Here is a 1,153,433-nt window from a genome sequence, read left to right on the forward strand (position 1 = left end):
AGACATGTTGATTGATAAAGAACATTTTATGGTACTGACCAAAGTATCCTATGGTAAAAAAGGATCTATTATACTTTATACAACAACAAACTTTGAAATACTGTCATTGAATGTTTGTAGGAACTCATTTTTAATTAAAAGATCTTTTTTAAATTGAACCGACACGCACAAGCTATTTTCTTTGCTCTGTCTGGTGACTTGTACCTCCTGAAAAAATTAAAATCTACACCTTTTCCCTCTTATCTGAGTGAGGATTTACATTAGAATAGGAAGGAAATAGATGTATACATCACAACAACAGAAGTGTTGCATTTTTACAGTGTAGCCTGACAGTCCAATGACCAGCTGGCCTAATGGTCAGGCAGTGGCCTTACCATTTCTTCCAGCCTAGTCATCCCAGAGCAGGCCCCAACCAAGTTGTACGCAGCAGGTCTCAATCCCTCCTGAGTTTCCTTATCACTTCCTTTAGGGTTCCATTTCTACAGAGGAGCCGGGGGACAAGTTAAGGGGAGCCAGGCCCATCCACTACACTGAGTCCCAACCCAGGGCCCTGGGAGTTTGTCAAAGCATCCAGACCAGTTATTGGTCCAAGTTACATTCTCCACTGGTGGCATATCCTACCACAGTGGAGCTCTTCTGTTTGGGCTGCAGCCACTTGGTCTGTTAATATCCTGTTCAAGGCAGCCTCTTTTAGAGCTTTCAACTCCCCAAGCGGGGTGGTGTGGTGGAGGGGGGAGACACAGATCCCTACTGCTAGAATAGCCTTAACAAAGCTGTAGCCATACCTATCTCAGCTCCAAGCACCACCCTTGCTTCCTGGTGCAGCCTGTAACACCTTTACCCCTTTCCATGGGTTATCAATGTCCTTTTGAACTATTCCTCCCTCTGAAGCATGCCCTGCACCTGCTGATGGCTGGAGCCTCCCTAGTCCAGCATTACTCTATTTCTTGCCCTGATAAACATGGGGTCTGTAGACCCCATCACATACAAGTGACTCACTAATGATGTAGCTCTTATATGTTTTGCTAATATCAAGAGCACTGCATCCTTAGCAGAGGACTGGGTAAATAGGAGGTAGAAATGGAATAAAACAGAAACAGAACAGAGACCTGAGCAGAAAAGAGAGAGGGTAAGAGTCTGAATATAAACCCTCCATCCATCCATTACTTTTGTCTTATGAAAAGAAAATAAAGGAAAGAGTCAGCCTGATGACACCCGGTATGAATTGTCTCTTGACCTTGTGAATTGATCCGCATTCCAATCTATGAATTTTGTTTGACCTGCCAAAAAAGAAGGCAAATACCCATCTACAATTCTATTTACCTGAGGATATACCAAGATATCTTTGATCGTAATTAATTGTAAATGCCCTAAGTTCTGCCACATATTAGTATGTTTAACAAGTATTCTGCTTGCTATTGCCCTATTGTAGGGATTTCTACCATTTTTAAAAAAATCATATTCTTGCTTTGACTGTTCAGCAAGCCAGCCCAGTCCATCAGCATTAGGTCTAAAGAAATGTAATGATCCCAAAACTGTTACTTGTGCACTCTCCTACTTCAAAAACCATTAGGGTTCCATTAAGATGTCCCAGGGACAATGGGAAAGCAAAGGATAACTGGGGTTCTGGGAGTAAGGTAAACATCTTATTGCTGGCATTTCACTGATGTTTTGTTTGCTTTATTAATAATTCCCCTTTATCTTGTCCCCTCCCTACAAATAAACATTATGCCTTTGTGCTTGGTACATGGATTTACTATATCTGTTCTGATTGATTCAATCTCTTTTCGTGTGTAATCCTTACTGTACACTCAAAGCACTCGCAGAGGCAGCATGTACACGCCCTGATGAAAGCTGGAGCCATAATAAAAAAGATCACTGCTATGTTTTATATCAAGTTCTGTTGCCAATGGCAAATAGCTCCACAAAGTCAATACCACCCCAACTAGTGGATCCAGGTATCTCACACGCAAGGAAAGTGGCAGATAGTGAATCAAAGATTACATGAGTTTTAATTAAAGTTCTTATCCTGTAGTCCTATCATTTAGAATCCAGAGCTTGGCAAAACTGTGAATAGCTTTTTGTGGGATAGAGGTAACTATCTGCAATTTCAGGCTATAGAATTATGCAGAGCAAACCTTCCCTTCCTGACACCTACAAACACCCCATCCAAAATACTTATGGTAGTTCTCCTAGCTGTAAACTAGCTCACCTATTTGGGCATTCAGATAAATGTGGCTGTCAAAAGTCTCTTTAAACATAATATAGATTTGCTGCTAAAACATATGGTGTTATATCTTAATAAATGTTCTGTCTGAATTCCACTAGCATAGATACATTCTTTCTACCTATAACTTCCCTGCTGCCATATGTTTCAATTGTATAAGCCATTTATGATGCCTAGTCCACTGTTGGAGTGAACAATTAAGGAGATCTAGCATTTTGTTCCCAAAATGGCTACGAAGTGAATATTTTGTATGTATTGAAAAGGTTTATTAATTTTATTTTAATTAATGTGTTTTCTGGATCCTTTAGTATAAAGTGTGCTATAGTCAGTTGGCATAAATTAATATTAGGCCAAGTAAACAAATTAACTTTCCTTAGATTACCTTGAAAAGATCACTGCAGAAGTTTGTATAATTTATGAAATTTCCCTTGTGAATCTTGCAAAATGAGTGTTCTAGAGTTTCTCAACAAATTCATTGTAATACATGCAATTGTTTTCAACATTCTATTCCACTACATTTTCCTCTTTCTTTCCCTCCCCCACTGTCCATCCACATACCAAATGTGCAATGCCCTGGGCAGGAAACTGGTTTTGCTATTCAATCCTCATTAGAAAATTGTCAGATGAGTGGTTATAAATGGTTCATATTGAAGAGCTAGCCAGTTTTACATTTGCCAACGCCTCCAAGTATGTGACTGGGAATCAATATTACTGTTGAAAAATGGCATCCAAGTTGTAAAACTGTTCCCATATATTTCAAACAAATGCTCTCCACTCTCTCACTCTTATTTTCTTCTGCACCAAAGCCCTATTGAACTCCTCCTTAAAGGTTTCTGTGGGCTGGTGTGCAGGGTTCTGCGTGTCTCTCCTTGATTCAGCTGAGCAATTATAAGATCCAAGAATTTTGAGAAAAGGGGGCTTAATTCAACTTGCTATTATACACAGAGTACTTGGTCACTCCTGAATTCCACACTCTAAAGGGGAAAAAAACATGATATTTTCCAGTTTGATCCTCCCTCCTTTTATAACATATGAATGCCTGGGTCTCCTCCCTGTCTCCTCATATGGCAACTGTGTCAATGCCTCACATATCAACTAATTTTTGGATCTCCAGTTTCTTTTTGGCTCTTGTCATCTTGGTTTGTTCCCCACTCTTGTATGCATTTTCTGGTTTCCTCTCCTTACCTTCTGACTCTTTCCTCATTCTCTCCCCTTCTTTCTCTCTCCGTCTCAGTTCTCTTCCTCTCTCCCCCAGTTTTCTCCTCCCCTTCTCTGTTTCTCACTTCAGTACTCTCACTTCCCCCTTCTGTCACTAATGCTGTCCTTCCTGCTCTTTCTCATTATCTGTTCTGCAGTCTTCCCTTCCCCGCCGGAAAAATCACAGCTGGCCATAGCTGTTTGCTTGTTCCTTTTTGTCCCCTTTGATGAAGAGACTTTCTCACTATGCCTCCATATCTCATCTTCCTCTGTCTCCTACTGCTAGTGCTACGCCCTCTTGCTCTTCGACTGTTCCCACATTGTGCAAGGAACAGCACCACGTAATACCAAAAAGAGGAGGGAAAGGGAGAGAACATAGGGTGGAGGGCAGAAGCAACAACACCCTGAGAGAGAACAGAGAAAGTGTGGACCCCAGCCCATATGGACTGAGTACCATCACTACTGCCTGCAAGGTATACCCCCCATGCTGAGAAACTTTGTAATAGACTATTTGTCAAACCCAACTACTTTCTGGTGAATTTATTTTTAAATGTGGTGTTGTAGCTGAGCTGATCCCAGAATATGAGAAAGACCTGAAGCAGAGCTCTATGTAGATCAAAAGATTCTCTCTTTCACCAGTTGGTCCAATAAGATATATTGCTTAACCCACCTTCTCTCTGTCTCTCTCTCTTTAAAGGACGTACCAAAGGACCGAGATAAGACTTAACTTATGAATCCTAAAAAGGCTTTTCTCAGCCAGCTCTAACTCTCTCTTTTTTCCCGAAAGTTCATTCAGTCATTTGTCTGCCTAAACTGGAATTAACGACACCCAACAAGTGCAGCTACCTGGGTGAGTTAGCACATTAGCACCATCCCAAAGGTGTACTGTACTATTGCAGTGATAACCAAGGTAAGTTTTAGGATAATGTCTTTAACTAATAAGAAATAACTTGTAAAGTAAGTACTGAATCTGTAAACATCTTTCCTATGCTAATTTACTGCTGTAATTTAGCCTGGCTGTATTCTCTGCCTTGTTATGTACAGCTGGTCCCTGTATATGGAAGTGCCCTAATGAAGAGACCCACAGGGTGTGTGGCAAATTTAAAATTCCTGCTGAAGATTAATCCTTTATGGCATAACAGAGTTCTAGAATTTGACACCCCAACACAATACTTGTCCATATCTTGGATTATTGCAAATAGAATAATATTGGCCTTTGATCATTTCCATTTTCTTCCACCATCATTCACATCCCATTTTAAAAACTGATCTCAACTCTTTAAACTGTAACAAAATGTTATTTGCCATTAAAATAAATGTTTTGTGTATAGGCACTTTCTGCTAGCATGCCCATACCACATTCCTCCAATAAACATATAATAAAGACTAACACATTTAAAAAGCAGCTTAACTGAATCTGGAACTAGAGACTATGAAAATTGTTCTACATTATTTTCCCTTTTGTGGTCATTATAATCCTAGAATATGAGGGTTAGAAGGGACCTCAGAAGGCCATCTAGTTTGACCCCCTGCTCAAAGCAGGACTAATCCCCAGACAGATTTTTTACACCAATTCCCTAAATGCCCCCCCCCTCAAGGATTGAACTTGCAACCCTAGGGTTAGCAAGCCAATGTACACATCACTGAGCTATCTCTCCCCTCTGCAGTCTAACTCAAACATGTTATGGATTTCTTTTACTTTTAATATTAAATCTGTTTTCCCTAGGATTAGCATGCTTGGAAATTACAATTTTCTTCTTCTGTCTTTACCCCCATCAAATTTGGTGCCAGTTCAACATAGTTTTTGGCTAGAGATTGATTAATAGCCACAGACACACTGAGTCTCCCCTATTCTAAACCAACAGAGAAGGATGGGAGGACTGAAAGTAAAAGACTGTTATTCCAGGTAATACATGCAAATAATATGTAAAGAAACCAGAAGAACTGGAACAAAAAGAGTAGAAGAATCCCTGCTAATACGAGAGTTGGTTGAGTGAAGGGAACAGGCCAGGTGATACTAGGATTGTGTGGTCAGTTAAAATACAGCAACCTAACTGGTCAGCTGCAGTTCACTGGTAGAGTCATCCCTAGGTTTCACAATGTTGTGTGAGGAGCCGATTCTGCTTCACAGTGTTAGAGGGGGGCAGAGAGAGGGGCCCAAACCAATGAATTCAGATCCAAATCTGGATCCCACCCTTCTCCCAAAGATCACGGGGGTTGGGGGCTGTGCCCATCTCCAGTAGATAATGTGATGATAATATTACATCAGGAAAGAAAACTCACAACTAACATGTGATCTTCATGCCCTAGGTAAATCCAATTAGTTTCTTGAATATACTAAGAAGGGAATAGCATAGATGGCTGTCCACTGTTTAGCTGTGTGGGCTCTTTCCCTGTGGTTGTGCATGAGGGAAAGAGAAGACTTCAGCATTTTCCTGAGTGGTATGTCATTAATGCCACAAATTCAAATCCAGATTTCAAACACTGAAAAAATCAAATGTGAATGGATTCAGGGTTGTAGTGTGACCAAAATCTGTGTACTTTCTCTCAAAGTTTCTTTCCAATCTGCTTTTTTCCCCTTCTTGCTCATCTCTTGTGCAGTTTTCCTTCTCTGATCATTTTTTACCCTTTTCACATTAACAAAAGTCACTTTGCCTCTGCTTCCTCTTCATCTTGCATGCCTTTACATTCTAAGCTGTTCAAGGGATAGTCTCTGTATCTGTGTTTGTTATGTACCTAGCACAATGGGATGCCAAATGGGGTTGTAATCTATAGGTGCTCTTGTAATAGAAATAAAATTCCTAATAATTAGTATGGTGGCTGGATGGGAGAACAGACATGAATAGCATATTGCAAAGAGATCTCTGTGAAAATACATCAAATTAACTGCTTAGCTACAGTTCAGATAGAGGTATCACTGGCTAATTACATTGGGGATGGTGCATTTTTCCATTACTGTGTTTCAAGCCTCTGTCCAGGGGACTCAGGCTGGGAAGGCAAAGGCTCTGGCACAATCAGCACCTAGCTATGGTTGAATATTTTAACTCTAATAATGACAGTTCTTTCCTCAAGCCCCACATGTTCATAAAGCATCCAGAGAGAGAGAGAGAGAGAGAATGACAGCCAGACACTGCAGACCATCAGGGAAGCCCAGGAGACCCCACAGAGCAGTTCAGAGTTTACTTCTTTGCAAGATGTGGGGGTAAGGCAACAATTGAGGTTTTTTTTTTCTTATTTAGGGCCAGGTTCTGAACCCTGACTCCCACTGCTGAGCAGTTGCTCACCCAGATGGAACCATTGTCTCCAGTGGGACTGCTTGTGAGATAGAGCTCACCATGGTGAATGATTTCTCCACTGTCTGGCCCTTTGTTCATTTGGGGATTGTAGCAGGATGGTCACCTGCTCCTGGCCTGAAAGGGGTTAAAAGCCAGCCCTTGGAGAGGGCTAGGGTTGGGGCTAGGAGCCTGAGGCTGGGCTGATTGGGAGGCAGCCTCAGCTGTGGTCACACCCCAAACAGACTCAGCTGCCCCTATAAAAGCCAGGGAAGCCAGGGGCAGATGCACAGTCTCTCACTAGCTGTAGAGGGAGATGAGATGGACCACACCACACCAGTGGAGCAGGGCTGGGGAAAGGCAGAGGAGCTCCAGCCTGAAAAGCCCCAGGCTGTGGACTAGAAGGCCAACAGGCACTGGGGGTTGTAGAGGGCAGCCTGGGGTAGGTAAAGGCAGCAGGTCCAAACCCAACCTTGCTGGTGATGAGTAGGCTGATACTTCAGTCTGCTCCAGGGCATGGGGGCTAGGCAATGACTGGTAGTAGCCTTATACTGAGACCCTGAAACTGTGGGGGTTTTGCCAGAGGGCAGAACCCCAGATAACAGGGCACTGGGTCTGGGAGGGACATGAGGGCCAAGTGGCAGCAGGACACTGGCCTGCAGAGGGCACTCTGGAAGCTGGACAAGCTAATTCCCCAGAGACAACCAGCAGGAGGCACCGCAGGGGTGAGTCCTGCATACTTACAGGATGGACAGTAGTTTGGTACGTGTTTGGAAACATTTCCTGTGTCCTATGGAGGCCAATATATGTCATCCTCACACAAGTGGTTAGTGTCATAATCAGCAGAAGCCACTATTGATCTTATGGCAATATTTGTTGGGTGAGGTACTGCTCAAGGTGAGTAAGGGTGGCATAATCCTTTGCTTCCATTCTATAGAAAGAAATTCAACCTCAGCTTTGCTCTTACATTGGTAACACTTGTCTCTGTATAGCTGAGATAAGAACAATCAAATCTCATGTCTCAGGACTTCAGTTGGTTGCCTGCTTCAGGGCCAGGAAGGAACTTTTTATTCCCAGATGAATGATGTCCTTGTTTTCATCTTCCTCTGAAGCATCATATATTGACCTAAGTTGGAAGCTGGGGTGTTAGGATATAGATATTCAGGCCCTTCTGCAAAGGCCTATACTTTAAGAATTTAGATGTATTCTTATCACTTCTCTAGTTATAGACGTATAAAAGAGAGAATCAAAATCACTGTCTGTCTGTGTAATGGCCTTCTCTTACTGTGACAGTCTGAGGCCTGATTCTTCAGCTAAGCAGCAGAGGCCAGCCATAAACTGGGAACTGTATGGTCACATTCCAAACTAGTCACATTGAAATAAGGCAATCTGGGGCTGTTAGGAAGGTGATCCGATCTATCACCTCCAGAGAAAGGAAATAACCTAGAACATTAAAAGGAAATTCAGTTTGATAGTTTTCTGTCTGGTAAGAACTCACTTATCAACAGACACAGCTGGGAAACCCTTATGTCTATATAGATGTAGTTGTGAAATCCTCACTTCTGTATTGTTTTGTATGTTTATTTGCATGGTCTCTGTCTGGTTCTGTGATTTTCTGTCTGCTGTATAATTAATTTTGCTAGGTGAAAACTAATTAAGGTGGTGGGATATAATTGGTTAAATAACCATGTACAGTATGTTAGGATTGGTTAGTTAAATTTCAGTAAAATGATTGGTTAAGGTATAGCTAAGCAGAACTCAAGTTTTACTATATTGTCTGCAGTCAATCAGGAAGTGAGGCGGAGGGATGGGAACAGGGACTGGGGATGGGGGAATTGGGATCATGTTTTGCTAAACGGGGGGAATGGGAACAGGGGATGGGAACAGAAACAGGGACACAGGCAAGGTGTTGTGTATTTGGTTGTCATGGTTTTTGTTCCTATGGCAACTGAGTTAGATTATTAGGGGATAGCTCGGCCAGCTTCAGCCGGCTGAGTGAGCTCTCTGTGTCTGTAAATAAAATGATAGTTTTGTTAGCTGTCTGCTTTCTGGCCTCAAATGATTTCTTCCTAAACCGGCTGCCCACAAGGATATAACAAGTGGCGACGATGGATGGGATCCTCGTGCTGCTCCAGTAACAGAAGGAAGTAGAAGTCAAGGTACAGAACAAACAAATAAAAATACTGATTGTTTACACTGACTGTGAAAGTGAAACTAAAAATCATGGCTACTCTGACCAGGCCACTGGAACCTTTTGATGAGAATACAGAGCAGTGGCATGTGTATACTGAGCATTTTGAGCTGTTTGGTATTGCAAATGACATTACAGAAACGAAGAAGGTGCCAATATTCTTAAGTGTTGTAGGGGCTAAAACCTACTCCCTGCTACGCAGCTTACTACACCCTGTTAAGCCAGCGACTAAATCTTACAGTGACATTGTGGAAATCCTGGGGTCCCATTTTTCCCCAAAACCACTGGTAATTGCTGAAAGATATAGGTTCCACAAAAGAGACCAAAAGGAAGATGAAACAGTTGTACAATTTGTAGCAATTTTAAAAAAGCTAGCAGAACACTGTGAATTTAAATAGATGTTAAATGATGCCCTGCATGACAGGTTAGTATGTGGCCTCTACAGTGAAGCTATACGGAAGCGCCTACTGACAGAGGCTCAGCTTACCTTACAGAAGGCTGTTGATATTGCTGTCTCCATGGAACTGGCTACAAGGGAGGCGCAATACATCGGTGCATCCCTAGGGTGCAAAAAGTGTCACAAGAACTGACCCACAAAACGGTGCAGAGTCAAGAATGTTACCGCTGTGGTAAGCCGGGTCACCAGGCATCAGAATGCTGGTGTAAGGACCTGGTGTGTCGACACTGTGGCAAAAAGGGACACATTGAGTATGCCTGTAAACAAAAGAAAAAGAGGCCTGTGGTCTGGCCGACAAAAAGAGGAACCCTGCATACCCTAGAGCAGACCCAGGATGATCAAGGTGACACCTCATCGCAAGAGGAAGTGCCACTGCATGTTTTGTCTTTGGCAGTGGGCTCACATGAATACTGGGTAACCCCGTTATTGGATGGCAAACCTATATGCATGGAACTGGACACTGGTGCAGCAGTCTCGCTGGTCTCCAAGACTGTATATAAAGAAAAGCTACAGCATCTTCCGCTTAAGGCAACAAAAACGTTTCTGAAGACATATACGGGAGAAGCTGTGCCCATGTTGGGCACTATTGATGTTAAGGTGGAGCTCAATGGACAGGCGGCTAAATTGCCACTGTTTGTGGTGAGGTAACTACCCAGCCTTAATGGGTAGGTCTTGGCTTGGGAAGATTCAACTGAACTGGGCAGAAGTGCACCGGATGACTAAAGAAGAAACCAGTCTAACCCCTATACTAAGGAAACATGCTGCTGTTTTTAGAGATGATTTGGGAAGTATGAAGGGAATCACTGTGACATTGAACATTAAACCTGGCAGTCCACCAAAATATCTGAAAGCCCGAACTGTGCCATATGCCATCAGGCCAAAAGTTGAAGCAGACCTGGAGTGCCTGGTCACCAATGGAGTCCTAATACCAGTTACCCATTGCTCATGGGCCACTCCTATCGTTCCAATAGTGAAGAAAGATGGCTCTCTCTGGATTTGCGGTGATTTTAAAGTCACTGTCAACCCAGTGTTGTGTGCAGAGCAAAACCCGCTTCCCCGCATCGATGACCTCTTCGCAGGCCTGGCTGGGGGACAAAAGTTCAGTAAGATTGATCTGAGTCAAGCATATTTACAGATGCACGTCGATGAAAAGTCCCAAGAGCTGTTGACTATTGTGACTCATAAGGGGCTTTATTGATACTGTCGCCTACCTTTCGGAATAACATCTGCTCCTGCCCTGTTCCAGAGGGCTATGGACCAGATCTTGTGTGGCTTGTCAGGAGTTCAGTGCTATCTGGATGATATCCTGGTCACTGGAAGAAATGAAGAGAATCACTTAAAGAATTTAGAGGCTAAAGACTGGAAGAGTATGGCCTACGAGTTCGCAAAGACAAGTGTGAATTCTTCAAGCCCTCTGTTGAATATTTGGGACACATCATTGATTCTGCAGGTCTTCATAAGGCCCCTGCAAAAGTTAAAGCTATTGTGGAGGCTCCTCAACCTCGAAATGTAAGCCAGCTGCGCTCATTTCTGGGACTACTGAACTATTATGGAAAGTTCATCTCACAGTTAGCCACACTGCTAAAAACACTTCATGAGCTCCTTGGGCAGAACAAGGCCTGGAAGTGGACTGAAGCCTGTGATGTTGCATTTAACAAAGCTAAGGATGCATTGCTAAATTCTGGAGTTCTAATGCACTTTGATCCATCCTTACCCCTACAATTGGCCTGCGATGCCTCCCCTTATGGAGTGGGAGCAGTCGCGTCACACATTATGCCTTCGGGAGAAGAGAGACCTATTGCTTTTGCTTCACGCACTCTAAGCAAAGCAGAAACTAACTATGCCCAAATCAAACGTGAGGCATTAGGAATTGTTTTTGGAATTCGGAAGTTTCATCAGTACCTGTTTGGGCGAAAGTTTACTCTTCTCACAGACCATCGACCTCTGACATCAATTTTTGGACCCTACACAGGCATTCCCCCATTAGCTGCTAGTCGTATGCAACGTTGGGCATTGTTACTTTCAGCGCACACATATGAAATCAAATATCAGAAATCCACCCTGCACGGCAATGCAGATGGCCTCTCAAGGTTGCCTTTGCCGGTCAAACATCAAGATAGTGCCCAAAAGGAAATCTTCTACTTCGAACAGGTAGAGAATACACCCATCACTGCTACTCAGATAAAGAAGGCAACCCGGGTTGACCCAGTATTGTCCCAAATTATGGACCTGGTGATGCATGGAAAAACTCGACAAACCTCTCCGGTCTCATCTGACCTTGTTCCCTACATGTCCAGGAGGACGGAGTTATCGGTCCAATCTGGTTGTTTGTTGTGGGGGAGACGTGTCATTACTCCACCACCACTGAGATCACAGATGTTAGAACAGCTACATTCTGGTCACTGTGAAATAGTGCGCTTGAAGGAAATTGCACGAAGCTATTTTTGGTGGCCTGGATTGGACAGTGCTATTGAAGAGAAGGCAAAAGCTTGTATGTCATGTCAGGGTGTGAGGAATGCACCCCAGTGGGCACCCCTACACCCATGGGACTGGCCTGAAAACCCATGGCAACGTATTCACGTTGACTTTGCTGGCCCCCTTGAAGGAAGCATGTTCTTGGTGGCAGTAGATGCCCATTCTAAATGGCCAGAAGTCTCTATTATGCAGTCCACTACTGCAGAGAGTACTATCCAAAAACTACGAGGACTCTTTAGTCGTTTTGGTCTGCCAGAACAACTTGTGAGCGACAATGGACCGCAGTTTGTCTCTCAGGAGTTTCAAAATTTTATGAAGGCAAATGGGATACACCATATCACGTCAGCACCATATCATCCATCCACCAACGGATTAGCTGAAAGATTTGTGCAGACAATGAAAAAGGCTTTGAAATCAGCAAGGGGACAACACTCCATTCAAAAGCGTTTGGATACCTTCTTACTTTCCTACAGAAACACACCTCATGCTACGACCCAGGCATCCCCAGCCTTTCTAATGATGGGACGACAGCTGCGCACTTGCTTTGATCTGCTGAAACCTTCTGAACCCAGACAAACTGTGCAACATCAGCAGCAATATCAAGTCATCAGACGGGCACCCAGAGCAAAAGACTGAACCTTTAGCCCGAGACAGCCAGTTTTGGCTCAGAATTATACTTCCAGAGCTAAATGGGTCCCGGCCACAGTCATCACTCAAACAGGACCTGTTTCCTACACAGTCTGGACTGCAGAGAATCTTACCTGGCGGCGACATGTAGATCAGCTGTTGCCAGGTCATGCCAGTCCTCAGGACACATCTGCAGTTGTTGGGTCTGACGTCATCTCTTCTGGTGAGACACCGAATCACGAATCACCTATTCCTGACTGTTCTCCTCCATTACTGCCGGCGGCTGAGATGCCCCTTGCCCAGCACGAGCTGATACCACCTCCTCACCCGTTCGTGCTGCAGACCCTGAGCCCATGGTACTTTTGGGTGCAACAACACCAGAAGTTCGCCGTAATCCACCTAGAGACAGAAGGCCTCCTCATCGGCTGGATCTTTAGCTAGGACGAACCCACGGTTATGGGGCAAAATAATCCCCAGGGTTTAGCTGGGAATGGAGGCAGTCTACTTTCCTTCTCTAGTCTAGTGTGTGTTTTATTTAGGGGATGTTCTTATTGGGGGGGGGAGGAATATGTTGTGTATTTGGTTGTCATGGTTTTTGTTCCTATGGCAACTGAGTTAGATTATTAGGGGATAGCTCGGCCAGCTTCAGCCGGCTGAGTGAGCTCTCTGTGTCTGTAAATAAAATGGTAGTTTTGTTAGCTGTCTTCTCTCTGGCCTCAAGTGATTTCTTCCTAAACCGGTTGCCCCAAAGGATATAACACAAGGCTCTGTGGTGTCAGAGCTGGGACAGGGGACAATAAGGAAGGAAACTGGTATCATGCTTCCTGGAAGTTCACCCCAATAAACATTGAATTGTTTGCGCCTTTGGACTTCGGGTATTGTTGCTCTCTGTTCATGCGAGAAGGACCAGGGAAGTGAGAGAGTGAAGGAATAAACCCCCTAACACTGGGCACCAGGCTAAATGGGACAATGGTCTGATGCAGTTCAGCAAATGCTATGGCTGTATATGCTTAGCTGTACCACTCTTGCTCTCATACTCAGAGTTAAACAGATCACCAGATTTGGGATCAGAGAAGTAATTTTCCACCAGGTCAAATTGACTGAGACTTTAAAAGTTTTTTGCTTTCCTTTTCAGTATCAAGCAGGGATTGTCTGCTAGGACCACATCTCACATAATCAAGTTCCTGCCATTGCAGGGACCTCAACATTGGGCCACCTTTGTCCTGCCTAGTCTCCATCTGTGGCTGACAATACTTTAGTCTTATGAAAACTCCACATTTTACCACAAAACCGGCTCCTACCTGACTAACCAGGGTGGATTTGGTTGAATGAAATTTGTCTGATAAGTTGTTTTTCTCTATAGTAGGGGTGTTACCTGTCAGCTTTGTGTTCTTGGGGAATCCTTTATTGGTATCCAAAATACAGAATCTGCCTAAATGCATTGTCAGCTTCCTCAAAGGAACGCTGCCCATAGCCAGGAATGATCAGTTCCTATTGTCTAGCCTGAACAAAACAACTTTGTTTTGTTTGGTATACTCCCTTGAGCCATCACTTTACCCATAAACAAATCTAGTGTTCTCCCTTGAACCATTGTTGTTTCCCTACCAAAAAAACCCAACCCTACCCATGCTCAAGGAAGTGTTCTGATGCTTGAATCCAAAATCTGCATCAGTTCTATTGGGATTTCATCTTCTCCTGACTGATCGTGTTGGGGGCTCTGCCTGTCTCCAGCACTCCAGACCCTCAGCTACCACCACAACCTGGGATCCCTGACTGGTTTAAGCTTCACAGAGTGGTGAGAACCTCCCCTCTCTCATTTTTTTTCCCCTTTCCTTCCTATTCTAGGTATAGCTTTCTAATCCTGATTTGTGTGATCGGTTATAGTTTTCTAAACCTGACTTTTGTAATCAAATTGAAGCTGGATTTAATGTTTGTTTGGCTCTCTGGTATGGTTATTACCTGGCAATAAATAACTGTTCTAGTTAAGATAGTTGCTTCTGTTCTCCCTCCCCCACCTCTCTCTCGTGTTTTTGGCTTCCCCATTTGCTCTGCAGCAATGCTCCTCTTACCTAAGCTAAAGATCCCTGTAGCGCCCAAAAATCCTGAGGGGGTTGCTCATCTAGTAGGTTACTATCAGAATACTTGTAGTATGAAAGTAGGGATAGGGACATGCTGAACCTGTGGTATAGGATGGTGGCAGCTTGGAAGCCTGCTAGTCCAGGGCACATAAGGTTGGCAGCTTGAAACTGCTGCTCGACCCAGCATACTCTATTCTAGTGTGGTGCCTGTCGCATATAAGGGTGGCAGCTTGGAAGTGCTGCTCGACCCAGCCTGCTGAGTCTAGGGACATATAAGGCATCAGCTTGGGAGTGCTGATGGACCCGGTCCACTCAGATGCACTCTTAATGTGTTTGTTATTCTGATTCTGGGGCTGGAGAAACCCAGCCCCGGGGAACCTAGGCCCTACAGGATAGCTCCATGGGGATGGAACTTGCAGCAGGGAGAAGTAGACTGCCGTATGGTGACACAAGCAGTACATTGATAGAATTACAGAATCCCCCCTCCTCAGAAAAGTAACCCTAATAAATGAGCATACCCCAAAGTAACGGGAAAATCTGGTAACAGGGGTTTCTGAGTGTTAATATACAACCACAGACTTTTCAGCCAGAATTGAGATGTCATTTATTCTTTCAAAGGCTGTCCCAAAAAGGGGGCTGGTGAAGTAGGGTAACAAATGGTGAGGGATAGCTCAGTGGGCTGAGCATTAGCCTGCTAAACCCAGAGTTGTGAGTTCAGCCCTTGAGGGGGCCATTCAGGGATCTGGGGAAAAATCTGTCTGGGGATTGGTCCTGCTTTGAGCAGAGGGTTGGACTAGATGACCTCCTAAGATCTGATCCAGCCCTGATATTCTATGAAATGGATGTAGCACATGCACACTGAGACCTTGGGAAAAGTGAGGAAAGTACAACATTTAGAGCTACCCAAGAGGGTGCAGCCTAATGCATGAATCCAACCAAAGGTATGCCAAGCTGGCAAGTAGTGATGTGTCAATGAGAGCCTGAGGAACTGGAAGGGAGCTAGGAAGTTTAATGCAATCAAGGCAGACCTGGACATTGGTACAATAAAATGCCAGTGAAGCCACAGCCCAAATCATCACCAGGTCTCCAAAGCTCAAACAGAGAGAAGAAGAAATGCTGGCTGTGCCAGTGCTTTTATAATTGCCCAGCCCAGAAAGCAAAGAGACAGGCGGAGTCTAACAGATCAGCACTTGCAGCAAATTCACATAATTATGAATCAGGTTGAAGGACTCTGGGCAATGGATGGTGCAAGATACATGGTATTTAGTGAACGGATCCAACCAGAATAAATTCTGCCCCTTGCACTGAGGAGAGGTTCTGTGGCTTTTTTCTTGTGGGGGGAGGTTCCTTTAATTTATGGATTTTTCTGTGAATAGTAAATCATGCAACACCATCCAAATATACGGTGACTTTGCTATGATGGCAAATTTTGCAGGGCCTAGCAGATATAACCCGTGTCCAGAGAAGAAAATTTATTTCCCCACTCTAGCAAAATTTCAGGAAGTTGTCTTTGTCGAGATCAGGACACTGAGTTGTGTCTGACTGTGGCACCAGACATTGTCCTATTTTTCTCACTGATGTCTGCTTTATTCCAGCCTCCTCAGAGCCCAAGTCTTGCCCATATTTGATTCTGTAATTCAAGGTTCTAGGGTCTGTTTGTTATGCAGAAGAATGTGCCACCAATAGCAGACTTCTGCCCAAGAAGCAGCTGTCTTAAGAGCAGCAGGCAGTCATACTGATTTTGCTGGCTGGAGAAAAGTAGCCATGCTTCCTTGTAGTGGTTAAAAGTCATTCAAAGAGGTTAAACTGTAAATCACTAACATGATGGCTGTCCCAGCTACAGCTCTGTAGTCAGCTATACAGATCCAACTCAAGAGTAACACACAGAAAAGGGGACACTCTTAAGTCCCCAGAAGGACTTGGTACTTTAGAATTTTCTTTTCTTCGTAGGAATGCAGACACCTATGCACCCTCCAGTAATAGTGGTGTAAAAGAGACACACCTCATACCAGGAGCATGTCATGCCCATATGGTCAATTTTATGGTCAACCCCAAGCCTGGATTATGAAATGTCCCTGAGGTTCAAATATGAATGAGGATCTGATGGAGTATCAAACTTTTTTCCCCAAGTATAGTGATTGTATTGGCTTTGGCATCTGCTAGTCTGAGGATGCTGCATAAAGGTAGAGATAAGATGTTGAAAATTATTTTGAGTGGCAGCACTAGAGAAACAGCACAAGCTAAAAATGCTATTCATGCTGACACAAGTACCTTAGCAAAGCAGCAGCATCAGTCGATGATGATGATTTGGAGGTCTCTCTGTACAACTTACACATTGTGGTTGATAAGAAGTTATTATGAAGTGTTATTGTGATAAACTGCTATATCATGTCTGTCTCTCTACATGTTGCCACCATGACCTACCAGCATGAAAACAGGTCTCCCCTAGACTGAGGACAGTAGGAAAGTACTTAACTCTTAACAACTGGTCAATTGATGTGCTAAGTGGATTTTCTCAGCCCCCCCAAAAAGTGCTCTCCCTTCTTACCTGGATGGAGGGGAGAAGTTGAGAGAGTGGAAAGTTTCCAAAAGACAGAACAAAGAAAGCCAGAGGAATAACCAGAGGTTTAAATAAGGAAACACACAGAAAGAGGAGAGGTTGGAGAGGAGAAGGGAAGCTGGAGAAGGAAACTCCATGAGGGCAAAGCAACCCAGCATGTAGCTACCTCATGTGGCAGAAGACCCTTCCTTCCTTTGTGGACACAGATGGTCACCCAAAGATTCCAAAGGGAAGGGTGAGGTATTGAGGGGCATTTTGTTCAGGATGTTTCTCATGTTCTATATGATCTGTACTCTCTTGTGCTTTCGCTGTTAAGTATAGGAGCAATTGCATTAGACTCTGTGCAAAGTGTCTCTGTTTGTGTGAGTTATCAGCTTCACAACTACCACATACCTCCTGAGAGGGGTAAGGTAACATCTTGGGGTAGAGTTCTGTAAGATGGTGTGTTCAGTGAAAGGGGAATCTGAAGAGTCAGCACTGAGCCCAGGAGCTAGAAATCTGGACTGTGGTTCCAGTTCTCAGGAGGGGGTAATAGACAAACGGAGTGTGCTAGGGAACGTGAGATGGGGCTGTAGCTGGACTCCTTTCAGGCACCAGGAAAAACACCTAGCAATCCAGAGACTTGGATTCCCCTCAACAGTTTAGAGGGGTGGCTGACAGGGCATTTGACCAGATTTGAGACAAAGGCTAGAATAGAGGCCTCACTCCTGGAGTGGAGAAAGCTGTGGAAGATACATCCGAAGGAAGAGGCTTTTCCTAACATACTCCCAACAAGAATTAATTTCATCCATTGTGTGTGTGTGTGTGTGTGTATACACATACACAAGAACTGGAATGAGAGTAGATATTTTTCTTTGTGGCATCTGAAATCAGCCACCAAAGACACAGAGAGGGGAAAGAGATCCAGCATTATGTTCATGAATCAGCCAGGAGTGGTCCTCTTGGATTGCTCTCCATGACAACCACAAAGATTGTCTTTTTTTCAGAAATACCCTCAAGATATCATCTCTCCACCTTACAAAGGCTAAAGCAGAAACTTCCCTTTCCAATAAAATCTGGGGTTCAAATTAGTCATAAGAGGACAGTTACAGGTGGAGTTTTCTCCTGATTCTTTGCCTTTTGGTGCTGAGCTGCAACGCGTTAGAGAGGGGTTCCAATAAACGTACGCAGATAAACTGGCAAAACACATGACATGCATCTATGGTGAGACCCTGCAACTCCTACTTATGTGAACATTCCCAATGGCTATCGCACAGAAGGACATAAGAATGACCATACGGGGACAGACAAAAGATCCATCTAGCCCAATATCCTGTCTTCCGACAGTAGCCAGTGCCAAGTGCCCCAGAGGGAACAAACAGAACAGGTAATCCATCAAGTGATCCATTCCTTGTTGCCCATTCACAGCTTCTGGCAATCAGAGGTTAGGGACACCATCCCTGCCCATCCTGGCTAATAGCCATCGATGGACCTATCCTATATGAATTTATCTAGTTCTTTGAACCCTGTTACAGTCTTGGCCTTCACAATAGCCTCAGGTTGACTGTGCGTTGTGTGAAAAAATACTTCCTTTTGTTTGTTTTCAACCTTCTGCCTATTAATTTCATTTGGTGACCCCCAAATTCTTGTGTTATGAAGAGTAAATAACTTCTTTATTTACGTATCAGAGGGGTAGCCGTGTTAGTCTGGTTCTGTAGAAGCAGCAAAGAATCCTGTGGCACCTTATAGACTAACAGAAGTTTTGCAGCATGAGCTTTCGTGGGTGAATACCCACTTCTTCGGATGCAAGCAGTGGAAATTTCCAGGGACAGGTGTGTATATATAAGCAAGCAAGAAGCAAGCTAGAGATAACGAGGTTAGATCAATCAGGGAGGATGGGGCCCTGTTCCAGCAGCTGAGGTGTGAAAGCCAAGGGAGGAGAAACTGGTTCTGTAATTGGCAAGCCATTCACAGTCTTTGTTTAGTCCTAAGCTGATGGTGTTAAATTTGCAGATGAATTGGAGCTCAGCAGTTTCTCTTTGAAGTCTTACTACAAAAAATCTTTAGGACCAGACGAGTGGCCCACGCTTTGCATAATTACAATAGGCCCTTAGAGTTATTTCATATTTCTTGTTTCAGATACAAGAGTGATACATTTATACAAATAGGATGACCACACTCAGATTATAAGCTTTGTAATGATACCTTACAAGAGACCTTTTGCATGAAGCATATTCCAAGTACATTACATTCACTCTTTAGCATACATTTATAAAATCATATAGAGTGCAACATCACACTGCATTGGGTGCAATAAACTGTGTAGCCCCCATGCTGTTGCTGGACTTCTGCCTGCATTCTCTTTTTACTCCTGCAGCTTGTTCCTTTGTTTTTATCAGAAGGTGTTTTTTTGGCTTAATTTTAAGGAATGTTAAGTTTATGTAGCCCCCACCTTGTTATGTTAGCCACTCCTGTTTGCTAGCTCCTCTGGTCACTTAGGAGTGGCCTTTTTAAACCCCGGTTAAGGGTTAATGGGTGATAAAAGGCTTAGGGATCAAAGCCTTGTCAAAAAGCTCTCAGCTTTCAGCCTTGCCTAGCAGGCTGCTAGGCTCAGCATCCACACGGTTAGCGCACCGTCCCCCAAACAAACAAACAGACCACATGGTATAAGGGCTTCAGGAAGGAGCGTTTCATGCACCTCTGACACACTATCACACCTCAAATGCATGTAATTAAGCTATGTCTACACTACGCAGCTTTTAGCGACGGCTGTATTGCTAAAAGGCACACCGTGTAGCCGCTGTTTGTTGGCTCTCCTGCTGACAAAAACCTTCCACCCCCAATGAGTGGCATTAGCATTGTTGGCAGGAGAGCGCTCATGCTGACAAAGAGCTGTTCACACCGGCGCTTGTCATTGGCAAAACGTACGTGTGTGTGTGTGTGTGTGTTACTCAAAACCAAAAAGTTTTGTCATTTGGGTGCCAGTGTAGACATAGCCTTAGTTAGATAGAACTACCTATTAACATCAAAAGAAAACAAAAAAGGAAAAGATCATTAAAATGGCCATAAAGAGACACAGTCAAGACACTGGGCTCATCAAGAACTGGGTACCGAATAAGTACTTTGTCACCTGAGTGCAGGAAAGTCTCTAACACAGACAAATGTCTGTCTCCTAAGCACAAGGGGAAATGTCATTCTACAGGCACAAATCCTTTAACTCTAACACCTTCCTTATTGATTATTCAGTAACAGCCCAGACAGCACAGAGTTTAATTTATTCTGAGTCAGTGGAGCTCAGCAAGTGCAGGGAGTGACATTAAGAGACTCCCTTCAGGTAAAGCATCTAAATATCTTGTCAAGAAGCCAGAAAAAATGGGGGAGAGGGGACAGAATGAGTCCCATTGAGATGAAAACTGGCTGGGAGCAGGGCTGGAACTTGGATTGTGAGATCAGTCAAAATACAGCAGTGGTTCAGAGAGAGTGGGGTCATAAATGGGGTGCAACAATGCTGATAACCTCATCTTCCCTGTTTGTTCTGTCAGGACCCATCTCTCTGTTTCACAATTTCAGAGGATGGCCAGGAGAGGAGGCAGCTAACAGCCTGCTTTCCCCGTTCTTCCAGGGCTTTACCAGCCAGGCTCTGTTACTGTTAGAGAACCATAGAATTCAGATCCAGATGTGGATCTCACCCCTTCTCCCCAAAATTGGGAGTGCTAGTATTTGCGGTTTTGGTCTGTGCCAATCTCCAACTGATGATATGGTTACAGTACACAAAAGGAGACTCAGAGCAAATACATGATCTCCACACATAAAGATAAGTGCAGTGAGTTTCTTGAATACACTCAAAAGGGATTAGTGCAGATGGGTGTCCAATCTGTAGCTGTTCTTGGTTCTCTCCTTGTCCTTATGTGAGGAAAAGAGAAAGCTTCAGTGTTTTCCTGCACTCAGAGTGATTTGTCATTAGTCCCACAGATTTGGGGGAGGGACCTGCCAACTTCAATTCCAGAGCTGTATCTTCTATTCACAAAGAATCTTTCCAATCCCTTACTTTCCTTCTTGTTCATCTTATGTAGTTTCTCTTTTTTTGATCTCATCATGATGCTCTTCCTGTGCTCTTTTCACATTTGCAAAAGTCACATTGCACCTGTCTTGTTTCCATTCACTATCATGCATCTCTTGAGTCATTCGGTTTCAAACTCTTTGAGCAGGGACTGTCTCTGTGTTTACAATGACACTGGAGTAATATAATCTAAAAAGGATTGGGCTATCTGGGTGCTCTTGTAGTACAAATAAATTGCTAATAATTCAGATAGTAGCTGCACAGGGAAATAGACTAACATTGTGTTTTGCAGAGAGAGTTCCATGAAAATACGACAACTTAGCAGGTTAGCAGCAGTTCAGCATGAAGGCATCACCACAGTCTCATACTGGAGCGGTTGATGCCATCTTTTCATTACTGTGTTTCATGCTCCTGTCCACGGGACTCAGTCTGGGAGAGGGAGAGGCTCTGGTACAATCAGCACCAAGCTACAGTTCAGTGTTTTAGCTTTAATAGTGACTTTTCATTCCATAGGGACCACAGTGCATAAAGCATCCCCAAAGAAACAAATAACTAAAGCAGATGTGTGTGTCTGTGTGTGTGTGAGAGAGAGAATGACAGCCAGACATTGCAGATAATCAGTGAAGTACAGGTCAATTCACAGTCTTCCTCACACCCACACCTTGGGAGAAGCAAAGACTGAGGGTTTTTTTGTTTGTTTGTTTGTTTTTTCTTATTTAGGACCAGGTTGTCTTAGACCAGTGATGGGCAACCCACAGTCTGTGTACGGTGCAGCAAGGTAATCTGATGGCGGGCAGTGCAACATTTTGCTGACATTGACCAGCATGTCCCTGCAGCCCGCTGCTTCCCACAGCTGCCATTGGCCGGGAATGGCAAACCACGGCCACCGGAAGCTGTCGGGGGCCATGCCTGCGGATGTCAATGTCAACAAAATGTCTCGCAGCCCACAGTCAGATTACCCCAATGAGCCATAGATTCCCCACCACTTTTCTAAGACATAGGCCATTGTAGCAAATTCACACAGCTGGGAATCAGGTACCCTGAATCTGTGAAATAGGTACTGAAAGGTCCGTACTGTCTAGTAACTGGAGCCAACTGGAATAAATGCTGTCCCATGCGCTGAGGGGATCTACTGGACCTACAGATCGAGGTCAGGGAAACACTAAAATCATTGACCTGTAAAACAGATTAAAGAGTAAAAGAGGTGGACTTAGGTTGACTTCCCTTTAGAAGAGATGTTAATGCATGACCTTGAGACTCAAACCTCCATCAGTCTTTCCTTAGAGAAGTGGCCATAAATGTCCAAAGCATGTGACCATGACGCTGGTGCACTTAGATTTCCTTAGAATAATCAGAATGGACTCTGCTAACCACAGATCATGCTCACTGCTACGTGCCCTGAAGGAGGTGTGCACAAATAGTTAACAAAAGTTAGTCTGCAATCCTATCATATGCAAAGTGGAGAGAAGTGAATACATTGTATGATGAGCTATACTTTCTAAACCAAGGATGTTCATTCAGATATATGGTGATTCAAGTCACAAGAAATCATGCAGAGCCTAGCAGATCTTATCTCTGCTCAAGGGGAAAAAGATAAGTTCATGCTGCATCAATATTTCAGTAAATTGTCTTAGGCCAGTGCTGTCCAGAAACTAGAGCTAGATCCAGACTCCGTGGAGCATCTGACTCTGGCATCAGAGATTGAGCTCTGTTTAGAAATTTGGCACATTTTTTGTTAATATTGTTTCAATAGGTATCAATTGTTGTTTTTGAAAAAAAAATCATTTAAATTTTCACTGTTGAATGAAAACATGGAAGTGTCAGACAATTATTTAATGACAATAAAGGTTGAGATAAAAAAATGCTTTATAACCATTAAAATACATACTGCCAACAGCACATGTCAAAATATACAAAGTAAATATCTTTAAATCAAACTCTAATAAGTTCCCAAGTGGTATTCTTCTTACTTTGTCTATCTGTAAATTTCAATTATTGATGGAAAAAAAATTATCAGTTTGTGTGTGGGCAGGGAAATCAACATTTATGGATAAAAATCCAATCTTTCCAAGCCTACCTATACTTTATGGTAAAGATCATGCCAACAGGAACAGATTTTATATATATGTCAAGAGCAGCAAGTTAGTCACACTGATATTGCTGGCTGGAGAAGAGAAGCTATGCTTCCTTGAAATGGTCAAGAGTCACTCAAAGAAGTTAGAAACCACCAACACAATGGGTATGCCAGACTGAGATCTACCTAATCAGCAATACCGACCTAGTGCTGGGTTAATTCATATACAAAGGGAGGCTCTTAGATCTCTAGATAATTGGTTTATATTTGGATTATTATGTATTTGGTTCAATATATTTTTTGAGTGAGTGAGTTGTGTTTTTACTGTTATAACCACCTTTTAATAGATACTAGAATCACAGACTTTGTAGCCAGACTCCAACTATAATTTGTCCTTTCAGTGGCTGTACCTGTAAGGTAATGGAGAAAGTCTGAGGCTTTATCTCTTCTACCACTTTTGTTGGTAAAACATTTGTCAGAGGTGTGGGGGGGGGGAAGAAAAAGAAAGAAAGAAACTCTGACTGACAAAAGTTTCACCAGCAAAAGTGCTGGTGTGGACAGTGCTATGTCAGCACAAGAGGGTCTCCTGCTGACATAGCTAATGCTGCTCATTGGGGGTGGTTTAATTATGCTGGCAGGAAGGCTCTCCTGCCAGCAAAGATCAGCTACATGGGAGAACTTACTGCGGCACAGCTGTAGTGGTACCGTTCTGCCACTGTTAGGTCCATAGTGTAGACATAGCCTGGAGTTAAGTCAACAAACAACCAGTGAATAGCTGGAAACAAACTGACTCCTAGATGACAGAGAACATGAGGGATGTGCATCTCTTTGCAATTGAAGTGAGCGATTTGTGAAGTCCCAAATGTCAGTCCAATGAGAAGGCTGCCAAGCTGGCAGAGTGGTATCTGTCCATGAGATAGTAGAACACACACTGGATGGAGGAGGAGGAGAATCCAGGGTCATAAAGCCAGGCCTAGCTAATATCAGCGAGTTGACAGCCCAGTCCATTTCCAGGCTACCCCATTGTAAGTAAAGCAGAAGAAACACTGGGTGTCTGACACAGGCTGTTTCTCATACAATGTCTGACTCAAAAAGAAAGGAGACCAGGAGGGATGAGTGGGGAAAAACAGGAACCTTTGCGCCAATTTCACAGATTATAGCCCTTATCCATTCCTGAGGGATAAAAAGAATATCTTGAGCAGATACCTATTAGAGGGAATCATGCACAAGAATTCTGGAACGTAGGTCTTGAGAGATCCATGGTGCATTCTAACTGATTCTACCCTTTGAGCGGAAGTTTTCCAGCATCAGATCCATATTGCCCAGAAAGAGCTTAAGAATGCTATCGTTCCTTTAGCTGCTGATCCTTGCTATGTCATTGGTTGCATCTGTTGAAAAGGAGATATACAGCTGAGTGCTGTGTTAGTGGTAACATACTGGCAATAGAGCCTGGGACTTCTCACCACCTCAGCATGTAGTCTCATGAAGACAATGAGAATAGCAGGTAGGAACAAAGATGGATCTTTTGATTACTTTTCTGGTGAGGGCCCTTGAATAGGAGGAGCAGTTGCCTATCTGCTAGAGTTGCCTACACTAACGATTGAAGTCAGTGTAGTGTTGCACTGTCTACTCCAGGAAATGCCATGGATCACTTTATAACTGGCTCTCCTTAAAAATATTGTGTTTTGTTCTTTGTATTATCATATTTATTTGTATTTCTGCCTTCTATAATTTTGCTGCATTTTATCCAGCTTTTACACTTCCTTTCACCTCTGTTCTGATTTTGTTTTGTTTATTTATTGTTTTCTTTTGTTGTGGCTTCCTTGCTGCTATTTTATTCCTGCATATTCCCATGCTGCGCTGCTCCTGTGGCCATTGAGCCAGAAGCCAGAAATGATAGCAACTACCAGGTCATTCCAATACAAATTGATTAGAAAATAGCTGTCCCCTTTTTAAAACTGTATGTGTGATTCTTTAGTGGTTCAAAGAATCAACTTCCTTGCCCACAAGCCACCTGCCTCCTGAAATGAAGAGCCTATTTTCCCCCAAATAATATCCTCTTGATGCTACGATTGCAACTATCTTCGCTTGTTTTAGAAAGAATAGCTCTGGAATAAACCAATCTACAGTTTTTGGCCCATAGCAAAGAACAATTAAATGCAGATCCTCCCTGTCCCCAACCAGAGGATTAGCAGTCTCATTTAAGAAGGTGGAACACTGGATAGAGTGGAGGAGCAATAGGGGTGAGAAAGTATACTTCGCCTGCAGTTTTGGAACACAAACAGCTGCTTGAGAGCTGCCAATATTTCTACCCTCTTCCCATGGTGGCTGCTCTTGTAGCTGAACAGAAGAGCAGCTTATGCATACAGGGACACATTTCCTGTATGTGGTGCATAGGAAGTGGAATTGTTTCCTTTGTTTGTTTGTTTTTAAATCTTCAAAACATCATAACCTACATGGTCTGCTGAATGATATTTTCCTTGTCAGATGAATTTTGTCTTGTAGCCCTAGGCTCTGACCATGCTCTTAAAAGAATGTTCATGAACAGCAAGAGTAGAAGACAATCATCTTATTTTTTTCCCACGGTGGGGGGGAAGGGGGAGGAGGGATTACAGCTGCCTCTTCCCAAGCTGAAAAGTCCCAGTCTTATTGATCTCTCCTCAGACAGAAGCCGTTCCATACCACTAATAATTTTTGTTGCCCTTTTCTGAACCTTCTCCAATTCCAATAGATCTTTTTTTGAGATGGGATGATCACATCTGCACACATGCTCATAACTAGTGCATTTTCACTAATTGTTTTTTTATGAAACAAATCTCTCATTTTTCACTTCCTCTTCTCTGTAAAAGATGGGGACCTATCTAATAGCACCCTCCTCCTCCCAGACCAGTTTCACCTGTGCAGAGCCAGCTCACTGGAGTAATTCTGTCTGAAGCTCTCTCATAGAATTCAGGGAAGCAGTTTCCAGTAAGGTTAGGTTCCTTCTCCCCGCCCATCCCCAGCCTTCTTAACAAAAACAAACTAAAAATCTTAGACTTTTCCCTCAATCTGTGCAGGCTGAGCAGTCCCTTCCCCAAGACTGCCCTTCATGCTTGTAATTTCAGCAACCTGAAGACTGCCTCACTAATAAAAGGACACAGTCTTCCTTCTGTTCATGCGATTGCTAGAGCAATTCCTCTCTGCAGTTGCTCCAGTAGCCGTCCATAGGGAGCACAGCCACTGACTCCTCCACTTTCTGGAAGGTATTGCTGTCTTTCCTCTCCATTTTCTGCAATCTTCTTTTATGAAGATCAGTCAATTAGGTTCCAGCTCTTTTCCCAGGTTTAGAAGGCAGGGCTAATCAGCCAGCCAGCTAGCTGCAGGCCTCTGACCCCAGAGGAATGTTATCCCATATACCTTCACATGCACCCATCCTCCCCTTCTCAAGCAGCAAACAGAAAAAAAAAGGGGGGGGGAGAAGGGGGAGATGATCTGAAAACTTTGAATATAACTTTGGGCTATAACTCACTTTCCATTTCTCAACTGGTTTAAAAAAAAAGATTTTGAAGTGGTCAGTTTTTCCATCAAAAAGCCTTTACCCAATTTTGGCAAGCTCTGCAGATGAAGGTATTATTTGGAACAGGAACACTGAGTTTCTATTCAATATAGGGTATGTCTATACTGCAGTCATGATATGTGATAACAGTTTGAGCAGACATACCCAACCAGCACAATGAAACTATAGCAGTACATGCTTCTGTGCGGACTAGCCCCGTGAGTAATTACCCAGGAGTCCAAGGGGGTTTGAATAGCCAGCCCTGAAACTTGTGTTTCTGCAGCTTCACTCTGCTGGGACCTGAGCTAGCTAGGTTAAAGCTAGATCTGGAATATCAGCTAAAGCTTCAATCTCACCTTCTTGTTGCAGTACAGATATACTCAGTCTCCACCAAGCACCCGGACAACTGAAAAATGCAACTGCTTAAATTCAGGACATCTTTTTTTAAACCTGTAATCCTATTTTGGTGTACACTCTCCTCAATGGGCAGCAGGCAAATATTCTGAGTCTGAAATGTGAAGTTACAGCTCACCAATAATTCAGCTATTAAATAAGTTAATTATTCACTTTTCACAGCTCTACCATTCCAACCGCATCACTTCCTTGTTTGGAATGCTCTTCCAGATTGTACCCCAAGATACAGAGGTTTTTCCCCTCTTTAAATCATGCCTTAAAACTGTCACTTTTCTGTTTAGTTTATTTTTTCTTTGTAAAAAGTGTTTGTGATATGGTGCATAAGGAAAGTATATAAAATGGCTTTTTTTACTAGCTTGTGTGAAGAAGAGCTATGTCAATCTCCAAAACCAGCTCCTATACATATAAATTACTGCTGAGTAACTTCTAGGAGCAGACAACCAACCCATAAAGTGCGGGCAATGGAAATGTACAGAATCAGGTCATAATACTAAATCAAAATGCAAGGAAAGAGCAGAGAGAGCAAAGTCCAGAGATTTACATAAAAGGCAAAAATAATCTAGATCACTGGAAAATAGAGCAGACAGACCAAAAGGTCTGTCTTCCATTTTCAGAGGAAGTGACAGCGGCTGATAGAATGGCACCATATTTATTGATACAAAGACAAGGATGATCCTGAAAAACTCATTATAAAAGCAATCTCTACTTCAAGATCACAGTATATTGATATATTTGTAAGAAAAGACAAAACAAAAGCAGTACATAGTGTTCTTGTGAGAAGAGGGATATTCTGCTCCTGGATTTTATATTTCTTGCATTGCAATTGTGGGCATGTCCAAAATGACACTATACTTTAAAGCTGAAAGAACATTACATCCAGCTGATGAGTGCTAGGTCTCACTGCACTGGATGTTCTACCCCAAAGACAAGACTGGATGCTGGACTCTTTGCCCAGGCACCCATGCAGAGGAGATCCTAATATTAAGGGTGTGTGGGGAGAAGAGGCTTCTTCTCGTTGTTTTTGGAGGAAGTCCTCATGGCACCTGAGAGACTAACATTTATTTGGGCATAAGCTTTTGTGGGCTATAACTCACTTCATCAGATGCATGGAGTGAAAAATACAGTAAGCAGGTATAAGTATACAGCACATGAAAAGATGAGAGTTTCCTTATCAAGTGTGGGGGGTCAGTGCTAATGAGGCCAATTCAATTAGGGTGGATGTGGCCCATTCCCAACAGTTGACAAGAAAGTGTGAATATCAACAAAGGGAATATTTTTATAGTGATCCAGCCACTCCCAGTCTTTATTCAGGCCTAAATTGATGGTGTCAAGTTTGCAAATTAATTCCAGTTCTGCAGTTTCTCATTGAAGTCTGTTTTTGAAGGGTTTTTTTGTTGAAGAATTTGCACTTTTATGTCTGTTATTGAGAGTCCAGGGAGATTGAAGTACTCTCCCACTGGTTTTTGAATGTTAGCACTACAAAAAGTAATTTTCCCTCTGTTGATATTCACCCCTTCTTGTCAACTCTTGGGAATGGGCCAAATCCACCCTAATTAATTGGCCTCGGTAGCACTGACCCCCCACTTGGTAAGGCAACTACCATCTTTTCATGTGCTGTATACTTCTACCTGCTTACTATATTTTTCTCTCCATGCATCTGATGAAGTGGGTTATAGCCCACAAAAGTTTATGACCAAATAAATGTGTTAGTCTCTAAGGTTCCACAAGGACTCCTCATTGTTTTTGCTAATACAGACTAACACAGCTACCCCTCTGAAACCTTCCTCCTCTAAGAAGACTAGTCACTGAAGGTAAGAAGTCTGAACCTGGGGAGGCCGCTCTCTCCACTTCAGTTACCCCAATATGTTAGCATTTCAACCAATTTATATTGACATTCCCTGAAATCAATGGTCAGTACAATGTTCTTGGCTGTCTACATTTAAAGCAATGTACAGTCTTTGTGTGCTTGAAATTTTCTTAAGCACTATATCTCAAGAATTTTTATAATCCTAGAGAATACGCACAGTTAAATTCTAAGCAAAATTACACTATCCTATTACTGGCATAACACCAACATCACCCACCTATGCAACAACTTTGTTGGATATGAAATATTTTAATTGGGCCAAAGGGACATTACCATATAAGAGCATGATCCTGCAAACACTATCTCACATAAGGTGAGCTCCTGGCCACATTAAAGTCAATGGTAAAACTCACAATAGGGCCAGGATTTCACCCATTGCGCTTACTACTGTGAGAAGTCCCATTAGGTGCGATCTTGCCAAAACTCATACGTTTTTAAATATGCTAAAAATCAGAATAAAGTACAGTAATTAGAGAGAAGAAGGGCACCAAGGTGTGTGCAAACAACAATGAAAAGAATACAGACACGTAGAGCAAATATATTTCTCTGATATACACTATGGATTTATAATGCATATTTTGTCAGTGGGTGATCTGTGCTCAGAATGACTGCAGAATATGCAAAAAAATTCCAGAATGCTGATAAGAGATCTGCAATGCAGATCAGAGGAAAGAAATTGTGCTTTCATGTAATTTCTCTGTGTGTATTATATCCTCTTTCCTTATGCCATACTAACTTAGCTGAGATCAGCAGAGGTGCCCAGGCTGCAGCCCCCTAAGTATAAATGGGAGGGAACTCCTGGTAGGGCTTTCGATTTCACTCCTCCTCCTAAATCCAAAATAGCCCAAATCTGATTTACTCTCAGGCCACATTGCAAAGCTAATCTTTCCCCATGGCACTGGAAAATAGCAGCGGAATTACAAGGATGGACAATTACAAGGAGGAGAGGGGACTTGAGATTCTAAGGATATGTGTACACTGCAATTAAAACCTGTGGCTGGCCCATACCAGCTGACTGGGACTTGTAGGGCTCAGGCTGTGAGAAAGTTTAATTGTGGTGCAGACGTTAGTGCCCAGACTGAAGTCCAAGCTCTGGAACCCTCACCACCACCCCCTGGCAGGGTCCTAGAGCCTGGGGTATAGCCTAAGCCTAAAGGTCTACACTGCAATTAAACAGCCCCTTAGCTCAAGCAGCGTGAGCCTGAATCAGCCACGGGTTTTTAATTGCAAAGTAGATATACCTTTAGTGCAGTGGTGGGCAACCTGCGGCCCACAGGCTGCACGCAGCTTGTCAAGGTAATCCGCTGGCTGGCCACGAGACAGTTTGTTTACATTGACCATCTGCATGCATGGCAGCCTGAAGCTCCCAGTAGCCGTGGTTCACTGTTCCTGGCCAATGGGAGCTGCGGGAAGAGCTGCAGGGACATGCTGGCCGCTGCTTCCCACAGCTCACATTGGCCAGGAACAGTGATCCGCGCCCACTGGGAGCTGTGGACAGCCGTGCCTGTGGACGGGCAATGCAAACTGTCTTGCAGCTGAAGGGGAAAATAAATAAATAAATAAAATCAATCCATACGTTGTGTTTTCAATCAGATAAGCCTGAGGCCCTTTATTGATTATAATTGGAGCTGCCTCCCCGCCCCCCGCATGCTTGTAATCAATAAAGGGCCTCAGGCTGATATGATTGAAAACACAATGCGTGGATCGATTTTTTTCCACATCAATTGGTGCCATGATTCGGCTAGACAGCGACCCCGAACACCAGAGAACCGTGAGCTGTTCCCCACCAGACCCCGGGCCCATTGAAGAGGTAAGAGACCTTTTGAAATCTGTATTTTGGGGACCACCCGTAGGCTCTGGGATTGGGTGAGTTGCATGTTCTATCTGGACCTTTTGCTGTCAGACAAGCTTGACGCCCTTCTGTTCTGTTCCCAAGGAAGAGCTCTATGTGTGGCTAAATAGGCCTCTGTACTGATTTCTGTGCCAGTGTGAATGTTTGAATGAAAGAAAGTCACGGGAAGATGCCCAGAGCCCTCTGCAAAGCCTGGTGGCTCGTGACCAGAGGTGTCTCTAAAGCGAGCCCTGTGACTCCATCTAGTGGGCATCATGATAAGTGCCCTGACCTAGACAGCTCATGGCATGACTGGCAAGGGGCCTGTTTGGGTCTAGGATTGTGAGACCCTGTCCTCTACCGTCTTTGGACGGTCTGATTTCTTCATCCTCGCCTAAGGGCAGTGCATGAGCCACTGATGGGTCGAAATGCCCCACCAAGAGCAACAGAGTAAGCAGCACTATTCTCTTTGAGACCAGCCAACACTCTTTGCTGAAGGGGTTGTAGACAGTCATGGACGCTCTACAATAAGCCTTCCCTGTGTAAAAGGCCCAAGTGAAAGTGATCTGTTAAAATGGCGGCCTTTGAGACAAAAGGAATCACTGTCCCACAAAAATGACATGACCAGCTTTTTAAAGAATGGGATCCCCATAAAGCCAGTTCGATGCATATTTTAATTGGTATGAAGAAGCAGAAAAATGGTGCTGTGAATCTCAAATGAGGAGTCTCAAGGACTCTCAGGAGAAACTTACCACACAATTAAAAGAAATAAAAAGGGAATTGGCAAAGAATTTAAATTCAACTAAGCCGGCAAGAAATATTATGCAACAAAAGCCCCCTATGTTCACCTCTGAGACAGTGTCTCCCCGTGCTGAGGAAATATTCCCCTTGCACCAATTCCTGGACATTGGCGCTTTGGGTCAGGAGACCTTGGTGTCTGTGCATGTACCTTGGTCTCCCATGGATTTGTATAATTTAATTATTTTTTTTCCAGAAAATAAGAGAAGACCCTGTTAAATTTCAAGAAGAATTAAAAACTGTCATGCACTGTTATAACCCTACCTGGGCAGACTTAGACCAACTCTTGAAGGGGGTCCTGCCCAGGAAAACATTAAATCACCTTTATCAGGCAGCTCGGTGGCCCATGGAAGACCCAGGCCATGACCAGGACAAAATAAATAGGATTAGAAACAGGCTGTGTGAAGCAGTTCTCACACAGTCTGCCCAAAGAAAGCAGACTGGGCCAAAATTAGCACCTGTAAACAAAGTAAAGAAAAGAATCTAAATGAAATTTTAGCAGCTACCCAACACTATCACTGCCACATTGAAACTAAGGTAATGACCCTCCAGCTCCAGGACATGCAGGGACCCCACAAAAGCCATTGAAGGAGAGAGGGGAAAAGGCCAAACCAAGGTCCCCACCATCCACCTCCCCCAGGGACCCAGTAATGGTGTGTGTCACTATTGCAAACAGATGGGCCATTGGAAAAGGGAATGTCCCTACCGCTCTGGCCGCTCCACAAGCGGTAGGGGTGAGCAATGTTCTTGTGCCCCACCCCGTCTCTTCACCTCTGACCATTTCTGTCAGTCCTCTGACTAACTATCATATTTTCCTCCTCAGTCCTTGTTCACCGGTTAACCTTTTGGGAAAAGACTTGCTGGGTAAATTTAATTGTACAATCTGCTGTACCCCAGATCGTGTGTATCTGGACGTACCTGGTCCCACTCACAATGAGGTCCTGGCAGTTTTGCAGGAGAAGACTGATCCCTGTCCTTCCTCGTTGCAACAGGAACTGCTGGCTAAGGTCTCTCCCTCCTTGTGAGCCAATCATGCCAACCAAGTTGGGTGCATTGGGTCTGCCCAACCTGTTAAGATTCGCCTAAACCCAGCAAGATCCCTTTTCCGAGGTGCAGCAGTACCCTCTATCAAAACAGGCCTAGGAAAATCCAACCTGTTATTATCTCCTGCATTCTGCAAGGAGTCATTATTCTTATTGACAGCGAGTGTAACCCCCCCATTTTACAGTGCTGTTAATGCAGCTGTTCTCCCTACCTTTCCCATTGTCCCTAGCCCTGCTACTATCCTTTCTTACAATGCACCAGTGCTTAGGGGTTTGTTACCGCCTCAAGGAAAGATTGTACTAAGTCCGGACATAAAGAATTAAGGTTATTAAATAAGATGCATCTAGATGTAATGTGTGTATGTAAATAGGTGTGTATAAATAAATAAAAGGGGGGGGTAGTCAAAAAAGCCCACCCTTCTTGCTAAATAGATAGTGAAATAATGCCTGTGCCCATGAAAAGAAATAATGCAACAAGGAAAAAAGGATCGGGCCCAGACAAGCAGGCAACTACAGTCTGAGGAAGTTGAAAGAAAGAAAGTGAGAAGTTAACCCTGGAGTTACTAGAAGGACTTAAGCAGTAAAACGTCATATAAATGTTAAAATAAAGTGTTATGAAAGGAAGATTCTTGGGTTCTTTTTTTCCAAAGAAGTGTCTGTAGGCAATCCAGGCATTTGTTCTTTACATTCTGATGCCCTGTGACGCTCCCCAGATGGCCGCTTGGTGGTGCCCTAGGTTTTTCTCCCTATCTTGCTTGTCCCATAAAATGGCATGTGTAAACAGGAGGGGGGTGGTATGCTCTGATAGCATCAGTACTGCAATATTGGTATGCCCCAAAATGTTTCCATTATGACACAGCAGTACTGCAATTCTTGTCCTATCTGCCTAGCCTGCAACAGTGGCAGACTGGTATGGACAAATTCAGCTGAGCACCCTACCCTATGGAGACCCTTTTGTAAATATTCAGACTGATTTAATTCAAATGTTAAAACGTTGTAATTATTAGTATGCATTAGTTTTAGTACTGTATTTCCTTGTAAAAAGGCAGATGCCAAAACTGTTGTAAAACCAAGGCTATTCAGCAACCCAAACCACATTATTTTCTTATTTTGGAAATTTTATCACTTTTTTGGGGGGGGGGGGATAAAATTGTGTTATTGCTGTTGTAATGAATGCATTTATCATTGTGCTAGACCTTCTAGGCTCAATGTATGAGAGCAAGTGGCGCTAATGATTGTTAATGAACATAATGACAACAGTTTGGGAAACCGGAGGCCAGAGGCAGTAATGAATGTGTATGAGGAAATGTAGGTAGAGGGAGAGAAAGAGAGAGAAGAAGTTAGTGGATTAATGAAAATAGAGGTGTAGGCTAAAGTGATGCCGAAGAGGCATCAAAGCGGGGGATTGTGAGGGAAAATTTAGCAGGCCTTAAACTTTAGTCAAGGCCCTGAGTTTGGTCAAGCTTGCTTACAGCCCTTGAACTAAGATCCTACTTGTTTCTGTGTACAAGGAGCAGAAGGAGTCAGAGTGGAAAAAATCCCCAAACAGAACAATTTGTAATAGCCCAAGCTTAGGAAATATATAACCGCAGTAGCACTGTTAGAAAAGTTAAACCACAAACAAACCAGACTGTGAATAACAAGAAGGGTGATTGTTCTTTTTTGCTTTTGACCTGTATTAATCTTGCAAAGTATTCCAAATAAGGTAATTAATACGGAAATATGTGTAATTTGTCTGTGGTTTTAAGCTTTAAAAAGCTTGTATGTTCCTGGACTCGGGGGAACAGTTCCTTTAGCTGCCACCCCCCTGTGCACTTGTAATCAATAAAGGGCCTCAGGCTGATCTGATTGAAAACACAACACGTAGATTGATTTTTTTCCACATCACAGTCCATCAGGGTAATCTGCAGGTGTCCCACCACTGCCTTAGTGCCTGACAAGTGAAAGTGGGTTATTTCAGAAATATATTCTAAGTGCACCTGTGTTTAAGTGATATTATGGGTACCTAGAGCATATGGACAGCTTCCTTATAGAAATTCTATATCTGAAGTTCTAGCTTGGGCCCATTACTATATAGAAATTATATACATATAGAAATTCCCCCAAGTGCGGAGAATCAGCACAAGGCCTATGTAACATTTAAACACTAAAAACAGAATTTAAGTGGCCTTCTGCGGGAAAACTAATTTCACCCTCAAAGAGATTAAAGTAAATCAGTAAAATGTTGCCAAATCCCACATAAAGTATACTGAATAGGGTGAAGGGTTTGAAGTTTACATCTATTCCTCTAAGCACTGTGTTCATTTCTAGAAAGAAAGCAGTTGCTACGGTTTTAAAATGGAAGACACCCAAATTATCGGTCATTTGTAGCTCAGAGAAATGAAAGCAGACTCATTTGTATTTACATATATGAAAGATCTTTGTTTAATGTTCATCAACTTGAAATGAAACTCCCTCTCAAACTTGGCTTTAGGATTCAAGGAACTCTAATATGCTAAATGTTAGATCTAATTTGCTGCAATTGTTATCATAAGAATGGTCCTACTGAGTAGACCAATGGCCCTTCTAGCCCAGTATTCTGTCTTCTGACAGATGCTTCAGAGGAATGAACAGAACAGCTGACTGGGACTTGTGGGGCTCAGAACAATCACTGAGTAATCTATCCCCTGTCATCTAGTCCCAGGTGTCAGAGGCTTAGCAACACCCAGAACATGGGTTGCGTACCAGACCATATTGGCTAATAGTCATTGGTGGACCTATCCTCCATGAACATATCTAATTCTTTTTTTAACTCAGTTATAGTTTTGGCCTTCACAACATCCCCTAGCAACAAGTTCCACAGGTTGACTGTGTATTGTGTTGAAAAAAATATTTACTGTTTTATCTATCCCTTTCCTAATTGTCCCTAACATTGTTAGTTTTTTCTGACTGCCACTGAACATTGAGCAGATGTTTTCAGAGAACTATCCACAGTGACTCCAAGATCTCTTTCTTAAGTGAAAACAGCTAATTTAGACCTCATCATTCTGTATATATATATAGTTGGGATGATGTTTTCAAATGTGCATTACTTTGCATTTCTCATTATTAAATTGTATCTGCTATTTCGTTGCCCAGTCACTCATTTTTGTAAGATCCGTTTGTAACTCTTTACTGTCTGCTTTGGACTTAGCTATCTTAAGTAATCGGGTATTGTCTGCAAACTTTGCCACCTCATTATTTACCCCTTTTTTGAAATAATTTATGAATATGTTGAACAGGACAGATCCCAGTACAAATCCTTGGGGGACCCCCCACCCCCACCCTTTACCTCTCTCCACTGTGGAAAACTGACCATTGTGTCTTGTCTTTTAACCAGTTAATGACCTTCCCTCTTGTCCCAGGACTGAATATTTTGATTAAGGGCCTTTCCTGAGGGATCTTGTCAAGGACTTTCAGAAAGTCCAAGTACACCAGATCCACCAGATCACCCTTATCCAAATATTTCTTGACACTCTCAAAGCATTTTCTTTGGATTAGTGAGATCTAATTTCCCTTACAAGAGACATGTTGACTCTTCCCCAGCAAATGGTGCTCATCTATATGTCTGATAATTCATTATCATTTCAAGTACTTTGCTTTGTATTTAAGTTAGACTTTACAGCCTGCAAATGCCAAGATCACCTCTGGAGTCTTTTATATAACTCGGGGTTACATTAGCTATCCTCCTGTCATTTGCCACAGAGGCTGATTTAAGGAATAGGTTACATACCATAGCTAGTAGTTCTGCAATCTCATATTTTATTTTCTTCATAACTCTTGCATGAAAACTGTCTAGTCCTGGTGCCTTATTACTATTGAATTCATAAATTTCTCCCCAAACCTCCTCTATGGACACCTTAATATAGGACAGCTCCTGTCCTATAGGACAGTTGTTTAAAACGTGCTTGAGTTGTGTGTAAAATATATGTATAAATGTTGATGCAATTACTTGTGCATATTGAGTCCATATTTTGTGTGCCATATTTGAACTTTGTCCAGTGTACAATCTTCAGAAGGTGTGAAACTCCTCAACGTAGGAAAATTGGGATAGCACACAGTACTCTACCAAATCCTGCATCAGCCTTCTGTAATTCCAACCAAGCTTTTTTGCTTGGCTGGGTGTTGCTGAACAAACCAATTATTATCATAGGGATTTCCAATATGGCAAAAACAAAATATTAAAAATCCATGAATGCATTTTGCAGTTGGATAAGTTTTCTTCATTTTACAGTCAGGTTGCCTTAGACCAGGAACATGTTGCTATCACTATACCACAAGTAGTTTTCTGTCAATTCCTTCAGTGGCACCTGATGGAGTAAGAGATTAATTTTATTTACACTGCCCTAGCAGTTTTTCAATGAGGTAAAATGGCCTAATCACAGCACAGAGGGGGTTAATTCACCCTAGTGGATGCAGTTAGCGATGCCCCTTCTGCCTCACAGGAAGTGCGGGGACAGGGCAGGAAGTATAAGGACCAGGCCCTGTAGGTCAGTTGGGGACTGACCTGGGAAGAAGCTAGACATCTCTTCTAGGGAGCAGAATCACCTGCAGAGCCTATGACTGGCTGCAGGGGGTGATGATGCCCTGATGCCGGCTTGGAGAGCAGGAAAACCATGGCTCCCAGAGCCTGAGGAATCCAGACAAGGAGTGCAGAGGGTACTGCTCACTGTGGAGATAGGGAACCAGGTCCCATTGGCCATGGAACAACCAAACCAGACACCAGTGGGAAGCAGCCTAGGGAGATGATACATTGGGCCAGTTATGTTGCTGGATGTTCCCCAACAATCCAGTGACGCGATCACCTGTTGCTTCAAGGGCCATGGGCTGGGACCCAATGGAGCAGGGATGGCCTGGGTTCCCTTATACTCAGCCCTGCAGTCGGGGATGGATGAACTGTAACCTTTAGGCCAGGAGGCCTGAGGTGTTGATGGCTTGTTTGCTCAGCCAACACCCAGAAGGCCTGAGCCCTTTTTATCCATCTAGCCCTCAGACTTCTTACCAGCCCAGCCCCATCCAGGAGGCCAGAGCTACCATGTGCCCTGTGGCTTGGCTGCAAACCACGCTGACTGATTTTTCCCATTTGGTGCAAGCGCCAATTCCCTGTCGTCACTAAAGGGGGCGCCCCAAAAGTGACCTGAGGAACCTTACAGGGAATAAGGAAGGAAGGAAAAGCCTGAACATGCTTTGGAGGAGCATTCAGATCAGAGTGGAAAAGCAAAAGGCTATATCCTGCCATTAATTCTTAACCGGTTTGACTATTGTGAAATCTGCTTAAATGCTGATGGCACAATATGGTCCAAAGTTTCCGTACCTTATAAATTATACCAACCACAAATAGGACTCTAATGCCAGTGCTCATGTCACTGCCACAACCAAAGCTGAACAATAACCCATCTGGAAATGTCACTGCATTTGTAGGAAGAAAGGGAAGGGGGAAATAGAAGACAGAAAGCAGATCAAGAAGAAGACAGTAAAAGGAGAGAAAAAAATCTGTGAGAGAGAAAACATGCAAATAAGTTAGTGATATTCAGTGTTCAGACAAAGTGTCCACAGTTGTTGGAATTTAATCAGTTTATAAAGCTTGCATTTATTATAAATTGTATCAGTTTGGCACATGTGAAACATTTTTAAAAGTTGCCATTATCTGGCAGTTAAAGACCCTCTGACAATTGTCTTTAACTGTGTTTTTCTTTTAAGTATTTACTTTAAATAAAATGTCATGCACAGGAAGGTGACAAGTTGACCGCCCTTTAGATTGAATCCCCTTTTTTATCCACAGAAAAAGTACAGCACTAACAGGAACAGTGCAGATTCTCCTGAAATGCCCCACCAATATGACCTGGAAGAACCATGTCTAGCTGATCCATTTCCCTGCTCATTCACAAATACAATGGCCAGTTCCCCCCACCCCCTGTTTGCTGGTTAATTATTGCAGGGTTGGTTTCTGTTTGGACACCTGCCCACTAAGATCTCAGCTGAGCCTACCACCTCCCTTCCCCGGGCATTTGGGAGGAGCAGGGAAGGGGGTTGGAGCAGTATTGTCACTAGTACTCTGCTTGCTTGTGGGTATGTATCCATGAGGGTGGGACAGGCTGTCCATTATACACGCTTTATACCTTGCTGTGAAAGGTAGTTTCTGTAAGGCCATTCAGAACATTTATAAACTCATTTCACATACAGTGCAATCCACCCCGTGCAGAGGGCCAGCACAAGTATAAGTGGGATTTAAGCATGTGTAACCCTTGTGCTGTCCAATTGCATAAGGTTGACTTTTACCTTTTAAAAATAGCAAAATATAGTTTAAGACATTACGTTTTCTTTTAAAATGTTTACACTGAGGCTATAATTTTAAAAGTTATACATTTAACTACAGTTTTCTGTCTGTTTTGTCATTTGGCTGTTGACAACCAGGTAAACTGTATCAGTGCTCCTATACATTCTAGCTCTTTACCCCTCCCTAACTCTAGCAAGTATAGAGAGGAAGTCTAGGAGAGTAATCTTGTATTAAAAAGCAATTTTAAGACACATTCCTACAATGGGTTTTGAATAGGTACCTAGGTGTGCCTCCCTAGAGTTCATTTCAGGATTAGAATTTAACATTTTTTACTACTAGCTGAAAGCCCGTGCTGTGAATCAGATGCGTCAGTTGGGCCAAGCAGTCCACCACTTGTACAACCTCCTCCATAAAACTTATGAAATTGTGCCATGCAAATTAGCTGTAGAGTAAGGGTAGTGATTGGCTGAGTTATCTCTGAAATCACAATCGTCAAGGTCTCCTGACATGGCATAGATACATATATTAGTTGTAGCTGTACATCACACTGGTATAATTCATAGAGTCAAAATGCCTGAGAACTTAAAAATTGCATGGTAACAGACTGAATCCCAGTGATTATTGAACTGAGTGATATTCTGAAATTAAAAAAATAAGTTCTCAACCATGCTTGTAGCTGTTTCCATTGCTTCTCACTGACTCAAGAGGCTTCAGAATGAAACACAAAGTGACAATCCTGGAATCTTATTATATAGCTCAATATAATGTACTATTGCTCTTATGTTATTAATCAAATATGTAAGGCCCTGTCTGCTAAACCCAGGGTTGTGAGTTCAATCCTTGAGGAGGCCACTTAGGGATCTGGGGCAAAAATTGGTCCTGCTAGTGAAGGCAGGGGGCTGGACTTGATGACCTTTCAAGGTCCCTTCCAGTTCTAGGAGATTGTTATATCTCCAATTATTACCTTTATTACTTAAATGAGCACTAGCATGGACCATTTGACATTGTCTAAACCAGACAATTACACCAATTTAACTAAACCCATAAAGAAACTGATTTGCCAAGAACTACAGCTCAGACTGTGTGTAGACCAACCCTATATTCAAAGATGTAACTTGAAATTGGCTTAAAACACAAATTTAGTGTAACTGGTGAAACATAGCATTTTTATTTGATTTAAACCAAGCTCATAGAGTTGATTCTTTCTGGATTAAGATAAATCTATATAAATCAAGTAGTTTGTTGGGTAATGGGTTTTCTTCCTCTTACTGAATATTTCTAGGAAAATAAATCCTTTAGACTTTATGAAAATTTCCAGTGGAAAATACTGACTTTTAACTGAAATTTTCAGCCAAAACCCCCAAAATGGAAAAAAAAATGGGATTTTAGATTTTCCACTGGAAAAAAATTTAAAATTTTAGGAGGAAACTGATAAGCTAAAAATATTTTCATTTTGTCAAAAACCCAATCTTTCATAAAAAAGGTTTTGATGCAAAAATCTTGACCGGTCCTTAAAACAGATTTTGATAGCCCACATTGTTTTGGAACAGTTTAATTTGGTGTGGGAGGGGAAGGGGAAGAGGAAAGAATCATACCTCTAAACTTGTGCAATTTTGGATACAGTTGAGACTGAAATATTTCCCTTTACTGCCACCACAAGCTGAAGTCTATAGTGGTAGCTAAGGTGTCAGCACCTGAATTTTCTGAAGTAGTCATAAGGCTTTCTCAGCTGAAACTCCCATATTTGAAAGTTGCTTCATTTGATTGTCCATCAGAGCAAGTATTTGGTGACATTCAGATCATGCCACAGTATCTTTGGTCATCAAAATTTTGAATTAACTTATTTTTTTTTAATTCTGGTTTGTTGGATGTCTTATATCAGGCAAATTTTTATGAAGGGCTATTTTATGTGCTTTGAGTACTGTGTGTTTTAAATAGTTATTGTACATTTTCTAGATACTTGTATCATAGGCACTAAGTCAGAAAATAAATTACTACATTGCAGAAGTATCTGCTGAGTGATTAATACAATTTTTCCTCCAGAGCAATGCCATTCTAAGAATGCTGATTACAAGCCATTTAATTAGCTTTAAATTGAAATCAAACATAACTTTGCATCTATTAAATATTCATGCTCACCACTTGTGTTTGTTTACTTAATTACTTTACAAGGTGCCTATTAATGCAGCATGTGGGCACCTCACATTCTATTTAAAAATCAACCTTATTACTGAGGCTGCTCTTTGTGCATGGGGGCAGGAGGGACATGTGTAATCTGCTCTATCCACTGGAATGCAACAAACTGGTTCCCCAATGCTGTAGCACCATGCTGTGTGCCAGTGAAGGACTGGGGTGGGAAAGGCCAAGACATCTCTCATCCTATTTTTAACATATGGCAACCTCAGAGTATGGTCTCTGTGACTGTGAGAGGCTCTTGTGCAGCTGTGTAAGAAGGGGAAGAATTCCTGCATGCCCTGCTGACCTTCTGTGTCTGTATAAGGAAAAGCATCTCAAAATTTGGCTCTAAAACTGGGTGACTGTCATACAAGCTCATTTTTAAAATCCCCACAAAACAGCCTTCTATTGAGGATACACCTCTAGACAAGCATTTTCAGTGCCACTTTGAAGGAGTTGGTTGCCTATTGACTCAAATTGTCTAATCCAATTGTAAATGCTATTCAAGACACTCCATGGGCACTTTGTCTTGGAATAAACTTGTGAAGCCTCTTAATCAACACTTGCTACTGTATTAGTTAAGTTGGTGTTAACTGCCAATCTTCTTACTCAGGTTAACACAAAACTACAAGCTCTATTTTAGATAAACCTCGATTCTTCATTGCCCGGCTCTTTGCATAATCATTTACCCAAAAGAAGAGTGAGTTCAAAGATATGCAACACACTAACATTCTGATTTATTAGTACTTTATTTTCAAGGGTGTGTGTGTATACACACAAATATATATATAAAAACTATATATAAGTAGAAGCAAAATTTGAAACAAGTTTAGAATTGAAAAATCAAAACGTGTTTCATAAATATCAAAATGAAACATTTCCACTTTTTCTGATTTTTTTCTTTTTTGGGAGGTGAAATAATTTAGTGAATTCAACACAAATCCATACTTTTTTTTGGTTGACCAGAACATGCATTGTTTTAATTGGAAAAAAGTTTTGCCTGATTTTTCCCCCTAAACTGTTACACCCACTTTGCACTGGTATAATGGCAACAGAGAATTAGGACCACTATTCCTGGAAAGATGAATTCTAGGAACTGACAGTAAGGCCTGGTCTACACTACAAAGTTAGGTCAACGTAAGACAGTTTATGCTGACCTAAATCTGTAAGCATCTACACTAAAATATAGCTCCCACTGATGTAACTTGTCCACTACACTGACTTAATAACTTCATCACCGAGAGATGCGTAGCACTTAGGTTAGTGTAGTTAAGTCAATGCAGTGTCAGTGTTGATAATGCCTTGCTTACATTGACTCTTGCTGCCTTTCAGAAACTGTCCCACAATGCCTCACACTGACAGTTAAATCAGTGCAAGTGCTCTTGGTGAGGAAGTGCACCGCCGACACAAGGAGCATAGTGTGCATGTGCAAAAGCAATTTAATTAATGCAGTGGTTGTATGTCAATGTAACTTAGGTTGACTTAATTTTGTAATGTAGACTTGCCCTAAGAGTGTCCAGCAGACCTTAAATACTGGATTACCAGATGGACTGCTGGGAGCCTAGGAAGGCAGGAAGGTGAGATAGCAGGAAACAGGTCAGGTTTCAGTCTACATTTCATCAAAATCAGTGTGTTGCGTGGAACATTTTGTTTTCAATGAACTAGCACTTTCTGGTGGAAAACCTTCTATCAGAAAATTTGACCAACTCTACCAAAAACTTGATATGAATCAACAAATCCAAACAAACAATCTGAATATACCAAGGGAGCAACAAATCTATTTGACAAGAAGCTGCCATTTTGACATGGTTACATTTCAAACTAGAACAGCAGGAGTAACAGCTGTCACCCAGATATTATATTAGTATCTGAAGAAAAGCCTGCACATTCATGTGACTTAATAAAACTACATATTTATAATGACAATTACTAAAAACAAAGCTAATATTTTAAAGTGATCCATGCATCCCCTGTCATGAATGTGAATTATCACTACTGGGTTATTTATTATTTATAGTCATTTCTCACCTCTCCACTATAGTTTCAGCATTAACTCCATGCTGTGGCACGAATATAAATAGTATTGAAAGGCCTAGTGAGTAAACAAGGTTCTCTCATAACAGACATTCCTCAATAACTTTGAAAACCTTTGGGGCAGCTGATTTCTTCATAGCCCAACAATTAAGTTTTTATAAAACAAAGCAAATTGTAAATCTCTTTACAATTACTTCAAGCTGCATATATAAATACCCTTTGGACAGAAGCATAAACTTTAATGCCTATTACCCACACTCCATATACCCAAGGGTTCTGTGCTTGTAAGAATTTTGGTTTGCCACTTACTGATTACACACTAAGGATTCCTTCCACTTGATTTCTACAGAACATCTGTGTAAACAGATCCAGAAAACTGTACAGTTTTGACTGAAAAGTATGAATAGAAGAACAAGCAGGTTATTAATAATCTCATATACAATCTACCCTGTGATACAGATACATATTCTAGTATCTGTAACCAGCAATTAATATACAAAGTGGGTTACTCTACAGTTTCCAATTCTGCACACTGCCAACGTGTTCGTTACTGGCAATTAACGACAAGAAGTGACATGAAAAAGTGTCAAGCAGAAATAAAGATTTTGATGAAGTTCAAGCTGTTTTTAAAGGACTGTGATTCTCCATTCAAAAAAACCTGTTCCCCCCTCCCCCTCCAGTTGTTCATGTTATATTTCAGCACCTTCTTGTTGTGCAACCATGTACCATCACTTTAGGGGCATTAACCAATATTTCCAGCAGTGCTTGTATACTCATCTCATACGAGACACTCAAATTCAAGTCTAGGAAGGGTTCCATTTGAATAGATATTGGTCACGGTATCTTCCAAGTTCCAGGAACTGAACTTGAGAAAGCAAGCATCATGCTACTGGGATACTTAAATATAAAATAACTAGGCCGCAATTCTGCTCCCATTCAAATCTTAAATGAATTTGACAGGAACAAGATCAGATCTATTCAGCTCCAACTTGGCCTATAGTTTGCAAAGCCTAAAAATAGTTTACCACTAGAAGTTTACTCATTGTTACCTTTCAACATGTTGTGGACAAAATGTTAAAGTCCTTACTCTAGGCCTGTTTCACCAGCCCTTACTCTCAATGAGCTGTCCAATGGGACAACTTGCAGGAATAAATGCTCTTTAATGTGAGAATATGGTTCAGAATTGAGCCTCAATTTTTACTCAGTCCTTAAACAGACAGAACTCTCATTGACACTAGAGGAAGTCTGGCCAGTGTAAGGTCTGAGCACAGAGCCCATAAAGGATGTGGAGCAGCACTGCCTCACTGGGAGTACAGTGAGTTGTTCTGCAGACTTGATTCTATACCCCACTGGGTGGGTATGTCAGAAGTTTCCCTCTGTGCCAATCCCACAGAGGATACAAGTTGTTACAACCCCCAGCTATGGAGCAATGGCTCTTTAGTAGAAGCACTAGTAGATCATACTTTTATCTCTGGAAGTCCTTGTTTCAACCCATGGTGTGCCAATGAGGAGGGGAGCCAACACACTTCTAGACACATCCTTTTGGGTGGCTCCATCAGTTAGTATCTGCATAGTTGGAGTGAAGCATCATACACCCCTCCTTCTCTCTGGCCACTCCAGCCTTCTGTGCATCATCAGATCCCAGGGGAGTCTACATCATGTAGGTAGGTGGGGAAAATCAGAAGCCTCCCAAGATGTGAATAAGTGCCAGGGCCAAGCAAAAATCACACCCTCAGGAAGAACTTCAGAATTTATCTCAACATATTACATTATTTTTTTCTAAAAGTTAGTTTCAATAACAGAGATATTGTATGTAATGTAGTTGTAGCCATGTCAGTCCCAGGATATTGGGACTCACAGAAACCATCCTCAAACCAGACACCACATAAAGATGCCAGCTTCCTTTCAGACACAACTGACTTCCTCCACAAACTCACAACCTGTGGTCTACCTCATGCAGTGCAGTAAATGCCCCCAAGAACAACTATGTGGGTCAAACCAGACGATCACTCTGCTCTCAAATGAACTCAGACAGGAAAATGGTAAAAAGACAAAAACACCCCATCACCCTGTGGCTGAACACTTTTCACAAAGTGATCATTCTATATCTGACCTTTCAGTCCTTATCCTCAAAGGAAACCTGCACAACACTCAAAAGATGAGCCTATGAGCTTAAATTCATTACTCTGCTAGACACTAAAAATCAGTGATACGGATTGAACAGAGATACTGGATTTATGGTTTATTACAGCAATCTGTAACCCACCAACCCTCTCTCTTTGTCCTATGACTGCAGAGGTCCTAATGGACTAGTCTACTTTCAGTGATTCCTTACAATATGTCCTAACTACTTATGGGCTTGGCTACACTTACAAATTTGCAGCACTGCAGCAGGGTGTGAAAACACACCCTCTAAGCGCTGCAAATTGTGGCGCTGCAAAGCGCCAGTGTGGTCAAAGCCCCGTCCGTTATTCCCCACAGGGAGGTGGAGTACGGACAGCGCTGGGAGAGCTCTCTCCCAGCACTGGCGCTTTGACTACACTTAGCGCTTCAAAGCGCTGCCGCGGCAGCGCTTTGAAGTGCTAAGTGTAGCCACAGCCTATGCTAGACAATCTGTTCTTCCTTGCATTTTGCTGTGACAGTGGGAGTACCTTTCCCAGACCTGAAAAAGAACTGTGTGGCTTGAAAGGTCAGAAGCTGATCCAATTAAAGATATTACTTCACCCACTTTGTCTCTCCAATACTGAGATGTTGTAACATACAAGGGTATTACTCTAAATACAGGAAACAAATAAAAATTTTGAATAGACTGTTTCTTTCAAACTACTAAATCACATTGAAAAATAAGCATCTGGGTGACTGGGCTACAAAATGGCAGATTAAATTCAAAGTTGATAAATGCGAAGTAATGCACATTGGAAAACATAATCCCAACTGTAGATATAAAATGACGGTGTCTAAATTAACTGTTACCACCCAAGAAGGAGATCTTGGAGTCATTGTGGATAGTTCTCTGAAAATATCCACTCAATGTGCAGCAACAGTAAAAAAAAAAACAATGTTGGGAATCATTAAGAAAGGGATAGATAATAAGATGGAAAAATATCATATTGCCTCTATATAAACCCATGGTAAGCCCACATCTTGAATACTACATGCAGATCTGGTCACCCCATCGCAAAAAAAGTTATATTGGAATTGGAATTGGAAAAGGTTCAGAAAAGGGCAACAAAAATGATTAGGGGTATGCAAAGGTTGACATATGAGGGGAGATTAATAAGACTGGGACTTTTCAGTTTGGAAAAGATATGACTAAGGGGGGATACGAAAGGTTTATAAAATCATAACTGGTGTGGAGAAAGTAAATAAAGTGTTATTTACTCTCTCATAACACAAGAATTAGGGACCCAAATGAAATTAAGAGGCAGCAGGTTTAAAACAAACAAAAAAAAAAGACAGGAAGTATTTTTTCCACACAATGCGCAGTCAACTTGTGGAACTCCTCGCCAGAAGATGTTGTAAAGGCCAAGACTATAACAGGATTCAAAGAAGAACTAGATAAATTCATGAAGGATACGTCCATCAATGGCTATTATCCAGGATGGACAGGGATGGTGTCGCTAGCCTCTGTTTGCCAGAAGCTGGGAATGGGCTATGGGATGATTCACTTGATTACCTGGTCTGTTCATTCCCTCTGGGGCACCTGGCACTGGCCACTGTCAGGTGACAGAATACTGGGCTAGATGGACCTTTCGTCTGACCCAGTATGGCCATTCTTATCTTTATTGTACCTGTAATTTCTCTCATCCCAGTAGAAGAGCCAGAGCTCTGCTGCTCAGATTTCACAGCATGCTGAGAAGGTAAGAATAGACTCAATTTTATTAAACTACAGAACAGCATTAGTTACATTTTTGGAGATTTTAAAAGACTTGAAAACCTTTACAGTTCCCCACTAATCATGCCTTTTAAGCATCTTCGTTGTTACAAAAGATGACTTGTTCAAAAAGGGCTTCTTGATCTTTTACAACAATAGGACTAATATCTGTAGTGTAAAATTTGCCAGTTTACTGACTACATTTATCATTTTAATTTTTAAACTCAGAAGCAAAAATTAGGTGGGAGCTGGCTGGATCATCCTATTCTTTGCAAAAGTAACCTCTGATTAATGTAATCAGGGGAATGAAGAAAGCACTAAATTATCATGCCTGCTTCTCTTGCATGGGCTTTTGAAGACACACTGGGATAATCATGTGCATCACTGGTAATGGGATAATAGTTAATCTTTTTACAGGTGCAAATTAAAGACGGGGCAAGATCAGACTATAGAAAATTATTTTCTGTTTTCCTTGTAGCATAAATCATTGTTTCACAACCTTGTATAAATCTTATTTCCCTACATCCATTAGGCAGCTATTTGTTTTGGCTGGTTGGATATTCTATTTCGAGGTTAAACACTATTGGATAGTGAATTATTCCAGTTTGCAGAAGGGGGGAAACAAAAGAAAGTAGTTTAAAAATTGAAGACTATTCCTCAAAGAAAATTCTCTGAAGGTTTAGCTCTATGAATGTTGCTTAGGGGAAGATGGAGATACAGGAGATCACAAACTATGTTGGTATAGATAAAGGCACAGGGGAACTGACTAGACTGGATGCCTATAGGTAGAAAAGTTATTACAATGCACGTAGGTTGCCTGCTTTGAGAATTCAAAAACCTTTTAATTTTTTAAGTGTTTGTCAGTTAAGCAACCAAAACAGGGCACATCAATATTTGAGGGGTTAAATAGTCCATTTTTGCTTAAGCAGACTGCTGTTGTTCTTTATGCCTGCAGGCCATGGAGACAGGGGAGCCACCAAGGCCATGGCTTGATCAATTTTTGGTTGAGCCAAACTCAAGTGTCCTTGCAACCCTGTACACCAGTTCACGATGCCTCTCCTTCAAATTTGGCTTGACTGCTACTCACTCAGGTTTGTCTCAGCTGTCCCTCCATCATGATGGAGAGGCAGCCAGGCCAAATTTGAGTAGTGGCATTGTGAGCCCCAGCCACTCACTTACATTTGGAGGGGGTGGGTGCAGAGGCTCATGGGCTGGTAGGGTCAGACTGCTGGCAGTGGTGCCTGAGAGAGGAAGTGGAAGATTAGACCAGGGGTGGATGGGAAATCTATGCCCCCTCACCCATCCAAACATACATTTTAAATGGTGCTCCAAAAACCCTGCCAAATCATCTAACTTCTGCCCTACTGGCTACAGAGATGCCAAGAAGCTTTTCTTTGCATATGCTGTGGAAACATTTGCAAACCTTAACTTGCTAAGAAACACCAACACCAAATAAATTTCAATTTTGAATAGATTTGTACACAAGAACAGCCATATTGGGTCAGACCAAAGGTCCATCTAGCCCAGTATCCTGTCTTCTGACAGTATGCCACCATCCTTGTATGACATCTGTGAGAAGATGGCCAATGTAATATGGTAGGTCCTGTGCTTTTTTTGGCAGGGGGCTAAGATGCCACCCTTTACCCCTGCTTTTGGGGCACCAAGGGCCCCAACTAGCGGCCCAGGAACGTGGTAAGGAGGGAAGCAGGGGAGGGGTCTGGGTTTGCTCCTTACTCTGAGCTTCAGCTCCTCTCAACCCCTGTGGGTTCTTACCCTCTTCCCCCTTGGGTGGTGTCCTTTGGTCCTTAAACGCTGGGGCAGGGTGTCCCTTACTCTGTTTTTCTGATCTTCCAAGTCTGACAGCACCCCTCCAAGCTCCAGTCCTCTCTCCTTCTTCCTTCTCCCCTGACTGCCTGAAGCAGAGGGATTTATTAGGTTGCTAACAGGGACTTAATTGCCTTCAGGTGCTCCAATTAACCTGTAGCAAACCTCTCTAGTCTACAGGGAACCACACCTTTCTTAGCCTAGGGCTTATATACTTCCCCTCTCCCACTGTTCCCTGGCCCTCCTGAATCATATATATTGCAGTGAAGGATAATGCATAAGGGGAAAAAACTATTCAGATCACAAATATGATTACCATGCCAAAACACAAGAGAAATATCAGAAAGGAGGATTTATTTCAGTGCTTCATCCAATTACCCCAATTTATGTAAACTAAGACAGTAGATAACAAGGCAAGTAGATAACACTGCACTACAGCCAAAATGCTTCTGAAATAAATGTAGTCAAACTTTACTAATTCTGGGTCACTGAGAATGAAAATGATGCTTAAAATTGTTGATTGGCTCTAGTTTTTCTGTTTAGCCAAAGTGAGCAGAGATGCCTCGTACTTGTGTGAACAGTGCAGATAACTTCTGCTATGTTTGTGGTGAAGTGACTTTTGCATCACAAAAGCGCAGTATAACCACTATGGTTAAGAAAGCCTATCACCTGTATTTTGGCTGCAAAATTGGAGATCAGGACAAGAGGTGTGCCCCACACGTATGCTGCAACACTTGTGCAACAAATCTTCGCCAGTGGTTGAACAGGAAAAGGAAATCTATGCCTTTTGCAGTGCCAATGATTTGGAGAAAGCCAACAGATCATACCAGCAATTGTTACTTCTGCATGGTGCCTCCAGTTGGGAAAGGTGTGTCAACGAAGAAAAAGTGGACTGTGCATTATCCAAACATTCCATCAGCTATACGCCCAGTACCCCATGGAGAAGGACTGCCGGTTCCTGATGCACCAGAATCATTCTCACTTGAGTCAGACGAGGAAGAGGAAGAGGATGAAACTTCTGGTCCTGAACCATCAATGTCACAGAACCCACATTTTCTCCCATCCTCCTCCTCTGAACCACACCTCATAACACAAGGTGAACTGAATGACCTTGTCAGGGATTTGGAACTACCCAAGAGTAAGGCAGAGCCGTTGGGCTCCAGACTACAGCAGTGGAATCTCCTGTCAGGTGATGTTAGGGTTTCCATGTTCCGTGACCGTCAAAAGGATCTTGTCCCATTCTTCTTCATGGAAGGTGATCTTGTAGACTGCAACAACATCGATGGTGTGATGGCAGCCCTCAACATCGTTCCCGATCCAGATGAGTGGAGACTGTTCATTGATTCATCGAAGATGAGTCTTAAAGCTGTTTTACTGCATAATGGCAATGTTTTGCCATCAATTCCAGTTGGTCATGCAGTCCATATGAAGGAAACCTATGACAACATGAAACAACTTTTGAGGTGCATAAACTATGACCAATATCAGTGGCAGCTTTGTGGTGATTTGAAGGTTGTTGCTCTCTTGCTTGGTCTGCAGACTGGATACACAAAGTACTGCTGTTTTCTCTGCAAATGGGATAGTCGTGCAAGAGATTCCCACTACATTAAGAAAGATTGGCCACTCCGACAGTCATTGGAGCCTGGGAGGAAAAGTGTTCAGCATCCACCACTTGTTGAATCAAGGAAGATTTTGTTACCACCCTTCCACATCAAGCTGGGTCTGATGAAGAACTTTGTCAAGGCCATTGACAAAACACAAGCAGCTTTCAAGTACCTCCGTGGAAAATTTCCAAGGTTAAGTGAAGCTAAGATAAAGGAAGGTGTCTTTGTTGGTCCTCAGATTTGTGAACTTCTTCGAGATGATGCATTTGACCATGCACTGCGTGGCAAGGAAAAGACGGCATGGAAAGCCTTCCAGTTAGTGGCAATAAATTTTCTCTGAAACAACAAGGCAGACAACTACAGGTTGTTGGTGGAAAACCTCCTCAAGGCATACAAAAGCCTTGGTTGCAACATGTCACTAAAGATACATTTTTTGCACTCTCATCTAGATTTTTTTCCATCGAACTGCGGAGCAGTGAGCGACGAGCACGGCGAGCGATTCCAGCAGGACATTGCAACAATGGAGAAACACTATCAGGGCAAATGGAGCCCATCAATGCTTGCAGACTATTGCTGGACAGTGACAAGAGATGCTCCATTTAATGAATACAAGAGACAAGCCAAGAAGTGCTGAGTAGACACTGAATAGGACTAAACTATATACATAATAGTTTTTTGCCTTTTGTTTTATAATAAATTTTATTTATATAACCCTTTTGCTGATTTTTAAAGTGTTACATAAACAGGACAGGTGAAATATTATTTTAATATTATTATAATATTATCATTATGCCCTGGCTAGCTCAGTTGACAGAGCATCAGACTTTTAATCTGAGGGTCCAGGGTTCATGTCCCTGGTCAGGTAATGTAAAGCAACCATAAACACATGTAAAGACCTAGGTTTACAATTTATGATTAAAACTCTACTATCTACACAATATACATAGACATAAAATATAAAAACTTAAATTTCTTAGAAACAGTAGCCAATCAGTTGTTTTAATTGTCATATTTGAATTCAGCACATCAAAATACATAATAAATAGCACATTTTATCTCTGAAGCAGACGACTTCTCAAAAATTGTAGACCAGTGTAACAGTAGATAAACATTATTTCCTAGTCTGCAGACACTCACTGTTTGTGGTTATACATGTTATTCCAAGAGAGTTAAACAGATCCTGACCTGAGATGTACCAACAAGTTCTACTTTCCTGTTTAAAACAAAAAAAGTCATTCCGTCCCTTAAATTGTGACTTAATTTGCAGAATAATTAAGGGCCCCAGTACTTATATTTTCCTCACCTCTATGCAGCATGAAAAAGAAACTAAGCCACAGAAATTCTACAGATTTACACTGTTGCCAACCCCTGGAGTTCAAAAATCATTTGACCATGAAAAATCATGCCATTTTAAGAAATGGCCCTCATTATTTTTAAGCCAATTGCTTTTGCTGGTCCATATTCTGATTTTTGAACTCTTAGAGGGAATTTGCCCTTGGTTTGGGTGCACTTCAGGGAATCAGTTTGAAATGCACACACACGCACACCTTGGGGACCTACTTCCTGTCACATTTGGCTGGTGGGACAAGACCTTTACCTGGCACCTTCCTCTGGGCATTCTCCCTCCATAGCTACCACTCTCAGCAGCTCGACTGATCACTGTCCCCCGTCTCATTCTCTTCCCACACATGTTACCTCTTGGCCACCAGTGCACACAGCCCTTGACCATTTCCCTTCTTTGGGCATTGCTCTTTTCTCCAAGGGGTTCAGTCCCTCTGGCACACTCTCCCCCTCCCTGTGACACATACAGGGTGTCCAGCAGCAGTGGAACTAGGAGAGGGAGTGCAGATGGGCTGGACAGGAGGTGCACCGCCTACTGGATCCCTTCTCTCCTCCCTTTCCCAGTGTAGCAACCCACAGGGGAAAGGGTATGAGCTGCTCACCCTGCCTCCTTAAATTGCAGTTTCCTCACACAGCACAGGCACTCTTATGGAGTAGGAGGCAACAAGCAGCCTCTACTGGCTGCAGCAAGAACTGCAATTCAATGACTACAGTTGATGAGCCCTATAACGGCAGCTAACAGCGCATGTCAGAAATGCAGCTTTAGTTGCAGCTCTGACAGAAATCTTAAGCTTCCAGAAATTTCTTGTTAGAAGCAATAAATAAATAAATGTTGCAAAATCGTTGGTCTTACAAAAATATTGCAAAACGTAGCAAAGGTGCAACATAGCCATCTCCTAATGAAAAGTGTGCTTGAGTTTCCAGTTGGACTTTATAATAAACATAAAAGTAAGATTATAGTTTATATATTAGTTCTACAAATGCATTACATATGCACATACAATTCTAGAAGACCACACTTCTTCAAGCTATGGAAGCTAATATACTGCACATGCACATTCTGCTGTTTTAAATGCTTATAACATCATTATTTTGCAAACGCCAATACTTCAAATTGTCCAGTTAGAACCAAACATGACATTTAAAAAAAAATGGCAATTGAATGCAGGAGACCGCTTAGTGTCAGTGCTTAGTGCTTGTATCACTGGAATACTGTGTCCTGGAACCTCCTTCCCCTAAAGTAGTAGCACAGATGGTTACTATCCTGAAACTATTCTGAATACATCTCCTGTATCTCAGTTTCCCCTCTGGTCCACACAGTCTTCCCCTGCTAATAGTCTAGTTTATCCCTCAGTTTTGCTTCTGTCTCATTGAGAAATGTGTTTCCATTTGGTGGTTGATTGTTCAGTCCTCCAGCAAATATAAATGTTCACCCCTTCTGAGGTAATTGCATTCAAATGAAAATAGAAAACACTGCTCTTTGTCTTCTCTGAGCTAAACAATCTTTGATGGAGTGTCTGTTCTGCTCTTACCCCTTGATTCAGGAGAGTGAAGGGCTGCTTTCCCCAGCCTCTTTAGAAGCCCAAGCCTGGTGCTCCTAAATAAGAGCAGGTGCACACACCAGGCCTCACCGCCTCACCACCTACACTACTGCTATCACCTCAGGCTGTTTCTTTCTCCAGTTCTGATCACAAATCTAAGTCTTTACCCCTCAGCACAGAGCTCACAATCACTCTGTCTTTCAGTCTACTACACCACCTTACTACCTGCAGGGCCGGCTCCAGACCCCAGCGCACAAAGCGTGTGCTTGGGGCGGCGTGCCACGGGAGGGCGGCAGGCGGCTCCGGTGGACCTCCCGCAGGTGTGCCTGTGGAGGGTCCACTGGTCCCGCGGCTTCGGTGGAGCATCCGCAGGCATGCCTGCGGGAGGTCCACCGGAGCCGCGGGACCAGCGGACCCTCCGCAGGCACGTCTGCAGGAGGTCGACAGGAGCTGCGGGACCAGCGACCGCTAGAGCGCCCCCCGTGGCGTGCCGCCCTGCTTGGGGTGGCGCAATTCCTAGAGCCGCCCCTGACTACCTCTTCCTTCCTCTCCTATTTCTTCAGGAGATAGGTCTTCCTATCTAGAGGAAGTCTTCCTTCCTCTCCTATCTCTTCAGGCCTCCTTTACCCTTTGCAGGCCCCTTCCATCTTGTGGGCTTACTACCCCTTCCTGGCTCCTTCCAGCCCCCTTAGCAGGAAGAATCACTGTCAGTCTTTCCTCTGCTCTAATCTCCCCAAATTTCACCCAGTTCTGTGGGAATACTGCTCCTTAGGTTCCCTGGCACAGCTTTCCAGCATGTTCTAGCACCATCTATAATTCCTAGAGTTTCTCTGGAAATTAGGGCTCCCAGAATTCCCTTGTTCTGTGAAGAATGAGGGCCAGGGCGATGGTAAGCCATAGCTCCCTTTAAAGGAAATTACCTTTCCAGAATCGGGAATGCACTTGTGCCTCAGTTTCTCCTCTGGCCTACAGTGTCTACCCGCTGATAGACTCTAACACTATTCCAGCACATCACTTCAGAAAAAAACTTTCAAATTTTTGTTAGAAAGACTGGGGATTTCAATCCCTACTTCACAGAAATTTTAAAACTCTCTTTATATCTCACACAACCTTACCTTGAATCTCTCCACCTAACCCTGCCTATAGGCAGAGTGAGGGTGCAGGAGTAATGGTGAAGCATCAGAGGGGTAGCCATGTTAGTCTGGATCTGTAAAAAGCGACAAAGAGTCCTGTGGCACCTTATAGACTAACAGAAGTATTGGAGCATAAGCTTTCGTGGGTAAATACCTACTTCATCACACGCATGTGGGTATTCACCCACGAAAGCTTATGCTCCAATACTTCTGTTAGTCTACAAGGTGCCACAGGACTCTTTGTTGAGTAATAGTGAGACAGAGGAGTGTTGTAGTCTTTCCATTACATCCCATTAATAAACAAAAGCAGAATGGGAGTGGGGTGGGGAGGGGGAGGATTGAATTGCAATTCTCCTGAGCAGATCTGGTTGGGGGTAGAGGGGTGATCCTATTTAGAAATGATGGCACCATGATGCTTACATGTGAAAATAGATGAAATCTTCTGAGTTATTCATGTCCAAACGTAGTGTCTGAAAAATGACCTGGCTTGTGGGAAGTACTCTCCCCTGTTAGGATATTTCAGTAACTGACAAATGGCTTTTATCAAACTTCTAAAAGATTTCACCTCTGGGTTGAACACACATGAGAAATTCTATTGAAAAGGTAATGGTTTGGAAAGTTATAAGCACCAGAAATTAGGGACTTAAAATTGAAAGGACCTCCTAACCATAACTATTAAGCTTGTACCCATGTCATCTAACGCTGTGAGCTCATCAGATCTCAGAAACTAAGTAGCATTAGTCCAGCTCAGTACTTGGATAAGAGCCCTCCAGGGAACACTCAAGTAGAAATTCGATAGCAGTCTTCCTCCTGAACTACTAATGAACTAGTGCCTAAGCAAGGTGATTTGGGGCACTAGCAGATGAGACATAAAACTATTGTCCTGGTCCCTTTGATTAAAGATATCTTGACAGTTCAGGAGTGAACCTTGATGTCTTTTCTAAAACCCAACTTATATAATTATTTTCTGCTTGCATACATCCCCCCCTGAAGTCTCATTTGGATATGAAAGTCTTCAATACCTGCCCTAGAAGATTTGCAGTTTAACAAAAGTTATTGAATTTCGCCTCAGTGGGAGATGCATGCCTCAATGAGCAGCAGCACTGTCTAGTGACTATGGGACTGAGAGCCAGGAATATCCAGGTTCTAATCACAGATCTCCTGCCGACTTGCTATGTGTCCTTGCGACAGTCACATAAGCCAGATTTTTTTTTCAAATTGGGGAGCCTGAAGACAGGCACCTAAATAAGTAGCTTGATGTTCAAATGAGCTGAGGACCTGGCAGCTCTTATTCATTTGATTACTCAGCATGTCTGGAGTAAGTGACCTGATTTTCAAACATGTGGAGTAGTGAAATTAAGAAGAGATGCAAGTACTAAATGCCTTTGAACATTAAGTTCTTTACTTAGATACCAATATGTGAATTTAGGTGCCAAACATCAGCTCCCATAATTTGAAAAAATTGGCCCTAATTTCTTAGCTTTCAGTTTATCCATCAATATAAAGGGATAATAATTCTTACCTACCTCACATGACTGTTGTGAAGATTAATCAGCTAGTGTTTGCATAGTCTTTTGATGATGATGAAGTGCTGAGAACTATTACACACACACCACATTTGTTAGTTAGTTAGTCAGGTTTGTAAAATGCCTTGGGATCTATTTACATGAGAGATGCTTTATAAATGAAAGATCATAATCATTATGCAACAAACCTCGATGCCAACTCTGCCCACATATCTACACCAGCAACACCATCACAGGACCTAACCAGATCAGCCACACCATCACCGGTTCATTCACCTGCACATCCACCAATGTAATATATGCCCATTATATGCCAGCAATGCCCCTCTGCTATGTACATCGGCCAAACTGGACAGTCTCTAAGGAAAAGAATAAATGGACACAAATCAGATTTTATTTTAAGGGAGGGGTGGGTGTGGGTGGGAGAGAATTGGCTTTATTTAGTATACAAATATTGGGCCAGATATTTAGATGCTATAAATCAACATTGCCTAGCTGAAGTCAATAAATCTACATCAAGTCACACCAACTGAAGTTCTGATGCATTATTTCCTTCTTTGTTTATTACAGAAGATTTATGTTGGACATTCTGAATGATGATTGAAATGTACTCCACCTGCATAAAACCTGTACAATTAGGTTCTATGCAAGTCAAGTGCAAGAGCAGAGGAAGGAGGAGTGAAATCCACACACTCCAACGTGTAGTTAGAGTACATAGATTCCTCCCCATGCCACCCCATAGCTTCCAATCCATGGACTGAAGTAATTGTATGGGGTGTTGAGACCAAGGGATCCACATAAAGGTGCTTTTGATGGATTGGCATATGGATTGGCAAATGGCATGATTTTTCATGGTCAAATGATTTTTGAACTCCAGGGGTTGGCAACAGTGTAAATCTGTAGAATTTCTGTGGCTTAGTTACTTTTTCATGCTGCATAGAGGTGAGGAAAATATAAGTACTGGGGCCCTTAATTATTCTGCAAATTAAGTCACAATTTAAGGGACGGAATGACTTTTTTTGTTTTAAACAGGAATGTAGAACTTGTTGGTACATCTCAGGTCAGGATCTGTTTAACTCTCTTGGAATAACATGTATAACCACAAACAGTGAGTGTCTGCAGACTAGGAAATAATGTTTATCTACTGTTATCTACTTGCCTTGTTATCTACTGTCTTAGTTTACATAAATTGTGGTAATTGGATGAAGCACTGAAATAAATCCTCCTTTCTGATATTTCTCTTGTGTTTTGGCATGGTAATCATATTTGTGATCTGAATAGTTTTTTCCCCTTATGCATTATCCTTCACTGCAATATATATGATTCAGGAGAGCCAGGGAACGTGGGAGAGGGGAAGTATATAAGCCCTAGGCTTTGTTAAAGTCTATGATGCAGGCAACTGATATTTTTTTCCACATATCCGTTAACGTCCATCTGTAGAGTAAACATCTACTAATTCACATTTCTCTACTAATTCATTCATGTCTCAGGGAACAAAGGAATTTGGCTCTCATTTATTACTTTGTCATAATTATACATAAATAATATTTGATATGTTTAATAATAAAATAATAAATACTGTGTTGTTCTTTTGTTGAGTGAGGTACAGAATAGTTTGCTGATGTTGCTCCCAACACTGATATTTCTGTAGGTGTTTGGGTGGAGGGCACTTCCAATTTTACATATTAGACTAGGGTAATTAGTCCACTGATCATACAATTATTATTTATATTAATGTATTTCAGGGAATCAGTAGATAGGTCACGTTGTTGGAGACACTATATATGGCTTGCCCAGAACATATACATATTGTTTTATGTATGTATATATTAGACCCTTTCCAGTGGTGTGATAGCAGCTGCAAAAACCCAGGCAGAAGCATAACACTATCACAATTAATATATTAAGACAGTCGGGGATGTCCAATTACCACCCTAGCAACTGGACTGAGCACATATAAGCAGATAGGGAGAGGTTGCTGAATGACTATGTTGTATAAAAAGGAAACCAGCGGGCAACATCTATGCATTTGGCAGATGTATGAAATAATGTACATTATTGTGTATAGGATGGGGGACTATATAAAAGTTCCCTGAACGATGCCTGGTACTCAGGAAATTAACTGAATGAGAAGCACAAAGGTAGATGATCACAAACTTTGCAAGTGGTGCTGAGCATGTGCATTTGATTAATTTCCATTGTGAATGTAAGGATCCTCATTCACTATGCATTGTGCATGTAAAAGATTTTCATGGACCCTTTAGCTGGCCTACACAGAGTACTATGCATGAGCAGAAGATGCAACACATGCTCGTATAAGTTTTCAGAAAAAGTTTGTGATTATATTGCATCACTGAAGAATACTGTGATAATTTCAAACACTGTATAAAATGTATATGCAAAATGGGCAGAGTGAAGGGTGCTTGGGTCATTTCAATCTTTACATATACTGAGTTGAGAGATTCACAGTGTAACGGTAATGTTCTCTTAACATAAAATTTTAATGGACTATATTAACACAGGTAGTGTATATATAATTGCTGTAACTATATTAATTTCACTCATGAAAAATGTAGTCAGTTAATGCATATGTGTATGGGTTATCTCCTTCTACTGAAACTAGTAAATAGGACTTTAAATATTTAAACATATGCCCAGATAGGAATGTAGTTAATATTGACCACATGGATGGAAATGATTTTCTTCTTGTCAGCATTGGATTAAACATTGAAGTAATGCATTATTAATAGGGTAAAAGGGAAAACACTGCAGTGAAGTAACTCTCAGTAATGTGTATGCTAAAGAACCAAATCCTTTGTTGATGTAAAATGTTTCTCTCTCCTCGATCCCCCCGCCACACATACACACACCAGTAGGGACTAGATCCTCAGCTGGTGAAACTCAGCATATCCTGATTGAAAAAGTAACTATGATGACTGTACACCATGTGGCAAACCATGCCCCTGTGCAGGAAAAACAGTGTCAAAGGTCCAGGAGTCTCAGAAAGGTTTCCATTGCAGTTTCCACCAAATTCTTCTGCCAAGGGAAGGGTTTACTATCTCCCTCCCCTGTATGAAGGGAGTGCAACCCACACAACTCAGGAATCTCAAACGCTCAGATGGAGTCCAAGCCTCTGTGTTACTTTCTGACTCCCTGGGATTTTCCCATGGCTCCCTCATAGCATAGCTCTGCAGTCAAATGAATCTGAAATGAATAAGTATGACAAGAAATTGGTCCTGAACCAGCACCCCAGATCCAAAACCTCTAGAATTTGAAGAATTTTGGATTAAAATCTAGCTCTGAACTACACAGTTCAGAAATATGGGGCATTGTCTCCATTGTGGAGGGAGAAGTATCCTGAGTGGGTTCCAAGCTGAACCAAACCTACTCTCACCACTACTCCCAGCTACTGTCAGGAGGGGTCCTCTTCTGCCAGACGCAGGTTACACCATCTTTCTTGCTATGTCTTCCTCCCTAATGTGAGTCCTACCCTCTCCCTGAGAGAATTAACATCCCAGTGATTTTCTCAGGCATTTCTTCTGCTTATACTGGTTAGGTTATCCAGAAAGCAAATAGAAATTGTACCAGGTGACTAAATGCATTGATTGAAGATTACCCACAGTTTATTGAATACTCAAGATACTCAAAAGAGTTATCAATATAAACAGTTCAAAAAGAGACCACAGGGTCCAAAACATCTGAAACCATTTACTGAGCAATGCCAGAGTGAACAAGGGCAAAACTGTGCCTTGCCCTGTGGGCCTGCATAAAGGGTTTTGATAAATGAAGGGGGTAGGGGGTAGCTCCCTTTTATGGACTCACTCAGCCAGTTAGCTATAAAATCCCTCTTAGTAGCTGTTCTCTACTTGCTTTACCTGTAAAGGGTTAAAAGTATCACTGCAATGCATAGGTAAAAGGATGTGAGTGGCACCTGGCCAAAAGACTCAATGGGAAGGCTAGAACTTTTTAAAATTGAAACAAGACTCCCCTTTTGTCTGCCTGTTGTTCACAGGGAGAAGCAGACAGGGAGCAGCAATGCTATAAGAAGCTTTGGGCCAGGTCTGAAAAACCATCAGTATCATACCTAGAAACTACTCATCTAAAACCCCAGATAGTTTCCAAATCCGTAAGGATGTCTGAGAGACAACCTAGCCTGGCAAAAATGTCTGCTAATGCCTGGCTCACAGTTTTAGTCCTGGTTTTGCTTAGAGCTACTGCTTCCAGCCATCAGGTGGCAAAATCCATGAAGGTCAGTATGTACAGCTTTCCTCTGGGTGTCTTCTTAGGGAAAGGACCCAGAATATCCACAGCTACAGGCTGAAATGGAACCTCAATTATGGGGAGTGGCTGGAGAGGGGCCTTGACCTGGGCTTGGGGCTTTCCCACCCTCTGGCACACTTCACAAGACCGGACATACTGGAAACATCCTTACCCATTCCCTCCCAGTGGAATGACTTCTCCAAACAGTCTCTGGTCCTGTTCACCCCAGCATGGCCACTAGGGTGATTGTGGGCTAAGCTTAAGAGCTTTTCCCTATACTTGGTTGGAACTACCAACAGTCTCTGAGGATGCCAGTCCTCCTTGTATCCACCAGAAAGGGCCTCCTTGTATAAGAGTCCTCCTTCTACAACAAACATGGACCTATTAGAAGAGCTGAGAGGTGATGGGTTGCTCCGTGCTGCCGTCCAAGCTCCCTTGAGCTTTCATCTGCTTCCTGCTCTGCCTGGAACTGCTCCCTTGATGCTGGAGACATAGTTCCTTACTGCGTTGTGGACTTGGTTCCGCTGGAAGCAATGTAGGTGATCGGGGTGTCTCTGTCGACTGTGAACCGCTCTCCTCTGGTTCACTTTGTTGTATTTCAGGCTCCGGTTGAGCTTCTTGCACTGGTGTATCTGCTGCTGCAGGTACAGACTCTGTGGCGCCCTTTGGTGCTGGCTTCCCTGACTCTGGTGGGGTTGCAAACACAGGCTCTGGTGCTGACTGCTCCACCAGTTCCAATCCTTGGGCTAGTTCTGGCTGGGTCCCAGAAACTGGATCTACAACTGCTGCCATAGACTTTGGTCTGGGGTCTGGTTCCACCACCTCTGGCTGGGTCCCTGTAGGAGGCTCAGGAATAGAGTTAGGTGTGGAGGTCTGTTTAGCCTGGCTTCAGGTGACCATCCCCACCCTTTTTGTTAGCCTTACATGGTTGGCTAAGTCTTCTCCCAGCAGCATGGGAATGGGATAATTGTCATAGACTGCAAAAGTCTATATTCCTGACCAGCCCTTGTACTGGACAGGCAACTTGGCTGTAGGCAAGTTAAAAAAAGTTGGCCTTAAAGGGCTGCACTGTCATTTGGGCCTCTGGGTTGATGAATTTGAGGTCCACCGGTGATGGTGGATAGCTGATACCTGTGCTCCAGTGTCTCTCCACACAGTAATCTTCCTCCCGCCCACACTCACAGTTTCCCTTCACTCTTGGGGTATTTGCGAGGCATCTGGGCCTGAAGGCTCTTGGTGGAACTCCAGGGTGAGGAGTTGCAGTCGGCTGGTGCTCTTGGGGCAATTGGCCTTCACATGCCCCAGCTCATTACATTTAAAGCATCGCCCAGCTGACTGTGGGCTGGGGCATGGTGGGTGGTTGGAGAGTAAGGTGGTGGGACTAGAGGGCATCTGGTGTTCCCCTAGCTGTGTGGAGGGCTCCTCCTCGCAAGGTGGGGCTTTGGACTGACCCTGATGGTGGGGTGTCTTCTTGGGTTGCCCCTTCTGGTATCCCCACCAACTGCTACTAGCTTTGTTCTTCAACCCATTTGGCTCTGATCTCTCCCCTCATCAATTACAGTTTTGGGCTTCCCATCTAGGATGTACCTTTCTATTTCCTCAGAAACACCCTCTAATAACTGCTCCATTTCTATTAGGAGAGACAGATCTTCCAGAGACTTAACATTTGCTCCTGATATCCAGGCATCTCAATTTTTTACAATGTGGTAGGCATGTTGGGGAAATGCCACATACGTTTTCCACCTTAGGGCTCTGAACCACCGAAGGGCATGCTCGGGTTTTCGCCCCATCCTAATTATGGCCTTTTGTTTAAAAAGTTCATACTTGTTCATGTGTTCTTTAGGTATTTCAGCTGCCACCTCTGCTAAGGGTCCACTGAGTTGTGGCCTCAGCTCCACCATATACTGGTCTGTAGGAGATGTTGTATCCAAGGCAGGCCCTTTCAAAATTTTCTAAGACGGCCTCTGTATGATCGCCTACCTTGTATGTGGGGAATTTCTTGGAATGGGGAGTGGTACCTGGAGGAGGACTGTTAGGGCTACCTGATTGATCCAGCTTAGCTCTTTCCAGTTCTAAGTGCTTCACCTGTGCTTCATCTCTAGGAAGAAATTCCTGTCTTCCGCAGTTAGAACTCGGTCTGGGTTAAGGGCATCCCTCCATCTTGGCACCAGGATCTCGGGTGCAGGAGGGCTGACTCTTCCCTCCTGGGAAGTCTCCGGTCCTCCATCCCCTCCCTGCATATCTGTCAAAGAGCTGGATGTCTGGGCTTGATCTGGGTCTGTCTTCTCCATGGTATGCTGCTTTGGGAAGATTAGTTGCTCTAGGTTTTGGTGCCCGACCGCAACCTCATGCACAAGGCTGCCCTACTGTAGCCTAGCTATTTCTTTGCCACGAAACTAGAAAAGAAAAAAAAACCTGCTTGTTTGATTCCCTGGCTTTGCAGGCTGATCCCTTTACATGCCTATTCCCTCTCAGGCAGAAAAGAAATGAAAAGAAAAGAAAAGAACTCCTTAGCTTAGCAGGCTCCCAAAAGGAAAAATGTGTCCTTTTCAAATCCTGAGGTCTCTGCCTCTGGTTCAAAATGATCCCACCACTCTGCCACCATGTCAAGGCTGATTCCCCACTATGGCACTTCGAATGCAGAAGGTGGGGCCCACAAGGACTCTAAAAATTAATACTCGACACTCCAGGCTTGTATTAAACTCCCAAGGTTACAGCTTTTCTCTGACCTTGGATGGGTAGATGCTGCCACCACCCAAGTTCAAAAACCCTTTGAGAACCCAGGGAGGTGCACTTGGGAATTCATTCCTGTGGGGTACCCTTAAGCCCTTTCACCCTTCTCCTCACCCGGGAAGTGCACCACCATTAGGTTGTGACTGCCCCTCCCATGCAGGTGGGCAGGCAGCTATGAGAAGTGAGTGGAGCTTTGGCTTGATTCCACAAGCTGCAAGCCAGCACAGGTGGGTTGGGGGAACTAATCTGCCATAGACCAGCAGCAGAAGTCAGGAAGAAAATTGTGACTCTCAGTCATAATTCCCTCCTTGGTCTGCTACTGCAGCAGCGCTGCTGTGTGCTGCTCCTTTTTCAGGGCAGACTGTACACTTATAATCAAGCTTCAAAATTATAATCTGATCACAGACAACTTGAAAATAGAAAAAAAAAGGGTCAAGTCTTCTTAATAAATTGTTCGTCACAAATGGTTTGTGAATCTCAGTCAAGGGAGCTTGGTGTATAACCTGTATGTTAGATAGCTGCAGTGGCTTGTTTTTGTCCTTCCTGAGGGAAAAAGCTACCTGGTCTCCAAAGTGGGCAAAAAGCTGCTCCCAGAATTGAGACATGCACACTAGGTTAACACAGCATGTCACTTCAGTCATAAAAGACCTACCCTGGCATTTGGTCAAATAACAAATTAGATTTTAAAATTCCTTTTATGACTTATAAAAGCCTCACTCAGTTTGGGATCTACTGTGTATATTTATCTACACTGCCAGGTCTGTACTGTTATGTGCCATATTGCTGTTTGAGATCATCTGGCCATTCTAAACTAAAGTAGCCTGCACTTTCCTTTGCCATGAACACTGAAATGAGAAATTATTCCTGGCTTTGGGCTGAAATGTTAATACAATAAACTCACTTGCTGTACATCTGAAAATACAGAAAAGTATTTTTGTTGATTTGAGTTCTTACATTGTGCCGCTAGAATAATAGCAGATACAAAATGTATTGTCATACCATGGGCCAAAAAAGACTCCTAAAATTAAGATGTGGGTAGACAAAACAAAGTGAGTATTTTACCTATTCCATTGCTAGCCTAATTTTGCTCCCACTGAAGGCAACAGCAAAATTCGCATTGACTTCAACTGAAACAACATGGCATATTTTTGAAAATCTCATGCATAGAATATGTTCTCAGGGCCATTTCAGATATGGCTACTAAGCCTACACCCACAGAATTCCTCCCTTTCCCCAAATGATTGGGGTCCTGTCCTGACAGTATCAGGTTGCATTGTCAGTGTGATGTTTATCACTTCCATGCCATATGGTATGAAGGATGAATTGCTTCACACTGACTGAGAACTATGTGGTGACAATAATTTAAGCTCACTCTTTACTTCTCACAAGGTGAGTGTTTAGGACTTTCTGATATTCAGGCACCTTGAAATATGTCTGAAGTTGGGAACACCAAAATTTGAGAAATAACTTTTGGACACGTTGGTCCCAAATTTGAAAATCTTGGCCTATTTTCCAACAAAATCATTTAATAGTGTGTATTTCAAAAGAGGGTAGATTCAATCTGTGTGCCAAACAGTTCTAATCTAGCAATGAGTCAAATAGGACTTGTCTGAAATTCAAGGTGTACATAAGTGTAATGGGGTGCAACTCACCACTCCAGCACCCCCTGCTAGATGTCCCTGGGATCAGCTCTGCTAGCCAGTGTGCCCTCTTCTGGTGGCATCTCACCGCTGTCACTCCTGCTCCAAAAACCCACATCACTCCCAGGACCACAGCGTCCTCTTCATGGCACAGTCTTTCGGCTGTGCCACACTCTGTGCTCCCCACTTCAAGGGGGAATAGCAGTCCACTGTCCAGCCACTTCCTCAGTGGTGAGTGGAGACAGGGTGAGAACTGGGCCCACACACTACTCCGGGTCCTGGCCAGGGACCTGGTAGATGGCAGCAACGTGCTGCGTCCCCTCCAGTCTACTTCCCTGGGCCACTTCCCTGCAGCCCCCGCACCTTCTCCACTCGTTTTAGGGCCTCAGCATGCCAGGAGCCAGCTCTCGCTCCCCTGATCCTGCCCAGCACTGCCCAAGGTGCTAGCTTTCTTCCTTCTGCAGGCAGATAGTTCTCCCTCCTTAAGCTCCAGGGAGCAACTGAAGCTGCTCTGCTGAACAGCCCTTCTTATATGGGCAAGCCTGGCCCTGATTGGCTGTTCCTTGCAGCCCCTCTCTTGTTGGCTGCCTCCTGTGCAGCCTCCCTAGGGCTCTATTATCCCCTTAAGGGCCAGTGTGGGGCAAACACCCCATCACAACAAGTATAACAAAACCTCAAATAGTAACATAATTAGCTAGTCTTTGGAAACAGTTATATACTAATGCTTTTTGGCATCTAGATAAGAAATAATAATTTGTTTAAAAGTCCTCAACTTCCCAAATATATTAATTTTATTACTTTAACATTAAAATGGCTGAATGGATTTGCACTTTTGTTTTATTCCTAATCCACTTCCTGGAGCAAGGAATTAGTTATGGGAGGTAGCATTCCATGAAAATTGACAAATTTGTATATCAAATTTTTACTGATGCTATTTCATAACACTCAATTTCTCATGAAATCTTATTCTGGGTAGATCATTCATGAACTGCCACAGTGGTGAGCTGTTATAAACAGACAGTTAAGGGTTATTTTCTCTTTTACCTGTAAAGTGTTAAGAAGTTCACATAGCCTAGCTGGCACCTAACCAGGGGAACCAATGGCGGGACAAGATGTTTTCAAAGAGGGAGGAGGGAAATCAGTCTTTTGTCTGTTCAGTAAGTCTTGTACCAAAGTGAAGGATCCAGGCAGCCATCTAACATTTCTTAAAAGTAGTAAGTGTTTAGAGAAGGAATGTATTAGATTATGTTTATTTTCTTTTGTGACTTCGTTTTGCACAGAGGGAAAATCAAATTGGGTTTCTTTGTGTAACTAAGGTTTTGCCCAGAGGAACATCCTCTGTGTTTTGAATCTGTTGTCTGTGAGAGTAGCTTGGATGCTAATCTCACAGAGGTATTCCTTTCACCCTTTTGCTTTAATTAAAAGTTTTATTTTAAGAACCTGATTGATTTTTCCTTGTTTTAAGATCTAAGGATTTCTTGGATCTGGGCTCACCAAAAATTGGTGGAAGGTGAATCAGTCTCAATCCTGCCAGGAAAAGGGGGATAAAGACTAGGAAAATATTTGAGGGGAAGACAGAGTTTCCAAATGACTCTCCCATAAACGTTTGTTTAAACTATTTGGTGGTGACAGCTACTAGATCTAAGCTGGTAAATAAACTTTGGGGTAATCTCATGCAGGTCCCCACATCTGTACCCTAAAGTTCAGAGTAGGGGTGACACCTTGACATGAACTATGGCAAAATGCTTCAAAATATTGCACAAAATCTTGTGACAGGTCTGAATTTAACTGAGCTTGAGGAATTTTGAACAAATTAGCTTTTCACAATCACTGATGGCATATCCTAATATTGAATGGTAATGAATATAGAGACAAGTGATTATCAATTATGTCCATAGGAACACTGAAAAATATAAATGTGTCATTAAACTGACACATTCACACATATGTTTTACCAAATGTATGGAAATTGAGGCCACAAAAAATGGAGAGTTTTTGTAGACCCCGACAGAAGATTTCCTGCTTATTCCTCTTTGATTCTCATTTTTTTAAACAAAAATCCTTACTTTTGAAAAATTAAAATTTTATTTGAAATGTAAGTACCTCTAGTGTACAGGAACAGTGTTATATAATAGGCCAGGGGTCGGTAACCTCTGGCATGCGGCTTGCTAGGGTAAGCACCCTGGTGGGCCACGGCCTGCACATCCCTCGCCCGCACCGCTTCCCGCTGCCCCCATTGGCCTGGGACGGTGAACTGCGGCCAGTGGGAGCCGCGGTCCATCGAACCTGCCGACGCGGCAGGTAAACAAACTGTCCGGGCCTACCAGGGTAAGCACCCTGGTGAGCCATGTGCCGGAAGTTGCCGACCCCTGTAATAGGCATTTTAGTGTACTACTGAAAAAAGAAAAATTCTCTATTCATAAAAGACGACCATGATATTGATTTGTGAACTGTGTCCACATATATTAAAAAAAAAAAACGTTCATACACAGTACTGAATTACCCTGTTAAACTCATTGTCATAAGATATCACTGAAACCAGGAACTTAACAGGGTTCAGAAAAGGATTATAAATGTATATAGACAATGAGAATATCCACAGTTACATCAGAAAGGATAAAATATAAGGAATATAAATCTTCATAATGCAGAGCATAAGCCAGCCAGCCAAGCACTCACTTACTGCCTGTGGTTAGGCAGAACGTTTCCCTATGATCAAGTTATTCTACAGTTGTTCATTAGATGTTGCACTATAAGCAGCATCTAATGCAGATCGTGTCACAGACAGGATACTGGATTAGATGGAATTTTAGTCTGAATCATTATGGTAATTCCTCTGCAGAAAGAGAAAGAATGGGCTTCACAGTTAAGGAAGTTAATGCAACTCTAGACAACTGGATTCTATCCATGCCTCTGACACAGAGTTCCTATGTGATGCCCTGCAAGTCACTTAAACTAAAATATTCACAGGTGTTCACTAAACTGTGGGTTTCTTGTTTTCTGGGACCTCAGCATGAGACATCAGGGATCAGATATGTAAGAGTACTGAGTGCTCACTATTCCAAATGAATTCACTTAGAATTGTGGTTTGAATTTATAAAGTACTATACAAATGTTAGGTGCTCTACAAAAATCAAGCCCTATGGGTCAGCAGTTGGGTACCCCAAATTAGTGGACACTTGACAGTTTTGGCTTTAGTATCTGTACCTCAATTCCCCATCTGTGAAATGGGGATAAGGATATAATTTATTCTCACAGGGATGTTGTGAAGATAATGAAGTATAGTCAGTGCAGGGGTTAAACAATGTGTGGTGAATACGGCCTGGATCCACACTTTGAATGAAAAGATTAAAGAAATATTGGATAATTACTCATTCACTGAAGGAGACAGGGAACCTGTGGAAAAAAGCATATGTGAGTGTGCAATTAAAAATGGTATCATAACATGTGCATACAAAGGAGCCAAATGGATCAGGCAACATTAAGTCCAGCATACCCCAAAATGTTGAGTGCTTGATTTTGCAACCTTAATATTATTTTAATATAATTTTTGGAAGTAATAAACATAAAATATGTAGCGCAATTATACCATGAGGTAATACAAGTAGATTATCCAGAGCCAGCAGCTCCAGATGTGAGATTACCTATGGTGCAGCACTTTCTGATTGGTAAATAAAGCATATTAAGTTAGCCATCACCATCCACAGTGTCTGAGAAAGAGAGTGAATGAGGAGTCAGTCTTCCCTGTTCTTCGTACAGGAAGAGTCGTATCAGATCCCTTGCCATCACTTAACTGTTCAAAAGGGAAATATTTCAATAACCATCAACATACAATAAATACATAGAAATTTGTCTTCTTCACAAACATAATTTTATTGATGAAAATGCTATTAAATTTTACAGGGGGAAATAATACAGCTGGAAAATAAACATGTATTGCCCTGTCATCTAGTGTTCAAGGCAGAGGAAAGATAGGACATTTTTAATGGCTCTAAAGGGAATTCTTTATACAGGCTGCTGAACACAGACAGGATTCTGAATTTCTTCCTGTCATTCTAACTCCCACGTTGAAGAGGGTCTTCCCAGACCACAGAAGGGGCTTTGGACTACATTGTATGTGTCCTATATACCTTTCCCCCAGCTTTAAGGGGACAACATGTGTATTTTATGCATTCAGCTCTGACCCCTCAAATTAACTGCATGGAACTAAAATTATATTTAATGGAACATAACACATACAAAAAGGATTCCTCTGGCTGCTACAACATGTGGTCTTATAATGCAGAGTGATTAATACAGCTGATTTCTCATAAGGAATAAGATTTTAACCAGCCATTGGGACAGCTAACATACAGGAAACTAGTTTCTTTGCATCTAACTTATTTTTTATTGTGATGAGAGCCCAGTAGAAACCTGTTAAGCACAACTGTTTTTCAAGCACCTAGGAACAGAGCAATCAAGTCAAAAATAGGATCAAAGTGTGATCCTGTGGAGTGTTAAGACAACAGGGGGTTATTATAGAAGCTGCTTAATTCTAATAATGAGTGAACTGGAATTGCATTAACACTCACTATGTGGTGCTATTTAGCACCTTTGATTCATATTCAATATTGAAACAGTACTAAAATATGGTGCCTTACTTCTGAGGGCAGAATGCGTGACTGCTTGAAATAGATGGCAATGACAATCCGTCTGACTAAGCAGTTGCTCTAGTCAACTAGATTACCATTAGTATACCAGGCATAGTTCCACTGAAGTCTATGCGTATTAAGATCAACTGAAGATGTGGCCAACTAGCATCTCAGGACCCAATTCAACTCCAACTGAAGAGAATGGAAATACTAATTGACTTCATTCGATTTTGGATTCATGCCTCAAGCAACAATTTCAAGTGTCAGAGGTGAAAGTCTCTTTAGGGACACTAACACTACTTGTCTCAGAGGAAAAGAATTGCACAAGGCCATTACTCAATTAATCTGAGAGAACAGAAGTTTATAAAATTTAAAAAACAGGCTTCAAAATGAATATTTAGACTGCATTTCCAGTATTCAGAACGTATTTTGAAGTACTGTATTGGAAAGTTTGATTTAAGTTTGGTGATCATGCAGCTACCTTAAAGAAATAATGCCTCTGTTCTATACTGATTGTATATTTGTTGTGCTAAATGCCATGACTTAAATACTATAATCTTTATTCTTATATTACATTAGTTTGGGTAGGCAAGTTAGTCTTAAGTACAGGAACATTAATGACACTTGGATATTGATAGTCTATTATATTTTTTTAAAAAGATGGTATGGATATTTCATGTCCCAAGGTGATCTTATTTGCAAAAATAGCACACTTGTTATGTGCATTAATTATTCCTGTTATGGTAGCACTTGATATGTACTAGTCTCTGAACATACATAGAAGAAGCAGTGCTTGTCCCTAAGATCTTTCTTTCTTTCTTTCTTTCTTTCTTTCTTTTAATTAAGACAGTTAAAATAAAATTGGGGTTAAAATGGAGGATGAGGTGGCAGAGGAAAAGACATAGAGGAAAGGACATTTGGAAGGGTGGAATGGGGGGAGGGAGAGAGAAAGAATGAGAAACCTGGTTACTAAACATTTAGAGAGGGTGAAAAGATTTGGGTGAAAATTTTCAGACAAAACTCTTCTTTGCCAAAAAATGCATTGACCAAAAATTTTCACAATGTTGTGTTCATTTTTGCAAATTCTGAAGAAAGAAGGTATCATCGTGTCAAATGGTTCATTGTGACATTTCCAAAACTAAATATTTTGATCTTTGGGCTAGATTCATAAGAGGACTTAGGTGCCATTCACAAAACAATTAGTATGACATCCCCTCACCATACACAATATCCCAGTGGTTGGGACACTCAACTGAAATGTAGGTGACAAAAGTGTGAATCCCTATTCTGGGGCTGGGATTTTAACCCAGATCTTCCCTTCCCTCAATCTCTTCCTATTGGAGCTGTGCCTCTTTGTATAAATAATTAAATATTGGACCAGAGAAATACACCTCAACCCTGATATAACGCTGTCCTCGGGAGCCAAAAAATCTTACCGCGTTATAGGTGAAACCGCATTATATCGAACTTGCTTTGATCCGCCAGAGCGTGCAGTCCGGTCCCCCCAGAGCACTGCTTTACTGCGTTATATCCGAATTCAAGTTATATCAGGTCACGTTATATTGGGGTAGAGGTGCAGTCTGCAAATGGCTCCATAGCCTGTTGGTTATAGCATTCATGTGGAAGGAGTGACACCTGGGTTCCAGTCCCTGCTCCAAGAAATATTTCATTATATACAAAATGTGGAATAGTTTCAACAGGAGAGATTAAGAGAGTCTCAACCCAAAAGAGCCTATAGCCTAGTGGCTAGAGCACACAGCTAGGATGTGGGATAGGTGGCTCCAAGTCCCCACTCCAGAGTGAGGATTTCAACCTCATTTTATCACATTGTAGGTGAGAGCCCTAACATAAGAACGGTGATACTGGGTCAGACCAAAGGTCCATCTAACCCAGTATCCTGTCTTCTGACAGTGGCCAATGCCAGATGCTCCAGAGGGAGTGAACAGAACAGTTAATCATCAAGTGATACATCCCCTATTGCCCACTCCCAGCTTCTGGCAAGCAGAGGCTGGGGACACCGTCACTGCTCATCTTGGCTAATAGCTATTGATGGACCTATCCTCCATGAACTTATCTAGTTCTTTTTTGAAGCCTATTATAGTCTTGGCCTTCACAAAATCCTCTGGCAAGGAGTTCCACAGGTTGACTGCATTGTGTGAAAAAGTACTTCCTTTTGTTTTAAACCCTCTGCCTATTAATTTCATTTGGTGACCCCTACTTCTTGTGTTATGAGAAGGAGTAAATAACACTTCCTTATTTACATTCTCCACACCAGTCATGACTTTATAGACCTCTATCATATCCCTCCTTAGTCGTCTCTTTTCCAAGCTAAAAAGTCCAAGTTTTATTTATCTCTTCTCATAGAGCAGCTGTTCCATATCCCTAATAATTTTTGTTGCCCTTTTCTGAACCTTTTCCAATTTTTTTGAGATGGGGTGACCACATCTGCATGCAGTGTTCAACATGTGGGCATACTATTGATTTATAGAGAGGCAAAATGATATTTTCTGTATTATTGTCTATCCCTTTCTTTATGATTCTGAACATTCTGTTCACTTTTTTTACTGCCAAAACATTGAGTGGATATTTTCAGAGAACTATCCACAATGCCTCCAAGATCTCTTTCTAGAGTGGTAACAGCTAATTTAGACCCCATAGTTTTGTATGCATAGTTGGGATTATGTTTTCCAATGTGTATTACTTTGCATTTATCAACATTAAATTTCATCTGACATTTTGTAGCCCAGTCACCCGTTTTGTGATATTCCTTTGTAGCTCTTTCAGCTGCTTTGGACTTAACTATCTTGACTAGTTTTGTATCACCACTGGAGTATTGGTAAAAGGGGCTATCATTTCTTCCTACATCTTGTGAATGGTGCCTCTAGCCCTTCATTTCCAAATTTACTTGCTTTGATTTAAAAAAAATAGTTAAAATGCCCAAAAGTAAAATAAAATGCTACATTTCAGGTTGAACAAAGCATTTTTACCCCAACATTTTGATTCAATGAAAAGTCTGAAAAAAATAGTTTTGGGTTGACTTCAACCTTTTTATTACTTTTCAGAACTCCCAGTGAGCTGAATAGTCAGTTATTTGCACAGGTCTAGCAAGGAATTATGGAGGGAGGAAGAACAGAGCCCTGGGAAGAATCAGTGAAAAAAATCAACAAAATACAAAGGATCAAGTCTTCAACAATGGGCACAATGACAATGGAGCTATGCCTGTTTACACCAACTGAAGATCTGGCCCAGAGAGTCTCAGTTTCAAAAGTTTAGTTGATCTGATAATGTAAAGAGGCTGGAAGGCTGTGATCATGACATAGGACAAGCATGTCCTGCTGGAGCTGCCATTGCCAGTGAGTGTTGCCTTGAGATTCCTTCCAGTTGGAATTGGCTCCCCATGTGCAGACAAGGGTGAAGGCCACTATCGAGCTAACATACATATATGGCCCCTATTACTGTAGCAACTGAGGATATCACACCCGTCTGGGATAGAGGAGTACTAATATTTCCTTTTTACACATTACACAAATGGATAAAATGACTTGCCCAAGGTCACATGGGAAATCAGTGGCAGAGCAGGGAGTCGCAGGGTATTGCCATAACAACTGGACCGTCCTTCCTCTAAAAGGCCTAGTCATCAATCCTTGTCTGAGTAGCTGCAGAATTGGGAGCCAGAGTAACAAAACTGATTTACCAGTTTTTTCAGAATGTCGTATGGTAATAATTTATCTGCATATGGCATTTTATTACTGCATTTTATGAGCAAATCATTGATTTTTCTATTCAGTGGCTGAAGCAAAAATATCTTTTAAAAAATCCATTTGTTTTGCAACAAAGCTGACCTTTTGGGGTTTTTCTGATTGAAACAAAAACAAATTTATTTATTTTTTGCTCAGGTTGAATAAAATACTTCAAGGCAAAATGGAAATGGGCAGATGAGGAGACTGACAAAGTTCCTGTGTGTTCCACCCTATGCATCTGATGAAGTGGGCTGTAGCCCAGAAAAGCTTATGCTCAAATAAATTTGTTAGTCTCGAAGGTGCCCCAAGTACTCCTGTTCTTTTTGCTGATACAGACTAACACGGCTGCTCCTCTGAAAAGGGTTCCTGTAGTGCAACCTGGACTGTGAAACTGCTGAGCCCTCTCTCCCACCAACCTAGGTCTGCCTCTCACACAGTGATGCTGTTGGCAAGCTACAGATCTCTGGCTGGTACTGCACTTACACAGACATCCACAGGCAGGCATAAACTGAGTTTGAATTTTACTTCAGTTTTATGTTAAATGCAAAAAAATCTCAAAAGCAAAATGAATCATTTAGTTTCAGTTTTAACAAATTCTTTTTTTCAACCCAAAACATTTAAAAAAATTGTTTTGGTTAAGTGAAAATTTAAAAAACAATGGTGTTTTTGTTTTGTTTTGTTTTTGTGGGTTTTTTAAAGATTTTTTTTTAAAGATTTTTTGGTTTGGCCAACAAAAAGAAAAAAACAAACAAACAATTATTCACATACCCTTACTCTTGACAAATCAGCTGGTCCCTTTCACCATCAAAGTGTTTCCTGGTACACATATGTCATTATAAAATATAGTTAAAGTACATTTTGGACAACTTTAAGATCAAAAGTAAAACTATAGGCCAGGGGTCGGCAACCTTTCAGAAGTGGTGTGCTGAGTCTTCATTTATTCACTCTAATTTAAGGTTTTGCGTGCCAGTAATACATTTTAACAATTTTAGAAGGTCTCTTTCTATAAGTCTATAATATGTAACTAAACTATTGTTGTATTTAAAGTAAATAAGGTTTTCAAAATGTTTAAGAAGCTTCATTTAAAATTAAATTAAAATGCAGAGGCCCCCAGACCGGTGGCCAGGACCCGGGCAGTGTGAGTGCCACTGAAAATCAGCTTGCGTGCCGCCTTTGGCACGCGTGCCATAGGTTGCCTACCCCTGCTATAGGCATGCTCTGGCTAATCAAATTACACTCCAAAATCAATCAATGGCTGGATCAGTCCTATCAAAACATGTATGCTACATTGTGTTAATCTTTTGCTAATGCAGAGGGAAAGTAAAGGACACCTCCATGCAAGCAATGTATCAATAAATATCAAGGCTTTTAAAATCAGCAGGATGCTGGGATAATGCCTTAAAACTCCAGAACATCAAGACAAACTATAATATATGGTCCTCCTACTTAAAGGAATATTGATTTTGCCTGCAGAGACAAAACTGTTGTCAATGAGTGTAGCCTATCATTCTCTAATGAGAGCTGCACTGAAGTTTCTGTGCCTGATTTTCATTTACACATTGTGATGGGGTAAAGGGGCCTCAAATTGGGCATAATGGTATAAAGGAGCCTTAGTATAAATGAGAATCAGGCCCTTTGAAAGCAAGTCAAATACTTCAGCTGACATACTATATAGGGGCACAATCTTGCAAATACATGATTAGTCCTTACTTGTATGTGTAGTCTCACTGAATTCAATGGAACTGCTTCCATGTATAAGATTTGGAGGACTAGGGCTGCATTCTAGCTAATCACATCCTTTGGGTGGTTGATGTATGGCAAATGTTTCTCCCTTTATTTTTATTGTGATATGACACAATTAGTGAAAAATTAAATGTGGTATGGTGAGAGTGGAGGTGAATGGGTCTAGTCATTAATGAAATAGAGTGGCATTTGCTGGATTTTTTAAACAAAGCCATCATCAGAAATCACAAAAATTAGATATAGGACATCAGAATCAGATTTGTTTAATCTTCTTGTGATAAAAATGAATCCTGTGAAGCAAATAGTTCTTTCAATCTTATATCCCCTTCATGAAAAGAGACAATTACAATCACAGACAGATCTTGGCAACAAAGTCTCACACCATCTTTCTATGTATCAAATGACACCCCTGAACTTTGCTTCAATAGTACCTAACTGCTACACTGGTGTGCCTTTGTCATATTTGCTGTTAATCAGCTGTTGACCATGTTTTGTACTACTCAAACTCTCTGGAAGACATTTTCTTTTCCTCTGTCTGGGGGTAACTTATACAACAATATTACTAGTGTTACCACTAATTATTATTATTTAATAATAATAAACAAATGAATGCCAAACCTTCAGCACAAATGTTCTGAAATCACTTAACAAACACAAAATATACAACAAAGCAATGCAGCCACCTGTAGGACAGAAAGTCATTGACAAGGGGATAACTAGAGCTTGATCTAATGCCCATTAAAATCAATGGAAGGCTCTCAATTGACTTCACTGGGCTTTGGTTCAGAGCCCCAGCACAGCACATTGCACAACAGTTTCATGAGGAAAAAATATATCAGAAAAATGTCAGGTTAATCAAATACATTATCTATTGTTCTGATTCAGCAAAACATTTACAGCTGTTTTTGTATTTTCCTATAGGAAAAAAGAAATGACAATGCTGTATTGATGCAGTGACTAGACAGCTAGGTCACCATGTGTAAGAACATGTATAACCGTCTCTTGACTGCATTTCACTTGAGAGAATAATTGATAATTTTAAAAAATTTGAAGTTGATAAGTTGATCACAGAATTTCTAGCTTCATTTAAAATACTTTATTTGGTGTAGACTAAATGTTTGTTTTGAATCAAGTGTTGCAAAAAAATTCTGAAATAAAAAACAAAAAACCCCACAACACATTTTGGAAAATTTACCAAAAAGTGAATTTTGTGCTCATGTAACATGCCCTGTTGGACCAAGGGTCTTCTGAGATAATGAACCTCAACCTGAACCCTGATAGGAGGAATCACCTCCAGAGACAAAGCCAATAGTTCATTATCCATGAAGATTCAGTCGTTGGCCTCTCTGCTGAGAAGCCAAGCCATTTGTTTTATCATGATGTTCATACCTCAGACCCAGTCCTAGAGACTGAAAACTGAGGGCCACTAGAAAATTATGGCCATGTCCTCCCATGGCATAAACCAACTTCATTGTACAGATTTAAACCAGCTAGTGACTTGTGCATTTCTTCATTTTCCCTCAAAAATTTCATGAAAATTAAATGCAGTGTTTATGCACAAGATCTATCATTACGCAGATGAACAGTCCTTAAGGTAACTGTGTAATTTTAGAGACATTTTAAACAAAAACAGATATTTGCTGGAGGCAGGTCTGTGACAATGCCAAGGTGTCTTTGCTTACCTTTCCTTTGTGAAGTAATATAGGTCCATTGTTTAGTTTCTTTTTTTTTCTGAAAACTATTTTCTCATTTTAATTTCATTGAAGAAAGCTATGTCACTTCACAGCAGAAAAATCATTTCCCATTCATAAATGACTGTCTTATTTCATTCAAAAATCATGATTTATAACACAGCTGTGGTCTGCTAACACTTGTTTAGGACTTTGACATCTGAAATGCCCTAAGACAAAGACACCTGCCAGTGATACAACCAGCCCATCTTTAGGTCAGTAAAGAAGAATGGCAGTTAGAGTATTTTTGCTGCAGATTAAATAAATAGAAGTAAAGTTCAACTGTGAAGAGTTTTTAGCCTTTGTCACAACATTTGCCAGCCTTAGGTTCGATAAGCTGTAAGGTTATACAGGGCAGAAAAAGTAAAGACAAAATTAACAAGAGTGTAGGGTTTTTTGTTTTTTTTTTTGGCGGGTTCTAAAGGCTTAAGGAGCAAGTGACCATAAAATCACAAGTATATCAACAAGCTTATCCCCCAGGTTGCATATTTGCGAAGTTGAGTGGCTGACAGTTTAATAGAGGAGGGAGATGCTTCTTTGAACTATGGTTTCCATTTTGGAGCTGATAATAGAGTTCAGATGCTCAATAAAAATATAGTAGGTAGTAAGTGAAGAATATGGCAAACTGTCAGAGAAGAGTACAACAGGGAGAGGGGAGATGGAGGTGAGGAAAGATGTTACAGATGTTGAGCTAGAGACTCAGCTGGTGTAAATGGGCATAGTCTCAATGAAGCGCCATAGGGCTACACTGATTTGCACAAGCCTAACTGTTCCACCCAAAGCAAACTGTGGACTGCGAAACAGTATGCAAAGTACAACAAAAGGAATAGAAAATCCAAACATCATTTCCACCATGGCCAGGGGACGGGTATGCAGTCACTTATGAGTCTGCACGCGTGAAGCACAGGTTCAGTAGAAAGTGGGCATTTGGAGGGAGAAAGGAGGCTCAGTGAGTCACATGCAGCATTCCCATGCAAGCTATGTCTTGTAATCATTCTACTGGAGCTGGGATTTGCCCAGATCACAAAACTGGCAGTCGATGCAGCCTGAAACATTTATGGATCTTGGGAAACCCACAGCTATGTGCCAGATGTAGACATACTGTACTAGCAAACACCTTGAAGTGGGAGTTTGTATGGTAGGCTGCAGACTGAGTGTCAGCTGGGGGCCTGCTGACTACTCTCACTAACGGCTGATGCCACATATGCAAAATTGCACATCATCTTTAGATTATAAGGCTTTCCAGACAGAGATAGTCTCTCTTTCTGTATTTGCACAGCACGAAGCACAACGAGGCCATAATATTTGGCATCATCATTAAAAAAAGTATTTACTAATATGAATAAGTTCATGTGACATTGGTACCTATGTGTCTATGGCATCATACTTGATGTAGGCTGATATATCTTTTTTTCCTAATCTGGCAGATGATATGTGATGGTGGAGCAGATGAAGTTTATACTGCAGACTGTCCATTTTATTATTACTAGTATCACCCATTTTGGAGACTGGATGTCTAAAGGAATAACTATTGGGAGATGCTTCCCTCCATGTTGTTGTTACTCTCACCTGATACGGGCAGTTCTGTGCTATCACAATAATCTAATAACTAGTAGCTTCCTTAGCACCTTTATGTTTTTGGGTTGGTTGCCTGCACCCATGCTATATCTTGGTTCTCTCCTTATTTGCTCACAATATGTGACAGCAGACCACTTCCACTGCTCACTGCAGAACTATCTCCATCACATTGAACTCATGGGATAGGCAGGGACCATATAACAATACTTGCCTACCTCCCAGGAGTGGCAAGAGGATTAGTGCCGCTTTCAACCCAGATTCAAGTTATCCATGTGCAAGCACATGGGAAGGCAAACCTATATATGTTGTCATTTCCATGTGCAGTTAATTTTAGGTGAAAATATGAGCGCATAAAACCATACAAAATGCAATACTGTGTCTCCAAATAAGAGATTATGTTTCAAAATCAAGATCATATTAATGTTCATGAAGCACCTTCAGATCTTCAGTTGTAATATGCTTTAGAAATGCAAACTATTTTTGTTATCTCTAATAAATTTTCAGGTAGTTTATAATTATATTTTATTACAGGAACACTATGTGTCCCCCAACAAGAAAGGGGTCCCAAATATGCTAGGTGCTGTACAAGATTTCAGGGTTTGAATTTTGGGCCGTGTTCCAAACAAAAATGCAAAGGTTTATCCAAAACAATTGCTCTGAACATCCCCAATCCAGCAAGGGATTTAAGTAAGTGTCTTGAAGTCAATGAAACTATTCACGTGTTTAAACTGAGCACATATTTAAGTGGTTTTGTTAGATTGTGGCCACAATCAGGCTGCAAATCTCATCGATCTCTCTTTCTCTCAATATTTATAATGCTTCAAGTTGGGGAATAGCACAGATGTTCCATCTGATCATCACAGAACTGATTGGGCAGCCTGGGCAGAGTCCAGCCATTGTCCCAAGCTTGAGGGTCCCTAAGCACCACCTTGGGGTGTAGACCCTTTGTCTACCACCTCATCCTGAGAGCTGGAAACCTCTGCCTAGACCAGTGGCTCTCAAACTTTTTTACTGGTGACCCTTTTCACACTGTAAGCCTCTGAGTGTGACCCCCCCTTATAAATTAAAAACACTTTAAAATATATTGAACACTATTATAGATGCTGGAGGCAAAGCGTGGTTTGAGGTGGAGGTTGACAACTTGCGATCCCCCATGTAATTACCTCGCAACCCCCTGAAGGGTCCCGACCCCCAGTTTGAGAACCCCTGGCCTAGACCCTGGGCTCAGTGCTGACCCTCCAATGTCCCTTACACTTAAACCTTCTCCCAGAACTCCACCCCAAGTGTCAAGCTTCTTGTTTACAATTTAACTCTCTTCGAAAGCACACAATATTTGTGAAGCATTTGACAGAGAGAGAGAAAGAGAGGATTTGCCCACATTCTAAAACTTTTGCTTATACTTAATAATATAAATCACAAAAGAATACAGATCATACAGAACACAATATCGATCCTAAATGCAATGCCACTTACTCTCTCACTCTACCTTGGCAGACCACCTGGGCTCAGGAAAGTTGGCAGGCAAATCAACTCCTCCCTATTTAGAACTTTTAGCCCCCTTTGCCAGGTCATGTCCTCCTCAGCTTCCCCAGGTGATTCATTGTCAAGGCAATCTCTCCTCTGCTAAATCCATTCTCCTGGTTGCGAGCCAGTTTACTGCACAGAGCTACTCCCTTTCAGTTTCAGAGCACTTAATTTCAATTGTTTTCTTATTATGCTATTGCTACTAGCCTGTGGGATGTCAGCCTAACATGGTGAGAAACAGACGATACCGAAGGCAAAGGGGCTGCACATTCAAAATGGAGTTTGCTTTGCAGCCCGTTAAAAATACTTACAGACATTTCATAATCTCATACAGACTTCACAATCTGCACAGAGAGATTCCCAAATCATTCTACTTGTCTCACTGAGTTTTGGCATTTATAGTTTTCTTGCCAAAACTAAAAAAAATATGGTGGAGCAAATTATACCCACAAAATGGTGGCAAGGCTGAGGCCCAGGTAAAAACAATTAGTACAGATATCTCTGTGAAAGGCAGACTATTTCTAACACCTTGCCTAACCTATTACATGTTCAAAGCAGTTTTCTGACTACAGAGTTTAAGTAGCAACTGTTATACTATTTTAAAATTGATACTTTTGCAGTGCTCATCACCACAATATCTCTGCTCTGATTCATAACATTTTGATAGCAGCTAAGACAATCTGTAGCTGGGAGGTGGAAGGATGTTTTGATTTCTCTCTTTATTGTAAAAGTGAAATGTTATTTATAGTGGGTCTGTCAATATGAAATTTTTGGTAGAACACTAACAGAAATGGTAGCAAAGAGCTGTACAGACTAGTTTCAGTCCTAAAGTTGAATCAATAATTTGTAAAGGATCTTTATTCAATAACTCTCGCACCTCCCTCTCTATAATGAATGACTGAACAGACTAAATAAAATTAATCACAATTTGATCCCCACAAACATTGATTTCGTAGGAGTACTCTGTGACTAAAGTGATAACCACTTGGACTGTTATGTTTTTTTCTTGACCTTATTTATGATTCAAAACTATCCCAGGGGTTATTTTGCAAATTATGTTTTTAAACTCTCTAAGTTGGTATTTGAAAATTGGTATGTGAAATTGGCCCAATGTTATTCTTTCTTTTCCTTAGCTGGAGGAGCACACACTACCTCATAGAACAGGGCAAATGAGTTGTAAAGCTGATTTAAAATTAACTTTACGAGAGCATTCATGCTAGTAAAATTTGAGTGTATGAATGTCCACAAAAAAAATCAAAGTAGTCATGAAAATGGCTGAAAGTAATTTATGAAAAAGATTTCAAAGGAATATTGATAGAGAACATTTTTGCAGTATGTATCAAATTACAGTAGTCACCATCCAGATTACTTGGCACTGCTATTTCATTAAGCTAGAGTAATAGTGCCAATGATGCAGGAGGAAGTGGTAAAAATGACAAAATTACATGTGTGCAGATAAATAAATCGAATGATTTAATATCTTTAATATCTTTCTTAAGGCTAAAGTTTTGCCAGTTAAAATGAACTTTTGAGCTAGTGCCAGACATATTGTGTCATACCATTCCTAGCTATTAGTCTGGTTTGGTTTTGTTTTAGGAAGCCTTCTGCTGAATACCTGTCAAGCATAACTTTGACTGCCAGTGTGAGCCACTGAGCACTGTTCAAAACTTAACCAAGATCTTGCTCAGAAAATTGCTGTTTCTTGAGGATGATATTCATTAAAAACATAGCACATATTTTATTTGGATCCTCCATAACCAAATATTTATATGATTCTGTTGGATCTTGGGGTAAAACATTTGTGAATCATGTGTTTGTGTATTCCAAATGCCAGAGGCAATCAGGTTAGTAACATTCTCTCTGGGATTACCACAGATATGTGATTATCACAATAGAGAAGAATTTCAACACTAGTACTCTTCAGATTCACAAAATCATGTCACCGCTTGCTGTTCCATAATTTTCAGACTCTACATTGTTATTTTATTGATAATTTCCACCCACATATGAATATTCACAGAATTTGCTATTCAGACTCTCTTTCCTGGATTTAAGAAAACACAAATTTTTAAAAATAAAAATGCCAGCAGGAATTCATTCTGTTAAAAGATGTTTAAGAAGTATAACTTAGTGCAAGCCATTAAACACACATAGCTATATTTCTAAAATGGTGTTCCAAGAACTGTTGATACTGTTTTCCAAATCAAAGTTTTCACATGTGTGAAACTGGACTGGACAAATGGAAGCCGCATTCAATCATGTGAAGTAACAAGTTGGTGCACATACACAACTGAGATTCAAATACAGACAGACAATTTTGGTGGCTGAGTTAAGACTGACCCCACAGAAAAATAAACTCTCAGCCAAAGTCCAAATAGACTTCACTATTAGGCCCCTGTTGTATGATATGCTTTGTTAAAAATAAAAAGCTTTGTATTAACCAAGCTGCTCAGGATACCGGGTGTCTTTAAAAATTCCAGAGTTCAGGACAATCATCCTTTTTCCATAGAGGAAATTATCTGCACAAAATTCTATTACCTAATTCCAGATCTCATACATTCCAAATATATGTATTTGCCTGCATGGTGCTCCATTGTCTGTTTTATATCTCCACTTAAAATCTTTATTTTTCCCTCTTCTTTCCTGTGCTTATTTAATTTTGCAACTTTAAAAAAATCTGCTGTTGGGCATTTTGTTTCTGGGTTTCCTTTGTAGTCCTATCTAATTAAAATCCTGGTATCCAATTTTAGATACATCTACTATTTCAGGATATTTTTCTTTTTTACCCCAACTTTTTTTTTTCCAGATTGACAGGATTCCATGAGCTTCCTTCCCTTTAGGCCATCAGTTTATTTTATAACCACTAATTAGTAACCACTAATTTTGCAGCTCCATCCAAGTTCATGCTGTCTTGCTGGGACTCCTGCTTTGAAGATCTGTCTTTTGTTTTCTCTTTCATCAAATCCTTTATTTTATTTTCTGAGGTTTGAAGAGTAGAAACTTTATGTTCTGACAAGGTTTTCTTCTTTTCAGCTGAGTCATTGATAAAACACATACGATTAGACTGTGGTTATACAGCCACTAGCTGTGCTAGAAATAGTGAAGAGTCATGATGCCCAGCAAAGGTACTGAAGATATGATGCCTGAGGCATTCCCAGTATCATAGGGAGTACAGGGAAAAGAAAGTCCCTGATTCATCCTTTGAGAGGGTATAAAATGTGCTTCCCTCTTCATAGGGCCACATCTACTAGGCTAATGTGGAGTAAGTGGGCCATAACTCAGTATTCTGCCTTCTTACTTGTGATAAATTATGAACTCTGTGTGTCTGTGTCAGGCTACAAACTCCAATTTAAACATGCAGCCTTTTGCCTTCTCTGTGGACTGATTGCCTCCATGTTGGGTTGCAATTTCTAAGGTTAGTGGCAAAAGAACAACAATATAGGGTAGTTGACTTTTAAGTACCCAATCATTGGAAATCTCCTCACTCTAGACAAAAAAAGAGAAACCACACTCAGTGACTAGAAAATGTACTTCTGTTTGCAACAGTTTGTAGAATGTAATTTGCCACTAAAGCATTCTAGTTTTGTGCTGAACAATCTCCCCCTCCCTTGTACAGAACAAATCATAAGGTAAAGCTCTTTAAGCAACAGCACAACTGTTGATACATTAAGACTTAAAGGAATGAACAAACAATGTAACCAGCCTTCTCCATTGTTAAGATTAATAGTTACATGGTTTATAATGATTAAATGGTAGCACAATTCCTCCCCCAAACAACCCTCCCCAAACCCATGTTTTAATACAATGACTAAACAAGCCAAAATGAATCAGCAATGAAACTGACAAAATGAGCTCTGCACCTGAATTGGAATAAATCAAGTGCACTATTGCTCATGTCCACAATATAATAAAGTTAATTCATACAAATATTTCTGTTTTCCTCATAGCTGTAAGCCATGGGAAAGTATCAAGCACAGGGCTCAGTCTAGGTTTTTTGCCACTCCAAGAAAAAAAATTGGCTGCCCCCCACACGAGCCCTGGGTCCCCCCCCGCACTGCCCCCTCTCCTACCCGCACCCCCTGATGCCCCAGCGCTGGGCTCCCTCCTTTCCCCCCGACTAGTGCCCTCACCCTACCCGCCCCTGTTGCCCCAGCCCTCGGCTCTCCCCCCAACCTGCACCCTCCTGTTGCCCCAGCCCTGGGTCACTGGTAACTTGCTCCCAGGGCAGGTCATTCAGCAGGAATTTTGGATGTGCAAAGAACACAGACAGGATTGGTTCCCCTATGGTTACAGAACTGCAGTAAAGTGGAACAATTTCTCTGATTGGCTGCCTCCTGAACAGCCTCCCTATTGCTCTATTAACCCCTTATGGGCCAGTGTGGGGCCGATGCCCCATCACAGAACCTAATCCCAGTTTGAAGCAAATGTGAGCCAGTTTATACTTTCACTTTGAAAGCATCCATGATTTGCAGTGCCACAGGGTTTCCATATGAAACAAGAGGAACTCCTTGGTTTGGAGTGACTCATTTTGAAGGGAGAAGAGGGCATGGTCAGGATTAAATCCAAAATTCTAAAGCAAACCCTGGGGCAGCAAGTTCACATAAATCACAAGTGAGGAAGTATTTGGATGGTCTGAAATGAAATGATGAAATTCAATAAAGACAAATACAAAGTACTATACTTAGGAAGCAATAAGCAATTGCACAAATACAAAATGGGAAATGACTGCCTAGAAAGGAGTATTGCAAAATAAGGATCTGGGGTTTATTTTGGATCACAAACTAAATATGAGTCCACAATGTAATACCGTTGCAAAGAAAGTGAACATCATTCTGGGATGTATTAACAAGAGTGTTGTAAGCAAGACACAAAAAGTAATTCTACCATTCTATTCAGCATTGATAAGACCTCAGCTGGAGTTCTGTGGCCTGGTCTGAGCAACATACTTTGAGAAAGACATGAACAAATTGGAGAAAGTCCTGAGGATAGCAACAAAATTATTAAAGTTAATAAAACATGACCAATGAGGAAAGAGTGAAAAAACTGGGTTTGTTTAATCTGGAGAAGAGAAGACTGAAAGGGGACGTGATAACAGTAATCAAGTACATAAAAGGTTGTTATAAAGAGGAGGGTGATACATTGTTGTTCTTCACTTTTATCCTTAGGCAGGATAAGTAGTAATGGAAAAACTTTCTAACTGTAAAGGAAATTAAGCTGTGATACAAATTACCTAGGGAAGTTGTGGAATCTCTGTCATTGGAGGTTTTTAAGAGCAGGTTAGACAAATACCTGTCAGAGATGATCTAGATACTACTTAATTCTGCCTCAGTGCAGGGGACTGGACTAGATGACCTATCGAGGTCCCTCCCAGTCTTTCATTTCTATGATTCTGTGAGCCCAAAGAAGACAGACCCCAGAGTTTTGCATGGTTCTAGTTCTGATGAGTGATCAAGTGTCACGATGTGGATTAATGGGGAGGATAACTTTTTCCAATTACTAATGCAGAAGCTCTTTGGAAAGGACTGGCAGACTAATTCTTAATGTATAAGAACAGGCTCAAACCGGTGCCCTTTCCCTAAACTGAAACAAATATGAGCCTTTTTGGCAGCTGGCTGTTTCCATTGAAAGAGCCCCCAGTAGCCTCCCCATACATTCTCCTGTCCTTAGGGCTATGTCTACCAGAAGTCTCAAACTCCTCTATCCAACTGTTATCACCTATATCCTCTGGCTAATTACATGGGACCTACTACCATTGAAAATCCATTGGAGATTAATCTGGGCAATAATAGGTAATTGGCCTTACCAAAAACCAATTCCTCACCAAGTTGCAGTATTGACAGTCTAAGGGCAGGTCCATACTCACCGCGCGGGTCGACACGGTGAGTTCGACTTCTCCGAGTTCGAACTATCGCGTCTAATCAAGACGCGATAGTTCGAACTCCCCGCACGCTCCGGTCGACTCCGGAACTCTACCACCGCGAACAGCGGTGGCGGAGTCGACCTTGGAGCCGCGGAGTTCGACCCCGCCGCGTCTGGATGGGTAAGTAAGTCGAACTAGGGTACTTCGAGTTCAGCTACGCTATTCGCGTAGCTGAACTTGCGTACCCTAGTTTGACCCCCGCCCTTAGTGGAGACCAGGCCTAAGTTGGAAGGTGTAAGTCTGTAACAGGAAGAGTTTAATGGGCCATGCAAACTAGTACTGAAAAACATGCTTGACACAAATGCTGTTTAGGATGCATTATTTTGATAAATGGTACCTAGGGAAACTAGGCCCAGAAGTATCAGAAGTAGTCTTTAAGCAGCTTGAATTAGGAGCATCTTCTAGCAACGTCAAGAGTACTTCTTTAAAGAAAGCTTGTTCATTGAGATGTATCCCATGCAGCTGGACTATTTTTCATGGGCTTTGCAGGAAAGATGTGATATACTCGTATATTAAACCACATGTATATTATAACTTAGGGCACTCCACATATGTTTATAGAACAATATAAGATCAGGGTTTGAACTCAGGCTCAAGGCTAAGTCCTCTTCTATCTACACACAAATTGTGATAACCCAGGGCTCAGGCCCAAGTTCCCAGGACTTTGTCGGGTGAAGGGTCCAAGCCTGAGTCAAGCTGGGACCCATTATTCAAGCACTATTGCTTTGCAGTGTAGATGTAGCCCTAATGCACTCAGACTCTGGCAGTACAGCAAAAGTATCCCACAGTTTCACGGGCTGATTTTCTTTGTCTTCTGGATCGTCAAGTTTGGGGTACAGTCAAGTTGTCCCACACTGCACCATGAACAAAGAGCTAGAGTGGCCACATTTTGGGAGGGTGTTAGAAAATCTGGGATATGGCTGGACTCAGGCCTGCATAATGTAGTGTAGATGCTGGAGCTGCTGTTTGGGACCTAGGGTTCAACAATTACTAACCTGGGGTCACAAATGAGTGTAGATGCTCAAGCTCTAGGTTAACAAACCCAGTGTCTAATTTGAATTCTAGTAACCCTGCACTTACATTGCAGTGTAGACATACTTTCAGCCTAAAACTGCAGACGTATGATACTTAGCAAGGGAAATAAAACAGAGGGGATTATAGAAAGTATAGCAAAGAGAAAAGCAGCCCAGATGACAGGGGTGAATGCAACCCTCAATATATTAAGGAGATAATGGCCTTGGAGAAGTGACAGCCCCTTTTATTGGATTTGATTAAGTGAAAAGAAGCCAAAACTCAAATGCTTGAACTTGTATTTCCCAAGCTTCATAAATCTGATTACATGCCTCCATGGAAAAATGCTCATGTTGCAGTGAATTAAGTTATATGTGACTCCCTGCAATCACCCACGTCTCCACTCTGTTCCCAGGATAGCCCACAATATAACCTGGCTTAGAAGCTGTTCATACGTACAGGGATTCACATGTTTGTTCTTGCAGCACAGATCAGCTGCAAGAGTACACAAAGCCTGCCCCAAAGGATGCCCTGCCTACTCACAGCTGCAAGACCAGCATCTATACTTTAGTAAGTGAGAAAACAGACAGAAAAGGACAGGATAGGAAAATGGAAAGAAGACTTCAAGTGTACTAGAGTGTGGCATAAGGTGACATGGAGAGAAGATGCAAGAAAAATAGGATGAGAATCACTGGTGTAATGCTTAAGAATAAAATCAACGTTCTTACTACAGTTCTGCAGTAAGAACTCTGCTTTCAACGTTGGCAAATCCTGCTGAAGTATGATGAATTTGTTGCTGAATTGTGCATTTACTTTATAAAGAGGTTATTCAAACAAACAAACAAACATAATTTTTGATCTCCAATGTATGTGTTTTGCTATATCAAACTATATAGAATGAACAGCATTATGGTGGGAAGAGGGTGGAAGGAACTTTGCCAGTCCACTTAAATAAGAAATAATTGCATATTTAAGTATCTTATTGAGCATCAGAAGTGTACTTGTTAGTTATCATAAGAGATACATGAAACAAAATTTGCTGACATGCAATTAACTCACCCTGCTGTAGGCAGCAAATGCAATAAACAAACTGTAATTACATTCTTATTATTGCCTTAAACTTGAAGGGAATTTTTAGTCATTTAATTAATATTTAACAAGATAGCCTACGGTTAGTTAAATCATATCACAGGGAAACAATGCAAACTGGCATTTATTAGGCTGTTGACTGATATCTAACTAACATCTTTAAAATGATTTTGTTTAATATCATAAACAGAACCAGCTCTTGCCACTGTTCTGATTTAACAAGAATTTTAATTTTAATTCAGAGCTACTGCCTGAATATTTTTTACCTTTTCCCCACCCCTTCCTCTTTGTGGCACTTTGTTCTCAAACCTAGCAGAGTTGATCTCTTACAAGCTGAACAAATATTTCAAAAGCATTTTTCCAATAATTATTTATTTGATTAATTAGAAGTGCCTAATTGAATAATTTTTCAGTGGCTTCATTGCTTTTTGCTATAGTGGACAATTAGTGAGCAAAAAGATTTAAAGTTTAAAAATGTTATTTGCTGCATTCTCTGTGCATCATGCATTCTTTAGCTTCACTCAACTATACAGAAGCCACAATGAGCTCAGATTCTTGCATATTGTAAATGACTGTCTCCCATCTCTTCAGCAAAAAGCACCATTTCCTACACTGGCTAGGTTAGCAAGGCATATTTATGACCCAGAAATGACATTGCCACAGGTGATGAAGGCTTTCAAATAAGAATAGCTAGTGCCTATAATATGAGATTTGCTCTAGCATAAGATACCATTTATGTGCTTATGTCAGCCAGGGAAGTAATTACAGTAAAAGCAAATTCAGCATTTCAGACAGACTTTTTCTCCCTTAACGGATGTCCACTTTATCTTTACTGAGTTTAGGCAGATGAAAAAAGTGTCGGTTTGACTCAGCACATACATGGAAATACATTAGAGATATAAACGGAAAAAAAAAAAGTCTTATGTGTGTCTCTTCTCTCCAATCCCCCATAGTCATAACCAAGGCCATATGTTAAAGTGACAATATGGAAATTATACACCAGATTCTTGACTGGTATAAATAGGAATAAATGATTGAAGTCAGGGAAACTGCACTGGTTTACAGAAGCTAAGATTCTGGCACAATATATCAAAATATAATATTCTAAATTAATGCTTGTGGTAAGGATATCTAATGAAGTGAATGCTTTATGCTGTCAGAGGTTGATGTCTATAGCCTGATTCTACCATCTCTCTCCTTGCAATCAATAATACTTTATTTTGAGAGTGGTCTCATTCATTTCAGTGAGGCACCTCATGGAGGAAGGCACTACTCAGTGAGAGCAATGATGGCAGAAATTGGGCCTTAATTAAATTGATTCTCAGTGCAAATGGGATTCAGCAGAGAGCTATACTGTGCCCTTTATCTGCATCAGATCTTCCTTTGATAGCAGCAGGGGTTGGGAGCATAGGCTGAAAATATGCAGTCCTCATTTCAAAAAGAGCACTTAAGCATGAGATTTCAGTCCATCTGTATACAGGGAAGCATTTAGACACATGTTCAACTTGTCCTGATTAGGAATGCTGTCCTGAGTCAGAACACACTTGCCTTAAAAAAAGGCCTTCATTGTTATTCTATGTGTTTTCCACAAATACTCAAGTAAAATGAGCTGGCTTCCCAGTGTCTAGCCAGTTACACAGAGGATATATCATAAAATACTTTGTTTCTATTGAGCTCTTCATCCAAAGATGTAAAAATATCTTCCAGATATTGTACATCACAAAGTAAGGCCTGGTCTACAGTACGAGTTTATCTCGGATTTAGCAGCGTTAAACCGAATTAACCCTGCACCCATCCATACAATGAAGCCCTTTATATCGACATAACGGGCTTTTAATATCAATATCTGTACTCCTCCCCGACAAGGGGAGTAGCGCTGAAATCAGTATTGCCATTTTGAATTACAGTTAGTGTGGCCGCATTTCGACAGTATTGGCCTCCAGGTGCTATTCCATAGTGCACCATTGTGACTGCTCTGGACAGCAATCTGAACTTGGATGCACTGGCCAGGTAGACAGGAAAAGCCCTGCGAACTTTTGAATTTAATTTCCTGTTTGCCCATTGTGGAGCGCTGATCAGCACAGGTGATCATGCAGTCCCAGAATCAAAAAAGAGCTCCAGCATGGACTGTACAGGAGATACTGAATCTGATCTCTGTATGGGGAGATGAATCTGTTCTATCAGAACTCCGTTCCAATAGACGAAATGCCAAAACATTTGAAAAAATCTCCAAGGCTATGATGGACAGAGGCCACAACAGGGACTCAACACAGTGCTGCATGAAACTTAAGAAGCTGAGACAAGCATACCAGAAAGCCAAAGAATCAAATGGATGCTCACAGAGGGAGGGGTGACTGATGACTGTAGCTATCCCACAGTTCCCACACTCTCTGAAAACTATTTGAATTCTTGGCTGAGCTCCCAATGTCTGAAGGGTCAAAAACATTGTTGTGGGTGGTTCAGGGTATATGTCATCAGCCCTCTTCCCCCCTTCCTCTGTGAAAGCAAAGGGAAAAACATCGTTTCTCACCTTTTCTCAATGTCACTGCATGTCTACTGTCTGCTGCGGGCAGACGCGGTGTTGCAGCGCTACACAGCAGCATCCCTTTCCCTTCCCTTGCCTTGCGGATGGCAGACAGTACAGTATGACTGATATCTGTCATTGTCGTACCGTGAATGCTCCTGGCTGGCCTCTGTGAGGTCAGCTGGGGGTGCCTGGGCAAAAATGGGAATGACTCCAGGTCATTCTCTTCTTTAAGTTTTGTCTAATGGAGATTCACTCCTGCCTGGAATATCATGGTGGCTGGAGGCTGCCCTCCCCTCCCCCCTTGATCTCTGCTTGCAGAGGCAATAAAGTCAGTGTTGTTTCTTATTCATGCATTCTTTATTACTTCATCACACAAATGAGGGGATAACTTCCACGGTAGCCCAGGAGAGGTGGGGAGGAGGGAAGCAACGGGTGGCGTTGTTGCAGGGGCACCCCCTAGAATGGCATGCAACTCATCATTTCTGCAGGATGTCTGGGGCTCTGACCCAGAGTGGCCATTTGTCTCTCTGGTTCTTTAGTAAGCTTGCCTGATATTCTAGGCAGAACTGACTCTCCATTAGACAAAACTTAAAGAAGAGAATGACCTGGGGAGTCATTCCCATTTTTGTCCATGCACCCCCGACCGACCTCACCGAGGCTGGCCAGGAGCACCCATGACAGCAGCAGACGGTACAGTATGACTGGTAATCGTCATTGTCAACTTGCAAAGCAAGGGGATGCTGCTGTGTAGCGCTGCAGTACTGTGTCTGTTAGCAACATCCAGTAGACATACGGTGACAGTGAAAAAAGGCTGAACGGGCTCCATGGTTGCCATGCTATGGCGTCTGCTCGGGCAATCCAGGGAAAAGGGTGCGAAATGATTGTCTGTCGTTGCTTTCACGGAGGGAGTATTGACTGACAACATTTATCCATAACCACCCGCGACAAATTTTTGGCCCCATTAGGCATTGTGATCTCAACCCAGAATTCCAACGGGCGGGGGAGACTGCCGGAACTATGGGATAGCTACCCACAGTGTAATGCTCCGGAAGTCGACGCTAGCCTCGGTACATGGATGCACATCACTGAATTAATGTGCTTAGTGTGGCCGTGTGCACTTGACTTTATACAATCTGTTTCCAAAAATTGGTTTCTGTAAAATCGGAATAATCCCGTAGTGTAGACATACCCTAAATCACAAACATCTGAGGTAGGTAACTATTATTACCCCCTCTGAATAAGAGAAGGCACTTGAATTACTTCCTGAAGGTTTCAAGTTTCAGAATGGAACCCATATATCTTCTTCCTTACTCATAAAGTCATCTTTCCCTCTATATACATGTTATAAACTCAAATAACTACTGCAATCTCCTTTAGATTGTTTGAATTATTTATTGTTTGGGTTGTTTTTTGTTGTTGTTGTTTTTTTACAGAAGGTCTCTTGTTCAGATCCCAGTAGATTTAAAAGGTGATTAGTGATTCATATGTTGTATCATAAGATCAAAGCCCTATAAAAAGGTTAATAAAAGACAGTACTCTTTCAAGAATTCTTGCATGCATTACAAGATTCTTCTGGGGCATTCAGATACATTTCTAACATTGTTTTCATAGGGATTAATTACATGCGAGTCAATCTCACTTAGCTCCATTTCTTCTTGAGACTGCCTCAGCACAGTGATGGGGTTTGCATGGGAGCAGTGACAGTTATACTGCTCAATGAGACTCCTTCAGGGTGAAGCTCTGAGTCCTGCACAGCGATAATAAATGTCCCTCTGTTTAGTTGCTTGAGTCCCTTTTTGTTCCTCCTATAGTATCCTACACTGAGAAGATGGGGAAAGACATTTTCTGAATTCATGTGGTCACAAAAAACATTCTGTTAGGGCTGGTCTACACTACAGGGGAAAATCGATATAAGATACGCAACTTCAGCTACGTGAATAACGTAGCTGAAGTCGAAGTATCATATCGAATTACCTACCATCCTCACGGCGCGGGATCGATGTCCGCGGCTCCCCATGTCGACTCCGCTACCGCCGTTCGGGTTGGTGGAGTTCCGGAGTCGACAGGAGTGCGTTCGGGGATCGATTGCTACCCGCCGATACGGTGGGTAGTGAAGACGTACCCATAGTGCTCTTTCACAATATGCACTATTTTTAAAGATTCCACAAAGGATTTCCAATGGAACAGCCAGAAACCCTTCACCCAAAAGTGTGCCAGTATACCAACAGCACAAGATATTGAGATTGTAGCTCAAAGTCTAGCTAGCCTCCATGTGCACATACCACAAGGGTATAAGAAATTATACTCCATCTTTTGGCTAAAGCTCTTAAAATGTTCTTATTCAGTTCTGAGCCACACTGGACAGAATTCTGGGATAATGTTAATGTCCCAAACAAACACCTAATTGCTAACCCCACAACCCCCCCCCCCCACAAACTTCCAGGCTTCAACCTACCCCAGAACAATGGTCCACGCTGAACTGATTCAGAACATTAAATGACACCTGCTGTCACCTCTTACACCTCTGGAAAATGAGACACTATGTATAATGTGACTCTAGACACCAGTCAGAAACTAGGGACCACATTGTAAATCAATGTTTCTATTGTTTGCCAGTGGAACCTCTGAATTACTTCAAGCCATTTCCAAAGCTACCCATTGAATCACTAATCCAGACTTGGTTATTTGAACATTGACAATCACTGCTCTTGCCATATAAAAGATGATGACTCCATCCTCTTGGCTACACTGCTCACAGGGTGGCCTGAATCACACTTTTTGGCATAGTCCCTGCTCCATGATAGTGACACTTCACCAGGTAAATCTCTCTGAAAAGATGGGGGAAATTGTGGTTGACTTGGCCTGAATTCCTCCAGGGGATTCCAATTACATTCAGTTCCTCTTCCCCCATTTTTGGTTAAGTTCACATAAGACAATCTTGCCAGAAAGCTTAGGGTGCAAAAAGTAATAGTGTAATGGTGGTAGTAGTGCCAGAGACAAGATTTTAAGGAGATGAGCACAATAGAAATGTATAGTTATTTTAGACAGAGAGGAACATTAGCTTGCCTATACAGTATAAGGCAATTCTCTAGTTCTTGATAAACTATGTATAAGATGTTTGGATGAAGGACATAAAGTGTGTAATTTTCAAAAGCACTCATTGACCTAACTGTTCTCATTGAGGTCGATGGTAAAGCTCCCATCAGTTTCAGAGGGCCTAATGATAATCACTATTTGAAAATCCCAGTCTGGAACTTGTTCCATTCCCTTAGTCACGTACCCTCATTTGGAGCAATTATTCAGATCTTTGTTACCCAAATTCTGCATAGAAGGCACATGCACACTCAAGCAAAGATTGACTATCATATAGCCCTTTCCATCTTCCTGTGTAAAGGATTCCCAGGCAGAAAATGACATTAAGTGACAAGTTATTTGCACACCAATTTTTGCTTGTTACATTTCCTGTTCATACATAAACAGGGTGAAAAACATATTAAGAGGAAAAATAAGGGAAAATAAATCAATTTACAATGCAAGAAGTATTCCAGATTTCTATTTCTAGCTCATTAGTCTTAAGGTGTTTGTGTTGTAAGTTACCTTTCCTTTTCATAAACCAATTTTTACTCATGTTAATCATACCATGTAATCCTGCTGCTCCTCCCCCGCACGCCAACAGCAATTGCTTACTCTGACACAAATAGACAGGTGAATTATCTTTAAGTTTTGTTTAAAAAACAGGATGGGTACATTTCCTGTTTGCACACAGTGAATTATATTGGCTATTTAAAGAGAAAAAAATAGCTGTCATGCTTGAAAGAACACAGACTATATTGATTTGTAAAATATCTCTCCAATATTAGCATTAGTGCCAGATTTGCCCTTGTGCATTTATTCTGTTGCTGGTTTTAACACTGAGAGTTACTCAGTTAGAAAATTAGGTTTATGCACATTCAGTACATATACCAGGTCTTCTATTAAAAGAAGTTTGCTGTTCAATTTGTGCAACTGCAGAAATTATTGATGGAAGGGGGTATACATTTTGTGCCCACAGAGCCTAACTGTCAAGTGATGCCTCTATTCCTGCAAGCACAATTTTGTACCTATAATGGATTGCCAGGAGAATGTACCCATGAATTACAGGAATAAAACTAAGGCACTGCTTCACTGAAGGTATAAAGTGTTCCTGCACAAACAGGCTCAACATTTGCAAAATACACATCTAGATTCCACAATTGTGCACACAAGTCAGATAATCTTACCCACATTTCTCATTTTTAATCATTTTTAGAGTTGGGCAAACTATCCCCAGATAACATTTAATTTTTGTCTTTTAGACTGGGTGTCACTTGTTCATAAAGTGATCACAATATCTGTAAATTTACTTATTTGATATTGTGACAAATATTTGACATAAGCCAATGTTAAGCCATGAATTAGTTATAAACTGTTCACTGCGAGTACTCTTTGGGTAAGGCTTTCCAAAAGTGACTCATGACTTTGCATGCCCAGTTTGAGACACAGTAAAGGGGACCTTGTTTCAGAGGATGGAGGCTCAGCACTTTCTGAAGAAGCAGGCCCTTACTGTCTCAAATGGGCAACCAAAATTTGAGGAATCCAAAATCTTTGAAAACCTTGGCCTTAAGTTTTAAATTGTTCTCAAATTCAAGTTAGAGTTTTTGACTGAAAACGTAGGTCACTCTGGTTTCTGTCTATCTCCTGATGGTAGCATTTCTATCAGGTAAGTGGTTTAATGAAATAAACAAATAGCCACTCAGACATTTAGAAGGTTAAGAGTAGTCTTGGTGGAAAGGGATTCATGTTCATCATGAGTGCAGGGGAGGCAATCAAATGTGTATGTCATATGCAATCTATAAAATGGTTCTACAGTTCATCAGATGGCCTGTCAACCACTGTGTGGGTGTGAGTGTGTGTAATAAATATTTTAAGTATTTAGTCTTTTTAATGAGAGAGTTGGTAATGCCACATGCCTTTTATCATATAACAATTTTCTTTGCAGTAATTAATGGAAATCCTGAAAAACTATAGACAAAAAAATGTGACACTAGTACTGTGAAACAGTCACTTATTTTATATAATGTACCACACAGAAAAAAGCTTCTAGATAGTGCCCCACTTCGAAAGAATTTAAGCAAGTCTTCCCTATTTAGGACATCACTTAAACATGTGCTTAATTCCAGCAGGTGCTTACATACTTTCCTGAATGGGAATGCTTTCCAGAGAGAATGGTGTGTTTAAGAAAACTGAACCCAAGCCAGATAGAGCAAACTGAGACCTCCCGTTTTAAGTACCTAACTCCATGTACTGTTTCTAAACACTTATGAGTCTGTGCCAATAGTTTCTGAAGTGAGTGAGAAGCAAAACAGAGGTGAAGAATTGAAAGGAAGAAACCAGACAAGCTAAATCCACAACACCCCAGCAAGCCATGATTTGCATGATTGGAGTGGACTTATCAAAAAAGAAGTAAAAATATATCTGGCATATATCTAAAAATATGTTATGTACTGTAGAGAAGAGCATTGCAAAAGAAATGTTTTCAAGTGTGCCTCTTTAATATACATATTTTTATTATCCATTAATATGACTGTCAATACACCCCCACAAGACAAAACTCCAATTTCTTTGGCATCTGGTTGCATGGATACCCTCCTGTGCAGCAGTAGTAAGCTAAAATTACATCATGCAATGTGCAGTGAATAAGAAGTTTGATCATTGTGTTGATAGAACCCTTACAAACAGAATAAAAGTTGTTAATAGGATCAGTGATTGCTCTTATTTTTTGGTGTAAGGTGGGCATAGTTAGCAAATTAAATAGTCATATACAACAAAGCCAACATACAACAACAAGCAGCAAATAGTAGTTATGAATAAAGTTTGAGTGTTTTTTAACAGAATAAAGGTATGCATTTCTATTCTTGTCCCTTTAAATGATATAAAATATACTGCAATCCCTTGGCTCCCTCTAGTGAGCAATTACTCTCACAGGTGGCATTAATTATTTGTATTTCAGTAGAGGCACCAAGTGAGGTCATAGCACCTCAGTGCCAGGTGCTGTACATACTCATAGCAAGAGAGAGTCCCTGACCCAAAGAGCTTACTTTCTAAATAGATGAGACCAGCAACATTTAGGAAAGTAAACAGACATGGAGATTCACCTGAGGTCACACAGAGCAGTAGAATCCAGCACAGAAAAGAATGTATCCTGGCTCCCAGCCCAATCCCCTATCCCAGGAGTCCGCAACCTCTGGCACGCGGCTTGCCAGGGTAAGCACCCTGGCGGGCCGGGCCAGTTGGCTGCCGTGTTGGCTGGTTTGGCCGATCATGGCTCCCACTGGCCGCGGTTCACCGCTCCAGGCCAATGGGGGCGGTGGGAAGCGGCGCAGGCCGAGGGATGTGCTGGCTGCGACTTCCCGCCACCCCCATTGGCCTGGGATGGCGAACTGCAGTCAGTGGGAGCCATGATTGGCCGAACCAGCTGACGCGGCAGGTAAACAAACTGGCCTGGCCCACCAGGGTACTTACCCTGGCAAGCTGCATACCAGAGGTTGCCGACCCCTGCCCTATCCACTGACTAGACCATGCTGCCATTAACTGCACTGTGACAGACTGACAATATCCTGGGCAAACTGTATGGAATTAAGATGAAATTTACTGAATTAAGTTAAAGGGTATTGAATTAGGTATAATTTGTCTGGTGTCGACTGTATTAAAATGCAATTGTGTATGTAACTCCTCTATGAGGAGGGGTATGCTAATTCCAACAGTTATCAGCCATTTGAAGTGACTTGGAAGGTCTGGAAATACTAGTTCAAACTGAAGTCTTCAGGAAGTAGCAGACAAAGGAAGGATTTCTCGATAAATAACCTAGTTTTAAACAGGCTCAGGATCTTCTTCCTGATCCAGCAGATGGACAGAACCCCTGGTCCACAGAAGGCCCCAATCCTTAGGGAAAGAGCTGGAAGGACTGGGCCTACTGGGGCCCATAAATCTGTGCTTGTTCTGATCTGAAGCTCTGGTGAACTTGAAATCACATGGAATCCCCTTGGGTGGGGTTTTGAAGGGCTGCTCCTTCCAGAGCCCATGTTACAGTTGGGGTGATAGCTGGTAAGCTTTTTAGCATGCATGTAGGTTCTTTTATTGGGGGTTAATGTTTTCTCTGTAATGCCTTTACCTTAAGATTAAAATAGGCTTGCATAGGGAGTGCTGTGTGGTAACTTATTACTGTTGGCAATTACTCTGCTATTAGTCTCTGAAAGGAAAGCAAGCAGCCTTGCTCAGGCAGTCTTTTGCAGAGATATCATAGTATAATCAGGGAACTGTGCAACCTGGAAATACCCTGGTTAAAAGGGAGTGAGCTGTGTGCCTCCACTCAGGAGAGGTGATGGCCAGGGGAGCTGGAAACCTAGCTTGGGTGTCCTTGCTGGCCCATAGAGGGAGAATACAGACCCTGAACTGACACACATCAGCAAGAGTAAGAGGTTCTTCACAATTGGGACAATGGAGTCTGATTCTTTCATCCTTGCTCATATTGAGTAGTAACTTACTATGAGAGTAGTCCCACTGATTGCAATATAGGCCACTTGTGGAATAAGATACTTCTCAACTTGAGTCAAAATATCAAAAACCCAAAAGTAAAAAAAAAATCCAAAATAGAAATGTGAAAGAATATTCTTAATATCTATGTTAATATTAAGCATTCTATTTAAATAAAAGTAATTAAATAAAAGCATCCTAATACTGTGGGCAAATACAATTATTCTATGTTGAATTAAGTACCACCACTTTCCCTCATCTCCCATAGTTGCTAGGGAAACCTTGTCCATGGTGCTCTCTCACTAATACAAGTTCAAAACATATTTCTTTCATTTGTGCCTGCCATTCAGTCAAGCAGAACAACTATCAATGTGAGCTAATGTTTTAAAATTACCTATACTAAATAATCTTATTTTAGAAAGAAAATGCAAAATGTTACAGGATCAACCTACAGCAGTTATGTGCATGTGTCTATATTAAATATATAAAGACACAAATAAAAATAACTCATGTGACAAATCTGAGAAATTGTCCCAGATTGAGGTATCAATGGAGGAGGTTTAAAACAAATTGATAAAATGAACAGTAATAAGTTATCAGGACCAGATGGTATTCACCGAAGAGTTCTGAAAGAAATAAAATATGAAAGTGCAGAACTACTAATGCGGTATATAACCTATCACTTAAATGAGCCTCCGTACCAGATGACTAGAGAATAGCTAATGCAACGCAGATTTTTTTAAAAAGCTCCAGAGGTGATCCTGGCAATTATAGGTTGGCAAGCATAACTTCAGTACCAGGCAAATTGGTTGAAACTATAGTCAGTAACGAAATTATCAGACACATAGATGAACACAATATGCTAGGGAAGAGCCAACATGGCTTTTGTAAATGGAAATCATGCCTCAGCAATCTATTAGAATTATTTGAGGAGATTAACAAACACGTGGACAAGGGTGATCTTATTAATATAGTTCACTTGGTTGTTCAGATAGCCTTTGACAAAGTCCCTCACCAAAGGCTCTTAAGCAAACTAAGCAGTCATGGGATAAGAGGGAAAGTCCTCACTTGGATCAGTAACTGGTTAAAAGATAGGAAAACAAAGTGTAGGAATCAATGGTCAGTTTTCACAATGGAGAAAGGGGCAAATAGTGTGGTCCCCCAGGGATATGTACTGGGACCACTACTGCTCAACATATTCATGATTTGGAAAAGCGGTGAACAGCGAGGGAGCAAAATTTGCAGATAATACAAATGACAGTTAAGCCTAAGCAGACTGTGAAGAGTTACAAAGGGAATTCGCTACACTAGGTGACTGGGAAATAAAATGGCAAACAAAATTCAAGGTTGGTAAGTGCAAACTAATGTACATTTAAAAAAAAATCCCAACTATACATACAAAATAATGGGATCTTAATTAGTTGTTACCACCTAAGAAAGAGATCTTGGAGACATATTGGATAGTTCTCTGAAAACATCTGCTTAATGTGCAGCAGCAATCAAAAAAGCCAAATCATTAGGAAAGGAATAGATAATAAAACAGGAAATATCATAATACTACTATATAAATCCATGGTATGCCAACACCTTCAATACCATGTGCAGTTCTGGTTGCTCCATGTCAAAACAGATATATTAGAATTTGGAAAGGTACACAGGAGGACAACAAAAATGATCAGGGGTATGGAATAGCTTCCATATGAGGAGAGATTAGAATGACTGGGGCTGTATAGCTTGGAAAAGAGATGACTAAGGGAGTGGCAGGGGATATGATAGAGGCCTATAAAATCATGAATGGTATTGAGAACGTGTTATTTACCCCTTCACATAACACAAGAACAAGGTGTCACCCAATGAAATTAACAGCAAACAAAAGGACGTACTTCTTCACAAAATGCACTGTGGAACTCATTGTTATAAGATGTTGTGAAAGAAAAAAAGTATAACTGGGTTCAAAAAAGAATTAGATAAGTACATGGAGGACAGGCTATTAGCCATGATGGTCAGGGATGCAACCCCTCAGTTTCCCTAAACCTTCAATTGCCAGAAGGTGGAACTGGAAGTCAGGGGATGGATCTCTGATAATTGCTCTGTTCTGTTCATTCTCTCTGAAGCATCGGGCACTGGCCATTATCAGGGACAGGATACGGGCTAGATGGACCATTGGTCATTCTTATGGTCTTATTTACCATTATGCTACATCATGATCTGATTATACAAAACAGTTGTGAAACCAGTTTAGCAGTCAATATGGAAAAAAGAAGCTGGATCATACCTGAATATGGCCATATATATATATATATGCATATACATCTACAAAGAAACAAAGCTTCACATACCCTCAAATATTTTGATACTATATGAAATACTGTATATATGTATGTTTAAAACACACAAGAGACATAGGGTGAAACCCTGGCCTCATTGAAGTTAATTGCAAAACTACCATTAACTTCAGTTTCATGGATTAATTCAGGATTAAATGTTCTCATAATCTAAAAAGGAAAGACAAGCAGACACTAATAATCTCTCTTCCCACAATCAGAAATTCCACATGGGTGATATTCTCTGCTGAAATAGAGCCAAAAGAGGCTTCATGTGGTCCCTACACTGGGCTAAATTCTGGGTGCTGGGGAATGCAAGCAATCTGCATCCCTCAGCCCCAGCTGGCCAATGGGTGCTAAATATTCTCATGGGAGGAGCATCCTATTGTTCCTTGACAAGTCCCATATTAATGGGACTGTCCTCCTTTCACCACTGGCCCCATCAATTTCCCCCACTATTGATTTGGGTGGCGGGGGTACATTTCTCCTTTTTATGAATTAAATGTATTTTCTCTATTATGTTTGTTTCCAGTGCCCTTCCATCTGACAGTTCCCTTCCATTTCAACTGCATCTTTAAAGTGTTCAGAGCATTAAAACAGAAGTAATCGGTGGAGAATATGGGCTGCACTTAAAACGCTATAGTGGCACACCTACACTGCTGTAATGCTTTAGCGTAGACACTACCTATGCCAACAGGAGGGATTCTCCTGTCGACATAGCTAAACCACCTCCCTGAGAGAATTTTTCCATCGACCAAATGCTGCCGGCACAGGGACATAAGTTGGCTTAACTACACCACTCAGGGTGGTGGATTTTCCATGTAATAAGTCAACCTAATTTTCTAGTGTAGATGAGGCCTTGGAGTCACACCTATAACAGTTTGTGTTAGCTCAAGACTATTTGCCTGCCATCTTCAGGGAAAACTATGCCATGCCTATGAAAAAATACATTTCTTGTTGCTATTTGGGGGGTGGCGGTGGAAACAACACAAAAACAACATGGTTAAGGGATACTTTTTCATTAGATAGCTTAATAATGCCCATTGACTTTAATTGGGATTTGCATGTCTTAACCACACCTTTTCCTGTGCTCTGAACAACTCCCCCAGGCCTTTTTCTGTGATAATCCATATTAAAGGCTCTCAGCAGAAAGACCTTTATGAAAGATGGGCTTCATAAAATTAGTTTTGGATTGATCTGTTCATTTCAACAGGCATAATCCCTATCTTCTTTTAGTCCTTGTCCCATCAATTGGGGTGGGGGATCAATGGCTCTTGTTCTTCATCTCCAAATGGACTTGTTAAGTGTATCTTTCAAGCTGATTCCAACCCTCTTTGTGTCCTCCTTCAGCATCTTGAACCATCTTTTTCTAGGCCTTCTTGGTCTTTATCCCACGACTACTAGGGCTTTACTCTCTGGCCAATGTATCCCATATCTCATTATTTTTCATGACCCAGTCATCTCAGTCGCTACTCCCTCCATTTTTCCATGAAGATAATCTCTTCTTGTCTAAAGGTAGTATATAGAATGAATACCTTAGGTGGTTTATACCTTCATATTTAGCAACAGAGTGGGAGGAATCTTGAAATCCATTCCCAGTAATGCACTAATAATGGTCAGGATTAGTTGAGGCTGCACCCACAAAGAATTGGGGATTATCTTTCCAAATCAAGTCACCTAGAAGTGGAACTGTAACACTCACTTCAACAGTAGTCTTTTAAAAATGTATTAAACACCCAAAAGAGGTTGACAGAAAAAGGTCATGAATGAGCTGTAATTAAGTAAAGGTAGGATTGTTAAGAGCAGGGTTAATTGAGAAAAAATAAATAAAAATCAAGTTTTTTGTGGACCCATGATAGAAAAGTCAAGGAAAGTTCATTCTATCTTCATAGTTACTTCTGGGCCTACCTGGCCTCCCCAACTGTTATCTGAATGCCTCAGACACACACACTAATGAATTTATCTTCAAACTCCCACCCTCTCTCCCTCAAAAAGGTGTCCACATTTTATAGATGAGAATCTGAGGCACAGATGGCACATGCGAAGTCTGTGGCAAAGTCAGACTAGAACCCTGTTCTCCAGAATCCCAGTGCAGTGCTTTAATCACAAAACCAGCCTCCCCACACAATCCCTGCCCCTTTTTTAAATAGAAAACAATTGCTGTTTGTAGAAAGATGGAGTTGTTGTTTACACAAATGATTGTCCACCTTCAAATGTATATGGCATAAGCACTTATCAGAAAGTTATGTGTCTCAGTGTTATTCCCAAACCCCTCAGCTCAGCTGAAATTAATAACTAAAAATATCAAAACAGCTTCAATTAACTCTCGCACTTGTCCAACTGTTTTCTCCCAAAAACTTTAGCCAGCTATAAAACTGACTCATTTTATGACCCTGGGACAAATCACTTAACTTGTCTACTACTTTCTTTATTCACCTTAAAATACGTAATACATGAGTGAGGAGAAAATTTATATCAGGGGAGGCATTTTTAGACCCTCAGGTGAAAATGCAAAATGCAAGTGGGATAAAAGTCACTTTTTAAAATAAAAGTAATGATTTTATTGAAATCAGATTTTTTTTCATTTAAATTAAAAACAAGTTTATTTTTTAAGAAAATAAGCCTACTTAACCTAAAATTTAAAATTGACAAACTATGTTGAGACCTAAACTTACTATAATCTTCTATAATTATGTAAATTAAATACACAAATATTAAACTGTATATGCCTGCTGCCAAGTTTAAAGACAATCAAACCACTGAACTAGTGGAATTCACTGGCTAAACACCCGGAACCAGAGTTTATTGAAGACAAGTGCTAAATCAGCTTTCGAGAGCAGTAGCCTCTTCCATAGGTGCAGAGAGAATATTTTCTTCATTTTGTTCTATTCACCTAGTTCAGTTCATTCAAAGTTGAGTTTAAAAAAGAACTGATTGGCTGTTGAAAAAACAACAGGAAATCTTGTTTTTTCTCATGTAGTCTCCGAATAAAAAAAGGGTGAGATACACTAGTTTTAAAATCTTGAAGGACAGGATGCTCAGAAGAAAATCACTTCAGTTCATTAGCTACACATAACACTTCTTTTGTTTACTAAATCAATTAGTTTGATCAGAACATGATTTGCATTTGAAAGTATCTTAAAAGTAGTTTAATTTTTTAAATGCTATTTGTATGCATTTTAATTGAATTTAATATTTCTATCTAAATAGGGTTTGACATAAATCATATGTAGAAATTAGTCATCTAGTATAAGAAATGCACCATTCACTATTTAATATATAAAAATTAATAATCTGAATAAATGTAAGAAATTATCTTAAGTAAATCTTGAATCTTATATAAACATAAATAAATGTGTATAGAGTGCATCCTTCTGATTAGCTAAAAAAGGAACCAAATTTAGCTGCAAATCAACATGTTTTAATGGTTACCAACTAATGATAATCAACCTTTCTTTAGAAAAAATAATTAAAAATTACAAAAGCAAAACATTCTGAAAATCAATTATGTAAATCAAGGTTTCTTGCTTGTTGATTTAAATTATGATTAAAATCAGTGATTTCAATCACTTTGATTTAAATTAATCCACCCTAGTGACATGAGTGCAAAGCAAAGTATTTGTTTCTTGGTTTGGGGGAAAATGTTTTGAGATCTGGAGGCATTTAGTTTTTCTCTCTACTTAGAATCATCTGTTCCTTATATTCCATACATATCCTCCTGCACAGAACCAGTTCCACTACCCGGGGATTGGAAGGGCTGTGATGTTCGAGGAAACAGAGGAATACAAATCTTCATGGATATCCACTTCACTGGCAGATTCATTACTAGACAAATTAACATCCAGTAGTCTTGCTGTGTGGAATAATCAATTTCTTCCTAATGATATTGTTCAGCATCAGCAGACTTAGAGCTTTTTAGCTGCTGGAGCTGGATCAGTTAGTCAATGGTGTGCAAGTTGCAAAATGCTTGCTCATACTTCTATTGACTGTCATGCCCCAATTTACTCTAACACCTAGTGTTAAACAATAAGGAGACAAGGTGCACCTGCTATCTCCAGCAGAGATAGACTGCACTGGATCTGATACTTAAAACACTTGCCTGAGCGGACTGTTTTCTGAATCTAACACCAAGCACCTGGTTATCTCAATTAGAATAGAAAAGCCTGACACAGGAAAATTCATGCACACAATTAATTGTATAATTACCTTCACCAAAGAAAGGGTTGGCGCACAGCGTGCCCATGAAGGAGCATAGTGTCGAACAAGCTATGGCAAAAATGGGAAGCAAGGGGGGAAAAAACCACAGAGTCTCTGATTCAGGAAAGCACTTAAGCACATGCTTAATATCCAGTGGTGACCTAGAGCCCATGCTTAAGTGATGTCCTGAATAAGGAGGCTTTTCAGAATTGGGGCTAAACAGAGTAAGAAGACCTAATTGGCAGCCACCACACTTTCATCTCTCTCAGAGAGCAAGAACCATGAAGCAACTGGTAAGGAGATATGCTGCTCAAGCATGACTATATATGGTTAACCTGCAGTCCCAAAAATAATCTTGGTGAGGAACTGTGAATTGACTACTAGGAAAAGAGCCACTTCCTAAGACTTAGGAGATGACACATAAGGAACAGATAGTGGGAAATGTGTTTGCTAATGAAGCAGCTGGTACACATAGACAGATTACTTTAGAAAGAACAATGGAAGAAGCCTGACACAGGGCAGAGCATGAACCACCATAGGCATGCACAACTGAAGCAGTGCTCTGTGGAGAGTCACAAAGCAAAATGGAAGAATACACATATAAGGCCATATCATATTTTCTCTGGATGTCTCCTAGCCAGTAATGGCACATGGGAAGTTGCTAACAGGTGGTGCTATCTGCTTATCAATGTTACTTTCATTATCGCTCTCAATGTATTATGCCACTCAGAAACAGAGAAAGCACAAATCCAGAACACCCCTGAATTTTGGATGGTGGTTGAATTCAAATTCCTGGTTCCAAATCCATCCTTATGTTTTTGCTGTGGGTGAGCTCCAAAAGCAGACAGAGCCTAAATTTAATATAGATTAAAATGCCAGCTCCTCAGTTCGCCTCTGCTTTGAAGATAAAAAGAAATGAACTTTGATATAAGGATATATTAAGTGTTTTGAATCTCATATTTATGCACATTCTTCACCTTCACTGCTTTCAAACTAGTGGAAATAAAAATAAACCATTCTAGGGGGAAAAGTCATTTCAGTTACTGTGGGGAATAGCATGGTGATAACATAGACGAAATTTATACTCAAATTCCAAAGTTGCCAATACTGATGATCGTATCATGAGTCTCACCATTTTTGGCTTTAAAACTCCAACAGTGCGGGATTAATTTGATCAGGAGTCTCTTAGACTTTCAAAGAGTCTCAAATTCAGAAATATATGTTCAATTGTCTGTAAACCTGTTTTCACCTGAACTTAATAAAGTTTAGAAATAGAGGTGGGTGAAGATTTTCATCCAAAAACATTTTTTTGGCAAAAAAAATGCAGATTTGGCAAATCCAAAATGTTTTATGAATGTGTGTCAGTCTGCTGAATTGTTCAGGTAGAAAAAAAACTGACTAAAATTAAGAAAAAGAAAGTTAAAAAATAGTTCTGATATTTTCAAAATGAAACTTTTTTATTTCAGTTCAAATGACTTTTCATTTCAAAATTTCCTTCAAATTTATTTCTTAAAAAATGCTCAAAATCAAACTGACTGTTAAAAATGAAACATTAAAAAAAAATTACCAGCAGGCAAAAACAGAAAACAAAAACCAAAACAAACAAAAAACCACACCTGCTCTCCACATATCATTACTTAGCATAAAGTTTGCCTAGAACTGATTAACTTACACTAAGCTGGACCCATCCCAGTGCAAGTTTTAAGAAGGAATATATTTACCAAAATCACTGCAATAATTTAAGACAAAACCTTCATTCTATAATGGATGTAAGCCAAAGAAAAAGAAGTTGGTTTCAGAGGAGCAATGCAAGTGTTCTCACTTATATATCTTTTTCCTGCAGAACTCAAATCACATTTTGTCTGTGTTTTGTAAAGTGCGGTCTGACAGTGACTGGACAGTCTCTAAGGAAAAGGATAAATGGACACAAATCAGACATTAGGAATGGCAATATACAAAAACCTGTAGGAGAACACTTCAACCTCCCTGGCCACACAATAGCAGATTTTAAGGTGGCCATTCTACAGCAAAAAAACTTTAGGACCAGACTTCAAAGAGAAACTGCTGAGCTCCAGTTCATCTGCAAATTTAACACCATCAGCTCAGGACTAAACAAAGACTGTGAATGGCTTGCCAATTACAGAACCAGTTTCTCCTCCCTTGGTTTTCACACCTCAGCTGCTGGAACAGGGCCTCATCCTCCCTGATTGATCTAACCTCATTATCTCTAGCTTGCTTCTTGCTTGCTTATATATACACCTGCCCCTGGAAATTTCCACTGCTTGCATCCGAAGAAGTGGGTATTCACCCACGAAAGCTCATGCTGCAAAATGTCTGTTAGTCTATAAGGTGCCACAGGATTCTTTGCTGCTTCTACAGAACCAGACTAACACGGCTACCCCTCTGATACTTGAAACCCAGCAAAGGACAACTATGCTAGTGGACCCCTTTGCATAGACATGTCCCTATTGATTCAAAGGGTCTTCATGTGGGTACTGGTGTCTGCCTGCATGTTTCTCTTTGCCAGATCAAGGCCCCAGCTCCCAAATTTAGACACCTTGAACTTTGGGGAATTGATGATCCAAATGGGGTTTTAGAGTTGAAAGTCATACTGCGTTCTTATCTCTATAATTTGGTCAAACCAGAACACTTGCACACCCAATATCCTGGGACCAACATAGCTACAAAAACACTGCAAATAACTATGGAATATATCAAATTTTGTTCTTTAAAATTGAAATTTCACAACATGAAGAAAGAGGAAGCCAGATTGAACAGCCACATCTACTTCCTGAGCAGATGCAAGAAACAAAACGTCAACACAAGAGGACTGACCATCTTTAAATCTCTGATCACAGCATACAACTTCAAATATGCTGCACAGCTCTGCAGAAATACCCCAGACAAACTGGGAACCATCTCCTTCACCTTACATACTCCAGAAGGGACCACCTCAAACAAGAAATCACACATGCTCCTACACAATGGAAGGAAAACAAAATAATAACCAGGAAACTTGCCTAGAGATCATGCAGGAAACCCAAAAGAGCTATCAAAAAACCGTGATGGCAGCCATTCAACACAAAAATATCCTCAAACCACTCAGACAAAGGGCGAACTTCCTTCAAGTCATCAGAAACTTCTTCCATAAACTCTGCAACATTAGTAATCTCCCACAGAACACTATCCTTGACACCATGGATGTCACCTCCCTATGTACCAGCATCCTTCTCCATGATGGCATTGCTGCCTGCCTCAAACATCTACAAGACAATGTCTAACTCCCAGAAATCCACCCTAAACACACTGCCAAACTCATCCATTTCATCTGCTTCCACTACAACTTCACATTTGACAACAAATACTTTGTCCAAACTGTGGAATTGCCATACATACTTGGATGTCTCCCCAATATGCCAACCTCTTCATGGGCTACTCAAGAAAGAATTTCTGGAAAAATGCACCACAAAAACAACATACCTAAGATAGGTCAATCATATTTCCATCCTCTAGAGAGATGACGGGAATTCTCTCATAGATTTCTATCACAACTTCTATAGCCACTACCCATCCATCAAACTCTCTCTAGAACACTCTTACACCAGCATCAATTTCCTGAACACCACAATCAGCCTAAAAAATGAAACCCTCCAAATGACTACACTCAAGAAACCCATGGATCACCACATAGATCACTGCAGATCCAGCAACCGCCCCAGACACAGCAAGAAGTCTGTTAACTAGATACAGGCACTCAGATACTACGAATTTGCTTTGCAGAGAAAGTCTAGGATGCACATCTAAACACATTCAAAACCTCCTTCACTAAAAAAGGACACTCCACCAGAGAAGTAATTTTATCACAGAATTGGTCACCCAAATAGCATGGGAGAACCTTTTTCAATAGGGGGGGTAAAATACTGACCACACACCTCAAGTTGTCACCTTCTAACCCACACTGGAACCCACCTGGGGTATTAAACAACTACAGTACACATTTGACTGGGACCACATCCTGAAAGTAGACTTCTTGAATTGCTCTTCTGGCCTGCAAACCACCACCCATTCTCACCAAGCACATCATCAGAAGCTAGCTCCTCACAGAGCTGGACATACCAACTCCATATCAACCCTGACAGAACAGATGCAAAATCTGCAGATGTATAACCACTGCTACTGTGATCAACATATTCTACAATACACCTTTCAAGATCCATGGGTCCTACACATGCATATTATCACGTGTACTACCTCATCCAGTGCATCAAATGCTCCAACAATATCTGTGTTGGTGAAACCAGACAATCACTACAGTCTTGCATGAACTCATAATGGAAAATGATAAAAGAAAAACACCATAGCTCCTATGGGCAAATACTTTTCACAAAACTATCACTCCGTATCTGACTGCTCAGTCCTCATCCTCAAAGGAAACCTGCACAATTCCTCCAAAAGATGAGCCTGAGAACTTAAATTCATAAATCTAATAGACACTAAAAACCATGGCCTTAACAGACACACTGGTTTTATGGCTCATTACAACAGTTTGTAACACATCTTATTGCCTTCTAACCCTTAATTGCTCACTTCTTTTTAAGTGGTCTCCTACAGCATGTTCAAACACCTTATGATTAACAATGTGTCCCAACTTGTATTTAGCTTAGACACTCTGGTTACCTTCCCCAGACCTGAAGATCTCTGTGAAACTCAAAAGCTTCTCCCTTCCACCAGCAGAAGTTAGTCCAATAAATATTACCTCCGTTACTTTGTCTGTCTGCATACCCAACCACAGCTGGTTGCATAGTAGGGGGAGTGTAGAACTAATGAATGTTGCAGTTTAACAATTCTGCAACACTTGTTGAATAAATTATTTGATAAAATATTCATATTATTCAATCAGCTCTACAAACTGGACAAATAATGGGGAAAATATTAATAAAAATCTGGTTTTAAAATATCCATAGATCCATGGTATGAATTATTCAGCCAGCACTAATTCCAAAATCACCTAATTTTGGGAACTTTGCACAGCTTCAATCAGTTGCTATTGAATGGCTTAGGAAATATCTATTCTGCAAATTTGCAGAAATAAGTGTCTTCCTCTGGGTTCTCACTGCAGCTCCATCTTTCACCCTTCACCCTCCAGGAATTGTGGTAGAAAGATGAATGGAGGAAACTGAATAAAGGAAGCTCTGAAAAGTTAATCAGAGGATCAAACACTTCTTGCTGTTTTTTTTATGTTTTGATTAGTACTTTATAATTAATTTCTTATGCTCCCTGTTAATATCAAAAACTTCTGACCAAAACACTCTTTGGGTAAACTGGTTTTGATCCTCCTGCTTCCAGAAACACACTATCAGACTAAGGAAATAAAATATCAAAAGTTATTAGCAAATAGACATAAGAAATTATAAGAAGAACTTTCCCATGGGAGCAAACTTGACAAAGGGAAAAAGCAACATACTTTGCCATGAGCATTTCCACTGAAGGCAACGATGAAATGCATGTCTTTGAATAAAATTCGACTCCCTCTTAACTAAGTATATGTGGTGGGGAATAAGGCCACATTATTTTTATGTTTGAGTATTCCTATTCTATTATGTGTCTGTCATTGTGGTGTCCTGGACAACTTTCCCATTAAGATCTCAGCTCTCTGACAGTGCAGACACCTCAGCTTGCCCCCTCCCTTCAGAGGACAGCTTCCTGGCCTAGTACAAAGACTTCTGGTACCATACATGATCCAGCGCTTATCCAAAGGCAACTACTTTTCTTGGTCTGCCTCCACAGTTATCTACTCTTGCATAGTTGTCCATTTCTGTTCAAGGTGTTCCATGTGAGCCCATCACCTTTACTGGCTCCCCATTCTCTACCTAGCCACCAAAATATGACCCTGAACATCCACCTTTAAAACTGTGGCATAAGTAGGAATGAAAATTTATGGTTAATGGGCAATGAACAAAGGTCATGTGTCACAGCAAATCTTTTCTATTGTATATTATATTACACAGTATATTTGAGTGCCGGGCGGTAGGACTGTAGGAGAGCAGCTGGGTGCAGAGAAGGAATTTGAGTGCAGTGAACCTGGGGGCTAGGCTGGCCTGGCCAGTGGAAAGGGACAATCTATGTGGCTTCACAAACAGGTACAGGTTCAGATGAGGAGGAGGGGCCAGTCTTTGCCTGTGTCTTTGCCCAACTGTCATTGAAGTTGACCAGGGACAGGAGAAGTTTGTGGCACTGGGTGGAAGCAGCAGCAGGGCTGGCCAGGCTATCATCTCCACTTCACTCCCTAGTGGCCGTGGCATTCCACAGACAGGCCAAGAGCCATCTGCTCTTTAGCCAGGAGTTCCTGATCCACAACCACACAGCCATTGGTTTCCGCGTTCATATAGGTGCAGGTTTGGGTGGGCCTGCATGCTAATTGGATAGGCTGTGGCCCACCCATACCTATGCCCTTCTTAAAAGAGATATGTGCTTGAGTTTAGGCTTTTGGATTATTTTTTAAAGAGAGACAAGGAATTTTATATATACTGAGCGTTTAAATACATTTCATATGACATGTCTCTATATAAAATATTAGAACTGTGGATGTGAAAAGGATTACATAAAAAGATTAGCAAAATCTATTTCAACAGCCAAAAGATAGAACTTCTGGTTCAGCGGGTCACTGGATTCTACCTATTTCTCCATAGTGTTCAAATATTGAAAAAGAATAATAAGAGACATACGATTTACAACAAGTAGTGTACCTGCTTATCATCACTATGCTTCAAGACATAAAAGAATTCAGATATAAATAGGCAGTGAGATTATTACACTTGGAAGCTGAATGATCTCCTTTGTGCTCTACACATCATTAAGCTTCAACCAATACATAAAGATTTTCAGTGACTGATGTCTAAATCATCCTCCTCCTCTTGGGTTATTGGATGCATAAACGCTTTGTGTGGTAGATTCAGCTTCCACATCTTACCCCTCTCAAGAGTTCATGCAACTGATGTTTTCAACTTTGTGAGCGGTACCTCTACCTAGGGCAGCAGAAGAACCACAAACACTGATTGTGACAGTATGTCTTGGAAGACAGCACTGATTATAGAGATTTGAGTTTATATGATTATTTATATTTATAATGTTAATATTGATTTAAAATGTTTTTGTTCCAGTCTGACCAATTGATCATGTGTAATATTTTCAAAAGTACCTATGTCCTAGCGAAATTTTTACTCCACACCTTGTTTCATTATTTGTTCGTATTGTGGTATTAGGATTATAAAAATGAATGAGGCAAATTCATGTCTTAAAATCTAAAGATTCTTGGACAAAGCACTTGCTCCCCAGCCAACTCTGTCACACAAAACACCCCTTTTATCTTCCTCTTTCCATTCCACACAGCCTATCTCACATCTCACCCACCTGCAACCGAGCTAGAGGTAGAATGGAAATCCATTGCAATTTAAATGGTTGCTCACTTGAAAATTGGGAAAGGTAATTTCCCCTTCAAGCCTAGAGGTGAGAGAGGAGACTATCTCTGCACTCAGAAGAGTAACTCTCACTCTCAAAATTTTCTGACATCTTCATATTTTTATTCAAATAATCTGTATTAAACAATTCGCTTTTTGAATCATTTTGTTTCCTTCCTCCCATCCTCTCCTTCCCCATTTACCATGTATTGGAAAGTAGAGCTGCATAGAGGACAGACATTCTATTTTGTGAAGCATTTCAAAATTTGGCTTTGTTCCAACTCAGAACATTTCTAAGTTCATCACAAAGAAAGATTTTAAAACATTTTTCATTTCATGGCTATCAGAAGATTTTATTTTAAAAAAATCAACATATTTTGATTTCAACTTTGTTGTACTATAGAACACATTTTAAAAAATATTCTGAAGAGCTGTTTCAAAATAAAAAATTGAAACATTTCATTTAGAAACTGGCAAAACTGGATGTTTTAACCATGTGGAAGTAGAGAAAGAACTGACAGGGATTTGAAGGGGATTTCAAATCCATGCAGTCTCCTTATGTGAGCAAGAGTCAGGCTAGCTGTATCCCTAATAACATGAGATTTGTAGAAGCAAGGATTGTGTGAGGCGAGTGGGAAAGAAATGTGTGAGAAGTTGTTGAGATCTTGTGTTAGATAATATGAAATGTAGACTATAGTCTAAATTGTGGAGGGAAATAAGATATCAGAATGACATATGTATAAGAAAAATGCAGCTGTTGCCCATTATTGTATGTAACAAAAGGTATAAATGCTTGCCGTAATTGTTTACCTGTGAGAGACTTGTTTTGCTCTCTCCCTCCATGCAATTGCTAGAGATAATAAAGTATCTGACTTGCTGCACCCAACCTGAGAGTGACAACTCCGTTTTTCTCTGACAACCATGTTGGAACTTTCCCCTCCCCTAGTTTTCTTCCTAAAATAAAATTCTGGCAAAGTCAACATGATTTTCTAAACCCTATATTCTAAAATAATATGGTTCTGTCAAAGTCTCTTCAGCAAACTCTGTTAGTAACATTCTCCCTTGTGTTGCATAAAACCCACTTTAAATTAATTGTCGGAGTCTGCTACTTTTACAATTAAATTAAAGTATTATCATGACCTTGTTGCATAAATAGAGCTTTTCTACATTTTCTGGGTAAATGATGGCATTGGTTGTTGCAGAGAAAACAAAGAACCCTCAACAGGTCTTACCAGATGATCAGAATGAGAAATTCTCCTCATATATTTGGGTTCTAAACTTAGTCACCCCTTTTAAAAAAATATACATATATCCTGCTGTAGATGTGGTGTTTTAGTTCATATTCCAAAACTACTAAGTCAACAAGGTCTTTCCATTGACTTCAGTGTGCTTTAGATTGGGCCAATATATTAACTTTAAAACTTTTTTCAGTTCACCCATAAGCAAAATTGTTTTATAAAGGTACTAACAGGTGGGCCAAAATGACCTAGCTATCACAGAAGTAGTAGAAGCCAGATATGTAGAAGCTCTTAAAAAGACACATCGGTATTTATTTCACCTGCTTGTACCTTCACTTGCTTTCAGTGCCTTTCTCAAAGATTTCCCCATCTTCAGTCTGCCTCATGTATGATCAGAGCTCCCCTCCCCACTTTCTGCAAAATCCAAGGTCTCCACTGTGTGCCCCAGTTCCCAAATTCAATAATTCCTGCAGTAAACAGTCTTTCAAGCAGGAGAACCTCTTCAGGATTTTACTTGCATGCCCCACTGGTTTAATCTTCCCAGGATCATTCAGAAAGTACTTTCTACCCTGATGCTTGTCTCAGCATTCCCTTAGCAGCACCCACTTCTGTATTATAGCCTCTTCTCCTACCATCCTTAAGTGAGCCAGCCAGTCCTGCCCATCAAGCTTTGCTAAGGATAAGTAGTTAACTGGAGCCAATTGGACCACACCCTATTTCTATTTCATGAGGTAGTCAGTCTTCCTATGGCTGCTCTTATTAAGACTAGCTTCTTTGAGGGCTTGAGTTTTTTTCTCACTGACAGTTATCTGGGTCAAATTCATCTCTGGGGTAACTTTACTAATTGAATACAGTTACAGGATATTGCTGCAGCACTTAGGCCTTCTCAGATATAAATAGTTGGTGACAGTGATCAAAACTACCCATGAATTTTCCTGGATAGGGCATGCATAATTGAGTTTCGTGTTACAGCTCTAATTGTTAAAGCAACACATAACACCACATAAAGAATGATCAGAATTAAAAACAAGCACTATCCTTTAAAGAAGTTTTATTGTCTCAGAAAGCCAGTGTGGCATGAACCGCACTAAGTTCTGGAAATAATTGCTCTGGTCTGTGTTAATTCTTTTGTGTGCTGCTGCTTCTAAGTCTAACTTGTATTTTTTTCCCATTGGCTACATTGACCAAGATATTCCAAATTAGGAGCCTAAAGAGACACTCCTAAATTTATAAGTACATAAATATATGCCTTCATGTTCAAAATCACTGAGTACCCTTCAGCTCCCACTGCAGTCAATGGGAACTCTTGGTTTGTTGAATATTTGAAAATTTCAACATGAGCTCTTGGGTGCTCAGCACTTGAAAAATCTAGCCACTAATTTAGGTGCCTAAATATCTATTTAAGAGCCCAACTTAAAAACTCCTGTTTTTGAAAATAATCATTTTATTGTATGATTCCAGAAAAGCACATTTCTACTTTTGTGTAATTATTTTCTCTGATCAAGATAAAAGTCTCTTCTAAAGGAAAAAGTATCTCTTGAAATATATAAAAGCATCTGCATGGATAGAGTGATGGGTAAGTCTGTTGGAATCGAACTGGAGAGCAGGATGTTCGCACCCATGGAAGAGTTTTCCATCTCCTGCTGAAAGATCATGCAGGTATAGCAGCTCTCCAGAGATGTCAGGGACAGAATGAACTGTACCTGTTTGCACTGCTTTAACAATTCTCCTTATTTATGTTATCTTTTTAGGAGGCGTGATATTTTACTTAAACAGGAAAATCTGATGAGGTTCAGCAAGGACAAGTGCAGAGTCCAGCACTTAGGATGGAAGAATCCCATGCACTGCTATAGACTAGGGACTGAATGGCTGGGCAGCAGTTCTGCAGAAAAGGACCTAGGGGTTACAGTGGATGAGAAGCTGGATATGAGTCAACAGTGTGCTCTTTTTGCCAAGAAGCCTAACGACATTTTGGGCAGTATAAGTAGGGGCATTGCCAGCAGATCGAGGGACGTGATCATTCCCCTCTATTCGACATTGGTGAGGACTCATCTAGAGTACTGTGCCCAGTTTTGTGCCCCACAATACAAGAAGGGTGTGGAAAAATTAGAAAGAATCCAGCGGAGGGCAACAAAAATGATTAGAGGGTTGGAGCACATGACTTATGAGGAGAGGCTGAGGGAACTTGGATTATTTAGTATGCAGAAGAGAAGAATGAGGGGGATTTGATAGCTGCTTTCAACTACCTGGAAGGGGGTTCCAAAGAGGATGGATCTAGACTGTTCTCAGTGGTAACAGATGACAGAACAAGGAGTAATGGTGTCAAGTTGCAGTGGGGGAGGTTTAGGTTGGATATTAGGAAAAACTCTTTCACTAGGAGGGTGGTGAAGCACTGGGCTGGGTTACCTAGGGAGGTGGTGGAATCTCCTTCCTTAGAGGTTTTTAAAATCAGGCTTGACAAAGCCCTAGCTGGCAGGGCCGGCTTTAAGCCAATTCCCCCAATTCCCATGAATTGGGCCCTGCACCTAAGAGGGCCCCACAGCGTCTGGAAGAGGGGCCCTGCAAGGAAAGGCCCCGGAAGACAACTGCTGCCAAGGATGGACCCTCCGCCGATGTGCTGCCGGAAACAGCAGCAACCAATTGAGCTGCTGCCGAATTGCCACCACTATCTTCGGCAGCAGCTCAATCGCTGCTGCTGTCTTTGGCGGCATTTTGGCGGCAGCTCTTTCGAATGGGCCCCGCACGTCCTAAAGCCGGCCCTGCTAGCTGGGATGATTTAGTTGGGGATTGTTCTTGCTTTGAACAGGGGGTTGGATCAGATGACCTCTTGAGGTCCCTTCCAACCCTAATAGTCTATGATTCTATGAGGTCTAAAATGCACAGCATTAACATCATGTCTTTAGTGCTAATAGAGTGATTGGGTATTTGCTTTGGGCCTTTAGACATATTTTCCTCATCAACCCCCAAATTCTAATTCTGAAAATGGATATGGATCTCTGAAAAGAATTATTTCCTTAACTGGACTTTAAATTTTGTTTTCATTCTCTGCTTACAAAAAACCCAAAACAATAGTTATCCCTTGAGAAAATGGCGTTATAAAGCAGTTAATCATGTTGGTGGCAAAGCCTTTATAATTATCTGAAGACTTTCATCAAATTGAGCATAAAGATTAAAAAGATTGAGCTACATAAAATATGCCATATACTTTTTATTACTACAGTCATTAGTGTTCCAAGCTTAATGTATGCTTTGTTACCTAGAAATGCATTTCATTTGCATGTTAACTGGATTTTATGCAAGCATATCCTTTCCCTTCTCTTCCTAATATACTGTGTAGAAGCACTATAGCAAAATACTGAACCAAGAGATTTAAATCAAAGCCACCCACTTAAAGAAGAATTAAAATTCATCACTTCCTGCTAGATAAAATATATGCAGACACATCAAGATCACCAAATGGCATGATCCTGACACAATTAATTGCTTTATCTACTCTGAAGTGAGTTCTAATAGGTGACAAGCAATTTTGTTCATTTATTGTATTGATTTAAATTTGGTCTCTGAAGGTATCCACCAAAGAAAAGCAACATCTCATTTTCACTTGTATTCTAGAGCAGAGAAGATACAGTGATCACAAGTAGTCCACATTTTTTTTCGATAAAAAAACCCTTAAGTAAGTCATCAAATGCACTCATTAATACATGCTTTGTAAAATACGGACATAAATTAATTTTATATTTTCCCAGAGTCAGTATGCACTTTATGTCTCAATTTATAATAGGCACTCCTGATAACATTATTAATTTGAGTTACACAAATAATCTGTGAATTGGCATTTCATAGCTCTGAATATAAATCATGTTGTTATGAAAGGCAGCTTGCCCTGTATATAATTATTTCTATTTTTAATGAATTTGAAAAGAACGTACACTATTAAGTAAAACAACACATTTACTTATGAAAAGAAGTTTATATAATCCTAAAATTATCTCCTCAATTCCAAACAGGCAACTTCTCTAATATTATACACCAGTCTTCATTATTGCATTGCTGTACAATAGTACATATAATTGCACTGGTTAGAGAGTTTATCACTCTTGGAGTTTCCATATTAACCATTGAAATGTAATGTTTGCTTTCTTATGTCGTCTTTCATGATAGAGAGGCATTAAGGACTGCACTTTAGGTCAATTATTGAACTTCTTCATTGGCTGAAATTACTGGGACTTCAACTCTGTGCCATAGATAGTCACCAAGATACTACCCTATAATTCTCTGCCTATTATGTCCAATTACATAATATTTACCAAAACAGCTACTCATCCAACAACATGCAACGTGAAAGAATGTACAAAGCATAGTTTCACTTTTTTCTCCTTCCGTCCACATTGAACAAACACCTAAAAAGTTTACTCTTTTTTTCCAAGTTTCCTTTTAACCAAGTTTTGATGGCTTTTTCAACTTTTCTTTTGTACTTTGTTGTCTTTCTGCACATTAACACACTAATTGGAAAGGTATCAAATGAAAATGTGTGTTTGGGGGAATAACTTGAAAGTGTCAGATAGACCGGTAGCAGTCTCTCCCCTCCTCACAACAGTGGTATCATGCTGTGTGTTGATTCTAGCTGTAATTTTCCTTCTAGTTAATCTAGGTTACAGTAACAAGTTTATTTTTTTATATATATAACAGCAAATGGAAACAAGATTTTGTTTGTTTCCCCCAGCCACACTGAAGATCATTTCATATATATTGATCATAAAATCTTAAGCTTTGAAAATGTGTTTAACAAATCCTGAATTTTCAGGGGTTGGATCACGTCTGACTTTTTAATTTTTTTATGTTTTTTCTAGACTGCTTTCAAAACACAAGCTGTCTCATTGGTCTTCTATATCAAACCAGATCTTAAGAACAGTTTCTTTCTACCACCAGATAAAGACAGTAAAACTACATCTTTTGCAAACACAACACATACACACACAGTTGTGACTGGTTTGCCAGTTCACCAAGCACAGCTGTTATTATCTCCATAATTGGCTAGGGGGGTGTCAGACATAGCCTGTGCTCTCTTATTTTAGGGGGAAAGAAAAGCTGAGCATGGACAGTCCCACTTTAAAAAGGCACATGTGTAGTTCTGCTGCCTCTGAAAAGTACTGAAAGGAAGGATGGCCTGGGAGTAGGGAACTAATTGAGTTCTCAGGAGAACCACGTTCAATTCCGCGCTCTACCACAGACTTCCTGTGTGATCTTGGGCAGGTCACTTAATCTCTCTAGGCCTCAGTTCCTCATCTGTAAAGTGTGAATAATACAGTGAGGGGTGTTATGAGGCTAAATACACAAAAGATTGTGAGGCTCAGATTTTATAGGGATCATCTGAAGAGGAGGTAGCATCTTTCTCATCCCTGTCTTATTATTTGAAGTGAGGTGCCACCTAGAGTCTTCAGCCCCATCATGCTTATATATAACCCAATTGATAATCTATGGCTCAAACAATTTATACCAGGGTTTCTCAAACAGGGGTCGCCGCTTGTGTAGGGAAAGCCCCTGGCGGGCTGGGCTGGTGTGTTTACCTGCCCCATCCGCAGGTCCGGCCAATCATGGCTCCCACTGGCCGCGGATCGCTGCTCTGGGCCAATGGGAGCTGCTGGAAGCAGCGCCTCCGTATGTATGGATGAGCTGTGTTTGTGTTTTATTGATCAAACAGTTGTTTATTTGACTGCTATCAAGTGTTCTCAAAAGACTCTAATGGGTTTCTACTCCTTTTATTTACTGCCTTTTCCAGTATAGATGTATTTCATTGAATTATAGTAATATAAGCATGCTTGATTGCAAATATCATCCTTCCTTTATAACTTTAGCACTAATTTAAAATAAATCAATATGAATGCAACCCTTTTCCCCCTAACAGGATTGCCCTTAAAGTAAGCCCTGTCCTTAAAGTTTACAATATCCTGCCCAAAGTTGTATCAACTTTTTTCATCATCCCTTTTAAACATATTTTAACCCCTAACTACTATATCTGGCAACATCATATAGTATCTTAATATTAGGTATCTATATTTCAATTCATTGTTTCAAAGTAGGGTAGAGAAAGGGGAAAAGGGAAGTTTCCTTTCTGCTACAGCAAGCAGGTGGTTGACAGGTTTCCTGACTTGCCTGTTCTGAGTTGTATTATATACTCTTGTGAAAGGGAAAAGAAACTGTGTTTCTTCAGCGTTGAGAAGAGAATAAAGAAACTGGGCTGTTGAATTTTGAGACTATCCTTGCAGGTCTTTCTCTTTTCTTTTCTGAAAAGTCTTTATACATGGGCAATTCTTAATAATAATTCACACACACACTCACACACACACACAAACTAAACCTAAGATATTAGAAATATTGGATATGAATTAGCAGTTCCTCAGCCTGGCTGATGATACAAGCAGTCCACCAGGTTTCCATACACAGGCTAGAAATCCCTTTAGCCAGGGAGCAGCACTTCCCCCACCCCACCCCAGTTCGGTCTTTTTCCTCCAGTACTTTCAGGTGTGTTGTTGTACGGAGAGTGAGGTCCACTCATCATGTCATTTCCCCCTTTTATATCTTCTTCCAACTTTCTGAAAAGATCTTTTGCTGTGACCTGAGTCAAACAGTTCCTATTTTGTAGTGCTATCTCTTAGAGGTTTCTATTGCACACAGTTCCTGGGGTAATCCTTGTGCTTGTGTGTATTTAGTCAATAAGCCATTAACATTGTTTGGCCTTTTTATTGTTGTACCTGAAAGGCTGCTTGTGGGTGTTCTCAACCTCACAGCACGTTTCAGTGGCACATACATAGCCAAACTTCATAACTTCACATACAATGATAACACATACAATCCAATGAGATATTAATGTCTAGCAGATCAAGACTTTTAGAATGATACCTCACAAGGTATACCTTGTCCATAACATATCACAATTATACAACGGTGGTGAATGGGGGGAGGGAGGTGCCAGGGTGTCACATCTCCCTCTTGTGGCTGACTTCAGCATCTATGGGCTTGTCTACACTACAGGATAATTTAATATATATTATAGTTTAATATTTAGAATTTTGTAAATACTGTTTTTTTTTTTTTCTATAACAATGTTATAAAAATAAATTATAAGAGCTTACAGTTTACTCATAGCTAAAGGATCCCTCTTTGGCAGGGACTTATGTTGAAAGAACTGAGTTTGGTTGCTACTGAAGACCTTGATGCCTGCCCTAGAATTCTTCCTCCCAAAGTGCTTAGGATTAGATATCTTAGATAGAGTTTAGTTTTTAATTGTATAATAGCATTTCAGAATCATTAGCATTGTCCATTAACCAAACTTCCTTCAGTTCCATCATGCAGATCTCAGATGCTTGAGAGACTCACTCCACTCTAGCAAAAATCAATTATTTTTTCTTACAGACCATATGTCTGTTAAGCATCAGTAATCTGTTGGGTTTAGTGATCTCCAGGACATGGTGGCAAATTGTATTTATATGATTTAGTTTTAGTTTTGTTTGTTTATTTAAAAAAAAAAAGCACTTTCATGGTGAATGTATTTCTGGCAGCAATGGTGTCAGTAGCTTATAGATTTCTTGTTTGGTACCTTTGCACAATTTAAATGTTTTGGAACAACATCTAGCTGCTGCAGTAACAGGTGCTGAATAAATAAATGCAAAAAATACATTAAATTAAATTAAACTACCGCCAGACTGAAATCCTAAACATACTGATAATGCGCTTTAGCTGGTCTCCTTATAAGAGCTACTATTAAATATATTTATATCCTTTCATTTCCTGTAGGGGTAAAAAGTAAGTGCTAAGCCACACGTGTACATTTTAATAATAGATATAGATAATCCCATAAACAACATAGTAGAAAAAAAGTCAGTTATTGGAGTGTCAGTCTTTAGGGGGGAAATTCTTTGACAAATCCAAGAAATAAATTCCTTGTATATTTCATTCCATGATTTTTAAATAGATTTATGACTTGTGAGAGCAACTGGAAATTGCTCTCACTGAATAACTGGAAATTTTGCTGAATGCAGGGATGCCCCGATATAAGATAGGTAAGGAGCTGCTAAAGAGGAAGCTTTGATTTTCCATTTAGATTACTTGGTTGCCTCATCAATCTTCCCCCACCACACTGGGAAATCTATAAATGTGTAGAAGAGTCTCAAGCCTTGGCCTTGAGGACCCTTGAGGGATCAGGAGTATGACTCTCCATATTTTTGCTTTCAAAACATCAATACTATAGAGAGAAGTAACCACAAATCAAATTGTACCACTCAACCACCATATCTTACACTCCTGAAAAGATTGCCAAGACCACGTCTTTCAGATAGCATCCTATAAAGTGCTTAAGTTTTTCAGTAAGATACCTTGTGCATTGTAGATCCATCCACACACTTTGGTTAAAATTAAGCCATTCAGATATTTCAGTCTGCACCTTTTGAAGACATCACAACAGTGGTGGATTACATTTTCATAGATACACATGCTGTACAGAAAGTAGGAAGTGGCCCTCAATACCTTCACAGAGTAGTATGGAATGACTAGATGTTTGGATGAGTTCATCAGCAGATAAACACCCAGTATAAAATGGCACATAAAACAAATATCAGTATCTGAGAAGGTAATTAGGAAAAATAAAAACTTTAAGATTATTAAAAAGTTATTCAATAGCCTTCAATATAGAAATTGTCAGTTACCTATTCTGTGCTCAGATTCACAAACGCAATATCTAAGCATTCAGTATGTCTAAGGGCAGGTTTGACCCTACGAGCATGTAAGGTATTTAACCTCTACTTACATGAATAGTTCCATTGACTTAAATGGTACTGTTTGCATTCTTAAAGCTAAGCATGTGCATAAGTATTTGCAGAATGAGGGGTTAAATTGTATTTTACAAATTATATTTGTCACTTCAAAGAAAATTGCTTCAGTACTGGCAAGGAAAATATTGTGAGTGTACTGAACATGGTATTTTGAAAAAAATACCTAAGTCACTTAATAGCACAAGTCCCATTGATTTCAAATTGCAAACTTTCATGCAGTATAGTATAGCCAAGTTGAAACATTTCTGCTTTCTTGACTTGTGGAAGTTCAATATAATATAAGGCAACTTTATCAGTTTTGTGTCTGGGATTGTGTTGCTGTCATAGTAGGTGTTAATGAAGCCGTAGACTTGTGTTTTTCAGCATAGATGAGCATTTTAAGTGTGAAAATGCTTAGTAGAAATAATCTTTATTTAGAAATCTCAAATTCTACATTTAGGAAGCTAAATAAATTAGTACAAAACATCGACTTCAGCAATACAAGACAAGACAAGGGAAAGAAAGAACTAGCCTCGTGTACATGAAATTCTGATTACATTATAAACAACTGATTTTTCTTTTAAAATCATGTTTTAAATATAAAAATGTGGTATACTTTATTTTAAATCATAATTTCTATTGACCCTGCTTTTTCCAGCTTATTTTGTCCTTTCTAGTATTTGTAGTAGAGACAGCAGAAAACTTAACCTGAAACTTCAAACTTTGGGAGACTTGAGATCAGATGTAAACTTCATGACTGTGGCCTCTCTCTAATAAATATATGTGTTACCATTGACAGTAAAATATCAAGGCGTTTACATGACATTTTTATAGACTTTCACTCTGCTCCATCAATGATTATTTCCCCTTATTTCCCATTAGCCAAAATTTCCCACAAACATCTTCAGAGTCTCCACTCTGTTGCTATTCTTTATGCTCAAGAGAAGCTCCCTGTAAAGATCTGCAAAGCCACATCATTATCCAAATTCAAATTCACCTCTGCTATAATGCCTACAAAACACTAGACAATTGCCAAGCATTTGTGTCCTGATATAAAGTTCATTCCATCAATTGATAGACTCCCATTGACTCCATTGGGCTTCAGGTTAAACCCTGTGAAGTGAACACCACTTGTTAACACTTATCTCATTGTTACTATGTGCTCTCCCCGTCTTTATGTGGCACTTACCTATAATTTATTGAGGCAGAGGCTGTTCTTTTGTTATATATGCATACAATGCCTATCATAATGGTGCCCTGGTCCCTGACTGGGGCCTTTAAATGCTACTACAATACTAAGAAAAATAATATATTACTTCTGGACCACAGTTGTGATAAGCTATTTATACAAGCTGTACAATAATAACCCAGGTGGTGAAAAAACGGGATACTTACAGTTTACTTTCTAACCAGGTCTCCTTTCAGTATCAAAGTGCAGGCTACCAAGTTAAATAACATAAAGAGATTATATATGATAAGATTGATCTGTTTGGAGCATATGGAGCCATTGCTACATGAGTGGTGATTACACAATCCATTTTAGTCAACCACTAATAGCTATAATGTTTAATATTGTGAAAAGCACAATTTTTCTTATAGTTTTTGTTTATGAGTTATGTTGTCATAGATGGTGGCATCTTCAATCCTGAAAATATCAGTTACAAGAATCTTACTAATAGATTGACTTGATCATTTTGACCTCTTAGTCAATACCCAAATTCCCCCTGAGAAAATACAAAGTATGTGATCCCTGACATCAGTTTACACATTTATAACGATGTTCATGTCCAGCAGGACTGATAACGGACTTGACCTATCACCCTGCAGTCAGAAGTGAGAAGAACGACGGATTTACCCTTAGACTTACAATGCTGCCTTCTGCTGTCCTGTGTCTGCTCAACCAATTCATCACAGAATCACTAGAGAGTTGGGAATCTCCCACTTTCAAAAGACAAGGCTCAGGTTTTGCTCTGATAACACAAGAATACAAGCAAAGACACAGTTGCTAGGTAGCTTGGGACTCTCTCCTGGGAAAGAGAGTGTTTTGCCTTTCTAATTCACTCCAGTAATGATGGCAGGAGGAAATAGTCACCCCCCAGATGGAAGAAAAGTTATGTGTTAAAGAGAGTGGGCAAGAGAGTTATGGGTTAAAGAGAGAGACAAGGGCATAACCAATGAGCGAGAGTGAGGTGTAGATGCCAGAGTTGCTCCTGCTGGGCCTGACCTAAACATGGTCCTTCCCCACCAAGTTCTCCCTCATGGTACTTAAACATTTCCCTTCCCTCAAGTAAGATTCAAAATGGCTTAAAGGTTTACAAGGTTGGGCTTGTAAGCACCAAACTATTTAAAACATAAGAGGTCTTTTAGTAGTATATAAAAGACATGGTTTCTAATGCTGAGCCTTTTCTCTCACCTCACTGTCAACAAGGGACTTTCCATAGTCATCAGCAATGATTCCAGGTCTCATGCCAATGCCATATCCCCATAGTCTTGGTATGTGCTGAAATTTCCAACTGTTACATTTCTTGGACAGGGTTCTTATCTTTTTGTCACCAAAAAATGAGCCAAATTTAACTCAGAGAGCACTAACAAAAAAGACACTGGGTCTGTAGAACTCCATTGGAATCTATTGCTGGACACTGGCCCAGAAGAACTCCATCGACTGCAGTGGAATTCTACCTGTACAATGTCTATTGTTAGTGCTAGACCAGGTCTAAGTAATGTACACAGGTCACAATATGTGCTTGATAATATCCTTCAGTAAATACAATTTATAAGACTCTGCCATGTATGAGGCTGTAGTAGTCATGAAACATGTTGCTTGCTAGATTCCTGAAAACGTATCCAACATATAATTATAACACATCTGCCCTGAAGGAGTGAATATTTCTAAAAGATACTTTGGGGCTGGCCTATTCGTCTCGTTGCCATAACATCCAAGGGTTGTCAACCATTGATGCAAAACAACAAATCTGTCTGGACATTAATGCCTGAGCCTCTGGCAAGGTTATATCCTTTCTTTGCAGGAGCCTCAACAGATCACTCAGTTCAGACACAGCATTAAACATTATTCCTAAATTGTGAACAAACTCTGCTGAGGTCAAAGTGTGAACCCTAACACAGTCAGCTTTGAGAAAATGGTAGTATAGGATTATAGAGACTTTTCTCCAGTGCACTTTGTAGATCTTTTATAAGAAGAAATCTGGATGAATACTCAGAATCTTGTGAATGGTTGTTTCTAAGGCACTTTCAGTATTTCAGTTTTTGCAAAGCTAAGATGGCCAGGTAGCAAATAAAAGTGCTAGGATGTGTATCCACAGGACATTCTCTTAGTGTCTAGCCCTGTAATATTTGAACTGCAGTATTAGCCTCAGGGGTTGTAGTTTAATCTAAATGGCAGAGTAATAACAGAAAATGAACCCTCTTAAGAATTTATTATGAACAGATCTATTTTCTGTGGGAAACATAACTTTTCAATGGGCAATATAGCACGTGGATGTGGTAGTGGAGTGAGCCATGTCTCTGAACCATGAGCTCTTATCTTTGACTGCAAAAATATCTGATAAAGTGACCTGGAGTCAGTACCGTAACCAAGCAGGTGGCTTGCCCCCTCTGAAATAAAATAAATCCAATTGCTCTGTAGCAACTCCTATAATTGTATCACATCTCAGACAATTCAAAAAACTTGCTGGCCTCCCTGCACCTGTGCTGTTATCTAGTTCAATGAAACAGCTCATAAGGAGACGCCGCCCCCTTGCCACAGACCAATTGCAAATTATTTGGGTGATTATTGCTTCATTCTACCATTACTGATGGTGTTTCTTTCATCTCCTGATTATTTAATAAAACTGAATGGTTAAAAAGAAATCTCATACTGATTCCTGGCTGTTGTGTATACAGGGGCGGCTCTAGAGCCCAGCGGGGCAAGCACCCGCCTGGGGCGGCCCTTTCCCGGGGGGCGGCAGGCTGGGCCGGTGGACCGCCCGGGGACGACCAGACCTGCCGCAGGCACAACTGCGGACGGTTCGCTGGTCCCGCAGCTCGGCTGGACCTCCCGCAGTCATGCCCGCGGCAGTTCTGCTGCTCCCGCGGCTCGGGGGCGCCTCCCGGGCATGATTGCTTGGGGCGGCCAAATTTGTAGAGCCGCCCCTGTGTGTATAAGTACAGTAATGGCACTGAAAAGCTTGTCAGTTTCACTGTAACGCTATGTCTACAGTGCAGTCATAGGGTGCAATTGCAGTTTGTATAGTTTTTATCTAACTAGCTCTGGCACCAAAAGCCAGTGAAACCACAGCAGCTGGTGCTTTAGCACAGCCTGGCTGTGAAAAAAAATTACCCAGGGTTCCATGGTGCTGAGGCTTCACTGCTCTGGTACCTCAAGCTAGCTAGAATAAAACTAGCTCAGGGTGTCTATATGTGCTGAAGTCCCAATCTGTGACTACAGTGACTAAGATAAATAGATCAGGGTTCTTCAATAGTTGCAGTAGTCCTTTGTATTTTCCTATGCTATTGCTTACAATAGGAATAGCTAAACTTATTATTTGCAGTATTCAATTTTTTCAAATCAACTGCAAACCTGATTTAGTTATCTAAGACATATGGAATATTTTCGAGTGGCACCAGTGCTCATATTGGTTAGAAGAGCTCATGCTACGTTAAGTCATTTCAGGTCCCACACATCACTCAGACGCAGCAATTCTGTTAGAGGTCAGTGTTTTTGTTTTGTTGTTCCTGTTCTGCATTGCCCCAGAGTACAGTTAGTTATTTCATTTTCTATTTTACCCTGTTTTGAAAATTCAACAGATGTTTTTTCAGCTGCAAGATGGGATTTGGATGTTTTGCTGTCATGCATGTTCCCCCTTCCACACACACACACCCCGTGACAGCTGCTGCACATTTTTATTATCTCAAATGATAAATAGCTCAGTTCACCCACACTGGAGAAATGCCCATAATTTTTCAGGTCGTAAATTTTTCACCCTTCAACATGTGGAACAGTCAGCCTGATTGTTCGCTACAATTAGCTAAGGGAATTCTGCAGGTTTTTGGAGGCACGGGATAATGGTCCAGCAATCTGGGGCAATGCAGCAGTTTTCTGCATCCACATAAGGGAACATATATTTTTGCTGTATCTTTCAGTAGATGAAAAAAATCCATTTTTTTCCCCATTGTACCATCTGGCTGTTTATATTTCCAGCCAGTAAAAGTGTTCATGTGTTCAGACTGATGGAACTGCATAACCAAAAAAACAAAACTGTTACATTTTGTTCTCTTTAGTCTCAGCTAAGTGAACCAATTCAGCGAACAGGAAAGCCACAACAATCTACAGATAGTAAAAACCATGCATTGTTGGATGTAGCATTTTAATATGTTTTCCTGAACATTTGATGAACAACTTGATTCAATGATTCTGACTGAATTCTAGATTTGGATTATTAATTATTATTAACAAATATTATTGCAGCACCTAGAAGCCTCAGTCCTGGACCAGGACCCCTTGTGCTAGATACTGTACAGACAAAATAAAGAGAGAGTTCCTGTCCCAAAAGGCTTACAATCTAAGTATAAGACAAGGGATAAACAAATGGATACAGACAGGCAGGCAGAGGAGTACAAAGAATCAACATAACAGGCCGTGGTCTCAGAACACCATCAGCCTAACTGTTGTCACAGGTTTTTTTGTAGGGATCACAGCAAAGGAGAGTTAGTTTTGAGGCAGGATTTGAGGGTAGATATTGAGGTAGTTTTGCACTTGTTTAAGGGAAGCATCTCCCAAGCAGGAGGGGCAGCATGGGAGAAGTTAGGGCTATTACCTTTCTTTCTAAACAATAGTTTGTAGGTAACTTAGAACGTGCTTGTCTTTTGTGCAACAAGTGCCCTACCTGCAAGGTGGAGAGCCCGTCCTGCAAGCCGCTGAGTTCCTGTAGTTCCCACTGAAATCACTAGGAGAGAAGATGGTCTGTATATTGAAGGATGGGACTGTGTGACAAACACACGAGTTAAAAGTACATGCAGCTTGTTGTGCCAGTGCCTTATCTATTTGGGCCAAATCCTCAGACAGGATTAATTTTACCCTAGTGCAGAGGGAGTATTCACCATGAAAGTTGCACATAAACCCTCCTCAGAATCTGAGGAAGGGGATTTGGGATCCTGGACCAGCACACCCCACCCACACACACACTTCTCTGCTTCTCTTTAACCCCCCCCCCCCATTCTCTCTCATCCACAGTTGCCTCCTCCCTCTTTCAGAACCTTTTGTTGTATCCTTGGGGCAGCCGGTGTACGAAGCAATCACTTGAGGCCAGAGAGCAGACAGCTAACCAAAACCTCCATTTTATTTACAGAGACAGAGAGCTCACTCAGCCGGTTGAAACCGGCTGAGCTATCCCTTAATAGTCTAACTCAGTTGCCATAGTAACAAAACCCATGACAACCAAATACACAACATATTCCTCCCCCCCTAATAAGAACATCCCCTAAATAAAACACACACTAAACTAGAGAAGGAGGGTAGACTGCCTCCATTCCCGGCTAAACCCTGGGGGTTATTTTGCCCCATAACCGTGGGTTCGCCCTAACTAATGATCCAGCCGATGAGGAGGCCTTCTGTCTCTAGGTGGATTACGGTGAACTTCTGGTGTTGTTGCACCCGAAAGTACTAGGGGCTCAGGGTCCGCAGCACGAATAGGTGAGGAGGTGGTATCAGCTCATGCTGGGCAAAGGGGTATCTCAGCTGCCGGCAGTAATGGAGGAGAACAGTCAGGAACAGGTGACTCATGATTCGGTGTCTCACCAGGAGGGGTGAAGTCAAACCCCTCAACTGCAGATGGGTCCTGAAGACTGGCATGACCTGGCAACAGCTGATCTACATGTCCCCGCCAGGTAAGATTCTCTGCAGTCCGGACTGTATAGGAAACAGGTCCTGTTTGAGTGATGACTGTGGCCGGGACCCATTTAGCTCTGGAAGTATAATTCCGAGCCAAAACTGGCTGCCCTGGGCTAAAGGTTCGGTCTTTTGCTCTGGGTGCCCGTCTGATGACTTGATATTGCTGCTGATGTTGCACAGTTTGTCTGGGTTCAGAAGGTTTCAGCAGATCAAAGCAAGTGCGCAGCTGTCGTCCCATCATTAAAAAGGCTGGGGAAGCCTGGGTCGTAGCATGAGGTGTGTTTCTATAGGAAAGTAAGAAGGTATCCAGACGCTTTTGAATGGAGTGTTGTCCCTTTGCTGATTTCAAAGCGTTTTTCATTGTCTGCACAAATCTTTCAGCTAATCAGTTGGTGGACGGATGATATGGTGCTGACGTGATGTGGTGTATTCTCTACCTGTTCAAAGTAGAAGATTTCCTTTTGGGCACTATCTTGATGTTTGACTGGTAAAGGCAACCTTGAGAGGCCATCTGCATTGCCGTGCAGAGTGGATTTCCGATATTTGACTTCATATGTGTGTGCAGAAAGTATCAATGCCCAACGTTGCATACGACTAGCAGCTAATGGGGGAATGCCTGTGTAGGGTCCAAAAATTGATGTCAGACGTCGATGGTCTGTAAGAAGAGTAAACTTTCGCCCAAACAGGTACTGATGAAACTTCCTAATTCCAAAAACAATTCCTAATGCCTCACGTTCGATTTGGGCGTAGTTAGTTTCTGCTTTGCTTAGAGTGCGTGAAGCAAAAGCAATAGGTCTTTCTTCTCCCGAAGGCATAATGTGTGACACGACCGCTCCCACTCCATAAGGGGAAGCATCGCAGGCCAATTGCAGGGGTAAGGATGGATCAAAGTGCGTTAGAACTTCAGAATTTAACAATGCATCCTTAGCTTTGTTAAATGCAACATCATAGGCTTCAGTCCACTTCCAGGCCTTGTTCTGCCCAAGGAGCTCATGAAGTGGTTTTAGCAGTGTGGCTAACTGTGAGATGAACTTTCCATAATAGTTCAGTAGTCCTAGAAATGAGCGTAGCTGGCTTACATTTCGAGGTGGGGGAGCCTCCACAATAGCTTTAACTTTTGCAGGGGCCTTATGAAGACCTGCAGAATCGATGATGTGTCCCAAATATTCAACAGAGGGCTTGAAGAATTCACACTTGTCTTTGCGAACTCGTAGGCCATACTCTTCCAGTCTTTGTAGGGTAGCCTCTAAATTCTTTAAGTGATCCTCTTCATTTCTTCCAGTGACCAGGATATCATCCAGATAGCACTGAACTCCTGACAAGCCACACAAGATCTGGTCCATAGCCCTCTGGAACAGGGCGGGAGCCGATGTGATTCCGAAGGGTAGGCAACAGTATCGATAAAGCCCCTTATGAGTCACAATAGTCAACAGCTCTTGGGACTTTTCACTGACGTGCATCTGTAAATATGCTTGACTCAGATCAATCTTACTGAACTTTTGTCCCCCAGCCAGGCCTGCGAAGAGGTCATCGATGCGGGGAAGCGGGTATTGCTCTGCACACAACACTGGGTTGACAGTGACTTTAAAATCACCACAAATCCGGAGAGAGCCATCTTTCTTCACTATTGGAACGATAGGAGTGGCCCATGAGCTATGGGTAACTGGTATTAGGACTCCATTGGTGACCAGGCGCTCCAGGTCTGCTTCAACTTTTGGCCTGATGGCATATGGCACAGTTCGGGCTTTCAGATATTTTGGTGGACTGCCAGGTTTAATGTTCAATGTCACAGTGATTCCCTTCATACTTCCCAAATCATCTCCAAAAACAGCAGCATGTTTCCTTAGTATACGGGTTAGACTGGTTTCTTCTTTAGTCATCCGGTGCACTTCTGCCCAGTTCAGCTGAATCTTCCCAAGCCAAGACCTACCCATTAAGGCTGGGTAGTCACCTCTCACCACAAACAGTGGCAATTTAGCCGCCTGTCCATTGAGCTCCACCTTAACATCAATAGTGCCCAACATGGGCACAGCTTCACCTGTATACGTCTTCAGAACAGTTTTTGTTGCCTTAAGCGGAAGATGCTGTAGCTTTTCCTTATACACAGTCTCCGGAACCAGCGAGACAGCTGCACCGGTGTCTAGTTCCATGCGTATAGGTTTGCCCTCCAATAAGGGGGATACCCAGTATTCATGTGAGCCCACTGCCAAAGACAAAACATGCAGTGGCACTTCCTCTTGTGAGGAGGTGTCACCTTGATCATCCTGGGTCTGCTCTAGGGTATGCAAGGTTCCTCTTTTTGTCGGCCAGACCACAGGCCTCTTTTTCTTTTGTTTACAGGCATACTCAATGTGTCCCTTTTTGCCACAGTGTCGACACACCAGGTCCTTACACCAGCATTCTGATGCCTGGTGACCCAGCTTACCACAGCAGTAACATTCTTGACTCTGCACCGTTTTGTGGGTCAGTTCTTGTGGCACTTTTTGCACCCTAGGGGATGCACCGATGTATTGTGCCTCCCTTGTAGCCAGTTCCATGGAGACAGCAATATCAACAGCCTTCTGTAATGTAAGCTGAGCCTCTGTCAGTAGGCGCTTCCGTATAGCTTCACTGCAGAGGCCACACACTAACCTGTCACGCAGGGCATCATTTAACATCTCTTTAAATTCACAGTGTTCTGCTAGCTTTTTTAAAATGGCCAAAAATTGTACAACTGTTTCATCTTCCTTTTGGTCTCTTTTTTGGAACCTATATCTTTCAGCAATTACCAGTGGTTTTGGGGAGAAATGAGACCCCAGCATTTCCACAATGTCACTGTAAGATTTAGTCTCAGGCTTAACAGGGTGTAGTAAGCTGCGTAGCAGGGAGTAGGTTTTAGCCCCTACAACACTTAAGAATATTGGCACCTTCTTCGTTTCTGTAATGTCATTTGCAATACCAAAAAGCTCAAAACGCTCAGTATACACATGCCACTGCTCTGTATTCTCATCAAAAGGCTCCAGGGGCCTGGTCAGAGTAGCCATGATTTTTAGTTTCACTTTCACAGTCAGTGCAACAAGCAGCTTTTTTTCTTTGTTTGGTCTTTACCTTGACTTCTACTTCCTTCTGTTACTGGAGCAGTACCAGGATCCCATCCTCGTCGCCAGTGTTGTATCCTTGGGGCAGCCGGTGTAGGAAGCAATCACTTGAGGCCAGAGAGCAGACAGCTAACCAAAACCTCCATTTTATTTACAGAGACAGAGAGCTCACTCAGCCGGTTGAAACTGGCTGAGCTATCCCTTAATAGTCTAACTCAGTTGCCATAGTAACAAAACCCATGACAACCAAATACACAACACCTTTCACCTATTCTATTTCCCACACTGCCATCCAAAATGTCCCCCCCATTGTTTGTTTCTGCTTCTACCTATGACTGTCCTCCAGCCTCTGCCCTTCTTGCACATGAACGGATGGTAACACTAGGAGGAATATTTTGGGAAGTTTCTCCCATGTGAATAAGGGTTGAAAGTCTGGCCCCATCGAATTCAATAGCAAGGCTTCCATTCATTTCAATAAAGCCAGGATTTTATCCCAACTTTGCAAGTGCCTTCAGCACATATTGTTGCAATGAAAACTTTCTGAATATGGATTGATGCAGGATCCTGCCTTCCTGAGTTTGTAGATCTTGAAGACTTAACTCATTTTAGGAAACAGGCTCAGCTGATGTACTCATATGGGATGTTTAAGTATCACAGGAATTTGGGAGACATTTGTGCTAATAGGTTTGAAGCAGAATTCCCCCAATGAGATAAAAGGAAACCTCTTTAAAAAAAAATCATGGTGCAATGTGATTCTAGAGATAAGAATGATTTATCGGGATCAAGATGTACAACCCATGGACAACAGGCTGCTTATGATTTAAACTTTCAGAGGAGCTGGATACTGCCAAGTATCACCATTAAAAACTGTTTGGGTATATGTTTAGGGCCCTACCAAATTCAGGCCATGAAAAATGCATCACAGACTATGAAATCTGGTCTCCCCGGTGAAATCTGGTCTTTTGTGTGCTTTTACCCGCTACTATACAGATTTCACCGGGGAGACCAGCATTTCTCAAACTGGGGGTCCTGGCCCAAAAGAGAGTTGCCGGGTGGTTGCAAGGTTATTTTAGGGGGTCACGGTATTACCACCCTTACTTCTGTCCTGCCTTTAGAACTGGGCGGCTGGAGGGCAATGTCTGTTGGCTGGGCACCCAGCTCAAAAAGCAGCACCCTGCTGGCAGCACAGAAGTAAGGGTGGCGATATAATACCATGCCATCCTTATTTCTGCACTGTTGCCTTCAGAGCTGGGCGACTGGAGAATGGCGGCTGTTGACTGAGGGCCCAACTCTTCAGGCAGCAGCACAGAAGTAAGGGTGGCAATACCATACTATTCCATCCCATCTTTACTTCTGCGTTGTTGCTGGTTGGGGCTTTGCCTTCAGAGCTTGGCTCCCAGACAGCAGCTGCCACTCTCTGGCCTCTCAGCGTTGAAGGTAGTGCCGCCATCACCTGCAGTGTAGAAATAAGGGTAACAGTACAACAACCCCTCTATAATAACCTTGTGATCCCCGCACAATTCCTTTTTGGGTCAGGACCCCTACAATTACAACACCCTGAAATTTCAGATTTAAATAGATGAAATCATGAAATCATTTAAATAGATGAAATCCTATGACCATGAAATTGATCAAAATGGACCATGAATTTGGTAGGGCCCTAGATATTTTTAATAGGCTGAACAAGCCAGGAATTTCTGCAGTAGCCTGTTAGAGAAGCTGATAGATGTAGAATGTGCCTTCTAATTCTTCATGGCCCACTCCTTTCTTTAAGGCTTATCCCTCTTTACTGGCCTCCTCTCTTGGTAAGTCTAAAGCCACATACTGACTTTCAACATCTAACAAAATATGTTTGCAGGTAGTGTGAGCAGAGGAAGGTCTGGGTGCTTTCACCTGCAGCTGCCAGGGAAAGTGAATGAGTAGAAACCTTTGTGTTATGCTGGCAGGCAAATTGGGGAGTTGCCATCTCTGAATGAGCGGGTGAGGAAAAAAAACAAGTGGTAAGAGAGAGAGAAGGGCAACAGATAGCATGAAGAGGAGGAAGTGAGGGCCCTTGTCATTTTTATTGCAGTAGTGCCTACGGATCTGAAATACAGGTTAGGGCCACATTGTACCAGGTGCTGTACAAATACCACTGATGGCTCCCTCCCTCAGTCTAGGATTTAGAGAATATACAATGGACAAATAAACAGATAAGCAGGAAGAGAGAGGGGTGAGAGGCAAAGTAACAGACAACTGCATTTGCACAAGTTAGTAGTTACAGTGGTCTCATTAGGTGTGTGGTGGTTGTGGTACTATAGGTTAATGTGCAGACAAAGTGAGCATGGTTAATGGAATGGGCATGCTAGGAAAACAATCAACATCAGTATTACCACAAGTATGCCCTTCCCTTCCCCAGGCATATTTGAGCAGAAGAGATGATTGAAGAAGAGCCTGAAAGGAGCCACGTGAAGAAAAGAAAATATCCAAAAAGAGGTACTGAGCTCTCAGCAAGAGCAAGTTTGTAATTTTTGGAAAAGCTTCTTTTTGGGGGGGGTGAGGGGAGGGGCAAGGAGCAAACATGGCAGAATTTTCTGGAACTAAAGATAGATATCAGAAGAGGAAGATCTAAAGTGTGACAATGGTGGAAGGAAACACATGGATGGTCAAAAATAATCTAAAAATTAGGAAGACTTTGTGCATTAAGAGCTCCAATTTAAACACTTTGAATCTATGCAATTATTTCTGTAAGTTAGGCACAGGTTCCTGGCAAGTTGCCAGCTAAGGCTTCAGTGCTGCAAATTTCTGCACCATTGCTTTGAATGGGTAGTTTAATTTTGTTGATATCTGCTCACTTCCCTTGATGAATCCAAACGTAAAAAGCATATCAGTTCAAGTTATTATTTACAACTATTACTTCTAATTAGCTCATAGAAATGCATGGTCTCTTTTTATAAAGCATTTTCCTTAGCTGGTTCAGTAAAAAGATAATCATTTAGTTTACAGGATTCAGGATGTAGCCACATATTCACAACAAACTTTAAGCTATAAATTGTGTTAAAAGCTATTAAGACTTTGATTTAGCAGTTCCTCCTTAGTACCACCATTGATCACTTGGACCATTAAATCACTGAAGTCTCAATAGGAAATCTCAAGAAAAGATATTATGTAGCCTGTAGCCTTATCTTTCACCTTTATGAAATGGCTTTTCTTTAAATATTCATACAACTGTTAAATGTGGTGTTTCTTGGTGACAACAAGGTGACATCTGATTTATAATAGATTGTATTTCAGCGAAAACAAAAATAAATCCTGTAGTATCATTTTGTCTTCATCTATCTCTTCTCTTCTTTAGCAATTCATATGCATGTCATGAGGGTATGTATTTGCCATCACATGGAATAACATCTGTATTTAATTAAAGTGTATTAATTTAATAATTAACACCTGTATTTAAAGTGTATTAATTTAATAATTTTAATTAAATTATTTCTTACTTATCCTGAATCACACAAGCTTTCCTTAGAGAAGTTTCTGCGGGACATCTCGGAACAATCCATTGCAATTGATTCACCTTGTTAAAAAAGTAACTGACATGTATAGCCTCTTTTTGGTCACTAGAATGGGGACAAATAGTGGGAAATATTTGTCAGATACTTTATTTGAAAATTTATTTCTAACTGAAAAATATTCAAATTACTGAACCAGCTTTACTGGAGATCCCTTATCTCACACAAGTTATAGGTTGTGCTCATAGAACTGCCTATTGTTATGGTTGCCATCATAACACCCTTTTTTCAGTTGCTTATAATTGGGTCAAACTTTAGATATCTGACATGGAAAACTTCAGCCCAGACGTCTGCCTCAGACCATTTTTAACTTTAGCCAAAAGAGTTTGGTTATTTCAGAAAACAAAATGAGGGGAAAATAGATTTTTCCCAGGTTAAAAATTTATGATGATCATAACTCTAGCATTTCCTAACTTGAGCACTTGACTTTGCAATCTTAATTTTTTCCCCCCACATAATTTTTGGTGAGTAATATGTTTACATTAAATGCAACTTCTGTAAGATATTTCAGGTAGCAATAAATGGTAGATTTTACTATCTGGGTGGCAGGTTGAATTATGGACTGATTTCATAGATAGTTCTTGTTACTCATTCCAAAAGAAGCCTTAAAAAGATTAAAAGGCAGACACTGGGTTGCATTCTCTCTATCCGGAAACCACTCAACTAAGAGAGTGTAAAAATGCCATGAGTTTCAATTTGTTGATTTTTCTGCAAATTTATTCATCTGGATGGGAGGTCCATCCCATCTTGCAGAGCCCCCGTGTTTTCACACTGCTGACCAGGTCTCCCCAGGCTTCCAGTCATCCCCTGCACAAATTGGTTCCTGCAGGAGCCAAGATTTCAGGCACCCTCCCAAATTTTGTCCACCCTAAGATCATCCAGCTTCAGCAGGGCAGTTCACTTCACAGTACTTGATGTTGGCTTCCTTCTATTTTCACACCCTGGCTTGGTGATGGGTGGAGAATTTGTCAGTAGTTGGCCCTGTCCCCTCTGAAGATGTGCCTACACTTCAATTAAAGGTGTGATTGCAGCTCAGTAAAGCTATCAGAGGTATGCTTACATCTATCTCGCACACTAGCACCACATGTTGCAAGAGCCCACCCAGGAACCCCAGGTAAGTACTCATGTTGCTAGCCCATGCTGAAGCCTGTGCCACCACACATAAACCAGCAGATCCATTTTCTAGAGAAGGTCAGGGCTCAGAAGCAGCACTCCCACCTTCTGTGCACCCCCAGACCACAACTGGGAGTGTAAGCTCCTGTCCAGACACAGAATGAGAGGCAGGTTTAGTGGGGGGGGGGCATCTTTCATCTAACAGAGACAACAGTCTTAATTTTGTGTGTGGAGATGAGGAAGGTACACAATTCTGTGGTTGAGCCCACTTACTCTGCCAACAGGAAGGCAGGAAAGGAGACAGTTTAAAAGACAAGTCTTACAGGCATGAATGTGCACTTTAACCAATGAATCAATGTGATTAAATATTGATGAGAATGAAAATAGATCAGAATTCTGAGGTTTCTATTAACTTCTGTTTATGGACCTGAGCCTGCCAAGTGCAATCCTTTAACAGGAGTTGAGGACCCTTGGCACCTCTCAACTTTTAATTTAATTTAATTTAAATACAGTGTTTAGCATTATCATTTATGAGCTTGTGTACTAGATAATAAAGGGTCTGAGGGTGACTTTATTTACCCATCTGCCACCCCTCCAAATCTATTAAAAATCACAGGAGGAAGATATCTAGTTTCTGACAACCTGATCTGAGTATTGGTTAAAAGTCTATTTTCTGCTGCAGGACATCAGAGTAACAAATGTAGCCAGCACCTTAGATTAAGTTATAATTTGAAAATGATTAGGTGGAGAAAAATCCTCAGAAAAAGACAATAAATAAAGTCAGGAACTATGATCATAGCACAACAAAAAACATCCAGACTCTGTTTGGAGTTCTCCCATAAATTTGATAGTCCAGCCACAGGTGATAAAGTTCACAGACCTTTCAAGTGAAATGGGATCCAGCATTAGACTCTCTCTATAATTACTGATATTTACTAGCTGAATTCAAAGTGGAGCCTAAGACTATGTGACCTGCTGTGAGGAGATGCCACTTCCTCAGCTGAAAGAGCTTGGGAAACCAGGCAAAAAACATAATAAGAGCTAAAAATACTTACCAGATAGAAGGAAGAATGAATGGCATAGCCTTCTAGCGCTGTGGGTGTCAGCTGACTCTCTCCCCAGATTTAAAGGAGCATCTACCAGATTTTCATGGGAGGAAGAACCTAGAGCAGAGAGTTCAGTTGTAACTGGGTATTATAGGAAAAAAGTTCATAGGGAAATGATTGCATTCCTTTATTTCTGAGCACTAGGATTCTGGGTGAAAAACATCAGGATTCATGAGATTGTCATTGTTGGAATATGTTTGAGATTTATGATTTTTTTTCTGTAATTAGTTTACTTTTAGACTATTTTATATTCTCTTATTTTCTCATACTCTCTGCTTGATACTTCTGCTCTGAATTTGGACCACTGAGTCTCAGAGCAGCTAATTTGCTGTAACTCATGTCAAGCACCCAGAAAAAAAGGAGTGTAGCAAGAAAAGTAACTCACAAAAGAGTACCAGGGAATGTGTACATGAAAATAAGTCACCTTACTTTTAATTGACATCTAGTTTTGATTCCTTGTTTTGAAAAGTGGGCTCCAAGCCTGCAGTAAGCACTATATGGCAAATACCTGCAGCTGTGCAGAGCCCCATTGACTTCAAATAAATACATTGGTGTGCAGTTCACTGCAGTACTGGGAGCTCAGACAGCACTCTCAGTATTAACTTGTGTGTGTAAGTCTAAAAACCCAATGATTCATGGGGCTAATACTGTTGCCCAGATCCACACAGGGAATTAGGTACTTAACCTCCCTATTTACATGTTACTGTGATCCACAAACACCATGCTCAGCTACTGCCTAGCCTTAGTTGGCATTTAATTTTTGCTGTAAAGGTTCATGAGGTACCTAAAGTTTCCACCTCTGGAAATGTGCTGTTGTGCCTCAGCTAGGCACTTATCTCACACCTATACCCTATCACACTCCTCAAACCAGGTAAAAATAGGTGTTGGGAAAGAGAAGTTAATAGCTTCCTTTTTAATTCTTAGTCCAGCAGTTAAGGAATTCACCACGCCCTCCTGAGAAGAAGGGATTTGAACTGGGTTTTCCCACCTTTCAAGCAAGTGCTCTAGCCAGAAGACTATGAGATAATCTGATGTGAGTGTCTCTCATTTTGTCTTGTTGAAGCCATTCCACTTTGTATAAAATATTAATTGGGTCACAGAAAGAGTAAGAATAACTCTGTACCCCAGAGATTGGGCCACTCACCTGAGGAGACCCTTGTCCAAATCCCTTTATCTCAACAGGCCTAAAAAGAAATTAAAGTGGATCTTTCACATCCCATGTGAGTACCTTAATCACTAGGCTGCAGGTTGTAAAGGAGTAGGTACCTCCACCTTCCTCTCCCAGCCCCTGGCTGTTTTGTGCAGAATCAGGAAGGTGCCTTAAGTGCTCTTGCAAGAACAGTTTAGGCACCTAACTCCAGAAGAGGGTTCTCAGGTGTGGATCACAAGCAGCAGTGCATGACTCCCTCCAGCCTGACCTCAGGAGAAGGGTGCATCTTAGGACTCTCATTGGCATCTTCAACTGGCTATCTTAGATAACTTCCCACCTAGCATGCTGGTTTTTTTGGATACCATTTTCTGGTGCCTATCCTTTCCCATGCATTTTATAGGGAGTCTATGCACCTAATGCAAGATTTGTGGATTCCAGTGATTTTCAATGCACCTAAATGTAGGCATTGAAAGGTCAAAGTCCCTTTGTGGATCTGGGTCCATGTTAGTGAAATGAGCAGAAGTCTAATTCACTCAAGTTTATACCTCACCTCTGAATTTTGTCCATGATATTAGTGACTGCAATTTCACTTTGATATTTGAGGTTGCTTTGTGCCTGAAGCTCAGGATGAAATTCATGGTGAAGGAGAAACCATGCAAACTGAAACTAAGGAAACTGTTGTCCTGAACACTGATTTCAACCAGCTATATAAAAGATTTACTGAGAGTAAAAGGAAAACTGGGCAAATAAAAGTGACACCAATGAAAACAACATGCCATATAATCCAAGAAATACGTGATAGAACATCAGAAAAAAGGCTTACTATGTGAAATTGAGAACAAGCACATGAGCAGAAGGTCAACAAGGAAAGCTACAATAAAGTGAAAAGCAAAATAAAAAAGAATCACCCGTAAGAAAAATAAGTTTACAAGAATGGCCATTAAATTGTAACAAAGATCAAGTGGAAGGATTAAAATCAAAACACAATAAATAAAATGGTACAGGATGCAGGTTTCTTTTTTTCTTTTTCTTTTTATAGCTGACAGTGTAATATATAGATACGCTGTCACCTAGCATTCACTGCAATTGATGGCTGTTCTATGATGTCTATCCATTACTTTGTGCTGTAAGAACCAGTTTCTATTCCCAGTGTACATCTTGAGCAATTGAGTTATGTACCAGGGGAACCCCAGAATCCAGTTGGGGAAGAGATCACAGAGCCTCAAGACTGCAGTGACTTCACTGCACCTCCAGGGAGAGATGGTATCTGAATACATATGGCCCCACTCCTTTCCTGGCCTTCCCACAATACCCCATGCACCCCAGGAAGTTGAATTGCAGGGGTCCTCTAGATTACACAGGTTCATAGAATCACAGAAGATTAGAATTGGAAGAGACCTCAGGAGGTCATCTAGTCCAACCCCCTGCTCAAAGCAGGACCAACCCCAACTAAATCATCCCAGCCAGGGCTTTGTCAAGGTGGGCCTTAAAAACCTCTAAGGATGGAGAGTCCACCACCTCCCTAGGTAACCCATTCCAGTGCTTCACCACCCTCCTAGTGAAATAGTGTTTCCTAATATCCAACCTAGACCTCCCGCACTGCAACTTGAGACAATTGCTCCATGTTCTGCCATCTTCCACCACTGAGAACAGCCTAGATCCATCCTCTTTTAGTTGAAGGCTGCTATCAAATCCCCCCCTCATTCTTCTCTTCTGCAGACTAAATAACCCCAGTTCCTTCAGCCTCTCCTCATAAGTCATGGGCCCCAGCTCCCTAATCATTGTCGTATCCCACCTTGTTCAATTTGTCCACATCTTTTCTGTAGTGGGGGCCCCAACACTGGACACAATCTTCCAGATGTGGCCTCACCAGTGCCGAAGAGAGGGAAATAATCACAACCCTCGATCTCCTGGCAATGTCCCCACTAATGCAGCCCAATATGCTGTTAGCCTTCTTGGCAACAAGGGTACACTGCTGACTCAATGTTGACCCATGTGGTTGGTGCCACATAAGGGCTGCAAACCCCTGCATGGAATCAAAGTATGCTTCACCTCACCTGTCATGCTGTGGTCAAGGAGCACTCTTTTTCCCATCTTAGACCATAATTACTCTTTTCCCTACAATGTAATGATAAAATGATTCATCTTCTTTCCTTCATTTATATTGCTTTGCCATAAAACTCATCCCTAAGTCTTTCTTTTCCATTTGTTACAAACCAAACTCTTTAAGTCTGTCCTTATATATCTTATCCTCCCATTGTTGTGTCATTTATGTTGCCCTTCTTAGTATTCTCCTTCATTTTTGCAATATCCTTCTTGAACTAATGGGACTAAAATAGTATGTAACGTTACAGATATGCTCATACCAGGGCTGTGGAGAGTGACATTATCACCTCCCTTATTCTAAATGAGATGCCTTTGTACATACATCCAGAAATAGCTCTGGCTTTTTTTTTTCTCCCTCGACAGAATCATTGAGCAAGCTCATATTTAGCCGCTGATCTATTGTCACTTCGGATCTCTCTTTCACTCACTGCTTTCTAGACAGCTTCCCCTCCAGTTTGTATTTACATTGTTTATTTCCTCTTCCCACGCATATGGCTTTACATTTTTTAGTGTCTACTCTCCTCTTATAACATTCTTCCCAATGCAATTCCTTTTCTAGATCACTTTGCATTCTGGACCTGTCCTCCAGTGTGTATGCTTCCCTCTAATTCTGTGTATATAAGAAAATTTGATCAATGTAGCACGTAAGCTTTTTCTTGTAGCTTATTAATCCCTTTAATAGCACAGTTACATATATATACACCTTTCATCTAGAAGAATCTAAACAAATGCTTCACTAGCTGTCTGTACAAGGATAATTCCACTACCACAGAAATGCAATCCTCTCGGTTGTTGACTATGACTGTGATGCATCATCTTGCTTGTGCAAGATGGCTAACAGTTTCATGGAAGGGAGTGGAGAATAATTTCTCCATTTGACATTGCAGAGGGAATTTTAGGAAGACAGAAGGTAGTTGTCTAAGGATCAGATTCTATGTGCCTTACGTTGAATAGTACCTTACTCCACCAACAGTTCACTGTGTGTGCTTCTCACCCCTATTAAGCCCGTTTATGCTATATAAAATGGTCAGTGCTGCATAAAGGGGCTCTAAAAAGTCCCAGATCCTGCTGAAGGAGAATGCTCCAAGTGCAGGAACTGAAGAACACAGATACTGGTTGTTTCGAATGGCTCTCTCACATATCCTGGCACAGGGGGAATACTAGGGGTGAAACTGGAAGTGAGAGGGGCATGTCATAGGCGGTGCCATAGTTTGTAGGGCTACAGCGATTCTGGGAAGAGCTGCTACTCATAGACGAGGAACGACAGGATGCTGTAATTTATGCAGAATCTCAGCATTATGTAAATTAGCATTATCTAAACATTTAGCCCCCGCACCAACCAGCTCAGAGTCCAGTGGTGACAAGTGTAGCTGCTTAACACCATCTTAGCTTCCCTCCACTGGGGCTGAGAGTTCTGTTGTTGGTGGGGCTTCTTGCTAATAGGGTTCTATTAAACACAAATAAGCATGGCAGAATCTGGCTCTAAGCTAGCCGCAGGCCAGCACACCAGCACTAACACATCTATTAGTCTTTGAATCGCGTTTAGGATGGATGTGCATGACTAATAGTCATAAGCCATTTGCAGCTTTCCATTGTTTGTTTATGTCTTAACATTAATTGCATATTTGCAGTGCCCAATGATACTATTCTGTATCTGAAGTAATGTCAGATCTGGCATTCCAGTATTTCAGTATTTGGATGGTGAAAATAAAAGAAGACAGTCTCACATTGTTTTGGGCCATGTGGTATTACAAAATATGAGCACAAATACACAGACCATATATGGCTTTAATTGAATTTACCTGAAAATAGCCACAAATGCAGATGCCTGACTTCAATCCATAGCTATTTCCAGTGCAGTTTTCAGTAATATGATTTCCATATTAATGCCAACATCAAGATCACTATACCGAGCATTGAAGGCAAATACATAGTTCTAACCTTTTAAGAGCACTTTAAATTCCATATAACAAAGACTTGAGTTGACATGTTAATTACTGAGCTGTATGAAAACTGGGTTATCTTCTGGCCTCTGGCATTTTTTAAGTTCATTAATCTTTTTACCTTGTCTTCCTCTTTTGCCTTCTTTTTGCTGAGAATCTCCAAATATATGAGATTATAAAAACTCAGCCAGACAATAAGATTGTTGTTGTGATGAATAAGGAGGAGCATTTGCTGAAACAGAACAAGCATTTTGTGTTACTTGTGTACAATACTAAAAAGGAACAGCACAAACGGAAAAGTCAGATAACTGATCTTTGTGCAGTTTTATTGACAGCTGCCTGTACTGTGGGTGAGAGATAAGAGAAGCTAATATTCCTTCATACCAATGTCATTTGCAACTAGTAGAGTGTTTGGATTATTTAATTTATTTTAAATAAAAAAGTATTTAATTTTCATAGAAAATAGTAAACCTTATGTTTATTTTGACAGATAGGTAAATTATCTAATTAAACTAATTTATTTTCCATGTATTTTTTTTCTAACCAATACAATTATGTAATAATGATTCACTATAGATCTGCCCTTAGTGCTGTCATTTACATCTGTGCAAAGTGGTTGTAAATTATAAATAAGTGAGAACCATCATTAGACAAAGATACACAAAAAGCCTAACCACCACCCAGCGCCATTAAATCACTGAGCAGAATTGCTTCCCCGTTAAACTGATATGACTAATATTTATTATCACTTAATTCTGTTCTCTGGGAGATTTATCTGTTTAATGGATTCACCTCTTACATGTGTCTTAATTAAATGGAGTGCATCTGTCTGTCTCTCGAGATACTGTTATGGGTCCCATCACCATAATAGACAAGTACCTCCAAAGTGTTTAAAAATGGGGCAAGCAATAGGAATCTCTCTCTTTCTTCCTTCCAAAGGAATTAGAGAACAAATCTGGTTACTTTGTAGGGTTTTATTATTTGTTAATTTTTGTTTGTGCACATGATTGGGTGTGTAAAGAACTTATTGAGGAAACAAAAATTGATGTAGCAGTTAAAAGTATAAAGTAATGTGTGATAAAATCATATCAGAGAAATCTAGTCACACCCAAGCATCTTTGTTACAAATGTTCATGTCATTTGAAATATTAACAGAAAAGTAATAGTAACTGCAAAGCACTGAGGCATGAAGATAAGAAATTAGCTTAATGAAACCGGTTACAATTTGAGGTCAAACATTACCTTAATTGTACCTTGCAACCCTAGAGCTGGATTTGACCTATGATCTTTACTTCAAACATTTTTTTTCCTTTTTCATTCATTAGTTAAAGGAAATTAGTCATATAAAGGTTCTTTGCTCAGTCCCAACATTAATTATTAGTAGAGCTGTGAGAAATGTTTGCAGTAAACCTAATCTTGGGTATAAGATTCTCTACCTACTGTTCCTAGGCAGAACTGCATTGCTAAAGACATTAACAATGGACATCAATAAAGAGACATGTTGGTAAAACTGGCAATTATTGTTATCATTTACTGTTTGTGTAGTTCCAAACGTGGTAAATTGATTTACAGGCAAGAATACAGAACCTAACTCATAAGTTTCTGCACCTTATTTGGTCATTTATACCAGTGTAAACTGAGCATAAAATGCTCCCATTAGCATAAATGGCTGCACAAGGTGAAGGACAATGGTGAATCAGGTAATCAGTTCCTTCCCTGGGAAAATTAAAATGTAAAGAGACAGTGTAAAAGTCCAGTCTATACTGTGTAATTTTTCTATATATTTTCCACCCGTGCTAATACTGGTTCAGTTCTACCACAATTAGCAACATCAGAAGGCCTTGTGCACACTAGCAGCAACCACCCCTTTAAATACTAATGGTGAAATTCTGGCCCCATTGAAGTCAACAGCAAAAAACTTCTATTGACTTTTATGAGGCCAGCATTTCACCCTAAGTGTACTTCAGTTGCTCAAAGTAAGTCTAATCTAATCAACAAAGACTCACAGTGTTGCTAATACAATACTGGCTGAGCCATTGTTGCCAACACACTTAGTACTGGAATAGCTAAGAGCCTTGACTGGTTACTTGAAGAAGAGACAGCCGGCATGTGAGGAGTTAAGGGGATCCCTCTTACTGAAGACATGGCTCAGGGTCTGAGGATTCAATGCCTCGTTTGCAGAAGAGTTTATATCAAATGCCATTGAGATACTGAGTCATGCATTTTTTCCTACTGATTTTATTGCTTATAAAAGCGCTATTAAAATGTACTCCCTTATTTGTTTGTAGATCACTACGTTCAAAGGTTTGATGTGCCCAATTCAGCCCTGGTGTAAGCGGACATAACTCTCTTGATTACAAATGGGTGGTGCTTGCTTAAATCAAGGACTAGGTATGCGTCCCACCCCATAAATTGTCATAACTTTAATTCAGTTTTGAGCTGTTAAATCAACTTTGCTTGATAATTATATCAGTTTGGGGTAAGTTGTACCAAAGGTGAGCTCCACGCACAAATGCTGGATCCAAAGATTCCCCAAAGAATGGACGTAAGGGATGGGTTTTGGAATCTGAATCCAGATTTGCATTTTACAACTGACCACTATCATGATATGAGGCAAGTCTAAACAAGAGTTTTGAGGGGGCTTGAGACTGTAGTGTTCAGTAATCCTCAAAAATGCAATTGGGTGGGGACAAGGCACAACGTATCATCTATCTATGATTCTGGAAGGCAGAGGGGCTTGACATAAGTATTATAAGTTGCTCCCATATTAACATTAAATTGTCTCATTAGTATAGTTACTCCTAAATAATTATCATGATACCTACCTGTACAGAATCCATCTTTAAAGTGTCCTGTGTACTCCTAATAATTTCACCTATTATCTGTTGGGTCTCCTCTCGTTTTGTACAATTATCTTTTTGTTGTATTTTGCATGACAGAAACTTTGATTAGTGGCCTTGAAAGCACAAAGCAGCACATTTTCCCATTTAAAATGCAAAGAAGGCTTTTCATTATTCTTCTTCAGTGGCATTGATTAAAATGTGCATCTCTTCTTGTCCTTCAAAAAAATGAAAATGGGTTTCTGCTAAGATAAAGAGGAAATGCTGTATTTTATCCAAATCTACATCCTGGCAGTATTTATGTGGTAAAGTCCTCAGTTCAGAACAGAATGTAGATGAATAGTCAGCCTTAGTGATGGGGAAAAGCAGAGAACAAACAACATGAAGTCCAGAAGTTGTTAAGAAGTAGAGCAATTCAGTGGCAGCACACACAAAAAATATTTTTACTTCTAAGGAATGAGAGTACAGAATGGTTTACACAATGAGACTAATATTCTTAATCCAGTTGTCTATTGTTAATTATATTTTCTCCATTCTCTAGAAATAAAGCTACTTGTGATAATTCATTGCAAAGAGAAAGCCACTACAAAAATTAATGCCAAAATCAGTTGCGCTTGGGATATGATTTTGTGCATCCATATGAAAGACTGGCCATAGACATACAACCTTTTCAGGGATGAGAAAGATGAATTTCTGTAGGAAAGAGTTATGTGAAATTTAACCATAATAGAAAAAAAAATCTTTAAAGCAATTCCATGCAGAAAATTGTATTGGTGTAACTCCTGAGGTCCTTCAAAACACCACCTTCTGCTTGTATTCCCAATCAGGCTTACTCTGTTGTGTTTTTTACAGGAAATCTGAGTGGCACTTCTAGTTGTTGGAGATCTTGCTCCATCTCTAGGAATTCATCATTCATTAAGGAGTTACCAAAATATTACAAAGCCAGTGTGTGGGTCCTTGCTGACACTGGCACTGAGAACGGGATTCTCAAAAAGAGAGACTCCTCCTCCGTACTGTCCATAAGTGCAGACTCTGCATTCAGGGGAGTGCAGGAGCTGCTATTTACTTGCACCCACCATAGGATTAACTGGCCAAAAGTTGGTCAGGGAGTGATGGGGAGTAGGTAGAACCATGGTTCTATCCTATCCTATATCCTGGCCAGCAGAGGGTGACCACAGAAGGGGAGTATGCAGCAGCCCTTCAAGGGAAGTGGTAGCAGTGGTAGTTTTATTTGTGCACTTCTTTAAGAATAATGTCTGGTTAATAGTGCTTTTCCTGGAAGACTCCAGATGAAATATTTTTACAACCTAGCAATGGTAGGATTGGGGTCCTGGGAAGGGAGAGACATGATCTGTGAGGGGATCTCTCTCTGATGAAGTTGTACATGTTATGAAAAAAACAACACTCAATTTTAAAATAAATATAGCAGTGAATATGTTTATGACCAGTACATTTGACAAATAATTATACAGATGATAGACACATCAAATAGCAGAAGTAGACAATTACACCATAGACACACAGTACAATCACTGGTTATCTGATCTTCAATTAACCAGAATATTTGGTTATATGACGGTCATTTACATCCACTAATATCAATATTTGCCAAGTATTAGTGACTCTTCCTTCCTGGCAATCCCCAATGGACTCCTTTACTCCATAGTGTAGGGAGTTTACATGGTTCCTACTCCCTTTTCCCAGTTGCTCATAGGGGAAAGGCTTCTTGGTGGTGCTTTTCGGTAATCTGCCACATAGGCAGAAGAAAGTCTAATAACTCCAAAGTGCCATCAGGTCTGTGTGGTAAACAAACTGAACAGAATTAAGCTTCCTATTCCAGCTTTCAGGCAGAGAGAGAAGAGTATCAAACAGTATGCCAAGCAAGCGGAAAGACTTTCCATATAAGAGGCTACTCTCTCATTGCAGGTGGTGAGCCTTGGAACAAAGTTTTCTGTATTTTGAAATTAAAAGGCCCCTTCTTAACACATGACCAGGATTCTGGTGCTTCAAGGAAGCTGCCTTAATTGCATGTGGATGCAGACTCTTATAGGATAGCCTTTTTCAGTCCAGTCAATTCAGTACAGTCCTAAACACATGCCACTGTGGGGAATGGGGCCTGTGAAGAATCAAGCTTGTACAATATGAGAAAAGGTCTAAATATCTAAAAATCTTACTGGCTGTGCCAGTTAAAAATGAAATCGTAGTCAGCCTCAGAGGAGGCTTCCAATTGAGGCTGACAGAATCAGGAGTCACTTTATCAACTTTTTCTGGGCGTGTTTATATTGCGCATTAGGAACAAAGGAAACTTGACAGCACCAGAGCCTTGGGATGTTAAAGAAGGTGATTTAAAAATGAGATTATATTTACATTGTATAAGAAATGCTTGGGGGAGAGTGTAGGAGGAATAAAGTAAATGAAAATAGGGGAACAGGAGAAAGCTATGGAAAAAACTGCACTCATATGAAAGAAATATGCCAGCTAGAAATGCCAATATATTAGCAGGTCTTAAAACAAAACAAAACACTACCTTGTAGAGAACTATTGGTACCTGATATTTATATATTATAGGACAGAAATAGGATGAAATGGAGAAAAGGCACGTTACTTCACTAGCATAAATCTGATAGTATGAAGAATTATCTAAACTAGGAGACTCAATAGGAGAAGCCATAGGAGAACGAGTTGTACAGTGTGCTGCTTATCAATCAGAATGAAGTATTTAGCTAAAATGAAACAGAGCAAGCAATTCCCATTTTCTAGCAATGATAAAGTATTTCCCTGTTTTCCCTAGGGATGTTGAGCCAATTTACCCTACTATAGATTGAAACACACACCTTATGGACTCTCAGACCTTTAAGGCCAAAATCATTTTGGCTTTTTCTCTCAATATGTTTTTTTCACCCCTTTTGTATAGTTCATGTTATTTATATCTATCACATAGCAAATAGAGAATACTGGCTGTGTTTTATTAGGGAAATAAATCATGGCAGAAAAGTAGTGGCTGCACAGAATAATCAGCTGACTTTATAGCAGTAGTCTAGTTTTATATTGTTAGCTTGAACCAAGTGAAGACAGGTTACTTGAAGTTTGTCTCCATTGTAACCTCTATAGCACAAGAAATAACACTGAATGCTAATATTTAAGACACAGTAGGCTTCCACTGCAGGATACAAAATAAAGATGATTTACTTCTTGGGTTCTCTCTAATCACTTGGACTTCCACATCATTAGGTTTTAGAAAACGCCGCTTGATTTTAATCCTGCAATACATTTGTCTTGGAGTCATAAGCCTGTGGGGGAAAAAATATTTCAGTTTCTCTCTTTTGAGGTTCTGTATTCTAAATGTTAGTTTTCTTCTCAATGGTAATAATGAAACTAACATACTTATTGCAGATTGTAAATGTAAAAAAGCCTTCTGTGCCGAATCCTTTCAATAAGAATGCAGTAATATGCTGTGATTTGCTACAGCATGTTATTAATTTAGCATTAAACAGTAGACTAGACCTGGGTGAACCTCTAAGTGCTTGGAGTTTAGGTTCAGTTTAGATAAGTATCCACAGAATTATCAAATGTTCACAATTTCTAGAAGCTGCAAAACAGAGCTGGAAATGTCACAATAAAACAGATGCTCTCATATCTTGTCTTTTATTATCAGCCCAAGCCAGAACTTGGAAATGAAAAGCATGCAAAATGAATTAAAAAATATAAACATTTCAGAACCTCAGCAATGGTTCAATATACGTTCATTGCTAAAAGTGGGTAAAGGTTTGGCTCAGTTAATATGTTATATGAACCAGTTTACTCATCCCTAGACTGAACCCTTTACATAGTGTGCATATGGTAACTGAACCCAGGCTAGACTTTGGTGATGTTAGTCAAAAGGGAAAACATTTTGAAGATCTGGTCAGGATTCTGTCCTCCATGGAGGCAGTTGCCCCTCCACTTGCTTCATCAAAATGACACAAAGCTACAGGAACATTTTCAGTTCTTCCCTAAGCTTTAAATTAATTAATTAAGTAGCATCGGTGGCTAAAAAAACCTTTTCACTGGTAGCTTTCTAGGAAATTGTTTCACCACCACCACCACCACTGGAAGACAATCTGGCCACAGCAATCTGTGTACCTGTCACACCGTTAGTGTTGCTAACTGAATAATGTGATTTTTTGGCCCCTGATCTGGGTAGGCTCATGATTACATATATTTCCACTGATCACATGCTTTTGGGAAAGCAAAATAGATATCAGTGTGACTTGGTCACACGCCACCCCTTCTCCTCAATACCCTGTAGCCTAGTGAAAATTCCACTAAATTATAAGCCCAAAGACCAGGATTTTTGGCCCACATGGAGTATAACCACAAGCTTTTTCCGGTCACTTACACTATAATTGATGTGGACAAGACTTTCCTGTGGATTTAAAGGCTCTGGGTTCAAGCCTTGTTGAAGTCTCATGTATAAGAGTTAGTATAAGGACCCTGGAGTAATTATTGGAATGAATTCATATTGCACCTAACGAAATGGGGGCCAGATCCTGACTGTACCCTCTAGTGAGAACTATTGCCTTGGAACCAACATTTCTTTATTCACTACACATTTGTGAGAGCTAGTGACACGGTAATTGTCACAGACACATTGGGGTGTGTGTAGAGGCAGTTTAAAAATCAGAAGACAATGGCAAAGGCAGGATTTAATCTTTTTAAAAAAAATAAACCTCATGATTTTGGGACCAGTCTCATGATTGTTGGGGATTTGACTCATGATTTTGAACCTGGGGTTGGCAGTACTGTTTACCATATTTGGCACTGAATATGTATGCAATCCAGAGGCTCCAGAATGTGACTTTCTGCCACCTGAATGGCCCAGGCTGCTATGAGCCCATGCTGTGCTCCCCAACCACTTCGGCTGGCAATTCAAAGCCTTCATCCTGATCTCCAAATCAATTGATGGGTCAAAACACAGCTCCGTCAGCGAATGCTTTCCCTGACATGACCTGCATAAGAATGACCATACTGGGTCAGACCAAAGGTCCATCTAGCCCAGTATTCTGTCTTCCAACAGTGGCCAGTGCCAAGTGCCCCAGAGGGAATGAACAGAACAGGTAATCATCTAGTGATCCATTCCCTGTCGCTCATTCCCAGCTTCTGGCAAACAGAGGCTAGGGACACCATCCCTGCTCATCCTGGCTAATAGTCATTGATGGACCTATCCTCCATTATGAATTTATTTAGTTCTTTTTTGAACCCTGTTATAGTCTTGGACTTCGCAACTTCCTCTGGCAAAGAGTTCCACAGGTTGACTGTGTGCTATGTGAAGAAATACTTTTTTGTTTAGTTTAAACCTGCTGCCTATTAATTTCATTTGGTGACCCCTAGTTCTTGTGTTATAAGAAGGAGTAAATAACACTTCTTTATTTACTTTCTCCACACCAGACATGCTTTTATACACCTCTATCATATCCCCCCTTAGTTGTCTCTTTTTCAAGCTAACAAGTCCCAGTCTTATTAATCTCTCCTCATACAGAAGCCATTCAATACCGCTAATCATTTTTGTTGTGGTTTTCTGAAACTTTTCTAATTCTAATATTTCTGTTTTGAGATGGGGCAACCACATCTGTACTCAGTATTCAAGATTTTGGCATACCATGGATTTATATGATATTTTCTGTCTTATTATCTATCCCTTTCTTAATGATGCCCAACATTCTGTTTGCTTTTTTGGCTGCCGCTGCACATAGAGTGGATGTTTTCAAAGAACTATCCACAATGACTCCAAGATCTCTTTCTTCCGTGGTAACAGCTAATTTAGTCCCCACTATTTTATATGTATAGTTGGGATCATGTTTTCCAATGTGCATTACTTTGCATTTATCAACATTGAATTTCATCTGCCATTTTGTTGCCCAGTCACCCAGTTTTGAGAGATCCTTTTGTAGCTCTTCACAGACTGCCTGGAACTTCACTATCTTGAGTAGTTTTGTATCATCTGCAAATTTTGCCACTTCACTGTTTATCCCTTTTTCCAGATCATTTATGAATATGTTGAATAGGACTGGTCCCAGTACAGACCCCTGGGGGACACCACTAGTTACCTGTCTCCAGTCTAAAAACTGACCATTTATTCCTACCCTTTGTTTCCTATCTTTTAACCAGTTACCAGCCCATGATAGGACCCTCCCTCTTATCTCATGACAGCTTACTTTGCTTAAGAGTCTTTGGTGAGGGACCTTTTCAAAGGCTTTCTGAAAATCTAACTACACTGTATCCACTGGGTCCCCCTTGTCCACATGCTTATTGACCCCCTCAAAGAATTCTAGCAGATTGGTGAGGAATAATTTCTCTTTACAAACACCATGTTGATTCTTCCCCAACAAATTATGTTCATCTCTGTGTCTGACAATTTTGTTCTTTACTATAGTTTCAACCAGTTTGCTTGGTACTGATGTCAGACTTACCAGTCTGTAATGGACAATTGTGGCTCTCTGGAACTATATAAGAACCAGAGATAAAGTGCTCTCAGTTGAGGGGCTTCAGATGTGGCAAAAGCTTCATGGAGTAGATTATCCAGTCTGAACACGGTCAGCATATGCTACAAAAACCTCTTCTTTGTATCATGCAAGAACTGCATTGAGCAGGAATTAGTATGATGATGATAAAAAATGTGTATACCACTTAAGTTACATTAAAAGTTATTAAAGTTGCATACTCATGCTTTTGCAATGGAAAAGAGAACTGAAAGTAGCCAGAGGGTCACAGAATGGACTGAAAGGAGGGGAGTCTTAAGGCAGTCTTATGCAGGAGTTTTAAAATGCTTCTTTTCTCCATCATAAGAAAGGTAGGCAATCACCTAGCCACCGTCATCTTTGGAGACTCTATTAGAGCAGTTAATTTATTCTTAGTCTCAAATGAGATGATGTGGGGATCAAGATATTACAGACGATTTAAACGTGGCCATGATTTCATGAAAAAGCCTGGACTGGGAAATTACAATTTGTCTTAGAACAAGTAAGGGACAAAACCATAGTATAATGACTGGCAAACAATAAATCCCTTACCATGATTAAATCTTCTGAATGCTTTAAGATAGATAAGATAGTGTGACGTTCCCCTGGTGTTATCTGGACTGGTGATCTGCTATCTCCAGTCCTACTCTGCTCTGCTGTGAGAACCCCCACTCCTGGGTTGTTCACTCATGGCCTCTAATGTGTAAGCTGCTTGGATTTTGCAACCGAATGACACTAGCCAATCTCTCTGGTCCCAGGCACAACCCTAGGAACCTCTGTCTTGCAGTGTCCAGTTATGCCTGCTGGACACTGCAAGCTTATATGAGTTCATCAATTTAACAAATAAATTGATATGTAACAGGCTTGTTATGCTAAGGGGAGTTTCTGTCATGCTTCAAACCAAATGCACTGCTTCAGGTAGAATAAATAAATTTATTAACTTCAAAAGATAGATTGTAAGTGATTATAAGTCAAAGCACAACAAGTAGGATTTGCTCAAATGAAATAAAAGCAAAAACACATTCTAAGCTGATCTTAACACTTTCAGTGCCCTTACAAACTTATATGCTTCTCACCACAAGCTGACTGGTTGCCATTCAGCCAGGCCCTCCCCTTTGATCAGCGCTTCACTCATTTGGTGGTGAAGTCTGTAGATGAAGGTGGAAGAGAGAGGAAGAGCATGGCAAATGTCTCTCCCTTACCATGTTCTTTCTTCCCTCTTGGCTTTGCCCCCCACCCCTTCAGGGTCAGGTGAGCATTACCTCATTGTAGTCCCCAACTGACCAAAGGAAGGGGGTGACTCACTCAAGAGTCCAACAGATCCTTTGTTGCTGCCTAGGACAGTGTCCTTTGTTCCTCTGAGGCTGGGCTGGGTTCATCCAATACATGCCCTGATGAGGTGTGAACTGCCCCTCTGTTCCAGGAGCATTTTGCCTTGGCTTGTTTTAAGCCGTGAGAACACATTTTCAGCCTCATAACTATATACGTGAAATTACAACCTATAACATTACTATAACAACAATTCTCAGTGCATCATGAGCCTTCTGAAGACCCCCGACATGATAAACTTTGCATTCGATACCACATAATCATTTTATAAGGATGAAAATGGGGGTCCAGAGTGTTTCCTCGAGGCACAGAGTGTTACAGATAGATCGATAGATTGATGCTTATTCCAAGGGAACTAATTCAACTTCTGACTTCATGAAGTCTCTTTATACGGTGAGGTAATCAGCCTCTCCCACAATCTCTGTCAATGTCTTGGATCAATACAACTCTCTGGAGAATAGAGTGTCTGAATTGCTTTGGAACTCTATTAAGACCACCATATATTGGTCAGAAGATTGTGCTCTGACCCCTCACTGGTATGGGAAATATATACCTTTCTCAATAGTTCATGTCTGCACCATTTGAGTTTTCTTGTGATACACTCAAGTAAAATTGTTGAAATAGACAACACAAGAAATTTCATTCTACTATTTTGCTGTAAATGTAACAAGGTTTAAATACATTCATATAATCAGGCAAATATGATACATCTTATTTCATAATCACCAGGCATCATCCATATACTGGAAACATCCTGCAATATTGTCACCAGCAAATCATGGGAATTGTCTCCAACAATATCCACAAAACATCTTTCACTAAATGGTGAGGCTGGAGAACCCATGGGAAACTATACCAGTCCCTTCATTAAAAATACATTAATACTCAACATACATGAACAAGCATATCAGCCTCATCCTTAGTCCTCATATTCACAACATACTGTGTAAATAATAATACTAGTAATCTAATGATACATTTAATTAGACTTGTCCAAGAGGACTACAAAAATCTATGTCAGAGCTAGGAATTAAAGCTCCCAAGTTAAGAGTCTAACCACTAGACAATCCTTAATGGGCTTTTTTGCACTAGGGATGTTATTCAAAATGACTTTGTGAGATAACAGAAGATGTTGATGGAGGTGATGTATTCCTTGACTCAGATTGCCTAGGTTACATCAAAGTTTTTGGCAGCATGCTGAATCTTGGTTCAAATGCAAACAATCCTTGAAAGCGGTGAGTGCAGCAGAATCAAATCCCATGTTGTATGACTCAACTCCTCTGATGTACTCAGCACAGATCTCAATGCTTATACCATTCTATTGACGCAGCCTATGCAAGTCCCCTCAGCAAAGCCTGTTATGAGGCATGATCTAGTAGTTTCATTACTCATTCTTACATCAGTGTAACACATTTATGCCTGTGTGAGGTGAAAGATAGTTGGAGCAGGATAATAAGGAGCAGTACTTTGATGCAAAAGGTCTCTTTTGATGTAAAATATTTTTTTCAACAGGGGAAGGGAATAAATGTAATGACTCAGTTATTTTAACATCTTCGTCTTATCCCAACTGTGCAAAAAATGGTGGTTAGGAAGAACCAGCTATTCTTCCCATCCATTCTACATAAGCATGTCTACAGAGATTGCTATAGTAACCAGACTCATGGCACTTCTTGACTGAGATTCGAGATGCTGGGATGTAGTCAGAAGAAAGATTGCTTACAAGCCTGCAGATGTCTCACCACTTACACTGTACTTTTTGGGCAAATACCAATTTAAGTTGTGGAAGAAGCACATTTATATGTTCATTCTCTCCCCACAGAGGAGCAAGATGAATTCAAAAAGCGGCTCTACTAGGGCTTGGAAACAACCCCACACAGGATTGTCGGAACTGATGTAAATAATCTCCTAGAGAAAGTAGTTGCTTCTGTTGTGACTAGAGAGAGAGAAGTCATCCTTCATTTCACTATTTTCATTGAAACCTTCATCTCCTCCTACTACTAAAGATCATAAAAAGAATAGTCACCAAGAAAATAAGACAATTTATACCCTAGGTATAGATTTGGGTGAGTTCAGTGTGAAGTGATGGTTGGTCTATTAATAGTCTGGAATAATATCTATATAAAAGAAATCCTTTCAGATCCCAGAAATGTTTGAAGATGACTGCTGTAGATGGCTCGGGGCACTAATTAATGGGCTGTGACATTTTATTCTTTCTAGTTCACAGTCCAATGCAGCCCGGGTCAGAAGTGACCATAAGTCATTCAGCAGCTTATTTTAAATGGATTTTTCAGGCTAGCTCCTAATAGACCACTGGCACCTTTGTGGGAGGGTAATGTGCGCAAGAGAGAGAGAGATGTCAGAAACGTAATGAGCATACACTCTTTTTTTCCCCTCCCCCTTAGAAGCAGCATCTCCAGATCAGGACTGAGGTAAACCAGTGTGCTGGCTCGTGTGTGCTGGCTGACACTGCTCATTTCTACTTGTCTGCAACAAAACACAATACTTCTCTAGGGCTGTCAGTTCGGCATTTTTCACATGCAAAAACAAAAACAAAACATTATCACTTAATGAAAAAAGTTGTGTTTGCAGTGTGGGTGACTGTTTCAGTAGAACTGCTTAATTATACAAATGTTTATATCTGTGACTGGCAAAGAAGCCTGCAGTATTTTAGAACTCTTTGGGGCCCCACGATAGGTGAAAAATCAACAACAAATAGAGCTATTTAAGAGAATTATACTTTCATCCTATCATGCCCTCATGACCTGCTCACTAAACGTCTCACACTGGATTCACAGTAGCTGAAAATTCACCCATTAAAGATAAATTAGAATTTAAATCTACGAACTGTCTAGCATTTATTTTAAATTATTATAAATTTATTTACATAGCTACTGGGAATGACTAAGCAGTGTAAGGAATTGGGAATGTTAAGTAAATGTAACAAGCAGTCTGTGCTGGCTTAATGTAGCTGTGTTAGTAGATATAAATCTTTCATGATTCTTTTTGTATATTAAGCTCTCCTGATTATTTGCCCAAAAATCCCAGGATCCTTGCTGTATTGGCCAACATGTCTAAACTCCAATGCCTTAACTGTACTATATTTTAGACTGAGTTAATGTGTGTCTATAATCTATAGTAGAGCTGTGCTTAATTATCCACTCTGGTAATCTATATCCAGAAAGCGACCCCCAGTCGACTAACAAAGGATGCATGTTACTACCAATGTGTGTTGTAATGAACAAGGCAGCGTGATTGATAAGGGGTACTTATGATCCAGATCAGTGGATCACTGAACAGTTCTTTGACTGATATTTGTTATTGCAGCTGTTTTGGTGACTTAGGAAATAATGGCCCTTTGAAAGATGTTTTAAATTCATTTGGAAGTGCTTGTTTACACAGTTGTTTTCAGTAATAATGCGTTTGAAATTCCTTTAGCTTTCAATCATGTAAACGGAGATACCATGCAAGAACTTCCATAATTAATTAAGTAAATTGTAATAGCACAATTTCTCTTGTTCACAAAAGAATTCTTTGTCTGACATCCTATAAAAGGAAGAGTTTTTGTGAAATTAGTTTGAAATGAAGTAAGCTGCAAACATGTCTCCACTCTCAGATGGTAATGTATGTTATCCTTTCTGCATTCTGTATAGTGCTGTATTAGGATTGATTAGTTGTCTTGCCTGAAAAAAAAACTTCATTTGACTTTGTTATATAACATCATGTCTTATTACATCTGAACATGTAACAGCTATACCAGGGGTCGGCAACCTTTCAGAAGTGCTGTGCCAAGTCTTCTTTTATTCACTCTAGTTTAAGGTTTCGTGTGCCAGTAATACATTTTACTGGCACACGAAGGTCTCTTTCTATAAGTCTATAATATATAACTAAACTATTGTTGTATGTAAAGTAAATAAGGCTTAAAAATGTTTAAGAAGCTTCATTTAAAATTAAATTAAAATGCAGAGCCCCCCGGACTGGTGGCCAGGACCCAGGCAGTGTGAGTGTCACTGAAAATCAGCTCGTCTGCCGCCTTCGGCACCCGCGCCATAGGTTGCCTACCCCTGAGCAGGGCCGCCCAGAGGATTCGACCCGCCGCTGAAGTGCAGCCCGGCCCGCTTCCCAACCTCCTCACCCGGAGTCCCAGCGCCACCGAACAGCCGCAGCGTGTGGCCGGGGCCTGAGGCCCAGCGGAGGGAGCCGAGCTCAGCCCAGAGCTCCCAGCCCCGCCACGCGGCTCTGAGCGGGCGGGCTCAGCGCTGAGGCTCCAGGAGAGGGGCGGAGGCGGAGCCCCGCTGTTCTCCTGGGGGCGGCCCTGCCCCTGAGCTATACTAATCTGCTATCTGTAATTCAATTTTACTGATAACTACTTGTTGCACTCATTCAACTACACAGATCAAAAATTGCTTTGCAAAAGCCAGATGTCATTGGTACTAATGTGCTTGTCTCTTGATTATACTAATCAGTGAGCTTTTAGTTGTAAGAATCATATCATGAATGACTGCTTTCATTTTTCAAAGGAAGAAAGAATTTCATGCCTGAGTGTAGTTCAAATGAAAGTAAAAGTTTGTTACAACTTGTGGGGATGCTATTTAGTGCCAGTTATAACTTAATTGTCCTTTCTGCACATTGAAATGCCTAGCAGATGGAGATTTTCATGTTTATGCTCACACCTGATTTGGGAACCACACTTTTTTCTTATTTAAAATGGACCTGTTTAGGACCTGTTTGTTTAGTTTAGACATAATGATTAAATAGGGCTATTCATATGGATTCTTATACCAGAATTTCACCATTATTATAGCTGTATGTTGATAAATATTTAGTTACAATATGATCATTTTACTTCAAGAATATCTGTAGCTTTTTAATTGCATGACATAACAGAGATGGGAGGCTAGACTCATTAATAACAAAGATTCTCAGGGTATAGTTGGCAATCAAAAATGAATCAGGCTTGAAAATGAATTCAGCCAAGGATTCTGTATTGTATGTGAATGTTATTTTCAAAAAGGGTTGTTTTTTTTTAAATCACAAACATTTAGGAAACCCACAACTTTTGAGCCTTGTGGCTTATATTGAATTGGATTTAAGAATCTAGCCTTACCTGAAATATTTTCCACCAATCAATCTTATCTTACACATTCTCTCATTCTTTAGGGTTTCAATCTTACACATTCTTAATTCAGGGAAAATTCTCATTGGATTTCAATGCGAGTTTTACTAGCAGATGTCAAGAAATTAAAACATTTTGAAAAAAGGTAATTTAAAGATTACAGATTTGTTACAATAGTTGTTTCCAGTAGATTTCTTTTCTGTATTAAAAGAGATAACTGAAAAAGAAATACATACAAGCCGCTTTCATTTCTAAGAAATACAATAATTTTAATTTTGTTTTTCTCTCTTACAAATGTGTTCAAATTTTCCTTGATCGTTAAAATAACCCTTTTAAGTCTACAAGGCCTCAACATAGTAAAACACCTAAGCACATGCTTAACCTCAAGCATATGAGCAGGGCACCAAGTCTAGCTGACCTTAGTCTTTCAAGTAGTCTTACTTCTTTTGATCCCACATTATGTTCTGCATGGGTAATTTCTGTTGAACTCAATAGCTCATGGAGGGCAATGTGAGTAGCATGCACAACTAGAAGTACCAGTTTCCAAATGAAACAGGCTGATAAGAAAACAAATGGGACTTGTGTTTGTAAGACATCTTTGTTGCAAAATAGCGTTATTTTGACAAGCCCATCTGCCCATGTTTTGCTAGAAATTAGAAATGTTTCAATGAAGGGTGGTAGGACCTGCCTTAAGAGCACAGACCTGGATTTTACCACACCAAGAGAAAAATCCACTTGTGACTGTCCTTTTGTTATAGATAATATGGCCTCCTAATTTTTTAAAAAAATTTTATTGGCAAAAGAGGTGGCAGGTGTGCATTTGGTGCTGAGCTGCCTTGTAGTCAATGTAGCGATATGGTTGTAGAAGATTATAATTTGGAGATGCTCCTCATTATGGACAGTATTATGAACATATGTATTTAGAAACGTGCCCTGGAGGTGGGGGGTTGGAACATTGCATGGCCATGTGCTGCAGTTCACCAAACACACCCTCAAGCTTGTTTTATTAAAGTTTTATTCCTTTCTTATTCACTAGTTTGTTATTTAATGAACCCCAAAATGGTTGCATGATGTCAGAAGTGCTTAATGAGAAGGAAACTGCAGTCATTTTGAAGTTACCTCCTGTGTTTTCAACTAAAAGCAGAGACAAAAAGAGAGGCACCAGAGAGGCATGTGGAGCACCAGGCACAGTAGTGAGCACAGTAGTAGCTTGACTAGCTTAAGAATGGGGGGAAAGCCTCATTGCAACCTCCATCCAGTCTGCAACTGTCAGGCAATGTTGCAGGGAACTGGAAAAAATTCAGACAGAGATTTGAATTGTATTTAGCAGCTATAGGGGCAGAGGAGAAAAATGATAAAGCGAAACCCATCAATCTTTTTGCATGTTATTGGGGCGGAAGCTTTGGATATTTATAACAACTCTAAGTTTGAAGAAGGTGAAAGCATGAAGTTAAGTAAAATACTGACTATTTTACGAATTTGAGGAACATTGCATTCCAAAAAGGAATGACACCTTTGAGAGAGAGAGAGAGAGAGAGAGAATTTTTTACATGCATGCAAAAAATTGTTGATACCATAGAATAGTATGTCACAGAATTAAGGAAATTCAGTAAAACATGTGACTTTGGTGAGCTGACAGAGTCTCTGGCCAGAGATAGTATCATTTGTGGCATTAAAGACAATGTGTTAAGAGAGAAACTTCTCCGTGAAGGAGACTTAACTTTAGAAAGTTCTCCAAATATGCAGGGCAGTAGAAACTGTGAAAGCACAAGCCAACAAGCTGAATTCAACAGAAGGAGTTAACCATGCACTAAGTATAAAAGAATATAACCAGAATAGGTCAAATCCAAGAGTGGAACCACTTGCTATGAAAATCACTGCTAGGATGAAGACTGGGTACAGACAGTCATGTGGAAGGTGTGGATCATAACATTGCCCCAAACAGCATGTTGCCTTTGGGAAACTCTGTCATAAATGTGAGAAAAAAATACATCATTTTGCAGATCCCAAATGTAGAAAATTTAAGGGCATTCAGTTAAAGACAATCTGGTAGAGGACTTTTTCATAGATGTACTGGGATTTAGCAAGCCTGATGAGAGGGACTGGATACTGCCTATGACAGTGAATAGAACAATTATTCCACTGAAATTTGACACAGGAGCTCAGGTTAATATTCTGTCTGAACAAGATTATGAAAGACTAAAAATAAGACCAAAAATGAGACCAAGGAACAAATATACCAGTGGAGGGGAGGTACATTGCCAGCGTTAACCATAAAAACACCATGTACAGGCTCCCATTCATTGTAGTGCCAAAAAGAGGTGACACTAGGCCTGGCTGCATGTGAAAAACTCAGTCTGGTAAAATGGGTGCTTTCACTACAGAATCATACTGAACCTGGTTAGGAGGCAGCTGTTGCAAAGGTCTATGAACATATTGATGGTGTTGACACCTCAATGGATAACATCATCATCTGTGGCTCAACGAAAGAGGAGCATGATCATAGACTTTGGTAACTCCCGGATGCAACATCAAACTAAATAGGGAGAAATGTGTTTTAGGGGTTACAGAACTGACTTTTGTTGTGGACATTATTTCCAACCAAGGAGTAAAACCTGATAAGAGGAAGATTTCAGCCAATGAAATGATGTCACGTCCCCAGTCAAAGAAAGATATCCAAGAGTTCCTGAGAATAGTTAGTTATCTTGAAAAATTCATACCTATTCTATCTACCAAAGCAGCAGCTTTGAGAAAACTCCTAGAGAATAAAAATTAATGGTATTGGGGTATAGAATAGGAGGAATCGTGACAAGGTTTTAAACAGCAACTGATACAAGAAAACCAGCATTACATTTCTGTGCACTAAGAAGGCCTATTAAACTCCCAGCAGACAGGGGCGGCTCTAGGGATTTTGCCACCCAAAGCAAGGCAGGCAGGCTGCCAAAGCCGCGGGACCAGAGGACCCTCCGCAGGCATGCCTGCGGGAGGTACACCGAAGCCGCGGGACCAGAGGACCCTCCGCAGGCACGCCACGGAAGGCAGCCTGCCTGCCGCCCTTGCGGCGCTGGCAGAGCACCCCCCACAGCTTGCCACCCCAAGCACGCGCTTGGCATGCTGGGGCCTGGAGCCGCCCCTGGCAACAGATGCTTCACAGTCTGGGTTAGGTGAATGTTGATTGTGGCAACCAGTGGCATATGCATCCAATTCACTGACTGAGGCAGAAATCAGATACACACAGATCAAGTAGGAGCTTTTAGGAACAGTGTTTGCCCGTGAAAGATTCATCAGTATATTTATGGACAGACAGTGGAAATTGAAATGGATGACAAGCCCCTGATAGCATTATTTAACAAACAACTAAATGACTGTACCTTAAGGATTCAAAGAATGATGATAAAGCTGCAAAAGTCTGATTTGGTTATGACCTACACACCTCGTAAATTCATGTTCACTGCAGATGCACTTTCTAGAGCAGAGGCTTCCACAAAACCAGAGAAGACTTTCAAGGCAGAGATGCAAGTACTTCTCATTGTAAAGTCAATTCCCATAGCTAACAGGAAACTGCCACAAATAAGAGAGGAAACAGAGAAGGATGAATCATTGGGAATCTTTAAAGAAGTGGTAATTAAAGGGTGGCCTGAAGAAATAAGCAGTTGCTGTCCTAGTATAAGAGACTATTGGAACTGCAGACATTAACTTACTGTGATAGACTGAGTGATTTTAAAGGACAGTAAGGTTGTATTTCCAACGAGCCTCTGAAAAGCAATGCTACAGAAGATCCACAAGGATCATTTAGGAATTGAGAAGTGCAAACAAGGAGCATGAAAGGTGCTGCATTGGCTGTGGATTAATCACAACATTGCTGATGTGGTAGGAACCTGCTTTTCATGTGAAATACAAACCATGACAATAGGCAGAGTGACTGAGACCTCATCCAGTACCACAAAGGCCTTATGAGAAGGTAGGCACTGACTTATTTACCTGGCAATCAAAGGATTATTTAATAGTCACAGATTATTATTCTCTGGATCCTAAACTTTGCACACAGACTGCACAATACTAATAGTAAGTCAGTGATAGCTGGCACGAAGGGAATCATCTCCAGACATGGAATTCCAAATGAACTCTTTAGCAATAATTGGCTGCAATTTTCCAGTGCCGATTTTAGGCAATTTGCCAGATATTGAGATTTTCATATGAAAACATTAAATCCAAATTACTCTCAAACAAATGGACTTGTGGAAAGATCTGTATGAAAAAGACTTTTGACAGTGGGAGCAAATTTTATAAAGCTTTATTGGTTTACCAAAGTATACCTTTGGAGAATGGCTTTTCTCCAGCTAAGCTGTTAATGAAAAGAAGGATCAGATCTAATTTATTGATTACTGATAATATGCTGAAATCTCATAACAATTAAACCATACAAAGATGAAAGAAAATCAGAAATCTACACAGAAATATAATTTTGACAAAAGGGCCCATGATCTCCCATCTCTTAGCCCAGGTGATAAAGTGTGCCTGAGGAATCAGACTTCTAATACCTGGGGCCAAAGAGGTACTATTAAAGAACAGCTGCACTCAAGGTCTTATGTAGTCCAGACAGACCAGGGGGATGCATTTCAACATAATCGAAGGGATCTATGAGTAATCCCAGAAAGTTTTAAAACACTGACAGTAGATGTGGACTCTGGCATTTCCCATATGACTGATCCTTTATCATCAATGCACAAAGGAGAAACTATCAAGGAACAAGAGAACAACTCAGACTCTAATGAAAGACTGATACTGAGAAGATCAGAATGGGAGATTAAATGTCCTGAAAGATTCATAGGACTTGCTGACCTGCCTGGAGATGGAGTATTTGAGGAAAGCTGGTAACCTCTCCTCTCTAGGTAGCTGACACATTGGGTTTATAGAAATATATTACATGGGTTAATAATTTAATGCATGTTGTTAGATAATTTTAAACTGTTTATATACATGTATATGTGTTAATTTGTTTTTCTTTAAGAGGGAAGATATAGAGATATCGTTGCAGAAGAATATAATTTAGAGATGTTCCCTTGTTATGGACAGTATTATGAACATAGGAATTTGGAGATGTGTCCTGAAGGCGGGGGTTGGGAACACAACATGGCAGCAGTTCGCCAGAGGCACTCTCCAGTTTGTTTTATTAAAGTTTTATTCCTTTTTCATTCGTTGGTTTGTTATTTGATGAACCCCAAGATCATTACAGTTAATATAATGGGGACTGAAAAGGGGTCCCTCTTAGACCTGCACAGCTAGACTGACAAGATGACCAAAGTAAAAATCCATGATTGTACTTTTAGAGCAGACCCTGCACTTACTCTAACAAGTTGTCTCAGTGGCTAGCCCACAGAATGATGACAGGAATGAGTTCTTCATGTAGCTCTGACACGTTGTTACAGCTCAAATATGCATACAATTGGTAAGACATAATTGCATCTTAACACCAAAAGAAGTGAAGAGAATTAAGTGTCCTAAGTGGGACACCATCAGGATATCAGACTGTTTGAAAATTGGGTACAACATGAGGACCTTGTCAGAAGGGCAAAGGAGAGTGTGTGCTTGTGGAAGTCATATCACAAACAAGGGTCTGTCCCCTAAGCCTTAGGGAAAATGCCATTCTGTAGGCATAAATACTTTAGCTCTTACACCTTTCTTACTGATTATGGGCTAATGGCCCAGCCATCACAGAGTTTAATTCATTGAGTCAGTAGAGCCGAGTGGGTGTAGGGAGTGGCATTAAGAAACCTTTCCCAGGGAATGCATCTGTCATAGGTTCCACCCCGCACTCTGAACCTTAGAGTATAGATGTGGGGACCTGCATGTGAACCCCTAAACTTAATTACCAGCTTAGATCAATATGCTGCCACCATCCAAATATTTGAGTCATTTGGAAAATTCTGTCTTCCCCCCAAAAAACATTCCCCTCCCTGGGTAGCCTTGAGAGACTCCTCCCGCTTTTTTCCCCCACCAATCCCTGGTGAGTCCAGATCCAATTCCCTTGGATCTAAAAACCAAGGAAAAATCAATCAGGTTCTTAAAAAGAAGACTTTTAATTAAAGAAAAGAAAGGTAAAAGAAAAAAACCTCTGGGAGATAGCATACAAGCTGATCTCACAGACAACAGATTTAAAACACAGGATGTTCCCCTGGGCAAAAACCTTAGTACACACAAGAATACCCAATTTGATTATCCCCCTAATGCCAAGACAAGTTACAAAAAGAAAATAAACATAACCTATTTATTTCCTTCCTTAATACTCACTACTCTGATAAGAAGCTGATTCCTTGATCTTTTCCACTCCGAACAAAACTGAAACTGACTCTAAACAAAGGAAACTTCCCTCCTTCCTTTTGAAACATCTTGTTCCCCCATTGGTTCCTCTGGTCAGGTGTCAGCTAGGCTAGGTGAACTTCTTAACCCTTTACAGGTAAAAGAGGCATTAACCCTTAAACCTTTGCTTTGTTCCCCAAATTGTAACACTTGTCTCTCTGTAGGTGAAATAACAATAATATGTAATGCTTCAGGGCTTCAGTTGGTCACCTGCATAAGAGCCAGAAAGGATTTTTTTCTCTTTTAGTTCAAAATTGGCCCAATTAATTATGGGGTTTGAATCTCTGTGAATAACCAGATATTGACCATAGCTGGAAGCAGGCCACCAGGCCAGATAAGACCAGCAGTCCGATGCAGTTCAGCAAATCCTCCTATGGCCCTAAATGCTTAGCTGTGCCACTCTTCCTCTCATGCTCATAATTAAATTGTGCACCAGATTTGGGGTCAGGAAGGAATGTTCCTTCAGGTCAGATTGGCCAAGACCTTGGAGATTTTTTGCCTTCTTCTGCATCACTGAGCAGGGATTGTCTTCTAAGGTCATGTGGAACCGTCTCAGGGGCTTCAGACCTTAGGCTCACTTCCTGTTTTCCATCTGACAACACTTTAGTCCCCTGAAGACTACAAATTTTAATATATAATTCTCTCCTAACTGACTTACTAGTGTGGAGTTGATTCAATACAATTTATTTGGAAAGATTATAAAGTGAGTTATGGTTTGTCTGCAGTTGCGGTCTGCTTGTGATAAAAGCATGTTTTCAGATATACAGCCACTGATTTTAAAGTGAGAGATGAGATCACATTTATCCTTTCTAGGGCTGTCTGCAAGTGGAGCTGGTAGTGGTCATGAGTCCTTCAAAGGGGCTAGGCTAGAAACAACTAATGCACTGGACATCAGAGTATCAGATTTCTATATACAGATCCACTCCCAGGGTAACACACACACACATATATAAAGGGAGACTTTAAAATAATGTACATTGGAAAACATAATCCGTGTGTGATGGGGAGTCTGCCCCACACTAGCCCATAAAGGGTTAAGAGAACCCTAGGGAAGCTGCGCCACAGGCAGTCAATTGGAAAGGACCCTAGGGAGGCTGTGCTGGAGACAGCCAATTGGAGAGTACATGAGGAGCAGCCAATCCGGACTGGGTAGGCCCACATAAGAAGAGCCACAGGGCACAGCAGATCAGTTACTCCCTGGAGCTTGAGGAGGGAGGAGGACTGGCTGCCTTGTAGGAAGAGGGCAACTAGCACCGTGGACAGAGCAGTGCTGGGCAGGATCAGGGGAGCAAAAGGGAGCTCCCAGCTGGGATGCTGGGGCTCTGAGACAAGGGCATAGAAGGTGCTTGGGGCTGCAGGGAAGTGGCCCAGGGATGTAGACTGCAGGGTTGGAGGACACACAGCATGCAGCTGCCATCTACAGGGTTCCTGGGATGGGACCTGGAGTAGTGGGTGGGCCTGGGTCTCTCCCCACCCCCAATTGCCACTGAGGAAGTCCCTGGACAGTGAACTGGTTCCCCCGGAAGGGGGGGGGGAGAACAAACTAACACAGCTGGAGGGCTCTGTCCTGAAGAGGATGGTGCAGTCCTTGGGGTGACATGGGTCCTGGAGCAGAAGTGACGGTGGCGAGATGTCACCAGATGAGGGCACACTGGTGAACTAAGCTGATTCCTTGGACACCCAGAAGGAGGGTGCCACAGTGGTGAGTCAAACCCTGTCACACCCAACTATACATATAAAATGATGGGTTGTAACACTAATTTAGACCCCAAGAGAGAGATCTTGAAGTCATTGTGGCTAGTTCTCCGAAAACATCTAGTCAATGTGCAGCGGCAGCCAAAAAAACAAACAGAATGTTGGGCATCCTTAAGAAAGGGATAGATAACATAAAATATCATATTGCCTCTATATAAATCCATGGTATGCCCACGTCTTGAATACTGTGTGTAGATGTGGTCACGCCATCTTAAAAAAGATATATTAGAATTGGAAAAGGTTCAAAAAAGTACAACAAAAATGATTAGGGGTATGGAATGCCTTCAGTATGAGGTGACATTAATAAGATTGGGACTTTTCAGCTTGGAAAAGAGACAACCAAGGAGTGATATTACTTAGGTCTATAAAATCATGACTGGTGTGGAGAAAGTAAATAAGGACGTGTTATTTACTCCTTTTCATGAGTAAGGCTACATTTTAGTCATTTTTTTTAAGTAAAAGTCATGGACAGGTCATGGGCAATAAACAAAAAGTCATGGCCTGTGACCTGTCCATGACTTTCACTAAAAATACCTGTGATTAAATCTTACCTTCTGGGAGGGGGGCACTCCTGAAGACTGCTGCTGGGAGGTGGGCAGCGCGGGGTGACACTTTTGCTGTAGGGGGGAGGGAGAGCAGGGCCCCACTGCTGCTGAGGTGGGAGGTGGCCCGTGACCCTGACACCTCTAGTCTGGGCGGGGGGTGCCCTGGGGCTCTGCTGCCACTGCTGGTCCAGGTGGAGGATGGCCCGTGGCTCTGCTGCTGCTGATGTGGGCAGAGGTTGGCCCAGGGCCACGTGGTCACTGCCACTGGTCCCAGATCGCTGGTCCAGGGCAGCGCTGGGACCAGCTGCCAGAGTAGCATCTGGTGCGTCTGGACCCAGGGCTTCCCCAGCTGCTGGGGTGGTCCTCAGGTCAGCCACACCAGCTCTGCAAAATTCAAGGAGGTCACTCAAAGTCATGATTTCCATGACCTACATGAATGATTTGCAACCTTATTCATAACACAAGAACTAGGGGTCATCAAATGAAATTAATAGGCAGCAGGTTTAAAACAAACAAAAGGAAGTATTTCTTCATACAACGCATAGTCAACCTGTGGAACTCTGCCAGAGTATGTTGTGAAAGCTAAGACTATAACAAGATTCGAAAAAGAACTAGATAAATTCATGGAGAACTAGGTCCATCAGTGGCCATTAGCCAGGATAGGCAGGAATGGTGCCTCTTGCTTCTGCTTGCCAGAAGCTGGGAATGGGCAACAGGGGATGAATCACTTGATGATTACCTGTTCTGTTCATTCCCACTAGCGACCTGACATTGGCCTCTGTCAGAAGACAGGATACTGGTCTAGATGGAGCTTTGGTCTGACCCACTGTGGCCATTTTCTTATTATGGAAGGAATGCAGTCACCTATGCAGCTTCCACCAATAGGGACAGGTGTAAATGACACACCTATCTCAGGGAGTGTGCTATAGCTAGATGGGCAACTCACAGTAAGCAAACATCCAAACCAGGATTATGCATGGTCACTTAGGTTCAAATATAAATGAAGAACTGATGGTGAATCAAACTTCCTGGTGTGAGTATATTGTTTTTTTGGCAAAGCTTGCTGTTAATCCAAACTCTTGCCATAGAATCAGACAGCTACTATGCATGACCAGTACTCACCACGTTCCCGTCCCCTAGATACCTCTGAGTGCCTCCAGATAACTTCTCAGCCCTGCTTTCTAGAAATGGGTAGATATGCAGGGGATTAGACAAAAATCCATGTCTCCTTCCCACTGCTTCTTTCTCCTCTTTAGACTGAAGAAATTCAATTGTCGCATGTAGGTTACAATTGCCTTCAAGAAACAACCAGCAAGGGGCCTGATGCTTTCCTCACCATGATACCCACTCAGGGATGCTAAGTTTCCCGATAATATGCTCCAGAGACAACCCCTTCACTGTACCTGTTTTAGTAGCCACCAATAAAAATCACTAGTTCACAGTAGTCATAATATGAGGATAGTTAGAGTTTTTACTTCTGCTTTTTTGTTTCTGGTGCAGTGCTGCAATGCAGTTGATGTAATGAGAACAGCAGAGTGGTCTCTGCAAAACTGCAAAGTTAAATTGTCGAGATGGGTGGGTAATGAGAGTAAAATCCAGGAGTATCCTAGATCCTACAACTCTTACTTTTGCAAGTAGTCCCAGTGGCTAGCTCACAGAAGGAACGTAGGAAGGTGCCCTTTACACAGATCTGACACGCTGTCACAAGCTCATCAGGAATTGAGTACAGCATAAGCACCTTGTCAGCAGGGCAGAGGACAGTGTGCGCTCATGGGAGTGACTAATAAAAGATGAAAGGCTGTCTCCTACACATGAAAGGAAATGTCATTGTGCAGTCAAAAACCCTTTAAAGCTAGCACCTTCCTTATTGATTATTGAATAATGGCCCAGACAGCACTGAATTTAACATATTCTGAGTCAATGGAGCTGGGAGGGTGCAAGGAGTAACATTAAATGACTGAGATTGCAGGTAAAGGATCTAAATACCCTGTAAAAATATAGAAGAACTGGGACAAAAAGGACAGAGAAAGCTCTATTGAGATGAGAGCTGCGTGGGTGCAGCAAGCATGGCTGGGATTTAACTTGTGAGGTCAAATAAAATACAACAACCTTACTGCACAGCAGCAGTTCAGAGAGCAATGAATGGGGTGCAACAATGCTGATGACCTCATCTCGCTATTATGTTTTGTCAGGACCCTTCTCTGTGTCAGTGTGACAGAGGGAAGCAGTAAGAGGGAAACCCAACAGCCTGCTTCCCCGGTTCTGCCAGGGTTTTACCAACCAGGCTCTATCATTATTAGAGATGGTCCCAAAACATTTGTATCTGGATCTCACCCTTCTCCCATACATCAGGGATACTGGGTTCCAAGGTTTTGGTTCACAATTACTTTTAATAGGTACAGGGCCAGCTGACAGAGAATGAGTCTCTGTCATGACAGAGGGGTGGCTGAGCTGAACACAAGTGATCCTTTGACCCCCATGTACCAAGTCACAATGTGTGGAGTGGTAAGCAAGACCCAGCTTTGTGGGACAAAAGCCACAGCTGTGGGGTGAATGAGAGATGGTCTCATGATTTCTGTGGGTGAAATTAAACTCATGAACCCCTGCTAAAGTTGCTTGAGAGCTGAAGGTATCTTTTAATTTTTTCTCATGGTTTAAATTGTTATGTAGCAAAGCAGACCTCATACTGACAAATAGGAGTTTCCAAAACAGGAATTCTTCGTCTGAATCTGACGATAAAACTGGACTCAAATTTCAGTTTAAAAATGAGAATTGGGGATGCACTGATCCCATCCTTTTCAAAGTTAACATTGAGAATATTAATCTTCCACTGAAAACCTCTTCAGCTGACCTGGGTACTGACATGTTTCTTTTGTGTAAGATTGTTCCCTTTCCATATATGTGCATTTTATAGGGCAATGCATGGCCTATGTAATCACCAGGTAGAATTGCAGTGTCTGTGCTAAGGGAACACAGGGAATACTCTCCCCTACTCCACAGTAGGGGCAGTGACAAGTAAGCAGGAAGGGGGGCCTTCCTTCCATCCCCCATTCCATGGATCAGCCAGCACAGTTGTCTGACTGTGGCAGTGTGGCAATCTGCATCCCACAGGCATGCTATCTCTGTATGTTTGTGCCCACCAGGAGGCAGATTGTGTGTCAGTGACAGAATGCCTTCTTGACCTCTTAGCTTCCAACTCAGGGCTGTACCTACATAGTTTAATGAATCTCTACATGTTCAAAGGCATGTCAGCACAATTTTTAGCCCCCAACAGTTGCTCAAATGAGCTGTTGTGTGGGCACCTTAATGGTATTCAGTCTGATCATTTTGCTTATCTTGAACATTAATATGTTTTCTTGGAAACTAAAACTGACTTATTCTTAGAAATACCCCAGCTGATCAGCACTGTCAATAATGTCACTGTGGATAACACCTTGTCAATAGAGTATTTGCTCTGTGCAACATCCAAACAAGTCTTGCTAAGAGAATTTGTATTCATCCCACTGAAAGTATGGTAGATGCTGTCAAACTTTTTATAGACATTTTCTACCAATGTAGAGGGCAGCATGGAGAGGGTTAGAAGGGAGACTTATTCCCTTTAGAGGGAAGAAAGTTTGCTATAGATTAATTAGAGCACCTGAGGCCAATTAGAGCACCTGAAGCCAATTAGAGCACCTGCAGTCAGTCACCTGATAAAAAAACCCTGCTTCAGTCAGACAGAGGAGGAGTTGGTGCAGAGGATTGGTGTTGGAGCAGAGAACAGTTTGAAGGGAAGCAGAGGAAAGTTTGGAGAAGTGCTGTGGTGGGCTAAGAAGTCCAAGACCCTAGGTAAGGGGCACCTGGCTTGTGCAGAGGGAAGGCAGGAAGCCACCCCACAAGCTGAAGGGCAGGAGAGGGAAGTAGCCCAGGGAAAGGAACCGTCAGTTCAGGTGGTTCACCACTATCCTCAGGGCCCCTGGGCTGGGACCTGGAGTAGAGGGCAGGCCCAGGCCCAGGTCCCTCCTTCTCCACTCCCCCCTCCTCAAGGATACTAGTGGGGCAATTAATATTCCAATTCAGGGGCACGAAATGGTGCCCTGAACCCTGCCCCCCCAAAGAAAAGAGCGCGAGACCCATCATAATAGTGCTTGCAATTTGCCGTGGTTATAATGAATCTTTGCTATCTAAATACAATTGCACTGTAACAGATGCACTTTCCCAAATACAACCCCTACAGGACAATGCTGAATTCTTAGAACATCTGTTTTTTGTTTTTGTTTTTAATGAAAATTGGCTATTTGTTACATTCTCTTGGCACTCTTAGACGAGCTAACACATACCAATTTAGGGGAAAAAAAGAGTTGTGTGAGACAGGTGGATGATCACCAAGGAGGAATCTTACCAACCTCTCAAATACCAGAAGTTTATAGGTTTCTTTCAATGTATGTATTGTTTGGGCTCCTTTGTGTGTGCATATTTTGGATTCCTCTTACAGATAAAGAATATCTACTGCAGGAGAGACTAGGAGAGAGTCATGGAAAATGAACTACTGATCTGATTTTGAAAGTGTCCTTGCCACCATAATGAGAAATAAGAACAAGAAGTGCACTGTCCCCAGTAAAATATTTTACCTTTTGGATAATAGAATGACTTGTGCAGTTCTGTTAGTATCTGCTAAAAAAAAGTTACAGAAAAGCACATTGCCAAATAAAAAAAATCATAAATGGAAAATAAATGATCTATCTAGAGCATTCTTGGAGTGAACCGGGAAAATTTCCTTGCACATAAGGAGTCAAATATAATCACAAAACACACTGATCAATGTGTGTAGGGTTGCACAGCATTTTGGAATCTACTGATCTTAGCTGTCATGAGAATTGCATGGGTAAAACCCTCTAAAATGCTTTGAAAATGTATCCTGTAATAGAAGACTTGAGGGAGGGATAGCTCAGTGGTTTGAGCATTGACCTGCTAAACCCAGGGTTGTGAGTTCAATCCTTGAGAAGGCCACTTGAGGATCTGGGGCAAAGTCCAGGTGGCTGGACTTGATTGACCTTTCAAGGTCCCTTCTAGTTCTAGGAGATTGGTATATCTCCAATTTATTTATTTTTTTATTTATACTGGTTACAGAGGGGTTTACTATTCAATATCCATACTTTTCATTTCATTGAGTTTTGATCAGTATAGCTAGCTCTGTCTAACATTCCAACTACTTGTATTTCAGTTGTCTGTTTACTTCCAAAGTATAACATTGCAGTGGTGAGGATTTGAGCTGCTGAAAGGGTACCACTCAAAAGCATGTATCTCAGGAAGACAGAACACATCCCTTAATTCCCTGGCGGGTGAAGGGGCTGTGTCCTCTACTACACCTATGCTTGGTCTGGAAGCTGAATCCTCCTGAGTGCCAGAGATGCTCTGGAGGAGTAGGGGGTGAAGGGTCAGAGGGAAGGCCATGTGTCTCCTCTTCCCCACCCAACAACTTTTAATCAATAACATTAAAAACGCTACTAAACATTTCAGCCAAGATTTTAAGAAATAGGAGCTGAAAGTTAGGCTTCTAAACCCATATTTAGAAATCTAAATAAGTGGCCAGTTTTTGTTGAGCACCTTGTTACAACCTGGGGCTCAGTTACCAGTCTGTTGTCAGTGGACCCATGTGCTTCTAAGACAATTGAGTCTGGGCTGAGTATAGTCACTGTTTCTGCCTCTAGGTCTCTAGGATTCTGTGATGGGGGAAACTAGGCCCAGAGGCCCCCTGTTGGAGACCTCAAGGCCCTGCCACATCCTGTTGCAAACAGGAACAGAAGAGAATACATCCAAGTGGCCTAGACTGGCTGCAGGGGAATTAACCAATCAGAGGGGCTGCAGCAGCAGCCAATCAGGGGCCAGGAGGGAGTCTGAGAGTTTTAAGACTCTGGAGTGCCTGTCTACCTTCGTAACCATTTAGTACTGACCCATGAAGTTTCCTGCAAATCAGCCAATAAGTCACAGGTGTCTAATTGCTCATGAATAAGGGAAAACTCCTATTGTGAACTTTGCTGGTGGGCATAACAATTGTAATGCAGACCCTGCTTCTTGTCCTTTACTACTAGTATATTATTGATGGGCTCAATTGATTTTAAATACAATCATCTTTCAAGGTAAACAGTACAGGCTTATCCACAGATATATGTTGCAGTGCCTGGCTGCCTGGAGCGAATTTCACTTACTGTACTTTGTATTCTGTTAAACGTTTCCTCAAGATCATTATTCTTAAAGAAACAAGGATCAGAGTTGTATTTCACTACAAAGCATATGTAATTTGCTTACTCAGTTTAAAAAAGGGACTAGTCTTTGGTACAATTCTTCTTTTTGTGATATATTAACAATGCAAAATAAGCCTTAACTGATCATATCATCTGCCACTCCCTTTTTAATGTAGAGTGGCACTAGTCATTCCATAGTCAATATTGAAGGTACCTCTAGTATAAACATGATTTTTTAGCATCCCCATAACTTCTCAAAAAATAAATTGAAATGTATTAAATATTGCATGTCCTAGGGTACCTTTTTCCTGGAAAGTGTAATAAAAAACAAACATTTTATAGGGATCTGAAACTTTGGATATTTATTTCAGGGGAGGAGAGACTCTTCTGCCCCTCATGTTATCTCTTGCTCAAGAGACAATATGTTTGTTGGGTTCTGTCAGTGTGTTTGGTGAAATGCTCCTTTTAGTACTTTGATACAGAGAGTGGAGAAAGTAATTCAGATCTCAGATCCACAAATTTAGCCTTTGTCTATACTACAAACGCTCTGCTAGTATAGCTCTAACAGTAGAGCCCTCTAATGTAAGCATAGTTTATGCTGAGAGAAGTATTCTTCTGTCAACATAGCTGCATCTACACCGAAGCTTTTCCCAGCATAGCTATGTCAGGTAGGGGGTTGTGGGTTTTTTCCACCCCCAGGATGGACATAGCTATGTCAGCAAAACTTTGTAGTGTAGACTTGGCCTTTTAAAAAAAATTAGTTACTTAACAGAAAAAAACAAGGCACATTTGTGAGAGGAGACTTAAAAGTTCCCTCACTACTTACCTTCTCTGTGTTTATTTGCAGAAGGCAAACAAAACAACAAAGAATCCTGTAGCACCTTATAGACTAACAGACATTTTGGAGCATGAGCTTTCGTGGGTGAATACCCACTTCGTCGGATGCAAGTAGTGGAAATTTCCAGGGGCAGGTATATATATGCAAGCAAGAAGCAAGCTAGAGATAACGAGGTTAGTTCAATCAGGGCAGATTTCCCTGGAAATTTCCACTACGTGCATCCGACGAAGTGGGTATTCACCCACGAAAGCTCATGCTCCAAAACGTGTTAGTCTATAAGGTGCCACAGGATTCTTTGCTGCTTTTACAGATCCAGACTAACACGGCTACCCCTTTGATACTAAACAAAATAACGTTATTAAAAATAAATGGTTGCATAGGGCAGGGAAAGCTACACTCTCTGATGGACCCCAGAACAGCAATCCGCAAAACATAAATAAGAAACAAGATATGCAGGTAGGCATCAATCAAAACACATGAACCAGTTAGGGCAGCAACAGACTTAAAAAAAAATCAATCACAGAAGGCTTCCAGGAAAACACCACGCGAAACTTTAGCATTTCAACAATTACAGGTGATGGTCTTCAAATGATCTGAGGCCATGTCTACACAAGCAAGCTTACAGCAGCACAGCTGTACTGATGCAGATGCACTGCTCTAAGAGCGCTCATATAGCTGCTCTATGCCTATGGGAAAAACCTCTCCTGTTGACATAGCCCTGTGCACCCCTGTGTACTAACACTTATGCTGGCAAAACTCAGGGGGCTTTTTTTTCTTTTCTAGGTAATAATTTTTTCTCATCCCTGAGCGACAAAAGTTTTGCTGACATAAGAGTTAGTGTAGACATGGCCTGAGATTTTTTATTTAAGAAAAAATTTAAAGGGTCAGCTACACTTTAAATCAGGGATCTCAAACTCAAATCACCACAAGGCCATATGAGGACTAGTACATTGGCCCGAGGGCCACATCACTGAAACCTTCCATGAGGCCCCACCCCGCCTCTTCCCACCCCTTCCCCACCCCCATTCCAACCCATCCCCAAATCCCTGCTCCGGCCCACCTCTTCTCCACCTCCTCCCTTGAGCGTGCTGTGGCCCCGCTCCCCCCCCCTCCTTCCTGGAAAGTTATAAGCACTGTCAAACAGCTGTTTGGCAGCAGGAAAGCGCTGGGAGGTAGGTGGAGGAGCAGGGATGCGGCACGCTGCAGGGGGGCTGCTTGGCAGGCCTCAGGAAATAGCTCTGGGGGAAGAGGCGGGGAGGCAGGGGAGCTTGACAGGCTGCATGTTTGAGACCGCTGCTTTAAATCTAATGCATTGATACAAGTAAACCTATTTATTCAAGGATACTGGGGCAGATGCTCAGACAGCACTTCAGTGTAGTCAATGGAGCTACACATTTTACGCTAGATAAGCATCTGACCCCAACTCACCCACTGATTTTGCAAACCCTGTCCCATCCTCTATCTAAAATCCCATAGAATCAGGTGCACATACGAAATTATATCCTTTTACATCAAATGCATGGTGGTGGTTCTTCATCCATCTCACATACACATGCCAATGAGGTTCTATCGCAATGAAGTCACAGCTGTTTCAGACCCCTAACATGGGTTTCTAGGTTTCATAGCTAGTGCAGCTATCAACAGCAGTGTATTTTTCCTTTCGTTAGATGGTGGCTGTCTAAACTAATGAGACCACGATTAGGAAAATGTAGCCAGCTGATCACTGCTTTAATAAATGCCTCTGCTTTCTGTAGGCATTTGTACTCTGCTGGTGAAAGGGAAAACCTCACAAACCAGAGCAGCAGTGAGGTATTTCCTAGTGGTTAGATTATTTTTTAAAAGACCCCGGTGAAGATGCTCTTCCAAACTCTTAAATTAATTGTTTTTTGCCTGCTAGGTTTCCTCTGCATAGCTGGCCTGGAACTTCCATAGGACTTGGGATGAAGAGACTACCTGGAATGAAGCCAGGGGCTGTGCCAGTGAAGTTCACAGGAGGCGACATTCAGAACTAGATTGCTACAGACATACGCTCTTCTAAAAGGAGATTTTTCCCCCCTTTTTTGTTATTTTAGGAACTGGGGCTGGTTGTTAGGGACACAAGCAGACAGACCTACAGGGATACACAAACACTTTACAATGGATCCTTTTTAATTATTGATAGTGACTTGATTTTTCTTCACTCTTGGACCAAACATTTTAAGAGCCATTTACTGCACACACTGAATTTACTGTGATATTAATAGACATTCTCATGAAGCAGGCCCACTGTAGAGTCCAGTTTATGTTTTAAAATTTGGAACAATCAATCATGAGAACATCACACTACTTGCTGTTATATGATGTAGTAGGAAGAGAGCCTGAGACATAAACCCTTGTACCAGAGGCAGGACCTGCTCACAGAATCTGGCAAAAACAGGGCTGATATTGCAAAAATATGCATTCCTAAGAAGCGGTAGTCACAGAGTACTCACGTAAACACATCCCTATATCAAGTAGTATCAGAACATCCCAATATCAAGGATGGTACAAAATTCCCCAAGGATAACAGGACCACCCAGACCCCTCCTAAAATATAATGTCAGGATGACAGTACGTAATAAAGAGGTTTTGATCAAACCAACATATACAAGGTAATGGGTAATAACTAGCAACTTCAGGGGGCAGTAACTATGTGAGGGGGCAGTACTAACTTGTTTGTATCAGTTATAAAGATGCATCTCAGAGGGAGTACCTTTGTCTAGCCTAGGGAGGAACAGAAAGTCCCGCCATTCACTGAACTGATCCATTGTTACAGGCATACATGTATTAGTGGTCCGGTAGAGTCTGCGGGATACTAATATTATGCTTTGCCGACAATAAACCTGGCTGGGTGCCTTCATCCCTTAACAGATCTTGCGGTCATTGGGTGGTTCACTCGATGTCTGCCATGCCAGCTGTCTGTGCAGGGTTGGAGTGGCACAGAGGGAACACACACACACAGCCAAACATCTATCAACATCTAATCACATATGATATATTAAATCAGTTAGTGGAAAGACAGAAAAAAATATTTCTTAATCCCAGAAAGAAAAGCATCCACTGTCATGTGTTCATGATGGAGTTTGGGACACTTTTTTGGTGGGGTGAGGAAGTCTTTTGTATGTTTCATCTTCATAATTATTCTTAATTACTAAGAGACTTCTGGGTACAAGTACCTAACAATTAAAATTGCTATACAATATAACCTTCTTAATCCAACTGGAATAGAATTATTATAATTATTCAGATAATACTTAGATTTTAAAGATCTCTGTATATGCTTTACATAGGAGAGCTATTAATTATTACCTTTATCTCCATTTTACAGGTGGGGAAAATGAGGCTTGCCATAGCGAGCCAAAAGTGACTTGCTCAAGATCACTCTGCAGGTCAGTGGTAGAAGCAGGACTAGCACTAAGTGGTCATTTACTATGATTATGAGGATAGTGCAGGAACCTGAACTGCATAGAACAGAACCAAGGTTTCCAGTAGTGGGAGAAAACAGGATGGTCTTGGTCAATGGTAAAGTTAAAGAAAGTGCACAAACAAAATACAATACCAAGTAAAATATATCCTTACCATTACCCCTCCCCCACAGAAAACACAAGAGAATGAATCTGAAGCATTTGAAAAGTCAAGGATCCAAGAAGTCTAATAGAGAGGCAGGTGGCTGTGGTAGCTGGATAGTTCTGTTTGATAACTCTGTCCAAAATGGGTGGTGGTGGTGGTGGTGGTGCTGCCTGAGAAAGGGTGCGGCTAGGGCATCTGGGGTTTCACTGTTCAATATATCTCCCTCTGCAGTCTTTGGCAGTACCTCAGGCACTTAGGTAACCAACTTCCAGCAGAAAACCCATGAGTTCAGAGAACCAAATTGGTGCACAAATTCAGTATATATTTCACTTTGAAATATTAATATACTATATGTACTATTTCTTCTCCTCATGGAAGTTGCAGGGCAATTATAGTTTGTGAAAAGGTGGGGAGGAGCCTCTCTGTTTGGTCCTTGTCATTTCACATTGAAAAGAGATTGTGTTGTAGCAAAGCGATAGAGACAGACAACTTCTGAAACCATATGGACTACAACACTTTCCCAGGATACGACTATAATAATTAGTAGACACAACCTTGGCATTTATACTTTAATTTTATGTTTTCAAATGCCTTTGCCAATATCATCTACCTCATCTAGCTGAATGGAGGCCTTGGTTCACTAGTTTAACTGGTGTTTACCAGGGGAATTGCCCAACGGGTTGCAGTTTGCACACTATCTTCAGTGGCACATTGCAGGGTTCAAGCTGAATTTACAGTTCAGTTTTGGCAAATACCTGGACTTGCATTACATTCCTAATGAAGCATGCTTACTTATTCAACACAGTAAACTCTGTAGCCCTCAAAATACAAATAGCAGATGTTTCTAAAGGCCCTGTGGGGACTGTAAGGTGAGCAAGGCAGGGTTAGGGGACTCTGAAGGAGAGAAGCAGAGCAGGCAGATTCCCTGCCTTAAAACATTATTTTCTAAAAAAAATATATGGGCCAGTTTCTAATTAAAAATTGTAATGTTTGTTTCAAGGCAAAGGCACTAAATACCAGACTAGTGAAAGAGGGCAGTTTGCTCATCACTCCTTGCGATAATTGAAACATCTACAATGACACCATAGACAAAGCAGACTTCTGATCCAAACACCTTACATTACTCAGTTACCTTGCTCCCAGAAGTTCTCTTTTACTGTTTTGAATTAGTTCTCACAACTCCTGTCTGAACCACCTAGTAAGGAAGACAGCATCACCTAATGGGCCTGATCTTGGGCCCATGGAACCTAAATGCAAAGCTCCTATTTACTTCAGTGGTGAAGGATTAAGTAGACTGCAAAACCTGAATTATTGCAAACTTATTGTTCAGAAGAAGTTTACCTGTACAGGACAACTTTGGAAATGTATCTATTTGGTTGTTACTGCTTTATTTGCAGACATTCTTTAAAGGATCTTATCACTAATAATTCCTGTACTGAACTCAGACTATCTGCATTAGGAAATTTACATTGGTACAAAGTACTTCACTTTGTTACCCAATAAAGCTTCAGTGGTATAAGTCAAGGGCAGGCAAGCTTTTTGGCCTGAGGGCCACATCGGGTTTCCAAAATTGTATGGAGGGCTGGTTAGGGGAGGCTGTGTCTCTCCAAACAGCCAGGCGTGTCTCAGTCCCCTCCTCCTATCCACCCCCCCCACTTCTTGCCCCCTGACATAGCTCCCCAGGAACTCTTGCCCCATCCACCCCACCCCGTTCTCTGACATCCCCCCCCGAAACTCCTACCCCATCAATCCCCCCCATCTGTTCCCTGTCGGCCCCCCTGGGTCTCCTGCCCCATCCACCACCCCCTGCTCTCTATCCCCTGACCACCCCCTTATCTCCCACTCTGACTGCCCCCTGCCACCCCATCCATCGCCTCCTCATTCCTGACTGCCCCCTGGGACCCCTGCTCCATCCAACCCCTCCTGTCTCTGCCCTCTGACCGCCCTGACCCCTATCCATACCCCTGCCCCCTGACCACCACTCTGAACCCCCCTGCCCTCTATCCAACCTTCCCTGCCCCCTTACCACATAGCACAGAGCAGCGGTGGCTGGCAGTGTTACAGCCGCACCGCCCAGAGCACCGGGTCAGGCCGCGGCTCTGCAACTGTGCTACCTGGCCACCCAGAGCATCGCGCCAGCAACACACTGAGGCTGCAGGGGTGGGGGGACAGCAAGGGAGGGGCCGGGGGCTAGCCTTCCAAGGCAGGAGCTCAGGGGCCGGGCAGGAGTGGCCCACAGGCCATAGTTTGCCCACCTCTGGTGTAAGTCCTGCTTTATGTGGGTGCAGCATATCTACATAAGGAGTTTGAATTGGTATAACTACATTAAGCTGTTAGATGCGTGTGAATTTCCTCAAACATGGACAAGGCCTAAGAAATAGCAACAAAGCTAAAGATTATTATGCTATGGGAACTTAAACATCCATTCGATCCTTTTGCTTGTTTAACTCAATGAGATGCCATCAATACCAGTCATACTTGTGCCCTGCTTTCTTCACATTTGTTAAGAGGTGTATTAGGGGAGTTAGTAGGCCAGCATTCTGGATTAGGAGATATTAATATTGGTATATTAACATCAGAGTAAGAACATTTCTTTACAAAAAAACCCTGCCTGATTTTGAGGGGGGAGGGTGTTATGGTACTCTCCCAAGTTCAAATCACAGACCATGGTCTCCACGCACAGATGACACAAAAATGATACATCACTTACAGTGGATTGTGCAGATTTTTTGACACAATTATGCCTCTTCTTTCTTGTGTGCTTTGATCAGCAGTGAACTTGTTAACAAATGTTGACATTTAAGTTATCAACATTACTCTTCAGAATAAAGTTGGACAAATATTTTTAGTTGAAACATTTTTCAGCGAAAAAAGCAGAATGGGTGACCCCAAAACATTTCATGAATTCATGTGGATTTCACCAAACGTTTCAGTCAAAAGAAAACAAAAACAACAACAAAAAAAGAAAATGCACCTTTAAAAAAACTCCAAAAAAATCAAAATGTTTTGTTCTCACATTGTCTAGATGAATTGATTTGATTTTTCTATTCAAAATTGCTTTTTACTTCAAAATGTCTGTTAACTTTATTTTTAAGAAATTAAAAAATATATGCTTGAAATTGAAACAAAATATTGTTTTGTTTCAATTTGAACAAAATGTTTTATTTGTCCCCAAAATTATTATTTTTAAACTTTGAGACACTGAAAACTTCGACAACAAAATGATTTTCAGTTTGCCCCAAACCCTTTTCCACCCCCTGAATTGCAAGTGAACTGGAAAAAATTACATTATTTGCTCAGCTCTATTTCAGAGTTAACACTTCACTAAAATGAATTAAAGTAGTTTATTCCTCTCCAGGCTATTGTTTCAGGTTACCTCCAGACTATGGCAGATATCAGAGCATTAGTTTGCACTGTAGTTACATTTTATAAATGGTCTTCACACCAATAAAGGGCTAGAAATTTAAGCTAAGTAAAAAAAATGTGTTTTTACCTTAATGTAGTTAACTCAAGATCTCTTGATGTACAATCCTCAATGTGGCTAGCTGAGCTCAACCCTAGATCCCCCACTTCAGGTTTATTGTGACTAGATACATCAAGGTGAAAGCTACCTGTGCCTTATCTCCACTACTAATTTACTTCAAGATAGCTATCTCAATGTCAAACCACACCTTTATTTACAATGGAGACAAATACTTTTATTATTATTATTAAATGAAAGCATGGATTCTGCAGAACAAAAAGGATGGAAATGACTATGAAAAAGTACCAATTTGACAAAATGCTGTGAGCCAGTACAGTTCAACACCTGCCAAAAATCTCATGTGTCAGAGGACCTTTGAGAGTGCCAAACATTCAAGTCTTTGTGACAGATGAGATATATGATCTATTGGTAACTTTAATGGCTCTTGTGATAGTTGAAGGCTTCCCCTAAACCTCATTGTAAATATAACTGAATTAGTTAAGCGAAAAATGTATCAGCTTCACCTTGCAGGACCATGAATGAATAAAGAGAAGATTAATTAATATCTTCAACAGCACTGGAAAAGGAAAAACAAATGGCTCTGGCCGATGCTCATGGCTTTTTTCCCCATTAAATTTCCAGTTATAATTGTCCTTGAATATGATTACATTACATTCATAAACTTGTACGTTTCAGTGAGAGTCCCTAGCAAAATGTAACAGAGGGATCCCCAGGGATCACTCTTTCCTCAGCTCAGTATTATAATGACAGCACTAAAAGACAGCACAATGACAGCAGTGAAAGAACAGTATCACTTTCAAGGTCTCAGTGTCAACAGGCTCTTATGGAAATATCACCTCCCTCTAACTGCAAGCCTTAGGAGTGAATAACAGACTATCTTCGCTGAGAGATCTGCCAGGGATAAGAACCTCTGAGCAGGCCTGGAAGGAGAGCATATCACTTATCTGATTTCAGCTCAAGAAAATATTAACATTGATTAAAAAGAAAAAAAATGTCATTAAAGTATTCTAAATGGACCTTCCTTTGTTGTCATTTGCTCCTAGAGCTAGCTTAGTTCTAACTCTCAAGAGTTTGAGTGACATTTTGTGAGGCTTTTGCCCTGCTGCCTTCTTGTGATAAAGTCACTCCCTAATCAACACTCTCTCTCAGGGCATGAAGTAATAGGATCTCCTCCTTAGGTGACTTTCCCCTTCTGACAGCTATTCCAGTCCTCCAGTGGTCTAATTCTTCTTATGACTCAGTGCTCCAGTCGGGTCACCCTGCCCTCCATATAATTTTGCAACCCTGATGTGGCCCTTGGACCAGAAAGTTTGCCCACCCCTACCCTAATGTCTCAAATAGTGGCTTTGTGTTTTAATTTAATCGCATGATACACTCTATATAGAAAACCCGCATTTGCTCACAGCATGCGTCCCCACTACTGCGGCGCCGCATTACCATTGGTCCTCCCCTCCCCTCCGACTACTACTCTAGAAAATTATTTGACCTATAAAAGCGGCCACGTCAGGCGTGCCCAGCACAGTGTCTACAGTGTTTGTAATCTTTGTCACATGTACTCTACTGAAATAGCATAACAAGCCACCAGTGGCTTTATGTTTTAATTCAATCATATTATATCCCCTTTTAATTTTAGAATATGGATCAGTTCGTTGTTAAGATAAGAAAAGAAGCAGACAAACTGAATTATAATGAATGTGCTGATAGTAGTGCAAATACCTAGTACTCCTCGGTTAAGAACTTACATAAAGATAATGCTGCCACCAGTTCCAGTGCGTGCAATAAACTGAGTAATGACCAACAGAAACAGACTTTGTCTCTAGTTCAGGTCAGTGTAGTTCCTGTTCAAAGCCATCAAACATTCCATCTGATGACCCCGTCTGTGATATTCCAAAAAATAGATGAGAACGCCGGTCTCGATTATCTAGAGGTCCTTATTAGCCTAGCTTGAGCATGTTTCCTAGAAGTAAAATAGGGAATAAACAAAGAAGTTTTCAGTTCGATTGGTATGAAAAGTATAGGTGGTTAGAATATAGCCCATCAAAGGACGCAGCATTTTGCTTTGACTGACGTTTCTTCTCCTCTAATGATGCAGCAAACAAAGGTCACACTGATCCAGCATTTATTGATAAGGGAGTGAGAAACTGGCATAGGGCTAACGAATGTTTTAAAAACCACCAACTGTCAAAATCTCATGTATTGAGCTGTTCTTCATGGTCAAGTTTTAATGAAGGGAAACCTATTGATGTATTGATGAGGGCAAGCAGGGTCTAAACAAGAAGAAGAACAGTGCCATAATCGAAGTGTAATGGAGCGACTGGTTGACATTATTCTGTGTTTGGCGAAAGGTGGGAGACCATTCAGGGGTCACAACGAAAAAGCTGACAGTTTTGAGAAAGGTTTATTTCTAAATCTTGTCAATAAGCTCCAAAAATATGATCCCGTAATGGCAAAGCATGTGCAACAATCTGCTCAAAACGCTACCTATCTGAGTAATCACATCCAAAATGATTTAATTGTGGCCTTGCAAAACATTGTGCAACAAAAGACTGTGTCTTCGCTAAATGGAAAAATGTTCTCAATAATTGCCGATGACACTAGTGACTGTGGACACCACGAACAGATGTACGTTGTGGTGCGGTATTTTGACAATGAAAAACATAGTCCAGCTGAACATTTTGTGTCTGTTCAGAGACTATTAACAGCTGATGCTCAGTCTATTTTTGACCAGTTAAATGACCTCCTTGGCCTTCTTAAAATTGTCTGATCGTCAGTGATGTCTGTCCGTTTTGATGGCGCATCTACTATGTCTGGATGTACTGCGGGAGTTCAAATGAAATGTAGAGAAAGAAATAGTGAAATACTCTATGTACACTGCTATGCACATTGTTTGAACCTCGTCCTAGTAGATGCATGCACTCCAAGTAAACAAAACAGAATTGTCTTTGATTTTTTGGTGTTATTCAGACTCTTTATGCCTTCGTGGAGGGGAGTCCTGTGCGACATGCAGTAATGGAGAAGATTTCACAAGAAGTAGGATCCCAGTTGAAGACTTTGAAGTCACTATCAAATACAAGATGGGCATGCAGAGCAGAAGCAGTGGCTGCTGTACAACAAAACTACTCCATAATTTTACAAGCTTTACAAGAGATTATCAAAACAACTCACCTTGCTGACGCTAGAATAAAAGCCAGGGGCCTTATCCATGAATTAAATTCATTCAAGTTCATCTTTGCCCTTCACATGATGCACCCTATTTTCCAGATGGTGGTAAAAGTGACTAAGGCTCTTCAAGCTCCAGATCTCAACTTACTTACTTACTGCAGTGACAGGGGTGAAAAGCTTGCATAACTCTTTGGCTGCAAGAGAAGTGGCTCAGAATATTTTCAATCTATTTTCAATGACAGTGTGAAAATGTGTGTAGAGAATGATATATCGATTTCCCCAGTTAAGAAGAGAAAAACGTCCACTCGTATTGATGACGCATTTGAGTCCCAGCATTGAACCGGAGACTTGTAAAATTGTGACTGCAATGGGAAAACTGCTGAGCTTAGACATTGGCAGGGATGATATGAGAATAATTGCCAACGATTTTAAAGTGTCCTTGCATAAGTTGGATTGCTTTGGGGTTATGATGGATCTATTCCTAAAGATAATTAATGGAGATATACCTATTTCCTAGAACTGGAAGGGACCCTGAAGGGTCATCAAGTCCAGCCCCTGCCTTTACTAGCAAGACCAAGTACTGATTTTGCCCAGATCCCTAAGTGGCCCCCTCAAGGATTGAACTCTCAACCCTGGGTTTAATAAGCCCATTGCACAAACCACTGAGCTATCCCTCCCCGCAAAGGTAGTACAATGAACACCACCAGAGAGTAGCTTGATTGGCTAAAGGAATCGGATCAGTCTGCCATGTTCCAGGCCTTTTACAAATCTATTCAATGCTTTGCAGTCTTACCTGTTACAAGCTGTTCATGTGAAAGAGCCTTTTAAAAACTAGCACATGTAAAAAAACAAACAGTGTCTCAACTCACTCATGATTTTGTACATTGAACAAGAATTGGCTTCATCAGTTAATTACAATGATGTGATTGAGGAATTTAAGTCCATTACACCTGGTGAGTGACGTCTCATTTTCTAGGACAGGAAGATGAAGAAACATTAATCTGTTTTGGTCAATTTGGGTTAGCTCATTATCTGGTTAAAGATAAAGATCATGAAAATTGACTATCTTTGTATATGCCTGGTTATCACTATAGCAAAAATTTGGTATTTTGTGTCTCATTTTTTAAGTTTCTATTTTTTAAGTAAAATTTAGTTGTTAATTTAAAAAAAATGTTTAGTTAAGTTTTAGTTCTTCTTCGAGTGATTGCTCCTATGCATTCCAGTTAGGTGTGCGTACCGCGCATGTGAACTTTTTACCCTAGCAACACCTGGCGTAGCCGGCGGGCTGCGCTGGCGCCCGTGGCGGTGCTAGGTATTAGTTATATATATCCTCCCCGCCCCCCCTCTCGCTCCTCTTCTCCCGTTTACCGCGGTGTGGGAGCTGGGACTGTGGTGCTCTCTTTTCTCTCCGACCCTAGCTTTTGTTCTCTTTTTGTATATAGTTAGTTTAGTAGTTAGTTTGATACAGTTTCTAGATTAGTTAGTAGTGTATAGATAAGTAAAAGGTTTTTTTTTTTTTTACCTCACCTCATGCCCAAGGCATGCCAGGCCGCTCTTTTTGCCCCGCCCGCTGTGAGCGCGCAGAAGCGCCCATCGGACGCCACGACGCCTGCGCGCGTCTCTCCGTTGCCCCCTGGGCGGGGGCACCAGAATGCTCAAACCTTCGATCTGCTCGTTACCCCCAAAGAGCGACAGAGCGGCGGAAGCAGATCAAAGCGATCTTAATGGGCGTCCAGCACCGTCCCACCACCTGCAGCGCCCACACCACAAACTGCCTCGTGCCGCACCGCGCCGCGCTCCGACCGCGCGCCGCGGCCGGCGCGCCGGTCCGGCCGCCGTGCGCGAAGCTGTGCGAAAAGCGCCGCGCTGGGCCGCAAAGGCGACTGGCACAAGCACTGGCAGTGGTGCAGGCGCGCAGCTCGCGCGAAGCAGCGCGCCCGCCTGCGGCCCTGCCGCCACCCGCGCACCCCGGCGCCCGACTCCGCGCCGCACGCGTCCGCCGCGCGCCCCGCCCGCGCGCCGCGGTACTGTCCCCGCTGCGCCAGGCCCCGGGCCGCCGCCCCGCCGGCGAGAGCCGAAGAGAGCTGGAGCGCGCGCGCCCTCGCCAGGCCGCCCGCCCCGGCGGCGCCGCGGGCGCCCCGGGGCGGCTGAGGCCAGGGCCGGCCACCCCCCTGGACAGGCGACATGACGACCCCGCTCCCGTCCCGGTCCCGGTCCCGCGGCGTCCCCGGTCCGGGATCTCGCTCGGCACGCCGCTTTTCGCCCTGGCGCACCCGCTGCGGGCGGTCGCGCGTCGTCCCGCGCCCGCGGCGCCGGTCCAGTACGGCTCGCGTCCGGCGCGCCCACGAGTCCTCCGCTCGCCATCGTGGGCCATCTCAGGTCGCCCGCGCGGCACCGCCCGCTGCGCGCGCCGCGCGGCGCGGCGGCACCGGGCGCCGCGGGTCGGGCCCGGTCGGTCTCGCCGGCACGGCACGAGTCCCGCTCCGCGGCGGAGGCGCCGGCACCGCGGACGGCGTCCTCCCGCGCGCCTTCGCCGCTCCGCGAACAACACCGCGCGCCGCCATCCCCGCAGGGGGACTGCACCCATTCGCAGCGCCGCGCCCGGCCGGCACCTCCCTGGCCGCCGCCGGCCGCGCGTCGCGAGCGCCCTGCACCGAGGATATGGCCTCCCGCCACAGGCCCTCCTCGACAGGCCAAACATGCCAACACCATGAGGCCTGGGTTCCATGGGCTCAGGGAGGGGGTGGGGGATCGGGCCCCACTAGGCGCAGATTTCCAGAGGCGCCTCCCGCCGATGCGCCCCTCCCCCCGGCGGGCGGCGGACGCGGTAACGCCGGCCACCCGGGCGGACAGGGCGGCCCCGCCCAGATTTACGGTGGCTGGACCTCGGTGGCGGACCTCCTCAGGAGAGGCCCTCCCAGTCCTTGTCCTTCGACTGGCGCCTCTGCCGGCTGTGGCAAAGCCAGCAACCAAGGGAGGGTCACCATCACCCAGACCTCCTCCAACATGTGGCAGGGGCTATGGCCTTGCCTACAGAGGAGGAGGTGCAGGGAGATGAGGGACCCACAGGGATGCGGAGGGCCAAATTTATGCGGCGACGGTTCGCGCGCTTTGTGCGGCCTGCACGGTGCTGCGATCGCCCACTGACAGCCAAGCAGGTGCGTATCTGGCAGACACTGGCGGGTGTTGAGCGGACAGCTCCAGTGCTCCTAATGCCTGTACTCTGTCTCTCCCACGCATCGAAAATACCTGTACTCGTTAATGACAGCGACCAGCTCTCAAAGCGCGGGTTAATGAGGCGGCCTGCTGCCAGCGGCCGAGCGCCGTCTATTCAAAGCGAGGCTAGAGGAAAAGGGATTCTCGGGTCTTCCCTGGCGATGGATTGCCATCTGGATGAGGCCTTCGCCGCCGAGCGTCTCCTCATCTTGAGTCTCCCTGGCGAAGTCTCCGCCAGTGCCGACCAGGAGTGTTGGAGGAAGGAGGAGAGGAAGGAGAGGAGATCCTCGAGCCCCTCCGGACCGCCCGGACGCGTCCGAGCCTCGCTCGAGGACCACTCCCTCCAGACGCCATGCCGCCTCTCGCCGACTGGCCTTAGCCTCAGGTGTCAATCGCAGGCGGCGCAGCAATGGTCACTTGATCTGAGAAGACGGATTCTGGGACTGGGAAAGACGATTTCTTGATAGGCCGCTCTCGTGCGACTGTTTGCACGAGCCGTCAGCCGGGCATCGCCCAGGCCATTCCGTCCCACGCGACACGTCCAGCCTCGCGGTGCGCGACCAGCGACGTCGCGCAGACCATTCCATAATGGCCATCCATCCGGCATCCATCCCCAAAATCGCCCAACCCATACCAGGCCCAGCAAGGGCCAGCAGGCCCATCCGCCAACGCCCTGAGGGGCAGCTCGAGGGCGGCCATGCCTTCCTCCTTCCCGACCCTTTTTTATCTTTTCTTTTTCTTTCCCATTTCTTTCCATCCGTTTCTCCAATTAACATCAGACAACACAACCTGCCACCATTTCTTTTTTCGGGTCCCTCGAATCTCCCACTGCAACACCCTCGCCCCCACCTCCCCCTCTCTCCCTACCTTCTCTCTTCAGGCCTCCTCTCCTCACTCCACTCTACCTGAGTGAGGAACTCCTCTATTCCCCGGAAGCAGAACAGCCAGTAGGACCAGACAGGGAAGGGGTATCTGCCAGTTATTCCCACAGCCAAAGGCGGCAGGCGGGCTACTCCGCTATACTCCGCTATTTTGAGCCGCTCCAAGCAAGGCAGTGTGGTCTCTTTCCTGGGGTCACCTCTCCTGCTCTGAACCTGGTCCATGTCTCGCGCGGTGAAAAAGATGACACCCATCCTCCGCATCGCACCTCCTCTCCCATGGATCTTCTCTGTGGTTTGTTTCGACACACACTCCGCCATCTAGTGCCTCGTTGCTGCCCCATCGACTCTCCTGCTCTGTTGCCAACTCACTGCGTTGGATTGTCCCGCGCCGCCCTCTCACCGCATCGCCAGACCGACGCTACCCGCATTGGCGTACTGGCTCGCGCGGTAGGCCAAGCAGCCTGTGATGGCTGATGTCGGTCTCTCTTTCGCTTGTCTTCTCCAGTCGTCAATCATCATGTCCACCGTGATTCCGACACATCCTGACTCTCCACTTTTCATCGGCTCCTCCGGACACACTCCTCCCAGTCCTCCGGTCCGCCTCTCGACTCCACACGGTGGCGACCCGAGTCCTCCCTCGCCGCCACCCGGCTTCCCGCACGACTCCGCCTCCTGTCTGCCTCTGCCCTGCATCGCCATCCACGTCTTGCCTCCGCCTTTCACGCCACACCTGCTCGTGCATGCGGCATCATGGCCAGCACATGGCCACGCCCGTGTTCAGTCGACCAGGTGGGTCACGGCACCCCGGCCACACTCGAGTCACTCCAACTGGTGGCTCAATCACACTGTGTGCTGGGTTCCGCTCCACCTCCACGGCACCCTCACTCCTGTACCGTTCCACCTCAGCGCTTCCACACGGGCCCGGACACTCCCTCAGCTCAACACGCGGGGGCCAACCTCACGCAGGAGCAGCCCACTGCACATCAGTGTTCACACTCGGGCCGCATCCCACTACGGGCAGCCCGCCCGCACCACCTGCACCTCCTCTAGGCGCATGTGTTCACGGACAACACCACCTTCACGACACACCCAACACAGCAGCGCGCCCGCTCCAGTGTGCTCGGACGCCGCTGATCTGAAGCGCTGTGCCGTGAGGACCCTCCTGTGCACCTCACCCCCACACATTCCCCCAGAGCTGTGTAACGCCTTCCGGCCTGTGTCCGCAGTGGCCCTCCACTCTCTTCGCAACCGTCCGTCCCCTCCCAGACGAGACACCAGTCCCCAGAGGTCCACCATCCCAATCCAACCTAGGTCCCTCCCCCTCCTGTTCTCCGTCCAGACACCGCCCACACTCTGCCCAGCCGCCTCGCCCAGGGTCCTGACCGCCTCCTTCCTGTACCCCTTCCTCTCTCCTTGCGTGCTCCTTCTCTCCCCTTCCCTCCGCTCCCGCTCGGTACCCCTGACTGACCGAGCCACTCCCGCCTTCACTCACGCTTCGCGCCGTCCCGGCCTGCACTGGCAGGCTGGAAGCTGCCGGGTCAGGCTCCCTCCATCTCGCCCCCCCCGGCCTCAGCTTGGCGGCACTGGTACACCCCTCTGCTCGAGCCCTCGGTCCTCCATCCCCTGCAGTCCTCCATCTCCTCACCACTCTGGGATTGGGCCGGCAGGCTCGGAGAGGGGCTGGAGTCTCCCAGTTCAACAAGTCCTGCTCTGTGGCCTGCTCGTCCACTGAAGACACTTGCTTGGCGAAGAGGCACTCTGGGTGTGATCAGAGAGCCTCTAATCCATTCCTGGTCCCTGTTTACCCATACCTGACTACCTCTGGACTTCATCTGGCAAGGTCTGGCACCTTCTGTCTTCAGCTCCCTCCTGGTTCCCCTGACCTCTGGCTCCCTCCGGAGCTTGGGGTGTCCTCCCTCCTCCGCACCGATGGTTTCCTCTCAGCAAAGGCCTCCTTCCCTTTTCCTCACTGGGCTGGGCGCGGTCTCCTCCGACCTGGGACACCTGTGCCCCGGCCTGATGGATGGCCCAACGCTGGAGCCTTTGCCACGCTCTCTCCTGCTCTACCTTCCTTGGCTGCAGCCTGGGTCTCTCCGTTGCCTCAGGCCTTACGCCTCCATGCTCTCAACCACTCGCACGCCTCTTCGGCCTTCCTTGCATCATTCGCTCGTGCTCTGAGCCCCTCGCTCTGCCCTCCAGCTTCATCATCACAGCTCTTCCATGTCCCGGTGGTCTTCTCGGTCACATGCTCTTTCTTCCTCCCTAGTGTGCTCCCCGGCCAGCCCGAGAACCAGGAACAGCTCTCCCGGAAATCCTCGCCTCGCGAATCGGCGGCAAGAACAGCGGCTCCCGCCTGCGCGCTCGCAGCGACGCCGTTGTTTTCCGGCCGGTGGCAGCCGCGGCTGCCCGAGTGGTCCTCTCCCTGGATCGAGTGGTCGCCCACCTCACACTCACGACCTGCTCACCTGGCCGTCACTGTCCATCAGTGACCAGGGGCGCGGCCTCACACCAGGCCTGCCGCCGCCGCTCACCAGGGGGCGCCACAATGTTCGCGGCTTGCAGCGCAGTCTTCGGGCCACCTGGTCTCGCCAGGACACTCCCACCCAGCACTTCGGTCCCACCGGCCACCTGACCCCAGCCTCACTCACCGCTCCGCGCTCAATACTCCCCAAGAAGCCGCTCGACCGATCCTTCAGCTAGGTAAAATAATGAAGGAGATGTCAGGTAGGCAGGAACCGATAACCAGAAAAAGAGCAGATGAGCCCTCAAGCAACTGTAAGGAAGCGAGAGAAGAGTCTCCTATAAGTCCGAGACCCCGCCTCCTTCCCCACGCGCGGCAGGCGGTATATAACCAGGGGGGGCCGGGCGGCTGGGAGTATAATATAAGCAGGCGCATACGCTGAGCCTGCCCGCGGCAGCCGGCCCGCCGGTGTTGCTAGGGTAGTGTTGTGCGGCGGTGCACGTTATTTTCTTTAGTTTGTTTGATGAATAAAAATAATATCCTTTATGATTGAGTATTCAATAAATGTTCGCCTTTAAAAAAATAATTCCCTGGGTGCATACCCTAATGAACTGTGCTGCGGACGCCTATGTTCTCAGGTGAAGCAAGGTGAAGCTGAGTGAGCCCACAGGCTCATTAACTCTTTCTTGCCAAATGTGGGGTTTGCATACCACATCACACTTCTCCCTTTTTTCTTAGCTTTCTGTTGGCATGACACTAGCTAGGAGGCAGCATCAGGATTTCCTCCATGAAACATGTACAGCAGTCTTTCCTTTCCTTCCCCTTTTCTTGTCCTACCCCTCTGAGCTTGAGGACTATGCTGTGCTCATTTCTTTGGATGTAAGACTTTTTTGACTTGTCACTTTTTCAAAAAAATCTATGCAGAAGATGTATTTGTCCCCTTGCTGAAAACTTAATCCCTTGGCAAAAATTGTTTCTGATTAATTGTCGTGATGCTAAAGGCAAAGAACAAGTAGGATGTTTGGAAACAACACACTTTTCATTTTTCTCCTCAGACAAGCGAAGGGACAACATCAGCTATTATTTTTGCAGCCTACCCCTCAACACAGACTTGACCCTGAAAGGAATAAAATCGTATGACAATATTACTAACCAGAGACTCTTTAGAGGAAACAGGTGGGGCTATTCTCTTCTCACTTACACTGGTGTAAGTCAGGGATAATGTGATTGAAATTACACTGATGTAACTGAGAGGAGAATTAAGCTCACTATCTGCTATTGTGAAAGGCTGGGAGGGGTTATGACTGCTCCCTATAATAACATCAGGAGGGAGAAGAGCTATTTAAACTAAAGAACAATATCAGCTCAAGAAGAAATGAGTACAAACTGGGCATGAAAAAAGTTATGCTGAAAATTAAAAGGTTTCTAACCATCAGCAAAGTGAGATTCTGGAACAGCCTCCTAATAGGAGAACATAAGAATAGCCATACTGGGTCAGACGAATGGTCCATCTAGCCCAGTATCCTGTCTTCCGACAGTGACGATGCCAGGTGCTCCAGAGGGAACGAACAGAACAGGTAATCAAGTGATCCATCATCTGTCACCCATTCCCAGCTTCTGGAAAACAGAGATACTTCAGAGCATGGATTTGCATCCCTGCCCATCCTGGCTAATAGCTATTGATGGACCTATCCTCCATTAACTTATCTAGTTGTTGTTTGAACTCTGTTATAGCCTTGGCCTTCACAGCATCCTCTGACAAAGAGTTCCACAGTTTGACTGTGCGCTGCATGAGGAAATACTTCCTTTTGTTTGTTTTGTGGGAAAAGGAAACATAATTGGTTTTAAGATGCATTTTAATACATTTATTAACAAGATCTTATGATGGGATTGCCAGTCCCATCCTATCTTCATGAGCTATAGATTGCAAGTTTAAAATATGTTGGGCTCACAATTTACAACCAAAAATGGGAAGGTGTCTGACTGGAAGTTATAGCAGGTGATTCTAGTAATGCAGTGGCTGGCTGGAGTCAGGAAACTGAAATCCTGGAAAAAATAACATATCAAAAGTAAGGAAAGGAATATCTGACATGTAGGACTACTGAACCTCTTGTATGGTACTAGTTGGGGGTAGCAGGAAGGAGTGAATTTCCTTTAAAAATGGCTGAGAGACATATTAGCTCTACCATCTCCATTTCAGTTTGATGTTACAATTTTTCTTCAAATCAAGGAAACTGAGGGACAGAAATCATTTACAGTTTTGCTTGTCTGCCTTCCAGTATATGATAGAAATTGGACTGTGAGAACTGCAAGATGAGATGGTGAGATTCTCCCTTGATTATTTACCGCTGTTGCTGAAAAGACAGAGCCTTCACTGATGATAAAAAAAGTCTTCTTACTTTGAGCTTTGCCTGTGTTCATCACTCGAGGGATACTGTGCAGTTTGTGGAACGAATTACATCAGACACTGTTATGGAAACAGAACAATTTGGTGCTGATTCAGTGAATTAACAATGTGGGTCAAGTTACATCTCATTCCCCATCCTACTCTTCATTTTCTACCACACAGTTAGAGGCAGAACACTACAGACCCCCAAACTGTAGGGAAAAATTTTAGAGTCCTGGACCATACCTGAATGTCTCATTCATATCTATGATACAGTAGTGCCCAGAGGTCCAAACTCCTGTTGGGGCCTCTTGGCACTAGCTGTAGCCTACTGGTGAGTGTGTATTACAGTTCCCCTGCTGTATCTGATTTGCAGAAGATATTAGTCCAATACAGCCCTAGATAAAGAGCTTTAGTTCAAGCTGTAGCAGTTTACAGTATTAGCTCTGGAGGTGCCTGGTTCAATCCTCAGTGTGATGGCAAAGATAGCAGCCATCATACTAGGCACTGTACAAATATACACCAAGAAAAAGTCACAGCACTGAGGAGATGTGACTTGCCTAAGGTCAGGTTGGAGTAGAATCCTGTTCTGTTTAATCTTTGTCTAGTTTTCTATTCACTAGGTTATGCAATCAACTGTTTGTAGCCTTTATCTGGTACTAGACAGGAAACAACCCTTGGGAAATTTACACATTTTAGCCAGTATCATGGTATGTGTTTCATGGAAATTGAAATGATATTTAATTTTTGGTTTTGCAAGCAAGCAAGGTCTTCAGATATTTCCACTGGGAAGAGAGGAAAGCAGGAGGACAACACTATGAAAACAAAATTAAAAGACAAAATGAGGATCACAAGTGTGTTTAATAGTGTGTGTACCTGATATTATGGCTGTTACCTTTATACAGTCCACTGAAACCTGTGAGTCAGTTGATAATTATTTTGAAAAGCTGTATAAATAACAGCTTTCTATTTTAATGAACAACCACCAGATCTGCAAAAATTCCTCCAAATAATTCATATCTGAAATTTAAAAATCAAAATACAAATTCTCAAACATTCAAAATTTTCTGTGAATGGCTTACTCCGGATCAGTAATAATAGATCTTTAAACAGATTCAGTTCTCAGCTGAATGAGCCTGTAAGATATTTGACACATCTGGTCAATGAGTGGTTTATAATATTTTCCCTGTTCCTGGTCATCCCAGTGGTAGAGAAAATACCATGCAAAAATATAGATTTTGATATATTTTATGGAATGATATGACTACATTGTTAACTTAATGGAATAATATAAAACAGGGAAAGGTACATAGTATGCGTGAGCAAATGGGGTTTAAATGAACTCTGGATTGGTCTAAATAATGACCTGTATATATATATGAAATTACTCCTAATCTGACTCTACTACCTTTGCATCTTGTGTAGTTAGTTACATGTAGTGAAAAATGGGTGCAAACCTCTGCAAAATCAAAACAATAATGTTAATTACAGCAACTCTGTATCAATGGGCTTCTTGCTTCATTGCCCGCACTTTGTGCTTGTATACACTACAGTGGCCACACCAGCCTAAGGGTATGTCTATACTTACCATTTAAAGCGCCCCAAAGTCCCATTTTTGCACTAAAACCACTGGAGAAGTTTCACTGCAAAAAGAAAACCACCTTCACAAGAGGCGTACAGCTCTCGCCGCTGTCCTTTTTGTGCTGCTGTGAAAGTGAAGACACATTCCACTCGTGTAAACACCCTGTGGCCTCCGAAGGATATCCCACAGTTCCAAAAGCGACCACTCTGGCCAGCATCTCCGCTGCTCTGACGCATGGACATCTGCCACTTCCCCTGTAAGTCCCGGGAAGTTTGTAACTCCCTTTCCCTTTGTTTGTAGATGTGGCGGGAAAAGCAGCCAGACAGCGGGGGGGTTAAAAAAAATGACACGGAAGAAACCAGGAAATAATGGGGCTCCTGAGACATGAAGCAGAGAATCATGGGGCACTGAGAATGGACCCTGAATGCCTTCTGCTCACTCCCCACTTCCCACAGGATCTATCGAGAAAGCTGCACTGTGGGATAGCTGCCCTACAGCGCTGCTCTCATTGGCGATGGAAATGCTGGTAGTGTTAACACTGTCTGACGCCTGAGGAATTGAGTGAGTACACAAAGCAGCTCTTTATTTTACTGGTTCCCAATCACCGGTGAAACTTACAGCGCAAAAACTCTGTATGTGTAGACATACCCTAACTGTAGTGTAAATGCAACTTAGTGATGGAAGGGGTTTTTCCATCGCTGTTCTAACACCCCACCCTCTGTGAGGGTAGCTAGGTCAAAGAAAGCATTCTTTCTACCTGTGTTTACACTGAGGTTAGGTCGCCATAACTACATCACCTAGGGATGTGGATTTTTCCCCAACTGACAAAGCAATGTTGTTCTAAATTGTTAAGTGTAGGCCAGGCTTTGTTTAGTAATTAACACCAGTGTAAATGCCCCTGTTCTGATTTAGGCTGTGTCTACACTGCCACTTTTCAGCACTAAAACTTTTGTCGTTCAGGGGTGTGAAAAAACACCCCCCGAGCGACAAATGTTTAGCTCTGAAAAGCGCTGTAACATGGGTAGTGTAGACAGACCCTGTTGCATGTAACACCCCCTTAACACTTGTTATGCAATGGTGTAATTGACTACACAAGGTACAAGGCAGTTGGGGAATTAGACCCTTTAAAGTTTAGGGCTTGTCTATATGGTGATTTAGTGTGCGGCAAACTGGGGTGTAAACCTATAGATTTCTAGTACTCTGTACACTAAGTGGCTGTGAGGACCCTGCTGCTGCACACTAAAAGTAGATCAAAGTGCACTACAGGACTGTTAGTGTGTAGTAGCAGGCTCCACACTGCCACTTAGTACACGACATGCTGGTATACTGTAGAGTCACACCCCAGCTTGCTGTCCACTAAATTGACGCATAGATAAGCCATTAGATTCATTTGAATTTTTAGGGAAAAAATGTTTAGGTTCCCACACTCTGTCAATCAACCTTCAACTAAAGGCCTTGATATGTTACCAGAATAACAATTTTGATTAGGGGTGTGATTTAAAAAATAGTCATATCTCTAAAAATCCTATTGTGCACACAGCTATATTAGTATAAAGGTGGCTTATACAGCATCCCTTATTCCCCTTCCTGTATGTGACTGGTATACTAATATAAAACACGTCTATACCAATGTAACTGCTTCAGGGGCTGTACCATTTTAACTGTACCAGTATAGGCAGAGCCAGCACTAGGCATAAGGAGACTAAGTAATTGCTTAGGGCCTCAAGCAGCTCAAGGGGCCCCTTATTAATTATTAGTATGTGTTGTGTGAGGGAGAGGGGAGCAAAATAGTCCTGCTTAGGGCCCCCAGTAGACTAGCACCAGTACTGACTACAGGTAAAATGTTACCCCTTTCCAGTGTAGACAAGGCCAAATTCTCAATGATCCCCAGTTCCTACCTGAGCCTGGCATGGGTGTGAAGGTAAAGGAACAAATTACTTTTTCTGTTCTTTATCCACAATCTTCTATAACAAGTCAGCTTTCCTCTGCCCGGGTATCTCCTCTAAACAACAATTTTAATGCCATTGCTCTTAGCTACTGGCCTCATCTATTTTGTACCTGCACAGACATCTTAAGTGCCATGACAATCCTGCAAGCTCTTGTACCTCTGCAGACTCCATGAGGGGTCCCAGTGAACTCAGTGGGCCCAGCCCATGCAGACCAGTTTGCATAATCAGGCCTAAAGAACAACCAAAGTTGTCTGTAGATTCGTATGAAGGAACCTGGGAAGATATAACACAAGTAGTAGACAGGATGGAAACAGTGATAGTGAAGGTAAAAATACCTGGCTACAGAAGGGGACAAGTTAGAGCATGTAGTCAGGAAAGAATGAGTCTAGTGATTAGAGAAGGAAAGGCTTGCAACCAAGGTACTCCTCACAACTGTATCTGTCACTGCCACTGCCTTTCCATCTAACCTTTGCCATGCTACTCAAACTCTCTTTGTCTCCATTTACCTTGTCTCTAAGATGATGAAAAGAGTATTTTTACCTGCCTTGACAGAGATGTTGTGAGACAGTTAATTGTCCAAGATTCTTGTATGAAAGGGATTGTACAAGTATACATTATTATTCTAATCATAGCAACAGATGCAAAATGGCAATCAGCAGCTAGGAAGCTGTTGTATTGATGTCTGTAACTGCTCATATGTAACAGATATTGCAACTGAAATTGAGGCAAAACCCTGGCATTAATGTAATGATGCTTAATAGGTGGACACAGAAGTGAAACATGAATGAGGGGTTGCTGCAGGCAGGACATCATGAAACAAGGACTGTAATAAAATTACATATTGGAAAATAAGTATGATAAAGAAGAATCAGGCAAGAATTAGACCATGCCAGTAGCTTCCTAAATGTTGCATACCTTTTCTTCCGAACTTCATAGCTCCCTCCCATTGTCTCAGGCTGTGGCAATGTCAATCTTTAAAACTTCCAAGAGGAAACAGTCAAAAACTGAATTTGCACACAGATATTTTACCTCTAACAAATCAAAGAGGAAATAAAAACAACAAGGAGTCCTTGTTGCACTTTAGAGACTAAAAAATTTATTTGGGCATAAGCTTTCGTGGGCTAAAACCCACTTCATCAGATGCATGGAGTGAAAAATACAGTAAGCAGGTATATATATTACAGCACATGAAAAGATGAGAGTTACCTTACCAAGTGGGGGGTCAGTGCTAATGAGGCCAATTCAATTAAGGTGGAAGTGGGTGGTTTCTAGGTCTCTGTCACAAGAGAGAGACAGAGGCAGTTGTGCATTGGAGAACCTGGAGTGGCCAGTGTGACTTCATGATATTCAAACTTTGTAGCAATATTTAAAATACTGTATTTCCAACATAAACTTGCTTTTACCAGATTTATGTTATTAGACTTTGGTTTACCATGAAATCCATTGTGTCTTGACATATTATGATAAATTCAGATTCAGAATATGGTAACTGGATTATAAAATTAATTGTGGAGGCTGTTTAGAAATGCATACTATCTGGATTTCAGTATTTCTAAACGGGTAAACTTGTTCCATCACTTCATCATAATTGGGACTGTATTTTTAAATGCATAAGAAAGAAGGGATTCACTGAAATGCAAATACAGCCTTAATGGCGGTAAATGAGTTTTTGCTGCTGTGGAACTCCCCTCATTAGATAACACATTTGGTGCTATTTACTTGTAAAAAACTTAAGCAGCATTTCGTATGGATTTTCATATAAAATGTTTGCTCAGCTGCTGCTTTTTATTTAATTATATAATTTGCCTCATAATTAGATTTTACTCTATTTTCCACAAACCAAAGTTCAAAGGCTGAAAACCATAGAGCAAATCCCATTGGTACACAGGAATTCATCTGCAATGCACAGCTTAAGTGAAGGGGAAGAGGAAGAAAAATAACATGAAGTATAAAAATAATGTTTGTTATGTATTATGTTAGATTTCAAGTTACCTCAGGAGAAATCCACATTGTTTTGTCATCATCTGTAGAAATAAAAATAGTTTAACATATTATGCTAGTCTTTTGCTATTTCTTGTAGAGGGGCTCTAGTGTTGGTTTTATTTTGTTTTTGTATAAGATGAGGGCCAGATATGTATCTACATAGAGAACACCCCAATTTTCCCAAACTCCCTGTCATCCAAAACACCTGTGGCCCCTGCCCATGACATCACATCTCACTGAAGCAAACTCACTTTTGATTACCCAGCACTATTCACATTTCAGTGGCTAATTAGCACTGCTATCACCTAATCAAATGTGGTTTAAATTCAGAATATTAACTATCTCCTTGGCTTTGTTCACTTCACTCTGTGCTATGGTGAAAAAAAAAGGGGGGGGGAATTCAATAGAAGTTTTAAATCAGAGCTCAAGATATGGAAGCGTTAAGAAAAAGGAGGAGTTGAAAAAGCAGCAACAGTATTGCATGAATTATTTCATGTTTTGCTTCAGCTATATAGGACTTAAAGATTTTTAGTATGTACAGGTTATAAGAACTATAAATGCACATCTGTTAACATTTGTATGATATAAGAATCCACTTGTTCTTATAATATTGTAATCACTGTACAGTATACTGCATATGGTATTAAGTGGTTTCAATAAATGACTAAGGGCCAATTCTACCTTCACAATAGGATACAACTTCCAAAGACGTCAGTGGGTTTAATCCAGCCTTCATCGCAGTCAATGGGAATATTTCCATTGACTTCAGTGAGAGCTGGATAAATTCCCAAGTGACTAATGACCCAGTCCAGCAGCCACTACAGGTGTTCACTCCACCCACACAAAGGCAGAATAATTGACCTCTATACTAGCTGAGTGCAGTGTGATTGGGAAAGTGAAGTGTCCCCTCCCCCCACCCTCAAGGCTGTCATGCATGCCCCTCCTCCCCACAAAAAGCTGCTGCTCCAGCCTATGGGCTTGAATAGTGGTTGCAGTCCCTCTGCCCTGGTTACTCCACGTAGACACAGATCAATGGGGCCCTCACCTGGCCTGTCCAAGAGCCATTCCTAGACTGACTCCATGTAGAATTAGTACCAAGGCTTTCCACTGGGATATGGGAAATACAGTGGCACATCTGCATGGCTGCACATACAGCAAATGGAATCTCAGCCCTGCCCCTATTCAGGGTTCAAGTGGTGCAGACAGCCTTACACCAGCCATCTGCACTGTGCTGAACTTTACTTCTTATGCAAACTCCCCATTTGCTTCAACAACGAGCTCTGATTGGGTCCATACCTATTAGGCTTAGTGTAATCGTGCCTGACCAGAAGAGGTGCGGAACACTCCATGTTCCCACAGGAGGTAAAATCAGTGAATGAAGACCCATGGTTCATACACAGACGTAATCACCATACTTCAGAGCACCTCCACACAATATTGGAAACCAAAATATAATTTTGCCTTCCTATTCTTATAGCAATAAGAAGTGAACTTCTGAAGAATTGGAAAGTTAACTCAGTTCAAATACAGCATTTCCTTCTGCACAACTTAAGAAGGCTATTAGAACCACATTGTTTAACAGATCAATCTATAAATCTTACAAGAACAGCATCTCATATAGTTTATAATAACTTCCCAGTTTTCTGTTCTGACTGTTATGCGGTTAGGAGAGTTCATGATATTCTGGTATTTTTGCTTGTGGTCATGAAAGAAGCTAAAAGAATATTGGCTTTTTTAAACTAAAAGTGGTTTATTTTTGGTTTAACTTCCTGTTCTTGAAGGTTCGGGTCACTTCTTATTTTATCTAGGTTGCTGTGCATATCCCTTTGCTGTAGGAAGTTAAAAGTTATGTTAGTTTGATCATAGTTGTGTGTTTGTTTGTTCTAAAGGATGAAGTAGGTTTGAATTAATCTTCTCTATTGATGCACTGCATTGCACAGGTATTAAAGGACTTATGCAATCTTACTTGACATTTGGCAAAATGTAAATACTATGAAACCTCCCAATATTTAGTAAGAAGAGGTGTCACAAGATCTTAAATGGTAAATGAAAGATAAGGAACTTGAATGACTAAGGTCAAAAACATTCTATTAAAGTACTTTAAAACATGATATCTTACACTAACTTTCATCTCAGAGTCTCTAAGGCAGAGATTCTCAAAGTTATTTAGGCTCCTAACTTCTATTGATATTAAATGGAGTTAGGGCTCAAATCCTAAAAGGGGCAGAACTCAGGAGTTTTGTGGATCTGGGCCCAAGCACCTACCTCGTTATAACCTTACGTCAAGTTATTCCTAATATTTTCTCAATGCTGGTTAATGACAGTTCAAGAGCATTAAACATGATATTAAAGATTTTACTTGTTTGGCAGTTGAAGCTGGGCCTGTTGATGGAATATGGGGCAGGAGAAATGGGAATGGGAGGTAAACATTTGCAACCTTTGTGTAAGCAAATTCTTGAAAATGCTTAAGGAACCAATGATCCCAAAGGCTCTGCTCTACTCATGCTGACATTGATAAGAGGTCTCAGTGGTACTGTCACCACCTCAGAACTCCCAGAAAGGGAATACAGGAGGAGTGAGTTTATTTCTTCCAAAGACATCTCTGACAGTGAATAAGGTAAACTTAATTGAAGATGATAATATAGTCTCTAATTTAAATCTGGGAAACAGAGTGACTGACAAAGATCACTCTTTAATTAAAGTTTTACATCTACAGACAAATTTGATGGGAATCAATACAGCGAGAGAACAGTCTTCCTTGAAATAATTATCCCACATTACAGCAATTATGTGGCATTCATAATTCTGTCAGTGTCCTAGTGTAACTATATGGATTGGTTTCATCTGAATATCAATGAAGAAGGAGGTTTAAATATTTGACTTTTGTAAGTCATCTGCACAAAATGCAACTATGTTATCTTAAAAATAATAATAAACGCACTTTTTTTCCCCAAATGTCTGATTATACATCTATTAGTGACTAACCTTTAGCTAAAGCTTTAAAAGCAGCATGTTACTCAGTAGTTACGGCTCAGTGTTTCATACAAAATACTAATTACAGCATGAAAACTTTTTTTTTAATTTTCACTATTAAATTTACAGTGCACTTGGGATTTAATTCATACAAGGATTGAGGATTACAGAAAGACACCCCACCACCACCACCAAAAGCAAGACATTTTAGTTCTACTGTGAAGAATTGGACAGTTGTGGAGGGAATCATTTCATGCTCCCTGTGCATCATGGTCTAGTTTTTGGTTTGTTTTAACCCCCTCTCTGCCCTGATGTTCTCTCATACTGCTTTGAACCTTTATTAACACTTGATGCTGTGAAAATATTCTATACACTATTATTGTACTCATACAGGAAAATTGGACCCAAGCAATAGTGCAAAATAGGGAATTATACAGTAGATTCTATGATCCCTATCAAATTGTTCAAGAACAATTTGTGATTTCCAGAGTAGAATTACACGCTTATACACCTGTACCCATCTTTGGAACATTCCTATAGAAACTCAGACAGAAAAATCATTAAAAAAAGCAATCAAGTGTACTGTCCTATAAATATTGTCAGTGATTGGCATAATAGGCACATTTTAAAGTTAAAAATGTAAAGTGCTCAGGAAAGGTAATAAAATGTATTGATCATGAAAACATGCTAATAATTTTAAAAACTGAAGGAAAAAAATCACTGTAAATTTTTGAAGGTGTGTCAGCTATGTGAGGCAAATGTAAAGGAAAAGAAGTATTCACAGCTTTACTCTAAGTGATAATACTTACAATAGAGCTCAAGACATGCTCTCTGTGGGTCGCCTTCTAATCTCATTTATGTCTGTAGAAAACAAAAGTAACTACACTGAAGCCACTGGTGTAAGTGAGAGCAAAAATGAGACCATCTATATTTGCTGCTATATTAAACATGACCAAAAAGACTGCGGGTTTGAAACATCAATATTTCAGCACAGTTATGCAGAATGCTGCCAAGTTGTTTGGTTTCTCTGTGCATTAGTATTGGGTGCTGAGGAAATCATGATTTTTTCAGCATGAGTCTAAAATGATTAAGAGCCTGATCCTGCAAGGTGGTAAGTCCTCTCATCTTCCATTGAGTTAAGGTTTGAGCTTATAGCAGGTTGAGAATTTTTCAACAGAAATTTTTTCATTGGAAAATGCCAGTTCATCAAAACGAAAACTTTTAATGGAAACACATGGGTTTGGACAAAAAATTCACCAGGAAGATTTCTTAGGTTCAGGACAGAATTTATAGTCAAAACCAGAGAAAGGACCCAGCCCAGAATAGCAAAGAACCTAAGATGAGATTTGAATGTAGGTTTCCCACATCTCAAGTGAGTTCCATGACCACCAAGATATAGAGTTCCAGGCCACAGTGACTCAGACAATGAATTCAGTATGATTCACATTAGTTCCCATTAACTCTCTTTCATGGTCAGCTTAAGGGAGCTCTCTTGAACAAAATGAGAGGTCAGCTCCCAACATGCCTAGTACAATACCTCTCTATATACTGGCACTAGAAAAGGTTCAGAGAAGGGCAACTAAGATGATTAGGGATTTGGAGAGGGTCCCATATGAGGAGAGTTTAAAGAGGCAAGGACTTTTCAGCTAGGAAAAGAGACTAAGAGGGGAATATGTTAGAGTATATAAAATTATGAGTGATGTGGAGAAAGTGGATAAGGAAAAGTTATTTACTTATTCCCATAATACAAGAACTAGGGGTCACCAAATGAAATTAATAGGCAGCAGGTTTAAAACAAATAAAAGGAAGTTCTTGTGGAACAGTCAACTTGTGGAACTCCTTACCTGAGGAGGTTGTGAAGGCTAGGACTATAACAGCGTTTAAAAGAGAACCGGATAAATTCATGGAGGTTAAGTCCATTAATGGCTATTAGCCACAATGGGTAAGGAATGGTGTCCCTAGCCTTTGTTTGTCAGAGGATGGAGATGGATGGCAGGAGAGAGATCACTTGATCATTACCTGTTAGGTTCAGTCCCTCTGGGGCACCTGGCATTGGCCACTGTCGGTAGACAGGACACTGGGCTAGATGGACATTTTGTCTGACCCAGTATGGCCGTTCTTATGTTCTAACTCACCTCTCCACACCTAGTCAAAGGAAAAATGAAATACCACTAGACAACCTGGCCAGTTCATTAAAATTTGCTGCTAATAGTGCTTTCAGTTTAGGGGCTTAGATTCATTTATGACTATCTCTACTGAGGAAACTGAATACAATCTTACTTGCTCCATAAATTTAGATGACTTTGTGAAGAATTGTTTTGGGAAAGGTGAGGACTTAGAGTGGTAAAAAGAATCTGAGTTGAATACACCTTTCCCCCCACCACCCCCAAAACAACTCTGTTAAATAAGTTCAGACTCAAGACAAAAACAAAATTAATGTTTAAAAAAAATCCTTCTAAAGGTTCTAAAACATTCAATGAAATTTTTTTAGAGCAGTACAGATAGTCTCACAGAAAAGATATAGAACAGTTATTCAATCAACAAAAACGAGATATAGGCAGATTTCAACAGCAGAAGAATTAAAGATAAGACCTTCCAGAATTGTATCAGGTATTTTCCCCCTTATGATTTGGGGAGCTGGCTTCAGGATATAAAATTCTGAATACAGTTTTCTGTCTTAATTTAAAAATGTTAATTTCCTGGTTTCTGATCAACTTCTTTGCCCTTTAAGTCCCTTTTCACCAGAAAAGTTACAAATATTGGGATAAAGAAATCTCAGTGATGTTAAAATCATAAATTGACATAACTTCATTCTTTTCTACTAAATGATCCTATGGTAAATGTTCACATGAGTAACACTAGTCCTTTAAATTGTTGCCTTGATTAATATCCTCAGTAACATTATTCTCACATATGGGATTTAATGGGATCAGGCCTAATTGTGGGATCTCAGTTCCTAAGAGAATATATAATAAGCAATGGCTCTAAATCTCAAAAAGCTCAGAACAGCTCCTGACTATTCTTAGCTAATTTGGCTTAGAAAATGCAAATTATTCTGTGCCTATAGCCCCAAAGCCCATTACCACAGAAACATTTATTGACATTCTCCCTAACCTCAATAAATTTGCTAGGACCTACACTGTTTTTGGATGCTTGAAGTTAATAATGATTTGAAATAGTCAGATAACAGGCTCAAAAGGAATTATTTAATTAAAGATTAACAATCAGAGATTAGTGCAGTATTATACAGATTACAGAAAGAAGATATAATTTGTCAGCCCCCATAGATGGTGAAGAGAAGGCAGTTTGGTCCCTTCCTTTGTACCTGGTAGAATGCTGACAGTGTTAATTCCTAATCTAACTTTCCAATCCTATTTCAGTCATAGGGTGTGAGACAAAAATTCCTTTTTGGAGGGAAAATCCTTTTCCATGATTAATTTAACTCTGTTTATTTATTTATTTATTTATTTACATTTTCATTTTACCTAATTACTGATGGAATTTCTTTTATGGTATAGTTAGGTTACATGAACGATAAGCTAAAGGGAATGCTAATCCAGTCATTATTACTAACAGCTGTGACGGAAGTTCTTATGGGGTTAAAAATATTTCAATGGAGCTTTAATTCATCCATTCATCCATTAAAGAAAACATCTTCAACAAGTATTTCTTATCAATCATTGAAGATAAATTAAATCATAGGCCCCCCATATCAATCACCCAGTCTCAGTCTAGCATACTTGTGTAGACAATTTTCATTAGCTTGAAGGGTCTTTTCCCTAGACATCTATATCCTCAGCACCTCCAGGTCTTTGGGAATAATTAGATGCAGTTCAAATCTCAATTACATTAAAAAAAAAATCCTGAGTACAAGTTAAGAGTCAACATTGTGGGCCCTAGAATTAAAAAAATAAAACTTTTTGCTAATAGCAGTAATTCTGGGGCATTAGTTAATATGTAAATAAATTTAAATTACAAGAAAAAAAAAGAGAACTAAAAAGGTTAATATTTACTAACATTATAGATTTGCCACAAGCCCCAAATAAGGGACCATACTGAATTGTGACAATTCTCTATTTTCTCCAGGAAGGAAGTAATCTGTGCCAGTCCATCACTGAACCCAAATAATTTCCCTTGCTCTGCTTGCTCAGCTGTGCTGGCTAATGCATTAGGGCATGGTGGTGGTGACGGAAAAGAGGCTTTGCCCACTCCTCGTTCTGCCTGTGTAGCTGCATGAAAGGGAGAATAACTGCAAGTTCATGAAGCTCTTCCTGTTGTGTCATTACCTGCAAGGCAAGTACCCTGTACAAGGGAGTATAAAGAGCATTACACGTGTGACAATTTTGCCCTAAATTGTTGAAAGCACCTGTATGTTTTTGAGCTGTCTGTGTTGCACTAAGGCATAGATTCCCTCCAAAATCAAATAGCACAGAAGAAATATTCAGGTCACTAGGAATCTGATGGAAAAGTCTAGGTTTGTTATTCACCCTGATTAAGTCCAGCATGTTTCCTGCCTCTATTATAATTTTTTCTGAGTTTTACCGAGTTTGTAGAAATGTCTGTCAGTTGAGAAACGATTACTAAGCCCTCCCTCTGTCCTTTGATTTGCACCCTTTATCTTACACTTCAATAAAAGCCTTTTATTGCTTTCCTCCCATTCCTTCTTATATAGAACAGTGATGGACAGATTTCTATTGACACAGAGGCCTCTTTACAGTGCCAGAGTGCAGTGAAAATCTTCCCCTCACTATCTAATCCTAAAAAAAGAGGTAGGACATACAGATATAATGTATCTAAAACAACATTCTGGACTTCACATTTTGTTTAAATCCTTTAAAATATGCCCCACCTTCTTTTACCATCTTCTTTTAGGGCCTGCCCCAAAGCTGATTAGAATCAATGGGAGAGGGGTAAGGAATCTTCCAAAACCCTTAACAAGTTTAAGGATTCTTCGATCCATTAAACTGATCAAATGATATATCAATAATTCAGTCAAGCCATACTTGGAAAATACTGAACATGGGATCTCAATTCTTTAATGTGGCATTAAAACAGAAATATCCAATGGTATTGATTTTACTGAAGGCCATCAGCTAATTTAGAAACATGTCTCCTGCTTTAATAGCTGGTATATTTTATTCACCTGCTAAGATGAATAAGCTTTTAACAAGTATCTCTAATGTAATAATTAATTATATTGAAATTATTGCAAAATAAAGCCACTCAATAAACATTTAATTTAAAATGCTCTCAAAGCCAAAGTCAACCCCCCCTCCAAAAAAACGCAAGAATACTGAAGGAAACTCTTTGTCTTTTCTTTCAAACAGTCTGGCGGGCTGGGCCAGTTTATTTACCTGCCGTGTTGGCAGGTTTGGCTGATCACGGCTCCCACTGGCCGTGGTTCACCGTCCCAGGCCAATGGGGACAGCGGGAAGCAGTGTGGGCCGCGGGATGTGCTGGCCGCGGCTTCCCGCCGCCCCCATTGGCCTGGGACGGCGAACCGCGGCCAGTGGGAGCTGCGGTAAGCCGAAAGTGCCGACGCAGCAGGTAAATAAACTGGCCTGGTCTGCCAGGGTGCTAACTCTGGCGAGCCGTGTGCCAGAAGTTGTCAACACCTGCTCTAGAGGCACCAGAAGTATTGTCTCATAAGTCATTTTATTATTGATATACAATACCTGTTTCAATCTATGTTGCATCAGAACAGAACTTACAGAATTTTCTGAATCAGAGCTGGGAATGTTTTTATTTCATGTAATGACTGCAAACTGTTGATTAAGGATATTCATCTCTCTCTATTGCATCCTTCACCAAACTATCACAATAGACTGGGGTGGCCAAACTGCAGCTTGCAAGTCACATGCAGCTCTTTTACAGAGCCCCCCATGTCCCCCATTCTCTGTCTACCAGAATTTCAGTGAGGGATGGGAGCTCAGGTCTTCTACCCTTCAGCGGGGTAGTGGTGCTTGGGGATTCAACCCCATAGGGCAGCCCTGCACCCTGGCAGGCAGCCCCGCAGGGCTAAAGCCCTGAGCTCCAGAAGGCGTGCCCAGCTCTCAAGGTTATGAACATTATCATACGCAGCTCAGAGGGTTAGAAAGTTTGGCCACCCCTGTATAGACCCTTGCCAAATTTGATAATAATCCAATTCTATTCTATTAGAGGCTTTGTAGATTTTCTTCTTCAACGGATCTTTCTGATTTGTGGAAGTGTCTCATTAGTTATGTCTGGAATAACTTATCTGCTTGCATAATTTCCAACTTATGCTGTGAGTGACACAAATGTATGTTGTGTGAGTGTGCTGCTAAATAACAAGGAAAATTTACAGCTCTCAAATGACTTTTTTAAACTTTATACTTACTGGATATATTATAGAAGATCTTTGTTCTCACCAATGAAGTATAATACCCAAATACAAACAATATTTAGGGCATGCACAAATGAAACTCCGAAGACTAGTGGATCACACTTAGGTTAAACTCCCCAACCAGTTACAAACTGTGCTTCTGGTTATCAAGAAGCAAAAAAGAAATCACACAGTTCCCCTTTATTGCATTCTAGAGCTCTGGCTCCCAATCAGCACCCAGATCCAATAGAGTGAGAAGTTATTTAAAAACTCTGCTCACGACACAAAATGTTCTTCTGACCCAAAGAGTCAACCACGTTACCAGGTCAGTATAGGTTTGGATCTTACCCAAAATACCACGCTGCCAACCAATCCTTTAGTGTCTAAAACTAAAGGTTTATTGTAAAAAAGGGAAAAAGCAAGAGAGATGTTAAATGGTAAAACAGTCACATACATACAAAGACTTCAAAGTCCACCAGGTTCCTAGCAGTATTGGTGAGTTTTCTGGCTTGAAAATCCCTCTGGAACACATCCACAGCTTGGATGGGTCATTCAGTCCTTTTTTCAGAGCTTCATTTGTAGAAAGGTTACTCCAGAGGTAAGAAGCAGGAATGAAGACAAGGAGCCAGACTGAAAAAAAAATAAAGAAAATGCAGCTGCCTTTTATAGTCTTTGATCATGAAGCTTGAATTTCCTTTGTTCCAAACACATGGTCTGGAAGCTTTATAGTTCTGTCCATAGGCATATCCCTGCATGACATGCTGAGTCATAAGGTGTATCCCTTGCCTTCTCTCAATGGGTCAATTGTATAGCTGATGTCCCTTGATGGGCCGTCCATCAGGCTAAGCAGTGTTAATGTCAATCTGTCTGCGGGTGTCACCCAGATGCACAGTACAAGTTTGGAACTACGGACATATCATACACATAACCTATAATACAAAGGTGATACAAACACAAACAATTATCATACCTGGCAAATTATAACATTTTTGCAGATAACTTGCACAGCACATCCGGCATAACTCATTGCACTTTTACAATATTGGTATTCATAATATCCTAAAGTGCCCCCTCAAATTCCATATAGCATCACAATTAGCATCTACAGTTCCCAATGAGGGAATGTGGTAAGAACTATATACACACAAAAATAAAAGACAGTTTTGGCCCCAAAGAGCATACAGAAAGGTGAAGGAGAACTGGTGGATACAACAAATTAACAAAATAAAAGTGAACCAGTTGTGATGAGCATAGAGTGTTATTAGAAGCAGCAGTCACACAACTGCCTATTCATTGTTGAGTATTTTGCAGGCATCACAACAGACAAGGGGTTTAATAGAGAAATGTGAAGGAGGATAATGTAGTGGACCTGCAAATTTTTGACAGAGCTTGCATACCCAGAGGCATGGGAGAAAGTGCAAAGGTGCTTATGGGAAAATGTGACTAAAGGACAGTAAAGGCTGGCACCGCTGTTGGATCACAAGTGTATATGGGCAGCTTGACTGCATTTGAGAACATACCAACAGAAGAGAGATGCTTTAAAAGTGAAGACATGTTGTTTGCATTTGATACAGTGGAAAAGGGAGATCCCATGGGGGAATGCTTGCTGGGGACTCCCTCGTGCTGGAAAGACCAACCTGCATGCCCCCCCCACCACTTATGATGGTATAGATTAAATAAAAAATGTCAGTAAGTAAGCAAAAGAGGATTAGCAAATGCAACATATCACGTTAGCATAGTAACAGAAAACTTAACTTTTGGCATTTCCTGACTTTTTTCAGGCTTCTCATTGCATTCATATTAGCTTGTGAATTTAAATTTCCCTGCCATTTCCTAAAAGATTGAAGAGAGAAACAAAAAGAGGGAAGATTACATTTAAAAAAAATAAATAAATATAAGCAAATCCAGTCCCCAAAGGCCAGCACATTTCCCTGAATCATGGAAAAATGTGTTCATAAAGCACTGGTACACACATCTGCACTGTGCATGAAGTGTAGACAGACATGTATACTTTGCTATTTTTCCACTCTGCATGCTCCAAATGATATTCTCAAATAGTCATAACTTTATTAATTCAAAGTCAACATTTTTCAAAGCTAGCTAAGAAACATAGGTGATACATATGGAATATATGAGATTGTAAGATCTTTGGGGAAGGGGCTGTATCTGTTCATATGTTGGCATTAAAGGCCAGAAGGGACCACCATATCATTTTAGTCTGACCTCCTGTACAGGACAGGCAACTAATACCTCACAGCCACTCCACACAAGCCGACAGCCATAATCAGACAAAGTATTGCAGCCCTCGGGAGATTAAAGTATTGTGTGCCACAGGCAGAGAACAGGAGGAACTGAGGTATACTAGTGCTTGAGGCCCCAGCAATGGTAGGGAACTGATTAAGTGACATAGAGCCAGATAATCTTAGCAAGTGACCCATGCCCCATGCTGCAGAGGAAGGCAAAAACTCCCCAAGGCCCCAGCCAATCTGTCCTGCAGGAAAATTCCTTCCCAACCTCACATACAGTGATCAGTTAGACCCTGAGGATGTGAGCAAGAGTCAGTCAGTGAAACATATAAGACAGAAAATTCTTTGTACTACCTCAAGGGCCTGGCCTACCCCACCAGTGTCCCACCTCCAGCTTTGGACATCCCTGGTGCCTCAGAGGACAGAACGTGAAATAGTCACAGGAAACACTGCAGGGAGAGGGGAATTACCTTCCTAGGCCTTGCACACATTTGTATAGAGCCCAGGATAGTATTTGTTGTGCTTTTGAGTGCTACCCTAATCAAATGAATACATTAATAATCTCTAAAATATCAGCTAAGCACTAATACTATTATTAACCAGGTTTATTTTTCTCAGGATTACTACTTTGATATTCAGAAAAGGCTGAAATGTTACATACACATATTCCAACAGCTTCCGAGCACAGCACAGCTGCTGCTATATCTGGTGACAAAAATCAACCTTTAAGGGACATGCAAGACATCAGAAGGTCAATGTTACATGCAGTAAAAAAAAAGTACAAATAAGACTGTAAAACAATAAAAATAATAAAAAGACACCATTGCTGAGTGAGAAGAACAGCTATTTCGAAGGACAAAAGTTGCCAGAGGCTTGTTCATACTAGACAAAACAATGATAAAAATGGGGAGAATCTGTCCATACAGATTGAGGACCGAAGTGTTGACAAATGGAGTGTTATCAACAAAAAATTCAACTTTATAGGACTCTACTTGTGGTAAAACTGTAACATAAGTCTCCTTTTGCTGGACAAACTGAGTAGTAAGAGGGACAGTGGCACAATTGACTGAGCAGTAGCATTATGTGGGAGAAATTAATAAATGGGTCATAAAAAATAAAGGAAAGAATAAATGTGCATTTATTCCTGGTACGTTACAATGAAACACTGACACATAGGAACGGTTATAATGGATCAAATCAGCAGGATTTTAGCTCCAAAAGCTGCCAGATACTTCAGAAGAAGTTGCAGACAGCTATGGGTTAACTTGCCCACAGGGAGAGATTCCTCCTAGCCCCTAATACTTAGAAGTAGGCTTATGCACTGAAAACGCTTGTTGGGTTTTTTGTTTAATATTTACTGTTATAACTCTAGATAAGTTATTTGTATAAATGTAAAATCCTTTTTTTGAATGCTGTTAAACGCTTGGTTTCAGTTATATCCGTGGCAATGAGTTCCACAGGCTGATTGTGCAGTTACATGAAAAAAAATACTTCTATTCGTTTTTTAATTTGCCACCATTCAATTTCATTGAATGTCTCTCTGTTCTTGTATTATGAGACGGGATGAATAAAAGTTCCCAATCTACTTTAAAGCACATATATGGTGCTGAAATCCATGTTATCATACTGTTCTATAGTGTATCCTGTGCCTTAGTCTGCCTCACTTGCTGTCTGAACGCTGATCTATCACTGCCAAAACTACTTCTAACATTTCAAATCCCTGAGAAGTTTTTCCAGAGCTTCTATTTTAAAAAGAGAAAAATCTGCCAAAATGTTACACTCCCTCCCCTCAAATATGAAATGATTTCCCCAAAAATGCACTATGAAGAGTGGGCAATATCCAATCCTAAATCAATTTCACTTTTAGGCATTAGTCCTGTATAAGGAACTGCTGGCACTAACACCTATACCGGTGTGGTGTCCTATTGAAGTCAATGGATTCTTCAAGGGCCCAGTGGGCGCATTTGTAGATCCTGATGCAGATTTGAGATCCTAACCTTCAGGGACAGAAATTGGCTCTGTCTACCACTTAAGAGCTGGAAATCCTCTCTCTCCAATAGCATTCTGGACTTATTTCTAGCACTGGTCAGGTGAGGGAGATAGGGTTTTACAATTTGGACTATGATGGACTAAATTGCTGTATTAAAAAGATTTCTTACATTTATACTTTTTAGGCAGCCTGTCTACACAAGCAGGGGGGTATGAAAAATAGCACCACTATGTCTTTTTAAAATTCTGTAAAATATGTTTAATTTTTTTTTTAGTATGCAGCATGGACAATACATGTATGGTACAGTTTGAAGCTGGTATGGGGACTCATCTGGAATTAATTAGTCTGTTTATAATCTGTATCATGTCCTTGACTGTTACATGAATACTAAACACCCTGAACTAGAAAAATCGGATCAAATAATGATTCTGTTCTGATCCAGAACCCAACTTCACAATTTGGGGCTATTATTAAAATTATAATTCTTTTGTTCATCAGGCCTCCTGTTTTATTCCATCTTAAAGTGGCAACTCTCCTCCAGAGCCCACTGTATTCGTGACTGTGTCACTTCTGTATCCCTGAAAAAGAGCTTCATTTCATTTTTCTGTTTTGGTTTTGAAAATCTGTCAAAGGCTTGGCTCCATCCCATCGGTCAGAACACGTCAAACCTGACACCATGAATAACTTGGGAAGCATTTCAAGTGCAAGAGCTCAATTGGTCTTTAAAGCTGTAATATGCGACAAGTAAAGATTAAGTTGCCTCTCAGAATTCAGATGTGTAACGTGCACTTAGAATGACGTAATCCAACCCTCCGCCAGTGGTTTAAGATAATACATCAAGACAAGTGATGCTTATTCAAATGTTCTGTTTTGAAGTGTTAACTCTAATTTGTGTTATTCTTAGATGGCTTTCTATTGGAAAAGAACAGCCCTCAAGTAAAATACTGTACTGTGTTCAACTCTCCGGTTTATTCTTCCACTACACATACAGTATACAGAACGAATTATCCCATTTTGGCAAAGCTTCCTTGCTTTTTCTCTATTTGAGAGGTTTTGTGAAGCTTTGCCCTATAAATAGTCTTTTCTAACTATTTTCTTCATGCATATCTGGTCCAGGGTTAACTGTAATTCTACGTGCAACATGGTCCCCTCAAGAGCACCCTTTTAGGTCTCAGCCCTATAGACGTGACCTCTCTATGGGCCAGCACCTGTTTTACTTTCCCTCCAAAACACAGTTTTAGGGTCACAGTCCTCTTGCAATTCACTGTGAATATTTCAGCATGTCTAACTTTAGCCCAGCATCTGCTATTCTCTCCCAGAGGCTATGTCAGCATTTACCAGAGAGCAGCCAGCTCTCACAAAGCATGGTACATTTATTTTAGGACAAAAGCATTACAGAGAAAGCATATAATGAAACAATAAACAGTCTACAAACATACTAAGCTTACCAGGTATCACCCATCTTCCACATGGAGACCTGGGTTTGTTTCCAGTCCTTCATCTCCTTCCAGCAGCATTTTGCCCTCTTGGCTAAGGTGTCACATCAGTTTGTGACATGTCAGTTTGTGGGTCAAGTAAAGGACAACCTGGAGTCACTTTGAGCTGACACTGTCTACAATTTGGAACCTTTGTTGCCCAGACCTCCTGAAACAGATGAAACCAGTCAATGCCCCTTTCCTCAAAGGGGTAAAGTTTCAAAGGCTGCATAGCTGCATAACTGGCATGGGGACTTTGCATTAATCACCCCCATTGCTTTCAGATTCCACAGGAAACCCACCCAGTGAGACAAGAACACAAAGATACATATAACTATTATTTGTACAAAGGTCTATGAATATTCTGTGGGCCCACAGAGTCTGGCACATTTCAATATAATAGTCTTCAAAGTTTTCCATGCTTTCAAGATCTTACATCTGTCACTTCTCATTAGAAAAGAAAGAGTTTAATCCCTTTGCCCCAGTGGGTAACAATGGTATGTGAGTGGGAAAACTAAGTCACACATTCTTTCATAAAAATATATCTGAAGTTTCACAGTTTTCCACAATGCCTACTTCCATATTAGCCACGCCCCAGAATTCCATCTTTATCCATCCCAGCACCTTTTCCTCACACAACTCCCGCAAAACTCAGGTCTTCCACATAATCCACCAGTGATATTGCATAGCATTAAAAGTGCTGCCATGCAGCCATTAATGGAAAAATAAGTCTAATTCTAGAGTCTTTCTCCTGACTCACAGAAATCAATGGGAGTTTTGATTTTTGATTTTAATGGGAGAAAGATCAGGGTCTAGTATAGCCCAAAAATGTAAGTCTCCCAGTGATATTTGTTTTGTTGTGTGTGTGTTGGCGGGGGAGAGCTCTTCTTGGATTATAAGTGTAAACTCCACCACGCCCTTTTTCCTACCTTGGTTACTCGGGAGCAGGCAACACTCACCAGTGTGCCTGGACACCTGACGTTGTTGACATTAAAGGAGATTCTGAGTATCCCAGTGGTGATGTTGGATAAGTGGGGATCCTTTATCCACCCCTCTGCTGCACTCCCTTTACTCCAAAAGGAATTTAAAATTGGCGGTGCCTCCACCTGGCTGGCCCCTCTACACGCTCAATGGCGTGCCTTGGGAACCTCCAGGAACAAAGCTATTCTAATAATAAATAATAATAATAGTAATATAATCTGTGGCATGAGTTTAACTCAAAAATACCAATTATAAATAACCCACTATATAATATATACTTCTATGTATATATAAATTATATACATCCGATACACTTTAAATTAGAGTTAACACACTTACTTAACAATTGAAAAAACAGAGTATAACAGACTAAGATTATATGTCACTATTAATTTAAATCCACGGGGCGGGAGGGAGTTGAACAAAATCAATTAACAAATATAGGATACGGTGATAAATGAAACTTATCTAACTGGCATTGACATTGCCACCATTCACCCCACCCTGCAGTGTACACTCCTCTGGATTTCAAAGTCCTAGGCACTTGCTTGCGTGGGTGTGCTTGAAGATCTGCAGCTGGAGACAGCACTCTGTTGTTTCTCGGGTGACCAGAGAGCAAATGTGAAAAATTGGGACAGGGGGTGGGGAGGTAATAGGAGCCTATATAAGAAAAAGACCCAAAAATTGGGACTATCCCTATAAAATTGAGACATCTGGTCACCCTAGTTGTTTCTGTATATCAGTCCAACCAAGGCAACAAGCTGCACAACCCCTCTGACGATTGGAGCTGGCCCCACCAAATGTCAGCAGCTCTGGGTCCTGGTTTGGTGGGAAGGTCATTCTGCCTCCCCTCAGACTCAGACTCTCTGCTATGCTCCTTCCCTTGCAAGTACTTTCCCAAACAACAATGGAGGTTACTTACAATCCTTCACGGCAGGCCCAGCTCAGTCAGCTTCAGGCAGAGTAACAGTCTCTGCTCTGACTCCAGTGAAGCCACCAACAGCCTCTGAGGCTCTGTGCTCGATCAAAGCCCCTGCAGGCTCTCAGCGGCAGCTTCTGCTTCCTAACAGCAGCTCCTGGTATGGACAGAGCTCCACAGCAGCAATCTCACTCCTTTTCCTGACATGGAGTTCCTGCTCTCCCCGCAAGAAAAAGTCTCTCTCCCGTTCCCCAAGGCATCACAGGAGTTGTAATCTCTCAGGTTAGATTGCAGCACATAGGCTTTTCCCCTGGAACACTCCCAATAAAGTTCAGAAGCCCCTCTAGTAAAGGGTGCCTACATAAGGTTTACAAGGCATGCGCCACGCTTTCTTGGTATCTTGTGTCACCTGAAGCATACCATCAGTGTTTATAGGTTGAGAGCTTAAAGTCAGAAAGGAGCACCAAATCATCTAGTCCAGGGATCTCAAACTCAAATGACCACAAGGGCCACATGAAGACTAGTTGCCGCATCACTGACAACTTTTCATATAAAGATACAAAAGCCCCTACCTCTGCCTCTGGCCCTGCCCCTACTCCACCCCTTCCGTGAGGCCCCACCTCTTCCCCATCCCATTCCAACCCCTGCCCCAAAGTCCCCACCCCAACTCTGCCCCCTCCCTGCCCCTATTTCAACTCCTTCCCCAAATCCCCACCCCTGTCCTGCCGCTTCTCCATCTCCTCCCCTGAGCAAGGCTCCCTGCTCTTCCCTGGAAAGTGCTAGGTGCTGCCAAACAGCTGTTTGGTGGCAGGAAGCACCTGGAGGTAGGCAGAGGAATGGGGATGCAGTGCATTGGGGGGAAGGCGGGAGTGGCGGGTTAGGGGAGCTTGGCAGCCAAAAGAAATAACTCTGAGGGAGGCGGGGAGCTTGGTGGGCTGCAACAAATAACTCCATGGGCCGCATGCAGCCCACGGGCCATGGTGTTTGAGACCCCTGATGTAGTCTGACCTCCTGTATATCACAGGTCACCCAGAACCCATACACTAAACCAAACAACTATGCTCTTTTAATATTGTACCAAAGCTTATTATGGTGGAACTGGTATTTACTGTATCTAGCCTTTATAATAACTTTCTATCGTTGCTTCAAACTATTTTATTGGTTGTGTAAATTAACTTAATTTAACTCAATAGACTAGCACTAGCTGAAAACAGGTAAATATATTTCATGTGTGACAAAGTTCCTCCTCTACCTTGGTGGGTCCTGCGCTTATTGGCAAATTTGCTAACCTCAGTAATCTTCCCCACAGTCTGGGTCAACTCCTCCTGTGTCTGATCAGGAGTTGGGAGGTTTGGGGGGAACCCGGGCCCGCCCTCTACTTTGGGTTCCAGCCCAGGGCCCTGTGGATTGCAGCTGTCTATAGTGCCTCCTGTAACAGCTACAACCAGTGATGAGCTGCCAAAAAATTAACAACCGGTTCCCTCCTCCTCACCCCACGGGGGGGTCGTGCCTCCCCCGGGGACTCCTGCCCCATCCAACCCCCCACCATTCTTTGACACCCCCCCCCGATCCCTACCCCATCCAACCCCTCCTCTCATTCCTGATGGCCCCCCGGGACTCCTGCCCTATCCAACCACCCCTTCTCTCTGTCCCCGACTGCCCCTGGAAGTAGAACCCCTGTCCCTGACTGGCCCCCACAGCCCCATCCAACCTCTGATCCTTCCTGACTGCCCCCCGGGGACCCTTGCCCTCATTCAATCCCCCTGTTCCCTGCCCTCACACTGCCCTGACCCCTATCCACCACCCCCACTCCCAAACTCCCCTGCCCTCTTCCAACACCCCCTCCCTGCTCCCTTACCATGCTGGAGGCCGGGCCAGGGGCTCTGGACCAGGCTGGGGCTGACCCAGAGCCGCTTGGCAGGGACCAGCACTGACCAGGCTGGGGCTGACCCGGAGCCAGGCTTGGCAAGGTAAGATGGGGTGGGGGAGCGAGGAGGGCTCCTGGGAGGTGCGTCGTGGCCCAGCCCAGTCCTGCTCCAGCCTAGCGCCCCAGGCCTCGCCCTAGCTCTGGGCTGAGTGGCTCTGGCCCCGGCCCGAGATGCTCAACCAGAGCCTAGGCCAGATCCTCTGGGCCGGGGCCGGCGCTGCTCAACCAGGCCCGGGGCGCTCGCGGCCAGAGCCACTCAGGGCCGGGGCCAGAGGCGCTCGCGGCCAGAGCCAGAGCTAGGCCCGGGGCGCTAGGGTGGAGCAGGACTGGGCCCGGAGCCGGACTGGGCCGGAGGCGCTCGCGGCCAGAGCTGGAGCTCCGGCCCCGAGCGCCTCCGGCCGCGAGCGCCGCGCCTCCGCCCCAGCCCCAAGGCGCTCTGGGCCGGGGCCGGAGGCATGGGGCCAGAGCCACTCGGCCGGAGCCGGGGCATTCGGCAGGAGCAGGACTGAGGTAGGGCGCACCACCCCTCCCTGGTCCCCTCCTGGCTTCCCCACCCCAGCTTACCTTGCCAAGCTGCTTCTTGCTTCTGAGCCCTCCCCAGTCCCAGGCTTCCCGCGCTAACATCTGATTGGCGGCAAGCAGGGAAGGGGGAGGAGAAGGGCGGGGCAGAGCCTTCAGGGGAGGAGCCCAGGAAGCAGCGGTGAGCTGGGGCCGGGTGGGGGGTGGCCCTTTTAGAATCCGTTGTCCTGGAACAACTGGTTCTAAAAGGGTTTCTAAATTTAACAACCGGATCGCGCGAACCGGTGCGAACCGGCTCCAGCTCACCACTGGCTACAACTCCCTGGGCTACTTCCCCATGGCCTCCTCCCAACACCTTCTTTATCCTCACCACAGGACCTTCCTCCTGGTCTCTGATAGCACTTGTACTCATTAATCCTCCAGCAGCACACACCATCTCACTCTCAGCTCCTTGTGCCTCTTGCTCCCAGCTCCTCACACACACTTCCTCTCCTCTGGCTCCCTCTCACCTGACTGGAGTGAGCTCCTTTTTAAACCCAGGTGCCTTGATTAGCCTGCCTTGATTGGCTGCAGGTGTTCTAATCAGCCTGTCTGCCTTAATTGGTTCTAGCAGGTTCCTGATTACTCTAGTGCAGCCCCTGCTCTGGTCACTCAGGGAACAGAAAACTACTCATCCAGTGACGAGTATATTTTCCTTCTATCAGACTCCTGTACACCACTGGTTTGGGTCTGTCACACATGAAAATTTCCAAGAGAAATTAAACCTTTTTCACCTCATTTGAAGTTGTTGATGAAATGTTTTATTCTTTCTACTTTTAACAACTCTTGTCGCTACTACCCTGCCTATACATTTCTGCCATATCCACAGAGTTTCAATCACTGCAGGATCTAGGAACCAAACAATTAATAGTAGTCATTTTCTTCCCAATCACAAAACTGTAGCCAAACATATCAAAGTTACCTACTACAAGTTCACAGCATCCTGAAACATAATCTGCACAGTGTGATAATGTACTCTTCAGTCTTGTTGCTTTACATCCTGACCTCACTTTTTATGAGAAATAAACATTGATGTGAAAGATATATAAATGGATTGTACCACTGGTGTTCTCACAGATGCTCATTGTATTTGTTTCAAATTAGTGTGAAGAAAGGGAGATGAGTGGGTCCAAACGTTCAGAAGGGTTTGGGAAATTATCAGTTCTCATCCTGCACGTGCACTGTAACATCATGTACACATACTTCTTCCATACCTACACCATTTTATCTACTGCACTATATTTTACATAATTAAGGGCATATTAATTCTTATATACTGAACTGTTAATTTTTCTATTCCATGGTTGGTCTGACATGGAATTAAAATGGTCTGCAAACATTTAGGGTGATTTCACTCAGCAAAGTTGGACAATACTGTATTTCAATAGTTTTGTTAATTCCTTTGTATGCCAAAAAGAATCATTTTATTTATTTGATAAGGAAGTAGCAAAAGAAGATTAATAAAAATGGGTATAGGAGAATGTATATTCTATCATATAAAAAAACTTGAATTGCCTCACACCCCACCTCACCCAGTCACTCACCTCTTAAAATTGCGTGAGAGATATGGGACTTAGTAATGGCAGAATACAGATGATCTTCTGAGAGAGTTGCATGTTTTTCCAGTTAAATTAAAAATTCAAACTACAAGGGTCATGAGTGACAAGAGTATAGCTGCATTAGTGCCTAGTAATTACCAGGATGTATTTATTACACTACTAGCGCTGTTCATATTAATTAGGTAATTGAATGAAGGTTGCATATATAGCAAGCCCTACAGTTCAGAGGTACTTAATAGAAATACAAAGGTATGCCATTATTTAATTCTCTACAACTTCACAGTATCTCCATTCTAGCTATACTACTCTTTTAGAATACTAAATTTAAAAAATACTAGCAGTGTTGAGGTACAAATGTTATTTCCTGCAGATTGAAAGAGCACAGTTCTCAATTAATTGGGGGAGATGAACATGGCTCTAAGTAATGCTTTTGCTTCCTCTGATTCTGGAGCCAAATTAGTCACTGATGTAAGTTAGTGCAGAAACAAGGCTGTTATAATTTTGCCAGGTGTTGGTAGACCACACTGAACTATAGGCCTACCCCTCCAGCTCCAGAATTGTATGTTTTGCATGTTTGTCATGGGACAACGGTTTTCGCTGGCGAAAACAGATCTCTTTTCCAAACTGAAGGGAAGTGATAAAGCGATAAAAAGACTGATTCTCCATTTGGTTAGAACATATTTTTTATTTATTTATTTTACACTGGGGCAACTCTTAGGGTATGTCTACACTACAAGAGTAGTTCGATTTAAGTTAGGTTGAATTTGTGGATTCGACCTGATGAATTTGAATTTGTGTATCCACACTAAGGACACTAATTCGACTTTGTGAGTCCACACTAACGGGGCAAGCGTCGACATTGGAAGCGGTGCATTCTGGGCAGCTATCCCACAGTTCCCGCAGTCCCCGCTTCCCATTGGATTGCTGGGTAGAGCCCCCAATGCCTGCTGGGGGAAAAATGTGTCGAGGGTGGTTTTGGGTAACTGTTGTCATTCAACCGTCACTCCCGCCCTCTCTCCTTGAAAGCGCCATCGGGAACTCTGTTCGCGCACTTTTCTGGTCAGTGACAGCGCGGACGCCACAGCACTGCGAGCATGGAGTCCGCTGCGATCATCGCTGTACTTATGGCCGTTGTCAACTCCTCGCACCTTATCGAACACCTCTTCCACAGTCAGCTGCTGAGAAATCGGGCGAGGAGGCTCCGGCAGCGCGGTGAGGACATGAAGTGTGAGAGTGGCACAGACCTCTCACAAAGCACGGGATCCCGCGCCGCGGAGATCATGGTGGCAATGGGTCACGTTCATGCTATGGGATGGCGATTCTGGGCCCGGGAAACAAGCACGGATTGGTGGGACCGCATAGTGCTGCAGGTCTGGGATGAATCACAGTGGCTGCGAAACTTCAGGATGCGTAAGGGCACTTTCCTTGAACTGTGTGACTTGCTGGCCCCTGCCCTGAAGCGCCAGGACACCCAGATGCGAGCAGCCCTGAGTGTGCAGAAGCGAGTGGCCATAGCTCTCTGGAAACTTGCCACGCCAGACAGCTACCGGTCAGTAGCGAACCACTTTGGCATGGGCAAATCTACAGTGGGGGTTGCTGTGATGCAAGTAGCCCACGCAATCGATGACCTACTGCTCTCAAAGGTGGTGACCCTGGGAAACGTCCAGGTCGTCATAGATGGCTTCGCCGCGATGGGATTCCCAAACTGCGGTGGGGCTATAGATGGCACTCACATCCCTATCCTGGGACCGGCCCACCAGGCCAGCCAGTATATTAACCGAAAGGGCTACTTTTCAATGGTGCTGCAAGCACTGGTGGACCATAGGGGACGTTTTACCAACATCTACGTCGGGTGGCTGGGCAAGGTTCATGACGCGCGTGTGTTCAGGAACTCTGGTCTGTTTAAACGCCTGCAGGAAGGTAGTTTCTTCCCGGACCACAAAGTAAGTGTTGGGGATGTGGAGATGCCTACAGTGATCCTCAGGGACCCAGCCTACCCGCTAATGCCCTGGCTCATGAAGCCCTATACAGGCGCCCTGGACAGTGACAAGGAGCTCTTCAACTACCGGCTGAGCAAGTGCAGAATGGTGGTGGAGTGTGCTTTCGGACGTCTCAAGGGGAGATGGAGGAGCTTACTCACTCGCTCGGATCTCAGCGAAACCAATATCCCCATTGTTATTGCAGCTTGCTGTGTGCTCCACAATCTCTGTGAGAGCAAGGGGGAGACCTTTATGGCGGGATGGGAGGTTGAGGCAAATCGCATGGCTGCTGATTACGCTCAGCCAGACACCCGTGCGATTAGAAGAGCCCAGCGGGAAGCGCTGTGCATCCGGGAGGCTTTGAAAGCTAGGTTCCTCAGAGAGCAGGGTAACCTATGACTGTCCAGTCTCTTTACAGAGAAGCTGAACCTGCCCCTGTTTCAGTTACTATTGACTTTTTTCAGCAGTTACATACCCCGTTCACCAGGTTTCCCCCCTTCCAACAGACGTTTAAAAATAAAGTTATTGGAACATTTTTAATTAACAAAGTTTTCTTTACTAACGAATTCTCGTTCAAGGGTTCCAACAGGGACGCAGACTGTGGTGGGTACGGTGTGCAGTGATGTACAGACCACTTCTACACTCGAGGACTGACAGGCTCCTGCTCCTACAGTGGTCTCTGGGGGGAGGACGGTTACTGGAGGGTGTGCAGGAAGGGGTGGGTTTGCAGGAAGGGGTGAGGGGTGTGTGGGAAGGGTGAGTAGGTGTGGGGGGATGATGGCTCTGGCTGGGGCTCAGGGCATCGGAGAGGTTCATGGCTAGGGTGGAAGGGCATGGTAAGGGCAGCCTGCCTTGCCATTTGTGGATGCCAGGCGCTCGGACCCTGGGGCAACATACACCTCCCAGACTGACCTGGGGCAGCAGACACCTCGCAGAGTGACCCGGGTGCCTAGTGACTGCACTCTGTGTGTGACCTGCTGTTGATCCTGCCCCCATGTCTGTACCCTGTTAATGGTGGCTGTCCTATGCAATTAACAAACCCCTCCCCCACCCTTCACGCAAAGAAACATGACGGAAACAGTAATGAACAGCAAACTATTTTTAATACTCAACTACACAGTTGGGGGATGAAACTGGGATTTGGGATCGGGTGAGTCAGGAAGGGAAGCAATTCTCATACTTTAGGCAATGAGAGCTGTTTGGTACATGAGCGCTCTGCTGGGGTGGAGTGACAGTTTTCACGACCCCTAGCGCCCCTCCTTCTTGTGATTTTGGGTGAGGGGGAGACAGGACTTTGTGGTGGGGGAGGGTGGTTGCAGATACAGTTCAGGGGGGCTCTCTGCTCCTGCCTGCGGTCCTGCATAACATCCACAAGGTGCCGGAGCGTGTCCGTTTGCTCCCTCATTAGTCCAAGCAGCATTTGAGTCGCCTGCTGGTCTTCCTGCTGCCACCTGTCCTCCCGTTCGCTGTGTGAGATGGTCTCCCTCCACTGGCTCTGCTGGGCCGCCTCGGCTCTGGAGCAGGCCATCAGTTCAGCGAACATCTCGTCCCGAGTCTTTTTCTTTCGCTGCCTAATCTGCGCCAGCCTCTGTGAGGGGGATGCCGGGGCAGTTTGGGAAAGAGACGCAGCTGTGTGATGGGAAAAAGGAAGTGATTTCCTTCCAAAGTTACATGTTTGTGAACACTGAACACAGTCTACTCAGTTTCTGTGAACAAGACCATACAGGGCACCTAATCTCATGTGCTCTCAGGACAAGTTCGAATTTTCGGCATTCGCTTTCATTGCCTGGGGTCTTGCACTGGAGATCGGACAAGCGGGGCAGGACAGCAGAATCCGTGTAGCAGCCAGGCCTGGTAAGCCGTAAACTTTAGGCTGCTTAACAGTTAATGGATAGCAGTGCCCTCCTGCTGCAGGCAATCTGGAAAGCATAAAGTCTGACCCTGTTCCAGCCCCTCGCGGCTGTCCCCGGGAAAGATCCCTGTATGCTTTTCCTCTGCAGCCTACAACACGTGGCTGTTAAATGACGGTCATTGTTATGCAAAGGAAAAGTCAAGCATTCACAATAGTAACATTAAAGTAATTCCCCTAATTAGATGCAGCAGTCACCGAGCGAGATCACCCTGAGGCGGGTCTCCAGGAGAAACAGAGAGCGAATGCTGCGTGAATCCCTGCACAGACCAGGGCCCTATGCTGCCATGCTGGTCGAGGCGATGCTCCCATTATACCTCAGGATGGCCTGGCATGGAAGAGTGTGCTTCCACGGAGCACCCAACAAGGCACCTCTCCCCAGGAACCTCCTGCGGAGACTTTTCGAGTACCTCTCAGAGAGCTTCGTAGAACTGTCCCAAGAGGATTTCTGTTCGATCCCTATATGCATTGACCTTCTTTTTATATAGTTTTTATTCCTGTTTTGTTAAAAAATAAATGTTTACATGTTTATAGCACTTACCGACTGATCCTTCCCCTGATTTGGAGTCCGGGTTAACGGCCGGGGAGGGTTGGTAGGGGATCTCTGTGAGGGTGATGAAGAGATCCTGGCTGTCGGGGAAAGCAGTATTGTAACCGCTGTCGCCTGCCTCATCATCCACAAACCCTTCCTCATCTTCCCCATCGGCGAACATCGCCGAGAAACTGCCCCTCGACACTATCCCATCCTCAGAGTCCACGGTCACTGGTGGGGCAGTGGTGGCAGACCCACCGAGAATGGCATGCAGTGCCTCGTAGAAGCGGCATGTCTGGGGCTGGGCTCCGGAGCGTCCGTTTGCCGCTTTGATTTTTTGGTAGCCTTGTCTCAGGTCCTTGATTTTCACGTGGCACTGCGTTGCATCCCGGCTGTATCCTCTGAGTGCCATGGCTTTGGAGACCTTCTCGTAGGTCTTTGCATTCTGTTTTTTGGAGCGCAGCTCCGAAAGCACAGACACATCGCCCCACACAGCGATCAGATCCAAGACTTCCCGGTCAGTCCATGCTGGGGCCCTCTTTCTACTCTGAGATTGCATGGACTCCTCTGCTGGAGAGCTCTGCATCGCTGCCAGTGCTGCTGAGCTCGCCACGACGTCCACACAGGAAATGAGATTCAAACTGGCCAGACAGGAAAAGGAATTCAAATTTTCCCAGTGCTTTTCCTGTATGGCTGATCAGAACATCTGAGCTCGGACTGCTGTCCAGAGCGTCAACAGAGTGGTGCAGTGTGGGATAGCTCCCAGAGCTAGTAAGTTCGATTTGCATCCCCACCTAGCCTAATTCGACATAGCCATGTCGAATTTAGCGCTACTCCCCTCGTCGGGGTGGAGTACCGAATTCAAACTAAAGAGCCCTCTAGGTCGAATTAAATGGCTTCCTGGTGTGGACGGGTGCACGGTTAATTCGAATTAACGCTGCTAAATTTGAATTAAAGTCCTAGTGTAGACCAGGCCTTAGAGTCAATAGAATAACACTGGTATAAAACCAAAGTAACAGAGTAGAGTTTCAGGCCTACGGTTTCCATTTTAAAAGATTAATTGAGCTATTCGACTTTTCCCCCTTACACCTTTTCTGGGGAAATATTTGTGACACTCTGTACCTCGGGGGAACACCCAGCACCCTCATGTTCATCCTTGTAAACTGATTGTGTGGTATCCAATGCAAAGTTTGTCACGTCGGGTGTCTTCAGAAGGCTCAAGATGCACTGAGCATTGTTGTTACAGTAATGTTATAGTAAGTTTATAGGTTATAATTTCATGTATGTAGTTGTAAGGCTGAAAATGTATCCTCATGGCTTAAAATAAGCCCAGGCAAAAACTCTCCAAGAGCCGAGAGGCAGTTCACACCTCATCAGGGCATGTATGAGGCAAACCCAACCCAGTCTCACAGGAACAAAGGACTCTGGCCTAAAGAGCAACAAAGGAATCTGTTGGACTCTCAAGGGAGTCACCTCCTCCCTCCCCCCCCCCCCCCCGCCGTTCCTTTGTCAGTTTGGAACAGCAATGAGGTAATGCTCACCTGACTCTGAAGGGGGAGGGGCAAAGCCAAGAGGGAAGAAAGGACATGTTAAAAGGGAGAGAAAGGGAGAGATGTTTGCCATACTCTTCCTCTCTCTTCCACCTACACCTACGCCACACCCAGCAACTGAAGCAATGATCAAAGGGGAAAGCCTGGCAGAAGAGCAACCAGCTAGCCTGTGGTGAGAACCATCTAAGTTTGTAAGGGCATTGAAAATGTTAAGGTCAGCTTAGAATGCGTTTTTCTTTTATTTCATTTGACCAAATATGACTTGTTATGTTTTTATTTATAATCACTTAAAATCTATCTTTATAGTTAATACATTTCTTTATTTATTGTATCTGAAGCAGTGTGTTTGGTTTGCAATGTGTCAGAGGCTCCCCTTGGGATAACAAGCCTGGTACATATCAATTTCTTTGTTAAATTGACAAACTCATATAAGCTTGCAGTGTCCAGCGGGCATAACTGCACACCGAAAGACAGAGATTCTTAGGGTTGTGTCTGAGACCGGAGATATTGGCTAGTGTCATTCTGTTGCAAGTAGCTGAGAGCAGCTTACATGCCAGAGGCTGTGCGTGAACACAGTGGGACTTCTCACAGTAGAGCAGGGTAAGGCTGGTTCCCAGAGTCAAGGATTGGAGTCACCTAGCACATCACCGGTTCAGATGACACCAGAGGGAACGTCACAATATTTTATAGGCAAGATCAAGTTATAAAACCTGGCTAAAACAAGAATTTAGTTATGGATGAGGATGAGGTTAGTCACGTAATCTAATGACCCCTACTGATTAACTAAAATTTGCAGAAGTAACTATCTAGGAGGTGGAAGTACCTTCTAACCAAACATCCATATCTATCTCTCCCAATAGCACCCTGCATTGTGGCACCTGTAGCTATATCCATCTAGTAACAGTTGCTAATTAGGAAAGGGTCTCATCCTCTCATGGCTATTTCTATACACTAGAGCCTTCTATGGTTGTTATTAGCTTCCAGTGTGGTATGGGAAGCCTGTAATAGGATGCTGTCAGGATGGTTCAAGTAGGAAATTAAGATTTACATCCAAAGCAACAATCTGACACAGCATGTTGGACAAAATGGCCAAGAAAAGTGTGGTGTGTATACATCACCACAGTGACAGCCAACAGGTTATTGTCCATCTTACCAGCGGAAAAATTCAATTGCATAAGCCTAGAAGAAACAGAATTGGACATTGATCAGTCACTCATTAACTGCCAATGCTGCAATGCCCACTGGGCATGGGTGAAAGTACAACAGCCACCCCTTTCTGGAGCAACACTTGGGGAAGCAACCTGAGAACAAAAACATATGGCCTTCAACTTTCTTTTCACCCCTTTCTGGCCAGAAAATTTCAGAGAAGGCTCAGATATCAGTATTCAGATTTTTCAACTGCACAAAGAGGAGGATAGCTTTAGCTGTTTCTAACATTCTAGGCACCAATTTTATATTGGCTGCCAACACACAGGGTGCCAGAATGGCCCTTTAGGAAGGTTTCAATGGTAATTTTTGCCTCAGAGGCAAAGAAACTCTTGGGCATTTCAGCTAAAAGGTTAGTTGACCAGACTGTTGCACACATCTTGTCTCTCTAGTATCCTGAGACCAACATAGCTACAACAACATTGCCTATAACAAAATACAGAAGCAGGTTTTTTTTCTTTTTTTAAATGTCTTCTTTGTTCCTGCTACCAAATGTTAATTAATTATTATTATTAGGTTTGATGCATGCTCTGTATTAAGCAATAGCACAGCACGCTCAATATAGTCTATGCACAAAATATACACTGTAATAATTGACAAAAGTATATAATGACAAAAATGCCATATTTGAAGAGGCATACACAAATAGAGATAAGGTTTGCTTCAGCCTTAACTCTCTGTTTCCTGACTTTTTGTTGTGTGATTTCTTGGGGTAGAGACCATATTTTTGTTCTAGTGTGCTCTGCGCCTAGGACAATGGGATCCTGGTCCATGTCTGAGGTTCCTGGGCACTACAGTAATACAAATAATAATCATATGAATATGTAATATTGCTTCAATGGTAGATTGCTGCACAAAATCCATAATAGCATATACCATACATATGAAGGTGTTCGCCACATGGTAAACTAAAGATCCATCTGATAAGTGGAATTGAACATGCACTTTTGAACATCTCACCTGCACTCAGCTTTTCAGTGTACCACTATTGGAACTACTTGAAAATGCCTGAACAGCTTCAGACCACTTCCTTTTATTATTTAGCTATTGTTTTTGAAAGAAGCCTGACAGGGAAATGTTTCCCTCTTCCATGATCTAGTGCAGTCATACTGTGGCCAAATAAAGAAAAGAAGAGTACCCACACAGGGTTTTACTAAATCAGAGAAAGTTTGTTTATAGCCAAAGCCTTGGTCATCTCTTTTGTCCGTCTTTTTACTGCACCTCGTCTTTTCTATTGAATTGCACGAGCTGCACTTAGCCCTGAGGTATCCTAAACTGCTAGATGTTTTCTTCCTACTGTTTTCAAAATAATCAAATAATATCAGCAAACCATTCAGGAATACCTGGCTGGGGAGCTGAGAGAAATGACTCATTTTAATTTTTCGGCCCCTGTAAAGCTTTGGCTTCTACAACTCACATTTCATTCTCCAAAGACAAATATGTTGTAGTCCCAGGAACCTTCCAAGTCTCTCCACACATACTGAAGTTTCTGTCAATCACTCTTCATTGTTTGCCCCTATGAAGCAGTGTGTAAACAACATTTTCATAAATTAATGCTCCCTTCAGCTTAATTGCTTCTTGTTCATCTCCTACAGAGAGAATGAAAAAGTGTTATTCCTTTTCTGTTTACTGACTGTGGGCCTGTTTGCTTGAAATGTGACTATTGTTGATGTGGACAAGAGCTAAAGACAATGAAAGACACCATTTTATAGTTATAGTCTCAGATCAATTACTCATAAAATACAATCCTTTTCACTGCTGTATTTTTCAACTTATTATAAGACATTATCATAGGTGTTTATTTGGCCTATCTTGAGTGAAAGCAGAAACAGTGATGCTTTAAAAAAAAACACAACGTTTTTATATGGTTCTTTATGCAAAATGCAACTTTAAATTTAAAAAAAAATGTTAGTGTGAGAGATGTAGGCTTTCAAGAAGAATTATATTCCCCTGTCACAAAAAACTATGCTCTCCTTATCACCTAAGCAGGTATTTCAAGGCACATAGTAAACTTCTAATGTCCCTGCTTAGGGAAGGGAAGATGGTAATTTCATTAATGCACAGGCCTGCTTATAGGACTGTTGAATAGGTTTTTTTTTTTTAAAGGTGACTTACAATTATTTTGTGAAAAACAGCACATTCAGATCTCTTTCACATGTGGGTGTATATTATGCACAGTTCATAAGTGTTCAGAGAGGTGTAAGCTATTCATTAACACCTTCAAGAATCCCCAAAGTTTGACAAATTTCAAGATACATTGGAACATTCTTACCAAAATATATAATAGATTGCTTGTTATTATCATCGTATTTTAAAAGAATAGAACATACAGTCAGGGAGCAGAAAAATGACATGCAACTTAGCTGACCATCATCATTATGAATAGCAAACAGAGACTAGTCAAAGCAATCAGTTAGCAAACAACTTCCTGGCTGAAATTGTTTGAATTTTGCCAAGTCATTTAGGCCTAAATTTTTGAAAGTTCTTACCCAGTTTTAGAGTGGCCATTTTGAGACATGCAAGGTAAAATCATGGCTCCATTAAAATCAAAGGCAAAACACCCGTGGACTTCAATGTGTCCATGATTTCTCTTGCATAGTCTGATATTCAGAGATGTTGAGCACCCACAGCTCTCACTGAAGTAAATTGTAATTGTGGCTGTTCAGCATTCCTGAAGCTCAGGCTTTAGAGAACTCAAATTGGCAACTTGAGTATCATGGTGTTCTGGAATAGGTCACAGCTGGAAGTGCCAATCTCAGTTTGTACTGTGAGAAAACTGGGCAGACACACCCAAACTGGAGGTATAATTTATAAGTAGATTTCACCAAACCAGTAACAAATGCGGAGTCCTGGATCACTACATTAGTTTTACCATGGAGCCATAGACAGTTGCCCTTAGGCTCGCTAGCCCCCAGTTTGCCACCCAGACTGTGTGGACTTTATGATGAGAGGTTATTAAAAGCAAAACCACCAAATACTAGTTTCTTCCAACCCCAAATGGCCAGTCATTTTTCCCAGGTAAAGGTATACTTCAGATCTCACCAAAGATATTGCTGAAGTTTATCATATTAAACTAAATATTTATTTGCTAAGAAAAAGAAATGAGCGTTGTTGAAAGGTAAAGCAGGTAAATCCATTATAGGTGAATTAAAGTTTATAAGTCCAGTATGATAGCAGAGGTGCAATAATTTGCTGGTTTCCTATAGTCACTTAACATTACCCAAATATGATTTTGGGGACCTCTGGCTTGTATCTGGAGTGCCCCCTGACAGCATCCAAATGGATCAGAGATGTAAGATTGTTCCCAGGGCACACTCTTATAGATGAAAACAGATAGGCAAACATTCCTAGCACAGCATGGATCCCTAGACTTCCCATTGTTGAACACACAATGATCCACTCTTTGTTTACAGTTCTAAGGCCTCAATCCCATTTATAGGGCCATTTAGTGATGTAAACACAATGCAATGGCCAAAAACAATTCTTCATTAGTTTTACACCTCAAGTAAAGTCACATCTAAATGCTAACACAAACCTCTGATCTAGGGTTCATTAAGCACAGTGCATATGTATGTAAGTGAAGCCAATAGCACTAACATTTCTTTGAACTATTCTATCAGACAAGTGAATTGGCTTGATCCCATTACAATGCCTTTTGGCATTCTTTTGATTCCTATCAGCACTAGTGAATTGGCTTATGTCAACTGGCCCATTTAACATCTCTTTAATACCCACACACAAGTGAATTGGTCCATGTAACATTTCTTTGAAGTTGTGACCTGAACTAGCTATCTGTCAGTGCCACACCAAGATGAGTGGGCTATGTGAAAATATAGGCTTGATAATCACTCTTTTTTCAAATTCTTCATTTGTAAAATAGACATAATGGCATATAACTTCATTACAGAGGTATTGAAAGACTACTAGTAAAATTTTCAAAAGCACCAAAGTGATTTAAGAACCTAAGCTCCATTTTCAAACTTGACTTGGGCACTTAGGGCAAGATTGTTAAAGGTATTTAGGTACATAAGGATGCAGGTAGACATGGCTGAATATGCTTTAAAAATCTGAACCTTAGACACCTAAAGGCCTAAGTCACATTTGAAAACGAAAGTTAAGATTTTATGTCAGTGAGTTGCTTTTGAATATTTTACCTACATTCCTAAACATTTGTAAAGCCCTTTGAGAGCCTAGCATGGAAGGAGCTATGGAGTGCAGTATTATATGGAATTTAATTATTTTACTTCCTATCAATTAGGTAATATTTGAATGTATTTAGGGAGACATTAAAAGGATAGCAACTTATTTTTAAACTTAAATAGTTAATAGGAACACTACAAAAATGAATTATTCTAATTGGGGATGTTATCAAGTTGTTCCAGTGACAATTGCTGAAATTGTATATAGTTTAAAGGTGACGTTGAACTGAAATAGGTTTCTATAAATAAATAAATCTGTTTTTACTACAACTGTTAAGTATGATTTATTACTAGATAAAAATGAATGCCATTTACTTATTAAAAATTGGATAAAAAGAGAAACATATCTCCTTATAATTCCCATCACTATTTCCCAACCACAGGCTGAGGTTGTGGACTTCCTTATCAGTGAAAGAAAGAGCAGCGGTCATGAGACAGAATGAACATTATTTTAGAAAGACTGATTTTGCTATTCAGTTGGACAGATTTCCCTCACTTTGAGTTGAGCAATTGCATACAGCCAGGACACAGGTTACCTTCATATTCACCCTGGGATATCTTTGGGTTTCCCATCGGAACATATCAATGGAAACTGCATGTGTTTGTCTAATGGAAATAATTTCATCTATATGTATTATCACAAGAGCTTATGTGCAACATTTTACTGCTGATTGTGAAATAAAATGTGTATACTGACTAAAAGAACTGTCAGAGCCTGTAATTAGTGTTGTTGGCTTTTTTTAATATTTTATTTTCTGGAGTGGGATCAACATTTCCAACTCTCTATTGCATAACAATCTATATGTATTTATCAATGTCCCTGAATGCCACATCATTGATAGCAGGGTTTTGTAAAAGACAAAATTATTAATATGAGACAAATTAGAAATTAGTAATGATGGAGCAAATTATGGCTTTATAAAGACACTAGTTAAAATGAATGTGAATGTGACCCAGCAGTAATTGGAAACTTTCTGAGTCTGAATCTCTAGCATAAGAGGGGGAAAAAATCCACAAACTATCAAAAGTATAGACAATCAAACTTTAGTGTACTTTTAGAGATACCTGGTCTTGTGCTTAAACCCAAAGCTCATGGTAACTTTATTCGTTGCAAGGCAATGGCAGGAAATAAATCAATGGGGAAAAAGCTGGATGAGCACAAGTCCATGGGGCCATATGCGCTGCATCCGAGGGTGCTAAAGGAGTTGGCAGATGTGATTGCAGAGCCATTGGCCATTATCTTTGAAAACTCATGGTGATCGGGGGAGGTCCTGGATGACTGAAAAAAGGCTAATATAGTGCCCATCTTTAAAAAAGAGAAGGAGGAGGATCCGGGGAACTACAGGCCAGTCAGCCTCACTTCAGTCCCTGGAAAAATCATGGAGCAGGTCCTCAAGGAATTAATTCTGAAGCATTTAAAGAGGAAAGTGGTCAGGAACAGTCAGCATGAATTCACCAAGGGCAAGTCGTGCCTGACTAACCTAATTGCCTTCTATGAGGAGATAACTGGGTCTGTGGATGAGGGGAAAGCAGTGGATGTGTTATTCCTTGACTTTAGCAAAGCTTTTGATACAGTCTCCCACAGTATTTTTGCCAGCAAGTTAAAGAAGTATGGGCTAGATGAATGGACTATAAGGTGGATAGAAAGCTGGCTAGATTGTCGGGCTCAACATATAGTGATCAATGGATCCATCTCTAGTTGGCAGCCAGTATCAAGTGGAGTGCTCCTATGGTCAGTCCTGGGGCCGGTTTTGTTTAATATCTTCATTAATAATCTGGAGGATGGCGTGGACTGCACCCTCAGCAAGTTTGCAGATGACACTAAACTGGGAGGAGTGATAGATACACTAGAGGGTAGGGATAGCATATGGAGGGATCTAGGCAAATTAAAGGATTGGGCCAAAAGAAACCTGATGAGGTTCAACAAGGACAAGTGCAGAGTCTTGCATTTAGGATGGAAGAATCCCATGCACTGCTACAGACTAGGGACCAAATGGCTAGGCAGCAATTCTACAGAAAAGGACCTAGGGGTTACAATGGACAAGAAGCTGGATATGAGTCAACAGTGTGCCCTTGTTGCCAAGAAGGCTAACGGCATTTTGCGCTGTATAAATAGGGGCATTGCCAGCAGATCGAGGGACATGATCATTCCCCTCTATTCGACATTGGTGAGGCCTCATCTGGAGTACCGTGTCCAATTTTGGGCCGCGCACTACAAGAAGGATGTGGAAAAATTGAAAAGATTCCAGCAGCGGGCAACAAAAATGATTAGAGGGCTGGAGCACATGATTTATGAGGAGAGGCTGAGGGAACTGGGATTATTTAGTCTGCAGAAGAGAAGAATGAGGGGGTGATTTCATAGCTGCTTTCAACTACCTGAAAGCCGGTTCCAAAGAGGATGGATCTAGATCATTCTCAGTGGTAGCAGATGACAGAACAAGGAGTAATGGTCTCAATTTGCAGCGGGGGAGGTTTAGGTTGGATATTAGGAAAAACTTTTTCCACTAGGAGGGTGGCGAAGCACTGGAATGGGTTACCTAGGGAGGTGGTGGAATCTCCTTCCTTAGAGGTTTTTAAGGTCAGGCTTGAAAGAGCTTTGTCTGGGATGTTTTAGTTGGGGTTGATTCTGCTTTGAGCAGGGGATTGGACTAGAAGACCTCCTCAGGTCCCTTCCAACCCTGACATTCTATGAATCTAAAGCCAGTTTGGCCTATAGATAGTTGATGCACCCAGGCAAACAAATGTGTTTTCACTCAAAGCTTCTATTTTATTTAGTCTCCAGCACTTACACATGCCCGCAGCAGGTTAATACCCCAAATTAATCCCCAATTAATATTTACCCAGGGTTTAGAGGAGGTCTTGAGTGGATTTCCTATGGCCAGTTTTCCATCTGCTGGGGAACTTGGCAGGTGTCCTAGTGTTCAAGTGTCCATGAACAAACTCAGATTTCTTCCTCTTTTTATATCCAATTTGTTAGTATTACATAGCTTGATCATCAAAATAGATAAATAAACAAACAAACTGCTGAGCAGAAGCTAAGTGAGAAATATTCCAGCTTACAGTGTGGAGTTTTCCATCAGTTAACCATCTGTATTTCACAAAGCAATAGTTAACTATTGGCAGACTTTCCATCTTGTAAAACTGCATGCTATGACAAAAAGCTCAAGTCAGGGGAGCACAAGGTCATGTTTACTCCTCATGGTCACTCATATCCCCCATCCCCACCTAGTCTGTTAGTTGAGTTAAGGCTTCAGAAATGGCCTTTCTCGTTGCTTTTAGCAATGAACATAACAATTGGCATTCCAGCTACGGGCAGTGATGTAGGCATGTTAATGGGTTCTGGGCTATCAAAAATTTTCCCCTCCCACAGTCACTTCCTTGAAGGTCACCTCCTTTTAAAAGGGGGCTTTCACATAGCCATAATTAACTCCACCAAGTGTTATGGTTGCACCAGAGCTGTGATCCAATGAAAGCTCAAAGCTCTCAGCCAAGACTGATCAAATTTTCTTCTTGTTGGCATCCCAAACTCAGCACATCATATTAGCTGGGTGATGACCACAGGATGACAAGTTACACATACTCCCCTTCTAAGGGTGAGGGCAATGATGGCAGAAGCCACTAGCTCATCTGTCTGGGGACTTGGAGTTGCCAAATTTTGCACCAGGTCCAACATGTGATCAGGCAGAAAAACAAGATAATTATTACTTGTAACACTGAAATTACTACAATGAGATTCAGGGCCAAATTTAAGATCCCCATGCCAGTGATATACCATCCCAATAATATCTTCCACGATTGGAGTTTTAGAGTCTGGCCAATTCTCGCAAATACATGTTTAATTTCATTGGTGTATGGTAACCATGACCTTGCATGCCTCTTTTTTGGCAGTGTGCAGCTGGCTCTGTAAGTCAGGGTGTACAAGCAACATTTGTGAAACAGTTAAATTCATCCCAAGGGTTACAGCTTTCACAGAGTACAAAGCATATCTCTCTTTTAACTGATTATATTTAAGTTCAGGCACGTGAAATTCAAAATCACATCCCCAAATTGCTATAATGTGACAAAAACATTTATTCTCATGAAGATCATGATCTACTTTATGCATGTAATTAACAAGAAGCATAGGATATCAGCTTCTAAGACACACACAGTGATCACCTATATATACAAGCATAGAGTTCTTATTTGCAAATGGGTTAATAGCATGGTGGCATTTCCCTTTAGTTGTTTCTAGACACACATTCTGTACTTGTAGGGCATTTTTGTTGCATTCATGTCCAATTCCAGATTCCTTTAAGCCAGGGGTCGGCAACCTCTGGCACACGGCTTGCCAGGGTCAGCACCCTGGAAGGCCGGGCCAGTTTGTTTACCTGCCACGTTGGCAGGTTCAGCCGATCGCGGCTCCCATTGGCCACAGTTCACCATCCCAGGCCAATGGGGGCGGCGGGAAGCAGCACAGGCAAAGGGATGTGCTGGCCGTGGCTTCCTGCCACCCCCATTGGCCTGGAGCGGTGAACCACGGCCAGTGGGAGCCGCGATCAGCTGAACCTGTCAATGCAGCAGGTAAACAAACTGGCCTGGCCCACCAGGGTGCTTACCCAGGTGAGCCGCGTGCCAGAGTTTGCCAACCCCTGCTTTAAGCAGACATGACTATCTGTAGCCTTGTCTCCCCAAGACCTTCTTGTCCAGTGTTAGGGGGTGAAAGGGATTGCTTCTACCTAAAAAGAACTGGCTTTTCCCTGGTAAACACATGTGGGCTTTCTACAATTAAATAGCAGCCTATCTCTTCCCACCCAGTGTCAACTGTACCCACATGGGTAGCTTTTATTTCCCCCCACTAACTAATCCGCTCCTCCACTAGCCCCTTGTGTTTACATTAGGATGGTGTGGTTGCCACCAAAATGGTAGGGATTCCATAGTCACCAGCATAGACCATTTGCAACCCAAATCATGATACATTGCCAGTTCTCACTCATTCTCAATGTTAATATTTACTTTGTATAAATCCAACCCTTTCAATTTTATTGAAGTGGGGCCATATCTGTCCAAGGGGCCTAAAGACGTGATTTGTTCTCCCAGGATGTTGGGATCGGTAGTGATGTCCAGGGTATTGTTCACTTTACATTTCACTGTCATTCATGGATAGTCTCCCCATACAGCAAACACAACAGGTTCTTGATTCACATCACCAGAGGAACAGGTCTGCCATCCAAAGGCCAGCAAAAGCAGCACACAGGAGTGCATTGTCTCAAAGATCTTCTAGTATCTACACAATTAATTATCTAAAACACAAAGCAAAAATAAACATTTCCCTTCCCTATGTAGCAGGAGGTATCAGTGAACATTTAAGCTAAATTTATTAACTTTTACTCAGATTCATCCACGCCTGAGTCCCTCTTCCTCTTCCCCTCTTCCCTGGAAGGGGACTCTTGAGCTTTCAACCGTGCTTTGAGCACCCACTTGGGGCTCAGCAAATTCATCAGTCCTGATTTGCTTAAGGCCTGCTGGGGCTGGACACTTTACTGTTGTTAATTTTGCTAGCGAGTACATCTTTTAAGGAGAGTGGTCTGTTTTCAGGACAAAAGACAATCTCACCAGATATTCCCAATGCTACAATTACACTGTCTCTTTCGGGCATTCCTGCCCACATCTTGACTACCTGAGCATGAAAAATAATAGGGACATTGTTCCACCCCATGGGGACCCTACCAAAATACAACTGCTTCCCTTGAAAGGTAAAAAACAGATTTGTAATAGCAGTCCAAAAGTAAAGGGATAACAAAGAAAGCATTGGCCAAATCTAAAACTGAAAACCACTGGGCCCCTCCTACAATGGAGGCCATCCCTCATAATACCCAGTCATCAGTAAGGTCACCCAATTAAGTGGGCAAAAATCCACTACCAGCCTCCAACTTATGTTGTCATTTTTAAGGACTAGTCACAGAGCACCATTATTGGGGCTTATCTAGTCCACCAAAATTCCTTGGCCCTAAAGCCCATCAAGTGGTTCTTTCAGGTTGGCTTTTCCCTCTATTATTGCTTCTGGGGCAGGGGATCAAGGCTATGACTCGGATTTCTGCATCATTTTTGACATGTTCTTATTCTTGGCCCACACCTCACCATGTTTTTCTACAATTGTTAGGACTTCTGGGGGCCACGTGGGACACTCCAGTTCTTCAGATGCCTTAAGAGCTGCTTTCCAGTAGCTTGCTGAAATCTCCACTGGTTCCCAGGGTGTGCCAGGGGGCGTTTCCCATAGGACTTGTTAGCAAAATCAACTAACATTCTTAATTCTCCCAAGACATCAATTCCCAGGATCCCTTCTCCTCCGAAATCCATTGAACCAAATTGCCCTTTTATTTTTCCTCTTCCCTACTGTCATAGGTTTCACCCCCACTCTGAACCTTAGAATATAGATGTGGGGACTTGCATGAGAAGCCCTAAGCTTAATTGCCAGCTTAGATCAATATGCTGCCACCATCCAAATATTTGAGTCATTTGGAAAACTGTCTTCCCCCCAAAAACCTTCCCCTCCCTGGGTAGCCTTGAGAGATGACTACACCAGTTCCCTGGTGAACACTGATCCAAACCCCTTGGATCTTAACACAAGGAATAATTACTCCTCCCCTCCCCATTTTTCCCCCCACCAATCCCTGGTGAGTCCAGATCCAATCCCCTTGGATCTAAAAACAAGGAAAAATCAATCAGGTTCTTAAAAAAGAAGGCTTTTAATTAAAGAAAAGAAAGGTAAAAGAAAAAAAAAAACCTCTGGGAGATAGCATACAAGCTGATCTTACAGACAACAGATTCAAAACACAGAGGATGTTCCCCTGGGCAAAACTTAGTACACAAAAGAATACCCAATTTGATTATTCCCCTAATGCCAAGACAGGTTACAAAAAGAAAATAAACATAAACCTATTTATTTCCTTCCTTAATACTCACTACTCTGATAAGAGGCTGATTCCTTGATCTTTTTCACTCCTGCTGAAACTGACTAAACAAAGGAAACTTCCCACCTTCCTTTTGAAACATCTTGTTCCCCCTTTGGTTTCTCTGGTCAGGTGTCAGCTAGGCTAGGTGAACTTCTTAACCCTTTACAGGTAAAAGAGGCATTAACCCTTAACTATCTGGTTATGACGCCTACCCAATACAGAATGTTTTGGCAAAAGAAAACAGTTCTCCGTGCCTTACTAAACTCCAGCAAGGTTTTAACTTCAGCTGGAGATTCAAATAGGTTCTTATTCTGGGTACTAATCAAGGAGTAGGTGTCACTGTATATAACAAATTCTATCCAAACACCCCTCCTTCAAATTCCACAAACTGTGAACCTCCCGCAACCGATCAGTGTCCAAATCAGGGGAACTGAGGGTGACTGGCCTCCCCACAGGGATGCAATGGGGAGTGCACTCAGGATCTTCCCTTCATGCTCAGCCAGTCTTAATAAAATTTCTGGGATGGAAAAGCCATCTATTTTGTCCTTCAGTTCATACCTTAGGAGCTGTCTCCAAATTTCCACCCACCAAGGATCAGGGGCTCTGCTGCGACTTTTGTACTGCCTGTCTCCCTTCTCTTTCCTTTTGCCCCTTTAAGCTTTCAAATAAACTACAATCTTAGGGCCCAATCCTTCTTTTGTTAAACTATTGCTTTTCTCAAAACTGCTTTCCAGGCAGTAGTTAGGATCTTAGCAAAGTAAATTTTCCTGTTGCTTGGCAACGATATTTTCAAGGACAGTAAAATACTTTTAGTAAAGTAAAGCTAGCTGTGGCTTTAACTCTTAACTTTCAAAACAAAAACACACAAAGGCAAAAAAAACAAAAACAAAAAAAACCAGCAGATGGGAGAAGAGAGGGAAGGAGAGAGAAGAAGTGGAAAGGGAAGGGCAAAGAGAGTGTGTGTGAAGATCGCCTTAGGAGGGAAGGGGAACTTAAGCCAAGAAAAAACTACAGACAGCAAGAACAAATAGAGAAGTAGGGCTCTGTGAGCCAAAGCATCTAGGAACCCGCATCCCTAACCCCTATCTTGGCTCCAAGAGGAGAGTGCGAATGGGTTAATGTCTCTTTTACCTGTAAAGGGTTAAGAAGCTCAGTAAACCTGGCTGAAACCTGACCAGAGGACCAATAAGGGGACAAGATACTTTCAAATCTTGGTGGAGGGAAGTCTTTTGTTTGAGCTCTTTGTTTGGGGGTTGTTCGCTCTTGGGACTAAGGGGAACCAGACATCAATCCAGGCTCTCCAAATCTTTCTGAATCAGTTTCAAACTTGTAAGTAATAGCCAGGCAAGGCGTGTTAGTCTTATTTTTGTTTTCTCAACTTGTAAATGTTCCTTTTCGCTGAGAGGATTTTACCTTTGTTTGCTGTAACTTTGAACCTAAGGCTAGAGGGGGGTTCCTCTAGGCTATATACATTTGATTACCCTGTAAAGTATTTTCCATCCTGATTTTACAGAGATAATTTTTACCTTTCTTTCTTTAATTAAAAGCTTTCTTTTTAAGAACCTGATTGATTTTTTCCTTGTGTTAAGATCCACGGGGATTGGATCTGGACTCACCAGGAATTGGTGGGGGAAGGGAGGGGGGATGGTTAAATTCTCCTTGTGTTAAGATCCAAGGGGTTGGATCGGTGTTCACCAGGAACTTGGTGAAAAAGCCTCTCAAGGCTGCCCAGGGAGGGGAAGGTTTTGGGGGGACAAAAAGTGATCCAGACACTGAAATTTCTGGATGGTGGCAGTGTTACCAGATCTAAGCCAGTAATTAAGCTTAGAAGTGTCCATGCAGGTCCCCACATTTGTACCCTAAAGTTCAGAGTGGGGGAGGAACCTTGACACATACCAACCAATTTCCCTGCAGCTCTAACCTGGGGAGAAGAGTCTGACCTCTACCAATTCTTCCCCTCCTTGGTTTCCCCCTTGGAGACCCATCTTCCTCACCATGGCCCCTATGGGTATGGATGTCTGCAGCTCTTCCAGTGTTTCAAGCCAGGGGCCATACAGGGATTTCCCAGAAGAACTCAAAGGAAATGGAAGCTCATAGGGATCATCCTTCTCATCATCACAATATGAAGGATACAAGTGAGGGTCCTCCTCTGACCCATCCCCCACTTCCCAGACTACAACTTCCTCTAATTGCAGCTGCTATTCCCTTCTGCTCTCCTAACCCTGTCTTTTACATTCCCCACGGTCTGCCTGGGTCTTATCCTTGAGAATCTTTCAGTAAGACTCTAAAAGTTCTTTCACTCTCCACTATCTGCTCTTTCAATCCAGACACTTCCTGCTGCAGCCTGTTATTCTCTCGCTTACCATCACACCCCTGCTTGTGATGGCAGCTGTTTAAAGGGCTGGGGAGGCAATGGGAGCCCTGGCCCCTTTAAATAGCCTCCAGAGCCATTAATCCAGGGGCCTGGGGGCTATTTAAAGGGCCCAGGACTCCCCTGCTTCTACCACCCCAATCCTTTAAATAGCTCCCAGACTGCCGCTATCCCAGGGCTCCAGCAGCGGGGGTCTGGCAGCAATCCCACTGCTGGGAGCCCCAAGCCCTTAAAATTGCCGCCTGGGGAAGCCGAGCCACCCTGGTATGGCGCACCAGCTTACTTTCACCTCTGCTTGTTGATCAAAAATCAACCCATCACCCCAAACTGCTGAGCAGAAGCCAAATTAAGTGTGGAATTTTCCATCAGTTAACCAGCTGTATTTCACGTAGCAATAGTTAACTATTGCCAGACTTTCCATTTGTAAAACCACATGACTCATCAAAAAGCTCAAGTCAGGAGGGCACAGAGTCATATTTACACCTCATTGTCACTTATATCCCCCCCCTTCTTCTGGTCTGTTAGTTGTGCTAAGGCTTCAGAAATGGCCTTTCTAGCTTCTTTCAGCAATGAGTATAACAATTGGCATTCCAGCTACAGGCAGTGGTGTAGGTATGTTACTGGACTCTGGGCTATCAAAAATTTCCCCCTCCTACATAGAATAATTTATATACTTGTTAATTTTTAAGGTGTCTGTGACAGGGTGCTGGGCTGGGACTCCTAAGCCAGCCCTCTGTCATGCTAACTCTAATTAAGGGAAGTAAATTGGAGCTGGCTAGAGAAACCTGCACCTGTTTGAAAAACAATTAGCCTGGGGCTGCATAAAAGCCTCAGAGGAAGGAAGCCAAAGGGGGCAGATAGAAGGGGGAAAAACCATAGAGTGGAAGGAAAGTGGGAGTGCGTCTCTCCTGGCTGCAGAGGCTGGGAAGTCCTTTAGACTGAAACCCCCATGCTGTATATGGTGAGAAGGTGATGGGATTGCACCCTGTAAATAAACTGCACTGGCTATTGCTGAACCTGCAGGTCTCTGAGTGGTTTATGGAGCAGAGGCAGAACCAAGGGAGGCCCTGCTACACCCTGTTAGTGTCCTTAAACTGTTCAAATTATTGATTTTTTTGAGTACTTAAGACTTGAATATATTTGCACAATGTAAATAATAATCTCACAGCTTTCACTATGTTTATAAATAGCAAAAGAGTAAGCTTTTAGATTTGGTCTGAAGTGTCTTCAGATGTTTGTTACCCAAACTTGAACTATTATCGCACTCTAGAGCAGGGATCAGCAACCTTTGGCACGCAGCCCGACAGGGAAAGCCCATGGCAGGCCGAGCCGGTTTGTTTACCTGCTGCGTCCGCAGGTTCAGCTGATCGCAGCTCCCATGGGCCATTGTTCTCTGTTCCAGACCTATGAGGGCTGAGGGAAGCAGTACCGGCTCAGGGATGTGAGCAGGAAGTGGCACAGGCCTAGGAAAACTAGTTTGGAAGTACTGCTCTGGAATAATATATTATCAAGAGGTTTATATTAAAAATATTTACCTTTCAAGAGTTTTTAAAATTTACTGTCAAGGAAATTGAAACACAATATCCATATATTTTGTACTGACTTTCATATAATGTGACTTCGAAATTTAATTTCCCAAATCTGGTGCAGTGATATAAATGCAACTCTCTTTATACTTAAAATAATTCATTTTTATACTGTACATATAACAAAACCAAAACACAATTGAACTTCCACTTCATGCTTTTCTCCCTACATGTGTTTTTTTTTCATTCTTTGGTCATATTTGTAAAGTCTACTTTCTCTGCTACTATTCTCATATTAACGTATAGGCAGTACAAATGTTCATCATTTAGTACAGAATATATCTGTTAACTAGTCCATAATATACACTGTGACTCCTCGGGGAATGCTGCAGCACCACCCCGCATGCACAGAATTGATGTCCCCCACCAATTTCTTTGCTTTCCCACAGAAAATGACTTTCTGATGGGGAAGAAAAGGGAAGCCACAAGAGCAGTCATGCAACCTTTTCCAGCAGTAGGTTTCAGGTGCTCACAGCAGCTGGCAGAAAGGTAAATCACTGTAGGGCAGGGGCAAGGATTGGGGAACACCCAGCTGGTAGCTCCTACACTGCACCGGGCTCAGTGGCTAGTCCCAGCTGGGCTAGGGAGGACGTGACTTCCTCTTCCCCTGCATAGCATATGGGGTTGGGTCAGACTCACACCCAGATTTCTCCCCCAGCTCTAGGAAGCTCTGCAAACTCTTACCCTGCCCCCCCATTTCCTGTACCCATTGCTCCTCAGCTGCAGGGAGGGGGATCTCTGTAGGGGGAGCTGCTCCCCCAACCACCGTGCATCTAGACTCCCTCATACCCAGACCCTGCTGCCGAACCTCACACCCATCGCAGACAGAGGAGCCCTATTTCCCGTGCACCACACCAACGAGCCACTCACACCTGGAGCTCCACCTCACCGAGCCCCAACCAGCTGCACCTGGATCACTACCGCATCAAGCCTCACCCCTCACAACATCTGGACCCCCCCACTGAGATCCCCACACCCAGACCCCCCTGCCAAGCCCTATCCCCCCACACACAGACCCCCTGCTGAGCCTCAACCACCTTCACCTGGACCCCTATTACCATTGCATCCAGAACCCCCCAACAAGCCCCTGTGCATCCACATACCCCCCCCCCACTGAGCCACCCAGAACCCTCTCAATCCACACGTGGATCCCTCTGCACTTGGATCCTGCTGGCCTGAGCCTGCCTGCCTGCACTTGGTGCACCTGGCATGGAGGGGCAGGGCCCTGGGGTGTTTCTGGGGCAGGTCAAGTCCTAGTGCTGTCAAGGTTGGGTGCAGCCTCACTGCTGAGTCTGTGTCCCGGAGGGGTGGAGCTGCAGAATGATCTGCTACCTCTGTGCAGCCAGGGGCCTGTGCTTCCCAATGCCATGCTGGAGCCTCCACATTAATCTGACAAAATTTGCAGAATTTTAAAATATTATGTGCAAATTTTTTTTAATTTTTTTCCCCACAGAATGCCCTCAGGAGTAAAAGTGGGAATATATGCATTCAACTGTCATTAAAGTCAATGTGAGTTGTGCACCTGTGTCTGAGAAGAGAGTTTAGCTCTTTATTTAGGATTGGAATCTGTTCAGTTGTAAGAAGTACTCATCAGAGTCAAGTGAATATGGAGAGGCTATGCAGTGCCATATAATTCATATCTTAATTGACATTGCTATAAAGCAAGGACCTTATCAAATAGGTTCGTTCTATGGGCACCTCAAAAAACTCACTTTTCTCCTTTGTACTAAAGTTTATCAGAGATGGCTGACTGGGTAATAGGACAGACCTGTAATGCTTTGACTAGCTGGACATGATATTAAGCATTTGATTTTTCAAAAAAATGTAATCACATGCTTAACATCTTGCCAATCACAAAACATCTGTTTCACTGATTCCTTCTGTAACTTATATTAAATGGCTGGCCTGGTAAAAAGTCAACCCAGGATTAAGAGAGCAAAAAGATATACTAAAACCATCTTTGCACCAGCATACTGCCAAGTAGTGGACACATGGACATTTCTGTTCATGTGCTTGGTCTTGATTGTGACAATGTTGCACACAGTTTCAGTGAGGGACATTTTATTAAGGTTTATCTGTTTTGTGTTCTATCAGTTTTACCTGCTTATTGTTATGATGCTCAACCATTAGGTGATACACTCCATTTTAAATTTCAAGTTAGAATAGCCTGCTTTGCTTTCTCCATTTGGATGAATCACTATATCAGTTTGGATGCCATCTGTCTAGAAATGTAGGAAAGACACTAGGACATAAGTAATATCTAGATCTATGCTTGTAGAACTAGGAATCATCCACTTCACAAATAAATTAAAATAACTTATCATATACATCCAAACCTTAGTGTTACATTTTCTACTATTCTAGACATTGTATGTTGATTTTATGTGCATAACATTAAATAATATATCTCAGCTACACTCACATTCCATCATATACTATGAGCGCATAACCTAATTTGGCATAATCAGAAGAATTTAATATAAACAATTTCTAAAATTACCACCTTTGTGCTGATTCTTTCTCACTTTCATGTAGCTAAAACCATAGTGCCTGAACAAACTGTGCCTGACGACTGCTGCTGTGACCCACCTAATCCCCATCTCAAAAAGTTCTCAGCACCTATCAGAATCAGGCTCTTTAGATCCTTTTATTCTAAATGCAAACAGGTGTCTAAACATGTCACATTTTTCACTGTCTAGATAAAGGACAGAAAGGGAAGAGGAGAGTTATAGTATAAAGGAATAACATACTAAGACTAGATGTATCAGGATCACAAATCCCATTGACTTTCAATAAAACCTGTGCTACTAAATCATATAGGACTTTTGAAAATCCCACCTGTAAGGAATGGTGTTATGTGTGAGGATAGCACTGGGGCATTGTGATCAGAAAAAAAAAATGGAGATTACACAGCAAGTGGTCTGTATGATGGATTTTGGTGGTGACTTCAAAGGCCAGGATTTTCAAGAGTCTTTGTGCAAAACCAAAGGCGTAATATAACATATATATATATATCATCTACAGAAACAGGCTATAAGTGCAAAAATAATACAATACGTAGGGAAAACAGAAACACAAGATAAGAGGAACACACAATAAAATATGAAACAGTAATGGGAGAGGGAGTGTCAATCAAGGTAATAATATAAATCCCAGGTATTTCCTTTGTACAAATGAAAGTCTAGTAAGATTAAAAACAAAAACCAAAGGACTAAAACAGAAGGCAAGAGAAAGAAAGGGTGAGAAAATGCAACCAACATGTACCCTCATGCACTGTTTAGATACATTTAGAAACCAAGACAAGTCTTGGAACTGATGATTTAAGATAGAAAGAAAATTGAAATGAAAACCTTAGCTTTGAGGAAGCTATAACCCACACAGACTTTCTGCACAGAAAGACCAGGAAGACAACATCCCCAGCTACTCTAGGTTTCTTAATGCAGGAAACTGCTCCAGCACAGCTATATTAAGATGTGCAAAATGTTTATATTGGATCTGTCTCAGCTTTTTGGAAATATGAATGGTCAGATTGTGGCACTAAGGCATTGGCTTGCCCCTGGAAGAGCACAGGGCCAGGTGTTGGTGTGCTATCCCTTTTGGTGTTGGGCTTGCTTAATGTGCTCCTAAGCAGCTCTGCTAGGTACTGTGGAAGGGAGAGTCTCACCTCCACACTCACTTTTGGGGTGATTTGCATCCCCAAAAGCCCTAGCAGGGAGTAGTGCCTACACATTCTGGAATGCAAGCTTCTCACCTGGAAGAAGAAAGACTTCTCTGTGCATTCATAATAGGTTCAAGAGCACCCTGAGCCAAAATATAAGAGGAAAGATCCTCAGCTGGTATATATTGGTATATATTCATTCAGTGGAGCTACACAAATTTTACCAATGAGAAATTTGGCTTTAGAGCTTTGTGAAACTTGATACTGAGTGTGCAAAGGTTCATTAGAACATTTTTCAGTTCCAGTTCATGTGGGCTTGCATTTTATGAGTTTTGCTTTGCGTTTTGTCTTCAGACTTAAAATCAGCTGATTGAAACCATTCCCACACACAAGAATTTTCATATAGTCTTTGGTGGACATTAATCTGAACTAGGACTACTTACAGTTTGGTCCATGCTCACCAAATTCTTTTTTATTTTATTTTTTTAACAAAAGTTGTGTGTCCCTTCCTGATTTGGGATTGCCATATGAAAGCATTGCACGTCTATAACCTTTTCAAATAAAAACCTGGAGATTGATACCCCTTATCTTGAAAAGCATGGTAGACAATATGATATGTTGCCAAGTGCACCTTTTCTAAATAGGACCTCTAAAAATTATGTCATCTATCACAAATAACATCTCTTATCCATTCAATATGGTCACTGTCAGTACTGAATGGTACCATGAAGTGCTATACTTGTCATTTCTATATCGATAATCCTGGTTTCTCCCTTCTAAAACCAAATCCGGAAGTGTAATAAACATACAGTGTGTTTTATACAGACAGGAAAATAGATATAGTTAAATTACAAAAGCTCAGTTGTTTCTCTCTTTTGTACAGATATGTGTCTGGAAAGATTTCTGACACTCTACATAGCATACATCAGCATGGTGTCTGAGGGTACCATAAAATTAGATGTGTTTCCAGGACAGGACAATACTGAGGGGACTTCAATACATCTTTCAAACACCCCAGCCTTAGCTGCATAAACACAGGTCTGGTGTGGCCCAAGATTCAGATAGTTTAAGACCGGAAAGGACCATTAGATAATCCATTCCGACCTCCTGTATATCACAGACCCTCAAATGTCACCCAATTACTCCTGTACTGAGACCATTAACTTGTGCTTACTACAGCATATCTTCCAGAAAGGCATCCAGTTATGAGCTGAAGATATCAGGAGATGAAGACTCCACCATTTCTTCTTGTCATTTGTTTCAGTATTTATCATCCTCACTTAAAATGTGCATCTTACTTCCAGTTTGAATTTGTCTGGCTTCAGCTTTCAGCCACTGGCTCTTATTATGCCTCTCTCTGTTCGATAAGCGAGCTATTTAGTACCCTACATTTTCTCTCTATGAAGGTACTTAAGTTTAACCAAGTTTAATGGTTTAACCATGTCACCTCTGAATGTGCCTATGAGCCAAATGCAAAATTCCCTTGTTACCTATCAGTTCTGTGTTCTTGGGGAACCAGGGTGCAGTATCCATCCTTTCTGACTCATGAAGGACATCCCCACCCCGCAGTCTCTGCTTGAACCAAAACCAATCAGAAGAAAGACTTACAAAAAGCAATGAAAAGGCAGTGGGAGACACACCCAAACCCCTGGGACAAGGGTGACAGGATTAAAGAAACTTCTTTCTATCCTTATTTGCATCGAAGATGGGACAGGGAGGCATCTCCATTAGCATACAGACTGGGGAACAGAGATTCCAAGGAAAGAACCGAACTGAACTCTGGGAGCAGAAAAGCAGGGAAGCACTGCATGATGGGGGAATCTCTGCTCCAGATGTTAATAAGCCTGCCTGCACACACCCAGCTCAGTAGTTATCAGACCAATTCTAGTAATAAATCCTTTATTGGTACCCAAAATAGTGAAGCTGCCTAATTCCATTGTGAGCTCCCTCAAAGTAACAGCGCCATAGCCAGGAATGATCAGTTCCTATTGTCTAGCCTGAACAAAACAACTTTGGTATACTCCCTTGAGCCATCAGTTTATCCATAAATATATCTAGTGTTCTCTCTTGAATCATTGTTGTTTCCCTACAACAAAACCCCTACCCACGCTCAAGTAAGTGTTCTGATGCCTGGATCCAAAATCTGCATCAGTTCCATTGGGACTTCATCTTCTCCTGACTGATTGTGCTGGGGGCTCTGCCTGTCTCCAACACTCCAGACCCTCAGCTGCCACCATCAACTGGGAACCCCGACCAGTTCAAGCTTCACGGAATAATGAGAACCTCCTCCCTCTCTCTCTGTCTCTCTCTCTCTTTTTTTCCCTACTCTAGGTATAGCTTTTTAACCATGATTTGTGTGATCAGGTATAGTTTTCTAAACCTGATTTTGTAGTCAAACTTAAGCTAGATTTAATATTGTAACTGTTTTGTTCGTTTGGCTCTCCTTGTATGGTTATTACCTGGCAATAAATAACTTTTATGGTTAAGCTGGTTGATTTCTTCCCTCCTTCTCTCTCTTTTGTGTTTTTGGCTTCCCCCTTTGCTCTGCAGCAATGCTCCCTTTACCTAAGCTAAAGACCCCTGCAGCGCTCAAAACTCCTGTACAGTTTGCTCATCAAGAAGGTTACTACCAGAACAATTATAACGTGAACGTGGGGATAGGGACGTGCTGAACCTGTGGCAGAGGAGTGTGGCAGTTTGGAAGTGCTGCTCGACCCAGCCTGCTCAGGCGTACTCTATTCTGGTGCAGTGCCCGTGTCATATGAGAGTGGCAGCTTGGAAGTACTGCTTGACCCAGCCTGCTGAGTCCAGGGACATATAAGAGGTCAGCTTGGGAGTGCTAATTGACCTGGTTCTCTCAGATGTGCTCTGTTAATGTGTGTGTTTGTGTGCATCTGATTCTGGGACTGGAGGAACCCAGCCCAGGAGACCCTAGGTCCTGCAGGATAGCTCCACTGGGAGGGAACTTGCAGGAGGGAGAGTAGGAGAACACAAGTGACACAAGCAGTACATTTATAGAATTACAGAACTCCTCCATCCCCCAAGAAGAGTAATCCTAATAAATAAGCATGCCCCAAATTAACGTGTAAATCTGGCAACACCCTGTATGTTGTAAATGGCAATTAAATAGCATGCAAGAATTATTCTGAGCATAGTAAGCATTCACTGTAATGTCTCTGAAACACCAATGTTTGTTTTTTCCAAGGCCAATTGGTATTGCGGTTCTTTTTATGTAAAAATTTGAAATCTAACCGAAAGATCCAAATTGAAAGAACTTGGTAGTCTCAGCAATTTCTACAGAAGAAATAAATAGGTTTTTTGGGAGCTGATTTCTAAATAAAGGGAAACAAAAACAAAGTTACCCCTGTATGCCCTTTTCATCGTCATAAAAAATGTTTCAGTGTTAACATAAACATTCCAGCAGCCTATGACCACATGATTTTGTTGCAATTTATGTGAAATTTAGCAGTGTGACCAAAAAAATACAGTTCTTCCATTTACAGAGACATAGCCATAAGCTTAACCAACTCAGAAATGACCACAGCTCCAGTTAACCTAGATGCCCAATTTTACAATTACTTCAGTTATTATCAAACTATTAATATAACCCTTTATTAAGGGTTTATTAAGACAATGAACACATCCTTCGAGCCAATTGTACTGTGTCCTTCTGAGATCATATAAAGAGAGAGAGAGAGAGAGAGAGAAAGAATGATTATATATTTTATTCCCTCCCCCCCAAACAAAATATTTTTTCAAAGATTTGGCACTTTAAATGAATTCTTTCTTTGTTTTCCCTGATGTGAAAAAAAGCAGCAGCCAGTCTGTAGGTATATGTTTTGCTCTTTGTAGCCAGAAGATATAATAAGATTCAGGGAAGGTTCAAGTTGGTTTTTATTGCATTAGAACCAATATCCTTACATTAAAATGCAACCATTTCAGTAAGACAAAATGAGACAAGAGAAAATTCAAAAAGCTAAAGCTACTGCCTAACGACGTTGAGGTTATAGCCCAAGCAACGCTGATAATAGCAATACATATGACACAATTTATCTGGGTTTTCAGAAAGGACTTTTGTGAAATACAAAATGACAGGCTGCTGATTAGGCATGAAGCACCAGGGATCCAGGCAGCACACAAGAGTAGGTAAGCTGAAGACAATGTCTTTGTAAAGGAAAGTGTTTACTTGGGTCTCTCAGAGGTCAGTTGTTAGCGTCAGACCCCATTTATATAAAGGCCTTACAAGAAAAGAAAAAAAAAAAAAGCATGGGAGTAAGTGAGAAGTTCAAAAGGGTGTAACTGCTGCTCTATTGGCATCACAGTTGCCTAGTGAAGAATCATTCAGGGCTTGCTTGCTTACCCTTTACAAAATGTTTACCTTGTTTTAGGCACAGAAATTAGATGAAATTAGCTTCTTTCTCTTTATTAGCTCTCAAACTGCCCTCCTGTCCCCAGACTAAATCATTAATGTAGGTGCAATCTAGCAGATTAGTTACAGCCCTATGATTACAGCTACTATGATTCTGCAAAGCATTTAAGCACATGCTTTATTTTAATCATGAGAACAACTCCTTGGAAGTAAATGGGACTGCTGATGTACTAATGCAGGGGTCGGCAACCTTTCAGAAGTGGTGTGCCGAGTCTTCATTAATTCACTCTAATTTAAGGTTTCGTGCGCCAGCAATACATTTTAACGTTTTTAGAAGATCTCTTTCTATAAGTCTATGATATATAACTAAACTATTGTTGTATGTAAAGTAAGGTTATTAAAATGTTTAAGAAGCTTCATTTAAAATTAAATTAAAATGCAGAGCCCCTCGGATTGGTGGCCAGGACTCAGGTAGTGAGAGTGCCACTGAAAATCAGCTTGTATGCCGCCTTTGGCACACGTGCCATAGATTGCCTACCCCTGTACTAATGTTAAGTATGTGCTTAAGGGCTCAGCTGCATAGGGGCCTAGATCACAATATTTTTGATCCCAGTCATTTCTTGCCAATACAAAGATTGCTGCTCCAGTTACCATTTGGTAACTCATTTAAGAACTGTGCAAAGGATTTACATATCACCAACCAGAACTGGCAGAATTCTATTCTTTAAAAATACAGTCATAGATATGTGCCCATAAACACCCCTCTACAGCCACTCAGTTGCAATTTAAGCTCCCTCTATTTAATTAATGAATTAATTTATAGGCATTTTTATGGTGCTCATCAGTATAGCTATTGATTTAAACTGGTCCACTGTTATGCTTAAGAGAAGCAGCTTATGTCAAACTTGGTTTGGGCATATTTTAGGTAGCTGTTTTAAGAATTTCCAATAAAATTGCATTCCTCTTTCAGTTCTGCAGCCACTGCTAGTACAGAGAAACCTTACAAAACTATTTGCCAACATCCATATATCTGTGTAAATAAATAGATCTATACAACTTCAGGCACATTTTGTATTATCCACCTCCCTTGTCATATTGGCCTTGTTTCAGAAAAGCATCCCTATTCAGAAGAAAATTTAAGCACATGCATATGTCCAGTGATGAGCTGCCAAAATCTTAACAACCGATTCCCTTCGGCGGCGGGTCCTTCAATGCCACCGAAGACCCAGAGCAAGTGAAGGACTCGCCGCCAAAGTGCTGCCGAAGACTCAGAGCACCACCCGGTCAGTACAAGCCCCATGTGTTTTTTTACGTAGTTTTTTTTCAGTCATCCCTTCCAGGGTCCCGTTGAAACTGTTCGAATAGGGCCCCGCACTTCCTAAAGCCAGCCCTGCACATCGGGGTTGCAAAATTGTATCAGAGGCCTGGTAGGGAAAGCTGTGCCTCCCAAAACAGCCTGCCCCCCCATCTGACCACCCACCCATGTCCTGCCCCCCTCAGAACTGCCCCCCTCAGAACCCGCAACCCATCAACCCCCCCTGCTCCTTGTCCCCTGACCACCCCGTCCCAAGACGCCCTCACCCTAACTGCCCCCCATGACCCCACCCCCTACCCAACTTGCCCCTCTCCCTGTCCCCTGACTGCCCCAACCCCATCCACCACCACCCCGACAGACCCTCAGAACTCCCATGCCTACCCATCTCCCCCTGTTCCTCGTCCTCTGACCGGCCCCCCCTCCAGAACCTCCACCCACTCCAACCACTCCCTGCCCCTTATCCAACTCCTTCTCCCAGCCCTGGCCCAGCTCCCTTTCTATGCTGCTCAGGGCAGCATGTATGGATGCTGCGCGTCCTGCTGGAGCTCACAGCCCCACACCTTTACCATGCCGCTCAAAGTGGCAGGAGCTGCAGAGTTGCCCAGGAGCAGTCCAGAGCACTGGCACTGGCGGCGCGGCACGCTGAGGCTCTGCGAGAGGGGAGAAGGTGGGGGAGGGGCCGGGGGAGCGTCCCCAGCCTGGAGCTCAGGCAGGCGAGACAGGACGGTCCACGGACCGGAGTTTGCCCACCCCTTTAACAACTGGTTCTAAACCAGTTTCTAAATTTAACAACTGGTTCACGCGAACCGGTGCGAACCAGTTCCATCTCACTACTGCATATGTCCCATTAACTTGGGACTTAAACACATGCTCTTAGAGCAGCTACCATTGGCCTGGAGCAGCGAACTGCGGCCACTGGGAGCCGCGATCGGCCAAACCTGCGGACGGGGCAGGTAAACAAATTGGCCCGGCCTGCCAGGGGCTTTCCCTGCACAAGCGGCGGAACAAGTTTGGGAACTGCTGAGTTAGAGTGTTCCATCAAACATTCAGGATAACTAAAACACATCAAGCTCACCTGCAAGGTAGTGAGAGTCAAAAATAAGAAATAAAAAGCTGCTGTGGATATCTTGATCATGTCAAGACCAACATGAAATCCGTTTTAAAAAAATCAGTTCAATTTACTATTATACTGCTAGCTTTTAATACCGAGACATGGTATCTTTCATCAACATTATTATAGTTCAAAGTTACAAAAAAAAAAGCAATACAGCAGCTGAGCATGCACTTCAACACAGAGAATATACATAAGGTCATATAAACAAATGACGTAGACAGGAAGTAACTAGGACTATTAGCAGCCCATTTTGTTGGGGATTGGTCCTGCTTTGAGCAGGGGTTTGGACTAGATGACCTCCTGAGGTCCCTTCCAACCCTGATATTCTATGATTACTATACCATAAGTACAACAGAAGTCAAGTCAGTTTGTGGTGCAATAAATCAATTTGTAAATAACTGGCAGGTCTAAAGGACAGGTGAAGCAATCGCTACATAGAGCATGGCCAGGTATTGTTTTACTGGATAAGGGACTGGAGATGTTTGGTGTGTATGTCATAAACAGATAGTTAAGGTGCTAAAGACAAGCACACTTCTGTGAGCTGTTTTCAGGTAAACCTGCAGCTTTGGGACAGGTAATTCAGACTCTGGGTCTTTGTTGAAGTAGACAAGAGTGTCTGGCTCGGCAAGACAGGGTGCTGAATTCCTAAGCTGGCAAGGAAAGCAGGGATAGAAGTAGTCTTGGCACATCAGTTGGCAGCTCCCAGGGGGGTTTCTGTGATCCAACCTGTCACAGTGGCGTAGTCGAGCAGGGTCTGTGCACAGCTGATTGCTTTGAGGTACTGGTAGTGATTTTAAGTGAGTTTTACGTGTGGTGGTTGGAGAACAGACAAAGTGGTTACTGGTTTGTTATTTTCTGTTTGCTTATTTCGGGAAAGGGAAGTAGGGACAGAAAAGGAAGCAAAATAAATAAGATTGAAGGTCAGAAGAAGCCAAAACTGCACTGGTTGCAAATTATCCAGAAAGGCTGAACACTGGTCACTGTGAAAGTCTCTGTTAACTAAGCATCCCCTGAGCTGAGTGCATCTCAGTTTCAGTGAACTGCAGAGGGGTGTGGCCCAGCCCCAAAAAAGCAGGAAAATGAGTACTAGTGACATCGCTAATAAACTAAAGCTGGCCAAACTGGAAGCAAAAGAGAAATAAAATGAACATAAGAGACATCTAGAACTAAGACAATTAGAAATTAGTGTTTTGGAGGCAGAAAATGCAAGGGAAGAAGCTGCCCACAAGAGGGCTATGGAGGCCCAGAGGGAGGCCCAGAAACTGAAACTGACTAAACAAAGGAAACTTCCCTCCTTCCTTTTGAAACATCTTGTTCCCCCATTGGTTCCTCTGGTCAGGTGTCAGCTACGCCAGGTGAACTTCTTAACCCTTTACAGGTAAAAGAGGCATTAACCCTTAACTATCTGTTTATGACAGTGTATTTCCATGGAGAGGTGTTTTAGTCTGGGGCCAGGTTTATGGGTATTAGTCAAAATAAATTAATGGAATGAGATTAGTCATTAGTTTTTTACTAAAGGACGTTGTTCAATACAAATAAATAAAAAGATCTAAAGGCTGGAGAGGAAGGATGGTTAAGAATCTGGACACAAAGTACAACACTTCAGTTCTTAGCTCTGCTACAGACTTCCTGTCTGGACATGGGCAAATTATTTAGGGCTAGACTGTGGTGCCCCGTATGCGGCTGCTTAGTGGGAGTAAGGGGGATGGCTCAGTCCTGTTTGTATGGCTTATGTAAGGAAGCAAATTTCAGCTCCTGCAGTCATAGGAGGGAAGGGGCTGCAATGAAGTTGTTTCCTTCAGGAAGAAACTTGCTGATAAGAAGGAAGAGAGTCGGTAAAGCCATGGTTCTCACACACACATGGCTAGCAGAGCTGGCTTGCTGCATTGGGAAAGTATGTTGCCCCCCTTTCCCTCCCTTCAAAAGGGTTGTCATGGATTTCTCCCTCCCAGCACAATCCCAGAGTGTGGAAGGCATTGTACTTTTAAGACAGAATGTTTCCCGATACTACCTCGGACACAGTGCATCTCTGATTTACTTCTATTACAGGGCTATGGCTAAATACCACATGCTAGCCCTTAGTCTCTCTCTGTGCCTCTGTTCTCTATCTATAAAACAGGGAATAATTCCCTGGATCTCAGGGGTGTTGTGAGGCCAGATTCATTAATGCATGTGAGGAGCTCACTATGGACACTATGTCAGTATCTTGATAAAATTCAAAATATTGCAAGTTCAGTCATAACATGGAAGCTGCATTATACCTTGAAGCTCAGTGGACTAAACAGGAAAGTGCAATTGAGCAATTCAGCATGAGTCAGGAGTGAAATTTACATGTGTAAGAAATCACTTAGAAGCTATTGGAGCAGCCAGTTAATAGGACAGTCAAATTCCTAACAGGTACCAGAGGGCGGCAAACCAATCAGTGAGTCAGCAACAGGCAGCAGTAGCTATAGCGACAAAAACAGATAGTTCACCAAGTGGAAAAGAAAAATATCTTGTCAGTGGGTAGGGCCCAAGGCTATGAAAATGAGAGAGTCCCAAAAGTGCCACCTTGCTGCCTGCCTGAGAATGGGTGCTCGGGGGGAACAGTAAAGATGGACAGCGGAGTGTGGTTCAGGATGAGAAGTAGCGTCTGCATGTGCCTCCTCAAGTGAAGTGATGCCCTCACCTTTCTGTGGAGCTCATGATTGCTGTCTTCTCCTTGCTAGAGTCTGCATGATTCTTAGGGGAACATGTAGTTATTGTATTAGCCACACTGCAGGCATTTATTTTGTCTTTTTCAAAGTGCTTCTTGGTTGACTAAATGTGATAAATAATCACCATCCATATTACAAAGGAGGTTTATCAAAATTATTTCCCTTTGCTTCATTCATATCGATGTTCTGCTGTTGTTTAAGTCTTTGTGTTTAAGCCTATAGAAAGGCAGAGGTTAAAATGATCCATTGTTTAAGCGGTGTTTTTGTTCTGCTCTGGCCATCTTAATGCTAAACTGTGATAGCAGAAAGACTGTTCCATGATAACTACTCTGAAATAGTCCAGAAACAATAAGGCAGAGTTTTTAGAGACTAGTAAATAATGTAATAGCTGGTGATTTAGGAATTTGAGGTTACCAAAATTTTTGCTACATGGAGTAGCATGATGTCCATCCTTGATACTTACACAGGTAATCAGCTGTCCTCTTGGTGAACCTGCATTTGATTTAGGTTTTAAATGTATGGAGCTTTTGAAAAGAAAAACATTTAAAAGTGTTGTAGACTTTGCTGAGCTCTCTTGAGAGGAACAGGTCAATTAACTCAGATAGGGTCATGCTGGAGACAATGGAGAAAGTGACAAATAAACATAATCTGAAGAGTGGCATTTTCTCTGTCTGGTAATGCTGTCTGCAGTTCACTTAGTTCTTTGACTGATTAAGATTAGTACAGGAATATTTTCATTTTAAAGGCCATGGGTGACCAGTAGCATTGCCAGCCTTAAACCAGATGGGACTGGAGGTATTTTCAGTGAAGGGTACACAAAAGTAAATCTGCTTCCACCATCAGTTTGCCAGACCTTGAATCTGTTAATATACGAGTCCAATCTTTTCTCCCAGGCTTTGATGATTAATGGGTTAGCGGAGGTGGGAGAAATGTCACAATCTCTCAAAGATCTTGCCTTCCTTCAATCATTCATTATATTCAAAAGCAGTGTTGCATGCTCTTCAGCCATGTTGCTTGGATGGACACAAACACCTCAGCACACTGTGCTTTCAAACTCTCCCTAGACCCACAAAGGGATGCATGCCCTGACCCTAACTGGTACTGGCTGTGGGGCTTCCTTAGTGATTCATGGAGTCAGTGGATTGAGTCAGAGCTGGGAACTTCACTACACTATGCCTGGTACATCATCATGAACCACGGTCACTCTGACTGGCGCAATGGTCCTCAGTAGAATATATACATGTTTGATGATGGAGGTGGGAGGAAAGCTTTAAATAGGGGTTTAGAAGAGTGTTTGGTTTTGGAAATTAGTTCTAATTGTTATTCGTATTATGTATAAAGTTTGAACAATGGGCAATTTTTATCAGATAAAATAAATAATGAAATTAATTTGACTGTTGATGTTTTATAGTTTACTTAGGATGAGTGTCAGATCCAGTGAAACTATTTTAAAATCAGTGGAGTCAATGGAGTTGCACCTGATTAAAATAGCTTTGACCCTTAAGCGTGTTTCCAATCAACTCAGTATCTAATATAATGCTAATTTGCAATTCTACAATGTCTATCATTTGAGGAGCTCACAGCAATTTATAAATATTAACTAATGAATCATCAAAATACTACTCTGAAGTAGATAAAATATTTTCCTTATTTTACAGATGGGAAAGTAGAGCTCGTCAGAACCCAGATTTACTGTTCCAAAATTTTCATTTTTTTCTCATTCAAATCAGAACAAATGTTTTGAAATTTTCCACACAGTGAAATTCCAATGTCTAATTTCAAAAAAATCTAAACATTTTGTTTTGGTCCGATAAATTGAAAAGTTTTGTTTTGACTTTATTGACTCAACTTTTATGTTTATAATGTAAAATGTTTTGACTATTATAAGTTTATATTTTACATTTTTATTATATAAATTAGTAATTGGTTTTGAAATTAGTATTCTAACTGGTACTTTGTATTTGGATGGGTACATGATATTCTAGAATCTAATTAGCAATTGTTGGTTTGGTAATTGGTATTTTAATTAGTTTGGTACTTGGTTTGCTCAAATGGTATTATAACTTGTGATTTGTAATTGTTATTCCAATAGATAATAGGTACTTGATTTAGCAATTGGTTTGGTAACATAACATAATATAATAAAAAACTGGGCAGCCTGCCAGGTGAAAGCTCAAGATGCTGGCCAGTCAGGGAGCTGTGGAGAGTAGGAGCTGGACAGCCCGGGGAACTTTGATTCTTTGCCAGCCAGTCCCCACATCGAGTTTCCTTGGAATTGACACGTTCCCACAGAACATTTGATTTCATAAACTCAGCATTTTCTGATGGAAATCTGTTCAATTGGGGAAAAAAAATTGCCCACCTCTTTGGGAAAGTGGGAAACACAGGAATTGCTATAATGGATCGCACCAATGGTCCATCTGGTTCAGTATCCTGATAAGTATCACTTGGGATGAACTGTCTCAGAGAAATTTCTCCATACACTTCCAAAACTGGCTTATGCCTTGAAACATGAGGGGTTAGAAAATCATAGAATTGTAAGTCTGGAAGGGATGTTGAGAAGTCAATAAGCTTAGCCTCTTGTCCTGAGGCTGGATCAAGTAAGCCTTGAACATTTGTGTTCAGCCTCTTCTTAAAAACCTGCAATGACAGGGATTCCACAACCTCCTTTGGAAGCCTATTCCAGAGCTTAACTTCACTTATAGTTAGAAAGTTTTTTCTAATATCTAACCAAAATCTCCCTCACTGCAGATTAAGCCCATTACTTTTTGTCCTACCATCAGTAGACATGGAGATCAATTGATTACTGTCCTATTCATAACAGCCTGTATAATATTTGAAGAGTGTTATCAAGTCCCCTCCCCAGGTCTTCTTTTCTCAAGACTTAAACATGCCCAGTTTTTTCAATCTTTCCTCATAGGTCTATTTTTCCAATAGATGTATGCACAATTAAAGTCCCCCATTACCACCAGATTTAGTGTTTTAGATATTTCTGTTATTTGTTCTAGATATTTCTGATCCCCTCCTTGTCGTGATTTGGTGGACTATAGCAGACTCCTTCCATCACGTCTCCTCGATTCCCCCCCCCTTTTATATTTAGCCTGATAAAGGGTGTAAAGGGCACATCCCTTCTAAAGATCTTTAAACATATTTAGAATTCCAGACATAATTATTATCCTAGGTCTGATCTTTTTTTTTTTTTTTTGACGCCTGCTGAATTCTCAGCCCAATGCCGAGGCTAAATTATTTTCCATAGGTCAAACAGTAAGTCAGTGATAGAGCCAAAACCAAAATGCTAAACTCTTGGCTCTCGGTTCCATGTAGATCACATATCCTCCAAACAGTTGCTGAAATTCTCCTGGATACACATAAAACAACCCCATTTTAAGACCGATCTAATCACATTTGTAGAACTGTAGGGATAATAATATTCATTGTGGCATTACTTGACAGTTTAGTCAACTTCAGTGTTTCTGCAAATGAAAGTTAAATAAGGTATAAATTTAGCATAAGTTCAAGCCTCTGCTATTTCTCATACAGCACCTCCCCCTCAGCAATCAATGGTTCAATTACTTCCATTTTATTTTTAGAATTATCCTATGTTAAGACAATTTAACACGTGCAGAGTGTTATGTCTGATCCCAAATCAAGGATCATAGTTACAGTTCCTCTTTTACTTTTTAGCAATTCCCCTAAAGGTTACCCAACTATTTTAAATAATCTTTAATAAATGAGAACTTTTCAGGGTTGTTTAATAATTGCACCTTGCTATGAATATATTATACCACTCACTTTACTCTCACCGCTTCCTTCTCAAGCACATTTGCTTCAACTACTCATCTGGGTCTAGACTTTAATTTCATTTATATCAGTGGAGTGTGTTGTCTTATTGCAATGAAGTATCTCCTGATTTACACTGGTGCAAATGAGATCTAAATCTGGGTATATACTGGTACATGGATCTTAATGACAATGCCTCTAGCAAAAAAAAACCATTTTTGAACTCCTCCTTGGCTTTCAGGTGCATTTGTTAGAGCTTTTCCAACATCATGTATAAAACCTACTTTATACCTTTTTAAAATAAAGTAACTATGAACGAGGAAATAAAAGGAGAAAAGAAGGGACCCTTGTTCGGCTGGGGGCAGATTTTCAAAGGTACAGTGAGGCACATGTCTCCCCTTGAGTTTCAATGGCAATTAGGTGCTTAATGGCTCTTTGGACTTTAGAAAATTTCCTACTTGCTACATATTGAGGATTTTTTCATATGGCATGTAGAAGCATTTTTGTGAAACCTGTATTTAATTGATCTGTCAAGTTAACTCAAGTCAAGGATGTTGGGTTACTGCTGTCATGAATATAAAAGTCCCAGTTGTGACTGCCTTAAGTGGGTATACTACAGAGGAGAAAAAATAGAGAAAGCATGTTTTTCTACCCATCTGCAAGCACAATGCCTTTGGCTGTCCCCACTGGAACAGTGCTTCTCCTCCTTCTACTTACACTGGTAATGCAGCTCTGGCCATAAAACAGCACTAACTGTGTGAAAATGCATAAAGAGATATTTTAAAGGGGACATGGATGAGTTATACCTATTGATCAGCAAGCAGTGGATCTAGACTGCCTAAGCAATATTATACTCATTACTCTAGGGAAAAGAAAAAAAAACAGAACTTGATCTGGGCTTACATTGCTGCTGTGAAAATTTAAGTTAAATCATAGAAAAATCTTTAACAGGAGTAATGAAACAACAAAATGCATCAATGGAGGTCGTGGATGGAATCACTATCAGTGAAGATCTTCACTATTAAACCAAACCCTCCTTTTATCAAGTATCAGTTGAGGAAAAATTAAATTAATCTATTCCTGCCATGGTGCTGTACCACAAACTAGATGGCACTAGCGCACCCTTTTAAGCCAAATGATGATGTGATTCCATGCAGTATGGAAATGGAAATGTTAGTATTTCAGTTTGCCAGAAGCAGACAGTACAACAAACACAAAGGGACAGATTTTCCCCTCTGATATGGATGTACAGCTCACATCAAAGAAAATGAAAGCTGGACACATGTATCTGAGAAGGGAATTTGGAACAAAAGGGAAAGGAGATTCACTAACTCACTGATTTGTTAAAATGGGAGCTGAGTGGAGTACCCTTCACTAACTCTGAATCATTTTCTTAGTTTCCCACCACCACACTCTGTCAGATGCTGAATTACTGATCATCCGGGCATATTATAAAGCCTACATACTTGGCCAGGGCTTTCTGTTAGATGATGGGTTGTAGGGACTGATAAATTCCAAACAGAAGTGAATGGGAAGTTTGAATAGCATTGGTGGAATATATTTGCATCAGCTAGTTTTGCTTATAAGGTGAGTTGCAGTATTCCAGGCTATGGGGTAACAAAAGCATGGATCTCAGTGGATAGGCCCTTGTCTGACAGGGCAGGGTGCAATTAGCTGACCAACTGAGTGTGAAAGAAAGCATTTCTCTCCATATTAGCCAATCTGTGTGTCCGGAGATAGTGAGGACTCCAGGACAACGTTAAGGCTTTACACCACTTTCTTGCTCTGTGGTGTCATTCTCTGGATTGATGATGAGATTAGAATTGTTCTTTAAGTGCTCACAGCTACAAAATTCTATGATATGACACTCATATTTTCTGAGATGCTAATTCTTCGTAGATAAAAGAAATGTCCAAAATTGACGTTCTATTAATAATTGAGAGACCATTATCCCAAATGTTTGTCTTGAGCTTCAGCACAGTTAGCTTCAAATTAGTATAATTAAGGATCATTTAAAAAGTTTACTTTGAAACATGATGATTTAGGATTTTAAAAGATTCGGCAATCTTTAACAACCCAAAGGGAACTGAAGCAATATTTCAGTCCGGTGTCTGTGGCTTTCAGATAATTTGGCCCACCACTCTTCTACCTTGGTTAATTTATAGTAGCTGAGTGGCCACACATTTAGTTCTAAAAATAGTAACACATCCCAAAATGTCATGCCCCTTTACTCAGGAATAGGGAGTATGTTAAAATTAGGTAGAATGGCTAATTTAAGAATTTCACAACATAGGTTGACGACTTCTGGAAGATTTCAAAAGACTTCTTAAGCAAGGTATTACCATATATTTTTAATTAAAAAGACACAAGGCCTCAACATATCAAGTCAGTTTAAAAAAAAAAACCTCAACGTGGAAGGAAAGGATACTTAGTTTACAGCAACTTGAGTTCTTCAAGATGTTTTGTCCCATTGGGTTCCCCACTATAGGATGTGTGTGTTTCCAGGTGCTTTCAAATGAAGAATGCAAAGTAGTTTCCACAGGCCTGAGCCTGCACGGAGCATCTCCTCGTGCCTATGTACAAGGGCTCATAAGAAGGCCTTCTGCCACTCAGTTCCTTCTCCACAAAGCTAAAGACTCCACAGCACAGAGGAAGGAGAGTGGGAGGTAGTGTCCCCATAGCAACCAAACATCTTGAATAAATCAAGTTACTGTAAGTTGAGTGACCTCTCCTTTTTCTTCAAGTATATGTCCCTATGGGTGCTCTACCATGGGAGACAAACAGTAACTTAATGAGGAGGTGTGTGCTGAGGATCCAGGTGCAGAACACTTTGGAGGACTGCATCACCAAAGGTGGTATCATTCCTGGAAGCAGGTAAAATGGCATCATGCTTTGCAACAGTATGGATGGTGGAAAGCACAATGCCATTTTACCTGCTTCCAGGAATGATACCACCTTTGGTGATGCAGTCCTCCAAAGTGTTCTGCACCTGGATCCTCTGTAGATTCATAGCAGGTTAAGATGCAGCCCGAAACCCATTTTGACAGCCTTTGTGTGGAAATAGGTTGTCCCTTCATCCTCAGCACACACCTCCTCATTAAGTTACTGTTTGTGTCCCATAGGGAACATCTTTCAGCAAAGCTATAGATATGGATTGGGCTTTGGAGGAATGCATATCTGCAGATTCATAGCAGGTTAAGATGCAGCCCGAAATGCATTTAGACAGCCTTTGTGTGGAAATAGGTTGTCCCTTCATCCTTTCTGCAAATGATATAAATAACCTAAGAGAGATCTAAAAGGTCTTCATCCTATCGAGATAGAAGGCAAAGTTTCTTCTGACTTACACAGTGTGAAAGCTGGTCTCCTCTCTGAAGATATGCACTTTTGGATAGCACACCTGTAGGAGAAGCCCCTGGTTAATGTGATATTCTGAAGCAATTTTCCCCTGGGGGTTGATAATCAAAATATTTACCAAAAAGTGTTGGGACTCTTGAACTTCTTCCAATGGGATTTGTCAGGAATCTGCCAGGTGCTTCATGAGGTCCTGGAAGGCCCTGAAGTATTGGTATAGGATAACAATTGTGGCATTGGCACCTCATCCAGAGAGGAGGAGATCCTGGCTAAAGGAAGCAAGATCTCTTTGGTCTATGACTCTTGCTCGTTCTGTGTATTGTCTGGTACCAAGAAAGCATATGGTACTGGAGATTGGTTTATCTGTAACAGGGGGTGATACAGTAACATTGGATGTCAGTTTCTTTTTGGACCGCATCCCTGTAAAAATGTTTTCTGGAGTGACCCATGCATTCCAGTAAGCCCAGTGGGGAAGGGAAAACAGGAAGGGTTCCCAAAAATACTCATACTCCTGAGGTCTGAGAGTCCTAGAAGGTTCTGGGAGACATTGTTTGTTTAACTGGCTCACAGGAGTGCGGTGGTATGGTAATGAAGTGAAGTCCTGTACTGAAATATGGGTTTGAAGTTCTCTTGGGGGATGAAGATATCATTGGAGGCTCAATTGAGAATCAGCTTGCAGATGACAGAATGGTAATGTGGAAGGAACTCTGGTAGACCTCCTCAAAATGGGAGATTCTGGTTCATCTGGAACTATGAGATCCTCCAGGGACAGGAATCTGGAGGGAGGTGGAGGTCTATGATAACCAACGGCCAAAGCAAGGGTCAGTACCAGACCTGGGAATACCAATCATCAAAAAGATGGTGACTGAAGTACAGAAGGGGTTGCTAAATCTTTTCTATCCTCAGACCTCCAGTAATGGAATGCTAAGATGTATTGGATTGTTCAGCCACTAGGAAGTGCTATATGTAAAATACCTTATTCAATCTAACTCAGCCATACCTGGCAGAGCATTAAAGGATCTTATGATGAACACATCTGGTGTGCACCTTGCTAAGAAGGAAGGTCTATAGACTGTCCATATCTGGTACAGAAACATGACAAATATGATGGTACTGGAGCATGTGGGGTAGGTCTGTGTGTGGTATGATGCTGAGAGTTGTTAGATGGTACCAACAAAGCTTGTGGCATGAGAATAGAGAGCTTGTACATGTGGGATTTTTATGTGGTACTGATGCCTTGGTAGCAGATACGGACAGAGCCTCAGTGGTACCCTTTGAAGTATGCGAGGTCTTCCAGCGACTCTTATAGGTTGACCTAACTCTCTTCTTCATTTGCCTGTTTGAGGAAGTATACTTCATTGTCCTGGAAGTCCTTGTGTCTGGGACTGCTGACAAGATTCCAGTTGTAAGCATGAAAAGGGATCAACCAATGATTTTTTCTGGGTGCCAGTTAAATTTTAAAGCTGAAATCTAACAAAATCGGTTTGCCAATATATAATAGAATCCAATAGAATAATCCCTTTTTATTGAATTCAAGGGAGTTTTAGATTACTAGTTTAACACTGGTTTCTTTTCAGATCAACTTTTAAGTTGAACAGTATTTCTCAAATACTGACACTGACTTATTCTTAATCAACCAACAATTTATTAATTCACCCAGAACCACATTAATATATAATCAACAGTTCACCACGCAACTGTAGACAAAATCAGTTGTGTGTACTACACACATAATACAATCTTGCAAGCAATTATCACAGACTAGAGTTGAGGCTCAGTAATTATATTAAAAAACAATGCAAATTGCCAAGATTTCTTACTACATTTATGTATGATCAACAATTCTCAATTCCTTAGTATCTAGCACATATATCACACTTCCAATAGTGCACTTGTCTTTAAGGCACTTTGAAGAGTGTGGTTTCTTCTCATCGACTGGACTGGTCCAAAAGGGTCAAGTTTTGAATATTACAAGCAATTGCTTAAAACAATTATTTTCAACCTCTCTTAGGCCAATTTGTTTGGACTTCTATGAAGGAGTTAAAATCTAAAACATGGTTACTTGAGATCTCACTATAGTCTAAACTCAGCAAGATAACCTATAGTTATTGATATTAAAGAACAATAGGGGAAATACGGTCTTTGAAATGAAATCTTACCACTTCTTATCCTCTTAACCCTTGGATGGGGGGCAGTGCTTTCCACATGACTGCTCTGACTGTCAGTCACACTTAGGATTCTTCAGCTTCTTGTGTTGAGTTCAGAGTACTCTCCTGAGCACATGGTGACTTCAGTTTTATATACCTTCATTTCAGTGTTCATTGCAAGGGGCACCCTCTGATTCTTGTTGGACCTGTGCTTAATTTATCTGCAGCTTACATGGGTATCCATTAGATGGTGTTGGTATGTAACAAATTTACTTACTGTGTTTCTTATTGGAGGTTTTTAAAATTTGATTCATTTCAAGGACTGTATTTGCCCCTACTATCAATTGGAATCCCCCCTTCAAAGCAATTTTAATATCCCAAAATTATACTCTGCTTTATATCTTTTTAACATTTCTCCTTCCATATTCCAGACTATTCTTTTTATTTCTAGACAGCAATAATTATTTACAAGTAAAACCAACAAAAATCTTACAATCTTCTAAATTTAGAAGATATACTCCATACATTTTTTGATTATACTAAGTATCTCACATTATATAGGACTTACATTAGAACAAGAAACATTTTTCACATACAGAAGAATATAGATCTGACTCACGAGGCAAACAAATGTGCAGATTCTAATTTGAGGTCTAAAACAAATTACTCACAGTGTATTTGATTTACAAAGAGACAATGTATCATTTATAATTTGAGGTGAAAACATGTGGCTTGGATTTCTTGGAATAACAGTTTGCCCATTTCGACCATTAGTCTTACAGCCACATTTCTAGTTTGTTTAACTTGCAGCTTCTCCACCCATCTCTTTTTCTTGCCCCACTTAATGTACAATGGGTCACTTTGCAAAATAAATTAGGGTGTGACTCTTCTTTGGTAATTTGGAGTTATTTTGAGCTAGGTAGTGTAGTGTAGTGTAGTGTTTCAAGTATAGACAAGCCCTTAGTTTCTATAGTTGGGGAGGGGAAAGCCCGGTCTTGGGAGATTGGTGGGTCTTTAGACAAAGTGTCTCATATAATGTGAGACTTTTGTTTAAATTATGTTCACAGGTGGATCCTATTTGGGGATAAATAAAAGTGGATTGTTTTTCTGATTTTTGAGGGCCAGAAGGAATCATTCATTATTAATCATTCAGGACATATCTGTCCCATACATCTTTTATACAGCTGATACTAGAGTGGCCTGAGGTGTCAGGGCTGATATTTGGGGGAGGTGGGGGAAACAAACCTCCCTGGAGTTAGGGAATGTTCCATTAGGAGAAGTTTTAGTCTAGTCTCCGTCTTTCTTGTACCTGCCTTTGAACCCCGAGCAGAACTTGCACTTTGAAGGATTATGGGATTCACCGAAACACCTCAGGCAACTAGAGGGTCTGTCGCAACAGGGAAAAACATGTGGAAGACCTGGCAAGGTATAAAATGTGGGGTTTTGGGCATAGCCAAAGGCGCCTACAGACCAACTTAAATTTCTCTGTAGCAACCCTCCTCCCCACTTCCTCATCCAGAGCACAACTATGCTAGAGTTGCTATAAAATAAATAGAATCAGTAAGTAAAGGTTTCATTAGAAAAATGCAGGAAGCTGAAAATAGAGGACACCAAAACGCTCCACCTTGAGGTACAGGCAATGGAGAAAGAACTTAGTGGATGCCCATGCATCCATATGCCCTCTGTAAAGGTCCCTCCCACTTGGGTCTGGAGGAAGGCCACTTTGTCTCTTCATGGCTGACACCAACAGTCGGGCTTCTGGCCCTCTGATCAGCAGTCTATGGACAGGCCTTCAGGTCTCAGGTGAGTTGGTCACCAACCACAAATATGGAGGGCTGACAACAAGGGGGAAGGGAACTCTGGCCCACCCTACTCCTCCAGGTCCCAGCCCAGGACCCTAAGTGTGACAGGTAGCCCCACCACTGGGTCAGTGATGAAACAACCAAAACATGCTGCCTCGCTTCACAGCAGTACAACTGGATCAATGTCTGGATCCTCTGGGCTACTTCCTACCGCACTGTTGGCATTGCTCCACAGGCAGCAAACTCCCTCTTGCTGCTTCGTAGTCAGCTGGCGTCAACTTTAGCAACTCCTCACAGTCCTTGGCCTCCTCGGCCTCCTCCATTGGCAGGGCATTGTGTGACTCAGCAGCTGGTCTGGGATCTCCCAGAGGGCTTGAGACATCTGCCTCCTTCCCTGGCCCAGCACCAACTGAGCTGAAGTGCCCTCCCTTTGTACTTCCTGGCCTGCCCCTGTGTCTCCTGCATAGTGGGGCAGGGCAGGTTTGATTCCACCCACAAAGGGGTGGGTAATGGTCCCTCCCTCTTGGAGGCCACTCTGTCTCACTCCACCTCGTATGTAGGCACAAGGAGCTGTTCTGTGCAGGTGCAGGCCTCTGGACACTGTACTTTCAAGTCAAGAGTGAACAGGCAAGCTCACATCCTACTGTGGAGCGTCTCTAGGGACATATACTCAAAGAAGAACAAAAACTTAATAGTGTCTCTTTGTATAACACTCTTAGGCTCAGATAATAGAGAATGAGTGTGTTCTTACAAATAACTAAACAGAGCAGTTGCAAGACACATTTAACTTGCATTTTAGAGTAAATAGGGAGGATGCTGGTCCTTTTAATAAGTCATAAACAAATTTTCTACAATGAGATGAGAGAATAAACATGTAAACCAAAGAATTCTGTCTGTTAGGAATGCAAACTAAATTGTGTTCTTCATTTGAGAAAGCATTTATTCTTTGCTACAAAATAGAGTAACAAATACAAACATTAGAAGCAAGGAATACTTATTTACAGAAATAATGGTATTAGGCTTTATTCTACAGGTGTTGGACACCTGCAAGGTTCCCTGGCATTATCAGGAGCTGAGAGTGCCTCTCAGAATCAAATCTAACTACTTACAATGCACTTGTCACCATAGATTAAGCCCTATGTTCTCAGTTCTATTTGGTGATTATACATGAACATTAATAATGGGTGAGCCTCAAAAGGTTGGAGGTCTGAGTCAACTACAAATTTGAGATGCTTCTCTCAAATTCATTCAAACTAGCTGATCTTTGGGTGTGGAAAATGAAGCTTCAGATTTTATAAAAATGTGTTTATTTCAGGATAGATTTATGGTACTCACAGCTTTAGCTATGGGGAGGGTCTACTGCAGCTCTATAGCATTCTAGACATGCAGCAAACACCACTGAACAGTGCATATTTATCAACAGTTACCACACTGCAGTATTTGAGATATTGTATTTAGGGATTGGCCCAACTTTCACTGAAAACAATGGAAATACTCCACTGCTCTGCTGGGGTAATACCGGAATTGTGGAGTTGTGCAGGTTGAGCCTTCCCTCCTTCAGGATAGATTTCTGAATCCCCTAATAACAGGGAATGGTGGTCTGGGGTAGATGAAGGCCCAGAGTGCCCAGAGAGGAGTGATTGGTTGCCCCATTGCCAGCCTAAAAGACAATACTGTGCGAGTAGCCCTTGCCACTGCTGTCTCAAGGAAGGATATGGCCACTGTGAAGGATATATGGTCACAGTAAAGAAGTTGGGCCAAAGTGGGTGCTCGTGTATGGGTATTCCTAAGGCTCCAGGTTGCCTCAATCTGCACAATTTAGGAACTTCCTGGTATGAACTTTCTAGGGTTGAAGGAGGAATGGTGGTAGAACTAGAAGATCTTGGATGACTGGAGTGGGAAGGGACACTGGGAGGTGGGGAAGCCATTTAAATTTTAAAAAAGCAGCTAATGAAGTTTGTCATAAACAGACAGTTAAGGGTTAATTCTTCTTTTACCTGTAAAGGGTTAAGAAGTTAACAATACCTACCTGACACCTGACCAGAAGGACCAATAAGGGAACAAGATACTTTCAAAGTTGGGAGGAGGGAAAACAGTCCTTCGTCTGTTCGGTGTGTGCTTTTGCCTGACGGAGGAGAAGAACCATCACACTCATACAGGGTAATGAGTAATTAGAGAAGGAATGTACTAAATTACTTTTATTTCTATTTGTGATTTCTTTTTGCAAAATAGAGGGAAAATCAAATTGAGTTTCTGTGTAACTTTAAAGTTTAGCACAGAGGGAAACCCTCTGTGTTTTGAATCTGTTGTCTGGGAGATTATCTCGCATATTTAATCTCACAGAGGTATTCACCTTTTTTCTTTAATTAAAATTCTTCTTTTAAGAACCTCATTGATTTTTCACTGTTTTAAGATCCACGGGTTTTGGATCAGTGTTCACCAGGAATTGGTGAGGAAATTCTCTCATGTCTACCCAGGAAAGGGGTGTAAAGACTTGGGGGCAGGGGGAGGAATTAATCTCAGATCTGCCCAGGAAAGGGTAGGGGTTAGAGACTTGGGAGAGATTTGGGGAAAGGCAGAGTTCCAAATGACTCTTCCCTAAACGTTAGTTTAAATAATTTGGTGGTGGCAGCAAAATTGTTAACCTAAGCTGGTAAATAAGCTTAGAGGTTATTCATGCAGGTCCCCACATCTGTACCCTAAAGTTCATAGTGGGGAGGGAACCTTGACAAAGTTGCTTCAAGTTTTCACTAGAATCAGTGCAGAATTTGGCCCAGTGGTTCCACAAAAAGGCAAGGCACCAAGATTAACATTGTGATCCTAATAAAGATGGACACAAGCCTCAAACATATTTACCATTATGAATTTTATTTAGATTGAGCACATCATATACCGCTAGATCCATCCAATTGACTGCCAAAGTAAGACTACTGGAATGTTAGATTGCTAGAGGCTTAGGGTACGTCTACACTACGGGACTATTCCGAATTTGCATAAACCGGTTTTGTAAAACAGCTTTTATAAAATCGAGTGCGCGCGGCCACACTAAACACATTAAATCGGTGGTGTGCGTCCATGGTCCGAGGCTAGCGTCAATTTCTGGAGCGTTGCACTGTGGGTAGCTATCCCGTAGCTATCCCATAGTTCCAGCAGCCTCCCCCGCCCCTTGGCATTTCCGGGTTGAGATCCCAGTGCCTGATGGGGCAAAAATCATTTTCGCGGGTGGTTCTGGGTACAGCCTCACCCCTCCCTCCCTCCCTGACAGCGGCAGACAACCGTTTCACGCCTTTTTTGCTTGGTGAACCGTGCAGACGCCATAGCACAGCAAGCATGGACCCTGCTCAGCTCCATACCGCAATTGTGGATGTTTTAAACACCTCACGCACTCTCGTGCAGTATATGCTGAACCAGGACCTTCGAACCGAGGCAAGTAAGAGGCGGATACGGCAGCGCGGCGATGACAGTGATGAGGACGTGGACACAGAATTATCTCAAACCGCGGGCCCCGGCGCTTTGGAGATCCTGATGGTAATGGGGCAGATTCTATCCATTGAATGCCGATTTTGGGCCCGGGAAACAAGCACTGACTGGTGGGACCGCATTGTGTTGCAGGTGTGGGACGATTCCCAGTGGCTGCGAAACTTTCGCATGCGTAAGGGCACTTTCATGGAACTTTGTGACTTGCTTGCCCCTGCCCTGAAACGCCATAATACCAAGATGAGAGCAGCCCTCACAGTAGAGAAGCGAGTGGCGATAGCCCTGTGGAAGCTTGCAACGCCAGACAGCTACCGGTCAGTCGGGAATCAATTTGGAGTTGGAAAATCTACTGTGGGCGCTGCTGTGATGCAAGTAGCCAAAGCAATCACTAAGCTGCTGCTACGAAAGGTTGTGACTCTGGGAAACGTGCAGGCCATAGTGGATGGCTTTGCTGCAATGGGATTCCCTAACTGAGGGGGGTGGCCGCTAGATGGAACCCATATCCCGATCTTGGAACCGAATCACCAGGGCACCCAGTACGTAAACCGGAAGGGGTACTTTTCAATGGTGCTGCAAGCACTGGTGGATCACAAGGACGTTTCACAAACATCCACGCGGGATGGCCAGGAGGGTTCATGACGCTCGCGTATTCAGAAGCACTACTCTGTTTAAACGGCTGCAGCAAGGGACTTACTTCCCAGACCAGAAAATAACAGTTGGGGATGTTGAAATGCCTGTCGTTATCCTGGGGGACCCAGCCTACCCCTTGATGCCATGGCTCATGAAGCCATACACAGGCAGCCTGGACAGTGGTCAGGATCTGTTCAATTACAGGCTGAGCAAGTGCAGAATGGTGGTGGAATGTGCATTTGGCCGTTTAAAGGCTCGCTGGCGCACATTACTGACTCGCTCAGACCTCAGCCAAACCAATGTCCCCTATGTTATTGCTGCTTGCTGTATTCTCCACAATCTCTGTGAGAGTAAGGGAGACCTTTATGGCGGGGTGGGAGGCTGAGGCAAATCACCTGGCCGCTGATTACGCGCAGCCAGACACCAGGGAGATTAGAAGAGCACACCAGGAAGCGGTGCGCATCAGAGAAGCTTTGAAAATGAGCTTCATCAATGGCCAGGGTACAGTGTGACTGCTGTGTTTGTTGATGAACACCCAACCCCCTTGATTGACTCAGTCCCTGTAAGCAACTCCCCCTCCCCTTCGAGTACAGCTTACTTATGCAAATAAAGTCACTTTCATTTAAAAGCATGAATCCTTTATTGATTCATTATAAAAGAGGAGAGAAGTAAGGGTGTGCTTTGGGAGGAGGAAAGGAGGGATGGAGAAGGCCATTAAAAAAAAATTCAGAGTAACGGCATCCTTCTGGTTGGGCTGTCCACGGGGGTGGAGTGGGCGGGTGCACGGAGCCTCCCCCCACGCGTTCTTACACGTCTGGGTGAGGAGGCTAAGGAACATGGTGAGGGGGGAGGGTGGTTATACAGGGGCTGCAGCGGCACTCTGTGATCCTGCTGCCATTCCTGAAGCTCCACAAGACGCCGGAGCATGTCAGTTTGATCACGCAGCAGCCCCAGAGTTGCATCCCGCCACCGCTGATCTTCCTGCCGGTCTTCCTGCCGCCACCTCTCATCTCGGTTGTCCCTCCTGTCCTCACGTTCATCCCTCCTGTCCTCACGTTCACTGGCCTCTTTCCTGTAATTTGAAACCACGTCCTTCCACTCATTCAGATGAGCTCTTTCATTGCGTGTAACTTCCATAATATCCGAGAACATCTCATCTCGCGTCTTCTTTTTCCTCCGCCTTATCTGTGCTAGCCTTTGGGATGGAGGAGGGACGCTTGAAAAATTTGCAGCTGCATGAGGGAGATAAATATTTAGAAAGATACATTTTACAGAACAATGGTTATACTCTTTCACAGTGAAAAGCACTATTCACCTTACATAGCACATGTGATTTCCCTACAAGGTCGCATTTTCATCTTAATAGTGACTGCTTGCATCTCTGGGGTTACAGATCTCAGACACAGGTCCAGGCATCAGGATTCAGCTTGCATGCAGCCATGGTAAGCCACTGTCTCAGTGATTAACCCTTCCCCAACTCATGGCTAATACCACGCTAGCTCCCAGCTAATCAACAACCTTCCCCTCCCCACCCACTGCTTGTCCGGTAGCTTGGGAAGATCGCCTCGCCGGTGACCAAACAGAAAAGATCATCGGCATTTCACCCTCCCCTCCCCCCGCTTCGCTACGTGCAGGAAAGTGTTTTTTTTAAGCTGCTGCATTCCACGAACCCAGTAGAAAAATGGCCACCCCCCTTACTTAAATTCCTGATTTTTAACCAGGTTATCCTGAACGATATCACTTTGCTGAGGATAACAGAACAAGATAAAGAGCGGATGCTTCTTGAATGCCAGCAGTCACCGGGACCATACGCCGCTATGCTTTGCCACGCAATGATACCTGATTACTTGCTACATGCATGGCATGGTAAAGTGTCCTACCATGGTGGGCGGAACAAGGATGCCTTGCCCAGAAACCTTCTGCAAAGGCTTCTGGAGTACCTACAGGAGCGCTTCATCGAGATGTCCCTGGAGGATTTCCTCTCAATCCCGGACATGTTAACAAACTTTTCTAAGTAACTATACTGTCTGCGAATGCATCCCAAGTCCTCAGGGCAAATCAATCATTAAAAAAGGCTTGCTTAAAAAACACTGTTTGCTATTTGCAAAGGTACACTCACCAGAGCTCCCTTCCAGGGCGTCATTCTCTGGAATAGTTGCTTGTGAGGGCTGGGAGCAGGGTAATTCCGTCAGGGTGATAAAAAGCTCCTGGCTGCTGGGGGTCACGGAGTGCTGTGTGCTCTCTGCGAGGTCTTCCTCTTCTTCTTCCTCTTCATCTTCCCCGTCTGCATAATCCTCAGACATGGCAGAGATTACAACCCCCACCTCGGAATCCACGGTCAGGGGTGGGGTACTTGTGGCGCAGCCCCCTAAAATTGCATGCAGCTCATCATAGAAGCGGCATGTTTTTCGACCTGCCCCGGACCTTCCATTTGCTTCTTTGGTTTTCTGGTAGGCTTGTCTGAGCTCCTTAACTTTCACTCTGCACTGCACGGAGTCCCTGCTGTGGCCTTTAGCAGTCATAGCCTTAGAAATTCTTTCAAATACTTTTTCATTTCGTTTTTTGGAACGCAGTTCTGTTAGCACTGAATCCTCTCCCCATATAGCGATCAGATCCAGTACCTCCCAAGCGGTCCATGCTGGGGCTCTTTTTCGATTCTCAGGAGACTGCATTGTTAACTGTGCTGATGAGCTGTGCATGGTCACCTGTGATGATGAGCTCTCCACGCTGTCGAAGCAGGAAATGAATTTCAAAAGTTCGCGGGGCTTTTCCTGTCTACCTGGCCAGTGCATCCGAGTTGAGAATGCTGTCCAGAGCGGTCAGTGGTGCACTGTGGGATAGCTCCCGGAGGCCAATACCGTCGATTGCGGCCACACTAACCCTATTCCGATATGTTAATACCGATATTAGCGCTACTCCTCTCGTCGGGCAGGAGTACAGAAACCGATTTAAAGAGCCATTAAAATCGATATAAGGTGCCTCCTAGTGTGGACGGTTGTGGCGTTAAATCGGTTTTACGCTCCTAAAACTGATTTAAACGCCTAGTGTAGACCAGGCCTGAGTCTGCCCTCCTGATGCTGGAGGTTTGGCTAGTTAACTTTCCAGCACATTCCAGACTATGAAGAGTGTAAAATAGAAAACATTACCCAGTGGGGTGGCAAGGAAAGGGTTATAAAAGTGTTAATGTTTGCCTTTGAACTATAGTACAAATGTCAATTGTTAGAGAGCTGAGTGTTCTTATGCCCGCTTCTCCCTGTCCCGTTCCTTGCCACTCCACTGGGTAATGCCAAGAGTTTTCTGCAATGTAACTCACTGGAAATGCCAAATTTTCTCACTCACCACCACCACCACCACTACCCAGTTAGTGAATATGTAACTAACATCATAGACAATAAACAACCAATCTAGAAGCTGATAATTTTGGAGTTCAGGTGGCATCTCTGGGCTCACCACAAAACACTATTCCTCTATAGTAACAGAAGTACACCAAAGCAACTTAAGTTATTAGTGTATCTCAAAACATTTGTCAAAAACTAGAAGCTTTGCCAGCTGAATGTCTCAGTGAGTACCATGGTGAAACGAGGCGTTTCAGCATGGTTTGATTTTTATTTTTGTCTATCATAGTAATAATATTGCTGCACTAGTAGAAAAGTGGAATGGTACTGGAACCTAATAGACCAGTTTTCCTTAGGGTCTAATCCAGCTCTCACTGAAGTCCAAGGATGGAATCCTTGCTCCACTAAAATCAATGGCCAAACTCCGATTGACTTCATTGGGGGTAGGATTTCACATCAAATACTGAAAGTCTGATCTCCAGTCTGTTCCAAATTCTGGTTTAGCTCCACTGAAATCAATGTAGTCACACAGGCATAAATTTAAGTATAATACAATGGAGAATAGGGTCTAAAAATTTAGTCATATAATTGTTGTTTTCTGCAGAAATCTCACAGCATGCACAATGTGCAAAAAGCAGCGTGAACTTTAAAATGCAGTGCACTGCCTTTTATTATAATAATCTGTAGCAGGGTATTATTATGATGTGACATAATGCTATGTGTTTATGATATCGATACAAATGACAGAACATAACACAAAGTGATACATCATAGGTTATTGGTGAGTCACTCACTCAGAGGCAAGAAAGGAAACAATATCAGTTAAAACTGTGACTGATTCAAAGCAAGTAAGCCAGTCCAGAGATGATATAACATTCAAATGATTCTTTCCTGCTTCTGAAGAGGCAACTCAGCATTTACCAAAAATGGTCCATTAACTGATGTGGTCTGATTAGACATATTAATGCCACTAGTTGTAATATTAAGACAAATGAAAGGAGAGGAAATGTAATGTATTAGCCAACAGATCCCACCTGTATGGGTGCTCTGGTTTAATTCTTATTACACTGCATGCCCAAGCTAAATGTCAAAGTTCAAGAGAGTCAGTCAAGCAGCTGAAGGAATTATAGTTCAGGATTCAAAGAGAAGGAAGGAGGAGAAGTGATGAATGCTCCTTCATCAGGGGACATATAAACAAATGCAATTTTTCTTCATAAGGCATTCAGTCTGCCTCCAGGTCTCAGGTCATTTAACAAGTATGTGAGGTACTCCTACATGGTGGTTAAAAACATAATTTTCAAAATTGCAGTTCCTACCTCATGACTTAAAGCATGTCAGAACTGCAAGTGGCTTTATTACATTTCCCACCACTTGACATATGAAGAATACATTTGTGGAGAATTAGAAGAGTAACAAAAAATCATTAAAACAAATATATATGAAGTATTTCTGTCTATTCAGAATAGGATATAGAACAGTTATATGGAAATGCTGCATTATCTCAGATGTGAGTGGATAACTGTTTATTTTTCTAGTGATGGCAACTGGACAAAGAACTTTACATATTTGAAGCACAATGCAAACACTAAACTAATTAATCCTCACAATAACCCTGTGAGATTGTTGTTACTCTTCTTTTCCAGACAGGGAAGCTCAACAAACAGTGTAGTCAATGTGCTCACTGAAAGTAACAGTCAGAAAGTACAGAGGCAAGACAAGAATCTTGTTCCATGGCAGCCCATTAGATGACACTTACTCTAACAGATTAAACCTATGGTGGTTGCCCTTAATTTTTTTTCCAGTTTTGCAACTACATTATGTTAGTCCTGTATGTATGCTTTGTACAGGGAATACCTAGGAAATACATGGTATGGTGATTTAGAAACAAAGGCAAATGAAAATATTAAAGATTATCCATTCTGTGTATGCTTATCGACTCAGAAGTCATTATTCATAGATGAAACCATGGTGGAAATGAAATGGCACAGTAAAATATATTAATCATCTAGGAGTGAGAAAATATAAATTGAGGCTAAGATATCCCCCAAAATTACCTGTTTGGGAAGCCATCTGCAGTGATGGAAGAGAACTACATTGTTGTACTAAATCCATATTACTAAACTTGAAGTGCCTTTGAACAATTTGATGTTGTTTCATTTATTAACAGTTCATGTGTATTTCAGATTTTCAGTTTCATAAATTTGTTATATTTTATCTTTATATGGCTACAATTTTCAAACTTGGGTACTTACAAATCATCTTCTTCTAGCCTTAGTCCCAAGTGTATGAGATTGGCTCTTCAAGTCCTTCTTCTCCATTCCAATCTGTCTTGAAGCAGTTCCTCCAAAACTCTGCAGCTATTCAAATGCTTTTGTGTGACATCTAGTTTTGGATCTCCCAACCCTCCTCTTAAAAATCAGGCATTTAACTCCAAATCCAATTATAAGGACCTGATCCTTTCAACACACATTTTAAATAAGAGTGACCACATGTGAAAAGGTAATTTTGTATGTAAGTGTTTGCAACGCTGGGGTAACAAACAACTAAGCAGCCATATTTGTAGAGGAGCTGAGATGCCTTTAATTCCAATGACTTCAGTAGGAGCTGCAAGAGACCAGTACCTACATATGTATAGGCTGAAGGTGAAGAAATCTGCAGGTTTTATGAAAAGGATGCAATATAGAAATTGGCATATGTTGTGACTATGCATTACATCATTTGCATAAACATCATGCTGCCTAGTTGGGGCTGTGTGGGGGAGAGCACCACAGTGAATATCTGCCAAATTACCTCATCCCAAAGCTCATCAGTATTCAGCCTTCCCACACTGGCTCACAGCACCATGACAAGCCATTTGCCACCTAGACCCTTTTCCACTTATAAAACTCAATGGGGACAAATAGGAAAAAAATGCTACTGAAGCTGCAGATTAGCTTTGAGTGGAAGTCAGATTCAGGTTTACTGCAAAAAAAAATGAACATTTGCATCTCCTCCCATCACCTGGCTAAATAACATGAATAAATGGTTAAAATAACCCAGTCACCATGGTTTGTATAACACTCCTGCAGGGTGGGTATATCCATGGGCAGGTACCTCAGCTCCAAGCACCAGGTTAAACTCCCAGGACCCAAGAACCTCATTCACTTCTAGAAGCTTTCACATTGATACACACATAGAAGTCACCACTCCCCACATTCTCTCAGTCCCACATGTGTGGTCTACCTCCCTTCCTCATTGGCCAGTATCCCTCCCTCCTCCACCTGATCTGTTCCATGAGCATCTGTGTGAGGGCATCATCTTTCTCTCTCTAGTGTTTCTCTATGGTATCTGAAGTGCTGTGCCACTCTAGACAGCTTTCCAGGGAATCTGTGATTGGGAGAGTCAGGTGGACAGTTGGGAGTCCAGCAGAGGTGAGGTGCATGAAATTGGCAGTCTCCTGAACAAAATTGGTTTGTACCTGTGTAAATCATGTAACTTATTTGGGTGCCTAAAGGTAGGCCTCTAAATCCACTTTTAGGTAACCATGACTGAACATTTTGTCCATATATCTATTTGATGACTTTCAGATATTTTGGATCACCAGTATTTCAAGAAGATTAAAAAAGAAATGGACCTCTTGCCCATGTGTGTCTTCAATCTATACAGCTGCTCTCCACTTCTGTGTGTTATAAGACACAAACTAAGTGCAATCATTGTATAACCCTTTGGTGGGTGGTATTGGCAGCAACCAGGGCCTGGTTCAATATCTAGGGGCTCCTCTTACAAATACAAAACAGAACTATCTCCATCTCCCACCCTGCAATCTGGGAAAATCAAACACCACACCACACCCGCCCCCGGGCATCTCTAAGGGCAGGTCCATACTCACCACGCGGGTCGACGCGGTGAGTTCGACTTCACGGAGTTCGAACTATCGCGTCTGATCTAAGAGGCAATAGTTCCCCACTTGCAAGCACCGAGTCTGTGTTTAACAAAAGAAAACTTTTATTAAAAGGAAAAGGGACCCCAGCATTAATTTGGGAAAACATCACAACCATGATTTAAAAACATGTAACCATAAGCAAGCACCTAGCCCACAGTACATTGGGTAGTCTCCTTTGCCATAATTTCCCACCATGTGGTGTGAAAGTCCGAGGCATGAATGTCCCTTCAATACACCACTCCTTTTCCCCTCTGCTGCACTCCATTCATTGTCGGTAGTCCTTGGTCAACCAGACCCAGAGTTCAGAGGTGTGTTCATGAGGATTCACTCCCACCCTCTGCTGCTGCTGCTACCTCTGCCATCGGTTGCTGCTGCCTCTGCCACTTACTCCTCTACTCTGCTGCTACTGGCCACAGCTACTGCTGTTTACTCGCCATCCCCTGCCACTCACTGTCACCTCTGCTGCTATTATCTCTGCTCCTGCTGCCACTCACTGCCACTTCTGTGATGCTATGTTCTGAGATTCCGCCACTTAACTCTGTTATTAGTGATTTCAGCTCTTAGTCAATTCACTGGGTGGTGGGGAACCTCACTGCTAGTGCAGTCTGTCTTTCACTGCAAGAGTACCCCAAGTATATTACTTCAACACTATTACTTTTATCTACCAAAATTGTAATTTCATCAAAAAAAGATACCATGTTAGTTTGACAGACTCTGTTTTCCATAATGCCATGTTGTTTTGCACTAATTAAATTACCGTCCTCTAATCCTTTATTAATAGAATCCCTTATCAACCTCTCCATTATCTTGCTTGAGATTAATGTCAGGCTGACTGGCCTATAATTACCTTGGTCATCCCATTTAAATTTATTAAAAATTGGCACAGCATTAGCTTTTTTCCATTCTCCTGGACCTTCCTCAGTGTGTCAAGACTTATTGAAAATCTGCATTAATGGTTCAGCAAGCTCCTTAGCCAGGCCTTTTAAAACTCTTGGATGCAAGCTATTTAGACCTGTACATTAAATATGTTTAACTTTATAGCTTCTATTTAACTACCTCTTGAGAGACTAGTGGAAAGGCAAAAGTGGTCTCATCAGCATATGATGAGACTATATCATGTATTTTCCCACCCCCTTCAAATATAGAACAAAAATATTTATTGGTCACACCTGCCTTTTCTTCATTATTATTAATAACTCTCCCATTTCCATCTAGAAATGGACCAATACCATTGAGAAGATATTTTTGTTCGTAATATTTTTTTAAACTCCTTCTTGTTGTTCTTAACTCTGCTGACCATAGAGTACTCCTGGTGTCCCTTTGTTTCCCTTATCAATTTGCTACAATTCCTACCTTCTGATTTATATTCATTACTATCAACTTTCCTTTTCTTCCATTTGTTTTATATTTTTTATAGCTGTCTTCATTTTCCCTCTGAACCAGTTTGATTTTATAACCAGTATGGCCTTCTTCCTTGATTGCGGGATTATGGCTTTTTGGGCATCTGGTAATATGTTCTTAAAATATTCCCAATTATCACTAACATTTTTCTGATTAAATTCTTCCGCCTCACTCATAATTGTTTTCAGCTTTGTGAAACAGGCCCTATTAAAGTACCAAGTGTGCGTGTGTATTATTGATCTGGACTTTATTTGGTTTGTCATGATCACTTGCACCTAAGCTACTGTTAATTTTCTGTTCTGTGATCAGTCCCTCTATCTAATAAACACTTCCCCTGTCTTGGCCGCAACACTTATTGAGTCAGGAAATTGTCATCTATAATATTGAGAAGTATAAGGATATTTTAGTACAGGGAGCATGATACTTCCAGCATATGTCACTCAAATTGAAGTCCCCCATGATCATGCACCTTATATTCCTGTGCATTATAGATACATTCATATGGAGGCAGTCATCTTGTTCCCTAGTGTGATGTGGTAGACTGTAGCAGACATAAATTAGCACCCCATCTTGTGCTTTATCTGTAAGGACATTCATTCATAAGCATTCAAGATAATTTTTTTCCAAGTTATCAGTGACCTGGAAACAGGTAATGCCATTTTTGACATAGAGTGCCACTCCCCTGCCCCTTTGGCCACTAGGTCCTTCCTAAAATAGGTTACATTGCAGTAGAGTGAAACATCCGACCAAGTTTCAGTAATACCAACTAGATCAAATTTACGCTCATAAATGAGCAATTCCAATTCCCCATGTTTGTTACCCAGGCTCCGAGCATTGGTATGTAGAATTTCTTTTCTTAGCGTCCATTGTTTTTTTTAATTAATTTTGTTCACTACATCTCACTTTTGTTCTGAGTGCTTGTATCTTCCCCCTTTTTACCTTTCCCTTTTGCTAGTATTTTAACCTCCTCTTGTGTAATCTACCCTGCCTGTCCCTGAGGACATTGGTTCCCCTTCTACTAAGGTAGAGGCCATCCAAATTCAATAGCCCTCTCCCTAGTAGAAGGTGAACTGAAGTTCCACAAAATCAAAACCTTCCACCAGCTACCTATCCAGTGGTGCACTTCCAGCATCTTCTGCCTTCCTTTGCTGATGGTACAGGAAAAGATTAATTTACTTGCTCAAGGTCACCACAAGAAGCCTGTGGAGGAGCAGGGAATTGGATCTGGGTCTCTGGAATCCCAAACCAGCATCTAACTACTGGACCATCCTTCTCCTGTAGCCTTGCATTGGCTACACTAATTTTACCTCAGTCAGAGCTAGCATGGATCTGTTTCCTCAAGCTGCAAATTACACCCTTGGCTCTAAGTGTATACATATCCTCAGTCTCATTTACGCTAAGGCTCTAGTTATGAAAAAAACAACCTTAAAATAGGTGTGAAAATAATTTTACTTCCACTTCAAGGAAGGCCTCTTTATACTGCCAAAACCACATAGAACAGCCAATGCATAAAAGAGACTCAGCCCAAACAAATTTAATACTAGTCTCATTTTAGAAGGCCCAGAGACTATCTGCCATGTGAGATAATCCCCTTATTTATCACACCTCCAGAATATGAAGCAATCTCATATTGAAGATTAAATATCACGATTTTGTGTTGGCACGGAATCTCAGGTGGGGTCCCATCGTTTGAGACTGCACACACTGCATGTTACTCTAGCTTTGAGTTAACACTCAAAAATGTGACTAAGTAAATTATATGGGGTTTGCCAATACCACATAAATGCTTTGTTAGATGAATTCTAAGATGATTGCATAATTTACAAACGGCTTTGCCTCTGGTGACCATATTAATCATTAGAGGTAAAACTGCTGGTAAATTATGCAAAACATCCCTTATTACACTGTAAGGTCCTGAAGTGAACAAGAACTGTCTCGTCTTATATTTGTATTACGCTAAGAGGATTTTGGGTGTCACTGTAATATACATTATAAATAATAGTCAAACATCATCAAGTATTTTTGTTGCTTATGCCACAGTTTAAAGACAGGGCATTTGAGAATATTTTGAAAATTTTAAACTTTTGTTTTAAATCAGCAGTGCTAATTTCTGGATCCCTCCACCTAGAAGGACAGGTTGCCTCATTTGCACAGAGGGTGGCATGAATGAAAACATGAAGTTGGGGAAAGAGCAAAAGATCCTGTTCCTGCAAAGAGAATCACTGGGGCACAAGAAGAGACGGAGGAGAAAATGAAGACAGGCCAATAGAGAGGGTGTGTAAAGGTATTTGGAGAAGATAAATGTATGTATGTATAAAAGAATATGGGAAATCAATGTAGAGATTCGAGAAGCGGAAAAACATGGTCAAGAGAGGAAAATTATCTCAAAGTCCACTATTATCTCTTCAGTATCTAGGACTAAAATACTGTTCCTGTCTCCTTCTAAGAGCACAATCTACTAATCCCACACATAAGTCCCGACTAACTCACACCTATTTTTATTTTCTTCATTTATAACAACCAACTTTACAATATCAAAATGTTGCTTGGCTCCTAGCACACTATTAGCCTTTGTTTTGTATTGTTCCTGGATTTTAATCATTCAAGAAGCTGTCTAATTGCCAACACTGTACAGAGAAAAAGTCTTAGCTGACCCCCAGATAAACTCTAAATCCAGAAATCAATGCCAGACAAAGGGCAACTGTCTAATCAAGCTAACTAGAGGATTTTAAAGCAGCTACTTTCAAAGGCGCGAGAGGCCAGTAAGTGCACCAAAACACATAGTCACAAGTCTACTGGCGTAATGAGATAAAACACTGCTCCATCTTAAGTAGAAGGAAGTTATGTTTTGTTTCAGCACACAAATACAATTTAAACAGGTATTACTTTCGTCTATAGTTAGTGAATGTTTCAGGTGTCCTGCAAAATATAGTACAGTAATGACTGTCACAGTGTCAAAGGTAAACATCAGAATAATTAATTTGTGTAGGTTGTGTTAGGCAAAGCTGTGCTATTAATTACTTTGTCTATGGTAGAAATTTACTGATTTTACTTTTTCAGTTAGTGGAATTATGCAAACAGTTTTACTTTCCACTATCTATGAGCTGAGCTGTGATTACCGTCAAAAGTATTGTCCAAATGATCAAAAGGGGGATTGGACTTCCTGAGTGTGTTAATTCATTACTGAAACAGAAGTAGAGAATCGGAATATTCCTTCCTAATCTACTGTTGTCTATAATTATGTATATAGCTTCTATTAATGCTTTGCTAAGGGATGTATGGACAACAGAAAAGCTTACACAAAAATAATGCTCTTTTCAGAGCTCCAGCAAAACAGCAGTGCTGTCTTCAAGTTCCTGCAAAACAGGTCCCCCCACCAGCTGTACAAACCCTCCACTATATTAAAATTCTTTTATAGAAAGCAGTTTGATCTGTCAAGCAAAGATTTTTTTTCAACTAGTTCCAAAAAGACACACTTTGTTGCCCTAAAATATTACTATTGACCAATGTCAGACAATTACTTTGTTCCATAGGGTGGGTATATGACGATTGGACAGTTCATCTGAGTGAAGTGAGTATGAAGCGCATATTTCAAGATACCAGGCTAGTGTTTTTCTGAACTCTTACCATGGCCTCTGTGTTTGGAGGGGAGCTAACAGCCCTACTGTGGTTGACCAGCCCAGGAAGGATATATCATCTATGAGCTGAGGGGTTTCTGGCATTTCTTTGAGGGTAGTTAAAATAGGTGTGATTGCAGCATATAGAAAAATCCAACCTATTCCATCCTAATCAGAGGCAATGCTAGGGAGGGGCAGGAATGGTCACAAGCCCCTCCCCAGATGCTGGGGGAGCACATTCCAGAGGGGGCAGGAAGTTACAGCTGTGCTCAGAAACCTGCCTCGGGGCAGAAGGAGAGTACTCACTTGTGCTCTGGGGCTGCTTGCCCTGCCCTGGTGAGCTTCTTTCTTGCAGTGACGGGGCAAAATGGGAGGGCTCAGGGGAGGTAGGGAGCAGGGAGGAAGGGGGGGACTGCTGGGGCACTGGGGATGATCATGGGGATCATGGGGGCAGGGAAGACAGCATAGGCCAGGGCTGGGAATCTGAGGGAGGGGTGGCCACAGCAAGGAAACAGCCATATGGCCTGGATGTATGGGTGTCTGGTTTTTTTTTTTTTTTTTTAAAAAGATTGAAACAAAGAGAAGCACTGAGTACCTCTCTGGCTTGTAGGAAAAGGGTGGGGGTAGAGTCTGTGTATGTAGTGGTAGCCCAGGCGTGAATGCTTGCTCACTTACTCCATTGCCCTCCCAGAATCCCAGGTCAGAATTAAAATACCCTGGTTTTCCTCCCTCACATGATGAATCGCTTAGGATTAATTAAGGTAGGACCACAATTCCCAGGGATTTTCTGTTCATGTTATTGTGTCTTCAGACAAGTGAACTTCACCTTTCTAAGGCACCCTACTTTGGGGTTGACTGGAGCAGCTCAAGGCCATGGGCCAGCTGAGTTCTCTGGGCTGGGGTGTAACTGCTTGAGAGCTCTGGTTAGATGTTCAAGTGGTTTGAACTGGGAATTTCTAACATGTCCAATGCCCCTTCCTTGTTTCCTTGCCCCTCTTATGAATGGGCAGGTCTAAACTGGGAAAATAGGCAATGTTTAAAAATGTGTTTCCTAACATGCTTGAACTATCATGTTTTTCAATACAATTTATTTCCTAGTCTAGACAGGGTGGGTCAATGTCATATCCCCACATTTCATTCTTCCCTCAGGTATAGGCTTTAAAGAGAGAAATTGCTCTATTGTATAGCAAGCAGGGCTGTGAGGGTGTGTTTTCCAGCAATGTGTCTTTTGGTTTTCATTATTCACCCCCTCTCATAGCCTTGAGACAGGGGGCTTGGCTACACTTACAAATTTGCAGCGCTACAAAGCGCCAGTGTAGTCAAAGCCCCAGCGCTGGGAGCCGCGCTCCCAGCGCTGTCCGTTATTCCCCACAGGGAGGTGGAGTACGGACAGCGCTGGGAGAGTTTTCTCCCAGCGCTGGCGCTTTGACTACACTTAGCGCTTCAAAGCGCTGCCGCGGCAGCGCTGCCACGGCAGCGCTTTGAAGTTTAAGTCTAGCCATAGCCACAAACCCCTCTCTGCTTTTTTTGGGGGAGTGTGAATTGTATCCAATGCTGGAAGAGCTGCACAGCATGTTTAGCTGATGGCCTCCTTTCAGGCTGTGCCCTTAGCAGCACATTCTAATGTGGCACCTCATTTCATATGTAAAGTCTTTTGATTGAAGAAGTTTGGACAGGTCAGGTGGTTTGTTTGCATTAGCACTCTGGTTTCTGTCGGTCTACAGCATATGCACCCTATTCCCATAGGAGCATTTTGGTGGTCTTGCTATGTTACAGGAGAGCCACTTCCAGCTCACATTGGAAATACAGAAAATAGCACTGGTGGCAATGTTTTCACTGCAAAGAGTTTGCCAAGAAAGGATAAGGACAAAGTGTTGTTAGCTGCTCTCTCCCACCAGGTGCAAAGTACACAACAGGTGTGCAGTGATCCTGAGTGTCACCTTACTGCGCCCATCCCTGCAGTGGCTGAGTGTTATATACTTCAGTATTATTTCTAATACAATACTTAAGATACCTAATGGGGCTTATAAGTTACCAGCTCTGAAAATACTGTATACAGAGTTGGGTATTAGAAGGTATGCTGTACTGTATACAGTGGTGGGTTGGAAGGTATGGCATATTGTGTACAGTGGAGTATTGGAAGATATGCTATATTGTGTTGTACACAGTGAGGCATTGAAAGGTATGGCACATTGTTGCACTTTGAAAGCCAGGGGTATAAGTAATCTGTTGTAATTCCACTGACTCCAGTGAAATTACACCAGGGGCAAAATTGGCCTAATAGATTTAATTCTTTTTCTGTACTGCTGCAAAAATATCTTGTGGCTTACATTGTTCCAGAAATCATCAGCAAAAATACAGTTAGTTATTATTTGTTCCTTTCACTTTAGTGTAACAAAAACTAAAATGAAAAGAGAATTTTAAGGTTAAGCCATAAAGGTCAAATGTATAACTGAAGTGATTGAGCAACGCAATAGGTGTCCAAAAGCTGGGCTGCTAAGGAGAACCTGGTGTCTGGTGGAGAGATGCATTGCTCCCAAAGCCAAACAGAAAGTAGCAGGTCAGTGGTGATAGAGGAGGTAAACTTCTACTGCCCTAAGGAACCGCTCTCTGCTTATGCAGCACAGAGTGAACTTGAAACAGCTAAAACAGGGATTGGCAACCTTTGGCAGCCCCCATTGGCCTGGGATGGCGAACCGGGGCCAGTGGGACCCGCGATAGGCCTAACCTGTGGACGCAGCAGGTAAACAAACCCGCCCGGCCTGCCAGGGAGCTTACCCTGGCAAGCCGTGTGCCAAAGGTGCCAAAGGTTGCCAATCCCTTCACAGTGGCAGTTATGGTTCTGCTGCCTTCTGCATCTGCCATCTACTGTGCTGGAACCCACTGTGTGGCATAAGGAAAAGCAAAGGCTTCTTGGCAGCAAGGAGCAGACAGAGCCATGTGAGGGAAGGGGAGGAGGAAGAGCTAGGCTCTGATATACCCAGTTCTCAGCTGGCTGCAGATCCTTGGGGGATCTTTCCACTTGGGCACAGTGGAGAATTAAACCCAATTCTCTCAAATAGACCAGAGTAATGGATCACTGATATAAGTGTCTTGGTCTGGTACCCCCCTTCATATAGCTGTTGTTACAGGAAAACGGTCTCTTACATTTTTAGCCCATGGCTGGTCTTTTTAAATAAGGATTACAGAAGTAAAGGTGGATTAGCTGTCTCATTGGTTTGATGGGGATATAGCAGATCAAGGGCATAAAATTCTCATTCACTTTAGCAGGGTTCAAAGGCAGCTAGATAGCAAATCAGTGACACTTTTTGTGTGTGCGCTGTCTGAGCAAGACCTTGCTAATTTGCTTCTATGTCCCCATTTTATTGTCCAATTTGCTGGGCGCTCTCCCTGGACAAACTCTTCCTAGCAGTGTATTTCACTGCCTGCTTGCACACTGCAAGACAGTGTATGTCTCTTGGCAGCCATCTTCCACTTAAATTCTCTAAAGCACAAAGTGCAGGTAGAACAACTGTGTCTCTAAGCAGCTGAAGGAAGTTTTCTGGGAAATGTAAACTCATTGGAGGGCTAAGCTGCTACTATCATTCAGAGCTTTCACCCCATGGCAATGCTTTCATTCCATGTTGTTTAATGGTCTGCTTGCATCTTTGCCACTAGAATCAGGAAAATTCCTCGACACTGCCTATGAAATTAATATGCATCTAGTGTGCTAATATAAATCATGTATTATCTTAGTTCTTGGGAATGTGAACAAGGGATAGGACTTCATTCCTATTATTAAAATAAAGATGGATTATTCTTCGATCAAAAACCTCACTGGGTTTCGCTGTAATTATAAAGCTATATGCAGTTGTGTTGGCATTTTGTTGGGGTTATATTTATTCACAAGACTAATCTGTCACTTTATTCTAAGGTAGCAGTGAGCACACCAAAAAAGCAAATGACAGAATGCATAAGAATTTCTGTGAGTGCTCTTTTTTTAAGAATTTCAAATGTCAGAGCCAGCAACTTACAAATCGGCCCAAATGCTAGTCATATATTAGGAAAACTTTCTTAAGATTTTTAATGCATGTATGAAACATACAATCACAGTTTTCTCATGTATAGCTCTCTTTTAAAACAGTCTTCATCTACTATTACATAGTATCGTAAAACATGACATCAGAAGTAGCGCTAGAAACCAAAACTCCTTTGTCTCATGAGTACCTGCTGTGAACCCGCTGCATACCACCATAACCTTTAAATTGTGCCCCCCTTACTATCCACAGTTACTAGTTGCCTGTGATCCTAATGACATTTATATCACTGACATCAGCATTGATCTCTGTAACACTGACAGACATTAGTTGAGGTCTGGCTGGCATCTGTGGGAATGAAGCCTTCCCGTTAAACTCAAGGAAAGTTGTACATCCTGGCAGCAGGGGTTAGAGGAGCCTTCCCAATTTGGGGTTCAAAAGTGTTGTGTGGGGATCCAAGAGGTTCAGCTGATTTTTTGTGCTTAAACAAACTGATCTTCTGTATCTTTTGAGGTTCACCCATCATCAATGCAATCAATTTAGGACCAGATCCTGCTGCATTAACTTCACTGAGAGCAGGAAAAATTATATAGATATAGATATATATTATAAATGAATATGGTACAGTGACTTTAAATAATGATGGTCCTGACTGATGTCTTTCTTCACGTGACCATTCTCACATGAATCCAGTGGGACTACACACCAGTAAGGGGGGGTAGGTCCAAAACCACAATCTAAAATATATTTCCATAGCGCCTACATCCATTTTCCACTAAAATGCAGGAAATGGAGTATATTCTGACTGAAAATCTTATGGAACCTAGTAAACTGGTTGATTTTTTTTAAAGTAAAAGTTAGAGAACATAAATGTAGCTTAAAATCAGAATTAATACCAGTGCATTTCACCAGTACTGCAGCCAGCGTACTGTGCATTATTGAGTCTTGACAGCATTACTTATAAAACTTTTCCCCTCAGTGCCACATCTAAATTTTTTTCCAAGATGGTATTATTTATTTATGAATCTTATTGGGGGATAGCGACACAGGTTAAGGACTTTTAATTCAAGCTTCAAATATGCTGCATGAATACTTAGCTAACACAACACATGGGACTAGTAATTTCCATCAAGTGAAGCAAAAAAAACTGAAGTTGTATCTGGAAAGTGTTATAAAAGCTTTTGGAGAAGGCTGGTCATTGTTGCAGAAAATGAGAGGTACAGGAGGCAGTGTTTAAAATAAAGTTTGGACAGAATTTCTGTTGGGCTCTTGAAACTCTTTACATTTCCTAATTAAACCTGGCTCTCCCTTGAGTTTTTATCTAACATTCTACATGATTAGGTTCCAAGTAACCTGGACATAATGTCTATTGACTAAGCCATATCTGAAATAGCAAGCACAGTATTATGTAGCAAACACCATAATGGATAGTGACATCCATTGCTCACTTGTCAAGATGTCAATCAGGAAGTAATTCAAGTGGTATGTGCGGAGGGTATATTATGTACTGCTCAGCATTTCTTTTCCACAGTTACATTTTTTCCCCTTCTATGCTGTCAATATTTTGTTTTGTACAGTCATTTCTTCTGTTAAATGACTCATTCAAAAGGGAGCTATTTGTTCAAGTTCATTGGAATTCAAGAAACTCTTACCCCCTTAAAACCCAAGTAGGCTTTGATTATGGACAGACTAGATCAGATGCATCTTCATGTTTGGGCTACAGTGCTTGCGAGACCAAGCAAGGACCGAGTTTGTTGATACCTCCAACAATACTGACTGAACCTCGAGGTACATGTTTACAATAGAGTAGCAATTTTTGTGCATCTTCTGTCATGTTCCCTATAATTATATTCTGTCTGAGTCAGATTCCACCATCCTTGCTCACACTGTGGGCTTTCTACACTACCCGCCGGATTGGTGGGCAGCGATCGATCCAGTGGGAGTTGATTTATCACTTCTGGTATAGACATGATAAATCGACTGCTGAATGGTCTCCCGTCAACTCTGGTACTCCACCAGAATGAGGACCACAAGCAGAGTCGATGGGAGAGTGTCAGCTGTCAACTTACTGCAGTGAAGTAGATCTAAGTACGTCAACTTCAGTTACACTATTCACCTAGCTGAAGTTGTGTATCTTAGATTGACCCTGTAGAAGCAGCAAAGAACCCTGTGGCACCTTATAGACTAACAGATGTTTTGCAGCATGAGCTTTCGTGGGTGAATACCCACTTCTTCGGATGCACCCTGTGCGGTACTGTAGACAAGCCCTGAGAAATCAAGAATAGTCTCAATGAAAACAATAGGGCTACTCGAGGAGGAGGAGGATCCTTAATGTTGAGTAGAGGTGGCAAAATCTGGTTAGATGTAATATATGCAAGACACCGACCTGTCATGTAAACATTGGGGTTGGTAACCAGATGAACCGTTGCCAACTCAGTGAATATGCAAAATATCCAGGAAGGAATTAACAATTGCAGTTAATAAATTATAACATTACAAATTAATTGAACCAGATTTTCCACACTTTTCACTACTTTTAAACATATATTATACCATTCAAATCAATGGAGTTACACTGGTGTTAAAACTATGGCATAGAATTGGACAATCCAACTTACTAACTTTCAAGTGTGAGCTCCAAATATTTCCTTCCATCTTCCAAAGATCCAGCTCATAAACAACCCATACCCCAGCATTTTACCTAAATCCAGAATGTAAAGATCAACAAAGGGATGATGAAAACCTGGAATGGTTGGGGAATAATGGTTGTTTCAGATTGATAAATTCACTCTCACTCATTTAGGGAAAATTTTTCAGAATCACAAAGGCCATTGAGATGCCCGAGTCCCATTGAAAAATCAATGGAAATTGATGTCTAAGTTCCTTTTTTACCTTTGAAAATCTTCCCTGCTTCCAAAGGTTATTTGGGGGAGAAGGGAACCACTGCTTCATTGCCAGCCTTTAAGTCATCTGCATAAAACAGAAGACATGGCATATTCTCTAAGCAAGAGATACTGTATCAGACCAGCTGCCAGTGTGCCAAACAAAGATAATAAGTATAGAATCATAGAATCATAGAACTTAAGATCAGAAGGGACCATTATGATCATCTAGTCTGACCTCCCGCAAGATGCAGGCCACAAAAGCTGACCCACCCACTCCTGAAATAATTCTCTCCCTTGACTCAGCTGTTGAAGTCCCCAAATCCTGATTTAAAGACTTCAAGTAGCAGATAATCCTCCAGCAAGCGACCCCTACCCCATGCTGCAGAGGAAGGCGAAAAACCTCCAGGGCCACTGCCAATCTACCCTGGAGGAAAATTCCTTCCCGACCCCAAATATGGCAATCAGCTGAACCCCGAGCATGCGGGCAAGACTCTCCAGCCAGACACTCAGGAAAAAGACTTTCAATATTCCAACATTGACCCTCGGTACTAATTACCAGTGGTCACACGTTATTGACCTATTGACTAAATCACGTTATCCTATCAAACCATTCCCTCCATAAACTTATCAAGCTTAATCTTAAAGCCAGAGAGGTCCTTCGCCCCCATTGTTTCCCTCGGTAGGCTGTTCCAGAATTTCACTCCCCTGATGGTTAGAAACCTTCGTCTAATTTCAAGCCTAAACTTCCCGACTGCCAATTTATATCCATTTGTTCTCGTGTCCACATTAGTACTGAAATAATTCCTCTCCCTCCCTGGTATTTATCCCTCTGATATATTTAAAGAGAGCAATCATATCTCCTCTCAACCTTCTTTTGGTTAAGGAAAACAAACCGAGCTCCTCAAGTCTCCTTTCATACAAAAGGCTTTCCATTCCTCGGATCATTCTAGTGGCCCTTCTTTGTACCCATTCCAGTTTGAATTCATCCTTCTTAAACATGGGAGACCAAAACTGCACACAGTACTCCAAATGAGGTCTCACCAACGCTTTGTATAACGGGACTAGCACCTCCTTATCTCTACTAGGAATACCTCTCCTAATGCATCCCAAGACCGCATTAGCTTTTTTAACGGCCACATCACATTGCCGACTCATAGTCATCCTGCGATCAACCAGGACTCCGAGGTCCTTCTCCTCTTCCGTTACTTCCAACTGGTGTGTCCCCAGCTTATAACTAAAATTCCTGTTAGTCATCCCTAAATGCATAACCTTACACTTCTCACTATTGAATTTCATCCTATTACTAATACTCCAGTTTACAAGGTCATCCAAATCTCCCTGGAGGATATCCCGATCCTTCTCCGAATTGGCAATACCTCCCAACTTTGTGTCATCCACAAACTTTATCAGCCCACTCCTACTTTTGGTTCCAAGGTCAGTGATAAATAGATTGAATAAGATCGGACCCAAAACCGAACCTTGAGGAACTCCACTGGTAACTTCCCTCCAACCCGACAGATCACCTTTCAATACGACCCGCTGCAGTCTCCCCTTTAACCAGTTCCTTATCCACCTCTGGATTTTCATTTCGATCCCCATCTTTTCCAATTTAACCAGTAATTCTTCATGCGGTACTGTATCAAACGCCTTACTGAAATCAAGATATACTAGATCCACCGCATTTCCCTTGTCTAAAAAATCTATTACTTTCTCAAAGAAGGAGATCAGGTTGGTTTGGCACGATCTACCTTTCGTAAAACCATGTTGTAATTTGTCCCAATTGCCATTGACCTCAAGGTCCGTAACTACTCTCTCCTTTAATATTTTTTCCATGACTTTACATACTACAGATGTTAAACTAACAGGCCTGTAGTTACCCAGGTCACTTTTTTTCCCCTTCTTGAAAATAGGAACTGTATTAGCTAATCTCCAGTCAAACGGTACAACCCCTGAGTTTAGAGATTCATTAAAAATTATCGCTAACGGGCTTGCAATTTCATCGCCAATTCCTTTAATATTCTAGTTTGAAGATTATCCGGGCCGCCTGGTTTACTACCGTTAAGCTGTTCAAGTTTGGCTTCTACCTCAGATACTGTAATTTCCAACCCCGCACCTTCATTCCCATCAGTCACTCTGCCACTATTCCTAAGCCCTTCATTAGCTTCATTAAAGACCGAGGCAAAATATTCGTTTAGATATTGTGCCATGCCTAGCTTATCCTTAATCTCCACTCTGTTTACAGTTTTAAGCGGTCCCACTTCTTCTTTCTTGGTTTTCTTCCTATTTATATGGCTAAAAAACCTTTTACTATTGATTTTAATTCCCTTCGCAAGGTCCATCTCTACCCGGCTTTTGGCCTTTCTCACTGCATCCCTACACCCTCTGACCTCAATAAGGTAGGTTTCTTTGCTGAACCCTCCCATCTTCCACTCCTTGTACGCTTTCTGTTTTTTCTTAATCACCCCTCTGAGATGCTTGCTCATCCAGCTCAGTCTAAAACTGCTACCTAAGGACCGTTTTCCCTTTCTTGGGGTACAGGCCTCTGACAGCTCCTGCGACTTCAACCTGAAATAATCCCAGGCGTCTTCCGCCTTTACATCCCTAAATATGTTAGTCCAATCCACTTCCCTAACTAGCCGCCTTAATTTAGTAAAGTTAGCCCTTTTGAAATCGTAAACCTTAGTCTCAGATGCAATTTTGTTTATCCTTCTGTTGAGTCTGAACTCTTTATGAACTGAAACTTAACTCAGACTACATGTCTGTGTCTGAAACTTTTAATCAAAAGCTTTGACCTGCGAACTACTCATGACTCTTCCCCTCCCAATAAGTAGCCATAAGTAGCCACCTCCTCTTTTGTCTTCTCCAATTTACATTTTAACCTGTTTTATCCTGTAGAATCTTGATTGATTATGCATGACCATTATGATCTGTTAATCACTTTGTTTACTTCTGTGTATAAACATTGATGCTCACCCCTAATAAACTTGCCACACTTACTCCAAAGCTTGGCTCTTAAGCTAAGGATGGTGTGAGCCCGTTGATCAACGAATTGTTGTCTGGTCTCTGACAGATCTCTGAGCCCTATACCAACTCCGCACAAACTCGGGTGCTGGAGAGGTGAGTAGGACTTGCTTTTTACCTAACAATTTGGGGGCTCGTCCGGGATTCCTTCTGGTGCGGTGCCTCTGTCCAGTGGTCAGACCACTCATATACGAATTGGCAGGCGCCACGGGAGATTTCTCCCAGCCAATTCAATATTGAGGGGTCGTGTACTGGACAGCAGGATAAACGCCAGTTGGAGGGCTCCTGTCAGACACCATGGGTCAAGGGACTAGCGTGCCTCTTGAGAGTCCGCTGGGGATTGTAAATAAGTTATGGAATGAAGGAAACTCCCAGTACAGACAGGAATGTCTAGGAGGAAGTTGTACACACTGTGTGTAAGGAATTGGACTGGGTATACCGCGGTATTGGCTGACCCGGAGATGAGGTGGCCTTCGTATGGCTCTTTCGAACAGGCTGCCTTAAGAGGAGTAAGGAGCCAGATCGAAAAAGACCATCCGGGACAGTTATGTTACTGGTTTTGTTGGGACACAGCAGCAGAGCTGTGGAAATCTTTAAAAATTATGGCAGTCAGGTATTCTTCCGAGAGTGAACCCCCTCCATGTTATTTCGATGAAGGGTGTAAACCACGGCGTGTTTTAACTCGTCAGTTGGTCCCCACTGCACCTGCCCCTATTCCTCCGCAAGGGGACTCTCTCCAGAGTGCAGAGGGGAATCTGCAGGACTCAGATTGGAATCTCTGCAGAGGGATAAGGAGGAAATGGAGGGCACACCTCGGAAGAAGTAATTACTAGGCAAAAGATCAAGCAGCTGCAGCAGGATGCATACTACTCTTATTTCGTTTTTTGTGAATCAGTCAGTACCCCCTGTAAGGGATTATTTCTTAAAGTTTCGCCCTGGTTGGGGAGGTGAGTCAGTCACTTCAATGTTGGACGTAGCTGATTTTGCATGGGAGAAAGAAAGGGAAAGTAGTAAAAAGAAAGAGAAAAAGGAAGAATATAAGTTGATGGCTTTAGCTTTTTGCGGTGGTATTTTAGGCAGAAGCCGTGGCAGGGGATTTCAGGGTGCTCGGGGGAGAGGGTCCTGGCAACCCCAGCCACCAGGAAATTGTTTTCAGTGCGGACAACCCGGTCACTTTAAACATGAATGCCCCTGGGGACGCCCAGAGGGTCCGGTCGCATCCGCAGATACTTACACCAGGGACGAATACACTCCTGCACCACCAGCCCAGCCCGTTCCTCAGGCCTGGATCAACTACGGGCAACAGCAGCAGCTGCAGCGAACTCAGCCTTCTCAATGACGGTACCCCGGGGGCGAAGGCAAACAATGTGATGGTCTTATTTCCTTAATGTCTTTAGCCTGCTCTTTCCTCACTTTCTCCCCTCCCAGCAAAGAGCCTCATTTAACCCTTTCAGTCCAGGGACTGCCTGTCTGTTTCCTCATTGATACTGGAGCTACTTTCTCTCTTTTAAATCATGCCCCCTCTCCCTGGCTATCCTCTGAGGTTAAAACTGCAACTGGGGTGGAAGGCAATCCACAGTCTCTGGGACTCACTTTGCCTCTAAATGTTATTTATGCTGATAAATGTTTTTCTCACCGTTTTCTTTTTTCCCCAGCTTGTCCGATCCCTTTGATGGGCCGGGATTTACTCTGTAAGCTTGAGGCTACTTTAACCTGCACTCCTGAAGGGGTAGGATTATTGATGACAGTGTTAGGAGATTCGGCCCTAACTCAGGGTAATTGGGAAACCCCCTCTCTCTCCCCTGACCTCACTGACTTGCCTTCAACCCTCTGGGGAATTTCTGACACTGATGTTGGCCTGCTCCTTTCAGCAGAGCCAGTAAGGATTCAAGTGAAGCCCTCCTTAGCCCCCCCGTCAGTCCCCCAATACCCCCTGTCGCTGGAAGCCCGGGAAGGCATCCACCCCATTGTCGAGGGATTCATTGCACAAAAGCTAGTCCGCCCTCAGCGCACTCCCTGTAATACCCCTATACTGCCTGTCAAAAAGCCTCCTAAAAAGGACGGAGACCCTATTCGTTGGCGCTTTGTACAGGATCTACGGGTTATTAATCAGTATGTGGTCCCTCTTCATGCAGTAGTTCCTGATCCAGCTACTATCATCAGCCAAATCCCCTGGGATGCTGAATGGTTCACTGTTATTGACTTAAAATCAGCCTTTTTCAGCATTCCTGTGCACCCAGACTCTCAATATCTCTTTGGTTTCACCTGGGAGGGACAAAGTTATGTCTGGCAACGACTTCCTCAAGGCTACAGAGACAGCCCCACGATTTTCAGCCAATGCCTCCGCCACGACTTGGAAGGCTTCACCAGTCCGCAGGGATCCACGTTAGTCCTATACGTAGATGACATCCTACTAGGTAACCGCAAAGAAGCCGCCCTCCGCATTGATGGTAAGGCACTTTTATTATACCTACACACCAGAGGCCACAAGGTAGACCCTAACAAGATTCAGTGGGTCTCACAGAAGGTTCGATATCTGGGCTTCCTGTTAACCCCAGAGGGGAGACAAATGGACCCAGTCCGCATAAAGACTATCCAAAACTGCCCTCTGCCAAACACCAAGAAACAACTTCGAGGTTTCTTAGGATTAATTGGCTTCTGTCGCCCTTGGTTGACGTCCTGTGGGGAGTTAAGCAAACCGCTCCACCGACTCACTGCTAACCTTGCTCCTGACCCTTTGCAGTGGTCCCCAGACACAATCCAAGCCTTTCAGTTACTCAAGGACAGTGTGGCCTCCTCCATGTCTCTCCGCCCCCCCAATTACAGCAAACCCTTTCACCTTTTTGTCCACGAGAGGGGCAGAATTGCTAGTGGCGTCCTTACCCAGCTGAGCGGGCCCCACCATTTCCCGCTTGCTTTTTACTCCCAGCAGATCGACCCTGTCGCTCAGGGAACCCCATCCTGCACCCGGACTCTGGCAGCAGCTGCCCTGCTGATCACAAAGGCAAAGAGCCTGACCCTGGGTCATTTTACCACGGTCTGGACCTCTCATGCCTTGTCAGCCCTTCTGTGTAAGGGCACGACCCAAGTCTTTTCGGCCCATCGTCAGCAGCAGCTAGAGGCCGAACTCCTAGAAGACACTAACCTAATTTTTGAAAGGTGTGGGCCCCTTAATCCAGCTACCTTGCTTCCTGACCTGCCAGTCCTCCAGGATCAGCACAACTGTGTGGAAGTAGTTCATAGCATCTTACAGATAAGGAACAACCTGTTTGACGTGCCACTGGACAACCCTGATTGCATCCTCTTCTCGGACGGAAGCTCCTTCTATGTTGATGGCAAGCGTTTCACCGGTTATGCAGTCACCTCTGAATGGGACATTCAAGAGGCCGCCTCACTGCCAGGCAACTGGGGAGCCCAAGCCGCTGAACTCTATGCCCTGGCCCGAGCCTGCCAATTGGCCGCTGGTAAGACCGTTACCATTTTTACTGATAGCAAGTATGCTTTTACCCCGTACCAGTACCTGCTGCTGAACTACAGTCGTGGGAGAGCCTCGGAGCCACTCTGGTCAAAGGGACCTGGCTTATGCCGGATGGCCGAACTGCCTCCCTCGCTCCACATACCCCGTGGCAGTTCACTGGCACCATGATAAGGGGGGTCACTACGGCACGCACGCCCTTGTGGACACCATCGCTCGCTTTTGGTATGCTCCAGGCATTCAACCCTACTGCCTGTCAATAGTGAAAGCATGCAGCACATGTCAGCGAAATGGACCTGCTCCGCCTCTTAACAAAATTAAGGGTGGAAGACCTCCGCCTGCTGCCCCATTTCAACATCTTCAAATTGACTTTGCAGATATGCCAAAGGCTTTTGGGAAAAAGCACCTCCTTGTTTTGGTTTGCCCTCTGACTTCATGGGTCGAAGCTTTTCCTACTGCTAATTGTACTGCTGCCACAGTGGCGAAGATCCTCCTTAGAGACATTGTACCCCGTTTTGGCATCCCTCTCATACTTGATTCAGATCGCGGACCCCACTTTACTGGTAATGTCCTTGGCCATTTAGAACAAGGACTGGGCATTTCACACTCCTTTCATACACCCTACCACCCCCAGTCTAGCGGGAAAGTTGAGCGTATGAATAGGGAGCTTAAGCTTACATTGGCTAAATACTGTCAGGAAACAGGGTTAAAGTGGCCTCAGGTACTTCCCTTGGTCCTGTTTCACCTTCGCACTCGCCCAACCCGTGTATTGGGATTATCCCCCTTTGAACTGCTCTATGGACATCCCCCTTTCAAAGGCGGGGTGCTACCACGTGCTGATGTTTCACTATTGGGAGGGGATCATATGACCGCGTGCCAGTTTCTCTCCCTACAGGCTCGCCTCCGTACCCTTTGGAAAGCCTCGCCAGGCTCGCCTCCGTACCCTTTGGAAAGCCTCGCAGTTTTCCCAGACCGTGCCACTAGAAGAACAGATCCACCCGTTCCAACCAGGGGACTTCGTCTGGGCCAAAAAGTTCGTTCGTGGCGACGCCCTCCAGCCGAGGTTTACTGGACCCCACCAGGTTCTTTTAACAACCCAGACTGCAGTGTTCCTGGAGGGAGCACCTGGATTTGGGAAAATGTCCCAGCTGCGCCAGTTAGCTTTGCAAAACCGAATGACTTTAGACATAATGTTAGCAGCCCAAGGAGGGACTTGCGCCCTCATAAATGAAGAATGCTGTGTTTTTGTAAACGACACCTACCCTGACACTTTTCAACGTACCAAACATCTAAGGGAAATGGCTAAGAACTACTCCTCTGGCCAGCCACCTTATGATTGGTGGGGAGCCTTATGGAATTGGTTGCCTGGATTTGGGTGGGTTAAAAACCTCTTGGTGGGTATTGTTGGGGCCATAGTAATCCTTATAATACTGTGTTGCTGTATTCAGTGTGTTCCCTCCCTCATAAACTCATGTGGGTCAGTTTATTCTTTTTCTACTTCAGCCAAAGGCCTTACTCTCTTCGAGTTGGCCCAGGCTGAAATTGCCAAGCGGCCCTTGGCTCCTTAAAATGGGGTGTAGCTGTTGGTAAATAGTTATCCCAATAGCTACAAATGGAGGAATGTTGAGTCTGAACTCTTTATGAACTGAAACTTAACTCAGACTACATGTCTGTGTCTGAAACTTTTAATCAAAAGCTTTGACCTGCGAACTACTCATGACTCTTCCCCTCCCAATAAGTAGCCATAAGTAGCCACCTCCTCTTTTGTCTTCTCCAATTTACATTTTAACCTGTTTTATCCTGTAGAATCTTGATTGATTATGCATGACCATTATGATCTGTTAATCACTTTGTTTACTTCTGTGTATAAACATTGATGCTCACCCCTAATAAACTTGCCACACTTACTCCAAAGCTTGGCTCTTAAGCTAAGGATGGTGTGAGCCCGTTGATCAACGAATTGTTGTCTGGTCTCTGACAGATCTCTGAGCCCTATACCAACTCCGCACAAACTCGGGTGCTGGAGAGGTGAGTAGGACTTGCTTTTTACCTAACACTTCCATTTATTTTGAACCGAATTAGCTCATGACCACTCGAGCCAAGGTTGTCCCCTACAACCATTTTCTCAACAAGGTCCTCACTACTCACCAAAACCAAATCTAAAATGGCATCCCCCCTCGTCGGTTCAGCTACTACTTGATGAAGGAATTCATCAGCTATCACGTCTAGGAAAAGCTGAGCCCTATTATTATTACTAGCATTTGTTCCCCAATCTATATCCGGGAAGTTAAAGTCTCCCATGATCATACAGTTCCTATTAGTATTTACCTCCTTAAAAACATTAAAGAGTTCTCTATCCATATCCAGGCTAGATCCCGGCAGTCTATAGCACACCCCAATCACTATCCCAGGGGAGGCTCTAGTAGTTTTCTTCCCTAATGTGACCATTGCCCAAACAGACTCCATATTATCCATTCCATTACTAGTTATTTCATTACAGTTTACCTCATTATTGACATACAATGCTACTCCCCCACCTTTACCTTTGTTTCGGTCTTTCCTAAACAGCACATACCCTTCCATACCTGTACTCCAGTCATGACTACCGTTCCACCATGTTTCGGTTATTCCTATGATATCCGGTTTCAATTCTCGGACCGGGAGCTCCAATTCCTCCATTTTGTTACCTAGGCTTCTCGCATTGTTGAACAAACATCCTAATTTTTGCTGTTTGGCTTCTCTCACCTTTGTTACTGTGAAAGTAGAATGAATTATATTGTAAAAATAAGAATGGATTAAAGAAATGTTGTATGTACCTTTAAGCAGAAATAAGAAAAGTTGAAATACAGGTGCCAGGAAAAGAAACATTAGGCATAAACAATGGTGCTAATGGCGAAACATTAACAGAAGATGGGTAATAGTTAGTAAGGAAATAAGATATGCATGCCTAGCCCAGGTAAACTTATCTGATTCTGCTTCCTTTGTTATCTTGTTAAGTTCTCACCCTTTTATCTATGTAAATAAGATAGTTTGTGTCTTGCATGGTGCTCACATTATCTGGGTGTTATTAGCAGAGCGCTGTGCTAATAAAACAGAATGGTCTGACAAACTGTGAGTCCTGAGTCTAACTTTGACATTACCCAATTTGGTAGGGACACAGTACCACCAGTATGACCTATTGGTCTAGTATCCATCCCCCCCCCCCCCTTCCTTATGTCCAAACCCCTCCCTCTGGCTATATCCGTTCTTATCCTGTTGTCCTCCCTCTCAATGTTTAAATTTGGCGTGGAGAGTGCCTGGACATTTCCCAACCATCTGCCCCCAATACCTAGTTTAAAGTATGTTAAGAAACAAGCATTACATCCTCAAAGAGAACTCAAAATGGCTGACCACTGAACATAAGAGACCTGATGCTCTTATCTAATTTACAGTAATCCAATGTAATGTGCCCAATCACTTCCTTGTCACCAAGGGCCCAATCAAACTATTACTGAAGTTCACAAAAAGACCTCCTGTTGACTTCAGTGGGAATTGGATTGAGCCCAAAATGAGTGCTGGGTTTTAAAAATTACCCCTTCTTTAGGTATCACATACACCACATGGAACCAAAGATACATTTTCTAAGAGACCTTCCTGTGGTGCATGTTAGAATTGCAATCTCACATGTACTTAGATACTCATTTGCAGTGCTGCACACATTGACATTTTCGGCAGGTGGTGCTTAATGGAAAAAACCTACTGCTGACAAAGAGGCAAAAGTTACTGGGCAGACACAGAGGTGTGGCAGTCTAATTAAATGTGTAATTGTACTTTTAGTATAATTAGTCATCTAATTGTGTACGCAGACTAAACTGATGCATTTATAAGTGTAATTCATGATGAGTTATTTAAATGCACTGATTGAAGTGATTGGTTTTTATTGACTACAAAACAAATGAAGGAAGATGATTTGATTTTGAATTTTTTTTAAATGTTTCCTTTCTTTTGTATTATTTCCACTTTAATTATTTTTCTGTCATATTAGAAAGTTAATCATTAGTGAATGCAGCTAACAGGAACAAGATATAACAACAAACCAACAAAACAAATTGTAAGAAACAACAGCGTACAAGGAGGAGTCTTGTGATATAGGTTGGCTCTTTATTACCTTGACCCCAGTCATGTGACCAAGGCCAGGAAATAAGGTAAAGTTTCTTACTAGATGGACCTCTAAGAGCCAAATAAATTTGGTCCCTCATGAAACAAGGGGAGAGGAGCATTCTTGTGCATCTCTCATAATAGTAATCCCTGTGTTCTAGAGAACAGATTGCTGAAAAGGAAGGAAAGGATTGGTAGCTCCTGATTCCCCTACCTCTTTGGTCCTGCCCATGGGACAGGGCTGGTGCACTGGAGGGAGCAAAGAGATGTGACAGATTGCTCATAACCCCTGCCCATTCACACTTTTCTACTGCCCCCAAGACACAATCTCCTTGGTGCTACTTCTGGTGCAGGACAGCTCAGCATTGCCCCTTCTTCAGGGCAGTGGTCATCATTATCCCTTATTATAGTTTATGCTCGATTTATAGACAGTCACATGAGTTTTAAGTTATACATAGACTTGGAAGGATTAGATTTTTTTTTATCAGCAAACGATTTCACCATACACTCACAAACATAGAAACAAATATTTCCATCTGTGTTAATCTAAATTTACAGATACACAAAGTAAGAAAAATGTTACTTGAGAACTTTATTAAAGTTTTATTTAAGGATATTAACTTTATATATTTTGACATGTGATGATTGTGACAATTTGTGTTTTAGTGCTTATTAAACTTTAACCTTTTTAATCTGAACATCTACTTGCATTATTGTCTGACCCCACAGTGGGTGACTCCCTCAGTACTTTCCTGCAACCATGAAAATTTAAATAAATTAAAATTGGGGGGGGAGCTTAAACCCCATAATTTTGCCCAACTGTGGTCATTTAAATTGATATAAATAGAAACCAATTTTTAAAAATAAAAATCAATATTATCCATTGAAATGATTTTAAAAAAATGAATTCTGCCAAGCTTATTTAAATAGAGTGTTTAGAATAGGAATATTTAAATGGAGGAGAGGTAGATGTCTCACTCTAGTAGTATTTTTCCATGAAAAATATTCTACATAGTGTATGTGTTTTTTGGTGATGACAGGTGCACCAAATAGATGACCCATAGGTATACTATAGATTAGAGCTATGTCTGCTTCCATTCATTCTTGAATCAGACCACTTTGGAACAGAAAAAATCAGTGCTTTTTCCTCATGCCATTCACCCTTATCTCTCTCTCTCAATATCTCATCAGTATGTTGGGGTTCATGACAATTTTCCCATAGGGAGACTGTCACATAGAGGCCACTGGTGGTTCATCACTTTGTATCAGCAACTCTAGTCAGGTCTGACATACTTACTACACCTCGCACACTGTAGTGATAATCTGTATCTAACAGGTGTCATGTAAGGTACAATATACAAACTGTTAACATGCTGATCCCCAAAACTTTTGTGTGGTTTATGTACTGGATGTGTACAAATAGTTATAAATACACCTCTATCCCGATATAACACGAATTCAGATATAATGCGGTAAAGCAGTGCTCCGGGTGGCCGGGGCTGCGCACTCCAGCAGATCAAAGCAAGTTCGATATAACGCAGTTTCACCTATAACGCAGTAAGATTTTTTGGCTCCCGAGGACAGCGTTATATTGGGGTAGAGGTGTATGTGCTAGAATTATGTTCTTAAAATGTGTTTGACAGGAAATGCATAAACCCAGTCTGCTCTAGACAAAGGAATGTGTATTTGCTTGTCAGACCAGCCTGGTCATCAGGCAGAGACAATGAAAGTACATGTACACATAGGTGCGGGAACTAGTGATGGGGGGCGCTGCAGCACCCCCCAGGTTTTGCATGGGGTCGTGGTTTCTGGCCCTGGTCCCAGCTGCTGTCCCCATGCCTGGGTCCAGGCTGCCAGTCCCAACCTGGGGCTCCTCACCCACCCCCAGCAGTGGCCCCAGCCTTGGCCCCTGTCCACATCCCCTGCTTCTGGAACCACGGCCCTGCTCCCAGACCCAGCTCTAGGGGCATTGAGGGGCACAGATGGGGGAAGAGGGGGGGGCACAGCTCCCCCACTCTAGAAAGTGTTCCAGTGCCATTGCATGTACCTGCAAGGTAAAGAAAGCTGTCAGGAGAGCAAGTGGGGAAAGATGTTGACTTAACAGTCTCCATCGGAGACAGCACCCCCAAGAAACCTTCCAGCCTCTTGAAGCAGAGCATTAAACTCTGGAAGATATAAGCAAGGACAGAAATCAATTTTGGCATCCTTCACCTGAAGAGAAAGGAACCAAGCACTTTGAGATCTGCAAAGGGTCCTGGCCAGGGTCTGGTCAGACTTTCTGGTAAACGAATAGGTGAGGAACACTTCTTTGAGCAAGAGAGTCTAATTTATTTAATCAGATATTTGTCTTAAAGGCATATTTACGCCTTTGTTTGCCTGTAACCCTTTCTATATTTAGTCCTTATACATGGTATCAAATAACTCTATATCCTTTTGTTAAATAAACTTGTTTTACTTTTAGTATAACCCAATTCAATCCACCGATTGATGGGAAAAGTGTGTTTACCCAAGGTAAGATAACAGGCTGCAGTCTACTTACCTTCTGTAAGTGTTGATGAGGCTGAGAGGGGTAACACACAATTCTGGAAACCCCAGCAGATTCTCACAGAGAATAGCGGTGCAGCATCAATGAAATGAGAGAGACAATCTTAGTTCTCAAAATCAGCAGCAGAGCAGGCAAACCAACCAAGAAAGTAAACGTCCCTTCAATTTTATAGTGCAGTGTTTCCCAAACTTGGGACACTGCTTGTTCAGGGAAAGCCCCCGGCGGGCCAGGCCGGTTTGTTTACCTGTCGCGTCCAAAGGTTCAGCCAATCGTGGCTCCCACTGGCCACGGTTCACCACTCCAGGCCAATGGGAGCTGCTGGAAGCAGCGCGGGCCGAGGGATGTACTGGTCACCACTTCCAGCAGCTCCCATTGGCCTGGAGTGGCGAACCGCGGCCAGTGGGAGCCACGATTGGCCGAACCTACAGATGCAGCAGGTAAACAAACCGGCCTAGTCCGCCAGGGACTTTCCCTAAACAAGCGGGATCCCAAGTTTGGGAAACACTGTTATAGTGCATGCAGCAGAGGTGAAAACAAACAGACAGAGACATAAATATAAATATTTCATACAGAAGTAATCTAACTCCAATGCCTCAGTAACTGAATAGGAATGAATATCCCAGTCAGTAAGTACAGTTTCCAAGAGTCTTTTTTTATCTCTAAATACTTTTTCTGCCTTAACGTTTTCCTGTGCAGAAGACTATATTTTTTGAAGAGAAAGCCAGTTCCTCTTTTCGGTGCCAGGTAACAAACATCCATGGCTGTATCAAATAAACACAGTAGTAAAGAAGATGGATTGCAACATTTCACTACAAGGAGAAAAGCTATAGTGTGTTGGAGTAAGTACTATGGAAGTTGTTCTTCAACTGGGGTTGTTCTTTTCTCCCTTTTAAACTATTGTTATTTAATATTTCCACCACTTGGTTTAAACTGGTTAATTTTAGCTCACACTAGTTTTGGGAGGAGAGAAATGGAGGAACTCTCTATATACTTCCCATTGGACCAACTTATAGGGTCTGATCGTGTTCCCATTGAAGTCAATACTAAAATTCCAACTGATTCTGTCAGGTCCTATAAGGACTGAAATAGGACACATAAGGATCTCTTTCTTTTAATTTTATGGGGGAATATTCAATGCAATGGACACAGCTACCAATTTTGCCTGAGCAGGAAATTACTCTTGCGTATTGTCTAGAAACAGATTAGAAGGATGCTGATAGTTAAAGTTTTGGCTCAAAACACTAGGGTAGGTATAAAATAACTGAACAGAGTATAGCTGGTTCATTTATTTGTAGCCATATTTGAAAAATGTCACCTTTTTATATGTTTGCAAATGAAACCAATGTGGCTATTCACATGCTTAAACTTAAGCACATGCTTAAAGTTATTGTTGAATTGGAGCTGTAATAAACACATATTGTTTCTATAAAATATAAAGAAACACAACACACTCAACACAACAACTTTGATCCCCCCCAATCCAATTATTTCAATAGTAATCTCAACACAAACATAACAAAGACCCTTGCAAAAAGAGCATAAAAATATATATAAATTATTGATATTACCAGTTTCTAATCTAAGTCCACATATGCAGGGCCGTCTCCAGGCACCAGATTCCAAGCTGGTGCTTGGGGCGGCAATTTTCAAGGGGCGGCAGTCTGTATGTTTTACCCCCAAGCAGCGCACGAAATTGCCGCCGCAGACGGCGGGGGCAGTCCCTGTGCCCTTAGGGCAGCAGGCACGTTTCCGCGGTGGCGGCAATTCAGCGGCAGCTTTTATGTTTAGCTGTCCGCGGCGGCTTCAGCTAAACATAGAAGCTGCCGCCGAATTGCCGCCACCGCGGAAATGCGCCTTCCTCCCTAACAGCACACGGACTGCCCCTGCCGTGGCGGCAATTCGGTGCGCTGCTTGGGGCGGCGAAAACTGTAGAGCCGGCCCTGCACATATGTACAACATTTTTACTATAATCAATAGTATTACATTTTTCTTTTAAATTACATATAGATTTTTCTCAAGAAACAGCAATTATAAGTACTTTACCAAAAATATTCTATTGTCACTTGACAAATGCAAAATATTATCAGTATTTAAATATTTAATTGTATCTCCTTTAAAAATGTAGACACTGAAGTCAAGAGTAATGCCTAAATAACTCACTAATGCACTGGTCAGACTTAACATTGATGTGATGCAACATGCATTCCCTTATACTTTATATCTTCATATTTAAATCAATGTGTTTGTTTATCATGTGGGCAATGTAAGATGTATAATGTCTTTACCTATTAATTTCTCTGTTTTCAAGTTGTTGGGATTGGTAAAGGATGTGGTAGTTAGGTCTATTGTTGTCACATAACACCCTTATATTAACTGGATTTTAAACAAAGGAATTTTGGTTTATTTGTTTAAATTTTGTAATATAAACAGGCACCATCTTAAATGGCTAAACCTTTCTCTGGTTTACCCAAATCATGAAGAAAGTCATAATTTAGTTAGTTTCTGATGGCAGGATTTGTTAGGTACAATCTCAGCTTTAATGCTAAAGATTCCCAGGAATGTCAGAGGTGGAGATGATTAATGGCTGAGAAATATAATGACTTACATTTGGATTCTTCTTTAAGCCTGATTCGCTGAATCATTTGTATGGCTGCTTCGTAATTCCCAGCCTTTAGTCATTTAGTTAAACAGCAGTTCATTCAGAGCATGTGGAATGGAATAATATATGGCTCTGGACAGTACAGACTAAGTAGGGGCAAGCAGCTCCTTAGAAAGCAGGTACATAATTCAGTGTGCATCAGATGGATAAATGAGTTAATTATCCTGACCCAGTGTTGCCCGCAGATGAATTGCATCTTCTTAAAAGGATTCCGGTGCTGCATCTATAACAAAGTGATAGGCAAATTTCAAAGACATAGGAGGTCTCAGATTCATATATAATAAGGCTGTAAAGGATCTGATGTTTCACCTCTTTTCCACGCATTCTACATCAGCAAGCATGAGAAACCCTACCTAATATTATCCATCCACTCATTTATTTGATTTTGACTTGGATAATTTCTCTGCTGTTTGCCATAACCACAGAAATTGATCATCCAAATTGTTCCACTATCATTTCCATTGTAGTATTTCTTCAGGCCAAAAAAAAAAAAAAAAGAAAAGAAAAGCCACCATTGCTCTTAACCCTTTTTCATAACCCATAGGCTCACTCATAGTAGCTTTTGAGTCCTATCTTCAGACTCACTGTCATAGGTTTCTCCCCCACTTGGAGCTTTTGGGTTCACAAGATGGGGACCTGCATGGACTCCTCTAAACTAAAATCCTAGTTTAGATCTGGTTCTTGCTGCCACCAGTTACGTTTTAAGTGAGTAACACACTACCTGTCCCCCAAGCTTCCCCTGGGGAACCCAGATTCAAACACCTTGAATCTCACCAGAGAGAGAGAAATAGCCAGTTCCCCTCCCCCCCTTCCCTCTCTCCAGCCTGCTCCAGAGAGAGAGATACCTTGATTCAAACTCCTTGAATCTCTACACACAGGGAAGCAGCCCACTTCCCCCCTCCCTCTCTCCTAGCCACTTTGGAGAGATACACACCGATTCAACTCTGTGAATCACCCTTAGGAGGAACTCACTCTTCCCCCTCCTCTTCCCTTGAATCTCCACAAGAGAAGGAATTAACCAAGTCCAAAGGAAAGAATTTATTAAAAGAACAAAAAAAGAAAGTACACTATCTCTGCCATACCAGGATGCAAAAATACAGGGTCTAACTTATAAAAACTGGAGAGACTTCCCCCTCCCCCTTCTTTCTCAGTAAAAGCAAAGTAACAGCAATCAGGAATAAAGACTTTATCCAGCAAACACACAATTGTAAATGTAGAAATCAAATTATAAGACTAATCCGCCTTTCTAATTAATACTCACTATTGGATAGTAGGAACTACTCCAGGAGAACTTGGAGACATGTCTGGCCTCTCTTAGATCCCAAGAGAGAACACAGAGCCAACAAGGAACACAGACAAAGGCTTCCCTCCACAGAGATTTGAAATTATCCTGTCCCTTGATTGGTCCTCTGGTCAGGTGTTTCTCAGGTTACTGAGCTTGTTAATCCTTTCCAGGTAAAAGAGACCTTAACCCTGATCTGTTTATTTATGACACTCACTGTGTGCCATTCTTTTATTTTACCATCAGAAAATATATATCTAACTTCTTGATTAATTTTCTGTGTAGCATTGAGATGTGAATTTTGTTAAATTACCTAGTCTAAAAGACTTTACAGAGGCAATACCTGCATGTGAATCAATACAGGTTTTTGCCTCAGTATGGCCTTCAAAATTGGCCTCCAAATCCAGATAAATTGGGGACAATTTTACCTTCAAATAATGGTGTGGTGCTCATTGGCCTCAATGGATATTATACCCCTGCAACTGAGGGCAGAGCAGGACCCATTAACCAAGATTTTAAAAAATGACTAATGATTTTGGGTGTCTCCCTTTTTTGGTGTCCAACTGGAGACACTTGTAAGCGGCCTGATTTTTCATAAAGTGCTGAGTGCTCATCCTCTGAAAATGGGGCCCCTTTAAGATGTCTGAAGTTGGGCACTCTAAGCTCTCGACACTAGTTACTTTTGAAAATGTAGGCCACTGTCATGTCAACCAAATTCATCTCTAATTGCTCAGACGCTGACAGTATCAAACAAGGGGATAAGCTTGGCACAATCTTTGCTTCCTAGCCTTATAGGTTTCAGAGTAGCAGCTGTGTTAGTCTGTATCTGCAAAAAGAACAGGAGTACTTGTGGCACCTTAGAGACTAACAAATTTATTTGAGCATAAGCTTTCGTGGGCTACAGCTCACTTCATCGGATGCATGTAGTGGAAAATACAGTAGGAAGAGATATATATATATACACAGAGAACATGAAACAATGGGTGTTACCATACACACTATAAGGACAGTGATCAGTTAAGGTGAACTATTATCAGCAGGGGAGAAAAGAAGTGTTTGTAGTATTAATAAAAATGGCCCATTTCCAGCAATTGACAAGGAGATGTAAGGAACTGTGTGTGTGTGTCTGGGGGGGCGGGGAATAAGCATGGGGAAATAGTTTTACTTTGTGTAATGGCCCATCCACTCCCAGTCTTTATTCAAGCCTAGTTTGATGGTGTCCAATTTGCAAATTAATTCCAATTCAGCAGTCTCTCATTGGAGTCTGTTTTTGAAGTTTTTTTGTTGTAATATTGCGACTTTTAGTCTGTAATCGAGTGGCCAGGGAGATTGAGGTGTTCTCCAATTGGTTTTTGGATGTTATAATTGTTGAAATCATGATGGAATTCCTCAAGGGCTTCTTTTCCATGGGTCCAGATGATGAAGATGTCATCAATGTAGCGCAAGTAGAGTTAGGGGTGTTAGGGGACGAGAGCTGAGGAAGCGTTGTTCTAAGTCAGCCATAATAATGGTAGCATACTGTGGGGCCATGCGGGTACTCATAGCAGTGCCGCTGATTTGAAGGTACACATTGTCCCCAAATGTGAAATACTTATGGGTAAGGAAACCTTCTGACCGCTATACTTACCTACATGCCTCCAGCTTTCATCCATACCACACCACTTGATCCATTGTCTACAGCCAAGCTCTACGATGCAATCGCATTTGCTCCAACCCCTCAGACAGAGACAAACACCTTCAAGATTTCTATCAAGCGTTCAATACCCACCTGCTGAAGTGAAGAAACAGATTGACAGAGCCAGAAGAGTACCCAGAAGTCACCTTCTACTTAACTTTAAGCACCTTTAAACTTTACTGGATCAAGGACAGAGTGCTCAGAATTTTGCAAAATCAAACCTTTACAGTGATTCTGTTCTAGATTGCATTAATTTTGTTACATAATTGTTCCTTAGATAGCTCCTCTTCTGCTTTCTGTTTAAGGGTAAAGTTCATATGTGTATGTGGTACGTTACAAAACACAAACCTTTTTCCCCCTTGATCTTGGCTCTTAAGGTCCAATCCAATTCCCACTGAAGTAAATGGGAGACTCATCAACTTAAGTAACCTTTGGATCAAGCCCTTAGGACTTGATTTAAACTCCATTAAAGTAAATGAAAAGACTCCCTGACTTCAGTGGGGCACTATATCAGGTCATTGATTACACTTCATATCCATTTGACACATAACCACATTGGTGAGACTAATGAGAAGTGAGCCATTTGATACCAGTTGTTGTGGTGGTCTTTGACAGAGAAAATGTGTTCCCTGGGGACTGGACTGAGACACCATCTTATTTTATATAGGCCATTGGGTAGCTATCAAATGTTAATGACTTTTGAACACTACTGAGAAAAGCTAGATTTATGCTGTTGACCTACATTCTCAAGGCTATGAACATTTCCCAGAACAGGCAGCTGGTATTATGTCTTAAGGTGTCACCTCCTTGCTGCAATGTATCTCTTCAATTTTTATAATTTCGAACTAGGGTGACCAGACAGCAAATGTGAAAAATTGGGACAGGGAGTGGGGGGTAATAGGAGCCTATATGAGAAAAAGACCCAAAAATCGGGACTGTTCCTATAAAATTGGGACATCTGGTCACCCTATTTCTAACCACCTACAGGAACTCCTCACTTAACGTTGTAGTTATGTTCCTGAAAAATGTGACTTTAAGCAAATCCAATTTCTCCATAAGAATTAATGTAAATGAGGGGGTTAAGTTCCAGGGAAACTTTTTCGCCAAAAGACTGTATTATATATATATAGTGTACACACACACACACACATACACACACACACACACATACACACACACACACACACACACGCAGTATAAGTTTTAAACAATTTACTGCTAAATGAACTAGCAATTGACTGAGCCCTCAAGGGTTAACTCTCACAACACTCTACAAGGCAGGAGGAAAGGAGGGAGGGCAGACAGTGACTCATACCCTGTGTGTGAGAGAAAAAATGCACATTTTCCCTTTAAGTAGCTGACCCCAGGTTTAAATACACTGCCTTGTTAATTAAATCAACTTGCTGAGACCTGAGAGGGCAGCTACTGCCTAGAAGCTCCCTCCCTCCCTTGTGTATTCCCCCCTGCTCTATGGAAGATGTGGTAATTGGGGTGCAGGAGCAGGGGGGAGGGGGAGACACCCTGACATTACCCACCTTTCCCCCCTGTACAGCAAGCAGGAGTCTCTGGGAGCAGATCCAAGGCAGAGGGCAGGAGCAGCACATGGCAGTGTGGGGAGGGACAGCTGCTGCACAGGGAACTTAGGAGAGTGGGGAGCTGATAGGGGGAGCTGATAGGGGGGCTGCTGGTCCACTCTGGTTCCAAGCCCTAACCAGCTAGCTGCAAGGGGATGCTCTTCCTGCAAGCAGTGGACAAAACAGGAGGCTGCCAAAGGACATTAGAAGGAAGCATTGCACAACTTTAAATTAGCATGTTCCCCAATTGATCAGCAACTTAACATCAAAACAATGTTAACCAGGACGACTTTAAGTGAGGAATTCCTGTGTTTCTAGGCCCTCTGTGGTATGTGTTTCAGTTAGAACATACTCTTTTGAAGTTTATGGCATACAAAATAATGGCAATTATATACCAACTTTCATCCTAGTTGCTCTTAACAAATATTGAGGCAAACATTTTTAAACCTGGAGGCCTAAAGTTAGGTTCCTAACTCAATATTTAGGCACCTAATTCTAAATGGCCAGATTTTTAACAGTGCTTATTCCCACAAATCACATGGAAGACCCTGGAGTTTGCCATCCATTTATTAGTCTATTTGTATGTCATATATATTTAAATATGGATTTAAGATCTTAATTTTACGCACTCAGTTTTGAACATTTGGGGCCAAATTAATTAAGCATCAGAAAAAATGTTAAGTTATGGAACTCTAAGTAGGTTAAGCTACTTGCTCAAGATCAGACACTGAGTTAGTGGCAAGGGTTGGGACTAGAGTAAAGATGGACAAGTGTTTTTGGATGACTTTTTTATTTGACAGAAAATGCAGTTTTGGTCAATCCAAAAATATTTGCAAATTTGACATGAATTGTTTTGGCCATTCACAGTATGGCCAGAAGAGAAGGAGGATGGTTTCCCTCCCTCACCCACAACCTTCAGACGATTGGCTCGAGTACTCACCAGGAGGTGGGAGATCCAGGTTCATGTCCTCACTCCAGAATAGACCTGACATAGCCTTTTTTGATTCTTGAAAAATTCTGAATTTTTTCAGAGTTGGTTCAACCTGAATTGCAAATTTTTCAATATTTTGGAACTATGACCAACCAGAAAAATCAGTGATTCATTTAGGTCTAGAATACAGTCCTGGATTCCTAACTCACTGTCCCTTAGTCACTCTATTAGATGGACCATGGTTTCATGGACTATTTCATTGCCCGTGGTTTCATCTTTTATTATGCTAAGCTCAGTGGACCAAATTCTGTATTGATGGTACTCTATTGACTTCAAAGGGGTTGTACCAGCTCAATATTCAGCCCAGTTAGTTCATGACCACAAGTGCCAGGTGTCCTCCACTTATTAATATAATTTCTTTTGGAATCAGATCTCTGATGGACATTCCTCTTTGTCTCTTTTTCAACTTCTGAGTGTTTTGACAGTATCCTTTATCATTTTTAAAATATATGTACCAAGGACTTTTGCTTCAGTACACATTTTCCTTTATAAATAACTGGAAAGTTGAAGTCACCCAAAAGCACCAAGACACTTAATCTAACCATTGGTCCCTTTTCCCAGGGCCAGTGCAAGGATATTTTGCGCCCTAGGCGAAACTTCCCCCTTGCCCTCCCCCTCCTCTGCCCTGTAACATCGATTCATCAAGGGGCAAATCCCAACGAGCCTTTATAGACCGCAGGGGCCAGCCTGCCCAGGGGCTGCTCCCCAGACCAGGTTCCCCCCTTCCTGCCCCCTGAACTCCCCTGGAGGGTGCACAGCTCCCCTGCGAGCCCTCCCCACCCCAGCGGCCCCTGCTCTGAGTCCACTCACTGGCTTTGCCAGTGTTGAGCCGCTGCAGCAGCTCTGCAGGGAGGAGCTGCCTTCTGGGGGCTCCTGGGGGCTCCTCCAGCAGATGCATGTGGGAAGAGGCCCCTGTGTGAGCCACTCCTCCCGGAGCAGGCTCAAGGCCCCGCGCCCCGGTGGCGGCTCACATGCCTGGGAGCTGCAGATCCCAAGCATGGCGAGGGGGGAGGGCTGGGGGGCACATGGGGGCTATGCCCACATGCATCTGCTGCAGCCTGCAGGAGCCCCCTGGGGGGGGGCGCCAGGCCTCAGCCTGGGCAGGAGGGGCGGGGGTCGTGGCTGCTCCCCGCTAGTGGTGCTGCCGCCTTTTCAGGGCTCCTGCCCCCCAGTGCCACACTGGGTCCTCCATGGCTGGGGCTCACCACCCCCGCAAGCCAATGCTCTGGCTCTCTGGTGCCTCCAGAAGACGGCTCTTCCCTGCCGAGCCAGGGCACTGCTTTTTGGCACCCCCAGGGCCGTCCTTAGGATTTATGGGGCCTCATAGGAGGCGGGATAGGCTCAGTGCTTTGAGCATAGGTCTGCTAAACCCAGGGTTGTGAGTTCAATCCTTGAGGGGGCCATTTAGAGATCTGGGGCAAAAATCTGTCTGGGGATTGGTCCTGCTTTGAGCAGGTGGTAGGACTAGATATTCTATGATTATTAAACTGGTTCCCCTATGCCTGAGCTTGCAGCCTGGTCAAGGGGGGTGGGGGGACAAGGCAGAAAGAATAACAAGATGCCTGGCCTGCCTCACAGTGGCAGAGAGTCACAGCTCCCCACAGAGACCCCTGTACCCTCTCCCTCATGCAGAAGGTACCTAATTAAAAGCACTAAACTTGGGAATAAAAAATGTCAGTCACAGGTTTTTTTGATATACCCTGAAGTTTGTCAGACATTTACTTGCAAAAACTTTGTAGTAAGGGTGAGTCAGCTGTCTTGATGAATACAACATTAAATATTATGGAATACATGATGCAGCTCTTCTCTGTTTTACATTTTCTTAATCAGTATTTCTAAACTGATTTTATATTTTAAATGTACTCTTAAGTCTTCATAATCTTCATTCAGGTTTAGGCTTGAAATTAGACGAAGGTTTCTAACCATCAGAGGAGTGCAATTCTGGAACAGCCTACCGAGGGAAACAGTGGGGGCGAAGGACCTCCATGACTTTAAGATTAAGCTGGATAAGTTTATGGAGGGGATGGTATGATAGGATAACAGGTTTAGTCAATAGGTCAATAACGTGCCACACTGGTAATTAGTATAAAGGGTCAATGTTGGGATACTGTTAGCCTTTTCCAGAGGGTCTGGCTGGAGAGTCTTGCCCACATGCTCGGGGTTCATCTGATCGCCATATTTGGGGTCGGGAAGGAATTTTCCTCCAGGGTAGATTGGCAGTGGCCCTGGAGGTTTTTCGCCTTCCTCCGAAGCATGGGGCAGGGGTCGCTTGCTGGTGGATTATCTGCTACTTGAAGTCTTTAAATAATGATTTGGAGCATTCAACAGCAGAGTCAAGGGAGAGAATTAGTTCAGGAGTGGGTGGATCGGCTTATGTGGCCTGCATCTTGCAGGAGGTCAGACTAGATGATCATAATGGTCCCTTCTGATCTTGAATTCTATGATTCTATGATTCTATAATCATTCCAGATTACTACATATTTAACTCACTGAAAAAGACATTATTTTAAATTAATCAGTCACAGAGGTTTAGTGTGTTCATAACAATGTTCATTGCTTTTAGAAAAAGGGAACACTAATTTACTGTGTGTGATCTCCATAACAATGAACATGTTTATGAAATTTCACCAACTTTAATAATGTTTCCAAAGATTTTAGGCATAACAAAGGATTTTATATCTTACTAAGGTACTGATTTTGCTTAAAACTAGTTCATCAGATAGTCAGAAGTAAAGAAAGGGAAACTCTTTGTCCAGCTATCTGGAAGCAAAGGGCTGTTGCTTCCTTCAACGGGGGCAAAGGAAGAAATGGATGGACAGAAAGGACAGGAAGACTTTGGAAGTACGTTTTTTTACTATAGTAATTAAAATGTGTATTTTAGATAAGGGTGGTCTTTTGAAGAATTTATTTAAAAAAACCATATGTCTGAAGATCCAAGCATTCATGGCTAAAGATGATTGTGCATCTAAAAATCTATGCAAGGATTTTTTTAATGATGTGATTTTATAATCTTCACCAACTCACTAATGAAATACTTTTAAAGCAAATTTTAAAATAAGGTCCTGTAGACTGACATGTTCTGAGTAAATATTACAGTCATGCACAACTGTTTTTGTCAGTACATTCAGAAACTGACAGTAGATACCTGGGGGTTGGCAAATGCCTGTTAAATGGCTTCATTACCCCTTGAATGGATCTTTAACAGTTTCAGTGTTGTGCTAATAGGTCTGGCAGGCTGGAGTCTTTTTCTCTTTTAACTACTAGATCCCCTTTCCAGGAAGACTCCGAACCTGCAGGAAGGGTCAGAACAGGGATAGGAAAACCAGTAGGCTGGACACTAAGACCCAGTGGTGCCCCGAATTTTCAGGTGTCCGACCCAGCTGCCTATGCCTGAGGACGGCCCTGGGCACCCCCAACCACTTGCCACCCTAGGCGGCTGCCTAGTTCGCCTAGTGATTGCACCGGCCCTGCCTTTTCCCTTAGCAATGATTCATCCTTCTCTTCCCTTGAGTTGTTCCTGTAACAAGCCTTTGACTATAAAATATCTTTGATTACTCTCTGTTATCATTCATATTGTTACTTTCCAGATGACACCCTTTCTCAATTTCATGCATGCTGTCAGCTCATTGAGGCAGAGAATCTCACTTTGTACACCATCTAACATATTGGAGTTCTGACCCTCAGTGGATTCCTAGGATGCTATTGCAATACAAATAAATCATTGTGAAAATATTTTGATTATAACACAACTGTCCTCTCTTCTGCCCATTCCTGTTGTTCAAGAGTGGAAAGAGGAAGTGTATTGGGAGATGAGGTAGCTTGCACATTTAAATGAGGTCAGTGATGATTCTCATGTGGTAGAGATGTTAGAGTATGAATAAGAACATCACCGCCACTCCCATCACCTACCCCTCTGTCGCAATCCGATATATGGTTATGGCTCTGTATGGCCAATTGTCGGTCCACGGCCATCTTGTCCTGTTAAAAGGACAAGGCAGCCTCCATCTTGGACCAGGTTCTTGTTGCATAGGAGAGGGCAGAGATTCAATCCTGCCCAGCAACACTGGCTGTGTATGCTCTCCTTTGTTTTTGTTTTTCTCCTCTCTCCTGATGGGTCATCTAAGGGTCGGGCTAGTGCCGTGTGCAGAGACCTGATCCTGCCCAGCAACTTGTGATGTCGTGTGCAACATTTTGGTGCTGTGTGCATTTTTCCCGCTCTTTTTGGGCCCGGTCGTCTGGAGGTCAGGCTAGCAACTCCAGAGTACTGTATACAGAGACCTAATTCTGCCCAGATACTCCAGTGTGCCGTGTGCAAATCCTTCCGACGTGGGGTGGCAACAGCTTGAAGCCTGAAGGGAGGAGGGACCAGGGAGCCAATCAGATGCTGACACTAGGGAGTGAGACCCTTTCTATAAAACTAGGGTTCCCCCCAGAAAATCTGGTCTTGACCATCGTCTTTTTTGGTGGAGTGTCCGCGTGTCAGCTGAAGGGCCTGATCAACCTTTCAGCCAGGGTCTCCTACCGTTATAGCTAGCTCGTGTCGTGTCGTTTTGGATTTGTTATCGCTTTGGATTTATCGTTTTGGATCTATTTCCATCAGCTCGTCATGCTTCTGGTGTCTGCTCTGCTGGTCAGCTGCGCCTGGAGTGCGGTATTTGCTTTCTAATTTCTGACAGCTTGCTTACCTAGCTTCCTCTTTTTCCCCCTCCCTAACTCGGTACCAAGTGTGTATACAGTGTATAAGGATTGAATTACTGAGCTCACAATTGCACAGTTGTTTAGTTTGTATAGTTGTTCTGGGTTTTTAGTAGATAGTTAATTGTAGACTGTTTTAAGTTGTGTGAATGAATCACTGCTCTGTCTGTGTCCAGTGTGTGTGTTTAAACTCGGGAGCTGTCTCTACTTAGAGAGTAGCTGACCAAGGGGGTCCAGTCCCCGCGGTCTGTGTAAGTGGAATCTGCCCAACTGCAGCCGCACCACACTCTGGGTTTACCCTTAGTGTGAAAGCAAGGGCGGTTGAGGCAGTGGCCTGTGGGTCCCTTTTCTGTGTTGCACCGGGCACCGCCCTGACGAACCCGATTCCCATCTTGTGTGATTGGTGTGTCTGCCTATCCAGTGTGGTGCAGTGAGCAGTATAGAATTGTATTGTTAATGATTTTTGGGTGTGTTTGTATTGTTTAATACCACCCCAGCCAAAGTTGGCTACTCCCCCGGCCCAAGTTGTATCTTTCCCCCAAATAAACGCAGCCACTTGGCTTTTCAGTGTTACCCTGGTCCTGCCTGTCTTTTCCTCACGCAATACCAAGATTGAACGAACCCCCAGCTAATTCAGACACCCTCAAATCGGTGTCACAGTACAAGAAACTAAAGAAGACAGCCACCACAACTGTGTACTGTTATAGCAAAGAAACATGGGAGAAAATAGGTATCTGTACCATTATCAAGAGCAGTATCTCTAAAAGAAAACAAATATCATTAGGGTGGGAGTTTTATTTTAAACAGAAGCAGAGAGAAAGATTGATCTGCTTTAAGAAAAAAATAATTATATAAATATAATACCACAGTCTGGACTCAGTACCAGAGCAAGGAGAAGAATTATGTGGAGTTGGGAAACACAGCGACATCATTTGACAAGAACACATACATCTGAAGGGCCAAGTGTAATATCCTGTAGGAGTCTCAAAATGCTTCAAGAAATAGGATTCTGAGATTGTGCCCACAGTGATATTGCCCAGGAGGCTAGCATCAACTGTGAGAATATTTTCTGGGATGGAACTGGAGTGAGATCACCAGCTCATGTCACATAAACCACTAATCATGAGATGGTAACAACATTCAGGGTATGTCTGCACTACGAGATTATTCCGATTTTACATAAACCATTTTTTAAAAACAGATCGTATAAAGTCGAGTGCAGGCAGCCACACTAAGCACATTATTTCGGCGGTGTGCGTCCATGTAATGAGGCTAGCGTCGATTTCTGGAGCGTTGCACTGTGGGTAGCTATCCCGTAGCTATCCCATAGTTCCCACAGTCTTCCCCGGCAATTGGAATTCTGGGTTGAGATCTCAATGCAAAAACAGTGTCGCAGGTGATTCTGGGTAAATGTCGTCACTCAATCCTTCCTCCATGAAAGCAACGGCAGACAATCATTTCACACCCTTTTTCCCTGGATTGCCCTGGCAGATGCCATAGCATGGCAACCATGCAGCCTGTTTACCCTTTTGTCACTGTCAACGTATGTGTACTGGATGCTGCTGACAGATGCGGTACTGCAATGCTACACAGCAGCATTCATTTGCCTTTGCAAGGTTAAAGAGACGGTTACCAGCTATAGCACCGTCTGCAATTGGAAATTGGTGATGACGGTTATCAGTCCTTTTGTACCGTCTGCTGCTGTCATGGGTGCTCCTGGCTGGCCTCGCTGAGGTCGGCCGGGGGCGCATGGACAAAAATGGGAATGATTCCCCAGGTCATTCCCTTCTTTATGTTTTGTCTAAAAATAGAGTCAGTCCTGCCTAGAATATGGGGCAAGTGTACTAGAGAACCAGAGAGCACAGCCGCTCCGGGTCAGAGCCCTAGAGATCCCGCAGAAATGATGATGCCATTCCAGGGGGTGCCCCTGCAACAACCCCACCCGTTGCTTCCCTCCTTCCCCAACTCTCCTGGGCTACCGTGGCAGCGTCTCCCCCATTTGTGTGATGAAGTAATAAAGAATGCAGGAATAAGAAACACTGACTTTTTAGTGAGATAAAATGAGGGGGAGGCAGCCTCCCGCTGCTATGATAGTCCAGGCAGTACAGAACCTTCATTAGACATGAAAGGGGGGGCTGATGGAGCTCATCCCCCAGTTGCTATGATGAGGACAGTTTTCAATCCTTTTGCACCGTCTGCCAGGAATGACCAGGAGTCATCCCCATTATTGCCCAGGCGCCCCTGGCCGACCTCACCGAGGCCAGCCAGGAGCACTCATGGGATGACAAGGATGGTTTCCCACCACTTTGCACCGTCTGCCATCAGGAAAGGAAGGGGTGGGGATGCTGCTGTTCAGCGCTGCAGCACCGTGTCTACCAGCAGCATGCAGTAGACATACGGTGACACTGAAAAAAGGCAAGAAACGATTTTTTTCCCCTTTTCTTTCACGGGGCGGGGGAGGGGGTGTAAATTGACGAGATATACCCTGAACCACCCGGGACAATGTTTTTGACCCTTCAGGCATTGGGAGCTCAGCCAAGAATGCAAATGCTATTCGGAGACTGCGGGGATTGTGGGATAGCTGGAGTCCTCAGTCCCCCCTCCCTCCCTCCATGAGCGTCCATTTGATTCTTTAGCTTTCCGTTACGCTTGTCACGCAGCACTGTGCTGAGTCCCTGCTGTGGACTCTGTATCATAGCCTGGAGATTTTTTCAAATGCTTTGTCATTTCGTCTTCTGTAACGGAGCTCTGATAGAACAGATTTGTCTCCCCATACAGCGATCAGATCCAGTATCTCCCGTACAGTCCATGCTGGAGCTCTTCTTGGATTTGAGACTACATCGCCAGCAGTGCTGATCAGAGCTCCACGCTGGGCAAACAGGAAATGAAATTCAAAAGTTCACGGGGCTTTTCCTGTCTACCTGGCCAGTGCATCAGAGTTCAGATTGCTTTCCAGAGTGGTCACAATGGTGCACTGTGGGATACCGCTAGGAGGCCAATACCGTCGAATTGCGGCCACACTAATCCTAATCTGACATGGCAATACTGATTTCCGCGCTACTCCCCTCGTCGGGAAGGAGTACAGAAATCGGTTTTAAGAGCCCTTTATATCGATATAAAGGGCTTCGTTGTGTGGACGGGTGCAGGGTTAATTCGGTTTAATGCTGCTAAATTCGGTTTAAACGCGTAGTGTAGACCAGGCCTCAGTCACCATTCATGTTGTTCACATTTGAATTGGTGACCCAGAAGTGAAATGCTCAGTATCCAGTACCAAGCCTCTTATCCATCTCCATTACATCTTTAAATGGGATGGACGGGATGGAATACAGATCAGCAGACATTCTCTGTTGAGTGGCACACTCTCTCTGTCCATGCAATAGGCAAGGAGATGGATTGATCGTCAGATGTCACAAGCTACCATACTTAGAAGAAACCTTTTAAATTATATCAAAGTATGGTGGAAAACATGTTGCAAACAAGCAAAACCTTTTCACTTATGGAGTATGAGAGTTTTCATTCCCCTAGTCAGAAATAGCCAACTACGGCCTCTACTTGTCCATCACATAAAACTCTGCAAGACATAGTGATCAGGTTCTTCAGCACAGTTAAAGTGGAACATTTGACCTGACCACCTTATAGCTCACCTGGTATTCTTTCCTTTTAAAAAAATACCTTGACAAGCGGATGCTGGAGTTCAAATCCACACAACTGCACCCTGAATGTGCCACTTTGACATGACCATTTAACTGATATAACCATGATGAATGGGGTATAGGAGCTGTATGTCAAAGCCATCCAACAATTTATCCCTATGTCATTCTCCACAGGCAATATGATAAATCTAGTGAATGCATTGAAGAGTGAACAATCTATTTATTTATGTTCCTTGCTTTGTATGCTGATTCCCTTCTTCTGGCTTTTCACACATGTTGAGTGAAATGTTCACAATGAGCTCATGCAAAACTCACCTAGTTTCATGTTCTGTTACAAATGGAGATCTCAGGCCAGATTCATCAGATGCTTTGGTGCATATATCTTCTGAGTGATGTCCCATCCAAATTCCAGTGAACCTGGCCAGAACCAGGGGACACAAAACCAGGGGAAAACTGGCACATTCCCAAGAGTATATATATGCAGATTATGACCTACAACTCAAAACCATAGTTGTAAATTATGGTGCATGGCACTTTTACATATGTTTAACCATCAAAAACAACTTATGATGCTAACCAGAGGAGTTTAAAAATTCCACAAATGACCCAGGTAAATGATTTTACACGTGCACTACAGTTTTGTTTTTAATCCTACAGGATACAATCCTATGCATATGAAGGGGAGGGGGAGAGGTGGCAGTAGGCTATACATTTTTCAAAATGCATATGCAAAATTATCATGCATAAATTCTGCATTTGTGCACACAAATGGGAATTTCTATGTGCACACTCAGGGTACGTCTACACTACAGGATTATTCCGATTTTACAGAAACCGGTTTTGTAAAACAGATTGTATAAAGTCGAGTGCACGCGGCCACACAACGCACAGTAATTCGGTGGTGTGCGTCCATGGTCCGAGGCTAGCGTCGATTTCCGGAGCGTTGCACTGTGGGTAGCTATCCCGTAGCTATCCCATAGTTCCTGCAGTCTCCCCCATCCCTTGGAATTCTGGGTTGAGATCCCAGTGCCTGATGGGGCAAAAATCATTGTCGCGGGTGGTTCTGGGTACAGCCTCACCTCTCCCTCCGTGAAAGCAGCAGACAACTGTTTCGCGCCTTTTTTCCTGGGTGAACTGTGCAGACGCCATTCCATGGCAAGCATGGACCCTGCTCAGCTCAATACCACAATCGTGGATGTTTTAAACACCTCGCGCATTCTCGTGCAGTCTATGCTGAACCAGGACCTGCAAAGCCAGGTGAGGAGGAGGCGGCTACGGCAGCATGACGATGAGAGTGATGAGGACATGGACACTGAATTCTCTCAAACCGCGGGGCCCTGCGCTTTGGAGATCCTGATGGTAATGGGGCAGGTTCTAGCCATTGAATGCCGATTTGGGGCCCGGGAAACAAGCACATACTGGTGGGATCGCATAGTTTTGCATGTGTGGGACGATTCGCAGTGGCTGCGAAACTTTCGCATGCAGAAGGGCACTTTCATGGAACTTTGTGACTTACTTTCACCTGCCCTGAAACGTCATAATACCAAGATGAGAGCAGCCCTCACAGTGGAGAAGCGAGTGGCAATAGCCCTCTGGAAGCTTGCAACGCCAGACAGCTACCGGTCAGTTGGGAATCAATTTGGAGTTGGAAAATCTACTGTGGGGGCTGCTGTGATGCAAGTAGCCAAAGCAATCATTAAGCTGCTGCTACGAAAGGTTGTGACTCTGGGAAACATGCAGGCCATAGTGGATGGCTTTGCTGCAATGGGATTCCCTAACTGTGGGGGGCGATAGATGGAACCCATATCCCTATCTTGGCACCGGAGCACCAGGGCACCCAGTACGTAAACCACAAGGGGTACTTTTCAATGGTGCTGCAAGCACTGGTGGATCACAAGGGACGTTTCACCAACATCCACGTGGGATGGGCGGGAAGGGTTCATGACGCTCGCGTCTTCAAAAGCACTACTCTGTTTAAATGGCTGCAGCAAGGGAATTACTTCCCAGACCAGAAAATAACTGTTGGGGATGTTGAAATGCCTGTCGTTATCTTGGGGGACCCAGCCTACCCCTTGATGCCATGGCTCATGAAGCCATACACAGGCAGCCTGGACAGTGGTCAGGAGCTGTTCAACTACAGGCTGAGCAAGTGCAGAATGGTGGTAGAATTTGCCTTTGGCCGTTTAAAGGCGCGCTGGAGCACATTACTGACTCGCTCAGACCTCAGCCAAACCAATGTCCCCTTTGTTATTGCTGCTTGCTGTGTTCTCCACAATCTCTGTGAGAGTAAGGGGGAGACATTTATGGCGGGGTGGGAGGCTGAGGCAAATCACCTGGCCGCTGATTACGCGCAGCCAGACACCAGGGAGATTAGAAGAGCACACCAGGAAGCGGTGCGCATCAGAGAAGCTTTGAAAATGAGCTTCATCACTGGCCAAGGTAGGGTGTGACTGCTGTGTTTGTTTCCCCTTGATGAACCCCCACCTCCCTTGATTGACTCATTCCCTGTAAGCAACCCACCCTCCCCCTTCGATTACAGCTTGCTTAAGGAAATAAAGTCAGCATCGTTTAAAAATCATGTATTCTTTATTAATTCATTATAAAAAGAGGGAGAGAACTGAGAAGGTAGCCCGGGTGTGGTTTGGGAGGAGGATAGGAGGGAAGGAAAAGGCCACTAAAAAAATTTCACAGTAATGACAGCCTTTTGGTTGGGCTATCCACGGGGGTGGAGTGGGCGGGTGCACGGAGCCTCCCCCCATGCGTTCTTACACGTCTGGGTGAGGAGGATGTGGAACATGGTGAAGGGTGAGGGTGGTTATACAGGGGCTGCAGCAGCACTCTGTGATCCTGCTGCCGTTCCTGAAGCTCCACCAGACGCCGGAGCATGTCAGTTTGATCACGCAGCAGCCCCAGAGTTGCATCCCGCCACCGCTGATCTTCCTGCCGCCACCTCTGATCTTCCTGCCGCCACCTCTGATCTTCCTGCCGCCGCCTCTCATCTCGGGCGTCCCTCCTGTCCTCACATTCACTGGCATCTTTCCTGTAATTTGATACCACCTCCTTCCACTCATTCAGATGAGCTGTTTCCTTGCGGATTACTTCCATTATATCCGAGAACATTTCATCTCGCATCTTCTTTTTCCTCCGCCTTATCTGAGCTAGCCTTTGGGATGGAGTAGGGAGGCTTGAAAAAATTGCAGCTGCATGAGGGAGGGAAAAAAGGGAGAGAAGTATTTAAAAAAGATACATTTTACCGAACAATGGTTATACTCTTTCACAGTGAACAGTGCTATTCACCTTATATAGCACATGTGATTTCACTACAAGGTCGCATTTTGCATCTTAATATTGAGTGCCTGCAGCTCTGTTGTTACAGATCTCACAGACACAGGTCCGGGCATCAGAATTCAGCTTGCATGCGGCCATGGTAAGCCACTGTCTTTCGGCTTCTGCAGTGCTTTACCCCTCCCCCAGCCGCATGGCTGGTACCATGAAAGCTCACTGCTAATCACCCCTTCCCCCCCGCCCACCGCGTGGCTGTTAGCTGGGAAGATCCCTTCTAACCAAACGCGAAAAAGCTCATCGGTATTTCACTCCTCCCCACCCCCCACTTGGCTTAGTGCAAGAAAGGATTTTTTTTAAGCTGCAGTCCACGAACCCAGTAGGAAAATGGCCATCTCTGTCCCCTTAATTAAATTTCTGATTTTCAATCAGGTTACCCTGAACGATATCACTCTGCTGAGGATAACACAGCGAGATAAAGAACGGATGTTTCTTGAATGCCAGCAATCACCGGGACAATACACAGCTATGCTTTGCCATGCAATGATACCTGATTACTTGCTACATGCATGGCGTGGTAAAGCGTCCTACCATGGTGGACGGAACAAGGCTGCCTTGCCCAGAAACCGTCTGCAAAGGCTTTTGGAGTACCTCCAGGAGCGCTTCATGGAGATGTCCCTGGAGGATTTCCGCTCAATCCCCAGACAAGTTAACAAACTTTTCTGAGTAACTTTACTGGCTGCGAATGCATCCCAAGTCCTCAGGGCAAATCAATTATTAAAAAAACGCTTCCTTAAAAAACAATGTTTGATATTTACAAAGGTACACTCACCTGAGGTCCCTTCCATGGCTTCATTGTCTGGGATAGTGGCTTGGGAGGGCTGGGAGGGTAATTCCGTCTGGGTCAGAAAAAGCTCCTGGCTGCTTGGGCTAACAGAGTGCTGTGTGCTCTCTGCAAGGTTGTCCTCCTCTTCCTCCTCCTCATCTTCTCCATCCGCAGAATCCTCAGCCATGGCAGAGATTACAACCCCCACCTCGGAATCCACGGACAGGGGTGGGGTAGTTGTGGCGCAGCCCCCTAAAATTGCATGCAGCTCAGCATAGAAGCGGCATGTTTTTGGCCCTGCACCGGACCTTCCGTTTGCTTCTTTGGTTTTCTGGTAGGCTTGTCTGAGCTCCTTAACTTTCACTCTGCACTGCACTGAGTTCCTGCTATGGCCTTTTTCCATCATAGCCTTGGCAATTCTTTCAAATACTTTTTCATTTCGTCTTTTGGAATGCAGTTCTGTTAGCACTGAATCCTCTCCCCATATAGCGATCAGATCCAGTACCTCCCATGTAGTCCATGCTGGAGCTCTTTTTCGATTCTCAGGAGACTGCATTGTTACCTGTGCAGATGAGCTGTGCGTGGTCACCTGTGCTGATGAGCTCTCCACACTGGGCAAGCAGGAAATGAATTTCAAAAGTTCGCGGGGCTTTTCCTGTGTACCTGGCCAGTGCATCCGAGTTCAGATTGCTGTCCAGAGCAGTCACAGTGGTGCACTGTGGGATACCGCCCGGAGGCCAATACCATCAATTTGTGGCCACACTAACCCTAATCCGATATGGTAATACCAATATTAGCGCTACTCCTCTCGTTGGGGAGGAGTACAGAAACTGGTTTAAAGAGCCCTTTATATCGATATAAAGGGCCTCGTAGTGTGGACGGGTGCAGCGTTAAATCGGTTTAACGCTGCTAAAATCGCTGTTTAAACGCGTAGTGTAGACCAGGCCTCAGTCATTGTAAGCACAAAGGTGTAGAGTATTCATAATGGTCAGCATTAGATGTTATCATTTGCTAGAGAAGTTCAAATAATTAATTAATAATAATGGTCAGCCACTATTTGAAAATTTAGTGTTTTTCTGTTTAACATCTGTGAGATTATGATTTTATTTCTAGCCTGTAACTTGTTCTAATTATGCATGATAGACCATAGATCCAAATAAATCAGATTTGAACCAATCTATTGCTAGGTTAACTACAACAAATATGTCAGTTGCCCTCAATTGATCAGACCACACTTGATTTATCATTTACAATGGACCAGATTTTTTAAATTATTTAGGTTCCTAAAGAGGCAGACAGGCTTCTACTGGGATCTTCAAAATAAGCATCTAAACATCTTTAAAAATCTAGCCTAATGCACCTGTTCCAAATCCCACTGAAATCAAAGGAAAGACTCAGACTGACGTCAATGAGCTTGGATCAGGCCTAATGAAAGTGCATTAATTATTATTATTATGTTATCAATAATAGTGACTGAGTGTGTGTGTGGTTAATAAGACCTAGTGAATTGCAATTTGATTATGAATCAGTGGTTTCAGTTCAAGTCAGAGTCTGGATTTCTGGTTAAAGCACAAGAGAGAAAGCTAGTAATTTCTGGCTCCGCCATCTTCACTGTGTGACCTTGGGCACATCACTTAACCTCCATTTCCCTATCTGTAAAATGGATCCAATAATGCTTTCCTCATGCTTAAAGATATTGTGAAGATTAATTAATTACTGTGTGTAAAGCATGTTGAAATCCTTGGATGAAAGCACTCGCTGTAAACTACTATTCTTTCACAAAACTAGAGTTTCAGCACAGAGCCAAAGGACAGAATGGACACCGACTTTCTTATCCATTGAGATTGTCCTGTAAGTCAGGTTTAGAAAAATGGAGCTGCACTGCTGCTTCCGATTCAATACCACATTTATTATTTTATTTGTCGTAGAGAACCTTGATTTCTAGGTCTGTCCATGCAATTCCCTTTAGGAGAAGAAACTTTAAGAAATGCTTTAGCATTATAGAAGCTAGAGTTTAAAAATACTTTCTAGATCGTGTCCCTTCTTCTACAAAGGGTGGTTGTATTCTTTTGACTAAGGCCTTTCCTAGTACTAAATATTGAAACTGAACAGAAAATTAGAACAAAAATTAACCTGTTGCGAATACTTACATTATCCGAGTAGAATAAAATGCAAAAGGGTAATAAACAGCACAAATGCTGAAAAGTTCATTAGTTTTGTTATTCTTTCCACATAAATAATCCAAAGCTGGTATGAATAACATAATACAGCATGTATGCATTTATATAGGTGTACATATTTTAAACATTTTTTTTTATTTTGATAGTGTAACTTTAAAAATAATTTTGCTCTTTGGGGGTGAAATTAACGTCTCTGTGCAGGGCCAGTACAAGACCTAGCCATCACCAAAGTCCTATCCTTTGATTATGAAATAAGTCATGGATAGGTTGTCCACGAGACCTCTGTAGAGGATTGAATTTCATCCTGGATGAATTTTTCCTGCCCTTTGCAGCTGATTTGTTCGGCAAAGTTTTTAATGATACACTGAGAATAAATAGTGATTAATCTAGAACTGAAATCAAGCTCTTATGTCACTTCAAAAATTAATATTCAGTTAAAATAATCATTTTGTCATAACTTTTAATGCATCAGGTAGACCTCAAGTATCAGTAATGTCTCAGGTTTCAAAACAATGCTCTCACAGACAGCATGGGAAATTCACAAGGTCTTTACATAGCTCTGGATCGCTAACTTAGTGCCCGCACTTTGTGATCACATGTTACAGCCTAATTGTTCAATCCTACAAACTAGAGCTGACCCTGCCAGAAGGATGAACATTGAAAAATATTGACCCTTTTTATGGAACAGAAGATTGAGAAAAAATTCAGTCCAAATGTTGAAATGAAACACTGACATTTTCAATCAAAAGAAAATATTTCAATATTCCTGAATCTAAACATTTAATTTGTTTGTTGACTTGATTCCCTGTGGTGGCACACCAAGAGGAAGCGGCCATAGTTTATTATAGGCAATGTAGTCTGGCTGGGGAGGACAGGGGAAATTAGAGACACAAGGGACCTGGAACTACAACTTCAATGAGGCATTGCAACAGCTGAGGTAGCTGCAGACATTAAAGTTGACTCAATTTTCCAATGGAAAATTCTGACAAAAGTGATAATTTCCTGTGGAAAATTTTGATGGAAACCTATTTTCCAAAAGAACAATGTGTCATTTGAAATTTTTTGATCAGCAAATGCTTGTGATACAAAACTTTACTCATGTGAGACCCATTGAAATCAGGCAGACTAAACATGTGAGAAAGGCTACGTATGTGTAAATTCAGACTAAATATTTGCATAACAATTACCACATAACAAACAGGCCCCAGTTCAGCAAAGCATTTAAAAACCTGAAAGTCAATAAGATTACTCACTTTCATTGACTTGGGTCAGAATACACAGATGCTTAAAGTTAAGCATGTTTAAATGTACTGGTGAATGAGGCCATAGAGTTTGCATGGATAGTCCCATTGACTTTAATAGGTTTATTAACATAAGGGTTGAATGATCATATCCCTATTTCTTTAATGTTCCATCTCTTTATAAATAGCTTCACTTGGGTCTCCCATGGTGCTCGCTACTTTATACTGACTTATTTATAGTTATAAATAAGAATGAATAAAGCATGCTGTAAACAGCCCGAATCATCGCCCAGTCTCTGAAATGCATCTGAACTTTTTTCCAAAATTAACTAAGGATCCTAATACCCCAAACAGGACTCCATCCCTGCAATCATCCAAAAATCCCAGTCTGACACTCCCTTCCTCTTTGAAGATTGCATTGCTGGGCAAGGAAGTTTTAGCAGCTGCTCTGATTGCCTCAGAGCCTCATCTGTGCTTTAATAGCAAGTGCTGTGTGCCATGTAAGGTGCTCAACACACACAGTTCCAGAGCACAAACAATGTGAATTTAGAGGTAGCCTGTATAGAACAGAGAGGTTACTAGATCTCCCTCCAATGGATTAATCAGAATCTGAGGTATGTGGGGAACTGAGGAAGAGGATGAAACTGGAACCTACATAAGAGCGATGGGGAAGGCAGAGGGAAGGCAGAGAAAAAACTCAGATGACAGGAAACAAGCATTCACCTCTTTTGAGGCTCATCCCTACTTGCATACAAATGATTCATATTCCAACCATCACAGGGGAAATAGAACAGAGTTGGGGAAACCCTAAAATTAGAATATAATAAGTGGCCTGGGCCTACAAATTGGTTCTGCCAAGAAGGAAGGATACAGTGGATATTAAACATTAAAGAGGGTCTAAGGTATCCCTAAATGTTTTTGTTTTTTTAAACTATCAGTTTCTCCCTTAAACTTCCTTTCTAGATCCAGGCCTAAAATATCTATATCTTACAGCTGGATGGTACCTTGTCCCCAAAAGCCATTCTTACAATTTTTCTGAATTTTCTAAAGCAAGGCAGCTGGTCATCATAAGAGCCAATAATGAATTCATTTGGGAAAGAATGATTGCTGCACATACACATACACACATGTGCCTAAGAGTGGCTCTGCGTGTTCTTGCCTTTATTTTCTTCCACATCAGTAATAAGCAACCATAACTACCCCTGCTGTGACCATGGATCCATGTATGTGCAATTCACTGTTTTAATCACTTAGATCATTTATATATATTGGTGAATGGTTCACAAATGTTTTCACAACTTATTATATTTTGATCATGTATTCATCTAACAAGCCCTGGTTCAGTTTCAGGACAATGGTGGTTTGAGTGGAGTACTTACATGAGTATAAAGAATGACCTGTTTAGCAGTTATAATACTGTCTGTTGTGAAATATCTCTTGGTGTTTCTTGCTCCCTCCCTATTTGCAGCATGTTCTTTGAGACAGTGAATCAATTGAATGGACATATGGAGCTTTAAACTCCTATTTAAAGTTACTATAGCATTGCTGACATACATTGACCTCATTAATACTGTTACATCATATCTTATTTTTAAATGTGAAGTGCCTTTAAATAGTTATATTTCATCAGTGCATACAATATATGGGGTTACATGCAAATATCCCACTGTGTTTCAGGAGTGATGAGGAATGCAATAACCCATCACCATGGCAAACAGCATAGTTTATTTGAAAAATACTTATACGAATAAAAGATTTTATCCCTTTTGTTTATTCAAAGAAAAAATGTAACAATCTCTAATGGTAACACTTGCTTAAGGAGGTATTTGTAACCTAATTCAATATAATATTATACTTTTGACATTTCTCTTTTGTTAAAAAAATATATATATTTGGTGACTTTGGAAAAGTAAGAATGATCTAATACTGGCAATGCTGCTTGCAATGTTCCTCAGAATGCATTGTGCTATTTTATATGAATGGCAAGTACAAGATCCCAAGTACACCGCAATCCCAAAACAATTACCTTATGCAGCATAATTTGCTATTCTCCTCTAGATTTTTAAAGTTTCCTTCGTTATTCTTTTGTATGACAGTGTCTAGAGGAGTTTACAGGACACAGTTAACTCCAATGTGGTTGACATTAAAATTTTGTAAAATGAGGTTTTACAAAGCCTAAGACCAACAGAAACATTGCATTTTTTAAAAAAGTACCAATAGAAATAGTTGTTATAGCAATGCGTATAACCCTGCAGTATTTGCAATTCAAACATAGCAGAAACTTCAAATCTGAAAGCAAAACGGATTACAATGATTTTCATGTTCCAAGCTGAAAACAATTGTAAAAGTAAACAAAGTACATTCGAGAGTGGAAAATATTTTGGACTTTTAGGGTTCCCCCCACCCCAGTTTAAAACACAACCAAGGTGTTAATAGTAGCACTGATAAAGAAACTGGTTTGTTGCCACATCCAACAACAACAGGCAGGGTCAACGTTAGACTTGCTGGAGCCCAGGGCAGAAACTAAGGAGTGGGCCCCAACTCCGCTCAAGCCGGAGCTCAAGCACTGCTGTCCAGGGCTGAAGCCTGAGCTGCCTGCTGTTACCACTCACCCCTCCCCACCCCGTAAAGAGGCACACCCCACAGTTTCAAAACCTCTGTTTCAGTGTAATTTTTTTTCCACTTTAAGAGATTAAATTATTGTAATATTCGCATTACATTTACCCACAGTAACTCTGTAGAGATGATGTAACTTAGCTTCATGAGGCCCCCTGTAGTGTGGGTCGCTGGGCAATTGCCCTGCTTCCTACCCCTTAATGCCAGCCATGCCAATGTGTCAATGATAATCTCTCAGTTAACTTCAATAGGCATTGGATCAAGCTTTGTGATTTTTAATCTGACAGTGCACTTTTAGATTCTATTCTCTCCCCCGTATTTGCACTGATCATTTCCCCTCACCCAGCACCTAAAAACAAAAAAGACTTGTTTGAATTAATATGATTAATTGGTTGGATGTAAATATCAGACAGCTTTTGCAGAAATAATTAGTAAGGCTTAAGTAACCCCTGTAAGGGGCACTTAACGATTATTATAGCCATATAGCTTTATTCTGATTCAGGATCATCCAGCTTTAGTAAAAGTTGAGCAGATTCCAGTGCTTAAGCTGGCGGAGCTGCAATAGAATTAATGTTTGGGCTCAGAGTAAATTGTTCAAAAACATGACTAATACAAGAGATCCAAGAAAGATTTAAGTGATGTCTATAGAATCAGACTCAACCACAACTAGAAAAGAGTTTAACACAATATTTTCACTCCATGTAACCTTTGCTTAAATCAGTAGTGTGACAAAATGATCATGGCTTCTATGACACACACAATTAGCTTTTTCTTTCAGTTTAATTATATTAACACAGAAAGCATCAAGTATAGTTGTAGTTTGTTCCCCGGACAAGAAAATCAAGGGTAAAATGGAAAGGTAAGGAGGGGAAATCTGGCAAACCTATTTGATCTCCACCTTGAGAGCCTTCTCTGTGGCTCTGAAGATTTGGTATTCTGCTCTTTGTCATGCAAACAACACAGCACTGTGATGTTTATTTGAGTAAAAGACAGTAAGCATAGCATGCAGACTTATAATGATATAAAAGCACATTTGGAGATCGTAGTTGCCAGGAGATATCAAACAGAACACACAGAAGCATCAGGGAAGCAGAGTCTCAATAACCCCACAGCGGAATTTGCACTTTAAACACCTCAGAATTCCACACGTCCTGTGTACAGTATACGTGTAGCATAGCAGCAATGGTATATGGAACATTACAAATGGTCAAACAGGGATTTCTCTTCTTCTGAGATGTGACCCCTTACTCTCAATGTCAAAATATGAGCATTAGGAAACTCCATCTGCCTGTGTCACTATGCTTCACTTTTATTTGGCTTTAAACCTTCATGTATCTATGATGCAATTAATACAAAAGAACCTTATCAAATATTGCAGAAAACTCAAACTGCAATTCATTTATCCTCTTTGGGGGCAGAGGGGAAGGTGTATTCAGATTAAACTTCCCTAGAGTCCATATCTCACAACTGTAATATAACAATGAAGGATAGTTTCTGAGCAGATGTGATATAAAATATAATGGAACATGGGTACTATAGCTTTTGAAAGCTTTTGTATCATAGTGGTTTCCTTACCCTAGCACTCTATTGGTGCTATACAAATAATAGCATGGTGGCATAAACTGATCATCATTTAAGTCAGGAAGAAATGTCTCCACATCAGTTATTGCATCACTGAATAAATTATGGCTTCAGTTCAGGAACGCACTTAAGCACATGCTTAAGTCCATCCCAGTTCAGGATAGCACATAAGCATGTGCTCTATGGGCTCAGCATGTGCTTAACTCCCACTGAAATCACTTTATATTAAGCACATATTTCAGTACTGTCCTGAACAGGAATGTCAGCTTGAATGAGATCCTATGAAGACTTCTCTTCTGAGACATCCTGCACTGGGCACAAATGGAGACAGGATGCCAGACTAAATAGACCTCAAATTACAAGTAAAGTATACTAATTTTTTTTTTCAAATCCCATTGAAATTTTGAATTTCAAACTTAAAAAAAAAAAGAGAAAATTTACTTTTGTAATTTTTTCCACTTTTCCTTCCAAACAGGTCTGGTTACAACTGTTATGCTTTTATATACTCTTGTTGAGTTCAAATTCATTTTAGCACATCAATATTTTTAAAACCTTTTTGCTTGTTGTACTTGGGAGCAGGAGGTGATGAGAAAGTGCCTAATAAAAGTTTGTGAGAAGTGCTGCAGCAAATAGCTTAAAGGAGTTTTAAATGTTTCTCTCAAAGTGTCAAGGTGGGTGAGGTAATATCTTTTTTGGGGCCAACTTTTGCTGGTGAGAGAGACAAGCTTTCAAACTTACACAGAGCTTTTCTTCACTTCTCTTTCAAAATGTGTGAGCCTCTTGCCCATTTGCCCAGTAGGCCATGTAAATCTGAAAGCACTCTTCAATAATGTCATGGGGGGCTGGAAAAAAAAATTTCAAGAAATCTAAAGTAATGTTAAGTGTGAGCTGATCATTAGGGTCCAATCTGTGTCTGGCCCTTGTTCAGGTGTGTTGTAGGGAAGGGGGGTCCTAAGGAGCCTTCCAATTGCCTTATGTCGCTTGTGTAAAGGCTATATACAACTGAGGTCCTTGCTCGGTGGGACAGTTTAGAAGTGCTTCCATCTCTACTCACCAGAGGGCATACATCAGCCCAAAGGTGCAGGGAAGGGTGGGGAGGAGGTGGAATTAAGGTTTTCCCACCCCTCCACAACTACCTGAAGAACAGGACTGGTATAGAATAGCATAGCAGCAGCCAGTCTTCCCCTGTGCAATAGGGAACTTGGGACAGAAGCAGCCGAACAGGGTGGGAAGTGCTGGTGCAGAAGCAAGGCCTCAGGGAAAGAGGCGGTGCACGGGCTGGGTCTTGGCAGAAGGGGCAGTGTGAGGGCCGGGGCTTGGGGAAGAGGGTTGGTGCAAGGATGGTGCGGAGGGGCAGCGTGGTATAGAGGGCGTGGCCACAGTTCGGGTGTCTGTGGCCCCCCACTTTTAGGGTGCTTCTGTCACTCCTATCTTGGGAAGGAATTCCATCTTTATGAGCTCCCCCAGGGCCTATGCAGCTCCACACTGCTCCTAATGCTGGGTTGTACCTTAAAGGTCACTAATCATGATCATGGTCCTTTTATAGTCTGAGCGTGAGAAAGATGAAGAGCAGAAGAAACTTACTTTAAAAACAATAAAGAATCCTGTGGCACCTTATAGACTAACAGACGTTCTGCAGCATGAGCTTTGGTGTGGACTGACCCTCTTCAGAGAAGTCTGAGAAGAAGGAAATATTTCACCACACACGCTGCTCTGCTGCGAGCGTCTGTTAGTCTATAAGGTGCTCCTCTGATACTTTAAAAACAGTAGCCATTGAAAAACTGTGGGAGGTTGGATTAAGTGTTAAAATGCTGAAAAAGCAAATTCCACAATGGTAAACAACTAGAAACTGAATATCTTGATTTACTCAACTTACATGTACCCCAGTAATGGCACTTCTACATTACAATTTTTTTCCACCTCCATTGATTTTAATAGACTTGTGTACCCATCAGATTTTAAATTAGTAAAAAACCTTGCTGTGCTTGGAGGGAGATACTTCTCAGATCCTTCAGCATTTTGGGCAATAATAATTAATTTAACTATCATTAAAAAACAACAACAACACAGGAACATTGTCTTAAACTCCTTGCTGTCTCAGTTTTCCAGATTCAGATAACATCATACCAGCAGGTCTATTTTTCTTTTGGTAACACATGCAAAATAAACATGACATAGGAGATCCCTTGCATCACAAATAGACCATTGAAGCCCCTGGACACAGAGGAATGTAAGCCTAGTTAGCTTCATTCACTGACCCCTAAGGATGCACAGTGACCCAAACTACTGCATAGGTTAAAATGTACTGCCGCAATTCTTTTTATTGAGAAAGCCTATGCCTCATCTGCTTCACTGCATAGAGAATATTCCATACCATTCCATTTAGATGAACAAGGTCCCTGTGGAAAGGTTAAAAAAGAAAAGAAAAGACACAGACAATGGAAGCAACAGCTTCTACACCACTCAATAACAGTGCGGGTCTTGTGATATGGGCTGCATGCATATCTGTGCAGGCAGCCAGTTACCCCCTATCTCCATTAGTTTGTTATCGAGGAATAGATTGGGGGAGGGCACAATAAAACGACATACCTGCACTGCAGCCTGATGTTTCAATAAGATTGAATGTAATACTAATAGGGGACCACCAAAGGGCCATTTGTGTGGATAATTCCATTGTATCCCTTCTGTAAAGGAATGGATTGTTGGTGTTTATTACAGCAGTAACGACCCCCATTGGTTATCTCAGTTTGGGATCCCAAGCCTAGTGCAGAGTTAGAAGTGCAATGTCACAACTGCCTGCATAAGCTCTCCAGTGAACTATCTTCACAAACAGGCACCACCATAGACTTACTGTTTTTCTGGTATGTTTAAACATATTGCAATAAAAATGTCATTGCTTCATTTATTTTAGGTATTGTTATGGATATGGTATCACAGACTTTATTGAGCAATTAAAAAATATACACAAAGGACAATTGTTTCTTTTTTTTTCTGTATTTTTCAAAATTTGATTTTCTTCCAGTTGAAGAACCCAGTTTCAAATATGAAAAGGGCACTTGTTTCTACAGTAACTGTGTACAACTTGCTCAGTTCTAAGTACTGTATTTGTTTCTTGTTACCACTGTTGTGGTTCTCTCTCCAGTTTGGGAACTAAAACACTTCTTGTTCCAGGAATGGTAACTAAGTTGTTCTTTCTGATTCTATTTCTCCATAGAGTTCAGCTAACTTCTTAAACTCTGGTCCCCAGTCACCAAGGTAATTATAATCCTGGTCAGAGTGTGTAGTGACTGAATCCAGAGAGCTGATAGATCCGGCTTCTGATCTATGACCCTCATACGCATATGTTTGTATGGAGTCATAGGGAGGCACACTGGGATCGAGATCTGCTTCTGCCAATCTTTGTTTAATAAATTCATGAACATCTATACTGTTCAGGCTTGAAGAAGGCTGGTGCCTAGGTGCGTGCTTCACGTCAGGACGCACATCCCTCCGATACTTCAGCTCCTCGGCAGCTGATGGGTTCCGCAGGGCTGTGATGTCAAACGCTTCAGTGTCCTCCTCTCCACCACCCTCGTCATCATACGTGACAACGTTTTCCCGAACATCCTCCTCGGAAATGATCAGGGGCTCCTTTTTGCTGCGTCTTAATGTAATGAAAAGGACCACAATCGCTAAAGAGAAAATTGCAAATATTAGGTTAGGTTTACAGACATTATATATGAAATAAGTAGCATATCTCTTACATGGGTCACACAAATACAATATACCAAATAAAAACAGATCAGACACTTGTGGACTGCTATTTGGATTCTTGCTATATTATGTTGGGCTTCAATGGAGTTATGATTAACTCAGCTGTATGTTTGTATACACCATGTCCTACATTTTCAAACCTGGATGCCTAAAATTTGGCATCAAGAACAGATTTGCAGCCGAAATGGAGCTGGTGTCTAATTGAACTGTGCCAATTTACAACTGCTGAGAATTCAGCCACTAAAACCCACTATAGGCAATCAAATAAGGGCATCTTGATTTTCAGAGGTGCAGAACACCTGCAGCTTGCGCTGATTTCACTAGAAATTGTGGCTACTCAGGCCTGGTAAACGTAAGGGCACTTTTGTTAATACCCAGCTTTAGTTACAACCCTACTCCACCCTATGCCCCTCAACAGCTCCACGACTCAAGACATACGTTTCAAATTTCCACTTCCCATTATGGACCCTTGTAACATTCAGATTGCCTGAACCTGCATTGTGTGTTCCGGTGTGTTATAAAACTGGGCACATATAATGTAAAACATTGGAAGAATATGTAATACCCATAAACTAGAGGTTTTATGAGTACAGCTAAGGTTTACCTCCCATGGACAGCCCATTGATGGAAGAACAGGCTCCATTGTCAATAAGGCCCTGAGTCTGCAAGTTGTCACATGCAGACAGTCTGCTGAAAACATGTGGAGTCCCACTTAAATCAATGAGGCTTCATGTTGGCATAGCAGCCTGCCAGACTATAACAAGCAGTGCCTATTATGACTAAGAGGGAAATTTCCAATGACACAAAGGGCGGTTGGGTGTCCAACCCCTATTAATAATCAACGAGATTTGGGTGCCTAATTTCTGCTTTGAAAATCTTCACCTAATATACAAAAGATGAGATTTTTCAACACCGCATAAGGGATCTGGATGTGCAGCTGTAGCAGTACCTACTAAAAACAATAATCAATTAGCTATCAAATTAAAATCTTCAAGGTTTTGGTTTTTTCCTTTTGGAAAAAACAACAACAAAACACTCTTGCATTTGCACATCCATGTATTTGCACATATTGTGACTGTAATGTTGATAACATAACTCAAGTGCATTTCTGTACATTTTGAAGTTATACTCTACAACCCAGGAAATGGCTGATATAAGCTGTGGCGAAAGGAATCGGTAGAAAGAGCACAGGCTTTCAAGATAAATTCATTGATTTAAGAAATGTATGTGGGTCACAAGACAAATCCCATTTTTTCAAACATTCTCTGTTAGAATGCATAAAAACACATGGATAGTACACTGATGTTTATGTACAGCAAGTTGTATCTCTGCCAAATGAGAATATTAAGTAATGGAAAATTAAAACTGGTCTGGGCAAATAGAGAAAATTCATATCCAAGGACATTTATCTAATGGAATCATTTTATCGTTTAATATGTCCCCTGCCCCTCTTGATTATGTTGTGCATTGATATCAGCTCATCCCACAGAGGTAATTAGAAAGTGGCTTTTGTACGGTATTAATAGTGCTTCTTACAGAGTAATGCAATTCAAAAATCTTTTCCTTGTCTCTCTTCTTTTAATTTTTCCAGCTGGTCTAGAGATGATCCTTGAGTCAATGGCTTTCTGAAATCTTTCCAAATTACCTGGGAAGCTCTGCAATGCTAATTACTCTGACCTCTGGAAAATGTTTTCTACGGGATGACAGTTTTTCATCAGTAGGCTTTAAAGGCATTTTTCCTATTAATTTTAGCAAACCAATATATAAAAACCACAGCTTTATATGTCTAATTACCTCTTTTCACAACTAATCCCTGGTTCAGAAACACATTGTATTAAAAGCAGCTACTGCCACATTCTGAAGGCTAATGAAAGGATATCAGTATTTAACTAAGAGAGTAGCTTACCCAGAAGAATGATGACACAGAGCAGAATTGCAATTAAGGCTCCTGTGCTCAAACCAGCTGAGGAAAGGAAAGCTTCAGCATGGCAGGTCCGAACGCGCCCATCTCTCTCACATGCACAGACTCTGATTGTAAGGGTGCTGCTGCTGCTGAGAGAAGGGATTCCACTATCAGAAATCAAAATCGGGAGGTAGTAGACATCTTGAGTTGTTCGACTGAATCTCCTTCGTCTGGTCAGGATACTGGCTGTGTTATCTATAACCACAAAAAGCAGGACACCATGGCTTAATGAAGAATAATTATGATTATTTATTGTTTCTGTCATGCCCAAGGATGTGAGAGACACATTCCTTCCTTAGAGGTTTTTAAGGTCAGGCTTGACAAATCCCTGGCTGGGATGATATAGTTAGGGATTAGGTCCTGCTTTGAGCAGGAGGTTGGACTAGATGACCTCCTGAGGTCCCTTCCAACCCTGATATTAAATTCTATGATTCTATACCTCAACAGACAGTCTCTGCCTCAGAGGGCTTACATTCTACAATTTAAACACGGCAGGACAAAGGTGTGTGGCAGAGGAAAACAATAGGAGGGAGTGGGGTGGGATTAGGCAGGGTTACATAAATAGCATGTGGCAGCTTTGCTAGTTCACATATGCTTCTTGGTGACTTGGGCCTCATTCTCACTTAAGGATGCTTTGTACCATCTGGGTAGTGTAAAGGGACCTGAAAGGGGGTGTAAGTGTAACTTATGTCCACTTAAAGTCCCATTTTCCACTACCTCAGTTGTGTAAAAGGTCTTTAGAATAAATGAGAATAAAGCCCTTCAGTTTAACTGACTGTGTTTCTTATAGGCTTCACAGCAGAAGTGAGTTATCAGGAGAGATCTGAGCGAGGAGAAGATGGTGGCCAGAAAGCACCAGCTGTGGGAAGTTCAAGGTGGAGGTGAGAGTTGACGGTGTGCGCTAGGGTAGCAGGCATGGGAAGTTAGAAGGAAACACTAAGCTAAACTTGAGGGAACGAGCAAATGGATTCGAGTCATAGCAGAACAGAAGAGGGGAGAGAGGAAGTTCATGTTGAATTTCATTATTTAGAAGTTACTCAGGTCCAGCTGGCATGCACTGCAGTTAATAACAATAGTGATTATTTTAATTTTACATTTATGTGATAGTAGCACCCAGAGACCCTCATTAGGATCAGGACCCCATTGTGCTAGGTGTTGTGCAAACACATAAGAAAACACTGTTCCTATTCCAAACAGCATGCAATCTAAGAAGTCAAGTGGAAGAGGGAGATGATACATTTTTATATACATATATACATCTACAGAAGTATTTTTAGTAATTATGAATAAGAGTCAATTATCCCCATCAATGTTACCAAATCCATCCTTAACTGGTTGATTTCTTAACGACATTGTGAGCAGAGATGAATCCTGAGGAGCAATATGAAAGAGGAGGACAGTGGCCATAAAGATCAGTTCAGGGAGTGTTGTGATGTTTTCAAGAGAAACTTGTAAGTGAGCTGATGAGTCTGGTATCACTGGTAGAGCCAAGGAGATGGGTCATCATGTATGTGTGATGCAATTAGGTGGATACATATGATCGTGCAGATGTATCTCTGTAAGAGTGGAGTGATTAAGGGCATGGAGGAGAAAACAGTGGGATGATTTTGTAATATTACTGGGAGTCACCAGATGATACTTTTACATAAATATCCTCACAAGCTTTGTTTAACCAACTCTACAGGCAGGAAGATCTTGCACACATGTGTGTTGGGGCAGTTCTTTTTGGAAGTGGCTTTCACATCACTATTAAAGTCTGTTCACTGCCTGACTCTTTGTGATTGGAATATTTTTGTTTAGGTGTTGAGCTCCTGTATACAGGACATACTGAAGCAAACAATCATTATATGGTTTCCAAAGCCCAATGAGTGCTGAAGAATGCTAAGAAAGAACAACTGACCGAGATTATGGCGTGTGCTGAAGTCCATCCAACTGGGATGAACTGAGGAAAGTATAAATTTTCCTGAGGAGTGGAGGAAATTGAAGCAGGAAAGCACATACACATTGCCAAGAGTCCTGTTAAAGAGCCTGTTGGCTTAGTGATGCTTCAAGACTCTGCTAACAATGCTTTGGGAAAGGGGCACACCACGAGAACTAGGTAGATGTCACTGAAAAATGGATACAGGTGCAGGAATATAGATAGAATGGCATGTTCCAGCCCACATGGCTAGTTGTTTTCCATGGTGGGGAGGGGACTGGTTTCCATGGTGGGGAGGATTCACAGGTTTTACAGGCCTCTGTCAATTTAATTTAAAAAGAATTGGAAGATTCATAAGGCTTATTTGACAAGAGGTTGGAAGAGCTTGTTCTCTGATACATGTATGACATTTTACATTTAATAAAATGTTTTTCACAAACAATCTCAGTTCTTTTATTCTAGCATATGGATGGGGTGACGGGCTATCCTGATGCTGCATTGGCTACAAAAGACCATAATATTGACCTTACCACTCATTAAACAGTGGGGGCTGTTGTCTGGCTTGTTGGAAAAGAAGTGTGCCCCCTTTAAGGACTAGAAAGCAAAGGAGTGACTTTGGACAGCAGCAGCAGACCAGGGCAGCATGGAGTTTCTGACCCGTCATCCAGAGGTGACCATAAGAGAGGGGGGACTGTATAGATCCATGCTGGTGCAGAAAAAGCCCCCTTTTACCTAGACCAGTGGAACAGCACCCATCCTACCACCCATGAAAGTGGTAAAATACCAGGTTTGGTCAGGTTCTGCTGTGGGCATTGCACTAGTTGCTCCTTTCTCGGGGCGGGGAGGAGGTGTGGGGGAGGGGGAAGGATTTTTTCCCTTGCCAACAGATTGGTGAAAGCAGTGGGTTTTTTTTTTCTTTCTTCAAAGCAGGTTCATTAGTGCTTAGTTGGGTGAACATAAGAAAGGAATTAGGGTATGATGTATGTAATTATGTAAATGTGGTGTGGCTGTCCAGTGTAAGTATGCCATAGGGAAGGGACACAATGATCGGACAAAATGGATTGGTAAAGGATGTAAAGAAGGTATGCTTTAAAGGAGCAGAAACAGAGATATGGACTGAGTTCCTATTGACTTCAGTTCCCAAAATTGCCATTGACTTCAGTGGGGACAGGACTTCACACATTGTCATTGTTGATTTAATAACTCAGCCCGTATCTGGGATAATTCAAGTTAACTTGTTCTGACTTTGACACCAAGAACAAGATCCTTAGTAATTTTCATACCCAAAATTACAAAGTTATAAAATAATGTTTTACTTAATATGTCAAAATTTCCATTGATTTCAATGAGGCCAGGATTTCACCCCATGTGTTTTGTAGTGTAAATCTGCAAACCACTCCAGAGCTAGATTTGCAATATGTGAAGGAGGATCATCATAGAGAAGAGCCAACAAATTAGATATTTTAAGAACTTATATCTTCCAGAATGCAATATCAGGCCTTAAAAATCCAGCTGAATTGCATTCTATCAACCAGAATTTTCTTCTGATGAAACAGCATAACCAAAATGTAGGCAAGTATTTTAATTTGCAACATGACTTTTAAAAAAGTGCCAAATCCTGACTGGCACTGGGCTCCTGGAATTGCAATGAAGTCAATGGGAGTTGCAGGTACTCAGCACCTCTCAGGATGTAGTGTTATATACACAAAGACAAAACAATTTTAGAATAGAGTGGTCAATCCTAGGGAGAGTTTGATTTCAAGTTGTAAAAAAAATGGGTTGAGAAAACAACACCACAAAGTTATCTAGACAATATAATAAAGTAAAAATATCAAGAATACATTTAAGGACTAAAGCTTGTAGTGCAATTCCATTTTGGTGACAAGTAACACCATATCCATCAACTGAGCATCAACAGTTGCATCAGTCATGACGCTCATCCCAATACAAGTTATCCTCAGATCTTCTACAGCTAATCAAAAATGTAGTAGCAAGTGATATTAAGAATAGCAATGATGGCCCTTTACTTCTATTTGTGATTTGTTATTATTCTGTTGTGATGGTGTCTACAGGCCCCAACATATTAACTCAGTTACTCTGTGTAAATTTAGACAGAATAAGAAGTTCCTACAGTATTTGCTCATGTAAATCTGCCTGGGATGACATCCAAAAGAGTCCCAGTCTTTAAATCTGGGCAGGAAAGCATAACCTCCTCCTTTTTTCCCCTGACATAAATCTAACCTAGAGTGAGCAATCCGATGCATGCAGCTAAAGCAGCAGTGACAAAAATGCAGTCTGTTAAGGAAAAAAAATCAGAGACCTAATACAAGAGCAAAAAGTGAGCCATCCTGAGCAGAAAGGGTTTAAAGTCACACACACAAAAAAAAAACATGACTAGCAGCCTAGCAATGATGAAAGAATTTAAGCATGGAAGCTTATTGGCAAAACTGTGAAGGGAAGAACATTGAAACATGAGGTCTGATATGAAATAAAGCAGCAGATAATTGCAGACGGGAAAATCTATTGTGAAGATGAAAATCCAAACTGAAAAAGCACAAAGATGTCAAAAGAAAAAAAAACAGGCAAGGTTGAGAGAAGATGAAATAAAAAAGTCATGGACGAAGTTGGCAGATGTAACGCTAGAGTGAAGAAATCTTGAAAGAATGAAGTTTAACCCACACCCCTCCAAATGAGAAGCTGACATTTTTATACTGTATAAAATACATTCATAAACACCAAAGAATGGAAGAATGGAATGCAACAACATTTTTAACAGTTTTTCATTTTAAAGTATTTTAAAAAAAGATAGCAACCATCAAGAGGCATGGTTTTAACACAAAAGCAGTTAGAGGCAAGGCCTCTAATTTAGAAATGCCCTTGATCGTTATCATTTGGGTACTTTATATCTTTCTAAAAGTACCTATGGTATGGAATAACTAGATAAAACCCTAGCTGGAATGTGTCTAAGATCTCTATAATAGTAAGCAAAATTAGAGCCATGTGTACAAAAAATAAATATTGTTTTCTCCCAGTGGAGGTTTACAGGTATAAATACAAGCAAAGGAGGTTGTAGGTATGTGTTGTGGTGATGGAATAGAGGGTCCGGGGGTATCAGTATGTTCATATATTCTAATGTTCATTATTACTATGGGGGAAACCTTGATAAAGGTAATACCTAGCTGTTATATAGTGCTTTTCCACAGTGGATCTCAAAGTGCTTTACAAAGGAGGTCAGTATCATTACCCCATGTGGGGAAACTGAGCACAAGAAGGTGAAGTGACTTGCCCAAGCTCACCCAGCAGGTGAGTGATAGTAGCAGAGCTGGTGTCCAACATCTCGGTCTAGTGACTAAATATAAATAAAGTGAATAAATGTATAAAAGTTCAGCCAAACATTTACTCCATGACTTTGCGTCCTATGCTTTTTATATTTACATTTGGTGACTTTTCTGAGGGAAGAAGAGAAGATGGAGACGGCATTGGGAGGGAAATTATGGACTGTGTAACTTATAAGTGGGAAAACTTAACATCAAACAACAAATCCCACAAATGTAGAAGGCTAAAGACAGTGGGGTACAAAGAAAGATGCTAGTGATCCCTTTAAGGGTTATGAGGGAAATAACAGAGAGAATTTCTTCTGATAAAGGAAAAGAGACAGAGGCAGATAAGTAAGAAGGCAGATATATAGGAACAGAAGCAGTTACAGGTTGGTTCACGACAGCCAGAAGTGAGCCAGCCTTTGTAAATAGGCTAGATGGTTCATGTTCAATGACCTATCTATACTTGTTCCATAACAAAATATACTCTGTACATTCCAGTAAGGCCCTTGAATCCTTTACAAAGCAGCAGCCTTCCTTCCTGAAAAGATCTAAAGTCAGAAGTTGGGTCCCAAGGCTTGCTGGGGTAAGAGGGTTGGCTGCTAAGGGGCTAACTTAGAGAGGAAGGGAGATTTTTCAGGTTCACAGCTGTGCAAATAACCGTAGTTCATAATAACTGAACTTTTACACATATGGGCTATGCTTTGCAAATACAAATGGACTTTGCTCGAGTGGGTATGAGGTTCAGTGTGGAATATTCCACACACCTCTAAGCAATCTTTCTTTACACTTTGGAATTGTAGACTATGAATCCAGACTATCCTGCACTCAAGGCCATTATCACATTCTTCTTTTTTTCCCAAAGTGCCTGTTCATTTCTGACTTATTATATTTTGTTCCCTACCTGAGAAAGGCAATGCAGGAATAGGAAAAATATCAAAGAAGCTGAGATCTGGTACTAGTTCTGGTGAAGGTGAAAGCAGGAGCACTTTGTACACTACTAATTTATTTATTATTCACAATTTGAGGACTCTATTGACACATTATACACTACAGGCAGGCACAAGAGAAATGGAAGTAAAAAATAAAATAAAAATCCATTTGTTGCTTAGGCATATTTTAATTTGTTGCTCAGTTCTGCTTATGTCAGCAGCTGAACTTTTAGAAGTTCTCTGAGATATTGTGATAAAATAAAAATAAACAAAATTATCAAAAAGACAATGTTTGCATTGGTAATATTCCTAAAGTGATAGCTGCCAATTTCTTTTTTAAATATATATTTTATATTTTTTCATTAATATTTACAAATACAACAAATATACCAAAATGCTAGATTCAATATAATACATCAAGTAAATAAAGAGAGTTAGAATAAAGGGAGTTAAGGGGAAGATCAACTTTTCAATTTTTTCACGATTAATTTTTTAGCGACCAAAGCTGACATTGGAGCCACACCACTTTGTTACCAGGTAATCTCCAGGTATCAGAAATATACCCAAGAATGAAACTTAAGAGAGAGGGCTCCAACTTATCATCCAATATCAAATTGGTCTTTTGACCTACCTCATACCAGAAATTCTTGATACAGGGGCACTCCCAAAATGTACGCCCCAGTGTACCAAGAGAGTTACATTTCCTACATCAATCAGCATTTATGAGGCTCATTATCATTTGCCTATGTGGGGACCACTATATCCAAAAAAATGTTTTTCGGTGAATAAAAGATATTCAGGTCTACAGTTGCCTTTATTTATTTATTTATTTTTGCTTTTTTTTTTTTAACATTAGATACAATTGTATTCTATTGGGTCACAGATAGTTGTGTATCCAAATCTCTCTTCCAAGCAATGCTCCAATTATTAATCTTTGGCAGAGTTTTTTGGGTCAGAAAATTGAAAAAGGATACTGCTGGCCAAGTAAATCTAGGAAGTTTCCTCCAAAGTAATAAAAGTTCTGGAGTTTCTGGAGCTCCCAATGCATCCAGTCCAAACACATTTATTAGTAAATGCTTTAATGGGAGATGTTTCCATGCTCAGGGGTAGGACAAGCCAAATTGTTGCTGAAAATCTACAAATAGTTTAAATTTTTCATTGCCTATTACAGGGATCGGCAACCTTTGGCATGCAGACCAATCGTGGCTTCGGCCCACGCTGCTTCCCGCAGCCCCCATTGGCCTGGAACGGCAAACTGCGGCCCGTGGGAGCTGTGATTGGCTGAACCTGCAGACACTGCAAGTAAACAAACCGCGCTGGCCCACCAGCGGATTTCTCTGATGCACCGAGTGCCAAAGATTGCTGATCCTTGGCCTATTAGCTGCAAAATAGTCATAATTCCTGTCACCATCCAATCCACCCCAGTCAAGGTTTTGCCACTGATTTAAAAAATAAGATTGCGGTATGGGACCGCTTCTTTATGGAAGAATGCATGGAAGAAGAACTTTATAGCCAAGTTTGACTAAGCTTGCTTCACAGCTATTATTGTGTCAACTCTGGAGTCTTCAAATCCATAATAATTCAATCATACAGTGTCTGAAATGGGGAGAGGATTGACCAATTCTCATACAATCATAGAATCATAGAAGACTGAACACTTTGTGTAGCCATATCTAACAGCCCCAAAGATGCCTGGCTTAACAAAAAGGAGAGCTCGTAATTTTCAACGTTGGGAAAGCCAAACCCTCCCAGAGATAGGGGGACCTGTTCAGAACCAGTTTTGGTTTCTTACCTACACCCTAAAGGAACATTCTGAAAATATTATTGAATTTCTTAAAATAAGTTTGAGGAATAGAACTAGGGAGATCCCTCAGACGATACAAATTCTGGGAAGGACATTCATTTTCAGTATACTAATTTTACCCCACAATCTGAGGGTTAAGGAGTCCCATCTCCCCAAATCGTTAGGTACTTGGGCAATTGTTGGTTCTCTCTATATTTTAGGAATGTCTTGAATATTTTGTATTTGTATAATCAGTATTCCTAAATATTTTATGTAAAACGATTGCCATTAACAGTTCTGATTTAAGAAAAGGCCTTTGTGGACATAGTTGTAAATGTCTAAGATTTCTGATTTACTCCAATTAATTTTACATCCCGAGAGGTCTTCAAACTTTTTAACAGTGGTTAGAAGGTTAGGAATGGTAACTTTGGGCTTAGATACAAATACAAGAGCATCATCCACATAGAGCATAATGTTATACTCTGTTATCCCCCACTCTGATATCATAAATATATTGATTTGCTCAGATAGAAATGGCTACAATTTCTAGAGTTAAATCAAACAGAAGAGGACAAAGGGGGCAGCCCTGCCTCGTTCCTCTCGGTAACAGAAATGGGGTAGAAATAATACCTTTGGTCACTTCCCTAGAAGTCGTGTTAGAGTACAAAAGTTTAATCCAAGCAATAAATTGGTTACCAAATCCAAATTTTGCAAACACATGAAAAAGATAGTCACAGGCTACGTGGTTAAATATCTTTTTTGGCATCAAAATAAACAAGAGCTAAGGGTACCTTAGTATCTCTTGAAGAAGCAATAACATCAATCAGATGACACAAATTATCTGAGCCATGTCTGTTATGAAGGAAGCCTACCTGACTTATGTGTATAACTTGTGAGAGAACTTCGTCCAATCGCATAGCAAGAGCTTTGACTGAAATCTTAGCATCACAATTTATTAAAGAAATTGGCCTGTGATTTCTACATAGACCAAGGTCTTTCCCAGGTTTAGAAATATCTGAAATTACAACATTTCTTAGAGTAGGCAGGAGAGTTTGCTCATTCTTGGCCTTATTGAACATGTTCAATAATCTGAGTGTTAAAGTTATACAGCAGCAAAGAATCCTGTGGCACCTTATAGACTAACAGACGTTTTGCAGCATGAGCTTTCGTGGGTGAATACCCACTTCTTCGGATGCAAGTTATACAGAACTTTTTTGTAAAATTCAGTTGGGAACCCAACGGCACCAGGAATCTTTGCAACCTTCATTTTTTTTATAGCTGGCATTAATTCAGTTATTTCTAGAGGAGCAGCTAAAAGTGAGAGATCCGTGGAAGAGACAATACACTAGAAAAGCCATCTAGGACATCTTTGCTGATTCTGTCTTCAGCTAAATATAGTTTTGAATAAAACTGTTGAAATTCTTCATTAATATCGGACTGTGTTTTATATAATTTATTGCTACTATCATGAATAAGAGCCATTTTATTTCTGTTAGCCTTTTGCTTAAATCTATATGCCAATAGCTTGCTAGCTTTCTTGCCAGGTTCCCAGCAGTTTTGCTTCAAACAGAAGAAAGCAAACTCAGCCTTTTGGGACAGAAATTTGTTCATTTCGTATTTTAGATGAATGAGAGTTCTGAGTTGCTCTGGGAAGGAGGCAGATGCAGTCTACTTCCAAGGCCTTAATTTTCTTTGAAAGGGCATCAATTGTATGTTATCTTAATTTCTTTTTAAAGAAGGCATAAGAGATGATGCGGCCTCTAATGAAGCGTTTTAAAGGCTTCCCAAAGTGTGGCAGCTGATGAATCAGTGGGGCATTTGTATTTAAAAAATTCTAACTCCTGCTGGATACAGTTAGCAAATGATGTATCAAACAGCAGAGATGTGTTTAATCTCCATATTTTAGTTGGGAGGGGGTACATACCATTGGGACCTAAACGACATGGTCAGATACAGTAATAGTACCAGTGCCACAATCAGTGACAGAATTGGTCAAGTTTTGTGAAAGTCAGAAATAGTCCAATCTTACATGTGTTGAATGAGCTGCAGGAAACAAAACAAAACAAAAAACACCCTAAACCTATAGGCACTGTCTGTAGGAATACCCAATCTCCACACATGTTGTCATCTTAAGTCAGCCATGTATGTTTTTTATATGGAAATGGAGAATATTTATCAAGGAATGGATCTAGACTTTTGTTAAAATCTCCAGCTATAATAATACTATGGTGGCCCCATGGCATTTATACTCATAAAACATTTATGAAAAAAATTGGGATCATCCAGGTTTGGCCTGTAGAGATTGCAAAAGATGATTATAAAACTGCCAATTTCAGTCTTAAGGACAGTAAATCCACCCTCATTGTCAGACCCAGTGATCAAAATATTAACATTCAACTTTTTATGTATTAGTATAGCAACACCTTTCGCTTTAAAATTAAAGCAACTAGAAACTGAGAGGCCTACCCAATCTCTCTTTCTGTTTGTAGAAGTGGGGAAGCAGATCTCTTCTGTTTTTGTTTTGTTTTGTTTTTTCCTGTGTTTTTGATTCAGAGAGGAAGATGCAGAACTAAAGGGCGTCTTGGGGGCTTCCATAGTTGGAAGCAATATTTCTCTGGGTTGGATGGTGAGTTTTAGGGGACAATATTTGGAGATTCCCCATTGGCTGCTCAAGCAACCAGCATCCACTTCCGTCACAGTGCCCTCTGGTGTCCAAGCTTTCAATTTCTGAGTCTTAATTTGTTTACGTAGGACTATATTCTTAGGCATTTCCATGTCATTTCTTCACTGATAAACACTGGGAAAAACATTACTTTCTGTTTAGTTTCAAAAGTACTGTCATGGGGCTGGTCTGCCACTCTAGTAGAGATGGCGCAATGCACGGCCACAGTGCAGTTCAGAGTTTCGGCTTAGGGCTCAGTAATTTGTGTCTCAGCTAGCAGGGATTGTGAGTTGCATATGGGGGCAGGGTGCACCCATTCAAATGAAAGGATGAAGAGCCTCTGTGTCACTCTTTAGCATCCCCTCTGGTCAACTCAGGAGCAGAGGGGGATCTAGCTTTTTTCAATTAAGAAATGTTTTGGCCAGAGAGAGGAGTGAAAATAGCAGGGATCTTCACAGCTCTGAGGAGTGTTTAGCTGTATGAGTTCTCTCCCACTCACCATGGAAAAACTCCTGATATCTGCTACATTCTTTCTCTAAACTCTCTGCATGGCTCATAAGTTACCATCCCTTCTGCCCCCCTTTGCACTTGCAGCAGATTTCCTCTTTATTTATGTTTTTCAGTGGTGTGATAATATCTGAACAAGACGGTATATACCCTATTGATGCCCCTCGTGCTCTGGGGCTCAGTCTTACAGTTATCACCACTAGTGCTAATGCTGTTCTCCTTTCCCAGATAGCTTTACATTTTCTCCCTTCCTGCTAATTCAGCAAAAATATGTTCTTTAAAGGTCGAGATTTCATGAAATATGCAGCGAGTATTTGTAATAGTTCTATAAATTGTGCTAGCTTTTGGGTTTTCCATCCAGCTCTACCGTAAAGCAGTGATTTCTTCCTGTGCTATTCTACTAAAAATAACACCTATTTCTCTTGTGCCAATTCACTAAGTATTAGTGCTACCAGAGCAGTAAAAATGTCGGTGTATTTGTGTGTTACATCTTCTAGTAACATCAATGTGTGCTCTTACAGAATTAATTTTGAAAGTTCGGTGGATTTCTCTATCTCAGAGAAAACAAAGCTGTTTGATATCAGCAACACTAGCATGAGGAGGTGCCTCTGGAACCTTTTCTTTCCTTTGCCCGCTATGTGCTGATCCCAACCTTGATCCCAGCATTACGTGACTTTGCAGCCTACTCGACATTGGACGACAAGTGAGCACAGTCCCTGGAATAATGATACAGATATAAGCTTAGTAATCAACAGAACAACATTAATTTATTATTGGAAAAGGATGGCCCAGTGGATAGAGTTTTAGCATGGAACTCAAGAACCCAGTTCCATTAGGCCCAGAATTTTAATGATACTTAGGCATTTGTTCATTTAGTGATACAATGCCTAACTGACTTAGAAGCCTAAGTCTTATCTTAAAAAGTTACTTCAGAAATTAGGACCCTATAGGTATGTCTACACTGCACACACACCCCTCCCCAGCCCCGCCAAGACACTGAGCTTCAGATCCCAGGTCAATTGACTTGGGCTCAAGGGGCTCAGATTTCAGGGCTAAAAATAGCAGTGCAGACCTTCAGACTCAGTCTGGAGGCTGGGCTCTGAGACTCACCCCCTTTGCAGGGTTTCAGAGCCCAGGCTCCTGCCCAAGCCCGAATGTCTACACTCCCACAGCCCAAGCCCCACGAGCCTGAGTCAGATGACCCAGGCCATCTGCAGCTGTGCCAGAAATCTTTTATTATAGTGTAGACTTGCATTAAGATTCATTGAAAGTCAATGGGACTTTGGCCTCTAAATCACTGAGGCATTGCAACAGAGAGTGGAGCAACACATAAATAACTTGGTGTCTCTGTGCCTCAGTTCCTCATTTCTAAAATGGGAATAAATGGTATTTCCCTATCTCACAGGGGTCTGGTAAGGGCAAATACATTACAAATTGTGAGGTGCTCAGGTATTACGGTAATGGGGGCCACCTAAGCAGTATTTATCATCTGGAGGCAGCTCCTCTCCTGCGGTTGCTGTTAAAATATCTTGTTGAAAAAACAATATCAAACAAGCTGTAGCTATAGAAAAGGCATGTAACTTCCCCCCCCCCCATAACTCAAAAATGGCTCACTGGAAAATCTTCAAACTTGTTTTCAGTATCGATCCTCAATGATATTTAGTGCATGAGACTATCTATATCTAGTTGAAGTTGAAAATTTTTGGATGTTAAGCCCAATTTCAGACTTGCAGAAGTCACCAGTCTCAGTGGGTTAAAGCTTGGGGAATTTACAAATTATATTGGCACAGGTGGCTGAACACGTACATTCTGTGATACAAATAATTACATTGCAGGGAATTTACCAGAGTCATTGGGGCAGCCAGTAGGATTTGTAAATCTTGTGAGAAAAAAAGTTGTTTTTCAAAGAGCTTGAAAATCTTAAAAGTTCGCTGAAACCTGAGTGACGTTCCCTCTAGAGGTTACAATCTCTCCCAAGCGTCTCAAGGGCAGTATAACTTCTGCTTGCAGGTTACAGCATGAACCAAAATAGAGAGGAAGTGATCTATCAATCTAATCCTCTCTCTCTCTCTCTCTCTCTCTCTCTCTCTGTATATATACACACATACGCACACACACACACAGACAGACAGACAGACTCTGTATGCATGTGTGTGGCTATGTCCATACCAACTTATATAGCTGTACAGAAGTCTTGGGCTTTCACCACAGCTTGAAGTAGACAGAGCTGGCTGAAAAACATTCACAAACATTTTCATTGAAATCTCCCCCTCTCCCCCCACACCCAAAAAAAGTCAAGCATTCTGCAAACTGGTTGAGAAATGGTGTGAGCTTTTTGCAAAGAAAAAAAATGTTGATGTTTTGAAAATTTAAATGTTGTCAACCAGCTCTGCATTCTGAAGAGGTTCTTCCCCCCTCCCTTTGGCTCCCTGACAGTGTGGTCCTGCAACAAAGACTTCCCTGGGTGTCTCTAACTGTGAAAACTCCCGTAAGGAGCCTTCCCCAGCAGGAAAAGACTCCAGGAACAGTTTATGTAGAATGCATTCATGCTGCTGTCTTTTCTATTGCTGTCTCTGGGGAGCAGGGCATGTCCTTCTTGTCACTGACCCCTTTCCTTTCCTTTCCCTTCCCAGGTACAGATCCCGAAATCCATGAAGGAATTGAGGCACAGAGAAATCAGGGCATCTGACTGACCACCTTCCATATGGGATGGGAAAGATCCATATGAAAGGTTCTCTTTATGCTAGAATTCATGAGGAAAGGATAAGGTTTAAAAAAAACATAAAAGGAATTAAGCATGCTAATCAAGAACACATTACTGGGAAAGGAGACAATTTGGGTGGGCACAGAATTCATAATAAAGAGCAGATTCACACTGGCAGACTGAATGAACAGATCTTAAACTGGGTGAACAGGCATCTGTATTGCAAAAAAATGATAGTAACTATGCTAGACTAAGTAATAACTGCCAAGTTAAGACATTACTGATAAATTAAAAACAAACAAACAAAGAAACAAAACCCTAAGGAGAATATTTTTTTCAAATCGATTCCATAATGCCCAGTGCTAGCAACATTATGCAGAACAAAGTGGGAAGATTAAAGAAGACTAGAGCAGCTCAGAATTCTTTTTTCCCCACAGAAAATTTTGACTTTTTGGCAAAAGTTTATAAACCAAAAACTTTCACCTGAAAACTTTCAGATGAAACCCAACATTTTTGACTCAGAAATGCCACTGCACAGCTTCATGGGAGTTGTAACTCATGTGCTCCCCTTCTCCATCAGCCAGGCTCCCAGGCTGGACTATATCTACCATGATGTACCTTTGTCTCCTCTCTTGCTGAGCCCACGTATGAAGAACAGGAGTCCCTGCTTGTGGTGCATTTTGAATCATGCACTCTGGTTGGGGACCCCGAAGGCACAGAGTAGAATGTGGGCATGAGGGAATCAAACTACAAGTCCCATGAGGCACCACATAGGTCTTCCAAATTGAATATTTTCAGTTTTCTACTGAAAAACAAAATCTTTTTTGGGCGGAGGGGGAGAGTGTGGGGGGTAATTCAATGTTTTGGACAAAAAATCAAACTTTTCCTCAGAAAGAAGTATATTTTGCAAAAAGAAAAAAAAGGAAAAAAATCATTTTCTTGAAAACCTAGTTTTCCATCAAAAAACATTTGCAGCAGAAAATTTTCAAATAGCCCTATGCAGGCCTAACTCCCAAATAATTGAAAAGGCATTTTTCATTGTTCTTGCTTTCTAGAATTGCAGGATTAAATGATTAACTAAAATTTATGAAATTTTCTTCAGTGTAGCAATATTTTGTTATTTCTTTGTTGTATTTGTGGGTGCATACTGTATAATTTTGCTGATGGTGGTATTCTCTGATCCCTCTGGGCCTGATTCTGAAACCCTTGTTCACACTGACTAGTACTTATTTCATGAGGACACTCAATCAACTTCAATGAATCTACTTGAGAAGTATGATACTACTCAACATAAGCAGGAGTATCAGCACCCAGACCCCTTCTAGATTTAGGAATCTAAACCCAACTCCACATTTAAATTTCAAGAGCTCCTCCTTATCTCTGTTCCAAAATCCTGGCTCCAAACACCCCAGAGTTTTGAAAGGAGAAATTAAAATCCAGGGCCCGGGCTGAAGCACCACTGCATAGCTTCAGTTTTAAATTGGTGTAGTCCCACTGATGTCAAATGGTGGAAAATTGAATTAATGCAGTAGTGTATCGGGCCTTAAATCCAGAGCTGAATTTTGCAGTTTCAGCCTTCTTCTAAAAGAAACAAAGCAAAGAGAAGAAATACTTGGGCATATGTTAAAATCCAAAAGGTCCAAAAATATTGTAGATCTGCAGTGACACGGCACAGTTCTCATTGAGACATTTTCATTCTACAGTCTTGAAAAACATTATTGAATTGATTTTCCTCAAGCTTGTTCTCAGCTCAACAATGTTTTTTTTTCTTTTTTGTTAGCTAAACAATCCCCAAAGATTCAGCTATTATAAATGTATCCAGTCCTAAAACAAAACCAATTTATTAAATTGTTCTGATCTTTCTTTTGTGCATGCACAGCTTAGAAATGATTTTGTTTGAAAAGTTCATAGCTGTCATGTGCATGGGGTGTGTTTTCAGCCAAGTCTGAAAAAAAAAGTGGTTTAGAAAGTTTCAAGTGTTTGAAAACTGCATATTGCACATACACTGGATAAGTTTTCCACAGCTCTGAAGAAGGGGTGCTATATAAATTGCACAAACCAAAGAGGCAGTGTGCTGCATGGACAGCCTTTGGAGGCACAATTTCCCCTTCTACTTCCCCCTGCTGTAGAGTGGTAATCATTTGCTGTTGTCCTATACCAAAAGCAAATTATGACACTCCATATATCATCTGTAGTTGGTGGTGGTGGAGCCAATGCTCTACTCCAGGTGTCCATATTTCACACTCATATGCTCCAAGGAGTATAGTAGGCCAGCAGCAACTGCTTACTCCAGTTCAACTGCACCCAAATTCTGGATAGCTTGCACATGGAAGTAAGGAAAATTCTTACTCTCCCTCACACCCGTATGTGTGAATCTGTAGTCCAAGTCACATTATGGCCCTTAATTGTTAGAACATTGATATTTTGCTGGTGGCCAGACAAATGTATGGTTTAGCGCATACAATTTGTTCAAATGCTCCAAAGGTTTAATAATATATGAAGATCCAGAGATCTAAATATATCCATTCAAGAGCATGCAAACATCAAAAGCTCTGTGCATTGAAATGAGTGCAGCTGTGATCCCAAACGTGAAAACATTCAAACACTCAGTGAATTTATTTGAATCTCCCTTCAACATTCAAAATATAAAGGCACACAAGTACACTCTGCATTCATTTCAGGGGTAGATCTCCCATCCCTGAATACAATGCTCCATCATGATCTGAACAGAATGAAAGCTCCAAGTTCGCAAAGGGCTAGAGTGCACCATTTAGTCACAGCTTTGTAGCGGAATAGTGCAGAGTCATATCATTCCCAAGGCAGCGCTGGAGGCCCTCCTTTAGTATACAAACCTCTAGGACTGAGAGGGAGTTCATTTTCCTTCAGTCCTTGGTTTGTCTTGTAAGAATGCCAACCATAGTGACAATTCATACTGGTGTAGTGGTGGTGGCTTTATAATAATCAACTAGGAACTGCACTGAGACTGAAAACACATTTCTCAAACTCATATTTAAAAAAAACCCCAAAAAACGAGTGGATTAAAACACTATAAAGCGTACATTCTGGGTATAAAATAGAACAGAATATAAAAATGGAATAGCATTTTCTAAAAGACTATTTTTGAAACATAGTCCTGGTTATTCATAGTTCACAATGCCATGTGTACAAATATGGTGTCCTTGGAATCAGCCAGTTGAACATTGATAGATTATAGTTTTTACCTCCTGAGAAGAATTGTGTAGAAACAGAGCACAATCGTTTTGTTCAATGAGACATCCCAGATAAAACAGAGTCCCACGTCTTATAGATTAATGTCTTTGATTTACCTTCATTGTCCCTTAGGGTAAAGTTGGGATTCAAAGAAAGGCCTTCATCAAGAGAATAATGGAATCTTGGCCCATTTGCAGAGTTATCTTTGTCAGTGGCACTGATAGTCTGAATGACCTGAAATAAAAATTAAATAGTAAATGTGTTGAAATTTCAACTTGACCCAAATATTACCTGACCTCAGCACAATCTTTAACCTTAGCTTATTTTAATTTTCTACTTGGCTGCAGCCAAATTCAACCCATGAAACTACTGGCCCATTAGCTTGATGTCTCTCAAATGAAATATTTTAGGACTCATACTGTAGAGCAAGCTAAAAGCATCCACACTTTACAATATTTTAATATGGGTCAGGACCTTGCTACAAAGATTTTCCTTATCATCAAGACTGCATACTGGGGACTTCCAGAATTACAGTTTTCCATAAACACCTGTTTTCTGAGAGACAAGACACTGATTAGACAAATGTCTCCAATATATAGCATCCTCTGTGTGTTGTCCCTACTAATGAAATGCAAAAGCACTTGACACTTTTTCCACTCTAACAATGCTTAGGGAAAACAATTGTTAAGTCAGAGTGACAGACACTCAACACCAGCGCTCTGTTTAAATCCCCTTTTAGGACTCAGTACCAAATTGTAAGAGAGCAGAAGATGAAGAGCAGCAGCCATAACTGGTTTTAGTTTGGCTTACCCCAGAGCAACATGAGATGAAATATATCAAGACAGACACCATGATTAGGAGAGCCAGGTTTGAAAGATAAGAGTCCTACAACCCAAATCCCTACTGATTTTTCAAATTGAATTCAAACCAAAACTTTACTAGGCTTTTGAAATGTTTGACTGAATATTTTTCACCTTTCGCTTTCATTTTCTTGGTGGGACTGGAAATTCAAGTGCCAAAATAGTGTAAAAGAAAGACTGTTCTTAAGGTATTTCTGGATAAGACTGAATAAATTACTGCACAGAAATGACAGAAATCCAGGGAGGGAAATACATTTTCTCATGAGATTTCCTGCTCAGTTTTGTAGACTGATAAGTGTCCAACTGTTTGTAGACTCATCCACACTGAACTTGAAGTCTCAACTTTTAGGTGTCTTAGGGGTGCTGTCTGTATTAAAAGCTGAAGTACACAGGCATGTCTCAATATCCACTTATACAGGAGTGGCAAAGCAAAACAAAGAAATGCTATTTTTAAAGTTAATATAATACATCAGTTATTTTATAATCAGTGGAGTCTGAGTCTGAGGCAGATAAGAAGGCAAACAATATTTTCTGATTATTATCTTTTATTAGGAGCTGTGGGGAAGATTTGATTTTTTAAAGGTAGCCACAATAAATTATTTGTCTGATTGTAAGCAATCGAGGCAATTATTTGCCAGATTGTAAGTAATAAAATTACATCTCAGATCATCTATAATCTTGAAGTCTGCAGCAAACTAAGCAGCCTCATACTACAGCTGCCCTTGTTAAAACTTTTGGGAGCAGCTAATTGCTCTACATTACATTTTGAAAAGGTGGTAAACCCCAAGAGGCATACCTGTAATTGAAATGGCCTTGCATAATGAAAGGAGGATAGAAAAGCCTCATCTGATCAGCCTAAATTCAGATATTTAGGTTTTAATGTTTAGACATACTTTGGGAATATTTTCAATTTCAAGGAGGTCAGTTTTTTGGGACTACAGGCGAGTCTCATCTTACGCGGGGGTTCCGTTCCGCGGTTAGCGCGTAAAGCGAAAACTGCGTATAGTCAAAATTACATTGAGTTGAATGGCAGGCGGAATCGCCCGCACTACAGAAACAGTACAGTATTTAAATTGTTATTTTTCTCTTTTTTTTTTTTGCCGACTGCGTAAAGCTGAAATCGCGCATGTTAAATGCGCGTAAGATGCGACAGACCTGTACTGAATTTCTTTTGTTTTTTTTTTCTTTTTTTTCTTTAGTAGATAGTTAAAATTTAGATCAAAGGTCTTAGAAAATGAATGTGTGTTTCATTAAGTAATAGTTCCAAAAACTTGGTTGTTTATTAGCAAAAATACTTTATTTTGTCATACATTGTACACTTTCCTTTGACAAGCTATGTTGTTGCTAATGGAATAATCTTAGGGCTCAATCCTGCTGCCTTTACTCATATAAGTAGCTCTATGTGACTACACTCAGTATGGAGGACTAGACCAAATTTTTCCCTCAAATGCATGTGCCTTCCATTGAAATGCATCCCTGAGTAAGTAGCCTTTGGTTGCAATTTGAAGACCTCATCCTGAAGGAGCAAGTATGCCATGGAAAGCCAGCATTTCTGTTTAGTTGAGATAAAATCAGTGTTCTTCAGGCTTTTATTTGACAGTTATACATTCTTACAATAATAGAGGACTTTTAGAGATACAAAGGGGTGGAAGATAAAGAACTTTTGAGTCACCACTCCACTATTAGAAATAAATGATCTTTAACAATACTGAAATATATGCATTTTTGTTCCATTTTTTCATGAAAAAACATACTGTGGTCACTGTGGTCGATTCAAGGAAAATCTTACTATCCAAATGTGAAAAAATGTACCTGTATCATTTATCTAACATCTCAGGCCAATGATTTTACAGGATCTTGTTTCAGATGCATGCCACAATTTTTCAATATGTTATCTCAAGGCCTCAGTGGCACAGAAGTATTGGTATGGTGTCTTTAGCAGCACTTTAAATCTCAAGAAAATACCCTAGCTATATTCTCCTATTTTTGCATGGGAAAATCCACATTTACTCTACTTTAAAGCCATATAACTGAGAGAGTCTACAGTCATTTGAATTTAAGGCCACAGATGATCACCAGGCCATCTAGGTTTTTTGCTCATAAATTGGGAAAAAATATGAGCAGCACCTTAAGATCTAACCTTTTTATAATCAATTCAGGGAAAAGATGACCAGAAAGGAGGAGGAGGAAGAAGACAGTATTTTTTTAATGCCAGAATGCCACCTAATTGAATAAAGTAATGCAGCAAGCTCTAAGTTCTTTGTCAATGATTAAGTGAATTTGCATCTCATCAGGTTATACCTATGTCACCAGGTGCACCTTGCCAGTGAATAGTGTTGGTTTCATTTGGATGTTAGAACTCACAGCACCCAGTGAGGTGGCAGCCACAGGCAACGCAACAGTCACTATGTGAGTAAGCTGGAAATTACATGCATGCATCCGATGAAGTGGGTATTCACCCACGAAAGCTCATGCTCCAAAACGTCTGTTAGTCTATAAGGTGCCACAGGACTCTTTGCTGCTTTTCTGGAAATTACAGTACAACACCATCACAAAATCCAACTGATCATCATGAAAAAATACACAGAAAAATGTTCTTGTTCATACTATGCAGTAAGATACTATGATGATGAGAAGAACTTGGAGAAATTTTGCTGGAGCTATATTACAATGGAAGGCTTCATGATATTGGGTTGATATCTTGTTGTAGAAGAAAATTGGGCGGGAGATGCAACAATGTCAAAATGTCCTATTTCAACATTTGGGAATTAAATGTTTTTGCTTCATTTTTTTTAATTGTATCATATTGTAGGATGTTATATATTGTATAGTACAAAATAAATTTTAAAAAAATCCTCATAATGTACACAAAACATTTTTTAAAAATTCCTTCGTGGTGAATTTTGAAATAATTGTTTCCCTTTCCGATCTGTAATGAAGCCAAAATCTTTGGGAAAATGGAATTTCTGTCCTTCTCCAGTGAGGAGTGAAGTATAAATATATGGATGGAGGGATTTCTCACGTATATGAGCCTTGTTCTTCCTGCCAGACATTTAATCAGCTTCTCAAAATTTACCACACCTTTCAGATGAAAGTATTGCTATCATTTATCAGGTCTGGATAATATCCATAACTGGAGTCTGAATAGTTCCAGAATACAAGGACCTTCAACTCTGAATACCATCCAGATCTACATGATATGCTACTTTCCCCTCCTTAATAAATAATATGCTTTGAAATGGCTTTTAATTTGTTTAATAAGAAATACGCCATTGAAGAGGATTTTATTTTACAGATGGAAACACGTATGAATAAAAGTCTTTCTGTCTGATGGTGAAATTCTATCCTGGCATAAGCTGGCACAACTCTAATTGACTTCAAGGGGAATTGCACTTGCTTATGATGGATTTGAATTTGGTCCTGTGTCTCAAGCTATATTTACTGTGCATCAGTGAGCAGTTCCTGTGGGATACAGAATGTATCTCCTAAGCAAGGTGAATGCCAGACTAGGAAAGTCATGAGCAGAATATTCAAATGGTCTTCCCCTCACAAGTGGTTTGAGAGGGAGATCCTTTTGGGGTTCATTCTAATAATTCCTTTCTAACACTAGGTTTTATTGAATTAAAAACAAAATAAATTGTGCTCTTGGGAAGGGAGAGAGAAGCAGAGGGAAAGACTGTGAAAATCTGTGTTGCTGTTATTTTCCCCACCTCAATTTATCCCCAAACCTCTACCTAAAAATACCCAGTAAAAAAATCCCACAGATTTATGGAATTAAAAACAAAACAAACCCAGTATGTTAAATCTGCTTTATTCTGTTTAACTGGACACTGGAGGATTATCACTTTGTAAGAAAAAACCTTAGCCAGCTTAGGGCTGCTGTGGGGCTACCTGCACTCTCATCCTAGCTGCTGAGGCAGGAGGAATGGCTGGGCCAAAAAGGTATGGCCTGGGGAATCCCTGACTGTTGGTACAGCCTCTTAGGGCCCTGGGCAACTAGCATAAAATATAGTAGCTCTTAGGATGTCATTGTGTCCCCCTGCTTGAATTGTAGAACTCATCTGCAGCTGAGAATTTGCCCTACTATGTGATTGACTTTATAAGTAGAACTGGTTAGAAATTCTCTGGTGGAACAGTTTTCCATTGGAGAATGCAGAATTCTCAACATTGAAATATTTTGAGGAGAAAGTTTGATTTCAACAAAGGTCAAACAGAACCCAGCAAGGGATCTGATGGAATCCTGCCAGCCAGATAGGTTTCCGTCAGACACTTACCTGGTTTCCTGCCAGCTCACCCACCCAACTCTTCCAAAATCTGCCAGGCAGGCTGAAGGGAAGACTGGAGCCTGAAAGCGCTGGCTTCAAGATCTAAGGTTCCCAGCTCTGCTGAGGCTCTCAGGGCTTCCAGGATCTTGGTTCCCCATCAGCCCACCCAGCAGAATTTCATTTCAAAATTATTGATTACCCTAAATGAATTTTTTGAATTCTGTTTTGTGGAGAAAATTCATTTTGGGAGAGGTGAGAATTTATTTTTGTGGGAGGTACTGATTTTGTGGGAGGCAAATCTATTCATTCTGCTATAAGAAAAAAGAAGTGATTGTGTGAGGGGGTAAGTATGTGGTGCATGGTGGAGAAGAAAACTAGGGATGAGGCCTAGGTGTATTGTGGTGGGGTGTTTTTCTTAAAAAAGCCAGTCACATCTTTTTTTCCCTTCCTAGGCATAGACTGGAGATTTTGCTTCATCTGTAGTGTCCTCAAGGGGAAGGTTGAGAGACAGAGACAGAGACAGAGACAGAGATGTAGAAATTAGCGATAAGCATGGTAATTGTATGTAAATGTTAATGTGGAAATCATGCAAATTTAATGTAAATTAGTAATAATTCTTTTTGATGGGCCAATGTAGGAAAGTCTGTTCGACCAACCATCTTGTATTGAAGTCAATCTTGATTCTTTAGTTCCTCCCTTAATTTATTTTTTCCTCTGCTATTTCACTTGTAGCATCAAGCAGTGGGTCTGTGAGTTTAAATTTGTCTCAACAGATATCTCTAGAGCAAAGTTCTTCAATCATTTCTTTAAATTGCTCATTTTGTGGTTCATTGAAGGCAGTGTTAGCGTAAAAGAAGTTATAAGTTATGAAGTCCAAGTCTTTGCCTTTCAGTTGCTTTTCTGGCATAATCACCAACTGAATATACAGATTATTCTTTGTCATTTCCTGAAATCTGAAGAAAAACAAAGTGTTTTCCTGAATTGATATTGAAAAGCTGCTGAAAGACTGTGAACAAGAGTTTTAATTATTGCGACTTTCAAACAGAAAATAACAGCATAGACAATGCCTCACTTCCAGGATCATTAAAACAGTAGATGTTCTGCTTTTCCACTTCAAAAGACAAAGTATCATTCAATGTCACATTTGATCTTAAAGGATCTTTACATTTTTATTTCGAATTACCTATTTTCATTACTTCAGTTCACTGAGGGTTGTTTTTTTTACTTTTTTCAACTTCAGACATATTTAATCAGTGACTAATGCAACAATGTTTATAATCACTAAATATTTATCAGCCATTTGCAGTATTGATCAGCAACTTTCATATGTACTGCAACTAGAATGAGAAACAACCCTTTAGTCAATTCAATACTGTGAAGCCTGAAAAACTAATAATCGTTATCAATTGCCCTGCCTCCTTCCAAGAGTTTCCAGACTCTAGCAAACCAAGCAGTTCTAACAGTTCACAGTGCTATCAATTATCAGAGGGGTAGCCGTGTTACTCTGGATCTGCTTTTACAGTGCTGTTGTTCAATCCCAGTTCATATATATATATATATATATATTCATGTAAATACTTCAGATTAACTTACATCCAATGGAGTCCAACAACAACAACAACTGATTAAAACAGAAATAAAATACTTGCAAAAAAGCTGGGACAGTGGGAGAGAAAGGTTGAACCCAAAACCCATGTGTTTTTTTTTTTTTTCACAAACCTGCAAAGTAACTCATCAGGAAGGCTGCAGTGTAGTTGTAGCTGAGTCAGTCCCAGGATATTAAAGAGACAAGGTGGGTGAGGTAATATCTTTTATTGAAGCAACTTCTGGTGGCAAGAGAGACAAGCTTTTGAAGCCTGGTCTACACTAGGCATTTAAATCGGTTTTAGGAGCGTAAAACCGATTTAACGCGAAAACCGTCCACACTAGGAGGCACCTTATATCGATTTTAATGGCTCTTTAAACCGGTTTCTGTACTCCTCCTAACGAGGAGTAACGCTAGTATCGGTATTAACATATCGGATTAGGGTTAGTGTGGACGCTGATCGACGGTATTGGCCTCCGGGAGCTATCCCACAGTGCACCAGTGACCGCTCTGGACCGCAATCTGAACTCGGATGCAGTGGTCAGGTAAACAGGAAAAGCCCCGTGAACTTTTGAATATTTCCTGTTTGCCCAGCGTGGAGCTCCGATCAGCACGGGTGGCGATGCAGTCCGAAATCAAAATAAAAAAAGAGCTCCCGCATGGACCATGCGGATGTGATCGCTGTAAGGGCAGGCAAATCCGTTCTATCAGCGCTCCGTTACAGAAGATGAAATTCAGAATCCTTTTTTAAAAATCTCCAGACAGACGCCATAGCAGGGACTCAGCGCACTGCAGCGTGACAAGCGTAACGGAAAGCCAAAGAATCAAATGGATGCTCATGGACTGGAGGACTGAAGCTATCCCACAGTTCCTGCAGCCTCCGAAAAGTATTTGCATTCTTGGCTGAGCTCCAAATGCTTCTAGGGTCAAACACAGTGTCCGCGGGTCAGGGCATAGCTTGGCAATCTACTCACCCACCCCCCACCAGCGAAAGGTAAAACAATCCTCTGACTCTTTTACATGTCACCCTATCTTTACTGAATGCTGCAGATAGACGCGATAGTGCAGCACTCAACACCAACATCCTTGCTCCCCCCCCCGCCATGGGCGGCTGATGGTACAATACGATGGAAATCCATCCTCATCATCAGCATCAGCTGATCGTACAAAAAGATGGAAATCCATCCTCATCATCAGCCTCAGCTGATGGTACAAAAGGACTGGTAACCGTCCTCGTCATCAGCCTATTGGCCCTAATTTTTTCTGGTGGATGGATGGTGCAATATGGCTGGTAACCATCCTCATCATAGCAACAGGGGGCTGAGCTCCATCAGCCCCCACCCTTCATGTGTAAAGAAAAGATTCAGTTGCCCCTGGACTAGCAGTGGGATGCTGGGCTTCTCTCCTACACACTGCTTAATGTCCTGTCTGGACTATCATAGCAGCTGGAGGCTGCCTTCCACTCATTTCTCACTAACAAGTCACTGTGTCTTATTCCTGCATTCTTTATTAATTCATCACACAAGTGGGGAGACAATGCTATGGTAGCCAAGAAAGGCTGGGGGAAGAACGGAATCAACAGGTGGGGTTGTTACAGGAGCACCCCCTGTGAATAGCATACAGATAATAATTTCTGCAGGCTCTGACACAGAGCAGCTGTGCTCTCTGGTTCTATGATACGGTGGTTCTCTAGCACACTTGCCTATATTAGGCAGCACTGATTCTATTTTTAGATACCAAAAAGGAGGGATTGACTCAGGGAGTCATTCCCAATTTTGCTTTAGCCCCTGGCTGATCGGCCAGGGGCACTTATGACAGCAGCTAATGGTACAAAACGATGGAAGGTGCAATATGGCTAGTAACCAATCTTGGCTTTTGTGCCCCTGGCTGATTGGCCAGGGGCACTAGCAGCAAATGGTACAAAAGGACTGGTAGCCATGATCATCCTCAGTTCCAATTTATGGAAGGGTTTGGATGGTGCAATATGGCTAGTAACCATCTCTGCTGTCATGCAAAAGCAAAAGCATGCTTCTGTGTAGCGCTGCTGAATCGCCTCTGTGAGCAGCATCTAGTACACATACGGTGAGAGTCACAAACGGCAAAACAAGCTCCATGATTGCCATGCTATGGCATCTGCCAGGGCAATCCAGGGGAAAAAGGCGCGAAATGCTTGTCTGCCGTTGCTTTCCCAGACGAAGGAGTGACTGACGACATTTACCCAGAACCACCCGCGACAATGATTTTTGCCCCATCAGGCACTGGGATCTCAACCCGGAAGTTCCCAGGGGCGGGGGAGGCTGCGGGAACTATGGGATAGCTAGGGAATAGCTACCCACAGTGCAACGCTCCAGAAATCGACGCTAGCCACGGACCATGGACGCACACCACCGATTTAATGTGCTTAGTATGGCCGCGCTCCACCCGATTTTATAAATTCTGTTTTACAAAACCGGTTTATGCAAATTCGGAATAATCCCGTAGTGTAGACGTACCCTGAGTCACACAGCTCTCTTCTTCAGGTCTGGGAAAGGTACTCTGAGCATCACAGCCAAATGCAGGATGGAGCAAATTGATTAGCATAAGTAGTTAGCATCTGCCTTGAATGGTTCCTTAGAATATGTACTAACTATGTACGCTAAACAATCTGCTCCACCTTACACTTAACTGTGATGCTTAGAGTACCTTTCCCAGACCTGAAGAAAAGCTTTTTGTGGCTCAAAAGCTTCTCTCTTTCACCAATAGCTGTTGGTCCAATAAAAGGTATTACCTCACACACCTTATCTCTCATCAGGAAGTGACATTTAAAACACAGGTTTTAGACATACATTCATACATTGCTGTTATATATCTGATTTGTTATATAAATTATGTTTTTCATTAGATGGAACTTTTAAACTGAAGTTCTTAAGATTTTCAAAAATGAAAATATATGAAACCCAAGAAATGCTGAGCAATATTTTGCTATTGTAATTATTAGTACAGAACCTGAACTCAGTGTTTGTCTACACTACCGCTTAAGTTGATGTAACTTTTTTCATTCAGGGATTTTAAAAAAACACCCACTTGAGTGATGTATGTTACATTGACTTAAAGTGTTGTGTTATGTTGAGGGGAGAAACCTTCCCACCAACATAGCTTCTGCCTTTCAACATAGCACAACTTGGCTGATGTTGTGTGGTGGTGAAGATAAGTCCTTAGTGTTTACATTTTAGCCCTCTGCTTTAAGAAACAGGATTCTTCCGGTTCTAGTCCTTCCTACCTCTGGGATTCAATCAAGTTTTAATTTCCCAAACCAAGCTATTTTACCAAAGAGGGGATAGCCTCTTACAACTGGAATGTCTTCTGTGAACTAGTCCATAAGGCCACTATCCTCTTTTCTTGAAAATTCCTCCTCTAATTCTATTTTTGCTGTGACCCCTAAAGTAATTTTTCCATTGTGATGACTATTTGTGGAGCTCAAGGAAAATTTAAAGGTCCAAGTCTGTATTAAAATAAAGAAAAATCGTTTTCTCTCTTGAAGTGTTCTTTTAAAAGCTAATTTAATTTTTACACACAACAGTGTAAAGCAAAGCAATATTATGGAGTTGCTTGACAATTTATTTGCCCTGTGATTAGCTGAAGTGAATGACTTTTTTTTTGTGAAATGTAAAATTTGATGTTTGAATCTATTTGTTTTTTATAATCAAGTAATAGAATTAAATTTCAGCTTTTTAACTCAAAAAGTGTTGCGTCCAACATGGGGGAATCTTTATTAGACCTTGTCTTAACCGGTAAAGAGGAACTGATTATACAACTAAAAAATAATGGTAACTTAGGTATAATTGATCATGATTTGATCACATTTATAATGTGCAAGCAAATAAAATCCAGACCTGTAATGTATATACTTAGTGCTTTAATTGCGCTAGTTTCTCAAAGCTATAAATAATTATGAACCAAATCAGCTGGGAGGAAGAATTTAATCAGGAAGACTGTGAATGATAATTGACAGTCTTTTAAGAACACTTTACAAGATGCCCCAAAATTGAAGGCAGCTCTTATATATATTGTATAAATGGAAGACAAGGAAGTTGATAATGATGACAATAAATCAGAAGCAAGGAAGTATAGAAAATTGATAAGGCAAGGAAAGGGACACCAGGGGAAATCTATGTCCAACAGACTTAGGGACAATAAAAAGGAGTCTAGGTATACTAGGAACAAATAAAAAAACAAACAAACAAACAAAATCTTTGACAATGGTATTGGTCTGTTACCAGATGAAAACAGTAGAATTATCAATAATAATGCAGAGAAGGCAGAAGTGTTCGATAAATATTGTGGTTCCATATTTGGGGAACAAACAGATGATAACACTCTTTCCATTCCACTAATATTTCAGGAGGATGTTAAACAGAAGCTACTTAAACTAGACATTTTGAAATCAGCAGATCCAGATAAATTGCATCCAAGAGTTTTAAAAGAGCTGTCTGAGGAGCAAACTGGACTATTAATGTTGAAGTCTTGGAGTACTGGGGAAGTTTCAGTTTGTCAGTTTGACTGTGTGCTTGATTGTTTGCTTGTTTCTTTGAAAAGTGTGAATTAGGAGAACTTTGTTCCAGGTGGGCCTTGAGTGGGCCTGACTGCTATAAAAAGGCAGTCAGCAGCGAACTAGCTGCGCAGAGAACAGCAGAGGCTAACAGAGGGAGTTTGCCTGGGAGTTCGCCTGAGGAGAGCCCACTGAGGCTTTCATCCCACGGGCTCCTCTGAGTTGCTGCAACAGCTGAGGAAGCTCTTGGAAGGAAGAAATTATGGAAGGTGAGCATTCAGCTGTTGTAACCTGCACAGGTTGTGCCATGTTTGTCTTTCTTCCACAGGAGAGAAGCGACTTTGTCTGTACAAAGTGCAAGCTGGTTCCCATATTGGAAGAGAAGGTTCGAAGTCTGGAGCAACAAGAATCGACCCTGCGTTGCATAAGAAAAAATGAAAGATTTCCTGGACAGACATCAGGATATGATTTTATGGGCACAATATCCTGAAGAATCAGAGCAGGCTGTGCAGAGGGGAGAGAGGGACGGTGAAGAAACTTGGCAGCATGTGACCTCCAGAAGAAGAAAGAGGAGCGTCCATGTACCAGCAGTGGAGATACAGATTAGCAACCGTTTTCATGTTCTTTCCACAGGTACTAATGAGGAGAGTGGACTAGATGGTACATCTGAGAGAAGGGAGCAGAAGGAGACTCCACCGATTGGAAGGCATGAGATGCACTGTCCTAGGGATGGGGGTTCCACGACCACCGCTCCCAAGAGAAGGAGGAGGGTGGTGGTGGTTGGGGACTCCCTCCTCAGGGGGACTGAGTCATCTATCTGCTGCCCTGACCGAGAAAACCGAGAGGTCTCCTGCTTGCCAGGAACTAGGATTCATGATGTGACGGAGAGACTGCCGAGACTCATCAAGCCCTCGGAAAAGGCCTGGGTAAGGATCGTCGAATTGTGGAAGTCAACGAATGGCTACACAGGTGATGTCAGAGAGAAGGCTTTGGATTCTTCAACCATGGGATGGTATTCCAAGAAGGAGGAGTGCTAGACAGAGACAGGCTTCACCTAACGAAGAGAGGGAAGAGCATCTTCGCAAACAGGCTGGCTAACCTAATGAGGAGGGCTTTAAACTAGGTTCACCGGGGGAAGGAGAACAAAGCCCTGAGGTACGTGGGGAAATGGGATACCTGGAGGAAGCATGAGCAGGAGAGTGCAAGAGGGGAGGACTCCTGTCTCAGACCGAGAAAGCGGGACAATCAGCGAGTTATCTTAAGTGCCTATACACAAATGCAAGAAGCATGGGAAACAAGCAGGGAGAACTGGAAGTCCTGGCACAGCCAAGGAAGTATGATGTGATTGGAATAACAGAGACTTGGTGGGATAACTCACATGACTGGAGTACTGGCATGGATGGATATAAACTGTTCGGGAAGGACAGGCAGAGCAGAAAAGGTGGGGGTGTTGCATTGTATGTAAGAGAGCAGTATGACTGCTCAGAGATCCGGTATGAAACTGCAGAAAAACCTGAGAGTCTCTGGATTAAGTTTAGAAGTGTGAGCAACAAGGGTGATGTCGTGGCGGGAGTCTGCTATAGACCACCAGACCAGGGGGATGAGGTGGATGAGGCTTTCTTCCGGCAACTAGCAGAAGTTACTAGATCGCAGGCCCTGGTTCTCATGGGAGACTTCAATCACCCTGATATCTGCTGGGAGAGCAATACAGCAGTGCACAGACAATCCAGGAAGTTTTTGGAAAGTGTAGGGGACAATTTCCTGGTGCAAGTGCTGGAGGAACCAACTAGGGGCAGAGCTCTTCTTGACCTGCTGCTCACAAACAGAGAAGAGTTAGTAGGGGAAGCAAAAGTGGATGGGAACCTGGGAGGCAGTGACCATGAGATGGTCGAGTTCAGGATCCTGACACAAGGAAGAAAGGAGAGCAGCAGAATACAGACCCTGGACTTCAGAAAAGCAGACTTGACTCCCTCAGGGAGCTGATGGGCAGGATCCCCTGGGAAAATAACATGATGGGGAAAGGAGTCCAGGAGAGCTGGCTGTATTTTAAAGAATCCTTATTGAGGTTGCAGGAAAAAAACATCCCGATGTGTAGGAAGAATAGTAAACATGGCAGGTGATCAGCTTGGGTTAACAGTGAAATCCTTGCTGATCTTAAACGCAAAAAAGAATCTTACAAGAAGTGGAAGATTGGACAAATGACCAGGGAGGAATATAAAAATATTGCTCAGGCATGCAGGAGTGAAATCAGGAAGGCCAAATCACACTTGGAGTTGCAGCTAGCAAGAGATGTTAAGAGTAAGAAGAAGGATTTCTTCAGGTATGTTAGCAACAAGAAGAAAGTCAAGGAAAGTGTGGGCCTCACTGAATGAGGGAGGCAGCCTAGTGACAGAGGATGTGGGAAAAACTAATGTACTCAATCCTTTTTTTGCCTCTGTCTTCACAAACAAGGTCAGCTCCCAGACTGCTGCACTGGGCAGCACAGTATGGGGAGAAGGTGACCAGCCCTCTGTGGAGAAATAAGTGGTTCGGAACTATTTAGAAAAACTGGACGAGCACAAGTCCATGGGGCCGGATGCGCTGCATCCGAGGGTGCTAAAGGAGTTGGCGGATGTGATTGCAGAGCCATTGGCTATTATCTTTGAAAACTCATGGCGAACGGGGGAGGTCCCGGATGACTAGAAAAAGGCTAATGTAGTGCCCATCTTTAAAAAAGGGAAGGAGGAGGATCTGGGGAACTACAGGCCAGTCAGTCTCACCTCAGTCCCTGGAAAAAACATGGAGCAGGTCCTCAAGGAATTAATTCTGAAGCACTTAGAGGAGAGGAAAGTGATCAGGAACACTCAGCATGGATTCACCAAAGGCAAGTCATGCCTGACTAACCTAATTGCCTTCTATGAGGAGATAACTGGGTCTGTGAATGAGGGAAAAGCAGTGGATGTGCTATTTCTGGACTTTAGCAAAGCTTTTGATACAGTCTCCCACAGTATTCTTGCCAGCAAGTTAAAGAAGTATGGACTGGATGATTGGACTATAAGGTGGATAGAACGCTGGCTAGATTGTCGGGCTGAACGGGTAGTCATCAACGGCTCCATGTCTAGTTGGCAGCCGGTTTCAAGTGGAGTGCCCCAAGGGTCGGTCCTGGGGCCGGTTTTGTTCAATATCTTCATTAATGATCTGAGGATGGCGTGGACTGCACTCTCAGCAAGTTTGCAGATGACACTAAGCTGGGAGGAGTGGTAGATACGCTGGAGGGTAGGGATAGGATACAGAGGGACCTAGACAAATTAAAGGACTGGGCCAAGAAACCTGATGAGGTTCAACAAGGACAAGTGCAGAGTCCTGCACTTAGGACGGAAGAATCCCATGCACTGTTACAGACTAGGGACCGAATGGCTAGGAAGCAGTTCTGCAGAAAAGGACCTAGGGGTTACAGTGGATGAGAAGCTGGATATGAGTCAACAGTGTGCCCTTGTTACCAAGAAGGCTAATGGCATTCTGGGCTGTATACATAGGGGCATTGCCAGCAGATCGAGGGATGTGATGATTCCCCTCTATTCGACATTGGTGAGGCCTCATCTGGAGTACTGTGTCCAGTTTTGGGCCCCACACTACAAGAAGGATCTGGATAAATTGGAGAGAGTCCAGCGGAGGGCAACAAAAATGATTAGGGGGCTGGAACACATGACTTATGAGGAGAGGCTGAGGGAACTGGGATTGTTTAGTCTGCAGAAGAGAAGAATGAGGGGGGATTTGATTTGATAGGTGCTTTCAACTACTTGAAAGCGGGTTCCAAAGAGGATGGATCTAGACTGTTCTCAGTGGTACTCGATGACAGAACAAGGAGTAATGGTCTCAAGTTGCAGTGGGGGAGGTTTAGGTTGCATATTAGGAAAACCTTTTTCACTAGGAGGGTGATGAAGCACTGGAATGGGTTACCTAGGGAGGTAGTAGAATCTCCTTCCTTAAAGTTTTTTAAGGTCAGGCTTGACAAAGCCCTGGCTGGGATGATTTAGTTGGGAATTGGTCCTGCTTTGAGCAGGGGGTTGGACTAGATGACCTCCTGAGGTCCCTTCCAACCCGGATATTCTATGATTCTAAGAAAACTAATGTGCCAATTTATAAAAAGTGAAAAGGTCTCTCAGCATGATATCAGTCCCAGGCAAGATAATGTAGCAGCTGATATGGGACTCAAATGATAGAAAATTAAAGGAGTCTAATGTAATTAATGCAAATCAACAAGGATTTATGGAAAACAGATCCTGTCAAACTAATTAATCTTTTTTGATGAGATTACATGTTTGGTTGATAAAGGTAATAGTATTGATGAATATACTTAGACTTCTGGAAGGTGTTTGAGTTTGTACTCAAGAACACGTTCATTAAAAAAAACTAGAATGACATAAAATTAACATGCCACGCATAAAAAGAAAAAGAAAAAAAAAGAAAAAAAACTTGGCTAACTAATAGGTCTCAAAATATAACTGAAATGGGGAATTGTCATCAAGCAGGTGTGCTTCCAGTGAGGTCCCCCAGGGATCAGATCTTGGTTCTATATTTAACATTTTTATCAATGACTTGAACTAAAATGTAAAATCATCACTGATAAAGTGGACAGATGACACGGAAATGGGGGAGGGTAAAAAATGAAGAAAACTGGTCACTGATTCAGAGCAATCAGGATCGCTTGGTAAACTGAGCACAAGCAAACAACAGGAGTTTTAATGCAGCTAAATGTAAATGTATTAATGTAGGAAAAAAGATACAAAATTGGGATTTTATGTCAAGCTGGGAGTACCTTAAACCAAATATGTGTGGAGTCTAAGAATCTAAGAATTGAGGTTGCTTGATGCAATGAGTTCCTTAATGGGACTTATTGGTCATTCTCACCAATTGTGGCTAAGTCACAATAAATAAATGAGATCAAATGTCTTTTAAATTATTCTGAACCATGATATCTATCTGAACCATCACACATTTTATCATAAGTAATGGTTAACTTATAATGTTACCCTCATCTTTCCTCCCCTCTTTCTTAATATTTGTCAAACTCAGTTGTTGCATCTTGTCTTCAATTACATGGTAAGCTCTTTGAGGAAAGGCCAATGACTACTTATGTGCACTTCCACAATACAAATAATTAATAACAGAAAGTGTGCAATACAGTTTTCCTAGTTTAAAAAAAACATTAGTAACAAGCATGCTGTTCCATCCTTTCATATTAAACTAGCGTGTTATAAAGTCCTTCCTATCGGTACTACTCCTGGATGTTAGATTGTAGTGTAGCAAGGGTTATGGCATCATTCACACCAGGGAACAATAGCTCTGGAGAGAAATATAATCCCAGTATACATCAGCAACAGATGTCAGTGTGGTCAGACATATTTGATCATTTAATGAATAACGTGCTCATAACTTTCCATTTACAGAACTTCCTTTTGAGAGTTTAAATCTTCATCAACGTGAATAATTTGCTGATTTAAAAAACTCAGCAAAGAAAACTCATAAACATTTCAAAGTTTGCCCTGTGCCATGTTATAACTCATTAAAATATACCTTGTCTTTAATTTACATCATTTAAAAATAAAAGCATTGCACTAGATAGTACCTAGAAGTCAGAAAAGAAAGTCACATTATTTAGGAGAATTTCACAATTTTTTTGTCGCCATTTAGTTTTGTTCAATTCTTCAGTCCCTCATGTTGTACTTTATTTGCTGTGGCTATTTCTTACATTGTAGATATGAATACCCTTACCCTTTCCTCAATGCACACATGAATTTTCATGTTTTTGATGTGAAAGCCATTATTGCTCAAAAAATGGACCCATTAAGAAAAAATGTGAGTACCCTTGTATTTTGAGTGTTTTTCATTTTGTTACAGATAACACTTTATCTCTAATAGCTGCTCAATATCTGCCTCAGATTGTATTGTAATCCATGGTGAAAAGCAATTACACCCTAACATCAGTTTTAAGGCTATCAAGCAAACTAGTGCTTAGTCAGCAGGAAGTGGTGGCGAACAGTGCAGAATACTCAAAGAGAGTGAAAGATGTGGAAATATGGTAAAGCCTAGGCACTGATGGAGCATACCACCAATGGAAGTAGCAGTAGAGCAGTACTCTGTTATTCAGCCTCAGTTTTAAAAGAAAAAAAATGTCAGCCTCCTTTGTATTATGAACGTCTAATGTCATTTCACAGGACACCCATGCAGGGTTCATCCTGTTTGTAATCCTCAGACAAACTGCTCTTTAGGACAACAAAATGTGCAAAGAAACACTATGGCAGCCATGTTGTGTCTACCATTGTACAGAGCACCATGAAGGAATCTTGTACTGAGTGACAACTGCGGTGGGAGGGACATTGAATTTGCTTTGTACCATTGATGATGATGATTACTATAAACAAGATCATGGGTTTCCAATATATATTCATTTAACAGATGTGATTATGATTTTGACTATCTTGACTGAACACAGACATTGACTTTTTAACACTGTCACAAAAAATTTTTTTAAAAAATCCCCAAAACACATTTCCCTCCACCTATCACATTCAAAAGTCTGATCAAATACAAAGTATACAAAATACAATGGCATTCATTTTTTTTTTGCCTATAAAAATATGATGCTCAAGTACTCATTGAATCAAAATTCTTTTGCATGCAACATTAACAGAAATAAAGCTGTTCTTTTGCCATACATTAGAGGAAAAAGAACCATGAGACCGATGGGTTACCTGCCCGGGCTTTGCATTCTCACAGACAACTAAATCATATTCTCTGGCAAGCTCTGGAGGGTTGTCATTGACATCCAAGATTCTAATATCAACTGGAACATGGCTTAGCAGGCCAGGGTTGTCTGTAATACACACAAAAAATGGATTCAGTCATTTGACAGTTTTAATACACACTCTAAAGCCTTAGTTTAAATGAAATATCTTACAATCATGTTTTGTCAGAGGCTCCAGCTACTACAATAGAACTTTCAGTAAAGATAATTTTATAAAGATCCTATTTGCTGAGTCTCATTAACATTTTGAAAAATGAAAAATGAATAGACAGGCACAGCATGAATACTAAATCGCTATTTTGTCATATCAAAAAAAATTACAAGTTACTCAGGAACTGAAGTGGGAGAAAGTTGTCAGAGTTTATTGGATGGTGTCACACTGTATGCCAAGAAATGATCAATTGGCTTCACAATTAACCTGAAAGTGTCACTGCAGTGTTGAACAAATCTAAATTTAAATATAGTACTTTTGTTTTCCTCCATCCCTCAAAGATTTCAGGGTATGAAAATAAAATACTGAAGTGATGAGAAGAAAAAAACAAGCAAACATATTTAAGCCATTTTGTCAAACTGGGCTCCAGATTCCGTGCACGATATTTCACAGCTGCAGATTATATAAATATAATAAAGTCAGCCTTGATGCTGTTTCATTGAAGTCAATGGGAGTTTTGCAATTGGCTTTAAACGTGCATATAACCATATAAACAGTGATAAAATAATTAACAATAAAGGCTTAAATTGTTTAGGTTAAAAAAAAACAAAAACAGAGTTTATTGTACCAGATTAACTCTGTCTCTGATTTAAACCACCCCCCCAAAAAGTACAATAAACAGACTTGTTTCAATTAACAGTTTTACATGATGGAATGGGAAGGAAATGCATGTTCCCTCATTCTCATTATCTTACATTGGCTTTTTATATTTCATTGTATAAATTTTATGTGAAGAACCTTTTATAATTAGCATTCTTCATTATAATATACTCAGCTCCTGTAACAATATTTCTTCCAAAAAGTTTCAATATGCATCTCAGAACAGAAGAAAAAAATCTTTCCTAACTGGTTAAAAACGTAGACCCTTTGCTGAAAATTGTGCACTTCATTTTTATATCCTCCACTGGAACCTAACTAGCAGTAAAATATATTGGGATCCACTATTTCAGGCACTGTATGGATGTAAGTTGCTTGTCACTGCCACAGAGAAGTGTGTGTGTGTGTGTGTGTGTGTGTGTGTGTGTGTGTGTGTGTGTGTGTGTGTGTGTGAGAGAGAGAGAGAGAGAGAGAGAGATTGTAATCTTAATCTAAATCTAGTCTCTAACCTGGATATCTTTGCCTTAATTAGCCCATATCACATACCTCTATCAAAAAGGTTATTGATGTGATGGCTTAGACTCATTACAACTTTGCTGACTGCTGCTCAGAATTCTTCCATCTTATTGATTAGATGAGACAGCTTTCTAGTAAAAAAAAATCTCTCTAAGGCTATTTCTACATTTGAGCAGGGAGGTGCGATTCCTAGCTCATGTAGACATACCCATGTGTAGTGAGGTAGCACTATTTTTACGGAGCTAGCTCGCAAAGCTTGCAGTGGTCCATGCAAATCACACTTCTCAGCTCAAATGTAGAGGTAACCTACATCACCAAATAATATATCAGAATGCTGACATTCTAGTATATTTTAACAAGGTGAGATCTTCAGTCTTTTCTAGTTATAGGTGGACTTTGGGATAAAGGTTCTGATCTACAGGGCCCCTTATGAGTCTGCACTCTCTTGCATGCACAGACAAATGAATACAAAATATGTGTTTCAAATTATACTATACTTCCCCCCATTCAACAGTTCTTAACGAGTTAAATAGGAGAAACAGGAGGAAATTAAAATAATAAGAAGAAGTGTCACTCATAGGGATGGAAGACAGGATTGGGATAGCATAAGAACATCTACTCCTACTCCAAACTTTCCCCCCAGTATTAGAATGCAAATCAAATGAGCCTTTTCAGAAGTTAGATACAGGCTGGACACTTTCATTTTCTTGCTTCAACTTTTCTCGTGTGTTGATATTTTCAGTTCAGACTTACAAAAAAACTGGTTACCTGCCCGTATTGTAAATGTTGTTCTTCAAGATGTCACTGCAAATGTGTATTTCATTAAGGTGTGCACATACCCAGCACACCATAGCTGGAGAGTTTTTTGCAGCAGTACCCATTGGAGATCACACACGAGACCTGCACATCCTTGTGGCACCTGAGAGTATATCAGGGTGGCGGCACCCTACCCCACCCTCTGTTTCTTTACACCAGAAAATGGCAAAACAAGACTGAGATGCAGAAGAGACAGGGGGGTGGGTTGTGGAATACATGAGGGCAACAACATCTGAAAGAACAACAGTTAAAATACATATAACCATTTTTTCTTCAAGTGGTTGCACACGTGTATTCCACTCAGGTGATTCACAAGCAGTACTATTAGGAGGTGGAGCTCAGAGTCTGCAATATGTGACTGCAACATGGCCTTCTCAAAATTTGCATCAGCTCTCAAAGAAGTTATGATGGTATAAGGATGAGTGAAGGTTTGCACCAAGAACCAAGTGGCAGCCCTACAAATGTCCAGTAGGAGGACATCCTTTTGAAAAGCCAGTGAAGTAGTCTGAGCTCTCACTAAATGAACCAATAATGTATGTGGAGGATGGGTATCCGTTACTCCCATGAGCCATGATAATACAAGAAGCAATCCATCTAGAAATTGCGTGGTAACTGCTTGACCTCTAAATTTGTCAGCATAAGTAACAAATAGCCAATAGGACATCTTAAAAGGCTTAGTCCTATCAGGATGAAAGGTTCATGCCCTCTTTACATCCAAAGTATGTAGATGTTCTTCGTCCTTATTTGAATGTGATTTTTTTGGAGGAAAGAATGAAATGCAAATGAAAGGCAGATACCACTTGTGGCAAGGCACCTCCTTCATCTCGCCAGACTTAGCACTTCCCCCTCTGGTGGTGGGGGTCTGGGGTAAATCAGCCCCACTCTGGGCAGTGTTTGCCTTCCCTCTTCTGTGTTCCTTTGACTCTATTTTCAGGGTAGGCCTCATGGCTGGCCTAATGGGTATCTTCCACCAAACAAAAAGGAAACAGTTTCACAAACTCAAAACAAAGGGGGATTCCATTCCCTGCCTTCTCACTGGGGCAGGGTGTTGTCTTGTCATTTGCCCCTTGGTGTGAGTCCTTCACTTACCAGAAACTCAGGTTTGGATGCTTCCCCTATGGGAAGGAGCACAGCCTCTCACCCTGGAGAAGCTTATTTCCCTGCTGCCACTAGCCTGGCAGGAGCTTGTCTCTCTTTCCTCCCCTTTTCTCTCCCCAGAGGAGGGGTTTTTAAAGGCCTCGGGCAGCCCTTAATTGGATTCAGGTGTCCCCAATTGACCTGATGTAACCCCTTCTCAGCTTGTAGGAAAAAGGGCCTTTAACATTCTAGGGCTAACATATCATACTTCCAATACTCTCAGCCATCCTGCCTGACCTTGTCACACATTTTAGTTACGAACTTTGGATCTGGCCTCAAAACTTCATACTTTTCAAAAATACTGTGCATGGTGGTTCTCCCATGACAGCCCGAAGATCACCCATTCTTCTGGCTGATATAATAGCAAGTATGTCTCCTGACACAGGTGAGGCAAAAAACAGATAGCCCTAAGCTAAAATGGTGGGCCCATTAAATCAGCTAATTCAATGTGAATTTCCGAAGTTAGCAATGGATCTTTTCTGGGGAAAAAAGTCAAACACTCCCTTTTAAAATCTAAGGGTATGTCTACACTGCAATGTAAACCCAGGGTTTGAACTCAGACTGAAGTCTAATCCCCCTTCCATCGATACAGAAATCACGGTAACCCAGGGCTTGGACCTAGGGTCCCTGGACCTCAGGTGAACCATCCAAGACTGAATCAAGCTGGGACCATAGTTCAAGCCCTATTGTTTTGCAGTGTAGACACAGCCCAACTGGACTTGTGCTCTGGGAGTCCACCAAAATATCCCACAATTCCATGGGTCAACTTTCTTTGTCCTATGGACAGTCAAGTTTGGTGCATGGTTAAGTTTTCCCACATGGCACCACAAACAAAAATTTAGAGCAGCCTCATTTTGGGAGAGTACTAGGAAGCTTTGGATATGGGTGGTTGGACTCGGGCCCAGATAATGCAGTGTAGATGTTGAAGCCCTGGGTTGGGACCCATGGTTCAACACTTCCTAACCTGAGGTTCCAAATGAGTTTAAATGCTCAAGCCCTAAGTTAACAAACCGAGGGTCTGCTAACTTGAGTTCTACTAACCCTGGGCTTACATCGGAATATAGGCATATGCTGGAGACCATTAGATTTGAAAAAAAAAAAAAAAAGGATGTTCCCTGAATGGGAAGGTTAATTGATGAAATCGCTAAGTGAACTCTCTGGGAGTTTAGGGGAAATCTCAAGGATTTGAGATGTAACAGGTACTCTAAAAGTCCTGAATCTTAGCTTCTGATGGAGGCATGCTGTGGAGAGTGGAAATCATTTCCACCTAGTTCAATAGGTGGATCTACTGTTTTCTACTATTAAGTAATATCTCCTGAAATGACACTGAACTGTCCTTCTCTGGCTGAGCTAACCACTCAACAACAGCCATACCATCAGGTGAAGACTGTTGGGGTGAGGGTGTAACATCCATCTGTGTTGCTGGGTGAGTAGGCCTGGAAGAAGAGGAGGCAGAGCCTAGAGGTTGAAATGAGAGGTTGTGAAAATCCAAGAAGAAAGGTGCTGGTTAATGAGCCTGGACTGTAACCCACTTGGGAACATAACTGACTGCATTTCTTGTTGTCTTCAACTGATGGAATACCCAGGCACAAAAGATGATTGTAAGCACATTGTTCTTCAGGGACCACTGATGATTTTGAAAAAATCTCCTGCTGAGATGATTGGCCAACTAGTTCTGGGCACTCAGTAAGTGTGCAGCAAAGAGAGTAATTCCTTTCTTGATGCAAAACTACAGTTTCATCTCTTCTTGACAAATCTGATCAGACAGCACCCCTCTTTGTCTGTTTAGGTAGCATGTTTGTATTGTCAGTCAATATCCTGAACGACAAGCCCTTCATGTGAGGGAGAAAAGCTGGGCAATGTTTGGGAATTATCTGGAATGTGGGGAAATTGATACAAAGGGTCGCTTTGTGTTCTTTCCATAATGCTTGGGTTCGCAAACCCCTGAGGTGAGTGCCCAAGCTTAGCAGGGACACATCAGTAATGATTGTCTTAGAGGGAAGAGAATGAGAAAGTGGAACGTCCCTGGATATATTATTTTGATCCACCCACCACACTAACAGTGCTATGACCACAGAAGGTACACAGACCAACTTCTCTAAGGCTATCTGTTCAGTCAATAGACTGATTTTAGCCACACGTGGTAAATGCACAGGCAAAGCGTGGCATGTTGGGTCATGTAAATCCATGAGGCTATGTTGCCTAGTAACCTTAGAGACGTCAAGACTATGGTGGTGAGATGTGACTTGAGAGACATAGTATGGTCTGAAATCTCTCCTGAGGGGGAAAAGCAGCTGAATTAGTACAATTGAGTGGGGGCCCAATAAACTCTATTTTCTATGTTGGGACTAATGTCAATTTTGCTTTGTTCAGCATAAGTCCCAGACAGTCAAAGAGGTTAAGAATGTGCTTGATGTAGTCGAGAAGCTGGTGTTTGGATGTGCCTTGAACCAACTAATTATCCAGGTAATTTACATCTTCCATTACTCATCAGAATATCCCAGTTCCACAGTGCTAAGGACCCATCTGTCTGTTATTATAGATTTACAACACTGAGGAAATGGTAAAATCTGTCCCCAAATGGGGGGAGATGGAAGGAAGATTACTGCTGTCCTTGAGAAAGAAGTCAAATGGGCTGCTTCCCTACAGCTGACTAAAGGCAAGCTGGTTGTGTTGACCTAGCATTAGCGGACTTGATGCTTTGCAATTTATGCTTCCTCTTTGAGAAATGAGGTTACCTTAATGGATAGAAAGGTTGCCTGTAATATTGCTGTTGGTAAGGATGCTGTTGTTGAGGTCTGCATTGGTGCCTCTTGGTGGCTGGGATATAGACCTCTAATGAATGAGAAGTAGCTCAACAGTCTTTGAAAGAATGTAAAGTCTCATTAGCTCTGTCTGAAAACAAACACCTAACATCAAACAGACTGTCTTTTATAGTTTGTTGCATGTCTGTTGCTATACCCAAGTTCTGTAATCAGGAAGCTTTTCTCATTGTTATTACAGATGCTATCACCACAGAAGGAGCATCAGCTGCAGCAAATGCAGATTGGAGACCCATCTTGGCCACTATGTAACTTTCTGGCAGGAAATACTTCACTTCCTCCTGGTAATTTATCACTAAACCTGGACATTGCATTCCAGTTTACACAGTCACATGCAGCTCACAGTGCTTGCTGATTTGATATATGCATCTGGAGAAAGGAGGGGGAATATTTTTTTCTCCCAAATAAATCTTGTGCCCTACTTTTTGTGGGTAGATTTAAATCTCCACAAACAAGATCTTTCATTGGCAGGCATCACTACTAAAAATTCAGGGCAGAATGGGAAAATGAGACCTAAGACTTTACCATGGCTGACACTGTGTCATCGTAAAATCTCTAGCTACATGCAATATTGATATACCACAAATAATGGAGACTGTGGAAGGAACGTCCCTAGGTGCTAAACTTCAGCACCTTCTGCACCAAGTACAAGGCACAATTATTTGATTTTGCCTTTTCTAACACAAATAAATAGCAACATGTATATTACAGAAAAAATAGAAATATCCACTCTACCAAACCCCAAATCAAAACAAAACAAATTCATCCAACAAAACAAGACATTCCATTGCACACACTTCTCCCTATAAGGAGAGAATGAGAGAACATGGGTCAGATGCTAGTCATACTGCTCAATGCATTAGTGGAAGGTACTCACATATTATAGTCATGAGCATGGTATAAGAACATATACTGAATAGAATATATAAATAGATTTGGAACAGCCCACTGTAAACTGGATCATCTCTCCACTACGGAATATTAAAGGCCAGTAGAAGGTGCAACTATGGACATTTTTTGTATCACATTAAGGCAAGGATGAGGCATTGAACTTGTCACCTGCACCAGATAAGATGACTCAATTGGGAATATTTGAGAATATATTCAGTGAAAATATTGAGTGAAAAAAGAGCAGGTTCAGAACAGGAAAGACACCAACTAGTCATTTCTGAACAGCTGGAAGAAAGGAGCAAGCTAACTGTCTGGTCACTAATTGCTGGAGGGACTTGGAATACCAGTAGGCTTACTCACAGAAGATAATTCAAAGTAATGTGGTGGGAAAACCAGACCTTGGGAAAAGATTTTAAGGTACTCCTGTTGCTTAAAGAAGCTCAAAGTTGGCCCTCCCCAGTAGGCACATCATGAAGTTTCCTAGGACAGTACAAATGAAAGGACAACACATTCCTTTTACGCCAGACAGTTGGGCAAATACAGTTAAAAGCTTCCTTCTGTTTACCTGCTCCCTCCCTGTTGGTGCAGAGTTGTGACAGTCCAAGAGTATGCATCTCATTAGTGGGAAGTATGGGAAGTGGATTCTGCCAGTAGCTGAGCTGGAGCTGATCCATGGCTAAGAGGAGACTGATCCCTACTCTTGCATCCAGCAGGTTCATGCATATGGGTTGAGCAGGCTATGAACTGGAAAGGGGCAAAAACTAACACAAGGAGGCAGACAGACTGAGGGACAGAGGAGGACAAGGAATGATTGTAGGAGGAATGGACTGGGAAGAAGGTGACAATGTACTCCTGGACGAGCGAATAAAGAAGCAAAAATGGATTTGGGAATAACCCCATTAATTTTGGGGAGAAAGAAATGGAAGACGTCAGGTGAGACATGACCAGAGAGAGCTTGGGGAGACAAAGAAAAATGATGACTCCCAGTCAGAGAACACTATTGCTCCTCTAAAGGTGAGAGAAATACACTGGTAGGGGAAGGAAAGAAAAAAGTGAGTGAGAGCACAGCATAGAGCAGGGGGCACTAGATAGTAACATAGTGTTGCCTGTGAAGGTATAAGAGATTCCATTCCTATGAGATCAGAAGCCTGCAACTGGCTGCCTGGCTAATTAGCCCCACCCACTGCAGCTGGGGAAAAGAGCTGGAACTTAATTAGCTGAAGAAGGCAATAGGATATGGAGGGAGGGGTCAGCAATACTCTCCAGAAAGCTGAGGGGCCAGTGGATTTGAATCCAATGGATTGCTGCTAGAGAAACTGTATTATTAAGGCTCTGAGGTAAGAGCCAGGAAAAATTAGGGAAGGGACTATTCAGCCTGCACAGACTTTGAGGGAAGAGACTGTGAGGTTTTTTTTATTTGTTTTAAAAGGCTTGAAATAATAACAGTAATAATTTAAAAAAAACCCACTAATCCAGCTGAAAATTGCTTCTCTGGATTTTGTGAGAGAGTGTCAGAGAGAATTACCCTAGGGAGCGAGTTGGCTCAGCAAGAGAAAAACCTGGTTTGGTAAAATTATGTTGCTATAAGACAGGCCCCACTACTTTACCCTGCCCCTTTGCTGACTGTTTGCAGAATCGAGAGGCTTGCAGGTAAGTTTCCTGTTTGGAGCAGGAATTGGTGATGCTGAGGCACACATTTTGGTGCAGTTTGTTCTTTCACAAAATGTATACAAGCCATGTTTGCTTGAACAGGAGTGGTAACAAACAGCAAAACAGGCAACTTCCTTTTTGCAGAACCTTCTCATCAGACACTGCTACCCTGTGTCCAGAGCAACAATCTTGCACTTGTTACTTTTCAGGGGGTCCTTGCTCCAGTTCAGCTCCTTAACAAACTTTGTGCGCCTTGCATTTTTCACCTAGGAAACCCATAATCAAAAGCTGCACATGGACACAACATAATGTGAAAAGGTGAGTTAGTGCCTTTACCCTTCCTTTGTGCAACTGCTCTGTAATGAACTTCAGAAACATCTTAAAGGCTTAGACAAAGAAACATTCTTAAATGCACAGGATACCCTTAATAACACTTTGGGTTCAGTTATTGCATGACATCTTTGACAGCTGGTATAACTAAGATCAGGATTTGGATTGCTGAATTCAGTGATAGTTTTCCATGAGAAAAGATTGAATAAAGACTTTAAGATTTTGGTCTGAATTAATATTCTAGCAGAATGTAGACATTCAGAAAAACTTGAAGCACCTTGTACATTAACCCACACCACTTTGAGTCAAAAAATATCACGAAACTTATGACATATAATTAATATTCAAGTGAATCTATAAGAACATAAGAATGGTCATTCTAGGTTGCAGACCCATGTTCCATATAGCCCCATATTCTGTCTTCCTAGAGGGGTCAGTGCCAGATGCTTCAGAGGGAATAAACAGAACAGAGTTATTTACTGAGCTGTCCGTTCCCTGTTGTCTAGTCTCAGCTTCTGGCAGTCAGATGATTAGGGACATCCAGAGAATGGGGTTGTGTCCTTGACCATCTTGGCTAATAGCCATTGATGGACCTATCCTCTATGAATGTATCTAATTCCTTTTTGAATCTAGTTATAGCTTTGGCCTTCACAACATCCCCTGGCAATGAGTTCCACAAGCTATGTGTTGTGTGAAGAAATACTTCCTTTTCTTTGTTTTAAATCTGCTGCCTATTAATTTCATTGCATGATCCCTGGTTCTTGGGTTACATAAAGGGGTAAATAACACTTCCCTGTTGGCTTTCTCCACACAATACATTATTTTATAGACATCCATCACGTCCCCCCTCAGGCTTCCCTTTTACAAGCTGAACAGATCCAGTCTTCTTAATCTCACCTCAGACAGAAGATGTTCAATAACCCTAATAATTTTTGTTGCCCTTCTCTGTACCCTTTCCAATTCTAACATATATTTTTGGATGGGGTTACCAGAACTGCACTCAGTATGCAAAAGGTGGGCTTGGAGTTATATAGTGCCAATATGATATTTTCTGTCTTATTATCTATCGCTTTCTTAGTGATTCCCAACATTCTGTTAACTTCTTTGACTGTCGCTACACGTTGAGCAGATGTTTTCAGAGAACTATCCACAATGACTCCAAGATCTCTTTCTTGAGTGGTAACAGCTAATTTAGACCCCATTATTTTGTGTATATATAAGTTTATATTGTTTTCCAATGTGAATTACTTTGCATTTATCAACATTGAATTTCATCTGCCATTTTGTTGCCCTGTAACTTGTGAGATCCCTTTGTAATTCTTTGCTGTCTGCTTTGGACTTAACTTTCTTGAGTAATTTCGTATAATTTCCAATCTTTGACACCTCACTTTTTACCCTCCTTTTCAGATCATTTATGAATATGTTGAACAGCACTGGTCCCAGTACAGATCCTTGGGAGACCCCATTATTTACCTCTCTGTACTGTGAAAACTTGACAATTTATTCCTACCATTTTTTTCCTATGTTTCAATCAGTTACGGATCCATGAGAAGACCTCCCTTCTTATCCCATGACTGCCTACTTTACTTTGGCCTGTCAAAGGCTTTCTGAAAGTCCAAGGACAGTAGATCCACTGGATCACCCTTGTCCACATGTTTGTTGACATCCTCAAAGAATTCTAATCGATTGATGAGGTGTGATTTCCTTTTACAAAAGCCATGTTGACTCTTCCTCAACATATTGTGTTTATCTATCAACCTGATAATTCTATTCTTTACTATAGTTTCTACCAATTTGCCTGGTACTGAAGTTAGGCTTGCTGGCCTGTAATTGCTAGGATCACTTCTGAAGCCTTTTTTTTTCTTTTCCCCTTAAATTGATGTTACATTAGCTATCCTCCAGTCATCTGGTGCAGAGACAGATTTAAGAAATAGGATATATACCACACTTAGTAATTCTGCAATTTCATATTTGAGTTCCTTCAGCACTCTTGGGTGAATACCATCTGGTCCTGGTGACTTATTATTGTTTAATTTATCAGTTTGTTCCAAAACCTGCTCTACTGACACTTCAATCTGGAACACTTCCTGAATTTGACACCTCATAAGGATGGCTCAGGTATGGGAATCATCATAACGATTAATTATTTATCTCAAACACTGTACCAACAACTAAGGAAAACTGCCTGTTTTTTACTTTGTTTTAGGAAAATCTGAGGGAAGGTGAATTCCACTAAGTTAAGCCAAATAACTATTTTAGCATTTCACAGAGTAGGGGGAAGCATTTCTGTTACTTCTGTAACACATGTGAACAAGAACAGCAATAATTAGTTATGACATCTTAGAAAACAAAATAAATCTTTAGAAAGAAAAAAAAATAAACTGTAGATACAGAACTCTAAACAGTGAGAGAATATATGAGACATGACTGTATGTGGTCATATCCAGATTTTGCTGGCATTTATTCAGGATTGCTCATGTTTGGTAAAGCCATGACTGAATTATGCAGATTATTACAAATGAGTGCCAGTGTAACATGCTATCATATATTTTGTTTAATGCCACATTTTCAAGACATCACATTAGATTTTTAACTAGATTCCCCACCTCCCCTGCAGTAAAGTTTCATTATTTATCTGATGAAAAGAAATGCTCCTGCAAGGAAAACTGAAATGAAATATTTCATTTTGGATTGGACCTACCCAAATCAAAATATTTCAGTTTGTCAAGCTGAACTGAAATGTTTTGGTTTTTGTTTTGTTTTTTTTTGGGCGGGGGGGGGGGGATTTTGACAAATGGTGTCCACCTGGGTGCCATGGTGCTTCAGAAGCTGCGGTGCATCATGAGGAATAAAGTCCAGTCAGGGAGCATATCCCACAAAAAAGAATGGAGACATAAGGCACCTGAACTACAACTCCCATGTGCACTGCAGTTGTTTAGGAGGACTGGGTTTAATGTCAAATCAAGCTAAAATGAAACATTTTGATTTGGGAATGTCAAAATATTTCATTTTTATCAAAAATATATAAAAAAGCACTTTGACATTTCCGAATTCAAATTTTTGGCTTTGGGCTGAAAACCAAAAACATTTCTCTTTTAGTGTTCTTGGTTTTGGACAAAAGTTGAAATTTTCCCCAGAAAGCAGACACTTTTTGTGAAAAATTAGTCTACCTCCCAAATTTTTCATTTAAAAAAAAACAGTTTTGACAGAAATTTTTGACCATCCTTGTTTTCCCATTTTTTTGTGCACTACGTTTAGGATCACTGCACCTCAAGAGTGAGGTTGAATTGGTTATCATACTATGCAAGGAGAATACAACCAATGTTTTTTTAAAACTTCCCCAAATGATCTAAAATAGCTTTTCACGCACAAGAGAGACAAGGTGGGTGAAGTAAGCTTGTGTGTCTTACCAGCAGAAATTAGTCCAATAAAAGTTACTATCTTACCCACCTTGTCTCCTTAATATCCTGGAGCGACATGGCTTCAACTACGTTTCATGCTCAATGTATTCATTCTGCACAGACAGCATTATCCCACTCAGTGAATAAAGGAGACTCTGATGTAGGCCAGTTTGTGATGCTAATCATAAAAGGTAAATGTTTTAAGGTGGTGGTAATTACCTTATCCTTCATTGAGGGAGAATACCCTCCTGAAGTTAAGAGACTATGCAACCTCAAGTTCATATCAATCTCAAACTGAACTGGGAAAATCAATTAGCAGATAGCACCAGAAATAGCTTCTTCCATCACAGAAAGCAAGAAGACCCTGACCATTACTTTTTAATATGGATCTTGACATATTATTTTTAATTATTATTGTTACTACTACTGCAGTGGAGAAGAAACATTTAGCACATTCAGGCACATTCAACTCTATCTTGAAGTAAGCAGCAAGCCACAGCTTGTTGACACCATGGACACTCACCACCTAGGTGGGACAAACCAAAGGGAAAGTCAGGCACCACATTCTTTACTGGATCCATGGCCAGTAATGTAGCCACTTTAAGATTCTGGTACTGATTAACAAAGCCCAGTATGGGATAATGCCCACAATATCTGAAAGGTTGCCTTTCTTTCAGAAACTCACCTTGGTAACTACAATCACTAGGAACATTTAGGTTATTAGATCCCAGAAGGAGCAGAAGATTGAACCTTGTCAAATGCAGACCTAAGACTCTGGAACACCTTTTCCAGGGGAACTCAGGAAGATCCCTACCTCACCATCTTCAGATGATAATGTAAGAATCTCTTCTTTGTCATACCATTCCCCCAAAAAACCCAAAGAGAAAAAATCCATCATATCTAGAAGTAAAAAGACAATAACTAAACCCGAGATTAGGGAGTAGAATGAACAGAGGTCTTGGAATTAGAAGCAGAAGAAGAATGGAGAACTGCCTTTTAAACAGTTCTCATTATGTTTTTATAATTTTGTACAATGTTTCCATACTACAGTGAGAGGTATGTTAGAAATGCTTGAAAACAAATTGATAGACTTTCTACAAATAAGCGTGTCATGATTCTTAGGGTCCAAAGTCTATCAACCTGCCTAGGATGGATATGGATGCTATATAATTGAAAACCTGGGAATCCCAGTTCATCAATGGGGTAAAGTAGGTGTTTCTAGCTCTTGCTGTTAAAAAGATATCAGACCTTCAATTTTTCATTATTTCATTGACTAAAATATAGTCAGTCTTGGATCTCAGACCCTGTAATTCTAAAATCCCACCTTTCCGAGATCCAGATTTAGGGATAAGAGAGGAAATATTTTATAGTAGGTTCTATTTCTTTGAAAAATAAAGCAACTGCCTGGAATATTAAAAGCCACAGTGAAAATGGATTAGTAGGCAGAATACAGGTGAGGCTAAAGATGAAAAAAATAATGCAGTTTATATTGTGATGCAACAGTTTATTTTATAGTTTTGCAGTTTATAATAGAATTTATTTTCTAGATATGACCACATGTGTGTGATAAATATATGTGACCAAATTCTATTGGAGTAAATGGCATTATTTGGCTCATTGTGGCTGCAATATATATTGCCTTTGAGGAAAAATTAATCAAACAAAAATCATGGTAAAAAAATTTCCAGGAGCAACAAAATAGTACAACCCGCACCATATTTACTGGAATTGAACAGGCAATCATCCAGAACCCTCTGCCAAATACACAGTGTTATGAGATTAACATGGTATAACAATTATGTGAATGAATGCATTTTATATAATTTTCTGTTCTAGTTACAATCCTGTAATGAACAAAAGGTTGAATTCATCTGTTTAATAATTATCTGATACCAGACATTAAAATTTAACTGTTAACTCATGATTATGGGAAAATGTGAAGTGAGAAAATAAAATGGCCTAACATAGCACTATTCTCATTCTATTCTCAGTTCTGTTTTATAAAGAATGAGTGAATGGAAACCAAATAGCTTATCCTAGTTTAATGGCAGCAGAAATATTAATAGTCATGAGCAATCTCTTTTACCTCTCAATAATGCTCTCTCATTAATATGGTTTCTTGGTCAGAAAGGGGAAGTGGGAGTCAGGTCTTCTAGGTTGTATTTCTGACCATACCACTGACTATGTGATTCCTGGGCATGTCACTTCACCTTACTGTGCCTCATTTTATACTGGAGGAGAGGTGTCAACATCACATAAAACCACCACAAATTGATTATAGTTTGGAATGTAACTGCTTAAAACACACTTCTATTTAAAAATAGTAGTTCTCTCAAAAGAGAAGTGTTATCTTCAAAATGGTATGTATCAGTCTGCCTCACTGTGTGATTCTTCCACATGCTGATCACCCACTGCACTCCCTACATATACTGGTTTTCTTTGACTCTGCTTAGGACCTTTTCCTGCAAACTGTGCCCTTGCGGGATTTAAGGATGGGATTGTCAAAAGTGATCAGCACTGAACCAATTCTGTTTTCACTGAAGTCAATGGCAATGCTGAAATTTCTTGACAATCACATCCATAAAATTCTTTTTGGACACAACCATTGGTTCTTCTTTGTTCTAATAGCTCAAATGATCTTCCTAATAGTGTATTTCCTTGGAATTCACGACTGGCAGTACCTAAAGGTCTTTGGGGCTGCTACTCATTAAACAAGCACCTCTCAGATTGTCATCAATTCCCAAGAAATGTCTTGCACATCTATGGTGGTTTCTTAATTGTAATCCAGATTAATAGCCTCAAAACCATTCACATATGTCTTTGATAGGCAGTGTCTTTGATCTTTAAAATTAGGGATGTGAGTTTGAAAGAATCTCACTTGTTTTTGAAGGTAATTACATTAACAACAATTCTGGCCCTATCAGTGCTAATTCATAAGAAAAAAAATTACTTTTCCCCTTTATACACCAGAATCATATCACCCCATAGACTTATTGCCACCAGGCTGTACATATATACATTTCTTTATCTTTTTTTCAAAGTTAAACAAGAGTGCTTGTGTGCATCTATCATTTCATTTTTAAGTGTATGTAAATGTACACACATTTTGGTCACTGTTACTGTAAACCAAGCCAGTATGCTTCTTGATAGTGTTAACATGTCTATTTTATATCCTCTGGACGTCTACCATGCTTTTGACCATTTTCGTTAAACCTTTCAATTCCTCCAGCTTCATTCTTCTGTCTCATTTTGCAGAATCAGTAATAACATGGATTTAATCTCAAAGCACATATATTTTTCTTAAAACCAAAATAGTCACGTCTCCTTCCCCATCTCCCTCCCCAAACTACTACAAAACCTGAGAACAACTGGCCAGTTCTTTCCTTTGTTTGGAGCCCACTGACTTCAACTGGAAATATGTGTGGCACTTAAAAGAAAAAAAATGGCTCAATTTTAGGCCAATGTCACATGTTATCTTTTCTTAGGCTACATGGTCTGTTTATAACATTGATCTGATAACTCTTGAACCTGTTTTAAACAATTTCATATATTTTAAATTTGCTCTCAAATTCTGTGTTTCTTAGTTGTCATTTTTATTTCCTTGTATTTCTTTATTTCTATTTCCACTATATTTCATCTTTGGAAAAAGCTTGTGTATAATTAAAAAGTCCATATTGATCTCTATAGCGTAGTTAACAATTACTGCCTGCGGTTTTGTATGTTTTGGTTATCCTCATCCTCTTTCTTTTGATTAGAATTTATTGCCCTGCCTCAAAGTGTCTCAGAAAAAGTGCTGCTCTGTTGGGGTTTTGTAGTGACTGTATTTCCCTGGGATCATTTCAATACTGCAGCATAAACCATGGCACATTTTATTAATATATCACAGAGCTGCTACTTTGTATGTATATATTTGTGCCTTTCCCTTTGAAGCTGTCATGAGAAATGGAGGAATGGGGGTGGGAGAAGAAACAAACAACAAAATCAAATATCTTTGTTTTCCAGTATCTTGTTTTATCTTAGAGCCTTGAGGACTTTTAAAATTATGTGGCTGCATAATAATGTTCAAAGACAGTTATTTCCTATCTCACTGTAGGATCAAAACTCCATGTGTGCAGTATCGTTTCACATGGTCATATTTTACTCTCTTTTTCCAGAACTTCAGACATGCAGAGCTTAAGAAAGTCTGTGGGGATCTGACATTACCCCAGCAGATAGCCTTGCTATTTTCAAGTTATTTTATTTGTTTCAGTTCTCTGCATCCTCTGCTTTGCATGTTAGAATCTTCTTTGGAAAAAGATATAGGAACCATAATAAATAAGTCTTTGTGCACACTGGAATTCAGGCTTGTTCTTGGAGTTTATCCTAATGGTTGCAAATTCTTCTTCCCCACTCTAATCCATTCTGGATACAAATTCAATGAGTTCACTTGAAAACTGCATAGGAATATAGGTACTACTATACTATATGAGGCCAATTATCTATCTAAACCAGGATTCTATATCCAACAGTGGCCAGTACCATCTCCTTCAGAGGAAAGAGTGAGAAATTCTGTAGAATGTAGTTATAACATAGTATGTTTGACAAAGAAACTTTCTTTCAAATCTTCAGTACCTAGAGGTTGGTTCATGCCTAAAGCATAAGGGTTTCTATCTTTCCAAAATTCATGATTTTTGTTAACATTTACCATTATCACTCTGGATGATATTATTATCCATTTTAATGTCAAATATTTTCCCTTTCAATGACTTCTTGTGGTAATGAATTCCACAGGCTGATTGTGAGTTGTGTTTACTATGTGGCAGGTCTCAGAAATGTTTAGTTGCCAGTCTTACTGCTGAACCAGACTTCCTGACAAAATCCTTCTTGTTGGAGGAGAGAGAGAGAGAGAGAGAGCATGCCTGGAGCATTGGGCCTGTGCAAGACTTGAGGCCCGAACCATAGTCGGTAAAGTCAGGCCGTGTATTAAAACAAATGCTCACAAGTTCATGGTTCAATACTTGAACTTTGCAAGGGGTATTGCTAGTGTTGGTAAAACACAGGCATTCCTAAGAAACAACAGATACTGGGCATGTATGTGAACACATTCCAAAAGATTAACACAGGTTCATCCTGACCTAACACAGATAAAAGGGTTTGACGGATGTGATGAATAGGGATGTTTTGCCTAAGTCATCTGGAGCAAGGTATAAGGGGAGGTAACAAGCAGATGTCATGAAACATGTAAGGTGGTATGTAAGTTGTTTGATTCAGTCTATAAATGTTGGGATGCCTCTCCTTAACCCTTTGTATGGCCTAGGGACAGCAGAAACTCCCACTGCTGATGGAGCCACTTCTTGCCACTGGGTAGTCATGTGTTAGTGTAACCTGTAACCACGGAGCCAGAACACTAGGACTGTGCCTTCAGGGCAATAAACCCAGCTGAGTTAGAATCATGCCCATGGTCTTTCTTTATGAGTGATATTGAGGCCTGCTGAATTAGCAGGCTGCATTTTCGGCTAGTGCTAATAACAGTGGAGCTCCAAGAACAGAAGCACTGAGCAGCCATAACAACCTGGCAGCAGTAACAACATTCTTCAGCAACATTCTTAACACTTGCAATTTTTCTTGGCTGGGACCTCTGATGCAGCATGCCATTCTAATCCTCTAATGCCCCATGTTACGCTTATTTCCCCCCCACAGCTTTCACCCCATATAACTGGACCAACAGGCTCCAAGGGATTTTTTTTAATCTTTCCCATTTGTAGTGTGTGTTGCTTTGATCATTCAAACTATAAGTTAACTTTAACTGGAGTTGACTTCAGAGCTGGAACAAACCTATTAGAAATGAGTGCTTTAGTACTTCTGCCCCTCCCTGGCCCCCATCTTTCTCTTAAAGTAGGCAAGAATCTTATTTATTGTTTTCAACATTGCTGCATATTGAGCAATAATCTTAAATGAAGCATCTACTAGTGATTCCTGCAGTAGAGCTTTCTTCTTCAGAATGTATCAATGTGTGTGTATATATATATAATATTATACTGATGCATGGTTTGCATCAGTTTTTATTGATACAGAATGTATCACTGTGTGTGAATATATATATACACATTTGAAGCATCTGCTTTAATATATAAAATCAAAACATCTCATTCATATATATGTATATATGAATGAGAGATGTTTTAATTTTTTCCTTCCAGTATGACTCCTCGCATTTATCTAAGTTTAAATTTCACTGCCAAATTTCCAATATGCTTAGATCCTTCAGGAGTCCATCTAAATTCTCCTTAGTTTTTACCAACTGTGATAGGATATACCACAATCTGATTTCACCACTTTTCTGCCATTTTATTCATTACATCATTACAAAGTATTCTGATCAACACTGATCCCAACATCACCCCCTTAACTATTTTCCTTTCAGAGGAACAACAATTCACTGAAGCTCTGTTCCCTCTCACTAAATCAGCTTTTAATCTATGACAGCACATTGCCCACTCATTCTGTAGTTATTTATTTCCCTTAATAGTCTCTTGTCAGAGACCTTGTCTCAAGCCTTTACAAAAGCCAAACAAATCATGTCAACTGGCTCTCCTCCATCACTATTTCATTTACTTTTTTCCAAGAATTCTAACAGTTACCGAGTCATGATTTACCCTCACTGAAGCCATGCTGTTTTAATCCTATCAATTTACACTTATCCAAGTATTACATTACTCTGTCTTTAATATACATTCTCAGTCAGTTTCCCCAGAACTGAGGTGAGGTTCATCACTCTGCAGTTCCTTCACTTAAGATGTAGTACTGCATTATAAACTTTCTTATTCCCTTGACATCTGGGGAGTTCCTAGCAGGTGTTATTGCAGACTGTTTTGCACCAGCCAATGCTGAAAAAGCCAAAGCAGCTACTTCAGCTATGTTATTTTCCTGGCACATCCCACTTACCCTGACTGTGGCCCTCTAATACCTCATTTCTTATCCATCTTCCCAGTTAATGTGTTAAAGAAAGGATGGCCCCATACCATCCACCACCTCCTGTATATAGGGAGGTGGTGGAATCTCCTTCCTTAGAGGTTTTTAAGGTCAGGCTTGACAAAGCCCTGGCTGGGATGATTTAGTTGGGAATTGGTCCTGCTTTGAGCAGGGGGTTGTACTAGATGACCTCCTGAGATCCCTTTCAACCCTGATATCTATGATTCTGTTACCTCTTGCAAGGACTCATGCTTCGTGCTCACTGGGGATGGAATTTTCAAAAGCACTCATCATTAGATTCACTGTGCTCCCACTGAGGTAAATCTTCAGTGGGAATAGTTAGGCCAATGGTGAGACCCAGATCCCTTGATTTCAATGGGAGTTAGGTGCTTAAAATACCTTAGCAGATCTGAGACTGAGTTCCTCTCAAAATTCCACCCAGAAAGTGCATGTAAGCACCTCCTAGAGGGCTCAGAAACAATAAACTTGAAACGTAAGCAGAGTGTGAGTGCCAGTAGTATACAGATAACACCAAGCTCTTCATCTCCTTCACATCAAATACAGACAGCACTGTGAGATAAGCTGCAGCATAAAGAGTAACTGGCTGAAACTAAACCTAGGCAAGACAGAAGTGATGTTGGTGGGGAGAGGAAAACATTTTTGGACACCTGGCCAAAACTACATCACCAGAGGACCTGTGCCCTCTGACTGTCAAGGTAGGGCACACTTTCAGGGACCTTCTGCATTCTTCATTGTTTCTGGCTAAGCAATTGGCATAAATTGCTTAAAGGTTATGACCCTTCTTGTCATATTAGGATTTAGCCATGGTGGTTCTAGCTATTTGTCAGCCCAAGGCTTATCTTCTGAAACGCAATGTGCATTTTAAAGTGAGTGCCATGGAAAAGTTGCAGATGGTGCAACATTTGGCAGCCTGTCTGAGTAACAAAGAGTGAGGAGAACACTGATGCTCTGCATGCTGTATAGACTCCTTGTCCGGTACTAGTTTTAATTTCCAGTTTCTCAGGGGATTTGGTACAGCTTGATAATCTTTATAACTTGAAAACAATTCCAACTGGAGTACATTAAAATATTTTAATCTTAGAAACTAGTTATGGAAGAAGAGGACCCAAGAAAGGCTAATCAAAACCTAGTTTATCTGTCTGTCAATCTCCTCTTTTTACCAAAAGCTTCAAATCTTTCCAACTCCCCCATTTTAAGAATGAGAAGTAATCATGGAGGGAAAGCAATGCCCATTTCTCCCTACAACACAGAGCACTGTGGATGTAGAATTCTAAGGAGATTGTCTTTAAAATAGCATTTCATCACCATACATCTAATTGTCTTTAATTATAAATATAATCATTATTACTATCCTGTGCACAATACCACTCTCTTGATTATGTGACATAAATAATGTATAGAAAAGCTTCATTTAACTTTAATGCTATTGAGATTTATTTCTGCAAAACAGTTACATTTGGAAGCCTGGATAGCAACTATTACTTTTCACTTGCAGCTTCATATGGATGTCCCAATGTGGCTTTTAAATCTTAATTAAACCTCACTTTTACTATGCACCTGTTTATGATTAGGCCTAAATTATAGTTTAGTGCATGTTGCACTGTAATAAGACATTATGCAAAGAAACTGAAAAGCACACCAACGTCTCAGTGGTTGTGGTTTTTTTATGACTAACCACATAAAACTCAAGATTTTACTATTTACTATAGAAATTTACTTAGTTCAAAATAGGAACTGAATCTCAAAAGCAGGCATAATAAAAAAAATCAATTTGTTGTCCTCATAAAATTATATATATACTAATACTATAGCATATATACTAATACTAAAGCATATATTTGTTGTCCTCATAAAATTATATATATACTAATACTATAGCATATGCTAGTAGCATCTTCCATAAATCAAATTGCAAAACAGATTCAATTTTAATCTGTAGCTGAAACAGATGAAAACAGAGGGGAAGCTCACTAGTGTTGGTGGCTATTGTCATTGGTCCACATCATTGTCATTGGTCCACATTGGTGGCTATTGTCATTGGTCCACATCATTGTCATTGTGTTGCATCATTTTGTGGCAATGATGGGATATAGCAAGAAGAAAAGAAAAATTGCATCTGAAAATAGTTCATGTTCCCAAGCAAAATCATAGCCACTGAAAGATTACATTTGTGGGTTCAATTGTCAGTTTGTGTGGGCACATGCTTAGTATTCCTCTCTCCCTTTGTTTTGATGCCAGCATTTAGACTTGGCCAGGATGTAGGCTCTGTGATGAAAATGAGTTCAGTCACTTTTAGCTATTTTCTTAATTGGAGGAGAATTTTAAAAAGTATAACATTTTTTCCTCTACCAATACAATTTTTACAACTGTTTAAGTTAAATAGGACTACCGACAAAATTGGATTTACAGATGCAAGAAAATACTCCTGTTTTATCAAGAAAATACTCTTATTTTAAGGTAGTGAGTAGCCTTGTTTCCTCAGAGGAATTTGGTCTGGTTTAGGCAGTTATGAGCACTTCACACAGAATGTTTGCTGTAGGAACAGGAACAGAATCCAGATCCAAATCTTATCCACTAAACCACAGTGACCCTCAAGACAATTTGCTTCAGCTTTCTGTGTCTTAGTCACAACGAGTAAAAATTTCAAAATTTCCTAACCTGTGTCCCACTTTCCAAATTAAAAAACAGATTAATAAAACCTTAAGAAATATTTGGGGATTTAATTTCCTAGATGAAAACAATAGGGAGGAAAAGAGGGTGGAGGGGAGCTGGGGAAGGGGGGATTCAATCTGTAGGGTCATTAGGTTAATTCTAGCTATAAAAGGGAATGGTTGAGTTTCTCAGATTAGACCGTATTCTTTAAAAAAAGATACTGTTTATTTGTCAAGAAATATGAAAGCTGATATTCAATCCCCACAAAAAGGCTAAATTCCTCCCTGATATGAGAACATTGCATATAATGGAGTTGTGCCCAAGCTAAATTGGTACCAATGTGCTTAACAGAGGAAAAGGTTGTACATTTACATAGATGAATAAATATATGTATTTGTATTTTTTCTGGAATTAGAGAAATAACATGTATACCTCAAATTCTCCTTTACCTCCAAATTGGTGGGAAAAGGCCTGCCTTTGAAGAGAACCTATAGACAATCAGGATAATATTCCTTAAAAACAATTATTAGTCTTGCATTCACATGATATGGAAGCTTTTCTGTTACACATCTACTAAATGTATTATTTACCTATCTCAGAAGCAGCAACTGTGATGTTGTACCAAGGTGTTTCCTCTCTGTCAAAGATCTTGGCAGTCTTAATGGTTCCAGTGTTAGCATCAATGATGAAATACCTATCTTCTTCTGTATTATGGTCAATGAAATATCTATGAAAGAATAAAAAAGCATAAATGCACAGATCTACTCCTTGTGGCATATATCATTGCACAGCTGAAGAAGGCTACAAAGGAACACAATATGGGCTAATTTGTAAGTCTTTAAAAATGATACAGATATTTTAAAAGGTTAGGAGACATTCTATATTATCAAAGGATCCAAAATAAAATTACATTTATTTCTTATTTCATCACGCAACTTGATTTTTTTTTCCAAAACAAAATTTCCCCAGGAATTTACAAGACACATTTTGTCAGGAATTGATTTTTACATAGCAGGAAAAAAAAAGGTGTAATTCTATTATTAATTATTTGCTGTGACTGCAGTCTCTCTTGCTTGCTTATTTCCTGTACTGATCGTATAGCATGTCTCACTCATATAAATTTTGAAACATGATGACGTAAGATATTTTAGAACATTAAGGGTTGCTGGGATCAGAAATAGCTGATTTATGAAACTGCAAGTGACACTGGACTAGAAGGAGGACTAACCAACTTAACTGCTTTGGTTTGTTGTCACGTTGCCTAGCAGTGAAAGTGAGAACCTTGAAGTAGGGAAACCAAAAAAACAACAACAAAAACAGAGTGAGAGAACACAAAGGAAGAGATTGGCAAGCAATATTTCTCAATGTATAATTCATTCACGATTACATTTAATAAATTTATCATTTACAGACTTCAGTCAAGCTTTCTTTCTGACTCCAGGCTTGTTTATAATCACTGATGAAAAATACAGGAAGAAGATACTGAATATATACTGAATATATACTGAATATCTCTTATGTACTGTAAGTGGTTCTTCAGATAGTTTATGACAGTTGTGCTGTTGTTCTGTGATAGTTTTAATATATAGAAGTTATGTAGGTCAAAACAATGGTTTTGACATACCACATCGAAAATGAAAAAAAATATTTTCATTATTATGATTTATGTATCACTACAAACATGGATAATACAATACATAGTCTCTATTCCAAGGAGTTTCTAATCTAAGAGTCTGGCTCCTGCAGACACTGACTACTGGATACAGTGCTTATGATCAAGAGCAGATCCACTGTTGACTATTCACAGTAGTATGTACTACACTTAGTTTTGTTTGAACATGAGCACTGTACCCTAGGATTAGATATAGTACAACGAGTACAGCTAGAGATGGGAGTAAGTGAGACAAGGATTACAATGATAGGAACACGTGGATGCTTATGAATATTATGTCCAACTAATATCAGATCACTAGAAAAACTTATAAGGGTAACCAATATTACCATAGCTCAAAGACAGCAATTTCATGCTAATAAAACAGTCGAATATTTGTCTCCAAATCTGTAGCTTTTGTAGTACACATAGATTGAATTTTGATTCTTTTGTGAACTATATAATCCACATCAATTACAGATATATATTCTATGGGAGATTAAAGCACTGTGTTGAAATGAATAATTTCATTTTTTTTAATGTCACTTATGAAAACAATTTATTTCACTCACTGTTTCAATTCACTTACTATGATACTAGAGAGAGAGAGAAAAAGAGTTTTGAATCTACCCACAGTTGTGTTTCCTTTTCCTCTAGTTTTTTTTTACATACATTTAGGGATGTATTTAAAAAACATCTACTGGATGGCTAAATATTTTCATGGAAAAGGTAAGAGAAATTATCTTTGGCATAAATAAATGGAATACTGGACTGTTCTTTCATCTTGCCTTATATCTTATACTGATAAAGTGCTTCCCTGTCTTCTAAGAGCCCAGAGTTCTCCTTAAACCCACTTCTTGCATAAAGATTTCCAGTACTGATATTTTCATTGGTGTTTCCAACCTTCATGTGTTCCAATTGTTTCTTGTGTAGCCTATCTAGAAGCATCTTACAAGTAGTTACTGTAGCAGGGAGTCCCCCTGATTTCAACTGGACTGTGTGCAGAAGAAATGATGCATTCAGGACTGTTTGCTGTATCAGACCTTTTGATGGTAAACTCTTCAAATGTATTTTATAAGACTCTTGTCTCCTATGTATGGTAAACCATTGTAGGTATGACCTGAAGAGCATCCCAATTCCAGAGGGCCAGCATCCGGTAGTGCGTTTCAGCTAGTCTGACCAGTTCAGTGTATCCTACTTCACTTATGTTATAATCTATGTCTAATAGGTATTATGTAATGTATCATTAGAAAACCAATAACACAACAATCATTAATATTTGTGCGTGGTGTATGTACGATAAATTCCCCAAGGACTGAGCAAACGTGAAAGAAATATGGACTAAAATATGTTTGAACCAGACAAGTCTGGGGAATGGGTAAACATGTTTTTTTTCCAAACAAAGGAAAAAAGTCGATGCCTCTCTCCAGGTGTAATCACAGACAGTTGGCAACCACAGTCAAGTGGCCATTCATTGGCATATCAGAGGCAGCAGGGACAGATCAATGTGCACTGTAGAAAGAACCAACAAGGAAGAAAGCAGCCTGGAACGTTCTCCATCAGATGCCATGGCACCTTTCCTTCACAGCAGGGACACTGAACTTTGAGAAGGATACATTTCAAAAGTTCACTGGACTATAAAAGACAGGGGCAAAGAATCCCAAGTTATCTTTCAACTAACACAACAAAGGAACCAAACACTTTGCATTTGGTGGGAGATCCAAAGGGCCCCAAAAGTACTGAGTACAATACTGTTTCTGTTAAGCTACTGATTTTTATCAGTCCCTTGAATGGACACTTTGCTGTACTTATAAAGTACGATAAATGCATTCTATTGGTGCTCTAGAAATAAGCTTCCGGCCTCTTAATGACCAGCTCCACTGGATTCAGGTTGATGACCAAATAGCTTCACTCATATAGCCTATTTTAGAGATAGATGACTATACTTCACCTACATTTTTCAATTTCTTGGTCCAATCAATAACAACAAAACCCAAAATAAACAACCATACTAAAACCACCTTGCTGCTTATGATATTAATTAATTACATTGTTATTACTATTAATAATTCTAGTGATGAATGTTGGTGCTTCTGTAGAATAGAAAATGGGGATATAGCATCAGTTCTAAAGCTTCAAATTGTTTCTCCAAAACTGAATTTTTCTCATAGATGAAACTGAGATGCAACCTGCAACACCCTTCTGTCAGGAGAGGGTCTGTTCCCCAGAGGGGGATTCACTGAAGAGAAGGTCAAGTGAAATGTGCATCACTGTTTTCCCTGGGTCTTCTGACCCAGTTCCTGGTCAAAGCTATCAGTTTTGGCATGGGGGTGGAGGCCACACTGGCCAGCTCTATGTCTTTTGGTTGAGAAGCGGTCACAAGTGACCTCAGTTACCTTAAGAAAAGCAAAGTATATTTGCCATGAGGCACAAACAAAGACAAGTTATAGACAGATGTGAAAAGCAAAGTGAGTTAGGCTCTGAGCTTAGATAGAGAAAATATTGGGCAAGGGAGATCTTCAAAAATACCTAAGGATTTTAGAAACACAATAACTATTGATAGTCTTTCACTGAGATTTTTGCTTCTAAATCCCTTAGAAGCTTTTGCAAAATCTCCCTAAATTAACTGAAGATTTCATATAATACCAAAATCTGTCTGTCAAGCCAAACAAGGTGTCAGTTGGAGTTACTGCATGTCTCTCTCCAGTCATTTTGGTTTATTGGAAAACCTAGCTTTTTAGTCCTATCCTAACCCCTTTTATTGGCTTACACATTACATTATAGATAGTACAAACTCAGTTTGGTGTCTGTCTCATACCTCTCAACAGATATGGACAATAAAAAATGTTCTTGTTCAATTGCCCCTTGTAGTCTGGCATTAATAATCACACTATCCACAGACATACTATTATATAATTAAATAGCACTAGAGTGATACCTATTCAAAAACTTTATTTGGCTTCAAATCGTAGCAGAGCCTCTTTCTTCACAAAAGACTCTCAGATTTAAAGGGAGGGTGAGAGGGAAGAGCTCTCAAACAGTAGCTCAGAAAAAAGTAAGTTATTCCTTTAAGTTTACTGCCTGTGATCAAAAGTTTACACAAAGATTTTGATCAATGCAAACCTTAAGGATACTGCAGCCTATTGTTTATGTAAGAAACAGCCGCATAATACTGAGTGATGTGATGAATACAGCTAGCTTTGACTGGTGTCTTGAGCCTAACCTCAGTGGATGTGTTTTGATTTTAAAAAAGCATCTCAGAGGACTGTTAGATTGTCACCGCCACCCCAAAAATGGAGAAACGGGATCCCAAGAGGCCAAGGTTCTACTTCTTAAGAAAATCTCCCGCTGTTGTTATCTCTGTTTTGTCTCATGGCATAAGTACTCCACCACTCTAGTGTGGAGAGAAAGCGTTTGTGTTTATGTGGTGGTGAGAAGAGCATAAGGAATTTTTCCTTCCTTGCAGTTTGAATCTGCACATTCCTTTTAGGGTCATGGGTGAGGGGGGCATGGCCTCATTATCCACTAGAATTTAGCAGATCAGGCTAGCCTTGCCTCTGGGTAAGCAATGGAGTATACAGCACCTCACAAAGGGTTGTAATAGATGTGCTGCCTGTACACTCCTGGGAAAGCTCCACATGGCCAGTTATTACAAGCTGTGCCTAACTGATGCAATCCAACCCAGAAAGATTTAAACCTGTATCCTTCCCAATCAAACCCTAGCAAAAGAAGGCAGCCTAAGGTTGACATCTGATTTAAAAAACAACAACAATCCTGAGTCCCCACTCATCTTTCCTGCTGGTCAGAGGAGCTAAATCTGTATATGAACTCTAAACTGATGCAAGGAGTTTCCCCATCTTAAATATAGATTAAAAGTAACTGTTTGGCCCTAATGGAAGAAAACTGGTAATATTTAGACTTTCAGAAGGGTTATTGAATGCGAAGATCTGAGAGAGGGGTTAGATCTTATATCCACAGTCCTCCATGTCTACCCTGGTTTGAGTCTAAACACATTTCATCAATTCATGACAGCCATTTCACCTGGGTGACCTTGATGATTTAAAAGCCATTGTTTACTTTATTGACAAAACCAGAGTCTTTCCTGTCATCCTCATGCATTCAAATGACAAGATATTTCTAATGTTCTTCTGGAAAGAAGTTGTGTGCCAGTTGAAGGCAATGGTGCTTAACATCTGCATAGTCCCAAAGAAAAGATAAAAGATTATGAATTTGTCTCATCAGGCAAGACTAAAGCTCAGGAGACTGTAATCCTATCCAGCTCTAAATTGGCACCGATGAAAATAACTGAGGATTGTGCATGTCACTGTCCTCCTTAAGTATATGAAAAGGTCTGAGGATAGATAAGCTGGTTTAGTTACCTAAGAGGCTTTACAAATTGATTAGATCCAATACATTCAAAAATTGGATTAAATTTCAAGTGACCTGGACATTTCTGAGTATGTGTGGGCACTGTCAGAGAGCTGGCTGCTCCAGCTGCAGCTAACCACGGCTTGCTGGTCAGAAGACAGAACCTTCATTAAACATTACTAGAGCTCCTCAAATGTGGACAAATACAGCTCGGCAGATGCAGCCTTCAGATGTGCCTCCCAAATGTGAAAAATGATGTGGCATTAGCCCACCATGTATGAAAACAGATTACCTTTCATTCTGAGAAAAGGGAATGTTGTTTGTATGAGGAGGGAAAAATATTTCCCCTACACTCACTTTTATTCACTGACAACTTCTACACATTTGTTACACACATGGGTCATCTTTCCTACCCTTGCCCATGTGAACTCTATTATCTTGCTTTTCTAGGAAAAGATTTGCTTCCATATTTTCTTTCTTCACCTTTGCATGGACAGGAAAACCCAGAAGGACCTAAGTTAGAAGCCAAAGCAAGATGAAGTTCCCTCTTATTTTACTGACTTCACTGAATTCTTCAGAGAATTCTTCCTGCTGCAATGGCACTTTATATAGATGTATTGCTACTGGGCCTCTCACTGTTATATTCAGAATCCCACTTTTTCAGAGAAATAAATATTTTACTCAGGTTCCATTGCTGCTAGGTAAGTACCAAGATTGAGTTCAGTAAAATACAAGACTCAGTTTCCATCCCATACCATACTTACATGGTAAACGTGATTTTAATAACATATTTACTCATGCTTTTGGACGTATATATACAAAAAAGCAGACTAAGTCACATAAGAATAAGTTTATATATTCATATCTGTTTATTACAGATTGGTGAAGATCAATCCTTCAGATCAAATCGTGTCCAGATTTTGGGGACACTCAGATATATGACCTGATTCTTCATGCTGTACACAAGTTTTATTCTAGTGTAATTATAGAATCATAGAATCATAGAATTCAAGATCAGAAGGGACCATTATGATCATCTAGTCTGACCTCCTGCAAAATGCAGGCCACATAAGCCGATCCACCCACTCCTGAACTAATTCTCTCCCTTGACTCTGCTGTTGAATGCTCCAAATCATGATTTAAAGACTTCAAGTAGCAGATAATCCACCAGCAAGCGACCCCTGCCCCATGCTTCGGAGGAAGGTGAAAAAAAAATTATGCTGAAGTTAGTGCAGTTACACCATCACAGAGTGAAAATTCAGGCCCTTTGAACCTCAACAGAGAAACAAACTGTCAGTTTTGCTGTCAAAACTATGGGTAAGGGAAGAAACCATTCTGGTTGTTGAGAAATTTTGACCATCTTGTACTCGAAATCTGAGATGTGATAGCATCTTTTGGGATTATAAACAGCTGTTTGTGTATACATAGCAGAGATAGAGCACACAGCTTGACCTTGCCCAATAATATTTTGGGTATCTACAGGGAAGGAGCAGCAATTGGATGAGAGCTGCTTCTGTTCCAACACTGTCACTAAAGAGATGTACACTGCAGCCCCAGGGAAGACCCACAGCAAATCAGACAAAGCAGAAGATTTGTAATCTTCACCCAGGCAAAATTGGGTGCTCTTCATATATTTTGATTTACAGACAAGCTTGTAGACCTTTGGAAAAAGAATATTCAGGGAACAGAGAGGACAAAGGTAGAAGATGACAGGAAAAGAAGGCCCCTGCCTTTCTCTGCTTGCATGGATCTGCACACTAGAACTGGGTGAATTTTTCTGTAAAAAAATGCAGATTCACTGACACTGAATGTTGTGTGAATGCATGTTTGCCAAATTGTTCATGTCAAAAAACCAGGACACAAAAATGCAAAAAGAGTAAAAAAAGTTGAAATGAAAAGTTAAAAAAGACCATGTTTTGATTTTTTGATTCAAAATAACCTTCCATTTGAAAATATGCTTCAATTTTATTTATTTATTTATTTATTTATTTAAAAAACACCCAAAATAAAACCTTTTGGTTTGGGTTGACTGAAATTTTTCCTTTGACCCAAGACAATTTTTATTTATTTTTTCAATTCACAGAAAATTTTGAAACAAATTCGTTTTGGTTCAACCCATTATTTTTCTTCTGATTTTTTTGGAATTGCCAGAAAACAAAACAAAAATCAGTTATTTGTATAGCTCTACTGCACACTGAAACTCCTGTAGAGACATACAGAGTGGGAAAACTTTACAGTCCATTTATCAGGGCTTTGATGTCATCCTATTCACCGTCTCATCCTGGTGCTTTACAAATTCTATGAGTAAACACAAGAAAGGAGCTCTACGTTTTTATCCATCCTTTGCTTTGCACCAAAGTAGGTTCTGCAGTAGCCAACAGGGTGATTCCCATCTATTACCCAGATTCATAAAAATACAACAGGGTGATCCCCATAGCAGAGATTCACAAAATACAGCCAAAGTGATATATTAAATCTATACAGAACACAGACAGAAAACAGTTCACTCTCTGTACTACACCATGATTTAAAATATCAAACTGACCCTTTTCTTCATATACATATTATACTGCATCACTGCTGACTGTAGTAAGGACCTTCTGTTGACTTCTGTTCTCATCATTCATATGCTGTGTTCCATATTAGTCAAGTATTTGTGTTGTTGTTGACCTTATTCTCACACAGTGATTACATAAAACTTTCAACTTTACAAGATTACAGTAAGGATCCTACCACTAACCCTACATTTCAATATTAAGCCTGTGCTCCCATAGTTCACAGACTACATTACATAATATAATAGCTTATACCAGTGGTCCCCAATCTTTTTGGCTGGCAGGCGCCAGCCGAAGGACCACTGCAGCGGTGGAGCACCCGCCAAAATGCTGCCGAATTTCGGCAGCATTTCAGCGGCGACGCCTCTTGATGACGCCACTTGCCGTCGACAAGCGACATCATCGAGAGGCGTCCCCGCTGAAATTCGCCATGGCGCCCGCAGGCACTGCGTTGGGGACCACTGGCTTATACTGTTTCAGCATGTACTGGGCCTACATTATGGTAAGGCTTTTCACTGCACTCTTTCCATACTGCATTCCAGACTATTATTATTATTATAGGAGCTTTATATTTCACAGATGATGTAATGTCTTTCAATCTTATATTAGGTGCCTGTCACTCCAGTATTTATATGTCTTGTGTGCCTAACTGAAATAGGAGATGCTATTCTATCATTTATATATTGTGGCCTACTTTCTCAATGGAAATCTTCACTCCACTTATATGCTGCATTCCATATTTAATATGTTTTTTTCCCCTCCATCAGCAGAACATGTACCATAACATAAAAAGGGCCCTAGAATAATAAATGATCCTGGATAGTGTGTTTGCCATAGAACCCACTTGAGCAAGAAGCTCCAGCTCCTTGTTCTGCTTCCTGTTGCAGTGTGGGCATGTGACAGGGTATAGGTCAGGATATTTACCACATCACCAAAGCTCATTAGACCTATCTTCCCAAAGACATGAGATAATTGAGCCTGTGAAATTTGGCTTTGTCTGTTTTGGGTTTTTTTTTTTGGAAGGGTGGGGCTAGAATAGTTAGTTTTCATTATCTTCCCTATTTGTCAGCAGTGGGTTTTAGGAAGACCAGCTACTAGGCAGGAAAGAAAAAACTATAAGAACAGAATTCTTGCAACATTCATTTAATTTCCAAACCCACATTATAGATCCCTCACATACTCATGCCTAAGATTCTGATACCGAACCAGAATGTACTTTGTGTAAGCACAGGTTTGGCTATAGGTTCCTCAAATCTAAAGGACTTCAAACATTAAGGAGGGTTCAGATTTTGAGGGGTTGCTTTTGTTCCATCTCTAATAAATATAAATTTTTGCATTTAGGAACATAAATATAATCCAGCTCAAGATAATTAAAGCTCTTAAAGGTCACAAAAAGAATGTTGGTAGTACATTGAATTTCAAGAGGATATACTCTTTGTTACAATATACATCTCAGTGTTCCTTTTAAAATATCAAAAATTTTCCTGTCTCTCTAAAGTACGATACCATCTAATTCGTCAAATCATCCCTATATTTTACTAGCAATGCAGCAAAAGTTAAAATAGGTTCCTGCATTTGCTCCATTATTTGAAACCCAAATTAATTTCCCTATATAATGTTACTTTTGTAATCCTGTGAATAAATAATGCATTATTTAATTAGTAGGTTATTTGAAAGCTCCAAACAGAAGTTTAGCAATTTAATCCAGACTAAGCTGATGCAAGTCTGAGTTCATTACAGCAACCAGATACCCTCAGTGGCTGGAAAGCAGGTTTTTCTACTCTGTAACAGAGTAGGTATCTTAACCACTATCATATATCATCCATTATGAGGTAATACTATGCGACAGTTAGACAAAGCAGAAAGGCAAAAGCAGCAGGGAGACTCTACTACATGCTCTACTAACTTCCCATAAAATGAACAGTCTGAAGCTCACAGAAAAGCTTTTCCAATTTTGTAGGTTTCCTTAATCTGGTTAATTCTTTCTACCTTTCCTGGAAATAAAGCAGCTGCTCTGTATAAAAGGCAAATGAACCATGCGGCCCAATTTACTTCATATCTAAATCTTCCATGTGTTATTGTATTTTAACTATAGTTACAAGAGTCAGGTTGGAGGAGAGTGAAAGAAAGCAGTTTATTTTCTAGTGGATTCAGAAAGGTACTCAGACTACTTCAGTTTCCTATTGTTAATCAAGCTCTGCACTGACTAATGAAGTTCATTATAGCAAAGTGGAATACAGAGTGGTTTGGTTCAACATGAAAATGCTTCGAATTTCAAAACACTAATACAGTGAAACCTTAATCAGCCCTGGAAGGATCCAACAAAAGTCAGTCACTTGGCTACACTTACAAATTTGCAGCTGCGCAGCAGTGAAAAAAAACACCCTGCATGCAGCGGCGCTTACTAAGCGCCAGTGTGCGCCCCCAGTGTCAGCCCCCCCGCTCCGGCAGCAGCGCTCCAGCGCTGTCCAGGAGGGGAGTGGACAGGGAGGGGGGAGAGAGCGCTGAGAGTTCCCCCAGCCTTGGCGCGCTGGTGCTTAGCTACTAGCAGCGGCCGCTGCTACGCAGCGTAGCCACAGATACAATATTTAACCAAACAATGATATAAATGGTACCGAAAAGCGGGATATGTTTATATTTGTTGTTATTTCTATTACAGTAGCACATAGAGATCAAATCAAGATTAGGACCCTTTCAAAGGGACCATCTGTTCAAACAGCTAGTAAGAGACAATCCTTGCTCTGAATACCTTACAATCTAATCTAAGGCAGGGCAAAACAAATGGGTCTAACAGATGATTGGAGGAAATCTTAAAATTGTTGTTTAAAACAGTGAGTTGAATCCTGGAAATAATGAAAAATATCTGTTAACTGATATATTTCTAGGTATTCTCACCATTTACACTAACTATGGTATGAAACAAACTACCAACATGCTTTGCACTCTTGCCAGGCTCATTGTGAACTGCATATAACCCTGTGTATGCAGAACCTTTGAGAAGTGATGCAAAATATAAACAGAGTTGTAGGAAAACTGGGATAATTGGTATAGGAGTCCTGAACTAAATACAATGCTAGAAATAATTGGTGCGGGTGCTAGAAATAATTGGGGTAGATGTCTCTGTACCCTGAAAACAGGAGGTGCAAACTAGATAAGGGAAAGAATAAAAGGTTTTTCCAGGGCTGGCCCTAGACCAAATGGTGCCCCAGTTGAGGACCATCTTCCGTGCCCCCCTCTATTTGTTAAACTTTTAAATACCTTATTTTTATTGCATTTCTAGCCCATTTCACAACTTGAATGCATGATTTGCATGTATAATTTATCCCTGTCATATAAGATGATACATTTGCATGCTAGCATCTGTACAACAACATCTGTACATCCCAAGCATGGCACCCTCTAAGCCCAGCACCCCACGTGGTCGCTTGGGACCAGGGGCGGCTCTAGGATTTGCACCGCCCTCCGCAGGGGGCGCTCTGGCGATCGCCGGTCTCGCGGCTCCAGTGGACCTCCTGCAGACATGCCTGCGGAGGGTCCGCTGGTCCCGTGGCTCCGGTGGACCTCCCGCAGGCACGCCTGCGGATGCTCCACCGGAGATGCAGGACCAGCGGCACCCTCTGCAGGCACGTCTGCAGGAGGTTCACCGGAGCCGCGGTCCCAGCGGACCCTCTGCAGGCATGCCTGTGGGAGGTCCACCGGGGCCGCCTGCCGCCCTCCCGCGGGACGCCGCCCCAAGCGCGCACTTGGCGCGCTGGAGTCTGGAGCCGGCCCTGCTTGGGATGTCTGCCCCTAAACCCAGCACTGGGCTTGTCTTAATTGGGTGGAATTTGGGGGAATTTTCTGTTTGTTGTAAACAAGGGATATATACAGATGCTCCCCGACGCAAGGTTCCCTAACCTTAACCCTAACGTATCTCCAACCATTATGCAAAAAAACCAACAACATACAAACAAACAAAAAAACCCCTCCTATTTCTAGCTTACGGAACTTTTTCCATAAACTCGGATTTGTGTATGTTGGGTTTATGTAACTCGGGGAGCGTCTGTACCCTAAAGTGAACTCATATTCTTTGGAGCAGTGAAAATGTAAGCTGCAAACCTTTTTCCCCTTTCTGTATAGTGCTGATCTATCTTTGACCAATAATCACTGATTGAGCTGTCTAAATCAAACCCTCTAATATATTGCACAGCAGTAGCAGAAGTATTAGAACAGAGGTGGGCAAACTTTTTGGCCCGAGAGCCACATCTGGGAATTGAAATTGTAGGGTGGGCCATGAATGCTCATAAAATTGGGGTTGGAGCGTGGGAGGGGGTGATGGCTCTGGTTGGGGGTGCAAGTGCCAGGGTAGGGCCAGAAATGAGGAGTTCAGGATATGGGAGGGGGCTCCAGGCTTGGGCAAGGGGATAGAGTGTGTGTTGGGGGGCGAGGGCTCCAGCTGGGGATGCAGGCACTGGGGTGGGGCTGGAGATGAGGAGTTTGAGGTATAGGACGGTGCTCCAGGCTGGGATCGAGAGGGTCAGTAGGTGGGAGGGGGATCAGGGCTAGGGGTTGGGGTGCAGGGAGAGACTGCCATTATTATATGTTTATGCATTAGAGTAAAACTTCTCTTAACCCAGTGCCCTGATTTAGGACTCAATGTCGAGGAGGACTTTTTTTCCCCTCCCTGAAGCACTAAGGTCAGTAAGCATAGATCTATGTTTATATGAGGGAAGTTAGCCCATGCCACTGGCACATACAACAGTACCTATTAGCATATTAAAGTAATGGGAAGTGTTGCATGAGATCTCTGTTTCCAAACTTTTAGCAGCTCAAAATGAGAACATCTCAAGTCATCAAATTGCAGCCTTGCTCCTCTCTGGACCACTAGGTGCATCGGGGTTTAGAGAATAGCTGACAACTGAGTTTCATCAGAACTATTCTGCCTCAGCAGAGCAGTTGCAGAAAGAATGCCTCAAGGAGAATGCACTGTGACTAGAAGGATCATTCATTCATTCATTCATGCCCGTCACCCCAACCGGGGTATGGGCCGCCAACAACAGATCTCCATAGTCTTCTATCCTGGGCCATTCGCTCTAGCTGGTTCCAGGTATATTTTGCTATCAACCTGAAGGTCGCCGCCAGGTATTTCTTGGCGGCCTTTCCGGGTTCCACTGCAGTGCCTGTCTGGTGATGTTGGTTGGCTGCTTGCGAGTGTATGTCCTATCCAGCCCCACCTTCTCCTTCTAATTTTCTTCCTCTGGAGTTGATGGGTCCTCCTCTCCAAGAGGTGTGTTACTGGATGGGTCTCTGGCCAGCGAGAATCCTTCTCCTTCTGAGGCATAATGAAGGTCTGGATCTTCCTGGTGGTTGTTTTGGTCGTCCTCCAGGTTTCAGCTCCATACAGTAAGACTGATTTCACGTTGGAGTGAAACACAGATCTTTCTTTATTGCCAGAGACTCTCTCTCTCCAGATGTTCTTCTTGAGCTGTAAGAAGGCTGCTCTTGCCTTACCAATCCTTACTTTGATGTCTGCGTCTGTGCCACCCTGCTGGTCGATGATGCTACCTAGGTAGGTGAAGGACTGCACTTCTTCCAGGGGCTTCCATTCAGTGTGACTGGGTCGTTGCTGATGGAATTGATCCTAAGGATCTTGGTCTTGTCCTTGTGGATGTTGAGGCCAACCTGTGATGATGACGTGGCTGCCACTACGTTGGTCTTCTCTTCTGCATCTGCTGTTTACTGTGCGTGCAAGGAGTCCAGGTCGTCAGCTGGGTCATGACCATTGGATTCCATTCCTACGCTTGTAATCGATGACGAGAAGAAAGAGAAGTGGTGACAACAAGCATCCTTGTCTGACTCGTTCGCACCTGGAAGCTGTTTGTGAGCTGCCCTCCATGGATCACTCTACAGTGTATGCCGTCGTATGAATTCTTGATCAGGTTGACCACCTTTGCTGGGATGCCATAGTGCGAAGGAGCTTCCAGAGGTCTCTCGATCCACGCCGAATGCTTTCTCATAGTCAAAGTTGATGTACAACGAGGAGTTCCACTCCATAGACTGCTCGACTATGATGCGGAGCGTTGCTATCTGGTCCGTGCATGATCTGTTCTGGAAACCTGCCTGTTCATCTCGTAGCTGTGGATCGACGGCATCCTTCATTCTCTCTAAGAGGACTCGGTTGAAGACCTTCCTGGCACCGACAGGAGTGTGATTCCTCTATAGTTGGCACAGTTGCTGAGGTCTCCTTTCTTGGGGATTTTGATGAGATATCCTCTTTTCCAGTCAGCCGAATCACTTCTTCTTCCCATATTTTCTCAAATTTCCATCCAGGTCTGCTTTCAGGGCCTCTGCTGGGATATCGTCAGGTCCAGCCATCATGGTGATGGCTTTTCTGATCTCGTCTGGTTGGTTTATCGATTGATTGGGAGGTCCTCGTTGGCTGGGTCGATGTCTGGTGGATTTGGTGGTGCTGGTCTGTTCAGGAGTTCCTCAAAGTGCTCCGCCCATCTGTTCATCTGTAGTTCTATTCCTGTTATAGACTTTCCTGCTTGTCTTTAACGGACGTTCTGGCTTGCTGAACTTTCCAGACAGTCGCTGTATCGTACAGCTGTTTCATGTTACCGCTGTATGCTGCCTGCTCTGCTTCTGCTGCCAGTCCATCCACATAATCTCTCTTCCCTCTCCTAATCCTCCTCTTCACTGCTCTGCTCTCATTTTCTTTTTTTTTTTTTTTTTGCTGCTGCTGCTGTCCTGCTGTTGTGTTGACTGCTTTTCTTTCTTCTTTCTCTCTCTCTTCTCTACTCCTGCTCTGCTGATCTGCTCTCTTGCTCTCTTTCTCTCATTCTCAAGCACTTCCTGGCATGCTGACCTCTCTGTGTCTCTCTCTTTCTGTCTCATCTGTTGAGTACCTGTCTCTTCCTCTTCCCAGACCTTCCTAAACTAACTGAAAACTTATTCCAATCCCAATCCAAAAAAATCTTCCTCGGTCTTATGGTCCTTCAGAAGGTTGACGTTGTACCGCTTCTTCTGTCTGACATCTATCCAGTTCTTCTTCAGCTTCAGCTTCAATCTGGCCACCACTAGATGGTCGGACGCCACGTCTGCTCCTCTTCTAACTCTAACGTCCTGCAAGGTTCTTCTGAACTTTAATGCAGACATGGTCGATCTGGTTTTCTGTCATGCCTGCTGGTGATACCCAGGTACTCTTGTGGATCCGCTTGTGAGGAAAGATGCTGCCTCCTATGACCAGATTGTTAAGTGCACACAGGGTCAGGTTGTTGCTCCTCATCTCTGCTGCAACCTGCGCCGTCTTTCCTGACTCGTACATGGTCCTCACGTTCCATGTGCCGATGGTAATCCTCCTGGCTGCAAGAAGGGTGATCGTTCACCACCCAGCATCATGCATCTTCGAGTTGAAGACCCTTCTTTCCAGGCTAAAAGTCTCTGTTAACTCTATTGTTGGCGTTTCTGCTCCTTTACCCTGACTTGGGACAGGCAGATGGCCCCAAAGGACCTCTCTGGTGGAGTTGACTAGAAGGATGCACCAGACAAAATCACTTACAGGGATGGCACCATTGCCCAGGGACTATTGCAGCCCTGAGGCAGTGTTAGCAGCCCTGCAGCTGTTCCACTACTGGTTTGAAGACTTTCAGATGAAGGCTCTTTTCAACCTAACCCCCCATAGAAATACTCTGCTAGTCTGTGCACTAGAACTGCACATAGCAGGTCCAATAAGAAGAGAGACAATTAAAAACAAAGTTTGAAAAGATGTCAAATAAAATACCCAAAAAACATTATAATGACCAATTTTCATCTTTAATTTCCTCTTTTATTCTGTACTTGGCCAAGTCTTTCTTACACTATCAGATTTCACACCAACATTGTTATTACTAACCTTTGTAGGAATGAAAACAAATCTTGCAAAATTTCATTCAAAATGTGTTTTTACCCACCAGGAATTTTCAATAAAAAAAAACTTTAGGGATTTTAAATATTTCTACAGAAAATTAATTTTCATCCAAAAGAAAATTGTTAACTTTGAAAATATTTCAGTTAAAAAATAAACAAAAACAGACAGGTTAAAGTTGAGTGAAATGAAACAGAAAATATTACCATTTACTGTAATTAGTTTAAAATGGTTCCTTTGTCGGTCAACCAAATAAAGCAGTGATGCAAATGAAGGCCCTGATTCAGTGCATGCTGATTAAGCAAACTATACTGTTTAGGCAGCTTTGAACAGCAGAAAACTGATGCAAGAGAACAGTAGTAAGCAGGTCATCCCCTTCACCTCTAAATGTAAACCCCAGTCTTTGATTTGGCCCTCCCAAAATTAATTAAAAACAAACAAACAAACCCAGAAACATATAATGATGAGTTTACTTACTTTTATAATTTCTCATAGACTTTAAGGTCAGAAAGGGACCATTATGATCATCTAGTCTGACCTCCTGCATAATTCAGGCCACAGATTCTCACCCACCCACTCCTTTAACAAACCCCTAACCTATGTCTGAGTTACTGAAGTCCTCAAATCGTGGTTTAAAGACCTCAAGGTGCAGAGAATCCTCCAGCAAGTGACCCGTGCCCCACGCTGCAGAGGAAGGCAAAAAACCTCCAGGGCTTCTGCCAATCTTCCCTGGAGGAAAATTCCTTCCTGACCCCAAATATGGCGATCAGTTAAATCCTGAGCATGGGGGCAAGTCTCACCAGCCAGTGCCCAGGAAAGAATTCTCTGTAGTAACTGATATCCCACCCCATCTAATATCCCATCACAGACCATTGAGCATATTTATCTGCTAATAATCAAAGATCAATTAATTGCCAAAATTAGGCTATCCCATCATACCATCCCCTCCATAAACTTATCAAGCTTAGTCTTGAAGCCAGATATGTCTTTTGCCGCCACTACTCCCCTTGGAAGGCTGTTCCAGAACTTCACTCCTCTGATGGTTAGAAACCTTCATCTAATTTAAAGTCTAAACATCCTGATAGCCAGTTTATATCCATTTGTTCTTGTGTCCACCTTGGTACTGAGCTTAAATAATTCCCCTGCCTCCCTGGTATTTATTCCTCTGATATATTTATAGAGAGCAATCATATCCCCCCTCAGCCTTCTTTTGGTTAGGCTAACAAGCCAAGCTCTTTGAGTCTCCTTTCATATGACAGGCTTTCCATTCCTCAGATCATCCTAGCAGCCCTTCTCTGAACCAGTTCCAGTTTGAATTCATCCTTCTTAAACATGGGAGACCAGAACTGCACACAATATTCCAGATGAGGTCTCACCAGTGCCTTGTATAATGGTATTAACACCTCCTTATCTTTACTGGAAATACCTCGCCTGATACATCCCAAGACTGCGTTAGTTTTTTTAATGGCCATATCACATTGGCGGCTCATAGTCATCCTGTGATCAACCAATACTCCGAGGTCCTTCTCTTCCTCTGTTATAACCAAAATTCTTGTTTTTAAACCCTAAATGCATGACCTTGCACTTTTCACTATTACATTTCATCCTATTACTATTACTCCAGTTTACAAGGTCATCCAGATCTTCCTGTATCCCAGTCCTTCTCTGTGTTAGCAATACCTCCCAGTTTTGTGTCATCTGCAAACTTTATTAGCACATTCCCACTTTTTGTGCCAAGGTCAGTAATAAAAAGATTAAATAAGATTGGTTCCAAAACCAATCCCTGAGGAACTCCACTAGTAACCTCTTTCCAGCCTGACAGTTCACCTTTTAGTATGACTCGTTGTAGTCTCCCCTTTAACCAGTTCCTTATCCACCTTTCAATTTTCATATTGATCCCCATCTTTTCCAATTTAACTAATAATTCCCCATGTGGAACGCTATCAAATGCCTTACTGAAATCGAGGTAAATTAGATCCACTGTGTTTCCTTTGTCTAAAAAATCTGTACTCTTCTCAAAGAAGGAGATCAGGTTGGTTTAGCACAACCTACCTTTTGTAAAATCATGTTGTATTTTGTCCCAATTACCATTAACCTCAATGTCCTTAACTACTTTCTCCTTCAATTTTTTATTCAATATCTTCATTAACGATCTGGAGGATGGTGTGGACTGCACCCTTAGCAAGTTTGCAGATGACACTAAACTGGGAGGAGTGGTTGATACGCTGGAGGGTAGGGATAGGATACAGAGGGACCTAGACAAATTAGAGGATTGGGCCAAAAGAAATATGATGAGGTTCAACAAGGACAAGTGCAGAGTCCTGCACTTAGGACGGAAGAATCCCATGCACTGCTACAGACTAGGGACCGAATGGCTGGGTAGCAGTTCTGCAGAAAAGGACCTAGGGGTTACAGTGGACGAAAAGCTGAATATGAGTCAACAGTGTGCCCTTGTTGCCAAGAAGGCTAATGGCATTTTGGGTTGTATAAGTAGGGGCATTTCCAGCAGATCGAGGAAAGTGATCATTCCCCTCTATTCAGCACTGGTGAGGCCTCATCTGGAGTACTGTGTCCAGTTTTGGGCCCCACACTACAAGAAGAATCTGGATAAATTGGAGAGAGTCCAGCGGAGGGCAACAAAAATGATTAGGGGGCTGGAACACATGACTTATGAGGAGAGGCTGAGGGAACTGGGATTGTTTAGCCTGCAGAAGAGAAGAATGAGGGGGGATTTGATAGCTGCTTTCAACTACCTGAAAGGGGGTTCCAAAGAGGATGGATCTAGACTGTTCTCAGTGGTAGAAGATGACAGAACAAGGAGTAATGGTCTCAAGTTGCAGAGGGGGAGGTTTAGGTTGGATATTAGGAAAAACTTTTTCACTAGTAGGGTGGTGAAGAACTGGAATGGGTTACCTAGGGAGGTGGTGGAATCTCCTTCCTTAGAGGTTTTTAAGGTCAGGCTTGACAAAGCCCTGGCTGGGATGATTTAGTTGGGTTTGGTCCTGCTTTGAGCAGGGGGTTGGACTAGATGACCTCCTGAGGTCCCTTCCAACCCTGAGATTCTATGATTCTATGGTATCTACACTACCCTTCCTCCTTATGTCCATTCTCCTACCCACGGCTGTATTCTTTCTTACTTTATTTTCTTCCCTCTCAATGTTAAATTCTGGCATGGAGATTACCTCGACATCTCCCAACCATCTCTCCTAAATTCCTAGTTTAAAGCTCTCTTAATCAGTTGTGCCAGCCTCCATCCTAGAAGTCTATTCCCCTCCTTACTCAGGTAAAGTCCATCCCGAGAGAACAGTCCTCTGTCCATGAATGCTTCTGTACATCCCAAAGCCCTCCTTATAGCACCACTGCCTGAGCCATCTGTTGATTGCCATAATCTTGTCACACCTTTGTTGCCCTTCTCTAGGAACAGGCAGAATCCCACTGAAGATCACCTGAGCCTCGATTTCCTTAAGCGTCTTCCTCAGCCTGGCATAGTCTCCCTTGATACTCTCTAGTGAGAATCTAGCCGTATCATTTGTTCCCACATGAAGGACAATCAGCGGATTCTTTCCCGCTCCTGTTAGAATCTTTTTCAGCCTCAGGTCCTCATCTCATATCTTAGCACCCGGCAGACAGCACACCCTTTTGTTCTCCGGATCAGCTCTAGTTACAGGCCTGTCTATTCTTTTCATTAAGGAGTCCCCAGTCACCTAGACCTGCCTTTTCCTGGTGATGGTGTGATTCTCCAGTCTATCCCCTGTTCCCTCTCGCTGCAAGGCCTCTTGATTTCTATTGTCCCTTGCAATCCTCCACAACCCATCCCGTATCCTCCTGGGGCTCATATTTGGTGGTGTTATCTCTTCCTATAGGACTAGCTGCTCTTCTCTTCTTCCTTGCCCTCTCACCTTCAGTGATCACCTGCTGTGCCCCTTCTTCATTTTCCAACTCTGCAAACCTGTTCTTGAACTCTATTTCTCCTTCACTGACCCCTCTTTTCCTCTGCCTGGTTCTCTTAGTCACATGCTTCCACACTGTCCACTTTCCTCACCCAGCAGTCTCCCCTCAGAATTCTTTGGTCCTGCTTCCATCTGCAAGTCTGAGCTTTTCCCTTCAGCCTCCTCATATCTTTGTTCCATCATCTGCTTGAACCCCCTTCTAAACTCAACCAGAGTTTCCACCTGCATCTCCAATCCTCGGATCTTTTCTTCCATCAGCTCCATCAGGAGGTACTTCATGCAGACAAAATTCTTTTCAGGTACCCCCTCCAGGATCATGCAGCTTCCACATCCAGTCATCCTCATTGTGTCTTCCACTGCTGCCTCTGTATCGGTCATAGCCTTCCCACCTAAAACCTGTTAGTTCAGGAAACACAAACCAAAGCAAACCACTACCATCTACAGCAAAACAAACCCACAATGGGCACCAGAACACCAGCAGAACACCATCCACTCCCGTCACTAGCCAGTCTATTCCTCTGCCTAGGTCTCTTAGTCTCCTCCACAAACTCCTCTTGTAAACTCCCACTGAAACTCCCCTGTTTACAGCTCTGTCAGCAGCTCCTGTGCCACTGCAGCTGTCTATGCCGCTGCCTGACTGGCTGGCTACCTTTACAGGACCCCTAACCAGAGAAGCCCCGCCCCCTAATCAGGGCTCAGCTTCTTTCCCAGCACACTGCCCCTACCAGCCTCCACACATAGAACTACAAAATACAATACACAAAATACAAAAACCTCCTCCAACAGAACTCCCACTGAAACTCCCGTTTACAGCTCTGTTTGCTGGCTCCTCTAAGGCACAGAGCTGAACACAATCAAATATCTAGATAAAGTAAATTGGGTATGTTAAAAGAAAGAAATAAGGTCATTGATTTTCCCAAGCACAGGAACCACTGATGGTTCATCATCATCAGTTTGAAGAAGGAGGTATATAAAGATTGTGATGATATTGTGGATGGAAAAAAAACATAGTAGAATGTCCTCCTCTATGTCAACTATGGTGTCAGTACTAGCAATGTTTAACCACATGTACAATTTGACACAGTGGCAGCATCTTTTGATTTGGACTTATGTGAAAAATAAGACATGTTATGTGGGAACTACAGTGATGCAATATGAAGGAAAGGATCTCCCACCTCCTCACAGCAGATAACAGTATCTATATTTGGTCACCTGCTGCTTGGCTTTATTGCTAAGATTTTTTTTAAAAAAATATTTCTCCTAGGAACAGTTATTTGCTGTAATCACTCTTCTGATCCTTACTGTGTCCATAGTGATCATTCTTGATACCAGAATAAAGTATAAATTAATTGGGTAGTAAATAAATCTTAATTGGGTAGTAAATAAATTGTATCTTTAAACCAGCAGGTAATAAATTAATAATATGCTTGAAACCATGTGTGTCTAATGCTATATCAATCTCAGTAATGGCAGTGTCCCTATAAAATAGAAAGGACATACAACTGGATTAGGAGACACTGTGAAGAAAGTCATTGCTCTTTAATTGTACTGTGGACTAGTATCATTCTATAATGGATCTCTCTAAGTAACTTAATTGACTGGTAGCCAGCACTGTAGCTGGATCAGCTGTGGAACACATACCTTTATCTATGTGGTACACAGGCTGTAGACTTTGTATTTTCTAGTAAATCAATGTCAAGCAAAGTGGGTTTTGTTTGATTGTTTTAAACTAGCATTCTCGGAGGATGAACATGGAGAAAATAATCCTATTCTCCTCTCAACAGTCTCACCCCTGAATTTTTAGACTTTAATCAAACAGCTCTTATTAAAGTTAATGGGAGGTTTATGGCTATATTTCAAACACATTGGGTAAGTCATTAACTTGCCCTCCATAACAGGACAGGGGAATAAGCGATTGTAAGACAATTTTTTTTACTACCCTCCACTGATTGCCTGCATCATGGGTCATGTAGTCTCCACAGAGCTGCTATTTACCTCTCCTCAGGTAGGTAAGGAATAAGGAGAGACATTTGACTCTGCAGCCCAGTGTGAAAACCAGCAGAGAGGGGAAGGCAATCTGCACCAGGCAAAGTGCTCATTCCTGTTCTGCTCGTGGGGCAGCAAAAGTATGTGTCACCCATTACTCAGAACAGTCACAAAGCCACAATTCAGCCCTTTAAATATTAAAGCCCAGGAACTAAAAGGTAAGTCAGCACTCTGACCACTTAGGCACCAATCAGACCCCCTGAAGAAGGCTGATTAGCTAATTAGCTGAAAATCCCCAATCAGGCTGAGAGGGGTGATGCACCAATGAACCAGAAGCTTAGTGGTACAAAAGGATATACAGGAAGGAATTGAGGGGGAGGACCAGGGCTAGCTGAGCCCAGTATGCTCTGAGATTTCCAGGAAGGCAGGGCTTTTCCTGTGGGAAAGGGCCTAAGGGCCAGAAGCACCATAAATACTTTGCTGTGTGAGACCGCATGGGGGATGGTGGCAGGACTGTAAATAAACTCACATGAAGTTGACACCTATTGACAGAGTTTGAGAGGTTTCTAGGGTATCAGAGGGTGGGGATGGAGCCTGCCCAGTTACAAGCCCCTTAATATGTGTGGGGATAAGATGGTTCAATATTGGGATGTACACTCTTTCACCTCTTGAATTCTGCCTAAAATGCAACCCAAAGCTAGAATGACAGAAATTGTTACCAGATGATGACTGTTTGGGTGACTATACGTGAAACGAGTTTGATGCTTAGTCCAGCTATTAGAGGACAGGTATCTCCATAACAAAACAATTGGCACCCTTTTTGGCACTCTCAGATGGAAGGATAAAGAGCAGATGGGCAATGAACTTCCCTCTCACGCCTAACAATGTTTCCTACAGGTCAGGATTAAACCCATTGGTAAGGCAGTGAGGAGGCATTTGCACTGCTGCTGTCCCTGTTCAACCTCTACTGTGGATAAAGAGAGAGTTTCAATGTCCAAGGTAGTCAATCCAGCTCCTTCCACAAGCATATAATTCATATAGGGAAAAAATATTAAAAGAGAGAGAAATGGAAGAAAGACTATGGAAATAGAGGGAATAAGATCAGTGAGGAAAATGATAAGAAAGAAGAGGGCTTAGTCAGGGGTGAGCAAAAGTTAGGTTCAGTTATTGAAATAATTTGAATAATTTGTCACATCAGCTATTTGTTTCAAGTTGCTAGTGAAAAAGACACCAAAGGGCTGGATCCACTGCCAGGACTGGTGCCAGCTGTTTCTCCTACTAGCTTCCCACTCTACCCACCAAACCCACTGCCATTTTCCACCTCAGCCCTTCACAACTTGCTACAGCTTCTCTGCCACCACCTTCCTCTGACCCTTCTCTAGATGAAATTCTCTTGACAGTTGGAAACTGTTGTAGGGTGGCGGATCTCCACTTGGCTTCCCTGTTCTCAGGCCAGCAAGAAAGCTAATCCCTATGTTGCTCCAGGCTATGGGGTCACAGATTCATCTTCCTTACAGCCATTGTCATTTAGCTGACTTAGGAAGCGACTGGTCTCTTAGTCTAGTAAATTTTACTAGTTAACATACAAATATTATGATTTAGACAATAACATGATAATCACAGTTTAAATGCATTATCTTAGCATTATCAAATTGTTGATACTGACTGTTGGATACCAAACACTTCTGAGTGTTGGAGTATCGGCACAAAAACAGGTTTCAGAATCATAAAAATTAGGAGATTATAACGTTCCATGGTATTTGTTACACTGTACTGAGAGTATCATATTCATACAGTAGGCTTTAATTAAAATGGTGTATGTCCAATTAACTTCAGAAAGACTGATTTCTGTTTACTTTCTCATACATGCACACAAAGGATTTACAATTCATTCATAAAAAGCACTAGGCTACCAAACATAGTCATATGAGAATTATTTTTTTCTAAAGGGTCTAAGTCCAATTCCACCCTTAGATATTTGTTCATTTATCTACAGAATTGTCATACATTTTGTTTGAAAAGAACTACACTTCCTTATATAAAGCAGCAAAATAACTACCACTGTATTCCTCAGTATGGCCTAAAATATGCAGAATAACTCTGCTGTAAGCCAGGAATGGACCCATGCCAAAATTTTAGATATGACCAGCAATCCTCTTTCTCTATGTTGGCTGAATCCAAACATCTTGAAACTTATAAAACTTCAGATTCAGATTTCCTGTACCTGGGTATATGAGTTTTCAGCCCCAGTGTTGTGATATGGCCTGTAATAGGGAATGTATGGAATTTGGATCCAACTTCATAGTTCAGATCTTGATGTCTTTCAAACCCAGCTGTGTTATAAACTGTAGTGTTATGGTCAAACCATTAACACAGAATATCACCGAATTTATTTACAAAATCAGAAACTGTTCCAAGAAATCAATTCCAGTATGAAGACTATTTGATTTGTTTCTTCACTAAAATGTTATGCATTTGTTTAATTTACAAATGAAGTATCTGATCTAGCACATGCTTGCAACTGAGACAAACAGCAGTAGGACTAATTATCCTTGTATGTACTATGCCTGGTAGTAAATGTTTGCAAAGTATGCCTCTAACAACATCAGCAATGCAGGAGAATTCACTAGATGACCAAAGTTCTTTTCTACTTTGATATGAATGAAAAATATTAGAATATTTTAACTCAGATTATAAATATTTTAAAAAATTACTGCATTCCCATGACGGGTGGGAAGAACCTGCTTGACACCTGGCACAAGTGCTTGTCACTGTTAGATTTCCTCCATTTGGGAAAGCGCAGTGACTGCTTCATCCCTGTGCAAGCATAGCACCTCCAAAGATGGTGGAGAGAAACCAGGGTCACGGTCCTAACCAGAGGGTGGGTGGGTTACACTAGTTGGAGGATGGAACAGCAGGCTTAATGAATGAGTCAGGCATGAACAGTAAATCCTTCCTGCTCAATGGACTACTTGAAGAAGGATTGCATCAACATGAGCTTCACGCTAACTTCTATTCAGGTTGATGGCTAAATGCCTCAATTAAGCTCAAACTAATTAAAAAACTGATAATTACAGTATGTGCACAAAATTGCTTGTTGGGAATAAAAAAATTCCACCCATTTTTTCTAGTATAGGCTAACAGAAAAGATATCATCCGACATATCTCAGATCTCAATAATCCGTTAGCAACCAGAGATCAATTCAGTACTGCTTGGACTTACTGTACCTTACTAAGCTGTTAGCGCTGTCAGGATCTTGTGCTGCCACTGTACCAACAACAGTCCCAATCTTCGCATTTTCATAAACTTCCATGACATAGGAAGGCATAGAGAATAGTGGAGGTTCATCCACATCCCCAACAATAATCTTCAACATTGTTACATCTTTAAATGGTCCCAAATGTGAAAAACGGAAATCCAGGTGTGTATTTGCTCCTTCTATATTAAGTGTATATGATTTCTTTTTTTCATAGTTGAGTGGCTGTTGGAAGAAAGAGATATGACATTACCATGTTGTGCTTTTGTTTAAATTGCTTGCAAACAAAATTTATTTCAGTTTTGTTGGAAAGACAATTCAAGTATGTCTATACTGCAGCAAACCACCTGCGGCTGGCCCACCGTCAGCTGACTTGGTTTTATGGGGCTATAAAACTGCTGTGTAGAAGTTTGGGCTTGGGCTGAATACATGAAAAAAATTCTGAATTTACATTCTGCTTCTTTTTAAATTATATTAATGCAATGGTAACTTTGCAGCTGTACATTCAGTCAGGAAATATAAAATTTAAGGTTGCATGTGCAATCTTAATTCTGCCCTCTAGTGTATTAATATTATGTCACAGGGCCACATTTTTCATTCATTTACCCTTCTGATTATCTGGACTAACTCCATTGAAATCGCTGGAGCAGAATTTGGTCTTATGTCTTTAATTCTGTGATCACATGGTGTTTCTTACTAATTTTTTCTTTAAACAATTTTAGATATTCATGTTTACCATCTGATACTACTGTGCAGTACTGGGTGCACGTAAGACAAAAGGGCGACATGCTCATAATTTTGTGAAACATTCTGGTGAGCTACACCGGGGAAAAAGGGGTAATAAAAACCAGCTTGGGGAATGCTTCCAGTTACTTTGAAATCAGTACAATACAATCCCAGGATCACAGAGATTGGCCTGTGATTCTAGATGCAAAGTGAACACACTTCATGATGCAAGCACATATGATGCAAGCACATATGCAGTGTATTAATGTACCAACTTAATGGAAATATGTGCTCAAGCTGCAGTTTTCAAAGGTTCATAAACTAGTAAACTAAAAAATAATAATGTTTTTAAATTAAGAAGGTACTAGTCATCAGAGGATTAAGTCCATGCCATATTTCATATGTAAGTCATTTCTAAAAAAAGAGGGATTATTTATTTCAAAAGGGAAATGTAAGGGAGTGTGTTTGTGTGTATGTGTATTTTTTTTCTCCATCACTAAATTCCCAAATGGCTGAAGAGATTTTGTTCTAATGTTTGAACCAATTCTACCTTTGAGCAGACACCAGGCAAAGAAAATTTAAGATCACAATTTGAATTCTTAAGAAAATTTTGATCATATGAAAAAAGTAGCTTATAATGGAAATTGTTCTGCAACATCAAGAAAGTTCTAACTGTTTAACAATGTTAAAGACATTTTTTGAAATTACATAAACATAAAGCATGTATCTCTTTTTAAACAATGAACACCACACCTTGTGGTATGCACCCACCCACCCAAAACTTAGACCTGATCTAGCACTGAGCTCCCTGTAGGCAGAAACGATACCTCAACGCAGAAACTCCATTGAAATCACAAAGGGATGAGCGAGAAGAACTCAGTAGAACAAGAGTGAAGCTTCAGAGTGATGGCTACACATGTGCAAAAAAATCACTAATTAAGGCAGGAATTGTGATGAACTAGATGTGTGAACTATGGGGTCTGTATGCTGCAAGTGAAAGGGAGTTTGCTGTGAACATCAAGTTTACAGTATGTTTCAGTGATAAGGTATGGCACTTAGGTTTGTTTGGCTGTTAAAGTTGCCTAATGTGGTGATTTCTTCAGTTTCTACTGTGTGTGTTGACAGGAAATTAACTTGTGCAATCTTAATGCTAAGGAAATTAGGTCTCTTTGCATAAAAATATATGTTATTTTAAAAGTTATACAAATTTTCCAGGACCTAGCAAATCTTTCAGCATGAAGAACAGAACCATATACATCATTCAAAATAAATAATCATTGCCAATTGCTACAACATAATTATGTAATTACGTCTCATATGATATTGTTAGTCAGTGATTTAATAAGTACTTCTATTTTAAATGAAGTGAACATAAATTGACAATTCATACTGCTAGATGGCATGTTTAGACAATGATTAATCAATTATACAAGACAATGCAAAATGCAACTAACATACAATGTGTATTACTTTGGAAACACAATTTACGCCTGTGGAAAGATGAAAGTAAATGTGCCCATAGCAACATTTGGATTCTCAAGTAAATTGTGGAGAACTATAAATCATTCTAAATCAAATACATGGTTGCAAGATACACAGTCTAATTAGGAACTTAATTGTTTTTTGCAGTTACCTTAAATGAAGTTTATCTCTATCTTTAACAATATTTTTAGCTACAGCAATATAGGAATAATAACTTCATATAAGCAGGACACAGCTGAGATTTCAAGGGCATCTATGGCTTTATGTCCAAAAGATAGACCCATACAGTTTTTCCTCTCTTCTTCTTTCCGCTTCCTCCAGCCTGTCCAAGAGAATCTGTCATTGAGAAGTGGGAGAGGAAGACCATTCCACTCTGCTATTTTGTGCTTCATGGTGGTGGGAAGACCGATGCCCTTTAATATCGAGCTATTCCATAGCATATGGGACACATACTATAGTGATTTACACCCCATACAATTATACTGAAGGCAATGAGATGACAGGGAGAAAATCACTGGCGAATTTGCCGTTTTAAATCCTGAGGTGAACCTAGGACACTCACTCATATAACAAACAGTAACAAAATATTCCACAACTGCCAATAATTCTTGCTATCATTTGACCTTTTTCTTTTACATCTGATGTAAAATGTGGGAAATTGAAATGTGTTTGTAATTTGGACTGACAGAACTAGGTTTGGGTGGCTGCTGCTTGAAGTTGTGTATACTTACATTGAATTTGGCTTTATGTAATCTTAAAAACAAACAAACAAACAAACAAAAACCCTGTGTCCACGATTACATTTGCACCTGAAACAGTGGAGGCCTGGTTCAAACTGGGCTAAAAATTTGATATACAGCATTCAACCTACTACAGATTAGGTAGCATTTGGGCTGTATATACCTTTGTGATTTTGCTCTTCCAGTTGTTTCAGTTTCATGTTAATATAAAAACCACTAATGAATCTCACAGGACCATTTCCAAAACTCACCGGTTTACTAAGCAATTAGGGGATTAATTGGGGGAAATATTCACTATCATAGTGCAGTATGGGTTTCTCAGGACTCAGATTTTGGTGAGGTTCAGCAGTAGTTCCATCAGCAGTAGGAGGGCTGTTTCCTATTCCACTTCAGCACAGGGGCAATGTGAAGCAATATGGGCTGGGCTATTCCACAGAGTAACATGGTATCTACTTGTTTGAGGAAGTCAGTAAAAATATAGCCAACTTCTTCCCCACGTGATAGGATGGGTGGTTGCGGGGAATATGCCACCCAATCATTCTCTGAAGAGTCCAGGGAAGTAATGGTTTTTGTCACACTTTCACCCTCTTCCCCCCCCAGACCTGATAAACAATATGAAGTGAAGGGAAATTGTAGTTTGCTTATGAGATGTTCATGGGATTTTGAGGTCTATTCTGTAGACAGGGGCCTGAAGGATTGAAGAGTGCACTCACAGGGATCATGAGGGAAGGAGGTTGTGAGGGGATAGAAGGCTCTGGGTCAGACCACAACAAGGTTAGAGAGAATCCTCACAGATGTTGATGTGGGCTTTTCAGTCAGGTTGACCAACCTGGCCCAGATCCTTGAGTGAATCCTCGGAAGTTTATTCTTGCATCAAAACTTCAAACCTGCCAAATTTCAGATGATTTTGAGGAGAAATTTTGTGCAAACTTAATTATTATATTTACATGTGACTCTTCTGATGTGCTCATGATACAGTACATTCTTCCACAGAAAAGCAAGAGGGAAGGGATTTTCTTATATGCATATTCTTATATGCTTTAGAGAATCTGCTGTTACCTTATTTACTGAACAAAACTGATTCTGATCTTAGAGAAGATAAGCTATTCAAGGTAAAATGTTATAGTGATTAAACAAGGAGAAAGATTTTTAAAGATTATCTGAAATCACCTTCCATTTCCTGAACTGGAATCACAGGAGTATAGAATTAGTTTAGGGGCTTGTATTCAGGTGCTTGATAAAAAATATAGATCTTAAACGCCTTCCAGGCACCCATTTATACAATTGACCAAATACTAAACATATTGCAGAAGGATGCTTTTAACATGTGTATATAACCAGTGGGGATATTATCACATCTCTGAGGCAATACAGGGGACATGGGATGCCAAGATTTTTCTGAAGCATTGGATTTCAGCTCATCCAAACCATAGTATTAGCTCAGCAAAATATGCCCTTGTATGTCTGAATGTGCAAGTCACTCACATCACCTATTATTTTGCATGGTGATACAAGAACAGGCTGTGTGCACATTGGTCATACCCTAAAGTAAAATAGTGTGAAAATGAACATTTCCCAACTGCTACACTGTCAGCCATAAATGGTATTAACTCAGATTTTAACCTGGTTGAAGTATATATTTGTATCAGTGGAATTTCTGCACCTTCTCCTCATGTTTTTAAAATGTCAATATATTGCATTTAATGGGCAATAGTCATAGTGAGTTTTTAAAGGCTTGAACCACTCTCATTTTAAACAAAATATTCCAGATTATGACTTTGGTTATATTGATATAACCATACTGACTTTGCTGGGATTGCAGGGACATAAAGAAGAGCAGAATTTATTTCTATGCATCTGAGTCAGTTGTCACTCTTAATATACAGAGACACATTTAATATTAAAAGGCAGATGCTACCCACTCACTATAAACAAATTAATCAACACTTGACATGATATGGATAGACATAGGACCCATTTTAAAAAACCCACACACAATAAAATAAAATGTTAGTTATAAAATTGCATAACTCACATTCAATTTAGTTGTGAATACTGTAAAATAAAAAATAATGCATCAGCCAATATTGGAGTTGTCATATAAAGGTATTTTTATTTACTTTTAGATGTAGGACTATTGCTAGGCGCTTATACTAATCAGAAAGAGAGTTTGTTCTCATTTCTTCTTCCTGCCAAGATGGTTCCTGCCAAGATGGTTGCAGCCTCACCGGCTGGAGCTGAAGGAAGTGTTCCTCCAGTGTGTTCATTGGATGTGATGGTGGAAAAGTCCATTTGTTTGGAGACTGATGCAGAAGTTACTGTGCGCAGACTGGTAGATCCCACGGTTCTATGAGCTGATGTTATAAGCCTTGTTCCGGTGTTGCCTGATGGGGTTGTGCACCCAGGCCAAATGTATCTGCAGGGAAGCTGACTTGGGAACTGCACTTGGGGACTGGAAGGATTTGGAATGAAGGGAGTATGTGTTCAAAAGGAGAAAGAGTTTTCTATACCTTTCTCTGGTGTTGGGGAGCAGCTGACAGAGGAACTTGTTGGTACAGATATAGTGGAAATAGTTCTCCTTACTCTGGGAAATGGCTTGCAGGGTGTACTCCATTTCAAACTCTGCATGGGTGTTCAGGAGGGGCAAGAATACATTGGAGCTTTGCCACAATCAGGCTGTATCAGTAATGTAGGGGTGTAGGGCAGTTTAGCAGTCACACCTCTGACTCACCCTTCTCCTGTGAGTGGAGAGGGGAGTAGTACTGTGCTTTCCTCAGTTGCAGGGGTCCATTCACTTTAAGGGCCTTCACTCAGGATTATTAAGAATGAGTTGACCAGAGGGAAAAGTGGCCCAAAAGAAGCATTTTTTTAGACTCTGAAGTAGGTTTTTTGTTTGTTTGTTCTGGGGGCCCCAGAAACAGAGGAAAGCTGCGTTGCTGATTGTGAATAAGCAACCATGAATAATGACAATAAGGAAGGACCTAACTTGTCTATTTCTAACTCTATGTCTCCTGAGGGGCCACCCAGGAAGATCCCCACCCAGGAAGAACCCCATGCAGCTGTCATAGCCAATCAGGATCAGGCTTCTCGGCAGGATGCCTCACAATGGAAGGATTATTTTAGGATGCCTTGGCATAGATTTGTGATATGTCTGAGCTAGAGAGAGGACATGAACAAAGGTCACACTAGGGATTTTGTTGTTTTGGCTCCTGTTAAAAACTTTAGGATTCGGCCTTACACAGCTGAAAACTGTGATCCACCTGTTAGGCAGCAGAGAATTCAATGTCAGCTTTCACTCTGATAATGAACTGCATTTTTCTGGGAGCAGTTTGGAATTGGGAAAGGGAGTAGGGATTGGGAGGATATAGTAGCCGTTTCTTTATTCCAACCTGCCATTAAGCCTGTGACTATTTTCTTCCCCAATGGAAACATACATGAAACAGACATTCTGCACTGGGTTCCATGTTATGCCAAAGTGCTGTAGCCTCCAGTTAAAATATAGGGTCAATTTAGAGTTTGGAATAGTGAGTTCAAAGGCACCTTTGTACTTTTCCAGGTAAATAATACAGTTCAGCATCTTGCCAACATATTTTATTTAGGTTTTGAACAGAGTTACTGTAGGTATCCTTGGAAGCCATGCACTTGTCTTAACTGTGGCGTTACAGCGTGTTTGAGGAAGTACATGCATGTTTGTTCCAATGCACACAAGACTGAGGACTACAGGGACTTCATTAGATGCTGTGTGTGTGTAAAAAGTGGCATGTTTATAGGCAGTGCCCAGAGACATGGCAAAACAGGGAAAGGCTTCATTCCTACCCAGGCAATGACCCTTCTTCCTTCCTTGAGCCAGGGGGTAGAGGATTCCAAGTAGCCCTGCAATCATTGATGAAAGCCCTATTTTGAGCGGCATGGCCTCTCTACTTTTGAGAGAAGGACTGGCTTTGTCCTGTTGTGGTAAAGGATTGGGAAGGAGTCAGGGTAAGGGAGTGGGAACCATTGAAAGCCAGGACAATATAGAAGAGGGTACAAGAACTGATCATGTAGAGGAGTCTATCAGAACTGATGACGAAGAAAAAGAGAAAATTGGGAAGGAACATCTGCAGGTATAATTGGTTGTGCAGGAAGCCAAGTCACCAGGGTTGACAGGTTCTGGTATAGCAAACCTGATAGTTGGAGAACATATTTTTATGTGCTGAGCTTCAAGAACAGGAGGATTTTTTAGAAGAGAGGATTCAAGGAGACTGCTGGGGTTATGGCCTACAACTGTCTGACCACATATAGGATTGCCAGATGTCTAATCACAGAAACCCAAACCAAACACCCTTGCCCCGCTCCCTGCCCTGCCCCTTGCCCCTGACCTGCCCCTACCCTGCCCCTTCTCCAAGGCCCTGCCCCACTCCATTTGCACTCCTTCCTCTGTCGCTCTCTCTCTCCCCCACCCTCACTCACTTTCACCAGGCTGGGGCAGAGGATTGGGGTGCGGGAGGGATGGGGCTCTGAGAGGGAGTTTGGGTGCAGGAGGGTGCTCAGGGCTGGGGAAGGGGAGTTGGGGTGCAGGAGGGGGTGGGGGGTGCGGGCTCCAGCTGGGCGGCGCTCACCTTGGGCGGCTCCCGGTTGGTGGTGCAGTGGGGCTAAGGCAGGGTCCCTGCCTGCCCTGACTCCACACCGTTCCTGGTAGCAGATGGCATGTCCCTGTGGCCCCTGTCCCCCTCCCCCGAGGGGCCAAAGGGACGTGGCGGTCACTTCCAGGAGCGGTGTGGGCCAGGGCAGGCAGGGACCCTGCCTTAGTCCCACTGTGCCACCAGACTTTTAGCGCCTAAAATATCCCAGCTTGGCTTCAGTAGCCTCCGGGAGGTAGAGCCCAATTCCGGAAGACTCCCAGAGAAACTGGGAGGGTTGGCAAACCTAATCACATAGCATTTTCACAGCTCCAACAGGAAGCATTATAATATGGTCTGTATTAGGCACTGTTCTGGATGAGGGAGAGCAGACAGATGAGCCTGTGGGTGTGTTATAAATGCATTCATTAGGGGAAAGGGATCCAGATGTTATTGGGCTTGAGCAACTTCAGAAAGAACTGTCAGTTGAGATCAATATCTGGGGACTCAGATAGTTGAGAATAACAAACCAGCCAACAAGGAAAAAGTGGCTAAAGGAAAGTGTGTGTGAGAGATAGGTAAATCAGACTAATTAGTAACAGTGATAAGGTTGTCAAGTAGACAGGGATCACAAGTACCAGGAACAACTTGGAGCTGTCTTTGTACAGATGGTATTGGAACTTGGAGTGTGCACTCCATTCTGAGTGTGCAATGGAGGCAGATGATCTATTAGGTTTTTGGAGGGGCAGGATTTGGATTTCATGGGGATCCAGGAAACAAAAACAATGTTCTAGGTGTCACATTTTGTGAGCTCATAGAGACTGGAGGAGGAGCCCATCTTTTTGGTTCCCAGTGTCTGATACATATGATGGAGTAGGGGTACTCTTTTATACTTATGGAGTATCAGAATAAAGCATAGAAGAACTGAAGCTGGGAAGATGTTTATTAGTTGATTTCTGTTATTTAGGCTGAGGTATCGTTGTGGCATCATCTATAACCCACAGCATCAGAAGCTGAGGAAAGATTTATTTTTAGAGGTTGCTCCCCCTTTTTTTTTTAAACTGACATTGTGACACTTGTTTTTTATGGGAGATTTTATTTGTTTAGCTGCAGTGAATGACAGAGTGAATCAATCGACAGCATTACGAGTTGATGAAACGTACTTAGAACCAGTGTGTGTTACTGCTGGATTAAGAGATGGTTTTGGGTATCCTCATTCAACAAAGGAGGGGGGATTCACATTTTTGTAGAGGGGAATCAGGTAGTTGATTGGACAGGGTATATGCAAAAGCTACTTCAATGACTGGATAATGTGCAGTGCAGCCAGTAGAGTCTTCTGACCACTGCTTGGTCAAATTGCACTTGGGGAGTACAGAAGAGTGATTTTTCGGTCAGGGCTATTGGAAACTAAATGCTTGTTTACTTAATAGGGCAGTGACGATTAGAAAGGTTGAAGCCATCTTTGTAGAAAGAGAAATAGTTTGGGAATTTTATGAACCCCAAATGGAATGCTGGGAATGGACACACAGGAATCTGATAACCTGTCTACATTCCTTTTCAGGACAGCTGCATACATCTGATTAGGCATTAGTTAGCATTGCAGAGCTATTTGAGAAATCTTCATAGTTGACTGCAAGGTGGGGAATGCCTAGAAATAAGGGTCTTTGGGGAAGTTAAGCAGGAAACGGTTCAGTACTGAAGGAGAAAGCTGGAATCAGCTATATTTGCAAAGAAATTGAGGCCAGAAGGTGCAGTAGTCTCCTCTGATATGTTTGCAAGATGTAAAGGAAAGAGACTATTGTGGGTTATGGTGGGGTTACAGGATCCTAACACTGGGCAGGTCTGCAGGGGCTCTAATGGAATGTAGAGGATAATTTACAAATATTACAATGAGCTCTTTTAGGGACAAATTTCAGAGGGGTAGCCGTGTTAGTCTGTATCAGCAAAAAACAAACAAAAACAAACAAACAAAAAAAAACTAGGTGTCTTGGTGGCACCTTAGAGACTAACAAATTTATTTGGGCATAAGCTTTTGTGGGCTAAAATCCACTTCATCAGATGCATGGAGTGGAAAATACAGTAGCAGGTATATATACACAGTACATGAAAAGATGGGAGTTGCCTTACCAAGTGGGGGGTCAGTGCTAATGAGACAGTTCAATTAAAGTGGAAGTAGGCTATTCTCAACAGTAGAATACCAAGGGAGGAAAATCTCTTTTGTAGTGGTAAGGAGGGTGGCCCATTTCAAACAGTTGACAAGAAGGTGTAACAACAGGGGGAAATTAGTTTTTGTAATGACCCATCCACTCCCAGTCTTTATTCAGGCTTAATTTGATGATATCCAGTTTGCAAATTATTCCAGTTCTGCAGTTTCTTGTTGGAGTCTGTTTTTGAAGTCTTTTTTGTTGAGGAATTGCCACTTTTAAGTCTGTTCTTGAGTGACCATGGAGGTTGAAGTGTTCTCCTACTGGTTTTTGAATGTTATAATTCCTGATGTCAGATTTGTGTCCATTTATTCTTTTGCGTAGAGACTGTCCGGTTTGGCCAATGTACACGGCAGATGGGGCATTGCTGGCACATGATGGCATATATCATTTTGGTAGATGTGCAGGTGAACGAGCCCCTGATGGTGCGGCTGATGTGGTTAGGTCTTATGATGGTGTCCCTTGAATAGATATGCGGACAGAGTTGGCACCAGGTTTTGTTGCAGGGTTTGGTTCCTGAGTTAGTGTTTTTGTTGTGTGGTGTGTAGTTGCTGCTGAGTATTTGCTTCAGGTTGGGGGGCTGTGTGTAAGCAAGGACTGGCCTGTCTCACAAGGTCTGTGAGAGTGAGGGACCGTCCTCCAGGATAGGTTGTAGATCCTTGATGATGCGCTGGAGAGGTTTTAGTTGGGGGCTGAAGGTGACAGCTAGTGGCGTTCTGTTACTTTCTTTGTTGGGCCTGTCTTGTAGTAAGTGACTTCTGGGTACCCTTCTGGCTCTGTCAATCTGTTTCTTCACTTCACCAGGTGGGTATTGTAGTTTTAAGAATGCTTGATAGAGACTCCGTAGGGTATTTGTCTCTGTCTGAGGGATTGGAGCAAATGCTGTAGAAGACACTGGATCATGTAATGTGGTCTGGATGAAAGCTGGAGGCATGTAGGTCAGTATAGCGGTCAGTAGGTTTCCGGTATAGTGTGGTGTTTATGTGACCATTGCTTATTAGCACTGTAGTGTCTAGGAAGTGGATTTCTTGTGTGGACTGGTCCAGGCTGAGGTTGATGGTGGGGTGGAAATTGTTGAAATCCTGGTGGAATTCCTAAAAGGCCTCCTTCCCATGGCACCAGATGATAATGATGTCATCGATGTAGCACAAGTAGAGTAGGGTACCCAGAAGTAACCTACTACAAGACAATGATTTTTCCTCCCTTGGTATTCTACTGTTGAGAATAGCCTACTTCCACTTTAGCTGAATTGTTTCGTTTGCACTGACCCTCACTTGGTAAGGCAGCTCCCATCTTTTCATGTACCACAAGGACAGCTCTTTTTTTTTTTTAAGGGACAAACCATTCCTCCTTTCCAGCAGCAGCAGCAGCAGGTTTTGGATAGTATTGCAAGTTTTCCAACACTGGCAGTTCAGGAACAGGACTCACTTGTGAGGCCAACAGAGGAAATAAAACTTCATGTAGCTGTCTTGTCACTGAAGAAAGGAACTTTTCTGGGGGTGGACTATTACACAGTGGAATTTTATCAAAGGTTTATGATTCACAGGCCCCTTCCCCCCAGCAGTGCTCTCAGTGACATCTTGAACACATATACATTGGACCTTCCTTTTATGAAGGCCTTTCTTTTTTCTCAAAAATAGGATTGGGAAGATATCAGTAATTGGAGAAATATTACCTTGTTGAACACATATTACAAAATTTTGGCTTCCATTCTAGCCAAAAGATTGGAAAAGAAAGCAGGGAAATTATTGTATCCCACCCAGTCTAATGCAGTTCAAGGTCACATGGTGGCAGGCACTTTCTGTAGTTTGCAGGAAGTATTTGAAATTGGGTGATGGGGGAAATGGGAGAGTTTATGTTTTGTCTTTGGATTGGACCAAAACTTTTGACAAGAATGAATTTGCGTTATATATGGTTGGTCCAGTCTCATAGTGGTATTCCCCTACTGTTTATTAACTGGCTGCAGCTCTTGTATGTTCATGTATTATGCATCCCTTTGGTAAAAGGGTGGAAGGGAGAGGCTATATTTTGGGGTAAGACAAAGTTGTCCTTTGAGTCCACTTTTGTATTATTTTTCCTTTGTACACTTTACTGTGGGCAGTGCATGGTAATGAGATTTCAGGGCATAAATACATGGATTAAGGGGGAGAGGAATTTCACTGTCAATGAAAATGTTCATCCACATGAATGATATCACAGTGCTGGTGGGCAGTACAGAAGATGGGGACTTTTTCTTTTTTTGCACTTTACATAATTATTCAGCTGCAGCCAGAGCAGCAATTAACATGAAAAAGAGTTTTTTCTGGGTGGGGATTTCGTGGTACTCTTTTGCTCTTTCAGAGAAATTGCAGATTCTGATGAGCCCTCCCACAGTTACAGATATTTTGGGACTTGTCTTTGGCAGTGATTCAATTGCTGAGTAGAACAGGGAGAAGCAGGTTAAGATGATGAGATGGAAGAGATGGATGTTGATGTTGGCAGAAAGGACAATATTGACTGTAAACATTCCTCTTACTCCTTTGCATTTATGTAGCATATGGGTATCCTGCCCCTGGAAAACAGGGTCATTTTTTCAGATGCTCTGGGGAAATAATGTAACCTGATGGAGAGAAGCATACCTGTCTATCTGCCAGTTAAAGAATGGGGTTTGGGTTGGTATGCCCTGAAGCTTTCTTGATGGTATACTTTTTATTTTTAATTTTCAGAGGCTTTGCATGGCTGAGTGTATGGAATGGTGACTCATTTCCCAATATTATTCGGATACATCACAGGGGAAGAAATGGAGTAACTGGTGGGGAAAAGGGGACGCAGTCCCTAAAAAGGGTATTTTTTTTCCTATAACAGTCAAGCAGCCTCCCTCTACCATACACTTTCTTTAAAATGTATTTCCTGTTGGCAAATTCAGGAAAGAGCATTCTAAACCAGAGTGTACTTATGGAATATTTCTCAGAATGCCATTTAGCAGTATTGAATTGCCCAGAAGATTGTCTCAGTAAGGTCATTATAGAACCTTCAGAATAACAGAGTTCCCGTCAAGTACAGGGACATACAGTGGCAGGTATTTCGTAGCAAATTATATGTTAGAAGTAACCTATGAGGGAAGCACACAGTAGATGAAGGCAAACCTCGGGAAGCATGCTCTGGGTCTGAGGAGATAGTGGAGCAGTTTTTATTCTTCTGTTCCCTTCACATCTGCATTTGGGATTTGTTGGCTTCAAAACTGAGAGTTCCATTGTTGCATGGCCAGACTTATGGACAATTGACTTTTGGATCTTTTTCAGACACCAGAGGACTCAGCATCTGTTCCAATAAGTAAAAAGCAGACATTTGCTGCGTATTTTCTCTGAAACTCTGGTAGTTGTTAATACAATGGTTTTATACTACCTCTGCAGAGCCACTGTTCAGCTGTCTGGGGCAGGGACAGAATGACACACCTGAAACTCTTGTTCACACTATTTGTGCAGTTATTCAGTAACTGGCAATGTGGATAAAGAACGTATGAGCTTGGTGGAATGGCGGGTGAGATGAGGCCCTATAATACTGGATTGATCTTCTAGTTTTAAGGACAAAAAGTCCGGGGTGGGGAAGGTTTTGTTTTGTTTTGGTTTTTTTGTATCTGCAATTTGTTCTGACCTTGACTCTAATTTGGGGGTTTTGGTTATATTTCAGTAAACGTGAAAAGAGAGATTGGGGGGAGTATATTTTCTTTCAAAAAGTTTTGTTTGATTTCACATCTGGAGCTTCCCTCCCAACATCTCACCTTCTTCATATTTTCCAGAGATTGTTTTGCATTCCTCCTGCCTTCATTGAAAGTGAGCAAATATATTAGTAAAATATGAATTTTAATGCAGTCTTCCATTGTTTGTTTGGGTAATATAATCCATGCCTACACAGGTAAACAACAGCTCCACATCAGAAAAAAACTAATTGATGCCTGTTAATCCAAACAGAAGCTTTAATCTAAAAATGATTTCCTACCATAGGCAATGTTTTGAAAATTAATTAATTAATTAAATTATAACAGCTTATGGTTAATTCCCATTTTCTTCATGTAAAACTAAACAAAAATCCAGTCACATCCTACAAGGGTTCTAAGTATTTTGTGGGGAATTCACTAGGAACTCAGTTCAGGGGACCTACTTAATACAGATATGAGACGAACTCGGTGGCATAAGCCCATCTGTGTAGAACTCAGTTAAACATCACCATATATGGCACAAAGCCTTTTGTCTAAGGGCCAACAGTTTGACTAGAACCTGGATAACAGAGATAATTCATATAAGTTATAATCACCTGATAGCTATTTAGTGATTTTAGTCTATTTGCAAAGGTGCAGATGTGTATGTTATACAAACCATCTCAATAATTGGCACCTTTCTCGTAGTCTCAGCAGGGAGGTCAAGGATTGAAAGGGCATAAAAACGAAACTGAATTTCTCATTGCCATAGATGAACCTTCTAGGTCAGAATTCAAGCCGTTTGGGGACAACTATACTGTTGCTGGCTGGCTGTGCTTAGTTTGTTTAATCTAAAATGTTTCATGAACAATATAGCCATTCACAGGGGGAGGAACCTTTAAAAAAATCCTACATGGTTTAATCTAATTCAGTCTATTTGGACATTACTGAATATTGAATTCTGGTCATTCTAGATGCACAGACTATTTAATTAATTCTTGCCTTCAGATTATTTCCCATCTCCTTCTCCTTCTGCACTTCCCACACCGAATTAAAGTTTTTGATGGAGACATTATATTAGCATTGGTTCAATATGTGCTCTATTAAGTTTACAAATTAAAACAAACATTTCCATATTGACCTCTGCTTGTCTTGTGCAGACTTCACTAACATTTTAATTATATTCACAGAAGTACTTTCAAAGCCATTTGCTTACCTTCTTTAGGGAAATAATTCCTTCCCGTGTCTCTTTGTCAGTGGATATGGAAAACACTCCAGAGCCATCACCATTTATGATCGTGTATTTCATGTCTGCATTAGAGCCAGCATCTGCATCATTTGCCTTGATTTTGCCTACTGCTGACCCAACTTGGGCTGATTCAGGAACATACAGCTGATAATGTTCTGGAAAAAAAATATTAGGACAATATGTCTAATCAAGCTAACAACAGAATTTCAGAATACTCAACACCCACCGTGCCTGCTAATCAGAGAACACAATTACCTCAGAATTCTGACCATGCTAAACTGCAAACCATATACATTTCTGACCATAAAGAGCACCAGCCAGAATTCTAAGTGACATTTAGTATTTGTACAAGCAGGTTCTGATGGTCATTAAAAGATAAAATTCTAGTTCAAGAGATAATTAAGTAATTGGAGCACAATACCTCTTGTTAGCAAACATTTGGAAAAATACACTGTGGTGTGAATCACTGGTTTATATTATCCACACAAAATATCAACTTATCAACACACGACACATACCTTGACTATGGACCATGAGTTCTTCAAAGAGCAGATCACTATTTTGTAGGCAAGAATGACAGAACCTGTCTCCTTACAGTGGGGTAAAAATCTATGTTAACAGAAAAGTCCCAGTTCTTATACTTTGAAACATGTCTTTCAATATAAGGTTTATAGGCCACAGCCAGTGTAGCATGTGTATTTTGCAACCTCAATAAATGTATAATTCTCTATGTTCATTTTCCACCTAATCTGGTGAAGGAAAAAAATGTAACTACTCCAGGGTAAAAGGAGAACAATGTAAAAAGCTTGGAGTTGTTCTCTTCCTTCCCAACTCTTGCAGTTGCAAGAATGTTTACCACTAAAAACTTTATGGCACTGAAAAAAATCTGTTTATATCTGAAGTGAGTATTCATGCACCCCATTGTCTGGACCTGGAGTCGGCAACCTCTGGCACACGGCTCGCCAGCGTAAGCACCCTGGCAGGCCAGGCTAGTTTGTTTACCTGCCGCATTGGCAAGTTTGGCCAATCGCAGCTCCCACTGGCCATGGTTCACTGTCCCAGGTCAATGGGGGCTGCGCAGGACCACCGAGAGTGGGTTCGGGCCCCAGTGAAATTTTTTTTCGGGCCTCCCAGCAAGAGCAGACTGGCTAAACAGGGCCGATGAAGCCAGGGAAGCCGGGCCCCAGGCCCCCTTCTGGACCACCAGGCCCCGGTAATTTCTATCTGCTTCCCTCCCACCTGCTTCAGCCCTGGGGCTGAGGGAAGCTTCTCGCCGCCCTCATTGGCCTGGAACGGTGAACCGTGTTACCAACGCGGCAGGTAAACAAACTGGCCCGGCCTGCCAAGGTGCTTACCCTGGAGAGCCACATGCCAGAGGTTGCCGACCCTGGTCTAGACATAATATAAAAAGAAATAAACACCTATCGAAAATAATGAGACCAGAAAAGCTGCAATTATGATACCAATGGCTGTTGATATGGAGCTGGGAGTTTTAAAGTTCTATATAAGTTAAACCACAAACTATGAACATCACATGTCAAAATATGCAGAGTAAATATGCTTAAATCAAACACTAATAAGTTATCAAACAGCATTTTTCTTAGTTTACCCATCTGTAAATTTCAATTAACATTTTTGGAAATATTTTTTCATTGGTGTGTGTGTGTGAATGTTCATCAACATTTACCAATAAAAATACTATCCTTCCAAACCTACCTATATTAGTCATCACTGAGTGACAATAAAACAAGAAACCATTGAGTTTCTGCTGAACAGTGTAAAGTGGCCTTAAGAGCCCCAGTCCCACCCAGGGGAGGATTCCTTCAGCATAGATACTGTGGAAGATATCCATAAGGCTGTTTCAGAGGATCTTCTCCTAATCCCTGTCATAGTGGGTATGCAGAGGATAGGGCTGAGGGGGGAGGGCTATGTTGCGGGGGAGGCAAGTTGGAGGCAAGGCTGCAGCCCACAGTGCTGTGGAGATTCAGGGCAGTGCTGCAACCCATAGACAGAACTCTCGGGGCTGTCGAAGGTCTTGGCTACAAGGCATGGCAATGCACACTAGAGGGTGTGACACACTGCGCATTAACTGGCCCATGTAGATCCTGATCTGTGAACTAAAAGCTCCCTAGCACATGTTAACATAGTGCTCATTAACATACACTAGGGGACTTTAAGTTTGCGCCAGCAGGGTCCACACCAGGCAACAAGTGCACAACTCACTGGCGAGTTTTAGAATTTCCACACCTCTAAGCTGCATTGCTGTGCCACATAGACATGCCCTAAATTCTGCCCAGTCCAGCCCTCAAAGCATCCTACTGTAAGGAGTGCACAAGAATGGCTTAAAGCATCTTCTCCCCACTCTTCTGGACTGAGAGTTATTTCACCAAGTATTTAAAAAAATATCTTTGAAGAGGTGATTGGCAATATAATGGGGGGTTCATTTCTAGGGCACCAGTTCAAACTTTTCTTGAGATGACAGTGGCAGTCATTAACAGCTAAAGCCAGATGGGTGGTATGTGAAATGATTTTGTGGTCTTTGCCAAATTCCCAGAAGAAAAATCTCTCTCTCTCTCTCTCTCTCTCTCTTTCACACACACACACACACACACACACACACACACAGAGTCACAATTTCTTAGCAGTCGGAGCAGAAAGGCTGAGTAACAAGAGCGAGTGTACTATCCTCTTATCTATTCAAAATCAGGTTTGTGGGCAAGTGAAAAAAGGCAGTGTGAGGAAGTTTACATTGCTTAATGCCAGGGTCATAGACTAACAAAACAAAGTTTTTTATGTGAATATATATTCGTGTATATGTAAATTATGTATAAACATGTTCAGATGTATACACACGCAAACAGAAGTTGATCTCTCTCTTAACAAATATTAATGTTATAAATCTCTAGAGGATAATCATAGAAAAGACAATGACAAAGGGTCTTCATTTTTCTGAACCAAAAGAGGGCTCTCCAGTAAAGGAAGTAGAGGATATCCTTCATGACTAATTTGCAAAGCTAAAGATTCCATTTTAATGATGTTGGATCCGCGAATTCTAAGAAAAGATTTAAATAAAGAAGAAGAGAGAGGGAGATAGGTCACCTTGAAATAGTAACTACAAGGGAAGAGTGTGATGAGCTGGTAGAATTTACAACAGAGTTTAAGGATTATGCAAATTATTTTACAGGAAGAAAGAGAAATACAAAAGAAGAAAAAGAAAATGGAGTCTCAAAATGAAGAATGGGATTGTCTCCATCTGACCCTATATGTCACACCGAAAGCTTTATAGCAGCACCAGAGTAACCTGAGGTTGTTAAAAGATGGAGATAGTATGATAAGTAAAGAAAGGACTTTATTAAAAAGACTATTTCAGGGAAAAGGAGAATTTAATCTGAATTTAGATTAGACTCACACTTCTGGCAGAAAGGACTCCTTCAATGAAGACATAAAATGATGATACTACAAAAGTTGAAGCGGCAGAGGAAATGCACAGTAAAATTAATACGGCATATAAATAAATAAATAAATAAATAAATTGACTTGATGTGAAACAGAAGATTTTACTATGTGTTTGTAGAGCGGATAGCACCAAGAGGACTAATCCCAATTATCGTTTCTAGGTACTAGTGTAGTACAAGCAAATAATAATAATACACAGGTAGTAATGTGATAAGGATGGATGAGTGTGATGGATGAGAGGTTCTATGTGGATATCATAGTAGCATCCTAAATAATTTTTAAAGTGTTCACAGGGGACAACAGAACACTTTAAAAATGGATCACTGGGGACAACAGAAAATAAATGACCATGAATCAGAAGGTTCTCAAGGGAAACAAAAGCTACGTAGAAGGATAAAACAATATACATGGAATAAAGTGAAACAATCAACACTGCAGTAAAATTAATACTTAACCATAAAGTAGTGATTCAATTGCTATGCATATTATTTAGGATGCTACTATGATATCCACATAGAACCTCACCTTTATGAGTTACAAAAGAGAAACACTGCCATGCATTCTTATATGTTATGATTATGGGTTATTTTAACTCACATTATCTTATTATCTTGTTTTATCTCAAAAATAAAATGATAAAGTCAGGATGAGGATCCTTTTGAAATTTGCTTATTGTTAAAATTGATGTGGACCACAATCTTGACACTTGTGGCCTTGCTAATACACCCTGATAAAAAGAATAGACACTGGTCACAGAGTTTTAGCTATACATTTAAGAAGATTATTGCAATAATATAAAAGTGCTATATTATATCATATAGTAGGATTCAGTATTTGTGGAACTGAAGAGATATTCAGAAAATGGACTGAATAAAAGAAAGTGTTAAAATTAAACTTCAAAGAGATTCTGCTTGAACACTGGGTGAGAAGTACCTTTCAAGAATTTTACTACTCTGCATATGCTTGACCTGAAGATCTGACTGAAACCTGCCCATAATGTTATGAGCCAATGGAAAAGTTCTAAGCACAGATATTCAGATCCAACCCAATCTCTAAGAGGAGAGAACTGACATTTATTTAATTAGATATTGAAATTGTAGATTAAGGTTTATTGACAGCTGTTCCTGTTAAATACTGTATAGTTTATTCCTGAGAAGCAGACATGCTGACTAAGGGCTCAATCCCAAACCCACTGAAGTCAATGGAAAGATTCCCATTTATTTCAGTGGGTTAGAGATTAGGGCCTACAGTAAAAGAGATAGGTTGAATGGAATATAATATGAATTTAAGAGTCTTATTTTTCATTAATCTACCTGTCTCAAACCATTCCTTAAATGAGAAGTTGAGTTAAAAAAACGCTGAGGGCCAGAGACTAGCCTCTGCTAAGGCTCATTTACTGGTTAGCCATATGCATTGTGCTGAATTAAGTGCTACTACACTTCAGCTGCAGGTGGCCCTTTGAGAGCTGCTGCAGCTGGTGCAACTTTTAGAGCAGTCTTGAGGCTGCTTGAAGGTGCTGTGACGGACCAAACCAGTGGCATGATGACTAGGGTTGAACAAAGGTTGATCTGGCCCTAAGATTTTATGTTCTCACTGAATACGCATTCACTTACTCAGTTAAGTGACTGAATTAATGCTCTGTTCCAGTTACTGAATTTAACTGTTACTGTTGTAACTGCTTTTGTTAATCTATAATAAACCAATCTGAATTCAACTACCTTTAAACAAAATTCATTTAGCTATGAATAAAATGTCTGGATTATCTATCTATACAGGATCTACCTATTGATTCAGGGAATAATAAATTTCTGTTCTAGTTTGCCTAGAGAAAAGTATGCCCTATAAGGAAGGGTCTCACTCTTACAGAAATGTAATCTCTGTTGGAAGTTCCCCACGAGAGAAACACAACAGAAGACACTGTAACTGAACAAGCATGGTTTTATCACTTATTTGCATGTACTATTATCTTTGTCAAATAAGTTATTAGTTATTAATGATTATGAGTTCTCTTGCTTGCCAAGATTATGACATCCATTAAAGCATGGTAAGCACTTTTAGGTGACAAATAATGGGGTCACTATACTGAATGGATATCATGAAAAACAACTGTAAATAATTTTGGCCTCCTTCCAATCCATAATTCCTCTTGGTTCTTCCCTCCCTCTTCTTTTTTCTTTACTTGCATATTTTCCCTGGCTATCTTGTTCGTGTTGTTCTTCCCCCTTCCCCCCACCCTTCGTTGTCAAGTATTGATTTATTAAATTATATAGTTTAATATTAAGGAAGTTAAAAATTTTTTGCATACACAACTCTACCCCGATATAATGCGACCCAATATAACATGAATTCGGATATAACACGGTAAAGCAGTGCTCCGGGGGGGCAGGGTAAAGCAAGTTCAATATAATGTGGTTTCACTTATTACATGGTAAGATATTTTGGCTCCCAAGGACAGCATTATATCGGGGTAGAGGTGTATAAGTTAATACTATGTTGTATGCTCCAGATGGTAATTATAGTTTAATAGTTTTTTTTATCTTTTTGTATTGTGATATTTGTATTGAAAAGCAAAAAATAACAAAAACATTTTTGTCAACCAACCTACCTAATACTTGTTTATCTAAGCTCATTTTTTAGTAATTTGGTGACAAATGTATTTGGTACTTAGCCCCCTAACTAATGTGTGAAATATCCATTTCAGTGACTCTAACAGCATACTTCACACAGGATCCTTTTGCTATCTACTGGTGTGTTGATACACTCAGGCAATTTATCCCTGTTAACTCCACTCAGGGGCGGCTCTAGACACCAGCGCGCCAAGCAGGCGCTTGGGGCGGCCGTTTCCCGGGGGGGCGGCATTTGGCTCCGGTGGAGCTCCCGCCGGCATGCCTGCGGCAGGTCCACCGGAGCCCGGGACGAGCGGACCTGCTGCAGGCATGACTGCGGCGGGTCCCGTCTTCCCGCGGCTCCGGGTGGGCTCCCGCAGGCAGGACTGCGGCAGGTCCGCTCGTCCCGGGCTCCGGTGGACCTGCCGCAGGCATGCCGGCAGGAGCTCAACCGGAGCCGCGGGAAGAGGGGACCCGCCGCGGGACCGGGGAAGGGCGGCGCAGCGCTCCGCGCTGCTTGGGGCAGCCCGATTTCTAGAGCCGCCCCTGACTCCACTGAGCTCAATTGCAAATTGATGTTGTGTTGGCTTCCTGAGTCTCTGACAAAAGGAAACAATAGTTGTAATTCCTCAAATGCCAAACTCTTCAGCTTTCACCCTGGCATCTTCTACAATACAGTTATGCATGATCAAAAGAACAAGTGGCCACCAACACCAAGCCACAATTGTGGTACATTTAAAAAAGAAAAAAGGCATCAATTTTCTGGGTCTTTCCCATAATATTGCAGCTTTCTAAATTTTAGCTTCTTAGCACTCTTTCTTGAACAGCTAGTATATATGTGTTCATCTTACTTCAAGTGGGACTTCTCTCAATATAATAAATCCACACTAAATCTGTGATTTTTGTGAATCCAGTCAATACTTGTTTCTCCTACAACTCACCACAGGAATTTCAAATCACTCCCTTTATTCTGAATATGTTTTTTGTTGCCAACACCCAAGTCTTGCAGCTCTAGCTAGGAGAGAGAAACATATCATTTTAAAGAATGTATACGTTTGGCTTAACCTTCTGCATTGGCAACAAACATCTTCCATATCTTCTAAAGAACAGCTGAAGGTTTGGGTCACCTGAAAGTGAAGTGTTGGGTGTTTCAAAATGCCAGCTATAATGTAATAGACATCAACATAATGTCCAAGACTCAAGCATTTTTCTGCTGACATGGAAACTCTGCAGAGTACAAACGTCTTGGATCATTTTTAAAAACATTTTTTTCCCATAGATGCAAGAGACAGGACATGTGACTATTAAACACTTTTTAAGTTGTGCTATAGTAAGGTAAAGATAATCAAGATTTTTGAAAAAAATGACTATTTTCTTTATTCAAATCATTACTGCCAGGCTGCTCCTTAAAATCCTGCCCACAACGAAGAGCAACCAAGACCACATGACAAACGTCCTGGAATATTTCTTGGAATTCAAGTGGATTACATGCTGTTTTTTTCATTTTTTCCACTTGTAATACAAAAACATTAGATGATTATCTGTGTATCCCACATTCACACAACAAATTAGTATTACTTTTCTCTCCCATTCCTGTTTTTGTAAGCTTTGTTACAGGTGAAGGCCTAAAGTATTTCAAAACTATCACATTGGCATTGCATTATCAAAAAATAAGAGATGGAAGAGAACTATTAGGTGTGTTGCAGAGATCAGATGGATGGATCTTGCCCATATCCCTGCCAGTGTAGTATTGTTCCCTATGTTGTATGTAGGAGTGTTTTGTCCAACTACATTTAAATTACGTTTGGTATGGGGCTTCCACTTCTTCCTTCAGGAGAATACTGTCCAAATAAATAGTTCTTAAGTCTAATTTTTTCCTATTCTCAATTGTGTATCATTACTCCTAATTATGCTACAATGTACCTTGAATCACTTAATTTGTTCTCCCCACTCATGAGTATTTATCTCCTTACAATATGTTGTAGTTTTACCATTCAGTGGTACGTAGCATGAGGTTTTAATGGATACCAGTGTGAATGAATCCTTAATAAATGTTCTTTATAGGATTAACTTTCTGGCACAAAGTAATTATCCAGCTGCCTACATCAGAAGTTCCCATCTTGTGATCCATAGACCTATGGTGGTTTGGGCAGCATGTTGTAGATAGATAGCAGTGGTTCTCTGCCTTATCCACAGCTGCTAAAGCACATTAAAAACAGCTAAAATTCATTAAATGGTACTTAATATTCCCAGTCAGAATCAACATTAAGATGGAGTTCAAGTTAAGAGAATATATTATTTTGGGGGTAAAAAAAATACAGCACTGTTAAAAATATGCTTAAACCAAGAATTATGAACTGAAAGCTAACTTAAAAGAAACTAAGACATGCTAAGTCATAGAAATGCATAGTGAAATTACCCAACCAACTTTAACTCTGTCCTGTAGAGATGCTATGCAAAACCATATGTAGTATTTGGGATCCCAGGATATATATTAAACTGGCTTGTAAAAACATCACATTATTTCATACTTTTTTCCTCATGGTGTCACTACAGGGTAGCTACTGTGGTCACAGGCTGCCAATCTTTGCTAAGGGCAGCATGGGACTTCAGTCACATTAAGAACAAATAGAGACAGTGACCATTTTCAGAAGACCCATCTTAATTGGGGGCAATCTGTGCCTCAGTCTGATTGAGAGCTACAAAAGGTGCTGTGAATTTGAATGAAGACATATTAAACTGATTTGTAAAAACATTATTTTGTACTTTTTTTCCGCATGGTGTCACTACAGCGCAGCTACTGCGGCTACAGACTGCCAACCTTTGATAATGGCAGCCTGTGGCTTCAGACCTATTGAAAACAAAAGAAGATTGGGCCAAAATTGCCACTGTCTTAATTGGGGACAGCCTGTGGCCTCCGCCTTATTGAGAACAACAGATGGTGCTGTCATTTTGAATCAAGACAACTCTTCATGAGTTTCTTGGAAGGACACTTTTTTTTTCAGCTTCTGCTTTAAGAGACACTTTCAGTCATGAAGAATAAATGAAAAAATAGCATTAATCCTAAAAAAAAGTCTTTTAAAAACTATGCACTGCGCTGTATCTACTTAAAGATACATTTGACAATTAAATGCATTGCTGAATTGTAACCTGTAATTTTAAAAAGGAAGTTTTAAGCCTGTGATGAACTTTAAGAACACCTAGACTATATTACCTGATAATATCTCAGACTTTGATGCTATTGTAAAGTATGAATTTGTTTCTCACCTTTGGTCTTGCATTCTATTTTTACTTGATAAACAAGGATTTGTTTTCAGTCTGCTGCTAACAAATATACAGTGTTTTCTTTAAATGTGAGACTGTTTCAGCTCTTTGCTGTCAACCCCAAACTAAACTAAGAAGCTTTAAAAAAAATCAGTTTATCTAATTAAAACCCAGCATTGATTTCACCAGTAAGGAAATTAGAACAAAGTAATATTGATTTTATATTCCCTGTGTTATCCAGATTGCTAGAGGAATTACGTAAAATTAAGTTCTGAAGTTTTCATGTAATGTATCAAAGACTTGTTCCAAATTCCATAGCAAATCCACATCATAGAGATCTGGGGACTGGATTCTGTAACTTGTTGCATAAGGGAAGAAACCTGCACCCACATGGAGTCCCAATGATTAAATGGGGGTCCTGTGAGTGTACAGGGTTACACCTGCATAATCTCCTTTGCAGGGGCAGGCCCCATGTTTGTAACTGTCCTGCTGGATAACAAAGCACATTTATGACATTGAGCTGTTCAGAGGAAACATTAGTTTTCTGCTCTAGCTAGAATCTTTATCCCTATTTGTCAGTCATGAATGTTTGGTATTTGCTGAAACAAGTTAATCTATTTCAACGTAGATCCTGGGAAATGTTCTCGTCTACCTTGAACATGTGAGGAATATATGTGAATACTTTATTGTACGTAGAAAATCACAAGGATGACTGTGTCAAGTGGAACAATAAAAAATAAAACACCTAAAAACATCTGGCTATTGTCATGGATGTGGGAATACCCACCCTTCCCACCATCCAACCCCCCGAGTGGGGTGAATAAAGGAAATATTTTTTCACAAGAATTTATTTGAATTTAAATTCAAATCTCTTTGGCCAATGTTAGCTACCCTTTTCTATTTTATTTCCAAGAACTTTTGTGCGATCATTTTTTAAGATCACATACTTAAAATACTCTTGGAAACTGAGCATTAAATTTACCTTCCAGGAGTATTTACAATAAAAATCTGATTATAAGAATTACGCTTATCTAACCAGGGAACAGAGACAATACCATCAATCTTATGTGACCAAATACAGTTAAGCAACAAATCTCAGATTTCAAATATTCTTTAGCAAACAATGCTGTAAATGATATTCAAACCTATTTAGTTGACTAAGTTCAAATAATGTATACATACAATAAAATTACATTTGCTCACAGGCATTCTGTGAACAGAAAAAGAAGGCAAATTTATCAAAAAATATTTCTTGCACATTTGCTCAGCTCCAGAGAGAGAGAGAGAGAGAATTCTTAGCTGTCTCAAACAGACAGAAAACTCTTAGCTCTTAACTCTTGGATACACTTTATGTTCTTCATTATTATGTTATGTATTCCTTTCCATCTTTCAGGGCACATGATATGTTAACAATTGGTCTAGCATATTAAGAATGGAAAACATAATGGAAAAAGGTAAAAGGCCATTCAAATTATTGAGAGTTGTCTCTTTTTATACAATATTTCCTTGGGACTGTATTGATACCAGCTGCTTTTAAAATGATGTCTTTAGTTCAACAACTTTGCTAGGCAGGTGATTCCAAACAATTCTTACTAGGGATTAACCACTGCCCCCCCATGTTTCTTATGTTTGGAGCAGTAGGTTGCTGGTCTTTGGCTTGACAGCTTTGATTCTCATACCAGCATCCGATAATAAAAGACAAACACATGCCTATTTATTTTTTTCTCATGTCATATCTCCTGCTGAGAGAATTAGAGAGAAGCCACATGCTCTGAAAATTTAAAGAAATTGAGCCTGGATAGTTCAACTCTTACCAGGCTTACCTTTAATAAAAGGTGAGAAACTTCTGCAATTTTTAAATGTAGAACAATCAGTGTCAAAGTTTGGGGATTTACTTCATCTGATGTTATCTTGTAAAAAAAGGAGAATAATCAATACATTAAACACTAAACCATTTCAACAAAGGATGTGTCAGTCACTGGCCATTCTCTTTTGGGACCAGAGTAGAAGCTTTATACATATTACTAGTTGAAATAATTGTATAATTGAAAACTTTAAGAACAAGAAAATATCAGTTGAGCGAGAGAGTTATGGAGTGTGGCTATTGTACAAACATTGACTTGATTCATGTTTAATGGCAGTAAAGTTCTGCTCAATAGTTAAAATAATTCCTAAAATGGCACGCTTATATCAGTCTTAATGCCCTCTACAGTTAAGGTCACAAAATAGTTTTCATTAGCACCCTATGTCCTTGCGTTCAGATCTGCAAAACATTCACTTTGCGGAGGGGAGGGTAACATTTTTCATGCTTCATCTTAGCTATACTGTTAGTTTTCCCATAAATCTTAAACACAGATTGACTCTTTCTGAGTTATGAGTTATTTTAAAAACAATTCTGACCATATTTCCTCCCCATTCAGTGAACTAAAAAATGGGTGAACTTTGACTCTAACTTGGCGTGCAAGTTTGTGTACTACATTTGAAAAGAAAATTGCTTGGATAAAGATACAGGCAATTGAAATATAATCTACATATGCTTATCAGCAACTACTAGTATTTATTGCTTAATAAAGTCCACCTTTGTGTCATCAAAATGAACCTTTACCTTGAGGCCACTTAATAATCTATTGAGGTAGTCTGGATTAAACTTGAGACCCATATCTGATTGAAAGCAATGGGCTGGGGGAGAACCAAAGTTTTGCAGAAACTTATTTACAGCTGTTGCAGTATGGTTTGGCTGGTGACAAATTTCAGCATAGCTGGTATAACAGAGCAGCATGGAGGAAATTTCCAGGAGGATCTCATTTTGGAGATTCCTCACATTGAGGCTACATCTACACTACACACCACTTTTGGCAGCAGATAGTGTCTGTCTAGCTACACGCCACAGGGAGAAGCAGGCTGTGTCCACACTGCAGTGTTGTAGCTTCATGTGCCAGTGAAAGGTTCTGGCAGAGGAGAGACGGTGGGGAAAAGTTCCAGCAGCTCCCTGTTGCCAGAGCCTTTCATTGAGGCAAGAAAAGACTCTAGCAGGGAGGAGGCCGCTGGGAAAGGTCAAGCTGACAGAGCCTTTCCTGGAGTCAGCTCTGACAGCCAGGAGCTGGCAGAGCTTTTCCTTGCTGCTATTTAGCTGCTGGCATCTTGCCCTATGGCAAAGTAGGGGTCCAGCAGCAGGGAGCTGCTGAAGCCTTTCCCTGGTGTCTTCCCACTGCCAGAACTGTTCCTCACTGGAGGAGTCTTTTCCTGCAGTGCAGAAAGGCTCCAGCAGTGGGGAGGCAGCGAGACACCACATGTCTAAAAATAGCAGTATAGATAGGAAGCATGGCTTGGGTAAGTAGACAGCATATAGGATATGTGTTTGCATACATACTCACACCCCTCAGGCATGTCTTTAATCTATTTACCTAAGCCATGCCTCACTGACTACACTCCTAATTATATTCATGATAGGGGGGCCTTGCAGGTATGTACTCTACATTATGCCAAAAGTGGTGTGCAGTGTAGACGTAGCCTGAGAGCCCTCAAATTGCCCATTGGTCTCTGCTCCCTAAGGCCCAATGTAATGGCTGAATGTTCACAACAGAAAAGGATAGACGGTTTAATTTTTAAGTAGCACCAGCTGCTGAGCTAATCTAAATCCATAGAGGCTCTTATATTTTCCTCTCACCTGCAAGCTTCTCCTTTCCACAAAATTAAGGCTTTTCTGTATGTGTGGGAAGAATATTGATTTTATGTTTATAATTGCCTTTAAGGAAATTATCCTGGCAGCAAAATTCCCAACTACACGGATCCCAGCTGTTCTTCCTCCCAGACTCTAAGAAAGATTATATGAAGAGAATTATTAATAGATTAAATAATCAAACCTTATTGGCAGACAGCATGTAAACCTAAATGCTAGAAGACTATGTCATGTTAAGTTGCAAACTATGTACAAGGACAAGCAATAATTATTGTGGAACAAAAACTCAGCTATGAAACTCACAAATTAAAAAAAACCCAGCTTGAGTCATCTTAAAACTGAAGAGCTATAGGACATTATTTAGGAAAAAAAATCTTTATAAACATAGAGTTGATAGTTTTGTCTGTAGTTAGGATGAAAATCAACCAACTAAAGGGCCTGTATGTGTCCCTATGCACTGATTAAGCCCTTAAAAGACTTAAGTAGATCTTAAGTAATGCTTAAGTGATTCATAGGCCATCTACATAGCAGTGGCTTTTACCCTTAGTGAATTATTGCTATTAGATTGCCTTACTAGGAAGAGTTCACAGAGGAACTCCTGAAGGCATCCGATTGTTAGAACATCATCTCTATCTAAAAATGTGTTTCTTCAATCACACTTTTAAAATTGGTATTATTTAACTACATTAAATTATTTCAATACATCTGGAAATGTGCATTATATATCATGTTTCAGAGCGGTAGCCGTGTTAGTCTGTATCAGCAATAAGAATGAGGAGTACTTGTGGCACCTTAGAGACTAACCAATTTATTTGGGCAGAAGTTTTTTGTGGGCTAAAACCCACTTCATTGGATTAATCTAGTTAGAGTTGGTATGGCAACACCCATTTTTTCATGTTCTCCGTGTATATATATCTTCCTACTGTATTTTCCACTGCATGCGTCTGATGAAGTGAGTTTTAGCCTACAAATAAATTTGTTAGTCTCTAAGGTGCCACAAGTACTCCTCAATCTTTTTATTATATACACATCTACCCCAATATAACGTGACTCAATATGACAGGAATTTGGATATAACACGGTAAATCAGCACTACGGGGGGGGGGGGGGGGCTGCGTGCTCCGGTGGATCAAAGCAAGTTCGATATAACGTGGTTTCACCTATAATGCGGTAAGATATTTTGGTTCTCGAGGACAGCGTTATATTGGGGTAGAAGTGTATCATGTAATCCCTTTGGGGTTTAGAGAGCATGGGCCAAGAGGAAATGCTGTTTAGGGATGGGAAGAGCCTGGAGAGAGGGAGAGCAACAGGGTTTGTGTGTGTCCGGAGCTTCAGACAGAAGGTCTACAACAAGCAGGCCCTCACAGAGTGAAGCAACAGAAAGCCTGCCCAAAGCCTGGGAGGGACACCCCAGGACAGGATTCAGTATGAGCACTCTGCCATAGAGGAATCTCGCGAGAAGGACAACCCAGAGCCAGACCCATTATCACTGCTGCCCAGAGCTGTATGGGGTGGTGAGTACTGGGGCTTGTGACTTTGCTTTGGAAATAAGGAGGAAGGCTGTTATTAACTGGGGAGGTTGTCGCTCTGTGGGGCTTTGCAGAGAGTGGCAGAAGAGGTACCAGAGGGGTGTTGGGGGATGGTTTACTGGTGCTGTAGATGACCAGAAGCAACCAAGATGCACCACTGGATTGGAACTTTTCCCAGGACTCCTGAACTGTGAGTGCAGGTGCATTGCTCAGTATCTACCCTTTCGAACTGTGGTACCACTGGGCCTGTGGGGCTTTGTGTTGAATGTAACCCTGTTTTACCACTCCCCCTAACTTTCCCCATTGTATTATAAATATTTCCCTTTCCTATTTCATTGTACTCTTACAGTGGGTGTATGTTCAGTCTAGTGGTTTGGAACAGGTGCCCTGCAGGTGAAAGGGACTTGCCCTGCTGAGTTTTTGCATGCGCCTTTTCTTGGTCAGAGCTGCTTGCAGAGCAGACTCCATCTTGGCTACAAGGGCACCAAGTTACAATCATAAATCTGTCTGTGACCATGAGGTTTTCCTTGTTTTGCTACTGGATTGGGCCGAACACTGCATCCCATCTCCTAACCATGGTAAGCCATGAAACTGTAAAGCTTCAGTTAGTTCAGAATTCAGCAGCCAGCCTCTCCAACAACACTAGTCACTGACAGACTATTGTTCTGGGGTTAGAATACGGCATCCTGATGTGGCTACATTTATGGAGTTCACAATAAAAAGTCAATGGGAGTTGTGAGCAATCAGAACCTTGCAGGATGAAGCACAGTGAAAGCCACTAGCCAGTTCAATCCTATTTATTTATTTAATAAGAATAACCTGTTCCATCAAGTCTTACAAGAAACACAGATCAGACTTCTTTCTTACAGTGTTTCACAAAGAAAGGCATGTGGACCAAAATATATATGTAACTTAAAACTGAATGCTATCTATAAAAGCATTTTTTCCAGATTCCTACATCACTTGGATCCTTCTACATTTTACACATTATACACCATTAAAGAATTTCATGCAATCCTATGAAATAACTGGAATTTATAAGAAAGCTATTATAGTCATGTTTTGTCCTTAACATTTTGGTTTATTCTATAGACGTTAATGGATTTGTCAAAATATAACAAAATATAAATTTAATCTGCTGTATAAAATGTTACTTATCCAAGCCAATAAGGGAAGTGACAGCTGAAGTTCTGGGAGGCAGTGGACCAGGAAATAGTCTCCCCCTTGTTTGCGGGGCCAAAGGAAGATCAGGGCACTCAGCAATTCTCAGGAGGTGCTCATCTCCTTGCAGGATGAGTTTCTAAATACAAGAGGATTACTGGAGAATGGCCTATGGAATCTATAGCGTAGCAAGGCTACCAGAAGAAATGCATGTGTCTGTCCATAACTGGTTCCTTTTGTCAACATTAGCACTTAAAACACTTGGATATGTCAGTTGAAACCACCATATGAGCTGATGATCCTGATGCAAGAAGAAAAAGAATCAAACTAAAGAGCAAAATACATAAAAAGATATCCATATTGCACTAAGGCTAAGACCACAGAACATTACTAAGAATAAAGTCTACAGAAGATGGCTATGAAACTTGAAAAGAAGATGAAATTGTCTATATCATTTTGCTAAGATCACAGTAGTTCGAGGAACATTTTATGTGAGAGTTAGGGCCCAAAGCTGGGGCATTACTCAACAAAGGTAGTCATTGATAAGACTGATCAACATGAACTGGGAAATATATTTTGCTGAAAATCAAAAGCTCCTTCAAGTGAAATGGTGTCTTCCACCTTGTGCTATATTGGCAGTTCATTTGCATTTAGACAATCAATGAGAGGGAAAGGTGGTGAAGATAATAACGTGGATTAAAAAGATGGATTACTATAGGACAGGGTACCATTGACGATGCTTGGTAGGAGGAAGTGTATTCTAGAGAGGAATTCATTACATTAAGGTCATACTCTTGTTGAAGTCATATTCACAGGCCTGCACCTGATGAATACTTTTGTTTTGCAAACAGAATTTTTCATATACATTTCTTATATCAGGTATTGTTTTTACTATGTCTAAAATTGTATGTAAGAGGTCCAATCACATTATAAAAATGTATTAACCTGTATATTATATTTCCCCTCTCCTGGTTAGACTGTTGTAGTATTGCAGAAAATCATATTCCTTTTCAGGAGCTATGCTAACAATTTCTGTTTAGTACAATGTTCAAACACATTTCATTAAATCCTAGCGGCATTACAGTAGCTGAATTAAACAGACATGTTGATCTCATGTTACTTACTTTTTGTGATTGGAGTTTCATGTTTTATATAGTATAGGGCAAATTCTACTATCCTTAGTCAAAACTCAAGTTCCTTCAATAAGAGATTTACCTGAGAAAGGCCTGAAAGATCTGGCCTTAACTTAAAATAAATAATACCAACAACAAAGTATACATATAAATGAAACATAATTCAGGAAAGCTGTGATCAGTGTATCCTTTACAACAAGCACTAATATACAGTCCACACACTGTGTAGATACAAAACTCACCAGGGTGTTGGTCAATAAATAAATTAACAATAAGGGAACATGAAGTTCAGCCCAATAGTACAGTCAAAGGTAAACAAGAGTAAATGGAGTATACCTTCATCTCATCTGGGACTATGGAGTTTAGTTTAGGTTACTTTACCCATTTTTTAAACCACTACACCACTAGTTCAGCCTGTGTGTTCTCTGCAAATTTGGCTGCCATTAGAGTTCATACATTGGAGTTTCTTATCCCCAAAACCTGCCTGGGAAGCAACTTCCACTTTCTGTGATATCAACAGTGAGTGCAATCCACAGCAAGACTCACTAGATGTCTCCCAAAAGGAGCAACGTCACCTGCTAATATAGTCTGAAATGCCATGCAATGTCAGGAGCATGAAGGACATTGACCAGAGAAGAAAATCAAAACTGAAATTAGTTTTATGAATTTAGTGGCTATATTTCATGTTACAAAGATTGCCCAGTATTACACCATCTACAAATTTACCATGTTCTGGAGATACATTATTAAAGTTTAAGACTGGATTTGCAAGGAGTTTGGGAAGTTTCAATCAAATTTGTTGAGGAAGTGTAAGTTATAATCATGCCTTTAGTATTTAAGAGCAAGTTGGATTGGGTGGTTGTCCTCCGTATTATACATTTCAGGAGTAATATATTCTGAAAAGAAAATACTTTGAGCTCAGGAAAGCATCTGTTACTCAGCCTTGCCCAGTTAATTAATAGGTGTCCAAAGTTTCAGAACTGAGATAATTTTGTTTTGTATTTTTTAAAAAATGTTTGTTTGAAGCAGTAAAATAAATTAAAATATATAGAAATATAGCTAACCCTATAAATATTATTTACCCACTTACAAACAAATTGAAAAACATATAAATGTACATAAACAAACACACACACACACCAGACTTGCCAAACCTGCAGGAAAAAAACACAGAACTTGGACTTATTTTTGGCTTAATTGGCTCATGAATTGCTTGTTGGCTAGTTTTTGGCTTTCAGCATGCTGGGATTCTTAGGGATTGGCTTGTTTTGGCCTTGTTTTGAAATGGGATTAGCTTGATTTTTGGCTTATTGTGAAAGTCAGGGTGCTTATTTACTGTGCGAAAGTTGGCAACTGAGATACATACACACACACGCGTTGGTGTGCATTTCTGTGTCGGTTTAATATCTAAACATATCCCCCATCCTGACTCTCCCTACCCCACAATAAAAGGAAACCACTCTCCACACTTTCTAAAGCTGCTGTGTATTTTTGCCTTTGGTTGCTGAATTCTCACCCATCATGGTAACCTAAGACTTTTTATTCCTTAATTAAGATATCTAAATATTACATTTATTCCAATATATGCTGTAGCCTTCATCTTTCTGATGATAATGTGGAAGTGTTAAAGATGGTGGTGGCTATCTTGCTAATTTTATGGGATATAAAACTGAATTAACTATCTCAGACTACATTTCAAAGGCTCTTCATTGTGCATGTGGGAAGCCCAGCACAAGTATTCATTATTACAAAACTTTTAAAGAGCTTCCTGACTACATAACATTAATTGTCAGAGAATTTTATCTTTCCTTGGAGCTTTGTGATCTCAACTATTCCTGATCAATCTTTTCCTTTAAACAGCTTAACATATTTCCCACTGGGTGTACCTATAGTTGCTAGGCCATTATGTTCTACAGTGGTTCTTAAAAATGTCTGAGTCCAGATTACCATACTTTTACTGGCCCTGAGCCAATTTGCAATCAAAAGTAGATTTAGTCATGCAATTTTGGTCTGAAAAGTCTCTTAAATCCTTTTTTTTGGTATTTATTTTTGGTATACTCTGAAGTCTTAGAAGACTACAACTCCTGTTTCAGAATACTAAATATATATGCTGTGTGTCAATACATTTCCTATTCGTTATTTGATTGTGACCTTGTATGCACTTGCAGTTACATGCAGCTACACACCAAGGTGAAAGGCAGGCTGTGCCCACACTCACTGTGGTTTATATTACATGCAGTGAATGGTTCTGGCAGGGGGAGGCAGCAGGGGTGGAGGAAGGCTCTGGCACGGGGTGGCACTGGAGCACTACACTGATAAAAATAAGCACTGCTTGGGTGTTTAGAAAGCTATGTAGAGTATATACATTAGATGCTCAAGCAGGTAGCCCCCCTACTCTACTCACCTTAGCAGTGCCTCATCATCTACACTGCTATTTATATCCATGCTAGCTAAGTGTGCAGTGTCTGTACTCTACATGACGCCATAAGTGAAGAGTTACACTAAGAAATTCTTACTACATGAACATTCTGCATAACTTGTGATGTGCGAGCATTTGGTTTTTGATATTTAGTATCCACACTTAACTTACTTCGGGAAAAGGCAGGATTTACTGTACAACACCATGATAATACTATCATGCTTTGAACTATTGTTTTTCATATCAAAAGTGATTTATAAATTTTGTGTATGTGTGTGAGAGATAGAGAGAGAGCATTTGGGGTGGGTGGGGGCATGTACATGCTGGATTAAATTTATAATTCCTCCCCGTCATGGGAACAACACAATTAACTTAGTAAATCCATACTGTATTATCATGTAATTACATTCCAAAATGGATGGAGCAGAACCCACAGTAGAGTTCTTATATTTTCCCTATTATTATTGTTGTTAATAGTAGTATTATATGTAAAGGGATCATGGTTGGCTTCTGTGCTGGAACTGTATCACATCCTCACACACTATCCCACATGAAAAAGGTGAAAAATAAAACCCCATAAAACATAACTTTTTGTGTTCCCTCTCCACTTGCAATTTGAACAGTGATTGATTTTCATTAATATGTCAGTTCCATCACTAAAAATTAATGTGGCTTTTCAAATGAAATACATATTGAACTTTTACATACTCTGAGGAAACCTGGGTGGATTGTCGTTGACATCAGTGAGTGTGATATTTACAGTTGTTGACCCTGATAGCCCTCCGACCTGCCCAGCCATATCTTTGGCTTGAATGACAACGGAATAATGCTCTCTGGCTTCCCTGTCCATGTTATGCAAGGCGGTCCTGATGACTCCTGTGATGCAAAGAAAAACAAAAGAAACACCAGTGTTAGCATTTCTGAACAATGGTCAAGGGTAGACATCTATAGAGCCTGTGTTATCAACAGAAGTGGGACTCAGAACTTCTACGTCTCAATTGATTAGACTCTTCCAGTTGGTATGTGTACTTCCGCCTTTTCATGTTCTCTGTATCTATAAATATCTCCTGTCTGTGTGTTCCATTCTATGCATCTGAAGAAGTGAGCTGTAGCCCACGAAAGCTTATGCTGAAATAAATGTGTTAGTCTCTAACGTGCCACAAGTACTCCTGTTCTTTTTGTGGATACAGACTAACACAGCTGCTACTCTGAAACCTGTCTTTATAGCCAAAATAAACCATTTTTAATAAAATTTCTGATTTCTAACCAACAGACTGGAAGTCTCTTGTGTGAAGACAACCAAAGAAAATGGGTTATATAATGTGTTGTGGAGAAATGTTGTTGAGAACTGCATTGTTTTCTAAAACATCTAATATAATTGTGGTAGCATTTGCTAGACAGACAGGTTGCTTGAGGATATGTAGAAATTAAAAACACCCCATATTACAAGAAAATGTAATAATATATCAATAAATAATTACTCCAATTCATGTAATGTAGAAAGACCTCAAGGTACATTGCCAAAAAGACAATGTTTTATCTTATATGATAATTGCTTAAGTAGCAGTTTAATTGAAATATTAATGAATATGCATTCATGCTCCACAAGAGAAGTCTCAAATTCCACTATCTGGTAGCCACAAAAAAATAATCTTTTGTTTTTCCACATAAAGTTTGGCACTATTCTGAAAAGTGATTTTGAAATTGGCACCCTCTTATTTAAGATGCCTTGATCTGCTCCCTGTATCCATTCACAGTTATAAACAGTTGACCTTAGTGAGAAAAATGTATTTTTGCTGCTTTTTGACTCCTGTTTAGCCCAGCAGAGCCGACAGAGCTAGAAATGAGTGAACAAAAGATTCTATTTAATTTTACACATCAGCAGCAGAAACGTTTACTAACTTCCGATATCTTCAAGCACACTGATGAAAATAGGGTTGTGCAGGTATCACATAAGGCATGACCAATATTACTTTTGTCACTGGTGATACGTTAAATAGAATGACCCAGCTATGTCCTCTGAGCCCAGACTGAGTTTACAAGGTTGGCAGTCAGGAACACCCCTGCTCCCCCAACACACTATTATTTGTCAGTGCGGAGCATTTCACACATAAATGGAACTGCAGGAGTCCCTTCCCAGAGCAGAGTCCCACTTTAAGATTAAGAATTACAAAAGGATTTGTAAGAGCATTTTGAAACATATTGTTAAATAGAGAAAGAAAATGAAACCTACCACTGTCAAAGCTTCCTTTAAAAAATGTGTGAAAGACTAAACTTGTTAAAATAAAACTGTCCTGATATGGTAACTGTTGCTTCTTTGGAAATTTAAATCATTTGATAGCCATGCAGAAGAACAGACAGGGATATAACAACAAATGCATCAGTGGGTGGGGGAACTTGATGAGGCTGGCAGTGAAAGGGGGGGGGGAGTCCTAGAGGAAGGGAGACATTCACCATGGGATAATAGTTAGCTCCTTCCCCTGGGAGTCTCTGGCACCCATTGGCCAGCTGCTGGAAAGAGGTGCAGATGAGTCAGGATTTCCCAGCTCCGAGGATATAACTTGGCATGGAGGCCACATGGAGCCTGTTTTGATTTGTCCATTCTTACTATACTAACTAGAAAATAAACTTCACATGGATAACCTGTCTAGACTCAATGAACCAAACATAACCTAATTTTTAACTATTTGCGAAGCCTCTGACCTGCTGCATGCCAACACATTCAATGTGTGTACACAGGGAAAATTCTTCAGGATAGTCTGAGAGAATATCATAATAACTTAAAAAAATGGTTAATGTTTTATATAGTTCATATAAATACAGCTGTAGCTCAGTGTTCTTAAAAAACCCTGATCTATAGGCTTAATTCTGCACATCTGTAATTAAACGAGCAGACTTTACTCATGAAAGTAACCACACTGAAGATGAGATCACTTGTGTGAGTAAGGGTTACACATCAGCAGCAGAAACGTTTACTAACTTCCAATATCTTCAAGCACACTGATGAAAATAGGGTTGTGCAGGTATCACATAAGGCATGACCAATATTACTTTTGTCACTGGTGATACGTTACCAGTGTTTTTGGGCTTGGGTCCTAGATACACTTAAACTGAAAGTAGGGCTGGCTTAGACATAAAAGCATCACCTGCAGTCTACAGCAAGCTTCCACGTCACAGGTGTTTCAGCCCAGTAGGGAATGGCTGAAATGTCAATATGATCTTAATTGTGCATGCTCCAGTGACGTGTGAGGTGGAGTATGAGCTACGTTGTGATGTCTGACAGCTCTGCAATGAGAATCACTCTGCTTCTCTCCCTAATCTTTCCCCTGGCTGGTACAGAGCAAAGTGTTCTCCTTCTGCTTTCTGAAACCTCTGTCATCCACTTGCTAGTTTCCTAATTCTTTCTAGAAACACACAAATGAGTTCTGAGAACAATGAGCCAGACCCTCCACTGGAGTAAACTGATATAGCACCCCTGAGATTAATGAAGCTATTTATGGCACTTTATGCCAAATGAGGATCAGGATCATTATCTATTCCTCTTACAGTCCTATACATATCACTAGCACATGGCCCAGTGCAGGGAGTTTGTGGTAGCTTTGCAAGATTAGCTCAAACTGGCCCTATTTGAAACAATACAAATTCCACTTTCAAAGTGAAGGCTATGTCATTTTCCTTGCCACTAGATTCCATAGACTGGCACACAGCTAAGCAAAACACACAACATATTTCCAGAACAGGGTTAAGCATGGTTATGTAACATTAAAACACATGCAACTTTACTCGTTTGACACTTCATTACCAACTCTAAACTTTTAAAAGGTCAGTGAATCTTTAGAGAAAAGGGCTGGCTCCAGGCACCAGTAGAGGAAGCAGGTGCTTGGTGCGGTCAATGCAAAGGGGCGGCACGTCCGGGTCTTCAGTGGCAATTTGGCAGCGGGTCCCTCAGTCCCTCTTGGAGGGAAGGACTCAGAGACCGCCGGATTGCCGCTGAAGAATGAAGTGGTGCGGTAGAGCAGCTGCTGAAGTGCTGCCGATTGTGGTTTGTTTTTTTTTCCTTTGCCGCTTGGGGGGCGGGCAAAAAAGCTGGAGCCAGCCCTGTTTGAGGATATCTAAGTACTATACCATTTCAACAGAACTTGGAGCACTGTATTTGTGACAGTCTATACCTTGGGGGAGCATCCTGTAACCCCCATATTCCTCATTTCTATAGAACTGTGATCTTACATATAAAGCATGCCTTATAAGGTATCAGGGAAATGGTTATGATCTGTGAAAGTCATTTCTCTATGCAGATATGTATATCATTAACGCATATGAAGATATGAGAATTGAGTGGTATGGTTGTCACTAAAATATGCTGTAAATTGGGGAATCAGCCAGGTATTAGCTCCCCAGAGGCAACAGCAACAAAAGTAACCAAGCAAGGCATCAATCAATCCATCAACAACTGTTGTCCAGCAAGGGAGCTACAATGCAATAACTCACCCACATAAGGCCACACCAGGGGAATTGCTCAACCTTGCTTGGAGACTCAGCAATGCCCCCTAGACATGCCTAGACTTGTGTTTTCCAAGCACATGGACTGAGGGCATAAGACAGACACAGAGGCTGTATGCTGGCCCTTCTCTTGCCCCCAACTATGCTGCAAGCAACTAAGACAAGACTCCAACAGAGGAAATTGGCCCAGCTTTCAGGAACAAACCTGTATATTAAGGACTGCAATATCTAACAGGGTGAGAAAAACTGCTTAATCTAGATGTTGCCCAGTCTAATAGGGTTGAGAGTTTAGACTGCGTGCATATATTTTATTTCTTTTGATAACTAACTCTGACTTTTTGCCTATCACTTAATACCACTTAAAATCTACCTCTTATACTCAATACATTTGTTTAATTGTTTATCGTTACCAGTGAGTTTGTATGAAGTGTGGGGCAAATCTGCTCAGGTTTTGCAAAGGTTGGTGTATGTCTACTTTCCATTGTTGAAGTGGTGAAACAATTAATAAATTTGCAATGCCCATCTTGAGCAGTACAAGATGGTAGTTCCTGGGGTACAGTGCTGGATACTGGGGAGAGGATTGTGCTGGTGCCTTTCTCTGTGTGATTCATGACTGGCTCTGGGAGCAATCATGCAATCTAGCTGGGTGTGGGGCTCCACAGGCTGTTGTGCTGAGTGATCACAGCACCTAGAAGGGCTAGCTGCTTGTCACTAGCAAAGCATTGTGAGAGACAGCCCAGGCTGGATTGAATTCAGGGAGTACAGCGGCACTACAGTCCCAGGCTGCACCCCAGGGATCCTGTCACAGTATGTTTAAACAGGAAACCATAGGAAAATTTGTGGTTTTAACTCAATACAGCTTTGAGTTTCTAGGTTCATTCTCAGCAGCAACTGAAGGTTCTGGAATTGCACACACCAGAGCCAAAGGAAGTTTGCATGACACTTCTCACTAAAATAGAAACATTTGTATCATTCCAAATCATGTGTGTTTTTTTCAGGGTGAGCTGTTTACAGATACAGTTTTCCCTCAGATTCTCAGAACATTTCAAAATTAAATATCTAACCCCAATTTAAATGTAATTACTAGAACTTGCCAAAGAAATTTTGATGGAACCACATTCAGTCAGAATATGCAAATCTGTAAAAATTGAAATGTTTTGTGACATCAGATTGATTTTGCCTAATTTGTTTTTTGGAAGAAAACTTGGGGGTGTGGGGGGGTGGGAATCCTAACAATATTGCAACTTCCCATTTCAACATTTCCAGAATAGAAAATTTTGATTTTACATTTGGAAATTACTTCAGTCTGCATTTTTTATTTTGCATTATATTATCTATTATAATTAGATTATTTATTATCTATTTTTAAAGTCAAAATCAAAACAAAATGTTTCAATCAACACAAAACAAATTATTAGGGCTATCGATTAATCACAGTTAATGAATGCGATTAACTAAAAAAATTAATCACGATTAAAAAAATTAATCTGCTTTTTTAATCGCATTGTTAAACAATAGAATAGTAATTGAAATTTATTAAATATTTTGGATGTTTTTCTACATTTTCATACATATGATATTCTGTGTTGGATTGAAATCAAAGTGTAAATATTTTTATTACAAATATTTTCACTGGAAAAAGCATAAACAAAAGAATTAGTATTTTTCAGTTCACCTCATACAAGTACTGTAGTGCAATCTCTTTGTTGTGAAAGTGCAATTTACAAATGTAGATTTTTTTTGTTATATAACTTCACTCAAAAACAAAACAAAGTAAAACTTCAGAGCCTACAAGTCCACTCAGTCCTACTTCTTGTTCAGTCAATCGCTAAGACAAACAAGTTTGTTTACATTTACAGGAGATAATGCTGCCCTCTTATTATTTATAATGTCACCAGAAAGCGAGAACAGGCATTTGCATGGCACTTTTGTAGCCGACATTGCAAGGTATGTACGTGCCAGACATGTTAAACATTTGTATGCCCCATCATGCTTCAGCCACCATTCCAGAGGACGTGCTTCCATGCTGATGATGCTCATTAAAAAAAAGAATGCATTAATTAAATTTGTGACTGAACTCCTAGTGGGAGAATTGTATGTTCCCTGCTTTGTTTTACCTACATATGTATTTGCCATATATTTCATGTTGTAGCAGTCTCGGGTGATGACCCAGCACATATTGTTCATTTTAAGAACACTTTCACTTCAGATTTCACAAAATGCAAAGAAGGTACCAATGTGAGATTTCTAAAGAGAGCTACAGCATTTGACCCAAGATTTAAGAAAAGTGCCTTCCAAAATCTGAGAGGGATGAGGTGTGGAGCATGTTTTTAGAAGTATTACAAGAGCAATACTCCTATGCAGAAACTACAGAACCCAAACCACCAAAAAAGAAAATCAATTTTCTGCTGGTGGCATCTGATTCAAATGATGAAAATGAACATGCACTGCTTTGTATTGTTATCGAACAGAACCCGTCACCAGCATTGATGCATGTCCACTGGAATGGTGCTTGAAGCATGAAGGGACATATGAATCTTTAGCGCATCTAGCACATAAATATCTTGCAATGCCAGTTACAACAGTGTCATGAGAACAACTGTTCTCACTTTCAGGTGATGTAAACAAGAAGTGAGCAGCATTATGTCCTGTAAAAGTAAACAAACTTGTTTGTCTGAGTGATTGGCTGAACAAGAAGTAGAACTGAGTGGACTTGCAGGGTCTAAAATTTTACATTGTTTTACTTTTGGATGCCATTTTTTTACATAATTCTACGTCTGTTAGTTCAACTTTCATGATAAAGAGATTACATTACAGTACTTGTATTTGGTGAATTGAAAAATACTATTTCTTTTGTTGTTGTTGTTTTTACAGTGCAAATACTTGTAATCAAAAATAAATATAAAGTGAGCACTGTACACTTTGTATTCTTTGTTGTAATTGAAATAAATATATATTTAAAATGTAGAAAATATCCAAAATATTTAAATAAAAGGTATTCTATAATTGTTTAACAGTGTGATTAATCATGATTATTTTTATAACCTCACGATTAATCATGATTATTTTTTTAATTGCGACAGCCCTACCAATAATGAATTTTTCATTTTTCATTCCATTTTGGAATAAAGACAACATTTTGAAATCTCAAAATCCAACACAAAAAGGAACTTCTCTCCTGTGCACAGGTAAAACATAAGAACATAAGAATGGCTATACTGGGTCAGACCAAAGGTCCATCTAGCCCAATATCCTGTCTTCCGACAGTGGCCAATGCCAGGTGCTTCAGAGGGAATGAGCAGAACAAGTAATCATTAAGTGATCCATCCCCTGTTGCCCATTCCCAGCTTCTGGCAAACAGAGGCTAGGGACACCTCAGAGTACGGTTTTGCATCCCTGCCTATCCTGGCTAATAGCCATTGATGGACCTATCCTCCATGAATTTATCTAGTTCCTTTTAGAACCTTGTTATAATCTTGACCTTCACATCATCCTCTGGTAAAGAGTTCCACAGATTGACTGAGCAGTGTGTGAAGACATACGTCCATTTGTTTTAAACCTGCTGCCTATTAATTTCGTTTGGTGACCCCCTACTTCTTTCCTTATGAGGAGTAAATAACACTTCCTTATTTACTTTCTTCACAGCAGTCATGATTTTATAAACCACTATTATATCCTCCCTTAGTCATCTCGTTTCCAAACTGACAAGTCCCAGTCTTATTAATCTCTCCTCATGTGGAAGCTGTTCCATATGCCTAATAATTTTTATTGCCTTTTTCTGTACCTTTTCCAATTCCAGTGTATCTTTTTTTGAGAAGAGGCAAACAGATCTGAATGCAATATTCAAGATGTGGGTGTACCATGGGTTTATATAGAGGAAATATGTTATTTTCTGTCGTTACCTATCCCTTCCTAATGATTCCCAACATTCCCAGCTGTTGCACATTCACTGGATGTTTTCAGAGATCTTGGAGTTATTGTGGATAAATCTCTTTCTTGAGAGGTACCACCTAATTTAGACTCCATCATTTTACATGTATAGTTGGAATTATATTTTCCAATATCCATTACTTTACATTTATCAACCCTGAATTTCATTGAACATTGAATTGAACAGTATAAAAAGTTACATGAACTGTGAGATGGAGGATATTTGTACCCTAAATACATTCAGAAACCAAGAATAATGCTTTAATATTTTAGGACAAAAATATTTAAAATCAAGTATAATGAAAAAAGTTATACTTACTGTGTTGTTGGGGACTTTTGTCCCCAAATTCATTCAGAAATTAAGAACAGTTCTTTAATGTGTTTGGCAAAAAAAAAAAAAAAAAAAAAAAACCCAACAATTTTATTTAACTAGCAAATTGAAAGAAATTACTAGCAAATTGAAAGAATTAGCAGGGTGATTGTATATATAGAGCCCTGCACAGATTAAAAAAATTTGGATCTGCATCCAATCTATGATAATTAACTTGTATCTGATCCACACTCCACCTTTTATATGTATGTGTACGTGTACCTGCACCAGCATCTATCTCACTGTTAGAGCCCTGTGTGGATAAAAAAAATGTGGATCCACATCCGCTCCGCGATCTGCAAGGATGCTAAACAATACAACCGAATTGGGCTCTGTGGATGCAGATATCCGCGAATATAAAGTGGATATCCAGGGATTTGCAGTGTTTTATGTATACAGCAACCACTGTCACTGCAATGCGTTATCTATTAGCATATGCAATGTCCTAAAGTAGCATATTTGGAGGGCCAATAGTTCATGAGTTATCGCAACATATATCCCAAGTGGTATATTACGCCATGGATGTGCTGAGGGTTAAATTGGTAAATTTTAACTAACATTACGACAGTTCTGAGAATGTCTAAGCAATTTCTCTATATAGAAAATAAATCCTTCTCGCTCACAATTTCTTCTTGCTTCTTCCTTAATCCTAGGTGGCACTGCACTGGCTCTCCCAGTTTGGCTAGTGAATAGCAATGTGTGGAGCCAATGATCTTCCCATTCTCTACCCCTTCCTGAGAATCTCCCACCTGTCTTTTCTTGGGAGCAAATAAATAGGCAAGTGGTTCTGCTTGCTCCTTAATGCTTGGGCCCAAAGTCTAGGGAAGTCCTTGCAGAGATTAAAAGGTTGGAGTTTTTTTACTCCCTCTTACTTGCTTGCCTGGGTATGTTGTCTGAGGCTATATTCAGTGCAAAAAGATTTTTAATCCAGTCACATAAAATATATACTTAAATTGCATAAATATGTATATAGAACATGCATATTAAAATTAGGGTAATATTTTGGCAACAAGTTATATTTTTCTTTCTTGCATAGATGTAACCTGTAGACAACAACCAACTAACCAAACAAGATTCTTAGAGAATTGCAAATGGAGCAATCACGTTGCTGTTGATAGGCATGTCATCTGAAAAGAATAAACCAAGTTTTTTCTTTCCACATTCTTAACACAAAAGGCTTGTAGCTAATAGAAACTAACTAGGAATATTCATTTCCCTTTAGCAGTTACTCTATTTGCCACATGGAAGTGCAATCTTTGCATGTGAAAATTTTTATTTTGTTGCTGGAATATGAAGCTGACCAAGCAGACAGGTTCAAACCAGCCCATTTTGACACCACCTATGCTGCTCCTGTGCGATTAGTATTTTAGCTTCTAGTGCTGTCAATCAGATAATAATCATATGTACTAAATTCAAAATATATTTTTAAATGTCCATCTTATACACTGATTATGCATGGAATTTTGACTAATTACCGAAGAAAGAAAAAGTGCTACCGAAAGCATTGGAATATGATAATTTCATTAGTATCATCTTTTCCCGGTGGATGAAAGTTGTATTTCTGCATCTGTTTTGATTTAAGAATATGGGGGTAGGTTTTTAGATTCATTTTCTGATAGCTTATTATTTTAATGGACTGTCATGAGCATATTATTATGAATTTCTAAATATGAATACACAACAACTTTCAAGGAGGTCATCCCATCCCATTTTTGTATTATTATTGCCTTTTTAGGGTAACTACTGAAGAAGCACAAGCTCTGAAACTATTCATCACAAAATACACTTAAAATTAAAGCTAGAAAACTGTAGCTTCCTAAAGTTTGGATTCAAGTTTTTTGTTCAGCTTTAATTATAAAGATATGAATAATCTAGAAATTGAGATTTTAGTCACAGTTCAGACTGTGAATGCTTCCAAAATGTAGGTGTTTGGATTCAAACTTTTCATTCAAGTCCCTCTCTAGATAAAACGTATCTTGCATTGTGCTCCTTGCTGAGATTACGCAAGTCAGCCATGAAACTAGATCTGACAATTACAGCCAAGAAAATGTAATAGAACTGATAATGCTCCCTCATGTAGGGGTCAAATTTCTGTTACATTAAAGATTGTGGTGTTAATGGACACTGCCTGTGTGTGTAGAAGAGAGAAGTTTCCTCTTTAGAGCAAGTTATTGCAGAAATATTTTACTTATCTTTCACAGACTTCACAATTAAGTGAGTACTAAATTAGAATACTTTTTTAAATTAAATCAAGTTAATTTAGCTAGGATGGTGTTATAAGGAAACTGAGGGGAAAAATCAGTCATGATTTGTCATTAATAATGAAAGCCTTGCCAAGAAGGCTTCTGAATAGCAGCCAGAACGAAAAAATCACAAAAACCTCATGCACGAGCCTTCCAAAAGCAATAATATCTATTGATTGAAGGAAGCCGTCACTGGTAGAGTGGAAAGACCTAACTACAATAATTTCTTCTGGATGCCAAATGTAATCACAATATATTCAACACTTTCTTAATGCAGAGCTAACAACGTGCATAAAATGCAGTAGATGCTGCCAATGCTACTTGCCAGTGAACAGAAAGGAAAACCTAATCTGTCATGTACAGTGGCTGCAAACTCAAGAACTGTCTGTTATAGAACTACCATAGCAATAGGCCACATTAGCTGGGCAAAAAAACCTGACATTCTTTCTACTGTCCATAGTTAAAGGAGCTGTAAGATGGATGCCAGGTTTCTCGGTTTTTCAGTTGGTGTTTACATCCACATTTTAAAAATATTCTTTTTTCCTCTCTGGCTCCTGTAGCTGGTTGAATCAGCAGGATCCTATTACCTGCAGATTGTTTTTCTGCTGAGCTGTTGTAGCTGTCCCATTCCCCGCAAATTGCTGTCTGAGTGCTGCTTCCCAATCACTGTGATACTGAAGGGATTCTGCCTGGGTCTCTGGCATCTGCTGATTGCAGGTTCACAGCACGGTGACTGTGCTCACTTTTGAAAACATTACCCTTTGACTTCGGCTCACTGACCTGTTTTGAACTAATTGACTAATTTAGCAACCAAACAAAACACTTGCACTCTCCAGTGCAAACCAATTTATCTCATAACATACCAAGTTTTAAACACACTGCAAAAATCTAAAGCTTTCTATATATTTTTTAAAAAAAAGAAGTGATATTCTGTGCAATATACATGAATGGCCCGAAGCTGAGCATGTATTCTGAAAATAATGAAGTTACACTGATAAACTCTCTCAGCATCTGGCCCTAAATAGGCTCAATTCTATGATCAGGTACAACTCTTACAGATTTCAGTGGGATTGTCTGGATGTAACTGAGGGCAGAAAACTGGTTCTTTAAATGCTTTTCACTCCACTTATAAATGGGGAGGGATGAATTGGGTCTGAAAAAAGAAATGTCATGATGCAGTGCACGCAGGAGCAAGAACCACAACGATCCCTGTAGGGATACAATAGACATAAGTGCTTTATTAGTGATAATCTTCAAGTGACACAGATAGTAAATGCTATTTCTAGGTGCTGCAAGAGGCAGGGCAGTATTTAAGTGCTTTGCAACACAATAAGAACCAGATTCCATAATGATATGGTCTAGAACAGGGGCGGGCAAACTTTTTGGCCTGCGGGCCGCATCTGGTTTCAGAAATTGTATGGAGGGCCAATTAGGGGAGGCTATGCCTCCCCAAATAGCCAGGCATGGCCCAGCTCCCGCACCCTATCCAACCCCTTCCCCCCGCTTCTCACCCCCTGATGGCACCCCATCCAACCACCTCTTCTCCCTGACTGCCCCTGGAACCCCTGCCCTGATTCAACCCCCCTGTTCCCCGACCTCTGACCACCCCCATGCCATCCACACCCTGAACTCCCCTGCCCTCTATCCAAGCCCCTCCCCACCCCCTACCCCTTTACCAAGCTGCCTGGAGCCCTCGTGGCTGGCGACTGAGGCTGTGGGGGAGGGAGGACAGTGGAGGAGGGGCTGGGTGCGAACCTCCGGGGCCAGGAGCTCAAGGGCCGGAGGGTCCTGTGGGTCAGATGTGGCCCATGGGCCATAGTTTGCCCACCTCTGGTCTAGAAGAATGGTCATTGAGCTGGGAGCCAAGACTACAAGCTGTCTCTGACAAGCCAATATTGTTCCACAGTTCTTTAGATGTTTCCTGGATTTCAGAAAAGACCTTTTAATGCCCTGTCAGTAGAGTGGCGCCAGGGAAAGGCGGGCAGCAACATCACTAGTCATCAGTAGCTTGGCTATTTTTTTTCCTGTGAGATGGAGGGATTAACACTCACCTCCTGACACAAAGTTATTAGAGATAGGATTTTGGACTCAGGCATGTTTCAGATAAATCTTCCGCATTTATTCAAACACTCAGGAAATCTAAGATGGGGGAGGAAGTAAAAATAGAGTTGCATTTAGCCATACCCCCAGGCCTTTAACAGATGTACTGAGGCCCCTAAGTGTAATTTTAGAAGTTATCCTGATGCATCTGCAATTAACATGTAATCGTCTAAAAGGATTAACATCTTTAGGCCTAAAGATCTTAAAAGGTGAATTCCAGGTCTTATTATTCTTAAACACCTTTAATAGCTCTGGAACTGCACAGCGACCAAATATTGCGACCCTCCCCCAATCCATAACTCCCTTCCAAGCAACCTTTTCAAAGTGATTTTCTTTCTCTAACTGGGCTCTTCATTGATTTCTCTTCTTTTCAGTGTCAATCAAGCTGCTGTGTCCTTACGGAATTGTTCAGGGGTCTGAGATATAAGTACTGGACGATAATCACCTGAGGATTTAGTGACAGCAAAATGACTTTAGCTCTGACAAATCCCTGTTTGAACTGCTTTTAGACCCCCCTAAATTTCTTCCTCTAGTATTAAAGATTTACCTTGGCCTAAATTTATCTGTGGTCAGGACACCCTTCAGACTGGACTGACGGTCAAATATATTACTACTTCTAGCAGTGACATACAACGTGCTGGCTTTGTGTGCTTGTGTGTGTGCATGACGACAAGACACTCTTCACAATGGGTGCGTGGTACCAGAAACTCTCTCAGCAGTGGCAGATTTAATACCTCTGACAGGGACTGCAACGTAACTACTATGAAATGTCTGATATGATGATACTCGTTTGGCTTGCATACCAACATCTAGTAACTTCATAACTCCAACATGTGACCCAGAAGGTGTAGTGGGTGAAAAAGGTCTTTGGCTAATAATGACCTTTGTATTCTTTATGTTGCCTTGGGATGACTATCTGACTTCTTAATCAGCTCTGTGTAACTCTACCCTAACCGGTCAGAGACCGAAAAGTTGTGAAATCCCTGTGTTTTAGGAATGGCCTTACCTAGTTCTGTAATCTAGAATCTGCTGTGACTCCAGTCACACAGCAGAAGATATGCCTTCCAACAGGAACAGACTATTGTCATGTTATCATTTTGTATTGCATCATTTGAATATATCCCATTTCTCAGTATTTTGCTTCACTCCTTGCAATCCAGTTTACGGAATGAGAGGCCCTGGCAGCCCACTGAGGGTGTTAGTTATTCCCCTGGAATTCCTTTCATGAAGGCTCCAGCATAGGAGTTTTAACAATAGCTGCAAAGAGCCTTACCATAATGACTCTTTACAGACATGGAGAAAGCTAAATACAGAGAAAGAACTGAGGAAGTTCCATTAGAAAGGCCCTTATTGAAGTTTCCTCCAGCCCACATCATATACAACCACACCTGAATCCACTCTCGCTATGATTGCTAGTGAGAGCAAGCTACAGGTCACTCCACTGTAGGCCAATATTTTCTCCATCATGGGGAGCTCTCCCAAATTGCTGTCCCGGTCCAGACACTCTGAAGACTTTTTGGCTGCAATATCTTGTAGTTTAAGATGCAAAAAGTTTCCACAGTTGTTCTCCCTGACTTCAATACTGGTAAGCTCCTAACTCTCTCCAGAACAGAGATCACTTCAGCACTTTTGGCAGCACATACTGGCAGCACTTGCTTGTGGTTGTGGTCTGAGTCAGTGGGGTTTCTATCACGAATAAAATCTGGGTGGGAACAGAAATGGTTGAATATTCAGATCCTAGAAGCTGGTCAATCAACTTCTAGGAGCACCACAGGCCCTGAAGGCTTCATACCATGGGAAAAGATCTTCCCTGAGTGATGGACAGTCGACTGGGCCTGCAGTGATATTGTGTCCCTGCTATGTTTAATTCTATTGCTGCCTAGATGTCTGAGGCCCTGGGTGAACAAATATCTACCTCTTTACAAAATTCTCTCCAAGCTCCTTCATAACAGATTCATAACACCAGGCAGGCAGGCTGAACTAGAGTGAATGACTGTGCAGGGGATGGGGGAGAGGGGAGGTTAAAGCTAAGGAAATCATCCATTATAGGCTCCTTCTTCAGATAAATGATTTTTTTCCCTATAGGTGTGTATATTTCCATGGCACTTGGTGAGAGGAAACAACTCTATGCAACTTGAGATGAAAGGGGGGGAGGGGATGAAAGTGGTTGCCCTGGGTAAGACCCTTAGATAGTGGGAGCAGATTCAAATTCTTCATCACAAGGAATCTTATCCACAAGACAGAATTCTCGTTGGATGGTGCAGCGAGGCGGTGGGATACCCCACAGCCCTGCTGAGGGACGAACCTCCCCTAACATCAACGTGGGTGGAGTCACTGGGTCCTGCGCCCGCCCCTCAGAGGTCACGGCACAGACCCGGAAGTATAAAAGCTCACCGGCAGAGCTCAGTTGGGAACCAGCCACTGGAGAGGCCAGACGTCTGCGATCGAGCTCCCTCTTGGGAGACAGCAGAAGACTGCGGCCGGCCTGACGTTGCACCGGGCCGGCCAAGTCTACCCCTCGCTCATTACCCCGGGGAGGACTGGCCGAGCCTACTCCTCGCACATTACCCTGGGGAGGACTGGCCGAGCCTACCCCTCACTCGTTACCCCGGGGAGGACTGGCCGAGACTACCCCGCTCCAGCTACCCCGAGGAGGAGCCGAGCCTGCCGCTTGCCCGCTACCCCGAGGAGGAGCCGAGCCTGCCTCTTGCCCGCTACCCCGAGGGGGAGCCGAGCCTGCCTCTTGTCAGCTACCCCGAGCCTACCATCCGCTACTTACCCAGAGGAACCGATGGTGTTCAAGACCGCCGGCAATGCTACCATGACTCAGGTACCCTACGAGGGGGAGTGTGGAAGTATCCCGGGGGCAGCCAACCCCAGTCTGGCTGCAACGCTGCCAGAGCCTATGTCAGTGTGTTGCGGCCAGGATCCCCACTGACAGCAGTGAGTTTCTGCCGCTGCTAGGGCCCCGGGCTGGGACGCAGTGGAGTGGGAGGGCCTGCGTCCCCCCTGCCACCCACTCCTTGGGTGGCAGACTCCCCCTTTTCCCTGGCCTGGAGAGGCTAGGACCTCCTGCCATGTGAACTATTGACTCAGCCCCTGTTTAAAGGCCTGAGTCTTAGACCGTTTGTTTGTGGCCCCACCCTGACATAGGGCCTGGGCTATTAGTGAACTGCTGACTCAGCCCCTGTCCAAGGGCCTGAGTCTCTGACTGTTCGCTGGCTGCCCCGCCCTGACCTAGGGCCTGGGCCACCATTTGACTATCGACTCAGCCCCGCTCCAAGGGCCTGAGCCCCTAACTGAGTGTGCGTTATTTCCCACGACCGCAGAGCCCACTGACGGCAAGCTAGAGCGAGGCGGTGAGATACCCCACAGCCCTGCTGAGGGACGAACCGCGGCAAAGCCGCCCTACAGATGGCAAATGTAAAGGTACAGGTGAAGAATCAAGTGTGAAACAAGAGCAGAGTTATTCCCCAGTTGTAGCAGGAAGAGGACCTTTGGGCCTCAAAAGGTGGGAAATTAACATACATATACTTTTCTAAAAAGATACATATTCCTAAAATACATATCTTTCCTAAAATATGAAGCTGGACAGTCCAGCTACTGTTTGAAAAGAAGCCAGCATCCTGCTATTGTCACTATTCAGGTAGTTGGCAATTCCTTCACATGGCCAGAGTCTGCACAATACCAAAATTAGGATGAAAGATAATTTTTAAAAAATTAGATTGACAGTTGTACCAGGACAAGCTCTGAAAATAGCGGCATTATTGATTTTCAGGAGCACATAATCATTCCAACAAAAACTCACTGCCACCTTCCCAACCTCACAAAGGCTGTTAATTCAATCTCTAGGGTCTCAATCAAACCGACAAAAAGCAGGAAAAGTCACATAAAGCTGCAACTTGTCCTAACCATAATGCCTGCTGCTGTTCCATTTATTACTTCCTTCACAATGGCTGGAGCTGCAACCTTAACTTTGCATTTCCTATTTATCATTTTAAGTAGGACTCTTATGCCAATTAAATTTACCTTTTTGTCTTTAATGATTATTTGATTGTGTATGTAAACAATCGGAGATAATTAATGTGGTTGCCCGTGTTGTTACATAACATTGCAGTTTCAACAGACAGCAGATCACCTTAATGACAGGGCCAAGATAAGAAACTGTGCATCAGAATGGATCATTTACATGGGATCCAACTGGATAATAGACATGAAAACTGACAGGAAAAAAAAAGCATTCAGGAGAATACTTCCACTTCCTCTTCACCTTCACTCCACTTCAGTTCAGTTTGATTTACTGATCTGTTTACATTACAGTGCTTTGACATATAAAATGTCAGTCTCTATGTATTGCCAGGGAGACAGCATGCTCTAGCAGCAGATTGTTAGGTTCCTTCCCATCTATGCCACAGATTCACTATGTGCCTTTGAACAAGTCTCTTAAGCTCAGGACCTCATTTACATATCTCTTAAATGACCTAATGGTTAGCTACTTCATGTAGTATGGGGAGATTTAAGTAATGTTTGCAAAGCATTTAGTCCCCAATCCTGAGACTCACTTGAAGTATATATGTAACTTTTGATGACTAGAGTAGTCCAACTGAAGTTAATTTGAAGATGTCTGTGGGACTACTTACATATTTAAAGGTGCATATGTGGTTAAGTGCTTTGTTAATCAGTGTCCTATAGATTCTTGGATGAACAATACCAAACCATGCTAAAACTGTGGACAATATTATCATTAACCAACATATCCACAGCATCCATAAGTAATGTTTTCAATCAGATGTGGTGGGCTAGGAGACTCTGTCCCATCTTGGTGGACAATAATCTTGCCTCAGGTATTCACACCTTTGTCACTTTTTAAATTTATGGAGATATACCTATCTCATAGAGCTGGAAGGGACCCTGAAAGATCATTGAGTCCAGCCCCCTGCCTTCACTAGCAGGACCAAGTACTGATTTTGCCCCAGATCCCTAAGAGCCCCCCTCAAGGATTGAACTCACAACGCTGGGTTTAGCAAGCCAATGCTCAAACTACTGAGCTATCCCTCCCCTTTTCTCAGCAGGCCTACCACAATGTGATTAACCTGGAAGCTTTCAGCACTTAGGCCTAGTCTACACTGGGGGCGGGGTCGATGTAAGATACGCAACTTCAGCTCCAGGAATAGCATAGCTGAAGTCGACATATCTTATTTCGACTTACCTCCCATCCTCACGGTGCGGGATTGATGACCGTGGGTCCCCCCTCAACTCCACTCCCACCTCTCACCCTGGTGGAGTTCCAGAGTCGATGATAGTGCATTCGGGGATCGACTTATTGCGTCTAGATGAGACATGATAAATCAATCCCCGATAGATCGATCGCTACCCGCCGATCCACCGGGTAGTGTGGACATATCCTTAGGAAACTCCAACTAGTACAGAATGCTGCTGTGTGTCTCTTCAGCAACACAGGCTACCTTGATCATATGGAACCTGTCCTCCACTTCTATACTCACTTCCTGCACAATTGCAAATCAAATCCAAGGTCTGGGCTCTTATCTTCAAGGTGCTCAATGGTCTGGAATCAGAATATGTAAAAGATCACTTAAAATCCTGGGATGAAGACTGTAGTCAACAACTCTGCTCCTCGGGCACAATAGAACTCTCAACAATAAGAGTAAAGGTCGTCTGTGTGAAAGATAGATCTTTCTTGGGGGCTGGTAGGTGACTGTGCAAGGAACTCCCCCAGGATCTAAGGACTATCACACATCTTACCATCTTCCACTCCAAGTGCAAGACACATTTCTTTGACCTGCCTTCTCTTAACATAAATACACAGCAATGTACGTGTGCGTGTGTGTGTGTATAAGACACTCCATTGCATATTTTTTCCCTCTGGGGAGGGGATGAGAGAACAAACAACATGTAATGGATGTTAGTCACATGGTTTAATGCAATACTGGCAGATACTCAGATACTATGGTGAGTCTGAGTGCAGTATAATAACCTATATAGAACAGAATAGAAGTATGGGTGGAGAAATGCAGGACCACCTTAAACACCACAGTCACTAATTCTGGATTTTTTTTAGTCATAAAAGTACTACTGATCTGCCTCCACTATGGTAAAAGCTATTTCTGCAAATTCCATTGTGTCCCCCCAAAAGATCAAGAAAACAAACATATTAATGCATCTGAAGGCTTTCTGGCTGCACTCTTGGCAATTGGTTGATTGAATAGCCAGCTAGTATAAAATAGTAGTTTGCTACAACAGACAGAAATTCATGGCTCCTGCAGATGCTTAGTGCTGGATTTAGGAACCTTCACTAGGTGAACACTTTTATTGTTTTCCAACACACACAAAAAAGGATGCTGTATGTTATATATGGAACGTGTAATGAAATCCCTTCAATAAACTTGTGATGAGTGTGTTTAAAAATGCTATTTTGCTTCTTAGACCCAACACCTCCAATATATTTGTCCATTAGATGACATAATAGGTAGCTATTGACTTCTGTTGAGATTCAATCAGGACTTATTGACCTGAGAGTTAAATATTGATTGTGTTGAAGACAAGATAAATCTTTATCTGAGGGTTACAATAAATCTTAAATTTGGCTGAAAACAGATGTTTGTGTTGTTTCATTGTTACATGTGATATAGCACCAGGGAAAAAATAAGGCTACTAAAGTAGTGAATGGTTTTGGCTTATGTGTAAAAAAAAAAAAAGGTCTCCAACACTCTATGGTGCATTAAGAAGGCCTTGTCCTCTTCCTTCCTCTTACCCCCCATGACTCAACATATAATAAATATTTATAAGCAACATTATGGGACAACCCTTTTAAAAAGTTCCTTTTGAATTGACCAGGTGTGTTATAGTGTATGGTGTGCTGCCCTTGCCTGAAAATACCATGGGAGAAAATACCATGGTAGATTTATCATTAACTTCAATGGGGCCAGGATTTCATCCCAAGTAGAGGACACGTCCAGGAGAAGGTGAAGGGATATGATGAACCAGTGGTCTGATCTGGCATGGAAATATCCTATTTCCATAAGAAAGGCAGCTAACTCATTTAAGAAACTTTATCTTTGGCATACTATAAAGAAGCTTATTACAGGGAATCATAAATACTATCATCCATCTTCCATTTGTTTCCTCTTGCTGTCTCTTTCAGATACATTCTTTCAAGCATTTGATGTCAAAAGCATTAGACTTCTGATTTCAAATAGTTTAATTTTATGAGGAAATGCAGAAACATACTGATTTATAACTTGATTACTCTCTGCCAACAGGAGTCAGTTTCTGCACTAATCTACTAATCCACACAGCATTCATACACTAGCATGAGAGAAACAGTAACATGTCTTTTCAAGCTCAGTAAATATTGCTGGTCTAATTAAATTAACAGTGAAATGAACCATCATCCCTTGAAAACTGGGACTTCTTATTTGTTCCATTCTTTTATAAGACTCTCATTTAACAAAGCATTACTATATACTCTAGTGCTTTACATCTTCAGGGGACTGTACAAACATTGTCTGTATTAATCCTCAGAAAACTCCCATGAGATTATTTTATAGATTGGAAAAATGAGAATAAGAAGTTTATGGCACTATTAAAAGCCCATTTAAGTCAACGAGAACCAGAACTGGTTGAAGACCAGAAATTTCAATTCCACAGGCATTTCTGGTATTTCTAAATTTATTTTCATCCTAAATCAGGATGAAACATCAAACTATCAAGATTCTTTTCAGAGAAAAAAAATCTGAAAAATTTCAATTTAGAAATTGAAACAAGTAGCATTAAGATGCTGCAAAAATGAATGCAAACAGTAAGACTGCATACTAGTTTATAATACAAAAACCAAAAGTTTTGCGGTCTGGTTCTCTGTTCGTGTAAATCAATGTACCTCTTCCAAAATGAACTGAATGATGCTGATTTACAACAGTTATGTATCTGTCCCCAAGGATTAGGAAATATTTCACTATGTTAAATGAATAGAAAAGACAAAACTATCTTGGCAGTCCTATTGTGTGTTATCAGTTCAGTTAGGGTGAACTGCACATATATAGCAAACTTTGGAAAGCTAGCCCATGCATCACCTTAGATAGATGTGGCCATTCTGTGAGGTTAACACAATATTCATTTTGATTTGTCTGTATTCTTGTGTCATGGAGTGAACATATAATCTTCTTTTTCCACATCTTTCCTGAAACGTGGCACCCAGAACTGGACGCAATACTCCAGTTGAGGCTTTATCAGTGCATGTTATCTCATTCATGTGAGAATGATCTCTCACATGAGTAAAAGGTCCCCATTCTAAAGCATAAACAATAAAACTACAACAATTACACCATCTGAGAATCTGGCCCTTAGTTCGTAATTAAAATTGTTTATATCATTGTCTTGGGGGGGAGTGTCGATAGTTCTGCATCCAGCCATAGCATACATGGCACCAAATTATCTGTGAGGGTGGAGTCCACCTGTCAGACTTGGGAGGGACACGTTTTTTAGCCAATATTAAAGGGGGCATTAGGAGATGTCTGGGAAACAGGCTAGATATGGGAGGGAGGCAGCCAAGTTAATAATTGTTGGCGGATGTCCTGTGCAGGTACTCCATAGGGAAGGGATATAGTGAGCAGATAACATGAATTGGTAAAGGATTTAAAGGCAGTAGTTTTTAAATGAGTGGCAAGGGGGAGGGATAATCTTATGACTGGTATGGCAGGCAGCCAACCCCGTTTTTATAGCTCCCTTCAACCCTCATTAGAGGGACTGGGGTGGGGGGGGGCTAAGTCCCTAGCAGAGGGTTGGCTGGGGAGCAGGATGCGTAAGGAGGGGTGATGGAAATCCCATCCAGGTATATATTGAAATGATTATGGAATTACCTGCACTGTACTCTTTTATCTGCTGGGTACTCCCAGACATTTAAGAATAATGTTGAGGCCTAATTAAACCACATACAGTGTCTCCTGTCCTTCTTCCAGCATAGCTGGATAACTCAGTTGCTCAAATGGCCAAGGAAAGTGAACACAAAATGGATGTAAGTACTGCTGTAATAGCTTTAATTTACTAATAAATTTGAGCTAATACTTGTGGGAATATTTTTGTTTCAGTTTTCATGTACTTCTACTTGTTATGTCACAGAGAACAACTTAGTTATTAACAGACTGGCAACCCTGCATAGGCGCTTTAACAACCAAAACAAACAACAAAACAGAAAACCTTTTAAATAGTTTCCAAAACTTAGAAAGAATTAATATTGGGAGTGCTAAAGTCTAAACGGTAAACTTTACAAGTATTTTGATATGTATAAAACCTTTGTGTGGTTATCCATTACATTAATATTGCATCACTTAAGGGTTTTTTTATGAACCGTGTTGCAGAAGCCATTTATAAAAGATTGGAGAACAGATTTTCATTACCATTTCTAAAAGATGTAATTTATCACATGGACGATGACACACATATCCTGAGAATTTTAAGATATTGAATGAAGTAGACATATATTTTGCAAAGGACACAGCTGTATCACCATGCTTTGAACAATTTTTTAACTTCTATAGAATATGAGATTAGACATTTTTGAAAGCAGTCCTTGAGCATTACATCTCTTAATTTTGGTCTCAACATTATCAAATAGTACCCTCACAATGTAATCCAGGGGTGGCCAACTTAAGGCTGAGAAGGAGACACAATTTACCAATGTACATTGCCAAAGAGCCACAGTAATACGTCAGCCACCCCTGCATCAGCTTCCCCCCCACCAGCGCTGCCCGCCCACCCGAAGCCTCGTTAATCAGCACCTCCTCCTCCCTCCCTGCACCTCCCAATCAGCTGTTTTGCGGTGTGCAGGAGGCTTGGGTGGGGGGAGGAACGAGGGCATGGCAGGCTCAGTGGAGGGGGTGGGAAGGGTGGAGTGGGGGCAGGGCCTGTGGCAGAGTCAAGGGTTGAGCAGTGAGCATCCCCTGGCACATTGGAAAGCTGGCGCCTATAGCTCCAGGCCCAGAGCTGGTGCCTAAACAAGGAGTCACATATTAACTTCTGAAGAGCTGCATGTGGCTCTGGAGCCACAGGTTGGCCACCCCTGATATAATCCTTTTTATTTGCTAGAAGGAGTTCACGGACTATGGTTATGATTTTCAAACCTGGGTACCTAAACTTAAGCACCTAAAGAATAGCCTAATATTCAGAGTTGCTACGCATCCACAGTTCCTACTGAAATCAAATTCTAATGTTAGTCAACCAATGTTTGAAAATGTCACCTTTATATTTTAATTGCTTAAATCTTAAACATATTCATAACAAAACTAGCAATTTGTTTACAGATTGTGCATTAGAATGTGAAATGGGGGAAAGGAGTTTTAAATAGTTAGCTTTCATATGGTCTTATTGGAAAAAAAATATATAGACAATGTTATGATTTGACCATTTTAACAAAATAAAACCATCCAAATCAATGCAAAATATTTCCTATAGAGTATGTATACATAAATAAATTTTACAAAATGGTGTGTAACAGTTAGTGTCAACACTCTGTACAGAAGAATGCATGTAAGCATAATGGAATGGCAAGTAGCTGAAAAAAACGGTTACTCACCTTCTTCTAACTGTGTTCTTTGAGATGCGTTGTTCATGTCCATTCCAACCAGGTGTGTGCACACCGCGTTCACACCAGCTGGAAGATTTTCACTTAGCAGCATCCGTAGGGTCGGCCTGGGTGCTCCCTGGAGTTGCACCTTCATGGCGCCCAATATAGCACCCTGCTGACCCCTCATCCCCTCAGTTCCTCCTTGCCAGCTACTCAGACAGAGGGGTAGAAGGGTAGGTATTGGAATGGACATGAACATCACATCTTGAAGAACAACAGTTACAAGAAGGTGAGTAACCATTTTTTTCTTCTTTGAGTGCTTGTTCATGTCCATTCCAACCAGGTGACTCACAAGCCAAAGTTCAGAAGGGGTCGGAGTCATCTACTAACTGGAGCATGGCTTGTCCAAAGGCCGCATCGTCTCTGGCCTGTTGTGTGATCGCATAGTGTAAAGGACCACGTTGCCGCTCTACAGATTTCCTGGGTGGGGACCTGCACCAGGAATGCAGCTGAGGAGGCCTGAGCCCTGGTGGGCTGAGCGGTGACCGGCGGGGAGGCACCTTCACCAGGTCGTAACACTCCCGAATCCAGGATGTGATCCACAATGAGATGCGTTGGGATGAGACAGGGAGGCCCTTCATTCTGTCTGCCACCACTACGAATAGCTGAACGGACTTGCTGAACGACTTAGTTCTCTCTATCTAGAAGGCCAGCGCTCTGTGTACATCCAATGAGTGAAGCCTACGCTCCTTATCGCAGGAATGTGGCTTGGGGTAAAACACTAGGAGGAAGATGTCTTGGCTCATGTGGAACTGGGAGACAACTTTAGGGAGAAAAGCCGGATGAGGCCTGAATTGGACCTTGTCCTTATGAAAAACTTTGTAAGGGGGCTCAGATGTAAGGGCCCTGAGCCGCGACACTATCCTAGCTGAGGTTATCGCCACGAGGAATGCCACCTTGTAAGAGAGATAGAGAAGAGAGCACATCACCAGTGGCTCAAATGGAGGAGGGCCTGTAAGCCTGGCGAGGACCAAGTTAAGGTCCCAAGCTGGGACAGGCTGGCACATTTGTGGAGTTTGTCGAGGACTTTGAGAAAACGGGCAACTGTAGGGTTCGTGAAGACGGAGAAAACGTCTGCCAGCTGATGGAAGTCGGAGATGTAGGCCAAGTGGATCCTTATTGATGACAAAGACAGGTCTTGTTTAAGATGAAGGAGGTAGTCCAGTATGAATGGTATTGGGGTGAGCGTTGGTAACTGGTTGTATTGCTCCGACCAAAGAGAGAATCTCTTCCACTTGGCAAGGTACATTGCCCTTGTAGAGGGCTTCCTACTACCAAGGAGAACTTGCCTGACTTGATCTGAACAGGTCAGTTCCACAGAATTTAGCCATGGAGCATCCAGGCTGTGAGGTGGAGCGATTCTAGGTTAGGGTACTGGAGGCAGCCGTGGTCCTGTGTGATAAGGTTTGGGACCAGCGGCAAGGTGAGCAATGTCACCATGGACATTTCCAGGAGTGATGTGAACCAGTGATGGCATGGCCATGCTGGAGCTATCAATGTGACCCGATCCCGGTGGATCTTGAGGAGCACCTTGTGGACCAGCACTATCAGTAGGAATGCATAAAGCAGACGGTCCCCTCACATGAGGAGGAAGACAACCGCAATGGACTGTGATTCACGAAGGAGCAGAACAGTTGACATTTCCTTTTGCTGCATGTGGCAAACAGGTCTACTTGGGGAGAGCCCCAGAAACAGAAAATTGAGCTTGCTATGTCCGGCTGGAGGGACCACTCATGGCCATTAAAAGTTCAGCTGAGACTGTCCGCCAGCTTGTTCTGTAATCCGGGGAGGTATGAAGCCTGCAGGTGTATCAGGTGCTCTACGCAGAAGTCCCATGGCACAAGTGCTTCCCGATACAGGGGAGAGGAGCATGCAACCCCCCACACCCTGTTTGTTGATATAAAACATTCCTGAGGTGTTGTCCGTGAGGACTGAAACACACCTGTCAGTTCTGAAAACCCGGCACGCCAGATGCACCATTCTCAGCTCTCTGATATTGATATGCTGAGTGAGGTCGGCCGGAGACCACAGGCTTTGGGTCCTGAGGTCTCCCAAATGAGCTCCCCACCCCAGATGGGAGGCATCTGTCACTAACGAGAGGGATGGCTGAGGGCTGGTGAAAGGCACTACCGCACAAACCACCTGTGGGTCAAGCCACCACAGGAGGGAGTCCAGTACAGGGTGGAGCAGGGTTACAATGCTGTCCAGAGCATCCTGGGCAGGTTGATAAACCAATGCCAGCCATGACTGGAGTGGGTGAAGTCTGAGTCTGGCATGCTGCACTACATAGGGCAGCCATGTGCCCCAGCAGTTTCAGGCAGTTTTTTGCTGTGGTTGTGGGGAACTGCCTGAGGCCCCATATAATGTCCCCTAGCAACCAAAACCTGGTTTCCAGGAGGTATGCCCTGGCTTGAGTCGAGTCCAGGACTGCGCCTATAAACTCTATCCTCTGCACCAGGGACAGAGTGCATTTCGCCTCATTGAGAAGGAGATCTAGTTTGAGGAAGGTCCTTCTTATGAAGTTTATCTGATCCTCCACTTGGGATCTGGAGCGGCCTTTGATCAGCCAGTCATCAAGGTAAGGGAAAACCTGAATCTGGTGCCTGTGCAGGAACACTGTGACTACTGCCATGCATTTGATGAAAACTCAAGGTGCTGCTTACAGGCCAAAAGAGAGGACAGCAAACTGATAGTGGCTGCTGCTCACCAGAAACCTAAGGTAATGTCTGTGATGTGGAAATATGCGTCCTTCAAGTCAAGGCGTACCAGTCTCATGGATCCAATGAGGGGATAATGGAGGTCAGCAAGACCATGTGGAACTTGAGCCTCTTTACAAACTTGTAGAGCTGCCGCAGGTCCAGGATGGGTCTGAGGCCCCCGTTGGCTTTCGGTATTAGGAAATACTGGGAGTAGAAGCCCTTGCCCCTTTTCTCCTGAGGAATCTCTTCTACTGCCCCCACCAAGAGGAGGGATTGCAGTTCCTGAATTAGAAGTTGCTCGTGAGAGGGGTCACTGAAGAAGGACAGGGAAGGGGGGTGGAGGGGTGGGAGGGCACAGAATGGGATAGAATATCCCCTCTCTAGTGTGCCGAGCACCCAATGGTCCAAGGTGATACGGGACCAGGCACGGTAGAAAGGGGATAGATGGGACAAGAAGGTAAGAGGGGATGGATCCAGAGTCTGAACTGGTGAGCTGTCCTCGACCACACCTTCAAAAGGGGGGTCTGGGCCCGAGTGGAGACTTGGAATGACCAGAGTTCTGCCCCAATGAGGGATGCTGCCACCTCCTACCACTCCTATTCTGCCTACATGGAACATCCTGGTGGCTCTGAGTCTGGTAGGTTCACAGGGCAGGTTGAGGTCTAAAATGCCTGTGCTGAGTACCTGGCATGTGAAGCCCCAGAGAGCACAGGATGGCCCAAGAGTCCTTCAAACTTTGAAGTCTCTCATCCATTTCTTGAGAGAAGAGGGACAAGCCCTCAAAAGGAAGGTCCTGGATAGTCTGTTGGACCTCATGTGGCAGTCCAGAGACCTGCAACCAGGAAACCTGCCTCATCACCACCCCCGTGGTCAGTGTGCCCGAGGCTGCATCCGCTTTATCCAAAACCGCATGTAGGGAGGCCTCCCTTCCTCCACCCCCCTTCCTTCCACCCTCCTTCCCTGTCTCTCTTCAGAGAACTCCACACAAGAGTCTTGTGGCAGGAGTTCTGCAAAATTGGCCACTGCAGAGCAGGTATTGTGCCCGTGTCTGCTCATGATGGCCTGCTGGTTTGCAATGCGGTGTTGCGGGCCCCTATTGAATAGACCTTCCTGCCAAACAGGTTGAGTCTTTTCGTTTCCCTATTTTTTTGGGTGGAGTCTTGGAAGCCCTGATGCTCCCTCTGATTGGCCACATCAACCACCAAAGAGGCTGGAGAAGAGTGGGTGTATAGGTGTTTTACCCTTTAGATGGTACAAAATAGCATCGTTCAGTTCTCTTGGCCATAGGGGCCAGAGAAGTGGTGGTCTGCAACAGAGATTTAGCAGTGTCCACTACTGTCTTTATCAGTGGCAGGGCTAACGTCGATGGACTCGAGGGGGAGAGGATGTCCACGACTGGGTCTGACTCCTCCACCACCTCCTCTGCCAGTATGCCCAGGCTTTGGGCAGCCCCTGGCAGAAGCTGCTGGAGAACCCGATTCTCCTCGAGAGCCGGGGCCTCCGGTGTCTCTGCAACCGCTTAATCCAGTGAGGATGAGGAGTAGAAAACTGACAGTGGACCTTGCTCACTACTCTCAGAGCCTTTTGGGTCTCTCGGTACATGGTATTCGAGAGGGTGCGGTGCCAGGGCCACTGGTGGTGGGAGCCTCTGTGCCGCGGTCAGTACGGGGATCTCTAGGTCTAGTGGTGCCAAGCTCATTGATCCCGGTGGAGTGGTTCTGTTGACTGAAGGGCCAGTGCCGGAGCTGGCTGTAACAGCAGGGCTGTCACTTGGGTCAATGGTGCTGCTGTCAGAGGTGCAGGCGTTGCTTGTGGAACAAAGGATGCCTAAGACACCAACGCCGACTGGGATCTTGGACTGTGGGACTGACCCTGGCTTTGGTGGTATGCCCAGGGTGTCCAAAAGGGCCATTGGGATGAAGGCTGCCACTGCTGCAGCCACGGTGCCGGGTAGAGTTGGTGGCTCTGGCATGATCTGGACCTCCTGCTCCTCGAGTTGCTGGAGTGATAGGAGTCCGCCTCCCACTCTCAGGTCTCTGAGTAGGAGGACAACGGAGAAGCAGTACCCTAGGCCGCTGGGGATCGGTGCCTAGGGGACGGGGATTGGTGTGGCTCCTCTGCATCTGCAGGCCATGGCGGTGGTGCTGGGGATGGAGAACAGCACACCATCGGCACCGATTTGCCCCTAGAGTGGAAGGGGGGGCCACGCGGTCACCGATGACTTGTCCATCCTCTGTGGGGAGGACGGCACCGGTAGGCGCATCAGGACCCTCGCCACCTCAAGTGCCTCCGGCATTGATGGGAGCTGAAGGTGGACATCTTGATGATCCAGGGACCGAGAAGGGTTCGGACTCGACTGGACCCCAAGCCAGGGCAGGAGTCGATGAGACTCTGGAAGGCTGTAGGGAGGAGGCAGTCTGTCTTGAGGCACTCGTGGATGCCACCAACCCTTGGGGTTTCGGCTGGGGAGATCGACCCCTCCCCAGCCTATTCTTCTTTAGCGCACCGGGGATTGAGTGGTGCTGCAGAGAGGACCGCTTCTTATGGCCCGAGCCGTGATAGTGGTGAGGGGCCTTAGAGTGTTTGGCTGGTACCGGTTCGCGCCCTATTGGCGCCAGAGCACTGCACACCAAGTACTTGGTGCAGGTTTGGTGGGTCCGGGGTCGGAGTGTGGCCGTAGCACTGCCTCCATTAGCAGAAGTTTAAGTCTCTGCTCTTTGAGAGTACTGCGTTAGAAACCCTTACACTTTTCTTTATGGTGACTCGCTCCAAGGCACTGCAGACAGGAAGAGTTAGGGTCACTCTTAGGCATAAATTTGCCACCGTTCTCGCAGAGCTTAAACCCTGGAGACCCGGGCATGCCCCAGAAGCGGGGAAGCATTGTCGGGGGGTGGGGGGGGATAGGGGAAAAAGCAAAAGCAAAAAACAATGAGAAATATCCAAGTGCCATTTATATCGTTGATCTGCCCCCGCTGAGATCTTCTGGTGAGCACCAAGAACCAGCTCCAAATTTCAATAAGTTATTGGACTTTGCTTTTGATTCTATGGAATGGCATGCCACGCTGCTACTATCCACACATAGGACAGCAGTGCTGTCTAGTGAAACTTGGGAGGGAGAAAAAGATTAGACTATGCCACAACATATTATTTGGTTTAGGGCAAGTTGCACGGATCTGGAAGACAAACTATCATGTGTTCAAGTAACCTCTTTTGATAATTGCTGGTTATATTTCTGTGCGCTTCACAAGTTTATGTTGATCAAAGCCTCATATCCCTAACCTAGAAGAAAGTCATTATAAATTTCCTCACATTTTGCAGAAAAGCAAACTGAGTTATTCCTAGGAAAGAATAATTTTTTCCCCTCCATAAAAAAACCTCCTCCCATTCTCCCCTCAGTAATAATTTTAATAACTGTCATCCCTTTTAAAATAGTCTGGGATCTGAAAGTTAAGATGTGTTTTTTTCTAGCTTCTGCCTCTTCATTAACATTGTTTTCTTTAAGGGGGGAAATGTGTTCTCTTCAATTATGCAAAGTGACAACAAAGCTACATGACATTTTAAATACATACGTATTTTAATGCCCAGCATGAACCAAAAAAAGTGCTAAAATTGTTTCAGAACATACCTGAAGAAAGAATCAGACTTTCCACTCAATTTTTACCCTGTTGGAGCTTTACTCTGAGTAGTTCTTAGTATCACAGGTTGACATGTGCACAAGTCATTTAGAAACCCAACACATTTCAATAAAATCAACTTAAATGTTCTGAAACTTCTATTATAGAAAAGGAGATGTTTAGGTTTTCTTCCACATAGAAATGGATAGCTGGTTTATTCAGCGTTGCACAGTACAGAATACTCACAGATATAAATGCTTCCACCACATTAGAAAGACCTGCTTTTCTTGTTGCTCTGTATTTGTGCCAAGCAACTGTTTCACGGTTACCTGTTTTTCTACAGAGCAGTTTGCAGTAAGATCAAACTCTCACTTTTTCTAGTATACAAAGAGGCTTCTAGATAATGAGCACATGCTTTTATGAGCAACTGGACTTTTACATGGAACACAAAATGTAACATCACAAACGCGGGAGATGTGAGGCTTTATTCAGTAGAATGAAATATGACAGAAATATTTCTTAACTGAGAATCTGTTTTGTTTGCCTCATCATTCTACTTGCCCTGTAAAAGTGACACTTGCTTTAAAGTCTTTCAGGTTAATCTACAGGAGTGATTGCTCCAGGGCAAACATAGTGTAGCCAGAGACCAACTTGCCTGAGAGGGACAAATCCATTCAGAAGAGGGAGAAGGCATTTCAGGAGAATTATGACCCCTTCTCCTTCATGCTCACACCCAGGGGTGCTGGAACATTTTTTATAGTGGGGGTGATGACAGCCATTGAATCAAACTGTAAATGAAATCCACTTCAAGCCAGGGGCTGCAGCAGCACCCCAAGCACCTATGCACACTCCAGTGTTTTCTCTGGACAGTTGGGAAGAAGAGTTAAACTGGAACACCCCTTTCACAAGTTCTTCATTCTTTTGTCTCTCTCGAACTGAGGTAGGTGATATGTGCAGCCTTCCCTGAGAATAACTGGGGAGAGGACAGCAAACACAAGAACTTAGGAGAGAGGCGACATGCATCTCCACTGAATGAACAGTGCTGTGTCTTCTTTTTCCTTAACGTCTGTGTTTTCTTCTCCCTTCTCTCTGCTGCTTTTCTCAGAGATTCAGTCAACAGGCGGCTCAGCCTGAGAAAGCCCAAGAGCAAACCTCCTGCCTCCTGCTATGGCTGCTTCCTGCACCTCAGAGAATTCAACTGCTCAATCACTTCTGCCTCTCTCAAGCTTTTTTTCAGTGCACATGTAACAAATAAAAAAGTAGCAGAGAGTTTGAATTTCATGTTTTTTCACAGAAATTGTACATTGTTCTTGGCAAATGCTCAGTGTCTCCTTCTCACTAAGCTCCATAGCAACTGAAAACGTAATAATAAAAAAGTCTTCATCGTAACCAAGCTCAGGATTCAGCAGGCCAAATTCTGCCCCAGTTGCAGCTGGGCAGCTCCAACCTCTTCACGTTCTGCCCTCGGGTACACACAGTCAGTGCTCTTGCCCTTCAGTGGGGTTTGCACAGGAATAACGGAGAGAAAATTTGAATACTATGAGATAATACAAGGTGCCTATGGGGCAAGTAGAACTCAGATTTTTTTTTACTACTATTATATATATATAAAGATGGCTGAGACTCTAGGAGTTCTAATATCAATTAATGTCATAGTGTAACCCACGGTTTCTCAAACAGGGGTTGCCGCTTGTGTAGGGAAGCCCCTGGTGGGCTGGGCTGGAGTGTTTACCTGCTCCATCTGCAGGTTCAGCCGATCACGGCTCCCACTGGCCGCGGATCACTGCTCCGGGCCAATGGGAGCTGCTGGAAGCAGCAGCCAGTACATCCCTCGGCCCACGCCACTTCCAGCAGCTCTCATTGGCCCAGAGCAGCGATCCACGGCCAATGGGAGCCATGATCGGCCGGACCTGCGGACAGGGCAGGTTATCACACCAGCCCGGCCCACCAGGGGCTTTCCCTACACTAGTGGTGACCTCTGTTTGAGAAACCCTGGTGTAACCCCAACAACATTAAAATAATCAACCAGACAGGAACACAGGCAGCCAGCTAAAGTGTTCCTTTCGACCCCTTCTTCAAGATCAAGAAATACACTCAGCCCTCTCCAGAAGACCTATCAAATGGAAATCATCATTCTGTTTATTGTGTGCAAGCTAGAAAAGAATCAAATTCCCTCTCCTGGAGCTATGTTGGTTCTGCTGGGCTAATAGAAGTAAAAAATCGACCACTTTTTACCACTATTAGTAAAGCAATGGAACTTTGATTCAAAATAAATACAGGAAGCAGAGCTGCTATGAGAAAAGGTGCCATTTTTACACAGTCACTTTTCTGAGTAGCTTTCAGTCCAGCAGTTCCATAAAGATAATATACATCTAAACGTCTGGACTGCATCATTTCTTTCATAACTTTAATAAGTTTAGTGTAAATGATGGTTAATTTGACATTTTATTTTGCACTTTGCTAGCAGTGCTTTTATTCTATCCTTTTTCATGGCAGTCATAACCGAGAGGAGATAACTGCATCACACATGCTGTATTCCCACATACAGCTGTTGAGCAACACTGAAATCGTTTTCCAGATCATTAAGTGCATTCCCCACCTAAAAGACTGAGATGTTGATAATAAAGCAGTGATAATTCAAACAAGTACATGCAGGTGCAAACCTGTCAAAAGGCAAAGCACTAGAAGAAAAACGGGTTTCTAGCCATCACTTGTAATCCTCTTATTTGAAGGCTATGTTTGTGTATTTGGTATGTATCCCTCCTGTACAGATGGCATATTACTGTCTCACACTAACTGAACATTTGAAGAGCCAAAAGAAAACAAAAACAAAAACAAATTCTATCTAAATTAAATGACTAACAACGGATCCTGCAGAGTTGGGGGGAGGAGGAACATTTTTTTCAAAGCCAGGTGCAGTGAGTGTGCCCAAAGAAATATATATGTATATTTTTGCATATAATAAAATGAATATGTGTGTTGTCTACTATTTATTTTTTATGCAACAGTGCAGATTTTCTGAGGGCACAGGATGATTTCATGGGGAGGTACTTGAGGATATGTCAGTTCCCCATCCATACCCTCCAGAGTCTCAAATCATAACAACTCTTCTGGCCAATAAATATTGCTTTGGATAGCTGACGGACAGGGTAAATTGTAAGCAGTAAGAATTCTCAAGGGATGATTTTGGTGCTTCTGCAGCATTCCAAAAGGGGGCCGCCAGTTTGGTGGCAAAATATATACTGCTCTGACTTTTTGAAATGTTTCATAATTTGAGTGTCCAAAAATAATATCCATTCTTCTGTCAAACATAGTACAGCAGATCATGCTTTGGGAGCTTTATGCACAAGCTTTACTTAGTCACATCTTAAACAACCATTCTGATGTATAAACCCTCAAATTACATTGTTTTATTTTGAGTCATTGTAGCTATAACCTCTATTTTAGTTGCTATATTATTTTTTCCTTTTTTATGAAATCCTGCGCTCTCTGGAAAATACATAATCACAAAGGTTTATAAAAAAGACTGAACTGTGTGTCATTAGGTTATAATACTGAAATCTCTTAGCAGGCTATAAACCTGCCTAGTATACCTCATGCTATTTTATTGTGTTGGTCTAAGCCTTACATTTGAAAAATGCAGGCACCCTAGAACCACAGGTGACAATTTCAGAACAGTCAATTCAGTCCCTCACATTTTGATGGTTGATAGATAAAGTTCTGTCCAATTTGCTTTGTAGTTCAAACTTTATAAACAAAAGGTCTGTCTGATCTGTGGGGAACAAGATTCTGTGGAACCATTCATAAGGGTAGCAATTTGCTTCAATATCCTTGGACAGAATGCCCCTCTCCATCACTCTTCTGCAGCAGGCTGTGTGCTAACTGGATGGCACCATACATCTTAGAAGCAGCTGCATTTCAGTGGCACTGTTTGTAAAGCAGCACTTTAGGACTATTTGGGATGAAAATCAGAGAATGCATATAAAAATATTACTGCTTGGAATTTAACTAAGTGGGAATACTGATTTTTTTTTTGGTGAGAGAACTTCACGCTACAGCATAAACTGTGGCTGTGTCATATTTCATTCCTTACAGATTCCTAGTAGCCCTGAACCTTTCCCTGTATTATCTTTCACACACAAATTTGGACAGCTGGCTTCAAAATCTCTGCCTGGCCTATTGAGATATCACCCATTTATTGGGAACGCCCAGAACATTATTTCAAAATGATGAAGGACAATAATTGGAGATGAAGCCAAAAAGGCACAGAAATGTAATGCTGAGTCGGCATTGTAGAGGTCCCAGAACATCCCTGTTTTAAATAATCCATCTATAATATGAGCCAGTTTACCTTATTGAGGTATTGTGAACATAAGAACGGCAATACTGGGTCAGACCAAAGGTCCATCTAGCCCAGTATCCTGTCTTATGAGAATAGCCAATACCAGGTGCTTCAGAGGGAATGAACAGAACAGGTAATCATGAAGTGATCCATTCCCTGTCATCCATTCCCAGCTTCTGTCAAAATGGAGGCTAGGAACATCATCCCTGCCCATTCTGGCTAATAGCCATTGATGGACCTATCCTCCATGAACTTACCTAGTTCTTTTTTGAACCCTGTTTAGTCTTGGCCTTCACAACATCCTCTGGCAAGGCTTTTCCACAGGTTGACTGTGAGTTGTATGAAGAAATATTCCCTTTTGTTTGTTTTAAACCTGCTGCCTATTTCATTTGGTGACCCCTAGTTCTTGTGTTGTGAGAAGGAGTAAATAACAGTTCCTTATTTACTTTCTTCACACCAGTTATGATTTTATAGATTTCTATATAACCCCCCTTAGTCATCTCTTTTCTAAGCTGAAACTTAACTAGCATTTATAAAAACACTCTTTAGGCCCTTGATTTATTAAAAAAAATTATCCTGGAATTCCTAAAATGCTTTATGTAATATGTTCTGCAATAAAAGGCCAGTTGAGAACTGACAGCCTTAACTCTGAGTTTCTTTGCATTTTCTGATGAAGTTGTTATCCTTATCTCTGGCTCAAGTCTATTTTGAGAGCTTACTGTGTGGCTGTGATGTATTTACTGTTACATGTTCTCAACACCTTATTTAATAAGGGGTGACGAACAGTTTAAGGAACAGTCTCTTGAATGATGCTGGAATAATAACCAATTACTGCCCGGTCTCTACCTTCCATTTTTTGTCCGTTCCAGATGCACTTAGACACCACTGAGATCCTGCTAGATTGGGCTCCACTCTTGCTTTTTAAATTTAACTTATGCTCATCATCATCATGAATGACCTCCTATTTGTTTTGGATTAGAATCAATTGACCGTTAGGAATGCTCATTTACTTCTCATTAGCTTTTGATCACAATGGTCATGGCTGGTATTTCAGCAGCTAAAGGAAATTGCTAACATGCCTGGAAGTGATCCCTATTATTTCAAGCCATACCTCGGAGATATCAAATTGATTCTTGGTCATGGAAACTGTTACAGTGTTCCTATCCTGTGCCACTGTTCAATGTATAATCAACATGAAGCCCCTTGGCAAGACATGAGTAGACACTAATACAGAGTCTTATACTCAGAGGATGTGTAATTGTGTCTCTCCTCCTTGTAGACTCCACAAGTTTTGCCTCGGCACTAGATATTTACCAGCCGAATACATCAGACTATTTTTTTCTGAGTCTGTGACAACACAAATATTGCTGGTAAGACAGATCATAATTAGAGATTTTTTTTCTTCTCTTCCTATATTAAGGGAAGTGATTAGAAGCAGTGAATCCAGTTAAGACTTTGGAAGTAAATTAAGCTAAACCTCATTAAGATAGAGCTAAGCTAAGAATCAGGGTCTGAGGAATCACACAATCCATTTTGCCTAGCACAGGGCAGTATTTCCATAAATTCATCACCACATGCAGGAAAGGATCCTTTCTCCTGCTAACTATAACTACAGTCTATATCAGTGGTCCCCAAAATTTTTGGCTGGCGGGCGCCAGCCGAAGGACCACTGCAGTGGTGGAGCACCCGCCGAAATGCCGCCGAATTTCGGCGGGGACGCCTCTCGATGACATCACTTGTCGACGGCAAGCGGCGTCAGTGAGAGGCGTCCCTGCCGAAATTCAGGGGTGACGCCTCTCGATAATGTCACTTGTTGATGGCAAGCAGCGTCATCGAGAGGCGTCGCTGCAGAAATTCGGGGGCGACACCTCTTGATGACGTCACTTGTCGGCGACAAGCGTCGTCATTGACAGGCATCCCCGCCAAAATGCCGCTGCGGCATTTCGGCGGGTGCTCTCCCGGGGACCAGGACACCCGTGGGCACCGCGTTGGGGACCCCTGGTCTATATAATTTAGCATTGTGCAGTGGTCAGAGTGGATGGGGGTGGATCTGTGTAAGCACCTAATATTAGGCCCATGGACCCAACTGATAATATACTGTATGTTCTGCATTTTACACTGTAGAATGCTATTTAATATGGTGAATATTTGTGATTTACTTGCCTTTATTTGTGACTTCTGGCATCCCATTAGGATGTCAAAATTGTCACAGCCTTTTCTGTAGCAGTTTATCCTTGTTGCTTAGTAGGAGAACTGAATAAGGAGTCTTATTCTTTAGCTGCACGCTTACCAAGCAAAGTGTCATCTACAAAGGCCTCACTCTTAATAGCTGGACAGGGAGAAAGGTAGTGCACGATGGCTAGATTTCACACAACACTCAGGAAGAGCATATGTACTTTATAACCAGCCTGTAAACAACTGGAGTTGCTAAAACATGCTGCTGGGGATACCCAGAACTGTGATCCACTGTGTTACCACTCTGCCTCAGCAAGGTTGAATTTTGCTGGAGATTGGATTATGTCTCAACTCCCTGCCACACCAGCCAAATTCTTGAAGCTCTCCCAGTCCTAGCAGGAACAATCTGTGAACTCCGAGCTCCTCAGAGATGTTTCTCTAAAATACACAGCCCCTACCACTGCATTCAAAGAAGATATTAAATTCACTCCTCTGTTAAAGTCTCAGTACAGTTTCTTAATTTGACTGGAGCGAATTCACGCTTCTCTCCAAAAACAGCACTGAATTGTTTTCTAGTAAAAGTGGAACAAGTTTATTAACAAAAGAGCCTGGATCAAGTAATACCAAGTAAAAGAGATAAAGGTAAGATTGATACAAGCAAACAAAAGAACACACATGGAAAAGTCTAAAACCTAATCTAGCAAGATACAATTTTTGTTCAAGATGGTTTTGCTCACCCATAGTCTCCTTTCTGGCCTTTATTGGCTGGCCTGGACAGGACCCATCACAGAGACCAAATTGCTTGGTTTCTTTTTCTCCTGAAGGTGAAGGGTTAAAATGGAATATCTCTCTGTTCCTTATATTCCCAGTGGGATTTCTTTGTTTTAGAAGTCAGGAAGGCTACCTGGTGATTCAGTCTCCAATATCTCTCTGGAGTGCAGGAGCCATGTTAATTCTTTATCTCTTGAGGTCAGGCTCAAGATAATTCTCCCTGGTTTAGTTTGATGGCTTTGTTTATAGGTAATACGTAAATCAAGGTAAACCCACAGTCTTTTGTCTAGGACACACCCATTTCTCACCTTTGCCTAGGCTAGGCTGTCTTGTCTGAAACCTGTTCTAGTAACATCACACAGAAGGAATTCAAAACTTCACACATAAAGTTAACAAATGCATTTTGCAATGATATTAATTACCAGAGTGTCATCAGTTTTCATATATACCTCTGTGACAGAAATATACCCGTGTTCATACCCTACACTACTGTAATAATTTTGTACAAGGAATGTCTTGTAAAGTATACTTTCAAAACTCATAATTTGCAGGCCAGTATCATCCTGGTAAAATAGGTGTGGCTAAATTGTATGTGTAGTTTTAAGATTTGCTTGTCTGATGTTATTAATACATGATTGGATTGCAACAAACCTCAATGCCAACTCTGCCCACATAGCTACACCAGTGACACCATCACAGGACCTAACCAGATCAGCCACACCATCACTGGTTCATTCACCTGCACGTCCACCAATGTAATATACGCCATCATATGCCAGCAATGCCCCTCTGCTATGTACATCGGCCAAACTGGACAGTCTCTAAGGAAAAGGATAAGTGGATACAAATCAGATATTAGGAATGGCGATATACAAAAACCTGTAGGAGAACACTTCAACTTCCCTGGCCACACAATAGCAGATCATAAGGTGGCCATCCTGCAGCAAAAAAACTTCAGGACCAGACTTCAAAGGGAAACTGCTGAGCTTCAGTTCATCTGCAAATTTGACACCATCAGCTCAGGATTAAACAAAGACTGTGAATGGCTTGCCAACTACAGAACCAGTTTCTCCTCCCTTGGTTTTCACACCTCTACTGCTAGAACAGGGCCTCATCCTCCCTGATTGAACTAACCTCGTTATCTCTAGCTTGCTTCTTGCTTGCATATACATACCTGCCCCTGGAAATTTCCACTACTTGCATCCGACGAAGTGGGTATTCACCCACGAAAGCTCATGCTGCAAAACGTCTGTTAGTCTATAAGGTGCCACAGGATTCTTTGCTGCTTTTACAGATTCAGACTAACACAGCTACCCCTCTGATACCTTCTACATAGGCTCTTTGTCTCCTTGTGCCCAGCTGGAAACTATAAAAACCCCGAATGGACATCGCTCTCTCCCCTGCCTATCACATTCACTGCATCTGAAGAGAAAAAGGAAGCAAGTGTTAGTCTCTGGAAGAGGGTTCCTAACCTGAAAATTTGGTCAGTAATTTGCTGGAGCATGCCATGAGAAACTTTGCTTGAATCTAATATAGTTTATTAATTTAGGCATTTTTAAAACATTTTATCTTTGTTTTTCTTGTTTCCATTTTATGCCTCGTTACTTGTGCCCACTTAAAATCTCTCTTTTTGTAGTTAATAAACTTGCTTTACTATTTTATGTAATCCAATGTGCTTGAACTGAAGTATCTGAATAACTATTTGAGATAATAAAATGACATATTATTCCCTTAAAGAAATAACAGACTTACAATATTTCTACTCTTTAGGAGAGGGCTGGGCAGTACAGGGCATACATATCTGGGGGGAAATCTAAGACTGGGGATGTGATGGGATCACCCTGCAGTATAAACAAGGCTGCTGAGAGCCAGAGTGTAACCCATGTGCAGCTGGCAGGCAAGCTGCAGCTACACACAGACACTCAGTGCTTGGTTGCATGCTTGCAGGCTGTTTGTGAGCAGCCCAGGTGGGAGCTACTTCAGCAAGGCCATTGTAATGCACCCAAGGTGGCAGGGCAGGAGTGACACAGGTGCTCATTAGTCTGGGTTGTACCCTGGTACATCACAACTTCACAAGGCATATTTTGTGCAATAATGTGTATCATAGAATCATAGAATCATAGAACTTAAGTTCAGAAGGGACCATTATGATCATCTAGTCTGACCTCCCGCAAGATGCAGGCCACAAAAGCTGACCCACCCACTCCTGAACTAATTGTCTCCCTTGACTCAGCTGTTGAAGTCCCCAAATCCTGATTTAAAGACTTCAAGTAGCAGATAATCCTCCAGCAAGCGACCCCTGCCCCATGCTGCAGAGGAAGGCAAAAAACCTCCAGGGCCACTGCCAATCTACCCTGGAGGAAAATTCCTTCCCGACCCCAAATATGGCGATCAGCTGAACCCCGACCATGTGGGCAAGACTCTCCAGCCAGACACTCAGGAAAAAGACTTTCAATATCCCAACATTGACCCTCGGTACTAATTACCAGTGGTCGCACGTTATTGACCTATTGACTAAATCACATTATCCTATCAAACCATTCCCTCCATAAACTTATCAAGCTTAATCTTAAAGCCAGAGAGGTCCTTCGCCCCCACTGTTTCCCTCGGTAGGCTGTTCCAGAATTTCACTCCCCTGATGGTTAGAAACCTTCGTCTAATTTCAAGCCTAAACTTCCCGACTGCCAATTTATATCCATTGTTCTCGTATCCACATTAGTACTGAGCTGAAATAATTCCTCTCCCTCCCTAGTATTTATCCCCCTGATATATTTAAAGAGAGCAATCATATCTCCTCTCAACCTTCTTTTGGTTAAGGAAAACAAACCGAGCTCCTCAAGTCTCCTTTCATACGACAGGCTTTCCATTCCTCAGATCATTCTAGTGTCCCTTCTTTGTACCCGTTCCAGTTTGAATTCATCCTTCTTAAACATGGGAGACCAAAACTGCTCACACTACTCCAAATGAGGTCTCACCAACGCCTTGTATAACGGGACTAGCACCTCCTTATCTCTACTAGAAATACCTCGCCTAATGCATCCCAAGACCGCATTAGCTTTTTTAACGGCCATATCACATTGCCGACTCATAGTCATCCTGCGATCAACCAGGACTCCGAGGTCCTTCTCCTCTTCCATTACTTCCAACTGGTGCGTCCCCAGCTTATAACTAAAATTCCTGTTAGTCATCCCTAAATGCATAACCTTACACTTCTCACTATTGAATTTCATCCTATTACTAATACTCCAGTTTACAAGGTCATCCAAATCTCCCTGGAGGATATCCTGATCCTTCTCCGAATTGGCAATACCTCCCAACTTCGTGTCATCTGCAAACTTAATCATCCCACTCCTACTTTTGGTTCCAAGGTCAGTGATAAATAGATTGAATAAGATCGGACCCAAAACCGAACCTTGAGGAACTCCACTGGTAACCTCCCTCCAACCCGACAGATCACCTTTCAATATGACCCGCTGCAGTCTCCCCTTTAACCAGTTCCTTATCCACCTCTGGATTTTCATTTCGATCCCCATCTTTTCCAATTTAACCAGTAATTCTTCATGCGGTACCGTATCAAACGCCTTACTGAAATCAAGATATATTAGATCCACCGCATTTCCCTTGTCTAAAAAATCTATTACTTTCTCAAAGAAGGAGATCAGGTTGGTTTGGCATGATCTACCTTTCATAAAACCATGTTGTAATTTGTCCCAATTGCCATTGACCTCAAGGTCCGTAACTACTCTCTCCTTTAATATTTTTTCCATGACTTTACATACTACAGATGTTAAACTAACAGGCCTGTAGTTACCCGGGTGTAGGGTGTGAATACAGAGGTATCTAGAGTCACACTTTCTTCTCATGGGGAGTATCAGGTCATGGTGCTGCACTTGGCATATTGTAGTTCTGAGTCTATGAATGGAGATTTTGGGGAACAAAAGGAGGGAAAGGAGTGGGAAGAGACACAGTGGGGTTGTTCTCTCCCTGCTAGATAGCTTGGCAGTATTACATAGTGGGATTTGCAATGTCTGGAAAAGGGTAGAGTTTGATAACTAAGCAAAGAATTCCACCTTGCAAAGATGCCAGTCTTGCTCTGAGACTTTTAGGGATGTTTGAAAAAAAAAAGAGAGGAAATAGGGAGATTCCTGGGACTGGCAGCAAGTGTCGAAGGTGCTAAGCCAAATACAGACAGGGGATCTGGGGTTACACCTTGAACACCTGAGGTGCATTTTACATGCACTCCTGTGTATGTTAGAGAAACTGGGAACCCTCTCTGTTCTCCCTGGAACTACTGATCTCTTTCTCTGCTCCCCCTGGAGACACTAGGACCTCTCTCCACCCCTGCCCTTCGCCATTTGTTACACCTCTGGATCCCTTGCCCCAAACTGGGAAGGGGAGGACTGGCCCTAGGAAAGATGTCCTCCTATGGTGCCTGGGGCCATTAATTACCTTGGCCAGTCTTGGGCCTGGAACTCCTTCCCAGGATGATCTTCCTCTGTTGTGTTCTCTCTCTTCCTCCTCCTCCTGCCTCTCTGGCTTCTCTCCATTGAGACTGAGCAGTGCTGGTCTGAGAGGAGGCAAAGCCATGGAAATTGTCAATGGGGTTTGGGGTGCTGGATTCACCATCCAAGCCACACACAGTGTGTTGTATTTCAACTGCCCCATATGCATCCTGCTGGTGGGCTTTAGGTACATAGAGTGCATTGAAACATGGTGCAGCAGGATCCACATGAAGCAGTTAGAATGCAATGCCCAACCTTTGGCTTGAGTGGTAAATACAGCAGCACCCCAACCCATTAAAAAACTTTACCATGCTTGCCTCCTATCAGACCCTCACTGTGCAGTCTGCACGTGTGCAATGGGGGCGGTGGAGAAGACAGTTCCCAGTAGTGCTGTTTGCTGTGTTTGTCAGACCCGAGTGGTGATGAGTGACACACATGTGTTATATATGTGTGTGCATGCACACAGTTAATCTTACAAAATGTGTAAATTTAAACCTGAATTACTAATTTCATAATGAGATGTAAATAATTGGGAGTATTATGAAAAATTAGGGAGGGATGGCATCTCTGCACCTTAGTATCTTGGTTATGTTCCTTATTAATAACTTATTGTTACCTACATGAATTTCTGTATTGTTGCATGGAAAACTAATATTAACAATTAAATTTTCAAAAGTCCATTAATAACAAAACTGGTGACATTTTTTGCATGAAAAATAAACTGCCCCTCATTGCAGAATGCCTAGGTGCTGTTTTCCACATATACTTGTACATTAAGGAACATTTTTGTTTATTCACTTTTTGTCCCTCTCTCAGCTACAGTCCAGAGAGAGATGCTTTTTCTCCTAAGCTCCTAATGAACTTATATAACATCAATAAGTCAACTAAACACAGACACTGGCTGTTGCATACATCATACTAATTATATATTGAATGGTATGTTTCTCCCATCAAGTGCCTCCCACATATTTGATATAAACCTTTCAAACTGAAAGGAAAATAAAAAAAACAAAGAAAACAAGTCCCAGAGCTGTGCTGTATGATTGAGAGAATCACTTATCCTGGTGTCACTAAGCTACAAAATCAATTAATGTGTTCCATCATCTTGAGAAAGTGCTATCTAACATGCACCATGAAACAAATTACATTGGATATTCCAAAAAGCAATTGCTTCCTCCATTTAGGATTAGGATTAAGGTAAATTGACCCTTTCTTTACATGTTATGAGTATAAGGAAACACATTACTTTTCTTCTGCTTGCCTTTCAAATAGATTTTGCATGGCTTGCTAGTAGAAGCCAAACAGTAATTGAAATCCTACCTGTGGCATGTACATATAGCTATTTAACTGAGATGTAATTTCTATGTAAAGTAACTTTCCTTGGATGCATTAGGGTACATAATATAATTTACACACTGGTAGTAACCTTCTTTCTAAGTGGATTAAAAAAATAGCCAATGTCTTTTTGGTAAACAAAACTGTATTGATATTTCATTAGCATATTCAACATTTCCTTTTGCACTTCCCAAATGCCAGAAATATTCTTAATGCCAACTAGATGTTCAGCTTTAATATTTTTAATCAAATTTTGTCAAAATTCACTTGACAATGTGCTCAAGTCAGGCAACCCTGGGCTCATATCCAATAACAAATTACATCTTTTCTTTCTCTCTCTCCCTCTCTCTCAAAATATTTACTATTTCTCAAAGGAAGTGGAGGAATGTTGATCTTGTGGTTAAAGTAAATGCCTGAAAAGCAGGACATATGAGTTTTCCTTCTGCCTCTGCAACCAACTTTCATTGTAACTTAGTGTCAGCCACTTTGGCTCAATTTCCTTATGTAAAATGAGAACACTATACTAATCTATCTCAATAGGGTTGTTGTGAGGCTTTGTTTCCAGTCCATTTCTGAATGCAAATCAAGGACTTGGTTTTGCACTATAAAGCTCTTTATAATTTAAATACTGGTAATCTCAGAGACTCCCTCTCTCTTTGTACTTTTACCCAACATTTGAGTCAGCTGAGGCAATTAGGCTAACAATCCTTAGACAAACATCTGAAGTTTAGGGGATGGGAATATTCAGGAGAGGGCCTTTGACTGGAATTTGCTTTCCCTCTTGAGTCAACTGAACCAGAGATTGCTGACATTCAGGAAACACTGCTAAGTCTGTCTGTTTAATCAAGGTTTTCTCCATAAAGTGGTTTAAGCAGGTAGAGCTTTTTTACTCTTGTGAGGAGTGAAGGATGAGGTTTTTTAGAAGTTAATATTTTCTCAGTTTAGATATTTGCCTTAGTATATGTTTCTAATTTATATATAAAAATAAGCAGAGCTGGTAGGAACAAAAAAGAGTTCTTGGTTGGAAGCTAGGAGGAAGACATGAGTTTTAGTATCTCTTCTGCCGACTGATGTTAATGATTTATATTTACTTCACATATTATTGAGTAAGGCCTTATATCCTAACATTTGGGATACAAGAAATATAATTCCCACCATTTAACAAATGGGGTAACTGAGAGGTTGTACAAAGTGCCTTCCTCTGGCACAGATGGGAATAGAAGCCATGTCACTAAAATGGCATGCTCCAAGTCTCATCTGAGGAGCCCCATAGCCTTTCGAAATTAATGTGCCAGGTCCATATACTTGGCTGTGTTGTAACCACTAGACCACACTTCCCTTCCAAGTCAGTAATAGAACCCAGCAATAGTAATTCCCTCCTTCCTACTGCTGACTAGCAAAAAAAATTGTAGAAATGACTGGCAAAGTATGTTTTACATCCTCCTCTACAACAACCTAATACTATTACCTGTTACTGCTTTAGCTCATGTGATAAATTGCTCTATATAAATAAAGTTCTGTGTTGTGGATATAAAGGCCCTGTATTTAGACCTGTGCTGACACGAGTGAGGAGTCAATATGGTTCCACATTATAGGAATTCTACTTTTTCAATTTCCTAAAAAAAAAAAAAACAGGAAGTTACATACAAAAAATATGCTAAAAGGCTATTACCATGTCAAGCAAGTTACTCATTATATAAATAATGTAAACATCTGCTTCAGGGTTAAAACTCAAGCTACAGCATTGTGGTATACATTAGAACAAGAATATAAAACTGTACTTTTGGGCAATATTCATCTGAGCAATATTCAGTCACCCATCCCTGCAGTTTGATGCTGAGCAGGTAAAACAGCATACCCCAAGTCGATCAGTGATGTCCTAACACCCATAAGCTCCTACTTACACTGTGCAGATCTGGCACCAGGCTTTTCTCCTTAACAAGAGCTGTCCTCCGGAGAGTGAGGCTATGTCTACACTATCGCGGTAAATTGACCTACGCAATGCAACTTAGGTCGAGTTACCATGAGATGTACACCGCGGGTGGTCAATGGGAGAAATTCTCCTGTCGACTTACTTTATGCTTCTCATTGGGAGTAGAGTACAGGGGTTTACTTGAGAGCGATCTGCTGTTGATTTGGTGGGTCTTCACTAGACCCACTAAATCGGCTGCTGGTGATTCAATCTCAGAGCGTCGATCCCGGCTGTAGTGTAGACATAGGGTGAGTCTGATAGCCTTCTACTTCCCAGCCCTCTACCTCTACATATTTCAGGGGGTGACTTTCTATATGTGTCCACTTTCTTGGATCCACAAAGTGGATGTCTGGCCTATCAGCCTGGTACTTAAGGATGAGGAAAATTGTTAAGGTAGGTCCATTTCTCCTCCCATTCTCCCATAGGGTGTCCAGGTGTCCAGTTTTCTACTGGAAAGTCTGGTTGAAAAGGGGACCTGATGGTATCCAGTCAGATCTACAAACCATCACACAAAGTCCGGTTACTGAGGGCGAGGGCAGTGCCGAGTCATCACTGCATCAGTCCCTACTTAGTTGGGGCCGTCTGCTACCTGCATTGGCAACTGCAGCTCCCAGTCCCAGCTCTGCAGGTGAGTCCATTCCAACCCACTCAGGGAGTGGGGGAGATGGAAAAAGCAGTGAGCGATGGAGAGAGGGGGGAAGAGGAGTGAATGTGGGGATGGGGCCTTAGGGTGAAGGGGCTGGGCAGAGGCAGGTCCTCAGGGGAAAGCGATGGGAAAAGGGAGGTACCAGCACTTCTGCTAGAGTGTCCGGTTTTTAAATATTACAGTTGGCAACCTTATCTCCCCAACATACAAATCCAGCTACAGCCATCTTCATTGAATGTGATTTGATTGGTCTAAATTCTAACACACTGTAATTCCATTGGCTTTAATGGAATTAAAACTGGGTCAAATTTGGTCCATTATTTTTAAGAGGGAAGTCACTCCAGCTAAATTTCCATTCCTACATAGAGTTAGTAAACAAAAGTAAAATTATTTTCCTGATCATCCAGGGCATTTCCAAACTAAAAAGACTAACATGTAGATAGAAAACGGTATAAGTACATGCAGGTGCAAACTTGTCAAAAGACAAAATACAGGAAAGATAACAACTTTCAGGCCATCATCTGTAATCCTCTTTTAAATGTGTCATCTGTACATTTGGTGTATGGCCCTCCTATGCACAGGGGCGGCTCTAGAAAATAGGCTGCCCCAGGCAGCGCGGTGTGCTGCGCCGCCCTTCCTCGGTCCCGCGGCGGGTCCCCTCTTCCCGCGGCTCCGGTTGAGCTCCCGCGGCAGGTCCACCGGAGCCCCGGGACGAGCGGACCTCCCGCAGGCATGACTGCGGGAGCTCCACCGGAGCCGCGGGAACAGCGGACCTCCCGCGGCACGGCTGCGGACGGTTCGCGGGTCCGGCGGATCCGCTTGAGCTGCCGCAGTCATGCCTGCGGGAGGTCCAGCCGAGCCGCGGGACGAGCGCCCCCACCGCAGTCATGCCTGCGGCAGGTCCGGTCGTCCGCGGCTCCGGTGGACCTCCCGCAGGCATGACTGCGGCAGGTCCACCGGCCCAGCCTGCCGCCCCCTAGATTTGGCCGCCCTAGGCAACAGCTTGGTTTGCTGGTGCCTAGAGCCGCCCCTGCCTATGCAGATGGTATATGACTGGCCCACAGTAAATGAATATGTACAGAGCCAGAGTACAAGGGAAAACAATTTGGCAGTATTAGATGACATTAACAAAGAGTCCCAGGGAAAAATCCAAAAGAAATGTAGCTGGGCATCTTTTAGTTTATTTCAGTGTTGAGCAGTGGACTACAGGAGTCCCTCATTTTCTCCCTTCTCCTCCCTCAAAGGCCCCACAACACAGTAACCCTCCTTCTGGCTAAAGAAGACAGGCTAGGACTTTGGGTGTCTGCCAGAAAAGGATGTTTGTGAGTGACACAAAGCCTTCCCAAGCCCAAGGGGCTGTATTTGGTTTTTCTGCAGCAGTGAATATTTTTAAAGGTTTTTTGCTATAGCAGAATGGGGAAAAATACTGCCATGACTTTTCTTGGATTTTTTAAAATATATATTATGTCAAAAATGATATTCACTATTCTGCAAGAGGCAATACAGCAAACAATGCATTTAGATTTATGCACAAGCTCAATTCACTCACTTCCAAACGAATCCTTCTTACATGTAAATTCTCAAATTACACTCCATTTTATTTTGATCCATTATAACTAAACTAAACAACTAACTATAACTATAAATTATATATTTATATATATCTATATAAAGGCAACATTTTTTTTCTCGTTTTGATGCTTTCTAGGAGAGGCATCCTCACTAAGGTCTGTACAGACCAGAACTATGTTATGTCCGGTTTTATGCAGAGATTTGTAATAGGATTGGGATTTATAATTGTGCTCCACTTTATTTGTGAAGGTCCATAGCTTTAGAACAGAGGGCATTATTACACTTCCAGGTGTGACTGTAAATGAAAGCTACATGTGAATACTTGTACATCCAAAATAGATGCCACCCACATCAAATTGCCCAAGCAACTTTTTTCTAAATGTGGGAGGTAGCATGCTAGTCACATAGCATGTCTCTTGGACAGGCACAGTATAAAGTTGATATGCTCCCATGTTTGTTTATATAGAGTTATTGCTCCTGGGTTTTTTCTCTTCCTCATATTTCCTAGATGAAGTAGGTGGATGTGGGAAGAAACAGAAAGAGATTTTATCATGAGGGAGAAAATCATTGCATGCTCTCTCTCTCTCTCGTTCATATATATGATTTTGTTTGTCCATGATAAAATCTCTCTGTTTCTTCCCACATCCACCTATTCCATCTAGAAAATATTTGGAAGAAAAAGAACCCAGGAGAAATAGCTCTGTATAAACAAATGTGGGGGCATAGCACCACTATACCCTGCCTATCTGTCCATCCAAGAGACATGCTAGACACACACACAATATATATATAGAAGACAGAAATCACTGTTCCAAGTTACTCCAGGCTCAGCTTTTTTAAGACCCTGCTACTTGCGAAAATCATGATCAGTAATGAATTCACACACAGAGAGATGTCCACTTGAAAAACCGGGCAATCAATCCAAGTCAAAATCTTAATGGTCTTTTTTTCGTGTGAAGGAGCGGATGGTGCAGATATTAAAATAATATGCCAGACTCCCCATTTTCTGTGTGTTGACGTTAGTGACAAACACTCAAGCCTCATAGAAGTATGAGATGGAAATGATGTACTAGGTCATCTAGTTCCTTCTCTTTGCCAATGCAGGACTGCGCCCTACTGCAAGTTAACCTCACTGTGTAGGAATATATACTGCAGCATTCATTTGACTCTCTTCCTGATGGAAGCTTTATTTTATTACCCTGAATGTTCAGAGTGCATTTTACTGAGTGAACTGAAACATACATTTAGAAATATTTTATGCAAATTGTATCTATATTTACATTAATAAAGTAAATGGCTTTTGCTTAGAATACTTCCTTTCAAATATTTATATGGCCATCTTGTAAAACTGAAGTAAAAACTATGGGCTACAGAGAGTTGCAAATTATTGTCTCTTCCTCCTCATATCCTATATTTTACTCTGTGGATGAGCGAAGGTGAAACTTTATGAATGGAAGGGCTTGGAAATCTATGCAATCACAGACTTGAGCTTTTAGTTAGAGTTTGCAAAGCTGATGTATAATAAGTTCATTAAAAGAGAGATAAAACTTAAATTATTTTCACTAAGGATTTCAGGCCATTCTGGTGACAGGGCTGGAGGAGTTGAAACCATGTATATTTTCCACTGGCACCTCACTGGTGCACTGCCTTGTTCTTGGGTCTGAAGCAGCCATTTGCTTTTCTTTTTTCCAAGGACCATTGCTATGTATCTAGATTTGCTATTTATCTAGAGCAGGGGTTGGCAACTTCTGGCAGGTGGCACACCAGGGTAAGCACCCTGCCGGGCCGGGCCAGTTTGTTTACCTGCCGCGTCGGCAGGTTCGGCCAATCGTGGCTCTCTCTGGCCGTGGTTCGCCGACCCAGGACAATGGGAGCAGCGGGAAGCGGTGTGGCCTGAGGGATTTGCTGGCCATGGCTTCCTGCCATCCCCATTGGCCTGAAGCAGTGAACCGCAGCCAGTGGGAGCCACAATCAGCCGAACTTGCTGACGCCGCAGGTAAACAAACTGGCACGGCCCACCAGGGTGCTCACCCTGGCGAGCCGCTTGCCAGAGTTTGCCGACCCTTGATCTAGAGTTATGTGACCTGTTTTTAGCAAATAATGTATTTTTAATGAATTTAGCTATTTTTCTGTCCTGACATATACTCTGATGTTTGTTATTCTTTTAAATTATTGGCCAGGTATTTTATGGGAACTTTTCATCCTTCGTCTTTTCTGCAGTTCATGGTTTGGATAGTCACTAATTCACAATTCCTATTGGTTCTAATAATGTATTTAGGGATGGAGTGAAATTTAAACAAGCTGATCTAAATTTTAGTAAAAGTTTTGGGTAGGGCTAAGGTTCACACATGCTTCCAGCTGCTCCTCAGAACTGGCTTCTAGCTGTCTTTCAATTGTTATCAACGTACCTATGCATTTTTATCATGTAGTTGTTTTTTTTAAGTTATCTGTAACGCAGTACTGATGATGTCTTAAAAGAAAATATATTTTTGTTAAAAAAAACAGGTGTCAACTTTAGCTCTGTTAACAAAATATTGTGTCTTGGAATATATTTCTATAGATATACTAGATCAGGGATCGGCAACCTTTGGCATGTGGCCTGTCAGGGAAATCCGCTGGCAGGCCGGGACGGTTTGTTTATCTGCAGCGTCCATAGGTTCGGTCAATCGCCGCTCCCACTGGCCACGGTTCACCGTTCCAGGCCAAGGGGGACTGCAGGAAGCGACAGCCAGCACATCCCTTGGCCCACGCTGCTTGGTCTGAAACAGTGAACCACAGCCAGTGGGAGCTGCAATCAGCTGAACCTGCGGACACTGCAGGTAAACAAACCGTCCCGGCCCGCCAGCGGCTTTCCCCGACAAGCCACGTGCCAGTGGTTGCCAATCCCTGTACTAGATATACTATAATCTCAGAGGCCAATAGTCTTCAGAATATCAGAGCAGAAAGTGAATAAAAAAATGCTAAAAAACTTATTTTGTGAAGATTTTATTGTTACACTTATGCATCCATCTGTGCATGAAAGCTAGCAAAATTAAGGATTTTAAACATTTTTCTCCTGGCATTGATAATGGATATGTTATTGAACCTTTTAACGTATGGTGCTCTCTCAGGAAAAATAAGCAGGCATTGAGTTTCCTAGCAAAGGTTTTATTTAATTTGGTTCTCTCTAAGCTACACTAAAATTAATAAAATCTGAGGTTAAGGAATTCTGCAGCTTCTGTTAAAGAGAGAACAAGACAAGAAGTTGTCAATTGCCTAAGCAATGCTTATTAACAGTGGTAAAGTGAAGATTAATGTCAACCATTAATGCCTTGTGATCTTGGAGGAATTAATCTGTCTCTAAAATAATATATTTTTATTTCCTTTACACATAATATGTTAAAGGCATTGGAGGAAGGGGAGGTTAGATCACGGCTTGAAGGCTTTATCTAGGACAACAAAAAGGAGGAAATAATAGAAGAAATATTTTAAATTTCTTAAAGGAACTACAATCGATAAATTCTTCTGAATATGTTCATTTCAGACAACTATATCCATCTTCAGCTCCAATCAGGCCTAATTCGGTGTCCACCAAATTCAACAGAAACATTCCCCTTCTCTTCATGGGGCATTGGATCACTTCATTAATGTTCCAAGTAACCGTTACAATTTAATATTTAAAGAGTTAATTGTCTTACTCTTGTTCCTTGACTCCTTACTCTTAACCTAGAAGAGCTATTTGGTGTTTTTTCCTGAATCCATTTGTCATAAAATACAGAGATAATTTTTTTTATAAAACTGTATGCATTGAATAAGCAGATAACTACAACATATATAACTGTTAGCTGTCTGATATTTCTGGATATTAAAGGTTTGTATTACTAAACTCAGATCACATATGACAAATAAAAACAGAGTTAAGCTTCACAGGAAGGTTCTCTGGCCACCATCTTAAAGGTGCTCAAAAAAGATTTACAGATTTTAAAGGTATTTATTAAGGAAACCATAGCATGGCAATGTTTGTTAATGAAGTAAATAGTACTACCAGACTGATGACGTAAGGAGGGAGTTGGGGAGAGAAAAAAAGATGACAAGATGTGGTAAACAGAAGTGACATACAGTTATGTTTTAGCCTCCACTGGGCAGAATTCATCCACGGGCAGGACGCAGTATCTTGGAACTGATTTGCTCTAACAATTTCCCTATCCGAACTGCTACTAATGCATTGATATGCCAGCAACATTGCCTCACAGAAGTGACGCCAGCTGGTGCTGAAGTAGTTGAGAATAAAAACGCAGCACAAAATTACAATCAATACAGCAGGGTTGTTATACAGGTCTTAAACACAGCAAAGAGGTATGAATTTAGTGAAATAGATTAGCTCAATTTTTACTTAAATTCAAACTTCTATTCTGTCAATAATCAATTCAAAAAGAGCAAACAGTTTAGTCTGGAGGAAATTGATTTGGCCTGAGGTGAAAGCCAGGGTGTGAAAAGATATCAAATAGGATAAATAAAACAAACAAACAAATAAAACTACATTATCCCCCACTCCATCATTTTCTCTCTTTACATTAAGTCATCTGTTAAAATCCTGATGTTAAGGACTGCTTTTTTTTCAGAATTCCATTTTCTTAATCCATTTTGCTTTGATACCAGGATATCTGCAAAAATAACATGAAGTAGCAATGCAGCTTTTCATATAGCAAAATCTTCATATGGAGCCTCTCATCCTACAGTTCGGGAAACTGGTTAAAGACAGAAGTTAAGAAATACTGCAAATTGCATGTCAGTTTATGACTATATTATAAAGAATAAACGTCAGGTTATGATGATTTCAAGTGCTCTGTAGATTTTCATCAGAGTGAAAGATAGCAGCCTTGATCATGGTGTTAAAACACTGAGTGCTTCTAAGAGAGAGTTGTTCACATGCTATGAAGAGACTTTGTTAATATGCACTTGCACATTAACAGCCCCTTTTCCTCCAAAGGATTTTACAGGCAGCCAAATAAGATTTAAAGTCAGATCCTGAGCTGGTGTAAATCAACCTAACTGTGACTTCTTGTGGCTACACTGACTTCACCAGCTCAGGATTTGGCCATTATCAACAACATGGATTCTTTTGCCTCTAAGGAATTCTTGGATCTCACACTGTTTGCTGCATTTGCACCTGCCACATTTATAACTGTTTGTTTTAAAGCCCCTAGAAACATGTAGACTCCAAACAGTCAAAGGAAAGAGGGTTTTGTGTTTGTTTGTTTTTATTTATGTTACAGTACAACCACACAAGCAACAATAGGCAATTGGAAAGTATTCTTATAGCTGAGGATCTAGTCACTACTACCAACAAGAAAACACCCAAACCATATGACCTCTCACCATGGGCAATGGAAATGAAAGGCTCCATAATCCCAGTATCAAGCCACCCAGTCATCTAAGCATGTGGACTCTATTTTTGTGTGAGTTCATAAATATTTGATAACATGCAATCTCCTTGCCACCTGAGCCAGTTCCTCCCCTTGTCTCTTTTTGTGCCCCTACTAGGCAATAGTGTCCATCATTTGATTGCATATCTGAAATGTTTCATAAGACACTCATGAAATGCTATGCAAAGGAAAGCAGATTTTCATAATGACTTTAAGTCAAGCTGTAGAGGAATCCACAATACACAGGTATAGTTCATGGCTAAAAAGGGGGGAGGAGGGAACCTTATGAATAGGGCCCTATGAAATTCACGGTCCATTTTGATCATTTTCATGGTCATAGGATTTTAAAAATCATAAATTTAATGTTTTCAGATATTTAAATCTGAAATTTTATGGCATTGTAACTGTAGGGATCCTGACCCAAAAGAGGGTAGTGTGTATGTGTGTGTGTGGGGGGGTCAAGATTATTTTAGCAGGGTTGTGGTATTGCCACCATTACATCTGCACTGCCTTTATATCTGGGCCCAATCTCCAGCCATTTAGCTCTGAAGGCAGTGCAGAAGTAAGGGTGAAAATACCATGACCGCCCCCCAACAATAACTTTACAACCCCCATACCTGCAATGCCTTTTGGGTCAGGATCACCAGTTTCAGAAACACTTTTCTCCCCCATTAAATCTGTATAGTATAGGGTAAAAGTACACAAAAGACCAAATTTCATGGGGGAGACAAGATTTCACAGTCCGTGACATGTTTTTCACGGCCGTGAATTTGGAGGGGCCTATTGTACTCATGAACTGATATTTTGGCCAAGAGACAGTTTGTGCTATAGTGGGTTTTATTTTTTACATGTGTATACATAATTATAATTTGCTCAATTTATTAAGTACAAGTTATATATTCATTAGTACACCATGATTATCTTTATTACACTGAATACGAAATACTGTAAACTGTTAATGACTAGCCACTTATTTTAAAATCATACCCTATTGTTTCAGGTAATTTAAAACACTGCCATCAAAAGAGTGGCTTTATTCATTTTAAAATGTAAATGTCATCAGTTTAATTAATAAGAAATAACCATCTAGCCGGCCTGACTATAAAGAAATATGGTGCTTGCCTATCATAAAAAATGTTTAATGTCTGTGTGGTTTAATGGCTTATCAGCTCAGCTCAATATTTGATAAAGCTAGTAACAAGCAGAAGACCTGAGAATTGTTTAACAACAATATGAAAAAAAGTTTCTTGGTTTCCTATATGTTCAATTACTTTCTTTCGTTAGCATGTGATATTATGAGTCTACACTATTTGGAGATAAATGAGTACAGCTTATTTAAATGTATAATACTGAAAGAAAGCTGTACACATGGTAATCAGAAAGGCTCATTATCATTGTATAATAGAGACTACAAATCCACAACCACCATACTGTCATGAATGCAACATTATAATTTTATTCATGTAAAAAATAATGAGAACTATTCAGCTTCTAATACCAACACAAAATTGAAAAAAAAATGTGGTGAAGGCCAATAAATAGTAACAAACAGCAAAAGCCTGGAGATGAGGAGGAACGGGGACACTGGTGAGAGACTGGGACAATAAAGAGATTGCGCTAGATTCTATCATTACACCAATGTAAATAGGGAGTAACTTCTTTGAAGAGAATCAAGTTTCCCACTTTTAAGGTGGATCCTTTGAGGCTAAGTAAAGAACAAGTTATGTTTCAGCCTTAAAAATAATTCAATGAAATGTTTGTGTATTTTCTAACACCCACCAACCACTGTTTTAGTTCAAGATCATACTGGTTTTCCCAGTTACACTGGGAGTTGGGACTAGTGACCGCTGATTCAAAATATGATTGCAACCAACTGGATTTGATCCTAATGTAACAATTGGATTTATTATATATAAAGTACAAGGCCCCAGGTTGGACTGAGAACTAGAGGGCTGAGCCTTGCAAGGTATGGCTCACCTTCAATGTCCATTGACATAATTGGACATTAAAGATGCTCAACACTTCACAGGACTGGATCCATATATTTAGATATATTATTAAATCTGTACACCTTTTTAGAACCAAAAATGCATCACTTTTAAAGAGCTTAAGAAATTTTCATAAAATTGTGCAAAGGAAAAAAATGAATGAGATTCCCTTTAGCAGAGGTACTGTAAGGGGTTTTATTTGCTTACATTGTAACCACGAGTAAATTATTATCACCGTGTTACAAGATCTGTAAGACTGTTGATAAAATATTAATGATAGCATCACAAATAGAGCTGTGTACAACTATCCATTTTATGCTTTTTCACGTGTAAAAATAGATTTTCATAAGAATTCATGACTACTCACTGGAGTATTTTTCCACGTATTTTTCAGAGGAGCAGTATTAGCTGGAAAATTGTAAATACATAAAATGTATTGTGTAGAAATCCTGGTAAACTGAAAAGAGGCTTAATTTTATTACCACAGAATTTTGCAGTAATAGTCTATGGGGCAACAGTTTACTTGATTTGTTACCACAGTTCCACAGCCTTCAGTTCTCACAAAACTGGGTGACTGGGCAACAAAATGGCAGATGAAATTCAATGTTGATAGATGCAAAGTAAAGTGCATTGGAAAACATAATCCCAACTGTACATATAAAATGATGGGGTCTAAATTACCTGTTACCACTCAAGAAAGAGATCTTGGAGTCATTGGGGATAGTTCTCTGAAAATATCCACTCAATGTGCAGTGGTAGTCAACAAAGCTAACCGAATGTTGGGAGTCATTAGGAAAGGGATAAATAATAGCACAGAAATCATCATATTGCCTCTATATGAATCCATGGTTCTTCCACATCTTGAATACAGCGTGCAGATCTGATCACCCAATCTCAAAAAAGATATATCTGAACTGGAAAAGGTACAGAGAAGGCAACAAAAATGATTAGGGTTATGAAACATCTTCCATATGAGGAGAGATTAATAAGTCTGGGACTGTTCAGCTTGGAAAAGAGATAACTAAAAGATATGATAGAGGTCTATAAAATCATGAACTCTTTGCCAGAGGATGTTGTGAAGGCCAAGACTATAACAGGGTTCAAAAAAGAACTAAGTATATACATAGAGGATAGGTCCATCAATGGCCAGGATGGGCAGGGATGATGTCACTAGCCTCCATTTGCCAGAAGCTGGGAATGGGCAACAAAGGATGGATTACTTGATGATTAGCTGTTCTGTTTATTCCCTGTGAAGCACCTGGCATTGACTACTGTTGGAAGACAGGATACTGGGCTAGATGGATCTTTGGTCTGACCCAGTATGGTCATTCCTATGTTCTTAGTGTGGAATCCTCATTATCCAAATAATGAAAGTAAACAAGCTTTGTGCACCTTAACATCTATGGAAGATGGAAACATACTCCTTACATCCACCAGCACATGCAGAGTTACTCTGCAGTGAATGCTACAATTCTCAGGCCACCATGTTCCCCTACAAAGCAATTTTGGTCAATGAACCCCTCCTCCAACCACATCCACACTTCACCATCAGCCATCCTAATCCTACTCCTTGATGCACAGCCAATGCAAAGCATCTCTCCTGTGGCTGCTATGGGTGTCATTTCTCCCTTCCATGTCATCTACAGGGCCTGCACTCAACCAGACTCATGAAGAACCACACAGAATGGATAGCATTTTGGATCTTCTATGTGTGTGCAATTGGGTAGGATGGGGGCTGTGGGATGAAGGGAGGCTTTCTCCCTCGGCTCCTATTCAGGCAAAACTCCTATGAAGTCAACAGAAGTTTTGTCTGAGCAAGGAAGGAGTGAAACCAGGATGTGGCTTTAGGAGCACTATCACAGAATACTGGGTGGGATTTTTCTGTTGTTTTAGTTGGGGGAGAGGCTGGGAGGGATAGCTCAGTGGTTTGAGCATTGGCCTGCTAAATCCAAGGTTGTGAGTTCAATCCTTGAGGGGGCCACTTAGGGATCTAGGGCAAAAATTGGTCCTGCTAGTGAAGGCAGGGGGCTGGACTTGATGACCTTTCAAGGTCCCTTCCAGTTCTAGGAGATTGGTATATCTCCAATTATTACCTTTAGTAATTAAAATTTAATTAAAGATCAACAGAATTGCTGACAATAGGAATTATGGCCCCAATCCCGTGAAGGCATATGTTCTTGGGGAACCTGTGACTTGAGTCATGATCCTGTTAAATTCAGTTTGTTACATAACATTGTAGGAATCAACTCATTAACTCTCTCTCTCTCTCTTTTTATGTTGCAATGTGATGACATTTTTTTTAAAGGAGAAAATGAGTTAAACATCTGGGGTCTGATTCCACAAAGAGCTGGCACTTCCCTATCCCCACATCCCACTGGGGGAGGCTCAGTAATTTGCCAGGCCCTTGGCAAGATATGCAAAACCACAACTTTTAACAGGAAATCTTAGTAGATTCCCATAGTCTTGGCCAAAAACAGGTCTCCTTATAGTTCACCTGGAAGAGTTATGATTTACAGAGCAGGCAGAATCTCAGTTCCAGTCTTCTGAAAAATCACATCCACAATAAAATTGTGGATTTTAGAATTTTTACAGTGTTCCAGAATTTGTTGCTTTTTCAGCTCATGTTTCAACTGTAGACAACAGCCTTATACCAGGTTACAACTCTCCTGCAGTGCTGGACTGGTTGAAACAGCACTTGATTCTCTTACTCTGTGTAAGGAGGATGAAAAGGGAATAGTATGCCTTTGCAAAAGGAAGCATAATAGATGAATAGCTAAAGCCCAAATGGAAGAAAGAAACAAAGAATGAAAGAAGTCAGCACAGGCCCAAACCTGTTCCCACTGAAGTCAGTGGCAAAACTCCCATCAACTTCAATAGTGCAAGATACAAGTTCCATGTTGTATAAATATTGTATATGAAAACCACAATTCCCACAGCTTTTGACAATGGGCTATTCAGAGAACTTCCATATGGTCACAGAATGTCTGATCCCTGCAGGACTAGAAATGTGTGTGTGATCGAATGAAACATCAAAGAACTTAAAATAGCATGTGGTTCAGCTGCTCATGGCACTTCATGCTGATTTCAAAAGCTCTTTGGATTCTCCTGTATCTGAAACTGATAGAAGGAAAGAATATCAGCATACACCCATGAGATGATGGGACAAATGGAAATAGTTTAATATTAAACATGGAAGGACTAACTTTTTTTTCTACATCAACTGCTTGGTCTTGTGGTTACGTATATGGTAAGATCATCAGCTAGTCTAATTTGGGCTAACTTCATTGATGATTAATTTACACAAGCTGACACTTATTTCCTTCCCTGTAGAATGAATTACAAGTGTTAACAGCAAATGTTCAATCAAAATTATAGGTAATGTATTAAAAAAACATACAAACAATGTTAAAGAAACATTACTGTTAGCAAAGTAGTCTGAGGGTAAATACAATAGCACATAAGCAAACAGAGTCAAATTTTTCTCTTTATCACCAGTGTAAACTGGTTTACTTTTGAACAGAATTTAGACCACGGAATGAAAGGAGTTTATTTTTATTAGTTCATTTGTTTTATTTTTATATCATTAAAGCTGGAAAATGAAATTAGTCTCAAGAGTGATGAAAATACACGTACTCGTGCAAAAAAACTCAAGCAACCAAGCAAAAACCCCTTGAAATGTTTGAAAACATCACTTCCAAAAGGATTATTTTTTAACATTTCAAAGAAAAAATAGAACATTTTTTTCTCTTGTTCCTGTAGCTTTAGTGGAGTCTGTAACACACTTTTTATTGATTGATATAAAATATGCAATTAACTTTCATTTAAGATTATGGGAGTGCATTTCCCATCAACATAATCATTTAAATACTAGGAATTCCCTAGTTAAAAAAAGATCACCCAAACACCTTACATGCTACCTAGCTTTACAACCACATGTAACACTATACATATGCATTCTTACACTATGTATTCCTTTCAAAAACAAATCTACACCAGCCCATAAATCCACATCCAATATGAAACAATGCAAATAACTTTAATATTTTAATTATTTAAAGGAGAAAGAAAGCTAGTTATGTCTGACATTGTGTCTAGAGTAAACCAAACCTAAATTTTAAACTACTACTAGAGGGCATTGAAGGAAAAGTTTAGACTAACAGCATTTTTTTTAAAAGTTATTTTTAACTGATAACCTTTAAACCATTGAGCAAATTTCTGTGTAAATTTCCAGAAAGAAAAGTTTCTGCGTCTTGCAAGTATAAATAAAGTGTTATCACCTTATCTCTTAACAAATTTAGTTTCCATTAAACTAACTAGCAATGTTTTCCATAACTAGTCACACTAAATATGTTACAACTTCTTTGCAAATATGGTTCTTTTTTTTGTGTTGTTGTTGTTTTGGCTTTTCTAAACCTTTATATTAAGGAATTTAAGATTAATTTATTCTGGATCTCAAAGAAGCCCAAAGGCCAGCATCAGGGCTATCTGTGCAGCCCAAAGCAACTCCCTAGGGGAAGGATTACCACAGCTTGTCCAGGAACTGAAAACAGAAGGGGGTGCAGTGCCAGAGATTGAAAATAGCTCCAGAGAAGTAGTGTCTCCAGGGTGGTTTGCACAAACTGGTTTAGGGAAGTCTCTGATAACGGGCAAGGGACAAAGAAGAACTTGGGATATCAAGGCTGAGTGGTGGGAGGTGTCTTCCTTTTAACGCAACAAATGGACAGGACATTGGATCTTCGGGGGACCCCAACCTTTGCTGAAAGATTGGAAAGACTTTGGCCTACTGATGAGTATGATGGGTGATTCCTGGAATGTATAGAGTGCATTCAGATTTGTTTATATATATATTGCATTCAGAGCTATCTATATCTATCTATCTAGATAGATAGAAAGAAAAAAAACACTAACTTGGAGAAAGGGTGTCTAAGAGATTGGGGCCTTCTTCTGGCGGGACCCTGGTTCATTCTTGCTGAGCCAGAGCTTTCCCTAGGGAAATTCTGCCTGAAACCTTCTCACTGAGTCCAGAGAATTTAATTTCCAGTAGAGTCAGTTGTTGTGGTTTCTTTTTCTTTAATTTCAAGTCTCCTCAACAAACAAGGTCAAATCTTCCCTGAGTCTGTCCCTTGCTCCCCATAAGTTCCTCAAACCAAAGTTCCTGGCTTCTACCTGAGAGCCTTTTGATAACAGGTCTTCCTTCTGTCCATTTTTTTTTATTCTGCAACTCTTCCCTTTAATTGCCTGACTCCTCCTTTTATGATGATCAGAGGGTTAAGCTGCTGGCTTTAGCAGGTGCAGCCAGGTGTGAAAGTAACTTAAAGGATTTACGGGTACGCCGGAGTCCTGAGTGGGGCATGGCCTCAATCGTAAGAGGCAGGGCCTTTCAAGATTAAAAGGCCCTGGGGCTCCGGCTGTGGCAGGGCCTTTAAATCACTCCGGAGCTACCAGCTGCAGAGGCTGCTGGGAGCCCTGGGGCTCAGGGGCAAATTAAAGGGCCTAGGGAGCTCCGGCTGCCACGGCACTCCAGGACCTTAAAATCATGGCGGGAGCCCTGCCGCTGCTACCCCAGGGCAGCAGGGCTTGGGCTAGGGCTGGGGCAGTGGCAGCAGGGCTCCGGAGGTGATGTAAAGGGCCCAGGGCTCCAGCTGCTGCAGGGAGCCCTGGGTCCTTTAAATCCCCGCCAGAGCCTGGCTCCTGGGGCTCCGGCAGCCAGGCTTGGGCAGGGATTTAAAGGGCCCGGTGCTCCTGCCACTGTGGGTAGCCCCAGACCCTTTAAATCGCCTCCGGGGCCCTGCTGCCACTGGGGTAGCAGTGGCAGGGCTCTGGCAGGGATTTGAAGGGCCCAGGGCTCCAGCCGCTGCAGGGAGCCCTGGGCCCTTTAAATCCCTGCTGGAGCCCGGCTGTTGGGGTCCAGTGGCTCCGGCAGCTGGGCTCAGGCGGGAATTTAAAGGTCCTGAGCTCCAGCCCCTTCGGGGAGCCCCAGGCCCCTTAAAGCGCTGCCCGAGCCCTGCTGCCAGAGCTCCGGCAGTGCTTTAAGGGGCCTGGGGCTACACGCAGCGGTCAGAGCCTCTAGCCCTTTAAATCGCTGCCAGAGAAGCCGGTCCAGTCCAGCTTACTTTCACCTCTGGGTGCAGCAGGCGGGGCTAATCAGCCGGCCAACTAGCTGTCAGCCTCTGACCTCAGTCAAATTGTATCCCTGATATCTTCACAGAAAGCAAAGTACAGGTGGTGGCATTTAGGAAAACTGGCTTGCTAGGGGTATCAAAGTGTATGGCAGGGTGCTGTGCAGCCTTAAAAACCCCAGTCAGGAGGGAGAGACACAAGGGTCCCTGTCCAAGAGCTGATTGCCGAAAGTCTGAAATCTTAAGTTTGTGGGTGCTTTTGAGGAACCACAGAGGGGTTGAAACATGTGCTGTTACCCTGTAACTCTGACTCATAGTCTAGTTAAACATGCCCATAAGTGTTTTCAGGATTGGGATCTCACTGAGTCATAAAAACTGAAATAAAAAACACTGCAATAGATTTGACTTTATTTCCTGCTCCTAGTCACCTCAATAGGTCAGGACTCCAAAAGTCATAAAACATGGTTTAGTATCTGCTAACAGTGGGTATTGTTACATATTCTTATATTTATTAACTTATTTTATCCTTCTATTCTTGTTTATAACTGTAAATGTGTCACTTATTTCAGTAAAATGCTTCCAGACGCAATTTGTATAGGGGATGTTATGCTGCACTATGTTATGTTGCACAGATTGACTGCTGATATAAACACAAAAAAGTTAAAGAAAATCAGAATCTAGGACATTACAATGATATGACTATTTAATGGCAACATTATTTTTCATCTATAGTTAGGGCTCTACCAAATTCACAGCCATGAAAAACGTGTCACGGACCGTGAAATCTGGTCTCCTCCCATAAAATCTAGTCTTTTGTGTGCTTTTACCCTATACTATTCAGATTTCATGGGGGAGACCAGCATATCTCAAATTGGGGGCCCTGACCCAAAAGGGAGTTGCTGGGGGAGTCCCAAGGTTATTTTAGGTAGGGTAACGGTATTGACACCCTTACTTCTGTGCTGCCTTAAGAGCTGGGCAGCTGGAGAGCAGCGGCTGTTGGCCAGGTGCCGAGCTCTAAAGGCAGCGCCCTACCAGCAGCAGCACAGAAGTAAGCGTGGCCAGCCTTACTTCTGTGTTGCTGCCTTCAGAACTAGGCAGCTGGAGAGTGGCGGCTGCTGACTGAAGGCCCAGCTCTGCAGGCAGCAGCACAGAAGTAAGGGTGGCAATACCATACCATGCCATCCTTACTTCTGTGCTGCTGTTGACAGTGGCTCTGCCTTCAGAGCTGGGCTCCTGGATAGCAGCTGCCGCTCTCCAGCTGCCCAGCTCTGAAGGCAGTGCCACTGCCAGCAGCAGTGCAGAAGTAACGGTAGCAGTACCGCACCCCCCTTCAATAACCTTGCAAGCTCCCCCTCAACTCCTTTTTAGGTCAGGATCCCTATAATTACACCACTGTGAAATTTCTGATTTAAATAGCTGAAATCATGAAATTTATGATTTTTAAAATCTTATGACCATGAAATTGACCAAAATGGACCATGAATTTAATAGGGCCCTATCTATAGTGCAGGTTTTTCTTTATAGACTAAAGCATTCTGATAAAGCATTAGAGTCCTAGTATTGTGGAGGGGGAAGCTATTGTCATAAGGAATTTTTCTATTTGCCTTCATAAGTACAACATTCTCTTTGATCAGGGCTGGCTCTACTGTTTTTGCCGCCCCAAGCAGCACGCCAAATTGTCGCCGCTGACGGCGGGGGCAGTCCGTGTGCTGTTAGGGCAGCACGCACGTTTCCGTGGCGGCGGCAATTCGGCAGCAGCTTCTGTCTTCAGCCAGAAGACAGAAGCTGTGCTGCCACAGAGAGCTGAACATAGAAGCTGCCGCCAAATTGCTGCTGCCGCAGAAATGCATATGCTGCCCTAACGGCACACGGACTGCCCCCGCCGTCCACGGCGGCAATTCAGCATGCTCCTTGGGGGCAAAAACACACGGACTGCTGCCCCTTGCCGATTGCCACCCCAAGCACCTGCTTGCAATGCTGGTGCGTGGAGCCAGCCCTGTCTTTGATATATAAAAAACAAAACAAAAAAATAGTAATTATCTTATCAACGCCCATCTGCAGTTCCAATTCAGATATGTACAAGTAACTCTTTATTTCCATTTAACTGCAAACAAACACTTTTTTTTTACTACAATAGAAATGTTTAAATCAGAAAGAGAAATGTGATAATCTACAGTACAGTTCTCCTTTCTATATCACCTGCCCTTCTCTGTTTAGTCTGTTTTGCAAACATGTAATAAGACTGCTTAGACTCACCCACTCAGGGACATAATGAGTGAGAAAGCCTAAACATTATTATGAAGCTAATTATTTACTAATGAATAAATGTCTCTAGCTCTGTGAAGTATTGCATAAACCAACCAGTCTCTATACAGAGTCATTCACATGTTTAAGAATCTTTTCCCCCCCCTCTAATAATTCAGGCAGACACCAGCAAAAGCTAGCTAAGTGGCAGAATGGAGTCCTTAGATTTGACAGATCCAAAATATTGGATCTGTTCCAATATTTAAAAACAAAAAAACAGACTTGTAGTACCCCTATACATGTCTTTATTTTACACAGCATAGTTTATACAAGTAGTAGCTATCTTAAAAAAAATTTAAGGTTGCAAAGTGAGGCATTCCAAACCTCGGACATGCCAGAATTAAGGTTGCTAGTGCAGTCCTAATGCATTATAATCAATAGTCTTGTCAAGCACCACGTAAGAAGTCTTGGGAAGAGCCAAGAATAAAGTCCAGCTCTCACAGGTCCTATTCCAGTGCCTAAACACAAACACACCGTGCCCCTGCCATAAAGTCATACTGGAAGCAGAGAAAGGGCCAGATATTGGAAGTAGGGAAGTGCTCTTTGCTTCAACAATTCTGAACTGCAGAACTGCCTATAAGCAGACAGTTAAGGCTGTTGAAGGTTAGAGCAACCTCTGGGACTGTTGTATTTTACATCAAGGATTGGACTAATGCCTGAAGCAGCCCAGAATTTAAGAGATGCAAAGTGACTTGAAGCTGCTGGCCTGTCTTCCCAGCGTAGGAAGGACTGACAGCAAACCCAAAGTATGGATCAAGCCCTTTTTCTTAGGACTCTCCAACACAAAATAAACCTATTCCCCTAACCAAAGAAGACTGTAGGGGCACAGAGGCCTTCCCCAGGCATATTTTTCTCCTTCCTCCATAGTCTACTACAGGAGCACAATTACTTCCTGTAACTGTCCTTTCCACTGAGCTCTTTCAGCCTTTTATAGGAATCACCTGACACTTTCCCAGATGGATTTGATAATCCCCTCTCTCAGGCAAAAACACCTATTCTAAAAAAGTCTGTATCTGAACAGGGCTGGCTGGCCTCGGGTCCCCTGACCCCATGTTCCCTGGCCCATAAAGAGGCAGAGCATCTTGTAACAGTCACCTTTCCCACCATGCTGGGTTGTGCATTCTGTGGTGGGCATTCTCAGTCACTTTTCTGGACCTTGGGTTCTATTTCCAGCTCTCGCACAAGTGATTTTTTGCAACTTCTCAGCTATCTCATCTGTAAACAGGGTGGGCAAAAGGGTGGGGAAATTATGTTTAGCTCCAAGGGTAGCAGTTTGAGGACTTGCTCAATAATAAGGACTGTGGAGCTCATAGAATTAATACCAATGAGCTAACAAGACAATATTAGATCTCATGACTGACACTCCTTCCTAGGTGTCAAACAAGTGACAGCAGCTGCTGTACCATTGTATCCCCATCCCTGTACCTCTTGCCCTGTGCCACAGTGCATAGAATATTTAGGAAACTCCGTGGAGCTGAACCATTCTTAGATATTTGAGTGACAATCTTCTAAAAAGCTCTGCAGAACTGGTGCATTTGCTGATTTTTCAGAGGTTTTAAGCAATCAAATATGGGTGGATTTTCATTGGGAAAACAATGTACCTCCTCTAATCCCCAGGACTGGCCATCTCTCAAATATAATGTTCCTGCTCTAAACTGTTGAGGCACTACCCCTCTTAAAAGAAACAGATGGGTGAAAAAAATAACAAGCAAAACTATTTATTTTTCCCTAAACCCATTTTTGGATACTGTTGTTATTGAAATTTAATAAACAGCCTGAGAGAGAGAGTAAGTATGGAGAATTTTAGCCCAAGTGACTAAAGTCTGGCAAAATTGTAAGCATCTAAAAACGGGGGCTTATAATGGGAACTCTTAGTCAACCTTAACTAGAAGTGTTGAAACAAGTTCTGCTCAGAATACATTTAAATATGTCAATCTTTCCTTTAATACTAAAAATGCAGAACAATTTGTATTGTATGCAGTTCATTTGCAGAGCTATCATAGTGTAACCTATCACATGTCAATTGCAATTTCATATTACAACATTGAAATTACCAGTTACTTTTTATGTCATCTTGTGACAGATATCATTCAAAATTGTACCAATATTCCCAAGAAATAAAATGGCAAAATAATTAATTAAATTCTATTTTACAAAAATTTCCAGAGTTACAACAGGTAATTTATGTACCACATTACTGACCAAACTGACAATCAGAAAAATTTCATTATTAACAGATGATCAACATTAGAGCTTGTCAGGAATTTTCTCAGAATATGATTGTAGTGAGGCGGTGGGATACCCCACAGCCCTGCTGAGAGACGAACCTCCCCTAACACCAATGTGGGCGGAGCCACTGGGTCCTGCGCCCTCTCTCAGAGCTCACAGCGCAGATCCGGAGGAGGAGCCGAGCCTGCCTCTTGCCCGCTACCCCGAGGAGGAGCTGAGCCTACCATCTGCTGCTTACCCAGAGGAACCGATGGTGTTTGAGACCACCGGCGACGCTACCACAACTCAGGTACCCTATGAGGGGGAGTGTGGAAGTAGCCCGGGGGCAGCCGACCCCAGTCTGGCTGCAGCACTGCCAGAGCCTATGTCAGTGTGTTGCGGCCAGGAGCCCCACTGACAGCAGCGAGTCTTTGCCACTGCTAGGGCCCCGGGCTGGGACGCAGTGGAGTGGGAGAGCCTGCGTCCCCCCTGCCACCCACTCCTTGGGTGGCAGACTCCCCCCTTCTCCCTGGCCTGGAGAGGCTAGGACCTCCTGCTATGAAACTTCTGACTCAGCCCCCTGCTTAAGGGCCTGAGTCCCTGACTGTTTGCTTGCTGCCCCGCACTGAGCTAGGGCCTGGGCCACCATTTGACTATTGACTCAGCCCCCACTCCAAGGGCCTGAGCCCCTAACCGAGTGTACATTATTCCCCACAACCGCAAGGTCGATGGCCGGCGAACTAGAGCGAGGCGGTAGGATACCCCACAGCCCCGCTGAGGGACGAACCGCAGCAAAGCCGCACCACACATGGTACCAGAAGTGGGGACTCTGCCCAGTATGTGGGCATGAGCCCTTGACCCCTATGAGAAAGGGTCTGGGGGAGAGCTATCCCCCACAGGAGACATGGATTTGGCCAAGCTCTTCACATTCCTGACGGACAGCCAGGAGCGACAGCAGGCAGCGCAGCTGCAGCAGCAGGCCGCCCAGCTTCAACAGCAACAACAGCTCGTTGAGCAGCTGGGAGCCCAGCAGCAGCAGCTGATCCAGACCTGACGGTACAGAACCAAGAGTTCCAGAGACAATGTTTGCAGCAGCTAGCGACGGCGCTGCTCCGGCCCACAAAGCTTCAGCCGGGAGGCACGGACGGGGCTCCTTGACTAACCCCGCCCGTGAGACTGACCAAGATGGGCCCGCTGGATGACCCCGAAACCTTTTTGGTGACTTTTGAAAGGGTGGCACATGTTCCTGGGTGGGCCCCCAACCAGTGAGCCACCCTCTTGGCCCCATACTTGATGGTGACGGCCCAAACTGTGTACCAGGGGTTATCCACGGAGGATGCCCGGGACTATACCCGGGTGAAGGCGGTGATCTTAGACGTCAGTCCAGAAACCTTCCGGCAGCCGTTCCGGGGACTGTCCTACAATGCGGGCGCCCGACCCCGGTTGGTGGCTCAGGAGCTGAGAGACCTGTGTAAGCAGTGGCTACAGCCCGACAGGCTGAACCCCGAAGAGCTCACTGAGCAAATCATCTTAGAGCAGTTCCTCCACATCCTCCTGTCGCGGGGAAGGGCTTGGGTCCTCCATCACCGGCCCCCAACGGTAGCGGCCGCCGTCACCCTCATGGAGAACTTCCTTGCGGCGGAAACCCCGGTCGGGCTGGTTACGCGGGGTCACCCTCCAGGGCTCGAGCGCCCCAACCCCGAAAGACGGGTGAGCACCCGGGTCAAACCCCGGCATCCCCCGCGGAGTCAGGAGCCCCAGTATAGACGTCCCGAGGGTCCCCCTCGGCAAACCCCTTTGGGCCCCGAGACCGGGACTGGCCGCACCCCGCGGAGTCTTCCTACGAGCCAGAAGGGCGGTTTGGCCCAGCCGGACGATCCGAAATCGGGCCCTGTTTCTCCTGTGGGAAGCAGGGACACCTCCAACGGGACTGCACTGAGATGGACTGCAGCTTTGGGCATGTCTGCACCGGAGAAAACCGTGCCCAACCGCTGCAGGCTGCCAAAGTCACTGTGCCCGTAGTTGTTGGGGACTACCAGATGCAGGCCTTGGTTGACTCTGGCTGTGGTCAGACGCTAGTCCGCCAAAGCCTAGGCTTCCTGGAAGATCCTCGGCTGGGAACCATCCAGTTGCAATGCATACATGGTGACGTTCGACCTTATGCCAGTGCCCGAGTCCCACTTACCGTAGATGGAGTCACCCAAACCATGGTGGTCGGCCTGGCCCCGTGACTCGCCTACCCCGTGATCTTGGGGCGGGACTGGCCGGAGTTCCTGGGCATCCTGGGGTCGCATGTGCAGGAAAGTCCCGAAGTGACCCCGGCCTTGGAAGGGGACTGCTGCGAGGGCCCCACAGAGGAGGCCGAAGAGGCAGGACCTGGGAGCCAGGAAGACGCGTTGGAAGACCCCCCGCTAACGTCTATGGATGTCCCCAGAATCGACACGGACTTCTGCCGGGACCAGAGGGAGGACCCCACCTTGGGTCGGGCGTATGAACAGCTGGCAGCGGTAGACGGCACTCTGATTGATCCGGCCCGGGCCAAGGTATGGCCCCATTTCGAGCTACGACGTGACCGCCTCTATCGGGTGGATCAAGATTCCCGCACTGGGGAGGTCCAGATACAACTGCTGGTGCTTCGGTGCCACCGACGAGCAGTGATGAGGCTTGCTCACGACGTCCCAGCGGCCGGACACTTGGGCCAGGAAAAGACCCTCGCCCGAATTCTGTCCCGGTTTTTATGGCCTGGGGTGCACCAGGAGGTGCGGAACTATTGTAGCTCCTGTCCGGAGTGCCAGCTGGCTGCTCCCTCCCGGACGGCCCCGGCCCCCCTAATACCCATGCCCATTGTGAAGACACCATTTGAGCGGGTGGCGATGGATTTGGTGGGACCCCTCCCGAGAAGCCACGCCGGGTTTCTATACATCCTGGTTATCGTGGACTATGATACCCACTTCCCCGAAGCTGTCCCGCTCCGGAGCATCACCGCCAGGACCATTGCGGATGAACTGGTCAAGGTCTTTGCCCGCGTGGGCCTGCCCCGGGAGATCCTTACCAACCAGGGTACCAATTTTACCTCCCGGCTGCTGCGGCAGGTGTGCAAACTCCTTGGGATTAAGCAGCTGCGCACCTCCGTGTACCACGCGCAAACCGACGGCCTGGTGGAGCAGTTCAACCGCACCCTGAAAGACATGCTGCGCAAGTTCTCCCCCGAAGACCTGCGCTGATGGAACCAGTTGATCCCACCGTTGCTCCTGGCTATCCGTGAAGTACCCCAAGCCTCCACCAAATTCTCCCCCTTTGAGCTATTGTATGGCCGGCATCTGAGGGGATTCCTGGACCTCATGAGGGAGACCTGGGAGCAGACCCCATCACCAACTCAGGGCCTTCTGCAGTATGTCCTCCAGCTTCAGGGGCGTCTCGCACAAGCGGCGCAGGAAGCTCAGGCCCAGACATATAACCGGGAGGCCCAAGTTCGCGAGTTCCAACGCAGCGACCGGGTGCTGCTTCTCTTGCCCTCCAGCGAATCAAAACTACTGGCCCGGTGGCAGGGGCCATATGAGGTGATTCGGAAGGTCGGGCCGGTCACCTATGAGATTAACCAGCCCGACCACCGGAGGAAAACCCAGCGGTACCATATCAACGTCCTGAAACCCTGGCGAGAACGAGAAGGCCTCCTAATTAATCCCTGTCCACCAGAGTCCGAGTTAGGTCCTCGGGTTACCCCGACCGAAGACCCCACGACGCCTCAGCTCGGAGAATCATTAACTGAGGAGCAACGAAAACAGACCGGATACCTCCTGCAGGCATTCCATAGGACGTTCACCGCCCAGCCGGGCTACACGACCCTCGAGTACCATACCATTCGGACGGAGCCAGGGGTGGTGATCTGAGAGTCAACTAGGCTCTTACCAGAGGGGTAGCCATGTTAGTCTGGATCTGTAAAAGCAGCAAATAGTCTTGTGGCACCTTATAGACTAACAGACGTTTGGGAGTTCGTGGGTGAATACCTACTTCGTCGGATGCATGTAGTGGAAATTTCCAGGGGCAGGTATATATATTATATTCACCCACGAAAGCTCATGCTCCCAAACGTCTGTTAGTCTATAAGGTGCCACAAGACTCTTTGCTGCTTTTATAGGCTCTTACCATATTGGATGTGGCAGGTCGTCAAGGAGGAAGTCCGGGCAATGCTAGAGCTGGGTGTTATTGAACCATCGCAAAGTGAATGGCGCAGCCCCGTAGTCCTGGTTCCCAAACCGGACGGCACCCAGCGCTTCTGCATCGATTTCCGCTGTGTCAATTCTATCTCGAAATTTGACGCGTACCCGATGCCACGGGTAGATGAGCTGCTGGATCGTTTAGGAAAGGCCCGCTTCCTCACGACCCTTGACCTAAGCAAAGGATACTGGCAAATCCCCCTCGACCCCGCGTTGCAGGAAAAGACAGCATTTGCCACGGCCTCGGGCCTCTACCAGTTCACCTGGATGCCCTTCGGTCTCCATGGTGCCCCTACAAAGTTCCAGCGGCTCATGGATCGTCTCCTTCGTCCTCATCAAGAGTACGCGGCTGTGTACCTGGACGATGTCATCATTTATAGCAACCGTTGGGAGAACCACTTGGAGCAGGTAGCGGCAGTCCTGCGGTCCCTATGAGCCACAGGATTAACCGCCAATCCACAGAAGTGCCAGATCGGGCAGCAGGAGACCACCCACCTGGGGTACACTATTGGAAGGGGACAAGCAAGACCGCTTGTGGGAAAGGTCCAAGCCCTAGCGGCATGCCCACCCCCCATTACGAAGCATCAGGTACGCCAATTCCTCGGACTGGCAGGCTACTACCGGAGATTCATCCCCGATTTCGCCTCCATCGCAGCCCCTTTAATGGGACTCTTGACTAAAACCAGTCCCCGACGGGTGGAGTGGACCCCAGAGTGTGACCGTGCCTTCCGGGCCCTCAAAGACTGCCTCTGCCATGAACCCGTCCTGTACAGTCCTGACTTTTCCCGAGGGTTCATCCTCCAAACAAACACCTCAGAGGTGGGACTAGGAGCAGTCCTGTCCCAGGAGGTGGACGGAGAGGAACACCCAGTTATATACCTAAGTTGGAAATTATTTCCGCGAGAACAGCACTACACCGTAATAGAGAAGGAGGCCTTGGCCGTAAAGTGGGCTTGTGATGCCCTGAGATATTACGTCCTGGAGACCCCCTTCATACTAGTCACCAACCACGCCGCGCTTTGGTGGTTGACTCAAATGAAAAATAATAATATGTGGCTCACACAGTGGTATCTAGCACTATAGCCGTATGCTTTTACCGTCCGCCATAGGGCCGGTAAGGACCACGCCAACGCAGACTTTTTGTCCCGCCTGGGAGAGTTGGACTGGTCTGTCCCCGATGGACGGGAGCCAGCCCTGAGGGAGGGTGTGTGTAGCGAGGTGGTGGGATACCCCACAGCTCCACTGAAAGACGAGCCTCCCCTAACACCAACGTGGGCGGAGCCACTGGGTCCTGCGCCCACCCCTCAGAGGTCACGGCACAGACCCGGAAGTATAAAAGCTCACCTGCAGAGCTCAGTGAAGAACCAGCTGCCGCAGAGGCCAGACGTCTGCAACTGAGCTCCCTCTTGGGAGACAGCAGCAGGCCGCAGCCAGCCAGAGCTTGCACCCGGCCAGCCGAGCTTACCCCTCGCTTGCTACCCCGAGGAGGGCCGGCCAAGCCCACCCTTCACACGTTACCCCAGGGAGGACTGGCCGAGATGACCCCGCTCCAGCTACCCCGAGGACAACTGGCCGAGACTACCCCGCTCCAGCTATCCCGAGGAGAAGCTGAGCCGGCCTCTTGCCCGCTACCCCGAGGAGGAGCCAAGCCTACCATCCGCTACTTACCCAGAGGAACCGATGGTGTTTGAGACCGCCGGCGATGCTACCACGACTTAGGTACCCTACGAGGGGGAGTGTAGAAGTAGCCCAGGGGCAGCCGACCCCAGTCTGGCTGCAGCACTGCCAGAGCCTATGTCAGTGTGTTCCGGCCAGGAGCCCCACTGACAGCAGCGAGTCTTTGTCTCTGCTAGGGCCCCGGGCCGGGATGCAGTGGAGTGGGAGGGCCTGCGTCCCCCCTGTCACCCATTCCTTGGGTGGCAGACTCCCCCCTTCTCCCTGGCCTGGAAAGGTTAGGACCTCCTGCTATGGAACTACTGACTCAGCCCCCTGCTTAAGGGCCTGAGTCCCTGACTATTTGCTTGTTGCCCCGCCCTGACCCAGAGCCTGGGCTGATATTGAACTGCTGACTCAGCCCTGGCCTTAGGGCCTGAGTCACCGACTGGTTGTTTGTTGCCCTGCCCTGAGCTAGGGCCTGGACCACTTTTGAACTATTGACTCAGCCCCCACTCCAAGGGCCTGAGCCCATAACTGAGTCTACGTTATTCCCCATGACCGCAGGGTTGACGGACGGCAAACTAGAGCAAGGCGGTGGGATACCCTCCAGCCCCGCTGAGGGACGAACCACGGCAAAGCCGCATCACAATGATTTTATGGTAGAAATGCACTTTTTTCAAAATCAAAACATAATGCAGGAAAATCAAAATAAAATATTTCATTTCAGTTGGTTCAATCTGAGTCAAAATATTTCAGTTTCCTAAATTGAACTGAAACATTTCATATGAGGTCTGTTCAATATTAAACTGCATCAAAGTGTGTGGTGCCTCATGGGAACTGAAGTTTGGGTTCCATATGCCCTCATTCTCCCATATAGATAGGGCTGCTTGATGAGACTACATGTCCCACAATGCAATGTAGTCTCCCACTTACTGAGCTGTGTGATACATCTTGGGAGTCCTCTGACTCTAGATGCACCATGGGATATGTAGTTTCATCATTTCTGAATTAGAATTTTTCTTTCCATAAAAAATGTGTTATTTCAACTTTTCATATCAAATCTGGAAACAAACAAACAAATGTTGAAATATCAGAATTTCCCATGGGATGGAAATTGTGGATTTTCACTCAGCTCTAATCAATGTTTTAATTTAAAAAAAAATCTGCAAAGATACTGATATTGGAAAACATAATAATATAAAATATATTTAAAATATTGCATTGTCACCCATTAAAGGTGATTGGAAAATAGAATTCCTGTGAAACTTTCAACTTATCAAAAACATGAAAACTTCCAAACTGAAAATATTTTCATTTTTTTTAACAAAAATGAGGAAGACAGACACTTTCTGCCAAAATTGTATTTTGCAGAAATTTTTGGATCAAAAATGTTTCAACAAACTGTTTTCCACTAGTCCTGGCAATATTACTTTTACCTCTCTTGATTCATTAGTGAAAGGAAAGACTTTATGGGTTTAATCCAAAGGCAACAGAAGTGAATGGAAGGATTCCTGTTGAATTAGACTGTAAATCGTGCCCTCTAACACTGTCTTATTACTGTTTATCTGAGACACAGTGTGGACTCTCACCTCATAGATAAGCCAGTGAGAAAGTAGCATCCCACTGCTACTTGTTAGAGTATATAGTCTGTACTGCCTTACAATCTACCCTAAAACAAAGCCATTTGTCTAACAAAATTACTTTTATTCAAATCCAAAATCCATAAATAACTGAAGATTACTTTGTGGAAAATCTGAGAATGACTGCAAATATTACATTTATATTTTAACTCCTCTATTGCTCAAACTGAAGAGTTTTGTGATACATTAACTCTGATTTTGTTTAAGGAGGCTTGGAAATTGGCAAGAATCAATACCACATGTGTGGAAACTTCTTTGTTATCCCTCTTGGTTCACTACCACTGGTTACAATGACAGAACTAAAATCAGTTTTCAATCCATTTGGGGTCTTAAAAATAGTAAATTTCCAAGCAGCATTCTTAGTATTATATATTATTTTTCAGACCAAGAGTGGGTATTGAGGCTGGCTCGTCAAATAAGTGGTAATTTTTTTTCAAGTATTTAGAAGTGTTGTTGTTCCCCAATGTTATTTTGATTTCCATGAATCAAAAGGGAGAAAATACTAGCTGTTATTCCATAAATCAAACTTTCAATGGGTGAGGTTAAAAATCAATACAAAACAAAAATAAAAATCAACCTTTCCCCCATCACTCAATTAAAAATTTGAAGATTTTAAAATTATTTATTATAATAATTTTATTACATAGATCAACTTCCTGTTTTTTTGTTTTTTTCCCCCCTGCAAAGTAATGCTTAAAAGTTTAAGAGTTTTGGACACATTTCCTGATTTAATAAAGAATCTATAGATTTTAGTCATTCATTAATTTGTGAGATATGAGCAGACATAGTTAGGATGTATAAAGTTTAAGAAAAACAACAACAACAAATACTAGTGGTAACATTGCATCTTTTGTCCACTCAATCAAAACCTTGCATGCTGCAGTGAAGCAGCTGTCCAACGCGGGGACAAATTTGGGAACCATTACCTATATGGGTATCAAAGCCCAAGGATATGAAGATTTGTCCTTCCTGATTTATAACATAAACCCTCTAAAATCCAACTTAAGATGAAGATTTGTTGTGGATGATATTATTATACAACTCAAGAGCATATTTCTGAGTTCACACAGTCAGCAGGGCATGGGACAAATAGTATGAGTCTCTCACCTGCAAGTGAAAGATGGGCAGCAATGAAGGACAAAGTTAAAGTTGATGAAAGAACATAACTTTTCAATTACCCTGAATTTCTTTAGAGGGATTGATTTCAGTTTACATTAGGCCCTTTTATACTGCCAAAGTGGTATAGCCTTAGTGTAAGCTGGAATCAGGACTTCTAGTATTTATTGTTGTTGTTATTGTTTTTCTTAAACAATAATACTCTATTTAAAGGACATTTTATTTTGATTTGCAATTCTGATTTTTCACTTTTGTTTTGGGCTTAGGAGTATGGATGTGTCTGTCAGCGACTATCTCTGTGAAGAAATGTATGTGAATTGTTTCAAGCCTTTGAAATTTATCCTCTAGCTGCCTATCAGAAAGAAAGTGTCTTCAAGCTGAAAAAAAAACCACATTAGTTGTAGTAATGGATCCCAAATTAATTAACTGGAAGAAAAAATATCTACTTAATTTTGATTAAGGCTGTGATTCAATGCCCTTTTAAGGCAATGGAAATCTACTATTGAGCACAATGGGCATTGGATCAGCCTGTAAGTCCCTGCTAATATCAGGCAGTCTGTTGGGGGAAGAAAAAGGGAGGGAGGAGAATTACAGCAAAACCAATATAAAACTGTAGGTTCTGCAATTCTTAAGTGTTTTGGTCACCTTTGCCTTGTCTGTGACTTGGACAACGCAAATGAACAGGAGTGAGACAGGCCCCACCACTCATCTGTCCCTGGCCCCCATATCCGGCTTTCACAGCAGGAGGTGCGGGGGTGGGGTCATAATATGCTTCCGGTATAGGCCACTGGCAAATTCCTATCCCTGACCCCGAGCCTGAGGGGCAAGCAGGGAATAAACTGTGCTTCATATGAATATCTCTGAGGCACAATGCCTGTCACTTCTGTTTCTGGACTGGGGCAGTTTATGCACCATCCCTGCTCAAGGCTGCACCTAAAAGGAACAATCTAGCTATACATGTTTACATTTATTATTACATTTTTTAAGATGTAATTCTCCACCTACTTCTTTCTGTAAACTACTAACTCAATAAACAGACCAACTGGAAATCTGATCAGAGTATTTTTAGATATAGATGTTTATACATCAATCTTGGAGAACTACAATGAAAATTTAGCATGTCAGGCACAAAATCTACTCACCAATCCTTTCCATAATGACCATGCTACTGAAAAAACAAACAAACAACCTTCCTGCCTTCATAATATTTTACTCATATGTAAAAACTAAATAAAAACAAACAAAATACCCTAAACCTAGCTGAGGACAAGAATGAATGAGCACATATGATTTTGCAAGAGAGGTATAAATGTATATCAAGAAAACAAAATAAAGACATGCAAATCTCACTCAATTGCATCAATTATATGCATCGTGCTATGCTGCATCCTTCTTCATTGTATATGCTTATCAATATAAGCTAAGGCACAATGTCGTTAGCTAGACAATGAAATATAGCAGCAAAACATATTCTCTTAATAGGTCCATACCTTGAGTATGCATTCAGTGTTTTATATAGTTTAATTTAATAGACAAATATATTGTTAAAACAGTTTGATTTTTTTTTAGCAAGTACACATTTTGCACTGAATTCCATTGACAGTGATTACATGAAATAACTTGTTGCTTCATTTGTGCATGCACCCCACAAAACTACTGCTTTTGACACAAACACTGGTGCATTCTGATGCAGCACAGCTTACAAGTTATTATCAGAATTTCCTCAGACCAAGAATAGGCCTATAGTATGAAAGTTTTAATAATGCTTGCAACAGTGCGTGCAATATTGGAATATAATTACCTAGACTTCTCAGGGATTCAGTTGCCATTGCATTTAACCCTATATGGTAAACAACATCCTCAATATTTTGGTATCCCCTGTCACTTAGTATTTTGAAGAGACTATATTTAAGATACTTGCAAAGCAAACTTTATTTCTGTCTATAAAGATGTCCTTTCCTTATAACTAGAAAACTTAGATAAAACATTTACAATACTAGAAGAAAATGCAGGTATCATGACAGCAGTTCTGCAGGATGCTGGTAGATGAAATGAGCATTTAGCTCTCCACCACCCTTTTCTTAAAAGAAATACTCGTTGACTGATTGGCTGCATATAAAAGTATTCAGGGAGAAAATACCATGATTTTCTCTGTCTAACTACCATGTAAATTAGGCCAGAGGCTTACTTTGCTTGGCAGAGAAGTACAGCTCCACATCATGGGTAACCTGTGTTTCAACTCTTCCCCTTCCTGACCCCTCCCATAGTTGTTTAACCTCTCCTTGTAACAAGGGGATAGAAAGGGAAGGGGAAGCCCAATTTATGAGGCAACCATAGCTTATAGTTATAGGGTTCTCTCTAGCATCTCTCCTGTGATTCATCAGAGGGCACCCCCAGAATAAAGGGCTGATGGAGATTCATTGGACTGCCCCTAAGTCTGCTGGGCTCAAAAGTCAACAAAAGAGTGGTAGGCCAATAATGATGAGGTGATATAAAGGTTGAAAAGAAAATGAGGAGAATGGCTACCCCCCTTCCAAGGATTAAAATGGATGGGCAGCAAGATCTAAGAGTCAGTAGGATGTCTGCTGCCAAGATGCATGTTTCCATTCCATTCTTTCCTCGTGAATATAACCATATTTCTTCTGTGAACCTGAACACAGAACCTGTGATGATTAGGGTCCCGACACCCATGGGGAGAACAGGGGATCTGAACCACAAAGAACAAGCAATTGAATCAACTGATTGTAAACAATTTTACTATACTATACAAGTGTATCAAGTAATGTCTTTTATGAAAGCCTGTGACTGGTGATTGCTATCATTGTGAAATGTCTGCATTAACACTATATGAAGAATTATGGATACTCACTGATATTGTGCTTTAAAAGTCTGTGACCAAACAAAGGGAGAAACAGATTTTCTCCCAAACAGGAGGGAAGATAGCTATCTACCAATCTCCAATGTAAACTAAGCGTTATGGAATCAAAACAATGGAAGTTCCAAAATGGGGGATGGGAAGTCAATAAGAAGGGAAGAACAGCATGAGGTTACTTTTGACTCGGGGGACAAAACAAGGAGTTTGGGGAAATATAAACAGGAGCAAAAAAGCCATTTGGGCATCTATCTCCTGAGGAAACAAAGAAACAAGCACTTTTTTTCTGTGAGGATTGGTCCTGTCTGCAACAGCCAATCATGCTGGAGAATGCTGACAACTTGGTATGAGTAAAAAAAAAAATCTCTTATAGGCAAAGGTTTATCCTGCTGGAATTAAGTTCTAGACACTAGTTATTTTTGTTTTGTTTGTAACCCTTTCATATCTCTCTGACTTTTGCTTGAAAATAGGTAAATCTATGTTCTTTGTTAATAAAACTTCATTCTTAGTTTCACTACTGTTGCAGGGCAGGGGTAAAACCCCTTTAAAGTCCTGCCAAAATGCTGGCTACAGCCTGCTGTCTGGCCAGTAGGCCAGGAGTAGAGATGCAGGTACTCAGCAGAGAGCCCAGCTGCAAGCCCTAATGAGGGCTGGCTCAGATGAAGGTGCTGGGCTAAGTAGTGACAGCTGGGCTGGGGCAGGAGAAGGCTGTAAAAGCCCTGAGCAAACCTCAGTGGGGAGGCTAGCCTGGGAGGAGACAGGAGGGCAGAATCTCTGTGTCCTTGCCAATAAAGAAGCCTCAAGGGCCAGGAGACCCTAGGGAGGGTCTGTGGGGCACTAACTGTTGGGGAGATCTGGGCACTGCACAAGCACTGCAAATAAAGACACTGGGATGATTCAACAAAAGAGGGAGTGAACACTCTTTATTAAACTAGCCTAAACACAGGGTGCAGGCACAAATGAGGGAGAGCCTGTGCTCACCCTGTGACAAATACAAACAATCAATCTCAGTGCTGTGTATTAAGGTGGGGTGTATAATCCCAGCTGAGCTAACAAGCTATTGTGTGTACTGGCTTCTTGGAGGCAGAGATTTTAGTGTTACCTCTGTGAGTGTCTAGTAAGAGAGGCTGGGCACTGCTGGGAAGATGGCCATGGGAGACTAAGGACTGGAAAGGTTATTGGGGTCATCCTGCAAGGAGTATCTGGACTGGTGGAAGCCAAAGTGAGACCACTGTGCTGTCAGAATGCTCCTGGTGTCAGAGCTCTGAGCCAAAGCTGCACAGCACAGAGGCTCCCAGAGTTACAGGACAGATGTTGACAGAACCCCTTACTGCTCTGAGTGAACCACTAAAGGGTCCAGTGAACATAGTGGGAGAATAGGGAGCCTGAACACCAAAGAATAAGTAATTGAATCACCTGATTGTATACAGTACAGCTGTAACACATAAGTGTATTGAGGAAAGTCTTTTATGAAAGCTTGTAATGTTCTGAATTTTATGGTGATTGGGAGATATGTATACAGATTATGAATGTATGCATGTATAGATCATTGACATTGTAACTGTGGTGCAACTACAGCATCACCTCTCAAGCTCTCAAGAAGGGAAGGGTGTCCTCCAAGCTAGTTGTTTACACAAAACCAACTTCAAGTACCCATTCATTGTCCAGCCATGAAGAGATAATGGTGGATCATTCGAGTTAATGAGAAAAAAAATGGAAACAATTTGAGACTGAAAAGAAAACTGCAGTCTTGGCCTTGGTCTACACTACAAACTTATGCCAGTATAACTATATCACTCTGGAAAATCCACACCTCTGGGTGACAGTTATATTGACCTAACCCCTTATGTATACAGTACTATGTCTTGGGGAGGGCTTCCCCCATCAACGTCACTACTGCCTCTCAGGGCAGTGGAGCACCTATGCTGACAGGAGCTGTTCTCCAGTCGGCGTAGGGAGCATCTTCACTAAGTTCTACAGTGGTGCAGTGCAGCCGCACTGATGCAGCACTGTAAGCATAGACAAGCCCTCAGAAATCTAAGAGACGAGGGAACTTCCCTCACCATGCATCAACAGAGTCTGAGAGAGTGCACCCTTTAAAAGCAGGCTTGTTTCTGATATTTTTTTTTAATCCAGAAATGGAGGGCCAGCACCTAAGCACAGGGCTGTCTGTGGAATACTGGAACCCCTCTAGGACAGAGGGCATGCTGGGAAACTGTCCAGAGGTTATAGGTGACTTGTATTAGAAATGGGAATTTAGCTAATATAGAAGTGTAAAGCCTGAGGTTGTGTCTATGCTTATTTTCTGTGTAACACATCTGTTTTCTTCCCTTACTATTTTATCTTTGAAACTACGACTTTTCTATTAAATTAGTTTTTTGTTTATTTTTACCCCAAAGAGGTTTCTGTTGTGGAGACTGTGCAGTGTGTTTGTGCCAAAGTGAACCTATAACATTAGGAGTAGCTTTCATTCCTTCAGGGGTGATGAACGAGAGGGGAAAAGTCCAAATGTCTGATAGTTAAGAACTCAGGATGGACAGATCTGGGGAGACTCAGGCCTGAAAAGGCTGTTGATGTCAACGTGTGAGGAGTAACTAGGCTAGTGGAAACTAGGGTGAGATCTTTACGCTTTTAGGCTGGCTATTGGTGTCAGGGTACTGACACATAGCAGTACAGCATTAAGGCACCCAAGGTAACAGGACAGATAGTGACAGAACCCTGAACTAGCTTCGGTGATCCCCAAGACATCCCAGAAGCCAACACCAAATTCTGACACTCTGGGTTGGTAAAGCTCAGAACCATTATGGAGATGGTGTGCTTGGGCTTTGAAAATGGTTTCTTTCCCACCTTCCTGCTCAAATGAAAAAAATGCATTATGGAGGTTCCTGATAACAACTCCTCAGTTAAGTGTTGAATTCTAAAGTGAGACATATATTTCTGTTTTTCCTCTAAAAGTAGGTGGCCAACTGATGTGAAATTTAAATGAATAGTAGGAAGTATTTCTGCTTGTGCTGAGCTGCAATTTGTTCTTCACAATGCTACTTTCCTTGTTGTCCAATGTCTCGAGAAATATCGTCTATATGCACAATGTACATTAAGAGAGAAGTGGCTCCTGACTAAATCTGGCACAATAGGTACTTTGTCTAAAACAAATTGTTGAGTCATTTTTAGGTGTTATTCACATTATAACTAACAGTTTGTGTGCTGTGCACTCAGACCTGATTACTGGGGACCAGGTGCATGCAAATATGACTGATGGACACACATACAACCTTCTCTGTCAGGGAAATCTACATTTTTGTCAGATTTTATCTAACAACAGACTCATGCACGCTGCAGATGAATGAGGATCCATGTGCAGCTGCTGAGAGAGAAAATGTTCTCCACCAATAGCTGTACTTTTATCACCCCACAGGTCCACTGCCCTTTATACAACCTCAAGAGCAGATTAAACATTAAAAAATTAGGAAATTAATACACACAACACTTCATTATGAGGTAATTAGGTTTGCTACTCACACAGCATACCTGACACAAACCCACAAAAGAAAAGTCATGACAAGTCACCTAATGATAGATAATCTCTACTCCTCCCTCCACAAACATACACCTCACCATTACTACAACTAACATACATTATAAACCACACACCGCTGCCTTAACTCTGCTCTCTCTGGGGAGGCCAGTGTTCCATCATCCCCTCTAACCTCCCTGCTGCACACAGCCTTTAGCAAAATATCTTCATCCAGTGCAACCAACTACTACAGCTAAGATCCATAACTATTAATGTTGGGAAATAAATACTTAGGTAATGGGGCGGAAGAAAGGCAAATGGTGGCCAAATTAAGGTTGTGGCGAGTGGTCTGTGTAGTATGATAGTTGCCATAATGCTAAGGGGTATGTTGTGGATAGAGGAGTAAAAGTTTGTTGTGTACTAGTACACAAAATAATTACATATTTTTGTACTAATATTTTAATCTAAATTATCCAATCAGTTTCTAAAGAAAAAAGTAAGTAATGGATACAGAACAAAAAGATAAACAGTATCCTCTGAATATCCCAGTAATTTTTGAATTTAGGATTAGATGTATTATTGGCCAACATGTTTCCCCCATTCTTTCTATCATAGTAAATTAACAGGAAGTAAGAGAGAGAGAGTCACTGCCAAGAAGAATGACACCTGTTAGCAAAATCAAAAGCCATGAAGATATTACTTAACTCCACAGAACTGAAATTTGACCTGCAAAGTGTTACTAACATGTGGAACAAGTCCTGAGGGGAAGAGTGTTTAAGAGTCTGGTGCATTAATCTTTAGAGTCACTGTGCTGGCTCACATCCCAGATGAGCTAAAAATTACAGTGATGTATGTGCGGTTTAAGGGTAAAATCTTTCTTTTCTTCTCCTCCCCCTGAAGTTAAACACATTTCTATCATGCATGCAATTTTCTACACTGTATTTGTATAGAATATTAGCTCACAATGTTTACAAAGCTCTTAAATTAAAAAGCTTATACATCTCTTGCCAAAGGCAAGACAGAAAGACAGGGAGAAAGATCTGTGAATAGAAGGATAATCCTACTTTATGGACATCATATTTTACAGCTTGATAAAATGGAATTGTTTTTTCTTACACCAGAATCATTAGCTAGTGTAACGTAGCCAGTAGGATATTTTAAGGGCTTCAGTCAGTAAATATATATATATATATATATATATATATATATATATATATATATATATATATATATATATGCCCTAGCATACTGAATGAAGTGGGGCCAGTACATGTGAAGAGAGATGCAAGCAGCTATTGGCCAGGGGAAAGGATGCATAATAAACACAAAAGCTGGAGTACCATTATGCTGTCCCAGGATGCAGAAGATGGAACCCAAACTTCCAATAATGCTGTGCACAGGACAAAGGAAACAGGTAGTAAGGGTAAGGGACCAGAACCTGTGCTATAGTACAGACTCACTTCTTCCCCACTATGTGTTTAAGACCTGGGTATAACAAATACACAGGGCAAAAGTATAGGGATATCATAATATATCCATGGATCATAAGTAAAGGGAGGTATATGTCCACAGAAGACTGGGACAATGCCATCTTAGGATAATGGTTCTGTTTATAGAGTCAGGATGTTAGAGTCTCTAGATGGCATGTCCAGACGCCTTGAGAAAACAGCTCTGTGAACTGGTGCTGACTGGCAATTAGCAGGTAGGCAGACATCATGCCAGTAGTCTGATAAGGATAACAGTATGCTGGACTCCACAGCTCATCCACAGCAATTACCCAGAAGGGCAAAGAAATTTTATTAAATAAAAGTAAACAAACAAACAAATACCCCAGAGCCCAGCTCCATTTCCACAGGAGAAGGGCAATGAGCTTAGAGTGCTCGGCAGCCTGTTATCCTTTGTATTGATCCTCTTAACTGTTTCCTGGAATAAATATATTGGCTGTGTTTGGGGTAAAAGCACTGCAGACTCTTAGGAGGTAATGACAGTCATCCTGTGTCCTGTCTGGGACATGAGTCTGTGTCTAATGCCTTTGTCAATCAAGGTCTGAAGCATGCTAGACTGTGCCACTAGCATCCTACCTCCTCCTCCTCATGCATTCCAACTTCCCCCCAAAGTCTGTTTTCAGGGCCTAGGTCACCAATGGTGGTTGCCAACTAAGCATCATTTTTCAGACAGCTTGGGAGAAGGATGCATGACCATTTCACTGGCTTATTTTGGACATGTTGCACACAGTTTTGTACCTCCCCCTGTTCTTTGTACACAAGCTTTGCTGAGCACGTTTGTTCTGGAAGTTAATGGCTAGGTATCTGTCCTCAGTTTGGGACTCCTCCTCCATCCCCCTTTTTTGGAGCACATCTTGTTCTCCTGTAGTTTTTGCATCATAGTGGACAAATAACCCTAATCAATGAGGGGTTTAATTGTATGGAAGTCCTGTGAAAGTTTTAGCTGTGCCAAAATAGAGTTCTCAAGAAAACCAGATGCAGAGCAGCAAAAGCAACTTTATTTAATCAAAACTAGTATGTTAAATAATCCTAGCCTGTGTTTTGTAGCACTCAGCAGCATGTCGATAAATGTATTAAGTGGCATCAACCAGCTATTTTTCTTCCACTCTGTTTTTCATCTTCCCACATGCACAACTCATCTCTCTTACCATCTTTCCCTTTCTTTGAGTACCTTTGGGGAACATAATAATGATGTGCGAATGTGCTGAACACAAGAAATGGAAGTACAACAAAGACTGGATAATACACACAGCTTACAATAATAGTAGAAAAGCTTCACGTTTGTGTCTTAATTATTCCCAGGAAATCTAAAGCAAAGGAAATAATAATACTTAGGGTATTATTAGTTTCTAGTTAAAAAGTAGCACTGTTAAAACTAGGGTAAAAAAAAAACAATTCTTGAAAGGAGAAACAAAACTAAACAAAAACCTCAAGAATCAGAGCAATACACCGAAGAATACCTGGTAGAATTAGAAGAAAGTGACTAGACTCTTAAATTTTGTTTTGAGCTTGGATTTCTTGAGATTCTCTTTCTCCAATAGAAAAGTTGGTCCAATAAAAGATATTACCTCACCCACCTTCAGGGGCAGCTCTAGCCATTTCGCTGCCCCAAGCACAGCGGCACTGCTGGTCCCGCGGCTCCGGTGGACATCCCGCAGGCGTGCCTGCGGATGCTCCACCAAAGCTGCGGGACCAGCGGACCCTCCACAGGCACGCCTGCAGGAGGTCCACCGGAGCCGCTTGCCGCCCTCCTGGTGACCTGCAGAGCGCCCCCCGCAGCGTGCTGCCCCAAGCACGCGCTTGGCGTGCTGGGGCCTGGAGCTGCCCCTGCCCACCTTGTTGCTCTAGTGATTCTCTTTAACCGTAAACTGAATGTTTTGACACTGGTGTAAACAGGAGGTAAAATATCCATAGGAGCTATTTCTAAGGATACCTCAAAGAAAAAAACAAAAAACCCGCTCATGGAATATAGTTCTTAAATCTCCTGAAGAAAATGTGAAATGGTCATCCAAAAGGAAACAGTAAGTTTGAGCCCAGAGAGCGGCATCCTTTGGCCCGCAGCCTGCCAGGGTAAGCACCCTGGTGGGCCAGGCCAATTTGTTTACCTGCCGCATCCGCAGGTTCGGCCAATCACAGCTCCCACTGGCTGCGGTTTGCTGCTCTTGGCCAATGGCAGCGGCGGGAAGCAGCGGCCAGCACATCCCTTGGCCCGCGCCGCTTCCCACAGCCCCCATTGGCACGGAGCGGCAAACCGTAGCCAGTGGGAGTTGCGATCGGCTGAACCTGCTGACACAGAAGGTAAACAAACCGGCCCAGCCCCCCAGGGTGCTTACCCCGGTGGGCCACATGCCAAAGGTTGTTGATCCCTGTTTTAGCATAAGTCGAGCTGCATGCTCTGTTGGTAACATATGTCACTCTGTAGACGGGCTACTCACCGCCGCGGCGCCTCCTGCTGGTTTTGCTGGGGAATTCGCTCTCTTTCAGCCCGGAGCGCCCCTTTGCAGGCCGGTGATCCCCCCTTTTTCCTATCGGCCCCGTGTCCCTCCCAGGACCCGGTGCCCCTTTCGCTATAATTGAGTCTCCCCCTCCCAGGGGAACCCCCACACTACTATCCCCACTTTGCCTCAGTAGTGGCCACTGACAGTCATGGTCTAGCCCCACACCCTGGGGCAGACTGCAGCATCGGCCCACTCATCACAGGCAAAAGGGGTTTGGACCTGCTGCTTTGTCCTACCCCTGGGCTGCCCTCTGCAACTCCCAGTACCTTTGGCCCTTTGCTAGGCCGCAGCCTGGGGCTTTCCAGGCTGGAGCTTCCCTAGCTCCTCAGCCTGTCCCCCAGCCCTGCTTCACTCAGGTATCTAGTCTCAAGCCCTAAGCAGCCAGGCCCATCTCTCTCTATAGCCAGAGAGAGACTGTCTGGGCTCTGGCTTCCCTGCCCTCTTATAAGCCCCAGGGCTTCAGTTTGGGGCGTGGCCCCAGCTGTGGCCATTTTGCAGAGCCACGCCTCTCAAGCCCTGGCAGGCAGCATTTCAAGCCCCTCTGGGCAGGAGCTGGGTCCACCCTGCTACACACTCATAGAGAAGACCTTGACTGACATGGTCATTCTCCAGCATGACCTCTTTTTGACACCACAAAGCAGAAATCAGTCAAGTATAATAATACATTTGGATTATGTAGTGGAGGGTATAAGTAAATGATCTGAGGTATAATTGTAAGTAAGACTTTCAAGACTCGCTATACTTGCTTGCATAATGTAAATAGAATTTATCTTTAGCAAAATTCCATTTTTCTTGTAACAATTCTTGCAGAGTTCTTAAGGTTTAAATATTGACCTACAAAGGTTTAGGGCCATTTGACATTTCAAGACTGTAGTACAATATAATAGGCCAGATCAAGAATTTACTTATTCCTTTTCAATGGGCAGCACTCAGCTGTGCTGTCTCAGCAGCTGACTGAGCAGGGAGTTGTAAAAGATTCAAAGTTCCCTCCCTGCTCTAATGTGGAAGTAATCTAAGATACTTATATAGTTCCTATTGCTTTAGTATCTGAGCACCTCACATTTTTTAACATATTTATCCTCAACACCCCTGTAAGCAGGAGAGTACTATTATCCCCATTTTACAGATGGGAACTGAAGAAAAGAAAGAGGTGACTTGTTCAAGGTCACAGAAGGAAGTTGATGCAGAAGAAAGAATTAGACTCAGATCTTCTAAATCCTGTGCTATTGTCAACCAGCCTCCATACCAACAGCCAATTATTAGCCCTGCCAACAGGCTTGGTTTTAAACTTTAGCTTAGGTCAGAAAGGAATGTACTTATGCCAAATTTATATAAGACGTTTAAACTGAAATGTTCACACAAGAGTTTCACCATTGTAATTAAATCGATTTCTTAATGGAAACCAAACAGGACAGTCTCTACGCAAAAGAATATATGGACACAAATCAGACATCAAGAATTGTAACATTAAAAAACCAGTAGGAGAGCACTTCAATCTCCCTGGACACTCAATAACAGACTTAAAAGTGGCAATTCTTCAACAAAAAAACCTTCAAAAACAGACTTCAACGAGAAACTGCAGAACTGGAATTAATTTGCAAACTGGACACCATCAAATTAGGCCTGAATAAAGACTGGGAGTGGATGGTCACTACAAAAGAGAATTTTCCCTCTGCTGATACTCACACCTTCTTGTCAACTATTGGAAATGGGCGACGTCCACCTTGATTGCATTGGCCTCGTTGGAACAACAAAAGTAATTTTCCCTCTCTTGATATTCACCCCTTTGTGTAAACTGTTGAGAATAGGCCACTTCCACCTTAATTGAATTGGCCTCATTAGCACTGTTCTCCCACTTGGTAACGCAACTCCCATCTTTTCATGTTCTGTAATATATATTCTGCTTACTATATTTTTCAGTTCATGCATCTGATGGAGTGGGTTTTAGCCCACGAAAGCTTATCCCAAATACATTTGTTAGTCTCTAAAGTGCCACAAGGACTCCTTGTTGTTTTTGCTGATACAGACTAACACGGCTACCACTCTGAAACCTAAGAGGAGATAGTTAAGTTGGTGCAAATTTCTCTGTAGTCAAGGCTTCAAACTGTAAGCTCTTTGGAGTGTGGGCTGTGTTTTTATGACCTGTGCGGGCACAGCACTGAACACTATGGGGCCCTGATCAGGACCCCTAAGTGATACTGATACTAAAAATGAATAATAAATCAAAAATATAGTGCTCTGCCCTTTCTGTAGTGTGTTGTGCTCTGTGGCTGACCTCTGCATGGAAACAAAGGGAGGCTGCACCCCCTCGTTCAAAAGCCACAATCCTGCCCAATGTGATCATAAACATCAAACACACGAAGAACAAAAGCACACCACCGAAAACTACAAAGACTCAAGTACTCACCCCATTTCAGCTCACTTAAAAATGAAGCGCTAATGGCAACGTAGGCACATTACTAGTTGTACTCATTTTATATCGATATCCTCTCTCTAAAATAGAAATACAACTATCACTGTGCCTGTACCATTAGCACTGCATTTTTAAGTGAGCTGAAATGGGGTGAGCACTTAAGTCTTTGTAGCATATTGCTATACACATGTGTCTTTATAGCAATACCATTATTATAAATTATTAATGTTAATAAGTTTAATCACATATTACTGTTATGCAGCATGATTTAACGTGTAAATATATATATATATATATAATATACACACACACAAATTTTATAACTTCTACAGTATTCAGTTGGTTTGTGACCTAGTATCAAGTGCTGTTTGTCCCTCCCCTCCCCCCCGCCCAAGTGAATTGTAAATACATCTTTGTAAAATCATTCTTTAAAGATTTTGATACCACAAAATCTAAGTTCTGTCTGCAAACTATGGGTAAGTATATTGCTCTATACAAAATAGAAGTGACCATATGTTATAAATCACAGGGACAGTCAGTTTGGCACCCATGACACATCCTTATGCTTGGAAGTACCGGCACCTCCCTTCTTTGTATTGGCACATTTTAATATCATTATTATTGTACTCTCAGTAAAAGAACCAGTCCAGAGACATTGTAAACGAGTGATTTCTTATGAGGAATGCTTGAAGCCATTACAATTTTATTGCATTCTTGAAAAACACAAAATGAGGCCACTTCTCTCATGCATTGGTTATATTAGTTTTCAGAAATATTATCTCACAAATATTTTGCTTTATAATTTAAACTTCTAAACTAATATTTTCAAAAACAACAATAATTGACCTATGATTATGATTGTTGGTGTATTGTTGCCACCCAGTTCCAACCAGCCAGTCATTTTAAAGTACAATTTCTGTGTAATCTGAATATTTAACTTTTCTTCCTGACTTGTTCAGAGACATTGGTTCAAGAATAAATGCATTTCCCCTGCATCAATTTCTGTATTTCAAATTAGTGTCAAGAGTCAGATTTTCATAACACAAATTTCAGCATTTTTAATGGATACAAGATAAACTGTTAGTGTGAAAAAGATATATTCTATCATTGTACTAGTCTCAGTAAATTGCTAATGAATACTGCACACTGCATATTTTTAATGAAGTTCATCAAGTATGTCTGCATATCGGTTTCATATTTCTTATACCATTGAATGAATGATTAAAGCTATTTGTGGAGTAATACACTCAAGAAAATATATTAGTAACTTCTATGGGCTTTTGATCATGCCCTATACAGCAAGATATCTGTATTGTGCAGTCAGTCTATAGAGCTTTCCAGCTTATCTATCTTTATTATATAATTCTGATTTAATACACTTATTTTTAAATAAACAAAGAAAGTGTTTTGATGTGGAGTTTAATTAGCAGAGATGGTTCCAAATCAAAAGACTGGATTCAAAATTTCCCAAATATTAGGAAAGTTGGGATCTGAAAATCGTAACTCAGCTCTCTATCTGTCATGAACTATAGAACAAGCAATGTACAAATGTCAAAAAGTATTTTAAAAGCATTTCTTGATTCTTCAAGAAGTTCCACCAATAATACCAGAATTCATTTTTTAAAATGCTATTTTTCTGTAATATATTTATTAATTTACTTGTTCTATAACCATTCGTATCCACTGATAACTTAATTACCTTAAAATGTCATTAGTTATAATATGATGGGGGTCTATTACCCTAGGATTCCCTATATATCAGTAACATCCAGGTCCCACATCAAGCTGATACAGGTTAATTTTGCTAACATAACCTGGGATTTAAAAATAAATCTCTTCAATTTTCCTTCTTTCAAGAGCACCAGTAATAAATATTCTATACTCAGAACATAGATGATCATTTGCTGAATATGTGAAGCAAGGCAGAAAGGAGTCCAGTTCAATTTTCCACAGCAGTATTACTAAGAGTAGTAAGTAAATAAATAATAATACTTAAAAACTTATAGAGCACCTTTTTGTAACCAAAGCATGTTATAAACCTTAAGCTTTGATAGTAGTTGGCCGTTGTCAAGTTTCCACTTGAGGCAGAAATCTGGCATCCCTCTACCTTGATGAAAACTAAATTATTTACCTGAAAATTTTGCACATATTGTTTTGCCAGGGAAGGAGTCTAGTTTTATTTATTTATTTATTTGAGGGTAGCTAAGCAAATGCCTTAAGACATAAAAAGTAAAAAATGTGAAACCTGTTTGCATTTTTGAAAGTCTAACTTAAAAAAAGAAACCCAAAAAACAACAACAACAAAACCCCACGTTGATCAAATATTTCAAATTTGTTTTATTCTCTTTAGTGACAATTATTTTTTATTCTCTTCAACTTTGACAACTTCTGAAAGTGTGATGGTTTAATTTTTGAGTTATTTGATACCATACTTCTGAGAAGTCCAGAACTGGAGTCTTTGAATTGTAAATTGCATAGCACTGAGTTCAGCCTATCTGTAGTTACAAGCAGTGTACTTTTTAAAGTCGGTGTTCACAACAGATGGCTAGCTATAAAAGATTTAAGACGTCTCTAGCCAAAGACTCCAAGAAGCTTTAAGAATTGTGACAGGGACCGTGTGGGTTTCAGTAACAGTTGCATGGACTCCTGGGGAGTTTATAAGATTATCTCTCTTTCTCTCCCCTCCAGTTTTTATCAAATCCATCTACATTTAGTTTTCGTATATCATTATTTTATATATTAAGTTATAAGCTAAGAGAATGGCCAGATAAAATCTTCATTAAGATAGAGTAGAAGAAAGACTTCAAGAAAAGTGACCTACTGTAAAGTTGTAAAGAATAGAAATGATTGAAAATCTGGAAGTTCCGAATTAAGATTTTACAAAGACTGTCAAACAGTTCATATTCTCCTGTTATATCGCTGACTATCCTACATCTAGATTAAAAACACCTTAAAGCCACACACTACACCTTTTTCTTCATTTTCTAGTATCTTAATTTTCCCATTGGATAATAAACTCGGCATACTGGTGTTATCAGAACTACCTGCCAAGTCAAATGCCTTTCTCCAAGTTTCTCTGCCATCCCATATTTCCAAGACAATCAAGAAGTCATAATATTTTCACATCTTATCATCTACATAAAGCCTTGAAACCGCTTAAGTTTATAAGGCCAATCCTCATCAAGGCTTCAGAAATTAACAATGTCAAATCTACTCTCATCCATTTTCTGAGTACAAAGACCACTACAACTATCTTATTCTCATCCCTGATGTGGGATGACTTTCAAATGTCCACACACAACCAAATCTCCACTATGAGCCATCCATTGGCTACATAATGGCTCCAGTTTACAGAATATCTCGTTCTCCAAAATGAATTAGATTGAACATTGCCTTAGAATGACAAAATAAAGTAGAAATATAGATGGCAAAAATGAGAATTATAGTTAACACAGATGTGATCTGATATAATTTGGATGATGCATAATGTGGCGGGGTACAGGGATGAGAAAATTTGGGTAACTTAACTCTGAATTTCCACTTTTTTCTTAAGTTTTTTTTTAAAAATACAATCTACTTATAAACAATCTTACTCTATAATGCCTACATTAATACAATTCTAAAAAAGATCAGATATCAAACACATCATAACGCATGGCCAAACAAATACAGATATGCTGTCACCTTTATAACAAACTGAATTCAATTTTCTTTCTAAAGGATCTGATACATCTATGCACACGCGCGCACACACAAGCACGCGCGCGCGCACACACACACACCTATATCTAGTTGTCTAAATTCAATATTGGAAAGGCTTCCTTCTCAACACTCTAAATCAGAAGATGACCCCTCCCCACTGGAAGCTACATGAGCAACTTGAAGTGTAAAGTATTACAAGCCTCATTAATGTATTTCTTGGTAGCCTAGATCAGTTTTGCTGGATAAAAGTTAGCAGGCTCTTGTTATTTTTTTAACAAGTTCATCAAGAAATGATGTAGGGAGGGAATTCTCCCTCCCTCTCTGAAATCTTTGTGTTTCTTTATATTTTATATTGTGGCAGCAAAATGGGCTGTGAAATTCCTGGATCCAGGCACCATAGGAATGGAGTAGAGACCACCTCTGCAAATCCCAGACTAGGGCATGTGTATGGGACACCACAGTAGTGGATTCCGGGTGGCATTGCTGCCCACAGGCAACATGGCTTAGACTCCTCAAATATAGGGCTGCCTAAAATACACCCAGGGCTGTTTCAGCACCCATAGTTGACTGAAACCTCAGGGCAAGAAAAGATGATATAACACCACCTTAATCCCCCTCCCCTGGCTGGGAGGTTTGTGCTACCATGCTACACCTCTTAAAGACACAGCACAAAATCTCATGTTTCAATCTGAGTCTACAGGCTTCTTATCTTGAAACATGTCCGGGAGAATTAGAACCCATTGTTCCTGATAAAAATACTTTGTTTTATAATCACCAATCTCCAGATTCAGATACTCTTACCCCACAACACACAGCAAATTTACTCCTCCAGCAGTTGTGCATATGGAGATCAACACACGCACAATCACATACATTCACATGTAACATGCCTCCTGTGAATATATATGAATATAAAGTGTCTCTGAATTTATTTCATGTCATACAATTTCAAAAGTATTTTTTTTCTGTCATAAATAATAGTTGTGATCTCTTTGCTCCATAGCAAAATTTTGCTGGCTTACAAGGATTTGTTTTTGAAGGGGGTGGGAAAGGAAAAACAACAATTATTAAATTCACCTGAAGTGAATACTGTATTAAACAGCCTTGTTATTAAAGATAAAAAATCATGTTAAACAAAACAAAATGTCAGTCATCAAACATAGACAAGTTAATGGGGTTCAGGAAATTCAAGCAATATTAAACACCCCTCTTGGTAGACATTTCTTACTTTTTCTAATGAGCTATTTGATTTTCTTATTCTTATTTTGTGCTTTTATGTATTTTTTTGGGAAGGAAGGGGAAGCATAAATGATGCACAGAGCTTAAACTTGATCATTTCAGATCATTCTACTCCTTGAGTCATACAGAACACATTTTCAGTGTAATGACAATATTGCAGTTTTAGAAATACAAACATAATATTTGTTTCTTATGGTATGTGTGTTGAAGCTCACATTCAAAAATACTGCTAAGTCTGTCCTACAGGCAAGACAAAACATTTAAAATAATAATTTAATAGGCACAGTTGAGTGGTTTGCTGAGCCTAAACATGAAAGTACAAAACCATGATACTCCACTTTGGCTGAATTGTCCATATCACAGCTCCTTGGAGAATTAGTTCTATACACAGACATTTCATTTGAATGTATAGTGCAAAATTGCAATTCTCATAGCTCAAAGGGTGTTCAAGTCAATGGTAGAATTTAATAGGAGGAAAAAAATCTTTCATATGTTGGGTTACAATCTACCAGATTGCAATCTATCAGGTGCATCAAACTATAAGAAATATAAAGTGCCCACCTGTTTTAGGGTCAACAGAGAAGTATGGCTGTCCCTGAAGAATACTGTATACCACCCGGGCACTGTTCCCATAGGTAGGGTCATCTGCATCTGTTGCTGTCACTTGTAGAACAGAGGTACCTGTACATCCAGGAAAACAAGGTTTAGTTGATAAAAGTTCTAGCTCTCCTGTCAAGCTTGTATATACAATTATTTTTAAATGCACTTCCACAATTTTGTTTTTTTTCTTCAAAAATCCCTTCTTTCTAGCTAGAGAAGGGATCAGATTACAGAATTGCTTCTCCGTCTTCCATCCGTCCATATTTTTAAGGTGTTATCACCTTAGTATCTGACTGCAAAAAATTATGGATGTGAAGATCTGGGGTTTTCTTTCAGCTCATTATGTAAAGACAGTAGCAATTTCAAAATTCATATCCAGATCAAGATTTTGAACACACCAAAGTTATACATGTTGGGATAAGACCACCATTTACTGCAGATACTAATCTTGAAAGACATATTCATTTTAAATCACACCCATGGAGCTCCAGAAATCAATAAAAGGTGTAAAACAATTAAAGTATAGAAATCAGAAGACTCCAAAGAACAAAAACTTAAATCTAAAACTGCTTTCTACAAGACTGTCAATGGAATTTCAGAGACAGAATTCCAGCATTAACAGAAACACCTGGGAGCAGCCTTCTTGCTGTGGTTTACAGATATTTGTAAGAAATTATAAATTGCAACTCCTACTATGTCATAAGGTGGAATAGGGTTATGAACTGCACTCTAGAGATATTAAACTGTGCGAATTGCTGTGTAGATAAAGTGCAGCAGAGAGGTTTGTGATGGCTCAGTTGCAATAAAGAAACTCTGAAATTTACTGTAATTTCTCCAGTAAATACTTGATTATGAATCTTTTTTGCTATGTCATTTAGACACTATTTTCAAGAAATCAGTTAGTGGAAGGAGGGTAAAGTTCTGGAGATTTATTCTTTGTCCTTCTTCTCCACGTATCCTCAGACTTCCTATTGTCACACATAGAATTGGCCAGTATCAATGAGGAGCTCAAAGAATTGTAATATTGGAATAGACCATTAGCTCATTTCTAGTGTTATCATACATCTGGCAGTGATATTTGAGGCCTATGGTTCTGATCTTACAGATACTTATGCACCATGAATTGAATTGTTTGAGGTCAATGGGACTCAAAGTCATAGTCAAGTATGGATCAGGACCTATAAATGCATAAGGAAGCATCCATGCTATATTGCAATGTTATATCCTGGACATAAAAGTTCCTTTCTACTTCCAAGCTGGTGATTAGCATATACCCTATAAGATTGGGAATTACTATCCTATGTGGTTGTTAATTCTACTCATGTAAATAATTTGAATACATGGGAAAAGAGTGAAATTTGAGAATATCTTGTTTAATTTGAAAAGTTAAATATAGCTCAAACAGCTGATAATGACCTATTTATTTGTATCCAAGTTTTAATAACCTATATAGAAATGTAACAGATACACTGGCATGCAATTATTTTAGGTTCAAGATGACTGAATTATTACTGAAAAGAGAAATACAATGTTGTTTCCTTAAACTGTTATAGAAATCCATATGGCCATTTTTACTGTGATGCCCATACTTAGTGTTCATGTACAAGTTTCAGCAAATCATGACAGATAACTTCAACTAATAGCAAATGACCTCTCCTCTGTTTTACAACTTGCCTAACTTCCTGAAGAATGAACTTACACCCTCTTCAGCAATAATATAAACATCAACATGAAAAAAACATATCTTCTCTGTACCCTAGTATAGTCTAAAATCTCTGTTGACTACAGACTTTCCATATTAATTTACTTATACTTTTTATTAATTAATTTATTCTTTTATCTTGAAATATTGTTTTCTTTCATTTGGGCCACCGTCAATGCCAGGACACAGGAACAAAGTAATTTTATTCATGTCAATGTATATACTAAACAAAACCACCTCCCCACCTAGACAGCTTCTATAGCTATTTAAAACATGGTAAAAACTGCAATCTCTTCCTACCCTCAAAAACAGTAATTATCAGCAACTGCCTACCCTGTCAAAACATATTAGCCCTGACATCTTCTCCAAACCTTGGAAAATATATGAGCTTTGAAGAAGTCTCTCCATATCAATGGATATGGGCTTTTTCAGAAGGCATAGGAGGAGTAAGGTCCAAAGCTGATGTTATTTCATTGCAAACACCTTTCTAACAGTCCTTCTCTCTTTTAAATAGAGGAATATACAAGTTGAGTGCCTCTGCTGATCACTGCTATGAGGATCTAAAGCAGGAAGGCATCTGGAGGACCGGAAGTTTGATCCTGTAAGATGCCAAACACTCTTTACCAATCCAGCAAAACACTTAAGCGTGTGCTTAAGTTTACAGACATGAATAGTCCCCAGTGACTCTGTGAGTGGAAGGTGGAGGTCTGGGAATAGGTGGGGATGAAGAGTAAAGAATAGTAAGTGGCCAGTATGGCTCCATCAAGAGCTCTTTAATGACCTGAAAATCAAAAAGGTATCCTACAAAACATAGAAACATGGCCAAATTTCTAAGGGTGAGTGCAAAAGAATAGTGCACACATGCAGGGACAAAATCAGAAACGCTAAGGAACACAAGTTGCACCTGACAAGGAACATGAAAGACAATAGGAAAAATTTCTCTAAAAACATTAGGAGCAACTGAATGAGGAAGGAAAATGTAGGACCAAGGAGGAAAGGAGAGCTGATAATGGATAATACCAAGAAGGTTGAGATGTTTAAACCCATTTTTCATCAGTCCTCACTAAAAAGATAAATAGTGAACTGGTACTTAACACAATATTAATAACAAAGAAGAAAGAGAACAAGCCAGAACAGGGAAAGAATAGGTTACAATGTAGTTAGATAAGTTAGATGTATTCAAGTCAGCAAAGAGTGAGTGTGATGAAATTCATTCTAGGGTGAATAAGAAACTAGTAAAAGCAACCTCAGAACAATTAGTAATTATCTTTGAAAACTTATGGAGAATGGGTGAGGTCCCAGAGGACTGGAGAAGGGCAAACAGCACCTATCATTTAAGAAAGGAACTAAGAGGACCTGGGAAATTACAGACCACTCAGCCAAAGTTCAATACGTTGAAAGATATTGGAACAAATTATTAAACAGCCATTATGTAAATACATTGAAGATAAAATGTTTATTAGTAATAGCCAACACAGATTTGCCAAGAAGAAATCCAACAGAGTTTCCTCATTTGACAGAATTACTGGCATAATGGATGGGGAGGGATGGGCTGAGAAGGGATATATCTTCATTTTAGTAAGGCTTTTGGAATAGTCCCACATGATATTCTCACAAGCAAACTATGGAAATCAGTTTTAGATTAAATTACTATAAAGTAGGTGCAAAACTGGTTGAAAGACTGTACTCAAAGAATAGTTATCAATGGTTTTCTATCACACGGGGTGGGGGTATATCTAGTGGGATACATTAGGAATCTGTCCTGGGCCTGGTACTATTTAATGTTTTCACTAATTACTTAGATGATTGAGCGGAGACTATACTTATGAAATTTGGAGATGATACCAAGCTAGGAGAGGCTAAAAGCACTCTGGAGGATAGGATTCAAATTCAAAACAACTTTGGAAAAATTGGAGAATTTGTCTCAAATCAACAAGATAAAATTCAATAAAGACAAGGGCAAAATACTACACTTGGGAAGGAAAAATCAAATGCACAACTACAAAATGAGGAATAGCTGGCTAAGTGGTAGCACTGTTGAAAAGGATCTGGAGGTTACAGTGGATCACAAACTGAATATGAGTCAACAATATGATGCAGTTGTGAAAAAAGGCTAATATGATTCTGGGGTTTTTTAACAGGAGGGTCACATGTAGGACATAGGAGGTTAAAAAACTGGGTCTGTGTAGTCTTGAGACTAAGAAGACTGAGAAGGTACCTGATAACAGTCTTCAAATATGTTAAGGGTTGTTATAAAGAGGGCCGTGATCAGTTGTTCTCTGTGTCTGCTGAAGGTTGGACCAGGGGCGTCTCTAGGTATTTTGCCGCCCCAAGCATGGCAGGCAGGCTGCCATCAGCAGCTTGCCTGTGGGAGGTCCCTGGTCCCGCAGATTTGGCGGCACGCCTGCGGGAGGTCCGCCAAAGCCGTGGGACCAGCGGACCCTCTGCATGCATGCCGCCGAAGGTAACCTGCCTGCCAGCCTCGCAGCGACGAGCAGAGTGCCCCTGGTGGCTTCCCGCCCCAGGCATGTGCTTGGCATGCTGGTGCCTGGAGCCACCCCTGGGTTGGACAAGTAGTAATGGACTTAATCTGAAGCAAGGGAGATTTATGTTAGATATTAGGGGGAAACATTCTAACTGTATGGTTAGTTAAGCACTGGAATAGATTTCCACGGAACATTGTGGATTCCTTATCTTTGGAGGTCTTAAAGAAAAATAGGTTAGATAAACAACTGTCAGAAATGGTGTAGGTAAACTTTGTCCTGCCTCTGTGCTGGAGGTGGTCTAGATGACCTCTTGAGATCCATCCAGCCCTCCATTTCTACAATTCTTTGAGTTAACTAAAAAATGCCTTTTTTTGTATCTAAGAAAAACAACAAAACTGAGAAAAAATTAACAAATGAAAAAAGTTATTTCATTTTCAGATAACGCTAAAATTGGTGAAGCATGGCCTATTTAGCATTGCAGGGTTGAGATCAAGCACGAAACATGTTGGCCCCCAAAAGTCCTTTTTTGGAAATTAATACACTGATATAAGAGTCATAGATGAAGTATTATGATGATTCTATACCAAGAAGACATCATAGTTTAAAATAATCTGGGCATTTTTATTATTTATTCATAAAGAGCAATAAATATGCATTCGCTGCTTAATTATTTATTTATGGTTTAATTTTTATTTGCTGTTAAAAAGGAACAAAAATGAAAAATAAAGACTTTTTAAAATGCATATTCAGGACCTTTTATCAAATTACACAGTTGGAATCCAAGTGTTATGGCCTTGCTGCAAAATTACTGTTTTCTTGTGCAGAATGAAATTCAAGTTGTATCTTGTTGGCTGTTGCTGTTTCACAATCCTTAAGAATTCCTTTGAGCATTCAGCCCAGTGCAGTTCATGCAGGCAGGCAGATACTCCCAGCCTTCAGAAATCTTCACCTTATTTTCACTTCTTAAAGTTTTTGTTCAACATTGATCCATCTGAGATTTTAACAATGCAGAAAACCACAGCAAATCATGCATACCGATTTGCATTCTCAGCAGACATTTACTTTTTATTAAACTTCCTCATTAAATGTTAAAGATTTGTCTGCAGAGACACAGACTGATGTTATCCTCTTCAGCTTTTCTTCTCTAGGTAACTTTACAACGTTCTGATTGAAAAAAAAATAGACACTAATATATTGCTACAGTTCTGATTTCCCAAATCAATTCAGCCTTAATTTTGATAACACAGGAAAAAGTAAAAAAAATGGGGGGGGGGTTGATTCTGAAAGTACACAACCATATTTTGCCATTACAAACAAAGTTTCAACTAAGGAGAAGTAATATCCAATACGTAGTTCTGAAAGTGCCAAGGGGAATAGTTTGGAATGGTAATTGTACACTGAACAACCAACAAATCCAAATTTAGAAAAAAAAAATTTAAAATATTTGTAATGTCAAAAATGCTTTCACAGAAAATTTTTCAGTTTTCCTTGATATAGACTAGTTTAGTGAATAAAGGTCTTCAGGGAAATTAGATGTTTATTTTTCGACTTCCTTCCTTCTTGAGAACATAAAAATGTCCAGAAGGGGTCAGACCAGTAGTCCATCTAGCCCAGTATTCTGTCTTCCAACAGTGGTCAATGCCAGGTGCTTCAGAGGGAATGAGCAGAATAGGTAATCGTCAAGTGATCCCTGTCACCCATTCCCAGCTTCTGGCAAACAGAGGCTAGGGTCACTTCAGAACATGGTATTGGATCCCTGCCCATCCTGGCTAATAGCCACTAATGGACCTATTCTCCATGAAGTTATTTAGGAATTTTTTTAACTATTATAATCTTGGCCTTCATAACATCCTCCAGTAAAGAGTTCTACAGGTTGAATGTGCATCGTGTGAAGAAATATTTCCTTTTTTTTGTTTTATACCTGCTGCCTATTAATTTCATTGGGTGACCGCCCTAGTTCTTGTGTTATGAGAAGGAGTAAATAACACTTCCTTATTTACTTTCTCCATATCAGGCATGATGTTATAGACTTTTATCAGATCCCCTCTTAGCCATCTCTTTTCCAAGCTGAGCAGTCCCAGTCTTATTAATCGGTCCTCATATGGAAGCCGTTCCATACCCGATATCACTTTTGTTGCCCTTTTTAGTATCTTTTCCAATTGCAATATATCTTTTTTTAGATAGGATGATCAGAAATACACACAGTATTCAAGGTGTGGGTGTGCCATGGATTTATATAGAGGCCAATGATATTTTCCTCTTATTATCTATCCCTTTCCTAATGATTCCCAACATTCTGTTTGCCTTTTTAACTGATGCTGCACATTGAGGTGAATGTTTTCAGAGACCTATCCACAATGACTCCAAGATCTCTTTCTTGAGTGGTAACAGCTAATTTATAACCCATTATTTTATATGTATAGTTGAGATTATGTTTTCCAATGTGCATTACTTTGCATTTATCAACATTGAATGTCATCTGCCATTTTGTTGCCCAGTTACCCAATTTTGAGAGATCCTTTTGTAGTTCTTTGCAGTCTGCCTGGGACTTAACAATCATGAGTAGTTTTGTATTATCTGCAAATTTTGCCACCTCACTGTTTACCCCTTTTTCCAAATCATTTATGAATATGTTAAATAGGACTGGTCCCAGTACAGACCCCTGAGGGACACCACTATTTACCTCTCTCCATTATGAAAACTGACCATTTATTTCTACCCTTTGTTTCCTATTTTTTAAACCAGTTACTGATCCAGAAGAAAACCTTCCCTCTTATCCCATGACAGCTTACTTTGCTTAAGAACCTTTGGTGAGGGACCTTGTCAAAGGCTTTCTGAATATCTAAGTACACTATATCCACTGGATCACCCTTGTCCACATGCTTGTTGACCCCTTCAAAGAATTCTAGTAGATTGGTGAGGCAAGATTTTCCTTTACAAAAAACATGTTGACTCTTCCCCACCAAACCGTGTTCATCTATATGTCTCATAGATCTTTTCTTTACTGTAGTTTCAACCAATTTGCCTGGTACTGAAGTTAGGCTTACAGGTCTATAATTGCCAGGATTGCTACTGGAGCCTTTTTTTAAAAAAAGACGACATCACATTAGCTATCCTCCAGTCATCTAGTACAGAAGCTGATTTAAATGATAGGTTTCATACCACAGTTAGTAGTTCTGAAGTTTCACATTTGAGTTCCTTCATAAATCTTGGGTGAATACCATCTGGTCCTGGTGACTTATTACTTTTTAATTTTTCAAATTGTTCCAAAACCTTCTCTAATGACAACTCAATCTGGGATAGTTCCTCAGATTTGTCACCTAAAAAGAATGGCTCAGGTTTGGGAATCTCCCTCACATCCTCAACCGTGAAGACCTATGCAAAGAATTCATTTTGTTTCTCCGCAATGGCCTTATTGTCCTTAAGTGCTCCTTTTGCATCTCGATCATGCAGTGGCCCCAGTGCTTGTTTGTCAGGCTTCCTGCTTCTTATGTACTTAAAAAATTTGCTGGTACGTTTTCAGTCTTTTGCTAGCTATTCTTCAAATTCTTTTTTTGACTTTCTAGTTATATTCTTACACTGCATTTGCCAGAGTTTATATTCCTTTTTATTTTCCTCAACAGAATGTAACTTCCATTGTTTAAAGGATGCCTTTTCGCCTCTAACTGCTTCTTTTACTTTGTTTTTTTAGCTATGGTGGCACTTTTGTGGTCCTCTTACTATGTTTATTTTAATTTGGGGTATAAATTTAAATTGAGCCTCTATTATGGTGTGTTTTTAAGTCTCCATGCAGCTTGCAAAGATTTCACTTTTGGCGCTGTGCCGTTTAATTTCTGTTTAACAAACTTGCTCATTTTTTTGTGTAGTTCCCCTTTCTGAAATTAAATGCTACCATAGTGGGCTGCTGTGGTATTTTCCCCACCACAGGGATGTTAAATGTTATTATATTATGGTCACTATTACCAAGCAGCTCAGCTATATTCATCTCTTGGACAAGATCCTGTGCTCCACTTAGGACTAAATCAAGAATTGCTTTTCCTTGTGGGTTCCAGGACTTGCTGATCTAAAAAGCAGATATTTAAGGGGTCAAAAAGCTTTATCTCTGCATCCCATCCTTAGGTGTCATGTACCCAGTCAATAAGGGGATAGTTGAAATCCACCATTATTATTGAGTTTTTGGTTCATGTAAGATTTTTACTTCATTTGACTCCATGCTTTGTTGCACATATAATGCCACTCCACCACAAGTATGATCTATTCTGTCCTTCTGATATTCCTTGTACCCTAGTATTAGTTTATCCTACTGATTATCCTCATTCCACAAAGTTTCTATGATGCCTGTTATATCAATATCCTCATTTAATATGAGGCACTCATGGTTACCCATCTTAGTATTTTGAGTTCTAGCATTTGTATAGCAGCACTTACAATTTTTAACTTTTTAGTTGTCTGCCATTATGTGATGAAATTGAATGGGACTCTTTTTCATTTGACTGTTTCTCATTAGATCCTACCCGCATTTTATCATCTTCCAACCTCTCCTCCTTATTTGGATCTGATGTCATGGTATCCTGTCATACTAAGGATATCTCTCAATTAATCTCCATTAATATATCCTCCCCTAAGGTATGTCTCTATCTGAAGAACATTTTCCTCCGCACCTGTCAGCTTTCCCCCAGCCCTTAGTTTAAAAATTGCTCTACAGACTTTTCAATTGTATGTGCCAGCAATTCCATTTTGGTTTAGGTGAAGCCCATCCTTCCTGTATAGGCTCCCCCTTTCTCAAAAGGTTACCCAGTTCCTAATAAACTTAACACCTCCTCCCTACACCATCATCTCATCCACACATTGAGACCCTGCAGTTCTGCCTGTCTGATGCTGCATGTGGAACTAGAAACAATTCAGAGGTTACCATGGAGGTCCTGGACTTCAATCTCTTATCTAGCAGCCTAAATTTGGCTTCCAGGACCTCTCTCCTATCCTTCCCTATGTCATTGGTACCTACATGTACCACAACAACCGGCTTCTCCCCAGCACTACACAAAAGTATATCTAGATGTCTCGAGAGATCAACAGCATTCGCACCTGGCAGGCAAGTCACCATGTGGTTCTCCCGGTCATTGCAACCCCATGCAAATATCTATGTTTCTAATGATCAAATCCTCTATGACTATTACCTGTCTCTTCCTAATAACTGGAGTTCCTTCCCTCAGAGAAGTATCCTTAGTGTGACAGGATACCATGAAATCATCTGGAAAGAGGATCCCAACTACTGGATCATTTCCCTCTGCTTCATTTTCATGTTTTCTTTCCATGAGACTTTCATCCTCCTCAACAGAACAGAGGTTGTCAGACTAGGAGAGGGACCATTCTACTATGTCCCAGAAAGTCTCATCTATGTGTATCTCTGTCTCCCTTAGATCCTCCAGTTCAGCCACTCTGGTCTCCAAAGCCTGTATGCATTCTCTGAGGGCCAGGAGCTCTTTGCACCAAATGCACTCAGATGCCACCCATCCATAAGTAAGATAATCATACACGCTGCATGAGGTTCATTAACATTACTGGTATTAGTAATGGAGGCCTGGTTTACATATAGCCACATAGTTCATTAGAAGAAATTCTTCATTTGGCTGACATTTACAGTCATTTACAGATAATGATAGTTCTGAAGGAAACCACTGGAAGAAGTGGCCCTGTCTCCATCAGAATGGTCCCCTAAACAATTATCACGTTCTCTTTCTCTCATGCCGAACAAGATAACCAGGAATCAGATAACAGGCTCAATCCTATAAACTGCTGAACACTCTGGCCTGCACCAGTGAAGCACTTAAGCATGTCATTATAGTTACAAACACAGACTCATAGAAATGTAGAGAGGGAAGGGACTTCAACAGGTCAGCTAGTCCATCCTCCTGCACTGAAGCAATACCAAGTATACTCAGATGGTACCTAATAGATGTTGTCTAACATGTTCTGAAAAACCTCCAGTGGCAGCAGTTCCACAACCTCCCTACCTATTCCATTACCTAGCAATCCTTATATTTGGGAAGGTTTTCCTAATATCTAATGTAATTCTCCCTTGCTGCAGATTACTTCTTGTCCTAGCTGCAGTGAACACAGAGAGCAATTGATCACCATACACTTTATATAGTGCTTACCTTATTTGAAAACTATTATGTCCCACTCAGTCTTGTCTCAAGACCAAACATACTTAGCAGGCCTGGTTTCCTAAACCTTTTGTTATTTTTCATTGGAAAGAGTTCAGAGGAGAGCAATTTGCCCACATGTTTCTTAAAGTGTGGCACCCAGCACTGGGCACAATACTCCAGTTGAGGCCTTACAGCAGGGCCTGGTAGAGCAGCCCAATTACCTCCTATGTCTTAAATACAACACTCCTGTGAATAAACCCCAGAACATTAGCTTTTTTCACAGCATCATCACATTGTCGGCTCATATTCAATTTATGATCCACTCTAACTCCACATCCTTTTCTGCCATACTACTGCCTAGCCAGCTATTCTCTATTTTGTATGTGTTTGATTTTTCCTTCCTAAAATGTAGTACTTTTCAATATTTAATTTAATCTTATTGATTTCAGACCAATTCTCCAATTTATTAAGGTTGCTTGAATACTACTCTTGTCCTCTGAAGTGTTTGCAACTCTTTCCAGCTTAGTGCTATCCACAGATTTTGTAAGCATACTGTGCACTCCATTCCCAATCATAAATGAAAATGTTGAATAGTACCAGGACCCAGGACAGACGCCTTCAGGACTCAAGTGAATACTCCACTCCCCATGAGAATGTCATGTAGGACTGTGTCAGAAGGCTTTCTAGTATCAAGACATACACTGTCTACCACTTCCCCTCTATCTACCAGGCCAGTAAAGCTGCCAAAGAAGGAAATTAGGTTGGTTTGGCATGATTTGTTCTTGATAAATCTATGTTGGCTATTGCTTATCATCCTATTTTCCTCTAGATGCTCACAAATTGATTCTTGGTAATGACTATATAATGAGAAAGACGTGTGGGGTCGGGGTGGGGAAGAGATTCATAAACCATTACCACCAAATCTACTGTAATGTAGAATTCAAGAACCAAGGAAATTACATTGAATGGCAAAATAACAAATTCAGATATCAGAACAAGCACAAGAATAGCTACTGATGAAACACCTTTAACAAATACTAAAATAAAAGTAAGAAGTTCAGCTGTTTTTAGCATTCCAGCTGAAGGTCAAAATGGCAAACTGAAAGTGGATCCAATCCACATGGGATTAATCTATCCATCAATTGAAGGTGGCGATGGGGAGATAAGGAGACAAAAAAACCTACAAAAAGCAATAACAGACTTTGACCAGGTATCACTGGAAAGACTGACAAGAAAACAAATTGCGTACAATATACAATTACTTTCCAGTTTACCAAAAAGTGTGAAGGGGGGCGGGGGAAAATCAATAAATGTTAAAGAAAAGAATGATCAAAAACATGCAATAAAAGCAGCAAGACTGATTACAGTAAATGGTGAGATGTAATGCTATCTCTGAATCACAGGGAAGTTTCTTAGAATATATTCTTTAACAATCATCTCAGACACAGACCATCAACAGAAAAATATATATATATATTTTCCACACAAGGTAGGTATTGATGCTTCTCCTTAGCATTAGCAGTGTTCTGGGTTAAAATAAAACACACTTTTATTACCCAAAATGTTGTCCTAAAATAGCCTGGATGAGTCTGAGTAATCCCTAAAAGCTGATGATCAGGATACATAATTTGTAATGTGGCTGTGAATTAACTAAAGCCAGGAATTCAGACTGATATGAAATGAGGTTTATTATCTATAGAAGAATCAAACAAGCTCTACCCTGGAGTCACTAATGAGAGGACAATGCGAAGTGAACTGCTACAGATGAGAAGTGAACTGCTACAGATAAGAAGAAGAAATCGTTAATTTATGTGCTCTTGACTTTGAGGACAACATTGATCTGTTCTCTACCAACCTTTTCACTGTGTAGATAATAAAGTGACTGCTGAAGAGACAGAGAATCATGAGCTTAATTACAAGTAATACCCTATTAGAAAGTATAGAATTTGAAGAAGGGAGGAGTAAAACAGGTGAGTGTTCATCATAGAAATTTGTCTTATTGCAGACAGAACTGGCAGAAGTAACTGTTGTGTAGCCTGATGAGAGATGACTGGAAGGTATTTCAAGGAATGAATATAAACTAGCAACTAAAAGACAAAAAAAAATAATGATTAACCCCAAAACGTACAAAAACTCCAGTGCTATCTCTATAGTTGTGACGTGACACTGCAGCAACAAACCAAACATAACTGGAGAGATTTCATGCAGGTCCACAGTATTTTTCATGGCAGCAGCATTCCCTGACAGCAATACTGTACATGAAGGAATAACACTTCATTGTTATAATACCATCTGCAGAAAAGGCCTCTTCGGCCATATCTACACTACAAAGTTAAGTTAACTTCATCTCCAAATAAATTTGTTAGTCTCTAAGGTGCCACAAGGACTCCTCGTTTTTTTATTATTTATTTAAGCAAGTCAATCTTGCATGTCCATACTATGCTCATTGTGTCGGTGAAGTGCATCTTCACTAGAAGTGCTTGCATTGACACAGTGCATGTAGTCGAGTGGAATTTTGGGTTGGGCTTGCAATGCCTTATGGGACCAAAACATTGGCACAGGTGGTATGGGAACATGGCAGTAGACTCAAGTTTGTAGTGTAGACCAGGCGTTAGAGACATTACATCCAGGCATTATATTTCTTCCTGGGGTGAGGGAGAATTCATATATTTTGGTTGTGGGGAATAGCAGATATGGATTCAAAGCATCAAAATAAAACATGTAGCTCTCTACTTATTAGTATCTCTGAGTGGAGAAAAATTTTGCCAGCTCCAGGACAGAAACAATAGATCAATTAAGTAGTCAGTATCCATGAAGGAGTCATGGATTCAGACAGGAAAAACAACCGGAAGCAAAGTTGTGGTGTACCTTTTGTTTTAAATGATATCAAGCCAGTTAGAAAGCCTCTTACCAGTCACCTGAAGAGCCATTTTAGTTCAAACACTGGCCAGTTAGAGTGGCTGATAAAAAGTGCAGAGCAGGTAGAGAGGATTTATGGTGATATCTGGAGCTGGGAGAGAAGGTAGATAGAGTGCTTTAAGCTGAAAGCAGGGTAGTAGAAGGAAAAGGGGCTGAGGGAGAGATTCCAAATATGGGGGAAAGACTGATGAAAAAGAAAGACTGTGGAATCAAGGCTGGGAGACATAGACCCCAGGAAGGAGTGGAAAGAAGGGGACTAAAAGTTAGCAGGAGACCAAAAGAAGGAATCAAGAACACTTGGGGGCAGAAAGACACGAAGGGGAAGTCTGACCAAAGGCTTGGACATTCAGCTATTAGGAAGAAAGAAAGGTACTTCTAAGGGGTGGGGGTTAGTGAGAGACTTTTAGAAAGGGGAAAGAACTGGGGAGAGAAACAAATGGAGACCTACAGAATAGATCAGATACTCTGTGGAAGAGAAACATAGCGAGGGGGATTAGCGATGCTGAGCAAAATAGAAGTAGGATTCTATGGCATAGTGAGGGTGAAAGAAAGTCTGGGGAAAAGAGAATGAGTGGGGAAGGGGGAGAAGAGAACCAAGGGGATATAACAAGGGGATTGTTCCTTGACCTGAGGAGGAATGAAACAATAGGGAGGCGAGAAATGGGGATGGAGCCAAAAGCATTAGAACCAGGAGAAAGGAAGGAGATGGAGGGAGAGATTTAGATCCTGTCTACATTATGATAGTCAAGTATCCGAGGGGTAGTCGTGTTAGTCTGGATCTGTAAAAGCAGCAAACATCCGACGAAGTGGGTATTCACCCACGAAAGCTCATGCTCCAATACGTCTGTTAGTCTATAAGGTGCCACAGGACTCTTTGCTAAATTATGATAGTTACTGGGCTGGGCTGGACAGTTAAAATAATCTGGTCTTGTAGGGTAGATGGGAAAGAACTGTATCTAACCAATGGGGCTAATTCACCTCTCTCTTACACCAGTGTAAGTCCATTTAAATCATTGGTGCAATGGCTGTTTTACATCAATGTAAAGGGAGAGGAGAATCAGTCTCATGTTTTCAAACTGCTACAATCCTGGCTATGGCTGTTGAATATTTCAGGAACATGATTTAACAGTTTGGTCCCACCTACAATGGTGTGATCAACCCACATGGCTAATATTTTATATGCTGTAATTTACTACATGCATGTGATGAAGGAAAATGTGAAGGGGCTAGTTATGTGCCTGGACCACTCCCACAGCAAGATTAGAGTCACAAAGTTGATGAACCCAAGAGACCTATATGTCAACTGGCTCATAGTAATGATGGCAGCTGATGCCCATCCGCTACTTAGGGTGACCAGATGTCCCGATTTTATAGGGACAGTCCCAATTTTGGGGTCTATTACCCCACATCCCGTCTGATTTTTCACACTTGCTGTCTGGTCATCCTACCCCTACTCTACATCTTAAATGCCAGTGAGCCAGAGAATTAACAAAGAGCTCCTAGCCCAAAGTAAGCTCTCCATACCTAAGCTTTTAAATGTCCTCAAATTACCTCTCATTAAAACAAAACTTTCTTCTCTCTGCTTTCCTGACTCGTACAAAGCACTCCTGATTATTTTTTTTTTTTGCTGCATCTGGCCCATTATGATGAACCATCATCGTAATTCAGTGTGACTGAATGATGATAAACCATCAGGATTCAATCATACCAGCCTTTTTCTCCAAACATATAATCAAAATAATCACTTTTTTATGAGAGGCCGGTTACTCAGTTCACTTTGATATTTTTTCCTGTTGGCGTTTATAAATTCCACTTTGCAAAAGTTCAGCCAGACACCTGCTGACTTGAGAAAGAGAGTCAGTAGAAGGGAACAAATTATATGTTTTATGTAAATTGACTCCGGAGGGTTATTTTTGTCTTGGATTTCCTGCTATTCTCTTTTATAACTAGTGTGGGTAACTGTCCCCAATCACCCGTTAGTGATACAAGGCAGCAGGCTTCAGGGGGGGAACTGCTTACAATAGCTGAGCTTTCTAAAAAAAAAAATATTTTTTTGGATCTGTCCATCCTGCATGAGAAAAGAAATATATCTAGCACTGTGCAAAAAAATCTAAATCAATTATATTATTGGGGGACCAATAAGTAACAGAAACTGCTAGCATGTTGCTGCTGCTTTAAATAAAGCACTGATCAAGCAGCAGCAAAATGCATGAACATATAATTAATACTTAAGGTAAAACTGTCATAGGGTAATACAAAGCTGAGCTACGTTTTATCTTACATTATAAAAAAAAAACAACTGAAAATGAACCTGTGAGGCTGTGGTCTAAAATAAACTGGAGATTTACTTTTCCTTTCATTTGTTTTATTCTCTCCATAAATTGCATAGATTATTTACACAGACAAATGCCTCTGAAAATAAACACTGTAGTTGTACAGGAATGTAACAATGTAACTTTTTTTTCCCCAAAGTGCAGTTACCCAGGAATGCAAAACTATTGAAGTATTTAAGAATAGCACAGCATTTCTTCTTCTGCTGGCATATATAATGTATTGTATGAGTGTACTATGGACAGACATTTAAAGAAAACTAACATGTGATGTTCAATTTGAAAGCTTGCTGCCTTGTTATTACTACAGCCTTCCAGCTTTTGTTGACCTTTGTGTATAACTAATGTTAAAGAAAATACTTTGTTATAACTCTGTGAAACAGGAACTGGTACTTCACTCATTAAAATTTAGCTGCCTTACGAGAATAACATATTTTCCTTACCCATTTCAGACATCTCTGGCACAGTAACAATGTAAGGTCCATCTGTAAATTTTGGTGCATTGTCATTGATGTCCTGCACTTTGATAATGAACTCAGATTCAGGCTCGAGTGGCTTGTTCGTCCGTCTGTCAATAGCCTGAGCATGCAGCACATAGTGTGTCTTCTGCTCTCGATCTAGGCTTTTGGTTGAATGGATGTCTCCTGTAGTGTCATCAATAATAAATATAGTTCCAGCCCCTTCTCCAGTAAGGATGTACTTAACTGATCCATCACCTTTGTCAGAATTGGAGTGTAGCTGAAAAATATACATAAACATACAATATCATGTAAAATAATATTTAATATAACACGTCATATAACACGATGTAATGCATCTGTATGCTGTTAGTACTAGTCTAGAAAAAAATCCTCCCTGGCTGCTGTAATGGTCTGTGCACAAGTTTACTTAGTCTGCTGTGGGTTACCTCATCATAACTCATCTGCTTGAGTTCCACAGAGATCTCCCTTCAGTCAGTGAACTTCTTCAGCTCTGTCACAGTAACAGTAAGTATATGAAAACAATATTTGTATCAGTTGCCTTTTTTAAGACTTGCATCAAACCAAGTCAGCACTGCTGGAGCAATGCTTAGAAAGTAGGCTGCCCCAAGCAGCGGAGCGCGCGCGCGCGCTCTTCTCCCTCCCGCTTCCCGCGGCTCCTTGAGCATGCTGCGCCGGCCGCCACCGGCCAGTCACCCGGAACGCCGGACCTGCCGCGCCGCGGCGCCCGCGGAGCTCAACCGCCGGGACGCTGTTGAGCACTATGTCTGAAACATCTATACTGATGAGCTAAGGTAATATGATTAAGTTTTACTTCACTGATTATGGTTCATTTCCCACCACTCATTAGTCATCCCATATGGCCCAATGCACAATACCATTTGTAATAACTGGAAGCTGGGGATAGCAGCTGAGTGGCAGATGCCTCCCCAGCCTTATTTTACCACCACCTAAAACATAACTACTTTTTCACTTTCTTCTATAGGAAATTCACTTAATCTGCTGACCCCTGTATTATCCATTATAAGGTAATGGAGTTTAAAAAGTGCAAGGTCATGCATTTAGGGATTAATAACAAGATTTTTTGTTATAAACTGGGGATGCATCACTTGGAAGTAACAGAGGAGGAGAAGGACTTTGGAGTATTGGTTGATCACAGGAAGACTATGAGCCGCCAATATGATATGGCTGTGAAAAAAGCTAATGCGGTCTTGGGATGCATCAGGCGAGGTGTTTCTAGTAGAGATAAGGAGGTATTAGTACTGTTATACAAGGCACTGGTGAGACCTCATCTGGAATATTGTGTGCAGTTCTGGTCTCCCATGTTTAAGAAAGATGAATTCAAAATGGAACAGGTACAGAGAAGGGCTACTAGGATGATCCAAGGAATGGAAAACCTCTCTTATGAAAGGAGACTCAAAGAGCTTGGCCTCTTTAGCCTAACCAAAAGAAGACTGACGGGAGAGCTATAAATATATCAGAGGGATAAATACCAGGGAGGGAGAGGAATTATTTAAGCTCAGTACCAATGTGGACACAAGAACAAATGGATATAAACTGGCCATCAGGAAGTTTAGACTTGAAATTAAATGAAGGTTTCTAACCATCCGAGGAGTGAAGTTCTGGAATAGCCTTCCAAGGGGAGCAGTGGAGACAAAAGACATATCTAGCTTCAAGGCTAAGCTTGATAAGTTTATGGAAGGGATGGTATGATGGGATAGCCTAATTTTGGCAATTAATTGATCTTTGACTATTAGCGGTAAATATGTCCAATGGCCTGTGATGGGACACTAGATAGGGTGGGATATGAGTTACTACAGAGAATTCTTTCCTGGGTGTCTGGCTGGTGAGTCTTGCCCACATGCTCAGGGTTTAGCTGATTGCCATATTTGGAGTCGGGAAGGAATTTTCCTCCAGGGCAGATTGGCAGAGGCCCTGGGGGTTTTTCGCCTTCTTCTGCAGCGTGGGGCATGGGGCACTTGCTGGTGGATTCTCTGCACCTTGAAATCTTTAAACCACAAGTTGAGGACTTCAATAGCTCACACATAAGTCAGGGGTTTGTTACAGGAGTGGGTGGGTGAGATTCTGTGACCTGTGTTGTGCAGGAGGTCAGACTACATAATTATAATTGTCCCTTCTGACTTTAAAGTCTATGAGTCTATGAATGGTCTAGTATCTTAACTACTGCTAGCATATCTATTTAAATTATGTAATTATTCCATCCTTTGAATAGGACAAAAAAACAACCAAAAAAACTCCTTGTAATCTTAAATAAATACCAAATTGTATTAAAAGTGAAGGCTAAAAAGCTATTTATCCAGGTTTGCAACTACTAAATTCATAAAAAGGGAGCCTAAAAATCCACTTGCCACAGAAAAAACATGGAAAAATGCAGAATTTGAGCTTTTACAGGAAAAATCTTTAGTTTTTACATTTTGTATAAAGATAAAAACCGGTTGTTTCACTCATTGCCTTATGAGAATAGCATTTTCCTTACCCATTTCAGACATCTCTGAACTCCTACAGCAGAACTCCGTTTAGCCATTATCAGGCTCTTACAGCAGTGGGGCTGTAGCCAGTCAGCTCTAGGCCACTGGGCCTCAGTTAATATGGAGAGCTGGAGGCTCAGATAAATGGGGTTCTACTGTATATCGATAAAACATTGTGTTCAGCTAATACCTATATATATTATGGCTAGGGAAACCAAAGTTCAATGTTTCATTTTAATCGCAAAAAAAGTAGATTTTTAGGTTTCTTTTAATTGGAGAATTTTGGGGGTTTTAACCATGGAAAACTAGGATCCCTGCTTATAACTACCTAACTGGTTATCTACATTAAAAACAAATCTGTGTTCTCTGGCAGGAGGGAATCATTATTTGATGGATTGAAAGGTTTTTATTAACATCAACTTGGTAAGAGAAGAGTGAATTTTGTACAATGTACAGTGCTGACCAAAGTGAGAATACAGCTATCAACATCTGTCCCAATCCTCACATTTTCCTCCAGTGGCGATAAATTGGAGAACAGACTTTCTGATTTCAAGTACTGACTCATTCTGATACTCACTGCATTTCCTTGAATAGCACAAATTGTGTTTTTCTAGCATGTGTTAGCACTAAATATCTGGCATTACTAACTTTCCTTGCAAAATCTGAGTAAAATGTGTAGAGAATACCAACAAATGTTATTAATTCAATTAATGCAACACAAGGTGTTGCTTTCCAGTTGCCTCTTCAATTTGTGCCTTTCCATTAGTGTACAATTTCCTTTCAAACCTCATTTTACAAACCATTTTAGGACATAGAGTATAATGTAAAATGAGATTGTTAAGGGAGATTGTAACCTTCTCATTTATGCTGTGTCAAGTCAGCTTCAGATACACAGACACTTTCTTATCACCCCTTCTACTTATTTCCTTCTTTGGAAACTCTGTTTTGTATTTGAAAGGCATTTGAGGTTGTGATTTATAAAGGCAAAAGACATATGTAGTCACTTGATGTTTTTCATTGAGGTTCTATCAGCTATGCATGGTTGATGTTGCACATAATTTATACTGTGTTCTGTATGTATTTACATTGCTGGGGAAAGTCTAATAAAATTAAAGGCCAGATTCTCAGCTAATGTAAATCAACATAGCTCCACTGTAGCCAGTGTACCTATACAGATTGAAGCTAGTGGATGACCTGGCCGAACGATTAAGATCAAATCAAAACGTTATAAAATTCCATAACTCTGAACTCATTTTTTTAAGTCTGAAAAATAAAAATAAAAACGTGTGGGGAGGGAGAGAAAGTTGTACTGAGAAAGCGTGTATATGCAACCATCTAGTCCTCAAAGGACATCATTCTATTCTTACATATCTCAGTTTTGATTCCTTTGAGCCACATTCTGCATTCAGATACATGCACATCTCTCACAGACTTAAATGGAATTGTGTTTGTATTTTCAAGGGGAGAATCTGTTCTTATGTAAGTAATACTCCCCTTAATTTATAATGCTCAGAGTGCTCAGTCTTGTAGTGCCTATAAAGCTAAAATACTCACCAAGTTGGAATTTGGCTTTTGTGAAATCTGGAATATCAGGACCAAGATATTGGCCCATTTGGTGAAATAGCGAGAATTCTCATGTGCATCATTGATAATTCTGCCTTGATTGATAGATTCCTATGTGCCATAATTTTTGGGCGAGTAGAATTTATTTCAGAAAGCACGAGTGCTCTAATTTCTTACTAAACCTGAAGAAAAGCTTCATTGAGGCAGATACTTCCAAATCCACCCCTGGTATAAGGCTTTAAAGTCAATAGAGCTGTCCCAGCAATGTCCAAAAGAAGCCTACCCCATGCTACGAGGAGATAACAGGGAAAATTCCCTCCTCATTCTCTTTCTTTAATACTGTGTGTGTGAGGTTGTTGTCCAAGCCCAGAACACTGGTAAGAAATTAACAGACTGAGCAATACTGGTTGAAAGGGCTCAATCACTTCCTCACTTCAGTTTTGTAAGTTTTTTTTGTAAAGATGCCACTACTAAAGGCAGTTTTACTAGTCTACCAAAGAAGAGAACTTTTAAAAATTATCTGTACCAGGCTGCTTCTATGAATGAAATATTTTAGGATATCAAAACCTTCCAAAACCGCTGGCATGCTCATGGAACTGAACAGTATTGGACTGATTTTTATTGGGCTGGAGTGTGGGAGGATGGGGGAAGGGGGCGACAAAGGGGAAGGAAGGTTAGCACTAGCTGTCAGAATGAAAATTCAAATATATTTTCAGTCAGGAGAATCTTGACTCTCACAGGTAAACTGTAGGAGGTAAGAAGGATGTACCAGCAATGAAATATTCCCCTGCTCACAGGTGTCAACAAATTATATGCTTGTCCTGCTACATGTTATATGCAAATTATCCTGCAAGCTATTAAAGGAAAATGTGGGCTGGGATAATTAAGGGAAGACAATGAGTTGCATTACATTAGCAAAACCTGAAACCCTCAGATTCCGTTGTAAAGCAACTGCTGAAAGAAAGAAACTTGCACAAAATGTTTTGGGTGCCTCTTTTTTCTGCTTTTTGATACATTTCCTACAGTAGCTGCAAGATAAGACCTTCACAGATTCACACAAATCAGTCTGTTCTGGTCTTGAATTTCAGGCCCTGAACCCGAAATTCAAAAGAATGTCTTTGTGCAATATTTTTATTGCACAGCTGAGAATTTTCCCTTACCCTTTAGTGTGCATTCTTCCTCCCTCCCCAATAACATAAAGAAGAGAAAAGGTTTCAACTTTAAACTAAGACAACAGATGAGAATTCTGTTTTAAACTGACCCTGGGTAGAAAAAGATAGATGTCTCCTCCTCTCTCTCCAGTCTCATTGCAATATGTGGTGTGCTGAAGAGACCTCCTGGGAGTCCTTGCTAAGACTTTTTCCATCAAGTAGAAGGTAGGCTTGGGGTAATTTCCCTGCTTATGATGGAGTTGGTCTTTTTTCCCCCCCATGCATAGTGCTAAATCATCCCCACTAGAAACAATGTATCCCTGTGGCTCAAAGGAAAAAAGGACTAGAAGATAGTCCAATGGGTAGGACACTAGGCAGCGGCTCTGGAAATCTGGATTTAATTGCCTGTTCTGCCACTGAATTCCTGTGTGACATTGGGCAAATCACTTAGGGCTTGTCTACATAAACACAATAAAGTACAATAGAGAGGTGTGATTTATAGAATGTGCTTCACTCTAACTGCCCGACAGAGACCCTGCTGGCACACATTAAAAGGCACCTAATTCATATTATTCTTAGTTCATGCCAGCAGGGTCTACATGGAGCTTTACTGTAGACAAGCCCTTACTTTTATTTGCCACAATTCCTTGTTTGTAAAATAGGAATGTTAGGGTTCTTGGGATACCCAGGACTGTGAGTCACGTTGTTAACCCTGCTTGTAGTGAGAGGGAATCTTTCTTGTGGTAGCTGGATGACAGACAAGTCCTGACACCACCAGCCGTAGAGCCACTTGAGCACTCTCCTCTAGGCTATGCCAGCCCTAACGTCACCTCACAGGTTAACAAGGACACCACTATCCCTGAGTCTCTTTGAATCATTCTCCTGTGATATCTAGTCCCTGCTACTGGCTACTCACAGAAATTGCAAATCCTCTGCCCCCAAAGGTACAGTGTACCCCAGTTTACCTGTTTCACCTTATAACACCATTCTTGTGAACCACACAGCACTTGTGAATGTTTACAAGAAAACGGAAGTAGGTTTATTTAAGAAAAAAAAAACCTAGAAATGAGAGAAAGTGATGGACGCAACAGGTTACAACACAAAATAGTAAAACGCAAACTGGGTCTACGCTTATCAGTAGTTACCTTTCCTATCTAATAAAGTAGGTCTGCCCATCCGAAAGTTCAGTCTGTTGCAGAGCTGTCTGGCTTCACAGAAATCAGGATCCAAACGTTCATGATGCCTCCTCCCCCTACTCTACCAGGTGTCTCCTCAGTGAATGGATCCAGAGTGCTTCTCCCACCCATGTTATACTAAAAACAGATTTTTGTTCTATTCACAGATAGGGAGAAACCTTGTCTTGTTGTAAACTTTCTTTTTTACCTTTAAGTGGTTTCAGTTGTTTGTTGTTGCCTCTGGTGGTTTCCCATACAAAATCTTAGTATTCCACAAGGCTGAACAATTGAGCCTTGCACCGAATCACAGGCCAAACAGGTAGAGTGTCAACTCCCCTTTGACTAAACAGGCCTTCACCAAGACACAGCATCTCCTCGTGACTAATTACTACTCTAGTAAAAACACATTATTCCTTGAATATTACCCATATATGAATCTCCTAATAATCATGAATCTTGACAAGTTGTGGTTTCTGTGGATACCTTTCATGTTACTCTTTATGGATAAATATCCTGTAAACCATGTGTTTGGTGTAGTGAGTTTGTCAGGCCTGAAGTTACTTAGCTTTCCTAATAGATAACAAACATAGAAAGATCAGATGCCAAGTTACCAATGCTTGTTTGCAACCCTATTTCCACTCCTTTCAATGACTACCATCCCACTGAGGTCTCGCTATCAAAAGCAGTATCACTGAATCCAACTCCAAAAAGTCACAAACACGACAAACTATAGACACAAGGAAAGAAGAATAGATAGTGACCATATTCTAGCTTAAAACAGCTTTAGGTTATTAAAGCACATGAGCTCTGAGAGCCTCTGTGGCACATCTGCCTAAGACAATCATTTATTCCTAAAGTTCTTTTGTTGTTGTCATCATCGTCGTGTCCCCCTCCCCCAAGACATTTTCTTCTCCCTATAAACTCCACAAACATGGTTGCTCATAAAAGAGCATTTCCACATGCAGGACACAGAGCCAAGATTTTCAGAAATGACTACATGATTTTGGGTGTCTGAGTTACTGGGTGCACAAATTAATACACCTTGGATGAGCCTGATTTTCCAGAAAGTGCCAAGCACCTGTATTTTGTAAATCAGGTCCCTTCAGAGAGTCTCAGACAGGGAATCCAAAACTGAGGCACTGAAAATCACTAATCACTTTTGGAAATCTTGGCCATTCTGAGTCTGCTTCTGTGTCTCAGAAAACAAAATTTTCAATTATTCATTTGTCACTGATTATTTTTTGTTATGTCCAGCACAAGGCAATTAAGACAGTCCTTGCCCTATAGAGATTACAGTCTAATAAACAGCATTCTAAAAGTTAGAGAAATTGAAAAGTGGGATAACAGATTTTTTTTTCTTTCCTCCAAATTGTTTATACATATATGGAGAGGTTTGCTTATCTACTAACCTACTCCCATTCAAACTGTGATTAGGTCATTCCACAAGTAGATAGGGCAGGCTATATATTGAAATACTAGAAAGTGTTTCAATATGTACCTTTCTCTGTAGATGAGCCATACAAAAATAAAAGATAACATCTTCAGTGGTGCCTACGTGACTTAGGAGCCTCAGCTTCATTTAAAAAAAATGATCTAGGCACTTAGCAATCAAATCTCCATAAAGACTTGGGCTCCTACTTTATGTCGGCACAGCAGGGGAGTTACAGCAGCGGGAGGAGCATTTCAGTGCGTACACCTCACTATTTTGTCGACAAAACTGTATAATGTAGACAAGGCCTAAGTCTCTTCTGAAAATGAGATTTAGGCCCTGAATCACTTAGGCACTTTTCCCCAATATTGTTTATTTGGAAAAATTCCTCGAGAGGACAAATTCAGAATATACATTGTATCTGTTCAGTTTAAGAGGAAGTCATACAAGTATTGCAGTACTCTTTGTTTTCTTCTTTCCTCCCCCACTCACTCCATCCCTGTCTTTATTTCTTTAAATTTGTACCTGTTCTGAGAAACAAGAAAGTGAAAATAATAGCTGAAGAGTAAATCTGAAATGTCACCTTTATCAAGTCAGTAGGCTTCATTTCTTGACATATTTAATAACAGTTTGGCTTCAGGATGATTTATGATGGCTCTTCCATCTTTTACTGGTCTATTTCTCTAGCGTATGACTGATTTAGCAGAAGAGTGTGCAAGGTGTCCTTGTTTTGTTAAGACAAACATTTTTCTTCCATTAGTGCTATTATATGTCTAATTTTCTTTTATAATCCTCAAGATATAAAAAGGATTACGTTTCTGAAAGGCACAGTGTTAATAGTTGTAGTTTAAACTTCTCTTAGCTAATACCAGTTTTCCACTACTAATTTTAAAACCTCTAAATAAATGCCATACTTTTTCAGAGACCTGCAATCTGAATTGCCAGCTCAGTAATTAAAGTGAATGTATACACAACACACAAGGATTTCAGTTCAATATTTAAAAACCTCAGATCCAGAACTAGGTTATCACTATCAAGATCCGTGTGGCACTAATGTGTAACTACTGAAAGTAATCATTTAGGAGCAAGCTTTATTTCTCAGCAAGCTGGGTACAGAAAGGGAAAGGCTGCACCTGCTTATTTGAATGATTTTGTAATTGTCACAGTTCAGGGCAACTGAACCTGTATTTCCCATCAGTGGTTCACCATGGGAACTTGGCTTTCAGCTCTCTAGCTGTTGCCTCTCTTAGGTGGAGACATGCGTCTCTCTCACCCTTCTGACTCTGTGTTTTCCCAGGCTGGAGAGTTCCCATTCCTTCACTGTGTCTTCCCAGCGCAGACCACTTGCCCTAGAATACCTGCTTCCTTTCTCTTCAGAGAAAGATAACAGTGTAATTGCTACACATATAAGTTACCACACAGCTCTTTCTAAGCAAACTTTCTTCATCCTTAAGGTTCAAAGCACCACAGAGAAAACATATTAAAAACAATAAAAAACCAACATGGTGTGCTAATAAGCTTACCAGAAGTCAACCCAATTTTCTACTATGGATTTGGCAAGTGCAGTCTTTTAACCTAGGGGAATCCTTGTGGTTACCAGTTCATCAGAGTTTCAGCTCAGAACAAGCACTCAGTGTTATGAGGCCCCAGTAGGCCCAGTCCTTCCAAACCTCCCCCAAGGATTGGGGCCCTCAATGGACCTGTCCATTTGCTGGAACAGGAAGAAGGCCCCGAGGCAGGTTAAACCCCAGGCTTTTATCCAGAAATCCTTTTTTTGTCTGTTGCTCCCTGGAGAGTCCAGTTTGAACTAGCATATGCATTTCTCCCCAAGGAGGGTGGTTTCAAAGGGTTGATAATAGAGGAAGTACATTAGTATTTCCCCTCCCTACTACAGGAGGACCATACAATGCCAGAACTCTACATACAAAATTGCATTTTTAATACAATATACTTCCAAGGTGTTAGATCTAATGCACTAAAGTTTAAAGTTTACCTTAACTCCATATGGTTCATTCATTACTATGATCAATTGATAATATTCTAATTAATATGTTATGAAACCTCTAGTGCTACCTTATGAGGAGAAGGTAAGAATTGCTAGCAAATTTTATTAAAGCAAAAATGTAACCATTGGTGGTGCCGCCTATTTGTGATTACACACACACACACACAGAGAAAAATTGCTAATTTGCATCATACTTATGAAGGGATCATAATAAATACAGTAGTTATTTTACAATGGGGTTTGATTATTTCAAGCAAAACATGATTATATGTGGGATTTTTTGAACTTTTTAATTTTGCGGGGGAACATATTTGTAGTAATTTAAATATAGTCACCATAGTTAATTAACCACAAAGAAAGAATTGGTTTCTGGGCTAAATTTGAATAGGACAGGAAGGATGGTCCTGTGGTTAGGATGCTAGCCTGGGACTTAGAGACCCATACAGTATTTGATTTCTCACTATGCCAAAGACAGTGTGTGATCTTGGACAAGTCATTTAGTTTGTCTGTGCCTCTGCTCCTCAATGGCACAGTGTGGATAACAGCACTTTCCTCATTCACCATACCCCTGTGAAGTAGAGATGGGGGCCATATTACTATTGTAAGTAGACTTATGTCTGTGCAACTTTAATGTAGACCCTTTGCATGTCTGCATTATAATACACTCTTTAATTACATGATCCCACAGTATTTTCCCCCCACAGGAGCCCCACCTGATTCAGTGCACAGAATAGACAGTACTCAATGAATGTACAGCTACTCAATATTTTGTTTTATCTTCCTTGTTCAAGATGTCTCATTTATTACAATGAAGATAAGAACTATTAATTTCCTCATAGGCTTTTCTATGGTGCTCGTTACAGTATCTGAATGCTTCAAAAACATGAATTAGCTAATCTTCACCAGGGTCTCAGGTCAGGTATCCATAAAATGAGGAAAATACAATTAGTTAAAGGTTTGGTTTAAGTGACTTGATTGGCATTTCACAGGAACTTTGTGGCAGATACAGGGATAGAATCCAATTTTCCAGGACAGCATTAAAGTGCCTTAACCATGAGACTATCCTCATGCTTCCTGAAATCCCCTTCCTCATTCACCGTACAACTTCCAACTTCTGCAATATATAAGGCATGGTTCCCAAAGACAACAGTTTCCTTTATGACACAACCCTGATTCATTCCGAGAGCAGGTCCATCCTGTGCACAGAATGAGGCAGGGATCCTGTGGGGAAAAACACCATATAAATTATGCAATTAAAGACTATCATAACACATATGCCAAGGAGGCCAAATTAAGACAGACAACTTTAATTGTGGCATTTGCTAACTTTAAAAGTACCTAAGAGCGACACATGAGGTGAGTATGCAGGGTCATGTGCTCCCCCCAGTTTGGTCTGTTGGGGGGAGGAAGAGAGGCTCTGTCCTTCTCTTGCTACATCTGCCCCTGGCACACTCAGCCCGTCCTTGGCAGCTGGGCCGGGCAGGCAATGCAAGGGGCAGGACCAGCCGCTTCTCATGCCAGCCACTCTGAGTCACTGCTCTGTGCGGCACAGCAGATGCCTAAGAGAGACTAAGAGCGCCTCATTGGGGAGATGGTGGCGGGCTGCCCCCTGCCTGCACCCGGCAGCCTTGGACGGGGGAAGCCGAGCAAGCCAGAGCCACCCCTCTCCCAGCTTGCTCAGCCCCATCCCCAGCCTCTGGGCCTGTCTGGGGGGGGGCAGCCCACCACTGGCTCCCCAGCCAGGCTCTCTCAGGCAGCTGCTGCACTGCACAGAGCAGTGATTCTGAGCAGCTTGCCTGAGCCATGTGAGAAGCAGCTCCCTCACATTCCCACTAGGGAGAGCAGCCAAATGTGCCAGGGTAAGGCACACCAGGAGGACAGAGTGCCCACCCCCCCTGCCCCGAGGTAACATGGGGTGAGGAGAGTGTGGCAGCCCTGGGCTGGGTGCAGTCACTGAGCAGAGAAAACATGTGGGGCCATCACATGTCCTCCCCTTCAGATTGTGCCCCCCCACCCCCTAGTATGGGGAGGCATGAGTCATCTATGCTGACTTTGCAAATTTAAAACTTTTCTTTGAGCTCAGTTTGCATGTGTGTAATTTCCCAGGTTTTATTTGTTTGTTTTTAAAAAACAGTAATTTCATCACATGGTATTATCATTGACAGCCCCATGGGACACCAGCAGCATTGGGACTTTCAGATCCCACACAGAGCTCCCCACCAACCGAGCCAGCAGAGTAACTGACAGAAGTAGTACATTGTCATCCTCTATATGCAGCGGAAGTAGAGGGGGATGAGGTCCTTTGCCATTGTGTTTCACAAATACTTGCTGACAGCAGAGAAATAATGAGACTCAGGAATTCTGGATTTTATTCTGGGCTCCGAGGGGGAGCATGCTCTTGTGAGCAGTAGATTCTTCTGTCCACTCCCACCAAGCTCGAAGCCTTTCTGCCTCTTCCCTTCTCATTCTGTCCCTGTCCCAATCCGGTCTCTTCCCTTCTTCCTCCTAGTCCCATTCTCCACTCCTCAGGCTTCTCATCCCAGTCTTAGTGTCCTCACCCAGCCAGTGCTAGTATCCCCCTACATACTTCCTATCCCAGTTGCAGCCCCTCCTGACTCCCAGTCTTCTCCCACCACTCCTAGTCCCCAGTTCCTTGTCCCAGTCTCTTTGCCCAGGCAGGCCCAGTTTTCTCCCTTCATCCTAGTTCCTTGTTATATCTGTTTCCCATCCCCCCCACACCTTGTTCCTTTCACAACATTTGTTTCCAGTCAGTGTCATTGCTTAAATTAATCCCAGTCTTCCCCTCACACCACATCAGACTGTAGTCCCAGTCTCCCTCTCCCAAGGATTCTTGTGCCATTCTACTCCCCCGAATCCCTCCTGAAGGACCAGTTCTTGCCCACTCTGCATTCCAATCAGACAACTTTTCCATCTTGCTAGCAGGACATTGTGATCACAGGAAAAATAGGCTCACATTCTCAGTTCTGGAGCCCAATCCTCAGCAGCCCAGACCAGCAATTGCAGGGAATGTCTATTCAGCCCTACACAGGGATATGCCCAGTATGGAAGGAATATTTGGAGAATTCAATTGCTACATTTTAGCAAGACTCTATTGAGCAGGCGTGAATTGTAATTTTTCCAAGACCTAAAAATTGGCCAAATCTGATCATATTTTTCCTGGACAGCAAAAAGCTCATCCCTGGTACTTGGAGTACCCATCCACATCCTACCAATGTTCAAGTCCCTGCCCCCAAAACACTAGAGCTTCTCAAATTAAAGCTAGATTAAAAAAAAAAAGGACAAAATATTTTTTTTCCTCTAGGCTCATTCTCAAACAATTGAACCATTGTAGCTGGCGGAAAAAAGCCTGAGGCAAAAATGAAAATTTCAGCCCATGTTTGGCAAAATTATAAGCAATTGATAACAGGAAGTATCAGGCAATACTTATAACAGGAAGTATCAGGCAATATTCATATCAGCAGTGCTATCAATACTGCCTTTAATAGAGTGTTGTTGTTTTTTCATGTTGGCATTAGTGTTATATTAACAAAAAAAGATGAAGGTTTTTTGAGTTGAACAATATTTTGTGGCTGGGTTCCAGTTCAAGTCCCTGATTAGACATTCCTCTAAAACAAAACAGAAACAAAAGCCTTCCTCAGATAGGACTGAATTATTGCTTTGTGTATCAATGAAGCAGAAAAATTTTAACTCATTTTGATTTTCACTACATCCAGTGCATCTCTGTTGGGTACTCAAATAAACAATGACATACAGACATACAAACAAATGAAATTACATACACACCTAGGCTTGTTTTCTGAGATTTGCTTGAGTAAACTCACTGAGCACCTGGGGAAAACAAAGAACTGTTCCCCTGGCAGTCTCTTTCCCCTAGGAACTGCCTCTTATAAGTTCCTTCATTAGTAATGAAGTGCAGCTGCCTTCAGTAAATCAGGCTCCAGAGGGATGCAGGTGTCTTTTCTCTCACTTTTCCTGTGAGAAGAGAACTGCATTGGAGTCTACACTAATCGTGCTTCCTTCTGCTGGGGAGACTGAGTCAGGGGTTTACAATGACGTGAGGGGCAGCAAAGCATCTGTACCCCCAATCACAACAGGGAGTGTGAATTGAAAATTGTTCACTTTTAATCCAAGTAAGGATTCATAAGGAGAGTTTAGCTATTTTGTGATTACAATATATTTTAACAAACTACGTATATTACAAATTTGTATGAATTTGAGATGGAGGAAAAACTTTAGAATGTTCACTTTATATTTTACAGGACTCCACAATTACTTTGGGTTTAGTTCCACTAGGAGCAAGCTTTACAATTTCTTCATTCAAACATCATGTGTCCTCCTAACCTCTGATTTGTCATTGTTAGACGAGGCTCCCAGCCAGCATCCTCTTCCAACTTTCCTCTGTCCTTCAGCATTCCAGAGTTTATTTTTATTCTGAATTTGCAAACAATCTATATTGCTGTTTCTTCTTTAAGAAAACACACACACACACACACACACACACACACACACACACACACACACACACACACACACACACACACACACACACACACACACACACACACACACACCCCTACCTTTCACCAGAGAACAGCTCAGTTTCTCATTGTCCTCTAGAAAAAATGTGTGCCCCCTAACCCATACTCACAGCCGAACTCTATTAATCACAGCACAGCTAACAAGGAGTTAATAAAGAAAGGCTGATTTATCCATGCTACTAAATTATATGCAGTCCATTCCACCATTAAACTAATATTATATTTGCAGATTACCATATGCTAAAATATATTTTATCCCACATACCAAGTCCAAAATTAATTTAATGTGAATTAACATTAAAATGATAAAACAACCTCTTCTTAGAATAAATAAATTAATAATTAGAATAAAATAGAACATTTCACAATGCCAATTGCTGAGTTTTAGTTGTAATGTATTGAGGCTAATTTCTAATTTCCTCAGTATCCATCTGGAACAAAGTGAGACAGCTGAAGTGCAAGTAGTAACATAACTGTTCAATTCCTTAGGGCTTTAGATATTAATGTAAACAGGTTAATCTGGCTAAAACCAGATTAGTTTTGCAACACTAAATTGCATCTGTAGCAATTAAATTCCACATACTGTGTCATAACTAATGTGCACGTTGCTGTCCCGATGGAAAATACAAGCAACGCAAGCTGTGGGATGAAGATCTGTACTGGAAACTCTTTGGGAAGTGAACTGGAACCAATATGAAATGAACAGGAAAAAAAGCCTCTCAAAGATGTCTCAAGCAATGATTGTATTTGTAGTAAGAGAACAGCAGCAAATATACACATCAGGTTTTTTTATATATATAAATACACACACACACACATACACACACACACACCTCTACCTCGATATAATGTGACCCGCTATAACATGAATTCAGATATAATGCAGTAAAGCAGTGCTCCAGGTGGGTGGGGCTGCGCACTCTGGTGGATCAAAGCAAGTTCGATATAACACGGTAATATTTTGGCTCCCGAGGACAGTGTTATATCGAGGTAGAGGTGTATATATTTTACACACACACACACACACACACACACACACACACACACACACACACACACCAGTCAGTTAAATCAATCTACTTGCAAGGAGTTTCTTATTTCCTCTATTTGATTCTCATCCTGCCACAATATATTTTGGATCTCTTATTCTCTTCAGACCTGTGAAGAGACCCATTCCTTCTGCCCAGGAAGAAGGCATGGGTTCCCCTAAAACTGCTGTCGTTGCTGCTCCATTAACCAGACAACATGTGGGTCTCCTATGCTACTTCCAAAGGTCAAACATATTACTACCATAACAGTCTTATCTCCACTGACCCAAGAAGGAAGAATCCCAAGGTTACTCCACAAGCTGGATCTCCCACTTATATTGCAGCAATCACATGAAATATTTTTGACAAAGAAAGGGAATAACTGTAGAAAATCAATGCATACATAATGCCACCTAACTTCAGACATGCATTCAGTATTGAGGGCAATTTCTATCCTTGGGTATGTATATGAGGCTCCTATTCATTTTGTGTTTCTCTAGAAAATAGTCAAAATACAGATATAAGGGAAATTACATTATAATAATAAATAATATAATATAGTAAATGGCAAATCTTTTGCTCTCTCTTTAGTACTCATTGTAAGAATATTGATCATGATGACTTCTTTTGATACTTATGTAGATATAATATGTAACTTCACAGAAATGCTCCTGTAATGTACCAGTGAGGTTAACAACCACATATAAAATGCTACCAAATGAGGCATATACTGCATAATCGGAATCTAGCTTGACGCCACCTTGAGATGTGCATTGTCTCCATGCATCTGAGAGCATCCTCAGACTTTCCCAGTGAATCTCTTTCTTTTGTATATACTACAAAATCTGATTTAAAGAAATGTACTGCTGTGGGCAATGTCACACCTTTCTGCTGAATTCTCAGAGGGACTCATTAGCCCAGGAGATAACTGTGTTATCCATAGTGGTGGTCACAAATTGAGTCAGAGCTACTTCAACACCCATGTCAAAAGGAGGCCGAAAACACAGAATTGCAATTGCCCCCATCTGGTGAATGGGCTTTCTGAGATAGAAGAAAATAATTGGATTGCAATCATCCAAGAAAACACAACAGAAACGGTATTAACTTTAGAGTATAACACGATAGCACACCAACATCTGTTTTTGTGAGATGTACTCATTTAAGTCCACTCCTTCCCTACTATTTTTGGGGAGACTGGGTAATGGCTGGAGTGTGCAGATGCATACATAATGAAGTTTGAAATAACTTCTGTAGCATAAAAGCTGATACAAGCGGACAATGATACTCTCTATTTTGTTCCTCCCCCACACAGAAACGGATGATATTAAAAAGCAGACCACTGTGAGAATGATTCAAGTGAAATACAGCCTGAAAATAAAATAGCAAGCAAATACCGTTTAATGTAGTAAGCAGAAAAAAACAGAAATGCTCATTTATTAGACTTCTTTAACATGAGTATCTTTCTTTTAGAAATAAAATGGTTGTAGATTCAGAAGCTACATTTACAGTGTGCTATGTGTACTGTGTGCTATGTGTACTGATCAATATATAAGAAAACAAATATCTTTGTGATGTTAAAATTTTCATGTGAACTCTCTTCATAGTAGTAGGTTTTCATTTCAGTTAGTTTTTATTTGTGAGAGATGATGTGATGAGCATTTAAATGTACTATTCAGAAGTATAGGGCCCTTACAGCATTTTGGATTTAAACACATGCTTCTTTTGTTCAGATGGATCATTGTATAGCAGGATGGCAGTTCTGGTTGCAGAATCATCTGCCCAAAGAACATCTTGAATATGTCACCATTCGACCAATGCATTTTTTTTTTTTGCAGATTATATGGCTAAACCCTCACAGTATATTAAACTATTAATTGAAAATATATTTTTTTCTGTTTGGAAAGTTGTTTGAAAACAGACTTATTTTTTATGTGTGTGTGTGTGTTATTCAGAATTTTTTGAAAATTATATAATGTGAATATACTGCATTTCACCATATAGCCTCAGAGCATATGCACTATTAGTTATTCCTGGGGTGTAAGCAGTTAACTTAGTTACAATGTATTGCTTCTTTATTCTGAGTATGAGGGTAACTTTAACAAGGAAGAGGAAGTATCAAAGCACTGGACCTTACAGAGTAAGGGAGATAGCAGTTTGTGGAGTTAAGGAAAATTAATCTGGCAGGATTAGGAAATTTTAGGATATTTTAAATCTTTTAGTTTCTGGGCCAAAAGAATGACACCATTACTAGAAAAAATAGGCCATCATAACATATCTTGCGTCAGATTTCAAATTAATTTTCTATTGTAATATTCAACCAAACCAATGGTCAAAACTGTGAAGGGTTTTGCCACAGCCTTGCCTGGATTATTTGTAATTGTCCCTGTACCAGGACTCTGGTCAGGGGTTTAAAAGTCTAGCTATAATGGTTGCGGTCAATATCCTTGCCCACTTTATTTAACAGTGTTATCGTTATGGTTCTGGTTTAGAAATCTGAGAATTCAATCTCTCCCTGTGTTATGTATTGTACAACAGTATTACAAATCTACTGCATATATTTTATTTAGTGGGCTCCAATTTTGTATCTGTCACCTACCACCACACCCCACAATCACAGTCATAAACAAATTAGTAATTGCAGTAGTGGTATAGACTCCCACTCTTAATTGGTAAAGCCAACCAGGTACTCATAATACCATGATTCTAACAGCAGTGCAGGCAGTGCATCAGTGTCTTTGGATGTATGATGTTCTTAAGCAGATGCCCATCTACAATAACACCCATTTACCTTATACCACATGATTTTTTTTTTAATGCCCTGGTCTCCAGTATTCTCATCACAGTCATTGACACTCAACAACTGTAGTCTGTATAAGGAAGATTCAGAAGTGCTCAATATTGGTACAACTCACCTCCTGCTGAAATTACATGTGTGTTTTACCTTAGATTTCAACAGGAGCAGAGGTAAAACAATGTTTGAGGATTTTTGAAATTCCTGCCTTGTGTGTCCATGAACCATCAAACTGATAAGGGTTCATTAAACAGCTGCAGTAGTCTGTGTCAGGATTCTGGGGATTAATTCATTTCCACAGTTCTACTCCTCCATTGTATTAAGAATTGTTCTATTTGCAACTGTTTTACTGGTCATCCATACATACAATATACAAGAAAATTAGCAGTGGAAGGATATACAGATCTGCCACAGACACATTTTGACTCTGTGGAGATACTAACAGAGAGTCTTACAATGGACACTACCAGCATAACTTCTTTGTCACAATTTATTTTTGTCACTAGAAGCAAACCACAGTGATATTTTGGAAAGACACAGCAGTCTCTTTTTCTTTCAGTTGTTTCAACACATTTCAGCTGCAGACACAAATTTAGTTTTTCACAAACATTTGTACATGTGTAGCTGTACACCCCCCTCCACACACACCAGTTTCTAATTCCCCATATGCTCACAACGTATTTGTCGGTTTGCTCAGGTCTGCTAATGATTATTGGAATGTAAGCAGTTTTATTTAGTTTTAACCAGAGCTGATAATGTCACCTTGTTATGCACCATAGACACTTTATATAGTAACAGCTTCCATCAATAGATTATGCAGAGAAATAAAAATTGGCTTCACCATCCATGCAAAATAAATATTTGCCCTGAGACACAAACATATTAAAGCCAGCAAAATGTTGAGTGCACATACTGTGTGTCAGCAACTGAGAATGGTTAGGTTTAAATATTTTTACTCCTTACCAAAGGCAATGAACATCATAATCTGTTCTGGAAAAAAAAATGATACCAAGTTGTGATAAACGGGTAGTAAAATTGCAGTAACAGACAATTCATGCAGATGTTCCTGGCTGCCACTTTTGGTACTTTCACAACCAAGTTGTTCCTACCTCACTAGATTTTCACATGCAAGAATGGAGACTCAAGATCAGTGAATTCCTCTTTATCCCCATCACAAGTGGGGGCTGTGACAAAGTTCCTCCTCTACCTTGGTGGGTCCCGCACTCATTGGCAGATTTTGCTCACCTCAGTGATCTTCCCCACAGTCCAGGTCAGTTCCTCCTGTGTCTAATCAGGAGTTGGGAGGTTTGGGGGGAACCCGGGCCTGCCCTCTACTCCGGGTTCCAGTCCAGGGCCCTGTGGATTGCAGCTGTCTATAGTGCCTCCTGTAAACAGCTGCATGACAGCTACAACTCCCTGGGCTATTTCCCCATGGCCTCCTCCAAACACCTTCTTTGTCCTCACCACAGGACCTTCCTCCTGGTGTCTGATAACGCTTGTATTCCTTAGTCCTCCAGCAGCACACCCTCTCACTCTCAGCTCCTTGTGCCTCTTGCTCCCAGCTCCTCATACACACTTCCTCTCCTCTGGCTCCCCCTCACCTGACTGGAGTGGGCTCCTTTTTAAACCCAGGTGCCCTGATTAGCCTGCCTTGATTAAGCCTGTCTGCCTTAATTGGTTCTAGCAGGTTCCAGATTACTCTAGTGCAGCCCCCTGCTCTGGTCACTCAGGGAACAGAAAACTACTCATCCAGTGACCAGTATATTTGCCCTCTACCAGACTCCTGTACTCCACTGGTTTTGGGTCTGTCACAGGGCAAAAGAGGGAAACTACAAAGAACAGATTTACAACAATGGAATCTTCCAAAAAGAAAATACATAGATTCCATCACTGAACAGGAATGGAAAAGTAATGAGTGTTTCAAGTTTTATCACATGGTTGTTCTAATACTTTGGGGAAATGGCTCAATACTTTACCCATGCGACAATGTGAGTCACCTACTCCTTTCCTGCCCCTACACATAATGGTGCAAAGATAAGAGAAATTTATGTGATTTGTTAATGTACTAATTGTACTTCAAATGGTAACTAACTAGGTACCATTTTAATTTATGGACTCCACTAATTAAAGATTTTGAATAGGAAAAATATTATGCAGAACGAGTGCAATAAGAGTTGCTTAGTTTGTCCAACTCCCGACCCCCCCCCCACACACACACACATTCACGCTTATTTTGTTAAATTTTCAGTGTCTGGGGATAAATTTTCCTCTTCTTTCACTGAGACACTTAGATGAACGTGAAATAAGGAATAGAGGATCTTTGAGAGGACAGTATCAAATGGCTTCCAGTTTACTAAAAGATGAGGTTTGTTTGTTTACATACCATAAAAGAGACATGTCTTTTAGAACCTGATATGAAGAATCTCTAGGGATGATTAGTCCAATTTCATATCAGTAGAACTGTATGAATCTTTTTTTAACTAAATAAAGTAAATAGTATAGACATGTTAAAACAGGCGGTGAGGGAAATGGACAATTACTGGTAGCCAAAAAGGTAAAGACTGAAATAATATGAAAATATATTATGAGAATCTGTCTCCTCCCCTGCTACAGATCCCATAACAATTCAACTTAAAGTGATTTTTCCAGCTCAAACTACTCTGTATTACATATTACTTTTATTTTCACTTTGCTTGTTAAAAGTTCTCTGGCTTTTAAAAAGTTACTTTAAATTATTCGGAAGTCACAGGATGATAAGATCACAACATTTAGTGGTAGAGATTTTGACTCTGTAGCCATACACAGAGGATATAAACTACAGAGGTGTTTTGGCTATGGTTCTGCTATGTCACTTCTTTCATGTGGCACACAAGTAGTATCTTTGCTGGGCACAATTTAGATGTATAGGAAAATTGCTTCTTTCTGAGGTTTCCATTCAGCATTCACAAGTAATAATACCTTTTCTTAAATGTCTCCCTTACAATACCATATCTCTTTTGCTTCCTGACATGATCACTTTCCTGCCTCTTCCACCATATCAATCTCATTGTTTGATATAAATTCAAAGACCTGTGTGGCCTGGGAACAGAGTGTTATATTATCATAGTGAAGAACTGTGATTAGGAATTACTTTAGAAGGTCACTGGTGCCTCTGTGTTTCCTGATAATGGTGAGGCGGTGAACATCAGCTACACTATTCATGACACCTCTGCTGTCTAATTCAGAGAAACACCAGTGTTGTTTATAGATGTGCCTCACCAGCCCTCTCAATAAAGGCAAGATGTGGTAATGACAGTAATAAAGGAGTGACACAAATGTGGCTACTGTTACAATGATAACCATGCTTATATGAACCCTATTCAAAGGCTGAAAAAAAATCTCATAATCAGGCTTTCTTCTGAGATTTCCAATACCAAACTGTTTCAGCTGAATCAGAAAAAAAAACACCACAGTAGCTCTGGGTGAAGCCAGGAAATTCTCAAGTTTGCAAAAATAATCTCTATCGCCCCGCCCCCAAAACAATTGTTAACCAGGCTTCTTCTGAACCTCAGCAAGAGCCACATTCTACTGGCCATTAGATGGATGTGAATTGGGGAGGGTATGAGAAGCCTTTTCCCATCCTCTCTTGAGCAACCATGTGAGAGCTAGACACAATTGCCGTGTCAGTATTCAGAGGAAGTCAGGGACTGCTCTTGCCCGCCTCCCCTGGAGATGCATGGCATGCCAAATCAGGTGGGGAGGAAATAAGGACATGTTTCTGAGGGCTACACCTATGCACTGGCTTTCAAAGGGGAAGTAAGCTGCTCTTCCTGAATACCTCTTGGAGGCATATTGACTCCAAGTCTTCCCTGCTGTGGCAATAATGCAGGGCTCTGCCTACAAGACACAATCAAACTCCAAATGTTTAGATTTGGCTCAGCACAAGTGCTGGACAAATAGTCAAGTTCTGGACAAGACTTTGATTCTTATTTTACTTATTTTAAATAAATAAGTATTTTTAAATACATACTTATTTAGAAACTAGTTTGTCCATTCCTATTTCAGATGTATATTGCTATTTGCTGAATAAACCACATTTCCTAGATATGTTTCCTTGTATACCCTTCAATCTACTGCTTGTCAGACATGAAATCTTCACCACAAATCTAGTAGGACTTCCTTTCTCCAAAGTCTGCTGTGCATGGTATCTTTTCACAGATGACAACCCTTACCATAGATAATGGCAACACATTATGTCCCAGTAATGCAGAAAATAAATGGTTTCACAACTATACATGACAACTAAATAGACAAGGGACACAAAGAAACAAAATGCTGGTTCTAGAAAGGGGTGTCTATTGCATGTTCAGAGCCACCTCTGCACAAAGCAAATGTCTAACTGTGCACTTATGTCAAGCATTTTACACATAAAAATATCTGCTTCTGCATGCAAATGTGGGTTGTGAGTGCACAATGTGCACAGAAGCACTGTCTATTGGCAGAAATGAGGTACCCGTATCTGAAACCATGCCCTAAAATATATACTTCTAACTTCTGATATGCTGGTACTTCTGATCTGTCACACTGTTCAACAAATCTTTCTCCCATAGTAAAGAACTGAGAATGTGCTAACATGAGCCAGAAGGGTAGGTTTTATCTTCCGCATTCAGCAACCATACTAAAATACCTGAGGGGGAATTTGTTTTTTTCAGGGACATATTGACTGAAGCAAGATTTTAAATTCTTCACTACCCTAATGTGGAGTCCATGGAAAGTCTCAACCAGAAGCTGGCATTTACACTTCCCCTGGTCTGACTGCAGGTTGACTCATGTTGTAATTTCATGACAAAGCTTGACACACACACAAAAAAGAAGGTCGAGTCAGCCTTCCTTTCTACTTAGTTATCCTTTTGATTAGATTTAAAAGTAGTGTGGTATTCTGGGAGTCTCAGAGAGATCCTTGCCCACCCAGTGGCCTGAATTCCATAAACCTAGCATATTGTCGTTTTGACAATAGCACATTTTACCAGTCATATTTTCCATAAATTTTTGGTGTGTACATTTCTCCTTATGATGATGCTGTCTACAGATTGTCAAAACCAAAATCCCAATGGGACACTCTTTCATCCTCCTTTGCAAGTCCATTAAATCCCTAATATACAGCACTGTTTATTGCTGTCATCAATTCATTTTCAGTTCTATCTTGACCCCGTCTTAGGAACAGAGCTCCCTAATACATGAAACACCAAAAATTAATTACTGACACTTGGAGAACTGGGTCTTCCTCTACTTGGTGTGCTTTGCAGTGTCTGCTCAAACATCAGTAGCAAAGTCATCTATCATCAACATTTCAGTTGTTTTACTTCCAAGAGATCCCCTAATGAACGTTCCAGCAGTGTAGGGTTATATTGCCTCACACTGTATGCTGCCAAAGAATAATATAATATTAAGCAACGTGAGTGTTACAAAGTAATGTGGGCTTGGCAAAATGACAGGTACATCAATATCAAATACCTCATTTTTGAAGATTCTCTATATGATGAAAATTAGAATTTTAATACAGTTTGTTTCCAGAGATTATTGCACACAGTACTGGGATGTATTTAATCTGGACCCCTCTCCTATTCATTTAATTAAGACTTTCACAATAGACCTTTAAAAAAAAAAGAGGGACCTTGTAGGAAGTATGTTAATACTGTGCTGATGTGGCAGGGAACAAGGGGTCTGATTCTGATTTCATACCACTGTTATTTTTACCAATATGCGAAACAGCAGAATCAGGCTCTAGGAGTGTAAAACCTACAGATGAAGCAGACATATATCTTTTGTTTTCGGGAAAAAGATTAGGATCTTTAACTGCAGCCATGTAACTCAAAATATCTACTGCATACAAGTTTAAATTCTCTTAGGTAAATATGGTATCCTCAACTAACATACCCAGTGATTTAAAAGGTTACAGTGACATTCACTAACGTTCTGAGAACATAGTAGAAAAATAGTTAATAGAGCTGATTGATACAATGTGGACTACCAATCAAACAGCCAAGAATATAATGAATTCACAGTTTTTTTAAGGGATTTTTTTTCCATTTTGTATTCCTAGGTTCTTCATTTTCCTTTTGGAGTTTTAAAACACTTGCTTTTAAACAAATTTTGCTATGGCTACATGCAGCACTATTGGCTTTCAGGATTATAACTCCATCCTGAGTGACCCTTTATTTAAAAGTATATTGTAAGGCACTCCAGTAATCCACCCAGTGGTTGGGTGGAAAGGACTCTAAGCTCTGAATCTTGCAAGGTGCCAAGTACTCTGGTCCTGACCAGTAAAACACTCAAGCAGACGTTTACCTTTAAGAACAGAAGTAGTTCCACTTAACTGGACCTATTCACCTGATTAATGTGAAATACATGCTTAAGTGTTCTGCAGCACTGGGGTCAGAGTACTCACAACCTTGCAGGATCGAGCCCTGTATATAAAAGATATTAGTGTGTATGAATAAAGATTGTCCACTAGAAATGTTTCTTGACAGATTTGACAACTCTCACAATAGGTGGTGTTTTTTTAAACCTCTAACTGCAGAAGTCATGTGACTAAATTAATACCACATTTATTATTGTTAATAATAAGTAATTATTAAATCTCATTATATTTATATATTGCAGCAAATGTTATGCTTTTTTGGAGACATAACTCTATTTTTTTAACATTTGTGGTGGCCAATTGGTGTTTCCAGCATAAAAATCTGGTCTTATTCAAATGATTAATTTGTAACTACTCAACTGGGTGCCTTCAATACTAAAGTATCATCTGAAAATGAGAATGACTTTTTTTTTCCTGATGACTGTACTATATAGCTGCTGTCAGACATGGAAGAAGAGATACTGGGAAGCTAACCAGAAGCTCTGTATGACAGGAAAAGAAAGTAAGCACTAAATATAGGAGATAATTCATCTTGTCTGAAAAATGTATAAACAGATTGTTGAATGATAAACTACATATTAATATGCTAAACTGTATAAATGCAAGAAGTTTGCATTTATTGTTGTGTTATATTGCCATTGCATTTACCATGGTTTACCCTTTCCACCTCTCCAACTCTTCCATCATCTTTAGTTTTGTCAATAAAAGGACTATAAAATACAAAATCTTCAAAAAAAATAAAATAATATAGCAACTGCCATAATGGCACAGACCACTGGTACATGTGGAACATTATTTTTTTTCTCAGGCATTGTCAAATGCATCAGAGGAGAGTGGAAGAAATGTTGTAGGTAAAAAGACCACATGTAACCATCTTCATATGATGTCCTAGGAACATTTTTGTGGATACCTGACATGTCCCAGATTTTTATTTCATTAATCAAAAATCTATTTACCTTTGTTCAAGAGAAAAAGCATTGTTTGCAGTGAAGAAAAATGTGAATGAGTTTAGATATTATCAGAGCTATTATTTTGTTAAAAGGAATGTTAAAAACATAAGTCCAGTGTTCAGGTTAAACTCATTTAGAACTCTAATTTACTGGAGAAATAGGCACAAGTCACTTTTTGAGTCAGACACTGGCAATGGTGGCACCAACACAAAAAGTGTTATTTTATCTTGTGCATAACTATTTCGCAATCCCAAAAAATGTCCCCATAAAATGTCCCAGGGTTCATCTTATCTTTACTGGTAACTTATGAAATAATCTGTCCAAAAGGAAAATTTCTTCCTAACCCCTGTCAATAGAAGATTGGCTTATGCCCTGAAACATGAGCATTTAATCTTCTTTTTTTTTTCATTTTAAATCCTATATATTTTAAATCTGGATGTTCTTAATCGTCTTATAAATATGTGATACTTTTTAGAGTCCTACTAAACACCTGACCACAATAATACTTTGTGGCAATGAATTCCACATTTAATTATGCACTGTGTAAGAAAAGCATTTCCCTTGAGAAATTTTAAATTTACTACCTTTCAGTTTCATTGACTGTCCCCTGGTTCTTGTGTTATTTAATCTAGGCCTGATTCAAAGTCCACTCAAGTCAGGGTAACGACTCCCATTGACTTCTGTGGGCTTTAGATCAGACCTATTATGTCAGCAGACACTGAATAGGCATAAAGACAGAATATTTATTTATTTATTTACTTAACTGTTCAGTAAATAAAAAAGAAGCAAATTTTGTATAAAGGCAAGATTATTCATATGTATACATACAGTATAATAAAACATAAATCTAAAAACATAACTAGATAACATCATAGAAAGGGGACAATTTTAATTTCAGAGGTCAGCAGACTGCCAGTCCCAAAGAGACACTAAAATAAATAGGGGATATTGTCATATAATGCCTTCAGTTAGCTGACCATGAAAGGAGCACAGCTTATTATTAAAGGTTTTATTATTTTCTATTATTTTTGCAAGGGAACATTAGCTTTTCCATCAGTGAAGCATTGGACATTTCTGAGAGCCATTTGTGATAAGATGGGCATGCAGTTTTCTATTTCTCAGAATAGCTCTGTTTAGTTATTGTTAAGGCAATAGAAAATAGCCTGGATGCAGGTATAAAAAGGGAAAGTTTGTGTTCCCTTAAGACCAAGGATAGAGAGATGTGCAGGTAGGATGAAAAAGGGAATATCCAGCCTTTTTACCTCCAGGAACATAGAGCTGGAAGGGACCTCCTGTGTCACTGAGTCCAGTCCCCAGCAATCAGAGGCAACCCCATCATATACTTCTATTCATAAACTTATCAAGCTCTAGGGTTGCCAGGTTTCCAGTTTCTGACCAGAAAGTCCAGTCGAAAAGGGACCTATGCAGTGTCTGGTCAGTTTTGCTGACTGGACATCAACAGTCCGGTTACCAAAGTAACCGTAATTGGCCTCCACACTGTAGACTCTTGTAGCTCTGTGGCCACTGGGAGCTTCCTGGAGATGTTCCAGGGCTAACAGGAGTTCCTGCAATACTATACACACACACCACACACACACTCTCAGTCAGCAGCCGCCACTCTCTGGCCGCCCAGCTCTGAAGGCAGCAGCACAGAAGTCAGGGTGGTATGGTATGATATTGCAACCCTTATTTCTGTGCCACTGCTGGTGGGGTGCTGCCTTCAGAGCTGGGTACCTGGCCAGCAGCCGCCACTCTCTGGCCACCCAGTTCTGAAGGCAGCATAGAAGTAAGGGTGGCAATACCACAACCCCCCATAAATAACCTTACAATCCCCTTGCTATATCCTTTTGGGTCAGGACCCCCAATTGGTCTCCCCATTGAAATCTCTATAGTAATGGTAAAAGCACACGAAAGACCCGATTTCACAGAGGGAGACTAGATTTCACGGTCCACGGCGCGTTTTCCATGGCCATGAATTTGGTAGGGCCATGAATTTAGTGATCCATGTGATTACTAAAAATGGAGGAAATCCTCAGTGAAACCAGCACTCAATGCATACTAACCTAATCTCACATCTCTTACCCAGACACAACCATAAAGTCCACAAGTATGCATGAAACTCAGGTTCAGTCCTAACACAGAACCACTTATAATGGCCACAGCTAATTCCTTGCAATTGCACTCATATGGAATCTTGAACAAGTGGATAAAATTAGGTTTAAACATCAGAATATTTTGAAACACTGAATTCCTGGTTTGCTTTTTTTTTAAACACAAAACAATGGCAATTTTCAGATGTCTAAGTATATCACTACTCACAAGAAGAGAGCTTCATGCATCTAAATAAAAGCAATGGATACATCTTTGATAAAAGCTTGGCGAAATACAAAGAAATACAATGTGCCCAACACTTTGTGAATGTTGTTTACTGTTGCTTCTGTTTTTTCTGGAAATACTGGCTTCAACGTAATTTGGTTATTTAGGAGTTGAAAGTCATAATGTCCAATTAAATTCTCAAAATCTTCAAGGACAAATGCAGCCTCTAAGAATTTACTTTCTGATAAAAATCTAGGAAATATTTATTGATAGTTTAATAATCAATTGTGGATAGCTGTTGTTAAACAGGTAAGAGTAGTCTTCGCTCGCTACTCATAGTCTATTTGTGAGACTGCTAATAATAATGCTGCTGTCTAGCCCTTGCCTATAGCTGTACACATGACAGGAAGTCTTTACAAGTGCTTCAGATTTTGCGTATGTCCCACATTATTTTTTGTAAGTTTGCAAAATTTTATATCATTTACATTCCTGGTTTGTTTTAAGCCTGATTCAGTTTTAGTAGAAAACTCCGTCTCTCTGTTTTATGCCAAAGGAAACTCTGAGATATAGAAATAGAAGAACATGGGATGACAGAGGAGAGGTGACATCAGGCAAAGGTGAAGAGTATGTTCTCTAGTGGGAATCCTTTCAACTGTATGGCAAATTATAATTGTTAATTACATTATAGTCCATTATGTAAACTTGGTGTTATATTCCCCCTAACTCCACAAGAGGGCTCCCTCCAACTGTTCTTCTTCTGGGAGAAGAAGAGATTCAGTCCTCCAGGGGAAGGGAGCAATTATTTTCTTGAAAGGGAGGCAGGACTAAGAGAAGTCTCCTGCTGGAGTCATTTTCAAAAGAACACTCCTGTTAGGAGGTGAAGTCACTGGAAATGGCACAGAGCTGAGACAAATCACCTGTAGACCTCCACAAACTACACTCAAAGACTCACAATGGTGGAGAGTACCTGGGTCTCATCCTGCTATGGTGTCAATGCTGTAGCACTTGTGAATGTTATAGTAGTGTTGAGAGCAGGCTGATTTTCACTGTGTGTATTTATTTATTAGAGTCCTGTAAACTACAATGGAACATTTTGTAAGGGCCCCCCACATAAGACCATTATCTCTGCAATAGCTCCACCATCTCAGGGAGGTCTACCAAATATTTAATAGATTCTTTAACTTTGAGTATACAGTGTACTATCTGCATAGACCAGTGTTGCCCAAACTTGGGACACTGCTTGTTTAGGGAAAGCCCCTGGCGGGCCGGGCCAGTTTGTGTGCCTGCTGCGTCCGCAGGTCCGGCCGATTGCAGCTCCCACTGGCCGTGGTTTGCTGCTCCAGGCCAATGGGAGCTGCTGAAAGTGGCGCAGGCTGAGGAACGTACTGGCTGCTGCTTCCCGCAGCTCCCATTGGCCTGGAGTGGTGAACTGCGGCCAGTGGGAGCCACGATCGGCCAGACCTGCGGATGCGGCAGGTAAACAAACCGGCCCGGCCTGCCAGGGGTTTTCCCTAAACAAGCGGCATCCCAAGTTTGGGAAACACTGGCAAAGACTGTCATGACCTCTTCTGATGCCAGTAAGTATGCACTTATTAATCATGGTACCTAGATGAACAAACATTTCTGCTTATTTAGATCTGAATATAAGTTTATTTTAGTTCATGATGCTTATCCTTTTATCAAACTATCTCCTTCCAACTTGCTTTTCTTTTTCACATTGCTTTTGTTATTCAACATGTGTCTAGCACTCCTTAGGTGTGCACAGGGCCTGATAGAGAAACAAAGACTCGGTCCTTGTCTCACACAGCTAATAATTAGGGGAGGAGAAAGTCATCCAGTGGGAACCCTTTAATTTGTCTCTTTCAGTGTTTCATCTGTTTTCTTTACATATTTCTGCAAATAAAATGCTGAAATTGCAATTATAATAATCCCAGTGCTGAGACAGGATATAGATTAGAAATAACATGTGCTACAAAATAAAATAATCTAAAGTATATGCATGCCACTCATTTGGCTCTATCCGCCATGTTCTCTGGGATTACACTTAACTGTATTCCTGAAAGTCATTACAGCTGCACTGCTTCAGAGGGACTCTGACACCATTTAATTCCCCACAAGTTTGAGAAAGAAAAAGAACATTAATATTTGTTATGCCTTTTAAAAACTAATGAGCCAAATGTGCATTTTAATTTAAATACAGCGATTTTACTGGGATCAGAATAACAGCAAGAAAATAATGTAACAATGAGCTGAATTAACACAGTGAGTTGGTATCCGTTTACAAGTTATATCTGACCCCACTTCTTTCTTCTGTTCAGTCTCCAACCAAATTCAGCTGCAACTCCTCCCATTTAACAAATCTCCTTTGAATGCTACACCACATACAATGTTCAAGATCCTCAAAGACACTGTAATCACAGAGTCACCACAGTATTCTGTATGGTTGGTGGGGTTTTTTGGGGGAGGGAAGAGATTGGTTGAAATATATATTAAAAAAATCAGTGAATTTAGAGGTTGTGAAAAAAACAGGATTGACAGTCCTCTAGTCCCCTATCTTCTGGACAATGAAGTCATCAACTGACATTATTATCCATTCAAGTAATCAATTTGTCCACAGAACAGGTACAGCACAGAGTACAACATGGTAAATTCTCTCACACATTCCATGAATATATCTGAACCATGAACTGGAGGATCATATGAAGTTAGTTCAAGCTCTACTGAGGATACCAAAAAAGTCCCAGCCTGCTCAATAATTAGTGAAGCTGCTTCTGGATAGTCCACCATGAGATAGTCCACTCAGGAGAATAAAATGAATGCCAACAGATTTTCTGCTTGCACACATAAGCCTAAAATCTTGAAGTATTATATACAATGAGGTATGTGTTCCCATTTTCACTACAGAGTTAGCATTTTTGCATATAGTTCAATTCTTGTTTTTTTATTAACTGATATAGATGTAGGGAGTCACTATTTATTTTTTAAGATGGAGTTTGTGAAAGTTCATTATGCCATATATTGCTTGTAACATTTGAATAGTTGGAGAAAGCAGTGTTTCATATCCATGGGATACGCTTCCTGCATTTCTTGCTTTCTCTATATATCCCTGACATCACTAAGTATGGCATTTGACTGCATTCTTGTGACAGAGTCCCACTGGCAAACAGTTCACTGTTCTGTAACAGTAGCCCCAAACAGGCCTGACAAACTCCCCATATCTAGCACACCACTTTCATAGTATTTATCCATAAAGAATATCACAGAAGGTCTCTAAAAAGGATTATGTAATACAGATCCTCATAATCATTGTGACGTATATACGAATGACATGTAAGGAGCTGTGTGTATGTACTGAAAATACGTTTTAAAGTCTTTCATCAACCAAACAGAAAAAAAACCAAAACAGATTTCTTCCAGAAAGGAATGAACATGTATAGTCATCTGTCTATCAGTTCACATGCATATTAAGCATGTAAGCCAACACACTGGGAGACCAATTTACAAATGAAGTCAAGGATGACTCAACATTGCCTGGGGACTCAGCAATGCCCACCAGACATGCCTGGACTTGTATTCTCCAGGCACATGGGACTGAGTGTATAAAATAGAACACAGCAGCCCCATGCTTCACCTTTCTGCTGTCCCTATGCTCCAAGCGACAAAGACACTCAGAAGAAGACTTAAGACTCCAACAGAGGAGACTGGCCCAGGTTTCAAGAGTGAAATCTGTATACTATGACCTGCAATATCCAGTGGGGTGAGAAAAACTGCTTAATCTAGATGTTGCCCAGTATAATAGGGTTGAGAGTTTAGACCGCATGGTTATATTTTATTTTATTTTGGTAACTAATGCTGACTTTTTGCCTATCACTTATAATCACTTAACTTCTATCTTTTGTAATCAATAAATTTGTTTAACTGTTTATTTTTACCAGTGAGTTTGCCTGAAGTGTTTGATAATCTGCTCATCTTTACAAAGACTGGTATGTCCACTTTCCATTTATGAAGTGGTGAACCAATCAATAAATTTGCACCGCTCATCTTGAGCACTGCAAAATGGTATACTGTGGGACTGCTGTGCCCCCTTAACTCTCTCCAGCCTGGGCTGTCTCTCATAATGCCTTGCTAGTAATCAACAGCAAACTCCTCCAGGTGCTGTTATTAGTTGGCACAACAGCATGTGTAGCCCCCACACCCAGCTAGATTGCATGAATGCTCCCAGAGCCACTCATGAATCACGCAGAGACAGGCATCAGCCGAATTCCCTCCACCCCCACAGTTATCAGCACTGTAGTCTAAACTCTCAACCCTATTAGACTGGGCAACAGCTAGATTAAGCAGTTTTTCTCACCCCACTGGATATTGTAGTTCATAGTATACAAATTTCACCTTCACCCTCCCAGCACTTCCCGCCCTCCCCCGCCCCGCCACCTAACAGATGTTTGGTGGTGCTTAGAACTTTCCAGGAGGGAGTGGGAGGAGCATGGATGCGGCAGGCTTGGAGGAGGAGGCGGAGAAGAGGCAAGGCAGGACAGGGACTTGGGGGAAGGGGGTGGAATGGGTGTGGGGTGAGGGCGTTGCAGGGACAGGGCAGAGGCGGGGCCAGGGGCGGAGGGAGGTTGAGCACCCACCGGGCAGAGGGGAAGTTGGTGCCTATGTTATCCAGCATTTTACCAACCAGAAAGCTCTAGAAATTGGCATTTCTGATATCTCCCAATACAAATCTTCAATAGGGTTGGCAGTTATCTAGTGTTCAACCGGAACACCTGGTCAAAAAGGGACCCTGGTGGCTCCAGTCAGCACTGCTGACCAGGCCATTAAAAGTTGGGTTGGCATGGGGCCAGCAGGCTCCCTACCTGGCTCTGTGTGGCTCCCTGGGAGTGGCAACATGGCCCTGCTGCTCCTAGGCAGAAGAACGGCCACGAGGGCTCCGTGCACTGTTCCCTCCCCACCCCACCCCAAACATTGGCTCCGCAGCTCCCATTGGCCAGGAACTGTGGCCAATGGGAGCTGGTGGGCAGTGCCTGCAGGCAGAGGCAGTACACAGAGCCGCCTTGCTGCACCTCCACCTAGGAGCAGCAGGGACATGGTGCCGCTTGTGGGGAACCACCTGAGGTGAGCGCCTCCCTGGATCTGGCACCTCAGAACCTCTCTCTCATCCCAACCCCCTGCTCTGAGGCCCCTTCCACAGCCAAACTCTCTCCCAGAGCCCTCACTTCCTCCATTGGCCCAGCCCTGAGTCCCCTCCTGAACCCAAGCTCCCCACCTCCACTGGTAAGTATAACTCTTAGTTGACCAGAATTTTTTATTAACCAGCACCCCGCGTTCTCCCAACATGCTGGATAACAAAGCCTTTACTGTATTTAGTGCCCTTTACCTATTGAAACTGAAATGTACTTTGTCCTTCACTTGAACCTAGTTGGTGAAGGGAAAAAGAACTCAATAATGGAATCTGTATAATGGTTTACCTTGCTCTTTTCCCTAACTTACTAATATAGCCCAGATATATTATTGAAGGGACACCCCAAAGCTAATGAATTGACCCTACAGAAATATGTTATTATAAACAAGACTGGGTTATTGATAAGAGTGTGCTTATAATCTAAGTATGTGCTGTGACTGACATTTGTTATTACACATGTTTTCTGTGATTTATGAAATAATGACCCATAGAAATGTTTTTAACTCATTAGGAAGTGCTTATTACAACAGGGGTTCTTAGTTTATCAATCAGGTAAACTAAGATATAAAAGAAATGTATAAGTATTGAGGTAAATTAAGATATCAAATTGTGGGATATCAATTGGGAAATATTTTTTCCTTCAAAAGGAATTTATTTGTCTCACATCCTCTAAAATGAAGGAGTTTGGGGGATTTAAACTGGGAATGAAGACTGACAATATTTCACCAGTTACTGAGGAAAGGAGCAGGGTTTCATCTCTTCACCATTCAGAAAGAGTGGCTCTAGGACTCTGCAGGGTGGGAGGTCCCTAGAGCTCAGGCTCTAGCCCAAGCCTAGAAATCTACATAACAATGAAACAGATCCGCAACCTGAGCCATGTGAGCCTAAGTCAACTAGCCCAGCTAGCCAGGGGTTTTTCTTTGCTGTGTAGACATATCCTAAGAGACAACACCATCCTTCATTTGGTCCTGGAGAACAATACATATAAAACAATACATTTTACTAGCAATTCCCTTCGACTCCCTAAACTAAATAATTTCACTACAAAGGGTCCTAAATCAAGAAACTCCCAACTCAATTACCAAAGAGACACTGCACTTCATTATTCAAGTTGTATTTGTCATATTCTTTGCACAGATTAATAATCCAGTCACCCAGCTTTTCAGTGTATATTTATATAGGCATTCCTACTGCAGAGAGAAGGGTGTGGATTGTGTGAGATCTGTCCCTTTTACACTACATGAAATTGGTTCTTTGAAATTCCAGACAGTTAAATAAACTGGCTTCTTTCACTTGTTTAATTATCCATGTCCTGTTTGTCTCTACACAGCAGAAGCTTATCAAACAAAAGCCAATTACAAATCCCTCCTTTGGTTGTCAACTGAACATTAATAAAAATATGAAGCATTGCTGCAATGTTTAAGAACCCTTTTGAAGTCACCCTGTTAACTACAAAATTCCCCAAAGTTAAAAATGAAATTGTCTGCAGAACTGTTCCAAAGTTTCTGGAGTTAGTCATTTCATTTTTCTTGACTATCTCTAACATTTCTGATTTACAAGTGTTTGTTTTTGTTTTACAACGTAAAAGGCAAGCAAACACAATGCCCACTAACCTAAGCACATGACTATTTCTGTACAACATTTAGACTGTACTACACAGCAAACAAGTGTAAAATAATTTTTTTCACGCTGGTGGGGTGAGATGCATTTACAGAAATACAAATTGTATTAAACTGAAAATAAATGAAGAAGAGATGTCTAGTTATCTTTCCTTTGTTCAGCATCCCAACACTGGAAATATTTATGGCACTTATGTCTGAAAGGAAGCTTGTAAAACTCAATCATTTATTTAGAAATTCAGGATTTTCAATTAGCAGAAGCAGAGTCTTCTTAAAAGAAGGATGGAATTGAAAAAGCTGAGCAGAATCAAAGGGCTTTGAGTGAAGACTGAAGAGGCATCAGAGGGCACCCAAACAAGTTCACTTTAATTTTATATTTGAACTTAAAGTGACAGACAGTGAAGAGCAGCCACTTTGGTATGTACTTTTAATCAATGCAATTTGGAATGCTACTGTAACCTGTCTTCCGTGTTGTCTATGTACCTTTGCCCCACACAAGAGATTTTTCCATTGGCTGTAATCAACAGGAACAAGTTGTGTTCCCTTTAACGCACACGCTGACATATTCATACACGCAGTTACAAGATATAGTTGACATATCTACAGTGTGGGAAGTACTTACAGGACAGAATGATAACCAATGTTTTAATTGCCTCAGGGCAGGCTTACACTAGAAGTGCTATATCGGTGCAACTGCACCTCTGTAGCACATCTGGTGAAGATGCTCTATGCTGGTGGGAGAGCACTCTCCCATCAGCATAATTACTCCACCTCCATGAGAGGCAGAAGCTATGTCAGTGGGAGAACATCTCCCACCAACATAGCACTGGTGTGGACAGCACTTAGGTCACTGTAACTTACGTCTCTTGGTGGGGGAGGAAGCGTCTTTTTCACACCTCTGAATGACGCAAGTTAGATTGACTTAAACAGTAGTGTAGACCTGCCCTCAGTAAGTCTTCAGTCTGTACAACAAATGAACAGCTCTATCAAATCAAAACAGAGGGAACACAACTACTACAAGGTATCAGCCAAATAGTTGTCGTTAATTCTCCTCTAATTGCCATAGAGGGGTCCAGATCCTCAGGTGTTATAGATGGGCACAGCTGCCATTGATGCCATTTAGGCATCAATGAGCATCTGGCCGATGATGTCCAGGTTATGCTCTTATTATGTCCTGGGGGCTACAGATAAAACGATGTTCAGCAACACACAGTAAATATGCAAAACTAATTAAAAATTATTACAATCATTTACCTACTGACTAGGGGGTTGCAATTCTCCAATAATTTAACATTGTGCTCTGCAGACACCAGACAGTGGAGATACAGATTTCTATCTGCACATGGGAAAGGAAGAGAAGAAAAAAGAGGACTCTGCCTGCACTGTTACACAGCATGACTACCCATTAATTTAGGGCTTCAATGAAGTGAGGAACACTTCAGAGACAGCAACACTGCTGCCATTACAATTAATTCCCTTGTTTTGTGGTCCTGAGTTATGCCTGGAGCTCCTTTTGTCTTGATAATGCTAACAAATCTGCATCTGTCTGCCTTAAACACCATTTGTGTTGTGATGCCAGGAACCTAGGGAGATTGATTGCCATTGTGTATACGCAGTAGTACATATTACAATAAAGAGTCTGGTTTTGGAAAGACACAAGTCCAATGACAAAAAAAGGGTAATGTTTTTGAAGCTGAACCTTCATCCCTGCTTATCCCAAATGTACAGAGTGATAAAACTAGGAATTGAATTCTGTTGTTTCACTTACCAGAAACTGATTTTAATAATCTTTGTATATACTTCATCAGGACTGGAAAGAGAGATTTGGGGCTAAAACACAGAAGTTGATGTGACCTTCCAGCTATGTACCTCAGTTTCCATTTCTGTAAAACTGAGATAATATTTTCCCAAATCATAGGGGTGTTGTGATGTTAAATTCATTAATGACTGCAAAGAGCTTTGAGATCTTTAGATAGAATGTGCTATGGTTCAAAATCATTTTGATGCATTTTAATCCCTATTTTTTTTCTACTCTGTCTCCCTATAACCATAAGCAATTTATGTACCCTTGAAACATAAATTATCTCCTGGTTTAATTTGTTACATTATCTTCTTGCTTAATTTGGCTCAGAGTATATTGTAAGCAAAGTGACAGAAAAACCTTTGTTTTAGCTTCTCTTAGTGCCTGTGTATATCAATCCGCTCACACACAAAACACTCTATTTGGCAGAAGCATGGACTGAGCTCACATGAAAATTAAATCATGTTTTAACCTCCTAGGAGTATGCACGGGGGTGGGATGAAGCGATCTTTTAAAGTTGCTCTTAAAATCACAGGTGCTACAGCGTGCAAAGGGATTACAGGTCCCAAATACATTCACGAGTTACTAAAAACTGGGACTGCAACCCCTCAGTGAAATTTCAGCAAGCGAAGGGAATCGAGCTGAAACATTTCAACAGATTTAGCTTAAAACAAATATCTCCACTTCCCCAAAAGCACTGCTGCTAGAGGTGGGGCTTGGGGAGGGAGAAAGCAGACAATATATAGCTAAAGAAAAAGGGAATACCACAAGAAACATGGAATATTTTAAATTAGGATTATCCAAGACAAACCAGGACAATCACTTGGCTTTGAAGATACTCTAATTTTGCAGGATATATTTCTTAAATGAAACTTACTGTAATTCAGATTGTTTCCAATTTAGTAAATAGTTATTGCCACTGCCTCCCCCGTAATACAGTGTTAGGGCATTGCATTTGATACGGACAATTATTAAATAATGATGTATTTGAAATTTTCAGAAGAGGCTCTTTGAAAGTATATTGATTTTAAAGATCAGATAGTGCTCTCACAACTCTGAGGGAAAATGTAAACCAGGAACTAGAAGAAGGTCAAAACAGCTGGAAAACTTCTGAATTCTCCCGTAACCTTGTTTTCTGAAACTGTAGTGCCATGAATTTCCCACTTGTGGCTTTTTCTGTATTCTGTTTCCCACAAAAGGCTGACAGATAGAAGTACATAACTTCTATGACAATTGCTTATGCACAACAAAAATGCTAGTGTTACACAGCAGCTTAGAACATTTTTTTCAATGAAATCACAAGGGTCACATCTACAGTGTAATAAAAGACCTGTGGCATAGCCATGGCTGGCCTGGGTCAGCTGACTCGGGCTGTGGGGTTATACAATTGCAGTGTAAATGTTTGGGATTGGGTTGGAGCCCAGCTTCCAAGACAATACAAGGAGGATGGGTATCAAAGTCCAGGCTCCAGCAAATGCTCAAATGTCTACACTGCAATTTTTAGCCCACAACCCCAAGTAAACTGACCAGGGCTCTGAGACTTGTATGCTTTTTAATGATGCAGAGACGTACCCAAAGAGTTGTTGATTTAGTGTGAAATTCACCCCTGTGTAAACAATCAGTACAAGGCCTATGCAGCAGACCCACTTAAATTTCATCATCAGGAACAAGTATTATCACTATGTATTATTTATTTTACTGTAATGTCCAAGGGTCTCATCCAAGACCGGGGCCCCAGTGTGTCAGACAATGTACAAATAGATGTCTCTGCTCCAAAGAGCTAAATCTAAATAGAAAAAAGTTGGGAGAAGAAACAGAGGCGCAGAGAGGTGAAGTGACTTGCCCACTGCCACAGAGCAAGGTAGTGACAGAGCCAGAATGAAATTCCCATGAAATTGCAAGCCCAATAATAAGGATTTTTAATGAATCTGTAAATTTGGGAGTTGTATCCTATGACTGGGGAATTACTAATATAGTACCTATTTTTAGAAAGGAGAAAAAAAGGAAAATTACAGGCCTGTTAGTTTGACCTCAATTGTATGCAAGGTCATGGAACAAATTTTGAAAGAGAAAGTAGTTAAGGACATAGAGGTAAACAGTAATTGAGATAAAATACAACATAGTTTTTCAAAAGGCAGATCATGCCAGACCAACCTGATCTCTTTCTTTGAGAAGATAACTGATTTTTTTTTAGACAAAGGAAAGGCAGTAGATCTAATCTACCTGGGTTTCAGTAAAGCATTTGGTTCAGTTCCAAACTGGAGAAGTAGTGACTTCCCTCCAGTCTGACAGTACCAAATTGGAGACATGGGGATTAATATGAGAATTGAAAGGTGGATAAGGAACTGATTAAAGGAGAGAATACAATGGGTTATACTAAAACTAAACTGTCAGGCTAGAGGGATGTTACTAGTGAAGTTCCTCAGGGATCAGTCTTGGGACCAGTCTTATTTAACTTTTATAAATGACCTTGGCACAAAAAGTGGGAGTGTGTTAATAAAATGTGTGGATGATACAAATTTGGGGAGTATTGCCAATATGGAGGAGAACCAGAATATCATAAAAGATCTAGCAGACCTTGAAAACTGGAGTAATAGAAATAGGATGAAATTTAATAGTGCAAAGTGCAAGGTCATGCACTTAGGGACTGACAACAAGAAATGTTGCTATAAGACGGGGACTTATCAGTAGGAAGCAACAGAGGAGGGGAAGACCTGGGTATACTGGTTGATCACAGGATGAAAATGAGCTGCCAATGTGATGTGACTGTGAAAAAGGCCAATGTTATCCTAGGATGCATCAATTGAGGTATTTCAAGTAGAGACAGGGAAGTGTTAGTACCATTAGAGAAGGCAGTAATGAGACCTCATTTGGAATGCTGTGTGCAGTTCTGGACTCCCATGTTTAAGAAAGATTAATTCAAACTGGAACAGGTGAAGAGAAGGGCTTCTAGGATGGTGAGAGGAATGCAAAACCTACCTTAGGAAAGGAGACTTGAAGAGCCTGGCTTGTTCAGCCTAAGCAAAAGAAGGCTGAGGGGAGATATGACTGCTCTCTATAAATATATCAGAGGGATAAATACCAGAGAAAGAGTGGAGTTATTTAAGTTAAGACCCAATATGGACACAAGAACCAATGGATATAAACTGGCCATCAACAAGCTTAAGCTTGAAATTAAAGGAAGGTTTCTAACCATCAGAGGAGTGAAGTTCTGCAACAACCTTCCAAGAGGATTAGTGGGGGCAAAAAACCTAACTTACTTCAAGATTGTGCTGGATACGATTATGGAGGGGATGGTATGATGATGCTGCGTGCAATGGCATGTAGCCAATCTGAAACTGCTAGTAGCAAATATCCCTAATGGCCGGTGATGGGACACTAGATGGGGAAGACTCTGAGTTACTATAGAGAATTCTTTCCTAGATGTCGAGCTGGTGGGTCTTGCCCACATGCTCATGCTAACTAATCACTATATTTGGGGCCGGGAAAGAATTTTCCCCCAGGTCAGATTGGCAGAGACTCTTGGGATCTTTTGCTTTCCTCTCAAGCATGGGTCACGGGTTACTTGCAGGTCTAAAATTGTGTAAATTGTGCATTCTCTGTAACTTGAAGTCTTTACATCATGATTTGAGGACCTCAGTAAGAGCCAGAGGTTATGGGTCTATTGCATGAGTGGATGGGTGAGGTTCTGTGGCCTGCACAGTAAAAATAGCAATGTGGACATTGTAGCACCAGTGGGGGCTTTGGCTAACCAACCAAATTTGGACCCAGGGGATGCATTTTCCAGTCACTGACAGAGACTCAAAAAAAATCTGACCATTTTGATCCAAAAAATGAAATTTCAGTGAGTTCCATTTCATGAAAACATTCCAAAGGTGTTGGTTTTGTTCTGCATTGGAACAAAGACATAATTTTGAAACCTCTGAAATTGTCAAACAAAACAGAATTGCTATCCCCCCAGGCTAGCTCTAAAAGATTAACTAGTCTTAGAAATAGACTTTCAGTAACAATGTGTGTTTACAAATTCAAAATTAATTTTGCACAAATATACTGAAAATGTGCTTGCTCCTTTGTTGAACATGCCAACCAGGAAATCCATTCACTAGAATATTCATGAAAGATTAACACAAGAAAGAACATAAATACTTCTGGGATTTTCTGTGCCATAAGGTTTAACCTTAAAAGTGTGTTTGTCTATGAACCCAAATCAACAGTACGGGTGGTGTTGGTGTATCCTCTTGTTGATCTTTCTTAAAATTTGTCTTTTCATTACAAGGTGTTTCTGTTTGGGAACTGTACTTTTGGAGCTCTGTGGATAGTGGGTTATACCTCAGTACAAAACTCATATGGTACATAATAACTCTCTCTGCTTTCTCTGTTCTGACACAGAATCATGGGTGGGAATCTATGGGAGTTGGGTCCAGACTGGGGTACACAAAGTGGCTGAAAGGCTACAGGGAAATGTGTGGATCAGGAGGTAGACTGAAAGTGATGCAAGAGAATATGGGGACCAGGGAAAGCAGGGAATAGAGATGACAGAGAGGTAGAATGCAATGCGTAGGACACTTGATGGGAAAGGTAGCGAAATATGGGGACCAAGTGAATGTACTGATAGGTGTGGAACAGGAGATTGTGGAAGAGCATGAAGATTGAATATGGGTGGGGCATCTTCCTGTCCCGTTTATTTGAACAGGGGATAGAGATGGATAGAATGGAGCTCCCCAAACCCCATGAAACAGGAGAGGGTAAAGAGAATCCTTTCAAATAGTGAGAAGGGAGTCTGGAGTTTTTGGAGATATATTTAAAGTTGAATATTAAACCCGATAATATCACACAAAATCTGGATGAAATGCAAAAAAACAAACAAACAAAAACAAACAAACAAAAAACTGCAGCCAAGCAAAAAACAATGTGATTTTTTTAAATCTTATGAGTTTTAAGCCAATCACATGATTTTTGGGGGGTTCTGATTAAATATCTGAATCCCTATGAGACAATAATTCTGCAACACTGCCTTATAAATTAAAAATACTTTACAATATATTTAACACCATTATAAATGATGTAGGCAAAGAGGGGTTTGGGGTGGAGACTGACAGCTCATGACCCCCCACATAATAACCTCATGACACCCCGAGGGGTCCCGACCCCCAGTTTGAGAACCCCTGGCTTAAAGGTACACTTTTGCTTAAGTGTTTTGCTTGATGGGGATCTGTCACAGGATGACTTCTGGGGCAACTGAGGCAAACTAGCAAATAATATTAATTGATATTGACATATTCTGGTTAATCGTTGTTATGATAGACCTAGAAATATTTGAGCAGGTATCTAATGCAGGGGTGGCCAAACTGTGACTCGCAAGCCACATGCAGCCATTTTATCATTTTATCTCAAGCCCCGTCTGCCTCACTATTCTCCACCTACCAGACTGGGGAGGCATGGGGGGAGCTTGTGATAACATAAGAACATAAGAAAGGCCGTACCGGGTCAGACCAAAGGTCCATCTAGCCCAGTATCTGTCTACCGACAGTGGCCAATGCCAGGTGCCCCTGAGGGAGTGAACCTAACAGGCAATGATCAAGTGATCTCTCTCCTGCCATCCATCTCCATCCTCTGATGAACAGAGGCTAGGGACGCCATTCTTACCCATCCTGGCTAATAGCCATTTATGGACTTAGCCACCATGAAATTATCCAGTCCCCTTTTAAATATTGTTATAGTCCTAGCCTTCACAACCTCCTCAGGTAAGGAGTTCCACAAGTTGACTGTGCGCTGCGTGAAGAAGAACTTCCTTTTATTTGTTTTAAACCTGCTGCCATTAATTTCATTTGGTGACCCCTAGTTCTTGTATTATGGGAATAAGTAAATAACTTTTCCTTATCCACTTTCTCAACATCACTCATGATTTTAAATACCTCTATCATGTCCCCCCTTGGTCTTCTCTTTTCCAAACTGAAGAGTCCTAGCCTCTTTAATCTTTCCTCATATGGGACCCTCTCTAAACCCCTAATCATTTTAGTTGCTCTTTTCTGAACCTTTTCTAGTGCTAGAATATCTTTTTGAAGGTGAGGAGACCACATCTGTACACAGTATTTGAGATGTGGGCGTACCATGGATTTATATAAGGGCAATAATATATTCTCAGTCTTATTCTCTATCCCCTTTTTAATGATTCCTAACATCCTGTTTGCTTTTTTGACCGCCTCTGCACACTGCATGGACATCTTCAGAGAACTATCCACGATGACGCCAAGATCTTTTTCCTGACTCGTTGTAGCTAAATTAGCCCCCATCATGTTGTATGTATAGTTGGGGTTATTTTTTCCAATGTGCATTACTTTACATTTATCCACATTAAATTTCATTTGCCATTTTGTTGCCCAATCACTTAGTTTTGTGAGATCTTTTTGAAGTTCTTCACAATCTGCTTTGGTCTTAACTATCTTGAGTAGTTTAGTATCATCTGCAAACTTTGCCACCTCACTGTTTACCCTTGCTCCAGATCATTTATGAATAAATTGAATAGGATTGGTCCTAGGACTGACCCTTGGGGAACACCACTAGTTACCCCTCTCCATTCTGAGAATTTACCATTAATTCCTACCCTTTGTTCCCTGTCCTTTAACCAGTTCTCAATCCATGAAAGGACCTTTCCTTTTATCCCATGACAGCTTAATTTACGTAAGAGCCTTTGGTGAGGGACCTTGTCAAAGGCTTTCTGGAAATCTAAGTACACTATGTCCACCGGATCCCCTTGTCCACATGTTTGTTGACCCCTTCAAAGAACTCTAATAGATTAGTAAGACACGATTTCCCTTTACAGAAACCATGTTGACTATTGCTCAAGAGTTTATGTTTTTCTATGTGTCTGACAATTTTATTCTTTACTATTGTTTCAACTAATTTGCCCGGTACCGACGTTAGACTTAACGGTCTGTAATTGCCGGGATCACCCCTAGAGCCCTTTTTAAATATTGGCGTTACATTAGCTAACTTCCAGTCATTGGGTACCGAAGCCGATTTAAAGGACAGGTTACAAACCTTAGTTACTAGTTCAGCAACTTCACGTTTGAGTTCTTTCAGAACTCTTGGGTGAATGCCATCTGGTCCCGGTGACTTGTTAATGTTGAGTTTATCAATTAATTCCAAAACCTCCTCTAGTGATACTTCAATCTGTGACAGTTCCTCAGATTTGTCACCTACAAAAGCCAGCTCAGGTTTGGGAATCTCCCTAACATCCTCAGCCGTGAAGACTGAAGCAAAGAATCCATTTAGTTTCTCCGCAATGATTTTATCATCTTTAAGCGCTCCTTTTGTGTTTTCATCGTCAAGGGACCCCACTGGTTGTTTAGCAGGCTTCCTGCTTCTGATGTACTTAAAAAACATTTTGTTATTACCTTTGGAGTTTTTGGCTAGCCGTTCTTCAAACTCCTCTTTGGCTTTTCTTATTACACTCTTGCACTTAAGTTGGCAGTGTTTGTGCTCCTTTCTATTTGCCTCACTAGGATTTGACTTCCACTTTTTAAAGGAAGTCTTTTTATCTCTCACTGCTTCTTTTACATGGTTGTTAAGCCACGGTGGCTCTTTTTTAGTTCTTTTACTGTTTTTCTTAATTTGGGGTATACATTGAAGTTGGGCCTCTATTATGGTGTCTTTAAAAAGGGCCCACGCAACTTGCAGGGATTTCTCTTTAGTCACTGTACCTTTTAACTTTTGTCTAACTAACCCCCTCATTTTTGTATAGTTCCCCCTTTTGAAATTAAAGGCCACAGTGTTGGGCAGTTGAGATGTTCTTCCCACCACAGGGATGTTGAATGCTATTGTATTATGGTCACTATTTCCAAGCGGTCCTGCTATAGTTACCTCTTGGACCAGCTCCTGCGCTCCACTCAGGATTAAATCTAGAGTCGCCTCTCCCCTTGTGGGTTCCCGTACCAGCTGCTCCATGAAGCAGTCATTTATAGTATCGAGAAATTTTATCTCTGCATTTCTTCCTGAAGTGAAATGTTCCCAGTCAATATGGGGATAATTGAAATCCCCCACTATTATTGGGTTCTTAATTTTGATAGCCTCTCTAATTTCCCTTAGCATTTCATCATCACTATTACTGTCCTGGTCAGGTGGTCGATAATAGATCCCTACTGTTATATTTTTACTAGAGCATGAAATTTCTATCCATAGAGACTCTATGGAACCTGTGGATTCGCTTAAGATTTTTACTTCATTTGAATCTACACTTTCTTTAACATATAGTGCCACTCCTCCCCCTGCACGGCCTGTTCTGTCCTTCCGATATATTTTGTACCCCGGAATGATTGTGTCCCATTGATTGCTCTCAGTCCACCAGGTTTCTGTGATGCCTATTATATCTATATCCTCCTTTATCACAAGGCACTCTAGTTCACCCATCTTATTATTTACACTTCTGGCATTTGTGTACAAGCACTTCAAAAACTTGTCCCTGTTTATTAGCCTGCCTTTATCTGATGTGCCAGATTCTTTTTTATGTGACTGTTTATCATCTGATCCGGCCTTTACATTATACTTCTCATTCCTCTGCTCCTGACTATAACCTGGAGATTCTCTATCATCAGACTCTCCCCTAAAAGAAGTCTGTGTCCAATCTCTGCCTTGCAGTGAAGTGGTGGGGTAGGAGCTTCTCTCCAATGGGGAGGAGCATCTCAGGTCTTCAGCCCTGCGGGGTGCACCTGCCGGGGCACAGAGTGCACCTGCCGGGGCTCGGGGTTTCAGCAGGAGTGGGGCTGAAGCCCTGAGTTCTGGCTCCCAGCAAGTGTGCTCCAGCTCTTGAACTTCTGAAGACAGTCATATGTGGCTTGGATGGCCAGTAAGTTTGGCCCTGGTCTAATGTGTGAAAAATAACAATCAACGGCATAAAGTTACACAGCTATCTCCTTTAAACAAACTAATACTGTACTATTTTTTGTTTATTTTTCAGAAATCCACTGTGTGTTTGCAAACAATGCTTTTGCAAATTCTACCATATCTAAAATGCTTTATATTTTAGTGGAAAGTTTTACGTTTTTTTTTTTAATTTATTAAATTATAGCACATCATTCCCAAATATCATGGTGCTTTAAATAATATAAGGTAAAACAGGAAATACCAAAACAATAATATTAAAAAATGAGAATACACTTGAGATTTCCTCTATTTAAGATGAAAAAAAATCTAGTGAGAACAGTTCAAGAGACATTGATACCACTGACTCTAATCTCCTAAGTGCCAGATCTTTGTGCCATTAAGGCCACTATGTGGTATTCTTGCATGGTGACCCAGTTTAATGCCTACTTTTCTTAAGGAGCTCCTATGCCACACTACTTCCTAATAGAATACTTCCTAATAAGATATTGATATCATAGGTATCACAGAAACCTGGTGGAGTGGGGACAATCAATGGGACACAATCATTCCAGGCAACAAAATATAAATATATTGGAAGGCCACAACAGGTCATGCGGGGGGAGAAGAGGTTGGCACTATATTTGAAAAAAATGTAGAATCAAATGAAGTAAATGTCTTAAATGAATCCACATGTTCCATAGAATCTCTATGGATAGTAATTCCATGCTCTATTAAGAGTATAACAGTAGGGATTTATTTTCAACCACCTGACCAAGACAACGATAGTGTCGATGAAATGCTAAGGGAGATTAGAGAGGCTATCAAAATAAAGAACTCAATAATAGTTGGGGATTTCAATTATCCCCATATTGACTGGGTACATGTCACTTCAGGATGAAATGAAGAGACAAAATGTCTCAAGACTTTACATGACTGCTTCTTGGAGCAGCTGGTGCAGGAACCCACAAAGGGAGAGGCAATTCTTTATTTAGTCCTGAGTGGAGCACCAGATATGGTCCAAGAGGTAACTATAACAGGACCGCTTGGAAACAGTGACCATAGTACAATAACATTTAACATTCCTGTGGTGGGAAGAACACCTCAACAGCCCAACACTGTGGCATTTAATTTCAGAAAGGGGAACTATGCAAAAATGAGGAGGTTAGTTGAACAGAAATTAAAAGGTACGGTGACTAGAGTGAAATCCCTGCAAGCTGCATGGACACTTTTCGAAGACACCATAATAGAGGCTCTACTTAAATGTATACCTCAAATTAAAAAACACAGTAAAAGAACTGAAAAAGAGCAACCATGGCTTAACAACCACATAAAAGAAGCAGTGAGAGATAAAAAGGCATCTTTTAAAAAGTGGAAGTCAAATCCTAGTGAGGCAAATAGAAAGGAGCATAAACACTGCCAAATAAAGTGCAAGAATGTTATAAGAAAAGCCAAAAAGGAGTTTGAAGAATGACTAGCCAAAAACTCCAAAGGTAATAACAAAATGTTTTTTAAGTACAGCAGAAGCAGGAAGCCTGCTAAACAACCAGTGGGGCCCCTGGATGATGGAGATAAAAAAGGAGTACTTAAAGACGGTAAAGTCATTGTGGAGAAACTAAATGAATTATTTGCTTCAGTCTTCACGGCTGAGGATGTTAGGGAGATTCCCAAACCTGAGCCATCCATTGTAGGTGACAAATCTGAGGAACTGTCACAGATTGAAGTGTCACTAGAGTTGGTTTTGGAATTAATTGATAAACTTAACAGTAACAAGTCACCAGGACCAGATGGCATTCACCCAAGAGTTTTGAGAGAACTCAAATGTGAAATTGTGGAACTATTAACTATACAATATGATGGGAGCTAATTTAGCTACAACTAAAAGACATCTTGAAGTCATCATGGATAGTTCTCTGAAGACCTCCACACAATGTGCAGTGGTAGTCAAAAAAGCAAACAAGATGTTAGGAATCATTCAAAAAGGGACAGAGAATAAGACTGAGAATATCTTATTGCCCTTGTATAAATCCATGGTACGCCCACGTCTTGAATACTGCATACAGATGTGGTCTCCTTATCTCAAAAAAGATATACTGGCATCAGAAAAGGTTTACAGAAGGGCAACTAAAATGATTAAGGGTTTGGAACGGGTCCCATATGAGAAGAGATTAAAGAGGCTCGGACTTTTCAGCTCAGAAAAGAGGAGATTAAGGGGGGATATGATAGAGGTATATAAAATCATGAGAGGTGTGGAGAAAGTGAATAAGGAAAAAATATTTACTTGTTCCCATAATATAAGAACTAGAGGCCACCAAATGAAATTAATGGGCAGCAGGTTTAAAACAAATAAAGGGAAGTTCTGCTTCATACAGTGCAGCCAACCTGTGAAACTCCTTGCCTGAGGAGGTTGTGGAGGCTAGGACTATAACAGGGTTTAAAAGAGAACTTGATAAATTCATGGAGGTTAAGTCCATTAATGGCTATTAGCCAGGATGGGTAAAGAATGGTGTCCTGTTTGTCAGAGGGTGGAGATGGATGGCAGGAGAGAGATCACTTGATCATTACCTGTTAGGTTCACTCCCTCTGGACACCTGGCATTGGTCACTGTCGGTAGACAGGATACCTGGCTGGATGGACCTTTGGTCTGACCCAGAATGGCCATTGCAATTAATTCTTAGCTACCATGAACAGCTCCATGTGGTTGGCCTACAAAAAAAAGTAACCCTAAAGATGCTCTAATTTTCCCCAGGAACACACTGAAAGACAAATGCACCTAGGACCAGAGGAATGCAAAGGTGATTTAAACCCATGGTAGCCCTCTGTCCTCTCCTGACTTACACAGCTTGACCACAGTTTAGGCTTGTGGCTGTAACTCTACAGCCAGAAATCTTAACTGGATGAAAATACCACCTCCTCCATTCTTCTCTAAATAAGGTTATTAGTTCCCTTCTCTGTGTTCTATTCAGTATTATTGAAAACTGTTCAAGCTGCAACTGACAAGCTCACAGGGGGGAAATGACATACATGAAAATTAACTGCTCACTAAGAACCTTCCATAGCTCCCACAGCTGCAATAAAATGCTTGTGAGCAAAAAAAAATCTGAAATAGTCATTTCACATTGTTCTGACTGATAATTGCTTTTATAGTTAGAGATTATCCTTAAATGTTTATAAAGGGTCAGTAAATCTTGGATCTCTCTATTGCTACTTTAAATCAGTAGAATATATGTATCTATGGTATGATCATGGACATCTACCCAAAGAAGGAGCAAAACATTATAATGCGTGAGTTAAACCCTTGCATTTCTCATCTGTAACCCAGAGGGCAAGCTTGGCCATTATATTCACCCCCATTCTATTCACTGGCTTGCCTTTATGATATTTAGTTGCTTCTATTATATTCAGCTACAACACAAGAACCCTACAGGTCTGTATCCTGTAAGATATTAGCTGGAGCATAGGTTAGCATAAGTGTGGTTAAATAGGCTGTAACCCTTGGCACAGATCAACAGTTACCTTTAGATTTGGGGATCTATGAAGAGCTTGCTCAATGGTAAGAGTTAGAATGTTCCAGTAAGTGCTACTCCAAGGAACATGGAAGTAAGAGCCGCAAATCTGCTTAAGCAAGGGGTAACAGTATGATCTTGCACTGAAATGGTAGTTACACATAACAATATGTTAACCTATAGAATAAGTAAACCTCAGTTTTATATTGGTAAAAAGGCTAAATATGGGCATGGAGGACTGAACACTGACCTTGTGTACTTCCAAAAAGTTGTGATTTAAATGTGACTTGCAAACAATCAATCAAATCCTTTATAATGTAGGAAAATGGCCTGCAAGTCTGTTCTTAAAAATAGATTAAAATAATTATATATTTAATTTCTCCTAGTTTTTTACACTTAAAAATTCATGTGTTGTCCACCCTGTTTTGTTTTGTTTTTCTGGATGACTAGAGAAGTAACAGGTTTTGGGACCATAGATACCCTGGATAGAAAACCTGATTGATTGAGAGAGGAAGTGATTTTCATTCAGACTGTTTAAAGAAGTGTGTGTGTAAAACAGTTGGAAGAGAGATTTGTTCTTAAAGTTTCACTACAACAACTCCTTCAATTAAGGGTTGAGATAACTCACAAGCTACCTTTCTGGGTCCTTCAAGGGAGACCTCTAGCAAAGCAGCAAAGATAACATTTACAATTCCTGATACTTCATATTCTTGAAGAAGAATAATAATAAAAATTTCTCATCTTTAATACATTATAAAGAAGCACAAAAAAAGCACAAACCTTTTCAGGTCATTTTTAGGTAAATTTTCTATTTTATTGTGTTTTTCTGCTTTTCTAGTGTCTGAGGCTGCTTAGGAGCTTGTTCTTGCCACCCTTACTCATGATGAACAGGCACCGATTCTGAAGGTGATTGTAGCCTTGACATTAATCTCATTGGCCACGGGATTCTTATTCTGTGGATAGTCTCATTGATTTCAGTGTGGCTACTCATTGAGTAAGTATCTACTAAAGATAGGTAGACTGAATCAGCCTGCAGTATAAGAGCAAAGTCTTCCCATTATCATAGTACTGATATAAAATCTGCTGTAAATAGTCAGGCTTTTGCACGCTACATCTAGTTCTTGCATAGTCCTAGAACATGCTACTTGCTACATTTTCTTCCTCATTTTTTGGCTATAAGGAAAGAGGGACTCATTACACAAATTGTACTAGTCGTGGAATGTAATTGTAAGCAGAGTCAGGATGAGCTCTATCCTGACATCTGGTGGTGAATTATGGCGAGTGTGGGAAAGAACTTCAGGGGCTGATCTTGTTTGCATAGGCACACCCACCACACCTAGCATGAGCCCACGGCAGCCCAAAATGGTCACCTTGATAGCTGTGGGATCCCCAATTTCTCTGTTATTGGGGCAGGAGGAATAAAGTATTGTTACCCTGATTATGTGAATGAGGGACTATGAAACTGTTTTATGACAGAGGGTCTCACCATCAACTGAGTAGCACTCGCTAGACAAGGGACATGGATTCCAAAACCAAGTGAAGAGAGAGGTTGGGTCTAGGTATATGTACCTGAGAGTATGGGCCCCTTTTGAGGGCCTGGAGCACCAATTGCACCTTCTCCTCTCTTCACTGTTGAATAGCAGAGCTAATTTTGATTCCATTAGGAGTGTAGCTAGAGGCTACTGAGCTGAATTCACTTTGGGCCAATGGTGCACCAGCACTGGGGCTCCCCTACTACATGCTGAAATCACTAAAAGAGCTAAAATTACTGAGCTGAGATCACTGAGTGCTGTGTTAACTAGTGGAGGAGCCTGAAGATATATTGCTAAGCGGCTGGCAGAATGGAGCAGTTTGCAGAACAGTTGGAGCGGCCCACGGAACAAGGAGCAGAGAGGAGCAGAGCAGAACAGTTTGTGGGATGGTTGGAGCAGCCCACAGAACAGTGAGTGGAGCAGAGCGGAGCAGTTTGTGGGGATGGCTGGAGCAGCTCACGGGATGGCTGGAGGAGCGGAGTGGCTGATGGAGCAGAGCCGTTTGTGGTGAAGGCTGCAGCAGAACTCCACGGAGAGATGGCACAGTCGGCCTCAGACCACGAAAGGTGCCCCTTAACACCCCGTGTGCCCCCACCCCCATTTCCACCCAGGCTGGGGGGTAAAACTTTGCAGATAAACTTTTGAACTCTGGGGCGGCACTGACCAGGGACAGAGACTTTTGGGTTGTTGGACTTTGGGGTGATTGGACTTAAGAACCTGAGGGGAAAAGGACACTGCCAAAACTTACTTGGAGGTGGGTCTTTTGCTTATGGTTTGTGTTATGAATCCTGTTTGTGGTGTTTCCCCAACATGATGCCGCATTGTTTCCCTCCTTTATTAAAAAGGATTTTGCTACACTCAGACTCCGTGCTTGCAAGAGGGGAAGTATTGCCTCATAGAGGTGCCCGGAGGGGGGGTATGTAATTGTCCCAGGTCACTCGAGCCGGTTTTGCATTGCGTTATTGAAACGGAACCCCTGGATACTGAACCTGGCCCTTGTTGCTGCCAACTCAGAGGGGCAAAAGGGTTACATAATGGAACTCTCTCATGACTTGGAATCTCAAAACATTCATAGCTTATTGGGGAGAAATTAAAACCCAGTAGAAGAGACTGCTTTCACCCTTCTGAATTTGAAACATAGAATTCAGCCATATCTTAGATTTCCTGGCGCATGTTCTCCATGTCTCTCATAATGCAGTTCCATGACAAGAAATGGCTATATAGATGAGACTGACAAGTGCATTTTGACTTGACAGAACAAACAAACAAAAGCTGGAACACAGTGAACTTCATTGTTTCCCAAAAGACATTGGGTCAAATTCATACCTGGTGTAACTTCACTGAAGTCAATGTGGAATTCCCCAGGGAGGAATTTGTCCTTTTATGTCAGAACAACAACATTCAATCTACTATATCAGTAGAATATTGTTTTTGTCAAAAGGCTTTATCCAGTTTGTTAGCCTCATACTGTAAACCCTCAGATTGCTGCAGTGAGACTATCATTTCAATTAAATGTTTAAATCAATTTTATCAGGGTGAACTCATCTTCCTTGAGATTCTTTTTATACTGCTGAGTCTTGTCCTGACTTCTCTTTCTCTGACTTTCTCCTTGTTGTTACTTCTTGCCCTTTCACACAGGCCAGTATCTGTAGCACAATAACTTTTAAAACATTTTCTGCACTAAGTTGAAACATTGATCAAGTCAAGACTTTTAAGTGCTTAGGGCCACTCATTCCTTAAACTAGTCACTTTCAATTTAAGGAAGGCCAGATCCAGGCCCTTGTTACCTGCTTTCTGAAAGTAAGGAATATCTCATTAGGAGGAGAAAACGAAGGCAACCACCTTTGTGTGGAACACTAGAGAGATGGTTGGAAATACTATTATTACATAATAAATAAATCTTGTAAATATCAAATATTCTTAGGGGGAAGTAAACATGCATGGGAGATTATAATCTTAAATAAAACTCATGAAGAAATCAGACACATTACATGAAATACTGGAACTGCAATATATCACACAATCTTTTGAAAGCAGCCACCGGCTTTTAACATGATATACCTCCCCAGGCTGAAGGCCCAAATCCAAAGCCCAAGGGCCTCAGCCCCAGGCAAGGGGCCTGTAACCTGACCCCGCCGCCCATGGCTGAAGTCCTTAGGCTTGGGTTTTGGCCCCAAGCCCCAGCAAGTCTAAGCCAGCCCTGGCAACACTATTAAAATGGTGACACCATTAAAAAGGGTACATGCACAGTTTTTAATTACAATAAAAAGTTGTCCGAAAATAAGGAATAAAGCTGTAGATGTGTTGCCTGAACCTTTCTGAAGTTAATAATGTTGGATTAATGGCCAATTGATCTGACAGTGATGATGTTCTCCCCCCAGAATCAGGCTACATAGAATACACACTATGGAGCTCAATATTTTGTGGGGAGTCTTGGCATGGATGACAAAGGCACTTGCACTGAGAGCAAAATAAAGCCTTAGATACCTTTATGAAAATAACGGATGAAGCTAGAAAAGATCCAGGCCACATAACCCCAATCTTGTATTATCATTATCTTGTTATCTGTGTTATCATTCTATGCATAAGCTCTTAGTATTGCATACTCATACCCTTAGTTGAGGACTTGGTGGTAAGAGACAAAAGGACCAGTCCTGACTCTGGCATGCCACATTTGATTTAAGCTCTATATTTTCAGTTTCTCTCCTTACTAACATTAAGACAAGAAAGTTGCAATTTTCTTGATTTTATCAGGAAAATACGAAATCATTATTGCTATGTGTTAGAACTAATCTCTTTCAGCATCATGTCATCACATTGTCTTTTTCAGGAAGTATGAATGACAAGTATAATATAAAGAGACAAGGTGGGTGAGGTAATATATTTTATTGAACCAACTAGTGGTGAGAGACAGAAGCTTTCAATCTACACAGAGCTCTTCTTTAGGTCTGTTTAAGTGTGGACTGAAGTTGGTCCAATGAAAGATATTTCTTCAACCACCTTGTCTCTATAATACAGGGGTTGACAACCTTTCAGAAGTGGTGTGCTGAGTCTTCATTTATTCACTCTAATTTAAGGTTTCACGTGCCAGTAATACATTTTAAAGTTTTTTAGAAGGTCTCTTTCTATAAGTCTATAATATATAACTAAACTATTGTTGTATGTAAAGTAAATATGGTTTTTAAAATGTTTAAGAAGCTTCATTTAAAATTAAATTAAAATGCAGAGCCCCTTGGACACAGGCCAGGACCCAGGCAGTGTGAGTGTCACTGAAAATCAGCTTGTGTGCAGCCTTTGGCACGCGTGCCATAGGTTATCTACCCCTGCTCTAATATATTGGGACCAACCTGGCTACAGCACTGCATACAAGTTTAATATACTGTATCTTCAGTCTTCAGAGAATAAAACTTCCAAGGAATTATCTTGAAAATCCCACATGATAATGGGGAATCTCTTTCTCTATATGACTAATTTGCAGTGCAATATTTTACCATGGCAGTGGAAATACTAAAATTTTCTTTAAAATCTGATCCTCCTCTCATACTATCTATCACTTGAACTCCCTTTAACTGAGAGTCATATCATTCAATTTGGTATGCTTTGCTATACTGTCTTCATAAATAGTGTGTCAAAGTGTTTTACAGTGAACAGTAAAAAAAAAATAAGAAAAGGCTAAAATACTCCCAGACTTATTCCCCCATTGTGGGAAGATTTTTGCAGCTGCTTATGAGGGGTATACCCTTACAAACTCACAGAACCTAAGGCTCACCACCAGAGATATCAGATTCCAACTTCATGGATCCCATGCCTATGTCATTATGCTATTTTCCTTAGCAGCATAACTCACTCAAGAGTCAGATTGTTATTGCCACCCCACCATCACAGTGCATCTTACTTGTGTCTCCAAGGTGAGGAATGTTGAGGATGTGAGCTATGATTCTGTTTCCTGTGCAGTGCACTTTTAAACATACCAGGAGTATAAGTACCTGTCTGTCAGAGGCAGGGATGTCTGAGGATCTTATGGACTGCAAGATGAGCTCTGATTTTCCATCACTCTCATCAACTTTTCTATTTGTTGTTTTCCTTAGTCTAACATAAAAAGCCAGCTAAACTGAAAGTACATGTTTTTGGTTTTTTTTCCTTTTATGTGTGGAAAATACACCCAGTGTGAATTATTGCAAGTGAAGAGATGATGCAGCAAGCAGTGCCAACTTCTTTGTTGCTCTCTTCTCGGGACTCTCCCATTTTATGAGAGTAGTGCCCAACTCCTTCCCAGGACATTCTGCATACGTGAGCCCTGCTTTGTCCAAGGCTCAAGACTCAATGGAGAATGTAGAGTTTTGCCTTATCATGTAAAGTGCCCACTCAGAGGTAAGAGTCCTCATGAGCCTTTGACTTATTGAACGCCCATGAAGGATGGAGCATTTTGTCACTATCAGGAAAATAGCTCCACATGATGGAATTTCTTTATTGCATGTATATATGCTGGACATCTCACAAGGACAGATATTAGGTTAGATATTCTGGTTCTCTTGGAAGTTTTCAGGAAAACTTCCCCAGAACAACCATAATTTTTTTTTTAACGGAGTGACTGATTCTGCATGTACCAGAAATATATACTCCACAATTGTACATATGACACCCAAGTACCACATTAGCGAGGCAATGTTAATAATAATCTTAATATCAGAGAGAATCATGTACAATAGGACCATTTCTCATTCTTATCATAATCCCATTTGGTAAAGTGCTGTATTTTGTCATGTTCCATGTTCCTATAAAAACCTTAAGAGTGTTACTAATATAGATACATTTCATACAATTTTCCAGTCTCCTAGCAACATGTTTCTAGGAGAATAGAAATATTACACTTTAAGAATGGGTATGTAACATGTTAAAATTCAGAATGAGCGACACAGGAGCCAGCAGAGCTGCAACTAGGGGAGTTTGAGTGGGAGTTCTGTTGGAGAAGGAGAGAGGAGGCAAACCCCTATTCCTTAGGGTCAGTAATTAAGTTTGTGTGTGTGTGTGTTTTCAGTTTGCAAATCTGGAAGGGAGCAGTGTGCTGAGAGAGAATCAGAAACTTTGATTGCACAGCCCTGATTAGGGGTCCTATAAAGGCAGCCAAGTAGACAGTCAGCAGCACAAGAGCCAGCAAACAGAGCTGAAAACAGGGGAATTTGAGCGGGTGTTTGTAAGTGGAGTATCCAGAAAGAGCTCTGTTCATATGAAGTGCTGCCTTACAGAGCTGATGGAAGAAAAGATCCAAAGTTTGGAGGTGCAGGTGGAAACTATGGTTGAGTTTCAAAGGTGATTTGGACGTGATGGAGGGAAAGCAAGAGGAGTCTAAAGGGAAATGTCAAGACTCGCAGATGGACTGGAGAACAGCGAAGATAGACTGCTGGGTGAGGAAAGAGGGCAGTGGAAGCAAGTGACTATGAGAACCAGGGACAGGAAAAGACCAGCCAGTGAAGTAGTTTTGCTGAGTTGGAAAATGAAGAAGGGGCACAGCAGGCAGTAACAGAAGGTGGGATGGCAAGAAAGAAGCTAAGAGCTGCTATTCCTACAAGAAGAGGGGAAGAGTCAATGGAGAGAGTTCGGAGTTCTGGGAAGATACAGGATGACTTGCAGCCAGAAAGAACAGGAGGAAGTCCGGGGAATCCCACCAATCCCCCCAGGAAGAGGAAAGTCTACGTGATTGGTGACTTCCTACTAAGAAGAATAGACAGGCCTGTCACCAGAGCTGATCTGGAGAACAGAAGAGTTTGCTGTCTGCTGGGAGCTAAGATATGGAACATGGACCTGAAGATGTAAGGCTGAAGAGGATCCTAATGGGAACACAAAAGAGTCCACTGATTTTCCTTCACCTGGGAAAAGATGATACTGATAGATTCTTGCTGGAACACATCAAGAAAGACTGTGCCAGGCTAGGAGAGAAACATAAAGAAATGGAGGCTCAGGTGATCTTCAGTAGGATTCTACCTGTTCCTAGAAGAGGAGAATGAAGACACCACAAGATTTTGATGATTCACAGCTGGCTCAGACAGTGGTGCTATGAGGAGGGTTTGGGGATGTTAGACCACTGGGAGGCATTCATGGACAGAGGACTGTTCTCATGGGTGGACTCCACCCTTGTAGGGAGGGAAATAGACTTCTGGAATAAAGGTTGGGAAAACTGATTAAAAGAACTTTAAGCTAGGAACTCAGGGGTGACGGTTGGGAGGTGCTTATGTAATCTTCATGCCTGATTCTAATATTGACCAGGAAGAAAATCAAAATGAAATACAGCAATTGAGAAAGGAAGAGCAATGGGTAGGAGAATGGAGTTTAAGAGGGAAAGATAGTGTCTATACAAATGAAGCTAACAGTCAGGTAGGCAATACTGGCAGTAGAATGACTGTACCTAACTGGGTGAGGAATCTGGGGGAATCCAAACAGAAACAACTAAGTTGTTTGTACACCAATGCAAGTAGCCTGTGTAACAAAATGGAGGAACTAGAACTACTGGTGTAGGAAGTGAAACTAGATATTATAGGGATAACAGAAACATGATGGAACAGTAGTCATGACTGCAGTACAGATATTGAAGGGTATATGCTGTTTAGGAAAGACAAAAATGAAGGAAAAGATGGTGGAGTAGCATTGCATATTAATGATGAGGTAGACTGCAAAGAAATTGGAAGTGATGTAATGGATAAAACTGTCTGTTTGGTCAAAGTCGCTTTGGGGACGAAAGCTATCAGAAGTTCCCCCAAGATAGTGTGTTGGATATGCTACAGGCCCCCAATATCTGATTTAGATATGGATAGAGACCTGTAAAGTTTTAAATTAAATAAATACTACTGGCAATTGTGGGATTATGAGCGACTTTAATTTCTCAGATACAGATTCGAAGACAAGTGCTACTAATAATAGTACGGCCGAGATTTTCCTGGATGTGATGGCTGATGGATCTCTTCAACAAATAGTTCCTGAATGAACAAGAGGTGATGCCATTTTAGATTTGGTATTGGTGAACAGTGAGGACATCACAGAAAAAACGGGTTGCAGGCAACAACCTTGGGTCAAATGATCATGAGCTACTTCAGTTTAAACTAAATGGAAGGATAAAGAAAAATAGATTTGCAACTAGGGTCTTTGATCTCAAAAAGGAAACTTTAAACAATTAATGGGATTAGTTAGGGAAGTGGACTGGACTGAAGATCTAAAGGATCTGAACATGGAAGATGCTTGAAATTATTTTATATCAAAGTTGCAGAAACTATCTGAAGCCTGCATCCCAAGCCGGGTGGTGGTGGGGGAGGGAGGGAATTGTAGGGAAGAGTTGCAGATCACGCTGGATGAGCAAGCATCTCAAATAAGTGATTAAGAGAAAGCGGAAAGTCTACAAGGAATGGAAGGATCCAGCAAGGAAAGCTACCTCTTGGAGGTCAGAAAGTGTAGGGGGGAAAAGTGAGAACAGCCAAAGCTAAGCAGAGTTGGGCCTTGCAAAGGAGATTATAACAAATAGTAAAAGGTATTATAGTCATATACTGTATATTCATTCATAAGCCGAATTTTTTTTAGTAAAAAAGGGAAGCACCAGAGAAGGGGGTCGGCTTATGAACAGGTATAGAGAAGGAGAGGTGGGACACAGCCCCTCCCCCAACAGAGGGAGCACAGCCAGCAGAGCCAGAAGGGAAGAGGCGGGCCCAGAGTCTCTCCGCTTCTGGCCACACTGCTCTCCCCCCCAGCCTCTGAAGTAGCTGCAGTTCTGGGGCTGGCAGGCTGCAGCCGTGCCGTTCGGTCCCAGACCCAGAGCAGGCTGTGGCCGTGCTGCCCAGCCTGCCGGAACAGCTCCAGCCAGGTCAGAGACATCCTCCCCTGGCCCTCCCCAGATAAGGTGGGAAGGGATGGGATGGGGAAAGTGTGGGGGTCCCAGGCTAGGGGTGGGTCACGTGGGGGGATGGTCACAGAGGTTACTCCACTGACTCCCAGCTTCTCCCCCCCAAAAAATTTCCCCACCAGTTGCTGTCCCGGCCTGTCACAGTAAGCAGCTGGTGAGCTGGGACACTTTGTTTACTTAGGTTTACCTCTGTGCCTGCGGACGCTCGAGGTAAACAAACCATCTTGACCCACCAGCAGCTTATACTGATGGCCCGGGAGCCAAAGTTTGCTGACCCCTGAATTATAGGGTCGGCTTATGAATGGGTTATAAACATTTTCCATTTTTACTTATCCATCTTGGGGGGGTCTGCTTATAAACGAATTGGCTTATGATCGAGAATATATGGTAAATAAAAAGAAAGCAAGGTAAGAAGACGTGGGACCACTAAACACTGAGGATGGGGTGGACATTAAAGATTATCTAGACATGGGCCAACACCTAAACAAATACTTTGTCTCAGTTTTTAATAAGGGCAATGAAAACCTTAGGCGCAGTGGCAGGATGGCTAATGGAAATAAGAATATGGAAGTAGAAATTACCACATACAATGTCAAAGTCAAAAATCAACATCTTAATGTGACTAAATCAGGGCACCCAGATATCTCCATCCAAGAATATTAAAGGAATTGGAATATGACATTTAAAAAAAAACAATAGCAAGGATTTTTCATAAATCTGTAAATTAGGGGTCTATATCCTATGAATGGAGGATTGCTAATATAGTACCTATGTGACAGGGAATTCCAGATCCTCTGAGGCTCCCTGCCGGAGGCCTCGTGGCCCTGCCACACCCTGCCCCAAAAAAGGGAAGTTGAGAGAGTCTTCCAAGCTGCCTAAAGTGGCTGTGTGGGACACAGCCAATCAAGGCCCAGCTGCCTAGTATAAGAAGAGCTGCAGGGAAAGAGGGAGTTCAGTTCCTTGCTAGAGCTGTAGGAACGTGGATGGTTTCTGCCTCGCTGATGGAACTACAGAACCCCAGACAGGGCAGCACAGCCAGAAGCTGGGGAGAGTGAGAAGGAGCCATGAGTTGGTTACTAGGACTCCATTAGGACAAGGCCTTGAGGTAAGGGTGAAGATGCTGTGGAGCTGCGGGAAAGTGGCCCAGGGAATTAGAGAAGCTCTGCAACATTGTTAAAGGGACACAGCAGACAGCGGCACTCTACAGGGTCCATGGGCTGGGATCCGGAGTAGTGGGCGAGGTAGCTGGGGGGAAGTGGCTTGGATATCGGGGCACACGAGGCAAAATCATGTACTTAGGGAATAACAACAAGATTTTTTGCTATAAAATGGGGATTTATCCGTAGGAAGTGACAGAGGAGAAAGACCTGGGAATATTAGTTAATCACAGGGTGACTATGAGCCACTAATGTGATGCGGCTGTGAAAAAGGCTAATGCAATCCTAGGATGCATCAGGCAAAGTATTTCCAGTAGAGATAGGGAAGTGTTAGTACCTTTATAGAAGGTACTGGTGAGACCTCATCTGGAATGCTGTGTGCAGTTCTCGTCTCCCATGTTTAAGAAAGATGAATTCAGAGTGGAACAGGTGCAAAGAGGGACTACTAGGATGATTAGAGGAATGGAAAACCTACCTTAGAAAAGGAGAGCTTAGCTTGTTTAGCCTAAGCAAAAGAAGGCTGAGGGGAGATATTATTGCTCTCTATAAATATGCCAGAGGGATAAATACAAAGCAGGGAGAGGCGTTATTTAAGTTAATTGCCAATATGGACATAAGAACCAATGGATATAAACTGGCCATCAACGAGCTTAGGCTTGAAATTAAAGGAAGGAATTAACCAGAGGAATGGAAAGCCTTCCAAGAGGATTAGTGGGGGCAAACAACCTAACTCGCTTCATGATTGTGCTTGATGAGTTTATGGAGTGGGTGGCATGATGATGCTGCGTGCAATGGCATGTAGCCAATCTGCAACTGCTAGTAGCAGATATCCCCAACAGCTGGTGATGTGACAGTAGATGGGGAGGGCTCTGACTTACTAAAGACAATTTTTTCCCAGGTGCCTGTCTGGTGTGTCTTGCTCAGTATCTAACTGATTGCCATATTTGGGATTGTGAAAGAATTTCCCCCCAGGTCAGATTGGCAGAGACCTTTTTTTGCCTTTCTCTGTAGCATGGGGCATGTGTCAATTGCAGGTTTAAACTAGTGTAAAGGTTGGATTCTCTATAAACCTGAGGTTTTTAAATCATGAGCTGAGGACTTCAATAACTCACCAAGTTATTATGGGTCTATTTTAGGAATGGGTGGGTGATGTTCTGTGGCCTGCAATTGTGCAGGAGGTCAGACTAGATGATTATGTATAAACTAAGGCCTGTGTGTCTGAGCACATACACAGTCAATACACAGTCAATACAAAAAAATAAACCATCCTCATAATAAGGATGAGCTGCCTCACCATTTTGATTAGAGACCTATTCTTGTCCTTAGTGTACATTACAGCGACAATGACTGCAACAATATAACAGCATTTTACATAATGATTCTCATCTTGTGATGTTATTCCTAAACTGGGCATGAAAAATGTGAAAGGGCATGTATCTAACACTAACACCAATGAGGCAGAATAGATGACTGGATTAATAATTTACAGCATTGGCAGGTCAGTGACATTGAACAGATGCCTAGAATTACAGAGACACACACACCCATGCACTCCTTCATAAATCTAGGGTCCTGGTAGGAAAATCTCTTGTCAAATTAAAGGCACATCAAATGAAACCTAGATAATGTAGATGAAATTACCGTAGATATTACAGCAGTTCAGAAACCTATTTCTCAAAATGAAGAGACACTACAACACAGCAACCATGCTTTAAATTCTGTTGATTACTACTGTAGTATTATTCTAGTCTCTACTGGCCAGATTTCCCTTTTTGAATAAAAATAATAATAAATAAAGCTACCTACGTTAATAATGGTCAATCTCTAAACTAAATTAGAATATCAGAACTACTGCCAAATGTAAAATGGAATATTGATACCTCCCATTTTAAGGAAGTTGCTGCAAAGATAAATTCAGTAGCTTTTGTGAGGCACTAAGATACTAAAATGGTTAGCAACAAAGAGAACCCTATGAAGAAAGAAGGAAAAATATTATCCTTATTCAGTGCAGAGTTTGAACTGAGTGCAGTAAATGAGGCATGGGGACACACATTGAATGAGGAAGATGAAAAAAAATACTGAATAGTTGCCTCATTTCCTGAGCACCATCCATCCTGAGCAATGAATGAGGTGGGGGTCCTAAGGAAAAACTAAAATGGTTTAATGAAAGGCTGTATCATAATGTGTAGAAGAGAACAGTGTTTAGACAGCCTGTAACTTGGAGGCTCTCAGAAGTCAAGCAATGGCACTTTGCAGCCTTCATGTTCTTGTAATGACTTTTTTTTTTTTAGCATGGATTATCTCATACAGACAACATTACATGCTGGGAACCAGTTTTTGGTTGGCACCTACACAGGAGCATAAGGGTGGTGGGAAAGTATAAGGAGCTTTCCCCTGAACTCACTGCATAAAGCCAAACATAAATGTAGTCTTTGCACTCTCCTTGGGCTCCTGCCACTCTAATGTTGCACCCTAAATGGACGTGGTAGATATGGTGCCATTACCCCCAGATACATACATGGCCAGCTGTGGAGGGAAGCATATCATATATGCTCTGAGAGAGGAAGAGTCCCAAAGAAACTCGCTCCAGAATGGTACTTCTTCACATGGATCTCAAAGTTGGCCTACACCTTGTTGGACAAATCTTGTCCCTAAAGCATTTCTCAGGGAAGATTTGCAACTTGTTCTGAACTAGTCCGCATCTGTGTGTAATGGTATATTGAGCATGTTGCATTTGGGGTAGTACAGAATCTCACTGAGGAGTGTGAACTGCACCAGTTGCTCCTAATTGTCTTTTTAACATAAAACACTAAGGATGATGCAGTATAGTGAATGTTATAGTTATATGTCATCTTTTTTTACTCATCATGATTATTATTGTAAATAAATAGAGATAATGGGCAAATAATTTGTGAATGTCTGTAACATCATTGACTTCTGAGGTGTTTCCAACTTTACAGGAGACATCAACTAGGTTGGCATCTGAAAAAACAATATGTTCCTCTCCTAATGTCCCTGTACCCCTTTACAGAAAAGAAATAAGACCTTACCTTTCCCACATACTGGGGATCTGGTCCCAGGTGTTCTTCTAAAACAAAGAACTGGTTCCATACCCATCCACGCTTGGGACGATGGTGCACTTCTGTTTCACCTTCTATGTGTTTGGTTTGATTTCTGGTCACCTTGATGGAGCCATGATGACCAGCTCCATAACACCTCTGCACAAAACAGAGACAAACTAGGACTGGGCAGATACAAGATGTGCTCATAATTCTCATTGTAGGATAACTTTCCAGTTCAAGGTTTCCTTCTCTCTTTTGTTTTTCTTTTCAGATGTAATCCCTTAATAGGTCCCCAAGAGGGAAGGTGAAGCCTGGTTTAGAAAAACAGTCCAAAATGTTTTTTTTAGTATGTCCATGGTTTAACTGGCCATTGGGGAAAGGTCACACTGCATTTACATCATGAAGAATTGAGTGGAGAAATTTCTGGTATTTGTTCCGAGGTCTTCACAATAGACTGCCACAGCCAACCATTTTATACCTAATAGAAGGGGAAAAAATGAAAACCACTTACACATCACTAAAAACAGTAATTACAGCCTTTCAACCTCAAAAGGTGATGTACCCACTGCTGTGCTAATTGGTTCTGTCAAAGGGTCCTACACCAATCAACATTTCTTTTCAACCTTTTGTGGAAGTGTTTTCTGATTGTTTTTATGAAAGCACTTAAAAGTTAGTATGGCTCTTTAAAAGTGCATAAAATATATGCAATGTAAGGACTGGCTGACTCAAGGGACTCTGGTAGTATGAGACTGGGGCTTTCACCTACTGATTCAGGGTGACAGCATCAGTCCAAGTTGGTCGTAATCAAAAAACACTGCTACTTAATTGATAGTGTTTAGCAGATTATGTGAAATGAATTCTTGGTCTCCATGAACTTTCAACTGGACAGAGGTCCAACATTATGAAAACCACCGTCATGGCTACTGGTAGTTTTTTTTTTAAGGCAAAAAAAGAATGAATGTGGAGACTCCTGGTGAGAACTGAGGCAAATTGGCAGAACTGTGTGACCAAATCATGAACTGATAGTGCCTGTGTTTCACCTCCTATGTGCCTGCATAGAGGGCTTCAGTCTCCAGGATTCTCTGGAGCATTCCGGAAATATGTACATAAAACAAATTAAAAAGTGAGCATTGTTGGTCTGAAACATCAGCAGGGCTTCAAATTGTATAAGATAGGCTCTTGTTTCCCAGTAATTAAAGTCCCTTTTCTCCCCCACCTTAAAAAAGGAAAATTAGCCTTGGATAAAAGATCAGTCTTTAAAATGTATGTCCACCCAAATCTTCTCAGGATCCAATGAAAGGCTAATGTTCTCCTTGACAAGGAGTTTGTTCTATTACCAGAATTCTGTAGCAACATATAATCTCTGCAGAGGTCAGACACTGACTATTCCCAAGGTCTGAAATCATATGTACAAACATTCACCACAGAGTTAGAATTAAAACTGCCCTCTGATAGAGATGGAGCAAGATTGTAGTTAGATAAATTAGCTACTACTGAATCTATTTTAAAGATGAAATTCACGTCAGTTTTTTGTGTATTCATATGAAAGTTATCTGTTTTCTATTGCTCCTCTCCCCTGTCATAATGTTATCAGTAAACATCACAGATAATTTTACTTGTATAGTAGTGGGTTGCTTCCCCCATGCTTCCCTTTTTGCCAGAAGATGTTTCTGAGTAATTGATATTGAAATATTTTTGAGGTAAAAGAACACAATATTCCTGATAGGGAGAAAAACACATCTTTGTTGTTTTTTGTTTGTTTTTACAGACATCATAAAGTAACTTTTATGTGGAACATACTGTTTTCCCTCATACCAATGGGAGTGTTTATCTTATGATAACCACACCTCTGCCCTTCTTACTGTATTGTATAACCATCTAATATGACAGTAGAAGGGAATAGACTAGTAACCTGAACACACACACTGACAGAGTCAGAAGAAATCTTTTCTACCTAAATGTCCTGGGGGGGAGGAGGGGAGGATGGAAACTTTAGAAAACAGTAAGACAAGAAATTAGAAATCAGAGGGGACATATAGGAGCAGAAGTTCACCAATTCTTATGATTTATGGATTTCTTTGTCTTTCTATCCACACATTTCAAAGGAATATCCCCAACGGAACACTAGCTACTCTTTTTTCAGTTTGTACTCAGTCCAAATACAGTTAATCAGACGTCATCAGAGCACAGAGCAAATGCCTGCCTAAATTTTTGGTGCTAATTAACAGGTAGAATTACCCACAAGAGAGACATATTTTCCATTGCAAGCATGTAGTTTAGAACAGTGGGCAGTTGGATGAGAGTAATAATACAGTATTTTCCACCGAAGAGAAAAGATCTGTATAGATTTTAAAGTTTATCTTGATGCCACTTTCATTCTCTCTCTCTGGAAGACTCACAGAGGATTTGCTACAGTGGATCAAACCATTGGTCCCTTGTACCTCATCTCAGCTTCAGCAGTGCTCAGTGCCATGATGAACAAAAATAGCAATGTGCCGAGCCATCTTTAATACTCTATTACAAAAACATTTGCCCTACAAGGTGCTTTTCTAACACTGATTAATTAAGTCCTAAACAACGTCCCTGTGCAGTTAATATCATTATCCCCATTTTACAAACAGGGAAAAGGACAATTTGAGGGATTTGCCACAACCAGATAGTGTAGGAAGTCTGTGACAGAGTTAGAGACAGAATAAAGGATTCCTGGCACATACTTCTGTGCTTAGCCCCCGACCATACTTCTGCACTTAGGAAAACACACTCCTTTCTTATCCCAGCAGGAAATTAGTTTATGCCCTGAAGCATGAGATTTCTTCCTAACAATTCACCTACTTATGAAAAGCTATTACAATAAATTAGGTATTGATACATTCCAATATAAATACATGTGAATTAAATGAAAATTAAATAGTACTTTACAAAACAAAAATGCCACACTTTTTATCTTTTTAAAGATTTTTTTTTTCTTCTCTCACTTCCATTTTGGAGGATTCAAGGGAACAGCCTATCAGGCATTATAACACAGCACAAAAAAATGAACAGCAAAAAACCCAGAAACCCTTTAAAACCAATATACAGTGAAATTTCTCTCAATGGAGCAGTTAAGCAGTATACAAAATTTATCTGAACTCATTATTACCCAACTTGCCTTTTGTGTGGAAATTTGTGATTTGGTTTTGTGGAAAGCACTGCTTGCTCATTTATTTTTAAGTGAATATATAGCTTAATTGAAAATTATTCAGATTCTTAGTTTCTACATTTTTATGTTATAAAATAGTGACTGATGCACTTCTTATTTACTAGACGATTAAATTTTTACTTATGATTTGTGTCAAGCTCTATTGGGATGAAAATTCAAATTAAAAATGTGCAAAACCAGCATTTTAAAACATTGTTTGCAATTAGTTAAATAAAACCATTTCTGCTGGATACATAAGAAAAAAATATCAAAATATGATTTGCATTTTAAAATATGATTTATTAAACAAAGGAAGTATGATCTATAGTCACCAATTGGAACTGACCATTTCTGGTCACCATGTTCTTCAAGATTTTAGAAATATTAGATCTCATGATCTCACATCTAGTTTGTGTTTATAGATTGGAAGAGGAAAACTATCTTTTCTGGGTTGTTGTTGTTGAATTCTCAGTGTTTTTTCAACTTTTAGTAAACTAGTCATTGAACTAAACTAGTTGAATAAACTGAAACAAAGAAAGTATTTTATCTGTACCCACAGAGAGGTTACTGTTATCAAATGCTCATTCAGCACTTTAACAAATCCTGGTTCCAGGTGCTTAGCCAGTAACCTCCTCCAGTTCAATGGTATGATTTTCTTTAAAATTGATGGAAGCATGTACTACAGGCATATAATTTAAATTATTTAAATAGATTATAGTAAATTGAAGCCTTACTACAGGTTGTCGTAATTTCAAATTTAATTTTAAATTGGATTAGTTATAACCCCTCATATTTAATTTAAATTAAAAAATCCAATTTAAATTACAAAATTTATTTTTTTAAAAATCATCATTTTTATCCACCTGCTATCCAGTCTGGAAATTATCTAGTAAATATGACCTGCATAGGGGTGTATCTGGGTGGTGTTTCCTCTTCCTTTACTATGTATGACCAAGTTCTGATTTTTTTAATATAATAAATAAAAAAAAATGGAAGTATGGGTATTGCTAGGTATTTGTGTTAGAATTCCAGTTCTTGACTACTTTGATATACTGTAGGATGACCAGAGAAATATTTACATTATGACATCAGAGACTAAAAGCTGAACCATTGAAAGACATAGGAATTTTTAGTGAGACTGTTTAAAATGCTTTGAGGTTTTAGTGAAAACGTTTAAAAATCCAATACTTAATTAACGTTCCAGATAAAAAATCTCACTGATAAAGATTCATCTCCCACATTCCTTCAATTAAAGTCTGAGAGCTCGCCCCAACTTTAAAAAAAAACGAACAATCCATTGCAAGTCCCCTGTAAGTATTCATGGCAAAGTCTAGCTTGTTGGTGATGAAATTATAAAGACAGGAAGAGACTGAATGGTTAACATAATTGGAAGAAAATACTGAAGAAACTTTTAGTTACTTTAATTGTGAGGGACTAAAACAAACATGGGACTGAATCTTTTAAATTCCTCTAAATTGTTTTTAAACTGATGCTCTAAGATGTTGATTGCTCAATGCTGTTGTCTGCAGTTTTAGATTGAGTGTCCTGCTCTATGTTTTTGTGTAATAATGATATATGGTACTGCAGAGTAGACTTGTATGATTGCTGTCTCCTGGGAGCCCTCATGAAAATGAGTTGCGTATCTCAAGAGATTGTCATAGTGAATTAAAATTAAAATAAATAATTAAATAAGATGATGTGCAAAAGTTATCCTAGCATTGCTGGAAATCATTATCGTAGCATGGTTACTGCTTAGTGTGGGAGCAAGGCTTTAATGAATTCCCCTGGAACCAGTGCCAGCATGGAAATGAGGAATAGGTATGCTTCACCAGAAGGAAGATGTTCAGCCCAATTCATAAACCCTAAAGTCACCACCCCTTCCTAAATGCAAACTGACCCTAAATTTGAATTCAACTGAATGACTGATTTTAACAGATGAGTTTATACATCTAAATCTAGGCAACTCCTTCACATTATTTGAATATTCTTGTCACAGACCTCTTTCATTCCTTGTCTGAGGTTAGAGTGCTATACATACGTACACAAAAAAACACATGTGGCGGTGGTGACAAACAGATAAACAGTTACAGAATTTTGTGATAAACTGCATTTTTTGTACACTTTTGACTGCTTCACCTGCACTCTGTTCACTGATTTCTCTCTCTGTCTCTCTCTCTCTCAGGACTAGAGCTGGTAAAATATTTCCATCAGAAACTGAAGTTTAGCTGAAACTGAAATGTTTCCCACGAGTGTGTTGATTTTGAAAAAAATAAAATTTGACAGAATTAGGCCAAAACTGAACAGTTTTGAAAACCTCATCTTAAAATTACAACATTATGTACACAGTGTTGTTGTAGCCTTGTTGGTCCCAGGATATTAGAGAGACAAGGGGGGAGAGGTAATGCCTGTTATTGGCTCCACTGCTGTTGGTGAAAGACAAGCTTTTCAGCTTCCACAGACCTGAAGAAGAGCTCTGCATAAGCTTGAAAGCTTGTATCTCTCATCAACAGCAGTTGATCCAATAAAAGATATTACCTCCCCCGCCTTGTTTCTCTAACGTTATATATGCCAGGTGAGGGTTATCTCGCCAGTGTACCAGATGTTAGGAGCCCCAACTCCTGCTCTGCAGCTTCTTTAGAGGATGCCTTCCCCTAAATCCTCTTCCAACTACTGTTTATCAGGAACTGTATCCACTCTGTAATGAGTACCCGCAAAGGACACTTACCACGTTTGCTACCTACTAATCTGCAGCATCTTATTACATCTCCCACTTGGTCCCTGGTCTGCTTTAAGGAAGGCATAAAAAGCCCACCACCACTTGGACAGTTTAGTGGTGAGGGAAATATTCCTTTCAAGCCCCGAACAGAAAGAAAAAGTTGATTAACTCAATGCCTACAGCAGAGCATAATACCCAGTACTACTCTCATCCTATAGGTGGGAGGGTTGTGCTGCGGGATGTGATAAGAGAGAGGGTTCCATCTGGAGGGCCTGGGGTATAAATACATACCCACCCTCTATCTCCCAGTGCTCATGGTGTCCCCACCTGCTCTGGCAACTTCCATTTCCCACCTTTGGCTCCATTCAGGTGAGTCCCCCTTTGTTCTCCCTCATAACCAATGGCAGTGGGGCGTTTTAAAAGAACCATGACCCCTTGTCTTCCTGCCGGCTAGATGAAGTCCCACCAAATTTAGTTGTGCATTACATATTAAAGGGTCCCTAAAATGTATTAATTTCTCTATGTCCAAAACCTGTACAGTTGGACTTATGGGGACTTCATCATGGTATGGTGTCTGTGATGAGGCAGAGTGGCCCCGCACTGGTATAGCAGGGGTTAACCCTTCCTTCCTCGCAGAAGAAGCCCAGCCCCGGAAGTTCTGCTGGGCATGCTCCAACTGGAGCTCAGATATAAAAGCCTGCAGATCAGCTCAGTCTGGGCTGACCACTGGAGGGGAAGGATGCACACCGTTAGCTCCTACAGAGAGAGGCCTGCGAGCCAGGATCCAGGAGTTTGCCCTGCCGAGGCACTACCTGAGACCCTGACAGAGGACGACCCAGGGGAGGAACAGACCGGAGGACCCCTCGCCGTAGAGGCACTGCCATTCCCGATAGGAAGTGACCGAGGGGAAAGTAGAGATAAATGGCGTTAAATCTGTATTACCGCTCGGCATGTTGTGGGCGGATCCCCGCCGAGCGAGTGGCAAGTAGAGCTTGCCGCTACCAGGGCCCTGGGTCAGGGCTTGGTGGAGAGGGTGGGCCCGACTCCCCTACCCCCTCACCCTGAACCGTGAGGGTTATATGGACTCTGGCCGCTAGGCTGTGCTACCCCACCTGCAAAGGGGGATTATATGGACTTTGGCCGCTAGGCCATGCTACCCTGCCATGAAAAGGGGGATTATATAGACTCTGGCCGCTAGGCCGTGCTACCCTGCCCGTAAAGGGAGATTATATAGACTCTGGCTGCTAGGCTGTGATCCCCCACCTGCAAAGGGGGATTATAGGGACTTTGTCTGCTAGGTCACGATACCCCACCACGAAGAGGGATTATATAAACTCCGCCTGCCAGGTCGCGCTATCGCGCCTATTGGGAAAGAGAAGCGCGTACGACCGAGTGACAGTAACAGACAGCCCGAAGAGAGGGAAACACCGAGAACAGAGAGAGGCGAGGCCCTGACACCCTTCCTACCCCTGACACAAGGGCCCACTACAGTGTCATACAAAAGGTTCCCTCAGCATGGCTTGACATGGCCACCATGTATGTGAAATTCATAAAATCTTTATACAAAAGCACATATTCAGGTATTCTACATATGCCAGAAAATTTAAGAAACTATTTTAACATGGTTTAGGATATTTTGGGCCCCGTTATCTTACCACTCCACCTGTAAAACCAGGTCCTTTTGTTACATGTATAGGACTCAAAAGAAAAATATATCATACAATTAAAATACCTCACAAATGATTTAAAAAATGTATTCTATACCAAAAAGTAATGACTTCATAGTCTAATATCTCAGCATCTTCCAAGCCTAGAACCAAGTGCTGTGTCTGCCACTGAAAAGCTAGAAGTATTCTCTTTCCAATGGTATAAAAATCCTTTTTCACAATATACAAAATCATATGGGATTAGACTTTAAATTCTGCTAATTTTATGCATAAAAACTCTTATTGTTTCAGGATTCAATTTTTCCCATTCTTGGACTTGGTCTAGTATTTGTTTTGTTGTTGTGATGGTGGTAGTGTTTTTTGTTTGTTTGTTTTGTTTAAGGAGCTGAGCAGGGAATCAGATGGAAAGATTTTTATTTTTTTTATGGTTGAAACAGCTCAGGGTTTTAGAATGTTAGAATATGTGCTGAGGTGGATGGATTAATGTCAAGTGATGTGATCAAACATGCCTACTAAATGTATCACAACCTATGCAGTTTATCACATGTATATCTCACACATACACACTACACACAGGCCCAGTGGAGTCAGGGTAAAACAAAATTTTTTTTTGTAGTATTACAGTGTCTTCCGATAAAGAACATTTCTACCTACAAATACTGAATTATATTGATCTTAAATACCGGGGGGCGGGAGTGGGGGAGGAGGCGGAGCCTCTAGATGCTACTGCATGGTTGCAAAAAGTATGAGAAATTTAATAACATAAAAAGTAACTGATGAGAAAATGGGAATTAAGTAAATTCATGCAGTTTCTCTTTTGTGAAATGTTAACAACCCTAAAGACACAGAAGCTGCTTCCAAACCAGATAAACACAGATCTTTCATTTAATATGTCACTGTAGAAACCTTACATTATAAGTTATTTAATGCACTTATTTTAACTCTTATCGACTGTATCATTAAGCTATGGTTAGGTGGACTGGGCAGGTGTAATATGTGGAATGAAATGTGAGAGAAGGTTGGAGAGAATGGAAAGGAGAGACTAAATGGTGGAGTAGAAAGAGTGCAAGAATTAGAACAAACAGGAATGATGAACCAAAGATAGATAGCATGAAAAGAATGAAACAAACATTGAAAAAGATGAACAATGATAGAAAATTGTGTGTGAGACAAAATGATACTGAAAGTGCCTAAAGAAAGGGCATCAATATACAGAAAAAAAAAGTGGAAAGAAAAAGGAAAGGCCAAGTGGAACATTGCATTTGTGCATGATATGGGGTGAAACACTCTCTCTCTCTCTCTCTCTCTCTCTTGGAGTTGGATTTGCTTTCAGAAGACTTAGAATATTGAAAATGACTGAAGAAAGGACATCAAGGTAGATAAGCACAGGAGAAGAAAAAGAAAACAACATGTGGTAACTTGGCAATCATGAAAGATACTGTGGAAAGCTCTGTCTGTATAAGAGACAGATAGCATGCATCCGAGAATTATAGATGATTTAAGCAGACAGTAAAAAGTTCTGAGAAATGCAAAAGATCAAATTTATATCTTACACAGATGAAAACTATTACATGTATGAAACTATCTATATATCAGCTAGTGGATCACACAAGTACAGAGAATACATTTGAATCCAAGATTTTGTCTTTGGATCTGTGAATCAGCCTATAGAAATTAATTAGATTTGTGATCAACCTATAGGAATCATCCTATAACAGAAGTCGGCACACAGTATTGACAGAAGTGAATGCAAAACTAATTATGGAAATTGGCCTTGTATGTTTTCTATTTTTCATACAACAACAATGGTTCTTGTTCTGTGTCATGTACCTATGTGCAACTCCCACTGAAGTCAGCTGATGACATATTTTGCCCAGGACATGAGAAAAAGCAAACATGAAATGCTTGTAATCATACATGAGTATAGAGAGAATTGTTCAAGTTTCATGACTAGAGGCAGCTATACAGTATGAATTGATGCATGATAGGCTACAACATTCTTGTGTACAGTTTGTATGCAGAGAAATGAGTTATGTGAAGTTATTCATTTTGATCTGTAGTCAACTCCAGCTGAGAATAAACAATAAATGCTGCCTAAGTAAACCCAAAAAAGAAAGGAAAGAAAGGGAAAACAAACCACAAAAAAAGGAAAAGGAAAGAATCTGTAATGTTCTGAGTTGTCACAACAGTACTCTGTGAAACCTGCTTCTATACAAATAGCATAATACTAGGACTCCCGTTCTAAGGGTTAGATGCATCTAAGGGTTAGATGCATCACAATAAAAGGAGAACAACGCAACATTTCAGATAAAAGGTACAAACACACTGTTTTATTTGTTGAGAAAGTAGTTGTATGATTGCTCCAAATGTGGGATACAAAAGAATAGGTACACAGCAGGTGTCAAAAGTCCCAAAAGGAGCAATCTTCCATTTGGTGTGGGTAAGCTCCTTAAATAAGCAAATCCTTCCTTTGGCATCTCAGCAGGGCCACATAGAGTTTTTTGGGTGCCTGGGCAAAATCTGAAGCTGAGGACCCCCACCCTTCCAAAAAAAAATAATTACCACTGGAGAGGCCACAGTGGGAGGGGTTGGAGATGAAGCCAAAATGGTACTCACCCCCACTGTGGTGGCTCGGCTCCTGTCCTGCAGGCTGGGCCAAGTTCACTACTTCAGGGATTGTGACCTGGCCCATAGGATCACAGTGTCTCTCAGATTTGGAGGGGGCCTCTCAAATAGGGATCCTGGGGCAAACTTTCCCCTCCCCTGGGATGCCCTGAATCTCACATTGGTACTCAGGTGCCAATATAACAAATTGCTGTATTATGCCAATATAGAGACAATTTGATAGCCCAACTGTTGGCTCTGCATGTCTCAGCGTTATGGTAAGATACCATAATTAAGATATGGACCTAAAGATTCACAAATCATGTTTCCCTGATGATATTTTCCAAGCTGGCTAAGGAATTTAGCAACACAACTTCTATTTAAATTATTTGGCTAGAGACTCAAGTCAGATTTTTAAAAATCTCAACCTTTGGCTTTTGTGAAGTACTCTGGAAATATTCACAGCATTTTATAAGGTGTTTTAGATATTTAAGTGTGGTGAATGCATTTATCAACATCATACTGAAAAAAAAATAATTTCCTTAGAAACATCACTCTCAATCAGGATTTATGGTCCCAGCCTTCTAAATTTAGGTTTGATACTTTAACACATTAGAGTGTCTGTCTATCTTAAAAACTTTTAAAAAAATATTGTTAGTTTTTGCATCTTTAATAAGTTACTTCTCAAATTCTTTCTTGGCCTGCCTTATTATACTTACTCTGCCAGAGTTTGTGCTCCTTCCTATTTTTCTCAGTAAGATGGGACTTCCAAATTTTAAGGAGGCCTCTAATGGCCTCCAGTATTCTGTTGTTTAGCCCTGGGGCCATTCTTCTGGTCCTCCTACTGTCTTTTTTATTATTATTTGTGGTATACACTTGGTCTGAGCCTCTAATATGTTTCTAAGTAGTCCCCATGTTGCTTGCAGGCATTTTACCCCCGTGACTGCTTTTTTAATGCCTGTCTGACTAGTGTCCTCATTCTTGCTTAGTTCCCCTTTTTGAAGTGGGATTTTTGAAATAGGATGTAGTAAAGCACAGATACATTGTCATCCTATTTTGAGAAGGTGTTTTGTGTTCCCCACAGAGAACTGTGGGTGGTATGTGTACATATATGTATTTTCATTCCCCTCCACAAGGATGTTAAATTTAATTACATTATAATCCCTATTACCAAGTAGTTCAACTATAGTTACTCTTGGACTAGATCCTGTGCTCCACTTTGCACTAAATCAAGAATTTCCTCTTCCCTGGTGGGTGCCAAGACTAGCTGCTCCAAGAAGTCATTTCTAGTATCTAGAAATTTTATTTCTGCATTACACCCTGAGATCACATGTACCAAGTCAATATGAAGATAGTTGAAATCATCCATAGTGATTGTGTTTTCTGGTTTTGAAGCTTCTCTAACCTCCTTGAGCATTTCACAGTCACTGTCCCCATCCTCGTCAAGTAGCCATCAGTGCAGGGCCAGCTCCAGACCCCAGCGCGCCAAGTGCGCGCTGGGGGCGGCATTTTGCCGGCAAGGCAGCAGCCGGCTCCGGTGGACCTTCCGCAGTCATGCCTGCGGGAGGTCCACCAGAGCCGTGGGACCAGTGGACCTCTCGCAGGCGTGACTGCGGAGGGTGCGCTGGTACCGCCGCTTCGGTGGACCTCCCGCAGGCATGACTGTGGAGGGTTCGCTGGTCCCGTGGCTCGGGTGGACCTCCCGCAGGCATGCCAGCGGCTGCTCCACCGGAGCTGCGGGACCAGCGGAACGTCCGCAGGCACGTCTGCAAGAGGTCCCCCGGAGCCGCGGGACCGGCGACCGCCAGAGCGGGCCCCGCGGCGCGCTGCCCTGCTTGGGGCGGCGGGATTCCTAGAGCCGCCCCTGCAGCAGTGTATGTCTACTGCTGAACTCTTATTATTCAAGCATGGAATTTTTATCCATAGAGATTCTATAGTACAGTTTGATTCATTTAAGAGTTTTAATTGATATGACTGTGCTTTCTTTCACAGAGTGCTATTCTTCCCAGCAGCATGACCTACTCTGATATTATATATTTTCTACCCTGGTATTACATTGTCCCACTGATTATCATCTCACCAAGTTTGTGTGATGCCTATAATATTAATATCTTCACTTAATGGTAGGGGCTCTAGTTTATAAGCACTTGTATATTTTATTAATATTCAGTTGCTTGCTTTCATGAGTTATGTTTAAATGGGACATTTGTCTGTTCCTTATTAACTCTTACCTGTACTTTACCAACTTCTTTCCTATAGTCTATACTAGGATATAAAGTTCCCTGTTTAAGAAATTAATCCCTAAGAGATGTCTCTGCACAAACTGTGTACTCCCCTACATCTGTGCACTTTCCTCCAGCCGTTAATTTAATAAAAAAATCATCTTCAGCCTTTCTCTGTGCCAGCAGTCTGTTTCCATTTTGCTTTAGCCCATCCCTCCTGTATAGGCTACTCCTCCCCTCTAAGGCTCCCCTGTTCCTAATAAACTGAAATCCCTCTTCCCTACATCATCACATGCATGCATTTCGAAAACCTGCCAAACAGGCAATGGGGCCACTAGATAATAAAGGTTTTAAAGGAGCACTCAAGGAGAAGACCATTGCAGAGAACTAAATTAACTCTTTGCATTCATCTTCAATACAGATATGGGGCAGATACTACATCAGTAGTATCTGATACTAGTCTTTTTAGGTGACAAATCTGAAGTACTGTCTCAAATTAATGTGTTTATGTGATGGGGTGTAAACACAACACCAGGCAACAGGGGGTTAAGGAACTGGTCTGGGGATAGCCAATCACACTCCACCTGTAAGAGGAGTTAAAAGGCAGTGGAGCAGCTCATTTGGTGGCAGACCAAGGAAGAGCAAACCTGCCACCTGAAGCTCCATCAGAGAAGAGATGAAGAAAAAGCATAATTTCTCCCCAGTACAATTGCGAAAAGGTCCCTCCCTGAGGGAAAGGAGGACCTACTACAGAGAAAGCCTGAGAGGTAAGTAATCCCCACTCCCTCTTCTATGGAGTGATTCCCCTTTATTTTTTGTGGACTACCCCAGCAGAGGAAAGCCCAGGACTGATCCTACCAGGAGAGTGGGCCATAGCACAGAAGGAGGAAGTTGCCACCTGAGCGAGAAAGAGAGCAGTCTCACTGCACACAGACACCAGCAGGTGTCGTGTGGTGAGCGGACACCTTGCACGCTGCCTTAACCCAGATGGCAACTGTGGGGCAATCACAGAGGGAGGAGTGATAGGAACTGGATCAGGGAGGGCAACCTTAACCATCCCCTGACTGTCAGATCACTGATAGCTATCAGAGGATCCTGAGTAAAAGCTTGATTGAGTGGGAGAGACCGGGATGCCCTACCAACAACCCTCTTGCAGGTCATGGGCCTAAGCCCTGACCACTAGGCAATGCTCCCCTACCACTCCCCCCGACCATGAAAGAGGACCATCACAGTCAACAGAAGAGAATTTTTAACAAAGTGATAAAATAAACAGTAATAAGTCACCAGCTGGCATTTACCCAAGCGCTCTGAAGAAACTCAAATATGAAAATGTAGAACTACTAACTCTGGTATGTAACCTATCATTTAAATCAGCCTTTGTACCAGATGAATGACAGGTAGTTAATGCAATGCTGAGATTTAAAAAGGGATCCAGAAGAGATCCTGGCCAATGAGCCAGTACCGAGCAAATTGGTGGAAACTATAGCAAAGAACAGAACGATCATCAGACGCATAGATAAACACAATTTGTTGGAAAGAGTCAACATGGCTTTTGTAAAGGGAAGCAATGTATCACCAATATGTTCTTTGAGGGTGTCAGCAAGCATGTGGACAAATATGATCCAGTCAATGTAGTGTAAGTGGATTTTCAGAAAGCCTTTGATTAAGTCTCTTAAGCTCTTAAGGAAACTAAGTAGCCATGGGCTAAGAGGGAAGGTCCTCTGATTGATCAGTAACTGATTAAAATATTGGAAACAAAGGTTAGAAATAAATTGTCAGTTAAAGAAAGGCAAACAGCAGGGTCCCCCAGGGATCTATACTGGAACCTGTGCTGATCAATATATTTATTAATGATCTGGAAAAGGGGGTAATCACTGAAAAGGCAGTTTGCAGATGATACAAAATAAATCAAGATAGTTAAATCCGAAGCAGATTACGAGGAGTTACAGAAAGATCTCACCAAACTGGATGACTGGGCAACAAAATGTCAGATGAAATTTGATGGTGATAAATGCAAAGTAATGCACATCGGAACAAATAATGCCAGCTACACATATACAATTATGGGTTCTAAATTAGATGTTACCACCCAAGAAAGAGATCTTGGAGTCACTGTGGATCAATGGCAGGCAAGCCACATGTGGCCCATCAGGGTAATCCGCTAGTGGACCATGAGACAGTGTTTACATTGACCATCCTCAGGCACGGCCGCCCGCAGTTCCCACTGGCCACGGTTTGCCATTCCTGGCCAATGGGCGCTGCGGAAAGGAGCGGCTAGCACATCCAATATGTCATATTGACAGAAACAGTTCTCACTTATGTTGATCCAAGAATATAATATCAGTTCCACATTCTGGTCCAGGCTTCACACCTTTGATGGGCTTAATGCAAGAATTACTGGGTGAACTCTATGACCTGTGCTATACAGAAAGTCAGCCTACATGATCATAATGGTCCCTTCTAGCCTTAAAATGTATGAATTTGTCTCTTTATGACAACATCTTCTCCATTCCACCTAATTTATAAACACTGCTGCATGGTCCAGTTTGGTACAAATACATGAACAATAAAAATAACAGCCTTTCTTTACCTTCTCAAAGTTATGCCCCGTTTCCTGTTCTTTCTGGCTAGATTTTACACTAATGTTAAAGGGTGTTGTTTCCTCCACTACTATTACCTTAACTGCTGATTACAGTTACTGTGGCTTCCAAATGATACCAATTATGAAATTGCCACTGTAGGTCTATACTGCCTGCCGGATCGGTGGGTAGTGTTCGATGTATCGGGGGTCGATTTATCGCGTCTTGTCTTGATGCGATAAATCGATCCGCCAGTTGATGCCCGTGCTCCACCTCGGCAGGAGGAGTAAGCGGCATCGACAGGGGAGCTGCGCCAGTTGACTCGCCACCATGAGGAAGGCCAGGTAACTCGAACTAAGATACTTCAACTTCAGTTACGCGAATAGCATAGCTGAAGTTGTGTATCTTAGTTCAATCCCCCACCACTAGTGTAGCCCAGGCCTAAGAAATACATTGTTTTGTGGGGGAGAGGGGACAAATATAGCTGAAAACCTCTTCTAGTAACCAGCTGCTGCATTTGTTGTTATTTGATATAGAGGCCTTTGCACTCATGGATATGTGGAAAACATTATCTGAGTTCTTAGTTTTATTTGCTTCATAGCTTTGGTTTCAGACCACTCATATCCCACTTCAGTACTTCAAGAGAAGGCAGTCCTTTTATTTATTTTCACTACCAGAGAAACATGGGATTCTTTTTCTTTCTTTTTCAAGATATAGTACCTCTGTGTAATAAAGTTAAATAAAATTTGGAGACTGGAGTGAAGGAAAAGGGATGGGCACATTCTTCAAAACATCAGCGATTACTGGTTCATGCTGCATAAGCGTCTCTGAAATTACTTGGTTCTGACTGTCTTGTGTTTGCTCTGAGTAAAGGGTTGAAGTACATTTGATTAAAATCCTGACTGAAATCAGGCAGAGTGGAGATTTTATTTATTTATATTTGAAAATAAGAGAGAGAGAGATGAAAATAAGAGAATTAACCACATTTCCTGAAGTTCCACAAGGTTTTTTCAAGTTTTTGATAAAAGTCCATTTTTCTCTAGCCATATTCCACTGCAAAAGGAAGTTTTAAAGCTGTTCGGAGTCCATACACTGTATTAGTTTAATAGGCATTAACATACAGTTACCTCACTGGGTAATAGGAATCATATTATTTAAATTAGCTGAGGTCATATTAGAGTGTGAATACTAGCATGAATAAATGTTTTCTGACATTACTCATGGGGGAAGTTGTCCCACAGGCCATATTGAAAGAGCTTTGTGAGTTGGGAAAGGGAAGAAGACAGGCTTCAAAATGGAAATGAGGCCCCCCAAAAGAAAAAGTATGGGCAGCAGTCACAGAGTGGAAGTGGGGTGATGCTGCATTATCAGCAATATGGTCTGTGCAATAATCACCAACACATCAAGGGCAGAGATTAATTTGGTTATCTAGCTGGCTTCCTGGACAGGCAGCAAGAAGCGTGATGACCACCCCAGAATAGAAGCTCTTTGTTAGCACTAGGTAAATGCTGTGTTATATCTGGACAGGCCAAGACCCAGTGAAGAGACAATATCACAGCGAAGGGCAGAGGCAGTGAACAGCTGCAGCAGTGCCAGAGGAGGAAGGACGCCCATAGCTGTAGGTAGTGCTGGATGAGGCATAAATGCTGCCTTTAACAAAGGTATCAGTTCAGTGAGAGCATTCAGTTGGCTACTGCTGTGATGGTGAAGGACCAAGACTTAGATGCCAATGCAGTGTTCCGTAGAAGTGCAGGTGCTGAAGGAGAGGCATGGAGCTGCTCATGGAACACAAGTGGTCTTGGATATAAGAACATAAGAACATAAGAAAGGCCGTACCGGGTCAGACCAAAGGTCCATCTAGCCCAGTATCTGTCTACTGACAGTGGCCAATGCCAGGTGCCCCAGAGGGAGTGAACCTAACAGGCAATGATCAAGTGATCTCTCTCCTGCCATCCATCTCCATCCTCTGATGAACAGAGGCTAGGGACACCATTCTTACCCATCCTGGCTAATAGCCATTTATGGACTTAGCCACCATGAATTTATCCAGTCCCCTTTTAAACATTGTTATAGTCCTAGCCTTCACAACCTCCTCAGGTAAGGAGTTCCACAAGTTGACTGTGCGCTGCGTGAAGAAGAACTTCCTTTTATTTGTTTTAAACCTGCTGCCTATTAATTTCATTTGGTGACCCCTAGTTCTTGTATTATGGGAATAAGTAAATAACTTTTCCTTATCCACTTTCTCAACATCACTCATGATTTTATATACCTCTATCATGTCCCCCCTTAGTCTTCTCTTTTCCAAGCTGAAGAGTCCTAGCCTCTTTAATCTTTCCTCGTATGGGACCCTCTCTAAACCCCTAATCATTTTAGTTGCCCTTTTCTGAACCTTTTCTAGTGCTAGAATATCTTTTTTGAGGTGAGGAGACCACATCTGTACACAGTATTCGAGATGTGGGCGTACCATGGATTTATATAAGGGCAATAATATATTCTCAGTCTTATTCTCTATCCCCTTTTTAATGATTCCTAACATCCTGTTTGCTTTTTTGACCGCCTCTACGCACTGCGTGGACATCTTTAGAGAACTATCCACGATGACGCCAAGATCTTTTTCCTGACTCGTTGTAGCTAAATTAGCCCCCATCATGTTGTATGTATAGTTGGGGTTATTTTTTCCAATGTGCATTACTTTACATTTATCCACATTAAATTTCATTTGCCATGAAATTTAATGTTGCCCAATCACTTAGTTTTGTGAGATCTTTTTGAAGTTCTTCACAATCTGCTTTGGTCTTAACTATCTTGAGCAGTTTAGTATCATCTGCAAACTTTGCCACCTCACTGTTTACCCCTTTCTCCAGATCATTTATGAATAAATTGAATAGGATTGGTCCGAGGACTGACCCGTGGGGAACACCACTAGTTACCCCTCTCCATTCTGAGAATTTACCATTAATTCCTACCCTTTGTTCCCTGTCCTTTAACCAGTTCTCAATCCCTGAAAGGACCTTCCCTTTTACCCCATGACAGCTTAATTTACGTAAGAGCCTTTGGTGAGGGACCTTGTCAAAGGCTTTCTGGAAATCTAAGTACACTATGTCCACCGGATCCCCCTTGTCCACATGTTTGTTGACCCCTTCAAAGAACTCTAATAGATTAGTAAGACACGATTTCCCTTTACAGAAACCATGTTGACTATTGCTCAAGAGTTTATGTTTTTCTATGTGTCTGACAATTTTATTCTTTACTATTGTTTCAACTAATTTGCCCGGTACCGACGTTAGACTTACCAGTCTGTAATTGCCGGGATCACCCCTAGAGCCCTTTTTAAATATTGGCGTTACATTAGCTAACTTCCAGTCATTGGGTACCGAAGCCGATTTAAAGGACAGGTTACAAACCTTAGTTACTAGTTCTGCAACTTCACATTTGAGTTCTTTCAGAACTCTTGGGTGAATGCCATCTGGTCCCGGTGACTTGTTAATGTTGAGTTTATCGATTAATTCCAAAACCTCCTCTAGTGACACTTCAATCTGGGGTCATCTGTGAAGGCAGCAGCATGGTACCATTCAAAGAGAGTCTGTTGACAGTTTAGCCAGGACATTTGACCTGCAAACCATTTCTGTGGTTGCTGCTGCAAAAGATCCTGCTGATGCATGGCTGAGCCACATGGGCTTTGCAAGCAGTCAATCCCAATCTGGCATAAGCAAAGAGCTGTATTGAGGCTCAGTTACAATTTTTGTTGATTTTAAAAAGAGAAGAGTTATAGTTCACTGTTCATGGTTTCAGTTCCTGTTCAGAGTGTGGATCCACCCTGAAAAGTGACGGAAAAATTGCAACCTGGGGTTCCATGGTCTTTTGGCTCTCAGTGATTTCTATAGGAAATGTGCATTAGTTATGAGGAAAAAGGTGACTTTTCTAACTTTCAGGTCTGAAAGCTCACCCTGTGCTCTCAGAATTAGGGAGAGATCTTTCCTCTCTAGACACTCCACCAGTGATAGGGATTCCGCAGGCCAAGTTAGCCCTTCACTATTGTCTTCAGATTATGAGCAGTATGACAAAGGAGCAGTCCCATTTCCATATGTGAGTTTGCACGTGTGTAACTTTTTAGTTCTATAATTACATGTTGATGCACAAGCTGAGTTGCATCCTTCACAGCAGCTGCTAAATTATTGTAACAAATGGCACCAGTGAATCACAATTATGGCAGTGATTGACTATGTAGATCAATATATGTAATAAATGTACTGAAGAGACACAAGAAATGTTGATTTATATTAAATGGCAGTAGGGGACTCAAAGAATTTTTCCAACCCTACCTCATTCCCATTCAAGGATCTCACTTGGAAGTATTAGTCAAATATTACTCAAATATGTGACACAAAGCTAGGAATTCACACCATTTGCAAAAAAAAATACTGTGCATGAATACACAATAAGATACAATGGTAAATTATTGATAGCAAAATAGAATGACAAAATAGAAGCCAGTGGATTCAATAAATGCACCTTGTTTGGCAGATATGATTTATGAAAGACTATGCACCTGTAAACGAGTGGAGGAATACATGAGAATTCCTTCAACTCTTTCCTGATTAGAGCCCTGATACACAGGCAACTAATCAAAAGAGACCCAACAAGATAGGTGACTCCACTATTTGCAAATACTACATGCCTACATGTAATTAATGACTATGGTAATGGTTTATAGAAGTGTGGCATTAAAGGAAGACCAGTTAGTTGCATGAACACATGTGGTAGATATATGAAATATTGGGTTTGGTAAACAGAATAGGCACCTCAATACCTTTACAAATCTGTCCCTTTTATGCTTTGCCTATTTTCAGTTATCTGTTAAGGTGTCATGCTTTCACAGAAGTATTCATTATTCACATTTGTCTGACAAATTGCTCCCTCAATCCCTTAGTCAGTACCTTAGGATTCAAGCAATTAATTGAGAGAGATCTTTGCAAGTAGCAATAAAAACATATAGTATACACAATTGGAGTTTGCTTGATGGTTATTGAATTGCAGTTGTATATGGAATAGATACAAGAATCCAGCACTTTCTTAAACGCTACTGGCCAAAGCAATGGCAAGTAACAATTAGATTAGCCACAGAAAGATCTAGCCTAGTCACACCTTTCACAATTAGAATTTCACATATACCCACACATGCAATTACCTGATGTGAAAGTGACCAAAGCAAATTGCAAATTCTGCTAAATGATCCATATCTGACTTCCAGCTTTCTCTCTGGCAAGCACCATCCCAGCTATTTCTAAATCTGGAGCCCATAGATGTAGCCAAATATAATCCAATTTCATATACAGGAGAGAAGAGGAAAATATTTTAAGTGTTCTAAATTCTCCTGTTTTGACTGTTTCCAAGCTGCTCTACAAGAGAATCAAAGCCTCAGTGATTTCTTCATCCTGTTCATAATGGTCAGTTTTGTTTGGACAAATTATTTGTCAAACAAATGTGAATAATGAATACTTCTGTGAAAATCATGACACCTTAAGAGATAATTGACAATAGGCAAAGCATAAAAGAGAGAGATTTTTAAAGGTGTTGAGGTGCCTAATGAAGCAGATAGGCACCTTAGGGAATTTTCAAAAGTGCCTAGGCATCCAAATGCCACTAAAACCAATAGGAGTTAGAGCTGGAGCCAAAAAGTGACTGAGGCATTGTGACATTCAGCATTTCAGTGTCTAATTTTAGGTGCCTTGAAAATCACAGGAACAACATTGCAACCTACAGTGCCTGTGTTATGTGCCTAGGATCTCTGTACAATGAAGAGATGCAGGCCTAAGAATGTGATAATTAAAAGCCAAAATGCTAAGTGACTCCTCCCCCCCCAAGATAGCCAATGGTAGATGCTGATGAGAGAGGTGTGTCCTAAGTCCCACCCCATCCCCAGAGATAGGTGAGTAAGTCTGGGCTGGAAGGAGGCACCCATCTTTGCTTGCAATCCACAACCAGGAACCCTTCTCCAGGAGTCAGGCACCATACACCTTATTGGTTTTATCGCAGTGGCAAAAGTGTTTGACCAGGATGTGGGAAAACCAAGTTAAATTTCCCACTCCTTGTTTGAGGATAAGAAAGAATTTGAACTGAGGTCTCCTATAACTCCGAGGAGAGTGTTCTAACAACTGAGCTATTCTGATGTGGGGCTCTCTCAGTCTCTCTTACTGAACCTGTTTCACTTTGGATAAATACTTAAAAAGTCATTGGAGCAGGGGGACTGGGTCTCCCTCACATCCCAAGTGGGTGCCCCAACCATCAGGCTATCAACCCTTTCCCTCTCTCTGTGACTTTTTAAGCGTTTATCCAAAGTGGAACAGCTTCAACCAGAGTGATTGCAAGAGCTCCACATCAGAATAGCTCAATGGTTAGCACACACTCCTGAGAGTTATAGGAGACCCCTGTTCAGGTACTTTCTTCCCCTCAGGCAGAGGTGGGAATTGAACCTGGGATTCCCACATCATGGTCTAAGCATTGAGCCAGAATTTGTAAGATGGGCACTGCCCTCATCATCTTCTCCTCAAAGCATGTCTACTGGCTCAGCCCCCTCTGGGAAGACAGGTGTTCACCTGCCTAGCCTCCCCCACTTCATGGATTGCTCTGGGGCTCAGATGGAAGATAAGTAACTGGATACCTAGAGTGAGGCTGCAGTGCGTGTGCTCTGAAGCAGAAACTTAGGGAATTTACACAGTGGAAATTTAGGCTTCAAGTTAGTTCAGGCACCTAACAGGTTAGCTGGCAGCCAAGCAGGAGCTCTGTGAATCAGAGTGGAGTCTAAAACTGGTGCCTTAGGCACAGGGCCGGTCCTAGACCAAACGGCACCCCAGCCAAGACCAGGTCCACGCTGCTTCCCGCAGCTCCCATTGGCCAGGAACAGTGAACCACTGCCACTGGGAGCAGCTTTGCAAATGTAAACAAATTGTCTGGCGAGCTGCCAGCAGATTACCCTGACAGGCCACAGGTTGCCCACCACTGGACCAGAACATTCTAGGAGGTCAGTGAAAAATGAATCCACATACAGAATACCTGAAACATTTTCCTTCGAACAGTCTATTTTCCCTTTTGTCACTAACAACAACAGCACCCTGAGCCTGGCATCCTCTGAAGCCTGGTACCCCAGGCAGTCACCGGGGTCAACTGCCCCTAAATCCATCTCTGCTTAGGCATCTAAGTCCCTTTGTGGATCTGGGTTGAGGTGCCTAACTCCCCTTTGCACTCCACTCTTTGTTACAGTGCATGCACATGGGTAGGAAGATTGATGCTTGTGTAACAGTTTTAGAGCTATAAGGCATTGTAAAATCACACATCTGAAAGGGTAAGAAGCCATTATAATCAATAACTACTGAGTCTTTACAGTAGTTATTGCATATAAATATGCTTGCTGTTTGAAAACATTTCTTTTCTAAATGCCAAGAGGCATGTCTGCCCTACGTAGAAGCATGCCTAAAAAGGTGAATTTTTCAGACAGAACATGGCCAAAATGCATTTTAACTGCTTGATTCTATTTGTTTTCCTCGCTTTGCAACTAAATATAGTATAACCAATTGCCACCATTGTTTCTTAAACAATCACTATTGTTATTGATGCTTATTTTTTGACAGCTACCAGAAGTGTGCATGGTGCTTTACAGGGCAGACCAAAAGACAGAACCTCTGTCCCCAAATGCTACCGATCTTGGCAGGGGTAGATGGCTCCTGTGAATGGGGGGTGGGGGGAGGAATAGTAGGTGGGGGTAAGGGGAGATACTGAGATGGAGGGAGGGGCACAAGCCAGCTTCCTGGCAGTTCCTACCACTGTTCCAATGGCAGTTCCTCTGCATCTGGTGCCTATTGCCCTGCACTCCCCAGCAGACCTTGGCTGGCATCCTGTGTGCTGACACCCCCATGCCCTTAATCCAGATGCTGGTGTCCTGTCTCATCCCCCATCCCGACAGTTAGCACACATGCTCCTGCCCCTCTCCCAGGTTAGGTGTCTCCACTGGGCCCTGCAGTAGCTGGAAGGTGGGACCCGTCTGGGACACGGAGTCCTACTTGTTCCATGGCAGCCAGGTTAAGCTCCTGCACCACCATGGCCACTGCAGCCCCTCCTCTGGGTTCCACTCTCATCTCTGTTCCCCACAACACACACACACACTGGGGTGGAAAACAGCCAGGCTTCAAAGAGATACTGTGAGGACAAAAAAAGTTGTGGGGTGGAAATATAGATCCCAGAAGACTTTGTGAGATTTCATATTGTTTTCACATCCTGAGTTGGGATTAAAAATCATGGTTTTGACAATTTTCACCAATTGCTAATCCAAGCTTTTTTTAAAAAAATCTGGTCAACTGAAATGTTTTGTTTCAACAATTTTGAAATGTCTCATTTTTATTTTGACTTTTTCTAAGTATAAATTAAACAGAAATTTCAAAATCTAAAGTTATTTTGAGTCCAAAATAATAAACTTTTCATTTTGAAAATGTTTCACTGGAATGTTTCAACAATTTGACAAGTTTTTGTTCAATTTTTTTTTGAATCAGGAGATTCAATCGAAACTGACTACTTTTCATGAATAGTTTCAGTTTTGACAAATCAACATCTTCCAACAAAAAAAACCCCCTGTGCCTGAAAATTCCCTACCAGCTCTGAATTTAAGGTATATGCATGTATAGCTCATTTTAAATTTTGATTTGCTATTCTCATAATCATCATAATTATCATTGCACATGAAGTTGATATCTATGATTTCAAATAGCTAAGCTAAGCAGTGTCCATAGAAATATTCCTCAAAAATCAAGGGTGAAATCCTGGCTCCTGTGCTTAATATGGTCTAACAAAAAGGGAAGGGGCGGTCTATCACAACCTGGGAGCAGCAGCTTTACTAAGATATGCTTAAAGTGCACACCTCAGTGACCCAGCTCAATTTTATTTTTAGTTGTTTAATTATTGATGGGTCTGCAACCCCAGGCACACTTTAAGCACTGTCTGGCCCCACTGAAATCAATGCCAAAACTTCCTTTGACTTCAACAGGACCAAGACTTCCTCTTCAATTTGGTAGCATGCAGCATGAATTGTAGTATCTTAGTAACAAGAACACATGTTATGCACTGTTTATGTAATTTTCCTATTAACTTTTTTCCCTCCTCAAATGTATTTTTGAGTTATACGTTTCTCAAAGCCAAAGTTCACAACTGAAATGTGAACAGGTCCTTAATTACAACAATTTATGAGAGGAAAAGCTATGAGTGGCTGCCAAAATGCCTCATCATTCTGAAAAGTTCATTAATTTGTGCTTAAAATATAACCCCCCACACCTATCTTTAGTGGCTTCTTAAAGCCTGATCTTTCAGAAACCTGTGGCTCAAATGTTGAGAAGGCAGCCAGCTTAATAGCTCAGCTGCTGGCAAAATGCCTAACCAATGAAGACTCAAGTTCAGTTCTCTCTCAGCTGGTTAAAGTCAAGAACAGCAGAAGCAGTGATCTGAACCTTCACCCTGCACCTGAACCAAATCTTTTCTGAAGTTTTAAAAAGATTGCTTAACTGTCTCTTATTTTTTTCATTTTCATGCACTTCCACCTGCCTGCCAAGACTGGAAATTGAAGTGCTAAAATAGCAATAAATGTTATTCTCACAAGATTTCCAGCTACATGTGGGAGACATAAGAAATTTAGATAGTTCTGAAGTTTCACTAAACCTTATCCAGATGTTTAGAGATTAACCCCTACCGCCCCAAACCTCCAAATCTTGTTTCACCCATCACAAGAGTGTCCTGCAAATAGTACATTTAGACTACAGAGGATAAGTTTAATTAGTCAATGTTTGGACAACAGCTTTTAAAAATGCTGTTTGGAGGATTAAGAGAGGAGAAAGAAGGTATTGATGGTAGAGGTGCTGAGCGACAACCGAGCTTTCAGTTCAATGGCAAAACTGAAAAAGAAAATTTCTGTATCTAGAAATGACAAGTTTTTTTTTTCCTAATGAAATGAGAAACTGAAAAACAAATAATTTCTGGGCAAACAAAATGCTTTGTTCAACCTGAAACAAAACATTTTGCTTATTGTATTAGCTTTTTTAGTTAAATCAAGATAAGTTTCAAAACAAAACATTTTTTTTCATAATGAAAAGTTGAAATGTGACTTCTTTTAGATGAAAAGTTTCAACATGGAACATTTTGATTTTTTCAGAAAGTTATTCTCTCATTTTTTTCCTGAAACTACTTGCCAAATTCAACCTAAATTTGCAGTTAACTGCATTTTCAGCACATTTTTTTTACTGAAATAATTCTGCCCAGCTCTAGTTATAACTACTTGCATCTTTAGCTGAGTTAAACAGAAACTGAAAAACATTATGTGTAACATACGTAAAGTATTGTGAATTCCACTTATTTTTATACACACAAACATTCTAGTTGAAAATGACAGGGCAAAATATTTGAGTAGGTGGTCTGCTAAAGACTGCCGACAGCACTTCTAGGCAGTTACTTTATAGGAAAGAAATTACTCTAAATAATGTACTATTAAGTTCATATATAACCGATTTGCATGAGATCTCTATCTTCCACTTGAAAGAGTATTGCACTGGAAATCCAAATAATATGTTTCTGAATATCAATTGAAAAGACCAGGGAGAGTTAGGTTCTGAGTATTTGGGAGTGTGTATAGATATTTCAGCATAAGGGGTGTAGTCATAGGGGGGTGCAGTTTGAAGCTCATGCGAGCATTTCAGCCAATAAAAAGCCGAGACATTTAGTGACTGAGGCCTGGTCCACACTAGGACTTTAATTCGAATTTAGCAGCATTAATTCGAATTAACCGTGCACCCGTCCACACCAGGAAGCCATTTAGTTTGACATAGAGGGCTCTTTAGTTCGAATTCTGTACTCCTCCCCGACGAGGGGAGTAGCGCTAAATTTGACATGGCCATGTCGAATTAGGCTAGATGTGGATGCAAATCAACCTTAGTAGCTCCGGCAGCTATCCCACAGTGCACCACTCTGTTGACGCTCTTGACAGCAGTCCGAGCTTGGATGCTCTGACCAGCCACACAGGAAAAGCCCCGGGAAAATTTGAATTCCTTTTCCTGTCTGGCCAGTTTGAATCTCATTTCCTGTGTGGAGGTCGTGGCGAGCTCAGCAGCACTGGCAGCAATGCAGAGCTCTCCAGCAGAGGAGTCCAGGGAATCTCAGACTAGAAAGAGGGCCCCAGCATGGACTGACCAGGAAGTCTTGGATCTCATTGCTGTGTGGGGCGATAAGTCTGTGCTTTCGGAGCTGCGCTGCAACAAACGGAATGCAAAGACCTACGAGAAGGTCTCCAAAGCCATGGCACTCAGAGGATACAGCCGGGATACAACGCAGTGCCGCGTGAAAGTCAAGGAGCTGAGACAAGGCTACCAAAAAATCAGAGCGGCAAACGGACGCTCCGGAGCCCAGCCCCAGACATGCCGGTTCTACGAGGCACTGCATGCCATTCTCGGTGGGTCTGCCACCACTGCCCCACCAGTGTGCATGGACTCTGAGGATGGGATACTGTCGACGGACTGTTCCTCGGAGATGTTCGCGGATGGGGAAGATGAGGAGGATGAGGCAGTCGACAGCGCTTACAATGCTGATTTCCCCGACAGCCAGGATCTCTTCATCATCCTCACTGAGATCCCCTACCAACCCTCCCTAGCCGTTACCCCAGACCCTGAATCAGGGGAAGGATCAGTCGGTGAGTGCTTTAAACATGCAAACATTTTTTTCTAACAGAACAGGAATATTAACTATGCGAAAAGGAGATCAATATATATGGGGATGGAACAGAAATCCTCTTGGGAGATTTCCGAGAAGCTCTCCTGCAGGTAATCGAAAAGCCTCCGCATGAGGTTCCTGGGGAGAGCTGCCTTATTGGGTGCTCCGTGGTAGCACACTTTTCCGCGCCAGGCTATCATCAGGTACTCTGGGAGCATTGCCTCCACGAGCATGGCCACATAGGCCCCTGGTTTGTGCTGGCTTTCATGCAGCATGCGCTCTCTATCTGCCTCAGTGACCCTCCTCAGGGTGATCTCGCTGGGAGACTCCTTCATTTAATTACAGTAATTTGTGTACTATTAGTATTGGGAGTGCTTCACTGTTCCTTTGCATAACAATGAGCGTCACTTTACAGCCACGTGGTGGAGGCTGCAGAGTGGCATTATACAGGGATCTTTCATAGGGAAGAGACGCGAGGGGGTGCAACAGGGGCAGAGTTTATGCTATCAGGATTGCCTGTAGCAAGAGGACAGTGGTATACATTGACTTTTAAGCAGCCAAAAGTTTTTGGCTTACCATGCCTGGCTGCTCCACGGATTCTGCTGTCCCGCCCGCTTGTCTGGTCTGCAGTGCAATCCCCCAGGCAATGAAAGCGAATTCCAAAAATTCGAACTTTCCTTGAGTGAGTGCTGTGCATGGTCTTGTTCACAGAGACTGACTAGACTATGTTTCTTCTTTGCGGAAATGTATCTTTATAAGGAAGTCAATCCCTTTTTCCCATCACACAGCTGCACCTGTATCCCGACCTGCTCCAGCATGCCCCTCACAGAGGCTGGCGCAGATTAGGCGGCGCAAGAAAAAGACACGGGACGAGATGTTCGCAGAACTTATGGGCTGCTCCCGAGCCGAGGCGGCCCAGCAGAGCCAGTGGAGGGAGAACCTCTCTCAGCAGCAGCGCTCACACAGCGAACGGGAGGACAGATGGCGTCTGGAGGACCAGCAGGCGACTCAAACGCTGCTTGGACTAATGAGGGAGCAAACGGACATGCTCAGGCGCCTTGTGGATGTTCTGCAGGACCGCAGGCAGGAGGACAGAGCCCCCCTGCACTGTATCTGCAACCGACCTCCCCCACCACAAAGTCCCATACCCCCCTCACGCAAAATAACAAGAAGGAGGTGCGCCAGGGTCCGTGAAAACTGTCACTCCACCCCAGCAGAGTGCTCAAGTACCAAAAAGCTCTCATTCGCTAAATTTTGAGAAGTCCTTCCCTTCCTGGATCACCCAAGCCCAAATCCCAGTTTCGTTCCCTCACTGTGTAGTTGATTATTAAAAATAGTTTGCTGTTCATTACTGTTTCCGTCATGTTTCTTTACAGAAGACTTTGTATGAAGGGGGGGAGGGGTTTGGTAATTGCATAGGACGGTCACCATTACCTGGATACATACATGGGGGCAGGATCTACAGCAGGTCACACACACATAGTGCACTCACTAGGCACCCTGGTCAGTTTGGGAGGTGTTTTTCATGTTCTGTGCATAGGCGGCAGGTGCCCTGCTCCAGCTATATTTGGAGCTGGGTCTCTCCCCACTCCTGCCTGGATCGGGCCCTGGTCCCCACGGGTCTCCCCCCCGCCCCGCCGCGCTCCGTACCTGCCTGACAGTAGAGCGGCTCCCTGCAGAAATGCTGTCTGGTGCCCCAGGGTCCTAGCGCCTGCCATACAAAAATGGCAAGGCAGGCTGCCCTTACCCTGCCCTTCCACCATAGCCCTGAGCCTCTCCAATACCCCAAACCCTCAGCCCCAGCCAGAGCCCCCATCCCCCTACACCTCCTCCCCCTTCCCACACACCCCTCACCCCTTCCTATGCCCCCACCCCCAGCCAAGAGCCTGCACCCCTCACCCCTTCCTTCACACCCACCTGTAAACGTCCTGCCCCCAATCCTCCCCCGCCACAAGGCCAGATAGCCCCTGCACACAGAGTCCCGAAAAGGAGGGATGGCAGTCTCCGGTGAAACAACCAGTCCAGCAGTGCAGACCGCTCTAGGGGCAGAAGCCTGTCATTCCTCGAGTATAGAAGCAGTCTGTACATCACTGCACACCCTACCCACCACAGTCTGTGTCCCTGTTTCAACCCTTTAACGCGAATTCATTAGTAAAGAAAACGTTGCTAATTAAAAATATTCCATTAACTTTATATTTAAATGTGTGTTGGAAGGGGGGAAACGTGGTGAACGGGGTATGTCACCGCAGAAGAAAGTCAACAGTAACTGAAGCAGGGGCAGGTTCAGCTTCTCTGTAAAGAAACTGAACAGTCACAGGTTACCCCGCTCCCTGAGGAACCTAGCTTTCAAAGCCTCCCAGATGCACAGCGCTTCCTGCTGGGCTCTTCTAATTGCACGGGTGTCTGGCTGAGCATAATCAGCAGCCAGGCGATTTGCCTCAACCTCCCATCCCGCCATAAAGGTCTCGCCCTTGCTCTCACAGAGATTGTGGAGCACACAGCAAGCAGCAATAACAATGAGGATATTGCTTTCACTGAGATCCGAGCGAGTCAGTAAGCTTCTCCATCTCCCCTTGAGACGTCCGAAAGCACACTCCACCACCATTCTGCACTTGCTCAGCCGGTAGTTGAAGAGTTCCTTCTCACTGTCCAAGGCGCCTGTATAGGGCTTCATGAGCCAGGGCATTAGCGGGTAGGCTGGGTCCCCGAGGATCACTGTAGGCATCTGCACATCCCCAACCGTTATTTTGTGGTCCGGGAAGAAACTACCTTCCTGCAGGCGTCTAAAGAGACCAGAGTTCCTGAAAACACGCGCGTCATGAACCTTGCCCGGCCACCCGACGTTGATGTTAGTAAAACGTCCCCTATGGTCCACCACTGCTTGCAGCACCATTGAAAAGTAGCCCTTTCGGTTAATATACTGGCTGGCCTGGTGGGCCGGTCCCAGGATAGGGATGTGAGTCCCATCTATAGCTCCACCGCAGTTTGGGAATCCCATCGCGGCGAAGCCATCTATGATGACCTGGACGTTTCCCAGGGTCACTACCTTTGAAAGCAGTTGCTCAACGATTGCGTTGGCTACTTGCATCACAGCAACCCCCACGGTAGATTTGCCCACGCCAAAGTGGTTCGCTACTGACCGGTAGCTGTCTGGCGTGGCAAGTTTCCAGAGGGCTATGGCCACTCGCTTCTGCACACTCAGGGCTGCTCGCATGCGGGTGTCCTTGCGCTTCAGGGCAGGGGACAGCAAGTCACACAGTTCAAGGAAAGTGCCCTTACGCATCCTGAAGTTTCACAGCCACTGTGATTCATCCCAGACCTGCAGCACTATGCAGTCCCACCAGTCCGTGCTTGTTTCCCGGGCCCAGAATCGCTGTCCCATAGCATGAACATGACCCATTGCCACCATGATCTCCATGGCGCGGCATACCGTGCTTTCTGAGAGGTCTGTGCCACTTTGAGACTTCATGTCCTCACCGCGCTGCCGGAGCCTCCTCGCCCGATTTCTCAGCATCTGACTGTTGAAGAGGTGGACGATAAGGTGCAAGGAGTTGACAATGGCCATAAGTGCAGCGATGATCGCAGCGGGCTCCATGTTCGCAGTGGAGTGCTGTGGCGTCCGCGCTGTCACTAACAGGAAAAGTGCGCGAACTGATTTCCCGCCGGCGGGAGTGACGGTTGAATGCTGACAGTTACCCAAGACCACCCTTGACACAGTTTTCCCCCCAGCATGCATTGGGGGGAAATCCCAGAATTCCAATGGGCAGCAGGGAGTGCGGGAACTGTGGGATAGCTTCCCACAGTGCACCGCTTCCAAAGACGATGCTGGCCCCGTTAGTGTGGAATCACAAAGTCGAATTAGTGTCCTTAGTGTGGATACACAAATTCGACTTCATAAGGTCGATTCCACAAATTCGAATTAAGTTGAATCGAACTACTCTTGTAGTGTAGACATACCCTTATTCAGGTGACTTACGGACATGACACAATCATTTTAATTCATTGCCAGCTCGGTTGTGAGTGCTGGCTGAAAGTGGGAGTAAATTGCTCCTGTCTCAGTGAAAGTTCCACACAGTAAATCTCTGCTAATTTAACATATCCTGAAACTCAGTCTATCAATATCCTGCTGTTTAGCTGCAGGAGGTGTTGATGAGAAGCAGGGAGAAAACACCAGGGCTCCTCTATTAGTCTTCAAACTCTACAGTTTCTGTTACAGAGGCTGTGGACCTAGATTAGTTTTTAATTTGAAACAGGATAGGTCCATAGGAATTGTTATAGCTTTTATGAAAGCTGTAGTTAAAGGGGTGGGGTTGATACATGAAATGGCTTGTGAATTGAACCCCATGCCTACAGGTTAAACTCAAACTTTCAAGGAGAAATTCCTACAACTGGCTGTTGATTTCATCCCATCTCAACCTCCTTCTGTGCCTTGTTACCTAGTACATGTTCAGTTGGTTTCTGTGTTTAGAAACTACTACTATAAATCTTATGATGCCTGGGATCTCAGCATTTCAGTCATTAATAGTAACCCTTGCTAACCCTTGTGGGCTAAAGGTTTTCAGATCCTTTTTCTGCAAACTTCAGTTCCTTCAGGATTTTAGTGACTATCATCTTGTTGGAGCTAGAATAAATGCTGCTTACTATCTGTAATCTTTTAAAGTCAGCTTTCAAGGGGTAAGTTGCATTAGGGTTGAATTCTGTTACTCCTTTCCTGTGCTGGGTGCAGGTAAGGAGAGCTAGATGTTGGAAAAGATGTAACAAATTCTGTACAGAGCCAGAGTCAATCTTAGTCAGATGCAAAACTAGAGTAACCCAAGGGCTGCTCTAAATAACACTGGTTTGAAATGGTTCTTTATAGGCCATTATTCCAGCTATCCATCTTTCTGCCCTTAATATGTCTCTTACTCTGGGGCAGTGGTGTTTGGTCAGTATAATGCAGTTATGTTGGTTCTCCAAAAGATGCCTCCCACCCCACACCGTACAACAGGGGAATTGTGTGGGCAGAATCACAGTATCTAACTCAGAAAGATCAGACTTTAAAGAGGAAGTGTTATTCACTTTGTTCAACTGTTTCAATATTTAGGCTGTGAGTGTTAACCCTCTAACATTGTCCAGCTCTTTCACAAAATGTGAAGAGATGATAACATGTGTCCCTAGACACTGAGATTCCATCACTCTGAAAAGTGAGAATAATCATTTGAGTCCCAGGCTGCTACTATTGTAACATGCAGTTCCTATGTCTACATGGAAGAGAAGTCACAATGTTAAACAGCCCCATAGACTGAGCCCTGAGAGCCCAAGTGAGCTAACATGGACCAGCCATGGGTGTTCAATTCCAGTGCAGACGTGTCACAGCTAAGTACAAGGAGGAACAGGTTGTTACACACAGGACAAATGAGAGTTAGTGGCTGACAGATTGTCCTAAGAATGCAGATGTGTTAACTGTCCGTTTCATCCTGAATGGTCGCTTGCAATATTTTAACTCCTTATCTGCTCCACCTTGTCTTTAGTTGTGACCCTCTGATTACTTTTCCCTGACTAGAAGAAGAGCTCTGCGTAAGCTCAAAATCCTGCCTCTTTCACAAACAGAAGTTGTTCCAATAAAAGATATTATTTCATCCTCATGTTAAAAATATTAAAGCTTGCAAAGACAAGCACTCAAAAATTAGAAAATGCCAGATTAAGGTTGCCTGTGCAATCTTAGTTCAGCCTCTTTTTGCATATGCATTATAATACAGCCTTTAATTACATGATCACATACTATTTTTTCCCACAGGATCCCTGCTGCATTTTGTGCATAGGATGCTGCTCTAGGTCATGTACTGAAAGGGGATATTTTTTGTAGGATGCCTGTTTCCCATGTTATGGAAGTTGAAAAGTATGTAGTGAATAAGGCAGGGGATGGAAGAAACATCATCCTCTCTCTTCCTGCAATGATGGTTTTGTGGTTTAGGCAGTTGAATGCTACCCTGGAGACTTGGATTCTATTCCCTTTTTTCTGCCACAGAGTTCCTATTTGACACCGGAGAAGTCACGTGAAACAAACTTTTCACAGGTAGTCACTAGTTGTATGTTCCTCCTGATGTTTGATTTGTCCAAGTGCTGAGCTCTCACAGCTGGGTCTGAAGTCAATAGGAGTTGTACTTTGAACATACAAAGTGCTATACAAAGCTAAATACTCTGCAAAATCAGATTCAAAGTTTCTCAAATCGGGCACCCAAAATTAGCAGGTACTTTTGACCTTTTTCTCTCTGTGCATTAGTATTGCATCTGTAAAATGGAGATGATAGCCCCTCACCTCATAGGACTTTTGTAAAAATAAATTCATTAATATGTTTTAAACACTCAGACACCGTAGACAAGTGTCATAGGAAAGCCCAGGAGGAAACTCACAATTCTGTCTTCAGAGCATGGTTTGAACAGTGTGCAATAAATAAGGTGGGGGGAGGCGCACATACTGTATTGAACAATGAAGATAAAATTTTCAATATCTTCTCATTAATTGAGCCCTGTCTATTCTGTGCACTGAATGAGGCAGGGATCCCGTGGGGAAAAATAGTATGTGATGGTGAAATTAAACAGTGTATCATAATGCATACGCACAAGTGGGGCAAACATAGGCAACCTCAGTTCTAGAATTTCCTACCTCCTGAGTGCTTTCATTGTAAATGTAATAATTTTCTTTTAATGTAATTTTTTGTGTATTAGACAGACAGCTAAATGTGTGTTTCAGTGGGGATAGGAAGAAAAGAGACAGCTGCCCACCAAAAACTAAACAAATAAAACCTTGGGTCTGATATTATTTAGTACTGGAATTGTCCATCCAAAATTAGTTCTGCAACAACAAAACATATTTGACTTATCTACACCATCTTGGTAGGAAAAGGATCCTTGATAATTAGAAAAATACCAAATGTAGTTCAGAAGCCTTCCAGAACAAACTGAGAAAATGAAGGGCTAAATGTCACATTTTAATTTTTTCTTAGTTACTTTGGAGAAAATCACATTTCTGTTTTTAGCAATAACTATTTGTATCGTCACTTTGAAGCAGAAACTAATAGAAGCATCAAGCATTTTCCTGGAACTTTTCACCCTTGGGGCAAACAAGACCGGCTGAATGGATTTGCAGAGAACATCTTACATTTAAAGACATTTACTGTGCTAGAGGATCCCCACTATCTGGATAACTAGGTTATCTATTTTAGGTACCTGTGATTTTTCTATTATTAAAGGAAGCTAGTGTATCTGCTATTAATACATTGCCTACAATCACTGAAAATCTCTAGAATAGTCCAAGAAAGCATCCTTATATGTTTTCCAGCTTACAAATTTGCTCAGTGTTACTGTTGTAAATAAATGAAACTCAGATCAACTCCACATACAAAAGTTTGATAAAAAAGGGTCTCAAAATATTTTTTTAAAAGGTACAAGAGATGATATTTTAACTGAGATATCTATCTAAAGACTACATTTTAAAAAGTAATATATCTGCATCAAAGCCTTCCAACAAGAAATGTACTCTAGCGGGGGGGGGGAGGAGGGGGGGAGGACAGAGTCTTTAAATTTTACTAATGTGTCGGGAAATATTTACCCTATTTACGTAGTAAAAGCGTATTTGCATTCTTTTCAAAATTGTATATCTGCAGGTAATTTGGGGGCAAATTCTCTGTTGCTGTCAACTATCCCTGCCCTATTGAAGTCAACTATATGATGAGAATGATCTCACTGGAACAATTTACGCTAGCAGAGTATTGTGTTTTATATCTAATATTGTTGTACCTCTTCTTAACCCCCCCCAAACTATGGGGGTTTTTTGTTTGTTTTTTTTTTCTCTTCCAGTCTGTACACTAGCACATTGTTACTAATAATATGTCAGGAGCACAGGAATTGCTTCTGAGTTTGTTTTGGTGTGTGTGTGTGTAACGAGGTTTCACCTATAACGTGGTAAGATTTTTTGGTTCCCGAGGACAGCGTTATATTGGGGTAGAGGGGTGTGTGTGTGTTATATACCCTGATATAACGCTGTCCTCGGGAGCCAAAAAATCTTACCACGTTATAGGTGAAACCCTGTTATATTGAACTTGCTTTGATCCGACAGAGTGCGCAGCCCCACCCCCTTGACCCCCCCTCCCCTCCCCTCCCAGTGCACTGCTTTACCGCATTATATAGACTCATAGACTTTAAGGTCAGAAGGGACCATTATGATCATCTAGTCTGACCTCCTGCACAATGCAGGCCACACAATCTCACCCATCCACTTCTATAACAAACCCCTAACCTATGTCTGAGTTACTGAAGTCCTCAAATTGTGGTTTGAAGACCTCAAGCTGCAGGGAATCTTCCAGCAAGTGACCCGTGCCTAGGGTGACCAGACAGCAAATGTGAAAAATTGGGACGGGGTTGGGGGGTAATTGGAGCCTATATAAGAAAAAGCCCCCCAAATTGGGACTGTCCCTATAAAATTGGGACATCTGGTCACCCTACCCGTGCCCCATGCTGCTCCGAATTTGTGTTATATCGGGTCGCATTATATAGGGTTAGAGGTGTATATACCTATACATATAAAATATATACATAATGCAAAAGTGTTTGGCAAATTCTCTTACACATACATGCAAAACACAAATCTGTATACAATTCCATAATGTGTGCAAATCCTAATTTTCACAATGTATGCATAGCTATTACATAATTTCCATTACATGTTAGCAACATAAATTCCACAGTGCAGGTGCAAGATAACTTTCACAATGCCTAATTTTACAGCATGGATAAGCACAATGAATGTTTCAATTTGTAGATGTGCCATGTAAGTCTCTTATCCAGAGTCAGCAATACCATGTGGGCAATATAGTCACAGAATTTCAATTTAAAAAAAAATGATGATTTAATTATTCACCTTTCTGACAGCTGGGTTTATGATCTGAGAAATATAATGTGTTGAGATTCTTTTTTGTAATTATTCACCTTCCTCTGCCCAGCACCAGCATATCACCAACTCAGAACATACATACAATGCTAAGTAATATGTGTGGATATATTTACAAACTGATAGTTTCTCTCTATTGCATATTGGTTCAATAGACTCATAAAGTGGATTGATATCCCAGAACAAAAACATTTTCTGTTTCAATATTTTTTTTCTCTTTTGAATGTGTTCTCTGAACTCATATGGCTTTCAGCAGAACCTTAGTTTTGGGAATGTGCAAACCTTGTGGCACTTGTTTTAAGGAGCTGCCATGGGATTTATATTGCACATGTTTATGAGTAATCAGTGAAACAACTCCATTCTGCAGTTTGAACTCATAGACTTTAAGGTCAGAAGGGACCATTATGATCATCTAGTCTGACCTCCTACACAATGCAGGCCACACAATCTCACCCATCCACTTCTATAACAAACCTCTAACCTAATTGCCTGTGTACTATTGACTGTTCCTGGATTTTCCATACTTACTTCTGAGCCATGGTGCTATTGTGTTATATATTGTCAGGATAAATTTAAACTCAAAGTTTCCAGGCCTTGTCTTTACCGCAGAGTTAACTCAGGCTCTTACCTGAGCTCTAACCTGGCTCCTATCCACACACAAAACCCTCTGACTTGAGTTTGACTGTGCTTTTAATTGGCCCATCCTGGGGTATACACTTTCACTTGGGCTGGTAATCTGCCCACTTTGCAGTGAGGACCCAGGCTAAATCACCTGAGAGTTGATAATTCTCCAATGCCTTCCCATATTCTCCTGTATGCCCAGAACAGACAAGTTTTCCCACAATTCACTGGGAAAGACTCAGAGGCCCATGGGATATGCCCCCAGAAGTCCTAGTGCCTCACACAGATGAGTGCTGCACCAGTGAAGTCAGAGTCATGCAGGTAGGCTCCCACACCCAGGCTAAATTAATACAGGTGCTCAGAGTCAGACCAAACTGCCAAACACCCGAGTTAACACTGTAGTGAAGACATAGCCACATCAAAGAAGTAAAAGTTATACAATATACAAGTCCTGGGCAAAAAAAAAGAGTTCCTAATATTTTTATTTACAGTTATGGTCATTTGCAATGTACTGCATCTGTAGACTTAAAGAAAGCATATTGTATATACGAGCAGCACTAATTTGACCAAAACCACCACTTCCTGCTGTGGAGGAATTTCTTGAAGGTCTCCCAGGAAAGGGCCAGTCCAGCATAGCTCTGCTTAGTTTGTGAGTACTGAGGAAATCACAACCTAAGGTGGCACACTATGACTGTACACAAAACTACCAAGCACAGAGAAAATGCCAAATATGAATGTCAGGATAAATTATCAATTCACAAAAATCTACACTGTCAGTTGGACCAAGACAGGAAAAATCTCACAATAATGAGAGTTTTGACTTCTTAGCTTATTGAATTATTTCTGGTTTTTAAGAATGAGAAATGCCACATTCCCTAAATATTATGCAGTTTCACCATCAATCAAAACTCTTACATCTATATAGAGATCGAGCTTTGTGCGTTTAGTTCAATCTTTTGTCCAATAGAAACACATAAGTAGAACTCTGCTAATTTCAGTTTCTCCCATGTTTCCCTTTCTATTGCATGTATTCATGGAAAAATGACTTACAATAGCCAAAGACCTTTGTAGGCTTGATTATTACATTTCTGTTCAATGACTACACTATTCATAAGAGGGACTTTCGTTTGCCTTGCATTATTTTCCCTAAAAGCAAGCATAAATATAATTTATGTACAAATTTTTTCTTCCTTATCATTTCCCAACCTTGAGAAGGCTTTAAAGGGTTTATTTCATTACTGTATCTATTTTTCAATCACCAACATTGTTTTGGCAAAAAACGACATTGTAATAAGAAGCTACTATAGCAAATATATCAATTAGAGCAGAAAATACAGGACTGCCTCCTGGATAAAGCTGCACCAGCAACTCAGTGGCATACTGAAAGACATTCCCCCATAAAAAAGGTGAAAACTCCCACTTTTAAAGATCTGTAAAAGTAGCAAAGCGTCCTGTGGCACCTTATAGACTAACAGACGTATTGGAGCATAAGCTTTCATGGGTGAATACCCACTTCATCAGATGCATACCTGCCCCTGGATATTTCCACTACATGCATCCGACGAAGTGGGTATTCATCCACGAAAGCTCATGGTCCAATACGTCTGTTAGTCTATAAGGTGCCACAGGACTCTTTGCTGCTTTTACACTTTTAAGGAGTTACAAACTATAAATCATGAAATACTACAAGACTGGGGAAAAATTGATGAATGAAATAGTAGGACAAAAGAAGAAAGGGTTAACCAAGTAAGTTTGCTCTCAAAATATTTTGGGCCAGATCTCAGTGTAAATAAAAGTAGTCCACTGAAGTCAAGGAGCTGAAGATCTAGCCCTTATTTTAATATTTCTTGATTTCTGAAAAGCTGCATGTGTTTGAGGGTACGTTTACATTTACCGGGACGGTCGACGCGGCGAATTCGACTGCTCGGAGTTCGAACTATCGCGTCTGATCTAGACGCGATAGTTCGAACCCCGGAAGCGCTAGTTCGAACTCCGGTACTCCACCGCGGCAGGAGGAGTTGCCGGAGTCGACCTTGGAGCCGCGGAGTTCGCTTCGCGCGTCTGGGCGGTAAGTAAGTCGAACTAGGGTAGTTCGAATTCAGCTACGTTATTCACGTAGCTGAATTCGCGTACCCTAGTTCGACCCCCGAGCTTAGTGTAGACCAGGGCTGAGTCTTTGTACTCTTGCCTTGGCATGCAAAATACTGATGTCACCTGTGGCAGGAAGCTAAGAAGAAATTAAAGATGATCCAGCTCTTTCAGTCCTTATTCAAATGTTTGTATCCCTTCTCTGAACATATAGTACTCAGTTCAACAAATCAATGCTAGTTCAAAACAAACACTTTGATTAATATTCAAGTCTACAGTCTCCCAATCTAAAGTCATCTTGATTCTCATTCATCTCTTCACCCCAGTAAGATATATGTCAGTGGTTAAACATAGGATTTTGTTTTCTTTCTTACCCAGTGTTTTGTGAGGCTGCAAGACATTTCAGTATTTTGGCCCAAACAGACTGATTGTATAAAATTTTATTTTTACTCTCTTTTTTTTTGGCCAGATGACAGCAACAGCTGAATAACTGTGTTTTATTATATAAACAACTTTAAAAAAAATGAAGGAGCAAGAAATCTTTAAAAACAAGTCAATTATATCTTAATGAGTTTGGTCTGAATTCTGTGGTCTCTATTTTCACTCAGGCTAGGATTTACATAGCATTTCATAGGCACCCAAATCCCACTGAATGGAAGGAAGTGGAATTTAGGTGCCTAACTCCTTTAGTGTTCATCTACGCTTGGAGCTGGAGGAGTAAATTCCAGCTCAAGGAGACATACTCACGCTAGCTCTGATCAAACTAGCGTGTTAAAACTGGAATGTAACTGCTTTTGCATGAGAGGCGTGAGGGGCTAGACACCTGGAGAACACACCTATGGTCTCAGATGGGCATGTACTTGGGGCAGCTAGCCGTTCCAGTCATTCATGTCCCACCATGGCTATACTTTATTGTTAGAAAACTAGCTTGATCAGAGCTAGTACACATATGTCTCCTCCAGCTGGAATTAGCATCTCTGGCTCAAAGTGCAGACAAACTTTTAAACTCATCTGAAAATCCCAATGTCAATTGTTACCCAGGCAAATTCACTTTTTATTTATTTATTTATTTATTTATTTTATTCATTTATTTATTTATTTTTCATTTATTATGAGTAAAAATGGGAGTAGAGACCTCAAGGATTTAGCCCAATAGTAATAACAATGAAAATATTTTAACCAGGAAATCCTCAAGAAATTTATAGGAAAATAGAGCTAATGGCATAAGAAATTAGGCCCTGACTCTGTATTAATTTAGGACTTCCTTAATTTTAAAACCATAACTTTAAGCTCATTGACTTCAATGGGACTACTGATACGCTCAAAGTTAAGCATACACCTAAGCATTTGCAGGATCAGAGCCTTGTTTTTTGAATGGGGAAGCAGGAAGAGCATGTCAACTGCAGACTGATGGCATTCCAGATTGATATATACTGAGAAGCGTTAAGGGCATTTGTAGCATTCATTTTCAAAACTGTTTTTAACTCATTCACACTATATTACTAGCAGCCTGGCACCAAACCAAATAGTATAAAATTTTCTTTTGAAATGTTCTTTATAAAATCTGACACAGAATTTGATACGTATGAAGCTTTCAAGTATGAATTGAAGGACATTTTAGGAGCCATATATGAGATCACTTGTTGTATGTGAGAACATTTCTTTTAATATTTGAAAGAAGCTACTAGACACTTTTTTTATATGCAAAGCTAACTTGAAGTATAACCTATGTATCTGCTGGATCTTAACCTATTTCCTGTAAATGAAAAGAAAGAACATTTATCATCATCCTACTCAATGTTCAAGAATCATTAAAAAAAAAACAAAGAAACAGGAGTGAACATCCAGAAAAAATAATGGCGGCGAGGGAAGGGAAGTAGAGGCCACATATATGTGGGAAGTAAAGGGAGTAAATTTATACGTCAGCTCTCTGCTATCACTTCCTAACTGCACATATTTCAGCAGCCTTTTGTTATTCTTTGCTTCTGGAAACCATTCTGCTTTCTTGATTGCTCTTCTGAGGACATGGGATAAATACAGAGAGCTTTAAAGACTGAGAAATCGGATAATCTAGGCTGAGTTTGCCCAGTCAGTTTCCTTCCTCAGATCATCTTCTTTTTCTGCTTACTCCTAGAAATAGCTTGGAACTACCTTTAACTTTTTAAGAAGGTTTAGCCCTGCTGCTTTCTTCTCCTTTTAATATTTTTTTCCTTCTGTAGATGTATAGACTAGGGAACAGTCTGTCAGTTTAATACCTGGTATGAGGAGATCCTACCTTTGCTTTCTCTTCTCTCTTTGGACCCTTCTCACTTGCTGACCACTCTGCTCTCATTGGGTTTAAGATTGTTAGCCTGGAGATATCTTTGAAATCTGACTCCCATTTTATTTTTAGTCCCCTTATTGACATATTAGCCCCACAGACACATTTATTTCTGGTGATTTATTATGATGTGCCAAAGGGTCAGAACGTTTAGGATGTTTACAAAAAACAAACTTTTCCATTTTCACCCCAAACAAGACCAGGAAAAACATTAAAAGCAGATGTTTTCTCAACCCTGAGCCTTGACTCAGACTTGAGCTTTAAAAGACTCTCCGATATGATTTCCAGAACCTGAGAGTTAATGACCTAAACACTTGACTCTTTAGAAGAAAGAGTGCTAGCTACAGATTGTAGGTTTCAAATGTTGGGTTTACAATTTACAAGCCCAGAAGGAAAGATATCTGACTGGAAAGTTACAGTAGATGATCATAGTGCTGCTGTGATCATTTTTGAAGAAAATTAAATCCTCAAATAATTTAGGGCTTGATTCTGCCAGCATCACATGTGTGTCGTAGTTCCTTATTCCATCACAAATAGTCCCAATGGGAGTATAGGTGGTAGAATTGGGTCCTTGTAAACTCCTTGGATGAAATGCTGGCTCCACTGACATCAATGGGAGTTTTGCCCTGATTTCTACGTGGCCAAATTTTAGCCCCTTGACTTTAATGGGACTACTTATGTGAGTACCTGCTCACCAATGTGTGTAGATTGCACAATGTGGACCCCACTGAACAACAAAATGAGGAAAAAGAATATTAGATTGAAAGGGGTCTCTGACTTTTTACATGATACTGATTCCCGGTGAAAACAGTCAACAAATATTCAATCCACAAGTCCTACAATCTCATCTTCAACATGATGCTGCTATTCCTCATCCAGTCAGGAAAACTGTGGATCAGACATCTTTATATCCCTGCATCTTAGTATTTCCTCTCTGATTATTTGCCACTGTTGGTAAAAATACACAGATTATTTTGTACATATTACTGGAGCACCTAGGAACCCTCGTGATGGACCAGGACCCCATTGTGCAAGACACTAGTACAAACAGAGATTTTAGCGATGAATAAAATAAAATGTTTACAGAAGGGGATATTAATTTTGCTTCACTTTTCCTGGCAAAACTTAGGACCATTGATGGCAGTACAGTTACCCCCAACGAGCTACTGTGCAGTTTATGAAATGTGACCACAGGTGCTAATATGTAAACAACATACCATAATACAGGGATGGCCAACCATGGAGCCACATGCAGCTCTTCAGAAGTTAATATGCGGCTCCTTGTATAGGCACTGACTCTGGGGCTGGAGCTACAGGCGCCAACTTTCCAGTGTGCTGGGGGGTGCTCCCTGCTCAATCCCTGGCTCTGCCACAGGCCCTGCCCCCACTCCACCCCTTCCCGCCCCCTCTCCTGAGCCTGCCATGTCCTCGCTCCTCCCCAGCGCCTCCTGCATGCCACGAAAAAGCTGATCAGGAGGTGCGGGGAGGAAGGGAGTGGTGCTCATTGGCGGGGCTGCCTGTTGGCAGGAGGCTCTGAGAGGGGAGCTGATGAGGGGCTGCTGACGTATTACTGTGGTTCTTTGGCAATGTACATTGGTAAATTCTGGCTCCTTCTCAGGCTCAGGTTGGCACCGCCCCTGCCATAATATCAAGCTCATAGCCTCAATCCTTTGCTGCAGCTCAGGAGATAAGGGGCAGAGATGAGGTGTAAAGATGGCTGTAAACTGACTTTGCAACCCTGCTGTTTGGGGCTGCTACATTCCAGGCTAAACCCACTGAAAAAGTTTCCTGAAGGTTGTACGGGGCTATTTTGACAGCCAGGGATAGCAGGGGCACTCTTTTTTTCCCCCACTAATGCCCCCAGTTCTAGCTTCAGGGATAGAGGCTGGAGTAGGAGCTGAAACAGCAAATCTGTTCTACCTGGGGATTCCCCTGCACTGGAGAAATCCTCCAGAAGTTGGCTACAATGGCTTTAGGGCAGCTCTGCATCACTGGAGCAGCAGGAAGTTTTCCCCTCGTGGTGAGGATCTGGCCCAGCTTGCTTTTGAATTTTTGTATTCTATCATCTTCTTTAAGGTCATACTTATTTAAATGTGAACACTCTTTTCCTCTCTGAATGTTTGAACTGTACACCACTGACATTTGTTGAAAACAGTCTTGGGTTTATTTGAAATGTCTTCCAGTTCTCACCCCTACAACCATCACTAACAAAGTCCATCAGAAGTGGGCAGTTGTCCACACATGCCTGGTAGGATAAGGATGATTCTTGGGAACACATTTCATTGGTGGAATCTCCTTCCTTAGAGGTTTTTAAGGTCAGGCTTGACAAAGCCCTGGCTGGGATGATTTAGTTGGGTTTGGTCCTGCTTTGAGCAGGGGGTTGGACTAGATGACCTCCTCAGGTCCCTTCCAACCCTGAGATTCTATGATTCTATGATTAGGGCACCAATCTTCATTTTGTTTGGAGAAAATAGAATAGAATATTATTGTTTCATTGACTGGTATTTTATGGCCCATTGAACAGACAGAGTAGGAAACATCTTAATAAATAATGGCTTATGTACTATTTAACTGTGAATGTTGACTATTCATATAATATAAATTCTGTAAAGAGTGGTGGTAGGTGCTACGTACACATAACGGACACTGCTCACATTTGTTCACCAATTACTTTTTGAGCAATAAACAAAATAATGGCAATATATTAATAATGGCAGCATACTCCCTTCTCTGTGTAATTATGCAGAACACTAGGCCGATGTTTTTATTTTTCCCCTCATTTTTGTTCTGCCTGTGAAGAACACAGGATTGAAAGCCTTGCAGTCTAAAATCCTCCATGTGTGACCAGGAAAAGAACAGCACAGCCAGCGGTAGGGCAAGCTTTCCACACACTTCCTATCCAATCCCACCCTACATTTTGCAGGGCTGACATATCCTGTGAATTAGGGGATTTCAGTCTTCAGCTCCTCTGCTAAAACTGTAAACAATGAGTACCAGCTGTGGGGTTCTTTTGTTTGTTCTTTTTTTCTAATGTGGATACCTTTATCTTGCTTATTACACACACAGTGCGAAAAAATCACTGGGTGGAAATAATGTTTGGTCCCTATTGGACTAGGCGAGGTTTGTGCCAGTGACTTAAGAATGAGGCTATTTCCCACTAATAAGCCCAGGAGCTTCCAGTTTCTCTATACATTCTCCCAAACAAAGAGCTGCAGGTCACACCTTCTTGGTCCTTCTTCGCCCTCACTTAATTACAAGTTTTATCATCACCTCTCTTGTTTTTACATTTCTATGGATGCTCCTCTCTAATTCATAACACCAGTGCTGATTTTTGAGGAAATAATGCAGCCATACCTTCAAGGCGATCCTTTTTCAGATAAATTTCATGTCAAACATATGATTGGCACCTTTTTATTGATTGTAGGAGATGGGTTGCCAGACTATCCTACTGGTATAGGGGTGGTTCCCATATTTATTCAAGCAAATTAGATCTTTTCTACCACGCCATGTCACCTAGTAATTTATCTGATGTAGCCACTATCTCTCTGTCTTCCTTTCTTTCTTCCTTCCTTCCCACTATTATATTAAGCTAGTATTAATGGTTTATTTAGTTAGTGCTAGCTTGAGCTTTTAGCATAGAGTCCATAGCAAGGTGTGAGTCCATAGCACCATACCCAGGGTGAGGTGGAGAGCACTAGAGACACTGTGGGTCTCTGAGTTGTGGTGTGTGGGGGGAGGGGAGGGAGGAAGGAGGAGAGTCAGTTATTACATCCACATAATAGGAATACTATACTTTCTCACAGCGTGACCAGATAGAACATGGACATGGTGGAACCCTTGCTCCGCCTCCCCAATCTCTCTGCTCAGTTGCTCCTAGGGGGAGTAGCTGAGGTAAAGATCCTGTGCTCTCAGGAGTGCAGGAACAGCAAATCTGGCTGTCTCTTACATGAATCACACAGATGGTGGCAGGGGAGACCTTATTCCCACCTATTCATCTGCACTTCTGCATAAGTGAAAGGCACAATCCAGCCCTTAATTACTTGAAGCAGCACCATGAGACATAGAGCACCAGACTAAATTTCCAGACAGTTCTACCTGAATAGCTCTCAATTTTTTTAACTCTAGTTAGTGCATGAATGGCACCCTTACACTGATTCATGGGAGTTGTGTGCTTTAAGAAGCTGATAATTGTGGCATGAAAAGTCACACATGCAAAATCTCTGCATTATTTTCAGAAAGCAGCTCATGGGCTTAATGTAGCTGCAAATAATTCTAAATGTTCGTAAGCCATCAGCCCTCAAATTTAGCATATTATGTGCTGTTTGCAAATTTAGTCCACCAAGCCCTTTAAGGTTTATTATTATATGTTGTATTCTGCTGCAGAGATATTTTCTCAAGGGGAAAAATAGAAGCCATTTCTATTTTGCAATAGAAACTTAAGCTGGCATTATTCCAAAAAACAGTGTAAATTAGCAGCAAAGCATACTGCAAACAAAGCTGACAGTCATTTGAAATATAAAACAGAGTGGCATTTTAGTAGCATGCGTACAGAACTGACAGATATGGCTTCATTCCTAGCTTCTGAGGGCATAGATTTGTGTGCGCATGCCTGCACTGCTCCCTCTAATTTTAGAGGGATTTTGAATATTTTTGAATATTATTTATTTAAAACTTCTTGGTATCTGAACCAGTTTACCTGAATGCTGCTTAATGCACTTTTCAATTTGGAGCATGTCAATAATTTTACTGTATATTTCTGCACAGTGCTTATGTCCAGGTCCCTGATTACCGCCAAATTGCTATCTTGACATTTTTCTGAGCACTTCAGTTTAGAGGCCATTTGGATTGTACACGTGTGCGTGTTACAAAGTGATTGAAATGACAGTAGCACTCCCAGTGCTGAGCAGCAGATCTAAACACGTTTCAAATCAATCACTCTGAACGTCCTGCTCATCTCCATTCACTTCAAAACCAGAAGCCATACGCATTGCTGGTTGGCTACGAAAATAACACTTAAAACTGGCACTTACTGCCCAATGGTAGCTGTGTGCTTCCCTTCTCTCACGCAATCTGCCAAGCCAATCTTACTGTTTCTGCAATGCTGAAAAAAAAAAGACAAGGACAAATCATACATTAGCAAAACGGGAGAGATTTTTAACTCTTGTCCAGAGCTGGAGTTAAGAGTAGCATAGTATATAGTATAGTATATAGTAGTATATCAGTACATCTGTTTGGAAATACTGTTGACACCTGAGACTCCTCTTCAGAAAGAAATGCAGATAGGGATGGAAGTTCCTTTTTTTTTCCCTTCTGACAGTGGACTCCATTTAACCCCTACCTGCTACAAGCTAATGACAATGTGTCAGTGCAAAATCTATCCATAAACATTTTCTGTTAGTGTATAAAGTTCAAATCTGACCAGAAAAAATAATCAGATGAGTTTTTCAGCATAACGAGAAAAGGAATCAGATCCATCACCCTCCTTTTGGCCATTTTTAAGAGCAATCCTGAACATCCCAGAGTATTGTGTAAACTTTTCTTTTTTAATCGCCTCCATAATTTATTCCCCATGCTATGTCACCTCTAGTTACCAACTGGAAACCCAAGAATCAAAATAGTGCAATATGAAAAAGAACACATTTCCAGCCTGACTGGAAGCAGACATCACATGTGGAGGAAACCCTGATTATGAGATGTCCACCTCAAATTTTCCTATGGAAATATCTAGGATACATCAGATGACATTCCAATTAGCACTCAAGCTTCAGGGTGTACATCTCAGTCAAATTCAAGCCAAATCCAAAACATTAAACTCTGTAGTTTGCCCATCATACGAAAGTAGAATCCCCTTCTCAATCAACTCCATTGTAAGTTAGACCCAGGGCCACATAAAGGCAATACTCCCATACCCACCCCCCCTCAAGACACCTCTGGCCTTGCCCCCAAATTATGACCCAGCTCTCTACTTGAAATGGTGGTGGAGTGGAAGGCGCAGCAGGATAGGGCTGTGTAATCTCTGACAGAACAGCAGCAGATACCTCCTCTGCATGAGAGCTTCAGTGGTGACAGCAACTGTCCCTCTCCCCTGTGGAGGCAGGCAGTGATGGTAACTGTGATATATCTGTTTGGATGAGTAGGCTGGGCCTATTGTATTACTTTCCTGTCACACAGTCCTTGGCCGGGGTGGTGTTCGTTGAGAACCCCCGAGAACAGCAGGTCTTGGAGTAAACACCCCACTGTCATGCATAGGCCAGTTCCCCTTCTGCTGGTGCAAATGCAACTGTGAGAAAATGCAAATGCAAGAAAACACTGACTTTCTGAAATACATATGTGACAACTGCTGTTTACTGAAGGGTACAGTAACCACTGGAGCCAATGAGCCTTACCCCAGTCACATGGCAGGGCTAGTAACCCAGACCCATGTCAGATGACTGGAGTCAACAAATAAAGTTCAGTTGACTCTTACTAGCATTCATGTGTGAGTCACATATTTAGTAACCTAGTATGAAGCATATACAGTTTCTAGTAAGCTCCATTACAAAATATCAGATGGTGTTAATTTAATTAAAAATTAAAAAAGAGATGCAGGTAAGACTCTTAATCACTCCTCACTTACGATACATTAGAGATGTCACCACATTGAAGCATATGTTCCTTACAATCTTACACCTACAATTGTTCCATTTTCAGTTCTCCATGCAGTCTGTAAAGCTTGTCAAAATGTATGGAAATGATGTCAGTTTTCTAACAGCAGTGTTGCCTACTCTCATGATTTTTTTGCAGTGACGGGAATTTAGCTGTGGCTAGAGCCCAGTCTGGGGATGAAGAGAGACGTTCCAGCCCTGTAATGAATTTGAGGCCTGGATGCCTGTCCCATTTGCCTGCCTCCTGGGGTAGAGCAACCAATCACAGCTGCTATAGGAAAAGCAGTTTCCCCTCCCCCTCGACTCAGCATCCCAAAGCCATGCTCATGGGAAGAGAGGGGGAGTAGTAAGCTAAAGAGAACAGCAGCTCCCCTCCCTTCCTGAGAGCAATACTCTTCTGCTCCTCTCCCATCCTCTTTCCTCTGCATCACCGGTCTTCAGAAAGGGGAGAAACAAATAATTCCTGGAGCTGCCCCTCCTCCCAACCTGGAAGGGGGAGAGGTGACCCCACTGCAGCCCCCAACCCAAAAGACTGGAAGAGAGGGGTGAAGAACATCAGGAAGAGCAGAAGTGTGGCTGAGAAAAGGGGGGTGAACTGTTGGAAAGGAGGGCTGGGGAAGGGTAGGGGCAGAACTGATTTGAAAGTTGGGGACAAAATTAATTTCTGGGCAGTGGATAGAGAGATGTGGAATGAGAGCACCTGAAGCATGGGGCCAAAAATCTCTCTCTCTCTCTCGCACACACACACACACACACACACACACACACACACACACACACACACACACACAGAAAGCTCAAAAATGTAAAGACAGACCAAAACTCCCACTATTTTAAACAGATATAACATTATTAATTAATAATAACATTAAAATGTACATGTTCATTAACAGTATTGCACTAATAATATTAATAAATACATATGTTATTATAAATGATACAGTAGTAAATTGCATTTAAGCTCTGACTCATGATTTTAGATCTCCTGAGCTTGGCAATGCTGAGTACAAAGCTTGTGAAATTTTTCAAATAATTTCTGATAATCCCACCAAACAAAATGAGGAAAGGATTTTAAAGGAACACTATTAATTTCAAAATGTCATTTTATTATTAATATTGTGGTAGTGCTAGGGAGGAGACAGCTGAGATTAGGGCCTCATTATGTTGTACATACATGTATTAAGAGACAGTACTTGTTCTCAAAAGTTTACAATCTTAAAAGACAAGACAATAAAAGAGTGGGAGAAAGAGAGTATTATCTCCATTTCATAGATGGGAAATGGAGACAGTCATTAAGTGATCTGCCCAAGGTCATAGAGGAAGTCTGTTGTGGAACTCGGCCTAGACCCATGCTTTCCTAAGTTCCATTTCAGTGCCTTAACCAAAACTTTTTCTCTAGATCAGTGTTTCCCAAACTTGGGACGCTGTTGTTTAGGGAAAGCCCCTGGCGGGCCGGGCCGGTTTGTTTACCTACCATGTCTGCAGGTCCATCCAATCGCAGCTCCCAGTGGCTGCGGTTCACTGCTCCAGGCCAATGGGAGCTGCTGAAAGTGGCGCAGGCTGAGGAACATACTGGCCGCTGCTTCCCGCAGCTCCCATTGGCCTGGAGTGGTGAACCGTGGCCCGTGGGAGCCGTGATCGGCCAGACCTGTGGACGCGGCAGGTAAATAAACGGCCCGGCCTGCCAGGGGCTTTCCCTAAACAAGCGGCATCCCAAGTTTGGGAAACACTGACGTAGATCTTTCTTCATTCCTATATGAAAGTCTCTTACCTACTATTTTTATATGTAACCTTACCATACAAAAATTGAAAGTGGTTAAATAAAATGTGGTCTCTCTATTTTTCAGTCTTATTTTTCCACTAGATATTTATTTGTATTGCAGCAGCACATGGAGGCCTCTATTAGGGATCAGGACACATATAAAATTAAAATGATGTTCCTCCTCCAAAGAGCTTATACAATCTAAGTAGCTAGTGTCCAGTCAGTTTCATTTCTGTGTTGATAGTGAAATTCACTTAATCTTACATATCGGCATGGTGACCTCACAGTTGTGCCAACTTAGAGGAATTCATGTGTACATAGGTACAGAGGAACAGCCAGAAGGGTGTCCATTCACCGCCCTAGGGCTCCAGGAAGAGGCTGAAGGATAAAGGCTGGGATGGTGTCTCCCCTTTGTTGTTCCCCACATTGTTCTAGGGCAAATGAAATCCAACCATCACAATCACCACAGCATGAAGCTGCGAAAGGTAAACAATGTGTAGCAAGGTGACACTGGTTTTCTAGTCTCTCCCCAGGCTCTCTGCAGAATTGGGGGACGGCTGAATGGGAAGGCAGAGTCTATGAGTTATCAGTGGGGGTGTAGCAGGACTATGAGCCTCCCTGCCTGATCTGCCACTATATCACAGATAAGAGTAGGTACTGTTAGCCATGCCATGACCCCTCTTCTGTGTGAAAGCATCAAGTGGGGATAACCTAGGTGGCTGTTAGGTGAAGGGAAGCATTGAAGCTCTCTCCCCTGCTAGCGCAACCCAGGTAATCACCAGAAAGAGAGAAAAGAATATTAAACATGTATGAAAAAGTGCAAAATGAAGAAAAATCATGAAGTGGCAGCAAGTTGGGCACAAACTTTAAGACGCTCATTTTAATGACACTTTGAAAACATGGGAGATGTCAAGTTGATTGTCTTTGAAGACTATCATGAAAGATCAGATGTAGAGCTGGAGCACCAAGTTTGGCCTCCAGAATAACATATAAAATGGAAAAAATGGAAAAAAAATCCCTTCTGTGTTAAAATGAATTCCCTTTACAGTGCATTCGTAGTCCTGCAGCCTTATAATTCCAGCAATTCTGTAGTGGATTCCACTGAATAACAAAGAGTGCCTGTTACAACAAAAACAAAACCCTTCCTGTTCCTACTGGTCAGGTGGAAATTTTGAAACACCTGGACTGCACTTTTTCAAGTGTCAAAATATAAGAGGAGTTCACATTCATCTACAGTGGCTTTTTACAGTGAACACATGCCAATTGTTCCTGGAATATTTCATTTGTCCCTTTTGCTGAGAACGTTGAGCAGGGTGAGTCATGGTGGAACCTGCTTGTTGAGAAGAAATAGGCACTCTGGTTTTGTTTTTCCTTGAACACACAAGACCAATTATACTAACTAACATCATCATCACCGAAAGATGAAAGGAAGAAGGGATATGAGTACAACTGTAGATGCTTTAAAAAAAATAAACTGTTCTCCCCTTCTGGGTTTAATATCACAGTTGGAATAAATCTGTTTTGATTAGCACCAGGCTAAGGATATCTTTGGGGGAGAAAAGAAAATAAACAGTATACATTTTTTTAAAAAACCCAACAACCTTACACTGAAAGAAGTTATTAATATTGTCTTTATTACTTTTACTCTTGTTATTGCTTCTTGAAATGGTAGGAGAGATCTAAGAGTTATGGTCTGTTTTCCCATTGATATTATAATGAGCCACTAGGGGAACTAGAAACAACTTATTGCCACACAAATTATGGTAAGGGTATTTTTTCAGGTTGTATAATTAAGTGGAGCTAGTGCTATTGGCAACACTATTAGTCTTTAAATTCCTCACCTCCTGCCTCAGGGAGCTGAGCATTGTAACTCCCCTTCGGTATATTTCTAACCATCAAAAGCTATTATCTTTTTGTTTACCATAAATCAGGGGTGGGCAAACTACAGCCCACGGGTAGTATCCGGCTTTTCAGGGCTTTGGATCTGGCCTGCGGGATTGCCACCCCCATGGAGCTGCGGGCCCAGTACTGCTGCTGGAAGCGGCCAGCACCACATCCCTGCGGCCCCTGGGACCCTGGGAGAGGGGGACAGAGGGCTCTGTGCGCTGCCCTCGCCTCCAGGCACCATCCCCACAGCACCCATTGGCTGGAAACGGAGCTTCTGCTCCTCCTCCCCCAGGGGCCGCAGGGACGTGGTGCTTCCAGCAGCAGCACAGTGCGGGGCCAGGGCAGGCAGGGAGCCTGCCTTAGCCCCGCTGCACACCACTGCCACCCCAGAGCTGCTCCAGGTAAGCAGCGCTGGGCCGGAGCCCACACCCCAAAACCCTCTTGCATCCCGCACCCCGACCCTGTCGTACCCCTCCTGCACCCCAATACCCTGCTGTCAGCCCCCTTGTACTCCCTGTGCCCCAACCCCCTGCCCTGAGCCCTTGCCACACTCCACACCCCCTCCTGCACTCCAACCCTCTGCCCTGAGCCCCTTCCTGCACACCACACTCACTCCCACACCCCAACCCCTTGCCCCAGCCCTACATTCATGGCCCTGCATGCAATTTCCCCACCCAGATGTGGCCCTGGGGCCAAAATTTTGCCCACTCCCGCCATAGATAGTGCCTCTGACTCACTTTGTTGTGGGGAACCTGCCTCACAATCCCATATAAATGTATGTGGCTAGCCACTGTGGGAGAACAGCAGTGCATTGCAATGGCACACAACCCATCATAAAGAAATCTCCCAACATTTACAACTTGAAACAGTGCAGCTATATCATTTCAAGAAGTGATTTTAACAACTCTCAGAAAGTAAACATACTGGGACTGATCAGTGTTTGATCAGAAGCTTTCTATGGGAAACCCAACTGTTCCAGGAATTTGTATTGATAATGCTATAGAAATTATAATATCAGTACCAGTTGTAACTGAATAATTGCTGTTGTGGGCACTGTGCTAGAGAAGAAGCTGTCTTTTAGGTGTGATTTAAAACAGAAGTCATCTTGACCATTACACTAGATGCTCAGTTATTATACTTGGGGCATGTAAGAATCCCATAACAATTTTTGCAAGAGGAGGTCATTAACCATCCTTATGTGCTCATCTAATTACAACGTGAAAGTTTGGTTGGATATGATATTGCTACTTCCTGTCCTAAACTCTTGCATAGTGTTTCTGTGCACTTGTTATCAGCTGCTATGCTACACTCGATAATTCTCTCAATTTTGGTAGTGGGTAAAATGATTAGACTAGACTGATGGACAAAGTGTTTATATCATTTAGCAAAATTTATAAACGTTTTGGGATCCATATGGATGAAAGAAGTCCTCAACATTTAAGGCCAGTAACATAACTCCATTCTTGTACCCTGCACACTTGTCTTCTACAAGTTTTTGTACTGGAAAAAATGTTTTCGACTAATATTGATTACATGTAAACTATATTCTCAAGTATCAGAGGGGTAGCTGTGTTAGTCTGTATCCACAAAAACAACGAGGAGTCTGGTGGTACCTTAAAGACTAACAGATTTATTTGGGCATAAGCTTTCATGGGTAAAACTCTATGCATCTGAAGAAGTGGGTTTTTTACCCACGAAATCTTAAGCCTAAATAAATCTGTTCGTCTTTAAGGTGCCACCGGACTCCTCGTTATATTCTCAAGTAATTTTCAATTGGTAAGCATTTGCTCAGAAAAGCGATAATCAGAAATGATTTCCTTGTGATTCTTTTACACTTTAAGTATTCCTTTCCTCCCCATCCCCCATGGCTACTTGAAAAGTCAAAGCACTGAAAGCTTAATTCATCTTCTTGCTTTGGCACATAGCTGGAATCCAACTGAGTGAATGTAGTCTAAGCATAGAAACAAGAGCAGCACTCTAGGGAATGCATGCACCTAGCAGGGACCTAAAAGCTTCCATTTTTAAGCTCCAACAACGGTATAATGATCTTAGTGATATTACTGTGCTACGAACAAAACAAAAAAAGCGATGGTCACTTTATGCCCTATTAATAAGCCTGCCCTATAATTTTCAAATGCTACCTACATATGACATTTGCTTGAAGGCACAGAGCCATATTGCTGAACTTTACAGCTTTTCCTTCACTGACCTGTACTGTTCCATTGCCATAAATGGGAGATGAATTAGAGTACAGCTATTTGTTCTAATGAGAAATTTATTCCTTTTTGAGAATACCAGTAAGAAATAATGTGTGCTTGTCATACATATACTCACATAGCATGTTTGAAGCATAAGCCAAATATTTACTGTGCTGCCTTTCCCCCCTAATTCTTATTGTCTAACTTACAGAGGGTTTTTAAATCTTTTAATTAAAACTAGAGTCTAATTGCTTGGCTCCCCATAATCCACTTCATCTCTAGCTTCACCAAGGCATCCATGAAGGGAAGCTCAAATTACCAGCTAGAATCAAGTAAAGATATTAGAATATGGCTGTTTAGGGCCCTATCAAATTCCTGGCCATGAAAAATGTATCATGGACTGTGATATCTGGTCTTTTGTGTGCTTTTACTCTATACTACACAGATTTCCCGGGGGGAGACAAGTGTTTCTCAAATTGGTGAACCTGAACCCAAAATAAGTTGCTGGGGGAGCAGTATAAGGTTATTTGGGGGGGGGCGGTCGCGGTATTGCCACCCTTACTTATTCAGAGCTGGACAGAGCTGGAGAGCAGCAGCTGCTGCCTGGGAGTCCAGCTCTGAGGCCAGTGCCCCACCACCAGCAGCAGCAGCAGCGCAGAAGTAAGGGTGGCAATACCATATCATGCCATTCTTATTTCTGCACTGCTGTCTGCACAGCTGAGTGGGGGCTGCTGATTGAGGGCTTGGCTCAGCTCTGCAGGCAGCAGCACAGAAGGGTGGCAACATCATACCATGCCACCCTTACTTCTGCACTGCTGCTGGTGGCATCTCTGCCTTCAGAGCTGGGCTCCCGGTCAGCAGACGCCACTCTCCAGCTGCCCAGCTCTGAAGGCAGTGCTGCCACCAACAGAAGCACAGAAGTAAGGGTAGCAGTACCGCAAGTCCCCCTGCCACCCCCCCCTCCACAATAACCTTGCAACCCCCCACCCCAACTCCTTTTTGGGTCAGGATCCCTACAATTACAATACAGTGAAATTTCAGATTTAAATAGCTAAAATCATGAATTTACTATTTTTTAAATCCTATGACCATGAAATTGACCAAAATGGACCATGAATTTGATAGGACCCTAGCCATAAATTAGTTTAAACAGACACATTACTTACTTGTACTTTTTATTATACAGGGTAGGTTTGTTTCTTTGTGTGTGGTGTGGTTTGGTTTGGTTTTCTATCTTACAGAAACAAGCTCACTGCTTTCTTTTTACATATTTAGCTATAATCCACCCCTGGGTGTAAACCCACTGAAGTCAATGGAATTACCTCAGGGATTAATTTAGCCCTGAATGAATTAAAGAAGAAAAGGCTCAGATTTCAAATTCTCCACTTTGTCAAAACAGGTCACTACCACTTAGTAGCTCTTTTTAAAAATATTTTTCTATCACAAGAAAGAATTTCAATACATAGTAGTTGCATCTATCTGCATTCACCCTAGTAATAATAACAGCCATCGTGCATTGATAGAGATGGTTCTTCAAAGAATGCCATAATGCATTCAAAACCTAAGAATAAGCATTCCCAGCACTTTGCTAGAGGTGACTGAGATAAACATGACATTACTAAGGAAAACGTGTTATCAAAATGCATGTACACCCATATTTGGAAGTTATTCAACCTTACTAGGGGTCATCTAAGGTTATTCTATTAGCAAGGTTGATTATTATGTATAATATAATTGGAGCCATGACACTGGACAGAAATTTTCAATGTAACAAATGAAAGAACATTAATTAATAGCAATGCAAAGGTAAGTAAGTGGATAGCTTGTACTAATCTATTCTTTAAGAGACACCCAAGATGTATAACGTCGTGATTGAATGCTGTGGAAATTCAACACATTCAATAACTTGCTGGTGCTCCTCCAAGACATACTGAACATCTTTAGGGGTACAAAGTAAGTGAAAGCAATTAATTGGCCTCAGATCTCCAAGTTAGAATGAAACCGACACTTGTAAATCTAAATAATCTTCTATCCTAAAATGTTGTATTTTAAAGTAATAACAACAAGTAAATTTATAACAATAACCACCACTTTACACAAGACAGAAAAGAAATATGAGGGAAAGAGGGTCATGACTGACAAGGACAAGCAATGTTCATGGGAAAATATCATAAATCTCATTCTGTTGGTATTGCCACAAAGCCTGATAGAATTGTTCAGATTGGATTAAAAGGAACTGTGGTGCTGTTTGGTGTGGTGGTGTGTCCCCTTCTTATCTGCCCTATCAAGGTCGAAGAGAGAGATAGCACAATCACAGACTTCAATCTAAAAATTGTGAACTAAATTTACATTCATAGGACACGTGTAAAAAAGGTACCAATGTCTTTTGGACATGACCAGCGTGATTTTTATAGCGATAATCTATCTCAATTTAGTGTCTACTCTCCTCCATGAAAGATAAAGGGTGAGAAGAGAGCTGAAGAGAAGCAGAAAGTACATGAACTGGTGAGCATATATACTGTACAGATGCCCACTGTGAAGGATAATTCAAGCCAGTTTCCCAAATCCTTTCAGTAGCATTACAAGTAGATGAATATCCTGTGCTTTTTCTGATCTCACAACAATTTTATATTGGTGCCCTTCCACTAACTCTGACAAAAGTCCTCGTGATTTATGCTGGTGTAACACAAAACAAAATCATGTTCCCTATCTTTCTTTTTGGTTTTGGTAAATTGCCAAACAAGATTTTCACTTTTCGAACTCCAGATCAGCCATTTAAAATGAAATCACTTATGTCATCTTATATCTAAATGATGACAGAGAACAATGGCCGAAACAAAGTGTTACTTATCAAACTCTTTCAAGCAAGTATTAATTCAATTTAAATCCAAAAATGTAAACCCTAGAAAGCAGCAGGTTGTCTAGACATTTTCAGCTGGAGGGCAAGAGGAACCAAATGGCCACAATCAATCAGTGCTGTGGGGCAGATTATCTAGCCTGCTCTAGTAGCACCACTCAGGCAGTACTGGGGGAGGAGAAACCACCTTCAGGTCCCTTATCAGGCTTCCCATGGCTCCTAGGCTCTCCAGCAGACTGCCAGCTGGACTACAGAGACCTGGGAGTCTCCAGGCTATGAGGGTCACAGTGCTTGTTCACTGCCTGGCTAACCAGCACCTCAGACAGCTGATTCCTGGATTACCAAACTGCCTGGCTAGCTGCCCTCCCAGGCAGCATGGAACAGTGACCATCCAGGAAACTAGGCAGCCCACCCATCCACCCACCCATCCAATAGGCAGCCAACAACCTAAAAAAATCCATTTTTGTTCTGCTATGGATTTTTTTCTGGAAATCTCTTCCCATAAAAAAAAGTTTGTCCTTTTTAATTTTTTGTCCCAAGTTGAGTTGAGAAAATATTCAGAAACATTTCTTTTGTAGGAAAGGATTTCCATTTTCCAGCCAGTTGTAGGGCCATAACCAGTTATTAGTTCTCCTCTTCTCCTGTTTTCCACATCTGCTGAACTGCCCTTGATGGTGGTGATAGAGGGTACCCAGCCTTTGCTATGCAGTCCCTTGGGCTCAAGCAGGGCCAGATCATTCATATTCTGCTTCCCTGAGACTCCAGTGCATCTGGCAGCAAGCCTCCAAACCCAGTCAGACCAACTTGTGCTAAGGGGGCTCGAGTTAGCACATTAACAATTAATTCAGCAGCACAGGAGGCTATGGAGCAGTCTGAACTACTCTCTCATTTCTGCGCAATGCAGCAGTCAGCCAGAGAGGGAGTTGAGCTGATGACCAGCTGCAGCAGAAACAGGAGAGTAGCTGCTCAGAAGCACATACCAGAGCCTGGGGCAATAGAAAAAGTGGGAAGGAGTTTTGAAGGCCACATTTCAGCTTAAAAACATGCCTTAGAGAGCACTTTTTTCAATTAATAACCTAATCCAAATTTTATTAACACTGTCTTTCTCAAGAGCCAACTTTTAGAACCCTGTGGATACTCTTGTGCTAGAACATATCTTCCTTTGTGATGCAGTAAATATATAGAAGGCTTCTATTAGAAATACCCAACATATCAGGATCTCAGTTGTCACCTGGAGTTAAGTTATGAGTTCAGGAGATCAGACTAGATGATCGCAACGATCCTTTCTAGCCTTGGAATCTGTGACTCTCCATGGAATGCTAATAGTGACATTATGACAAGTGAACCAACAATCCATATGCTGAGATAATTTGCTGAAATATTACATCTGAGAAAGCAGTGTTTCTGCAAATGGCAAGGGGCATTACATCAGCTGGGATAATAAGTAGTTTGGTAGTGCCATACTGGGGTTCTTACATAGATATGGTGCGATGATGTGGTAGCAAAGTCTAGAATGTGATAAACACAGACTATGTTAGTGCTGGTCATTTAGAAAAGGTGGTTCATTTTGTTCCCACCTGGCATTAGGTTACGACTGGTGGGGAAATTATGTGTGAGTTGATTGTAAGACCGATCAGAGTTTGTGAAACTGAAGCTGCCTTCTCTGTATTATATGTCCTAGCCTGTTGTCTAAATTGTTTGTGGCAAGAAGAATATTATTTACTTAGTCCTCACATTATGATTGAATCTTTATATTGTAATTCAGAAAGAATTTGACATCTTTTTAATAGAAAAACGTTTTTTATTGGAAAAAAAGGGTTTTATCAATTTTTTTAAATAAAAATTTCAAAATAAATATTTCAGGGAAAACACCCTTTGTTCTTAAAAAAAAAAAATCCCTTCCCAAGGGGAAAAAAAAAAGGTGATACAAAAATTCCAAACAGTAAGAAGTGAGAGAAAGTAACACTTCTGTTTTTAAGTGTTATTTTCTCTCCCTTTTTACTTTTAACCTTTTTATTTTTAACCTTTCCCCCCACTCTTTGTTAACACTTAAAAGTGAAAGTATTCCTTTTTTCTATGAAAGTAACATTTTCAGCAGTTTTACTATTTTCCAACTGACAAAACTTGAAAAACAGAAAGTGTGGCAAACCATTTTTTTTTCCACAGCAGGAAAATCTGAAAACTTATTTCCCATATGAAAATTCACATGAGAAACAAATCCCATTTTCTGGCCAGCTCTAGAAATAATTATATAATGTTTGTAAAAATAATATTGAAAGTTAAAAATATAATTGGCAATACTACAAATTATAATAAATAAAACAGCAGAGTTAGCATAACTGTGAAGTATTTTCTATTTAAAACAAAACCTAAACAAAAGAGCAAACAAACAAAACCAATTTTATTGCATATTCTGCTGTTTAAACTTTCTAAATGAATATTGTGTCAGTTAGTGCAAGTGACTGAGCAAATACTTGTTTGTAATATTGTGTGTATTCTTCACTTCCAAGAGGGACTATATAACTTTCTCCTCAATGTATAACTTGGACACCTCCCAAACATTAATTAATTCATCCTCATAACATTACATGAGGTAGGAAAATATTATTATACCCATTTAATATATGGGAAACTGAGGCATAGTGACATTAGTGACTTTCTCAGGTTGTGGCAGAGCTAGGAATTGAGTGCCATTCCAGTGATTTTCACAAGACTATCCTATCTCTACTTGTATTAAACCTTTTTCTGTTTTTTCTATTCAAATATGCAATTGAAAGAGTGCTGTTTAAACTGTTAGTGTGTAGCTATGTGACTAACTTTGGTGGTAACATATAGTAAAAGAAACAATGAAGACCTGATGTATTGTGTACGGGGGACCCATTATTGCTAGGTAGACAGTCACAATAGTGCAGATATTTAGAACGGCAAAGAATGACATTGAACTGGAAGAACAGGAGGCCTAAGAGCGTGGCTTTAGCAGAATGCTCTCTACTCTTCCAGATAACAAGTAACAGAATCAGGAGTGTAGGACTGGAAAGGATCTCAGCAGGTCATCTAGTCCCCTGCACTCAAGGCAGGGCTAAGTAATAATTAGACCATTCATGACAGGTGTTTATCTAACCTGTTCTTAAAAACCTCCTGTGATGGAGATTCCACAACCTGCCTAGGCAATTTGATCCAGTGCTTAACTACCCTGACAGTTAGGAAGTTTTTCCTAATGTCCAAACTAAACTTCCCTTGCTACAATTTAAGTCCATTGCTTCTTGTACTAGCCTCAGAGGTTAATGAGAAGAAATTGTTTACTCTCCTCCTTGTAACAACCCTGTATGTACTTGAAAACTGTTAGCATGTCACCCCTCAGTCTTCTCTTCTCCAGACTAAACAAACCCTTTTTTTCCCCCAATCATCCCTCAGAGGTCATGTTTTCCAGACTGTCAATCATTTTTGTTGCTCTCCTCTAGACTTTCTCCAATTTGTCCACATCTTTCCTGTAATATGGTTTCCAGAACTGGATGTAATACTCCAGTTGAGGCCCTATCAGAGCGGAATAAATTGTAAGAAGTATTTCTTGTGTCTTGCTTACAACACTCCTGTGAATATATCCCAGAGCAGTGTTCCTTTTCTTTTTGCAACAGGGTTACATTACTGAGTCATATTTAGCCTGTGATCCACTATAACCCCCAGATCCCTTTTTATATTCCTCCTTCCTAGGAAGTCATTTTCCATTTTGCATATGTGCAGTTGATTGTTCCTTCTTAAATGGAGTACTTTGTATTTGTCCTTGAATTTCATCCTATTTACTTTAGCCCATTTCTCCAGTTTGTCTAGATCATTTTGAATGTTACTCCTATACTCCAACTGCTTGCAACCCCTCCCAGCTTGGTATTGTCCACAAACTTTATAAATATACTCTCTAAGCCATTATCTAAATAATTTATTAAGATATTGAACAGAACCGGACCCAGAACCGATCCTTGCAGGACCTCACTCAATATGCCCTTCCAGCTTGACTGTGAACCACTGATAAATATGCTCTGGGGAATGGTTTTCCAACCAGTTATGCACCCATATTATAGTAGTTCTGTTTTGGCTATATTTCCATAGTGTGTTTATGCACATGCAATATAGGATCAAAAGCCTTACTAAAGTGAAGTTATAACACACTGACTGCTTCCACCTTATCCCCAAGGCTTGCTACCCTATCAAAGAAAGCTATCAGGTTGGTGTGACATGGTTTGTTCTTGAAAAATCAATGTTAACTGTTACTTGTCTTATTATCTTCTAGATATTTGCAAACTGATTACTTGATTTGCTTCATTATCTTTCCAGGTAGTGAAGTTAAGATGGCTGGTCTGTAATTCCCTGGGTTGTCCTTATTACCATTTTTATAGATTAGCACTAAATTTTCCCTCTTCCAGTGCTCTGGAATCTTCCCATGGGATCTTACTACCAACTCCCTAAGTTTGCTAAATGGTGTAGTGTCAATGAATACTTATAACTAGAGTTGGGATTAGTTCCAGTACATGGTCTTTCTGAAACCAGAAAAACTAAGAAACACAATTTAGAATGAAATCTAAATTTTAAGCAGGTGTCCTTTAGTGAATGTTCTCCAAATGATGAGATGATGAATGAATTAGTATTAAGACTGTTAGAAGATGATTTGTGTGGCATCCTAAAAATAAAAATGTGGATAGATAGACTTAGGAGATAAAGAAATGTACACCAGGGAAAAACTAAGAACTAGACTATGTCACTTAAAAGGACTGTTTTGTTTCTTTTAACAGGTCTATGTCATCTTGTCATGGACCTATTGGTACCTAACATCTGGGTGCAATGACATCTTGTCCTGTTTTATCTCATCATATTGCTCTTGTAGTGTGATGTTTTATTGGTGATGTTTCAGAGCAATGACATATCATCCACAGAAATAAATATATAGGGCCAGATTCACTGAAGCAAGTCCAGAGAGTTTTAAATTAAAATTCACTCTTCCAGCCTGTTCCCTTGCATGCTCTGTTGTAATCTCATTCAAGCTTAAAGAAAGGCAGATGGCATTCCTGGTGCCTGCACTCCTTTGGGGTTTCTATCATGAGTGGGCAGCTTCAAATCCACCAGTAACTGAACAGCAGTTCCTGCAGCAACACACATCAAGAAGAATGTAATGAATCAGTATATTCCCTAACTATGTCCTCTTAGTATCTGTTAGCAAATATTAACCCTTTTCATTCTTTCTTTGTATATATTTGATTCATTTATATATTAACTGTTCTTTAGAATCTTTAGCTTCAACAAAGAGTGTGTCTGAATTCTAAGGCCCAGAACACTGGTCCTTGACCAACAAGTAACCCTATTCAGGAATGTTATGCATTATATGCTGTATTTTAACAATCTTGGGTGCCTTCATGTCTATAAAACTCCAGATATCCTTGGAAACCATCTCCTTAACATATCTATAAGCTTACATATGAATGTATAGACTTGGGAAACTAATAAGGGATGATTGTTACAGCAGATGTTTTCTTTGGGGAATCAACAGGGAAGAATGATTGTGGGGTAAGAAGGGTCCACAGAGATATTATCTTGAAGAATTGTTAGTCCTCTCAGCTGTAAATAATCATGCCTTCATATGTAAATCAGGTAAACTGAGAATGTATAGAAATGCTATAACAACATATGTTTCTTTGACAAAGAGGTATTCTTTGTCTATAACCCTATATAATGACACTGGTATGGGAACTTATTGGGGAAATGGAAACTGTGTGTCCCTTCAGATACAGTGAAGGAGAGACACAGAGACAGCTCTTCATGTGACAACAAAGGGTGATAATATATCTATTTATTTCTGTATTCTATATAGTGCTGTACTAATGTCTGATTGATAATCTTTGATTAAAGCATTCCAATTGAGCTTGTTATTTGACAGCCTTGAGTCATTAACTCAGACACACAACAGCCCCTTTTACAGCCAGTGCTCACTCAATTTTGGGGCTTCACTGGTCTAAAAGTTTGTGGTGTTTAGATATTGCTTGTGATTATTAGAACTGGGAGCACTGGCTGTTGGGAGTCTGAAAGGACAGGAAACAGGAAGGATGAGGGAGGAGTTGAGGAGGCAGAGTGGGAGTTACAGAGGGTGCAGCAGCAGCTTGGTAAGGAGGTTTCCACTTTAAAAATAAAGTCCTGTTGAAGTTTGTTATTACCTTGCCTGGTTGATACAACAAACTTCTCCATCAGAGGGTGCAAATTTTCTACAACTAGAGTCCACCCACCTGTTGAACAAGGACTCTTGCCTGATTTTAGTCCATAGCCTTGGTTGTACAACTCCTTAGTCCACAAACATATGTAGATGTTATGTCTCTGACAACTGATTTCTTAGAAAAAGTAAATGCAGTAGATCTAACCCATCTAGATTTCTGTAAGTCATTTGATACAGTTCCACATGGAAAATGATAAGTTAAATTGGAGAATATGGGGACTAATATGAGAATTGAAAGGTGAATAAGGATCTGGTTAGAGAGGAGACTACAAGAGGTCTTAATGAAAGGTGAACTGTCAGGCTGGAGGGAGATTACTAATGGAGTTACTCAGGAATCGGTCTTGGGACCTTATTTACCTTTTTTTTAATGGACCATGGCACAAAGAGTGGGAGTGTGCTAATAAAATATGCAGATAACACACAGTTGGGTAGTACTTCCAGTACAGAAGAAAACTGGAATATCATACAAGAAGATCTGCATGACCTTGAAAACTGGAGTAATAGAAATAGGATGAAATTTAATAGCGCGAAGTGCAAGTGCATTTAGAAACTAATGAGAAGAGTTTTTGCTATAAGCAGAGGACTTATAAGTTGGAAAAGACAGAGGAGGAAAAAGACCTGTGTGTTTTGGTTGATGACAGGATGACTATGAACCTCCAATGTGATGCAGCCATGAAAAAGGCTAATGCAATCCTAGGATGCATCAGGCGAGGTATTTCCAGTAGAGATAGGCAAGTGTTAGTACCACTAGACAAGGCACTAGTGAGACCTCATCTGGAATGCTGTGTGCAGTTCTGGGCTCCCATGTTTAAGGAAGATGAATTCAAACTGGAACAGGTGAAGAGAAGGGCTACTAGGACAATCAGAGGGATGGAAAACCTATGTTAGGAGAAGAGATTCAAAGAGTTTCACTTGTTTAGCCTATCAAGAAGAAGCCTAAGGGGAGAGAAGATTGCTCTTTATGAATACATCAGAGAGATAAATACCAGAGAGGGGAAGGAGTTACTTAAATTAAGCACCAATGTTGACACAAGAAAAAATGGATAAAAACTAGCCATCAACAAACTTAGGCTTGAAATTAGACAAAGATTTCTAACTATCAGAGGAATGAAGTTCTGGAACAGCCTTCCAAGGGAAGCCGTGGGGGCCAAAAACCTGATTGGCTTCAAGATTAAGCTTGATAATTTTATGGAGGGAATGATATGATAAGACTGCTTGCAATGGCATGTAGCTGATCTCTGACTGCTAGTCACAAATAGCCTCAATCACCCGTGATGAGACACTAGATGAGGAAGGCTTTGAGTTACCATAATTCTTTCCCAGGTGTTTGGCTGGTGGGTATTGCCGAAATGCTCAGAGTCTAACTAATCACCGTATTTATTGTCAGTGTAGGGAGCCAGCGTGGCTTCCCTCCGAACCGGAGGGTAAAGAGCCACTCTCTCAGCCTGAGGGGGCGGGGCCAGACCAAGCTTACTCTACCCCCTGGAAGGGGACGGGTGGAACAGGAAGTACAAAAGGTGGGTCCCTTAGCCCAGTCAGGGCAGCACCAGGGAGGGAGACAGACACAGACCACTGGCTGCTCCCTTCAGAACCTGCTGCTGGTTCAGGGGCGGCCCTGAACCAGGAGAAACCTGACCTGGAGGAAGGACAGGGGCTGCCTGCCACTGAGTACCCAGAGGAACTGGAGGAACCTGAGGCAGACGGGGAGCTGGAGCTGCCAGCAGCTGAGAACCCAGAGGAGATGGAGGAGCCTGATGCAGAGGGGGAGCTGGAGCTGCCAGCAGCCGAATACCCGGACGAGCTGGAAGGCCTGGAGGGACTCGCTCAAGAGACCAGGTAGGAAGGAGCCCAGGGACAGAACTGCACCATGCAGTGAGTCTTTTTGGTCAGCGTGTTGCAGAAGGACCCCTGCTGACCCAGTGGCGGGACCCTCGCCCTGCCACTGTCAGGGCCCTGGGCTGGAACACAGTGGAGTTGGGTTGGCCTGCGTTCCCCTACCCCGGCCAACCCGCCTCGGGTAGCAAACTCCTGATAGCATGCTACAGACCCTCGCCGATGCTCCCCTGTCTGAGGGGCGCGCTACAGACCCTCGCCGACGCTCCCCTGTCTGAGGGGCGCGCTACAGACCCTCGCCGACGCTCCCCTGCCTGAGGGGCGCGCTACAGACCCTCGCCGATGTTCCCCTGCCTGAGGGGGCGCTACAGACCCTCGCCGATGCTCCCCTGCCTGAGGGGCATGCTACAGACCCTCGCCGATGCTCCCCTGCCTGAGGGGCGCGCTACAGACCCTCGCCGACGCTTCCCTGCCTGAGGGGCGCTACAGACCCTCACCGACGCTTCCCTGCCTGAGGGGCACTACAGACCCTCGCCGACGCTCCCCTGCCTGAGGGGCGCGCTACAGACCCTCGCCGACGCTCCCTTGCCTGAGGGGCGCGCTACAGACCCTCGCCGATGCTCTCCTGCCTGAGGAGCGCACTAGAGACTCTTGCCGGTGCCCCTCCCTCTGCTAATTCCCCAGTGACAGAGGCATGACCCAGGACAGCCAGTGAGGCAGTAGCTCCCCGCCACCCCCTAGAGGCTCAGTGGGCCAACCGACATGGATCACAATCAGGAAAGAGTTCTCCCCTGAGTCAGATTGGCAGAGACCCAGAGGGTTCTTTGCCTTCCCCTGGAGCATGGGGCACAGGTCACTTTCAGGTTTAAAACTAGTGTAAATGGTGGATTCTCTGCAACGTGAGGTCTTTAAAACTTGATTTGAGGACTTCAGTAACTCAGCCAGAGGTTAGGGGTCTATTACAGGAGTGGGTGGGTGAGGTTCTGTGACCTAAAATGTGCAGGTCAGACAAGATGACCATGATGGTCCCTTCTGGCCTTAAAATCTATGAGTCTGAGGAAAAGATTGCGCTACAAGTGGGACATGGTACTGATGAAGAAAGTACACCATACCATTACCATTTTTGGTCATCCAAATGAAGTAGTCAAAACTGTCTCTCTGTTTCCTCTTCTTTCGAATAAAACTTCTTCCCTTTCATATCTGCACTACTACATACAGGATTTTTCCAACAATAATGCCATTGAAGGATACAGATATTGGCAAATTTGCCTAGAATACTAATGTCTACTCTGTGAAGCCTTGTTTTTGTTTCTGATTTATCTATTAGAAGAGACTCTGATATTCTGTGTTTTGCTATGTTCTTTAGATTGTTTGCATTGAAACTGAGATGATATTCATCAAGTATTTAGATGAAGAAAGCAAAAACAACAACTAGATCTATATGAAACCCAGCAGTTTTGCTTCCCAGGTGTTCATGTACATATTTTCTTTGGTTCTCTCTGCAATGTTTTGCTTTAAGATTTTGATTCATTTTAACCCAAAATTCAAAGTGAGTTTCATTTGAAATTGCTAAGTTTCACTTGACATAGTTTCAAATCCATTTATGTAACTTCATTGTGAAATAATGTATTAGTTATATGATCATGGAAGTTAGCATTAGAAAAGACCTATGAATAACTCCATTCTTCCGGCATATACAGAAGGTGTTCTCTAGACTATGCCGTAAGCCAAGAGTTGGCAACCTTTCAGAAGTGGTGTGCTGAGTCTTCATTTATTCACTCTAATTTAAGTTTTCTCGTGCCAGTATTACATTTTAATGTTTTTAGAAAGTCTCTTTCTATAAGGCTATAATATATAACTAAACTATTGTTGTATGTAAAGTAAATAAGGTTTTTAAAATGTTTAAGAAGCTTCATTTAAAATTAAATTAAAATGCAGAGCCCCCGGGACTGGTGGCCAGGACCCGGGCAATGTGAGTGCCACTGAAAATCAGCTCGCATGCTGCCTTTGGCACGCGTGCCATAGGGTGCCTATCCCTGCCATAAACACTTTATAGCTTATTATCTAAGGTACTCTGGAGTGGTGTGACTTATAATAATATATTTTAAAATATTTTTCTTTTCCAAATTCAGATGTCCCTGTAAAGACACTTCCATTGTATCCCTGCCATAGGTCACTGACTGGATGGTTTTTTTTTCCTGATGTTCATCCTACATTTTTCCTTTCTTAGTTTAATTGAATCACTCCTGTTTGTACCACATTGTTTCCCCATACTGCATGGCTACCTCACTGAAATATGGTTCTACATGACACTAAGTGGATCAGATAACTTGCAGTGTCTTCCCCCCATGGAGATTTGTTCTTAGTCTCTAGCTTTGAAAGCCAGTAAAAATACCCCACTCATCATCAAATCAACAAGTGTATATAGTAATTATTTTTGAAAGGTCAGATCACAGCTGGGAACATTTATGGCTAGATTGTGCTTTAAGGCATTGTCCTGAGCAAAGGGCTTCACCACAGGAATACACCCCTCTGAGACATAAATGCTGCTTTTTCCAGCTTTCCCTGGAGTGACTTAGCTCTGGTGCTCGATGCATCAGGGATCTGGAACCAAATCTCAATCCAGTTTCCATCTTCACCAACAGCTCCAGGTGAGGGGAAGTATGTGAGCACACAGAACCCACTCACTCCAGTATGTCTGGGTAGCCCATACCGGGAGGGGTGGGGGGAGGGGAGGCTCTTATTCCCTATGTCTCTTTTACATAGCTATACAACTGAAATAGGAGTTGAGTCATTACACCAAATGAGGGGAAAATAATATGGATAATATAAGACCCTGATTCTGCCTACCTCATACTGAGTAGTTCCTTACTCTGAAAACAGTTTTACTAAAATCAATGGGAAGTAACATACTATACCAGCAAGGAAGACAGAATCTTTGGTGGGTTATATGGAAACTATTTTAAAATCTAAGGATCAAAAGCAGTCTCCATAAAACATATTTCTAACAAGTCAAAGAAAGTTGGTAGTTTAGATGGTTTTGATGAGATGTGTGTTTACTCCTTTTCGCCATTCTACCCACACTGCTTCAAATATACCAGCTGCAGTAGATAATAACCAAAAAAATATTTTGCTGTCCACAAATAAGTTTTTGAGATGCCAAAATGTCACTGTCATAAATAGATAGTTAAGGGTTAATGCCTCTTTTACCTGTAAAGGGTTAAGAAGTTCACCTAGCCTAGCTGACACCTGACCAGAGGAACCAATGGGGGAACAAGATGTTTCAAAAGGAAGGAGGGAAGTTTCCTTTGTTTAGAGTCAGTTTCAGCCAGAGTGGAAAAGATCAAGGAACCAGCCTCTTATCAGAGTAGTAAGTTTTAGAAAATAATAAATAGGTTTGTTTATTTTCTTTTTGTAACTTGTCTTGGCATTAGGGGAATAATCAAATTGGGTATTCTTGTGTGTACTAAGGTTTTTGCCCAGGGGAACATCCTGTGTTTTAAATCTGTTGTCTGTGAGATCAGCTTGTATGCTATCTCCCAGACGTTTTTTTTTTCCTTTTACCTTTCTTTTCTTTAAATTAAAAGCCTTCTTTTTAAGAACCTGATTGATTTTTCCCTGTTGTTTAGATCCAAGGGGATTGGATCTGGACTCACCAGGAATTGATGGGGGAAAGGAGGGAGGATGGTTAAATTCTCCTTGTAGTAAGATCTAAGGGGTTGGATCGGTGTTCACCAGGAAATTGGTGGAGTCTCTCAAGACTACCCAGGGAAGGGAGTTAGTCCTTGGGAATGGTGGCAGCCTATTGATCTAAGCTGGTAATTAAGCTTAGGAGGTTTACATGCAGGTCCCCACATCTATACTCTAAGGTTCAGAATGGGGGTAAATCCTATGACAGTCACTTCTGCAAATACCAACTTTTGCAAAAGCACTACAGTCTAATCTTCACACAAGGCATCGTTACCTGGGAACAGAGTTAGGCATAATGGTTTTAAATAGCCCTCTCAGGCTAAAAATCAATTTATTCACATTAAAGGGATACTTGTTGAAGCATGACAGATGTTCTTTTAATGGCTCATTCAGCACACTACATCTCAAGCAGGGTGGACACGCCTGTACTTGCTGATAGTCTCAGTTTCTTTCATGCATCAAGAGGAATTTAAGATTTGTAAATGTAGATGCCGGGGTGGGGAGGGCAGGACAATTTACAATGTATAATACAGCAGCCGCAAAGAACTGGAGGCCAGAGATCTGGACGATGGAGGTGGAGGTGACAGAGAGATCACTGATTTAGATTTATGAATACTATTTAGGTTCTTATACCGCCATCATCACTGCCATATCTAAGCATCTTCCAGTAGAGGATCCTAGCTTAAACTAACTGCACTCACGTGCCAGTATGACTCAGCAGTTATTATCCTGAATCTTAATGTACGGTATAACATCTGTGCCAAGAGGGACTCAGAAAGAACTTTGCATTCCTTTCATATAAGGTCTTAAACTCTGCCACTTTGACACAGCATATTATCATTTATTTGCTTTACAGTAGCACCTACAAGCCTAAGTCATTAATGATTTAACATGATAGGAAAATCTACCAAGCACAATTTAAAAAACACACACACACACACACACACACACACACACACACACACACACACACACACAAACAGCTGAGTACTGGTAAGACAAGTGACAATTGGACTTTTTCCTAGCTTCTTACTGAACTTGTACAGTTGCCATTTTTGTAATAAGATGGGACAAGATTCTTAACCCCAAATAAAGACTGCACCACAATTGTTATAGTTCAGATTTCCATCAAAATTCTTGATTAAAAATATTACAAAATAAGAACAGGTATTTTAGATACAGAGAGTAGTAGCCAACAACTTGAAAGAATAAATATTGCATCGGGATCTTAGTGCTATAATAGTCCTTTAATGCATATCATTATTAGGCTATTTCTTACTTCATCTCTGTTTAAATTACATTCCCCGCAGACAATGTGTTCTCTGCAAAAATCAGAACAGTCCTATTATAACTAAGTTTCATGGACTTCAAAGTATTTATTTCTTTTCCAGCATATCATTACTTTTATGTGAAATAAAGCATAGGCTGTCAACTATATATGCTGAAATATGTAATTTTTGGTCCTTTTATGGAGAATTCTATGAAGAGTACATCTCTCCATGAGATTTCCAACTGACTGTTAATGGGAAGTAAAATTATAGCTACAGATCTTCTGTCCTGCAGCAACGTCTTATAATAAATCCCACAGCAGGGTCACCAGCTTCAGTCCATCTTTTGGTATAAAAAAACGGTAACCAAATTGTTTCTGACTATGAGTTTGATGCTTTTGACAGTCAACCCCTAAAGGGATATTCAGCACCCTACTGATTTAGGAGAGTGAGAATCAATACATATAAGATAAACGCACTCCTCTTATCACCCCAGAAAACAAAACATTATAAACAAGTTCATTAGTCTAACCTCTTTTCCAACTGTCATAATTAAAATCTAATCTTATTTGTTCACACAACATGACACTCAGCCTATTATGAAATTGGTCATTCAGTTCAGAGGAATTTGGGGCACATTAAAACAAATAATTTTGTTTAATGTTAATGATAGTGCGTGTATGTGCAAGGACTGCATATTCAAACATTTATGACAGAGAAAATTAGTATATTCAGCACTATACCTCATAGTAAGTCTCTGTAGGTATATGTCTGTTCTGTATATACAGTATTCCTTTTGAAAAATCACATTTTCATGAGATGTTCAGCAGCCACAGAACACTGGGGCTGTATGAGAGCATATTTGTAATGTATATCTATCCTGGGTCACTTAAAATAGAAGAATTTTGAAAAAAGACAATATTATGTGTCTTAACAGCCCATTCAGAGTTATTACTAAGTCTTTAGTTCCATTAGCCATTTAAATGTTGTTCATTTAGTGCAGTCCCAAGTTAAGTGCTATTAGTGGATAAAAAATAGATAGCGTGAGTTCAGAGTAACTTGAACGAGAGAATTAGATTTGTAGCATGGCCCAGTGAAAAAAAGATGTAAAGGGCCCAACTCTGCTCCCACTGAAGACAATGGCAGATGTTCAATTAACTAAAATAGGGAACAAGTGTTCATTTAACAATCCATCAAAAGAAAACAAATATTCTCCTTCATAACAAAGTTCTGATTTGCTGACCAATGGATAAAAACTTCTAAAAGTGAGTCTTGTGTTCCTTGGTTCCTTCCATTTGCTTTGCAAAAGTTAACAAGTTATGAATAAGTCTCAGATGATCTGATGGTTTCAATTCAGTACAGAAAACATAAAAAACCCTTTAAATGTACACGAGTCATGTTTGAATTCAGCAAAACTCTGAAAGTCAGTCTGGAAAAATCATGAGCACAGAATCTCTCTCGAGCTTTCCAGTACCCCTTCAGATGTGTCAGAAATAGTGGTATTGCTTATGGCAATACTTGCAGCATTTCAATGCTTCTGCCTAGTTGCTCAGGTAAGACCAGGAAGCTACACAGCTGTGCAAAAAAAGGATACTGTAGGTTATAAATCATATTTCCATATCTATATTACTAAATTGAATTAATTTTAAGCTAATTTAGTTTAACCATTACTTATGCGGAGACCAGAGGGTGGGAAGGTGGTTTTGTTTTTGGATTTCTAATGTAGTCAGTTTCACTCTTGTTTCTAAGTAGGTGCCAGTCAATTTCACTTTCCAATTTTCATGCAGTAGCACAGTATTCCTAGGTTTGAATTTTACACACTGCAGAGGAGTGTTCATTTGTTAAAGTACTTAGCAGATGTTGTGAAGGGCACAGAATACATTTATGCTTCAAAAGACTGAAGAGGCTTCTAATTTGTTTCTGCGGTTCAAGATACTGGTTTTAATTAAAACATTCCATGGGGACAATGATACTGACCTTCTTTGTCTAGCACTTTAAGATCTACAGATGAAATGCACAATATGAGAGCTAGGTATTATTTCTGGTTTGGGTACTGTACCTTACTTGTGTATTTTTCTCTCTCTCTCTCTCTCTCTCTCACACACACACACACACACACACACACACTCTCTTCGGCTTCTGGTCCCAACATCTGTAATACAGAGGCATACAACTATTTAAATTATATTTACACTTTTTGTTTTCACATATCACTAAATGATTTATTCATAGATTCATCTATTATTTTATCTGAACCAGGTTGCACTTTCCTAGCAGACATAAATAACTTGGTTATGTTAAAGCTTTTTTATAATGCAATGCAGTTTTTTATTTCATTTTATTTATACAGTATGCTAAATCCCACTGGCCATTTCTCCATATTTGATTAAAATGCATACACTCTACCTGAAAAATAGGAAAGATTACTTTGATTTCAAAATGTAATCTTGACCAGTTATATACAATATAGAAGGGATGTCTGCATGACTATAAAATGTGGAAAGGATGAAAGGTAACCTCAATCAATAGTGAACAAACAGTACTCTGCATTTTTGTTCATGCATAAGCTTCATTTCCGAATATGCATTAACTCTAACATGTTTACCCTTTTAAATTTTCTTTCATCTTTGTTTCATCTTGTACTTTAACTAAAAAGTGATAAACTCACTGTCACAGAAATAAGTTTTACCACTGAATAAGAGAAAGGACTATGGATATTGCTCTGGTTTCCCAGCCTTTCCAATTCTTATAGGAGTTCAGTATTGCCAACCCAAAACTTTGAAATATCATGAGTCAGGCTCCCCAAAATCCTAATTTAAAAAATATATATTTGTCATGGGTCTCACCCCCACTTGGAACTGTTGGGCTCCAATGTGGGGACCTGACTTGGTTTCCCTCTAAATTAAAATCCTAGTTTAGATCTAGTAAACTGCCACCACTCAATCAGGAAATGTGGATTGAGACACAGTCCTTCCCCAAAATCCTAGGGGATTCCAAGAGCCCCAAATCCATGGAGTTCTTACACCCAGGAGAAATAAACCATTCCCCCTGCTTCCTCCCCCCTCCCTTTTCCTAGGAGAGATACCGGGATCTAACTACAGAGGGATACCTCCCCCTTCTCTTTCCCTGAGAATCCACCCAAGGAAAGACCAAACAAGTCCTTAATAGAAAAGAATTTATTAAAGAATAAAAAGAAAGTAACTTGTCTCTGTAATCCAAGATAGAACCATACAGGGTCTAAACTTATCAATCTTTGGAGAGAATCCCCCCCTCCCCCTTTCTTTCTCAGTGAAAGCAAAGTAACAGTAAACAGGAATAAAAAATTTCCTTTAGCAAAACAAACAATTGCAAATGTAGAAATCAAATTATAAGACTAATTCGCCTTTCTAATTAATACTCACTATTAAATAGTAGAAACTACTCCAGGAGACCTTGGAGCCATGACTGACCTCTCTTAGATCCAAAGAGAGCTCTAACAAAGAACACAGACAAAGGCTTCCCTCCACAGAGATTTGAAAAAATCTTGTCTCTGATTGGTCCTCTGGTCAGGTGGTCATCAGGTACTGCATGTTAACCCTTTACAGGTAAAAGAGACCTTAACCCTGATCTGTTTATTTATGACAATATTTTTTTGTTTTAATTTGCCTTCTGCTTTCTGAGCCTTTAGCGTACACTCAGCTCTCTCTCTCTGCAACCATGGGGGCTAGATACCTCCTGAAAAAATAAATACAACTGAGATTCTCATGCTAGCTCCTGGTTCCTGCAGATGTGGCTTTTAAGAAAGCAGTTACAAAAACAGAGGAGAAACAAAAAGTCAGGAGGGAGCAGTTTTAAGGAGGAGCTGCCCAGGATACAGGGCAACTGATCCTTTCAGAAGTCTTTAAAGAGATGGCCAGTGACAGACTGAACCAGAGTTCAGTCATATAGCACTCATCAAATCAACAAGTGTATATAGTAATTATTTTTGAATAAGGTGGTCAGAGAGAGAGAGAGAAGCTTATATCGAGTGCATGAAAACACATCTTTTCTTCCCACCATGGCCTCCCAGCATCCAGTGGTGGTGGTAGTAGCGGTGGGGGATAATGGACAAAGCTGGCACCATGGAGACTGTTGCTGCAAAGGTGTAGTTTAGAATAGTACTGAGGCTATGCTATATGACTATAGGGCTGGGGAGCTGAAACCAGTTCTTTTACAGCTTCCACACATCTGCTCCATAGTGTTTTCACTATGAAAGAAAAGGCCTAAGGCATAGTTTCTGTAATTGGATTTCATCTGGTGAAGGTGTGACCCAGAGAGAGAAGGGTAACTAGGAGCTGACCCAGGTAAACCTGGATGATTCACAGTCACATATGAGTTGTTATATTTATTTGTGTATGTTTCTCAATGTCCTCCTTGATGCATCACTAAATCACATGTCCACAAACGATACATTTCACCTGCTGTACTCAGTAGAACATTCATTTACAATGCCCATAACCCATACACTTTCTACTGCATTAACAACTCAGGCAACATGCATTAAGCCTTCATATATGAGATTTTCTCACACACACATTAAATATGTTTATATTCCTAGTAAAGAATCTCTCTTGGGTTAAGTATGGAATATAATGTATATCAAGTAAGCACGCATTTCATATTATCTATAGCTAAACCTCTAGTTCTGAGTTTTATTGTTTTGTTTTGTTTGTTTTTTTAAATCGGTAGTGGTTTAATACTTAGTTAAGGAAATATAAATGAATATTTTACTGTACCTACATTGATATGTACCCTCTCATTTAGAAGCTAGTAATCCCACCTTTGTGGTTTACATTATTTTAAGGAGGTTTATAAAATATTAATGTATGCATAGAAAAAAATGTAAAAATATGATTTTTGTATTCACTCTCTCATATACTCAGCCACACACCCATCATTAACAAAAAAAGCAAAGTTGATCATTCTTCCCCATGGTTATCCACACTACACAGTGCAAGGATGTTTGGTAGGCACAATCAGGGTGCTGTCAGTAAACAGAATCACTTTGTTCCTAGGTCCCACCACTGAGGGTTCAAAATGGCATGTGTAACATTGCTTTGTGAACTACTGAGGACAGATTCAGCTCTCAATGATACTTGTGTAACAGCTGAGAGTCTGGAGTAACTCCACTGAAATCAATAACTTCTAGATCCCCTTACTCCCATTAATATGCCTACGCCATAAAATTATCCGTCCTCCTCCCTCATAGACGTAGCCAGCATTTTATTATTAGGACATCTACTCATCCAAATCTGAATAAAATATGCAAAGTGAATAAAGATGCACCAAGAATGTGAGAAAATTTAGTAGCACAACTGAATTCTACTGTCCAATCAAACGTAGCCTATGTACTCCTGATTGAAGACAGGTGATATCTCCACACATTTTCATCATCCTGTAGGGCACTTTCTCACTTGTGCATTCCTTACATTCAAAATTAGCTCATTTGATTTGTGCCTTAGTTCTTGTAAGTTCAGACTATTTTTGAAAATCTTTAAATAAAATTGTAATCTTTTAATGAACTGCATCTCGTTTGTGTCTGCCACAGTTCAGTTATTGTGAAGTATGTTCCTTTGTGTGTCCACACTAGTAATACATTAAGGTTTGTAAAGCACTACTTTATTGTTTAGTTGTAATGCCCATTACTTGATTGAATCAACATCTAATGCTGGTGAAGTGCCTCAAATTTAGCTACAATTAGTGAGAGACAACCCAACCCCCCTCAAATTGGCAATGAATTACTTTAAAAAGAAGGCCTCCTGAGTACAAACACATATAGCTTTTTGACCACGTGGAAATATTGTATGACTGTGAAAGAAGTAAAAGGTAAGGGTCAGAATCTAAGGAAACCAACCTTATGGAACTGTGAATATTTCACAGTAGAGGATAAAAGAACTTGGAAGATAGTAGTATCTTGAGGATAGAGCTGTGTGTTAGAGTCTCTCTCAAACAAACTTGGGGCAAACATTTCCTCCCCAATATTGCTTTATATATAATAGATTATTTGGCAACTATTTGGCTTTATAAACACTGTCCAAAAGATATTGTGCTGGCTGGGTAAGTGTGTGTTTCTTGGTGCATCTGTAACATGTGACTCCTCCCAGTTAGGAAGGACCCCAGACTCAGGAAGTAAGTCTCAGAGGAAGTTCAGGTGTGTGTATATTTGAGTGCACAAGCTCACCGCTTCCTGCTTTGGGAAGAGACAGAAACTGGTTTTGGACAGCAGCATCAGCAGCAGGAGGGGAGCTGCCTCTGTACTCTCTTCCAGTAATAAACATATGTAGTTCATTGAGCATGTACATGTATCATCATTCTGAGGACTCTGCCTGCTTGTGCTGACACACTAGTAAGTAGACCACAAGATGCTGTACAATGGGAAATGGGAAACAGAAGAGGAGTCGGAGTTAAATCAAGAAGGGGGAGGAGGAGCTTAACTTCACTAGTTTAAAAACCAAAACCAAACTGTTAAATAAAAGTCAAGATGCTAGGATTAGAAAGGAAAGACTGAATAAATAATATGGAATTGCAAAGTATTATACTGATGTTATATAACTGCAGTCCCTAGCCAAGCAAATGATAGTACAGCTAGACAATTTGGGAGGGAGAGGGGGACAAATAGTAAATTTGCTCAAAAATGTATTTTTGTGGAACTGAACCTATTAGCTAATTTGGTTCTAATTTGCAGAACAGTTTCCGTTGGGGGGGGGGGAAATTAAGTCAAAATGATTTGATTTGGCCATTTCAAAATGAGGCATTTCAACTTTTCATTTGAACCATTTTGAAATATTTGTTTTTCACTTTGAAACATTTTGGTTTGGTACAGCATTTCTTTTAGAAATGTAAAGCTTTTTTTATTTTTTAAAGAGAGTGAAAAACACACAAAACCAACCCAATACAAAACCACCTCCACCCCAATTGTTTCAAGTTAAAACATTGTTTCAGTGAGATATCTACACACACACACAAACACACACACACACTTATTTGTTCAGCTCTACTTTGACAGTATCTTCAAATATATATTGGAAATGCCAGAAATATGCTGAGACCTGGAAGAAAGTTCTTGACTATGTGTTAAAGTATAGGTATTTGCTTTTTCCAAGTAATATCACAGTTAGCAAGAATTTCCATATTTTCCATCCCCAGAACAGGGAATTCTAAATTGAAAAGCTAAGACCCTCAAAGTCTGAGAGTGATAAAGAGTCACCCAGCATGGGTCTCTTGACAGCTTGACATGTGTTAGTTAGAAAATGGAAATAGCCCTCAATCCTTCCCAAAAAAGTGAATGGCTTACTGAATCACTAGTTCAGTGAATAGTGATTTTATACAAAACAGCCCAAAGACAGAGGCAAGGTAGACAGTGATATCTGAAATCATATATACAGCACGCCCAAAAAATGATTAAATGAAAGCTCTCTCAGAGCATTACCTCTAATTGGCTAAAATGACACGTATTTTATATCACTAAACGGTTAAACAAAAATAAATTTGAAAAATTAAGGGTCTTGACTTGCATTTGGCAATTTAGCAATAGACAAATATCTGTACATTGAAGTATTACATATATTTTTGGGTAGAAGGTTTACTTCTGTTACAATTATTTTGAAAATGTAATCCCTCACATGGAATTTAAAATCTTTGGATGGAATATACTATGTTGTGCAAAGTATTTCAAAACATACTTCTGCTGAGCAGACTATCAACTTAATCTACCACCATAAGGAGTGATATGATTGGCATATAATTGTAAGCTTCAGAGGGCATGGATTTTTTCTACTCTCTGCATTGCACATAAGCATATTCTTAGCACTTGACACATAACAAAATGAAATGATCCTTTAGTTTCTGAAAGTGTCTAACATTTTGATTATTTAATATGTTTAACATTACTTAATAGTAAATATATATTTGTAAAAAGGCATTATTGCATATTTTTCTTTCCTGCTAAAAAAAACCCCTTTATTTGTCTATGCAAATGTGAAGTGGATTAGCTAATAACATTTCTAACAAATATTGGTTTATGTTTGAGTAAGCTACATATTTTTATATAAATGTGTATATCTTAGTCCAATCCTGCTGTGGAAGGGAGCAGCTCAACAGGACAGAATGCCCTTTATAACACTTGAGCAGCATGTGGGGGGCTGGTCAGATACACCATATTACATTATTTGTCTTATTAAAAACATTAGATGTTTAGCATCCATGCTGAGCAAACACAGTTCAGTTTCTAAGGTCTTACTGGAAAGACCCATACAGCAAATCACACTGTAGCTATTTTCTCTGCCTTGAAAAGAATGAAGGGCTTAGACAACACTGCTAGGGGTACACCCATTTCTGCTCTCCCAGCCTCCTGATGCTTAGATCACTAAAAATATCCCCTTTTCTGTAACAAAAAATCTACATGAAAAAGATGTTTTTCTTCATTCAGAAATATTACTAGATTATTCAATTCAGGAGGAAGAAGAAACTGAATTAAATTCATGATGGAGCTGGTGTAATTTTAATAGACAATGACTTCAAGCTCTGTCAAGGCTGAGAGCCACCCCAGTATAGCACATACCTGTTGTCGAGGCAAAGGTGACACTCCATAACACAAACACGAAATAGCCCTGTAATGCCACATTCCTTGGGACAGGAGAATTAACCCTATAATATAAGAACATAAGAATGGCCATACTGGGTCAGACCAAAGGTCCATCTGGCCCAATATCCTATCTTCTGACAGTGGCTAATGCCAGGTGTCACAGAGGGAATGAAACAGAACAGGTAATCATCAAGCGATCCTTTCCCTGTCCCTCATTCTCAGCTCCTGGCAAACAGAGGTTAAGGACACCATCCCTGCCCATCATGGCTAATAAATTAATAATGAAGGATACGTCCATCAATGGTTATCTAATTCTTTTTTAAAACCCTGTTATAATCTATAGCCTTCACAACATCCTCTGGCAAAGAGTTCCACAGGTTGACTGTGTGTTGTGTGAAGAAATTCTTCCTTTTGTTTCTTTTAAACCTGCTGCCTATTAATTTCATTTGGTAACCCCTAGTTCTTGTGTTATGAGAAGGAATAAATAACACTTCCTGATTTACTTTCTCCACACCAGTCATTATTTTATAGACCTCTATCATATCCCTCCTTAGTCATCTCTTTTCCAAGCTGAAAAGTCCCAGTCTTATTAATCTCTCCTCATACGGAAGCCATTCCATACTGCTAATAATTTTTGTTGCCCTTTTCTGAACCTTTTCCAATTCCAATATATGTTTTTTTGAGATGGGACGACCACATCTGCACGCAGTTTTCAAGATGTCAGTGTACCATAGATTTATATAAATGCTATATGATATTTTCTGCCTTACTATCTATCTCTTTCTTTATGATTCCCAACATTCTGTTGATTTTTTGACTGCTGCTGCACACTGAGTGAATGTTTTCAGAGAACTATCCACAATGGTTCTAAGATCTCTTTCTTCAGTGGTAAGAGCTAATTTAGACCCCATCATTTTATATGTATAATTGGGATGATATTTTCCAATGTGCATTACTTTGCATTTATCAACATTGACTTTCATCTGCCATTTTGTTGCCTAGTCACTGTCATACACAGATAGTTAAGGGTTAAAGTCTCTCTTGGAAGTTAAGGAAGTCCAGACATCTTAATCAAGTCCTCCCAGGTTTCTGCAGTATTTTTCATCTATTCAGTCTAGTGAGTATTAGAAAGGTGAACCAGTATTTTTTTTACTTTTATTTCTGTATTGGCAATTGTGTGTTTTGCTAAAGAAATCTCTTTATTTCTATTGCTGTACTTTGCTTTTACTGAGAAAGAAAGGGGGAGGGGGAGTTCTCTCCAGGTTTATAATTTAGACTCTGTGTAATGTTCTATCCTGGTATTACAGAAATAGTATACTTTCTTTTTGTTCTTTTAATAAATTATTTTCTTTTCTTTGGACTTGGTTAATTCCTTCTTGTGTGGCGATTCAAGGGAAGGGGAGGGGGGAAGAGTGAGTTCCTCCTAAGGTTAATTCACAGAGTTGAATCTGTGTGTATCTCTCCAGAGTGGCTAGGAGAGAGGGAGGGGGGAAGTGGGCTGCTTCCCTTTGTGCTGAGATTCAAGGTGGTTGGATCTGTGTTCCCCAGGGAAAGTTCAGGGGAACAGGGAGTGTGCTAGACACTTAAAAACCTAGCTGGTGGCAGTGTAGTAGATCTAAACTAGAATTTTAGTTTAGAGAAGTCCATGCAGGTCCCCATCTTGGAACCCAACAGATCCAAGTGGGGGAGAAGACCTATGACAGTCACCTAGTTTTGAGAGATTCTTTTGTAATTCTTCACAGTCTGCTTTGGACTTAAATTTCTTGAGTAGTTTTGTATCATCTGCAAATTTTGCCACCGCAAATTTTGCCACCCTCTTTTTCCAGATCGTTTATGAATATGTTGTACAGGACTGGTCCCAGTACAGACCCCTGGGGGACGGCACTATTTAGCTCTCTTCATTGTGAAAACTGACCTTTTATTCCTCCCCTTTGTTTCCTATCTTTTACCAGTTACCAATCCATGAGAAGATCTTCCCTCTTATCCCATGACTGCTTACTTAGCATAAGAGCCTTTGGTGAAGGACCTTGTCAAAGCTTTCTGAAAATCTACGTAGCAAAGTAGCAAAAACTGTAATATGAGTTTTTGTGGAGTATAAATTTTAACTCAGGCATGAAAAGAGAAAATCTACCTTTTGCTCAAGCTAGTCATGCAGATCATACATGTGTGTTAATTCCCAATGAAGTAAATAAAGACTTGTTCAGTGTCTGATACATCCCTTACAAAAGGTTAATCTATATTTAGCACTTCTAGAGGACTACTGATCTATTTGCCATCTCTAACTTCTAGGATCTTAACGTTTGTTTTGCTTGAGGAAGAAGTTCAAGATCAGGTTCTAAAAGTATGATATGAAACCATATGATCATATAACAATCTGAAGTTTTATATACTGAACACTGATAAATCACAGTTGTAGTGGTCGCATTATGCTGCATGGCTACAGCAACAGTAAATGGTGTCACAGAGGAAAAAAAAATCCTGTTACATATATTATAATGATTCATGGCTAGATTGTGCCCTTAAGGAAGAAATGCTGCACACTCCTCAATGCCTCCGAAAGTTCTGTGGTTCTGCTGGAGCAATTTGCAATATCCCTTTAAGTGGTACAGCACACTTCCCTTTTGAACACATGGCCAGACTGTTCCACAGGTCAAGAGAAGACGGTGAAAGAATCCACGTCTATATCTGTAATCCATTCAATTTTTAGCAAATTGTTTCTACTGTTTTGGGGAGCCCTTAGTTGGGCAGTGCAAAAGGGCAGCACCTTACTCCCTTCTCTCCTACTGCACGCTCATTTGAGTTTGCTTTCCGTGCTCTTGGTGGGAGTTGGGGGATTCAAAAGAGCAGCAGGGGGAAATCACAAGTTTTGTTTGTTTGGGTTTTTTTTTTAAAGTCTAAATTAAAATAGAGTGAGAGAGACAGATTGACTTGCACTATTTCTAGCAAAACCTTCCTTAAAATACTTGGAAAGCATTCACAGGGGATGCTAATACATTAAATGTGTGTTTCATCCTTACACCTACACAAGTGTATCTCCAAATCTATGTATGTTTGTCTATTTGGAAAGATAACATATTTCTTACCCACGTGATGGAGTTAGCATATGAAACAAGCATCCCTTTTTCAAGCAGCAGTACAGCAGGCACAAAGAAACCAAAGCCATCACTGGAGCTTTGATGCTACAATAAAGTAGACAGACTCCTCTTGGGAGAGAGATGGTGGGGAAGAGGAAATAGGGGCCCATTTTTTAAGGGCATGCATATACACAAGTGTTATGTGATAAGAGTGAAACAGGAAGCTTCCCCTACTCATCTTCCTCCACATATACTTAGAATTCCATAGCACCTAGGAGAGGCACGTGTACAGCATACACATTAATACAGTAAGGAAAAAGGAAACAATCTGAGTTGTGGGGTTTAATCCTGTTGCCATTAACTTCAGTGTGGTTAGGATCTCACCCCTGCTTTTGTTTTTAATAATTTATTAAAAATACCACTGAAAAAACTCACTAAAGATTTATGAAGTGATGCACAAAACACGTAATAGGCAACTCACTTTATAAACCTATTGATTCCTCAAATATAAAAATGAGCATATTGAGACAGATTCTCAGCCCCAGCTCTATCCCCTTTGTACTGTTGAATGGTGCCAAGAAAACATAATCTGCTAACAGGTAGCCAGCTGAGCATTCCTGATGTACAGGCAGAAGAACTGGTTCCTATGCTAGTCACCCCCATTCCCCTAGTGTCATAACCCTAGCACAGCTCCCCACTCTACCATCTCTAAGGAAGAACAAACCAGGACATCCAGGATGAGGTTGGGCCCATAAAACCAGAGAGCTGACAGCGTGTGCTAAGTACCCTTACAGATATCCTGGGGCAGCTACCTCAAAAAAGGGATACTCCTGGGAAAACCTGGACAGGTAGCAACCCCACTCTCCACTGGACTCTCACCAAGCTGCTATGTTTGTGCCTCACACGTGGCCTATGTGCTTTAAGCTTTCTGAGTCTGTGGTGGCTTCAGCACAGTCTCTTTCCTTGGCCTCTCTGGTACATTTCCTGGGTACAGGCTCTGTCTGTTACTCCTACACAGAAATAAGACTTCACGGTCCAGCTGCCCTAGCCCTTCAGGACCAGAGTTGAGCTCCAGAGACATCCTATTTGATTATGAACACACTTTTCCAGAATTCCACCTTGTGGGTAACTGCTCACCTCTTTAGGGGCACATTACTGTAGAAGCAGACACACAAGCTTTGCAAAGGGTTCAAAAACCAATCACTCTTCACTGTAGACAGAACAAGAAATATACAGATCTAGACAGAGCAATCAGACATCTACATGCATTCCCCTGCCTCATTTTCCTCACCATGAGTATTCTCTGGTCTTATGTCAGAGTCCTCTAAGGACTCCAGGACCTCCCCCCCACCACACATGCCCATGGTGTATGCTCCAATTCATAGAATTCCTCTCTCTTCTCTGCAGCAATCCTCCTTCTTTTGCTGGTCTGCAATAAAAAAGGACCCCTCAACTACTCTTTTCTGTCCAAGTTTCTTTTGTCTCTGTGACTCCCTTCTCTGAGTCTCACAGACTCTGTGTTTTTAAAACCCAGAATGACACCTGTCTCCTTTCTGCTTCTGGGGAAACTTTACTCCTTTCTATGATACAGTAACTCTTTTGTTCACCCCAGATAAGATCTGTTCAGGTGCTGATAGTTTTTAGTGATTGACCTATCCCTGGATAGACATTCCTATGTCACTCCCCTGTCTCCTTAGCAAAGGAACATGAGACAAAATAGTGGATAGTCATAAGGATACAGACAGCTCATAAAATCAAACTGGAATTTGCAAGCTGTACATAGAGAGATCCCCCAAATCATCACACCTAGCATGGGACATTGGGGTGCTGGGGAATGCAAGGGGTGGAACAATAGTTGGGAGTCCTGGGAAAGGGAGAGGCAGAGGTCCACCTTCTATAGAAATTCTTTATGATAAATGGTCCCTTAAACCAGGACAGAATTTTGCCCATTGAACAACAGCATGAACAGGGTGCAATTCTGCAAGTAAAATACAATAATCAAGTCTCTTATCTACTAACTAGCCAGGCTTATCATGTTATCGTACCTGCCCCCAAGTTACTTGCTTTTTCAGCACCAAGCTTATTATGAATTTTCATTCAGACCAACCTAAACATGCTAATAATATGCTCATGTGAAGCTGAGCTGGATGGGCAGGAGTTTAAGTCTTCAAAATTGAAAATACCATCTGAATTCAACTATCTGATTTTAATTCCACAATATTTCACCATTTTGTTCCCATGAACAGGGGCGGCTCTAGACATTTTGCCGCCCCAAGCACGGGGCGCTCACTGAAGCCACGGGACCAGCGGACCCTCCGCAGGGATGCCTGCGGGAAGTCCACCGGAGCCCTGCCTGCTGCCCTCCCGGCGACCGGCAGAGCGCCCCCCGCGGCATGCCGCTCCAAGCACGCACTTGGCGTGCTGGGGCCTGGAGCCGCCCCTGCCCATGAACACCACCACATTATCTTTTGCAGAGGCAAATTTTGGACTGGACACTCTTCTTTCTCACAGTGGATTGACACCGGTGAAAAAGCATTATTGTAAATTAAATTACATGATTTAAATTTATGAAAATGGAAGGAGAATAAAGCTCTTAAAGTAAAAAATTGTAATTTTAGAATATTAAATTCTAGTAGAGAAGGAACTCAGGACTTTGTCAAATCAGCATAGTTCTAGTTTGTCTTCCCTGTCTAGACTCAGCCTATGACCTTTTTATTCAGAATCAGTCATGTGGGTTAAGCAATGAAAAGGTTCAAGTGGTTTTTGTTTTTTTTTTATTATTTTCTCTTTGAGAGGTTTCAATACTTTGTTAATCGAGCCATGTTTCCACTAAGACTTGAACAGCAATGCCATCAGCCTGCAACAACTTCCATTGCTTTTATGGAATTTAATGCCTCCCTGTAGAGTCCCTTGTTCTGTGCTATGTTGAGTTTAAATTCTTCCTCATGCTGAGTGGAAATTTCAATATACTTGTGGTAGTCTGATGCAAACATAGAGCTTCCTGAGAGTTCCATTTAGTGTCACTGATCCTCTTTTTTCAGGCAGTCAATCAATCATGAAGCTTATAGTAGCTGTGGAAGAAGTTTTGAACTTCCACAGTATATTTTAGGACTGCATTAGGTGTTTCTTCTTTCCTAATGAGGTCTAAATAATGTACTGAGCACCCAGACATCAGACATGTACAATGATTGCAACTAACTTTTTATCATTTTATTTTTGTTTTCTGAGAAAAATTGCAAATGCAATTTGTCATACTTTTCTCTGAGTTTTTGGATGATATCTTAAGCAATTTATAGAGTGTTCTGTGGTTCTCCTTTAAGATATAGAATCAATAACATTAAATAGGAATGGAAATTTCTTTCTATGAATTTAGGTAGCCATTACTGGGTCATTTCTCTTGTGCAACCAACTATTTTACTTTACTGTCACAGCTTGTTTTTAGTTCATTTTGTAATCTATTTCTTCATAGCAATTAGGAAACCCTTAAATCTACATCCATCTGGAGGAGTGAAGCAGAGCGCTGACTCACTGGTGTGGCGCCTCCTGCTGGTCATCTGGGAATTAGTTCAGAGTGCCTCCTTCTAGCCAGTGTCTTCCTACCAGTACCTGCTTTCTATAAATTTCCACCACTTGTAGAACTTCAGGTCTGATGCCCCTTACCTTGGGGTCCTGCCCCACAGCAGTTCTCCCACACTCTGGGTCTCCTCTCCCAGAGGAACCCCAACTATACCCACCTTGCCTCAGTGGCTACTGCAATTCGCCATCTAGCCCCTTTTCTCACGGGCAAACTGCAGTCTCTAATGGCCACTCATCCCTGGCAAGGGGGTTGGACCTGCTGCCTTTCTAGCCCCAGCTGCCTCCTTGCAGCCCTAGCACCTCCCCTGGCCTTTAGCAAGGCCTCAGCCTAGGGACTCACCAGGCCAGAGCTCCTCAGCTCTACCTGCCCTTCCCCAGCCCAGCTGTACCTCAGGTACCCTGCTTGCTCTCCCAGGCAGCCTGGTCCTCTCTGCTCCCCAGCTGGAGCAAAAGTCTCTTCTCCCACTTTCTCACCCTGCCCTGTTATCAGGGCCAGCTGTGCCCTAATTGGGTGCAACCACACCTGTGACTTCCGAACCAGCCTCCCTTGGCTGCTTTTAACACCTTACTGACTAGAGAGGGGTGACCGCCCCACTACAAGGAATATATCTTGGGTGAAATTTTTCAATAATTTATTTAAATTCCTCATTTGATGCTCTATTAAAACTGTTGCTGTTAGCGTAAAGGGAACTAACTACTGTCTCATCAGGTTCAACTATTTAACTTTCCGTTGTTTTTTGTGGCAAAATAAAAGATTGATCTTTGCCATGTTTTGGATGTTGAAGATAGACAGAGCAACTGCTCCCAAGTGAAAAGCTATTTTTGAAGAACTGCTGAAAGGTCTGGAAAAGATGCTGAAATTATCACTGCTATATTTCAATGATGTCAACCTAGAAAATGCCTCCCTTGCAAGATCATCAAACACATGCATTTTCTGTTACTTGCTTGCCCTACCCCTAATCATTAAGGTAATAAAAAAATATACCAGAAATGTAAACCTTTGACTGTATGGAAATTCACCATATTTCCGACCCTAAAGTGAGATTTGAATCAATCAGAAATTCATTCTACATATTCACCTGTAATAAAAGTTTCTTTTGTCAATGAACACAAAATCCAGAGTGCCTTAATTGTATAGTGGTGGGGCAGCTTGCAGCCATCTTTAAGGACGTAGTAAGTAACTTAAAGGATTGTACCATCTGATTCCCATCAAGCCACGTCACACAAATCTAACGTATCTCCATATATAAATCTCTTATGTCCAAATCATGACATTAGAGCCCTTATTTTAAAAAAGCTAGTGCTAGTGTGCTGACAAATAACCACATTTTATATAGGAGATGGATGGATATATATGGATGAAACTTGTTCAAAATGGCGTTCTGAAGTGCATAGTTTTGAGACTCTACATACAAAGAAAGGAATATTGCAGGCTAGTAGCAAAATGAAGGTTGACTTTAAGCTTATTTGACGATCATAACTCTAAAATTCCATTCATTCAAGGTTTCTTGTAACTTTAACCTGAACTCTGAATTTCCTAAGTGTTATTGTTTGTGTGTTTGTTTGAAGTTTTAGGATTCTTGAAAGGCTATACACACTCAAACCACTAGTACATGCCTGCAACTTTACCATCACTTTAACATAGTTAGCTTTTTGTTTTGCTTTGTAACCTATAATTATTTAGCACTTATATAGTGACTCTCATCTGCAGATCTCAAAGCTCTTCCATTCAAATATCTCCACTATTATTAAATCTCAAAATTACTGCTGTGACATAAGTACTGCACCCATTTTCTAAATGGGGCTACTAAGGACACAGGTCAAGTGACATGCCCAATTTCATGAACCAAACCATTGTCAAAGACAGGATTAGTACTTAGGAACCAGTTCCTTCTCATATGATAAGATGAAGTCCCACGGTCAGCAGAGAGAATTACTCTGATTTTGAAGAGGGAGAACTAGTCCCAGGTCTCCTGACTTTCAATCCTGTTCTCTAATCACAAAACCATTCTGCATAGATGCACATAGCTATAATAAAATGTAAATACATGGTGATGAATACACCTTGAGCTTAAACAGTGATCTTGAAATCTTGGAATATAGAATGAGATTAATGACAGTTATAGACTGACAGGCCCAATGTATAATGGCCATATTAAGCAATAAAAAGCTAATATTGAGTTCATAACCACAAAAATAAAGCATTAGATATCAGTAACATGAAACAACAGCAAAAATGCTATCCTCCTAACCTTATAAAACATAATTCTGCACTCTTTACTTGGGCAAAACTCCCACTGACTGGAATTTTATAATACCTTTGTCACTCCAAGGTTATATTTATCTGCTTGTTTAGCAATACATGAGCAGCTGCATTACTCTCCAAAAGAAGTAGTTATATTTAATCAATTCAGTAAATGTCAGGTAAATAATGGGTAAACAAATGCAAAGCTTGTTTAATAATATGAGAAGGAAGAACTGTTCTTGTTCAGAAGATGTTATTGCTACAAAATAATGACAGTGAAGCAAGGAAAAGAAAAGAAAAGAAAAGAAAAGAAAAGAAAAGGAATATGATCACAGGAAAACAAAAGGCTTGACTTCTCCTCCCCCACCCAATAAATTGGGCAAATACTACATTCAAAGTGGCTACCAGAAACTTGCTGTCCTTGTAGTTTTTGGTAGCTAATCTGAATATCTCCATAAATTCATGGTAACAACTGTGGACCTGATTTTCAATGGATGATTCTAAAATGGATGTTAAGCATCTCTTCTGCAGCTAGGGATTCTACCAGCAACCTAATCCCTTAAGGCATTCTCTAAGAACACACACAAATGTGCAACTTTTCAAAATGAGTATCTGAACTGGATAAATGCCAGGTGTTTAAAGTATCTGTTCTCTATCTTCATAATTAGTGGTAAGGCATGAATTGAATTCTTGAAGGAGTAAACATGTTCTTATTCTGTTTTTTAGTATGCAAAAATCATCCTACTGAGTTATCTTTTTGGCTGGCACAATGTAATGTGTGACTTGGCATGGGGCATAGCACCAACTCAGGCTAACTGAAAACATTTACTCCCACAATGGTACAGAAATGGAATCATAATACTCTGTGATGGATAGGAAGATGGAGCATGTCATCACTACCATTCCACAGTATTGCATGCTGAGGATTAGGGAAGGAACATTTCACTCATACAAGTAAGTCTGTTAATTGCACAGCAAATACTCCTAACAAAGAGAAGAGAACCTAAAGTGTATACTTCAATGTGGCATATTCATTCTGATATGATTTATTTTCTAAAATTATAATTATATATGGCATTTTTTATTCTTTGTATAGGTTATAGTATTGGTTATAGTTCTGGCTATACTACAGAACCTGCTATAGTTCTGACTGGAGAAGTACTATGTTAACATGAAGAGCTTACACTTTCCTTTACGGAGTCTCATTTACACAATCCTATAATCAAACAAGCCCTAGAAAAAACTACTCAGATCTTGCTGCTAGCCGTAGGCATAGTTTTATTTCTATATTTGGGGGTGCAGTTCCAGCTAGGCCAATGGGGCAACATGTCGGAGGCAAATTCTACACCTGCCTGAGGCTTGCAATTTGAGAAGGCAATGCCTTTCCACATTCTCTCCACAAACCACACCCATGCTGATAGCATAGCATGATTCCTTGACTAATAGAATAAAAATATTTACTGTTTTGTTGTGTTTTTTTTAATAAAATTTCTATTTTAAGAGACTCCTACACTCTGTTATCAATAATTGACTAATTAAGCATTGATCCTTATGGCATTAAATGGAAGTAGCAATGTACCAACTTCATTCTTCATGTAAAGTTAAGAAAAGCCATGTTACTCATGGGAACAACTCTTCCAGCATAGGAACCTACCAAGTGCTCTAGAACACAAGCCTGGTCTACACTACGCGTTTAAACCGGTTTTAGGAGCCTAAAACCGATTTAACGCCACAACCGTCCACACTAAGAGGCCCTTTATATCGGTATAAAGGGCTCTTTAAACTGGTTTCTGTACTCCTCCCTAACGAGAGGAGTAGGGCTAATATCGGTATTAACATATCGGATTGGGGTTAGTGTGGCCGCAGATCGACGGTATTGGCCTCCGGGCGGTATCCCACAGTGCACCACTGACCGCTCTGGACAGCAATCTGAACTCGGATGCAGTGGCCAGGTAGTCAGGAAAAGCCCCGCGAACTTTTGAATATTTCCTGTTTGCCCAGCGTGGAGCTCCGATCAGCATGGGTGGTGATGCAGTTAAAAATCAAAATAAAGAAAGAGCTCCAGCATGGATGATGCGGACGTGATCGCTGTAAGGGCAGGCAAATCTGTTCTATCAGCGCTCCGTTACAGATGACGAAATTCAAAATCATTTTTTAAATATCTCCAGACAGATGCCATAGCAGGGACTCAGTGCACTGCTGCGTGGCAAGCGTAATGGAAAGCCAAAGAATCAAATGGACGCTCATGGACTGGAGGACTCAAGCTATCCCACAGTTCCTGCAGTCTCTGAAAAGCATTTGCATTCTTGGCTGAGCTCCAAATGCTTCTAGGGTCAAAAACAGTGTCCGCGGTGGGTCAGGGCATAGCTAGGCAATTTACGCACCCCCCCCCACCCCCAGAAGTGAAAGGGAAAACAATCCTGTCTTGACTCTTTTACATGTCACCCTATCTTTACTGAATGCTGCAGATAGACGCGATGGTGCAGCACTTAACACCAACATTCTTGCTCCCCCCCCGCCATGGGTGGCTGATGGTGCAATATGACTGATACCCATCATCATCATCAGCCTATTGGCACATGGGGCAGTGCAAAAGGACTGGTAACCATGCGTACTAGCATCGGTCAGGTCGATCAAGGGCGCCTGGCCCTAATTTTTCCTGGTAGATGGTACAATATGGCTGATAACCATCATCATAGCAACAGGGGGCTGAGCTTCATCAGCCCCCACCCTTCATGTGTAAAGAAAAGATTCAGTAGGATGACTATGAGTAGGCAATGTGATGTGGCTGTTAAAAAAGCTAATGCGGTCTTGGGATGCATTAGGCGAGATATTTCTAGTAGGGATAAGGAGGTGCTAGTCCCGTTATATAAGGCGTTGGTGAGACCTCATTTGGAGTATTGTGTGCAGTTTTGGTCTCCCATGTTTAAGAAGGATGAATTCAAACTGGAACGGGTACAAAGAAGGGCCACTAGAATGATCCGAGGAATGGAAGGCCTGTCGTATGAAAGGAGACTTGAGGAGCTCGGTTTGTTTTCCTTAACCAAAAGAAGGATAAGAGGAGATATGATTGCACTCTTTAAATATATCAGAGGGATAAATACCAGGGAAGGAGAGGAATTATTTCAGCTCAGTGCTAATGTGGACACGAGGACAAACGGATATAAATTGTCAGTCAGGAAATTCAGGCTTGAAATTAGACGAAGGTTTCTAACCATCAGGGGAGTACAATACTGGAACAGCCTACCGAGGGAAACAGTGGGGGCGAAGGACCTCCACGACTTTAAGATTAAGCTAGATAAGTTTATGGAGGAGATGGTATGATAGGATAACGGGCTTAGTCAATAGGTCAATTAAGTGCCACACTGGTAAATAGTACAATGGGTCAATGATATGATATAACCTTTTTCCAGAGGGTATGGCTGGAGAGTCTTGCCCGCATGCTCGGGGTTCAGCTGACCGCCATATTTGGGGTCGGGAAGGAATTTTCCTCCAGGGAAGATTGGCAGTGGCCCTGGAGGTTTTTCGCCTTCCTCCGAAGCATGGGGCAGGGGTCGCTTGCTAAAGGAGTGGGTGGATCGGCTTATGTGGCCTGCATCTAGCAGGAGGTCAGACTAGATGATCATAATGGTCCCTTCTGATCTTGAATTCTATGATTCTATGATTCTATGATTCAATTGCCCCTGGACTAGCAGCAGGATGCTGGGCTTCTCTCCTCCACACTCCTTAATGTCCTATGTGGACTATCATAGCAACTGGAGGCTGCCTTCCACTCATTTCTCACTAACAAGTATTCCTGCATTCTTTATTACTTCATCACACAAGTGGGGGGACAATGCTATGGTAGCCCAGGAAGGCTGGGGAAGAATGGAATGAACAGGTGGGGTTGTTGCAGGAGCACCCCCTGTGAATAGCATACAGCTCATAATCTATGCAGGATCTGACACAGAGCAGCTGTGCTCTCTGGTTCTCTGATACAATGGTTCTCTAGTACACTTGCCCATATTCTAGGCAGGACTAATTCTATTTTTAGATACCAAAAAGGAGGGATTGACTCAGGGAGTCATTCCCAATTTTGGCTTTTGCGCCCCTGGCTAAGAGCAGCCAGGGGCACTTATGACAGCAGCAAATGGAACAGTGCAAAAGGACTGGTAGCCATGCCCATCTTATTACCAATTTATGGTATGGTAGATGGTACAATATGGCTGATAACCATCTCTGCTATCGTGCAAAAGCAAAAGCATGCAGCTGTGTAGCACTGCTGAATCGCCTCTGTGAGCGGCATCTAGTACACATACGGTGACAGTCACAAAAGGCGAAACAGGCTCCATGATTGCCATGCTATGGCATCTTCCAGGGCAATCCAGGGAAAAAAAGGCATGAAATGCTTGTCTGCCGTTGCTTTCCCAGCGGAAGGAGTGACTGACGACATTTACCCAGAACCACGCAAGACAATAATTTTTGCCGCATCAGGCACTGGGATCTCAACCCGGAAATTCAAAGGGGGGGGAGGCTGCGGGAACTATGGGATAGCTACGGAATAGCTACCCACAGTGCAATGCTCCAGAAATCGACGCTGGCCTCGGACCGTGGACGCACACCACCGATTTAATGTGTTTAGTGTGGCCGCGCACACTCGATTTTATACAATCTGTTTTGTTAAACCGGTTTATGTAAATTCGGAATAATCCCGTAGTGTAGACATACCCACAGACACTGCTAGATATTAATTGAAAACTTGGAGAATGCAGTGCTGAGAGATAAGCCTGAAGGAGTGAAATGTAGCTGAAATGTGACAGCTAAAAGCAGTCTGTGGTGCCTCTGTGAAAGTGCAAGGAATTGTATTATGAAAAAAGAAAATCCTGAAGATCTATTCCTCAGTAACAAGCTTCCACTGTCAATGCTATTTATTTCATGTAGATAATTCAGTTTTTTCCTTTAAAAAAATCAAACAGGCTAAGAAAGAATTCTGTTGAGTGAGGCCGGGCTTTTCAAATGAACCTGAGAGAAGTAGGTACCCCATTCCCATTACAAATACAAAAAAATAGCTAGCAACTGCATATTAATGTGATCCTTGTGCTTCCTTTTTCTTTTACCCTGTGTTTGTAACCATTTTTCATCTCATTGCATCTAACTTAGGTCTCAGTCCTACAAACCCTCACTCATCTGAGTTATCTTTTATCAAACATAATGTTCCTTTCAAGTCAAGGAAAGTACTTGTAAGGGTAAGGACTACTCATGTGACTATTAGTATTCAGGAGCAAGCCCTCAGATTTTAAATTTCTCCAGACAGGGACATCATCCTCTATTTTTCTCCACAGATAACAAGAGCATCAGTATTCTGGAAGGAAAGAAAGAACCATCTGTCTGTTTTAAAACATCATGGATCACATTAACATATTTTGTTTGTAACCTGAACCTGAAATATCAAGTAAGAGCCTACTATTATGAACATCATCACTTCTCTTTTCTACACTGAATTTTCTGGCCTGAAGTACTGAAGTTGACGATTCCTACATGTTAAGCTTCAGTACTTGCAGTTCTCTATCTTGAAGATGACATCCTGCAGTAACGCATTTGTTTTGATTGGTTGCCATGGAAATTAAATGAAGGGTTCATTCAACACTGCTTTTTGTCTGTTCTCTCTTTTTCACACTTAATAAAAAAAATTGCTAGCACAGTCATTCTGCAAGCTATTTTTCTGATTGTTATAGCAAGTGACTAACAAAAAGAGTGCTCCCCCCACTCCCTTTAATAATTTTAAATATGTCTCATCTTTCATTGACTCAGACACCATTAAAGGCATCTTCAGGAACATTTCCAAACACATTGGTAAGTGCTGATTATTAATTACTTTCATGTCCCAAGTATGACTAGAAGACAAGACTAATAAGCAGCCGTGTAGGAATCTTCCAATCATGTTTCTAAGGGCATGTTTACACATACAGTGATGCAGCGGCACAGCTGGTGAAGACGTTCTATGCTGATGGGAAAGAGCTCTCCTGTAGGCATAATAAAACCACCTTTGCAAATGGCGGTAGCTATGTTGGTGGAAGAAGCTCTCCCACAGACATAGCACTGTGCACATGACCATTTATGTTGGCGGAACTTATGTTGATCAGGGACAGGGGGGTTTACTCACACCCCTGAGCTATATGAATTATGCTGACATAAGCTAGTGTAAACATAGCCTAAGCTAATTCAGAAGTCTCTCTTCATCCCATTTCTTACCGCCTCAGTGAAGCTTGTAGTTTTCTCCCAAAGCACTGCGCATACTATAAGGTGCCCCTATAAATGTCCACTGTTTGCACCCCATATGCTGGGACTAGGATAGACTTATCTCCCAAGACAGTCTCTCTTCCCCGCAATTTTCCACACATCCTGTTACAAACCAATATGTAGGAACCAGCAGCTGCCTCTAATCAGATGACGCCATAGAGTCTTCTGATATTGACAAAGAGACTCAAAACTTAGAGGTTTATAATGCTTTCTGAATGATGGAAAATTAGACAACAATAATAACTGCAGAATCAGTTTTTGTTTTCTGAAGTACATAGAATAGTGTAACTCTACAGCACTTTTCACAGGGGCTACATTGAATATATCAGATGAAGATCCTGCCCAAATTGCCTTTCCTGTAACAGGTTGTAATCTAATGCAAACATACATGTTACAAGACAACAGTTTAAATGGAAGGAGCAGCTTTGTAATTAACAAACTAGATCACCACCATAATCTTTAGTTATTAGGAACTCATTCCTAGCACCTGTGGGCACTTTAACAAAACATTTTAATAACATAATTTACAATAAATTAGCTACATGTCCAATTAAGCCACAGAGTAAGTAGCAAGGTTGAGGGAATAGAAGATTTATTAAAATATCCATATTCAATCTCCCTAAATACATGTAACTAAGCATATGAATAGAGTAGTACCATAATATCACTTGTGCTTTAACTCACAGTCCAGCATTCAGCCTTGAATAACTGCTCTGTGCACATATCTGGCACATTTCAATGGCAAAAATATATGTTAACACAGAGTTAAAGTTGCTTGGTGGCATATTGTTCCCTTGCAGAAGGTTGAATTGAGCAAAACAAACTTAAAGTCTAGAAAATATGACCTATGAGGGAAGATTGAAAAAAATTAGGTTTGTTTAGTCTGGAGAAGAGACATGACAATAGTTTTCAAGTACATAAAATTTGTTACAAGGAGGAGGGAGAAAAATTGTTCTTAACCTCTGAGGAAAGGATTAGAAGCAATGGGCTTAAATTGTAGCAAGGGCAGTTTAGACTGGACATTAGGAAAAAAACTTTGTAACTGTCAGGGTAATTAAGCACTGGAATAAATTGCTTAGAGAGGTTGTGGAATCTCAGTCACTGGAGATTGTTAAGAGCAGATTAGACAAATATCTATCAGGGATGATGTAGAACAGGCATTGGCAACCTCTGGCAAGCGACTTGCCAGGGTGAGCACCCTGGCAGGCCGGGCCAGTTTGTTTACCTGCTGCATTTGCAGGTTCAGCCGATTGCAGCTCCCACTAGTCATGGTTCGCCGTCCCAGGCCAATGGAGGTGGAGGGAAGCAGCGCGGACCAAGGGATGTGTTGGCTGCGGCTTCCCGCCGCCCCCATTGGCCTGGAGTGGCGAACCGTGGCCAGTGGGAGCCGCAATCGGCCGAACCTGCCAACACAGCAGGTAAACAAACTGGCCCGGCCCGCCAGGGTGCTTACCTTGGCAAGCTGTGTGCCAGAGGTTGCCGACCCCTGATCTAGAAGATAATACTTTTGAGTGCAGGGGACTGGCCTAGATGCTTTCTCAAGGTGCCTTCCAGTCCTACAATTTTATGATTATATAAAGCTTGTGAAAAACAAGAAATACACAGTTAAGGTTGTCCATGCAACCATAACACTGCCCTTTTTCAGCAATGCCCCAACACACCTCATTAACACGCACATCTTTATTCTGCCAACCCTACGAGTGCTGAAATGCACAAGTTCTTCTCCTCCTTTTACAATCTGGTCATTCTCACCCATAGAAATCCATCTAACATGACTAAAGGACAAAAAGGACGGGGAGGGAGGAAGGTTGCCCAAGCCACCTTCCCTCTATCCTGTTTAAACAATGCTACAACATGCACACACTTATATTGGCTTTTGGCACTATAAGATTCAGGAGGTTCCAGATCCTGGGGCACATTGATACACTTAGCCAATTCCCAGCAAAGAATACTACCCATATATATATATTAAGAACCACTTTGCAGCCTTTTACAACTCCCTTACACTTTTTTACAGGGTATCATCTCAACTGGCACTTTCACTTAACCATCATTAAAGCAACAGGATGCTTATATTCCACCTCATTGCTGCCAATATCCTTTGTAATAAAAGCCCTATGCCCTGCTACTAACACAACCTACACAATTCTGCATAGAAATGATACACACCACCTTGGAATTACACATGCATCTCTTCCATTTCCTCACTCACGAGATCGTGGAAAACATCTCCTCATGTAACCATCACAGTTCTGTCACTCACCTCAAAGTTATCCACAGATCTCTCTCACACACACACCTCTACCAAGCAGCAGGGCCTCCCAGAGGATTCGGGGGGCCTGAGGCAAAGCAGGGGAGCTGTGGCACTTGTACTCACCCGGCGGCGGTCCGGGTCTTCGGTGGCATTTCGGCAGCGAGGGGCCCTTCAGTTGCTCCGCATCTTCGGCAGCACTGAAGGGCCCCCCACCGCCGAAATGCTGCCAAAGACCTGGACCGCTGCCAGGCCAGGGCTCGCAGGGCCCCTGTGGGGCCTGGGGCAAATTGCCCCACTTGTCCCCGCCTCTGGGCGGCCCTGCCAAGCAGAGATAATTACTGTCTCCACGGTTCGGTAATGCTACACTTGGCACCGACTACACTCACCTTATTACAGTGCATGCAGATAAGTGCTCAGACTACTCTCATATCCCAGCTCGCTACTGACAATACCCTTTGTTATAAAACTCCATGTGCCCTGCTAATTTATCTAATGTACACAATTCTGCACTGAAATCGTGCATAATTCATCCTACAGATACACACACAGCTCCACCCTTTCCTCACACACCTGGAAGGGTGCAAAACATAGATTTCCTCATGTCATAATTGCAGCTTTCTCACACACTGCAAAATAATCCACACATAGCAACATATCAAAACACACCATCACCAAGAAGGCCCACTATTGCCCCCACCATTTAGCATAGGTACATTTAAAAACATTGACTGCATTTGGAGTGTATCCAGATGATTTCCACTGGGTACTGCCAGCTCCAGGGGAAGAGACAGAAGTTGGCATTGGTAACCTTTCTGTTTATTTGGTTTTGTCCTTTAACAGTGTTAGATGGAATCCTGTAGGTGAGAGTGAATGGGCTGTAAAGGAGGTGAAGAGCTTGTACATTTCAGCTCCTCTGGGGTTGGAAGAGTACAGGTATGTGTATTAATGAGGTGCATTGGGGCATTGTCAAAGGAGGGCAGAGTTAAGCTTGCATGGACAACCTTACCTGTGCATTTCCTGGTTTTCAGAAATTTGAGTTATCAACTCAGTGTTCTGCAAGGGAATAGCATACCACCAAGCAAAGTTAACGCTGCGTGAACATTGTTTTTTGAGCAGGAAAATATACATTGGTGGCAGGAGTTAGCAGTCGTGTAGTTGTAGTCACGATACGTCCCACAATTTGCAAACCAAGCCAGACAGACTTCCTCTTCCTCATGGTCCCCCACATCTGCTGGGCTCCACCAGCCCTACTTTGGCATATTTCCCCAGCTATGGCTCCAACCCATTGTGTTCCCCCTCCAAATTGCTCCCCTTCTCACTACTGTACCCAGAGCCCTCCACTGACCACAAGCAGGGAACTCATCTCTCTGAAGTCTTCACTCCCTGGTATACAAATGTTTCTAGTGCAGTTATTTCCCTTCCTCCTGTAACATGACTCACATGCAATGCCAGGGCCAAAGGACAACTATGTTACAGTGGAATGGTCTTCCAGGTCATGTTTCATAACGGTTCAATGGTGGAGTTTGTGGCAGGGCTGGTCAAAGAAATCACAGACAGAGTTTCTGTTCCAAAATACTGACAGTTTTATGTTTGAGAGAAAGACTCTCTGACACTGTCCAACAGATATACCCCATCTCCAAGAAACACTGAGGTGTCAGATGGTTCTGTGCTATACAGTACACAATTTCTGGTCCACCGTGAACCCTCCAATTTCCCAATTAATAACTTTCATATTGTCACTGTAGCAATTATACAGATGCTTAGGCAAATCAGAAAATTATCCCAGTTTCTGGACACTAATCTCTGATGCAATCCAGATCTGCTCTCATTGACTATATGAGATGCAGCTGTCCTGTACTCAGCAGTCCATGGGGTACTCTTTGCTCTCCTACAAATTTTTGCAACTTCTTAATCCAGGAATCGCCCATAGTCCACACGATGGCAACCCTGGTGCTAGCACACCTATTTTTTTCCTCCACAGTGATCAAGACACCTGCACTGTCAATTCCAAACCTCCACTCTATGTATCTTTGGAAACACCACATTAATCTGTCCTGAGATCAGGAAGTAGCCACATACTTCCTCCACCCTGTCAGGAGCTAGTCAAATACATATTTTTTCAAAGAACCAGTCCTAGGCTTGCCTCCATCCATCCTGATTTCCTGTCCCCTCTGTAGCCGCAATCCCTTGCCCCATCCCCAAAAAGTCCACTGTCTCTAGCTCCTCCCCATCTGATATAACAAAATAATTTGGTTAGACCAGCTGTTGATAATTCTGCTGTGTTCACAGTAAACCTCCCCATAAAATAAAAATGTCATATTATAACAAAAGCAATGTGACATCTTTATTGCACAATTGAGCAAAGGTTTGGACTAGAAACATCAGTGGCAGTGTGTTCAGAGCAATGGTGTTGGCATATTCCTTCGAACTATCCTAGCAAGCATAAGTGTCTGCATAGAAATCCTCTGTGACACTCTGTACCAAATATGATATCCTGTAAGCAATGTTCACCACTTTTATATGGTTATGATATATTTGGGACAAAGTATGTCTTGTGAGGTATCATTCAAAAACTCATAACCTACTGAACATCACTATCCTGTTAAAATATGTGTATCAACATTGTATATGGACCTATGAGATTTTACTATATGATTGTTACTGAAATATGCTGTAATTGTGGTACACACCCTCAGACCATTTTTGCATGGACAAAGGCACACTGGCACACCAGCAAAGTGCTAAAGAGCCATTATCTGCTAAAACAAAGATTCATCAGCAGGGGTGTTGTAAACAAGAAATTTACAATTCATCTGAAGAACAGTTGGAACCTCATATATGCCATGGAATTGCCTGATCCCATGACCCAGCAAAGACTTTTCCATTGCAAAGTGTCGGAATATAAAAAAAGAGAGACCGTGACCTCATCATCATCTGTCTTCCCCAATTTCTACTCAGGACAGCAAGATCGCTTGAAAAACTAAAGGTCCATCACTGAACCTACGCAGTCTGGGGATTTTCTCTATAATGTGCTTATACCCAGTAACACACAAATTCTGGGAACACAGTGTAAGTAATATCATGTTTGACAGGCCTGTTTTATATAAACTAAAACGTCAGTGGTCAGAGCCTCTGCTGGTGGCAACAACATAGCTATATTGATGGGAAGGGAGCTACATCAATTTATACAAGCTGGGCATCTGAATGTAGAAGCAGATTCAAGATTATACTACAGTAGAACCTCAGAGTTACAAACACCTCAGAAATGGAGGTTGTTCATAACTCTGAAATGTTTGTAACTGTGAACAAAGCATTATAGTTGTTCTTTCAAAAGTTTACAACTGAACATTGACTTAATACTGTTTTTAAACTTCACTATGCAGAAGAAAAATGCTGCTTTTAACTATCTTAATTTAAATGAAACAAGCACAGAAACTCATCTCACTTGATTAGACTTTTCCTGTTGTTATGCATACTTCCACCTTTTCATGTTCTCTGTATGTATAAATATATCCTGTCTGTATGTTCCATTCTATGCATCCGAAGAAGTGAGCTGTAGCCCATGAAAGCTTATGCTAAAATAAATGTGTTAGTCTCTAAGGTGCCACAAGTACTCCTGTTCTTTTTGCGGATACAGACTAACACGGCTGCTACTCTGAAGCACAGAAACAGTTTCCTTACCTTGTCAAATCTTTCTTTTTAAAAATTTTCCCTTATTTTTTAGTAGTTTAGGTTTAACACAGTACTGTACTGTATTTGCTTTTTTCAATTTTCTCTGCTGCTGCCAGATTGCATATTTCCGGTCCCAAATGAGGTATGTGGTTGAACGGTCCAATCGTAAGTCTGGTGTTCATAACTCTGAGGCTCATCAGTATAGTTACTTATTACTGAGGAGGGACAGGAGGCTGAGTACTGAGTATACAACACAGGTAATATATGCAGGGCTCTTCTGTGGTCTATTAGATTTTGTGGGGCCTCTGTATACAAGTCTTTTTCCTAATTTAAAACAAAATGGTCACAATTATGGCATCGAGGCTATTAATGCTATACAGAAGCTGCCCGATTCAACTTACGAAAATTCACATTTACAAAAAAAGTTCCATAAGCCAGAAATAGGATTTTTGAGTTGTGGAAATTTTTGTGTAATGTACGCGTATATGTTTCTGACTTATGCAAAATTCGAGTTACATCAGGCTTTCCGGTATGGAACGATTGTGTAAGTCGGGGGGCATCTGTATTAAACTTGCCTTTTAATTAACATAAAGCCATTGTGTGGTTACATTTCAGTCTTAAAACATGTAGAATATAGTTAAATTAATTCAAAATAGCCTACTTCTTACTTTAGAATAGCTGTTATATTAGTTTCTTTCTGGGAGGGAGTTTGGATGCAGGAGGAGATCTGACCTGGGGTAGGTGGTTGGGCTGCGGGAGGGGATGTGAGGTTCAGGCTCCGCCCAGGAGGTGCTTACCACAGGTGACTCCCGGCCAGGGGCACAGCAGGGCTCAGGCAGGCAGGCTGCCTGCCTGCCATAGCCCCATGCTGCTCCCGGAAGCACCATGTCTGTGTGCCCCTGGGGAGGGAAGGGGGACAACATGTCACCATGCGCTGCCCAAGCGTACAAACACCGCCCCCGCAGCTCCTGTTGGCCAGTTCCGGGCCAATGAAAGCTGCAGGGATGGTGCTGGGGCAGCACATGGAGCCTCCTCCCCTTCCCCACCAAGGGCCACAGAGACGTGCCAGCAGCCAGCCGCTTCTGGGAGCAGTGTGGGATCACAGCATTCAGGCAGCCTGCCTGAGCCCTGCTGCACCGCTGGACTTTTAGCAGCCTGGAGATCGCGATCGACTGGCAGAGGCTCCAGGATCAACCTGTCAATCGCAATCATCAGGTTGACCACTGAATTGTATATAATTATGGATTTATTTTTGCCGGGCCCCGCTCAGTTCGAGGCCCTGGGCTGCAGCCCCTAAAGCCCCTGAGTTAAGCTGGCCCTAAATATGTGCCTAGCTGAGTTATATGGTTCAGCCTAATAAAGAAAGATTACTGGCGTAGATTATATTCCAGAGCAACCTGATTATTCTGTATGTACTGTGGCAAGGACATTACTTACATAAACAAATTGTGTAATACAGTTGAACCCGGTTATGTTGCCGGCCTAGGGGTTTGCCAAAAAGCGTCGAGATAACCGATGATCGAGATAAACGAAAACCAATATGGCGGCAATATATTAACATGTGCTTGAAATTTCTTTATGTACACGATGTGCGTTAATAAATGAGAATGTACATGCACGTGTTTTTGGAGGTTTTTTTACACAACAGCGTTGCCGCGATTTGTTTGATGAAGCGATCGGCATGCTATAAAAATGTACATACATGTTTGCTAACAACAAAAGGCATATGTGCACCAACTAACAGCAGAGATTTACCAGTATACAATACAAACCACCGTCGATTCTCAATACAAACCTTTATTATCTTCTCCAACATTGCAAACACAAAGATCGCTCACAAAATCACAAAATCACAAAAAACGTGCAGGGTGTAGTTCGTTTTTACAAAAAGCTAACCAGTGTCAAAATTAAATTCACGAGTCATTTCACTCTGACACAGCTCTGAAAAGTATCGTACACGCGGTTACTATGGTTTCTTTACAAAGTCTAAAATGCTTTGTTGCTTTTTGCCTTTAACAGTCTGCTTGAAAACAAATGCTTCAATATTATTTATGCTGTCTAAAACAGTTTCATCTCCTACAAAAGAACCATACAGTTGAATTTTCTGTAGCATTTCTACCACCTCACCAGCTGAGGGAATTGGTTCCAAATCTTCGTCCGCATCTTCTTCATCTTCTTTGTCATTGCCGCATGCAGATGTGCTTGCCTGTGCTGACTGCACACTTGATACAATGTCTTCATTGGTGATCACGCCATCAGTAACGACGTCTTTGTCGATTTCTATGTAATCTCGGAATTCCTGGACAGCGATGGCTAACTCCTGTGCCTCCTCTTCCAAGATAGCATCTGTAAGGCTTGATTTTCCTGCCACTTCCGCGAGTTCTTCTGCGGCTGCACGGCACTGTGCCTGAAACTCATCATCGGAAATATCCTGAATGACGCAGTGCATCCAGCAGTTTGAGATTGTTTCCTTCTTCACGTCATTCCAGGCTGATCTCAGGAAGTTCATTGCATCTAGAAGGGAAGGGGTGTACTGTGCCTTCTTTTCACCATGGAGCAGGTATTGGTGCATCAACATTTTCCTGTAGTACACCTTAAGCACTTGGATTATCCCCTGGTCCATTGGTTGGAGCTTACTCGTTGTGTTAGGTGGGAGGTAAAAGATCTTAATGGCCTTGAGACCAGGAACATCTGGATGAGCTCTACAGTTGTCCACGATCAGTGCCACCTTCCTTTTCTCTGCTTGGAACTTCCTGTCCCACTTTTTCACCCATGCACTGAATAGATCTCCTGTGATCCAGGTGCTTGGCTGGCCATCGTAATCACATTGGAGAACTTTGGTCTGCTTAAAGCATCTGGGATTCTTGGACTTTCCTATAACGTAGAGCGGGAGTTTTTGGCTTCCATCCATGTTAGCAGCAACTAGCACTGTAAGTCGGTCCTTCGACTTTTTTCCACCGTGACAAGCCTCCCCACGAAACGCCATAGTCTTGTCTGGAAGGCATTTCCAAAACACCCCAGTTTCATCAGCATTAAAAATGTTTGAGTCTCATAGGTATCCAAAATTGTGCACATTTGAGTCTTCAGCCATGAATCCACTTGTTCCTGTTGAACCGCAGCGCTCTCTCAACAAATTGCTTTGAAGACAATGTTGTGCCTCTTTTTGAAACGATCCAGCCACCCCTGACTTGCTTTAAAGTCAGGGTGTCCTAGCTTTGCAGCAAGGATGTCCGCCTTCTCCATCAGCAAGGGACCATTGACGGGAAGGTTTGTTGCTCGCGTATTTGTGAACCATTGAAACAGTGCATCGTCGACATCTTTGTGCTCAGCCACTCTAAGTTTTTTTCTTGCTGGATCAAAGACAGACTTCTTGTACATTTGCTTTATCACGTCGGCCTTCTTTTTCCATCCTGAAATGGTGTTTGCTGGAATGCCATGCTGACGACTAAGGTCTGCCGGTTTTGTTCCTTTTTCTAGCTGCAGTATGATTTCATACTTTTTCTCTATTGACTGATTGTCCAATTTTCTCTTAACACCTCCAGACATTTTTAGAAGGGAAAAAATAAACAGAATAGCCACAGCATGTTATCCTTCAGACAAGATCAACAAGAGTGAGTGAACTGGCATGGGAGTGAACGACCATACAGACCGTGACCACGTGCTACGTGAACTCAGCACATGCGCAGTGAACCAAGTACGATCATTTTTATTTATATACTAATATATAAGACGCACCCTGGGTGAGGGGTACGTAAAACTTTGTATAAGACGCATCTTATATACGTGAAAATACGGTAGTGAGATGGTGAAGTGGCATCGATAACTAACATTTTCAAAAGCCGGCGATTGGTCATGGGGATCAAGATAACCGACGTTAAGTGGCAAATTTGGCACTCTTTTCTGCTGGAGATATTAGGGTTCGGCGACATAAAAGAATTGACATAACCGATGAGAAAATGCTGAGACAAAGAGAGAATTTGGCGGTTCCACTTCTAAAACGTCGACTTAATACGATTGGCAAGTTAACCGAGGTCGAGATAAATGGGTTCGACTGTAAATAATGATAACAACAAAATCAGACAAGTAGGCTTTTAAACTTGAGTGGTATAAAAAACAAAACAAACAAACAAAATGAGACTTTCACACCTTCTATGTCCAGGTATCCTGCTAATGTCTTTGATGAGACTACTCACAGAAGGAAGAGTTTGCAGAATCACATTTGGTTGTAAATAGGGATTCAGTGTGAGTTAACACTAACCACTTCTAGTGATTACATGATTTTTAAATGCAGCTCTCTCCTCTATCCTACAGTGAAAAAAATGCACACTGTTGTCTCTGCACATTCAAACTAGGAAGAAAGTGCTACTCCAGCTCCCTGGAGTCAATAATGTGGCTGCACTGTTCCTGATTTCATAATTAAGGTTGAGTTGAGTTTTGCACTGAAAGCAGAAATATATATTACACACAAACGCACACCCCAAATACAATCTTGTCATATTTGTCTACTGCATTTTTTGCTTATTAGTGTATTTTTAGTTGTTTAAATGTCCTTTTCAGTAACATTAAGCAGACGAATATTTCCTTATTTTTATGTTCAGAAGAAAGCATAAAAATAGTGCTAAATTGCCAACCTAGGCTGCCTCCTGATCAGACTCAGTCATGTGTTATAAGATGCACAGTAAAATATTTAAATTCTGAATAATGTGAACTTCAATTGACACAATTTTAAGTGGTGCTTGGTAGGAACATTAACCTTCATTACAAATGTTCATCAAAATGTACAGCACTGAGCTAGCATCCACCAACAATGCATCATTTCCTTAATAGGGATATTCAGCAAGAGTTTATTGAAGCATAGTTTACCATTCATGTAATATTTATTCCATTGGGAAACGGGATTGGAATAAGACTAATTGTTACACTGTGACTGTTGTAGATTAAATGTTGTACAAATAGAATACTAATGAGACAGCAATGGATTAGAAACACATATACTTCATGTTAGCAGACATAGCTCTCTTGGTGCTCGTAAGGCATCAGACTTCAATATCTACTGTTCATTTCCTGTGATTAGTGACCTATCACTTCCTGTCCTGCAATGAAGCAGTATTAAACATATTTCAGTGCCACTAGGTACACATCATGTCCCTAAACTGTAAAAGTCATTTCCTAGGATCAAATAAACCAGATGTCATTACAGGCTACCTAGCCAGGTGGTACTACATATTGAATTTAATTTAGTTAACCCTTACAGAAAAATCCCATGGAATTTAATGGGAATGAAACAAAGAGTGTCTTACTAAAAAATAATGGGGTCCTGTAGAAATTGCTCTAAAAATCAACAGAACCCAGTTGTGGAACCAATATTCACATTGGTGAGCACTAATCAGGACCTTAGGTTTGTATTACCTTGGCTATTTTACTGGACTTAACTCAACATTCATTTAATAAGAGTATTTTCAGATTAGGTGGGGTTGGATAATAGCAGAACATTTTCATATGCTGGCAAAGAGCGTTCATTAAAACAAAATCTTAAAGGATGAAATCATCCTTTAGTACAACAATATAGTTCCTTAACAACAAGCACAAGATAATAGAGCAGCATATATAAAAGGTGAATATCTCCATTATCCAAAATGTTTAAAAAGGGATTATTGGGAAAGAACAGATGCATCCTTGAAATGGTTGCATATGTTGTTCCCAAGACCTAGGCTGAAAAAGTTGATTAGCTCCTACTAAGCAGTAAATCCATCCTAAGCTTCTGTTCAGAGTGTAAACCAGAGGGTTGAAAATAGTTTTTGCTTTCTACTTTGTTTGGGCATTTAGTTGTAATCAAAATCAAAGTATAGCAGGTCAAATCTTTTTTAAAAATCTATAGCTATAAAATATATTCTGTTTTATCTGTGTTTATTCAAGATACCTCTATTTATTTACAAAGCATGGGCTTTGCTCCCATATAAGTCTAGCAAAACAAAATATTGCGGGTGCTAAGCTGCATGATTCATTTCCCTTTTGAATACCATGTAACACCAACGCACTCAGATGCATACAGACAATGCCTTTAATAGAGTACCTGCAGAGAAGCTTAAAGGCTTATATAAAATTGCAATCTAGGCGGAACAAAGAAAAATTGGTCCATCAACTAAATAAAGTATTGAAATCTACACTAGTACAGTGGCTGTCTGGTAAATACTGTATATGTAGTTTATTACCCTTTATTTCTTGTTTTCCTTTTCTTTTTTTAAACTTCAGTGATAAAGAGAGTCCAGCTGATCAGTCAAAGGCAGCTTTTCTGCAGCTGGCTGCAGAGATTACCCTATTTTTTTATTTAAACCTTCTGAATAAACAGACTTGACATGTTTGGACAAAGCACAGTACGGATCATTCCACAATGGCTGTTCAAGCAATATTCTCAACTACTAAAAGGTTTCACACCACATGATTTACCAAGGCCTGAGGATTTTAAACATTTATTCACCAACTGTCCTGGTCTGCACCCTCACTTGAAACTGGGGGGTTTCAAAGTGAGGACCAGCATGTCTTCCCCCACCCCAAAATCCTAGGGTAGGTCTCCCCTTTTTGCTGCCACCACCCGGTCAATTTCGTGGGCCGGGACACCCCTGTTCCCCCCCTGTCTCCCTTCAAAGACACTCCCTGGGAACACAGCTCCACTCACAGAGGAGGAACCTTACCCCTCCCCTCTCTTCCCTCTCTCCAGCCTGCTCCGGAGAGAGATACCTGGATTCAAACGCCTTGAATCTCTACACACAGGGAAGCAGCCCACTTCCCCCCTCCCTCTCTCCTAGCCACTCTGGAGAGATTTCTGATTCAAACTGCTTGAATCAAACCCAGGAGGACTGTCTCTTCCCTCCTCCCCTTCCCCTGAATTTCCCCAAGGGAAGGAATTAACCAAGTCCAAAGAAAAGAAAAGAATTTATTAAGAGAACAAAAAGAAAATACAGAATCTCTGTGAGTCCAAGCTGGCCACTCATAGGGTATAACCTTGCTAAGTTCTGGAGAGAATCCTCTCTCTTTCTCAGTACAACCAGTACAAGCAGAATTAAGAATAATCAATAACAAACACACAGAATTGCAAACATAGGATTATTAGATAAGGACACAAAGTATCTTTCTAATACTCACTATCTTGGCTAGAAGAATTTAGTTCAGAAAGGTAGAACTTGTAGGGACTTGATTAACTCGTCTGGTCTCTTGAACTGCAAACGGCCAAAGACAAAGACCCCCCCAAACAGAGAGAAAAAGTTCCCTCCTAGGAGTTTCAAATTCTCTTCCCTGATTGGTCCTCAGGTCAGGTGCCCACCAGGTACTATGCTTTAACCCTTTACTAACTATTCATGACACCAACTCATGCAGTACAGGGGTGAAAAAGTAACCAAGCACAACTGTTCATACTCTTGAGAGTGAGGTTATATGATTTTCCAAAGCTCCAATACTGTACATTCAGTTACCGGCTCTGCCACAGACCTCCTTTGTGACATTGAGCAACTCACTTAGGGTGCCTCAGTTTCCCAGCTGAAAACCGGGGATAGTAATACTTCCTTATCTGCCAGGGGTGCTGTAAGGATAACTACATTACAGAGTGGGAAGCTCTCTCAGATCTACTGATGAAAAACACTACTTAAGAGATAGGTAGTCTTTTTGTAATAAATGTACACAACATACATGGAAAATATAAAGCTACCAAGTAATATAATGGTACTTCCTACTCAAGGGTTCCATTTACAGTTTATTAGAGCACTAAAATATACTTTTATTTATTACAAAAAAGTCAATTGCCACACAATATAGTTTAAATTTAAAAAAAAAAAAACTATGCCTTGAACATGACCAGATTCTACTCCCCTTGCTCATGGTAAGCAGTATCTTACTCTCAAGCAGTCCCATTGGAATCACCACCAATACATCATACTTTAAAAAATTCTTAACTCAGACCTGATAACATTTCTTGGGACTATTTTTACATCTTCATTACACAAATAAGAAATAATATTTTAAATCAGAAGTATACACCCACAAGAACAGTTCAATAATGGAACTAGAATCAGCTAATAATGGGTGGATTATTAAGTCAGAGGGAGTTATAGTGAGTGAGGGAGTTTTATATGGTGAAGAATTATACAGAAACAGAGGATGTGGGACTGGAAAAGACCTGTGTCATCATTCCTATGGGGTAAAATTTTCAAAAGCATCTCATGGACTTAAGAGCCTACATCCCATTTTCAAAAATGACATATCTAAGATCTCAAACCTCACTGAAACTCACTTTTGAAAAGGTGATGTAGGCTCCTAATTCACTGAGATGCTCAGGAAAATATTTTTAATATATCCCTTGTTAATTTCCAGACTTTCTAATATTTAGGATTTTTAAAAGATGTAAAGTCTTTTTTTGTAAAGTATAATATTACTGTAAAATGATAATTTGGGGTTGTTAGCTGGGCTCCATGGAAATACAATTTCAACCTTAACTCTTTTAAAAGTAATTTTATCTCCACACAAGTGGATGGACTAGGTGACTTCTTGAGGTCCCTTCCAGCCCTACATTACTAAGATAATATGATTTATTACAGCACTGTCTAGCCTGGTAGGTTATAATAATAAAGGCATGCCACCTCCTCTTCAAATATCATGGGAAATGTGTATATACGTATAACATATATGTATGAATATACTTGAAATGATCCTGATTCAGTATCCTTCATAACATAAGCTACCTCTTCTTGCTTGTAAGTCAGAATTTCTCTCACTTTCAATAATCAAACATGAGCAAAAACAAAACAAACAAAAACCCCATCCTCCACCCAGTTACTAGTGTGTGTGTGTGTGTGTATATATATATATATATATATATATATATATATATATATATATATACACACACCTCTCCCAATAAAGTTGGTTATTTCAGCTTGATGCTGAGGCTGGATAGTTCTGTGCTCAGCTTATGACTTTTAGCCTCTGGTGTGCACAGTCCTTCATCTTCTACACAAAAGCAATCCATCACTTCAATTTTGAACACACTAGGACAAAGAAAAACCTCACAACTAAACTTTCTATTTAAAATGTGGGTCTCTCACACTTGGTCTCCAACAAGTGATTATGAGAAGAGGGCTTTTCACATCAGTGTTTTGATGCTGGGAAGTGCTACTCACTTCATCTGTATGTCACTGAAATGTCCTGAAGTGAATTGCCATGGGAAAAATTCAACGGTTAATGACAGGCTAACTTTATGGGTATATTGGTTGTTTTAAACTACACAAGTTGCCATGAAGCACCAACTGTTTTTGATTTGAGTGTAACAAAACCTACAAAACTGAAGTGTGAGTAATAGCACCAACATGCTTGGAGCTTTAATTTTAAATCAGGATTTGATAGCAGTGTCTGGAATCCTGATAAGAGAGTTCCCCACAATGTGGAGTGTGGTTTTCATTCAGAAGAAATTGTATAGAAAGATTTTTTTCTATACATTTCTAAAATTCATATTTTTACAGTACATAGGTTATATCTCCCCCTCACATGATTTGCTACACATGATCAAGTGTCCACCTCTTCACTTAAATATAAAATAAAGACTTAATTCCACCTTCACTAAATTCTGAAATTTACTGTAGAGTTAAAAGGTACATTTTCATTCCATTCCTGTAATGGAAAATTCTGGAGTAATGTAGTTCAAGAAACTAGTTTTAAATTTCCATCATTTCCTTCAGAGGAGGATTTTGTTGAGCCTTCTAGATACCTGTATCCTTTTCAGTTCTGCTTTGTACATTACACTTTGTACTCCACAGTTCATCCAGTCACATTCTCCATAAAACATAAACAGCTAAAGCTGATTTACCAGCACAGCACAGTGAAGAAAAAAACAACCACCAAAAAACAAAAAAACAGGCCTACCTTAGAGGACCAAATTCTGCCTGAAGTTACACAAATGTAATCCCAAAGTAACTTCACTGATTTTGATTTACTTCAGACATACACCTATTTAATAGAACAGCATATGCCCAAGAAGTCTGAATAAGATATTCAGTTCCAGATACAGGGTACCTCTTGACCACTGTTCTGGGATGATGGCAGTTTTTTAATCAATGTATGATTTTTTTTGGCTGGTTATATATTTACAGTAAAAATATAGACAAAAATATTAACTGCATTAACTGCTGACCCTATTATGTTGAAGATATTTTAAACATTGCTTCTGTTACCATTCTCACCCACTCTTAAGAGCAGCACCAAGAGGCAGACACTTAAAAATACTTCAAAAATCTTCAGCGTACAGCTGCAAACTGTTGCATTCAAAACAAAAAGGTTAGACTGGTTTCTTTCTCGTTTCTTTGAATTTGTCCAGCTACATGATATTCATCTCAGAGATATTTAGATAGGATACTTACAAAATCTTAACACTGGTATCTATAGTTTCCTCCAAAATGGAAATCAACGAATTAGGAAGGTACGTAAAACATACAAGGCCTGTGTTAATGTTAATCACCTAATAAACGTTTAGAAATCCAAATCCAAAAGAGCTAAGTTCTTCTACCCCTATACACACACACGCCCCTACCCCTTTGAACATTCTGACAGTGAAAGCAAGATTATATAATGCAGAATGGAAAGGAAATGTCTACAAAATGATGCTCTCTCCATCTGGAAATCACCTTTAAAAAAGCCATAGCAAAAGACTAAGAAAGAGAGAGGAGTGAATACAGAGGGTCTTTCAAGCCCAATCAGACCATTACAGAAACAGGTGAGACCCAAAAAAGACACTAAAAGCACTGGAGAATCCCAATCAATGAGCAACTGAAATGGACTGAAAGGTAGAGTACTGATAAGATTCAGAGCTCAGGAAGTGTCTGAAGTCCATCCAAATATTGTAGTGAAGATCTATCAAAATATTTCTATCTCAAAACTAGAAGTCAAGACCCAGGCACACATATAGAATGCCATTGGCGAAAAGGAGAAAATTGTTTATTTTAAGTCAGGAAACTGATATTTTTCACTGTGGTAAACTAATCAGAAAATAAAATCATGTAGTTGATTTATCCCACTCATCCATTTGCTCGAAAGAAATCTGAAGAAATGGATGGAATAGCCTGTTCCAGTCTCATTGTGCCAACTTGGATTTTAAAAGTATTTCCAGTTTGGTACATAAAGTGGTAAATGAGGGGCTGAGTGATTGAATATGCTGATTAACGAACCTACCTCTCTCTTTTGTATACCAAATAAACTCTTAAGCAGTGCAAAAGATCAAATGCTGTACTGCAGCTACAATTTCAGATCCATGTTTTTTGCATACACAGATATTTTTAACAGATGAAGACAATAACTTCAAGCCAGGGAATAGGGACTCACTAATACTCACTAAACAAAGGGATAATTTCAGGTCTGCTGTCCCTTCTCTTGTAGAGGTGCTGAGGTGTAAGATTATAAAGGGATCTAATGACTTTTGCTATAGAGTTGCTTTGATCACCAAACTGGATTTTAGGAAATATTTTTCCTCCAAGGCTTATTAGTACAGTGGCAGTGGTAATTATGGCTTTGCTTGGAGCATGACATGCAGGGGAGAAAGCACTAGTATGGGCATTCTCAGTTTCTGATTTTATATTTCTTAATAATTTGAAACAGCTGATTATCTCCTGTGGTAGGTAATAAATTTTGTGAATCTAAAAAGCAAAACATTCCTTTCAAGTGGTTTCCATTGAACCTGTAAGACAGATTCAAAATTATGTTTAATGATTGTATTAATTCTTAACATTAGTGCTTAGTTTAGTGCTAAAAGCCCTAAATGTTGTCTTAATTCTTAACATAGGAAGTCTGTGGCTGAGCCAGAAACTGAACCTGTGTGTGCTGGGTTCAGTCATTCCTATAAAATAAATCACCCTTCCTACCTACAGTTAAATTTTATCCTGTTAGCATTAGTGTGTGTGTAAGTGGTATGATTTGAGTACCTCTAAACACCGCAATATCCATCAACCCAACCCATCAAGTGAGAAGGATGGCTATTACTTTGTGCACCTTACCACTTATGCTACAGGACACTGGATCATGTTCTTTGTTATGCACATAATTTCTAGAACAAAACAGAAAACCTGAGGTCGGTAATCCAGAAACAAAATGTTGGTGTCTATCAAGAAATCATATCCATTGGTGCTTGAGCTACCATTTGAAATGATATTTTGGTACTACAGGCTACTGGAGAACAGGTGCATAGCTAAGATTGTATTGCCCACATCTCCCTGTTCATTAGCCAATATATGCTCAGTACATTTTATTTTGTATGTACTTATATGAAGGTATAGTATACAATAATCTTTTAAGTGATAATTACATTATCCATTACATTAACATATTGTTCTCAATTCCAGACACTTGCGTCGGTAGAATAAAATCACCTTTTCATTGTGAGGTGGTCACACAGGATCCATGGTAACACATTATTACCAACTCATTTGTTCTTTAATTGCTAGTAAAAAGGTTTTAATATCCTTGCTATAAATGGCTTATTGTCTTGCACTTTGAGGACAGCAATATAAACACAAGTATTAGTGTTTATGTAAACAGCTGCAATATAATTGGTGATGCCTATTTTTATAATACTAACAGAAAAACAAACAAAAATACATCATAATAAATTCAGAATGGGACTACTAAAAATATTATAAGGAGATCTGTAGTACTATTTGTGAATGACACCTTCCTTGTATTTCAATCTTATACAAACCAGAGTGGTTGTGACTTACCCTAAGAGAGAGTAGGGTTTGGAGATATATATAGATAGATAGATCTATCTATATATATCACACACACACTATATATATATATGTGTGTGTGTGTGTGTGTGCGCATTGTGATAGGATCTAGGGTCCCCATGGACCAAGACCTTTTCTGTTACAAACTGTAAAATATAGAACAAAGAGACAGCCCCTGCCCACAAAGAGATTTAGTCTAAGGAGGGCTGGCCAGGAAACCAAAGTTGAGTTCTGCAAAAAACCAACCAACCAAACAAAAAAATACAAGTGTTTTGGGGAAAAAAGTTCTCCTGAACCAGGATGAAAATCCCCAAACTAAAGAATGGAATTGAAATCCTGTAATATATCATTCTGGAAACACAGAAATGTACTGCCAGCCTGGTGACCTGTACTGGAGCCAGGGACCATGGAAATGCTGTCAGTCCAACACTGAATAGCAGAATTGAAAATGATTAGACTTGTCAACAGAGAGGTCTGTCTATTAGTCTTGCAAGCCCTTAAAGGCAGAGACCAGCATAGTGGGCCCCAATCTTTACTGGGGACTCTAGGTGCCACCCTAATGAAAATAACAAATAATAATTAATAATAATAATACAAAATACAATTGTCTTCAAGGAACATATAGTAGAGAATTTATTATGTTTATCAGTTAAAAACTCTGTGTGTGCATGCAAAATGTAACTTTGTGTGATCTTTGTGACTCCTTCCAGAAGCCCTACATGACCCTCACCGCCCCCTCCTTCCAGGGGGTAATGACCCACTTTTGGGGAAGCTCTGCTGTATTGTCAAAGTTCTCGATGTTCTTGTAATGTAATCTGAATCCAGGTGAAACTGCTCTGGGACTTGTTCTTTCATGTCAGAAGTAGTTCACACTTTACAGATAAGGTTTTGAAAGTATAGCTCTAAACAATGGTTAACTGTATCACAGATAAAGACAACATCCAAGGCAGCTCCTCACAGTTCCTCACATAATTAGCTCTGTGCTTTTAGTATAATTAGCCTGATAATGCAGCATGTCTGTAGTAACTGAGAATGATGAACTCTCACTTACCCTAACAGGGCAGAAATTTCCTTTCTGATTAGTCTGACCCTTAAGACCACAATCTAGAACATCAAGGAATATGTATATCTATGCATTCAGCTTATGAATCCTCTCAATATGGATTTCAACAGCCTACCACTTGCAACTGCCTTCCTAGATCTCTGGGGGGGAAAAATAGGCAGCCCACTCATCAGGTGACTATAAAACTCTGATTCTCAGAATGGGCAGTAAGGGCAAGTGATGTAATATAGTAAGACAATGTGTCAAGTAAAGTGGGTCAACCATGTAGAAAGTTAGAAGTGTGCCTGGACATGGCCACTGGGATTTTTCACAATTAAATGGACCTTCCTTGTAGCATAAACACATATATACGAAGCAACATTGCCACACATGCAAGTTCCAAAGAGTTGTTGGCATATTCTAATGCTAAACCTCAATAAATATACCAAATGCAAACAGCCGGGAGGTTGTGTTAAAATTCCTTGTGAGCTGAATGTAGTTGAGCTGGCGGCACCTCACACACGTAAGCAATTTCTACAAAATATCACTCAGGAACTGTTTTTCATTATATGTCCATGTCCCTCAGTTTACAACACTATCTGATAGGTCACTGCTTCATTATATTGTTTTAAATGTGTTCTCAGAAAGGAAAATGCTAACAAGAACTAGACAGCATTTTTTCCTCACATGTGCCACATCACTATCATGAAGGTGATCCAAAGAGTCTTCTTGATTCCCTCCTCTGAGTTCAGGTATACAAAATCATGTTTCTATTTACTTGCAGTTTTAGTTTACTATGAAAGCCCTGCTAACCAATTTGTCTCTTGAAAGAAACCAAGGAAGTTCAACAACTGGTTTAGATTTTTCAAAATATCACTTATTAGCATGTTTGTGCAAATACATATAAAAGTCATTATTTGTCAAAATGTCAACATTTTCAAATATAACAGTTATGATCTATGTTTATGTAGAGGGGAATGCTATGCTAGCTAAGACATTATTGTATATTAACAATTAGCAAAGGAAGACACTAATGGTGACTCTTATACATAAACAGATTGCCACAAAAAGGAGCTACACTGCTGACATTATCAACTTAATGCAAATCAGCATGGATTGTTCTGCAACATGAAAGACTGATGGAGAGCAGGCAAAGTGATGTATTTTGTGATGTCACTATAAAACATTCCAGAAAGCCTCTATTGCTCATCAGGCAAATAGGAGAACAAGAACTTGAGCAAACACATGCACACACACCAAGAGAATGAAGACACTCCAAAGAGTCAAGATCCTAGAGGGGCAAATTGATAGACAATACAAATGGTTTTTTTTATAGATATTAGAAACCCAAAAATATATAAATATATAATAGTTAATAGAGATGAGCACAGACTCAGGATACATTTAGGGGAAGTCTAGATCCAAAACAGGATCTGAATTATGTGGCTTGGGCCTATCTGTATTCCACTGTGCAATAAGAAGTGTCAAATGCATAGGAGCTTAAAGAGTCTTCAGCAGGAAAGATAAAATGACATTCCTTATTGCCTTTTAAGCGACAGGCTGTTTTACCATAACATTAACAGAGAAATGTTACAAGGAGAAATAGTCCAGGTTACTGTGCGATGTTTTCCAGTTGGTGTACAGCCGCAGTTGTAAGCCATGTAAATATTAAAACATGATAATAGTCTAATTGTTCCGGAAGCCATAGATTGAACCTAGATAGATGTCTGGTTCAATCCTCAAATCTTAAGACATGTCATAATATGGGAAGTACTGTATGTCAGTCTTTAAAAGTGAAAAGAAGTTGTGATTTAAAATGTCATTCTTCGGATGTGCAGTATGAGCTGGATTGTTATGATCAATTATCCAAAATAAACTATATTTAGGAGCTATATGAAGGCATGAAGATAGAAAATATTTATAACACTGAATAAAGGAGTTACAGTAGCGTACTCAAACATCTGAATGACTTCATTATATCAGTGTTGATTGCTTTTTCATATTTAAATGTATTTACCTGACAAATAACTCAATAGAATGAGCAAACAGTGCATAACATTAGAGAAGAGGAGTGTTGACATATGATACTGAGTTCCACCTAAGAAGTGTGAAACTAAACAGCTGAGAAAGTGTACTATGTGCTACTCTTTGCACAGGCTGAATTGCAATGTGCCCATCCTCCTTAGATCTTTCAGAGTAATATTTCCTACCCATCACACAGTGACAGTAATGAATAAGTACAGGGAATGCACACAGTGAACAAAGATCTGGGATGAAATCTGTTCCCATGTCATATTCAACTAGTCAAAAGATGAATGGCAAACAAAATCTGGCCGAGCTATAAAGAGTTGTTGTTTCACTGTGACAGTGACAAATATCTTAATTTGTAAAAAAAAGTAAACATATCATTATTTAAATATTGAATAGATTATGGCCATAGAGCTACAGATAGGCCCAGAAATAATGTTCCGCTTTAGCAGAAAGTATTAACAAATATCACATGGTTTGATTTCCTAATTCATTCTAGCAGTTTTGCACACATACACACATTTATTGAGAAATGCCCCTAAATATTGTATCTGTACACATTTTCAGTCACCATGGTATAATACGTAATTGTGGCTTCTAACTTCTAGTTACTAGGAGCAGGCATTACCAGGCCATGCAAATGAGATTCAGTATCGACACTGAAAATAAAATATCATGCCATTTTATGCCACTACCATCTGTGGCTAGATTAACAGAAACAATACAAAAGTTATGCATTTATGATAGAGTTGTTGATTTTGTATAAGTCATTCAAGTGAGATTAGGCATTCAGTTAGAATTATGATTCCATAGGAGTATAGAGAGAAAAATCAAATATTTTCTGTGCATCTCTGTACATAGCTCCACTTGTGCTCTGCTTCCAATTTAACGGTCAATCATCAGTAATACTCCATTCAACCTGGGCAAAATTTCATAAAGCAAACCAGAGAGTAAGATGGCAGTTGTCACTATCTGCTCACACAATAAAGAATCCCAGCTTTCTTCTTGCATCAGGAAGTGTTTTGTATAGTGCGAAAAACAGACAACCAACATGTTTGCACCACAAAGCAACATAATGAATCTGTTGACATAGGTATAAGGTATTTTGTATCAAAGTTTTTATTTTCTGGATGTATGAATAAAGATATTCATTAAAAAGACACTGCTAACTTACAAGTCGCACTTCTGCATGAAGCTGTTTTACCTATTACTACTACAAGTAACAGCTAAACCATTTGGGCTAGGTACTATCTTTTTGTCTAAATATTGTTTATTATAGTTAGTTTCTTTTCCCCCTCTGTATAGGCAATTTCTATAGAGGTCTTTCACAAAGAAACAGGAGAAAGAAAAATTTATTATACATACTCACACACTAATGGAAATTTGATTTTATAGTCAAAAATTGACAGAGGGACTTCAAGGGCAGGTGTAGTACCTGAAACTACATTGAGATATTTTTTCTTAATGTAAAATTAAAGACTCAGTATTTAAAAAAAATATAATAATAAAAAGAGTATTGGAACTGTTGATTAAATAAGCAATGGCTAACCAACAAACAAATATATGGCCATAGAACAATTAAAAAGTTATTTGAGAACGTCCATCCCAAGCAATCAATACCTTTAATTTCCAACATCTAGTGAGATCACATGACAAAAAAAAATATGGCCATGTGCAATTAAGAGGATTTAAGTGTATTATTTATTCATTAAATAATAAACAAGCAGCATATAATTGCACATTACCATATTTTTGTCATGTATTCTCACTAGATGTTGGACATTAAAGGTACAGATATTGATTAAATAATCCATCCCAATGAATGAACAACACACTTAAATCCTTCTCTCTCTGCCATCTCAGAGTATTAGTTGTTTAACAAAGGCAGATCAGTAAATTTCCAACATCATTTAATTAAGTTGTTAGTCACAATAATGCTGCTGATAGCCATTTCTAACTTGGACTACAAACATTCATCTCTCCAAAGTCACATATAATTGTCATCTAAAGCACTATTCAGAACCAACATATCTAAAATGAAAATTTGTTAGCAAAAGTTTGTAAAACTGTTATAGATACATTATTTAGGAAACAGATTTTCAGAACTGCTCAGCACCTTGGGTATTAAAATCTTTTGAAAAAAATCTGACCGTAACTGCATGCTGCAAGCTACTAGATGCTGAACACTCAAAATTCTGGCTTTTATTTAGGTATCTAAATGGAAGCTGAGCTCTTTTTAAAATGTGGGACCAATTCTGAGTGATGATCACTTGAAAAATACTGCCCTGAACACTTTTGAGAGTATGGTCACACAGGTGGACTATACTAACTAACTCTGGTCTAACCCTCCAACCTTTGTCAGTATGCAATAATCCATATTATGTCTGTGTTATGTCAGGGTTGCTCTCCTGATTCCTCTTTGTGGTGACAGGGTGTACTGAGGGTGGCCATGTTAGGCTCCCTCAATCTTCAAGTTACTGCTGCTTATACTATATATCACACCCTACAGAATCTCTCAGGTGTCCTCTGGATGTCTATTAAGTATTAGATTTTGGGACACTCCAGCACTCATCCTTTTCCTCTCACAGGTGTTAGCAGGGAAAGGGTATAAATTGCAACCTTGCTAATGTTATTCAGGACATTTCAATTTTCCTCAAACGTATCCTGAACACTCCAGCAAATCAAAATGCACCAAACACAAACTCAGCTTGAGGACCAATGCTTGCATATTGACTTGAGAGTTAGAATCTGCCTCCTCTCAAGCACTTTGACTCAGTTTGGTGACAGTAGAACGGGGTGAGCAGTGCTCAACATGTTTTGAATTTTTTTTTAAAAGATTTTTGTGGAGGGAAAAAGCCAATAAAAATTCCTGCATTTTATCAGCTGCTCACCCAGTTCTACTGGACACCAAACTGAATCAAAGTGCTTGGGAAGAGGAAGACTATTGGGTCATTCAAGATAGATACAACAAAGATGCCCTTAAACTATCTATCTCAGCTGCCATGGCAATGCTATGAGGACCTCTTTATAGATTCTACAGTGCATTGCTTTCATCTTCCTTTATCACTGTCTCACAGACTACAGAGATGCCACAGGGAGAGGCAACAAGGCTGAAAGTCCTACATTCTATTTCAGAATCTGGCACTGATTTACTGTATGACCACGTAAGTGCCAATCCTGCACAGATTTATGCTCATGCTTCAACATGTAGGAATGTCTGTGCATGATCAGGGCCTTAACCTCTATGTGATTCAGCTTCTCCATTTCTGAAATGCTATAAAATACTTCATCATTTTTGTTAAGTGTCTTGAGGTTTTTTATTTGGTGTTATACCCATTTTTCTGGAAACGAGAAGCGATATGGAGGCTAAGCGTTTTGTTCAAAGATTGCAAAACATATTATTATCATGAATTAATCTGTGAACAAAAGGGACATGCATACCATGTTGTAGATCGTTTACGCACAGAGCCAGTTTAGCCTGGTGATCTCCCCTTGAATTCTACTAGTTTTAGACAAGTGAATAATTTTTGCTAGGTAGAACATTAACATGCTCTCACCTTTTCATCACCTCTGGTCAGATTTAATACAGCAGTACAAGAATTCCATAAAAGTAATACCTTTTAAAAATAAAATTAGAATCAAATCAGCTTAGACCCATTGAGTCCTCAAAAGAGAGATTTTTGTTTGAAAATTATTAGGCTACTTTTGCTTTGGACAATAATTGAAAAATGAAAACATGGAATGGTTTCTCAGATACTTAAATTATGAGGTCAGAACCTTTTTCTTTTATAACTGATTTTTTGTAGGTATTCAGGCTCATCTGAGCTTCCTTGAGAGAACTGAAACTGACTATGTATTAGACCTTTATTTTCATAAATCTATGGAACATTCTTAAAGACATAAAGGCCTTCCATCATACATAAGGAAGGGTTCTTTTCTGAAAGTAAAAAAAAAAATTACTCCTCCAATAAAAATTTGGTGCTATAGGAATAATGCAGATAGAAGCTTCTCAAGTTAAAATTCAAACGTCTTTTTTTTTTCCAGGTGGAGGAAATCAACCCTTTATCTGAAGATAAATAATAAACATATACATATATGTACATGAACATACACACACACAATTGTATATTCACACATCATTTTTATCCTCCTGTATAAGTAAAGCTTAATATTTTACATTTCTGGGATCCACAGAAAAGAACGTTTGGCTCTGTCCACGCTACAGCTAGGACCAGACTGGAAACAACCACGTTTAAAATCATCATAAACTCATTTTGCCTGTCTTGTCTTTCAGAAAAGCCAAAAAAATCTACAGCCACATTGGCCAAGAAAACTGTAATAGATACGCTGGCACCATCCATCGTAAACATAGCTTCTGCTGGCCTGGTTCCAGTATCAGTAAGACTTTTGATGCTCAGAAATAGGGCCTTGAAAGAATTCCAGGAAGAATGATTCCTTCAAAGTGTTTAGAAAACACAGGTGAAGAAGGGCAGAGTGTGGAAGTACCACCCACTCCCTCAGCACACTACAGAATTGTAGTCATTTTAGAATTGTCTAGCATTCCTGTCAACAGAATACAAAAAGGTATTTCCAGCCCTAACCTAGAAATGCTCATTCCCACAGAGGGTGCTTAACTCTCTAGTCCCGTTCTCATTACTGGAACTCCTCTCCATTTCAAACATTATGCTCTGGAATAAGTGTTTTCAGTAGTAGGTCTGATGTTTACTTGCATGCATCTTTCTTTTTTAGAGCCTTTTGTGTGGTTGTAGCTGAATTGGGAAGACAATATACTACATGCTCCCAAGGATATTCTCAACATTGTCCTTCGATTGATAGGTAAAAACAAACCCAAACCTAGCTAATGTGAATGCATTTATTTTGAAAAAAAGGTAGATTGTTTTAGACAAGAGTGAGAACACCCTGCAAGAGGTGAAGCCATCCATAAATTTAAAAGCATATTTATACTAAAGCCAACACTTTCAAATTTGACTTCCCAAAGTTAGGCACCATATGTGGGCACCCATATTAAAGTGGCCTGATTTCAGAAACGTTGAGTGCACATACCTCCCAGCACAGTTAATGAGAGTGGTGGCCAGTTTGATTTAGATTTCTAACTTTGGACAGCCACACTAGAAAATTTCAGCCCAAATCTCCAAAACCAGGGGCTTTACTTATGTGCCTCTCATTAAAACCAAATACTAGATAGCTCAAAGATAGACTAGATAGTCACCATAGTTCAAACTCAGGTAAATGCTCTTCTGGCAAGGAGGGAACCTTTGGAACTTGTTACCAGCGGATGTTGTGAAGGCCAAAACTGTAACAGGGTTCAAAAAAGAACTAGGTGAGTTCATGGAGAATAGGACCATCAATCAATGGCTATTAGCCAAGATGGTCAGGGAGGCAACCCCGTGCTCTGAGTGTCCCTCTGTTTGCCAGAAGCTGGGAGTGGATGACAGGGGATAGATCACTCAATGATTGCCTGTTCTGTTCATTCCCACTGAAGCATCTGACATTGGCCACTGTCAGAAGACAGGATACTAGGCTAGATGGATCAGTATGGGCGTTCTTATGGTATAGGACAAACATGCTTAATTTCTTTGGAATAACTACATTAGGATGTGAGTATAGTGAAGATTCCTGGAGTGAAGGCTATAGTTTTCAGAGGGAAATATCAAACACCTTATACTGTAATGTCACTACACTGCTAATTTTGCATCTTTAACCCTTGAAAGACGAATAAAATTGTAATGAGGTATAAACACAACTGTGATTCCCCCTCCCACCTTCTCTTTCTCCAGTGGCAGCAATCTGTAATAAATGCTGAACAGATGGTATGTGGCTGTCATAGAACTTTCAGGTAAAAAGTGAAAATGAATTTTCTTTCATCAGTTTTATGTGGACATGGCACATTCTAATTTGATTTCTATCCTAGAGGAGATCAAAATTTCTGAAGATAGGTGTGTGTTGGAAGAGGGAGGAACAGAATTAGGGGACTCTGGAAGATACTGTGAAATCTGGAATTGATGCAGGATTCTGTCTGCATCTGAGAAACACAAACATGGGTATCTGCTTACTTTGAAGCAGCTGTCCTGTTCTGGCAGTTGAAATTAATTATGATGCCATCAGGTACAGTCTGACACATTCAATAATGCTCTTGATATGAGGGAGAAAATATCCCTTAAGAAATCATAAAATGAAACAATTTTACCAAGAAGAGTCTGAGCCTTTCATTGGATAAAAAACACAGTTCAGACTCAATATCAAGACATTTTAAAATATTAAAATTAAGTTATGAAATCAATTTAACAAAATATTTTTAAAGAATGTCTATTAAAAACACATCATGATAGTTTAAATTAAAAAATCCACCATAAACAAATCAAACATATCATCCTGTCTAAAATGTATTCCAGTTAAGGAAGAGATTGTTTGTTGGTAATTATAATGGCCATACTGTTTTCAGCATCCATCTACAAAAAAGGACCATTTGTTTACTTAACAGAGCACATGTTATTGGAAGACAATAATGCTAGAAGTTGTTTGAGGTTTCTACAAAGGTTGTATAATATACTGTACATATAACATTGCACATTCCCTTATATCTGGTATTATCAAACTACTAAATACCAAACTCAATGAACTCAGGAATAGTGTTTAAAATGTGGCTCTGCTAGTTAGCATAGTACTATTATTACAAAACCACAAAAAATAAACATTAGTTGCATTCCTCTGTCAGCAAAAGCTTTTCCCTCAGAAGTAGATTTTCTAGTGCCTCATCCAGTTGAGGTTTAAATGTTCCATGTAATGGGGCTTCAATAGCTTTCCTTCAGAGACTATTCCATAATCTAACAGAGCTTCTGGTCTGGAAATTCCATCTGACTCAATCCAGATTCAATTTTCCCCTTCTTAATTTTATCCCACAAATACTAGTACACATGTTTATTTCATCTTCAACAGCTCCTCTCTTGCTTTGGCTTGTACACACTTCAAATATCTAATTTCACCCTTGCCCCGATTCCAACACACCCTCAGGGCTGGTCTACACTGAGGGGGTGTCGATCTAAGATACGCAACTTCAGCTATGTAAATAGCGTAGCTGAAGTCGAAGTATCTTAGATCGATTTACCTCGGGTCTTCACGGCGCGGGATCGATTTCCACAGCTCCCCCGTTGACTCCGCTACTGCCGCGTGCTCCGGTGGAGTTCTGGAGTCGATGGGGAGCGCGTTCAGGGATTGATATATCGCATCTAGATGAGACGCGATATATCGATCCCCGATAAATCGATCGCTACCTGCCGATAGGGCGGGTAATCTGGACGTACCCTTAGTCTTACTTTAACCAAGCTATTCATATTAGTTCTATTTAATGTTTCCTCATATCTTCTGAGGATTTTTCTCTTTTCTGAATTCTTTCAGATATTACCAGAAATGTATTAACATAAGGTGGCCAGAACTGAACACAATCCTTCATATATTGTCACAGCAAAACTATATGGAAAGGGAAGTATATCAATAAACAGCCCTAAACTACATTGATATTTTGCACATTGCAAACTTAGATTTTATTTGCTTTCCGCTACTACTCCTTTTACAGGATTACTGCTGTCCACATTTTTGGTTCCCCCCCTTTCTCATTAACTATTTGTATTTTGGATTAATTTTCATCTCACATTTTTTTATTACTTTAAATTAATTTTATTTCATTCCTTTCTGTCCATATTTCTGAAACATTATCTTCTGTTTGGCATTTTTGACATATGCATACACTTCCAATGTAAGAAAATTGGAACATTTATCCCCTGTGTATTTCCTTCCACTTCAAAATCATTAGGGGGGATTTTAAGTAAAACCTAGACTAACAGGGATCCCTGTAGTACCTGCTAGCCCTGTCTGCCCTGTACATCACTATTTATTAATAAAACACTTTATGTAGAGGCATAAATGTACATGTCTATTTAAAAAATAAGTAAGATGTTCTCTAATATCAGGACACTGACAAAGGCATCAAATCTGAGGCTGAGAGTAATAGAGGCATTCATAGTCAAGTTCCAGGATCAGGTCCAAATCAAGTTGAGGGCAAAGCCAAGAGCTCAAGAGCCGGAATGGTCATGGCAGCTACAGGAGAACCACACTATTACCATGACGCTTCCTGGAACACCCCTTGGGTTTCTAAAGGGTGGGGACCCATTTGGGAGCTATGAGGCTGCTGCCTGTCAGACCCCTCAAAGTGAGACTTCCTGTGGTCTGTGTCCACCGCATGTCATAGATAGTGGAGTGCATGGCAGTTATAGCTACTCCTGGGTGGCAGAGTGGCATTGGCCACTAGCTAGCTTCTCTGCATATTTGAGTCCTGCTGGACATTACACCTGTTCTCAAAAGCTTAACTATAAAATAGATTAGACAAGATTTAGAAGATCAGTTTAGGAAAGGGTGAAGAAATAACTGGGGAAGAGGAGAATGTAAAGATAGTCCAAAGTCAGTTTTAAAGATGATTTTGAAGGAGAAGAGAGACAATGTACCAGTTAGAGAACTTGTGTTCTAAGAGGAAGTAAATCTCAAGGTGCAAAACTAAGAGCAACAACATGATTATATAGAACTGTCAGTAGAGGGAAAAGGAAGCTGACTTTCCTTTCTGGGTAGTTCATTTGTTGCTTTGCCTTTTACATAAAGCAGCTAAACAGTCCTCTACTGCACTTAGGGAACTATGACAGAAGAGAGAAGCATTACCTTAAAATATAAATAATGGAAATAAATTGGCGGCTGCTTGAAAGGAAATCTCAAATCCATCATGCTAAGCTTTCAAAGGCAAACTTTAAACAAAATGGAGGCAGTTCAAAATATCTATTCATTTTGCTTGTAAGACAGAAATGAATCTCTCGTGCCTGTAGGCAGCAGTGAGTTATATGGGTTTTTTGGACTGAAAAAGTGCAAACAGTAGAGGATCAGACTGAATAAATGTTAAGATGCCAGGCTCACAAGACCCTAGGGAAACCACTCAATAACAATATTTCTGAAACATCTCAGGAATAGTGTATTTTTTATTGTTATTTACACCTCAGAGAACATGCTGTTAACACCAGAAGGGTGTATGTGTGTGTGTTAAGGAATGGGTGTGGGAGGGGGAAAGGGAATATTTACATTGGAATTCAAAAAAGACCTGAATGGATCCAGGCACCTAACAGCATGGGGCAAAAAATCATCTACCAGTAATTCAGATACTTTCATTGGAGATGAGCTAGTGTAACAAAGAATAATACTTTGCATTTAGATTTTATCTTTCAGAGCTTGCAAAATGTACTCACCCACAGCAAGTAGGAATCTTTTTCAGTGAGTGTCATCAACATGTGCAAAAACTAAGCATTCTTTAACTATAAAATTCTAGCCCTTATGTTGAGAAGAAAACCTTCCAATATTGAACAGAGTGACTTAATGTAGGAATATTTACCTAAATCTGCAGAGACAGCTCCAGTGCTGCCATCATGGTTGGTGCAGGGTCAGAGGCACCTACTGGGAGTAGGAGTAGTGGCACTTGCACCTCTGCAGAAGTCTCTGTATGATGGGACTGGAGCTGAGCAAAAGTTTACAATCCAGTGTGGATGCTCAATCCTGGACTTGGAAACACCAAGTCTCCTATCCCAGGTTTCACAGACTCAGGTTTACAATGAAGCCTACATATAGTGTATGTGGCCCAAGCCACCTGAACACAAGGCTTTATGTGTGAGGGCCCTTTCTGTTGCCACTAAAATAATTCTGCTGAGGGTGATAGTTACAAGGCTCCCTTTCTCACAGATCCTTCTGCTGGGCTGGCAGGAGGATACACCAAAAAGTCATCTGCTTGGTGGGCTGGCATCAGCAGACACTGTTAGGATATAGATATTCAGGCCTGTCTGCAAAGGCCTATACTTTAAGAATGTAGGTGTATTCTTATCACTTTGCTAGTTATAGCAGTATAAAAGAAAGAATCAAAATGACTGTCTGTCTGTGTAAGGGCTTTCTCTTACTGTGACAGTCTGAGGTCTTGTTCTTAGGCTAAGGCCTTCGGTTAAGCAGCAGAGGTAGCCATAAGCTGGGAAGTGTATGGTCACATCCTTACATTCCAAACTAGTCACATTGAAATAAGGCGCTATTGGGCTGTTAGGAATACAATCCTGTCCTGATATTCCTATCACCGCCAGAGAAAGGGAAGAGCCTAGAAGATGTAAAAGGAAACTTAGTTTGATAGCATCCTGTCTGCCAAGAACTCACTTATCAATGGCTGGGATGTGAAATCCTCATTTCTGTATTGTTCTATCCCTGTAGTCTCCACTTCCCTATTGTTTGTCTGTATAATCTCTGTCTGGTTCTGTGATTGTTTCTGTCTGCTGTATAATTAATTTTTTGGGTGTAAACCAATTCAGGTGGTGAGATATAATTGGTTAAATAACCATGTTACAATATATTAAGATTGGTCAGTTAAATTTCAGTAAAATGATTGGTTGAGGTATAGCTAAGCAGAACTCAAGTTTTACTACATAGTCTGCAGTCAATCAGGAAGTAAGTGGGGGGGGATGGGAACAGGGAATGGGGGTGGGGGAATTGGAATCATGTTTTGCTAAGGTGGGGGGAAATGGGAACAGGGACACAGACAAGGCTCTGTGGTGTCAGAGCTGGGAAGGGGGACACTGAGGAAGGAAACTGGAATCATGCTTGCTGGAAGTTCACCCCAATAAACATCTAATTGTTTGCACCTTCTAACTTTGGGTGTTGTTGCTCTCTGTTCATGCGAGAAGGACCAGGGAAATGAGATGGTGAAGGAATAAGCCCCCTAACAGACACCACCTCCATACAAAAGCCCTCTGCTAGGTTGCAAGGCGAGGTTGCCAGTAGGAGACTTGAGTGTTCAGGTCCAGCCAAAGGGAGACCAGAGAGAACAGAGGAATGTCTCAGGATAGGGATATAACTTGAAGCATTAGCATATTTTGGCCTGATGAGTGGGCTTAGTCCTTGGGCCAGGAAGTACTGGGTAAATGTTTCAAGCCCTGCTTTCTTTCATATGATGTCCTACAAATATTTTGTAAACATTAGTAAGCCTTGTAACCCTCCTTGTGAAGTATGGTATCCACTTATAGATGGGTTCCCTGGGTCACACAGAAATTAAGCGACTCACACACAGTAACTCTGCGTAAATAAACTACCCTCCTGTGCAGAGAGACAGCATGTGACGTATGCACCACTTAAGCCCTATGTTGAGTTCCAAAATATTTTTCACTCATGCTTCAGAAAACGTCAACTTCATACAGAGACAAAGGCTGCAAAATTATAAATGACTGAAAACAGGAGGATATGATAGAATCTTTTATCTGACTTTAACTGACACTTCTGCTATAACCATACTTCAAGATTAGCAAAAGCCAGCCTCAGTTTTGCCCTTCTTTCCTTATGTCCTTTCAAAAATATAAGTCATGTCTCACCAATTCATTAGAATTCTTCGAGGATGTCAAAAAGCATGTGAGTAAAGATAATCAGGTCTATATAGTGTTCTTGGATTTTCAGAAAGCTTTTGACAAGTTCCCTTACCAAAGGCTCTTTAGGAAACGAAGAAACCATGGGATAAGAATAAAGGTCCTCTCGTGGATCAGTAAGAGATTAAAAGATAGGTTACAAATAATAAGACTAAATGGTCAGTTTTCACAATGGAAAGAGATAAATAGCAGTGTCCCACAAGGATCTGTACTGGGACCTGTGCTGTTCAACATATTAATTAATGATTTGAAAAGGGGAGTGAACAGCAAAATGATAAAGTTTGCAGATGATACAAAATTATTCAATACAGTTAAGTGAAGAGTTGCAAAGGGATCTCACAAAACAGAACGACTGGGCAACAACATGGCAGATGTAACTCAATGTTGATAAATGCAAAGTAATGCATATTGGAAAAAATAATGCCAACTATAGGTATATAATGACTGGATCTAAATTAGTTGTTCCCTCTCAAGGAATAGATCTAGAAGTGACCATGGATAGTTCTCTGAAAACTTCAGCTGTGTGTTCAGCAGCAGTCAAAATTACTAACAAAATATTAGATATTATTAGGAAAGAGATAGAAAATAAGACAGAAAATATCATAATGCCACTATATACAACCATGGTGCACCCACATCTTGAATACCATGTGCAGTTCTGGTCACTCCATCTCAAAAAGGATATAGTGGAACTGGAAAAGGTCCAGAGAAGGGCAATAAAGATGATGAAAGGTATGGAACGGCTTCCACACGAAGAGAGACTAAAAAGAGTAAGGCTGTTCACCTTAGAAAGGAGACGAGTAAGGAGGGACATAATAGAGGTCTATAAAAATCATGAATGGTGTGGAAGAAGTGAATAAAAAGTGTTATTTACCATTTTCCACAATACAAATACCAGGGGTCACCCAATGAAATGAATAAGCAGCAAGTTTGATAAAAAATAAGAGGAAGTACTTTTTAACACAACACCCAGTTAATCTGAACTCATTGGCATGTGATGTTGCAATGGTCAAAAGTATAACTGGGTTCACAAAATAACTAGATATATTCATGGAGGATAGGTCCATCAATGGCTATTTGGCAATATGGTCAGGGATGCAACCCCATGCTCTGGGTGACCCTAAATCTCTGACTGCCAGAAGCCAGGAGAGAGAGAGAGATGGATGGATCACTCCTACAAATGCCCTATCTTGTACACTGCCACAAAAGCTCAGGTGTTGGCCACTTTTGGAAACAGGATACTGGGCTAGATGGACCATTGGTCTCACCTAGTATTGCTGTTCTTTTGTTCTTATCTTAAACAACACTTCTTTTTTACCTTACTGAATTCTTTGTTTCACGTCTTTCATCCTTTCCATTCCTGCTTTAAAAAAAAAAAGAATATTGCTTAGATCACTGACCAGCATTGCAAAGAATGCATACAAAAGTCCCTTTTGTGGAGTATGCTGTATATCTAGATAGGCAGGAGCTAAGTGCCACCTACTGCCATCAGTCCATGGGCTAGATTTTCAGCTGCAACAAAGTACACTCAAGACAGCTGGAGCAGGCATATGTGTCTTCAAGCTACTTCCTTTAAGGCTCCTTGATCTTAGGGCTGATCAAGGTGCATTTGCACTTGTGGCTCCAAGGGGCCATTCTGGAACAAGAATCTGAGCCAAGGCTCTAGTTCCCATGTGTGCAGCTCCCATTAGTGGCATTAATAGAAGGTAAAATAGATTCTTTAAAGAGTCATCTGTTTATCTGAATTTACTAGAAGTGCAACTTTTAAATTAAGACCATCAAGCATACCTTCAGTTTCTTAGAGGCTATCCAACTGCAATACACAGAAAAAATGTTTTTTGGGGTTTTTTTGGTTATTTAATTTTAATTCTGCTAAAATTTCTACATTTCCAAATATTCTGCACTATTTTGTTTCTCTGGGCTGATGGTGCTCTGGTTGAGATTCCTGCAAGGAAGTAAGCAAAGAATGAGGTGCTGAGTGACCAAAAGTTTATATTAAGTGTTGATATGGTGTGCAGAGGATCCAGGTTATATAAATAATGTTACTAAATTTTCCTCTGGCTGGTGTCTAGTTGTCACTGTTTATCTGTATTAACACTTCAAAGAATGTAAATCTGAAGTTAAATAAGTTTAAATACGAATGATGTCTCACACTGAGCTCTAAATTATGCTCAATTCACATATGTTCTTTTAAATGAGTATACTGAAGAGCTAAAAGCAAGGTTTATTGAATGGGTTTGATTTGTAAAACCACTCACTCTTCATCTGATCCAAAATGTAACAGCAAGGATTTGGAGATAGGCACTTTAGTAGGCATTTCTAAAATTGGAAAAAGTAACCTACTGCTTTTAAAAACAATTGCAAATACTTACAAATGTGTCAGAGAGCTTGTACACATGGCATAGGATGTCTGGTGCCATCGACTTGAATAGGACATAGGCATACAGGCATTCATGAGTTTTGTTCTGCAGGAGAGTTGCAAAACTCATGAAATATAATAAACTCCACAGTGAATAAGGCAAGATCTCATTGTAATTCAACGAGCGATAATTAGCATTCAAATGGTCCTATGGAATGAAACTCATTGCAGTTCTGAGAATGGGATACACTTTTTTTTCCTTTTTTTTAGGTGGATGGCAACCTTTCTAGTCTTGGTTCAAAACTAAAAAGTGTGTAGATATATGTGAATGTGGGATTGGGTTTTGACCAAACACACCAGTTATTTATCAAGTCAAGCCAACCTGACTCCAGTTGCACATCAGTTCATTATTAGATTCTGGAACTTGGTATTCACCTGAACTCACTTTAGTGTAACAAAGCTCAAGTTTATTGGCCATCCAGGCACACAACAAGCCCTACACATTCACCCAGGCTTTCTTCTGCTCTGGTTGCTTAAGGGATATTTGCATGGCTGCCAAATTTATGGGCTGACCCTGTAGATCACTGGTTTTCAGAGTCATTTTCAAGGAAATCCCCTGTGACTGGCTGTCCTTCCCTCCTCCTCCACCTCCTGGGTAAAGGCAGCCAATGAGAGTAACTTTAAACACTGCTGTGTTTTCTTATCCCTCAGCACATGGAGCAGGCAGTGCTCCCTCTCACCCTCTTAAAGGACCAGGATTGCCCCAAGGATCTCAGCCTTCCTGCTTTTCATCTGGGTTGCCATTGCCCAGTTCTGCCCCCTCTCTGGCCTAGAATGATGGAGTAAAGTCAGAGAAATAAAGGAATTCCCTCTTGATCTCCACATACTGGGTGGAGGGGGATGTGGCAGGAAGATGCCCCAACCCAGTGACCTCACCCAAACTCAGGAAAGGAATGAGGGAGCAGATCAGATGGGGAAGAAGCAGAAGCCCAGAACTGAGGAGGACATCATAGAATAATAGAATATCAGGGTTAGAAGGGACCGCAGGTCGTCATCTAGGCCAATCCCCTGCTCAAAGCAGGACCAATCCCCAGACAGATTTTTGCCCCAGTTCCCCAAATGGCCCCCTCAAGGATTGAATTTACAACCGTGGGCTTAGCAGGCCAATGCTCAAACCACTGAGCTATCCCTCTTCCCGCTCAGGAGCATCAGGAGCAGGAGAAGAATCTGAACAGGTATGGTTGGGAGGCACAATTGGTGCTGGGCTGTGTGGGGGAGAAAGGAATTGACTAATTCATGGGGAGACAGGCTGTATTACAGGTAGAATGGTCCAAAAATGGTAACTGTTTTTTATGAATGTTATTTATTTATTTATTGGAATGTTTTGTTTTTAGTTTTCAGAAACCATTTCCTACCGTCATATTTTCTTTCATTTTCCCCTTGTTTTTCCCCTTCTCCAGTACTCACCAAAAAGAAAGGGTCAGAGAGAAAATGGGGAAAATGAATATTTTTTTAAAAAATCATTAAAAATGTGGTATTTTGAGTTAAACAAAAATAGAAAAATTGCCAGATTTCCTCAATGAAATGGTTATAAGAAGTTTTTTAACTTGGGCAAAACAATGTATTTTCCCCTAATCTCATTCTCTGAAACAGTTCAAAACTTGTTTTTGCAGAAACTTGAAGAAAAAACCAGCCACAAATAAACAAACAAATAAATAAAGCCTGAGGAAGACACCCAACATGGTAAATTTCAAGCCAAATGGTTGCAACTTGGCAAAGTTATCAGGAACTGAGAACAGAGTCTCATAAAGGAAAGTGCCAGGAAACTTTAAGTATAGCTAGTTTTTAGCAGAAGCATGACATCTTTAATTAAAGATTAATCTTTGTTCCTGGAGAGTCCAGGCCAATCCAGGATGGTTGGCAACTCTAAGCATAACAGAGTAGGGATATAAATCTCTATTAAATTGCATAGGACTTTTCCATAATGGAAGGAAAACATCAAGAAAGTTTTAATGGTAACGAAAATACCTGTCAAAGGTCAGCACTATTAAAAGCATTCCACAGCTGAACAGCCCTGGGGTTAGCAGTACTGTATAAAACAGCTTAGTGACAGTTATGATAGTAATGCTGCAAGGTAAGAGGGAGAGAGGGAGAAGATGGATTTATAATCTGGAAGAATCCTATGGACAAAACCCATTATTATATCATGATTTCCATTATTCACTGAGCTAAAAAAGTTGTCAGTCTGAGGTCCTTCCTTCTTTTTTCTTTTTAAAATGTGTTGGAATACATTTGTTGGGACAAGGAGTACAATGTGATCACAATTGGCATGTCTGAATGTTGTATATTACATACATTTGATTGTCCTCTACGTCCCCACCTCCAAACCCTCTATAAAGGTTTCTTATACAAAGCTGTGTTGGATTTTAAGCCTCAATCCTATACCCCCTGAAATCACTGGGGGGGGGGTGAAAGATCCAGCCCCCGTGTTTCTTTAGCAACTTTCAAAGAAGGTTTTAGATGTTTTATAATTTTGTAAAAAAACCTAAATTTTTAAAATGTCGCTTTTAAAAGAAGCTTATCTCATGTCACTGCAGAAGACACTGCTAACTGAATTGATTTATTTTACACCTTGCACCATACAGTTACAAAAATAAGTCACATCACTTTAAGTTGAAAAGCTTAACTCCAAGCTGAATATCTCTAAACTGAATACAAGAAATCTTGTTTTAATTAATTACAAATGCATGTAGAGTATGTCCTCTTCATCAGCAAAGTGTGAAAATTACATATAACAAATGATGTACAGCTTTTCTGTGACTCCAGTAATAAGGCCTATTATTTATTAGCAAGAACAAAATTTGAAACATAAAAGTAGTAATGATTCAGGATTTTAACCCAGCTATAAATTACAGTTTTCTTCTTTAATTTTAAATATTGGCATTTTCCTCAGTCAGTTAAATAACATGCTATGGTGCTGCTCATGTGCCCTAGTTTATTTCACCTTTCCTGAAAGCCAAGATTTTACACTTAGAAGAGTCAGCACTTCCATAGTGCTAATGCCATATATCAGTGTTAAAAATACCTTCTTAGAATCAAATGAAATCTTTCTCACTACAGGACAAGCCATAGTAGCCAGCTTTCTTTCAGCAGGATATACACTCTATACATACACACACACTGAATGAATGTCAATCAGTGCAACTGCTATCTAGATATTCCTGTTATATTTACCAAGAAATGTTAAAACAAAACAAAAAATAGTTCATCCAAGCATAATCAACCTTTTTCATGCTCCTTCAGCAAAACTGGATCTATTGCTATGGATAAAATGTATTATATAAAAACACAACCTAGTCTTCTGCACCAGCTGGAATGTCCCTCATTTATCAAACAACACAACTTTTTTCTTTTTTTTTTCTTGTGTGTGTGTGTGTGTGTGTGTTATTTAAAAAAAAGTCACAGGACATGATACAATTAAACACAAGGGTTACATTCTGTATTCACACTCTTGTAACCACATTGAAAGATTTACTTGAATGCAGTGATTGGCAGAATTTCACCCAGTAAGGAAAGCTGAAAACAGAAGCAAACTTATTTCTACAACTAGAACTAAAATGTCAAAACAGTCCACACATTCCAAACAGCCACAGGAATTGATTGGTGAAAAAAAACTTTGCTCATCATTAGTCTGATATTTGTTTTAATTTTCCCCCCTGTCAAATTTTCCTCCAGATTCCTGATTAAACTCTGAGGATGTATCCATTATTTCCTGCTTTAACCTTCATTGCCCTACATTGTCACCTCAGTTCTTTCAGCTTAGGAGATCTGGAAGCAACATTTATTTTTTGCAAAGTTAAAAAATCCCCTTTATGGCTACAAGTGCTACTCCATTATCAACCAATGGCACTGCTATTGTGAAACATAAGACATGCACTGTCTCTTGGGGCAAAGAATTTCAATTCATAGTTCTCTCAGTCTTTGCAAGGAGGAAGAGACTTGAGTGATGCAAGATGCAAATCCAGGTCTCCTGCATTGTATTATATAACATTGACACTAGGTTAAGTGATCCATTCATTTAATTATTAATTATTATTATTTTAGATAAAATCATTTAGTGTAATTGTGAAGATAAAAGTTTCCTTCTTTGAAAATAAACATATTGGCCCTTTTTAAACATTCTGAGAAAGAGATCATTATTCAGCTACACACTGTAAGCAGTACCTTATAAATGTGTTTACTAGTAACAAACACTCTTTTCTTAGTGGCATTATCATTACATTTTTTAAAAGCTGATACTCTCTTCTCCCCTCCACCAATGTATTTTCAGTTAAAGAATGACTATATTAATGATCATTCATTGTGAAATGATACAGTATGTGATACACCAGTGAAAAATCACTAGTGACCTGGCAAAATGAAAACATATAACCCTCTAATAGGAACACTGCCTAGAGAAAATCCCCTATCTCTAATCTATTTTTCCTATGTTGCAACTGCCTAGTAGAGTAACAGATCTAAAGCATAGACTGAGTTTATAAGATACAAATAATATGGGTGAAATTGTCAGTTAAATGAAATAGCAAAAGGCATGGAAGGCACTCAAATACTGATATTAATTAACTGGGCTTTAGAAACACTACAAACTGCAGTTCACGTCTGCCAACTAGCCCAGTTTTGTTTGAAACCATCACCACAGAAAACCTGCAGCCTTTTTTTGGCTCCTGCTTGCTGATTCGCTTTAAAATTTAACAAAAGTAATGATGCTTCTGTCTTATATTAAAAAAAATCTCTAAGTGCTCTAAAAACATTAATTCACAGATAAAAATTTACTTAACCTGGAGTTAAAGTTGAGGTAAAGACAAAAATATGTTTTATCGTATCTTTCAAGAATATCTGTGTTTGGAAAAAGCAAATATCTATCAAAAAGCCAGAGATTAGCAATTAAGGTTGTGCTTCTTAAACAAGACTTTAATTTTCATGCTGTAGCAGCCACGACCTTAACTCTGCCCAATAGAGGCAAAACAACCAAAAAATCTAGTTTCTATAATTCCAGCAACAATGTACGTCAGTATAACTAATAGAATGCAAAAACATTACCTTTGGAGATCTCAATCATTTTTATATCCATTTTCATAACACTAAGTTTGGAGGCTTGCAAGTATTGCTACATCATACATCAACTAACTAATAAATTACAGTATCAACTTGCTTCATGTTACATTTGTAATAATAATTATTATTTTCTTTGCACTTTTTAAAGCTTTAAGTTAACATAAAACATTAATTTCTTTGTTAATCTTCTGATCTACCACCAGCTAGGGTGACCAGGTGTCCGTTTTTTTACTGGAACATCCGGTCGAAAAGGAACCCTGGCGGCTCCGGTCAGCACCACCAATTGGGCCGTTAAAAGTTCGCTCAGTAGTGCTGTGGTGTTAAGGCAGATTAGTCCCTATCTGTCCTGGGGCACTGCACTGCGCCCCAGAAGCAGCCATCAGCTCCGTCTCCTATGCAGGGGGAGCATGGGCTCCGCGTGCTGCCCGAGCACTGGCTCCACACTCCCATTGGCTGGTTCACGGCCAATGGGAGCTGGGGGGGTGGTGCCTATGGGCGAGAGCAGCACACACTGTGGAGCCTCCTGCTCACCTCCCCCCTCCCACCTTGGAGCCGGACCTGCTGGCTGCTTTTGGAGCATAGCACGGAGCCAGGACAGGCAGGCAGCCTGCCTTAGCCCCGCTGCGCCTCAGACCGGTAACCACCCAAGGTAAGCCCACACCCCAACCCCGAACCCCAACCCCTTGTTCCAGGCCAGAGCCACCCCCCCAAGATGGAGCCCCCTCCTGCACCCCAAACACCTCATCTCTGGCCCCACTCTGGAGTCTGCACCCTCATTTAGAGCCCTCACGCCCTCTCGCACCCCAACCTCCTGCCCCCACCCAGTGAAAGTGATTGAGGGTGGGGGAGAGCAAGCCACTGAGGGAGGGGGAATGTAGAGAGCAGAGGCGGGGCCTCAGGAAGGGATGGGGTTAGGTGTTTGGTTTTGTGCAATTAGAAAGCTGGCAATCCTACCACCAGCACATCATACTTTTCCTTTCCATACTTTTAAATTTCTTCTCACTCTGCTTCTCCCCTCTTTCCTTCTCCACTGCTTTCCTGCTCTACTGGCAATATCCCCTCAATCTTCAAAATCTCCCTCATCTCCCTCCCACATACACACTTGCTGCAGACCTCTCAAGAGCCAAAAGAAGTGAGCACATTAGCAGATTCACAGGATGAACATACTGAGGCTAGCAGTCAAATGGGGTGGAGGCATTCCCCCTGTGGCCACTGATTAAAGAAATTATTGCAATTAATGTAATTTTAATTGTCTCCCATTCTCTGTTCCCATGCTAGGATCTTTCAAAAAAAAATTAAGAATTATTTTCTAACTGTAGAGTCACTTTTTTTGTGAGTTTGTGTCTTAATTTACCATCAGCTTGTCTGATTAACTCCAGGCTTAAGCACACATTGTCCTTTCTCCATTGAAAAGCCTATCTAGCAATTGCTTTATGCACTGAAGTTGAGATCTGTCTCTGCAAGAAAAAAGGTGACTACACACTTTTTTTTGTTGGGGGGGGGGTAAATTAAGCTTTGGTCTCCTTAAATAGTCAGTCAGTGCCCTATATTAAACTTTTTGAAGCCAACAATATATTGCAATATTTCTAATTAAAAAGTTAAACTCTTTTATAATTTGATTCATAGGCACTGACTTCTGCTCCTGTTGGTGGGTGCTCAACCTCACTTTGCCCCCGGCCCCACCCCTTCCATGAGGTCCCGCCCCTGCCCTGCCCCCATTCCAACCCCTTCCCCAAAGTCTCCGCCCCAACCCCACCACCTCCCTCTCTGCCCCAATTCCGACTTCTTCCCTAAATCCCCACCCCCGCCTCATCCCCGCCTCCTCTCCTGAGCATGCCATGTTCCCACTCCTTCCCCTCCATGCCGGAGCTTGCTACACTGCCAAACAGCTGTTTGGCGGTGGCCAGGTGGGAAGCACTGGGAGGAAGAGCAGGGACGCAGCGCACTCAGGGGGAAGGCAGAGGAGGAGGTGGGGCGGTGGGGGGGAACTTGGCTGCTGGTGGGTGCAGAGCACCCACTAATTTTTCACCATGGGTGCTCCAGCCCTGGAGCACCCACGGAGTTGGCGCCTATGATTTGATTTTAATCAAATAATCTTTGGCCATGTTAACTACTCTTCAGTGAGGGGAATCCAGGGAACTATGTTTTCTCTTCTTCTCTTTGCTTTGTCCCGAAGGTGGAAATTTTTTTTACATGATTAGTATTTTGGGGAACACCTATTTTTTGAACATGAATTAACCTTTTCCATGTCTCTTCACATTTGGGGGAAAATCTTCAGTCCCAGACCTAAATCCACCAATTTTGTGGCCCATATTCCTTCATTTGGTAGAAATGGAGGGTAAAATTGGTCTTATAATGGAAACTCAATCACAACCTTAATTTTGAATCTGCTTACACTCCATAATTAAGCATCAGGGCATCCCTATAAAATATTTACATATTATTTATATTCATTTTATAGATGAAGAAACTGAGGCATAGAAAGATTAAAGACAACACAGTGAGATTACGGACAATAATATGGACAAATACAAAGTACTACACTTAGGAAGGAAAAAATCAGTTGCACAAATGCAAATTGGGAAAGGACTGCCCTTCAAGGAGTACTGCAGAAAAGGATCTGGAGGTTACAGTGGATCACAAACTAAATATGAGTCAACAATGTCATATTGTTAAAAAAAAAAAGGCAAAACATCATTCTAGACTGTATGAGCAGGAGAGTTATAATTCTTCCACACTGCTCAGCACTGATACGGCCTCAATTAGACCACCATGTCCCATATTGGGCATCACATTTTGGGAAAGATGTGGCCAAATTGGAGAAAGTCCAGAGGAGAGCAACAAAAATGATTAAAGACCTAGAAAATAAGATATTCAAGGAAAGATGGAAAATAATGGGTTTGTTTAGTATGGAGCAGAGAATACTGAGGGGAGACATGATAATAATCTTCAAGTACATGAAAGGTTGTTATAAAGAAGAGATAGATAAAATGTTCTCCTTAACCACTCAGGACAGGACAAGTAATTGGCTTACACTGCAGCAAGGGAGCTTTAGGTTGGACATTAGTAAAAGCTTCCTAACTGTAAAAGTAGTTAAGCACTGTAACAAATTACCTAAGAAGGTTGTGGACTCTCCATCATTAGAGGTTTATAAGAACAGGTTAGACAAACACCTGTTAGGGAGAGTCTCTTGATAATACTTAATACTGCCTCAGTGCAGGGGACTGGACTAGATGACCTACTAAGGTCTGTTCCAGTCCTAAATTTCTATCATTCTATGACCATGTGATTTCTCCAAGTTCACACAGCAAATTGATGGCAGAATCTGGAGCAGAATCCAAGAGTCCTGACTCTTATTGTTATCACTAGACCATACTCCTTTTCCTTTAAGCTCCTACATTGCTGACCCATAACATGTCTCCCACTAAAGTCTCAAACCAAATTCTAACTGTTTTTTTATACATTGGATTATGTAAACTACTATATGCACTAACATTTCCTTTGAATCATTTATGTATATCACATAGTGGGTGTCCAACACTATGAATAGAATATATTTTATTGATTTGCTTGTTACCTCTTCCCACCACCACTTTGTTTCTTGTCAGTCTCCACCCCCATGTTCAGTACACTTAAGAATGCTGTGCCACAGTGTGTCATTATAGCTAATCTAGTGTAGGCCTTCTTGCTGTGTGTGTGTGTGTGTGTGTGTGTGTGTGTGTGTGTGTGTGTGTGTGAGAGAGAGAGAGACTGACTTATTGGTACCTGTCCAGTTTGATGTGGTCTGTTCAGAACATTGATCATGCCCAGTAGTTCAATGCCACAACCACATTAACAGAATACTAATTCTTAATTGAAGTAGGATTTTAGGGAACAAAAGCATACCTTTTCATGTCCATCAAACCCTATTCATTAGACTCTGAAGGTGGTTAAATATTACATACAGCTGAAATCCAAAACCACCTGCTTGACAAATCCAATTTTTAAATTATTTTTATTTTTGTTTATAAATTAACGATTGTCACTAAACCCAGTAAATAACTTTAAAATCAGGAGAAAAGAATAGGATAGGGAAAATGTCAATGTATATTTAAAACCAAAAATCCTTTTCTAATGTAGACTGTCTCCCAAACTACACTAAGTTAGGCAAATTGACCATATACTGCAGATGAGTCAGTAACAGTACACATACATTTTTGGCGCGCGCACACACACACACACACACACACACACACCACACACCCCATTTTGGACTTGATAGTAAACTGCTTGAGACAGAGTCACAGCATAGTTCTAGTTTAGGAACTAAAGACTATTGTATGAAATTGTCCAGGGAATTAATATGGGTAGAATGTAATTACCGAAGTTGGCATTTTGCCAGAATAGCAGGGCCAGCACTCCTACTCTTCTGAAGTCCCAAAGGATCTTTAACATCTGCAAGTGATCAGGAGTTTTGTTCTGTCTCTGATCTGTAAGATCTCCAGCAGCACAGTGCCCCCTAACATCACGCTGGTGCACTGGATCAATACTGACCTAAAGAGAAAAGTGCCATCTGTTTGTTACCTATACATATGTTCCTGCTCATGGGTTTTTGATGGTTTTTACAGCAGAAATGAAACAGGAAGTGAGTCATTAGTGCTAGTCAGGAAGATCACTGGGGATTTTAACCACTCAGGAAGCATAAAAATATTCTACCAGACACAATGCTTTATGTAAGTAGATCGGCCATGTGGAAGGGGAACTGTATCTTGACTTGAAATCCTATAAAACATTTACTTAATGCATATCCAAGAAAAGCTTGAGTAAATTATTCTAGGTGATATTCTAAGGTGGTAAATACCAACAGGGTAAATTAGCTTTGGATAAAGTAAGGTTATTTTTTCTAAATGTGTCCTTTTCCCTACTCAGATGGACACTATGCCAAATACACGTTAAAATCTTACACTAGTTTAATATCTCCCCTGAAGACATGTGTTTACTATCATAAAGGAGAACAACAATTACTGTGAAAGGAAAACTTCCCTGTGGTTTCAGACAACCGTATTTGATTGACTGCAGCATAGAAAATAAAGCTTTTAAAACACCGGAGCTATGTTTAGAGTTCTGGATGAAGAACAAAATCTCTACCTTAAATAGAGTCAGTGATGCTATCCCCTGAGCTAACTGAAGTCCATGCTCATTTTACCTTTCCTTTTCACCACTTTCCTCTGAGCAAGGGAAAACTGATGGGGCATCACTGCTCTTGTAGTGGGATGTATACCAAGTCCCAATTTAGCCCACAAAGTACATATAAAAGAAGTATGCATACTAGATTACAAAGTCTGACTCTGAAATGCATTACTATTTCTTTACACTTGTGACAAGTAAGTGGCTTCCCCACCCTCTTGCCCTTTCTCAGTGGTGTCACTCATGCAGACAAACACAGTCACACATGCACACAGGTTCAATGCCACCTTGTTTTCAGAATACACGTTAGTGAAGTCATATTGATGAACTCCTTCCTTGCTAAAACCCTCAATTCCAAAACCCTGCGGAAGTGCGATTGGCAAAATCATTGAGTGAGCTAAAGTAATGCTGAATCATATATTATTTTTTGTCCATTAGCACAAGTGGTGTGTGTGTGGGGGGGGGGGAATGAAGGGAGATTTCATTTCTGGCTGTGCATTGTTTACAGTGCCCTTTACAAGAAGTAAAAGTTTAGGCACTCCTTAAGCTTTAACAAGCAGCTACAGTTAAAACCATGACAAGAGCCCTGTTCTACTGCAATTTCAGTGCTCAGAGATCATGTAATGTTACGGGTACTGGAAAGACTGATTAAAAATCACTGTTCAAATATCATATGTAATGTTCCTGCTATACAATCTCACATGGTTTGCCTTTTTATATATATTAAGGTACATATATAAATGAGTTCTGATCTAAAGCACATGAATGTGATCACCATTAAAATGCATCTGCACATTTTTCTCACAAGTTATACAGCAGAAATGTAGGTATTGTTCAGACATTCACAGATAAATGCACACAGAGAACACAGCTATATTTTTATCCTTATATTTTGTAGGTTGCACTGCAATATTCTTGGATAAGCAAACACAATTCTAAAATATCACGAGGGTATGACTTACACATAAGAGTTAACTTTAAGATAAGCATATTATAGGCTGTGGATCTACTGCTATAGCAATATTTCACAAAATATTGTTGACACTGATTAGAAGACTGTGTTAGCAGCACCATAGTCCAGAAATATTAATGTTGCTACATATTAAAGTGTCATTTTATTTAAGCCTTACCTTGGCTGACTTGCCCTAACTGGTGACAAGGAACTTAATTTATAAGAAGCAAATGGGGACTTTTCTCAGTGCTCACAGCACAGCTGCTCCCAGTCCTCAGAGAGGCACACGACTCCAGCTCTGTGTACCTCCAAACCCCTCAGCTCATATGCTCTGCTTCTGCAGTTCATGAGAGCTTCTCTGATTGGCTGGCATTGCCTGTCTGCCTGATCCTCTCCCTCTCTCTCTCTCCTTTTTGCCCCCCTTGTTTTTCTTTCTTAAGCACTTCAGGGCTGTGCAAATTCTAGAGCGTACAGTGTTGATCCCCCTTTAGCCCTTTCAGCAAAGTCATCTTACATGAAACATAAAAAAGAAAACATATATCTTAGCTCAGCATCACTGCAAAAAAAGCACCCTTTGGTACTAGAGCTCTGGAAAAATGACAGTTCAGTGGCAGTTAGCCCATAAATTCAGTGCAGGAGAGGGAGGGGACAGCAGAAAGAAGGGGCTTGGCTGTCAGATCGATTGGGAGTGCACAGAAGGAGTGTACAAGGGAAAGCACGCAGTAAGGCATTAGTTGGCAACCTGGTAATAAATTTTCATATTTCGGTGCAAAGTCGTCACAGCCAGCTAAACATTCAACTGCTGGCTCATTCATCAGCGATCCACATGATCTGATGGTGGCTGAGAGATTCAACTTGAGTGATGTCCTTTAATGTCTTATTCCAGTCTAGCCAGGGCACAGATAGCTCACCCCCCTCCAGGTCAGCCCTAGATATTTAAAGAAGAATAGATATGGATTTTCTGCCCTTCAGCACCCACTCCTTTACGTTATTCTACTATAAACTGAAACTCTGTAGGTATTTTGTTGCCTCAGACAGCTCTGTGTCAGGACACACTGGCTTCATGAAAAATGTATTCCAGAATCCGTGTCTTCTTTAACACCTTCAGTCCAAACACAGACATACCCATCCACCCCAAGATAAATAGCATTGGCCTGATCCAGGTTTTAGATAATGGAGTAAACAAGTGCCAGATGCTGCTTACCCAACATGCTGTGGGCAATCCATAAGAAATGTAATTACCATATAAGTGGCAACTCTGGCACATAGACTGTTGGCAGTCAGAGATCCTGTCTTTAGCCTCTGGGTAGCAGCTTGAACTGGGATGGGTGGACAGATGAAATTGAATATGCTGAAGTTACACAAGGAGGAAAAATAGGAAAGAAAAAAATATCTCCTAGTGAAACAAAAAATGCAGTTGCTCTAGACTGGGTAAAGGAGAGATGACATGAGAAATTCTACAATTTAATGTAATGGGACTAAATGCCGATATCCTGAATTAAATGCAGGGAACAGCAGAATTGTGTCTTTGGGATATACATTTTAAAGACGCGTGCAACTTGTGGAGGAATATTGAAGCCAAAAGGAGTTAGGAGTTTGGATTTGGGAAATCTAAACTCGCAGAAGGAAGTGAAACAGAAACTGTTTCCATCTGCTATTTGTGTGTTCTCTGGCTTGCAACAGCAGCACATGTGAATCAATGCTTTAATGTTCAGTATTTCTGCATGCCCTCTCTCATGCAGCTTCAGTTCTGAATGAACTAGGTTTTATATTTCTCCAGATTCAGATTTTTTGTTTTTAATTCAGCTCTTTTTGTTGTTGCTGTGTTTCAAATCTCCCCCATCACGAAGGGGTAGGAATGGATGTGTGTGTGAAAAAAACAAAGCAAAGCACAACAAAATAAACAAAACATTTTACTCTTTAATGGGTGATACAGCTTCATTTAAAAAAAATCACACTAGGACATTCTCTAGAATTGCCGTACTCAGTATATTTCACTGCCTTTAGTAATAAGAGACAAAATGTTTGTCTGCCTGTCTGCCTCTGAAGCATTTGTTGAGATGCCACCAATATGCAACCTGGGGACAGACTTGAAAACAAAACTGTAAGTCTTCCCTAGTGGTTTTCACTGGCTAAGATAGAACTAAGCACATCCACTGGACATTCATAATGTAAGTCAACAGGCATTTGCTACTGTACTGAGTAGTACACTAGGATGGCATGCAGAGGGGACTATTGATAATGTCAAAGAGTGGTATACAAATTCCATAAGAGAGTTTACAAGTTGAGGATCTCTATGTTTTCTGTGACAAAGATTCCTGTGGCACCTTATAGATAACAGACATACTAGAGCATAAGCTTTCATGAGTGAATACCCACTTCGTCAGATGCATGCATGCATGCATGCTTATGCCCCAATACGTCTGTTAGTCTATAAGGTGCCACAGGACTCTTTGTTGCTTTTTACAGATCCAGACTAACATGGCTACCCCTCTGATACTTGACTCTATGTTTTCTGACATTATACAGACTTCACTCAGGAAACATCAATGTAAAAAGTTTACAGGGATCACAGCAAGATGCATTAGTATAAAATTATTAGAAATGTTCTGAACATTTTGGAATTATTAGGGGGCTCCTGGGAGGAAAGGGACAGTCTGCCTTTCAGACTTTTCTTCCACTCTGGAGTTTATAAGGAGAATCAAAAGGAGCAAACAGCCCACCTATATAAAATCAAGTAATTTGTGTGAGATGCTCAAAGATGATTGCAGAAAAACATATAATATATCAGTCACTGGAATTTATTACTGCACTAATCTCTGAGACTGAGAGAACTGGCATTGCCGATGCCAAGTTCCTATTTGTATTACTTTGAGCGTGTTGAAAGAATCCTTTCATTGAGTGATATATACATACCTAAGTGATACATACCTACCTATGAATCTAATCCAAAATTCATGGAAGACCCACTACTGAAATATGAAAGATAAAATTAGTGTCCTGGATTGTGACGGTATTATCAGAGGTTTTCCCAGGGAAATTTAGGCATATCACATTCAAGTAATTCTATACATAATTTTATCTCAAGAGTCCAGTAGGCTCCTGTACTTTTTAATTCTCAAAAGGTAGAAACTCCTCCTGCAGTCTACATTCAGAAAGTTCCCTTTGTGAACTCATGAGATTGTGCCAATCATCACAAAAAAACCTGTGCTTTTTAGAATTTCCAGCGTAAGGGCTTGTTATATGGTACTTCTAAGAGTAACGCTGAAATAGAGGTTTCTAGTTGTGAAGTAGAACATGAAGCTCTTCACTGCAGCACTAATCCTGTTCGTTAACATTAAAAAAGAAAACATGCAGTATTTCACCTCTGGGATATTTTTGTTCTTTATTGTATAACACGGGGTGGGCAAACTACAGCCCATGGGCTGAATCCGGCCCATGAGACATTTTAAGCCGGGGCGGGGGCAACACTTCACGGCTCCCGAAAGCCAAGCCATGGCCCTGCTCTGAGAGTTGGAGGCTGCTCCAAGCCTAGGAGCCAGGGAAGGGACATGCCACTGCTTCCAGGAGCTGCTTGAGGTAAGCACTGCTCAGAACCTGCAACCCTGAGCCTCTCCCCATGCCCCAACCCCCAGCCCTGATCCCCACCCCGCTGCTCTCCAAACCCCTCAATCCCTGCCTGGAGTACCCTCCTGCACCCCAAACCTCTCATCCCCAGCCCCACCCTAGAACCTGCAACCCCAGCCAGAACCTACACTCCTTCCCACACCCCTGCCCCAGTCCTGATCCCCCTCTGAACCCCTCAGTCCCAGCCCACAGCACTCTGCTACACCCAAAACTCCTCATCCCCAGCCCCACCCCAGAGCCCGCACCCCCAACCAGAGCCCTCACCCCCTCCTGTATGCCAACCCCAATTTTGTGAGCATTCATAGACTCATAGACATTAAGGTCAGATGGGACCATTATGATCATGGCCTGCCATATAATTTCTATTCCCCGATGTGGCCCTTGGGCCAAAAAGTTTGCCCACCCATGGTTTAACAGATCTAGTTAACCATTTGCAGAATAGTTCTAATTTATCTCTCTCTTTGCTGTTGCTTATTATGCTAAATGTATTGATCATCTTGCAGTTAACTGCTAGAGAACAGATCATTCAGCAAATATTAAAACAGTTATAAAAAGACTGAATCTTTCATTAGTAAATAAAGTAATAACAAATCAGGGTCATTTACAGATTGCAAACTGCCAGCACCTCAGGGAGGTTCAGAAAGGCTAATCATTGGCAGAATGATGCTGCCAGTTCAACTTCACATTTTTTTTAAATGTGTACTGTGTACAGCAGCAGACAAAGAAACTTAACACTTTTGTTGCCAAGGATCTCACCACTGCTTCTAGGGTTTCTACTGTTAGTATGACATTAACACCAGGGAAAGCTCCCCTTATTTTTTGTTGTTGTTGAAACTTTCCAGTTTTATAAAAACAGTTAGAAATTATTCCTTCTTTCCAGAAGTCACAAGGCCTTTTTGTTGTTTTAGCATCAATCTACTTTAACACACCGAAAGGAATGAGATTGCCATCTCTGAAAATGAATGAAACTAGCTCTTTAAATAATAGTGTTTTTCGTGGTTGTGGGCAGAGCAAAATGTTTGACTGGACTCCACCATAATTTTTGTCCTCTGCTCTAATGCATAAGAACAGCCAGCCACATCTGTACGTCTGTCTATCACACTGATGTCTCTCTCCTTTCATTATCTTACTTCTTATGTCATCAACACTTTTTTAACCCATTCATCCCCATTTACAAGACCTTGCCAAGTTACTGACATACACAAGAACAAAACAATAGATGTCAATGTACAGCACAGCATTTCAGTGGGATGGTCACTAATTATTATTACCCTCAACTTGTTGTTTGATATTCATATTTGTTGTATATTGTTTTAATTAAATTCTAATGTCCTCTAGACAGTATTTTCCCATGAGCTTTGACATCTCCTAGCATGATGAGCCCTGTATCCTGATTAGGACCTCTGGGAACTAACGTAATACAAATAATAATACTCTTTAAAGTCTTTTTACATATTACTATAGTATAGTGTATACATTAATGTACCACCTCCATCAAAGATTACTATGGGCCTAATACTGCCCCCATTAAAATCAATGGGAGTAAGGGGTTTCAATTTTGGTTAGATGTATTTCGAGAGGTTACATCACATGACATATTAATCTTTAATTAAAGATTAATCTTTAACTCCTGGAGACTCCAGGACATTCCTGGAGGATTGCCAACCCATTGGGAGTTCTTTTATTGACCTCAGTGCAAAAAAGGCCCTAACGTTGCAGGCACACTTATCACAGCTTTGGAGCAGACCATGCATCTCTCCCCTAACCAATATTTCTTCAGGACATAGAGCATATTTTATTTGTCTAGAAAGTACATACCACATTTTGGGTTCTGTAGAAATAATAAAAGAATAATTATTCTAAGAACAGGACCAGCTCCAGCTTGTTTGCTGACCCAAGTGGTGAAGAAAAAAAAAAAAGAAACTGATTGAGCTACCACCAAAGTGCCGCAGACAATTGAAGAGAGGGAGTGAAGGACCTGCCGTCGAATTGCCGCTGAAGACCCAGACGTGCTGCCCCAGCAACTGATGGAGTGCCACCCCTTTCTACTGGCCGCCCCAGGCACCTGCTTCCTTCGCTGGTTCCTGGAGCTGGCTGTGTCTAAGAAGACATGAGGGGCATGGATTTGATATCACTACTCAAAATACCTAACACATGCTTCACACTGCAGTTCGTCTCAACTTGGCATTTCACATTTCTCACTGAAGTTTCATCTCTCCAACCCACTACTTGCCTAGAACCAAACTTAGCCTCAAGCAAGAGAAAAGAGGAAAAATAATAAGTGAAAATAGTAATCACAGCTAGTGCAGAGATCCTCCAAAGTCTCTGGTCAACATTTTCACATCCGAGTTTGTAAAATTTTCATAAATACTGAGCTTTTGCAGTTCCCATGGATTACCAGGTGATTGTCACTCCTGAAAACCAGGCTACATTTATTTAGAGGTCCAAATAGGTGTAGGCACCTTATACTAGAGGAGCCTCTGAACTTAATTGGGAGTGTTCCATTTGGGAAGATCCTTTGTGCTGCAGTTCAGCCTTGGAGACCATAACTCCCATGATGCCTTTGGCGGGGGAGGGAGAGAGAGACTTCCTCTCCCAGGGAGTGCAGGGAGAGAATGTGATGGGCTTCATTTTGGGAGAGGAGCTGAGCTTGTTGTGTGGAGCTCTGTCCATACCAGGAGCTGCTGCTAACTGTTGTTAGGAAGCCAGAAGCTGCTGCTGAGAGCCCGTTGGGGCTTTGATTGAGCAGGGTATTCAGTGGTGGTTGGTGTCTTCACTGGAGCCAGGGCAGAGACTGTTGCTGTGCCTACAGCTGACTGAGGTAGGCCTCAGGTGAAGGCAGTGTTAGTTACTACCCCCCCCCCGTTGTTTGGGAAAGTACTTGCAAGGGAAGGGGAAACAGCAAAGAGACTCTAAGAGGTGATCTGAGAAGAGGCAGAGTGGTCTTCTCATCAAACCAGAACCCAGGGTTGCTGACATTTGTTTAAAACAACTCCAATCTTCAGAGGAGTTCTGCAGCTTGTTCCCTTGGCTGGACTGAGTCACTGGATCAACGGAGAGCTGTCTCCAGTTTCAAGATCTCCAAGTGTGTCCACACAAGTGTTTATAACTCTGAACTCCAGAGAAGTGTACACTCCGGGGTGGGGTAAATGGTGGCAATATACATGCAAATTAGTTAAGTTTCATTTATTATTGTAAACTATATTTGTTAATTGATTTGTTGAACTGCCTCCTTCCTGATTTAAATTAGTGGTGACATTTAATCTCAGTCTGTTATATCATGTTTTCTTACATTGTTAAAGGTGTGTTAATTCTAATCTAAGTGTATATTGGGTATATATTGTTTATCATTTGTATTTTTGAATTAAGCCAATTGCCCAGATCAGCTCAGGTTTATTCCTGGAGGCTCCCACTGTACACCAGTGAGTGTGTACAGGGCCCAGCCAGGTGGACTGCCAATTTCAATTTCCTCTACAAATAAAAGGACGGCAGCAGAGGGATGGATGGAGGATTCCCGCCTATCCAACATCACCACTAGGCTACTCAGCATCTCCTTTAATGTCAATGTCAGGGGAGTGGTGCCTGCTACTGAGTAAACCAGGGAGGAATGGTGGGGTTACATAGGGATTTAGGAGACTCACTCTAAGCACTCTGATTTATAAATTTTGTCCTTTATGTTTTAAAAGCTTTGGAAACCCACAAAGACTATTGGACAAAAATGGATGGAATATAGCCCTTTAATAGACATAATCCTTGTAATGAAATATGAATCCTTGTGTTTGTGCCAGTAAGACTGGACATGAAACAATTTTCCACAAGTGTCAGATTAATGAAAAGTTACACAAGAGATATAGGAGCACATTAAAATTAATACAAACATTATTTATTAGTTATAGATACTCATACAGCAATTGCCTTAGAGAATGAACACTTCAATTTAGCCACAGTAAATATATACTATGCACAGTAACAGTCTTCTGCCTTGTTCTGGAATGATCATCCTATCAAGCGAGAGGATGGTTAATTCTCTATAATCTCATAATCCTCAAACTCCTGACTGAGACTGCCTACAAGGATGCCAGTTAGTGCTAATTGTGGCAGTGGATTTTTTTTTTAAAAAAGGTTTGGTAACATGTCCACTTGGAAATTGATTCAGACAAGCAGTTCATTTTACATAAGTCCCCATTGTTTGGTCCCCTTCCTCATCTGGCCCTCCATATTTCTTTTAAAAAGTTTCTTTTAAAGTTTGAATGTAAAAAGAAACTATTTGTAAAATATTTGAAAATTCTGCAACAGCCAACAAAACTCAAGGCAATGGTGATGTTGCTGATGCTGCCTTGGCTCCCTATACATCTAATACCACGGGAGTATTTTCTAACAAAACAACAACAGCTGTTGCTAAATAGAATTATACCAATAATAGTTGCCAATCACAGACAATGAGTGACACGAGGGCCCATTTCCCCTTAGTATTCCATAAAACGATAGGCAAAACATGCTCCCTGGACATGTAGAAAACAAAGTTGCACATGCCATGCAACTACCTGTTTCCATCGAATTATGAACTCAACAATTAGCTCTTCAGTTGCAAAGAAGTACAGAGAATATGAAAGCATCTCAGCTAGAGGGAGGAAAATAGGAGTGCCATTTCCTTTACTGAGCCCTGGTCCACACTACAAAGTTAGGCTGACCTAACTACATTGCTCAAGACTGCGAAAAATTTCACACTCTATGAAATGTAGGTAAGGCAACCTAAGCTCTGGTGTAGACACCACAAGGTTAACAGAAGAATTCTTCCGTTGTCCTAGCTACCACCTCTCAGAGAGGTGCACTTACTTCAGTAATGAAAGAACCCCTCTCATCACTGTAGTAAGTAACTACACTACAGAGGTCCTATAGCATTTCTACTAGTGTAGACAAACCCTGAGTTTCTGCATCATTGTACATACTGAATGGAAGAAAATGAGAAAAAGGAGAAGACACAACTAGAGACAGTGCTGTGTCTAACTCACATGTCAAGACATCTTTCTGCCTAGTCTCTTACTCTTCATATTAGTAAATATTGTACACTGCACTTAGTCGGGATACAGCTAAGCAGGAAGCCCGCTTAATTGAGATGTCCCCCAGGAAACCAAAATATCCCTAACAATATATAATGGTAATGACTGCTGTTTATCAGGGATACTTTCAAGTAACTGAGTAGAGCTTACACAAGGAGATGAAGAATTTTTGTGAATTTACACTTATGCTCTTCTAAACTAACAGAGCCAAAAGAAACAATCTCTGATATACTGACATTAACGCTAACTCACAGACCAACTCTTTCCAGATAGTGATGCTACTAGTTATTTATATATTCTATTTGCATATAATAAACAATCTGGCTTCAAAATTTTGTTTTCAAGGTAAGCTTGTAATAGTGGAATTGAATGGCTCATGTGAATGCTAATGAGATACAGAATCTATCACCTCTCTGTCATCTCTTTCAATTCACTTCAGGTCAGCACTGAGCAAATCTTAACATGTAAAAGCTACATAGTCATCAAAGGGGCAGGAGTCGGTGGTTTCAGACCAGTTTTTACAGGACAAATGATAACGTCATGAAAATCAATTACAGCTGATATCAACTAGCCATACTTATTGTACAAAGGATTGAATGGTCATGGAGATAACTGTTATCTCACTTCTATTGGTGGCCACTTCATTTCAAGAACATTTCTAATGCTGTGTGGAGGAATCTTGACTTTCTCCTGTCTGTTTCTGCAATATCTGTAAATCATAGAATCTTAGAAATGTAGAGCTAGAAGGGACCTCAAATGGCCATCTATTCCATCCCCTGTGCTGAGGCAGGACCAAGTATACCTAGACCACTCCTGACACATTTTTGTCTAACCTGTTTTTAAGAACATCCAGTGATGGGAATTTCACAACTTCCCTCGATAACCTATTTCAGTACTCAACTATCCCTTATTGTTAGCATTTTTTTCCTAATATCTAACCTAAATCTCCCTTGCTACAGATTAAGCCCATTACTTCTTTCCTGCATTCAGTGCATAAAGAGAACATTTGAGCACCACCCTCTAGACCTTTTATCATTTTTGTTGCTCTCCACTGGACTTTCTCCAATTTGTCCCCATCTTTCATAAAGTGTGGCACTCAAAACTGGACATAAGACTTCAGCTGAGGCCTCACCAGTGCCAAGCAGAATGGATAGTTACCTCCCGGGTCTTACATACACCCCAGATTGATAGTAGCCTTTTTCTCAATTGCATCACATTGTTGACTCATATTCAATCTGTGATCCACTATAACTCCCATATCCTTTTCTACAGTACTGCCTAGCCAGTTATTCCATATTTTGTATCTGTGCATTTGATTTTTCCTTCCTAAGTGTAGTGCTTTGCATTTGTATTTACTGAATTTCATCTTGTTGATTTCAGACCAATTATCCAATTTTGTCTTTCAATTCTAAATAGACAAGTTTTGTTTCTAGTGTTGTAAACTTCACCCCTTTCACAAGCACTCAACATTTATTTCAATAATAACACTAAACAATACAAAATAAACCACTTACATTTCTGCATATGTCAGAACCACCAAATTATGGAGAAGCTCACTGCATGTTGGCCAACAAAAATCTGCAGATGTTTAGTCAACAGTTGAATGTATATTTTCATCAAGTGACACATTTGATGTAACAATCAGGATTTTGAACATGAAGAACTTTCTAAACAGAAAGTCTCTTCTAATGCCTGTGTTCAGAAATGGCATAGCTTTAAGGGATATGATGAATGTCCTATAAGACAGTAGACCAGCACAGAGTAACTCTAGCATAAACTCAGCAATACACTGGGTATGGATTGAAATTGAAAATTCTGAAATGTAGTAAGATAATAACATTTCTATTGATGTGTGTGTTCATTCCATTGAAACTAAACTGGTGAAACATGATGAAGCAGTATTAAGGAAAAGAAAAAATTCCACATGCTATTTTGCCTCCCTTTTTTACAGGATAGAATCTGCTTTGAGACTTGGAAAAGTTCTTTCACTCCAGAGGAGTCCTTAGGGTTCCCATTGCTATTATTATTCCAGGCACTACTACCTTCTTTAATCTTAGGAAAACTTTCATAAAACATTGGGGAAAAAATCCATTGGAGACACCCTCAAAATATTGCTGCCATGTGTGAAACTCTACAGGATCTATGCTTAAAAAAAAAAAGTTTAAGAAAATTTGTCACGTTTCCCAACCTATACTTATGGACACTGCTAACTTGTAATAGCACTTTGCACTAATATAGTACCAAAACTGGCCTTTGAAAGTGCTAAACACACTGTTAAGATATCTAAATTGTTAATGAATCCACTTTGTGGGACAATCACATTTAGCACAAGGGCATGGAGTCTATTATTGTCTAAGCACACTCATTCCATTAGCTTTGGGTGAACCTAGTTTCAGGCCAAGGCAGAAAAAAGAAGGAGACAGAGCAGTCTTCTGTGAGGAAAGGAAAACTGAGGGGATGGAAGATATACAAAACCCACCTTCCTGGGGGGTCCCCAAAATCTTAACACTTGGCTCATTTGCAGTTTCATATGAAGAGCTCAAATGAACAACTGAAGCACCAAGAGTTTATAGGATTTTCTTGACAGCACACCATGAATCAGTTGCAGAACTGGAAACAGAAGTCAAGAAACTAAGAGTAATTCCTATTTCCTACTTTTACCAGAAGAAAACATTCCAGTTCTGCCAGACAACAGCATTCTCCTAGTTAGAAAAAAAGTAATTGAAATACTGCTGTTTATTGAGATTAAAAAATGCTTTCCATAAGTGAGGAAGCATTTTTGAACACTTTTTGTTTTTGTTTCTTGTGCTATTTAGCTTACTTTAGGATTAGTGAGAATTGCAAACAATGTTAGTATGTTTTTGTAGATGCATAGGCAACAAAAAGTACCCTTATACTGATTAGTGACAAACAAAGAAACAAACATATGTTTGCTATTTTCCCTAAGCATAAACAGAGCATGGAGGTTTTCTGAATGGTACATTGTTTTATTTTAATTAAAATTAAATGTTTAGTTACATTTCTTCTGTTCTGTCAAATAATTCAATAGATGAAATGATTAATGGGGAAAATGGGAGCATTTTATTTAGTGCCCATATCATAAACACATTGTAGAATATTGACCATCTTTTCACTGGAGGTAGGAAAACTAAATTAATGTGAAAAAGGTTAGCTAGAGTACTGTGCTTATGTCTTATGTCTACTTAGAGGAAAGGCAAATTTTTCGCATTCTCCCATTGTTATTGGAAGTTATTCTTATAGTTTTATCCTCCCTACCCTATGTTGATTTAGGTCAGACTTATCGGGGTAATTACAAAGTCTGGTTGTACTCTGAAGATTGATTATAACAATGGCATATTCATAGATTTTATGGCCAGAAGGTACCATTAGATCACTGAGTCTGATATCCTATATAACACAAGCCATATCATTTCATCCATATTCCCTCCTATTGAGCCAACAACTTGTGTTTGACTAAAACATATGTTCCTGAAAGACCTTCAGTCTTCATCTGATGATTTCAAGAGATGCAGAATCCACTGCCCCATCCACAAATTCTGTACACTCAACCTGAAATCTGCAAGTCAAACTAGTCCTTTCCTTCTCATGTATCACCTATAATTAAGGTTCTGCAGGCCAAGCTATGCCTTCAGTTACACCGATGCAACCCTTGCCTTAACTGGAGTTGTACAAGTGTAAATGACTGGCATTGTACCTGGCTTTTAGTGAAAAATTCTGGTCATGATTGGCAGTGGAGAGTATGCCTCAAGCTATTCACTGTGTAGCTAGAAACAATAGCCTAATTTTATATTTACCACTAAAAGAACAAGATATGACTGAATACACATGAAAAGCATGTCTACTCTGTAAGTAGGTGCCATTTTTACATAATTTCCTTTCAAAATAGCAGTAATTGCTGAGCTAAGAGATCTATAGCTTCTAAAACAGTTTAGTTCTTCATTAGTATGGAATATTAAACAGTTAATCTCTAAACATATCTAAAACTGGAAACTTTTAACTGAGAGTTTGGCAAAGTTGAAAGCTAATTAAATATTTTCCCGCTAGTTCTTTGTAATATAAGGCTATGGGATTGTCTATATATCCATCCTTTATTTTTTCTTTCTTCTAAATGCCTCATTAGAAGTAAAAGTTCATTGCTGCAAATGGAAGTTGAGACTACGGCATGCATGTTTTTCATGCAGTTGACGTTTTAGCAATGACAAAGATAATTTTAACATTTAGAGAATCTAGGTTGTATTTTATGGTCAGAAGATTAAAGTCAATTGTGTTTGGGGTGCTAGAGGAGGCTCTGGGATGGGGTAGGGGGTTTGGGGTGTGGAGCCTGGGAGAGAGTTAGGGTGCAGGCTCTGTCTGGACAGCGTTTACCTCAGGCGGCTTCTGATCGGTGGTGCAGCAGGGACCTGCCTGCCCTGGCTCCGCGCTGCTCTCAGAAGTGGCTGGCATGTCTGGCCCCTAGGCGGAGGCAAGGCCAGGTGGCTCTGCATGGTGCGTGCTGCCCACCCCCACAGGTGCTGCCCACCCCCACAGGTGCTGCCCCCTAGTTCCCATTGGATGCGATTCCTGGCCAATGGGAGCTGTGGAGCCAGTACTGGGGGTAGGGAGAGCATGTGGAGATTCCCTGATCACCCCTGCACCTAGGGGCCAGACATGCTGGCCGCTTTGGGGGAGCTGAACAGAGCGAGGGAGGCAGGAAGCCTGCCTTGGCCTTGCTGCACCGCCGACCGGACTTTTAATGGCACGGTTAGCAGTAGTGACCAGAGACACCAGAGTCCCTTTTCAACCAGGAGTTCCAGTCAAAAACCAGACTCCTGGCAACCCTAGTTGGAGCCTAAGTATGTCAGTTAAAAATGTCAGGCCTAATATTGCTTCATTTATGACACTTCATACAATAATACACTATTATATACACTGTATTTTATATTAACCACATTCATTGAACAGTTACAATAAACTATATAATATTATTGCAAGGCCATTCGTCATGGTGTAGTTTAGGGTTTAGTGAGATGTCCTTCAACCAAGTTCTGTAAAGGGATCCTGACCCCCGCTCCCACCCACCCACATTCATTTAGAGGTTACCAGCTTGCTCACAGGGTTGCAATTTATTTTAATAACTTCTTTTTACAGAAAAATCTCCAGGGTTTTGGTTGTACCTCAGGAAATGTAGCTGCTCCTACTTTATCCTCAGTAAAAAAAAAAAAGGAGCTGGGAAAATGGGGTGAGAAGGGTGATCATTTATATACTATATTAGGTCCAAGTTCTGAACTGTGAGTGGGTAGTTACCTACCAGATATTAAAAATGGTACAGTTGTTGTTGAAATTTCCTTATCACTACATTAGAAATTGTACCCCTACTTACAGATTTTCATTTGCTGTAGCGTAGCAAAGTATTATACTATACTGTGTGTCCTTGACAAAACAATATTCAGGCCTTGCTGCTGATACCACTTTTATAAGTTATTTACACCTGAATATAGTAGCCCAAAATACACGAAAGGGAAAAAATAAAAAAGGAAGTCTACTGCTCCAGAGCACTTTAAATTCTGTATTATAAAACTGATGACTCAAATATGTCTACTGAGACAAAAGCCTTGTTAATTAACTTATTGAAGTGTACAGAACTTCTTAACACCTGAAAACATCAATAAATAAGTAACAAACATGCCATTGATTATTTTAAGAGATCGAAAGGCCTCTGACAAATACCTCAGTACTTATATACATTCAGTGGTTGTCTTTTGATTCTCAAGGAGCCCCAGACCACATCTTCAATGCAGTTCCTGGCTTCACTCAACATTGAACCAAGGGTTCTCATTATTCCTTGCATGTATGTGTTTCAAACACTTTTCTGACTTTTCAACTAGTGAAGCAGACAACTGCATCACAAAGCACATGTATTCTGTTTGTTCTTTACAGTCAAACAGGCCTCAATCCAAAAAACTCTTAACACATGCATATCTTTATGCACATGTTAAAAGGTTCCACCGAGGGAATGTCTAGACATTCCATTGATTTCAATTTTTATTGAGCTACTAGTAATAAGAAATGTCTTATTTTCATTACAGAGAAGCTTTAAGACAATTTAATTTTTAACCACAGTACAGGTGTGTTCTCCAGATCCCATAAACACCTGTGTATGAGCTTATCTTTATTACAGCCTTGTCCACACTTCCAACAGCGTGTAGAGTACGTGTAGCTACATGCCACGCTGTGTCCACCCTGTAGTGTGTAGCTACTGGATCTGGTAGGGGGAAGGCTCCAGCAGTGCGGATGCAGTGGAATACTTTATTGGTAAAAATGGCAGCATAGACTGTGGAGGCTCTGCTTTGATGTGGTGAGGACCATGTAGGGTATAATTACCCTAGGATTGTGCATGTCTCTACCAGCATAAGCCGTACCTCACCGTCTACCCTCCTATTTTAACCTGTGCTAGCTGGGCATGCAGCATCTGTACTCTACATACCACCACAAGTGTAAACATACCTTGCCATGAGTAGCAGCATTGATTGCAATGCACTACTCAGAAGAGCAAAGTTAACCCCATGAATAAATATTTTCAGGATTGGGCCTTGTTTCATTATTTAAAGCTTTATTAGTGACTAGAGTTGTGCAAATAATTGATTTTTTGGTTTGATGGTGGTTCCAAAAAATTGAAAAAAAGTTGCATTTTGATTTTGTTTGTTTTTACAAAAATACAAATGAAGACCATTTGGCAGCAAATGGTAGATTCATCTGGGAACTTAGGTGCCATTCATAAAACTGAAGAGAAGTAGCTCCCTCTCGTCTACCTTTAATCCAATAGCCCAGTGGTTAGCAATGTCACCTGAGATATCTCTGAACCAGATTTGAATGACCAGAAATTTGTTTTGAATTTGGCTAATTGTTTGGTCAAATAAAAAAAATTATCAGAAATATCAATATATCATATGTCCAAAACACAAAATTCCATTTTTTTTGCGGGGGGGAGGCTAGATTCACAAAGGGAAGTTAGGTTCCATTCATATAACAGAGATAGTGATGGTGCTGCCATCCCCCTTAAGCCCAGTGGTTAGTGCATGCACCTGAGATGTGGGTGAGCCAGGCCTGTAACCCTGCTCTGGAGCAGTAACTTGAACCCGGGTCTCCCCCTCACCCCATTGGTGAGCATCCTCCAGGGTATCGGCTATTCTGGCTAGTCTCTTAGTCTCTCCTGTTGAAGCTGTTCCTCTTTGTTTAAATCAGTGTTTCTCAAACTGGGGTCACTGCTTGTGTAGGGAAAGCCCCTGGCAGGCCGGGCCAGTGTGTTTACCTGCCCCATCTGCAGGTCTGGCCGATCGTGGCTCCCACTGACCGTGGTTTGCTGCTCCAGGCCAATGGGAGCTGCTGGAAGCGGCGTGGGCCAAGGGACTTACTGGCCGCTGCTTCCAGAAGCTCCCATTGGCCCGAAGCAGTGATCCGTGGCCAGTGGGAGCCGTGATCGGCCAGACCTGTGGATAGGGCAGGTAAACAAACTGGCCCAGCCTGCCAGGGGCTTTCCCTAAACAAGCAGTGACCCCAGTTAGAGAAACCCTGGTTTAAATACTCATAGGAGAAGGGATTGGAATCATCTCTGTTTTGTGATTGGTGCCTAAGTACCCTTGTGACTTTAGACCTCCACCATGAAATACTTAATTTTGGATATATCAAAATTAGTGTTTCAACATTTCTGTTTTTTTTTCTTACCAGAACAATTAGACAAAATTGACGTGAAGTCACTAAATAGTTTGGTCAACTCAAATGTGCATTCTTTTAGTGAAAAAAAGTTTTGGCCAAAAAATTTGGTGCAGCTCTACTAGTGACCCACATGTCATAATGTAACCTTTGGGTGGGCTACAGTTCACTTCATTTCCCATCTCCAATGCCTTAACAAAAACAAACAAACAAACAAACAAACAAAAAACTACCATAGAAAGTAGCTGGAGACCCAGAGTTCAGTCTCTAAGGATTTTCAGCAAGGATTGCACAGGGTCAGCCTCCCAACATTCAAGTCCCAAAGGTAACTAAAGAAATGAATTTAATTAAATAACTGTATAAAATCTTATGATTAAGAAACAATCTAATTTTTACAGCATGACATGGCTATTTTATAATCCACAGCCATTACCTTCACAGTTATACATAAACATAAATAAAGAAAACAAATTAAAATCTGAACAGTTCAGTTCCCACAGAAATACAGTGAGAAGAAACTGAAAGTTCCCAAAAGCTTAGGTGTTGTTCACCTAAGTCTCAGTCTTTGATCACCAAATCTATACAGTCTGCTGAGTCTAAAACAACATCTTCCCTCCACTGGCTTGTAGGAAACTTCAGTTGGAATCCATGCAGACTCTTCCTCTGCTGAAATCACTGCTAGCCAGTCAGCTAACTGATTAACCAATCACTCAGTTAAGTGTATAGATTAAAAAAAAAAACAATTTACAAGAAAATACAAAATTGAGAATAGCAAAATAGAAACGACTCTTTCCCCATGTAGTGAGGCAATGTGGGTCCCCGCCACCCCGGAGGGGGAAGAGCCCGTCTGGAAGCTGGAGTGGGTGGAGGTAGGGAGCTCGGAGCCCACCCCTCAGAGGGTCAGGCGGTGACCTGGAAGTATAAAGGGTCGCCCTCAGAGCTCAGTAAGGCCCCAGCCGCTAGAGAGACCAGATGTCTCCAGCCTAGCCCGCGACTGGGAAAACCCCACTGCCCAAGGCGGCCGCCAGGATTGGCCAGACCTGCCCTGCGCTTGCTACCCGGAGGAGCTGCCGGGCCTGCCCTGCGCTCGCTACCTGGAGAAGCTGCTGGGCCTGCCGCTCGCCCACTGCCCCGAGGAACCCATGGTCCTGGAGTCCCCAGAGGACAACATCTGGACCCAGGTATGACCCGAGGGGGAGTTTGGAAGTAGCCCGGGGGCAACTGACCCCAGTCTGGCTGTAACACTGCCAGAGCCCATGTCAGTGTGTTGCGGCCAGGACCCCCACTGACTCAGCAGTGGGTCTCCTGCCGCTGCTAGGGCCCCGGGCTGGGACGCAGTGGAGTGGGAGGGCCTGCGTCTCCCCTGCCACCCAATTCACGGGTGGCTGTCTCCCCCTCTCCCAGGCCTGAGGAGACTTGGGCCTATGGTTATAGCTAAGCCCTGCCTGAGGGCCTGAGCTCCTGGCCCTGTATTTGCCCCGCCCTGACCCAGGGCATGGGCTCCCTACTGTTTGTACTATTGTTGCTCAGCCCTACCTGAGCTCCTGACTCATTGTTGCCCGCCCTGACCCAGGCCCTGGGCTCATAGTGTTTGTTTTAGTTACTGCAAGGGCTGCTGAGGGAGACCCCGTGGACAGACTAATTCCCCCCGAACGACAACTGTGTATAGTGAGCTGGTGTGGCTCCCCACCGACCCGGAGGGGGTCGAGCCCCGGGTAACCCTTGTATACCCTATTACTACATTTAAAGAAAAGTTGGTGAATCAGACTAGCTGAGACAATTTAACTAGAACAGTTTGGCTAAAATCAAAACATTAAAAGCATACAATTAAAATGGAAGTTATTTTTCCCTCCCAGTTTCTCCTTGCTATAATTAGCATTGCCCATGCTTCCCCTTTAGAGAGTTAACAACATCACTAACCTGCTGCAAAATGCTTCAGAGTTAGGGACAACAGACTGTTTTCTGCTCCTGGGCTTAGCTTCTCCCAACTCACAATGTACTGTATCAGTATGGTTTCAGAGTAGCAGCCGTGTTAGTCTGTATCCGCAAAAAAAAAAAAAAGGAGTACTTGTGGCACCTTAAAGACTAACAAATTTATTTTAGCATGAGCTTTCGTGAGCTGCAGCTCACTTCTTCGGATGCAGTATGCTTCATTGTTATACCTAAGTCATTTAGGTTGTTCTTTAAAATTTTCTGTTAAATGGAATCAGGATTTTGATGTCAAATTCTGCTCTTGTTTACACATTTCAATGTCAGCAGAATATGGTCCATCTATCTGGATTGCTCAAAAGACGACTGGAATTCAGCTTCCAAACAGATTAAGTTAACACTAAACATGGGGAGGAGGGATAGCTCAGTGGTTTGAGGATTGGTCTGCTAAACCCAGGACTGTGAGCTCAATCCTTGAGGGGGCGATTTGGGGCAAAAATCTGTCTGGGGATTGGTTCTGCTTTGAGCAGGGGGTTGGACTAGATGACCTCCTGAGGTCCCTTCCAACCCTGATATTCTATGAGTAAACATAATATTACTCTGTTCAATTTTCATCACAAAATTTACAAATACAAATATTGTGTTCCTACAATGGATTTCTAGTTTCTCTGTGTGGAAATTTTTCTAGTATCCTGCATGTTCCAACAATAATGCGTCAATGCCACTGTACTCCACTCTCACACATCTGATTGCCAAATCAGGGACCAAAAAATCTGGGGACCCATATGGTGCTGTAAGGAAGATATTCAGGTTTACCATCACAAATTACTTTATTACGAGAATTTATAGTAGCATCTCCATATCTCTTTCTGAAAACTTTTACACGGTGCAAAACAGCTCCTCCCTAAAGTCCAAACTACTGGTTACTATCCTTCTCCTGAACTCTCCTCTGGCTATCCCTCTTGGTTTCTTTTATTACATGCATCCAGACCCAATATTTTTAGAATCTTATTATTGCCTTATTTCAAGTCTCTGATATTGTGAGATTGTCTGTGAGATATAAAAGACAATCTGCAGGGGAAAATGCAGCAGTAGCAGATCTCTGCTCCTCTCCGGATCTATGCTGTTTCCATCGGCTCCAGTTTCATTCTTAAGGTCAATGGAGAGATCCCTTGATAATTTTTCAAGCGAGTAAAATACAAATGAATCACACTCAATTCCCTGGCCTTTCATATAGTAGCTTCTGTTTTTTCATGGAAACAGTGAAGCCTTATTATAAAGTCTGTTAGTCTGCTACCAGCACTTTCAGGAAGGTAGAGGTTCTCTGTGTGCTGTAGCCATTAGAATTTCATCTACATTTTGCAGATCTGTGATTTTTAAATAGTTGCTGAGTAAAGCTAGTCTCTAAGTTCTCATGTACACTATATATATATAGTTCCCCCTTTGCTTGTTTCAATATCATTTTAATGTACTGCATTTTTCATTACTTTCATTCATCTCTGAAGATCAGCACCTGTTTGCATTTTCTACTACTCCATTCTCAACTCAAACTCAAATTGGTGGCTCTTTTACTATGGCCAGTATTTTCGTACTAATATTTGCTCTAACTCAGTGTTTCTCAAACTGGTTCCGCCGCTTGTGTAGGGAAAGCCCCTGGCGGGCCGGGCCAGTTTGTTTACTGCCCTGTCCGCAGGTCCGGCTGATTGCAGCTCCCACTGGCCGCAGTTCGCTGCTCCAGACCAATGGAAGCCGCTGGAAGCGGCGCGGGCCAAGGGACGTACTGGCTACTGCTTCCAGCAGCTCCCATTGGCCTGCAGTGGCGAACCGCGGCCAGAAGGAGCCGCAATCAGCCTGACCTGCAGATGGGGCAGGTAAACAAACTGGCCCAGCCCTCCAGGGGCTTTCCCTACATAAGTGGCAGACCCAATTTGAGAAACATTGCTCTAACTGCCTTCAATTCTGATAGTAATTCCTTAAAATCTGATTTCATTGCAGGTTAGCTCTTGTCCATTTTAATCTTTCTGATCAGAGTTTGGGCACCATATTTTCTTGATGTGTGATGACGATGAAGAGGGCTCTCTGCTGTGTCTGCTCTAGTGGGTGTCAGTGGGAACAAATGTCAAAGTGGGCCTGTAGTGAGGCGCCCTAGGTCCCAGCTGTGCCTGAGAGGGCCGAGCTTCAGGCTCCGCCAAAGTGGGCGGAGCCACCGCCACCAGTTCCCGCCTCCCGGCAGTCAAAGGGCAGGACAGGAAGTATAAAAGCGCTGTCCCGGCGCTCACTTGGAGGCCAGGCGCCGAAGAGAGCAGACGCTGGTGGCTGAGCTCCCCCGGGCCCGGTATCCAGAGGAGCTGCCTGAGCTCCCCCGGGCCCAGTATCCAGAGGAGCTGCCTGCGCTTCCCCCTGCCTGGTATCCTGAGGAACCCATGGTCTGGGACCCACCGGAGGACGCCAGCGAGACACAAGTACCCCGAGAGGGGGAGATTGGAAGTGGCCCGGGGGTAACCGACACCAGTCTGGCTCCAGGGGACCCCGAACCAATGTCAGTGTGTTGCGGCCTGGATCCCCACTGACCCAGCAGCAGACTGCCTGCCACTGTTAGGGCCCCGGGCTGGAATGCAGTGGAATGGGAGGGCCTGTGTCCCCCCTGCCACCCTTCTGCGGGGGGCAGACTCCCCCTCTTGCTGGCCTAAGGAGGTTTTTCCTATTGACTATTTGTTTGCTCAACCCCTGCTGAAGGGTCTGGACCCTGACCTACTTGCTGTCTGTTGTGAGGCGCCCTGGGTCCCAGCTGCGCCTGAGAGGGCCGAGCCCCGACACCGGACGGCCACATGGCCTTTCTGTGAAGCAGCCTTCTAGGTTTCATTTTCAGAAGGAGGAGGTAGGCTAAGAGGCCACTAAGAGTAGATTTTATTGCTTTCCCTCTCAGAGCAATTGCCTGAAGCGGCCATCACTTACAAGTGATGCCACTTCCCCAAATATCATCTGTTCATTCAAAGTATTAAAAAGTTTGTAGATGGAAGGAATGCAGCACATGATCAGAGATGTAACAAGACTTTAACCAAGCATTTCATACAGTGCTTCACAATGTTTTGTTTTTTTAAATAATTCAAATTGTCTTGAGTATGATGCAGTCTCCTTTGGTTACAGGCAAACCCCTACAAGCATAGGCGGCAGGTTTGTATAAAAATGGTGGTGAAATGAAGCTAAAAGTGCCACAAGATTACAAGGGTCAATTAAAAGTGGAAAGTCAGAAGCAGCACTTGCCTACTTCAATATACAGTATTATATTTTGTTGCATCTGTTGTGATGAAGTGGGAATGTTCTTAATATTTTCTCTGAATACTGTGTGGGTGCCTCAGTTTCCCCTGCAAGATGCCAACTGAAGGTGTTGGGGACAAAGAGATCAGGTGGCCTCCTTGTCCAGAAGAGACACAGAGGCCAGAGGAGGGAGTGTCAGTTTGGAGCTGGCTGGGGAAATTGGGAGAGACCCAGAACTTGGTTCTGGGCTCCCCACCCCCCAAGATGGACCTGACAGAGGGGTTCTGTTTTCTGTACCAACAAGCTTTGTTTAAACTGTGTTCCCGTCATCTAATAAACTTTCTGTTTTACTGTCTGGCTGAGAGTCACATCTGACTGCGAAGTTGGGGTGCAGCGATCTCTGGTTGCCCCAGGACCAGCCTGGGCAGACTCGCTGTGGAAAGTGCATGATGTGGAAGGGCATGCTGAATGCTCCGAGGTCAGACCCAGGAAAGTGTAAGCTTCTTGCCCTGGAGACAGTATGCTCCGAGAGAGAGGCCCCAGAGTCCTGACTGGCTTTGTATGGAGATGTTCCAAAGCATCACAGCATCCCCTTCCACACCACTGACACTTCCTCCTCCGGCCTTTGTCTGTTTTCCAGGCAGGAGGCCACCTGATCTCTCTGTTCTCCAACATCTTCAGTTGGCACCTTGCAGAAACTGATTTGGGAGAAATGAAGTAAAAGCTGCCCAAACCGAGCTTGAGCACTCCTGAATTTTGAGGTGTTCAAATCTGGAAGGCAGGTGCTGGGGGTGGGAGAGGGCTGTGGGCTCCATGGGGGAGCATGGCAGCAACTGTCTGGAGCTGCATGGAGCCAGATACGCTGGTCTGAGTGGCACAGTAAGCGGTTTGGGGTTGGAGAAGAGGTAGGGAGTTCGGGCAGTCAAGGGACAAGGAGCAGGGGAGTTGGATGGGGCAGAGGTTCGGCAGTCAGGGGACAGGCAGCAATTGGATAGGCATGGGAGTCTAAGAGGTTTATCAGGGGACAGGTAGGGGTGTGGTCCTGGGGAAGTTGGGTGGGGTCTCAGGAGGGGCAGTTGGGGACAAGGAGAAGGGAGGCTTAGATAGGGGCTGAGGTCCCAAGGGGCAGTTAGGGGCAGGGGTCTCGGGAGGGAACAAGGACCAGTGGGGCTTAGATAGGGGTGGAGGTTCTGGGGGCAGTTGGGGCAGAGTTCTGGGAGGCAATCAGCGGACAGAGGCTGGGATTCAAAGGGCTCTGGGCTGCTGACAGCTCTGGGCTGCCTGCAAAGCCCAGAGCCTTTTAAATCCCAGCCGCGGCTCTGGGCTGTCTGCTGCGTTAAATCCCAGCGAATCAGAGGGCTCTGGGATGCCTGCGGAATCACAGGGCTCTGGGCTTAAATCTCAGCCGTGGCTGGGATTTCCAGAGCCTCTTAAATCCCAGCCGCAGCAGGAGAAACCTAGCTCCAAATATTGCTCATGCCTACAAGTGCTCTATTCAATCTGTGCTTGAGTAGGGCTCCTGGACTCTTCACTGACACTAAGCTTTCCCATAGCCACATCCCTGTGTAACACTTTTTTACCCTCTCTAGTTGGCTAGGAGACTGTCCCATCTGGGTATACAATGTTCTGACCCAGGTTATACATGCCTCAATCACATTTCTGGCTGGACTACAGCAATGCATGAAGCCATCAGCCCTTATGAAATACCGTCTAGCACAGAATGCTGTTGCATGTCTCCTCAGCAACACAGGCTATTGCAAGAGCATCAGACTTGTCCTCTGATCTCTGCATTGTCTTCCCATAAAATATTAACGTAAATTCAAAGGCATTCAATAGCCTGGGCACAGGATATTTTAAAAGTTGCCTAAAGCAGTGAGATAAAGAATGTGGCCAACAACTCAACTCAACAAGCACAATGGAATTTCTATTATACAGATAAAGTTTGTGCATCAGAGCTTTCTTGGAGGCCAGTCTGATACTGTGGAACAAACTCCCACAAGAAATAAGGACCATCGCAAACCTCACCACCTTCAGTTCCAAATACAAGATACAAGTCTTCAATCCTGTCTTCTCTAATAAATATAGATCACAGTGTACATATTATTAAAATAAATAAATATACCTGCACTTCCCACACAATGAAATAAAGCAGGGCTTATCAAACTTCATTGCATCATGACCCCCTTCTAACAACAAAAATTGCTACATGACCCCAGGATGGGGGACTGAAGCCTGAAGCGGCCTGAGTCCCACTGCCCCAGGCAGGGAGGGACAAAGCCCAAACTCCACTGCCCTGGGTGTTGATTAAAGAGAAGGAAGGAGAGATTCATAAGGTAAGAACTACACATGGCTAAGCAGAGAAATATATGGGCATTATGTTAAATGTTGACTCGGGTTGTGTTGTCTTGTATATGGTGTTGGGTATATGATAGGAGAGTGAGATCATCTGCGAAGTTCAGGTCTTCAAGGGATGAGAAGGATGTCCATCTGATGCCTCTTGGCATGTCTTCTGTTGTAGGCTGCATTACCCAGTCAATGGCAATGTCGAAGAGGATTGCAGACATGACACACCGCTGACATACTCCTGTTTTGACTTTAAAACTAAGCTCACTGTGATCAACACTGCATGTAAAGTTGGAAAAGAAGCTTTTAATTATTAAACAATCCGACTCAACACATTCAGCCAGCAAATTGGACTGAAAATCAACTTTAATAAGACAGATATCATAACCCTTAATATTGCCTCACCATCATCAATATGGAGAGAGGATTATGTTCTCACCAATGTAGAAACATTCACATACTTGGGCAGCACCATCAGCCAGGAGGGTGGAACAAGCCAGGACATCCAGAACAGAATCAACAGAACCAGGAACACCGTCAGGAGCTTAAATAGTCTGGAAATCCTCAAAATACAACACAAAAACCAAACACAGGATTTATCAGAGCTGCATACTTCCAACACTACTTTATAGTGCAGAATGCTGGGGAATGAGAAAGTATGACATGTTCAAACTGTCTTCATTCATTACAACCTGCCTCAGAAAAATTCTCCAATACCTTTGGCCCAAACGAGCTCAAACCAAGACCTATTCACACAGTGCAGCCAAGAAGATATGAGTACTAGAATTACTAGGAGGCATTGGAGATGGATTGCCCATTTGCTTTGGATGGAAACTGATTCTATCACCAGAATATCAATAAGATGGACACCTGAAGGCAAGCGAAAACGAGGTCGCCTGAAAACAACATTGCGAAGAGCTGTGGAAACTGAGTTGAAAAACTTGGGGCACAGCTGGGGAACCATTGAAAGACTTTCTAGAAACAGACAAAACTGGAGGAGCTTTGTCGCTGTCCTAAACACCAGAGGTGTAATGGGTACTAAGTAACTTCCTAAATGTTAAATGTCAATACAAATATTTGAGAAATGTAAACATTAAGGATAGGGTGGATATGTTTAGGATTGTTGGGCTATAATTAAAAGTAATAAGACAAAATGGAGCAAATACAGTTTTTTACTATTATTTATTATTTGTACTTTGGTAATACCTAAATGTCCCTTTCAGTGCTGGGGTCCCATTGTGCTAGGTCAGTGATGGACAACCTGTGACCCATGGGCTGCACGCAGCCCATTAGGGTAATCCGCTGGCGGGCCACCAAACATTTTGTTTACGTTTGCACGGCCGCCTGCAGCTCCCAGTTGGCACGGTTCGCTGTTCCCAGACAATGGGAGCTGCGGGAAGCAGCGGCCAGCATGTCCCTGTGGCCCGCGCCACTTCCCGCAGCTCCCATTGGCTGGGAACAGTGAACTGCGGCCACCAGGAGCTGCGGGTGGCCATGCAAATGTAAACAAACTATCTGGCGCCTGCCAGCTGATTACCCTGACAGACTGTTTGCGGCCCTCAGGCCGCAGGTTGCCCACCACCGTGCTAGGCCCTTTATACACACACACACACAACAAAGAGATTCCTGTACCAAAGAGTTTACAGTATAAGTAAATAACTTAGATGTCAGCAGAATAACGATAAACCCAACAGAAATTTCTATCAGGTTGTGGCTTATCTAACCCCCCAACTGAAGACTGGAAACTCTGACTGAGGCTACAATTCAATAGCGTACTTAAGCACAATGGAATCCATTCCATTTCAGCAATACATTTGGCATGCATGCTTAACTTTAAGCATGTGCTTAAATCCCATTGAAGTAAATGGGATTTAAGCGTGTACTTAAGTACTTTGTTGAATTAGGGCCTCATTCATTTAATATTAGACTATATCTATGTGTTCTCAACAATATGTCAGTATAGAGGAACAATTTTGAAGTAGCAGAGAGAGAGAATGAATACACCTCTGCTTCTACTGTTCGAAATGTGGCCTAATAGGATCCATGGTCCCTTGGTCCATGAAGTATAGCCTCTGTGTATCATTATAATCTTCTACTTTATTAGAGAACTGGATGTTATTACTAATGATCTGCTTATTTCATAGGCATCAGTTATCAACCACCCCTCTCCCCTAAGGCAACTCCCACAAAAGCAAGGGATCACCCTTCCCCTGCCTGGTCTCGCTCACATCTACTTACGATACACCTCTTCCTCTACCCTCAGTCCTATTCAGTCTGTTTCATCTCCCTCTTCCTTATCCTCTGACTCACTTTCCATCACCAGCAGCACTTACCCACTGATCTCCCTTGATATAACACCACTTCTTTCTCTCTCTCTTTCCTCATCTCTTCAGCATGCACCCTTCTGCCTACAACAACAATCAGCTATAAACATAGCTCAGAATGTATATACTAATGTGTGAAAAAGAGCAGTGTGGCCTACTGGATAGAGCACTGGACTGAGACTTGGGTTCAGTTACCAAATGTGCCCCTGGCCTGCGTGACCCTGGGCAAGTCACTTCACCTCCCTGTGGTTCTGCTTCCCACCTGTAAAATGGGGAGAATAATACTGACCTACTTTATGAAGCACTATTGTTGGAAAAAAACCTATATAGATATTATTGTTAAGTGCTCTAATTGAAGCATACTTAGCCATGTCAAATTAAGCCATGACAGAGTCAGGAACAGAACTCAGGAGTCCTATTGACTCCTAATAACTTGTTATAACTGTAGACACTAATAAAATCGGTAGGTAATTCTTTAACCTAAAATGGAATCCAGACTATGGAAGTGTAATTTCTTTCAGATTTTTGAGTGTATGTTCAAATATCTTATTAATTTTAAATATTAAACACAATTATATTGCTACTATAATATGATAGAACAAGAATGGTACACTATTTAGAGACATAATTATATATGAGTGAAGGTTAAAAAAGACTGCATACATACACAATCTCAAAGTAAAACAGTCAAAGCTGTCAAATTTCACCTTGTTTAGCATCAAAGCATAGAAATAATAAATGTCATGTGGTTTTAAAGCAAAGCCAAAACAGATGTGAAATATAAATCCCTAGACAAGAATATTTGTTAATTTAGGGCTCAATTGTGAGTTGCCCTATGCACCTGCACAACAGAGTAAGAGAGAGGAGTTTGTTCTTTCTTATTTTCCCAGGAAATCTTCAGTCCTTATGAAGAGGCGGCGATCAATCTCTTCAGGGCTGCAAGAGCCCTAACTATCTGCTACTACCGTGAGGTACAAACTTGAATTGGCAGAGATAAACTGACCACACCTCTGCTTCTACTGTTCCAAACTGAGGCCTACCAGGGTGTGCATATAGATAGTGCCACCCCTCATCCCCCCCCCCATCAAACTGTGCAGCTAAACCAGCAAGGAGGAAAAAGTGATCTGCTTTAAGTATATGGCTGGCACAGATTACTTCCTCCATGGAGCAATGAGGGAATCAAGAATGGACTGTGACTGTCTGAGTCACAGTGTGGGTCCTAGTCTGCCCCTGGAGAAGCACCGCAAAAGTCAAAATTCGGCCGTTAGAATTAAAATAGCTAGACTAGGGGTGGGCAAACTTTTTGGGCCAAGGGCCACATCTGAGTGGGGAAATCGTATGGAGGGCCGGGGCAGGGGATGTGGTGTGCAGGATGGGGGGCAGGGTGTGTGAGGGGGTGTGGTGTGCAGGAAGGGTCACATGGCAAGGGATTGGGGCAGAGGAGGGGTGTGGGGTGTAAGAGGGGGCTCAGGGAAGGGGTTGGGGTGCAGAAGGGGTGGGGAGTGCAGGAGGCGGCTCAGGACAGGGGTATAGGAGGGGTACAGACTGAAAGAGGGGGCTCAGGGCAGGGGATTAGGGTGCAGGAGGGAGCTCAGGACAGGGAGTTGGGTGCAGGAAGGGTACGGGGTGTATGAGGGGACTCAGGGCAGGACGTTGGAGTGCAGGAGAGGTGTGGGATATACGAGGGGGCTCAGGGAAGGGGGTTGGGGTGTAGAGGGGTGTGGCTGGGGGCTCAGAGCAGGGAGTTGGGGTGCAGGAGGAGTGCACAGTGCAGGCAGGGGGCTTAGGGCAGGGAGTGGAGGGGCAGGGTACAGGAGTGGTTTGGGCTCCGGGGTGGCTGTGGTGCGCACCGGCACCAGGGCAGGCTCCCTGCACGCCTGCCCTGTCCCCGGCCCCGCACCACTCCAGGAAGCGCTGCAACCCCTGGAGAAGGGGGGGCAAAAAGCTGCGTGTGCGCTGCCCTTGCCGCGCCTCCAGATACCTCCCCCGAAGCTCCTGTAGTTCCCCATTCTTGGCCAATGGGAGCTGTGGGGGATGGTGCATGGAAGCAAGGGGTTAGGGGCCACAGGGAAGTGGTGCTGGTCGCTGCTGAGAGCGGCATGGGGCCTGTGGGGGCACGGGGGTCAATCCCATGGGCCAGATCCAAAGCCCTGAGGGGCCGGATCTGGCCCACGGGCCATAGTTTGCCCACCCCTGAGCTAGACTGACGAGTCCACCAATACAAACTATAGAAAGAGAAGAAATAAGCAGCTGTAACTCCTCTCTCTTACTTACCCTTTGGTTGACTGAAGTCACTGATGGAGCCAGTGGCAGATTTAGAGTTAGTGGGCCCCTGTGTGCAGGTTCATTTTTGGGCCCCCCCACTCAGGACTCAGCCAAGAAAAAGAACATTCTCTCTTATCTCTTCCCCCCCCCCGTGCCTGTTTTTCTTTCTTTTTTCCTTCCTCCTCCTCCTATATTATAAGTAATAGGAAGTAAATGCCAATAAAGTGAGGCATTGATTGGGGTAGGGGTGCACGAGGGGGTGCAGGGGTGGGGCTCTAGGAGGGAGTTTGGGTGTGGGGTGTGGGCTCTAGGCTGGGCAGGGGGTTGGGGTGTGGGAGGGGTCGGGGGAAGCGCTTACCTTGGGTGGCACAGCTCCCAAAGCGACCGACACACCCCTCTGGCAGCAGCTCCTAGGCATGGGGGGCCAGGGGGTCTCTGCATGCTGCTGCCCACAGGCGCTGCCCTTGCAGCTCCCATTGGCTGCAGTTCCTGGCCAATGGGAGCTGCAGAGTCGGCGGTCGAGGCGGGGGCAATCTGCGGGGAGACACACAGCCAGGCGGCGCAGAGGGAGGGAAGTAACGCAGGCAGAGAGCTGCCTTAGGCCTGCTGGCACATCTCTGCATGCCCCTCCAGCTTCCATCCAGGACACATCACACGATCCATTGTCTACAGCCAAGCCCTAAGATACAACCGAATTTGCTCCAATCCCTCAGACAGAGACAAACACCTACAAGACCTTTATCAAGCATTCTTAAAACTACAATACCCATCTGTGGAGGTGAGGAAACAGATTGACAGAGCGAGACAGGTACCCAGAAATCACCTACTACAGGACAGGCCCAACAGGGAAAATAACAGAACACCACTGGCCATCATGTACAGCCCCCAGCTAAAACCTCTCCAGAGCATTATCAATGATCTACAACCTATCCTGGAAAATGATCCCTCAGTCTCACAAACCTTGGGAGGCAGGCCAGTCCTCGCTTACAGACAGCCCCCCAACCTGAAGCAAATACTCACCAGCAACTACACACCACACCACAGAAACACCAACCCAAGAACCAATCCCTATAGCAAACCTCGTTGTGTACTCTGTCCCCATATCTAGTCTGGTGACACAATCAAAGGACCCAACGACATCAACCACACCATCAAGGGCTCATTTACCTGCATTTCTACTAATGTGATATATGCCATCATGTGCCAGCCATGCCCCTCTGCCATGTACATTGGCCAAACTACACAGTCCCTATGTAAAAGAATAAATGGACACAAATCGGTCATCAGGAATGGTAACATACAAAAGCCTGTAGGTGAACACTTCAATCTCCCTGGATATTCTATAACAGATTTTAAAGTCACTATTCTTGAACAAAAAAACTTCAGAAACAGACTTTAAAGAGAAACAGCAGAACTAAAATTCATTTGCAAATTTAACACCATTAATTTGGGCTTGAATGGGGACTGGGAGTGGCTGGCTCATTACAGAAACAGTTTTGCCTTTCCTGGAATTGACACCTCCTCATATATTATTGGGAGTGGACTACATCCACCCTGATTGAATTGGCCCTGTCATCACTGGTTCTCCACTTGTGAAGTAACTCCCTTCTCTTCATGTGTCATTATATAATGGCTGCATCTGTAACTTTCACTCCATGCATCTGAAGAAGTGAGGTTTTTTTACTCATTAAAGTTTATACCCAAATAAATCTGTTAGTCTTTAAGGTGCCACCAGACTCCTTGTTGTTTTTATAAGGTGGATATGGCTTTTCGCAAATTGGATTGTATACAGTTCTGTATATGGTTCGATACTGGTACATGTAAGGAAGGCTTATTGCAGGATTGTAAATTGTGAGAGTGATATAGTTAAGAAAACTTTTGTGATTGGGTGCTTTTCTATTAATGGTGATAATTTCTATGTAGAAATCTCAATATGTTTGTTTGTATGTCTGGAATAAAGGTTTAACATTGGCTCTTCCATTGCCATATCGTACTAATAGGAGCCAAGGCAGGGTGGCAGGAGTCAGGAAGGGTTTAGAGTCTAAGGCCTGGTCTACATTAGCCTGTTATTTTGGAATTAGCTGAGTTATTTTTAAAAAAAAAAAATTGTCTGCATGACCAAACTTTTTTTTTTTTCCAATTTAAAGGGCTCTTTAATTCAATTTCAGTACTCCACCTTGGCAGGTGGAGTAGCGCTTAAATCGAGATCGCAATCCCGGGTTAAAGGTATTGTGGATGCAATTCAACGTTATTGGCCTCTGGGAGCTATCCCAGGATGCTCCCTTGTGACTGCTCTGGTCAACACTCTCAACTCCAATTCACTAGCCAGGTGGGTAGGAAAAGCCCTGGGAACTTTTGAATTTCATTTCCTGTTTGGTCACCAGTAGCACAGGTGACCATCAGCACAGTCCACCATCACAGGAGATCATGCAGTCCCGGATTCGCAGATGAGCTCCAGTATGGTCCGAACAGGAGGTACTAGATCTGATCGCATGCTGGGGAGATGAGTCTGTTATGGCAGAACTACATTCCAAAAAAAGGAACGCAAATACCTACACTAAAGTTTCCAGGGCCATGACGGAAAGAGGCTACTCTAGGGACACAGAACAGTGTCATACAAAAATCAAGGAGCTCAGGCAAGCATACCAAAAAGCCAGGGAGGTAAACGGGCACTCTGGGTCACAGCCCCATACATTCTGTTTCTACCGTGAGCGCCATGCAATTATGGGGGGTGATGCCACCACTACCCCACCCAGGGCCGGCTCTACAGTTTTTGCAGCCCCAAGCAGTGTGCCAAATTGCCGGCGCGGGGGGGGGCAGTCCGTGTGCCCTTAGGGCGGCAGACGTGTTTCTGCGGCTGCGGCAATTTGGCGGCAGCTTCTATGTTTAGCTGAAGCCGCCGTGGACAGCTAAACATAGAAGCTGCCGCTGAATTGCTGCCACGGAAACGCGCCTGCTGCCCTAACAGCACACGGACTGCCCCAGCTGTCCGCAGCGGCAATTCGGCGCGCTGCTTAGGGGCAAAACAACAGGGACTGCCGCCCCTTGCAGAATGTTGCCCCAAGCACTAGCTTGGAATGCTGGTGCCTGGAGCTGGCCCTGACCCCACCACTGTCCATGGACACCTGCAAGGGGGGAGTTGCATGAAGTGAGGAAGAAGAGACATTAGAGGACGAAGGAGGAAGAGGAGGAGGTCAGTGCACAGGCAGCAAGTGGGGAAATCCATTTCCCACTGTAGCCAGGAACTAATCTTAACGCTGGATCCAATAGTCTCCCCTCATTCCCAAAGCGGGCTCCTGTTCCATGACCCTGGAGAAGGTACTTCTGGTGAGTGAGAGCCTTATCAGAGCCACACGGTGGGTGGCGGGGGGAGGGGAGGAACCCAGCCACGCTGGTTTGTTTGCGCTTAGAGTAAATGGCTCATCCCTGCTCTGAGTCTGACCTGAGCCATGCGGGGGGGAACCCCGCTGCGCTGGGCTGTTCGCGTTTAGAGTAAATGGCTCATCCCTGCTCTGAGTCTGATTGGAGCCACGCAGTGGAGGGGAGAGGGGGTGGTTGTTGTGTGCAGTGATCATCCCAGAGAGCCCGCAGTCCCTCCTTTTATACGGCAAACCCACCAGGCATTGCTTGCTGTGGGAAAGGGATCCCAGCAGTTTGAAAGCATTGAAATGAATGTAGAAGAAGCAGAAACCCGTGTGCCCCTAGGCTGCCTGCAAGATGAATTCTGTTGCCCGGCCGTGTGTGATGGCTTATTCACACCAAAGTGTCCCCTTTGTTCTCTGAAATGTATTTTTTAAAATACTACCCTCCCTTTTTCTCCTCCCGCAGGTGCAAATGTTTCAACTCAGCCCCTATCTACTCTGTCCCAGAGGCTGGTCCAGATTAGAAGGCGGAAAAAATGAACTCGAGAGGACATGTTTGCCGAGCTCATGCAGTCCTCCCGCACTGATAGGGGCCAGCTGAATGTGTGGAGGCAAACAATTGCGGAGTCCCTTAAAGCATTACAGGAACACGAAGAGAGGAGGGAGGTGCGCAATGAGAGCAGGCAGGACGTTATGGTCATGCTCATGGGGGAGCAAACTGACATGCTCTGCTGTATGGTGGCTTTAATGCGGGAAAGGCAGAAAGACCACAGACTGCCGCTGCAGCCCCTGTATAACTGCCCTCCCTCCTCCCCAAGTTCCATAGCCTCCTCACCCAGATGCCCAAGAGCACGAGGGGGGAGGCTATGGGGACCCACACACTCAACCCCAGAGGATCGCCCAAGCAGCAGAAAGCTGGCATATATGAACTTTTGATTTGGTTTCCGGACTTGTCCTTCCCTCCTCCTCCACCCCCTAACCCAATGCCCCCTGTCCCCACCACCCCCCGGTCTACCTTTGGATTTCGCTCAATGTGTTGTACAACAAATAATAAAGAACAGTTTGTAAACAATTTTGACTATATTTCCTTTCATATATATATATAGGGGGCAGGTAACTTCAAGAGAAACAAACACAAATGTCACACCGTACCCTGGCCAGTCATCAAACTGGCTTTCAAAGCTTCTCTGATGCACAGCGCACCCTGCTGTGCTCTTCTAATCACCCTGTTGTCTGGTTGTGCAAAATTGGCCGGCAGGTGAGTTGCCTCAACCTCCCACCCTGCCATAAATGTCTCCCCATTACTCTCACAGAGATTGTGGAGCACACTACAAGCAGCAATTACAATTGGAATATTGGTTGTGCTGAGATCTAACCGAGTCAATAAACTGCGCCAGTGCACTTTCAAACATCCAAAAGCACATTCTACCACCATTCTGCACTTGCTCAGCCTATAGTTGAACTGCTCCTTACTACTGTCCAGGGTGCCTGTGTATGGCTTCATGATCCATGGCATTAAGGGGGTAGGCTGGGTCCCAGAGGATAACTATGGGCATTTCAACATCCCCAACAGTAATTATCTGGTCTGGGAAGTAAGTCCCTTCCTGCAGCTGTTCAAACAGACCAGAGTTCCTGAAGATGCGAGCGTCATGTACCTTTCCCGGCCATCCCAAGTTGATGTCGGTGAAACTTCCCTTATGATCCACCAGTGCTTGCAGCACCATGGAAAAGTACCCCTTGCGGTTTATGTACTGGCTACCACAGTGTGCCGGGGCCAAGATAGGGATATGCGTTCAATCTATCGCCCCATGGCAGTTAGGGAACCCCAGCGCATTAAAGCCATCCACAATGGTCTGAACATTTCCCAAAGTCACTACCCTTGATAGCAGCTGGTCAATGACTGCGTTAGCTACTTGCAGCACAGCAGCCCCTACAGTAGATTTGCTCACTCCAAACTGATTCCCAACTGACCGGTAGCTGTCGGGCATTGCAAGCTTCCACAGTGCTATGGCCATTCGCTTCTCAACAGTGAGGGCTGCTCTCATTCTGGTGTCTTTGCCAGGGCCGCCCAGAGGATTCCGGGGGCCTGGGGTCTTCAGCGGCGGGGGGCCCCCACTTCGGCGGTAATTCGGTGGTGGGGGGCCCCTTCCGTTCCAGGACCCGCCGCCGAAGTGCCCCGAAGACCCGTGACAGGGGCCCCCTGCCGCCAAAGCGGGACCTGCCGCCAAAGTGCAGCCGGGTCTTCGGCGGTAATTCAGCAGTGGGGGGCCCCCGCCGCGGGTCTTCGGGGCACTTTGGCGGTGGGTCCCGGAACGGAAGGGCCCCCCGCCGCCGAATTACCACCGAAGACCCGGCTGCATTTCGGTGGCGGGTCCCACTTCCGCGGTAATTCGCCGGCGGGAGGTCCTTCCGCCCCGGAGCGGAAGGACCCCCGCCGGTGAAGACCGGGAGCAGAAGCTCTGGGGGCCCGGGCCCCGCAAGAGTTTTCCAGGCCCCCCAGAGCAAGTGAAGGACCCCGCTCCAGGGGCCCCGAAAAACTCTCGTGGGGGCCCTTGTGGGGACCGGGGCCTGGGGCAAATTGCCCCTCCTGCCCCCGCCTCTGGGCGTCCCTGGTCTTTGTGCTTCAGGGCAGGGGACAGCAAGTCACAAAGTTCCATGAAAGTGGCCCTACGCATACAAAAGTTTCACAGCCACTGGGAATCATCCCAGACCTGCAACACTGTGCGATCCCACCAGTCTGTGCTTATTTCCCGGGCCCAGAATTGGCGTTCCACGGCATGAACCTGGCCCAATGCCACCACGATCTCCCAAACGCCACATGCCTTGCATCTAGGAATGTCTGTGTCCATGTCCTCATCAGTATAGTAATCGCACTGTCGTCGCTTCCTCGCCCGGTTTTGCAGGTACTGAACATACTGCTGGATAATGCATGAGGTATTTACAATGGTCAAAACTGCAGCAGAGATCTGAGTAGGCTCCATGTTTGCTGTACAATGGCACCTGCATGGGTTATCCTTGAAAAAGGGTGCAAAATGAGCTGTTCGGTTCAAGATGGCAGATAAAAGGTGGTAAATGGTTGTCTTCTGTAGCTTCCATGGGAGCCCAGGACAGCTTCTGCCGCTTTCTCCAGATTGTCTGTGCGGCTCTGTTCACAATGGCTAAAAAACAGCAGGGAATTCTTGCTTTCTGTAGCTTCGACGGGAGCCCAGGACCAACAACATGGAAAAAGCAGTGAGAGCAGAGTTTGCGGCGGAAGCGTGAGCAGAGTTTGCAGCGGAAGCCACTTCCCGCAGCTCCCGTTGGCTGGGAATGGTGAACCACGGCCACTGGGAGCTGCGGGCGGCCGTGCAAATGTAAACAAAGGGTCTGGTGGCCCACCAGCGGCTTGCCCTGATGGGCCGCTTGTGGCCCTCAGGCCGCAGGTTGCCCACCACTGAACTAGAAGAACCAAGGGAAAAAAAAGTAGACTGTCAGGGATAAATTTGTAAAATGGATCATATTTAAATAGTTCTTTTGCAAAAGTTAGCAAATATGTTGCACATAAAATATTCATGGAAAATTCAGTTGTGAGCTCCCTGAGGCAGGAACTCGTATCTTATTACTTTATTACTTGTTTGTATAGAACCTAGCACAGTGAAATCTTGATTGAAGCTCCTAGGGCATTACTTTAATACAAATAATTAATAAAATAATAATAATAATAACTGCCTTCTAAACAATCATTGTGCCAAATCTGGAAACTAAATCCAATCATTAAAATATGAAACACACTCTTAAGTGTAAATAGTTTTTGAGACTCACTTTTCCATAATAACATTAAAGGGAACTAGACAGGTAGCAACACCACAGTTAAGGATAGGTTGAGATTTGCTTAAAGCAGTACTAATAACCATCTCCTTCCTATTTAAATGAAAGGTCTTCTTTTTGTTCAGTTCCTATGAGCCCATTTCTGTCTTCAAATGTACACACAAATCACATTAATGCCAGTAGAAGCTGAATCCATGTTTCAAGGGAAGAATTGGCCCCAATGTTCCTAAATACAAGCACAGTGGGATCAAAAATACCTTTGTAAAGCTGAACCACCAAAACTGTAATCACATCCTAGCTTTTTGAGCAATGTACAAAAACCCCTGTTCTTATAATTTTCCATGTTCTTTTTTCCCCCTGATACTTCTTAAGACCCACTTTGTGTCTTATTTATTTGGAATATTTTCCTTCCCATTGTCTCAGGTTTTTCTCTTCATTCTAAACTCAGGATTTTGTGATGATTTGTTGTTTCTTGTAGGAACAAATCAGGATTATACTGTAAGCTTTGAAATGGGTTTTAGTGATTTCATTTCGTTGAATAGGGTTTGTTCTGTTTTGGGAGATTTGCTATGACATGTCATCAGCTGGGAGAATGGTGGATCTTTTTTAATACTTAATGTTCAGTGGCTTGTAAGATTTCTTTCTGTGCACTCAACTGGTTTTATGAACTGAAATCTTTTCATCTTTCATAACTGTGCTGTATCAGATCTTTTCCGTCACGTGAAATACTCCTGCACCAAATGACTTCTGGGGGCCATTTTAAAAAAATATTTTCCCTAATACCAATCTAGTGGCTTACTTTTAATTTATTATTAATGAATTTATGAACAAGTGAAGAGGACAACCTTAGCTATCTTTCAGCGCAGTTATGGAGAGTCACTATACATTACCTAGGGCCAGACTAGAGCTGGTTCTTGTGCAGGTGGGCAAGGGGGAGGGTACAAAGAGCCTTGGCCCCTTGTATTCTGCACAGAGGCTGGCTACAACTGCACTCCCTGCATTGCCCTGAGGATCAAACCACTCTAAATGATGGAGAGCTGGACAAGGGAAAAAGTAAGGCCATGGCCCCACCTTCCCTTAACCGCCAAACTTTGTCCTGTAGTGATAACTGGCTGCAGAGAAGAATACACGCTATATGCTTGTTAATACGGTAAGAAGGCACAGTCCACTGGTTAGGACACTAACCTTGGACTCAAGAGTTAGGCTCAATTCCCCACTTCACCTTCCTGTGTTGCCATGGGAAAGTCACTTACTCTCTCTGTGTCTCATTCCCCATCTATAAAATGGGATGCTAGGATGCTCACAGGTATGTTGTGAGGATTAATACATTAAAAATTGGGAGGTGCTCAAATACTACAGTAAAAGGGACCATATAAGTACCTTGGGAAAACAGTGTGTTCTTCTGCTGGCCTGTGCTCTGTCTCAAATGCAAACCTGTGACTTAATAGCCTAATCTGTCTCCTAGCCTTTAAATCTACTGCTTCTCCCTTTCCCACATGTGGATGCATCATTTCCATCTTTCCCTGTTTCCATTCTGGATATTTAATAAGAAAAAAGTGAATGTAAAATTGAAGCCTAGGAGAAGAAATTGAGTGTATCATGTTCAGACAACTATCTGCTAATAAAAAGGGACGGGGGGCGGGGGGAGATTTCGCTACTGTAGCAGCACCAAACACACAACAGCTAATACAATAGTTCTTGGATGTGTTCTTTTAATTTTAATTAGATTGTTCTGGGATGATCTAGAAAGTGTTTTTTGTCAAAGAGAGCAGTTAATCAATGGAAAAGCGGATTTTCATTTCTGATAATTTGTCACTAACTGTGATGCTCATAAAAACATTGTGGGGTATTTTTTTAGGAATTTGAAAACATGTTGTAATTTGCTCTTCCCTCTTTTGTTTATGAAGACTTTTTTTTCTAATTGCAACCACTTAGCAGATGTACTCTTCTTAAGTTGTCAGCAGCAAATGGCAACTAAAGTAAAAAATATTTGAAAAATAAAACCAAGTAGAAAAATTGTTGTGCACATACTCAAATGATCTGAAAGATGTTTATTTACTAATCCTCATTATTATTTATAACTACAGAATCTGTAAACTCTGCCTAAGTTCTGGGTAAATATTTCAGTGATGCAGACCTCAAAAAGAAAACACAAAGGCAATCAAAGCACTGAGGCTCATCTAAAAAGAGCTGGATCAAAATGAAAGAAAACAATAAAGCACAACCCCAATTATCCAAAGGTCTAGAGGGACACTAGAAAACTTCAGATAATTGGAAGAGCCAGTGAACAGGCTTTTAAGTCCCCTGGTCCTGAGCGCAGAGTTCAGACTTACTGGTAGGCTTCTAGTGTCTGCTAGATTTCTAAGACACAGCACAAGGAGCTGCACTTCGGGACTGCAGTGTACGTCTTAATATACTAGTCAAACACAGATATACAGACTTGAGCATATAAATCACTTGAGTATATGCCATTAACTCTTTCTAGAGGCACACTAAAACCCAATCTCAGGCCTTGGCAGGTAAATTAAGGAGGAAATGATTTTTAACTCCTTTGAGTTTGATACAGGCCTGCTGTCACAGAGGTAGTGGCTTGCTGCTCCCACAGAAGGAATTCACTCCAGGGACAGCATGCTATGTTTGGCAGTGGCAGAATTAGTGTATCTCCTGGCTGCTCCATCCAGAACCACACACTTTGGGAGTTATGCTGGACAGTTTAGGGCCTCTGTGGGGTGAGAGTTGGGAGTGCCTTCCATTGCTGAAATCTTGATGCTAGGCAGTCTTTCTGTTATGGGCCTCCTAGTCAACAAGTTTTTATTTAATGTTCTTCAGGTCTTTACATATTATCACAGCCTTCAGTCTTGCTCCCAAAGTAGTCGGTGGAAATATTGGCATTTAAAAAACAGCACAAACATGATCATATTCTGAAAATGATTTGGGGAGTCTTAAACGGCTTACTGCCTTCTAATCTTTAAAAAAACAAGAATGTTTCAGCTTTAAAAGCAGTATATATATGCGCATGCCATTTGTTTTTAAAATAGCCAGAACTATATTTACTTTGTGTACATATTAAATTAGTGCTTTTTTACTCCAGATAGATTTATAAATTGATGAACTGAGAATGGGGACCCTGATAATCTGAATAAAAAGCACCAGATGAGGAGGAGGAAGCATAGGGAGATGAGAACAGCAGCTGTAAGGCATAGTTCCGTTCTTCCTCACAGCCCGGTTAGGCTCTTCAGCCCTGATTGTGGCAAGGACAGAACTCCAATAGTAAAAGTGTATTCCCAGAGGAGAGATGCTGGAAAGCCACATCTTCCCCTCCAGCCACTGTGTCGTAGGAGGCAGTTATGCTCCAAGCAGCAGTAAGATCCACAGATTCCCCACCTCAGTTTGCACTGCGAAGCCCCAGAGGGAGGCATCCAAAATCTGCTTAAATTATGGAGCAGCTCTTGGGATACAATGGCTCTTGCATTTGGGAACACAGTAACCACCTGTGTAGGTTTGGAGAACCATACTCTCTGCCCCCTCTCAGCACAAGTCTACCTTTAACTTTATACTCTCCCTAGTGAGAGGAAAGCTGTCATAAACAGTTAGTTAAGGGTTAAGGTTTTTTTTCTACCTGTAAAGGGTTAACAAGCAGTACCTGTGAACACCTGACCAGAGGACCAATCAGGGACAAGAGATTTTCAAATCTCTGTGGAGGGAAAATTTTTTTTCTGTTCTTTGTGTTAGAGAGTCTCTCTTGGGAGTTAAGGGAGTCCAGACATCTTAATCAAGTCCTCCCAGGTTTCTGCAATAAATTCTTCTATTCAAGCTAGTGAGTATTAGCAAGGAACTAGTATTCTTATACTTTTATTTCTGTATTTGCAGTTGTGTGTTTTGCTATAGAATTTCTTTAATTCTGTACTGTTATTGCTTTTACTGAGAAAGAAGGGAGGGGGAATTCTCTCCAGAGATTGATAAGTTTAGACCCTTATTATTGTTCCATCTTGGTATTACAGAGACAATTACTTTCTTTTTATTCTTTAATAAATCTTTTCTGTTAAGGACTTGGTTGATCTTTCCTTGGGTAAATTCTCAGGTAAAGGGGAGGAAGGAGGCATCCCTCTGTAGTTGAATCCCGGTATCTCTCCTAGGAAAAGGGAGGGGGGAGGAAGCAGGGGGGAATGGTTTATTTCTCCTGGGTGTAAGAACTCCATGGATTTGGGGCTCTTGGGATCCCCAAGGATTTTGGGGAAGGACTGTGTCCCAATACACATACATTATTGGGTGGTGGCAGCTTTTACCAGATCTAAACTAGGATTTTAGTTTAGGGGAGTCCATGCAGGTTCCCATATTGGAACCCAACAGCTCTAAGTGGGGGTAAGACCTATGACAAAAGCAAAAAGCTGAACCATCTTATCAGGCAAACATTTTTGTATTCAAAAGGTGAGCTACAGAAATTAACATTTTAGAGCAGGTGAAATTTTTTCTCTTCTTTCAGAAGGCATTCCAAGAGCCTGCAAGTTATGTTGGATTCTACAGTACATTTTGAGGTCAAGAAAAATAAGGAAAGGCTCACATTTACCCAATGACAGCCAAAGGCAGCATTAAAAAAATTGCCAGTCAAGCAGAATGACAGCTCCCTTATTATACCCAAAATAACACAAAACAATTACCTTGTATAACCACTGCACAACTTTACTCCACCCCACTCATGAATGCCATGACATCGCCTGGCATTTAGCTGGAGGGAATTTCTCTATTTCTTCACGGGGTTGTGGGAATCCTCTCCTTTTATTGTAACAGAGTGATATATACAGAACTTTAAAATGGCATTTAAAATAAAACAACTTCCAGATACGTGAAGGTGAAAAGACCTCACTTCTATCACAGCTTGTCAACTATACGGATAGAGCACAGCATCACAACTGGGCTTTATTCAGTGGGCTACTGATGAATGAGTATTTTTTACTGGATCATAATTCAAATCCCACTCTGGTGTATTTTAAAAAAAAAATTTAAACAAGAGGTAAGTATTCATTTCTTATTTAAATGTAATTCCTCTCAGTGCAGCAGATGGTAACTTATATATCCCTTGATATCTCCAGATCAAAATTCAAGTATTTTTGTTCATTTTTACTCATGGCTGCTATCTCTATCTAGGTATAAATATAGCCCTAATCATTTTTGTACCAGAAAGTCACCTCTTCCTATTTTTTTCCATAAAAAAGCAACAGCTCTCAAAGGGCTCAATCCAACTCTCATTGAAGTCAATGAAAAGGTTCCCTATCCCCCACCCCCTCAATCTCAGTAAACTGCAATAGGCATGCTTCCTAGTGTGTAACTGCAGATTTTGCTAGCTTCACACTTCACTTTCTTTCCTCTGAGATACAGAAACTTTCATATGTTTACACTGATGTTTTCTAGCCTAGAAAGGAAGCTTGCCTTACAGTAGGCTTCCAGTAATAGTGATGTGCTTCCAAAATGAATGGGAATATCGGATCTAAAATGAACCATGTCTAACAGTTTACTTAAAGAAACCATGCTTGCTGAATTTTCTTTCCACTCCAGTGCAGACCACCTTTGCCTTTCATCATTTCACTATCACCACCTAGCCATACATATAGTATATAATCCTACCTTGATAAGATTTACCTCAACACAGTGGGTCTTAGTATCAGTCCTCTCACATAACTCAACAGAGTACACATAGCAGTATTTACCCTCCATTTATTCATCTCACTGTTCTTTTGTGCCAGGTACAGCATGTTTTTGTTGTGGAATTGTAACATAGCAATCATAATAAAAAGAAACACCATTATTTATTGTCCTTATTTATTCTGTAGTTAGGTAGTAGTTCTAAATCCCATTCATTCCCATTATGACAAACTGTGATGTCATAAACACAGGTTTATGATTTTGCTGCAGGATCAATCAGAAAAAGAAACTGAGTTGTAAGGGAGGAAGTTCTTATCTGAACAGAAGACACTTGAAATAAAAGAGAAAAGAGTACAAATAGCCAGCCAGGTAAAATTACTAATTTTTACAAACAATCTCATTTTTCTACTTTTTCTCAATGTAAAATTCCCTTTTTAATACAATGTAAAATTTATACTTTGAAAGGTACTTAAACATAGCATGCTTAAACTACTCAACAGAACATGAAATAGTAGAACAAAGCACTTGTTATTTGTACCTATTAAAAGTACAATTTAAAAATTATAGTGCTAGATTTCAATAGTCTATCCCCCACACATCCCTACCATAGGTGGGATGGATGTTGGGAGAATACTGAAAAAATATTCCCCAAATATACAAGCTATTAAACAATGTTTACAAATCTTTTGTGCTAACTTACCACGATTATGGTAGACAGTGTGTTTACAAGCAGGGATATTCATGGAAACAACAAATTTTAAATGAATAATGCAGAATATTCATGGGAATCCATAACCATGAGTGCTAGAAACCTGATTCAAAGAGGCATCCAGTCAGGGAATGCTAACATATCACATGACTTATGTGTCAAATCAAAACTAATCAACACAGCTCAAATTACAGATACCAAATGCTTGACAAATTGACCATCAGCAATCTGTAGAGAAAGAATTATTCACAGAAATAATTCAGATCATCATAAATTATTTACTCAACTCCACTTGCAAATCACATTATTCCAATCTAACAACCTGAAACTCACTTTAAAATTGTCTTGGAAAAATGATAAAATTACAGAGCAAGCGAAAATAAAGATATGGGGTCAAACTCACTGCTAGTATAGGTCCACTTAAAAGTTAAATGTTACCCAAAGTATTACAGCATTTGGCTCATGGAGTCATAACTTGTATAATAATAATCAGTAAAAAGAATGAGAAGTAGAAACCTGAAAATTCAGCTTCTTAGATATCAGGCAATCATAATTCATTTGGCAAAAAAGAAAAGTACTATTCCATATTTTCATTAATGACTTGCATAATGGAGTGCAGAGTATGCTTATAAAATTGGTGGAAGAGAAGCAACTCCTGAGTAGAAAATGGAGCTCAGTTGACCAGGTGGAGGCTAGGCTAGTATAAAACCAGGAAGATGGTAACAGAAATTGCAGCAGTCAAGAAGTCAAGAGCCACCCTCTGTGTATTAGAGAGAGAAGGAGGGAACCCAGGGAAAGAATATTAACCTGGAATCCTGGCCCTGAGAGAAGGGCATACTCTGAAGAGAGACGGGTGGAGAAGAAAGCCAGTGGAGCTGAGAAGGTAGCAGCCGAGGGAAAGAACAGCAAGGTTGGGGACTGAACAGACCTTGTCTGCATGTTGTAGGGTCTCTGTACTTGAAAATGGAGTAGCGGGCAGTCTCGGGTTCCCCTATCAGCCACTGACAGAGCACTGTTGCCTGGATAGTGGATCCAGAGAGAATCTATACCCTGCAAGGGGAAACCACATCGAGACCTGGCTAGAGGACTGAGTCACAAAGAGGAAGCTGAAGCTCCTAGAGCAAGAAATGGGCCATACAATGAGAGAGAGGACAATGGGTAGAGAGACAGCAAAGGGAGGTGTCAGCAAGGGGAGGTGTTGCTGGAAGAGAGCTAATCCTCAAAACAGCCAGAAGGAGGTGCCACTGGCAGTGAGTGAGTACCCTGTGACAGGGTATTATAGTGCACCACAAATGGAATATAAGTCAACAATGTGATGCAGCTGCAAAAAAAGGCAATATCATTATGGGGTATTCTAAAAGAGGGGTTATAAGCCAATTATAAAAGGACTGTTATATAAGACAGGGGTTCCCAAACTTTTTTCCCTGAAGTCCACCTGTGCAGCTGCAATAGACACTGTGGCCCACTTTTAACACTTTTTGAGGAAAATTATTAATGTTGATTATTACATACATGTAAACCATAGCACTATAAATGAAGAATGTACGTGTTTCCTTTTCATTTTAATGTAACCAATTGTAATGATAGAAATCCCTAGCGATATGCACTCAAAGAATACATCAATATCTTTCAATATTTTTAAATCAAACAAGATTTAGTAAAACTACACTTTAAAAAAATGTTGAAAGCAAAATGTGGTGCTCAAACAGAGAAAGCATAATTCTGTATAAAACTGAACAATAAGCAACACAACAATGTTAACAAAATTGTTAAAAATGCATTGTGTTATTTGGTTTTAAAACAAAATAGTTATCCAACTTTGAACCCTACCTTGTATTTTCAAGTTTTTTTAATGTAAAATCTGAATTTCTATGCTAAGTAAAGACCCAACCCTATTCTCTACTAATTAGAAAAAAATAAAATATTGCAAATAAAAATATAAATTAACTTACAGACCAGGAGTTGTCTTAATGGGATGGATGTGCCTGCTTCTCCTTGCACAGTTTTTCCAGCTCAACCTGATCTCATCTTCAATTTTCTGCTTTTGGCCAGTTCAGGATGCAGGCAGGGGGTAACAAGGAGCTGTGTGCAGGTGGGGCAGGAGGTAGTGAGGGGTGCAGGGAGGTGTCCAAGGGAGTGGTGCTACTGTGGGGCCCATCCAAGCACTAGGTCCCTAGTTGGCACTATGAGGGCAACTACACTCTTCTTGATTGATCACCAGTCAATGTGACCACTGGCCAGGACTGGCTCCAGGCACCAGCTTAGCAAGCAGGTGCTTGGGGCAGCCACTCCAGAGAGGGGCAGCACGTCCAGCTATTCGGCAGCCATTTGGCGGAGGGTCCCTCACTCCCGCTTGGAGCGAAGGACCTCCCGCTGAATTGCCGCAGATCGCGATCATTTTTTTTTTTTGGCTGCTTGGGGCGGCAAAACCCCTGAAGCTGGCCCTGTCACTGGCACCCAGTGGTTTGCGGGCACTACGACTATACCTACCTGAGCCTCTAAGGGCATGGTGTCCATTATCAGCCCACATGGGGAAACTGACCTGGATGCACAAAATGCCTGGCGACACCACTCCCACCAGCCCATGATGGTAGACCACTTGGAACTATGCTGAGGCCCACCTGTGGGTAACTGCCACTGTTTGGGAACCTCAATATAAAACATGAGAGGCAACTGTCCTGCTTTACTTGGCACTGGTGAGGCCTCAGCTGGAGTACTGTGACCAGTTCTGGGCACCACATTTTAGGAAAGATGTGGACAAATCGAATAGAATCCAGAGGAGAGCAACAACACTGACAAAAAGCTTAGAAAACCTGACCTATGAGGAAAGGTTTACAAAAATGGGCACGTGTAGTCTTGAGCAAAGAAGACTAAGTGAGGAATTGATAACAGTCTTCAAATATGTTAAGGGCTGTTATAAAGAGCTTGGTGATCAATTGTTTTCCATATCCAGTGAAGGTAGATGTTGTGTATTTGGTTGTCATGGTAATATAATCTTGTTTTTGCTAGGGCAACTGAATTAGACTATTAGGGGTTTGTGTTGGCTGGTTTTTGGTTAGTTCAGTGTGTGGCTGGTTTTTTGTTAGTTCAGTGTGTGGCAATAAATGGCTGCTTTCATGATTTACAGGTCTCTGTGTCTCAAGTGATTTTTTCCAAAAACTGTTGCCCCCAAGGATATAACAGTAGGAAAAGAAGTAGTGGGCCTAATCTGCAGCAATGGTGATTTAGGTTAGATATTAGGGAAAGCTTTCTAACTATAAGGGTAATTAAACTCTGGAATAGCTTCCAAGGGAGACTGTGGAATCCTCATCACTGGAGGTTTTTAAAAAAAACAAGTTAGACAAACATGTATCAGGGATGGTCTAGGTTTACTTGGTCCTGCCACCCTGTGAGGGGCAGGGCTAAATGACTTCTTAAGGGACCTTCCAGTCCTACCTGTCTATGATTCTGTGTAGTGAATTTAACCATATGCATATATCAGTAAGTAAAATTTAATTTTAAATTTAATATTAAATGTTGTGCTTTTAACAATCAGCAATGTACCTGATTTTTGGATGTGATACAGTTGCAAAATTAAAGGCTATATATGAAAATGTGGTTGTTACATTTCCATGTATTAAACTGTATGGATTTCAATTTATCAACATCGGAAGGATGAAGTGCTGAGTTGATCACCGCTGGGATTAAACTTCAAACTGGAGCTGACACATTTTAATCATCCAGACAACTAAGGCATTCCCTCTGAGTATCCTCTTTTCAGCTTCGAACTACTAAGCACATGCTCTGCTATTATGAAAGATGGAAAAGCAACAAACTACCTCTTAGACGTAGTGTTGACCACTGCTGTATACTGTGACAGGGTCAGGCCAGATGGCTACAAGAGAGTAGTCGAAGATAAATACATTAGTTCCAGGTTAAGCAGGTCCCTTTTCCCTGGGTAAGATAACAGGGACTATTCCAGAACACTCAGGAACTTTCTAGAACTAATTAAGGCAGGCAGACTAATTAGGACACCTGTAGCCAATTGGGAAGTTACTAGAATTAATTAAGGTTAATCAAGGCACCTGGTTTAAAAAGGCTCTCACTCCAGTTAGTGAGGTGTGTGTAAGGAGCTGGGAGTGAGAGGACGTGCTGCTGGAGGACTGAGGAGTACAAGTGTTAACAGAGTAGGAGGAAGGTCCAGTGGTGAGGACAAAGAAGGTTTGGGAGGAGGCCATGGGGAAGTAGCCCAGGGAGTTGTAGCTGTCATGCAGCTGTTCCAGAAGGCACTCTAGACAGCTGCAGTCCACAGGGCCCTAGGCTGGAACCCAAAGTAGAGGGCAGGCCCAGGTTCCCCCCAAACCTCCCAACTCCTGATCCAACACAGCAGGTTCCACCAGGGGGGAAGGTCTCTGGGCTGTTCCCCGACCCACATGGTAGATCAGCAGAAACTGTGGGGACTGTTCTTACTCTTCTTTCCCCATACTAGCCAGTGATAAGGTTATCTGAGCGAACAGCAGATTTGAGCCACGAAAGTGGCCAATGAGGGCTACTGTGAATCTCTGAGGTAAGCAAAATCCGCCAATAAGCATAGGACCCACCAAGGGAGAGGAGGAACTTTATCACAACACATTCATAGGACAGTTTAATGTAGATGCTGAAGATTAAGAAGAATGTTATCTGGGTCTCTACAATAAAAGAGCTTCCATGGTGTTTTTCTGACCTATAGACATTCATTTCCAGCAAAACATAAAATTGAAATGGTGTCCAAAAGAACAATGTCTTCATCCAGCCAGAAGAGCAGCAATCCACAATGATGACATTGATTTAATGAATGCCCCACTCCCCCCAAAAAACTGTTTATGATATATCTTTGAAATAAACAGGTAAAGAATTCAAACTTGTGCAATTAAAATGGACTCCCCACACACAGAAGGTGCATGTTTTTTAAATATTATTTTCACACAGGGGTTTTGATCAATATGGCTGTGTGAATTTTAAGATGTTCTGATGAAATAAATGTAAATCATCAGACCAAAAATTGTGAGATCCCATGATATATGAACAGACTTTTTCATTTTTCCCTTTCCTCTCTTTTTTTATAGTTCACAAACTGCAGAAATGAACAAGGACCCCCATTTCAGCAAAATATTTAAGCATCTGTGTGTGTCCATCATTAGTCCATACAACACTTAAAAGTATATGCTTAAATTGCATTGACATAAATGGGACTTATGCACATGCCTAAAGTTAAAACATGTGATTAAGTTCTTTGGTGAACACGACTGGAATGCTGAATTGGGGCCTAAAATTTACTACCTAAATCTCTCAGTGGCTTGATTTTCAAGTGAATTCAATGAGAGTTGTGAGAGCTCTGCACATCTACAAAATAAGTCTGTGTTCTGCTTTACAATAGACTAGTGTAAACCCCTGAAGCCAACATTGTTATAATATACCAACTCTTAAGAACACAAGTTGAAAAACGTTAGCCTAATATAATAAAATATAATGTGGCCAATGTGTTTACTTCAATTTGATTTTAGAATGTCATGATATAATATTGTAACAATACTTTTGATATACTCTTGATATAATTCTTTAATGATCAGTGTATACAGCACATCTACCAATAGGTGGTGGTGTATCATTATCTTATTGTTAAATTGTCTTGTGTTGATATTCTGCTATCTTGATTCAGGGGAAATAGGAGGAGGTTAAATCCTGTCTGCCTTTGTGCTGCAGTTGTTAATTGCAGTGTCCCAATAAATCCTTTGATTTCTATAAGAGAGTTACTATAAATCAGGGGTTGGCAACCTCCATCCTGCGGCTCGCCAGGGTAAGCACCCTGGCGGGCCAGGCCAGTTTGTTTACATGAGGCGTCAGCAGGTTCGGCCGACCGCGGTTCCCATTGGCTGTCCCAGGCTAATGGGGGCTGCGGGAAGTGGTGCGGGCCGAGGGATGTACTGGCCACGGCTTCCCGCCACCCCCATTGGCCTGGGATGGCAAACCACGGCCAGTGGGAGCCGCTATTGGCTGAACCTGAAGACGCGGCAGATAAACAAACTGGCCTGGCCCGCCAGAGTGCTTACCCTGATGAGCCGCGTGCCAGAGGTTCCTGACCCCTGTTATAAATTCTGCCTTCAGAGCCTCAGCAGAAGCTTTGTCCCAGTTATGTATACAGAGTATGAACATGACAGTGTGGTATAATGATTTTATTGGCATGTGTTCAGGATGGCTGCATCATCCACAATAGACTTTTGCAGTATATTCTAGTTGACTCACTCTATCATACATTCTGTGTCAGTCACTATTTAACAAAGATTATTTTATATGTGTTTTCAAAAATTTTATTTAGAATTTTCTGTATATCATTCATTACCTGTAAATCAAGGCTTCATGAGTCCAAATGTACAGGATTCAAGGGAAAGAAAACTAGAACTGATAAACTGAAAATATTTGCTAAAATCATCTATTATTTTAAAGTCAGATGTCTCAGGACCTTTCATGACTAAAAGCTATGTTCTCCATGGGAAAATCCCTCTCTTTCCAATGGTCTAAATCTTCCATTTCTTGTTGAGAGGTTGTCCAGCAGCAGTATGGTAAACACAATCAACTGAAAGGCACCTGGATATAGGGAAAAGGGGAATATTCAAAGGCACAAAGGGGAGCTGGGAAGCTAACTCACCTCTGTGCCTTTGTAAATGTCCCCCTAAGTAACTAGCCAGCTATGCCTCAAATCTCTGAGCACTTTTCCCCCAGAGTGACAGATGTTGGGCTTCCCTTGGATCCATGGAATCAACCTTTGATCTCATTCGGGCCCCAGATTTGTAGATACACTTATAATCCTGTTCCCAACATTTAGCATTTTTGCGCCACTTTTTCATTCCAAAGCTATTTAGAAAAATGTCAAATTATAGTAATATTCCTGAGAGACAGACAGGCAAGTATCATCACCACCATTTTAAGAGATGAGGAAATGAAATATTGTGGTTAAATGACTTGCCCAGGAATACAGAAACACCCAGTGTCAGAGCTGGGGTTAGCCATCAGGAGTTCTTGTCTTCCATTCCCATCTTCTGACCACTTGACTTTGCCACTCTTTATTATGAATTTCTTTTATTTTTCATCACTATGATATTTCACCTGTGTGTGTGTGTGTGTGTATTGCCATCCATCAATGTGTTACAAAGTATATTGTTGCTTATATTTACTGTTTAATCCTTTCAACGTAAGTGAAATTTTAATGGCTCTTGAAATTGAGGAACTAATATCACTGGCTTGGGAAAGGCATTATGTAAAGCTCCACATACGGCAATGTCAATGCCTCAGATTGCCTAGAGAGCTGTAGATAGATACAATGTACAAATCCAAAAGAATAAATAAATCCTCATCTGCAATGCCAGTGCTACAGCACTGTAGTATTTCAGACTTGGGTCACTCTTTAACATGAACTGTCAGTCATACCAAACTGATGAGTATTTTGTAATGTGAAAAATAGGGACATGATAACATCACCAAATTTAATTTTACGTGTGATCTGAGATAGCATTTAAACTCAAGGACTCCAGAGGTGAAAGGCTATTGCAATTGTACACTTCAATAACTGCCACCATTCAGATTCATGCAAATGTATCATACATGCAAACATTCATAAGTAGATGTTACAGATGTGATAAATTATGGACTTTTATAACCTTGTATTTTACATTACAATGTCAAGTCCAATAACAATATACTGTATTCTATTGCTATAAGACATGACATTGCAATATAAACTACAAGGCTGCAAAATACACTCTGCATTCATACATATGTTTGCCCTATTTTAAAAATCAATTAATGTTGATTCTTATACAGCACTGTCCATATCCATTACTTTTTGTCTTTTTGTTTAGTGGTAAGTGTGTGTGTGCGCGCGTGTGTTTCTGTGTAGGTATATAGAATATACCCCATTATATATGTTTGTGGGGGCAGGGTTATGGAGAACAGAGTGTGTTTACTTTTTGGGAGCTGCGACTGCTGTCATAATTCAGTGGGAAAAAGTTTAAAATGACAGATTCCTATCCACTGGTAAATTGAAATGGACTTTTAGACAATTGGCTCAGTAAAATTCTCAGCTGGTTCCCTAAAAAGCCTAGGTTTAAGAAAAAATCAAATCTTCTCTGGCTCTGGATTGTGGATGTGTTTTTGAAAATATCTCACACACTTCTGATTTTGTTCTCTCTGTCTATAAACACAATAGACCAGTTACTGCTGCACTCATATTTCCCAACAGAATACTCAGTTGTCACTCTTCTCTGAAGCTTTTGATTACTGTAGGGTGACTTTTTTTTATCTCTCACTAAGGTTGGTATCCCCAACTAAAATAGATAGTTTCTGACTTTTTTCTTTAAAGGAGGTTAGTTTGTTGCTCTGTGTCTGTTAGGAACTGTGAAATGCAAAAGAAACTTAGTATTAAACAAAGTTTCCTAATAAACAGGTACATTTCTCCAATCTAATCCAATTAGATTTTGTGTTCTGCACTTGACACTCATGTCCAACTATCATCAGTGTCAGTGGGAGTCCTATATAATAACTGAATGTGAAACGGAGATCTGCCCTGCAGATTGGAGAAGAGAATTCTTCCCGCTAAATGGTGACACACTAGTCTATCATGAAGAAAAAGCATAGCAGAGAGAGTTTCTAGTGGGTTACAAGGCTGCCGGGGGGGGGGGGGGGGGCGCAAGAGGCACACTGTGCCCCAGGCCCCACAGGGGCCCCCACGAGAGTTTTTTGGGGCCCCTGGAGCGGGGTAATTTACTCGCTCCGGGGGGCCCGGAAAACTCTTGCGGGGCCGGGCCCAGGAGCTGCTTCTGCTCCTGGTCTTCACCGGCGGGGGGTCCTTCCGCTCCAGGGCAGAAGGACCCCCCGCTGGCGAATTACTGCCGAAGCGGGACCGCCGCCGAAGATCAGCTCGGTCTTCGGCGGTAATTCGGTGGCAGGGGGCCCTTCTGTTCCAGGACCCACCGCCAAAGTGCCCCGAAGACCTGCGGTGGGGGCCCCCCACCGCCAAATTACCGCCAAAGACCGGGCTGCACTTCGGCGGCGGGTCCCACTTCGGTGGTAATTCGGCAGCGGGGGGAAGCCCCCACCGCGGGTCTTTGGGGCACTTTGGCGGCGGGTCCCGGAACGGAAGGGCCCCCTGCCGCCAAAGACCCCAGGCCCCCGGAATCCTCTGGGCGGCCCTGGTGGGTTATTGCCTAATACTGCTTTAGGCCCAATCAATAACAATAATACATTTCAGTTTATATGTCCCCAAGCCAAAAATGTATGGCAGATTAACATGTGGTTATTTTCTGTGAAGTTACTCTCCAAAAATATCATACTTGGATTCCTTGTTCATTGTCCCAACACTTTTCTGGTTTATTTTTTTTTTTCAGTTTACAATATACTCAAGCTGTTTTCTTTCCGGCTTGTACATCACCGTAATAAAGATTTTGAAGGCCAAATTCTGCCTTGTATAATCCAATAAGCTAAATTCTGCTTTCTTTGTGTAAATCTGGAGTTACCCCATTGACTACAACATTGAGTTCTTTCATGAGACTTCACGACTAATGGCAGAATTTAACACTCCAGTTTGAATTTGGCACCCAGAATAACCTCCATATGGAAGGAGAAGCTGCAAGAATTAAGTCAGTGGGAGTAGAATTCTTCCATCAGAGAGTGGAGTTTGCTCCACCCTCATTCCTCCCCTCTCCCCTGAATAACTTATTGTTTACAAAAGAGGTTAAGGATTACAACATAAAATCCCATTTTATCAAGGGGTCTGCTGGTGGCAAAATGCATATATATGGCTCAGCCCATGGCTCCATTCAACTCTGGGGAATGCCTCCTGCATGAGACATGCTGCTTGAAGTTTCCCTTACAGGAGTCCCAAATCACAAGGTGACAGCCTAAGTTATTTCAGACTCTGTCTGAACCAATGGAATTAGTTCAAGAAGAATCCCTACCCCAACCTTCCAAAAAACCAACAGAGCCCATTCTCTGGAACAACCTACAAAAGGGGTTTTGTAGCTAAAACACAGAGGGTAAGAATAAAGAACAGGCAGAAGACCCTCTTCCACTGAGTGAGATACCTTTCCGTACAGGTAGATCTACAAATACTATACCAATTTTGTTGGTGATACAGGAGGAAGAGAATTCAGGTTACTCTCTCTCTGCTATGTTGCTCTGCAGGGCCAACATCAGCAAAATGCAGTAAGAACATATTTTAATTAATAAATTTAGCAGATATTACTCTGAATGTACCCAGGGACTAGATCTGTTGCTGAAGATAAGGAAATGGCATTTTGCATGGTCTCTTTTCAGGGCAGAACTACATGTGAACCGAAAATTGCTAAAACACAAAAGGTACAATATTAAAATCTACCATATCCATAAAAATCTGAGGAATTGGCTCTTTTCATTCTTCCCGTGTATCCAATAATTATATTCAATGATATATTAAGAATATACAGAAATACACATTGAAATAATAATTAGAAAAAAGGCACGGTACAGGATAGCTACTTCTAAAATTGCCACTGCATACTTGATCCAAGCCACACTTAGATATTTTATTCCTTTTGCACCATTATTGACACTCCTAATTAGGACTCCAAGGTGCTATGATAATACAAATAACAAGAAAAATACTATTTATCTAAAACATTTCAATTAGCATAAAAAGGAGAGTGTACTTATTACATTCCATAGGACTTAACCACGAAGAACAGGAGAGTTGATTTTGGACCTGAAGGCCATATTCTGTTCTCATTTACCAGATTGGAAATCCCAGGTTACTCCATTACAGTCAATGGAGTAACTTTCATTTCAGTGGAGCTTTATGCTAGTGTTAATGAGAAACACTTGCATCAATGGAGTGTCTCCAAATTATGCTGATGTCAATGAGATCAGAATCTGACCAACAAGGCTAAAGTTATCCCAGCTGCTCATTATGGAAAGTCCTACATTGTGTAATATTTATTAAATCAATAAGGCTCTAGAGAAAGCTACTAAGTTGTAGTGACAGTTAGCCTCTGCTCAATCAGGATCTGCTGTCATAATGGCCTTCCTCCCTATGTAGTTATTTGTAAGTTTCACAGAAATCAGGGTGACTACATTCAGGGAGGCATCACACCATGAAGTCAGAAATGAATTAGAAGTTGATCTAGGCCTTTGTTACCTACTTGTGATCCACTGTGGAGTCTGGATGCAGATTCTGCAACCAAATTGTTAAGGCCATAACTGAACATGCCAAAATGGTGTATGTGACTACCTCATGTTTTCTCCTCAACTTTCTGTCAGAAGAATCTTTCAGGGAAATGATCTCCTCCATCTGTAAAGCCAATTTCTGCATTCAAGTGACTACAGTATCTATAAACAATAACAGTAACCTCCAGTTTTGTAACATCTCTTAGGGGCATCACCTTTGTTCAGGGTGAGCATCTAGTTGCTCCCAGATTTCCTTGATTCTCCTCAGTATTCCCAGGGAAGAAGAATGCCCAGTCACCTCTTAACTAGATACCTCAAACTCAGAGTTGAATAAGTTTACTTGAGAGAGATTTAGCTAGGAGGAAAGTTAGGACTAATTTGTAATACAGCTCTCCCTGACTAAAATCTCCTCTACGCCTCTGCTTTGGCCTTCTCACATTGGACAGGCCGCCAGTCTGGTGTTGGCCTGGTCAGAGTGTGGGGGATGTCTCCCCTCCTCTCTTTCAGGCAAGAGTGAAGGTCCCATGGAGCAAGAACACAGTAAAGTCCAGCCACAAAAGGGACCAGACCCACATTGTAGTCACTGAAAGAGCTCAAGTGCCTTCCAACCCCACTACTGCTACCACTGCTGCAGGAGCTCCTCCTCTGTCACTGAAGTAGGAAACAACTGTGTCTGAGAAAGAGAAAGATCTGCTGGTTAATTTAAACAACCACCAGTGGGAAAAGCTAGGCATTGAAATGCTAGCAATGATATACCAAGGACCGGTCAACAGTGGTAGCCCCCTTTCAGAAACAAAAAGGTAAAGTTAATGTAACAAATAGACAATAAGTTCAATGTAACTATCTTATCTATCAATGCAACAATTATTTCTAGGGGAGGGTCATATTACTCAGCTAAAATACAAAAACATCAGCCGAGTGACTGAAACTGCAGTACATTAAGGTGAAATCTTTTTTACAGGGTAGAAAAATCAATATATTGGCAGGAGGGCTTAATTCTCCTTTACACAAAGGGCCATTTACACAACTATGGCAGTGTAAAGGGATCTTTAAATTGAGTGTTCATTTACACACACTTTAGCAATCCTTTACATTGCCAAGGTGGTACAAGGAGGCCCTCATGAAAATAAAAATCGGATACAGGGGTTTCTAAGATTACAGGATAAGTTGAAATTTTTTTAGTATTAAAAATTGAACTCCAATAGCCAATATTGACTTCAACCATTTCTGAATATTTTTAGCCAATAGGCCAATAGTTTTCACTATATATCTTACTTCCAGTTAACATACTGTGTATTATGTATTATATTATTTACACAAAAATTATTTTGGAGCGCTAAAAATTATTTTGTGTGCCAGCCATCCTTTGCAACTCTTCCCCCTATGTTTTCATGGAGGACGAAAGGAAGTTACAAAATATGTTTTTTATGTAAAAGTAACTTTTCCACTTCTCTCTGCATAAAATATTGCTGAAATATGTGAAAGTTTTAAAAAATAAAATCATATTGAAGACTTCTCAAATTAAAAGAGATTTTCAATTATTTTCAGAGCGCTCTAACGCTAAATAATGTTGTAAGCTGTTAGTAACCAGATACAAATGTGCATTAAATGGTTTTCAGGTAAATTCAGTGGAAACCATTAAGGATTATATTGTCATTTTGAATATTCCTTGCAACAGATTGTTAAAAGGCAATTTAAACGTTTTCATATTTTGACCTCTAGAGCACACTGAACATGATAAATTGGATTCCAGTGACAGAAAAAATGGTGCAGAAAATAAACTGCTACTAGACGTGACACACTTGGCAACTCATTACTCTGTATGCTACTTTTAAATGTAAAAAATATTCAAGCACCTTAGGGCTTAGCTAGTAAAGACATGTTGCAGTCATTGTAAATAAATTGTCCATAGAATTAAACATAAATATAAATTTTGACAAAAATGTTAAAGGCAGCTAGGGTGAGCAGACAGCAAGTGTGAAAAATCGGGACAGAGGGTGTGTGTGTGTGGGGGTAATAGGTGCCTATATAAGAAAAAGACCCAACAATCGGGATTGTCCCTATAAAATTGGGACATGTGGTCACCCTAAAGGCAGCATATACAATACTTTCTCCTAGTTTGGGTATGTGTGTGTGGGGGGAGGGAGACAGTAACTTAGAAGAGAAGATATTGACAAAAAGTTTGTGCTTGATGTCTGAGTCATGGAAATGTAAGGCCAGACATGACTCTTAGATGTATATGCATGTCTCCCTCAACCTGTTTGGAAAGGATGGTGGATTAGCCATATGCATATATTGTACCCTCTTCCTTGAACCTCACACAGGTTTCTCCATGGATTCAGAATCCAAGTGGGGTGGATAAGACAGAGGGAATGGATTGGCCTGTGTTCACCAGGAGATATGGAGGGAAAGAGTGAAAGGAATTCACAATGCAGGCAGATTACTAGAAGATGATAAAAGTTTAAACTTTATTAACCTTTTCCTCAGATGCTTTTATGTTTTAGAAGTTTTTTTTTAAATGGCTAGATGAAGCCAAGGGGTCCATGGTGGTACATCCTGGTGGAAAAGTTCTATAGAATTTAATGGACACTGAAAACTTTTTTAGAAATCCTTTGAACTATCTTATAAAATTTAATGGAGATCATAGAGGAACTTTTCAAAAGCAGAAATGGCAGTTAACCACCCAACTCACATTGACTTCCAACAGCAGTTAGGTTCCTAACTGCCATTTGTACCTTTAAACATCTCCCTCTATATCTATAAACTATATAGAATGCTTCAAAATACTGACACAGAAAGGATATTAAATGCTAGAGGTCTGCAGAGCAATATCTACTGAAGTTCTAGAAAATCGTTTTGGTTTTATCCCTCTTAATTCCTGTACATTTTCTGTAAGGGTAGCTCCACTGAATCATATTGTCAGGAAGCCAGGAAAGGATGGGTCAAGGGTACTGAAGCTAGTAAAAAGTCACAAGATCTTTACAAAGATGGTCCTTCCTGCTATGTACTTCTTTCCCTCAGAATGATTTGAGGATCTCCTGCAGCTTTCCTCTGTCCAGGCCCCCTCCCATATTATATATAACAGGGGTTGCTCAGATCCCCCACATATCAGAGGCGTAGCCATGTTAGTCTGTAGCCACAAAACCAATGAGGAGTCTGGTGGCACCTTCAAGACTAACAGATTTATTTGGGCATAAGATTTCATGGGTTTAAAAACCCACTTCTTTATGCCCAAATAAATCTGATAGTCTCTAAGGTGCCACCAGACTCCTCACTGGTTTTCTGATCCCCACACTCCTTCTCCCAGTGAACTTAATGGCAAACTCCCTATTGACTTAATGGAGTCAGATTAGGCTGTTAAACCCAGATAAGGTTCTAAAATGAATAAATCCTCCATCTGATTTTAAAACATAGCAATAAGGGAAGGGGATCTACTAGCAGTTAATGACCAGCAAGAGGTCCTGAGGCCCCAAAGTGAAACTGGTCATTAATTGCCATGAATCAGTTACTATTGCTATTAATAAGCATGACACTATGAATGAAAATGTGACAAAAAGTTTTAATACAAACTGTACATTTCTACAATACGGAGAAGATGAACTTTACTTTCAGCATAGCTATAAGGTATATATTTATTATAATAATTTATTAGAACGGGAGCAAAACCCACAGCATTTGGATTGGTATTTTGAAAATGTTCCTCTCTAGAGAGGCAGACAACTATGAAAAACTAAATTACATCTTACATTAAATTCTTTGGGCCAGGCCTGCACTCACTGATGATAAATCATTACTAACCTATTTGCATCATAAATTAATGGTAGGTAAATACAGATTTGACTCAGCAATTATCTAATGTTAAGTGCAGAACCATGGCAAGTGCACTGTACTGTATACCCTCACCAGAACAAACCCGAGCACACAGACTTCACTCTATCTTGTATTGCCAGACCTAGCTAATAAAACAAAGAGAACCCCCCATAAATGAGGTTTCCTCAGTATTGACACTATCTAGTTATACTTTCAATCACAGACTAATTATAAATTCAGATAGGGTATGTACTGTAGAATAGCTAGTCAGACTGTTAGTTGAATTTAATTAAATGAAAGTGCTCTAATGATTAAGGGATAATTTCTTTTAAAGTAAACCATAAAGTACAGGCAGTCTACTCATTAATGGGTAACATTCTTTGATTATAATATTATATGAATATCAACATTAAAATATATATTCCAGTCCTAAAAGAAGCACAACACAGACACACTGTTTTGGCTGAAGTAATGCTTTGTTCTTCTGTTTGTTTTTTCTGCCCATGAGAGTTTTGAAGTTGGGTTAGGATGAGTCTGTATGAAGAAGCAAGAGGATCTCTTCCCAATCAGTTAGCCTACGGAGCCACTGATTCCTTTTATTTTATAATGCAGTTACTTTAAAACAGGCCTAATGCAAGCCTAAACTCCCTCCTTTTTATGAGTACTTCTTAGAGGACATGGAGAAATTCTTTAAGGCAATTTACTTAGAAAGGTTCAAAGCTGCTAAGGTTTGTAAGGATCAGTTTCATTCTTCAAAATAATGATTTTGTTAAGAGCACAAACGTATTTTAATGAGGTTGTCACCTTAAACTATAACCATTCCCAGTAGGATGCATCATCACGGCAAAAAGAGCAAGCTTATTTTACAATAGCAGATCTAGTGTCCAAAAAGAGATACCAATATATTAAAAGTATTGAAAAAATAATTAAATACTATAAATTTTCAGTATATCTTACATGGGAATTTATTTTAAGGAGTAGTCAATAGAAAATCAGGGCTGGAGTTGTAAAAAGACATTATTATTGCTTAGTGAATAAATGTTTAACCATTGCAGACCAATGTACAATAGCAAGAGATCTTTATACCATAATCATGCTTTGAAATAAGTGACATAGTATGTGTGTTAAAAAGAAGGACCAAAAATATTCAAGCCCGGGTGTCCTGAATTTGTCTCCTAACTTATACGTAGGCACCGAGGTACAAATGGTCTGATTTTCAAAAGTTCTGCGTATCTGCACCTCTTATGATATTCAATAGGCAGTGGATCAGACTGTAAAATGTAATGAGATAAACCCTTTAAAAATACTGTTTACTGGGGAAATATGCAAATTTTACAATGATGACTAATGAAACAGATATATTTTCCATCTCTAATTGTAGCAACAATCTACTTCTTAATTATATGTGGGTCACTTCCCCCATTTTTGCTTCCTTTTTCATTTAATTTAGAAAGAGCAACCAGAAACATTTCCTGGAATAATCTGGCTAAGTGGTTACTTTAAGGCAGTGGTGGGCAACCTGCAGCCTGTGGGCTGCATACGGCCCATTAGGGTAATCTGCTGACGGGCCGCGATACAGTTTATTTACATTAACCATCTGCAGGCACGGCCTCCCACAGCTCCCAGTGGCTGTGGTTTGCCGTTCCTGGCCAATGGGAACTATAGGAATCAGCGCGGGCTGCAGGGATGTGCTGGCTGCCACTTCCCACAGATCCCATTGGCTGGGAACGGCAAACCGCAGCCACTGGGAGCTGAGGGGCTCCATGCCTGCACACTCTACAGGTAAACAAAATGACAATGTATTAGATATTCATTTCAATGATTCCATAGAGCAGGGATCAGCATGGAGGGCTAGGCCAGTTTGTTCACCTGCCGGGTCCACAGGTTCAGCTGATCGCGGCTCCCACTACGTGCAGTTCACTGCTCCAGGCCAATGGGGGTGGCGGGAAGCCACGGCCAGCACATCCCTCGGCCCGCACTGCCATGGGAGCCACGATCGGCTGAACCTGTGGACGCAGCAGGTAAATAAACCAGCCCAGCCCGCCAGGGTGCTTACCCTGGCGAGCCGCATGCAAAAGGTTACCGATCCCTGCCACAGAGTTTAAAATCATCAAATTTTGGTGTAGACCCATTTATAAGCCGACCCCGGCTCTTTGATGCATCACTTTTTTACCAAAAATATTTGGCTTATGAATGAGTATATATGGTAATCACTTATATCTATACCAAAGCACCTAAACCAGTAGCCTGATAGTACCCACTGCTCTAATGGACTTTCAACAGGTTGTTCATCACTTCTGAAAATAAAGCCATTTATTTAGGTGGAAAAGTATGGATATGTGTGGTTAACTCTAGATGTTTCAAAATGTTGACCTTAACTTCAAATGCTATTTCATTTAATTTCTTCAAAAGCTTTTTAGGTTTTCCTCTTACTTCACCAGATGAACAAGTAAAAATTCAATAAGAATCCAGAGTTTTCTGCTGCCATTCTAAAGTGGTGTCTAAAGTTCAGCTCCTAAATCCACTTTTAGGCACCTAAATAGAAGTGGCCAGATTTTCAGAAGTGCTGAGTATACAAAAAGTCTACTGATGTCAACAGCATCTACAGGTGTGCAGAACCTTTGAAAATCAAGCTATGTATGTTTTTGGTTACTCCTTGGTAAACTAAGGGTTTAATACTGCTTTCTCACCACCAAATGCAAACTTTCTTTTAGACTGAAATACATAATTGAAGATCCAAGTCTCCTATGCTTTAGAACACAAACACATCATCAGAGACCTTTTGCTCCAAGCCTTTAGGAGCAAGGAAATCCAGTTGTGATGCTTGGCCTTGGGACAGTAGTTCTCTGTTAAGATTCATAAAAAGGCCATAGAAAGAAAGAAAGCTGCCCCTCACTAATTCTGAACTACAAAGCAAAAGAATAATCTATGTGGCATTTTAGCACAAACATGGACCCCAACCCACACCCATTCTTTTCTCTATTCTTTTCATTTGTGCCTGCGTCCTTCTTTTATGTAGAACAGCAGCAAATCCTGCATACTCATGGTCATTTATAGGACTGTCTGTTTAAAAAAAAAAAGGTATTTTAAATTATACAAAAATCTTAGATGTTTTGTGCTCTCATATCAGATTTTTCACTGGTTTCAGTGAAAATCAAAAGGAGATTTCACAAGTGAAACACTGCCACCTTGTGTAAACATTTTTCTGCCAAAATAGGAATATTTTTTCCCTGGGGGACATCTATAATTTCTCTATGTAAACCCGATGCAGTGTTTGTAGTGAAAGGCTGAGTTTTCATGGTGAAAAGCAAGTCATTTAATCTTTGATCACATTCAAAAAATGTTTTGGTGAAAATAAGAAAGTTTCATATGAGAATACATAAGGTGAAAGTGGTTGTCAAACGCACTACAGAAAGAAGACAGATTTCATACACACAGACACACACATGCACACTTTGCAGCATCTTCTCTGTATAACTGTTCACATGGTCTCTCTTTTGTTGAATTTCATGGTGCTGTAAAATCACTTGTGAAACTAGTTAGGGTCATTCAGCTTATTTTTATTCATGAGATTTTTCTTCCTTACCTGAAACATTTGAATTTATTTTGTAATACGTGACTAACAATACAATTTCTCAACAATGTTAATGATCTTTAATATGCAGCTATATAAAGACATTATCTGGTCTTCATCTCAATGTGTTTAATGAACAAATGGGTACATATATAGGACAATATCACTGACTTCCAATGAATGTTGTTAGTTATGTACAAAATTGATAATCCTAGAATCATAGAACTGGAAGGGACTTCGAGAGGACATCTAATCCAGTTCCCTGCACTGAAGGCAGGACTAAGTGTTATCTAGACCATCCCTGACAGGTGTTTGTCCAACCTGCTCTTAAAAATCCCCAATGATGGAGATTCCACAACCTCTCTAGGCAATTTATTCCAGTGCTTATCCACTCTGACAGAAAGTTTTTCCTAATGTACAATCTAAACCGCCCTTGCTGCAATTTAAGCCCATTGCTTCTTGTCCTATCCTCAGAGGTTAAGAAGAACAATTTCACCCACTCCTCCTTGTAACAATCTTTTATGTACTTGAAAACTGTTATGTCCCCTCTCAGTCTTCTCTTCTCCAGACTAAACAACCCAAGTTTTTCAATTTTCTCTCATAGATCATGTTTTCTAGACCTTTAACCATTTTTGTTGCTCTTCTTTGGACTTTCTACAATTAGTCTACATCTTTCCTGAAATGTGAGGCCCACAACTCGACACAATAATCTAGTTGAGGCCTAATCAGCGCGGAGTAGAGTGGAAGAATTACTTCTCGTGTCTTGCTTACAATACAATAATAATGTCTGTGCTTCATAAAACTATATGTGTATTTTCAATATAGATTTGTACACTTAGCTTGTAAACGACCCACAGCTGGTTGGCAAAAAGTTCTACAGCATTGCAAAAATGAGACAGAAAGGGAAGGTGGATGGTATTAGAACACTACTTATAAATGATGATTGGGTACGCTGCTCCTGTACAAGTGAAGGAGAGGTGGAAACAATACTTAGCGAGTGACTTAAGTGAGGCAAAACCCTTTTGTGGAGTTGCCAACATGTGACCAATGTAACAGAGGATGAGGTGAGAAATGAAGTCTAGGAAATGAAGAATAGTAAGGCAGTGGGACATGATTAAGTGAGGGCAGAGGGTTGTATCAAGCAGGCAAGGTACTAACAGGCTTCAACAGGACTTTATTTTTACAGTGGAAACCTCTTTACCAAGCTGCTGCTGCACACTCTAACTCTCACCCAGACTCCTTAACTCCTCTCCCTTCCTTCTTGTCCTTTCAGACTCCCAACAGCCAGTGCTCCCAGTTCTAATAATTACAAGCACATCTAAACACCACATTCGCTTCTCTCTTAAGAAACTCTCCCAATTAAAATAAACATTGTTGTCCTAACTACAGGAACAAATAGGAGACACGACACTATACTATTGGCAGAAATATTACACTGGAAACACTGTAGACACTACATAACGTAGTCTTTAGTCCAGACAGGTGGTTGTCTGGGTCTGACAGGCCGTCTCTCAAGCCCCAGTTCCAATGCAATGTCTTGTTGTGTTGGTTCTACAGTGAAGTCATCCAATGCAGACTGGGTGTTGGCATAATCTCCTCTTGGTCCATAAGCAGGTGCAAGATAAGAAGCATTCCATACCCTCCCATCAGAAAGTCGATAGGTGTAAGGTCCCTTCTTCTCTATGATTTTAAGAGGAGTTATTGTCATGCTCCTCAGTAGTATTTCCAAACACAATAATATCATGCAAATAGCACTGAACTCCATGTTGATTCTTCAGAATCAATTACATCATTTTTTGGAAGGCCCTTGGGGTGGATGCGAGACCATATGGAACACGTTTAAAACGAAATAGTCTCTCATGTGTAATAAATGCTGTGAGGTCTCTGCTATCATCATGCAACATAACCTGGTGGTATGCGCTCTGCAAATCAAGAATATAAAACATCTTTGCTCCACGGAGTTCTGCAAATACTTCTTCTACATGAGGACGAGGATAGCTGTCAGTCACAATAGCTTTATTTGGCTCCCTTAAGTCCACACAAAGGCAAATGCCTCCACTCTTCTTCTTCTGTGTCACCACTATTGGTGAAACCCATTCCGAGGAGTTAATCTCTTCAATAATGTCATTTTGAACAAGTTTTCTAAGTTCCTCTGAAACAGCTTCCCTGACTGAAAATGGCAAGTGCCGTAATTTCTGTTGTACAGGCATCACATTATTCTGCATTTCAACTTTATGCAGAAACCCATAAGCACAGCCAAGTTTCTCCTCAACCTGGTGTTGGGTCCCAGCTGAAACTGGTGTGTGTACCTCAAGAGTGCTTTGCTGAGGAAGATCAATTTGTCTATTAACTACCCTGAGATTTAAAGCAGCCAATAAATCTCTGCCAAGGATAGGAGTGCCTTTATGGACAATGTAGAAACCTGCAGTTACACAGCAATCACCAAAAAGTAACTATTGCTGGCAGGCAGCCATGCACTTGAATATGGGTTTTCAAACAGCACACCACCTGAAGTTTGGGTTCAGTAAGAGCACATCTTTAAAGTAATGCAAATAAATGGAATCAGGTAGTATAGATACTGCTGAGCCAGTCTCCAACATTAGCTGAATAGAGTGTGATTTGCCTGAGGGTATGGCGGAAACGTTTTCAGTGCACTTTATCTGTTCTGGAATATGTGTAGTAGTGGTTTTGTCCACACTCAGCACAGGAATATCTGGTATTGTAACTGCATGCACCTGTTGATTGATTGAACTGGCTACTGCAACATACTTTAGCAAAATGCCCAATCTTTTTGCAATGATTGCACTTAGCTATTTTTGCTGGACATCCTGTGTAGCTTGCAAGATGTTGTGGGGCTCCACAACGAAAGCATGCTTTTACTGTATTTTGCATTTGCTGATTTGGTGGCTTTTTATTAGTTTTCCTCTTGCAATTGTTTGTCTGCAGCGATAGTGGACTTTTCTGCAAAGGGGGCACAGCGTGGACTGTGCCTCCTGTATCTTTGCTCATTATTTTGGCTTCAGCTGTAGCTGACTCAATCTAAGTAGCAATGGTTAGTGCTTTTTCTAGTGTAAGTTGTGGTTCTAGAAGTAAGCATTCTCTTACACGAAACATGGTTATTTTCTCAATGAGCTGGTCTCTAATCATCTCATCTGCCATATTCCCAAAGTCACAAGTTACAATCAGACTCCTCAGGGAAGCAATATACTGCATTATAGTCTCCCCAGTTTCTGCTCACGCTGGCGAAATCTGTAGTGATTAGCTACTACATTCACTTTTGGCACAAAAAAGTTCTTTAATGCAGTGAGTGCAGTCTCATATTTATCATCTGCAAGGGGAAAAGTGTAAAATAGATGCTGCTCTTCTGCTCCAAGGCAGTGGATTAGCAGAGCAAGCTTTCTTACTTCAGAAATGTCTGTAGCACTGATTGCAAGCAGGTAAGTCTCAAACATATGGATCCAGACAGAAAAAGCAATTGGAAGCTCATCTGGGCTTTGCAGAAAGGGTGCACCCTTTCTGCAAAGCCCAGATGAGCTTCCAATTGCTTTTACTGTCTCATTGCCAAAATGTTGTATCAAGCAACCAAGGTACTAACAAGCTTCAACAGGACTTTATTTTTACAGTGGAAACCTCTTTACCAAGCTGCTGCTGCACACTCTGTAACTCTCACCCAGCCTCCTCAACTCCTCCCCCCTCCTTCCTGTTTCCTGTCCTTTCAGACTCCCAACAGCCAGTGCTACCAGTTCTAATAATTACAAGCACATCTAAACACCACAAAGACCTAGTAAAAATCTTGGGCTAGAAAGGCATAAAATCGATGAGCAAAGTGATTAAAGCTATATAGCAAGACAAGAGAATTCCTGAATACTGGTGCAAGTCTATCCTGTTCCTAATACATGAGAAGGGAAGCATGCATGGATATGAAAACTATCAAGGTATAAAGCTATAGTTGCATGGGATGAAGATACTGGAATGTACCCTGGATGTTAGGATTAGGAAAATGGTGGAGCCACTCATTAAACAAGAACCGTTTGGCTTTAGGAAAAGGTCTTTAAGGAAAGACTTTAGGGGAACACAGATGCCATGTTTTTAATTCAGCAGGGGCTAGAGCACCAACAGGATGGCTCCTGGGCTTTTATCCCCCCCCAAAAGGCATAAGATAAAGTGGAGAGACAGATGCTCATGCGAGTATTTAGGAAATACGGAGTTTCTGAGGATTCAATAATGGTGAATGTCATATACTGATCACCTAAAATAGTAGGCCGAGCATATTTTGTAATGACAAGACACTGAAATAAAAGTCAGAGTGCATGAAGGGTTGCCCTTAAGTCCACTGCTGTTTATATTATTACTGGACTAGATCAGCAGGAAGATCCCAATGGGAAAAGTGAGAAGCTGCTATATACACATGTCATGTCAATATAGCATTTTCTATAAGAAGACCTGGAGGAAAATGTATACCGGTGGTATGACCAGCTAAGCAGACCTAGGATGAAAATATGCATGATGAAGGCTGAGGTCAGTAGAGTCGCCACAGGGAAAATGCACATAGAGATTAATGGGCTGAGAATAAACAGACAGACCCATTCAAGTACCTTGGTGGCTGGGTCATGGAAGATGGCAAGCTTGAACATGAGATATAGTCCAGACTGGGAAGTGCTGGAAGAGTGCGGAATAATGTCTTAGGGGCTGTGCATTACAAACATATGACACTGAGACTAAAAACCCAACTCTGTAGAACAATGGTGTGCCCCGGAACTTGTACGGTATAGAAGGATGGACAATATAGAGATGGCAGGTTCAACACCTACAGGTGTTTGAGATGAGATGTCTTTTTTCCATAAGAGGGGTGTGGCAAAGTACCTGCTTCTCCTCAGCTGGCTCAGTCCCTTTTTGCCTTGGAGACACAGGCTTGGGCAAAGCAAAGTCCTTCCCAGTCACGCAGGGTCTGGCTGATCCTTTTCTCAGTCAGTCCCTTGCTCTATTTTTCTCCCCTTCTGGGGACAGAGTGCAGTCCTCCTTGCTGGAAGAGTTCAGAGTCTTGCTGCACCTACTCGCTGGCAGCTTCTCTGCTTCTCTCACTCCCCCCCTGCATCCCTGCCAGGGAGGGTTTAAAAAGGTCTCCAGCAATTGGGGCCAGCTGAACCTAATTAGTTCCCTGGTAACCCTGTTCCAGCTGAACCTTATTTCTCCATGGCTATCTCCCCTCAACGGATAGGGAGAGGCCTTTTAACCCCTCTGGGACTAATTACTACCCCTCCCTTGGTAGCTATTTGTCCTGGGTTTGCCATAGGGGTTACACAAAGACACAGATTTTGAAATGAAAGTAGTAGGATGGACGTCAATGTCCATGATGTGGCTGACAAAATCCCGGCAGCGCGACTTCACTGGTTTGGACATATGCAGAGAATGAATGAAGGGGACCTGATGAAGGTAGAATAGCAGGAGAGTGTGGTAGGAAAGAGACCCCAAGGAATAAATGGATGGATGGCATCAAAGAAGATGGTAAGCAGGTGGATGGTGGAACATGATTCCCACTTGATGAGGGAGCAGGAAGTGGAGGAGGAGGAGAAGAATAATTGTGTAAGCTATTGTTGCTTAGACATCAGGGACTAAGTAATAATAAAAAAACACTTAAACACGCTAACTAAAATAAACAAATAAATTGTAACCATTTTAATTAACTGTCTCAAACTTGTATTTAATGTAAATGTTTAAAAGATAGCAATAGTTTGTTGAATAAATACCAATAAAGATGCAGAATGAATTCAAACCTCTATAAACCACCCTGGATGACTGCTTTTGTAATTTTAAAATTAAGTGGTGATATGTACGACTAATGATTTGGGTTCTCACACACACGCACACACACACCCAAACACAAACATAGTTGTTTAATCAGCTGTTAATTCAATGCTTTCTGCATCCAGAAGGCTGTTAATTCCTGACTGATTATCTCTGTTTAATTTCCCACGGAGAAGCAGACTGAAGGACACGGCTGTTTACAGCATAATGAACTTGGAGAAACAGTGTTAGGCTGCATATTTCATGGCCATTTTTTAAGCAATCTGCTATGTCGAATGAGCACCATCACTGAATTTCAATATATATGACAGTGTTTTCCATAATCTTGCCACAAGGATGCACAAATATTATATGGAAACATTAAGTCTGTGACAAAGCTCTGAATAGTGAAATACAAAATAATACCCATACGGGACTGGTAACATATCCATGAACAATACAGATTATGGGAAGAAAATATTGAAGTAGTGTCAAAGCTGAAAGTCAGGAGTTCATATGCATTTGCAATTATGAAAAGAGATGTTTACAGAAGGTAAATAAACTTTCTCTGTCCCAGGCATAAATTCAGAGGTACCTCATTTCACCAATATACCATACTGGAAGTGAAGGAAGTATATCTGTAAAGAATACATTAAGCAATGTTAAATCAGTATTTCAGGCACCAAAATATAATTTTTGTTATAGTGCAGGGTGAAAAGAACTCTTGTGGGAGTAATGTAATCAAGAAAAATGTCCTTCCTATCCACAACCCATGTATTAGGCAGCACACAAGCCGTTATAGCTGTATGTAAGGTGGCTGCTTAAATAAACATTTCTAATTCAGTGATATTTATTTTATGGGGGCCAAACTAAGGCAAGTAAATCCTGTTCTCTATCCACATTTGGTTTTCTTTTGTCACACATGAAATCTCAAGATTTTTCAGAAGAGAATCCTTTGTTTCAATGGAGACACTCAGGAATGTGGCATAGGCAAAGCCCCAAAATTTCAACTTTATTTAGATAAACACCCCAAAATTCAGATACTTATCTAAAACTTATCCCAACAATCAGGACTGCTTCTTACTGATGGGAGACCAGAACTAAACTCTGCTCATGATCCATGTGCAAAGCCAGTCTTGTCCCCAGGGTACTTATTGAGGAGGCACTGGATGGGGATTCACTGAGATCTGGGCTTAGTTCCAAGTTCTGCCACAGGCTTCCTGTGTGACCTTGAGTAAGTAACTTACTCGCTCTGTGCCTCAGTTCCCACTCTGTAAAATTGGTTTAATAATATCTCCCTACCTCATAGGGGTCTTGTGAGGGCAAGTTCATTATTTTTGTAAAGCCCTCAAATACTATAGTGACAGCGACCATACAAATACATTAAAATAGAAACTCATGATGTAAAGTCAGGTAAGTACATAAAGCCAAAAAATCTCAAAGGAAGAACCAGTTCTGGTTTTTTTCTTTGTTTGTTTTTATACTTCCATTGCACAACAGACCAAATAAAAAGGAACTCTAACAAGCCTTTCCATCAAGAAAAATCAGGGCAGGACCTAAGTAGCTCAAGAGAAGTTTAATACCTCTAAACTTTATTTAAATCACATTACCATGCCACAATTTCTTGTTATTAGGGCTTCAGAGGAAAGGCAGCCTTCACAACATTCATCATGTAGTTAAGATACAAAAAGAATCTATTTTTATCCCACCCACTCATGTTTTTGGGTACATTAAACAGATGTTTCTAGTATTCATGTTCTCTCTACCATGCAGCACTTGGGAACCATTTGAAGCTTGTTTATATTCAGTGGTCATTCAATCATTCTAACCAGTTTGCCTCTACTGCACTTCATTTATTTGCTTGACATCTAGGAGTATGCAATTCTGGTAGCCTGTGGCTGATACAGTCACTGAACAACTGGCTGCTGACAACCACGAGGATATTCCTCTCATCATACTGATTATATACTATTTCAAGTATCATTTTTCAACATTTCGTGAAAAAAGCACAAACAATACAGTTTTCTAGCAGTTATCCAAATAAAAATCTCAATGAAAAAGTACATTTTTAAAAGCAAATAACTGGCAGAGACTATACAAATGTATTCATTATTAAATATTCACAATTAAATACATTATTAAAACTATGCCTGTTTGATTTGCATGCTCCTGTTTGTAGGTAACAGAAAGAAAACACTTCAGTAAGTCAGCTATCAAATTACCTGTTATGCTTTACATGGCAAATAGCAGGGAGGTATTAGAGACACAACAGGTGATGTACTCTGTATTCTGATTTAAGACAAACCTAGCCAAGGAAGAAGACTCTGTTGTACACCTTAAATGTACACAGTGCTTTACAGACCATGTCACAAAACAAGGCCTCTATCTCAATAAATTTACAGTACTGTATGACTGACAGCAGGGGACAAGGGCATAGGTGTGAAAAGGTGCAGCCATGGAGAAAGAACATAACCAGAGATTTATTTTTTACGCCATGCTATAAAATGCCTTCCCGGATATAGGTTCACTGTGTATTTAAAAAAAAATAACCTCCAAAGAATCTCTGTGGTCAATCTTATTCTAACAGAAAGACTTTTGTTCTGGAAACCACTTAATTTTTTTTTAAGTAGTTATTTTGTAGACTTCCTACGTGATGCATTTCTGGTAATTTAAATAACAGAATTTAAATATTTCTGGAAATAGTAAATGGTTTGTGGGTTGATTGAAATGGACATTTTCCAATTATATATTTTTTCTATTTTCTGATCAGAAGAACCTAAATTAAATTTTCATTTTGAAATCACCATTTTAAAACATTTTTTTCTTTTAAAATGTTGATTCAAACCAAAAAATTTGTTTTGACTTTAAATTGCTGGGGAGGGGGGTCTTCAGTTTTTGGAAATCCAAACCTGTTGATTTTTCATTTCTCCCCTTGCATGACACCAGAAAAAAACCTCATTCTTCAAATTTTTTACTGAATTTCAACTGGAAAAAAAAAAAGTAAGTGTGTGAAAATAAGGGAACACACACAATTCAAAATGAAAATGCCTGTGGAAAACATGAAAATTATTGGTCAAAAATGTCAAATGTTGATTTTTCCCCACAAAATTCACCAAGGGAAACATGCTGGTTTATGGAATGACTCTATAGCTTAAAGAAAATGGAATATTTATATTTTTTGAGAAAAGCTATAATGAATTCTTGTATTTCATAGAGAGATATGTATTTCCACTTTTTGAATTATGTAAAGTTGTTTTAATGAAGAGAATTCCATTTTCATTTACTTTTTCAAAATATTATACAATCAGTTTTACAATACAATGGGCTTGACCTCACTGTGATAGCATCCTTATTTCTTCTTAGTGCTACAATTCACTTCACACAGATGCATTTTTTTTCACACCGCCAGTTTAGGGCAAACTTTTTACATCTCTACACTAGCTGGTACTATCATATCCCTCAGCGAAAAATGCACTAATTCACCTTAGTTTATTAGTCGGTTTAATAGCCAGTAAAAAAGACTGATAGAGCATAAAAGCCCAATCCCACTCAATGTACTCTTGGGTATAGTCACATGAGTATAGCCCAAAAAGATTACTGCTAGGAAAAGATAGGAAGGGAAATGCTTGTCTGAGACAAATACATTTCAAGAAAGAAATAAACTCCTCCATGATGAGTAATCCTGCTTTCCTTTATTACTTAGTTCCCTCAGCAGTGAACCTCTTACCAGTATTCCTGTGTGTCTCTCATACCACACACAGGAGTTTTAAAGATAATATATTTTTTCATAGAAAATATAGAGGAAACATTTAAAAACAGCAGGAGTAAGAACTCTGTGAAAAAGGTATGTCTAGCACTCTCTAAATATTTTTTCATGGTACCATATTGCAATTTAATTGTCCCCAAGAGGCACCCACACTTTAAGAGAGGAAGGAATGAGAACACAGGCCTGGGAGCCATAGTTTTTGAGTAAAAAGAAAACAAGGAAAAAAAGAAAAGGGACCTCTAAACACTGAGGATGGGGTGGAGATACTTTATTCATGGCCCAACACCTAAACAAATACTTTACCTCTGTTTTCAATTGGGTAAGGAGGAGTTTAGGGGTAGTGGCAAGGTGTCAAATTGCAATGAGGACTTCTGAGGTGGAAGTCAAACTCGAATATCTTATTGGGACTAAATCAGGGGACCCGGATAATCTCCATCCAAGAATATTAAAGAAACTGGCACATGAAATTGTAAGCCCAGTAGCAAGGATTTTTTAATGAATCTGTAAACTTTGGGGTCATATCTATAATTGGAGAGTTGCTAATAAAGTATCTATTTTAAGAAAGGGGAAAAAAGTGATCCATGAAATTATTGTCCTGTTAGTTTGACCTCAATTGTGTGCAAGGTTTTGGAACAAATTTTGAAAAAGAATGTAGTCAAGGACATAGAGCTAAACAGTAATTGGGATAAAATCAAAATGGTTTTACAAAAAGTAGATCATGCCAAACCAATCTCATCTCTTTCTTCAAGAAGATAACTGATTTTTTAGACAAAGGAAATTCAGTAGATCTAATCTACCTGGATTTCAATAAGGAAATTATTAAATTGGAGAAGATGGGAATGAATATGAGAACTGAAAGGCAGAAAAGGAACTGGTTTAAGGGGAAACAACAATGGGTCATTCTGAAAGGTGATCTGTCAGGCTGGAGGGAGGTTCCTAATGGAATCCCACAGGGATCGGTCTTGGGACCAATCTTATTTAACATTTTTACTAGTGATCTTAGTACAAAATGTTCGAGTGTGCTAATAACATTTGGTGATGGGAGATACACCTCTACCCTGATATAATGCGACCCAATACAATATGAATTAGGATGTAACACGGTAAAGCAGTGCTCCGGAGGGGCGGGGCTGTACACTCTGGTGGATCAAAGCAAGTTCGATATAACACGGTTTAACCTATAATGCAGTAAGATTTTTTGGCTCCCGAGGACAGTGTTATATCGAGGTAGAGCTATAGAAGTAGAGCCAATAGGAGGGAAGACAGGAACATTACCCAAGATCTGGGCAACCTTGAAAACTGGAGTAATAGAAATGGGATGAAATTTAATAGGGCAAAGTGCAATGTACGGAACTAACAACAAGAATTTTTGCTATAAGATGGGGGCTTATTAGTCGGAAGCAACAGAAGAGGAGAAAGACCTGGTTGATCGCAGGATGACTAGTGTGATGCAGCAATGAAATAGGCTCATACAGTCCTAGGATGCATCAGGTGATGTATTTCCAGTAAAGACTAGCAAGTGTTAGTATCATTATACATGGAATACTGTATGCAGTTCTGGTCTCCCATGTTTAAGAATGATGAATTAAAACTTGCACAGGTGCAGAGAAGGCTACTGGGATGATACAAGGAATGGAAAACCTACCTTACAAGAGGAGACTCAAAGAGCTTGGCTTGTTTAGCCTAACCAAAAGAAGGCTGAGGGGAGATATGATTGCTCTCTATTACATCAGAAGGATAAGTACCAGGGAGAGAGAGGAGTTATTTTAGTTAAGTGCCAGTGTGCATACAAGAACAAATGGATATAAACAGTCCATCAAGAAGTTTAGGCTAAAAATTAAATGGAGTTTTCTAACCATGAGAGGAGTAAAGTTCTGGAACAGCCCTCCAAGGGGAGTAGTGGGGCCAAAAACTTATTATGCTGTCAGTTAACATATTATATCTTAAACTCCATGATACACTAGAGTCATTAATAAAAAAGATGCTAATATGACTACATTTTAATGCTCCTAATCCCTTTCCAACATTTATTTTTAATAAATCTATGACTGCTAATCCCTCCCCTTTGGTCGGGACTTCTTCATCTATGTAGAAAAGAATTGTGAACGGAACTGCATGGATATTCTTGAATACAGATTGACATTGTTTCCAAGTGAATAATTCCTCTTGTATTACCCAATAATCTTATTTTCTTCCATCATGGGATTTAAGACCATGTAAATCAGCAAAGATAGGTGCCAATTCCCTCCCATTAAGTTCTGTGGTATCAGAGCCAGCACACTTTTGCATATGACAGTACTTTGATTCTTAACAACTGGAAATGTATATATGATCAGTATGATAACCAGCATTTCACTCCTCTCAACTCACTAATTGTCTTAAAAACAAAAGTTCTATCCACAGAATGAAACACAAGTACCAAGAAAGGGTAAGGTTCTTTGTCCTGTGGATTTCAGGGGTTATGACTAAATGGTCATAAAGGACATAAAATCTATGCATCTATGAAAAACTGACATGAATGATCAAACACCTGTCTCTCTTTCCATGGAAAATGCCTTCAAAATGAGCATAGGCCAAGGTCATTAAAATATAATCCTTCTGCCAGGTGGAGTCAGCAGCAACAAGAGACAGATTCAATATCTAAGGCAGGGGTCGGCAACCTCTGGCATGCGGATCACCAGGATAAGCATCCTGGCGGCCGGGGCAGTTTGTTTACCTGCCGCATCGGCAGGTTTGGCCGATCACAGCTCCCACTGGCTGCGGTTCACCATCCCAGGCCAATGGGGGTGGTAGAAAGCGGCACGGGCCGAGGGATGTGCTGGCTGCGGCTTCCCGCTGCCCCCATTGGCCTGGAGCGGTGAACCGCAGCCAGTGGGAGCTGCAATTGGACGAATTTGCTGACATGGCAGGTATACAAACTGGCATGGCCCACCAGGGTGCTTACCCTGGCGAGCCGCGTGCCAGAGGATGCAGACTCCTGATCTAAGGTTTTCTCTTAACAATACAATACAGAACTGGCTCAAGTCCCAACCCCATAAACTGGGAAAATTAAGCACCACCTCTGGGGGCCACCCACAAGTAGAGAGTTGGTGTATGGGAAAGAAAACTTTTAATAAAAAAAGAAAAGGAAGATAGCAATAAAAAGCCATAAGCGTGATTTGCATGAGCAAAACACCCATCCCAGAGAATGTTGGCCAGTTTCCTTAGCCTCGGGTTCTCACCTTGTGATGTGAAAGTCAGATAAACAAATGTTCCTTTAATATGCCACTCCCCTTTCCCTCCAACGCACCACACACAGTTGTGGTCCTTGGTCAGCAAAGGCCCAGAGTTCAAAGGTATATTTGTGAGTGTTCACCTCCCACCCTCGGGGGAGAAGGTGTCGAGCAAGGCCTCAGTGGCTGCTGCTGCACCATTAATTCTGTGTTGCTGCTGCTGCTGCCTCCACTGCCCCATTGTCCACTCCACCACTCGCTACACAGTTGCCCTCTGTATTGTTGTTCACTCTGTCACTGGACCATCACTTACTGTGTCATTCTGCTGCAACCTCTGTGATATCTTGAGGTCCCACCACTTAACACAGCTCTCAGTGAATTCAGCAGTTAGTGTGGGAGCCTTACTACTAGAGCAGGCTAGTCAGTTTCTTTCAGTGGAGACATTGCGCCGCACCAGGTCTAAGGTTTAGCACTTAGACCTGGTTATCAGTGATTTCAACTCATTAACAAAACAAAAGACTCCCAATTGAGTCTAATGAGCATTGTCATTAAACAGTGGAGAAAGGAAGGGTAGAGACTACATTGCCAGACACAAATATCTGCCCCCATCCTCTCTCATCTCCACTGGCCTTTGGCACTCCTACCTCCTGCTTATCAAGTGCAGTTCAGTTGAGGGTGACTGCCCTCCATCAGGGCATAGCAAGCACAGTTCTGCTGCCTTTTATTCACACAATGAGGGTAAGATCACATTATTACCTCTGCACACAATACGAAAATGGTTTGCAATCCAACACCAGCTAAAAGTTATCCTTTGGGCAAAGCAGTCCCATCACGCTGCACCCTAGGCAAAGTAGGTGTGTCTATACAAACAAGGTCAGTTCCTGATGTCTCTTCCCCTGGCTCATCACGTGATATCAGGGGAGAATTCATTCAGGCCCAGCTTACATCAACAAAGCCATAGATATATATGACAAAGACACAAGCATGCCAGATAAAGCCAGACACATGTTGAATCAAAGAAAGTACTGCAAGTCTTTTGGTTTCTGAAAGGTCTTAATAATTCCTTTAAAGGATAAGAGTTATACATCATACATCTATGAAGAGTTGTAGGGCTTTTCACAGATCTTCAAATTTTGGAGCCAGAAAGGACCACTGACCCACTGTATAATGCAGGCCATAGAAACTTGCCCAGTAATTTCTACATCAAGCCCGTAACCCCTGTTTGAGTTATTTAGATACTCAACACCTGTGAGATGACATGTAAGGATTTCTTCTGAACACTGACTACATGAAATGGACACCTTCCATCATATACTCATTGTAAACTGTAACCAGCTAACAGAAGGCAACAATCATACATAAACTAGTGAACTGCAGACTTCTTTCAGTTACAGCTAGTCTCCAAGAGTCTGGGAAATGCAGAAATTCATATTGAAGATCTGGCCATTTGTCACTAATTGATTCACTCAAGAGGCAGGTTCTTACATTTCCAGCCATTGGGGAATCTGAAAACCTCTTTAAACCAGGTTAGTAACCCATGTTTTGAACTAGCAGGCAACTTGCATTCAGCTAATCTTACACAGAAAGGAAGCAAAAGAACAAATCTTTATTCTGAATATGCAAATATTGATGTTTGTAAAATAAGACACAATACATTAACCCAACCTTACTGTAAACCACAACTCCAGTCAAATAAAATACTATAGTTACGGTTGCATCACAGCATTTAATTAAAGGTTAATCATTCTAAGTCCACTAAAATTGAGATGTTTTGCTGGATTCCTTTGAAATTTAGTGTACATCAGGAGGATGGTAGGGTAGGGTCAGTAACCTGAATTTGGAGTCATTTGACCCAGGGGTTCTATAGATACAAGCTGTGAAAAAAAGTGTCATTTAAAAAAATGGGATTTTGTTTGTTTTGCACAGCTAGAGATCAAACTACTAATATGATGAAGGTCAAAATAGTTTCAATCTTATAAGTTTTACATGATGTAGTGCATGGTACACACTAAATATTTGGGGCACCCAAATTAAGAATAGCTGTTAAGAAAATGTATATTTTGGCACTGCATGTGCACCAATACAGAAAAATAGCTGGAGGTTTCCCATTCCTGCTATTTTAGACCCAGATTTGGTGTCATTGGTTTGAAGGGTCCCACCCCCCGTGAAAAATGAATTCCTTTTTCTGCCTTGTTTTGTTAAACTCAGTTACTAGTCACTGGATGAATCACAGATGCTCTTGAGATTGATGGCTGTGAACTCACTCTTCTATTTGCATATCTAAGGATAATTTAATCACAAACCCTTACCTAAGAATAAGGAAGGGAATTTTGGAGTGAGTGTCTGGAGGTTGTCACAATTTGTGAGTCATGGGTGGCAGTATCATTTTTCGGGGGAAAGTATTCAAAGTATTTTTGGGGAAAAATAGATATTTGAATGCTTCCTGGGAGGGGAAGGGAAGAGAGGGGCATAAGGGGGCAGAGGAGTGGAGGAATAGAGGGAAAGGGGTTTGGGGCTGCAATGAGAGAGGTTGGGAGTTCAGGTGAGGGAGGCATGGCATCCCCATCTCTGCCAATGCATGCTACCCCCCTACAACCCAGCTCTGCCAATGCACCTCAACCCCTCTGCACTCCCCAGCTCTGCCAGTGAATCACAGTTTCCCTGCTCCCCAAGCTATGCCAGTGTACCCCCAAACCTCATGCACTCCACAACATGGCCAGTTCACCTTTTCTGAAAGAGAGCAGAGTTAAATGTCCATGCAACCATAATTGTTCATTTCCTTGGTTTTCAGAAGTTTGAGTTCTGCTCAACTCACTGTTCTGCAAGGGGATGACATACCGACAAGCAGCTGAAACTCTGCATTAACAGTTTTTGCCACTGAATTCTATGAGGTCTATAAGGACAATACTTAGTGTATGTTTTAAATGTCTTGCATTCAGCCAGCCAACATACTTAGAACACCTAAGTTAGGTCTACACTAAAAAGTTAGGTCAACCTAGCTAAATTGCTCAGGGGTGTGAAAAATCTACACCCCTGAGTGACACAGTTAAGCCGACCTAACCCTGGGTGCAAACAGCACTAGGTCAATTAAAGAACTCTTCTGTTGACCTAGTTACCACCTCCTGGGGAGGTGGATTAACTACAGCAATGGGAAAACCCCTCCCGTCTACACCAGTGATACTCAGACTGAGCCTCCAGAGCCACAAGAGGCTCTTTAATGTGTCTCCTGCAGCTCTTTGCAACACATGATAGCAAAACACTGTGAGATTTAAGTAATAACTCATCCAAATTATTAACCAATCAGGATGTTTTTACTATGTTATTAACCAATTGTAGTTGATAAAATAATAATACTTGGTCAGTCATTTTTCTGTGAGAATATGTATTTACACACACACACTAAGTATTTCCCCTGTGAGACTGCTTAAATATGAATATATGATACTATAGTAAATTAAACAATGAATTCACACTACCCTGGCTTTTTTGGGGAATGTTGATCGCTAATTTGGCTCCTGGCCACAGAGGTCTGAGTATCACGAGTCTACACTGAAGTGTTACAGCATGGTGCTGTAGCTATGTGGCTGAAGCATTCTAGTGAAGACATAGCAATAGATTCATAGGTTATGGGTACTATGAAACTATATGTATAGGCTTAACAATGAAAGGACAAAGGAGGAAATTACCCTATGCTGGAGGTGAAGTGTAACTTTCCTTGATTATAGCTAGATTTTCATGATAATCTCCATGTCAGGAACATGGAGATTACATATGATATTCTGACTCTTGTGGACTCTATTATCTCTCTTTCTTTCTTTTTTTTTAAAATGGCTTTGTTTTTACCACTACACTACTTTTTTCCTAGTCTCTGAAATTTGTCTTTTGACTTTGGACACTACAATTGCCCAGATAATTGTTCACACAGAGAGATCCTCCAGATATTTTGACATTGGATCCAGTTCTCTTTGAAGTTTGGTCTGGAATCATTGCTGCTTTTAAGTTTACTGACTTTTTTGGTTTTTTTAAACACTAACACACTGTACCTTTTATTCTCCTGAGATAACCCTCATATGTCCCAGCTAGTAAAGTGATGGCACATGGCCTCTTGGGAAGCTCAAAAGCTGGCTACATCTTTGCAACTTTGCCTCTTATGTCTCTGTCATGTTCTAAAGGCTGCTGACAGCTTGTCCATCATTTAATTTGATTTTCATGGCTCAGCCTTGATTTTACTTTAAAAGGAATTTGCATACATTTAGAACAAATACGATTGCTGCAAGTCACTCTTACATGTGCTGTTTATATATCATTCCTATGGTTGCCCCACCACTGCCAGATGCAATGTTTTTAAGATGTGAAAAATGTCTTTAAAATAATTCAAGAAACAGTGCTTGCTATTTGACTATTTATTTAGTTTGTTTTAACATCTTTCAGATCATAATAAGAAACGTGCACCCTGAAGCCTTAGGCCACTTGTATATTATTTATACCATATAAAGGTGCACTAGGGCAAGTTATATTTATTAAAAATAAATACCTGTTATTTGAATGTTGCAAATTGTCATTCCTCTTTCCATGTTAGCTACAGTACCTCTTTACCAGAATGTTTTAGATGAAAGGCTGACATGAGCTGACATAACATGATATGACAGTAGAAAAGTAAATGAGGCCACACTTGCTAATGGAGTAGATCATTCCCTTTTGTTAGAATAGCAAATTGTTAGTGGGCTGGATTTTCATTAAAAAGGAAGTAAATTGAATGATCTAGAGAAATTTTATATCTGCAATTAATTTATTACCTGAAATGTCTACAGTGTGAATTACTAGTGCAGGCAATCACTGAATCACATTTTTCTCAATTCTCATCTAAGGTAATATGCAGAACAAATTACTTGAGAGATTTTTGTTTTAAAATGTTTTGAGGAGAAAATCTTATCTCTTTCAAGTGTTTTGTATAGCACTCTTTTACCACAGTGCCTAACCCCTGAGCTGCTGAATTAGTCCTGCACAACAATGTGCAATGCAGAATTCATCACAGATTCAGACAAGCAGTACCTTTCCAGCATTGTATCCCCACTAAATTTCCAGATGGAAATGGATTTGGGTGGGAGAAATCAGTAGACTCATCCTGGTTTCAACACCATCCATAAGAGTGAATAGTAACATCATAAAAAACAACACTGTTACCCCTACACATATTAACTCCATTGTGAATTTTTACACAGTTTGAATCATAACACTATGTTAAAAACCATACAGTGAAGATTTAAAATAAAGATTAATTATCTGGAAATGGCAAATGCCAGTAGTAAGTTACCATTAGGAAGCCATGTTCCCAGAGCTATTAATCATTATGATTATTAGACCAATGACAAGATTGACAGTAGTGAAGGAGTTTCTCAGATGTGGGATTATGATCTGACTGTTCTAACTTCTCTGAAGAAAACTAGTCCTCAATTAGTCCATTTTGTATTGTTAAAGAGTGCTACACTCCATGAGCTTCTGATAAATTGCAAAGTTCTCTTGTTTGTATTAGCTACTTTGTTCCACTGTCAAAATGATGAAGAATCTGTATGTAAACCTCATTTTCTCTTTTTATCTGATTTCTTCTAACACAATTATCAGCCCATGTTATGGTACATTATTCGAAATGACATTTTAAGGAGATTTTCATGAGGCCCAGTAGAGCCTAGACATACCAGAAGATAAACATAATTGAGCCAGTATTTCCAATTTCTTCCTCTATCACTTACTATCACATGATACAAATATGATTGTCACCGTGTTATACACAAATGTTGTATAGCTTTCAAACTATTTATAAAACAACAAATATGTAGGAGTCCACTGGGTTTGTTTGGAAGATTCTTGCTAAAGAAACAGAACAGGAATTATGCTAATTCTAAACAAGCAAGCATTCAAAACATATTTTGGCAAAGTGAACTGAATCCACAAATATACTGTGCCCTGAGCCAGTAATAAGATTGACTTGAAGTCAGTAGCTTCTGACTTATGCCAGTTTATTAAAATAAACCAGTGGAAGAAGCTAACTCCTGACTAGCCCATCTTTTCTTTTTTTTCTTATGAGTAGCTCAGTGGCTGGACAATCTCATAATAGAGATTGGTCTAGTTGCCTTGGGCACAGGACTAGAAACCAAAATCTTCTGAGTTCTAATCCCAGCCTTAGACTAAGTCATTTGGCCCTAAACTTTGAAGAGGGTCTGCCCTACTGAAGAAACCTAGAGCATGATTTTCAAAGGTGCTGGGAATCTTCAGCCACTCTTGAAGTCAGCTGGACACCTGGATCTGTAATACTACTGAAAAATCAGATCTTTGATGTCTCAAGATAAGGACCCAAAATTAGGGGTATTTTATCAAAATGTAGGTCTTAACTTCCTAGCCTCAGCTTTCCCATCTCTAAAATAATACTTCCCTACTTTAATGGTGTCATAGGTTTTCTCCCCCACTTGGACCTGCATGCTCCTCTAAACTAATCCTAGTCTAGATCTGGTCCTGCTGCCACCAGTTACGTTTAAAGTGGATAACACACTGCCTGTTCCCCCAAAACTCTCCCTGGGGAACACAGATTCAATCTCCCTGAATCTCAACACAAAGGGAAGCAGCCCACTTCCCCCCTCCCTCTCTCTCCTAGCCTACTCTGGAGAGATACACACCAATTCAACTCCGCGAATCAAACCCAGGAGGAACTCACTCTTCCCCCCTCCCCTTCCCCTGAATTTCCACAAGAGATGGAATTAACCAAGTCCAAAGAAAAGAAAAGAATTTATTAAAAGAACAAAAGAAAGTACACTATCTCTGTAATTTTTTTTTTTTCCTTGGGACTGGCCCCTTTACTGGTGTGAAAGTCCGGTTCAGCGCGGGGGGGGCCAGGGGGGAGCCCCAGTGGGCTGGGGGTGGGGCCCTCAGCCATGAGGCGGGTGGGGGGTGGAGGGGCAACAGCTGAAAAGAGATAGAATAGAGGAGTCCGGGCTCCCATCCCATCGGGGAGACAACCAGGCGCTCCTCTAACAGACACACAGCGTTTAAGCAGACAGGCTTTGGGGTGGGGGACCCCCAACAGACAGCAGCGTCCCCCCCCCCCGGGTACAAGGCTGTGCTCACAGCGGGGGGCCCGAGGAGCAGGGGGGGGGAGAGGGGGGGGGGGTATCGGGGCGCTTTACCAGGATGGAACAATACACAGAGTCTAACCTATAAACCTGGAGAGAATTCCCCCTCCCCCTTTCTTTCTCAGTAAAAGCAAAGTAACAGCAATAGAAATAAAGAGATTCCCTCAGCAAAACACACAACTGCAAATGTAGAAATAAACTTATAATACAACTATGCCTTTCTAAGGCCTGGTCTACACTAGGACTTTAATTCGAATTTAGCAGCGTTAATTTGAATTAACCGTGCACCCGTCCACACCAGGAAGCCATTTAATTCGACATAGAGGGCTCTTTAGTTCGAATTCTGTACTCCTCCCCGACGAGGGGAGTAGCACTAAATTCGACATGGCTATGTTGAATTAGGCTAGGTGTGGATGCAAATCGACCTTAGTAGCTCCAGGAGCTATCCCACAGTGCACCACTCTGTTGACGTTCTGGACAGCAGTCCGAACTTGGATGCTCTGACCAGCCACACAGGAAAAGTCCCGGGAAAATTTGAATTCCTTTTCCTGTCTGGACAGTTAGAATCTCATTTCGTGGTTGGACATCGGGGCGAGCTCAGCAGCACCAGCAGCAATGCAGAGCTCTCCAGCAGAGAAGTTCATGTAATCTCTGAATAGAAAGAGGGACCCAGCATAGAGTGACTGGGAAGTCTTGGATCTGATCAGTGTGTGGGGCGAGGAGTCTGTGCTTTCGGAGCTGCGCTCCAAAAAACGGAATGCAAAGACCTACGGGAAGGTCTCCAAAGCCATGAGAGACAGAGGATACAGGCGGGATGCAACGCAGCGCCGCGTGAAAATCAAGGACCCCAGACAAGGCTACCAAAAAATCAAAGCGTCAAACGGACGCTACGGAGCCTGCCACCACTGCCCCACCAGTGACCATGGACTCTGACGATGGGACAGTGTCGACGGCCAGTTCCTCGGCGATGTTCGTGGACGGGGAAGATGAGGAAGGGTTTGTGGAGGACGAGGCAGGCGACAGCGCTTACAACGCTGGTGTCCCCGACAGCCAGGATCTCTTCATCACCCTCACGGAGATCCCCTACCAACCCTCCCCGGCCGTGAACCCGGACCCTGAATCAGGGGAAGGAGCAGTCGGTAAGTGCTTTAAACATGTAAACTTTTATTCTTAATATAACAGGAATCTGAAGTATGTGTAAAGGAGGTCTCTCTATATATGGGGATAGAACAGAAATCATCTTGGGAGATCTCCAAGAAGCTCTCCAGGAGGAAATCGAAAAGCCTCCGCAGGAGGTTCCTGGGGAGAGCTGCCTTACTGGGTGCTCCATGGTAGCACAATTTTCCGCGCCAGGCTTTATTGAGGTTTTCTGGGAGCATTGCCTCCATAATACTGGCAGCATAGGCCCCTGCTTTGTGCTGGCTTTCACGCAGCATGTGCTCTCTATCTCCTTCAGTGACCCTCCTCAGGGCGATCTCGCTCGGCGACTCCTGCATCTAATTAGGAAAATTACCATAATGTTACACCTGGTCCAAAGTATTTTTAAAAAATCTCCGGACAGACGGCGTAGCAGAGAGTCAGCACGCTGCTGCGTGACAAGCGTAACGGAAAGCCAAAGAATCAAATGGACGCTCATGGAGGGAGGGGGGACTGAGGACGCAAGGTATCCCACAGTTCCTGCAGTCTCCGAAAAGCATTTGCATTCTTGGCTGATCTCCCAATACCTGTACGGTCAAACACATTGTCCACGGCGGTTCAGGGCATAGCTCGTCAATGTACCCCCCTCCCCCACCCCCAGAAGAAAAAGGAAAAGAAATTGTCTCTTGACTCTTAAATGTCACCCTATGTGTACTGAATGCTGCTGGTAGACGTGATGCTGTGGCACTGTACTGTAGCATCCTGCCCCCCCCCCCCATGGGCGGCTGACAGTGCAATATGACTGATATCCGTCGTCATCATCAACAGCCTTGCTGTAGATGGTGTAGTGCAATATGACTGGTACCCGTCCTCATCATCAGCCCATAAGTAGACGGCCTGCTAACCATCTTCATCATAGCAACAGGGGGCTGAGCTCCATCAGCCCCCGCCCTTCATGTGTAAAGAAAAGATTCTGTACTGCCTGGACTGTCATAGCAGCAGGATGCTGTTTTCCTCTCCCACCACACTGCTTAATGTCCTGTCTGGACAATCATAGCAGCTGGAGGCTGCCTTCCCCTCATTTCATTTCAGTAACAAGTCACTGTTTCTTATTCCTGCATTCTTTATTACTTCAGCACACAAATCAGGGGACACTGCAACGGTAGCCCAGGAAGGCTGGGGGAGGAGGGAAGCAACAGGTGGGGTTGTTGCAGGAGCACCCCCCTGTGAATGCCATGCAGCTCATCATTCCTGCATAATCTGACACGGAGCGGCTGTGCTCTCTGGTTCTCTGAAACACTGGATCTCTACTACACTAGCCCCATCTTCTATGCAGGAATTATTCTATTTTTAGATACCATAAAGGAGGGATTGACTTGGGGAGTCATTCCCAGTTTTGTCTTTTGCACCCCCGGCTGATCTCGGCCAGGGGCACCTATGACAGCAGCAGAAGATATAATGCAATACGGCTGGTAACCATCATCACCTTGCCAATTTACAATGGCATGGTAGATGGTACAATATGGCTAATAACCATCTGTGCTGTCATGCAAAAGCAAATGAATGCTGCTGTGTAGCGCTGCAGAATCGCCTCTGTCCGCGGCATCTAGTACACATACGGTGACAGTGACAAAAGGCAAAACAGGCTCCATGGTTGCCATGCTATGGCATCTGCCAGGGTAATCCAGGGAAAATGGGCTCGAAATGATTGTCTGCCGTTGCTTTCCCGGAGGAAGGAATGAGTGACTACATGTACCCAGAACCACCTGTGACAATGAAATTTGCACCATCAGGCACTGGAATCTCAACCCGGAATTCCAAGGGTCGGCGGACACTGCGATGGGGTGGAACAGGGGCAGAGTTTATGCTTTCTGGATTGCCTGCAGCAGGAGTGCGCACGAGATAGGTGCTGTGCATGCTCTTGTTCACAGACACAGACTAGACTGTGTTCATTGTTCGCAAAAATGTATCTTTGCAAGGAATTCACTCCCTTTTTCCCATCACACAGCTTCGACTGTCTCCAGACCTGCCACAGCATCCCCCTCACAGAGGCTGGCAAAGATTAGGCGGCGAAAGAAAAAGACACGGGACGAGATGTTCGCTGAACTTATGGGCTGCTCCCGAGACGAGGCAGAGCAGCAGAGCCAGTGGAGGGAGACCCTCTCTCTGTACCAGCGCTCACACAGCGAACGGGAGGAGAGGTGGCGTGAGGAAGACAAGCAGGCGACTCAAATGCTGCTTGGACTAATGAGGGAGCACACGGATACGCTCCGGCGCCTTGTGCATGTTCTGCAGGACCGCAGGCAGGAGGACAGAGCCCCCCTGCAGTGTATCTGCAACCGCCCTCTCCCGCCACAAAGTCCCATACCCCCCTCACCCAAAATAACCAGAAGGAGGGGCGCCAGGGGCCATGAAAACTGTCACTGTACCCCAGCAGAGTGCTCAAGTACCCAAAAGCTCTCATACCCTAAATTTTGAGAAGTCCTTTCCTTCCCGCCTCACCCAAGCCCCCGTCCCAGTTTCATCCTCTAACTGTCTAGTTGATAATAAAAAATACTTTTCTGTTAATTACTGTTTCCGTCATATTCTTTTAGAGGAGACTGTGTTTGAAGGGGGGGGAAGGGGGTTGGTAATTGGACAGGACAATCACCTTTACCAGGGTACAGACACGGGGGCAGGATCAGCGGCAGATCACACACACAGTGCAGTCAGTAGGCACTCTGGTCGGTATGGGAGGTGGTTTGCAGGTTCTGTGTGGGTGGGGGGGTACGTGACTTTGTAGCGGGAGAGGTTACAGATCTCATGCAACGGTCCCTGTCCTGGACCACAGAGCCACGCAGCAGAGGAATATGTATCCGTCCTCTCCCGCCACAAGGCCACATAGCCCCCGCACACAGAGTCCCAAAAAGGAGGGATGGCAGGCTCCGTTGAAACAACCAGTCCAGCACTGCAGACCACTCTGGGAGCAGGAGCCTGTCATTCCTCAAGTTTAGAGGTGGTCTTTACATCACCGCACACCCTACGCAGCACAGTCCGCGTCCCAGTTTCAACCCTTTAACGCAAAGTCATCAATAAAGAAACCTTTGTAAAGTTACAGTGGAACATGTATTTTATTTTTAAACATGTATTGGAAGTGGGGGAAGCGGGGTGGACGGGGTATGTAACTGCAGATGCTAGTCAACAGTAACTTGGTAAAGAAACGGGCAGGTTCAGCTTCTCTGTAAAGAAACTGAACAGTCACAGGTCACGCCGCTCGCTGCTCGCTGGTACTTGAAGAGTTCCTTGTCGCTGTGCAAGGCGCCTGCATAGGGCTTCACGAGCCAGGGCAATAGCAGGTAGGCTGGGTCCCCGACGATCACTATAGGCATCTGCACATCCCCAAGAGTTATTTTGTGGTCCGGGAAGAAACTACCTTCCTGCAGGCGTCTAAACAGATCAGAGTTCCTGAAAACATGCGTGTCATGAACTTTGCCTGGCCACCCGACGTTGATGTTGGTAAAACATCCCCCATGGTCCACCAGTGCTCGCAGCACCATTGAAAAGTAGCCCTATTTCTCAGCAGCTGACTGTGGAAGAGGTGGACGATAAGGTGCGAGGAGTTGACAACGGCCATAACTGCAGCAGGCTCCGTGCTCGCAGTGCTGTGGCGCCCGCGCTGTCACTGAGCAGAAAAGTGCACGAACAGATTGCCCGCAGGCGCTTTCAGGGAGGGAGGGAGGGAGGGAGGGCGTGATTGACGGTTCAATGATGACAGTTACCCAAAACCACCCTTGATACATTTTTCCCCCAGCATTGGGGGGAAATCCCAGAATTCCAATGGGCAGCGGGGAGTGAGGGAACTGTGGGATAGCTTCCCACAGTGCACCGCTTCCGAAGTCGATGCTGGCCCCGTTACTGTGGACTCACACAGTCGAATTAGTGTATTTAGTGTGGATACACAAATTCGACTTCATAACGTCGATTCCACAAATTCGACTTAAGTTGATTCGAAATAGTCTTGTAGTGTAGACATACCCTAATACTCACTAGACTGAATAGATTAAAAGTATTGCAGAAACCTGGGAGGACTTGATTAAGATGTCTGGACTCCCTTAACTCCCAAGAGAGAGACAACTCAAAACAAAGAACACAGGAAAAAAAAACTTCTCTCCACAGAGATTTGAAATTATCTTGTCCCTGATTGGTCCTCTGGTCAGGTGTTCCTCAGGTACTGCTTGTTAACCCTTTACAGGTAAAAGAGACCTTAACCCTTAACTAACTGTTTATGACAAATGACTACAGGGTGAACTGCACCTTAGAATCCTTTTGGTCTCTCTGAGTACCACTTAGGTGACAGGCCTGACTCCCTGCACCTCAGTTTGGGTGGAACCACACGATCCAATCATGAGCAGCCTGGCTCTCTGTGCTGCAGTACTCCCCTGATTCTCAACTGTGTTAATGATACAGGCCTAACTCAAGTCTGGCACTGGTAAGCGTTTTCCCATAGGAAGCCTATGACAGCATAATTTGCAGTGGCATGGGAACAGAGGCTTCAGAACAAAGCATTATTTATTTATTCCTAAAAGGTACAAAGCATTTATGAAAATAGGTTAACAGAATAAAAGGCCTAGATGTATAGTTCCCTACTGAAGCGTAACCTCTCTATCCACAGCTCAGGGAGGTCCTGCTTATTCCCATTTCTGAGTTGGAAGATCCAGCCTGTCCGCTGTCTCTGTGTGTCTGACTATTTTGGTGTCAGTGTCTGTCTGGTGACAACCCACTCCTCTCTCTTCCTCCTCAAGGCTAGCATTTTTTTTTAGGTTTAGGATGCCCTTTGATCCTAGACTCGGTCTTGGGAAGAGGAACCTATGGATGGAGCTAGACAGGGATATTCCATAATAAACAGCTTTTCCATTGCTTCCTCCAGCATTTTTTGTCTCTATCATTGTTTCATTTCCTCAAGGTTTGCACTTAACAGTCTCCTTTGATTTAACCCCTGGCAGACCAGCAGGTTAACATCAAACAGATCACGTGAGGGGCATATGAAATGTATAAAAAAAATAATACACATGGCTCTCTCATTCTCCTCACCTGCCTTACAGGGGGGCTGTGAGAAATACTTAATAAAAGCATTTTGAAGATTTGCTAAGTAATATTACTCTTTTGGACTCCAACTCTGAGCTGGGTATTCTGCACCCAAAGGACCAGGGCAGAGTTCTGCACCCATGGAGACTTACTTCAGTCTATAATGGGGAAGGCCCTTTGGGTAGTGAAAGAAAAGCTGTTGCAGCCCCAAAGACTTTGTGGACGCCTGAGTGAAAGCTGGAGCTTAGCCAGGGAGCTAACAAAGAGAATCAGTGACTTATCTACCTTATCAGTACTTAAAGTGACTAATAGCTCCAAAACAAAACAGTGAGCAGGCAAGAGACAGGACCACCTTCAAAACACCCCTATACTCCAAAAGAAAGGGAAGCAGAGGAGGTGTAGCAGGTATAAAAGATAAAAGGAACTAGATTAATGCCAACCAATATCTTTATAGCCTGATACAGTCTAATTATACTTCTACTTATGCTAAATAGTCTTATTAATGAAAAAGAGCAAGATACTCTATCAGTTTTCTTAAGAGGATAGTCAAGTGGGTACTTTAAATGATGTTGTGAAGTATCACCAGGCATGCCAAAACTTCCATTTCATGTAAGTGCTCAAAATGTAGATACATATAACTCCCCCCCGCCCCAAACCAACCAACCAAAACCCCCTTGTCACTTTGTGTCATTTTGCATTTTTCAGTTATAATGAACATTACAAGCATTTTCCGTGTTTTTTATTCATGAAGGAGGAGACTTTCAAGTGAGAGTTCAGGGGGCCCTCAGGCTCAAGTTCTGTTAAAAATACATGGAGAGTTATAAAAAGGATATCTTTCACCAGACCACAAAATACTAGAAATTAGCAATAAAAAAGACTTATTAGGTGATTTAGTTTAATCCTCATGGTAGTGGAATATGGTCCTTATGGCATATGTTCAAGTGTTTTGTGCAGTTTAATTTCAAATGCCCCAATATTGGGGCTTCCATTACTTCTCTTGGAGATGCTACAATAGATCTCACTGTCAGGAAGTCGCCCCCCCGCCCCCGTTCAGCTTGAATCTCTCTTTTCTTAAGTGCAAGTTACACCAGTGTAAATACTCCCTCTCTGTCCTTTGTATTTAGAGACTCCAAATAGCTGTGCATAGTTACAACATTGTGGTCAGTTATCCATTAGTCAGGACATTCATATTAGACCAAATTTACCCTTGGTTTATATCATCATAAACTAGGTTGCCAGATTCCTGGCAGTGGGAAGTCCATTGAGTGAGGTGCCAGTGGTGTAAGACCCTCACACATACCCCCAGCTACCAGAGTTAGCGCAGCACCAAAGTGAGTGAGGCTGATTGGAGGGGAAAGGCATAGCAGGTAAAGTCAACCTGCAGAAGTGCTGATCCATCATATCCCCCTGCAGCCTCTACCCACAGGGCTCCTGTGGAGAATACAGCAGAAACTTATGTTACCAGATTCGGAAAGAATTCTGATGTACAGCAATGGTAGAACTATGTTCTGCTCTCCCTGATGATGAATCCCCACTAAGACCTGCTCTACACCTAAAACTTAGGTCGCCTGAGGTACATGGCTCAGGGCTCTGAAAAATGGCATGCCCAGTGCAACAGTTCAGTTGCTCTACCCCCAACTGTAGACACAGCTAGGTTTAGAGAAGAATTCATCCATTGACCTTGCTATGGCCTCTCAGATAAGTGGATTTACTACAGTGATGGGAAAAAAACCCTTCTTCACTACAGTGCTACCCATGGCATAGCTATAGTGTTGCAGTTGTGTCACTGTCATGCTTCTAATGTAGACATATCCTGAGATTGTGGCCCAGGCTCATGTCAGGAACTACAATTTGCTTTTCCCTGAGCTAAAGGGTTGAGTCTCCTCCACTTAGTTCTTTTAGCCTTTCTTTTATAAGTCAATGCTTCCAGCCCCTCAATCACTATTGTTGTTCTTCACTGAATTCAATCCAGGTGTGCATTCTTCTTGTATCAAAGTGCCTAGAATTTTATGCAGCATTAACAGGTGTGAACTTAACAGAATTACATGGAGATGGATCATCAATTCTCTGCTCTATGATATCACACCTTGCACTTATTCAGCCACAAGTCATGTTTTCCCACCTCTCCCTCCCCCACTATCTTGCATTGAAAATGCTTGTCTAGCTTGCTGTTCACTGTCACTTCCTAGTTCTCTTTCCTTAGTGCTACTTTCAAGGGTTGTTTTTCCCCTATTATTAAATATTATGGTTTCAGATTATTTTCTCTCAAAGATAATAGCATTATTACAAGCTAAAACTAATTCTATTATATCCTACCTACGTGCCTGTTTTTTGCTGCATTTACTCTGGAAAACTTCCACTAAGTAGGAGTTTTGCCTAGACAAGGACAGCAAGATGGATCCCCAAATTCCAAACCACTCTTGTACCCTTTTTAATATTTCACTGTTCTTGCTGGTGTTTGCAACACTTTCCAACAACTTCAGCGTTATCTGTGAATCTCATTAACACACTGTTTGCTCCCTCTTCCAGGTCAGTAATGAAGATGTTAATGAGAACATGTCTGATCCCTGCAGCATCTGCCAGACACCTTCTTTCAACAAAGTACACCGTTGTTTATCATTATCACACGTTTGGGATTCTCACCAATTTTCAAAGCACTGGTAAGCTGAGGTGGCACCACAGGGTTTTTGCCAGCCCCTTGTTAACTGACCTTTGACTAATCATAGTTTTTATTTAAAGAAAAAGAAAAAAAACTGGAAGTTTCTCTCCTCTTTCCTTACAGAGTAGCCTTGAAAACAAATTGTTCCTGTTACTTGATCAGTTGGGTTCAAAAGAACAAGAGTTAAGTTCCATTTCTGTAGAAGGTGGGAAAAGAGACTTAATGATCCCCACACATCACACTTTTTATATGAAAAGACCAGTTATGTTTTCCACAGAATCATTTCACTAACCCTCCCTGAAATTCTTAGCCCAGTCCTGTGTGTAGTCCTGCGTGATAATGGTGGGCAGGAAACAGTTATTTTTGGGGAGAAGGCAAAGCATTTTTTCACAGGTCTGCCCAAAATACTAAAGCCAATATAATGTCAAACTATCTCTGATTATGGAACTGAGCTGGCTGCTGCTCCCTCAGGCAGTTGCACAGTGCAGCCATTGCTCCCTTCCTACATCCTACACAAGTGCAGATAGGAATATATGGAGGACACCCCATTGTAGTTCCTGCACACTCTTGCCAGTTGCACCGACAAGGCAGGAAGCGCAGAAAGAGTGTGACCATATAAGACTCTGGTTCAATTCCTCTGTGACCTGGGGCAAATCACTTAGGTTACGTTTACACTTTGAGCTGGAAGTGTAAATTCCAACTGCAGGAGGCAAACCAGCTCTAGCACTGATTGCACTAGTGTGCTAAAAGTACAGTGTAGCTTCAGCAGTGTGAGCAACAGCAGGGGCTGAGCACCCTGAGTACATGCCTAGTACCTTAGATGGGTACCTACTGAGGCAGCAAGCCTCTCTCATTAATGTGGCTACACTCTATTTTTAGCGCATGAGCTCTGATTAAACTAGTGAGGAATTTACACCTCCAGCTCAAAGTGTAAACACCCCTTTAATCTATCTCTGTCTCAGTTCCCCATCTGCAGAATGTGGATAATATCTCCCTACCTCACAGGAGTGTTGTGAGGAGAAATACATTAAACACCTGTAAGACATGGTCTAGGTATATTTGGTCCTTGCCTCAGTGCAGGGGGCTGGACTAGATGACTTCTTGAGGTCCCTTCCAGCCTCACATTTTTATGATCCTATGATTAAAAATAAAGATTGTGAGGTACTCAGATGCCATAATAATTGAGGTCAGATAAGTACTTAAGATATATAGGTGCAAGCAGCTACTTCATTAAGGAGTCCTATAGCTGCTAACTGTTACTGTCCTCCATCAGCACTATCTCCAGCCCAGAGTTTGTAGATCTAATACAGAGCAGGAGCCTACTGAAACGTTTGATGTACCCCTCTCACAACTTTCCATCCCACCTGTTCTTCCGCCTCCAGATAAGAGGAGACCTAGTCTCCCACCAAACCCCTTAACACAAATGAAGAGAAACCCATCCACCTCAGGAACCAAAGGAGATCCATTCCTATCCAGCTCCCACACATGGTGATTTGAAACAACCACCATTTCCAGACAAGACTGCAGAACACCCATCAGGTATATGGCCATTGATAGATGCTTCCATGAAGTCCTGAGGAGGGGAAATCACTGGGTGTGGGGAAGGGGATGGTTCGATTTGCGGAGTTATGTTGGTGAGAGTGTTTTAACTAAGGAATCTATCAAATGTAATCACAAACTGAGGCACAAAATCTTTGAGGGAGCCCTTTGTTAAAATTGTGGCAGCACATCACTAATTCTAGTGGTTCTTTGCACCATAATTTTAAACTCCTTTGTCAATAAATAAAAGCATGCAAGAGGTGGCAAGCTTCATAGTAAGGGCAGGGGCCAATATAGTCCCAGATTCCCTCAATAATACATAAAAGTTTTTCATATCCCCATCTATATTGAGCTTGACTTGAATGTACTTTGTGTAAAGGTTATTACTGAGAAAAATATTATGTAATTGAAATGTCTCTGTTTCTTATTGTTTTTGCATTCACGTGAGTAGAAAGCAAGTAGCAATATAATTTAACTGAAAATCTAACGTTTAAGGACACTACTCAGCTTCCTCTTCGTGTAAAAGGAGGGTTAACTATTTATAATCAGTAAAGCTACTACAAGACCTAAGCTTCTTATGACCCAAGAAGGTTGGGACATTTGTCAGCTTTGTGGGAACTTTACAACTGTTGTGAAATGGCTCTGAATTAAGAAGATGCAAGAGAGAGTCTCATATCTCATGCAGCTTGTGCAAAGCCTTGACAACTCTTAAAACAAGACCCAGTTTAGAATGAGGAACTATAACATTTTCCACTTGAACATTTTCAATCAACACATCAATCAACATGTCAATCACCTAAAATGCCACTGCCAGTAATCATATTCCAAAGTGTAAAGTCTGCAACAACTGTCAAACGATAATATTTTTTATATTTTGTAGAGCTTTGCATAGTGAAGTTCAGTGTAACCACTCAGACGAAAGCCAATGTTAACTAAATCTGTGATCATGTAAGGTGCTGAACTCCCCCAATTTCTGTTAACATCAATTGGAGTCAAAAGTGCTGAGCATCTCATAGGAGTCTTTTCTGACTAAGGGCTCATCCTACAGCCCGTTACTAAATTAGAAGAACTTGCATGACAATAGTAAGTCTTTACAGGATTCAGTCCTAATAGTAATATCTCTAACTAAATATTTTTTCTTGGAAAACGAAGTACTGTAGGCAGAAGCAGAATAAAGAAACATGCCCCTGCAGAGTATACCTAGAAGAGGTATTTTTTTTTTCTTAAATGAATTAAAGATTGTCATGAATTTTTGAGTAGTGTAATGATTTTCACAGTATGATCAGACTGGTTTTATTAACTTGAAATTATTTTTCCTAATAATAAAAAGGAAAGAAAGAATGAAATATAACAACTTTAAAATGGGTTACTGGACTGCCAAAAGAAAGGTTTGTAAAAATATGGTATCTTCTAAGTAAACACTATTATATGATGTGTCATTTAGTTGTTTTTTAGTCCTTAGCACTGGAACAAAATGCAAACATCAGTGAAACTGTGTGCTGGCAAGGGCATAATAGAATATGGAGCAGGAGGAAGCCCACAGTTACTCAGAATGTAATGGAAAAAATCAGATGTGAAAGCTGATGCAATTGCACAAGACTATTTAATTATAAATGGCATTGTTTCTATAACCCTGCAGTAGCACTCTTGACTCACAGTGTTACACTAGTACATTGTGAGAAAGAAAGTGAGGGCAGAGTGACACTTTTCCATTATAATTCCCTATTCTCAGGGGTTTATAACACATCAGAAAGTCTTGGTCTGGAATTACTTTTGGTATAAGTAATATGTAGTTGGAAGAAGTTTTGGCCGAAATTCTCTGCTGGTATATGGAATTACTTCATCAGAAAATTCACTCACTGTTTTATTCTATTGCATATTTTAAAAAAAATTGTCATGACGTGTCATTATGTGCGCTGAGATATGTGTGTGTGTGTGTGTGTGTGTGTGTGTGTGTGTGTGTGTGTGTCACTGAGATGCATAATAAGTCAAACTGCTATTTCAGTGGGACTAACTTGTGTAAGACTAACAATTCAGCTCAATAAATGAATTACTAATACGGATCTTACATACAAGTCTTATAATCAGAATTTATACAAACACATGTATATACAAATAAACAAACACACATATATACATATAATCTGTATTGCAGAAGTTACATTTGTGATCATATTTTTGTTTTCCACTCTTAAATCTTAAAATATCTCCAAGAATTTTCTCTAAGATTGAGGATATATATTAGTGGTTCTCAAACGCTTGTATTGGTGACCCCTTTCACACAGCAAGCCTCTGAGTACAACCCTCCTTATAAATTAAAAACACTTTTAAATATATTTAATACAATTATAAATGCTGGAGGCAAAGCGGGGTTTGGGGTGGAGCCTAACAGTTTGCGACCCCCTGAGGGGTCCCGACCCCCAGTTTAAAAAACCCTGATTTTATATATATTAAATATATATTTATTTATTTCACTGCTGCGATACAGAAGAGTATAGTAGATATGCTTAAAAAGCACATATATTAGAGGGTTACTTTTAGCTCATAGTATTGGTTAGGCAAGGCCCAATCCCGCTATTTTTGAAATAAGTAGCAAAAGCTCATACTGATTCCAATCAACAGGATCAGGTTCTCACTGGTTTAAATAAAATATTATTTAGACTTTTCAAATGAAGCAGATGATATATTTGGGAATGAATTGCTTGTTGTCAAATAATTTAGGCCCTAATTCAATAAGTTACTTAAGCACATGGTTAAAATTAGTCCCATGCCTATGCACCTTAGTGAAGTGGGGACATATTGTGCATTCTGAAATACAAGTAGGTGTGTGATATAAAATTATTTTAAAGTCATGGTGAAATAAATATGAATAAACTCGCTTTATGGCCCCAGTTCAGCAATGTATTTTAGCATGTGATTAAATGCTTTACTGAATCAGTGCCATAAAACAGAATGTTTATTCAGAGTAAAAGGAGACTTTATATTTCCTTGGTAAATAATATGGGTGAAATCCTGTGTCTATTGTAGTCAATAGACAAACTCACCCTATAACTTCCTAATTGTGACTAGCAATTCCGGGTGTCTCAATTTGTGGGTCCAAGCCTAACCCCCACCACTTCCTTCACCCATGACACCTTCAAGTATCCTGATTTTCAGAAATGCTAAACAGTCACCTTCTCAATCAGGCCTCTTTATGATATTTAAATGTGGGGACTAAAAGCAGAGGTACCTGAAACAACTTGTCACATTTGAAAAGTAGACCTAGAGGCCCATGTTAATGATCCTTATGAACCAAAGAAGAGACAAAATATTTGAAACTATTGATTCACCCAGCTATATTTTAATTTTATTCATTTGGATGGACGGAGTTGTTTCAGTAAGGAGAGAATATCAAAGTAAATTTTAAAATTTCCTGGCTTTTGACAATTTAAGCAAGACTCTCCACTTTATTTAAATCTGGTTTTATATTTAATTTACCTTAAGCAGGAACTAAATTTCTATAACCTTTAGAGTTCTGTTAGTGCTCTTGTCCTAATCAGGAATCTTAATGAAATTCTCTCCTCTATTAATAAATTACATGACTTTGCATTTAATTATAGAGAGCACTGATTATAAAATGAAATAGTCTGTAAATGAGCTTTCAAGATAACTTTGGCACTGCTTGAAAACCATAAGTGCCAAAGATGAATAATAAGTGCCCTAAAGTCATGGCCTTACTTCTGTAGAACTGCACCATTAGACTATCTAGGAACAAAGTAATGGAACATTGTTACAATTTGGGAGACTCTAGAAGTCTGGTCAAATTACTTTTTGCTCTGCTCTGAGAGGCTGTAGTCAGTTGAACACCTGGCACATACAGATCAGGAAGGTCAAGGCAGTTAAAAAGACGGGGCATGTTATAGTAATTTTATATTGTATATCATCTGAGGAAATCTTGGAAATCAATGTTTTCTTTTTCCAAAATACTCTACAAAAATGAAAGCCTCGCCACTATACATCAGTCAGAAGGCTTGCCAACCATATATAGGATGACTTTACAATGTGTACATTATGGGGAATATTTTCATGAAGCTCATTCAAGCTTGATGGTGATCCTTGCAGGATTGGCAATTTCCTGGGAAAAACTAGTTTATGACAGGGTGTTGGTAAATACCTGCTTAAACCCAGTTTAAACCATGAAACTCAAAAATAATTGCAGGTTCAGAAAGCATAGAATGAATAATTTCAAACTTTGGATATGTCCATTGAAAGCTGAGGAATAGGCATAGTATATCCAGTACATCAAAGTTTGTCTTCTACTTCAGAATGCTGCATGACAAAATGAACTTGCAACTCTGATGATTCTGATTGCTAATTCTTTCAGCCTACAATTATGCATTATTGTTGTTTTCATATAATCAAATGTTTTTTACTTTTGTTTATATAATACTGAAAATTGAAATGAGTCAAGACATATAACTTCGTTTAGAAAATACTGAACCAAGATGTACAGACATTCTAATGTTCTGTATTTTTATATATATATATATATATATATATATATATATATATATATATATATATATATATATATATATATATATATATATATATATATTAGTATACTAGCCCATTGCAGTTTTACTTTTTATTAGTATAACCCTAAATTAATCTATTAATTTACTGCCTTATGTAACCACAATATGAGTATGTAACTAAAACTAGGTTTAACGTGGTATGCATTAATGAAACCATTTTTAAAAAGAGAAAATGCCTTAAAGTGAGACTAAATAGGTTTTTGTGAGGCAGTAAAAAACATTATTTTGCCTTGTAAAAACCACCACAGGTAAATACCAGGCTACTCCTGCCTCCTCATGTGTGTGCTTTGCATCTTTCTCTATTTTTTTGTGATGAATATAGATACAACTGATAAGTAACACCTGAACTTTCAAGGAGTAATCCAAATTTCCTCAGATGATATATAGCATAAAAGGGCTGTAGTATGTGGCATCTTTAACTGATTTGCCCTACTTACACTGTGTATTTTAATTGGTCATCTAACACTCTTAATCCTCCTTCCATTGGAATTAATGGAAGTTTTATCTTTGGAAGACTGAAGTAAGAATAGGCTCCTTCAGCATTTACACAAAAGAAAAAAAATCAGTTCTAGTAAACTGCAATGTCCCCACTGTTGAGCTGAGAGATCCCAGACAAAGTGAGACAGCAGAAAAATACTGCTCATAAAGGAAAAAACTTTTTTTTTAAATGTACTTGGTATCCATAGAATATCAGGGTTGGAAGGGACCTCTGGAGGTCATCTAGTCTAACCTCCTGTGCAAAGCAGGACCAATCCCCAACTAAATCATCCCAGCCAGGGCTTTGTCAAGCCTGACCTTAAAAACCTCTAAGGAAGGAGATTCCATCACCTCCCTACGAAACTCATTTCAGTGCTTCACCACCCTCCTAGTGAAAAAGTGTTTTTTCTAACATCCAACCTAAACCTCCCCCACTGCGACTTGAGATCATTACCCCTTGATCTGTCATCTGGTAACACTGAGAACACTCTAGATCCATCCTCTTTGGAACCCCCTTTCAGGCAGTTGAAAGCAGCTATCAAATCTCCACCCCCCCACATTCGTCTCTTCTGTAGACTAAACAATCCCAGTTCCCTCAGCCTCTCCTCATAAGTCATGTGCTCCAGCCCTCCAATCATTTTTGTTGCCCTCCGCCGGACTCTTTCCAATTTCTCCACATCCTTCCTGCAGTATGGGGCCCAAAACTGGACACAGTACTCCAGATGAGGCTTCAAAAATGTCGAATAGAGGGGAATGATCACATCCCTCGATCTGCTGGTAATGCCCCTACTTATACTTATCCATCTAGAGATGAAAGTGCCTTCTGAAATTTAGAACACAGAAATCTAAAATTGTCATACCATACGTTAGTTAATCAAGTTTCCCTATTACAAACTATCAAATTAATAGACTTTCCCACAATGACTGCACCAATTGTGGGGGGTATGGGGGGGGAGAATTTGTCTGGCAGGCTGGATGAAGGGAACAGTGCTTTATGGCTGGGGGATGGGGGGGAGAGAGAAGAAAACTGCTGCAAAAGGGAAGGAGGGGTCAGTGTGGTTGCTCACTCATCCACTGGGAATGAAGGGCTTTAAAGGGCAGCCCTGTGTCTAAAATCCCCTTTTACATGGAGCAGGCTGAGGCAGCACTCACCTTCCCTCTCCTTTAGGTGGTGAAATACCAGGTTTGGCCAAAACCTGCTGTGGGCATTACACTGGATACCTCCTTTTTAGGGAGTCTGGGAAGGAAATTTTCCTTTACCAGCAGATTGGCTTGGGTGCAGTTGGGGTTTTTTCACCTTTAAAAAGAGGTGTTTGTTAATGGAATGAAGAGGGAGGGGGGTGAGAGTTGGGGACTCCTATTATTGGTATAGCAGGGAACCAACCTCAATTTCTTATAGCCCACCTTAATCCTCCTATGCGGGGTGGGGGAGAGAATGGTAAGATCTCAGTGATGGATTGGCTGCAGGAACCTGCATAGAAAAAGAGGGGGAGCTGGCAGAAGCCCCCCCAGATAATTATGGACCAAACATGGTGTTACCTGCACTGTACACTCTTATCTGCTGGGTAGTCCCAAACATCTAATAATAAAGTTGCAGCCTGATTAAACCCATGTCAAAATGTCTCCTGTCCTTCTTTCGATATAGCTGGACAAAGAAATGAATCTACCTAACCATACCATGAGACCTCCATTGAAATCATCCTTCAACCTCCAGCCTCTCCTCCTCTGAACTCCAGCCTACCACAAGGCCTGTGAGAAAAGATGGACTTTGCATTGTGCCTGCAAAGTCAAGAAATCTGGGCTCTTTCCAGCAATGGATCAAAGCAAATAAAAGAGTTGATGACCCCCTTGATAAAAAAAGACTATGTTTCTGCAGCCTGCCAAATTTGATTTGCTGCAAGAAACCTTAACTAACACATTTCCATTAATGAAGGGCTTCACAGTGGAATGAGATTTTCTTTTCCTGAACACTTCATCTCTCCATAATTACAGCATATGCCAAAATGTGAGGCACACACCCCAAACTGGGTGTGAATGATTAGTCAGTGGATGCAGATGTATAAATGAAGATGGGTAAGCCTTGGCAGAGTCTCTGGAAGGCATATTTGTTTTATTTTCCCAAAGGGATGGTCAGTTATTATACATTCCGGAAATGCTGTCGTAAGACATATAGTTTGCTCCCTTCAAACTTCATTTTGCAAGACTACCATAAACTTAGAATATAGGGCAACCTTTTCATTTGCACAAACTCACATGCATAGTTCATTTACTCCATTAATATATGATGCCTACTTGTTTTTTATTTATCTCTAAATATCCAAATTTTAAATGATTCTTCATCACATTGAGTTTGGCACATCCTAGTCATAATAATCCTAACATTGTGCATTTAACAATTTAAATTTATACTATGGGATATTATCTGCAGCCATTGTGCAGCATAAATCTTGTTAATAGCGATTCCACCTGTGTACCAATTAGGGTGACGAGGTGTCCGGTTTTCGACCGGAACACCCAGTTGAAAAGGGACTCTCGCGGCTCCAGTCAGCACCGCCGACCGGGCCATTAAAAGTCCGGTTGACAGCGCTGTAGCACCAAAGCAGGCTAGTCCCTACCTGTCCTGGGGCACCGTGCTTCGCCCTGGAAGCGGCCAGCAGGTCTGGCTCCTGGGAGGGTTGTGGGGGAGGGAGGGGGACACAGGGCTCTGAGCGATTCCCCCACCCTGAGCACCAGCTCAGACAATAGGAGCTGGGGGGGGTGTCTGCGGGAGAGATCAGCATGTACCCGGAGCCTTTTTACTTAAGCATCATAAAGTACAGAGCAAAGGTTTGGCATGTTACTTCAGTATCATGTAGTGTTGATCAACATTATTAAAAAATGTTCTCACATATTTAAGCCTCATCCACAAATATTGAGGACTTGCCAATGATAAGTAGAGGTTTTACCCATCAGTTTCTACAGCATTTAACTCTTTATTAAAAAAAACAAAATTCAAGTTTCTAGCTCTTATGGCCAAAGTTGATATGTAACCTTACACAGGAGAAAACTTATTATTGAATATCGACAGGAAGCCTGAAAGAACAGAAAGGTCTGAAGCACATGTATTCATTTCAATGGAGTATATTAAATGTGGAGCCTATCTTACTGTTACCCCTCTAAACTGCTGTATGGCTGGAACTTTTGGGAGGCAGCAATCTTCTCGCTCATTGTGAAAAAAGTTTGAGCCTTGGCAGCAGGTAGGATTCTATGTAATGATCTACAGGATTATCTGTCAAGGGTTGCTCATATCCACTGTTTCTCTCCTGATATCAACAACTTCTAGACCAACATATTGCTCATGAAAGAACACATAATTACAAGAAACTATTTTGTGAACAATCACTGTTTTGTCATAGGTAATTTCTGTTCACTCTCCCTCCACTTGAAGCAAGCTACAGAAACAACTCATGAGATTTGTTACTTTCAGCAGCTCAATCATTGAGCCCCTAGATTAACATAGAATTAAGGTTTAGCTAAACCTCAAAGATGAACAATGAAAAAAAGGCACTCTGGGATATAAAATTCTGATAGTTACAGCCTTAACAATTGGATGGGTGCAGTCACTTGTTTTAATTTAAATTATTTGAAATATGCTGTGTATCTATTCCTGGGTCTTCCCCTGTCACATCAGGTGCCAGTAAGGTGTTCATTTTGTTCATTATGCCTTCTGTATCACTTTGGATTATAGCTTTCAGGCTTGGATTAAGCCTATTCTTAGTGTTTCTAAATCAAAGCTATGTATCTGGTTTTCATTCTGTCAGGAGAAGTATCTAAGTAGTAGGATTTGGTAGGACATCCTTAATAGCTCCAACAATAAGCCTGACACTAAGACCTTTCAACAGAAACAGATTTAAAATTAACAGAACAGGCGCATGATAATATACATGTACTACATTAAAACTCAGTTATAATGGTCAGAGGAATGCAAAATAGATGTGTCTACTGAGAGACTACAAAATGACATCAGAATGCCGTTTCAACTCCCCTTAGTTAATTTATGTGATACCATATTTACAATACTCAATGTACACCATACAAAATTTAAATAGACATTTATTAAAATAGAATAGCCTTTAAAATAAATACTTGTATTTTAAGTCCCTGTTCTGCCTTGACTTGCAAAACCATGCTCTGGCATTGGCCATTGTCAGAAGACAGGATACTGGACCAGATGGACCATTGGTCTGACCCAGTATGACCATTCTTACTGTCACTTTTACCTCACATATCCTGGCTGCAGGGTGTAAATCAGCTCAGATTTTGGCCCTTAACAACTAATTGTGCACATGAAATGCAGGAGATGTCAAATAAGGTAACCTTTGCCTCAGCAAAAGGTTCTTCCATGAACATCCACCCTCACCAAAGACAATTCATGAAGAATCTTTGGATACATCAGAAGCAGGCAATACTTTGGAACAAATACATCCATTTGTGATGAAGACATAGATCTCATCAACCACAGTACAGTGTAATTTACTGCAGGTAAATATCAAAGAATTCCTCTCACCTGAAGTTACGAATGGCAAAAACATGACAAATCTCCCCTCCACCATTTTCGCTTTCAGAAGCAATAAGTTTGAAACAGCGTCCAACTTCTTCCATGTTACAGAACTACTCTAGGATCTCACCCCAAATCAGCAACTGGGCACACACCCCTTTTGACCCAGCATCTGCCACATATCTTCCTCAGATCTGTTCTGCTGCACAGCTTTAAATTCATTCTGGTCCCTTTCCTTACCTCCAACATCAGAAGTACCAGATGTCACCACCAAGTCTAACCTCCTCACAGCACTCTTAACTGCAGGTATCATTTGCTTGTTAGTATGTAGGCACACTTTAAGATTGCTTCAACTCCTATCTCAAGGCAAGGTCAAGCAACCAGTTGGGAGGGGCAAAGAGGTATTTGGGGGAAGGTATAAAACACTAAAAGGCCAAAGAAAAGCCTGGCCCCTGACCATAGCATAACCTCACTCCTCACCCCTCCCATGGGATACAACCCCTGCAAAATGGAACATGACCATAAGTTGTAAGGGGTGGGACTGAGGGTGTGCATTGCAGGTATATTTGGGTCTGTTAAGAAAGGGGAAATGGGAAAGAGCAGGGGGAATGGGGAACGGGGACACAGGCAAGGCTCAGAAGCATCAGAGCTGAGAAGGGTGAAACAGGGGAAACGCTCTGTGGTGTCAGAGCCAGGGCTGCCCAGAGGATTCAGGGGGCCCAGGACAAAGCAATTTCAGGGGCCCCTTCCCTTAAAAAAAGTTGCAATACTATAGAATACTATATTCTCATGGGGGCCTCTAGAGGCCTGGGGCAAATTGCCCCACTTGCCCCTCCCTCTGGGCAGCCCTGGTCAGAACTGGGAACAGAATCCTGGGAAATAGACTCTGCTGGCGTATAGAGCGATGAATATGCTTGCTTGGAACTAACCCCAATAAACATCACATTGCCTGCATTTCTGGTCTTCTGCTTTCTGTCTGTATGACAAAAACCAGGGGAGAGGGTGAAGGGAAAGCCCTCTAATACTGCTCTCACCCCGATTCATCATGACCACAACCCATTGGCATTCTAGTCCTCTATCCAAAAGACAGGACATCTCAGCATCCCTGTCTCTCTCCTTCCACCAAGCCAAATTATACAACCCCAGCACACACATACCCATCCCACCACCAAATATAGCTAAAAAAATTGTTGATAGAGGGAGAGTTACTCTTTTTTAAACCTTTTCTCTTATGTTTCAACAACAACCCAGATCCTGCAAGTTACGTTTGGGGATGAAGTCTACAAAGCACAATGTTTCAGATTTCTAAACCTGTTATTTTGTGTTTCATATGTATTCTATGTTGTAAATTAAAATCTGTTTTGGACTAATAACATTCCCCCAAGGTAAAATAATTCAGAAAGCCCTGAAGTTCAAGAAATGAATAGGCTTTCCTAAGTCAAATGTTTGTTGACAGTTTGGTGTTCCATCAGTCTCATTCAGCTGCATGGCATGGCAACTCATCTGGACCATATACTATATAATAAAGGTTAGCTAAAGGTTATTTTGGGGTTATGAAGTTTTCTGCACAAGTGTGATACACCACTTCACATACGAAGCCTGGAGCAGCTGTTTTATAAAGATCAAGTTATGCTCATGGGTCACTTATTTATTTGCTTCTTCGGGTAATGCTCACTGAAAGCAGCAGGGGCTACTTGTATCCCTCCATTCTGCCCCACCCCATCCCTGTGTGCCTCCCATCCCCCTCTGTTTTCCAGGGAGTCCCAGAAACTCCACCCCACCTCTTCACCCATACTAGGCATTTTGTGTACCCTTACAATTCCCCAGTTCATGTCCCTTATTTCTTCTTTCCATCATACCATGGTCTCTCATTCTCCCCCATGCCAGGGATCTGGGGGCCTCCAATGATACCTCCCTACTAGGGTCCCCCATTCTCCTCTTCCTCCCCAATGCCACAGCTCTTTGTGCTCCCCTCCATTCTCCTCTCCATCACATGCCAAGAGCTATGCGTTTACCCCATTTCTTTTGAGACTGCTCCTGTCTTAGCCTACCCATGTCTAGAGGGTCACAAACTTCACAGCTTCTTTAGGCTGAACTCATTATACACACAGGGACTCCTTGCATCCCTCCATCCTCCCTCTAAATGCTCCTGGTGTGCCACCCTCCCATCTTCCTCTATGTCAGGGACACGTGAATATGTAACCTTGTGTAAATCATTGAATTATTTATTTTCTTTCAGATTGGGAGATAAATCACACAGAATATCAATATTTTGAACTCTGTTAGAATGATGGGCTGAGCTGGAATGTTATTGTTATGCTGAAAAATGTCAATGGCTTTCATCAACCAGTTCTTTGATCTACAGAAAATTACAAAGCTGGTTAAAACTAATAGGTGTACTAGTCAGATGTAAGGGGCTCTGTGTGTCCCCTATTTCCCCTTCTGTTTTTTCCAGGTTTCACCAAAATCAATGAAGATCTGCGCACTGATGTCTAGAACATTTCCTGACATTTTGGAATTAAGCAGGTGCAGAATTCAAACGTTATTGTGTTACAGATAGACAAAAATGCCATTAAGTTGAGAGGAGGGCCTTGTTATGCTCAGCCAAACAGTGTAAATCTAGCAAAGAATCCTGTGGCACCTTATAGACTAACAGACGTTTTGAAGCATGAGCTTTCGTGGGTGAATACATTAATTCAATAATACAATAATTAGCATCCGGATGCATGTCAATAATTATTGACATGCATCCGACGAAGTGGGTATTCACCCACGAAAGCTCATGCTCCAAAACGTCTGTTAGTCTATAAGGTGCCACAGGATTCTTTGCTGCTTTTTACAGATCCAGACTAACACGGCTACCCCTCTGATACTTGACAGTGTAAATCTAGGGTAACTCCATTGTAAGAAATAGAGTTACTCCTTATTTAGATCAGGGTAAAGGAACATAATGTGGCCGCACATTATTATGAACCCACCGTATAATTTAATTTGAAAACAGTTTTTGCTTGAATTTCACTATGTTCTAAAGAGAGGCTCAGCACATTATAACAAATAAGGATGCTAATTATTTTTTCCTTCTGATGTTTTATTTTGCTGGAATGACTTATACTGTGCTGCTTAATGTAAATCCTGTATAAACAACAACAAGAGTAGAAAAATCATAGATCTACAACAAAGCAAGATTTCCTTAAGATTATCAGTTTTGTAAAACTTTCTGCACCCATGGTCACAACACAAAGTGATTGAAAAATATGACACGTGCACTTCCAAAGGCATTTTTTGGAAGAAGAAAAAAAAAAGCATTGTGTGAATGAAGTGCCTTAAGAGGACATATTATTTTGAAATAATATTAAATAGTATAAAATAAAGGCAAAAATATGCATCCATGTATAATATCAAGACTAATTTCTCAGGCCTTTAACTGATATGTTTTAAAAGTGATAATATGTAAGTGACAAGATTTATTTTTGGTGGGGACAAAATGGCTCAGATAATTGGTAATGAGACTCCATATTTTTGAAACTCTGTTGCATCTTCTCTGATATCCAGAATATACATGCAAATACAATTTGATCCAGTGCAAATACAAAGACTGGGATCACTAGCTATCCTGAGATGGCTAATTATAATCAAGTTCCATTATATTAAATGACTGATCTTCCTTGATTAGAACAGACATAATACATACTTTACATGCATCTGATGACACCATGACTAAGGCTGGTTAAAGGAAGTTGGTCTGCAGTAAAACCCTCCGCAAAGCCAACATACCATGATGGAGATCTCAGTTGCTCTGTACTATGGTGATTGCGGCACTGCAACATTGTTTAAGAAATCTTAAAGGCATATTTTAATAAAATATAATTATAATTAGATTTTTTTTCTTTTCTTGTCTATTAAATCACATTATTTTATTTAATATGCAGTTCATTATAAATGTAGTCCGATTACTTCAATGGCCATACATATGTATAGGTGTTAAACTCATAGAAGAAGGCAATCCTACTAGCACTCAAAGATTTTAGTTGCTATTCTAAAAGAGGCTGTGTGAAAGATTGTTTTGATCAATTTGACAAAAAGTGCAAAGAATACTTAAAAACAAAAACCTGCAGTCTTTGGAAAAGGAAATTGGCCTCACAAATAACTGCAAAACAGGTTTCTACTATGATAGCATTTTGTACAGATCTCTCTTGGTCTAAACTGACCTTTAGAATATGTTGTTTTTAAGTATCTTTTGATCAGATACTAGCAGATTTTTTTCTAGATTTACCTTTTGGAGATTTCAATATGTAGATATAACCCTCATATAAATATGCAATATTTTGATTATCATTTTCTTCATGTAACTAACCCACTACTGTAGTTTTTGTTGCAGTTGTTTTGGAAGAAGTAAAACACATATATTTGTAAACAAATTAATCAATTTCAAATTGTGTAAAACTACTGTTCTTTTCTAAGTCACACAGTTTATATCCAAAACAAGCTGATAATTTCAAATTGCCTGCCAACATCTTCACTTCTAGACCACCAGTTCAAATTCAGCCCAGCTTAGTAGAGACTAACATTTTGGTATTGACTGATAGCTGTTCATTTTTTCTATTTGAAATTATTTTGTCAGTTTCACTACTCAGTAACAGATTCCATACCCCAGAGAGAGACTAAATTGAACACTAGTTGCGCATTTTTGCAGAGATGCTAAGGATTGACTGCACATGGATGCCAGAAGATGGCAGTATTTAAAACAGCCAGTCAGTATGTCACCTTTTCAAAAGTATGAAATTCATATAAAACAAAATATTTTATATAATGGAGAAAAGCAATATACTTTATATTTGACATCACAGGACAAAATATACAAATGGTATGCGAATAAATAGTCATATGCAACAGGTATAAGCTCCACTATGAAGAAATATAGTTAAAAGAAATGGGGAGAGAGAAGGGGATGACAAGAATTATATTATATAGTAATTTATTTATCTGCAGAACCCCCAAAAGTATGGTGGACATGGTGCAGACAAATAAAGAGGATTCAGTCTCAATATATAGGGGATAGAATTGAAGGTGCTGGAAAAGCATGTAAACACAAAAGGCTGTCAAACAACTTAGCAGGGTACTGGTGTGGGAAAGGTGAATTCGAAAGGATTACAAATGCATTGCAAAATAGTGACTCAGCACTAGAGCATTAGACTGGTCAGCAGAACAGCTGGCTACACAGTCAGTGATAAGGGATGCAGAGAAAAAAAAATCCCTAGATGACTGTGCTTAAGAAGAACTCAAGGACTAACAACGGTTAGGAGTTCATCAAAGAGGATCACATATAGACAAAACTCTGACATGAGACCTTAAACCCAGAAATTTCCACACCAAAGTTGAATTCCATAACAAGATAAACATGTGTTACAGTTAAGTTGTGAGCTAAACTATAATATATCACAGATGAGGTGGCAATATCCACTTGGTAAATCACATGTATTATGCATCTACTTCACTATAAATTTCTAAGGTACCTATCACCATGGTAATATTGACTCATTTGCACCCTGTCCATTAATCTATATTCCTTGTGTCTATTTGTGATATTCCAAACCTCTGAATATCTTCAAGCAGCCAGATATATGATGGTAACAAAGCATGATAGTGTAGATCTTGTCTTTCTGCTTACAATGTCAATCACATGCCACTGTCCTGATTTTTGAGACACCTCAAGCCACTGCAAGATGGTCACTCACCTTCACAACTCCCCCAAAGTAAAAAAAACCCACCACTTATTGAGTCAAAACTAAATACAAAAAATCAGATGACACAGATGCACATGAAAGCATCAGTTGGTACAGAGTCTTCTGGAATCAACATTTGAACGATCATTTAGGTTCATTAGGATAAAGAATTGTTTCAATGGCTTTAACAAGTTTCACTAGATGGGATGTGTTTTTATACCATTAAAAATCTATCTCACTATTTCCAAAAATTTTTTGGGGGGGAGTGTATTTCCTTATTTTAAGATAGTGTTATCTGACTGTTATCTGAAAGAGAAGGCCCATGGAATGATGGGGAACCACTGAGGGATTAACCCAGAAACGTATTCTATGATAATTATATTAAATCCCTTTTGAGAAGCCCAATATGGAATCGCAAGGGAAAGATAGATAATAAGGACCCAGATGCAGATTGCAAAGCTGGTCTCCTCTAATCTACGCTAGAAAAAGAAACTCCAAGGAATGCTCTTACATTTGGAAAGATTGTTAGGCTAGGTCATAGGAGAAGCCAACAGCATCTACTTATTAATGGGAACCACCATTTTGGAGTCTTCTGAATTAACCTGAAGTGCAGCTGATTAATAAGTATTATACAACACGATAAGGAGGCAGAAATGCATCATTGCACTCTCTCATTACATTAGACAAAAAAGGAAAATACATATTTTCCATGTATAAACATTTTTTATCTTCTTGTTTTATTCTGTCTCCTTATATGTGGTGCTCATTTAGTGCAGATTATGTAATGGTTTTAAAAACTAACAAAAACTGGAAAAGAAACATGGAAAAGCAGAGCGGGCAAAACAGCTGCAAATATATAAAATCAGCAATACATCTTGAACTGAGTCCTTGAAATCAGACAGTGTTTAATAATTTATGTGTAGCCCTGCTTTATTATATTAAGCAAAATGATTGTTATTTTTAAAAATTCTTCTAAAAGTTGAATATAACAATATTATTTATTATGCTTCTAATAGCAATATAAATTTAATATTCATACTACGAGTTTCAACTATAAGAACACACACACAAAATACAATCTGTAAGACAAATAAGGGTACTCGCATTTAGCACAATGGGAGTCAGGAGGAGCTAATGGCGATTGTTTCAATGGTTTGGGGGCAGACACATTCTGAAATATTGTTCTAGTAAGTCACCAGCAAATACTTGGCTGGTTGTCAAAGGTTCAGTAATAATGTCAGTTCCTTTGTTAACAAACCTATAGGAAGTTTGGATATGATAACCAACACAGAAAATTGTGAGAATGTGTGACATCTATTTCCATTCTCTGGTTTCTCTCTGATGACTTATATTACAAAAATAATGCTTTCAAATGCTGGTTCCTCCAAGAAGGAAGAAAGAGAGGTCATTGAAAGAGAGGTATCTGTGTTATAAATTGTAGAATGGTCAATAAGGCTTCTAAGATCCAGATAACGTTAGGAAATAAGATATTATTTTGATGTATTTGTGTTATATTAATGAAATAATAATAATAATAATAAATAACAAACCTGAGCCAATGTCAACTAGGTAATACTATACAGAATCCAGTTTAAAGGACTCAACAATTCTCACCTCTAACAGACCACCAAACCTGTCCAACCAATGTCCTCATGCAAAGGCTTTAGCAACAGGTGAGGATCATGGGTTTTGACCTGGGCAGGCCTACAGAGACCAGTGTATGAGGCCATGAATCCTGCAGCTGGAAACGCTTCTTCAAAAATACCCTGCTACCAAGCCCCACACCAGCTGATCTTAACTTTTGGGGAAGAACATGATAAAAGAAGTTTTTTTTTTAAGGTTGCCTGGACTGAAATCATTGAAAGCTTTCAGAGCTCAAAGCTAACACCTTGAATTGAACAGGGAAATAAATTCAAAGTACAGCTACCATATGCTTACACCAGTATCAAAACAATAGCAATTTCCTAGCCAAGTGTAGATGGAAGAAATAACACTTGGCACAGCCTGAAAATTGCTATTTGGGAAAACTCAGTGTTTCTGAATAGCTGAAAATGTTTGGCTCCTCGACCTATTCAAGGGAAGGTAAAACTGGGGTTGCCAATGGAGGAGGGAAAACAGATGGGTCCCAGTCCTAGATATCTCCAAATAGTAACAGAAAACAGTCAGCCTGTTCTGGACCCCAAAACCTCCCATTACATTACAATGTCTTTGGGAAGCTGTCTGTCTAGCTATCAGCTGCATGTTTATGGTGTTTCTCTTGTAACTGTTTAGGACTTTTGTGATGCAATTCCTCAGTTCAAGCCTAATCAATGACAGCAGTAAGAGCAGGACTAAAGTGACTTTTGTTGCTGTAAAATGGAGGTTGTGAGTGTGCTGATAACTATATGTATAAGAACCTTTACATTAGGACCAAGTGAATAGATGTAGCTTCATTATAAACTTTGTAGGTGAAATTTACATAGGCTGAATCAAACCCACTAAAATCAGAACTACTGTAACCTGGGGTGACAGGGCTAATCATGCTAATTTAATTCCTTCAAAGCAGATTCTGGATTTTCTCAGTACAGCTTCCATTGGCCTGTATACCTACTGATTGCCTTCTGTTGTCCACCTGCTGAACGCCTATCAAACTATATGGAATTTACTTACAAACTACTTTTGCACATTGAACTGGTAGAAGCTTCACTTAAAATCACTAAACACAAACATGAACTATAGAGACAGCTCTAATATCCTGAAGATAACCTTGTGACACAGTCTGAGAAGTGTCTATGATTTCTTTCATAACATTTAAATATCATCCTATTTTAGAATTCCTATTGCATCAACCAGGCACATGGAGAACAGTTGCAAATGCAAAGTTTATTAACAGGGTAGAATCACAAGTTACTAGACTTTGTCTGGATAAAACTAGCCTCCATAGACAGGCTGCTATTGTATTGTGCATAGATAGAACAGAAACCAATTTCTAAACAGTAGCTTAGAAGTATCAAATGCAAGGGAAAAATTGAATGAATGAATAAATAAATAAATAATGCCCAATACTTCTGGGCTTCCTCTAAAGTGAAGCAACACGTACATCTTTAGACAATGTGATTAAGAACAAATGTTCAAAAACAGTAACAATTATTTTTAAACACAAGCAGAAAGACTGAAAAATAGTTTATATAATTTATAAAGCAAACATACCTCAAACACACAGGGATCTTAATTTTGCCAAAAAATTACTTTCTCAGCTGTCTTTTAATCTTCAGCTCTTGCATTTGTTGCACTGGCCTAGGAAAAATAAATCTCAACTTACTTTCAAACAGAAAGCATAAGGCTATACCAAAGGAAAAAAAATGTTAATAGCATTGCTGTTAATTCCTCAGTAATCCTACTTCATTATCGTAAGGAAATAAATCTCAGAAAAGGATTGCCTTATTAAAAGTGAATTAGAAAACTGAATGTCATCAGTTCAGGGAGGCATTCTTTTAAAATGTAATCAGCAAGGCAGCATATAAATAGGGCACTATATAAAAATGTTCCTATCACACAATCTTTAACAGATTTTCAACAGATGTGTACATAACTTTGATTTAATAAATTCCTAAAATAAAATATATCTACATCATTTACCATGATCTTTCAAATGAATAAAGCAACAAAAAAACCAAAAACAACCACCACCACCATCATTTAGAGTCTACTCAAGAAACACTATTTTAAAGGTATATAAGGTGCAGATATGAGTGACTATTGAAATATTATTCATGCCATTTTTCAGTGTCATCAAAATATTTGATTTACCTTGGAAGACTGAAAAAACTGGAGGTTTTGTTTTGATGTAATTGCTATATATAAACCATGATTAAAAGGCAGTGCAAACCCTTATGCACATCTTAAACACACATTTATCCCTAGTTATAGTGATGTGTGAAGGATCTGAGCTGGGTAGAAGCAATGCACAGTAAAAATGCAAACTTGAGACAACTCCGCACAGTGCATATCATATTAATATAACCGTTCCATCTAGCACCACAATATATGCCTGAGACACATCACTTTCAGGCATGTTATTTGAAAATAGGCAGTATTAAACAATTGATCATTGGAAAAACTCACCAGTATTAAAACAGACAAAAACACTACTTTATATAGAAATATGTCAAACTTTCATTAAATATATGGAAAAAAAGACATGTACAAGCCAACTACCCCTTGTCATTTTTCTTCTCATTAGTATCACTATTTCTCTTCACTTTTTCCAAAATTCTATTCTAATTCTTTACCCTGTGGTCATCCTCTGAATATTTCTTTAACTGACATAGCTTTTCCATTATATAGCTGTAAATGTTGTAATAAAATTATTTTGAAGAAAACAATGTAAAAATGATGGTGCAGGTACAATATAAGATTAGAAGATCTAGATCTGAAAGATATCCCACTTTATGGAACGTAGTTAACAGCTGGAAACAAATGGTGGAGACCTTTAAAGCATTCAGATGAAAAACATATATTCTCTTTGGCCGTGTTCATGACACTTTCCACAAACATACTATTTTTTCACTGAATCCTAGTCTCATAAATTCAAAAGAGATATGTGTCTTGTGAAAGGGATCATGTTGGAAATGTCTGTGGGAAGAGATAAAATTTTGAGGAGTGGAGCAAGAAAAGGAGAGCACATTTGATTATTTGTATATCAGTACATAATTATTCCTTAACTTTTTCTCTCACCTTAAAAGTTAATCTATTTTATCGATCTATATTAGGGGTTTTATACTGCCGCTCATCACAGCACTATCTGAGCACCTTACACATGAAATCAATAGCAATAGCAAAGTCCCTAATGATTTTCATTGTTCCAGAGGAGTGCAGCTGACACAGTGGTTCATAAATTGAAATATGCTTTTTAATGTAATTAAGGCTTGATGCATTAATTGCTTTGAAAATTAGAACCAGAGCTTTAAACTGGCATCAGAATCTGACTAGAAACCAGATGAGGGATTAGAGCACAGATCTGATGTGCTCACAGCAGTCTAAGCCAGGGAGATGATGCATAGCCGTATTCTATACCAGCTAGAGCTTGCGTATCTTCTTCACATTATGCTTCAGATCCAGTGAATTACAGTAATCAAGACTGGAGATGAGAAATGTATGGATCACTGTTGCTGGTTCCTTGTCCAGGAGGAAGGGACAAAGTGAGGAGTCAAACAGGACCTTGAGGCCCACTGCATGCCTTGTATGAAAGGTGGAGACAACATCCTAGCTGACTCTTGAAAATGATTCCCCTTTCTGACCAGCATAACTTTGGCCTTGCCTAGGTTCAGCTACTTTCATGCAGGCATTGATTTCTTGTACACATTTTGACATTTCAGCAATGACAGTGGCTGCATCCACAGAAAATGAAATATATAGTTGAGTGTAATCAGCATACTTCTGGCAGCTGAATCCATGTGTGTCTGTCTCTCCCAGTGATCTCATGTAGATATTGAAGAAAAGAGGGGTAGTATAGATATCTGGGGGACTCTGCAAGCAAGAGTCTTTAGCAATGAGGAACAGTTACACATCATCACTCTGAGGTTTGCTGTAGAGGAATGACTGGAACCATTGTGATACTGGACCATTTACTCCTGTTATGTCATGTAGGCGGGTTAGCAGTATTTTGTGTCAACGGATGCGGAGAGATCCAGCTCAATGAGCATGGAGATCTTGCCTGTGTCCATCATCATATGAAGGTTGCTTTGTCCTGATCTGAACCTATTGTGAGGGATCCAATACCAGATGTTGGCTGATGTCCATGTTGTTGAAGATCAGTGGTTTCTACTTTCTCAATTATTTTGCTCAGGAATGGATGGCTGGAGACAGGACAGTAGTTGGAGAAGTCTTCTAGATTGAAAATTGACTGAACTATTGTGTTTTGCAGTAGGTGTGCTTCTCTGAAGAAACCTTGACTATTTTTACTACTAGTGCAATAGTTGTTCTTCACTGGCTTTTACCAGCCAGGATGGGCATGGATGCATTTCGCAGATTAGGGCGCTAATTTTTTCCTTAAGTTTGTATAGTTATTCTTATGGATAATGTATGTTTTTGATCACTCTTTAGAAGTTACTATATAGTACATTGCTGCTGAAAAACAAAATATTTTACAAATGTTTGTATCTGTCTTTATAACGCCTTAACACAGGGAGCAGGGGTACGATGTGAGAAGGGAGCTCTTAAAAAAGTTTTCTAGGGTGGAACAAGGGACCACTTTAAAGCTTTGTTTGGAGGCTTTTACACAAATCATTGCATCTCTGGTATCATACGACTGAAACTGCATATTTCACCAGATTTATTGATCTCATGGGACTCTTCCAGGCTTGGTAAAATGCCTAAATCTTTGAGACTGTCAAACTATGTGTCTAATCTATTTCAGGTATGTCTAAGGCTCCAATCAACTTGGTATCTCCATGCTGAACAATATAGTCTGGAAGCCTCTTTCTGGTTTTCAGCACAGCAAGGAGGGATAAACATGTTTATATTTGTTATGGATTTTTTTCTTTAAATAGCTAATATATTCACTGATTTGGTTTTGTACCCAAATAAAAAATTATTGAAGAAATATGCCTTAACTCTTGCTCTGGGCTACTGGGAATGCCTGTTTTTAGAAAATATTGTGATGGACAGTCAGAAATGAAAATGCATTGTTAGTGTATTTTCATTGTTGAATGTCATGGTGTTTCCAAGATGATAACATGCAGAAAAAATATTGTTACTTTCTATACAAGATGAATAAACACATGTTGATTTAATTTGTAAATTACTTTGTTGTGTCTGAAATCATTAGATGCGGTGGAAAGAATTGAGTGCAATGAAATTAGTTTAGACCACAGGGGTCCACTCCCCCCAAATGGCTTGCTGGTAGCTTGATCCATTTTTTAATTAATGCTTGGGTTTGTTTAAAGCAACATGAGCATATGTTGGTAGTTTCTGTTTGTGTTTGCACTGTAGATAACTACCGCTGTCATAGGAGACCTTTTTATACCCCATCACTAAAAGATATGATGGAGGAGGATGGGAGAGAAAAGTTGGTGTGCGACATCTTGATGAAAACTATTGCTCCAAGTTTGCAATTAACCCCCAGACAAAACATTGCAAAACTTGAAAGCCTGCAGTTTTTCTTGCTTCTCACAGAAGGTTAATATTTCATTGCTGCACTTAATACACATCTCAGCATGTCTTCAGCTATATAAAGAAACAAACTTGTGCATGACAGCAACACGATTAAAGATTTAGGTCCGAATTGTAGGCACCTTAAAATTTATAATCTAACATGTAATGTCTCAAGGATTAAAAGAATTAACAAATATTACACCACTTTCCTGTAGTGAAATGAATCTATAACTTAGACACTGATAATGTAGGATCTACGTTATGATTTGTGCAGTTACTCAGCAAAAGGAGCTTCAGTTGATCAAAACCCCTCACAAGATGGTTCTTACATCATGGATGGCAGCACAGTTGAGTATGGTAAAAAAGATAAATGCGTTGCATTTTATTTTTTTCTAAACTAGTTCCATTGACAACAACAACAAAAAAAATCATGGAACTTGGCATCCTCTCAAATCCTACTGATATGAAAGAGCCAGAACAGGCAGCAAAAGGGGAAGATGTGGCTCTGTGGCACACCCACCAATTCTACATGAACTCAGAGAAGTCCCTCTTGTAGAAGTGGAGATAGTTTTAAATATTATTTAGACATGGCATTGATTTAAAATTTTGAGAATAAGCCTGAATACTCTAATTTTTATTCTTAAAAATCATGCTTGAAAAAACATATTATAAGACTCTGCTTGCACACCAACACAGCAAAGAGGCAAATTATCAGGCTGCAATAATGAGGCACTCTCTTTTTAACAGGATGAATGCTTCTTCCCGTGTTGGCCATGGATGGTCTTTAGAAAATAAGGAGTTTGCCATCACCAGTATAACAAGAAGTCCAACACCAGACAGTATGTTGCAGGTAGTGCATTGTGCCTGAAAACGTGAAATGTCAAACAGGGAGGTGTTTCTGTCTTGCTGCTGGGCTTTCCTGCACAGACTTGTGTAAGTGTCAGAAGTGTGAGAATATTAATGAAAAATCTGTTGAACCTGTCTTTCACAATGATGATGTGTCCAACAAGAGTTACTTTGATGAGTGGGATGCCATGATTATTAGATTGGGAAATAAAAATGTGTTTTATTGAGGGAATAAGCCCTACGGTGCCAACAACAATATACATGACTCAAAAACACTGGATTTGAATAAGAAAATAAAATTTTAATTTGCATCAATAATTATGTCAATTCAGGCCAATCCAGCTAAGTTTTAAATATTTGCAAAATAAATATCATATACAAGGGGATTCCCGTAAAAAGTTTTATGTTTTACTTTTTTCAGAGCTGGAGCTGAGGAAAAAGTAATATTTTAGGTATTTACAAAGAAAAATGCATCAGATGTATTAAATTTATAATTTCACAGTTAGGCTGTTGTATAAACAGTTATTTTGGGGGCAAATGGTAACATAGTCCAGCCTACAGTGAAAGGTGAGTATTGCCAAGAAAAACAAATTATGGGGATGGGGTAAATACCTTGACCTATACTTACCACGAAAAGGTAGACATGGTAATTTATTGCACATTATTTGTTAGACTGATGATTGTAGAAAACATTGATGAACAAAGCATCCCAGTAGGGCAAGAATGTTTAGTTCTTTAGCACATTCTATTGGCCATAAATATTAAAAAAACAAAAGAATTTTAATCAAAATTGGCTATTTGCAATATTATTTTTAAGTTCCTTAGTCCATTCAGACTTACCTTTAATATATTTTGAGGCACATTTTGATCATTTTCAGCCAATTTGGGCCTTTACAGGGCAAACATTAATGAAGTTATGGACAAGAACTCTTTGGGTATGTCTACACTACAAAATTAGGTCTAATTTATAGAATTTTTTTAAAATCATTTTTATAGTCGATTGTGTGTGTCCCCACACAAAATGCTCTAAGTGCATTAAGTCAGCGTACTGTGTCCACAGTACCGAGGCTAGCATCGACATCCGGAGTGTTGCACTGTGGGTAGCTATCCCACAGTCCCCACTGCCCATTCTGGGTTGAGATACCAATGCCTGATGGGGCAAAAACAGTGTCATGGGTGGTTCTGGGTACATGTTGTCAGGCCCCCCTCTCCCTCCCTCTCTCCCTCCCTCAGTGAAAGCAATGACAGACTATCATTTTGCGCCTTTTTTCCTGGGTTACCTGAGCAGACGCCATACCACGGCAAGCACGGAGCCCGCTCAGCTCACCATCACCGTACCTCTCCTGGGTGCTGGCAGACGTGGGACTGCATTGCTACACAGCACCAGTTCACTGCCTTTTGGCAGCAGACAGTGCATTACAACTGGTAGCCATCATTGTCATATTCCTGGGTGCTCTTTTAGCTGACCTTGGTGAGATCGGTCAGGGGTGCCTGGGCAGACATGGGAGTGACTCAGCCAGGTTATTCCCATCTTCTGCCAAGCATCCTGGAGCTTATGATGGCTTGCAGTCATACTGCACTGTCTGCTGCCAGTCTAAGATGTAAAAGATAGACGGATCAAAACAAGAAATTGACCCGATTTGCTTTGTGAAATTAACGGCCTGCTAAACCCAGGGTTTTGAGTTCACTTGAGGAGGTGATTCTGTGTGACAGTTGTTTGTGTTTCTCCTTGATGCAAAGGCACCCCTTTTGTTGATTTTAATTCCCTGTAAGCCATGTCATCAGTCGCCCCTCCCTCCATCAGAGCTACGGCAGACAATTGTTTTGCGCAAAACCAGGCAGGGAGGCACCGGCAGCGCGGTGACGAAAGGGACATGATCATAGACTTCTCACAAAGTACGGGCCAGGCAATGTGCCCCGGCAATGTGTACATCATGCTGATGAGCTCTGCAAACATGCTGGCCAAACAGGAAATGAAATTCAAAAGGTCGCAGGCCTTTTCCTGTCTACCTGGCCAGTGCATCTGAATTGAGAGTGCTGTCCAGAGCGGTCACAATGGAGTACTCTGGGATAGCTCCCGGAGGCCAATACTGTTGAATTGTGTCCACACTATCCCAAATTCAACCCGGCAAGGCCGATTTCAGTGCTAATCCCCTTGCCAGAGGTGGAGTAAAGAAATCGATTTAAAGAGCCTTTTAAGTAAAAAAAAATTAAAAGGGCTTTGTCGTGTGGACAGGTCCAGGCTTAAATCTAGGTAACGCTGCAAAATTAGACCTAAAGTCGTAGTGTAGACCAGGCCTATGTTAATATGGTGCCAAAACTGATAACTTTGGCTGTGTCATGACAGAAAACTGCAGGGTTTCTTGTGGAGAACTTTTAAACACAAGGTCTCTCAGGTTACTGGCTATATAAATTTGCAGTGAAAAAAATAGCACTCCTGTTGCAGGAAAAAAACAATTTTCAGCACAGTAAGGGCCTTCCCATACAGCCTATTATAAGACAAATCAGAATCAGACACACTAAAAACAAAAGAAGAACAATGAAAAACCCAGGCACAATGGACCAAAACAGAACAGGCAGAAGATGAAGAATGCTTTAAACAATCACAGCAGCCACAAAATCTCAATTTAATTTACTTCAGAAAATGAGTGAGACTGAAAATTGGGACCACCGCATTTTCTTGTCAAACAACCAATATTCCTTTCTTTGCCACCTATAGACAAGTGGTGTGAATTTCTCTCTCCTTCATCCTAGATTAAAATCTGCTGATATTTTTCACAAGGACGTACAGGAGATATTGACAATAAAGTAGCAAACAACATTCTTAATCCACCACTACAATATTGCATTCAAGAATGGCTTTGGCCCCATAAAAAGCTCCACAGCATATTTTAGATTGCATACTGGTGCCTAACTATTATTTCACAATCTACACTTAGTCCTCTGAGATTTCAGAGGGGCAATGGACCAGCCGAGATGTGTTGGCTATTTCCTTGTAAACTGACTCTATGTTGAGGATGTGGTCTGTGGCTTGTGAAAAAGTAATCTATGGTTTTACTGCTTAGCAAATGAAGGCTCTAAATACTCAGTGCTGGCTGTGGTTTGGCAGTAGTCTGGGACTGTGCCTAATGGCAGAGCATCCAGCCCAGTCTGCTGCATCATCTGGGCCTGGGAGCTGATAGAAAGATACCTGGACACAACTGGGCTTGATTTGAGCAACTGGCTTTGAGGAGGAAAGCTTTGTTTCCTAGTATTGTATTGAATTTAATTGCTGAAGTCGCAGCAGCTTGAGCCTTTAGTTCCATGGGGAGTTGGCCCTGGCTCAGCCTTGTGGACTGTGAAAGGAACTAATTATAGTGTACTGTTTCAATTTAAAAATAAATAAATAAATAAATAAATACAAGGAAAAAGAAGAACAAAAAAGATTGAGCTCTACAGGCAGAGCAGAGTGCTAGGGTGTCAGCACTGCCAGGGTCTATAATGGTTATGTCACATGCTCCATGGTTGAATCCCTTAACCATTATGTGCCTTGGTTTCCCTATCTATGGAATAATAATACTATATTCCCCTAACTGTTAAAAAATTTAATCAATACACATTTGTGAAGCATTTTGAGCTCCTAGACTGGAAAAAAACTAGATAAGTGTGAAGTTGTTAAAGATGAAGTTAATAACTATTTTTGTGTGTGCACCTACCACAGTTGTTGACAGAAGACACACAATTTAGGGTCCAACCATGCAACCCTTACTGTGAATAGGTTCTAAAGGATCAAGACCTAATTGTACTGTTGCGGGAGAGGGGCAGGTCTATATAAATTTCTCTAAAAACCTGTAGAATTTAATAGAGAGTAACATTCTTCGTGTGGGGTCTATGGGTTTTGGTTTGGGGTAATTTTTGGTTTTTTTTTTTTTTTACTGTTCTATAGAATTCTATAGCAAGCACGGTAGCCACAAAAAAAGGTGATTTTCAAATTTATATTTTGAACTTTACCATAAGTACCATCCCATTGAAAACATTAGATTAAGCAGCCCACACACATAGGCAAATCACATACATGGACCTACCAGTATTGTAGAAACGTGAAGAGGAATATTTTCAAAGCAGTGGATTTCAGTTTGCCATGAAACCTCTATTGAAGATAATGGGAATCACACAGCTAAATCCCCATGTACTGCTGTGCAAATGTAGCAGTAAGTAAAAAGCAATAAGATATTCACATAAACATTATGCCCAGTATCAAATTTTCAAACAGGTATAGAAATAAGCCTTATTGTTACAGTTTAACCACTGGACTACCTAACCCAATAAACTCCTTTTCTCTTTCCTTGACTATGTACTAGCGAGTAACCGTAACAATCCAGAGATCTAAAATGAATAAGACAAAAGCTGGAAAGTTTTGTAATTTAAAAGTCATTAAAGTATATATAGTGTAGTTATAAAACACCATGAGAGTGCATGGCACTTTACAAACAAATATAGAATCAACAAGTTCTGTGATTTTTATTTTTATTTTTTATTTTTTTTTAGATGAGCATATGGGAATGAAAACATTTTGAGTATCTTTTGGAGAAAAAAATCAAAGTGCCATGAATAATAAGGTAGGGAGGTAGGTGTGTGAGTATAGTGTCTACATCACAGTTAAAAACCCATAGCTGGCCTTTGCCAGATGAATTGAGCTTCCAGGACTCAGGTTAAGGGGCTGTTTAGTTATGATGTAGACATGCGGGTTTGGGCATCCCAGAGCTCAGGCTGCATCCCAAGCCCTAATGTCTATACTGCAATTAAACAGCCCCTTAGTTCAAGCCCCATAAGCCCAATTCAGCTGGCAAAGGCCAGCCACAGGTGTCCAACTGAAGTGTAGACATACACTAAAAGGGCAGGGGCCTTAGTGGGGAAGGACAGAGGTGGGGAGTCGTGGTGGCAGTGAGAGCTTTACCTGGGCACCAGCTTCAGCTCCAGAAGTTGTCCTTGCTGTTCAGCAGCTCCTCACCAAGCAAGGTCCCTAGATGTCTGCAATGCTGGATGAACTGCATGGCAGCTTGCCTGCTGGGAGAAAGCTCAAACAAGTGCCAGCTGGTTCTTCTGTCAAAGAGCCAGATCAATAGTTCTGTAGGCTGGCTTTTATCTACTGGAACCTAAATGACCACTCCAGTACTGCCAATCTCAAGAGATCAAAAGTCAACTGTCAGACGCCATCAAGAGAAAGAAAATTATGAGTTGGAGCCCCAAAAATCATGGTATTTGGCCACAAAAAATGTATATTGTTATTTTTAGTCTGTGTCTTTTGATATTTGAAGACTCCCTGCCTATCACCAATTTGTGTGCATGTGACAGATAATGCAACCACATGCAAAGTCTTTGGGGACTATTATATTAACTTTATGAAGGTTATATGTATGTCTAGGGATTGTATTCTACTCCATTGGGGAGGGCTACTGCAGCTCCCTCAGAAACTAAAATCAGTGGGGGTTGATTATTATGGTCCCTGGACTGTCAACAGCTCTAGAGAAGTACCATCCTCCGAAGTGGTGTGCATATACTGGCTGAAGCTAGATTTTTAAGAGATGCAGGAGACAAAGAATGAAATTGGGACATAAAAGCCTGAGTTTGAACTGACAGAGAGGCATTATTTTTCATTCAACAAAGGAGCATGACCTCTTGTCCAAGAGAGCATGCAATCCTGCAGCAGGTTTGGAAGGATTGGAACCTACAAGGGTATCCATAGGACTGATGGGCAGAAAGGACAATTGGAAAAGCATTTAGATCCTTTAATTGTGTAACATGTTATCTCTAAAAGCAGCAAAGAGTTCTGTGGCACCTTATAGACTAACAGATGTTTTCTCTGGTATGCTTTTGTTCTTAAATAAACGTACTCTGCTTTGGAAGGTCTGTGCGGTCACGTGTAACTGTTGGCATGCATTGGTTCATAGCCCTTGGGGAGAAAGCAAAGTGCAGGGGCTGGAAATCAGTCAGAGCTGTTGAGATAATTACAGTGCAACCTCAGGCAGCTGCAGCCTAACCCTCTGGCCTGGAGACAGAAGGGCCCCTGCCCAGTTCGGATGATGGTTAGAGGCCTGAGAGGACATTCCTGGAGCAGAGCAGAAGTCCACTCTCCCAGACTTTATGGGGTAAGGTGATTTTGATCCCCATTGCAAGAGTTGTCACCCCTACATCTGACTGTCCCCTGACCATCAATTAATTTTGTCCCCTCAGCTCTCACTCCCCATCAGTTCAGTCCCCAAGCATCATCTCTCCTTCTCAGTTCACCCACCCTCTCCCAGGCCCGGGGAGCTACAGCAGGGTCCCCTCTTCCCCTTCCAGGCTGGGGGGTGGGTGGCTCTAAGGCTCTTTACCTTCTTCTAACCCTTCCCAGGCTGGGTGCTGCAGGAGGGAGGAGGAGCAGCAGAGCACCATCCTGTACATATAGCTCACAGGAGTGGAATGAACAACTGGCCTCTTTAGCACCATCATTCCCCTTTTCCCCCATTAAAAATGGCTTTGGGTTGTTTAGGGGAAGCAGGACAGAACTCCACCTGCAGAAGCTCTGATTGGCTGCTCAGCCCTAGGATGTGGGCAACTGGGGCAAGCAGCCAATCAGAAGGCTCAAATTTGCTAGGCAGCTGAAACTTCTCTCATCAACACCAGACAGGGCTCGAGTCCAAGCCAAAATACTGCCACGGTGAAAAAAATCATGAGAGTTGGGAATTCTGTCACCCCAACTTCCCTGAGGAGACAGGAGGGAATTCTTCCTGCGTCCCAGCCTTGAAAGGGCCAGGCTGCAGCCTTTGCGGGACAGGGAGTTCAGTAGCTCCCTGTGGGGGACCCTTTGATCTCTGGGACTCCTTGCAGCTGTGGGTTTTGCAGCTGCTCAGAACCAGAATATGTCTGTCTTTTTGGAGGATAGGAGCTTTGGCAGTGTGCTATGGAACTACACAATTCCATCTCAGTAAATTGAGCCTGGCAGCTGAAGAAGAGGCCTAGCAGAAAGCCAGCAAGCTGTGTGCCTGATGAGTACAGTGTCCATGTACACAGCCACAGCATCCAACACACCACTAAATAAAACTGCTATGCCAACATGGTCAGTGAGTGTTACCATTACAGCTGAAAGTGACCAGAAGAGTGTATTTTGCTTCTTGGGCATTTTCTGGTGCACTGCAATGTACACGACGACTGCTTGTTTAAAACGGAAAGCTTTTTCTTTAAGAGGCTTTGACTTCCAACAAGCTCATGTACCAACAGTGGTACATACACCCCTGAGAAATCCTGCTCTAGTTCATCTACAAATTATTAGGTTTCACGCAATAATCACTGGGTGAAATTCTATGGCCTATGTTATGCCGGAGGTAAGATTAGATTATCAAAATGGTCCCTTCTGGCATTAACATTGTATGAGATCTATAAAATTCCTGGATAGTAAAGTCCTCTGTTTATTTACAGAGAAATTACTAAAGCGCAAGTGTAGTATACGCATCCCTCTAGTACCAAACAATATACATCAAACCTACCCTATGATTGTGATCATCATTATATGAACACTTATTAAATTATTCTCTTCTAATAATTGCAGTTCTTATTAATATATATTGTAGATGCATTATTGGGCAGGGGGGAGGGAAGGGTATAAGAGAGAGCCCCAGAGAGATCAACAGTAGGGTAATATCAGAGAGGAGAACCTAACAGTAGAATTTCAATGCACAACAGTACAAAAACAGACTAAAAATATCAGGAAGTGATTTGTCTGATTTGTTCTTACTTTTAAGAAACAAACCTGGTGATTACATTACATTCACAAATGTTTATTGTTTGAGGTTTAGCTTGCATATGTCTTTATTTCATTAAGTTGATTCAAAAGGATGCTCCCTTGGGATTTGGCACTATATAGTGCTTTGCTTGAGATTTTTAACAGCAGAATACCAATAAGTATACATTGTTTACACTAAGGCATAACAGCACTTCCCAAAAATGCAGTCAACTGGTTTCTTATTTCATAATCTGTAATAAGTATGATGATACTGCCTCACCATTGCAGATGGGGGAGCCTGGTTCAGAAAAAAGTAGATGGCTTTTTATTCAAGAAGCCACACACCTCTCTGCCTCTTCGTGAGACAATTATTTTGCAAGAAAAGATTGTGTCAATCAGGAATTAAGGTAAGGTGAATAATGGGCAGAGTTTCTCTGCTGAAAGCAGAGGAACAGATCACTCTCCTCTTTCTTATCCTCGCGTGGAGGAGCTCCTCTTCCTTCCTAGCTGGGGACGGGAGGACTCACCACACGGGAAATACCGAGGAGCTTGTAAAGGGATTTCTGGAATTACCAGGTTTTCCAAAAATGAGTGGAGCAGCAACAGCGCCTGACAGGTAAAACAAGAGGCTCCTGTTCTTTCTTCCTGTAATGGAAGATTTTCTAGGGGTAGCCGCTGTTATCTTTCCAACCTTACCAAAGGGGAAAGGAAGAAACTCCGTTCCCCCCCCCCCCGCCATGCTCTGTGTGGAATGACAGATACATAACTCCGATTTGAAGCTAAATCTTTCCCTTAAAATGCGGTACAATCTTGTAAAATACAGAAAATTATGGTAATCACCAAGGAAGAATTCCCCAGTCCATTCCCATAGTTTTACACCAATACAGATTTGCCATCCTGGTAAAAACTGGGAAAGAGGAGGAGCACCATATACATTTGGGATGAGAGCTTGCTTTTTTTATTAACATTTTTTAATTTATCAAAAACAGCTAGTAAAATGTTTCATTTACCAGTAACCCACTTTTCAGCAAATGGAAATTTTCTATCATGATTTTAATACAAAAATCAATGTAAAGAATTTTGATTGACTAATTGGTGTGCAAAGAACTAAACTGTGTTCATTTCAAACCTGGTTCAAATGGAAACAACTTCACATTTATGAAATTTTGGAGGATATTTTTTAAATTTTCAACCAGCTCTTACATTCTCATTTAGTTGGATGCAGACCTGGCTATAGGCAGGAACTCCTTTTAGATCTGTGGTGGGCAACCTGTGGCCCGTCAGGGTAATCTGCTGGCGGGCCGTGATACAGCAGCTCCCAGTGGCCGCGGTTCACCGTTCCCAGCCAATGGGATCTGTGGGAAGCAGTGGCCAGCACATCCCTGTGGCCCATGATGCTTCCCACGGCTTCCATTGGCCGGGAATGGCAAACCATGGGACTGGGAGCTGCGGGCGGCCATGTGCAAATACCCCCACAACTCCTACCTACATTTGAGTTAAGCAGAAGACAAAGTGTCAAACTTAACTCTAATCTCTTTACTTGTATAACCCATTGGTCAGTGTGTGAGTTATGCTTTCTCCTCTGAGCCTGATCTACAGTGGATGTGAATCTGTTACTGCCCCCAGTTAAAGAACCTTGGCTCTTTAGCTGAAGCATGCATTTAACTCTGGCAATGCCTGGTTCAATCCTTAATTTCTGCCAAGATCGTGGATATTACACATACTCAGTTTAAGCAAAGCCTTTGCTTTCCGTTACTGGAATATTAACTTGGCCTTTTGTTTTTATACACGGATCTTCCTTAATATAAAGAGCCAAATCCACCCATGCTTTAAACAGAGAGAAATTTCACAGAGGTATTAGGAATGAGGGGTGCTGTGGTGAAAATATGAAGGATGTGCTGCCTTTCATCTGAGGTACGGGGGGTCAGTCTGGGAGACATAATTTGGGGAATCTGGCCTGTACACATTGCAATAAAAATATCTCAGTAAAACATGCAGATTATTATGTATCTTTATACATTAAGCTTTTAAGCATTCTCTTCTACTAACTCATTTGTTGCACTCATATTTATTACTTCAGAAGGGGTGACTTTGTTGTGTGTGTATATATGTATTTAAGATACCTAAGCAATTGATACATACCAACTTTAGTTAATTTAGGCTGTGTATTACCCCATGCCCTACTTCAGTTCTATTGCAGTAAAATTGGTTATCAAGGGTCATAAGGATAACTCTGACATCCATTTACACTCACTTCCCCCTAATTCAGAGATGGCATGGTCAATGGTTTATTAGGGGGAAAAGTGTATGTTTCTTTCTAATTAGAGTGCTGTGCAAGTGAAAGGTGCAATGAAACTGCTTGAACTCCTGTCCCAAAGGAAATTGACATCTCTGAAGCCAAATCAAGACTGCATTAGTCAGATCACAGTCTAAGACATATTACCTTCCACCTACATTGATATGGATATCCTCAAGCTTTGCAGAGCATGATGCCACAAATGTGGTACCTCTCCCAATCCCACCATGATTGCCTCAAGAATTTTTTTAAGAGGCTGTCTTAGAAATTTTCCACTCTAATTATTAATATAGGTGATATCTACAGGGTAGCATACTCTTTCCCTCAACTCCCAAAAGACAAGCATCTGCAGCACAGCAGCTGGCTGAAGAGAAATATTTGTGTTGAGTAGCACTTACTTGCACAAGACGTTCCATTTACTTATATTATTGTTCAAGGTGAGTGATTACAGAAACAGGCCTGGAGTGAATAGAAGCTGTTTCACTTGCTGTTTGAGGAAGGAATTTCTAGATTAATGGATTTTAAGGTTAAAAGGGACTACAATGATAGTTAATCCATCCTGCCTAGCACAAGACATAGAACTTCACCCAATAATTTCTGCATCCAGCCCGTAACTTCTGTCTGAGTTATACTGTACCTTGTAAAAAGATATCCAGTCTTGATTTTAAAAACGTCAAGTAATGGAGAATCTACCACATCCTTAAGAAAGTTGTTCCTGGAGTGGTTAATTACTTTCACTTAAAAAGCACCACCTTATTTCTATTCTGAGAGTGTCTAGCTACTGCTTCCATCCATTGGATCTTGTTATGCCTTTTTTTTCCCCTGCCAGTTTCAAGAGCTGTCTACTCTCAGAAATCCTTCCCCATGTAAGTACTTACAGACCATGATCAAATCATTTATTAAATTCCTTTTGGATAAACTAAATAGACTGAGTTTCCTTAGAATCGTGCTATAAGACAGGTTTTTTCAGACTTTGAATCATCATTGTAGCTCTTTTCTGTAACCTTTCCAATTTATCAACATCCTTTTTGAAGTATGGGTACCAGGACTGGACAACAATTAAATAGGACCAGCCTTAAACTTCTGGATAAGCCAGAAAAAAGAATTCTTTACTCTCCCCAACTTCCCATCAAACAAATTCCCATCTGCCTTTATCTCACTTCTATGCACAAGTGGATTTGGGGGGAGAATAGCAGTAAGAGGATTTTTAAAGGATACACCCCCAAACCAAGCTATGGGTTTGAGCTAAAGTCCATCTAAGTCATTGGAAGTCATTCCATTATCTTTAATGGGCTTTTAATCAGGCTCCAATTCATTTCACACAAAGGGTATGATCATGCTTAGCGTGAGTGGCGGGAAGGGTAGGAGAAGAAATTAGTGTCTCCTTAGCTTCCTGCTTCAGACTCAGAACCCAGCTGTATATTCTTTCCAACCCTATTGATTAGTTTATATTTTGAATGGCTATTGTTGTAAGAAACTACTTTTTCTTTGTGAATGAAAGAAATGATTGTCTTCCCTGGAACCCAAAGTCTGGCTCCACTAGGGTCTGATCCAAAGTCCATTGTCCTTGTTTTTACAGTGAATGTGCAGCAAAAGCAGCCTCAGAAAACCAATGACGCTTTTATGAATAGGTTTGGGGAAATATGATGAATTTATGAAGTGTTGCCTTGATCCTCCCAGACCTGCTAGTCTGTTGTTGTGACTTACTACATTCAGAACAGTGTAAAAAAAGGCACCTCTAGAGAGCTGAAATGCTGCTGCTAAAGTTGAACATGTTAATTAGAAACAAATATGCAAAACTCTTGTGCCATATTGACTAGGAGCCTGCAGAGAGGCTATCAGTGAAAAGGCAACTGCAATTCACCTTTTGTTCAAGTGGCCAACCTGCTGTTTTCAATGCACATGTTATTGGGAATTGAGCCAAGGAAGTTAGACTTTTGTATGTTCAAGTGGCACTTAGATTAAAGGAACTGATCGAATTCTGCCATCTGAATTGCTAATGTGTTAGCATGGGACTAACAAGTCACTAGGTTAAGAACTGTCAGTCTATTGTTAAGAAACTTTCAAGGTGCTGCACCAGCATTCCAAGGACTTTGAAACATGCTGGGCATGATTCCCCACTGATCTTTGGTACTTATTTACACCTATGCAACATACATGTATAACATCACCATAGCATTTGACACCCATTTTGCAAAGGTGTAAAAAATTACTCAAGGTGCTCTGTGGTAAGGAATCAAGCTCTCAGTCTCCTTGCAGGTTTATTACCATAACAGGAACAGGGACATAGTTACCAAAATTGTTGTATTATGGGCAGATGATGTGCTATTCCTCTGAGGGCAGTAAGAGATTGAAATGGTACTGCAATTCTGCTGCTGAGGAGGCCTCTTTTTGATGGATGCAGGGGAGATGTGAGGGAACACGCACAAGAGAATCCATGGGGAATTATGGATACTGGATGTGATGCTGGCAGAACAGGTGACAGCTCATGCCGAAGCCCCAGGCCAATTGACTTGTGCATTAGAATAGATCAAAGAGATAGTATAAGTGTGTATTTGGTGTTTAAATGTCATGAAAATGAATGGGATGTTACATACATTCTTTTTACTTATCTATATCCTGTTGCAATGTAATAGCAAACATTTACATTGTGTATACCCCGTGACTAAATAACCCATCAAACAGGAAGCTAGCCTTGTAGAATGCAAATGAGGACCTTTAACAGAAAAGTGCTCCTTTCAAAGCAAGAGGTTATTGTGTGTGATGATCAGCAGTCAAAGACTCAAAGTGCATTCCTCACCCACCATAATCAAAGGAAAATCTCACAGTAATCCTGTCAGGTTGTTTTCTGTGAGAAAAAGCTGTAAATATGGATTCAAGGAAAGATCTTTCATCTGTGGACTGTTTGGACTTTTACAGGGAACTGTACCAGATGCAAAGCAGATATCTCCAGAGACAATCTGGGTACCCTGAAAAGACTTTTGGGAAACTGACAATTTATTACATCATTGCCACCATGCGGAATTACAAACTGTGACTCACTTGTACTTATATTTTACCTGCTTTAACCTTTCAATAACTCATTCTTTTTTCCTAGGTAATAAATTGTGTCAGTAAATTTTATTTAGTTTACTATAGAATTGGCTGTCAGTGTTGTCTTTGGTGTAAGATCTGGAATACCAGTTGATCTGGGGTAAGTGATTGGTCTTCTTGGAACTGGGAACAACCTGATGTGGTGTGATTTTTGGTATAAGTGACATTTAATCACAAAGGCTAGTTTGTCTGGGTGGCAAGATACAGTGGAGAGTCTAAGGGGACTGTCTGTGACTCCATGGTAAGACTGGTATAGTGATCCAGGAGTTCACATTTGTTACTGGCTTGATGAAATCTAAGTATAGAACACATCACCAGTGGTGTCCGCTCTGTTTTCTGAAAGTCTGCCTTGGTGTAGGCACTCACAGTTGTGAACTTCTCCAGACAGCATGACACTGGATATAGCCAAATGACTCATTCCTTTGAGACAGACTACTTTCATAGTAACCTTTTCCCTCGTCATCCATGTGAAATTTACTTGCAGTAAATAAGTAAGCAAAACAAATTATTTTGAGTGTTAGTGTGCAAGTGTGTGTGTGTGTGTGTGTATATGCGTATATGCACGTATATTCCCAGAGAGAGAGAGAGAGAGAGAGAGGAGCGCACACTATTTTGACTTCAGTAGGATTTGCTACGTTCTCAGCATTTTTGAAAATCAGGGCACATATTTAAGTGGATAAACATGGGTTTTAGAGCCTAAGTTTAGGCATCCGTAATTTGAAAATCTTAGCCAATAAGGAGACACAGGAACTCAGCATCTCTCAGGTTTAGATTATAAAGTTTTTGTGATGTTAAAGCCCCTATTTGATGTTAACATGTACTCAGCTACCCAGAATACTATCAATAATCTGTAATTAATAGGTGTGCATTGCTTTTAAACCACAGTACTACAGCACAAGTATACAAGGTTCCCATTTTAAGATTGTGCTATGCCACAACAAGAAAGAATGCCAAAATCAAGAGGCAAATTTTCAAGTGCATAGAAGTTCCACTCAGCATATATCGAGTGCGGGGGGAGTGGCGGGGTGTCAAAGGTGGTGTCAAGCCACCTTTCTGTGCCCCTTGTCCCTTCTCTTATCCTGGAGGGCAACTGAGGGTCAGTCAGCCAGTCATGCAAGTTAAAGAAACCCCAGAGTGTCTGGAAGCTCTGTTAACTTTTACTTGCACTCCACCTTGATTCTGGCCATGCCTGCTCTCCAGCCCCTGACATCTGTTCAGAAGGGAGCTGGGGTTGGAGGTGAGAAGAAGGGTAATAGCTACACTGCCTTTATGTTTGTTAGGGATTCCTCTTCAGAAGGGGAATTCTCAGCTGTCCTGGTAGTGCATCTCTAAGTACTCTGCAATCCAAAGAGGATTTAACATAGCACAGGAATATTTCAGGAAAACAATTTGGGATCTACTAGCATCCTGAACAGACTTTTAACACAGTTAAATGCACTTTTAATAAATGTAATTTTAATTCTGGATTGTGAAAGATGAACTGCAAAGAGAAAACAAAACCTGAACATAGTGCACAGGAATGTGTTGAACACTTTCCTTTAACTTTGCATTGGGGGGTGTGGTGGCGGTGAGAATACAGCACAGAAACAAGGTTTAAGTCACTCTTTTAAAATTATTTTTCCTCTCCATGATGCTGTCTTATTACTAGTTTGTTTATATAGTATATTCCCAAATGCCTCATTCCATGAGATCACAAAATCAGTGTAAATCTTTGGTGAATTAAAAAGAACCATGAGGGTTTCACAGAAGGGAAATTCACATTTTGAGAAAAGCAAGTTTAAAACTAAATCTGCTTCATACAGTCTGGTTTGTGGGGGCACTGGGCTCAATCCTGCAAGTCAGTGAGTATCTTTATCTACCATTAACTTCAATGGGAGTGAGGGTGCTCTGCAACTCCAGGATCAAGTCAAATTAACGACTGAAATGGATGCTTAGCTCAGTTATCATTTTTGCTTTGCAGTTCAAGTTCACAGAGGTAAACACAAATTGGTTTATGCTTGATTCTAGGTGAAAATACAACAAATGATAGCACTGATATATTACAACACTTGCTGAACCCAACATGCAGGGAATACTCCACTCAGTAGGCACAAGAACTCATGTGGCCCCACGAATCCCCCTCCCCTGTAGCTTACTATCTGATTTAGACCAGAGACTTAAACCCGGGTCTCCTACATTCCAAGTCAGTGCCCTAACCACTGAGCTATTGGTTATGCCGTAGTAGTGAATAAAATTGTAAAAAATTTTGAATGGGTCTTGTTTTCATGCTGGTGCAGAAGGAAGACAAATTTTAAAATCTTGACATTTTTCACAACTGAATTCTTGTTTTTTGGCCAATCCTATATATTCTAACCATCACATAGGAGATACATATTCTTTAACGAAATAGCCAATCTCTTCAATCCTTTTATAATAAAAGCGTTTCAGCAGAACATGACTAAAACTTCAAAAGTTCAGACAAATCATAGGAATGAAATTGAAACTCAAAATGAAGTAGAAAATAAATTGATACATTATGAGTCCTGAAAACAAACCTCCAGCTGGCTTAGCATAAAATACTACATTGCCGTAAAATAAAGCATAAAGTTCAAAGGATCTTTCCTCCCTTGTACTGCACCATAAAACCCACAGGGAATCTTCAAAGAACTCTTTATAGTTTAGTTTAATTATTTTTTAAAATATGTGTGTGTAAAAAACTAAAAAGAAAATCTAACTAATGACAGGGCAGAAAAGTTGATTTGCTACTGACTCTGGATTAGGTTCAGCTAAATACTGCAGCAGTAGGTGGAGGGTCAATAATTGCATATTTCCCCATGAAAATAAAATATAGGCCTGTGACAATGACTTTGTTTTGCCCACGGAATGACTACTCACATGTTCTCAGCTAGAACGTATTTAGGGTATTTATTCAATAAAATATTAACAGCCACTATTTTGCTATCTTTCACAGCATCAGCTGAATGCATTTCCATGAAAAAGGCTTAGGAAGGGATCTTTTCAAAATTGTATTGTGCAGCTATTTCTAAGATAAGATTTTCAAATTTGGTTACCTGCAGTTGGATACCTAAATTCATGTTTAGTCAGCTGAAATACAAGTGACCTAATTTTCTGTGACCTACAAGTCCCGCTTATGTAAATAGATGTTTTTGATGCTCAGCACCTTGGAAAATCAGGCCATTTATATTTAGGTGCATAAATATGGCCTTTACTCACCTATTTACATAGCTGGGTTTGACAATTTGGGGCTAAAAGTTTTCATCTCAGAAGATGAAGATACACAAAGGCTTTTCAGAAGTTTGATGTGACAAGTAGCTCTCCATTTTGGTTTGGAACTAGTCTTCTTGGAAGGCATTATCCATCTCAGAACAGCTGTACCATTTGGTTCAAGATAAAGCCTAGAAGGCTAAGATATTAGCTGGTCAGTTGAGCCAATTTATCTAAGATAAAGGCATCTTGTTCTTCAAAGCCAAACGCTGCCCAAAAAAACAAAGCCAGCTATACACTCTACTCCAAGGACAATGCATAGCAGGACAGAGGCTGGGACATGTGATGCGGCTGTCAGCCAGGAAGATTCCATATACTGTATCTCATATAAATAGTGCTTTTTTCTTAGTTTCCTAGTCAGCCAGCCAAGAAAGAACCCACTCATATTTTATTGGAACATTGCATTTAATGTATCTTCAGAGGTAATTTCCCTTTGCCCCACTGCAGAGCAGAATCTGTGACTCAACTCCTGGGAAGGAAGAATCGTTCTGCACTTTTTGGCATTACACCATTGCTATAACCTATAGACAGTACTCATTCCAATCTTAGTTAATTGTTCATAAAGTCTGTGTGCACTGTTCCAATGGGGTCTATTTCCCTTTTAATGAATGTGCATGATTTGCATTAGCAATAACTCCAGTTAATACTGTGGAAATTATGCACATTTACTGAGAAGAGAACTGACCTAGCTTGCTTTAGCTGATATCAGTAACTAACCACTAACCACATAATTTAGCAACATGAACTACTGTGTGGTAGTTTAAAGAATTTTTTCAAAGCATTCCTTTATATTGATAAATAAATATTTCAAAGGCAGTGGGACTGTGGCTAAATAACATTTACTTTTACTTTTCAATTAACATTTGATTTGTTATAGGGATGCTGCTGCTTTTTGGTAACTCCTGCCTTGTTCCCCCTGTGCCCTAAGCATTTGATAGGAAAAGGAATTATGCTAAGTATTTCAATCACAGCACAGCTTTCTTGCCTTTTTCCTCATTTCCTAGTGAAGAATACTGAAAATTAACTTTCTATTTTTTGCTACTGTTTTGCTGTTTTTCCTTGCAGTCCATTATGAAAAATGAACTGCAAGTAAAAACTTATCAGAGAAGAATAAAAGGAGATTGAATAATTTCCATCTACAGTGGAAGAGAATATGCTTTTGATTCAAAGAACTGAAGGGGTTTTAGCAGAGATGAAAAGCCCATCAAACTGCTGGCAATTCCAAATGCTTTTAATTTGAAAGAGCATTATAACTAAAAATAAATTTTACGGCACACAGAAAATAGTCAAAACAGTATTAATTTTCAGGACCTACAAGTAAAATATTGTATATTAGTAAAAAGATGAAAAAGGCAGCCCTGATTTGTTCTGGTCTCATGAAAAATAGGAAAGACCAGTCAAACCCTGTCACGGTGATTTCTAATTGGTTACCCTGACAGTATGCCCTTCACAAACTGTATATGATGAAGAATGGTGGCAATCTTTGACAGGTGACTTGATATACCTTGGCATTCTCACCGGCGTTGAAACTACAATGAGGAACTGCTCACATCCCATCTAGCTGAGATTGCTTTAGTACAACAATTTATGGATTAAATCATATTAAGCAAATGAAGGTAAGTGACCAACAAGCCATCAGAACTTGGCTTTAGGGTTGGGGCAGAGGATAAGAATAGACTGAAGGTGAAATGAAGTTCACAGTACTTTAGAAATAAAAACTGACAAGACCTATGGATGTTATAGCCCCATTTCTAGCCAGAATTTTAACATTAGCCTGGTCATTAAAGCTAAAGTTAGCTAGTATAAATAACCAAGCCCTTAACAGACAAAATTACTGGTAACCTTGTGTCAGGTTGCAAATATTATAAAGTGACAAAAAAGGATATGTAACAGAGCAAAACAATCTGGATTTGTCTTCAAGAAAATGTAAACTAGCGTGCTATTAGACTTCCAGAAAATCTGCTTACCTAATTGGAACTGGAAATGGCCATTCTTCTTGCCATTTTTTAGCTCACTGGGCTTGAAGTGACTTTTCTAAGACAAAGTTTAGAAGAATTTTATTCCTTCATAAACTTTTAAAGAAAAATTAGTTCTTCCAAATAATAAAAAAAATTACTATTTTCCATTCATATTTTTATACTTTGATTTATAATATCAGTAGGATGCATTCTTTTAGTAGACATCATCCGAACCTAGGAGGAAAGATGGCACTGTGTGTTCTCTTGGACATTTTTCAAATTGTTGACTTTACTTAAAATCAGTTTTGAAAACAGTCTATAGCTTTATGTTGTTTGTATTCCCTGTGAATAAGCCTCTTCTTTTTCCCCTTGATTTTCTTCTCTAGTACGGTGGATAAAGAAAAATTGATTGCCCAGATGAGTTCACTTATAATTTGCAAATGTATGCAAATCTTTTCATTCAAAAATGCTTGAAGAATTAAGAGCATTTTTGTGATGGTGTGTAAGTTCATATTAGAAACTGACTCAAAATGACAAAAGTGAAACTAAAAAAGTTTACTGAATACGTGTTCTGACTGGGCTAAAAATAGAAGTCTAAGGTGAAATTAATGTTTAAGAAAAAACAGGTGCATAATAGAAAATTAAAAAAAAATAAGCCCAATTTGGAAGATATATCAGAAAATGTTTCATTTTGATTGAAGAATCAAAATGATTTCACCTCTCAGGTTCTCACGTATTGATGTGTTTAGGTCAATATACGTGAATGTTTTAAGTCACAGACATGACACAGTACATGACTAGTGACTTCAGCTTTATAGTGTATAAAGTCAGTATAACCTAAACTGACTACCATTGCTGAAATGCTACTTGTTGAGCTGAACTTCATGTCTTTTCCACATGACCTATGTTCCTTTAGGGAAGGCTGGTCCTTACCAGTAAAGTATATCATACTGGGGATCAAAGGTGTCTTTCAAGTGGGGAATATTTTGCATGATGATAGATTGCTCAACTCTGCTTTAATAGACAATATTTTTTGCTTAAAGACAATATTTTTTGCTTAAAGACATTAACACTGTGGATTACACAGCAACAAATACTAATATTTAACTGCCCCATGAATAAGACAAATGTCACACCTGATGTGGAAACTGAGTTGATAGAATATCAGCATCAAATACAAGCAGGGGCGGCTCTAGAAATCGGGCTGCCCCAAGCAGCGCGGAGTGCTGCGCCGCCCTTCCCCGGTCCGGCGGTCCCTCTCTTCCTCCGCCTCGTTGAGAGCTGCCCGCTGCCCCCGCGGCAGGCGGAGGGAGGACGCCGGGACGCGGAACCCGCCAGCCGCGCAGGCTCCGCGCGAGAGCCGCCGAGAGACGGACCGCGCGCTGCGTCATGCCGCCGGAGCCAGCCGGGCGGAGCCACCGGTCGCCCGGGCGCCGGCCTGCGCCGCGCCCTGGTGTCTGTGCCTGAATACAAGCAGATGAAAAAGTTTTCATAAAGTCAAATAGAACATAGAGATGGGTTATGTTTGGGTGAAGGATACAGAGCATACTTTGAGGCTGTGTGACCATATACAGTAGCTGCTTCACAAAGAAACCCCACAAAGAACCCTATGAGCCATGGGACTAGTCTTAGAGTTCTTACGCATGTACAACTTTCACTGAATTAAAAGGGTGTTTTTTATCTGGCAGCTAGATAGCACTAGGCCATCTTATTCTAACATGGAAGAAAAGAACATGTAACTGCAATGATGGTTTTTGTGTTTAACCAGATCAATCAGCAGCCTAAAAATCTGGAGCCACTTTACTTTCCCAGCAATTCAGGAGTCACAAGACCTCAGAGCTTAAGTAATGAAGCAGTTAAAGAAATATTGTTCAATTATTTGAGCACTAGTCCAAATGAGCTCTCTCTTTCCAAACTGCAAATAACTGTTCTATAAATTTTCCTTAAGCAATTTCAGGAGGACAAAGAACTAAATATAAATGTTTAATAAATGGAGACAATCATCTAATTATCACAATTTATTATTATGAGCAAGAATTATAATTTTAAAAAAATAAAGTTTTGCTTAAACTTCTCTATACTCACACTTATAGAATAGTAGGTACTTCTATCTAGCAATCCTGCCAATATTTCCCTCATCTTTGTATCTGAGTATCCTCCATTACTTAAAAAATGACAGTCTTCTGTTTCTTCTTCTTGCCACCAAGAATAGAGCTTATGATATTTCATTTCTAAATGAATGAATCATTATAAATGAGGATGCTGTAACAGAGTTACTGTGCTTGCTGGGTCTCTGTGTTTGGCACATGCACACAGAGCCCGTAAAGAGTGTGGCTCCTCCCAGAACAGGTAAGATCCCTGATCCAAGAAGTAACCCTCAGAGGAAGGTACTTCCTGCCTAAGGGAGTACGCAAAGTCAGCAGCACCAGCAGCGAGAGAGGGGAGCTGCCTCTGTACCATCTTAAAGTAACACCCACATCTTTTGGTATTACTGAGCTCATGCCAATGCCATCTTTCTGGGGACTGTGGTTGATTGTGCTAACTCAGAAGGAAACCATAAGGTCATGTAATGGTAGTATAGTGAGAAAGGCTTGGCAAAGAGGTGGGTTTACATTTAGCTCTGAATGGGGTATGGTTAGTAGCTGTTCTTGTTTCTTCTGGCAGAGTTTTCCATATCCTTGGTTTGGCTTCTATGAAGGTTCTGGTTACAAGCCCACCGCTGTTGGCAGGGCCACATATGGGTCTGTGAAAAGTGTCTGCTGTCCTCCACAGAAAATTTTGAGTTTTTCTTGAAAAAGTAAGTATACGTGTTTTCAATTTTTAATGCAGAGTTAATGATGGATGTCAGTGTTTCACTGTTCATTCAACTAACTGATTGTGCCTTCAAATACTGTGCATCTTAAAAAGAGTCTTTATTGATTTTTTCAGCAGCAAGGGAAGTATGAACCATTACTATCTATGGTAAGAGTTTTCTTATTCATGTTTGCAATGTATGTATGAAAAGGAAGAACATACTATTACCCTTACTTTGCAATGCTATGTCTAGAAATATTATTTTGAAAAATTAAGGATTTATTGTGATATGAAGGGACTTTGGGGGAAATGAGAAACTGTGCTGCTGAAGTCCTAATAAATGCCTAAACTAGTGAGATCAGACAGGAGATTACACTAGATTGGATCAAGACACACTGGAAAGAGAGAGAGAGAGATAGTTTAACTACTCTCTATTCTGGAGAAATGGGGAGGAGAGAACCACAATAGTCTTGATCTCCATAATATATAAGGTGCAAGTTTTGGAGAGAGTTGGAAACAAAAATAAGAATCAAGTCTTGTACTATGTTGCACTCAAACATTCCAATGTGCTGTGGCTTCTTATTTTCATCGTGTCTGTCTAACTAATTAAGTATATATTAGCCCATAGAAATACAAATTTCTGGCACTAGGAAGGTTCTTATCATAAGCATAAAATCACTGAGCTGGCATAGAATCATAGAATATCAGGGTTGGAAGGGACCTCTAATATACAACTATTTACATGATGCTCTAAATTGCTACATTTGTTAATGTGTTAATAATTTCCTTCCCCTCCCAGAGATTACGACTCTGATACTATAATCAGATATGCTAGTGTATGAGGGAAATCATATAGAATAAAAAACTCAAATATCATTGGATCATGGCTCTGATCATGCAAGCACTTATGCACATGTTTAATTTTATCTGAGTAGTCCAATTTCTTTCTTATGCTTAAAGTGTTTGCATGACCAGAGCCTAAATTAGTATCCACGTGCATGTTGTCTGGGACCATGTATAGCACAATCAGGTGTATTTTATATGTTCTTATGAAGCATTCATCTTTGGCCACTGTGAGCTGTAGGATCATGTGTCTGTTTGGATATGGCAGCTTTTATGTTGGTTTTAATTCTGTCTAGGGGACAGTGGGCAGGACTCCATTGTGCAGATAATCTACTGGTCAACTTAGTCTTATATTTGAATATCTTTGCACAAAGCCCCACTACTTTTGATGCAGAGGCAGAGGATTTGGATCTACATAGCTCTCTTTTGATTCACTCTTATATTAATGACATACCTGTCACTATATAAATAACTTAACACATTCTTATATTGCAAATACAAGATATGGACTTCTTTTGATTGAACTATGTTATTGATTGATATTTTATAATCTTAAAAATCTCCAATGATGGAGATTCCACAACCTCCTTGGGCAATTTATTACAATGCTTAACCACCTTGACAGTTAGGAAGTTTTTCCTAATGTCCAACCTAAACCACCCTTGCTGCAGTTTAAACCCATTGTTTCTTCTCCAATCCTCAGAAGTTAAGGAGCTTTTTCTCCCTCCTTCTTGTAACAACCTTTTATGTACTAAAAACTGTTATGTCCCCACTCAGGCCTGGTCTACACTAGGACTTTAATTCCACACAGGAAGCCATTTAATTCAACATAGAGGGCTCCTGGACAGCAGTCCGAGCTTTGATGTTCTGACCAGCCACACAGGAAAAGTGAAAATTTGAATTCCTTTTCCTGTCTGGACAGTTTGAATCTCATTTCGTGGTTGGACATCCAGCAGCACGGCAGCAATGCAGAGCTCTCCAGCAGAGGAGTTCATGTAATCTCTGAATAGAAAGAGGGACCCAGCATAGACTGACCGGGAGGTCTTGGATCTGATCTTGGGAGCTGCGCTCCAAAAACGGAATGCAAAGACTACGAGAAGGTCTCCAAAGCCATGAGAGACAGAGGATACAGGCGGGATGCAACACAGCGCCGCGTGAAAATCAAGGACCCCAGACAAGGCTCCAGTGACCATGGACTGGAAGATGAGGAAGGGTTTGTGGAGGGACAGCCAGGATCTCTTCATCACCTGAATCAGGGAAGGATCACTGCTTTAAACATGTAAATTTTATTCTTAATATAACAGGAATCTGAAGTATGTGAAAAGGAGGTCTATATATATATGGGGATAAATCAGAAATCCTCCTGGGAGATCTATGAGGTACTCAGGAGCATTGCCTCCCGAGCAACGGCTGCATAGCCCTGGTTTGTGCTGACTTTCACGCAGCATGCGCTCCTCTATCTCCAGTGACCTCCTCCCTCAGGGCGATCTTGCTCCAGCATCTAATTAAGCCAAAGAATCAAATGGACGCTCATGGAGGGAAGGGGGCTGAGGAAATCATTTGCATTCTTGGCTGAGCTCCAAATGCGTAGGGTCAAACACAGGGTCCCCCAGAAGGAAAAGGGAAAGAAATCATCTCTTGACTCTTGTAAATGTCACCCTATGTGTACTGAATGCTGCTGGTGACTGATGGTGCAAAACGACTGGTACACGTCCTCATCATCAGCCTTGCAGTAGATGATGTAGTGCAATAGGACTGCTACCTGTCCTCATCATCAGTCATCATAGCAACAGGGGCTGAGCTCCATCAGCCCCCGCCCTTCATGTGTAAAGAAAAGATTCTGTACTGCCTGGACTATCATAGCAGCTGGAGGCTGCCTTACCCTCATTTCATTTCCCTAACAAGTCACTGTTTCTTATTCCTGCATTCCTTATTACTTCAGCATACAAATGGGGACACTAGCCCAGGAAGGCTGGAGGAGGACATTCCTGTGGGATCTGACACAGAGCGGCTGTGCTCTGTAGTTCTCTGATACACTAAAACCCTAGTACAGTTGCCTCTTATTCTAGGCGGGACTGTTTCTATTTTTAGATACCATAAAGGAGGGATTGACTCGGGGAGTCATTCCCAGTTTTGTCTTTTGCACCCCCGGCCGATCTCGGCCAGGGGCACCTATGACAGCAGCAGAAGGTGTAGTGCAATAGGACAGCTACCCGTCATCACCTTGTGAATTTACATTGGCGTGGTTGATGGTGCAATATGGCTGATAACCATCTCTGCTGTCATGCAAAAGCAAATATATGCTGCTGTGTAGCACTGCTGAATCGCCTCTGTCCGCGGCATCTAGTACACATACGGTGACAGTGACAAAAGGCAAAACAGGCTCCATGGTTGCCACGCTATGGCGTATGCCAGGGCAATCCAGGGAAAACGGGCTCGAAATGATTGTCTGGCATTGCTTTCCCGGAGGAAGGAATGACTGACTACATTTACCCAGAACCACCCGCAACAATGAAATTTGCACCATCACGCGCTGGGATCTCAACCCAGAAGTGCAAGGGTCGGGGGACACTGCGATGGGGTAGAACAGGGGCAGAGTTTATGCTTTCCGGATTGCCTGCTGCAGGAGTGCGGACGAGATAGGTGCTGTGCATGGTGTTGTTCACAGACACAGACTAGACTGTGTTTATTGTTCGCAGAAATGTATCTTTGCAAGGAATTCACCTCTTTCCCATCACACAGCTTCGACTGTCTCCAGACCTGCCACAGCATCCCCTTACAGAGGCTGGCGATGATCGCTGAAGTTATGGGGTGCTCTGAGCCGAGGCGGACCAGCAGAGCCAGTGGAGGGAGACCTTCTTCTCTGTACCAGCGCTCACACAGCGAACGGGAGGAGAGGTGGCGTGAGGAAGACAAGCAGGCGACTCAAACGCTGCTTGGACTAATGAGCGCCTTGTGGATGTTCTGCAGGACCGCAGGCAGGAGGACAGAGCCCCCTGCAGTGTATCTGCAACCGCCTCCCCACCACAAAGTCCCATACCTCCCGTCACCCAAAGTAACCAGAAGGAGCTGGCACTGCACCCCAGCAGAGTGCTCAAGTACACAAAAGCTCTCATACCGTAATTTTTGAGAATTCCTTCCCTTCCTGACTCACCCTAGCCCCAATCCCAGTTTCATCCCCTGACTGTCTGGTTAATTATTAAAAATACTTTGCTGTTAGTTACAGTTTCCGTCATGCTTTTACACAACAGTTACCTTTAGAAGGGTACAGAGACGGGGGCAGGATCAGCAGCAGGTCACACACACAGTGCAGTCAGTAGGCACCCTGGTCAGTATGGGAGGTGGTTTGCAGGTTCTGTGTGGGTGGGGTATGTGACATACAGATCTCATGCAACGGTCCCTGTCCTGGACCACAGAGCCACGCAGCAGAGGAATCTGTATCCGTCCTCCCCCGCCACAAGGCCACATAGCCCCCACACACAGAGTCCCAAAAAGGAGGGATGGCAGGCTCCATTGAAACAACCAGTCTGGCACTGCAGACCACTCTGGGAGCAGGAGCCTGTCATTCCTCGAGTTTAGAGGTGGTCTTTACATCACCGCACACCCTACCCAGCACAGTCTGCTTCCCAGTTTCAGCCCTTTAATGCAAAGTCATCAATAAAGAAACCTTTGTAAAGTTACAGTGGAACATGTATTTTATTTTTAAACGTGTGTTGGAAGTGGGGGAAGCAGGGTGGACGGGGTATGTAACTGCAGATGCTGGTCAACAGTAACTTGGTAAAGAAACAGGGGCAGGTTCAGCTTCTCTGTAAAGAAACTGAACAGTCACAGGTCACGCGGCTCGCTGGTACTTGAAGAGTTCCTTGTCGCTGTGCAAGGTGCCTGCATAGGGCTTCACGAGGCAGGGCATTAGCGGGTAGGCTGGGTCCCCGAGGATCACTATAGGCATCTGCACATCCCCAAGAGTTATTTTGTGGTCCGGGAAGAAACTACCTTCCTGCAGGCATCTAAACAGACCACAGTTCCTGAAAACACGCGCATCATGAACTTTGCCTGGCCACCCGACATTGATGTTGGTAAAATGTCCCCCATGGTCCACCAGTGCTCGCAGCACCATTGAAAAGTAGCCCGATTTCTCAGCAGCTGACTGTGGAAGAGGTGTTCAATGATGACAGTTACCCAAAACCACCCTTGACACATTTTTTCCCAGCAGGCATTGACTCACACAGTCGAATTAGTGTTTTTAGTGTGGATACACAAATTGGACTTCATAAGGTCGATTCCACAAATTCGACTTAAGTTGATTCGAAATAGTCTTGTAGTGTAGACATACCCTCAGTCTTCTCTTCTTCAGACTAAACAAACTCTATTTCAGGGGTTGGCAACCTTTCAGAAGTGGTGTGCCGAGTCTTCATTAATTCACTCTAATTTAAGGTTTTGTGTGCCAGTAATAAATTATAATGTTTTTAGAAGGTCTCTTTCTATAAGTCTATAATATATAACTAAACTATTGTGGTATGTAAAGTAAATAAGGTTTTTAAAATGTTTAAGAAGCTTCATTTAAAATTAAATTAAAATGCAGAGCCCCCCTGACTAGTGGGCAGGACGCAGGCAGTGTGAGTGCCACTGAAAATCAGCTCGTGTGCCGCCTTTGGCACGCGTGCCAAGGTTGCCTACCCCTGCCCTATTTTTTCAATCTTTCCTCATAAGGTCATGATTTCTAGACCTTTAAACATTTTTTCTCTTTTCTGGACTTTCTCCAATTTGTCCACATCTTTCCTGAAATGTGGCATCCAGAATGGGACACAATACTGCAGTTGAGGCTTAATCAGTGTGGAATAGTACAGAAGAATTACTTCTTGTGTCTTGCTTAGAACACTCCTGCTAATATGCCCCAGACTGATGTTTGCTTTTTTTAAACAGTGTTACACTGTTCACTCATATTTAGCTGGCTATCCAATGACTCTGAGATCCTTTTCTGCAGTACTCCTTCAGATCATTTCTCCAGTTTGTCCAGATCCTTTTGAATTTTTGTCCAGTCATCCAAACCACCTCCCAGATTGGTATCATCCCGAAACTTTATAAGCATACTCTCTATTATCTAAATCATTGATGAAGATATTGAACAGAACTTGACCAAAGACTGATCCCTGGCTGCAAGGATGGTGTCACCAGAAGGGATTTGGTGTCCTTGACCATGGGATGCAGTTCTAGGAAGATGGACTGCTAAGCACAGATAGGGGCCACCTATCATATAGTGGAGTGGAACAGTATAGAGAATTGCAACACCCTCTTCATATACAAGCACACCTCACGCCTTTAAGAAAACTAGCTACATTTACAAAAGTCATTCTTTGCATTCTTCTGCTAATGTGGCTCATGCTGCCTAGGGGAGAAAAATATAAGCCCTATCTTCTTCTGCTTCCCCTGTGGCTCATGAATTGTCAGATGGGGAATCCCAGAGGTAGACTGGGAAAAAGAAAGGCTGTTTGGGATGGAATGAGATGCTGGGAGGTGCGGCTTGGGCGGAGGAAGCAGGCGGTGAGAAGCTGATCATTACAGTGAAAAGACAGGTAACTGGGAGGAGGTGGAGAGATGGAAGAAAAGATTTCATGAAGTGCAAATAGAAATAAAGAAAAAAAAAACAATGAAAGTGTGATTTAACTTTTATATTTTCATAGAAAATTTGCAATAATACACAATAATCATGTGCATGTGCAAATATATATATTTACATTTTTATTGAAATGTGATAACTTCACAAGACAGATGCTTATGGGATTTCATTTTGTCTTACATTTTAGCTATCATTGTGAGAATCTCACATACAGTTGGAGGGTTGACACCTATTATGGGCAGGCAGGGTTGAGAGTGGTGCGGGCACTCTTGTCAAGGGGTGTGTGAGTGAACAGTGGAAGTTGTGGAGACACAATCAAAGACTGCCAGACTGAGACGTTGCTGCTAGTTAGAGCACTTTTACATTTCCAATTTGAGTGATTTCCAGCTGTCACTGTCACTCCATCTCTGTATAGTCCTGCTTCAGAGATCATAAATGATGAAAACTAGTATACAGTTATATGCAATTCTATAAGTGGCTTTACTAGAGAAGAATAACAATGTGCAAATACAGAAATGTTTAATATATCTATGTCTGATAATGCCTCCATTTATTTTACATTAATTTTCTAAATTCATAATATTGTGGTGTGCCCTTTTCCTCCTGATAATCTAAAACTAATCTCTAATGCAATAATTTGAAATAATTACATTAGCTCAAGTATTTCTTAAAAGATTATAACTGTTAATTGCCTCATCATCTAGTCATTCTTCTTAGCATATTTTCTATGACAGTTTATACCCTATCATATAGTGGTATATTGGCTAGGCATGGTGATCTCACATAAAATGCATTGGCTGTATGAGACATCCCTACCATTCTTCCATATTTCCACATTAGACCCTTTAAAACAAAACAAATTCTAAATGGGAACAACATTCTAGTGGCCTAAAAGGCAAGAAAGGGGAAATAAAATGATGCTTAATCATAATGTATGAGGACCAAGGCCAAAATTCTTGAACTTGGTGCCTAAAATTAGGCTCCTAAATCAAGTTGCTCCCATTGAATCCAGTGAGATTTGTAGGTGCTCAGGACTTTTGAGTATCAGGCCATTTTTTGGATGCCTGAATATTAATTTGGGAGCACCCCAATTTAAGACAAAAATTGGCCCCCAGCTGCAAAAATATATGACAACTGAACCACAAACAGGCAATGGTTGAATAAAAATAAGGTAACACTTTAAATGTACACATTGAGAAAGTGATGTGTACGACTCTCTCTGCAGCTAGGGAAATTAATTATAGCAATTATTAGTCTGCTGTGGACCAGTGCTTATATTTGGTTAATTACAGGAGCGGTTACATAGAAGCACAAAGTAAATATTTCATTTTCATATAACTCATATTATATATTTGTTCCTTAATTAAAGTGTACAGAACATTTACTACATACTAATGTATTTTAAATTATATATATATGTTCAGTTTTGCAGCTTGTCATGTCTTTTGTTTTAAAACTGTAATACCCCACATGCTAAACTCATTTTGATAGTAGAGACTAGTCACTACTTATGTGACACAGGAGAATAGCGTATTTAGCCTTTGTTATGTTGTTAGTTGTGCATATTTACAGCCACTATGCTGTGTGGCCAGTGGGGGTCACAACACAAAGAGGTAAGCATTTGTATAAACAGGAAATAAAGACAGTCTTGAATCCACCCCAGCCAGGGTGGGCTTGTTTTTTTTAAATCTCTACCCGGTATCATAACAGGATCAAATAAATACCCAACAGATCACAGAACATCCCTCAGCTGCATGGAGCATATGGGTGTTATTGCCAGAATAGACACCCAGACTGAATGGTGTGCAGGCATGTTAGTAGTATCAAAACCAATTGAGAAGGTTCAGAACTGTGTATATCTTACCTAGCTCAATTGTAGAGGGCGACATGTACTCCCCTGCATTGAATACAACCTTGGACAACTTAATAAAGCAACAGTCTTCTCAAAATTGGAGCCCAGTCTAGGTTCTCACAGATACCACTTGTTGTAGAGTCTGTACTACCAATGACCCACAACACTTTTGTATTATTTTATTTCAATCCAACTGCCAATATTGGCATAGATTCACAGAGATTCACACTCTCTAGGACTGGAAGGGACCAGAGGAGTCCGTCAGTCCAGTCCCCCCCTCATGGCAGGACCAAATACCTAGACCATCATCCCCTGATCTTATCTATCTATATCTAATCTTAAGATCCAGAGATGAGATTCCACAACCTCCCTAGGCAGTTTATTCCAGTGTTTAACCACTCACTCTGACACAGTTTTTTTTTTTTTCTAACCTCCCTTAAAAAACCTTGCTTGTTTTTAAGCTTCTTTCTGTTCTATCTTTAGGCTAAGGTGAAACAGTTTTTCCCTCTCTCCCTCCTCCCTTTTTTTTAGATGACTGAAAGCACTATCATGTATCCTCTCTCTCTTCTTCTTCCAAACTAAACTTCCTTTCTCTTTCAGCCTTCCTTCATCATTCTCTCTCATCCTTTAATTTCTTCTTGTTCTCTCTCTCTTCTTCTCTTCTCTTTCTTTCTTTCTTTCTTGAAATCACGAGACACAAACTCTCCAGCTGACAGAAACTGACCAGCTGAACTGCTCCAGGAAAAAGGGAAATGTCAGGAGGAGGAAGGAGGGAGAAGTCATTTCCATTCCATGAGACCATAATTAACATCATGGACAACACAACATGATCTGGGTGGAATGAATGAAAAGACTGGAGAAAGCAGACCTAACAGTTAATGACACATATAAATTCTCAGAAGACAGAAAGACATTTTCAAGATTTTAGGCAGAGATGGAAAAACAGACCAAAAAAAGATCCAGAAAAAAAAAGAGAAAATTTAAATGAATTGTGCAGAGATTATGTCATGTGAATTACAGAGCATGCATTCCTACCTCACCCGATTGTAAAATGAAACCTAGCGTAAGATTCCTAAAACCCAGTAAAAGAATTCCCCACACAATTCACAGTGGGGTACTGGGAAACAAACACAACTAAGCACAGAAAGAAATAAAACTAAGTAAACCACTTCTTCCACTACTATACACACCAATATCAGCCAAATAACCACACCATTCTGCTGATGCTGGCTGATGGGGGTGGGGTGAGTCCTCCTTCAGCCAGTGAGTTAGTCTCACTATGCATCACAGTAGCATATGCCTCATAAAACAGCATATATATCCAGCTATAAAAATAGTATATATAAAAAAAATATGGGAATAAAAAAAAAAAAAAAAAAAGAAAAATAAAAAAAAAAAATTAAAAAAAAAAAAAAAAATTTACAAAAACTGAAAAAAGCAAAAATACACTCATTTAGGTTAAAAATATATTTTTTACAATTTAATATACATTTTCAAATGAGACATACAAGTTTTCTGTTCCTGATTGTGTGTGTACAGCTAATACACTCTCCACACAGCTACAACACACACAGCAAGTACAACACACACACAAAGAGTGTAATAGTTATATTATAATCACAGAAAAATACCTACAAGAAGTGAAAAAGCAGCAAGAGACAGATGAATTATTGAGTCAAGTCATAATTCACTTCATAGAAGGCTGGACAAAAAGAGATTCAGAAACCTCTATGAACCTATATAGGGGGATTTCTGGGGATCTTACCATAAATCAAGGTCTATTGTTGAAAGGGTACACACTGGTTATCTTTACATCAACACAACAGGAAATCCTTGGCAGACTTCAGGAGGGACACTAAGTTATTACAAAATGTAGGGAGATAGCTAAACAGTCTGTTTGGTGGTCTGGGCTGACCAAACAATGACAGCAGAGAATTGAGAAATGTGATGTTTGTGGCTGCATGAGAACCAACCCACTGGGACAATTACTATCATCTGCTCTACCAGATAGGCAGAAAGTCGGGAATGATCTTTTCTATCTTCATACCACAACCTATCTTTTAATTATTTCTAAAGATACGTTGAAGTCCCCAGGTCTCACAATACCACATCAAGTTTAGTTGTGGAGAGAATAAAACCCATCTTCATCTGCTATGGGATTCCACAGTGAATCATCTCTAAGAATGGTCCTCGATTTTCCTGAGGCCTTTAAGTGGTTTACAGATACTTATGGTTTTATTCATGTCATACGCAGTCCCTAGTTCCCCCTCAGTAATGGTGAAGCAGAATGTGCAATAATGACAATAAAACAACTTCTTTTTAATCATCACATCATCTCTGTGCCCTGTTGGCATACTGGTCAACACCTCTAACAAACTGACTCAGCCCTGTAGAACTGTTGATGGGAAAGAATTGACGTCCAACCATCCCTTGCCAATTAGACCCTTGTTGGCCTCATTTCCCAAGACTAAAGAAGAAGAAAGATCAAAATAAATCCCATCAGAAGAGTTATTTTGACATATGTTAAAGTCGAATGCTTGAGAGTACTGAATTCAGGAGATCATGTTTAGGTGAAAGATTCTCAAGAAAAGGTGACAGTACAGGGATGTGCCAGAACCCTTATATGCTACTTTATAAGCATGCCAGCAGGAATCGCCTTTCATAGTCAGTGTCATCTTGTGACCATCAGGTGGACCTCCAATATACACTGTTACCTTGAGACTGACACAAGGCTGAAGGTTCAGGCAGTCTACCCTGTCCTTTGGAGGGCTGTTTATTCTTGTTTTGTATTCATATTTCATGACTGTTATATGTTGTTCTTTAATGAAAAGGCTTCATCACTCTTTCCTTTTCAGAAAGGGGATGTGCTGTTAGTTTTGAATGCTAGAGCAGTCATGAGGGAGCATTAGAGTAAGGCTGTAAGAGTCTCTGTAAACAAGCCTTGCATTCACCATTACAATGGTGTCCTGGGTCTCTGTAATCCGCCCACTGGTAGGGAAAGTTATGATGTTTATTGTACCTAAGTTACATAGCTATTGCAAAGGTTAGTGCAACAGGCTATTACTAACCACTTAATTTATTTGTGCTGCCACTTGAAAGTATCAATCTTCTGCTTCTCTGTAAAACCATGTTACCATATTTTGAGAAGCAGAAGCAATGAAAAAGAATAAAAATCCTCTCTCCACCATAATCCATGACACCAACAAATACTCAGCTGCATTTTTTCAAGAGCTCTATAAGGCCACAATTCAGCAAAGTACTTAAGCAAGTGCCTAACTAATCACTTTTGTAAGCAGGGTCTGATTGAACTCTCCCCTGACATCTAGTGATGAATTGTGAGAAATAAACCTCAGAAGCAGACTTACTCTGCCTAGGTCATCAGCAGACAGACCTGCTTTGCCAAAGTAGTTAATTTTGGAGGTTTGGGGCTAAAATTCTCTTTATTATTGAATGTAGGGGTAATTAAATGTTGTTATCCTTCTTGTATAAGTACATCCCTGTACTGTCACCTTTTCTTGAGAACAATACTTAACATGCCATAACTGAGGGGGACACTAACTTTAATCTCACTCATTAAGTAGGAAGTAATGATCCCAAATCCAAGTAAAGGTCAGGGGTGGGGGTAGGTGTTCCTACCTGATGGCATGACCGTCGTTTAAGTCCCAGTTACCATTTGACTCTCTCCCTCTAGCATCTAAAGAGAGCTGATCGGATTCAATTTTGAGTTCTTGTTTCTGCTCAGTGATTAATAGAGCTGAAATCACTGATAAGCTGATGTAAGAAGTCTGAACTTTAGATATGGCATAGAGACAATACTGCAGTGAAAAGATAACACACAAGAGGAAACAACAGAGAGATTCTCCACTACCCAGTGAAATCATGGAAGTGCTGAAATCACTAAGAACTGAGTTCAGGGCTGCCCGGGTTGCGGGGAGGGGGCAAGTGGGGCAATTTGCCCCCTGCCCCAGGCCCCACAGGGGCCCCCACAAGAATGGCTGCTCACCCCCGCCATCCCCCCAGCGCCTCAGTGTGTCCTGGACAGCACTGCAGCCTCATGGCTATGGGGGGGGCTGAGCTCTGCCCCGCTCAGAGCCGCGTGGTAAGGGGCGGGGCTGCGAGCTCCGGGCCAAGCGGCTCCTTCCCTTACCACACGGCTCTGAGCGGGGAGGAGCTCAGCCCCCCCCCAGCCACACGGCTGCAGCGCTGTTCAGGGCTGCTTCTGGACACACGCGCCGAGGCGCTGGGAGGCAGGGGTAAGCGGCTGGGGCTGGGGGCGTTGGATAAGGGCCAGGGAGTCCCAGGGACAGTCAGGGGACAGGGAGGGGAGTTGGATGGGGCAGAAGTTCTTGGGGGTGGTCAGGGGACAGGGAGGGGGGGTTGGATTGGGGGATCTCGGGGAGGTGGTGGTCAGGGGACAAGCAGCAAGATGGGTCTGGGATTCTAAAAATTTCTCATTTAATTTGAAATGTTTAGCAGGGTTTTTATTTGTTTGTTTGTTTTTGTTTTTCTGCTTCTTGGTCAAACAAGGACCAAAAAAGCCTCCAAGGTTTTCAGTTTGTTGTTACCCCTCTACTCCGCCTCCTTTTTCTCCCTCTTTACCTTTTTTCTCTCCCCACCCTGAGTGGGAAAAGAAGGCGAGGAGAAGGAAAGCCCAAGAGAGGAAAAGCTCAATGAAAACCATTTTTAAAGACTTTAATTTAAGTGGAAAACAAAAGTTGAATGAAACAACATTTTTCTACACATTTTTTCTTAAATGTTGTTTTGATTGAACAAAAACACCATCCAGCAGAAGACATTGGATCATCCCATTTGAAGTCAATGTGACTATTTACATTATGCAAGTTAGGCATATGCTATACCTTGTTGAAACTGGGCTGAAAACTGATGTAACACAAAGAGATGGAAAATGTTTCATTTTGCTTTCAGAACAGCTATTTTGCTACCCCTGCCCAAGAATAATTTTACAGTAGAATGATGACATTTTTTTATGAAAATAGTACTATTTTTCAATGTGGGAGAAATTAAAATTTTTTACATTATTCATTGTAATTAAAATAAAAAAATCTGTAGAGTTTAAGAGAGGGGGAAAAACAGCCTCAATGAAACTTGACTTAAAATCCCAGGCAAATTCCACTCCCAAAGCAAAAAGTAGCAGCTTCATACAGCTCACAGTTTGAAAACAGATAATTCTTGTGGCCCTACTAATAAGACACATGAGATAGTCCAAGAGCCATGCATGCTGGAACTAGGGGTGCTGCAGCACTTCCTGGCTTGAAGTGGTTTCCAGTATATTCAGGGTTTACAGTTTGGTTCAATGGCTCTCAGCACCTCCACTATACAAATTGTTCCAGCACCTCTGCCAAGAGCATGATTCTGCAAGGTGCAGAGCACCTCCTGATTAGTGCTGAGTGTCCTCAGTTCCCAATGAACTCTATGGGAGGTTAGCACCTTTCAGGAATGGACTCATGGGGTCTGATTCAAAGCTCATTGAAGTCAATGCCCCTGGTTCTTTAGGGTATGTCTACACTACAGTGTAAATCAAGCATTGAAACTCAGGCTCAAGCCTAATCCCTTTCCATCTACACACAAGTCGCACTAGCCCAGGGTTTGGACCAAGGGTCCCATGACCTCACGGGGTGGAGGTCCAAGCCTGAGTCATGCTGGGACCCAGGGTTTAATCCTATTGCTTTTCAGTGTAGGTGCAGCTCCACTGAGTTCATGCTTTGGGAGTCCCCCAAAAGTATCCCACAATTCCACAAGCAAACTTTCTTTATCTTTTGGTGGACATTCAAGTTTTCCTAAACTGGACCACAAAAAAAGGCCTAGATAGGCCAATTTTTGGGAGGGCACTGGAAAGTCTGGGATATGAGTCATTGGATCCAGGCGTGCACAATGCAGTGTAGATGCTAGAGCCCCAGGTTGGGACCCAGGGTTCAACAATCCCAAATCTGGGGTTACAAATCAGTATAGATGCTCAAGTCCTGGGTTCACCACCCAGGGTCTGCTAACTTGAGTTCTACTAAACCTGGCCTTGCAGTGAAGATATACCCTTAGTGTTCAGTCCTACACCATTAAATCAATGGAAGTTTTTTCAGTGATGTGAATGGGAACAGGATCAAGCCCTTGGTGAGTATATAGGATACCTGGCATTATATTCTACCAATGTAGAGAAGTGCCCATATCTCAGCATGGATCCTGCTCCATCTCAACATTCCAACAACATTACAACTCTAGAGTTAAACAGCGTGGATGTTCAAACAATATAACAGGGGTAGGCAACCTATGGCATGGGTGCCAAAGGCAGCATGCGAGCTGGTTTTCAGTGGCACTCGCATTGCCCAGGTCCTGGCCACCAGTCTGGGGGGCTCTATATTTTAATTTAATTTTAAATGAAGCTTCTTAAACATTTTAAAAACCTTATTTACTTTACATACAACAATAGTTTAGTTATATATTATACACTTATAGAAAGAGACCTTCTAAAAATGTTTAAATGTATTACTGGCACGCAAAACCTTAAATTAGAGTGAATAAATGAAGACTCGGCACAGCACTTCTGAAAGGTTGCCAACCCCTGCAATATAACCATTCAAGAACAGAGAACAGCATCATCCTGCCCTTACAGGTGCACATTATGTTTCAAGTATCTAAAAAGAAAATATAACATTGTATCTAGTTGGAAATATAATTGAGTGATGATGACATCAAGTAGTTTCAGCTCACTCTATGGTCAATAACACAACATCTTAAAATCATAATCTGATCGAAATTTTCCTCTGGATAACATTTTAAACTGAGCAAATCAGGATTGTCTCATAACAAAGTGAAAATGAATGGTTTCACATGAGGCAAGGAAAGAAAGAAAATAAAAGGTAATAACATTGTAATTGCTAATCAGGCTACATAAGAAGCATGGATCAAGACATCTCAATATTTATTTGGGGAAGAGGTAGTACCCTGGATCTTAACTTTGCACTTTACACACAAAATAAAACAAAATTTGCTACTAAATAATACAGTAGTTCCCATGTAAGTTTGTGACACTGTCAGCATTTGTTACACTAAAACTTCTGTATTAGCATACACACGTGCAGTTCAAAAGCTTTTTGCAGCATTTAAAAAACATATAAATTCTTATTTCTGTCTTGTACAGTTTATAGTTTCTTTCCTTCTAGTAAGATATTTCCTTCATAGCTTTTAGATCCTTAGGATCCAAGGGCATAGATCTCTACTTTTGTAGATGCTATTTCCTGTTTGTCCTATATATGCTAAATTTAGCATACACAAAGCCATACAAGTCCCCTCAAAATCTGTGTTTTTTAATGTTATGTGGATTTCTGTAGTTCAGAAAAAGGATCCATCCCTGAGTAGATAGCCTTCATCCCCCTCCTCCCCTCCACTTGCAGTCTGTCAAATATATAAAATATTTAGTTAAAATAATTAAATTCCTTTGACATTTATGTGGATTCTACCTATCCCAGTAAAGGCACAGATGATCCAAGCATATAAACTGAAGGTTTTCAATGCAAAATCATTATTTTTATTAATAAAAATACAAATGATGTTTCCTTACACTGGACTATCTTACATCCTGGATGGCAAATATTACTCTACATAGTAAGCAGATCTATGCAATGCAACCTGTGGCACAAAGAGCCATAATCTTATATGAGCTAAGCTCTCAGAACAAATAAATATATTTAATTAAAATAAGTATTATCCTAATCTTCATATTTGCATTTAGTTTTCATACACAGCAGAAATGTGTCTGCTTCCCAACAGTACTTTGAGAGTATATATGAAGTTTAAGTCTTTACCTGGAGACGTGATTTTGACTATAATCTGGCAAGAGCTTTTCTTGCAGTCTGTGATAGCATGTGGGCTATAACTTCTGTGAAACTGTGCTGCCTTTTTTTGGGGGGGGGGGGGTGAGCTAACCCTTTAGCAGTTCCTTGCTGCTTTGAATCTCATCAGTAATGGGTTGATTTTATGGCTAAAAATACACATTACTTTTCATTGCTGGTTCCATTGAAATAATCATCTTCATTTTTTTTTCCTAACTGAAACAATAGTGTTTATCATATTCTCATTACTTTACTGAATACTCCTACTTTGATGAAATGTGTTAGTTCAGATGAAACTTCTCTTTGGTAGTTTGTCTTTATGATCATTTACTTTTACAATTATTCTTTTTATTGAAAAAATGTTCAAAGTTAGTACCTTGCTTTATATTTTGAAATATAATTGCAGTATTACAACAAATAGAACATAAAAAAGCAAAGGTTAAGAAAAAAATGAATATAGTAAAAACAGGGTCTGCATAAATGGTATTTCCTATTTGATATTAATACAGCAAAGTACCAAAATGAAAATGGAAGAGCATATGAATTGTTAGTGACATCCCTTATCTTTTGAAAAAAAATCTTCCTTTTCTCATACATGAATCTAATTCCCTATCTTACCTCAAATTGCTCCTCAAAACACACTTCTAGTACAAATCCTTTAAAATCAAATTTATAAGACACTAACTATAATCTCAAATACTTGATAGAACCTCTTACTATGCATGGCCTAAATCCATCCTTAGATTAATTCCATGGCAGATTTAAAAATGATTTAAACAGTGTGTGCGTTTTGTGCTGGACTTGTGTATGTATCTGAATTTCACCTTATGTGAACAGTGAAGTTATTGAAGAATAGATGAAGGGAGGATGTGGAATCCCCATCACTGGAGGTCAAACAAACAAATAAAAATCTGTTCCAACTCTTCTAAAATTAAAACCCGGAAGGAAATTAGTTTGATGGATTAATTTTCTTCTGAATTTTTTGCCTCTCTCTTTGTCAGACCTCATTTTGGGAAGCAAGACCTCCCTCACTACAAGATCTATTGTCAATTAGAGTACTAGGTGTCTTTCTTTTCAGTGCTTTCCTAATTCCTTGTATTTTAGGGAGATGAGAACTCAGTTGTCATGAATGTATAGGTTCTCTGCTATCCCACAGCCTTTATGCTGTCTCTTTGCAAAGCACCCTTAAATTTTCCCAGGTCCCATGAGTTCAATTTTCATGAAGGCAGGCAGGACCCTACATTTACTTATCTCACAAGGGATCAGAATTTCCCGCATTCCACAAAAGGAGTTTGATATTCAGAAGCTAGTTTTGTTCTAAATCTAGAACCCTTAATTTTTGATTGAATTTTAAATGTAGGGAAAATCAATTAATCCCATCCCTATTTTGTTTAATAATGGAACATCCTAAAAAGGTTCAGAGTTCTGATGCTTATCTTAGCTACCCAAACCTGGTCTCTGCAAAAATTGAGTTAGCAATCTCATAAGAACAGACTAACCTCTTACTGTTTTTCTCTGTACTTTCTGGAGCTGCATTTTCTATAAAGAATATCAATATTTTCTTAAAATATCTGCAATATTATAATCATACAATTAGGTAACATGAGTTAGGGCTTCTAAACTGAGCTATAAATCACTGAAATAAAGAAAGGACCTTGATTATCTCAAGCTATCTTTATCTTGACAGTTCTAATGCTCTTATCACTTTCATATATACATACCCTCTAATATCTATAACTCAGATTATCCACTGCTTCATGCATGCAACTCACACTGTTGATAAGGCTTTGCATTTATATAATATATTTTAACCTGAGGGTCCAAGTGTCTTCAAAATAATTAAATATCCTCAGATGCCTTTGTAAATTGGATATTACTGTTATATGGATTTACATATAGGTAAAGTCAAGTACAGTGGGATTATGTGGCTTCTGTGGGGCTGGTCAAACAAGGTTTTATTTTGTTTTGTTCCCCACGTAGAGTTGATTTATTTTGAACAAAAAAATTGAAAAAACACACTGAACATTTTATGGTATTCAAAATTGTTCTGATTTCAGTGTTTTCCAATCCTTCCCTCTCCTTCCAAAGAAAGGGCTGAAGAGGGAGGAGAGAAAAGGAAAAGAAGAGGTAGGGGAGAAATATCTGAAAAATTGCCAGTTCAACAAAACTAGAATTTTTCTCAAACCAAATGAACATTGTCCTGCAAAATCATTTTGTACAACACAACATTTTCCTTAAGAAAAGTTGACTTCCGTGTTTTAGATCAGCCTGTTATGACACAGATGACAAGGTACCATTTAAAGCTATGAATTTTCTGACCTAAACTATTGCATATATTTCAATTATCTTCATTTCTTTTTTATGTATGCATTATGGGCTCAGTCATGAGCTATCATGTGCACCTATGTTAGGGACTAAAGGAGCAGAAGGATCTTTTTATCCCTTTTGGCAGCATATCCACATCACTAGAATATATGGGAGAGAGAGTAGCTTGCTCCAGTTTGCTGATTCCCCAACTTATACAGAAGAAGAGGGACTGGGTGGAGTTATGGCTTCACCCAGCCTTACCCTCATACAGCAGAGCTGCCACCCAAAAGGAAAAAAAAATCTGTGCCATCAAAAGGACTGGTACATGTTACTTTCCCTCTAGATCAAAGGACAAGAAGGAACCAAATTATGGCTCAGTGTTGAGTCATGTCCTGCCCTATTACTGGCCAGGTGTAGCAACTAATCACTGCCCCTTACTCAGTTTGAATAGTTAGGTCATAATCCAGCCCTATGCAAATAGGAGCCAAACACTGGCAGCTTCAGCCCCGCTGCCATAGGCAAGTTTCTTCATAATCAGAGAGTCCAAAGGTTCTTCCACACCAGAGAAAAGAAGAAGAATGTGCTCTTTCCACAAAGAAAAGTATATTTCCAGAATCTTTCATGAATACAATTGAGCAGTTAACATTGTTGCTGAATAAGGCTGCAATTCTTTCATGGAGGTCACGGAAGTCTTTCCAAGACTTTCCACGACCTCTGTGACTTCTGCAGTGGCTGGTGCAGCTGACGTCAGGGCCACAGCCAGCTGCACCGTCCACCACTGGAATGACCCTCTCTGGGGCCAGCCATACCAGCCGCTCCTCAGGAGACCTGGGGACAGTTGGCTCCTGGGAAGCACCCAAGCTGCAGTGGTCCTGGGGCAGCTGGAGCAGCTACCCGGGATGCCCAGAGGGCAGCTGGAGAGCGATCCCCGGGAGCAGCAGCCGGAGGGCAGTTAACCCCCAGAAGTGGAGCAGGGCCCCCTCCCAGCGGGGCCCTCCCAGAGCAGTGGGGCCCCAGAAGTAGAGATTTATTAACGGGTATTTTTTGTAAAAGTCATGGACAGGTACCACGGGTGGTGAATTTTTATGTATTGCCCCTGACCTGCCCATGACTTTGACCAAAAATACCCATGACTAAATCTTAGTCTTACTGTTGAAGTATCCAGTCTACATATTATAGTGCAGTACATCATCTAGGCTGGGAAAATATCTCACTATAGACAAACCACATCAATGTTGTTAACAGCTGCTAGAATTAACTGTCAGGTTGTCATCGGTGGAAATCAAATTGGATTTGACAATCAGGATTTCAACTGCAAAGTGATCTTTGGTAATTAATATAATTAACAGCAAGAGAACAATGTGATAACATCACTAGCATATTGTTTGCTCAGATTAATCATTTTCACTTTGGTATTTAATTGATGTGACTTTTGCTTTAGTTACACTACAATTATCATGTCATGTTCCCGATAGAGTAGACAGAGGGAAAAATTAGCTAAATTACTGCTTTTTCATTTTAAGGACAAAAATTTAACTACCAATTAAAAAAAAATCAGTGCTCATTATGTGAAGAGGTAAACACAAGTACTGGACAACCATTCTTAAGTCTTTTTTCAGTGTGAAAAAAAGTAAGCTTGAGTGTTGGCCAGACATGGCCAAGTTTGTAGCCATCCAACTGCAGTTCATACAGAATATCACCACGAGCCTTCTTTCACCTATAAAGTAGTAAAACCACATGCTCTAAGTCCTCTATTGACCCCTCAATGCAATTCAGGATCTAGTTAAATCTTACTCTTGTTTTTACAACTTTTGTAAATTTGCTCCTACCTACTTCATAAATTTTGTGTCTACCTACTCTCTCCTTGCACCACTCCACTCATCTAACACCAGCCTCCTCTCCATCCTGCCACATTGCTACTATGACAGCTTTCTCCTTTTCCTCTCTTATGATATCTTCTACTGGTGTTTTCAACAATTAGCTCTAGAAAAGGGCAAGGCAGAAGCCTAAAATCCTGATTCACTCACTCCCCGCTCATGTTGCCTGAATATCCAACGCATTACTGTCAACAAGGGGCAGCTCTACGTATTTTGCCGCCCCAAGCATGGCAGGCAGGCTGCCTTTGGCAGCTTGCCTGCGGGAGGTCCCTGGTCCCGCGGATTTGCCGGCATGCCTGCGGGAGGTCCACCGAAGCCGCGGGACCAGCGGACACTCCGCAGACATGCCGCTGAAGGCAACCTGCCTGCCGCCCTCACGGCGACCGTCAGAGCACCCCCCATGGTTTGCCGCCCCAGGCACGCACTTGGAGTGCTGGTGCCTGGAGCCACCCCTGCTGTCAACTTCAAATGTCCAACAATCATTAGCTGGCCTCAAAAATCAGGAGAATAAAAAAAATCACATATTTTAAGCCAAACAATATATTTTTGGATTGTTTTTATTTACCTTCTGGCAATTTATTTCAGCAGCAGTTATGACTCAGGAGATTGGCAACAGACTGTCTAGCTCACTTCTTTGAGCCTGGACCTCAGTGAAATGATTGAAAGTTGTTATCACCTGATGGCTATGCCGATGTGTCATCATTAATCAACTGCTGTTTCTTATCACAGATGTGACTTTATTCCACTGTTGGGTTAATCAATTAATCAAATTAGTCAGTTAATCCAATTCCTAGTGAGAAATGTATCTATACCACCCATCTGTGTTTCCTTTGTTGCCTGGCTCCGAAGAGAAGCCAAGAACTGAATGGAGACTAAATTATTGTGAAGAGATACACTACAACCTCATTTGTATGAAAACCCTCTTTCATATTAATGGTCATGTCTCTAGAAGAGTTTTTGCTGTGTGAAGTTTGGATAGATGACCAACCAGGTCAGCAGGACTTCGTTGCTGGTGTAATGAATCTGTGACCACATAGCCATCTACTCCACTGGTCATCATCAGAGATAAATCCTTGGACTTTCAACAATACCATACAGTACACACCACTAATATTCAAACTAAAGAGGGTAACTCCTCTTAGTCAGTAGCAGACTTTCATCCTCAATATAGAGCAGCCACTAGAGAGAGGTTCAATCACATCCTGTTAGGCAATATATTACATACTCATTCATTAGTCAAGGGTCATCCTCAGGAGCATGAGGTCTACAAGGAGTTCTACAAACCCTATCAAAGTTCCATTTTATAATGAACATTTCAGTACATTCACACATCCAGTCCACATGGAACTTCAGAGATAGAAGCCAGGACTTGCTTCTGCACCATAATCACAAGATCCTGCTATCTGAGCATAAAATATCATTGCCATGAGCTGTTAATAAGTAGCAGGTTCTTATCTTCAGCACAGGCTAGTCTTGGGAGGAAGACAATCACCCAAAGTTAGCTAAAATGTCTTACCTGAGGCTAAAATGCTTTGAGTAACATACCTTAACTGAGACTCTGTTAACATACGTCTCAGCTTTACCTCAGCTTTTGCCCTAGTGCCTCTGCACTCAATTGCTAGTTAGTCCTGCTGCATTTGTTGGCCTTGGGGAACCAACTAGTTGTCTATAATCTGGGGAAGCAGCCAGCAAGATCTGATGCCTCAACTCCAGAGATTTCTCGAGGCAGCTCCACTGATTATCTGAAAGTTTCAGCTGTCCCATGAGCTCTTTGGTTTTATTGGAGTTCATCAAGGTTAGGACTGAAGTACAATGGCCAGACCACATGGGAAATCATGCCCTGCCACTATCCATGTTTTACCTGGTAGGTACATAAAAGAATTAAGGTTTCAGGGTTACTTCTCTAGTAATTCTGAAAAGCACATAAAACAATTAATAAAAATATTTACTTCTACACTAGAAATTGTTTTTTTTTCCTCTTTTTTTTTGTGTCAAAAAGCCTACCAATCACAGCCAGTAACTGACAGCCTTTGTGATTAACAGCTATCATTTCCTGTGGGGATTTCTCACTGACTTCATAGAATGTATAGCTCGTTTTTCATCCACATAGCAGGTATAGCGTGAAGAGTAACAGTATCTTCAATCTCAGATATGATTGCTCAGCACCTACAAAATTCAGGCTGTATGCATATGCATGCATTCATGGGCACCAATATGTGGATTTTAGTGTCTAAATGTAGGTATTTAATTTTGACAACACTGGCATAGTTTTGGTTTGATTTTAAAACCTTCAGTTATCTTTCCCCAATCCCTGACCCCCATAATATTACTACTTTAAAATGTCCTCTAATCTTCCAGATTTAACCCTGTGTATCTATTGCATTGTAGCCTTTCCCTGCATTCCCAGTCTAGGTCACCATGCTTTCTATTTTAATTTATTTTCAATATCAGTGTAGAAACATAAGCATTTAAAGCTGCAGCTGCCTTTTTGTAGCTCTGCATACTAGGGTGAAATCCACTTCATCTGCCTAAAACCTAACTCATCAGGCTGTATGCAGAGAGATACCAAAGATCTGGTAAAAATCCACCCATCAATGCAGGGCCTATTAATAACTTCTCACCACAGCCCCTCTACACCTGTTGCACTTGGGCCTCTGGATCCACTCAAATGTAGAGCCTGTGACTTCCCACTGCCTTCTACAGGTTAGTGCAGAGACCCTTTCTGCTCCTCCAGCCACATCCCACAGCTTCTGTGTGGAAGCTAAGTGGTGTGTGGGGGTGAGTGGGATGTCTTCCACTGGCTCTCTGCACTGATGATGAATTTCTCCCAGTGTTGAAGTACACTAATGCTCTGAGACCCCAGTGAATAAAACAGTCAAGGACAGAATTACAAAATATGAAACTATTTTCAAGAATGTTGTAAGCAGTGTTGTTGTAGCCATGTTGGCCCTGGAATATTAGAGGGACAAGGTGGGTGAGGTATTCTCTTTTATTGGACCAGGTGCCTTGAAGAAGAGCTCTGTGTAAGCTCGAAAGCTTGTCTCTCTCACCAACGGAAGCTGGTCCAATAAAAAGATAGTACCTCACCCATCTTGTCTCTCTGTTTTTAAAACAACAGCAGTTAAAAAAGTTAAGGAACAGATTAGGTGGAACGAGAACAGGAAGAAAAGTCCTCCTCAGGGATGGAGTCTATCCCTTTTTAAAGCTCTGTTTCACTGAAAGCCCTTGCAACGTCACCAATTAAGTTTAGAATCCATGCAGTCGGACTGCACCTTTTAATAACTAAAAATCAAATACAAAAATTAGCTTGGGTAATGTAGATTAAAACACACACACACACACACACACACACCAAACCCATAAGCAAAAATTATTTCCATACTGAAGAAATCTGGGGTTTTGTATGGAAGAATAGCAAGATGAAGAACCCCAAAGGAATTGTGTAACAGAAATACTAAATTGGCTTTCCTGGAATGTTGTCAGAAGAAGATTTTCATCTCTTCATTTTGCTGATAAAAAAAGGTTAGAAATGACTATTGCTTTACAGCCATGGCTTGGAAAACAAAGCAATTTGAGACTTTGAACTCAGTGATTTTTCTTCCTATCACAAATGATCTATAAGTTTCATTACTCTATGATCTTTGATTCCTCAGGCAAAAGTTCTGCTTTATAAAATAAACCTCTTGGAAAATGAAACAAACATTGCTACCTGCAGAATTCCAAAGGAAAAAAAAACAATTTCAGTTTATCTACTTAACCTGTTCTGCCTATAGTAGTAACTTGCCTCTGTCAACATGCCAGTAGGTATTATATTGAGTTGTACTTAAGAGCAAGCACTTTTCTTTTCTTTTTTAATTTGTCCACACAATGAACAACTTCAAACAATTCCAACACCTGCCACTGTCAGCATGAGTCATTTTCTTTTTCAGTGGTTACCATGCTGAAGCTTGGTTTAGTTTTAATGTGATCCTCACTTTCCCCCTTAACACCTGTGCCATTGTGACTTCTTGCAGCTGAACAGGGAGACAAGACCCGTCTTGGTTACCTGACTTAATAAATCCTAAAGGGGGAAAAAAGTCTTCTGTCTTCATATGAAAAGAAATATGGCAAAATAAGACCTCTGTTTAACACATTTTTCTTGGAAACTTTTTGAGGACCCGTTCCCTTAGCTAAAAGGGTAAATAATGAGGGAAGCAAATAGTCTCAGATGGATACTCATCCAAATGTTCTAATTAAAAATTTTGAACTCCTAATGCTGTGAAAGAAGAACTATTTATTACCACTGTCTTTTAATTCACAATGGACACATTTCACAAGTCACTGTCATAGCTAGCAAACCAGCTCACTTGCTATTCCTTTCAAGTGTGGATCTTATTGATCTCTGTGGACAAATAAAACAACTGGCTGGATTTATAACCAATCTGTACATATGGAAGTGTAGCAAACCAGCTCAAAAACAGTAGCAGCAGAGGGAAGAGACACTTGTTGCTAAACTATCTGCCTTTGTATTGATTTTATAGCCATTGTCAGGAACACTGAAAAAATTAGCAGGAGATGCACCTTTCAGCACCATCCGCAGGTAGGATGAAGAGAAATACATAGAATGGGTGCACTTAAAAAGTTCCTTCAGATTTATGAGATAATAAATGTTTCAAAATTATTCCCAGTACCCATCAGAGCAAGTAATAAATCTTGGAAACTTTTTAAATAGGCTCACTGTACAAATATCATAGGGAAGGGGAGGAGAGGGTAAATTAAAGGAAAGATCAAGTGATGGCTGTACAATTATGACCACATATATGGCATGATTAGAAATGCTCAGGTCAAAGGAACCATACATTACATGTAGTACCATAGTTTGTCAGAGCAAATTACTTTCAACTCTTTCCCAGTTAGAGACGGTCCAAAAATGGAAACAAATTTTCACAAAAAAGTCAGTCATTTTTCTTATACAGATTTAGAAAAGGTATTTTTTGTTTGCTTGAAAATGATAATTTTTTTAAAAAGTGTTTGTTTTAAAAATGTTCAAAGTAAAAAAATATTTTAGAAGTATTTCCCCTACTTTTTCCATCCTCTTCTCTTTTTTCCCTCTACATCTTTCAATTTTTGCCTGCCTTTTTTTTTTCATTTTTTCCAGTTTGCCACTGAAAATGGGGAGAAAGGGAAAAGAAAAAAGAAGAATTCACACACTTGTTTAATTTTTGAATTTTATTTAAAAAATATTGAAACTGAAAATATTGTTTTTTTTCTGGGAAAAAATCCAATTTTGAAAAAAAACCACCAATTTTAATTAAAAATAGTTCTATTTGAAAAAAGTTATCAGCTCTATTTGAAATTACAAAAGACTAATTTTAAAATTTAACATTATTTGTAGAGTTAAGTAAAATAAAATAAAACTTAGGATATATATCTTAGTAAAATCCCAACGTGAAGAGAAATCAGTTAATAAACAGTTCAAAAGGGAGCTAGATAGATTCATGGAAGATAGGTCCATCAATGGTTATTAGCCTGGATGAGCAGGAATGGTGTCCATAGCCTCTGTTTACCAGAAACTGGGATTGAGTGACAGGGCATGGATAACTTGATGATAACCTGTCTGTTCATCCCCTTTGGGGCACCTGCCATTGACCATTGTCAGAGGACAGGACACTGGGCTTGATGGACCTTTGGTCTGACCCAATATGGCTATTCTTATGTTCTAATTTATCCACAATGTGAGATTCTGTTCATAAAGGTCAGTTAAGGGGGGGAAAACCTCACTGAACCTGAGATTAAATTTTCTGGTGTAAGACAGAAAAAAATATACAATCTTTTAAAAATAAAATAGTACATACACCACAAGGTAGTCAATTAAATAATTCCTTGAATATTAAAGCTTTTTCCTAGAATTGCACAACTGGCCTACATTCATCCATGGGCTTTCAAGGAAGGAAGTATGCATAGTGTGTATACAAATTTATCTACCCTGCTATGCTTATACTCAACATAATTATTTATATATATATATATATATATATATATATATATATATATATATATATATATATATATATATATATATATATATATATATATATATATATATATATACACACATATACAAACGCAACAGTTTGTAGAGAGATTTGGACTCATAAGGTCACACTACCGCTTAATATTTCAATAAAGACAGTATGCATAATAGATATCAGGAAAAGCAAAACAAAACTCAGTCTCACACAAAGATTTGTGGACATGCTTAACATTGATTTCAGTGGAATACCTCAGAATATTAGGGGATCAGAATCAAGAAGTTATGAATCAAGGCCTTAATTTGTAAGTATATTATTTTTATTCATAAGGTAAAAGAACAAATATCCTGCAGATGTAAGGGGTAAAATCCTGGCCCAACTGAAGTCAATTGGAGTTGTGTCAATAACTTTAACAGGACCAGAATTTTGCCCAATATCTTTGGTGTAAATCTGGAGTAGCTCCTATAAGGTAAATTAAGTTATTTTTGATTCATTCTGGTGTTGCTGAAAGCAACATATGCTTCAGTAACTCTTCTAGGAAGGTGGTATCTCCAAAGCCCTGTAACTGGGGCATTTTAGCACCTGGGGCGAGCAAGCATATTTGCACCCCCTCCCATTTTTTCCTTCATTTCTCTGCCCCATTGTTCTGCCTTTGCAGCTTTGTGCCCTGGGCAACTGCCCCACTCACCCTTCCCTGGTTATGGGCCTGGGTATCTCATTGGCTCTTATTACAAGTAGTTTCTTTCTCCTTTTCAGTTATTATAATACATTTTCAGTTCACAATGAAAAATTTCATTAATCTGCAAGAACTATGATATGACAATGACACTGCTTCCAACATCCTAATTTGCAAAAAAAAAAAAAAAAAAAAAAGAAATTGTTCTTGCCATCTATCATAAGCTTCACTTTTGCTCCACTCAGGCTTGTTATCATAGCTGTGGATTCATTGTTCTCTGACTTCTGTACAATGGAAACTGCTGTCAACATCAAGTCTTAGAATGGTGTTTTATTACCAATATAATTTTTTTTTTAAGATTTATAGTCCACTTTTCAGATTATAGTTATTTGAAATTTTGAATGATATCCTTAAAGCCTCAGTCATCAAATCACTCAGTGCTCTATTATTGCTAAGTATGTTGATCAACAAATCACAAATGAATAAATATTTCACATATTTGGTCAAAGTTAATACAATGCACGTATGTAAAGAGTATCATATACTATACTCTCACCTATGTGAAGTACATTTTTGGCATGCTCTGAGTTTTGGAAAGCTAGTTTAGAAAGGCATTACAATCTCTCACAGACCTGAGATAAATATTGAGGGCAAAGTTTTTAAATTGTGGCCTCTAATATTGCACAAACACTCTTGTGCACAAAAACCATGATATATAAACAGTATTTGCTCATGCAAATTTTGTAATTCCACTAGGAAATATTCAAATATTCAGAATTGCACAAAGTACATTAGAGGCTGGGCTGAGAGTCCTTTCAAAATTTGCATTGGATAGTCACAAAAATAGACAACTTTGATAGACATTATTCGAAATAAGGTTTTCAGCACTTAAAGCTGGCAAACATTTTATTTTTCACCAGTTCCATGTGGACATATAAATATCTGACATTTTACAAACAAAAAGCTGTATTATTTGAACTTCAGCAAGAGTCTTAATGGAGTAAGAACGTTAGAATTTGGCCGAGAAATGACAATACCATGCTAAAGTTGCTATGCCAAAAGTCCCTACCGGATTATAAGTAAAACACCGTTATATTGAGGTAGCGGTAGCAGGACTCAGGCAGTGCTTTAAAGGGTCTGGGGCTCCAGCTGCTGTGGGGAGCCCTGGGCCCTTTAAGTCACCGCCAGAGTCCTGCTGCCACTACCCCGGGGCTGAGGCAGCGGGGCTAGGCCGGCAATTTAAAGGTCCCGGGCTCCCTGCAGCGGCCGGAGCCCAGAGCTCTTTAAATCACCACCAGAGCCCTGCTACCGCTACCCCAATATAACAGTGTTTTACTTATAACCCGATAGGGACTTTTGGCTCCCCACGACCACGTTATATCGGTGTAGCAGTGTATATAGTATAGAAGCATGAGTTTTATTCATAATTCATCCAAATTACAATGGAAACCACCCACTTTCCATTCTTTTATGAAGGAATTTGGAGGGTACCCATGTCAGATCATCAACCCAAAAATGATTTAGAGATTGAATGATCTGCTTCAGACTTAGATTATTATTAATATCCTCTTATATCAGATTATTCACATGCTTATAGTGCTTCTGGTGAAGGCATAGTATTAAAAGATTTCCTGATTTACCATGTAAATGTTTACAATTTTCATATTAACCATAAAGGAAAGATATTAGCTTCTGAAAGTGTATGAAACTCCTTAATGACCATTGTATGTCAAATTCTGTGCTTCAAGGAAAGCACATATAGTCCTCTCATTGACTTCAAAGGAAGTTTCATGTGAGCATCCAAAGGCAGAATTTGGCACAAAATTCCAAGCATCCAACATTAAACATCTTAAAACTACTGTATCAAAGTCTGAATTGTATAATCCTTCTAACTGCTTGTAGATTATATTTTAGTGCTTCAGTGAGAAAGAACAAGATAGAGTGAATTCTTCTTGTAAAAGAATGGGTTTTCCCACCCCCCCGGCTGAAATCAGTTCTATTGTAATATGCGATATTAGACTGCCAAAAACATAGCCATCTTCACTTTCTGGCAAGTTTTCTTTTTACCTGGATTCCAGGTATTCTGTTAATTTGTTTCTGTGTAAATTGGGTTTGTCTGTGTCAATAGAATTTTAGGAACCCCCATACATAATATACTATAGAGCAGGGGAGGGCAAACTTTTTGGCCTGAGGGTCGCATCGGGTTTTGGAAATTGTATGGAGGGCCAGTTAGGGGAGGGGGGCATGGCCTGGTCCCCCCCATCCACCCGCCTCTTGCCCCGACAGCCCACCTCCGGACTCCTGTCCCATCCAATCCCCCCTGTTCACTGACGGCCCCCTGGGACCCCTGCCCCATCTACCCCTCCCCCCCGCTCCCTCTCCCCTAACCGGCCCTGGCACCCCCTCCCTGAGTGTCCCCACCTCCCCATCCAACCCCCTCCCTTTCTGACTGCCTCCCCGGATCCCTGCCGCCATTCAACCCCCCTGTTCCCTGCCCTCTGACTGCCCCAACCCCTATCCACACCCCTGCCCCCTGACCACCACCCCAAACTCCCCTGCCTTCTATCCAACCTCCCCACTCCCTGCCTCCTTATCACGCTGCCTGGAGCACTGGTGGCTGGCGGCGCTACAGCCACGCACTGCACAGCAGGTCAGGTGCTGCCCCAGGAGCTTGCAGCTCCACTACCCAGAGCATTGCGCTGGCGGTGGGGCGAGCTAAGGCCGTGAAGGAGGGGGAACAGCAGGGTAGGGGCCGAGGGCGAGCCTCCCGGGCCAGGAGCTCAGGGACTGGGCAGGAGGGTTCAGTGGGCCAGATGTGGCTCGTGTGCTGTAGTTTGCCCACCTCTGCTATAGAAGTTAAGAAAATATTCAAATTTGGGAACAACTTAATCCATAATTAGGACCTAAACCCAAGTGGCTTCATTTGAGAACTGCTGGGACCCAAATCTCCCATTGAAATCAATGATAAGAAAAGGTCAAAATCTGCCTGTCTCTTACCTAGGTCAACATTGTGGGAGGGATGCGAGAAGTCTCTCCCAGTGGATTAAGAATGCTCCCTGCCTGGGGTGAGACAGCTCTGCATTGCCCCCAATATAGAACTGGGCCTAACTGCAAGATCTAGCTTTAAGTTTGTATGGAACTGCCCAGATGTATAAACTGGACAAAAATAGTGTCATCTGATTTTTTGCCAGGTGATCCTTGCCTTAAAATAAAGTCAAACACTTCTGTTCTTTCAGCATTTACACCTTTTTGAGACAGTCAATCTCCTAAAATTGGTAAATTACTACAATAAAAAAATCCAATCAATGGCATTTAAATTAAATCTCTACAAAAGTTAGTGCAAATATCAGCTCATATTTTCTCCTTGTCATACAGGATCGGCAGTGAATGCTTTCACATAATGTCTCAATGTCAAGAATTCTTTCATTTTTAATGTGCCAAATGTTGATGGTATACTATTAACTTTAAAACAGTCTACTTCACAAAAACAAAGTTTCAGGTTAGTGGATGTACAAATACATTTTCCTGTTTTTATTTTATATTATTTTTTGCTCTTCTGTGTAACTGTCTTAAAGGTCAAAACAAAGAATGGGGAAAAGTTGAAACTGATTATACACAAAGTGCTGTCAAATGCACAAAGGAATGACATTGGAAAAATTGAGATTATTTTCTCCGGTATCTATCAATTGTAATAATCATAGGTGATACTTATAGTGATAGTAGATAAAAGCCATATTTCCACATGAAAATGTTGTAAATTGAAGTGTCCCTGTATCTCTTGATTTATATCTCTGCACCATTTTAAAGGAACTTTGTTTGAAGTGAACTTAGGTTTCTGAAGAGAAGAGAAAATAAAACATATTGTTTTGTATTTACAGTTTGTGCTTGGATCAAAGTAGGAGGGTATGAGAACCCCAGGTTCAATTTGCCTCTCAAGCCCATGGTAACTGGAAGGAGAGAGAGGCCTTGAATGTTGGGTATTGCATACACTATCTTATCCGTGTTTGTCTGAGTGCTCTCACTTCTTTGAAGCAATGCAACTTCCCCAGACACTCAAACTGAACTTGTAAATAACATTCACAGCTTCTATGAGACTTTATGATGAATGATGCACACTTTATTGCCTCTCAAACCTTAAGCAGATAGACACAGTCTAGATAACAGTCTCTTGCTTAATGTATGGACAGAATATGCCCAGTGTTTAGACCATGCCACTCTACATTTGGCATATATTAATGCACACAAAATTTCCACATAAGGGCACATATACAGAGCTATTATTCTCTTCCAGCTGTCATCTGTGTTTTGTTTATCTTGATGCTGGAGATCTTTTATTCGCGTTTCCTACTTTTAAATGCATGAAAAAAATGTGATATTTTTGTTTATGTATGCAGGAGGCAGCTAAGTAACAAGATACAGTAGTTGATGTTTGTCTTCTGCCCGCCTAATATGCGCTTTGTAAATCCTTTGTTTAACAATGGGATGCATAAGCACTAGTGTATGCCTGATTGTTTAATTTAGTTTTACAAGTTCAATGGTTAGAATCTCAGAAGTACTGTACTAACAACAGTATATATAATCATATTCCATTCCATTTGGATCTACTCAAGATCTGTAAAGCCTCATTAAATACAAACTGCCTCCTATTTCCAGGCATTCAGTATCTTGGGTACATCATGTAATAGAAGATTAGATTAAAAATATATGGGGTAAACCCAGTAGCCTATTGGTAGTGTTCGGTTGTTCTTCATGTGCTGAAGTGCTCTATTCTCCTGGAGACTTGTGAAGGAGAATCACTGACTGACTCCTTAGGGAATATTGTCACGTTCTGCTTGTCTGGGTGGATGATGGGTTTGATACAGGGCTTTGAAGGTGATGGAGTTTTAAATATGTAAAACTGGTTTGTGGAAAGTATGAACCTCAAGACACCACAGATGAAGTGGCAAACTCCTGAGTACGGAGGATGGGAATCTATATTTTACATCTTATTTATACTCCATTTCATTTCCATGCCTCAGTAGCTTCCATATAAAATGAAAACAATTTTCCTTGCAAAAGGATAACCAAGATAAGATGAATTTATAAGCTGTATCAGTAGTTGCTGATTTCTGTTGTGGCAAATTGCTTATGTAGATTTTAGTAGTCACTACACTCCGTCATGCATGATACAGAAGAACTGATTTCACATTTTTATTGTGGAAACAGGTTTTTTTGTGCATTTTGTTTTGTAAAATTCCAAAGAGAATGTTACACATCATTTGACGGGATGTTATGAAAACACTTAAGACGTTTGCTCAATTACCTAGGCAAGGAACATATTTTGACATCTATAGTGGGCTTGCATATCTTGTGATTAAGGCACTGGACTGGGACTCTGGAGATGAGGGCTCAGTTCCTGGTTCTTCCACAGACTTTCTGTGTGACTTTGGATATGTCAGTTAATTTCTCTATGCTTCCAGTTTCCATCTCTAAAATGGGGATAATAATATTTCCTTTGTCTATTTAGACTTTAAACTTTTCTGTGCAACGACTGTTTCATGCCATTTCTCTGTACGGCACAATGACCTCCTATCTTGGTTGCAGACTCTACTTGATAAATATCGTTAAATGACCAATATAAGAACCCTTACCCTTTATAGGCTCTCTAGGCATGTTTTAATTAATGATGGGTGAGAATGAAATGGTTCAGAGATCTAATTCAGTTTTCAGATGTATTTTGGAAGCTTATCCAGTAACCATACCTCTTTGGTTTTGAAGTCAAGATGTAAATCTCACAAAAACACAGTTTTTTGGACAATTTGCATTCTGACATGAAACCAAACATACAAGAATCTCTTGGGTTTCAATGTTGACGTGCAAGACAGGGCTGATTTGACTTACTGGGACAAGAACCATGACTGACTATTCTATGTGATAACTAATTACACATAAGTTTTTCCTTCTTTAATGATTCCAACTATGCAGGTTTCTCCTTCACAGGTCTTGTGGCTTCAGTGTGAATCAGACCAGGAGTAAAAAGGTACTTAAATCTCTAAGCCTATTCAAATCCCTGTCCTCTCAGTTAAGACCGCCAACAACAGTAATTAATATAATTAAGGCAGGGTGGGCTGTTTTAAAGAGGTGAACACCTGTCCATTAGGAAACTGAAAGAGCAACAGCTCATTTCACATCCAATTGTAACATCAATCCTTAATATACATATGCACTATTTAAGGAAAATCTTACAATGTAAGACTTGCCGTACTGGAAAAGTCCTATGGTTCATGTAGTTCAATATCTTTGCTCTCTCTGTGGGCTAATGCTGGATATTTCTGAGGAAGTAAAAAAAAGCCCATAATGCATCTAACAGTGAAATACTATACTAGAGGCTGACATTTTTTAAATATCCTAGCTAGTGATTGGTTTATACTTTGAAGGATGGGAACTAATAGTACTTATAATTTTAATGCTACTTAATGTATGTGAAGATGCTATTCTTATTCATATAACTATCCAATCTATTTTCAAGCTTGCTCAGCTATTACTACCTGTGGCAACAACTCCACAGGCTAATTACAGGCTGCCTCATGAAGTACTTCTTTTTATCTCTTTGAAATGTGATGTCTTTTAATTTCATCAAGTGCCTTTGGTTCTTATAATATAGAAAAGGCCAAATGGGAGCACTCTTTTAGCACCAAAATGATAGTATATTTCTACCATGTCACCATAATTGCTGGCCATAACAGATGATAGTTGACAGTGACATGAGATACAAATTGGGGATATAGAAGTGCTTCCATTGAGGAGAGATTAATAAGACTGGGAGTTTTAGGCTTAGAAAAGAGATGACTAAGGGAGGAAATGATAGAGGTCTATAAAATCATGACTGGTATGGTGAAAATAAATTAGGAACTATTATTTACTACATCTCATAACACAAGAAACTAGGGGTCAACAAATGAAATTCATAGGCAGCAGGTTTAAAGCAAATAAAAGGAAGTATTCCTTCACACAATGCACAGTCAACCTGTGGAACTCTTTGCTAGAGCAGGTTGTGAAGGCCAAGACCATAACAGGGATAAAAAACAAGATAAATTCATGGAGGATAGGTCCATCAATGGCTATTAGCCAAGATGGGCAGGGATGGTGTCCCTAGTCTCCGTTTGCCAGAAGCTGGAAATAGGCAACAGGGGATGGATCACTTGATTATCTGTTCTGTTCCTTTCCTCTGGGGCACCTGGCATTGGCCACTGTTGGAAGACAGGATACTGAGCTAGATGGACCTTTGTCTGACCAAGTATGGCTATTCTTATGGTTACTATTAACTTAAACCACATTGAAATGGCTTGTATTCCATAACTAATCTCCAGATACTTCCAGTTATCTAACACTGCTGTTTTGGAAAGAGTCATATGCAACAAAGTGGATTCTGTCGAAGGGTTCAATTTAAAATTAACATTTCAGCACGCTCCTGTAACTTTGTCTACGCACTCATCTGATAACCAAGAATGAAGTATCTTTGAGTGTTGGCCACCTATGACTTGTGCTGTTCAGACTTCATAACAGGCATTGTTTTCAAAAGTAATAATAAAGCATCGATTTTACTTTACCATAGACCTTTATATTGTATAGGATAAGGCATTGTGGCCTAATATTGTTACATTATGGATTTTTTATACACTGTCTTTTTTTTTTCTTTGCTCTTCCCTTCAAGCATAAAAAGTTAGGAAATTTTGCTAAATTTCATGATATGATCATATAGTTAAGAATGATACAGTAACGTGCATTTGCAAAGGGCCGATATGTGAACTCAGATCTCTAATGTGGAATATCTCATCCACACAGTCACAGTTCCTTTCAGACTTTCAAATCTGTGTTCTTGGCTGTGTGATGGATCCACTCCCTTCCAGAACCTGGAATGGAACCCAAGATTCCTGATTCTCAGCATTCCTTTACTGTGTGGTAAACAGTTTTGTGAGCCACTGACAAAGTGTGTTATGTGCCCCCTTCTAGTGACTGGTCCACATAAAATGTAACAGCTCACTAGTGCTACCAGTTGCTCCTTTAATTCAAGTGTTAGAGGGCTGTGCCATGGTGATGATGACCCATAAGGAAGATCAGTATGGAGCTACATGGGAAATATCTGCTTTTTGGTTTGCTTTTTTATAAAGCTAGGAAATTACATCCAAATACATTTATATAATGTTAAGATTGCAAAGTCCAAGCACAAAAGATTGGAAATATTGAGGTGTAGGTTACAAGTATGCTATAGACAGAAAGATTGGAAATGTAACAATATATATATTTAGCAAGTTACGTTACAAAATGTTAAAGCTAATCAAAGAAGTTCCAAGTTTCTTCTCCTATCACCCATGGGCAAGCAAAGATCAACAAGAAAAAGCATTTTTTTAAAAAAAGAATGTTTTATGAAGAAACTTGATTGTGAAAAGAATGTAGGATTGTGAAACGAATGTTATCAAAGCAATTAATCTCGATAAAGTGGTCTCTACCCCCCTCTTGCAAAAAAAAATAATAAACCAACAACAAAAAAACCCCAAAAAACCCACAACCTGTTTGTATCCTTAAAAACTTTAGAGAAAAACAGAGAATTGTAGGACTGGAAGGGACCTTGTCTGAGAGGTCATCTTGTCCAGTCTCCTACACTCATGGCAGGACTAAGTATTATCTAGATCATCCCTGACAGGTGTAGTTGGACCATCCTTGACATGTGTAGTTGAAGATGTTTTAAACTTTTATTTCTTAAATGTTGAAATGGTAAACATATTTTGAGATGTTTATTTGCAATATTTTGTATCTAAATGTGAGGCTTCATAAAACGAGTGCCCGGTATATTTTTTTATAGGAATAATAAGTTTTATGTACAAATATAGTAAATTGATTACTAATTAGTAAATTCTTACTAATATAATTAGCCATTTGAGTATAGAATATTTTTAATAATGGGAAATTAATTAATTACTGGTGGTGCACAAGCAAATCCTCATCAATTCTGGAAGACAATAATCATCTCCTCAAAACTTCTTATAAGAATCAACAACTTTTTAATTATTTAAGCTAAAGACTTGATAAGTTATTTAACTTTAAAAAGACTCTTGAGAACTGAAAACTTTTATATAAAGAAGAGGAGTGTTTGGACATTTTGAAAACAGAATTTCATTCTCTGTCAAACTCTAGTAAAATTGAAAGGAGATCTCAGAGAATGGTCTGAAGAAAAAGAAAATTAAAACTAGCTTTGAAAGTTATCTGATGATTCCCTGCCAGAAGAAGAACAAAGGGAATTAAATAAGTATTACATATTTATTAAACAGATTGCATATTCAGAAGCTGAGGGTGCCACCTAAGCCAAAGACATGAAGCCACTGAAAAAGCGAACACAACCAACTCTAAATAGATCCAATTTTTAAGAAATAATAAGAAAATGCAAGGAGATGGTATAAAGGATCTGAAGTAAGCACCTTTCTCTCTCTTTCTCCCCTCCCTCCCCATCTTTTCTTCTCTGATTAGGCAGCAAGCACTCCACAACACATCCTGTCAAGTTCTAAAATCCAGCTCTAAAATCAAGCTCTACAAGACAAATAAGAAAAACAGAGAAGACTCAAGAAGAAAACAACACAAGGAAAATCTCCCAAAAACTTCAATGTGAATTCTTGAGAAAAGCTAAGACACTGCCAAGGGATTAGATACAGTTTTGTAATGATTTTATTGGGATAATCACTGCCCTGCACTTTAAGCCGGGGGTGGTGGTGTCTGGCTGGCCGGGAGAAGAGGGCAATGCTTTCTGGCTTGAGGAGAGAATGGGAGACATAAAATTGCTGGAAAAGCCATCAGCGTGGTGGATGACTAACGACTTAGGAATGAGGGATTTAAAAAGGTCAACTTGGGCCTGGACCCTCCCCTCATCACTTGGAGCAAGCTAGGCAGCACCTCCCTCCATATTTGTGTCAGAAATATGCCAGGTGATTAGCTATATCTGCTGTGGACATTATGCTAGCCACCCCATTGAGGGGGGCTGGGAAGGAATTTTTCCCTTGCCACCATATTGGCCAGGTGCAGTTGGTTTTTTTTTGTTTTTTGTTTTGCCTTCCTTGCAGCAGGTTCAGGTGGGCTCTGTTCATGCACAGCATGACGGGCGGTAGGCCATATGTCATAACTCTTTATTTAAGTGTTTAGCGGATGTTCAGTGCAGGTACTCCATAAATTAAGGCACAAAAGAATGGATAAATGGCTTGGAAAAAGGAATTAAGGAGAGGTGATGGTAATTGAGTGAGCTGGGGGCAGTTAGGGACTCCTCAGATTGGTACAGCAGGGAGCTAACCCACCATCATTATAGTCCATCTTAATCCCTCCTACGGGGGGGGAGGGGGGAGGGGGAAGGTCGGTAAGGTCCCAGCAAGGGAATTGCTGGAGGGACCTGGATGAAAAGGGGCGGGGGAGCTCCTGGAATTGGCTGGAAGTGGATCTGCTGGAGGAACATGAATGGAAAGGTGAGAGGGGGCTGGTAAAAGCACTCACCCCTCCCCGGTTAATTGTGTGGGTTTCACCTGCACTGAACATGTTATCTGCCGGTTTAGTCCCAGACATCTAATAATAAAGTTGTGGCCTGATTAAACCCATATCTAATGTCTCCTGTCATTCTTTTGGCATCACCAGACAATGAAATGCTGTTGTAACTCAATACTTTAGGTTTTTCCTTTTAATCACCAGATGGTTAGACCATGTATTCCTAGAGAAGAGACTGGTACTAAAGATTGGTAAACACAGAAATAGCAGCACTTAATTGAATTTAGGATTCTTAATATTTGTAATTGTCCTGTTTTAAGAAAGCTGATTAAATGCCTTCTCCTAAATAACTAATTTAAATATTTTCTTTGATTTCATATGATTTAGTTAAGATTGCTTACTTTGTCCAATTAACAACTGTTTCGGTTATTAACAACTAGACAGGTTTCACTTGCCCTTAACCAAATTATTCTGCCCATGAACAGTGTTAATTATCTAATAAGATACTAAAAGTGAATTCACAATAAGTAGGGGAAATAATATACTTTGGTCTTAATTTACCCAAGAGAAAAGGACCCACAGAGGTGGTTCCATTAATATGGTGTGATTTTTGTTACAAGATGTTCACAGAGAGGCTTGCAGAAAAGTTTTCAACAGAAGTAACCAGTTTATCTTTTGTGTTTAATCATTTGTGTTATTTTGTTAATGTTTTCTTTTTTTCTTTCTTTAATAATACAATAGGTGTGGTTAATAATTGTGATTATTTTCCTTGGTCTGAACTATGTTATCTTTTATGGCAAGCAAATGAACCCCTGTGACAACGTAGTAGGAATCAGACTCCTGAATTGGTGAGAAACAATTAGTAAAAACCATTTTTTGTTTCTCTAAAATAAATATTTTTAAATAAAATTATTGGTGTCCAATAATGAAAATGGCTCCTTTCTACCTCCCACTTCTCATTAGCAATTTTCCCTCTAGTCTCCAACCCTCAGTTGTCCTCATCCCATTTCCAAGGCTCCCTAACATTTCTCAGATATAAATGCCCCCTAAAACTCCTTCCGAGGTGTTCTTGTCTAATGTACCCTATTTAGCTTAACAAAGAGAAAAAGTTAATGGGTGACTTGACTACAGTCTACGAGTAACTACATGGAGAAAAAAAAATATTTAATAAAAGACTTCAGTCTAGCAAAGAAATGTATAACACATTCCAAATAGCTGGAAGTGGAAAGCTAGACAAATTCAGACTGGAAATATGGTACACATTTTTAAATATGAGGCTAATTGACCATTGGAACAATTTACCCAGGATCGTGGTGGATTCTCCATTACTGACAATTTTTGAATCAAGGATGTTTTTTTTCTAAAAGATATGCTATAGAAAATATTTTGGGGAAGTTCTATGGCTTGTGCTATATCGGAGGTCAGACTATATGACCACAATGGTTCTTTCCAGCCTTAGAATTTATGAATCTATGAAGTCTCCTTTCCCAAGAGACAACTGCTTATTTTTCTTTTCCCTTCTTGCCCACAGATCATCCTCCACTCTCCCAACTTTTGCTTCTGTTCAACTGTTGATTTTACAGCAACATCCAGGATGGTAGGTGATTGCAGAGGTGAATGTGTACCCCTTGGAACAAAGGGGAATTTGCAGATAACAAGGCAGCTGGGTTTGGCTGGCTGACAATATTGTAAGGAATTATTTCACTCTGCTTTTCACAATCTCAAGATGCATAAATGCAAAATGGAACGTGCACTGTCTTTGCAACATTTATATAATAATCATCTGAAAGATGAGTGTTGCTGGAAGCATGATTTTAAAGACAGCTGTCATTATACTGTGCTAGATTTCTTAGACATGTATCGTTGTATAAAGACATCAGTATACAGGACATGTACAGTGTAAGTGCGTTACTGAAGCTCTTGGTCTGTCAAGCGACTTTGTTCAAATATAGAATACTTATTACATTATTACTATTATTATTATTACTTATTACATTACTAAAACTAATATTTTTAATAGAGGATTTTGTAGATGGACTTGGATACAGAGTAACAGCTAGTGCTAACATTCTCTTTACATACAAAAAGGATTTGAAGCAACAGGAAACTCAAGAAATCCACAGCACTCAGAATATGTACATGAACCAAATTTTGTTCCTATTAATGAATATAATTTCAAATAAAATAATGGTAAATGATGATAAATCATAATCGATACATACCGCCCAATACAAATTTGCTCCAAATTATGCCTTTTTGTTTTGCCTACCACTAAATTACCAAGCATACCTTAGTAAAAATATTATTGTTACCAGTGCAGAAATGTGAAATAATTTGCATTCAGAGTCTGTGAAAACCTAGCGGAAGGCAGTAGAACAACATTGTGATTGGGAGGATCCTATGTATTTCCAGAATAAAATGAGTCTGCATTTACTACTATTAGTTGTACCATGGTAATGGGTAAAAGCCCCAATCCTGGGTCAGGGCCTCACTGGACTAGTAATTGTGCGGATATACCATAAAAGGCAGTCCCTACCCAAAGAGCTTATAGTCTGAATAGACATGACAGACGAAGGCTAGATGAAGGAGGTAGTAGTATGCTGCCCCTGTTCCTTAGTTAATGCAGACACTGATATATTTAATTTGTATTTATATCAGTGCTGAAGTGACCATTTTCTGGACTCTAACCTGCTCCCATTGATAGTGGTGTCTGTAGTAGAGGAACAGGTCATGTGATTTCATTCTACTGAGCAAGTATTAGTCTAGCCCATTCTCACAAAATATTTGTTTCTTATGATTGGTCAGTCATTCTCTAAATAGCAGAACCATTTTGAAGTAGAAGATGTTTGTAAATCATCTTTCTTCCTTTACTCCTTAATCAAATACAAGGCTAGATTTTTGCCTTGGCATTGCCAGGTACATAAGAGGGGCTGCAGAGGGACCATGCAATGGCTGGAATCCAGAGAAGGAATTCTGTCTACACAAGAATTCCCTCCAATGACTCTCAGACAAGATAGCTGCCATCTTAGCTGACAGACCAAGGATTGAACAGAGATCCTCCAGAGACAAAGCCATGAGGTACTACAGCTTGAGCTAAAGCTCTGTAACTGGGGGCTGCTCCAACTCATATCATTTGTTGAGTGGCATACGGGATGATATGTGACCCTCCCTCCCCCGAGGTTACACAGACACTACACTCTGCTTAAAGAAGTTGCGTCAAGCTTCCCCCACAACACCACACCCAGCCAGTTTTGCTGTCCAGTACAGAGAGGAATGGATCAAGTTATGTAATAGGGTAGCTGCTCCCTTAAATGAAATCAGACCAAACTCTCCCGTTTTAGTCCAGAAGTGCCTTAGTTTGGTGTAATGAGGAGAGCAGGAAAGTTTTAACCCTGAGGGTATGTCCCAGTATATGCCCCTGGGAGATATAACTGAAAGATAGCCCAAATGCCCCAGGAAGTTTAAATCAAGAGAAATCAGGGCCCACAGCCCAAAGGGAGAGAGTTCAGAACCACATTCCAAAGAGAAAGGGTCCAGAGTCCTGAGATACAAATAATTCACAAGAGCAGAGCTGAAAGGCCATAGGGAGGGGAGAAGTATCCCAGCTAGACTGGTTGGGATGACATACACCTCTACTCCGCTATAACGCGACCCGATATAACATGAGTTCATGTATAGTGCGGTAGCAGCGGGGCTCCAGCGGAGCTTTAAAGGGTCCAGGGCTCTGGCTGCTGCAGGGAGCCCCGGGCCCTTTAAATCCCATTGGAGCCCCACCACTGTTACCCCAGGGCTGCGGCTGCAGGGCTTGCCAGTGATTTAAAGGGCCCGGGTTTCCTGGGCCCGGAGCTCTTTAAATCATCACTGGAGCCCTGCCGCCCCTACCCCAATATAACAGGGTTTCCGCTATAACACGGTAGGGATTTTTGGCTCCCCACGACTGCGTTATAGCGGGGTAGAGGTGTATTTTGAGAGATGCCAGAGACATACTTGGTGTGCTGATGGATTGTTGGGAATTGAAAGATTGTATGTAGTGCTTGCACTGTGGTGGAGAATTCTTCATGAAGATTGTGGGACTCATAATAAACTACCTCTGCAAAAGGGTGATTTAAATGCTCAGAAAGCTGTACTGAAATTACTGGGAACCAATGAAGTGGAAACTGAGGCAGGGGCACTGGTCATGTGGCAACATGATGCTGGAAGGGATGCTGTATGATATAAGGTGGAGAATGTGGGCAGGTGCTAGTCAAAAGAGCAAAATTGAGGCAGCGAGTTGCTTGCATAGCCACTCTGAGGACACGAGGGAGTGCCTTGGAGGAGGCTGCTCTATGACACCAAATTTCAGAGAGCTTGGCCCTGATTTTTAGAGGTGCTGAGCATCCACAACTTCAACTGAAATCAATGGAAAATGATGGTGCTCAACCTCTCTAAAAATAAATCCAAAAGGTGTCAGAAGTTAGGCAACTAAAAAAGAAGGCACTCAAAGGCACTGTTGCCAAATTTTCAACAGTGACCTAAGATTTCCCTGTATCTTGTCCACAAATACTTCTAAATTCATTTCTTTCACCTATCTTAACCACCACTTCTCTTGATTCCAACAATTTTAAGTAAACAAGCATTATTCAAAGCAAAGCAAATTTGTGGGTTTTATTTATTTATCTAGGTAATTATTGCTATCGTAGTAACTGACGACAAGATTTGCAAAGGTATTTAGATACCTAGTGATGCAGACAGGCACCTAATGGGATTTTTAAAAGTGCCCAAGCAGGTTATGAAGCTAACTCCCTTGAAATAATGAAAATCAACAGGAGTTAGGAACTTAACATATTTTGGCACTTTTGAAAATTCCAAAGTGTGTCTCTCCTTAGATGCTGAAATACCTTTGAAAATCTGATCCTGAGTGCCTAATAATTTGCTCTTCTTGAAAACAATGCTCTCCCATTCAATGATGCTGAATAGAGACTCCATGAAAAATGTTGAAAGGTTTAAGCTTGGAAATAATTCTATTCGTATACCACTATTTATAAATCAATGTACTGGGATCATACCTGGTTTCCTAAGGGTTCTTTGCTGACACCATTGCACTTCAAATTATATAAGATGGCTCTTACAGAGATTTATGATAGGCAAGGTCTTTTTTTAATCACTGCTACAAAGATGATATCCAACATTTATGACATTCAGCAACTCTCCCTAGAGTTCAAGAGGGACAAAACAGGACAAATCCATTCCTGCTGCACTGACTTGAAAGATTTTAAAATTAAACTGAATGTGTCAGAGGAAATGTATTAATGAACTCATCTCTTGAGAAGATGAGTAAAACCAAAATTATGCAGACAGGAAGAATGGCATTTCCAGAAGATTACTTTTTTTTTTTTATTAGGAGTAGCTTCACTGTGCCAGTATGCTTCAAAGTCTAGTTATTTGCTACGAGGCCAAAAAATTGAGGCAAGGGTCTGTTGACCTGAATTCGATGGGTGAATTTTTATGGCTTGCCACTGATTGCATCCGACCAGAAGATTTATAGGTTCGTATCCAATTCAGACTACAGAGTTTAAGAACTCAGAGTTCTATATCGGGAGAGGATTCTCGGGGTGCTTGGCAAAAACACATACATTGAGCCACCTCCATACCAAGTCTAACAATCCAAATGAGACCAGCCCTCAGAAGACTAAAGTATTGTGTGCCACAGACAAAGTACAGGAGAGACTGAGGTGCACCTATGCCTTCAGCCCCTGCAATGGCACGGAACTGATTAAATGATGAGGAGGAGGATTGATTATGTGTGGCTGGATGAGAGTTACCCATGCAGAGGCTCCCTGCATGGCAATATTCAAGGTATAAGAAAACTTGGAGTTCCACAGATTTCTGTTCCCTGGATGGGCATATAAGGGCTCCCAGAAGGTACTCCAGCCATTAGTTTTGGGAAGCTTGTGAAGTGCATATACAGCCTGAGAAATAGAATTACTCTTTCCAGTCCCCCCCATGCATCTTCTCAGTGAACGACCAAACCACAGAACAACTTGGAGAAAGAGGAAAGAGAGCTATCTTGCTTGGACAACAGAAGATAAAATAATGGGGAGTCCTTGTGGCACCTTAGAGACTAACACATTTGGGCATAAGCTTTCATGGTTTAAAGTTCACGAAAGCTTATGCCCAAGTAAACTGGTTATTCTGAAATGTCACAAGGACTCCTCGTTGTTTTTGCTGATACGGAATAACACGGCTACCACTCTGAAACCTGACAACAGAAGATATACATCCTTAGAATCAAAATTTGATCTGATGGAAAATAAATAATGTGATCTCTTTGTTTGAGAACATAACTAAATTTATAGACAAAGGAAATGCAATAGATCTAATTAACCTGGATTTCTGTAAAGCATTTGATATAGTTCCACATAGACTGGACAAAACCAGGATTAATATGAGAATAGAAAGTTGGTTAAGGAATTAGTTGAAGGGGAGACTATGCACCTTTTTGCTATAAACTCTGGATTTATCAATTTGAAGCAACAGAGAAGGAGAAAGATGGGGGTGTATTGGTTGATCACAGGATGACTATGAGCCTCCAGAGATATGTAGCTGTGAAAAAAGCTAATGCAATCCTAGGATGCAACAGTAGAGATATTTCTAGGAGAGCTAGAGAAGTGTTATTACTCTCCTACAAGACACTGGTGAGACTTCATCTGGAATACTGTGTGCAGTCCTGGTCTCCCATGTGTAAGAAATATGAATTCAAACTGAACAGGTGCAGAGAAGGGCTACTAGAATGATCATAGAAATGGAGGAGAGAGACGAAGATCTTAGAAGGAAGGTAATATGGATGGTGAGCGATCGGCTGTTGTGACCTGCACAGGATGTGCCATGTTTGTCTTTCTTCCACATGACAGAAGCGACTTTGTCTGTACAAAGTGCAAGCTGGTCTCCATATTGGAAGAGAAGGTTCAAGGTCTGAAGAAACAAGTATCAACCATGCATTGCATAAGAGAAAATGAAGATTTGCTGGACAGATGTCAGGATATGCTTCTACAAGCACAACATTCTGAAGAATCAGAGCAGGCTGTGCAGCGGGGACAGAAGGATAGTGAAGAAATTTGGCAGCATGTGACCTCCAGAAGAAGAAAGAGGAGCATCCACATACCAGCAATGCAGAAACAGGTGAGCAACCATTTTCATGTTCTCAACACAGGTACTAACACGGAGAGTAGACTAGATGATACATCTGAGGGAAGTTAGCAGAAGGAGACTCCACTGATCGGAAGGCATGAAATGCACTGTCCAAGGGATGGGGGTTCCATGACCACCACTCCCAACTGAAGAAGGTTGTTGATGGTGGTGGTCGAGGACTCCTTCCTCAGGGGGACTGAGTCATCTGTTTGCTGTCCTGACCGGGAAAACCGAGAAGTGTGCTGCTTGCCAGGAGCTAGGATTCATGATGTGATGGAGAGACTGCTGAGGCTCATCAAGCCCTCAGATCACTACCCCTTCCTGTTTCTCCATGTGGGCACCAATGATACTGCCAAGAATGACCTTGATCAGGTCACTGCAGACTACATGGCTCTGGGAAGAAGGATAAAGAAGTTTGAGGCACAAGTGGTGTTCTCAACCATCCTCCCTGTGGAAGGAAAAGGCCCGAGTAGAGACTGTTGAATCATGGAAGTCAATGAATGGTTATGAGGGTGGTGTTGGAGAGAAGGCTTTGGATTCTTTGACCATGTCATGGTGTTCCAAGAAGGAGTGGTAGGCAGAGATGGGATCCACCTAACAAAGAGAGAAAAGAGCATTTTCGCAAGCAGGCTGGCTAACCTAGTGAGGGGGGCTTTAAACTAGGTTCATCAGGGGAAGGAGAACAAAGCCCTGAGATAAGTGGCGAAGTGGGATACTAGGAGGAAGCATGAGCAGGAGAGTGCAGGAGGGGAGGACTCCTCATACTGAGAAAGGAGGACGATCAGCGAGTTATTTTAAGTGCCAATCTACAAATGCAAGAAGCCTGGAAAACAAGCAGAGAGAACTGGAAGTCCTGGCACAGTCAATGAATTATGATGTGATTGGAATAACAGAGACTTGGTGGGATAACTAACATGACTGGAGTACTGTCATGGATGGATATAAACTGTTCAGGCAGGGCAGAAAAGGTGGGGGAGTTGCATTGTATGTAAGAGAGCAGTATGACTGCTCAGAGCTCCAGTATGAAACTGCAGAAAAAAAACAGAGTCTCTGGATTAAGTTTAGAAGTGTGAGCAACATGGGTGATGTCGTGGTGGGAGTCTGGTATAGATCACCAGACCAGGGGGATGAGGTGGACAAGGCTTTCTTCCGGCAACTAACAGAAGTTACTAGATCACAGGCCCTGGTTCTCATGGGAGACTTCAATCACCCCAAAAACTGTTGTGAGAGCAATACAGCATTGCACAGACAATCCAGGAAATTTTTGGGAAGTGTAGGGGACAATTTCCTGGTACAAGTGATGGAGGAACCAACTAGAGGCAGAGCTCTTCTTGATCTACTGCTCAGAAACAGGGAAGAAATAGTAAGGGAAGCAAAAGTGGATGGGAACCTGGGAGGCAGTGACCATGAGAAGGTCAAGTTCAGGATCCTGACACAAGGAAGAAAGGGGAGCAGCAGAATATGGACCCTGGACTTCAGAAAAGCAGATTTTGACTCTTTCAGGGAACTGATGGGCAGGATCCCCTGGGAGAATAACATCAGAGGGAAAGGAGTCCAGGAGAACTGACTGTATTTTAAACAATCCTTATTGAGGTTGCAGGAACAAACCATCCCGATGTGTAGAAAGAATAGTAAATATGGCAGGCGAATAGCTTGGCTTAACAGTGAAATCCTTGCTGATCTTAAACTCAAAAGAAGCTTATAAGTGGAATATTGGACAAATGACCAGGGAGAAGTATAAAAATATTGCTCAGGCATGCAGGAGTGAAATCAGGAAGGCCAAATCACACTTGGAATTGCAGCTAACGAGATGTTAAGAGTAACAAGAAGGGTTTCTTCAGGTATGTTAGCAACAAGAAGAAAGTGAAGGGAAGTGTGGGCCCCTTACTGAATGAAGGAGGCAACCTAGTGACAGAGGAGGTGGAAAAAGCTAATGCACACAATGTTTTTTTTCCCCCTCTGTCTTCACAAACAAGGTCAGCTCCCAGACTGCTGTACCTGGTAGCACAGCATGGGGAGGAGGAGACCAGCCCTCTGTGGAGAAAGTGGTGGTTCAGGTCTATTTAGAAAAGCTGGATGCCAGATGCACTGCATCCAAGGGTGCTAAAGGAGTTGGTGGATGTGATTGCAGAGCCATTGGCCATTATCTTTAAAAACTCATGGCGATCGGGGGAGGTCCCGGATGACTGGTAAAAGGCTAATATAGTGCCCATCTTTTAAAAAAAGGGAAGAACGAGGATCTGGGGAACTATCGACCAGTCAGCCTCACCTCAGTCCCTGGAAAAATCATGGAGCAGGTCCTCAAGGAATCAGTTCTGAAGCAGTTAGAGGAGAGGAACGTGATCTGGAACAGTCAGCATGGATTCACCAAGGGAAAGTCATGCCTGACTAACCTAATTGCCTATTATGATGAGATAACTGGCTCTGCGGATGAGGGGAAAGCAGTAGACATGTTATTCCTTGACTTTAGCAAAGCTTTTGATACGGTCTCGCTCAGTATTCTTGCCAGCAAGTTAAAGAATATTGGCTGGATGAATGGACTACAAGGTGGATAGAAAGCTGGCTAAATTGTTGGGCTCAATGGCTCGTGATCAATAGCTCCATGTCTAGGTGGCAGACGGTATCAAGCGGTCCTGGGGCCAGTTTTGTTCAATATCTTCATTAATGATCTGGAAGATGGTGTGGACTGCACCCTCAGCAAGTTTGAAGATTACACTAAACTGGGAGGAGGAGTAGATACAATGGAGGGTAGAGACAGGATACAGAGGGACCTAGACAAATTAAAGGATTGGGCCAAAAGAAACCTGATGAGTTTCATCAAGGAAAAGTGCAGAGTCCTGCACTTAGAACAGAAGAATCCTATGCACTGCTACAGACCAGCGACTGAGTGGCTAGGGGTTACAGTGGACGAGAAGCTGGATATGACTCAACCGTGTGCTCTTGTTGCCAAGAAAGCTAATGGCATTTTGGGTTGTATAAGTAGGGGCATTGCCAACAGATCAAGGGACATGATCATTCCCCTCTATTCTGCACTGGTGAGGCCTCATCTGGAGTACTGTGTCCAGTTTTAGGCCCCACACTACAAAAAGGATGTGGAAAAATTGGAAAGAGTCCAGCGGAGGTCAACAAAAATTATTAGGGGGCTGGAGCACATGACTTATGAGGTGAGGATAAGGGAACTGCAGAAGAGCAGAATGGGGGGAGGGATCTGATAGCTGCTTTCAACTACCTGAAAGGGGGTTCCAAAGAGGATGGATTTGGACTTCAGTGGTACCAGATGACAGAACAAGGAGTAATGGTCTTAAGTGGGAGGTTTAGGTTGGATATTAGGAAAAACTTTCACTAGGAGGGTGGTGAAGCACTGGAATGGGTTACTGAGGGAGGTGGTAGAATTTCCTTCCTTAGTGGTTTTTAAGGTCAGGATTGACAAAGCCCTGGCTGGGATGATTTAGTTGGGGATTGGTCCTGCTTTGAGCAGGGGGTTGGACTAGATGACCTCCTGAGGTCCCTTCCAAATCCTGATAGTCAATATTATTTCTCTCATATAGAAAGCAATCAACACTGGTGAGGGAGAAGAGTTTTTTAATTTAAGGTCCAATTTGTGCAAAACAACAAATGGATATAAACTGGCCATCAAGATGTTTATGCTTGAAATTAAAGGAAGGTTTCTAACCATCAGAGGACAGAAGTTCAGGAACAGCCTTCTCAAGGGGAATAATGGGGGCAAAAAAACCCCTAATTTGTTTCAAGACTCAGTTTTACAATTTTGTGGAGGGAATGGTATGAGAAGGTTGCCTATAATGGCATATGGCTCATCCATAATTGCCAGTAGAAAATATCTCCAGTCTCTAGAGATGGGACATTAAAAGGGAGAGGGCTGAGTTACTACAGAAAATTCTTTCCCAGGTGTCTGGCTGATGGGCAGGACCGGTGCAACCATTTAGGCCACCTAGGTGGTCACCTAGGGCGCTAGGATTTGGGGGGCGCCATTTTCTTCGGCAGCAACTGTGGCAGCCAGATCTTTGGCCACCCCGGTCGCCGCTGGCATTTAGGCAGAGGGAGCTGGGGCAGGGGAGCACGGAGAGGGCCACCTGCAGCAGGGGCTTCACTTCTCTCGCCTCCCAGACGTGCGGTGCCTAAGGTGATTGGCACTGCAGGCCTGGGAGGCGAGAGAAGTGAAGCAGCAACGGGGTGCTCGGGGAGGAGGTGGGGCAGGGGTGAGCTGGGGTGGGGGGGTGCCTCAGGGAAGAGGGTGGGGAATGGGGAGCTGCTGCAGGGGAGGGGAGGGTACAAGGTGAAAGTTTTGCCTAGGGCACAGAACATCCTTGCACCGGCCCTGCTGATGGGTCTCTTCTAGAAATGCATTAAATGAAAATGATGAACAGAATGTGATACATTCTTCCTCTCATCTTTTCCCCAGGCAGAGAATTGTACATGTGGTGTAGTGCTTTGATAGGCTTGGTGCATGTTTCTAAGTGTTCATGTCAGAGAAAGGAAAGCTGAAGAAGTCTGCTTTATACTTGGAGTCAGAAGGGGTGAGGATTGTGATGGTCCTTACTCCCTGTGGGAGTTCATTCCAGTGTCTCAAACTGACCCCAATAAAGCTCTGTCTCCTGCCAGATCAGTTTTACCTTTGTGACAGACTTCACACAGTATCCTTTAATTTTATTTTTACACTTAGTTTACCTGTCATAACTGACCATTTGGTAAATACAGGTTTCTTGCCTTATTCTTTGTGACTTGTATTTTTCTGTCTCCATAACCCTGAAGGATTCTGTAACATAAGGGCACTGTGACAGGGTGACACTGGTCCTTTAATAAGGAGCAGCATCAAAGTACATTTGCTGCATCAATTTATCCAGATTAGGCTTTGTAAGAAGGTGTCTAGGCATTGCGGGGGAAGGAGACAATGAGGAAAACTGAGTGAGTCAGAGCAAGGAAGCCACAGAAATCAGAGGGAGGGGAAGCAGTGAGTCTGAAAGGTAAAGGGGTTTATAGCCCAGCAGGAGCTGAGGAACTATTTTTGTTTTGTTTAAATTTGGCATGAAACTTCCTAAGAGAAACTGTAGCTATAGCAGTAGATCATGTGCTCTGTTACAGACACTGAGTACAGTACTCTGGTTTGGATATCTGTGTTATGTAAAGAGACAGGTTATTAGAACACAGCTAATATCTGATTTATTTATTTGTTTAGCTCAACATGATTCTTGTCATAAGGCATTTAGATAAGCTGTTCTAGTATTTTATTTGGGCTCATGTCCTACCTGTTGACGTTTATTTCATTTTGCATTGTTTTTTGTCACAAGCAGAAGTAGCATTTTGCTCAGAAACAAAATAAAATGTTTCATGACATTTTGCTTTATTAGTATGCTTACAAAAACCCAATTTTGTTTATTTTGGGATTATGTATTTGAGGCACTTGTAGAATAATCATTATTCAACAATGATTCAATAAAATGTACATGTGGTGCTTTCTTAGGAGTGACACAGATAATTTGTAGAGAGATTTATCCATTTTGGAATCCTTTAGAAGTTCCTTGATTGGCGATCAAACTACTGAGTTCAAAGGCAACACAATTTAGATGGGAAGAAGAAAGTAAATAAAGTATAAATTGATGGATCAAAGTAAAATTCTGTCTTTGGTTTATTTGTTTTATACTAGCTATATTTTGGAAACTTTGCAGAAGAGCCAATGGTATTCTCATTTTTTTTAAATATAAAAGTCCATCAGAAATATCTTGTGTTAGAACAATGAGAGCTAATAGAACTTAGAACTAAACATGAACTAGATGAAATCACCCGGTTTAAAATTTAATTAAAGCCCCCGAACATGAACCAGTTCTGCTGAGTTTCCAAACTTGGGCCAAGATTTAGATATGTTTGGCACCATACTGAGCAAACAGGAGCCAGTCCTGGTAGAAAAATCATGCAAAATTTAGAATTGATTTTCCATTTCAGTTTTAAGAAAATGCACATCAATTATAATATCGTAACCTCAATCACATAATGTATGAGAAACTCATTTTGTACCACACAAGGGAGAGAAAATAAAATAAAATGACACTGCCCTGCAGAAGCTGAATCTCCCTATTTCAATTTAAATAATTGAAGAATTCCCAAGGTTCTAGGTGTCCTAACACATCATTAACAATACAATTATAGCTGCATTCAAATAGCCAGTTCAGCAGGAGTTCAGGCAGCCACCTACAAACATTCCCTTCTGCCCCCTTCATTGATCAGAGAAGCATACCTCCAGCCTTTTCAAGAAACCCTATGAAACTAAAGTCTTTTGCAGTATGCCAGGAAGGTTATCAAATTCTAGTGCAGCAGGCTTAGGTGGTGAGCCAGCTTTGCTGAATTTGGCACAATGTTTTGAAATGTATTATTCCAAATAATTGAGATTCTGTAAGAGTCTCACACATATTTGGACAGTCAAAAAGTGGGGGGGGGGGGGGGAGTCTGAAGACCCCTGGGTTAGAAGAAAGTGAATGACTCATGTTGGCAGGTGGCAGTGACAGACCTGAAACATGAGATCCAAAAATTGAACTATAAATACTAAAGTCTGAAAGTATCTGTACATTAGAGGTAGTCCATCCTCATAACAAAAAAACAAAAACAAGGACTGAACAACGAATAATCAGAACCAAGAACTCACTACTTAAGAGGTTAGGATAAAAAGATCTAAACCATCCTGGATTTTGTAAATCCAAAACCCAGGCAACAGTTTTGGAAAACTAAAATGACACCCATCTACATTAGATGTATACAGCTCATTTTAAAACATCACATGAAAAGCAAAGTTTTTGAAATGACTTGGGGTCTCTTGAAAACATAGGTTTAATGTAGATAACGTGCTATTACTGCTTTGAATAGCATCATTTTTGGTGACAAATTAAAAGATGTATGCTTGACTTAAAGTAAAATGATATTCATTATCATAAGCTCAGGAAGCTTGAAAGTATTCAAGGAAATAATTTCTATACAATAACTAATGAATTTTTGGTATATAATTGCAAGCCAGTTCATATATATGAAACTGAATAACCATGGAAATCTCAAACTGAAGCAATGGGAACTACATCAATACAACAAGTTTCATTAACCTTAATTGACTACATGTAATGTCTAGAAAATATAATCTCTGTACCAGTCAGTTTTAATTCAAATCCAACTAGAGAACAGTCTCATTGCATATTTACTTACAGGTACCTACTAATATGACAAAAGCTATGATTCTTATACAGCTCATTAAAAAAAGTGTGATGAACTTCCCACTTTACTCTTGTAGAAGAGCTGAAAGAGTCAATTTGCTAGGCACATGACTATGTTGCTTCAAAGATTTATTTAATATGGCCATGACAATCTTCAATAATCTCTATATTTTAAATTATACTTTTTTACTTTTAAATTATCTCTGTGTGTGTCTAAAATTGTTTTACTAGATTAACAGATTAAGTTTGAGAGATTAGTGTCATATTTAAATTTAAATCATAGGTAGCTATTGGCCAATTTTACTGTGTTAGTGTAGCCACTGACTGATTGCAGTTAATTCTGCTATTCATGTAGCCATTTGCACACTTAAAGGGCATGTTTGATCTGCTGCTAGTGAGTATCACTTCCATCAACTATGTGAACATCAGTTCCATTTATTTTGTGCTTATGGTCTAATACAAGTCTCAATCTGCATAAAAAAGTAATTTATCAATGTGAATTCTGTTATGGGAGAAAAACAGTATGTAGCCCTTAAAGAATACTGTAGATAGTCTTTGTGTTAAAGAACACATTTTGCCTTAGTTAACCCCTGCAATATCTTCAACTTCAGTGATAGGGTGCAACTGAGGGCAGTATTTGCATCATGGTATAAGGTGATAATAAATAATTATTCTTTCAAATGCTCTGCACCTCATACTGCAATTAGGAGACATTGTTCTCAGTGACAGTCCACCCACCACTGTGGCACTGGATTAAAGCAGACATTATTAAAGAATGTTATGACACCAGCAAACCAAGGCAAATACTCTGGAGCCAAGTTCCTTGAGAAGTGCACTCAGTGTCCATGAGCAATATCAATAGTAGATCACAATGATGGCTGCCCTGCTTCACAAAAATTCCTACTATATTCCTTAAATAAGCAGTATGCCATTTAAGTAGGTTCTCACTGCTGTCTTAGGGTATGCCTACACTACAATTAAAAACCTGCAGCTGGCCCATGCCAGCTAGCTTGGGCTAAGAGGTTGTTTAACTGCAGCATAGACAACCAGGCTTGCTTTGGAGCCTGGTCTTTAGGACCCTGTATGGTGGGAGGGTCCCAGAGTTGGGCTGCGGTCTGAGCCCAAATTCTACCCTGCAGTTAAACAACCCCTTAGCCCAAATCAGCTTGCATGGGCCAGCTGCAGATGTCTAATTGCAGTACAGACATACCCTTAGACAACTGTTGATACGTAGTGGGTAAAAAACCTGAAAAATGAAAATTCACTACCTACAACAAAACTTCATAACTCTGAAAAAAAAATCTACTTGTACATTAAAATAAAATCTTTGTATGACTTATTTTAATTTACATCAGCATTCTTTAAAGCATCTCAAGATCAGGAGGGAAAGTATTTCTGAAATGGAGAGAAATACTAAAGGTTACAAGTGTATATATTTTTATTTTCTGCTTCTGTCTCTTTGCTGGGGGGGTTGTTTTTTACTTGAGGAAACTCTGAATTTGATTATGGGTTTTTGATCTCCTTCACTCTGAAATACACAACCCTTCATATATTGTCTGAATGTAGTAGGCTTTGCATTTTATCACTATTTTCCCCCTCTCCTGGCACCTGCTTTCTATCATCTCTCCACACAGTCTCAGTGCTGTCAGTTACTAGTGTGAAACAATGCTTAGGCAAGACTGAATCATAATTTTCAACAGGAATTCACAATGATCACAACCATGGGCTTCAATTCTATGAAATTAACTAAAGCTCAATGCAGGGTTTGAGTCCATGTGGTGGTGAATGCCCTCAACTCCACTGAAATTAGTGTGGGAGAGGATATTCAGCTCTTCATAGGACTGATTCCTTTGATAAGTTTAAGAAACTTAAAATTTATCTGTTTCTGTTTCCTGAGTGTCAGTAGAGAGTTTCTCAACAAAAAAGAACTCCTGAGGAGCAACATGGTATCAGTACTCACCATTTTTTTCTCATGCTAACATTGCTGTATATTGAATACAAACTAAAGGCCATTTTGTGATCCTCCAAAGAACCAACTGCTAAAGAACCAAGTGTATTATTGGTATGATAACTTGGGAAAGGTGGTGGTTTCTTAATGTTACACCTGGAGGCAGTGAAGTGTTATATGGCATTGTGCTTCTGTATCTATCCATAATGATAGAAAATCAGAAGGGGGAAATTAGGAGCTGTGCAAAAAAAAATCTAAACTATTGTAGAGAAATGTTTTCCTCTTCTCTTTTCAAAATGAAGTCCTAAACAAGGAAGCTCTTAGTCATACACCTGTTTTTTAGTTATACAAATAGTCCCATCTAAGCCAATGAACTTATTCACATGCTTAAGAACTACCTGAGGGCACAATTTTGCTATTTTGTCACTCTGTAGGGACAAATAAGTCCCTGATCTCCTGGGCATGCAGAGGCTGCTTTGGTGGAGTCTAGCCTATAATTACCTGCATGTCTTTGCAGCTTCAATGGTCAGTGGGTGAAATGTGCCTATCTAGTTCCTATTTCCACCCTCACTCCATAGGGTGCTCTGTGCCCCCGGAGGAGAGGAAATGGAGCAGTCTCTCTGCTCCTCACAGCATAACCCCAATGTAGATTGCACAAAGATTCCAGAGAAGCCTCTGTACGCCCTCTCCAATCTAGTCCTAAACAGACAAAAATCTGCTGGATCTGGCACTCTTTAGACTTTTCTTCTACAATACTGTTCAATTTTTTCACAGTACTACTTATCTACCATTCAAAAGATGCAACATATGTTTTATTTTACTAAGGGTTAGTTAAAATGAGGATCAATTAGAGCAGGGATCGGCAACCTTTGGCCTGCGGCCCACCAGGGTAAACACCCTGCAGGCTAGTCTGGTTTGTTTACCTGCCGCATCCACAGGTTTGGCCAATCATGGCTCTCATTGGCCACGGTTTTCCCTTCCAGGCCCATGGGAACTGCAGGAAGCGGTGCAGGCTAAGGAATGTGCTGGCCGCCACTTCCCACTGCTCCCATTGGCCTGGAGCAGTGAACTGTGGCCCATGGGAGCCACAATTGGCTGAACCTGTGGATGCGGCAGGTAAAGAAACCGGCCCGGCCTGCCAGGTGCTTACCCTGGTGGGCTGCGTGCCAAAGGTTGCCGATTCCTGAATTAGAGTGAAAGATCACCACAGTGAAGCAGCAACATAGCTCTCTTATGTCTCTCTTTTCAAATCTTCAGCTTTTCATCTTGTTGATGGTGCTACTGTTACCTGGGGTTCTTTCAACCCAAAGCTCTTTGCAACTTTCACTTTGTGGCAGGAAATAAGTCAGGGGAGACACGGCCATCTGACCGATAGATGGCTGGCACAAACAGGACAACACAAGAGTGCTTTCACTTAAAGTTAAACTTTACTTAGTCTCAAGCACTTATGTGTGCACCAGGTTAGTAAAACACCCCCATCCCTTGATAATGACCAAAGCTGAGGGTGGCTCTCGACTGACACAGCAGCAGGCTTTTGGTGGCCAAATCTTCCATCTGCCAATGAGGACTGCAAGATGTATCCAGAGGAAGAGTCCAAACGAGTCCCACCACCTCAAACTTTGCCCCCTTATTTATTCATTAGTAATAGAATGACGTCCCCTAAAGAAGACTTGTTAAGTAAGCAGTTTCAATGGTCAAGCAAGAGGTTCCTTCTGATTATTGATTAACCAAGTGTGAGTTTTTCCAGAGTGTGCAGCCTTGAGGCCCCAATAGACATTCCTTGGGCACATCCTGCTCTTCTAAAATGCATGTATCAGCAATTTCAGCACAATTCTTATCAGGAAGGACGTGGGGTCAAGTTGCCCTTTTTGTGGCACCCCAAACCCCCTCCCCTCCTGCCTTGGTCACGCTGAGACTGCTGACTAGGCAGCTTTCAGCAATAAGCCATAGTGGTTTCAGGCACTTTACTGGTTTGCCAAAGTCTCCTGTACACTACAAGAGAGGCTCATCGAACATTTGAGATAATAACCAGATGTGGTACTGGAAAGTTGTTGAAAGATCTGCTCTATATTTTTATTTGATACCACTTCAGTTTTGCCTACATTTGATTTTTCAGTCTCCAGTTATTTGCCAGGCCATTCCTCAGCCTCTTCCCCCCCGCCTAGCATCTAATAAATTGGCAATCTCAGTCAGGGATCAATGTGTTAGTTTTGACTGCTGTCTTAAAAGATTTCTGAAAAGAAAATCTGTTCTGCATTTATTAGCAAAGAAACACAGAACTAGACAAACAGTTAAACACACATGCTTTTAAATATATTTATATATAATATTTATGTATGTTCTTCCTTTCTAAAGATTAATTTTACATGTAAATATAATGCTCAAATTAGTGGAAACATTTTAATTAGAATTTAGGACTACGGCCTCTCTCTGCAATGAAGAGTTAGCTTTCCCCTCAGATATAATCTATATATATTTGTACCAATTAAAAGGTGTGTGGGTCTCCGCACTGCTATTTTAAAAAACACCTACAAAAGATTTCATAGTAACAAAGAACATCCCTATGCCATGGCATTTGCAAGGAGTGTGACTCTTTGGAATAGTATTAATATTTATGAAGGTGAACAAATGGTTAGATAAATAATTAAAATAAGAATCTTTTAAGGAACAGAAGAAAAGTATTTTTTTCATATTACATAGTGATCTGTCTTAAAGCAAGATCTTCTAAAAAAGGATAACACTGTGACAAGAATAATGACATTTCTATGTTATTTTTTTAAATAGTAAAAACGAACAATACAAAAACTACCTTATGAATTTTGATGTGAGCCTCTGGTGCAACCTTTTTTAGAATCTCCCTCTGTTGTTCCAAAATGTCTTCTTTTTTGAAATCTTCTAAAAGAAAGAACAGAGACATTTGGTTTACAAGATTTCCTTCTTCTAATTTTTAAATATTCAAGACATTTGTTTACAAAGAAGGCCTATAGAAGTCCAGAATGGCAGGAGCTGGTTACATATAAACTGGACTTTAGTAGTAATCACATATGTATACTGTACTCTTTTAAGTTCCAAGCATATATATTTTTAAATGGTGCAGTAACTATATTTTGTTGATTTAAAAAAAATCTCCATACTTTTCATGCAGTTTAACCAATCAGTCTCAATTATGCTCTGTGAATGGGGGGGGGAGGGGAAGCAGTAGACATGGTATTTTTTGACTTTAGTAAATCTTTTGATACTGTCTTGCATGACCCTCTCATAAACAAACTAGGAAATGCAACCTAGATGGAGCTACTATAAGGTGGGTGCATAACTTGTTGGAAAACTGTTCTCAGAGAGTAGTTATCAGTGGTTCACAGTCAAGCCAGAAGGGCATCATAATATATGGAGATATACATCTCTCATAGAGCTGGAAGGGACCCTGAAAGGTCATCAAGTCCAGCCCCCTGCCTTCACTAGCAGGACCAAGTACTGATTTTTCCCCAGATCCCTAAGTAACCCCCTCAAGGATTGAACTCACAACCCTGGGTTTAGCAGGTCAATGCTCAAACCACGGAGCTTGAGCAGGGTGTGGCTCAGATCAGTTCTGCGTGTGGCTCTATTCACTATCTTCATCAATTATTTAGATAATGGCATAGAAAGTACACTGTGGCAGAGCACCAACCTTGTCCCCATGGGTCCTGCACTTCTAGGCACTTTCAGGATAGCCTCAGTGACTCACTGCAACCCTCCATGCAGCCCTTCTCTCTCTAGGGCCAGGGTTACAGTCTTCTGAGCCCTTTTCATCAGAAGCCAGCAAGAAGGTTGGTGAGAGAACTCCCACAGGCTCTGTAGTCCCTAGGGCTTATTTCAGAACAGTTTAGCCTCCTGTCCTGACCGGGGCCTGTCTTCCCTTCCCAGGAGATGTTTCTGTAGTGGCAGGTTGAGGGGGGAGAGGAAACAGGCTCACCATCTACTCCAGGTTCCAGCCCAGGGACCCTAATGGTAGCAGCTGTTGGCAGCCAACCTTTCACTGCCAGAGTTGCTATATTTCCCTGGGCCACTTCCCCACAACTCTCCTGCTTCTCCCTTCTTCATCCTTACCTTAAAACTCCCTTACCAATGGCCTAAGAATGTCTTCATTAACCAACCCTTCAGCTACACTTCCTTTCCTCTGGCTCTCCCCAGCCTGGCTGGAGTGAGCCCTTTTATAGTATCAAAAGGGCCTTAAATAGTCAGGTGTTCACATTAGCTTAATGGACTCACCTGACTCTTTGCAGGTTAATTGGAGTCAGGTGTTCTCATTAGTCTGGAGCAGCCTCTGCTCTGGTCAGTCAGGGAACAGAAAACTGCTAATCCAGTGGTCAGTATATCTGCCTTTGACTATTTTGTTGTACCCAACTGGCCTGGGTCTATCACAATAGTTATAAAGTCTGCAGATGATACCTAGCTGGGAGAGATTGCAAGTGCTTTGGAAGATAAGATTATAATTCAAAATGATTTGGACAAACTGGAGAAATGATCTGAAGTAAATAGGATGAAATTCAATAAGGACAAATGCAAAGTTCTCCACTTAGGAAGGAACAAATCAGTTGCACCACATATAAAATGGGAAATGACTGACTAGGAAGGAGTACTGTGGAAAGGGATTTGCAGATCTTAGTGGGCCACAAGCTAAATATGAGTCAACAGTGTAACGCTGTTGCAACAAAAGCAAACATCATTCTGGGATGTATTCGCAGGAGTGCTGTAAGCAAGACACAAGAAGTAATTCCTCCGCTCTATTCCACACTGATTAGGCCTCAACTGGAGTATTGTATCCAGTTCTGGGTGCCACATTTCAGGAAAGACATGGACAAATTGGAGAAAATCCAGAGAAGAGCTACAAAAATGATTAAAGGTCTAGAAAACATGACCTATGAGGGAAGATTGGAAAAAAAAAGGGTTTGTTTAGTCTGGAGGAGAGAAGACTGAGAGGGGACATGGTAACAGTTTTAAAGTACATAAAAGGTTGTTACAAGGAGGACAGAGAAAAAAATGTTCTTCTTAACCGCTGCTGATAGGACAGGAAGCAATGGGCTTAAATTGCAGCAAGGGAACTTTAGGTTGGACATTAGGAAAAACTTCCTAACTGTCAGGGTAGTTAAGCACTGAAATAAATTGCATAGGGTGGTCGTGGGATCTCCATCACTGAATATTTTTAAGAGCAGGTTAGACAAACACCTGTCAGGGATGGTCTAGGTAATACTCGTCCTGCCATGAGTGTAGGGGACTGGACTAGATGACCTCTCGAGGTCCCTTCTGGCCCTATGATTCTCTGATTCTGTGCTAAGTGGAACTCTATAATCTCTTTGACGCTGGATCTGCATGATTGAAAGTGTAAATTAGACCCAGAAGCAGCCAGCCACTTTTATGCAAAAAAAGAAGCACTTAACAGTATTTGAATGAACTCATTCTGTATGGATGTAGCTGAATTAGTTTTAACTGGCTGAGGAAACTTTTAAAATGAGAGAGTATTAGGATGTAGGAATAGGGTATAGTGCACTATGTCAATTATTAGCAACTAAAATTGGGAAAGTATTTCAGCTACTTTGTTCTTTTGTCAGACCTCAAGACACATTGTGTGTATTACCAAATTACCTCCAGGTTCAGTAATAAATAAGACCAGGGTCCCCCCCCTGGGGGGGTGGGAGCAAGTGGGGCAATTTGCCCCAGGCCCTACAGGGCCCCCCAGAAGAATATAGTATTATTTAGTACTGCAACTTTTTTTTATGGAATGGGCCCCCAAAATTGCTTTGCCCCAGGCCCCCTGACTCCTCTGGGCGGCCCTGAATAAGACCACAAAAAGTACATCCACAGAATAAATTTTTGGTCCAAATTTTAATGGAAAGGAATCTGCTAATCAGAAAATAATTGCAGCTGCTTTATAGAAGGCATCCTTTTTAGACTTACCAAAATTATATATGCACAATTAAAAAGGGACAAAGGAGGTTGCTACAGGACTAAATTCTGTGTTAAATTACATAGCATTTAATGATGTTGTATGAGATGTAAGATAGTACAAAACTTTCCCACTGTAATCAAACAGGAAATACATAAATATACAAATATAGGACCAAATTTTGCTGACAGTTATAAATCTGTTTTCTCTTTTTCTGTCTTTGAAAATATAAATGTATCTCCAAGTTGTATGTTTTTCCTGTATTTCACTGCTGTATAATAATATTCAGTGGACCCTATGACTGATTGTCTGACATAACATAGTGCTCTCATCTGTTGTTAGCCAGTTAAGAGTCACTCATCTGTAATTCCTGGCACCTGCTATCACTGACACAGAGGTCATGGCTATTGTATACTGCCAGAAAGAGACAGGTATAAGACCACCTTTATACAACAATATAAGCAATGTTTTTTTTTCTCTACAATGTGTATGTCTACTACCTCTCTCTTAATTAGAAAAATGCACATAATCATATTGCACTTTAGCAGATGTGATCTAAAAAGATAAAAAAACCCTATATATAATATTACACACGTGAATGATTCACTGATTATCATTAACACATTAACACTGTGTCCTTTTTCACAGACGTACTTCCTAAAATATAAAAGCCTGACTTTAAACCTGACCTCAATTTTTGAGCCTTCCCCTATGGATTTATTCATCCTCACCACAGCTCCAATATAATTTACTAAAAAGTCTGAGACAGTAGCAGTACAGCAGTTTTGAACCCTAAGAGAAGCAAATAATATGCACCCAAATCTTTAGCTGACATAACTCAGCATAGCTCAATTGCAATCAGTTTAACATGAGTTAACAATCTGTTTCTAAATTGCTAATTGTGTTTCTAAAGCATTTTTTATGTAATGGTCTATAACCACTCTTTATAACACATCATAAAACAAATATTTTAGCATGTGTTGTGTAGGTGTGTAAGCACACAGTATAGAGCATAACTGATTATGTGGGATAAAGGTTTTGTCAGCCAAAACTGAGTTAGGAAGGCCATTCTCAATAGCTGTCAATAAAATATTTATATCAGACATTTTCATATGTTCAACATATGTAAAGTTTTGAAATGTTTCAGTGACTTTTCAAAATCTATAATGGGACTTTTTTTTTTAAACCCTCTTCTTGTAGCACCAGCTTGCCTTAGTGAATATGGGTTAGATTCACAAAGGTACCTAGGCACCTAAATCCCATTTTTAGGCACCATTGCAATTAACAAAACTCCCGCTTGGCTGCCACCTAACCCTGTAAGCATCTACATTCACTTGGTGCCTAAGTTGTTGTCTCTGGGCAAGTGCACTGCAGCCTCATTCTAGGCACCTGAGCACCTATCACCCGGCTGAGCATGCAGGCTACTGCCTCATGATAGGTATCTGGATGTGTATCTCCCACGTAAGCCCCAGAGCAATTCACAAACTGTGCAACAAAGCTGTTTGGGCAACTAATTCCCTGATCCAGTAGGCGGCCTCTGAACATGCTTACTAGATTGGGCCCCTCAAGCAAGTTCATACAAAACAACTATGAGGGGAGAGGAGGACCTTCCTTGCAGCCTTTACCCTAGTGGATAAGGTGCCCGGAATATGGGAGACCATCCATTCAAATTGCCCTCCTCTTGAGGGAGAGAAGAATTTGAACAGAGATCTGCAACCTCTCAGATGAGTACCTGGACCACTAAGCTATGGAATGTTCAGATGTGGGGGTCCCTCAGTCTTGCCTAGTGAAGCTATACCACCCGGATTTAGATGTGGTTGAGGGGTTTAGCACATACATCTCTGATTAACCTCTCCAACTGGCTAGCTTAGATGGCTCCAGGCCTAGCATCTGGTTTGTGGATCACATTCTTAGGAGGCTGTGACTCTCCATTCATTGTATAGGTGCCTCACTCAGGCTTTGTGGTTCACAGTGATTTTTCTAAGCCCCTATACGTTAGGTGCTGTGATGTTCAGTGTTGCAACATCTAAGACTATGCCTACACTGCACACCACTTTCAGAGGCATGTAGGATATATGTAGCTACATGCTGCAGTGAAAAATCAAGCTGCATCCACACTGCAGTGTACATGGAAAGGCTACTTTTCCAGCAGCAGGGAAAGGCTGCAGCAGCTGGAAGGCAGTGGGACCCTACACAGGTAAAAGTAGCAGTGTAGACAGGAAGGCAGGTAAGAGCTTATAGGGTATGTACTGGGGTACATCGCACACCCTTCAGGCATATCTGCACTCTATTTACCTAAGCCATGCCTGCCCATCTACACTGTTACTTTCACCCATGCTACGAGGGCTACTCAAGTACACACTATACACTCCTCCAAAAGAAACATTCAGTGCAGATGTAGCCTGGGTCCCTGAGCAAGGAAACAGCATGGAGTCTCCTTCCTCCAGCAGACTGTCTGTCTCCTGGTTCACAGCTAAAAATGCTTCTCAAAGAGGGACTAGAAAACTATAAAAGGGAAGAGCAAACAGCCACCTCTCTCTGCCTGACCATCTAATTCTTTGCACCTGAGAAGAGAAAGGAAATAGTCAATGGACTCAGGAAAAGGGTCCTGACAAAGTTTTGTCAGCTGGAAGCATGTGATAAGAAACTTTGCTTTGAATCTAATATAGTTTGTGAAATAGGCACTAGAAAGCATTTTTTATCTTATTTTCTTGTAAACATTTCTGACTTTCATGACTCATTGCTTGTACTCACTTAAAATTTCTTTTTGTAGTTAATAAATGTGTTTTACTGTTTAATCTAATCCAGAGTGTTTAAATGAAAGTGTCCAGGTAACTCCACTGAAGTTGGTAAACTAGTATATTTTATTCACTTAAAGGAATAATGGACTTAATATATTTGGATGGTCCAGGAGAGGGCTGGGCAGTACAAGACACATTTCTGGGAGGAAATCCAGGACTGGGACTGTGTTGGGGTCACCCTGCAGTATAACCAAGTCTGGTGCACTCCAGAGTGTAACCCAAATGTGGCCGGCAGCCTTCAGTTCTACACAGACATTAAGAGTGTTATTTGCTTGCTGGAAGGCTGTTAGTGAGCAGACCAAGTTGGAGCTACTATCAGCAAGGTATTATAAGGCACCCAAGGTTGCAGGGCAGGGGTTACACGGCCCCTCACTTGTCTGCATTGCACCCAGGTATGTCACGCTTTAGATCATAATGGTTGAGAGGGAGCTGGGTTAGACAAGGATCCAGCAGCCAAACCCTTTTTACCACTTGTACACTCACTGAACTTCCCCTGAGTGGCACCGCCAGCATCCCAAAGCTTCTCTTCCTGCCTTAGAATTGCCTTTTGTATAAAAATGCTGTGACAGGCACAGACTGGCCAACCTGTGTATGACCCATAATAACTTAACAAAGAGGCATTGAAATGTAGTCAAGACAATCTACTTGTATGTGAATTTAAAAGAGCTGTAATAGACCAGCAATCATCAATCCATTTATTTGTAATAATGGAAATCAAGGATAGATGTTAACAGGGCTGCCCAGAGGATTCAGGGGGCCTAGGGCAAAGCAATTTCGGGGGCCCCTTCCATAAAAAAAGGTTGCAATACTATAGAATACTATATTCTCATGGGGGCCCCTGTGGGGCCTGGGGCAAATTGCCCCACTTGCCCCTCACCCTTCCCCAGGCGGCCCTGGATGTTAAGGGTAGATGTCTGTGTTTAACAATATGCTGACAGAAGTTTAAGAGTGTAACCAAATTAGCCTGTAGATTCTAATTCCTTTTCATGTCTTAATTGCCTTAATTATGTATGTAACTGTGTCCAGCTAACCTTAAGATCAAAGATGTGAGACATTGCAGGAAACTAATGATATTGTCTGTTGTCTTCAGCTTAACTATCTAAGCCAGGGGTCAGGAACCTTTGGCATGCAGCTCGCCAGGGTAAGCACCCTGGCAGGCTGGGCTGGTTTGTTTACCACTGTGTCTGCAGGTTCGGCCGATTGCGGCTCCCACTGGCCACAGTTCACCGTCCCAGGCCAATGGGGCAGCGGGAAGCACCAGCCAGCACATTTCTCAGCCCACGCTACTTCCCACAGCCCCCATTGGCTTGGGGATGGTGAACTGCGGCCAGTGGGAGCCGCAATCGGCCGAACCTGTGGAGGCAGCAGGTAAACAAACCGGCCCGGCCCATCAGTGTACTTACCCTGGTGAGCCGCTTGTCAAAGGTTGCCAACCCCTGATCTAAGCTATAACGAAGGACTGGGTAATGGCCTTATGTGAATGAATCCAACTAGTTTATCTGTGTATACACAGTAAATAGAAGATTAATTTCAAAGCAAAGATCTGCATTGCCTATTCTTTCTCGAGGGAAGACCCTCCTGTGACATCGCTGTGAGGAGGCTTGTCAGCTTGCTAGTGATCTTTTCATCTCAGGTCTGCTTAAACTTTAACAGGGAAGGTCTTAGGCCTGGTCTACACTAGGACTTTAATTCGAATTTATCAGCGTTAATTCGAACTAACCGCTCAACCGTCCACACCAGGAAGCCATTTAATTCGAACTAGAGGGCTCTTTAGTTCGAATTTGGTACTCCACCCCGGCAGGTGGAGTAACGCTAAATTCGCACTTGCTAGCTCGAATTAGGCTTGGTGTGGATGCTAATCGAACTTAGCAGCTCCGGGAGCTATCCCACAGTGCACCACTCTGTTGACGCTCTGGACAGCAGTCCGAGCTTGGATTCTCTGGCCAGCCACACAGGAAATGACCCGCGAAAATTTGAATTCATTTTCCTGTCTGGGCGGTTTGAATCTGACGTTCTGGTTGCACATCGGGGCGAGCTCCGCAGCACCTGCAACGATGCAGAGCTCTCCAGCAGAGGAGTCCGGGCAATCCCAGAATAGAAAGAGGTCCCCAGCATGGACTGACCGGGAAGTCCAGGATCTGATCGCTGTGTGGGGCGAGGAGTCTGTGCTCTCGGAGCTGCGCTCCAACAAGCGGGCGAAGACCTTCGAGAAGGTCTCTAAAGCCATGAAAGACAAAGGATACAGCCGGGATGCGATGCAGTGTCGCGTGAAAGTGAAGGACCTAAGACAAGGGTATCAAAAAGTCAGAGCGGCAAACGGACGCTCCGGAGCACAGCCCCAGACATGCCGCTTCTACGAGGCACTGCATGCCATTCTAGGTGGGTCTGCCACCAGTGCCCCACCAGTGACGGTGGACTCCGAGGACGGAATATTGTACGGGACAGTTCCCCCTCCTGTTCGTCGATGGGGAAGATGAGGAAGGGTCTTTAGAGGACGGCGCAGGCGACATCGAACCCACTCCCGCTTTCCTGACAGCCAGGATCTCTTCATCACCCTCACAGAGATCCCCTACCAACCGTCCCGCCCGTTAACCATTACTCGGAATCTGGGGAAGTATCAGGAGGTAAGTGCTACAAACAGGGAAATATTTATTTTATTAAGAAACAGGGATTTATATAAAAAATAGAAATACTATATAAACATTTTTAAATATGAAACTTAACAAAGAGCAGGTCTACACTAAGAGGATTGGAGCAATAGTCCTCTGGGGATATTTCAAAAAGCTCTCAGAGAGCAGCTGGAAAAGCCTCAGCAAGAGGTTTCTTGGGAGAGGTGCTTTATTGGGTGCTCCGTTGAAGCACACTCTTCCGCGCCATGCCATCCTCAGGTAGAGGGGACCATCGCCTCTACGAGCATGGCAGCGTAGGGTCCTGGTCTGTGCAGGGCTTCTATTAACATCCGCTCTCTCTGTGTGCGCCTGACACGCCTCAGGGTGATGTCGTTGTGGAAGTGCTGCATCTAATTAGTGGAATTAGTGTACTGTTACTATTGTGCATGGTAGACTTTTACTTTGCATAAGAATGACCTCGCTTAACAGAGTTTTACTTTGCATAAGAATGACCCTCGCTTAACAGAGTTTTACTTTGCATAAGAATGACCCTCGCTTAACAGCCACTTGTGGCAGGCCTCAGAGGAAAAGCATACAGGGTCTTTCCTGTTCACTGGCGGGAGATGCCGATAACGCTCATCTTTTCTGCTTTGCACATTGCCTCCAGCAGGAGAGCACAGCTAAGCACTAACTGATAAGCACTCTGTACTGTAAGGCTTACCAGGACTTTGTGCAAGAGGGATGCAGCTATCTTTCCTCGCTTGTGCGCTCTCCAGTGCAATGGCGCGCCAATGAGAGCGTATTCGAAATCTCGGACTAGTTCTGAGATCTCCTGAGACTTGGTTCCCTCTTTGGTCTTGTTCACTGAAACTGACTAGACTGTGTTTACTGTTGGCAAACATGTATGTGTTCAAGGAAATCACCTACTTTTTCACATCACACAGCTTGGCTCCTTCCCGGACTGCCCGCCATCCCCTGCAGAGGCTGGCTCGGATTAGACGCCGAAAGAAAAAGACAAGGGACGACATGTTCCAGGAACTGATGGCCAGCTCCAGAGCGGAGGCGGCAGAGCAGAGACAGTCGAGGGAGAGCCTGTGTCAGCAGCATCGCACACACCTGGAATGGGAGGATAGGTGGCGGCAGGAAGACCAGCAGGCGACTCAAACGCTGCTTGGTCTAATGAGGAGCAAACGGACACGCTCCGGCGCCTTGTAGATGTTCTGCAAGACCGCAGTCAGGAGGAGAGAGCCCCCCTGCAGTGCATCTGCAACCGCCCTCCAACGCCAAGAAGTCCTGTCCCCCCCTCACCCAAAGTGACAAGACGGAGGGGCGGTAGGGGCCGTGAGAACTGTCCCTGCACCGCAGCACACCGATAATGTTAGAGACAACTGTCGCGCTGTAAATTTGTACAAGCTCTTTCTTTAGAGCATCAACCAGTCCCAACTCCAAGTTCAAACCCCCCACTGTGTATTACATTATTAAAAGCGGTTTGGTGTTACTGACTGTTTCCGTCACGTTTCTGGTGTCAGAAGACTTTCTGTTGTTATGTGGTGTAATTGTAATGTCACTGCATAGCCCACAGTGCCATGCTACAGACTTGGCTGCAGGGTCAACTGCAGGGCACACACAGACTGCAGTCACTAGGCACCAGGGACAGTCTGTGTGGTGTATGCTGCCCCGGGTCTTTCCTTGAGGTGTATGCTTGTGCAGGGTCCTGGTGCCTGACATCACCGAATGTAAAGGCAGGCTTCCCTTCACATGCATTTGGACCGTAGTCACGATCCTCCCCGGTGCCCCGAGCCCCAAAAATATACCTCCTCCAGGGGCAGATACTCACCCTTCCCCACACCCTCACCCTTCCAACGCCCAAACCCACAGCCGTCATGGTAACCCCTATCCAAGGACGGCACCCTCGCCCCTTCCTGCAAACCCACCCATCAGTGCACACCTTAACCAGCACAGAATGCTTCCATGTTTCAACGAATAAACAGAAATGCAAAGTCAACGAAAGATTTATTATTAATTACTAAAACATGTCCTTAGTTTTAAAACGTCCTTGGGAAGTGGGGAAAACTTGGTTTATGATCAGGCTCTCTTAAAATCAAGTGGACAGTCACAGGTTACCCTGCTCTGCGAGGAAACTCGCTTTCAAAGCCTCCTGATGCATATCGCTTCCGCTGGGATATTCTCTCAGCACGGGTGTCTGGCTGATCGTAAACAGCAGCCAGGCGATTTGCCTCAACCTCCCAAGCGGCCAAAAGGTCTCGCCCTTGCTCTCACAGAGATTGTGGAGCACACAGCAAGCAGCAATAACTACGGGATATTCTTTTCGCTGATGTCCGAGCGAGTCAGTAAGGTCCGCCATCTCCCTTGAGACGTCCGAAAGCACACTCCACCACCATTCTGCACTTGCTCAGCCGGTAGTTGAAGAGTTCCTTTTCAGTGTCCAAGGCGCCTGTATAGGGCTTCATGAGCCAGGGCATTAGCGGGTAGGCCGGGTCCCCGAGGATCACTGTAGGCATCTGCACATCCCCAACCGTTATTTTGTGGTCCGGGAAGAAAGTGCCTGCCTGGAGGCGTCTAAACAGACCAGAGTTCCTGAACACACGCGTCATGAACCTTGCCCGCCCACCCGACGTTGATGTTGGTAAACGTCCCCTATGGTCCACCACAGCTTGCAGCACCATTGAAAAGTAGCCCTTTCGGTTAATGTACTCGCTGGCCTGGTGGGCTGGTGCCAGGATAGGGATGTGAGTCCCATCTATAGCCCCACCGCAGTTTGGGAATCCCATCGCTGCGAAGCCATCTATGATGACCTGGACATTTCCGACAGTCACTACCTTTGAGAGCAGTTGCTCAACGATTGCGTGGGCTACTTGAATGACAGCAATCCCCACGGTAGATTTGCCCACGCCAAAGTGGTTCGCTACTGACCGGTAGCTGTCTGGCGTGGCAAGTTTCCAGAGGGCTATGGCCACTCGCTTCTGCACAGTCAGGGCTGCTCGCATCCTTGTGTCCTGGCGCTTCAGGGCAGGGGACAGCAAGTCACACAGTTCAAGGAAAGTGCCCTTACGCATCCTGAAGTTTCGCAGCCACTCTGTGTCATCCCAGACCTGCAGCACTATGCGGTCCCACCAGTCTGTGCTTGTTTCCCGGGCCCAGAATCGCCGTTCCACACCATGAACTTGACCCATTGCCACCATGATCTCCACTGCCCGGCGTACCCTGCTTTCTGAGAGGTCTGCGCCACTCTCCTCACCGTGCTGCCGGAGCCTCCTCGCCCGGTTTCTCAGCATCTGACTGTGGAAGAGGTGGACGATAACGTGCGAGGAGTTGACAACGGCCATAAGTGCAGCGATGATCGCAGCGGGCTCCATGCTCGCAGTGCTGTGGTGTCCACGCTGTAACCGACCAGAAAAGGGCGCGAACAGATTTCCCGCCGGCGCTTTCAAGGAAGAGAGGGAGGGCGGGATTGACGGTTCAATGACGACACATTTTTCCCCCCAGCATGCATTGGGGTGAAATCCCACAATTCCAATGGGCAGCGGGGAGTGCGGGAACTGTGGGATAGCTTCCCACAGTGCACCGCTTCCAAAGTCGAAGCTGGCCCCGTGAATGTGGACTCAGAAGTTCGAATTTGTGTATTTAGTATGGATACACAAATTCGACTTATTAAGGTCGAATCCACAAATTCGACTTAAGTAGATTCGAAATAGTCCTGTAGTGTAGACAAGCCCTAAGACATAAGACTGATGTCTCCAGATAGACACCTGAACTGCCTATTGGAATATAACCTTTTGAACTGATTCCAGAGAGAATTTTACAAATCAGCAGCCTCCTCATCTCTGCTATGAAAGTTACCTAAGGACTTTACACACATTTTTATGTATATTGACCTCTTAACCATATATAACTCTTCTTTTTCCTTTTATTAATAAATCTTAGATGTAGATATTAAGGATTGACTGTAAGTGTGTATTTGGGTAAGATCTGAAATATTCATAGACCTGGGGAGTAATGTGTCTGATCCTTAATTGGAAGAACTTGATTTATGGTGAATAGGGTTTTAATAACCGCTCACTATATTAGGCTTAGCTGTCTAGCTGGGAGCCAAGAGCTGGAATGCCTAAAGTAGATTGGTTAACAAGAAGCCAAAAACAATGTGGTATTACAGAAGCTATTTTGTCACTGGGTTGGTAAATCTAATTCTAGAACAACCAACCTGTTTGGGGGTTTGTCTGCCCTATTTCTTGCAGTGTGTCCCAAGTATGCCATTCTCAGTGTGGCCCCTCCCGGCACCTGGTCACAAATGCATATATTCAGATTCTACAGAAATAATTTGTAAGAGTCATGGTACAAAATACAGCACCTGCCTTCCAAAGATCTTAAATCACTTTGCAAATAGTAATAAGTTACTCTCCACAACAAGGTAGGTATTAATAACAATACACAGCATCTATAGAACATTATTAAGTATCACAGTGTACCATTTATGGCAGAGTCAAACTTAACCCAGAAATCTTGATTTCCTGTCCTGAGCTTTAACTAGTAGACCATGCTTTCATTGTAGGCCAGGCGTTGGCAACCTTTGGCACGCGGCTTGCCAGGGTAAGACCCCTGGCGGGTTGGGCCGGTTTGTTTACCTGCCGCATCCGCAGGTTTGGCTGATCGTGGCTCCCACTGTCCACAGTTTGCCGCCCCAGGACAATGGGGGCTGCGGGAAGTGGCAGCCAGCACATCCTTCAGCTCACGCCACTTCCCGCCACCCCCATTTGCCTGGAATAGTGAACCATGGCCAGTGGGAGCCACGATCGGCAGACGCAGCAGGTAAACAAACCGGCCTGGCCCACCAGGGGGCTTACCCTAGTGAGCTACGTGTCAAAGGTTGCCAACCCCTGTTCTAGGCCATCTTATATTTTAATTGTATTGTACTCAAAAAAAGGAAAATTAATATTGAGCAATTTACAGGGGCAATGTATTTTTAAAAATCATCTATTTTTATCCATATCCCCTGAAACAGTCCTATTCCCTTATCTTTCCATAGCAGCATAGAAGTTTTCTATTTTCTCATCAAAAAAAAATAAGACGTTTTCAAAAACCAGCAATTTTCCTTTCATTTTCAGTTTAGATATGTAGAAAGGCATATACATTAATTGGAGTTCAGAAAACACAGTTAAAGCTTGTTAAACAGATTTACTCTGCATGAAGCAATACATATATTAAGAAAACATAGGAATTTTTACCTGTAAATTGTTTTTGTATCTGACCGTACCTGTAACATTCATGTTATTTTTTTGTATCACACAAGTGGCATGCCAAAGCATGTAAAAATTGCATTCATTTTTTATTTTATTTTTTGGTGTTGGGGACTATATGGACCAAATTAAGCTACCTCATTGTATTCAGGAAAAAAAAGAGGAGATTTGGAATTTCTATTATAGAAAACAGACTGGGGTAATAGGAATAGAAGATTTAACATGAGCTAGAAGCCCTATCTACTGAGGCATTTCCTCCTATTGCAAAAGTTCTCTGCCCACTTTGGAGCCACCATGGTAATAGGCATGATATAAATGCCTAGCTAAATAGAAGTATAGATTGGGTGAACAAATGCCTCTGAGACAGCTTCACTTGGTTTAGATTTCGGGGAGGGAAGTCGATTCAATTCAGCAGCAGTGGGCTCAAATTCTTTATTTTAGGCACAACAGGAGTAGGAATATAGTCCTGTGACCAGATTTAAGCAAAGCATTGTCAGAACTAGGGAAAACAGGAAACAGAATACGGAATATAGAATGCAGCATTTTTGCTGATGCTTGATTGGTTCTTCTGCCTGTCACATGATACAAGCAGCTGATCCATTGTTCCACACTGATGTAACAGTGAAGTCAAATGTGTTTCTGGAGGTTGTGATGAAAGATGCATCTCCTGAAGGACGATTATCTCCTACCATCTGAGGAGATAATCGTCTAATCGTGAGCAAGTTGCTCTGAAGATGTTGGAAAATATGGAGTAGCTAGAAGAGGTAATTATCTTTGCTGCTTCATTTACTCAAAGAAAAATCTCAAAAAATCTCTGGAAGATGTGGGTCTTACTTGTCCTCTCTGGGTAGTCCTTAGAATATTTATTTTTATACCACATTGACTTCTGTGTTTTCCTCCAGCTAGAGGACATTTTGTTCAGTGCCTTAGACATTTGGTTCAAGGACATCTACATAGCCCCATCTTTGTAAGAGACAATCAATATGGGGTTGATTCTTATTACAGGCTGTCAATTTGGGGACTTGTCCTTATTGAAATTAGTGTGCTGATTACGGGCATTTGATCCTATCTAACCAGGAACTTCAAAAAACAAAAGCTTACACACATGCACACACTATTCTGCTATCATAAATTTAAAAGTGCAAGGCTAAAGAGATTTTTAAAAGCTGAGTCTGACTGCTCTACAAAGAATTTGAAAACCTGAATTATTTCTGTAATTTTCCTATTTTTTTTAAAAGGTCTGATTGAAATCATATATGATTTTTAATTAGCACTTAAACAAACAGACATAATTATGCACTGTAGCAATTACTGGATCAGATCATCTTCTACTCCCAGTCTGCATATGGTAGTGTCCTACACATGCAGATCTCCCTTGTTCTATGTGAAGGTGCTTCCAACCTCCTCTACAACACAGTCCTCATATGGACCCAACTGGGATCACCTGGGGTCTGCATTGGAAAAGGGGGAGGAGGCTGTGCAGGGTGGGACCACACTCTGTTACTCTCCCTCTCCGCACCCTTCATTCACTTGTGCACCTTACTAAGAAAAAGGGGCCACATTCCCAGACTGGATTACCTTTTTCAAATAGACCCTTCTGGAGAGTTCCTGCTATTCATGTTGCCAGAGAGTTTTAATACCAATGGGGGGGAACAGTGCCAATGCGGAAGCGCATGACCATCACACAGGTGGTCTTCACTTCCTGCAGACCCACCAATTTTGGGGGCAGAGCCTTGCACCTTTACTGAATGGAAGCAGGCTCATCTTCCCAGATAAGATGTTAGTGAACTTCCATGCAGAGATTTCCTCCCAAGAAAGCTCACTTCCTTCAGCGCAGAAGAGGAAAATCTGGCCCATTATCACTAATACTCATTATCAATTAATGTGTTGATTATTTAATTAATTAATAATATCCCAATCTTCCCATTTCTAGTGTTAGAAATATACATAACAAGGGACAACTTCAGGCCTGATGAAACCAAGTGAATTTGTCTGCTGGTAGCCAAATAGGGTTTGTTTGTTTGTTTGTTTTTTACATTTTTCCTGCCAATGTTCTTGTGAGGAAACAATTAGAAAGTAAAGATCCTAAAACAATTTATCATTTGCAGATGAGGTAACATAAGCTGACCCTACCATAAGATTAGTATGATCTGTGTTTCTGTGCAGCCATATTACTTTTGTGTGAGATAGCTGTCCTTGTAAATTAATACAATTATAACTTAAGAACATTCTCAATATGCCTTACAAGTTTTCCTTTTTACAGGTACTGCTCACATTATATTCTTTGTTTCCACCTCTCCCGTTGCTTGACTCAAATCTGGCATGTCAGATGCCAAATCCTGAATGGCAATGCTCATCCTTTGGATTAATTTTGTTAATTTACAATGAATTACACAATATGTTAATTAAAATTGTCTAATGTTAATGAGTAGACATTGCAACCTGTTTACCTTCCTTTCAGAAAATTAACTAAATAGCAGCATCTGTTACACTGGAAATGATTATTGTTTAACAGAGACAAAACATGCAGGAAATGCAAGATGATGAATGTTATATATTTGTGGTACAAAAGAGTAATTACTTTACTTAGCAAAACACCAGAAGAAGATTTACTTTTTTCCTCCTGAATTAAATCTCCAAATGAAGTTATATTTTACTTTGACCACTTCATTAATTTTGGTAATTCTTTCCTTTATTGAATTCCTTGAATATTGTTATTTAATTCTGAATGCTCTGTAGAGCTTGCTACTTAAACAAAATAACATAATGTTAATAAATCTTAAAGGACTACCATGAATTAGAAACTATTAAGACTCGTTTGTGCATTAAAGCCTCTCAGGAAGCATTGATAATGCTGAACACAACACAGAGACATCCTTGACTATGTTAATTTGATAGTTACCACAAAGAAACCTGTTATACATTATATAATCAGCAAACCGATGTATGAACATTGCTCCTTGCTACAATGTGCCCCTCATTCTCTAGCACAGTGATCATTTGTTGACCAATTTTGTCATTATTTGCTAAAACAGGATAAAGGGAAAAGCATAAATAATAGAAAATTCTTTTAATGGACATTATTTAAATTAGAGCAAATTATGTTAACCTTCCTGTGATTTAGTAGCCTCTCACAATAAAACTTAAGGGCCCATGCAGGGGTAGAAAGACTTTGCCACCTTTTTAGTTTGCCCTTTAGCAATGTCAAGGAAATTACACAAATTGCTTAGAAGTCTAAATTTCATTATCTACATAGTATTCATTAACATTTTGGGGCATTTCAGAACAGAGATTATGCTGTCATCCACAGCAACATACCTTTACCTAGAAGTTGTGGGAAGTTGGAGCAATTTGGTTGTATTTCAGTAACTGACAAGTCATGAATGATGTTGATGTACAAAATATAGCTAAAAATAAAACTAAAAAACTTTAGGTAGGGAGGCTGATGTCAAAAGAAACACAACAATATTAGTCAAACATCATGATACTAAGAGAAAAAGGCAACGAGAACTTGGAGAATTCATCTCAACCATAAAAATATGAACTTTGTAAACTGCAGAAGGCCTTTAAATTGAGAACCAATGTGTATGGATGTGATGAGTGTTTACTCTAGATTTTCAAGTCTGAACTGGAAAATTCCATTAACGTTGTGCACTTGTCAGGGCAGAGAAGCATTAGACACAAGAAATACTAGCACAACAAATTTAATAACACTAGTGAGGAATATCTATCTACACCACAAGGATGAAGCAAACCTTTACAAACAAACCTTCCCTTAGGCAATGAGAATGTAGGAAAAGGAGTTTATGGATAATTAGGCATTCATAAGTATTCTGGTACATTGCTACAAACTGGTTTAAGATTGCAGGTCTAGAGATTAAGACAGAAGGTCAACGTATGAAATTTAGTAGTAAGTAAAGAGAGAAAAAATGATTAGACCCTGAAGGAAAACATTCTGTGACTACACAGCTTAAAATATTTTTTCATAATGCTTTTTTTGTTTTATTTATATAAATTCATGCATTAACATTTCCTAGTTTCTTCATAAGCCAATATTTATGAATATTCACAAATTATTCTTGTGTGTAACCATGAACACACATTATTAAACCATGAATGGTAAATGATATAGTTTAACCATAAATATATATGGCCTATATGGAATTAATCATGAAACCTTTAATGATCTATTATCCTATCTACATTGACAGTTCTCTTATTATGGGTTTAGTGATGCAATATGCTGAAGAAATAGCCACAATTTATCATGGGTTTTGGTGCTGAACTACGTACACCTTCAAACTTACCAGTCCTTTCCATTTCAAAAGAAGTGATTATTGATTCCTTTTAAAGGTTAAGGAAGAGGGCAGTCTAACTTCCCAAAACACTTCCCTCAACCCCATATCCTACAGTCCCAGAAACCAAACTAGTATAAGACCACTTTGAGAAGGAAAAACAAACAACAAATATTCTCCATCTTGATTGGGGAAAAAAATAGTCTTACAATAATACATATCCTTAATAAGCATTTTGAACTTTTTGTTCAGATTTTGCTGCTCAGGAATCAAATAACAATCATGTCAAGGTTATGAAGCAATATGAAACTAGCATCATACAGGGAAATCCTCTGTCATAACTTTGCACGAAGTTAAATGGAAAAATACGATAAAGATAAGTATATATATATATGCGCGCACGCACACACATACATGAACAACAGAAACAGAGATATATAAGAAATTCATATTGTATGAACAAGGCTTCAGTTTGCAGGAGATATGAGCTATTGACTGAGGGAATATAAGAACTTTCACCTGTAGATGAACTCTTATGTCAGTGGAGAATTTATAAATCGTGAAGTTGCTTTCTAACCAGAGCAATATGTCCTTAGTTACCTACATGTAACAGCAGTCCTTTCCTACACAGAAGTAATGGGAAGTACTCCTATGTATTCCTTTCTCCTCTAAGATACAACAGTAAACAAATAATGACCTCAGTTGGACCAATGAAAATATGGAGTAACTCCATTTAAATCAACAGTTACTTCAGTTTAAGATTATAATCTGGATCCTGTGGTTCAATAACAAAGGCTGTGTCTACAGGGTAAATTAGTGCAGTGTATGATAGGATGTGAATTTAAAATGCTCATTATTCCATTAATCATTAGTCCACTCCCAGTGTGGACACTCTTACTGTACGTTAAAAGTGGCAATGTGTGTGGTTTAGCTTAAAGAGTATGCACATTGGGAGGTAATGTGGAATGGCTAGTACTCTTTAAATTCAGAGGCTATCTTACATCGCACTAACTTCTCTATGTAGACAAATACTAAGTAACAGGCTTATAAACATATGGTGCCATATACTGCTCTCACTTACATCAGTGCTACCATGCTGAAGACGATAGAGTTGGAACGATGCAGACAGGGTAGAAGATGACCTAGAGTAAAAGAGCTATTGGTTTGATTCTGCACTCCTTTGTAAGACCAAACTACTTTTGTTCCTATCCTCAAAAATGTTTTTAATATTAACTGGTGTTTAAAAGTATATAATAACTACCTTATTACACTGAAAGATCTAGCTTCATAATACTTACTATATGCAAATTCTAATTATTAAATACATTCTGTGATGTTCAAAAACAGCACTCCATATATATATACCTTTCTAATGCCAGTAATTTTCTTTTAATTCTCAAGTGTGTATTGAAATTAATATAACATAAATGGACACAAATCTGACATCAGGAATCATAACATTCAAATACTAGTAGAACACTTCAACCTCTCTGGCCATTCAGTAACATATTTAAAGGTGGCAATTTTGCAACAGAAAAGCTTCAAAAAAAGACTCCAATGAGAAACTGCTGAACTTGAATTGATATGCAAACTAGAGACTATCAATTTAGGCTTAAATAGAGACTTGGAATGGCTGAGACATTACACACATTGAATCTATTTCCCCCATGTTAAGTATCCTCACAGCTTCTTGTCAAACTGTCTTAAATGGGCTATCTTGATTATCACTACAAACGTTTTTTTTTCTCCTGCTGACAATAGTTCATCTTAATTAATTAGCCTCTTAGAGTTGGTTGGGAAACTCTCACCTTTTCATGTTCTCCATATGTATATATATATCTCCTCACTATATGTTCCATTCTATGCGTCCAGTGAAGTGGGCTGTAGCTCACGAAAGCTTATGCCCAAATAAATTTGTTAGTCTCTAAGGTGCCCACAAGTACTCATGTTCTTATAACATCTCTGTTCTAAATGGACTCTTGGGAACGTCATTCAAGTGTTATCCAATAGAATTCTGGCATTGCAATTTTTTAATATTTTTATAAATAATACATATACTAAAATACCAGATTCATCATCCTGTTCAAAATAAGTTTAGGATAAAGGTAGAGGAGGGGAAGTGACATATCTATCTTCAAAGTCTACATTAATCATGGACCTCCAAAAAGTCAGCCTACATTACTTTGAATTTTGGTGGCATTCCCCTTCTGCAAAATGCTAGTTGTTCATTAGTTATGAGGTCTGCGATACCACTAAGTTAGTCATCAGTGTTTGGTAGGCAGTGACTTTTCAGTTTTCACAGGATGAATTTTTTTAGTGACCAATGTTACACATTAGAACCACACCACCTAGTTACTAGGTAACCTCCAGGTATCAGGAATATATCTAGGAATGAAACATAAGGGGGAGGGCTCCAATTTAGCATCCAATATCACCCAGGGAATTACACTTCCAACAGTAGTCAGCATTTATGCAGCCCATAACTATTAGCTTGTGTGGGAACCAGCATTTTAAAAAAAAGAGTCTTTTGGTGAATAAGCTGTAGTCTCAAGTCTACAGTTGCTTTTTTAACATTAACACACACACACACATATAGTTGTTTTGTGAATAAATGAGAAATTGCAAATTTGGCCCTATGCTGAATCCTTTATGCAACTCCAGAAGCCTGAAGGCTTTGCAGTGGTTTGTGAGGAAAGCAGTAGTGGTAAAAACTTTAAGGAAACTCTGGTAGTGTCACAGATCCTGGAGATACATTATCTTCAGGAGTGGGAGCATATGTGGCACTGCTTGCCAAGGACAGATCAGGATCAGTCATACAGCACTTATATGAAACAATGTGTTCCTTTGTGATTTTTTTCAAGATTCATCTAAAAGATCTATTATATGTGTTTCATTTGATGTGAAAAGGGAGACAGTGTCAGGGAGGAATATCTGAATATGAGACAGTATATGAGGGATAGGGGAGAAACTCTAGCACCTGTAATATGGAAAAGGAGAATGCTTCACTAACTAGCCCAGCAGCCAAGCAAAGCACCATGGGATAAGTACGCAGAATTCTAGGTGGGTAATATACAAAATGTATCTACTTTGTTGACACACATTGATTCATATTGAAGCCAAAAATAGTTGACTAGTGTATGCAGTTGTTGTGGACTAATAGTGTGCAAAATCTCAATGTGAATTGAACCCCCTTCTCGCCTCCCCCCCTACACAAGACAAAAAATGACTGCTTTCACAATTGTAACTCCTGTTCCCACTTCGGTGGCACAAGTTAATAAGTACGAGTGGCTGTGTTTTTAGGTTGTGGTGGTATGAACCTGCTTTATGCAATTGTCTGTTTAATGGCAACAGGATCTGATGTCATCAGTTAATGTTGTTTTTACTCAATGCCTCCAGTTGTCTTGATATGAACAATATAGGTGTCACTCTGCCTCTGTGAACAATATCAGTTTACAACAACACTTACTCAGAACTTTGAGTGAATGGAGTAGGCAGCACAAAAATAGGAAGAACTCCTAATGTGAAGCACAAAGGGAAACAAATAGGAAAATGAAATATTTTATGAAGGAAACAGAAACAAACAGTCAGTTTACCCATCAACATCTTACATTCCCAGACTGCCATTCTCCAAGGTCTCTATGGTCAGGGCCGCCCAGAGGAGAGGGGGCAAATGAGGCAATTTGCTCAAGGCCCTGCCTCCGCCTTCCCCCATCTCCCGGTGCCTCAGTGTGATGCGTCAGGAGCGGCCCTGGACAGCGTTGCAGCGGTGGGACCTGAGTCACTGAGTCAGAGCCGCGTGGTAAGGGGGTGGGGCTGTGAGCTCCAGTCCCACTAGAGCCACTAGAGCCAGGCCGCTGCAGCGCTGTCTAGGGGCCAGGGCAGCTCCTGGATGCGGCGCACTGAGGCTCCAAGAGAGGGCAGAGGTGGTGGTAACCCAGGAGCAGCCCTGGACAGCGCTGCTGGGGGCGGTCAGGGGATGGGGAATGGGGGGTTGGATCATGGGTGTTCCAAGGGTCTGTCAGGACTCGGCGGGGGGGGGGGTGGGGGTGGATAGGGATTGGGGCAGTTAGGGGACGGGGAGGCTGATGGGAGGGGTAGGGTCTCGGGGTGGTGGTTGGGGGGGGGGCAGTGAGGAGACAAGGACCAGGATGGGTTGGGGATTCTGAGGGGGGCAGGGCCAGGCTGTTTGGGGAGGCACAGCCTTCCCTACCCTAAAGCTCATTCAGCAGTTTGAGGCTTACAGACAGCTATTTAACACAAAGAGCCAAGTTGTTATCTTTTCCCTTAGGGCTACCATCCTTTTCACTTCTCAAATGCCAAATTATAGTCTACATTTAATTTCAGTGCCATAGGGAGATTCAGGGGATAGGTAAGGTCCTATTGGAATCAAGACTGAGGGGAAAAACAACTGAGGAGAGTTGGCAGTATTTCAAAGGGACACTATTAAGGGCCCAAAAGCAAGCTATTCCACTTGGTAGGAAAGATAGAAAATGTGGCAAAAGACCACCTTGGCTTAACCACGAGATCTTGCATGATCTAAAAAATAAAAAAGAGTCATATAAAAAATGGAAACTAGGACAGATTACAAAAGATGAATATAAGCAAACACCACAGGAATGCAGGGGCAAGATTAGAAAGGCAAAGGCACAAAATGAGCTCAAACTAGCTATAGGAATAAAGGGAAACAAGAAGACTTTTTATCAATACATTAGAAGCAAGAGGAAGACCAAGGACAGGAAACTTGGAAATGGCAGAGATGCTTACTGACCTCTTTGTTTCGGTCTTCACTGAGAAGTCTGAAGGAATGCCTAACATAGTGAATGCTAATGGGAAGTGGGTAGGTTTAGAAGATAAAATAAAAAAAGAACAAGTTAAAAATCACTTAGAAAAGTTATCAGAGGGGTAGCCGTGTTAGTCTGGATCTGTAAAAGCAACAAAGAATCCTGTGGCACCTTATAGACTAACAGACGTTTTGCAGCATGAGCTTTCGTGGGTGAATACCCACTTCTTCAGATGCAAGGGGTATTCACCCACGAAAGCTCATGCTGCAAAACGTCTGTTAGTCTATAAGGTGCCACAGGATTCTTTGTTGCTTTTAGAAAAGTTAGATGCCTGCAAGTCACTAGAGCCTGATGAAATGCATCCTAGAATACTCAAGGAGCTAATAGAGGAGGTATCTGAGCCTCTAGCTATTATCTTTGGAAAATCATAGGAGACAGGAGAGATTCCAGAAGACTGGAAAAGGGGCAAATATAGTGCCCATCTATAAAAAGGGAAATAAAAACAACCCAGGAAACTACAGACCAGTTAGTTTAACTTCTGTGCCAGGTAAGATAATGGAGCAAGTAATTAAGGAAATCATCTGCAAACACTTGGAAGGTGGTAAGGTGATAGGGGATAGCCAGCATGGATTTGTAAAGAACAAATCGTGTCAAACCAATCTGATAGCTTTCTTTGATAGGATAATGAGTCTTGTGGATAAGGGAGAAGCACTGGATGTGGTATACCTAGACTTTAGTAAGGCATTTGATACGGTCTCGCATGATATTCTTATCGATAAACTAGGCAAATACAATTTAGATGGGGCTACTATAAGGTGGGTGCATAACTGGCTGGATAACCGTACTCAGAGAGTAGTTATTAATAGTTCCCAATCCTGCTGGAAAGGTATAACAACTGGGGTTCCACAGGGGTCTGTTTTGGGACTGGCTCTGTTCAATATCTTCATCAACGACGTACCTATTGGCATAGAAAGTACGCTTATTAAGATTGCAGATGATACCAAACTGGGAGGGATTGCAACTGCTTTGGAGGGTAGGTTCATAATTCAAAATGATCTGGACAAATTGGAGAAATGGATGAAGTTTAATAAAGACAAATGCAAAGTGCTCCACGTAGGAAGGAACAATCAGTTTCACACATACAGAATGGGAAGAGACTGTCTAGGAAGGAGTACGGCAGAAAGGGATCTAGGGGTTATAGTGGACCACAAGCTAAATATGAGTCAACAGTGTGATGCTGTTGCAAAAAAAGCAAACGTGATTCTGGGATGCATTAACAGGTGTGTTGTGAGCAAGACACAAGAAGTCATTCTTCTGCTCTACTCTGCGCGGGTTAGGCCTCAACTGGAGTATTGTGTCCAGTTCTGGGCACCGCATTTCAAGAAGGATGTGGAGAAATTGGAGAGGGTCCAGAGAAGAGCAACAAGAATGATTAAAGGTCTTGAGAACATTACCTATGAAGGAAGGCTGAAAGAATTGGGTTTGTTTAGTTTGGAAAAGAGAAGACTGAGAGGGGACATGATAGCAGTTTTCAGGTATCTAAAAGGGTGTCATCAGGAGGAGGGAGAAAACTTGTTCACCTTAGCCTCTAAGGATAGAACAAGAAGCAATGGGCTTAAACTGCAGCAAGGGAGGTTTAGGTTGGACATTAGGAAAAAGTTCCTAACTGTCGGGGTGGTTAAACACTGGAATAAATTGTCTAGGGAGGTTATGGAATCTCCATCTCTGGAGATATTTAAGAGTAGGTTAGATAAATGTCTATCAGGGATGGTCTAGATAGTATTTGGTCCTGCCATGAGGGCAGGGGACTGGACTCGATGACCTCTTGAGGTCACTTCCTGTCCTAGAGTCTATGAATCTATGTCAGGGGAGGGTAGCTTCATTTAAAATTAGCCACTTTAGATTAACAGTGATAGAGCCAAGAGAGCCATGGGGGAGAGATCACATGAGAAGAGCAATATCATAAATCACCTACCTCCTTCCCAACCCTACCAAGGGAGACCCCCGTCCCCTGCATTCCCCGAGGTTCCAGAGGGGTTAATTCAGTGGTTCTCAAACTTTTGTACTGGTGACCCCTTTAACATAGCACACCTCTGAGTGTGACCCCCCCTTATAAATTAAAAACACTTTTTTATATATTTAACGATATTATAAATGCTGGAGGCAAAGCAGGGTTTGAGGTGGAGGCTGACAGCTCGCAGCCCCCGGTAATAACCTTGTGACCCCCTGACGAGTCCCAACCCCCAGTTTGAGAACCCGTGGGTTAATTTAATTTTAGCACCCTGTGTCCATTCACATGCATGTGCTATTTTGAGCATTTCAGTTTTTACAACATAGGCTCATCCCAGATTCTGGAACAAACTTAAATGCTCAGTTTGTGGAGTATGTACATAAGCTATACTAAAGACAAACCTACAGTAACCGTCTCCAATTTGTGAGGGACCCCATGGAGCCAGTCTCTAGGAAACAGATAAATTCATGGAGGTTAAGTCCATTAATGGCTATTAGCCAGGATGGGTAAGGAATGATGTCCCTAGCCTCTGTTTGTCAGAGGGTGGAGATGGATGTCAGGAGAGAGATCACTTGATCATTACCCGTTAGGTTCACTCCCTCTGGGGCACTTGGCATTGGCCACTGTCGGTAGACAGGATACTGGGCTGGATGGACCTTTTCTGCTTTTAAAAAAACCCTAGTTTTGATGGAAAATATTTGTCCAACCCTTTTAATGAGCTTTAGTGCCTTTTACCACTAGCTGATGCTGAGAACCAGTGATACCTTGTAAAGGTGACTTGAAAAGAAGTTTTCTCAAAACTGGGTTTGTGCTGAGATGCGGAAGGTTTTTAAATGTTTATTTTTCTCAGGGTCGCCCACGGGTGGGGGGGAAGGGGCAAGCAGGGGCTCGCACGAGAATATAGTATTTTATAGTATTGCAACTTTTTTTTATGGGAGGGGCCCCCAAAATTGCTTTGCCCCAGGCTCCTTGAATCCTCTGTGTGGCCCTGTCTGTGACATCCGTTTGTGACAGAAGTGTTCTTGCTAGAGTATATTTGTACAACTGATAGTTCTGAAAGCCCTAATTTTCTCCAGGCCCAGTTGGTGTGGCTGAAAGATACAGTTAGCATATGAAGAAGCAGGGCTGGTGCAAGGATGTTTCGCGCCCTAGGCAAAACTTCCACCTTGCGCCCTCTCCCCCCCACCCCAAGCCTCTGCCCTTAGGTGCCCCCCCGCGGCAGCTCCCCCCCTCTGCCCTGAGGCGCCCCCCCTGCAGCAGCTTCCCCCTCCACCCTGAGGCCCCCCCACCTCAGCTCACCCCTACTCCGCGCATGAGCACGACCATCCCGAGCATGCCGTCGCTGCTTCACTTCTCCCGCCTACCAGGCTTGCGGCGCCAATCAGCTTAGGCGCTGCAAGCCTGGCAGGCGGGAGAAGTGAAGCGTCCACGGAGTGCTCAGGGAGGAGGCGGAGCAGGGGTGAGCTGGGATGGGAGATCCCCTGCGTGCTGCCCCGCCCCCACTTGCTGCAAGCGGCCCTCCCCGTGCTCCCCTGCCCCAGCTCCCTCCGTCTAAATGCCAGCGGCGACCGGGGCAGCCGAAGATCCAGCCGCCGCAGTCGCTGCTGAAGAAAATGGCGCCCCCCAAATCCTAGCGCCCTAGGTGACCACCTAGGTCGTCTAAATGGTTGCACCGGCCCTGTGAAGAACTGCTGTATACCAGAGCAGGAATCTGAATATAATGTTAATAGAAAGCTTAGTGTTTCTCATAGACACATAGTCCAATACATCATTAAGATCCAATGCCAAAGTTTCACAGTGTTTGAGTCTATTATGGAAAACAAAACAACAACAACAAAACAGTCCCAACCCCCACACGCTGCCTGTTTCCAGAAGCTTCTCTGAACTTAACTAGCTAACTAATAGGTAATAGTCCCACAAACATCCCTCACAAAAGCAGCCACAGTGTAGATGGGGGTCCATGAGGTGTCTCAGAAATATATTGGTCAGCCAGCCCCAAATAAGTAATCCCTATCAATCCCTCCACAGGAGTAAAAAGTAATGCTCAAATTGTACAAACACTTAGAAAATTAGAACAGCTATACCACCTCTGTGCCACCAGGAGATTTCCCCTGTGCTGGAGGAATTCCCAGTGCAAATAGCCAATGGTGGATCCAACCCTAACAATATGTATCAGCATGTGGAATAATCACAGTTCAGAAGTAGTGAAAGTCTCTTCTTTGGGGCACTAGACTTAATACACTATTAGAGTATATACCCAAGGAAACAATCCTGCATTGGCAAGGAGATGCACTGGATGATCTAAAAAATCTTTTTAATCTCTAACTTCTATTAATCTATGAAATTAGTTACTTTTTAGATGGTAGGATAATCTTCAATACATGGACATGTTTCATCCTTTAGGCATGTTAAATATTGCAGAAAATCCAATATGAAATATTTTATCAAGGAAGTACATTATGTAGAACTATAGTTGGATAGCACCTAATATTCCCCATCTACACTTTACATCCTCATTCTTTGTAATAGTTTAGCCTAGCAATTCTGAAGCAATTAAAACATTATACAATGCACCCTTTGAGACTACAGAGTTTAGTAAAAGGTGCCCACTATATTTTCATGTTTCTACGGGAATCAAAATGAATGTCCATCTGTTTGTCCATATGTTGACAGAAGGTGAATTTTTGTCATTTGGACAAGGTGATAGTCCACTGACTGCTTGTTTCCTGCTTTAGGATGAATATACAGGTCTTACCCTTTGCTGTATCTAATTAAGCACATGGCAACCTACACAGAAATGTTCGGTCATACAGTATGCTGCAGCAATGTAAATGCTCTGTTTTTCGAGCAACTTAAGTTTGTGTCTTTTTTTCAAAATATATGTCTTTGGGAATCTCAATGTTGTTATTACAATAGCTTCAACCACCCATATAATGGCAGGGAAAAATGTTACTTAATTGGCTTTTGCTATTATTGGAAAAGTCATACAGAATGAGTTCACCCAAACACTCATTAAGACATTTGCATCACTATATTTTGGTTTGTATTTTTGTGTGCTGAAGAATAAAAATATACAAGTCACAGAGGTAATTAAACCTAGGGTGACCAGACAGCAAATGTGAAAAATCGGGACAAGGGGTGGGAGGGGGTAATAGGAGCCTATAGAAGAAAAAGACCCCAAAATTGGGACATCTGGTCACCCTAATTAAACCACACCTGTTTTTTGTTTTTGTTTTTTAATACATCACCAATTATTTTGCAGACTCTGATATTTCTAAATATTAAAAATCAAATGTGCAAAGTTCACTCAAGTTTCTGGACCCACGATATGCATTAAGTATTCAAAACACATAGACACTGATGGGTTTGTGGTGGGTTATATATTTAGTTCACAATGTCATGTTTTCTGTAATATCAAATTGGTTCTGTGATGATGAGGAACATCAATGGTTATTGCAATCTAATGATGTGGGAACTGAACTATATGGCAGATGCCAGGATAATAATTCTGTGATGAAGTATATTACATATTTTTATTATAGATGGGGATTCTTATTAAGGTTGCCTGACACTTCCTATTATAAGAATCTATTTTAGTTGCTTATAAATTTACCAAACTTTAATCATTTCATAGAATCTCAGGGCTGGAAGGGACTTCAGGAGGTCATCTAGTCCAACCTTCTGCTCAAAAGTAGGAGCAATCCCCAGACAACGTTTTTTTTGCCCCAGCTCCCAAAATGGCCCGCTCAAGGATTGAGCTCACAACCCTGGGTATAGGAAGCCAATGCTCAAATCACTGATCTATCCCTTTCTATACTGCACTGATTTTTTTTGAGAACAAGCCTAGGGAGAAATACATTGCTTTGCCCATGTTGAAATATTCTGGCAACCTTTTATCTGAAAATCTCTAGAGCCCCCATGTTTTGGGGTAGGGATTTGAAATTCTGGATGAAGGGGAGTGGGGGGAGGTGGGTTTTGCGTCAGGGATGTCCCCACAAAAATCTGCCCAAATTGGGCCAAGTTATAACTCTTTAAAAAACTGCAATTCACATATGCTCAGAATAGTCTTTCTGTAGTTTTGCGTTAAGATTCCAGGTTCCCTGAGCATGCTTGAGCCTCTCAGCTCCTAGTGACAATCAGATTCTAGATGTACCATGCTCACAGACTGACTGAGCATGCTCCAGTCTAGGGTGCCTACAAGGGGCTCAGAAGTGGTTTTTTTTTTCCTGTAATAGGTGTTGTGGGCTGGACTGGGGCTGGCACAATAACTGAGAGCAGGAAACCTGTCTCGCCTTTGCTTTCAACAATCCCCCTTGCTGCTACCAAGGCAGCACAGAAGAGGAAGTCACCTGACTCTAATGCAGACGGGACAAGAGCTGAACCATGGGGAAGGAAAGGAGAAGATTGGGAAAAGAAGTCTGGTGAGACTGGGACTAGAGAGGAGAGAACTGTGACTGAGAATTAGAGGGGGAGCTGGGGATGGAAGGCAATCTGGGCCTGGTTAGGCAAGGAGACTGGAAGCTGTAGCAGTGGTAGGAGACTGGAAATGGGAGCCAGTAAAGAAAAAGTGGTGTATGTGTAGTGAATTAGGCAGTGTATTTCAGGGGAAAAAAAGATGGTTTCATGGTTAAGATAGTTAAATGATGCCCTGGAGAACATGCCTGCTCCTGCCACAAAGTTCCTGTATGATGCTGGGCAAGTCATTTAAACCAGACTTTTCAAAGGTGGTCACTAATTGTGCATTCATCATTTTATGTGGGTGCCCAACATGAGATGTTGGGCTGTGATTTGCAGAAGTGCTGAGCTCTCACAGCTGCAGTTGAAATCAATGGGAACTATGCTTTCAACATATGAGATGTTATATAATGCTAAGTACTCTGAAAAATCAAGTACTTGTTGTCTCAAATTGGATACCTGCAATTATTTTGACCTTAATCTCTTTCTCAGCTCCCCATCTGTAAATAAAATCATCTCACAACAGTTTGGTGAAGATAAATTAATGCTCACGAAGCACTTGGATATTATAATGATGAGCTTCATAGAAAAGCCCGTGGGGATATGAATAATTCTGTCCGCAGAGCAGGGTGTGAATAGTACACAGTAAAAAAATGGCCTAGGGCAATATATCGAACAAGGAGGATACAAAATATTGCAAGGCTGCTCATTAATTGAGCATTGCTCATTCTGTGCACTGAATGAGGCAGGGCTACTGTGAAAAAAAATAGTATGCAATCATGTAATTAAAGACTGTACAAGGAACCGAATTACAGCTTTACTTTGCAACCATAATAATATTTTAACAGTTTTTTGTGTGTAATAGTAAAATAGATTATAGGGCACATTCTCCTCATTGTTACACCCAGTGTGACTTCATACAAGCGCATAATGTAACTGAGGGCACATTAGTCCATAAATGGCTTTTAGCCAGGATGGGTAAGAATGGTGTCCCTAGCCTCTGTTCGTCAGAGGATGGAAATGGATGGCAGGAGAGAGATCACTTGATCATTGCCTGTTAGGTTCACTCTCTCTGGGGCACCTGGCATTGGCCACTGTTGGTAGACAGATACTGGGCTAGATGGACCTTTGGTCTGATCCGGTATGGCCTTTCTTATGTTCTTATGAGGGGAGAATACAAATATATATGTATTCTGTCAAGAGCACCTTAAAAGAATTCTTATACAAATGCATGTCTAATTATGTATTCTATTTGTGTTAATATCTCTTTTAACAAGCATATAAAATATTTGGAAGTCTACAGTTAAATATGTTTCTCTGTTGCCTGTTTTGTTTTTTTTTCCATCTTACTTGAAATCAATTCTGAACTGACAGGGGATTTTAAAAGGAAGAGAACATTGGGAGTGCACAGAGGAAACAAAGAAGTGGATTGAGACACTTTGAAGACAGCTGTGCAAATCTTCTATTACAAAATCTGAAACCACATGAAAATTGGCCTTTAATTGGATGAGCCAGGCAGGAAAAGGGAAAGTACAAAAAGACAAGCCCTTCTCAAGAAAGACCGATATATCCTCTGCAATTTGGACAGCTTACATTCTTAAGACCTGAATTACTATGGTTCTGTGTGTGTATGCGTACACGTGTGTGTGTGTGTGTGTGTGTGTGTTTGTGTGTGTGCGTGTTTTAAATTAGCTAAAGCTAGGGAAAGGCCAGTTAAGCAGCTATCATTTCCACTACTTAGGGTTCCAATTTCAGATTCAAAGCGCTAGTCTTAAAACCCTTGTAGGCAGAGAGCACTGCAAAGCAGCATACTGAGCCCTCACAGAAAGGAAACTGTGGCACATTTTAATGGCAATCTCAGGTAGATGCATACAGTTAATTTGGAAAGATGGTCACTTTTGAGTAGCTGGGGTGTGTCCAAACTTTCCAATATGAACTTTACTGACAGTATACTGAGGATTTTAATAACTGGTGTCAAGTTAATTTCCAAAATCAAGTAGGTTTAATATGGGTGATTATTACATTTATTCTGTCGGGGAAACTATTAATTAGATTTTAGTTACTAAAAATGAATGTTACTGCAAGTCTGTTTCTCAAAATATTGTGTTTTCACATTTTAGAGCTTTAGAACTTGACATCCAGTAAACTCCATCTTCAAAGCGCACAAATTAGACTCTGGAGAACAAAACAGTTGGGTAGCTTTATATACCGTAGAATTCAAGCTAATAAAGAGGTCTGTTTTCAAGAAACGTAAATATCACTTGTACAGAAGGGTTGCAGAACCAGGGACATGATATCTCTAGCTTTATGTATATATGACTACTGGCTTTCCTGACCAGGAGGAAGAACAGGATGTACACACTTTGATCCTGTCTGTTTGTTCCAATGAGGAACAGAATGGGAGTAGAGCTGGGAGCTATCTTAAGCCTGGTCTACACTACGCGTTTAAACCGGTTTTAGGAGCATTAAACCGATTTAACGCCACACCCGTCCACACTAAGAGGCCCTTTATATCGGTATAAAGGGCTCTTTAAACCGGTTTCTGTACTCCTCCCTAACGAGAGGAGTAGCGCTAATATCGGTATTACCATATCGGATTAGGGTTAGTGTGGCCGCAGATCGACGGTATTGGCCTCCGGGCGGTATCCCACAGTGCACCACTGACCGCTCTGGACAGCAATCTGAACTCGGATGCAGTGGCCAGGTAGACAGGAAAAGCCCCGCGAACTTTTGAATATTTCCTGTTTGCCCAGCGTGGAGCTCCGATCAGCATGTGTGGTGATGCAGTTAAAAATCAAAATAAAGAAAGAGCTCCCGCATGGACCATGCGGACGTGATCACTGTAAGGGCAGGCAAATCTGTTCTATCAGCGCTCCGTTACAGAAGACGAATTAAAAAACATTTTTAAAAAATCTCCAGACAGACGCCATAGCAGGGACTCAGCGCACTGCTGCGTGACAAGCATAACGGAAAGCCAAGGAATCAAATGGACTCTCATGGATTGGAGGACTCAAGCTATCCCACAGTTCCTGCAGTCTCTCTGAAAAGCATTTGCATTCTTGGCTGAGCTCCAAATGCTTCTAGGGTCAAACACAGTGTCCGCGGTGGGTCAGGGCATAGCTCGGCAATTTACACACCCCCCAACCCACCCCCAGAAGTGAAAGGGAAAACAATCCTCTCTTGAATCTTTTACATGTCACCCTATCTTTATTGAATGCTGCAGATAGACGCGATGCTGCAGCACTCAACACCAACATCCTTGCTCCCCCCCCCCCGCCATTGGTGGCTGATGGTGCAAAACGATTGGTACCCGTCCTCATCATCAGCCTATTGGCACATGGGGCAGTGCAAAAGGGCTGGTAACCATGCTGACTAGCATCCGTCAGGTCGATCAAGGGTGCCTGGCCCTAATTTTTCCTGGTAGATGGTACAGTATGGCTGATAACCATCGTCATCATAGCAACAGGGGGCTGAGCTCCATCAGCCCCCACCCTTCATGTGTAAAAAAAAGATTCAATTGCCCCTGGACTAGCAGAAGGATGCTGGGCTCCTCTCCTCCACACTCCTTACTGTCCTGTCTGGACTATCATAGCAGCTGGAGGCTGCCTTCCACTCATTTCTCACTAACAAGTCAGTGTGTCTTATTCCTGCATTCTTTATTACTTCATCACACAAGTGGGGGGACAATGCTACGGTAGCCCAGGAAGGCTGGGGAAAGAACGGAATCAACAGGTGGGGTTGTTGCAGGAGCATCTCCTGTGAATAGCATACAGCTCATAATTTCTGCAGGATCTGACACAAGCAGCTGTGCTCTCTGATACAGTGGTTCTCTAGTACACTTGCCCATATTCTAGGCAGGACTGATTCTATTTTTAGATACCAAAAAGGAGGGATTGACTCAGGGAGTCATTCCCAATTTTGGCTTTTGCGCCCCTGGCTGATCTTAGCCAGGGGCACTTATGACAGCAGCAAATGGTGCAAAAGGACTGGTAACCATGATCATCTTATTACCAATTTATGGTATGGTAGATGCTGCAGTATGGCTGGTAACCATCTCTGCTGTCATGCAAAAGCAAAAGCATGCTTCTGTGTAGCGCTGCTGAATCGTCTCTGTGAGAGGCATCTAGTACACATACGGTGACAGTCACAAAAGGCAAAACAGGCTCCATGATTGCCATGCTATGGCATCTGCCAGGGCAATCCAGGGAAAAAAGGCGCGAAATGCTTGTCTGCCGTTGCTTTCCCAGAGGAAGGAGTGACTGATGACATTTACCCAGAACCACCCGTGACAATGATTTTTGCCCCATCAGGCACTGGGATCTCAACCCGGAAATTCCAAGGGGCAGGGTAGGCTGCGGGAACTATGGGATAGCTACGGAATAGCTACCCACAGTGCAACGCTCCAGAAATCGACGCTAGCCTCGGACCGTGGACGCACACCACCGATTTAATGTGTTTAGTGTGGCCACGCGCACTCGATTTTATACAATCTGTTTTGCTAAACCGGTTTATGTAAATTCGGAATAATCCCGTAGTGTAGACGTACCCTTACTCTGCCTACAAACCAAGGGAATTAGTTGCCACGTTTCCTCCCATGGCTACATAGAGCTGAGGCACGACAGCTCTTTACCTCCATTCCCATCAGATGTAGGGGTAAAGACTGGACGCTAAAGACAGCATTTAAGCAGAGGCAGATGAGATAAAAGGCAGTGGAAACAATGAAAGGATGGACAGCTGTGATGAGGATGACCAGATAGCAAGTGTGAAAAATCGGGATGAGAGTGGGGGTAATAAGGGCCATTATAAGAAAAAGTCCCAAATAGCGAGACTGTCCCTATAAAATCAGGACATCTGGTCACCCTAGCTGTTATAGGCTTATGATACTTTGGGAGAGAATCACTGGGTGAAACCCACTTCACCCATATAAACTCTGAATTATTGGGCTTTGTGTGCAGCCTGGGATTTGTTTGTCCTGAGATACTGCAGGTGCAGTATTTGGGGAAGAATATACCTCTGGCCACAGAATTGTGCTCCAGATCCTTGACTTTCATTCTGAAAACATTATGTTTCTAGCCCACATGATTATACAAACAACTGGGAAAATGAGCACAGAGACTAGACAGTGCTGCCTTTCTGACTTTGCAGACAACCTGACTCTGAGAGGTGTGAGCTGACCTATTTATCTCAAAGGGGGGTTAGCTCTGAACCCAAAGGTGGTGATTTAAATGTCAACATTGTAAATTATTTCACTGATGGTCATATGGGCAGAAACGCTCAGTGAACTTGCTTTCCCTACATCCTCAAACTAACTACACTCCAACAGTTTATACAATTCAGTTATGTGCTTTTGATACAAAACTGAAAATAAGAGGTTAGCAGAAAATAAATTGAATTTTAAATTAAATATGCAATTAAGTATAGTACTGTATATACTTGTTCACAAGCCAAATATTTTTTTAGTAAAAAGGGGAAACACCAGAGACAGGGGTCGGCTTATGAACGGGTATAGAGAGGGAGAGGTGGGACACAGCCCCTCCCAACAGAGGGAGTAGGGAGAGGCAGCACAGCCAGCAGAGCCAGAAGGGAAGAGGCGGGGCCAGAGTCTCTCCGCTTATGGCTGCGCTGCTCTCCCCACAGCCTCTGAAGCAGCTGCAGCTCCGGGGCTAGCAGGCTGCAGCCGTGTCGCTCAGTCCTGCCTCCCAGAGCAGGCTGCGGCCATGCTGCCCGGCCCACCGGAGCACTCTGTGGCCGTGCCGCCTGGCCTAGCCCGCTGGAACATGCTGCAGCTGCGCCGCCCAGCCTGCCGGAGCAGCGCAAGGCAGGTCAGAGACATCCTCCCTGGCCCTCCCCAGATAAGGGGGGGAGGGATGGGATGGGAAGAGTGTGGGGGTCCCAGGCTAGGGGTGGGGTCATGTGGGGGGTGGTCACAGGGGTTACTCCCCTGACTCCCAGCTTCTCCCCCCCAAAAAATGTTCCCACCAGTTGTTGTCCCGGCCCGTCAGGGTAAGGAGCTGGTGCGCCGGGACACTTTGTTTACTTAGGTTTACCTCCATGCCTGCAGACGCTCAAGGTGAACAAACCATCTCGGACCACTAGTGGCTTGTCCTGATGGCCCGAGAGCCAAAGTCTGCTGACCCCTGAATTATAGGGTCGGCTTATGAACGGGTTATAAAAATTTTCCATTTTTACTTATCCATCTTGTGGGGGTCTGCTTATAAATGGCACAGACTCACCAGGCAACCAAACCACGGGCAGCCCCTTGTATGGAGGAAAACCAGGAGGGAAATTGGTGCTGAGGGCTAGGGAATGGGATGGGACAAAAAAAATTGGCTTTTAATATCCTAGGAAAATTTACAGATTTCCCAGGACAGCTACCTCAAAAAAGGGATGAGCCTCGGAAAAATCTGGATAAGTGTCAACCCAATGTGGCTGGGGAGGAGGGCTCATTTCTTTTTTGCCACTAGTAGGCATTACATTGCATCAAAATGGCCTGCACGAAATATATTTTTACTGAATTGTGATACCCCTAGACAATGGCTTTATCTTCTTCCCATCATGCAATATTTTGTCACTCGTTATTTTGTCAGCTGGTCAAAAGATATTGCATAGGCCACTTTGCACTAGCCAGTCTGAGTCTTCTAAACCTCATCTACAACCTGAGTTTCAACAGCACCATCAACAATAGTGAAATGGGAGAGAGCAAAAAAAGCCCATTTTGATTAACCATTTCAACAGTGTTTGACAAGTGCACCTCTGAGTTTGAAATAAATGAGTAAGTGGTTTCTGATCAACAAGAGGCTTGATAGGCATACCAAGGACCTGACTCAAAAGGTATCTTTTCATTGACTTTAATGTGCGTTCAATCAGACACAGAGTTGCTTTTTATTATCATGTTTGTAGATCTAGCATAAACAAATACAGACATCCATCTTCACTGGGACGTCCAAGTAATGGCATGTTAAGCTACTGCGGTCAATATATCTCCTATTAATTTCCCATTTGCACCATAACCAACCAACCCTTTTAACTTTTAATCTGCAGAGTAAAGCTGCCCTATCTTCAAAGTCTAAATGTGATTTAACAGGGCCATATTAACAATATTTCTTCATTCTCTGCCTTTCATCTCGAGTGACCAAGTTTATGTTCTGACTCAATGAAAACATTATGAGTCCAGTGTGCATTCACTGAGCAAATATAGTTGGAGCTCAGCAGTGAAAAGACCATGATTAGACCCAATTAAAAAAAAAAAGCTGGAAGATGTGACCCACTGTTTACTGAACAGCTTCTGACTTGAATTCATTAACATTTTCACTGGTATTATATATAAACATATATTTCAATAAAGGTCTTGAAGATGTTCATTAGTATCATACCTTCAGTGTACATTTTTAGACTGTGTGGGGCATTCAGATATAATGGTCATGAGCACAATATAAGTACCCTAGATTAGTACCCATATATACTCATTCATTAGCCTGTTTCTTTATAAGCCGACCTCCCAAGATGGTTAGGTAAAAATAGCAAAAACTGTATGACCCTTTCATAAGCCAATACTATATTTCAGGGGTTGGCAAACTTTGGCTCCTGGACTGTTAGGGTAAGCTGCTAGCAGGCCTGGATATTTTGTTTACATGGAGCATTCACAGAGCCAATAAGGGTGGCAGGAAGCCGCAGCCAGAACATCCCTCGGCCCCCACCGCTTCCCGCCGCCCCCATTGGCCTGGGACAGTGAACCGCAGCCAGTGGGAGCCGCGATCGGCCGAACCTGCTGACGCGGCAGGTAAACAAACTGGCCCAGCCCTCTAGGGTCCTTACCCTGGTGAGCCACATGTCAGAGGTTGCCGACCCCTGCCATAGAGTTTTAAATCATCAAATTTTTGTGTAGACCCGTTTATACAGCAGCCGCCGCTCTTTGATTCGTCACTTTTTTTACCAAAAATATTTGGTTTATAAACGAGTATATATGGTACATTACTCCTTCTGCTGCTCATACAGCCTTATCTCATTAAAGCAAAAGCTTAAACATAATAATGGACTAATCACCATTATCTCTTCTGAATTATTGTTATTGTCATTATTTACAGAATACAGTAACTCCTCACTTAACGTTCTCCTGCTTAACATTGTTTCAAAGTTACATCGCTGCTCAATTAGGGAACATGCTCATTTAAAGTTGTGCAATGCTCTCTTATAACGTCGTTTGGCTGCCTGCTCTGTCCACTGCTTGTAAGATTCTGTGGAAGAGCAGCAACTTTACAAGGGAGTATTGCACAAGTTCCTCTTCTCCTCCTCCTCCCGCTCTCTCCCAGTGCTTCCCCTACCGCCAAACAGCTGTGGGGGAAGCTTAGGCCTTTCTGAGAGGGAGGCGGAGGAGCGGGGATGTGGTGTGCTCCAGAGAGGTGGTGGAGTGGAGGTGGCAAGGGGTGGGCCTGGAGTGGAGCGGGGATGGGAAGAGGTAGGCCTGGAGCATCCCCGGGCAAAGTTGGTGGTTGTTCTTCTCCGGGGAAGCTGCCACTGCTGCTGCGAAGGTGTTTCTTAGCATCCTTGCCTGCAGAGGGCTGTGCCTGTGGGGGGTAAGCCAGGGGCACTTCCCAACCACAATACAGTACTGTACAGTATATAATGCCTTTTGTCTGCCCCAAAAATTTCCTTGGAACCTAACCCCCTGCATTTACCTTAAATCCTATGTGAAAATTGGATTTGTTTAACATTGTTTCACTTAAAGTTGCATTTTTCAGGAACTTAACTACAGTGTTAAGTGAGGAGTTACTGTAACTGTCATAGGCCTTAAAGTTCATTGAAATTCAAATACACAACCTGTTCTCCCTGAGGTCCTTCAACTCAGAAATCACTTTTTATTTGAAATGAACATGGGCTTGTATTGAGTGAAGCAACGTTAAGTGACCAGTAATGTTCACTGCCTCCACAGAACTTTATAAACTTAAAAAAAATAGTATTTTTATTTAATCTACAGGACAGATTCTGATAGACTATATACCAGTGAAAAGTTAATGAAATACTGTAGTGAAATTAGAAATTGGCCCAGTTAACTATAGAATTATTAATTCACAAAAGGTTTGGTGAACATTTAGCTGAGCTGATAGGTTGTATAAAAATCAAGGCTTTTTTTCTGTTTCTAACTTTTGTAGCTATTATGCCAGATATTTACATCCAACAAGTGTAAATTTTATGTTCTGTATTAACTTTTTGCTTGAATTATCAAGTTCCACATTAAAAGTATACAAGACACCAGTATTTTAAGGAGTTAAGAGACTGAGAAGCTTATTGGAGGTTTAACAATATTCAAATACTCTTGTCTAGTATGAAAACTGTGTGCTAAATCAAACACTGCCGTTTTGTTTGTTTGTTTGTTAGTTTGTTTTTCAGATCAAGGAAACTATACCTGACATGAGTGTGCCCCGATATATTTTTGTTTCAACTTTTATATCACTTTACATTTTTTTTTTAAGAATTCTTTGCTTTTTGGAAGATGAATGTTTAGAGAAAATACCATGCAAGCATAAGAATCAGTGTGCAAACAAGCAGAACAAATCATACTATATATATTCTTGACTGCAGCCAATTGTTACACTTCCTTCAGTAGAAGCTGGTTTAATTCTATCACCTACTACAATACAAAAATTAATTTTAAACAAATTCATGGGATTGACCAAAGGTTGAGTTTTATTACAATAATGAGAACTGTAATGAGGATCATAACAGCATAATAATCTGTTACCTGATTGGAAGCATTTGCTGGTTGAAAAAGCTTTAATAAATATTTCTTAACAAGGTAAATCAGTAGGTTTCCAAATGAATTCTTGCTTTTAAGGTTTTCGAGTCCCATTTAGAAACCACAGATGTAATAAAATATTATAACACAGAGTTTCTTCTATGATATGCAAGGCAGTTATTAAAAAAAAAGAACAAAAATTAAACTGACGTGAAACAGCTTGTTTTTACTCACATCTTTTCTTGTTCTACCATAGCCGCTGGTGCATTCAATGTACAAAAATAGTGCACAGGCAAAAATAATTTTACAAGGTCAAAAATGAAACATACCTAAACCTGCTGTTGTCATATATTAACTTGTCCTCTGAGGGTCAGAGATCTGGAGAAAATTAGCTGTAAGAGTGGATTATATAGAAATCCATATTCATCCAGGGGAGAATGGGGTATACCCAATTTAGGGGGTATGTTCTTATTGCATTAAATTGTGAATCCTTTTTTACCTGACAAAGGCTGATTGGTTGTCATAATAAAAAAAATTGGAAACCTTAGAATAAAAAATGCAAAAATAAATTTAGAAAATCCATTATATGCATACAAATGCCAGGCATGTGAGAGTGACATCTGATTGAGGCTATCATAATGACCGGTAAAGGGCTTCATTGCCTTGTGGAAGTGTTACATGTTATACTCAAATACAACAGTGATGACCATGGTAAAAGAAATTTTATAGAATGGAAAATTGAATTACAATGGTAAGGAGGAATAACTGGTCCCATTTGTACATAAAGACAAGGTACAAGAAACGGAGTTCATATCTGACACACAAGGGTAAAGTTATCATTGTATCTCCCATTTTTCTGTGCAAAAGAACAACAAACATGCAGTTTTTAGGTATGCCAACAGTACATTTACCCATGTGGTAATTAAAGTTACCATAATATTTGTGATGAATCCAATTTGGTAAAAGTGTGTACTGCAGTGAAATAAACCTCCATGTTTTATTTTTAATGTCACCCACTGTATATGGTACCCTGTGTGGTGATGTGTCAACAATTAATTTCTCACTATATACTATTTAATTTAAGCCTCTAATATCTGGCACTGGGGACTTGGAAATTCACCCTTCTTGCAGCATGATTCCCCTGAAAACTTTGGTAAAATAACAGGAAAAATGAGCTGTGAAACATCTGGTAATTCCAGCAGATGTCGTGATTGGTTGCAAATGGAACCAATTACCAAGGGGTTCCTGATTACAATATTTTAATATCAAAACAGCTTTGCAGGGGATCAAAAACATCATCAGTCCTTACCTACTCTTCTTTGAATTGTGTAGTTTTTCTTTGGCTACACCTATTCCTGATTTATTAAGCTAACACTGTAATTTAGCTGTGATTTTGTCTGGCACATGTATATAGTTTCTGAAACTACAAAAAAGTTCTTCTGTGATCTTCACTACACTCTTATCTGCCATGCTTGTCTCTACTGTGCACTCCTTTGCGTAGAAGTCCCACATATGTACGTGGAAGTTATGTGTGGGAAATGAGTGGAATATGTACTGTAGAATTTGCCAAAGGGAGCTGCAGTATGAATTAAAAAGGAGGATTTTACCTAGCTGAGGATTTTGTACCATACATAACTCAATTCCCAGAAGTCATGTATTTTACCCATAATTCTTCCTCAAAGTAGACAATTATGATTGACTAATGATCAAATAATATGTAATCGATGGTAAGTTTACTTTATGGATCTGTCCTGCATATGAAAGCATTACTGTAAGACACAGCATATTGAGAATACTTGTAAATATATATTTTCCCCAAAAAAATATTTGCTTTAAACTAATTGGCATTTTCTTGAGGGATAGTGGTTTGAGCATTGGCCTGCTAAATCTAGGGTTGTGAGTTCAATCCTTGAGGGGGCCATTTAGGGATCTGGGGCAAAAATCTGTCTGGGGATTGGTCCTGCTTTGAGCAGGGGGTTGGACTAGATGACCTCCTGAGGTCCCCGCCAACCCTAATATTCTAGTTTGAAGTTCACCTTTGCACTCCTCTGATACTGGGTCTATTGCTTGTACAGCTGGTTCCCAAACATAAATGAGAGCATCCTGAGAGCTGTTCTAATTCACACCAGATGCTAAACAACATCCAAGGATCAATATAGCACGGGTGCTTTCCAGCCATACCCCTTTTCCTTTAGCCTACAGCACAAGTTGGAGTGACAGCAACTTCTGTGCTCCATGATAATATCCAGAGAGTGGGAGTGATAATCCTCTCATGGCTGGATATGGTGGATCCATTATGGTAAGACAGACAAGTCCCTGGCCTCACATCCAGCTTCTTTGAGTTAGTCAGTCAGCCAAAAGAAGCTGGATATTTGCACTCCTTGGGGAGCTGAATACAACTTTTGTGCAGGCAAATCCCTGAGTGCCAAGCTAGTGTAGCTGGCTCTGCAGAACCCACTCCTGGCTCCCCTGGTTCAAGTTGGTGAGCTAGGATAGGCCGGGGTGTAGGGTAAGCTGCACTCTGCTGATCCCTTGCTAACAGAACAATTCCTAGGATACTATTACTGCTGGTGCAACAATGTCGCTCTTAGGCATATGCAGGAGTGCAAATCTACTTCTGGCTGGCCTCAGAATCAGAAAAGCTAAAGATGACTTGTAGCTGCCTTTCCCCCACCCCTAGTCTGAGCTGAGGATATGGCCTACAATCTGCAGAAGATGCAACACTCAAGTGGCAACATGAAACACTCCCCAATCTGACCCAACAATTAAGTTTAGATAGAACTCAAACAATAAAGGAGGGAAAGTCACTTCCAATCAAAAACTGCCCTAAAATCTAACTTTTGCTTTAGCCTATTCTTGGAGTTGAGTCCTAACTCATTACAGCATCTTTCCTCTCTTCTCTAACCTTAAGTAGTTTGTAAAAATACATTTCTAAATACTTATTTTTTTAATAAATCAGTTATTTTTTTCTGTTACTCCCTTCTATTTCCAAATATAATTTCCCTTTTTTGCCTACTCTATAAAAAGCTATCTTTCTATTCTATCTTTCTTTAATTTACTCTCTCTTTACATTGTTAGTGGAATGCTATATGAATATTAGAATTTGATCCAAAGAAAAAAATATTAAAGCAAAACTGGTTTCTAGGTAGTACATTGATGTGAATATGAAAAATATCAAATACTACACATTCCTAATAACATACTTTAATTCTATATAGTTTTTTTCTTGGTTTACATTGCTCACTGAAGGTTCTAGTTCAGCAGAAATTATCTGCACTTCAAAAACAGCTAAATTAACTAATTTAACATTTGCAAAATCATATTCAGCAAATAAAACCGTTTGCAAGAAAATAACATATAAAATAGTAATAATCTTCAGCCACACCACCTGGAGGTGTGATTTCATCAGATTTCATAAATTAAACAGGTTTTGATCTGGAAAGTACTTGTACAGTAAACTTCCAAAGGAAGACTAAGACCTAGGTACTACAGGAAGTGGTGGAACAGTTTCCCTCAGAGCTGAATTAATGCCCGAGCATCAGGGTATTATGAGAGCTTTTGTAAAATCCACTAACTTTTTCACATGCCTGTGGTATCATTCCCCAGTGGCAGCATGGTTATTCTAGTGTCCTGGTGAAGTTTCATACTGGCAAAATGGCACCTTATAAATAAAATCCTCTTCTAGTTTCAGTTGATTTCAGTATTTACTTCCTATCTAACATGTCACATTTCAGTTATACTGTATCAATACAGTACTGCCAACCCCAAGCATTCAATAATCATGAGTCAAGTCTCATGATGAAATTGAATTAAAAATCTTGAGATTTAAAAATAAAGTTGGTTTCTTTCTCTTTGCCTTTTGGTTTCTGAGCCTGCAAGGAACACTCAGGTCATGTTTTCAAGCTCATTCATCAATAAAGAGGAACAAGGCTTTTTTATTATTTTGAAATTAAAGCTGAGCTTTTCACATAATCACATAACACCAGGAGCTGGGGCTTTAAAATAACAAGTATTGACTGATGTACGATAATATCACGATTGTTTGCAGCACAGCCTGTATATATCTGTATTTTTTTGGTAAGCAACATGTTTACCTTGCAGTTAGCAACACTTTGTCTCCTCTTCAGATGTTTGTATGCAACATTCCTATTGACTCTGATGGAAAAAAAATATGCCCATTGTTTTATATAATACTTGGGATGGTAAGCATAGGAGGAGCTATATAAATGAAATTTATTATTTTCAGAGGCTCACACTGGAACATTTCAGTTGAATGGTGCAAAAATACAAGTAATCTAAATGGCAGACATTAGCAGGTAAACAAACTGGCCCGGCCCACCAGAGTGGTTACCCTGGCAGGCCCGTGCCAAAGGTTGCTGATCCCTGATCTAGTATGACACGAGCCATGGAATTTCACCCAGTAATTTTTGCATCATGCCGAATAACTTGGTTAGTTGAGATTAGTCATATGGTATTGTTTCCATTCCCTAAGTGGACAAGCGCAACTCTTACAATAAGGAGGACTTGATGAAGCCACTATGGCTCCAAGTCTCTCAGAGAGAGGCAGGAGTTAGAGTAAAGCAGTACACAAGCAGAACTAAAGAATTTTATAAAATTTAACCCTTTTTCTTGCCTGGGTTAGACAGTCCTTCTCAAAGCACCATTCCAGAAAGCAACAAGATTTGTTTATCAATGTAAACCAGATCAGGCATTTTATGTCTAACTGGGGCTCAGACAATCTCCAAAAAAACAATATTCATTAACTTTGCTTTGTGTTAATTGTGTCACAGTGGTTTCCAGTTCACATCTTCTCAGTTCATAAGCAGCAATGTACTTTTCTAACTACCAGCTCTGAGGATCCACCTCCAGATACAGAACAGGCTCTGAATTTAAAACCTCTTTATAGTTCTGTGTTTGGATCTGGGATGTACTCACTGTAGTAACAGGGAATTCCATGAAAGCTGAATCTAAAATGTTTTGGTCCAACTCTATTTTTATGTATAATTGTAGATTTAGACATTAAAGTAAGCAGATATGGTCCATTGTAATGGGGGGAAAGAGCCAATCAGATCATAATTTAACTTTGAATATAAGTATGATTCTGATTTCTTTTCGCAGAGTACACAGGACTTGGCCAGTGGTATGCAGTAAGTTACGTTACATGGTCTCTATTTGAATGTGACTGGTAGTTTTGACTCTAACAAAAGGGAGATGGAAGTGGGGGGGGTGGGAAGTTTATGGGAAACACATAAGTCACAAACACCACCCTCTTAATTATCAACTTTCCTTGCATTTCAGAGAATGCACACATACACAAAATCATATATCTTGGGGAATAGTTTAAAAAGTCACAGACACATTTCATTCTCCTGTACTGGAAAAGTTACAAATATTTAATAGGGAAGACTGGAACATAATGCACAGGTGCATAAAGGACCTGAACCTGAACCTATGAAAGTAAATGGGAGTTTTGCTTTTTTGTTACAATGGTGGTAGGATCTGGGCCATAGTATGCAAAATATAAGCACTAACATAAAAAAAATCACCGTGAATGTTTGACTGTATTTCTATATGAATTTAATGGATGGATATTATAATTTAACATAGCATACCTGGCAGTTGATATATTCATGTGTCATTGCTGTACCTTTAGTCGAACTCTGAATTTGCTTTATTGGTATTTAAGTGCGAACCGATAGCATTTTATTGATATTATTAGAAAACAAAATATAGTGTGCAGCAAGTGGGATAAATATTAACGTATTTGCTTATTCAACAACAGCCAAATAAAAATAATCTTGTATTTGAAGCTGGATTTTACTGAGTCTATTTCTGTTTAAACAAATTATATTTTTGTTGTATGTGAGATCTATATCTGTCAATGTATCTCTGAAATTCAGATAACCCAAGATGACCACTAGAATCTTGGGTTGAACACCTCCAAACTTCAAAAGTAGTCAAGGAGAGCTGGTATATATATAGTGCTATGCAGGTCTGTATTGTTTCATGGAGAAACTAATATGGGTCAGACACAAAACCACATATTCATGCTCAGTTTTTCTATATGCTTATAATGTATTGTTACACATATGGGATATGGTAGAATCTACACTCATTATATTACCAAAATTTATTCTGCTGGAAGTATGGCAGCATAAAAAATAGGCAGTAAGGATTTTACAAAGCATAAGATATTCAAAATAAAGGTTGACCAAAAAAATGATGTTTCTTGCTATTGGATGGCATTACATTTGAACAGTAATTACTAAGCAATTAGATGTTAGTACTTTTTGGGGTGTTTCTTTCCCTTCTGCGGAAAGGAAAATGATTTGGGTGAAAAAGTGCAAACACACTATTGTTCACTAATTGCATCATGTGGCTCAGTCTGATAATATGTTTTAGTGGGTCTAATGTGATGATGCATATGCCAGCAAATGTAAATTTTTCATTCTAATCACTTGTAGCGAGCTTTGTGTCATGAAACAACTTGCTTTAGTGGTATAGCTTTAACATTAAAATATGAGCACCTTACTGCACAAATCCATAACAGATGGGTAGTGGGGTGTACCATGATATATGAAATCTCAGTCTATCTTAAATAAAAGGCATTTAAAGAAAAAAGAAAAAAAATAATTACACGTTATAGAGATAGCAACAAATAGGCTTCCATACTGCTTGATTTGAACTTTGTCTTCCTTTATTTCCCAGTGACCGCACCCTATCTGGAACTCTATACAGCCCACAGAGACATCTAGTGGATGAACAATATACTACTAATTTATGTATCATTACAGGGTGTGTGTATTTGAAGACAGTAGCTGATTGGTGCAGGAATGTGGGTGGAGGGGGGCAAGCCAGGAGCAGGTAGTCCTATTGATGGAAGAGTGTGAGAGGAAGGCTCTCTCAATAGCAAACCATGCAAAGCCTAAGATGACTGGTAACCAAAAGGTCTGAACACCAAGTCCTGCCCCACAGTGTGACGCCTCAACTCAAATTAAGGTACCAATTCGTACCAGTCTTATAATGTACATATAAGCAGACATTATGACATTCTGGGGTGCAATCCAGAACAGTGAGGGGCTGTGTCACGTCTGCACTGCAACCTAGGGTGCCTCACAATGCTTTGCTGCTGTAGCTCCCAACCTGGGATCCTCATAAACAGCCAAACAGCATGCAGGTTACATCCTGCATCTCTGTGTATAGCCACAGCCATGGTCCAGCAACTATGACCCTAGCAGCCTGTTGTAGGAGGAAGAGGACCTGAAACATAAGCCCTTGTATCAGAGGCCTGATATGATATAAACCAAAATCAGGCTGTGAGCTATAGGCAGGCCCTGCTCACAGAATCTGGTAAGAACAGGGTTGATATTGCAAAAACACACATTCCTAAGAGGTGCTAGGCACAGAGCACTCACGCAAACACATTCCAAAAGGGTGCTGTTAGAACACCTCAATACCAACACATTCCCTAAAGATAACAGGAACATGCTTGACCCATCCTAAAGATAAGGTCAAGATGACAGTGTGATGGATAGAGATATACAAGGTGATAGGCAGTAATAAACCAAATTGGCAATAAACCAAGTCTATGAATTTATTGGGCAGTTCAATCAGAGCCTGCTGTATGGGCTGTCTGGCCAGAGTCAGTACAGAATGCAAAGAGAAGACACACACGCAGCCAAACATCTGACCACACTGGTGACTCCCGGCCACTGATCTGGTAAGTAAGCGAGCTGCCCTCTGTAGGAATCACAATATAACATGGCAGAAAACCATGTTAGGGAATCCCCTTAACCGCTCCCTAAAAATCCCCACAGAATTTAATACAGTAAGGATGTGCTAGGTTGCTAGCAAAACAGGTCCATATGAATTTAAAATATATATATAGTGGGGAAGAAACATGGAATGGAATCTGTAAGGCTAGTACAGAGAATGTAGCCTTTAAATGTAGAATATTGCAAACTATAATTATGGCTGCTAAATGGTTAAGACAACACACAATTAGATAGATTATAAATGAGTGCAAGTGTAAGTTATTAAAGTCAGAAATGGTTATAAGATAAAATACTTTGTAAACTTAAACTAGACTTGGTTTAAAGTGAAATTCTCACCACAGGTTCCCAGTAAGATTTGGAGCAGATCCTGACCTGAAACTTGGTCTGCAAAGTTCATAGGCAGTTTCTTTCATCTTCTTAGGTGAACAAGAGAGATGGGTGGGGGGGAGGGGACGGAGGGATAATTTGGGATGTTTTTGCTCCCCTCAGTCACCCTCTAAAGTGCATTTTCCTGAGGGTTGCTGCGAGTTAAGGTTAATTGAAAAAGTGGAAAAGGTGACATGGTCTGTGGTGGTGAAAAGAGGTTGAATGCCATTCCTTCTCACCTCTGTTTGCTGAAATGAAGATTTTCCATGTCTCCTGTCTTCCCCTTCTGAGGACCCTGTTTACAACCTATAGGTAAATTGAGATAAACCCACATTCCTTTGTTTAGGGCAGACCTGTTTAACAACTTTTCCCTATGTAGGGCTTTGTGATTTTGAACATGTGCTAATAACATCATAAAGGGGGATTTCATAACTTTACACATAATGTTGCTACATACATTTCACCATGATATTATTGCCCAGCAAGTAATTAGTTTTCAAATGATGCCTCACAAGATATAGTCTGCCCAAAGATTATTACAACAGTGTGTAGGGCAGAGGTCCCAAAACTGTGGGGTGTGCATGGATGAATGTTCAGGGATCGCAGCTGGGGCCTGGGCCTGGGCCAGCCCCCATGTGGGGTGTGGAGAAAGTGCCACCCAGCTCTGCTTCTAGACCTGTCCCTGGCTGCTGGCCCTGTTCCCGGGGTCCTGGCTGCTGGTTTTGGTCCCCGGCTGAGGCTCTGCTCCCAGCCCCATCCTCAGATGTGTCCCCAGCCTTGGCCCCCTTAGCCCTGTCCATGTCGCCACAGCCGCACTCCCAGCCCAGCTCCCAAGGTAGGAGGAGGGGACACAGATGGGGCAAAGGGGGGCATGAGGTAAAACATTTGAGGACCACAGGTGTAGGGTGTGAATATGGGGTGCCTTTGGTCAGAGACCTATTTAATCAAATTTGTCACAAGTCTTTCACTCAGAATTCTGTTTGGGAAAAGTCCAGAACGGTGCTAAGGGTGATGCACAGGACAAAAGCTTTTGTGAATTAAAAATGTTTACAAAAGCAATGGTACTGATACTGAAATACCACCACCCATTTGTTCCTTTAGTGAACACCTCTTTTTAAGTCCTTTTCACAGTCATGCAGTCTCAGGGCAATGATTTTCTCTTTATTTATTTACAGTTCCACATTGCACTAATCTATGCTCACACCATGTAAAAGAATACAAATAAATATTAAACTTCCCTACAACCCCAAACTCATCTCTAGCTCCCATGTGATAGACACCAAAAGGATAATCTATTCCTTTCTGTTCAGAGGCCACTTTTCACATCTCCTAAAAAGCTGCTCATAGATACATATCACAGCCCATTTTCTGTGCAATTTCTGATACAACTTTCCTGTATTCCCACTTTTATGAACAGAATAGGATGATTGGAAACCATTAGTTTGATTGTTTCTCCCTCTCTCTCTCAACTGATCATTTAAGAAATTTTCATAATATATCTCCATTGTACTTTCTGCCACCTCAGCATTTTATGAAATGGAGTTCTTAGAATTCTTTCTTTGTAAATAGGACAAGTAATATTTGTAAAGCAGAAAATCCATAAATCTTAATATTGCCATTTTGCAAAGATGAAATAAGAAAGCAATATGACAATTTAATGAAAATGGAATGAAACTAACATTTAGAAATACTTTCATATTCTTGAGAGTTAAAAATGACTCTTTAGTATGCATAGCAAGACCAGTCCCCAGTCAAACAAATTATTTTCTCTGTTTTTAAATATTGTTCCTCCAAACTGATTCTTTGAGACAGAAGTAAGCATTTTTGCTGTTGCTCTCACTGCTCCATCTTTCTTTGCTGTAGATGGTGTAAATGAGCAATTGTCTATCTATGCCGAAAGAAGGACAAGAGACATTTGACTTGGGTTTAATCAGGCCGCAACTTTATTATTAGATGTCTGGGACTACCCGGAAGATAACAGTGTACAGTGCAGCTAACCCCATGTTTATTCCTTAATTACCCAGGGAGCTTTTATCAGCTCCCCCTCTTTCTCCATCCAGGTCCCTCCAGCAACTCCATTGCTGGGACATTACCATACCCAGGGGGCTTCCACCAGCTTCCCATCTTCTTCCATCCGGGTCCCTCCAGCAAATCCATTGCTGGGGCCTTACCATCCATCCCCAACCCCTATAGGAGGGTTAATGTAGTCAGGACCATCCATAGGGCATCATGAAATTTGGGGCACCAAATTGCCCCAAATTTCATGGTGTCCTGGGCAGCTGTGTGCTGCATACGCAGCAGCACCAGCTCCGGTGACCAGCCCTATCCCTCAGCTCCCCTTCCCCGCCTCCCCTCATGGGCTGCGCCCACTGCAAGGGGCAGGGCCATCCCTAGGGGGGCGTGGGGCCCTGGACAACTCCCTCCACCCCGGCTTTTCACCATGCTCCCCCACTGGCCCGCCCCCATTCCACCTCTTCCCCCGATGACCCGGCACTCACTGGCAGCGGCAGGAAGTGGAGCAACTCAACCCTAGCCCACTCTACTCCACCATCTCCCAGCCGCGTAGCTCCGCTTCCCACCACCGGGGAGTGTGGGGGGCAGTCCTTTCCCCAACCCCCCTCCCTTCTTGCACTCACTGGCAGCGAGAAGCAGAGTGAGGCGGCTGGGAGCTGGTGGAGTAGAGCGGGCTGGGGCCGGGTTGCTCTGCATCCCGCCACTGCTGGTGAGTGCAGTGGGGGGAACCCTCCAGCCAAACTCCCTCCCTCGAGTGACAAAGCTGGGGCAGGGGGAATGGAGTGGGCTCGAGCCGAGTTATTCCGCTTCCTGCTCCCAGACCCCCACTAATCCCCTGGGCCACTCTGAGCCTGTGGGGCCCCCCACAGCTCCTGCCTCCCCGGCCCCACAGGCCTTGAGCACAGCCCAGACCATGGGGGCGGGAGCAGGTGCTCAGGCTGCATAAGGCATCATAATTGGTCGGGACAGCCCTGAATGTGGGTTATAAGAATGGGGGGTTGGCTCCCTGCTGAACCAGTCATAGGAGTCCCCAACCACCACCCATTCGTTCCTTTAATGAACACTTCTTTTTAAGTCCTTTTCCAAGGCCTTTATCTGGTCACTGTATACCTTTCCTATGGGCTACCTGCACTGGACATCCGCCCAACACTTAAATAATGAGTCGTGACATATGGCCTACCACCTCTCATGCCATGCATGAACAGAGCGCTTCTTGAAACCTGCTATGGGGAAGGCAAAAAAAACCCCTAACTGCATGGAGGGAGGGTGGGTCCTGCTTCAGCCTTGGTCCATGTAAAAAGGAAGACTTGAGGTGATGAGTTGCCTCTTTTAAATCAGCAACCACACTGACCCCTTTTTGCAGCAGTTTTCATCTTCCCCACTCCCCTCCCTCAGCCATAAAAGCACTGCTCCCTTCACTCAGCCAGGCAGCCAAGCACCCCTCCCCCCGCCCCGTTTAAACGTGCAGGGTGGTCAGTGTCCATGCACATCTTTTAAATGTCAGTAAATAATTTAGAGTAGATTCAAGGTGAGACATCTGTCTGTGCTGACAGCTGTGTAAAATTATTTTAATGTATTTCCATGGTCTAAATTTTGGTAGTGGGCACAGAGATAAACCAAAGCTCAACTACCCCTAAAATACCTTATTTGCCACAGATGTAAAACCCTTTCCTCATCTCAAGGGGGGTGTAGCAGGGTGCTGGTGCAAAGGCACCTAATGAGCCCCTGCTCAGCCAGCCCCAATCAGGGGAAATAGATTGGGGCTGGGGAGAAGCCTGGTGATTGGCCTTTAGAACTGGCTACACCTGTGGGCATGGGGATTCAAGGGCTATAAAGGCTGGCTGGTCCCCCAGAAGAAGGGGAAATGGCCAGGGGAAGGTCTGTCTGTCCGTCCCTCCCTCCAGGCTGAGGGCAGGCTCTGTTTAGGAGAAGCGATTATCAGGCCTGCAAGCTCTGTATATAGTATAACACTGGTGATGGGAGAACATTTTGTGAATAAAACCATGGGTGCTGCAGAACTAGAAGCCTTTCTGAGCTTTATTGGGGCAGCCAGTGGGCCCCAGGAAGAGGGGTGGGCAAAGGACTTGTCACAGGGGGAAATGCATTTTTTGTTTGCAGATGTATTTATTATGAAAGCTTAATAAAGTATTTTATTGTAAATTCAAGGCTTAAGGGAGATATTTCAAACAGTGAAAAATAACTTTTTAATCTTAAAAAAAGTGTGTGTGGCTATTACTATAGTGTGCCCAAGAGGAATGGACAAAATTGATCTAGTTAATTTTTGACTCACTTGAACACTGTTTATCTGTTTATATGAATATTTTCATTGATCTAAAAGCTACTTGAACCAAGGACAAGTGTTTTAGATTAAATGAACTAATATACACAGATAAAAGTGTACATTTAAAAGTCCATTTTAGTGTTTCACTTTATTTGCATAACACAGTACTTCAGATACTATAATAAAAGGGAACAAAAGAGACAGCAGAGGGGAAAAAAAAAAGCATGCAATATGTGGTAGAGAATGGCCAGAATTCTTTTGAGAAACAGACATTCTAATTAAGCAAACAGAAATGCTAATGAAAAAAATCTGATCTCTTAAAAACATTTTATAGAGAAAGTTGATATAATTTATAGGGTTTTTTTTAAGGCCAGATGGCACCATTATGGTCACATAGTGTGAGAACATGCATAACACAGGTCACAGAATTTCACCAATAATTCATGCATCTTACTCCCTATCTTGTGGTTGAGCTAGAGCATATATATATATATATATATATATATATATATATATATATATATATGCGCCATTCTCTACCACATATTGCATGCTTTTATATATATATATATATATTTTTTTTTAAGGAAGACATCCCATACCAATTTGAAGACTTCAGGTGATGGACAATTCACCATATCCCTTGGTAAGTTGAACTGATTCTAGATACAGATAGACTTAAGTCTGAGTTGTGATGTGGTAAGTTTTCAAAACCAGCATTGCTCAAAATGTGTGGTGCAGCCCCATGCAGGGGTGCAAAAGACTGTTGGGGTCTGTTCATGTGTGTGTGGACAGATGTCTTAAATGTCAGATTTTATTTTTAAAAGACTTTTATAACTGTTAAGGATGGAAAGGAACATTAAAATCTGATGAGTTTAACTGATGCAGCGATGTTTGCTAGAGTTTACAATATCTCTCAGAAATATGACTTGCCACATTCATCTCAGTTGGGGGTAACTCAGATTCTAATGGTGATATTTCATATCAACATTGTTAATTATTTCACTGCTGATCAAAACATGGAAGAAAGGAAAAGAAGAATCTTGTTACGAAGCTATGCACAATCTACTCTTAATTCCTTATCTTGGGTAGGTCTTTCGAACCAGATGGTGAGGATGAAGGGTGGATGATTGGTTTTATTTTCCTGAAGAGGGTGCTCATTTTCAAAAGTTAAGAAAATGCTGTCAGAAACAACTAATCAGTGGGAGTTAAGCACCTAAATGAATGAGCATTTGGAGAATGTTCATAGAAGTTAATAATGCTGTCAGAATTCCCCTTAAATTGAGCTTCATCTCCCTTAAATTAATCTAAGTGACAAATAAATAAAAACATACAACAAAGATTTTAAAATATTGTTTTGGTCTGAAGTTAACATCTATGCCCAGTACCAAAGTTTAGACTATCAACTATATATAGGGTTGTCTTGGTTCCAACGAAAGTGTCAAGACTGCTTTATACTTTCATTTAATTTTTTTTTGCCAAAATGACCATATATTTTTGTGATTTTTCTGAATGCTCGATAGTCTGTCAGAGGAAACTTTTGCTGCTGTTCAATAATAAAAAACAATGGGGTGAGAATCCATTATCTTTCTCCTCTTCTTCTTTTCATCCCAGAGCATCTTTACGGATAGGGAGTGTGGTACAGCATCACCTTTTGTTCCAGTCCATGGCTTGTTCCTCCATTAAGCCCAGATTAGTCATATCTCTGTGTAAGATGGCCTGCCATCTAGTTGGTGGTCAGCCTCTAGGTCAGACTGACCTTGTCTGTGTTTGCATTATTTCTGTTGGCATCATATCATCTGTTTGTTTTCTGCAATGTCCCCACCTTCAATATCTTTTCAGTTGTAGCAAGTCCCCTACGCTGATTTCATATGCTTCTCTCCTTCCAACATCGTCATTTGTCTTAATACCATTCCATGTTACACATGCCATCCTTTGAAGAATGCTCACCGTTACCACTTCAAGCCTTCTGATGTCTTTCATTTAACACAGCTGCTTTCAGATCATACAGTAATATTGTCAGTGCACTGGTTTTATAGTTCCTCACTTTGGCACCAAACAATGTTTTTATCGGTTCATAATGTCATCAATTTCTGTGCTTGTATTTGTAGCTAAAGCACATCTCTATAACAGAATGTCATATTCACTCCCTAAACACTATTGTAACCATCTTTGTACAAAGTATTCCTTGTAAGGTATCAATTGAAAACTCATTATTTGCTGGTCATTATTGTCCTGATAAAATATGTGTGCCAACACTGTATGTGAAGCTATAAGAGTCTGCTGTATGGTGCTATTAAAAAATGTTCCAAACTGAGGTTGGCAAACCGGTCTGTCTTAAACAAGAGCGTGTGTGCTCCGCTTAATTTTCATTTAAGCAGTAAACAAAGTTATCAAATAGGAAGGGGAAAATGGATGCGCAAACAGGTGAGAAAAAAAGCACATAGACTTTTTGTTTCCTAGTACCCAGCTGGAAATATTTCTCAAGGGGGGGACTGAACTTATAAAAGGGAGGGACAAACAATCTAATTGATGGACATTCTCTCAATGCCCATTGATTCACTGCACCTGAAGGGAAACAGGAAGCAGCCACTGGACTAGGAAAGGGGCCCTGAAAAAAGAAGTTTGGTCAGTAAGACTGCTGAAAGCATGTGGTGAGAAAACTTTACCTTGAATTTAACATATTTTGTTAAGTTAGGCACTAGTAAGCATTTTATCTTCATTTTTCTTGTAAACATTTCTGACTTTTATGACTCGTTACTTGTACTCACTTAAAATCTCTCTTTTTTGTAGATAATAAACAGGTCTGTTATTTCTTTACAATGAATAATATGTACACAACTTGCCACCACAAATGGAGTTTCCCAGACACTTCAGTTTAAACATGTATTGTCCAGGAAAGAGCTGGGCAATACAGCATGCATTTCGGGGGGGGGGGCGCAGTTTAAGACTGGGGGTGTATTGGGGTCACCCTCAATATAACCAAGGCTAGTGAGAGCCAAAGTCTAACCCAAAAGTGGTTGGCAGACTGCAGCTACACACAGACACTCAAGGTGTGGCTTGCATGCTGGAAAGCTGTTTGTGCGTGGCCCAGGTGGGAGCTACTTCAGCAAGGCATTATAAAGGCCCCCAAAGTTGCAGAGCAAAGATGACACAGATCCTCTTTAGTTTGTATTCTACCCTGATAGGATCACAATCTCATTTTAACCTCATCCTTGATGGAACTGTTGGCACTGGTCAAGCTTCCAACGTACTCAAGACTTTACTTATTCTATGACTTCACTGATTCTGAATTTCAACACTTTATCTATTGTCCTTTTCCAAGATATGATCACTTCGTTGTTTAGCATTTATTGGAAGCCCAAGTTGACTACACCACTTTTCCAAGGTAGCGAAGAGTATCATCATAAATTCGCACATGTCTGCACAATGTCATCTGCATAAGCTCAGGAGTTTAACTCTAACTCACCCTCTGTCACACCCTCCAACTTGTTAAGCATTCTTCTCAATGTTCAATTTAAGAACATGGTGAAAAGAGAGAGTGATTCCATGCCCTGTTGTCTTACACTAAACTTCAACTTAAACCAGTTGCTTAATCTTTCTCTAGGAATTCAATTTCTCAAAATACTCTGCATTTAAAATAATTCCATATACATGAAAAGGATTGGCTACAATTTGCAAAATAGACCAATCAAAAGGAAAATTAACATCTTTGTTTAGGAAGGTTTTCAATTGTTTCTGTCTTTGTCTTTCAACTGAAAATCTTTTAATACTTCTACCTGAATTTAATTTAAATGCAATCTTAATGTGATTTAAATTCTAGGTGAACATTTAGTCAGTGGTGCTGAGCACTGTGTAAAACTGTGTTGCAACACAGCTGTGTTTGTTGTGCCACTCTGTAAGGTGTGGAGTTTTTTCTTTTTGTCATTAGTTTTTCCTCTTCTTTTAATTAGGTTTCCCTTTACTGTGACAGTTTGTGCCTTTTGAAGACTAAGTTAAAATATAAATGAATTTCTTTTTTATTTTCATTTAGTGGTATCAAATGATACCGAAGGGGCATTTATTTAAAAAAAAAAGTATTTAACTGGTTTGAAGTTTGGTATATGAATAGTGAGGTATTTCCATTTCATGTTTCATTTAATACCTTTTCTTCTGTGAGTTATGTTAAATAAAAAATCATGCCCACCTGACCCCTTGATTGACTCAAACCATCATTTCATACATTATACAATATATAATTTACACCAGCTGAGCATGGGGCAGAGTTAAATTTGTCACACCATTCCCTGATTTGGGAGCAGAAAGACACATGGAGTTATTCTGAAACAGGTTCTGCAGGCTCAATAAGATCGAGTACTACAAAATGGCATATAAAGAGCAGCAAAAAATAAGACAAGGTTAGTTCTGTAATTTAAAAAAAATGTTATCCTAGTACCAGTCACTTGATTGAACAGTTCAATGTTACACTTCTCTTTTGTTAGTTTACCTATATTAATCAAAGCAGCAGAGTTCACAAAGCTTTTCCCCCCAAAAAAACTTTACAACTATTTATTTGAATTATGAAGATATAATTACAGAAACATAACCTATTCTTGAAGAGCTGGTTTGCAAAGCCACTACCCTTTATTTATTTATATCACTTCCAAAAACCCATTTCTTCCATGATACCTAAAGAACCCTAAGTCATTTTTGTGTCTGTTTCATTTAACTTATGTATGAACTGGTCATTTATATAATGGGAAAGGGTTTAATTTTGGGAGTGAGACAGGGGGGGAAAAAAGACAGATACTGGAAACTGAGAACTGCTGTGTTGGATTATGGTCAATTGCAGTCAGATGAAGAAAGAAGGGGGCGGTGGGAGAAATTAGTATCTAACAGAAAACAAACAAACATATCTTATACAAATGGTAACAAAATTCAAAATGTCCATGGAAATTGACTTTTTTCTTTTCTTTGCCACTTTTTGCCTAGCACTAGTAAATAATATATGTATCATCATAATTTATTTGTTTGTTGGATTTTTTTTCCCCCAGTGCACTCTTCACTGTCATCCAGGTGTTCTTATAGGGCAACTGTAGCAGTGGGGTGGTACTGGCCTATGACGTTTCCCCCTCAACAACCTCAAAAGGCCTATATTATACTTGATTACATACCACTACATGTAAAGAGAAACAGCATTAGCAAACTACTGTTAGATAATCACCTTAGAGAGTAGGGACCAAATTCAGCCTGGCTTACGCAGGAAAAGTCTATCTCACTCAGTCAGAATCATTTTGGCTCATTTTGAAATTAGCCTACTGACGGAAGCCAGACTCATAAGCAAACTCAGAGTAACTCAGCACTGCTATGTGAAGGCTTTAGCACTTGTCATACCAATCCAGAACAATGTATATTTAGTTCATTATCCTGACAGTGGTCAGAGCCTGATGCTTGTGGGCAGGGCCGGCTCCAGGGATTTTGCCACCCTAAGCGGCGGGGAAGAAAAAAAAAGCCATGATCAGTGGCAGCTCCACTGCCACCGCTTTATTCTTCGGCAGCAATTCAGTGGCAAGTCCTTCCCTCTGAGAGGGACTGAGGGACACGCCACAGAAGAGCCGGATGTGTCGCCCCCTTTCCGTTGGGCACCCCTGCTTGCTGCGCTGGTGCCTGGAGCCGACCCTGCTTGTGGGGAAGTACCAAAGACATCTGTGGAATGACCTTCTCTTCTTCTCCCAAAATCATATTGGGTGTCAAATATTAATAATGAGAAGTGCTTACTGAAATGGGAAAGTTTTCAGTGTGGCCACAGTGGGGATTGATGAAACAAGATATTGGTGGGAAAAGAGGAAACAAAGTATGAAATTAAGAAAAACAATTAGGATAGAGTCAAATAAAGGGAGACATCACCTTCAGCTACATGACAAAAACAAATGAGGAAAGGAAAGAAGGAGGAAAAAGAATTATCATTAAAACCAAAGCACAGTGGGGGAAAAGAAAGAAAAGCTAGTACTAAGGTGAAGATGCTATTGTCACTTGGTAATCAACAAAGACAGACTGCAATGCTAATTTTCATGATATTGCAAGAACACAGCTGGAGTGAGTCACACATTTTTTACTTCATTTTAAGGCAATTTTGAAGTTTCACACTCCAGTGATGAAGGAATCTGCAATGTATATCCATGAGTTCTTTGCCTTCTTTCTTCCCCTCACCCCATTCTCACTGATTTAATTTGTCAGAGCTTGTCAGCTCTGAGTTACTAAGTGGTAAACATAGGTTACCTTTGTAGTTCATTGATATCACATATAATAATACAGAATATAAAACTGTTTTGAATGATAACTCTTCTTTGCAAAAGAGGATGTCCACACAATCAGTTAGACAACTTGAAATTCAAACACCACTCAATAAAGTGTTCACTGACTAAACTCTTTGGGCTAGATCTTCAGCTATTGTGAGGGGTGCAGATGCACTGAAGCCATATAAGTTGTGCGCATTTACACTAGTTGCTGATCTGGCCTTTTGAACAGAGCATGATACACCTTCATTTTGTGCAGATGTTTCAAAGTGAAAATAATTTTGAGTTATTGTTAAAGTTAAATGATACAGCTAAGGAGACTGATAACATATTTGAAAAAGCAGCATAGAGTGAGATGAGTTAAGGCAGTATCTCTCAACTAGTGGGTTGACATCTCCAAGAGGGTCATGAAAAGCAATTGGGGAGTTGTGAGGCATTGAAAATTGCATTACAATTCTAAAATAAGGAAAATAAAGTTTCCAGAGTAAGTTAAGGGCAGCCAAAACATTCAATGTTTGTGAGGTCAAATGTAGTAATGGTATTACATAGTCTTATCTTTGATACATTTTTAATTCTTATACTAAATGTAAAGGGGTAGGTCATGAAAATGTTTGACTTTGAATAAGGGGCTGCCACCTGGAAAAGGTTGAGAAACACTGAGTTAAAAAATACAATCCAAGGAGAGAAGATATGTTGCATCTGATTTTTATAAAATTACCTTTTATGACTGAGAAATACAAGAAGAATGTTCTATGTGTAAGACATCCATATAGCAAGTGATAAACATGAGGTAGACAACATTAGATTAGATAGATGTAATGAAATTCAGAGAAAATCTCACCCACCGTCAGTGGCCACATTATATGGAGGGGCAAAGAAAAAGTCAGTGGTGGATGTGTGAAGGGAACGAGAAGGGGAATTGAGAAAATCAAGGAACTTTATTATTCAAACATATTCATTTATATAGTGCCCATTGCCATACCATCTGGATAAGGGGCTTCCCCAATCACCATACAGAAAGTTGTTGCAGTTGCATCTTCTTTTTGCCAGTACTGATCCATGAGACCAACTGTGACAAAGTCTATGAAGGGTTTTGAAAACAAAGGAAGGCAGTTGTAGACTGGATCTTGAAATGAGTGGGGAGAGGCTAGAATTGTTCAAGGATGGAAGTGGTATGGTGCACTTGGTGGAATCTGGGATGACAGAACTTGGGAAAGATGATTGGGGCATAAGTACCCCCCACCTTATGAAGACAGGGAAGATTTAATGGGCTGTACTAGGACTAAGTGTAGGAGTAGGATTTTATATTTGTATTAGAGTAGTGGTCCCCAACCTTTTCGTCTGGCGGGCGCCAGACGAAGGACCACTATGGCGGTGGAGCACCCACCTAAATGCCGCCGAATTTCATCGGCATTTCGTCAGCGACGCCTCTCGATGACGCCGCTTGCCGTCGACAAGTGACGTCATCGAGAGGCGTCCCTGCCAAAATTCGGGGGTGATGCCTCTCGATGACATCCCTTGTTGGCGACAAGTGTCGTCATCGAGAGGCATTTCAATTAAATTCGATGGCATTTTGGCGAGTGCTCTCCCGGGGTCCAGGACATAGGCACATTAAGATGCCCCCGCGGGTGCCATGGCGCCCGTGGGCACCGCGTTGGGGACCACTGTATTAGAGGTTATAATGATTGATGGTTACAATAATGTAGTACATATTAAATGTATTAATGTATGATTTGATCATCCTGCCAGCCACCCTTTTTGAATGGCAGAAAGGAATGCCCCTCTGGGACATTGGTAGAAACGCATCTGGCAGTGTCTGTACTGATGTTAAGGCAGGAATAGACCAGAATAGTCCTTATTGCTGATTATGGTCCTTTTGTTTTAGGATAAGATTTAATTACAGTATTTGCTATAAGGTCTTGCTTCTTGTATATATTGCAAACTGAATTGTGTAAGGTTCTTGTGTAATCCCTTTAGTAACCATATAATGTTATCCTGTCTGAAAATCTCTGTAAAATTGTTTGGTGTGAGTAAAGGATGTGTGCATGGTTAAGGATGAGTGTGAAAGCAACCACAAATGTCCAGATGGTCAAGGAAAAGTGAGAGACTTGGAAACACCATGAGACAATCAGAAAACATCCATTGTATCATTGACGACCTCAAAGGTGAGGCAGGCACCCCCGAAGATGAAACACCAAATAAGAGATAACAGCAGAAAACCCCAAGATTAACACCACCTAAGGACTAACGATTACTGAATGACATTGCAAAATCCATAGACTAAAGTGGAAATTTACAAGTATAAAGCTGGGGTGTTTTGCCATAGAACTCTGGGTTCAGTCCTGCAGAGCCTCGGATAATCAGATTACAACAGACAGAGCCCAGCTCCTCACTCCTGCTCAATCTAACTGGCCATTAGATTGACTTGAGCTACGACAGACTGGTAACTATAAAAACTATCTGCAGGACTTTGTGTGTGTGTGTGTGTGTGTGTGTGTGTGTGTGTGTGTTGCATTTTCAATAAATGCAGACTATTGTCTTTTTCCTTGAAAAAGATCCCGTGTGCTTCTTATAAGCATAACATAAGGAAGTAAAACATCCCTACAGTTCTCTCTCTACATCTGAGATCCTATGGGAGGAGAGGCTCCTAGTCAATACTTGGGCTCCAGGAGTTGGAACAGCTAAATACCAGTCCTGTAGCTAGGATTACCATGGAATTAAATCCAGATAGACCATAAATCCCCCTCCCTTCCACTACATACACGCACACACACACACACTCAGAAAAAGATTTGACCGAGGGGGCAAAGAAACTCGGGTGAACCTTCCTTCTTACCCTACAGCTGCACACAGTTTGATGGAGGGCATCCCTGGCTGTCATACATAATCCAGTGGAAAGAACCATCCTACAGGAGCTAGGACAGAAGGATCTTTGAATGGGTGGTGCCTTGATCAGGTAAGCACAGATGTGCCTTGCTAGCAGCTGCAGAACTGCCCAGACAGTTGTCTTAGGAGGCACATGTGAAGGTCTGGCCAGGCATACTAAAGCAGAAATGCTATATATCTAGCCACAGTCAAATAAGTAACCAACTTCAACTATACCAGCTGCACAGAATTTGTCGAGGCTCCAAAATAAGTTGTTTGAAATCTTTAACAAAATCTCATAAAGGAACCTGTCAAGGGATTTTTTAAAAACAGATAATGATGATTCAGTGGACACTTTTTACAGTTCAAAAAATGAGGCAAAAGGCAGGAAATTCTTCAACAGTCTGCTGAATACAGGGGGAAAAAGCTTTAAAATATCATAGACTTACTTCCACTGAAACGGTTCTCCAACTTCTACTGCCACTTTGTACCCTGAGTGCACTCACTACTCCTAGGGTCACAATGAAGAACAAAAAAACAGTAAAGATTATGTCACTAACCTGGCAGGAGATTCAAACTCCTCTACTATTAAATACAGAAGTAACATATCATTGTGATGGGGCGCCTGCTCCAAACTGGGCTCTAAGGGGTAATAGAGCCCTAGGGAGGCTGTGCAGGAGGCAGCCAATCAGAGAAGGGCTGAAGGAAGTAGCCAAGCAGGGCTAAGCAGGCCCATATAAAAATGGAGCTGCAGGGCAGAGGAGGACAGTTCTCTGCTGGGATTGCAGGGAGGAAGGACTGTGTCTCTAGAGGGCTGAGAGAACTGCCTGCATCCTGGACAGAGCAGTGCTGCAAGCAGTGACCAGGGGAGTGAGAGACAGCTCCTGGCTGGCTGCTGGGGTTTGCAGGCTGAGGCCCTGAGGCAAGGGCAAAGAGGCTGCTAGGACCTTGAGGAAGTGGCCAGACAATTTGCTGCAGTAGCCACTAAGAGAAGTGGCTGAACAGTGGACTGCAGATCCACTCCCGGAAAGGGGGAGCACAGTGTGTGGTGTGGTTGGAGGGCTGTGTCACTGAAGAGGACATCATGGGCCTTGGAAAGGCATGGGTCCTGGAACAAAAGTGACAGCAATGAGGCACCAGCAGAGAAGGGTGCATTGGCGAACAGAGCTAATCCCCAGGATGGCCAGCAGGAGGTGGTAGAGTGGTAAGTGAACCTCATTACAATCATGCTTAAACAAACTGATAATATTTCAAAGTGACATTTATTTTTGCCTTATTGATATATGTCAGATTAATCCTGGAGTCAGATGTATCGTGGATAAATATAAAAGAAAGTTAGGTTCACTTTAGTTTTGGAAAGCATTCAAAAGTCTGGCTGTTTTCCTTTGATACCAGCTGCTTGATTCTGTAATATTGAGGCCTGATCCTGCCAATCCTTATTCACACGAATAATTTTATGCACAAGAAAGGATCAGTTTTGTATCTGGAAATCTCCTGAGAACACAATCTCTTGTGATATTTCCAAATTTTTTTTGCATCTGCTTGAGCAAGAAATACCATGAGATAAGACTTCCTTTAGTTTTTAGCATATCCACTTCCAAGCTCCTAGGCTCCCATTGACTTTAGTTGTCATCGGATCAAGTTCTAGAGACTCACACACACAATAAATTAAAAGCCTCATCCAAACATTTTTAACCTGCTGGAGAGTTTGGGTATGGTTCAATTTAAGCTTTGTGAGAAGATCCACTTATCTTATTCAAACCACTGCAGCCATCTCTGGATCAGAGATAGAAAGGTGACACCCTGACACAAATCTTGTCTTTTGAATATTCTCAAGTCACTGTCAGAAAGAACCTTCAATAACATCTTCTGAAGAAGAGATTTAAGAACACCTTCCACTTCTTAACTAACCCACCTCCTCTACTCAAAATCAATCTGGAAATGAAATAGATTGAATATAGAATAACAGTGATGTGTAACAAGTGCAGAACTCGCCTTATGCTACAGGCTCATTCAAGATAATGTACTGCAATAGAACTGTTTGGCTATGCCTAAAGGAGGACGGGAAACACTGGATGTGGTTTAATTAGACTGAAACTTTATTCTTAAATGTCCGAGAATACCAGCAGATAAATGTATACAGTAAAGGTAATTCCAGGGCTGCCCAGAGGGGGTGGGGGGGCAAGTGGGGCAATTTGCCCCAGACCCCGGGCTCCGCAGGGCCCCCACAAGAATGGCTGAGGCTCCCTCCCCGGCCCCAGCCAGACCCGACCCCGCCTCCGCCTCTCTCCCGGACCCTCAGCGCATCCAGGAGCATCTGGACAGCTGCAGGGTGGCTCTGGCGGGGCCTGAGCTCTGCCCCGCTCAGAGCCGCATGGTAGGGGGCGGGGCTGCAAACTCCAGCAGGGCCTGAGTTCCTTCCGCTCAGCATGGAGCTTGCAATCCCGCCCTCTCACCACGCGGCTCTGAGCGGGCAGGGGCTCTGGCCCCGCCGGAGCCATGCTGCCGCTGTCGAGGGATGCTGCTGGATGGGCTGAGGCTCCGGGTGAGGGGGAAACCTGAGGGTAAGGGGCCGGGGGGGGTTGGCTAAGGGGCAGGAAGTCCCCGGGGACAGTCAGGGCACAGGGAGGGGGCAGAGGTGGGGATGGTGGTCAGGGGACAGGGAATGGGGGGGTTGGCTTGTGGGCATTCTGGGGGTCTGTCAGGACTCAGCTGGAGGCTGGATAGGGGTCGGGGTAGTCAGGGGACAGGCAGCAGGGGTGGGGTCCCAGGGTGGTGGTTGGGGGGGGTCTCTGGGGGATGGTGAGGAGACAAGGAGCAGGATGGGTCGGGGATTCTGAGGGGGGGAAGTCAGGGGGCAGGAAGTGGGGGTTTGATAGGGGGCAGGGCCAGGCTGTTTGGGAGGCACAGCCTTCCTTACCCTAAAGCTCATTCAGCAGTTTGAGGCTTGCAGAAGAGCCAAGCTGTTAGCTTTTCCATTAAGGCTACCATCCCTTTCACTTCTCAAATGCCAAATTATAGTCTATATTTAATTTCAGTGCCATAGGGAGATTCATGTCAGGGGAGGGTAGCTTCATTTAAAATTAGCCACTGGGGGAGGGATCACATGAGAAGAGCAATATCCTTCCCAACCCTACCAAGGGAGACTCCCCCCTTACATTTCCTGAGGCTCCAGAGGGATTAATTCAGTGGTTCTCAAGCTTTTATACTGGTGACCCCTTTCACATAGCAAACCTCTGAGTGCGACCCCCCCTTATAAATTAAAAATACTTTTTTATATATTTATCACTATTATAAATGCTGGAGGCAAAGCGGGGTTTGAGGTGGAGGCTGACAGCTCGCGACCTCCAGTAATAACCTCGTGACCCTCTGAGGGGTCCTGACCCCCAGTTTGAGAACCCCTGGGTTAATTTAATTTTAGGACTCTGTGTCCATTTACATGCATGTGCTATTTTGAGCATTTCAGTTTCCACAACATAGGCTCATCCCAGATTCTGGAACAAGCTCAAATGCTCAGTTCGTGGAGTATGTACATAAGCTATACTAAAGACAAACCCACAGACATTGTCCGTGATTTTTTTTCTGCTTTTTAAAAAACCCTAGTTTTCGATCCAGAAAAAGTTCTGACAGAAAATATTTGTCCAACCCTTTTAATGAGTGTAGTGAGGCGGCCTGGCTCCCGGCCACACCTGAGAGGGCCAAGCCAGAACCGCCGCCACCGCAGTGGGCGGAGCCACTGCTGCCTGTCCCCCGCCCCCCGGAAGTCAAGGGGCGGGACAGGAAGTATAAAGGCCCGGCCCCAGCGCTCAGTTGCTGCCCAGTGGCCGGAGAGGACAGACGCTCCTGGCCGAGCTCCTGCTGGACCGAGCCTTCCCCGAGCCCGGTACCCCGAGGAGCTGCCCGAGCGTCCCCCCGACCCGAGTCCTGAGGAGCAGCCCGACCCAGCCAGCCCTCAGCACGCCGAGGAGCCCATGGTGTGGGACCCCAGTGTGGACACCAGCGATGAGCAGGTACCCATGGAGGGGGAGATGGGAAGTAGCCTGGGGGTAGCTGACCCCAGTCTGGCTACCGCAGAGTTCGAGCCGATGTCGGTGTGTTGCGGTCAGGACCCCACCGACACAGCAGCAGACTGACTGCTGCTGTTAGGGCCCCGGGCTGGGACACAGTGGAGTGGGTGGGCCTGTGTCCCCCCTGCCATCCCACTCACGGGTGGCAGTATCCCCCTCACCCCAGCGCTCAGGCCTAGAAGTCTGGACTCACCTGTCGTTGCTCAGCTCCTGCTTCAAGGACCTGAGCCCCTGAACTATTGTTGCTGCTCAGCTCCTATCTGAGGGCCTGAGCCCCTGAACTGAACTGTTGGTTGCTCAGCTCCTGCCTAAGGACCTGAGCCCCTGAACTCCTGGTTGTTGCCCCGCCCTGACTGAGGGCTTGGGTCTAAATTACTGTTTGTTTTGCTCAGCCCCTGCCTGAGGGCCTGAGCCCAGAACTACTGTTTGTTGCCCCGCCCTGACTGAGGGCCTGGGTTTACACTGCTGCCTGTTTGGCTCAGCCCCTGCCTGAGGGTCTGAGCCCTTAGACTACTGTTTGTTGCCCCGCCCTGGGCTAGGGCATGGGCTCCCCTGACTGTGTGTTTTGCTCAGCCCCTGCCTGAGGGTCTGAGCCTGGGAACTACCATGTGTTGCCCGCCCTGACCTAGGGCTTGGACTTCAGAGACTGATCCTCTTATGTAGCCCCACCTAGTGAGGCGGCCTGGCTCCCGGCCTCACCTGAGAGGGCCGAGCCCTAACACCGGACGCTTACAATGAGCTTTAGTGCCTTTTAGCACTAGCTGATGCTGAGAACCAGTGATACCTTGTAAAGAAGTTCTCAAAACTGGGTTTGTGCCGAGATGCAGAAGGTTTATTTTTCCCAGGGCCGCCCATGGGTGGGGGGAGCAAGTGGGGCAATTTGCGCCGGGCACCGCAGGGGCCCCCACGAGAATATAGTATTGTATAGTATTGCAATTTTTTTTATGGAAGGGGCTCCCAAAATTGCTTTGCCCCAGGCCCCCTGAATCCTCTGGGTGGCCCTGGGTAATTCCCTAATCATTTCAGTATGTAGCTTGGGGGCTTCCATCATCCCTCATCTTTACCCATCCTAGTCCACATCCAATCTGCTGCAGGGACCTCACCATCCCCCTTGAATGAAGATTAAAGGGGGGAGATAAAGAAGAGGAGGTGTTGGTATCCTGCCATACCAGTCATAGGAGCCCCCAAGCCCCTGTTTCCGCTCTTTTAAAAATGCTTCCTTTAAATCCTTTACCAATCCATTTTATCTGTTCACTGTATCCCTTCTGTATGGAGCAACTGCACTGGAATCTGCCCCAAGTTTCCATAATTTTGAGTTGCAAAATCATAGACTAATTTCCATTTCATGTTTGCCCAACTAACATCGCCCCCCCCCCCCCAAAAAAAAACCCAACAACAAATCACTTTCACCTTGGCCAATTTGGTGGTGAGGGAAAAATTCCTTCCCAGTCCCCTAGCACAATGCCCACAGCAGGTCCTCACAAAGCCTGGTATTTCGCCCAGGGGCGGCTCTAGGCACCAGCAAACCAAGCCATACCAGTCATAGGAGCCCCCAAGCCCCTGTTTCCGCTCTTTTAAAAATGCTTCCTTTAAATCCTTTACCAATCCATTTTATCTGTTCACTGTATCCCTTCTGTATGGAGCAACTGCACTGGAATCTGCCCCAAGTTTCCATAATGAGTTGCAAAATCATAGACTAATTTCCATTTCATGTTTGCCCAACTAACATCCCCCCCCCCCCAAAAAAAAACCCAACAACAAATCACTTTCACCTTGGCCAATTTGGTGGTGAGGGAAAAATTCCTTCCCAGTCCCCTAGCACAAGGCCCACAGCAGGTCCTCACAAAGCCTGGTATTTCGCCCAGGGGCGGCTCTAGGCACCAGCAAACCAAGCTGTTGCCTGGGGCGGCCAAATCTAGGGGGCGGCAGGCTGGGTCGGTGGACCTGCCGCAGTCATGCCTGCGGGAGGTCCACGGGCATGGACGACCGGACCTGCCGCAGGCATGACTGCGGAGGGGGCGGTCGTCCCGCGGCTCGGCTGGACCTCCCGCAGGCATGACTGCGGCAGCTCAAGCAGAGCCACCGGACCCGCGAACCGTCCGCAGCCGTGCCCGCGGGAGGTCCGCTGTTCCCGCGGCTCCGGTGGAGCTCCCGCAGTCATGCCTGCGGCAGGTCCACTCGTCCCGGGGCTCCGGTGGACCTGCCGCGGGAGCTCAACCGGAGCCGCGGGAAGAGGGGACCCGCCGCGGGACCGAGGAAGGGCGGCGCAGCACACCGCGCTGCCTGGGGCAGCCTATTTTCTAGAGCCGCCCCTGATTTTGCCACTTCAATGCGTGGAAGCGTGGGTGCTGCTTCACTTGGTCCAGATACAAGAGGGCTTTTCCTGCATCAGCATGAACCTATATAGTCCTCTCTCTCTTCCGGTCATCTGGGGTCATGATGGATTAGTGTCCCTTGCTGCCCTGGTCTGCCTCTGCAGTCAAAAGTCACTCCCTGGCTCTCTAGCCCTGAAAGGAGGCACACACCTTTTCCAACAAGCCAGCCAATGACCCTGTCTACTTAATGTGCAATGAGGTCATTCTGCAAGAGATATGCCAAGAACGTTCTTCCACTTACTCACTGACTAAACTTTTACTATTCTCAGAACACTTCTGTAATTACAACAAATGTCATTAGTTGCACAGAAGAGTAGATTATGGGATTGCAATTTAAAGACAGGTTAACTGAAGAATGGAAGTGGTGCCTCTCCTTTAAGCATTGACCCCTTTGTGGAGTAAGTTTGAATGTGAAATATGTATCCCTCCCTCCCCCCATCTCAATAGGGTAATCAGAATGCACACACTTCTGTTAGAAATGCCTGACGGCCTGCATTTTACATTGCTAGTTCTTTTGAAGAATATGTCATTTGTTTTATCTGGGGTGGACTTGGAGGAGGATAATTTAGAAAGAAAATCTACAAATTTCATTAGAGAAAAAATAGATTTAGAGATAGATTTACTTGTGTACAATTATTGATGGAGTTTACATATGCCTATGGCTTACATTAACATCTAACAGAAAAACTTTGTATATACACACGTTATATATGTATGCACACAGCTAAAAAGCACAGTTCCGCATATACCTACATACAGTCCAGTTATACTAAAACAAATGTGCACTCAGAAAAAAACAATGGAAAACAACATCTGCTCATTCTTCATCTATGTGTCATGTTTTGTGGAAACAAATAATACACAAAGCTGGTAATGACTGAAATCAAATTGAAGGGAGAAACATTTGGATTCACTACCTTATGAACAATTCTTATTTGTATCCTTGACATTTATTAAACTAATAGGGCATCACACTGTGAGAAACTTGCATTCTGCCAGATACAATGACAATAATCAGTGGGAGGCTTTCAAAAGCCATAGTTAGCCTTGCACACAATGTTCATTAAAATTATATAATCATTAAAGTTTGTATTTCTCACTAATGGGTGGTGTAACTTTTATTTTCTTCCTGCATCTGTTTTCATATGTTTGCTAAATTAATCTTGTGGCATTTCAGCATGAACAATTAGTCAAGGTTTGTTTTTAGATCAAAGCAATTAAAGCCACAGGTCCCGAAAATTTACTGTCTTCCAGACAAAGAATTTGGAAAGTCAGTGTCATCACATAAGATTCTCTTCATCAGATTCAAGAGGATGATTAAATTAACATAAAAATGAGAGAGAATATTTTTCCGTATTTCTTGTTTAGCTAACTTCATGCTTGCCTTACAGATATACTGCATAATTCCTCTTACAAGAATTCCTCTTAAATGAAGCCTTTATTTAGCATTCTTTAGCCTAAATTTAGTATTACTTGTGTGCTGTAAAGGGAAAAAAAACTAACTACCAGAGGAAAGATGAGCGGGAGAGGATCCACTGAAGGAAACCAAAATGGAATGAAAAGATCTTACTCTTTGTTTATCTATTTCCAGTGAAGACATACGTATGCTGTAGTGTATTTTAATTAGATTTATCTAATTCTGTATTCTAAAATGAAGAGTTGCTGAAAACTAAAATTCACTTGCAAATAATTAACAATGAATTTTCTCCAGGCAATCCAAGCATGATGGCCAAGAAAAATGATAATACAATATATTGTTAGGCTGTTCACAAAAGTGCCCTTATTACTTTTCTAGTGCCATGCAATCTAATTAATTATGCAAGAACAAAGATTGCTACACATTTCAATTTAATTAATCTTTGCATTTGTATGTTTTCTTTCTGTTAAAGTCCCAAGACTAAAGTGGCGTTGGGTTGGTCATCATCAGGCATTAAATAAGAAGAGGTCATAATTAAAACATTTATAATGGTTTATCTGACATGTGAACAGCTGAAGACTGATTACAGTCAATAGCATTGAGCCTGACATTTATAGCAGAGGGATTGATTTAGCAGAAGTGAGGCTTTGTGATTAATAGAAATGCGTAAAACTTGCCAGTTTCATTTTCAAAGTTAGAGCTTTCCTTTATTTTTTATTTGTCTGGGTTTACACTTCCAGAGCTTGACTTTGAATTTCAAGTTTGCTTCAAATGAATACTCAGAAGTTTGGATACTCATCATGAGTATCTAATCCCAGCCTTTTGGGCCACTCTGTAAAATCAGTCTAGAAATCTCATAAGATTAGGGATTCCTTCTGAGAATTCTGGAGCTGCCTTCTTCAAGTTGGAATAGAAATAGTGAAAGCAGATTTCCTCTTTTGGCTCCAGAAAAAGTGAAGAGTAACTTCTTCTTCTTCTTCTTCTTCACTCCCTGTGGAGCATAAGGCGCCAACCACAGGGAACCAAAATGAACCAAACACTTTCATATGAAAAAAAAGTGTTTGCAAGAGGTTTGGGTGAAGAGGGAATTTCTTTTATGTGCACTAATTCACTAACTTGAAAAAAGGAAAAAAAATAGACCCTTTACTGCAGTTCTTTGGGCAAAGCAACATTAAAAAAAAATAAATGCCACCCAAATGCTTGGCAAAAACTGAGGAAAGTGTGGGGTGTTTTTTTGTTTGTTTGGTTTTGGGTTTTTTTGGGGTGGGGTGGGGTTAATGTGTAATCAGTGTTGCAGGAAGACAGAGAACTGAAGGGAGAAATGTTGGCCGCATTGAAATTAATGGGAGTTTTGCCACTGACTTCATTTAGGCCAGGATTTCACCCAAAATGTTTTTCACTAATGCTGATAATGCGAATACATATCCTGGAATATGTGTTACTTGACGAAGAGTCTGTAAGGGTTTTAGGTGGGTAACAGCCGGTAAAACAATCACGCTGGTCGACAGACATGAACTTATACTATATAATTGTGTGTTATAATTATATTGCATGCTATAATCTGAAGATTTGAAGGACACTCATGCCATATTCAGTAGAAATACAATTATCTGATCCCAATTATTGGAAAGGTGGGTATCCAAAGCAGGATCATGTGCCCTGACGCCTATTAATCACAGAAAAAATTACCTTAGTTATTCACACTTATTCACTGTCCCCATGACATTCAGATAATTGAAGCTGTACTGTATATCAAGCATTGAATTAAAGTACAAAGCCATAAATCTATACTTTCTATGTACTTGCTGATTTATCTGATGGATGAACCCTAAAGCTTCTTAGATCCAACATTGTCATGCATAAGTTCGCTGAACAGGATTTTTGGCATGGATTGTGCTTTGTCTTGTGAATGTTCACAAGGCATGGCAAGAAGGAACCAGGAATCAACCTCACCACTATATAGCGATCAGGCATAATTTCAATTCATGTGGAAAACTTCTATAGAATTTTATAAGGATGAAACCAATAGGAATCTCTAGAAATTACCCAAACAACCAAGTGAATTTAATATTTTATGTTATGCTAATTATTTAGAGAATCATGTCCAAGAAATATAATCCTGTAGTTTGGTTTGAAAATGAAATAAAAAGGTTATAAGTCTCTATTAAATTGTCTAGAGCCAACAAAGGCAATAGAAAACTTATTGGAGCAGAGAGGAGTGAGACAAAGACAAGGGAACCAGGGGTGGAGCTAGCTTTTTTGCCGCCCCAAGCACGGCAGTCAGGCCACCTTCGGCGGCATACCTGTGGGAGGTCCCCAGTCCCGTGGATTCGGCATACCCGCCGCCAAACTGCCGCTGAAGCCGTGGGACCAGCGGACCTCCTGCAGGCAAGCCGCCGAAGGCTGCTTGACTGCTGCCCTCTCAGGGACCCGTAGGGCACCCCCCGCGGCTTGCCGCCCCAGGCACTCGCTTGGAGCGCTGGTGCCTGAAGCCGCCGCTGAAGGGAACATCCCCTCCACACTAGTCAGCAGAGGTGAACTGGTAAAAGCATGTAGCATGTAGATTACATGCTACAGCCTGTTGACTGGCATAGCAAATTACATTGTTGTGAGCATTACCTCTTCCTCGGGCTTCTCATCACAAGCAATAGAGCAGTGGTGTTCAGATTGGTGTGAGATATAATAATGCTTTTCATTTTATATATATATATGTGTGTGTGTTAAGTATTATTTGGTGTCATTTGCACTAGAGCTCTGTTTTATTTATTTATTTATTTAAAATCCTTAAGCATAACTGTTAAGCAAATACTAACAAATGCATAAAACCATTAGATAGTTTACACTTCTTTTTAAAAGGGGAAGAGTTTCAAATGGTCAGTTTACCTGTAATCTATTGGGATAAGTAAGGAAAACCAACTCTAATAACATTCTGGAAAAAAAAAGGCATTATAAGTGTTTCTTGTACTTGTATTTGACTACTGCTTATTGACAGTTGCAGGATCTGTTCTAATTTAGTTAACACCACAAATAGCTCATTTGTCATTCAGTCCACAACACATTAAACTTTCAGAGTGTCTTTAGTTCTAATGTAGCTGCTGACAAAGTAGAGATATGCAAAAAATCTCAAAGTCACATTTGAACTGCAATCTTTGAGATTTATTTTTTCATTTTGCCAAATTCAGAGCTTACATTGTCAGAGTAAATGTAGTTATGATTAAGGAGACAATTTGGAAAAAGCCCCCATTCAAGTGCTTTTGGAAAAAACAAACCAAAACAAAAAAAAACCATACTTTTGGCTGAAATGTCTTATGCTTGTTATCAGCCCAAAGGGAAATAGTTTTGGAAAGATTGGTAAAATTCTGTTTAGCTGTTTATAAATTATGCAAGAATGGAAAAAAAATGTGGGTTATATGCTTTAAGAAAAATCAGATTTTAATTAACTTTAGTGTCTCAAATGTCACTTCATTTTTAAGATATCAGACCTACCAGGGATGCCTTAATGAGGAAAAATGGCACTGACATATTTAAAGAAAACTGGTTTAGAAGTAATGAGATGAAAGTCATATGTTGTACATGTGCAGTACAAGATTTTTCACTAACTTTTTAACATGTTACCAAGAGGCAGAGTTCAGACATACAGACTCCTTGTTAGTGCTCCTCACATCTACAGTATACAAACATATGCATTCTTTGGCTTTTTTTTGCAATGATACATCCTGTATTCAAATAAGCTCAGTTGTGAGCTCTTTTTATACTCTCTTTAAAAAGTCCCAGCTTAAAAAAACAAAACAAAACAAAGTAGACAAAAAGGGACTGTTTTAATGCAACTTTACAGCCGAGGCTTTAAGATGGACATGACAGGAATTTCAATGGCCTAGAGCAGACGTGGGCAAACTACGGCCTGCGGTCCACATCCAGCCCACGGGACTGTCCTGCCTGGCCCCTGAGCTCCCGACTGGGGATCCTAGTCGTTGGCCCCTCCCCCCCCCAATCCTACCTCCCCCGCAGCTATGCTGTCTCGCAGACCACGCTCTGAACCCCAACCTCAGCTCTAAACACCCATCATACTGTGTGTACTTGCGTGAATCCAAAACATGGCTTCAGATTAAAATTTATTGATTGGTCCCAGCTCTAATATAAGTTTATTTATATTTCCTTCTACTTGTTTTTACAGCTCAATATTTTTCTCTGCTTTACACAAAATAACAAGGGGTATATTTTATTTCTGAAACTATCTTACTCCTGTCACTGCATGGGCAAAAATAAAGCCTAACAATGATGAGGTAATTTTGGTCCTCTTCAAGATCCCATCTTCACGGTGTCACAGAAAATTATAGTCTCTTCGAGCAACTGAGTTCTGTGGCCCATGCAATGTTGACGGGGATCTCCAGTTTGTTAAAATGCACACTTGGGAGGCTGCTTTGACAGAATTCCTCAGAAAATGTGATTTCTTTCTCAGAAATCTTTATGGCTTTTTTCAGTGGAAGTGGACAGAAATATGATTTTGCTGGTGCTGAAGACACTAATCTAACAAATCTATTTGAGGATGACTATGGAAACAATTCCCATATAGATCAGACATGCATGACGAGCTGGGACTAGAACCCTATCCATTCATCTCGAAAATTACAAGCCACTCCCTCCTTGAGCTAAATGAAGAACTCCTTCAACTGGATAATAGTAGAAATTCCTTTATTCTCTCCCTAGGTACTGGACGACAACATCACATACTTGTGGATACACACAAACTAGAATAGATGATGTAGCACAGAGAGCAGATTTTTTCCCACAACATCAACACTATTCATTCAATGCAGTAAAACAGAGAACTGAAGGCTAAAATCCCCCGCTGAACTGTTTTCTTTTCTTTTAATTTCAAAGGATTTGGATCCCACAAAAAGTGACATAAGAACGGCCATACTGGGTCAGACCAAAGATCTATCAAGTCCAGTATCCTGTCCCCTGACAGTGGCCAATGGCAGGTGCCCCAAAGGGAATGAACATACAGGGTATGGATCACTTGATGATAACCTATCACCCAATACCAGCTTCCTGCAAACAGAGGCTAGGAACACCATTCCTGCCCATCCTGGCTAATAGGTTCATCAATGGCTATCTCCCATTAATCTATCTAGCTTTCTTTTGAACCCCATTATAGTACTGGCCTTCACAACACCCTCTGGCAAGGAGTTCCAGAGGTTGACAGTGTGTTGCGTGAAAAAATACTTTCTTGTGTTTGTTTTAAACCTGCTACCTATTAATTTCATTTGGTGGCCCCTTGTTCTTGTATTATGAAAAGGAGTAAATAACACTTCCTTATTTACTTTCTCTATGCCACTCATGATTTTATAGACCTCTATCATATCCTCCCACTTCCATACCTGTTATTTCCTCCTATCTTTGTGAAAATACATCCCTCAAAACATAAAAACGTAGCTCCAAACATAAATTTGAAAGGACAAGAAAAATGATTATGAATGAGATAGGAATCAAATCAAGGGCCGGCTCCAGGCACCAGCCGACCGAGCATGTGCTTGGGGCGGCACGTTGGGGCGGGGTGGTGCTCGGGTTTTCTTTGTTTTGGTTTTTTTGGTTCGTCGGGGCAGCGCTGGAGGGATTTTTTTTTTGGTTCTGCGGCGTGGTGCTCGGGGGGGGCTTCGGGCGGCGTGGTGCTTGGGCGGTGCGGCGCTTGGGGGGCCAGGGCTTCGGGTGGCACAGCACTCGGAGGGGGAGCAGCGGCTTGGCGGGGAAGCTGGGCTTCGGGCAGCACGGTGCTCAGAGGGGGAGCAGGGGCTTGGCGTCACACTCTGGGGGGGTGGGGCTTCGGGCAGTGTGGAGCTCTGAGGGCAGCGGGGCTTTGGGTGGTGCTCAGGGGGGCAGAGGGTTTGGCGGCACAGCGCTGGGGGGGGTTGGCGGTGCGGCGCTTGCGGGAGGGGTACGGTGGGGCGGCGCTCTTCTTTTTTGCTTGGGGCGGAAAAAAAGTTAGAGCCGGCCCTGATCAAATCTATCCTATTCTTGTCTAACCTCACATTTCTCATCAGATGCCACACTAATCTTAGTCGATAGCTACCAACATTTTCATTTTTGCTTCCCAAAGTCAGCAGAAAACTGTTTTACCAGCTGTTCTTGGGGACACAGGACTGGGTATTTCATGAGTCTCTGAAGAGCATGGCTGGGAGAGTTCTCCAGTGGCACTGAGCCATTTTGTAAATACTACTGGCTTAATTAGTGTATTAAAATTTGCACATACACTGAGCTGTTGATTTGTGCATTTTAAACAAATCTCAATACATTTTAAAAAATGCTTTCTTAGTTTCTGTTGACAAACAATTGATCTTTTGGGCTGTCAAAAGAACTGCTATAGTGATGCTGCTGAAATAATTGAACTATGGCAACAGAAATCATCCTATGATAATTTAGTTTGTTCTAATTATATCACAGAAAAATAACGCGGTTTTCTATCGTGCCTTCTTCACAGCCAGACAGTGAGCCAAATTCTTAGCCAAGTGCTCTTTGACATCTCTGTTTAAAGACCACAAAAATGAACTCAGACATTCATCTTCCAGTGTTCAAATCTGATAATTATTAGGGCTCTCGATTAATCACAGTTAACTCATGAGATTAACTCAAAAAAATTAATCGTGATAAAAAAATTGATCACGATTAATCATGATTTTAATCACACTATTAAAGAATAGAATACCATTTAAAATCTATTAAATATGTTTTTCTACATTTTCATGTATATTATATTACATGAGAACATAAGTACGGCCATCTTGGGTCATAACAAAGGTTCATCTAGCCCGGTATTCTGTCTTCCAACAGTGGCCAATGCCAGGTGCCCTAGAGGGAATGAACAGAACAGGTAATCATCAAGTGATCCATCCCCTGTCGCTCATTCCCAGCTTCTGACAAACAGAGGCTAAGGACACCATCACTGTCCACCCTGGCTAATAGCCATTGATGTACCTATCTTCCATGAATGTATCTAGGTGGTTTTTTTTAAACCCTGTTATAGTCTTGGCCTTCACAAAATCCTATGTCAAGGAGTTCCTCAGGTTGACTGCATTGTGTGAAAAAATACTTCCTTTTGTTTGTTTTAAATCTGCTGCCTATTAATTTCATTTGCTGACCCCTAGTTCTTGTGCCATGAGGAGTAAATAACACTTCCCTATTTACTTTCTCCACACCAGTCATGATTTTATAGACTTCAATCATAGCCCCCCTTAGTCGTCTCTTTTCCAAGATGAAAAGTCCCAGTCGTATTAAAATCTCCTCATATGGCAGCTATTCCAGACCCCTAATCATTTTTACCTTTTTCTGAACCCTTTCCAATTCCAAGATATCTTTGAGATGGGGTGACCACATCTGCATGCACAGTAGTCAAGATGTGGGTGTACCCTGGATTTATATAGAGGCAATATGATATTTTCTGTCTTATTATCTATCCCTTTCTTAATGATTCCCAACATTCTGTTTTCTTTTTTGACTGCCTCTGCACTTTGAGTGGATGTTTTCATAGAACTATCCACAATGATTCCAATATCTCTTTTTTGAGTGGTAACAGCTAATTTAGATCCCATCATTTAATATGTATAGTTGGGATTATATTTTCCAATGTGAATTACTTTGCATTTATCAACATTGAATTTCTTTTGCCATTTTGTTGCCAAGTCACTCAGATTTGTGAGATCCTTGTAATTCTTCACAGTCTGCTCTGGACTTAACTATCTTGAGTAATTTTGTATCATCCGCAAATTTTGCCACCTTACTATTTACCCCTTTTTCCAGATCATTTATCAATGTTTAATAGGACTGCTCCCAGTACGGACCCCTGGGGGACACCACTATTTACCACTCTCCATTCTGAAAAATTACCATTTATACCTACCCTTTGTTTCCTAGCTTTTAACCAGTTACCAATCAATAAGAGGACCTTCTCTGTTATTCCATGACAACTTACTTTGCTTACAAGCCTTTGATACCTTGTCAAAGGCTTTCCGAAAATCTAAGTACACTATATCCACTGGATCCCCCTTGTCCACATGCTTGTTGACCCTCTCAAAGAATTCGAGTAGATTTGTGAGGCATGATTTTCCCTTTACAAAAAACATGTTGACTCTTCCCCAACAAATTATGTTCATCTATGTGTCTGATAATTTTGTTCTTTACTATAGTTTCAACCAGTTTGCCCAGTACTGAAGTCAGGCTTATCAGCCTATAATTGCCGGGATCACCTTTGGAGCCCTTTTTAAAAACTGGTGTCATGTTAGCTATCCTCCGGTCATTTGCTACAGAAGCTGTTTTAAATGATATGTTACAGACTACAGTTAGTAGTTCTGCAATTTCACATTTGAGTTCTTTCAGAACTCTTGGGTGAATAAGATCTAGTCCTGGTGACTTATTACTGTTTAGTTTATCAATTTGTTCCAAACCCTTCTCTAATGACACCTCAATCTGGGACAGCTCCTCAGATTTGTCACCTAAAAATAATGGCTCAGGTTTGGGAATCTCCCTCACATCCTCAGCCTTGAAGACCCATGCAAAGAATTCATTTAGTTTCTCTGTAATAGCCTTATCTTCTTTGAGTGCTCCTTTAGCATCTCAATCGTCCAGTAGCCCCACTGGTTGTTTAGCAGGCTTCCTGCTCTGATGTACTTTAAAAAAAAAATTGCTACTGCTTTTTGAGTCTTTGGCTAGCTGTTCTTCAAATTCTTTTTTATTCTGTGTTGTAATTGAAATCAAATTGTATATTTTTTATTACAAATATTTGCACTGCAAAAATTATAAACAAAAGAAATAGTATTTTTCAATTCACCTCATACAAGTAGTTTATTGTATTCTCTTTGTTGTGAAAGTACAACTGATAAATGTAGATTTTTTTTGTTACATAACTTCATTCAAAAACGAAACAATGTAAAACTTCAGAGCCTACAAGTCCATTTAGTCCTAATTCTTGTTCAGCCAATCGCTCAAACAAACAAGTCTGTTTATATTTGCAGGAGATAATGCTGCCCGCTTCTTGTTTAAAGTGTCACCTGAAAGTGAGAACAGGCATTCTCATGGCACTGTTGTAGCCGGCGTCACAAGATATTTACATGCCAGATGTGCTAAAGATTCATATGTCCCTTCATGCTTCAACCACCATGCCAAGGGACATGTGTCCAAGCTGATTACTGGTTCTGGTCGATAACAATCCAAAGCAGTGAGGACCAATATATGTTGATTTTCATTATGTGAGTGAGATGCCATCAGCAGAAATTTGCTTTTCTTTTTTGGTGGTTCGGGTTCTGTAGTTTCCATATCGGAGTGTTGCTCTTTTAAGACTTCTGAAAGCATGCTCCATATCTTGTCCCTCTCAGATAAAGGAAGGCACTTCAAATTCTTAAACCTTGGGTCCAATGCTGTAGGTATCTTTAGAAATCTCACATTGGTACCTTCCTTGTGTTTTGTGAAATCTGCAGTGAAAGCGTTCTTAAAATGAGCGTGTGCTGGGTCATCATCCGAGACTGCTATAACATGAAATATATGGCAGAATGTGGGTAAAACAGGGCAGGGGACATACTCCTTGCCCAAGGAGTTCAGTCACAAATTTAATTAACACATTTTTTTAACAAGAATCATCTGCATGGAAGCATATCCTCTGGAATGGCAGCCAAAGCATGAAGGGGCATACACATTTTTAGCATATCTAGCATGTAAATACCAGCTTCAAAAGTGTCATGCAAATGCCTGTTCTCTCTTTCTGGTGACATTTTAAATAATAAGAGGGCAGCATTATCTCCTGCAAATGTAAACAAATTTGTTTGTCTTAATGATTAGCTGAACAAGAAGTAGGACTGAGTGGACTTGTAGGCTCTGAAGTTTTACACTGATTTGTTTGAGTGCAGTTATGTAACAAAAAAAATCTACATTTGTCAGTTGCACTTTCACAACAAAGAGATTGCACTACAGTACTTGTATGAGGTGAATTGAAAAATACTATTTGGGTTTTTTTACAGTGCAAATACTTGTAATAAAATAAATACTGTATAAAGTGAGCACTGTACACTTTGTATTCTGTGTTGTAATTGATTTCAATGTATTTCAAAGTGGAAAAACATCTAAAAATATTGAAATAAGTGGTATTCTATTGATTTGTGAGATTAATTGTGATTTTTTTTTAATCACTTGACAGCCCTAATACTTATTCAACTGATATACTATCTTACAAAATTTTGATCACAACTCAGTCAGGATTATCCAAAAATGATCACAGTGGGGGAAAAATAAGATTGATAAATAGATCTGATAACAATATTAAATTTATTAATCATAAAACAGATGATCCACAGTAAGTTTTATATTTAAATTGCTCCAGAGTAGAAGACGATAACCAAGGTGTACATAGAAATATGAACTGATGGCCTGGTCTAAAGCTTCTCATTGAAATTCTTCCATTGACTTCAGTGGGATCATATACTCACAGTTTATTTTAATCAAGGGCCAATGAACACATGCTTCAAAAGTTTACTTATTATGTTCCGCTAGATTGTCCATATTGGACTAATTTGTTCTTCTGAATAGTTTGAGTCATATTTCAAGTTCAGCAGGGAAAATGTTTTATAGTTTCAAACCCACACAGTCATAATAGTTTTGAATGTTTAACACTTTCTGTTTGGAAAGAATGAGGCTGAAATGGAAAGGTGTACTAAATCAATTCTCAATGACATCCAAATATCTCATCCCACAATTTTATAACATGGATCCTTCCCCTTGCTTGGAGTTTGTAATAAAATAACCCAGTTAACCCCAATCTGATTGCAATTTGGAAAAAAAAATGCAAAAGGGAACTTGAAAATGTCCCTACAATGAAATAGGGATACAATTAGAAGCTTAGACAATCAAAAAGAAGATTGTTGATCCCTGCTCTAGTGAAGCCAGAGAAAGGTAAAACACTCAAAACAAGCCATTTGGCCCTTTACCAACATTCCTCTCTATCCAGCATCTGTGTTTCTTCCGCTTATCTTGTCTGAGGAAGGTGGAGTAGTGAACCCAGCTGTATGATGGCCAATAGCAGGTCTGGAATACCTGATCTCATATGTACAGAGATTCAAAAATCACACAATCAACAACCTTTATCCCCCAAATCTAGCATCACTGAAAATCCTCTCAGCTGGAAAAGAATTAAAATTATACCCACCAATAACATACAGCTTATGATGATGTGCTACATGCTAGCAGGTAAAACAGTGGAGCAGAAGGGATTTGAGACTGCCACCTGTGGTGGAATCAGCAGTGTTGAACCATTTAAAAAAACAACATAAAACAGCTTGAATTGAAGGGCTTCTTTTTCTTTAAAAAGAAGAAAAGAAAAATATAAGAAATAATATAAGAAAAAACAAACTAATGGAAGTTCCTTAAAATACAAATGATTTCTTCGGTCCATAACTTGTGTATGTTTTACTAAATACATTTTCTTTGATGTTTCATAGTCCATTTCAAATTTAAGAAAGCCCAATACATATTATTTCAACAGTTGTTCTTTCCGCTCTACTGGAAACTTTACTCAAGGAAGATCAAAAGGTCTCTAAGTTGAATTGTTCTCCTCTACCTTACTAATTTGTTTGTTGTTATGTGTTCATACATAAAGGTTTACTTGTACGTACAAGGACATTGCTTCAGATGAACTATCTTGAATTTTTTCACTAATTGTTTTATTAGTATTTCTAATCAAAGCAGGGGTAAAAGAAATGAAAAGGAAACCGACAAGGTTGAAAATACAACCCTTTGAACCGATTTCTATCTTTTGGTTTTCAAATGAAAAGATGAATTACTGCTTTGTTTCTATGCCTTTTTTGTTGTTGGATTTGTACTCCAGAGGTACTGTAGTTCTCCTGCTATGAACACCCTAAAGGATATTGCTCCTCTGAGTACATAGATCTCATTTTAAATTGCAGTCTTAAACACTTAACATTCTGTTCACTTGAGTGCACTTATCATTTAGTTTTTTGCTGCAGCTATAAATAATGTTAGGGGAATGTCAGTGTCTAGATGTTCTAACCACACATATGCAACAGGATCAGCAGGTTTTACAATACATTTATCAACATGATGCTTGGAATTTTCATTCTACTTACTTTACTAAAAGTAAACAACTGCTGCAAGTGGTTCTCTCTAGGCAAAGTGCTACTCAATTATTGAAACGGTTTTAAACTGTATTGTTATTATGCATTATTTTTATTAAAATAACGTTGAATGTTAACATTTAATATTTTATGATCAAGGATAATTGTATTCACAATTAAGATAATATATAGGAGTAAATGTAAAATGTTAAACATATTACAACTTGCTAATTTATGAAGACCAAAGATTAGTACATGTAGTTTACTAAATCTGATCCATGTATTTTAATTGGATTTAAATAATTCTATTGTACCCCATATAACACATCCTTTAACATAATGCCTGCTTAATGTAAAAAAGGCTCCAAAAGAGATGGACATTGCTGCTGTTAAATAGAAATATATAAAATGTGAATACATAAGATGTGCTGCTTGTTATTTAGAATTCATGGTAAACAGATCAAACTGAATTATTTGTAAGATCAGCTCAGCATGAATTTTAGTGGCCTGCAAGGTGGGTCAGATTGGGTTTGTAGAGTGAACGCACTGGAAGTATGGGGAGGAAGGATTAGCCAAAAGTTAGAACACAGGATTTGGTGTCAGAACTCCTCTCGGTTCTATTCCTTGTTCACTACTGACTGGCTGTGTAATCTTAGGCCACACCCTGGATTTATCTGCATCATTTTACCCTTCTGCAAAACAGAGATAATACCATCTTCCTCTGGAAAAGCATCTCCCAAGACAGACAATATATTTTACAAGTTACAATGATCTACTTAAACCCAGATTTTGCCATAGTTGCTCACGTGTAGCAGCATCTTACTCCAGGAGCAGTTTCCACTGAAATCAATTGGTGAGATTATGTGATGCACATCTAAGAAGAACAGCACAGAACTCACAGCCCAGAAGGAGAGGGAGCTAAACTAGTTATAATCCAACTTTGAGCTGGCCAAGAGCTGGGCTATTTCAATAATCAGTGCGGCCCACAACATAACGAAGACAGACTGGGGCTGCAAGACTCATCTCTGACACACACATCCTGTGTTGGAGCTTTCTTGGAGTTTTCTCAGAAGGCTGTGGCTGTCTCTGTTCCTATGCTGCAGTAATCTTCTCATGGCTTTTAGAGCCCACCACTCTGGCCCTTCTACCCAGTATTCAGGGACTGGAAGGAGGGTGAGACTCTCACCCAAAGGGCTATAAATGAAGGTAATACTCAGTGTGAGTAAGGAGGATAGAATTGGATCTCAAGAGGAAAATGTCATATTTCCAAGATTTTTCTCCCCTTTTCATGTGAGAGAGAAATACATTCAATCCATGTTACTTTATGCCCAAAAATCACGAACTTTTTTTAAAAATACATATCTTTATATTTAAAACCCTAAAGAAGTTCTGAAATTTGTAAAGATTGAAAAGGAGAGAACTTGAGTCTTAAGGCACATTTTTTGTGTATGTTAAGCTAATGCTGGTATGTCGTTATAAGACCAATACTATTTTCTAAATCAGGGATTGACAACCTTTGGCATGCAGCCTGCCAGGGTAAGCACCTTGGCGGGCAGGGCCAGTTTGTTTACTTGCCAAGTCCACAGGTTAGGCCAATCGCAGCTCCCACTGGTTGCAGTTCACCGCTCCATGCCAATGGGGGCTGCGGGAAGCAGCACAGGATGAGGTATGTGCTGGCCGCCACTTCCTGCAGCCCCCATTGGCCTGGAGCGGCGAACCGCGGCCAGTGGGAGCTGCGATCGGCTGAACCTGTGGACGTGGCAGGTAAACAAACCGGCCCGGCCCACCAGGGTAAGCATCCTGGTGGGTTGTGTGCCAAATACTGTCGATCCATATTCTAAATCAAAGATCTTCAGATAATTATTTTTTCTTATTAGTTTTATGATATGTTAGTTTAAATTATTATAAATTAATAAGGAACATCTCCTGTAATATTTTATGATGACCTTACATTTGATTGTCCTGTCTGTGCTTTATAGATAATCTGTAGATGAGTTACTAAGTAAGGTGGGAGGTGAGTGGGGTTTGTATGCATTCAACTTTCCTAATAATTTTCCATACATTTTTCTTTCCTACAGTACCACTATTCTTAACTATTGAACTTTATACCTGACCAAGATTGCTAAATAGTTGTGATTCTAAGAATAATGCCAGGTTTCATGTAAATGTAAATACCAGGGAGGGTGAGGAATTATTTTAAGCTCAGTACCAATGTGGACACAAGAACAAATGGATATAAACTGGCTATCAAGAAGTTTAGTCTTGAAATTAGACAAAGGTTTCTAACCATCAGAGGCGTGAAGTTCTGGAACAGCCTTCCAAGGGGAGTAGTGGGGGCAAAAGATATATCTGGCTTCAAGACTAAGCTTGATAAGTTTATGGAGGGGATGGTATGATGGGATAGCCTAATTTTGGCAATTAATTCATCTTTGACTACTAGTGGTAAATGTGCCCAATGGCTTGTGATGGGATGTTAGATGGGATGGGATCTGAGCTACTACAGAGAATTATTTCCTGGGTGTCTGGCTGGTGAGTCTTGCCCACATGCTCAGGGTTTAGCTGATCACCATACTTGGGGTCGGGAAGGAATTTTCCTCCAGGGCAGATTGGCAGAAGCCCTGGGGGGTTTTCGCCTTCCTCTGCAGCATGGGGCACAGGTCACTTGCTGGAAGATTCTCTGCACCTTGAAGTCTTTAAACCATGATTTGAGGACTTCAATGGCTCAGACACAGGTTTGATACAGGAGTGGGTGTGTGAGAATCTGTGGCCTGCATTGTGCAGGAGGTCAGACTAGATGATCATATTGGTCCCTTCTGACCTTAAAGTCTCTGATTCTATGCACCCATATACACTTGACTCAAAGCATGGCATTTAAGATCAAATACCCAGATGCAGTTTTTCCTCCTATCTCTTGAAAGGAGGAAGTGTTTGTTCAATTTATCAACCAATATACATGAGTATTTTGAAATGAATGACATGGGGGTAGTCTTCCCAGAGAGATAAAAGGCAGACATCAGAGGAATGACCATGCAAATCAAGGACTAGATCCTGCAACTGACTCCATTTGGGTAGGCTCAGTTCAGGAATCTACTTGCGTAGATGAGGTCTCAGGGTCTGTCTTCAAAATAGCCCTTTTAACGGGGCAAATGATCTTGGGAAGCATGGACAATCAATTATTGAGGAGATTTTAGTTTCTTTCAAAAAAAATAAATAAAGTGAATACATTTAACTGCAGTTTGACAATGTTAGGGCACATGGTTAGGGCACAAGCTCCTCTCATATGACCAACAACTATTTTAGAAATGTAGGTAAAAGCCAGCCTACTTTTTCAATTTCTATGACCAACAACAATACGCTCAAACTCCCACTATGCAAGTACATATAGATTGTAGGCTGCACTAACAATAGATGGCCAGCAGAGTGAGTGCAGCTTAGGGATGCCAATTAAGGTGTCTGCTGTGTGACCTCTGTGGGTCTGCACAAGAACAAAAGGGACTACTGTCCTGATGTTCACAGCCCTCAGAATCTTGCTTATAGTTATGATTCATGTGAAAGATACCCATGTACCAAACAACAGTTTTTGATTGGTTGATCAGTTTACTTAACAACGGTTTGTGTGACTCTGTATTGATTTGTCAGTTGCCTATACACACACACACACACACACACTATACTGTTGCCAGTTCTTTGGAGCTTTCTGCTGGTCAAGTTACCCCACCGTGACTCTGCCTGGTCAGCAGAGCTCTGGTGTCTGTCACCTCACATCCTTAATAAAGAGTTGTTAAATATTTACCTGACTTCTGAGCAGTCAGTTCCCAGATGGACCAGGAAGATAGCAGGTGGAACCAGAGTGGATTGCCAGCACCCAGAGGGAAGGATAGGGTGGCAGCACCCAACACAGATCTTCCAGTCCCCTAAGGGCACTTTGTACTTTTCAACATCTGTAAGCCAGTAGAGAACTCACCATTGACAGAAAGCTAATAGAGGTGGTTCTCTCACCTGCCACGGCAGCCTCTCCCTGACCACTGATGAAAAGGGAAGGAGGGGAGAGGTTATGGCAGCACAGAACTTTGCTATACCCAGCCAGTGGAATAAGTTATTGCTGCTGTCTTGCAGCTCTAACTTACACCAGGGGCAGGTGACTGAGAACCAGGGAACCACAGTCAGCTCTCAGTGCGGTGCCATCTCCTCTCCATTGTGTCTGAGTAGAACTTGGGCAAGGTAAAGGGTATGCCACATTGTTTTTTGAAGATCCTAAACTTCCCAGAGTACCAAGAACTAAAAGGCATAATCTGCAAAACAGATCAACCGATGAAGTTCCAAGTGCCATGTGACACATTTCAAATGGCAAATCACCAAGCTGGGATGACTTTAAGCAACAAATTGTGAAAATCTTTTCAGGAGTTTCTAATGCCTCAAATGATCAAAAAGTTCCTTCCTCTCTTGAACAAAGGAAATTGCCCAGTTCCTCTTTGGAAGCCAGTATAATGGTACTCCTAAAAAAAAAAAAAAGATAAAAATCCAGAAGACTGTTGATCACACCACCTTTATTGTTAATTAATTCAGATAATTAGATACTGGCATGTGTATTAACAAACCAGGTTTCTCTCTAGCCCTACCATAATTAATGCCCACTGACCAATCTAGTTTTATCTCAGGGAGTAGCAAAAATCATAATACTTGGCAAATATTTAATATCATTTGTCATATTAAACAAATGAAAGACACCTGCCGCTCTAGGCACAGAGAGAGAGAGAGAGAGAGAGAGAGAGAGAGGTGCTTGAGAGGGCTCTTTGGGACTACATGAATTACTGGAGAAATGTAAATTTCAGGCAGCCATTTATAACTTCCATCAGACTGTTCTCTAATTCTCCACAAGGATTCTAGTCCAGCAGCTAGTCTAGTCAACCCTGTTTTAGGGTCCATACAGGGTATTTTTGGATATGAGTGTGAATTTTGTATCTCAGGTATATTCTGTGTATGGTATCTCAAGACCAAACATTTGAAGACTCTGCCCAATGAGACACTATCACTGTTTAGCATTTTGAAATATTGGCATGTCATTCCACCATTGCCAGCTCCCTCCCTCACATAATCAGTAAAAGCTTGCATGATTTAAGACATACAAAATCAAAGAAACATTAAATTCATGTATTTAACATTTGCAATATCAATAACAATATATCTTTTAATAATGGGGTAGATGAGGAAGTGAGTTGTAAGTATAGTTGATTTAATAGTCAACAAAATAATAAACAATAATTTTAACCAAATACTTCCTTTTGGAATAATTATTTTTGGCGTTTTCTCACTCATACTACAGATGAGTGGCCTCTATTTGACTGGTTCCCAGTCATAGAGCTTCTCCTTAAAGCGTGGAACAAAGCAAGGGTATCATTCTGTCATCTCTTTTGTTTACACTGTCCACTAAACTACTTGTAAGAACTGTCAGAGAATCTCCAGAGATTCAGTCATCCATCATGAAGAACATAAAACTGCTCTTGTCATAGATGACATCCTGCAGTGTCTTACTGAAAAACAAGCTACTCTTAAACACTCTAAAAAGACTTAGAAGCCTTCTGTACAGTAGGTCAGATCCTTAACTTCTGTCTGTGCATGTCTGGTGCAGCTCAGGAGGGGAGAGTGCAAGTTGACTTTTAGCTACCTTTACACCTGGCTGAAGGTTAGTCCAATAATGGCTAATTACACCTTGAAGTAGCCATTCCAATAGCCAGCTATTGCCAGAAAAAGGGCTTCTCCAGCTACATCTTTTCCTATAGACTGACCTTTTGGGCTGGAAGCTGTGAGTTATAGAAGTCACTTTCTGACTCTACCATATCTACATAAGGGGGATTCTCAACAGCTCTTGAATTTGTGTTTAAGACTGTTTTGCGCTACTAGAGCCCCAGAACTCAGAGTGGGACATAGGAATTCACCCTATAACTTGTGTGTCCTTTGGTACCCATCCAAAAAGATAGTAATTAATTTTCCCTGTTGCTGATGATCTAAAGAATGTGATAAATTGGGTGATATTTGTACTCCCAAGGTAACTAATTTTAAATCTACAGTGTACCAACAAAGATCACATTACAGATGGGGCAATGTGAAATCTGAACCTATTTTAATCTGCCAAAAAGAACATATTGGACCAACACCAACCAAAAAATACTTTCATACACTACATGACACATAAGGAAACATCTTGGGACATTACTAAATGATTAAATCAGTCCACTATCAATGTAGATTCCACTGAAAACCAAGTTCTGTGCAATCAATATTTTTATCAAGATTTCAGTAATATGTGGTATTTAGATTTATAAAGAAGGAACATTAACATAGTAATTAACAATTCTGAATAAATATTGTTTTCTTTGTACTTCTGTTATTTGATATAACATTCAGTGTTTCTGTTTCCCATGTAACTCTCCCATTTTATTTTGTTATCTTGAATGCAATAAAACAAAGTTTCAAAACCAGGTAAGGATCTCCTTTTGCAGCTGAGGAAAGTCTGCCCCTACCCCCCAAGTTAATCCTACTAAAAGAAGGATTAACAATGGCATATCTCCTTAACCGTTAACACAAAAGTAGAAGATATTTGAATATTCTAAAATGGAAATCCTGCCTTCTATGAACACATTTAATGCCTGGACATGGTATTTTGGATGCTTCCACTCATGGCCATCCACTACATTGCCAAACAATAAAATTTTAGTCAGGAAGCAGGCATAATCCTACAAGGTCTTCCTCTTCTGCAAAAATCCTCTCTCCTTGCTGTTAATGAAGCATTGGAAAATATATGTCAGAATTGGAATACCTGAAAAATTAACCAAAATATGACATAAGAGAAAATGTCTTGCTGCCAGTTAAGATGGGTTATATTGCAGCAAGTACTGTGGAAAAATAGAACCATCACTTTTGGTAACAATCATTGTAAACAGGAGCGTACTACTAAGAAAGGGCACAAGTAGAATCTCATGGTTGATAACAGCATTGGAAAAGAAATGTAACTAACCTTTTATTCCAAAGACTAGGTATATTCTTAACATTCTGCCCTCACCACACCAAATGTGGTCACCAAAGTTTTTGTAGGAGCCCACTAAATTTGGGTGCCCATTCTGAGGCACAGAGCCTGATTTTCAGAGGTGCTGAGTTTTCACAATTCTCATTTACTTCAGCTGGAGTTTTGGGTGCTTGGAAAATCAAGTCCTGTTTTTCTCAAATTATGTATCAAATATTAATAAGAACTTTTGAAAACTTTGGCCATAGTGTCTACTGACTGGCTTCTATGCCTGACTCCTGATTTCATCATTAGAACTGGATATGACCGGGTCTCAATCACACTAGTGCAGCTGAAAGTGCTGCCTGCAGCGTATAGAAGAGGAAAGAAAATGGGGAAAGGAGTGAGATTCAGGTACTCATCTATCTTCCCTGATCTGAGCAATTCTCTAACACCAATGAGGGTTGTTTTGTTCGATCACAACATGCCTTGGTGAAAATATATCAGAGCTGTTGACTTTTCCAAAGAAATGGACAATGAATTAAAGAACAATAAAAGATTGCACTTTTCATTTTTTGGAAAAGGAAACTAGGGTGGCCAGGTGGCCAGTTTTTGACAGGAAAGTCCATTCGAAAAGGGGACCTGACAGTATCTGGTCACATCTACTGAGTGGACACCAAAAGTCTGATTAATGCAGACGGGGGAACACCAGGTCATCACCTGTGCCAGCCGCTAGTCAGCCAGGGCTGCCTCCTACCTGCATTGGCCGGCTGCAGCACCACACCCCAGCTCCACAGACGAGTCCCTCCCAACCCGAGCAAAGCGTGGGAGAAAGGGGAAAAGCAGTGAGCAATGGGGGCTGGAGGTGGAAGAGGAGCAAATGGGAGACATGGCCTCAGAAGAAGATGTGGGACAGGGGAGGTTCTGGCACGCCTGCTGTAGTGTCCAGTTTTTAAATATTACAAAATTGGCAACCCTAAAGGAAACACATGTTAAACTATCTGTTGACAACAAATATAGATGTTATGAATCAAGACAAAAAATATGAATCAAGATATAAAACACAAAACACTTTTCAATAACCCACTTGCAAAATTATTTTTGTAGAGTTGTTCTCTAACCATTACCATTTATGTACTTTTTAAAAAAAATACTATTTATTTATGAAGTATTAACGGGTTTACAAATCCTTGCCACTAAATAAAGCAATAATCATTTCAACTATAAGTTTTTTGATTAAAGAGACAGCATATATATAGGAATATAGTCACCAGATCTCTCTACTCAACAGGGTGCTAACATAGTGAAAAGTGAGCATTATGATGACAATATAAATAATATATTATTTATAGTGATTGTATTAAATTGAGTGAAAACTCTGATTACACATATTTAACAGGCTACTGGGACAAAGGAAAGTCTATGAACTGTTAATATTCAGAAAATTTGACAGATATGCTGTGTGTTTTATTGCAGGTGAATGTACTTTGAATGTTGAATAAAATGTAACAACATATCTAAATATCTGTTTGTCATGTATGTTGCAGGGCACATAATTGATGCATTATTTTTTTCCATAACATCAACCTCCCATCTTTTTTGAACCATTCTTCTTTGATTGGACTATTTTCCTTTTTCCATGAGAAGCTATCAAGCAGCTACTCGTAGATGAGATATTTATTCTTCATTTCCACTTGTGTGACTGTTTCTGTTAGAAAGCCCCATAAGTATTATAAAGGGATCATTTGGTTATAAACATCGAATAATTTGTAGTATTTGGTTACAGATTGCATCTCAATACTCTGACTGGACATGTCCACCACAAATGCGTAAAATCTTCTCTTTCTTCACAATTTCTCCAACATGGATCCTCATTCAATCTGTAGCTATATATTTAACCTGACAGGTCTGAAGTAACATTGAAATATTCTCTGAAAGACATTTGATTTTATTGTGCTACAGACTGAGATTGCTGGTCCTCTTTTCTAGATCAAACCCCAATTTGTCTGTTTAGGTCCTTTTCTTGGCATCTCACGTGTGGACTTTTTTTGTTAGAAACATTGTCTACAAAGATTGATATAAATTAGTTAAACATTTTTGTTTGATTTCTAACTGACCAGATGCCATTGCTTCCATTGAAGTTAGCTTTCTCTATCAAACAGTTTTTCTAGAAAAATGAGAAATGTAATTCCTAACATGAAAGTACTGGTACTATGAGAAAGTAGGCCAGTAAGTTTTGATCTCCAAATAAATTAGAAAATTTCTTTACTGAATAGCTGGACAACCATATGTATTCTATGGCTCTCCCAATCTTTAAAGTTCTCTTGTTCATGATTTCAGTTAAAATCTGGATTATTTGCAATAGCTACCATTAGTGAGGGAAAATAACTTCTCTCTAGTTCTAGCCCAAACTCATCCTTGCTAAAGGATGTGTATATATTTCGTGTGTGTGTGTGTGTTTTGTTTGTTTTTTAACCCATAGCCTAGCTGTGTTAACACTGCCACAATTTTCTTGTTCACATTTAAGTACTTTTTATTGGTTACTTGAAGTTCATTGCCTTTCTGAATACTGTTTTATAGTGCCTTCTTTAATGGAGTTAACATCTAACATCTAAAATCTTATAAAGCATTGTTGGCTATTAGGAATCAAAACAGATTCCCTTTACAACTGACTCATGTACATACAGATTTACGGCATGATTTTCCACTGAGTTGCCCCTAGTGTAGCCATTCACAAGCCGAGAACAAATCTGTATAAACTGAGTGCAAAAGGCATTTTGATTTAGTAGAGTTTTACTCTCACTTTGCTCAGGTGTACACAAGTGGCAAGGTGTTGGAGAATAAGGGCCTTAACATCGATCTATGTGTTTTGGCTGGAGTAGCAAAAATATAAGACATATAAAAGGATACTGAGAATGTGAATACAATCTTTTAAAATGGGGAGCTGACACCATCACAGTGTCATTCAGAAACAAGCTTGGCTTACACAGCAGATATTTGAGATAACTGGAGGGGCTACTGACTTTGTATGAAAATTCCTTTTAGAAATAATAAACAGTAGTTGACATCAAAATCTTTGGGTCTCTAAGTAACTCTAATCCTATTGCATACCCACCAGGATGAGTGCCCGAGATAGAATGCTCCTGGAAGCATATGTCTGAGCACAGAATAAAGAGAAAAGGAGGGCTAATATGTATTTGGGAAGGAGCTAAATACAAAGGGCCAGTGGAATTATACTACAAATGAATTTCGGACAGACCCTTCCAAACAGTGAAAGTGACCTTTACAAGTCAAGTTGTGCAAGGGAAAAAACATCTGGACTCTGCTGGAAGAAAGACATGCAGAGTATCGTCAAAGAGGACTGTGGTGAGAAAATCCTTGGATGCTATCCTGGTTCTGCAAGCTTGAACTGTGCTGCTTTTGCTACTAAAACTCATTTCTATTCAGAAACATCTGCAAAAATTATGCATTTGTAAACAAAAGTAGATTAGGATAATTTAATAATCCTGTTTTGGCTGCCCATTCACTATCTCTCCGAAAAGTAACAACCCGCTTCTCAGATCCCCCTGGGTGCTGCGTATGCAGCACCATGACAGCATGTAAAATGGCTCTTTCCCAAGCACATGTTGCAGCTGTTGCTTGTAAAAATTAGGATTTTTATTGAGAAAAGTTGCAAGCAGTACTTAAAACCAAAAGTAGTGAAAAGGATGGTGCAAATGTATTTTATGAAACCATAATATTTATCATATGTCAGTCCGAATGAAGATATGGACTTCCTCTTTAGCACTATAAAAGTTAGAGAGGGAAAAGGCCTATTCAGCTATCCAGGTTATCTCCTAAAAATATTTTAAAATAGAATATATATAATATATATATGGATCCCCTCAGCCCTAACTATACTAACATGAAAATATTTTTGAAATATTCTATTTTAAAATAGTTTTAGGAGATAGCCTGGATAGCTGAATATATATATAAATTGTGAGCGGTTTACAAGTTCTAAAACAAAATAATGGAGCTTCTAGGTGTAGAATAACAAGAGTGTATTTTCCAGTTCTGGGGGCTTTGTGTACCCATTGCAAAGCTTTTCATTTAACAATTAAAGAGCAACATGTCAGACATGTGAAGACATTTAAAGAGATGGGGAAGAAAAGCATTGAAAATGGGAAACACCTTATTCCTAATATCATGATACCCCATTAGGACAAGCAGGAAGTGTCAAATTGACCATTCTTTTTCACTCTCACACACAATGTGCTATTATATAGAAGTATATTAGACACACAGCCACTCCAGTTTAAGAAAATACTGCATTTCCCAGAAGGTCAGACATGTATAATGTGATCCTATTGGTTTTTTCAATCTTACATGGATTTGGACCATTCCAAAAGTCTGTATTGGGTTTTTATCCTGACTTTGTCAGAGCGTCCTGAACTTGCAAGAAACCAAATGACAGTCTTAAAAGAACAGACTTTCATAAATGATTTCCAGTGCTACCTGAATCCTGACTTGTAAGAGATTCTTACACTGCAAAAGAAGTCTTACCTGCTCTAGTTCAGCATTTCTGCTTCTGCCTTACTGGACCCATGAAGTTAAGAAATGGATTAAAATAAATAAAAAATAATTTAATCAAAAGTCCTCCAGACTTATTAAGTTTTCAGATATTTTGGGCTGAAATTTGAAAGACGTTTCAGGTCAGTTTCTGGCCACTCTTTATTTATGTAACCTTAATTATAGTTGAACAGCAATGTAAACAAACAAACAAATTTTGCCAATGGCATTCTTCCACTAAACTACATGTATACGAAAATGTTGTAGCTTTAGACTTAAAATGCTATAGCTTTATATACTTTTAATAGGGGTTTGTCTACATAGGACCAGGATAACTACAGAGCAGTCAGCCTAATTTTGATACCTGGAAACATATTAGGAAAAAATGTAAGCACCTAGAGGAAAATAGGTCTAGGTTTACCAGGTCCTGCCTCAGTACAAGTGGGCTGGACTTGATGACGTTTCATGATCCATCTTTCTAGCCCTACATTTCTATGATTATATATATTGAGTACATGTATGGCCTCTGTTATTGTAGTATGTGAGAGTGTCTGTCACAAGATGACATTGACCCTTTATGAGGAAGCAGAGCAAGTGCACCTGTGCCTCATGAGCTGACCCAGATTAGGCTTTAAAAGAGGACACCTGCACCTGGGGCAGAGAGAGACCTGGTAAGTCAGAGCTAGGAAGCTGCAGGAAGCAAGACTGCCAGAGTCTCAAGGGAGGAGAAGCAGTGAGAACCTGACAGAAACTGTTCTGAAAATGAGGCCTCCAGGGAGAAAACAGGACTGCCAGAGTCCTTGAGGGCTTCTGCAACCTAAAAGTTAAAGGGAAAAAATATTCAGCTCACCCCAGAAGAACAGTTTTTGTTTGCTTTGCTGATGTTTGAGAAATAAAACTGCCTAAAAGAGACTGTGGACATGACAGTAGGTCCTTTGCAAGCTGGGGAGAAGCCCTGCTTGGATACAGGCTCATATTCATATGAATGTATTGATCCATACACCTCCCTTGTGAGGTAAGAAAGTATTATCCCCATTTACAGATGGGGAATAGTTAATCTAAGTGACATGCCCAATGCGACACAAGAACTTGTTAACAAGGCAAGGAATTGAAGCTGGGTCTACCGAGTTCTAGAGTGGCATTGTAACCACTGGACAACCTTCCTCTCTTCATTAGGAATGTATCTTTCCAACTGGATTAGCATGATTCTTAGAATCAAGTTTCCCATGAGAATACTTATGATTATGTATTATTTGCTGCCCACAAATATTCTGGAATACAGAATAAATTAATTCCTTTAGTGAATATTTAAACCAGTAAACTTGTTTACTTGATTATTAGTAGAAAGTGAGCACAAAAAGAGGCACAAACATAATCAAACCAAATCCTTAAAAAACAAAAAAAGCAGACCTATATTTATGGTTAATTTGTGCAGTATTCACTCAGCTCCAATTCTCTGGCTGTAAAAACCTGGGAAAAAAAAGTTTTTCTCCTTGGTTTGCACAGTCTTACATAGGGTTCCATGGTGCGAAAGATTAACAGATTTTTGTCACTGACTATGGTACAAATATATCAAGCAGTCACAAAAAGTAAACAAAAAGTGCAGAGTAAACACAAATTTTGCCTCTGTCAATATATATTCTGATTGGAACATTCAATAAGGAAAGCAGCAAAAATCAGAAGCATGCATGGTGCAATCTTAATGAAAAGACAGTTTAGTTTACACCCTTTAACAGGTACATGGGTTCCTGTTAATCTATTTCTAACAAGTGTTGAAAAACACAGAGAACTTGCCCAGATCCTAGCTCTAGACAGACAGGAGGAATAGATGTGGAAAAAAAAATCAAAGAAAAATTTCTTCTGAAGTGCCCCATGCCTCCACTGTTGACACACTTTGCTAATTAACATTCACTATGTGTGTGTATGTGTTTCACACCACATCCACTGCAAACTGTTCAAACAGCTTTTAATGAATCCTGCAGTCTGTACTGATACTATGGCTTTCTTTGTATTTCTAGCAAGAGCTAAAAAAAGAAACTTACAACAGAGCAAAATGTAAGGTGTGTTAACATAAGATAAGTTATTTTCAGAATTGTCATTTCAATTATTAACAGTCTATAGTTGTGTAGGCTTCAAAGAATACTTGCATGAGAAAAGAATGCTTTTTTTTCCCAGTATCAGCAATGTTAGTGGTGAATAAATGAGCTGATCTGAGCCACTGTTATAAATGAAAATGGTATTTAGGTTGGGATGTGCACAAGGCTCTGAGATACTCAGCTACCTATATTAGCTGAATTAAGTTTTCCATTAGTTTCAGTAGACATTGCGAGCACTGTGTTGTTTTTATCTTTAGAATCATGGAAGATTAGGATTGGAAGAGACTCCAGGAGGTCATCTAGTCCAACCCCCTGCTCAAAGCAGGACCAATCCCCAACTAAATCATCCCAGCCAGGGCTTTGTCAAGCCAGGCCTTAAAAACCTCTAAGGATGGAGATTCCACCATCTCCCTAGGTAACCCATTCCAGTGCTTCATCACCCTCCTAGTGAAATAGTGTTTCCTAATATCCAACCTAGACCACCTCCACTGCAACTTGCGACTATTGCTCCTAGTTCTGTCATCTGACACCACTTAGAGCAGCTGAGCTCCATCCTCTTTGGAACCCCCTTCAGGTAGTTGAAGGCTGCAATCAAATCCCCCTCACTGTTCTCTACTGCAGACTAAAAAACCCCAGTTCCCTCAGCCTCTCCTCGTAAGTCATGTGCCCCAGCCCCTGGATCATTTTCGTTGAGCTTTGCTGGACTCTCTCCAATTTGTCCACATCCTTTCTGTAGTGGGGGGCCCAAAACTGGACTCAGTACTCCAGATGTGGCCTCACCAGTGCCAAATAGAGGGGAATAATTACTTCCCTCAATCTGCTGGCAATGCTCCTACTAATGCTTTGTGTTACATTGTGTTACACTCCTACTTTGTGTTACGGTGGGAGAGAAACAAAAACAAAGCAATGGAAGGCTTCTGGATTTGTCAGTCTTGTGTCCATTTCTTTATACATCTGTCTACAGAGACGTATGATCTGCAGTGTAAAGTATTCTAAACAAACTCATCCATTGTAAGGAATGAAAGGGGTGTTTGCTTCCATTAAGAAAAGTTATAGTAATGTTTGCCATTATTTCCTACCATTCATACCAGCAGTAATTTCACAGCAGGTTTTTACTATAAAAGTTTGAGCCCAGCTGTGAAAATGTTTTCTTAAATTTACATCTTTTATTTATTCTGCTTTAGATAAAAACATTTGCGGGCGCACACACACACACAATCTAAAACTATCAGAGGGGTAGCTGTGTTAGTCTGGATCTGTAAAAAACAACAAAGCATCCTGTGGCACCTTAAAGACTAACAGATGTAGTGGAGCATAAGCTTTTGCATGCATCTGACGAAGTGGGTATTCACTCACGAAAGCTTATGTTCCAATACATCTGTTAGTCTTTAAGGTGCCACAGGATTCTTTGTTGCTTAATATAAAACTAGTAGAATCTTGAGATAAAATCTAAACTTAGTAGAACCTCACTAGTTCACTGGTTCCCTGCAGGAGGAGGTGGATATGAATGGGAACCAGAACAGAGTTCCTACCACAGGAGGGTGGGGAAGAGGAGAAAAGACTGGACTTTGCCCTTTCCTCAAGAAATATCTGAGTTAGCATCACTGCCAGCTAACTTTCCTTCAGGAACATCTTTGCCAAATATATTTTAGAAAACCACTTGATCCAATTTGACATGTTTTGATGCTGCATTGTATTAATAAGCAAATGACAAAAAAAAACCACTACAATTTTGGTCCAGACTAGTTTGCCAGAAAGCATAGAATGATATTCTTCTACTTCTAAAAATTACATTAAGTTATGCATATTTATTCTTTCATAACCTTTGATCATTAATTACGGTTTTTGCACACCTTGTTTCTTTGAAGAAACTTCTATCTACTTACATAAGATACATAATCCGTTTCTGGACATATGCCTTTCAGACACATCACCTCCTTTGCTTTGATATAACAAGATGTCAAAACCAGTTTCCACTCTCACTTTCCACTATGCACCTGCTCTGGGGACACTGATTTAATTGAAACCCAACTTACATCAGGTGTTTCTACCCCAATCACAATTAATTACATTTTAAGGTGTTCCAAGTCCTTCACAGGGAAATAGTACTATGCATTTATTTGGCCAGATCTCAGCCCACCACTAATGAACCTTTCCGTTGCTTACGGAACCTTAAAATTGCCTTAAGGAAGCTGAGAATTCTGTGCTGTGGGGGAATCCTGGTATACAGTAAGGCCAGCAGAGTGACTCTGTGCCAATCTCTCCTGGCCCTCCAGCATAGGTCCGTCACAGGAGTGGGTATTTTAAGAGCTGCAATTCAGCAATCCTCACTAGTATAATAGCCCCTCAACGCTATTACAAGCTTACACAAGTTAAAAGCTGCCCTTGGACTGGTCTAATTTAGGCCCTGTCAGGCCTGGAGACAGCCTCTGTCTGGGGACTGAATGGTGGGTTAGGCCACATTTGCTTCTCCCAGCTTCATCTGCATCAAGCTATAACATAGCTAAGGATTTTGTCATTGATATTTCAATACACTATTTTTAACAATCATTTTTTGATTTATTTTTAATACATAGCTTATTTGCTGGTAATGTATTTTTAGGATTTGTCTTGAAAAGTGTTGAGCTTCACACAGAGAGAGAGAGAGAGAGAGAGAGAGAGAGAGAGAGGAAAACCACAGGCCAAAACCATAATATGTATTCCAATGTGACTTTAAAGCTGTGGTTGAATATTCCAGGAAGTCACATCAAACACCTACAAAAGTCCAAAAGAAATTGAAATTGCTGAGACAGTGAAAATCAGCAATGATTACTTATCACTTAGTTATGCAGGTAATTACTTAGCTTATATATTACTTAAATCCATTTTACAAAATTCATAGCATGGTTAGGAAATGCTACCTTCTTTCCTCTTCACACCATCTCAGAGCCCTCTGTGGGACTGGTTTGCCCAAATAACTAAAAAAAAAATGCTATAAATGAATTCTCAAAATAGGGTGCTAAGATTTAACTGCCTGTCTCCCATTAACATTAAAGAGAGTCACGTGGCTAAAGTCCTTCAGCAGGCTTTGAAAATTTACCCCTTTTTTAAGAATCCCCTAAATAGATCATAAATGCTGAAGTTCATGATTAGAGGAGCACATTACAAATGTATAGTTGTATCCCACTGTTCTATATTACTCTTTCACCTATTCAGCAATGATGTGCACAACATCACACTACTTGAACAGCCATGGAACTTTGGCTTCTTTCTTGCTTTCTAGACACCAGGTAATAATCTGGCTTTATAACTGTGCTCCCTAATGTTCCCTGTCTTTTAAACTTCTTTGCTAATTTTTATTTGTTTCTGTGTATTTTTTATTTATATTATTCCCATGTTCAGATTATGTCCCTTTTAACAGTGTGGTATTTAAATAATGCCACATACCACATGCATATTTAGATGAAGTACAGAAAAAAACCCATCAGTATGTCCTAAGTCAACCTTCTGACTGGCCACACACATCCAAATAGGATTATGAGGAACAGTGATGACCCATTTATGGTTTCATAGGTTTAACAGGGCATTATCATCTAGCTTAACCTGCTGCACAGGCCAAAGAATTTCACCCAATAATTCTGACATCAAGCCCAATAATGTGCGGTGGAACTGGAACATATTTTTTAGAAAGGCATCCAATCCTGATTTAAAGACATCAAGTGACACAATCTACCACTTCCCTTGGTAATCAGTTCAAGTGGTTATTTACCTTGATGGTACCTTTGCTAGCTGCAACTTCTCTATTGGATTTTTTTTATTTTTATTATTTTTTTCTGCCTCTTTCTGAGTTTGCACCTAATTCTGCCACACTTACACTGAGAAGTCCCACTGAACTTAGTAGCAGAATCTGACCATTTGTTTCTAGCCTATTTTATTCAGAATTCAGTTTAAATCTATTTTCATTTAGATTAATAAAGGGCACATTAAAAGATGACACTCTTCAGTGAATAGTTGTATAATTTAAAGAATTGTAAATGGCAAGATGAAACTGAACTATTAAATTGTAAATTAGAGTCTGAGCTTTAGTTCCCTACAGAAAAGTCTGTCTATATTTATGAATATTGATTACCACTGAGTTCGGATTATGTTGATTTTTTTTCCCTTTGGCTCATACAATCTCATTTCCTTGATAAAACTATCAGTTTTCCTTCTTTAAAAGCCAATCCTAGTCAATACTAGATTTTATGGACTGGGGCCAATTCTAAATTGTTATTTAAAAAGATGTTTATTGCCTTGAACTGATGCAATGGAAAATCATTCCCCACAAAAATCAATCAATTAGTCAATCCCAACCAGCTCTTTTTCTGAACAAGTAACCTCAGGTAAAGGCAGCAGTTCAGAAGACATGGTCCCATTACTGCCTTAATGGGTCTCTTTCTCTATAGGCACACAGATGGTCCTCCTGTCAGAGGAGACAACATATTAAGGAAGATTAGAGAGGCATCAGGGACTGGGCCAAACTGCAGGCTGTGCCTTCCATTCCTCGTACCATGTCACTACAAGGATAATCTGTTTCTGGATAAGCAAGCCCTAAATACATCTTGGGGAATGCATAAAGTAATAATGCATCTCAAACAGGAAGTGGTTTCGATTATGATTCTCAGTATTTGGGTAAAAGACTGATCAAGGTCCTGCTCCCACTTCCATTGACTTCAATTGGGCAGGATCAAATCCTCTGCTAATTGACAGAGGAGGTTGCACCACAGAATGAATCCTCCAGGAAGTGAAAAAATGCCACACTCCCTGTTCACTCAAGATGCAGTCTTTGCTTTCCTGGGACACTTCCTGATGGGAGAAGAAACAAAGCTGCCCAGGATAGGGCGGTAACAGGCTGCAGCTATACAGAGCAGTAGAAAGCTTGTTACCTCATTGCTGCACACAGTTTCTGTGCATAATAAAAGATTTATCTTGACACTGGTCTGCTCTTCTGTAAGATATGACATGGTGCGAGGAATGGAAGGCACAGCATGCTGGAAGACCAATCAGAGTGGTAACACTGAAATGGCTGCTACAGAGCCAATCCTACTAAACTATGCCCTTCTCAGCTCTGAGAATCAGGGAAAATGCTGAATGTGCCTGTAAAATGTTCAAACAGCAATTTGAACTGTATAACGAAAGCCACAGTTGAAAATAAACTGGAAGATGAACAGAAATTGCCCTGCTCTTAACAGGGGCAGGCACAAATGCAACTAGATGTATATCATGCATTCTATGTAAATGGTGGTAGGGAAAGAGAGGAAAACTTTGGAGAAAAAGAAAATGTTTGAGGATCATTGTGTCTCTGGAAAAAAAATATTTATGAGAGACTTATGTTCAAGATGAGAACATGGAATGTAGGGAAAACAGAGGAGTTTGTCACACTGAAAAAAAAATCAGTCCTGTGAATATGAAATGTTAACAGACTTTCTCATTAAAAAAAAACAAAAACAGGTTGTGCTAGGGTGTCAATGAATGATTACTAAGGAAATGTCCATGAATGATTACTAAGGAAAAGGGATCTGACACTACATATGGCAATGTGTATATGCCAAGCAGCAGAACATAATGAAACACAGATAGAAATCCTAGGGAAGGCACAGAGCACAACTCTGAGTACTACAGCTGAGCTAGCAAGGGAAAAGTTCACAGAAATTAAATTGGCAAGGACAGAAACATGGAAAGCAGGAAACAATGCCAGTGATGTGGCAACCAACATGAGTAAAGGAAATACCCAGCATTCAGGTGAATGTGTAAACATTGTAAAAAGCCCAACCATTATGCTAAAATGTGCAAAGAAAGCAGTAAAGTGAATGTATTAATGCAGAAGGGGATTCCCCCGCAAGTGAAGCGGAAGAGCTATTCTTAAGCATAATAATGGAGGATGCTGAAAACTCAGAAGAATGGCTAATTAAAATATGCACAAATGGCACTTATGTGACATACATGATAAACACTGGGGCATAAGTAAATATAATAAGAGAAACTGGAATAAAGAGATAAATGGAGTACATAAAAGTGGAAGAATCTAAAGTGTTTGTGAAAGACTGTAATGGAAGAACAATTGAAGTGTTGGGAGAGTGTACAGTGAAGCAAGCAACCAGGCTTGGGCCTACACATGTGTGAGGTGCTTAGTCTTGTTAAGAGGATGTATTACCATAGAGCAGGGGTCGGCAACCTTTGGTACGTGACCCATCAGGGTAATCCAATGGCGGGCTGCGAGACATTTTGTTTACATTGACCATCCACGGGCATGGCCCCCCGCAGCTCCCAGTGGCCACGGTCCCAGTGCGGCAGGACTTCCTTTGAATATCAGGAATGACTAAGGAGAGTACTGGAAATTGTGACAGCTAAAAACCTTAAACTGAACAAGGCCAAATATCAATTTCAAACAACAGAAAATAATATAGTTTGGAGAGAGATTGACCTCCAAGAGGATCTTGCCTGATGAATCAAAGATTCAAGCAACACTCAACATGCTGAGACTTTAAGATAAACAGGGAATTCCAAAGGCTGCAGGCATGTTGAATTATGTCAGCAAATTGATACATAACCATATAACTCATCTAAGACACCTCTTCCACAAGCTCATTCAATGGCCATGGATGCAAAGCATGTAAGAGATTTCAGTCATTTAAGGCACCTTTTGATACCAGCTTCAGTGCTGCAATTTTTTTATCCATTGAAAGGCAAACTCTCCACAAATATCTTGAAAGGAGGGCTGGGAGCAGTACTATTACAGTGTCATGGAACTAACTGTTTCCCACTCTCGTATACAACTAGGGCTATAACAGCCAAAGAGAAGACGTACACACAAACTGAAAGAGAGACTAGGTCTGGTGTAAGGATGTACAAGATTTCACAAATTTCTCCATGGATGTAGCTTCAAAGCAGAAACTGGTCACAAACCACTAACTGCAATACACAAATAAGGACTTGGAGAAGCACCACCAGGGATACAGTAACTACTTTTGAAAATACAGAAGTATGATGTGACCCTGGAGGTCCAACCTGGATGCCACTTAGTAATGTCAGACTCTCTCTCAAGAAACATGCTCCATCTGACAATACACGGCCTGATGATGTGGAACAAGCAGTAAACATACATGTGAAAATAATAAAAGTGTTACATGCTGTATCTCCAGGCATGTGAAATAAACTGGGGACAGAAACATCTAAAGATGAAATGCTGCAAACAGTGATACAAGTGATAAGTAAAGGAGAAAATAAAACAAAACAAAAACCACTCCCCACCTGCATATTCACACCATAAATATAAAGTTTCAGTGATCTCAGGACTGCTTCTGAAAGGAACACATATTGTGATCCCCACAATGATGAAAGAACAATGTTGGAATGAATACACAAAAGGCACCTGGGAATGACAATCAAAAAGGAGAGCTAGAGAAGCTGTATTCTGGCCATAGATGAATAGTGACATCAAAGAAACGGTGAGCAGGTGTGGAACATTTCAGAAGTACAGAGATTCCCAGCAGAAAGAACCAGTGTTACTACACAAATAACTTGCAGTTCCACAGGACAAAGCTGGAATTGACGTATTCAGTTTGGGAAGACATAATCACCTAGTTATAATGGACTACTTAAGCAATTTCCCAAAAGTAGTCACACTGGAGGATTCTGATGGATTCTCTGAGACTTTTTCCCCCTCAGTTTCCTAAGAACTCAGTCTGACTGCAGATTTCATCACTCCTGTATTTTTATTTATTATACAGCAAAGCTATGCTGAGCTGATCAGATTTAAGCAATGGGATGCGGGGGCAGAGGGATTGGGATTGGCTTGCTTACTCTCAGGGGCGGCTCTAGGATTTGCGCCGCCCCAAGCAGGGCGGCACGCCGCGGGGGGCGCTCTGGCGGTCGCCGGTCCTGCGGCTCTGGTGGACCTCCTGCAGACGTGCCTGCGGAAGGTCCGCTGGTCCCACAGCTCCGGTGGACCTCCCGAGCGGACCCTCCGCAGGCATGCCTGCGGTAGGTCCACCGGAGCCGCCTGCTGCCCTCCCGCGGGATGCCGCCCCAAGCGCGCGCTTGGCGCGCTGGGGTCTAGAGCCGACCCTGCTTACTCTGTAGGAACCAATCCCTGTACAGCATGATGTTACACACTGTCCATGCACAACTTACTCTGCCTCATTTTGAGTTCCAGGTTTATCTTGTCCATTGTAAATGGTTCCTGGCATGTTCCTCCTTATCTTAGCTAGTACATATATTCTGTTTCCAGCCTGATGATCCATTTATCTCCCTAATTCTGTTTCCCAAGAAATGAGACCTCAAAGATGTGTGCTTACTCATATCAAACCAAGCCTACAGATGTCACAGCTGTAAAATTTGCCAGAAACATTCAATCTGTATTTGCATTGTCATGGAATTCAAGAAAAGTAATAACTGACAGCAGATCACAGTTCAAGAATAGGGAATTCCTGAACTTTACTAAAATGTACAATTTTCATCATGAGACATCTAGTCCCAGATATTGTCAAACCCGTGGATTAGCTGAATATGGAATATGTATAGTGAAGAACTTGCTCAAAAAGCAATTGATGCAAGACAAGATCCATAGTTAGTAGTACTCAACTATAGAGCTACATTTCTACAATGTGGAAAGTCACCTGCTGAATTCCTCTATAACAGATGTATGAAGGATTACTAAGGAGCCTGTGATAGTGAGGAAAAGTACGGGAAAGTACAATTAGACAAAATATTGCGATAAAAGAGCATGACCACTTCCACAGTTCAATAAACAAAACCCCGACAAGAATTTGCCAGGCTATAGACACTAGCCAGTGAAAGCCACAGGGATCAAAGAAGAATCACCTTTCTTATACTTAGTGATCATAGATGAAGGTAAAACATTGCTAAGAAATCATAATAATCTGCTCAAGATACTTGACACCTTGGCCAAGACAACTGAAGTAAGACCAGATATACAGGTTGAAAAAAATTCAGAGTGACCCTGTTACTGACCATGAGACTAAACTATTACAGACAAGGATTTACCCAAAGAGGGTTTGCAATACAGCAGCTCAGACAAATAGCTGAAATATCACAAAAGACTGAGCAAGATATGCTAGGGTTGTGTTTCAAGCACCCCCAAGAATTAATTCCATTACAGTATTTGTAATAGTTTGATAGTTTAGTTTAAGTTCAGTAAGTCATTTTTAAAAAAAGATCCAAAAATGGAGATGCCACACTTCCTGTGTACTCTTCATGCAGTCTTTAGTTTTCTAGGATACTTCCTACTGGGACAGAAAGAAATAAGTGCAGGAGAGGGCAGTTGCAGGCTAAAGCTATGATTGTTACCTTGTTGTTTACGAATAGGAACTATGTACAGCAAAGAATGTATCTTGAAACTGGTCTGCTTGTCAGTAAGATATTACAGAGGCACGATCTCGTATCAGTGTCATTCAGTCAATACCCAAGCACCTGATAGCAGTGTAGGATTGGAAGAACCTTTCAGAACACGACGGCTCAAATGTTTGAATGAGTGGACCCAGCTATTTCCTCAATCGCTGACTTTAAACTTATTCCCCTGGTGTTTACTTCCATTTGTTACAAAATAATTCAATAGAAGAGTCTTTTCTTTCCAAATCTTCCAGACTTGCTATTTTCTTCACAGTCCACTCTTGTAGAAAAGTTATTGTAGAAGTTTATGAACAAGGGAGGAGGAGGACAATGAAGAGGATATAAGTAAATGAAAGACATTATTCTTTATACTCTGGTGACACAGAGACTGCCTAGCACAATGATGTCCTGATCTTGGCTGGAACATACACATAGTAAGACCCAACACTGCCCTCAAGAGCCTACAATCTAAATGAACTAGGAGACAGGAAGTATGATCCTCATTTTACTGTTAAACTGAGGCAAAGAGATTAAGTGACTTGCTCAAGGTAACACATGGAGTTTGTGGCCGAGCTGGGGACTGAATTCAGATCTCCTGAGTCCCACCACAGTGCCTCAGTAACAAGATCATTCTTCCATAGGCACCCACTTCTGCTCCCACTGGTGGGTGCTCGAACCCCCCCTCTACCCCTGGCCCTACCTGACTCCGCCCCCGCCCTGCCCGCTCCCGCTCCTGCCTCGTCCCCATTCCAATCCTTTCCCCAAAGTCCCTGCCCCAACTCCGCCCCCTCCCTGCCCCTATTCCTACTCCTTTCCCAAATTCTCGCATCTTTCTCGCCTCCTCCCCTGAGCATGCCACATTCCCGCTCCTCCCCGTCCCATCCAGCATGCTGCCAAACAGCTGTTTGGTGGCTGCAAGGTGGGAAGCACTGGGAGGTAGGTGGAGGAGTGGGGACGCGGCACACTCAGGGCAGGAGGCAGAGGAGGAGGTGGGGGATGGGGTGTGTGTGTGGGGGGGGAGCTTGGCTGCCAGTGGGTGCTCCAGCCCCGGAGCACCCATGGAGTTGCACCCGTGCATTCTTCCAGCCTGTGCACGAGTTCTCATCTATTCTACAAGTGATTCATTTTATTTTTCTACTTTAAATGACACAGTAGTACACAGACAGTCACAATTACCTGTTATTCAACTGGATAGAGTAAAATTTCAAAAGCTTTGGAACCATGAAATCCCATTTCCATGGGTTTATGTGAATTTATCCCGAGTTCCTCTCTTCTCCATGGGTTTATGTGAATTTGTTATACATTTTAAGTGTTTTCTCTGTAGTTTCTTTACATGATATTTAAGGAAGTTTTATCAAGGTTTCTTGCAATGAAAAACTACAAACTAACTACTGCTAAACATGAATATATATATATATATATATATATATATATATATATATATATATACACGTACTTTGAAAATGTACCATGAAGCATGTAGAGAATTCAACTTTATACAAAAGTCCCTACTGCATTTGGTTCTGTGATAACAGTGTTCTAAATAGAACAATCATGCCTGTGTAGCTACCAGCACTCTTATTAACATTTGGAAATTTTCCACAATCAGACTTTAGCTGAGTCCTAAATGTTGGCTAAAGTATTATGCAGTACTCACAAAATAAGTGATGAAATACAAAAATACAGGTTTTCAAATTGTAGTGGCTCTAGCTATTTTAACACTGATGATAATCTAATGTATTATATGAGGGTCTTTAAGAGAGGAACAGTTTTCCCATCCCATGAAAAAAATTGAGATTTTGAAAATTTCCCCACATAGAATTGTGACTAATTGTTGAAATTTCAAAAATTGTCATGAACCAAAAATCACGGGGGAGGGGAGGTTAAGTTCAGGTCAATCAAAAAGTTTTGTTTCAATAATTTTGAAATGTTTTGTTTTGAGTTTAATCTTTTTTTATTTTTAACTATAAAATTAACTCAAAATAAAAAAGTAATTTTGAACCCCAAACCAGAACTTTTCATTTAGAACAGATACAAATGGGAAATTTCAATAATTTCAAAGCTTTGCATTTTTTTTTCTCTTTTTTTGAACAGGATTTTTTTTTTTAAACTGATCCTTTCCTGCTAAAAGTTTTGGTTTTCACAAACTGCCATTTTCTAGTGAATAAATGCTTCATGCAATAATTCCTGAGCAGCTCTAGTTCATAGTAAGTAGGTCAGTTTAAACCTCCCAGGAGTAGAGATACTAGCTTTGTCACCAGTAAAGCATTTGAGCTTCTAACTTGTGGAAAAATATTTGAGCTATTGTCTTCAAATAATTCCACCCACAGTACAAATTTTAGTACCTTTAAAAGCAGGAAGTGTTCCTTATTTCTATCTGTTAAACTATAGTATTTGACATCACCTATTATTGAAAAAATCCAGGGGCACGGGGAGGTTCTATGGGGACCTAAGGACTGGGGAGGTAATAGTTGTTTTTCGGTCGTTTAAATAGAAGAAATGGGCATGAAAAATGTAGTCAGGAAACTATTACCTGAATCTTTGTTGACAAATGCATTTAAAATTAAAATTATGCTTTGAACTGTTACATCCAGAACAACCAGGTTTCTAAGTAACTTTGGAAGCTTTGCTCATTAATACCATTGATATAAAGATCTTAAGATACATCATGCTAGCAATTTCAGAGGCTACAGCAGAGCTCTTCAGCAGCACCATCAAGCTGACTATGGAGCAGCATATAGGAGTACATCAGTCACAGGAGACACTATGCATTCTTATTCCTATTTATTATTTATAGTGTGGTAGTACCCACAGGACACCGATCAGGGATCAAGGCTCAATGCAATAGATGTTGTACACACATATAATGAAAATGCACCCCTGCCTCAAAGAGTTTAGAATCTAAGCATTCTGTTTTCCTGATCAAAAATGTTAAAAGCCTAAAGGAGGAAAAAGAGGGGAGGGTTGTAGAACAGCAAGGAAAAATGTCAAAAGTTAAATAAATAAATAAATCATGTAACAAGCCAAACACGTTTTTCATGAGAGGTGATAAAAATAAAAAAAATAAAAAGTAAAATACCTTTTATTTGATGAGTAGCCCACAGCTCAGAAATGCATGTTGGTTAAATAATCTTGAGCATCTCCCATGAAGATATCAAAGGGTGGATGTGGAAGGCTCACAATTTTTCACTGAAACAGAATAACACTGCTTTCAATATGCCTATCAGATAACAATGTGCCTATCAGATAACATTTTACCAGCATGATTCTGAAATGAAGAATAGAAATATACCTAAATTGCTGCTCTTGGGACAGATAGATGTTGAGATATTTACTTTCAGCAAATATATCAATTCATCAAGTTCCTATAGTAATAGCACATTTTTTTTTTTTTAAGAAACAGCTGTCCATAATGGCAACTTCAGGTCACAACAAATGGATAGTGGGAATGTTTCCAGACTTGCAAGTAGCTCAGGAATTTTCCTGCCCATATATCACATCCCAGCTTGTAAAATTGGTTAGGCAATCAGCTTTTTTAAAACCAATAATGAAAAACTGTCATAGAAAGAATGATCATGATTTTTAAAGAGTTTTATGTGTATTTAATAACAAAAGTGTAGAAAAAAACATCCATAACAAAGGAATAGAGTGTATACTCTGTTCTCAATCTTGTCCAAATTTAGGATCCAGGCAATTTAGATAATATCTCATACTCCTTCATATCTTCGTTTCTTCACTGTTTGTTAGCTTCATGCCATGCTGTAATATTTTAATTAAAGCTGATCAAAAAATGGAATTTCCATACCTGTAGGATAGGAAATTCAGAGATATCAATATTTGGTTTTGTCCCAAATTATAAAAGTCTAAATGAAGCTTTGCAACCTTATCAAAATAAAATATTTCAATAATTTCCCATGAAAATTTTGACAATCTATATCAGTGATTCCCAAACATGTTCCACAGCTTGTGAAGGGAAAGCCCCTGGCAGGCCGGGACAGTTTGTTTACCTGCCACGTCCGCAGGTTCGGCCAAATGCGGCTCCCACTGGCTGTGGTTCACTGCTCCAGGCCAATGGGAGCTGGCCACCACTTCCAGCAGCTCCCATTGGCCTGGAGCAGCAAACCGCAGCCAGTGGGAGTCGCGATCAGCTGAACCTGCGGATGTGGCAGGTAAACAAACCGGCCCGGCCTGCCAGAGGCTTTCCCTGCACAAGCAGCGTAACAAGTTTGGGAACCACTGATCTCTATATTTCTGTGAAAAGTTTTGACTTCTTTGAATCAGCATTTTCAGGAAACACACTGTTCCATCAGAAAAATTTTGATCAGCTCTAATTCTATATTAAAAACACTGTTAAATCAGCACAGCACCAGTGTGAGTTACTTCTCCCATGTTTAAGAAAGATAAATTTAAATTGTAACAGGTTTAGAGAAGAGCTACTAGAATGATCAGAGGAACGGAAAACTCATCTTTATGAGAGGAGACTCAAGTAGTTTACCTTGTTTAGCCTAACCAAAATAAGGCTGAGGGGAGATGGGAATGTTCTCTATAAATACATGAGAGGGATAAATACCAGGGAGGGAGAGACATTAAGTGCTAATGTTGACACAAGAACAAATGTATGTGACCTGACAATCAACAAGTTTAGGCTTGAAATTAGAGGAATGTTTCTAACCATCAGAGGAGTGAAGTTCTAGAACAGCCTTCCTAGGGGAGCAGTGGGTGCAAAAAAACCCCAACTGGTTTCAAGACAGAGCTTGGTAAGTTTATGGAGGTGATGGTATGATGAGATTGTCTATAATGTCATGTGGCCGATCTGTGACTGCTGTAAACAAATATCCCCAATGGGGCACTAGATGGGCAGGGCTCTGAGTTACTACAGATAATTCTTTCCCAGGTGTCTGGCTAGTGGGTCTTGCTGACATGCTCAGGGTATAACTGATCACCATATTTGGAGTTGGAAAGGAATCTTCTCCGAGGTCAGATTGGCAGAAACCCTGGAGGGGGGGGAGGTCAGCTTCCCCTACAGCATTGGGCATGGGTCACTTGGTAGTTTAAACTGGTGTAAATGGTGGATTCTTTGTAACTTGAAGTCTTTACATCATGATTTTAATAAGTCAGCCAGAGGTTATGAGCCTATTACAGGAGTGGCTGGGTGAGGTTCTGTGGCCTATTATGTGCAGGTCAGACCAGATGATCATGATGGTCCCTTCTGGCCTAAAAGTCTATGAAATACAGTTGAACCCTGTTATGTCGCCGGCCTAGGGGTTTGCCAAAAAGCGTCGAGATAACCGATGATCGAGATAAACAAAAACCATTATGGCGGCAATACATTAACATGTGCTTGAAATTTGGTTAGACTGTAATGTTCCTATTTTACACAGTGAGGGAAACTGAAGCAGATTTATGGTTATAATTATCTTTAAGTGATATGCTCAAGACCACACAATGGTTTTGATCCTCCACTGCCTTATGCCCTAAGTTATATCTGTAGAAAATTAATAAAAAGTTGGCATACAACAAACAGTAGTGTTTTAAATCCACCTTACACATGTATAAATTACTACACAAGGAGCAAGACACTGGGAAATCAGGTTCAGTTAGTTCGTGCAGACTCAGTATTAGGATTCCAGAGTTCCTACCCACATTCAGTTCAGTGGAGCATAGCCCTGTTCAACAGACTGAAACAAAACATTAGCTAACCAGGGATTCTGGGACCTGCTGCAGAATAAGGGCAAGGCAAGGATTAGAAAATGGTATAACATCAACAACCATCTCTAACAATTCAAAGAGAAATTAAGAAAACAAATCCTTAAGGCCTGGGCATCTGAGACCTAGTAGGTCCTAGACTGGTATGATTTTTCAGTAAGGCCAAAAAAGTTACATATGGAGGAATAAAGCCCTTTATGAGTTTCAAAAACTATTTTATTATTGCCAGAAATTTTGTATTCAGAAAGAAGCGACAAAGAGCCCCAACGGTTAGTTTTGCTTTGCACTTGAATTTTTTTCACAGCTCTCTAAAATATTTCTCTTTGTTTGGGTTCCAACTTCTGGAGTGCCAGCTGAATTCCTTATGTTTTATATTTGATTTTTTTAAAAAAAGAGTATGCTTTGGTGCAAGTTTTATGTAGCTTACCCTTTATGTACTCTTACTGATTTCTGTGTAAGCTTTAATTAGCCTATATGTATTGCACTATATGCTTACATATACTCCATTGCGATCAGTGCTGTTTATGAACATTGGCAGTGCCATACTGGATCAAACCAGTGGTGTTCAGTGTCCTGACATCAATAATGACTAGTACCAGCTGGTTATGGGGCAGTCAGAAGTAACCCCTCCCACGAGGAAAATTTCTAAAACCTCATTAGGTTCTGCCCAAAAGCATGAGGCTTCATATGCCTTCAAAAATCTGTTATTACTCTGGATATCCTTGTTATTCATAAATTCCAATCCTTGTTTGGAACTTGCTAAGTTCCTGGCCTTGATAATGTCATATGACAGGGAGTTCTGCAACCTAATTCCTTTGTTTTGTTATAATTCAAGATAATTTGTTATAATTTGTGCTACTGTTGTGTGCTCTGTTAGTAATCTGTTAGCAAACATTAATACTTTTAGTCCTTTACTTTCTGTATATTTGATTAATGTATTAACTATTCTTTAGAATCTTTAGGGGACACACACACACACACACACACACACACACACACACACACACACACACACACACACACACACACAGCAGATAGGAAAGAATAACTATGGGGGGAGAAAGACCCACTGAAATATATTATCTTGTTAGTCCTCTCAACTGTTAGTCATGTTTTTACACACAAATCAGGTAAACTGAGAATGTGTAAAATGACTTCAAAAGGTGTTTCTTTTGGCAAAAGTTCTCTTTGTTTGGAAACCCTATATAATGACACTGGTATGGGAACTCAGTTGGGGAATGAAATCTACCGCGTTCCTCTAGATACAGTGGAGAAGAGACACACAGAAAACTCTTTATCATCATCATCATCACCACCACCACAGCAGTAATGTATCTATTTTTTCTGTATTTTGTAAAATGTACTAATCTCTGATTGATAATCTGTGATTAACTAATTCCAGTTGAGCCTGTTATTTGACAATCTTGAGTCATCATTAACTCAGACATGTAACAGCTCTGTAGTAAATTTCTTGTTTCATTTGCTCCCCTTCTAAGGAAATAAAACACACATAAAAGTAAAAAAGTGAAACAATTGTACTGAATTTGCACCACTTTTTCTCCCATTGTTGGAGGAATTACAAGGAATGGAAAATAGGGCTAAAGATCTTTGGTAAACCCTAGTTCCAGTCTCGCAGCTCTTGGGTAATTCACATGAAATGCCTTCTTCTCCAGATACCATCCTTCCAAACCAGCACTGATAGCACAGCTGATCAGTGTCCATACAGTTGTTTCATTTCCCTATCGCAGCTCTCCACTAGTTCCATCTCTGAGGGAAAAAATCTGTAGAGAGAGATTTAATGGGGCTATGGTACCTGAGGTAGCAGAAAGCCTGTGTTAAAGGCCATTGCTATAGAAGTGTGCCACTTACGGTAAATTCTCCTTATTGTGACCCTATTTCATGCTAACCGCCCACCCCCACATAATGCCACATGGATTTAATACACACAAATTTGTTAATATGTATTATGTGCAGGAGGGCAACATGTTGTGTGTTTACTGTTCTGATTTTTGCCATAGTAAACAGGATTAACCTAAATTTGCTGTCCTCTGTGCCATTTAGCAGAGAGGAAATTATGGTTCCTTCTGAGCTAGCTCTAACAGAGGTGTAGACCACGCTGTTTCTTAGGGCAGAAAAGTGTTAAGTGACTGCTTTATGTGAGTGGCTACACAGGAAGTACAGTTAGGGCTAGAAGGGGAGGGCATTTGTGGTTTGCAGTTTGCTTAGGGCAGCAAAAGCCTTAAAGAAGGCCCTGGCTCTTAAAAACAATAGCTGGCGGGTAGGTAGTAGAATGTCAGACTCACCAAAACACACTTCCTCCAAACAGTTCAACTACCTCTATTTTTAAATGAGCTTGTAAAGAGAGAAGCGGAGGAAAAAAGTTGGCACCTTATATACAAGACCTCTGTTCTGAAAAGGCCATGAATTATGTAAGCAGCTATTATTACTGAAAGCTAAAACAATTAAAGATGTAATAAAAGATTGCAGAAAAAGTTATTTGATGCCAGAGTCATCAGAGCTATCATCAGCTAACCATTCTGAAGGGTAATGTTCTTATTAACTGCCAATAATATCCATCCATTAAAAAATTAAACAAACATATTAGATTATTAAGTAACAGTTTATGCCTTCAGTGATGCTTTTGTATGCACCCTTGGTGTATTAAAGATTTCTAGTGGTGCATAAACAGATTCTTAATTAATGAACAAACATAAAAGACCCAGGATTTATGAACTCAGTGCAAAAACTGGAAACAGCATAATCCGTTTGATCTTATTCTTTGTCCTTGATCAACATGTCACTGTCTATATATCTGACTCTGGATAATTACTGAGTAAAAATGTGATAAGCAACATCACTTGGTGCACTGTATATTACACCAGGAGAAGTAAAACACAGCTGTATTTTATCTGTGCTTGTTATACTGTAGCTCTGTTAGGCTTTTTAAAATGCAATACTCATTTTTTGTCATTCACGAATATATTAATGAAACCAAACCAAACAAACACAGAACCAAAGTCCTGCCCTCTGTTTCATGCACCAGTTGCTCCTTTTTGCCATTGCGCCACCATGCTCAGGGTACACTCCTGTTTCCAAACAGGGGACTCTTTGGGGGTCCATACACCCCAAGGAAATTTGGTATGCTGGATTTATGGTATTGTTATGCAAACAGCTCCACAGGGCAGATGCTTGGCATGAAGTATGCACTAAAGGGAAGAACATGAGCAGCACTAAGGTACCCCCATTCCTCTGCATCAGTTTCCCTGAACCACCACAGATACACCACCTGCATGGCAAGAATTCCCCTTCACTCAAGAGGGACTATGAACAGTAACTGGGAGAGAGGGCAATTTCCTGCAATAGCCTGGCAAAACTTTATCTAATTAAACTTAATTCAATAAAGGTTTAACTTAATACCTTTGGGGTCAATTGTATTAAAAATGCATTTGTTTATATGTTATAGGGGGATTGTATGTAACTTTTCTAGGGGATTTACTAATGTAAACCTTGGGGATATGTTAGGACCGTCAAAGAACTGTTTGGGAAAATGTGTGAAACAGGTTTCCTAGGAGGTGTTGTGAGCTCTTTTGAAGTTATATCCTGGGAGAAAAAGTCATTATCTACTGATTTCCTGCTCCTGAAAACTCCAGGCCAGAGATCCCTGAACAGTATAAAGGGTGGACTAAACTTGTCATGGGTGCACATAAAAGCTAAGGCTGTTATGAACTTGTGACCATAGAAGAGACTCTTTTGTGGTGTGGGAAGGACTAATCACCTGCCAGAGCTCATGCTGGCTTCAGACTGATCTCTGATTAGCTTAATAGCCATGTCTATACGAGAAAGCTCACAGCAGCACAGCTGTACCCATGCAGTTGTGTTGCTGTAAGATTTCCTGCTCTATGGGTTTGGCTACACTTGCAGCTGTACAGCGCTGGGAGTTAAAGCTGTCTTCGTACAGCTGTGTAGGGAAAGCGCTGCAGTGTGGCCACACTGACAGCTACCAGCGCTGCAGTGTGGCCACATTTGCAGCGGTGTTGGGAGTGGTGCATTATGGGCAGCTATCCCACAGGGCACCTCTTCCCATTCTGGCACCGTGGGTTGTGGGAAGGAGGCAGAGGGTGCAGGTCATTCTGGTTCTTGTCCCAACACCCCGTGATGTATCGCTTCACATCCCAGCAATCCCTGTGTTTCCATCCACATTTGGTGCCATCTTTGCACAGTTTCTGTGCAGCGTGATTCTGTGTTCCATTTTGGTCTGTGGGAAATGGAGCCCGAACTGCTGAGGAGTATGCTGACGAGTCTCGCCACCACATCACGTTTGGCAGTTGAGCTATTCCTTAAGATCCAAGTGACAGTGAGGAGTCCGACGATGATAGCGAGTCACGTAATGCGTGCGACACGAAATTGCTTGTGGCATTCACAGACATGCTCAGCACCGTGGAACGCCGCTTTTGGGCTCGGGAAACAAGCACTGAGTGGTGGGTTCACAGCGTCATGGAAGTCTGGGATGATGAGCAGTGGCTGCAGAACTTTCAGATGAGAAAAGCCACTTTCATGGGACTGTGTGCTGAGCTCGCCCCCCACCCTGCGGCGCAAGGACACGAGATTGAGAGTTGCCCTGACAGTGGAGAAGCGGGTGGCTATTGCAATCTGGAAACTGGCAACTCCAGACAGCTACCGATCGGTCGCGAACCAGTTTGGAGTGGGAAAGTCGACCATTAGAATTGTGTTGATGCAAGTTTGCAGGGCCATTAATCGCATCCTGCTAAGAAGAATCGTGACTCTGGGGAACACGCAGGACATTGTGGATGGCTTTGCACAAATGGGTTTCTCTAACTGTGGAGGGGCGATAGATGGGACGCATATTCCTATTCTGGCACCACCCCACCTAGCATCCGAATACATTAATCAGAGGGGTTCTCCAGGCACTTGTGGATCACCGTGGGCGTTTCATTGACATTAACACAGGCTGGCCCGGAAAGGTGCATGACGCACGCATCTTTCGGAACACTGGCCTCTTCAGGAAGCTGCAGGCCGGGACTTTTTCCCCAGACCGGAAGATCACAGTAGGGGACGTCGAAATGCCCATTTTGATCCTTGGAGACCCCACTTACCCATTAATGTTGTGGCTCATGAAACCGTACACAGGGAGCCTTGACAGCAGCAAGGAACGGTTCAACTACAGGCTGAGCTGGTGCCGAATGACTGTGGAGTGTGCTTTTGGCCATTTAAAGGGGCACTGGTGATCTCTGTATGGGAAGCTGGACTTGGGCGAAAACAGCATCCCCGCGGTTATATCCGCATGCTGTACCCTCCATAATATTTGTGAAGGGAAGGGTGAAAGATTCAGTCAGGCATGGACCTCCGAGGTTCAACGCCTGGAGGCTGAATTTGCACAGCCAGAGAGCAGGGCTACTAGAGAGGCCCAGCACAGGGCTGCAAGGATTAGGGATGCCTTGAGGGAGGAATTTGAGGCTGAAAACCAACAGTAATGTTTGTTGCCTTGCACGGGAGTGAAGTGCAGTGGTTACAATGTTAGTAGGAATCTGTGTTTCCTAAGCTGATTTGCAGTGCCTGTTTCTTTCCTGGGCTAAGGTATCTTTGACTTTCTGCAATAACAAAGACTGTTTTCAAAGCCAAAAATTACTTTATTGAAAGACACACAACTTTTTTGGAATCTGAAAGGGCAAGGGGGTGGGGTGGGGAACTGTACAATCACAGGTTTGCATATGTCCTGTCTGGAGTGCTGTGCAATGAGTGCTGCACTTCAGAATGGCTATACTGCATGGTGATGGGGGTTGAATGCAGAGGGTAAGGGTCGTAGTTCTCAGGACTGGTTGGTGAACGTACAGGTGTTGGAGGCAGCTGGTGGTGGTAAGAACCCGGATGCTGGGGAAGGGGATGTGGAGCTAACATGGGGGCACAAGGGAAAGAGCTTTGGGACAAGGGTGGCGGGGGGCGGGGGCGGTAGTGCTCCGCCTGCATGGCTACGAGCACCTGGAAAGAGTCCGCTTGGCGCTCCAGGATGCTTATCAGCCGCTCCGCGCATTACTTCCTTTGCGCTGCATTTTCCTTGCGGATTCTGCTTTCCCTCTCCCTTCACTCCTGCGCTTTTTGATTCTCTGTGAGAGATTGGTGCATCACTTCTTGCAGCATGTCTTCTTTGCTTTTTCACGGCCTCTTCCGAAGGTTTTGTAGTCTCTCAGGCGGTGATAACACAGACAGCTGAGATCTCAAGGTTGCATCTGTAAAGGCAAAATGCAACACTTAACAGAGGCAGCATTGTTTATACCAGACAAAGTAATTCCCCCACAGTTAAGAAGGGCACACTAACAGTCTTCACAATAGCATAATTTTCCCATCCCAAAGAGTGCGCACATAACCCATGGGAGCCCTGAAATGGTGAGTAAGAGGGACTGATTGTTTCATGGCTGTACTGTCCTCTGGATTTCTGTGCGTTGGGGAAAGCAAACAGCTGCAGGGGGCACCTACACTGAACACTCTCCCAACATTTTCCACAGGAATTGATCCTGGAAGATATCTCGCTGCTGCGGGTCACCTGGGAAGCACAGGAGGGTCCTCTACTGCAATGCGGATTCCGCCCTGGCCCCTATGCAGCTTGCCTGTGTGCAGCAATGGTACCCCCACCCCTCGCAGCACAGTGGCGCGGATGCGTTAGCCTGACTGGGACAAGGACCACAGTGGCTCTCCCAATAAACCTGCGCAAGCGCATTGCCCACGCTCTGGCTGAGACTTCTGAAAAGATTACCGAGGCCGATTACCGCGACGTGATATACCACATCAACGCGCCATTCCGCATCTAGGCATGCATGCATGCAGCCCTAACCCTCCCTCCTCTCCTGAAAAATTTCCATCCTGAAAATAAAAGCCGCTTACCGGGAACCTGCTCCTCTGTTTGTCCTCCATCAAGTACTGGCTGCTGCGACTGGCTACCTTCCTCCTGGCTTGAGAAGAGCTCCTGGCTGCATGCCTCCAGGGACTCCGGGGTGTCTCCCCCCACCCCAGTACCCTCACTCTCGCTTTCCTCCTCCTCCTCCCTCCGCTCTGAAGTGTCCATGGTGGTCCTCGGAGTGGAGGTGGGGTCACCCCCAAGTATTGCGTCCAGCTCTTTGTAGAAACAGCAGGTTGTGGGAGCAGCATCGGAGCGGCAGTTTCCCTTGCGGACTTTGCAGTAGGCACTCCGCAGCTCCTTCACTTTAACCCTACACTGCAGCATGTCCCGGTCATGGCCCCTTTCCATCAAAGGTATCATAATTCCTACGGCTGGAGCGCAGCTGGGACTACACAGCTTCCTCCCCCCCAAACACTGATGAGGTCCAGCAACTCGCCATTGCTCCATGCTGGGGCTCGTTTGGCACGTGGAGGCATGGTCACCTGGAAAGATTCACTGATTGCACTCCACATCTGGCTGAGCAAACAGGAAGGGGATTTTTAAAATTCCCGGGGCATTTAAAGGGTGGATCTGATGGTTGGTCACCTGAGGCCAGGGCAGTAGAGTTTGAACTGATGAGCAGAGTGGCTAGAACAGGCATTCTGGGATACCTCCGAATACTTCTGGAGGCCAATAACAACGCTTTTGGTGGCCACACTGGCCGGGCAGCGCTGCATCAGCAGCGCTATAGTCTTTATTCCCCTTGTCGAGGTGGAGTACAACCAGCACTGTAGCCAGGGAGATACAGCGCTGTATGTGCCTTGCAAGTGTGGACGGTGATTCAGTTGCAGCGCTGTAAAGCCACCACCAGTGCTGCAACTCTCCAGTGTAGCCAAGCCCTGAGCCGATGGGAGAGAGCTCTCCCATTGACATAATTAAACCACCCAGAATGAGCAGCGGTAGCTATGTCGGCAGAAAAGCAGCTCCTGCCGACATAGTGTGGTCCAAACCGGCGCTTCTGTCGGTGTAACTTATGTCATTTGGGCTGAGGTTTTTTCACACCATGGAGCAACTATAAGTTATACCAACAAAATTGTTAGTGTAGACATAGCCTTAGTATGCATGTAGGTTCTTTTATTGTTTTAATATGTCTTCTCTGTAGTCTTAAGGTAAAAAATATTACATACGTTTGCAATGAAAGAGCAGAGTGGTAACTTAATTCTAGGCAGTTAAACTGTTATTAGTCTCTGAAATGAAAGCAAGAGGAATACTTAAGCAGATTCTCTTTCTCTGGAAATGAGAGAGTGCAGGCAAGGAACTATTCTGCCTGGTGATATCCTGGTAAGAAAGAAGAGAGACATTGGTCTCCCCCTGAGAGAGGTGCAGGTAAGGAATCCAGAGGCCTGAGAGTGGCTGCCCATGCCAGACCACTGAGGGGAAATACAGATGCAGTTGCCCTGAACTGTGACACTAACGGCTGGATTTTACTTAGTGTCTAATATCTAAATTTTGAAAAAGCACTTCCAATATTGTGCATGTTCAAAGCTAATACGAAGAGCTGTACACTGGAAGCTATGTGCGGTGCACAACAAGTTGTATCAGTACTGCAAAACCAAGGAACTACACTGCATATTCTTGAGTACCATATTGATTATCTATTACTACCTGCATTGCTGTGGGGGCAATGGTTTGTAGCTCAGTGGTTTGAGCATTGGCCTGCTAAACGCAGGATTGTGAGTTCAATTCTTGAAGGGCCCACTTAGGAATTGGGAGCAAAATCAGTACTTGGCCTTGCTAGTGAAGGCAGGTGGCTGGACTTGATGACCCTCCAACTCTATGAGATAGGTATATATCCATATATTATTTACATGTAAGCAGGCAGAAGACACACTTATGTCTCATTGTCTACTAAAAACTGAGTAATTTCAAGTAGCTGTAATCTCTGAAGTTACAAAGTAACGATACTGTTGTGTATGGGGTTATTTTGAGAGTCCCTTTCCTCTCTTCTCAGTTGCCCTCCAGAGACTTATGGGCCACTAAATTTTCTGCATCAGTTCTTCCAATTTCTGTGAAGCACCAGTAGGTGAACTCCCCTCACAATCTTCTCTACTTCCACATACGTATGGGAAGACTCCTAGATCATCCCTTCATGACAATGGTTCCTTGGTTGTTAGGAAATGATGTTTGTGGCTTTGGAGTTGTCCTGGTACTTTTACCACGTCTGATCTTAACAGCTGGAGTTCAGGAAGCTCTTTAGTATCTCTGTCATAGCAGTATTTGTCTTGCTGTTGCCATTGTTTAATTTTTGTCACCTTTCCCCCAAATGATGGCTTCAAAAGTTAATTTGCTGTATGCAGTCCATGTGCAGTGAAAAATGAGATGATGTAGTGGGCTGCTGCCCAGGCCTTCTGTTAGTGCATTTCTCTAGTAGAGCAACGCTATTTGTGGGGTTTTAATTAGTATACTTTTTAAATTGTTTCTTTACACTTGTTTCTGCTTTGCCATTACACTGGATGTGATGTCTGGAGTAGGATGGCAATGTGATATCTTTCTATTCAGCTAATGCTGAAAACTATACAACAAATTCCCAATAGGAAAATGGAGGCCCATTAATTATAATGAGCATCTGAAATTTCATGCTGGGCAAACTGAGCTTTGCAGCAGTTACTGACAGAAGTTTCTGCTCTTGTATATAAGGGGTCTATTTCCCAGTAATCCAAATGGTAATCAGCCATCACAAGGTAAAATTTGTTTTGTCGTGTACATAAATCCATTTCTAGCTTGCTCCATGGCTAACAAGATACTTTGTGTGCTTCTCCTTGCAGACTGGCTAAAAACATATTGCAGCTATGTCCCTGGCTTGTGTCGTCTTTCACCTCACTTCTCATGTTTGGCTAATACAGGATGTGTCAGGCATTGGTACACATGCTTCAGCACCAGTGTGCCTTGTGTGTGTATGTGGATTAGCATTATCAGACACATCTTTATGCATTGTGACGCCGTAGCCTTTATAGAGCCTTTGTACTGTCAGTTCTTCTATATGTCCCACTATTCATGAATATTAAATGGCACATTTCCCATCCCTAACCAGATGACCATTCTGAATGCTTGAATAGCATAGAATCATAAAAAAATAGGGTTGGAAGAGACCTCAGGAGGTCATCTAGCCCAACCCTCTGTTTGCATCTAGCCCAACCCTCTCTATCTGCAGCTTGACTATATCTGTCACAAGAAGGAATTTTGCTTAGTTTATGTGTTCAAGTTCCTGATGAAACACTCCCTTTTTGCTTATGCTGAAGATTTCATAATCAAATGTCTCAGCAATCACAGTCCTTTGTGGTAATGCTGCCCTAGACCAAAACATCTGCAATGAACACCAGCTATGTTGTACAGCCAAGCAATGTTTTAAACTTTCATTAACATTCTTTGAAGAAATTTTGGAGCTGATAACAGCTTTATTCCAAAGGTTTTTGTTCTGTATCTATGTATGACTATGCCCCAGGAGACCCTGGTCATGCTTGGTGCATGAACCACAATGGCTAAGCATTCCTTCTCTACTTGAGCACAGTTTTGTTCTGTTGGATATAGTGCCCTAGGAGCAAATACAGGCTGACCATTTTGTGAAAACGCTGATCCCAATTGGTATTCACTAGCATCACATTGAAGGGTTACAGGTTCTTTTACAGCACAATATATTAGGCATGAATGTCTAGGAACTAACTTTTGGATCTGTTTGAAGCATCTTGTTCAAAATTCCAACACAATCCAGCATCGTTATGGTCCATCTCATAAAGGTGTCATTCACCTGGGAGGAGCCTGGAATGAGTGTGGAGAGATAATTAAGTATCTCAGAAAAGCCCTATATCCTGCATATTTTGAGAACAGGCACTTACAAATTACTCAAAATTTCAGAGCCTGCTTTTAAGCCCTCTGCTACTATAAGGTGTCCCATACATGGTACAGCGGACAGATACAGTCTCAAGTGCTGGCAAATTAGGATGTAGTCATTATCCATTGCTGTATTCCATGCAGCCACTCTGATTGCCATACTTTCTTTGTCCAGACTTATAGCTACTTCATAGTTTGTCACTGAGGCCCTGAAGAAGCTTCACTTTTCTTAGGTATCCCTGCCTGCACTGCAGCAGGGAATGGAATGTTGCTCAGAGTCATTGCTGAAGTGACTCATTGCCTCAGGTCACACATAATGAAGAATTAAAGCAATAAAAAAACCTTTTGGTTTTGCCATGATAATAAGAACTGATATAAAGAGCTGTAGCCAGGAAGCCCCAGTGCACAACAAGAAGATTTATTGATCCTATAAAACCCAGAAACTTTGCTACATATTCTCGAGCACCATCTACTAGAACCTTATCTAAAACTATTTATTAAGGTTGTCAAGTGATTGAAAAAATTAATCGCTATTAATCTTGTGATTAATTGAGCAGTTAAACAATAATAGAATACTATTTATGGTATTTGTATGAGGTGAATTGAAAAATACTATTTCTTTTGTTTATCATTTGTTACAGTGCAAATATTGGTAATAAAAATAATATAAAGTGAGTACTGTACACTTTGTATTGTGTTGTAATTGAAATTAATGTATTTGAAAATGAAGAAAAACATCCAAAATGTTTAATAAATTTCAATTAGTATTCTATTATTTAACAGTGTGATTAAAACTGTGATTAATTGTGATTTTTTTTAGTTAATTGCATGCGTTAATGCGATTAATCAACAGCTCTACTATTTATATATAGACAAAGCATTTATATAACATTTCTGCTTTGGGCAAAAGTTTTGAATTCATAAGAAAACAGTTACTGCCATGGTCACCAGTATGAGTTACCATCCTGATGGGAGATTTCTACCCCAGAGGAGAATTTACCTTAAGTTATAACTCAAGCTGATCAGGAATTCTATGTTCAAAAAAAAAAAAGACAGAAAACACATTCCCCATAATATTAAAATTTTCCAAGGGGAATTTCAAATTTTGCCATTTTTTCAAGTTTTGGTCAGGAAAGTCAAAATAAAATATTTTGTACTGGGTGAGGACAACTCAAATTAGAATATTTTATTTAAGTGAATTAACCTGAAATATTTTGCTTTGAATTAGTTTAAATAAATAAAAACAAAATCCCTGCATTTTCCTATCAGATTGCGTAGTTGTAGTTCAGGTACCTATTTCTCCTAAGACGAAGCATATGTCTTCTAGGATGTACCCAGAATCATATGGCTCCCTGATGATCCATGCAGTTTGATCAGGTGGGTCCAAATTGCATCTTGATAGATTTTGTCCTTCAGAGAACTCTATCACATGAAACCATGAGGGCCCAAACTACAACTCCCATGAGGCAATGTCATGTTTAATGTTTGAAACATTTCATTAGAACAAAAATGCTGACACAAAATGTTTGGACGTTTCTGAATTGCATTTTTTCAGAATCTGTATTTCAAAATTTCAATTTTTTTCTTCTGGGATGGAAACAAGTGTTGAAGTGTCAATTTCCTGCAGGATAAATATTCCAAACTTTGATCAGCTCTAGTTCTTACACACACAATATTTTCCTCAGTTGCAGTAATACATTCAAGCGACCATGACTAGGTGTGCTGAAGGTAGCATGTGGAAAGCATTTGAGAGGGTGACTGAGAAATAAGTCATACTTAAAATGGCAAAATTCACCTCAAGGGGACTTAGGGAACTAGCTGAAGCAATCTTGGAACCATTATCTTCAAGAACTCATGGAGGACAGGTGAGGTCTGAAGGACTGGGGAAAGGCAAACATAGTACTTATCATTTAGAAGGGAAACTAAGAGGACTTGGGGAATTCTAGAACAAGGAGCATAACTTTGATACCTGGAAATATACTGGAACAAATTATTAAACAATCAGTTTGAAAGCACTTTGAGGATAATAGGGAGATGTATAATAGCCAACATAGCTTTGTCAAGAACAAATCATGCCAAACCAACTTAGTTTCCTTCTTTGATAGAGTTACTGCCCTATTGGATAAGAGGGAAGCAGTAGATGGGCTATATCTTGATTTTAGTAAGACTTTGAGACAGTCTTGCATGACATAGTCATAAGCAAACTAGAAAAAATGTGATCTAGATGAAATTACTATAAAGTGGGTGCATAAGCAGTTCAAAGATTTTACTCAGAGTAGATATCAATTGTTCACTGCCCAACTGGGAGATGTATCATGTGAGGTCCCATAGAGGTCCATCCTGGATCTGGAACTATTCAATATTTTCATTTATGACTTGTTTAATGGAGTGGAAAATAATCTTATAAAATCTGCAGATTACACCAAATTGGGAGAAGTTGCAAACGCTTTGGAGAACAGGATTAGAACTGAAAAGGACCTTTATAGATTGGAGAACTGGTCTAAAATCAACAAGATGAAACATAGACAAGCACTAACTACTACTCTTGGGAAGGAAATATGAAATACAAAATGGGAAATAACTGGCTAGGTTGTAGTACAGCTGAGAAAAGATCTGGAGGTTCCACTGGATCACAGACTGAATGACTCAACAATGCGATGCATTTAATCAAAGAGTAATGTTCCAGTATTAACAGGAGTATTGAATGCAAGACATAGGAGATAACTGGTCTGCTGCATTCAGTGCTAGTGAGCCCTCAACTGTAGTACTCTCTTCAGTTTGGGTACCATGTTTTAAGAAAGATGTGGATAAACTGGAAAGAGTCCAGAGGAGATCAACAAAAATGGTAAAAGGTTAAATAAGCTAATCTATGTGGAAAGGTTAGAAAACAGGGCATGGTTAGTCTTGAGAAAAGAAGACTGAAGACCTGTTAATTCTTCAAATATGTTGAGGGTTGTTAAAAAGAGGACAGTGATCAGTTGTTCTCCATGTGCACTGAGCATAGGAAAAGAGGTAACTGGCGTAATTTGCAGGAAGGGAGATTTAGGTTAGCTATTAGGAAAGCTTTCTAACTATAGGATAGTTAAGTATTGGAAAAGGCTTCCAAGGGAGGTGGTGGAATCTATGTCATTGGAGGTTTTTAAGAATAGGTTAGACAAACACCTGTCAGGGATAGGCTAGGTATACTTGGTCCTGCCTCAGCATGAGGTATAGGGGATGGACTAGAGCTCAGACAACCTCTTAAGGTCCCTTCCAGATGTATATTTTTTTATAATTCTATAACTGACGCTGAGGCAATGCCGAAAAGACAATTCACAAAACAATTCAATTGCAAGCAAAAGCCTGCATGCTCAATTTTCACTTGGTCCCTGCCAGAAAACTTACGCATGACCTAAACCTAAATTTAAAAAAAAATCCCTAAAAATTATTTTCTCATTGCGGTCTTTGGCTGCTGTATAAAATTACAACTCTAAGTCTAGAAATAGCTTTAGAGCTGGGAAGGTATACCATGCTTCTTTTGAGGGCACATCCCTTAAGATCCTTAAGACAGTCTTCTCCCTCCGTGTTTGCCTGAACTCTTCAATGCTACTCAAACAGCCATAGTTAAACAGATGCCATTTTCCATCTGTCACTGCAGAAATGCTATTTCTCCCTCCTATAGGATTCCGACTTAACTACAGTGATACACGTATTCATGACTGCTGTGATTCTCTGTAACTACGAAATAACTGCTGACCTTTTAAAAGCTACATTTATGTCAAAGAACAGCAACAGGATGCTTAAGGCAGATCATCTCAGCGCTCTGCTCTCTCTTCCAGACTCTCATTTTCTACTAGATAATGGTGTTATCTATTTAATTACACCTCTACATCGTTAGAACAAATTAGATGTTCCATTTTTGCTCTACACTTTTTCTTTACTACTTTCTGTATTTTCTGATGCTAAGTATTTCTTGCTAATTTTGACAAAAATTCAAATTCTAAAATTATTTTTAAAAGGTTTCAAAGATGTCCTTTTTCTTGTTTCTGGAATATATTATACTGCTGCATTAGTTTCAGAACATCATATTGGTTAATTTCTTTCATGTGTTTCTCCAACTAATATAATTCCTTTTCCAGTGCATGAAAACTAATTAGGGAATATTAAATTGTATCAAAGCTCAATGGGAGCTGAGGATACTCATCACTTCTGAAAAATCGGCCCACTTATTTAAAAAAACTAAAAATGGATTCAGATGCCTATTTTTAGGCAGCCACATTTGAGAATTATAGCCATAGCTTATATTAAACCAAATGTAATGAAATGTATATGTATATAAAATATAACCTTTTGTTCTGAAGGCCCTACAATTACTTTGTATTGTATATGTACTATACAGCCACCTCTCCATGGTATCTGAGTTGACCACTATTTTTCACTATACTTAGAATAGGAGACAACTGTAGTAATGGATGGGAAATGTTGGTTTTTGTGACTTCCATTGTAGGAATCATTCATCTGAAACTAAAATGTAACAGCCTGTGAGGTGGGACAGTAGCTATTCTGTCCTAGTAATGCTAGTCAAGGTTTCTGGAGAGGAAATGAAAAGTAGCATTTCCAACAGTAACCACAGGGAGAATTTTAATAGATCCAAATTGGAATTTGGCTAAGAAACCAGGGATGTCATGTTATTCTTGTGAAAAATGTAATGTAATCTTGTTACTTCAAGTGTTTGTGCCCTCAATTTTATAGTCTTATGCAAACTGTTTTCCTCTCCCTCTCCCCCAAAAACAAACAATTCAGTTAATGCAATTCATTTTTTCTGCCTTAGCAGGAAAGTCATATACTGTAAAAAGAAGCACAGATATAAAGAGGAAAAAAATAAGCAAAGTGTCTGAAAACCAGTAAAAAGCCACAATTAAAAACAACAATTATACAAAACACATTTCAAAGAGGTACATGACATTTGTTTTATCTACTTTCCTAATGTTCCTTATCCACAGGGTTGACACAGTTGCTCAATGATGGAGTAAGCAAACAGATTAAAACAGTATCAGTTGACTGAAATTGAAATTGGGAATCCAAAACAACAAGTTGCTCTTCAGCTACACCCTACTTCAATGTAAGTGACACAGATTATGCCAGATAAACTTTTGGACATTAGACAAGCTATAGAAGTAATGTCATTATATGCCATCGGCATGGGAAACTATGTACAAGTTGTGTTTATTAAAAAGGCTTTCAAACTTGCATAGCCTACAGGCCAAATCTCAAGATGCAAGAATGGGTCTCAACATTGTGAAAGATAATCAGTTTGTCCAGTATTTGAAATTTAATTCTATAAATATGAAAAGGGGAAAAATGGTTATTGGCACAATAATTTGTGACCAAATGGCCCAATTCCAACCCAATACAGGGAAAAGAAAAGTCATCCACCATGTATGAGGGAGACATATAGCCGATGTGTGAGACTTTAAAGTTGGTTAAACAATGGCTACACAAGAAAACAACATTGACATGGGGGATGCTGAACACATTTACATACCTGGAAGACAGCTTCCAGCCTGTTGGAACTGCAGTGCTCTGAAAGCAGTAGAATCAGAAGAGGAGAAAGTGATCTCTCATGCATTCCAACGGTATTATCTAGAACAATAGTTTTCAAACTTTGTTTATTTGTGGCCCCCTAAAAAAACTTCAAATGGAGATGCAGACCCCTTTGGAAATCTTAGACATAGTTAGTGAGCCCCCAGATTGAAAATCACTGATCTAGAATATATTTTGTGCCAAAGAACAATGCATAAAATATATATATTTGGAGAACAGCATTAGAGGAAACTATAAGAAGTCAAAATGAAGGTGGTGAAAGGTGCTTTGCCAAAGCCGCATCAAGACTTCAAGCAGCTGCAGACTGAAAAAAGTGTTTGAGAAAACTCCTGAAGGTGCAAGAAAGAAACTGTCAGATTTAGAAAAGAGACAACTGAAAAGGTGTTAAAATATTGAGGGACTCAAGAGTGCAAATGAAGATCTGATGGCAAAAAAGATCAAACTGATTTCACAGGAACTTTGGATGTACCTTGGCAGTAAAACAGACAAAAGCCAGAACCAGCAAGAAAAAATACTTTCTGCCTTCCATTCTTGGTGAGTCAGACACCAGAACTGAAAATAAGCAAGGGAAACAGTTGAACAAATCCACGAAGAAAAAAGTTGATAATAAAATTCCTTCAAATCATAGTAATTCTGAGGAAACCCAGACCTCCTTAACAATATGGCAGGTATAAGATGACAAGCAATCTTTTGAAATGCCCATAGAAGAACACGCTCTGACTAGGGCAGAAAGTCTGTGAGACTATAATAATGATGGTGCTTTGCATGAGAACTAGGAACAGAAAACTACAGAAGAATATATTTCTTAAATATTGTTGTGTTTGTAAGTGATTGGAGGAATAATGTAACTGTGTCCCACCAACTGTAACCTCAGCACTAAAGAGGTGCTCAATGTAGTGCACGAAGTGTTAGAGTGTCCAGCAAACTGCTGGAGCTCTGCTTAAAAAAGAATTAATCCTGTATGAGTGTCCTGAATTCATGGTCAAACACAATACACTAACTAGACAGAAGCTAGACTTGGACTTTTTAAACCACCTTGTAGTTGAGGATGAATTGAAAATAGAACCTGAACACGAATTGTCACCTGGGGTTTTGGACCAAAATCCACATTTCCAAATCAGGAAGGAGAAAACTGCTGATAGAGGGAGAAGAAGAGGAAAACAAACCCTTTCTGTGGAAAGGGAGAGCAAGCGTTTCACCCTTGGCTACTTTTACAGTGCACATCAAAGTGACCAGGAGAAAGCCCTGGGAAGATAGGGCAAGTTCCGGCACAGAAGAAAGAACCCAACCTTCAAAAATCCTTATCCCTATCCCTTTCCTTCTAAGAGCCAGGAAAGAATCTCTGTCCTGATGCATTGTTTCATTCTCCTGTGAAATTTAGACTTATACCTTCTTTTCAAGCATTTTTGTTATCTTGTACTTGCCTTCTTTAGAATACTGAATAGTTCCCCTGTCATATTGCTTTGACCTGTTTCACTTTGCAGCAAGTACAACAAATGTAATCCCGCAAGCTGTAAATGTAAATACTGGATATTTATTCCACTTAACCTGATGACTAAAAATATCAAGAAGCTGCAACCCAGCTATTACTGCTTCCTCTGCAACTCTGCTTCAAGTATTGACTGTAATCAGAGACAAGGCTGAGAGCAAACAATACTGCTCACACAACTCACTCTATCCAGAACCTCGTAGAATCAATATCTAACACCATCACATCACGTCTTCCCAAGACTAAAACTTGCTGAGAAAAATTATGTGGAAAGCTTGTAACAGTGTCACCTGTTGATCTGCGCCATACCCAGTATATGGATATAAATTCTCCCTCCACCAGAAGTCAAGAGTGAGAAGCGCCTCCTCTAGCACTAGGAACAAGCTCAGCAGCTGCACTTCCTGGGCCTCAGGACTTGAAAGATCTAAACATATCTAAGCCCTTCATTTCAAGAAATGGCTCTAATTTTAGTCACCAAATTCCCCAAAAAATTCAATATGAAACTGTTTTTTCTCTTTTATTGCTATAAATACTAAAAAAAAATCACAAAACAGTTATCATAAAAGGTTTAGAGAAAGAATAAAGGAATTAATCCCACAGCATTTTAAGCAAAGCTGGTTACATTTTTCCCATATCAACATGTTTTTAAAAAAAAAAAAGAAGAAAATTGGCTTTTCAACCAAAACAGTATGTTTAAAATTTTCATTTTGATAAAAATTCTCTTTTCCATCAAAAAATGAAACCCAAAAATGTTTCAAGTTAAATTGTTGTTTTGGGGAGTAAAATAAATTTTCAGTGAAAATTTTTGATTTTTTTGTTCAGTTTTGGATAAAATATTCCTTTTATCTTTCAAAGACTTATTTTTGTTAATTTTCCTTTTTTTAAAGCAGAAAAGTGAATTTGTATTGAATACTGTTTGCCAAAACCAGTCAAAAACAATGTAGTGGAAAATTAAAATATATATATATTTTTAAATATTTCCCATGGGAAATAATTGTCATTATTCAACCAGATTGAATGTAAATTTCCTGCATAGATACATTTTTGTGTGTGTGTCTCTGTGAATCTGTGTTACATGTTGCATCCCAACTTGGGCTTTCATAGGTTGCAAGATATGGCTCTAACCGAGGAAGAAACATGTCACCTATTTCCCCTTTTTCCTTGAGAGAAAAAAAGCAGCACCTTCCCACCCCACCTACCAGGATCAAGCATTGTATCACAGCATGGATGAATTACAACTTCCGCACCAGTCTTTTTTTTTTTAAAGGCCCCCCATTTGCAATGTCACTTTCTGTTACTCTGGAGCAAAGCTTCACCCCTTACTCATCACACGGTTCTCAGTTTCCCCTCCTATTATCCAACATCTATATGAAGCGTTTGGGAAAGCTGGTGAGGCAATACAAGTTGAAATGTCAGGAAAATGCAGATAATACTCAGCACAAGATTCCCTTTACATCCAATGTAAATAGTACCACATTCAGTTTCCTCAATGCCTTGCTGAAGTCACCTGTGGATGAAGAGCAGAGGGCGTGGACTCCTGAATGGTATTAGCTGTCCAGATAGTTTTTTGCTGCCATGGCTAGCAACACCAAAAAAACCACAACACCACAGAGAGGCTTGTCCGCGAAGAAGATAGAACTTTTCACAGGAGATGGGCCTAGAGTATGGAACTCATTGCCACAAGATGAGAACAAGCAGTTTCAGAACTAAATGCAAATCTTATTTCCCAGATGTAAAATTTTACACAAAAAAGTCGTCACACATACTTTCAAACCCACCCTATAGTAGCATCACAAGGTGTACTTTGCATATATCTTTAACAGGGATACAGCATACATATGGCATTATGCCATTTCTGTGCATTTTATTACATGGATTTTATTGTTTTGTATGCTTTTGTGATCTACTGTAGACAATTGGACCTTCATATATTTTCAGTAAATGTCTTCCTCTCCAATATTTATGCATTACTCCAGACACTGACAGTAATAAACCAGATTCATGACTAATTTTCATTAGCAGATCATTTAACAGCATGATGTAGACAATTATACTTAATTTTATATCTAAACATCAATATTTCATCCTATCTAGAAAGCAGCAGCAGTAACACATGCAAGGTTTGGTCAAGGGCAAATAAGGTAAACTTTGAAAGTAATGAATATTTGTACTAACAACTGCATTTGTTTTTCTACACACTTTCCCACAGGCTAATTTCCTTGCAGAAATATTAGTAAAGCTTGCTTGCTAAGACCTCTCTGTCAGCAAATACCATTACTGCCTCATTAGCTGTCTTTGATTTTCACAACAAAGTTTTTGCTTGTTTTTTCAGAGCAATCTTATCTATATCAAAATTGTAATATCAGGAGTTTTGAGTATCCAGTGGGTGGATTTTGTAGGTTATAAAATATATGAAAAGTTGTGGCGTTCCTTTCAATTCCTTTCAGTTTCTTAGTAAATATCAAGAAAAAAATTAAATCTGCTAAACTTCAGAGCTGGCCTTCTCATGCACAAAACACTATTAATAAAGCAGTGATATGTTGTCAGTGGTTTATAAAAGAGGCTCCCACAAAAAATCTCTCTTTTTGTCTGTGGTAAACTCTGTAATAATGGCATGTGTGCCACAGTAGGGAGACAATGACAGACTTAGAAATCTATTCAGGTTTTTTTCTTGTATAAGCAAAAATATCCACTCCACCTCATTCAATGGGGATGAGGAAGATCTCTTGAGTGGACAGCAGGGAATGAACAGAGCTCTGTGGCTTGTGTGTGGTGATATAAGTGTTCATGCATGGTAGGACATGGGGTGCCCCCTTCATCGGATCCTGCACCTCGCAATCGGTTGGGGTAGGGGAACTGGGTCAGCAGATTGGCTCTCAGCCGTGACACCCCCAAACCTTCCCTGTTGCTCTATAGCATGCTTAAGCTCAAGTGGCTTTTTCAAAAGACATTTGCTCCTGGGAATCTCTAAACTTGTTTTTTTTTTCTGTTTAAGCAAAAAAATCCTCTGTCATAACTGTGACTGAGGAGGGAAACAGCAGTGCTTGGCAAACAAATGCATATGGCATATGCTTGCTGGAAATTTTCATACTTTGCTCCTGAAAAAATTCACTGAGGGTGAGATCCTGGTTCCATTGAAGTCAATGGCAAAATTCCTATTCTCTTTAATGGGGGCAGGATTTCATCCATAGTGTATAAATAGTATAAATATATTTGATGTTCATAATTTGAAATAGGGATTAAAGACTGACACTAGCACTACTCTTTGTGTAATAACTACTCAGGGTCAGTAAGGGATGTGAAGTTTGGCCCCATACGCCAGCCCCAAAACCCACTGTAAGGAAATAAAGCTATTACCCAAAAGTGCTTTATTTCCTGCCCCAGTTATATGACGAAATGATGTCTGGGCTCAGTCACATGACAGGGGCAATCTCCACTGGCTATTGTTATAGGGAGTGAGTGTGCCTCTGCCAGGAAGTCACCCCTCACAAAGAGGGATATAATCAGAGAGGAACAAGTGTTTTCCTTTACTGCTGTGAAATTTACCTGCAGAAATCCACACTTTGCATTCTAGGTATGGGAAGCCCTGTTTCATTTTACATTTTTACTATAAACAGAGAGGACATTCTTTACATTTTTAATTCTGCTTTACAGTAAAGCAAACAAAGATATTTAAACTCCTCCTAGACACATTAGAAAGTTACCCTGTATTAATCAGAGATCAATGTCACGCTCTCCAGAGAAACTTATCCCTCTGTAGTGGGTAATCCTGGGTGGCTTAAGAACTACCCCATATACAGGGGACAGAAGCAGGAGAAAGGAAATATGGTCAGAATGTCTCTAGGGTCCAGTGATTCCTGGACTACTGCAATAGCCTGTTGGAAACAAAAGGGTAAGTTTGAGTAGTGTTTCACACTGCTATCCAAGGAGCAATGCATTGGTCCTGGGCAGCTGCATGCTGCTCTTGATCATGTATGATCTAGGGCTGATATTAGTGCATTAGCAGCAAAACTCTTATATAAGAACATAACCTTTCGTCTATGTTGCTAATATAGAACTCCCACAACCTTTAAACAGGCACAAGCACCAAGTGCATGTGATATAAACACATAGCCTACTGCCTACCAGTTCTACAGTATTTTGAGGGATTGTGAAATTACTTGATGAGTTTTTACCTTCCATCAGAAAAGTCATGACCAGTATGTCTAGGGAAATAGAAAATCTGCATATTCATGAATAAGAGATCAGTGACTAAGATAAAATTGTCCACACAGATCAGACTGCTCCTTTCATTTACAACAATGAAAGTAACATTGCAACATTAAAAAGATCAAGTTCACTGAAGACAACTAAGTGTGCAACAGGCGACAACACCGCTAGCTCAAAAGGAAGACAGTAGTGCATAATTTGTGCCAGTGCTTGCCGGGGTTGAGCCCTGGCACCCCTAGGCCTGGGAGTTCATAGCCCCAGCACCTCTGGTATTTCTGCATCATTTATAAAAGTAATTAAAAAACAATTTGCTTGAGCCTTGGCACCTAATTGCTTGAGCCCCAGCACCTCTTTCATTATAAATTAAGCACTGGAAGACAACTATCAATCTGTGATATATGTAACAAATATATCTAGATAGGTACTTCTACGAACCCCAGTGTTGTATTGTCTGAGGATCTCACAAACATTAATGACTTTAGCCACCAACAGAACTCCACTGGCCATCACCTACAGTCCTCAGCTAAAATCTCACCAACGCATCATCAGTGATCTACAACCCATCCTGGACAACAAACCCTTGCTTTCACAGGCCTTGGGAGGCAGGCCAGTCCTCGCCCACAGACAACCCACCAACGTTAAGCATATTCTCACCAGCATCCACACACTGCCCCATAGTAACTCTAACTCAGAAACCAATCCATGCAAGAAACCTTGATGCCAACTCTGCCCACCTATCTACACCAGTGACACCATCACAGGACCTAACCAGATCAGCCACAACATCACCGGTTCATTCACCTGCATGTCCACCAATGTAATATACACCATCATGTGCCAGCAATGCCCCTCTGCTATGTACATCGGCCAAACTGGACAGTCCCTACAGAAAAGGATAAATGGACACAAGTCAGATATTAGGAATGGCAATATACAAAAACCTGTAGGAGAACACTTCAATCTCCTGGGACACACAATAGCAGATTTAAAGGTAGCCAAAAAAAAAAAACTTCAGGACCAGACTTCAAAGAGAAACTGATGAGTTTCAGTTCATTTGCAAATTTGACACCATCAGCTCAGGATTAAACAAAGACTGTGAATGGCTAGCCAACTACGGAAGCAGTTTCTCCTCCCTTGGTGTTCCCACCTCAACTGCTAGAAGAGGGCCTCATCTTCCCTGATTGAACTAACCTCGTTATCTCTAGACTGATTCTTGCCTGCATATTTATACCTGCCTCTGGAAATTTCCACTACATGCATCTGACAAAGTGGGTATCCACCCACGAAAGCTTATGCTCCAATATGTCTGTTAGTCTATAAGGTGACACAGGACTCTCTGTCGACTTTAGCCTCATAGCACTCCTGGGAAGTAGGGAGGTATGGGTAACTCATGGTCTGATCCCAAGTGCATTGTAGTAAATGGAAAAAGACTCCCACTGACTTCAATGACCATTGGATCAGGCCTTTAGAGATTAAGGGTATATCTACACTCCAATTGTAGTGGTATCAATCAAGTGAAGCCACAGCAGCGCTGACTTCAGCATAGGCTAGCTGCTTGAATACATATCCTGGGTGGGCTTGTATAGCCCATGCTGAAGCCTTTGCTGCTGTAACTTCACTGCTAGAGGTGCCTGAGCTTTCTAGATTAAAGTTAGCTCAGATATGCCTATATGTGGTACAACTACAATCTACAATTGCAGCACAGAAATACTTTAGAGACTTACCCAGCATTACAAAGGACATCTGTGTCAGAGATGAATCTAGAGCTTTTCAGTCCTCTTTCAATATCCATATATAAATATATGTAATTCATCTGTAGCAAATTAAGAAAACTTAAGTCTCTACTGACTGATAAGCCTACACACTACTTACTTTCAGAAGACTGACAATATTTGCTTTGCCTTACCACTACAATAAAGTAGAAGCTTCTCCATTAGTTGAAAGAACAGCAGTTAATCCCTCTCCATCTTTGCCCTCGGGAAGAATATTTGCTGATTGAGCAGCCAATAATTGTTTCAAAGGACAATTTAAAAAGATAACTCAAATAAATTATGTATCACATATCTATGTTTAGAAACTTGAAAATGATAATAGTTTGTATTCAAATAGTATTATTTCTATTAACAGTTAAGTCTCAGAAACAGAAATACAGCTGCACTGTTTCATGTGGCTAAATGTAAAGCATTTGGTTTAAAATTTAAAGTGATGGTACTACAAAGAACTAAAAATAATAGAACTGTCGCACACATTAAAAATCAAGGTGAAGGAGGTTGAGAGAATGGCATGTGGAAAACAAAAAGACTGATGAAAAAAGGTGAAATGGAGAATGGATCATATATGAAAATGTAAAATGCTGATGGTTTGGCAGTACAGATTTGAACTACGACCTACTCATTAAGAGCCTGATCCTGTTGCCTTTAAATCCATGAGATTTTTGCCACTGACTTTAGTCTGAGAGTGTATCAAGCCGAAATGGAGGTTTCTAGCTACATGGATTGTATAACAATATTAGTAATATATTGTTCAATATCATAAAAGTTCATGTTTTTTCCACTATTTGTTTATATTTTATAATATGTTATGTTAAAAATTCTTCGTTTAAAAGACTGTTTCCCTTTTTTTCATTCCAAAATATCATCTTGAGAATTGCAACACAGCCCTGTAACTTTATGGCTTTTTTACCCTCTTTTGACAAAACAGTGTTTGCAACATTTTTTTGACACTGGTTTTGATGAAAGCCTGAAGCCTTCTCAATGTCCATATTCTCTCTCTCTCTCTCCACACACACACACACACACTTGTTCCCTTTGAGAACACCAGTCATCATGTTCCTCAAGATACAACAGGCATACCCAGCTCAGATTAGATACAACAGAAGAAGTGGTGTTTGGAACTCAACATAAGGGAAACAGAAAACAAAGAGTTAAATATTGTGCACCAGTTATCGGTATTGCAGAAAGTGATTTCAAGTGACCATAGAATTTAGTTACATAGGAAAGACATCTCCCTCCCAAAGAAACCCATTATTTCACAGCTCCTGCTTCCCTCTGCCACAATGTCTAATGGTTTACCTTTAGATTCAAATATTTTCAAACCCCGTCTCTCTGATGGATTCGCCTAGGGAAAATTCTAAAGGGAGCCTCAAGTTGAAAGCTAGTGAAACAGAAAGGAATCTAGCCACTTCATTTTTTATGGCATAGGGCAATCTGACCCTATGTTCAGATACTGGGATTGAGCCTATAAGCAGGGGTAACATTTCAGATTTTCGTGGGGGTGGGGGTGGGGGGAGGCAGCTTTAACCATGATTCCTGGGGCTACTTAGGCACTTGAAAACTCTAGGGTTTTTTTTTGTTTGTTTGTTTGTTTTTTGGCAGATAACTAAACAATTAGCTGACAGGAGTCCTGTGTCTAATTCCTTTCTAAAAGAAAGAAAATTAAATAAATATTAGACCCACTCGGCTCTAATAATAATATGTTCTGACATCTTGTGGCAACTGGTTAGGTTTAAAATGTTAATGTATATTCTTACTTTATTACTAACTCTGTTAGGACACCTGGGTTCTATCCCAGCTCTGGGAGGACAGCGGGCTCTAGTGGGTTACAGCTGGGAACAGACATATGTGGGTTCTATATAAGAACATCATAATGGCAATACTGGGTAATACCATTGGTCCATCTAGCCCAGTATCCTGTCTTCCAACAGTGGCCAATGCCAGGTGCTTTAGAGGGAATGAACAGAACAGGCAATCATCAAGTTGTTCTGTTGTCCACGCCCAGCTTCTGGCAAACAGAGGCCACTAGCTACTAGCCGTCACCTTCAGACCCCAATTAAAACCTCTCCAGCGCATCATCAAAGATCTACAACCTATCTTGAAAGATGATCCCTCACTCTCACAGATCTTGGGAGACAGACCAGTCTTCGCTTACAGACAGCCTCCCAACCTGAAGCAAATACTCACCAGCAACCGCACACCATACAACATAAACACTAACCCAGGAACCTATCCTTGCAACAAAGCCCGATGCCAGCTCTGTCCACATATCTATTGAAGTGACACTATCACAGGACCTAATCACATCAGCCATGCCATCAGGCTGCACATCTACCAATGTGATATATGCCATCATATGCCAGCAATTCCCCTCTGCCATGTACATTGGCTAAACAGGACACTCTCTACGCAAAAGAATAAATGGACACAAATCTGACATCAGGAATCATAACATTCAAAAACCAGTGGGAGAACACTTCATCCTCTCTAACCACTCAGTGACAGATTTGAAGGTGGCAATTTTGCAACAAAAAAGCTTTAAAAACAGACTCCAAAAAGAGACTGCTGAACTTGAATTAATATGCAAATTAGATACAATTAACTTAGGTTTAAACAGAGACTGGGAATGGTTAGGTCATTACACTAATTGAATCTATTTCCCCATGTTAATTTCTCCTCACACCTTCTATGGGTCATCCTGATTATCACTTCAAAGTTTTTTTTTTTCTCCTGCTGACTATAGCTCATCTCAATTGATTGGACTCTTACAGTTGGTATGCATACTTCCACCTTTTCATGTTCTCTGTATGTATAAATATCTCCTGTCTGTGTGTTCCATTCTATGCATCCGAAGAAGTGGGCTGTAGCCCACGAAAGCTTATGCTGAAATAAATTTGTTAGTCTCTAAGGTGCCACAAGTACTCCTGTTCTTTTTGCAGATACAGACTAACATGGCTGCTACTCAGAGAACTATCCATGACTCCAAGATTTCTTTATTGAGGGTTCAGTTAATTTAGAGCCTATCATTTTGTATGTATAGTTGAGATTATATTTTTCCATGTGCATTACTTTGCATTTATCAACAATGAATTTCTTCTGCCATTGTGTTGCCCAGTCACCCAGTTTTGTGAGAATCCTGTGTAACTCTTCACAGTCTGCTTTATACTTAACTATCTTGAGTAGTTTTTTATCATATGCAAATTTTACCACCTCACTATGTACCCCTTTTTCCAGATCATTTATGAATATTTTGAATAGTACTGGTCCCAGTACAGACCTCTGAGGGACACCACCACTTACCTCTCTCCATTCTCACCTTTTATTCCTATTCTTTGTTTCCTATCTTTTAACTGAAGTACCTGGCAATGCTTTCAGGATCATCTAATGATCCTTAATTTACTTTAATGATAGGCCTTTTGTTATCTTAATTACCCTGCTTCTGTTTATAAACAAACTCCCTGCCCCAAAGGCTGTGCTGCTCCCATCTTCTGAACTCATCCCATAGCACACTCAAGTTGTTGCATTTAAGAACTCTGTCTGAGGCTAAGGTGAGTAAACCTCCCCTATGAATCTTGGGGAGGAGGGGGTAGAGCCCCCCCCCCCCCCAAATGGCACCCCTGCCTGTAAGGTCCTGAGCATCACAGACTCTCACTGAAGTCAATGGATGTGAGGACAACAAGAACCTAACAGGATCAAGCTCATAACCCCTAATACTTTGAGGTATCTCATTCACAAAAATGTTATGTCCTCAATAGAAAGCATTATTTCCTTAATAGTGGTGTCAAAGTAGATATACCGTTTGATTAAGACATCCTCCAAATTGGAAGTATAGCGTTATAGAACAATTACTATTTCCTTTCTCCCTTTTTACAAAATAATGACTTAATATATTGACTTTCCTATGAGTGATACGAGACCCCTACTGTTCCTTCCCCATGCAGTTAAACAAAATGTAATGGGATTTGAAACAAAGCATATCTTTAGCTGGCATGTTTTTCTTCCAGCACTCAAAACTCTTTGCATGTTTTCAGACTGCCTTTCTCTTTGCATTGCTAAATATTTTATTTAGCACCTCTCTGGAAGGAAAGTTTCATTAACATGCAAATGACCAGATCACACTGTGAGCTCTTTTTTGCAAGACAAAGTGTCCCTTCCTGTAGTGAGGACACAAGTTCTTTATTAGAGGTGGGGTTCATAGTTCCACCAATTATTCAGGTTGCCTGACACTTCTTCCATTTTAAGACCCAGTTTTCAGTTGCTCATAGCTTTGCCAAACTAACTGTTTGGGCTGAATTTTTCCATGCTGCCTCAGGCCAAATATTTCTGGAAAATTTCAGTCCAAACAGTTCAGCCCTTCTGAGATCAAGTCAAGGAAAAAATATGTTTTTTCCAATGTCAAAAAATTCCTTAAGAGCAGGGATCTGAAATTTGGCAGGTGGTGGCCTTTCTATTGGAGATGTGGCCTTTGCCACACTCTGAAAACCTTCCCAAATTTGTCCAAGTTATAAGCCTCTGGAAAAAAATCACAGTTATCCAGTAAAGCTTAACAGCTAAAGTCTCCAAAGAATCTGTCATTACTGAGCATTCTCCATACTCTCAAAGCTCCTAGTGCTGAGCAGACTGTGCATGCACCATCGTCACATAGTAGAGGAGCTTACTTTCTCCAGCCCAGCACTCCGGGGGCTCAGAAGGACTTTCCAGGAACCATGGCTGGTCCTGGCTGTGGTTGGGCCAGTCACTAGAACTGAGAGCAGGTAGCCTGTTTCAGCAGACTGACCACCCTCGACACACACCCCAGCTGGCAACCACGCAGCATGGAGGAGGAAACCAATTCACTCAACTGGAATGAGGGATAGAGTGAGGAGGGTAACCAGTGGGTGTCAGGACTTAGGAACCAGAGAGGAAACTGGGACTGGCAGGGCAAGGAGACTTGGAATTGGAAACTGTGGGACAAGGGACGAATGTAGTGGGAAGGGAAGACAGATAGGCCCAGGAGCTGAGGTGCGAAGGAAGAATTGGCATGGCATGGCATGGCAAAATCACTGGGACAAGGAATCGGGAAGTGAGGATAGTAGGAATGGATGAAAAACCTGGAAAAGGAAACTCGGACCAGGAATCAGTGGGGATGAAAAATGATAGGGAATTTGGGGAGGGAACTGAGACTGACTGGGCAAGGACACAGGGAGGGATAGCAAGGACACAGGGGAGGGATAGCTCAGTGGTTTGAGCATTGGCCTGCTAAACCCAGGGTTGTGAGTTCAATCCTTGAGGGGGCCATTTGGGGATTGGTCCTGCTTTGAGCAGGGGGTTGGACTAGATGATCTCTTGAGGTCCCTTCCAACCCTAATAATCTATGATAACAAGGAGCCACAAAGTTGGGGGCAACTTGGAATGTCTGATTAAGACAACTAGGAGTGGGAACAGATGGGAGACTGGAACAATGGTGGAAAGTCTGGAGGGATGAGACTGGGACTTACCAGGCAAAGAGAGTGGGGTCTGAGGAGTGTAGATGGGGATTATTTAGGTTAGGAAAACAAGCCTGGGAGAAGAATCCAGGAGTAGGGAAGAAACTGGACTGGGACAGGTTGGAGGGGAAGGGGCAGAAGGGGTTAGGCTTGTGGGAAAAAGAACAGAAGACTCCATACCCACTAAAGCACACGCCCCTCCTGCTTCCCAGGGTAGAGTCCCTCACCCTGTAAATATTACCTACAGTCTTTGTTCCTAAAATGTGTATATTTATATTTAGCCATATTAAAAACCCATTGTTTGATTGCACCCCCTAGTAGCAGAGAGAGGAATAGGGACAACCACATTAAAAAAAAAAGAAGAAGAATAGAGATTAAAATGATTAAGAAACATGGGACAAGAAGGTTATACGCTCCCACAGTACTACATAATACAGACAATGGCCTGATTTTCAGAGGTGCTGAACACTCAGCTTCCATTGATTTCAGTGGTGACTGCCAGCATTCAGCTGATCTGAAAATGAGGACAAATTTAAGCTATGGTATGACATCAGGACTAATGGGACTTGTCCTTCACCCTATGGAATTTCAGAAACCATGTGTTATACATTTTTTACAGAGAAGCATAATAAATAATATCCTCCCTAACAGCTCAAGAACCATCTGGAAGCGGAGACTGGCATTGTGTGATTGCTTATCTGCTGGTTGCTTTCTCCACAAACTTGCAGCTGCTCCAAGAATGTTGAGTCAGCAGCCTACTCAGCAAATTGAATTTCCCCAGAGATGTTCACCCAGTCTATTCCTTATGTAGGTTTTATTTAAAACTAATGGAGAGTGCTGATGGGCAGTGAAGTCTGTCACCAAACACTGTTCCTTTGAGTAAAATATACCCGAGCTTTCACTACAGACGTCAGGATGGACAACCTCACTGACCTTTCTGGTATGAAACAATTGTGAAGTGCGTTGATTGCTAATACTGCCAGCTTGTTTTTGATGAGGCCTGCAACCCACTAACAATCCTCATGAAATTGCACTCCTTATATTGCTCTCTGCATCAGTCTCTTAGCATGAGCTCTGAAATAATGGGATCACAGATTATTTTAGAGTGTAGTCCATCTGTATGTATCAGTGCATATGTTGTAGCAAGTTCATCCTGCACACATTAAACAGCTTTCACAACAGTTTTCTGGAGGAAAATAAAAGCAGTCAAAGAAAATAAAGCAAAACTTTTTCCTCTAGTATCCTGGCTTCAGATCTTGCATACTTTTTGTCAAAAAAGGAAATGGGTTTGTGCTCTCAGCAAATTCCCTATAGAGTGTATATTTCACATCATGAAACCACCATGCACACTGGTGCTATCGACACAGTCTCTACTTATGAGAATCCCGGGATTGGAACAGAAGCAGTTTTGTAGGCCAGGGTTTGTGTGTAACTGGAGACATAAGAAATTGTATCTCATAAGAGCATGCCCACTGTAGCTGTCTTTTACCAACACTAACAGTCTCACTTTAACAGAACTAGGTTCATTCAATTAAAAATAGTTATTTTGGCACTTGTAGTGACATTTATTAGTTTTCATTCCAGAAATGAACATACTTGATAATAAAGACAAATAGAATAGGATTATAATTCTCCAATCCCAGCCTTATTAGAACAGTTATGGATTCTATTTTTTAAAAAAAAAATAATCTTCACAATAATCTGTAAAACAGTCATTCCTGATTCAACAACTTTTTACCCACATCCAAAAAAGAAGCACTGTTTTTGGCCTTTCCATTCGCCCTTGCCAATGGCTCCTTATGTGGGTAAGGTACTCTGGACTGAGCTGACCTATAAACTTAGTTTTAAAAGTCTGAGATGAGCCTTACAGTTATATATACCTACAATGAAGTCACGCTGGTCTGTGATCTCAGAGGTCATAAGCATATTGACCAACATTTTCAAATTAATTTCAGGGAGATTTGTAGTCATGACAAAGAGGTGGCCAGTAGAAACCTAAGCAGTGGTGCAACCTCCGCGTGCCAGCTCACAGTGCTACTCACTGAAATTTGGCCCAGCCCCCCCGGTGCCAAATCTGATACAAATAATTAAATGAGATGGGTTTTTTGCCTGTAAATAGCCTACCAGGACATTTGGTCAGTCTGGTCATAGGCTATGTAAGGTAACACTTGATCCCTGACTGGATGGGGAGCCTCTACAAACATCTAGATGCTGCAGCATGTAGGCGTGGTAATTCAGCACGTGGTTCTCTTCCATCTGAGTCGATGCTTGGACCAGTGATCAAGCATATAATTAGAGGAAACTGTGCTGGCAGAGCTGCCATCTTTCAGTGATATACTAAAGCAGAGTCCCAACCATTTCTGATTAATAAATATCCCCAAGTATTTTTAAAAGGAGTATTTAACTTTGATGTCCTGGCCAAAATATCTTTTGAATTATTACTGTGATGCTGGCACACCAGGTACCATCTCATGCCAAAGTTTCTGTGGCTCAGCTAAACACTTACAAATGCATAATTGGAATCAGTCTGGCTCACCTGTGGGTTAGTAGCATTAACATAGATATTAGAATTAAAAGTATGTTTAATGTTTAGACCATATTGAATGCTTGTGAGTTGCTGCATCCTTTAATCTTACTTAAAACATCTATATCCCATACTGTAAGGTAATATTTGAGTGGTTGTAGTGTGAGCCTCTGTGACTGTGTAAATCACCAGAAAAAGGAGAGACATTAACTAGCATGAAGTGTTGATTGCCAGTAGGCGGTATTACATCCTGGAAGCGTCCATCGACACCAGATGGCCTATTGTGGGATAGTAAAGAGGACAAAGGCATTGTGTTGTTCTGCCCTCCACCCCCTGCAGATGATGAAGCAAGTGGATTCCTCCTATCAGCTGAGTTTGCAGCTCAGAGCACAAGGGAGGAGGGAGATAAAAACCCCTAACAGGAAGGAACTGTATCGCTGTGCCACTTGGACTCCGTTGGGCAATGTGTCCTAGGCATATGCAAAAGATCACCAGCTGCTTAGCCTGGGTTAGCCCTAAATCACATATAGATCTTGCTTATTATGCAAGCTTCTATTACCTTTTGAAACTTAAAATTGTAACTCATTTGTATATATATGTTTACCTGCTTTAACTTTGTAAATAACTTTTGTTTCCTTTCTTATTTAAGAAATGTTTATATAGTTTTTTTATTGGATTGGCTACAAACATCTTTGGTGTAAGATCTAAGGTGCAATTGATCTAGGGTAATTAACTGGTCCTTTGGGATTGGGAGTAACCTGAATATTGTTGTAATTCTTAGTGAAAGGGACCATCTATCACAAAGGTAAACTCACATGAGTGGCAAGATAGATCAGAGGACCCAAGGGGACTGTCTGTGACTCCATAGTTAGGCTGTTATACTGCCTGAGGATCTTATGCTTGATGATGGGTTTGTGCCCTAGTTTTTAACAGTCTGTCCGGAGGCTGGTATTCACACTCCTGAGTCACTGCAGGAAGCATTGCAATTGCATTCCCTCTACACTTGTAATTGGATGTGATAGTCTTATTCCCTTCCTAAATTGTTGTGTAATGTAACTATACCTTACTAATTAGCAAAACAAATTGTACACTAATACTATTGCTGTGCACTACTCCATTTCGCTACAGGAATCAGATCAAGTAATTCCTGTAATGTGAAGGGTCCTGGAATCCTTTGAGATGAAAGGTGCTATGTAAAGCTTTATCATCACCATCAGATGAATCTGATCCAATATGCTTTAGCAGATGCTGTCTAACAACAACAGTAAGAAGAAGAAGCTGTCTTCAGTGCAACTGATATATAAATGTGCCAGCTTTGTAGCTAAAACAGAATATTGAAAGTTTCAGCCTAAAAGCAATTGTGGTGGTTGGGATGTGGGGGCCAGGGAGGTATGAGAGAAACCACACCCCACCTTAAGCATAGTGTTCATTACTCAAATACCTTAATATAGTCTAAGGGAATTAAAAATAAATAGAATAAGCTCCCAACAATTGCAGGTGAACGGGTATTTTTTTAAGGATCTTATTCTTATACCCTTATTCTGGTGTAGCACCTGCTTGCTCCATGACAATAATGGGACTAGTCATGGAGCAAGCAGGTACTACATCAGAATAAGGTCCTCTAAGAGAAAGCAAAGGATAATGGATCTGAGTTGCTAGATCCATTTCCTGATCTGTTGTTGCCACTTTTAGACAATAGGTCACATGCAAATACAAAAAAAAAAGGGGGAGAATAGTGATCCCAGGTCCTTGGCGTGCCAAAGTCTATATGGGTAACTAATGATAATAAAAACAAATCAAAACCAAAGAAGTCTTATAACAGGTTGAAAACAATACAAACAGAACTGAAAGAAAAACAAATAAAATAAAATAAAAAACAAACACAGACAAGTGGACTTAGGACAACAGAGAAAGAAAAATATATCTTGACAAAATAATCTTATAGATGTGTAAGAATATTCAGTTTAGAGCAAAGAGAATACAAGATACTGCAACCTGTAAAATTTAGATCCAGCATTAATCTTAAATGTCTGACAAATTGATTTTTTAAATTTAAGTGTGGATCAAGAGTTGTGAGCATGCAGGTACGTACTGTCCCACTTTTTACAGTAGAGTTCCTCAAAGAATTATTTTTTATATATTTTCTTTGGCTTTATTACTTATACCCAAAGATATTTTAGGAACATTTCTGTAACTAACATTTTATCATTGCCCTATTGCAGCACTATTCCTTTTGTGGCACTGACATCATAATGTCTAGTCCCCCTGTGTGGCCTGTTAACCCCATAGACTGTTGCTGAGGAAACATACAAAGGAGAGATTGTAAATATCCAAGTGAAACACACATGGCACAATTTAACAAATTATGCAAAGAGTTTGTGTTTTTCATTTGATGCTTTCCTCATCTGCTCATTTTCAAGCCTGTTGCTGTTGCCCTGTTAACCTGACCCTGCATAAAAAGGACTGTAGCCAAACAATAGAAAAAGCAAAGGCGTAAACCATACTATTAACCTCTGAGGTGTGAATTCCCCTCTCCAGCAGCCCTTTCATTATGGAATGTGATAGGCAAAACAAACTTTGCACTATTTACATTCTAGCATGTGCAGGCAATACCCTTTTCTCTTGTATTCCTCACCTTTGGTTTCCTTTAGAAAGAAAGAAAGAAAGAAAAATTTAAAATGAATAAAGAAGCCAATTATGATAAAGATATCTATTTAAAAAGTCAGCAAGTATAACAGAGATGATTCTCATAGTAATATTAAGCCACCTATATTGAACATATATAGTTTCGATTACTTATTATTAATGTACACTTAAATATGCACCCACATGTTAGCCTATATTTTTAATATAGTGTCAAAATATTTTATTAAAACATATTGAAAGATTTGCATGCTAGAAAAAAAATGCTATATTGCTGAATACTGTATCTTCTCACCGCCACACATGTATTTTTATGTATTTCAGAACAAAAGAAAAAATGTGGTAAGACTAAGAAGAAATAGAATGTTCTATCCACACAAACACACACACAGCATAACAGTATTTCCCACTATATCTGGGATGGCCATGGAAAAAGTAACAGATTAGCCTAGGATGGCATGATAGCGGTCAGAAACAAAGAGAAATGGAGACAGGGAAAACTGCATGACTCCAATTCCACTTTCTTGCAAACATATTCCTGCAGTTATGGATGAAGTAGCAAGCAGCTCTCCCTGCTTTCATAGTGGCACTTAGTGGGAGATGCTCCCAGTGCTGCATTAACAGGGCTTCAGGTTCTAGCAGAGATCTGGACCTTGCCTGAATAACCTGTGCCTTTGTGGCTGATAGATTGGGGTACTTCATTGTCTGCATGAGGCTAGTGATAATGACAATCAGAAATTACTGCTGGTGCCAGGGGTGAAAGTAATTTAATGGACTTACGCAGGGCAGGTGGGGTCCTGGGCGGGGGAGGGGGGCAGTTCTGGGCCCCACGGAAAGGGAGAGACCTCAGGCAGAAGGGGCAGGACTGGAGCCAGACTCCCACAGCCAGCTCTTCAGCACTGCCTGGCCCATGCCACCTTTGGCTCTGGCACCGATTTAAAGGGCCCAGGGATCTGGCCGCTGGTGCAGTAGCAGCAGCTGGGAGCCCCAAGCCCTTTAAATCACCACCGGAGCCCTGGGGTAGTAGCGGTGGCCGGGAGCCCCGGGCCCATTAAATCACTGCCAGAGCCCCAGCGTAGCAGCGGCAGTGGCTGGGAGCCCTGGGGCTTCAGCAGCAATTTAAAGGGCCAGGGGCTCTGGCCGCTGCCGTGAGCCACAGGCCCTTTTGAATCGCTGGGGCCTGGGCAGCTGCCCCTTTTGCCCCTGCCCCCATCAGCAGCCCTGCTGGTATGGTGGCCACTTTCTTACCAGTACGCTGTACCAGACCATATCGGCTTACTTTCACCTCTGGTTGGTGCAGACAGAAGCTACAACTGGTGCAAAGTGCAACTACTCTAAGTGGGCCATATCTACATGAGGAAAAAAAAAGTCAGTACTAACACCAGTTAGCACTGGAATGGGTTCCCTAGGGAGGTGGTGGAATCTTCTTCCTTAGAGGTTTTTAAGGTCAGGCTTGACAAAGCCCTGGCTGGGATGAATTAGTTGGGGTTTAGGTCCTGCTTTGAGCAGGGGGTGGAACTAGATACCTCCTGAGGTCCCTTCTAACCCTGCTATTTTATGATTCTGCCTAAGTAGTGGAAACCCTATGTAGAGAAGGCTCCAGGACACCTAGTTAGCTATACAGAACCTCAAATGTGGGAGCCGCTTCTTGTTCTGACTATAGTGGTTCTGGTGACTTCTGATGTTTCTACCACTAAGCTAGTTAAATCTGCTCATCAGTTTAATTAATTGATACAATGGGAAGCATGACAGAAGCTACCAGACAAGGACTCCCAGAGCGTTATCTATTCTAAGGCTCCCAGCAGGTAAGGTTAGTGGTGTAAGGTAGAGGGTTTGGGTTTTGTGGAATGTTGGTGCCCCCTTCTACTGAGGTGAAGGCCATCCAAACTACACAACTTCCTCTACAATTAGAGAGTGGACCAATCTCCCCAGGGACAGGCTGGGTAGAATAGTCTGGTGGGATGTTAAACTAATAGTGAAATCGGTGAGTAAAAAGAGGGAATATATGAATGCTCAGCACAGAATTGAGATCTTGAGAACAAAATCAAAGGAACTAAAGGAGAAGGAGAGATGAAATCGCTGAATTGCCTTTACACCAATGCTAGGAGCCTGGGTAACAAACAACAGGAATAGGAATTGCTCATTTATGGGCATAAATTCGAACTAGCTGGTATCACTGAAACCTAGTGGGATAATTCACAGAATTGGAAAGTTAAAATCAATTGTTATAACTTATTTAGGAAAGATAAAATGGGCAAAAGGGAAAAGGGGGTGATACTATGTCAGAAATGGCATTATCTGTTTCTGAATCACTGAAAATCATCTTATATGTTTATGAATTAATATCTGAATAGATAAAGCACAAGATGGGGTACTGCTACAGATCATCCAACAATATTAGGGAATAGGAAGACTGCCTCCTTACGCTCCTATCTATAATGTGCACGGGTGCCTTCAATTTGAATAACATATGACAATATTAAAACATCCTTGGAATTTCTAAACATTATAGATGACAATTTCCTAACTGAAAAAATGTTGCAGCCAATAGGGGGGAGTTTTATATTAGATGTTTTCTTAACAAATAAAGAGGAACTGATTACAGAATTAAAAATTCATGGTAGATTAGGTACAAGTGATCATGACTTGATCAGATTTATAATGTGCAAGCAGAATAAAGTCCAGACCAGTAATATATATATATATATATGCAGAACTGGTGCTTTAATAAAACCAGTTTCACAAAGCTTACAACAGTTATAAGTAAAATCAGATGTGAGGAAGAACTTAATCAGAAAAGTATGAATGATAATTGGGAATCATTTAAGCACACCTTATGAGAAACCCAAAAAGCCACAACTGTGGTTAAAAAACTGACCTCGTTTAGAGGGGAAGCGCAGGCAGCTGTAAATGGAAAAATAATATTTTACAAATGGAAGAAAGGATTTGATAATAATGAATATAAATCAGAAGTTCATGTCCTCACCGCGCTGCCAGAGCCTCCTCGCCCAATTTCTCAGCATCTGACTGTTGAAGAGGTGTACGATAAGGTGCGAGGAGTTGACAACGGCCATAAGTGCAGCGATGATCGCAGCAGGCTCCATGATCGCAGTGGAGTGCTGTGGCGTCCGCGCTGTCACTAACAGGAAAAGTGCGCGAACTGATTTCCCGCCGGCGGGAGTGACGGTGAAATGCTGACAGTTACCCAAGACCACCCTCGACACAGTTTCCCCCCCCCAGCATGCATTGGGGGGAAATCCCAGAATTCCAATGGGCAGCGGGGAGTGTGGGAACTGTGGGATAGCTTCCCACAGTGCACCGCTTCCAATGTCGACGCTTGCCCCGTTAGTGTGGACTCACAAAGTCGAATTAGTGTCCTTACTGTGGACACACAAATTCGACTTTGTAAGGTCGATTCTACAAATTCGACTTAAGTTGATTCGAACTACTCTTGTAGTGTAGACATACCCTGAAAAAGATTTGAGAGTTGTGGCGGATAATTAGCTGTGTTTGAGCTCCCAGTGTAACACTGTGACCAAAATGAGCTAATGTGATCCTGGAATACATAAACAAGGGAATCTGGAGAAGGAGTAGAGAGGTTATTTACCTCTGTATTTGGCAATACTGTGATTGCTGCTGGAATACTGTGTTCAGTTCTGGTGCCCACAGTTCAAGAAGGATGTTGATACGTTGGAGAGTATTCAGAGAAGAACCATAAGAATGATGAAAGGATCAGAAAATATGCCTTATAACGGTAGACTCAAGGAGCTCAATCTATTTAACTAACAAAGATAGGATTAAGGGGGACTTGATTACAGTCTATGAATATCTACATGGGAAACAAATATTTAATAATGGGCTTTTCAGTCTAGGAGAGCAAGGGATAACATGAGCCAATGGTTGGAAGTTGAAGCTGGACAAATTCAGACTGGTAATAAGGTGTAAATATTTAACAATGAGAGTAATTAGAACAATTTACCAAGAGTCATGGTTGATTCTCCTTCACTGATATTTTAAATCAAGACTGAATGTTTTTCTAAAATATATGTCCTAGGAGTTATTTGGGGGAAGTTTTATGGACTGGGTTATACAAAAGATCATCTAGCATGAGCACAGTGGGGTCTCCTGATCGTGGAATGTATGAAAAACCACTAGCACCACTGATGGATTTTTTTCCCTAAATTGTCCTAGAGTAGACTTGGCCTTACACGATATTAACTGACAAATTGTAATGGGAACTATACCAGCTTCTTTTTCATTTCTGGTGCAGTTCAAAGTTATGCCTTTGTTGTAAAGAAACCTACATGGCTTGAGTCCTACTTACATGAAAAACACACTCTCTCTCCCTTTATAAGTATCAGTTGAGGTCAGCTGAGAGGCTCCTAGATTTAAAATGTTACAGGGCCTTTGACTCCAGATCTTGTTTCCTCCAGCTGGTGTAACATAGTCCAAGTCAGCTGACCTTTATAACAAAGTGTAAGATCCAACTCTCCCCCCCCCCAACATTTTTAGGATGTGTTTACTGTCAGGAAAAGTTTTGATAAGATATTTCCTACAGAATTGTCAAATATGATAGAAAGGTGCCAGAAGGCTGTTCTGGATAGCAGCCACTGAGGAGGAGAAGACACTTCTGCCATGAAAGGTAAGATTGTATATTGAGGCAGAGAGGAGCCATAACAATTTCTGGATGAATAGGAAGGGGGTGGAAGAAAAAAAGAAAAAGGTTGGAGAAAGCCCCTGGCAATAAAGTAAACGTGGAAACAGCAAAGTTGTGGGGTGGGTTAGTTTAGAGGTAGCTCCCTGCTTCTGAGAACCATTTATAACATATTAGTAACATGGAGCAAGATGAAGTAAAAGTCAAAAAAGCAATCAATTTAATTTCACTTCCAGAAAATGAAGTAAGATTTCAAATTGCCAGAAAACACTTGTTGTTAATTGCCTCTATTGATTGCTTCAGTTCTGTTGTTGCATTCTAGATCCCCTCCTGATATTCCACTGCACTGTAAAATGAGACATTATTTGATTCATTCAGTCTTAAATTGAAATTGAAACCAAAACTTTCAACCATTAAGCCTCTGTGTATACACCACAGCTTTCCTCTTAGCCCAGCATTATTTAACTTCCTTTCACCATTGTAACTCTAACAAATGTTCTTGCTATTTCCTTTTAACATAACCGGTCAATGAAAAGAACAGGAACACATTCTTAATCTTTCTTTTCTTTCTTCTTTCCACAAGGATATTTTATCCTGAAGATTGATGCCTACAGCAAAACAAACTGACATTCAGTAATGATATTCATTTAAAAATGTTATTCCTTGATGCAAAATTGCTTTGAATTTTTTATGATTTCTCTTCTCACTAAACATTGATCTGAGCTGGAAAAAAAAACAAAAAACCCTAATACATTTTCTTACTTCATTTCTAAGAGTGACAGACTCATGGGTGCCAAGCTTATTGCATGGTCAGGCAGTGTCAGAGTTAGAGTTGGGCAAATATTTTGGGACAATTCCCAAACCCACCCACCCCTCTCTCCCCCTCCCAAAAAAAGTGCAGATTTGGGTCAACTGGAACATTTGGTGAACTCATTTAAATTTTGGCAAATAGTTTTGGTTGAAATAAAAAAAAGTGTTGAAACAACTAATTCTGACAGTATCAAAATATCAAAACATTAGGCAGATTTAGGCAACATTCCAGAGGTGGGGAATTAGTAATTAGAATGCTCAAGTGGGACGTGGAAAACTCAGGTTCAAATCCCCATAAAAAGCAGCAAATTGAACCGCGGCCAATGGGGGCTGCAGGGGCGAGAGCTGCGGGCAGGGGCAGCATGCGGAGACCCTTGGCTATCCCTCCGTTTAGGAGCCAAAGGGATATGCTGCCACTTCCCGGGAGCCGTGCGGACTTCCTCCACGCCTGGAAAATGCTGGGGCCACCTGAGGTCAGTGAGCAACGCCCAGAGCCTGCACCCCAACCCTCTCGCACCCGTCCAAACCCCCTGCTCCAGCTCAGATCCCCCTCACACACCCAAACTCCCTCCCAGAGCCCACACCCCAGCCCCCTCCCCCAGCCCTGAGCCCCTTCCCACACTTCAAACTCCTTGTCCCCGCCTAGAGCTCCTTTCTTCACCCCAGACCCCTCCTCCTGGCCCCACTCCAGAGCCCACACCCCCAGCCAGAGCCCTCACCGGCCCTGCACCCAATCCCCAGCCTTGGTCTGGAGCCCCCTCCCACACTTCAAACTCCTCATCCCTAGCCCCGCCCCAGAGCCCACACCCCAACCCCAACCCCATGCCCCAGCCTGCTGAAAATGAGCAAGTGAGTGAGAGTGGGAGAGAGCAAGCAATGGAGGGAGGGGGCCTCAGGGCAGGGAAGGGGTAAAGGGCGGAGGAAGGGTATTTGTTTTTCTGCAGTTAGAAAGTTGGCAGCGCTACCCTTTGGGTCCAATTCAGTCAAGCATGACAATGTTACATTACTTAAATTATTTTTTTCAGAGATTATATAGTGCATAAGCTGATGATACATTTTCCAAATTGGGTCTTCACAAAAAATTGAAGAGTAAATATACATCAGAAGAATGTGATGAAAGGATGAATAAACCCACATTTAAAAAAAAATAAACATAATTAGAAATAATTCTGGAACAGAACCGTAAAATTTTGGGGGGCAAATACAAATATGGATCCAAATTTTGCAAGTTGGGCCTATTTCTATTTTTAATACTGCAAACATTCTTTATCCTTTTAAAATATTTGAGCAGGTGACATTTTAAGATTACAGGACTATACTTAGTGTCCTTGCTTTGGTAAAATCATTTCAGCTGTATCGTACCTGACCAATATTTTGAATTCTTTGCTGGCATGGAAGGAAAATGCCATCTCCACATTTGCTATTCCAAAACAGTGAAGTAAAATGTTAAAGTACTTCCGGTATGGCTGGGTAGATTTACTTAGGATTTCAGAATAGCTGAAATGATAATAGAAGTAACTTCTTATTTATGAATATACCACTTGCTTACAAAGAAAATAGCAACTGTCAAGCTAGTCAGTGCCAAACTGAGTTTTAAATTTAATCATCCAAATCCAATGTTCCGTAAATGAATGACTCTATAATAAATGTATGTTTTCCTAGTAGCAATGAACTTCAAAGCTGGTTTATTTTATACACACATCAAAAAACTCAGTAGTTTCATTAAAAAAAGGATGAATTTTCATTCCTGCTTCATGAACAAGGATTAATACAGCAATATATATATATGGAAGAGATATCAATTACCAGAACACAAAGCTGTATCCATGTACTAAAATGTATCCTAGTTTTTTTTTTTAAGTGTAAAATAGTTTCCCCCGTGTTCCTGATATAGTGCAAGTTCTCTTAAGAACAGTTCTATAATGTGGAAGGACAAGGTTAAATTTCATATTAAATATTAATGCAAGGTTTAGTTCCTGATAAAATATTTCTTGATTCTCTAATAAATTTATACAGTGCCCCTGAGGTACTGTGGCACATTTAAACTAAAATTAGCACTAATTGCTTTGTGTGCATGCCTGCGTATCTAGATTCATATATTCATACCCTTTCAAACTGCAGTATATTGAGTAGTACTTGTAAATTAATTCTGTTCCAGATCCAACTCCCAGTGAAGTCAGTGTAAATATTCTCATTGATTTCAATGGGAGTTGGACTGGGCCCTGTAATTTTAAAACAGACTTGTAACAAGAATAGAGACTGATAATTTATTATGAATGATCCCTATGTCGTGCTCTGCAATGTAGTTCAGATAGTGATTCTGTAAAGCTCCCTCTCCTAGAGATGTCTAAGTATTCAGATTCCAAAGACTATTTCTGTTTTCAAACAACCAACCAGAAATTTCAAATAAACTGTGGTTATAACAGCTCCCTTTCTTTAATTAACACTGTTGCACTTGTGGTAATTGGAGACACTCAGGCTGGAGACCAGTTAGTATGAAAGCCTAGGAGATGCTGGTAAGGCATTCTCTAAGACAGTGTTTCCCAAACTTGGGACGCTGCTTGTGTAGGGAGAGCCCCTGGTGGGCCAGACTGGTTTGTTCACCTGACGCATCCGCAGGTCCAGCCAATCGTGGCTCCCAGTGGCCGCGGTTCGCTGCTCCAGGCCAATGGGAGCTGCTGGAAGTGGCGCGGGCTGAAGGACGTACTGGCCGCTGACTGCTCTAACCCCTATCCACACCTCCCACCCCCTGACAGGCACTCACTGGCAGCAGCGGGAAGCGGAGCAATGTGGCCCCAGTCCGCTTCACTCTGCCACCTCCCAGCTGTGGTGCTCCGCTTCCCGCCACCAGTGAGTGCGGAGAGGTTGGGGAAAGGATGCCCCCTGTACTCACCGGCGGCAAGAAGTGGAGTGCCGCAGCTGGGAGCTGGCAGAGTAGAGCGGGCTGGGGCCGGACTGCTTTGCTTCCTGCTGCCAGTGAGTGCAGGGGGATCCCTTCCCCCAAACCCCCTCCCCCGTGTGACACAGCTGGGGCCGGGGTGAGGGAAGTGGAGTGGGCTGCTCCCGGCCCCCTGCTAATCTCCCAGGCCACTCTGGGACTGCAGGGCCCCCAAAATTCCCCCCCCACAGCTCCTGCCTCCTAGACCCTGGGGAGGGGAGCCCCTGAGCACCCCCGAGACCCTCTGCTCCTTATCCAACCCCTCAGCCACAGCCCGGCCTGCACCCTTAACATGCTGCTCAGAGCAGCGTGTCAGAGCTTTACCGCGTTGTATGCGAACCCATGTTATAGCAGGTCGCGTTATATCGGGATAGAGGTGTACTTATATTTTGTTACAATGTGTCATAGGCATTTATTACCACATATAAGTGTTCTTATCTTTTTCTGTATAATTCAAAATATATAAGTAAATACATACATTATATATAGAGAGAGAGGGAGAGAGAGACATGCATACACACACGTATACATGTGTTATATTAAATGCACATACTATTCTGCAGCTAGAGATAATAAAATAAGAGAAAGGCACAGGTTAGTGAAAGACTGAAAAAGACTGAAAGAAACCTAAGTCCTTCAGAAAGAGATACACATTAAACATCTGCCTACTCACTCGTTTATACAAACAGATTAAAAACCAAAGCTGTAAATTAATAAAGCTATTTGTCTTACAAGAGCAGAAGGAACAGAGACTATATATTATTTCTCTATTTAAATACTTGGGACGCTGAAGGTAATGCTATTATATTGCAAGGTAATGACTTTTTAGATCAGGGTTTCTCAAACAGAGGTTGCCGCTTGCATAGGGAAAGCGCCTGGCGGGCCAGGCTGGTGTGTTTACCTGCCTTGCCTGCAGGTCCGGCCAATCGCAGCTCCCACTGGCCGTGGATCACTGCTCCGGGCCAATGGGAGCTGCTGGAAATGGCACGGGCCGAGGGACTTACTCGCCGCCGCTTCCAGCAGCTCCCATTGGAGCGCCGCTTCCAGCCAGTGGGAGCCATGATTGGCCGGACCTGTGGATGGGGCAGGTAAACATACGTACATCAGCGGCAATCCCTGTTTGAGAAACCCTATTTTAGATAATACATTGCTTAGGCTTAATTCAAAGTACACTGAAGTCAGTGTAAGTCTTTCCATGGATTTTAAAGGCTATTTGATCAGGCGTTATATTATCATTGTCTGCATAAACTAGCATACAAAAAACTATCTGATGTTGAAAGTTAAATACTCATACGCAGAAGCAACTGATGTTTTAATAAATAATGTTGACAGAAAAAAGGTAAACAGCAATAGGAGTGAGAGAAAGATTATGTATGATTGCCCCTCTTGGACCACAAATCCAGTCCCACTTTCTGCTACCCTCTCAACAAATCTTAATCTCCCTTTGACGGTGGGGATGACTGTGAGCATAGCCTGTGTCCTGGAATCAGCACCTTGGAACTTATTTAGTTCAATACAACAGACTAGATCAAGCATGTTATATTGCAATAGTGTTAATTACCATTTCTCTGTTTACAAGAACAAGAACAGATCTATGTGGGTGTAGAGAAAGAGGTTATTTCATTCTGCAGAATCTCATAGCTACCACCTGAAGGGTGTTTTTTGTTTTGGTTTTTTATATGACTCTACCACACATTCACTACTTACCAGGGCCAGGTTTCCAATTAGGCACAGTAAGCACGTGCCTAGGGGCACTGGCATTCTAGGGGCGACTTACCTTGCTAAAACTGTGTGCAACACAAAGACCAGCTGTAGGCGAGGTGGGGCGGGGCAGGGCAAGCAGTGGCGGGGGGAGGAGGGAGGCGCTGAAGATGCTTTGCCTAAGGGTGCGTAAGGTGTAAATCCGGCCCTGCTACTTATCTAACTTTTCACTTTCAAATTAATAATCAGTATTGCCCCAAATCTCCAGTGACTTCAATGCCTCAGTAAGGACTGCAAGAACGAGCCCTATATCTTTAATATTAACTATGTATAGCACTGTATTTTTCTGCAGCACTTTACAGAAATAAAAAAGACATTGTCCAAGACGTAAAGAGCTTTTAGTCTAAATTAGATTAAGAAAGGGCCCAGTCCTGCTCCTCCCCTCCATCCACATCGACTAATTGTCACAGAACCTAGAGCTCAGTGAGTACTACCACTGACTTCTGTTAAAAAGTTATTACTCATATTCAGTAAAGGACAAGAATTGGGGCCATGTTACTAGAGCTGGGTGAATAATTCATAATAAATATTATTTACAACAAATCTTTGCTTCTTTGTGCTTGTAAATTGTCTGTGGTTGTCTCACATGTTCATTGTCTGAAATTATTGGTCATATAATTTCTGCAAATACTGAAGCTCATTCATGAACAATTATTGTGAGTGTTTGCTATTTAAGCTGTTTTGTTGGAATATGTTAGTCACATAAGATGTTTCTGTCCCCTGAATAGATAAGTGTAACTCTCAGGATACGTTTACACTGCACACTCCTTATGGTGGCACGTAGAGTACATACCCTACATGCCCCGCCCCAGCTCTGGTATAAATAGCAGTGTAGACAGTGAGGCATTGCTTAGGCAAGTAAAGATACACCTGAACGGTTAGGGTATGTACCCTACTTTATAGGCCCAAGCAATTCCTCCTCATCTATCCTGCTATTGTAAGCAATGCAGGGAAAGACTGACAGTAGGGAGGGCAGTGGGGAAAGCATTCAGCAGTGGCGAGTTGCTGAAGTCTTTCCCTGCTGAAGTGAAACGCCAGGTCTGCACTATCACTTACTTTGGTATATGTTACTCAGGAGTGTGAATAAGCCACCCCCTGAGTGAAGCAAGTTACACCAACCTAAGTGTGGACAGAGCTACGTCAGCAGGAGAGCTTTTCCCACCAACATAGTCACCACCTCTCACGGAGTTGGAGTTATTATGCTGACAGGAGAGCTCTGTTTTGTCAGCACAGAGCACCTTTACCAGACGTACTACAGTGGCACAGTTGCAGCGGTGAAGCTGAGCTGCTGTAGCGCTTCTAGTGTAAACTAGCCCAAAGACTCTGGCAATGGGGAAAGACTCCTATAGCTCCCCGTTACCAGAGCCTGCCTTCCCCTTGCCACAGCCTTTCACATCTGTATGCAGCTCCATACCACAGTGTGGGTTCAGCTTGCTTTTCACTGAGGCATGTGTAGCTACATACCCTACATGCCATCACCAGTGGTATGCAGGGTAGACAGGCCTTTAGAATTGGTTTCCCAATGTAGATGCTCACATTTAAGAATACAAAACTCACTGGAAACATTCTCCACCATTTACCTGTCTTTGCTGTTTGCACAAACATTCCTTTTAATAAACAAGGAACCATACAAGAAGTAAGGTGTTATTCAGGGTGAGATGAGGAGGCACAATCAAGGTACATTAAGAGTTTAGTAGTTTTTTGGTGGGGTGAGTTGGCTGGTATTCTAGGTGTTTTATTTATTGTACTGCACCTCAAATACCTCTTTAAACTCCTAGATTAGTTAAAGTATGAGAAACAAAAACTTCTCTTTCTTCTTTTGTTTTATCTCCTGCTTTTTCCAGCTTCAGAATACCTTGAGAATAAAATTCACTTTAGATATAAACAGTCAATAATATATTAAGCTACTTCAGCACTGAGTTGTAAATACTTCATATCTAAAGAAATGCATGACCAAAAAAGAGAGCAAAAGACAGGTTAATGTAAATAATACAGCTCGATAGATAATTTGTAGTGAATAATATATTAAAAAAGTTGTACTTCTTTTGCTTATGAATGGTTTGCAAACAGATTATAACCTTTTCAGATGTATTCACTATGGAGATTATTTTTGGTTTTATCCAGTCTCTAGTTCTCAGGTCTGTATGTCAGTCACAAACAGTGAATATTCAAAATTCATCCTAAGTCTGATTCCCCACCCTTCTTCACATATCTCACTCAATTACAATTGGATCTGCATTTCAATGTGTACATTGTTGGTGGATAGTTAATGGATTTAGACAGTTGTTGTCAGTGAATATTTCAGCTAAAAATCCACTTCTGTTGCTAGTACAGCATGTGAATATTAGCATGAAAGAAAAAGCTTTCATAAAATGTCATGGATATGGTCTAAATCAGAATTCACTTCCAAATTCAAATGAGTATCCAGGAATATTGTTGTGCACTATTCACCCAGTTCAGAGCAGTTTTGCTTTGATCATTTGACAACTTACAATTCAATGCTAATTTTTACTACAGTTGCTAGTGATTGCATATTCCACACATATTTACTTTAATACTCATTTTGAAGTGGTGTGTTGGAAGTGATATGTTGATTTTGTTGAGTTGTTGCTTTTATCAGTGTTATAAGACCATTTCAAAGAGTTTCCTTTCAGAATATCTGACCTAAAGCATTCAGAAAAATGAATTTGGAAAAAATTAGAGCTATGCTGTATGCTAATAAAATTGATCCTTTATTTCCCAAGGCTGTATTCTATCCCAAGGTAGAAGGCTGAAGAATAACAATGGATTCATGTTCTGTAAAAAGAGATGATATTTTACTGGTTCTTTCTGAATTTTATAGCCAACAGGATATTTATGTCTCATTTCTCAGAGAGGTTTGCAATAATTATTAATTTCATAAAAGCTTATTCAATATAAAATGAATGTCTAATTAATGTTCCTGCATTTCCCCTCTCTTTTGTTAGGAAAACAAACAAAACCATTTTATTTCTTTTGAATTCTACTTTTTCCTCATCACAGTAAATATATATATTCTTCCTTGTACACTCTTTGCCTTTTCATTATAATTAGCAAGCAGGTAATGGTTCAATACCCAAGCATACCACATTGACTCTCATACCTACTGAGCAAATGCACACAAAATGCAACAGGAATTCTAGCCTCATGAAAAAAGCAAGATGCATTCTGGACTATGGTGCTACTAGTTGGTAGACTGTTTCATACTCAAACTTCATATTGGGCTAGGCTACACAATACCCTACAATGGTACATCTCAATCACTTTTATAAAGAAGAATATCAGAATGCTCTAAATTAAAAAGAAAACTAATTCCTAAAAAACACAGCTAGTGTGCTACATTTTGTGGCATTTGAGATCCTCCTGTAGATAGTAAGCATTAGCCCTTCCCTCCTCATGTGGCTACCAGCTCTATCATGAAAGATGCTAAGTACCCTTTACTTTGATTGTAGTCAACAGGAGTGGAAGGTACTCTGTACCTTTAAGGATTGTATTGTGAAAGGGCAGCAGAACTAGTTTGTGCCCTTTTCTGTGGTTCTTTAAGGTTTAGTGGAGAGTTAGAAGGGTGGACTCACTACTGGCATGCCTCCTTGGGTGTGGTGCAGCAGCTCTGCCTTATCTAGACCCCAGGATGATGATCACGTCACACCCTTAATTGTCTGCCTCTTCTCACGACTTGGCCCTCTGGCATGTCACATTTAGTCCCACCCTTTCAACAAAACAAGTCGAACAAAAACAAATGTCTGATCCCTCTGTCCAGTCTGCCACCCGCAATTCTGGGCCCAGTGATCATTACACCCTTTTCTCAGGATTTCCAGTAGTCCATATCCTCTTCTGAGGGCTTCATGCAAACTTACCAGTAGCTGGTAGGGAAATCCAAGCCCTCCAACCCTACACAGGGACCCTCAGCTAGGCAGCCGAGGTGTGCTTCACAAGACACTTCACAACTGACTCCCTGGGATCCTTCCTATGATTAGCCGTTCTTCAAGGACTTTTCACCAGCCCTTTTGTGGGCTCTTTGTAACAAGCAACACCTACCAGTGTTTATCCCCACTTCTGAGCCTTATATCAGGGTTAACCACAGGAGCTTGTTCCAGTCCTGTGGATTTCAGATATCTCCTCTTTATAGTACACTGAGGATAAGAACATAACAATGGCTATACTCGGTCAGACCTAAGGTCCATCTGTCTTCCAACAGAGGCAAATGCCAGGTGCTTCGGAGGGAGTGAACAGAACAGGTAATCATCAAGATCCAACTCTTGAAATCCTTACTCCGCTTCTGGCAAACAGAGGCTAAGGACACCATTCCTGCTCATCCTGGCCAATAGCCATGTGTACAGATGTGGTCTCCTCACCTCAAAAAAGATATTGTAGCACTAGAAAAGGTTCAGAAAAGGGCAACTAAAATGATTAAGGGTTTGGAGAGGGTCCCATACGAGGAAAGATTAAAGAGGCTAGGACTCTTCAGCTTGGAAAAGAGAAGACTAAGGGGGGATATGAGAGAGGTATATAAAATCATGAGTGATGTTGAGAAAGTGGATAAGGAAAAGTTATTTACTTATTCCCATAATACAAGAACTAGGGGTCACCAAATGAAATTAATAGGCAGCAGGTTTAAAACAAATAAAAGGAAGTTCTTCTTCACGCAGCGCACAGTCAACTTGTGGAAATCCTTACCTGAGGATGTTGTGAAGGCTAGGACTATAACAATGTTTAAAAGGGAACTGGATAAATTCATGGTGGCTAAGTCCATAAATGGCTATTAGCCAGGATGGGTACGAATGGTGTCCCTAGCCTCTGTTCATCAGAGGATGGAGATGGAAGGCAGGAGAGAGATCACTTGATCATTGCCTGTTAGGTTCACTCCCTCTGGGGCACCTGGCATTGGCCACTGTCGGTAGACAGATACTGGGCTAGATGGACCTTTGGTCTGACCCGGTAAGACCATTCTTATGTTCTTATGGACCTATCCTCTATGAACTTATCTAATTCTTTTCTGAACCCTGTTATAGTCTTGAGACTACAGCGTTTATCGCTCTCTCCCTGTAGTTCCTCGAACTCCAGTCCAAATGCTCCTTATGCTTTATTGCCACTACCTCTTGGATGTCACTGCCTTAGGCTTTCTTCTGATTCAGGACAACTCACCTCTGGCTCCAGGCTTCATGGCCCCCAACCTCCCAAGCTTCTTACTGGCTCAGAAGCCTCTGATTCTGGATTCAGGCCTCCAAGGCTTCCTTCTGCCGTTAGCCCAAGAGAAGCTACCCAGCTCGCCTGGGTCTCCTTCTTGGCCTCTTTCCCACTGTCTTAGGTGCCTCCCCAGCTGGGTTTGATCACCAAATATGAAAATTCTCTAAATATGAAAAATAGATATAAAAAAATTCCCAACCAAGAAAGCATTAACAAAAAAAAGAGAAGGGAAATGAGAGAATAAGGAGAAACTGTGCTACCTATGGTTAAAAAATGTTGGGTATAGGCAGAGAACATTCCAAGTTATGGTAAATTATGTAGCTGCTTGCCAGCAAACAACATAATGGTTCAGAATTCAGTGATTGCATTCTAAACTTCCTGAACGCCATCTGTAGGTCCATCTTTAAATCAGCAATATGTATCTGAGTAGAGGTCATCCAAGTTTAAGGGCTGGGTTATCTCATTCAAGCCATGTTAATAAAATAGGTCTACATCCAACAAATAAAGACACAGAAAATGAAGCCAGTTGGTTGATTTAGCTGGGCATCCTTGCTGGTAAAAATCACTGAACAGACACACCAGGGAGCAGCTGGCATGCTGAGCTCAATTGCTTTGAATAAGAAACCAGGCATATATATCAGAGGGCAATTTCATCCTTTTTAAACACGTGTGGGCTTTAACCTTCTTAAATACAATGAAAAAAAGTCAATTAAGCTTTGTAAGGCTTATTGTAACATGTGGAGTTTATTTAGTAAACAGGAAATCAAGACTACTTTAATTACATGTATATGGCTCTATAAAGAATGGAGGAGGGAATGCCATTGTTTTGAATATCTCTTGGAATTTGTTAATTTCCACTGCTTGCATCCAAAGAAGTGGGTATTCACCCACGAAAGCTCATGCTGCAAAACATCTGTTAGTCTATAAGGTGCCACAGGATTCTTTGCTGTTAATTAAATAGGGAGTCAAGATTTTTAAGAGTCACTAGTGATCTGGGGCGCCTCTGAAAATCAGGTCCCTTTAAGATGTTTCAGGTTGAGTCCCCCAGAAATGAAGCAACCAAAATCACTAAGCAGTTCTGAAAATCTTGAACAGGATGTATGATGAGGGAATTAATATACTAGAATTTGAGAGGAAAGAATAGACAGAAAGAGCTCCATGTCTTTTTTGCCCATTGAAGAAGGAAATTATATATATGAATAGCGGGGTGGGGAGCTAAAGCATCTGATGTAGAGTAATTCATATGGAGATTGTAGATATTTTGGAAACTCATATATACAAGCAATAACAGCTGGAAGAGAAGAGCTGCACTCGGAAATGAAAAGGACTTTAGCACTGGCATATAATACAGTTTTAACTGCAGTATTGCCTGCTTGAATACCTTAAACAAATTAAATACAAGGCTCTGAGATGAATAGCCATGACCTTGATTGAAAGAAAGAAAAAAAAGTGCATAGGAAAGGTACCTCCCAGCAGGCCCCCCTTTCCAGGTCAAAGTAGTGTGAAGCACAATTGTTGGCAATCATGAAAATCTTGCATACATTTTTGGATCCAATCTATAAAATAAATTGGAATCCAGCCCAAACTTTTCCAGATCTTTATCCTGGTATTACCAGCAAACCCAGACACAGTTTTTTTCTCTCTCTTCCTACATCAAGAAAAGTCAGGAAAGATTTTGAGTGTGTAGCTGCCCATTGAGCACCAAAGGCAATTCTAATGTTATAGGCCAAATTATAGTTTTTCCATTATGCCATTTTGAGCTAAAGATATTAACACAGGAAGGACAAACTTGGGCCTCTGGGAACATTCATGACAATGTTCAGGTCTTGGTTTATTAATGAAATAATGATGCTCTCTTCAGTGTCCTTTGCTTTTTCTGAGATTTGTGCAGTAGCTGCAACATTCCATTGGCCCAGGAATACAGCTATTAGTGATAAGCCAAAGAAGATGTGTGGAAGCCCATGAAAAATCATTTCTGCTTTCTTTTAAAGAAAGCAAAACCAAAACACCGGGGCACAATTTTGACCATCTATTGACTTCAATGGGAACTGAGCTAGGGTAAGGCCAGAACTGAGCCCTTTGGCACTTGTCTTTTCCCTTGCAGAGCTACCATTGAAAATGCAGGCCAATGCTTGATTGCATTTCTGCAAAGGGAGAATGGGCAGATGGGGTGAACATAAGACTTCTCCACCCAAACACGTTTTATGCAATATGATCGGTTTAATTTGGGTCTATGTCCAAGAATCATCAAATTAACCTTTCCCCAAATTGTAAACCTGCCATGTGCAAAATACAGTAGTAGGTAGCAGAATTCTGGGCCTAGCAAGTCAGTTTTATTTTTGGAGCATAATTTTGTGATACTGAGCGAAGTATTTTCTTAGTGTCATTTGTTTATTCACAAAATGTACACAAGTCCTGTTTCCTTGAACAGAAGTAATAGCACATTACACGCAGGCAACTGCCTCTTGCAGAAACCTCAGCTAATGTGCCACTGGCCTGCCCCAAGAAGCTGCTGTCATTGGCCTTTGTTTCTCTGCAGGACTCTCCTACAATCTAATTGCTTAACACACAGTTCTCTCTACTTACTATCATCCCCTGAGCTTTACATGTGAGAAACATCTTATCTCAAAGCTCTTCATCTGGGACCATCTGGCCTCCAGAGTAAGCCTTGGCACCAAGCCTCCTTTTGTAGAACTGTTTTGAAATACAAAGGAACCTGGGAGATTTAAGGAGAGACAATGGAGTTTAACTGCCAGAAAACCTTAAAGAGTGTCAGGATGCTTACACATCAGTGACCCAATAAAATGCAAGCCATTAGTACCTTTTGGACCGGAAGGGTAATTTTGGGAGGGGGAGGGGGGGTCCAGGACCAAATGCAGTGGCCAACTTAGCTTGTTACAATTTTCAGCCCTCTGTAAGGTTGGGACCTAGAAGTTTGCTACTCAGATAGAACACCACAAGTGCACCTGCCATTGATCTGACTGCAGCCGCTGTGCAAGGAGAACTCCCATCCTGTGTGCCCATCAGTGACAACATGAACATATGAAGTGCGCTGCCCGACATAGTCCTTGCATCTCTGCCCTCCAATAAGCAGTGAAGAGGAGGCAAGACCAAGCTGCTGCTGCTGTTGTATTGAGTATGTTAGGTCTGAATAAAGATATAGCAGACAAAACAGGTATGCCAACCTGACTGAAGTCAGGCTAACAGAGGTTTCTGGGTAATCCCAGAGTGGAAAAATACTGAGAAGCAGAATAGTCTCACAAAGCCCTGAAAAGAGAGTGAGATAAGCCAGAAGTTGCATTCCTGGCATAGTACCAGCAGTGCAGTGTTAAGAACAGTGTTTGAAGAACTGATAAGAAACTTTAGCATCTCACAGTTCAGATTGTAACTCCCTGGTTGAGTTATAGGTTTGTTTAAGACTCCCCTGTATTTCTAACTTTTGGTACTTGTTAAGATATTATTAAATAATCTGTAGTTGTAGACATAAAGTCTAGGCATGTGTGTATATTAAAAGTGTCTAGTTTCAAGTTGTTAAACAAAGGGGGGTGGGTTGCTCAAGTGAATGATGTATGACGTAATAAAACTGTCTAAATAGGCTAATACTAAGCGGTAAAGGGGAGCTGGTTCTGGCTGGAGACGAGCTGCTCTCTATTGATGCGTTCACTTGTCAATAAAGAGCTTCTGATTGGACCTTGCTGGTGTTGCCTGTTTCTCTGTGGTCAGACAACGAACTTCGCTGTCGGGGTTAGAGTCCCTGACAAGTAGAAATCGAGCAGCTGCTGCAGCCACCTCTCTCTGCTCCAGTACCTGACTGACCAGACTCAGCTCAAACTTTAGAGTCAATAGTAGGAGGGTACTTTAACCTCTGCTCTCCTCCCAAACTTCAAGACCAGTCCTCACCCAATTCCTCATATAAATTAGAGGACAGTGCCAGCAGCCAGGTGAGGGCATGTCCATTCCAGCAACAGACCACCCTGCTGACCACCAGGGCAATATGCATCAGTCATTAGTGGGAGATATTTTGGTTAAAGGTTTGAGAATAGGAGCAGTAGGAAGCTAGGTCCAATGAGACAAGGCACATTTTTTATAAGGGACTGAGAATTGTGCTGCTGCAAAAAGAGGGATCTAAACCCTAGCAGAAAGAAATAAAACGAGAATGAGAGTTCTAACCACCCATCTGTCTACACTCTTCTAACTCTACATAGTCTATCACTCCAGTACACCCAGCTAGTCACATCAGAAAGCAAGACTTCAAATCAAACTACATCATCATTTGTAGACAGCTTTACTGCGGCTTCCTTTGGTTAGAGCAAGACTCCAAAGTACATAAGTCAATTCTGTTCCTTGATGTGAGGTTCTGCTCCGGAAAATGACTTTTTAAAACAGAATTGTGATGTCCCATTGTTAATTGCCTATGTGAGCATGGGACCATCTCCTCAGGGAACACACAGGGGAAACAAAGCAAAACATAACAGAAAATAAAATAAATATTTACCAGCTGAGAGAGAGATATGCAGCATACAGCACCTAGTTGCAAAATGGCCGCTTAAGAGCTAATGCTGCTTTGCTCAGCCAAATTTAAAGGGCCAGTGAAAGCAATGCTGGAAAAGAATTTGATGAGGGTTACATTTTGTTATTTTCCTCATGCTTATAGAACACTTCTGCCGAGTTCCAATGGCAGCAGCATGGGATGGGTTTGATCTGTCTAGGAGTCCTATCAAATAAACAAACATACCCTACCCGAGGCTGTACTCCTATTTCTGGCTCTAGGAAATTAAAATATAATCTTCCTGGCCACCTTTCTAGGTGATTCTTCCTTGCTCATAAGCACTCAGGAGTCTTTGGGATAATGCAAGTGCCTTATATTTCTGACAAAAATGAAAAAAAAAGAAACACAATAACCATATATATATCACACACACGTACACACACATAACAAAATGAGCAAAGACTACTCAGTGTGTCAAGAGTATGGTTAGCACCACAATTGCCAGTATTAGTTATTTGATCTGTTGTGGTCCAGAACTCTTAATCTCAAAGCAGTCCCCACCCCTGAGTTCAATAAGACTAACGGGCGTCAGAGTCAGTCTCCTCAGACAGTCTTTTCTAGACCAGAGAATTGAAGATAACAAGGTATTGCTCCAATGTACAGCCACCTGACCCAGTTCTCTGACATCAGCTTTGTCACCAGTCATCTGGTTGCGTACCATGGTAGAATTTAGCTTTGTGCAGTTACCTGTCAGGGTGCTGTGAAGTCAGCTCTGTGCTGCTTCCAATGGTCTGGTCAGGCCCAGCTCTGAAGTCAGATCTTCATCACCACTAGTCTGGTTATATCTCACCGTAAAGTCAGCTCTGACCTACTGCTTCCATTTCAGCTTGAGCCAGTCAAATCTCTCAGAAACATTATGCACAGGCTTTAGAATCTCCATGTGTAGAAGCCAGGGGAAATAAAGACCCATGGGCAGTTTTATGTGAATGATTGGTCAGGAATACTTTTTCCCATAGTATCTGACCAGCTCTTACAGCAGTGGCGTGCCATCTATATATGCAATACATGCACTGCATGCCCCAGAATTCACAAAAGATGTGATCCAACTGACAGACGGCAGGACAATTCTGTGCAGGCCCAGATTCACACTGTAGAACTCACCTGCATTGTAAGTGCAAGGTCACATTGCATGGATGATGCAATTTTGTGAAATATTACTGTAAGCAGAGTCAAGATGAGCTCTACCCTGATATCTGGTGGTGAATTGTAGCGAGTTGTGGAAAAGAACTTCAGGGGCTGATCTTGTTTGCATAGGCACACCCACCCTGCCTAGCATGAGCCCACAGCAGCCAAAATGGTCACTTGGCTGCTGTGGGATCCCCAGTTTCTCTGTTATTGGGACAGGAAGAAGAAAGTGTTGTTACTCTGATTATGTGAATCAAGGACAATGAAACTGTTTTATGACAGAGGGACTCGCCATCAACTAAGTAGCACTTGCTAGACAAGGGACATGAGTTCCAAAACCCAGTGAACTGAGAGAGGCTGGTGATAGGTATTTGTACTTGGTGGTATGGGCCCCTTTTGAGATCCTGAAATACCAATTGCACCTTCTTTTCTCTCTACTGTGGAATAGCAGAGCTAATTTTAATTCCATTAGGAATATAGTTACAGGGTGCTGAGCTGAATTCACTTTGGTCCAATGGTACACTAGTACTGAGGCTCCCTTCTACAAGCTGAAATCAGTCAGTGCTGTGGGGCGGCGGGGGAAGATATTTTGCTGAGCAGCTAGCAAAGCAGAGCAGTTTGCGGGACGACTGGAGCGGCTTGCAGGACAGCTGGTAGAGCAGAGCAGTTTGTGAGATGACTAGAGTGGCTCGTGGGACACCTGGTGGAGCAGAGTGGCTGGCAGAGTGGAGCAGTTCATGGAACAGCTGGAGCAGCTCACGGGATGGCTGGTGGAGTGGAGTGGCTTGCGGTGAAGGCTGCAGCAGAACCCCATGGAGAGGCGGTGCAGTCGGTCTCGGAGCACGTAAGGTGCCCCTTAACACCGCTGTGTGCCCCTCCCCCCACCCCGGGCTGGGAGGTAAAACTCTGCAGATAAATTTTTGAACTCTGGGGCTGCACTGACCAGGGACAAAGACTTTTGGGGTTGTTGGACTTTTGGGTGATTTTTGAGTTGCTGGACTTAAGACTCTGAGGGGAAAAGAATACTGCCAAACGTACTTAGGGGGATGTGTCTTTTGCTCCTGGTTTGTGTTATGAATCCTGTTTGTGGTGTTTCCCCAACATAATGCCGCATTGTTCCCCTCCTTATTAAAAAGATTTTGCTACACTCAGACTATGTGCTTGCGAGAAGGAAAGTATTGCCTCTTAGAGGTGCCTGGGAGTGGTATGTAATTGTCCCAGGTCACTGGGTGGGGGCTCGAACTGGTTTTGCATTCTGTTATTGAAACGGAACCCCTAGATACTGAACCCAGCCCTTGTTGCTGCCAACTTAGACGGGCAGACAGGTTACATTAGTAAAAAGGTTGGACTACTTAAGGCACACAAATGTGAATTGAATTGTCCATGACAGAACAGAGCTGATGGTGTGACCTCTCCATCAAGATGGAAAGTTTAGTGCAAAATTTGTTCACTAAAGAGTTGTTGCATGCCTTATTAAAATGTCACAGCACACCACCATCTAACAACAATCATAAAATTGGCTTGTAAGCCAGACCATATAACAAAGCTGTTCCAGCTAACCATACAGTCCTAGACAAGATGAAAACATAAGCCCCAATCCTGCAAGGACCTCCTTGTGAGCAGTCATTTGCATTGATTCCATTTTAAGTCAATGGGGCTGGGAATAGCCATTGGGACCCTCTACACAGCGCTCCATGCAGGACCAGGGTCTTATGTCAATCCAGTATTAAATGGTTATGGTGCTCAGTTCTTCAGCTACACTTCAATCTGAAAAGCAGTAGGAAAGGAGAATTTTATTCCAGGAGGCAAAATACAGTAAATGTAAATACATAAATGATCCTCCTAACAGAAAAAATCCAACTCATACCCATCTATCTATAACAACAGCACAAAATTGCAGAATATAGATGCTAAAGAACTGGTGCTGGGGTGGAACCTAGATAATCTAATATTCATTTTCAGAAACAGCATATCTACTATTGCCTAAGGTAGAAAAAAAAGGGACATCTCTGAAAGGAGAATAAAATTTGATGGACAGGAAAGAATCAGATAATCCATCTGAAATCCTCAGGCATTCAAACAACAAAAAAATAAAGTCTACTGCATCAATAGCTGCTGAGATACCTACTGGGAACAAGATGATCAGAACCTCTATGTGAATTAATAAGCAAAAAAATGACAGAAATGCACTGTGGTCTCATTGTAACCCAGATGGAAACTTGTTACAAACAGAGTCAGCTCAGCCTGAAGCCAAGTACGCTCCACCTTTTTAAGTAACTAGCTTCAGAATGAACATTGGAGATAACAAGACAACGCATCTGTAAGTAGAGACATTTTCTTGAATAAATGAGTGGCAGGAAGCAATATAATAAAAAGATTTATTTATAATCTGGGTTTTTAAAAAGTAAAGGACAACAATTCACACGGGAGATATAAAGCAGCCACAGCTGGATGGTCACAGGAGAAGGACCGATTAACTTAGTTATAACAGAGATAAGGAAAGTGAGACCCACACTCTAGTGCAGAGGTGGGAAAACTATGGCCCGCAGGACCATCCTGCCTGGCCCCCGAGCTACTGGCCCGGGAGGCTCGCCTCCAGCCCCTCCTCCACTGTCTCCCCTCCCCCACAGCCTCAGCTTGCTCACTCTGCTGCCGGCACAATGCTCTGAGGAGCGGGGCTGTGAGCTCCTGGGGCAGCGCAGCTGCAGAGCCAGGCCTGACCCAGTCTCTGTGCTGCGTGGCGGCAGCAGCGGAGGCGTGGCCCAGCTCCAGCTACAGCCGCGCCGCCATCCACTGGTGCTCCAGGCAGCATGGTAAGGGGGCAGGAAGCAGGAGGGTTGGATAGAGGGCAGGGGAGTTTGGGATGGTGGTCAGGAGGCAGGGGTGTGGATAGGGGTCAGGGTGGTGGGGGGGAACAGGGGGTTGAATGGCGGCAGAGGTTCCGGGGGGCAGTCAGGAAGAGGGGTTTGGATGGGGCAGCACGGGTAGTCAGGGGCAGGGATTCCATGGGCAGCCAAGGGACAGGGAGGAGGCGTGGTTGGATGGGGCAGGAGTCCTGAGTGGGGGCATCAGGAATGAGAGGAGGGGTTGGATGGGGCGGCGGAAGTCCAGGGGCAGTCAGGGGACAGGGAGCGGGGTCTGTGGATGGGGCAGGAGTCCCAGAGGGGCTGTCAGGGAACAGCGGGGGTTGGATGAGGCAGGAGTCTGGGGGGGGGCATATAGAAGGTGGGGAGGTGGGCCATGACCCCCTCCCTTAACCAGCCTTCCATACAATTTACGAAACCCGATGCAGCCCTCAGGCCAAAAAATTTGCCAGCCTCTGCTCTAGTGCATATGATTCAACATTTATTCGTTGAGTTTGCCAATGTAATTATTACTATATGATCTCGATCTTTAAAGGAGCTGTTCCTAACAAACAAAACCCCTTTCCAAAAAAGGAGACTAAAGTTAAAACTTCATTCCATATAAAAACTAGTTGTTCATTCATTTTTCATATATATTCATATTTTTAGGCCCCGATTCAGGAAGGCACTTCAGCACATTACCTTAATAATAGTTAACACATGCTTAAAGCTAGGCACGTATGTGACATACCAGGGTACAATGCAGACTAATAAGCAGATGTTTCACTCTGGCCTGCAACCTTGGGTGCCTTAAAATGGACTTACTGAAGTAGCTCCCACCTGGGCTGCTCACAAACCTACCCTGAGTGTCTATGTGTAACTGCAGCCTGCCAGCCACACATCAGTTACACTCTGGCTCTCAGCAGCCTTGGTTATACTGCAGGGTGACCCCAACACATCCTCAGTCTCAGATTTCCCTCAGAAATGTATGTTATGTACTGAACAGTACAAATTATATTAAATCCATTATTCCTTTAAGAAAATAATACTCACTCAACTTGCCACCCCAAATGTAGTATTCCAGACACTTCAGTTTAAACACACTGATTACATAAAACAAGAAGACAAGTTTATTAAGTACAGAGAGATGGATTTTAAGTGAGTGCAAATAATGAGGCATAAAAGTTAGAAATGGTTACAAGAAAAATAAAGATAAAACATTACTGCTGCCTAACTTATAAACTATGTTAAATTCAAAGCAAAGTTTTCTCACGAAATGCTTTCTGCAGTCTTACTGACCAAACGTCTTAGCTCGGGACGCCTTCCTCCAGGCACCAATGCTTCCTTCCTTTGTCCCTGCAGCAGCAGTGAATCAATCAACTGGGGAGGCAGAGGGGCTGTGATGTTTTTCAAGAGAGGGACTGAAAGGATAATGAGTGACAAACATTTCCACCTAGGTACTAATAGACAAAAAGTCTGTGTGGAAGGATGTTCTCTCTGCTGGCTTTTTCTCACCTGAGTTTCCTCTGTTTTTCTTCCTGCTTGACGACTCTGTTTACTGTTTAAATGCAAATTAAGCAGAGCACACATTCCTTTGTTAGGACAGACCTGTTTAACAACATCTATTTTGGCATGGCCTTGGAGTTTGGAACATGTGTTAACATCATGCAGGGAATTCTTATAACATTGTGTTATAACTTATAACTATGTGGCCACACATATTTTTATCAGGATGATACTGACCAGCACATTATGAGTTTTCAGATGCCATCTTACAAGACATGCCTTGTACAAAAATTATTACAGTAGTGTGTAAGGAGTGAACACGGGTATGCTGTCACAACATACTCTAGCTCAGAGGTCTCAAACACGCGGCCCATGGGCTGAGGTTATTTTCTGCAGCCCGCGAGCTCCTCACGGCCCCCTCCCTCCCCCAGCATTTACCTAGAGAGGCTCTGGCCCGGCGCGCACCGGGGGCAGTGCAGGGTCCCTGCCTGCCCTGCCCCTGCACCGCTCTGTGAAGCCAAAAGAACGTGGGGGAGGAGAGGCGCAGGGTGTGTGTTGATGTTGCTTCAGGCACTGACCCCAGCAGCTCCCATTGACTGCGGTTCCCCGTTCCCAGCCAATGAGAGATGCTGGGAGTGGTGCCTGAAGCAACAGCAACACACACCCCTGCACCTCTCCTCACCCATATTCCAGCCTCTTCCTGGAGTGGCGCGGGGGCAGGGCAGACAGGCAGGGAGCCTGCCCTGCCCCCAGTGCACGCCGGGCCAGAGCCTGTCCCCCAAACCCCTCCCTGCAGTCGAACCCCCTGCCCTGAGCACCTGCCACACCCCTCACCCCTCCTGCATCCCACACTCCAACCCACTGCCCTGAGCCCCCTGCACCCCGATCCCCTGCCCTGACCCCCTGCCACACCCCTCACCCCTCCTGCACCCGACAACCCAACTCCCTTCCCTGAGCCCCTGCCACATACCACACCCCTCCTGGGGGCAGGGAGGGGGCAGAGTTGGGATTTCGGTGAACAGGTTGGAAGGGGGGCAGGGAAGGGGTGGGAAGAGGCAGGGCAGGGCCTCATGGAAGGGGTGGAGTGGGTGTGGGGCCGAGGGTGGCAGGGGGGAGGTGTCAGTAATGCAGCCCTCGGGCCAATGTACTAGTCCTCATGTGGCCCTCGTGGTCATTTGAGTTTGAGACCCCTGCTCTAGCTTGAGTATCATGCTGACTCAGGGACTTAAACTGGCTATACCAGGCCAATAATGAGACAAATTCTGCCATTATTTACACCCATTCATTTCCATTCAATTTAATGTTGTTTTACAGATGTTGTACAATTAGCATGAAAGATGAAACCAAAGTCATTTTTTATTCAGGGCACACTGAATATATGGAGGGTTAAGTCCAAACACGCTCATTAAATTAGGAAGAATAATACTTTAGTTTAATTTATAGTGACATCCATCAGAAGAGCCCAAAGTCTTTTACAAACATTAAGTAATCCTCACAAAATCTTATGAATTCTTAACCTCAATTTAATGATGAGAGAAGAAAGACATGGACAGAAATTAAGGTCCTAATTTTCAAAAGTGGCCTCTATATTTTGGTGGCTTTAATTTGGAAGCTCAGAAATGGAAGCATCTAAGATGAGTGGCCTCGCTTGAAAATTTGACCCTATGTGACTTGCTCAAGGTCACAAGGAAAGTCTGTAACAGAGGTTAGGATTAGAGCTGGGTGGTGAACAGTTTTCCCATCCCACAAATATTTTCAAGGTTTTACATTTTTTTCCCATTCTGCACTGAAATAAAACAGACCTTTTGAATTTGTTGATGAAAAAATGAACCCTCCACCCAACCCAGAATTGCCAATAACCCAGGGGTGAGGGCACTCACCTGGGATGTAGAAATCGAGATCCCAGTCCTGAAGCAGAAACTTGAACTTAGATCTCCCACATCACAGAGGAGTGTTCTAATCAGTGGGCTATAGAATAGATCTGTCTTTCTTATCCAATAAATATTTATTTATAGAATGTGGAACGGCTCCAACAGGAAGTGGGTTCTGGGAGATCTGGATTCAAATCCCTTCTCTGAGTAAGCTTGAGACCTCAGGTGCATGCCCTTAGCCACTGACTAATCTCTCTCCCACATGTGCAATTACATCCTAGACCTGAATCCCTTTCTCAAATGACTCTGTTGTCAAACAGTAATATAGGAAGATTTTTTCAAAAACAAATTTTACTCAGAAAGCTGCTAATATCAAAACTGTGAAAATAAAATAGCATTGTCAAAATCTTGGGGAAACATTAAGAACATCAAAATCGCAAGACCAGAATAGCCCAATTTTCCATTTAGGTCTTGATCCTGCAAAGCTCAGTGTTTTGCTCTGTGAGAATTCCAATTTACTTCAGAGCTCTGTGTAAGTTTGAAAGTGCATCTCTCTCTCACCAACAGAAGTTCATCCAATGAAAGATATTACATCACCACCTTATCTCTCTGATAACATGAGACCAACACAGCTACACCACCAGCACATACTTAGTGTGGAATGTTGGTAAATCCGTGCAGTTTTGTAGCCCTAGTCTGGAAATCTGCTGCTGTCAGAGAGAAGCTCAGGAATCAGGGGATATTGACAGGAGAAGGAAGCAGGGCTACAAAAGTGAGCTTCAAACAGTGAAATCTGGGGAGTGGTGGCTCTAGGCAGGGTTTATGATTTTAGACTTTGTTGAAAGCTGTTTGGATTATTTTGTGATTAAGGACTCTGAGGTTGTTATGAGCTTTATTTGACATTAAATCAGTCTGAAAAAGGGGTGCTGTGAGTCTGTAACTGAAACTATATGTAGTATTAAGCGGTCTAGAACAGAGGACTAATGGGGCACGGTGCCTGCAAAGTGACCCTCAGCCATGAGGAGGCGCTCAATAAGTGGCTACACTCATGTAGAGATAGGGTAAAGATATATATCTATATCTATCTATCTATCTATATTTGGCACAGGATAATAGGATTTTCCATCTTGGGCTGTGTCTTCAAACCAAATATGGAACCATTTTTCTGTTTTACCTGCAGCCAATTTAATCACATATCACCTGCATTTAAATGTCTGTCTCTCTCCAGAGATTACAAGTCAAGAAAATTGTGTCAAGAATGAAAATGTCCACACTAGTTGATTAGATTTGAATGGGTTGCTAACCTCCATCAAGCATGTCAGAAATGCTTTCCTTTTATCTTTTATGCAAAATGACTGGCAGGTAATTGCATTCTCCTCAGCTAATAGAAAAGTATTTTCTTTAGAACCCGCCAGGATGCTCAGGGCATCACTCTGACAAATTACATTTGACAGAAATCCAGCTTCACTCAGGAATCCAAGTTTAAAGGCATCCAAGACCATTGGTGGAGTAGCACAATTTGACTGCCATATTACAAAGTATCCATAGGCCTCAACTATCATGAATATGTTCACAGCTGTAAAGTTAGGATTTTCAAAAGCACTCAGAGTTGGCCTAACCCTTTTTCCATTACAGCCCGTCGTAAAGCTCCCATTGACTTCAGGGACAGCAAAGATAGGCTGACTCCTAGTGCTTTGAAAATCCTCCCTACAAACTTTTCAATAGCTTTTTATGTATTGTTTTATACACAAGTCTGTGGAATAAGCATCAGGCTGACGTTAGAAAACCAAAATGAATGGGTACATCTCTCATGTCCACAAGCACTGCTGAGAGAAAAGGCAGGAACTGTCATTTGTTCACTAGCAGCCAGATTTTGAGACCCTGACGTACCTTGAGTAGTAGCCCTGGTGATTTCGTAACACTCAAGGGGAGTATGGGTATCAGAATCTGTCTGAGTGGTGTTGCTGACATTACTATACAGGACAATCAATTCAACAGTTTGTCATAACGTGTCCCCTTTTTTAAATGTGCTGGTTAAGGCAATCTGAGGTGAACCACTCCACATGCTCATTAATTGTTGTCAGGGCAGTAAAATCTAATCTTTTTTTCTCATGGCTTTTCCTTACTTGACTTTGCATTACAAACAAACTAAAGCAGAAGCCTCACAGTTACTACAAAATATTGCGTTCCTTTCAAAAAACTAGCTTGAATCTCTTTATGATGCAGGGCTATTATTCATCCTTTTGTGACTCCGGGCTTTGCAATCTTATTTTAAAGATTTTTTTTATGTCAATACAGCAGCGTTTTGAGCTCACCTTCATTGTATCATAAGTTGTGTATTAAAGCAGGATGCATGGATCAATGGGCTTGGATCCTGTTGGGTAGATGTGTGTGGACCCACAATTTTGAACCTAAGATCCATGGGACTGTGCTCAAAGTCTGGGAGTACAAAGTGCTGGGAGTCACACCTTTGGGACCGGGAAGCAATAGCTGGGTTGGGGACCCAGAGCATCTCCACAGAACTGATTTCTGGTCCTCTTCTTATCCTACAGCTTCTTCCTTCACCTGACTCTGGCACAGCACATTCTCAGCTCTCCCAGTAGCAGCTAGACTGAGTGTGGTTTACAGGCACACGGAAGAAGGAGAAACGAGGAGGGCTCAGCCTCATGGAATCTGCCATTCATTTTTATTGACTGGACATGCTATAAGTGGAACCTTTTCCAGCTAGCTCATGCTTGGTGTTCCAGTTCAGCTCACACTTAGGAGTCACCTCTTCAGGCTTGGCTACACTTGAAAGTTGCAGCGCTGGTGGAGGCTTTCCAGCGCTGCAATTAGTAACTGTCCACACCTGCAAGGCACATCCAGCGCTGCAACTCCCTGGCTGCAGCGCTGGCTGTACACCTGGTCTGGTTGGGGTATAACGAGTGCAGCGCTGGTGATCCAGCACTGCTCGTCAAGTGTGGCCACACACCAGTGCTTTAATTGGCCTCCAGGGTATTAGGAGATATCCCAGAATGCTTTTAACTAAATTACTCTCTTTGTTTTGTTATGCAGCCTCTCTTTGTTTTGTTGTGAACTCCGAGCTCCGCGCAGAGCTCCGTTGCCGGTGCTGCTTATCTAAAAAACAAACAGAGCTCCTGTTTGCTGTGATTAATCTGTGCCTGGCTGTAAACAATCAAATGAGAGGCAGGCAGGGAGTGAGTGAAACAGCAGGGAGTCGTGTTGGATGCAGGCTGTTTGCAGTTAAGAGTTAAGGGTAAGGGATCGGGAACATGTTCTGATTTTTCAAGGCAGGAAGGTAACACACAGTGTTGGCTCCAAAAATCCACTCTCTCTCTCCCCGCCACACTAGACCCCACTCCACCCACCTCTTTTGAAAAGCACGTTGCTGCCACTTGAACGCTGGGATAGCTGCCCATAATGCATCACTCCCAACAGCGCTGCAAATGCTGCCACACACCAGCGCTGGTAGCTGTGAGTGTGGCCACACACCAGCGCTGTTCCTGCACAGCTGCACGACCAGCGCTGTAACTCCCAGCGCTGCAACTTTCAAGTGTAGCCAAGCAGGCTGCTACAGCCAGCAGCTAGCCAGTTTACAGGTGATTAATCTTGTCATGCCAGTTATCACAGGGTATTCAGGGACAACTGACTATGCCTACAGCTTCCTGTACTCTACCAATAACAGGGATCCTCAGCCAGCTATTTGGACAAGCAACTCACAGAAACTCCCATCATTCCAAAAGGACAAATAAATTAAGGCTCTACAGGGGAGTGGAAGAGGAGGAAGAGTTCTCAGGGTTCATTTGCATTGAGGAAGGTACATGAGGATGAAGGGCTATCAAACCTTGAAGGGAAAGAGGAGAAGAAATATCAGTTCTGATTTCTTGTGTATATTATGTGTCAGATTATGGGAGAAGTGGACACTTGGTTTTCATATACTGTGTTAGGATTTTGGGGAGGAGGGGTAATTTTGATGTGCCTTTTTCTTGCTTGTAATATTTATATTTGGGGGGTATAGGGTTAACTTCTGTTGGTGTTAGTTGGATGATTGTATGGGTGAGGCTGGAGGGATTGCTCAGTGGTTTGAGCATTGGCCTGCTACACCCAGGGCTGTGAGTTCAATCCTTGAGGAGACCACTTAGGGAGCTGGGGCAAAAATTGATCCTGCTAGTGAAGGCAGGGGGCTGGACTTGATGACTTTTCAAGGTCCCTTCCAGTTCTAGGAGATTGGTATATCTCCAATTATTATTTATTATTATACTTATTTGCTGTTGTGAATTCTCTGTTCTCACTGAAATAATAGAGTTCCAGTTGCTCAAAATTTTAGTATATATATTTATTATATATTTTGTGAATTTTTGTAACTGACTTCAAATTAAATTAAAATTGTTAATATAAGTTTAACAAGTACTTAATTTTCAGAGTTCTTTTCAAAGGCTAATTCACTTTAGGATCCCAATAGGGCCATATCCAGGGCGCAATGGTCAATTGAAGTCAATAGAAAGATTCCCATGGACTTTCATGGGCTTTGACTTATACCTGTTCCATTTCACTGTTTTTGAATAGTAAGTGAAAATTCTGGGTGGAAAAAAAAAGCTGGGTGGGAGGAGTTGGAAGGGGGTAATGCCCATTTTCATTCTTTTGTCTCTGCAGCAGTTCTCAAACTTTAGCAACCTGAGGAGCCCCATTGTGATTTAAATTTTTTTCTGGACCCCCAAGCTGGTTTCTAATTTTCCTGGGGGTGCTCAAACCCCGCTCAGCCCCTGATGCTGCTCCTGCCCCCACCTCTTCCCACCCCTGCCCCTCCTCTTCCCTGACTCTTCCATCCCCTCCCCCGAGCATGCCCCATCCCTGCTCCTCCCACTCCCTCCAAGTGCCTCCTGCATGCCGCTGAACAACTGTTCCATGCCGTTCAGGAGACACTGGGAGGCAGGGGAAGAGTTGATCAGTGGAACCACCAGCCCCAGACATGACTTGTGGACCCCTGGAGCCGGACACGACTTTCAGACCCTTGGAGCATTCTTGTGGACCCCCAGGAGTCTGCGGACCCCAGTTTGAAAACCACTGGTCTATAGTCAATTTTATGCACTCAGTTTCCCTGTTTAACTATAATGGCCTCATGCATCTGTAAGTAATCAAGGTTCTTATTGGCAATTTAGAAGAAACCACTAAGCACAGATATTTCACATTTAGTAGAATGGTTGTGAAGTAGTAATTCACATTTATATATTATCACTGGTAAAGTGAGCGCAACAGCTAACCAATATGGAGGAAAGTTTTTTGGGTGTTCTGGATTATAGTATAGTATAGTTTAAGGATTATGGTATTCTCTTTTAAAATGGCTGCAAAAATACTAATTATGGATATGAAGGTTACTCAAGAGATAGTATTAAGATACCTTTCGCAATCTGTATGAACCTCAAGTAGCTAATTAGACATAGAAGTGATTATGTCTATCTTCTTACTTGCCAGAAAGTCTTTTTACCATGTCTGCTACTCACTTGACAGACTTTTGATCAATTTAGCTTAATTCTAATGACATCGCTCTCCCTCTGTATCTTTTGCTATCACTGAGTTTTGTTTTACATGAGAACTTCAAAGCAAAACCTTCTATTTTACTTGCATGGCTGTAAATATAGGATCTGAGGATTTATGTTCACACTTAAAACATTTAAGTATTCTCTAGCCTTAAAAAAAGAACAAACAAGAAATTAATACCCTGATCCTTGTACACATGCTTAATTCTGAGCATATGAATGGTCACACTGAATTGTATGAGAGGGTGCTTTGGGGCTATGGTGGGGAGAGAGGACTTCCCCCAGCTCTCTCTCCCCACAGGTGCACCTGGGCTGGGGGTGATAGTCATCTCTCCCCTGGCCGAGGCAGCTCTTGGTTTGGGTTCGGGGAGGGGTGCCCCGCGACAGGCCCGGACCGGGCTGCCCGGGTTCAGATTGGGCTGCCATGGCTAAGTCCATGCTGGGCCGCCACAGCTGGGCTGGGCTGGGCGAGGCCGTGGCTGGGGCCACACCGCACCACCCCAGCTGGGTTCGGGCCAGGCTGCTGCATAGCTGAGGCCAGGGGGCTGCACTGGCCGTTGCAGGTTGGGAGCTGGGCTAGGTTGGGCCCAGGGGAGGGGCGTCCTTCCCCCAGCCGCGGCAGGTCCCCAGACAGGTTCCCTGAGTGCCTGCATGGCACTAAATAGGCAGCTGCATGACCACGCTGCTTACAGGAAATTTAGGATGATACCAAGCTGGGAGGAGTTGCAAGTGGTTTGGAGGATAGGATTAAAATGATCTGGACAAACTGGAGAAATGGTCTGAAGAAAATAGGATGAAATTCAATGAGGACAAATGCAAAGTACTCCACTTAGGAAGGAACAATCAGTTGCACTCATACAAAATGGGAAATGACTGCCTAGGAAGGAGTCCTGCAGAGTGGGATCTGGGGGGTCATAGTGGATCACAAGCTAAATATAAGTGAACAGTGTTACACTGTTGCAAAAAAAGAAAACCTCATTCTGGGATGTATTAGCAGAGTGTTGTAAGCAAGACATGAGAAGTAATTCTGTAGCTCTACTCTGTGGTGATGACACCTCAACTGGAGTATTGTGTCCAGTTCTGGGCACCACATTTCAGGAAAGATGTGGACGAATTGGAGAAAGTCCAGAGAGGAGCAACAAAAATGAGTAAAGGTCGAGAAAACATGACCTATAAGGGAAGATTGAAAAAATTGGGGTTGTTCAGTCTGGAGAAGAGAAGACTTAGAAGGGACATTATAGGAGTTTTCAAGTATGTAAAAGGTTGTTACAAGGAGGAGGGAAAACATTGTTCTCCTTAACCTCTGAGGAGAGGACAAGAAGCAATGGGCTTAAATTGCAACAAGGGTGGTTTAGGTTGGACATTAGAAAAACTTTCTGTCATGGTGGTTAAGCATTGGAATAAATTACTCAGGTAGGTTGTGGGATCTCCATCACTGGAAATTTTTAAGAGCAGGTTAGACAAACACCTGTCAGGAATGATCTAGATAATACTTAGTGTTGCTATGAGTGCTGAGGACTGGACTAGATGACCTCCTGAGGTCCCTTCCAGTCCTACAATTCTATGATTCTATAGTCGATAATAGCAGCCAATGAGTTTTCTTCAGATCAGTTAGATGACTTTTTTTCCTAGCATTTTGCTGAACCTTGTAGCTGGAAATGCAATTACCATTTTACAGTTCAAAAACGATCTAACAAAATCAACTTCCTACAGATCCATATAATATCAGAAATACATACTTGAAAGTCTATTTTTTCAGATGCTGTTACAATTTATCAGATGGGAACAGATGATGAATGCCTTAATGCTGTCTTCCAAATTAGAAAAGGAGGCAGGCGTTGACACTAATATAGGCAATTAGAAGATCTTCTTGATGAATGTGACCTTTCTCTTCTTGCCATGTATAACCATCATATGGCAAGGCTGGGTCATAGAATGTTTTCTTGAATTTCTTTAATAGTCTTATCTACCAATATTTAAATCATAAGCAGCACTTCCTTACAATAGAGAGTATCTTGTTTCTGCCTGTTCTACTTTACAATCAATTGGTTTTGGAAGCTGTTTATTTTGCTTTCATTTTGTCACATGCTGCTCTGACAAAATAATGCAGGTATAAAGAGTGCAGCAGAGATAGCATGAGTAAAAGTTGATCTCAGCTTTATTTTATGCTACAAGTTTAACATATATTCTGCTCCTTTATCAAAAATGGCCTTCCTTCTGCTACCCAGCTAACAACTGGTTAAGATACACATCTCCCACAGTCTATAGTCCAGTAGTCTGAAGTTAACTTTGTTAATCCTCTTTATTACAGAAGGTGCTTATTTAAAAGAATGCCTGTACTAAGATTGTCTGTATTGTATGCAAATGTAGCTTGAATGCTATGTACAGTCCACAAGAGGAAAATAAGATACTGTAAAATGATTTCATTAGATTTGAACAATCTGGCACAGCTGGATTAGGATGGGGGATGGTTTCACAATGGGGTTGCCTTGTAGATATACTTGGTTTTATCAAAATAATTCTCAGATTGAAGGAATAAAAAAAACAAACCAAGAGTCACAAGGGGGGAAATTGCCCTGTTGAGTAATTTTGTACACTATCAAGACAGAACATAATATCCATGATAAACTTTTCAGCAAAGGGCTTGAAAAAGAGAGAACGTTTTCGGGGGCTTACATTTGCTTGCGAATACTTTCCATTCCTAAACATAGAGCCAAAACCAAACCAGAATAGAGGTTAGGATGCAAATTTGCTATGCCTGGTGTTTTTGTTTTTGTTTTTAATTCTGACTGCAGATTCCAGTTTCTGGTCTCCTTTGCTGTCTTCCTCTTCTCTTACACCATTTAAAGCTAATGGTAAAACTCTCATTCACTTCAATAGGTGGGATCTGGCCCTATATCCAAAGTAGAGTTTACGCTCAGATTCAGTGTTGGTAAAATCTCATGCTCTTCTTGTGAGATTGGCCTTGGCAGTGGCAATGTAGTAAAATCTGTCGATCTTGTGAAATTTCCACCCTACCGAATCGTGAGTCGTTCATGAGGTCAATTGTTTGCTGAAGATGTTACCCAATCTTGGACTGAAATCCTGAAATAAAATGGCTGTTCTTGAAATATTTTTGGCTGCTTTCAAATTAGAACCTGACATTACAACCTGATTTTGAATCTGACCTGGAACCAAAACAAGAGTGTCTTGTTTGGATCCATTTGGACCATATATTTGAAATTTGAGCTATTCCCTATCATAGGCCAGCTCCCCACTTTGGACACTAATTCTTCATTCCAAACTGGCATAATGAATTTTAAAGCCTAGTCTGAAACTCTAGGTCATTCTAACTTTTCTTTCTCATGAGTGTTCAAGTGGTTAGTCAGATTACGTACCCCCACATGCAAACCTCAGCTCTGATTCAAAATATTTATTCTAGTGTTTGCCACTTGCTGAACAGCTGTCTAATTATATGCCTGGTACCCTTACCTGGGATGAATTATATGCTGCATCAGATTTCCTTGAGTCTGAAGGTTTCTTTAATTTAGATACACTGAGAGAATGACTCTTAACTGTAGATACTAATAATGCATCATTCTCATGAGCCATTATGTTCAACAGATGCCTTCTCCAGAGGAAAACAATTGATAAAATTGAAAAAAATCCCTTTTGCATATTGTCCCCTAACCTAGATGTGCATGGTCAATGTAGTGATAACATAATGAAAGTTTAACTTTTGAAGACTGCTGAATTCACATATTTATAGGAAAAGTCCTACCCTGAGTCAGCAGGAATCTCATAACCACAATAATTAATTAGCAGCGACCTTCCAGCTCCCACTGTACCAGGCAGCTGGATCCCCTGAGGAGTGAAGGGATGGGAAAAATTCAGGTGAACCTTAAAGTGACCTTGCACTATTGATAATTATGCTGATACAGAAGATATCACTGAGTGAATTTTCTTTGAGCACTAACTGTACAACAATGAATATTAAGTAACAATGCTTTTTATATCAACTAATACAGCTATGCTCTGAAACTGATATGACATCTAAAGTGATCATCAAAAGTCAAGTCCATTATCAATTTAGAACTTTCCTTAGCAAACACATAGACATTTGCAGGAAAACCCCTTTAAAGAAGTATGCTTGTTGCTAATGGTACCATGAAGAACCATCAAGAGGTAAATCTATGGCTGTAAGGCTGAACAAAGTAAATTTCAGGGGGTAAAAAGCAACAAAACAATTCATTATGGATTGTTACTTAGCATATCAAGACTATTATTATGCAGATATTTTTCTTACCCAAAGCTTTTTTTAATCTCATTTATACACAGAAGTGCACACAAAAAAAATGTGTGTGTTTGAATTATTTAAAGATTGCACAACATGGACAAGATTTTCAATGTACAGATGAATGCATACATTATGCCCTCCTACTACATACAAGGAAGTATTAGGCACGTGCTCACAAATTACTGGTTATTGGCCTTGTGAATGATGGAGGGGTGAAGCAGTAGATATGATTTATCTTGATTGTGAGTAAAGTTTTTAATGCTGTCCCACTTAACAGTTTCATAAGCAAACTAGGGAAATGCAGTCTAGATTAAATTACTATAAGGTGGGTGCACAACTGGCTGAAAAACTGTACTCAAAAGGTATGTGTACATTGTAGCTGGGAAGTGCAATTACCAGCAGGGGTTGACAGACTCAGAGTAGCTCAGCAATAGCAGTGCAGAGTAGCCACCAAAGCATAGACCCAGGGAGTTGGGTGGGCTTTGATTCAGGCAGCTAGCCTGAGCCACTGGCAGTGCTGCAAGTCCACACTGCGACCAACTGGAGTGTTGATGTACCCAACAGATAGTTATCAATGATTTGCTGGTCTGATAGTAGTCAGTATTTTCAGAATCCCAAACAACCTTGACAAATTAGAGAATTGGTCTGAAATCAACAAGAGAAAATTCAGTAAAGACAACTGCAAAGAACTGTACTTAAGAAGGAAAAATCAAATACCCAAATGCCTGGGGTGTATGTGACTGGTTGGATCACAGAAATCCCTTTGGGAACTGCCAACTGAAGTGCCAAGACTACTTCTGCCCCTGCTTTCCTTGCCAGCTTGGGACTCCAGCACCTTGTCTTGTTGAACCAGACATGCCAGTCTGCTCCAGCACAGACCCAGGGTCTGAAACAGAAGTGTTCCTGTCTTTAACACTCAGATAAAGTGATTTTATTAAACACAGAAAGTAGGATTTAAGTATTTTCAAGTAGTAACAGACAGAACAAAGTGAATTATACAGATAAAACTGTGGTTACAGGTATCCCTCTCTTGTGGGTGGAGATCCCCTCCTCTCTCCTATGCAAAGTCAAGTTCCAAGATGCAGTTTTGGAGTCACATGGGCAAGTCACATGTCCATGCAGGACTGAGTTTTACTACCCAAGCCACATTCCTGGGAAAGCTCCCATGTGGATTGGCATCTTCGAGTTCATTGTTGGCTTAAGTGGTTCTTGACTGGGCACTTAATTTTCACATTCCTTTCTCAAGAAGCTGACCAAATGCTTTACTAAGTCTATTAAGCAAGTATACAGTCAATATGTCTAAATTCAAGTACAAAAATGGTACATGCATACAAATAGGAGGAATGTATTCAGTAGCTCATAACCTTTACATAGATATGTTACATGGCATATGTAGCATAAAACATATTCCAGTTATATCATATATACATCCATAAGCATATTCCCATGAAGTCTTATGGGGTACACTGTCACAGTGTATTAAAAGGAATGTCATGTGAGACCAAAAATGTAATTATCCCACTCTACTTGACACTGGTGAGGCCTCAGCTAGAGTATTGTGTCCAGTTTTTGGTGGTATATTTTAAGAAATATGTGGCAAATGGTAGAGAGAAACAAAAATCCTGGCATATGAGAGATTTTTTTTTAATTAGGCAAGTTTGGTCTTGAGGGCAGAAGATTGAGGGGAAAGCAGATACCAGCCTTCAAATATGTTAAGGGCCGTTATAAAGTGGCTGGTGATCAATTGTTCTCCAAGTCCACTGAAGGTCGGGCGATACTTATCACACTTGCTCCTCCTCACTGCTTTCTTCCACCCATTTCCCCCCATCAGTCTCAGCCCAGATCGCAACATATTCTAATACTTTTCCTGCATGTCTGTTCCTTCTAGAACTTCATCATGCCCCCAGTGTTTCCACTTCTAACAACATATATGCATCATTAATCCCTCTTCTTCACTCCAAGAAACAAGAAGTTGCCTGTTCCTAGGTGTCAACCATTTCTGCAGTAAGGAACATTCTAAGAGTTAAAGTGCATTAGAATGTTTTTCCCGACAAACAAGACTGCTTGACAACATACACATTAGCATCTGAAGTGCTAATCTGTAAGAATCAGTTCAGCTTCACTATGTAACCATAATGTAGTTCTTTTGCTCTAGGTATTAGCATGCAAATGGAAGCTGTAGCCTACTGATTAATCAAACTTTCATAACTGACATGACATATTACTGTATGCAGTATTGTTGTAGCCATGTTGGTACCAGGGTATTAGAGAGACAAGGTGGCTGAGATAATATCATTTATTGAATGAAAGAGACAAGCTTTTGAATACACCCTTGTATTCACACCCTACACACAACTGTACAAAGTATGCCTTGCCAAGTATCATCTGAAAACACATAATTTGCTGGTCTGGATTGTCCTCATAAAATGTGTGTGAAAAGTTGTATCTAAAGTGATAAGATTCCCTGTATGGTATTATTAACACATGTTCCAACCAGACATGCCAAACTGTTGAAAAAAATGCAGAAATTGGGCTTGTTTTTGGCTTAATTGGCTTGTGAGTTGCTTGTTAGCTAGTTTTTGGCTTGTAGCTTGTTGCTTGTTTGGGTTGTAGCTTGTTGCTTCTTTTTTTTTTGATTGGCTCCCAGCAAGGGGGGGCAAGGGGCAAGTAAGGGCAAGGGGGGGAGAGTAAGGGGTGCACAGTGGGCCCACCACAGTCCCAGATTGCACACTGGGGGGGATCTAGTCACAGAGTGTTGGGGTTCTTAGGGATTGGCTTGTTTTGGCCTTGTTTTGAAACAGGATTAACTTGATATTGGGCTTATTGTGAAAGTCGGGGTGCTTATTTAGCACATGAAAGTTAGCAACTGTGGTTCCAAATCTTAGGTGGGAGCTAGGCATTGTAAAGGCATTCAAGATGGCAGGGCAGGAGTGACACAAGTGCTCACTAATCTGGATTGTACCGTGGTACATCACAATGAGGTAATATCTTTTATTGGACCAACTTCTGTTGGTGAGAGAGACAAGCTTTTGAGTTTACACAGAATTCTTCTTCACATCTGGGAAATGTTCCCAGACATATTATTGTGCTTTGGGTTTAAGAGAGGTATAACCACAGACAGATGCTGAAGGTTGGTTGTTGCTTTTGTGCCTGGTGCTGTGGGGAGCAGATAGTACACGGGTAAGCAACCTATGGCATGCGTGCTGCCTTCGGCTGATTTTCAGTGGCCACCAGTCTGGGGAACTCTGCATTTTAATTTAATTTTAAATGAAGCGTCTTAAACATTTTAAAAACCTTATTTACTTTACGTACAACACTAGTTTAATTATATATTATAGACTTATAGAAAGAGACCTTCTAAAAACAGTAAAATGTAATACTGGCGCGCAAAACCTTAAATTAGAGTGAATAGATGAAGACTTGACACACCACTTATGAAAGGTTGCCGACCCCTGAAATAGTATGTTTTTTTCAGTTTTTCTTCTTTGCAAAGAACAGAAAGACAGATTTGAGATGGGGTATCATGAAAGCTACTTCATGAGCAGGGAGGAAGAAATAAAACAAAGAACACTTCTTATCCTTCACCCTCTTAATATAAATATTTTCTGTGGGAGGGGAAACCCCCCCAGCAAGGATCGTTAAACTAGCTGTGTTATAGATATACATTATTAGAAAGTACATGAAACACTGATTAATAAAAATGAAGAGACTCGAATCCATTGCCATTCTGCCTACAGCACTATGATGTAGATTACTAGCCATATCACCCATCTGTGTACATCTTCAAGGGCATTTTTCATGTTGTAATGATGCCTCTTTATGTTTCATTAGAGGAAGTGTAGAAAACAATAAAATAAAAATATTCTCTCAACATTACACAGACACTTGTTCCTCCCCAGTATCTGCAGTGGGATGTGGAGCAGGTGGTATGAAAATTCAGTTATTATGTAGCTGGCACAGAGGATGCACTTTTGCACCATTGTCTGAAATCTCTAAACACTAAAGGAATCAAACTTTAATTTTCCTTTCATTATTTGGAACAGGAAAAAGTTGCCCACTGTCATAAAGTATAAAATCCACTGGATTTTATCTCAGATCTAGATAAAAAAGTCAATGAATTTTTCACAGCTATCGCCCTTGATTTATGCAGAAAAAACTGGAACTAGACTAGGTAATATTTGGTTAAGTGTATGCTTCTGTCTCTGTTAGCTCTATTGGCTTGCCACATGAACCGATGAGATGAAATATAGATTTATTTTGAAACCATGAAGGAAATTCCCCTTTTCCTCTTTTGAATTGCCAATATATTATGAGATCTACAGGTCTTAAAAAACAAATTACAGAGTAAGGAAGGCCTGATATGAAGAAACTAGGAGCATCATAATCATCCCTCATGTAATTCCATTCTGCTCAATGGAGTTACACCGGGAATTAATTTGGCTCAGCATTTCTATTGTCAGTAATCGTGTCTCTGCAGGATCATCTACTGATCAACAGTGGATTTCAGCAGTGAGGTTTCTGGAAGTTTGTAGGATTTTTGCAAATTTGCTGGATTTTGGCAGCATCTGACAGGATATCTATGGAACTGCAGAGATATCTGGCTGAGTACTTTGTAGAAGTTTACAAAGTACACAATTTACCACCTGAGATTTCTAGCCGATAGTGCTCTTATATGTTGGGGTAGGACCTAACATTTGGTGACCCATGATGAAAAACATATCTACTGAAGCTTAATTATATACTAAATAGTTGTTTTTAAAACAGACGTCCACTCATTGAATAGGTCCCAGTCCTGAAATCAGATTTTAGTAGATGGACCCTCTGCATCTATGTAGAGCCCCATTGAAATGAATGCATCTCTGCATGGGCACAGGTCTCCGGCTGCAAAGATCTGATTGCTAGATCAGAGTCCTAGTACATACTGCACATTTATACTAACACATTTTGTATATAGATAGTCACACTACGATTAAAGAATTAATATTGCTAGGACTTCTATAAGACACACATTTTCATTTGTGAGGGCTCTAGCCAACTTAAATTTACTTTTAGAACTGCAGAGACTTTGTACTTTCCAAAGGCAAATTTCTTCCTCACAGTCAGCTGTTCAATTAATCTTGTTTTCCGCACTGTGGCACATCATTTGAGGTTAAACTTTTTCCTGGTGTATATCTATTGACTTCTTTTAGGTCTTTTGTCTGTCTTATGTAGACCCAGTAGGTTCATAGGAATGACATTAGGGAAAACCCTGAGAATATACAATACTGTATATCTATTCTGCTTAAGCAGTTCAGTCAGATGGGGAAGAATTATTAAAGGAGTCTGAGGTGGTCATCTCCCTAGCTTATCTCCATACTTCCTCAAACAATTTCACAACACAGACACTCTATAAAAGTTTTGGCCTTTTTTAGAAGGCTAGACTATTCAGGAGACAGAATGCTAAAGCTGGATTGTTTGTATTCAAACACAGCTGTAGGAAGCTTTAAGATTATTGTAACACAAGCTGACAAACCGTTTCAATGTCCCAGATTAATACCTGGGGTAAGCAGATGAAGCTTCATTGATTTAGACCAGCAGTTCCCCAACTATGGGGCAGGCCTCCCAATGGAAGCACAGGAATGTATCAAGAAAGGCATAAGTGTGTATGTGTGTTATTATATTATTATTATTATTTATTTAAGTGCTCTGGCTGTCAGCTTATGCAGAAGTGCCATTCATGGCCAGGAATTAGGGATAAAAAAAAAAAACAGCAGGACCTCTGCCACCCAGGCTTTCGCTCTCCTTTCTCCCCTCCCACCCCCAATCTCTCACCTGGAGGTGGCAGGGCTCTAGCCGTCAGCCCCAGGGTTGCAACCAGGGCCGGCTCCAGACCCCAGTGCGCCAAGCGCGCGCTTGGAGCAGCATTTTGCCGGGAGGGCGGCAGGCGGCTCCAGCGGACCTTCCGCAGTCATGCCTGTGGGAGGTCCACCGGAGCCGCGGGACGAGCGGCTCCAGTGGACCTCCCGCAGGCATGACTGTGGAGGGTCGTTGGTCCCGCGGCTCCGGTGGACCTCCCGCAGGAATGCCTGCGGATGCTCCACCAGAGCCGCGGGACCAGCGGACCCTTCGCGGGCACCTCTGCAAGAGGTCCCGTGGAGCCGCGGGACCGGCGACCGCCAGCGCACACCCCGTGGCGTGGCGCCGTGCTTGGGGCGGCCAAATTGCTAGAGCCGGCTCTGGTTGCAACAGCAGCTCAGAAGTAAGGGTAACAATCGGGCACTAAGTCTGCTGTGGAAAGTGATGTTGACGAATATTCACATTGCCACCCTTCTGTGCTGCTGCTAGCATGTTGCTGCCTTCAGAGCTGGAGGCCTGACCATCATCTGCTGCTCTCTGCTCTGTCTTCAGAGCTGGGGGCTGGTATATGTACTTGGGGAGGGGGGCATACATGAAATGAGAGGGGCTCAATCAAATAAGTATAAGAACCACTGATTTAGTTGCTACCAATTATAGCAGGACTGATTTTGGTTCAATTTATATATCCTAGGCTATACTTTATGCTGGTTTTGTGGTATGAAGCCAAGAAACAAGAAAATTGCAAGGTAAAACCAAAATAACCAAGTGACCCCACCATGTTACAATACACCACAACTGCTTTGATACCAAAATTGCAGTGTTATTCAGACACTGTAAACAGTGTGCTATGCATATAATAGTAATGATAAGGGACTATTGCCCAAATGTGAAGTTAGTAAGGGAAGGAGTGTAACAATTTGAAAGGATCCCCTTCAGGACAGCATAGTGGCAGAGGAAATAAGGACTGGAAGGCAGATCTAATCACTGCAGCGGAACACTGACTGTACAGGTATGAATACTATGTAGTGCTATGAGCCAAAGTTATGCTGCAGGCAGTGTGGAAGTACAGGGCTCCCATACAGTATGCATAAACGATGACCTGGAATACAGCAAACTGGAAAATGTCAAGGTGAAGTCTCACTGAGTTAGTGCATGATTAGGCTCAGCAAAGAAAATGAGACAAGTAGGGGCACGTGGAAGGACTAGAATAGGGCATACTGTCAAGTGCTATGTCAGATGAGTGCAATAATCAAGCAGTGCACTGTAACTAGGAGGCAGTTTGCTGTGTCTGAGTCACTGTCCTAGCAATCATAGTTGAACTGAAGATAGAATACAGAGTGGTGTTTTACTCAGGTATGTTGAGAGACGGGGAAAGCGCAGGTGATGGGAACACAGTAAACTCATAACCCACACAGAGAAAATTCAGTTAATCTAAAAAAGACTACTTTTAGAGTAGTTCTCAGAGCAACGCCAGTCATCAAAGAAACCAAAGAGCCAAAACTACCTACTAACCCTGTATCCATCATTGGAAGGCGGTCACAATCATGTTTTACCACATGGTGTTACTGAGTATAATAGTATGTCATTGAGATCGTGGGGAGGGAGGCCCATTTTAAGTTGTCATCTCCTGCCGCTTCAGTTCCTTACATCTAACAAGAAAGTTAGTTTCCTATTTGCCTTTTGTTGACCTATGACCTTTCCCCTGCTTCCTCTGCATCAGTTGTTGCAATGAGGATAATGATATTATCATAGGTATGTGACTGATCTTGCTGTGTTTCTTATTACTTTGAAACAGGAATTTGGGCAAGTAGGTTAACATACTTAACTGGGTTATCAGAGTTGCTATATTAGCAGGAAACTTATTAGAGGTAGTTAGGCTAATGGATGGGTTTTAGTTATAGTAGTATAGACCCAAAGGAATATAACCCTCGGTCATATTTTTTGCACTCTCATTCAAGAGGATAAACAGGAGACCACAAAGGGGCAGTACACCACAATAGTCCTCAAGTATGGAGTTTTGGTCAGTTGGTAGGTAAGTAGATAGATTGCATTGACACATCAAAATTGTTCTGCATAATGTAGTGCATAAGGCCTCATGCCAGTTCCCTTTCCTTGGGTTCTCTCCGGCTCTGGACTAGCATCAACTGGATCTGTGGCCTTCTGAGGTTCTCCACTTGCTAATTCTTCTTCTTCTTCTTCATCATCATCTTTCATACGGTAAGTATGAAATGTGTTTATTATCGTGGCCCTACTGGGTATTCAGGCTATTTGGTTGGATATGTTTTTTATATTAGTTATTGTTTATAGGTAGTACAACTATCTGGTTTCTTTGTAAGGTTAGTATTGAATCTATACTACTCTACCACCAATAACTTCAGTCCCTGAGAGAAAAAAAGAAGGGTTCCTAAGGGAATCTCATGTGTAGCCCAATTTGGGAAAGAACCTGTGACTGATTATTCATAATAATCATTATAGATGTGACAAATCAATTGTGTTAATACTTGTAAGGTTTACACATTTTCATTTGTCATTGACCTTGTGGGGATTAAATGATTGCGTAGGTACATCCCTATATAGCTGTCCCAGTTTATCAACCTCATTTCTTATGGCTGTAGATCTAAGTTGTAATGTTGCTTGGAGTAATATGAGACATACTCTGCATGTATGACCAGGAGCAGAATGGGGTTGACAATGGTGTTCAATTGCATGCAATGCATCTTGTTGCTCTTCCAGGGTCAGTTTCTCTAAATTGTGTCAATTTACACTCATTTTTGACCATACACCTTGCTAGCTAGTACTGTAGTAAGTGAATGGCATTCTTCATATTTCCGTGTGACCCATGCTTTTTGTTGTTCTTATCCACAATCTTTGCAATTTGCACAACTTTTAAATACAGTGAGCAACACATCCCAAAATATTTAACAACCCCAGCCTTCCACAGTATGTGTGGCTCAGAAGACGCAACGTATTGAAGACATTTTCAAAATACATGTGCCTGTAGTGCAGTATAAATAAAATATTGAATAGGTTTTAAAGCCAGAAGGGGTGCTATGCTCACCTAGTTAGATCTTCTACATAACAGTCCATAACATTTCATCCAGTAATTTCTGCATCAATTCTCTTTCACCCACCACCAAAAATAAATAAATAAAATCAAATGTTCCCAGCAGGAGCTAATTAAAAAATTAGTGTACATGTAGTAATTGATTGCTAGTTATGTAAATATGTTATTCATTACTTCTAAATTGAATATGAACTTGTTATGCTTACTCTACAGTTCTGTTGTCTATTTTTGAAAGCTGTATTAAAATAGAGATTAAATATATTTCCTATTTGCACAAACTGTGACAGGCTGCAGAGAGCCAGCAGTGTCTATGAAATGTGCCTCTCCATCTAGTTAGCTGAATGAAGAAGAAACTAGCTAGCCTGAAGAACACAATCTACTTTCTTTTCTGTTTTAAACACTGTTCAGGACCAAAATGGTGTGAGTATATAGGTGAATGCTACCATATCCTGGGGCCAGAGATGTGTGTGTGTGTGTGTAAATTTTTTAACCTCCCTGTGGCTCCAGACTGAAATTTCGCAACACACAGTTACTGCAGTTCTAAGATACAGGAATTGTAGCAATTAGGAAAGGGGGTGAGGGTGCTCCGGCCCCCCACTGAGTTTCATACAGGAGGTGTGCTCCCAGAAGGAGATCTTAACTGCACAGAATTAGTACGGAATGTGTGTTCTGCAGAGAGGTGCTGCTCCCAGGTTGTACCCTTGGGGCAGGGAGTCAGTATTTTGTTTACAAACAGACAGGGTGATTCAGATAAGCAAGGGCTGGTAATTAAATTAAGGATTTGGAAATTGTAGATGAACCTGTAAAATAGGAATCCCTCTGCAGGGGGGAGGAGGTGTTGAAGAAATACAACTAAGGCCTCTGAGCCAAGGTTACATTCAGAAAAGAGGGAGATGTGAAGGGGTGAAAAGAAGGGGCCAAAACCCAGGGAAGGGATAGCAGTGGTATAGAGAAGTTCCCACTCTACCCGAGGTACTTATGTTGCCCAACCACCACGGCAACGCTTTGAAGCGCTAAGTGTAGTCAAAGCGCCAGCACTGGGAGAGAGCTCTCCCAGTGCTGTCCGTACTCCACCTCCCTGTGGGGAATAATGTACAACGCTGGGAGCCGCGCTCCCAGCGCTGGGGTTTTGACCACACTGGCGCTTTGCAGCGCCGCAATTTGCAGCGCTGGAGAGGGTGTGTTTTCACACCCTGCTGCAGCGCTGCAAATTTGCAAGTGTAGCCATGGCCTAAGTGCCTCACATCCCATCCCATCTGTGAAGTAGAGCAGAGCTATTATCCCCATTGTACAGATGGGGCACTGAGGGACACAAAGACTAAAGGCCAGATTTTCAAAGGTATTTAGGCACCTAGTGGGATTTTCAAAAGTGCCTAGAGGGTTAGGTGCTTTGTAAACCCCACTAGATGCCTAGCTGCATCTTTGGGTGCCTAAAAATCTTTGAAACTCTATCCCTATGACATGAGGTCATACAGGAAATCTATGGGCAGGGGGGAGTAGAACCCAGGTCTCCTACTCAGGGCTAGCTCCCTATCTACTGGACCAGCCTTTCTCTCTCTGCTGCATGCTGCAAAAAAGAGGCTCAGATGGGAGCAAAACCAAGAAGGCCAGTTCCCTGAGTCTCCAACAATTGGTCCCAGGCGATTGGAAAGGATGTCATGGTTGACAGTATGAAAAGCAGCACAGAAGTCAAGAAGGATAAAGAAAGAAAATTAGAGTCAGATGAGAGAAGAGCACTGAACTGTCAATGGGTGGTAGATTCTGCCCTATATCGAGTTGTACAGCAATACCTGCTGTGCTATTTCAGCTTTTAACTGAAAAACATTTTGTTTTGTCATTTTTTGTTCTGAGTGAGAAAAGGAAGGAATGAAAAAGTGTCATATGAGTATCAGATGTGATTATACCTCAAATACTTAGGGTTTCAGCTCTATTCATGGCAATTCCAGAACAAAGATCAGAAACTGCATTGACAGAGTCCATAAAGTTGATGATTATTGTCATGATTTGTATTATTCACTGGGCACCATCTGTGTGCTCAGCACTGCTCAGCATATGACAGTAAATGTAATCCCTGAGCCAATGCGTATAAGATGTGTAACTGTGGATAAGATGGCTCAGATGTTTAAGTATGGAGGGTATAGTTATTAAACACATGTTAATATCTATGAGTGTAGGCACTGATGGTGATAGAAGTTTTATTTGATTAAGGACTAGAAGATTCGATCTCCAACTTTCTTTCAGGAGGAAATGCTGCCCAGAGCTCCTGTGCCTGTATATTTTCCTTTCCTACCTGCAGTGTCCACGATATACCTCAGAAGTCTAATTTTTTTTCCTCAATTTTGAAATGTAGAATTTTCTTGGTGTTTGGTTTAAAATATTCTCCGGTGAAAGCTGCAACTCAATCACTCTAGTGTTGTGTTTAAGACCCTTCTGGAAAGAAAATAGCTTTGCCAACTCTCATGATTTTGTCATGGGAATCATGATAATTATTGTTTTCCTTAAAGCCCCCGTTCCTGGAGTCTAGTGATATGTGATTATTTCAGCCTTCATTCTTAAAGAAAAATGAACTTTCTAGCGCTTGTGGCTATGGGGAAAGCTTCAAAATGTGACCCTAGTGCATCTTAAAGGCTCAAAAAGCAGAATGTAAATAAAAAGTACACCAACTCTATTACTTTTACATAATCTCATTATTTTAAACCCAATCTCATGATTTTTGGTGAGCCTGATTCAGGATTTTTCAATATTTGGGATTGGCAATACTATAAGTGACTTGAAAGTGTCAGTTTCACTCCTGTTTAAAGTCAGTTGCTAGTCCATTATTTGTAGTGGGGTAACAGGCCTAGAGCCCCAGGCAGGTGCAGTATAAACTCACAGGGCCTTTAGAATGTTTCCAAAGATTAAATGATCTATTCCAAGCTTCAAGAACAGCAAAAAAGTGATGTAGAAAAATCTAGATTCCTTTCTAATTGTTTCAATTGTTGCATTCAAGAGTTAGTAACAAAGTAAGAATATACATTATGATTTTAAACCTAACCAGGCCCTTAAGTGAATTGACACAGGATGTCAGAACATGTTAGTATTAGAGCTGCCTGGGTCTAATATTTATTTAATTTCTTTCTTTATATAGGAATTAGAAATTATTATCTGACAGGAGCACTGTATCTAAATTATCTACAAAAACAAAAGTTTTCAGGTCCCCAAGTAGCCTCTGGAATAACAGTTAAATTATCCCCTCCTCTCCCAAATCTGAAATGGCACCCTTCAGGACCCCCCTGAGATTAGGATTTTGCAAACCTACAGAACATTAATTGAAAATACAGGTTACTCCACATCATTGGGAGGGCACACTTACCCACTGGGATTTCTACTTGCAAGCTATACGAATGAGAGTGGGTGTCAATGATTTGTTTAATCAAGACAGAATAAACAAAGTTCTTTTTAATGAGGATGCATTCTGAAAAATATTAAGGCCTCCAGCCTTCAAGTTGTTCCATACATGCAGACCCTTATGCATATACAGAGCTCCAAATAAGTCATAAAGTTCCATTAACTTCCACAAGAAAGTATCAATTTTGATGAAATATTGTTTTGGGGAAAAATAAAAGTGTTCTGGTAAAAATAGATAATTTTGATTTTTTCATTTCAAAATTAATTTAATTCATAAATGTGTTTCTTTTATATTAGAATGAAATTATATAATTCTGATTTTGACTTTTCAAATATTTTACAGGAAATATATTTATTTATTTATTTATTTATTTATTTCAAAATGGAATGGAAATTTTAGGTTTTGACCAGCTCTATAAAACACCCTATAACTTTAGTTACCCACACCTCTGCCTAAAGTCATTACACCTGTACTAGTTAGTGTCTGAAATATACTAATGATGTCCCAAGCACCAAGCCTGTTTAAAGACTAGTATGAACTGGGGTGAAAGATGCCAGATACGTTCTGAATTTTAAAGCTATATTAACTTTCTGCCAGATTCAAATTGTGTTTAAAAATTACTGGGTTGGAATTCACTGCCAATCAGATGAGATTTTAGTCAGAAAAAGGGGCATGCATTCTTCTTATATGGGAAGGAAAGAGCTTGGCTCCAATGAAACTAAATGTTATGGGCCTTTTCTTGCCAACACAAAATACTTGAGTTCCCTAGTAATAAAACATAGTGATTCGAAGGTCAGTCACCACCCTGTTTTTTTAATTTATTAGGATTTGAATTATTTTTTTTCCAGTTCCACAAAGTGAGAAATACACCTAATAAAAATGAGTGGGTGGAGGACTGGAAGGGAGAATAGGCAGTATATGAAATAGAAAGGAAGGCATTGATTCTGGGCTCAGTAATCTCTGTGAGGCTGTGTACTAAGAGCAGTGCAGAGCTGCCTCATACCAGGAGCAGTAGTGGAAGGCCTCCTAGATCTTTTGGGCTTGTAGAAACCATGCACTCACTTCTACATGCCTGTGACCCAGGCATATTACACCTATGTCTGATCAGCTTCTCAATATTTTGCCATAGGCAGGGGTGGGGTGGGGTGGCATTTGTGGTCTCTGCTGAAAGCTAAAAACTAGCTGATCATTATGGTTATTGGGAGACATTTGTATGGGAAATATTTTAAGATTATATATAAAATGTAGGATATTATGCTCCACATTTGTTAGAGATGAAGTAGGTCACCTGAGGCAGTATGGGACTCAGAGCTGACTCAAGAGTGAGACCAATCTATATCTTTTGGTGTTGACAGTCTGGAGCAGATGCAGGCCTGAGCTTTTACAAAGACAAAGGAAGCCCAGGAAGAGACTCTGAATAGGGGACCCCACAGCTGAGCTGAAGTTAATGAAACACCCTGATTATTATGAAAAGAGACAAAACATCTGGGACTGCATAGGGGAAGAAGAAAAGGCACAAAGATGCTATCCGTTATAGAGGCAATACTTGGGCAGCGTGTATCTCATGAGAAGTGAGTCTGGCTCCTTGGATTAGATAAGCGCCGTAAAGACTGACCATTGTGTGAGAAATATATTATTAGACAAGGAACTTAGACAGTGTTCAAAAAAGAGCTAGATAAGTTCATAGAGGATAGGTCTGTCAATGGCTATTAGCCAGGCTGGACAGGAATGGTGTCCATAGCCTCTGTTTGTCAGAAGCTGGGAATGGGTGACAGGGGATAGATCACTTGATGATTACCTGTTCTGTTCATTCCCTCTGGGGCATCTGGCATTGACGACTGTCGGAAGACAGGATACTGGGCTAGATGAACCTTTGGTCTGACCCAGTATGGCCATTCTTATGAAGTAATAAGTATAGGCTCTAGAAGGCATTTTATATTTTTCTTCTATCTGTAATCTGGAGTTTCCTTTTACATGCCACTCTTTTGGATCTCTTGAGCTGTGTTAAATACATTTATATTTGGTTTTACTATAGGAACTACCAAGGGCCTTGCACTAAACACACTGTTGAACTGAGGGGCGAACCAGGGTGCACTGCTTCTCTGAAGGCAGCAGATCAGTGTATGCTGTGGGTGTCCAGAAGATAAGGGATTGGGCACTCAAAAGAAACAAGGATGGGTATGCTAGGTGCTATCCTGCAGAGGAAAAGAGCAGGGCTTGTAGAGCCTGGAGCAGAGCACTTATGCTGTCAGTGGCTGTTAGTTATGAGGATTTCCCCCAGTGGGCACCAATAAGGTTTTCTCATGCTGAAAGCAGATGGTAGTGATACACCTCGGGTAACCCAGGAAGTGTCATTATGCCTTTGTGCAGTGCAATTTAGGATTGATTTGGAAGCAAGGGATCTTCCACCTCTCACCACTTTCATCTATCCATATACTGCTGAGATGTTTCATAACAACCCAACTATCTCCAGTAAAGGCAAACATAATAAATCAAAGCTAAAATATTTGTAAAACTCTTTTTAAAAAAAAGAAAAGTCAAGGTTTCTGGATACTTTGATTCCCTAGATAGAATATACGAGATGTGGACCCTAGAGAAATCAGGCCTTAAAACGTTCAATTCTGAAATCTGTCCTGTAAAGAGGCAGAATTTCTAATGAGGACATGTTCAATTTAAAGCCAGAAATTGTTTAAAATGTCTTTCAAGTAAACAACATTTCTGGCAAGTAAAGCATTTTTCAGGCTGCGAGATTAAGAGCAGAGTATCATCCAAAAAGAGTGCTGCTTTGTTAATTCTGAAGTAAAACCTTTAAATGTGTGGATGCTCACTTAAGAACTAACCCAGGGTTCCATTATTAAAGCAAAAAGTAGGGGTGACAAAGAACATCACTGATCATTCACATGCTGAAGGTATCAATCACTCTGTGATTACTGCCTCCGTCGCTGGATGAGGAAACACACCTTCCAATAGAACTGAATAGGGCCTAAGAAACCTTACAGAATTTTAATGTTTAATCGTATGCTGTTCTGGACATAGTGACCTCTCATGCAGTTGATCTTATGGCAAATACTACCACTTCCACAATAGGGACATCCACATTTTGAGATTTATCATCGTTTGAGCCTGAAAAAAAAATTGTATTTATAAATCAATATCTTCTTATTCATAGGGACCATTTATGATAATGTGACCTGATTTCCTGCATAACACAGGCCATAGAATTTCACCCAGTAACTACAATAAAGTGTCGTAGAACTAAAAATCTCTTTTAAAAAAGATATTCAAGCCCGAATTAACTACTTCAAATGCCTCATAATTTATTACTTTCCTTGATAAGCTGTTCCAATGGTTAATTACCTTCCCTGTCAAAAGTGTATCCCTGATTTTGTATGATTTTCTCTAGCTGTAACTTCCAGGCTTTGGATCTTGTTATGCCTGTCTTTACTAGTATGAAGAGCACTGTTAAAATGAATCTTCTCAAGAAATATATAATATAATATATAATTAAGTTGCTCTGCAAGGGGTCAGATCCTAGGTCATTTCTCTTCCCTGGTCTCTTTTTTTTTTCTTTTCTGATAGAATGCTGTTTCTTATCTCCTGCTTTCCCCATCTCAGCTTTGAGCTCTCTCTTGTCAGCAGCTGTGCTGATGCAGCATTTTAAATTGTAGACCTGCCCTGAGCTTCTGTATCATTTTGCCCTACATATGTGACAGACTCCTCTGATTGGTGGTATAGCAGGGGAGAAGTGGAAGTGCCTGGTGATCTATTGTGGCTTGGGGAATATGGCTGTTAAAACTGCCCCTAAGTTATATCTAGGTATTGTGCTCCCTCTCTACATAATTTCTTGCAAATTGAAACATACTCACCTACATGTTCACAAATAAAAGTGTGGGAAATACCCGCAAAGTGAACCAGTTGGTCACATTCACAATATCTACTATCTCTCTATATATTGCACTATTTGCCCAGCCTGTGCTAAATCCGATAGCAATTTTTAGGGGATGGGGTGAATGAGTGTTTATGTCAAGGAAATAGAGTCATTGGGTTTTTTTTGTGAAAATCCCTAAATGATATATTTTTAACAAGCCACAAACCACTTTAAAAATACATTTAATGCCACACCAGACAGTGGATAGGCAAATAATAGATTCACTGATTTCAAAGCCAGAAGGGACCATTATAATCATCTAGTTTGACCTGTTATATCACACTAGCCATAGACCATCCCCAAAATAAACCCCACAGCATAGCTTTTAAAAAAACATCTAGTCTTGATTTAAAAATTC

The 1,153,433-nt window shown here is 41.4% G+C and overlaps 1 protein-coding gene and 7 long non-coding RNA genes across 16 annotated transcripts in view; 4 read left to right on the forward strand and 4 right to left on the reverse strand.

The window, feature by feature from the left end:
• LOC120398429 overlaps positions 1–2,620 on the reverse strand; it is a 9,463-nt gene extending 6,843 nt beyond the window's left edge. Inside the window, exon 1 of the long non-coding RNA XR_005594404.1 lies at positions 2,610–2,620. This is a non-coding gene — a long non-coding RNA (uncharacterized LOC120398429). The remainder of the gene's footprint in view (positions 1–2,609) is intronic.
• A 30,972-nt stretch (positions 2,621–33,592) lies between these two features.
• On the forward strand, positions 33,593–81,602 carry LOC120399292. The gene is made up of 4 exons (XR_005595070.1): positions 33,593–33,641; positions 47,002–47,049; positions 72,359–72,649; positions 81,208–81,602. It is a non-coding gene; the product is annotated as an uncharacterized LOC120399292 (long non-coding RNA).
• A 54,340-nt stretch (positions 81,603–135,942) lies between these two features.
• LOC120396975 lies at positions 135,943–138,709 on the reverse strand. The gene is made up of 3 exons (XR_005593593.1): positions 138,607–138,709; positions 137,412–137,519; positions 135,943–136,250 (listed from the first exon to the last, which is right to left on the reverse strand). It is a non-coding gene; the product is annotated as an uncharacterized LOC120396975 (long non-coding RNA).
• Positions 138,710–208,651: 69,942 nt separating this feature from the next.
• Positions 208,652–214,936, reverse strand: LOC120398797. The gene is made up of 4 exons (XR_005594710.1): positions 214,811–214,936; positions 213,855–214,050; positions 211,078–211,139; positions 208,652–210,003 (listed from the first exon to the last, which is right to left on the reverse strand). It is a non-coding gene; the product is annotated as an uncharacterized LOC120398797 (long non-coding RNA).
• Positions 214,937–333,899: 118,963 nt separating this feature from the next.
• Positions 333,900–957,359, reverse strand: CDH18 (cadherin 18). Of its 9 annotated transcripts, none has more exons than XM_039526199.1 (17): positions 957,278–957,359; positions 956,004–956,089; positions 873,406–873,492; positions 782,306–782,422; positions 764,167–764,916; positions 670,004–670,074; positions 624,302–624,791; positions 561,819–562,113; positions 545,751–545,870; positions 454,092–454,259; positions 434,104–434,291; positions 419,433–419,686; positions 394,400–394,536; positions 371,762–371,883; positions 353,906–354,023; positions 336,700–336,951; positions 333,900–334,711 (listed from the first exon to the last, which is right to left on the reverse strand). In XM_039526199.1, the coding sequence occupies exons 7-17, from the start codon at positions 624,527–624,529 to the stop codon at positions 334,221–334,223; spliced, it is 2,373 nt and encodes a 790-aa protein (XP_039382133.1). In that variant the 5' UTR covers positions 624,530–624,791; positions 670,004–670,074; positions 764,167–764,916; positions 782,306–782,422; positions 873,406–873,492; positions 956,004–956,089; positions 957,278–957,359; the 3' UTR covers positions 333,900–334,220. The 9 variants fall into 9 exon arrangements, with proteins under 9 accessions (XP_039382133.1, XP_039382131.1, XP_039382132.1 ...); XM_039526197.1 differs by having other exon boundaries at positions 334,221–334,711; positions 764,731–764,916; XM_039526198.1 differs by lacking the exon at positions 764,167–764,916 and having other exon boundaries at positions 334,221–334,711.
• LOC120398642 lies at positions 805,603–861,751 on the forward strand. The gene is made up of 4 exons (XR_005594594.1): positions 805,603–805,682; positions 853,234–853,364; positions 854,746–854,902; positions 861,602–861,751. It is a non-coding gene; the product is annotated as an uncharacterized LOC120398642 (long non-coding RNA).
• A 13,042-nt stretch (positions 957,360–970,401) lies between the features above and the next one.
• Positions 970,402–972,210, forward strand: LOC120398641. The gene is made up of 2 exons (XR_005594593.1): positions 970,402–970,543; positions 972,043–972,210. It is a non-coding gene; the product is annotated as an uncharacterized LOC120398641 (long non-coding RNA).
• Positions 972,211–1,077,427: 105,217 nt separating this feature from the next.
• Positions 1,077,428–1,084,399, forward strand: LOC120398643. The gene is made up of 3 exons (XR_005594595.1): positions 1,077,428–1,077,477; positions 1,081,083–1,081,201; positions 1,084,277–1,084,399. It is a non-coding gene; the product is annotated as an uncharacterized LOC120398643 (long non-coding RNA).
• Positions 1,084,400–1,153,433: the final 69,034 nt, after the last annotated feature.

The sequence above is a fragment of the Mauremys reevesii genome, linkage group 2 (genome assembly GCF_016161935.1).
Source record: "Mauremys reevesii isolate NIE-2019 linkage group 2, ASM1616193v1, whole genome shotgun sequence".
NCBI classification, from domain to species: Eukaryota; Metazoa; Chordata; order Testudines; family Geoemydidae; genus Mauremys; species Mauremys reevesii.

What these genes read in the sequence shown, in the direction of transcription:
- CDH18 (XM_039526199.1), bottom strand. Translation starts at nt 624,529, where the DNA reads ATGAGAATTATGAGCACATCTTGTATCTGCCCAGTCCTAGTTTGTCTC. An exon ending in GCCAGAGATGTCTGAAATGG is followed by an intron (nt 545,871 to 561,818) that starts GTAAGGAAAATA and finishes CTGGATGTACAG; the next exon opens with GTACCTCTGTTCTACAAGTG. An exon ending in AGTTGCTGCTTCTGAGATAG is followed by an intron (nt 371,884 to 394,399) that starts GTAAATAATACA and finishes TGTGTATTACAG; the next exon opens with ACAACCCTGGCCTGCTAAGC.